At 43.6% G+C, this 1,023,698-nt stretch overlaps 2 protein-coding genes across 6 annotated transcripts; one reads left to right on the plus strand and one right to left on the minus strand.

Moving 5' to 3' along the window:
• Window positions 1-285,305: 285,305 nt before the first annotated feature.
• On the plus strand, window positions 285,306-827,228 carry ttc29 (tetratricopeptide repeat domain 29). Of its 5 annotated transcripts, none has more exons than XM_068020184.1 (11): window positions 285,306-285,526; window positions 287,978-288,133; window positions 312,895-312,984; window positions 421,649-421,872; window positions 423,558-423,743; window positions 561,698-561,910; window positions 598,303-598,388; window positions 659,944-660,035; window positions 666,790-666,913; window positions 697,875-698,106; window positions 826,420-827,228. In XM_068020184.1, the coding sequence occupies exons 2-11, from the start codon at window positions 288,024-288,026 to the stop codon at window positions 826,494-826,496; spliced, it is 1,434 nt and encodes a 477-aa protein (XP_067876285.1). In that variant the 5' UTR covers window positions 285,306-285,526; window positions 287,978-288,023; the 3' UTR covers window positions 826,497-827,228. The 5 variants fall into 5 exon arrangements, with proteins under 5 accessions (XP_067876285.1, XP_067876295.1, XP_067876276.1 ...); XM_068020194.1 differs by having other exon boundaries at window positions 285,306-285,408; XM_068020175.1 differs by having other exon boundaries at window positions 285,306-285,402.
• Window positions 827,229-913,201: 85,973 nt separating this feature from the next.
• Window positions 913,202-914,607, minus strand: pou4f2 (POU class 4 homeobox 2). Its single transcript, XM_068020358.1, has 2 exons — window positions 914,416-914,607; window positions 913,202-914,137 (listed from the first exon to the last, which is right to left on the minus strand). Exons 1-2 carry the CDS (start codon window positions 914,605-914,607, stop codon window positions 913,202-913,204), a joined length of 1,128 nt encoding a protein of 375 aa, XP_067876459.1.
• Between the last annotated feature and the right edge of the window lie 109,091 nt (window positions 914,608-1,023,698).

Genomic DNA, 1,023,698 nt, shown 5'->3' on the forward strand with positions numbered 1-1,023,698 from the left:
TCCTTCTCTCTAACGAAAACAACCTCAAGTCCCTCAGCCTTTCCTCGTAAGACCTTCCCTCCATACCAGGCAACATCCGAGTAAATCTCCTCTGCACCTTTTCCAAAGCTTCCACATCCTTCCTATAATGCGGTGACCAGAACTGCACGCAATACTCCAGGTGCGGCCGCACCAGAGTTCTGTACAGCTGCAGCATGACCTCGTGGCTCCTAAACTCGATCCCCCTACGAATAAAAGCTAACACACCATATGCCTTCTTAACAGCTCGATTAACCTGGGTGGCAACTTTCAGGGATTTATGTACCTGGACACCAAGAATTCTCTGCTCATCTACACTACCAAGAATCTTCCCATTAGCCCAGTATTCGGCATTCCTGTTACTCCTTCCAAAGTGAATCACCTCACACTTTTTCGCATTAAACTCCATTTGCCATCTCTCAGCCCAGCTCTGCAGCCTATCTATGTCCCTCTGTAACCTACAACATCCTTCGGCACTATCCACAACTCCACCGACCTTCGTGTCATCCGCAAATTTACTAACCCACCCTTCTACACCCTCACCCAGGTCATTTATAAAAATGACAAACAGCAGTGGCCCCAAAACAGATCCTTGCGGTACACCACTAGAAACTAAACTCCAGGATGAACATTTACCATCAACCACCACCCTCTGTCTTCTTTCAGCTAGCCAATTTCTGATCCAAAGCACTAATTCACCTTCAATCCCATACTTCTGTATTTTCTGCAATAGCCTACCGTGGGGAACTTTATCAAACGCCTTACTGAAATCCAGATAGACCACATCCACGGCTTTACCCTCATCCACCTGTTTGGTCACCTTGTCAAAAAACTCAATAAGGTTTGTGAGGCACGACCTACCCTTCACAAAACCGTGCTGACTATCTCTAATGAACTTATTCTTTTCAAGATGATTATAAATCCTATCTCCTATAACCTTTTCCAACATTTTACCCACAACCGAAGTAAGGCTCACAGGTCTATAATTACCAGGGCTGTCTCTACTCCCCTTCTTGAACAAGGGGACAACATTTGCTATCCTCCAGTCTTCCGGCACTATTCCTGTCGACAATGACGACATAAAAATCAAGGACAAAGGCTCTGCAATCTCCTCCCTGGCTTCCCAGAGAATCCTAGGATAAATCCCATCTGGCCCAGGGGACTTATCTATTTTCACACTTTCCAAAATTGCTAACACCTCCTCCTTGTGAACGTCAATCCTATCTAGCCTAGTCGTCTGTATCTCAGTATTGTCCTCGACAACATTTTCTTTCTCCACTGTAAATACTGACGAAAAATATTCATTTAACACTTCCCCTATCTCCTCCGATTCCACACACAACTTCCCACTACTATCCTTGATTGGCCCTAACCTATCTCTAGTCATTCTTTTATTCCTGATATACCTATAGAAAGCCTTAGGGTTTTCTTTGATCCTATCCGCCAATGACTTCTCGTGTCCTCTCCTTGCTCTTCTTATCTCTCCCTTTAGATCCTTCCTGGCTAGCTTGTAACTCTCAAGCGCCCTTACTGAGCCTTCACGTCTCATCCTAACATAAGCCTTCTTCTTCCTCTTGACAAGCTCTTCAACTTCTTTAGTAAACCACGGCTCCCTCGCTCGACAACTTCCTCCCTGCCTGACAGGTACATACTTATCAAGGACACGCAGTAGCTGCTCCTTGAATAAGCTCCACATTTCGATTGTGCCCATCCCCTGCAGTTTCCTTCCCCATCCTACGCATCCTAAATCTTGCCTAATCACATCATAATTTCCTTTCCCCCAGCTATAATCCTTGCCCTGCTGTATATGCCTGTCCCTGCCCATCGCTAAGGTAAACCTCACCGAATTGTGATCACTATCACCAAAGTGCTCACCAACTTCTAAATCTAACACCTGGCCGGGTTCATTACCCAGTACCAAATCCAATGTGGCATCGCCCCTGGTTGGCCTGTCTACATACTGTGTCAGAAAACCCTCCTGCACACACTGGACAAAAACAGACCCATCTAAAGTACTCGAACTATAGTATTTCCAGTCAATATTTGGAAAGTTAAAGTCCCCCATAACCACTACCCTGTTACTCTCGCTCCTGTCAAGAATCATCTTAGCTATCCTTTCCTCTACATCTCTGGAACTATTTGGAGGTCTATAGAAAACTGCCAACAGGGTGACCTCTCCTCTCCTGTTTCTAACCTCGGCCCAGACTACCTCAGTAGACGAGTCCTCAAACGTCCTTTCTGCCGCTGTAATACTTTCCTTGATTAACAATGCCACACCCCCCCCCTCTTTTACCCTCTTCTCTGTTCTTAGTGAAACATCTAAATCCCGGAACCCGCAACATCCATTCCTGTCCCTGCTCTACCCATGTCTCTGAAATGGCCACAACATCGAGATCCCAGGTACCAAGCCATGCTGCAAGCTCACCCACCTTATTCCGGATGCTCCTGGCGTTGAAGTAGACACATTTTAAACCAAGCTCTTGCTTGCCAGTGCCCTCTTGTGTCCTTATAACCTTATCTCTGCCCTCACTACTCTCAACATCCTGCACACTGGAACTACAATTTAGGTTCCCATCCCCCTGCTGAATTAGTTTAAACCCCCCCGAAGAGCACTAGCAAATCTCCCCCCCAGGATATTGGTACCCCTCTGGTTCAGTTGAAGACCATCCTGTTTGTAGAGGTCCCACCTACCCCAGAAAGAGCCCCAATTATCCAGGAAACCAAAACCCTCCCTCCTACACCATCCCTGCAGCCACGTGTTCAACTCCACTCTCTCCCTATTCCTCACTTCGCTAGCACATGGCACGGGCAACAACCCAGAGATAACAACTCTGTTTGTTCTCGCTCTAAGCTTCCACCCTAGCTCCCTGAATTTCTGCCTTAAATCCCCATCTGTCTTCCTACCTATGTCGTTGGTGCCTATGTGTACCACAACTTGGGGCTGCTCCCCCTCCCCCTTGAGGATCCCAAAAACACGATCCGAGACATCACGTACCCTGGCACCTGGGAGGCAACACACCAACCGTGAGTATCTCTCGTTCCCACAAAACCTCCTATCTGTTCCCCTAACTATGGAGTCCCCAATGACTAATGCTCTGCTCCTCTTACCCCTTCCCTTCTGAGCAACAGGGACAGACTCTGTGCCAGAGACCTGTATCCCATTGCCTACCCCTGGTAAGTCGTCTCCCCCAACAGTATCCAAAACGGTATACCTGTTGTTGAGGGAAACGGCCACAGGGGATCCCTGCACTGCCTGCTGGTTCCCTCTCCTTCCCCTGACGGTAACCCATCTACCTTCTTCTTTTACCTGAGGTGTGACTGCCTCCCGATAACTCCTCTCAATAATCCCCTCCGCCTCCCGAATGATCCGAAGTTCCTCCAGCTCCAGCTCCAGTTCCCTAACGCGGTCCTCGAGGAGCTGGAACTGGGTGCACTTCCCGCAGATGCAGTCAGCAGGGACACCCTTGGCGACCCTTACCTCCCACATTCTGCAGGAGGAACATTCAACTGCCTTAACCTCCATTCCCACTATTCTAAATTCCCAAGTTTTTAACCAATCACATGATAAAACAAGAAGAAAAATAGAAAAAGCCTTACCTTACCTACACACAACCGAGTCCTTTTTTTTGGTAAGAGGAGGAGGGCGGGTGGGAGACACTACAAGAGCAGTGTCTCGGGTTCAGAAACAGCCCAAATATATTGGTTTCTACTTACCCAGCAGTCCCTGCTCCACCGAAACTCCCGATGAAATTGACTTCCCAGCTGTTCACTCCTCGCTCGCAATGCCTGTGCTCCGGGAAAAGCTGCACAACGAATCCAAGAGGCATACAAATTCGCTAGAAAAAACAACAGACCTGAGCATTGGGAGCAGTTTAGAATTCAGCAAAGGAGGACCAAGGGATTGATTAAGAAGGGGAAAATAGAGTACGAGAGCAAGCTTGTGGGGAACATAAAAACTGACTGTAAAAGTTTCTATAGGTATGTGAAGAGAAAAAGATTAGTGAAGACAAATATAGGTCCCTTCCAGTCAGAAACAGGGGAATTTATTATGGGGAACAAAGAAATGGCTGACCAACTAAATGCATACTTTGGTTCTGTCTTCACAAAGGAGGACACAAATATCATACCAGAAATGTTGGGGAACACAGGGCTTAGTGAGAGAGAGGAACTGAAGGAAATCAGTATTAGTAGAGAAGTGGTGTTGGGGAAATTGATGGGATTCAAGGCCAATAAATCCCCAGGGCCTGATGGTCTGCATCCCAGAGTACTTAAGGAAGTGGCCCTGGAAATAGTGGATGCATTGGTCGTCATCCTCCAAGATTCTATAGACTCCGGAACAGTTCCTACAGATTGGAGGGTAGTTAATGTAACCCCACTATTTAAAAAGGGAGGTAGAGAGAAAGCAGGGAATTCTAGACCAGTCAGCCTGACGTTGGTGGTGGAAAAAATTCCAGAGTCCATTATCAAAGATTTTATAGCACAACACTTAGAGAACAGTGGTAGAATTGGACAGAGCCGGCATGGATTTACGAAAGGGAAATCATGCTTGACAAATCTACTAGAATTCTTCGAGGATGTAACTAGTAGACTTTATGAGGAGGAGTCAGTGGATGTGGTTTATTTGGACTTTCAGAAGGCTTTCGACAAAGTTCCACATAGAGATTAGCATGTAAAATTAAAGCACATGGGATTGGGGCTAGTGTCTTGCGATGGATTGAAAATTGGTTGGCAGACAGGAAACAAAGAGTAGGGATAAATGAGTCTTTTTTCGAATGGCAGGCAGTGACTAGTGGGGTACTGCAGGGATCGGTGCTAGGACCCCAGCTATTCACAATATATAGTAATGATTTAGATGAGGGAACTAAATGTTATATCTCCAAATTTGCAGATGACACAAAACTGGGTGGGAGGGTGAGTTGTGAGGAGGACGCAGAGAGGCTTCAGGGTGATTTGGACAAGTTGAGTGAGTGGGCTAATGCATGGCAGATGCAGTATAATGTGTCTGAGTGTGAGGTTATCCACTTTAGTAGCAAAAACAGGAAGGCAGATTATTATCTGAATGGCTATAAACTGAGAGAGGGGAATATGCAGCGAGACCTGGGTGTTCTCGTACACCAGTCGCTGAAGGTAAGCATGCAGGTGCAACAAGCGGTAAAAAAGGCAAATGGTATGTTGGCCTTCATGGATTCGAGTACAGGAGCAGGGATGTCTTGCTGCAATTATAGAGGGCCTTGGTGAGGCCACACCTGGAATATTGTGTGAGTTTTGGTCTCCTTATCTGAGGATATCACAGAAAGCAGTTGAGGCCAAAACATTGTATGTTTTCAAGAGGAGTTAGATATAGCTCTTGGGTTTAAAGGGATCAAAGGATATAGAGCGAAAGTGACTATTTGAATTGCTTACCATTCATACACACAAAGGGTTGTACCATTTGTGGTGTCTACTGTTCCCACAGTGTTCCAGAGTATCATGAACCAGCTACTAAGTGGGATGAAAGGAGTGTGCTGTTTCTTGGATAACATTTTAATTGGCAGTAAGACAGAGAAAGAGTACATTGTAAGGTTGAATGAAGTTCTAGATTGACTTCAAGAGTATGGCATCAAAGCGAAAAACCGCAAGTGTTGCTTTATGATATCAAATGTAACATACCTCGGTCACCAAATAGTTAGTGAAGGTAGCCACCCAATGCAAGAGAAGGCTGATGTGACTTTGACAGCAAAGAGACCAGAGAATAAAGAAGCACTTACATACATACATACAAACATACGAATTAGGAGCAGGAGTAGGCCACTCAGCCCCTCAAACCTGCTCTGCCATTCAACAGGGTCATGGCTGATCTGATTGTAATCTCAACTCTACATTCCTGTCTCCCCTCAATAACCTTTCACCCCCTTGCTTATCAAGAATGGATCTACCTCTGCCTTAAGCATATTCAAAGACTCTGCTTCCACCGCCTTTTGAGGTAGAGAATTCTATAGACTCACGACCCTCTGAGAGAAAACAATTTTACCTCATCTCTGTCTTAAATGGGTGACCCCTTATTTTTAAACAGTGACCCCTAGTTCTAGATTCTGCCACAAGAGGAAACATCCTTTCCACAGACACCCTGTCAAAACCCCTTAGGATCTTACATGTTTCAATCAAGTCGCCTCCTACTCTTCTAAACTCCAGCAGATAAAGGCCTAGCCTGTCCAAACTTTCCACATAAGACAACACGCCCATTCCAGGTATTAGTCTCGTAAACCTTCTCTGAACTGCTTCCAATGCATTTACATCCTTCCTCACCAATGCCCTGTATAATTGAAGCATAACCTCCCTACGTTTGTATTCAATTCCCCTCACAATAAACAATCACGTTCTATTAGCTTTCCTAAGTAACTGCTGTACCTGCATACTAATCTTCTGTGATTCATGCACGAGGATACCCAAATCTCTCCGCATCTCAGAGCTCTGCAATCTCCCACCATTTAGATATTATGCTTCTTTTTTATTCTTCCTGCCAAAATGGACAATTTCATATTTTCCCACATTATACTCCATTCGTCAGACCTTTGTACCACTCACTTAACCTATCTATATCCCCTTTTTACCTCCTTATGTCCTCTTCACAACTTACTTTCCTACCTATCGTTGTGTCATCAGCAAATATAGCAAACATACCTTCGGTCCCTTCATCCAAGTCATTTACATAAATTGTAAAAAGTTGAGGCCCCAGAACAGATCCCTGTGGTACACCACTCGTTACATCTAAAATAAAAGCAAAATACTGCGGATGCTGGAAATCTGAAATAAAAACAAGAAATGCTGGAATCACTCAGCAGGTCTGGCAGCATTTGTGGAAAGAGAAGCAGAGTTAACGTTTCGGGTCAGTGACCAATGAAGTTCCGATAAAGGGTCACTGACCCGAAACATTAACTCTGCTTCTCTTTCCACAGATGCTGCCAGACCTGCTGAGTGATTCCAGCATTTCTTGTTTTTACTTGTTACATCTTGCCAGCCAGAAAATGTGGCCCATTTATGGCTAGTCTCTGTTTCTGATAGCTTGGCAATCTTCTATCCATGCCAATATGTTACCCCCTACACCATGAGCTTTTATTATCCACAATAAACTTTGATGTGGCACCTTATCAAATACCTTGTGGAAATCTAAGTACAATACATCCACCGGTTCCCCTTTAGCATGTTACTTCTTCAAATGACTCCAATAAATTGGTTAAACATGATTTCCCTTTCACAAAAACATGTTGACTCTGCCTGATTACCCTGAATTTTTCTAAGTGTCCTGCTGTAACGTCTTTAATAATAGCTTCCAACATTTTCCCTATGACAGATGTTGAGCTAACTGGCCTGTAGTTTCTTGCTATCTATCTCCCTCCCTTTTTGAATAAAGTTCATTATTTTCCAATTGAATGGAACCTTCCCTGAAGCCAGGGAATTTTGGAAAATCAAAACCAACACATCAACTATATCACTAGCCACTTCTTTTAAGACCCTAGGATGAAGTCCATCAGGACTTGGGGACTTATCAGCCCTCAGCTCCAACAATTTGCTCAGTACCACTTCCCTGGTGATTGTAATTTTCTTGAGTTCCTCCCTCTCTTCCATTTCCTGATTTACAGATATTTCTGGGATGTTATTTGTGTCCTCTATAGTGAAGACCAATGCAAAATATGTGTTCAGTTCATCTGCCATCTCCTTATTTTCCCTTAATAATTCCCCAGACTCACTTTATATAGGATTAAAACTCACTTTGTTAACTCTTTTCTTTTTAAAATATCTATAGAAACTCTTATTAGTTGTGTTTTTATTTCTAGCTAGCTTTCTCTCATACTCTAATTTTTCCCTCCTTATTAATCTTTTAGTCATTCTTTGCTGTTTTTTATATTCTGTCCAAACTTCTGATCTGCCACTTAGCTTTGAGCAATTATATGCTTTTTCTATAAGTTTGATACTAACTTTAACTTTTTTAGTTAACCACAGATGGTGGGTCCTCCCCTTGGAATTTTTCTTCTTCGTTGGACTGTATCTATTCTGTGTATTCTGAAATATCCCCGTAAATGGCTGCCACTGCATCTCTATTGATCTATCCCTTAACCTTATTTGCCTGTTCAGTTTAGCTAGCTCTGTTTTCATGCCCTCATAATTGCCCTTATTTAAGTTTAAAATACTAGTCTTAGACCCACTCTTCTCTCCCTCAAACTGAATGTAAAATTCAATCATATTATGATCGCTGCTGCCTAGGGGTGCCTTCATTATGATGTCATTCATTAATCCTATTTCATTGCACAATACCAGGTCTAGTATAGCCTGCTCTCTGATTAGCTCTAGAACGTGCTTTTCTAAGAAACTATTCCAAAAATATTCTATGAACTCTTCATCTAGGCTACCTTTGCCCATCTAATTTTTCCAGTCTATATGTAGATTAAAATCTTCCATGATTATTGCTCTACCTTTCTGACAAGCTCCCATTATTTCTTCCTTTATACCCCATCCTACCATGTCGTTATTCTTAGGGGGCCTATACACCACTCCCACAAGTGATTTCCTGCCTTTATCATTTCTCATCTCGACCCAAACCACTTCTACACCCTGGTTTCCTGAACTTAGGTCATCCATCTCTATTGTGCTATTACCATCATTAATTAACAGAGCCACCCCTCCACCTGTCCTTCCTAAATGTCATGTACCCTTCAATATTCAGTTCCCAATCTATGTCATCCTGCAGCCATGTCTCTGTAATGGCTATCAGATCGTACTTATTTATTTCTATTTGCACAATCAGTTCATCTGATTTGTTTCGAATGCTATGTGCATTCAGTTACAGAGCCTTTAACTTTGTCCTTTTATTATTTTTGTAACCTCAAGCCTTATCTATTGATTTACTCTTAGGTTTGTACTCACTGTCCCTTCCTGTCACTGTCTGTTTATCTTTCCCTTATTAATACTTTTCCCTCTTGCCCTGTCTCTACTCTTTGATTTTCCACATCTTCCCAAATTTGATCCTTTGCCCCCACTATTTAGTTTAAACCCTTCGTTACTTCCCTAGTTGTGCGGCTCACTAGAACACTGGTTCCAGCATAGTTCAGATGTAGATCGTCCCAACGAAATAGCCCCCACATTTCCCAGTACTGGTGCCAGTGCCGCATGAACCAGATCCCATTTCTACCACACCAGTCTTTCAGCCATGCATTCATTTCTTTAATCTTATTTGCCCTATGCCAATTTGCACGTGGCTCAGGTAATAATCCAGCGATTATTACCTTTGAGGTTCTGTTTCTTAATTTGGTGCCTAGATCTTCATACTGACTATGCAGAACCTCTTTCGTCGTCCTGCCTATGTCGCTGGTACCTACATGGACCATGACGACTGGATCCTCCCCCTCCCACTGTCACTTCCTCTCCAGCCCTGAGCAAATATCCCAAAGCTTGGCACCGGGTAGGCAACGCAGATGTCTGGAGTCTTGCTCTGTGCTGCAGAGAACAGTGTCAATCCCCCTCACTATAATGTCCCCTACTACCACTACTTTCCTTTTTGCCCCCACCCACCCCTTGAACGGCTTTCTGTATCATGGTGCCATGGCCAGTCTGTTCATCCACCCTGAAGACCATGCTTTTGTCCACACAGGTTACAAGCACCTCAAACCCATTTGACAATTGCAAAGGCTGAGGCTCCTCCACTACTGTCTGCTTGGTACCTGTACCTGCTTCACTCACGGTCACACTCTCCTGTTCCTCACCGCTGACCAAAACAGACGACCCTATTCTAAGGGGTGTGGCCGTCTTCTAGTACAAAGTGTCCAGGTATCTTTCCTCCTCCCTGATGTTGTCCTCTGTCTGCTGTTTGGCTTCCAGATCAATAACCCTGATCCGAAATCACTCTAGCTGCTGATACTTTCTGCAGACGTGTTAGTCCTGGATCGCATTGGCATCCAGGACATCCCACATTCCACAGCTGCAACACAGCACCTGTCCTGCCATTTACAATGCTTATTAAATGCTAGTCCCACCTACAACTAAGAGTTATACATTTCTTAATTACACAGGCATGTATTTTAGGCATTTATTTTAAAGTTTTAGTTCTTTTTATTTATAGATCTTCATAACCAACCAGCTCCTTCCACTGCACCGAAGAAAGATCCAAATACTGGAGAGTGCAAAAGTATAAAAAAAACAAGCGCCTTCTCCTCCCCACTTCACCAAACTCCCCAGTCACCAAACTCATACCTGTATAGTCTGCTTATAATCTGCACTCCATTTGCAAGCTGCACACAGACCTCCATATTTATTCTTTATCTGAAGCTGAAACTGCAGCAACCAGATTGGACTGGTTAGCTACTAAACTAATCAGCTGCTTGCAGTAAAGCTTGTTAATCCCTGCCCATGGCTGGAAGAAACTTACTTTATTTTATTAATTTACTTTACTTAATTAACTTACTTTACTTTATTTAGATAGTAAACACCAGTTAATGCTAACTGCAGACCAGATTTTTAGAAAGATATAGACACTTAAAAATCCCCACTCACCAAACTCGTATCTGCACATTTAGAACATTCATAGGAATTGTTGTATATAATTTGAAGTTCATCCACAACTTTGCTAATACATTTGCTCGAGTGTATCAACTGCTCAAAGATGGAATAGATTGCGAGTGGTCTGTGGAGTATCAGAAAGCATTTCAAGAAGTAAAGAAAGTATTGACTAATGATGCTATTTTGACCCACTATGATCCCAAGAAAATATTGGTTTTAGTGTGTGATGCGTCACCACAAGGTTTGGGTGTGGTGTTATCTCACATAATGGAAGATAGTGTGGAGAAGCCTGTAGCATATGCTTCACGTACTTTAACGAAGTCAGAGCAAAATTACTCACAAGTTGAGAAAGAGGCATTAGCTATCATATTGGGTGTTACAAAGTTCCATAAATACCTATACGATAGGAAGTTCGCTTTGTTAATTGACCACCAAGCCCTTACATATTTGGTTCAAAGAAGGGAGTACCATCTCTTGCGGCAGCGCGGCTTCAGAAATGGGCATTAATTTTGATGGTCTACCAGTACGATATTAATATTATAAATCAGAAGATCATGCAAATGTGGACATTCTTTCAAGAGTTCTATGAAGCCTGACTCATATTTATCAAATGAGTTATCTATGAATTACTTTACTTACACAAATGATATGCCATGTCTGCCAGAGAAATATCTGAAGAAATTTGCAAGGATGTGGTGCTCAGTAAAATACTCATTTATGTCATGAATGGCTGGTCTAAAGAGTGTGTTGATGCAAAATTTCAGGAGTACTTCACATGTAGAAATAAACCGCATGCAGACCAAGGTTGTCTCCTATGGGGTTTAAGAGTCATTATTCTGCCAAGGTTTATGAGAGAGATTGTTAGAGGAACTTCATCAAAAACACAGAGATAGTCCATATGAAAGCAGCAGCAAGAAACTATTTTTGGTATCCAAAGGTAGAGATATTGAAGAGTTGGTGGAAAGTTGTGAAGTGTGTCTCAGAATGAGAAATGATCCAAACAAGGTTCCTTTCATTCCGTGGTTGAACACAAGAAAATCGTGGGAATGAGTACATGTTGATTCTTCGAAGTTGTTGGGGAAAGAGTATTTTGTTTTGGTCGATAGCTGTAGCAAGTGGATACATGTTGAGTTTATGCCTAATACCACAAGTGCCAAAAGTATTGAAGTTTTGAGAAGTTAGTTTGCAGTTTATGGATTACCAGAAGTGTTGGTGTCAGATAATAATCACAGTTTACATCAGAAGAGTTTGACATATTTCTGAGTAAGAACGGAGTCAAACACACTCTAATACCACCATATCACCTAGCATGAATGGTGCTGCAGAAATAAATGTACAAATTGTGAAGAGGTCTTTGCAGCAGTATTTGCTAGGTGACAAGCTAGGCAGTAATTTCCATGTTTCTCTTCGGCACAGGCTAGATAATTTGCTGTTCTCTTACAGCATAACCCCACAGTCTACAACAGGTTGCTCACCTTATGAGTCAGTGTTTAAACATCCTCTTAGGATAAGGTTTACTTTGCTTAAGCCTGACATCAATAGCAAAGTAAGAAGAAAGCAAGACTGAGTGAATTTGAGTCATGATACATGAAGCATGAAACTTAGAGAGTTCAGTGCTGGTCAGAAGGTCATGGTGAAAAACCATGAAGGTAATAAAGAGAAGCATCTGTTTAGAGTTGTTGTAAAAAGACTAGGTGCATTCACAGACCTAGTGAGGAATAGAGGGAGACTCCATCAGTGTCATGTAGATCCATTTGCTTCAAAGAGACAATCTGACAAAGGGAGAGCATGAGAAACCTCCTATAGTCCAAGTTCCTACAGTCCCAAGAGAAAATCAGAATGAAAGTGAAAGCTGGAAAGAAACTGAAAGTTTGCCAGTATCACAGAATCAACCAGTACAGCAAAGTGAGTCAGGGGCCGAAATTTTTCATGAGGCGGGTGGGCCCCGCCCACCGGCTGCAAAGTCAGTGGTAAGCCCACCTCCACTGGGCGTAGAGATCCAGAATGAATTTTACACCGGGAGCGGGGGCGACTGCTGGGACTACACCCAGCTTCAGGAGGAAGATGAAGGATGACCCCGGAAAAAAGGTACGTTTTTAGGACCTCGCCGTGGACAGTCAGGCAGGCCCCGGCAAGGCAAGAGGGGGGTCAGTGAGGGGCCGCGTTGTGCATTGGGGTTGGTTGGGGCTTTGGAGGCATCTCTCCATGGGGCACAGGGTGCCCAATCAGGTGGGCCCCCCTGCAGCTTGCAAGAAGGGTGCCTAGTTTCATCAGTGGGCTTTCTAAGGCCTCAACTGCCCACCAGCCAAGGGTAAAGTACCCGTGGCGGTGGGAGGAGGCCCTTAAGTGCCAGTTAATTGGCCACTTAAGGGCCTTGATTGGCCTGGGGCTGGTGGGCCATTTCTCGCTGCTGCCACCCCACGTAAATCTGCAGCGGAGGCGGGAGTGGAAGCGGGTCGGGAAGTGGCCCTCCCCCACCCCGCCACCAGCCCGCTCTTTTAGGGGACGTAAATTCCGGCCAGGGTCTTTGATTAAGACAAATCAATCAATTTCAAAGTCCCAACCCTCAAGTGGAGGTGGTAGTCAAAGTCAAAGTTCAGGGTTGACACAGTCTGAGATTTGAGAGAGCAGAGTCAGGCTAGTGGAAATAGAACATAGAACATAGAACAGTACAGCACAGTACAGGCCCTTCGGCCCACGATGTTGTGCCGAACCTTTAACCTACTCTAGGATCAAACTACCTACGTACCCTTCATACTACTATCATCCATGTGCCTATCCAAGAGTCACTTAAATGTCCCTAATGTATCTGCTTCTACTACCACCGCTGGCAGCGCATTCCACGCACCCACCACTCTCTGTGTAAAGAACCTACCTCTGACATCCCCCCGAAACCTTCCTCCAATCACCTTAAAATTATGCCCCCTGGTGATAGCCCTTTCCACCCTGGGAAAAAGTCTCTGGCTATCCACTCTATCTATGCCTCTCATCATCTTGTACACCTCTATCAAGTCACCTCTCATCCTTCTTCGCTCCAATGAGAAAAGCCCTAGCTCCCTCTACCTTTCTTCGTAAGACATGCACTCCAGTCCAGGCAGCATCCTGGTAAATCTCCTCTGCACCCTCTCTAAAGCTTCCACATCCTTCATATAATGAGGCGACCAGAACTGAACACAATATTCCAAGTGTGGTCTAACCAGGGCTTTATAGAGCTGCAGCATAACCTCGCTACTCTTAAACTCAATCCCCCTGTTAATGAAAGCCAACACACCATACGCTTTCTTAACAACCCTATCAACTTGGGTGGCAACTTTGAGCGATCTATGGACGTGGACCCCAAGATCCCTCTGTTCCTCCACACTACCAAGAATCCTGTCTTTAAGCCTGTATTCTGCATTCAAATTCGAACTTCCAAAATGAATCACTTCACACTTTTCCAGGTTGAACTCCATCTGCCACTTCTCAGCCCAGCTCTGCATCCTGTCAATGTCCCGTTGCAACCTACAACAGCCCTCCACACTATCCACAACTCCAGCAACCTTCATGTCATCGGCAAACGTGCTAACCCAGCCTTCCACTTCCTCATCCAAGTCATTTATAAAAATCACAAAGAACAGAGGTCCCAGAACAGATCCCTACGGAACACCACTGGTCACCAAGCTCCAGGCTGAATATTTTCCATCTACTACCACCCTCTGTCTTCTATGGGCCAGCCAATTCTGTATCCAGACAGCCAACTTTCCCTGTATCCCATGCCTCCTTACTTTCTGAATGAGCCTACCATGGGGAACCTTCTCAAACGCCTTGCTAAAATCCATATACACCACATCCACTGCTCTTCCTTCATCAATGTGTTTTGTCACATCTTCAAAGAATTCAATAAGGCTTGTGAGGCATGACCTGCCCCTCACAAAGCCATGCTGACTGTCTCTAATCAAACTATGCTTTTCCAAATAATCATATATCCTGTCTCTCAGAATCCTCTCCAATAATTTGCCCACTACCGACGTAAGACTGACTGGTCTATAATTCCCAGGGTTATCCCTATTCCCATTCTTGAACAGGGGAATAACATTTGCCACCCTCCAATCATCTGGTACTACTCCGCCAAGACTTTTTCCTGTCCCCTTCTAGCTCTCCTAAAAGTCCATTCTTCAGTTCCTTCCTGGCTACCTTGTAACCCTCTAGAGCCCTGTCTGATCCTTGCTTCCTCAACCTTAAGTAAGCTTCCTTCTTCCTCTTGACTAGCTGTTCCACATCTCTTGTCATCCAAGGTTCCTTCACCCTACCATCCCTTCCTTGCCTCATCGGGACAAACCTATCCAGCAGTCGCAGCAAGTGCTCCCTAAACAACCTCCACATTTCTGTCGTGCATTTCCCTGAGAACATCTGTTCCCAATTTATGCTCCCCAGTTCCTGCCTAATAGCATTGTAATTTCCCCTCCCCCAATTAAATATTTTCCCATCCCGTCTGCTCCTGTCCCTCTCCATGACAATAGTAAAGGTGAGGGAGTTGTGATCACCATCACCGAAATGCTCTCCCACCGAGAGATCTGCCACCTTGCCTGGTTCGTTGCCAAGCACCAAATCCAACATAGCCTCCCCTCTAGTTGGCCTATCTACATATTGAGTCAGGAAACCTTCCTGGACACACCTGACAAAAACTGCTCCATCCAAACTATTTGCACTAAGGAGGTTCCAATCAATATTAGGGAAGTTGAAGTCACCCATGACAACAACCCTGTTACTTCTGCACCTTTCCAAAATCTGCCTCCCAATCTGTTCCTCCGTGTCTCTGTTGCTATTGGGGGGTCTATAGAAAACTCCCAATAAAGTGACTGCTCCTTTCCTGTTTCTGACTTCCACCCATAATGACTCAGTAAACAAACCCTCCTCGACGACCTCCCTTTCTGCAGCTGTGATACTATCCCTGATTAGCAATGCCACTCCCCCACCTCTTTTACCTCCCTCCCTATTCCTTTTGAAACATCTAAACCCCGGAACATCCAACATCCATTCCTGCCCCTGTGATATCCAAGTCTCCGTAATGGCCACAACATCGTAGCTCCAAGTACTGATCCATGCTCTAAGTTCATCACCCTTATTCCTGACACTTCTTGCATTAAAAAAGACACATCAACCCATCATACTGGCTGCAAGTTTGCCCTGTCAACTGTCTAACCTTCCTCACAGACTCTCTGCACTCTGTATCTGCCTGTTCAACAGCTACCCCATCCACTGATCCGTAGCTCCGGTTCCCATCCCCCTGCCAAACTAGTTTAAACCCTCCCGAAGAGCGCTAGCAAACCTCCCGCCCAGGATATTGGTGCCCCTCCAGTTCAGATGCAACCCGTCCTTCTTGTACAGGTCCCACCTTTCCCAGAAGGTAGCCCAATGATCCACATATCTGAAGCCCTCCCTCCTACACCAGCTATGTAGCCACCTGTTCAGCTGCACTCGCTTTCTGTTTCTAGCCTCACTAGCACGTGGCACCAGTATCAATCCTGAGATTACTATCCTTCTCGTCCTGCCTTTTTGCTTCCAACCTAACTCCCTATATTCGCTTTTCAGGTCCTCATCCCTTTTCCTAGCTATGTCATTGGTACCGATGTGTACCACGACTTCTGGCTGCTCCCCCTCCCCCTTAAGAATCCCGTAGACTCGATCCGAGACATCCCTGACCCTGGCATCCGGGAGGCAACATACCATCCGGGAGTCTCGTTCGCGACCACAGAATCTCCTGTCTGTTCCTCTAACCATTGAATCTCCTATCACTATCGCTCTACTATTCTCCCCCCTTCCCTTCTGAGCCACAGAGCCAGGCTCAGTGCCAGAGACCTGGCAGCTGTGGCTTTCCCCTGGTATGTCCCCCCCCCACCCCCCCCAACCGTATCCAAAACGGTATACTTATTAATGAGGGGAACGGCCACAGGGGATCCCTGCACTGTGTGCTTATTCCCTTTCCCTCCCCTGATGGTCACCCAGCTACCTTTATCCTGTAACTTAGGTGTCACTACTTCCCTATAACTGCTCTCTATGAAATGGAAGAAGATACCCAGACAGAAAGAGAAAGAAGCCAGACTGTTAATTGAAAGTATGTAGGATGGAAGAAGAAATAAGTTGTTCTTTTCATCACTTTTTGTCAGGTGATATTTTTGTTAAAGACATACTGGTATTAAGGAAATACAATTTTTTAAACATGTAAATTACTCTGGAACTATTTAGTTTTGATTACAGTAACAATAAGCACACAACCCAACATATTAAAATTCTGGTTATTGTTACTGTAATCTGGGAAATTATGTTCACGTTCCATTTTACATTTAATGTATTCAGGTTTTTTTCAATGGGGATGGAGTGTAATATATGTGGTTGCTAAGCATTTGTCTGCCACTATACTGCCTCTCTGCTGCCCTCTCTGTTGGAGAGGTGCAAATAAAAAATTCAACAATGACTGCTTACAGTAAATACCTCATGTAGATTTACTCAGTGAATATACAACAGCCTCTGCAACATTTTTTCAGATTAATATCTCCCAACCCAAACTACCCACAGAAATTACTTGTCAGTAATCTAGAGCTTAATTTATCTCAGGCAACACTGACATGTACAGATGTTGCTGGAGCTCACTAAAGAGGAAGTTACATAGTGTACTTCCAGGAGACAGTCAGTCCACCCTCTCAGAAATAGGAATAAAGAATGGCATTATTTTGAGCCATAAAATATCAGAAGCGATAAACAATAAAGTGTGCACATGTTGGATGTTTTAGTGCATCAAGCACCGATGAAATAAGAGACAAAATGCTAATATAATTTGTGAATTGGTAAAAGGTATGATATGCACACAGCTTTCAGTTTAATATTGCCACTAGATCATACTTTTTCCATTATATGTACAGGATATAAGGTATTATTATCTGGTGTATCATGGCTATGTACAATAGATAGTGAAAAATAGCTTCAAGAAAATGAAAAGTGAGAACTGTTGGAATTTGAATAAGCATTCAAAAGTAACAGCATTCTTATTCTCTGACTTGTTATTTATTTATATATTCTTCTGTGAATAATTTGCACTCATCAAGCTGAGGCATATTAATGCCAGATAATGGCAGATTTTTCTATTTTGAGCACCCAATGTCCGGCCCTCCACCGTTAAGCATAGCATGGTCAAGTACAGATTATGCTCTTTCAAACTCTCCTCCATCTTACCCTTATGACTGCTCTGAGTGAAATTACCAGTTTTGTCCCAAGTTAGTGCAGAATTGTGGATAGTCTTGTCGCGTAGACTACTCTCTGCCAGAACTGGATTAATAGCTTCATGCAGGACCCCTATGACTCACATCTCAGGCTGATTAGCCTATTTAACCTTGAGTTGAGCTTCCAACTCCACATCCTCTCCATCATCAAGACTATCTACTTGCATCTCTGAAAAATTGCCTGTCTCTGCCCCTGCTTCATCCCATTTGCTGCTGAAACCCTTACTCATGCTTTTGTTATCTCCAGACTTAACTATTCCAATGGTCTTTTACCTGGGCTCCCATCATCCACACTCCACAAATTTAAGTTCATCCAAAACTGTGCTGCCTATATCCTAACTCACAACAAGACCCATTCACCCAGCAGCCCTGTGCTTGTTGACCAACATTGGCTCACAGCCATGAACACGTCCAATTTAAAATGCTCATCCTTGTATTCAAATTCCTCCATGGCTTCACCCCTTTGAGTCTCTGCAACCTCTTCTGTAACGAGTTCTTTATGTTGTCTTATGCAACGTTAACGAGAAGCATGGAGTCCAGTTTGCTAAAGATCTCTAACAGGTTTATTAACAGCTAAACTATTATATACAGTACAGAGCAAACTATTTACAGAACCTTCGTCTGGATGTTACAGTTGCAGAGTGAGTCGGGCTTGTAGTCACATGACTACATCCTGATATTTAACAGACTGAATTCTTAAAGGGACATCACTCCTAAGGCGATCACAACATCCCCTTTCTTTCCAAAGATAATTCTCGGATGCTACACATGAGATTAGCTAACATCAAAATTAGTTATATGGGATATAAAATTAGTTATAAAATTTACAGGTGCAAAGATAGGGATTGTGAAATTTACGTGCAGAGGCTCAAGAGTCCATATACCGTTTCGGTGGTCTGACAACTCTTGCTTGGAGAATTTGGATCTCAGCTGTTGCTGTTTTTTCTGAGGGTTCTCCTTTTCTGTATTCAGATTCTGTTGCTCTGCCTTCAGCCTGCTAACATACTCTGTTGCTTTCCTCAGGATGACCACTTTTGAGACCTTGTCATTCTTGGACAGTTCCGGCACCTCATCTCGAAGAGCCAACAGCCAATGCTTCAACTCATTCCTCCTCTGCCTCCTCAGGACATTGCATGTCCTTCGCCTCTCCTCATCTTCCACATCTGAAGGTCTTGGGCTCAAGGTTGAGGACTTGTTGGGGGTGGAGAACTTGGCCTCACGGAGGTACCTGTCCATTCTGGCTAATTGTGACGCGGGCAGTTCTCTAGAGAGCAGAAGTGAAGGCATGGCATATTTGTGCTGTTGCTGGATTGCCAGACTGCATGGTTTGACGCTGGCCAGAGTCTGTGAGTGGGTTCTGGTCCCTGGAAATTTCCCCTTGAGAATGTTCCCCTCTCTCTTCTGTGTCGCTGGAGCATGAAAAAGACACTGCGTGTTGACAGAGAACTTTCAGCATCTGAGTTTGGATCTTCATTCTCTTGGTGTGGCGTCTCTGAGAAGGGGCTGATACTTTCCAAACCCCAGAACCACTGAAATCCTGGATGAACTGTGACTCAATGCAAGTACCCTTGGTCTCTTCTGCTATATTTGGAACCTTGGTGACCTCTTGGATAGTCACAATGTTGAGGGCCTTACACACTGGTCGTCCTGCCACTGCTGGTCCACTCGTGTCTACCAGGTAAAATATTTGTGGTTTCCATTCCGACTTGCCATAGCTGCATTACATTGTTAGTGTGCCACTGCAAGGGATGGGTGACCCATTATATGCAGATATCTTTGCAGTTGTTGGTTGTATCATTAATTTCCAATGACTCCGGTACATAGCCTTCAGGATTTGGACTGATAGGATACTTGCACTAGCTCCAATGTCAGTCTCAACCCTGAGTGTGTGATTTCCAACTTTCTTTGGGCATCTGGAATTAATGGTAGCAAAAGCTTCCAGTTGTTTGACTTCATCAACACAATGTGTCAAGCTCACGATGTGAAACAACAGCTTGTCTTCTGGCTGAGAATCACTCTGACCTGAGGCTTGTCTCAGGTCTGTTTCACTGTGGACTTTGTGTATCGGCTTGCATTAATGCAGGTCTCTGGTGCTGTCCTTGCTGCTATTGTCTTGTTGCTGCGCCTGTCTCGTGTTTTCTTGTGTCCTTCTGTGACTTCTGGCTGTCTCTTTGGAGTCAAATTTCTTGCATAGGCGGGCCTAGTGTCATTTTGTACTGCAGGCCTTTGCAGAGGTCTTGAAATGCAGGACAACTTCACGGTAAGTGGACCAACCACACTTACTACACTTACTTGCTCTTTTTGACCTGCTTATGATGCCAATACTGTTGGCTGCACCTAGTGCTTGCAGATGCAATCCTTTACATTTCCTGCCATCTTCTAGCAGTGCGTCAATTCTGTGACCTTTCCTTTTCCCCAAGAGGTCTTTCTGAAATGCTTCAATGGCTAATGAGACAATCACCAGCTCCATTAGTTGCTCTGACAGCTCAGTTTCTGTAAAATCACGTTCATTGCCCTTACTACGACATCTACTGATGAACAGATCTATTAATTCCTGTGACTGTTGCCAGTAGAACATCAATTCCAGGTAGTGAATTCTAAAATTCACTGTTAATCGGAGCTGATCTTCTCGCACTTTCCATATATTTGCGGGATCTTTCTGGTCCTCTTCAGATAAGTCAGAGGTATTGATTCTGTATAATCCCTCATTTCCAACTGCTATCAGTATTTTTAGAGCTTGCTTCTCTGGTTCGACAACCCCTTGGTCTGTGAAGCATAACTGCATTCTTTGTTTAAAATTTGGAACTCAGATAGGATATCAATAGCCTTCCAGTTCATGTTGGGAAATTTGGTATCCATCTTTCTGCTGTTCTTTTGCTTAAAACATGCTTTAAGACTTGTGCTATGACTCTGCGCTGTTTCCCGTTTAAGAAATTCACCGTTATTTAGACTAGCTGCTTGGATTGAGAGGAACAGGTGTTTAATAGTGTTCTGTGTTATTTTGCTCTCGGCATTTAAGCCTGTCTGTTTACACAGGTGTTCAATAGGTAATTCAATTGATTTTTTTGGAATTTGTTTATGCTCTTCATACTTGAGTGGTTTAATGCTTATTTTAAAACTGTGGCAGCGTGAATGGAAATTCTTCTTCACACTCGAGTGGTTTAATGATTATTTTAAAACTTTGGCTATATGAAAACTCTGCAGTGTTCGAAGGTTTCCCATGATATTTGCAATCAGATGCCTCCTGTAATGGCGCTGACCTTGATCAGCCTAGGAGAGGAATCGGATCTTCCCCTTTTTTTACAGTGCCTTTAAAAAGAAATCAATTTTGTAAGCACCTCAAACCAGTTTTTTTTAAAAGGGGATTCCTCAACCATCGGTACAACGACTCAACCGATCCAAGAGTTGATTTACAGCCTGTCATTCAGCACTCAGCCTTCTAAAGCTGGAGGTAAGTTCTTTGTTCTTTCTTCTTTCCACTGTTTGGGCCAGTATTTCTTTTGATCTCTTTTGTAGGAAAGGTCATTTTCAGAGCTGTTTTACCCGTGGTCTTCAACTTAGACTCTGTCTTTTCACCACAGCTGCCACCATGTAATGAGTTCTTTAGGTTGTCTCATGCAACACAAATGAGAAGCATTGAGTCCAGTATGCTGAAGATTTCTAATAGGTTTATTAACAGCTAAACTATTGCATACAGTATTAAGCAAGTTATTTACAGAACCTTTGTCTGGGTGTTACAGTGCAGAGTGAGTCTGGCTTGTAGTCACAAGACAACATTCTGGTATTTAACTCATTAGCATACTGAGTTCTTAAAAGGACATCACTCTTAAGGTGATCACACAACACTTCCAGCTGCAAAACCCTCCTAGAACTCTGCTCTGTTGTCCATCCACCACTTTCTTCGCCCCATCTTTGGCAGCTGTACCTTAAGCTGCCTGAGCCTTAATCTCCCGAATTTCCTCCCTAAATCTCTCCACCACTCCCTCCTCTTTAAGACCCTCCTTAAAACCTAACTTTGTAACTAAGTTTTTAATATCTCCTCCTTTGGCTTGGCATCAATTGTTCTCTGCTTGTGCTGCTGTGAAGCACGACTGAATGCTTTACTTCATTAAAGATACAATATAAATACAAGATGAGCGATTATACATCCTTTTCAGCTGTCTGCTGCTCCTCTGGAGGTGGCTTCTTTTATAAGACAAAGTTTTGCAATAGGTAGCAGATAATAATGATCCTTTCCACCCTTGGTGAACTAAATTATTATCGATCCTAGCACACGAAGTGCATTTTCAACATACTAATGTGCTCTGTTATGACACTGATGGCTGCATCACCTTCATTGTAGCAATGGTCATGTCTTCGGAAACTGCAAAGGTGTCATGAACCATGGCTACAAAAACCACCAGAGATTTGTTGTATGCAAAGTATTATTGCAGGCTTCCATTTTAGAATAAGATTTTGTTTATAAACATTCTACCATTAATAATTAAGCAGCTAAACATTGAAGCTTTGTCCAGTCAAACCTCTACTTTGTGTGTCCTAAGTAAGGAGGTATCAATTTATTCTTGTTATCTTAAGTTTTAGAGAATGGTTGTAGAGCAGCTTCAGAGATCAGGTACTATGTACGTTATCTCAGATGAGGTAATAACAACTGCACTTTCAAAATCCCAACTGTCCAGCCTTTGGCTTTCTGTTCACTAGAACATTACTGCAGCTGTTCATTTGCTGAACTGCACCTTCACCTCCACCATTGATGCCCTAGACCCCACTAAAACCATTACTCTTTCTCTCATCCTGGCCTGTACCCCCGGTATAGCCCTCATCTCCACTCCCTGAAGTCCAAGGGCACAGACTTGAACAGATATGGCAGACAACTGGTTTAGCTGTTCACTAACAAACTTGGCTGAATCACATAAAGCACAATCAGGTCCGGCTCACATTTTCTAAAACTGCCCACTATTCCAGGATCATCCTAGAATGCAAAGATAACCTCCAACTTTTCTTCGCTACTGCAAACTGTATTCTTAAAACCCCTCTCCCTGTCTCCTCCACCCTCACCTCCAACAATGAATGTAAGGAGCTCATGGACGACACCGTCACTAAGATTGAGACCATCCCAACAACTGCTTCTGCAGCTGCCTCTGCTGCATCCCTCCCTTCTCCTAGCCCACTGGGCCAAACATTCTCTAAAGTTCCCCTCGCCTTATCCCTGAACTCACATATTTCTCTAGTTTCTCTCCTATCTCCCTTCATGTCCCTATTCCGAGCTCATCTCATCCATGAGACCCACCTCCTGCTCCCTTGATCCTATTCCCACTAAACAGCTGACCGCCCAGCTTCTCTTCCTGGTCCTCATGTTAGCTGATATTGTTAACGGTTCTGTGTCTTCAAGTACTGTCCCCCTCTCCTTTTAAATCTGCTGTCATCGCCCCCTCCTCAAAAAAGAAACGTCTTTGCAAACTACCAGCCAATCTCCAACCTCACTTTCCTCTCCAAAGTCCTGAAATGTGTTGTCACCTCCCAAATCTGTGCCCATCTTTCCCAGAGAGGTTAACATCATCCTTTCACAGAAAAGAAAGAGTGTGAAAGAGTTACATAAATAAACCTTGGACTGGACATTTCAGGTGTTTAAAAGTGTTAGGGAAAAGAGAAAGGAGCTAAAAACTCACAGCAAAAACTAACATCGTTGTGAAGAAATGGCAAAATATTGTAGATGCAGATCTGCTTGTGTTTCCAGCATTTTCTGCTTTTACTTTTAAAGAAAAAGGCTCTGAGAATGTCAGTTTGTATAAAAGTGTAGGTGAAGTTTACTGAATGCTTAAATTAAGGATATTTAATAAGCTACTACATTTATTTTGTTGAAATAAAAACAAGAAATGCTGGAACCACTCAGCAGGTCTGGCAGCATCCGAAGAAGGGTCACTGACCCGAAACGTTAACTCTGCTTCTCTTTCCACAGATGCTGCCAGACCTGCTGAGTGGTTCCAGCATTTCTTGTTGTTATTTCAGATTTCCAGCATCCGCAGTATTTTGCTTTTATTTATTTTGTTGAACAGTCTGCCTTAACAATGGGTCTTGGCAATGCTTGTTTTTGTTGGCAATGCCACCCTCTTCACAGAGCTAAAGGCAGTTTAATCCTCTGTAGCAAAAACAAGAAATGCTGGATTCACTCAGCAGGTCTGGCAGCATCTGTGGAAATATTTCAATTAATGTTAACTAATGAATACATACTTACCTCGTCGCGACAGCCGTCCCACTACATTATTCCAGCCGGTTGCTAGAACTCACGTACCTTTGGATCACCGTTCAGTGGGGAGGGATAGGAATTAAGCTTTCAGGGCGGGGTGAGTGGGGAAACTCTTGCGATTGGTGGAGAGGATGGTGGGAAGGGGTTGTAGGTCAAAGTGAATAAAGTTTGGGGGGAACGTTTGGGATCGAAAAATAATTTTTTTTGTGGGGGTTAGGGCAATCAATAAAGTCTTCAGTCATTGGCAGGGTGGGAAAGGGGCTGGAATAATTTATTAAATTTTGCACATTACATTTTTATTGTCTGTTTCCTTAAAAATGTAAATTACATGTAAGGGCTTGAAGCCCTTTAAAAAGGTCTGTGGTGCAGGACGCTGTTGCTGGGGATGGAGTGCCCACTCCCTCCACATCATCGGGGGTATGGGGGGAGGTCTACCCCGCCCATTTAAATGAGCCACCACGCTAAATATCGCATCTCGCGCATGCACTGCACCGTTTTTGAAGTGCGCCACCGACATCAGTGGCCAGCTGGAAAAATTCAGCCCTATGTAACTATTCCTTGGGTTCTTGTTCTGGGAATATCACATAAAACTGGCACTTTCTGAGTTCTTAACCCATTACATGGATCAATATTTTTAAGGTACATGAAAATGGGAATATGGTTGTTATGTTCATTTCAATTTGGAGGAAACTTTTTTGTGCTTTATATATAAAGTACAAATGCTGATGCGGATTTATTTTGACTGAATTTTAATTACAGCACTGTGAAAATCACAACGTTTTTTTTTACAAAAAAGGTAAGATGCAGCTTTGAAAAATTATTAATTACAGATGCAGGATGGTATCTGGGTTGGAAATCAATTTAAACTTCTTCAAAGCACTCTGTTTCAGTTAGATTACAGCCAAAAACTGCTATTGCTTTATGCAGTCTAAATTATCTTGTTTTAAATCAATTTGAATGTTTAAAAAGCACTGTTTTCTTTATTTGGTTACTGCATGTCTAAGACTGCCTATTGTGATCGACTCCTTCCCCAACCTCTACATTTTTAACAAGTAAGAAGTCATGTGGAATAAAAGAAAATTTAGCTCTGTGAATGGTAAAACTTTGCCTTCAGCAGGGCAAATCCAATGAATCTTGGCACAGGGAATAACCCATAAGGGTGGTTAAAGTCTGAGCCCATTCTAAAATTGTTTCCTGGGCCAGTAAGAATTGCAAGGCAGATCAGCTAGTCAAAAAGCTTGAGATTGCCTTGGGAGTGTGGAACTACCCATAGTCTTGCAGGATCAGATAAATAAAATCCAAACATCAAACACCCTTTTTATATCTTGCAGGGGTGCAGTGTGAGGACCCTTGCATTCAGTCTGTCCAGGTACCCATCAAAGGTGAGGGCTCATGATCCAAAGATGCCTTTAACAGAAAAGACCATTTTACAGTGCAGGATAACTTGTTATTTTATCAGGGCAAATGGGTAGCCCCACAATCACTTTGTAATGAGGTGGTCCATTGGTGCTCCATTGGGTGCACATCTGTAGTGGGCACCAGAAGGGTGACAGCTTACTCCAAAGGCTAATGCAGCAGATATGTGGCCTTTTATGGATCAGACTGTGAATGCGTTAGAAATGACTAATATATGTGTGCCCAGTATAGTTATGTCCCAGCATCCATGGCCTGTGAAGAAATTTGCCTATTTCAGAGGACTCAGAAGGGTAACCAGGAATTGACTGGTTTTCCAAATGTGGTTTAGTGTTGAACACCAGAAATTGAAAATTGGCTTCAGAGAAAAAAGAATAAATTAGTTCACTTACAAGATACAGAAGTTTCTTTACAGTGAATTGTCTCTTTAAAAAGTCTGTGTGAGTGCTTTCTTTTCACTGTGGCTGGCTACTCCCCCTTTCAAAGCTTGTTATGTTTTTTCCTTTTTGGGTAACATTGCAAAGACTTTGCTTATCTCTATGACAACAATGTGGACACATCCTGCAGTTTTATTGTGCAGCACAATTGTTTGAATAAAAGATTTTCAATTCCTAAAGATGGAAAGAATAAAAGTTTTGTAGGATCTTTCTGCAAGTTTTACATTGGGTTACATGGCACAGAAACAGGCTATTCAACCCAACCAGTCCATGCTGGTATTTAAACTCCACTTGAGCCTCCACCCATCTTTCCTCATCTAAAACTATCATCGTAACTGCTATGACCCCGTGAGAAAGGTGTCTAGGGTTCCCTCTCAGCCTTCACCCGGTCTTACCGTGATAGGGTTTAATTTTAAACACACCATGTTTTTAGCTCCCCTTGGTGAATCCTTGTTCACCACTTTCCAATTATAAGGCAAAGAAACCAACACAAACAGGTTTTCTTCGGTTGAAAGAAGAAAAGTTGAAATTTATTAAACTTGAACTTAAACTCTAATTCGGTTGAGGCCAACGGATACACTATGCTCCCAGCTAGCATGTATACGCTATACCCACATGCAAATAGAGACAGTAAAGAATAGAAGAAAAATAAAGTGGAAAAAATTTGAGGCAATATCTGAAGAGTTTTTGTTACGGTTCTTCGAGCTCTGTAGAGTCTTTGATTGCAGGTAGATCTTGTTGTTCGTTGGGGTCCAGTATTCTTCTTAAACCTTGTTTGCTGTCTTTTTTCTCTTGGGGTTCATGTGTCTTCAGAGGATTCCGAGGCTTGTGAGAAAGAGATGGGAACAGACAGCAGAGATCTTCTCAGTCCAGGAACAAACAGTCTTTCTGGGTTCAAACTCTCTGTGGCCAGTTCAAAAGACTGGAGCAGCCAGTTAGTCATGTTACCAACCGGTCTAACCAGTCCCAGCCCCTGTGGATTACATCACCCCTGCAGGCCCTGGAATGTGCTTCCCCACCCCCTCACTGTCCGGTGATCAACATCCATTGTGGGTTGAATGTGTCAGGGAATAATCCTTTGTCCTTCCAAGTGCTGTCTGTTAATATGCAAATATCTTTTCGAGCCATTGCTGATCTGTTTAACAATTCATTTCCTCACTCCAGCAACAGTTAAAAATCAATGTTAATGATAAAATTATTGTGCCTCATTCTTGGCAGGTGGGAGTGGGGAAAGAGAACAAAAGGGAAGGTGTGTGATAGGACAGAGGGCCGGAGAGATTAACTGACAAGGAAGTCATGAAACAAAGACAAAGGCGCTCACTGCCACTTTACTTGTCTAGAACATAGAACATAGAACAGTACAGCACAGTACAGGCCCTTCGGCCCACGATGTTGTGCCGACCCTCTAACCTACTCTAAGATCAAACTGCCTACATACCCTTCATTTTACTATCATCCATGTACCTATCCAAGAGTCGCTTAAATGTCCCAAATGTATCTGCTTCTACTACCACCGCTGGCAGTGCATTCCACGCACCCACCACTCTCTGTATAAAGAACATACCTCTGACATCTCCCCTAAACCTTCCTCCAATCACCTTAAAATTATGCCCCCTGGTGATAGCCCTTTCCGCCCTGGGAAAAAGTCTCTGGCTATCCACTCTATCTATGCCTCTCATCATCTTGTACACCTCTATCAAGTCACCTCTCATCCTTCTTCGCTCCAATGAGAAAAGCCCTAGCTCCCTCAACCTTTCTTCATAAGACATGCCCTCCAGTCCAGGCAGCATCCTGGTAAATCTCCTCTGCACCCTCTCTAAAGCTTCCACATCCTTCCTATAATGAGGCGACCAGAACTGAACACAATATTCCAAGTGTGGTCTAACCAGGGCTTTATAGAGTTGCAGCATAACCTCGCGGCTCTTAAACTCAATCCCCCTGTTAATGAAAGCCAACACACCATACGCCTTCTTAACAACCCTATCAACTTGGGTGGCAACTTTGAGGGATCCATGGACGTGGACCCCAAGATCCCTCTGTTCCTCCACACTACCAAGAATCCTGTCTTTAAGCCTGTATTCTGCATTCAAATTCGACCTTCCAAAATGAATCACTTCACACTTTTCCAGGTTGAACTCCATCTGCCACTTCTCAGCCCAGCTCTGCATCCTGTCAATGTCCCGTTGCAACCTACAACAGCCCTCCACACTATCCACAACTCCAGCAACCTTTGTGTCATCGGCAAACTTACTAACCCAGCCTTCCACTTCCTCATCCAAGTCATTTATAAAAATCACAAAGAACAGAGGTCCCAGAACAGATCCCTGCGGAACACCACTGGTCACCGAGCTCCAGGCTGAATACTTTCCATCTACTACCACCCTCTGTCTTCTATGGGCCAGCCAATTCTGTATCCAGACAGCCAAATTTCCCTGTATCCCATGCCTCCTTACTTTCTGAATGAGCCTACCATGAGGAACCTTCTCAAACGCCTTGCTAAAATCCATATACACCACATCCACTGCTCTTCCTTCATCAATGTGCTTTGTCACATCCTCAAAGAATTCAATAAGGCTTGTGAGGCATGACCTGCCCCTTACAAAGCCATGCTGATTGTCTCTAATCAAACTATGCTTTTCCAAATAATCATAAATCCTGTCTCTCAGAATCCTCTCCAATAATTTGCCCACCACCGACGTAAGACTGACTGGTCTATAATTCCCAGCGTTATCCCTATTCCCTTTCTTGAACAAGGGAATAACATTTACCACCCTCCAATCATCTGGTACTACTCCAGTGGACAGTGGGGATGCAAAGATCATAGCCAAAGGCGCGGCAATCTCTTCCCTCGCTTCCCGTAATAACATTGGGTATATCCCATCTGGCCCCGGGGACTTATGTATCCTCATGTCTTTCAAAATTTCCAGCACATCCTCCTTCTTAACATCAACCTGTTCAAGCATATCAGCCTGTTCCATGCTGTCCTCACAAACGACCAGGTCCCTCTCACTAGTGAATACTGAAGCAAAGTATTCATTAAGGACCTCCCCTACCTCCTCCAACTCCAGGCACAAGTTCCCTCCACTATCCCTGATCGGCCCTACCCTCACTCTGGCCATCCTCTTGTTCCTCACATAAGTGTAGAACGCCTGGGATTTTCCTTAATCCTACCCGCCAAGACTTTTTCATGTCCCCTTCTAGCTCTCCTAAGTCCATTCTTCAGTTCCTTCCTGGCTACCTTGTAACCCTCTAGAGCCTATTAAAACATATTACATTTCTAACCTTTGCCAATTCGGATGAAGGGTCACCAACCTGAAACGTTAACTCTGCTTCTCTCTCCACAGATGCTGCCAGACCTGCTGGATATTTCCAGCATTTTCAGTTTTTATTTCAGATTTCCAGCATCCACAGTATTTTGCTTTTATTTGCTTTATCCTCTGAGTTTAATCAGTTTATTCAATACATCCCCTTTTTTTATTTTAAATGCACTTATCTCATTACTCAGCTCATAATTCAATGTCATGTCTACCTGTTCTATTTCCCTGGTAAATACCAAAGCGAAATAACTATTTAATATTTCTGCCATCTCTCTATTTTTACCTGTAATATTATCCTGTCTATCCCTTCATGGTCCGATTCCCATCTCAGCCTTCCTTTTTTATTGATGTGCCTGTAAAATATTTTTACTACTTTCTTGTCTGTTCCTTGATAAGTTAATTTCATAGCTCCTCTTTGCCTTCCTGATTATTTTTTGACTTCTCTCCTAATCTCTTCATATTTTCATATTCTCTCTTAACATGAACTCCTCTGCTGTCTATGTAGTTAATGTATGCCTCTTTCCTAAGCCTCAGTTGTCCCCTTATCCCTTTATTCATCCATGGAGTCTCACAAGTGTTTAGTTTGTTCTTTTAGTGAAATAGATTTTTTCCTGCACACTGTTGAACACCGTTTTAAATGTTTCCCAGTGTTGTTCCACATCGTTGTTTGCCGATATTATTGCTCATTTTATTTTCTCAAGTTCTATTCTCAGCCCCTCAAAATCAGCTTTTCTCCAATCTATTAACCTGATTTTTGTCATACTTAAGTCTTTCTCTCTTCTAATCTTCTATTATGGCCCCTACTGCCTAGATGTTCCTGTACATTACATCAGTGTACTGTTACAACAGTGTTTCAAAAGTACTTCATTGGCTGTAAAGCACTTTGAGATGTCTGATGGTCATGAAAAGTGCAATATAAATGCAAATCTTTCTATAAGTTTTTCTTTCACTTCTCATATCTGCTCTCATTCATTCCTGTCAATAGATCCATAGCAAATCTTCCCTTGTTGGGCCTTTTACATATTGTGTTAGAAAGGAGTCCTGTACAAATTGTAGAAACTCCTTTCCCTTAACCCCTTTACTTACCTCTTCTGTCCAATTAATATTTGGGTAGTTGAAATCTTCCATGATTATTAATCTATGTTTTTTACTCATTTGCCTAATTTGTCAGCATATTTCTTTCTCCACCTCCCTTCCACTATTAGGTGGTCCGTAGACTACACCTATTAGTGTGATCAATCCTTTATTATCTTTTATCACTATCCATATGGATTCTATTTTTGACCAGCTGATAGCTGCCTCCCTTTCCCTGCCATTATGCTTTCCCTAATAAGTACAGCTACTCCACCTCCCCTTTTTCCCCTCTCTATCTTTTCTAAATATGTTATACTCTGCAATGTTTAATTCACTGTCCTGATTTTTCTGTCAGCATGTCTCAGTAATCCCGAATTATTAGGCGACCGGAAGCTCGGGGTCATGCTTGCAGACTGAGCAGAGGTGTTCTGCAAAGCGGTCACCCAATCTGCATTTGGTCTCCCCTATTGTAGAGGCGACTGCATTGTGAACAGCGAATACAGTATACTAAATTGAAGGAAGTACAAGTAAATCGTCGCTTCACCTGAAAGGAGTATTTGGGACCTTGGATGGTGAGGAGAGAGGAGGTAAAAGGGTAGGTATTACACCTCCTGCAAATGCATTGGAAAGTGCAGTGGGATGGGGATGATGTGTCGGGGGTGATGGAGGAATGGACCAGGATGTTGCGGAGGGAATGGTCCCTTTGGAATGCCGACAGGGGAGGGGAGGGGAAGACGTGTTTGGTGTTGGCATCATGCTGGAGGTTGTGGAAATGGCGGAGGATGATCCTTTGCATGTAGAGGCTGGTGGGGTGGAAAGTGAGGAGCGGGACAGGGGAAGGGGTGAGGGCAAAAGTGCGGGAAATAGATCGAACATGGTCAAGAGCCCTGTCAACCACAGTGGTGGGGGGGAATCCTCAGTTGAGGAAAAAGGAAGACATATCAGAAGCGCTGTTGTGGAAGGTAGCATCATCAGAGCAGATGCGTTGGAGATGGAGAAACTGGGAGAATGGGATGGAGTCATTACAGGAGGCAGGGTGTGAAGAAGTGTAGTCAAGGTAGCTGTGCGAGTTAGTGGGCTTATAATGAATATTAGTAGACAGCCTATTCCAAGAGATGGAGACAGAGAAGTCAAGGAAGGGAAGGGAAGTGTCAGAGATGGACCATGCATAGGTGAGAGAAGAATGGAAATTGGAAGTAAAGTTGATGAAGTTTTCCAGTTCGGGGCAGGAGCAGGAAACGGCCCCAATACAGTCATCGATGTACCAGAAAAAGAATTCAGGGTACGGCCTGAGTAGGACTGAAACAAAGAATGTTCAACATACCCCACAAAAAGACAGGCATAACTAGGACCCATGTGGGTACCCATAGCAAGACCTTTTATTTGAAGGAAGTGAGTGGAGTTGAAGGAGAAGTTGTTCAATGTGAGAACAAGTTCAGCCAGGCGGAGGAGGATGGTGATGGATGGGGACTGGTTGGGCCTCTGTTCAAGGCAGAAACAGAGAGCCCTCAGACCGTCCTGGTGGAGGATGGAGGAATAGAGAGATTGGATGGTTAGAGCCAGGAAACTGGAAATTGTCGAAACTGTGTAGGGCGTCCAAACAGTCAGGGATGTAGCTGGGAAGAGACTGGACCAGGAGAGAATAAATAGTGTCAAGATAGGAAGAAAATAGTTCAGTGGGGCAGGAACAGACTAAAACTATGTGTCTACCCAGACAGTCCTGTTTGTGGATTTTAGGAAGGAGGTGGAAGCGGGCTTTACGGGGTTGCAGGACTATGAGGTAGGAAGCTGTGGAGCGAAGATCCCCAGAGGAGATGACGTCAGTGACAGTCCTGGAGACAGTGGCTTGATGTTCAGTGGTGGGGTCATGGTCCAGGGGGAGGTAGGAAGAAGTGTCTGAGAGTTGGCATTGGAAAACTTATCAACTTTTCTTCTGATTTCCACTCTTCCCTCACCTTTACATGGTCCATCTCCGACACTTCCTTTCCTCGACTTCTCTGTCTCCATCACTGGGGATAGGCTGTCCACTAATATTCATTGTAAGTCCACCAACTCCCACAGCTACCTTGACTACACTCCTTCACACCTTGTCTCCTGTAAGGACTCCATCCCATTCTTCTAGTTTCTCCATCTCTGACGCATCTGTTCTGATGATGCAAACGTCCACAACAGCACTTCTGATATGTCTTCCTTTTCCCTCAAGCAAGGATTCCCCCGCACTGTGGTTGACAGGGCCCTTGACTGTGTTCAACTGATTTCCTGCACTTTTGCCCTGACCTATTCCCCTCCTTCCTAGAACTGCGACAGAATTCCCCTTGTCCTCGCCTTCCTACCCACCAGCCTTCACATCCAAAGGATCATCCTCCGTCATTTCCACCACCTCCAGCATGGTGCCACCACCAAATACATCTTCCTCTCCCCTCCCCGTCAGCATTCCAAAGGGACCATTCCTTCCGCAACACCCTGGTCCACTCCTCCATCACCCCAACACCTCGTCCCCTTTCCACGGCACTTTCCCATGCAATTGCAGGGGGTGTAACACCTGCCCTTTTATCTCCTCTCTCCTCACTATCCAAGGCTCCAAACACTCCTTCCCGGAGTACTGTATTCGCTGCTCACAATACGGTCGCCTCTACATTGGGGAGACCAAATGCAGATTGGACGACAGCTTTGCGGAACACTTCCACTCAGTCCGCATGCATTACCCCGAGCTTCCGGTTGCCTGTCATTTTAATTCACCACCCTGCTGTCATGCCCACATTTCTGTCCTTGGCCTGCTACAGTGTTCCAATAAATCTCAACATAAGCTCGAGGAACAGCATCTCATCTTCCGACTTGGCACTCTACAGCCTTCTGGACTCAACATTGAGTTCAACAATTCAACAGAGCATGACTGACATCTTAATTTTGTTAAATTTTATTTTAATTAATTAATTTTTTATTTGAAAATGTGTTTTATTTTAATTTACTTTTTAACCACATGCCTGTCTTAAACCTGTCTTTCATGTTTTTGCTTTTGGTCAGAGTTGTTCATTGTTCTGCCATCAACACTCTCTCTGGACTAATGATTTGTCTTTTACTACAACTATTTGCATTTTATTCTGTGACATCTCTGTCATTAATCTCTCCTGCCTCTGCCCTATCCCACACCTTCTTTCCCCCTCCCCCCTTTCACTTGCTCAAAACCCATTACATTTCTAACTTTTGCCAGTTCTGATGAAAGCTCACAGGTCTGAAACATTAACTCTGTTTCTCTATCCACAGATGCTGCCAGACCTGCTGAGTATTTCCAGCATTTTCTATTTTTATTACCTTCGAGGTCCTGCTTTCTAATTTAGTACCTAACTGCTGATACTTTTTTTAGCAGGTCTTCCTGCCTGTTCCTATCTATGTCATTTGTTCCAACAACTGGATTTATCCCCTCCCTTTCCAAGTTCCTCTCTAGCGGCCATGAGATATTCCTTACCCTGGCACCAGGTATGCAACACGCCCTTTGGTGTTCTTGTTCTTGACTGCAGAGGAAGCTAACCATCCCCCTAATTATAGAGTCCCCTATTCCTACAACATTTATCCCCCACCGCCTTCTGAACCACGATGCCTTGATCTGCATCGTAGCTGTCCTCCCTGCAGTCTTTCTTCCTTGTCCTCACAGGTAGCAAGTACATCGTATCTGTAGAACAGGACCAGTGTATGCAGGACCTCCTTGCCAACCTCGCCTAAGGCCCCGCTACCCAGCTCCCTAAAATTCCACCCTCCCTTTCCTGAACCTGTTTTTTCCTCTGGGGTGTGTCTGTATTCTGGACAAAACTGTCCAGAAATCCCTCCTCCTCCCTTACATGTTGGAGTCTCTCCAATTCACACACCAGCTCAATGACTCTGAACTGGAGAGATTCGAGATGGAGACATTTGCTAGGACAGTCTTGCCGTCCACAAACTCCACAAACAACAATATCAATGAAGAATGCCACATGGGGTGCACAGGTGATGCCTGTGGTGCCGTCTGCCCCCTGGGGAATTGACATAAGTCTGCAAAAACTAATTTCTCCACCAAAGACTTTTGAAAAAGTAACAGTTTTAGTTCTTCGTCATTTGGTAATTTTTTTTAAAGTTTACGTGAACGCTCTGAAAAGATGTGTGACCCATGCTGATACTGGGGTCTGGGTCTGTCTCCTTTTGAATGTAGAGAAATTAACCCTTTCCACCAGCAGCTCAGTTTCTTCTCCATTCTTGTATCTAATTAACTCTGCTTCAACATTCACTAAGCAATACCTTTTGCATTAATGGGTACGGATATATATTGGGCATTATTAAATTTAAGTTTCTAAAATTTAAGTGGTTACTTTCCCACGGTGACAGAAGGAAATCGTGAATCAACAAATTAACCCGTTGCGCACTCAAGAAAAGCCACAATGGATTTTCCGTTTTCCAGTTGAAACAGGAGGCCGCAGTATTCAGTACCACATGTATGTTGATGATGTAGTTCTTTGACATAAAACTGTCTTCAGAGTTACAGCGCCAACATTGTCTTCTCTCTAACCAAAGAGAAGCAGGAGAAGAGGACATGTGGCTTTGCCAGGGTAACAGGATTGCCAATGGTACAGCATCTCAATGGGGAGATGTACCGCAGCTGCAAGGGACTGCATTCCTTTAATGTGCAGTGGTGTAACCATGCACAGAGCACTCTGCTGGCAGCAGCCATGGTGCCCTTATCCTGTGCCAGTTAGCTGTTCTTGCCATCCTCGAGGCACCGGAACAAACCAGAGGCTTGGTGACAAGGGCCCTCTACACATGGCTCATGGCACTCCTCTGCCACCTGACCACATGTGGACGGTGCTCGTACAATGACAGCCATCCTGTGACAGGGAATGTCGTGAAGCAAACTATCGTTCATTGTCAAACAATGGTTCTGCTGCCTGGACCACTTGCGGGGAACCTTCCAATACTCATCAGAGCATGTCTCCAAATTTGTAGTGGTGTGCTGTGTCCTACACAACCTGACAATCATGAGGGCACAACCCATTGACAATAGACCTTCAGCGAGCACGTCGGGGTAGAGAAGGAAGGGAGGTGTTATCTGGGACATCATCACTCCGGAAGGGCTGTCCAGAAGTGGCTGATCAGACTCCAGATCCCCTTAAAACATCCCTACAACACCGCTGCTCCGCGATTCCCCACCTTTCCATCCTTCTGCTATGGACCATCTCAGGGCTCTCTTGGCCAAAATCCTGAAATAAAACACACCACAGCACAAAACATTCCATACCAACATTATCCAACAACACTTAGAATAATACATACAATACTGAACTATTCACACTTGTGGATTCCCTTAGTGCCTGTTTTGTGGGTGCCTTTGATTGGCCTAGTGCTACCCCAATGGTGCAGCATGGCTGGTGGAGGGCTGCTGACTTTCAATAGGGGAGACTGCATATGCCAACTCCGCGAGGGTGGTACATCAGCCATCCTAGTAATTTGCTAGAGCACAGATTGCTGGACTGCTCTCAGACCCTAGAAGACCCTTTTGAGCTCAGGTATTTGCAGCTATGATTGCAGCAGTCTGAGCTTGCATGGTACCAAGCTGGACTTGCATGGTAACAAGCAGAGACTTCATGACCTCTGGTGGAGCTTACATTGCACACACAGAGATGCTTGGTGCATTAGCAGGCCTGTCACAGAGCATGTTGTCACTGCCAAGGAGCATGGAGGGGTGCTGCTGAGATGTTGGCTGGCTTCTGCCTGTTCTGCAATGGAAGCTGAGGAATTGACCATCAAATGCAGCATCATGGCTGGCTCCACAAGTGTTCTCATGGCACTGGCCACCACTACCATGCTGGAAAGGATGAGCTCTGAGCTCTGCGCAAAGCCATCTGCCAAGTTGGAGCAGGGCTCCTCCAGGCTGATTACAGTGACAACAGGCTCTGTTGCAGGTTTGTATTTGCACCAAGTATCTCTGTGTGCATGCTCATCATCCTTTTCCTGTGTGTTGCCCCATCAAAGCCCTCTGAAGTAGAAAATGTCTGCGATCTCACCCTCAGGTGAGCTGGCACATGTGCTATACATCCCCCAGCCTGGCTGTCGCCCACTCGTGTCTGGTGACTCACCACATGCTGATCCCACCTCTATATGCCCCTCTAAAGTACCCACAGTGCCAGTATCTGACCTGGTGATGGTGCTTCTTTATCGATCATCTGTTCATGTTCTTGTCCATCATCGTTATATTGCACTGACTGGCCAAATGACAGCTCTTGGGATTCTGAAAGCATAAATGCAGAAGGGAAGGGAAGGGTTGGTGAGGGAAGTGGCAGGGTGGGGGTGAAGCATAAAGCAATGAGTCCATGATCACACCATCTGCAACTTGTACTTCATACCAGATTTGAGGGATGTTGATGAAGTGGGATTTAAGAAGGTGCATAAAGCAAGAACATACCACCATCCTGGATGGCCTTCAATGATGTTGGTTGCAATGGCCTCAGTGACTGCTATGCCAATAATTTGGAGCACCGTCTCCTCCAAGTGGCCCAGGAGATGCAGCTGTGCCGATTCCCTGATGATGCTCTGCTGCTCTCTCCTGTTATGTGCCACCTTGTCCTGTAAAAGGAATGGAAGCGTATCAGTGAGTGTGTTGCAATGTGTTTGGGTGATGTGCTTGTCATAGCTGAATAGCTACAAATATGTGGAAGCTGTGAGATGTGGGTGTGAGGTATGTGGTAGTGGTATGTGTGAGGGTGAAGTAGCATATGAATGTTAGCTATGTGTCCTGATTACTAGAGATTACTGATGGGTGAGTGAAGGGAATGTGGTGAAATGAGCAGTGGCTGAGGCTAGTGATGCAGTTGGTCAGATATGGCATTTGAAGATGCATTCATGGACTTTGACCTCTCATTTTTTCTTCATACATGGGATGTGGGCGTCGCTGACAAGGCCAGCATTTTTATTGCCCATCCCTAATTGCCCTTGAGAAGGTGGTGGCAAGCTGCCTTCTTGACCCGCTGCAGTCATTTGAGGCCTTTAAACTTTTTGCGACACTGCTGTCAGATCCTTGGGGCCAGCCTCCTTGCATTGATCTCCCTGGTTATCTTCGCCCATCCCCTTCAAAGTATGTACCTGGACAGCTTCATGGCCACCTGTGGAAATATAACAACTCTCCTCCTTTCCACTTCCTGGATTAAGGCCTCCAATACTGCTTTGGAGAATCTTGGAGCCTCCCTCTGGTTTTCTACTTCATGGCTCCTCTTTCTTCCTTGTGAGAAACACTTAGAAAGACAGTTCCAATACCAGCTGCATCCAGAATGCACCTTCTCTTGAAGAGATGTCGGCTCGCTTTTAAGAAGTGCACACTAGATTTAATTGGTACTAGTCTCACACAGACCTGGGCCTCCTGCTGAGCATGCAGTCACTCAGCAGTGCTGCACGTATATTCATGGAGATGAGTAGGCAGCATTAGGTTTGGGTGCTGCCTGCATCACCTCGATCGGACGCTGGGTAATCACACATTAAGATCCCTGCAACCGCAAACCAGCCATAATGAGTTTTGAACCCTCACTCTATGTTTTAAAGGTTAATAATAACATTGTACAGGACAGCAAAGTGTTCAAATTATTTGGGGGGGGAGAGGTGGTGGGAGAGGGTCCAGATCAATAAATTTTATTTTTTACGACGCAATTCCCTTAAAAAATTTAAATAGCAATGTAGGGCTTGAAGTCCTTTAAAAATGGCGTCGCCGCCTGCACAATGGCACCTGATGCCATTGCCGGGGACAGAACTCCCACCCCTCCATGTCATCGGGTTGATCTCGGCAGCAAGCATTTAAAATGCAGCCCACAGAAACATATGATGAAGATACACTGATAAACAGGTCTCAGATTTTCAGTTACTTGTCAACAGCAAGACATCAAATAGTTAATATGACTGAGGAGAGTGAGAACATTGTTTAATTAAGGCATTGACACAGGCTCCAGAGAGAACCTGACTTTTCAATGAAACAATCAGGATAGAGTTAAACAGGCTGGTACCTATGAGAGGGATTGGAATTAAAATAAAGAGGGACAGAGAATTTGGATTTCTAAAATTCAGGGTTGGGTTCCTTTGAGTTAACAATGAAATTGGGATAATTGAGGGCTAGGGAGAAATAGTACTTCGTGAGAATTATTCACAAAATGGATAAGAGTAAAAGGAGAGCTGGAGATTTTTTTCAAGCCCATGATTTATTGATAATATGGTACTCTGTAGCTTTCTATATAATGTAGTATGATTTTCTTTGCCTGTATAATGGGCCAGAATTTTACCAGGCCATTTAGAGAGAGGTCAGGTGGCGGGGGTGAGAACCACAAAAAAGGAGCGGACCGCCTTGGGCCGGAAGTCCAATGTCTTGACGCCACTTCTGGATTTGGCGGGAACCGTGAAGGGCTAACTTCTGACATTGAGGTGGCAGGACACCAATTGAGGTTTTTAAAAGGCCAATTAACTGAAATTTTACAGGGCAATTTGGATTTTATTAGTGGCAAACAGGGACTGCGGGTGAAGCAGGTATGGCAACAAAGCAGGGGATAAGTGTTGGATCTCCAACGAGCCTTCAGGCGAGTCAGCATGCAGTGGAAGGAAGGATGGTGCACAAAGGGCACTGGCAGACATCAGAAGAAAGGGGGAGAAGTTGCCAGGTGTGTCGGGCTGTGTGCCAGGGTCACATGGGGCAGTGGCACTTGTCCTGAGGATGGGATTGATGGGCAGTTTAGTGGGCAGTGGGGGGGCATCCTGGTGGAAGGCCTAGGATTCAAAGAGAGGCCACATGCCATGGGCTTCATTCACTCAGGCCTCGGCCCCCCTTGAGGAGAAGGGGCAGCTTAGAGGGAGGGAAGTATAGCACCGGTGGGAGCACATCACCAACCTCACAACCATCAAGAGGGCCAGTCTCAGGGTGGGCACGGTGCAGAGTGGCACAGACAGGCATGCCAATAGCCACATGCACACAGAACAGCCTATCCCCCGGAGACAGTGTACCAGCCAAGGCTGGACTTTCTCCGCGTCCAATCAGCAGTGTCAGCAATGACTGTGGCACTCCAGGGAGGCCATCACTGATCTCTGCACCATGCTGCAGGGTGAACTGAGACCCAATGTCAGTGACCCTGAAAATCACTGTGGCTCTCAACATCCTTGCCTCTTGCATCAATACATTAAGCAAGTGACCAACGCTATGTTCAAGAGGGCCAGAGGCTATGTGCAAATCCACATCGATGCAAAAAGTCAGGCGGTGAGGTCCATTGAGTTCAGGGCCATTGCTGGATTTCCGCCAGTTGCAAGGTATCATCGGCTGCATGCATGTGGCCATCAAGGCTCCTACGGACTAGCCAGTGCCCTTCATCAACAGGAAGGGCTTCAATTCCATCAATTCCTGACTGTTCTGTGACCCCCAAAAGCGGATCCTTCAGGTGTGTGCACGATCCCCGGGAAGAAGCCACGGCACATACATACTCCACCAGTCCCAGGTCCCACAGCTTTTCTGTCCCCCGTGCACCTTTATCAACGGATATTTGAAGACAAGAGCTACCCACTGAAGACATGGCTACTCACGCCTGTGAGGAACCCACGCATGGAAGCAGAGAAGAGGTATAACACCTACCGTGGGTCAACTAGAGACCATTGGCCTCTTGAAGATGTGATTCATGTGCCTTGATCAATCAAGTGGAGCCCTTCATTATGGCCTAGCAAGGGTCTTGTGTATTGTGGTGGTCAGCTGTGCACTGCACAACCTGGCACTGCAGAAGGAAGAGATGTTGAACAATGAGGACATCGCTGATCGTGATGCCTCCTCCGACAATGAGGATATGGAGGAACCTGCTGGCCAGGCGATGCAAGATGAGGAACCACTTGGACCACAGGCAAGTCAAAATGAAATATGTGCAAGGGAGGTGTTTCCTGTGACCATTGTGCCCTTCCAGAAACATTCCGATAAAGCCTTAGCTGTAATCATCCCTGATGTGGCCTCCTTCATTGGGCACTCCATCACCCAGCACCTAACACCCAGGTGCACAGCACACAGTGGCAAGGGTGACTTGGTGAACAGACCCACCTTAGTCTAACACTTCCAGCCCATTGAGGAAGTTTGAAAAACACTTTGCTTTAATTGGACCAAAGTTTTAAATCTGCTATTGCTTTTTTTGCAGTTTAAATTTTCCTTTAGTTTTGTTCATTGGCTATTGGGTTAGAAAACTCTACAAAAAGATGTTTAAAAAGTTTGGAAACAATTGGAGTTTAATCAAAAATGGTGTCTTTCCTGATGGAGATGTTTTCCTTTTGAAGTTGATAATGTTACTAATAATTTTTGTTATTTTCAATCCCTAAGGAGACCAAAAGGAATCATAAAAAACTATTGGAAATGGAGTTCAGTTTGGAGCTTTGTTCTTTATCGATCGATTAAAAATAGAACTGCATTTGATAGTTTGGCAACTACCATGCAGTGGGAGATTAGCAAAGATCAAGACAGACAGCAACCCCCCCCCCCCCCCCCACCCCCCCGCCCCACCACCTTTTGATCTTTTGATAAGATCACCTGAGTCGAGAATGTGTGGCATGAAATTGAGATGCCGGTGTAAGTGTGCAGATGTGATTTGTTACATGTGAAGCAACTAACTAGCAGAAATACTTGGTGAAGCTGCACTGGAGAACGGGTCTCAGACATGTGCAACTACTTGACAAACAGCATGGCATGAAATGGTTAATGTGGCCAGAAGAGTGAGATAATATTTTAAACATCAAGGCATTGACATGCACTCCATAGAGAAAATGACTTTACAATAATCAGAATAAATTGAACACATTGGTAATGGTCAGAGGGAGTAAAATTACAATTCAGAGAGACAGTTGAAGGGCTGGGAAAATAAAATACTTAACAAGAACTATCCACAAAATGGATACAGGTAAAGAGAGAGCTGGAGCATCTTTTAAGTCCATGCACGATGGAAGGATTGTCACATTGTAATAAATGTAATATGACGTTTTTGTGATCAGTATAATTGGGCCATGGATGTTGCCATCACGATTAGGCGGATTAGAATTAAAGAAGGGAAATGGTTGGGTATCGGTACAGCAGCCAGCACTGCAGCCTGGAATAGAAAGGACCACTGCCTCACAGAAACACTTATTAAAAATGATGAAGAAGAATAACCTTAGAATGCAGGAAATACAACAACTACGCAACTACCAATGGTGGGAGACAGTATATAATGTAAGCCAATACCAATGGCTCCAGACGCTGTCCATGTTTATGATACTAACCCAGGCTATAGTATTAGTGGTAGGACTCTTCATGCCTTGTTATTTGGGGCATCTTGTGCAACAAGTGCATTACAAGACACGAAAATTAGAGTTTGCAGCTTTTCTCGAGAATAGTAAAATAGTTAATGGGGGGGGAATTGTAGGATACTAAAATGTTACTAACCAGAATATTAATTGTTAAAATCTAGCTATTATAAACTGACAATTGACTTCTTATTATAAACTAACATTTAGCTTTATGAGAACCCTTCTTTGTAGTATGGTAAAATGGGAAAACTTAGGAAATAGGGCACAGTATAAACATAATGTCAAGGTAGAGGAGTTCTGGGAGATTATGTCAAGCTTTAAAATGCTTACTTGCAGTAAAAGGGTGAGACCTTGAGAACAGACAGTGAAAACAGCTTCTGTAAGAACAAAATGTAAATTTGTCTCATAATGAGATAAGGAACCTCTGAATATAAAAGCATGGAATGCCATAGTCAAAACAAAGGGGTATTAACAAAATCCAAAGATGTAAATCCAAAGGGTTAGCAACAGCCAAAGAATAATCCTTGGTTGTTTAAGAAAGGCATCCTTTAATGCAAGACTAACCACCATTTGGGGAAAGAGAGGCTTATTTGGAAAGCAGCCAGGATAAAAAAGCCTTGACTTTGTCCCTGTATGGCAGAGAAACTACAAGAGAGAGGAGAGACAGACAGACAGACACTGAAAAAATTTGATGATCCAAAAGCTGCAAGAGAAAGAGTCATGCACTCTGCTATCCAATCTCTAATATGGGTTGTATCTGTGTTAGACTGTTAATCACTGCCTCAGTTTGTGACTATGATTTATCTGAAAACTTAATAAACTTGTCCTTACCTTTATCTCAATAAAGTTGATTCACAACAGGTTTTGTGCTGCCAAGTCTGTTCCCACCTTAGAAGTGGATATAAACCACTCCCTATCTTATCTAATCTTACACTTTCCATCCTTTGGGAAAAGAAACTCCTGCCTTGTCCTTGCAGCCTGGAAGGGAATCTGCAGTGAGGCATCGCTGAACTGTGGGGCCATGTGGGATCTTCTTACTACCATTATTGGTGGTGCCTTCCAGTAAGCTCCTTCAGTGAGGGGATCAGTAGCAGCAAGATAGTTGAAGGCAGCAGTAGCAGGAGAACACCAGGCAACAGAAACAGGACAACACAATGCAACAGGAACAGAAAGGATCTTTTGTGCAGGCAGCAACAAATGCAGGGCTGCCAGCCCTTTAAAAATGGTGCCATCACCTGCCATGGCAACTGCTGACACCAACCAACCTCGCCGCCTGCATTGCCGCCTCAAGCCCAGGATTGGCCAGCCTCCAAGGAAAGATAGGAAGAAAGGAAAAGGAGGTGGGGGTAGCTCTGCTAATAAAAGATGTGATCAGTACAGTAGTGAGAAATGATCTTGGCTCGGAAGATCAAGATGTAGAATCAGTTTGGGTGGAGATAAGAAATAGCAAAGGAAAGAAGTCACTTGTGGAAGTAGTTTATATGCCCCCTAACAGTAGCTACACTGTAGGGAAGAGTTGTCATGCTTACAAGAAATGCAACAAAGAAAATACAGAACCAAACTGAAGAAGTATTAAAAAATTGGAACGATTTTAAAGGGACTGGTACACGTGCTGTCAACAGAATGGAGAACAAGTCATGACTCATATCACCTCCTGCACTGTAATCCACATCCATTGTCTATTAAGACTGAAAACCAATCAACTCTGTCTGCATGGAAATAAGACAGATAATCTCACCCGGATGTGAGCCATACTCAAACACAATAAGACAGGACTTTTTTCAGACTTCTCATCTCCGAATAACCTCCATTACAATGGAGTGTGAACGACCCTTATCTCCCCAGAATGAGGCCATCATCAAGACCAGTATACAGCCCAGCTAGGACTGAAACCTGAAGCCATTTGAGCAAAGACAACCCTTGTAAAAATTTATCTTAAAAGTAATCGTCTTGAGGAACAAAGGGGAGAGTCTTTTCAGGACAGCACTAGAGACAACAATATCAGTCTGGTCTGTCCTCAGCTCTCACAGTGCAACAAAAAAAACCCACTTTGAATTCCAGCAAGTCTGAGAGAGGGAGATCATTTCCAGCCAACACAGTTGAACCCTGCTGAGACAAGTTGGAAGCTAACTACAGCAAAGACAAGAGGGCTCCTTTGCAAAAATGACTTTTCTACTGGTGAGACATCAACACCATCTTCAACCCAAAGTGAACCTCCAGGAGACTGTAACAACCCAACAAATGCCAGACAATCAGGAAACAGGCCTGCAACTTGAAAAATTCACCTTCCCAGGGGGATCCTGAAACAGCAGACTTTTACGACCTGAACGCTGAACACCTCTTACCCTGTACTTTTCTATCTACCTTGTTACAACCAGGTGAGCAATGTCTAGGGGTCTGTTACTAGCTTCACCTGGTCTTATTGTAACAGGGTTTAATTTTAAACACACTGTGTTTTGAGCTCCCCCTTTTGAATCCTTGTTCACAACTTTTTAATTATAAGGCAAAGAAATGAGAACAAACAGGCTTTCTTTGCTATAAAGAAGAAAGATTAAATTTATTAAGCTTTAAACTTAAACTCTAATATGGTTCACACCTATGGATATACGATGCGCCCACGCTAGCATGCACATGTGATACACACATGCCAATAAAGACAGAAAAGAGAAGAAAAGATAAGTAGAACAGTTTGAGGCAACATCTTGTTACTGTTTATCGAGCTCGCTGTAGTCCTTGGTCTTGCATTTCGTTGGGGCCCAGTATTCTTCGTAGACATTGTTCACGTAGGAGATTTTTCTCTCTCTGTGTTTACGTGTCTTCACAAGATTCAGTTCCATGGGAAAGAGATGGAGCAGGCAGACAGGAGGGGCTGTAATTCTTGCTTCAGTTCTAGGAGAGATCGTCACTCCATGAGCACACAACATTTTTCTGTTCCAAGTCCTTTGTTGGAAGTTCAAATTCAAAAATTCCAGCCAGTTAGTCATGTGACTAAAACTGGTTTGACCACGTCTGTGTATTGGGGAAGCAACTACTGGGTCCCCATTGTTTCAAAATTGTCTGGTACCATGCAAATGTCCTTCCAGTCAGAGCTTGTAATTTTAAAGTTTTCTTCATGTGGCCAAATAATGTGTGCCTCAGTCTTGGCAGGTGGGGGGTTTGCCTGACAACCTTCTCCTAAGAGTGCATGCCAGAGTGAATGTGTGCATGAGTGGGGGTGTGATCATTTCAGGATTACCTATGAGAAAACCTGTCTGTCTGTTTATTTGGCAAATAAAACACAAGGAGTTTAATTACTAGTAACAAAAACACTTGCTGTGGTCAGTTGGGAGGTGAACAGTGGGAACAAGCCATGGTATCATTCACCTGGCCGCAACAGAGTATAAATCAAGAAATAATAGTGGTTTGTAAGAAAGGTATTGCAATAATTGTGTGTGATTTTAATCTTCTTATCAACTGGATGAATAAAATTGGCAAAGATATCCTGGAGATGGGTTCATAGAGTGAATTTGGGACAGTTGCTTAGAACAATACATTCTGGAACCAACCAGGGAGCAGGCTATTTTAGAGATCATAATTGTAACAAGCCAGGATTAATTAAAGACCTCGTAGTAAAGGATCCTCTAGGTAAGAGTGATCATAACATATTAGAATTTCACATTCAATTTAAGAGTGAGAAATTTGTGTCTGAAACTAGTGTCTTACCCTTGCAATTGCCTTTATTTAAGTTTATGAAGACAAAGAAGGCTAAAGTGGACTGGGGAAATAAGTTAAAAGGTAAGACGGTAAAGAACCAATGGCAAGTATTTAATGAGATATTTCATAATTCTCAACAAAGATATATTCCGTTGAAAATGGACGGCACAGTGGCGCAGTGGTTAGCACCGCAGCCTCACAGCTCCAGGGACCCGGGTTCAATTCTGGGTACTGCCTGTGCGGAGTTTGCATGTTCTCCATGTGACCGCATGGGTTTTCGCCGGGTGCTCCGGTTTCCTCCCACCGCCAAAGACTTGCAGGTGATAGGTAAATTGGCCATTGTAAATTGCCCCTAGTAGGTGGTAGGGAATATGGGATTACTGTAGGGTTAGTATAAATGGGTGGTTCTTGGTCGGCACAGACTGGGTGGGCTGAAGGGCCTGTTTCAGTGCTGTATCTCTAAATAAAATAAATAAAAAAATAATTTAAAAAATAAATAAATAAAAATAACATAAAATGAAAGACTCTATGAGAAGGATGCACCAGCAAAGGACAGCTAAAAAAAGGGAGAAATTAGAATATGAGAGTAAACTAGCAAGAAATATAAAAACAGACAGTAAAAGCTTCTACAAGTATATAAAAAGGGAAAGAGTAGCTAAAGTAAGCATTGGTCCCTTAGAGAATGAGACTGGAGAATTAATAATGGGAAACAAGGAAATGATAGAGAATTTGAACAAGTATTTGTATCTGTCTTCACAGTAGAAGCCACAAAAAGCATCCCAAGAATAGTAAAAAATCAAAGGCAAAAGGGAGGGAGGAAAGTAAAACAATTATCACTATCACTACAGGGGGGAAAGTACTAGGAAAACTAGTGGGACTGTGACGAAAGGCTGACAAGTCCCCTGGACCTGATGGCCTGCATTCTAGCAGATATAGTGGATACACTGGGTGCAATCTTCCAAAATTCACTAGATTCTGGAAAGGTCCCAGCAATTTGAAAAACCACACATAGAACACCCCTATTCATGAAAGGAGGGAGACAGAAAGTAGGAAACTAAAATCTGCCATTGGGGAAAATGTTAGAATCCATTATTAAGGAAGTAGTAGCAGGACATTTAGAACATCATAATACAACAGAGTCAACATGGTTTTATGAAAGATAAATCATGTTTGACAAATTTATTAGAATTCTTTGAGGGTGAATCAAGCAGGCTGAATAAAGGGGAACTAGTAGTATAATTGGATTTCCAAAAGGCATTCAAGAAGGTGCCATATCAAAGGTTACTACACAAGATAAGATCTCATGGTGTTGGAGGTAATATATTTGTGTGGATAGAGGATTAGCTAACTAACAGGACACAGAGAGTCAGGATGGATGGGGCATTTTCAGGTTGGCAGACTGTAATTATGGAGTGCCACGGGGATCAGTGCTGGGGCCTCAACTATATACAATCTACTGTTACGACCAGGTGAGCAATGTGTCTAGGGGTCTCTTGCTGTCTTCCCTGGTCTTATTGTAACAGGGTTTAATTTTAAACACACTGTGTTTTGAGCTCCCCTTTTGTGAATCCTTGTTCACAACTTTCCAATTATAAGGCAAATAAATGAGCACAAACAGGCTTTCTTTGGTTTAAAACAGAAAGAGGAAATTTATTAAAACCTTAAAAACTTAAACTCTAATACGGTTCACGCCTATGGATATATGATGCGCTTACGCTAGCATGCACATGCGATAAAAACATGCAAAATAGGGACAGAAAAGAGCAGAAGAAAAGGTAAGCTGAACAGTTTGAGGCAATATCTTGTTACTGTTTCTCGAGCTCACAGTAGTCCTTGATCGAAGTTATATTCTTGCATTTCATTGGGGCCCAGTAATCTTCTTATAACTTTGTGCATGTGGTAAACCTTTCTCTCTTTGAGTTTCATGTGTCTTCAATGGTTTCAGTTCCTGGAGAGATGAGCAGACAGGCAGGCAGGCAAACAGACAGGCAGGAGATGTTCTTGCTTCAATTCCAGGAGCACACGGCGTTCAGCCTTGTAATTCCTTTGTTTGGGAGTTCAAATTCAACAAAAAAACTCCCAGGTTGCCCTGCAGGTTAGTCTTATATGGAACAATCTCTTCACATCCTTGGTCGGAGGTTCAAATTTCTCTGCAACAACCAGTTAGTCATGTGACTAAAACTGGTCTGACCACTTCTGTGTATTGGAGGGACAGGGACTGCTGAATCCCCATTGTTTCAACATTGTCTGTTACCATGTAAATGTCTTTCCGGTCAGGGCTTGCAATTTTAAGTTTTAATGTTCATGTGTCAAAATAAAGTGTGCCTCAGTCTTGGCAGGTGGGGTTTGCCTGACACTACATTAATATCTTGGATGAAGGGACCAAGTTCATTGTAGTCAAATTTGCTGACGGTACAAAGATAGGTGGGAAAGCAAATTGTGAGGAGGACACTATAGGATGAATTTTATTAGCGCGCTGCACATTGCGGTGGCGCATTTTGAAGTCATCAGCCTTCAGAAACAGAAGCGTTGTCGCTGAGCCCGGGCTCATTTAAATGGAGGGCGCTGAGTGGCTGCCCCCAATGATGTAAGGGGCGGCCGCTCCGTCCCGGCAATGGCATCCGGCGTCACCGCACAGGCGCCGGCACTATTTTTAAAGGGCTTCAAGCCCTTAGCAAAAATGTATATTTTTAAACGAACATGACCCTGAAATTTGTAATAAAAAATAATCAAAAATAATCCCAACCTCCCCAATGTTTTTTTTATTGCCCTATATGATGATCAATAACTTTATTCCCACCCTGAACTTCACCCCCCCAAAGTCATCACATTTGCCCTTCAACCCCTTCCCACCATCCCTGCAGACAGTAAAGAAAATGCTTTCCCTGCTCCTCCCCCTCCCCACCAGTGATTCGCCTTGGAATTCCAAATGGAGTTCTGAAGGTACGCAAGTTGCAGTGCGCATCCGTAATATTGGCCTGTCCGGCCGCCGGAACCAGGTGTGTTGATTTGCATGTTTATTTAATTAATTGTAATATTTAAATGAAGGCCCCGCCGCCAAACGGCATGGGGGCCAAACCGAAGCTTCACCACCACTGGTAAAATGCAACGGGGCCTTCTCAACATCAAAGGTCATGGCGGGCTACTCCCGCAAGTATTTTATGGGCCCCCCCCCACACCCCCCACCACCCTCTATGACCCTAGACGTCGAGGGGCTGGTAAAATTCAGCCCTATGAGTCTGCAAAGCGATATAGATAGATTAAGTGAGTGGGCAAAAAATTAGTAGATGAACTAAAATGTGAGGTTGTCCACTTTGGCAGGAAGAATAGAAAAGCAGAATATTATTTAAATGGAGAGAGACTGCAGAATGCTGCGGTACAGAGGGATCTGGATGTCCTTGAATCATAAAAGATTATCATGCAGCTACCGCAAGTAATTAGGAAGGCAAATGGAATATTGGCCTTTATTGGGGGGGGGGTGGGGAGTATAAAAGTAGAAAAGCTTTTCTACAACAGTACAAGGCATTGGTGAGACTGCACCTAGAGTACAGTTTTGGTCTCCTTACTTAAAGAGGGATATAATTGCATTGGAAGCAGGTCAGAGAAGGTTCACCCAGCTGATTCCCAGGATGAAGGTGTTGTCTTATGAGGAACGGTTGAGAAGGTTGGGCCTATACTAAATGGAGCGTAGAAGAATGAGAGGTGATCTTACTGAAACATGCAAGATTCTGAGGGGGCATGGCAGGGTAAATGCTGAGAGGATGTTTCCCCTCGTGGGAGAATCTAGAAGTAGGGGGCACAGTTTAAAAATAAGGGGTCTCCCATATAAGACAGAAATGAGGAGGAATTTCTTCTCTCAGAGGATCATTAATCTTTGAATTTTCTTCCCCAAAGAGCAGTGGAGGCTGGGTCATTGTCTAATTCAGCCTTGAATATATTCAGATTTTTGATCTGCAAGGGTGTTAAGGGTTATGGGTGACTGGCAGGAAGGTGGAATTAAGGCCACAATCAGATCAGCCATGATATAGTCAGGCAAGCCCCCCACCTGCCATGAATGAAGAAAATTAATGTCGCCATATGAACAGTGATTTTAAACTATTGATGGTGCAGAAAGAACTTGCTTTAAAAAACAATTGGAGACTTTGGCTGGAGAGAGACATTCGCATATCAACAAACAAGTACTTCAAAGGACAAAGGAGCTATTCCCTGCTCCAATTTAATCCAAAATGGACTTTTGATTACCAGACGTTGAAGCATTCCAGGTTAACTACTAGGATGGCCGAATACACAAACAGACGTGGTCAGGCCAATTTAGTCACATGACTGACTGTTGGAGTTTTTTGAATTTGAACTTCCAACAGTGAATTTGAAATGAGAAGGCTGTTAACTCCTGGAGTGAGAACACCTCTCTCCTGTCAGCTCTCATCTCGCTTTCACCAGCTTCGGAAACCATTGAAGACATATGAACCCCAAGGGAGAAAAGTCTCCTGCAGTGAACAGGGTTTAAGAAGAATACAGGGGCCCAAGGAAAAGCAAGACTACCTACAATCAAAGACTTTACGATGAGCTGGAAACACAGAAACAGTAACAAAAAAAACCCCTCTTCAGAAATTGCCTCAATTAATTTTTCTTCTCTTTTCTGTCTCCATTTGCATGTGTGTATCGCATGTGCATGCTAGCTTGGGCGCAGCGTGTATCCGCTAGTGGTAACCGAATTAGAGTTTAAGTTTAAGAAATTTCACTTTTCTTCTTTAAACCTAAAGAAAACTTGGTGTGCTTATTTCTTTTCCTTATAATTGGAAAGCTGTGAACAAGGATTCACAAAGGGGGAAATCAAAACACAGTGTGTTTAAAATTAAACTCTGTTACTGTAAGACCAGTTGAAGACAGTAAGAGACCCCTACACACCTTTCTCACCTGGTCATAACAATATTATTGAATAGTGGAACAGGCTCGAGGAGCCAAATGGCTTACTCCTGCTCCTATTTCTTATGCTCATATGTTCTCACACTGCTTAATTAGCTGGCCACTGTGAAATCACTTGCGGCTGGCTGCCTCACTCAAAAATAGAAGTGGCACTTTCTTCCGGTGCCACCGCCGTGACCTGTGTCTTCAGGATAAAATCCAGCTCATGATGTGCTGTATTGGCCAAATGAAACTTCTACTGAAACAGCAAATGGCTCAAGAAAGGTATGTGCTGCTCATAAGACCATGCAAATAACCAGGGGCTTTTGGAGATTGAGACTGAGAAGCAGTAAAGGAAACCATTTTCTTGGATTACTTCTATAGAAGCTTAGAGCATACATCAGCATCTGTCGAATAAGGTTAGGGTAGACATGGGAGCATATGGGAAATTCCCTATACTCAATATGAGGGATATGTCTTTTGGATGAGCTGTTAAGCCAAAGCCCCATCTGTTGTCTCAAGTGGATATAAAAGCTTCCATGGCACTATTTTGAAAAAGAGCAGGGGAGTTATCCCTGATGTCCAAGCCAATATTTATCTCTTAATCAACATCCCTAAAAAAAAAGAGATTTTTGGGTCATTATCACATTGCTGTTTACGTGGGATTACCAGCGTGCACAATCTGGCTGTGACATTTCCTATGTTGCAACAGTGGCTATGCTACAAGCATTATTGCATCAGTTGCAAAGTGCTTTGGGATGTCCTGGAATCATGAAAGGTGCTATATAAATGCAAGTTTTTAAAAATTACTTTTGATGGCTACCACTTTAGAAGAAGGATTTTTTTTAGAACATTACAGCGCAGTACAGGCCCTTCGGCCCTCGATGTTGCGCCGACCTGTGAAACCATCTGACCTACACTATTCCATTTTCATCCATATGTCTATCCAATGACCACTTAAATGCCCTTAAAGTTGGCGAGTCTACTACTGTTGCAGGCAGGGCATTCCACGCCCCTACTACTCTCTGAGTAAAGAAACTACCTCTAACATCTGTCCTATATCTATCACCCCTCAACTTAAAGCTATGTCCCCTCGTGTTTGCCATCACCATCCGAGGAAAAAGACTCTCACTATCCACCCTATCTAACCCTCTGATTATCTTATATGTCTCTATTAAGTCACCTCTCCTCCTCCTTCTCTCCAACGAAAACAACCTCAAGTCCCTCAGCCTTTCCTCGTAAGACCTTCCCTCCATACCAGGCAACATCCTAGTAAATCTCCTCTGCACCCTTTCCAAAGCTTCCACATCCTTCCTATAATGCGGTGACCAGAACTGCACGCAATACTCCAGGTGCGGCCTCACCAGAGTTTTGTACAGCTGCAGCATGACCTCGTGGCTCCGAAACTCGATCCCCCCACTAATAAAAGCTAACACACCATATGCCTTCTTAACAGCCCTATTAACCTGGGTAGCAACTTTCAGGGATTTATGTACCTGGACACCAAGATCTCTCTGCTCATCTACACTACCAAGAATCTTCCCATTAGCCCAGTACTCTGCATTCTTGTTACTCCTTCCAAAGTGAATCACCTCACACTTTTCCGCATTAAACTCCATTTGCCATCTCTCAGCCCAGCTCTGCAGCCTATCTATGTCCCTCTGTACCCTACAACATCCTTCGGCACTATCCACAACTCCATCGACCTTCGTGTCATCCGCAAATTTACTAACCCACCCTTCTACACCCTCATCCAGGTCATTTATAAAAATGACAAACAGCAGTGGCCCCAAAACAGATCCTTGCGGTACACCACTAGTAACTAAACTCCAGGATGAACATTTGCCATCAACCACCACCCTCTGTCTTCTTTCAGCTAGCCAATTTCTGATCCAAAGCTCTAAATCACCTTCAACCCCATACTTCCGTATTTTCTGCAATAGCCTACCGTGGGGAACCTTATCAAACGCCTTACTGAAATCCATATACACCACATCCACTGCTTTACCCTCATCCACCTGTTTGGTCACCTTCTCGAAAAACTCAATAAGGTTTGTGAGGCACGGCCTACCCTTCACAAAACCGTGCTGACTATCGCTAATGAACTTATTCTTTTCAAGATGATTATAAATCCTATCTCTTATAACCTTTTCCAACATTTTACCCACAACCGAAGTAAGGCTCACAGTTTTATAATTACCAGGGCTGTCTCTACTCCCCTTCTTGAACAAGGGGACAACATTTGCTATCCTTCAGTCTTCCGGCACTATTCCTGTCGACAATGACGACATAAAGATCAAGGACAAAGGCTCTGCAATCTCCTCCCTGGCTTCCCAGAGAATCCTAGGATAAATCCCATCTGGCCCAGGGGACTTATCTATTTTCACACTTTCCAAAATTGCTAACACCTCCTCCTTGTGAACCTCAATCCCATCTAGCCTAGTAGTCTGAATCTCAGTATTCTCCTCAACAACATTTTCTTTCTCTACTGTAAATACTGACGAAAAATATTCATTTAACGCTTCCCCTATCTCCTCTGATTCCACACACAACTTCCCACTACTATCCTTGATTGGCCCTAATCTAACTCTAGTCATTCTTTTATTCCTGATATACCTATAGAAAGCCTTAGGGTTTCTACATAAACATTGTATCATTCATCATTAGCCAGCTAAAGGTTGAAAACTTTTCTAGTCAAGCCTGTCCATGAAGCATTCTAAGTTAGGAGGCATCAATTTATGCTTGTTATCTTATGTTTTATAGGATGATTATAGGGAGATTTGGGAGGTCAGGTACTATGCATGTTATCTCGGATGAGGTAATAGAGCAGATGACTGTAAGGCTAAAACAAAGATCACGATTGATGGAAGGCCTTTCAGGGGAACAAGGATAGTTTGGAATAAAGGGTGACTTTTTCATGTTTCTAAGGAAGACGTAAAGCCCAGATTAGAGAACATTTTGGAGCGGAACTGGACATGCTCAAGTCAAGACAACTGAGTCTGATCAGCTCAGCTTTGTAGATGTTTTATTCATTTTGTCAATGGTTGTATTTTAACTTATTTCCTTGTTTTGTAGTTTCTTTTGTAATTGTAATAAACATGAATACTTTGGAACAAGGCTCCCTTTTGTCTGCAAGTATCAATCACTTAGATCACTTACAGTTGCTTTCTATGTAAAAGAATGCTGGCACTGGGGACTGCTCCAAATTAAAGGCATCTTTTCAACTCCCAGGGAGGTGAGTTTTCACTTTTATGATTCAGTTCTGCTTGTCACATATAAGCTGTACATTGAGAGTGGAATAGTTTCCTGTTGATGTAGGTAGCACCATTGTTCAAGGAAACAAGGAAATCTTCTGCATCCTCAATTTTTGCCTTTATCTTTGGCAATAGCTCTTTAAGTTCCTCAACCTCCCTCTTGGTGCAACCTTTGGCTCTTTTGACTTTCAGGAATCCTACCAGTTGACAAAATTGCAAAGCCATGCTACGCTGCTGCCAGTTGTCCATGAAGAAGTGAAAACAATTGCTTGTTTGAACAAACTGCATTCACAATGAGTTTAATACAACCACACCAAGCTAATCATCCAATAATATTAGTATCCCCGTGGCAGCCTGGAATTAACCTCTAGCATAGAAACCAGAGCAATTGTGACTTTCATAACCACTAGCAGAGATGGGTTGTAAGTTGGGTAGGATAACCGAGTGGGGCTTCCTTTGTAAATTAATGCTGGCAAAACATTTCTCCTCAGATAAGTGGAGGCAGGAGTGGTTTTGCTTGTATGTTCTGGTACAGGAGTATTGGTGAGTGTTTGGAGATATGATTTGGTGTTTGCTGATCAATGTAGAATGCCTTATTTCATCTTGCACCAGTTCAAACAAGAAATATGGTATTGAGGCACTGAAACACATTTATCAGGAGTACTTAAAATTGCCTCGCAGAAAAGTTCCAAAACACAATAATAATATAGATTTCAGAAATAAGTAAAAGAAATCTCCAAAAAAACACACGGTATTAAAATGATATTGCGAACACTGCAACCCCCACCCCTCAAAAAATACGAAGCTAGTAACACATTAAGAGCTCCTTCATATATGAAGTTTACTTGCTGCCATTCCAAATGCCAGCACAAGCAAGACAGACAAAACCTGACGCAAAAGCTGCAGAATTATGCTGGGGAGTTCATTTAAATTTTATTTTCATCAAATTTTGGCCTTAATGAAGCAAAGGCACAAAATGTGAGCAAACATGTTGGCTCAGTACATTTTGAAGGCTGCTGAATTGTAGCTCAGTAGAAAATAACTACAGGGCCTGTAGTGGCATGGACCTCATTGCATCTGCTGTTCCTCTCTGTCTGCAGAAGCCTTAATGAGTCACTAGCCACAACTGCAGGGCATAGCCCTGATCACCAATCAACCATCCCGTTATGTAGCTCTGTGGGCTAGTATGGTGGATTGTCGCATAATGCAAACATCATCTTGGGTATCTGGCATTGAAGTGCATAATAGGGTAATTTGCACCACACACTTACTATACATTAACAGAATAAAAGCCTTTATTGTTCATAAAATTAGGGGGATTTTTATTTGGGACTTTGAGTATCACATGCTTACATAACTGTTTCTTGCACCTGAGGGGGAGCTATCTCTCGCCTTGCTTATTTGCTTCCATTGAGAAAGACATGAATTAACATCCATCCTGCTTTGAGCATCTGTGACCTTTTTAATGCAGGGGTGAGCAGCTGCCTGAGTAATGTGGCAAAGGTCACCTGCTTATCCCTGGAAGGATCCAGATGGAAAAAAGTTCGAAGTATTAATTACCGTAGTTACCATGGAGAGATTCGGGAGCCAGAGACTAGGGGTTCCAAAGGTTGTGTTGCCAGTCTGGTGTCGGGGTTTGAGACATCTGGAGAAGAACTTGGAGTGGGAGGATGAGGATCCAGTTGTCATAGTCCTTGTAGGATCCAACGACATAGGTAGAAATGAGGTTCTGTGGAGGGGGTTTGAGGAACTGGGTGCTCACTTAATAAGCAGAACCTCAAGGGAAATAATCTCTAGATTACTACTTGAGCCACTTACAAATTGGCATAGGGTCAAGCAGATTAGAACATTAAGCATATGGCTCAAAGAGTGGTGTGAAAAGAAGGGGGCTGGAATTTTATGCCCCCCACAGGGCAGGCTGGAGGCAGGGGTAGCATAAAATTGAGTGGGAGGCGGAGGGTGCTATTCCTGTCACCTTCCCGCCCCCACTGCAATGTTACCAGTGGCGGCAGTGGTGAGAAACAGTCTGCCCGCCCCAGGCTAATTAAAGCCCTTAAGTGGTCAATCAGCTGCCACTTAAAGGCCTCCTCCTGCCACCGCTGGTATATTACTAGTGGCTGGCAGGCGGCTCAGGAACCCCAGGAGGCCGCCCAGAAAAACCTGGCGGCTTCCTTGCAGGCGGGGGCTGCCCTCCTGATCAGGTAGCCTGTGCTCAATGGAGTGCCCCCATGGCACAAGCCCCCACTGCACTACGATCCCGTCCAACCGACCACCACCAACCTCCCCCCCACCGACTTGCCTCGCCAAGACCTGGCCAATTGTCCCCAGTGAGGACCAAAACTCCACTTATCTTTATCGGCGCTGGCGTCAACAATCCTCCTGAAGTTGGATGCAGTCCCAGCAGTGGCCACTGCTCCCTTGATTGACCAGCAGCTCCTGGAGGCAGAACTTCCTGCCTCAGAGGGGCAGAAGTCCCGTTGGAGGCCAATTAAGGGCCTGGGCCACGTAAAATCTCTGTGTGGCTCCCAGGACCGGCGGAGTTGGGCTCGCCCCCAATATTTAAGCCGATGTGTGGGGCTCCCGCCCTGACGTAAAATCCCAGCCAGAGTTTTGATTCATGGGACACTGCCAACAGTATTGGGGAAAGGGGGAGCTGTTTTGTTGGGATGGATTCCGCTTAAACTGGGCTGGGATCAGTGTCCTGGTGAATCATATAACTAAGGCTGTGGATAGGACTTAAAACTAAAAAAAGTTGGGTGGAGCAGGGTCAGGTGAAGGAAGATTTAGAAATCTAAAAAGAAAAGTCGAGGCAATAAAGAAGTTAAACGATTTGGGTAAAGACAAGCAGAGTGGGACAAGAAGGGATAGAGAATGAAACAGTAACAGTGCATCAGCGAATAAGATCCATGTAAAAAATAGTGGTTAAAAAAAAAAATTCAAGGCTCTTTATCTTAATGCGTGAGGCATTTGTAACAAGAGAGAGGAACGAGGGCACAAATAAAGATAAAATGGATTTAGATCTAATCATCATTACAGAGACACAGGGTCAGGCGGCAGGGGCAAGTTTTTCCCATGCTCTTGAAGACAGGGGTGCAGGGGTGGGGTGGGGCGGGCAGGAAAATTGGAAAAAAGGGAATTAGGCTATTATGCCAATGTCTTCCTGCCCCTTTCCGTATTTCCCAGGGATCAGTTGTATGTGCTGTCAGCGCATCAACATGAAGTATTGAAGGAGCCAATTATGAGCATTTTCCCAAGGCAATGGGTTTTTACCAGCACATCACAGGTCACACACAACATCTGGAACTTGGCAAGTTAGAAGAGGTGGGAGCACATCGGGCTGTCATTGAGGCCTGAAACTGACTTGTACTCAATACTATAACGGGGAGATCAGCCATAGGCAAAGACTTGCCATTGCAGGAGTAGCTCATTGAGACTGCTGTTACTGATAGTGCTTGGGGAAAAGAAGGTTCTTGCAGCATAATCTGCCATCTCAATGGAGATACAGATCCTGGTGTCTTTGAGCCTGCAGGGATATGGGGTCCATCTATTCTGAGGTTGGGTAGAACACTAAGGAGGAGCTGCAGTGTCGTCCAACTCAGCGGCCCGAGGAGGAGAGCCATCAACTAAAAAAGGAACAGCAGCTGCAGCATGCAATGCACCCACACACAGCTGGACGCAGCAGAATGGCCAGCTGAAGGCCAGGAGATAGAAGAAGGTGCTAAACTCAGCACAGAGCCAACAGGCAAAGGTTCAGCTTCTTGGTCCTCTCGGAGCAGTAGTGTCTGCAAAGGCTGCAGCTGTCGTGGCAGGTGGTTGCAGACCTCTGTGGCCTTTTGGAGGAGGATCTGAGGCCTGAAGAACACCCTTTGTCCCTAGTGGTGGAGGTGACCAGGCGGTGAATTTCTTTGTATCTGGATCATTCCAGGGGGCAGCAGCTGATATCTGCAGGATCTCACAACCTTCTGCCCATAATTGTGTCGCTCGCTCAGGTGATGGATGCTTTGTAAATGAGGGCAGCGGACTACATCAGGTTCAGAACAGATGTTGCCAGTCAGGCCCAGAGGGCTATCTGCTTTGCCTCCATAGCAGGATTCCCTCAGGTGCAGGGCATGATAGATTGCACCCATGTAGCCATTAAGACCCCATCAAACCAGACAGGTGCATTCGTGAACAGGAAGGAGTTCCACTCCTTCAACAACGTGCATCTGGTCTGCGACCACCACAAGAGGATCCTGCAAGTGTCTACAAGGTTTCTGGGTTGCTGCCATGACGCATTCACACTGAGGCAGTCTCAGGTGTCTTGACTCTTCAGCTCACCAGAAAGCCTCCATGAATGGCTCTTGGGTGACAAGGGGTATCCACTGAAGACTTGGCTGATGATATCAGTGCAGAACTCCAGCACAGAGGTCCATGAGAGACCTGGTATTCTGATGACCAGGGCAACGATTGAGCTGGCCATGGGTTTGCTCAAAATGTGGTTCTGGTGCTCTTCAATACAGCCCTTCAAGAGTCTCATGCTTATTGGTGGTGAATTGTGCTCTGCACAACTTGGCCTGACAAATAGGAGTGGAACTGATGTCAGAGGATGCTGTTGAGGGCTCATCATCCTCACAGGAGGAGGAGGAGGAAGATGGCGATCGGCCAGCAGAACATGCCCGTCCAGAGGTCCTGCTGATGCTTGTGGCCATCGACATGCATGCCAGGGAAGCCCACGATGCCCTCATCCAGGCAAAGTTCACCTGAGGTCCGGATGTGCAGCACTGCACTATTGGCACCTGGGCCCCTGTGGCATCAGTTGTGGCTGCAATCAAAACCCCATCCCAACAACAGATCTCCTTGTTTAAAATAAATTCATGCTGATCACGCTCCCACTCTAACACTGTGACCCATCACATTCATTGAGCTCACATTCATTCAGCTCTTAATGACAAATGTGCAATGGGGGACTAAGAACTACATGACACTTAGCAGGTGGCCAGTTGAAGGCACCCAAGTGAATCCCATTGTGCAACTAAGAGCATTTCAGTGTTCTCTTCCTCTGTGACTGGATCAGCAGTAGAGGCAGCCTGCTCGTTTCTCTGCTTTGATGAATGAAATGCTCATTGCACACGTTCTCTGGCTTGCAGCACCACAGACTGGCCCACCTGCATCTCTGCAGAAGCAGCCCTGGGCATGAGGGCAAGTTGCAGCATTTGTGGCTCTATCAGAGGGGCTGAGCAGCTGGCTAGAGACCAGGGAGTGCCTTGAGAAGAGCCCCCCCATTGCCATATTCTCTGCCTCACTCTGCTCTTTCAGGGCCCTCCCACGCTTCCCTGCTAACTGAGAGCGGGTGAGCACTTGGCAACGTTTCCATGCATCCTTGAGCCATCACTGCAACCAAGCGCTGTTCCTGCATCCATTCATTGACCTAGTTCATATGACTTCCATGATGGGGGTCACTCTTTCAGTGGAGGAAGTCATGTGCTCATATGCCTGCGTCATTGTGGCACTTATGGCATGGATGTCTCCTCCATCTTCTGCTCTAGTGTGTGCAGTGCCTCCAGAAACTCTGATAGATGACCACATCTCCCTTTGCTGCTCTACAAGCACCTGCTTTGTGTAAGCCCCCCACTTCAAGGCTCAGCATCTGTTTTGTGCTGAGTATGGCTGGAGCTGTCCTCAGTCTTCCAATGGCGACTCACCACAGCTGTCACTGCCTTCACCACCTGCTCCTGCTAACCTTATGCTACCCATTCTATCTGCGACTGAGACCCCGCCAATGTGTCTCTCTGCTGGTGGAGGGTGCATATAACTCATGTGATGGTGTTTCTTTGGAGTGCTGTTCCTCCTCTGGGGTTTGCCCTGTATCCTCGTTTTGCTCCTTCTGTGCCTCATTCATTGCCCCTGTGGGAGAGATAAGACCTCAGTTAGTGATGAACATAGGCGATATTGGTTTCATACCTTCACATGCTGCTGAGCTTGTAATGTATACCTATGTATACATAGGCCCAACTGGAGTAGCTGCTCAGATCCTTTTCCAACATTAATACATAACTCTTTCACCCGATCTCTGCTGCACCCCATCTCTCCTTCGGTGATTGCCTGGCCTGCTACCAACCTGCCAATCTGCAGATCTTCCTTCTCCATTTTTTAAAAACTATTTATTCATGGGATGTGGGCATCGCTGGCTAGGCCAGCATTTATTGCCCATTTCTAATTGCCCTTAAGAAGGTGGTGGTGAGCAGCCTTCTTGAATTGCTGCAGTCCATGAGCTGTAGGTACACCCACAGTGCTGTTAGGAAGGGAGTTTCTTGTCCTTCTAGTTGGTAGAGGTCCTGTGTTTGGAAGGTGCTGTCTAAGGAGCCTTGGTTCATTGTTGCAGTGCATCTTGTAGATGGTACACACTGCTGCCATTGGCATAAAGGATCGCCAGTAACGGGATTCCACTCCCGGTCCGAAGCCTCTCCCGGGAGTTATGCACTTTCTTCTGCAATGAGAAAAAGAAGAGTGTTAGGAATATGGGATACCCGGTGTCTGGATCATCAGGCACTTCCACATTTGATGAAGTTCACTGTGGAATGGAGTGCACAAGATCATCATTTTAGGGCTGAGTTCAACTGCTATCTGCGTCCATGAAGGGTGACAAGGGGACCTTGTGACACAGTCCTCTGTATTCCTGCACATAGTGGGCTGAATTTTATAACCCCCCACCGACGTCGAGGGTTATGGCGGCGTGTCTCTGAAAATACTTCTGGGAGAGGCCCACCACGCTGCCCGATGCCGGTAAGGCCCCACCCCATTTTACCGGCGGCAGCGGGACTTTGGAACAGCCCGTCCAGCCACTTGGCGGTAGCACCCCAATTTAAATATTAAAATCCCTTGCCTCATTATGCATCCTGCTGCCTCTCAGTCCACAGTTCCGCATTTTTCGGTGAACAGGCATCTCTCACGTGCCATCCCATTCACAAATGGGAAAAGTTGGCGGGACAGCAGAAGTAGGAGTTTTCAGAGACATCGCAGGTAAGTCCTGGTAGATGGATCACAACTATGCACACTTGTAGGGAGATGGGAGTGGGGATGCTATTATCGGGGGCATAACTCTGCAGGCCTGAAGGGAGGTACTGCATACCCTCCCTCTTTAAATAGTGGCTGCTCTGCGCCATTGTTTGTTTCTGTGAGTGAATGAGCAATGGCACTCCAGTCACCCTGTGTGTGGCGAGGGTGCCAGAAACAGTCAGCGTGTAAAGGTTATCTGGCTGGTGGGCCAATCGATGCAGCTGTTACAATGTGAATGCGGTCATGCTGTGCCACTCTTAGTGGGAGCTAAGACAGGCAATGCCATGCCACGCCACATAGTTGATGCATGAAAGCACCTGATGTACCAGTTAACATCAATCCCTGCCCTGTTAGGAACCTTGGTCACTGACCTGAAATGTTAACTCTGCTTCTCTCTCCACAGATGCTGCCAGACCTGATGATATTTCCAGCATTTTCTGTTTTTCTGCCAGAGTTCCAGCATCCGCAATCTTCTGTTTTTAGGTGAGTATTTGGTAGCTCTTTAAATAGGGCCCCAGCACCTGCTCAGCAGCTGACCTGACATCGAGCACAGTGCTGGATGTCCCGCCCCCCTCCGCCATTTGGGTGGATGGTGCATTGCTTCAATGTTAATGAGCCACCGCGCTGAATATCGTGGCAACTCATCTTTGAAGGCACGCTAATAAAATTCAGCTCAGTGTGTCTTTCTGCCTTCTTGTGTGGAGGATTGCTAAGGAGGTGAGAGAGAGTCCTGGCTGCCAGTTGAAAGTTGCAGGGGACTCAATTTGCCAGCCCTTAAAAGGTCATTGAAGCACTTCCTGCACTGTATCCAGGTCCTGTTCACTACACTGGCTACTGACCTCATCAGTTACCTCCAGTCATGTCTGCTTCGTCATGCTGGCTGGCCTCCTTCTCCTGTCCTCTGGAAAAAGCACCTGCCTCCATCCCTTCACTGCTTCCTCCAGGGGGGCTCATGTGAAACACAGTACACCCTTTCCCTGTTCTGTCTCCATGTCCTGCTTCTTCAAATCTACCCAGCATTAATGTCACTGCAGCCACTGTGAAGGCTTCTGGCGGGCCTTTAAATCTTGGGCGCTGTTTGCGTTCATGACTCTTCATTCCACCCACCATCCCTAATTGGACGGTCGTCCCAGAGAAAGGTTTCTAATTGGATGTCTTCCGGAAGATTGCACTTGAAGTCCCGCCAATCGGGCATCCGGGTTTCAGACCTGGAAATGACCTCACCGTCCATGATAAAAGTAAATCGGCAAGATTCCACCCAGGGTTGGAAGGTGACCAAGGTTGGGAAATAAATATCCTAGGGTTCTTAACATTTTAAAAAGACAGGTAGAATGGAAAAGCAGGAGACATAGCGTGATGATAAAGGATGATGTAAGGTCAGAACATTAAACAAAAAATAAGTGCTTTAAATAAATAATCATAGAGTCATAGAGTCATTTACGGCACAGAAGGAGGCCTTTTGGCCCATCGGGTCCCTGCCGGCTCTCCACAGAGCTATGCAGTCAGTCCCACTCCCCCACTCGCTTCCTGTAGCCCTGCAAGTTTATTTCCTTCAAGTGCCCATCCAATTTCCTTTTGAAGTCATTGATTGTCTCTGACTTCCACCACCTTTGTGTGCAGTGAGTTCCAGGTCGTTACCACCCACTGCAGAAAAAAGTTCTTCCTCATATTTCCCCTGCATCTCTTGTCCAAAACCTTCCATCTGTGTCTCCTAGACCTTGTGCCATTTGTTAATGGGAATAGTTCTTCCTTGTCTAACTTATCTAAGTTGTCATAATCTTGTACATCTCTATTAACTCTCCCCTCAATCTCTTTTGTTCTAGGGAGAACAAACCCAACTTTTCCAACCTAACCTTGTAACTAAAATCTCTCATCCCTGGAACCATTCTGGTAAATCTCCTCTGCACCCTCTCAAGGACCCTCAGAATCTTCCTGAAGTGTGGTGACCAGAACTGGACGCAATACTCCAGTTGGGGCTTAACCAGAGCTTTGTAAAGGTTTAGCATAACTTTCTTGCATTTGTATTCAATGCATCTATTTATGAAGCCCAAGATCCCATATGCTTTTCTAACCACTCTTTCAATGTGTCCTGCCACCTTCAAAGATCGATGCACATGTCCAGGTCCCTTTGTTCCTGCACACTCTTTAGAAGTGTGCCATTAAGTATATATTGCCTCTGCCGACATGCATTACCTCACACTTGTCAGTATTAAATTCCATCTATCACCATTCTGCTAGCCTATCTATGTCCTGTTGCAGGAGGTTCATTTCATCCTCACTGTTTGCCCCACATCCAAGTTTGAGATTCAACTCTGTATTCCAAGATCCAAGACATTTATAGATAGCAAAAAAAGTAGTGATCCCAGAACCAACCCTTTGGGAACACCACTGTCTACTATCCTCCAGTCTGAAAAACAGCCATTTACTATGAATAAAAACAGAAAGTGCTGGAAATACTCAGCAGGTCTGGCAGCATCTGTGGAGAGAGAAGCAGAGTTAACATTTCAGGTCAGACCTTCCATCAGAACTGTGTTGAGGCATCTTTTGACATGTTATTAAATTTGCACAGTCTCCTGTAGGATAAATGCGCCCACAACCAGCATGAGCGTGCCAAAATGGGAGGAGGTGGCCCTGACATCTGATCAGCTGATCCTGGCTGAGGAGAAGGTGTCAGAGATAGCGAAAGAGGAGGGAGGCAAGGCAATTGCAGATGGCGAGGCAGGATCCACAAGACGTAAGGATGAAGTGCCATTCCTGCTCTTGCAGCCATATGTGGACACCAGAGGAAAGAGTCTGAACTCATGTGCATCAGATGCTTAAAGTGCCTCTGTTTGTATCTCCACAGCAGGTTCCACACTCAAGTTACAGAACGCTGCGTGGTCCATGATTCTTCCTCTAGGGAGGAAGAAGAAGCCAATTCCCCAGAGGGTGCACTATCATCTGCCTCTTCTTCCACCTTCACCAGTGCAGATACATCCACACGGTCCACGTGGGGTTTAAGATTAGAATCTGGTCACAAGCTGGTGTGCACAACACAGACATGTCCCAACAGCTGAGGGAGCATGCACCAGCCGGGTCCCCTGACAATCAGAGGACTGCTAGAGACCAGGTCCCTGCTCAGCCCCAAGCTTATGCTGATTCTCTGTTGTTGCTACAAGAAGTCTGCTGGATGTGCAGCAAAGCCATGTGGAAAATATGTCAGAGATGCCTGAGGTCATGCGTGGCTTTACGTGTGCCATGGAGAAGCTGGCTGAGCGTGTCTACCCTGAGGCACAGTGTGGCTTTCGAGCAGAGAGGTCCACCATTGACATGCTGTTCTCCCTTCATTAGCTACAGGAGAAATGCCGCGAACAACAGATGCCCCTCTACATTGCTTTCATTGATCTCACCAAAGCCTTTGACCTCGTCAGCAGATGTGGTCTCTTCAGACTACTAGAAAGATTGGATGCCCACCAAAGCTACTAAGTATCATCACCTCATTCCATGACAATATGAAAGGCACAATTCAGCATAGCGGCGCCTCATCAAACCCCTTTCCAATCCTGAGCGGCGTGAAACAGGGCTGTGTTCTCGCACCTACACTGTTTGGGATCTTCTTCTCCTTGCTGCTCTCACACGCATTTAAGTCCTCAGAAGAAGGAATTTTCCTCCACACAAGATCAGGGGGCAGGTTGTTCAACCTTGCCCGTCTAAAAGCGAAGACCAAAGTACGGAAAGTCCTCATCAGGGAACTCCTTTTTGCTAACGATGCTGCATTAACATCTCACACTGAAGAGTGTCTGCAGAGACTCATCGACAGGTTTGCGGCTGCCTGCAATGAATTTGGCCTAACCATCAGCCTCAAGAAAACGAACATCATGGGACAGGACGTCAGAAATGCCCCATCTATCAATATCAGTGACCACACTCTCGAAGTGGTTCAAGAGTTCACCTACCTAGGCTCAACTATCACCAGTAACCTGTCTCTCGATGCAGAATTAAATAAACGCATGGGAAAGGCTTCCTCTGCTATGTCCAGACTGGCCAAAAGAGTGTGGGAAAATGGCACACTGACACAGAACACAAACGTCCAAGTGTATCAAGACTGTGTCCTCAGTACCTTGCTCTACGGCAGCGAGGCCTGGACAATGTATGTCAGCCAAGAGCGACGTCTCAATTCATTCAATCTTCGCTGCCTCCGGAGAATCCTTGGCATCAGGTGGCAGGACCGTACTACCAACACAGAAGTCCTCGAGGCGGCCAACATTCCCAGCATATACACCCTACTAAGCCAGCAGCGCCTGAGATGGCTTGGCCTTGTGAGCCGCATGGAAGATGGCAGGATCCCCAAGGACACATTGTACTGCGAGCTCGTCACTGGTACCAGACCCACCGGCCGTCCATGGCTCCGCTTTAAAGACGTCTGCAAACGCGACATGAAGTCCTGTGACATTGATCACAAGTCGTGGGAGTCAGTTGCCAGCGTTCGCCAGAGCTGGCGGACAGCCATAAAGGTGGGGCTAAAGTGTGGCGAGTCCAAGACACTTAGCAGTTGGCAGGAAAAAAGACAGAAGCGCAAGGAGAGAACCAACTGTGTAACAGCCCTGACAACCAATTTTATCTGCAGCACCTGTGGAAGAGTCTGTCAATCTAGAATTCGCCTTTATAGCCACTCCAGGCGCTGCTGCACAAACCACTGACCACCTCCAGGCGCTTACCCATTGTCTCTCGAGACAGGGAGGCCAAAGAAGAAGGAGAAGTCCACGCAGGCCATGATGTCTGCCATATCCCAGGCATTTGGGCGTATGGCTTCCTCAGTCGAAAGTTTGGTGATCTCTGTGGTGAGTCTGGTTGAGCACTTGAGCCGTATGCGATTTGACTTACACTCCACCACTGTTGCCATGGGCTCCAAGCAGCAGAGTCTAAGCGAGAGGGGGACAAGGAACCTGGACCTCCCTCCAGGTTCTCCTTCCTCTCAGGGAGACAGGAAGGTGCCATCGTGCACGCTGATGGAGGAGCAGAACTTGCCAGGACACCCCCAGGGTAAGCGGTGTCACATACTCCCCACTACACCCACCCTTGACAGTGGCCCACTTCCAGCAGGCGAGCACACGGGGGATACTCAAGCACCATTGCTGCAGAGTCCCAGCAGGATGGAGCCTTCAAGGCCCCATTATTCCAGAGGATGCCCGCCATGTTCATCCATAATTATAATCAGGTAATTATAGACCGGTGAGCCTGACGTCAATGGTAGGGAAGCTGCTGGAGAAGATACTGAGGGATAGAATCTATTCCCATTTGGAAGAAAATGGGCTTATCAGTGATAGGCAACATGGTTTTGTGCAGGGAAGGTCATGTCTTACCAACTTAATAGAATTCTTTGAGGAAGTGACAATGTTGATTGATGAGGGAAGGGCTGTAGATGTCATATACATGGGCTTCAGTAAGGCATTTAATAAGGTTCCCCATGGTAGGCTGATGGAGAAAGTGAAGTCGCATGGGGTCCAGGGTGTACTAGCTAGATGGATAAAGAACTGGCTTGGCAACAGGAGACAGAGAGTAGCAGTGGAAGGGAGTTTCTCAAAATGGAGACGTGTGACCAGTGGTGTTCCACAGGGATCCGTGCTGGGACCACTGTTGTTTGTGATATACATAAATGATTTGGAGGAAAGTATAGGTGGTCTGATTAGCAAGTTTGCAGACGACACTAAGATTGGTGGAGTAGCAGATAGTGAAGGGGACTGTCAGAGAATACAGCAGAATATAGATAGATTGGAGAGTTGGGCAGAGAAATGGCAGATGGAGTTCAATCAGGGCAAATGCGAGGTGATGCATTTTGGAAGATCCAATTCAAGAGTGAACTATACAGTAAATGGAAAAGTCCTGGGGAAAATTGATGTACAGAGAGATTTGGGTGTTCAGGTCCATTGTTCCCTGAAGGTGGCAACGCAGGTCAATAGAGTGGTCAAGAAGGCATACGGCATGCTTTCCTTCATCGGACGGGGTATTGAGTACAAGAGTTGGCAGGTCATGTTACAGTTGTATAAGACTTTGGTTCGGCCACATTTGGAATACTGCGTGCAGTTCTGGTCGCCACATTACCAAAAGGATGTAGATGCTTTGGAGAGGGTGCAGAGGAGGTTCACCAGGATGTTGCCTGGTATGGAGGGTGCTAGCTATGAAGAGAGGTTGAGTAGATTAGGATTATTTTCATTAGAAAGACGGAGGTTGAGGGGGGACCTGATTGAGGTGTACAAAATCATGAGAGGTATAGACAGGGTGGATAGCAAGAAGCTTTTTCCCAGAGTGGGGGATTCAATTACGAGGGGTCACGAGTTCAAAGTGAGAGGGGAAAAGTTTAGGGGGGATATACGTGGAAAGTTCTTTTCACAGAGGGTGGAGGGTGCCTGGAACGCGTTGCCAGCGGAGGTGGTAGACGCGGGCACGATAGCATCTTTTAAGATGTATCTAGACAGATACATGAATGGGCAGGAAGCAAAGAGATACAGACCCTTAGAAAATAGGCGACATGTTTAGATAGACGATCTGGATCGGCGCAGGCTTGGAGGGCCGAAGGGCCTGTTCCTGTGCTGTAATTTTCTTTGTTCTTTGTTCTTTGTTCTTTGTTCTTTGTTCATAGCAATGGGCCAGCGCATTGAGCAGACTGCCGCCACCTCAGCTGCTAAATTTGGGGTTGCACCTTGACATAGTGGGAGAAAATGTAAGATGAAAAGGCTATGAGCACAAAGATGGCACGGGTGTTGTAAATAATGTCCACATTTTGCTCAAATATATCTTTATTTACTTTAATTTTTGCTCCACTCTCATAAGTCATTGGTTTCATATTGTTACAGCCAGGTGAGGAGGGGATCGCAGGCTCCCCTTTTGCCCTTCCTCTTTATTTCACCACAACAGGGTTTATTCCTTTTTGAAAACAGTGATGGGGCTTACCACCTCAGTGAGTGTTTTACCTTCTTCCTTTAATGTGATTGCAAAAGAAACAGTTGGACAGGTTTTCTTGAGTTTAAACAAGGAAGAGGTAAGTTTATTACACTTAACACTCCAACCCAATTTAAAAATATGTTACACATTCACGCACGCATTCAGACGAGAATCACACACATGCACAAATAGATTACAGAGCGAAACAGATTTGGTGGTTGGATTAAAGTCCAGAATAAATGGAACTTAAATACAGTCTGTAAATCCAGTCGTCCTCGGCTGAAGCTGTAGTCTTGAAGTCCTCACCAGTCAAAGTTTTCCTGAAGGTAGAAGTGGCAATTGATTCCATTCCGCCGGTTGCTGGCTGTAGCAGTCTGTAGGCTTGGAGGGTCCCACAAACGCAGACGGTTCTTTTCTTGATATTTTCTGGGGAGAGAGAGAGAGAGAGAGACAGGGGAGCAGCAGTCTTCTTCACTGCTGTACACTCAGTTACTGCCTGTCTGCTGTCTGTGTCACAAAACTTCTAGTTCAGCGATGAACAGGCAGTCACATGATTCTATCAATCTTCTTTGTTTTTCATGCGGTCCAATGTCTAAAGCCCCAAAACTCCTCTTAGGTGGGGTTACCAGTGTTTAACACCGGAGGGATGTCCCCACTTATGAATGCCTCAGGATGACTTTGAATGGCTCACTAATGAGGATCATCTGGCTGATCTACTTAGTTAGCCAAAGCATTGCACTGGCTGTGCTTCTTGTGAGACTTTTTGTCTCCAGTTCAATCTCCTGGTGTTTCAGATGTAAGTGGCAGTGGCCAACGTGGCTGCTAGTTTTTTTTACAAGTTACTCTAGGGTTTTTGTCCATTAAAAGTCTAATATAAGTTTCCAACCGATGAAATTAATATTTCCCATTTGGCATATAGGGTTTTCCTGACAATATGAAAAGGAAAATGTTTACTGGAGGAATGCATTGTTGCTTGCAATATCTTTCAGAAAGTGTCCAGTGTCCATTTATCAGTTTTATGTTAGCCTTCAGTCCTCAACGATGGCTGTATCACGTCTGCGTATTTGTCAATGCTCAAAGTGCAAACATGCCTTCCATTTGTAGATCTGTGGTTGCAACCTTACTTTTCCAGCATTGTTGTGTTCCCCATTGAATCATCACTCACAGAACATTAGGGCACATCAAAGTTTATGTGATGTTGTCAGAAGAGTCCTTATTTTTGATTGCAGCAATGATTAACACCTCAGATGTTTGTGAACATAAATGGAGAATGTATGTTTTCTTCTGATAACTTCAATTTTTGCATTGGGTTACTCTTGTCAGAGAAGTGCAAATATGAGGTGCTCCCTGATGTCCATGGCATGTCTCTCCATTATCCTTATTTCTATGACAGCATCATTTACACTGTTACCCTCCTCACCCTCTTCAAACTAATCCTCATCTGCTTAGAACTGTTCTTTCTCCTGTTCTTCTGCCTGCAGAAAGTAACCGTGTCTCAGTGTCAGTTTGTGTAATGCACAGGAGACAACCACAACTCATGAGATACTCTCTGGCATTTCATACTGAGCCCTTCCAGACCTCTCAAGACAACAGAAGGGCATTTTAAAAATGCCAGTGGTGTTATTGATTATAGCTCTGGTGGATGCGTGAGTATGTTTACATCTATCTTCAGCTCCAATTTGGAGATGACGTCTTGGTGTCATCAACCATGTAGCAAGGGGGTAACCCTTGTTACGATAGATCCAGGCATTCATTTCAGATCATTCTTCAATAACTTCATGCAACTGTGCTTTCGTCGAAAAGTATGAGTTGTGACAGATCCATTGGAAATGTTCACAAACCTGCATTAATTTTCTCCTGCCCTCGCAAAACAGTTGAACTTTTTAATACTGGAAGCCTTTGCAATTCACACATGCAGCAGTAATCCCCCAGTGAACTCTAATGGCCCCATGAGTGCAGTCAATAACCTCTTGCTCTCTGGGTAAAGCACAGACCATGCTGCATGGCTGTCCTCATCTACAGGTAAGTAGATGAACTCATTGGCATGAATAAATAGGGCATTGGTCACCTCTTCCATACAACTATGTGTCGCAGACTGTCATGTGCCACATATGTCGCCCATTCATCCCTGTGAGACGCCAGTATGCAATCAATTGAATGCAGCATTCACCTTTAGGGAAAGTGGCATGGGTGTCCCACAAAACCCAAGCAGATGCAGGTCATGCTGTAGGATCGTAAATTTTTCAGCGAACATTTCACCTTACATCCTTATGCATATCTGTCATTGCCCCTCTGACATTTGAAGGACATTTTTCCTTGTCCTGAGGATGCGATGATGTGCCATCGCCCGTCTTCGATAATGCCATACCTGCACGTTCTCAGTCGCAGCCTCCTCACCTTCCTGCTCTGCCTGTTGCTGGTGTTCATCCATCATGTATTGAGGGAAAAGATCCATGCTTAGTAACTCCATGTGCTCCTCTTCCCGTGGTATAATAAAAATTGGGGGTCTCACACCCATGTTGCTGCAGCTTTGAAAATAATGAAGTCGGCATAATGTTCCAATGCAGCCTTACGCTGACAGTCAGCAGAAATATCCAGGCAATGTGCAGTCTTTTTTTCTGTGCCTTAGAGATGCAGCCAAGTTGAGTACCCACCCACAATCATTTGTCTCCTCCCACTTGCCTTGCAATCCTTGAGTGGCCACATGGTTTTCATTATCAATCCAGAAAATGGTGTGGGTGCAATTTAAGGCAAGTCTCCCCAGCTTCCAACCTCCTCCTGACACTTTCCAGCCTGAACCCATTACCCTCAACCCACCAAATGTAACCTTAAACCGACCTTCCATTACCATTGAACCTCCTCCGATTTCCATGCACAGTGTCACAATAAATTTATTCATGCCATCCTTCCCCTCTGCTCCTACTCCCATTACTATCGAAATGCCCACTCTGATCCTTGATCCTCCTGAAATCAAACGGAATATTACTGCTGAATCCCCTTCGCCTCCCTCTGATTCCATAGAGTACCCAAAGTCTCGACCTTCCCACCCTATAGAATCCATTTGACCCCATTGACTGTGACTGTTCCCTCTGCCATCCAGTACCCTGAATTCGCTCCACAGACCCTCGGTGTAGACAGCACTCATCCCTTCCTTTAGGCCCTTCATGTTCTTCTGGTGACTGTAATACTTAAATCCATTCAACAATCCCGCAGCTGCCCACAACCAGCTTCAGCAGCAAAAACAGCCACTACACACCCTGGGCTCTCGCATCCTCCCTCCCCTGATATTCCATATACCTGATCAACCCACCCTTTGTTCTCCCCTCCTCCCTCCCCTGCTCCTCCATGTACCCTGTAGCTCTACCCTTGGTTCTCCCCAACTCCCTCCCTTGCTACTCCATGTAAACCCATTGACCCCACCCTTGATGCTCTCCTTCTCCCTCCTTTGCTGCTCCATGTAGACCCAGCAACCCAACCCTGTTCAACCCAAGTAGCCTCCCCTGCTCCTCCATGTAGACCCTTGCAGGTGCTGAGCCTGGAGGCAAACATCCATTCCAATGCTTGCATCCGTTTTGCTGATGAGTTCAAGAAATAAAAACACTGACTTCAGACTCAACTGCACAAAGCCGACTGTTGCACGCCATGTTGAAGCGAACAAGAACCAGGTGGCACAGGAATAGCGCTCGCCGTTCACTTCATCTGGTTGGTAGGGCATAATTGAAACTAAGTGTAGGGGAATGAGTATTCATGGCATGTACATGATGCAATGCTGCATTCCGCTACTGTGTAGGGGGAGCCCCGGAATGCCACAAACACGATGTTGACTTAATATCAGTTAAAAAAATCCCGCCGTCGGAAATCCAAAATAACACCTCCTGCGTACGTAAATCACCCTGCATGCCACACATTCCACTCTTGCAGGGCCCATAAAATTCCACCCTTGGTCCACTTGACCCACCTCATTTCCCAGCACCAGATCCAGCAATGTCTCCTTTCTAGTTGGGCTGAGAACATACTGAAGTTCTCCTGAACACATTTCAGAAATTCCTCTCCCTCCTTACCCTTTACTCTAAAATTATCCCAATCGATATTTGGGTAATTAAAGTCCCCCAATATCACCACTTTATAGTTCTTGCACATCTCTGTGATTTCCCTACAGATTTGCTCCCCTATCTCTCTCTCATTATTTGGTGGCCTATAGAATACTCCCAGTAATGTGATCAGTAATGTGATACCGTTTTGGATACTGTTGCGAGGGATGACTTACCAGGGGTAAGCAATGGGGTACAGGTATCTGGCACAGAGTCTGTCCCTGTTGCTCAGAAGGGAAGGGGGAAGAGGAGCAGAACATTAGTCATTGGGGACTCCATAGTTAGGGGAACAGATAGGAGGTTCTGTGGGAACGAGAGAGACTCACGGTTGGTATGTTGCCTCCCAGGTGCCAGGGTTCGTGATGTCTCGGATCGTGTTTTTGGGATCCTTAAGGGGGAGGGGGAGCAGCCCCAAGTCATGGTCCACATAGGCACCAACGACATAGGTAGGAAGAGAGATGGGGATTTAAGACAGAAATTCAGGGAGCTAGGGTGGAAGCTTAGAGCGAGAACAAACAGAGTTGTTATCTCTGGGTTGTTGCCCGTGCCACGTGATAGCGAAGCAAGGAATAGGGAGAGAGAGGAGTTGAACACGTGGCTGCAGGGATGGTGCAGGAGGGAGGGTTTTGGTTTCCTGGATAATTGGGGCTCTTTCTGGGGTAGGTGGGACCTCTACAAACAGGATGGTCTTCACCTGAACCAGAGGGGTACCAATATCCTGGGGGGAAGATTTGCTAGTGCTCTTCGGGGGGGTTTAAACTAATTCAGCAGGGGAATGGGAACCTAAATTGTAGTGCCAGTGTACAGGATGTTGAGAGTAGTGAGGTCAGGGATATGGTTACAAGGACGCAAGAGGGCACTGGCAAGCAAGAACCTGGTTTAAAGTGTGTCTACTTCAACGCCAGGAGCATCTGGAATAAGGTGGGTGAGCTTGCAGCATGGGTTGGTACCTGGGATCTCGATGTAGTGGCCATTTCAGAGACATGGGTAGAGCAGGGGCAGGAATGGATGTTGCAGGTTCCGGGATTTAGATGTTTCAGTAAGAACAGAGAGGATGGTAAAAGAGGGGGGGGTGTGGCATTGTTAATCAAGGAGAGTATTACAGCGACAGAAAGGACGTTTGAGGACTCGTCTACTGAGGTAGTATGGGCCGAGGTTAGAAACAGGAGAGGTGAGGTTACCCTGTTGGGAGTCTTTTATAGACCTCCAAATAGTTCCAGAGATGTAGAGGAAAGGATAGCGAAGATGATTCTCGACAGGGACGAGAGTAACAGGGTAGTTGTTATGGGGGACTTTAACTTTCCAAATATCGACTGGAAATACTATAGTTCGAGTACTTTAGATGGGTCAATTTTTGTCCAGTGTGTGCAGGAGGGTTTTCTGACACAGTATGTAGACAGGCCAACCAGGGGCGATGCCACATTGGATTTGGTACTGGGTAATGAACCCGTCCAGGTGTTAGATTTAGAAGTTGGTGAGCACTTTGGTGATAGTGATCACAATTCGGTTAGGTTTACCTTAGCGATGGGCAGGGACAGGTATATACCACAGGGCAAGAATTATAGCTGGGGGAAAGGAAATTATGATGCGATTAGGCAAGATTTAGGATGCGTAGGATGGGGAAGGAAACTGCAGGGGATGGGAACAATCGAAATGTGGAGCTTATTCAAGGAGCAGCTACTGCGTGTCCTTGATAAGTATGTACCTGTGAGGCAGGGAGGAAGTTGTCGAGCGAGGGAGCCGTGGTTTACTAAAGAAGTTGAAGCGCTTGTCAAGAGGAAGAAGAAGGCTTATGTTAGGATGAGACGTGAAGGCTCAGTTAGGGCGCTTGAGAGCTACAAGCTAGCCAGGAAGGATCTAAAGGGAGAGCTAAGACGAGCAAGGAGAGGACACGAGAAGTCATTGGCGGATAGGATCAGGGAAAACCCTAAGGCTTTCTATAGGTATATCAGGAATAAAAGAATGACTAGAGTTAGATTAGGGCCAATCAAGGATAGTAGTGGGAAGTTGTGTGTGGAATCAGAGGAGATAGGGGAAGTGTTAAATGAATATTTTGCGTCAGTATTTACAGTAGAGAAAGAAAATGTTGTTGAGGAGAATACTGAGATTCAGGCTACTAGGCTAGATGGGATTGAGGTTCACAAGGAGGAGGTGTTAGCAATTTTGGAAAATGTGAAAATAGATAAGTCCCCTGGGCCAGATGGGATTTACCCGAGGATTCTCTGGGAAGCTAGGGAGGAGATTGCAGAGCCTTTGTCCTTGATCTTTATGTCGTCATTGTCGACAGGAATAGTGCCAGAAGACTGGAGGATAGCAAATGTTGTCCCCTTGTTCAAGAAGGGGAGTAGAGACAGCCCTGGTAATTATAGACCTGTGAGCCTTACTTCGGTTGTGGGTAAAATGTTGGAAAGGGTTATAAGAGACAGGATTTATAATCATCTTGAAAAGAATAAGTTCATTAGAGATAGTCAGCACGGTTTTGTGACGGGTAGGTCGTGCCTCACAAACCTTATTGAGTTTTTCGAGAAGGTGACCAAACAGGTGGATGAGGGTAAAGCAGTGGATGTGGTGTATATGGATTTCAGTAAGGCATTTGATAAGATTCCCCACGGTAGGCTATTGCAGAAAATACGGAAGTATGGGGTTGAAGGTGATTTAGAGCTTTGGATCAGAAATTGGCTAGCTGAAAGAAGACAGAGGGTGGTGGTTGATGGCAAATGTTCATCCTGGAGTTTAGTTACTCGTGGTGTACCACAAGGATCTGTTTTGGGGCCACTGCTGTTTGTCATTTTTATAAATGACCTGGAAGAGGGTGTAGAAGGGTGGGTTAGTAAATTTGCAGATGACACTAAGGTCGGTGGAGTTGTGGATAGTGCCGAAGGATGTTGTAGGTTACAGAGGGACATAGATAGGCTGCAGAGCTGGGCTGAGAGATGGCAAATGGAGTTTAATGCGGAAAAGTGCGAGGTGATTCACTTTGGAAGGAGTAACGGGAATGCAGAGTACTGGGCTAATGGGAAGATTCTTGGTCAGTAGATGAACAGAGAGATCTTTGTGTCCAGGTGCATAAATCCCTGAAAGTTGCTACCCAGGTTAATAGGGCTGTTAAGAAGGCATATGGTGTGTTAGCTTTTATTAGTAGGGGGATCGAGTTTCGGAGCCATGAGGTCATGCTGCAGCTGTACAAAACTCTGGTGAGACCGCACCTGGAGTATTGCGTGCAGTTCTGGTCACCGCATTATAGGAAGGATGTGGAAGCTATGGAAAGGGTGCAGAGGAGATTTACTAGGATGTTGCCTGGTATGGAGGGAAGGTCTTATGAGGGAAGGCTGAGGGACTTGAGGTTGTTTTCGTTGGAGAGAAGGAGGAGGAGAGGTGACTTAATAGAGACATATAAGATAATCAGAGGGTTAGATAGGGTGGATAGTGAGCGTCTTTTTCCTCGGATGGTGATGGCAAACACGAGGGGACATAGCTTCAAGTTGAGGGGTGATAGATATAGGACAGATATGAGAGGTAGTTTCTTTACTCAGAGAGTAGTAAGGGCGTGGAACGCCCTGCCTGCAGCAGTAGTAGATTCGCCAACTTTAAGGGCATTTAAGTGGTCATTGGATAGACATATGGATGAAAATGGAATAGTGAAGGTCAGATGGTTTCACAGGTCGGCACAACATCGAGGGCCGAAGGGCCTGTACTGCGCTGTAATGTTCTAATTCTAATTCTAATTCTAATGCTTTTTTGTTTCTCATCTCTAACCAAATGGATTCTGTCCTTGCCCCCTCATGGACATCCTCCCTTTCCAACACTACAATGTCTTCCCTAATCATTACTGCCACTCCATCTCCCTTTTTTCCTTCTCGATCTTTTCTGAACACTTTGTATCCTTGTGTATTAAGCACCCAGTCTTCACCATTTTCAAGCCACATTTCTGTTATTGCCACTGATTATATTCCCAAGCTGCTATTTGTGCTTGTAGCTCACCAACTTTTTTCATCACACTTTGTGCATTTATACACATGCATTGTAATCCTGCCTTTGTATTTCTTGTAGTTCCTCTCAGTCCGCTCCCATCTAATACGGAACTACTCCCTTCTGTACTACTGTTTAACACTCTCACATTTTGCATTTTATTCCTCTTTTCTACTTCTATATGGTGGTGCCTATCCCCCTGCCAATTTCGTTTAAACCCTCACTGACCATACTAGTGAATCTCCCAGTTCTGTTGAGCTGCAACCCGTCTCTTTTGAATAGGTGCCTTCTGCTCTAGAACTGGTCCCAATGCCCCAAGAATCTGAAGCCCTCCCTCCTGCATCATGTTCAAGCTACGCGTTGATCCTCCCAATCTTCCTAATTCTACTCTTGGTGGCGCGTGGCACAAGGAGCAATCCAGAGATTACGACCTTTGAGGTCCTACTCTTTAACTTCCTCCCTAGCTCCTGAAAATCTGACCATAATATCTCAATGCCTGCCCTTGCTATGTTGTTGGTACCAATGTGTGCCACAACACGGGAAATCTGTAAGCTGTTTGGTTGGGTAAGTAACAGCTGTTGGTGCCTGCATCTATATCTATATAAAAAAATTTAAGGAAAGAAAGTTCTTTTAAAAAAAAACTCAAAACCTACCTTATAAGTGATAAGGTTAGTACCATTAAAGTGTGTCTTTTTTAATTTAGTGTAATTTATTAATAATTACTAGTAATTATTACTAATTTTTTATATAGTAAGTAGTGCTTTTTAGGGAATCAAGATCCCTAGTGTAAATAATCTCTAATTTTGAGTAATTTAAGGGAGTGAATTAAGGGTAAGTCATGGTAGGGCAGCTCAGCATCATGGAGTGCTCCTCCTGTGCAATCTGGGAAGTCAAGGACACTTCCAGAGTCCAAGATGAACACGTGTGCAGGAAGTGTTTCCAGTTACAGCTACTCAAAATTCGTGTTTCAGATCTGGAGCAGCAGCTGGGGACACTGTGAAGCATCTGCGAGGCTGAGATCATCGTGGATAGTGCGCAGTTGGAGGTGGTCACACCGCAGGTAAAGACTGCTCAGGCAGAAAGGAAATGGGTGACCACCAGGCAAAGTAGAAGAACTAGGCAGGTAGTGCAGGAGTCCCCTGGGTCCATCTTCCTCTCTAACAGATTTTCCGCTTTGGTCACTGTTGGGAGAGATAGCTTTTCAGCGGAATGCAGCAAGAGCCAAGTCTGTGGCACTACAGGTGGCTCAGCTGCACAGGAAGGGAGGATAACGAGTGGGAAAGCTATAGTGATAGGTGATTCTATTGTAAGGGGTACAGATAGGCATTTCTGTGGCCGAAAACGTGACTCTAGGATGGTATGTTGCCTCCCTGGTGCTCGGGTTGGGCAGACGCAACATGGGTTCATGAAGGGCAGGTCATGCTTGACAAATCTTTTGGAATTCTATGATGACATTACGAGCAAGGTGGACAATGGGGACCCAGTGGATGTGGTGGACCTAGATTTCCAAAAAGCCTTCGACAAGTTGCCGCACAAGAGGCTGCTGTATAAAATAAGGATGCATGGCGTTAAGGGGTAAAGTATTAGCATGGATAGAGGATTGGTTGACTGACAGGAAGCAGAGAGTGGGGATAAATAAGTGCTCTTCTGGTTGGCAATCAGTCACTAGTGGTGTGCCTCAGGGATCGGTGTTGGGTCCGCAATTATTTACAATTTATATAGATGATTTGGAGTTGGGGACCACTTGTAGGGTGTCAAAGTTTGCAGATGACACTAAGATGAGTGGCAGAGCAAAGTGTGCAGATGACTGTGAAACTTTGCAGAGGAACATAGATACATTGAGTGAGTGGGCAAAGGACTGGCAGATGGAATACAATGTTAATAAATGTGAAGTCATTCATTTCGGTAGGAGTAACAGTAAAAAGGATTATTACTTGAATGGTAAAAAGTTGCAGCATGCTGCTATGCAGAGGGACCTGGGTGTCCTTGTGCATGAATCGCAGAAGGTTGGTCTGCAGGTACAGCAAGTAATTAGGAAGGCAAATGGAATTTTGTCCTTCATTGCTAAAGGGATTGAGTTTAAAAGCAGAGAGGTTATGTTGCAGCTCTATAAGGTACTGGTGAGGCTGCACCTGGAGTACTGTGTGCAGTTTTGGTCTCCTTACTTGAGAAAGGATGTACTGGCACTGGAGAGGGTGCAGAGGAAGTTCACTAGGTTGATTCCGGAGTTGAGGGGGTTGGCTTATGAGGAGAGACTGAGTAGATTGGGATTATATTCATTGGAATTCAGAAGAATGAGGGGGGATCTTATAGAAACATATAAAATCATGAAGGGAATAGATAAGATACAAGTGGAGAGTATGTTTCCACTGGCAGGTGAAGCTAGGACAAGAGGGCATAGCCTCAAAATTAGAGGGAGCAGATTTAGGACTGAATTAAGAAGGAACTTCTTCACCCAGAGGGTTGTTAATCTATGGAATTCCTTGCCCAGTGAAGTAGTTGACGCTTCTTCAGTAAACGTTTTTAAAGCTAAGGTAGATATCTTTTTGAATAATAAAGGAATTAAGGGATACGGTGAGAACGCGGGTAAGTGGATCTGAGTCCACGAAAAGATCAGCCATGATCTTATTGAATGGCGGAGCAGGCTCGAGGGGCCGGACAGCCTACTCCTGCTCCTACTTCTTATGATCTCTGATCTTATGACACGGAGCAGCTACAGGACATTCTGAAGGGGGAGGGCGAACAGTCAGAGGTCATGGTTCACATTGGTACCAACAACATAGGTAGAAAGAGGGATAAGGTTCTGCAACAAGAATTTAGGGAGCTAGGTAACAGATTAAAAAGCAGGACCTCAAATGTTGTAATCTCTGGATTACCCCTGGTGCCATGTGCTAGTGAGTACAGGAATAGGAGGAGAGAGCAAATGAATGCATGGCTGAAGAGATGGTGCAGGAGGGAGGGCTGTAGTTTCCTGGATCACTGGGTCTGTTTCTGGCGAAGATGGGACCTGTACAAGTTGGACGGGTTGCACCTGAGCTGGAACGGGACCAACATCCTTGCTGGGAGGTTTGCTAGTGCTGTTGGGGGTGTGGTTTGAACTAATTTGGCAGGGGGATGGGATACAGAGTGGAGGTACAGTAGGAGGTGATGCACAGACAAATAGAGAAGAGAAACTAAGTCAGTCTGGAAGGCAGAGCAAATATAGACCTGTTAAGGCACAAGTGAATAATGCAAGGCTGGATTGCATCTATTTTAACACAAGGAGTCTTGCTAGTAAGGCAGATGAAGTGAGGACATTGATAAACACATGGGAATATGATATTGTTGCTATCACAGAGACATGGTTAAGGGAAGGGCAGGGCTGGCAGCTCAATATTCCAGGGTATAGAATCTTTAGGCATGACTTGGGAGGGGGGGGTGGTGGGATGTAAAAGAGGAGGTGGCATTGCACTGTTGATCAAGGAGTCAATTACTGCAGTAAGGAGGGATGATATCTTAGAAGGTTCCTCAAATGAGGCCATATGGGTAGAATTTAAAAACAAAAAGGGGACAATCGCTTGGCTGGGAATGTACTACAGGCCTCCAAAAAGTCAGGGAGAGATAGAGGAGCAGATATGTAGGCAAATCTCAGAGGTGCAAAAATAATAGGGTAATACTTCCCCAATATAAACTGGAATAGTCTTAATGCAAAACATTTAAAGGGGGCGGGATTCTTAAAGTGCATACAGGAGAGCTTTTTGAGCCAGCATGTAGAAAGTCCTACAAGAGAAGGGGCGGTACTGGACCTAATCCTGGGGAATGAAGCCGGACAACTGGTAGAAGTGTCAGTGGGGGAGCATTTCGGGGATAGTGACCATAGCTCTGTAAGATTTAAGGTAGTTATGGAAAAGGACAAAGATGGACAAGAAATAAAGGTACTGAATTGGGGGAAGGCTGAGTTCAATATGATAAAATAGGATCCAGCCAAAGTGGACTGGAAGCAGCTACTTGTAGGAAAGCCTACATCAGACCAGTGGGAGTCATTCAAAAAGGAAATAATGAGAGTTCAGGGCCAACATGTTCTCGTAATGGTGAAGGGAAGGAGCAACAAGTCCAGGGAACCCTGGATGTCAAGGGATATAGAGAACAAAGAACAAAGAACAAAGAACAGTACAGCACAGGAACAGGCCATTCGGCCCTCCAAGCCTGCGCCGATCTTGATGCCTGCCTAAACTAACACCTTCTGCACTTCCGGGGCCCAAATCCCTCTATTCCCTTCCTATTCATGTATTTGTCAAGATGTCTCTTAAACGTCACTATCGTATCTGCTTCCACCACCTCCCCTGGCAGCAAGTTCCAGGCACTCACCACCCTCTGTGTAAAAAACTTGCCTCGCACAACCCCTTTAAACTTTGCCCCTCGCACCTTAAACCTATGTCCCCTAGTAACTGACTCTTCCACCCTGGGAAAAAGCTTCTGACTATCTACTCTGTCCATGCCACTCATAACTTTGTAAACGTCTATCATGTCGCCCCTCCACCTCTGTCGTTCCAGTGAAAACAATCCGAGTTTTTCCAACCTCTCCTCATAGCTAATGCCCTCCAGACCAGGCAACATCCTGGTAAACCTCTTCTGTACCCTCTCCAAAGCCTCCACGTCCTTCTGGTAGTTTAGCGACCGGAATTGCACGCAATATTCTAAGTGTGGCCTAACTAAGGTTCTGTACAGCTGCAACATGACTTGCCAATTTTTATACTCTATGCCCCGACCGATGAAGAATTGGATAAAGAAGAAAAAGGAGACTTAAATAAGATTCAAAGTGCTGAAAACAGCGGAGGCACTAGAGGAGTATAGAAAGTGTAGGGCGGTACTTAAAAAAGTAATTAGAAGACCGAAGAGGGGACATAATAAAACACTGGCAGGCAAAATAAAGGAAAATCATAAGGCGTTTTGTAAGTATATTAAAGGCAAGCGGATAACCAGGGAAAGAGTAGGGCCCATTAGGGACCAAAATGGCAATCTGCGTGTGGAGCCGGAGGACAAAGGTGAGGTTTTAAATGATTACTTTTCATCTGTGTTCATTATGGAGAAAGACGATGTAGCTGTAGAGATCAGGGACGGGGATTGTGATATACTTGAGCAAATTAGCATTGAAAGGGAGGAGGTATTGGCGGTTTTAGTGGGCTTAAAAGTGGATAAATCCCCAGGCCCAGATGAGATGTATCCCAGGTTGTTATGTGAGACAAGGGAGGAGATAGCAGGGGCTCTGACACAAATTTACAGATCTCTCTGGCCGCAGGAGAGGTGCCAGAGGACTGGAGGACAGCGACAGTGGTACCACTATTCAAGAAGAGTAGCAGGGATAAACCAGGTAATTACAGGCCAGTGAGTCCAATAGCAGTGGTAGGGAAACTATTGGAAATAATTCTGAGGGACGGGAATAATCTCCACTTGGAGAGGCAGGGATTAATCACCATAGCCAGTATGGCTTTGTCGGGGGGAGATCATGTCTAACAAACTTGATTGAATTTTTCGAGGAGGTGACTAGATGTGTAGATGAGGGTAAAGCAGTTGATGTAGTCTACATGGACTTCAGTAAGGCTTTTGATAAGGTCCCGCATGGGAGATTGGTTAAGAAGGTTAAGAGCCCATGGGATCCAGGGCAATTTGGCAAAGTGGATCCAAAATTGGCTTTGTGGCAGGAGGCATAGGGTGATGGTCGAGGGCTGTTTTTGCGATTGGAAGCCTGGGACCAGTGGTGTACCGCAGGGATCGGTGCTGGGACCCTTGCTGTTTGTAGTGTACATTAATGATTTCGACTTGAATATAGGAGGTATGATCAGTAAGTTCGCAGACGACACGAATAGTATCAATAGTGAGGAGGAAAGCCTTAGATTACAGGATGGGCTGGTAAAATGGGCAGAGCAGTGGCAAATGGAATTTAATCCTGAGAAGTGCGAGGTGATGCACTTTGGGAGGACTAACAAGGCAAGGGAATATACAATGGATGGTAGGACCCTAGGAAGCACAGAGGGTCAGAGGGACCTTGGTGTACTTGTCCATAGATCACTGAAGGCAGCAGCACAAGTAGATAAGGTGGTTACGAAGGCATATGGGATACTTGCCTTTATTAGCCGAGGCACAGAATATGAGAGCAGGGAGGTTATGATGGAGCTGTATAAAATGCTAGTTAGGCCACATCTGTAGTACTGTGTGCAGTTCTGGTCGCCACACGATAGGAAGGATGTGATTGCACTGGAGAGGGTACAGAGGAGATTCACCAGGATGTTGCCTGGGCTGGAGCATTTCAACTAAGAAGAGAGACTGGATAGGCTAGGGTTGTTTTCCTTAGAGCAGAGAAGACTGAGTGGAAATCTGATTGAGGTATACAAAAGTATGAGGGGCATAGATAGGGTAGATAGGAAGAAGCTTTCTCCCCTAGCGGAGGTGTCAATAACCAGAGGGATAGATTTAAGGTAAGGGGAAGGAGGTTTAGAGTGGATTTGAGGAAACTTTTTTTTCACCCAGAGGGTGGTTGGAATCTGAAACACACTGCCTGAAGAGGTGGTAGAGGCAGGCACCCTCACAACATCTAAGAAGTATTTAGATGAGCACTAGAAATGCCATAGCATATAAGGCTGCAGGCCAAGTGCTGGAAAATGGGATTAGAATAGATAGGTGCTTGATGGCCGGCACGGACACGATGGGCTGAAGGGCCTGTTTGTGTCCTGTATAACTCTATGACTCTGTGCCAACTTCTGGTTCACTCCCTTCCCTGTGATGTCCTTGGGACTTTAGTGAGATTGATCCAAGTTTACTATAGGATATGAGGCAAAGTCAGAGAGACAAAGACTGCAGGCTGCTGAACATAAATGCTTCTCTTTTATTCTCCCTGTTTTAGTTTCACTTTCTCTTTGGTAGCATGTAAGTTCTACAACAGCCTCCAAAGCACACAATGTACAATGCAATTGCAATTTCAAAACACTAGAACACTACATTTCCTCTGCAGAATATCCTGCACCCTCTCTGTGATGTCTTTTTCCCTGGCACCAGGGAGGCAACATGCATGAGAGTTACAAAAGTACTTATCTGCCCCTCTGACTATGGAAATACCTATAAGACCTGCATTTTTGCACTTTGCTGCTCCCTCCTGTACTGTCCTATGCTCATTGGTGCCATGGGCTGGACTGTACTCCTTCAAGGTGTCGTCACTCCCAGCAGTCTCCAATCTGAGTACCGATTTGAGAATGGCACACGACCCGAAGATTCCTGCACTTCCTGCCTCTTCCTACTATTCCGGATGGCTACCCACCTACTATCCTGAACTCCTACTGCCATTTTCGGGAGAGTACGATTGAGGAAACTCTCCTACTCCCTGATGCTCCACAGTGATTCCAGCTGCCTCTCAAGCTCAGAAATCCTGAGCTTGAGCTGAAGCAGCTGAAGACATATCCTACACACGTGTTGTCCAAGATACAGGAAATGTCCTGAAGCTCCCACATGGCACAGGAATTGCACACAATCAGTTGCAGATGCCCATCCATGATCTAAAAAAAAACCCTCTATTCACTAATTTAGCAATCTAAATAGTACCCTGTTTCAACTTTCAATTTTAATTAATACCTCTGGTCCTGCTCTGTGCTTATGCCCTTATTACAACACTTACTATTACACTATCCCGATTCAATATTTTTAATTTCCCAGCTCCTAATTTGAACCAATACCCTCTCTGCTGGTCCCTCTCTCTGCTGCTGCCGCTCTTTTAAACTTCCCGCTGGTCTCCCTCTCTTTCTCTATATGATAAATTATAAAATCTGCTTTAGCTTTTAGTTTTTATACCAATGAAGCGAGCAAGCCTTATGTTATGTTTGATTAATTTAGATTAAATTAAAAGCTTACCTGCATACTCACCCTGGCCGGCTTTCTGTTTCTCCGTGCTCTCTGTTGATTGTGATGACACTCTGATGTCACTTTTCTACTTTTTTTATGATTTTGGCTCTGAATCTCTGCTCTGCTCCTGCTCCTTTATCTCCGGCGTCCAATCTTTTGCCATGCTTTTTAAATCTCCGCTCTGCTCCCGTTCCTTTATCTTCTGCCTCCAATCCTTTTCTGTTTTCTCTATACTTTTGAAAAATGAGAGCACATGAAATTGAAGGCAGCTTTTTGACTTTCATTGGAAATTGGTTTGGAGTTAGGAGACAGAAAGTGTGGATAAAGGGTAGGTTCACTAACTGGCAGGTTGTAACAAGTAGTGGTCCCCAGGGATCCATTCTGGGACCTCAGCTTTTCACCTTTATTTATTAAAGATTTGGATGAAGCAACATAGAATTGTGTTTTCAAGTTTGCAGATGACACTAAGTTAGGAGGGACAGTAAATAGTGCAGATGGGAGCAAGAAGCTGCAAAGGGACAGAGACTGATTAAGTGAGTGGGCAAAACAGTGGCAAATGGAACTCAATAAGCACAAGTATGAGGTCATCCACGTTTGAGTTTTTTCTAAATGTGAGAAATTAGGAACTATAAAGGAACAATGAGATTGGGAGTCCAAGTACACAAACTATTTAAAGTTAGTAAACAGGTATAAAAACAATCAGAAAGGCTAATGGAATGTCGGCCTTTATCTGAAGGGGACTGGATTACAAAGTTATGCTTCAATTGTATTGAACCATGATCGGATCCTGTCGGGAGTACTGCACTCACTATTGGATTCCACAACTCAGGAAAGATATATTGGCCTTGGAGCAGGTGAGAGTTAAGTTATAGAGTCATAGAGAGATACAGCAACGAAACAGGCCCTTCGGCCCACCGAGTCCGTGCCGACCATCAACAACCCATTTATACTAATCCTACATTAATCCCATTTTCCCTGTCACATCCCCACCTTCCCTCAATCTCCTACCACCTACCTACACTAGGGGCAATTTTTTTTACAATGGCCAATTTACCTATCAACCTGCATGTGGGAGGAAACCGGAGCACCCGGAGGAAACCCACGCAGCCACGGGGAGAACTTGCAAACTCCACACAGGCAGTACCCAGAACCGAAGCTGGGTTGCTGGACCTGCGAGGCTGCGGTGCTAACCACTGGTGTCTTGTATTCCCTTGAGTGCAGAAGACTGAGGGTTGATCTGATTGTGGTGTTTAAACAGGTTTTAATAGATTTAAAGAATTTAATAGATATGGAGAAACTATATGCTCTGGTGGGGGAATCAAGAATAAGAGGACATCATCTTAAAATTAGAGCTAGGCCATGCAGCAGTGAAATCAGGAGGCACTTTTTCACACAAAGTCTAGTAGAAATCCAGAACACCTCCCCAGAAATCTATGGATGCTAGGGCATTTTGTGCTTTCAAGTCAGAGATGGATAGATTTTTTGTTAAGTAGAAGTATTAAGGGTTATGGAGCAAATGTGGGAAAATGGAGTTGAGCAGTAGATCAGCCATGATCTAATTGAATTGCAGAGCCTTAAGGGGCTCAATGACCTACTCTTCCTAATGCTTCTATGATCCTGTGTAAGAAAGATTTAAGATTATCACAGTAAAAATAAAGTACCTCACTGGGGGAGTGGGTGGGGGATGGGGTGTGGGTAGGTGCGGTGGTGGTGGAGGAGTACAAAGTCATTGCTGAAGTCTACAAAGCAGATCCAGACTACTGGGCTCCAGCCTTAGGCCAAATAAAATTGGAGTTTAAAACTAAGGATTGAAATGGCATCAATCACTTGCTTTGATTGTCTCATTTAAACAGCTTTCTTAATGACGGTATCCCACCATCAGAGCTCTTTAAGAATTAGTATCAACTTTGACACCCCTTTTGGTTATCTTTTGTGTGCCTCTGTATGTGTTTTATTTGATTTACTTTTGTTTAAACTACAAGTACCAAAGGCATCATTTGAGGAATGTCTTGTAGGAGTTACCAATCTCAATGCTGGAACTTGATTATTATAAATGCAGCTGAAGCTACATTACCCTGGTTAATAATGCCAGTACCATGTTTTTAAATTAAATACCCTCACATTGTTGGGATTAGCAAATCCAAATCAGGAACATCACCCTCTATGACGTCACTATGCAGACCTTCTCGGATGTTGAAGTTGTGCAGAGGACGATGAGCTATGTGAGATAACTGATCTGGAGCATTACAGATTCCCTCCTGATCTATCATGACAGCAAAAGGGGTCCATTAAGACTTCAGTGATTCTCACAATGACCTTTCTGGTAGAGGCATATACCACATTATAGCACTCTTCAGTTGCTTGTCTTGCAACTCTTACAGGGATCATTAGCCTTGGCAGCAAAGGGTCACCCAAAAGTCACCCAAACACTGGACTATCTTCCTTGAAGAGCTCAAGGAGGGCATCATCATCAAAAATTCCAATATATCTGGCTTTCATATGTTTACATCTGGTCTCATACAATCTGGACATTGAGGGGATGGTACCTCGTTGTATTATAAAAGTTGAGCTCCCTCAATATGGGCATCATCTATCCACCCTCCACTTTGGATAAAACTGGATGTCATGCTTAACTGGATGAATTCTCCAGAATTCCTAAAAAATGTGATCCAGTTACCTGATGGAAACATGCCCAGGTAGCACCCTGAGTGATATTGTAAATCCCTGATGTCTGCTGAAATAAGCCTGTGACGTTGAATGCGCACATTATTTTCACAGCTACAGGCAAAGCTAGGTAGATGATTTACTGTAAGGAAAGTGTTCTTATTATACCAATTTCTTTATACTAACTCTAAGCATTGGACTTCATATCATAAAATGTTTTTACAGTGCTTACATACTTATATCAAATATTTCTATTACCTCTCTGCCAACCCCTAGATGCAGATGTTTCTGGTGCCACCACTTTTGCCATGCTTGCGTAGTGTTGAATTATTTTCAGATATTGGCACTGAGGATGACATTGGATCCATTGTCATCTCTGTCACCTGTCTTAGGTCCTCCAAGATGGTCTTCAAAGCCTCCATGTGAATGTGATGCTCATTCAGCAACCATTTATTTTTTGAACAAGGCTGTGGAGAACTGAGTCTGCAGGCTCTGGAGCATCTGCTCCTCACTATCAGATCCTATTTTTGCCTCTGACCCAAAGTCTCTGTGTCTTAGCCAGTGAAGAACCTTTGTTGGAGCAGTCTACATCCATTCTGGTGGATTTCTCTGGGCTGGTGAGTAAGAGACAAAGGGTGAATGCAGGGCTGGATTAATGCATAAACCAATAAGAATCCATGTGCAGGGGCCTGACCCTAATTTGAGGCTCCCTGTGTGCAATTTTTTGTATCATGCTGAGTTTTACCCGGAGCCCCTCCTGTTTGAATTTAATTTGATAGAGAGAAATTGACTGTACACCTAGCAGACTGCATTCGATGGACTGAGGCAAACCTTCACCATGTGTGACTGAGAGAGTGTGAAGAGTATGTGTATCTACTGGCCATGCTACCAATTGAGAAAGTTGCAAATATTTTCTTTCTTGTATTCAACAGATTCTTAAAGCCAGTACCCTGGCTGACCTGTACTTTGCCATTAGCTTGTCTCTGTGAAGAAATATCTACTTTCTTAGAAGAAAACACTCAACGCTGCTGTATTGTACAAAACTGGAATTCATTATTTGTACTGGTCAAAAAATGTACCACCTACATCCATGTGGCTGAGTCTCTAGTCTTAATTGAGATTGCTAAAGCTCTTAGACTATACCTTCATCTCGTTGAGAAATTCTGGGAGCCACTCATAGAAAATAAATAAATATTTGCAGGTTTTATACTGTATCTGGCTTTGCTGGGCAAATGATATGTGACAAGGCCTCGAATAAAGATTGATTCTTTCCTGGGTTGGATTTTTTGTGACATTCTGAGTGCGATGCATTTTCCATTCTATTTTATCACGTGTCCTTGTTCTGATGCATTGCTGTCTGATTATATTCCCTTCAACTATAACCATGGATAGTATACATCATGAACTGAATTTTACCAGCCCTGGGGCAATGGGATTGGAGGCCAGGGAGGAGATGGGCAGGGAGTGCATTAAAATAGCAGGAGAATGCACTGGAACTGAACCCTGACACGTTCCCGCCGCTGGCCAATTTCTATGGAGATGGTCGGGTGGCGAGGTTGGGAGCATGCATAGTGGCAGCGGACAAGCAATTAACCCTGTTAAGAAGCCATTTGACTGCTATTTTAAGCAGGTTTTTATATGTTACCAGGGGCTCACGGACTCCTCAGAGCTTCAGTGGCTTGCCAGCTAAGAGGAGCTGAGTGCTCATGAGCAGGTCAATGGTGGCTGGAAGTGGAAACCATTGAAATAGCAGCGTTACAACCTAGGAAGGATGCAACGCATTAAAGAACGGGAAGAAGAAGTGGGAGGCACTGCCAAGTGGGCGCACACATCAGAGGCAGGTTATGGGCAGGGTCTTTCCATTGTGCAATTCATGCCTGCAGATTGTGAGGCTGTCAAATCTGAGCGCAGCAATTAGCAATGGGTCTCATGCACTCAGATTTTGACTCCACCAGTGAGGACGAGAATGAGAAAGACAGGCAGGTGCAGACACAGGAAGTGGGGCTCCAACATCCAGATAAGCAGCAGGCTTATGAGGGTGAAAGGGGACACAGATGACGAGGCAGAAATAGCCACAACTGGAGACTCATGGCTGCAGAAGGTGGTACCCCATAGAAAGGGTCTACTGGCAAAGACACTGATACATGGAGACGTCCGAGTATCAGAGTCTACAAAGATTGCAGCTATCCAGGCAGGTGATGTCAGAGCTGTGCACAATGCTGAAGGAGGATTTGAAGTCACTATTGCCTTCAACCTTTACACCTCAGCATCACTCCAGGGATCCTCTGAAGACACCTGTGGGATCTTCTAGTGTGCAGCTCAACCCTGCATCAAGCTGGTCTTGGATGCCTTGTACCAGAGGGCAGACCCATGCATGTGCTTTTGCACAGATCAGGTCAGTCAGGGTGAGAGGGCGTTTGGATTCGGGGCCTTCGCTGGATTCCCCCAGGTGCAGGGGGTAAATGACTGCATGCATGAGGCCTTCAAGGCTCCCACAGTGCAGCCAGGAGCTTGCGGAAGGGTTCCCACTTGCTGAATATACAGCTATTATATGACCATCGCAAACGGATCTGCAGGTGTCTGTAAGATTCCCAGCAAGCTGTCACGACTTTTACATCCTGAGACAGTCCCAAGTGCCTTAGCTTATCAGGCCACCCAATCGCCTTCATAGATCGATACTGGGTGACAAGGGCTATGCTCTGAAGACATGGCTCCTTACACCTGTGTGGCACCCCAAAACAGAGGCAGAACATCCACAACCGCTGCCACACAATTACAAGGGCAGCCATTGAGCCTTCTGAAAATATGGTTCTGGTGCCTGGATAGATCTGACGACGCCCTGCAGTACACACCATCAAGGCTTTTGCGTATCATAGTGATATGTTGTGCTCTGCACAACCAGGCGCTCCAGAGGGGAAACAAACTCCTTGATTGTGCACCCTCCTCCTCCTCCAAGGATCTGGATGGGCCTCGAGACTGGGCGGCCAACGGCAATGCACCTGAGGGGTCGATGCCAACAGGCATCAAGATGCATGGTAGTGGGACACGAGAACTACTCATACTGAAGTTTCTCCTGAGCCCACCTTAAACACCTATGTAAGCCCTTCATTTCTCTCCCTCACATAGCTTTGTTGGCCTTTCCTTGATTTCCTTCCCATCTCAGTTAGCCTTTCATGACAAGACGCCAAGGCATACATTCACCATTGCCCTCATGCAATGCAGACCTTCCCATTACCTCCTTCTCAAGAGCTCACCAGCTGGTGACAGTCCAATAGTGCAGAAATGAGCACTCGAGACCTAAGCTTAAGCAAAACATCACCTTTCATTTTACACATTGATCCAAATCTTTGCCATTACACAATAAACTATCACCCAGTGAGACCCAAGTGCAACAAGGTGGTTTTAGACAAATGCTTGTGGATGTTCTTATGTTGTGCTGTCCCAGCTCATGCAGCTGAAGTGGAAACAGGCTGCTTGCTTTTCTGCTCCAGTACCTCAGATGACCACGGCATTTGTCCTCTGGGTAGCTGAGATCTTAAGGGTCCTGGCATATGGGAGGGCACCCGCATCTGTGCGGGAGTCGCCCCTGTCATTGTGGCTTCATCAAGCATTGGAGTCACCATCAAAGGGGCTAAGGAGCCGCAGTCGATGTCAGGAACACCCTCAGAGGAGCTCCCAGGAGCTTTAGGCAGCCACTCCGCCACCCTTTCAAAGCTCGTATGTGCTTCCCTGAACTCCTGGAATGCTTGAGCCTCTGGCAAAGGATCCATGTGTCTCAGGCCCATCTCGCCCACCCATCGCTCCACAGAGCTCATGGATGAGGCAATGGTAGGCAGGTCAGCACGTATCTCCTGCATTCACTGGGGGGAATGCTCCATGTGGCTCTGCAAGAGGGTTGCAACTCTCTCAATGGAGGAGGCCATGTGCTCATAAGCCAGAGACGTGGCACCACTCATGGATGGACTCCTCCATCATCTGCACATGGCTGCAAAGAGCCTCGGTACTCTGACAGATGTCCACACATTTCAAGCTGCTGCTCTAGCATCTATGCTTTGTTGACAACTTGCGAGGCTTGCCATCTGCTTGAAGCTGAACATTGCTGGGCCTTTCCTTAGTCCTCTGATGGGGAATGGTCGCAGCTGTCACAGCCTCCATTAGCTGCTCGCGCACTTCTGTTGTGCTCATCAGCTGGTGCCACCCTTTTTAATCGCACACTAATGCCCACTGAGGTGCGAGTATCTATGCTGATAGAGGGTGTGCTAGAATGATGTGACACTGTCTCTTCAGATGGTGACTCATCCTCTGAGGTATCATGCAGTTCCCCCTCTACCTGGGGGAATCCAGCAATGGCCCCGAATCCTGTAGCCCTCCCCGCAAGATTGTTTGGATTGGTGTGGTAGCACACATAGTCGCCAGACCTCCTGAACAGGGCATTGATGACCTCCATGATGCACTGATGTGCTGCAGACTGCGAGATTCCACACATATCTTCATTGGATCCCTGGAATGAGTCGGTGGTATAGACGTTCAGTGCCACCGTGCCCTTCAGCAACACTGACATTGGGTGCCCACCAATTCCCATGGGGCCCAGCTCATCCAGCATCATGGCACATAGATCAGTGGCAGCCTCGCTGGTGAGGCAGAGTCTTCAGAGACAATGCCACTTAGACATCTGCAGGTAGTTGAACCATGGCCAGCAGACCCTCTTTGGGAAGTAGCTTCTTCTGCGTGCAGGAGGCTGTTGATGTGCCCCTCTGCATTCTTCTCCAGCTTGCGGTTCCCAAGGCTGGCCCTCCTGTGGACTACCAAGCTGCTGTGGTGCCCCTGCCAGTGCTGGCGACTCCCTCCCTCTATGCTGCTCCTCCTCCTCAAAGGGGGCTTCGAAGTCAGGGTGAATGAGGCCCATGACCAGTTGCCTCACCCTGAGTGCAAGGCCTTCACGGCAAACAGCAGCAACCGGCCCCCACCTCCCCACCCCTAACCTCACTTGTCACATCTGCTGCCCCGATGACACCCTGGTGTGGCTGCTCTGCAGTGGTGGCACCATTAACTCCACTCCTGACAGTGATTCCTGATGCCCTCCCTTCCCAACCTCGCTGCCGAGTGACACTGCCTCACCCGATGGCTTCCCAGTGAAGCCGACACTCAGCTCCAGCCTTCTTGTTGCCTCCTTTAACCAGGCAAGGCTCTGAAGCCCCATGGTTTCTATGCTCCATTGGTTAGATCAGACCCAGTGAATAAAACTGCTGACTATTGGGCTGTTAAATACCTTAACTGCCTTCCCATAACGTGGATGTGAGAAGTCCACCCTCCATGTCAGCCGGCGACAGTAAAATCCAGAAGGGACATCAAGATGTCGGACTTCTGGTCTGACATCTTCCGTCCTGAATTTATGCCCCCCATATCCCACCTGCCCTCCCATCTCCAGTCTCTTAAAATTCTGCCCTCTGTTAATATTCCCTCCTACAACAGGCAGCTTCCATAGGGCAACTTCTGTTACTAGACCACACTGTAAAGTAATTTTTAATACATTGCATACAGCGTGTAGAAAGCCACTTAATTTGTTTTCAATTGTGTATTTAAGTATAGAATGTCATGATTACAATATTAGGTAGCTATTGAATAACAATCCTTTCATTGCATCTTTAAAAAAGTGAGCATAAATAACAATTGACAACATATTTCAGTGGTACAATCAAGAGAAAACCAGAAAACATACGATTTGCCTTCCCTATTTCTTGCTGCAACTGCATGTTAACTTTCAGTGACTTATGAACAAGGACACCCAGGTTCCTTTGGACATCAACACTTCCCAATCTCTTACCATTTAAAAAATACTCTGCCTTCCCGTTTTTCCTACCAAAGTGGAAAACTTCACATTTTTCCACATTGTGTCCCATCTGCCATGTTCTTGCCCACTCACTTGGCCTGTATAAATCCCCCTGAAGCCTCTTTGCATCCTCCTCACAACTCACATTCCCACCTAATTTTGTGTCATCAGCAAACTTAGAACATTTGGTTCCCACATCCAAATCATTAATCGAGATTGTGAATTGCTGGGGCCAAAGCACTGATCCTTGTGGTACCCCACTCGTAACAGCCTGCCAACTGAGAATGACCCATTTATTCCTACTCTCTGTTTTCTGTCCGTTAACCAATTCTCAATCCATGGCAGTATCCCCAATCCTATGTGCTCTAATTTGCCTACTAACCTCCTGTGTGGGACCTTATCAAAAGCCTTCTGAAAATCCAAATACACCACATCCACTGCTTTCCCCTTATCTATTCTGCTATGTTACATCCTCAAAAATCTCTAACAGGTTTGTCAAACATGATTTCCCTTTCATAAATCCATGTTGACTCTCCCCAATCCTACCATTAATTTCTGAGTGTCCAGTTATCACATCCTTCATAATAGATTCTTCCATTTCCCCTACTACTGATGTTAGGTTAACGGGTCTGGAGTTCTTCATTTTCTCTCTCCCTCCTTTCTTAAATAGTGGGGTTACATTTGCTACCTTCCAATCTGCAGCAACCATTCCAGAATCTATAGAATTTTGGAAGATGATCACCAACGCATCCACTATCAATCTCTACAGCCACCTCTTTCAGCACTCTGGGATGTAGATCATCAAGTCCTGGTGATTTATCAACTTTCAGTCCTATTAATTTCTCCAGTACTACTTTTTACGAATACTGTGTTCTTTCAGTTCCTCATTCTCACTAGTCCCTTGGTTCTCTAGTATTCCTGGGAGGTTTTTTGTATCTTCTTCCATGAAGACAGACACAAAGAGCTGCATTTTAAGAGGCCACCACCAAAGTAGGCAGCAGGCGTAAAAATTTGCTGCCCGCACACACGGGGCCCATGTCACGGAGCCGCCGCGATTCCAAATGTGGCGGCTCATTACCATGTCTGGGGTGGCTGCTCCCCCTAATGGCATGGTGGGGGCGGGCGAGCCGTAGCTGGCAACAGCATCTGGCGCCAACGTGTGGGTGCCGGCACCATTTTTAAAGGGCTCAGAGCCCTAACTGAGCATTTGAATTTCAAAGGGACAGTGACGTTAAAGATTTTACAAATGAATGCAATAACCTTTCCATGCACTCTTCCACCCACCTCAGTGGCATAGCACAACATTCCTGCCCTTCTCCACCCCACCCCCCCGCCCCGGAATACCTACCTTGAAAATTTGATCTTCCCCCCCGCAAAGTTTGGAACCTTTGTCCTTTACCCCTTCCCATCACCCCCCGACCAATCCGAGGCATTGTAACCCCACAGCCCCTCACCCGCACAGAGAAAAACACCTCCTCCCCTTCCCCACAGGTGTTGTGCCTCATTTCCCTGAATGGGGATTCAAAGGCGTGGCATTGCTGGCCGCCACAATGAAGATACCAACCCGCTGGCAGAATTGTTGTGGCCTGCAAGCTAAGTAGGCATTTACATATCTTAAAGTGGATAGCGTCGCTGAGCGGCAGGGCGGCCGCCACAAGGGCTTGCCGCCGCCGCCAAGGTCGGTACAGGGCCTGCCACCATCGGGGTCAGTGGCAGGCCTCCTCCATTGCAATCTTCATTGCCCCCCACCACCATTCCGGGTGTCAAATCTAGCCCAAAGTATTTGTTTAGTTTCTCGGCCATTTCCTTATTCCCCTTTATAAATTCCCCTGTAACTGCCTGTAGTGGACCCACATTTATCTTTGTTAATCTTTTCCTTTTTACATATCTATAGCAGCTTTTACAGTCAGTTTTTATGTTTCTCGCTAGTTTACTTTCACATTCGATGTTTGCTTTCTTGATCAGTTTCTTGGTCCTCCTTTGTTGAATTCTAAACTGCTCTCAATCTGCAATTTATGCAAGCAAGTATAAATGCTTCACATTCTGAAATGACAAATGATTAGGGAGTTTATTGTCCCCTTTACTAGCATGTTATTAATAATGAATCCATTACAACTGTACACTTTATTCTCTAAAGCATGTATGAGGAAGCATTCAATAAATTGCTACAGCCATGCTTTTGAAAAAAAGGAAAATCATTTGGAACAAATAACCATACACACAAAGTTAAGCAAAGAAAATATCTGGCAATCGACCTGTATGTTAAGTCGGAAAGTTAATCTCGTGTCTTTTTGTTTATTGGACCAATGTTATCAAGCAGTTGGGGTGCTTTGCAATATATCCAAGCATGATTCATCTTTTCTTTTGTACAGTTTGGTTGACATAGTTTGTGATTCCCAATGGATAGTTCCAAAATGCTGATGTACATCCCTATTCATATATTCTCTGTACAAGATCTCTTCAGGGAAACCAAAGATGCTATTTGCATACTGAATTGATTTAGGTACCTGCCAACTCAGTACATGTTTGAATGGATAAAACTCTTTTAATCTTTACAAACCAGATGTTGGACTCATTTCATCATTTAAAATGCACTTTCAATAAACTAAGAGTTTTAACCATGATAGTAGCATTTACACAGGCAAAAAAGCAAAACTCTTACTTTCTTTTAAAGATGTTAAAAATTGTTGAACCCAAGCCTGTATAATTTTCCCTTTATACACATTAATTTCTTATTTAATATTTGTATGTACTGCGTAACAATAAAACCTGACAAATAAACAAAAAACTTGCATATCCCTCTAACATTATCACTTTACACTTATATACTCGGACATTTTGGAGGAAAAAATTGTATCTCATTGAAAAACATATCCAGGGAATCATCAAATATATTGCAAAAATTATCTTAAAACAGTTTTTCAATGAGAAATACAGTTGAATAATAACATTAATCAAACAGGAAGAATGTATAACAGACCTATTAATTCAACATCCCTGTTTTAAAAGTAGTATTTGATTCCAGCATAAAACACAAGAAAAGAAGATTGCAGCTACATTATAGTGCCTGTAAGAAATCATGCAGGTAAAATTGGTCTTCTGTAGTAGTGCAAAATGGGCTATAGTGAATTGGCTGCCCTTTTACACCTGCTCATTTTTTTCTTTGAATTGTGTTTTGCGTGACCACCAAAGACCACTATCATGCCCACAACATTGTCATGCATCATTTAAAGCCTGTAAATTCATTTTTACGTCTAATTTAAGCTTAGTATTCAAAAGAAGAACCCTCTCATTCAAATAAATGCATTTAAGTCTCTCAGTAAAGCTATACATTTAATGCTAGCATTATAAAGAATTATCAGTTTTTTTTACATTTGCCTGTTCTTGTGTCAAATATATTCAACTCCTGCATGGTGTGAACGTCTCCTGCAGAGGTTACCACTTATCCAAAGCTTTATCCTGCTAATACTTTTTAAGGTGGCATTGTTATTGACCACCATTTGAAGAATATCCTTGTTTTCTGTTAATTTCATATATATTGTTCATATTAATTATTTTGAATGCAAGTTTCTTGTATAATCAAATCACATTTCTGACAATTTTTTTCTTTAATCTCTGTGCTGTATCTTTAAAGTCCATTTAACTGAAATATGGTTTTATTTACTGTCATGCATGCCCCCACCTGCCAAGAATGAGGCATATTAATTTTGTCATATGAACATTGATTTTAAACTGTTGCTGGAGTGAAGCAAGGACTTGTTAAAAAATCACCAGACACTTGGCTGAAATGACATTTGCATACTAACAGACAGTGCTGTGGAGACAAAGGGCTATTCCCTGGTCCACTTAACCCACAATGGATTTTGATCACCAGACATTGAAGGTGTAGGGAACATCATTCCAGAGACTGCTAAGGTGATACAATCCACAAGCCAGGACTGGTTAAACCAGCTGGTCACATGACTAACTAGCTGACCCAAGGTTTTTTTGAACTAGCCACAGAGAGTTTGAACTTAAAAAGACTGTTTGCTCCTGGACTGAGAAGACCTCTCCAGTTTACTCCCATCTCTTTCTCACAGGTCTCTGGACCCACTGAGGACATGTGAACATCAAGACAGAAAAGACTCCTACATCAAACAAGGTTTAAGAAGAATACTGGGCCCCAATGAAAAGCAAGACCTACCTACAATTAAGGACTCTACAATGAACTTGAAGGATAGTAACCAAAACCATCTTCAGATATTGCCTCAAACTTTTCCACTTTATTTCTTCTGCTCTTTTCTGTCTCTATCTGCACGTGTGTATCGCGCATGCATGCTCGCCTGGGCGCATCACCTATCCGTAGGCATTAATCGAGTTAGCGTTTAAGTTTAATAAAGTTCAATCTTCCTTCTTTAAACCTAAGAAAACCTGTTTGGCTGGTTTCTTTGCTTTATAATTGGAAAGCAGTGAACAAGGATTCACCAAGGGTGTGCTAAAAACAGTGTGTTTAAAATTAAATCCTGTTACGGTAAGAACAGGTGAAAGCTGAAAGGAAACCCTCGAACCATTTTTCACCTGGTTGTAACATTACATGGAATTGCATTTTTTAGCTATTGAAAATGTTTATTTTTAATTCAGGAATAAACCAAGTTGCATATAGTGCGCGACCTCAGTTTGGTATATAAAGGTATTTGATACAAAATTCAGTGTTGGGATCATAAATGGGAGTTTTATTTCACAAATTCAAACATTAACACGATCTCATCTCCTGAAATCAATGGGGTAGATTTAACCTTGTCGCCCAGGTATTAAACTGGCATTGTGAATTGACCATTCATTGTAGAAACTACCTAAGTTACATTTCCATTGACTTCAATGGAATGAGAATCAAATGGTTCCTGTAGTGGGCAACAATTCCACAACACCAGTTTAACACCTGGACAAGAATTTGAAAATCTACCGCAATAATTCAAACAGGTTAGTTAACCAAATAAATCCACATTTATTTTCAATTGCAGTACTGTTTCTTCAGTTATAACTTTTTGTTTATTTTATAGCATAAACATTTTCTGACAGAAGTATCTGGTTTCATTGTACAAATGTATCTGTTAAAATATAAACATTGGATATTCAACAGTTTCTACAAGAGTTTGATCTTGCAGTGTGATTAATTGATTATATTGCATTCCATTATGAAATATCTGTTATAAGTACAAATGGTTGGCTCTAATGACAGATTTTAAGCACAGAAAAGTGAGCTGATCATCTTCAAACAAAGAAAACCTGAACCGTCATAAGTGCTTCAGAAACTGTACAAGTCACACAAAGGCTCCTGCTTACACAAATGAAATACCTTGTTCATTGAATGTAAATGACTTTTTCTTGCTCTTGATGTGTATCTTTTTACATTCACATGTTTATGTATTTGCTGTACATAAAACTTAAACAAATCTTTATACAAGCCTTTATTCTTGAAAGTTTTTGTTGTGAGGTCATTATATATTTTCACTAACTGCTTTGCTTTTCATTCTGGTAAACTATAAAAATGTGCAGCAGCTCTTCAAGTCAAATGGATTCATAGGTTGTCACAGCTGCAGTTTTACAGAAAATCACTTTATATTTTGATATCATAATGCATTTTTCAATCAAAAAGATCTTAATTGTCACATTGTTAAAACAACTTTAATACATTTTGATGGAAAATCAAAAGTACTGAACAATCACTTGTGATGCTTCATACTACTCCATGACCAGACCAATATGCATAAAAATGAATCAGCCTGAGAAACAAAAGGGTAGCAATCTTCGATAGAAACCTTTAGCTATATATGCTGACCTTGTTCAAATGATGAAGAGAAATTTTAAATGTTTCTATTTTTTGAATTTCTGTGCAACTAATGTAACTGTCAGGTATTTATACATTTAAATAAACTACACATGTTCTGTCCCCAATTATAGTAAATAGTGAGCCTTTCTTGTTTTCACCATGTTGTCTTGCAAATATCACAGCAAAAGTTATAAAGAAAGAACAAAGGCAGCTTTTCAAATTGTGCTCATCATATCTAACGGTTTTCTAAATGCTGTTAAAGCCTCATGTGATTCAGCTTCCACATATTAAGCAATAGTATGGCTGTTATTTATTTTAGGGAAATTTCAGGACATTAAGACAAGCTGTTAGTGGAACACAGAAGCTGTGTTTTGGCTGTAATGCCCTCTGGCTCTGCTGCCAGTCACATCTCTCAGATCAGAGCCATAAGCCAGACTGATCTCGAATACCAATCACCTAGCCCAGAACTAGTCCTTTGAGTTCTCTTTAACATCTACTCCTTCTGCCAGTGTCCTCTTCAGCTGCTTGCTTTCCGTCTGAAGTTGACAACAAAGACATCCTTAGGGTCTTCATTGATGTAAGCCCTGCTCTTGATGTTGTTGCATGTTTTCTGTACCTTAAAGTTACACTACTTTTGTATTCAACTAGCACAATATTTGCACACCACAAGTCAAAGAAAAAAGAAAAGCTTTTCATGTTAGGTTACATATTACAAGTCTGTTTATGCAATAGTGCTTTTTTAAATTACAACTCTCATCTTCACTCCATCTGCATAAAGAATGAACCTGAAAACAACTTTACAATTTAGTGACTAAGTTCTACTTGTTTTAACCTAAATTAGCTTGAACTGCCACTTTAAATATAAATCATAGCTGTACAGGATCAATGAGTGTGGAATTTCTATCATCTGCAAACTTTTGAACAGTTCCTGCCCTCTGTGATAGAAAGTTTTAAAAAGGGAAATCTCCAAAGAGCTAATTAGTTCTGGAATGAAGCACAAGCATGAACAGAGCTGCACATATACCAGATAACTAAAAGGACCTGGCCAAAGCTGACAGATATCAAAGACATGACTGTGCACTAGCAGTAACCTTAGGCTGCTCGCTGACAGGGACAATCAAAAGCTTATAAACATGGTGCTGAGTGACAGCTACTACTACGGGGTCTCAGAAGGGTATGAGACCTTTGCCAAATGAGCTAATTTCACAATTGACAGCTGCCGTAGGACAGAGACAGGCAGTCTGGAGATTAGAGAAAGCTTGTGTAAATAGATCAAATAGAATGGAGCAAAGTTCATATTGAAATAAAGTGACATTAAATTACTCCAAAACACCAAAATTTAAATGATCCTATCTTCTAATTACATGTAGAAAACAGTTGGGTTGGAGTGTGTTACAAAGGCTCTAACACAGTCAAAACAGAGCTGATGATATCATGAGCCACAAGAGTGATGCTAGACTTGAGTATATAGTCATCAGCAACCCAAGATTGGATTACAGCTCATATCTTACTCCAATCTGTTATATATGCACTATATATGCAGACTTGTAAACACAATTAAAACCCATGGGACTAAAGGGACAGTGGCAGAATGGATATGAAATTGGCTAAGGGGCATAAAGCAGAGTGTAGTGGTGAACGGTTGCTTTTCAGACTGGAGGAAAGAATACAGTGGTGTTCCCCAGGGGTTAGTATTAGGACCGCCGCTCTTTTTGATACATATTAATGACATGGACAGGGTATAATATCAAGTTGGCAGATGACACGAAACTCCAAAATGTAGTGAACAATTAGGAGAATAATAGCAATCTTCAGGAGGATATAGACTAGTGAAATGGGCCCATGACAGATGAAATTTAATGCAGAGATTTGTGAAGTGATACATTTTTGGTGTGGAAGAATGAGGAGAGACAGTATAATGTAAATGGTGCAATTTTAAAATGTGTGTCGGAACACAGAGATCTGGGTGTATGTACACAAACCTTTGAAGGTGTCAGGACAAGGCTGTTATAAAAACATATGGGATCCTTGGCTTTACTAATAGAGACAAAGAGCAAGGTTTTAACTCATTCAAAACCCATCCACATTGTTACGACCAGGTGAGAAAGGTGCCGAGGGGTCTTTTCAGCCTTCACCTGGTCTTATTGTAACAGGGTTTAATTTTTAAACACACTGTGTTTTGAGCTCCCCCTTGGTGAATCCTTGTTCACCACTTTCCAATTATAAGGCAAAGAAATGAGCATAAACAGGCTTTCTTAGGTTTAAAGAAGAAAAATGAAATTTATTAAACTTAAGCTCTAATTCAGTTAATGCCTACGGATACACACCGCGTCCCCCATTAGCATGCATACGCGATTCGCACTTGCAGCTAGGAACAAAAAAGAGCTGAAGAAAAATAAAATGGAGAGATCTGGGGCAATATATGAAGAGTTTCTTGTTACTGTGCGTCGAGCTCACTGTAGTCCTTTTCTAGGTAGTTCCTGCTTTTCGTTGGGGCCCAGTATTCCTCTTAAACCTTGTTCACTGCAGGAGACTTTTCTCTCTTGGGGCTCCTGTGTCTTCAATGGTTTCCAAAGCTGGTGACGAGAGATGAGAGCAGACAGGACAGAGGTCTTTTCAGTTCAGGAGCAAACAGCTTTTCTGAGTTCAAAATCTCTGTGGCAAGTTCAAATTCAAAAAACTCCAAGGGTCAATTAGTCATGTGACTAAACTGGTCTGACCACATCTATTTGAGTATTCGGCCATCTTAGCAGTTAACCTGGAATGCCAGCCTCTCTGCCTTCAAAGTCTGGTAATCAAAAGTCCATTGTGGATTAAATTGGAGCGGGGAATGACCCCTTTGTCCGTCCCAAGTACTGTCTGTTACTCTGCAAATGTCTTTCCAGTCAGGGGCTTGGCAACCCCTTGTAATGGGCCTTCTTTTCTTCCCAGCAGCAATTTTAAGTTTTAATGTGGCAAAATAATGTGTGCCTCATTCTTGTCAGGTGGGGGCATGCATGACACCTCCACACGCAGAGGAATGAAATGCGATTTGAAAAAAACAGAGCATTTCATTACAACGTTTGAGAGAAATATAAGATACAGAAAGAAAAACCATGCATTTCTCTCATTCATTTCCATTCATTCATCAATCTTAAAGCTTATTAAAAAATGGCCTTTTCTAGGTGCCAGTGCTGCTTTAATTTCCCCTTTTTTCAGGAGAGTTAGTAGTGGGTGGGTCTATCCTGAACTCTCTGAGTCATGCAAAGACTTTTGACTTGAGGGATGGGTGGTTCCCTTTTCCTCTGACTGTGGGGGAGGATTTTTTGTTATTCTCCCCTTTGTTCTCTGGGATACTCCTACCTGTAGGTATTTGTGCAGACTTGACTGCACTCTCCTGTGACACTTTGACTAGGTGAGGCATCACCCTTATGGTTTCTGTGCCCCCTAGAGGTCTTTCTTTGTCTTTGCAGGTTCCTGTAAATGCTGTTAGCAACTCTGGTGGGATGCTTCTAGAATCTGCATTTACATAGGAGGATATGGGGTCTGACTTTTCACATGTTTAGGGGTTGGCTGTCCAGACGGTAGGGCTTTTCATCCAGGATTCCTCCCAGACTTCCTTTAACCTGCCCTCTTGGTCACTTTTTTTCCCTTTCTCTTTCTAAACCTTTGCCATCCGTGTGCCTGCCTGTCCCCTTTTGTTCTCGGCGGGGGTCCTTTACAGTTCACCAGCCCTCTGCTGGAGGGTCCTCCTAACACCGATACAGGACTTAGGGTTTCAGGTTTCACTGTAGGTTGGGGTTCCCCTCACCCTGGCACATGTGGCAACTCCTGCAGTACTCCACCACATCTTTGTGGCGTTTTGGCCAGTCAAACCGCTGTCTTATCCGGGCCCTGGTCTTTCATATACCGGCATGTACAGCCACTGTAGTCTTTTGGGCCCTTCTTAATAGTTCTCCCAGGTACCTCTGTGGCACCACTAACTGGTGAACTACTGTCCACTCCTGGTTCTCAGGTCTGTGAGGAAATCTCCATTTCCTCATCAGTACCTCATTCTTTAAATAGTAGTAATCAGGGACTCCCTCTGTTTCACTTTCTGACTGGGCAGCCTGTGTTAACTCTTGCAATACTGGGTCGGCTCACTGAGCCTCACCTAGGGAAAATCCATTTAATTAATTCCCTGGGTCTCCTAACTTTCTAAAGAAAGTCTCGGATAGGCAGACCTCATGGTCACCTGCCTGCACTGCCAATGCAGTCTCCTTTGGGGGAGCTGCTTTGATCATGGCCTGATTCACTACACATTCAGGGAAACTGCAGGGGACCGTCTCCTGCCACTGCCCTGTCTCTCTGACCTCCTGTGGTCTTTCTTTCACTACTTTGGGGTCTACCACCTTCACCCCCACCAGATCATTACATAGGAGCAGGAAAATCCCGTCCACAGGCAAACTAGGGACAATCCCTAGGGTCACCGGTCCCGAAACTAGGTCGCACTCAAGGTGCACCCGGTGTACATTTACAGGTATACACTGCCCTCCAATATCATTCACCACCATTTTGCCGTTCACTGCACTCGCTGGGAGAAAGGTCAGGCCTTTTCCCAGTAAAAGGGATCTAGTCGCCTTGTGTCCCTGAGAATCACTATGGGCTTGTTTTCTCCACTCGAGGTTATGAGGTTACTTTCCCTTCAAACACAAAACCCTGATAACCTTCAGGAATCCTATTAACTTTTCCTGCACTGGCCGTAGGAAGCTTCCTGGGTTTCACTCTTACTGCAGTCAAAGCCACAGCTTGTTCTGTGTTTTGCATCAGGCCCTCATTTTCACTGAGCAGGTGTGCCCTGATTAACACTACCAGCTTCCCCTTTAGTCTCCAGTAGTCAGCTTTTAAATGCCTTGCCTTATTACAATGGAAGCCCACAGGTCTCCGGGTCTCACTCTTGCTCATAGCACCTTCCTTTCTGGCTGGAGGAGGGCCCCTTGTGTCTCCTGCTTTCCTTTCTCTCCCAGGACTGCCTGGGCTCGTATCACCTTCCCACCTTTTGTCCTTTTCGGATTTGTGGGGGTGATTAGGAAATGTTCCTGGGAAACCGACATATAAATTAAAGCAAACTCATCAGCCATAACGGCCGCTTGCCAGGCTCCCTGAACCCACTGCTCCTCCACATGGGTCTTTACCAAGATTGGGAGAGAGTTTTCAAATTCCTCCAACAGAATTACTTCTCTGAGAGTTTCATAGCTGAGCTGTATTTTTAAAGCCTTCAGGCACTGGTCAAAAACCAGCTGCTTACTTCTTTCAAACTCCAGATAAGTTTGATTAGCTTGCATTTTGAGGGTTCTGAACTTTTGGCGATAGGCTTCGGGTACTAATTCATAATTAGTTCATAATTTGATGAACTCTCATCTGGCAACAGGGAATAAACCTCATGGGCTTTTCCAGTTAGTTTGCTTTGTATTAATCAGGTCTCAGCTGGCCATTTTAGCTGCCTTGCCAGTTTCTCAAAAGACACAAAACAATGTTCCACATCTTCCTCATTGCATTTTGGAATTAATTGAGCGAGTTTTAGCAATTTTGTATCCAGCACTGAATTATGCTCCTCCATATTGGCCATGCTTTCACTGGGATTACTCTGTCACCCCCCCAGTTAACTCAAGCCACTTCAACTCTCTTCAGATTCTTTCCGGAATATTCTTTCTCTCTCTCTCTCTCTTCTGCCTTTCATTCGCTTCACATTCCTTTAGGGAGGCTCTCTCTTTCTCTTCCCGTTCCTTCTGGAAGGCTCTCTTTCTCCCTCTCCTGCCTCTCTCTCTCTTTTTCTCTTTCCTCTAATTCAAGTTTCCTATGTTCCAATTGTATCTTTGTTAACAATACCCTGTCGGATTCCACTTCTAACCCTGTTTCTACTTCTTCAGGTTCAAGGGAAAAATTGTGGGCCACTAGCCTTAGGAGTTCAGACTTCCTAGCCTTGCCACGTACAGTGAGCCCACATTGCTCAGCCATTTTTCTCAACTCCTCCATAGACAGTGCTTTTAACTTATCCCAAGTTACTTCACCCTGGCTTGGAGAGCTACTCACTTCAGTTGCAGACATGTTAGCATTCAATCACACACAACCACAAGAAAACCTGTATTAATCTTGCTCTTTTGTGATTGGGAACAATTTGGCTTACCACTTCCAATTTCTCTCATTTGTCTGTGGGTAAAATTGCAGACGCTAGCACCCAAATTTTTGTTATGACCAGGTGAGAAAGGTTTCTAAATAATGTGAGCCTCATTCTTGGCAGGTGGGGGCCTGATAACATACACAGAGTTAAAATTGGGCTTATAGAGTATGGAATCAAGGAAATTATGCTAAACCTTTATAAAACACTTGTTAGACCTCAACTGGAGTATTGTGTTCAATTTTGGGCACCACATTCTAGGAAGGATGTCAAGGGCTTAGAGAGGGTGCAGAAGAGATTTATAGGATCCTACCAGGGGTGAAGGACTTCAGCTGTCTGGAGAGACTAGAGAACCTGGGTTAGAACAGAGAAGGTTAAGAGGAGATCTGATAGGTGTGTTCAGAAATGATTTTGAAAGAGTGAATAAGGAGAAACTGTTTCCAGAAGGATCTGTAACCAGAGGACACAGATTGAGGGTGGTTGACAAAAGAACCAGAGGTGACATGAGAAAACTTTTTTTTTACACAGCCAGCGAGTTGTTATGATCTGGAATGCACTGCCTGAATGAGTGGTGGAAACAGATTGAAAAGCAACATTCAAAAGGGAATTGAATAAATGCTTGAAGGGAAACAATTGACAGGGTTATGGGAAAAGAGGATAGCTCCTGCAATTAGCTGGCATAGGCAGGATGGGCCAAATAGCCACCTTTTCAACTGTATCATTTTATGACACCGTGGCAAGATGGTGGTGTAGTGGTAATGTCACTGGACTAGTAATCCAGAGGCCCAGGCTAATGTCCTGGGGACACTGGTTCAAATCCCACCATGGCAGCTGCTAGAATTTAAATTCAATAATTAATACAAATCTGAAATTAAAAGCTAGTCTCAGTAATGGTGTCATGAAAATATCATTTATTGTTGTAAAAACCCACCTGGTTCACTAATGTCCTTTAGGGAAGGAAATCTGCATCCCTTACCTGGTCTGGCCTACAGGTGACTCCAGACCCCCAGCAATGTGGTTGACCCTTAAATGCTGTCCGAAATGACCGAGCAAGCCACTCAGTTCAAGGGCAATTAGGGATGGGCAACAAATGGTGACCTGCCAGCAACACCCACATCACATGAAAGAATAAAAAAAACTATATAAAAACGTGTACTGTCTGGTTTGTATATATTATACATAAAAAAATTGGCTATACTCCTTATTCATGTCTTTATTACTGCGTGAATGCTTTTGGGGTGAAATTGGACTTTGACAATGGCACAAAATGAGTGATAGTGAAACACTCACATCTATTCCGCCCATTCTGCACTGTTGTCAAAGATCACTTTTACCCCTTTAACTGACTACCTATAGTTGTCCTGAAATATTGAAAGACTGAAGAAAAACAGGGAAAAAACCTATTTGGCAACCTGGCTGGGGGAGAAACAGAGAGTGCGAGAACTTAGGGTAATTGTGGGGAGGGGCATGGTGGCGTGGTGGTAATGTTACTGGATTAGTAATCCAGAGACCCAGACTAATGCTGCAGAGACAGGAGTTCAAATCCCACCACAGCAGCTGGTGGAATTTAAATTCAATTAATTAATAAATCTGGAATAAAAGCTAGACTCAGTAATGGTGACCATGAAACTACTGGACTGCCATAAAAATCCATTGGGTCCACTAATGTCCTTTAGGAAAAGAAATCTGCCGTCCTTACCCAGTCTAGTCTACATGTGACTCCAGACCCACAGCAATGTGGTTGGCTCGTAACTGCCCTCTGAAATGGCTGAGCAAGCCATTCAATTGTATCAGCTGCTGCAGAAACGTCAAATACACTACATGGATTGCAGCAGCAGTTCAAGAAGGTAGCTCACCACCACCTTCTCAAGGGTAAATAGAGATGGGCAACAAATGATGGCCTTGCCACTGATGCTCACATCCCATGAAAGAATGAAAAAATCCCTGGGGAAAGGCACTGTTCAATTAGGCGGAATATGTGAAGAAATTCTGTGGCTCTGCTGGGAGTGTGAGGAAAAGTTGTTCATGGGCCCATTTATTTACTCTGAGTCTCGCTGTGATTAACTAGTATTGAGTTACTGTGAAAGATAATATAGTGGTATTCCTTTGTTATGCAAACTGAAATCTTGGCATACCATCGCTCTGATTTTCATCAATAATGATATAAGATCTGGGCTCTAGACATGAATGTAATTTTAATACATTTTAACATTACTTATTTTAGCAGGCTACACATTACTATTCCAATAATATTCATGGTTAGTTTTTAAAGTTATAATAAGGGATTTAGATAAACACAAGTCTTCAGGTCATTATTTATAATGAATGTACACAGTTAATTTCATTAGTTCATAAATTTCTTTAATACAAACCCAGTTTGAATATAATATCCTTTGAAAGATTTACATTTATATTATTTTATTTATTTTGAGATACAGCACTGAAACAGGCCCTTCGGCCCACCAAGTCTGTGCCAACCAAAAACCACCCATTTATACTAATCCTACGTTAATCCCATATTCTCTACCACATCCCCACCATTCCTCCTAACAGCTACCTACACTAGGGGCAGTTTACAATGGCCAATTTACCTATCAACCTGCAAGTCTTTGGAGGTGGAAGGAAACTGGAGCACCTGGCGAAAACCCACGCGGTCACAGGGAGAACTTGCAAACTCCACACAGGCAGTACCCAGAACTGAACCCGGGTCGCTGGAGCTGTGAGGCTGCAGTGCTAACCACTGTGCCACTGTGCTGCCCATTGTTGAATCCACAAAGGAAATCTCTAAAATGTGATGCTCATTCAACAAGACACCAACATGCATTTATGTAGCGCCCTTAATGTAACAATTCACAGAAGCATTATGGAACAAAATTTGACACCAAGTCATATAAGGAGATATAAGGTCAGATGATCAAAAGCTTGGTCAAGGAGGTGATATTTAACAAGCATCTTTTTTTTTATTTTAGAGATACAGCACTGAAACAGGCCCTTCGGCCCACCGAGTCTGTGCTGACCAAGAACCACCCATTTATACTAACCCTACAGTAATCCCATGTTCCCTACCACCTACCTACAGTAAGGGCAATTTACAATGGCCAATTTACCGATCACCTGCAAGTCTTTGGTGGTGGGAGGAAACCGGAGCACCTGGCAAAAACCCACGTGGTCACAGGGAGAACTTGCAAACTCCGCAGAGTACCCAGAATTGAACCTGGGTCCCTGGAGCTGTGAGGCTGTGGTGCTAATCACTGCGCCACTGTGCCGCCCTCTTAACGGAAGAAATTGAGGAAGAAAAGCAGAGAGATATAGGGAGGGAATTCCAGAGCTTGGGGCCTCAGCAGCTGAAGGCCCAGCCACCAGTGGTGGAGTGATTAAAATTGTGGATGCTCAATAGGCCAGAATTTGCAGAGTGCAGAGATTTAGGGCGGCTTGAAGGACTGAAGGTGATTATAGAGATAGATAGGGTTGAACCCATGAAGTGATTTGAAAACAAGGATGCGAATTTTAAAAATCGAGCTGTTGCACGACTGGAAACTAATGTGGATTAATAAGCATGGGGCAAATAGGTGATCTGTGATACTTATTAACCTGATAGATATAAATTAAGACTTCATGGTGGGGGGTGGTGAAATTCAATTTCAGTAGGAGTGCAAGTGGGCAGTGGTGAATCTGCTGCTCATTATACACCCCACCCCAGTTTTCCTATTAATTTTCTTTGTGCCCCCAGCAACAAAGCTGCATTTCATCCCCTATATTTTTAATAGACCTTAGTCATATGTTTTGACAAATCCTTCTACAAACAAATTTCTGGTTCCTAAGCTCTTAGAAGTTGATGCAAGAAGGAGATTGGCAGAAACCTAGAAAAAGTTCACCCTTGCAACCATTCATTTTAGGAATGAAACCTGACAAGATGGATTGGATTCTCCTCTGCAATCCTGCCTGAAAATGAGTTAGATATCAATGGACAATGAGGGGAGCCTAGGGCACTGAAACCTGTCACTGTCTCACCGCCCAGGGTTCTGTTGGCGGCACAAAATTGGATGGAAATCCCGCCCTGTCAGAACACTGCATCCAGGAGGAGTATATCAGCTTGTGACTCTAAAGAGGAGTAGAAATCCCACAAGCACATTGCCATCAACTTACAATTTTGTTTGATCAGTCTTATTGCATTGTCTGTTTATACGCAGCATTTTTGTCTGTCCTGACTTGCACACAAAAAGACTTAGCTGTTTCTGTACTTTCTGATATCAATGAAGAATACAGTAAATGCTAAGCCCAAAAATTCCAATGATTTGGTAGACCCTAAACCTGGTGAGAATTTGGCAAGTAGAATCAGCTAGGTCCAATATCTCTTAAGTTTCCACTGCTGTGTCAACTTATCTGTATCATCTCATTTTTCCCTACCTAGGCTGGTATGGTAAATGTAAGTGATAGGAGTCATGACAGTGTCGACCAAATGTTAAAGGTTCTGATATTGGTTCCTATTCTATCTTTGCAGCAACTGTATTGCTTTCAGCTTCCATCGATATAAGAAAATGAGAAACATAAAGATTCTCCTGCTGTCCAATTTTGCTTCCTGTTGGACTCATGGAAGCATGTTCGCAAAGTGTGTGCTTCAAAAAAGAGAAAGCATTTCTGATCTTTGACTATTAGCAGTTGTGGGTGCAACCAACCTGCACCAGCCCTTCACCAGCCCACAAGCCCCTCCCACTACTAAGCTGAGTGAATTCCCAGGATTTTCTTCATCTCTTCCTTCTGCTGTTGTTCCGACTGTAGAATTTTAGAATTGTGCTTAATCTTTTCCTGCATAACAAATATGCGGCAATTGCCAGTAACAGACTGTTGAATTTGATAACTATGAGAATTTTCATTGCTTCTCTTATAGGTCCCACAGATATAGTGAGGTTTCAATGGACATCCATGCTGTATCTATTTAATCGAAATCTTCTATGAACAGGTATCACTACAGATCATTTAGCATACAGGGTGATACCCTAAGAGTTGTGAATGCATTTTTAGGGTATGGGTCTACCAACCTGAAAAGTACAAAATATTCATTGATAGCAGGTTGCAGCCATCACATGTTGCTGACTTTGCAAGATCATTTAATCTTGTCCTGAATTGGAGATGGGCACTGGGGGATAAGGCAGTTGCCACTCAATACCTCTGTCACTACATTTTACATGATCCTGGCACCTGCATTGGCAGTTTCTTTACAACCCACTCTCATTATTCTAACCCCTCCACATAAATAATTTCAGTTAGAATAATATTTAGGTCATCTTTCAAAATAAGGGGTCGCCCATTTAAGACAGAGATGAGGAGAAATTTATTATCTCAGAGGGTTGTGAGTCTTTGGAACTCTCTTCCTCAAAAGGCAGTGGAAGCAGAGTCTTTAAATATTTTTAAGGCAGAGGTAGATAGATTCTTGCTAAGCAAGGGGGTGAAAGGTTATCGGGGGTAGGCGAGAATCTGGAGTCGAGATTACAATCAGATCAGCCATGACCTTGCTGAATGGCAGAGCAGGCTTGAGGGGTCGAGTGGCCTACTCCTGCTCCCAATTCGTATGTTCATATGTTTGTATGTTTGCATGTCGTTCTCCAGGATGTTTATGGTGCTCTTTTTCCTAGTTCATTCTTTGATCCATGCTTTCAGATTGGTGCATGTTGGTTGTAATTTAAGAATAGTCTGCAGGACTTGAAATTTCAAGTGTTGGAAAATATTTGCAAGAACTATGGCATATAAAATTCAAAACAGATAAGGTCTAGAAAATAAAATAGGGAACACGCTTCCATAAGAAATGGTGTTGAACTATCTATGGGGATGGATCAAAGAGATCTGAAATGATAGCAAGCTCCACATTGACCATGTCTAGTCCTTGCAGAGCATCAATTAATAAAACAGAATGCTAAGCTATATTGCTACATCAGTAGTGTTCAAGTCTGAGGCTGTCATGCTGAAGCTGTGTTGTGCTCTGGTCAGGTCTCACATTGAATATTGCATGTATTTAGGTCACCAAGGCACAAGGGAAAAATCCAAGTCTTGTAATCAGTGAAGTGAAGGGTCAGGAAGGACTTCATCACACAAAGACTGATTAATACCTGGAATAGACTTTTGGGAAGGGCGATGGGGGCAAACACTCTGGAGTCATTCAACCAGCAGTGGGATACAGTGATGGGGCATTGTAGGTTTCCATGAAAGGATGGGTTGGATGGGCTGAAGGGTCACCTCATCTGTGCTTATATTTGTGATCAGGATTAATATCATAAAAAGAGCTTTTGGAGTTGTATTGCTGTCTCAATGGCTGACTACAGTTTTTTTATTCTTTCGGAATGCAAGTGTCGCTGGCAAGGCCAGCATTTGTTGCCCATCCCTAAGTGCGCTTGAGAAGGTGGTGGTGAGCCACCTTCTTGAACCACTGCAGTCCATCTGGTGTACGAACATCCACAGTGCTGTTAGGAAGGGAGCTCCAGGTTTTTGGCCCAGTGACAGTGAAGGAACAGCAATACAGATCCAAGTCAGGATGATGTGTGACCTGGAGGTAAAGGCCTGCTCAGGTCTGCAAAAAAAACCTGATCCGAGCCCGACAGAACCACATCCGACCCGAGCCCGACCCAGCCCGAGTCCTTCCATTTTTTCCCGCGCCTGACCCGACCCGACCTGACCATCAGTTAACTTACTTTCTGTTTTACACTTTGTTGCTGATCTGCGCAAACTTAAAATAACTGTAACAAAACCACCTTTCTAGTCCAAAAATTAAATTAAAATTGGAGCCACTTACCTGTGATAGAGCATGTCCGACCCGGCCCGACCCGAGCCCAAATGTCGGACCCAGAAGTGCAACCTGACCCGTCCCAAGCCCAACACATGTCTTCGGGTCCTGTTGGGTTCAGGTCGGGTAGCAGGCCTTTACTTTGAGAGGAACTTGCAGGTGGTGGTATTCCCATGCTTCTGCTGCCCTTGTCCTTTTAGGTGGTAGAGGTCACAGGTTTGGAAGGTGCTGCCAAAGGAGGCTTGGAGAGTTGCTGCAGTGCATCTTGTATATGGTACACACTACTGTCACTGTGCACCAGAGCTGGAGGGAGTGAATGTTTAAGGTGGTAACTGGGGTGCCGATCAAGCGGGCTGCTTTGTCCTGGATGGTGTCAAGCCTCTTGAGTGTTGTAGGAGCTGCACTATTCCAGGCAAGTGGAGAGTATTTCATCACACTACTGACTTGTGCCTTATAGCTGGGGAACAGGCTTTGGGGAGTCAGGAAGTGAGTTACTAACTGCAGAATTCCTAGCTTCTGATCTGCTCTTGTAGCCACAGTATTTATATGGCTGGTCCAGTTAAGTCCACCACCATCCACAACCTCAAAAATTCAATCCCTCCACCACTGGGGTACCGTGGCTACGATGTGTACCATCTACAAGATGCACTGTCACAACTCGCAAAGGCTTCTTCAACAGCACCTTGCAAAACCGCAACCTCTACCACCTAAAAAGACAAAGACAGCAGAGGCATGGGAACACCACCACTTGCAAGTACCCCTCCAGGTCATGCACCATCCGGCTTGAACTATATTGCCATCCTTCACCGTCGCTTGGTCAAAATCCCAGAACTCCGTCCCTAACAGCACCGTGGGTGTGCCTACACCACACAGATTACAGTAGTTCAAGAAGACGGCTCACCAGCACCTTCTTAAGGGAAATTAGGATGGGCAATAACTGCTGGCTTTGCCAGCGATACCCCCATCTCATGAATGAATTGTATAAAAGAAACTTCTTAAAAAACCTCTGTTAAATTTGTCAAACATAATTTGCCTTTAACAAATCAAAGTAATTCATGACAACGCTACTTCATCGGACACGTCATCAGGATGCGCCGCGGTGCGCACATGCGCAGACGGTCTCATGCCCCCTGCGCATGCGCTGCGGTCCGGCTTACCAGGACCGCTTTGCGCATGCGCAGATGACACGGTACGCGCATGCGCACACAGTCTCCGCATCTCTGTGCATGCGCTGCGGTCCGACTTGCCAGGGCCGTTGTGCGCATGCGCAGATGATGTCATCGCGTTTATTCGTCTTCCTCGCCGACGCGCCTGTTTGGCCTCTGCGCATGCGTCAAAGCTTCGGCGCGACTTTTTGAAAGTGGAAGGAGGGGAGGTTTCGTCGGGCATTTTCTCGCATTTTATCTGAATTATTTATTCGTTTTGGAGACTTGCTTCATTTTTATTTGACACAGGAGATTGTTCCAAGGTAAGTTGCTCTGCCTTTGTAAGTTGCTCTGAAAACATTTCCATTGTCTGGGCCACCGCATGTTCTCCAGTCCCTGTTGTGAGTTGCTCTGAAAACATTTCCATTGTCTGGGCCACCGCATGTTCTCCAGTCCCTGTTGTGAGTTGCTCTGAAAACATTTCCACTGTCTGGGCCACCGCATGTAGCAGGATGAAGGCACAGTGACTGTGATTTCTGGCGCCAAACAGTACACACTGCAGATACATGATGGCCAGGCTACCTGCAGCTGCATCTTCTCCATTCAGACTTTGTTGCCCTGCAAACATGCTGTTGTTGTGCAGAGGCATCTGGGTCTGCCTTTGGACAGGCTCGCCCCCAATTGTCGCTGGCGTGCATCTCAGACACCAACGACGACAGGCATGGCTGCTGCCATTGTGATTACAGAGGAACAGCCAAGGCCCCTCAGCCACAATGAAAAATACCGCTTGCTTTCAGATCAATTGTACCAGCTACAACAGGCCGTTCTGCAGAGTGGAACGGCAGCATTCATGAGGAGACTGGACTGGCTGCGGCAACAGACTCTCCGCTGGCAGCAAGGACTGGCTGATGAGATGGAGCCATTTACTATGCCCAACAATTGCCCGGAAGCACCTTCGGATGGAGGTGGCCGCGCGCTGGACATCAGTCACGTGTCACAAACCCTGGATCCTGAGCGTCTCACCCCCTGGCCTAATGATCTGATGGACCATACATATGCCTGCCTGTTCAAATCTCCACTTCCCCTACCTGCGGTACCCTCTCCTTGCTGCTCAGTTACAGTCATCTGCTCCTACACCCATCAGGGCAGTGCACATGGACACACAGTTACCTGCTCCTACACCCATCAGGGCAGTGCTCATGGGCACACAGTTACCTGCTCCTACACCCATCAGGGCACTGCTCATGGACACACAGCCACCTGTTTCCCCATCCGACGTTGAAACAAGCATGCAGAGCCTTGTGAGACTCCGCAATTGCCAGTTGCTGCCTGTCAAGCAGAGAGGGCGTCCAAAGGGGTCAAGCACTTGGGGAACATTCAGCAAGAAGAGACTGAGCACTAAAAGAAACAAGCATGCCGTGTCCAATGGTAGCAGAAATGTGAATGCTCTTGCTGTGAACACAACTGGGGATAGTAGTAGGCAGGATTAAATGGGAATGGATGGAAAGACGCACGAGTAACATAACCACTGGCAGGGAACTGCTGGGCTAAATGGCCAGCTTTATGTTCATAGCCCAAAAGAAATGTGCTTCTTTTCCAGCACCCTCACATCATTCATGTTTTCCCTGAGAGCAGCATTGAACCATCACGAGATAGGGGCAGTAACATCATCCTGCCTCCTACAGCTGAGGTGGGTACTAAGTGATTCATTGGCGGTGTTATCAGTACATGCCTTTACCGCAGAACACAAAGCATGCTCAACAGTAATTTCATTGGAGGGAGGGAAGCTCTGACACTGATGTTCTTTCCTTATTTTCTTTCATGTAAAACGTGCCCTTGAGAAAACAATCCTTGACACTTAAGGACGGCATTCAAGCAAAGGAGGCAGTGCGGGAGAGGACGCAAGGATGTGCTGATTCCCGCATCTGAGGTGGGTAATAAGTGCTTCATTGGCGACGTTATCAATTGGTGCCTTCACTGCAGAACTTAAAAAGGTGTGCACAACAGTAATTTCAGTGGATGGAGGGAGGCAAGCTCTGACTCTGATTTGCTTTATTTCTTTTCATGTAAAACATGCCGTCGAGAAAACAATCCTTGAGACTTAAGGTCAGCATTCAAACAACGAAGGCAACTGGATCATGCTGCGGAGCTCATCACGATGTGGAAAGGAACACTGCATTTATGGATGAATTGGGAATGCACATTGGGATGTGCTTGGGGAACATTCACCAAGGATAGACTGAGCTCAGACTCTTGTGCCTTTGCCTTCTTCACATGGACAATACAGTAGTGGAATAGAGAGCCAAGCGTTTATTCACCACAAGGCTCTCCAGGAACAATCACTTTTGCTGTGCATAGCAGAGACTCGGCCTGTCTGTCTAACGGGAATGCTGGACACAACACTCATGTATCCATGCACAGCAGTTCCTCGGATACTTAATGAACTTAATAAAACTTTTCAATAATTAAACCCAGAATTGTTGAGGTTTTGTTTTGCATGCTATTTCCCCGACTTTGCAACTGCACTTCAGATATTCAACTATGGTGGAGGGGTAGAGGGAGGGGTGGGTGAAGAGGGGGAGGGGTGGCGAGAGCGGGGAGGGGTGGGGAGAGGGAGCATGCAAAATGCAGGGACCAAACAGTTGCAATGCCTGAAGTACTGTGGAGAAGTAGAGAAAGCAACTGGGTAGGGGAGAAAGCAACTGGATTGGGCATCCGCAGCTGGAGGGAACGGCTGAATGGAGAGGGCTGGAAGCGAGAGGCCGTAGAGAGCCGCGGGGAGCGAGCGTGCGAAGACCTTGGTGTCACCGGGTCCAGGGACTGGCCAGTAAGTCTTTTGCTGTTGTGTTTATGGCGCATGCACAGAAAAAGGCAATCCTCTTCCGTTCCGCTGCTCCACCCACCCCACTCTCTCCCCTTCCTCCCTCTCCCCCCAGCTCTCTCCCTCCCCCCTTCCTTACCCCTCCCTCTCCCTCTTTCTCCCCTCCTCCCCCTCTTTCTCTCCCCTCCCCCTCTCCCTCTTTCTCTCCCCTCCCCCTCTCCCTCTTTCTCTCCCTCTCCCTCTTCCCTCCCCCTCTCCCTCTTTCTCTCCCCTCCCCCTCTCCCTCTTTCTCTCCCCTCCCCCTCTCCCTCCCTTACCCCTCCATCTCCCTCTTTCTCCCCCTCTCCCTCTTTATCCCCCCCCTCCCTCATTCTTCTCCCCTCCCTCATTCTCCTCCCCTCCCGGCACCGCTACCGCTGGCCTCCCCGCGCTGCTCTCCCCGGCCCCCGCGCTGCTCTCCCCGGCCCGCTCCACTCTCTCACTCCGGCCATTGTATTCTGCCACGTGTTTGTCAGGTTTCATCTCTGTGATTCTTTGAGCAGCGCCATCTTTAGTCCTGGCAGCTGCTACAATCGCAAGCTGTGACGTTTTCGTGGCACATGCTGTATTTGCGCATGTGCCAAAACAGCGCCACCTACCGATCGCGTTGTCAACAATTGCGGTCTTAACAAATCTGTGCTGGCTGTCCTTGATTAAATGTTTACGAATTTGATCTGGAATTATGGATTCTAAAGCAGAAAATTTAGTTTGATCAGAGAAGCTAGCCTTGGCTCACTGTGGCCTCATTTAAATAAACCAGGCCTGACCCCCCCGCCCCACACCCCCACCCATACTCAGCACCAATAATATGAGGTTGGTGGGTAAGAAATGAGCACATGCAGCAGGCTGCTCGAGAATCTGCAAGAAGACAGCTAAGTAGATCGTGGTTGGAGGAAGGGGAATATCTTGTAGCCTATAATAAATTATTTGTTTTCATATTAACTGACCTTCTTGGCCCTCCTCTGGGCCAGCTCACCCATCACCCCAGATGACCTTGACAAGTCTGCTACTAGGCACCAACCTTACGATACAAATTTAAAATAGCATCAGAGTCTGATTGACATCATCAAACTTTTGAATTTCAATGAGGCCCTCACTTGCCTGCTACAAAGACCTCACACACTGCCTGAAACATGCCTGTTAAAATGGCATAGGGCTTTTTTGTGCAGCATGGATCTGGTGAGTGCTGTGCTTCTGTTCTCTTTTCATGTGGTTGTTTAAAATGGAATTTCAGCATTTATCAACAATAGACTTTAGAGAAACTGATTTATAGTTCCTTGATTTATCCCCTCTCTTCTTGAATAAGAGCTCCATATCAGTTATTTTCTGGTCCCACAGTCCAATTTGCTTATCTCAATAAGAAATATAAAATAGTAGCCAGAGATGTTGTTATCTTCTCTCAGACTTCTTTAAACAGTCTAGAGTGCACGGCTTCAGCTCCCATATTTAACTTGAGTTCTGGTATGTTTTCAGAACCAGCTCCTTTCCTACAATTAAATCTGATTCCATGTGCCCTTTTAGTACATCTACCTGCTCATTACCACCATCAGTAAAGAACTGATGCAAAATATTTTTTTAATGGTACAGAATTTGCTGAAGCAGGGTATCTCACAGCATGCTCTGTTGCATATATTTGTTCCTACACCATTCAACTCAAAAAAACGGCGCTCACAAAGTTGCTGGCATTGTGAGCTGATAATAGTGTGGTGAGGGCAACAGGGCATCTGAGACTTTGGTGAACTATGAGACAAACAGTGTATCTTCTTAAGCAATGAGATTTAAGGATTGAAAAATAAACGTAGGAATGACAAAGAAGGAGGGTGAGTTAGAGTGGGTGAATTAATGTCAAATCAGGTATAGAAAAAATATGTATATAGAGAGAGAGTGGGATAAGAGAGCAACAAAATAGAGACAGAAAGGAAAAGTAAGATTTTAAACAGAAATGTTAATTTGACATTTTTCAAATACCAACAATAATTCACGTCTTGAAGGAATGAGACTCCACATTTTTTAATTGCTCACTTTCTGGACAAGAGCAGTTGATTGACCGTCATTAGCAATTGGTTGGTTGGTTGGCATCCTTCCATCTACAAAAGATGATAGACACGCAGCAAACAATCCATTTAGGTGGGGTGTCTTCTCTTGATGCACCTTTGCTGATGGCTGTGAAGACCAATCCTTGAGAGGCAGGTTCTGCCACAAGTGCTGCACATGAAGCTGCCAAGTGACATGGTGAGTTGTTGTTTTGACGTTGGCATCTGTTGCCAAGCTGCTGTAGCCACTGGTCATCGTGGTCGCGCACACCAGTCCACAGAATGTGTTGCTATTTCCCTCTGTCGCCAGCTAGTGACTCTCAGCTGTGACAGTCAACATTTAGAGCCTTCATGTCATGTTTGCAAGCATCCTTGAAGCGGAGCTTTGGACGCCCCACTGGTCATCTGGCCCCGGCTACCTCACCATACAGAAAGTCCTTGGGTATGAGGCAGTCTTCCATCTTGCGGATGTGTCCAATCCACCGGAACTGCCTCAGTTTGATTTGGCCCAACACACTTGGCAGCTCTGCCTTTGAGAGGACTGCCACATTTGTGATTTTGTCCTGCCAGGATATACCCATAACACGCCGCAGACAGTGAAGATGGAAATTATTCCGCTTAACAATTACATTAACAATAACCACAAAATTAAAAGGGTATTTAACTATCTGTGGCAGGTAAAATGTGCAATTAATATGCAAAAGCAGCAACTTCATCAGAATCACTGAACGGTTAAGGACAAGATGCCGTTTTTGCAAAGCTAACGCGTAGTGCTGCACATTAATCACTAACTTGTGGCAATTTGCAACTCACAGGATATCTCTTCCTTGCCACAAGTTGCTGGTTGATTTGCATATTAACAACAATGATCGTCTTCACATGCTGTTACTTTGTCTACAAATTCTGGGCCAAAATCTCTGCTATATCTTCATTCTCCTCCACAATTAGACTCCCTCCTTTATCACTCAATCACCATACACTCTCTAATTTTTTTTTTTATGTGCTTATTTTTGGATTATCTGCTGGTCCCTTTTCACTTTCGAGTGCACTTCCTCTATTACTCATCACTATCCTTAGTATTATTAGTTTGACCTAATTTTAGTTTATGCCTTTCTTTTAAGTTTATTCTAGTTTTAATCTCTATATTTATTCACAGATCTTTGTTCTTTGCTGTAACTCACTTGATTTATATGAATATATTTCTTTTATTTGTATCTTATATTTGAACATTGCCCACAGATGATTTGTGGACCTGTTTACTAACCTTTCTGCCCAAATAATTTTGGCCTAATTTCCTTTATCACACCGAACATGGTCTTTTTTCAGTCCAGCCTTCTTATTGTCCTTTTTTATTCTTAAATGGGTAATGCGGAGAAGTGTGAGGTGATTCACTTTGGAAGGAGTAACAGCAATGCAGAGTACTGGGCTAATGGGAAGATTCTTGGTTGTGTAGATGAACAGAGAGATCTTGGTGTCCAGGTACATAAATCCCTGAAAGTTGCTACCCAGGTTAATAGGGCTGTTAAGAAGGCATATGGTGTGTTAGCTTTTATTAGTAGGGGGATCGAGTTTCGGAGCCACGAGGTCATGATGCAGCTGTACAAAACTCTGGTGAGGCCGCACCTTGCGTATTGCGTGCAGTTCTGGTCACCGCATTATAGGAAGGATGTGGAAGCTTTGGAAAGGGTGCAGAGGAGATTTACTAGGATGTTGCCTGGTATGGAGGGAAGGTTTTACGAGGAAAGGCTGAGGGACTTGGGGTTGTTTTCGTTAGAGAGAAGGAGGAGGAGAGGTGACTTAATAGAGACATACAAGATAATCAGAGGGTTAGATAGGGTGGATAGTGAGAGTCTTTTTCCTCGGATGATGATGGCAAACACGAGGGGACATAGCTTTAAGTTGAGGGGTGATAGATATAGGACAGATGTCAGAGGTAGTTTCTTTACTCAGAGAGTAGTAGGGGCGTGGAACGCCCTGCCTGCAACAGTAGTAGACTCGCCAACTTTAAGGGCATTTAAGTGGTCATTGGATAGACATATGGATGAAAATGGAACAGTGTAGGTCAGATGGTTTCACAGGTCGGCGCAACATCGAGGGCCGAAGGACCTGTACTGCGCTGTAATGTTCTAATTCTAAATTGAACCTAACTATGCTGTAGTAACTATTTCCCTATTGTTCTCTTACTCTTACTTCAGTTATTTGCCCCATTTCATTTCTAAGAACTAAATCAAGCAATGCTTTGTCCGTGTTACGATTCTGTTAGGGACTGTTAACCTTTAAAAAGAGAAAGTCGAATTCTCTGCTTTTTCTGCAAGAGTTACGCCACAAGATTTCATATTTTAAACAAAACCTTACTGTACAAGAGTTAAACAAAGCAAAATACTACTAACTTAACATTACAATTTGGAAACACGTATTTTAAACCTAAAATCTTAACAGAACATGAATATATATGCTTTAAACTGTAAATCTCAACAGTCACTCCTATTTGACTATTACTTCCACCCCAAAATTTCCCTATACCTTACAAAATCTTCGTGATTTGTTCACTTCCCCTGGGACTAAAGCTCTTAGGAATGCATTTTGATTTCCTTAATTTCTCAGGTGTTTTCTGAGGTATGAAATCACCTCCCAAATCTGGACTTCCCAGCTTGAGCACGGGCCTGCCTCAAAACAGGAACACCATTGGTTCCTGATGGCCTCTTTGCTCCTGAGTCCAGCTAACTTCCAAAATCAACAAATTTCTAAAAGCCAACAGCTTTTCAACTGCTTGTGCTTGTGTCAGCAAGCACACAGGCCAAAAACCTCACAAGCAACCCCTGCACAATCTTTCGCCACATGGGATGTCCCAGATAGCAATTTAAACTAATTGTTTCCAACTCTAAATCTTCTCTTTGTTCTGAGAAATCATATGAATAATTTAAACCCCTAACTGAGCTAGCTGCAGAAAGTAGATGAGTACATGAGAGAAAAGTTGTAGGGTGTGGGAGTCCCCTGCGAAGTCTCACTGAGGTTCAGAGTCGTACTCTAGACACAGCAGGAATGAGTGACTCAACACAAAATAATGTGTAAAAACAGTAATTTCATTGAGTAATTATTAAACAATTATTAATGATAAAAATGGAAAGAAAGATAACTTTATTGTAAAGAATGGGAGGAAAAAAGTATAGAAAGACAAAAAAATTTAACCCCAAATTAGTCTGTTCATGACAGCTCCCTAAAATGGTATAGTGTTCCCCTTGGTACATACACCACCAAGTCTCCAAACAAATTATAGCACACTGCTATAACACCAAATTAGTCTGTATATGACTGTTCCCTAAAATGGTACTGTTACCCCTTGGTACATACATCACCAAGTCTCCAGAGGACCTTGCACGGGCTGGAATCTCCAGACAGTCACTCCATCGACGTCCCTTCCTCCGTAGTCTTCAGTGGTTGACTAATCCACTCAGGCTAAAGCCCCAGACTTTGGATAATGTTGTCCTTTTAAGTCCAATTTCTAGCTCCAATCCAGATTTCCGAGGCCTCCATCAGACTTTCTAAAAACAAGAGTCTGGCAACCATGATTCCTTATCAAATTCTTCTCACAGGTGCTATGAGGCTGCCAGGCTGTTTACACATCCTTTGATGCTGTCTCTCACCTGCCATCAATTCGGTTACACTATCCATCTATTAAACTCCATCTTCTGATACCACATCGTAGTGGACCCCACCCCATGTGCAAGGTTATCCATTGTCCTGGCTTGTAGTTCAAGGATCATCGAAAACCATAAAACTGACTTCTGTTTAAACAATGGGAGACAACGGTTATTTTCAAGAAGAGAAAAACAGTATTTTAGACAAAACAAGAGCTGTGCGTGGCTTGGCCTCACTAGCATGAAAACAAAAGGATAACATTTGGGAAAAACAAGTTCATAGTTAATGCTAATTGCCATTGATTACATAATTGATTAATTACTTGACTTACTCAGAGCACAATCACTTAGTTTTAAATCAATGTCTACTAAGTAACCTTTAAAAATTCACTGCAGGTTTAACACATGTTTTTTTTAAAAATCAAAAGCAAAGCAAAAGCAAGGCAGAAGTAGCCTCAGGCCTACAAAGGGAACAGAAGGTTCTGCTGAAAGGTTGAGATGGGGTAGATAGGGTTGATGGAATGGAAGGAGACTTGTGTGGAGTAGAAACACCAGCACAGACTAGTTGAGCCGTTTGTCCTGTTTCTGTGTTGTATATATATTCAATGTCTTCTTTGGCCTCCTTATCTCGAGAGACAATGGGTAAGCGCCTGGAGGTGGTCAGTGGTGTGTGGAGCAGCGCCTGGAGTGGCTATAAAGGCCAATTCTAGAGTGACAGGCTCTTCCACAGGTGCTGCAGAAAAATTTGTTTGTCGGGACTGTTACACAGTTGGCTCTCCCCTTGCACCTCTGTCTTTTTTCCTGCCAACTGCTAAGTCTCTTCGACTCGCCACACTTTAGCCCCGCCTTTATGGCTGCCTGCCAATATAATTCTATTCTATGTCACCAGAAAATACAAACTGCCACTCTTCCTGCTCCCAGCTCCACCTTACCAATGTTACTGGCACAAAACAGTTCTTCACCTAAGCTACCACTACTTGATCATCCCTCCATTGGTCCCCATCAATTCAGGTCTTCACATTCAGCATCAAGCAAGTTAGAAGGTCACTTACCAACCAGCATCCAAGAATTGAAAGGACAGGAAATTGGTGAAAAAGAACAACAACATTTATATGGGTTAAATAATGAACTAAAACTTATCAAAACAATATTTTCTCAGACACCCATATGCATACCATTGTGCAATTACAAATCCTTACTCTTCCTGTTTCCGCTACTCCGACATGGCGCAACCTGTGTGGCTCCAACAGATGTAGAGGCAGGTTGCTCATATCCCTGCTCTGAGACATCTTCTGGGTATTGGAGCCCATGTGGGTCCCGCTAAAGATTGTTCCACCTACATCTGTGTGGGGGGCAGACTTGACCATCAGAACATGAGGCAGCATGCCAGGTACTTACTGAGAGGTGGGCTGCAGGTGGGAAGTGGAAGCACTTTGAGTGGAGCCCCACTCCCATGAGCTCTTTCACCATCAATCCTCTTCAGCCACACTTCACTGCTACCACTGTGCCAGAGGACACTTTGGTGTCAGTCAGTGCAGCCCTGTAAGGTCAAGGCTGAGGTATCTGTCAACCTATTTAAGGTGAAATACGTAGTGGCATCCAGAGACTGGATGATGGTGTTCCAGTTCTGCAAGAACTCAATTGATTGGAGCATTTGACAGTCCATGGTGCTGGCCACTCTATCCATGGAAGAAGAGATCATCTCAATGCCCTGTGAAATTATCCCCTTCATGCTTGAGGTGGACTCCTTCAATCGCTCCGTAATAGTGGTGACTCTACCTCGAAAGTCTTTCAGTCCATTGTACATTGCTGCTGCTCAATGATTCTCCGCTTCATTGAAGACCCTTGGGGTACAACATTTGTGTGCAGCTGTGCAGATCTTGAAGACAGCTGCCCCCTCCGACATGGACCTTTCACTGCTGTCCATGTCTCCACCATCTACTCTTGTGATGTGTGAGTCACCAGGTGAAAACCCAACTATCCACCATACCAGTCCCACCGAAGTGCAAGTATCTGAGCTGGTAACTGAGTTCTGTAACGGTGCACGCTCAGAAAAACTCAGCTGCTATGAGAACTCATCGCCCGCCATGTCCACTGACTCCTGCTGCACCCTGGCAGACCTAGTGGGAGATAGAAGACATGATTAGTCCTTGGCAAGGTAAGAATAGGTTGCAAGTTATCATGATGAAAATAGTCAAATTTCACGTGCTGTTAAAACTAAGTCAACATGACTGAGCACCGGTATGTCTCCTGGGTAGCTTTTATTTAATTGTGTTAATAGGTGAATGGGAGCTCCCCATTTTTGACAGCCAGGGAGGTCATTACTCCACTTACTTCCAGCACTTCCTGCTCTGCAGTTGTGAGCTGTGTGATCTGTAGAGGATCCACTTTGGTTCCCTACCACTCCCTCTCCATGCTGTTCTGTGCTGTCTTCTCCTGCAAGGAAGGAAAGGACAGACCTATGAGTGAGTGTAATGGCAGCTGCTCATCTGATGGGTGGAGTGCATTTGGTGAGGGTGACTATGAGCGAGAGGCATGACATTACATAAAGATGAGAGCGTGTGAGAGTGGTGAATGGATAGATGGGAATCTGAGAAAGTGTTCAGAAAGAGGAGGATGGGTGAACCTGCAAGGTAAGTGGGTGTGAGGAGTGATGTGAAGGAGTAGGCTTGAGAAGGCAGAGTGAGGGGATAGAGTGATACACACAGCAGGATGGAGGTGAATATGCCAGTGTGCTCAGCTTTCCTGACCTGCTTCGGTTATTAAACTGCTTCCTGTACTGAATTCATGTGGCACCAAACTCCCGCTGCTGACCTCCTCCACATTCTCTAACCAAGCCTTCTTGGTCTCAGTTGCAGGTTTCGTTCTCCTGTTGCTAAGTAACAGTATCTGTATGCTACTCCTCACAGCCCCCAGTAGCACATCCAGGGAGGAGTCAGTGAAACCTTTCTCCATCTGGACTCCAATCTTACACTTGCTTCACTTTTCTTCCCAACTCCAAACTCCTTCAACTTCCATCTTTGGATAGTCACTTTAAATGCTGGAATGAGATTCCATCGTGCAGGTCCTCCTTTTGCCCACTACTGATTAGACAGGAAAAAGGGAATTAAAATGATAATGAGGTGGCTGAGTCAAAAAGCCACTGACAGATACGCTGAACCTACTTCCGTTGTTTCCTGTGCACTGTGGACCATCAATCTGCACTGTGGACCACCAACCTCTCCCCGGCCCCATGCATCGCAAATTTAAAATCAGGCCATTGATTCCAAACGATTTTTCATTATTCTTAATTAATATTAGTGGGAGGTATTTTTCCTCTTTGTTACCTCTAGACTTAACTATTTCAATGCTCTTCTGGTTGTCCTGCTATCTTGCACCCTTCATAAATTTGAGCTCATCCAAAACATGACTGCCCATCTCCTAACTCACGCCAGGTTTCATTTACCCATGACCCCTGTGCTCGCTGATCTACGTTAGCTTTGGGTCTGGTAATCATTCAATTTAAAAACCCATCTTTGGGTTCAAATCTCTCCATGGCTTGCCCTTCCCTATCTCTGTGACCTCCACTGTCTCTACAACCCTCCAAGATCGCTGCATTGCTTCAATTTTTGTGCATCCCCAATTTAAATCACTTCACCATTGGCTGCTCTGCCTTCAGCTGCCTTAGCCCTAAGTTCTGAAATTTCACTCCCCACCCCCCCCCTCCCCAAAACTTTTCCGGCCCTCTCTCTTCCTTTAAAATGCTCCTTAAAACCGACCTCATTGACCAAGCTTTTGGTCATCTGTACAAACGTCTCCTTATTTCATGTCAAATTTTGTTTGCTGTCCCTGTAGCTCCTTGGGACATTTTACTATGTTAAAGGTGTCATATAAATGCACATTGTTGTTATTGCGGCATTATGAGCGCAACTGTCATGTTAATATTTCCTGTTATTATGTCTTGTGAGCTGCCTCTCATTCTCTTTCCAAAGATGACAAACCAGAATCTCAAAAGTCCCTCAGCCAGAAAATGCACAGGGTGTCTAGCTGGTACTATTCATACCCTGCATTTTTATTGAAATAATTGCAAAACTAGGTGCTCATGTTTGCTGTTGGAGGCTGTATAGAAGCAAAACTTGGTTACCTCTTTAATTATGTTCAGTAAACTGTAAGGGCTGGATCTTGTTGTCCTCCCGACAGCGGGTTCTGTGGATGGGGGGGCGGGGCCAGAGTATCGGAGCAGCAGCAGCCGCCACTGAACCCGATAACAGGCCTGATCTTCCCAGGGGCAGGATAGGCCGATGATGGCCTTCCCGCCCAGAGGCCATTTGAGGCCCTTAAGTGGCCTATTAACAAGCACTTAAGGGTCTCTTCCTGCTGCCACTGGGATGTTACCAGCAACAGGGAGTGGGGGGGCCGCTACCACCCGGGGCAGATACCTTGGAAAATGAGGCACCCTCACTGTGGGATTGGGGAGGGGCTTTCCTCCCTGGGCAATTTGTGGCCCATGGAGGACCCACACCGGGAATAAATCCACCTCTTGGGATACCCCTGGGGGTGAATTGGTTCCCGGTGTGGGTCCTCCCTGGACTGAACACCCACTCCCCCAAACCCCCTCGCCGGGGCCATCTAGACTGGCTCCGGCGTCCCTGCCTCACCTCCCTCTTCTCTGGGGTTCCAGGGTCCGAGGCCTCTGCAGTACGTTTTCGGCCTGGCATCGGGAGCCCCACCACTTGCACATAATCCAGCCGTACGTGTGCTCGCAGTCACACTGAATATGGAATTATGTACCATTATCTAGAATGCCTGCTATTCGTTATGTATTTTGCTCCAAGAAAATCTGAAGTTTCAAAACAAATAAAACATATTAATGGGTTTTACTTCAAGATTATATTAAAAATATATTTTTATATTTTAAAAATCCACAGTCTTTGATAGTGCCACATAATTATGACACTTGCATATCAGATGGCGTTGGCTATGTTATCTATTGAGATCTTATTTTCCTTATTATGTTCTGGGCTAATAGTTACAATATCAAGCAAATGACAGGGATATTTCATTGTCCCAATCAACAATATTTTACAAAGTTGACATATATTTGTTATCAAACTAAAAAAGATTGATCATAAGATCAATTTTAAGAATTGCATTATATAAGGATTATCCAATTGTACAAGAAATTCCATTAATTATATGATTTTTTAAAATGGTCAACTAGTTGATGTAAGTACGAGAGTAATTGCATTGAACTCAATCTGCTAGTCAGATGTCTGACAATTTTATTTATGCACCATACCAACATGCACTCTCATTTATTTTTAGAAGGGGTTAAACCTCACTAAACATACAGTTGGTTTGCAGCCACAAGTAGAAAGCTATACAGGTAACTGCTCAGTTTCCAGGCAATTTTCATGGAGTTCATAGCTTGATGGAATCAATGATTCCTGAACGTTTCAAGAGGCTATAAACTTTGCCTGTTAGGTTCCTGGAAGATGATGCAGAATACTTTTAATTCTGAGGGAAGAGCCTATAAAAAGGTACATTTTAGAGGAATAAATACAATGGACCATACATTTTGACTATTAAAGCAACTTTTCTGATGTTGTAGATGCCTTGTAGTACCAACCTAAATAAATTGGGAGAATAGAAATATATTGCATGCTGCCCAATATTTCTATTGAATGTGAAAATGAACAGCAACCAGAAAGGACCCAGGGACAGGATGAGGTGAAATTGACATGGCTACAGAGGACCAAGCATTGCTGGACATTTCACAGATCAGGTGAGATCTCAGCTGCAGCAATAACTTTTATAATATCTTTAAATTTCATTACATTTCTGGACACCCAATTTATATGAGAAAAGTTATAAAAGGAATTCCCAAAAAGCAATAACATAGATTTTGAAATTATATTGATTAGGACTCACTATAATGCTAAAACGAAGCTCTTACCTATTTGCATGATGGGCCAAATGGCCTCCTTCTATGCTGTAAGTTTCTATGTTTCTATTTTTGCACCAGGATCTTTCTACACCTGTCCAAACACCAACCAATAATGTGCAATATGGACAAAGCTCCTGTACAAGTGATTTTCATCTATGCTTCCAGTCAGTTACTCGCTGATAATATACATTTATTATATTCAACAAAGCTGAGAATTAACCCCCCGCCCTTGCATGGCAAATGTGAGGCATTGGAGCAGTTTTTTTTATATGTGCACAAATAGTTGCCTGAATACATACAGAGAAATCGAGAGAGAGGATCATACGCCCATAACAGAACTCACTTAATTTTTGTTATATATTGCTATATTATTCATAAAGAGCTTGGAACTAATTGTTATGTCAGTATGTTACAGTGTGCCACATTCACTGCTGCAATGAAGTCATGTGAAGTGTAACACTGCACCTGTCTTAAAAAAAAGTTTTCCCAAGCAGTTTGGACAGCTGCATGAAATATAAAAAGAGCTCCAGCATTTCTAAATCTCAAGTGTGATTATTTCTAACATATGGGAACCAGAAGACATAAAAATGTCCCATTCTTATAAATTAATCGTTAAAAATTAGGAAGGCTCAATTACCTGATTTTCCTCTATGCACTTAGCCAAGGCAAATATTTACATTCAACTACACAGGAGGAAACTGCTCTATTGCATCGATCCTGCTAGTGCTTGACTCCCATGGCTGCTAGACCCTTGATGCTCTTCAGATTGTAAAATACATTCCTTTTTCTCTCATGCTGTGGCTGTTATCTACGTGTTCTTTCTGCACCTCAAATTGCCTTTGTTGCGGGCCTGCATCACTCTATTCCAGAGCTGTATTTAATCACATTGCACTATTTGTAACCCTTCCAGGCCAATTGTCCCAATTAGAGTGATTACATTGATTTGCAGTGATGTGATCAGGTTGTCTGTTCTGTTAGGCATCACTACTAATGCAATAGACTTCAAACTGAATAAAGTTGCATGGAAGTGGCAGTGTGTTAAAAATATATGGGAATTACAATTAACACTTAGTTAATGCACTCAGTAAATGAGACCCTCGGGAAATAAAATTAGTATGTCAATAATTGCAGTTCAAGGTATCTTTAAACTGAAATCTGTAAGAAATCAAAGATTGAATTATATGAGGAAGAATAAATGAATGGATACAAGAGTGTTAACAAGATCACAATTTAATTAGCAAAATATTTGAACCTCAATATTCATTTTATTACACCTCATGAATAATTGACAACGGGATACACACTTTTCTCACAGCATTAGCTACCCCACAATTAGTTACTATGGGCTGAATTTTACCAGCCCCTCGACGCCGAGGGTCCTGGCAGGAATGCCAGTAAAATGCTGCCGGGAGAGGGCTGCCACGACCCCCGACGTCAAGAAGGCCTCGATGCGGCCACCCCACCACCTGGCGACAGGGCCTTCATTAAAATAATAAAACGGGCCACATTAACATGCTAATGAACTTACCTAATGCCGTTAGCTGTCCCACACCGATTTTATCGCCAAACAGCCGCCACTCCATTGGAGTTCCGAGGCGAGACTCTGGTGGGGAGGGGGGAGAAATAAAATTATCTGGGCGGCAGGAGGAGAGTGGGGAAAAGTATCCCTATTGGTTGCAGGGATGGTGGGAAAGGGTTGAGGGTCAAAGGGAATAAATTTCGGAGGGGGGGAAGGTTGGGATATAAATAAAAGTTCTTTCTGGGAGGAGAGGGCAATTTATATATAGATTACCCATTTGTCGGGGTGGGAGACGAGATTTATAGCTGTAATAAAATTTTGTTTTTATTTCCCGGAGACCGAGACCTTTAAAAATGTAAATGTCACTGAGGGGCTTGAAACCCATTAAAAATGGCGCCGGCACCTGCGCGGTGGCACCGGACGCCGTTGCCAGGGACACGGAGGCTGCCCCTTCTATGTCATCGGGGGCGGACGCTCCACACCCTCCATTTAAATCAGCACCTGCACGTAATATCATGTGCGGCGGCACTTCCGTGTCGGAAGGCCACCACCTTCACAGCGCGCCACCACAGAGCGCGGCGTATTGATAAAATTGAGCCCTATATCTTTACTTCAGTATTATACTCAATTGATTTTTTTTCCTGATGTGGTCTAATGCAGGGATCTGTAAGTACAAAGCCTTAGGTAAATCTGCTGCATTTTCAAATGCTAACATTGATTTAAATATGGTTGCTTTTCCTAACTTAGTTCAAATAAGGCTTTTTTTTTGGTTACTTTCTTTCTGGCTACAAGTTTAAAAAATGTGATCAAACAGTTTTACAGCTAATGAGTCTGTCTACTCCCTTCTGATTCAACTAGCCTATGGCCATTTCTATCTTACCCGAGGCCTCCTCAAGCCAAGCCTGATGCTTGAGTTCATATGTAACACTGATGCAATGGAGCAACACCTTAGGTAAAGAATTTTTTGCCGTTGTAAGTGTGCTGGGGATAATAAAAAAGTACAGTTTGGCTTTCACAACGTCCACTATGGGCAATGTATTCTGATGTAGTTCTGGAGTGGACGACATTCAACCCATAAGAATAAAAGAAGTATAAAAGACAGTTCCACATACAAATAAGTTTGGAGTTTAGTCACAGCTGACATGAAAGATATGATCAAAGTTGATGGGGTGCAGAAGAAAAGCTGAACAAAGAAAACAGCGATAATGCAAATGAAACTTCCACCACTGTGCTACCACAGATGCGTACAAAATTGTGTGTTCCCTGAAACAGAATGGGTAATTTTCTGACTTTGTTCTACCAGAAGGAAGCCTCAGCAGCAGAGGTGCATATTCGAAAATTCTGTGTAGCAGCACCTGAATTTCCAATTACATGCTGTTAGTGCGAAGTCGGAAAATTGCCCTCCAGAGTCTTAAACAACAGCAGCTACTCTAGTAACTATTAAGGGTCAGACGAGCAAATATATGAGGCACACTTGTCAACATTGCCTCCTTGGAAACACTCTTGCCTCTGAGTCAAAAAATTTGGGCTCAAGCCCCACTCCAGATTTTTGAGCAAGTAATCTAGGCTCACACTGAGTGCTGACTGAGTTGTTACATCAAAGCCTCTCTGTCATCTCAGGTGGATGTAAATGATTCAATAGCACTGTTTGGGAACAAAGTAGGGAAGTTATACTGGCCAATATTTATCGCTCAAGGAACACCACGAGAAGCAGATTATCTGGTCACTATCTCATTGTTGTTTGTGGAACATTGCTGAGCACAAATTGACTGCTATTTTTCCTATATTATAACAGTGATTTGACTTCAAAAAGTATTTCATTAGCAGAGAAGCAGTTGAGATGTTCTGAGGTCAAAAGGTGCTATATAAATACAGTCCTTTCTAATTCAAAGAGCTTTAAAGGTATTAGTGACATGGAATTGGGATCGGTAACAGCTGTTGTTGGGCGCAATCGGTGTTGTTTGGGGATCACAATGGCATCTGCAGTGTAGGTGGCACTTTTGGGGCAAGTCACGCCAGACGTCATGTTGGTGAGGGTATTAGCTTGTGCAGTGAATGGCTGCTGGAAGTATACAGAGCCAGTAAGTCATGACATCCACCAGTGTGCAATGCTGATTTGAGGCTAGTGCTACGACCAGGTGAGGCAGGGGTCTTGGGCTCCCCTCTCAGCCTTTCCCTGGTTTGGTCGTAACAGGGTTTAATTTTTAAAACACTGTGTTTTTAGCTTCCCCGCAATGAATCTTTGCTCACTAGTCTATAATTATGATTGCAAATAAATCAACCAGACAGGTTTTCTCAGATTTGAACAAGAAAGGTGTAAGTTTATTAACCTTAAAACTCTAATTTAGTTAAAACTACTAAAAATACGCAATGCGACCACATTGGCATGCATACGCCATAAACACACACGCAAAGACAGAGGAGGAGAAAGAAGGGGAAAGGTTTGAAGTAATAGCTGGAGTTCAGTTACTGGTTTTGGATTGGATATAAAGTCTTTGATTGAAGTCAAGTCTTGCAGTTCTCATTGGGGTCCAGTGCTTACTTTCAAACTTGTTTCGCTGGTCTTCTGTCTTGAGGCTTAAGTTACTTCCGTGGTTCCCTGGAACTTTGCCTGAGAGAGAGAGAGTCAGAGAGAGAGGCGCATTTTTCTTGATGTTCACTTGCAGTCTCTTCCAAAGCTTGTTCTGTGAGGACAATTAAATTAACTCCAGGTTGGCCAGCAGGTTAGCCATGTGACTAGCTCCTTGTTGAGAACAGCCTCGCCTGCGAGATTTGTGGATTCCTTCAAGATCACCAGACACTCTCAGTGGAGGGGGTGGGGGGGAATGCTGGTTCAATGACTGTCAATGTCTCTTGATCATCATTATGGACAATAATTCATCTGGCTCACTGATTCAGGGAGTACTCCCATTGTCTTCTTCATGCAACTGTCTTTTAGAATGCAAATATGCAGCCATGTTTTCAGCCGCTGTTGTGGTCTTTTAGACAAGTTATTTCAAGTCCAGTAACAGTTCAAAAATAATGTTCCATATGATGAAATTAATATGTCTCATTTTGGCAGGTGTGGTTTCCGTCACACCTCCACATCCAGCAGAATGAAATGCGATATTAGGAGAGCATTTCATTATAAAAAAATAGAAAGAAGAGAAAGTACAGGAAAACACACATGTATTCCTCTCATTCATTCTCATTCATTCAGAAACCCTAAAAATTGTTACAGCCTGTTTTTCCTTGTAGCAGTGCTGCTTTAAACTTCTCCTTTTCCCTTGAGGTGGGTCTGAGATAGTTAACTGTTGCCCAAAGGGGTTCGAAGTTTCTTCACTATCAGCCTGCAATACGTTGGGAATGGGCATCAAATAAACATGTGATTTTTGGGGAGGTTTGCCGTTTCCACGTTTCCATGACTGCCTAGGATGCCTTTGTTCCTGTTGAGGTCTGCAGGGTTAGGGTTAAATTTAAGTAGTCCTGGTTTGGAGTTCTGCTCATGAGAGTCGGAAGTGGGTGGATCCACTCTGATCTCTCTTTCAGTGCTTTGATGAGTCATGAAAGGGCTTTTCAATTTAGGATATGGTTGATTCCCTTTTCTCCTGACAGTGGGGGAGGATTCTTTGCTAATCTTCCCTTTGTCCTCTGGGACTCTCCTGCTTGCAGATATTTGTCCAGATTCTACCGCTCCCCCCCTCCTCCCCTGTGGCACTTTGACTAGGTGTGGCATCACCCTCACAGTTTCTCTGCCCTCTTGAGGACTCTCTTTGTCCCAGCAGGTTTTAGTACAGTACAGTACAGTGGCGCAGTGGTTAGCACCGCAGCCTCACAGCTCCAGCGACCCGGGTTCAATTCTGGGTACTGCCTGTGCGGAGTTTGCAAGTTCTCCCTGTGACTGCGTGGGTTTTCGCCGGGTGCTCCAGTTTCCTCCCACAGCCAAAAACTTGCAGGGTGATAGGTAAATTGACCATTATAAATTGCCCCTAGTATAGGTAGGTGGTATGAGAATTTTGGGGATGTGGTAGGAATATGGAATTAATGTAGGATTAGTATAAATAGGTGGTTGATGGTCAGCACAGACTTGGTGGGCCGAAGGGCCTGTTTCAGTGCTGTATCTCTAAATAAAAAATAAATAAATGCTGTTAGCAACACTGGTAGGGTGCTTCTGGTGTCTGTCTATATATAGGAAGATGTGGTGTCTAATGTTTCCAACATTTCGGGGTTGGCTGACCGGACAGTAGGAGTTTTCATTTGGGAATCCTCTCGGATCTCCTTTAACCTGTCCTCTTTGTCCCTTTTTCCTCTTTCCTCTCTAACTTTTTGCCAGCCCTGTGCCTGTCTGTCCCCTATTGGTATCGGCAGAGGTCCCTTACAGTTCAGCAGCCCTCTGCTGGAGGGTCCTTCAAACGTTGATACAGGATTTAGGGGTGCAGATTTCACTATAGGTTGGGGTTTTCCCTCAACCTGGCACATGTAGCAACTCCTACAGTATTCCACCACATCTCTGTGTGATTTTGGCCAGTCAAACTGCTTATGCGAACTTTGTTTTTTTTTGTATACCGACATGTACAGCCACTGTAATCTCATGGGCCATTCTTAATATTTCCCTCCAGTGCCACTACCTGGTGAACTACTGTCCACTCCTTGCTCTCAGGTCTGTGAGGAAAACTCCATTTCCTCATCAGTACTTCATTCTTTAAATAATAACAATCAGGAACTCCCTCTGCTTTAATTTCAGATAGGCAGCCTGTGCTATGCTCTCAGTACTGGGTCAGCTCGCTGAGCCTAATCTAGGTAAAATCCATTTAACTAATTCCCTAGGTCCTCTAACTTTCCGAAGAAAGTCTCAGACAGACAGACCTCATGGTCATCTGCCTGCAGTGCCAATTCAGTCTCCTCTGGGGGAGCTGGTTTGGTCATGGCCCGATTAACTACACATTCAGGGGAACTGCAGGGGAACGTCTCCTGCCACTGCCCTAAATCTCTGACCTCCTGCGGTCTCTCTTTCACGACTGGGGAAATTACCACCTTCGCCCCCGCCAGATCATTACCTAGGAGCAGGTCAACCCTGTCCACAGGCAAATTAAGGACAATCCCGAAGGTCACCGGTCCTGAAACTAGGTCACACTCCAAGTGCACCCGGTGTAAAGGTAAAGGCGTACAGAAATAATGTTCCATATGACGAAATTAATATGTCTCATTTTTGGCAGGTGTGGTTTCCGTCACACTAGCAGTGCCATTTTGGAGCTCAACGCTCCATCTAACACCCTCTCTTAACATTGCAACAGCAGGAAGGACACCCCACCCCCACCAACACTATTTAAAGGGATCATCAACTTCTTACAGGTTAGGTGCTGGTTGATTTCTTCTGGCTGTTGATTTAATTCTACAAGTGTTTAATGCTTTCAAATAAAAACTGAAAGTGCTGGAAATACTCAGCAGGTCTGGCAGCATCTGTGGAGAGCGAAACAGAGTTGTCGTTTCAGATCTGTGACCTTCCAATGCCTTCTGCTACCATTTTACCAGCCCTCCTGCCTCCCAGCCCATCGCCACAGGTCTAGTAAAAGCCTGCCTTATAACTCTGAAAAGGCTCACCAGTACCTTTCCATGGTAAGAGCAGTAGGGATGAGCAGTAAGTGCTGGCAATGGAGAGAAGGCTGGTCAGTGATGTTGCACTACATATGTACGGAAACCACCCACCAATAATCCCACACCAGCGTATGTAAGAACATCGAAATATTCTTACATAACTTTTGTTACTCACAAAGACAAAACAGTAATGTAGGCCAAATTGGCTTAAATAGTGTTCTCTAAAAGTTTGTCTTTTCCCCTCAATGGCACTGATAATGCTAGAGCAAGATGAATTTGTACTGTAAAGATAGGCACATACAAATAAGTAGTCTAGGTAAAGAAATATTGGGCACAAAATGTGGATCATTAGCACTGCTGGAAGCTGGAGACAGTGGCACTGAAGATGACCGGCCTTCAAGGGATGCGTGCTGTGACACCACATGCTTCTGATGTGACCCATGCAGCACACCACCTTGAGAAGTGTGCTCACATGGGCATTCCCTGCAAGCACCGAAAACAACTGAATCCGTGCTGCCATGACGTCGCACAGCCCTACCGGCTGATATAACACGCAGATACCAAATTTGGACCAGACGGCTCCATTCAATAAATTTGTATGTCATTCATAAAAAGGTGGTGCTGCTGAGGCTGCCAAGCTGCTGGCCCTCTGATTGGGCTGGCAATTCTGGGAGGTGGGCCGCCGTCCTCAATTGGACAGCGGTCCTGGCAGCAGCCTCTTAATTGGCCACCACCGGTAAAATGCTGCCCTAGAGTCCCGCCGTCCGCCAGTATAGGGTCGGGTCCTGCTTTTGATTCTGGTGGTGGGACTTCATCCCTAGTGGCAAAGTTCACCCCATAGAGTCATAGAGTCATTACGGCACAGAAGGAGGCCACTCGGCCCTTTGAGTCCATGCCGGCTCTCTGTAGAGCATTCCAGTCAGTCACATTACCCCGCTTCATCCCCATTGCCCTGCAAGTTTATTTCCCTCAAGTGCCGATCCAATTTCCTTTTGAAATCATTAATAGACTCTGCTTCCACAACTGTCATAGACAGTGAGTTTCAGGTCTTGACCACATTATAAAAGTTCTTCCTCACATCCCCCTGCATCTCTTGCCCAAAACCTTAAATCTGTGTCCCCTTGTCCTTGTACCATCAGCTAATGGGAACAGCTTTTCTTTGTCTCCCTTATCCAAACCTGTCACTATCTTGCTCAACTCTATCCAATCTCTCCTCACTCTCCTTTGCTCCAAGGAGAACAACCCCAACTTCTCCAACCTAACCTTATAGTTAAAATCTCTCATCCCTGGAAACATTCTGGTAAATCTCCTCTGCACCCTCTCAAGGACTCTTACATCCTTCCTAAAATGTGGTGACCAGAAATGGATGCAATACTCTACTTGTGGCCTAATCAGAGCTTTATACAGGTTCAGCAGAATCTCCCTCTTTTTGTACTCAATATCTATATTTATGAAGTCCAAGATCCCATACACTTTGCTAAATACTCTCTCAATATGTCCTGCCACCTTCAAAGATCGATGCACATGAACCCTCCAGGTCCCTCTGTCCCTGTACACTCTTTAGAACTATGCCATTAGTCTATATTGCCTCTCCCTATTCCTTCTGCCAAAATGTATCACCTCACACTTGTCTGTATTAAATTCCATCTGTCACTTGTTTGCCCATTCTGCTAGTCTGTCTATGTCCTATTGCAATCGATTGGTATCACCCTTACTGTGTGCCACACCTCCAAGTTTGGTATCATTGGCAAATTTTGCAATTTTACTCTGTATTCCAAAATCCAAGTCATTTCCATTTATATATGTATAAGTCATTTTTTATATATTTACATACGTTTCTGCAGCAACTGATTTGCTCAACCATGCTTTCAACTTCACCTTTGGTGCCCTAGTCCCCAGTAAAAAGATCAGTGTCTCTCACCCTGGCTGTTCCCCAGTGCAGCTCTTACCTCTGCTCCCCTAACTCCAAGGGACACAGACTTGAAAGGATATGGTGGATAATTGGTTTAGCCATCCACTGTCAGATCTGGTTGGACCATTTAAAACGCTATCAGGTTCTGCTCTGGTCGGCTAAAACTGCTCACTATTCCAGGATCATCTTGGAATGCAAAGATAACCTCCGGCTTCTTTTCTATGCTGCAAACCATCTTCTTAAACCGCTCTCCCCTCCACCCTCACCTCCAAGAATAAGTGTGAGGAGCTCGTGGATTTCTTTGTCATTAAGATCAGCTGTCTCTGTCATGTTCCTCCCTTTCACTAGCCCACCTGGCTAAACCTCCTATAATGATCCCCCTGCCCTAGCCCTGAACTCATATCTTTCTCCAGTTTCTCTCCTATCTCCATTCACGTCCTCTCTGAGCTCATCTTGCCCATGATACCCACCTCCTGTTCCCTTGCTCCTATTCTCGCTAAACAGCTAATCACCCAACCTCCCCTCCTGGTCTCCATGTTAGCCAATATAGTAAATGATTCTCTCTCTTCAGGTGTTGTCCCTCTCTCCGTTAAATCTGCCGTCATCACCCCTCTCCTCAAAAATACAATCCTTGACCCCACCACCCTTGCCAACTACCATCCCATCTCCAACCTCGCTATCCTGTCCAAAGTCCTTGAACGTGTTGTTCCCTTCCAAATTCACTCCCATCTTTCCTGGAACTCCATGTTTGAATCCCTCCAATTAGGTTTCCACCCCTGTCACAGTACTGAAACAGCTCTTACAAAAGTCACAAATCACATCCTATTTGACTGTGACCAAGATAAACTTCCCTTCCTTGCTCTTCTCATCCTGTCTTCAGCCTTTGACATAACTAACTATATCATCCTCCTCCAATGCCTCTCCGCTGTTATCCAGCTAGGTGGAACTGCTCTCACCTGGTTCCATTCTTATCAATGGCTTCTCTTCCTACTTCCACACCATTACCTCTGGTGTCCCCCAAAGATTTATCCGTGGTCCCCTCCTATTTTGCATCTACATGCTGCCCTCAGCGACATCATTCGAAAGCACAGAGTTAGTTTTCACATGTATGCTGACGATACTCAGTTCTACCACACCAGCACTTCTCTTGACTCCTCCACTGCTACTCGTAAGACGTAACCTTCTACCCCTTGACAGGTTACTCTACTGTTTAAATATGAGAATTACGAAAAATAATGAATAATAAATAATAATTTAAGTCTGCTTGTTGGTTTTGATTTGATTTTACTACTTCTGTGCTAATTTCTAAACATTCCACAGCCTTAATGTATTTTTTCACCAGTGACTCTGTTTAACTTTAATGAAAACAGCTTGCAGATTTAACAGGTTAATTTAGCTCAAAGCCCTTTTGGCCTTCGCAATGCATGCTGGTCAGGTTCAGTCAGTTTTCTGTAGACCTGTATACAGCATAGCTTCCTGTAGTTCATTACACCATTGGTGTTCCTGGGTTGGATAGTCTTGCAAATCTCAACCACAAATTTTGATTAAAGATAATATTACCATCTCTTAAATGCTAAATTATCAGACTGCCTTCTGATATCCAGTACTGGATGAGTAGAAATTTCCTCCAATCAAATATTGGGAAGACTGGAGCCATTGTTTTTGGTCCCCACTCCAAATTCCATTCCCTAGCTACCAACTCCATCCCTTTCCTGGCAATAGTCTGAGATAGCCAATTGCCCCTCCCTATCCTTGTAATCTCCTCCAACCCCACTGTAGTATAAGGATTTAAAGGTTTAATACTGAAGAGAGTAAGAGTGACCCCCTTGCACTGTAAGAGTGATGATGTAACAGGCACATGGTCTTGAGGAGAAGAGCGAGCAGAACAGAGGATGCTAGCTTAGGCTTGTGGAGAGTGTATATAGTAAATGTAAAAAAGAGTTGTTAGTTGACTTTATCCAGAGTCTAAGACTTTCTCCAGAATGCCCTAGCAATGCTACAAATTCAACAACAACACACAATATGGTGGCAGTGGTAAAACAAAGGTAAAACAGCAGTAAAACTGTGGTGAACAACAAAGAAATTTGAAGATAAATACTGGCCCAGGGATATAGTGAGAAAACTACATACATGCAGAAGAGGCTGTGAAGAGCTCTGGAACTGTGGTGAGTCAGAGCACAAAAATACAGGCTGCACCACAGAAGTGTGGTGGTCCGCAAGTAGAATCCAGCGATCGGATGAGTCATAATACCGACGGTCTTGAATTGGGTTAAAAGCCCTTTGAAAAGCTTGAAGTCATTCTGTAAAGGTATTGTGCTCTGAAAGTGGAAAGAAAATCGGGAAAACCCCAATCCTTCACTCGGGCTGAACGTGAGGGCAAAGAGCAGGAAACCTCTGAAAAGCACGGGAAACACCAAAAACAGCAGGGAGACCTCCATTTAAGCAACCAAGCCTGATAAAATCAAACAATATGAATTTCTCAAAGAAAGGGGAATATCCTAAAAAGCCTATTAAAACAGCAGGGAACTCCCAAAACCAGCAGTGACACCTCCATTAAAGCAAGCGAGCACTGGAAAAAAAAATGAACAGAATTTCTTAAAGAAAGGGGAACACCCGACAAAGTCTATTAAAGAAAGCTATGTGACTTCAAAATTTAAAATTCCTGAAAGCTTCCACGGTCAAGAAGAACCCAATCAGGTATAAAATTGGCCCTTACATAGGAAAAGGTTCCTAAGGTTTAGGATTGCTTTTCAACTGCATAACAAATCAGAATTGGAGCAAGTGAATACTCTTTTATATTCAGTAGGTGTGACTGCAGATGGCATAATTGTCTGACAATGGATCAACAAAGCTTCCAATAAATTTGAAGAGATGCTACAAGCCTTTAATACATATTTCAATCTTCACAGCAATAAAATCTTGGAAAGTACCAAATTTAATAAGCGGGCACAGAAAATTAGTGAATCTGCAGATTTCTATATTAATGATCTGTATAGATTGGCAGAAGGATATGAACACTACGAATTAGAGGGAGAACTAATTAGAGATGGGATAGTTGTCGGCATAGGTGATGAATCCTTATCAGACATTTTGCAATCCAAGAAAGACTTTACACTGGAAAAGGCCATTCAGATTGTAAGACAGGCTGAAGTTTGCAAACAGAATAGGGCCATTCTACAAGCTGAAGATAAGCCATGGATGAGAACAAGTCCAATGCCGGTACAGTTTGTGAGGCCAAAGTCAGAGAAACACTCCATGGAAAATAAAACACATTCAAGTGAGAAGGCGCATGACATAGGGAAACCATGTCAATGTTGAGGAGCCAGCAAGACCCACAGATGGGAGCAGTGTCCAGCAAGTAAAGCCAAGTGTTTTAATTGTAAAAAACAAGACATGAATGGAAAATGTGCCAGAACAAAATTTCTTCACTTAAGAGTACAAAGGAGAAGACCTTCATGCAAAGAGCAGGGAATCAAGTACATCAATATCCAGATGAGAAAAAGCCAGGAGACTTCTTGGGAGAAATTAATAAACCAGATCAAGATTTCTGGACTAAAACCAAAAAGTGCTGGAAATACTCAGCAGGTCTGGCAGCACCTGTGGAGAGAGAAGCAAAGTTAACGTTTCAGGTCAGTGACCTTTCATCAGAACAGATTTCTGGACAGCTGACATCTACATGAATGGACACCTCACAAATTTTAAACTTGACACAGGGGCTATCATCACAGTACTGACTGACCAAAAGCCACAAGTGATGAGACATGGCTACAACTGGCAGATGTACAGGTGTATGGCCCAGGTGAGGCACAACCAAGAGTAAAAGGCAAACTCCAAGCAACTCTTCTGCATAGAGGGAGACAACTGCTAGGGACCTTATATGTCTTGCACAATTAAGAATTTTCCTTACTGAGTAAGAATGCATGTTTAGCACTGCAGTTGATTAAGAAGATAGACAAAGTCAAGCAAACAAAGGTAAACAATCGCTTTCAAGCAGAATATCCGAAGCTTTTTGCAGAGCGCGGAAGACTCATGACAGAGTACAGGATCACACTGAACGAAGGGGCCAGACCAGTGTGTATTTTCACACCAAGAATAATACCTCACCATTGTTGATCAAAATCCAAGAACAATTGAAAGAGATGACAAGAATGGGCGTTATCTCTCCAGTAACACAACCAATGGAGTTGTGTTCGGCCCATGGTTCCTGTCCCAAAGCAAAATGGAACTCTGTGTATTTGTATGGATTTAACACAGCTCAGCAAAGCAGTAGGGCATGAGATTCACCCAATGTCCACAGTTGATGACAGTTTAGCGAAACTCTGTCAGAGCTCCATGTTTATGAAACTCAATGCCAATAGTGGGTTTTGGCAGGTACCCTTAGATGAGACCTCAAGATTATTGACCCAAGCAGCAGGACTAACTCTAAACGAGAAGTGGGAATTTTCCAAGACTTTGATTGTTTCTTGGGACACATAGTGAGCAGTTAAAGCATAATGGCAGATCCACAGAAGACCAGGGCCATTACAGAATTTCCTCCTCCTCCTACTGTTCAACAGCTCTAGAGATTCCTGGGAATGGTAAATCAATTAGCAAAGTTTCTACGTCACTTAGCACAGATGACTGATTGACTGAGGTAACTCCTCAGAAAACAGCAAGCGTGGTGATGGAATTCCTACCAAGAACAAACATTCCAGAAAATTAAAGAGATGCTTAATTCCCCAGATGTCTTGTCACACTACAACCCTACCCTATCTAGGACGAGAGAAGCAGATGCCTCCTCAGCTGGGTTGGGTGCTGTTCTTTTTCAGGAGCAACTTGATGGTTCTCATAGACCAATATTCTATGCATCAAGAGCTTTGTCAGAAACAGAGACACGCTATGCGGTTATAGAAAAAGAAGCTCTAGCCATCAAATGGGCATGTGAAAAATTTTCAGACTACATCATTGGATTACGTGTTGTCTTTGAGACAAACTATAAACCTTTGGTATCCTTGTTAGACGAAAAGGAAATTGCAAAAATGCCTCCATGTACACAAAGATGTTGTCTAAGATTGATGAGGTGTATGTATGAGACAGCATATATCCAAGGGAAGTTGCAATCGTCAGCCGAAGCACTATCAAAGGCAACGGTAGACCATCCCACACAGGAAGACATGAATTTCGTATGCAACATAGAAACAGATTCGCAACATACAGCACAAAATTGGCCAGCAGGCACACAGAAATTGAGAGAAATACGACAAGCCCAAAAAAGCAGTAAAGAATGCATTTGCATTAGACAGTATTGTATACATGGGTGGCCACAAGAAAGCCCAGGAGGAAGAACAATGAAGACATTCCATGAGTATAGTGTTATGGTCAAGTGAGAAAGGGTCAAAGGGCTTCCCTCTATTCCCTCTCCTTGTTTGACCACAATAGGCTTAATTCTTTCTTAAAGTGGATGTATTGGCCAATTCAGTAGGTGTTTGAAAACTTACTTGCAATGATCACAACAAGAACCAATCAGACTGGATTTCTTGAGTTTAATAAAGGAAGAGGTTAACTTTATTGTACCTAAACCAAACTAGTGAAAATAATAAACTATGCGCCAATTTTCACTCAGACACACACACTAGAGATTTACACACACAAATAGCTTACAGAATGGGGAAAGGTAGATTGGTTGAGTTAGAGTCCATAGAAAAAAGGGGTATACTGTCTGTGAGGTTTGGTGATTCGGCTGGCTTCTAGCTGAATTCGGTGGTTTTAGTTTGAAGAGGTGGATGGCTTGTTCGGTGGATCTCTTGGATACAGTGATGTAGATGATTTCTTCCAATGGGGTTTCTGATTGTAGCCAGAGTATGCAAAGGTGGTCAGTCAACAAGCAGGATTTGAAGCTTTTAAGCTGGAATGGAGAGAGAGAGAGAGAGAGAGAGAGAGAGAGAGAACCCCACTTGGGGTCAGCACATGTCAGAGTCCAGAAGCTTCTTCTCTGCTGCAGAGAAACACAAGCTTAAAACCACAGATGGGGAGGGGCTTGTCACATGACAGTGATTCAAGTATAGCAGTCAGCAGTATTTCTCTCTTGCTAAAAAGAACAGGTGGTGCCCTTAAACTTACTGGGTCTTGCTTCTTGCTGGGATATGAGCAGCCATTTTGTCTGCCTCCTCACTGGCCTTGCAATGTAGGATGCAATGTTGCAAATTAGGTGGTCAGCCTAAGCTGCCAGCAAAGTCATGTTTTTAATCTGTTCTTTTTCAAATTTCTTCATAAAATATAAATTCAGATTTTCAGTCAGTGGATTAAAGAAAATTATCATTCAACAAAGCATACTGGCATGCCACCTCCCCACCAGACAAAATGAAATGTGATGACAGGAACATTTCATTATGAGGTCACAAATGAAAAAGAAACTGTACACATACACTCATCAGTCTCACTGTCAAAGCTATGCTCTGGTTCAGTTTTTGTTTTGAAATCCGGGATTGTTCATGAGCACAACTGGGGAACTCCAACTGCTCTGACTGGGCTTATTCAGCTTGTGCTCCAGCATACACTGAATTTCCTTCTGTATTTCTACAATACCTTTATTTTCCAATTTCTCTATATCAGTGAACTCAACCTGGATTCAAAGTTGTTCATAACTTTGTACATGTATTTTTCTGTGCTCCACCAAGCTAACAGCTTGCTTTGCAGAGCACATTAGAAACAAAGAAAATAGGAACAGGAGTAGGCCATTTGGCCCTTCTCCACCATTCAAAAAAGATCATGGCTGATCGTCTAATTCAGTACCCTGTTCCTGCTTTCTCCCCATATCCCTTGATCCCTTTGGCACTAAGAAATATATCTATCTCCTTCTTGAATATATTTAATGACTTGGCCTCCACTGCCTTCTGTGGTAGAGAATTCCACAGGTTCACCACCCTCTGAGTGACAAAATTTCTCCTCATCTCGGTTCTAAATGGCATACCCCATATCCTGAGACTGTGACCCCTTGTTCTGGACTCCCTAGCCATCGGGAACATCCTCCCTGCATCTAGCCTGTCTAGTCCTGTTAGAATTTTATAGGTTTCTATGAGATCCCCTCTCATTATTCTAAACTTCTACTGTATATAGATCTAATCGACTAATCTCTCCTCATCCGTCAATCCCGCCATCCCAGGAATCAGCCTAGTAAATCTTCTTTGCACTCCCTCTATGGCAAGAACATCCATGCTCAGATAAGGCGACCAAAACTGCACAGAGTACTCCAGATGTGGTCTCACCAAGGCCCTGTATAACTGCGGTAAGAGATCCTTGCTCCTGTACTCCAATCCTCTTTAAATGAAGGCCAACATACCATTCACCTTCTTAACAGCTTGCTGCACCTGAATGCTTGCTTTCAGCGACTGGTGTACAAGGACATCCAGGTCTCGTTGCACCTCCCCCTTTCCCAATCTATCACCATTCAGAAATCTGCATTTCTGTTTTTACAAACAAAGTGGATAACCTCACATTTATCCACGTTATACAGCATTTGCCATGCATTTGCCCACTCACCCAACTTGTCCAAATCACATTGGAGCCTCTTTGCATCCTCTTCACAGCTCACATTTCCCCCCAGCTTTGTGTCATCTGCAAACTTGGAAATGTTACATTTAGTTCCCTCACCCAAATCATTAATATATATTGTGAATAGCTGGGGCCCAAGCACTGATCCCTGCAGTACCCCACTAGTCGCTGCCTGCCACCCGGAAAAAGACCTGTTTATTCCTACTCTCTGTTTCCTTTGCAAACCAATTGCCATCTAGTAAAACGGTGACTTCATTTGTGTGGTTTTAACTGTCCTGGCATAGATACAAGTGGGCCAACTGGCACCATACCATCATAAGATACTTTGTTAGGCAAAGTTTTAAGCATGGCTTGAAGTGCTTCATAGTCATTTTCTCTTTTAACCCGGTGCTGGATTTTTTCCCTTGCAGCTTGAGACCACCTATCAATTTCATCCTGCATCTCTTCCTGTTTTTCTAACTCATCCAGCCTGGCCCACAATTCCTCCCCAGTTAGGATACTTGATTTGCAGTCACCACCACCATCACTACCCTCCAAATCTGCCACAAAACCCTTTTTAGTTCCTTTGCCTTATGAGCTTTTCTGTGTCTCCCTTCAGAATTTAAAATTTTAATTTCTAGATTTTCAGTCGGCATTTCCTCCCAAACCTTGGTCAATTTCCTGGGACCTAGGTGATAGGGATTTTGTTTTATGGGAGGGGTCTCTCCTACATCCACATCGTGTAGGGTTAGGGTTGTGCACCCTGGTTTGTCCCTGCAGATTCCTTTAAACGCTATGAGCAGCCTTGTTAGGTCTCTGTTCTGCGTTTAAATAGGAGAGTACGGTGTCTAATTTCCCTAACATTTCAGTGTTAGCTTCAGATAGTAGGGGGTTCAATTTGGGAATCCTCCCGGCATCCCTCTAACTCCTCTTTCCTGACTGCCTGACAGACCTTTGCTTGTTTGTTCCCTTCACGGCTGTGATACCATTTTAACTTATTGATGTGACACAGCCTTTGCTTTTTCCTATGATCTGGGGTGTCAATTATATAATTCACCTGGCTAATTCTCTTTATTACTCTGTACGGGCCACTGACCCGGGCTTTCAATGGTTCTCCCTGCATTGATAATAGCACTAACACATGGTCTCCGGGCTGAAATGTTCTGGCTTTGGTATGTTTCTCTGCCTGCCTTTCATAGCTGTCTGGGAGGTTTTTTGGTGTGCCTGAGCCACCGCACAGGCTCTCATGACCCGTTCTTGGAACATGGAGATGTAGTCTAACAGGGAAGATTCGTCTCTGTGTCCCAAAATCTCTCCTTGATTAGTTTTAGAGGACCTCTCACCACGTGTCCATAAACTAATTCAAAGGGACTAAAGCCAATGGACTCATTGGGTGAGTCCCTAGTAGTAAACAGAAGACATCCCAGCCCTTTGTCCCAGTCATGGGGGTACTCATGGCAGTATGCCCTCATCATTCTCTTAAGGGTCTGGTGGTAAAACAAAGCCCCTTGTGACTGTGGGTGGTAGGCTGACTTTAGCTGTGTTATGCCCATATTACCCATGAGCGTTTGAAAATTACTGAACATAAAATTTGTGCCCTGATCCAACTGGATGTCAGCAGACAGAATATTGGGTGAAGAATTGGGTTGGCCCCTCCACCACTACCTTGGCAAAGATAGTCCTCAGAGGGATAGTCTCTGGAAATTGAGTTGCCACATCCATAATGGTGAGAAGATACTGGTAGCCCCCTTTTCTTTTCGGCATGGCTCGACACAATCTGGCCAGTAAAAATGCTGTCTTATGTGGGCTTGGGCTTTTCTGATATCAACATGTCCGTCCATTGGAATCTCGTGGGCTATTCTCAATATTTCCCTGCGGTACCTCGGCGGCACCGCTACCTGGTGAACCACTGTCCATTCTTCATCTGCAGGTCTGTGAGGAAGTCTCCACTTCCTCTTTGGCACTTAGTTCTTTAAATAATAGCACTCTGGAACTCCCTCTGCTTCAGCTTCAGTTTGGGCAGTCTGTGTTAACTTTTTAAACCCTGGGTCAGCTTGCTGAGCCTCGACCAAGGAAGAGCTGTTTAACCCATCCTCTGGGTCCTCTAACTTCCCAAAGAAGGTTTCAGATAACCAGACAGTAGGGTCATCTTTCTGCAGAGCCAATTCAGCCTCCTCTGACGGAGCTTGTTTGGCCATGGACCAGGTCACCACACAGTCAGGAAAAATGCCAGGGACCTTTTCCTGTAACTGCTCTGTCTCCCTGACCTCTTTTGATCTCTGTAAAATCACTGGGGAAACTACCACCTTCGTCCCCGCCAGATCGTTACCCAGGAGCAGGTCGAACCCATCCACGGGTAAACTAGGGACAATCCCCATGGCTACCAGTTCCAAAAATAGGTCGCACTCCAGGTGCACCCAGTATAAAAGTATGGGCATATACTTTCCTCCGATACTGTTGACTAGCACTCTGGCATTCAGTGCACTCTCTGGGAGAAAGGTAATGATTTTTTTCCAGCAGAAGGGTTTGGGTGGCCCCTGTATCCCTAAGTATGACTATGGGCTTACTCGCCTCATTTGAGGGGTCTGGAATCACTTTTCCTCTGGACACTAAATTCTGGTAACTTTCAGGGATTTTGTTAAGTTTTCCCACACTCTCAGCAGTAGCTTCACTGGGTTTTACTGCCGCAGTTAAAGCCACAGCCTGGTCTGCTGTGTTTTCCATCAGGTCCCCTTTTCCTGCACTGGTCTGGTGTACGCTGACTAAATCTATGGGTTTTCCCTGTAACTTCCAGCAGTCGGCTCGAAGGTGACCTGTCTGTTACAATGGAAACCTACAGGCTTTCAGGCATTACTCCTGTGCTCAGCACGTACCTTTCTGGTTTGAGGAGGGCCCCCTGTGTTTCCAGCTCTCCCTTCTCGCCCATAGCTGTTCATCCTCTTATCACCCTCCCACCTTCTATCCTTTTCAGGTTTTTGGAGGTGACGAAGGAAGGGTTTTCCTTGAGGAAAGGGCTTGTGAATAAGTGTATAATCATCAGTCAGGATTGCTGCCTGCCTGGCTCTTGGAACCTTTTGTTCCTCCATGTGGTTTCTTATGGAAAGGGGAAGCAAACTCCTAGAGAAGGATTACCTTTCTGAGGTTTTCATAGGTGGACTCTATCTTCAGTGTCTGTATCCACTGGTCAAAAGGAAGCTGCTTAGTCCTTTCAAATTTGAGGTAAGTTTGTTCAAGTTGCTTCCAGAGGGTTTGAAATTTTTGGCGGTACGCCTCCGGTAGCTCATATGCACCCACGATTGCATTTTTTGTCATCTCATAATCTGATGAACTCTCATCAGGCAACAGTGTTAGTTTGCTTTGCAATAACAGTATCCAGCTCTCTGCCAGCCAATTCAGCTGTTTTGCAAGCTTTTCAAAAGAGATGAAAAATGCTTGCACATCCCCCTCATTGAACTTTGGTATCAACTGGAAGAACTTTAAAAGCTCAGCACCCAGTGCTGAGCTAGGGGTAACTCGCTCACCAGAGGTGCCTTCACTGGGTACATTGGGTCTTCCCCTATTCAGTTTGAGCTGCCCTAACTCGCTTTGGAAAGCTCTTTCTTCTTCCCTTTCTTTTGCCCTTTCCTGGAATTCTCTCTCCTCCTTTTCTCTCCGGAAAACTCTTTCTTTCCCCCTTTTCTGGAAAGCTCTTTCTTTCTCCCTTTCCTGAAACTCTCTCTGTCTTTCTCCTTCTGGAATTCTAATTCTAGTCTCCTCTGTTCTAGTTGTACCTTAACTAATGATACTTTGTCTGTTTTAGATTCTATGTTTGTCTCCGGTTCTTTAGTGTCAATTTTAAAATGATTGGCCAAAAGTTTTATGGTTTCTTTTTTCATAGCTTTTGGACACATAGTAATCTCTAACTGTCCAGCTACATTCCTCAACTCTTCAACAGATAGAGCTTTCAACCTGGTCAAATTTAGTTCACTCTGTCCTCGCCAGGTACTGACCTCAACTGCAGAAATTTTAGTACTTTAGCACTTAAAACCACAAGCAAACCTGTATTGAAGTTTTACATTATTGATAGGGATCAATTTAGTTTCCCGCATCCAATTTCCCGTGTGTCTTTGGGTTTGATCCCGGACATGAGCCTCCAAATTTCTGTAATAGCCATGTGAGGAGGGGTTGAAGGGCTTCCCTCTTTTCTCTCTCCTTGCTTGACCACAATAGGTTTAATTCTTTTTTTAAATGGATGTACTGGTCAATTCAATAGGAGTTTGATTACTTGCTTGCTATGATCATAACAAGAACCAATTGGACTGGATTTCCTGAGTTTAATAAAGAAAGAGGTCAACTTTATTGTACCTAAACCGAACTAATGAAAATAATAAAAAAACACCACCAACTTTCAATCACACACACACCACACACACACACACACACACACACCACACACACACACCACACACACACACCACACACACTAGAGGTTTACACATACACAAATAGGTTCCAAATTGAGGAAAGGTAGATTGGTTGAGTTAGAGGCCAATAGAAAAAAGGGGTATACAGTCTGTGGCGTTTGGTGATTCGGCTGGCTTCTAGTTGAATTTGGTGGTCCTGAGGCTTTTAGTTTGAAGAGGTAGATGACTGGTTCGGTGGGTCTCTTGGAGACAACGATGCGGATGATTTCCTCCAACCGGGTATCTGATTGTAGCCGGAGCATGCAAAGGTGGTCAGTCAACAAGCAGGATTTGAAGCTTTCAAGCTGGAATGGAGGGGGAGAGAGAGAGAGAGACCCCCACTTGGATCTGCATATGTCAGACTCCAGAATCGTTTCCTCTGCTGCAGAGAAACACAATCTTAAAACCACAGATGGGGAGGGCTTGTCACATGACAGTCATTCAGTGATTCAAGCATAGCAATTAGCAGTATTTCTTTCCTGGTAAAAAGAACAGATAGTACCCTTAAACTTCCTGGGTCTTAGTTCTTGCTGGGATACGAGCAGCCATTTTGTCTCTCTCCTCACAGGCCTTGCAATGTAGGATACAGTGTTGCAAATTAGGTTGCCTGCAAAGTCATCTTTTTTTTATCTGTTCTTTTTTAAATTTCTTAAATAAATATAAATTCAGATCTCCAGTCAGTGGATTAAAGAAAGTTATCATTCAACAAAGCAAATTGGTGTGACAACAGGAAATTCCTTACCATAATCAATGACTTATTAGTTTACAATGACAGAACTGTTATTCCTGGTTCAATGTGATCCGATATCTTAGATCATCTACACCAAGGCCATTTGGATATAACCAAGTGCAGAGCGAGGGAATAATCTTAGTTTGGTGACCTGGAATATCTAAGGACATTGAGACTATGATCAAGACCTGTCAGACCTACATGATACGGAGGCCAGAACAGCGCGAACCTCTCTTAACTATCCAATTTCCAACTACATCTTGGCAAAGGCTAGGTGTGAATTTCCTGATGTTTAGTTGGAAGACACATATAATCATCATTGATTACTTTTCAAGGTGGATAGAAGTCCGAAGATTACATTCTACGACCACAAAAGTAGTTATCAGGATTCTTCGACACTTCATTGTGACACATGGGATTCCAGATGAAATATTATCAGACAACGGACCACAGTTCGCAAATAAATATATTACTCGGTTTGCAGTGAAGATAAGCTTCAAGAATCTCACAAGCGCACCGAGGTATCCACTGTCCAATATTGAGGCATAAAGAAGTATGAGAACCGTCAAGTCTTTACTAAAGAAAAATGAAGATCTTCCAATCTTGCTCCTAATTTATCAATCAACGCCGTTAATGTGTGGATTATCGGCAGCAAGTTAAGAACACAGCTCCCAGTATTGCTTCCAAAATTGAAGGCTCAAGACAATGAGAAAGTACGAAATAGGGAAAACTCCTATAGAAGGAAACAAATGCGGAATTATAATAGATTTCGAGCGAGAAGCTTACCCAAATTAAACAATGGTCAAAGATTATGGAAAGGTGACCTGGAAAGGGAAGGTACAGTAATCCATAAACACAAAGACTATCAGCAATCGTATGAGATACACATGAATGAAGGGAACATCCAAAGAAATTGGAGGAATATCAATCCTATTACCCAAAAGCAACAGCCAATAATTAATTAGGAAGATCCGGAGGAAGATGAGCAAACCCAAACCAAACAGAATGCTGCACTCCGTAGTAAAGTTCAACCAAGTCAGCAATCCAGATTTACCATCCCAGACAGACTAAAACCAGATGGGGAGAGTTGTAAAGCCTCCTATCAGATTAAATCTATGAAGTCAGAGACTTGGGGGGAGAGAGGGTAGTACATATATAATGCATATTTGTTTGAACAAAAAACAAAGAACAAAGAACAAAGAAAATTACAGCACAGGAACAGGCCCTTCGGCCCTCCAAGCCTGCGCCGATCCAGATCCTCTATCTAAACCTGTCGCCTATTTTCTAAGGGTCTGTATCTCTTTGCTTCCTGCCCATTCATGTATCTGTCCAGATACATCTTAAAAGACGCTATCGTGCCAGCGTCTACCACCTCCGCTGGCAACGCGTTCCAGGCACCCACCACCCTCTGTGTAAAGAACTTTCCACGCATATCCCCCCTAAACTTTTCCCCTCTCACTTTGAACTCGTGACCCCTAGTAATTGAATCCCTCACTCTGGGAAAAAGCTTCTTGCTATTCATCCTGTCTATACCTCTCATGATTTTGTACACCTCAATCAGGTCCCCCCTCAACCTCCGTCTTTCTAATGAAAATAATCCTAATCTACTCAACCTCTCTTCATAGCTAACGCCCTCCATACCAGGCAACATCCTGGTGAACCTCCTCTGCACCCTCTCCAAAGCATCTACATCCTTTTGGTAATGTGGCGACCAGAACTGCACGCAGTATTCCAAATGTGGCCGAACCAAAGTCTTATACAACTGTAACATGACCTGCCAACTCTTGTACTCAATACCCCGTCCGATGAAGGAAAGCATGCCGTATGCCTTCTTGACCACTCTATTGACCTGCGTTGCCACCTTCAGGGAACAATGGACCTGAACACCCAAATCTCTCTGTACATCAATTTTCCCCAGGACTTTTCCATTTACTGTATAGTTCACTCTTGAATTGGATCTTCCAAAATGCATCACCTCGCATTTGCCCTGATTGAACTCCATCTGCCATTTCTCTGCCCAACTCTCCAATCTATCTATATTCTGCTGTATTCTCTGACAGTCCCCTTCACTATCTGCTACTCCACCAATCTTAGTGTCGTCTGCAAACTTGCTAATCAGACCACCTATACTTTCCTCCAAATCATTTATGAATATCACAAACAACAGTGGTCCCAGCACGGATCCCTGTGGAACACCACTGGTCACACGTCTCCATTTTGAGAAACTCCCTTCCACTGCTACTCTCTGTCTCCTGTTGCCCAGCCAGTTCTTTATCCATCTAGCTAGTACACCCTGGACCCTATGCGACTTTACTTTCTCCATCAACCTACCATGGGGAACCTTATCAAAGGCCTTACTGAAGTCCATGTATATGACATCTACAGCCCTTCCCTCATCAATCAACTTTGTCACTTCCTCAAAGAATTCTATTAAGTTGGATAAGACATGACCTTCCCTGCACAAAACCATGTTGCCTTTCACTGATAAGCCCATTTTCTTCCAAATGGGAATAGATCCTATCCCTCAGTATCTTCTCCAGCAGCTTCCCTACCACTGACGTCAGGCTATAATTACCTGGATTATCCCTGCTACCCTTCTTAAACAAGGGCACAACATTAGCAATTCTCCAGTCCTCCGGGACCTCACCCGTGTTTAAGAATGCTGCAAAGATATCTGTTAAGGCCCCAACTATTTCCTCTCTCGCTTCCCTCAGTAACCTGGGATAGATCCCATCCGGACCTGGGGACTTGTCCACCTTAATGCCTTTTAGAATACCTAACACTTCCTCCCTCCTTATGCCGACTTGACCTAGAGTAATCAAACATCTATCCCTAACCTCAACATCCGTCATGTCCCTCTCCTCGGTGAATACCGATGCAAAGTACTCGTTTAGAATCTCACCCATTTTCTCTGACTCCATGCATAATTTTCCTCCTTTGTCCTTGAGTGGGCCAATCCTTTCTCTAGTTACCCTCTTGCTCCTTATGTATGAATAAAAGGCTTTGGTATTTTCCTTAACCCTGTTTACTAAAGATATTTCATGACCCCTTTTAGCCCTCTTAATTCCTCATTTCAAATTGGTCCTACATTCCCGATATTCTTCCAAAGCTTCGTCTTTCTTCAGCCTCCTAGAGTATGCTTCCTTTTTCCTCTTAGCTAGTTTCACAATTTCACCTGTCATCCATGGTTCCCTAATCTTGCCATTTCTATCCCTCATTTTCACAGGAACATGTCTCTCCAGCACGCTAATCAACCTCTCTTTAAAGGCCTCCCACATATCAAATGTGGATTTATCTTCAAACAGCTGCTCCCAATCTACATTCCCCAGCTCCTGCCGAATTTTGGTATAGTTGGCCTTCCCAATGTTTGAGAAAATGTTGGATAAAAACTTGGGGGAGGTGTAGTAGAAAGATGCTTAAGACAGTGAGAACAACTCCTCCCACTGTAAGAGTGATAATGTGACAGATACATGGGGTTGAAGCTTGTAGTCCCGCCACTGGCAGCAGTGGCGGGTGCAGAAAATGGCGCCTGTCCCCCATGGGACGTGTGCTGCCGTGCTGCCATGATTTTGCGGCAGTGGCCACTTAACAAATTCGCAGCAGCTGCCCCTCCCAATCACATGGTGGGGGAGGCATTGGCGACACAGTTCATGGCATCACCGATGCAGAAGCAGGTGCTGGTGCTATTTTTAAAAGGCTGCCAGCCTTGCAGACAGTTCAACAAAGTACAAAGTTGACCCCTCCCCCTTTCCCTCTACACAAAGTGCAGAGTTCACCGCTTCCCACCCCCCTACCTATCAGAGTGCAGAGTTCACCCCTTCCCACCCCCCTACTCATCAGAGTGCAGAGTTCACCCCTTCCCCACCTTGGTGGCGCCAGTTTTCCCTGGACGGGAAAGTGAAGGCACATGAGTGCCGCTTGTCGCACTGAGGAGGGGAACAGAAGGTAAGATCGCTGCGGTTTATATTTTAATTCATGCAAATGTGTTATTTAAATTTGCTAAGTTGATCCCCATCACAGAGTGGCGGAGGGCCTGCCATGGAGCTTCCCTGCCGCAGGGAAGATCGGGCCCGACAATCCTGGCGTCGGGTTCCGTGGCGGCCCTGTTTCTCTCTCCACAGATGCTACCAGACCTGCTGAGTATTTACAGCACTTTCTAGTTTTAATTTAAGACAAAATACAGGTTTTCTCATAGGTAAAAAAGATAACTATTTTTAAACAAATCCCGAAATGATTGCAACCTCACTCACACACACATTCACAGACATACACAGGAATAGATAGATAGAGAAAAAAGGGTAAGAGATAGTTTAAAGTCTCAAGTGAGGTAAGTTGTTGTGGTTTACAGAAGATTATTGAATCTTCTCCAGACGAAAAAGACTGTTTAAAAAAAAAGTTGCAGGCCTGATCATTCGCAGTCTTGAACTTGTGGAGGTACTGTTGAGTTCTAACGGTTGTAATACAACCCAAATCTGGTGGTGTGTAAATTGTTACCTTCACAGATGGTTAGTCTCAAAGTCACTTTTTGATGTCTCTGCCCTGGTGGCTGTTCTTGGTCAGAAGGGTTCTTCTCTTGCCTGCTGGATCCTTCTCACGGGACTTTTTGTGATGTTAGCTTTCTATCTCCGGAAAGCTACTTTTTTAAGGTAAAAGTCTCTCACATTAGTTTCTGTTAGGGGATGCATGGCCCTCTCCCCTGTTGTTACCACACCAAAGGCTAAGCTATGATAACCATGGCTATGGTTTGATGTTTGAATGGGAATTATTCTATGATATTGCTGCTTCACACCTTATTCATCTTGGTTTGGCTATCAGCCAGACTGTCTCCAGCATCCTCTGTTAGTCTATTCATGCTGATCAGAGTCATTAATATGCAATAACTCCTTTCAATTTCAAAGGGGTTCTCCCCAGAGCTATTTCAGATGAGGTTAATGAGCCTCATCTTTGCAGATGAGTTTGTGGATTTCCAGTACAGGAGGATCACATGGCTGCTATTCCATTTTGACTGTGTATAAGTGTCCATGTTCTTGTGATTTTGTTTAGCAGTTGACTTTTTAAATTCATAATTCTTCCATTTCATTCTTTATTTCATCACGTCTCCTTCCATGTATGATAACATTCACATGCATTCCTCAGTCACTGTCACTGGACTTTCCACAGCTTGTTGGTGGTAATGTCCATTTAAACTCTGGACAGTGCATCCGCAATGACATTATTTTTTTCCAGCAATGTACATGATTTTTAAGTTAAATGACTGGAGAAGTAAACTGCATCTGAACAGCCTGGCTTTGTTAACTTAGAGAAATTCAAAGGTTAGTCAGTTGTGGTCAGTGTATATTAAAATTTCCCTTTGTCCGTTATTAACATAGACCTCGAAATGGTGAAGGGCTAGCAGTCCTAATGCCTCTTTCCTATGGTGGAATATTTACACTGATGTTTATTTAATTTTTTTGAAAAATAGCCAATTGGTCTCTCAATACCTGAATCATCTTTTTGGAGTAAGAGAGCTCCTACTCCTACATCACTCATGAAAGGATTTGGTAAAATTTGGTGCTGCTAATACAAGTTAATTTGTCAGGATAGCCTTCAATTTAGCCATTGGCACAGTTCTGACCACACTATCTTGACATTTTTCTTTAATAGGTCAGTCAATGGGGCAGCTAGGGTGCTGACATTAGGGACAAATTTTCTATAAAAATTGCACATTCCCAGGAGTTGCATTATCTCTCTCTTGGTCTTGGGAACAGGGAAATCTATCAGGGCTTGTACTTCAGCTGCCCTTGGCAACACTCGGCCTTGACCTACAGCATGTCCCAAATAGGTCATTTTGGCTTTAGCAAACTCGCTTTTAGCTGAGTTGGCCACTAGGTTAATGTTTTGGAGACCCTTGAAGAATGCTCTTAAGTGATTTAGGTGGTCTTCCCAGGTGTCACTATAGACTAGCAGGTCATCAAGGTAGATGACGCAGTTGTTTAACGAGAAACCACCTGATTTATCAGTCTTTGAAAAGTTGCTGGGGCATTTTTTAAACTGAAGGGCATGACTTTGCACTGGAAGAGGCCTTCTGGTGTTACAAAAGCTGAGATTTCCTTAGCTTGGGTGGACGTGGGGACTTGCCAGTATCCTTTTAATAAATCAATTTTATTGATATAAACGGAGTTGCCTACCCGGTTAATACAATCTTTGATGTGAAAAATGGAGTATGAGTCTGTTTGGGTCACTGTATTAAGCATTCAATAGTCAATAAAGAGTCTTTGTGATCTGTCTGCCTTGGGGACAGTACAGTAGGTGAACCCCAGCTTCTTTGATTGGGTTCAATTACGTCATTGTTTAACATGTATTGGATCTCCTTTCAAACTTGAGCCAAATTTATAGGGGCTCAGTCACAGGGGTGGACTTGGTAAAATTTAACTCTATGTATCAGCTTTTGCGAGCGACTTTTTAAAGCATGTTCTGTGGCTAAGGAGCACCGTAAAGCCTCTTAGCAGAGCATGAAAATGCAGGCAGATAGATATGTTCAGGCTTGGACATTTATTCAGAGGATCAGGTTGATTTAAAGACACCTGGTTTGGTAAACCTCATTCGGAGGCTAATAGATGGTAGAATTTGGCTGGGTCTTTCTTTAATTTGTGAAGTTTAAAATGATATGTTAGGCAATCTGTGGAGGGACAGGATTGAATTATCAGTGCGTTTCTCCCACCACAAACAGAATCGTATATTTTGATCGGAGGCTTTGATTGGAGCAGTCGGCGTAACACCTGCAATGCCAACAGCATCAGGACCTGATCCCCTGGTTTAAATGTCCAAGCCTGAACATGTCTGTCTGCCTGCATTTTCATGTTTTGCTAAGAGGCTTTAAGGTGCTCCTTAGCCACATAACATGCATTAAAAAGTTGCTTGCAAAAGCTGATATTCAGAGCTAAATTGTACTGGCCTCATGACGTCGGGGGTCGAGGCCCGGAAAATGGCTCTGGAACAGGCCCGCCACGAGTCTCGATGCCGGGAAGGCCCTGCCCCATATTGCTGGGATTGGACCGCCATTTAAATATGTTAATAAATGTAAATGAATTAATTAATAAATTACCTGGTCCCGCTGGCCGTCCCATTCCGATATTGCGGTCCGTGGCCGGCACTCCCGCGCTGTCGAATCTCCGACCAGTGATGTAAGGTGCAACACTGATGGGGAGGGAAGAGTAGGTAAGTTCCTCAATGTGGACGGTGGGGGGTTGGGGGGAGCGGGGTCAAACTATTTTAATTGTTCTAGGTGGTGGTGGGAAGGGGTAAAGAATAAAGTTTGTGACCTTTGGGGGGGTGTGAAAGGTAAGTATTTTGGGGGGGAGAAGGCAAGGAATGAATTGTTTGATCATTGGCAGGGTGTGGAAAATGGGCTTGAAACTTTTATTAATTTTTTTCAAATAAAGTCTACGTCTCTATTCCTTTAAAAATTCAAATTACATGGAAGGGCGTGAAGCCTTTTTCGAGTATTTCTGAATTTTTGTTGGTATGCCTCAGGGACTAACTCATAGGCATTTCAAATAGCAATTTTGGTTTGCTCATCATCTAGAGAACGTTCCTCTGCCAACATGGAGTAAACTTCATGGGCTCTTCCCACTAATTTGCCTTGTAAAAGGAAGGTCCATGACTCTTTTGGCCACTTTAGCCTGTGGGCAATTTTCTTAAATGAGAAAGAACAAAGAAAGACAAAGAAAATTACAGCACAGGCCCTCCAAGCCTGCGCCGATCCAGATCCTCTATCTAAACATGTCACCTATTTTCTAAGCGTCTGTATCTCTTTACTTCCTGCCCATTCATGTATCTGTCTAGATACATCGTAAAAGACGCTATCGTGCCCGCGTCTACCACCTCCGCTGGCAACGCGTTCCAGGCACCCACCACCCTCTGCGTAAAGAACTTTCCACGCATATCCCCCCTAAACTTTTCCCCTCTCACTTTGAACTCGTGACCCCTAGTAATTGAATCCCCCACTCTGGGAAAAAGCTTCTTGCTATCCAACCTGTCTATACCTCTCATGATTTTGTACACCTCAATCAGGTCCCCCCTCAACCTCCGTCTTTCTAATGAAAATAATCCTAATCTACTCAACCTCTCTTCATAGCTAGCACCCTCCATACCAGGCAACATCCTGGTGAACCTCCTCTGCACCCTCTCCAAAGCATCTACATCCTTTTGGTAATGTGGCGACCAGAACTGCACGCAGTATTCCAAATGTGGCCGAACCAAAGTCTTATACAACTGTAACATGACCTGCCAACTCTTGTACTCAATACCCCGTCCGATGAAGGAAAGCATGCCGTATGCCTTCTTGACCACTCTATTGACCTGCGTTGCCACCTTCAGGGAACAATGGACCTGAACACCCAAATCTCTCTGTACATCAATTTTCCCCAGGACTTTTCCATTTACTGTACAGTTCACTCTTGAATTGGATCTTCCAAAATGCATCACCTCGCATTTGCCCTGATTGAACTCCATCTGCCATTTCTCTGCCCAACTCTCCAATCTATCTATATTCTGCTGTATTCTCTGACAGTCCCCTTCACTATCTGCTACTCCACCAATCTTAGTGTCGTCTGCAAACTTGCTAATCAGACCACCTATACTTTCCTCCAAATCATTTATGTATATCACAAACAACAGTGGTCCCAGCACGGATCCCTGTGGAACACCACTGGTCACACGTCTCCATTTTGAGAAACTCCCTTCCACTACTACTCTCTGTCTCCTGTTGCCCAGCCAGTTCTTTATCCATCTAGCTAGTACACCTTGGACCCCATGTGCCTTCACTTTCTCCATCAGCCTACCATGGGGAACCTTATCAAACGCCTTACTGAATTCCATGTATATGATAAAATATGATTCGACCTCATCCTCATTAAATTTTGGCGCCAATCGTGGGTATCTCAAAAATCAAAGGTTTGCTCCAAATCAGAGTCTGTGTTTGAATTGCTGGCTGTATCCTCACTTCGTGAGTTCAGTCTTTCCTTATCTAACTCAAAATGTTTTGCCTCTCTCTCCCTTTGCATCTCTCTCTCCTGTCAGTCTCTTTCCTCTTTCTCTTTTCCCTTTGCATTTAATTCCATTCTCCACATGGCAAGGTCTCTTTCCAGTTGAATTTTACTGAGTATATCTTGGTCAGTCTCAGGTCCCATGCTTGTTTCTTCTGTTTCTGAGATGGTATTAAAATGACTAGCAACTGTTTGAAGGAGCTCAGGCTTTTTTGTTTTGGGCCTTAAAATGACTCCCACCTGGGTAGCTAGAGCTTTTAAGTCCTCAACATTTAATAAACTTACTGCATCCCGAGATAATTCTCCCTCTTCTACAAAGGCTATGGTGTCGAATATGGCCATGTCTTAAGTGTTTTAGCACAGTAAAAGTAATATGAGGAAACCTGCTGATTTATTTTTTACAATTAATGATCAGTTTGTCTCCCACTTCCAAATCATTTGCTTAATCCAATGTTTCAGATCCCGGATCATGAGCCCTCAATCTGTTACAGATAGATAAGAAATGATAGGGATTATTTCCCTTTATCACCTCTTAACTGACTGAAGACAGCATGTTTATTAGAAATGTGTTTTGATCCCCTGAGCATTTTAATGGCCAACAAACAGACAAATGACTGGTTTTCTCATAGGTTTAAAGAAAGATAAATGTTTATTAAGCACCCAAAAATATTTGCAACTTCATCCACGCTCACATTCACACAGAGACACACACAAACACATGAGAAAAGATAGAGATTAAAATATAGCATGCGTTTAGGTCTATAATAAAAGCAAAATACTGCGGATGCTGGAAATCTGAAACAAAAACAAGAAATGCTGGAATCACTCAGCAGGTCTGGCAGCATCTGTGGAAAGAGAAGCAGAGTTAACGTTTCGGGTCAGTGACCCTTCTTCGGAAGGATGCGTTTAGGTCTGATGGGTTTTAAAAGAGTTCTCTGCAAACCTTGCCTCCTTCCCTGGGGTGAAGATTTTAAAAAACGGTGCAGGCCTGTCTTCCTACTTCACTGAAGACAAAACTTGGAAAGTTTCAGGAGGGCGAATGCATTGCAGACTTCGTTTATTGTATTTCAGTCACAGTTTAATGTCGAAAACCCTGGTATGATTTCTTAGGTATGGAGTTCAAGGCCACTTCCAGTCACAGCCTACTTATAGTTTAAAGATGATGCTCTTCCGCTGGACGAGATGGAATGTCTCTCTCTCTCTGGCTCTGCCTTTGTCTGCCCCGCATATACTTCTACTGAGCTCCTAATCAAACCCCTGGTTTCTGTCATGTGACCATGGTTTCTCTTTACCATTGTCCTTTTAAATGGTGTCTGATGGTGTGAGACAATGGGGTCTGGGTGTGACCCACCTTCATTCCATTTTGATAAAGTAGAGTTTTTCACACCCATTCATTTGAGTTTGAATTTGGAGACACTGTGTCTGATTTGCCATTGTTAACCCAATTTGTTGAAGAGCGGTAGCCATGAACACAGAATGGGCCATTTACATAGAAACATATAAAAATAGGATTAAGAGTAGGCAATTTGGCCCTTCGAGCCTGCTCCACCATTCAATACAACCATGGCTGATCATCCAAACTCAGTAACGTGTTCTCACTTTCTCCCCGTATCCCCAGATCCCATTAGCCCTAAGAACTATATCTAATTCTTTCTTGAATATATTTAATGATTTGGCCTCAACTGCTTTCCATGGTAGAGAACTCCACAGGTTCACCACTCTCTGGGTGAAGAAATCTCTCCTCACCTCAATCCTAAATGGCTTACCCCTTATCCTCAGACCGTAACCCCTGGTCCTGGACTCCCCGCCATCGGGAACATCCTTCCTGCATCTGTCCAGTCCTATTACAATTTTGTAGGTTTCTATGAGATCCCCTCTCATTCTTCTAAACTCTAGCAAATACAAGTCAGCACTGCCATCCCAGGAATCAGTCTGGTGAACCTTCGCTGCACTCCCTCTATAGCAAGAACATCCTCAGATAAGAAGACCAAAACTGCACACAATACTCCAGATGTGGTCTCACCAAGGCCTTGTATAATTGCAGCAAGACATCCTTGCTCCTGTACTTGAATCCTCTCGCTATGAAGGCCAACACCATTTGCCTTCTTAACTGCCTGCTGCACCTGCATGCTTACTTTCAGCGAATGGTGCACAAGGACACCCAGATCTCGTTGCACCGCCCCCTTTTCCAATCTATCGCCAGATAATAATCTGCCTTTCTGTTTTTGCCACCAAAGTGGATAACCTCACATTTGTTCACATTATACTGCACCTGCCATGTATTTGCCCACTCACTCAACCTGTCCAAATCTCACTGGAGCTTCTCTGCATCCACCTCACAGCTCACATTCCCACTCAGCTTTGTGTTGTCATCAAACTTGGATATATTGCATTTAATTCCCTCATTTACATCATTAATGTATATTGTGAATAGCTGGGGTCCGAGCACTGATCCCTGCGGTACCCCACTGGTCACTGTCTGCCACTTGGAAAAAGACTCGTTTATTCCTACTCTTTGTTTCCTGTCTGCCAACCAGTTCTCTATCCATGTCAGTACCTTACCCCCAATCCCATGTGCTTTAATTTTGCATGCTAATCTCTTATGTGGGCCTTATCGAAAGCCTTCTGAAAGTCCAAATACACCACATCCACTGGTTCTCCCTTATCTATTATACTAGTCACATCCTCAAAAAATTCCAGTAGATTTGTTAAGCATGATTTCCCTTTTGTAAATCCATGTTGACTTTGTCCAATCCTGTCATTGTTTTCCAAGTGCTCTGCTATTACATCTTTTATAAAGACTCCAGCATTTTCCCACTACTGATGTCAGGCTAACAGGTCTATAATTCACTGTTTTCTCTCTACCTCCTTTTTTAAATAGTGGGGTTACATTAGCTACCCTCCAATTCATTGGAACTGTTCCAGAACCTATAGAAGTTTGAAAAATGTCCAACAATACATCTGCTATTTCTAGGGCCACTTCCTTAAGTACTCTGGGATGTAGATTATCAGGCCCTGGGGATTTATCGGCCTTCAATCCCATCAATTTCCCCAACACCATTTCCCTACTAATACCGATTTCATATAGTTCCTCCCTCTCACTAGCCCCTGTGTTCCCCAACATTTCTGGGAGGTAATTTGTGTCCTCCTTTGTGAAGACAGAACCAAAGTATGTATTTAATTGGTCTGCCATTTCTTTGTTCCCATTATAAATTCCCCCGTTTCTGACTGTAAGGGACCCACATTTGTCTTCACTAATCTTTTTCTCTTCACATATCTATAGAAGCTTTTACAGCCAGTTTTTATGTTCTCTGCAAGCTTACTGAAGAGCACCAGAAGTATAAGACGCCATACCGAATGAATACCACAGAACACCCTGATGAATAGTCACAGACTGTGAATTGTAAACTAGTATTTTAGCATTTTAGAGAGATCCCATTGTAAGTTCAAGTTCCTTTTGAAGGTGTATGCCCAATGTCATGTATAAGGACCATTTTTTTGTAATTTCCCCCCTTCTTAATCAATCCCTTTGTCCTCCTTTGCTGAATTCTAAACTGCTCCCATACTCAGGTTTGCTGCTTTTTCTGGCCATTTTTTATTTCTCCTCCTTGGATCTAATACTATCCCTAATTTTGTTTTGTAAGCCACAGTTGAGCCACCCTTCCTGTTTTATTTTTGCACCAGACAGGAATGAACAATTGTTGTAATTCATCCATGCACTCTTTAAATGCGAGCCATTGCCTATTCACTATCAACGCTTTAAGTAACGTTCCCCAATCTAACATAGCAAACTTGCACCTCATACCTTCATTGTTTCCTTTATTTAGATTCAGGACCCTAGTCTCGGAATCAACGCTCTCACTCTCCATCTTAATGAAGAATTCTTTCATGTTATGGTTGCTCTTTCCCAAGGGACCCCGCACAACAAGATTGTTAACTAATCCTTTCTCATTACACAATACCCAGCCTAGGATGGCCTGTTCTCTATTGGTTCCTCAATGTATTGGTCCAAAAAAACATCACTTACGCACTCCAGGAATTCCTTCTCTACAGTATTATTGCTAATTTGGTTTGCCCAATCTATATGTAGATTAAAGTCACCCATAATTACAGTCGCACCCTTATTGCATGCGTCTCTAATTTCCTGTTTAATGCCATCCTCTACATCACCACTGCTGTTTGGGGGTCTAGATACAACCCCCACCAACGTTTTCTGCCCCTTGTTGTTTCTTAGCTCCATCCATACAGATTCCACATCAGGGTTCTCTGAGCTAATATCCTTCCTCACTATTGTATTGATTTCCTCTTTTAATAACAACTTTACTCCACCTCCTTTCCCTTTTTGCCTGTCCTTCCTAAATATTGAATACCCTTGGATGTTCAGTTCCCTTCCTTGGTCACCCAGCAGCCATAATCGCAACTATATCGTATCCATTTACATCTATTTGCACGGTTAATTCACCTACCTTATTGTGAATACTCCGCGCATTGTGACACAATGCCATTAGGCTTGTCTTTGGAACATTCTTAGTCATCTTAGCTTTATTTTGCACTATGGCCCTATTTGTTTCTTGCCCTTGATTTCTATGTCTTCCACTTTTGTCTTTTTGTTTCCAGTCTTTTGTTTCTATCCTTGTTTCCTCCTCCTCAGTCTCCCCACTCAGGTTCCCATCCCCCTGCCATTTTAGCTTAAATCCTTCCCAATAGCACTAGCAAACACCCCTGCGAGATATCCTGCCTGAGTGTAACCTGTCCTGCTTGCACAGGTCCCACCTTCCCCAGAACCAGTCCCGATGTCCCAGGAATCTAAATCCCTCCTCCTGCACCATTTCTCCAGCCACGCATTCATCTGGTCTATTCTCCTGTTCCTATACTTACTAACACATGGCACAGGAAGTAATCCTGAGATTACTACCTTTGAGGTCCTGCTTTTTAATTTAGCTCCTAACTCCTTAAATTCATCTTGCAGGACCTCATCCCTTTTTCTACCTATGTCATTGGTACCAACATGTGCCCCTCCCCCTTCAGAATGTCCTGCAGCCACTCCGAGACATCCTTGACCCGAGTACCAGGGAGGCAACATACCATCCTGGAGTCTCGTTTGTGGCCACAGGAACACCTGTCTGTTCCCCTTACAATTGAATCTCCTATTACTATGGCTCTCCCAGTCTTTTTCCTCCACTGCTGTGCAGCAGAGCCATCCATGGTGCCACGAACTAGGCTGTTGCCACTTTCCCCTGGGAGTCCATTCCCCCAATAGTATTCAAAGTGATATATCTGTTTGAAAGGGGGATGACCACAGGGGACTCATGCACTACCTGCCTGCGCCTACTACTCTGCGTGGTGGTCACCCATCTCTTTTCTGCCTGTGCAGCCATTACCTGCAGTGTGACCACCTCGCTAAACGTGCTGTCCATGACGTCCTCAGCATCACGGATGCTCCACAGTGACTCCACCCACAGCTCCAGCTCTGTAATGCGGGTAGCCAGTAGCTGCAGATAGATATACTTCTTGCACACATGGTCATCAAGAAGACTGGAAGCGTCCCTAATTTCCCACATAGTGCAGGAGGAGCATATCACGGGTGTGAGCTGTCCTGCAATGACTTACCTTTAGATTACTTAGTTACGCCCTTTCATTAAAAATTACTAATTACGCTCGGGGCCTTGTTCTACTACAATCTAAAGTCCTTAATAAAATACACTAATTTAAAAAAACACACTTTAGTCATATTAGCCTTATCACTTATACAGTAGGTTTAAAGAAAGAACTTTCCCCTGATTTTTTTTTAGCTTTTTCCAGACACTGACAGCTGTTACTCACCAACCAATCACCTTGCAGCTTTCCTTGTTTGTGATGTCACTGTTAACTTTTTTTTTCAAACTCCGGCGCACCTGGACTTCTCTCCGCTCTGCTCCTGGAAGGCAAGTGACTGGGCCTCAATCCTCGGGCTCAATTTATCCTCTTCTCTCACTCGGCGTTGCAGCATGAGACTTTCCAGTTTGACATGGAATTCAATGGTAATCACTATTTTCCAGTGGATCTTTTACTATGACATTACTAATTAACCCTGCCTCATTACACAATACTAAATCTAAGATAGCTTTATCCCTAGTCGGTTGCACAACATATTGCTCCAAGAAACTGTCATGAAAACATTCTACAAACACAGCTTCCAGACCACTCTTGCCAATTTCTTTGTCCCAGTGTATATGAAGGTTAAAGTTCCCCACAATCATTACATTGCTTTTGCTACAAACTCCAATAATTTCTTGTTTAATGCTCTGTCCAACGGTATAACTACTGCTAGGGGTCATATAAACTACTCCCACCAGTGTTTTATGATTCTTGCTATTCCTAATTTCCACCCATACGGATTCTACTTCATGATCTTTTGAGGCCAGATGCTTTCTCACTAATGTCCTTATGTCATTCTTTACTATCAGAGTTATCCCTCCTCCTTTGCCATTCTGTCTGTCTTACCGAAATATTGTATACCCTGGAATATTTATTTCCTACCCTTGATCACCTTGTAACCATGTCCCTGAAATGGCAATTAGATCTAAATCATTTACCTTTATCTGTGCCACTAGTTCATCTATCTTATTACAGATGCTTCATGCATTCAGATAAAGAACCTTTAATTTCAGGTTTTTTACTTCTATTCTCTGCAATGACCCTATTTATAAGAACATAAGAGCATAAGAACTAGGAGCAGGAGTTGGCAATTCAACCCCTCGAGCCTGCTCTGCCATTCAATATGATCATGGCTGATCTCATCTCGGCCTCAACTCCACTTTCCTGCCCATTCTCCATAACCCTTCAACCCATTTCTAATTAAAAATCTGTCTATCCCCTCCTTAAATTTACTCAATGTCCCGGCATCCACCACACTCTGGGGTAGTGAATTCTACAGACACACGACTCTTTGAGAGAAGTAATTTCTCCTCATCTCTGTTTTAAATCTGCTACCCCTTATCCTAAAATTATGACCTCTCGTTCTAGATTGCCCCACAAGAGGAAACATCCTCTCTATGTCTACTTTGTCAATCCCCTTAATCATCTGAGATACCTCAATTAGATCTCTTCTCATTCTTCTAAACTCCAGAGAGTAAAGGCCTAAACTGCTCAATCTCTCTTCATATGACAAGCCCCCCCATCTCTGGAATCAATCTAGTGAACCTCCTCCGAACTGCCTCTAAAGCAACTACATCCTTTCTCAAGTAAGGAGACCAAAACTGTACGCAATACTCCAAGTGCGGTCTCACCAATGCCTTTTAAAGTTGCAGCAACACTGCCCTACTTTTATACTCTATTCCTTTAGCAATAAATGCCAACATTCCATTTGCCTTCCTTATCACCTGCTGTACCTGCAAACTAGTTTTCTGCGATTCATGCACGAGGACACCCAGATCCCTCTGCACCGAAGAACTCTGAAGTTTCTCTCCATTTAGATAATAATTTGCCTTTCTATTCTTCTGACCAAAATGGATAACCTCACACTTATCCACTATAAAATCCATCTGCCAAATTTTGGCCCATTTATCTAATCTATCCATATCCATTTGTAGATTTCTTATTTCTTTAGTGGCAACTTACTGTCCCACCTGTTTTAGTGTCATCTGCAAATTTGGCTATAGTACCTTCTATCCCTGCATCTAAGTCATTAATATAGATTGTAAATAGTTGGGGCCCGAGGACCGAACCCTGTCGCACCCCCCTAGTTACATCTTGCCAACCAGAAAAAGACCCATTTATCCCGAGACTCTGTTTTCTGTTGGTTAGCCAATCCTCTATCCAAGCCAATAAATTGCCCATAAACCCATGTGAACTTACCTTGTATATTAACCTTTTGTGCAGCACCTTATCAAATGCCTTCTGGAAGTCCAGATAAACTACATCTACAGGATCCCCATTATCCACTTGCTTGTTATAGCTTCGAAGAACTCTAGCAAATTAGTCAAACACGGTTTACCCTTCATTAAACCACGCTGACTCTGCTGGATTGCATTTTGACTTTCTAAATGTCCTGTTTTTATTTCCTTAATAATGGATTCTAACAATTTCCCAACGACAGATGTTAAACTAACTGGTCTATAGTTTCCTACTTTCTGCCTCCCTCCCTTTTTGAATAAGGGTGTTACATAAGCTTTTTTCCAATCCACTGGAACCTTTCCTGTATCCAGAGAATTTTGGAATATTATAACCAATGGATCCACTATCTCCACTGCCACTTCCTTTAAGACCCTAGGATGTAGGCCATCAGGCCCCGGGGACTTGTCTGCCTTCAACCCCAATAGTTTGCTCAGTACTTTTTCTCTAGTGATGATGATTGTTCTATGTTCCTCCCTTTCTATAACCTCTGCATTATCTGGTAGTATTGGGATGGTACTAGTGTCCTCCACCATGAAAACTGAAGCAAAATACTGATTTAGTGTCTCTGCCATTTATGTGTTCCCTTCTATTAACTCCCCAGACTCATCCTCCAATGGACCAACATTCACTTTAGCTACTCTCTTCCCTTTTATATACTTATAGAAGCTTTTGCTATCCGTTTTTATATTTTGCACTAGTTTTCTTTCATAATTTACCTTTGCTCTTTTTATTACTTTTTTAGTAACCCTTTGTTGATCTTTAAAAGTTTCCCAATCTTCCAGCCTGCCACTGTCTTTTGCAATATGGTATGCCTTAGTTTTTGTCTTTATGTTATCCTTCACTTCCTTGCTTAGCCATGGATGTTTTTTCCCCCTCCTAGAATCTTTCTTCCTCTCTGGAATATATTTTAGTTGGGAGGAATTGAATATCTCCTTAAACATCTGCCACTGCTCATCAACTGTCCTACCTTGTAGTCTTCCTGCCCAGTCCACTTGGGCCAAATCTGTCCTCATGCCTATGTAATTACCTTTGTTTAACTCCAGAACACTCGTGTAGGACTCCAGCTTCTCGCCCTCAAACTGAATTTGAAATTCTAGCATGCTATGATCACTTTTCCCTAGAGGATCCTTAACAATTAGATCATTTATTAATCCCACCTCATTACACAATATCAAATCTAGAATAGCCTGCTCCCTGGTTGGTTCCACAACATATTGCTCCAAAAAACAATCTCTAATACATTCAACGAACTCTCCCTCGAGGCTACCCTTGCCAATTTGACTAATCCAGTCTATATGCATATTAAAATCACCCATGATTATTGCCGTACCATTCTTACAAGCCCCCAGTACTTCCTGGTTTATACTGTGCCCCACTGTGGAACTACTGTTTGGGGACCTATAGATTACCCCCACCAGTGATTTCTTTCCCTTGCTATTTCTTATTTCTACCCAGACTGATTCTATGCCTTGATCTCCAGTGCCTATATCGTTTCTCACTACAGCACTGATCTCTTCAAAGCTACACCACCTCCTTTTCCTTCCTGTCCATCCATTTGCTGTGTACAATTTTTATTAAACTCTCTGACGCTTCCCCTCGCATTCTGCTTGTCTTTACCCACAACGCTGTACTGTTCCGATGCCTTGACCTTTCTCTTTGAATTTCTAAATCTCCCTTCACCCAAGCCCTCCTCCCATCCCCACCTCCACCCACCTGTTAGTTTGAAGCCCTGTCCACAGCCCTAGTTATATGATTGGCCAGGCCACTGGTCACAGCCCAGTTTAAATGGAGCTCATCCCAATGGAATAGCTCACTCTTCCTTGAGTACTGTTGCCAGTGCCCCATGAATCCCACACCAGTCTTTGAGCCATGTGTTTAATTCTCTAATCTGCTTGACCCTATGCCAATTGTGTGTGGCTCAGGTAATGATATTGAGATGATTACCTTTGATGTTCTGCATTTTGATTTCAACCCTAACTCCTCAAATTCTCTTAGCAGAACATCATTCCTGGTTCGAGTATGTCGTTGGTTCCCAACTGGATCACGACTGCTGGATCCTCCCCCTCCCACTCCAAGTTCCTCTCCAGCCATGAGGAGATGTCCTTCACCCAGGCACTGGGCAGGCAACCTTCTGAGTTCCCAGTCGCGGCTGCAGAGAACAGTATCTATCCCCTTGACTATACTGTCTCCAAACACTACCACATTCCTCTTGGCTTCTGCCACTTGAAAGGCATCCTTCACCATGGTGCCATGGTCAGTCCGCTCATCCACCTTGCAGTCCTTCTCTTCATCCACACAGGTAGCATGAACAAAGTCAGGGCTGAGGTTCCTCCACCATTACATGCAGATTCCTCATACCTGCCTGACTCGCAGTCACACCCTCCTGTCCCTGACCATTGACCAACTCAGTTCTGCCTAACCTAAGGGGTGTGGCCACCTCCTGGAATAAAGTGTCCAGGTATCCTCCTCCTTCCCTGGCATCGCAGTATTTGCAGCTCGGCCTCCAGTTCAATGACTCTGAGCTGAAGTTCCTCAAGCTGCAGATATTTACTGCAGACGTGTTTGCTCTGGATCACCCTGGTGTCCAGGAGATGCCACATTCTGCAGTCACAACACATCACCTGCCCTGCCATCTTTATTACATGTTAATTAATGTATTACTTTCTTTCTTAATTAATTTATAATTAATAAACCTTGTTACTCACAATAAGATTTGCTATTGCCATTAAACCTTACCACTACTAATAATAAAACCTTACAGTTATGAATAAATGACATGAGCATTGAATGATAAACAAGCAACTCACCAACCAACCACTTACCTGTTTCCCTGTGATGTCACACTTTGATTTTTCCCTGAATTCGGTCAGTCCACAGACTTGGCTAGCTGTTTTAAGGCTCCGGTTCTGCTCTCTCTCATGCTGTTTTAAGGCTCCAGATCCACTCTCTCGCTAGCTCCCTCTTGCACTGTTTTAAGGCTTCAGGTCTGCTCTCTCTCTCTCTCACTCTCTCTCGCACTGTTTTAACTTCCTGGACCACTTCCTGGGAAAGTACAATCCAAGAAACTCTCATCCTCTCTGATGCTCTGCAGTGAGTCCAGCTGCCCCTCAAGCTCAGAAATCCTGAGCTTGAGCTCAATCAGCTGAAGACATTTCCTATGCATGTGATCTTCAAGGCCCATAAAGTGTTCTGAAGTTCCCACATGGTGGAGGAATTGCATGAAACAGATTTCAGCTGCCCATCCATGATCTAAGAAAAAATCTTTATCAGTAGTTATAAAATGGCTCACTCCAGCTATTTGACATGGCATTATAACTCTCTTTGGTAACCTCAATGTGTTGTCATCACCAAACCTAAAGAAAATAGTACTTTTATATTCCTCAATTTTGCATCAATCTTCGCTACTTAGTCAATCAAGATAACATTTAAACCAATGTGTTCTACATACTGTTGAAGTGTAAGTACTATCCATAACTACACAGTTAAAGGAGTCTGTGACCAATACATTGATAATAGGACTAAAACTCCTTGTACAATTAATTTGGATTCATCATTACCTTCATCCTCTTCCTCAGAATTTCTCTGCACCTTGTATCATTTTAAGGACCCTGTCTCTCTGCTTTGGGCAGTTCAATACATAATAATACTTTGAGTCACACGTGAATAACCTATTAACTGTTCCTTGGGCATCTCTGGGATTCATTAGCCTTTATCATTGTTTCAATTCTGTCTTCTGCTGTAATAGCCAAATCTGCTAAAGGTTTTTCATCCACATTCTGCCTGTTTTTAATCCATCCAATGTATTGATGCCTTCATCCAGTATCTGGACAATTTTGAAATCTGGCAATCATTGAGTCCTCTGTCCTTGTGTCACCACAGAATGGCCCGTTTGTCCCACGAAGGCTGAAGGAAATAATTGCTCCCCCAGGTATTTTTTTCAAGGCAGCAGACATCTAATCCAATAGGGTCTCCCTCTCCAAGAACCAAACAACAGTTAGAACCAATAACCTGTTCACATGAGACATGTTAGAACAATCCAGCAATTTAAATATGAGTACTGATTCAGGGATCTACAAACTAAATTTTATCAATCTTTTATACAATCTGCTATAGTCCATGATATTTGCTTCCATGGAATGGCCACCTGTTCTCCAAAATCTATCAAAATGCCTCATAAGTATTAATAGATCATATTTTTTGTAAATTTCATCCAAGCACCCTAATAGAAGGTCCAAACCTTCACCACTATCCAATGTATGGGCATATATCTCACAAAATACTTTACCTCTGACTTCACATCCTGTAGGAAGCAACAACGCCAAGGCCAAACCTTGTTTCCTCTTTGGTAGGGATGTAACCCATGTCCACATAAACACTTCATTCTTGCATTGGTTATATGATTCAGATGCCAAGAACATTGATGGGTAATCATACCCCAACAATTTCCACTGCAGTTTGCTATTTTCCACAATGGCTTGTAGTTTTGTAGGATTGTAGTTTTCTGTCTGATTTTTTTTTAGCTTCCATCATCTGCAACCATGTTATATTCCAGATGGCCAGTTGATTAAGGATATAACTGGAGCCAATCTTTCCACAATTTTATAAGTATTTATTCACGCAGTTACAGATTATAAGCAAGCACCTCCTAACCCAACAACCACAGTTTAAGCCAGTGTCTATTTATTGGGGCACAAGCGAATCCCCAGCTAATGTTCACCACCTGCCTACAATTAAATACAATTAATATACAATTAAGAGCAGTGATCTTGACGGCCACTAGCAACACATACCCACTTGGTCCACTTGGCATGAGGTCTTGCTCTAGGAGGCTGCAAATGTCAGCAACAACCTGCCATGAAAATCTGACCTTCCTGAGGCACTGGTGCACAGTCATGTCCAGAAAGCTCATCTTCTGCCTGCATACCCTGTGTTGCGGGTATTGTCTTCTATGAGCTGGAGCCCTGTGTCTATGCCCTGTCCTGTGGAGTGGCAGGTGACTGAGGAAAAGGCTGCAGCTGTTCCTGCTGGTGTTGCTCCTGCTGCTGCTGGTATTGCTGGTACTGCTCCTCATGTACCTCATCAGGGGTCCAAGGTACAGTTCTCATGCTGCAGATAACAGATAACAGAAATGAATTCCAAAGTCTTAGAAATCACCTCTAACACAGTGAAAGCACATTCTCAGAACAAACCCTTCACTTACACAATTGAAACGGCTGTCATATCTCTGCATTTAAAGGCTTTCGAGACTGTCAATTGCTCAGCTACGTTACTCCCCGCAATGAAAGGCCATTGACCTGAAATGTTGGGCTGCTTTTAAAGACTTTGCCGCCGAAGTAGGCGGAGGAAGTAAAAAAATGCGGCCCGCGCACTCGGGGACCACATCACGGAGCCTCCACAATTTTAAACACAGCAGCTCATTTACATGGCTGCGGCACCTGTCCCCCACGATGACGTGGAGGGAGCAGGCAAGCCGTCGCCGGAAATGATGTCCGGCGCCAATGCACAGGAGCTGGTGCCATTTTTAAAGGGCGTACAGCCCTCAATGTCCATTTTAAAATTAAAAGGTCAGGTAATATAAGGTTTCGTAAAACTGAATAAAATACCCTAACCATGCGCTCTCCCACCCGACCCCACCCCCCCCCCATTGGTGTATCATAACGTTCCTGCCCTTCCCGCCCACCCTCCCAAGAATACAGATTTTGAAAATTTGACCTTCCCCCCCTCCCCCAAAGTTTGGCACCTTTGTCCTTTACCCCTTCCCATCACCACCACCGCACCCCCCCACCCCGACCAATCCGAGACATTCTAACCCCGCTGCCCCCTCCCGCACAGAAAAAAAAACTTCCTCCCCTCCCACAGGAGTCACGCCACGTTTTCCCGAACGAAGAGGGGGCAGGTGCTCCATCCCCAGCAATGGCGTCTGACACCACCACACAGCCGCCGGCACCATTTTTAAAGGGCTTCGGCCCCTTCTCCATTATTTTTAAAGTCACAGTTTAAAAAAAAAAAAATTAACCATTTATTCAGTTCCAATCCTCTCTCCCACTACCACCACCGCCACCCCCCCCAAGACTAATCAGTTTATTTTTTTCCTCTTCCCACAAAAAAAGTAAACACTCGATCCTTTTTTCTTTAACCCGAAGAAAACCTGTTTGGCTAGTTTTTTTTGCCATATAATTGGAAGTTAGTAAATAAGGAGACCTTAAAACCCAGTGTGTTTAAAACTAAACCCTGTTACTCTAAGATGAGGTGAAGGCTGAGAGGGAATCCTCAACTCCTTTCTCACCTGGACATAACAGAAATTTGGGGGCTACCGTCTTGGATTTGACCCACAGACAAATGAGAGAAATTGGAAGTGGGAAGCCAAATCGTTCCCAATCAAAAAAAAAGCATGATTCCAATACAGGTTTTCTTGTGGTTGTGTGTGCGTGAATAGTAACACATCTGCAACTGAAGCTAGTAGCTCCCCAGGCCAGAGGGAAGTAACTTGGGATAAGTTAAAAGCACTGTCTGTGGAGTAGTTGAGGAAAATGGCTGAGCAGTGTGGGATCACTGTACGTGGCAAGGCTAGGAAGTCTGAACTCCTAAGTCTAGTGGCCAACCATTTTTCCTTTGAATCTGAAGAAGCAGAAACAGGATTAGAAGAAGACCCCAACAGGGTATTGCTAGCAAAGCTACAATTGGAACAGAGGAGACTTGAATTAGAGGAGAAAGAATGAGAGAGACAGGAGAGGGAAAGAGAGAGCCTTCCAGAAGGAACATGAAGAAAATTAAAGGCAGGAGAGGGAGAGAGAAAGAACATTCTGGAAGGAATGTGAAGAGAGAGAGCTGAAGTGGCTTGAATTAGCTAGGGGGCAACCGAGTAACCGCAGTGAAAGCATGGCCAATATGGAGGGTGCAGAATTCAAACTATCTCAACTAATCCCAAAATTCAATGAGGGAGACATAGAAGCATTTTTTGTGTCTTTCGAGAAACTGGCAAGGCAGCTAAAATGGCCAGCTGAGACTTGGACTCTTTTATTACAAAGCAAGCTCACCAGAAAAGCCCATGAGGTTTATTCCTGTGGCCAGATGAGAGTTCATCAAGTTATGAACTGAAAAAAAATGCTATCCTCGGGGCATATGAATTAGTACCTGAAGCCAATCACCAAAAGTTTAGAACCCTCAAAAAGCAAGCTAATCAAACTTATCTGGAGTTTGAAAGAAGTAAGCAGCTGGCTTTTGACCAGTGGCTGAGGGCTTTAAAAATACAACTCAGCTCTGAGAATCTCAGAGAAGTAATTCTGTTGGAAGAATTTAAACACTCTCTCCCACTCTCCATAAAGAACCATGTATAGGAGCAGTAGGTTCAGAGAGCCCGGCAAACAGCCGTTCTGGCTGATGAGTTTGCTTTAATCTACACGTCGGTTTTCCAGGGGTAAATTGTTCCTAGTTACCCCCAAAAATCCGCATAGGACCAAGGGTGGGAAGGTGATAGGAGCCCAAGCAGTCCTGGGAGAGGAAGAAAATCAGGAGACACAGGGTGTCCTCCTCTAGCCAAAAAGGAAGGTGCTGTGAGTAGGAGTGAGACCCGGAGACCTGTGTGCTTCCGTTGTAATAAGGCAGGTCATCTAAAAGCTGACTGCTGGAAACTAAAGGGAAAACCTGTAGGGTTAATCAGGGCACACCCACTCAGTGAAGAAGTGAACCTGATGAAAAGCACAGCAGAACAAGCTGTGGCTTTAACTGCATTAAGAGTGAGAACCAGGAGGCTTATTACTACAGGTGCTGGAAAAGTTAATTGGATTCCTGAAGGCTATCAGGGTTTTGTGTTTGAAGGCAAAGTAACCCCATACCCCTTGAGTGCGGCAAGCAAGCCCACAGTAATTCTCACAGACACAGGGGCCACTAGATCCCTTTTACTGGGAAAAGGCCTGATCTTTCCCTCAGAGAGTGCAGTGAACACCAGAAAGGTGTTGAATGGTATTGGAGGGCAGTGTATGCCTGTACCTGTACACCAGGTGCACCTGGAGTGCGACCTAGTTTCGGGATCAGTGACTGTAGCGATTATCCCTTTGGACAGGGTTGGCCTGCTCCTAGGTAATGATCTGGTGGGGGTGAAGGTGGTAGCCCCCTCAGTAATGAAAGAAAAACCGCAGGAGGTCAGAGAGATAGGGCAGTGGCAGGAGACGGTCCTTTGCAGTGTCCCCAAATGTGTAATGAATCAGGCCATGATCAAACCAGCACCCCTAGAGGAGACTGCACTGACACTGCAGGCAGATGACCTTGAGGTCCGTCTGTCCGAGATTTTCCTTGGCAAGTTAGAAGACCCAGGGAATGAGTCAAATGGATTTTCCCTAGCTGAGGCTCAGCAAGCCGACCCAGTTTGGGAGATGGCACAGGCTGCCCAGTCTGAAAGTGAAACAGAGGGAGACCCTGATTGCTACTATTTAAAGAATGAGGTACTGATGAGGAAATGGAGTTCTGCTCACAGACCTGAGAGCAAGGAGTGGACAGTAGTTCACCAGTTAGTGGTGCCACAGAGGTATTGGACAGAAATGTTAAGAAGGGCCCACGAGACTACAGAGGCTGTACATGCTGGTATACGAAAGACCAAAGCCAGCATAAGACAGCAGTTTGACTGGCCAAAACTCCACAAAGACATGGTGGAGTACTGCAGGAGTTGCCACATATGCCAGGTTGAGAGGAAACCTACGGTGAAACCTGCACCCCTAAGTCCTGTACTAGTGTTAGTAAGGTCCTCCAGCATAGGGCTGATGAGTTGTCAGGGACCCACCCGAGAACAAAAGGGGACAGGCAGGCAAAAGGTTAGATATAGGAAGGGGAAAAAGCGACAAGACGACAGGCTAAAGGAAGTCTGGGAGAAATCCCGGATGAAAGCCCCCACTGTCCGGTCAGCCAACCCTGAAAAATTTGAAAAGTTAGACCTCTCATCCTCCTATGTAAATGCGGACACAAGGAGCAGCTCACCAGAGTTGCTAAAGGCCCTTACAGGAACCTACAGAGGCAGTATGTAAATAGTCCAACTCGGGAAGGGGCCATACTGGACCTGGTGTTGGGGAATGAGCCCGGCCAGGTGGTTGAAGTTTCAGTAGGGGTCTACTTTGGGAATAGTGATCACAATTCCGTAAGTTTTAGAATTCTCATGGACAAAGACGAGAGTGGTCCTAAAGGAAGCGTGCTAAATTGGGGGAAGGCCAACTATACCAAAATTCGGCAGGAGCTGGGGAATGTAGATTGGGAGCAGCTGTTTGAAGGTAAATCCACATTTGATATGTGGGAGGCTTTTAAAGAGAGATTGATTAGCGTGCAGGAGAGACATGTTCCTGTGAAAATGAGGGATAGAAATGGCAAGATTAGGGAACCATGGATGACAGGTGAAATTGTGAGACGAGCTAAGAGGAAAAAGGAAGCATACATAAGGTCTAGGAGGCTGAAGAAAGACGAAGCTTTGAAAGAATATCGGGAATATAGGACCAATCTGAAACGAGGAATTAAGAGGGCTAAAAGGGGTCATGAAATATCTTTAGTAAACAGGGTTAAGGAAAATCCCTAAGCCTTTTATTCATACATAAGGAGCAAGAGGGTAACTAGAGAAAGGATTGGCCCACTCAAGGACAAAGGAGGAAAGTTATGCGTCAGAGAAGATGGGTGAGATTTTAAACGAGTACTTTGCATCGGTATTCACCGAGGAGAGGGACATGACGGATGTTGAGGTTAGGGACAGATGTTTGATTACTCTAGGTCAAGTCGGCAGAAGGAGGGAGGAAGTGTTGGGTATTCTAAAAGGCATTAAGGTGGACAAGTCCCCAGGTCCGGATGGGATCTATCCCAGCTTACTGAGGGAAGCGAGAGAGGAAATAGCTGGGGCCTTAACAGATATCTTTGCAGCATCCTTAAACACGGGTGAGGTCCCGGAGGACTGGAGAATTGCTAATGTTGTGCCCTTGTTTAAGAAGGGTGGCAGGGAAAATCTAGGTAATTATAGACCGGTGAGTCTGACGTCAGTGGTAGGGAAGCTGCTGGAGAAGATACTGAGGGATAGGATCTATTCCCATTTGGAAGAAAATGAGCTTATCAGTGATAGGCAACATGGTTTTGTGCAGGGAAGGTCATGTCTTACCAACTTAATAGAATTCTTTGAGGAAGTGACAAAGTTGATTGATGAGGGAAGGACTGTAGATGTCATATACATGGACTTCAGTAAGGCGTTTGATAAGGTTCCCCATGGTAGGCTGATGGAGAAAGTGAAGTCGCATGGGGTCCAGGGTGTACTAGCTAGATGGATAAAGAACTGGCTGGGCAACAGGAGACAGAGAGTAGTAGTGGAAGGGAGTTTCTCAAAATGGAGACGTGTGACCAGTGGTGTTCCACAGGGATCCGTGCTGGGACCACTGTTGTTTGTGATATACATAAATGATTTGGAGGAAAGTATAGGTGGTCTGATTAGCAAGTTTGCAGACGACACTAAGATTGGTGGAGTAGCAGATAGTGAAGGGGACTGTCAGAGAATACAGCAGAATATAGATAGATTGGAGAGTTGGGCAGAGAAATGGCAGATGGAGTTCAATCAGGGCAAATGCGAGGTGATGCATTTTGGAAGATCCAATTCAAGAGTGAACTATACAGTAAATGGAAAAGTCCTGGGGAAAATTGATGTACAGAGAGATTTGGGTGTTCAGGTCCATTGTTCCCTGAAGGTGGCAACGTGGGTCAATAGAGTGGTCAAGAAGGCGTACGGCATGCTTTCCTTCATCGGACGGGGTATTGAGTACAAGAGTTGGCAGGTTATGTTACAGTTGTATAGGACTTTGGTTCGGCCACATTTGGAATACTGCGTGCAGTTCTGGTCACCATATTACCAAAAGGATGTAGATGCTTTGGAGAGGGTGCAGAGGAGGTTCACCAGGATGTTGCCTGGTATGAAGGGTGCTAGCTATGAAGAGAGGTTGAATGGATTAGGATTATTTTCATTAGAAAGACGGAGGTTGAGGGGGGACCTGATTGAGGTGTACAAAATCATGAGAGGTATAGACAGGCTGGATAGCAAGAAGCTTTTTCCCAGAGTGGGGTATTCAATTACTAGGGGTCACGAGTTCAAAGTGAGAGGGGAAAAGTTTCGGGGGGATATGCGTGGAAAGTTCTTTACGCAGAGGGTGGTGGGTGCCTGGAATGCGTTGCCAGCGGAGGTGGTAGACGCGGGCACGATTGCGTCTTTTAAGATGTATCTAGACAGATACATGAATGGGCAGGAAGCAAGGAGATACAGACCCTCAGAAAATAGGCGACATGTCTAGATAGAGGATCTGGATCGGCGCAGGCTTGGAGGGCCAAAGGGCCTGTTCCTGTGCTGTAATTTTCTTTGTTCTTTGTTGTTTGTTCAAAGAAAGACCTCTAGGGGCACAGAAACCATGAGGGTGATGCCTCACCTAGTCAAAGTGCCACAGAGGCGTGCAGTAGAGTCTGCACAAATACCTGCAGGCAGGAATGCTCCAGAGGACAAAGGAGAGATTAGCAAAGAATCTTCCCCCACAGTCAGAAAAAAAGAGAACCATCCATCTCCTAAAGTCAAAAGCCTTTGCATGACTCAGCAAAGCACTGAAAGAGAGTTCAGGTTAGACCCGCCCACAACTGACTCTCCTGAGAAAAAGAAATTCCAACTTTGGGCTAATTTAATCTAACCCCCCTCCCCCCGCAGACCTCAAAAGGAATAAAGACCCGAGGCAGACGTGGAAATGGGCAAACTGAAGAAAAACTTCCCCTAAGAACTACATGTTTATTGGGATGTCAAAAAGGAGGTAGTTAAAGCAGCACTGGCACAAAGAAAGACAGGCTCTAATAAGTTTGAGGATTTATGAATGAATGTGAATGAATGAGAGAGACAGACGCATGCTTTTTTCCTGTATCTTATATTTTCTCTCTCGACCCTTTTTAATGAAATGCGCTTTTCTCAAATCACATTTCATTCCATTGGGTGTGGAGGTGTCATGCAGTCTCCCCATCTGCCAAGAATGAGGCATATTAATTTTGTCATGTGAACATTGATTTTAAACTGTTACTGGAGTGAAGGAAGGACTTGTTCAAAAAAATCACCAGACACTTGGCTGGAAAAACATTTTTGCATACTAACAGATAGTGCTTGGAGGGACAAAGGGTCCATTCCCTGCTCCAATTTAACCCACAATAGACTTTAAGCACCAGGTATTTTGTGTAAGAAGAGACATTCCAGGGTCGGCTAAGACAAGAGAATCCACAAACAGACGTAGTTAGACCAGCTAGTCACATGACTATCCTGCTTGGCAACCTGGGATTTTTCTGAATTGAACAAAGAGTTTGAACAAAAAAAGACTGTTTGCTCCTGGAGTGAGAAGACTTTTCTTGTCTGCTACCATCTCTTTCTCACAAGCCTCTAGACCTACTGAGGACAAATGAAATTCAAGACAGAAAAGACTCCTACATCGAACAAGATTTAAGAAGAATAGTGGGCCGCAACGAAAAGCAAGACCTACCTACAATCAAGGACTTTACAGCAAGCTTGAAGAACAGTAATCAAAACCATTTTCAGACATTGCCTCAAACTTTTCCACTTTGTTTCTTCTGTTCTTTTCTGTCTCTATCTGCATGTGTGTATCGCGTATGCATGCTAGCGTGGGCACGTCGCATATCTGTCGACATTAACCGAATTAGAGTTTAAGTTGAATAAAGTTCGACCTTTTTTCTTTAACCCTAAGAAAACCCGTTTGGCTAGTTTCTTTGCCTCATAATTGGAAGTTAATAAACATAGATTCACCAACGGAGAGCTAAAAACAGTGTGTTTAAAATTAAACCTGTTACGGTAAGACGAGGTGAAGGCTGAGAGAGAACCCAGACTCCTTTCTCACCTCGTCGCAACATCCCCCAAAGGAGGTTGGTTAGCAAAATTAAAGCACATGGGATAGGAGGTAATATACTGGCATGGATTAAGGATTGGTTAACAGGCAGAAAGCAGAGAGTAGGAATAAACAGGTCATTCTCGCCTTGGCAGGCTGTGACTAGTAGGATACCACAGAGGTCAGTGCTTGGGCCCCAGCTATTCACAATATATATCAATGATTTAGATGTGAGCACCAAATGTACTATTTCCAAGTTCGCAGATGACACCAAACTAGGTGGGAACGTGTGTTGTGAGGAAGATGCAAAGTGGCTTCAAGGGGATTTGGAAGACTTAGTGAGTGGGCAAGAATGTGGCAGATGGAATATAATGTGGAAAAATGTGAGGTAATCCACTTTGGTAGGAGGAACAGCTGTGCAGAGTATTTCTTAAATAGTAAGAGATTAGAAAGTGTACAAAAGGACCTGGGGGTCCTTGTCAATAGGTCACTGAAAGCCAGCATGCAGGTGCAATAAGAAATTAAGAAGGCTAATGATATGTTAACCTTTATCACAAGAGGATTTGAGTACAGGAGTAGTGAAGTCTTGCTTCAATTGTATAGTACCTTGGTTAGACCGCACCTGGAGTGCTGTGTGCAGTTTTGGTCCCCTTACCTTAGGAAGGATATTATTGCCATAGAGGGAGTGCAACGAAGGTTCACCAGACTTGTTCCTGGGATGGTGGCACTGTCCTATGAAGAGAGATTGGGGAAACTGGACCTGTAATCTCTGGAGTTTTGAAGAATGAGAGGTGATCTTATTGAAACCTACAAAATACTTAAAGGGATAGACAGGGTAGATGCAGGTAAGATGTTCCCCTGGTTGGGGAGTCTAGAACCAGGGACCCCATTTCAAAATAAGAGGGAAGCCACTTAGGACAGAGATGAGGAGAAATTTCTTTATTCAGTGGTTTGTGAATCTTTGGAATTCTCTACCACAGAGGGCTGTGGAAGCTCTGTCATTAAGTATGTTTAAAGCAGAGATTGACAGATTTCTAAATACCAGTGATATAAGGGGATATGAGGATAGTGTGGGAAAAAGGCCTTGAAGTGGCTGATCAGCTATGATCGTACTGAATGACGGGGGAGGCTCAATGCACTGAATGGCCTACTCCTGCTCCTATGTTCTTATGTAACACGAAAACCTTCCATTAAGTGCTGCAGTGGAAGCTCAGACTACTACCATCATGGCTCCAGATGCCTCGGTTCAAAGGGCCTTCAAGGGCATTACAGCAGTCCAGCAATCTATCCTTCAGCAAAGTACTATGATTGCTGAGGTACTGCCCTGGAAGAGTGGCCAGGACATCATGAAGCACCAACCTGTTATCCTCTCTCGGTGACAGCATTCCTGCTCCCAGCCCTGTCAATCCACCTGGGCCCTTGCTGTTTCTTGTCCCTTCGACAGTTCTTCCTATCTCCCCCTGGACATGACCCAACCACCAAACATCAAGCCACTGTCTCCAGTAATATCACTGACCTCATCTCCTCTGGAGATCTTCCCTCTACAGCTTCCCACCTCATAATCCAGGAACCCCAGACAACCCGCTTCTATCTCCTTCTCAAAACCCACAAACTGGACTGTCCTGGTAGACCCATCGTTTCAGCCTGTTCCTGCCCCACTAAACCTATTTTTTCCTATTTTGACTCTATTTTTCTCTCCCCTTGTTCAGAAAAAAGCTAACTAATCGACCTGAAATGGTAACTGTTTCTCTCTCCACAGATGCTGCCAGACCTGCTGAGTATTTCCAGCACTTACTGTTTTTATTTCAGATTTCGAGCATCCATAGTATTTTGCTTTAATTACCTTGCTCTAACCTGTCAAGCAGCCAAGTCCGTCTGCTGCAGCCCATGCCGAGATAGTGCAAACTGACGCCGGGGCCCTCTAAGCCCAGGGCTGCTCGAAGCCATCCTCCATGGTCATCTGCAGTCTCCTCCACTGAAAGCCTTCCACCACCTGTGCTGCAGCAACTGGCAGTAGCACTTCAGAGGAGCACTAGGAGAGGCAGGCATTAAGGGACTGCACAAAGGTGATTCGTTTATTTTTGTATGCATTATATAACAATTAGATTTATAAAATTGGATTGAAATCTACATTTTCTGTTGGCTTTCATTTTTGTTGTTGGAAAGAGAATGATATGATGGTCAGTGATAGAGGAAAGGTAAGAGTGTGGGTCTGGTGCTGAAAGGAGAGGTGTGGTTGCATTACGGGTATTGTTTGTTAATTATTTCATCGTGTAAAGCCTGGCCAGAAAGGTGTTGACTACATGTAACCTCCCTTTCTCTTGTTCTTCCCCTGCCTGTTGCACTTCTTCCTGCTCTGCCTCCTCCTCCTCTTCTTCCTTGTGCTTCTGCTCCTCAGCTTCTTACCTGAAAGCTGGTAGCACGGATTGTTCCCTCATAATAACCAGGTTGTATGGCATGCAACATACTACCACAAATCTTGATACCGCTCAGCTGTGTACTGCAGGGATCCTCCAGAGCAGTCCAGGCAGCGGAAGCATTCTTGAGGCCATTGAGGTGTACTCTATAATGCTCCTTGTGGCAGCATGACTCTCATTGTATGCCCGCTCTGCACATGTATGGGTTCCAGACTGGAGTCATGAGCCATGTCATGAGTGAATAACCCTTCTAGCCAGTAGCCAGCCTTTGACTTGCTGTGGTGAATCAAATGCAGGTGGCACAGAGGACTATTGCAGAATGAAGGAATCGTGACTATTGCCAGGATAACAGGCATTCACCTGTATGATATGAAACCATTTGTCCATGTGTTTGGTCAATCCCTTCTGTAAGCATTCTCTTGTGTGTCATATCTTTTTTCTATTTTTTAAATTTCAGACCTTTTTATTAAATCGTGAAGTTTACTTGACTATGCCTCTTGTTTGTTTCTTCCTATTCAGCAATTGGATTTCCATCTTTACTCTGCATAATTCAGTATTGCCTTTAATATTTTCATTTCTCCTTTCTTTCATTTGTGTTTTGATCTCCTCACATGCTTTTAACCTCACTCTGTTGTCTCAGCTCCAGTTTCCTTTCTCATCCACTGTTCCCTCTTACTGTTCTCTCCAGCTATTGCTATTTCACAAAGTTCTTGTTATTTTGAACACAACATCTCTTACAATTATTCTAGATGGTGTCCCCAGTCTCTTGTTCTCTTGAAACAACTCTCTGGAGTTACTGCTAACAGAACCAACACAATAATACCACAAGCAATACTATTGAAGATTGCTGCAGGAAAAAGTTTAGGTACACTTCAAAATCACCACACATTCTACAAATTCCAAGCCAATCCTTTTAAAAGACACTGGGGGTAGTTTTGACTTCATGTAATTGTATTAAGAGGGTGATATGGATCAGCTGTTGTTATGCATCTTTCCCGATTTTTGTTGGCATTGAAGTGAATAGAAATGCAAATAGGGAGAGATGTATAATTGCGGCTGGTCTGATATTGCCCATTTTATACTACTAGCCAAAGTCAAAGTTACCCCTACTGATTTCAGGAAGCAAAATTTGAACAACATGCAATAAAGTGGTATAAATCAATCAAGTCGACTATTTAAAACCTCATCATGATGATTCTTTTACCTCCCTTAATGCTAACAAACGACATGGCACATTTTTATGACAATGATGGTCCTGACAATGGTGGCCCTTTATAGAGAACCAATCTCCAGTGCTACCAGCACCTTAGACTGTCCCTAAATGCTGCTAAATCCCCTCCTCCTCACCAATACTACTAAATATCAACACTAGAATTTCAGAGGAGGTTTTTATAATGTGCCACCGTAACTTGAACAGATCACCAAAATCTCTAAAGTAAGGCTGTAAATTATAAAAATGGCTATTGAAGTAGGGTTTTCACCAATCTTCCACTGACATTATGGTGGGAGATCTGGAGAACCCCGCAGAAATCCGCCCCTAGGTTCAACACCTGCATCTTGCACAACATTTTCTTGTGCATTTTAAAAATGGCAAGAGATTTTTTAAAAAGGTAAAGAAATATGCAGTCATTTACACATTTTATAGAATAACAGAAAGCTTTGAAATTCAATTTCCAAAGCACCAGTGAAAATGCTGGAATATCATTTCTTAAAATTGGAATCTGACTTATTTGACCACTGTAAACCGGTGACCCTAACGTTACGTCCTGCACTCTTTAAACATTTCTATTGTTACAAAACAACATATCCTCTGACTCGGTGAGGGCCAAATTCAACTTTGGTAGGAGCTGAAATGTGCAGAGTGAATAATGGGCAGCCGATCTACAACCACCTGTCTTACACACACAAAGAAGTTGAATTTAACCCCCACTCTGAGCAACTCCATGGCTGATCTAACAGGAAGAAAAAAATGAGCAACATTTTGTTACGGACAGAATTAAGAGAGAACTGAAACCCCAGTTCTTTTCACTTTACTGTCCGCAATCAGTGTGTTTTTGACAAGGGGGATGTGTGTGTTTCTGAACCCCTGGGCAATTTGAATAACCAGCAGCATGCTTTTCGTTGGTTTAAATAAAGCGGATTATTTTTATTAACACATTCAACCCAAAAGTCTAATGCTAGGTCACTCACTCACCACTCACATACACATACACACACTCGAGAAAGAAAGCTGTTAAAAGGATAGTGCACTTTTACAAATTGCAAATAAAGGAATAGTTCATAAGTCACGGGATTTGGCTCATCTTGGGGAAAAGGCATGCATTTCAGGTCTGGTGAAGAAGGTGGTTTCACTTCTGAAGTATACTTAAGTGTATTCGAGGGGCATAGATAGGGTAGATAGGAAGAAACTTTTTCCCTTAGCGGATGTGTCAAAACCAAGGGGCATAGATTTAAGGTAATGGGCAGGAGGTTCAGAGGGGATTTAAGGAAAATTTTTTCACCCAGAGGGTGGTTGGAATCTGGAACACGCTGCTTGAAGGGGTGGTAGAGGCAGGAACCCTCACAACATTTAAGAAGTATTCAGATGAGTACTTGAAATGCCATAGCATACAAGGCTATGGGCCAAGTGCTGGAAAATGGGATTAGAATAGATAGGTGCTTGATGGCCGGCACGGACACGATGGGCCAAAGGACCTGTTTCTGTGCTGTATAACTCTTTGACTCTATGATAGACGGAGTCGTATATCAGACATTGCAGGATTCTCTCGAAGGGATGGATTTTCAGCATGTCACGAAGCTTGTAGTCTCATTACTCAGAGGTTGGTTTGCTATACTGGTGGACATGAAAAGGAACAGGCTTGTAGACCTTCAGATGTTACAGCCTCCAGTTCTTTTAAGGCAAGATGGCACTACCTTGTCTGCTTGCTGCTTTTTTCTGCAGTCTGTGTTTTAAAAGATTTTCAAAAGGAAACCAACATGGCTGCCTCACCATGCTACTTCTCACAGTTCCGTTTCCAAATATGGTGGGGGTCTAAGTTGATTAGCTGCAACCTGGTTTACTGTTGTAAGACATTCAACCTGAGGAGGGTTAAGACAATCACCTTCTTTGTTTCAGGAGAAACCAATTCAATTCAGGAATGTCTCCCGATGGTTTCAGGATGGGCACTGATAACACCTGTTAGTCTGAAAGGTGTTATTTTGTCCTTTCAAGACAGTGAACCAGTTTTTGAATACACAGGCTGAAGGTCAGCTGACCTTCGGTGACAATCTTTGCAGCCCATGTCCACTTTTAATGTCCATTGTGGTTCATTTAAAGCAAAAGGGAAATTCAGTTCCAGAAGACAGTATCTTAAATATAGTCCGTGTTTAAAGTTATGAATAGGACATGCCTTAACTGGGCATGACACACCTCCGCCACATGAAAAAAATGGAATTTTGATTACTTTTTTCACATTGCTTTCTTGGGTAAAGTAAGAGAAACATAAACACACATTCTGCACTCATTCATCCACACATTAATCTTATAACTGCTGCAGCTGGTATTGTCTGCAACAGATATTTCCTGTTCAAGCTTGAGTTTCTCATCAGCCTTTCAGATGAGGCACAATTATATTTGTATTGCTTTTGGGCGTTGAAGTTTAAGGCTTTTAAATCCGAGTTATGTGTTGTCAAGTGGGATTGGAATTTCACTACCATCAGTTTGTAGTACTTTGAGAACTTTAATATCAATAAATATGTGGTTGTTGGTGAGGTTTGTAATATGCAAATTTCCATTACTGCATTATTCCTGGCTGGTGTCAAGTTTCCCTGCCATTACAGGCTTTACCCCTGAACTGCTGCGTTCACAGCACATAGATTTAATAATTCAGGTTCTGGCACATTGATAATTCTTATCTCCAGGGTAACAGTGGGTGATAAATTGTTTTTTGGCCCCTGTAAGGCGACTGAGTTCTCCTCCAGCACTTGGTTCTTAGTGAGTTCCAAATCTAAATTGCTGGATTTGATTAGCTTTGGATTTAGAATCTGACTGTTTGATTCTTCGGTGGGCAGATCCACACTGACCTCACTTTTAGTTTTCTTGTGGCATTCACAAGTACTGTTTACCTTGGGGCATTTTACCTTCCTCTTTTCCTTTACATCGGGGAGGGTTTTTCCCTCCTAATCTGCCACATGACCTCTGGAATATTACTGCTTTCAGGTGGCTGTCCAGCTTTCACTGCACTCTCCTGTGGCACTTCAATCAGATGAGGCATCTCCCTCACTTTTGGTTTGCCTGTTTGGTAACTTTTCTTGTCCCTATTTAAATCTGTTAAAAAGGTTTTTGCCAACCATCTCTCTGGTGAATTTCTTTCAACCTCTGCAGCTTTTTTCTCAGCTCCTTTACTTTCCTCTGGCTCTATCTTGGCCTCTTTTGGGACTTCCTCATCTCTCTGCATCTGTGCAAAATTTGCTTGTTCCCCTCAGTTTCTCCAGTCTCCATGGATTGTTCTGAACCCTCTGGAAATAATAGTGTATCCTGCCAAGTCATTGCCCAGCAATAGGTCAATCCCCTGCATTGGGAAGCTCAGAATAACCCCGACTATCATTACACTGTGACCAAATTACTCTACAGGTAAACTTTAACTAAGGAAAACTTTAAACATTTGCCAGTAAGCCCTTTTACTAATACTGTGGTCTTTGTTCTGCTTTCAGGTGGCATTTCTGTAAACTTGGCTGCCAATAGGGTTTGAAAACAACCAGTATACCTGATGATGATTGTCCCTTTGCCTGGTGCCTGGGATACAAAAGGAGTCAGTTTCCCTTTTTGTAAAAAGTTCTGCTATGTGTTTTGTTCTTGGGTTATATTGGAACACATGGTTATTATTTTCATAGCTACAGACACTGGCTTGACTGCAGCACCTCCTGTTAATTTTTTGGAATACCAACAATTTGCCTGGACATGCCCAGATTTGCCACACTGGAAACATATCAGTGGATCCCTACTGGTTTATCACCTGTGTTCCTTCTTTTAAAAGTTGGAAACTGATCTGTTTTTCCTTCCCTACTCTCCCTTTCTCTCAAGCCCATTTCTGCTTCATTTATATCCATCCTATCTCTACCTAACCTGTCAGAGTTACTAGACTTGAGTGTATTTTGAGTTAGAGGTCTATGTGTTAATTCATAGGCATCTGCTATGATGGTTGCTTCCTTGAACTTTGAAACTCTTTGTTCCTCCACATGGGTTTTAAATTGTACGGAAGGCAATATTTGAATTCCTCTAACAGGATTACCTCTCTTAATCCCTCGTATGTGCAGTCAATTTTGAGAGCTTGCACCTACCTGTCGAAGGCAAATTCGAGGAAGGCTTGAGTGGACTTTTTGAAGGGGTTCCTAAATCTCTGGTGGTATGCTTCTGGTACTAACTCATAGAGTCATAGAGTTATACAGCACAGAAACAGGCCCTTTGGCCTATCGTGAAACCCTCAGGATACTGGAACACATGTGTTCTCATAAACTCTCAGGATAGCACTTTTTGTTTGCTTGTAGTTTGAGGAGCTCTCGGCCGACAACAGGGAATAAACCTCGCAGGCTTTTCTTGTTAACTGGCCTTGCAGCAGGAGAGTCCAACTTCCTTCAGGCCATTTTAACTGATCTGCAAGCTTCTCAAAGGATTCGTAGAAGACTTCAGTGTCATCTTCTTCAAATTTGGGTACTAACCAGTAATACTTTAAGAAATAAAAGCTTGTCTCTGGACTAGGCTCATTTGAATTACCAGCAGCTTCTCCACTACGTAAAGATAATGTTTTCCTAGCCAATTAAATTTGTCTCATCTCACTGTCTTTTTGTGCTTGTAATTCCTTCTCAAACCTTTCCCTCTGGAAAGCTCTCTCTCTCTCTCTCTCTTTCTTCTGAAATTCCAACTGTAGCCTGCACTATTCCAGGCGAATTTGTGCTAAGGTAACCTGATCTATTTCAGGTTCTATATCTTCTGCCTGTTTCAGTTCTGGGGTGAGGGAAAAGTACTCAGCCAGCACTTTTAACACCTCAGGTTTTTTTTGCCCTTTTCCTCACACTAAGTTCCACTTGGTCAGCTACTGCTCTGAGCTGTTCAATGTTTAAGGTTTAATGTTTAACTTAGGCCAAGTTAAATCCTCCTGCTCAACAAATGATTTCACGTTAAGTCAGCCATTCTATTCTCTATTGTTAATATAAGCGAAGCCTGCTGCTGCAGTCCTCTTATTTTTTGAAGAAACAATTTCAGCTATTGAACTTTTCCCTCTTGCTTCCAATTTATTCTCTTCTAAGGTCAGATTCAGCTAGTTTTAGTCCAATTGGTTCAGATCCTGGATGCAGCTCCCAATTCTGTTGTAAACAGAATTGCTCCCCCTGAAACTTTTGAGATGGTATTGTAAACAGACACAAGACTAATGCCTATTGTCAGATATGCGGGGCTGAATTTTTGTTCTGGGGTCGATGACCCAACGCCCGGAACATTTCTGGGTCCTGACCCTGCACTGCGATGCAACACTATTTCAAAACTCAAAGGGTCTAATTGGCCCCGGGGGTGAGTTTAGTGCCCAATTAGCAGCACCTGGAACACTCTGATGGCGGGGCCCTTGTAACAGAGGACCCTTTGAAAAAGAGAACAGCAGCCCTGACTGGGCTTGTCATTCACTGAAGAAATGGAGCAGCAGGGACCTCGAAGGACTAGAGCTGGCATGGGCAGGTGTCCCCAGGTGGCACCACGATTTTCAGATGCCTCTTTTGAGGCTTTAACTGATGCAGTGCCAGGAGAGATGTTTTGCTCTCGGCATCCAGAAGAAGAAATCCACCTAGAGAAACAAAATAGGCATAGATGGAGGTGGCTACAAAGGTCAACAGCCAGGGAGTCACCAGAAGGATGTGGATTCAGTGCAGAAAGCGATTCAATAATTTGATAAGGTCTGGAGTGGCCAGCTCTGTAAACACCAAACAGCATACGAGCTGACCTCACAAAATCGCCATAATTCTAAAGCAAAATACTGTGGATGCTCAAAGTCTGAAACATGGAGAGAGAAACAGAGTTAACGTTTCAGGTCATGACTTTTCATCAGAATGTCCATAGCTCTCCCTAACATTGTCAAATCAAGTGTCCTGTCGCATCACTGAGACAGCAGTCACCTCAGATATGGGGCACTATTCAGAAGGGAACATCACTGAGGGGCACATCAGCTCATGTGTTTATCATGTTGGAAGAAACGAGGGAGGCCAGCCTAATAATGAATCATTCTTTCCTCATCCTGCAGGAAACGAGAAGCCACAACACATGGGAAATGACTCGAACTAGTTGTGGTGTGGCCCAGCTCCATACTCTGACCCCGATGGATTAGGCGGCACTGGAGATTGCCAGGGTGCCAATGCATCAGTCCATGGGAGATGGTGAGATGGAGGCTGTGAACAGCAGGGTTATTTCATAGCTCTATATTGAGGTGAGGGGCATAGAGGAGACTCCTGCACAATGTTTGCCGTGGATTTTCAACTGCTGTCATCTAAGGGGTTGGCCATGCTGAGGCACTTGTTGAGTAGGCCGAGTTCTCATTTCCACTTTCTTGTGTTTCCCACAGGGCAGTTGCAGAGGGGAACCAGAGTGCACAAGCACAATCGTTGCCGTCCTCCTCGGCAGGGGGAGACTTAATGGAACCAGCATTGTCACATCATATTCGTCTCCTTCCATTGGCGCAGACATGCTCACCTCAGTTGGTCCCCAAAGTAGCATAGAATGGGAAGCAATGGGTGAACCTCACATCATGTGTAGGCAGGACGAGGAGCATGTAGCAGAGTCAGCTGGGGGCGGTTCGCGTCGGAGAACGGAGGACAGACACAGCGATGCTCCGCTGGGTGAAGATGCTGGACCATCGGGTGTCACAAACAAGGAGGGTCTTCCTCCAGAAGCAGAAGCAGATAAGTTCCCATTTTTCAGAGTTCCCTGAGGCCCTGAGGAGCCAAGGGCAGGCAGTGGAGGAGTCCATGCAGCGCATGTGCTCTGTCAAAACTGAGGGATTTGATCACATGAGCTCCTCCATTGAGAGATTGGGCAATCTCTTGGAGTGCCGTATGCAGCACTACTCCAAGTGGATGCATAAGTAGCGTGCTGATATGCACAGAAAGAGCGCGACTCTCTGTAGCATAGACTGCTCAGTATTGCTGATGGCATTGAGATGCTCAGAGTGGCTGCCAGCTGCGTCGTAGTTGGTGGCATCATCCAGAGCATCCAAGGATACCAGGAAAGAGCTGGGACAGTCGAAGCACCAGATGAAGGGGCCACCCCTCAGGGGGCACTGGCATCAACCTTTGACCTCTCACCCCTTCTGACTCAGGAACCATCTGTATGCCAAGACCCTGTGAGAAAGGCTGTCCTTGCAATGGCACAGGTGTGGCAGCCTGTGAAAGATTCCCACAAGCACCTCCAAGAGGAGGTATCTCAGCCAGTGTCAGAGAATAGGGAACAGGCTGCTTCCACCTCATTCACTGCCATGGGGGGCACCCCGTGGGTGATATTTTCCATATTTGTATGCTCTTTTGTTATCAATCAGATATGTTATTAATGTTTAATGTCAAAAGGGAGATGGAGTTTTGTCGAGTGGGTGGTGGGGGTGGGGTGGGGGGGGGTGGTGCGTGGAGGACTGGGAATACTGTATTTCCATGCTTTGTGATGTTGGAGAACGTTGGCGGTGGAAACCTCATTCTCCATGGTCATGGCTGGCAATGGACTTCACAGATGTGGGTCATCACAGAATGATAGCTCTCCATGCTGGAAGGTGAGTTCTGGGATCATTGATCATAAGGGCTCGCAGGTGATCAGGTGAAATTCAGTGTGGTCCTTGTGGCATGCCAGCCTGCAGTTCTCCCTGAGGTCTGGGACGATGACATCGCTGGGTGTCTTCTGTTGCCTGGATGTTGGCTACCTCTGAAGCGATCCCTTCATCCTGTTCTTCCTCCTCCCAATCCTCCTCCAAAGTGGAGTGGCTTTCCAGGTCCTCCTCCTCATCTATTTCCACGCCTCTTTGTATTGTCATGTTGTGCATAGTGCAGCAGACCACCACGGTATGAGACACTATGGCTGGCTCATATTGGAGGCCACCACCTGACCTGTCAAGGCAACAGAAGTGCATCTTCAAGATGCCAATGGTCTGTTCAATTCAGGTCCATGTTAGGATATGGCACTGGTTGTAGTGCCTCTCTCTATCCATGTCTGAGTAGCGAACAGGCGTCAGGAGCTATCTATTTTAGGGGATAACTCTTATCTCCCAGCAGCCACTCATGGATTCTGGACATGGGCCTGAAGAGATGCTGCACCTGGGACTCTTGCAGGATAAATGAATCATGACAGCTGTCCGGGAACTGGCCACAGTCCTGAAAGATTTGCTTCCTGTGGTCACAGACCAGGTGGAATTTCACTAAGTGGTAGCCCTTTCTGTTCAGGAATCTGGCTGGCTCATCTGTTGATGCCTTTATTCCTCTGTGGGCGCAATTGATGACCCCTTGGGCCTGAGGGAATCCATCAAAGACGGCAAAGGCCAAAGCCCTCTATGCCTGCACAGGCCCATCTGTGTCAAAGTGGATTTAGTCCGCAACTTCCTGAATATGGCATCTGTGGCTTGCCTGATTGTGTGATGAGCTGCCGACTGCGAAATACCACCTAGTTGATCCCTGGAATGACTCAGTTGCATAAGAATTCAGGACAACAGTAGCCTTGACAGCTGCAGGTAGGGATTGCCATGGGGGCCGTGAGTCCTCAGGTCCTTGTGGATCAGAGTACAAAGGTCCGAAACCATCTGTCTTAGGCACAGCCTCCTACAGCACTAGCACTCTGTCATTTGCAGGTAGCTGACTCTTGGGCCATAGACCTGATGTCTTGGTAGTGGTTTCTTCCCCTTGCAGCTCCCCAATGTGATCCTCTGGCCTTCTCCTGTCCTGGAGATTGCATCTGCTGAAGCTCATCCTGGATGCTCTGTCCAATGTCAGCTCCCTCAGTTGGGATTCAGTCATTCACCAGGTTTTCCCCTGCCAACCCCAGCAGCCTCACATCCATCTCCAGATTCCTACCACTCATCCACTGTCAAATGCAAGTCTTTTAGCTCTAGCAATGGCTACTCTGTGACACTGTTTGAGCAGCTGAGCTTTATTCTGGGCTGTTACAATATGTTACACAGCCCTTCCAATAAACCTCATGGCCCCCCCACAGTGTTCACATCTTTTACACCCTGCCATGTTCCACACATGGTATTTTCCTTGTGCCCTTCTATTGAAATTTACAAACTGCTCCTGACAAAACCTCATTGAGGAGCTCATTGAAGGACAACAGTCAATTGGAAGCATGCATACTTCCCATTTCCTCCCTATGTCCCTTTCAAAATTGCTTTGTATTCTGGAGGTGGCTGGATCCAGCACTGAACTCCAAGAATGGCAATTTTCAAATCACGCATGCACTTGCTCCTGTGCTAACAAGACTCCCTGTCAGCAACATGCATAATTTCAACCCTTACAAGTCTATCACTTAATCCTTCCATTTCTATACCGCTCTGCTACTCACAAGAACTAATGGTAGGGGAGCGAAATTGGCTATGCTCCATTTTTGGATGCATAACCAATGGCACAGACAGCATGTGACTCAACCAGGACCTCAGATAATTCCTGGGGAGGAGGGAAATATAAAGGTGAGGGGGATGATTGTGGGCCTAGTTGCTATACAGTAACAGATATAACCAAATATGTCAATTTTACATGATCTACACAGTAAGTACTGTGGAGTAAAAATCTCTTTTTGCAGATCTCCAAGGCATATATAAGATTTAAAGCTGAAGGTTAAACTACTGACAGAATTTACTAATGATTTTAAAACATCCTCCAGCAAATTTCATTTCTGTCTAGGAAACACACTGACATGCAGAGTTTAACTTTTTCCTTTGAAGCATAATTTATTCTAATTCAAGCTTAGTTTGTATAATTTAAATAATTTCCACTGTGCATAAGTAATTCCTTATTGATTGTTACCTTAAATTTGAAAAAAAAATTGAATAATTTTTTAAATCTCCCACAGTTAAGCATTAAGATTGAATAACTTTTTCAGCCATTTTCTTTTCTTGTGGACCTCCCCACATCATATACCATGCCTGGAGATAGTGGACGCATGGTCTATTAACTGCCCCTTTGAAAGCACCGCTGAGAATTTCATTTGGGGTTCTGCCAATCGGCCATGATAACTTCAGTGAAAAGTCAGCAGAAACCCAGTGATGTATCTGGGATTTCTGCTGAAGTTATAGCAGCCAACAAGGCGCCTAGATGTACAAGTGCGATCACTTCTAATTCTGCCTTCAATTTTCCTTTCTTCCCAGTCCTCCACTCAGGGATTCCCTACAGAAATATGATGAAAACCAATTGTAGTGTTGAACACCTTTGCTGCCAAACTAGTTTGTTATATGGATCCAAGCCAAATGGTGAAGAATGAAGCTAGACACAGATCCTTTTCTTGATAGTCTGTTTATTCACAGAATGCAGTATTACATATCTCTGTCTCCTGCTTTCTCTCCCTGTGTCCCAGCAGGCTCTCTTTTTATCCTGCTCTAAGTTCTTAATTAAACAATGCCCTTCACCTGTGTATCTTTAACATCCTTAACCTACCATTAACACTTGCCATGCCTCTAGCCAAGCTGTTCCAGCACAGCGACAACATTGGCAACTACCTGACATTGGAAAATTGCCCAGGTATGTCCTGTCCACAAAAAGCAGGACAAATCCAATCTAACCAATTTCCTTCCTATCAGCCTACTCACAATCATCAGCAGAGTGATGAAAGGAGTCGCTGACAGTGCTGTCGAGCATCCCTTACTCACCAATAGCCTGCTCACCGATGCTCAGTTTGGATTCTACCAGGGCCACTCAGCTTCATACCTCATTTAAGCCTTGGTCCAAACATAGATAAAAGAGCTGAATTCCAAGGTGAGGTGAGAATGATAGCTCTTGACATCAAGGCAGCATTCAACCAAGTGTGGCACGAAGGAGCCCGAGTAAAATTGAATGGGGATCAAGAGGAAAACTCTCCAGTGACTGGTGTCAAACCTTCAATGTTGCTGGATCAAAATTCACCACCACCTCCAAAGGAGCTAGGGATGGGCAATAAATGTTGGCATTGCTAGCAATGCCCATATCCCCAGAAAATTTAGTTAAAAATCACCAAGTAGAGGATTATTAGCACAAACCCAAATCACAACACTCTGTGGTGACATATGCTACAAATGTGCACCATCAAGCAATATTTTAAATGTTGTTACTTCTCACAATAAAGTTTTGGTAATTTAGGTACTACAGAAGATAATAATGTGAGGAGTAGAAATGGAGCTAGAGGGATCCCATTTAGGGCTGAATACAGCTAATCAGAGCTGAAACATGTAATGAAACTTAGAGGGACCAAGTACAGTAAGAGAAAATGGTTTTACACCAGTAATAACAGTTGTACACCTAGGTCAGGTCAAGTTCAAGATTTGTCCGACTTGACAGAAAGGAGACCAAGGTGGGAACAGGGGAGTGCCAATTAGCTACTCCAAAGGACCAGCCGGGAGTCATAGAACCATAGAAAAATTACAGCACAGAAGGAGGCCATTCAGCCAGTCATGTCCGTGCTGGCTGAAAAAAACTAGCCGCCCAATCTAATTCCACCTTCCAGCACCTGGTCCATGGTCTTGCAGGTTACAGCACTTCAGGAGCATGTCCAGTAAACTTTTAAAAGAATTAAGGGTTTCTGCCTCCACCACCATTCTTGGCAGTGAATTCCAGGCACCCACCACCCTCTGGGTGAAAAAGTTTATCCTCATGTCCCCTCTAATCCTTCTACCAAGCAACTAAAATCTGTGCTCCCTGATAATTGACATCTCTGCTAGGGGAAACAGGTCCTTGCTCTCTACTCTATCTAGGCCCCTCATAATTGTGTACACCTCAATTAAGTCACCCCTCAACCTCCTCTGTTCTAAGGAAAACAAACCTAGCCTATCCAATCTTTCCTCATCGCTGCAACTTTCAAGCCCTGGCAACATTCTTGTAAATCTCCTCTGCACTCTCTCCAGAGCAACAATGTCCTTCCTGTAATACGGTGACCAGAACTGTATGAAATACTCCAACTGTGGCCGAACCAGCATTTTATACAGTTCCAACATTCCATCCCTGCTTTTGTATTCTATACCTCGGCCAATAAAGGAAAGCATTCCATATGCCTTCTTCACCACTCTATCTACCTGTCTTGCCACCTTGCACTCCAAGGTCTCTCAACCCAACTCAATATCCTCCCGTTTATTGTGTATTCCCTCTCTTTATTTGCCCTCCGCAATTGCAGTACCTAAACTTCTCCGGATTGAATTCCATTTGCCCCTTTTCCGCCCATTCAACTGAAACCATTGATATCATTCTGGAGTCTACAGGCATCCTCTTCACTATCAACAACATGACCAATTTTTGTGTCATCAGCAAATTTCCCAATCATGCCTCCCACATTTAAGTCTAAATCATTAATATATAACACAAACAGCAAACGACCCAACACCGAGCCCTGTGGAACGCCACTGGAAACAGCTTTCCATTCACAAAAACATCTGTCAACTACTATCCTTTGCTTCCTGTCACTGAGCCAATTTTGGATCCAACCTGCCACATTCCCCTGTATCCCATGGGCTTTCATTTTACTGACCAGTCTGCCATGTGGGACCTTGCCAAATGCCTTACTAAAATCTATGTCGACCACATCCACTGCACCACCCTCTTCAATCATCCTTGTTACTTCCTGAAAGAATTCAATTAAGTTAGTAAGACATGACCTTCCTTTAACAAATCCATGCTGACTATCCCTGATTAATCCGTGCCTTTCTGAGTGCCAGTTTATCCTGTCCCTCAGAATTGATTCTAAGAATTTACCCACCACCAAGGTCAGACTGACAGATCTATTATTATTTGGCCTACCCCTCGCACCTTTTTAAAAAAATATCATGTTCACAGACCTCCAATCCTCTGGCACCTCACCCGTATCCAGTGAGGATTTGAAGATGATCCTCAACGCATCCACTATTTCCTCCCTGGCTTCCTTTAATAACCTGGGATGCAATCCATCCAGCCCTGGTGATTCATCCACTTTCAAGAATGTCAGACCCTCCAGTACTTCCTCTCTCATTATGCTAATCATATCTAATATTTAACACACGTCCTCTTTTACTACAATGTCTGCATCATCCCTCTCCTTTGTGAAGACAGAGGCAAAAAACTCATTAAGAACCACGCCCACATCATCTGCATCCACGTGTGAGTTTCCTTGTACATCTCTGATAGGCCTTACCCTTTCCTTAGTTATCCTCTTGCTCTTAATGTACTTTGGGTTTTCCTTGATTTTACCTGCCAATATTTTTTCATGTCCTCTCTTTGCTTTTCTAATTTCCTTTTTTACTTCACAAATTGAATTAAATTTATGATCCATACAAAGTTACAGGCCAAACCTGACAGTTTCCTGGGAGGTAAAAGGGTGCCCATAACTGCACAACCACACCCCTTCATCACCACTCCAATAGATCTGCCACTGAGTAACAGTGATTCAGAGCAGACAAATGAACAATTTCTTATCGCGGTCTTTTGCAGTTTTAAACAAATATATTTATAAACTACAAAAGGATTTATTGCATTAAGAACAAACATTTTTCCTGTTTCCACTAGACATGCTCATTATAGTCAGTACGGTGCTGAAACCTTGGGAAAAAGAATTTATGGCTAGAATAATAATGTTTCTGGCCCCAAATGAATTTGTTAAACAGTCTAATTATAACATCACTTAGTAGAATGGATATACATTTAAAACATTAAGATGGATTAAGATGTGCAGAGAAGTTTCAAATTTTTCCTTCTAAAACTTATAACTTATGATATCTCTGAGTTAGAATGCAACATTGCAGTAGTTTCTTGTGATTCCACGGCTGCCAGCAATTGGGTTGAGTTCTCAAAATTCATTTCACCTAAGATTTTATAGCGGAGGTGGGGGTGGGGGGAGAGCTAACTTTGTTGCATTGGTCTGGGCTGGGTTTGAACAGAGATCACAGAGATGAATGGACAAGCAGTTCTCTGCAGATCCCCACTAATAAGACTGCTTTAGTTATTGATACTGCAACCTATTCAAAGTGTAACTCTGTAATATGTAAGAATATTAAATTAGATGATTTATGTACATATTCATCATTCTTGTGAATTACCTTACTGTTTTAAGCAACAGTGAACATGTTTATATGTTCTCATTATAATTATGATTTAAGAAAATTAAAGCTAGGAGTTACTTTAAAAATGTAGCTTTATGTTACATTCAGTAAACTGGCTTATCAGTTTGGCTGTTCGCAGTTTTTTTTCTCTTTATAGATGTATTTCTAGTTGAAAGATCAAAAAAATTCAGTGGCCTTTTTCTTCAGTGGAATTGACTTTTCTGTAAGAAAAACTGCATCATGTATTCATTTTATTTTAGTTTTTTTAGTTCTTTTCTTACCTAGAGAATTATAATGAGATGGCAAGAATGAGATCTACTGGGAAACCACTGGACCTTGAGACTGAAAATAAGGAAATGATTGATCGCACAAAATTACCATGAAAGCACAATCAGCTTTAGATTATAAAAAAGAATTTTTAAGTTGCCAAAGAGATAGTCTTTGATTTGTAGACCAACTGGGTATATAATGCTTCATCCTAAAGACAAAGCCTATCACAAGGCAACTTACATGGCTTCTGATTTTTCTGCTGGGTGTAAAATGGAACCTAAGGCAGCCAACTTTTCTTACATTTTAAGTCATTGATGTCATAAAAATTGTTTCAATATCAGGAACTAGCAAGCCTTCAGGTATCAACCTCAAGATAAGGAAGCTCAAATGAAATTTCTGTCCAAACACACTTGTGAGAAATATCACTTACTTGACAGCAATTTTCTAAATTTCTGTCATAAAATACACCCAAAATCTATTGCTTTTAAAATATACATTCCAATATAAAATCAAAATAAAATAATTCAAAATTAAAATTTTAAATAGATAAAATGTTAAAAAATTAACTTTTTTGAAACACACAATTTGCAGAATATTAGTTTCAAGTATAAATATTTTAGGGCTCAATTTTATTTACTTCATTTTTGGGCTGAATTACTGGAGGTGGATTTTAACTGCCTGTGGATTTCAGTGGGAAACTGTCGGTTTCAGTTAAATTCTTGTCTGCCTGCGGCAGAAAGAGGCGTAGGTGATTACACAGTAGAACTATAAACAATATATTCGGTATTATCCATAAAATCAATCTACTAAAATAATTCAATTTTATCTATTTATTTAAAAGTATATCCTAGATATAAAGATATAACTAACATAAGAGATATAAGTACATAAGTGCTGAAAGTACATTGCAAACTCAACAAACGCATTATTAACAACTTACTGGCATCAATATCTTCACTATTTAAATAAACTTTAAAGCACATTTAATTCAAATAATGTCGGAATGCAATTAACAAAAGTAGTATTATATTGAGGGGGCATAAGTTATGTAAGATTAAAGGAATATTATCAAAATTATTATGCACCTAATGATTTGTCAACAGTTTATAATTGTCATATTAACACGATAGTATATTTAAAAATACAATTATCCAACTATATTTTCCTTTAATATCTATCTATAAGATATTAAAAGGCTACAACAGCATGTGGTTCCTGTCTGTAATGGTCAGATGTCACACTCCCTTCTTCATCCCCTAGCTTCATTCCTAATGAGTAAAACTTTCTGAATGGCTGAAATTTAAAAATATCACAATCACAACACTGTAACTATTCCAACTCTAGTTATGCAGACTCACAAAAATCTACCTTCTGAAATGTCTCAAAAGTTTTCAAAAATGTTTGTTTTTCCTCAGTAACTGAAATGTCTGGCATAATACAAACATACAAAATTGATGGGGAGGAACAGAGGGACAGAAGTAGGCCATTTAGACCCTCGAGCCTGTTCTGCCATTCAATGAGATCATGGCTGATCCATGAGTTAACTCCATGTACATTTCGCACACCATGGGCTGAATTTTATGGCCCTCCACGAGACAGGTTCAGAGGCAGGCGGGGCCATAGAATTGTGACGGGAGGCGGAGGGCAGAGGGTTCGTCACCTCACTGTCGCAACGCATTTTTGTCAGGGGCAGGATAGGCCGAAGACAGCCTTCCCGCCCAGGCCAATTAAAGCCCTTAAGTGGCCTATTGACAGCCACTTAAGGGCTTTTTCCTGCTGCTGCTGGGATTTAACCAGTGGAGGGGTGGGGGGGTTGCTCCGCCATACAGGGAGGTTGCCCAATAAAACGAGGCAAACTCCCTGCGGTCCTGGTGGTGGGCCCTCCTCCATGGGAAATCTGTGGCCCCCGCTGGGAAAAGCTGCATCAAGTTGGACAACACCTCCCCCTGCACTAAATGCCTCCCTTCCCCCACCGCTCACTGCAGCCTGCCAGTCTGGCCCCGGCGACCCCGCCTCACTTACCTTGGATCCGGGCTCCAGCGCTAGGCCTGGGTCCAAGGCCTTTTGTAGTACCAGCAGTGGCCACCGCTCTCGGTGGTGCTGCTGATAATGCTGAACTGTCGGCCCTGTGATTGGCCGGCAGATCTTGGAGGTGGGATCGCCGTCTTTGCAGGGTTAGTGATCCTGTCGCTGGGCTTTTAATTGGCCTAGCGCCATAGAATCATTCCAGGGGGAGGGGGGAGCTCCAGCTGGCCAAAGCCGGATTCCCCCTGTCTTTTTGGCCCAGTGCCGGGAGCTTGCCTTGGGCACAAAACTCAGTTCCACGATGGCTAGACCATCATGGGCATGATAAAGACATGAAAAATTAAACATTGAACAATGACATAATTAAAATGCAGGAGCATTACAAAAATTGTGCATTTTCTGCTTTCTAATACAGTTCCTGGAGCATCTTCAGCACATATTGTGGAGTAAATATTCCAAGCCTCGTTAACAGCATGTGCAAGTTGAAAAATCAGGCCTTTCACTTCATGCTGCATTATACTTTGCCCAATAGCTATTGTTGCAGGCAAAAGTGTAACTGCAGAACCCTGCATAGAGAAATTTCGTAAATCCCATTTTATTGGCATTGGGTGAAGATCAGCCTGCATTGATTTTTTTCTTGTTCATGGGACGTGGACATTATTGGTATAGCTAACTGTATTTCCTACTCTTAGAGTAGGAAGTTGGGGTTGACTTTTATTTGAACCTCTATAGTTCTTGTTCAGATGGTACTCCTATAATGGTTCTAGATAGGGAATTCCAGGAATTTGGCGCAGCAATGAGGAAGGAGTGGTGATATATGCCGAAGTCAGGATGGTTCGTAATTTGGAAGGAAACTTGGAGATGATGGTATTTCCATGACATTGCTCCTCATCCTTCTCAGTGGTAGAGGGTGCTGGGTGGTAGTTGCCACTGATGTAGCCTTGGTGAGTTGCTGCAGTGCATCCTGTGGCTGTGTATTGAGGCCTACTTGAGGGGCTGCTCACGAATATGAAAGTAAGTACATCTTTTTGAAAGTACTCTTGTCCACTTTGAAATTTGCTTATTGCAGTATCCATGTTTCACTAGCAGTTTTTGTCTCTAAGCATTTTGCCTATCTGCATTAGTTATCTTGTAAATCTGTGAAGATCTTATTTTTGGTCTTTTGAGCAAAGGGGGAAATTTGCAAGCAAAACTTGTGTTAGTTTTGATTGCTACTGCTGCTGTCCAATGTGAAGACCAACAAGGTAAAAGAATGGGAATCCTTTTTAGAGTCCATGTGCACTTCATAAACAGGACCAAATGCACAAATTTATGAGGGAATATCATCTTCAAATACATATAGACCTTAGGAACTATACTCGCTCTACTCAGGACCCCAGTAAGCCTGTATACAAGCACTCCTGTTTGTGCCTTGCGATGTCAGAGAAGATGTTTTTGTCACTTGTATTGCTAAAGATACAGTGACTAAAATGGGAATACCAATGCATTGTCATTAATACAGTTTCTGTCAAGTCATTTAACTTACAATAAGCTGCATTAAGCTATAAGGTTTTGCCTTTGTAAGGGATCAGTAACACTGATGATGATAATAGGCTCTGGGATACCATCAGTTCCAGTGTCTCTCTATCTATATTTTCCCTGACAGTGTGGAATGGTGCATGCATGTTGGCGCACTAGTTTTGAAGTGACAATATTTACCTCAGATACAAATGACTTTAGATAATCCAATGTGCTCAGCAGCAGTGAGCAAAATTCCCTGGCTTGCTGTTTGTGTGACTTGTGTGATCCTATCTTATCTCTAGTATTATGGAAGTTGGGAAATCTGAAAATGGCGGCCGAACTACTTCCAGCTACTTCCAGTGCACCTAGTGTGGTGCACTATGCTTGTATTGGCGCTAGCACGGGTGTGCCATGCCTGCGCTGTAAGGATGCAGAGTGGGAAGACCGTGACATCAGACAGCGCCAAACATTGATTTGGTGTCTGACTTACTATTTTGGACCTCGCAGGTCCTGTTAATGCCCTCTGCTCCCAGTTGAACATGCATTCAGCTGCACAAGGGACCACACTTCCACGAGCGCTATTTAAAAGGATCAGCATGGAACTTTCAGGTGAGGTGCTTTTGACTTTCTTTTGCTACTGCAGAGTGAGTGGAAGTACTGTGTCGTTGGAGGAGTTCTTAAAAGTTGCTTGAGTCAGAAGGGAATGTTGCTAGGCTTTGCCAAGGAGTTCAGAAGAATTTGGAGGCCTATCAGCAGAAAGCCTCCTATCACTAATGAGGGCTACAGTTGCAGTCTGTCTTGAATGGCGCCAACGGGAGTTGAAAGAGGCAACCCGTCTGCGCCAGGCAATTGACCAATTAAGCACATCAACAAGCTTGTTGTCAGCTCATTTAAGGATAAGATTTGAATTTTGGTTCTAAGGAGCAGGTTTGACGCGTCGTCAGAACCACAACAGGGAGGAAGAGGCAATGACATTTTGGGGAGTGATCTGGAGCAGCAGGACAGAGGCAAGAGGCATTGAAGAGGGAAGGCTGAGAGATGGCCCTCACTCACAGGAAAGCAGTTTTTCTTAGTGATAAGAAATATTCTGCAATATTTGCCCTCCTGACAAGGGCTTCTTGGGAGGTGGGGTTACGGAGAGAAGCTGGGATTGGGAGCAGGGTGATTCAGGCAGACTTCACAGTCCAGTGCCAACTAAAGGAAGGGCTTAAGCTTCTCCGAGCTTGACCCAACCAGCGATGAGGAGTAGCATCTGCTGGATCAGACGCAGCCCCCACCACAGCAGGGGCGCAGGGTGAGGTATGAGGGGCAAGGAGGCTCCAGAGTCTGCATCTAACACAATCCTCACACTCTGTTGCTCTGCCAACCCTCATTTCCCATTCACCTTCATTTGGCCAACTGGAAATGGAAACACACAAGTGAGCCTTAGTGCTACAACTTCCCCAGTGCTTCATTGCTTAACAGTGAACAATTATTTATATCATAAACACCCAAGTGACCCACAAAGTAACAATACCGAGGCAGTGGCCCCTCTGCTGATGGCCACTCCTATGAGGTGTTCTCCCTGTGCCTGAGGAAGAGGTGGAGGCAGGCTGCTTGCTTGTGCCTGTCAGGGACTGAGATGACCCTGGTGGCCATTCCCATTGTGGAGCTGCTGGGTGGGGGGCACCTCCAAAGGTTGCTGCACCGACAGCACTGCAGGGGCAACCTCTGTAACAGAGAGTGGGCTCCACTAATGCCCCCTCATCACCATCTGTCGTCTTCTCAGCCCTTTCATGGTGCCTGTGATAGCTAGAAGGCACAACCAGCTGGGGTACAGCTGGCATCCACTCCATGCTTCTCTGCACCACTTGTGCCACTGACTGGTCAATGTTGCTGAGTCTAACATGCACCCTGTGCATGTCTGTGCAGTATTCCTGCATCCATTCTGAGTGATGACATACATGGCTCTCCAAGAGTTTGGGGCTCACATGCCCAAAGTACTGAATCATTGTGGCGCTCATGAGATGAATGAACTCCTCCATTCTGATCGCATGATTCTGCAGAGCCTCAGGTAATATCAATATGTGGGCACATAGCTCACACTGGTTCTCCAGGTAGAGCCGCCTGTTTCATGATTCCTGAGGCAATGCATCTCCACCTCGCTGAGCATCACCTGTCCTCCATCCTTTAAGGGGGACTGATCACAGCTGACTCTGCCTCCCCTAGTCCTCCTGATCTGATAGTGCGCATCACCCTGTGCTATCTTCTCCAACAACACACAAGGACCCACTGAGGTGCGAGTGTCTGCACTGATAAAGGGTGTGCTGGTAAGATGTGATGGTGCAGAGTCCAAAGTCTCTTCCTCCTCTGACTCCTGGGGAATTTGTCCTCGGAGCATGGACTCCTGTCCCTTTGCAGCTGGTCCTGTGAGAGACACAAGATGGTGACAAGAGATCAAGACAGTCAAAAGATACCTCTGCTGCTTAAAACAATGAGACGAGAGCTTATGCATTGACAGCTGGTTGCTCAGGCAGCATTGCCATGCATCACCTGAACCTGGAGAAACAGAATTGGAGCATATATACACAAATAGTAACTGCATGAGCACACTGAATACGTCTGACTATCTCGGACTCCACCCACAACTGACTGGTCACGTGTGACTTGACATCACTTCTTCTGACGATCTGCACTTGCAGTCCTTAAGTGGGTACAGTCTTAAGCTAGTCCCTTCTTAAAGTCGTCCCACAACAGTGACTGCTGAGCTGAGGCATACCATCTGGATCTCTCTTGGCACTCCCCTTTCTAGACCTAAGTCATTGAAGCATTTCTGGCACAGCACCCAGTTTCTCCTCACCACTCCTCTGCTGCTGACCTCTAGTGCCACCTCAAGCCATGACCTCTTGCTAAGTCTTGCCGCTGGAAGGTAAAAGAATGCTCCTTTATGCAGTCACTGCCTCCAGCAGCACCTCCAATGAGTTGTCAGCAAAATGGGGGGCTGTTCTGGCATGGGGGCCCTCCCTATCCGCTGCTCAGGTTGTGATTCCATTTTTTGGATCAGCATCAGCCAATGGCTGCCACCCGCCCTATAAATCAGGCCTCAGTTCCACCTCCTTCCCACATCTGAAGTTGCTAATTGGGCAGTGAACACAACTCCTGATCAAGTAACTGATTTGCAACACGTGCACATTTCCGCGTCAGCGCGGGACCAGGATCCAGAAGTCATTACAACATTGGGGTTACAACCCACAATTTGAAATCCCTCCCAATACGGCTAAATATATTGACCTGCTAGACTGGTGCTTAGGTAGCTAATTATGTGCCTTAATGACATAATTTACTCACCACCATGAATGGACCTGCTCAGTGAGCCTGTAATTTATGACCTTACAGCAGCAGGAACACCATCATGCTTTGGCCAACCTGATATTCACAATAATTAGCCTTCCAGGTAGTAGCAGCTTTTCTGGGAACTTTGCACATGGTTTAGATCTTCCTGCATAAATTCAGCAAACTTAGTTAAATCATTCCTTATTTTGAGAACATATTTCACCATGTTTATGTCCTTGTTATTAATCTTCCCTGAACATGAGTCTCTCATTAGTGTTCTTGGGCTGCGTGCCCAGAACCTAACTAGTAATTTGAAAAGTGAGAATTCTGAGATAGTAGGCCCATGCATGTAGTAACCTGTCTTTTTTTCACTGATATAGCAACATTTTATCCCAACTCTTGAGGTTCTGCTCGGTGTATAATAGTAGCACAGAAGTCAGTGTGCCACTAAATCTCTCCACCAGCTCATTTGTCTTGTTTGGTACTGTTGCTATAATAATGTGACTGAGAAAGAAAAATTGACCCTCAACTGGATAAAATCTCTTTTGGGAACTCAGCTCAAGTAAACATTTCTGGCAATGCATCAGGCATGATATGAACGTATGAGCTACTGAGCTAATCGAAAAAAAAGGGGTGGGTTTGGGTCATGTGGGAGGATTGAATTCTGAAAAATCTGTTTCCCGACCCAAACCCACTTCCAACCTGCCCATTTCCTGCTTTAACTGAGGCTGAAAAAAGTTGGGTTGATAGCCAACCTGCTCCAAGGAGGTTGGTTGGAACTTTAAATATGATAATGAGGCTGCGAGCCTGATTGTCATTCTGGTTTTCAACTTTAACTGCTGTCAGTTGGGTTTCACGAGCATCGGAAAACCCAGCAGCTTCAGTACTTGGCGGATTCAGGAGGTAAGTGCCTTCATACCTACCTCCTGGATCCAGGTGCCTGCCTTTAAAGTTGCCACTATCTTCCACCACCCACAACCATTTCCACGAGGCTTCCAAACACACCATGAGGACTCTAACCTACCATCCCCACATCAGTTTGCCCCCAATCACCCCCACCACCGCAATATGAGACCTCCAATCCACCTTCAGGTCTTCAAACTCCAATCCTCCCCCTGAGGCATCCCACCTGAAATTAGATGCTTCTTTATGTTGTCTGATGCAACATAAATGAGATGTGTGGAGTTCAGGTAGTTGAAGATCTCAAAGCAGGTTTATTAAACAGTTAACAACTATATATAGTACAGAGTTATCTATTTGCATGTCTTGCCTCTTGGTGTTACAGTTACAGAGTGAGACTGGCATGTAATCGTCACATGACTGCATCCTAGCACCTGGCACATTATCATACTAAGATCTTAAAAGTACATTACTCTTCAGGGCAATCATGCAACATCCCCATTCTTTCCAAAGTTTTGTATGTTGAAAGTAAAAATACATAAAACTAGATAACATCAAAATAATTTACACATGGCTAGAGATTATGAAATTTACAAGAATAGAGGCTCAAAAGTCCATACGTTGTCTTGGTGATTTGACAACTCTTGCTCAGGGACTTTGCATCTCATCTGTCACTGTTCTTTCTGAAGTTTCTCCCTCTCTGCATTCATTTTCTGTTGCTCTGTCTTCAGCCTGCTAACATACTCTGTCGTGTTTCTCAAGACGACTACTTTTGGGGCATTGTCATTCTTGGAAAGTTCCGGCACCTCATCTCGAACAGCCAATAGACATTGCTTCAACTCATTCTTCCTCTGCCTCTTCAGGACATTGCGTGTCCTTCACCCCTCCTCATCCTCCGCGTCTGAAGGCTTGGGGCTCAAGGTTGAGGACTTGTTGGGTGGAAGAGTGTCCATTCTGGCTCGTTGTGGTGCTGGCGGTTCTCTGGATAGCAGAATTGAAGACGCGGCATAGCTGTGCTGTTGCTGGGTTTCCAGACTGCACCGTTTGATGCTGGTCAGAGTCTGCGAGTAGGTTCCGGTCCTTGGAGATTTCCTCTTGGTAATGCTCTTGTGGGTGGTGATGATGTTGAGGTCCTTACACAGATAGTCCTGCCACTGCTGGTCCACTTGTGTCTACTAAGTAGAACATTTGTGGTTTCCAAGCCAACTTGCTGTATTTGCATTGCATTGTTAATGTGCCACTGGAAGGGTTGGGTGATCCATTACATGCAGATAACTTGGCCGTTGTCGGATGTATCATGGATCTCCAACAACACCGGTACATAACTTTGAGGATTTGGACTGGTAGGATATTTGCTCGAGTGTCGGTGCCAATCTTGACCTTGAGTATATGTTTTCCAGCTTTCTTTGGGCATGTGATGTTGATGGTGGAGAAAGCTTCCAGTTGCTTGACTTCATTGACAAGGTGTGTTAGATTCACAATATGGAATGCTCGCTCGTGCTCTGACTGAGACTTACTCGTCATGAGTCTCGGCTCGTCTGTTTTGCCGCGGATTTCATGTATTGACTTGTATTTATACAGGCCTCTGGCGTTTTCCTTGCTCCTGTTGCCCTGTTGTCTCTTTCTTTGTGTCTGACCATTGCTTCTGGCTGTGTCTTTGGAGCCAGACTTCCTGCACAGGCGGGTTCAGTGTCCTTTTACACCACATGCCTTGCACAGGTGTCAAAATGTAGGGCAATTTCGCCATGAGTGGGACAGACTGCACTTACCACGGGGTTTGTCTGCTCCGTTCGACCTGGTTATGGTGCCAATACTTTTGGTTACATCCAGTGCTTGCAGATGCTGTTGTCCAGCTACGATGTCTTTGTATTTTCTGCCATCTTCCAGCAGTGCGTCAATGCTGTGATCTTTCTTTCTCCGCAAAAGGTCTCTCTGGAATGCTTCAATGGGTGTTGATACAATCACCACCTCTATTATTTGGTCTGACAGCTCAACTTCTGAGAAGTTTCATCCAGTGCCCTTATTATGGCAATACTGGTCAATTGATTCCTGTGGCTGTTTTCTGTAGGACATCAATTTCAGGCAGTAAATTCGAAAATTCACCCTTAGTCTGGGTTGATCTTCCAGCACTTTCCATATCTTAGCAGGATCTTTCTGGTCCTGTTCAGATAATCCAGAGGTTTTGATTCTGTGCAATCCTTCATTTCCAATTGCTATCATTATCTTCACAGCTTGCTTATCTGATTCTGTAATTACTTGGTCTATAAAGCATAATTTATACATTCTCTATTGGAACAGTTTGAACTCAGATAGGATATCCAAGGTTTTCCAGTTCATGTTGGGAAATAATTTATTTTTGATTTAGAGATACAGCACTAAAACAGGCCCTTTGGCCTGCGTCTGTGCCGACCATCAACCACCCATTTATACATTAATCCCATTACCCTCTCACGTCCCCACCTTCCCTCAATTCCCCTACCACCTACCTATACTAGGGGCAATTTATAATGGCCAATTTACCTATCAACCTGCAAGTCTTTGGCTGTGGGAGGAAACCAGAGCACCCGGCTAAAACCCACGCGGTCACAGGGAGAACTTGCAAACTCCACACAGGCAGTACCCAGAATCGAACCCAGGTCAGTGGAGCTGTGAGGTGGCGGTGCTAACCACTGCGCCACTGTGCCGCCCAAATTTGGTATCCATTTTTCTGCTGTTCTTTTGCCTTAAATCTTGCTCTAAGAACTTCCTTTAAGACCTGGTTCTGTGACTCTACTGTATTGCTTTTAAGAGACTCACTTGGCTGATTTGATTGACAGCAGCAGATTGACTGTCTGTCTAGCTTCCAGCACTAATCCTGCTCTGTTTTCACAGCAGCTGTGCATTTCAAGTGCCTTTTTTTCTGGCTAGTTTGTTTCTATAGCTGTTCAATAGGCAATTCTGCACAGTTGAGTAGTTTTATGAGTTTTTTAATACTCTGGTAGAGTGAATGAAGTCTCTGCAGTATTTGAATGATTTAATGGGGTTTCTATTTATAGCTGTAGCTGTGAGCAGCGTGAATGGAGGATTCCTGCGCTTTTCACTGTTAGGCGCCTCCAGTAATGGCATCGACCACGATCAGCCTAAGAAAGGCCTTCCCCGTGTTTTTTACTTTCCCAGAGAGCCCTTTGAGAGAAAAAGAAATCAATCTTTTAAGGGGCTCAAGGCTTCTCTTTTTTAAAACTGGGGTTCCTCTACTGATGGCAGACTGACTCACTCGATCACAGTGATTGATTTGCAGCTAACCATTCAGTGCTTTGCTTCTGCAGTTGAAGTGAGTTTTTCTTCTTTTCCTGTTTGGGCCAATATTTTTCTTTAACTTTTACTCTCCCAGCGGTATGGAGGTAGTTATTAAAAGCTGTTTTCCTGTGGTCTGCAAACGTGTTTTTTTTTCTTAGAACCATAGAAAATTTACAGCACAGAAGGATGCCATTCAGCCCGTCTTGCCTGCGCTGGCTGAAAAAACTAGATGCCCAATCTAATTCCACTTTCCAGCACTGGTCCGTAATTTTGCAGGTTACAGCACCTCAGGTGCATATCCAGGTACCTTTCAAAAGAGTTGAGGGTTTCTGCCTCCACCACCTCCATCTCATTAAAGCCTCTTTGCATCCCCCTCACCACTCACATTCTCATCCAATTTTGAATCATTAGCAAACTTGGAAATATTACATTTGGTCCCCACATCCAAATCATTGATAAAGATTGTGAATAACTGGGACCCAAGCACTGATCCTTGCAGTACCCCTCCAGTTACAGCCTGCCAACCGAGAATGACCTGTTTATTCCTACTCTCAGCTATTAGGAATAATACCTATAACATTGATGTCCACTGTTTTGAAACTAATAGCAGAAAATGTTGGCAATACTCAGCAGTTTAGACGGCATTCTTGGAGTTAATGTTTCAAGTTGATAAACTTTCATCAGAAAGATTTACTAAAAGTGGCCATGATATATCTTTTGCTGGATATCAGAGGATAAATATAAGGGTTTTAATAGTGCCAGGATGGAGTAAAGATGGAGACAATGGCCGGAATTTTACGCCGCCCCAGCAGGTCGGATGGTGGCGTGGGATATATTGGCCTCGGAGGGGGCACAGATTCACCAGAATTATACCAGGGCTAAAAGGGTTAAATTGTGATGGCAGGTTACATAGACTAGGCTTGAATTCCCTTGAACAAAGAAGATTAATGAGTTATCTAATTGAGTTATTTAAGATCATCAAAAGGATTTGATAGCATAAAAAGAAACTACTTCGTATGCTGAGCTCCAGAACAAGGGGTAGAACTTTAAGATTAGAGCTAGGCTAGTCAGTGGAGTGTAAGGAAGCACTTCTTCACACAAAGTGGAAAATTAGAACTCTCGCTCCAAAAAAGCTGTGAGGCTAGGTCAATTGAAAATTTCAAAACTGCGATTTTACTAGTTTTTTTTTAGGTAAGGGCATTAGGGATATGGAACCAATATGGTTAAATGGATTCAGGGTCCAGATCAACCATGATCTAATGGAATAGCACAACAGGCTCGAGGAGGTGAATGGTCTACTCCAGTTCCTATGATATCAATTAGGTAGCATGCTCATACTGGTAGTGTGGGGTTCCAAAGCCATCAAAGACTGTGGACTGGATTTTGTTGTCCCGCCGCTGAGAGTGGTGGCAGGTGCAGAAAATGGCAGCCGCCCCACATGTGTCCCGCGCCGCCGCGATCCTGGGGTAGGCGGTCACTTAACATACTGACAGTGGCCGCCCCCCGCCCCCACCATCACATGGCGGGGGCGGTATAGGCGACGCCATGAATGGCATCACCTGATGCAGGAGCAGGTACTGGCACCATTTTTAAAAGGCTGCCAGCCCTGCAAACAAAATGCAGAGTTGACCCCTTCCCCCTCTCATCTATATACAAAATGTTGAGTTGACCCCTTCCCCCTCTCATCTATATACAAAATGCAGAGTTGAGCCCTACCCCCCTCCATTTATCTACAAAATGTTGAGTTGACCCCTTCCCCCTCCCAACTATATGCAAAATGAAGTTGGCCCCTCCCCCTATCTGTATGCAAAATGCAGAGTTAATCTCTTCCCCTGCTCAGTGGCGCCACCTTCTCGTGGGTGGGAAAGTGAATGTGCCTGAATGCCGCAGTCGAGCTCAAGATCTGGAACAGATGGGAAGATAGTGCAGAGAGGTATTTTAAAATATTTAAACTAGGGTCCTGTCATAGAGCGGTAGAGATGCCACCACAGAGCTTCCCTGTCCCTGGGAAGATCTGGCCCGGTAATCCCGGCGTCGGGTTCCGTGGCGGCTGCTGCCGCTCCGATTCTCCAGCCCCTCCATCACAGAACTTGACGCTGGGCTGAGCACAAGATCCAGCCCGGTGAGCAATCTCAAGATTCAAAAGGAACTGCATCTGTACGGAGCACTGCAAACGCAACATTATATGATGGATTGAAAATAATGGGATGTCACCTTTTGTGACCACCCATCTCGTAAATTGAGAATTAACATCTAAAAACCCAGTTCAATCTGCATGCAGTTGCTAGCTCGCCAATGAATGTCACTGTGGAGCAGCCTAAATTTTTGAGAAAGAAGCCGTATCAGTAAAGGTAAGCAAAGGAAGGTAAGAATGGTACTTTTTTTAGTACTCCTTCATTGCCATTTGCCACTCTGACTGCTCCCCCCCAAAACACCCCCACCCCCCACCCCATCCCGCAGCGGATCTTCATCACATTGACCTTTAGGAGTTGTCAAAAGTGCCATTGCATAAACGCTGGGACAACAAAATCCATCCCACCATTTTTAGTATAACAGATAGAGATGAACAAGTAAACATATAAAAAAACTATAATACAAATGTATTTACAATAGATATACTAACCATCTCTTTGTACAAAAACAATAAAAACTCACAATCGATACATTAAACTATTCCAGGTTGGGTGCAATTGAAAGTGGATTAGATCAGGCACCACCTGAAGAAGCTTATATTCTGGTGTTCCTAGCATCCAGTGTAACTCCTTTACGCCATCTAGATTCTTAATTTGCAAGTAATATGTGACCTCCCTGTTTTCTTAATGCAATACCCCTCACTTACCAATGTTGAAATTCATTTGCCAATTATATGCCCATTCTGCAAGTTTATTAGTATTTACAGTAGAGAAAGAAAATGTTGTCGAGGAGAATACTGAGATACAGACTACTAGACTAGATGGGATTGAGGTTCACAAGGAGGAGGTGTTAGCAATTTTGGAAAGTGTGAAAATAGATAAGTCCCCTGGGCCAGATGGGATTTATCCTAGGATTCTCTGGGAAGCCAGGGAGGAGATTGCAGAGCCTTTGATCTTGATCTTTATGTCGTCATTGTCGACAGGAATAGTGCCGGAAGACTGGAGGATAGCAAATGTTGTCCCCTTGTTCAAGAAGGGGAGTAGAGACAGCCCTGGTAATTATAGACCTGTGAGCCTTATTTCGGTTGTGGGTAAAATGTTGGAAAAGGTTATAAGAGATAGGATTTATAATCATCTTGAAAAGAATAAGTTCATTAGAGATAGTCAGCACGGTTTTGTGAAGGGTAGGTTGTGCCTCACAAACCTTATTGAGTTTTTTGAGAAGGTGACCAAACAGGTGGATGAGGGTAAAGCCGTGGATGTGGTGTATATGGATTTCAGTAAGGCGTTTGATAAGGTTCCCCACGGTAGGCTATTGCAGAAAATACGGAAGTATGGGATTGAAGGTGATTTAGTGCTTTGGATCAGAAATTGGTTAGCTGAAAGAAGACAGAGGGTGGTGGTTGATGGCAAATGTTCATCCTGGAGTTTAGTTACTAGTGGTGTACCGCAAGGATCTGTTTTGGGGCCACTGCTGTTTGTCATTTTTATAAATGACCTGGATGAGGGTGTAGAAAGGTGGGTTAGTAAATTTGCGGATGACACTAAGGTCGGTGGAGTTGTGGATAGTGCCGAAGGATGTTGTAGGTTACAGAGGGACATAGATAGGCTGCAGAGCTGGGCTGAGAGATGGCAAATGGAGTTTAATGCGGAAAAGTGTGAGGTGATTCACTTTGGAAGGAGTAACAGGAATGCAGAGTACTGGGCTAATGGGAAGATTCTTGGTAGTGTAGATGAGCAGGGAGATCTTGGTGTCCAGGTACATAAATCCCTGAAAGTTGCCACCCAGGTTAATAGGGCTGTTAAGAAGGCATATGGTGTGTTAGCTTTTATTAGTAGGGGGATCGAGTTTCGGAGCCACGAGGTCATGCTGCAGCTGTACAAAACTCTGGTGTGGCCGCACCCGGAGTATTGCGTGCAGTTCTGGTCACTGTATTATAGGAAGGATGTGGAAGCTTTGGAAAGGGTGCAGAGGAGATTTACTAGGATGTTGCCTGGTATGGAGGGAAGGTCTTACGAGGAAAGGCTGAGGGACTTGAGGTTGTTTTCGTTGGAGAGAAGGAGGAGGAGAGGTGACTTAATAGAGACATATAAGATAATCAGAGGGTTAGATAGGGTGGATAGTGAGAGTCTTTTCCCTCGGATGGTGATGGCAAACACGAGGGGACATAGCTTTAAGTTGAGGGGTGATAGATATAGGACCGATGTTAGAGGTAGTTTCTTTACTCAGAGAGTAGTAGGGCTGTGGAACACCCTGCCTGCAACAGTAGTGGACTCGCCAACTTTAAGGGCATTTAAGTGGTCATTGGACAGACATATGGATGAAAATGGAATAGTGTAGGTCAGATGGTTTCACAGGTCGGCGCAACATCGAGGGCCGAAGGGCCTGTACTGCGTTGTAATGTTCTATGTTCTATGTTCTTCACATATTTTGCCAAAAGCAGAAGGACAGACTCTTGCAACTTGGTGCCCGAGATCTCAATGGCGCCAGTCACAGCATGAGTGAGAGAACTCCGTATTGTGTTTTGTCGCTCACTGTAAAGGGGCTGTCTACAGAGAACCATGAAGATGCCACTCACTCCACGGTACTCTGCAATGAGGTGGGTTTTAAGGAGGGTTTTAGAGAAAAAGGGAGATGTCGAGAAGCTGAGAGGTTTCGGGAGCAAATTCTAGAGTGTAGGGTTCAGACAACTGAAGGAATGGCCACCAATGGGGCGAACGGAGTCGGGTCAGAGCTGGAGGAACACATAGCTCTCAGAGTTGCAGTATTAAAGGAGGTTAGAGATAGGGAAATGCGAGGCCATGAAGAGATTTAAATATAAGAATGAGAATTTTAAATTTGTGTTTAGGGACTGGGATCCAACATAGGCCAGTGAGTACATGGGTGATAGGTGAGCAGAACTTGGTGCAGGATAGGATATAGGCAGTAGATTTTGGATAAGCTGAAGCTGATGGAGGATGAAGGATAACAGGCTGACCAGGAGAGCACTGGTCATGTCTGGAGGTGAAAAAGGCAGCAAGTGGGTGAAGGCAGAGGCTGATGTAGGTGTTTTTTATTTATTTATTTTTTATTTAGAGATACAGCACTGAAACAGGCCCTTCGGCCCACCGAGTCTGTGCCGACCAACAACCACCCATTTATACTAACCCTACAGGAATCCCATATTCCCTATCACCTACCTAAACTAGGGGCAATTTACAACGGCCAATTTACCTATCACCTTTTGTGACCACCCATCTAGTAAATTGAGAATTAACATATGGAGGTGGAAATTGCAGTTTTTATGATGGAGAAAATGTAGGGTCAGAGGCTCAGCTCAGATTAAATAGGACACCAATGTCGCAAACAGTCTGGTTCAACAACAAAAACTTATATTTATATAGCACCTTTAATGTAATAAAGCATCCCAAGGCACTTTACAGGAGTATTATCAAACAAAGTATGACAACGAGCCATAAAGGAGATATTAGGTCAGATGACCAAATGCTTAGTCAGCGGTAAGTTTTCAGGAGTATCTTAAAGGAGGAAAGCAAAGTGGAGAGGTGTAGGGAGGGTATTCCAGAGCTTGGGGTCTAGGCAACCGAAGGCACACCCACAATGGTGGAGCAATTAAAATCAGGGTTCAATGGTAGACAGTGGCCAACAAGGCGAATCAAACTATTGGCAAGGTTATGGAGATTGTGACAGAGGCCAAAAATGATGGCTTCGATCTTCCAAATGTTTAAGTGGAGGAAATTGCAGCTTATCGAGGACCGGATGTCAAACAAGCAGTCTGACAACACAGAGGCAGTGAAAGACTCCAGAGAGGTAATGGAGAGGTAGAGCTAGGTGTCATCAGCATACATGTGGAAGCTGACCCCATGTCTGCAGATGATGTCACCAAGGGATAGCATGTAGGTGAGGAAGAAGTGGAGACCAAGGATAGATCTGTGGGGATTTCAGAGGCAAATCTGCATGGACAGGAAAAGAAGCCATTGCACATTGCCTGACAGTTACTATAGCTTCCCAGCAACATAGGGTGAATGCTATCTACTCATAAGTCATCAACTGTTTCAATGCAACTGTCCTTTTACATTCTCTATGGTTGTGGGAAACCTTGGCCTGTGAACAAAGCGCATTAGTTTATGACTTAACACTGGACAAAGCACCCTTATGTCTTTATCATGTCCCTCCTTGGCCCAGATTTTTCCCAGTGACGCACATGCTACTTTTCCTGTCAGTTTTCTTTTGTGTAATACCTGAGAAGAGCTGTGTATTCAAATCTTGGTTCCCCCAGGTCAATGGACTATAAAGCTTCTGCATAGTAAAGATGTGTAGTACCAAGAAGACAAAAAGCATTATACACTTGCAGGAGTTAAGACAAATGGTCAGTTACAATGGGATAATGCCTTGTATGAAGAATGAGTAAGCATGTGTACTCACATCAGTATATTTACCTTGTTACATCTTCTGATTCCACAGTCTTCTTCCTCATTAGTTGCCAGGTCCATCTGACCTGGGCATAGCATGAGTTCTCTAGTAGCTTGAGTCTCTGGTTTCAGGGAAGATAGCATTCTGCCCTAAAGACCCAGTTCATCAGCACCTCCAAGGTATCAGATCTGAATGTTTCTGTTTTCCTCATGGCCATTGTCAATGCAAATTGTTATGGATGGATGGTAAGGGGTGTGGGTGCTCCCACTGTTCACCTCCCAACTGACCACAATTGTGTTTTGTTTAAAATGATGAGTTAGCACCTGAGTGTTTTTAGGGTCAAATAAACACAAATGACAGGTTTTCTTGTAAGCTTAAAACAGAGATTAACTATTTATTGAATGACATTCATTCCCTGAAATGTTCGTAACACCACGCATGCACATATTCACTCTCACATGCACTCTCAAGAGAAGATAAATTGAAGGTAAAGAGTAAGAGTTTAAGGTGTGATAGGTGTTCCTGGTTTTCAGTAAACCTGTTGAATCTTCTATGTAGGACCTTTGAAAAGGTGCAGGCCTGGTGTTTGTAGTCTTGAACTTGTTGTGGTGTTGCCGATTTCTGGTGGTTAGGATATCAGACTGGAGGTGGCGGTCACTTTCAGTCTTCTGCTGCACTACGTTGAAGTGTAGAATTAGCAGCAGGCCTTCTTCTTGTTTAGGCTGGATCTTTCCACAGTCCCTGGCTGGACTGTGATGTGGCTGTGAACTTCTCTCTCTCTGGAGGGTTACCTTTTAAGATCAAAATTCATCATATTAACATTTCTGTTATTTGACACATGGCCTTCTCCCCTGGTGTGACAATGAACCAGGATGTGGAATCCATGGTTATCTCTTGATGTCTGGAGGAGTATCATTCTGTTTAGATGTGGCAACTTCACACCTTCTTTGTCTCAGAAGAACCCATTCAATTCAGGATGGGTGTAGTCGACACCTCTTAGTCTGGAATGTATCCTTTTGTCCTTTCGAGACAGTGAGGTAGTTTGAAGACACAGGTCTGGTCCTCTGACCTTTGACAATATCTTGCAGCACATTGTCCAGTTTTTAAAAGAAAAGTCAATTTCAAAAAGTCCACATTGAATAAAGTTCATATCTTAAAAGTAGGAATATGATATGTCTTTACCGGGCATGAAAAAATCCTAACATTATCCTACAGGTCTAAATTCCAATAAAGAAATGTACTCCACTTTGAGGGCCAACTGTAGCCCTTAAATTGCTGCTGGCTGGCTTCATTTACTTATGCAAGCAAACTACATTTAGGCCTCACTTCTTGTACATGTTTTCCATTAACATGGAGTGAATTACAGTGGGTTTCGGACTCAAATCTGAAAAGCCGGCCAGGTAATGCCACTTGCACAATTCTCAGGCTCAGAGAATAAGGACTTATAATGCATTCGGTTATCAAATTTGTCCCATCTCAATTCAAATTCCATTCAACTGATATTTAAATTCAATTTTTTTGAACCTGAGTGATTAATTTTTTTTTTATTCATTCATGGGATGTGGGCGTCCCTGGCCAAGCCAGCATTTATTGCCCATCCCTAATTGCCCTTGAGAAGGTGGTGATGAGCTGCCTTCTTAAACCGCTGCAGTCCATGTGGGGTAGGTACACCCACAGTGCTGTTAGGAAGGGAGTTCCAGGATTTTGACCCAGCGACAGTGAAGGAACAGCAATATAGTTCCAAGTCAGGATGGTGTGTGACTTGAAGGGGAACTTGCAGGTGGTGGTGTTCCCATGCATTTGCTGCCCTTGTCCTTCTAGTTGGTAGAGGTCGCAGGTTTGGAAGGTGCTGTCTAAGGAGCCTTGGTGCGTTGCTGCAGTGCATCTTGTAGATGGTACACACTGCTGCCACTGTGCGTCGGTGGTGGAGGGAGTGAATGTTTGTAGATGGGGTTGCTTTGTCCTGGATGGTGTCGAGCTTCTTGAGTGTTGTTGGAGCTGCACCCATCCAGGCAAGTGCAGAGTATTCCATCACACTCCTGACTTGTTTCTTGTAGATGGTGGACAGGCTTTGGGGAGTCAGGAGGTGAGTTACTCGCCACAGGATTCCTAGCCTCTGACCTGCTCTTATAGCCACAATGTTTATGTGGCTACTCCAGTTCAGTTTCTGGTCAATGGTAGCCCCTAGGATGTTGATAGTGGGGGATTCAGCAATGGTAATGCAATTAAATGTCAAAGGGAGATGGTTAGATTCTCTGTTGTGGGAGATGGTCATTGCCTAGCACTTGTGTGGCACGAATGTTACATGCCACTTATCAGCCCAAGCCTGGATATTGTCCAAGTCTTGATGCATTTCTACACAGCCTGCTTCAGTATCTGAGGAGTCACGAATGGTGCTGAACATTGTGCAATCATCAGCGAACATCCCCACTTCTGACCTTATGATTGAAGGAAGGTCATTGATGAAGAAGCTGAAGATGGTTGGGCCTAGGACACTACACTGAGGAACTCCTGCAGTGATGTCCTGGAGCTCAGATGATTGACCTCCAGCAGCCACAACCATCTTCCTTTGCGCTGGGTATGACTCCAACCAGCGGAGGATTTTCCCCCTGATTCCCATTGACCTCAGTTTTGCCAGGGCTCCTTGATGCCATACTCGGTCAACTGCTGCCTTGATGTCAAGGGCAGTCACTCTCACCTCACCTCTTGAGTTCAGCTCTTTTGTCCATATTTGAACCAAGGCTGTAATAAGGTCAGGAGCTGAGTGGCCCTGGCGGAACCCAAACGGAGCGTCACTGAGCAGGTTATTGCTAAGCAAGTGCCACTTGATGGCACTGTTGATGACACCTTCCATCACTTTACTGATGATTGAGAGTAGGCTGATGGGGCGGTGATTGGCCGGGTTGGCCTTGTCCTGCTTTTTGTGTACAGGACATATCTGGACAATTTTCCACATTGCAGGGTAGATGCTAGTGTCGTAGCTGTACTGGAACAGTTTGGCTAGGGGCGCAGCAAGTTCTGGAGCACAGGTCTTCAGTACTATTACCGGAATATTGTCAGGGCCCATAGCCTTTGCAGTATGCAGTACCTTCTGTCGCTTCTTGAAATCACACGGAGTGAATTGAATTGGCTGAAGTTTGGCATCTGTGATGGTGGGGACTTAAGGAGGAGGCCGAAATGGATCATCAACTCAACATTTCTGGCTGAAGATTGTTGCAAATGCTTCAGCCTTATCTTTCGCACTGATGTGCTGGGCTCCCCCATCATTGAGGATGGGGATATTTGTGGAGCCACCTCCTCCAGTTAGTTGTTTAATTGCCCACCACCATTCATGGCTGGATGTGGCAGGACTGCAGAGCTTAGACCTGATCTGTTGGTTATGGGATCGCTTAGCTCTGTCTATCACATGCTGCTTACGCAGTTTGGCATGCAAGTAGTCCTGTGTTGTAATTTCACCAGGTAGACACTTCATTTTGAGGTATGCCTGGTGCTGCTCCTGGCATGCCCTCCTGCACTCTTCAATGAACCAGGGTTGGTCTCCTGGCTTGATGGTAATGGTAGAATGAGGGATATGCCGGGCCATGATGTTACAAATTGTGGTTGAGTACAATTCTGCTGCTGCTGATGGCCCACAGCACCTCATGGATGCCCAGTTTTGCATTGCTAGATCTGTTCGAAATCTATCCCATTTAGCACAGTGGTAGTGCCACACAACACGAAGGAGGGTATCCTCGATGTGAAGGCAGGACTTCGTCTGCACAACGTCTGTGCGGTGGTCACTCCTACCAATACTGTCATGGACAGATGCATCTGCAGCAGGCAGATTGGTGAGGACGAGGTCAAGTATGTTTTCCCCTCTTATTGGTTCCCTCACCACCTGCCGCGTACCCAGTCTAGCAGATATGTCCTTTAGGACCCGGCCAGCTCAGTCAGTAGTGGTGCTACTGAGCCACTCTTGGTGATGCACATTGAAGTCCCCCACCCAGAGTACATTCTGTGCCCTTGCCACCCTCCGTGCTTCCTCCAAGTGCTGTTCAACATGGAGGAGTACTGACTCATCAGCTGAGGGAGGGCAGTAGGTGGTAATCAGCAGGAGGTTTCCTGTTTGACCTGATGCCATGAGACTTCATGTGGTCTGGAGTTGATGTTGAGGACTTGCAGGGCAACTCCCTCCCTACTGTAGACCACTGTGCCGCCACCTCTACTGGGTCTGACCTGTCGGTCGGACAGGACATACCCGGGGATGGGGATGGCAGAGTCTGGGACATTGTCTGTTAGGTATGATTCCGTGAGTATAACTATGTCAGGCTGTTGCTTGACTAGTCTGTGGGACAGTTCTCCCAACTTTGGCACAAGCCCCCAGATGTTAGTAAGGAGGCCTTTGCAGGGTTGACAGGGCTGGGTTTTCCATTGTCGTTTCCGGTGCCTAGGTCAATGCCGGGTGGTCCGTCCGGTTTCATTCCTTTTTATTGACTTCGTAGCAGATAGATACAACTGAGTGACTTGCTAGGCCATTTCAGAGGGCATGTAAGAGTCAACCACATTGCTGTGGGTTTGGAGTCACATGCAGGCCAGACCAGGTAACGACATTAGTAAACCAGATGGGATTTTACAACAATCAACAATGGTTTCACAGCCATCATTCGACTAGCTTTTTAATTCCAGATTTATCAATTGAATTCAAATTCCACCTTCTGCTGTGGTGAGATTTGAACCCATGTACCCAGAGCAACACCCTGGGTCTCTGGGTTACTAGTCCAGTGACAATACCACTATGCCACTGCCTCCCCCTGTGCAGATTTATTAATTGTGATTTATTTTATATTTACTGTAATTTAATCTAATACAATTTTTATAGAAAGGAGAATGCGAACCAAGCAAAACATTCAAGATACTCCAAGGACTTCCTGGAAAAATGTTTTTATCCTCTCAGATTGTTGACTAAGGGCTCAAAATAAGGTTGGATACGGAATAAAAACATTTAGACATTACTTACAATGAATAACCTTTTCATTTGTGTGTTTGAGTACATTCATATTCTTCGCTCAAGTCTGGTCTTGATGTTGCTGTTTTGGGGTTGAAATTAGCTATGGTCCATTTTCTGTGTAATAGAATTTCTCAGTTCCTTTATTTTTCCAAATAATTCAAATGCCAGCTGGAGAGTAAATTCCAAGGACTTTATTCAGGTAGTTTCACATTTAAACAGAGTCTCTGCTAAACTTTCACTGAAATTATGGCAGAAGAAAGACAGGTGCCCAGAGGAAATTCCCAGTGTAAATTATCATTGAACAGAATAACCCTAGCTAAGAAAGACACAGAGAAAAACAGATAGATCATTTATCATTATCTACTACCTCAGACAGCCTTCACTCATCTCCTTACCTCTCATATACTTTGTCTCTCAACATCTCACCATCCAGGGAAATCATTTCTGCAAAGAGAACTGTCCCAGCCAATTAAGACAGTTTTTACTCAAAATAACTCTGCCAACACACATTGCTTGCTGTAAGGGCTACTACTCGTCTTCAAGAACACTTCGTTTAAAATGAAAATGCACCTCCACCCCTTGGCATCATGCTTTTATCAGGGTAAACAGTCCATTCAACTCACATCTCCTTAACATTGTCTTCTCGCTCCAAAGGAGAACATGGCCTACAATCAATGCCACAGAAATACATCTGGGGAGAGTAGCAGCAGTGCTGAAAACACTGCATGTCTGTGAAGAGAAGCAACTGCAACGCATGGACAGAAAGAGAGGAGAACCTGAGGGAGAAGAGAGGCTGGAGGCAAGTTGGCAACAGAAGGTTGGTAAAAGCTAGGAAATACTTATGATAAGTAGTCATAACTTAACGTGTTTTCTCAAAATAATTGAATGCCTTACATTTAGCTGTTAGTTCTTCAAGAGTGAATGTCACCATTTAGGCAGCAAACACTTCTGTGTTTCACATTATAGACAGTGCCCTGTAAGAAGAGGTCTGCCATGACAATGGCCATCCAGGCATTCCATCGAGGAATTTATTGCCAGGTCCACAGTCCCTTCTTAATCAACTGCATCAGGATATCTTATTTGCTCAAATACCAGCACAGACACCTACTTCACTTACTGAATTAAAAGAGTTTTAACTAGGTGAGGTATTGAGGAGCTGGAAGTGAGAAAGAGTGCTGTTCCTCCAAGGAGGGTAGAGAAATTATTACTTCAGTTGAACATCCAGATCTCAGGGACCTAATCTTCAAAAGAGCTATCATTAGGGAGTAATTACCTCATTTGCAAACAGTGGAAGTTTCCTCGTGAATGGTTGAGATGATAGACAAATGGGAGGAATCCACTATCTGCATGACCCGCAGAACCTGCACAAGCCCTGTTTTGGATTATTCTGCCTATAATAGCATCAACCAGGAGCACCTCTGAGCCTGTACTCAGTGTCAATGAGCTACAAGGAATGAAATGTTTAAGGAGAGTGTCTTTGAACCTGCTACCTTAAGGGCCCCTTCCAGTACCTTCACAAGGCAGCCTCAGACATGGGCCCAACCCTGCTTACCACTACAAGTAAAAAGCTGTCAGAATCTGGTCCCTCTGAGACATCTACCCTCCTATATTGAGAGTCATCTCAGGCCTCTGAGAGGGCTTTAAACTCAATAGTGGGGGCGAGGGATCAATGAGGGATAAGTTAAGGAGAGAGTACAAAACAAAAGAGCAAGGTAGCAATAAAGGAATTGATCATCTGTGTGTGATAAGAAGGGACAGGGTGTACACACTTAAGAGTGTGCCAGCAGATAAAGCTAGAGATTGCGAAAATAATAAAAAAGGCAGAATTAAAGGCACTCTATCTGAATGCACACAGCATTCGCAACAAAGTAGATGGATTGACAGCACAAATAGAAGTAAACAAGTATGATGTACTTGCCATTGTGGAGATGTGGCTGCAGGGTGACCAAGACTGGGAACGGAATGTCCAAGGGTATTTGACATTAAGAAAGGATAGGCAAAAATGAAAAGGAGGTGGGGTAGCACTGTTAATAAAGGGTGAGATCAGGACATTAGTGAGAGAGGATCTTAGATCAGAAGATCAAGATGTAGAATCAGTTTGGGTGGAGCTAAGAAGCAGCAAGGGGCAGCAAACATTGGTAGGAGTTGTTTATAACCCACCAAACAGTAGTGGTAATGTAGGGCACAGTATAAATCGGGAAATTAGAGGTACATTTAACAAGGGCAATACAGCAATCATGGAGGCTTCAATGTACATTTCGACTGGGTAAACCTAATTAGCACTAGTGCTATGGAAGACGAATTCCTAGAATGTATATGAGATGGTTTTCTAAAACAGTTAGGGAAGCAACTAGAGAACAGGCTATTTTAGATATGGTATTATGCAATGAGAAAATGCTAATTAATAATCTTGTTGTAAAGGAGCCTCTAGGGAAGAGTTGACATAATATGATAGAATTTTACATTAAGTTTGAAAGTGATGTAGTTCAATCTGAAACTAGGGTCTTAAATCTAAACAAAGGAAACTACAAAGGTATGAGGGGCAAATTGGCTGTGGTAGATTGGGAAACTACATTAAGACAGGATAGATGCAGGTAAGATGTTTCCCCTGGTTGGGGAGTCGAGAACCAGGGGACACAATTTCAAAATAAGGGGGAAGCCACTTAGGACAGAGATGAGGAGAAATTTCTTTACTCAGAGGGCTGTGAATCTTTGGAATTCTCTACACCAGAGGGCTGTAGAAGCTCAGTCATTGAGTATGTTTAAAGCAGAGATTGACAGATTTCTAAATACACTGGACATAAGGGGATATGAGGATACTGTGGGTAAAAGGCATTGAAGTGGATGATCAGCCATGATTGTATTGAATAGCAGAGCAGGCTCGATGGGCTGAATGGCCTACTCCTGCTCCTATGTTCCTATTAAAAGGTGTAACAATAGACAGGCCATGGCTAGCACTTAAAGAATTAATACATAGTTTATAACAAATTTACATCCCTCTGAGGCACAAAACCCTGCAGTAAAGGTGATCCAACCATGTCTAACAAGAGAAGTTAAAGATTGTATTAGATCAAAGGAAGAGGTTTATAAAATTGCCAAAAAAGGTAGTAAGCCTGAGGATTGGGAGCATTTTAGAATTTAGCAAAGGAGGACCAAGAAACTGATCAAGAAAAGAAAATAGAATATACAAGTAAACTAATGAGAAACATAAAAATGGAATGTAAAAACTTCTATAGGTATGTAAAAAGGAAAAAATTAGCAAAGACAAATGTGGGCTCATTACAGGCAGAGACAGGAGAGGTTATGATGGGGAATAAGGAAATGGCAGAGAAACTAAACAAATATTTTGTGTCTGTCTTCACAAAGATGCAAAAGACCTCCCTGGAATACTAGAGAACCAAGGGACTAGTGAGAATGAGGAACTGAAAGAACGCAGTATTAGAAAAAAGGTAGTATTGGAGAAATTAATGGGACTGAAAGTTGATAAATCCCCTGGACCTGATGATCTACATCCCAGTGTCATATCCCAGAGTGTTGACTGTCGAGATAGTGGATGCAATGGTGATCAACTTTCAAAATTCTATAGATTCTGGAATGTTTGCTGCAGATTGGAAGGTAGCAAATGTAACCCCACTATTTAAGAAAGGACGGAGAGATAAAACGGGGAATTACAGACCTGTTAGCCTGACATCAGTAGGAGTGAAAATGCTAGAATCTATTATAAAGGATGTGATAACTGGACACTTAGAAAATAACAGTCCAGTCAACAAGGATTTATGAAAGGGAAATTATGTTTGACAAACCTGTTGGAGTTTTTGAGGATGTAACTAGCAGAATAGATAAGGGGGAACCAGTGGATGTGTTGTATTTGGATTTTCAGAAAACTTTTGATAAGGTCCCACCCAGGAGGTTAGTAGGCAAAATTAGAGAACATGGGATTGGGGTTAATATACTGGCATGGATTGAGAATTGGTTAACGGACAGAAAACAGTTGGCAGGCTGTGACTACTGGGGTACGACAAGGATCAGTGCTTCGGGCCCCAGCTGTTCACAATCTATATCAATGATTTGGATGAGGGGACCAAATGTAATATTTCCAAGTTTGCTGATGACACAAACCTAGGTGGGAATATGAGTTGTGAGGAGGATGCAAAGAGACTTCAAGGGGATTTTATGCGTGGAGGCGGTGGTGCAGTGGTAATGTCACTGGACTAGTAATCCAGAGGTAAAAACAAAAAGTGCTGGAAAAACTCAGCAGGTCTGGCAGCATCTGTGGAGAGAGAAGCAGAGTTAACGTTTCAGGTCAGTGACCCTTCTTCAGAACTGGCAGATATAAGAAATGTAAAAGATTTTAAGCAAGTAAAGTGGGGGTGGGGCAAGAGATAACAAAGAAGAAGGTATTGCTAGGACAAGGTCACAGAATAGCTGACCAGAAGGTCATGGAGCAAAGGCAAACAATATGTTAATGGTGTGCTGAAAGACATTAGTACAGAAAGGGTGTTAATGGACTGAAAACTGAACAGCCACAAACACAAACATGAAAAAAAGTGGGTAGGCACAGTAGAAACAAACTGAACAAAGTAAAATAAAATAAATACACAAAATAAACAAAAAAAAAGAAAAAATAACTAAAGATAAAAGTAAAATGGGGGGCCCGTCATGCTCTGAAATTATTGAACTCAATGTTCAGTCCAGCAGGCTGTAGTGTGCCTAATCGGTAAATGAGATGCTGTCCCTCGAGCTTGCGTTGATGTTCACTGGAACATCACTAGTAATCCAGAGGCCCTGGCTAATGCTCTGGGGACATGGGTTCGAGTCCCACCATGGCAGATGGTGACATTTGAATTCAATCTGGAATTAAATGCTAGTTTAATGCTGACCATGAAACCATTGCTGATTGTTGTAAAAACCCATCTGGTTCACTGATGTACTTTAGGGAAGGAAGTTTGCCATCCTTACCTGGTCTGGTCTACATGTGACACCAGACCCACAGCAATGTGGTTGACTCTTAAATGCCCTCTGAGATGGCCTAGCAAGCCACTCAATTCAAGGGCAATTAGGGATGGGCAATAAATGCTAGTCTAGCTAGCGATGTCCACATCCCATGAACGAATAAAACAAAAATTAAACAGACTAATTGAGTGGGTAAGAACATGGCAGATGGAATATAATATGGAAAAGTGAAGTTATCCCCTTTGGTAGGGCAGAGTATTTCTTAAATGGCGAGGATTGGGAAGTATTGATGTTCAAAGGGACCCTTGGTGTCCTTGTTCATAAGTTACTGAAAGCAGGTGTAGCAAGCAATTAGGAAGGCAAATAGTATGTTGGCCTTTATTGCAAGAGGACTTTAGTACAGAAGTAAAGTTGTCTTGCTGCAATTGTATAGAGTCTTAGCATAGTGTACAGTTTTAGTCTCCATACTTAAGGAAGGATATACTTGCCATCGAGGGAAGGCAATGAAGGTTCACCAGACTGATCCCTGGGATGGCGGGATTGTCCTTTGAGGAGAGGTTGAGAAGGTTGGGCCTGTATCCTCTAGAGATTAGAAGAATGAGTGGTGATCTAATTGAAGCATTCAAAATTTTTACAGGGTTCGACAGGGTAGAGTGGTCTACAAGCAGGGGACAGTCTCAGAATAAGAGGTAGGCCAACTAGGACTGAGATGAGGAGCAATTTCTTCACTCAGAGGATGGTGAATCCTTGGAATTTCCTACCCCAGAGGGCTGTGGAAGCTTAGTCATTGAGCATGTTCAAGACAGAGATGGATAGATTTCTAGATATTAAAGATATCAAGGGATATGGGAATAGTGCGTGAAAATGGCATTGAGGTAGAAGATCAGCCATGGTCTAGTTGAATGGCAGAGCAAGCTCGAGGGGTCAAATAGCCTACTTCTGTTCCTATTTCCTATGTTCTTAAGGCTCCAGCCACTCATCTTTTTCTCATAAGAATATTAGTTTGGGAGCTCTTGCCAGACAATCAACTCGATTTGAAGGCTGTTTGTCAGGCTGGAAAGTGACAGGGGAGCAGATAGCAGGCAAGTCCAACATCACAGGATGAGAGACTGGACCTCCTGGGGAGGCAGAAGGGTGGAAAATTGGGCATTGTGGAGAGGGAGATCAGATGCTGCCGATGGGGACGTCAAATCAAGTGAAGTGCATTTAAATTGTGCTCCTCTTGAATGGATTTGAATCTCACTCTTCATTGTGAACTAGTCTTACTTATTGAACATATTTGTTATTGCAATCAGTGTTATGTAATGATGTAACCAAACACCAGCTAGAAGTGAATAAATATAGAAAGGAACTGCACCCTAACAAGGTGCAAACTGCTGAGTAAACACCTGTTTCTGCCTGGGAGCACACACAGAGTGCTTGATACAGTGTAAGCACTAACTTTGTAATTGACTATAATGAAAATGAAAAACAGAGAACCTTTTTTGCCGATTTAAACAATTGCCTGATTTAAGTGAGGGTAGTTTAAGTGGTGGGGACTGTATGTGCAAATATTTTCATGCAATGTCTGTAATTGAATTGCATGGAGTATTTTGTATCTATAAGAATTTTTGTGCAGAATTTAATATATTTGCCAGTTTTAGTGCTGGTTGGAATGCAAGCGTAAAGTTGGAAATGTGATGGTCAGGAGAGAATATGTTGACTTTGAGTTGCGATGTGGAAGGTATGAAGCATAAGGGCAGGAAAGAGGAGGAACCATCTGGGCAGTTGGCATTGGTTATTGTCAGAAAAGTTGTTGGCGGTGAGTGAGTGCTAGGAATTGAGTGAAAGAAATGGCGAAAGGTTTGGGAAGGAAAAATTCTGCCGCGGCTGTCAATTGAAAATTTCAAAACTGTGCTTGATAGATTTTTGTTAAGCAAGGGTATTAATAGATATGGAACCAAGGTGGGTAGATCAAGTAAAGATACAGCCATGATCTAAGTGAATGGCAGATCAGGCTAGAGGTGTTGAAAGGCCTACTCCTGTTGCTATGTTCATATGAAACAAGGATAAGAAAAACTACAGGTTTCAGAGAGCTTTGTGGTGATAAAATATGATCACGGAAGAGATTAATGGGATGAGATGTGCGCACGAAAGAGAGTTAGAGCCTTTACAATTAAGAAAATAATGAGGAAAACGATGTGGAGAAAAGTTAAAAACATACATTCGTAAGCCCTGAGGAAGGTATTCTATTGGGACTATGGGGTTCCAGAGTGTTTGTATAAACTAACAAAGGCACCAAGGGCTGAAATTTTCAGGTCCTGCCAGTGGCGGGAATGGAGGCGATCCCACCCAATCCATTATCAAGGCCAATTAAGATGGTTCAAGAGCTCATTAAGGGGGATGTTGCGATGTTCACAGATGTACAGGCTGCACACGCTGTCTGGGGCAGAGCAGCTGAATGGAGACGGACACACATTGGGGAGCCAGTCATGGATGCAACAGGGATTTAACTGAGCCACAGACAAGGGTGAACAGCAGAGAGGGAGACTTGCCCATAGGAAGACTGGTTCCATTGGCTCAGAGCACGTGGTGAGGTGAAGGAGCAGTAAGCATTCGGGCGGTGCAGGGGGGTCATCACCCTCCTGGCATCGCAGGGGCATGAGGAGAGGGCAAGGCGTCCAAGCACAATTCGGGGGCCACCTGAGCACAAGGAAGGCTGCAGCTGGCAATGAGGGCACAGATCTCAGATTTTGGACCCATTAGCGATGAAGAGCAACACTCTCAACAGGAAGGGCAGAGCAGAGGGTCGAGCAGCAGGAAGGACACCAAGGCCATATCTTCAGCATAGACCTACCATGAAGACAGAGCTACCTGGAAATGACCAAGAACCAGTACTGCAGGAGACTGTGGCTCTCCAGGCAAATGGTCACAGACATCTGTGCCTTCATCGCTGAAGACCTCACACCTTGCAGAACTGGTTGCCATGCCCTGCCAGTAAATGTCAAAGTTACTGTGGCCTTGAACTTCTTTGCTTCTGGCTCCATCCAAGGATCAGCTGCGGACCTTGGTGGCATCTCCTGGCTGCACGCCACTGCATTTCACAAGTCACTGATGCCCTATTTGCCAGAGCTGGACAGTACATTCAAGTCCATACATGGGGCCTTGCAGGTACAGAAGGCAGTAAGTTTCACTGCTACCGTTGGATTCCCCCAGGTGCAGCACATCATCAATTGCACCATGTGGCCATCAAGGCACCCAGTGACCAGCTAGTCAGGTTCATCAATAGGAAAGGCATCCACTCCCTCAATGTTCAGCTTGTCTACGACCACAAGAACTTCCTCCATCTATGCGCTTGCTTTCCTGGCAGCTGCCATGATTCCTTCATCCTCCACTAGTCCAGGCTGCCAGGGTCTTGCTCACTATGACGGCCTGCTGCATTCCAAACATAGCCCTCCAAAGGGTGGCACAGTGGTTAGCACTGCAGCCTCACAGCTCCAGGGACCAGGGTTCGATTCTGGGTACTGCCTGTGTGGAGTTTGCAAGTTCTCCCTGTGTCTGCGTGGGTTTTCTCCGGGTGCTCCGGTTTCCTCCCACAAGCCAAAAGACTTGCAGGTTGATAGGTAAATTGGCCATTATAAATTGTCACGAGTATAAGTAGGTGGTAGGGAAATATAGGGACAGGTGGGGATGTTTGGTAGGAATATGGGATTAGTGTAGGATTAGTATAGATGGGTGGTTGATGGTCGGCACAGACTCGGTGGGCCGAAGGGCCTGTTTCAGTGCTGTATCTCTAATCTAATCTAATCTAAAGAGGTGTAAACCTTGTGGACGGAAAGACGCTGTTCATTGGAGGATGTGTTAGCACAGGCATCTCAGAGTGATTTCCGTACCATGCCCTCCAGCTGGGTCAGAGGGGCTCAGTTGAAAAGTTCCTGAATCAGATAATCCCTAGCATTCATGGCATCCTGACAAGACCCTTGAGCCCTGCTCTAGGCCCGGCCACCTCCCTGTGCACCCAGTGCACCTCAGTGTTCTGCATCCTCCCCTCTCCATCCTCTTCCTCCTCCTCCTGCAGGAGGAGGCAGGTGCAATTAAAGCATTCAAAACGGAATTAGACCGTTACATGAAAAGGAAAAATGCGCAGGGTTACAGGGAGAAGGCAGGGAATGGAACTGAATTGCTCTTTTGGAGAGCAGGTGCAGACATAATAGGCTGAATGGCCTCCTTCTGCACTGTAACAATTCTGTGATTCTGTGAAAAGCTGCAAGTATCAGTGGTTACAGATCCTCAGCAGCACGATGGCTCTGAACCATTCTGAGAGGTCAATAAGTGTTCTGGGCACAAACCCCTCCCATGTTCAGAAGCAGCGTGCACCCTGAGGCTCTTCAGCTGGTGTGTCTGCTGAAGGGTGAATACCCAGAGGTCAGTCTTGATGGTTCGGGGTAACACTTACCTTGCAAGAGCGTATCAGGTCATTGAACCTCTTCCGACGCTGGACGCAATTCTACAGACCACACTTCTTCCACTGACTGTGGCAGCAATGTCCATCCATGCCTGCTTTATCTGGGTGGTGGCCTCCCCCAACCACCCTCCAGAAAGAGGACTTCCCTCCTCTCCCTCATGGCTTCCAGCAGAACCTCTAGGTCTGCATCAGAGAATCAAGGGGCTGCCCTACCCCTGGCTCCAGGCCTCTGACTCTCCTGAGACATACTTGAGTTCCAATCTTCTCTGCTCTTCCAGTCTGAAGTAACAGTAGTGAAAAGCCAGCCACATGGTGCACTTAAATCAGGCCCGCACAATTAATCCCACTGCCGTTCCCACTCCTGTGGCTGCTAATTGGCTGCCAAATCCATCTCCATACCAATTAAGGGGGCGTCCCTATGAAATTTGGGGCCCATTACTGTTTCCCCTGAGGGCGAGTTCGGGACCTAGAAATGGTCCCAACTTCAGTTTTCCACCCCCACAATGAAAATTCTGCCCAAGAGCTAACAAAATATCACCAGAGAAGGATTAAGAGACAAACAATAGTTCCAGAAACTGTAGGAGCAGGACTAAAAAACAGAATAATAGAACCTAATAACATAAACATTCAGAGCAGGATTTTTCATGCGGGCTTCAGGACGCTACTGTCATGTTCAAATGGGGGTCAGAAGACACACTGGGTGGGAAACAGTCACCTGGTTGTGATTTTCCATGAATTGGCCTATTAGTGGCCAGAGGGTCCGCTCGCTGTCCAATTATGGATGGCAGGTGGGCTCTCGAAGCTGGAAGCCCAAAAGGGGACCATCCAGGACTGAAGAAACAGCAGGCTGCCTTTTCAGGTAAGTGAGAGAGAGGGAACCCCAAGATGGAGGCACCCTCTCTCCAACTTTTCTAACCTTAAAATAAAAAAATCCCCTCAACAGCCAGGTTACCATTGTGTAGGGGGAATCCGTCCACAGGGTGACCTGGAGCTGCAGCTGAAGCCAGGCAGGTGGGGAGGGCCTCTAAGCCTGCCTGGAGCATTGGCCCCCTGGTGTGCCACTGGGAGGCCGCCTCTAGCCAGCCACGCTGTTCCTCAACATCTCTCGGGACCTGAAGGCTGACTGGAAAATGGCCCAGGGTTGTGATGGAGCCCAGGAACTGGCATGCTGGCCGACGGCACAAGTTTATGTGCTCACCCGCCTCCATGCCTGTCCCATCAGGGCCTAAAAATTCAAGTCTTGGATTGGAAGTAAAAATATTCATATAGCACCTTTTATGACCTCAGGATGTCCCAAAGCGCTTCACAGCCAATGAAGATATTTTAAAGTATTGTCACTGTTGTGACATAGGGGAATGTGGCAGCCAAAATACACAAGGCAAAATCCCAGTCTCCAATTTTCTAGTTTTAAAAAAGCACTGAAATATTTTTTATAGGAACTAAACAACTAATACTGTATTCCATCCCTAACCTTGTCATCCATGACAGGCACAGGTTTCTTCCTGGTTCCTGAGCACTAAACTGAGAAACAGACTTTTAGTTATTAAGGCACTAAACCAGGTAATACTATATGCCTGGATAGCATAATCACTGCATTGAACTGATCAACTTAGTGTTTCAAATGCAGCACCAAGAGCAGGATGCATCAAGTATGAAGTCCAATGCCCATGGTAAGTGAGGTGGAGGTAGATGTTAAGGAATCATAAAGTCAGGGGTCAAGGGTTATTCGTTCAAAAATTGCAACGTGGCAGCTCAAAATTGTGCAAAAGGTTCAAGTAAATCAGGCAGATTCAGTAGGTTAAAAAAACACAATGGCTGATTGACTTGGCAATGGTACCTGGCTTTGGGAGGCATAATTCCAAGTTTATTTCGCTAAAGGCTAAAAGAAACCTGAGGCTAAATAGGCTTTGCTCTATATTTGCAAAACACCTAATAGAATAAAATGAGAAGGGTTAAAGTAAATTCTCAAACCTTTAAGGATAAACATTTATTTTTTCATCTCAGTTTGCTTTGTCTTTTAGAGCCTGCACGTTATGTGATCAAGAAGGTATGTGACCAATCTAGGTCTTCATCAGTAACCCACTGAACAGCCACTAAGAAATCAGTATTGGCTCCCTTGTAGGGTTGCAAGTTTCGGTTTGTTATATTCCTGCAGATTTGATCATGTGATGTTTAATCGCAGGCATTTGATCACATGACATTTGCTCGCTGTTTGCAAGGATTATTCCATTTACCTTAGTTGAATGTCTCAATATCACTAACTCGCAAGTAAAATATTTTATTTTTTGTTTTGTAGTGAGATGATAAGCATGACTTATAAATCCAAGGAAGAACACAAAGGAATAAAAAGATTTATAGATCGGTAATGTTTAAAGAAAAGTGATGTTTGTACTGAATGAATCACAATGAGAAATATCAAGTAAATGCAACTAATTCAACAAAACAGCACAGATATAAGTAACTTCTAAATAAAGTCTTTGTACACTTTTATGACATTTTACAATACACAGTGTCATGCAGGCCCTCACATGCCAAGAATGAGGAATATTAATTTTTGCCACATGAACATTAATTTTAAACTGTTACTGGAGTGAAGAAAGAACTGGTTAAAAAGATCCTTGGCTGGAGAGACATTTTTGCATATTAACAGACAGCACTTCGAAAGGACAAAGGGGCTACTTCCTGCTCCAATTTAATCCACAATGCACTTTTGATTACCAGACATTGAGGGTGGAGGAGCTCGCATTCCAGGTTAACTGCTAAAATGGCCGAATACACAAACGGATGTGGTCACACCAGCTAGTCACATGACTAACCTACTGGGCCACCTGAGCTTTTTTGAATTTTAACTTGCCACAGAGTTTGGAACTGGCAGAAAGATGTTTGCTCCTGGACTGAAAAGACCTCTCATGGCTGGCTCGCCGCAGCCTCTCCTGTCCGCTTCCATCTCTTTCTCACGGAACTGAAACCCACCGAAGATACATGAACCCCAAGAGAGAAAAGTCTCCTACAGTGAACAAGGTTTAAGAAGAATGCTGGACCCCAACAAAAAACAAGATCAACCTACAAAAGGACTCTACAGTGAGCTCGAAGCACAGTAACAAAAAGAACCCCCCTCAGGGATTGCTTCAAACTGTTTCACTTTATCTTTTCTTCTGCTCTTTTCTGTCTCTATTTGCACGTGCGTATCGCATATGCATACTAGCGTGGGACGTGGCGTGTATCCATAGGCATTAACCAAATTAGAGTTTAAGTTTAAATAAATTTCACTTTTCTTCTTTAAACCTAAGAAAGCCTGTTTGTGCTCATCTCTTTGCCTTATAATTGGAAAGTGGTGAACAAGGATTCACCAAGGAGATCTCAAACCATGGTGTGTTTAAAATTAAATCCTGTTACAGTAAGACCAGGTGAAGGCTGAAAGGGACCCCTAGACATCTTTCTCACCTGGTCGTAACAACAGCAAGTTATAAAAACAAAGAAATACAAAACCAACATTAATTCAATTTACTAACTCGCATCCCCACTGTGAAGCCCAGCTTCAGGGAGATGAGACTCAGTCCTCAGGGAGAAACACCAAAAAGCATTATACAACATCACAGGCCGACATGAACTCTCCCTTTACCAGTTTGTTTTTTTCTCCTTCCCTCCCTCCCCCAGTTTGTTTCTCTCTCCTGGTTTGTGTTGTTCTCTCCCGCCCCAGTTAGTGTTTCACTTCCTCCCTCCTGTTTGTGTTGCTGTCTTTCTCTCCCTTCCTACTTTGGGTTGCTCTTTCTCTCTCCATCACTCCCCCAAATTGTTTCTCTCTCCTTCTCAGCCCCAGTTTGTGTTTCTCTCTCCCTCACTCCCAATTGTTTTGCAGTTCTCCCAGTTTGTTTTTCTCTTCCCCTACCCCATTTGGATTTTTCTCTTTTTAATCAGGATGCATGAGACAGGATTTTCAATGCGATCTGGTGGCGAATATGGGTGCGTGTGCAGGTGCAGATTGAATATCGCGTTCCCAGAAGGTGTCTCAAGATCCTGATGCCTCCAATGTTGAAAGGGACACTGGGGAGGAGGGGTAAAACAGGAAACCCGCCCGCCTCCAATTAATTGATCCTTGAGCTCATTGAAGAACTCATTAAAAGGCTTGTCAGGAGCAGTTTGCAATTTTCAATAGGAAGGCAGAGGGAAAATGCAGTGTCTGGGACATTGCAGGGTGCAGCTGTCATGAACACTGCAGGGAGCCATGAAGGCTACTGGAAAGGCTGTTGAACATATTTTGGAAGTGCACAATAAAGCTCAGCTGCTCAAATAGTGGCACAGACTAGCCATTGCTGGAGCTGAAAGAATTCCATTTGTGAGTGATGAGTGGTAGGAATCTGGAGGAGGATGTGAGGCTGTTGGCATCACCTGGGCAGCTGGGGTTACAGTAGAAGTCCTGGTGAATGAATGATTCTCAGCTTCCTCAGCTGGCGCACAAACAGGCTACTTTGGCTTTGGATAGAGCAGCCAGGATGAGCTTCAGCAAATACATTCTCCTGGACAGGATGAGGCCAGAGGAGCACAGTGGAGGACTGCAAGGGGAAGAAGGTGCTACACAAGACATAGGGTGTACCATCCAACAGTCAGCTACCTGTAAATGACATAGCATCAGTGCTGTAGGCGGCTGCATCTATCCAGGCAGATGGTCTCGGACATTTGTGTTCTGATCCACAATGACCTGAGGTCACGCAGCCCCCAAGGCCTTCCCTTATCTGCAGCCGTCAAGGTCACTGTGGCATTGACCTTTCATGCAAATAGGTCATTCCAGGGATCAGCTGCAGACCTGGGTGGCATCTCGCAGCTGACAGCTCATCATGCCACCAGGCAAGTCATGGATGCCCTATTTCTGAGGGCAGGAGACTACATCCATTTCAATGCAAGTAGGCTTGTGCAGTGACAGGTCCAGGGGGTCATTTATTGCACCCACGTAGTTATCAAGGCACCGACAGACCAGATAGCCAGATTCCTGATCAGAAAGGGCGACCACTCATTGAATATCCAGATGGTCTGTCATCACAGGAAGCAAATCTTACAGGTCTGCGCTTGGTTCCTGGGCAGCTGTCATGATTCCTTTATCCTGCGAGAGACCCAGTCGCCACATCTCCTCAGGCCCACTTCCAGACTCCGTGGGAGGCTGCTGGGAGAAAAAGGTGATCCCCAAAAGAGATGGCTGCTGATACCCATCCGCTACCCAGTATGGATGGCGAGAAGAGCTACAAGCAGAGCCATCTACTTACAGGTACCTGCATCGAGCAGACCACTGGCATCTTGAAGCTGTGTTTCTGTTACCTTGACCGATCAGGTGGTGCCCTCCAGTACAAGCCAAGAAGAGTGTGTCTCGTATTGTGGTCACTTGTTGCATCCCGCAACTTAGTCGAATGCTCAGGCAACAGGAGTATGTCGTACCCAAACTTCTACACATACTGTCTCAAAGTTCCCTTTAAATCATCCCTCGTGTTAAGCTCAGTACTGTTAGGGCTGTAAATGTTTACAATCTCCCTATTGCCTGTCCCTACAGGCCCTTCAGGAGTGAAACAGAAGGTAGGTTGGGATATCGTGCACCATAAATCTCTTCCATACTTGTACCCCTTTCCCGTAATGGGTGCACAGTATTCCCTTCCCCCACATAGGCTGGCTTCGTAGGCTTCATAGCCACCCTTGCAGCCTCCATGGTACAGTTTACCTCAGTAAGGTTGAATCCACATGTTGACTGGCTATGCTTTTCCAACCGATAGGTGCATACCACGTTTCCTCTTCTGTCGGTGCACCCTTCTAACCTAGTTCCTGTCAATATGACGATCTCCCTTGATGACTCCTACCTTCTCTATTCTATAGACCGGGAGTGGTGCTTTGCCATGTGGCATTACCGGAAGATACATCACCAAACTCATTATTTTGAAATCTTCCCTTTTAAAATCGGTTTATACAGGTAATGCCCACACCAAACCTCTGAGATGGCACACAGTGATGTTGTTCTATCCCTTATCATGTTCAGATGATCATTAGTGACCCAAGAGGGCATTTTTCCTGTGTGAATTTGCATCAGATTTTCCCTGGCCTGCTCTACCAACCAGGAGCCATACATAATACACCATTCCAGGCAGCCTGATCAGTATCGTTCCTATCCTCTCGGATGAATTTATTTATGGTTTTAGCATGGTCTTCCAATTGCTCTGCTACATCCTTTAAATAGGCTGTCATAATTTGATCTTTCCTTAGTTGTGAATCCTGGTTGGTATCCTCATTTGTAAGAATATCCTTTAACCTTCCCTTGAAATCCCTCATCTCTGCTTCCAGAGATGCCAGGTCCAAAGTAGACACCAGTGAGGTCCCACTATTAAAGACAGCAGCTGTGTCATTGACCAACCCTTGCCTCCTCCTTCAGCTTGCCCCTTAAGGATGGGAGATATACCTGTCTCCAGAGACCAGACCCATCTCCACTGGTCCTTACTCCGTGAACCAACATGTTGTCCAAAAGCTTGGCACGCAGGCTCTGCTTCTTTCTCCTACATTATCTGGGCAACCCTATCTCTGTCAAATTCAACATCACCTCATGGTGTACATCATGATATAAAATTTTCCCAGTTGGTATCAAAACCAAACCATTCTTTGGGCCAGGGGTCTGTTAGAGACACCTCACAGTACACTCTGTGCGATTAAAGGCCAGGGTTTCCTTGACAATGTTACCCAGATGTCCTGTACTCTACTCATCCTGCTACATGAGCAGTGTGGTTCCTGATCTTTATCCTCGCACATGTGGACGCCTACCCCTTGACCTGGAAATCGCTTCCAACAAAACGTCTTGTTGACTCCCTTAATTTCACCATCCATACCCACCGTGTCACAGTCTAGCGGTCTCCATATCCCTGACTATTACACGCAGCTTTGGGGACATTTTCCCTCCCCAGAATATTATGTCAGGCCTAAGTCCTTCTTCCATACACTGTATGCAAAAATGATTTTCCCCATTCCATCTCTTCGTGATTATGTGCGTACGTTTTGTTGTTTCCTTCAAATGTTTAAAATACTAACTCATATGAATCTAATTTTACTTCAACAATTCTAATTTCTTGTTCCCAGATTCCCAATTGTCACAATGCTGTGACAAATGTCCTTAAATTCTTGAAGCTGTTGGAAATCCTACTGCACTTGCAGCTGCCTGTAACCTGAAAAATAAACACAAAAGATCCATTCAGTTTGTGGCTGACAACTCAAAAACTTAATTTTTTTATAACGCCCAATATCTATAAAGGTGTCTGTGGTTAGCTTAAGTTGCTAGCAGAAACTGTCTGCTGCTTTGGAAGAGGGTGGGACAAAAGCCCTCAAAACAGAACAAATGCATGGCCATGATTAGACAAACCAGTTCAACCTGTTTTCTTCTGAACAAGGAAAGGCTATTTTAAACTTTTACCAAATTCCTTTTCCCAACTATTTCAGATCAAGAACTCCAATGGCTCCCAAAAAGAAACTTTTAACTTTTGTGAAAAAGTCTCTAACCCAAGATCAACCCAACACAAGATTAATCCAAATTCCAATTTACACTGTCTGATATTAAACCACCCCATACTAACATGTGTGAATTCGTATCTGGATTAGAATCCCCACATGTTTAATAAACCCCATTTGAGTTGGGATCCTGGTCAGCAATCCCACCTTGAATCTCATAACTTAAAATATCAGTTAATTTACACTTCCCTTCCAATCCATCTCAAAATTCTACTGTGAGTTTTAAACTTAAAGTGCTGAAACTACTACCACAAAACCACAATTTCGGGAAGAAAAACACTGAAGCTTGACGCACAAAAAATACATTTATTCCACACACAAGCAGAGAAAAAATAGTACATGCTTTAAAAAAATCAAATTACATTACTTGTCTTTGTTCTTTAAACTTCTGAAGTGCCTGTAATTAAAACTTTAAACTAGGTTAATTACCAAGAAACACCTTAAAAAAACACCTACAAAAGGAAGCGTGTAAGTGCTTGCACACAAAGGTAAAGTGCTTTGCCTTTGCAGCCTGCAAAATCTGCACTCACAGCTTCTTAAAGGGACAGAACACTAGGACTTCTTACATTTCACTGCAACTCTCTTTTACTTGGGAGACGTAATAACACAATAAACTCCCAACACTAATTGCTTCTCATGGATCCACAACTTAACTTCACAGAACATTAAATTGATACAGGCACACTCAATAATAACATGCACACTTTCATATCTCTATGCACCTACATGAATTCTTATGAGTTATAAACTCAAAGTGCCAAAAAACACATTAAAACTCACACACATAATCAGAAGCTTCCTTTGCATTTTCCGTTCTTACAACATTTGTCTTGACAACTTGAAACATAAGTCAGAACTCAAAACAGAAGCAGCAAGATAAAGAAATTACATTAGCAGTTTCAATTTCCCTCTCCTTCAACTGCTCTTAGCTTTCTCTTTACAGCAGCCCCCAACCCCCTTTTCCATGGTTTCCCTGTTCTGTCCGGCTGGCAGCATGGACGCCACAGGTGAGGGACAACACTTATCCTATTCGTCCTTATTATCAGGGGGTTCTGGCTCTCTCTCTTCCTCTAGATGTGTCAGTAACCTCTTCACAACTGCCACACAACCACTAAGCTTATTATCTCTCTCCTCAAGCTCCTGACTGAGTTCTACTACCTCGGCCTCATACCTCCTATTCTTCTGCTGATATGTCATCAGCCAAACTGCTGTTTCCTAGGCTCATCTATAAGTGGACCCCTGTGTCCACTGTTAAACCCTGTATACTGGTTCACCCCCTTTAGGATGACCTGTGCCGATTGGGTTTCAGTGCCTTATCAATCCCACCCTGGCTATGTAGGACCATTTGCAGGTGGCCCGGCACAGACACGATGGGCTGAATGGCCTCCTACTGTGCCTTAACCTTTCTATGGTCATATCCTGCTCTCAGCAGGGGGGTCTGAGGTGCATACCAGCAATGGATGTGATATCTGTATCTTGATAAGGCAAGAAGGAAACCATTCACACATATTTCAAGAGGCCATTGTCCATGAGAGTGGTTGTAGACAGACTGTCTGAAATTGTAATAACCCAGGGCTACCACTTTGATGGCATGTCCTGACTTGTCTGTGCATGTGTGTGTGGGTCCTTGTTCAGTTACACTGTTTTTAATTTTAACAAGTCCAGTATCAACCTCAGCGATGATGTCTTCAGTCAGCATTCTTCTCCTTTTGTCCCGATGTTCTCTGCCTCCATGTTCTTACCACCTGGTGAGCCCCACATACTGGTCCACACCACAACTGGTTGCATTTTACTTATGAACAGAAATGCAAGAGATATTAACAAATGCCTTACAGCATAACAAAAATACACGATATATCCAAATGCCTTACAGTGGCTCCCTCACCTGCCTCCTCGACTCTCTCAGCCCTTTCCTGGTGCCCTTGGATACTGGATGAGGCCACCAACTGGGACGCAGCTGGCATCCACTGCGAGCATCTCAGCACCATCAATGACATTGAACGGTCAATGCTACATATCGCAAGCATTAGAGTCATAGACTCATAGAGTGATACAGCACTGAAACAGGCCCTTCAGCCCACCGAGTCTGTGCTGACCATCAACCAGCCATTTACACTAATCCTACATTAATCCCATATCTCCTACCACATCCCCACCATTCTCCTACCACCTATCTATACTAGGGGCAATTTACAATGGCCAACTTACCTATCAACCTGCAAGTCTTAGGCTGTGGGAGGAAACCAGAGCACCCGGCAGTAACCCATGCGGTCACAGGAAGAACTTGCAAACTGCACAGGCAGGACACCAGGTCGCTGGAGCTGTGAGGCTGCGGTGCTAACCATTGCGCCACTGTGCCACCCTGTGCATTGCTGGCTCTCTTTTCCTGCAGGATGAGGAGAAAAAGATTCATGAGTAGGATGTCCTCCTTCACCAATTCCAGCAAGACATTCACATGAACTAGTGCACAGCTCAGTGATGCCCCCTTCTGAATATTGCTCCATATGCTGCCTCAGTGATATAACTGGCCACTTGATCTGACAATGTAAGGAAGACCTATGGATATTCTGTGAGTTCAGTTCGTCTGCATACTGCTGTCACTCATGTGCTGCATGCCACTCACATTTCCAGACCTTATGAGGGCACTGAATCTCTTCTAGCATTGGATTCACGTCCTTTGAGTTAGTCCCCTGCCGCTGACCTCACTCGCTACCTCCATGCATGCTTTCTCCCAGACAATGGGAAGAAGATGTCTCTCCAGTCGCCGACAGCCTCCGTTAATGCCCCAAGGGAGGCATCTGAGAATTATGGGGCCACCTGCCCGACCCATCACTTCTCCTAGATGTCCCCTGCTGCTTCATTTCTTCAGCAGCCCAGCCATGGCTGCCGCTCGCCTTTTCAAAGGGCCTTCATTTACCAAATCCCAACTCCATGTTGATCCCAACACCGCTAATTGGGTGCGACTCTCACCCTCTGGTCAATTAATGCTTTTGCATTTGAACATAATGTCGCATAAGAGTGGGGTCGGGACCTGGAAATAATCTGGGCATTCGGTTCCCAACCCCAGAACGAAAATTCAGGCCATGGAGTTTCCAGGTGATTTTCGTTGGGTCCAAAGTCACCATCATCACAAACTGTAACAAAGCTGTGAGTTCTAAATAGCGGAGTGACCAGAGGGCCCAGATATTGAGGACTGGCTGCAAGCTATGACAGCCAGAGTGCTGCACATGCACGAACCACATATAGAGAGACTGTTTCTCCTGAGTGGCTGGCAATATCTTTAAAAACTCTGACACATAGTAAAGTCCAGTGAATTTATATATTAAATGTGAATATAAATATTATGTCGACTATATCCTTTCATATAAACTTTTTCAGATATTTTGTCATGATATGAAGAGTTAAACTTTAAATCAAAGCAAAATACTGCAGATGCTAGAAATTTGAAATAAAAACAGAAACAGACCTGAAACATTAACTCTGTTTCTCTCTCCATAGATAAAGCCCGACCTGCTGATTATTTTCTGTTTTTATTTTAAACTTTAAATCAGATTTGGATATCTCAGGAAGAGATTCACAGAACAGATGCTCCAAACCTGGCATTTTATCCAAATCCACAAGGAATAGATAAAGCTTTGAAGTTCTGCAACATTGCTACAGTTCTAATCTTGTTCTGTTCTTTAATTTTAAAACAGCAACACTATTGCAGTCTTCAGAGGGTTAAGGAATACTTTGTGGACAAAGGTTACAGGTAGATATGCTATAAATCTCAAAGCCTTTAGGCTTTGTGCATTCTTCTGGGCTTCACTGCCAAAAAATCATCTTTGAAGCTCCAGTCTACCTACTTCTGCTTCTGCCAGCTGTGATTTTCCTCAAACCCCACTCCACATCTTTAGTTATATCATTTCCCTTTAGTCACAATTTAAATTCCTCATGTAAAGTCAGTGAGAGAACTACGAAGATTCAGTCCATTGATGATGAAACTTCAAAGATTAAAAAAGAAGTGACTATATCATACCACCAGCTACTGCACTAGAATATTGTCGGAGCTATCTTTGACATTTTGAGATTATTTGGTTGTTAAACACATTTGTGGATTTGCCTATAGAATGTAAAAACATTCTATAATATTGTTATAGAAAGCTCCATCTAGAAAATTACAAAAAAACTCCAGAATTTTGTGTGCTTAAAACATCATGACTTATCACCTCAAAAAATTGCATCAGTATTCTCCAAAATAAAACACCATTCTCTTTTAATGCCTGCCACAAATTTGCCCCCCTCACATTTAAGTGAGGGCATGTATGAGCAGCACGTCAGTATCCCCAAGGTGGATACTGTATTGAGTAGGTAATTTTGTTTGTGTTACTTTGCCTGGAGTATTGTGTGCAGCTTTGGTCCCCTTACCTTAGGAAAGATATTATTGCCATAGAGGGAGTGCAATCAAGATTCACCAGACTTGTTCCCAGGATGGCAGGACTGTCCTATGAAGAGAGATTGGGGAAACGGGCCTGTACTCTCCAGAGTTTCGAAGAATGAGAGGTGATCTCATTGAAACCTACAAATTACTTAAAGGGATAGACAGGGTAGATGCAGGTAAGATGTAGTTGTAGTTGTTTGGTGCTCAGGAAGATCATACATATTTAGTCAGCTCTGCAGAAAATATACTTTTAGACTTGGGAAATGGATTTTTCAATGAAAACCCCTCTAAGAAATCTATGACTTGACAAATGATTCGTCATAATTCAGTGCATTTTTATACGTAAGTTTACTACACAAACAGCAATAGAATAACAACTATCACAGTTATATCATAAGAACTTAAGCAACCTTGGCTTCCCCTTGCACCCAAACTGATCAGGCTTGGCCTTTGTAGGCTGTTGAACCTCCAACCTTTCCCAAGAACGGTTGGAACTCAAAATGGCTTGCGCCCTCCCTTTATACCCTTTGGCTGTCTCGCTCTATACATTTCTTGCACACTAATTCAGTCATCCTGATGTAGTGGCATCTTCTTGTACTCCATAATGATACAACTGTCCTATTTATTGGCAATAAATGATGGATTGCTCAGTCAACATGACTGTGTCAATCCCATCCTTATATAGGAACATAGGAGCAGGAGTAGGCCATTCAGACCATGGAGCCTGCTCCGCCATTCACTACAATCATAGCCGATCATCCACTTCAATACCTTTTACCCACACTACCCTCATATCCCCTTATGTCATTTGTATTTAGAAATCTGTCAATCTCTGCTTTAAACGCACTCAATGACTGAGCTATCACAGCCCTCTGGGGTAGAGAATTCCAAAGAAATTTCTCCTTATCTCTGCCCTAACTGGCTTCCCCCTTATTTTGAAATTATGTCCCTGGTTCTAGACTCCCCAACCAGGGGAAACATCTTACCTGCATCTACCCTGTCTATCCCTTTAAGTAATTTGTAGGTTTCAATGAGATCACCTCTCATTCTTCGAAACTCTGGAGAGTACAGGCCCGTTTTCCCGATCTCTCTTCATAGGACAGTCCTGCCATCCTGGGAACAAGTCTGGTGAATCTTGATTGCACTCCCTCTATGGCAATAATATCTTTCCTAAGGTAAGGGGACCAAAGCTGCACACAATACTCCAGGTGCAGTCTAACCAAGGTTCTATACAATTGAAGCAAGACTTCACTACTCCTGTACTCAATTCCTCTTGCGATAAAGACTAACATACCATTAGCTTTCTTAATTGCTTGCTGCACCTGCATGCTAGCTTTCAGTGACTTATTGACAAGGATACCCAGGTCATACAGTCATAGAGTTATACAGCACAGAAACAGGCCCTTCGGCCCAACGCGCCTGCGCCAACCATCAAGCACCTGTCCTAACTAATCTAATTTCCCCACACTTGGCCCATAGCCTTGTATGTTATGGCATTTCAAGTGCTCATCTAAATACTTCTTGAATGTCGTGAGTGTTCCTGCCTCTACCACCTCTTCAGGCAGTGTGTTCAAGATTGCAACCACTCTCTGGGTGAAACAATTCTTCCTCAACTCCCCTCTAAACCTTCTGCCCCTTACCGTAAATCTATGCCCCCTAGTTATTGAACTCTCCGCTAAGGGAAAAAGTTTCTCCCTATCTATCCTATCAATGCCCCTCATAATTTTGTATACCTCAATCAGGTCCCCCCTCAGCCTTCTCCGCTCGAAGGAAAACAACCCTAGCCTATCCAGTCTGTCTTCATAACTGAAATGCTCCAGCCCCGGCAATATCCTGGTTAATCCCCTCTGCACCCTCTCCATTACAATCACATTCTTCCTAGAGTGTGGTGAGCAGAACTGTACACAGTACTCCAGCTGTGGCCTAACCAGCATTTTATACAGCTCCATCATAACCTCCCTCCTCTTATATTCTATGTCTCGGCTAATAAAGGTTTTAAATGAGCCACAATGGACATTAAAAGTGGACATGGGCTGCAAAGATGGCCGATGGTCAGCTGCCCCGACCTGTGTCATCAAAAACTGACACTGTCTTCAAGGACAAAAGAATACCTTCAAGACGATTCAATGTAACGCGTTGTTCATGGGATCAGCACACAATTAGCTAAAACAGCTTTCAGTTCTGCTGAACAGGGATGCTTTACGAAGGATGAGAGGCTCAAAAAATGGGAAGGTCATTCATCCATGTCTTAAGAGTCTGCGGCATGTTGTTTGGTCACTGGTTATAGTAATAAAGTGACTGAAGAGCTTAAGTGGACCATATAACTGTCCTTTGTACATCTACACTTTCTAATCTCTTACCATTTAAGAAATCCTCTGCACATCTATTCCTCCTAGCAAAGTGGATAACCTCACATTTTTCCACATTATGTTCCATCTGCCACATTCTTGCCCACTCACTAAGTCTGTCCAAATCCCCTTGAAGCTTTGCATCTTCCTCACAACACACATTCCCACCTAGTTTTGTGTTATCCGCAAACTTGGAAATACTACATTTGGTTCCCACATCCAAATCGTTGATATATATTGTGAACAGCTGGGGCCCAAGCACTGATCCCTGCGGTACCCAATAGCCTGCCAATGTGAGAATAACCCATTTATTCCTACTCTCTGTTTTCTGCCTGTTAACCAATCCTTAATCCATGCCAGTATATTATCTCCTATCCCATGTGCTTTAATTTTGCTAACCAACCTCCTGAGGGGGGACTTTATCAAAGGCCTTTTGAAAATCCAAGTATACCACATCCACCAACTCCCCTTTATCAATTCTGTTAGAAACATCCACAAAAAACTCCAACAGGTTCGTCAAACACGATTTCCCATTCATAAATCCGTGTTGACAATGCCCAATCAGATCATTATTATCCACGTATCCATTTATCACATCCTTTAGAATAGATTCTAGCATTTTCCCAATGACTGATGTAAGGCTAACAGATCTGTAATTCCCTGTTTTCTCTCTCCCTCCCTTCTTAAATAGTTGGGTGACATTTGCGACCTTCCAATCTTCAGGAACTGCTCCAGAATCTATGGAATTGTGAAAAATGATCGCCAATGCATCCACTATCTCCATAGTTACCTCTTTCAACACTCTGGGATGCAGAATATCAGGTCCTGGGAACTTATTGACCGTCAGTCCTATTAATTTCTCCAAGACAACATTCTTATTCATACTAATTTCCTTCAATTCCTCATTCCCCCAATCCCTTGGATCTTTAATTATCTTAGCTCATCACACAGTTATTGTTCTCCTGATCTTAGTTAGCTCAGTTCCCATTTTTATATAAGGTAGCAGACCACCTGATGTGATACTTGACTATGTGCGGCTTAAACCAGACTCCAGTACCTCTATTCCTATGTTTTCTGAGGAGGATGATAATTTTTGTGTATGGACTGCCTCAAATGACAGTACTTCCCACCCTCCTCACCACTCTCAAGGATTTTAGAGAGGTATGACAGCTGCTGACTGTAGTTCTGCAGCCTACTTCCACCAGAAGAACAGCTTAGTCTGCACCAAAGTTACCAATGCCTTGAATTTTTTGGCAACTGAATCCTTCTGGGCAGTGCCTGGTGTCCTACATCACACTGGTTAGGCAACAGCTCACCACCATATGCAGAAGGTAACTGATGCTCATTTTAGACAGGCTGCACATTTCATAGCCTTCTCAATGGAATTAGCAAATAAAATGAAGCCCATATTAGCCCATGTTAGTTTTGACAGAGCAGATTATAGCCATCTGAAGTCCTGTTTTAGATGCTCGGAGAAATCTGGTACTGCCCTACAATGCAACGTGGCAAGAGTCTCTAGATTCATTGTAGCTTTGTGTCCTACATAATATTGCAGTGAAGAAAGGCTTGCTGTTTTCCGAAGCTGAAGAGGATGATGATGATGATGGAAAGGAAGGACTTCCAAACCTATAACATCAGGAGGTTGCAGAGAACATGGAACACAACAGCCAGCAGCCAGAGAAAGGAGACAACTTATAGCTCAGTGCATTTCTGAATAAAATGTAGTTATGGCAAATATGACAGGTTGACTTCACAACCTATCTGTTCTATCCCTCACAAAGCCCTTCACTATCAAAGACTTCTGCCTATTTCCTTCATGACAGAAGTTTAAATTTCACATGCCATCATCCAACTCTTAAGAGCAATAAGCATACACAGAAATTAACTCTGAATTCTTGTATAAAAGTAAGAACTTACAACATCGGAACAGATCATTATGCTCAACAAAACCCATCGACATTTACTGTGCATGCATGCGAATAATTCTAATCATATTTACCCACCCTTTTCCTATATCACTTCAACCCATTTTCCTTCATCTACCTATTCGATGTTGACATAGTTTCTGTCTCAACCACTAACCCTATAAGCGAATTCCCCTTCCATGGATCGCCACCTTGATGTAGTGGAGAGGCTTGTGCCCTCCGACGATCTGTTGAGTGAAGACTTTGGGAGCTCCTTGCTCCTGATAAGGTCCTATGGGGGCAAGGTCAGGAAAAGATGCCAAAGTGCGGTCCAAAAAGCCCTCAATGGCAGAACAGGCGAAGGAATACTGTGCGTCTCACTGGCTGTGAAGGCGGAAGAAGGCTGCAGCAGCAAGGTGGTCCTAGTCATTGTGGTTCGACACATCACCAGAATTTGACCACCAATCCATCAAAATCGTGTGGACAATGACGGCACGCCAAGGTTCCCATGTTAAACAAAGTCATGCACAGGCTTCTACCAAGGTTCATCTGCTAAGTTATGTAGCAATGGAGAGTTGACAATGGGGACAGGGCTGTGCTCCAGGGAGTCCCTAGTCTAGAATCTGCACACTGGCGACAGATGCATGAAGATCACTGGACACCTGTGCTGGGACAGAGGTGTCTTTGGGCAGCAGCATCTGTGACTGAGCATTTATCTTCAGGATACCCTCTGATCATCCCAATTGGGGAGGGGGCTAGAAAAGGTGCCCTAAAAATAGGCTGTCCCACTTTTTCCTGGCTGGGGAACCACACCCTGTGGGATCATCATCTTCGTGGTCAAAGAATAAAAACTTTAAATTTTGTAACTTGGAATGTTAGAACACTCATGGATAATCTCAAGAGTGACCGTCTGGAAAGAAGAACTGCAATCGCATCACGTGAGCTAGCATGACGCCAAATTGACATTGCCGACCTTAGTGAGACCCGCCTTCCTGGGGAGGGGCAGCTGAAGGAACAAGCAAGGGAATACATCTTCTACTGGAAAGAAAAGGCTGACAGCACCCTTTGTGTCCACTGAGTTGGTTTTGCCATCCGGAATAGGATCTTGGATGCACTGCCAGAACTCCCCAACTGCATAAATGAAAGACTCATGACACTTCACCTACAGCTCAGCTGTAATCAATATGCCACCATCATCAGAGCTTATGCCCCAACCCTTGACTCTGATGAAGATGTTAAGGAAATGTTCTATTCCGATTTTGAAAAAGTCCTCATTGCCATCCCAAAAGAAGAAAAGATCATCCTTCTGGGGGATTTTAATGCCAGGGTTGGCCACGACTCCAATATCTGGAGAGGAACTATTGGGAAAAATGAGGTGGGAAAAGCCAATGCAAATGGTGCCCTCTTGCTGACAAAGTGTACTCTGCACGGCAAACACCCTCTTCTGCCAGAAGGACAAGTACAAAACCACATGGAGACATCCTAGATTAAAGCACTGGCACCTCCTGGATTATGTAATTGTTCGAGTCAAAGATCTAAGTGATGTCTGTATCACTCGATCCATGCGGGGAACTGATATCTGCTGTACAGATCATCGACTTGTTTGATCGGTGATGAACATCCACACAGCATCAAGACATCGCAAGACCCAAAGGTCCAAGAGGAAGAAGATCAAATGTCTCAGCCCTAAAGCAGCCTGACTAAAGAAAGGAATTCCAAGTGCAGCTCACAACCAATCTGGAAAATCTTCACGCATCCAACTCAATTTCAGAACAGTGGAAACAAATAAAGTCAGCTGTACTAGACTCCTGTGTGCAGAACATTAAGTTTGAGAATCATTGCCACCAGGACTGGTTCGACGAAAACAATGCTGAAATATGTGACCTCCTGGAACAAAAATGAACAGCCTTCATTGCCTGGCAGAACAACCCAAGGTCACAAGTAAAGAAGGCAGCAATCCAACAGCTCAAAGCTGACACCCAAAGACAAATTCGGAAGATAAAAGACAAGTGGTGGGAAGAGAATGCCCGAGAGATCCAACAACACATGTCCATCATGACATGTAAAGCTGTTTTGAAGCTCCAGGGCCATCTATAGACCAAGGCCAAATGGACAAAATCCCCTTTGCTCACAGGATGGTATCTTTCTTCTCAAGAATAACAATGCTATCCATCAACGCTGGAAAGAACATTTTCAACAACTCCTTGACCGTGAATCCACAGTGCCAGCTGACAGTCTTCAGGCTATCCCCCAGTACCCTGTGGTAGAATCCATGGACGAACAACCATCAATGGGAGAGCCGCAACAAGCAATGAAACGGATGAAGAACAACAAAGCCTGTGACCCCGATGGTATTCCAGCTGATTCTTAAAAGCTGCTGGGCTTTTGTTCACATCAAGACTCCATGCACTCATCCTACAGATTTGGGAGGAAAAGGAACTCCCCCGTCCCACTGACTTCATGAATGTGACAAATGTAACTAGGAGTATTGCTGAAAACAGAGACATTTTGTCAAAGTTTTTCGTCATGCAGTCATCAGGACAATTCGCAAGAATACCAATACAAGGGAAGCAACAAATTTATACCGTATGAGAGCAGTGTGCTGATTGGTTTGCAAGTGGACTCTGATTGGTAGAGGCGTTGCCATGGAGAATGCAGCAATTTATAGTGACAAACAGTTAACTGCCAAGCTTTTCTTGAAACTTAAACGAGGCAGCTTGACTCTGATTGGTCAAGGCATTGCCCTGAGGAATGAATCAGCGAATGGCTGTCACTTATTTTGTTTAGCTGAAACAGGCACAATATGTGTACATGTTCTTTCTGTCTGCACAGAACAGGGCCCTGTGTATTAATATAAGTGACAGCCATTTTCTGGTTCATTCCTCAAGGGCAATGCCTTGACCAATCAGAGTCAAGCTACCTGGTTTAAATTTCAAACAAAGCTTTTACTGGAAAGCAGGTGATTTCAAGTAAATACCAGAGGGGAGGTAGGACTTAAGAGCTATTCTTTGTTGTGACAACAGAAAATTTATGATTACCAGGGGACCTAACCTGGGAACTGTATTGGTTTCATGTTGAACTGTTAAAAAACACAGAAAAAACATAGAAACATAGAAAATAGGAGCAGGAGTAGGCCATTCGGCCCTTCGGGCCTGCTCCGTCATTCAAAAAAGATCATGGCTGATCGTCTAATTCAGTACCTTGTTCCCGCTTTCTCCCCATATCCCTTGATCCCTTTGGCATTAAGAAATATATCTATCTCCTTCTTGAATATATTTAATGACTTGGTCTCCACTGCCTTCTGTGGTAGAGAATTCCACAGGTTCACCACCCTCTGAGTGAAGAAATTTGTCCTCATCTCGGTTCTAAATGGTATACCCCGTATCCTGAAACTGTGATGCCTGGTTCTGGACTCGCCAGCCATCGGGAATATCCTCCCTGCATCGAGCCTCTCTAGTCCTGCTAGAATTTTGAGGGTTTCTATGAGATCCCCTCTCATTCTTCTAAACTCTAATGAATGTAGGCCTAGTCAACCGAACCTCTCCTCATACGTCAATCCTGCCTTCCCAGGAATCAGCCTAGTAAATCTCCTTTGCACTCCCTCCATGGCAAAAACATCAGATAAGGAGACCAAAACTGCACACAATACTCCAGATGTGGTTTCACCAAGGCCCTGTATAACTGCAGTAAGACATCCTTGCTCCTGTACACAAATCCTCTTGCAATGATTGCCAACATACCATTCGCCATACCATACTAACTGCCTGCTGCACCTGAATGCTTGCTTTCAGCGACTGGTGTACAAGGACACCCAGGTCTCATTGCACCTCCCCCTTTCCCAATCTATCACCCTTCAGATAACAATCTGCCTTTCTGTTTTTACAACCAAAGTGGATAACCTCACACTTATCCACATAATACTGCAGCTTCCATGCATTTGCCCACTCACCCAACTTGTCCAAATCACATTAGAACCTCTTTGCATCCTCCTCACAGCTCACAGTACCCACCCCCCCGCCGCCTCCCCCCCCCCACCCACCCCCCACCAGCATTGTGTCGTCTGCAAACTTGGAAATGTTACATTTAGTTCCCTCACCCAAGTCATTAATATATATTGTGAATAGCTGGAGCCCAAGCACTGATCCCTGCAGTGCCCCACTGGTCACTGCCTGCCACCCGAAAAAGACCCATTTATTCCTATTCTGTTTCCTGTCTGTCAACCAATTCTCAATCTATGCCAGTTGGTTTTGAACTGAAGAGGCAGTTGGAATTTGATATGGACCTGCCAGGAGTTCAGAAGAAAACTGTTACCTCTCTTTAAACAATCCCTGCTCTTGAAAAGTAAAAAGTTTGTATGAAGTTGTACTCTTGCCTCCTATATTTTGGAGAATTCCTGAATGTTGGAAGAAACCTTGCATCTTTAAAAGGACTTTGCATAGAATGCGTTGGAACGAAACCCTCTGTTCTGCACACATGATGGAAGACCAATGTGAAGCCTTCTGTAGTTGAATTTCTCAGATCACCTACCCAAACAGACATTTCATCAACCTCGCCTTGAAAAATTCCTACTGGCAGCCAACTATTTGACTTTGGGATACCTTGCCAAAACGAAGGCCTTTCCTCTCTCCTCTTCAGTAAGAATTTTTTTTTATTCCTTCTATTTCTTTGTAACAGCTGTAAACATAAATCCCTTTTTTCCCAGTTAACCAGTTTTTGGATGTATGTGCGTGAGGGCTAGGATATAATAATATGAGGCTTTAATATTTCAATTCGCATATATATTTACTTCATTATTGGTTAAGACTTGGTTTTATAATAAATGGATAATTTTGTTGTTTATTAAAGAAACCTGCTTGGTGTGATTTATTCTGCAGACAAATAAATAGAGTATGTAATTGGCTGTTTCAGTAAGGGGGCAAATTTATTGATATGTTGTGTCCTGTGGAGAAGTGGGACTGAATTAAAAGTGCACTCCTACCGCCTCAGTCGTAACATATAAATTGGGGCCTCTTCTTGGGATTACACCCAAGGCCGACAACATTCAAATGTAAGTGGGATACTAATAATTGAAAAAGGAAAATAAAAGAATCAGGTTTCTTGTTTAATAGGGTAAAGTATACACTTGAGAATGTCTCTCATAGTTGCTGAAACTTTTCTGGGGATGGTGGATGTATCCCTCAGTGACTTGCGAAGCTTAACCAAGGTTAAACTAATGGCATTGGCAGCACAATTGGAGTTAGAATTTAAATTTGGTGCAAAAAAGCAGACATAATTGAAGTAATAGAAATTGGACGAAGGCGGTGGCAAATCAGAGGGTAGTGCAGTTGAATTAGCTAAAATTCAGTTACAGATGAAGCAGCTTGAGCGGGAACAGGAAATGGAAAAACTTAAGCTTGACAAAGCAAAGGAAATGGAATTGAAAAAACTTGAGCTTGAAAAAGAATGAAAAAACTTGAACTACAATTTCAAAGAAAGAAAGAAGGGAAGTTGAAGTTAAAAAGCTGGAACTAAGTCAAAAGGGTGGCCTTGACTTCATGGAAAATTCAGGTGAGGAAATATTGACTTCAGCCCAGGACCCAGCGAAAAGCTATTTAGATTTGTGCAAGCTCTCCCTAAGTTTGAGGAAAGTGATGTAGAGGCACTTTTCATTTCTTTTGAAAAGATAGTGTTATGCAGGCCCCACCTGCCAAGAATGAGGCGCACATTATTTTGCCACATGAACATTAAAACTTAAAATTGCTGCTGGGAAAAAATGAGGGCCTATCACAAGGAATTGCCAGTCCCCTCGACGGTAAGACCTTTTTTGCATATGAGCAGACAGTGTTGGAACAAAGGACCCAGTCCCTGATTCCCCAATACACAGAAGAGATGGTCAGACCAGTTTAGTCACATGACTAACTGGCGGTTGGAGGTTTTTGAATTTGAACTTGCCACAGAGTTTTAAAACTGAGAAAGCTCTTTGCTCCTGGACTGAGAACATCTCTCTCCTATCTGCTCCCATCTCTTTCTCACGGAACTGAAGATCCATTGGAGACACATGAACCCCAAGAGAGAAAAGTCTCCTACAGTGAACAAAGTTGAAGAATACTAGACCCCAATGAAAAGCAAGAATTATCTATAAAAGGACTACAGTGAGCTCGAAGCACAGTAACAAGAAATTCTTTTGATATTGCCTTAAACCTCTCCATTTTATTTTTCTCCTGCTCTTTTCTGTCTCTATTTGCATGTGCGTATCGTGTATTCATGCTAGTGTGGGGTGTGGCGTGCATCCGTTGGCGTTAACCGAATTAGAATTTAAGTTCAAGGTTTAATAAACTTCACTTTTCTTCTTTAAACCTAAGAAAGCCTGTTTTTGCTCATTTCTTTGCCATATAATTGGAAAGTGGTGAACAAGGATTCACCAAGGGGGATTTAAAAACATAAATCCTGTTACAATAAGACCAAGTGAAGGCTAAAAGGGACCCCTAGACACCTTTCTCACATGGTTGTTACAGAAATTTGGGTGCTAGCATCCGGAATTTTACCCAGACAAATGAGAGAAATTGGAAGTGGGAAGATCAATACAGATTTTCTTGTGGTTGTGTGTGATTGAATGCTACCATGTTTGCAACGAAAACTAGCAGCTCTCCAAGCCAGGGTGAAGTAACTTGGGATAAGTTAAAAGCATTGTCTATGGAGGAGTTGAGAAAAATGGCTGAGCAGTGTGGGATCACTGTACGTGGCAAGGCTAGGAAGTCTGAATTCCTAAGGCTAGTGGCCAACTATTTTTCCCTTGAATCTGAAGAAGCAGAAGTAGTGTTAGAAATAGACCCAGACAGGCCACTGCTATTAAAGATACAGCTGGAACAAAAGAGACGAATTAGAAGACAGGGAAAGGGAAAGGGAGAAACAGGAAAAAGAGAGAGGCAGGCGAGGGAGAAAGAGAGAGCCTTCCAGAAGGAACGTGAAGAAATAGAGAGGAAAGAAAGAAAGAAAGGCAGGAGAAGGAACGAGAGAGAGAGAGAAAGAATATTCGGGAAAGAATGCAAAGAGGATAGAAGCAGCTTGAGTTAACTAGGGGGCGACAGAGTAACCCCAGTGAAAGTATGGCCAATAATGAAAGAGCATAATTCAGGGCTGGGTAGACTTAAGATGGTTCCTGGGCTGTAAGCTCCCTAGGAAGCTCCCTTGCTGTTCAACTCTATCCATGGCCATCTGCTCCCATTCTTAGTGTTTTCTCCCCCAATCTACCCTCTTAAACTGTTTAAACTCCCCTGGCTCTTTAATCAGTTCATTTTAGCCCTAACTATAAGCTAACAGCGAGTTAATGTTACCTGGGCCCACTGCCCTCCCCCAGCCATATCTGCTCTTTGTTTTCTCAATGAAATTGAACGTAATCCGGACGAAGCTGCAAAGTACAGCTGGTGATACTTTGATCTCCGATCCTGTTGTCTACACCGTCCAGAGTGTCCGCGGCCACGGCGTGCGGTAAGTCCATTGCAGAGAAGAAGGAGCAGCGGGACCCTAGGGAAATAAGTCTATCACAGAGGGGAAGCCCTGAACACGCAAAAAGCCACGAATGGCTCCTCGGCCGCAACTTCAAAGCGCCCGCGGATGATGGCACGGAGAGCATCTGCAGCGCACTGTCGGCAATGCAGGTACCGGCGCCCGAGGATGTCGCTCACCTCCCAAAGGACGCGGATGAGCTTTCCAGGCGTCGATGGTGGGAACTGAGAAAATGGCTTATTACCTGCATCCCCTTTCCCCCCCTTCCCCTTCCACCCCCCCTTCCCCTTCCCAGCTCCACTCTCTCAGCTCACCCCCCCCCAGTACCCCCCTCCCCCCTCACAACCCCTTCCCAGCACCCCCTTCGCAACATCTTCCCTCTGCACCCCCTTCCCCTGCACCCCCCCTACCCCCTTACAGCCCCCTTCCCAGCTCCCCCTCGCACCCCCTTCCCTCCACCCCTCCCCCTCGCACCCCCTTCCCTCCACCCCTCCCCCTCGTACCCCCTCCTCCCACCGGCATCCTCCTACACCTGTGTAGGGGCCCTAACAACCCCACTGCCTTGTGGGCGTCTCGGGAGAGACCAAGGCTAAGGGAGTAAACCCAAACAGAAAATCTGGAGCGGAACCCCGTCGGCGGTCATATGTCACCTTTGACATGTTTCGGGCAGTTCCTGCAGCCATACCGGTGCCAAACGTTGTGCTCTGCACTCCTTTGGACCCCACCAGAAAGGCCGAGAGGGGGGTTTTGACGCTTGGGCACCTCTCAACCTCCATACATTCGCCCAGGCATGCGCCATGGAGCGGTCACTCCATAGTTGCCTCACAGCGACTGAAACAACACGGAAGGCAGCAGTGATGGGTTATAAGTCCAGCTAAATTGACGTAGAGATTGGGCGCCACGGGTTGCCTTTGTCGGTGGGAGAGGTCATCGCACCTCACTGGACAGCTACCACCCGCCTCAAACCGGGCAGCCCCCGGTCAATAAGGTTCTGTTCCCCCACAGTCCACCTGCTTCAATGGGTGCTTGGAGCTCAGGGTCATTGCCCGAAAAGTGGACTGCAACACCGCACCAAACAACATGAAAAAAGGAAAGAAGGTACCAGCCCTTCGCTTTGCAAGCTGGAATGTCAGAACTATGTGTCCTGGCCTGTCGGAAGACCTTACACAAATCAACGATTCTCGGAAGACCACCATCATTAACAATGAGCTCAGTAGACTCAATGTAGACATTGCAGCACTTCAGGAGACATGCCTCCCCGCGAGTGGATCTCTAGCAGAGCAAGACTACACCTTCTTCTGGCAGGGCAGGGATCCTGAAGAACCAAGACAGCATGGAGTGGGCTTCGCCATCAGAAACCCCTTACTCAGCATGATAGAGCCTCCCTCAAATGGCTCGGAGCGCATACTGTCCATCCGACTGCTCACCACCTCTGGTCTAGTACACCTACTCAGCATCTATGCTCCAATACTCTGCTCCCCACCTGAAGCTAAAGACCAGTTCTACGAGGAACTCCATAACATCATTAGCAGCATCCCCAACACCGAACACCTGTTCCTGCTGGGGGACTTTAATGCCAGGGTTGGGGCCGACCATGACTCATGGCCCTCCTGCCTTGGGCGCTATGGCGTTGGAAGGATGAATGAGAATGGGCAGAGACTGCTTGAGTTGTGTACCTATCATAACCTCTGCATCACCAACTCATTCTTTCACACTAAACCCTGTCACCAGGTTTCATGGAGGCACCCAAGATCGCGTCGTTGGCACCAGCTAGACCTCATCGTCACAAGGCGAGCCTCCTTAAACAGTGTTCAAATCACATGCAGCTTCCACAGTGCGGACTGCGACACCGACCACTCCCTGGTGTGCAGCAAGGTTAGACTCAGACCAAAGAAGTTGCATCATTCCAAGCAGAAGGGCTACGCGCGCATCAACACGAGCAGAATTTCTCATCCACAGCTGTTACAAAGATTTCTAAATTCACTTGTAACTGCCCTTCAAAACACTCCCACAGGGGATGCTGAGACCAAGTGGGCCCACATCAGAGACGCCATCTATGAGTCAGCTTTGACCACCTACGGCAAACGTGCGAAGAGGAATGCAGACTGGTTTCAATCTCATATTGAAGAGCTGGAACCTGTCATCGCCGATAAGCGCATTGCACTGTTGAACTACAAGAAAGCCCCCAGCGAGTTAACATCCGTAGCACTAAAAGCAGCCAGAAGCACTGCACAAAGAACAGCCAGGCGCTGCGCAAATGACTACTGGCAACACCTATGCAGTCATATTCAGCTGGCCTCCGACACTGGAAACATCGGAGGAATGTATGATGGCATTAAGAGAGCTTTTGGGCCAGCCATCAAGAAGATCACCCCCCTCAAATCTAAATCAGGGGACATAATCACTGACCAACGCAAGCAAATGGACCGCTGGGTTGAGCACTACCTAGAACTGTACTCCAGGGAGAATGTTGTCACTGAGACTGCCCTCAATGCAGCCCAGTCACTACCAGTCATGGATGAGCTGGACATACAGCCAACAAAATCGTAACTCAGTGATCCCATTGATTCTCTAGCCAGCAGAAAAGCCCCTGGGAAGGACAGCATCACCCCTGAAATAATCAAGAGTGCCTAGCCTGCTATACGCTCAGCACTACATGAACTGCTTTGCCTGTGCTGGGACGAGGGAGCAGTACCTCAGGACATGCGCGATGCCAATATCATCACCCTCTATAAAAACAAAGGTGACCGCGGTGACTGCAACAACTACCGTGGAATCTCCCTGCTCAGCATAGTGGGGAAAGTCTTTGCTCGAGTCGCTTTAAACAGGCTCCAGAAGCTGGCCGAGCGCGTCTACCCTGAGGCACGGTGTGGCTTTTGTGCAGAGAGATCGACCATTGACATGCTGTTCTCCCTTCGTCAGATACAGGAGAAATGCCGCGAACAACAGATGCCCCTCTACATTGCTTTCATTGATCTCACCAAAGCCTTTGACCTCGTCAACAGACGTGGTCTCTTCAGACTACTAGAAAAGATTGGATGTCCACCAAAGCTACTAAGTATCATCACCTCATTCCATGACAATATGAAAGGCACAACTCAACATAGCGGCACCTCATCAGATCCCTTTCCTATCCTGAGTGGCGTGAAACAGGGCTGTGTACTCGCACCCACACTTTTTGGGATATTTTCTTCCTGCTGCTCTAACATGCGTTCAAGTCTGCAGAAGAAGGAATTTTCCTCCACACAAGATCAGGGGGCAGGTTGTTCAACCTTGTCCGTCTAAGAGCGAAGTCCAAAGTGCGGAAAGTCCTCATCAGGGAACTCCTCTTTGCTGACGATGCTGCTTTGACATCTCACACTGAAGAGTGCCTGCAGAGTCTCATCGACAGGTTTGCGGCTGCCTGCAACGAATTTGGCCTAACCATCAGCCTCAAGAAAACGAACATCATGGGACAGGACGTCAGAAGTGCTCCATCCATCAATATCGGCGACCACACTCTGGAAGTGGTTCAAGAGTTCACCGACCTAGGCTCAACTATCACCAGTAACCTGTCTCTAGATGCAGAAATCAACAAGCGCATGGGAAAGGCTTCCACTGCTATGTCCAGACTGGCCAAGAGAGTGTGGGAAAATGGCGCACTGACATGGAACACAAAAGTCCGAATGTATCAAGCCTGTGTCCTCAGTGCCTTGCTCTATGGCCGCGAGGCCTGGACAACGTATGTCAGCCAAGAGCGACGGCTCAATTCATTCCATCTTCGCTGCCTCCGGAGAATCCTTGGCATCAGGTGGCAGGACCATATCTCCAACACAGAAGTCCTCGAGGCGGCCAACATCCCCAGCTTATACACATTACTGAGTCAGCGGCGCTTGAGATGGCTTGGCCATGTGAGCCGCATGGAAGATGGCAGGATCCCCAAAGACACATTGCACAGCGAGCTCGCCACTGGTATCAGACCCACCGGCCGTCCATGTCTCCGCTTTAAAGACATCTGCAAACGCGACATGAAGTCCTGTGACATTGATCACAAGTCGTGGGAGTCAGTTGCCAGCGTTTGCCAGAGCTGGCGGGCAGCCATAAAGGCGGGGCTGAAGTGTGGCGAATCGAAGAGACTTAGTAGTTGGCAGGAAAAAAGACAGAAGCGCAAGGGGAGAGCCAACTGTGCAACAGCCCCGACAAACAAATTTTTCTGCAGCACCTGTGGAAGAGCCTGTCACTCTAGAATTGGCCTTTATAGCCACTCCAGGCGCTGCTCCACACACCACTGACCACCTCCAGGCACTTACCCATTGTCTCTCGAGACAAGGAGGCCAAAGAAGGGACTTATATCAAATATGAGAGGGTAAAGCAAATTAATTTTGATTGTTGGATACAGGCACTAAAGATGGAAGCCACGTATGAGAACCTCAGAGAACTGATTCTCCTGGAAGAATTTAAAAATTCACTCCCTCCAATGGTGAGAATTCATGTAGAGAACCAGAAGGTTTCAAGAGCCAGACAAGCAGCAGAAATTGTTAATGATTTTGAGCGTGTGTATAAGCCCAAAACCTTAGTCCGTCACCCTCACAAACCCGAAAGGATAGAAGGTGGGAGAGTGAAAGGAAGGCAAGTAGCCAGAGACAAGAAGGGACAGCTGGGAGCACCCCAGGATCCCCTCTTCAGGCCAGAAAAGAGGGTGTTGAGGGTGGAAGTGAGATCCGCAAGCCAAAGTGTTATCATTGTTACAAGTTGGGGCATCTTCGTTCAGAATGCTGGAAGTTGCAAGGTAAACCCATGGGACTTGTTGGGGTACATGAAGTTAATGCAGCGAAAGGGGCTCTGACTGAGAGTACAGCAGATCAGGCTGTAGCTTTGACGGCAGCTGTAAAGCCAAATACAAAAAACAATGTGAGTGCAGGCGTTGTGAATAAGATACCTGAAAGTTATAGGGAATTCTTGTCGAAAGGAAAAGTAACTCCTTATCCCTCAAGTGAGGCAGTCAAACCTATCGTTATACTTCAGGATATAGGAGCAACCCAAACTCTTTACCTGGGGAAAAGAGAGCGCACTGAACGCTAAAGTTTCAGTTAATGGTATTGGCCATACCTTTGTATCGAGTGCACCTAGAGTGTGACCTAATTTCTGGGATGGTAACTGTAGGAGTTGTCCATAGTTTGCCGGTAGATGGAATTGACATACTCCTCGGGAATGATCTGGCTGGAGCAAAAGTATCAGTTTCGAACAGATCTAGCAATGCAAAACTAGGCATCCATGAGGCGCTATGGGCCATCAGCAGCAGCAGAATTATATTCAACCACAATCTGTAACATCATGGCCCGGCATAGCCCCCACTCCACCATTACCATCAAGCCAGGAGACGAACCCTCGTTCAATGAAGAGTGCAGGAGGGCATGCCAGCAGCAGCACCAGGCATACTTCAAAATGAGGTGTCAACCTGGTGAAGCTACAACACAGGACTACTTACATGCCAAACTGCGTAAGCAGCATGCAATAGACAAAGCTAAGCAATCCCATAACCAATGGATCAGATCTGAGCTCTGCAGTCCTGCCACATCCAGCTGTGAATGGTGGTGGACAATTAAACAACTAACTGGAGGAGGTGGCTCCACAAATATCCCCATCCTCAATGATGGGGGAGCCCAGCACATCAGTGCGAAAGATAAGGCTGAAACATTTGCAACAATCTTAAGCCAGGAGTGCCAAGTTGATGATCCTTCTTGGCCTCCTCTTGAAGTCCCCAGCATCACAGATGCCAGACTTCAGCCAATTCGATTCACTCCGCATGATATCAAGAAATGACAGAAGGCATTGCATACTGCAAAGGCTATGGGCCCTGACAATATTCCGGCAATAGTACTGAAGACCTGTGCTCCAGAACTTGCCGTGCCCCGAGCCAAGCTGTTCCAGTACAGCTACAACACTGGCATCTACCCTGCAATGTGGAAAATTGCCCAGGTATGTCCTGTCCACAAAAAGCAGGACAAGGCCAACCCGGCCAATTACTGCCCCATCAGCCTACTCTCAATCATCAGTAAAGTGATGGAAGGTGTCATCAACAATGCCATCAAGCGGCACTTGCTTAGCAATAACCTGCTCAGTGACGCTCAGTTTGGGTTCCGCCAGGGCCACTCAGCTTCTGACCTCATTACAGCCTTGATTCAAACATGGACAAAAGAGCTGAACTCAAGAGGTGAGATGAGAGTGACTGTCCTTGACATCAAGGCAGCATTTGACAGAGCATGGCATCAAGGAGCCCTAGCAAAACTGGAGTCAATGGGAATCAGGGGGGGAAATCTCCGCTGGTTGGAGTCTTACCTAGTACAAAGGAAGATGATTGTCGTTGTTGGAGGTCAATCATCTAAGCTCCAGGACATCATTGCAGGAATCCCTCAGGATAGTGTTCTGGGCTCAACGATCTTCAGCTGCTTCATCAATGACCTTCCTTCAATCATAAGGTCAGAAGTGGGGATGTTCACTGATGATTGCCCAATGTTCAGCACCATTCGCAACTCCTCAGATACTGAAGCAGTCCGTGTAGGAATACAGCAGGACCTGGACAATATCCAGGCTTGGGCTGATAAATGGCATGTAACATTCGCGCCACACAAGTGCCAGGCAATGACCATCTCCAACAAGAAAGAACCTAACCATCTCCCCTTGACATTCAATGGCATTATGATCGCTGAATCCCCCACTATCAACATCCTCGGGGTTACCATTGACCAGAAACTGAACTGGAGTAGCTATATAAATACCGTGGCTATAAGAGCAGGTCAGAGGCTAGGAATCCTGCAGCGAGTAACTCACCTCCTGCCTCCCCAAAGCCTGTCCACCATCTACAAGACACAAGTCAGGAGTGTGATGGAATACTCTCCACTTGCCTGGATGGGTGCAGCTCCAACAACACTCAAGAGGCTCGACACTATCCAGGACAAAGCAGCCCTCTTGATTGGCACCCCATCCACAAACATTCACTCCCTCCACCACCGATGCACAGTGGCAGCAGTGTGTACCATCGACAAGATGCACTGCAGCTCCTTAGACAGCACGTTCCAAACCCGTGACCTCTACCAACTAGAAGGACAAGGGCAGCAAATGCCTGGGAACACCACCACCTGTAAGTTCCCTGAAAGTCACACATCATCTTGACTTGGAACTATATCGCCGTTGCTTCACTGTTGCTGTGTCAAAATCCTGGAACTCTCTTCCTAACAGCACTGTGGGTGTACCTACTTCACATGGACTGCAGTGGTTTAAGAAGGCAGCTCACCACCATCTTCTCAAGGGCAATTAGGGATGGGCAATAAATGATGGCCTAGCCAGCAATGTCCACATCCCATGAATGAATAAAAAAAAATGTTTCTCCCATAGTCACAGAGAAACCAAGTGAAGTTAAAGAAACAGAACAGTTCCAGGAAAAAGTTCAGGAATTTTTCCTTCGTGTGTAGTAACTCGAGGGATGACTAAACATGCTCCATTGTCAGAAGTAAAATTGGCACCACAAACAGATAGCCGAAAATCTGAAACTTTCTTTGAGGATTTAGATAATCCAAATGAAATGTTTCATAAATCTTCTCTGATCACAGCTCAACAAGCTGATCCAGAGTTAAATAAAGTGGCACAATCAACTCTGACAGAAACTGTGGCAAAAGGAGTTCCAGAAGGCTATTATGTTAAAGATGGGGTTCTTTCGAGAAAGTGGAGACCGTATGCAGATGAAGACTGGATGGTTGTTCGACAGGTAGTGGCACTACCTAAGAATCGCTGGGAATTATTGAGGTTAGCGCATGAAATTCCTTAAGCAAGACATATGGGGATCTGGAAGACCAAATCACATATAAGTCAACATTATTACTAGCCAGGTCTTACCAAGGACATGGTGCAGTTTTATAAAACATGCCAGATGTGCCAGATTGTGGGAAATCCGCAATCTGTCATAAAACCGGCACATCTAATTCCCATACCAGTTATTGGCAACCATTTAGTAGGGTGTTGGTAGACTGCGTAGGACTCTTACCGAAAAGAAAAGCAGGACACCAATATATACTCACAATCATGGATATGGCCATTTGACTCCCAGAGGCCATTCCCTTGAGGACAATTACTACTAAGGTAGTGATAAAGAAGTTAACCCAATTCTTTAGTAGATATGGATTACCAATTGAAGTTCAGTTGGATCAAGGTTCCAATTTTATGCCTAAGATATTTCAAGAAGTTATGGGTAATTTGGGTGTAACACAGTTAAAGTCCTTAGCAGGTCACCCACAGACAGCTTTAGAAAGGTACCATCAGACTCTCAAAATAATGATTAGGGCATACTGTCATGAATATCCCCATGATTGGGATAAAGGGCTAGACTTTCTTTTATTTGCCACTAGAGATTCACCTAATGAGTCACAGGTTTTAGTCCTTTTGAATTAGTTTACGGACATGAGATAAGAGGTCCTCTAAAACTAATTAAAGAAAGGTTTTTAGAAGAGAGGGCTGAATCTTCTGTACTATATTCTGTATCTATGTTCCAGGAACAGCTCACGAAAGCTTGCAATGTGGCTCAGGAACACCTTTAAGCATCCCAAACCACTATGAAAAAATGGGTAGACAAGCATGCAAAGACCTGAACATTTCAACCAGGGGATGAAGTGTTAGTATTGTTACCTTTATAGAGTGAACCATTAAAAGCATGGTTCAGTGGTCTGTATAAAGTGATCAAAAGAATTGGTAAGGTAAATTATTTGATTGACACCCCAGATCGCCGGAAAAAGTGTTGACTGTGTCATATCAATATGTTAAAACAATATTATCACCGTAGGAAGATAAGCAAGTTTGGGTATGTCAGGTATAGGAACCACGAAGAATGAAAGAGATAGTGAGGATGAGGCAGGAGGAGGCCTGGAAAAATCTCAAATTGAACCTCCTACTATTCGGTTCACTAATACTGAATTGCTCAGAAGATTGGGCACTATGCTTTCATATTTAGATGCAGAACAATGAGAAGACCTAACAAGGCTACTCACAGCATTTAAAAGAGTCCTTAGGGATAAGCCAGGATGTACAACCTTAGCCACACATGATGTGATGTAGGGGAATCCATTCCTATAAAACAGCATCATTACTGCTAAGTCCAGACAAACAGGCCCAAGTAAAAGCAGAAATCCAATACATGCTTGAAAACCACCTATATGAAGCCAGTCAAAGCAGCTGGAGCTCACCAATAGTATTAGTGCCGAAACCTGATGGTTCAACCAGACTTTGCATAGACTACAGAAAAGTTAATGCAGTAAGGTAGACTCCTACTCAATACCTCACTTGGAAGACTGTATTGACAGAGTGGGCAGTGCCATGTTTCTTACACAGATTGATTTGTTAAAGGGATACTGGTGAGTTCCTTTAACATCCCAAGCTAAAGAAAAGTCAGCTTTAGTCACACCAGATGGTCTTTTTCCAGTGTCAAGTGATCCCATACAGGTTAGGGGATACTCGAGAAACTTCTCAGAGACTAGTAAACCCAGTAGTGGCCTGTGTTCCTAATTGTGATGTTTACATTGCTGAGGTGCTGGTCTACAGTGAGACTTGGAAGGAACACATGAAACAACTGGGAGGCTATGTTTAGAAGGTTGCAATTGGCTGATCTGAATAATTTTTGTGGAAAAATTTAAAACCCGGAATGCCAGAATATTCCGATGGAGTTTGCTGTTGCAGCCCTATCATTTAAAGATTGTCCACATTTCAGGAAAAAATATGCTTTGTCGCAAATCTAACTTGTTTGAATATATGAATAAAGATGGTACAAAGCAAAATTGTATTAACTACAAGTATAGTGTGAAGGGAGGGGGGGCATGAGTGTGGAAAATGTGTTTTAAAATATTTTCAACTTCTGTTTTATTACAATTGTAATGAAACGCATTCAAAAATGGCATTTCATTTTGCCAAGGGCAGAGGCGTTACGGAATTTCCATATATTTTTGTTAAAACTTGGAATCTACATTTTTAAACTGAAGAGGCTGACCTTTGGGTGTTTTTTTTTGAAAGGAAGTTCAACAAAAGTTGACCAGCAAAGAAGTTTTTACTGCAAAGCAGGTGATTTCAAGTAAACACCACAGGGGGTTTGACTTAAGAGCTATTCTTTGTTGTGACAAGAGAAAATTTATGGTTACCATGGGACTGAACCTGGGAAATGTTTTGGTTTCATTTTGAACTGTTAAAAAAGAGTTGGTTTTGGACTAAAGAGGCAGTTGGAATTTGGACTTGCCAGGAGTTCAGAAGAAAACTATGACTTCTCTTTAAAGAATCCCAAGTCATGAAAAGCAAAAAGCTTGCATGAAGTTGTACTCGCGCCTCCTGTATTTTGGAGAATTCCTGAATGTTGGAAGAAACCTTGCATCTTTGAAAGGACTTTGCATCGAATGTGTTGGAACTAAACCCTCTGTTGCTGCACACCTAATGGAAGACCTATGTGAAGCTTCTTCAGTTGAATTTCTCTGATCGCTTACCCAAACAGACAATTCATCAACCTCGCCTGGAAAAAGTCCTAGTGGCATCCAACCATTTGACTTTGGGACACCTCGTGAAAACAAAGGACTTCCCTCTCTCCTCTTCAGTCAAAGTTTTTTTTTATTCCTTCTATTTCTTTGTAACAGCTGTAAACAAAAATCCCTTTTTTCCCAGTTAACCAGTTTTTGGATGTATGTGCGTGTGCTTGAGGGCTAGGATATAATAATACGGGCTTTAATATTTCAATTCGCGTATATGTTTACTTCATTATTGGTTAAGAGTTGGTTTTATAATATACGGATAATTTTGTTGTTTATTAAAGAAACCTGGTTGGTGTGATTTATTCGGGGGACAAATAGTGTATCTAATTGGCTGTTTCGGTAAGTGGGAAAATTTATTGATATGTTGTGACCTGTGGAGAAGTGGGACTGAATTAACAGCAAGCTCCTCCCGCCTCGGTCCGAACAGTGTTAAGACATTTCACCTGCCTTCTGTTCTAAATTTTGTTACATTTAATCTTGTAGCAATGGCCCTTTGTTTTTGACTCCCACAACTTCTGAAAATAGTCAGCACTTCCTCTCATTTCACAATAAGTTTAAAGGCTTTATTACAAAAGCTGCCAAACTATGGTGGGCAGGGTGTGAGCACATAATGAGGTTGTTATGGGGCGTCAGGAGGACACTTGCTGAAACTGACGAACAGGTAATACCTGAAATGTGCATTTTCTCCATTGGTGGCGCTATAATACTCCACTCAACTCTTTCAGACTGATTCTCAACTCTCCTCTCCTAAACTGAGGCATACCCTGTAAGCATTAGTCCGATATAAACTGAGTTTGGGGAATTAATAATAGATAATATGGAGATGGCAGATGAATTAAACAGATATTTTGCATCGGTCTTCACTATTGAGGATACAAGTAACATCCCAGTATTAGCTGTAAGTCAGGAAATGGAAGGGTTTGTGGAACTCAAGAAAATTACAATCACCAGGGAAGTGGTACTGAACAAATTGTTGGAGCTGCAGGCTGACAAGGCCCCGGTTCCTGATGGACTTCATCCTAGGGTGTTAAAAGAAGTGGCTAGTGAGATAGTTGCTGCGTTAGTTTTAATTTACCAAAATTCCCTAAATTCTGGGAAGGGTCCATTAGATTGGAAAATAGTGAATGTAACTCCTTTATTCAAAAAGGGAGAGAGACAGAAAGCAGGAAACTACAGGCTAGTTAGCTTAACATCGGAGTTAGGGAAAATGTTAGAAGCTATTAGTAAAGACGCTATAGCAGGGCATTTAGAAAAATTCAAGGTAATCCGGCAGAGTCAACATGGTTTTGTGAAAGGGAAATCATGTTTAACCAATTTATTGGAGTTCTTTGAGGGAGTTACATGTGCTGTGGATAAAGGGGAACTGGTGGATGTATTGCACTTAGATTTCCAGAAGGCATTTGATATGGTGCCACATCAAAGGTTATTGCAGAAAATAAAAGCTCATGGTGTAGGGGGTAACAAATTGGCATGGATAAAGATTGGCTAGCTAACAGGAAACAGAGTACGCATAAATGGGTCACTTTCTGGTTGGCAAGATATAACGAGTGGTGTGCCACAGGGATCTGTGCTGGGACCTCAACTTTTTACAATTTATATAAATGATTTAGAGTGAAGGGACCAAAGGTATGGTTGCTAAATTTGCTGATGACTCAAAGATAGGTAGGAAAGTAACTTGTGAAGAGGACATAAGGGGGCTACAAAGGGATATAGATAGGTTAAGTGAGTGGGCAAAGACCTGGCAAATGAAGTATAATGTGGGAAAGTGGGAAATTGTCCACTTTGGCAGGAAGAATAAAAAAGAAGCATATTATCTAAATGGTGCAAGATTGCAGAGCTCTGAGATGCAGAGTAATCTGGGTGTCCTAGTACATGAATTGCAAAAGGTTAGTATGCAGGTACAGCAAGTAATTAGGAAAGCTAATAGAATGTTATCGTTTATCGCAAGGGGAATTGAATACAAACTTAGGGAGGTTATGCTTCAGCTATACAGGGCATTGGTGAGACATCTGGAGTACTGTGTACAGTACTGGTCTCCTTATTTAAGGATGTAAATGCACTTGGAGGCAGTACAGAGAAGGTTTACTAGACTAATACTTGGAATGGGCGGGTTGTCTTATGAGGAAAGATTGGACCAGCTAGGCTTGTATCTGCTAGAATTTAGAAGAGGAAGAGGCGACTTGATTGAAACATAAAAGATCCTGAGTAGTCTTGACAGGGTGGATGTGGAAAGGATGTTTCCCCTTGTGGGAGAAACTAGAACTAGGGGTCACCGTTTAAAAATAAGGGGTCGTCCATTTAAGAAAGAGATGAGGGGAAATATTTTCTCCCAGAGGGTCATGAGTCTTTGGAATTCTCTTCCTCAAAAGTCAGTGGAAGCAGAGTCTTTGAATATTTTTAAGGCAGAGGTAGATAGATTCTTGATAAGCAAGGAGGTGAAAGGTTATCGGAGGTAGGGGGAAATATGGAGTAATCAGTTTAGCCATGGACTTATTGAATGGCAGAGCAGGCTCGAAGGGCCAAGTGGCCTACTCCTGTTCCTAATTCGTATGTTCATATGTGAACAATTCCAACTTTCAAATATTTTCATTCTCAGCTCAAATGTGTTTCCTTCAGTAGAAAAAAATGGTTTGCCTTCTGATCTATACCTTTGCACAGCATAAATTTTTTTGAATGCCTTCATGAGCCTTGAGGTCCCTGTTGCCATAAAGAAATAAATAATTAGCAAGTCAGTTCCCCGCTTCAAAAACATGTTTTTTTGCTGCTTAATGAACAGGCATAGAGTACAATAACAAGGAAATTATGCTACACATTTACAAATCACTAGTTAGGCCTGGAGTACTGTGACCATTTGTGGGCATCACATTTTCAGATAGATGACAAGGCCAAGAGAGGATGCAGAAGAGGACTTCAGTTATGTGGACAGATGGAGCTGCTGGTGTTACTCTCCTTAGAGCAGCAGTTAAGAGATTTTATAGAGGCGTTCAAAATCACAAAAGGTTTTAATCGAGTAAATAAAGAGATGCTCATTCCAGTGGCAGAAGGGTTGGTAACCAAAATACAGATTTAAGTTAATTGCCAAAAGAACCAGAGGTGAGATGAGGAGAGGTACTTTAACACACTGAGTTGTTATGATCTGGAATGCACTGCTTGAAATGGTGGTGGAAACAATTCAATCATAACTTTCAAAAGGAATTCGATAAATATTTGAAGGGGAAATACTTGCAGGGCTCTGGGGAAAGCAGGAAATAGGAACTAATTGGACAGCTCTTTCAAAGAACTGGCATAGGCACAATAGTCTGAATAGCCTCCTTCTGTGCTATACCATTCTATGACTCAATAAGTTCTACAGCTCTGTGGAGCTTCTACTTTTTCTTAGCTTCCTGTATCAAAGTCCTCATGAGCCTCTGGGTCTCTGTGGTGTTTGGAGGAATTAAATAAACTTTTTCAAAAACTTGATTTGACCTCAAAAATTACTTTCTAGCCCAGTGCTGTGCACCTTTTTGGAAAGTTTACTTTTGTCCTGCTTGTATTTTGTGTTGCTGCTTATCATCTTAAGAAATAAATTAACAACATCTGTACTCATGGACCTTGATGCATACACAAAGAAATTAAACTTATACTTTACCTCCTCCAAAATAACCCAATGATTCACTAATCTCAGTTCCACCCCAAAGCAACCTGACTACAGACCCATTCTACTTCTGTCTGCAGAGGACTGCTCATCTTGCACCTGGCTCACCTTCCCAACCTGGAGCGAGAAATCTGGCATTTCCCTTTCCGTAAAGTCACTTACACCATGTGACCAGAAAATTTCTCAAATCTACTCATACTTCGCTGCCGTTACTTCACATGGTGGTGTTTCCACTCCACTTGTAGCAAAGCAACATCAGCAACCAAGAGCAGATTCGAGGAATTTCCCAGCCAGTGAGTTCTACAGATATGAGTGACTTCATATTAAAACCCCAAAGTGTAAGGGAGCAGAGTTAAAACAGCTAAAGTGACAAAACTTCTGGTCTCTTAAAGGTGAAGATTCTTGAAGTCACCACTACACTACATTACACTGTCTGCACCACCCCAGGCTGAGAAAGGGCAGCAGCTTCATGCTCCATAGATCCAGTGCCACACTCCTGGGAAGAAGAACAGATGGTTGGCATGTTGTGATGCCCTGAAAGCCCCATTGCACACTGGTATCCAGAGCCATGATGGCAGCAGTCTGAGCTTCCATGGCAGCAAGCTGAGATTGCATGACAACAGTATGAGCTTCAGGTGGATGCTGCTTGTGCCACAATGGAAGCTGAAACATTGGCCATCAGATGCTGCATCATGGTTAGCTCCATCGTGTGTTGAAAGAAGAAAAGTGTTAACAAAGTGAGCGTTGGTCCTATAGAAAGTGAGTTGGGAATTAATAAAGGAAAATAAGGAGATGGCTGATGAATTGACAGGTATTTTGCAATGGTCTTTACTATAGAGGATATAATTAACAATCCAGAAATAGCTGTAAATCAGGAAATGGAAAGGAGGGAGGAACTCAAGAAAATTGTAATCACCAGGGAAATGATATTGAGCAAATTGTTGGAACTGCGGGCTGACAGGTCCCCGGGTCCTGATGGATTTCATCCTAGAATCCCAAAAGAAGTGGCTAGTGAGATAGTTGATGTGTTGGTTTTAATTTGCCAAAATTCCCTAGATTCAGGGAAAGGATGTGGAAAGGATGTTTCCCCTTTGGGAAAATCTAGAACTAGGGGTCACTATTTAAAAATAAGGGGTCGCCCTTTTAAGACAGAGATGAGAATTTTTTTCTCTCAGAAGGTCGTGAGTCTTTGCAACTTTACTCAAAATGCAGTGGAAGTAGAGTCTTTAAATATTTTTAAGGCAGAGATAGATAGATTCTTGATAAGCAAGGGGATGAAAGATTATCAATGGTAGGCAGGAATGTGGAGTCAAGGTTAAAATCAGATCAGCCATGATCTTATTGAATGGCTGAGCAGGATCGAGGGGCCGAGTGGCCTACTCTTGCTCCTAATTTGTATGTATGTTCATATGATGGAATTGGCCACCATGTTGGAAAGCATGGGCTCCAAGCTCTGTGCAAAACCCTGTGCCATATTGGTGCTGGACTTCTCCATGCTCCTTGACATTGAATGTAGGCTTTCCAACAGGCTTCCCAGTCCAACAAGCACTTGGGTCTGGATACCCATTAGCCTTTTTCTCTAGCCTGGTCCATCGAAGTCCTTATCTGAGGCCTCAGCAGTAAGATTTGTGTGTGACCTCACGCACCGGTCAGCTGGCACCTGAGCTATCCTTGCCCCCTGGCTACAGTGCATTTGTAATGAGTGTCTCACCACGTGCAGATCCTACCTCTATGCTATTCTCTAAATTATGTAGTGTCAGTATATAAGCTGGTGTCTGCGACCGTGAAATCGAGTGACATAGTCCCTTCATCTTCATGGTCGTTCCCCACTGCCTGGGAAACTTCCAGCTCGAGTATCTGAAATGAATAAGGGATAAGGGTTGGGTTGTGGAGAGGAGAAAGTAAGAAGTGCACACTAACGCTATTTACACCTTGTTAATGAGAAGAAATTGAGTGAAGAGGGTGAAGTGGGATGAAAGGAGGAGGATTAGGTGTATGGATACCTTCATCTTCAATGGATTCAGCCCCGCTGATGGCCACAGCATCAGCAGTGGCCCCTCCCATAATGGCCAGCATTGTCTCTTCCATTGGGGTTTGTCACGACCAGGTGGGAAAGGGGTCTAGGCGCTCCCTCTCAGCCTTTTTTTTGGTTTGGCCGTAACAGGGTTTAATTTTTTAAATCACCGTGTTTTTAGCTTCCCCTCAGTGAATTCTTGTTCACTGCTTTCCAACTATAATGACGAAGAAATCAACCAGACAGGTTTTCTTAGATTGAAACAAGAAGGTGAACGTTTATTAACCTTAAAACTCTTAATTTGGTTAAAACAACAAAAATACACGACGCGATCACGCTAGCATGCACTTGCAGATAGAGACAGAAAAGGAGAAAAAAATCAAGGGGAAAAGTTTGAAGCAATGGCTGGAGTCCATTTACTGTCTTTTGAGTTTGATGTAAAGTCTTTGATTGCAGTTAAATCTTGCCGTCTCGTTGGGACTCTGTGTACACTTTCAAACTTGTTTCGATGGTTTTCTGTCTTGAGGTTTACTTTCTTCCGTTGTTTCCTGTCTTTGCGTGACAGGGAGTGAGAGAGAGAGAGACAGGGAGAGGGAGTGAGAGAGAGAGAGACAGGGAGAGGGAGTGAGAGAGAGAGAGACAGGGAGAGGGAGTGAGAGAGAGAGAGACAGGGAGAGGCAGGGAGAAGGAGAGAGAGAGACAGGGAGAGGGAGAGAGGGAGAGAGAGGGAGCGGTGGGGAGAGATGCTCTCTCTTCAAGTTCAGTTGCAGTCTGTTTTTTTCTGTGTGGCACAATTCAAACCAAACCTGGGCCAGCAGGCCAGTGATGTGACTAGCTCCTTTTTTTTTGGAAGAACATGCCCGGCGAAGTTTTGTGGATTCTTTCACTCTTAGTAGACATCCTCAGTAGGGGGCTGGAATGCTGACTTTCACACATTCAATGTCTATTGATCAAAATCTATTTGATTAATTGAATCAGAGAGCAGTTCCATTGTCTTCTCCAGGCAACTGTCTTTTAGAATGCAAATGTTTCCAGCCATTGTCCTTTTAGAATGCAGATGCAGCCATGTTTTCAGTCCAGTTTGAAATTAATGTTCCATATGATGAAATTAATATGCCTCATTCTTGGCAGGTGTGGTTTTTCTCACGGGGTTAAAACATGCAGGTGTGCCTCTCCCCCTCCTGTTAATTCCTGCTGCCTCCTATTATGCATCACATTCTCCTGCAAAAAAAAGGGAAATGTGTCAATGAATGTCATGCAATACATTTGGGTGATGTAGCTGTCATGTTTGAATAGTTGGCATTATGTGTAAACTTTGAGATGTGGGTGTTTGCAACAATGTTTTTAATGTGAGAGTGAGGTAACACACATGACTGTTAGATATGAGTCCTGATTGATCGAAATTGTTGATAGGTGACTGATGGAGATACTGTGAATTGAGCAATGGATAAGATGCACTTACTGAACTTGACAACTTGTCTGAGATTAAACTTCTTCCTGCACTGCATCCATGTCCTCAGGGCTACACTCTGGCATTGGCCTCCACCATCACTTGCCACTGCCTTCCAAGTATGCGCCTAGGAATATTGGAACAGGAGTATGCCATTCAGCCCATCGAGCCTGCTACTTTTCTACTTTCTGTTACCAGTTTTGCATCCCTCCAATCCTCACTTCCTGCCACACTCAGATTATCAATTCCCTTATTGCTACCTTGCTCTCTTGCCTCTCCTCTCTAAATTATCACATCTTCTCTCACTTGACCCCAATATTTAGTTTAAAGCCCTCTCTCCCACCCTAGTTATACGACTCGTCAGAACACCGGTCCCTGCACAGTTCAGGTGAAGACCGTCCCAACGGTACAGCTCCCACTTCCCTCAGTACTGGTGCCAATGCCCCATGAATCAAAACACATTTCTCCCACACCAATCTTTGAGCCATGCATTTAACTCTAATCTATTTACCCTACTCCAATTTGCTCGTGGCTCCGGGAATAATCCAGAAATTACCACCTTTGAGGTTCTGCTTTTTTATTTCGCCCCTCGCTGCTCATATTCCCTATGCAGAACCTCTTTCCTAGGCCCTTCTATGGGTTACGATCAGGTGAGAAAGGTGTCTAGGGGTCTTTTACTATCTACACCTGGTCTTATTGCAACACTGTATTTTGAGCTCCGCCTTTGTGAATCCTTGTTCACAGCTTTCCTATTATAAGGCAAAGAAATGAGCACACTGGGTTTTCTTTAGGTTTAAAAAAGAAGAGTGATATTTATTAAACCTTAAACTCGAATACGGTTAACGCTTACGGATATACGACGTGCTCACACTAGCATGCACATGTGATACACACATGCAAATAGGGACAGAAAAGAGAAGAAAAATAAAATGGAGAGGTTTCAGGCAGTCTCTAAAAAGGGGGGGGGGGGGGGAAAAGAGGGGGGGGTTTCGGGTTACTGTTTGTGTTCCCAGCTCGCCATAGAATTCTTGATTGTAGACAGCTCTTACTTTTCCTTAGGGCCCAGTATTCTTCTTAAACCTCGTTCACTGTAGGAGACTTTTCTCTCTTGGAGTTCATATGTCTTCAATGGTTTCCGAAGCTGGTGAGAGCAAGATGAGAGCAAACAGGAGAGAGGTGTTCTCAGTCCAGGAGAAAACAGCTTTCTGGCTTCAAATTCAAAAACCTCCAACATCAGTCAGTCATGTGACCAAACTGGCCCGACCACATCTGTTTGTGTATTTGGCCATCTTAGTAGTTAACCTGGAATGCTTCAATGTCTGGTAATCAACAGTCCATTGTGGATTAAACTGGAGCAAGGAATAGCTCCTTTGTCCTTTGAAGTACTTGTCTGTTGATATGCTAATATCTCTCTCCAGCCAAAGTCTCCAAGTGTTTTTTTAAAGCAAGTCCTTTCTTCACCATCGGCAGTTTAAAATCAATGTTCATGTTGCGAAATTAATTTTCCTCATTCTTAGCAGGTGGGGGGGGCTTGCCTGACACTATGTCATTGGTACCCACGTGGACCACAGCAACTGGATCCTCCTCCTCCCACTGCAAGTTCCTCTCCAACCCTGAGCAGATGTCCTGAACCCTGGCACTGGGCAGTCAACACAGCCTTCTGGACTCTCGCTCTTGGCTGCAGAGAATGGTGGCTATCCCCATGACTACACTAACACCACGACTACATACCTATTTACTCCCCCTGCTTGAATGGGTTCCTGTACTACGGTACCAAGGTCAGTTTGCTCATCCACCCTGCAGCCCTCGTTCTCATCCATATAAGTTGAAAGAACCTCAAACCTATTGGACAATTGCAAGAGCTGAGGCTCTTCCACTTCTGCCTTCTTGATCCCCTTACCTGCCTTACTTGCAGTCGCATCCTTCTGTCCCTGACCAAATCGGAGGACCCTATCCTAAGGGACGTGACTGCCTTCTGGAACAAAGTGTCCAGGTAGCTTTTCCCCTTCCTGATGCATCGCAGTATCTGGAGCTCAGCCTCCAGCTCATCTACTCTGAGCTAAAGTTCCTCGAGCTGTAGACACTTACTGCAGACGTGGTTGCTGTGGATCACACTGGTGTCCACGAGCTCCCACATACTGTAGCCACAACATATCACCCGGCTGCCATCCTTATTGCATCTTAATTAAATAATTACTTTCTTAATGTTTTAATTAATAGCTCTCTTCAGCACCACTTAATGTACTAATTTAAACCTGAGTAATACAATAAACATTACCACTTAAAAAAATAAAACAGTACACTCACCAGCTTATTACTTCTCTTCTGCTTGCATCTCTTAATTAATAAGGTGGCTACTTAAGGGTTATTTAAAAAAAGTTTATACTTTTCTGATTTCCAGCTATTTACACATGCAACTTAATAGCAGTGTTCTAACCTAGCTATTTACAGACACTCTCGAACAGCAGTTACCCATCAATTAACTTACAGCTTTCCTGTGATCTCTGTTTGTTTTTTCAAGCTCAGTCAGCGCGCGCCGACTCTTGAAGGTGAGTGAAGCGCTCTGCCGCCGCCTCTCCCGACTGTCCCCTGTTGAGTGAAGGCCCCGAGCCTGGGTCTCACTTTACCTTTTCCTCAGTAGTTTCCCCGCAGGTCCACCACTCTGCCTCTGGCCCCCCCACCCCAAGATATAGGACATCACTCCTTTCCACCAAGGTCTCCAGTGCAGCAACTGAATATTCCTGGTGCACCCTCTCTACAATGATCAGCCACTGTTGATTCTTCCACAGCATAATATTCAGAATGATGTCAGCATCACCACCAGCCACAATGCACCTCCCCTTTAGGAGGTGCAGCCTCACTTTAAGCAGTGCTAGGCACGAAGAATATTGGGTGCCCTGCTGATGCGTGCAAGCAATGAATAGCATGAGAGCGCTGGATGTACACAGAAATCATGGAAATGAGCAGGCAGCACAAAGTTGGCTTTCTGTCTGCAGTGCAATCAACCGCCACGGGTTAATCATGCATTGCGATACCCATGCCCATTTTTGGGTGTTCTGCAATTTAACTCCCACTGAATTTAATCTCAGATCCAGCTTCAAAAGAACCCAGTTATGCTAATTATATTTAGCCCTGCTGGCAGCGTTGCCTCTAGTCTCAGCCTTGCTGTTGATACTCCATGCCCTGAACTACTTGTCAAAATATATAAAGACCCCTGCTCTTGGCCTTGCTCCCCACTGATATCCTTGTTGTTCATGGGACCTTGCTGTGTACAAATTAGCTTCCATCTTTCTCTACATTACAAAAGTGACTGCATTTCAAATATACCCCATTGGGTGTAAAGTGCTTGGGGAAATCCTGAGGTCACGAAAGACGTTATATAAATAGAAGTTCTTTATTTCTTTAAAGTGCTTTGTTGACACTGATCCTATGGTTATAAAATGGCATGCCCTCTGACACCATGGAAGATTTGCCCAGGTCATAGGATTAGTAACATTATGTGGTCATAATGCATCTAACTATAAATCTCTTGTAAACTGGCTTGTAAGGCAATGCAACTGAATTACTCCCCTTTGACACATTTCTCTGTATATGAAACCATGCACATTAATTACAACCATTCTCTGAAAGTTATTACTTTACACCTTGATATTAATATCAAAATCTCAGTGATATCAAAGTTTTAAAAAGCAAAACAAAACTAGCACACAACTGTCCGATTTTGAGAAAGATCTGAGAAATCTGCTGTGTATGCAATAATCTATGCATCTCTAACTTTGTGACAAGATTGTACAAAATTAATAGACCTTTCATCTGAAAAGATCTTTAGTGGCTGGAGGCGCAGGAGGTAGAAAGTGTAGGCTGTAATAAGTGCTGTCAACCATGGGAAATGCCATCAATGCGAGTACAGTAATGTTCCAAACCAGCACATTCTCTAATTATTGAAAAGCTCAACACAAAGTTGATGTTAATCAGTCTCTTGGAGAATTCTGCTTTATGTGGTTACTACAGATTTATGGCATTTTTTTCTATACTTTTATTAAAGCTGATCTTTCCTGTGTAAGGAAACTATGTAATGTAGATTACAGTTAAAATGAAAAGTTTCCTTCATGAAAGTGAATACCAGAATTATTCTGAGACTATTCCATGAGGCAAGGGCTGTCTAGTGTTCTTAAATATAAGACTAAAAGAATTGTTTTATACTGAGTAGCAACAACTAGCCAAGACTGACCATGAACAACACTTTGATGGACTCAATACAATGCACTAATTTTAATTATTAGATATAAAAATGTCATGATGAACAAAAACAACTTGCATTCATTTAGTGCCTTTAACATAGTAAAAGTCCCAAGGTGCTTTACAGAAGCATTATCAAACAATGAAGGATCATCTCATCCAATTAAAATCAAGTACTGGATGATATGAAATTACCTGTACCAAGCAAGTTGTCTACAAACATTTCTTTAAAATCTAAGGGAAAATCTAAATAGAACTATTTTGTAAGACAAATACAAATAAGTGGGAAAATGAATTCAAGAAATCAATTTGCAAAAATATTATAAATCTTAGCAAATCTCCCATGGCCTTACTGATGACAAAGCAGAGGATATGCTGTTTTATTAGAATATACATGCGTTATTCCTTGTAATATAGGGCCAAATTTTGCTGTAGTAAGACATCTAATCATATCTGCCACTAGTTGATTTGCCCTTGCGTGTTTAGTTTTATAATTTTTTTGCCTGGAAAGCTGTTGCAAGTGCGAGCTGATAACCTGGCAGTGAGAAAAACAGGGCATCTGGGACCTGAGTGAACAGAGCTGTATATCTCCTTAACCAATCAGATTGAAGGATTGTGAAGTAAACAGCATAAGGGTTGAGAAGGAAGTGTAAATTAGAGAGGGTGAATTAAATGTCAAAACGGGTACAGGAAGAGAAATAAAGACAGGGAAAGAAAATTGGATTGAGTGAGATAAATAAGACAGAAAGGAACTTAATGTTATTAAAAATTAACATTTAAAAAAAAAATTCTCCAACCACTAAAACCTGAAGGAATGAGTCTCCACTTGTAATAGCTCATTTTCAATGCCAGAGGTTGATTTGCAGTAATTAATACAAATCACGTTGTTAAAAAAGGTGCTTAAGACTTGAAATTACTTTACAGAACATAGGAACAGAAATAGGCCATTTAGCCCCTCGAGCTCTTCAGTCGCTATTCAATGAGATTATGGCTGATTTACAACCTAACTCCATACATCCGCCTTTACCCTATATCCCTTAATACATTCAATTAACAAAAATCTAGCAATCTCAAATTTAAAATTAACAATTGATCTTGCAATAATTGCCATTTGCTGAAGAGCATTCCAATCTTCTACCAGCCTTTGTGTGTAGAAGTGCTTCCTAACTGTTCTTTGATTGCCTTTAAGAGTGATGTCCCTTTAAGATCTTAGTATGCTAATGAGCTAAGGACCAGGATGTAGTCATGTGACTCAGAGCCAGAGTCACTTTGCAACTGTAACACCCAGAGGAAGGTTCTGTAAATAGTTTGCTCCGTACTGCATATATTAGTTTAGCTGTAATAAACCTGTTTTGAGATCTTTAACCAATTGGACTCATCAGACAACATAAAAGAACTCATTACATGGTGACAGCTATGGTGAGAAAAAAAAAGTCTAAATTGAAGACCATGGGTAAAACAGCCTTGAAAAAGACCCTTCCTAAAGCCACTAGAGAGAAAGCTCAAAAAATATTTGCTCAAACAGTAAAAAAAAACTTACTTCAAGCTGTAAAAGACAGAGCACAGAACAACCGGCTGCAAATTGGGTGAGTCATTGTGCTGACGGTCAAGGGATACTGCTTTAAAAAAAAATCACTTAAGTGCTTAAAAATTGATTTTTTTCAAAGCCTCTGTTAAACAAAAAACAGGAAAAACCCGATTCCTCACCCAAGTTGATCGAGGTCAGCGCCATTACAGGAGGCGTCTGTTAGAAAAAGCGTGGGAAAACCCAATCACTGCAGAGCCTTCATCCACGCAGCCAAAGTTTAAAAAACCCATTAAACCACTCGAGCGTGATTAAGAGCTTCCATTCATGAAGCCACAGTAAAAAAAAGCACTAACACCTCTCCAGTGTGAAGAACATAAACAAACTCTAGTTAAAAAAAAAGCTATTGAGCTGCCTAGTGAAGAGCTATGTAAACAGACCAGCTTATGTGCTGGAAGCAAAATAAACACACAGCACTAGCAAACACCTGCTCCTCTCAATCAAAGCAGCTAGTCTAAACAACAGACAGTTTCTTAAAGGGGAAATAATGCAGAGTCATAGAACAAGTCTTAAAGCAAGTTCTGAGCAAAAGAAAAGCAAAAGGATGGAGACCAAATTTCCCAGCATGAACTGGAAGTTCATGGATATCCTATCTGAGTTCAAATTGTTCCAACAAAGAATGCAATTATGCTTCACAGACCAAGAAATGGTAGGATCAGAGAAGCTCTAAAAATACTAATAGCAGTTGGAAGTAAGGGATTGCCTAGAATCAATAGCTCAGGCTTATCTGAAGAGGTCCAGCAAGATCCCACAAAGATATGGAAAGTGCCAGATGATCAGCTCCGATTATGATTGAATTTTAGAATTCACCGCCTGGAATTGATGTCCTACAGGCAACAGCCACAGGAATCAATCAGTTCATCAGTAGATGCCGTAGTAAGGGCAACAAATGTGACTTCTCAGAAACTGAGCTGTCGGACCAAATAATGGAGCTGGTGAATATATCAACATCCATTGAAGCATTTCAGAAAGACCTCTTGGGGAAAAAGGACACAGCATTGATGCACTGCTGGAAGATGGCAGGAAATACGAAGCCATTGTAGCCAGACAACAGCATCTGCGAGCATCAGGTGCAGCCAACAGTATAGGTATGATAACCAGATCAAAAAGAGTAGGCATTGTCTATTGGCTTTTGGATATGAGGTGCCGGAACTTTCCAGGAATGATAAGACCCCAAAAGTGGTCATCTTGAGAAAAGCAACAGAGTATATTAGCAGGATGAAGGCAGAGTAACAGAAACTGAATGCAGAGAGGGAGAAACTTCAGAAAGTACAGCAACAGATGTGATGCAAATTCCCCGAGCAAGAACTGTCAAACCACCAAGATGATATATGGACTTTTGAGCCTCTATACTTACAAAGCTCATAATCTCTATACCTGTGTAAATAATTTTGATGTTCTCTAGTGTTATGTGTTTTTATTTTTAGCATACGAGACTTATCTTTGGAAAGAAAGGGGATGTTGTATGATTGCCTTCAAGAGTGATGTCCCTTTAAGATCTTAGTATGCTAATGATCTAAGTATCAGGACACAGTCATGTGACTCAGCCAGAGTCACTCTACAACTGTAACACCTAGAGGAAGATTCTGTAAATAGTCTGCTCTGTATTGTATATATTATTGTATTGTATATATTAGTTTAGCTAGAATAAACCTGTTTTGAGATCTTCAACCAACTGGACTTCCCACATCTCAATTATGTTGCATCTGACAACATGCCCTCTCGTCCTAAACTCCCCAAACAGCAGAAATAGCTTCTCTCGATCTACCCTATCTGTTCCCCTAATACCTTGAAAACTTCGATCAAATCACCCCTTAATCTTTTAAATTCCAGGGACTACAACCTTACTTTGTGTAATCTCTCCTTGTAATTTGTTACGACTGAGGCGGGAGGAGTGCACTGTCTTTTCTAGTTCCACTTCTCCACAGGTCACGACATACATCCATTCACCCAGTTACCGGTACAGCCAATCCTACACTCTATTTTTTATCCCAGAATAAAATACACCAACCAAAAACAACAAAATTATCAGTTTATTACAAAACAAGACATAACCAGTAACGACACAAAGCATTAACACACAGATTGAAATATGAAAGTTCCCTTTTTAAATTTCCTAATTACACTCACACACACACCAGAAAAATACTGTCATGAAAACCCTACATGCCAAATGGGAAATATTAATTTCATTGGTTGGAACCTTGTATTAGACTTTTACTGGAAATTCTTACAAGGAACTTTTTAAAAAAAAGTAAACTGGCAGCCAAGATGGCCACTGCAATTTACATTTGGAACGCCAAAAGATCAGACTGGAGACGAGATGACTTACTCAACTGAGCCAGAACAATGGGGTGCTCTCAGTGATTAAATTACCTGGAATGGCGTTATCAGCATGGTCATCAGGGGGCCATCCACATCCATTGACCTTGAAAGAGCAAACTGCCTCCAACTGTGACTGGACAGCTTGAGGTGTAGCGCCTTGAATCTCAGAGAAGATTCTGGAAAGACCTCATTAAAACAACAAAGGGGCTTGATAATGTCATCTTTTTTTTATTCGTTCATGGGATGTAGGCGTCGCTGGCTAGGCTAGCATTTATTGACCATCCCTAATCACCCTTGAGAAGGTGGTGGTAAGCTGCCTTCTTGAACTGCTGCAGTCCATGTGACTGCCTGCGCAGCTCTGGAGAGACTGTAGGCTTCGACACACAGAAAGCAGACGGCAGTAACTGAAAAGCCATCAACGAAGTAGCTCTCTCTCTCTCTCTCTCTCTCCAGTAAAAATCAAGGGAAGACCCGGCTGCAACTGGTAAAGCCCCGCAAGCCTACAGACCACCACAGCCAGCAACCAGGGGACAAGCCCCTCTTCTGCCTTCAGGAGCCCTGAGATAAGCAAGCCCACAACTGTGCACGTGGCCTAGCGAGGACTTCAGGAATACAACTTCAGCTGAGGACTTGATTTAAAACTGTATTAAAATTCCATTTATTCCAGACTCTACTCCAACCACCAAAGCGGTTTTCCCTCTGTAATCTATTTGTTTGTGTGTGTGTGTGTGTGTGTGTGTGTGTGTGTGAGAGTGACTCTCGTGTGAATGTGTGCATGAATGCATTGTGTATTTGTGTAACTGGTTTAGAGTGTTAAGAGTCATAAACTTACATCTTTCTATTTAAACTCAAGAAGACCTGTCTGATTCCTTCTTTTTCAATTACATCAGAGGAACAGGAGCAAGCGCTCACTGAGTTGGTAAGTTCAATCACGGTGTTAAAAAAGGATAAATCCTGTTGCGATCAAACCAGAGAAGGGGCAAAAGGGGTACCTGAGACACCCTTCCTCACCAGGCTGTAACAATACAGAAATTCTCTCTGCAGACATCTGTTATAAAAAAAGTAAACAGACACTACCTTGGCCAAATACTTGCTAATTCCTGACAAAAAAAATCAAAGTGATTCCTGACAACGCAGCAGCCCGCTGACATTCTCAGTGCGCCAAGCATCGCACATGCACAGCTATATCTTGCCTGGACTTAGTGGCGCATGTACGGGATGCTGTCATCACGCAGCGTTAACGGCATTGTGTATCCGCGCCAAGTCCATGTTCGTGCATGCGCTCTAAAAGGTCATCGGGTATCCAGCCCCTCACTTGGCTGGAGGAACCGGCTGAATGGGAGACTTTGAGGCTGTAGCTTGATCCCTATGCTCCAGGCCTCAACACTTCCTCCCCTCAGCCGCTCGCTCCAGAATTTGCTGCTCCCCTGGCCGACTGTTCCTTGCTTCGCGCCACCCTGCTTTCCGGCCACTCGCTCCTAACCCCTCCTCCAGCCGCTAGCTCTAGGCCGCGCCGTTTCCCTCCTCTTGGCCACTTGCTCCTACATCGACCCGTCACCCCTTGTTTCTTTGGGTGGAACCTGGAGGCTCATGAAATGTGGGAGCGAGTGGCCGAGAAGAGGGAAGCGGCGCAGCCCAGAGCTTGTGGGTGGAGGTGGGGGGGGAGTGAGCAACCGGACAGCGGGGTGGTGCGAGTGGGGAACAATCGGCCAGGGAAGTGGCGGGGAGCAGCAAGGTCTGGAGAGAGCGGCTAGAACTTGGGGGGGGGGGGGGGGTGTTGGGATGGTGGAAGAAGCCAGTGGGGAGGAGGGGGAAAAAGCGAGTTGCTGAGTGGGGAGAGTGGCCAGTAGGGCGGGAGCTAGTAGCTGCGTTCGGGTGAAATCAATCCTGGTCAGTCATATAAACAAATCAGAATAACAAGTTGGCAACACATTTTATACCCTGCCTGATTTGCTTTTCCATCTATCGGGGTGCCAATTTGCTATCTTCCAATGGAATCTCAATCACAAAATTCCTTTTGTATTTAATAGGATTACTGGAATATTAAATGCATCTGAGGATTACAGTTAGTATCCTATAAACTACATAGTAGCATATTACTGGTCTTCCACTCAACTTTTAATGTAAGGTTAGTTTGCTGGAACTATCTAGCCACGAGCATTTCTTGTGATAAATTGAGCGCTGCCATCTTTAATCCTGGCAGCTGCCTGAACGTCATAGACGTTCCAGTTGAAGAGCCTGCATTTACGCATGTGCAAGTACTGTGCCACCTAGTGATTGTGTTGTCAGCAAATGCAGCCAAAAAAGATATGGAAGAAAGTTAATTGACCCTTTTTTGGTATGGCGTCCGGGTATACGGAGATGGGGCACTGGGATCATTTCAAAAGCAGTCCATTCTGGAGATGTCCAGAATTATTCTAGCAAGCTTTCCAGGAGAAATATGGCATCAGCACGCACTTGAATTGCAGGATTTTTTATCAGCTTCTCAGGAGCTATGCAGCACCAAGGATTTTAGCTCTCCCACACTGGATTTTTGCAAGATTTCTTCAAAGAGGTAGGGAAGTGGTGAGCTGGGTGGTTTCTTTTTCCTTAGCAGGAAAGCTCCAACTGTCTTCAAACAGTTCACACCCCAAATAAACTGAAAACAATGTCCAAACCCCAAATAGAGAGTTGCCCTCCTGACCTCCATAAACCTTAACATGTTGTTTCTCTGTAACCACTTTTCCCCAAGTCACCAAGGATTCTGTTGTTTACTGAGCCCAAATCACAGGTGGTTTCCAACACAGGTGGTTTTGAAATAAGATCTCAAGTGTTGTTTCGGTGAACTTGGTAAAAAAAAACACATCCATGGAATCTTTTCAGTTTTAACACAAGACCTCAAATTTTGTTTTAAATGGAAGCACTTTCGTAACAAATTTAACCCTCGGAGTCCAGGTATTATTCCAGTAAATTTACGCTGCACTCCCTCCAAGTCCAATATATCTGTCCTAAGGTGTAGTTGGCAGAGCTGCAGTGCACAGAACTGCTACCAGCAGTTAACTTTCTGTGATTTAACTTTCTGTGCCAAGTTTAGTTTAAATCTACTGCGCAAATACAGCAACTTCATGCCATTCAATACTTTTCAATGGGAGGGCAGAGTGCAAGATGCCATTTCCGTGAAGCTAATGTCGCAGCAGCGCAACTTGGACAACAACTTTTGGATATTTGAAATAAATACAAAAAATGCTGGAAATACTCGGCAGGTCTGAGCCGAACTGCCTGTTGAAAGGTCACAGACCTGAGACGTTGGCCGGAATTTTACGTTGGACTGGAAGCCCCATCCACCGGCCAAAAGAGTTGGTGGCAAGCCTGTCTCCACTGGGCCTGGATGCCACACTATGATTTTACGTGGCCCAGACCCTTAATTGGCCTTGGGCGGGACTTCCACCGCTTTGAGGAAGGAAGTCCGCCTCCAAGAGCTGCCAGCCAATCAGTGGGCTGGCAGCTTTCAGTCCCAGCAGCGCCACCGTGAGTGGTGGCCACTACTGGGACTGCAGCCAGGGAGAGGAGCAAGAGGGACACCAGCCCCGGAATGAAGGCAAGTGTGTAGGGCCTTGCCAGGGACAATCGGCGGGGCCCCGGCAAGGTGAGGGGGATCGGTTGGGGGTAGGGAAATGCAATGTAGTGCAGTGGGGATGGCTTGGGCTGTGAGGGGGCCCTCTGTGGGGCACAGGGTACCCGATCAGGAGGGCCCTTCCCCAGCCCGCAAGGAGGCTGCCAGATTTTACTGAGGCCTTCTGAGGCCTTGAGCCGCCCACCCGCTGCTGCTAATATACCAGCGGCAGCGGGAGGAGGCCCTTAAGTGGCAGTTAATTGGCCACCTATGGGCCTTAATTTGCCTGGGGCAGGCAGGTCGCTTCTCGCTGCCTCCACTCATAAAATTGCAGCGGGGGTGGGAAGGTGATGGGAATGACACCCCCCCCACCTCCCACTCAATTTTATGCTTCCCCCTTCCTATAGCCTGCTCGCGTGGGGGTGTAAAATTCTGGTTGTCAACTCTGGTTCTCTCTCTTCAGATGCTACCAGACCTGTGAGTATTTCCAGCATTTTTAGTTTCTTTTTAAGATTTCCAGCATCTGCAGTATTTTGCTTTTGTAACTTTTGGCTATTGCATTTAACCACACATCTGCACCATGCCTGAAGCTGCTGTACCATTTGCGCATAAATAAGAGAGCACCATTAGTGTCACCACAATTACGAGAACAAAATCTGGCCCATAGTAATTTATGGTGACTGAAAAGTCAAATTACATTTGTGTTACATGGTTAATTGACTTTGTTTAAACCAGTGCCTGAATAAATAATGCAACTTTTCAATTTATGTAAAAGTTAATGGCTTTGTTAATTATTGTTGTTTCCTTTACATACCTAAACCATAGAATCACACAGCACAGAAGGAGGACATCATGCCTGTGTTCAATGAAATAGCTATTCAATCCATCCCACTTCCCTACTCTTTCCACACAGTCCTGCAAAATTTTCCCTTTTAGGTATATATTCAATTCCCCATTGAAAGTTCCTATTGAATCTGCTTCCACCAACCTTTCAGACAGTGCATTCCTGATCATCACAACTCACTGTATTAAAAAAAAATCCTCATTTCCCTTTCAGTTCTTTTGTCATTTTACCTTAAATCTGTGCCCTCTAGTTACTGACCCTCCTGCCAGTGGAAATAATTTCTCCTTATTTACTCTATCAAAGCTTTTCATAATTTTGAATACCTCTATTAAATCTCCCCCGACCTTGCTCTTCTTTAAGAAGCTTCTCTGGGTTTACATGTGTATGCACGTTTTCTTAAAAAGCCCAGGATACACAAGAAAATAGTATTCAGCAGATTGGAGGTAGCCAGTGTGGTTTAGCAGTGAGGGGAATATAGGGTGTGTTGCTTTGAAGTGGTTAGGGAGGCGGTATTGGGATATGATGCTATTTCAGACAAATACTGAGGCAGCAAAAGTCACAGAGGTGGCAGTAATTTGAAAAGGTTCCGAGGTGTGGACAACCAAGAGGTCCAAGAGTGTACAAGAACCAGGCAGGAAGCAGGGGACATCTAGGTGCGGAAGCCATGAGGGAGGGAGCAGCAAAATGAAGGGAGGTGTTAGCACCTGGTAGTTTAACACTACAGACCTGTCTGAGGAGAAGGGGGGAATCTGGATCTAGGAACATAAGGTGGAATCCCAAGGTAAGGCATCACTGTGGTAGAAGAAGAGTTTTGGTCATTAGGGGTAAGATACTGGTGTCTGTCACTACTGGGCGCAGGGCTTCCTGAGGTGTGGTAGCAGTGAAGTAGGGATTTGGAGGGCAGAGAAAAAAATGCAGTGCCTAGAACACTGGAATCTAGGGGCGACTCCTGAATTGTGCACATAATGGGAGAAACAGGGTCCTAGCATTTTGTAGTATTGGGTGTGACAAGGCTGAACCGCATCTCTTATGAATCTCTTTCATTGTATCTGTTAAAAATCAACCTCACTCACAGAAGAAGGCCTAACCTGTTTTGATACAATAACCCCAGAATAACATCCTTGTGTCTGGCCAGGTATCCAAGAAGGCTTATATAAAAGTTAACTGGGACCTCTTACGTTTTGAAGGTTTACACATTTAAATGTTGTTCCTTCTGGTTTGTTCAAATAAAGTAGTTTGTTTGGACCATAAGAGAGATTAATAAGCCAGGGAACAGCACCATAGATATAGTCACCAACAAACTGCACAAAAGTTAATCCTCAGGGACCTCATGTCCAGTCTGGTTTACATTGCAGTTTAACACAGTGAGATCTGACTCTTAATTTTCTATCTTCTAAGAAACGATAATTAAGCCTGGAACTAAAGAAAATGAAAGAAATTGCATTTATGTAGCACCTTTCAAGGCCTCAGGACATTCCAGCTAATTAGTGCACTGCAAGGTTCCACGAGCAGCTGAGAGAGGAATTGCCAATGACTCTTTTGATGGTAGAGACATAATTGTTGGCAAGGACACTGGGAGAGCTTCCCTGCTCTTTGAATGGTGGCGTGGGATTTTTCACATCTACCTGAGCAAACACACAGGGCTTTGCTTTAATATCTCATCTGAAAGATCACACCTCCAACAATCCAGCACTGCACTGAAGTGTTAACCTAAATTATATCCTCAAGTTCTGAAGTGGAAATTGAGCCCATGACCTTCTGACTCAGAGTTTTGGTTGCTACTACCGTGCCACACTGGCACTTTACTGTAAATCTACTGTGTTTCATTGCTTCTGTTCATTTATCCATTCACTGTTTAGTAAAACTACAACATATGGCCTAAAGCATTATGTACTGAAGTGTTTATTTCCATACCATTTTATATGGGTGTGCAAAGCTATCCATGCATTAGTTGTGAAAAGAACACAAAATATGGCCGACAGCTATTAACATTGCATTTGGGGTTTTGATGGGATTCTCACAATTTGAGTGACAGCACTTTGCATCCTTATTTTCTCCCACAGGGAAATCATGCTTTGCAACTTAGGTGATAAACAGACCTGCCACTACTTGTTAGATTAGTGCCTTTACAATCAGCTGACGAATCAGAGCATAAATCCTTCGATAAGTACATTTTCCTGTTAGAGGCTTGATGGAACTCTGCTTCCTTAGATTTAATATTAAAAATGTCAAAACTGCATTGGAAAAGTTACGAGTAGTGCATTGCAAACTTGCTAAGGCAACCAACATGGTTCTGGAATGTCGCAGTAAGTGACTGCCCACAAAAATTATTACAGTAACATGATTTATCAATATCTGCAGCTGTATTTTTTCAGAACAGTAACACAAAGTACACGGAGTCTTTTTTCGACCCAATACAAGTGAAATTTGATGCCTCCAGATATATAGCTGTAGGAAATTTGTATTGTATTTTTATAACTTTGCATCCTGCTTGTGTCAATAGCTGCTCTCATTTCCCCTGCTAACCAGGGATAAGTGGTTCTCTTACTGCTGTCATGGTACATACAACAGGCAAAACATAAAGGTCTTTTTGTTGTGCAATCCCAAACATCAAGTAAATTATAAGTATTGTGCAAGGCTTCTTGCACATATTACCTTTACTTTTTTCTGTCATACTTTTGAGGTCGCTTCCATGCCTGTAACTTATTCTCCTTGACTATAGGCATCAAGAAAACCGTGTTCATGGGACAAAGTGTTGTATCCCTGATCACACTAAACACCACCCCACTGGAAGTGCTTAGCAAATTCTTCTACCTTAGGTCCACAGTAACAGACAATCTGTTCCTTGATGCGGAGCTCAATACACACATAGGAAAGCAGCTACCACCTTTGGCCAACTCACAAAACACGCATGGGATAACACCAAGCTGACCCTTGGGACTAAGCTGATGGTTTATAAGTGCTTTCAGCATCTTGCTGGATGGCTGTGAAACATGGTCGACTTACAGCTACCAGGAAAAGAAGTTCAATAATTTCCATCTGCACTGTCTATGGCACATTATGGGCAAATCCTGGCAAGGCAAAATCACAAATGTGGCAGTCCTCTCAAAGGCAGAGCTCCCAAGTGTGTTGGCACTAATCAAACAGAGGTGGCATTGGTGGATCAGACACGTCCGCAGGATGGAAGACGGTCGCACAACTAAGAACCTTCTGTATAGTGAGGTGGCTGGGGCCAGACGACCAGTGGGGCACCCAAAGGTAGGCTTCAAGGATGCTTACAAGAGTGACATGAGGCCCTAAATGTTGACTATCACACATGGGAGTCACTAGCTGACAAAAGAGGGAAATAGTGATACATCCTGTGGACTGGTGTGCACTACCACGAGGACCAGCAGCTTGGCAACAAGTGCCAACACTAAAAACAACTCACAGCATCACTTGGCAGCTTCACATGTGGCACTTGTGGCAGAACCTGCCTCTCAAGGTTTGGCCATCACAGCCATCAGCAAAGTTATACCAAGAGAAGACACCTCATTTAAAAGTATTGTTTGCTGTGTGTCCATCATCTTTCATTGATGGCAGGATGCCAACACGTTCTAGGTCAGCATTTTAAAATGGGAAACCGTATGTGAACACAGTACCATCACCGATTGCTTTATTGATTGGCTCAGCCTGAAATAGCAGCAAAATTAAAAATAAAGACTTGGGGAATTATTCGGCGTCATTGCTAAAAGGATAGCTGTAAATATTGTCTCAAACAGCTGCACTCGCTCTCAGCCTTGTTTTGAGCATCACATTACTGTTCTTACCGTTCACACCGTTTCTCTTCCCCACTTCTCGTAACCGCTCACGTGCCCCACTTCCCGCCTTTGTCTCGAGAGCGCTCGCGCTGTCGTTGTCATGGAGACGGTGGCCGGCGTCGTGATTCATAGCGACAGTAACAGGAGCAGGAGACCAACTTCAGGCAGCGGCTGCTGCTTATCTTTTGAAATCCCTGCTCCCGTCCCATACCGAGCTCACTCTTTAGCTTCAGAGCCGGTGAGAGTTGCGTCAAATTCAATTTGTTTTGTTTCTTTTTTTGTGACTTTAGAGTAAGGCTCGGCTTATCAGGCTCCTGGTTTCTCTTATACAACTTCAGCACGTTAGACCTCGGCCCTGCTTGGTAACTTTTACTATTCCTCTTTTGCATTTTAATACCTGACCTTTAAGTTGGCTTAACTATAGCTGCTAATACTTATGCAACTAATTTATATTATTGTACCTTCCTTAAGTCAATTATTGACAATTACCCAGGCAATCAAGTAAATTACAAATCAAACTGGCTTTAAAAAATTCTAAAATATCTCCTGAAGTCAATCAGAAACAATTTTCTGTGGCTTGGGCGATCTTTCTCTGAAGACAGGAATTGCCTGACTTTCAACTTTTTAAGTGACATAAGAAGCTTGCATGTGGAATGCCTTAGTATCTGAAATCAAGGTTGAGTTGATTCTTGAATTATAGGGGAGTCAAGAGTAATGGAGAACAGGCAGGAAAGTGAATTTGCAGCCGAGATCAGATCAACCATGATCTTACTGAATGGCAGAGCAGGCTGCAGGGAACAAATGGCTGACTGCTACTCCTGCTCCTTATGTTAAGTTGTGAAGAGGACATAAGGATGCTACAAAGGGATATAGATAGATTAAGCGCGTATGCAAAGATCTGGTAAATGGAGTATAATGTGGGAAAATGTGAAATTCTCTATTTTGGCAGGAAGAATAAAAAGGAAGCATATTATCTAAATGGTGAGAGATGCAGAGTTATCTGGGTGTCCTAGTGCATGGATCACAAAAGGTTAGTTTGCAGGTACAGTAAGTAATTAGGAAAGCTAATAGAATGTTATCATTTATTGCAAGGGGAATTGAATACAAAAGTAGAGCGGTTATGCTTCAGCTATGCAGGGCATTGTGAGACCACATCTGGAGTAGTGTGTATAGTATTGGTCTCCTTTAAGGAAAGATGTAAATGCATTGGAGGCAGTTCAGAGAAGGTTTACTAGACTAATAACTGGAATGGGTGGGTTGCCTTATGAAGAAAGGTTGAACAGGCTAGGCTTGTATCCGCTGGATTTTAGAAGTAAGAGGCGACTTGATTGAAACATATAAGATTCTGAGGGATCTTGACAGGTGGATGTGGAAAAGATATTTGCTCTTGTGGGAGAATCTAGAACTAGGGGTCACTGTTTAAAAATATGGGTCGCCCATTTAAGACAGAGATGAGAAATTTTTTCTCTGAGGTTCGTGAGTCTTTGGAATTCTCTTCCTCAAAAGGCAGTGGAAGCAGAATCTTTGAATATTTTTAAGGCAGAGATGGATAGATTCTTGCTAAGCAAGGGGGTAAAAGACCATCAGCAGTAGACGTAAATGTGGAGTCGAGGTTACAATCAGATCAGCCATGATCTTATTGAATGGCGGAGCATGCTCGAGTGGTCTACTCCTGCTCTTAATTTGTATGTTTGTATGTATGTTTGTATCACAAAACATTTTTAGAAAACAATTTTGACAGCATGTGGGGTATAACTGCCACCTCAATTTAAATGGTTAGAGAGTGTGGTGCTTATGCCTACGCTGTCTAATTTAAAGTTTAACTGCTGGGAGGTGATCGCTGTGCATGCATGTATGGAGCTTTATCCTGTGCAATTCCAATTTGAGTAAGGCATTATAAGATAGCTGGAATTGATATTGCAGCTACTGGTAGGAATAGCATAAATGTATCTTTGATTCAGGGGGCATAGTTAAACTCTAAAATCAGCAGAGTTGGTGAATGAGGTGCTGCATGATGGGACAAGAGCCTGTTGGCAGCAATATTGATTGCATATCTGTCTAAACTAATTCTTTATCTTCCTGAGATCTTGATCTGAAGAGTTCTGCCATCTGCTGCAAGGACACTTTAGCTTTAGCCTGAAGCCTGCTTCCACCTCTGTCCAGGCGTGCTGTGATACTGATCCATGGAGATGTGCGGTACAATGACTAGGAGTTCATACTCCTCACAACCACCTCTTGCAGTAACATTTCCATTACCACATTCATTTCAGTAGCTGTCAGAGATGGTAAGCCTGTTCTGTCACTTGCCTCCTCAACTAAGCCTATATATTGAATTTCCTTTCACTTCATCTTTGCCTGGCATTTTTTAGCACACTTCTACTTTATCCTTGTGAGTTAAATTTTTTAAGCCTTTCCTAATGCCAGAATATCTTTGACTCCCCTCCCAACATTTCCCTCTAATTATCTCTGTTCCTCTAAATTTCACTTACATACAATTTCCACCATTTAGGTAGTCCCTGCACCCATGCAAATCTGTGAAGAATTTACCCTAGTAAGTTGAGTGCTATTACCACATGACCATTTTGGTGATATTTGCGTTCTTTAATGGGCTAACACCCATAGATGAACATTGGACTCCATATTTTTGATTACAGCTTGAATTCTGATCTCAATAACAAGCAAATGTGTGAAAGACGGAGGACAAGAAATAATTTGTCATCCAGGGATAAAAGCATATTTAATTCAGACAGGGATAAAAAGGCACTGAAAATTTCCCCACACATTGAGCTAAATATGTAATATTCTATTTGCAGACATTCAATATTTGCAGTTTTCTGACTGCCCTACCACAGAGTTAAAATGTCAACAGTTGAAAAGCAGTATTCAGCAACATCACAGCCTAATCTGCAGGAACAGCTGCAAAATTGTGATTTACCATCTAGCAGGCAATTTCAGAGGCCAACATCTAGGTAAGTGTTTACATGACAGTAGTGTCAGAATCTGCATAAAATATATGTCAAAACAGGTTAAATGTCTTTCTGTAACAATAAGTTCTGCAATGGCAACTACATACGTTTAATATCTATATCAATCTTGTGCTCAACACAATGATACTGTTAACAGAATTGGGATTGTACTGTATGAGCATGTGCAGTATACCCAATTTCACAAGATCGCAAAGTAATTACAGATGAGGAAGGCCATTTGATCCATATCCATTCATGTATATGGAAATACCCTACAGACTCCCCTTTGTGGCATTGTTTATTTAATGATTCCAGGGCTTTCATCTCTACTACTGTATTTACAAGTGAATTCATTTTTTGTGTGTAGGGAAGAACCTCCTGATAGCAGTCTTAAATTCACATTTAATAATTTGAAATAAAACCTAAAAGTGCTGGAAATACTCAGCAGGCCTGGCAGCATCTGTGGAGAGAGAAGTAAAGTTAACGTTTCAGGTCAGTGACCTTTCATCAGAACTGGCAAAGGTTAGAAATGTAATAGGTATTAAGCAAATAAAGTGGGGGTGGGGCAAAATAGAACAAATGTGGGAAGGTGTTGATAGGACAGAGGGTCACCGAGAATAACTGACAAGGAGGTCATGAGGCAAAGGCAAAGAGTTTGTTAATGGTGTGGTGAAATACAAAACGTTAGTGCAGAGGGGGTGTTAAGTGACAGAATAATGAAAGCTTTAGCCCAAAGCAAAACATTAAAAAAAAGTGGGCAGGCATAGAGTTGTAGACCACAGAATCAGGCCCTTTGGCCCATCGTGTCCATGCCTGCCATCAAGCACCTATCTATTCTAATCCCATTTTCCAGTACTTGGCCCAAAGCTTTGTATGCTATGGTGTTTCAAGTGCTCTCTAAATACTTCTTAAATGTTGTGAGGGTTCCTGCCTCTACCATCCCTTCAGGCAATGTGTTCCAGATTCCAACCGCCCTCTGGGTGAAAATGTTTTTCCTCAAATCCCCTCCAGGTAGCAAGGAAGGGAAATAGTGATATGAATACATTTGCGGTGAGTCAGAGACTGAAGTTCTCAAATTGAACCCCTAAAGATAAAATTAGCCAATTTGGATAGAATATTACACCATCTTCCAGAGAGGCCTCAAGGTGACAGCCAAGCTACATTAAAAAAAAATGAAGAGTCAGTGTGTATAGATAGACCAGGGCGAACTTCTTTAGCTATGCATGAAGTTGATGTGGGAAATGCTACACCCATCAAACAAAAACCCTTACCGATTCAACTCTGAAATATTGGCTCAAGTTAGAGAGGAAATTAAATTTTGCTGGACCATGATATCATTGAAGCAAGTCAAAGTAGTGGAGTTCTCCTGTCATACTGGTACCAAAACCCGATGGATCACAGCGATTCTGCACTGATTTTTGAAAGGTTAATTCTGTAACAAAGACTGATTCTTATCCAATTCCCCAATTTGAGGATTGCATTGTTAGAGTTGGAAACTCAGAATTTGTTAGCAAATCGATTGGTTAAAAGGTTATTGATGAGTTCCATTAACAGGTCAGGCCACAGAAACCTTTTAACAGGTCACCTCTAAGTCGGCTGTGCTATGAAGTAAATAGTCCAAGGTCCTTGAGCCTAACGGAGTAGTTGACGTTTTTTTAAGCTAGGAATCATTCTTCTATCCTCCAGACGTTGTTCAAGGCCATTATCCACCATTATGTGGGAAATCAAAACTGAACACAGTACTCCAGATATGGTTTGACCAGTGGCCTGTATAGTGTCAAAATGGTGTCTTTTGATTTATCAAAGTGATTACTGACAACGCAGCTGGCAGCTTACATCATCCGACTGCGCCAATCTGCGCACAGGCATTCCTACCCTCTGCACATGCGCAGATGACGTCATCGCGTAACGCGGCCAGGTGGGGTTGGCGCATGCGCAGATGACATCATCGCGTAACGCAGCCAGATGGTGGGGGGATCGGGCCGGAGCGAGCAGGGGTGGGGGGTAAGAGGGGATCTGGGGAGTGGGGAGAGAGCAGGGGTGGGGGGAGAGGGAGTCTGGGGAGCAGGTAGTGAGTGGGTGCAGGGAGAGCGCGGCCGAAGACCTTGCTGGTGGCGGGTGCGCTCTCCTCCTTCCCCCTGCCGCCTGCTCCTGACCCCCGCCCGTTTGCTCACAGCCCCCGCCCGTTTGCTCACAGCCCCCGCCCGCTCGCTCACAGCCCCGTGCCCGCTCGCTCACCGCCCCCCTCCCACGACCGCTGGCTCACTCGCTCGCTCCCCTCCCCTCTCCGGCCCGCTCACTCCCTCCCCTCCAGCCATTGTGTGCTGCCATGTGTTTAGGTTGCCATCGTGTGATTATTTGAGCAGCGCCATCTTTAATCCTGGCAGGTGCCTGACGTCGCAGATTGTGGCGTTTTAGTGGCACAGGCTGCATTTGCGCATGTGCCATTGCAGCGCCACCTAGTGGTAGCGTCTCCAGCAAATGCAGCCTTGATTTATACTGAAGAATTTTATTTATACACCTCAACATCTCTTTACATTGGTCGTGATATTTTAGTGATCTGTACACAAATGACATCTCGGTTTTTTTCTTTCTCGACCTCTCTCATTATCGTTCCCTGCAAATGATTAATGTATTCTGTGTTGGCCTTACCAACATGCATGACAGTACATTTATCTATACTATATGCCTTTTGTCATTGTGTGGTCCACTCCCCTAGCACATCTAAATCTTTGTATTTAATTGCACTCCCATACCTTCTTAACTGTTGCACACATTTTGGTGTCACTGTCCTGGTCATTAATAAAGACAGTGAACAATAGCAGGTTAGGACTGATTCATGGGGGTTGGCACCAGTTAGGTGCTTCCAGGCTAAACAACATACATTAACAATAACTTACATTAACTACAACATTTTGGCTGTGAGATTGGATCCAAGTCCTAATCCAGCATTTCATATTTCTACTGATGCAAGATTTTATCTTGCAAAGTAACCTATTGTGAGATATTTATCAAAGGCTTTCTGAAAGTACAGAAAAGCAATGACAACCAGATTTCCTCATCCAGTGTGCTAGTGACTTTCTCAAAAAACTGTATCAAATTTATAAGGCATGATCAATTTTTCAGAAGCCTTGTTGTGAACCTCTAATGACCCCTTCCCTTTCCCAATGTTCATAAAGGACATCTTCCCAGTAATGGAAAGTTGGTTGGTTGACAGGTTGATAAGGTCTATAGTTCCCAGGCTCTGTAGGGGAACCTGAGAGGGAGCTCAGATTGGAGGGAAGCAAAACTAGTAACTTGTCAGGGTTGTGCAAACCAGAAGTAAATATCAGAGAGGAATATCCAGGTGCACAGAATACTGAGAGAGATGGATAGCACTAGAGTAGGGAATAGTAAGTTATTAAGTGGGGTCAGAGTAGGGGAGAAAGTAATAAAGTCTAAATCAGAGTTAATGTGCATGTATGTGAATGCATGAAGTGTGCTAAATAAGATTGGTGAGGTACAGGTGCAGATTACCATTTGGAAGTATGATGTGGCTATAACAGAGACCTGACTCAAAGAACATCGGGACTGGGTGTTAAATATTCTTGGATACAAGGTGTTCAGGAAAGATAGGAAAGGGAAAAAAGGGGAGGGGCGGCGGTATTGATTTAAGGAGAGCATTGCAGTGTTGGAAAAAAGGATATCCCAGAGGGGTTGAGCACAGAATCAATATGGCTAGAGCTAAGGAACAAAAAGGTGCCGTTACATTTCTCGATGTTGTCTATAGGCCACCAGCTAGTGGGAGGGATGTGAGGAACAAATTTGTAAGGAAGTTACAGAGAAGTGCAATAATTATAGGGTATTTATAATGGGGGACTTTAATTATCTCAACATAGACTGGGATAGTAGCAGTGTAAAGGGTAGTGAGGGGCAAGAGTTCCTAGAGTGTGTTCAGGAAAATTTTCTACAGCAGTATGTTGCTAGTCCAACGAGAAAGGAGGCACTGCTGGACCTGGTTTTTGGGAATGAGGTGGGCCAAATGGATCAAGTATCAGTAGGAAAGCATTTAGGGGACAGTGATCATTGTATCATAAGGTTCAGGCTGAATATGGAAAAGGACAAAGAACAATCCAGAGCAAGAATAATTAACTGGGGGAAAGCCAAATTCAAAGAGGTAAGATTGGAGCTGGGGCAAATAAGTTGGAGTCAAAGGTTGGTAGAAAAAACAGTCGCTGAACAATGGGCTACCTTCAAAGACGAGATAGTTTGGGCACAGTCAAGGTATGTTCCCTCGAAGGGGAAAGGTAGGGCAAACAAATCCAGACCTCCCTGGATGCCAAAAGAGGTAGAGGTTAAGATAAAGAAGAAAACGTGTGCTTATAAAAGATGCCAGGGAGAAAATACTATTGAGAACCAGACTGAGTATAGAAGGTCCAGAGGGGAAGTGAAAAAACAAATAAGAGAAGCAAAGAGAGAGCATGAAAAGGGACTGGCAGCTAGCATTAAAGGGAATCCCAAAGTTTTCCATAGACATATAGAAAGTAAAAGGGTGGTCAAAGGAGAAGTGGGGCTGATTAGGGACCATAAAGGGGATTTACACATGGAGGCAGAGGGCATAGCCGAGGTATTAAATGAATACTTTGCATCTGTCTTTACCAAGGAAGAAGATGCAACCCAGGCAATGGTGAAAGAGGAGGTAAGTCAGACACTAGAGGGGTTTAGAATTGATAAAGAGGAAGTATTAGATAGGCTGTCTGTACCTAAAGTGGATAAAGCACCAGGCCCGGATGAGACGCATTCAAGGATACTGAGGGAAGTGAGGGTAGAAATTTTGGAGGCACTGGCCATAACTTTTCATTCTTCCTTAGACTCAAGGATGGTGCAAAAGGAATGGAGAATTGGAAACGCTGCACCCTTGTTCAAAAAAGGGTGTAAAGATAAGCCCAGCAACTACAGGCCAGTCAGTTTAACTTCGATGGTGGGGAAACTTCTAGAAAAATTAATTTGGGATAAAATTAATAGTCACATGGACAATTGTGGGTTAATTAAATCCAGCATGGATTTCTTCAGGGAAAATCATGTTTAACTAACTTGCTGGATTTTTTTTGAGCAGGTGACAGAGAGGGTTGATGAGGGCAGTGCTGTTGATGTGGTGGACATGGACTTTCAGAAGGCATTTGATAAAGTGCCGCACAACGGACTTGTGAGCAAGGTTATCGCTCATGGAATAAAAGGGACGGCAGCAACATGGATATGGAATTGGCTGAATGACAGGAAACAAAGTGTAGTGGTTAATGGACGTTTTTTGGGCTGGAGTAAGTTTTATAGTGGAGTTCCCCAGGGTCAGTGTTGGTTTTCCTGATGCATATTAATGACCTAGACCTTGGTGTACAGGGCACAATTTCAAAGTTTGCAGATGATTTGAAACTTGGAAGCATTGTGAACTGTGAGGAGGATAGTGTAGAACTTCAAAAGGACATAGACAAGTTGGTGGAATGGGCAGACAGGTGGTAGATGAAGTTCAATGCAGAGAAATATGAAGTGATTTATTTTGGTAGGAAGAACATGGAGAGACAATGTAGAATAAAGAGTGCAATTCTAAAGGGGGTGCAGGAGCAGAGGGACCTAGGTGTATATGTGCATAAGTTATTGAAGGTGGTAGGACAGGTTGAGAGAGCAGTTAATACAGCGTACAGCATCCTGGGCTTTATTAATAGGGGCATAGAGTACAAGAGCAAGGAAGCTATATTGAACTTGTATAAGACACTAGTTCGACCTCAGCTGGAATATTGTGTCCAGCTCTGGGTACTGCACTTTTGGAAGATGTGAGGGCAAAGGAGAGAGTACAGAAAAGGTTCATGAGAATGGTTCCAGGGATGAGGAGCTTCAGTTATGAGGATAAATTGGAGAAATTAGGACTGTTTTCCTTGGAGAAGAGAAGGCTGAGGTGATTTGATAGAGGTATTCAAAATTATCAGGGGTCTGGACAGAATAGATAGAGAGATACTGTTCCCACTCATGAAAGGATTGAGAATGAGAGGGCACAGATTTAAAGGATTTTGTAAAAGAAGAAAAAGGGACATGAAAAATATTTTCATGCAGTAAGTGGTTAAGGTGTGGGGTGTACTGCCTGAGAGTGTGTTGGAGGTCGGTTCAATTGAAGCATTCAACAGGGAATTGGACTATTATATATGTAAGGGAAGAATGTGCAAGATTATGGGGAGAAGGCAGGGGAATGGAACTGAATGAATTACTCTTTCAGAGAACCAGTGCAGACACGATGGGCCAAATAGCCTCCTTCTGCACTGTAACAATTCTATGATTCTGTGGGACCAGGAACGGATATTGAGTGGGATCAAAGCATAAAGTGGGTCTCGTGGACAAAATAGCGTGATGAGGGATAGGAGGGAAACTGGGGAAAGACACAGATCAGGGCTTTGTAGGGTGAATTCTGGGAGAAGGAGAGGAGATTAAGCAAACAGTTGATAGTTGGGGGGGGTGGTGGGGGGGAAGCTAGGGCTTATTTCTGCCTTCCGGAATAATCATGGAGTAGTGGGTGGCTTTAACACAGAAGGGTGAGGTCTGATAGTGCTGAATGTAGTCTAGCTAGATTTACTGATGAACTGTTCTGATGAAAGCTTATTGATCTGAAACGTTAACTCTGTTTCTCTCTCCACAGATGCTGCCTGTTCTGCTGAGTATTTCCGGCATTTTCTGTTATTTCTAGCATCCACAGTAATTTGCTTTTGTAACATGTTTAAGGACTTTGGAAAGGAAAGAGAGGTTGGAGATGGGGAGGTAGTTTGCAATGGCGGAGGTGTCAAGGATTGTTTTTTTGAGGAGAGGGGTGATGATGGCAGATTATAAGGAGAGGGGGACCATACCTAAGCAGAGAAAATTGTTAACATTATCAGCTAACCTGGGAGCCAAGAAGGGAAATTAGGGGCCCGCTGTTTAGTGCTAACAGGGTCGAGAGAGCAGGAGGTGGGTCTCATGGACAAGAAGAGCTCAAAGTGGACATGAGGGGAGATGGGAGAGAAACTAGAGAAAGATACAAGTTCAGGGCTAGGGCAGAGGGGAGCCTCAGAGAACTTTTGGCCTGGTGGACTAGGGGAAGGGAGGGAAGTGGTAGCTGATCGGATGGTCTTAGTGATGAAGTAGTCCATCAGCTCCTTGCATTTGTTGTTTGAGGTGAGGGTGGAGGAGACAGAGGAGAGGGGTTTAAGAAGATGGTTTGTCATTAAGAAATGAAGCTCGGGGTTATCTGCATTTCAGAATGATCCTCAAAGGGTGAGCAGTTTTGGCAGATGTGAGCAGGACTTGATAGTACTTTGTGGTCCAGCCAGATCTGTTGGTGAATGGCTATACCAGTTGTTACAACCAGGTGAGAAAGAGGTCTAGGGTTCCCTTTCAGCTTTCATCTGGTCTTACTGTAACAGTGTTTAAATTTTAAACACACCGTGTTTTTAGCTGCCCCTTGGTGAATCCTTGTTCGCCGCTTTCCAATTATAAGTCAAAGGAACCAAAACAACAGGTTTTTTCAGGTTTAAAGAAGAAAAGTGAAATTTATTAATAAAACTCTTATTCGATTAATGCCTACTGATTCACGACGCGCCCACGCTAGCATGCATGCGCAATACACACATGCAGATAGGGACAGAAAGAGCAGAAGAAAACTAAAGTGGAAAAGTTTGAAGTAATATCTGAAGAGTTTTTGTTATGGGTCTTCAAGCTCACTGTAGAGTCCTTGATTGTCGGAAGATCTTGCTTTTCATTGGGGCCCAGTATTCTTCTTAAACCTTGCTCACTATATGAGACTTTTCTCTCTTGGGGTTCATGTGTCTTCAGCGGACTCAGAGGCTTGTGAGAAAGAGATTAGGAGCAGACCGACCGGAAAGGAGGTCTGCTTCAGTCCAGGAGCATTCTGCTTTCTGTAGGCTCTCAGTTCTAACTCTGAAACAGCCAGTTAGTCATATGAGCAACTGGTCTGACCATGTCTGTTTATGGATTGAATTGGAGCAGGGAATAGCTCCTTTGTCCACAAGCACTGTCTGTTAATATGCAAAAATGTCTTTCCAGCCAGTGGCCTGGCAACCCCTTGTCACAGGTCTCCCACTCTTCCCAGCAACAATTTGAAATTTAATATCCATGTGTCCCTAAATTAATGTGCCTCATCTTGGTAGGTGGGGGCCTGCATGACACAGTTGTCTGCCACATCAGTTCAAGTCTGGTGGGAGATGGCCTTGTCGAGAAGCCTGTGATCTCGCAAGGTGGAGGCGGAAATCACGATATGGAAGAAGTATTTGTATGGAGGGTGTGGTTTATGGACAAAATGAGAACAGTAAAATCACACGAAAGAAAACTAGTTGAACTGGAGATTGGAATTCTGAGGATAAGGAATTGTTTAGTGCAGAGTCTAATATTCCTGTGAGAGACCTGGGGTAGGGCTGATAGAGAATCAGAATTTTAAAGGGCAGGTGAGATTGGAGAAATTGAAGTACTCAAAGAAAGAGAACATGCTAGAGGAGTGACCAAAGTGTGATTTGGTCACACCGCTACCATGGTGATTTGGGCAGAGAAAACAGTGGCAAGTGTATTTGGGGTCTGGGTGGTGGTGATGGTGGGTGGGTGTGGAAAACAACTTTATTAAGGGACAAGGTGTTGCCACTTGTGAACCAAGTTTCAGTCAATGGCATGGTCTCAATCTAGCTGTCCACAATAATCTTTTGGATGACCAGGGCCTTCATAAAATCATAGAAATTTACGACACAGAAGAAGGCCATTTGGCTTAGTGTTTTTGCCGGCTGGAATGGCGTTATCCAGCCTCATCCTGCTTTCCAGCTCTGGGCCTGTAGTCTTGTAGGTTATAGCACTTCCAAGTATATTTTAAAAAGTTCATTAAGAGTTTCTGCCTCTACCACCCTTTTAGGCAATGAGTTCTAGAACCCCACCACCCTCCTCAACTTCCCTAGATTTCCTTTTACCAATTACTTTTAATCTTTGCGTCCTGGTTATTGACTTCTCTGCAAAGGGAAATGGGTCTTTCCTCTCCATTGTATCTTGGTCTTTCATAATTTTCTACACCTTAGTTAAATCTCCCTCAGCCTCCTCTGTTCCAAAGAAAACAATCCCAGCCTATCCAATCTTTCCTAATAGCTAAAACTTTCCAATCCTGGCAACATCTTCATAAATCTCCTCTGTAGCCTCTCTAGTGCAATAACATCCTTCCTGTAATGTGTTGACCATAACTGTGGCCTAACCAGTATTTTATGCAGTCCTAGCTTAATCTCCCTGCTCTTATATTCTATCCCTTGGCAAATAAAGTAGCCCATATGCCTTCTTAACCACCTTACCATCCTGTCCTGCTACCTTCAGGGATTTGTAAATATGTACTCCAAGGTCCCTTTGCTCCTCTACGCTTGTTAGTATCCTACCTTTTATTGTGCATTTCCTTGTCTATTTGCCCTCCCTAAATGCTTACCTCATGCTTCTCTGGATTGAATTCCATTTTCCACTTTCTTTCTACCTGACCAGCCCATTGATATCTTCTTGCAGTGTACAGCTTTCTTCCTCACTATGAGCTACACGGCCAATTTTTTTTTTATCATCTACAAATTTTGTGATCATGCCCACTACATTTAAGTCTAAATCATTGATATATACCATGAAAAGCAAGGAAGCTAGTACTGAGCCCTGTAGAACCCCACTGGAAACAACCTTCCAGTCACAAAAAGACTGTTACCCTTTGCCTCCTGCCACAGAACCAATTTTGGGTCCAACTTGCTTCTTTCCCTTGGATCCCATGGGCATTTACTTTTCTGACCAGTCTGTCATGTGGGACCTTATCAAAAGCCTTGCTGACGTCCATGTAGACTACATCAAACATGCTACCCTCAATGTTCCCTCCTCAAAAAATGTAATCAATTTAGTCAGACTTGACCTTCCCTCAACAAGTCCAGGTTGACTGTCCATGATTAATCTGTGCCTTTCTAAATGAGATTAATACTATCCCTCAGAATTTTTTTTCACAATAATTTGCCCACCACCCAGGTTAGGCTTACCTCTCCCTTTTAAACTTAGCTTCCCGGAGTGGAGCGGACCTGTGGGGAGAATGCCGAGAACGGAGCCTATAAATTGAGCCCGAGGATCGAGGCCCAGTCTCTTACCTTCCGGGAGAGGAGTGGAGAACAGTCGAACCTCTTCCAGCATGCCGGAGCTTTGAGAAAAAAAGAAGAAAAAGCCAACAGTGACGTCACAGGAAAGCTGCAAGGTGATTGGTTGGTGAGTCACTGCTGTTAGGGAATAGCTGGGTAAGTATCTCGGGTAAGAAAAGTTTCAAGTTTATTTCAAATAAAGTAAGTTTATTTTTAGGGAGTTCTGTAGTAATAAGCACCAGGGAAGAAGGGCCCTAGAGTAACTGATAATATTGGACATTAAGATCTTCCAGAAGGTTTAATTTAATTTAAAGGGTTAAGTCAAGGCAGGAGAGCTCAAAGCTGTGGTGTGCTCCTCGTGCTCCATGTCGGAAGCCGGGAACAATTCCAGTGCCCAGGACCAGCATGTGTGCAGGAAGTGTGTCCAGCTGCAGCTCCTGGTAGCCCGGGTCTCAGAGCTGGAGCGGCAACTGGGGACACTGTGGAGCATCCACAAGGCGGAGAGTATCGTGGATTGCACGTGTAGAGAGGTGGTCACACCGCAGGCTCAGACCCGACAGACAGGAGAGGAATGGGTGGCCACCAGGCAGAGCAAGAGGTCCAGGCAGGCAGTGCAGGAATCTCCTGTGGCTATTCCCCTGTAAAACAGATATACTGTTTTGGATACTGTTGGGGGAAACGGCCTCTCAGGGGAAGGCAGCAACAGCCCAATTTGTTGCACCACGCTTGGCTCTGCTGCACAGTATTTAGGAAGGACAGACAAAAAGCAAAAGGTGGTGGAGTTGCATTGCTGGTTGAAGAGGAAATTAATGCAAAAGTGAGGAAAGATATTAGCTCTGATGATGTGGAATCTGTATGGGTAGAGTTGAGAAACATTAAAGGGCAAAAAAAGTTAGTGGGGGTTGTATGTACACCCCCCCAAACTGTAGTGGTGGTGTTAGGAATGGCATTAAACAGGAAATTAGAGATGCATGCGATAAAGGAACATCTGTAATTATGGATGACTTTAATCTGCATATACATTGGGCAAATCAAGTTAGTCACAATAACGTAAAGGAAGAATTCTTGGGATGGTGTATATGGGATGGTTTTCTGGACCAATATGTTGAGGAACCAACTACAGAACAGGCCATCCGAGACTGGGTATTGTGTAATGAGAGAGGAGTAATTGACAATCTAGTGGTGCGAGACCCCTTGGGGACGAGCGACCATATTATGATAGAATTCTTCATCAAGATGGAGAGTGACATAGTTGATTCTGAGACAAGGGTCCTGAATCTTAGTAAAGGAAACTACGAAGGTATGAGGCGCAAGTTGGCCACGATGGATTGGGAAACCTTACTTAAAGGGATGACGGTGGATAGGCAATGGCAAACATTTAAAGAGCGCATGGATGAACTGCAACAATTGTTTATCCCTGTCTGGCACAAAAGTAAAACGGAAAGGTAGCCAAACCGTGGCTTACAAGGGAAATTAGAGATAATATTAGATCCAAGGAAGAGGCATATAAATTTGCCAGGAAAAGCAACAGACCTGAGGATTGGGAGCAGTTTAGAATTCAGCAAAGGAGGACCAAGGGATTGATTAAGAAAGCTTGCGGGGAACATAAAAACTGTCTGTAAAGGTTTCGATAGGTATGTGAAGAGAAAAAGATTGCTGAAGACAAATGTAGGTCCCTTACAGTCAGAAACAGGGGAATTTATTATGGGGAATAAAGAAATGGCTGACCAACTAAACGCATACTTTGGTTCTGTCTTCACAAAGGAGAACACAAATTTCATACCAGAAATGTTGGGGAACACAGGGCTCAGTGAGAGAGAGGAACTGAAGGAAATCAGTATTAGCAGAGAAATGGTGTTGGGGAAATTGATGGGATTGAAGGCCGATAAATCCCCAGGGCCTGATGGTATGCATCCCAGAATACTTAAGGAAGTGGCCCTAGAAATAGTGGATGCATTGGTGGTCATCTTCCAAGATTCTATAGACTCTGGAACAGTTCCTACAGATTGGAGGGTAGCTAATGTAACCCCACTATTTAAAAAGGGAGGTAGAGAGAAAGCAGGGAATTATAGACCAGTAAGCCTGACTTCGGTAGTGGGAAAAATTCTAGAGTCCGCTATCAAAGATTTTATAGCAGAGCACTTGGAGAACAGTGGTAGAATCGGACAGAGTCAGCATGGATTTACGAAAGGGAAATCATGCTTGACAAATCTACTAGAATTCATGGAGGATGTAACTAGTAGAGTTGATGAGGGGGAGCCAGTGGATGTGGTTTATTTGGACTTTCAGAAGGCTTTGAGATACAGAACCTTAGAAAATAGGCGACATGTTTAGAGAGAGGATCTGGATCGGCGCAGGCTTGGAGGGCCGAAGGGCCTGTTCCTGTGCTGTAATTATCTTTGTTCTTTGTTCTTTGTTCAAAAAAGTCCCACATAAGAGATTAGCATGTAAAATTAAAGCGCATGGGAGTGGGGGTAGTGTATTGCGATGGATAGAAAATCGGTTGGCGGACAGGAAACAAAGAGTAGGGATAAATGGGTCTTTTTCCGAATGGCAGGCAGTTTCTAGTGGGGTACCGCAGGGATCAGTGCTAGGACCCCAGCTATTCACAATATATATTAATGATTTAGATGGGGGAACTAAACTTAAATCTCCAAATTTGCAGATGACACAAAACTGGGTGGGAGGGTGAGTTATGAGGAGGATGCAGAGAGGCTTCAGGGTGATTTGGACAAGTTGAGTGAGTGGGCATATGCATGAAAGATGCAGCATAATGTGGATATGTGAGGTTATCCACTTTAGTAGCAAAAACAGGAAGGCAGATTATTATCTGAATGGCTACAAACTGAGAGAGGGGAATATGCAGCTAGACTTGGGTGTTCTCGTACACCAGTCACTGAAGGTAAGCATGCAGGCGCAACAAGCAGTAAAAAAGGCAAATGGTATGTTGGTCTTCAGATCGAGAGGATTTGAGTACAGAAGCAGGGATGTCTTGCTGCAATTATACAGGGCATTGGTGAGGCCACACCTGGAATATTGTGTGCAGTTTTGGTTTCCTTATCTGAGGAAGGATGTTCCTGCTATAGAGGGAATGCAGCGAAGGTTTACCAGACTGATTCCTGGGATGGCGGGACTGACATATGAGGAGAGATTGAGTCGGTTAGGATTATATTCGCTGGAGCTCAGAAGAGTGAGGGGGGATCTCATAGAAACCTATAAAATTCTAACAGGACTTGACAGCGTAGATGCAGGAAGGATGTTCCTGATGGTGGGGGAGTCCAGAACTAGGGGTCATAGTCTAAGGATACGGGGTAAACCTTTCAGGACTGAGATGAGGAGAAACTTCTTCACCCATAGAGTGGTGAGCCTGTGGAATTCGCTACCACAGAAAGCAGTTGAGGCCAAAACATTGAATGTTTTAAAAAAGAGTTAGATATAGCTCTTGGGTCTAAAGGGATCAAAGGGTATGGGGCGAAAGCCGGAACAGGCTACTGAGTTGGATGATCAGCCATGATCATAATGAATGGTGGAGCAGGCTCAAAGGGCCAAATGGCCTACTCCTGCTCCTATTTTCTATGTTTCTATGTTAAAGAAAGGTACAATGTTAACAATCCTCCAGCACCAGACCTGTAGCCAGAGAGGATTGAAAAATGATGGTATTTCCTCCCTTGCTTTTGTTAATAGCCTAGGATATATTATATCTGGACCCTGGCAATTTGTCTACTTTCAATTAATATTTCCTTCCTCACTATGTTTATCCCATCCAATATTTCAAACTCCTCCTTAACTACAATGTCAGCATTGTCCCCCTCTTTTGTGAGAAAAGACACAAAATATTAAGAGCCATGCCCACATCTTCCACCTCCACGTCCACACATGGGTTATCTTTCTGGTCTCAAACAGCAAGAGGAAAGTGTAGGACTGTTAATGTATTTACAAAACATTTGTTTGTATTTTCCTTGCCATTACTTTTCATGCCCTCTCTTTACTGTCTTAATTTCTATTTTAATTTTGCCCCTGCACTTATCTATTCCTGTAGGCTTTCTGCAGTATTGAGCTCTCAGTATCTGACATAAGCTCTTTTTGGCCTTATTCTACCCTGTATGCTCCTTGACATCTGAGGGGCTCCAGATTTGAGAGTCTCACCCTGTGTGGAGGTATATTTTGTATGAACCCTCACTATTTCCTCCTTGAATCCCTCCCACCACTCTGACACTGATTTACCTTCAAGTAGCTGTTACCAGCTCACATTTTACAAATCAGATCTCATCTTAGTAAAATTGGCCTTTGCCCAATTGAGAACTTGTTTGAGGCCTTGTTTGCAAGTGAAAGGACATTCTGGAGGGGGCGGGGGTTATTGTTCATCTGTTGGCAGAGTCCGAGGAAGTAATGGTGAATTTGGTGAGCAAGACCGAAAGGAGGTTGGTGAGATTAGCCCCAGTGGGTATGCTGGGTGGGAAAGTTAGCGACAGTGAAGGATGGGGCGGTTGGGATTGCTGCATGTAAATGGCAGCATTGGGTGCCTTGATTGGCTGCTCGGCGAATGCAGAGAGGAACTGTGGACTTACCCAAAGGGGATTCAAGCCTGCAATGGACACTGGAGAGTAGAAAAGTGAGGATGTAGTGTTCCGTTGGGATACAGGTTAGGATGTTCTCTGAATATCACTCAAGTTTAGGAGATAATCTGACTGGCAGGGCTCGTAAAGGGTCTAAATCTGTTGCACCTGATCCTACATGTTTTTGCATCGTTTGAGTCTTTCAGTATGTCTTAGCACCAGGGATGCTTACTGAAACGGGTGCACATATTTTAAATGAAGCAATAATGATGTCATGAAATTATACATCCCATTTTCTATCATTGCCACTTCACGGAATACAGGCGAAGGTTATGCAAAATTTAACCTTTTTAAGCCCTGGAGTATCATTCTGTATCATACTGTACCAATTCCAAGACCAATTCAGTGTCCAAAACTGATCATAGTACTCCAGATGGGGGTCTGACAAAAGCTGAAAAATTTGGTTTAAGTGGAAGTTCGGTGTAGAGGGGGAAGGAGGTGTTGCATTTTATTGTTTGTTTCATCTTCAGCTGGTGAGTGTTTTTCTTTTGTCACTAAGCTAGGAAACTGTAACTTGCTATCATTTCCTCACTCGAAATCCAGTTTCTTTGAGATAAAGACTAACACTCCATTAGTCTTTTTGATTATTTTTTGTACCTGTGTACTGGCTTTTAGTGCTTTGTATACATGGGCACCTAAATCTTTTTGCTCCTTTCTAGCTTCTAGTCTCTCACCATTAAAAATAATGCAAGTAACTTTAAATGGCCACAGAAGGTACAGTTAAAGTCTTCTAAAAGTTTTATCCCTGACTTATTAATACTCTATTTTAAACTATTTTCCTTGGGATTTTTTGTTTTTCTTTACAGATTTGCTTGAATATCTACCTTTGTGGCTTCTGCTGGGGATCACATTTTTGTCTCCTCGACCATTGGAGAAAAATAAACCATTTGGAGGGCTAAATTCAATGTCGTTGGGGCTCATCTTACAGGAATAAAATGGACCCAACGATGTTGAATTTAGAGTGATAGCCTGCACCTGATTTTCTGGTATGTTTAGGCTGTCTCTAAATAATCAGGTTTCTTTATGTTTAGGCACCTGGGCAGCCACCTGAAATGAGGACAGATCTCACTTGGGTGTTGAAATGAGGGTCCTACACCCATTTTCAGGAAACTCATGAAGACTATACAAAGCTTATGATGCACAAGCTCTGACTAGTAATACTAGCTCTTGCTAGTTACTTTGTCAACTTAAAGGGACCAAGTGCTTCACAGATGGTTAAAGTCAGGAATTTTGTGCAAGTGGGAATTCAGTGCAGAGGGGACAGGACTGCTGCTTTTTATTCTTTTACCTCCAGTAGTGGTGAGTGTTTTTCTTTAATCTCGAAGCTAGGAAACTATAACTTGCTGTTACTTTACTAAATTAGTAACTAATCAAATAAATAAGGTTAGATAGAAATGGCAGGACAGGTGGTGTTCTGTAACTGCAGCATGTGGGAGTTTGTGGAGAGCATTGCAATCCTGGATAACCATATCTGCGGTAAGTGTCTGCAGCTCGAGGAAGTTTGGCGCAATGTTTCTGAGCTGCAGCTGTTGTGGGGCTTCAGGGAGGGGAAGTGTTACCTGGACACTTCGTTCCAGGATAGTGTCATACTCCTTAGGTTAAGTAGAACTTGAGTTGGTCAGGGACAGGAGGGTGTGACTAACAGTGGGTATGGGGATCCAGGATGCAGTGATGGAGGAGTATTGTCCCTTGACTTTGACAAATAGGTATGAGGTAATTGCTGCCTCTGTGTATAGGAACAAGGACAGCAGGGTGGATGGGAAAACTGACCATAGCACCATAGTGCAGGAGAACATTCAAGTGGGGGAATGAAAAAGAATGTGGTAGGGGACAGTATAGTCAGAGAAATAGATACTGTTGTCTGCAACCGAGACCAGGAGTTCTGAAGGTTGTGTTGCCTACCCGGTGTCAGCGCTAAAACATCTTCTCGCACCTGGAGGACGACTTGCAGCAGGTGAGGGAGGATCCAATTGTTGTGGTCCACATAGGAACCAACGACATTGGTAGAACTAGGAATGATCTGCTGTTAGGGTTTGAGGCGTTAGGGTCTAAATTAAAAAGCAGAACCTCAAAGCTAGTAATCTCTGGATTGTTAGCTGAGCCACGCGTCAATTGGCATATGGATAAACTGATTAGAAGGTTAAATGTGTGGTTGAAAGAGTAGTGTGGGAAGAAGGAGTTTTGTTTCACGGGCCACTGGCACCAGTACTGGGGAAAGAGGGAATTGTTCCATTGGGACGGGCTCCACTTAAACCTGGCTGGGATCAGCACCCTGGCTAATCAAATAACTAAGGCAGCAAATAGGGCTTTAAGCTAATAAATGGGGGGAGGGGACGTTTGCAAGGATTCGGGGAAGAGAAAATACAAAAGCACTGAGAAATTACAAGGCTCTAGAGAAAAGCAAGGTTTTGGGTAATAAGCAGAGTCAGGAAGGGACAGTGAATATAGCCAAGGTGATGAGGCATTAATGAGTAAGGCGACGTCAGGGAAAATTAGGAAAAGACACAAGCTAAAGGCCCTATATCTGAATGCACGAAGCATTCGCAACAAGTTACAAGAATTAATAGCACAGATAGAAATTAAAAGCTTTGATTTAATAGCCATTACGGAGATGTAGTTGCAAAATGCTCAAGGTTGGGAACTAATATTTCAGGATATTTGACTTTTGGAAGAGATAAATAAAATGGGAAAGGAGGAGTGGTTGCCCTGATAAGAGGATGGGATAGACAGTAAAAAGAAAGGATCTTGGCTCAGAAAATCGTGAAGTAGGAAGAAACAACAACAAAGGGCAGGAACCGTTGGACGAAGTTGTTTTTAGGCCCCTCTAACAGTAGCTGTGTAAGGCAGAGTACAAATCAGTAAATTAGATGCATGTAATAAAGGTAATATAGTAATCATGGAGGACATTAATCTTCATTTAGACAGAGCAAACCAAATTTGCAGTAATAGTGTGAAGGACAAGTTCATGGAATGTATACAAGATAATTTTCTGGATTAACATGCGGAGGAACCAATTAGGGAACAGACTGTTTTGGACCTAGTATTACACAATGAGGAAGGGTTTATTAATAACCTTGTAGTAAAGGGACCTCTAGGGAGGAGTGACCATAATATGATAGAATTTTATATTGAGTTTGAAAGTGATTTAGTTAAGTCCAAAACTGGGGTCTTAAATCTAAACAAAGCACACTATGTAGATATGAGCGGCAAGTTGGCTCAGGTAGATTGGGAAACTGCATTAATAAATATGACTATAGATAAGCAATGGCTATCGTTTAAAGAATTAATACATAATTTGCAACAAATGTACATTGCTTTAAGGCACACAAACTCCAAAGAAAAAATGGGCCAACTGTGGCTAACGAGGAGTTAAAGGTATTCTTAGATCGAAGAAAGAGGCTTATAATGTTGACAAAAAGAGTAGCGGATTGGGAGGATTTTAGAATTCAGCAAAGGAGGGTCAAGAAATGAGAAAATGAGAGTAGACCAGCAGAAGACATAAAAACAAATTTTAAACATTTCTATAGGCATGTAAATTGGAAGAGATTAGTGGGCCCATTAGAGGCAAGAGACAGGTGAAATTATAATGGCGAATAAGAAAATGGCAGAGACATTAAACAAATACTTTGCATCTGTCTTCACATAGAAGACACAAAAAACATTCCGGAGATAATGGGGAACCAAGGACCATTATAAGCAATTAATACTAGGGAAATTAATAGACCTAAGTAGCAACAAATCCCCTGGACCTGATGACCTGCACCCTAGGGTTTTAAAAGAGGTAGCTGCAGAGATAGTGGATACATTGGTTTTGATCTTCTAGAATTCCTTAGATTGTAGAACAATTCCCAAGGATTGGAAGGTAGTAGACATAAACCCTGCTATTTAAGAAAGGAAAAAAGAGAGAAACTGGCCAACTGTAGGCCAGTTAGCCTAACCTCAGTAGTATGCCAAATGCTGGAATTATTGGGGACGTGATAACAGGGCGCTTAGAAAATTATACTATGATTAAACCGAGTCAACAAGGAGTTATGAAAGGGAAATCGTGCTTGACAAATCTGTAGAGTTTTTTGAGGATGTAACTAGGAGGATGGATAAGGGGGAACCAGTGGATGTGTTTTTGGATTTTCAAAAAGCATTCGATAAGCTACCACACAAGAGGTTATTATACAAAATTAGGACTGAAAGATTTGGGGTAATATATTAGCATGGATTAAAGATTGGTTAACGTTTCGGGTCAGTGACCCTTCTTCGGTTCCGAAGAAGGGTCACTGACCCGAAACGTTAACTCTGCTTCTCTTTCCACAGATGCTGCCAGACCTGCTGAGTGATTCCAGCATTTCTTGTTTTTGTTTCAGATTTCCAGCATCCGCAGTATTTTGCTTTTATTAAAGGTTGGTTAATGGACAGAAAACAGACAGTAGGAAAAAAATGGGACATTTTTGTTTTGGCAGGCTGTAAATAGTGGGGGACCACAAGGATCAGTACTTGCATCTCCGCTATTTACAGTCTAGGCCAATGACTTAGATGAGGGGACTGAGTGTCAAGTATCCAAGTTTGTTGACGATACAAAGTCATGTGGGAAAGCAAGCAGTGAGAAGGATGCAAAGAGGCTGTAGAGGGATGTGGACGAGACTTACAAAAAAATTGGAATATAAGTTTCTTTTAACAAACTAAAAGGATAGATCTTTTGAGTACTACTCCCCACGTTATATAATCAGCACCTGAGAGGCAAGAAGCATTAACACAGGATGGTTCCTTTTTTGCTTAAGTTTATTATAACTCTATCCCAGATATAAACAAATACAACCTTTAAGCAGGGAATGTGAGTTGAGCACGGAGGGTGATCCACTGTTGTAGCAGAAGGAGAAACTTTACTCATCAGTGTTCCTGACATCTCTTTTTTCAGGATATGGGATCCTCAGTTCACTGCCCCCACCCCAGCCTCTTCTCCAGGCAACATACAATCTGTTCTTAACACAAAATGTTTAGCTTTAGACTGGTCAAAGCCCTTTTGCTTCTTCATAGGCAACTGTCTTCTCCAGTCCACTCATTTGTAGCAGACTGCAGACCTTTGTCTCATTACAACTTTGAAGCTGTCTGACTATATGTCTGATTGCAGCTATATAGGTTGAGGCACTGTCTTTGTTTATAGTTATCATGTTCATTCTGTTTCTGCAGTCTCAGCAGGGTCTTTTGTGACTACCTGGGGGAAAGGCCAGCAGCACCTGTTATTAGCCTTTCTATTGAATACATTTTTATTAATTGCTCTGCTGATCTAGACATTAATGTGGACCTAGACATTAATTTGGAGTGTCATAGGGTCATAGAGTTTTACAGCACAGAAACAGGCCCTTCGGCCCAATGCGTCTGCGCCGATCATCAAGCACCCGTCCAATCTAATCCCATTTTCCCGCACTTGGCCCATAGCCTTGTATACCATGGCGCTTCAAATGCTTATCTAAATACTTCTTAAATGTTGTGAGGGTTCCTGCCTCTACCACCCCTTCAGGCAGTGGTGTTCCAGATTCCAACTACCCTCTGGGTGAAAAAGCTTTTCCTCAACTCCCCTCTAAACCTCCTGCCCCTTACCTTAAATCTATGCTCCCTGGTTATTGACCCCACTGCTAAGGGAAAAAGTTACTTCCTATCTATCCTATCAATGCCCCTCATAATTTTGTATACCTCAATCAGGTCCCCCCTCAGCCTTCTCCGCTCCAAGGAAAACACCTCCAGCCTATCCTGTCTCTCCTCATAACTAAAATGCTCCAGCCCAGGCAACATCCTGGTGAATCTCCTCTGCACCCTCTCCAGTGCAATCACATCCTTTCTATAGTGTGGTGACCAGAACTGTACACAGTACTCCAGCTGTGGCCTAACTAGCGTTTTATACAGCTCTAACATAACCTCCCTGCTCTTATATTCTCTGCCTCGGCTAATAAAGGAAAATATCCCGTATGCCTTCCTAACCACCTTATCTACCTGTGCTGCTGCCTTCAGTGATCCACGGACAAGCACCCCAAGGTCCCTCTGACCCTCTGTACTCCCTAGGTTCCTACCATCCATTGTATATTTCCTTGCCTTGTTAGTCCTCCCAAAGTGCATCGCCTCACACCTCTTCGGATTAAACTCCATCTGCCACTGCTTTGCCCATCTTACCAGCCCATCTATATCGTCCTGTAATCTAAGGCTTTCCTCCTCACTATTTACGAAAACACCAATTTTGTGTCGTCTGCGAACTTACTGATCATACCTACTATATTCACGTCTAAATCATTAATGTATACTACAAACAGCAAGGGTCCCAGCATCGATCCCTGCGGTACCCTGCTGGTCACAGGCCTCCATTCGCAAAAATAACCCTCGACCATCACCCTCTGCCTCCTGCCACTGAGCCAATTTTGGATCCACTTTGCCAAATTACCCTGGATCCCATGGGCTCTTACCTTCTTAATCAGTCTCCCATGGGGGACCTTATCAAAAGCCCTACTGAAGTCCATGTAGACTACATCAACTGCTTTACCCTCATCACATCTAGTCACCGTCTTGAAAAATTCAATCAAATTTGTTAGATGCAATCTTCCCCCTGACAAAGCCATGCTGACTATCCCTGATTAATCCCTGCCTCTCCGATTGGAGATTAATCCTGTCTCTCAGAATGTTTTCCAATAATTTCCCTACCAGTGCTGTTAGACTCACAGGCTTATAATTACCTGGTTTATCCCTGCTACCCACATGGGTGGCACAGTGGCGCAGTGGTTAGCACCGCAGCCTCACAGCTCCAGGGACCCGGGTTCAATTCTGGGTACTGCCTGTGTGGAGTTTGCAAGTTCTCCCTGTGACCACGTGGGTTTTTGCCGGGTGCTCCGGTTTCCTCCCACAGCCAAAGACTTGCAGGTGATAGGTAAATTGGCCATTGTAAATTGCCCCTAGTGTTGGTAGGTGGTAGGGAATATGGGATTACTGTAGGGTTAGTATAAATGGGTGGTTGTTGGTCGGCACAGAGTCGGTGGGCCGAAGGGCTTGTTTCAGTGCTGTATCTCTAAATAAATAAATAAATACCCTTTTGAATAAAGGTACCACATTTGCTATCCTCCAGTCCTCTGGTACCCCTCCTGTGGCCAGAGAGGATTTGAAAGTTTGTGTCAGAGCCCCTGCTATCTCCTCCCTTGCCTCACATAGTCTGGAATACATCTCATCTGGGCCTGGGGATTTATCCACCTTTCAGCCCGCTAATACAGCTAATACTTCCTCCTTTTCAATGCTAATATGATCAAGTATATCACAATCCCCCTCCCTGATCACTACACCTACATCGTCCCTCTCCATAGTGAACACAGATGAAAAGTAATCATTTAAAACCTTACCCATGTGCTCCGGCTCCACACACAGATTGCCTCTTTGATCCCTATTGGACCCCACTTTTTCCCTGGTTATCCTCTTGCCCTTAGCATATTTATAAAACACCTTGTGATTTTCTTTTATCTTGTCCGCCAGTGATTTTTCATGCCCCTTCTTCGCTCTCCTAATTACTGTTTTAAGTACTCCCTTTCTATACTCTTATAGTGCCGCCGATGTTTTCAGCACTCTGAATCTGCCATAAGCCTCCTTTTTTTTTCCTAATCCAATCCTCTATATCCCTTGACATCCAGGGTTCCCTTGACTTGACTCTCCTTGAGTGCTCTTTGTGCATACTGCTGCAGACCCCATCCCTTCCTGACCTAACTTGCAGACCAAAACGGGCTTGGCAAGCAAGCTGTGTTAAGTTGCCTAATTGACACTTGTTGCTTGGTGGAATTATTCCAATGAGACCCCAGGACAAATTAAGGACGATTTTGATCCTCTCTCCTATCGTGTGTCTTCAGCACGATGACCATTTCCCATCCATTCTTGGGAAGGGCACTTATCAAATTTAAGTACAAGTAGTTCTTTTTACATTGTAAAATTCTTCAGGTGATAATAAATATTTCTGGGTAACAAGTATAAGAAAGATATATAAAGAGAAATTCACCGATTGATCAGGTTCACTAAGGAATGGTGGATGGACATTAAGGAAGGTCTATACAAGGTAATATATAGTGAGACAAGAAACATGAAAGGATGTTCTTTAGCAATGGTGAAAAGATTTTGATGTGATTAATATTGTAAGTTTTCAATTTCATATGAAGTTGTTGTCAACAAAGCTAATCAAATGCTGGAATGGATGTCAAGGGCATTTAACTGCAAGTAAAAACGTGTTGCTCCAACTTTGCATATTTCAGGACCATTTTTCTCCTTGGCAAGCCCAGCAGTGCTGAGGCCAGTTATATCGCTCCAACTGCATTTTCACGCTGACCCACATTGACCTGTAAAAATCTTTGTTTAGTAACATTGAAAGTAATTTAATTCTTCTTTGGCCTCCTTATCTCGAGAGACAATGGGTAAGCGCCTGGAGGTGGTCAGTGGTATGTGGAGCAGCGCCTGGAGTGGCTATAAAGGCCAATTTTAGAGTGACAGGCTTTTTCACAGGTGCTGCAGAAAAATTTGTTTGTCGGGGCTGTTACACAGTTGGCTCTCCCCTTGCGCTTTTGTCTTTTTTCCTGCCAACTGCTAAGTCTCTTCAACTCGCCACACTTTAGCCCCACCTTTATGGCTGCCCGCCAGCTCTGGCAAACGCTGGCAACTGGCAACTCCCACGACTTGTGATCAATATCACAGGACTTCATGTCGCGTTTGCAGACGTCTTTAAAGCGGAGACATGGACGGCCGGTGGGTCTGATACCAGTGGCGAGCTCGCTGTACAATGTGTCTTTGGGGATCCTGCCATCTTCCATGCGGCTCACATGGCCAAGCCATCTCAAGCGCCGCTGACTCAGTAGTGTGTATAAGCTGGGGATGTTGGTTGCCTCGAGGACTTCTGTGTTGGAGATACGGTCCTGCCACCTGATGCCAAGTATTCTCCGGAGGCAGTGAAGATGGAATGAATTGAGACGTCGCTCTTGACTGACATATGTTGTCCAGGCCTCGCTGCCATAGAGCAAGGTACTGAGGACACAGGCTTGATACACACGGACTTTTGTGTTCCGTGTCAGTGCGCCATTTTCCCACACTCTCTTGGCTAGTTTGGACATAGCAGTGGAAGCCTTTCCCAGGCGCTTGTTGATTTCTGCATCTAGAGACAGGTTACTGGTGGTAGTTGAGCCTAGGTAGGTGAACTCTTGAACCACTTCCAGAGCGTGGTTGCCAATATTGATGGATGGAGCATTTCTGACGTCCTGCCCCATGATGTTCGTTTTCTTGAGGCTGATGGTTAGGCCAAATTCATTGCAGGCAGCCGCAAACCTGTCGATGAGACTCTGCAGGCACTCTTCAGTGTGAGATGTTAAAGCAGCATCGTCAGCGAAGAGAAGTTCCCTGATGAGGACTTTCCGTACTTTGGACTTACAGTAACAAGAAATATAACTTTTTAAACATTATTTGTTTTACCTTACCCTTATAGGTAAACATTTTTGTCACAACGAACAGTTTAAACAATAATTATTGAAGGGTGGAGATTTGTTTCTGCTTAGATTTACTTCTATATCATGTGGTATTTGTTTTTGCTGTTTTTGTGCCTCTGTTAACTGCATGCAAAACTACAACAATTGCATTTATATCATGCCTTTGATGTAGTAAAACATTCCAAAGTGTCCCACAGGTATGTTATCAAATAAAACCATAGATGAGTTATTTTTAACCAAATAAGCGTGGAATATCTTGGTAACATTACTGTAGTTTTTCACAAAGAAGTATCATGTTGGAAAAAATGTGCCCAAAATCCAAAGGCGCATTTAATGACATCTGTAACAAAAGAAGCCCTCAAATTGATTTCTGCATAGAACATTCTGTGCTTTGCATTGTAAAATAAGACCAAAACCCTGGGGTGGATTATATGCCTCTGTGTTGTCATTACAATAGTACTGGTACACTGGCATTAAACAAAAATATATAAGTTGTCTTTTGTACATGTCTAATAGAAATTTCTTGTTTAAAGGGTACCAACAAAAAAGGAACGAATAGCTGAAGCAAAGCGTTTAGAGAAACGGAGTAAGAATTTGAAACTCTCCAAACATGACATTAATGTGTAAGTCTATACATTTTAACTAATAGAGCATGGCCTTTAAGATATCTCCAACAATTCTTTTTAAAACTTTAGCAGTAAAGATGTGTGTTGAGTGGTATAGAGTGGCAATCAAGTTTAAATGTAATGGGGCTGAATTTCCCTGCTGTTTCAGCATATTTTCAGTGCATAATTGTGCCTAATAGGTTTTTTGCGGCAGAAAAATTGGTCAGCAGTTCCCATCAGTTTTCCACCATAAATGTGGTCCTTCCTACAATCTGCTCGCCGAGCTCTTGAGTGTTGTCATTTACGTATTACAATAGGGGGCAGTGGCACTGCCACTCAGTTTGCTGCTTTTATACTCACAATGCATTCAGTAACTTAGACTGAGAATCATAAAGTGCAGCTGTTGCTGAGACTAGTAGAAATGAACTTACAAGCCTGAAGAGTCTGGACAGTTTCAGTAGCAACTTCTGTAGCTGGGAAAGACTACTTTTGTGTGTGTTTTCTTTTTCCATTCTACCTACACGGCTGGACCTGCTTCTGAGGGTCAGACCACTAGTAATTTTCACCCAAACCACTTACCCCCGCCCACTGTCCCTCCCCATCTGTAGTGAGGACTTCTCTTGTACATTGATGGCATTTCCATCACTTGTATACCATTACTTAGGAAGGGGAGAAACAAGGGATGGAACACACAGTCGGGCAGTGATTGAGGAGGTGCATTCTACCAGCTAGTATCTCCCCAAAGAATATACAGCCAACACCAATCATATGAGGGCATTGCTAAGAAGATGTGTATAAGAAAATGTGTTTTTATCAAAGAGGCAATAGGGCAGTTCTGTCGCCTACTGAAAGAGAACTTACAGCTATGCTCATCTACCTATGAAGGCACTCCTGGCTCGTCTCCCATGTTCTATCCTCTAAACTTGAGGTCATCCAAAACTCTGCTGCCCGTATCCTGACTTTCACTAAGTCCTGTTCCCCCATCACCTCTATGCTTGCTGACCTATAATTGGCTCCTGGTTAAGCAATGCTTTGATTTTCAAATTCTCATCTTTTATTTTCAAATTCCTCCATGGTCTCACCCCTCCCTCACTCTGTAGTCTTCTCCAACCCTCTGAGATATTTGTACTACTCCAATACTGGTCTGTGATCATTTCCAACTTTAATCGCTCCAACATTGGCAGCTATGCCTTCAGCTGCTAAGGCCCTAAGTTCTGGAATTCATTCCCTAAACTTCTCCACCTCTCTACCTCTTTCCTCCTTTAAGATACTCTTTGAAACCTATTTGACCAAGCTTTTGGCCATTTGCCCTAATATCTCCATATGTGGCTTAGTGCCAAATTTTGTGTGATAACACTCCTGTGAAACACCTTGGGACATTTTGCTACATTAAAGGCACTATATACTGACAAGTTGTTGAGTATTGCACACAACATTAACGGCAGTGTTCCATTTCAGACAGTTACAGATGGTAATATGGATATGTATTCATTAGGTCACTGGTGCACTTCACAGGAGGACTAGTGAATTCATCCCCATTGATATGACAAGGCAGCAGTGAGAGAGCGCTGAAGGTCGAGGATGAAATCGATGGCATCCATGTTGCGTTGCATGCTTTCACAGAACACACGAGTATTTATGCTGTGCCTTTAATCGAGTAAAATGGCCCAAGGTGCTTCACAGGAACATAATCAGGCAAAAATTGACAAAGCTCAACGAGGAAATGTTAAGACAAGTGATCAAAGGCTTGCTTAGAGAGAGAAGTTTTCAGAGTGTCTTAAAGAGGAGAGAGAGAGAGATAAAGGGAGGAAATTCCAGAGCTTAGGACCTAGACAGTTGAAAGCATGCCTACTAATGGAGGCAAAGGAAGTCAGGGATGCAGAACAGGCCAGGGTTGGAGCAAGAGTTCTCAAGTTTGTCTGTAGGTAACAAAAGTAGGATGAGGGTTTCAACAACAGATGGGTAGAGAACGGGCAGCGAAAGGCAAATTACTGAGATAGAAGTGTAATAATTTTAATTCTTTCAATTTATCGTAATTTAAGCACAATTTTATGTTTGTATAATTTATAATTTAAGAATCAACTGTAACCAATATGGTTTAATCAGAGTTTAAGACAGGATATAACATACTAGTTACACGGCAAACATCTACGACTGTGACAAGTAGCGAGTATCGGTCCAGGTTGGGCAGGATGGCTGGCATGTGCGAACAGCTTTCTTTCTTCTTTCTCTTTTCTTCTCGGTGCCTCACATCTTCACGACTTCTCATACTAACCAAGAGTGTTAGCCCATTTACCATTTGGAATTTCTCTCCACTGTCTACTGCACTGAGGCCTCCCAAAACTCTGACTTTATACTCTTTTGCAGGGATGCACCTGGATGGATTATTGACAGACCGTATTGCCCCATAAAGGTTTCCTTTATTAAAAATACCCAATAAGATACTGGGCTGAATTTTTCCAGATCGGCGGAAAGCTTCAAAAATGGCATGGCGCACGTGCGAGATGTGAGCCGCTGCGCTATTTAGTGCAGCGGCTCATTTACATGACCATGTTTCCTTTTTGGGCTAGCTACAGCTGTCATTACCTAAGAATAACCATTCCATTGTTTGTTTCTAGAGAAACTAAACCTTAATCAGTTTCCAGTAAAATGAAACTTACAGCACTATCCCATTCCTTTACCTATTTAAAGCTGATTATATACATAAAATATACTAGCATATTGCTAATTTTTAACAGATTTCCCACCTTGAGAGGGAGAAATTTGATTCGACCTCACTTTCAACCTTCTATCAATCATGCCAGTTTCAGGTTATAGGTTCGATGGTTCAGTCGGCACATCAGACACCTCAAATAACACGTCATTGTGATCAGGGCTATCAGGACCATCAATAGTGGGAGAGCAAATGGATAGATACTTAAAACAAATAATCATACTACAAAAGTATGTTGGGCTTTTCATTAACCTTGCCTAATTACGATACTCGCTGAAATACTGTTATGACCAGGTGAGAAAGGTGTCTAGGAGCCTGTTACTGTCTTCACCTGGTCTTATTGTAACTGGGTTTTTATTTTAAACACACTGTGTTTTGATCTCCCCCTTTGTGAATCCTTGTTCACAACTTTCCAATTATAAGGCAAAGAAATGAGTACAAACAGGCTTTCTTTGCTTTAAAGAAGAAAGATGCACTAAGCAATTACCAGTACCACTGAGGCCCTTCTTGCCCAGGGATGTTGGCTGGTGTTGTAACCTACTTCTTACCACTGTGAGGTATCTCCTAATTTGTTTATTGCATTTTCAATTCAAATGTTATCTTGTTGCATCTTAACTAGGTGTTTTGGGGAAGTACTACTTCTTTTAATGATGGACCTTAAGCTAAAGATAGGGGTGGAATCAGGTGTCCAAATTTTACCATGTCTTCTAGGGCCTCTTGTATGGCAATATTCACTTGTACTTGGGTTACATTAGGAGTTCTTATGGGGATTAAGTGGGCATTGAGTCATTTTATAGGGTTTAAAGCAAATTTTGGCCACTTGACCTGACAGGTGTATAGGTTCTTTAGTTATCTTATTAATTTGTTGTACCATTTTGCTGTAAAATATCTCGTAGATGCAGTTACACAAGTCTTTTGGCATCGGATTGCTGACCAATTTAAATATCGCCGGGATAATTACATATCTAACATTATTGCACAGACTCCTGTGGATATGAGTTACTACTAAACTATTCACTGGACCTTCAATTATCTCAGGGCAAGATTTTATTCCCTCATCCCTTGTCTCATTATTGTTCTTTTCCACTCTTTCTCTAGCCCATGACTGGGTGATCTGCACAGAACTTGTTTGACATAGTTTTCAGAGTTTAGTTTCCTCTTTCTGCAACCCCAGATGATTGTGGTTGGTGAGAAATATGGAATTCGTGTTAAATCCCCATTATTCATTGTAGGTTGGTTAAAAAAAAATTAGCCAGTAAAGTGTGATCCCTGATCACCATTGACTTGAAGTGGCACACTCCACCTGCTGACCCCTCACTCAATAATATTCCAAATCATTAGTACATAAGTACATATAATTCAAGCAACAGATCACACATGGACTTAAACAATTCTCCAGTTCTCTCTTTACTTGTATCCAGTGTCACACCTTCACTAACACTATCCAATTCCCTCATGTATGAAAGTATGTGACCAGGTGCATCGGAGTGAAGAAACAAACGACAGTGGCTGATTGGGGGCATTAGATCAGAGGAACCTGGGACAAGAGGGCTCTACACAAAGTCATGAGTGGGCTGAAGTGTGACTTTATATCCTTCTGTCTCTTCATTTTTATCTTCCTTGTCTTCTACCTCATCATCATCATCTTGGTTCACAAGGCTCATATAGTTCTATACATGTTGTTCTTCCCCTTCACCACTATCTTCCTCCTCATTCTTCCTGTTTGCTGTAGTAGATCTGCAAGAAAGAAGGGTAGAAGCTAAAAATGGGTGAGCATCTCCCCATTGGAACTAAGGGTACAGAGAAAAGGGTGGAAGCTTGTGTCTGGACCTTCATTGTAAAGCTGAGACGACAGTGTAGGTTTTCAATTAATTTCCAACCAGCAGTATATCCCAACCTTACCACCTTCCATCACAATAGCAGAGTATTATCCCATGACCTCTTTGCCTTCTCTCTATAGGGCAAGAGGTGTTTAAACGTTGGAATGCCCAATCAGGTGGACTGTCCTCGTGACCATTGTGTGATCATTTGTCCTGCAACAGAGAATAAATAAGTGGAAGGATAGCAGTTAAGGAATATGTGCCAAGTTGCATGGGAGAGTTGAAGTAAGAGATCTGGGGATATCAGCTTGTTAAAATAGAGAAAGGGGTTTTAGCATTATGCATCTAAGTAATTACTGCTGAGGGAAATGGATAGTCATAGTGCAGGATCTGAAGTTAGAACCTCATTAACCAGAGTGCTTTCTGGAGAGTTAGTTGCACAAATGTTCCCATTGGAAGCTGAAGAGTGTGCTTGATACCCAAGGTCGGCAAGGACGAAAAAGGAGTGGGTCCAGGATGTTATTGTACTTGCTCTGGTGAAGTAATTGAACAACTTGCAGTGCTAGTCTGCAGTGCTATAGATGCGCTATTTTGTACTGAGTACCAGTATGTCCAGGTGGTACAGAAATTGATTCGTGCAAGGTTTGCTGCCACAGATACCCAGAATTCAGTACCTACTAATATCAAATTCCTCAAAGAGAGCTTGGTGGTCAGACTTTGATGTTGTGGTATCTTTGTGCCTGCATGCCATGCCTTCTGCCTTGTTTAGCTGCGTATGTGAGCTGCTGCTGTAGTAGACATTCTTCAAAAGTATTCGAAAAAGATGGATGAAATGTGCAACAAAGTTAATTTAGTCAAGTGGGTGAGCCAAGTACTGCTCCTTCCTTACCTGCATGTCCCCAGTCTGCTACTGCATTGTTTAGCCAGAACTGTCATGTGGAATGACGTCTTCACTGGATATGCAAATGAGCTGACTCAGGACTCTTCTGCATTATTTATAATCAGAGAATCACGGAATTGTTAAAGTGTAGAATGAGGCCATTCGGCCCATCATGTCCACACTTGCTCTGTGAAAGAGCAACTTCCTCTGTTCCATTCCCCTGCCTTCTCCCCGTAACCCTGCACATACTTCCTTTTCATATAACTGTCTAATTTCCTTTTGAATGCTTCAGTTGAACCGACCTCCACCACATTCTCACGCAGCGCATTCCAGACCTTAACCACTTGCTGCTTGAAAAAGCTTTTCCTCATGTCACTTTTGCTTCTCTTACCAAATACTTTAAATCTGTGCCCTGTTGTTCTCGATCCTTTCACGAGTGGGAACAGTTTCTCTCTATTTACTCTGTACAGACCGCTCATGATTTTAAATACTTCTATCAAATCACGTCTCAGCCTTCTCTTCTCCAAGGAAAACAGACCTAACTTCTCCAATCTATCTTCATAACTGAAATTCCTCATCCCTGGAACCATTCTCGTGAATCTTTTCTGTACTCTCTCCAACGCCCTCACTCCTATCCTCAAGTGCGGCGCCCAGAATTAGATGCAGTACTCCAGCTGCGGCCGAACTAGTGTCTTATACAAGTTCAACATAACTTCCTTGCTCTTGTACTCTTTGCCCCTATTAATAAAGCCCAGGACATTGTATCCTTTATTAACCGCTCTCTCAACCTGTCCTGCCACCTTCAATGACTTATGCACATATATACCTATGTCCCTCTGCTCCTGCAGAGAATTGTGCCCTTTATTCTACATTGTCTCTCCATGTTCTTCCTACCAAAATGAATCACATCACATTTCCCTGCATTGAACTTCATCTACCACCTGTCTGCCCATTCCGCCAACTTGTCTATATCCTTTTGAAGTTCTACACTATCCTCCTCACAGTTCACAATGCTTCCAAGTTTCGTATCATCTGAAAACTTTGAAATTGTGCCCTGTACACCAAGATCTAGGTTATTAATATATATCAGGAAAAGCAAGGGATCCCAACACTGATCCCTGGGGGACTCCACTACAAACCTTCCTCCAGCCCTAAAAACATCCATTAACTACTACTCTTTGTTTTCTGTCACTCAGCCAATTTTGTATCCATGTCGTTACTGTCCCTTTTATTCCATGAGCTACAAGTTTGCTCACAGGTCTGTTGTGTGGCACTGTATCAAATGGCTTTTGAAAGTCCATGTGCACCAGCATTGCCCTCATCAACCCTCTCTGTTACCTCCTCAAAAAACTCCAGCAAGTTAGTTAAACATGATTTTCCCTGAAGAAATCCATGCTGGCTTTCCTTAATTAACTCGTATTTGTCCATGTGACTGTTGGTTTTTGTCTCGAATTATTTTTCTAGAAGTTTTCCCACCACTGAAGTTAAACTTACTGGCTTGTAGTTGCTTTACAAGAGTGTAACGTTTCCAGTTCTCCAGTCCTCTGACACCACCCCTGACTCTAAGGAAGATTGAAAAATTATGGCCAGTGCCTCTGCGATTTCCACCTTCACTTCCCTCAATATCCTTGGATGCATCTCATCTGGCCCTAGTTCCTTATCCACTTTAAGTACAAACAGCCTATCTACTACTTCCTCTTCTATCAGTTTTAAACCCCTTGAGTGACTGATGTACCTTCTCTTTCAACAGTGCCTGGATTGCATCTTCTTCCTTGGCAAAGACAGATGCAAAGTATTCATTTCATACCTCAGCTATGCTCTCTGCATCCATATGTAAATCCCCTTTCTGGTCCCTAATTGGCCCCACTCCTCCTCTTACCACCCTTTTACTATTTATATGCCTATAGAAAACCTTGGGATTTCCTTTAATACTAGCTGCCAGTCTCTTTTCAGGCTGTCTCTTATTTGTTTTTTCACTTCCCCTCTGGAGCTTCTATAGTCAGCCTGGTTCTCAATAGTATTTTCCACCTGCCATCTGTCATAAGCACACTTGTTCTTCTTTATCTTAATCTCTATCTCTTTTGTCATCCAGGGAGCTCTGGATTTGTTTACTGTACTTTTCCCCTTTGAGCAAACATATCTGACTGTGCCCAAACTATCTTGTCTTTGAAGGTAGCCCATTGTTCATCTACTGGTTTTCCTGCCAACTTTTGACTCCAGTTTATTTACCCCAGCTCCATTCTTACACCATTAAAGTTGGCCTTCCCCCAGTTAAGTATTCTTCCCCTGGATTGCTCTTTGTCCTTTTCCATAGTCAGTCTAAAACTTATGATACAATGATCACTGTCCCCTAAATGCTTTCCTACTGATACTTGATCCATTTGGCCCACCTCATTCCCAAGAACCAGTTCCAGCAGTGCCTCCTTCCTCGTTGGGCTAGCAACATACTGCTGTAGAAAATTTTCCTGAACACACTCGAGGGACTCTTGTTCCTCACTGCTCTTTAGACTACTATTATCCCAGTCTATGTTGCGATAATTAAAGTCCCCCATTATATCTACCCTATAATTTTTGTACCTCTCTGTAATTTCCTTACAAATTTGCTCCTCCACGTCCTTCCCACTAGCTGGTGGCCTATAGACAACACTGAGCAATGTAACTACACCGTTATCGTTCCTTAGCTCTAGCCATATTGATTCTGTCCTCGGCCCTCTGGGTTATCCTTTTTCTCAAGCACTGCAATGCTCTCCTTAATCAATACTGCCACCCCTCTCCCTTTTTTCCCTTTCCTATCTTTCCTGAACACCTTGTATCCAGTGTTAAGACCAGGGATTCCCTCAGCCTTTGCCTGGTTTAACCATAACAGGGTTTAATTTCAAAAACATCATGTTTTTACTCCCCCTTCAGCAAATCCTTGTTCTCCGCTTTCCAATCGTAAGACAACAAAATCAATTAGACAGATTTTCTTAGATTTCAACAAGAAAGGCGGAAGTTTATTAACCTTAAACTCTAATCCAGTTAACGACTATGAATGCGTGACGCAACCACACTAGCATGCATACGTGATAAACACACACGCAGATAGAGACAGAAAAAGTAGAAAGAGTAAAGGGGAAAAATTTGAGATAATAGCTGGGTGTATTTACAGTCTTTTGAGTTCAATGTGGAGTCTTTAGTTGCCGGTAAGTTTTGCTGCTCGTTGGGGCCCAGAGCACGCTTTAACTTGTTTCAATGTAGGAGTCTTTTCTCTCATGAAGTTTAAGTGACTTCACTGGGTCCGGAGGTTTGTGAGAAAGCAAGAGAGAGCCAGCCAGGAGAGAGGCTGTCTTGTTCCAGGTTCAGTTGCAATCTGCAGTCTGTTTTCAAACTGTCCTGTGTCTAGTTCAAAAAGCTTGGGCCAGCAGGTTAACCATGTGACTGGCTGGTTTAACCACTCCTGCATTTGTGGATTCTCCATCTTAGCAGACACTGGATTGTGAGCTTCCTTACACCTTCAATGTCTGGTCATCAAAATCCATTTGGTTAGTTGGACCAGGGAGTAGTTGCTTTGTTTCTCCAAGTATGCAAATGTCCTCCAGCCAAATGTCTGGTGATCTCTCTAAACAAGTTATTTCTTCACTCCAGCAGCAGTTTAAAAATTAATGTTCATATGATGAAAGTAATATGCCTCATTCTTGGCAGGCGGGGGTCTTCATGACACCAGGAATATTTAATGCCAAGTCCTGCCCTTCTTTGAGCCAGGTCTCTGTTTATAGCCACAACATCAGATTTCCACATGGCAATCTGCACCTGTACCTCACCAGTCTTATTAGCCACTTTCCGTGCATTCACATACATGCACATTAACCCTGATTCAGACTTTATTACTTTTTCCCTTACTCTGACCCCACCTAATAGCGTACTGTTCCCTACTCTTGTGCTGTCTATCTCCCCCAGTATTCTGTGCACCTTGGTATTCCTCTCTAATACTTGTTCCTGGTTCCCACACCCTCGACAAGTTACCAGTTTTGCTTCCCTCCAATCTGAGCCCCCTCTCAGGTTCCCATCCCCCTGACAATTTAGTTTACATCCTCCCCAACAGCACCATCAAATCTTCCTGCGAGGATATTCATCCCAGTCATGCTAAGATGCAACCCGTCCATCTTGTACAGGGCCTACCTGTCCCAGAACCTGTCCCAATGTCTCAGAAATTTGATGCCCTCCCTCCTACACCAGTTCTCCTCCAGGCACGTGTTCAAGCACTCATTTCCCCTATTCCGATGCTCACTTGCACGTTGGACTGGGAGTAATCCTGAGATTACTGCTTTTGAGGTCCTGCTTTTTAATCTCTTTCCTAGCTCCCTAAAATATGCTTTCAGAACCTCATCCCCATTTTTACCTATGCTGTTGGTACCAATGTGGACCACGATTTCGGGCTGTTCAGCCTCCCCCAGAAGAACGTTCTGTAACTTCTCCGTGACATCCTTGACCCTGGCACCAGGGAGGCAATACATCATCCTGGAGTCACACTTAGTGCTGCAGAAATGCACCTAACTACTTCCCCTAACTATCAATCCCCTATCACTACTGCTCTTCCACTTTTCTTACTCCCCTCATGTGCAGCTGAACCACCTGTGGTGCCACAAACTTGGCTCTGACTGCACCCCTCCGAGGAACCGTCACCCTCACCAGTATCCAAAATGGAGAACTGATTAGTGAGTGAAATCATATCAGGGGGATTCCTGCACCATCTGCCTGGTTCTCTTAGACTGCCTGGCAGTCACCCATTCCCTATCTGCCTTCACACTCCTAACCTGTGGTGTAACCACCTCCATAAGCGTGATATCCATGGCGTCCTCCGCCTCGCAGATGCACAACAGTGACTGCAGCTGCCAGCTCGAGTTCCGAAACCCGGAGCTCAAGCTTCTGCAGCTGGTGACGCTTCCTGCAGATGTGTTTGTCTAGGATATATGTGCGTCCATGACTTCCCACATGCCACAGGCTGTACATTCCACTCGGCAGAGCTGCCCTGCACTTTACACACTATTTATTACAAGTAGAATAGGGCAGCACAGTGACGCAGTGGTTAGCACCGCAGCTTCACAGCTCCAGCGACCGGGTTCAATTCTGGGTACTGCCTATGTGGAGTTTGCAAGTTCTCCCTGTGACTGCGTGGGTTTTCGCCGGGCGCTCCGGTTTCCTCCCACAGCCAAAGACTTGCAGGTTGATAGGTAAATTGGCCATTATAAATTGCCCCTAGTGTAGGTAGGTGGTAGGGGAATTGTGGGGATGCGGTAAGAATATGGGATTAATGTAGGATTAGTATAAATGGGTGGTTGATGGTCGGCACAGACTCAGTGGGCCGAAGGGCCTGTTTCAGTGCTGTATCTCTAAATAAAATAAAATAAAATAGCTTACCAGGTACTTACCAAACAGCATTTTCCACTGCACTGAAGCAGGAACCAAATACTGGAGGGTTAAAAAAGTAGAAAAATGGAGCACCTCCTCCCCCTTTACTGAACTCCCCACTCACCAAACTCGAATCTCTACACTCAGCTTGTAATCTGCACTCTGTTTACAGGCTGCACCCAGACCTCTGTATTTTGAAGCTGAAACTGCAACAACCAGATTTAACCGGTCAGCTGCTTAACTAATCAGCTACTCTGCAGTAGAGCCTGTTAATCCCTGCCTAAGACTGTAAGACTCCTAACGCTACTTCACTTTCTTAACCCTACTTTATCGAGAGGGTAAATCCCAGTTAAATACTAACTGCAGACCAGACTTTTGTAAAGATAACAACACTTACAATTCCCACTCACCAAACTCGAATCTCCACACTCAGCTTGCAATCTGCACATCATTTCTCTCTTCAGATACCTATTCAGATCACTGATAAGTGCAAATCAATTTCCATTGCTGTGAAAGCAGTTCAGCTCATTGCGTGGAAATTTACCCGCAATATATTCATATTATAGTCAAGGCCATTGATTGGTGATTGATTGGATAATAGCATACAATTCCAAAGCCCCATAATAAAAACAAACTTCACTTGTTCAGCTATCATTAATCGGTGTACTGATGAAAGGTTACAAACCTGAACTGTTAACTCTGCTTCTCTGTCCACAGATGCTGCCAGACATGCTGAGTGTTTCCAGCACTTTTAGTTTTTATTATTATTGAAGAAATGAGTGTGTTTGGAATGAGGAAGAAAGGTATTGTGATTGTATGCTGAAGGATGTAATGAAGGGGAGAAGCTTTGTTGAGAATAGTAGGACATGGGGATGGTAGCATAGTGGTAAAACTACTGGACTAATCCAGAGGCTCGGACTAGTGCTCTGGAGACATGAGTTCAAATCCCACCATGGCCAATGACCTCTGAAATGGCCGAGTAAGCCACTCACTTTCGAGGGTAGTTCGGGATGGGCAATAAATGCTGGCCTTGCCAAAGATGCTGACATCCCAAGAACTAATGTAAAACAAACGTCTTGAGAGAAGTGGAGACATGAAGGTCTGTACTCGCCATTGCTTCCCTTGTGAGGTCATTTAACCTCTTCCTATATTGAACTCCGTTCCTGAAGGTGATGCTGCTGGCCATCTCAGCCACTACTTTATGGCCCTGCTGGATAGACACCCTGGAGATGCCCCAGTGGGTGCTGGAGAACAGTACCTCTCTGCTTTCCTGATCTTATCCATGATGACCTCCAAAAGAGGCATTTATCTAAAACCTGGGGGTCACCCTTGTGGCTCTTCTTTGCACTGCTTCCAGTACTTGAACTGGACAATACTGGATATATTCTGAGCAGAGCGTTGTACAGTTTGATCAGGACTACCTTTGACTTGTCATGTATAGTTTTGGGTACATAATTCCTCCTCGTTTGCTTCTGTCTGCAAATCTGCATCCAGTTCACTGATGTAAATTAGAAACAGCAATGGTCCTAAGTATAAACCCTAGCCACACTCTAACTAGTCCCCATTGTTAGGCTGACTGGTCTATAGTTACTGGCCTTACTCCTTTCTCCATTTTTGCACAGTGGTGCCAAACTGGCAACTCTCCAATCCATTGACATTAGTTCCACACCTGAGGATGTCTGGAAGATTGTGATGAGGCTGTTTTTTTTTTACTTTGACTTTCTTCATTCTGGGATGCAAGTTATCAAGGCTTGAAGCCTTTTCTGCTTTGTTTCACCTTTTCTTGGTGCTACTTCACGATCACAATAATGGATGATGAAGACTATTCAGTCTATCTTCATCCGTCTATCCAGAAAAACATACAGTTCTGCCTTATTGCTGCATCCAGTTGTTTATTTTTTGCTTCCTTTACTCTATCTGGGGGTCCATTCCATATGTTGATCACTGTTTGTGTGAAGAAGAATTTCTTCATATCAGCTCTAACTTAACCTTTTACTAATTTGAACCTATGTCCCATGTTTTATGCTCATAATTTAACTTAATATTCTGCATTTACCTTTTCATTCTTTTGGTAATCTTGTATATCTCTACAATATCACCTATTGGATGACTCCCTTCTCAGGTATAAAAACTTTAAGCTTTTTGAGATTGGTCTGAGCTTGGTGATTTTTGGTATGTATTTATCCTGTATGCTCAGCATGATTATCCTTAAAGGCATTTTAATTATATCATTGAACAACTTTGCCCAATCTTTTTCCTTTAGTTGTTCCCTTATTTCATTTAATTTAGACTATCAAAATAATTTGTCTGACTCCAAGGGTAGGATTTTGGTGCTGATTATGGGGGTGGGAATGGAGGCAGACAGGCGCAGAATTTGGTTCCCTGCCACGGTCCAGACTCCTGGCCAGTTTCCTGGAGGCTGGTTTGGGCACGGAACGGTTACCCACTCGCTATTGGGTGGGTAGCTTGTTAACCCAAATAAAAGGTCAGTTAAGGTCATTGATCAGAGGAATTTCTCAGTTGACCCGCGGGCCCCTGGCAGCATCGGGAACATGGTAGATGCCTGGAAGCAGCCTCCGGGCACCAGACTTGGGGGCCAGTGCTCCAAGATCACTTTGAGCTCCCCCCACAGCCGCCATACTTGGTTACAGCTGTGGCCACAGGCTGCCCTGTGGAGGGGGTTCCCCTCAAGATGGAAGCACTTTCCCTCTCTCTCCCTTACCTGCAAAGGCAGGCTGCAGCTCATTCAGTGCTAGAGGGCCTCCTGTTGGCGCTCCAGCTTTGAGAGCTCACCTGGCACTCTTAATTGAAAAGTGAGCACACCCTCAGGCCACTAATTGGCCAATCCTGCAAAAATTGCTGTCGGGTTACTGCTCCTATTGTGGGGTCAGGACCCACATTGTTCCTGGTATTGGGGTCCCCCCCCCAAACGAAAATCCTGCTCCTGGTCTTTGTTATTTCTGACTCTTGATCATTCTTTGTTCATTGTTCATGGGGGTTCTATGACTTTTCATTTTGTGTATGTTTTCTGTGTCATTAATAAATAACAGAGTAAAATGAGAATTGCATTTCATGGCTTCCTTGATGCACTGGGCCAGAGAGCAAACATCTGTTCAATTTACCAACTCTGACACTAAAATGGTTGGATTTTTCCAGTTTACATTAGGATGATTGAAGTCTCCCACTTGTTACGACCAAGGTGGGCGTAATGCATTGTTAATTCAGTCCCACTACTCCACAGGTCACAGCATAACAAGAAAGTTTTTCACCTACCAAAGAATGGCCAAATTAGACACTCTATTTCCCAGAATAAAGGACACCAAATCAGGTCTCTTTAAACAACAGCAACATTAACTATTTATTAGAAAAGAAATAATTCTTAACTACTAACGAGATAAATCTATATATATGAAACACTCCTTAATTCCTTAACCCTCATGCGTACACACACATATAGATTAAAAAAAACACTTAGCCAGGGGAAAAGGATTTTGATTTATAGCTGTTTCTTAGAAATAGAAGGAATAATAAAAATGATTGAGTTTATCATGTTCTGGTTGGATGTTATTGGTGTGGTGAGGTGTCCCAGAGTCGAATAGTCGGATGACACTTGCAGTCTTTCCGGGCAAGGTTGATGAACAGTCTGGGATGGGTAGGCGTTCACAAAAATTTAACTGCAGCAGGTGTCATATAGGTCTTCCATCAGGGGTGTAGCAACAGGTCTGCATAGTCTAGCAGCAGCAGAATTCTTCAGATTTCAGGATTTCTTAGAATACAGCAGGCAGCAGGAACCACACTGGATGCAGGGTTTCTTCTCAAGAAACGTAGGATTCCTTTACAGAGAGACTTAACACTTTTCTGGGTCTTCCTCTCTTGCTGCAGGCAGGCCAAAGCAAAGATTTCAAATGCCTGGCTCTTTGTCCAACTCACTGGCTTTTTAAAGGGTCCAAAGTGAAAAAAGCTTTCCTGAATATGGTCACATGTCCAGGCACAATTGTCTCTTGCCATTCAAAAAAACTGCTCTGAGGAAGGCCAAACCCCTGTGGTTTCCTTGAAATTGCCTGCTTTCCTGTCCTTGTACAAGTTCAACTTCCTTTCAAAGCACCCATAAAGTTTAGCTTTTGTGTTGAACTTCCTTTCAAAATCTTACAGACATTCCAACTATTTTCAGGTGCCCAAGTCTACTGAAAATCCTTTCTTTTCGGTTTATTTTAAAACACACAGAAGTCCAAGATTTTAGTACAAAAATTAAACCTTTTGTAACACTCTAAAGTCCTTGTATCATAAAACATAGAAGGAAGCCCATCATGCCTGCCAACTCTCAAGAGCTACCAGTTAGTTCCACTCCAATGCTCTTTCCCCATAGACTTGCACTTTCTATCAATATACATATATATCCAATTCCCTTTCGAAGGTTCCTATTGAGTCTATTGTCACCTTTCAGGCAGTGCATTCCAGATTATAACAACTCACAGAGTAAAGAAATTTCTCTCTTTATTTCCTTTGGCTTCTTTGCCAGTTATTTTAAATCTATTTCCTCTGGTTACAGACCCTCCTGCCATTAGAATTAGTTTCTTCCTACCTACTCAATCAAAGCACCTCAGAATTGTGAACACCTCTGTTACATCTCCCTATAATCTCCTATGCTTTAAGGAGAACAATTCCCAACTTCTCTTGTCTCTCCACATCACTGAATTCCTTCATCCTTATTTTTATCGATGTTTGTTTTTGGTTATTCACTTCGAGCCATCTGTTTTTGGTCTGGAGGTGATATTTACAATTGTTACAGTTCTGGCCATTTCCCAATGTCCTGTTCCCATTAAAAATAAGCAATTGTTGTGAATTTGGGTCATAGAGTTATACTGCACAGAAACAGGCCCTTCGGCCCATCATGTCCGTGCCAGCCATCAAGCACCTAACTATTCTAATCCCATCTTCCAGCACTTAGCCCGTAGCCTTATATGCTATGGCGTTTCAAGTGCTCATCTAAATACTTATTAAATGTTACGAGGGTACCTGCCTCTACCACCTCTTCAGGCAGTGCGTTCCAGATTCCAAAATCTGGGTGAAATTTTTTTTTCCCTCAAATCCACTCTAAACCTCCTGCCCCTTACCTTAAATCTATGCCCCCTGGTTATTGATCCCTCCGCTAAGGGAAAAAGTTTCTTCATATCTAACCTATCAATGCCCATCATAATTTTGTATACCTCAATCATGTCCCCCCTCAGTCTTCTCTGTTCTAAGGAAAACAACTCTAGCCATTTCAATCTCTCTTCATAGCTGAAATGCTTCAGCCCAGGCAACATCCTGGTGAATCTCCTCTGCACCCTCTCAGTGCAATCACATCCTTCCTATGGTGTGGTGCCCAGAACTGTACGCAGTACTCCAGCTGTGGCCTAATTAGCGTTTTATACAGCTCCATCATAACCTCCCTGCTCTTATATTCTATGCCTCGGCTGATAAAGGCAAGTATCCCATATGCTTTCAATGCACCTTATTTACCAGTGCCGCTTCCTTCAGTGATCTATGGACAAGTACACCTCCCTTTCAATGCTAATATGTTCAAGTATATCACAATCCCCCTCCCTGATCTCTACAGCTACATCATTCTTCTCCATAGTGAACACAGATGCAAAGTAATCATTTAAAACCTCACCTATGTTCTCCGGCTCCACACATTGCCACTTTGGTCCCTAATGGGCCCCCCTCTTTCCCTGGTTATCCTCTTGCCCTTAATACACTTATAAAATGCCTTGGGATTTTCATTTATCTTGCCCGCCAGTGTTTTTTCATGTCCCCTCTTCACTCTCCTAATTACTTTTTTTAGTACCCCCCCCCCCCCACACTTTCTATACTCCTCTAGTGCCTCCGCTGTTTTCAGCGCTCCGAATCTGCCATAAGCCTCCTTTTTTTTCCTTATCCAATCCTCTATATCCCTTGACATCCAAGGTTCCTTGGACCTGTTGGTCCTACCCGTCACCTTAACGGGTACATGTTGGCTCTGAACCATCAGTATTTCCTCTTTGACTCCCACTGGTCTGATGTAGACTTTCCTACAAGTAGCTGCTGCCAGTCCACTCTGGCCAGATCCTGTTTTGTCATATTGAAATCGGCCTTCCCCCGGTTCAGTTCCTTTATTTCCGGCCCGTCTTTGTCCTTTTGCATAACTACCTTAAATCTTAGAGTTGTGGTCACTATCCCCGAAATGCTCCCCCACTGACACTTCTACCTGTTGTTCAGCTTCATTCCCTAGGATTAGGTCCAGTAGTGCCCCTACTCTTGTAGGACTTTCTACGTACTGGCTCAAAAAGCTCTCCTGTATGCATTTTAAGAATTCCGCCCCCTTTAAGCCTTTTACACTAAGACTATCCCGGTTGATATTAGAGAAGTTGAAATCCCTTGCTATTATTACCCTATTATTTTTACGCCTCTCTGAGATTTGCCTACATATCTGCTGCTCTATCTCTCCCTGACTGTTTGGAGGCCTGTAATACACTCCCAGCCAAGTGATTACCCCCTTTTTGTTTTTATGTTCTACCCATATGGCCTCATTTGAGAAACCTTCTAAGATATTATCCCTCCTTACTGCAGTAATTGATTCCTTGATTAACAGTGCAATGCCACCTCATTTATCCCCTCCCCTGTCACGCCTGAAGATTCAATACCCTGGAATATTGAGCTGCCAGTCCTGCCCCTCCCTCAACCATGTCTCTGTGCTCACAACAATATCATAATCCCATGTGCTAATCAATACCTTCAATTCATCTGTCTTACTAGTATTAAAATAGATGCAATCTAGCCTTGCATTTTTCCCTTGTGTCTTAACAGGTCTATATTTGCTCTGTCTTCCAGACTGACTCAGTTTCTCTTCTATATTTGACTGAGCATCACCCCCTACTGTACCTCCACTCTATCCCATTCCCCTGCCAAATTAGTTCAACCCCCCCCCCCCCACCCCACCCAACAGCACGAGCAAACCTCCCAGCAAGGATGTTGGTCCCGTTCCGGTTCAGGTGCAACCCGTCCAACTTGTACAGGTGCCACCTTTGCCAGAAACAGACCCAGTGATCCAGGAAATTAAAGCCCTCCCTCCTGCACCATCTCTTCAGTCACGCATTCATCTGCTCTATCCTCCTATTCCTATATTCATTAGCACGTGGCACTGGGAGTAATCCAGAAATTACAACCTTTTGAGGTCCTGCTTTTTAATCTGCTACCTCGCTCCCTAAATTCTTGTTGCAGGACCTCATCCCTCTTTTTACCTATGCCGTTGGTACCAATGTGTACTACGACCGCTGACTGTTTACCCTCCCCCTTCAGAATGTTCTGCAGCCGCTCCATGACATCCTTGACATAGCACCAGAGAGGCAACATACCATCCTGGAGTCACATTTGCAGCCACAGAAACACGTAGAATAGAATCCCCTATCACTATAGCTCTTCCACTCCTTTTCCTTCCCTGCTGTACAGCAGAGCCATCAGTGGTGCCACAAACTTGGCTGTTTCTGCTTTCCCCTGGGAGGCCATCCCCCCACAACAGTATCCAAAGTGGTATATCTGTTTGAGAGGGGGATGACCACAGGGGACTTCCGCATTACCTCCCTGCGGCTACTACTCCGCCTGGTGGTCACCCATCCCTTTTCTGCCTGTGCGGTGTGACCACCTCGCTAAACGTGCTATCCACGACGTCCTCAGCATCGCGGATGCTGTACAGTGAATCCACCTGCAGCTCCAGCTCCGTAATGCGGGTAGCCAGTAACTGCAGCTAGATGCACTTCCTGCACACATGGTCGTCAGGGACACTGGAAGCATCCCTGAATTCCCACATAGCGCATGAGGAGCATATCATGGGTGCTAGCTCTCCTGCCATGACTTACCTTTAGATTAATTAGTTACTCCCTTTAAAAAAAACTAATTACACTAGGGGCCTTGTTCTACTCCAACCACTGCCAGTACATTCTAAATTACACGAATTTTAAAAAAACACTCTAGTAGTACTCACTTTTTTACTTGAGGTCTTATTTCAAAAAAAGTCTCTCAAAGGGTCAAAGTTCACTGCATTTAAATGACCCAAATCCTCTATCTTACACCCTACTGTTAGTCACCACCTCAAAAAAATTCAACTAGTTTAGTCAGACATGTCCAATTGTTCGCAAATCCATGTTGACTGGGTGGCGCAGTGGTTAGCACCGCAGCCTCACAGCACCAGCGACCCGGGTTCAATTCTGGGTACTGCCTGTGTGGAGTTTGCAAGTTCTCCCTGTGTCTGCGTGGGTTTCCTGCGGGTGCTCCGGTTTCCTCCCACAAGCCAAAAGACTTGCAGGTTGATAGGTAAATTGGCCATTAGCAATTGCCCCTAGTATAGGTAGGTGGTAGGGAAATATAGGGACAGGTGGCGATGTGGTAGGAATATGGAATTAGTGTAGGATTAGTATAAATGGGTGGTTGATGGTCGGCACAGACTCGGTGGGCCGAAGGGCCTGTTTCAGTGCTGTATTTCTAAACTAAACTGTCTTTGATCAGCTGGTACTCAGTCTCTCTCTGTCCTTGATAGATTCTAGTAACTTCCCCACAACTGATGTTAACTGGGCCTTGGTTTTCTAGTTGTTCCCTCTCTACTTCCTTTAATAATGGAGTGGCATTTTCAATTTTCAATCCAAAGGCACAATTCCCAAATCTAGCGAACTTCTGAAAATTCTGACTAAACATCTCCAATTCCCTCATATATATTTTAATACCACCAGGTGCTGGAGATTGTCAGTTTCCAGTCTTATTTTCTCCATTACCCTTGTGTTACTTATTAAATCTAATATATTCCTTCTCTTGATTTAGTTTTAGTTTGTTGGTTTTGGGAGTTGAGCCTTTCTGCTTTCCCCAGTTTGTGAATATTAAAGTCTCCTATTATAACCACTTTTCTTTTGCCACAAGCTTCTTTGATCTCCATATTTGTGCATCCCTTTACTTCATCACTGCCATCAGGAGGTCTGTAGTTATCTCCCACCTAAGTCTTCCATCTATTCCTCAATTCTACCCAGAAAGTTTTTACTGCCTGCTCACACCTACTGTTATCCACTCTTTCTAATGCTGTAATACTGTTTTTTTCAATATTGCTATTTTAGTTCAATTTCTCTGTCCTTTCCAAAGATCTTGTACAACTTGGAATATTCATCTCTGACCTTGCAACCAGATCTCAATGATGGCCACTATGTTGTATCTTTTATGGAGGGGTGGAGAGGTTTAGGGCAGGAATTTCAGAGCTTAGGGCCTTAGATGCCGAAAGGCATAGTTGCTAATGGTGGGCTGAAGAAATTGGGGAATGTACCAGAGGCCAGAATTGGAGAAACACGGTTCTTTAATGTTGTAGGTCTGGATGAGGTTACAGAGCTAGGGAGGGCCAAGGCCTTGGCGGTATTTGAACATGAGGATGACAATTTTAAAATTGAGGCATTGATAAATTGGGAGCCAAAGTAGTTCAACGAGCACAGGGGTGATGGGTGATTCGCTGCTCTACTCTCTTCTCCTTGAAGATGCTCTTTTGATCAAGTTTTTTTGATTGCCTCCCTGGATATCTCCTTTCGTGGCTTAGTATTAAATTTTGATTGACAATGCTCCTTTGAAGTGCCTTGGGATGCTTTGCTCTGTTAAAGGTGATATATGAATGCAAGTAGTGGTGGTGGTTGTTGAGCAGGACTTGGTACAAGGTGTGAGAATATGGACAGCGAGTTTTGGATGAGCTCAAGGTGGATAGCATGCCTCCAGTGATGGTAGTACAGGGGTAATATTACTGGACTAGTAATCCAGAGGCCTGGACTAATGCTCCAGAGATACGAGTTCAAATCCCACCGCGGCAGTTGGGGAATTTATATTCAATTAATTATTAAATGAAATAAGATGCTGGTCTCATTAATAATAATCATGAAACTGCTGGATTGTTGTAAAAAGCCATCGAGTTCACTAAGGTCCTTCAGGGGAGGAAATCTGCTTTCTGTACCTGGTCTGGCCTGCATGTGACTCCAGATCCACAACAATGACTCTTATATAATAAAAGCAAAATACTGCGGATGCTGGAAATCTGAAATAAAAACAAGAAATGCTGGAAATACTCAGCAGGTCTGGCAGCATCTGTGGAGAGAGAAGCAGAGTTAATGTTTCGGGTCAGTGATCCTTCTTCGATTGACTCTTAACTGCCCTCTAAAATGGTTGGGCAAGCTACTCAGTTGTATCAAACCGCTACAGAAAAGTCAAATAAGAATAAAATCGGATGGACCATCGGGCATCGACCTAGGCATCAGAAATGACAAAGGAACACCCTGCCCATTCAACTCTGCAAAGTCGTCCTCACTAACATCTGGGGAATTGTGCCAAAATTTGGACAGCTGTCCCAGAGACTAGTCAAGCAATAGTCTGACAAAGTCATACCGAAACATACTTTACAGCCAATCTCCCAGATTCCTCCAACATTATCACTGGGTAAATCCTGGACCAGCGGCAGGACAGGCCCACCAGAAGTGGTGGCACAGCGGTTTACAGTTGGGAGGGAGTGGCCCTGGGTGTCCTCACCATTTAATCCTGACCTCATAAAATCTCCTGGCATCAGATCAAAAAATGGGAAGGGAACCCTGCTAATTACCACCTACCATCCTCCCTCAGCTGATTAATCATGTTGAACACCACTTGGAAGAAGCATTGAGGGTAGCAAGTGCACAGAATGTCACCCAATGTCCATCCCCTAGAGTGGCTTTGTAGCACCAGTGTAATGAAGAGCTGCCACAGTATGCTGAGTTATTTTATGTTGTCTGCTGCAACATAAATGAGATACGTGGAGTCTAGTTGGTTGAAGATCTCTAAACAGCTGTATTACAGCTAAACTATTACACACTGCAGAGCTAACTATTTACAGAACTTGCCTCTAGGTGTTCCAGTTGCAGTGTGACTGGCTTGTAATCACATGACTGCATCCTGGTACTTAGCTCATTAACATACTAAGATCTTAATGGGACATCTCTCTTAAAGGCAGTCATACAACAACCAGTACTGATCAAGCTGGCTGAGACCTGAAGGACATATCTGCCAGACTGGGCCTATGGCAGATGGTGAGAGATCCAACAAGAAGGAAAAATCTACTTGACCTTGTTCTCACCAATCTACCTGTCGCAGATGCATCTGTCCATGACATTAGTGATAGGAGTGACTACCGCACAGTCCCTGTGGGAATGAAGTCCTGTTTTCACACTGAGGTCGTACTCCATCATGTTGTGTGGCAATACCATCGTGTTAAATGGGATAGACTCAGAACAGATCGAGCAGTTCAAACTGGGCATCCATGAGGTGCTGTGGGCCATCATCAGCAGAATTGTATTCAACCACAGTCTGTAACGTCTTAGCCTGACATATCCTTTACTCTGCCATTATGATCAAGGCAGGGCACCAACCCTGGTTCAATGAAGACTGTAGGACGGCATGCCAGGAACAACACCTGGCATACCTAAAAATGAGGTGTCAATCTGGTGAAGCTATAACACAGGACTATATGCATGCTAAACAGCAGAAGCAACATGCAGTAGACAGACCTAAGCAATCCCACAACCAACTGATCAGATCAAAGCTCTGCAGTCCCTCCACATCCAGTCCTGAATGGTGGCAGACAATTAAACAACTAACCAGAGGAGGAAGTTTCACAAACATCCCCATCCTGAATGATGGCGGAGCCCAGCATGCCTGTGCAAAAAATGAGGCTGAAGAATTTGTAAGCATCTTCAGCCAGAAGTGCCGAGTGGATGTTCCATCTCAGCCTTCTGTGGAGGTTGATACCATCATAGATGCCAGTCTTCAGAGAATTTGATTCACTCCATGTGATATCAAGAAATGGCTGAAGGCACTGGATACAGCAAAGGCTATGAACCCTGACAATATTATGGTTGTTGTACTGAAGACTTGTGCTCCAGAACTAGCTGCGCCCTTAGCCAAGCTGTTCCACTACTGCCACAACACAGGCATTCCCAGCCAAAATTGCCCAGTTATGTCCTGCCCACAAAAATCCATACCAGTCAATTACCACCCTATCAGTCTACTCTCAATCATCAGCAAAGTGATGGAAGGTGTCATCGACCGTGCTATCAAGTGGTATTTACTCAGTAGTAACCTGTTCACTGATGCTCGGTTTGGGTTCTGCCAGATCCACTCAGCTGTAGACCTCATTACAGCCTTGGTCCAAATGTGGACAGAAGAGCTGAATTTCAGAGGTGAGGTGAGAGTGATCATCCTTGACATCAAGGCAACATTTGACAGAGTGTGGCATCAAGAAACCCTAGCAAAATGTAATGTTTAGGGGAATCAGGAGGAAAACTCTGCACTGCTTGGAGTCAAATCTAGCACAAAAAAGGGGAAACATTTTATCTGCATCTACCCTGTCTATCCCTTTAAGTATTTTGTAGGTTTCAATGAGATCACCTTTCAATCTTCGAAACTCCAGAGAATACAGGCCCAGTTTCTGCAAATTCTCCTCACAAAACAATCCCGCCATCGCAGGGATTAGTCTGGTGAACCTCAGTTGCACTCCCTTTGTGGCAAGTATATCCTTCCTTCGATAAGGAGACCAAAACTGTACACAATACTCCAGGTGCGGTCACACCAAGGCTGTATACAATTGTAGCAAGACATCTTTACTCCTATACTCACATGCCCTTGCAATGAAGGCCAATATACCAATTGCCTTCTTAATTGCTTGCTGCACCTGCATACTAGCTTTTAGTGACTCATGAACCAGGACACCCAGGTCTCTTTGGACACCAACACTTCCCAATCTCTCGCCATTTAAGAAATATTCTGCCTTTCTGATTTTTCTACCAAAGTGGATCACTTTGTATTTATTCACGTTATATTCCATCTGCCATGTTCTTTCCCATTCACTTAGCCTGTCCAAGTCCCCTTAAAGCCTCCTTGCATCCTCCCACATTAAATTCCAACTCACATTCCCACCTAGTTTTGTATCATCAGCAAATTTGGAAATATTACATTTGGTCTCCACATCCAAATCATTTATATAGATTGTGGACAGCAGCGGCCCTGCACTGATCCTTGTGGTACCCCACTAGTAACAGCCTGCCTTCCTGAGAATGACCCGTTTATTCCTACTCCTTTTTTTCTGTCTGTTAACCAGTTCTCAATCTATAGCAGTATATTACCCCCAATCCCATGTGCTTTAATTTTGTTTACGAACGTCCTGTGTGGGACCTTATCAAAAGCCTTCTGAAAATCCAAATACATCCACAGGTTCTCCTTTATCCATGTTACAAGTAAGATCCTCAAAAACTCCCAACAGGTTTGTCAAATCATCATTTTCCTTGGTTTTCCTTTCATAAATCCATGTTGACTGTCCAATCATATCATTATTTTCCAAATGTCCAGTTATCACATCCTTTATAATGGATTCTAACATTTTCCCTACTACAGACTTCAAACTAAGAGGTCTGGAGTTCTTTGTTTTCTCTGTCACTCCCTTCTTAAATAGTGGGATTACATTTGCTACTTACCAGTCTGCAGGAACCCTTCCGGAATCCATACAATTTTGAAAGATAACCGCCAGTGCAACCATTATCTCTGTAGCCACCACCTTCAATACTCAAAGATGCAGCTCTTGTCTAGGGCATTTATCAACTTTCAGTCCAATTTATTTTTTGAGTACTACCTCATTATTGATACTAATATCTTTCATTTCCTCATATTTATAAGTCCCTTGGTTCCCTATTATTTCTGGGAGATTTTCTGTATCTTCCTCTGTGAAGACAGACACAAAGTAATTGTTTAGTCTCTTTGCCATTTCCCCATTCTCCACCACAAATTCTCCTGTCTCCACCTGTAATGGACCCACATTTGTCCTTGCTAAACTTTTCCTTTTCACATAGCTGAAGAAGCTTTTAAAGTCCGCCTTTATGTTTCCCGCTAGCTTGCATTCAATTCTCTTTTCCCTTTCTTCATCAGTTTCTTGGTCCTCTTTTGCTGGATTCTAAATTGCTCCCATTCCTTGGGCTTACCACTTTTTCTGGCGACCTTATAAGCCACTTCCATTGATCTAATGCAATCTTTAAAATCTTTTGTTAGCCATGGTTGATTCACCTTTCGTGTTGCATTTTTGTGTCTTAGAGGAATGTATATTTGTGATACTCCTTCTTCAAATACTAGCCATTGCCTGCATCAAATCTTTTAATGTATTTTCCCAATTCACCATAGCTAACTTCCCCTCATACCTTCATAGTTTCCTTTGTTCAGATTTAAGACCCTAGTTTCAGAATGAACTATATCTCATGAACTAGATCAGGGGGCAGGTTGTTCAACCTTGCCCGTCTAAGAGCGAAGTCCAAAGTACGGAAAGTCCTCATCAGGGAACTCCTCTTTGCTGACGATGCTGCTTTAACATCTCACACTGAAGAGTGCCTGCAGAGTCTCATCGACAGGTTTGCGGCTGCCTGCAATGAATTTGGCCAAACCATCAGCCTCAAGAAATCAGCATCAAGCCTCATGGGGCAGGACGTCAGAAATGCTCCATCCATCAATATTGGCGACCATGCTCTGGAAGTGGTTCAAGAGTTCACCTACCTAGGCTCAACTATCACCAGTAACCTGTCTCTAGATGCAGAAATCAACAAGCGCATGGGAAAGGCTTCCACTGCTATGTCCAGACTGGCCAAGAGAGTGTGGGAAAATGGCGCACTGACATGGAACACAAAAGTCCGTGTGTATCAGGCCTGTGTCCTCAGTACCTTGCTCTATGGCAGCGAGGCCTGGACAACGTATGTCAGCCAAGAGCGACGTCTCAATTCATTCCATCTTCGCTGCCTCCGGAGAATACTTGGCATCAGGTGGCAGGACCGTATCTCCAACACAGAAGTTCGCGAGGTGGCCAACATCCCCAGCTTATACACACTACTGAGTCAGCGGCGCTTGAGATGGCTTGGCCATGTGAGCCGCATGGAAGATGGCAGGATCCCCAAAGACACATTGTACAGCGAGCTCGCCACTAGTATCAGACCCACCGGCCGTCCATGTCTCCGCTTTAAAGACGTCTGCAAACGCGACATGAAGTCCTGTGACATTGATCACAAGTCGTGGGAGTCAGTTGCCAGCGTTCGCCAGAGCTGGCGGGCAGCCATAAAGACGGGGCTAAAATGTGGCGGGTCGAAGAGACTTAGTAGTTGGCAGGAAAAAAGACAGATGCGCAAGGGGAGAGCCAACTGTGCAACAGCCCCGACAAACAAATCTCTCTGCAGCACCTGTGGAAGAGCCTGTCACTCTCGAGTTGGCCTTTCTAGCCACTCCAGGCGCTGCTTCACAAACCACTGACCACCTCCAGGCGTGTATCCATTGTCTCTCGAGATAAGGAGGCTAAAGAAGAAGATATCTCTTTCAAACTTAATGTCAAATTCAGTTATATTATGGTCACTATTTTCTAATGGCTCCTTGACAGCAAGGTTATTAATTAGCCCTTTCTCCTTGCATAATACTGAATCTTAGATAGTCCAATCGCTGGTTGGTTCCTCAACACCCTGCTCCAGAAACCCATCTTGTACATACTCCAGGGATTATCCTCCACAGCATCGGTGCTAATTGGGTTTACCCAGTCTATATGTAAATTGAGGTCACCCATTATTACTGTATTACCCATGCTGCATGCACCTCTAATTTCCTGCCCAACATTACCACTACTGTTTGGTGGCCTATAAACAACTCCCATCAATGTTTACTGCCCCTTGCTGGTTCTTAGCTCCACCCAAACTGATGATACAACTTGATCCTTTGATCTAAGATCCTCTCCTCCCTTATTAACAGCGCTACTCTTCATCCTTTACCCCTTTCTATCTTTCCTAAATGACGAATATCCCTAAATATTCAGTTCCCAGTCCTGGTCACCCTGTAACCACATCTGCATAATGGTAATTAAATCACACCCATTTATCTCTATTTGTGCTTTCAAATCATCGACCTGGTTGTGAATGCTGCATGCATTTAGATAGCGTGCCCTTAACTTTGTCTTAACATTATTCCTCATTCTGATTCTATTTGATGTTTGTCTTCGTTTCATCTGCCTTTTAATTTTGCTTACTACTTTTCTACTTCCTGTTACCAGTTTTTCTTCCCTCCAATCTCAGGTTTTCATCCCCCTGCCAATCTAATTTAAACCCTTCCCGACAACACTGGCAAATCTCCCTGTGAGGATGTTAGTTCCGGTCCTGCTAAGGTGCAATCCATCCATCTTGTACAGGTCCCAATGCCTCTGAAATCTGATGCCCTCCCTCCTGCATCAGTTCTCCAGCCATGTGTTCAATCGCTCAATCCTCCTATTCCTATGCTCACTAGCACGTTTACTGCTTTTGAGGTCCTGCTTTTTAATTTATTTCCTAACTCCCTGAACTCTGCTTTCAGGACCTCATCCCTCTTCCGACCAATGTCATTGGTAGCAATGTGGACCACGACTTCTGGCTGTTCACCCTCCCCCAGAAGAATGACCTGCAGCCACTCTGTGACATCCTTGACCCTGGCACCAGGGAAGCAACATACCATCCTGGAGTCACTTCTACAGCTGCAGAAACACCTGTCTGTTCACCTAACTAATGAATCCCTTATCACTATTGGCCTCCCACTCTTCTTTCTCTCCTGCTGTGCAGCTGAGCCACCCATGGTGCCATGGACTTGGCTCTGCTACACTCCCCTGAGGAACCATCGCCTTCACTAGCATCCAAAATGGAAGATCGGTTCGCAAGCGAGATTGACTCGGGATTTCTGAACTACCTGCCTAGTTCTCTTAAACTGCTTGGTAACCACCCATTCCCTATCTGCCTGCACATTCTTAACCTGTGGTGTGATCACCTCCCTAAATGTGCTATTCAGATAGGTCTCTGCCTCGCGGATGCATCCCATTGTCTCCAGCTGCTGCTCGAGTTCCGAATCTGGGAACTCAAGCTTCTGCAGCCAGTGACATTTCCTGCAAACGTGTTCGTCAAGGTCACATGGTGCGTCCATGATTTCCCACAGAGCACAGGAGGCACATTTCACTCAGCCGAGCTACTGTGCCATACCTTAACTTTACAATCTATTTATTGTTAGTGGAATAAGTAGAATAATTTACCAGTTACTCACCAATCAGCTTCTTCCCCTGAACTGAGAAAATAACCAAATACTGGAGTTTGAAAAGGCAGAAAAAGAAAAGAAAGAGATAAAGGAGCATCTGCTTTTCTTCGTCACCGAACTCCCTCTCTCACCAAACTCACAGCATCATACTCTGTCCACAGTGGAGCAGTGTGTACCATCTACAAGGTGCACTGCAGCAACTTGCCAAGACTCTGTGGCAGTACCTTCCAAACCCGCGATCTCTACCACCTAGAAGGACAAGGGCAGCAGATGCATGGGAACATCACAGAGGGTCAGAGGGACCTTGGTGGACTTGCAAATGCATCACTGAAGGCAGCAGCACCGGTAGATAAGGTGGGTTGGAAAGCATATAGGATACTTGCCTTTATTAGCCGAGGCATAGTATATAAGAGCAGCGAGGTTATGATGAGCTGTATAAAACGCTGGTTATGCCACAGCTGGAGTACGGTGTACTGTTCTGAGCACCACACTATAGGAAGGATGTGATTGCATTGGAGAGGGTGCAGAGGGAATTCACCAGGATGTTGCCTGGGCTGGAGCATTTCAGCTATGAAGAGAGACTGGATAGGCTAGGGTTGTTTTCCTTAGAGCAGAGAAGGCTGAGGGGGTTCCTGATTGAGGTATACAAAATTATGAGGGGCTTAGATAGGGTAGACAGGGAGAAACTTTTTCCCTTAGCGGAGGTGTCAATAACCAGAGGGCATAGGTTTAAGGTAAGGGGCAGGAGGTTTAGAGGGGATTTGAGGAAAAAAATGAAGTATGTGTATATGTACCCCATTTTCTTAAAGATTCACTGGAAAAATGTTTCCACTTCTGGAAGTTGTGGAGATTATCTCCCATACACCATATAGATTTTTCCTGTTCATCTGTGTATTTGGTCTTGTTTCCATTCAGCAATCTATTATTTTGAAGTATTCAGCGTTGCAACTGATATCCAAATATTGCTGCCTTTAGCATGTATGATGTCATTTGCAGCGCTTTAACAGTAAAACTGTTTAGGTTTTGTATTACTGTGGTAAATTGCAGTAACTTGTGTTAGCTTGCCATGTATAGCTATCCTTCTTGAACCTTTGATTAAAGTATTCCTGTTGATTTGCTTTGGCGCTTTTTTTGAAGTCATAAACTTTCCAGAGGTGCATGTGGTGGACACAGGATTTATGAAGTCTGTGGCTTCATGTCAAGTTCTCTCCACAATTAGCTTGGGTGGTAGTGACCCTGCTGTGCTGAAACAGCAGTCCTCCCTGTGATTTCAGCATAAATGAGCTACTCCGTAGCCACATCTGAGGAACATGCTGGTTGTGAATATGCTCCTGAGATGTAATTCCTCTTGAACTGCAGACCCCACAGCAGGTAATAAGACTTGGATCATTATTTAAAAGTAATTCAGTGTCTATTAAGCCACTTGAAATGTGTGAGATTATTGTCGGGTTGTCAGAAATTCGTGCAATTTGACATGAATAGCAAATGTTTTTCACAAGCTCATCCAGTGGAAAACAAACATGAAAGATAATTTTATTTTGTTATTGCTAAGAGAAAAAAATTGGGGAATTTAGCACTCCTATTTCTGAAACCAGAATATATAGCCATAAAAGTGCAAAAATTGCTCCAGAGCTGTAGCTGATGACAAAATCTGTGGAGATGCCTATATTGTATATATGCGAGACTCCAATGAACAGATATTTTTTCAAATTGCTAATATATTAAAATGTCACTTTGCTTTCATATGAGTGAAAGATCTGTATGGTAGAGCATGGCTACCCGACCCAAACCTGACGGGACCCGACGTCATGTATCGGGTTCGGGTTGGGTCACACGTCCAGGTCTGGCATTTGGGCTCGGGTTCCGCCGGGTTGGACACACTCTATCACCACCTCCGGTAAGTGGCTCCAATGTTAATGTACTTTTTGGACTTGAAAGGTTGTTTAGTTACACTTTTTTTTAAGCTTGTGCAGATAAACAACAAATTGAAAAACGGAAGCTAGGTTAACTGATGGTCAGTTCAGATCGGGCACGGGAAAAAGTGAAAGGACTCGGGCCGGATCGGGATCGGGTCGGGTTTCATTTGCAGACCCGAGTCGGCCTTTACTGTATGGATTCAATGCAACAGATAGGTGTAAAACTATGATGGAATGCCATATGTAATTCACAATATGTAAACGACATTTAATTTTATGCTGTGAATTATCCTATGAGAAGCAGTGAAAATAGTCATTAAAATAATGTATCGTACATCTGTTCTCCTGCCCCATGGCAGCAAGGAATTACTGTAATATAGGAATGGTACAAGCTATGTGAATGATGATTTTTTTTCTTATTTTGGAAAAAAAACTGCAGTAATGCAATGTGCCAGCAATTGTATAATTCTATTTACTCATTGAACTCGGCTCATGAAGCAAATGTGAAATTGCAATATACTCAAATTATCATTTTTTATTTTATTGCAGTAAATATTGACAGACCAGTGGAAATATCAGTAATGCACATGGACCAAAAACTTTATGACTACAGTTTGGTTATAAATACAATGACATGAAGCAATATGGAAAAAGACCCAACCAAAAGCAGACTGAATGAAACTTGTTTATGTAACCTGGAAACTCATGCGCACATTTTGGCTGCTGCTCTGAACTGGAACTGCTTACCTCCAACTCCTTTGTTTTATCTCCTTTTTCTCGCTCACTCAACCCCTTGGGCCTTTCTGTCCTGTGTCCTCTCCTTCCTTTCATTCAGGTGTATTACCTTTCATTCTCCCCTCTTAAGTACTTTACATTCTTAATTACTACCCTACCCATCACTGTTCATCTGTTTTCTTACTTTCTTGCTTGTAACTCAGGCTTAAATCCCCATTAAATAAGCACACACCCCACTTCTGTGCATGTCTTGACATTGTCTGAAGGGCCTTTGAGGCATCTATTGCTGTCTCTATGAACAGCTATTATAGCCTCTTTTTCTGCCAACCTTTCTGCCCAGCAGTTCTCCTGAGCCCTAACCTCATTAACTGCCTTCCTGTCCTCTCAATAGCACTTTGAACTCTACCAGCAAATCAACAATTACCAACTATCTGCATTTCTCTCTCAAATGTTTGTTCATTCGCAAACAAGGCTCTTATTGTCCATGACCTTATTGGATTGACATCCTGACTTTAACTAAAACTTGACTCATGGATGGAGACATTTTGCCCCACCTGGCTATACATTCCACTACTTTCCTCAACCTGATCATGGTGTGGCCACTATCACAAGTCACAGCTGCCAGACCTGCTGAGTGATTCCAGCATTTCTTGTTTTTGTTTCAGATTTCCAGCATCCGCAGTATTTTGCTTTTATCACAAGTCACAGCTTGGTCTCTCCACTGCTGCTTAGGTACCCATTCTTTTTTGAGCAATACACTATCTTCTATGGCCCTTGCCTCATCTTTAAAATCTACATTGTCTACTATACCCCGCCCTCCCACCAAAAACACACTCTGAGGCTTTCACCAAAATATCTGCCCTCCTTGCCTTCCTTGGCCACTGCATTGAGCGACTCCCCATCTTCAATGATTTCAATCTTCATGTTGGTTCCCTTTGACCTCACTCCTCGGCATTTACTGTCCACCTAAATCTTTTCTTCCACCTAAACTCTCCTCCCCATACTTATGGTCATACCCGCAACCTTACCATATCCTGTGGCCTTTTAAACAGACTTAAATCACACTTCTACCACTTCCTTATATCCTTCAACTTTCATCTTCATACCTTCTCACCTTCTGACCTCATTTTCTCTGTGTCTATCCTGGGAAAAGTTACTTACAACTACCCTTTCAAAATCACAACTGCCCAGCCTTTGGCCCTCACTTGCAAAAAATACTTGTGCAGCTGTAAATCTGGTCAACTACTCCTATATCTTTACCTTTTGATATCGTTGTTCATGGCAAAACCTTTATTCTGTTCCATCACAGTCATTTTCCCCCCCAGTACAGCCCTCAATTTTGTTCCCTCCAAGAGGAGTAGAATTGAGCATATCCGATGCATAAGTACTTTAACCATCCATCACCAGATTTGGACCACATAAACTCCTATCAGGCCTCACTTTCCTCTGCCAAAATTAACGCTACTCCAGCATCATCCAGATCACTCCCTTGTTCTTCTACCAAGCATTCCTTAAATCTTTCACCGTTGCCTCCTTCATGCTCAACTCCAACAACAAATGCAAAGGACTGATCTTTTTCCTTACGTTTGAGACTATCTGTTCAACTACCTTTGCTGATTTTCTCCTTCTCCTTTACTCACCAAGCCAAAGTTCCTCCCATAGGCTCCCCTTGCCTTAGTCTTGATCTCACTGTGTTAATTTTAACCTGGTAGGGTTGTGGGGCAGTGTGAGATGCATTCGGCGGCCTAAATTTCAGGCCTGGACTAATTAACTTCCAGGCTTCATTTAAATTATAGAATCATAGAATGGTAACAGCACAGGAAGAGGTCATTCGGTCTGGCGTGTCTATGCCAGCTCTCTGCAGGAACGACTCAGCTCATCCCACTCCCCTGCCTTTTCCCCAATTCCCTTTTGAAAGCTACAATTGAATTACCCTCTACCGCACTCTCAGACAGTGCATTCCACCCACTGTAAAAAAAAAAAGTTTTTTCGTCGTATCTGGGGTTTGGTCCTTGGCAGGTTAATTTTTTAAACTTCTTTCAAAACACGGTCCAAAGCCCAACTGACTGTCTGAAGCAAAACCAAAACAATATCTCAAGAGTCAAGCCTCCTGACCCCTATAACTCTTGACCTGACACTTCTTGGTAAACATCTTCTCCAAGTCAAAAAGCCCCAGCTGGGTATTTATCTGAAGACAGTGACTTCCATAAGGGTTGTTTACAAACCAAGTCCAAAAGACCTTCCGATGAATTAAAAAAAAACACAGTCCAGCATCTATGGAATCCTTTTCAGTTTTCCCAAATAAAACAATGTCCATAATCCTAACATACATGAATCCTAAAAATATTTAACAAAAAAACATAGACGCACTGTCATAACACCTCCACCCTTGGAGGAATGAAATGCCATTTTCAAATGCATTTCATTACAAAGAGTGGGGGAAAAAAAGACTATGAAAAAATTTTAAAACACATTTTCACACTCATATTCATTCACTCTTTACCTGTAGCTAATGCAGTTCTGCTTTGCACCATCTTTGCACTCAGATAACTCAAAGCAAAGTTAAATCCTACACAAAGCATCCGCAATTATATTCCCGCAATGTGGGTAATCTTTAAGTGATAAGGTTGCAATAGTAAACTCCATCGGAATGGTCTAGCATTCTGGTTTTTGAATTTTTCCACAAAGGCTAGAGGGTTATGATTAGTATATACCAGTGTCTCTCTGTAGTCGTGGCGGACATAGATCTCAAATGCTTAAGAGCTAGTAATAAGCCCAGGGTTTCTTTTTGCATTGTTGAATTTTTTTTGGTGTCGGTTTTGCTTTTTTGGCAAGGTATCCCTCTGGCTTTTCTATGCCTGATTCATCGTTTAGTCACAGGACTGTATTGACCCCCAGGTCACGAGCATTAGTTGCTATCTTGAAGGGCTTAGTGAAATTTGGAGCTGTCAACGCTGATTCATTAATCAAAATGGCTTTCAGCCTCTCAAAAGATGCTGGGAGCTCCCCTGACTACACGACCTTGGTTTTCTTTTTTTGTAGCAAAACTGTCAGTGGAGCAGCTATAGTACTAAAATTTGGTGCAAACTTGCGGTAGAAACCACACATCCCCAAAAATGCATGATTTCACGTTTAGTCTTGGGGGTAGGGAACTCCACCAAAGCTTATACTTTCGCTGTTCTTGGCAACACTTGTCCTTGCCCTACTATATGACTGAGGTAGGTCACACTGGCTTTTGCAAATTCACTTTTGGCAAGGTTTATCACTGAATCAGCCAATTGTAATTTTCTAAACAGAGCTTCTACTTATTTCAAGTGATCCTTCCAATCGTCACTGTATACCAGCACTTTATCAAGGTAAACCACACCGTACTCTTCTGACGCCCTACGTCATTTTGACAATTTCCAGTTTCCTGGTCCCAACCGCCTCCTCTTCACGATGGACGTCCAATCGCTCTACACCTCCATCACCCACCAGGATGGTTTGAGGGCTCTCCGCTTCTTCCTGGAACAGAGGCCCAACCAGTCCCCATCCACCACCACCCTCCTCCGCCTGGCTGAACTTGTTCTCACATTGAACAACTTCTCCTTCAACTCCACGCACTTCCTTCAAGTAAAAGGTGTCGCTATGGGTACCCGCATGGGTCCTAGTTATGCCTGTCTTTTTGTGGGATATGTCGAGCATTCTTTGATCCAGTCCTACTCAGGCCCCCTCCCCCAACTCTTTTTCCGGTACATTGATGACTGTATCGGTGCCGTTTCCTGCTCCCGCCCCGAACTGGAAAACTTTATCAACTTTGCTTCCAATTTCCACCCTTCTCTCACCTTTACATGGTCTATCTCTGACACCTCCCTTCCCTTCCTCGACTTCTCTGTCTCCATCTCTGGGGATAGGTTGTCTACTAATATCCATTATAAGCCCACCGACTCCCACAGCTACCTCGACTACACTTCTTCACACCCTACCTCCTGTAAGGACTTCATTCCATTCTCCCAGTTTCTCTGTCTCCGACGCATCTGCTCTGATGATGCTACCTTCCATGACGGTGCTTCTGATATGACCTCCTTTTTCCTCAACCGAGGATTTCCCCCCACTGTGGTTGACAGGGCCCTCAACCGTGTCCGACCCATTCCCCGCACCTCTACCCTCACCCCTTCTCCTCCCTCCCAGAACCGTGACAGGGTTCCCCTTGTCTTCACTTTTCACCCCACCAGCCTCCATATCCAAAGGATCATCCTCCGCCATTTCCGCCACCTCCAGCATGATGCCACTACCAGTCGCATCTTCCCCTCCCTTCCCCTGTCAGCATTCCGAAGGGATCGTTCCCTCCGTGACACCCTGGTCCACTCCTCCATTACCCCCACCACCTCGTCCCCTTCCCATGGCACCTTCCCCTGCAATCGCAGGAGGTGTAATACCTGCCCATTTACCTCCTCTCTCCTCACTATCCCAGGCCCCAAACACTCCTTTCAGGTGAAGCAGCGATTTACTTGTACTTCTTTCAATGTAGTATACTGTATTCGCTGCTCACAGTGTGGTCTCCTCTACATTGGGGAGACCAAGCGCAGACTGGGTGACCGCTTTGCGGAACATCTCCGCTCAGTTCGCAAGCAGGACCCTGAGCTTCCAGTTGCTTGCCATTTCAACACTCCCCCCTGCTCTCATGCTCACATCTCTGTCCTGGGATTGCTGCAGTGTTCCAGTGAACATTAACGCAAGCTCGAGGAACAGCATCTCATCTACCGATTAGGCACACTACAGCCTGCCGGACTGAACATTGAGTTCAATAATTTCAGAGTATGACAGCCCCCCATTTTACTTTCATTTTTAGCGATTTTTTTTTTTTTCTTTTTTACATTCTTTTTTACATTTTTTACAATCTTTTTTTTTGCATTTATTTCATTTCATCTTAGTTTGTTCAGTTTGCTTACTCACTGTTTTTTTCAGGTTTGCACTTGCTGCTGTTCAATATTCAGTGTATTTACACCTAATTTGTACTAATGCTTTGTCTTTCAACACACCATTAACATATTGTTTGCCTTTGCTCCGTGACCTTTTGGTCAGCTATGCGGCCTGGTCCAATCTGGACCTCCTTTGTTACCTCTTGCCCCACCCCCACCTCACTTGCTTATAACCTGTGACTTTTCTAATATTTGTCAGTTCCGATGAAGGGTCACTGACCCGAAACGTTAACTCTGCTTCTCTTTCCACAGATGCTGCCAGACCTGCTGAGTGGTTCCAGCATTTCTTGTCTTTATTCCACACAGTTAGGTTCATTAGTCTCTGAAAAGTTGTTGGGGCATTTTTTTTAGCCCAAATGGCATCACTCGGCATTGGAAAAGACTGTCTGGTGTGACAAAGGCCAATATTTCTTTAGCTCGGGGTGTTAAAGGAACCTGCCAGTACCCCTTTAACAAATCAATTTTTGTCAGAAAAGTGCCACTGCCCACTCTATCAATACAGTCTTCCAAGTGAGAAATTGGGTAAGAGTCTGCCTTTGTTACTGCATTAACTTTTCTTGATATCTATGCCAAATCTAGTTGAACCGTCGGGTTCAGGCACTGACACCACTGGGGAACTCCAGCTGCTTTGACTGGGTTCAAGTAGGTGGTTTTCCAACATCTATTGGATTGTTGTTTTTACCTGGGCCTGTTTCTCTAGACTTTACAGTAAGGATGCTGTTTTATAGGAAAAGATTCCCCTACATCCAAATCATGTGTGGCTAAGGTTGTACTTCCTGGCTTGTCCTTACATGCTCTTTTAAATGCTGTGAGTAGCCTTGTTAGGTCTTCTCATTGTTCTGCATCTAAGTATGAAAGCATAGTGTCCAATCTCCCTAACAATTCAGTATTAGCTAACTGGATAGTAGGAGGTTCAATTTGAGAATTGTCTGGGCCTCCTTCTGCCTCATCCTCACTATCCCTTTCATTCTTCACTGTCCCTATTACCTGACATACCTGTGCTCGCTAATCCTCCTCCCAGCAATAATATTGTTTCAACAAATTGATATGACACAGCTGATTCCTTTTCTGGCAATCTGGGGTGTCAATCAAATAATTACTTTACCAGTTCTTTTGACCACTTTACATGGACCACTGAACTGTGCTTTCATTGGTTCAACCTTTAAAGGCAGTAATATTAACACCTTATCCCCTGGTTGAAATGTTCAGGTCTTGGCATGCTTGCCTGCCCACTTCTTCATGGTTGTTTGGAAAGCTTTAAGGTGTTTCTGAGCCATTCTGCAGGCTTTTGTGAACCGTTGCCAGAATACAAATACATAATCTAACACAGAAGATTTGTCCCTCTGTTCTAAAAACCTTTCTTTAATTAGTTTTAGTGGACCTCTTATCTCATGTCCCTAAATAAATTCAAAAGGTCTAAAACTGGTAAGCTCATTGGGTGAATCCCTAGTGGCAAACAAAAGAAACTCTAGCCCTTTATCCCAATCATGGGGATGTTGACGACAGTATGCCCTGATCGTTGTTTTGAGGATCTGATGGTACCTTTCTAAAGTCCCTTGTGTCTGTGGGTGGTAGGCTGAAGACTTTAACTGTGGTATACCTAAATTACCCATAATATCCTGAAAAATTTTAGACTTGAAATTGGAACCCTGATCCGACTGAACCTCAGTTGGTAATCCATATCTAGTGAAGAACTGGATTCACTTCTCTATCACTATCTTAGCAGAAATTGTTCTCAAGGGAATGGCCTCTGGGAGCCGAGTAGCCATATCCATGACAATGAGTATATATTGGTGTCCCAGTTTTGTTTTCGGTAAAGGTCCTACTAGCACCAAAACTGGTATGGGAATTGGAAGTGCATTTTCCCACAATCTGGCACTTATGGCATGTTTTACAAAACTGCACCATGTCTTTGGAAAGACCTGGCCGGTAAAAATCTTGACTTATACATGATTTGGTCTTCCGGATCCCCACATGTCCCGCTATAGGAATTTCATGGACTATCCTTAATATTTCCCGGCAATACTTGGGTGTTACCACTACCTGATGAACAACCATCCATTCTTCATCCGCAGGTCTGTGAGGGGGTCTCCACTTCCTCATCAGAATCCCATTTTTAATATACTTCCCTTGCCTCAACTTCAGTGAGAGCTGATTGTGCCACTTTATTTAACTCTGGATCAGCTTGCTGAACCTTGATCAGAGAAGATTTATTGAACATTTCCCTCAGATTATCCAAATCCCCAAAGAAGGTTTCATATATTCGACTATCTGGCTGTGGTGCCAATTTTACCTCCGACAATGGAACTTATTTAGCCATTGTTCGGTATTGTCTAACTATTGTCACTGTCTAAACCCCAACTGACTGTCCAAGGCGAATCCAAAGCAATATCTTGAGAGTCAAGCCTCCTGACCCCTATAAATCACTTCTCTGTAAACATCTTCTCCAAGTCAAAAAACCCCTGCTGGGTATTTATTTGAAGACAGGTGACTTCCATAAGGGTTTAGATTTTTAGATTTAGAGATACAGCACTGAAACAGGCCCTTCGGCCCACCGAGTCTGTGCTGACCATTAACCACCCATTTATACTAATCCTACATTCCTACCACATCCTCACCTGTCCCTGTATTCCCCTACCACCTACCTATACTAGGGGCAATTTATAATGGCCAATTTACCTATCAACCTGCAAGTCTTTTGGCTGTGGGAGGAAACCTGAGCACCCGGAGGAAACCCACGCAGATACAGGGAGAACTTGTGAACTCCACACAGGCAGTACCCAGAATTGAACCCGGGTCGCTGGAGCTGTGAGGCTGCGGTGCTAACCACTGCGCCACTGTGCCGCCAAGTCCAGAAGACCTTCCAATAACTTCTTTTTCAGGTTCAAAGATTTGTACACATGTACCCTTGGTCCCTCTGCTCCTGCACCTGCGTTAGAATTGTATCTTTTATCTTATATTGCCTTTCCTTGTTCTTTCTACCATTCTATGCATTAAATTTCATCTGCCATGTATCCACCCTATTCTACTAGCCTATGTCCTGTTGAAGTCTATCACTATGCTCCTCACAGTTCAAAATACTTTCAAGTTTTGTGTCATTGCAAATTTTGAAATTGTCTCCTGCACACTCAATTCTAGAACATTAATATAGATTAAGAAAAGCAGTGGTCCTCATGGGAATCCCGCTATATCCCGACCTCCAGTACAAAAAACAACTGTTCACCGCCACTCTGTTCCCTGTCACTCAATCAACTTCGAATCCATGCTGCCACTGTCCCTTTTATTCCATAGACTTTAACTTTGCTGACAAGCCTGTTATTTGGCACTTTATCAGCTCCACTTTGGAAGTCCATGTATACCACATCAACCGTATTACCCTCACCAACCCCTTTTGTTACTCATCAAAAAGCTAAATCACGATTTGCCTTGAACAAATTCATGCTGGCTTTCCTTAAGTAATCCACATTTGTCCAAGTGACTGTTAATTTTGTCCTGGATTATCGTTCCTAAAAGCTTTCCCACTACCGAGGTTAAACTGACTGGTCTGTAGCTGCTGGGCTTACCCTTACACCCTTTTTTGAACAAAAGTGTAACATTTGTAATTCTCCAATCCTCTGGCACCACTCCTTTATCTAAGAAGGATTGAAAGATTATGGCCAGTGCCTCTGCAATTTCCACCCTTACATCCCTCAGTACCCTCGGATGCATCTGATCGGGTCCTGGTGACTTATTGACTTTAAGTACAGTTAGCCTTTCTAGTATCTCCTCTTTGTCAATTTCTAGCCCAACCAGTATCTCAACAACCTCCTCTTTTACTACAACCTTGGGCAGAATCATCTTCCTTGGTAAAGACAGATGCAAGGTATGCATTTAGTACCTCAGCCATGCTATCTGCATCCATGTGTAAATGCCCTTTTTGGTCCCTAATTAGCCCTACTCCTCCTTTTACCACCCTTTTACTATTTATATTCCTGTAAAAGACTTTTGGATTCCCTTTCATGTTGGCTGTCAGGCTCTTCTCATACTCTGTCCTCGCTGCTCTTATTTCCTTTTCCCCTGCTCGTCTAAACTTTCTGTACTTAACCTGGTTCTCACTTCTATTATCAACCTACTCTCTGTCATATGTACCCTTTTTCTACTTCATCTTACTCTCTATTTCTTTTTGTCATCCAGATAGCTCCAGTTTTGTTTGTCCTACCTTTCCCTCTCATGGGAATGTACTATACATGAACTATCTCCTCTTTAAAGACTTCCCATTGTTCAGTTATAGTTTTGCCTCCCAATCTTTGATTCCAATTTACCAGGGCCAGATCCAATTCAGAACTGAATACGAGTTGGAGAGCAAGATGCACTCAGGTTCTCCTGCACTATCCGCCTGGTTCTCCTCGACTGTCTGACAGTCACCCATTCCCTCTCTTGTCTGCACCCTTAAGCTGCGGGGTGACTACGTCCAGTAGCGTGCTAGACATGAAACACTCAGACTTGTGGATGCACTGCACTGCTCCAGCTGATGTTGCTTCATGCACATGTGGTTGTACAGGACATGAGAAGCGTCTTGGAGTTACCACATGGAACAGGATAGGCACTCCACATGTCCGAGATTCTCTACCATGTCTCTATTTATTAGGCTATTAACTGACTAAACAGAAATAAAATTAAGATTTAAATAAATAAACCCACCAGCTACTACCAATCAGCTGTTTCCCTTGTGCTGCTGTCTAGGGAGGTTAACTTAAATGCTTTTACTTAACTCTTATTATCTAAATACCACAGATTTTAATTTACAGAACCCTTTAGTGTTACTATCCTTCGCTATTTAATTTTAACTTTATCCCTAGATCTGATTAATTGAACACTGATTTTAATTATATGATAAATTATCAAAATGGCTTTAGATTTTTTACACTAGTTAATTGATCTGGTCTTTCTTTATAGTTGATTAATGCAAATTAAATTAAAACTTACCAGTATTCTCACCCCTTGTGAATTTTGTCCTATGATGTCACTTCACGATTTCTTTTTCCTGTCTGGTTCAGACTCTCAGTCCGATCACAGTACTGGTCCTCTACCAGGTCTCTTGCAGCCATCAGCTCAGATATTGACACTGCACGTACCTTAAAGGCTATCACAGAGTTGGGATCTGCATGTGGTGAGTTCCTGGGCACGTGTGGTTGCAGCCAGGACAGGGGAAAGGGTGGTTTATGTGCTAGCTCACTGTTGCATGAGCTCGCAGACGAGGACTCTGGGGTGGCTATACAGGAAAATGCTAATGAGGATGCATACGAAGGTGCTGGGTGCATTGGCTGGCCTGCCAGACAGCCTCCTGTCACTGCCACGAAGCATGGAGGAGTCCGGCTCCAACTTGGCACGGGGCATCACGAAAAGCTTGCCCTCTCCACAGCATCTGCTCCATCTTCCTATAGTGTTGCAGACTCTGAAGCACAATAATTGCAGTCCCCATACCTGTTGCAGCCTTTGTGTGAACTGGTCACCAAATCACCTGCCCTCTGCCAAATCCAGGAACTCTCCACAACACCTCCAAAAGCACTCCACAGTACTTCTGGACACTTTGCAATAGCACAAGTTATTCTAAATTATCTTACCCGCAAGTTGGATGCTTGGCCCTTTAAATAACACAACTGCTGGGCCCTCTTTGCAGTTGAACGCATGTTCTTTGGTGAGTGATGAGAATATGTTGAATGGACTTGCATGGTCCAAGATTGTAAGTACAGCATCAAAACTGCCGGTAGGGCTGTTTAACATCATGACAGTACCAGTTTGGCGGCTTCCAGTGCATGCAGGAGACACCTGCACAAGCGCCTTTTCCAGCAGGGAGCAGCGGGGGGCACTGCGCACCCCACTCAAAGGGCCTCTGGCTTTTGTAGCACCATTTCAAGCAGCGCTACGGATCTGAATTTCGTGTCCATGGATGAGGCAAACCATCCTCCGGATAACCACTGTGAAGACCAAAGCTATGGTCTTTGAGGCTGTCCACAAACTCCGTGTTCTTGTGTTGGGGTGAACCAAATTGTTTCCAACCTTGAAGTCCTATTTGACCCCAAGTTAAGTTTCTAACCTTTGATTCTCTCCATCACAAAGTGCGTACTTTCATCTCTGTAACATTACCCACCTCCTTCCTGACCTCAGCCCATCTGACATAGAAACATAGAAAATGTATGGTACATAGGAGGCCACTTGGACCATTGTCTCTGGCTCTGTGCTGGCCGAAAGAGTTATCCACCATAATCCCACTTTCCTGCACTAGGTCCATCATCTTGGAACTTATGGCACTTCAAGTGCATATCCCAAGTACTTTTTAAATGCAATGAGAGTTTCAGCCTCTCCCACCCTTTCAGGCAGTGAGTTCCATACCCCTAACACCCTTGAGGTGAAAAAAATTCTCCTCAATTCTCCTGTAATCATTCTACTTTACACTTATGCCTCCTGGTTATTGACCTCTCTGCTAAGGGGAGTAGGTCCTTTTTACCCACTCGTAATTTTCTACAGCTCAATTAAATCTCTCATCAGTCTCCTCTGTTCCCAAGATAACAACTGCAGCCTATCCAATCTTTCTTCATTGCTAAAATTCTCCATTCCTGGCAACATCCTTGTTAATCTCCTCCGTAACTTCTCCAATGCAATCACATCCTTCCTGTAATGCGGTGACCAGAACTGTACGCAGTACTCTAGCAGTGACCTAACTAATGTTTTATACAGTTCTAGCATAACTTCACTGCTCTTTATTCTATGCCTTGGCTAGTAAAGGATAGCATCCCATATGCCGCCTTTACCACATTATCTATCTGTCCTGCCAGCTTCCAGGATCTGTTGACATACACTGCAAGGTCCCTCTGTTCTTCTACACTTTTCAGTGTTCTACCATTTATTGTGCACTACCTTGCCTTGTTTGCCTTCCCAAAATTCATTACTTCTCACTTCTCCAAATTGAATTCCATTTGTCACTTGTAACTCATCTGACCATCCCATTGAAATCTTCCTGCGGTCTACAGCTTTCTTTCTCACCATCAACCACACGGCCAATTTTTGCATCATCTGCAGGCTTCTTAATTATGGCCCCTTGATTGAAATTGGTCATTAATGTATACCACGAAAAGCAAGGGACCTAGTATGGAACCCCACTGGAAGCAGCTATCGCAAAAACACCCATTAACCATTACCCTTTGCTTTCTGGCACTGAGCCAATTTTGAATCCAACTTGCCACTTTCACTTGGATCCCATGGGCATTTACTTTTCTGACCAGTTTGTCATTTGGACCTTGTCAGAAATCTTGCTGAGATCCAAGTAGACTACATCAAACGTGCTAACTCATCAACCTTCCTTGTTACCTCCGCAAAAAATACAATCAAGTTAGTCAGACACTATCTTCCCTTAACAAATCCATGCTGACTGTCATGGTCCTGTAGTTTTTTTTTCCAGGAATATGCAGCGTACCTTTAAGGCTTTCAAAGGATCAGTACTGCTTTAAGAATCGCGGGCATCCGGAGTTACCAAGAAGGTACATTCTCGTTACCTTGGATACAGCCACTTGGACTGAGCATCACTCGATACATCTGTTACAGTTCAATTTTGAGCTGGCTTTTTAGTTGGAGACAGTTTGTTCTGAGAGAGAACACAGACAGACAGCTGGTGTTAGCACCTGATAAAAGAGCTCTCAACCATTTAAACTGAAGGAAGAGAATTTTAGTCTGTTTATTATCTCTCAAAATTCTAAAAAAAAATCAAACCAAAGCAGAGATCTCTGGTAATTTTAACTGAAGAAAGGGAAGTTAGACTGTGACAATCTTTTATCCCTCAAAAACTCTAAAGTCAAATTGATTCATTTTAAAAAGTGTTTTCAAGTCATTAATTGTTGAAATTCACTGAAGGAAGGAAAGCATCACTTACTGCTGGAATTAGACTACGGACTGTTCTACTGTGTGAGAACCTTTTTTCCCTATCGGATAGCTGTGAAGACTTCAAGCAACATTGGACTGTAAATTTGCAAGGACTCAAATTTTTCTATTTTAAATGTTGTTTATATCTTCATCGTGAAGAATTTAGTTTTTTTAATTAAACAGTTAATTTGTTGATTTAAAGACACCTGGTTTGGTTAGCCTCATTCGGGGGTTAATAGATGGTACAATTTGGCTGGGTCTTTCTTTAATTTGGAAAGTTTAAAATGATATGTTAGGTGATCTGTGGAGGGACGGGATTGAATTATCAGTGCGTTTCTCCCACCACGATCAGAATCGTATATTTTGATTGGGGGCTTTGACTGGAGCAGTCGGTCGTAACAACTGTCTTTGATTAACCTGTGCCTTTCTAAATGAAGATTAATATTGTCCCTCTGAATTTTTTCTAATAATTTGCCCACCAGTTAAGCTGACTAGCCTGTATTTACTCAGTCTATCCTTTCTCCCTTTTTAAACAATGGTACAACATTGGCTGTCCTGCAGTGTTGCTGTCCTCCAGCATCATGTCTGTAGCTAGAGATGATTGGAAAATGATCACCAAAGCCTCTGCTATTTCTTCTGTTGCTTCTCTTAGCAATCTGAGATGCATTTCACCCAGGCCTGGTGATTTATTTACTTTCAAAGATGCAGAGCGCCTTAATATTTCCCCTCATTATGTTTGACACATCCAATATTTCACACTCCTCCTCAACTACAATATCTGCATCATTCCCTTCTTTTTGTGAAGACAGATGCAAAGTATTCATTAACCATGCCTACCTCTTCTACCTCCACATACAGGTTCACTTTTTGGTCTCTAATTGGCCCTACTCTTTCCTTAGTTATCCTCTTGCTGTTTACGTATTTGTAAAAATTCTTTGTGTTCTTGAATTTACTTGCCAATATTTTTTCATGCCCTCTCTTTTCTTCTCTAATTTCCTCCTTGTGTTCTTTATTTCACCCCTGCACCTTCTATACTCCTCTAAGCTTTCTGTAGTATTGAGCTATCAGCATATAAGCTTCCTGTTTTTGCCTCACCCTACTCTGCATGCTGTTTGCTATACACGGGTCTAAATTTAGGAGTTCCATTCTTTTCGTAGGAACGTATTTATTCTGAACCCTCTCTATCTCCTTTATGCTTCCCACCGGTCTGATACTGATTTACCTTCAAGTAACTCTTCCCATTCTACTTTTGCCAGATCGCATTTCAGCTTTGTAAAATTGGCCTTTCCCCAATTTTGAATCTCCGGGTCTATCTTTGTCTTTTTCCATAACTTGGCTAAATCTAACTGAATTATGATCACGACCATCAAAATGCTCTCCCACTGATACACCTACCACCTGCCCAGCTTCATTCCCTAAAACTAAGTCTGGAACTGCCCTTCTCTTACAAAAGCAAAATATTGCGGATGCTGGAAATCTGAAATAAGAACCGAAAATGCTGGAAATACTCAAAAGGTCAAGCAGCATCTGTGGAGAGAGAAACAGAGTTAATGGGCTAAATTTTAATTGACCCTTGAAGATGGGAATGGAGGCAGGGGAGGCCATAAAATTGGGTCGAGAGACATCGGACCCGATGTCTGACTTCCTAACGTCCCATCCCGATTTTATGGAGGGCAGAGATTTGACACCAACGTGGCGGGCAAGCAGTTAAGATATTTGAGAAGCCTATTGTTAAGCTTTTATTCTCCGTTTTCAATCATGCCAACAACGCTTGGGAATCATGGGTTTTCAGAGCCTCGCCTAGCTACATGGAGATGGGAGCTCATTACTAGTTACAAAGGGAGGCCGTTGGTATAGGTAGCTAGGCTTCGAGAATCGATTGAGGAGTGGGGGCAAAGGTGCCAGCTCTGCAGAGGAGCCATACCGGGGAGCAACAAGCAAGTGCTTGTCTGAGAGATATTGCCAACGAAGATGCCGCCTCTCCAGAAAGGCCATTACTGACCTATCTGCTATGATACAGGACAGGCTGAGCCCCAGGGGACTAGTTAGAAATATAATGCCAGTGGCACTGAAGTCACTGTGGTACTTAACTTCTTTGTCTCTGGATCATTCCAGGGATCCACTGGGGACATGTGTGGGATCTCAGTCAGCAGGGCATCAAGGAGGTCACCAGTGCTTGTTCAGGATAGATCTGCATAGGTCCCAACAGACAAGCTGAGAGCTCCAGCGGGTTCAGGGCCTTCGCTGGATTCTCCCAGGTGCAAGGTGTCATCGACTGCATGTATGTGCCCATCAAGCCTCCTGCAGACTAGCCAGCAGCCTTCATCGACAGGAAGGGCTTCCACTCGCTCAATATACAACGTCTGTGCACTGTAAACAGAACCTGCAGTTCTGTGCATGCTTCCCAGGAAGTTGCCATGATGCCTACATTTTAAGGCAGTCCCAAGGTGCCAGAGCTTTTCCGGACCCCACACGCCTTCAGGGATGGATCCTTGGAGACACTGAGGACGTGGCTACTGATGCCTGTGAAGAACCCACACACAGATGCAGAAGAAAGGTACAACATGGTACAACGCGAGCGACCATTGAGTAGGCCATTGGTCTACTCAAGATTAAATTCAGATTTCTAGATTGGTATGGTGGAGCCTTTCAGCATGTCCTGGTGAGGGTCTCACCTGTTGTGGTGGTCTGCTGGGCACTACACGACCTGGCGCTACAGAGCGGGGACGCATTGAACAGTAAGGATATCAAGGAACGCGATGCCTCCTCGGACGATGAGGACGTGGAGGAGGAAGCTGGCCGTGTGCCAGATGAAGGACCCCAGGGGCAACAGGAAAGATACCATGAGATTTGTGCAAGGGAGGCTCACAGCGCCCTTATACAGTCACGTTTCCTGTGATCCTTACTACCAGTTCTAAGTTGACCAATAAAGCCTTACCTTTATGCAGCCTTGTTGTCACCTTCCTTCCTTCCTTTAGCAAGCCATCACCTCGCGCCCAGGTGCACAATGCACAGTTGTGGAGGCTTAAGACTTGACCCCGGCAGCGTGATCCCTCACCTTGAGCCCCTTGACAGAGGCAGGGTAAGAATGAAGCCCAAAGGCCATTAATAGGAGGAATGTGGTCTTGTGAGATCTTCTTTCTCCACAGATGCTGCCTGACCTGCTGAGTATTTCCAGCATTTTCTATTTTTATTACTGCCCCTACTCTCATTGGGCTTGCTAAATACTGGCTAACAAATTGTTCTGAATGCATTTTAAGAATTTTGTGCCCTCTGTACCTTTTATGTTGATTTTATCCCACTTAATATTAGGGTAGTTCAAATCCCCTACTATTACTGCCCTGTTGTTGCTTCACTTCTCTGTAATTTGCATACATATTTGCTCTTCTTTCTCTGACTGACTGGGGGTGCATGGTATTCTCCGAGCAGTGTGACTGCCTCTTTTGGGTTTCTCAGTTCAACCCATATGGCCTCATTTGATGATCCTTCCAGAATGCCCTCCCTCCTCACAGCTGTGATTGTTTCTTTAACCAATATTGCAACCTCTGTCCTTTTTTTTTATCCCCCTATCCATTCTCTCTCAAGGCCATGTAACCAGGAATGTTGAGCTACCAATTCTGCCCTTTTTTAATTTGTTCAAATCTACTGGCGAGAGCCTCATCCATGCCTTTGTCGCTTCCAGAATTGACTATTTCAATGCTGACCATTTCCTATTCTTCACCAAACACTGCTTCACTATCTATCACTCACGTTCTTTCTGACCTATATTGCTTTTGGTGCCCATCAGCTTCAATTTAAAATCCTCATTATTGTGTTTAAGTCCTCCCAGGGATTCACCCCTTCCTATTTCTGCAATCACCTCCAGCTCTGCAATCTCCCACACTGCCCCCCCCGCCCCCACACCAGCCCAAGTATCTTCTTTTCTCCAGCTCTAGCCTTTCGTGCATCCCCATTTCCTGTGCCCCATCATTGATTGTCTGTCATTCAACTGCCGAGGCCTCATGTTCTGGACATGCCTGATTAAATCACTCCATCTCTGTCTACTCTTAAGACCCTCCTTAAAACCTAACTCGTTGACCAAGCTTTTGGTGACCAATATCTCTCTAGCTTGCATCTATTTTTGCCTGATTGTCATTCTGTGAAGCAGTTTGGAATGTATTTGTATCTTACAAAATATATAAATGCATTTAACTATATAACAATAACTATTATATAACTATATAAATGCAGGTAGTTATCGAAAAATATGATTGACTTTTCCAAAGTAATTCAAAGGCTAATAGGCGATCAATTGTAGAATCTTCATTTTGCATAGAGAAGAAAAAATGTGACCAACTACATTATAGAGGAATTTAAATATTTCAGCTCTAGTGCAGAAAACTTCGTATTTTTATAACACATCATGAATTATTCTATTTACAGTTCTCTGTTCTTTCAAATCAATGACTTGAATGAAAGATTCAGCTGAATACTATTAGGAAAATGTAATGCATTTTTAAGAAGATGTACAGTAAAACTATACTGATTAATATGTTGTCATTGGTGGAATCTGAGGATGCCTCATGTGACTTTGTTAAACAAGAAGAAAAGAAAGTTTTGTGTGAGCTATCAAATACACATGATTAAAGAAAATATCATATCTTATCCTACTCAATGGGCAGCATATTGGTGACCAGTAGCATTGCATAATACAGGTCAATACTTTTTTTTATTCATTCATGGGATTTGGGCGTCGCTGGCTAGGCCAGCATTTATTGCCCATCCCTAATTGCCCTTGAGAAGGTGGTGGTGAGCTACCTTATTGAACTGCTGCAGTCCATTTGGGGTAGGTATACCCACAGTGCTGTTAGTAAGATAGTTCCAGGATTTTGACCCAGCGACAGTGAAGGAACGGCGATCTAATTCCAAGTCAGGATGGTGTGTGACTTGGAGGGGAGCTTGCAGGTGGTGATGTTCCCATGCATTTGCTGCCCTTGTCCTTCTAGTTGGTAGAGGTTGCAGGTTTGGAAGGTGCTGTCTAAGGAGCCTTGGTGCATTGCTGCAATGCACCTTGTAGATGGTACACACTGCTGCCACTGTGCGTCGGTGGTGGAGGGAGTGAATGTTTGTAGATGGGGTACCAATCAAGCAGGCCTCTTTGTCCTGGATGGCGTCGAGCTTCTTGAGTGTTGTTGGAGCTGCACCCATCCAGGCGAGTGGAGAGTATTCCATCACACATCTGACTTGTGCCTTGTAGTTTGTGGACAGGCTTTGGGGAGTCAGGAGGTGAGTTACTTCCTTAGGAGTTGTCACAAATACCTTCATTTTAAGGCAGTTGATAGTGCTATCACTCTTTCACATAGGAAGCAAGTCTGTGAGCAGCTTCTGGGAGATCAGGGCTACGCTGTCTCACCATGGCTGAAGACTCTGATGTGGTTTCCCAAGGCATGAGTCCAGCTATAATGAGGTAAATTCATGCACTTGGGGTGGTTATTGAGCATACTGTTCATTGGCATGTTGAAGGTGTGTGCCAGTCTCTGGATTGATCTGGGCCATCTTATTAAAAACAAATTTTGCTAGGATCTCCGGGATCACAGTTGTGTGCTACATGCTACACAACTTTTCCTCATCATGGAGGCCCCAAAAGAGGAAGACTCACAACTTTCAACAATTAATTCAACAAGGGAACAGCAGCCAGCTGAACAGAATGTGGTGTAAATAAATTTGTTACCAGCTGCAAGAGAGATTTCTTTCACTCTGAGGAGACTTTCTCATGACTACCGCATCGAGGTAATGCATTATGTTATACATTTTCTGCTTTCCTCCATAAAGGCGCCATCATCTGCAGCCCTTTCTCTGTGAACAACTCATAGAGTTCCTCTTCATGCCAGTCGGTGAAAGCACTTCAATACATTTCTAAAAGTAATCTCTACATAGAGAAGAACTTTAATACTGCCATCAATTTACTGTGTAACAGTATTGTGCGTACCAAGCATTTCTTAACAGTGTTTCCCTCTGCGTACCACAGCACAGTATGTGCTGTTAAACTAGTCAGAATGTGATGATAATGCTGCAGCTGCTACATGCTTACTTACTCCTGCATCTCCAACACCTGCTATGGCCTCACTGTTTGATTTTAAGAGCATCATCATAGGGTTGTAGCCTGATGTTTGAGGTACTATCTCCTTTCTTGCATCTGTGTCACCTGTGCGGTGTTCTGTGAGGGTAAGGGCGCACATGGGTGCATCACCTTTGATTTGGCACTATCATGGTGTCACATAGCCCAACTGACTGGTGACCCCAGTATCCCAAATTTGGGCAATGGGTGTCCAAGCAGGGTCTTTATTGTTTACGCAAAAAATAAAAGCAAGCATGAAGCTGCAAGATGGGCCCTGCATTCACGTTATTTAAAGGACCAGGCACTCTGATTCCAGGTCAGATTTTTTGGAACTTTTTCCATTGCAAAATGTCTGGAAATACTCTGGAGTATTTTTGGAGGGACTGAGGGAGAGGGTGCCCAGGTTCTTGGATGCTGCACTGGAAGTCTAGAGGAGGAAGGAGGTCTGTACCTGTAGGCTTAGTGGATGCTCGCAGATATTTTAAATGGCAGTCAGTCCCTTAATGAGCCACCGGATGGCCGTTCCTAGTGCAGGCTTCAACTCTTTTCCCAAGATGGCATCTTGCACTAAACGTGGGCTAAATGGCTCAAGGCTTTGCAACCTCGCAGGATCTTTAGTGTAAAACTGCACTGCTGAAAACCACCCCCTTATGGTCCAAACAGAAAGGAGATAAGTTAGTAAAAAAACAAGGACTTCAGTTTGGAATAAGGCAGACTTTAGAAAGATGGGGAGTGAAGTATTTTGTGGGCAGTGGAAAGACAATTAGCACAGAGGACTGTAAATCAACAATGAGACAGTTTTAAAAAAGAGTTTTCAAAGTTGCAGAATAAATATACATCATTTAAAAGGAGTCTACTTCAAGTTCCAGGATGCTGTAGATAAATAAATACGTTAGAAACAAACTAATATTACAGAAGAGGGGATATGGGACCTACAAGAGAATACGAGAAAATAAGGAAAGTTGTTAAGGTATAAAGAAAGCAAGGAGAGAGTATAAAAAGAGAATTTCATGTTTTTTAAAAAGGAACAATTAAATACTGGTATTCTACAAATATATCAGTGAAAGAACTATTAAATTTGAGGTGGAACCTCTGAAGGGAGAGGATGGTGAGTTAGTGGAGGGTAAATGGAAATTAGTAGGAATACTTCACAAGAAGTATGCATTATTGTTTGCAAAAGTGAAGAATATTAAGGAGGAGGTAAATCTTGATTTGGTTAAAATCAAGTTGAGGGATATAATAAACAAAAGGAAAGTATTAGAGAAATTAATTAAACTGAAGCAGGACAAAGTGCAATGCCCTGTCAGGATACATCCAAGGAACCAGAGATAAATGGGTGAAAAGTAGGAGAACTCATGATATATATTGCAGGGTTCTACTGACAGTAATTGTATGCCAGAGGGTAGGAGAATGACCAATGTAATACCTAGTTTCAAAAAAGGAAAACGGAGCAAGGGTGGGTAATTATAGGCTAGTTAAATATCTGCGGAGGGTTCAATTTTGGAATATTTAACTAAAGATAAAATTATAAGTATCTAGATAAAGGAAAAATAAAAGGAGTCAACATAGATTTCAGAAAGGAAGATTGTGCTGGACAAACCTGATAGAATTTTTGAGCAGCAGAAGAAGAGGTGGGGACCAAGGATAGAGCCTTGGGGTCCCTGATGGTATTGGTCAAGGGATAGGAAGAGAAGCCATTGCTGGAGATGCTCAAGCTATGATCAGATAGATAAAAGTGATACAAATCAGAGGGAATACCACTGAGCAGAACAACAGAGCAAAGGCCTTGGAAGAGGATGATGTGCTCAACTGTGTCAAAGGCTACAGATAGGTTGAGAAGGATGAGGAAGGATAATGCACCATAGTCAGTGATAGAGGATGTCATTTGTGACTTTGGTTAGTACAGCTTCTGTGGGACAGAAACCTGATTGGAGAAATTTAAACATGGAGTTGCAGAAAGATGACCGCAGTTTTGGGAAATAATGATACATTTGAGAAGTATGGAGAGGAAAGCAAGGTTTGAAATGGGCGTGTTTGCATGGATAAAGAGGTTGTGCATGTTTTTTTTTGAGAGAAGTAATGACGGTGGTTTTGAAAGGGGAGAGGCACAGTACCTGAGGAGAGGGTCTATTTGTAATATCACCCAATATGGAAAACAGGAACAAGACTCCTTGACATGCAATAGCAGTTAATGAGGGTATTGCACAGCCTGCCTTGGAGTTACTGCAACATATCTGAGATTATGGAAGAGTTCCATTCCAGCAAGTCCTGTATTCTAACCAGTAGCATCAACATTCCACAATCTACCTCTCTAAACCTCTGCAGAGGAGTATGTGTCATCAGCTCAGGCAGCTTTGATGGAAGCTCAGACTGGTGTAATTCAGGCTCTGGATTCCTCAATATCTGCCAGTTTCAAAATGCTGGTGGAACACATTTATCTCGACTTCCAAAACGCCTCCGATATCCTACAGTACGCTGTCCTGCAGATCACTAGGTGTGAGGTCCATGGAAGTGGCAGTTGCTGCCCTCTCTCAGGATGACTGTCTGTCTGCTCCTGTGCCTGCCATGGTGCATGAGAGACAGCTGGGCTAGACTGAGAGTCTCCTGCTGGCCCCTAAGAGGAAAGTTAAGATGGATCGGTGTTGAAGGACTGTCAATACTGGGGTAACATGAATGTTTCCTCATTCTAAACCCCTTAATCACTGGAAACAGTGCAGTGGATCTTGAGGCCTCCCGACTGGCGAAAGGCAGTGGTGGTGTCCAACATATCGTGGGTAAAGACTTAATGCTTTGTTTTTGTTAACGGCGCTGCCAGGACCATTTTCACCATTTCTTCAACTTCTAAAACTGCTTGAATACAACAGTAGGCTAATAATCTTATGTAAATTAGTGTCCTGTGACATGAACAAGACCCCGATGCTACTTTTAGTGACATTGGTATAAAATTAAACATAGATTTAGGAAAGAGCAGGAGAAACCCTGTTACACAAAGAGTTGTGAGGCTGTGAATGCATTGCTTGTGTTAGTGATTGAAGCAGAGACCATGGATGTAATTTTATGCTCTCCCGAGGCCTTCCTGCCCTCTTTCCCCCCCCTCCCCCCCCCATGCCAATTAAGGGCCTCATCTCACCGCCACTGCAATTAGCCTTGCGCCGAGCGGGCCTGTTGCTGTGTGTGGAGTATGGCACGAAAAACCGTGCAGGTCGCTTACTGGCTCCAGGGGATGGTGGGGATGGGGGGGGGGGGGGGGTGTCCCTCATTAAAAGGCACCTAATGCCTGAATAAGGGAGTCAGCATCAGAAAGGGGGGGCCCGCTGAGAGCCATCCCCCTGCCCTTGCTGCTGACCCCCATCCCACAGACTCCTCCCGCCCTGAACTACTGGTGACCTGAGTACAGCATCGCTCCTAGGCCTCAGGTGGATGCTTCACTGGCAGCAGCCACTGCTTCCGCGGTGGCGCTGCTCAGTTAAAGAGCTGCCAGCCTCTGGTTGGCTGGCAGCTCTCAGAGGATGGGACTTACGTCGCTGGAGTCTTTGATCCTGTGGAAGGCCTGCCGCTGTCCAGTTAAGTGCGTAATTGGCACTTGATTCGGTGGGCCTCCCATGGACGGAGTGATGCAGGGTTCTCACACTTTTGCCAGAGGCTGAGACCCTGTCACCCGGAAAAAATCCATGTCAATATTTAAGAATAGGTTAAAGGAAGTAAAGCAGTTGAAGGAAAGGAGAATAAATTGAAAGGATGGGAACATGGGACGAGAACTGCTGCTCCTTTGGAGGCTATACATCAATAAAGAGTGTTTTATTCAAGTGGCCTGTTTCTCTGTTGTAATTTCTGTGTGTGGAATTTTACATAAGTCAAGGAAGTTCTGCCACTGGACCGGAAGCAGGTCCTAAGCCAGCGTGAGTGGAATGCGGAGCTTTGGGGGGCAATTTTACCGCTGGTGGCTGCCGTGGGATCCACTGTCCAATTAAGGATAGCGGCCTGCCTCTTGGAGCTGCTAGCCCAATCAGAAGGCCAGCAATTCAGCAGCCTTGGTGGTGCCAGCGATAGAGGTGGCCAGTGCTGAGGCTGCAGGAAGAAGGAAAGGGTGCCTACATGGAGGCATCCTTGAAAGACGGGTAAGAATGTTTTCAGTATGCCAGGGCCAGGCGGGCAGGCCTGGATGATCGGAGGGGTGAACCCTTCAGCGATGGCGTCAGAGCTGTGGGGGTGGCCCTTGCAGCTGGGATCCCATTCGTGGGCCATGGAATGGCCAAGACGGAAGGCCCCCCTACTGCCCCAGGAAGTCACTGGGAGACTGTCTTGATATAACTGGCAGTCTGCCCACATGGCGGGGGCCCACCCCGACAGCAGTGAAATGCGATTGGAGGTGTAAAGTGATCACTAATTGGCCACTTAATTTAATTAATTAGCTGCCCACCTCCGGTCGGCGAGCGGCCACACCGTTGCCAATCCCGCTTCTGGGAATATCCCATGGCAGCGGGAAGATATCGGGCTTGCCTCCCGAGGCCTTCAGCCACCATTTTATGAACACTCCTGCCTCCCAGCCCATTACCAGAGGGTTGGTAAAATTCAACCCTATGTAATTCCTTGCACCATGTGCTGTGTGTTTCCTGCTTCCGATCAGGCCAGGAAAACATTAGGATGGAGGGAAGACTGCCATAGACGAGCTGAGATGGATAAAGAACGATAAGCTTTAATTGAATACTTATATGTGTGTCAATTGTAGGCGAAACTCACCTTTCCAGTTTGATTGCAAAATTCTGGCAATGGTCCTGGCAATTAACTAATTGCAAACTCCACACGACTAACTGTTGATATCAATTTTCAAAACTGAATTCTTCATCGACTTCACCAAACATATGGCAGCTCTGTTCTTTGATTTAGATGGCTTTATAATATGATGGATCTCTACCTTATACAGTGAACTCTTGGAAACAATTTTCACTGAATGAACCCACATCTTTAACTGTGGCATTCTAAACTAAATCCCTTTCCATTTTTTATAACTCTAGTGCTGCTTGATAACTTGCTTACTAAATCGACAGCACCAATTCTGGTGTCTACAAACAAAAGATTATGGTGACAGTATAATTTTATTTCTCACAGACTTTCATCTACAGGAGTTGGTTGGTTAGTGTTAAGCTCTGTTGGTATATTATATTAACAGCAAAGTCTGTGATTTAAATAATCATACATGCCCACTTTTTGGATGGACATTAGAGTTTTGGAGGCCCTGTTTGAGTGTCAGTGTTTGCTGACAAAAATCAGCAAATACCAAACCTCTTAGTGCTGCTTGTACCTCAGTTGTACTTCTGGTTCCAAGGTCATTTGTGTGTAACAGCTGGATTCCTTGGCCTAGGCGGCAAATATATTGCTTGGTGTTAAGGTACCTGTGCGCAGCCATTCTCTGAGATTTCTTGGACAGGTCCTTCTTCATTCTAATACATCCTCCACCAACCTTGTAATACTGATTGTCAAGGCCTAACGTTCAGTTGGAACTAATAGAGGGAAATGATGTGGAATCCCATTTCTCTCAATTTAATTGGCACATGCCTATATGGTCTTCCTATGATAACTGTGCTCTTTAGATTTTCATCTGGTGTCCTACAATTTATTTTCCCCATTATAAATGTTAGGCTAATGAGTCATTTTGAACATTGGAACTAAATTTGTTATCCTTCAGTTGTCTTGTATTATTCTTACACTTAAGGAACTCAAAAAAAAATAACTGAAGCATCATGAATTTATTCCTTTAATTTCTTGTTTCTAGAATGCATCCTATCTGGTTGAAGAGCCTTGTGATACTTAATCCTGTCACTTTCTATAGAACACCTTAACTGCTAACAGCTGTATGTTCTTCAGGGAAAAGCAGATCAGCTGAGATAAAAATAAACAACTACAGATGTTGACAATCTGAAATGAAAACCAAAAAAGCTGAAAATGCAAAGCAGATATGTCAGTGTCTCAAAAGAGAGTACATCTGCAATCTTGCTCTGATTTCAACACTTGGGCATGTGTCAAAATGGCATTGTGTGGGGTATTGGAAAATAATTTTATCAAGCTTTAGTTTCCTCTTTTTTAAATTGGCTTTTACTCGATATGCATTGTTTTCAAAAGTCATGCGTTATGCAGTCAGGTAGGCCACTTTATCCTTTTTGATAGAAAGTGCTGGAAATATTCAGGTCTGGCAGCATCTGTGGTGAGAGAAGCAGAGTTAACATTTCAGGTTCTCTCTCCACAGATGCTGCCAGACCTGCTTAATGTTTCTAGAACTTTCTGTTTTTATTTCAGATTTCCAGCATCTGGACTATTTTTCTTTTATTATCCATTATTGATATGGTTGTTCACTGGGATAGATGCTGAACCATTTTGCATAACCTTAGGAGCCTCTATTAACTTCAAATGTAATTTATTTATATGAGATTGCATCAAGCTTATGTTTATTTGACATATATCCAATAGAAAATTTATGGTGTATGGACAGGTGGGAAATGATGTGGCAGCGGCGACAGGGAGAGCGAGGTGGCAGCTGGGTAAGTAAGTCCTATATATTTGGGCAGCGGCTGAACCCGAGACACTACACCTGTAGTGTCTTCCGCCCGCCCTCCTTCTCTAACCAAAAAAAAAGGACTCGGTGGTGTGTAGATAAGGTAAGGCTTTTTCTATTTCTTTTTTTTTCCCGTGCGATTGGTAAAAACTTTTTGTTCCTTTTTCATTTATCTAAATTAAGATTGAGACTAAGTTAAGCTTAAGATTAAAAATGGCAGGAGATCTCAGACCCGTGTTATGCTCCTCTTGCTCAATGTGGGAGCTCAGGGACACAGCTGATGTCCCTGACTCCTTCATGTGCTGGAAGTGTGTCCAGCTGCAGCTCTTGTTAGACCGCATGACGGCTCTGGAGCTGCGGATGGACTCACTTTGGAGCATCCGCAATGCTGAGGAGGTCGTGGATAGCACGTTTAGCGAATTGGTCACACCGCAGATTAGGATTGCTGAGGGAGAAAGGAAATGGGTGACCAAAAGGCAGAGAAAGAGCAGGAAGGCAGCACAGGTGTCCCCTGCGGTCATCTCCCTCCAAAACAGGTTTACCGTTTTGGATACTGTTGGGGGAGATGGCTCACCAGGGGAAGGCAGCAGTAGCCGGGTTCATGGCACCGTGGCTGGCCCTGCTGTTCAGAAGGGCGGGAAAAAGAGTGGAAGGGCTATGGTCATCGGGGATTCGATTGTAAGGGGAGTAGATAGGCGGTTCTGTGGTCGAAAACGAGACTCCCGAATGGTATGTTGCCTCCCAGGTGCACGGGTCAGGGATGTCTCAGATCGGCTGCAGAACATTCTGAAGGGGGAGGGTGAACAGCCAGTTGTCGTTGTGCACATAGGCACCAGTGATATAGGTAAAAAACGGGATGAGGTCCTACAAGCAGAATTTAGGGAGTTAGGAGCCAAGTTAAAAAGTAGGACCTCAGAGGTAGTAATCTCAGGATTGCTACCAGTGCCACGTGCTAGTCAGAGTAGAAATGAAAAAATAGTCAGGATGAATGCGTGGCTTGAGAGATGGTGCAGAAGGGAGGGGTTCAGATTTTTGGGACATTGGGACCGGTTCTGGGGGAGGTGGGACTATTACAAATTGGACGGTCTACACCTGGGCCGGACTGGAACCAATGTCCTTGGGGGTGCTTTTGCGAACGCTGTTGGGGAGGGTTTAAACTAATGTGGCAGGGGGATGGGAACCAAATGAGGAGGTCAGTGGACAGTAAGGAGGTAGTAACAAAAGCCTGTAAGGAACTAGATAATGAAGTCAGCGTGACTAAGGGGAAGAGTAGGCAGGGAGCAGATGATGAACGCAAAGGGACTGGTGGTCTGAGGTGCATTTGTTTTAATGCAAGAAGTGTAGTAGGTAAGGCAGATGAACTTAGGGCTTGGATTAGTACATGGGAGTATGATGTTATTGCTATTACTGAGACTTGGTTGAAGGAAGGGCACGATTGGCAACTAAATATCCCAGGATATCGATGCTTCAGGCGGGATAGAGAGGGAGGTAAAAGGGGTGGAGGAGTTGCATTACTGGTCAAAGAGGATATCACAGCTGTGCTGAAGGAGGGCACTATGGAGGACTCGAGCAGTGAGGCAATATGGGCAGAACTCAGAAATAGGAAGGGTGCGGTAACAATGTTGGGGCTGTACTACAGGCCTCCCAACAGCGAGCGTGAGATAGAGGTACAAATATGTAAACAGATTATGGAAAGATGTAGGAGCAACAGGGTGGTGGTGATAGGAGATTTTAATTTTCCCAACATTGACTGGGATTCACCTAGTGTTAGAGGTCTAGATGGAGCTGAATTTGTAAGGAGCATCCAGGAGGGTTTTCTAGAGCAGTATGTAAATAATCCAACTCGGGAAGGGGCCATACTGGACCTGGTGTTGGGGAATGAGCCGGCCAGGTGGTTGAAGTTTCAGTAGGGGACTACTTTGGGAATAGTGATCACAATTCCGTAAGTTTTAGAATACTCATGGACAAAGACGAGAGTGGTCCTAAAGGAAGAGTGCTAAATTGGGGGAAGGCCAACTGTACCAAAATTCGGCAGGAGCTGGGGAATGTAGATTGGGAGCAGCTGTTTGAAGATAAATCCACATTTGATATGTGGGAGGCTTTTAAAGAGAGGTTGATTAGCGTGCAGGAGAGACATGTTCCTGTGACAATGAGGGATAGAAATGGCAAGATTAGGGAACCATGGATGACAGGTGAAATTGTGAAACTAGCTAAGAGGAAAAAGGAAGCACACATAAGGTCTAGGAGGCTGAAGAAAGACGAAGCTTTGGAAGAATATCGGGAAGGTAGGACCAATCTGAAACGAGGAATTAAGAGGGCTAAAAGGGGTCATGAAATATCTTTAGCAAACAGGGTTAAGGAAAATCCCAAAGCCTTTTATTCATACATAAGGAGCAAGAGGGTAACTAGAGAAAGGATTGGCCCACTCAAGGACAAAGGAGGAAAATTATGCGTGGAGTCAGAGAAAATGGGTGAGATTCTAAACGAGTACTTTGCATCGGTATTCACCGAGGAGAGGGAGATGACGGATGTTGAGGTTAGGGATAGATGTTTGATTACTCTAGGTCAAGTCGGCATAAGGAGGGAGGAAGTGTTGGGTATTCTAAAAGGCATTAAAGTGGACAAGTCCCCAGGTCCGGATGGGATCTATCCCAGGTTACTGAGGGAAGCGAGAGAGGAAATAGCTGGGGCCTTAACAGATATCTTTGCAGCATCCTTAAACACGGGTGAGGTCCCGGAGGACTGGAGAATTACTTGTTTAAGAAGGGTAGCAGGGATAATCCAGGTAATTATAGACCGGTGAGCCTGACGTCAGTGGTAGGGAAGCTGCTGGAGAAGATACTGAGGGATAGGATCTATTCCCATTTGGAAGAAAATGGGCTTATCAGTGATGGGCAACATGGTTTTGTGCAGGGAAGGTCATGTCTTACCAACTTAATAGAATTCTTTGAGGAAGTGACAAAGTTGATTGATGAGGGAAGGGCTGTAGATGTCATATACATGGACTTCAGTAAGGCTTTTGATAAGGTTCCCCATGGTAGGTTGATGGAGAAAGTGAAGTCGCATGGGGTCCAGGGTGTACTAGCTAGATGGATAAAGAACTGGCTGAGCAACAGGAGACAGAGAGTAGCAGTGGAAGGGAGTTTCTCAAAATGGAGACGTGTGACCAGTGGTGTTCCACAGGGATCCGTGCTGGGACCACTGTTGTTTGTGATGTACATAAATGATTTGGAGGAAAGTATAGGTGGTCTGATTAGCAAGTTTGCAGACGACACTAAGATTGGTGGAGTAGCAGATAGTGAAGGGGACTGTCAGAGAAAACAGCAGAATATAGATAGATTGGAGAGTTGGGCAGAGAAATGGCAGATGGAGTTCAATCAGGGCAAATGCGAGGTGATGCATTTTGGAAGATCCAATTCAAGAGTGAACTATACAATAAATGGAAAAGTCCAGGGGAAAATTGATGTACAGAGAGATTTGGGTGTTCAGGTCCATTGTTCCCTGAAGGTGGCAACGCAGGTCAATAGAGTGGTCAAGAAGGCATACGGCATGCTTTCCTTCATCGGACGGGGTATTGAGTACAAGAGTTGGCAGGTCATGTTACAGTTGTATAAGACTTTGGTTCGGCCACATGTGGAATACTGCGTGCAGTTCTGGTCGCCACATTACCAAAAGGATGTAGATGCTTTGGAGAGGGTGCAGAGGAGGTTCACCAGGATGTTGCCTGGTATGGAGGGCGCTAGCTATGAAGAGAGGTTGAGTAGATTAGGATTATTTTCATTAGAAAGACGGAGGTTGAGGGGGGACCTGATTGAGGTGTACAAAATCATGAGAGGTAGAGACAGGGTGGATAGCAAGAAGCTTTTTCCCAGAGTGGGGGATTCAATTACTAGGGGTCACGAGTTCAAAGTGAGAGGGGAAAAGTTTAGGGGGGATATGCGTGGAAAGTTCTTTACGCAGAGGGTGGTGGGTGCCTGGAACGCGTTGCCAGCGGAGGTGGTAGACGCGGGCACGATAGCGTCTTTTAAGATGTATCTAGACAGATACATGAATGGGCAGGAAGCAAAGAGATACAGACCCTTAGAAAATAGGCGACAGGTTTAGATAGAGGATCTGGATCGGCGCAGGCTTGGAGGGCCGAAGGGCCTGTTCCTGTGCTGTAATTTTCTTTGTTCTTTGTTCTAGGTCACCTCCTAACTGACCACAAATAGTGTTTTTGTTTAACTTGTGTTTCAGTCCCTGTGTTTTGTTGGACAAATAAACAGACTGTGACACGTTTTTTCGTGAGTTTAAAACAGAAGATTAAATATCTATTGAGCAATAATCACCTGAAATGTTTGCAACACCACTCACACATGCATTCATACACTCAAGAAAAGGTACAAAGTAAAGGGTCGGAGGTGTTAAATGCTCAAGGTGTAATCTATTTTCAGGAAAAACCTGTGGGATCCTTTTGGAGGGTAACTTTTTAAAGTTGGAGGTCTGTTTGATGGCTGAGTTGTCCATGCTGGTTTGCTGAAGTCTCCTGGCAGTCAACACTTCAGTTCAAAGATGGTGCTGGTATTTGTCAGCTCAATTTTCACAGGTGGAGGAGTTGTTCAAAAGACACTCTCTTATTTCTCTGCTGCCAACTCATCTCGGCAGGGTTTACTGTCTTAGCTGGAATTGATATCTCTCTCTTTCACTCAGCCTTGTGCTGGAATTCAAGGTGGCTTTTGATCTCTCTATGGCTGAAGGTCTCAGACTGACTGTTCTGATGCCATCATAATTCATGACTCCCCTTTGTTCTCCAAAAAGGTTACCTTTAATGGTAAATTCAAAAAGTGTTTGTTTCATCCACGTGACTGGGTTTTTTGGTTCCTGAGGGGCTATACAATAGCTTCTGATTTCAGCCCATTTTGATAAGATGAGGGATGTTCACACCTTGTTGTTGTGATTGTAGCTGGAGAGGGAGTGTCTGCTTAGTGCCTTTGTTTTAACTCACTTTGTAGATAGTTCACATCCATGTGTGATGAGTTGTTTAATTTCAATGCAGACGGGGTTAATGGGTTTCAGTTCTAGCAGACCTGAATGTGTATTCCAGTTGTCATGCAGATCCCCCCCCCGCACCTGCCAAGAATGAGGCGTATTAATTTTGTCATATGAATATTGATTTTAAACTGTTGCTGAAGCGAGGAAATGACTTGTTAAACAGATCAGCCATGGCTAGAAAAAATATTTTTGCATACAAACAGACAGTGCTTTGAGGGACAAAGGGGCTAGTCCCTGCTCCAATTTAACCCACAATGGACTTGGAGAACCAGGTATTGTGTGATAGATGAGACATTCCAGGTTCGGCTAAGACAAGAGAATCCACAAACAGACGTGGTCAGACCAGCTAGTCACATGATTAACCTGCTTGGCAACCTGGGTTTTTCTGCATTATACAAAGAGATTGAAAAAAAAGACTGTTTGTTCCTGGAGTGAGATGACCTCTCCTGTCTGCTCCCATCTCTTCCTCACAAGCCTCTGGACCCACTGAGGGCACATGAACTGCAAGAAAGAAAAATCTGCTCCATCAAACAAGGTTTCAGAAGAATACGGGGCCCCAATGAAAAGCAAGACCTACCTACAATCAAGAACTTTACAGCGAGCTCGAAGAACAGTAACCAAAAGTATCTTCTGATATTGCCTCAAACTTTTCCACTTTATTTCTTCTGCTCTTTTCTGCCTCTATCTGCATGTGTGTATCACGTATGCATGCTTGCGTGGGCACGTCGCGTATCAGTAGGCGTTAACTGAATTAGAGTTTAAGTTTAATAAAGTTCAACCTTTTTTCTTTAACCCTAAGAAAACCCTCCTATTTGGCTAGTTTCTTTGCATTATAATTGGAAATTGGCTATTCCAGTGCTAAATTGGTGTTTACTGTGGCCATTTTAAATTCGAGAAACAGGTGCAATGCATTTCAATTTCTACCACATTGGGCTGGATTTTACATCGGGCAGACGGGAGCTGGCCACCGACGTAAAATTCAGTGGTGGACTCGCTTCTGACTAGCCTAGAAGTAAGACTAGATGAAGGCTGAGAGGGAACCCTAGACCCCTTTCTCACCTGGGCGTAACACAGTGCAGGAGAGGGAATGTGTCATGACTTTGTCCTCCATCTTCTTGAAGGCAAGTGTACCAGTCTTTTTAAATTTATTTTTAATAACTCTGGTTTATTTTTGTGTTTCCATTGCTGCACTTCCCATGAGTATGACAATGGGTTGAGAGATAATGGCCAGAATTTTATGTCACCTCAGCGAGCCAGATGGTGGCGGGGCGGGGGAGGCGTAAAATGGAGCGGGAGGCTCCGGGAGGCCTTCCCGCCCTGCACCCGCCTCTGCTCCACTTTACGTGGGGTGGGGTGGGGGGGCGTGGAAAACAGGCCACGCGCCCCAGGCCAATCAAGGCCCTTATGTTGACAATTAACAGCCACTTAAGGGCCTTTGCCCGCCTCCACGGGGATTTTACCTGTGGCAAGCGGGCGTCCTGGAGCTGCGAAAGGCTGCCCGGTGAATGTTGGTGGTCTAAGTGCCCGCGGGGGGGGGGGGGTTGCCTGACAGTCGGGCACAGGGTGCCGATTGAGAGCTGCGCCCGCTTCTCCAACCACCCCCAGGACCCAAGACGCCCCCCTTCCCTGATGATTGGCCGGCAGCTCAATGAGGCGGGACATTCTCCCTCAAGCGGGTGGAAGTCCCATCTCGGTACAATTAAAGCCTGGGGACCTGTAAAATATGGGATGGATCCCCAGGCTAGACGGAAGCGAGTTCGCTACTGAATTTTACATCGGTGGCCAGCTCCAGTCCGCCTGACGTAAAATCCAGCCCAATTTGGTAGAAATTGAAATGCATTGCACCTGTTTTTCGAGTTTAAAATGGCCACAAAAAATACCAATTTAGCACTGGAATAGCCAGTGCCCAAGCTGTGCAGGCTTTGGTCCCACTGCAAAATTTGTGATGTACATTAAAGCTGCGTGATGCTCCTGGAATAATTCAATGTGAGGCCTAGCATCTGTTGAGGATCCTTTGGAGAAATTAGCTACCCTGCCTGGTCACATTTCTTCAGCAGTCTTCATGGCCACCAATCGCGGTTATGTTTTAAAATTTATTTTCAACAAAAACTCTTTCTGTGAAATCCGACAAAGCAGAAGAGCTCCCATTGATGCCACAGTCCCAGCCACATCCCCACAGCAACCCCCCCACCACCACCCCACCACCCTACTGTTGCCTGATCCATTCCCCCATTCTGGAACTCTCTGTGGCGCCATGAAACTTATTTTTCTTGTGGGGTGAGCTGTCAGTGGCGGCTTTCTCTGAAGATGTTACTGGGCCTGAGGCCCAATTTCAGGATAGCCTCGGGTCTCTGTTTGTTGCACGCTGCTCGCCCAGCAATGCCAACTCATTGCTCAAAAAGAGACCCAGTTTGATTTCTATCCCAATATTCTTTGGCAGATATATTTTTATTGAAATGTATTGTTTGACAACAATTGAAGGTATAGAATGTTATCTGACAAACAAAATTCAGTTCTAAGTCATTACAGTTCATCATAATGTTAAAGCTATTTCTGCGACAAATATTTCAGAAATAAAACATCTTTATCCTTGTGATGACTAACTCAATTTACGGATTATTGGTGAAATAACAGATTAAAATTGTTAGTCTAATTCTCCATATGCGCTTTTGAAAAAAAAATTCTTTAAACTAATGAAGAAACCATTCTGTTGATCATGTACTGCTAACTGATTTGATGAACAAAAGCCCAATTCAATTCAGTGCATAGTAATTTTACAAATGGGTAAGAGTCTCACCCATTTGTATAGTCTATGTGACTACATGAGATGCAAATTAAGCGATATTAGAAACAGTATTGTTTTCTAACATACTAAATACGTTTCTTATCAGCTTCGGACCTGTCCTAATGTCTTCTTCTTTGGCTCATGTTTATTTTTGTCTGATTTTGCTCCTGTGAAGTGCCATGAGACTGTTTTCTGCATTAAGAACGCTATATACAAACAACTTGCTGCTGTCGGACATGACTATTGAAATTGGGGCCCAGGCCTTTCTCTGCTAAATACAGATGACCACTTGTGTTTTGATTTAGTAGTCATGGAATTTCTAGACCACTATTTGCACCTTTATTTTGGTGATAATTAATGAAAATTAAAGATTGTCTGCTTCAAAAAAATTAAAAATGAATACAATTACAATAAAAACATCCTGTCTTTTTTCTGAGCTTAATACATTTTTTAAATTTCCTAAAACACAAATGGTACAAGAAGTGTGTAACTAGTAGTCTGCTTTTTTTCGCACACGTACACACACCCTGTCTACATAATAAGTAAAAATACACATTTTAATCTGAGAAAAGATTTTGATTGGGAATTTGCACAAAACCGCTTTTCTCTGCCACCGTAACTTTGCAGGAAGTGCAGCAGAAACTCTATATATGCATGTAAACAAGCTTTGCACCACATTTCGAATGAAGTAATGGCAGTATAGTGGGAGCCGTTCCAAGGAAATTCTTTGACGTTGAAATTTGTCCTCCAGCTTTTCTTTTGATATTTGAAAAACTTTTGAACAGAAACTGCTAAAAGCTAAAGAAAAGATATTCCTCAATAGAGATGACTGAACAGTGCTGAAACATCCTGGGGAATTAGATACACTGCACATGTCCAATCAAAATGTAGCTCACAGTGTCATATATCTCTGGGCTTAAATATCGATTCCAAGCCCATGTTTTTAGGATAGGCTGAAGCCTGCAAGTGAAAACTTGAATGAAGACATTAGAAGATGCAAAGTTATATCCATTATAAATATTATCGTGTAATTATATGCTAAATTTTAATTGTTTATTTTGGACTTTAGAAATTTCAGCTACTGAGAAAAGAAATGACAGGCAAAAAATAGAGTCAGAAAGAACTTTGAGAGAATTTTTAGAATTTTGTGGCTAGTTTGTACTCTCTGGTACTGAGTTTCATAATCAGAATGACAGGTTTTCATAGGTAAAATTCATAATAAATATATACATAGGAATTTATCATGGAAATGCAGATACAGACATCAGGTGGCATAACAAAATATGCATACATACGGTTTTTATAGATAGATATGTAGATATGTAGATATGTCTAGATCTGTGCACAATGATCTATCTGTGGTCTTATTAAAGTTTTATAAAGTCAGTAATACTTGTCTATTCTCATTAATGGTTGGAAGAATTTATTTTTTCTCCCTTTGATATCCCACTTTTGACAGTGGGTTTCTGGCACTCATTTAGTGGTTCAAGTAAGCTTGGTGTTACTCTGTGTTAAGTTAGCCAGCTATTGGAATGAGATGAATAGAACTGGAAGATCGAAACCTCATAGCATCTAGTAGTTAATAAAATTTATTTTATAAAAATATATGTACAATAGAATTCTGACCATAATGAATTTTTACTTAAAATCAAGTGGTAATACAATGTTTCCAAAATATAAGCTAACATTTCAGGGTTAGTTCCCTGATGGTGTGCTCACAGAACCCTTCCACACATTCTACATAAGTTCATCATGGGATCTCTGAGATAGGCCTGAGCAATCACATTACTGCACTCATGCTTCTGCAATCATGATTTTTTTTTTAATGCCATAATTGAGAGGGTGCAGGAATCTCATTACACCCTGGAACTTATGTAAATGAAGTTCAATTGACCCCCACAGCAAATTCTTTTCATACTCTATGTATTCTCCTTGCCCATACAAAATAGTTGGCTCTCTGCTTCCATGCTGTTTGCTATGAATATTTAAGTCCAAAATGTAGAAATGGTTCTAATTTTAAAACTTGTGTGTTACGACCAGGTGAGAAAGGTGTCTAGGGGTCCCTTTCGGCCTTCACCTGGTCTTACTGTAACAGGATTTAATTTTAAACACACCGTGTTTTGAGCTCCCCCTTGATGAATCCTTTTTCACCACTTTCCAATTATAAGGCAAAGAAATGAGCATAAACAGGCTTTCTTAGGTTTAAAGAAGAAAAGTGAAATTTATTAAACCTTGAACTTAATCTCTAATTCGGTTGACGCCTACGGATACAAGCTGCGCCCCACGCTAGCATGCATACGCGATACGCATGTGCAGCTAGGGACAGAAAGAGCAGAAGAAAAATGAAGTGGAAAAGTTTGAGGCAATGTCTGAAGAGTTGTTGCTCCGGTTCTTCGAGCTCACTATAGAGTCCTTGATTGTAGGTAAATCTTGCTTTTCGTTGGGGCCCAGTATTCTTCTTAAACCTTGTTCACTGTTGGAGACTTTTCTCTCTTGTGGTTCATGTGTCCTCAGTGGGTTTTGGATGCCAAAGAGAAAGAGATGGCAGGAGACAGGAGGTCTTCTTCAGTCCAGGAGCATTCTGCTTTCTGCAGACTCTCAGTTCAAACTCTGCAACGGCCAGTTTGTCATGTGACAAACTGGTCTGACCATGTCTGTTTGTGAATTATTGGAGCAGGAGATAGCTCCTTTGTTCCAAACATTGTTAATATGCAAAATAAAAATCTTTCCAACCAGGGGCCTGGCAACCTATTGTCACAGGCCTCCTCTTCTTCCCAGCAACAAGTTGAAATTTAATGTCTATGTGGCAAAATTAATGTGCCTCATTCTTGGCATCTAGGGGGCCTGCATGACAATAGGAACAGCCCTGTCCATTACTGTGAACTTTCAATAAACCAAATCCTTGCAAGTCACATTAGTCAAACTTCAGTGCACAAGGTCAGAAAAGCCTAATTTGCCTGGGGAAACACTTTGCACATTTCCTCATGGAACGAGAGAGAGCATGACACTTTTACACAGGGCAGGCATTCCGAAAGAACACAAGAGCATAAGAAATTGGAGCAGAAGTGGACCACATGGACCATTGAGCCTGCTCCGCCATTCAATACGATCATGGCTGATCTTGGGCTTCAATTCTACTTTCCTGCCCGCTCCCCATATCCCTTGATTCCCTGCGAGACCAAAAATCTATCACAGCTGTAAATGTATTCAATGATGAAGCATTCACAACCCTCTGGGGTAAAGCATTCCAAAGATTCACAAACCTTTAAGTGAAGAAATTTCTCCTCATCTCAGTCCTGAATGATTGACACTGTATACTGAGACTGTGTCCCCATGTTCTAGATTCCCTGACCAGTGGGAACTAGCTCTTAGCTTCTACCCTATCAAGCCCTTTCAGAATCTTGTATGTCTCAATTAGATCACCTCTCATTCTTCTAAACTCTACAGAATATAGGCCCAATTTACTTAGCCTTCCCCCTCATCCCAGGGACCAATCCAGTAAATCTTTGCTGCACTGCCTCCAGGGCAATTATATCCTTTCTTTAAATGTGGAGACCGAAACTGCACCTAGTATTCCAGGTGCGGTCTTACCAAAGCCCTGTACAATTTTAGTAAGACTTCTTTATTCCTGTACTCTAATCCCCTTGCATTAAAAGCCAACATGCCATTTGCCTTCCTAATAGCCTGCTGCACCTGCATGTTAACTTTGTGTGTTCCTTGTACGGGTACCCCCAAGTCTCTCTGAACATCAACAGTTACCAGTTTCACACCTTTTAAAAAATATTCTGCTTTTCTATTTTTAAGACCAAAGTGAACAATTTCACACTTCCCTACATTATACTCTTTTTGGCATCTTGTTTCCCACTCACTTAACCTGTCTATATCTCTTTGCAGCCACTCAATATCCTCCCTGCAGCTTACCTTTCCACCAAGCTTTGTATCATCAGCAAACTTAGATACGTTACTCTCTGTCTCTTCATCCAAGTCATTAATATCGAGTGTAAATAGCTGAGGCCCCAGCACTAATCCTTGCGGCACCCCACTATTCACTGCCTGCCAACTTGAAAATGCCCTATTTATGCTCACTTTCTGCTTCCTGTGTTAACCAATCCTCTATCCACGCTAATATATTACCTGCAATGCCATGAGCCCTTATCTTGCCTATTAATCTTTTATGTGGCACCTTATCAAATGTCTTTTGAAAATCCAGGTATACTACATCTACTGGTCCCCCTTTATCTTTGTTCTAATCATATGCTTTTCCAAGTGCAATGTTAAGACTCCCTTAATAGTTTCCAGCATCTTCCCAATAACTGATGTTAGGCTAACTGGCCTGTAGTTCCCTGTTTTCTCTCCATCTCCTTTCTTGAAAAGTGGCGTAACATTTGCCAACTTCTAACCTGACGGGACCATTCCTGAATCTAAGGAAATCTGGAAAATCATAGGCAGCGCATCCACTATCTTTGTAGCTATCTCTTTTCGAACCCTAGGATGCAGGCCATCTGTTCCCGGGGACTTGTCAGATTTTAGTCCCTCAGGTTTCTCCAATAATTTTTCTCGACTGATATCAATATCCTTAATTTCCTCACTCTTCTTAGCCCCTTGGTTACTGCCTATTTCTGGTATGGAACTTGTGTCTTCTACTGTGAAGACAGACACAAAATATTTGGTCAATGCCTGTGCCATTTCCTCATTCCCCATGATGATTTCTCCTGTCTCTGCCTCTAAGGGACCAACATTTACTTTAGCTATGCTCTTCCTTTTTATGTGGTTAAAAAAGCTCTTATAATCTGTTTTTATATTGCTGGCTAGTTTACTCTCATTCTATTTTTTCCCCTTTTTATCAACTTTTTGGTGGCCCTTTGCTGGTTTCTAAAACACTCCCAGTCCTCAGACTTGCTACTATTATTTTTGCAACATTGTGAGCCTCTTTTAGTTTCATACTGTCCTCAACTTCCTGAGTGAGCCACAGATGGGTCTTTCTGGATGAGTTTTTGTTTTTGAACGGAATGTACTTTTATTGAACCCTTTGAATTGTCTCTTTAAATGTTTTCCACTGTTCATTTACTGCCATACCTTCCAGTCTATTTACTTAATTAACCTTAGCCAGTTCTCCCCTCATACCCTCGTAATTGGCTTTGTTTAAGTTTAAGATTATTGTTTGTGATTGAAATGTGTCACTTTCAAGCTTAACATGAAATTCAATGGTATTGTTACGACCAGGTGAGAAGGGGGTCTAGGAGTCTCTCTCAGCCTTCACCTGGTCTTACCGTAACAGGGTTTAATTTTAAACACATCGTGTTTTTAGCTCCCCCTTGGTGAATACTTGTTCACTGTTTTCCAATTATAAGGCAAAGAAACCAGCACAAACAGGTTTTCTTAGGTTTACAGAAGAAAGGTTGAAATTTATTAAACTTTAAATCCAATTTGGTTAACACCTACGGATACACGAAGCACCCACACTAGCATGCATACGTAATACACACATGCAAATAGAGACAGAAAAGTGCAGAAGAAAAATTAAGTAGAAAAGTTTGAGGCAATCTCTGAAGAGTTTTTGTTACAGCTCTTCGAGCTCACTATAGAGTCCTTGATTGTAGGTAGTTCTTGCTTTTCATTGGGGCCCAGTATTCTTCTTAAACCTTGTTCGCTGTAGAAGACTTTTCTCTCTTGGTGTTCATGTGTCTTCAGTGGATTCAGAGACTTGTGAGAAAGAGATGGGAGCAGACAGGAGAGATCTTCTCAGTCCAGGAGCAAACAGTCTTTCAGTTCAATCTCTCTGTGCTAGTTCAAATAAACCCTGGAACAGCCAGTTAGTCATGTGACCAGCTGGTCCAACTAGTCCTGGCCCCTATGGATTGCATCACCCCAGCAGACCCTGGATTGCGCTTCCCCACCCCCTCACTGTCCGGTGGTCAACATCCATTGTGGGTTGCATGTGACAGGGAATGGACCTTTGTCTACACAAGCACCGTCAGTTAATATGCAAATGTTTTTTTCCAGCAATGGCTGGTCTGTTCAACAAGCCATTTCCTTGCTCCAGCAACAGTTCAAAATCAATGTTCATATGACAAAACCAATGTGTCTCATTCTTGGCAGGTGGGGGCCTGCATGACCTTGTTAATGATCACTTTCCCAGTGGATCTTTTACTATGACATTGCTTATTAACCCTGCTTCATTGCACAATACGAGATCTGATAGCTTTATCCCTAGTTGGTTCAAGAACGTATTGCTCCAAGAAACTGTCGCAAAAGCATTCCACAAATTATTCTTCTAGCCCATTGGTTGCCAGCATATAGTAATCAAGGCCCCTAGCAACATCTCCATGGCACATATGAGTCAGAGTCATTATGGCATAGAAGGAGGCCATTTGCTCTTTATAGAGCAATCTAATGAGTCCCGCTCCCCCATTCTATCCCTGTAGCCTTGCAAGTGCCTGTCCAATTTCCTTTTGAAATTATTCATCATTTCTGCTTCCAGGTCAATACCACACAGTGCATTAAAAATGTTCTTCCTCACATACCCCCTACATCCCTTGCCCAAAACCTTAAACCTGTGTCCCCTAGTCCTTGTACGATCAACTAATGGGAACAGCTTTTCTTTGTCTACCTTGTCTAATTCTGTCATAATCTTGTACACCTCTTTCAAACCTCCCCACAATCTCATTTGCTCCAAGGAGAACAACCCCAGCTTCTCCAAACTAACCTTGTAGCTAAAAGTTCTCGTCCCTGAAACCATTCTGGTAAATCTTTGCACCCCAACAGACACTTGGTCAACTTGGCCCGCCTTGTTCCCCAAATCCAGCAATGCCTCCTTCCGAGTCGGACTGAGAACATACTGGTGGAGGAAGTCTCCTGAATACATTTCTGAAATCCCTCCCTCTCCTTTCTCTTTACGTTAGCATTATTCCAATGGATATTTGGGTAATTGAAGTCCTCTGATATCACCACTCTATAGTTCTTGTAGATCTCTGTGATTTTCCCACAGATTTGCTCTTCTATTTGGGCTGGATTTTCGCATCGATGGTGGGAAACAGGAATCTGGGGCTGTTGCCGGGTTCCGAACCTGCCTCCAAGAGGAAACAGAAATAAGTGCTGAGTTTCACTGGGGTGACCCCTTAATTGATATGGAGATGGGATTGGTAGCCAATTAGCAGCTGCAGGGGTGGGAATGGAGGCAGGACAACTCAAGAGCAGGCCCAATTTAAATTCATTATGGCTGACATGACTGTGGCTGCTGTTTGAGTGCTGAAAGTGGACATTGAGGACTCACAGTGAACTTTGGGCTAGATTTCTCATTTCACTGATGTCACTGGAGAGCTGGAGGCCTGGATCCTGGGGCAGGGCAACCCTTGGTTTTTTGGATGCTGACCTAGAGATGATGCTGGAGGCTGTAAGGGAAAGGAAAGAGGTCCTCTTCCCAGAGGGTTGCAGGAGGATGCCACCCACACAGACCAAACAGGCCTGGGTAGAAATCACTGCCACTGTCAGCGGCAGAAATGTCGTGGGAAGAGCTTGGATCCAGTACAGAAAAAGGTTCAATGACCTGATATGCTTTGGCAAGGTGAGTGCTACCCCAGCCCTGAGCACAGGTTTCTGGGTAGTCACCCTCCAGCAGTCACACCAGCTGAGGATCCTAAGAGAGCATGCTGCTCCTGAACATGGGAGGTGTATGTGCCCAGGGCACTCACTGACCCCTCAGAATGGCCCAGAGTCATCGTGCTGCTGAGGGCCTGCCACCTCTAAAACATGCACCGTCCAATGAATTGGAGCATCTGCCATTGGCCATAGAGGGCAGCAGTGCCTTACCACGCTTTCTCTTGTCCTTGCAACAGGAATGGGCACATAATGCCTGAGAGAGAGCCCTAATAGATGGCGGGGTAACCTACCTGCAGATCATCACAGTAATGGAGGATAGAGCAATGGAAATGGCTAGGATCACGGACCAGGAGGAGGTCGGCCATGGTGAAGTGGGTATTCAGATGGAAATGGTGATTACAGAGGGCAATGCATTCATTAAGGGGTACATTGCACTCCTTGTCATCTGACAACATGCCAAACACAGAGTTGCATTGGGAAGCCTCAGCACTGCAATGGCTTCTGCTCTCTAAGGCCACCTCTCATGATCTCCTCTTGTGTCACCCACAGGTTCAGGTGTCCACCGAAGGAGACCTTCTACCTCTCCATCAGCAGCCCAAGAGGACTAGCAAGGAGCCAAAGAAAAACTGGCTTACAAGCGCACAGTCCACCAGCGCAGATGCTATCTCTACAGAAACTGAACTGGAGTAGCCATATAAATACTGTGGCTACAAGAGCAGGTGAGAGGCTAGGATTCCTGTGGCGAGTAACTCACCTCCTGACTCCCCAAAGCCTGTCCACCATCTACAAGGTACAAGTCAGGAGTGTCATGGAATACTCTTCACTTGCCTGGATGGGTGCAGCTCCAACAACACTCAAGAAACTTGATACCAGTCAGAACAAAACAGCCCGCTTGATTGGCACCCCATTCACAAACATTCACTCTCTCCACCACCGATGCACAGTGGCAGCAATGTGTACCATCTACAAGATGCACTGCAGCAACGTACCAAGGCTCCTTAGACAGCACCTTCCAAACCCACGATCTCTACCATCTAGAAGGACAAGGGCAGCAAATGCATAGGAACACCACCACCTGCACATTCCCCTCCAAGCCACATACCATCCTGACTTGGAACTATATCGCCATTCCTTCACTGTCGCTGGGTCAAAATCCTGGAACTTCCTTCCTAACAGCATTGTGGGTGTACCTACCTCACATGGACTGCAGCGGTTCAAGAAGGCAGATCACCACCACCTTCTCAAGGGCAATAAAGGATGGGCAATAAATGCTGGCCTGGCCAGTGATGCCCACATCCCATGAATGAATTTTAAAAAACCACGGCTCTTCGCGTGCGGTTAGATAAGACGGCATTAGGTGAGAAGCATGGCACTACTGAGCTTGCAGAGGTGCCAGAGGCAGATGCAACTGTGTCAATTCCTGTCAGAGGAGGGAGGACAGACAGAGCCCTGCTTAGGTGGACACAGACGCAGGACCTCAGGAGAGACTGGAAAGGAGGCTCCACCTAGACCAGCAGCAACAGATGTACTCCCACATGTCAGTTCCCTGAGGCATTGCAGGGTCATGGGCAGAGAATGGAGGAGTCCATACAGCTCATGTGCACCAAAATGCTCAGCACTATGAGAGTGGCCAATCTCATGGAGAACCATATGCGGCAGTGCATGCAGGAAATGCGCACTGACATCCGCAGGATCAATGCTACGCTGTGTAGCCTGGACTGGTCAGTGGCGCTGTTGGCACAGAGATGTTTGGAGGGGATGCTAGTTGCGCCCCAACTGGTGCTCCCCTCCAGTCATCTGGAGCGTCTGCCAAGGGCTGAGGATGTCACCGAGGAGGATGAAAGTGTCACCCCACACGGGGCTCTTTCATCATCCTCCGCCTCCTTGGCTCTTCTGACAGTGGGAGCATCTGTGCTGCAGGGCCAAGTGACGGAGGCTGCCCCTGCAATGATGCAGATGCAGCAGCCTCTAGGGATGCTCCCATAACCTCTAAGACGAGGATGACTGCCACATGCATCTCAGCCGTAAGTTGAGACTAGTGAGTAGGCTGCTTCCACCTGCTCCAAGGCTACAAGGGAAAAACTGAGTAGAAGTAGCTGAGTTCAGAGGTCATCGTGTCGCACGGAGCACTGAGTGGGTCACTGGGGTGTCTTCTTGCTGTATGTGTACTGTTTTCCTTTCTGAGCACTATGTAAATAATGACAAGAAGGCACATGTATGAGATTTCCTTTTATTGATGGTGGGACAAGAAGAGGTACAAGGGGATGAAGGAGATCAAGGGTGATGGCAAACCCCACAGGTAGATATGCTTTCTTCATTGGCAAGCTGCTCCTTCAATGGATTTGTTAGCGCAGGCACCTCCCAGTGGGTTCCATACTATGCCCTTCATCCGGATCAGAGGGGTTCAATTGAAACTTTGCTGAATCAGATGATCCCTGATATTCATGGCATCCCGAGGACATCTTCTCACCCCACGCTGTGCCCAACCACCTCCCTGTGCAGCCGGAGCACTTCAGTGCTCTGCATCCTCCCTCTCTGCCTCCCCTTCCACTTCCCTTCTCCTCCCCTTCCTTCAGTGAGCTGTCTCCTTCCAGGGCCTCACTGTCCTCAAGATTCACACCTCTCTGGAGGGCCATGTTATGAAGACCACAGCAGACTACCACAATAAGCAATACCCTTGCAGGAGGGTATTGCAGGGCGCCAGTCCAGGCATGGAAACACATCTTGAGAAGCCTGATAGCCTATTCTATGGTTGTCTTCGTGGGCAGATGGCTTTGGTTGTATCTCCTCTGTCCGGGGGGCTCATGGCTTATTCCTTGTCTCCTAGGATCCATCCACAGAGTTTGGGGGTGCAATAGAGAACTGTGGCAGTCTGGATTGGTGGAGGATGAAGGAGTCATGGCAGCTGCCAGGAAAGGGAACGCACACATGGAGGAAGTTCTTGTTGTGGTCGCAGACCAACTGAACATTGAGGGAATGGAAGCCTTTCCTGTTGATGAATCTCACTGAGCGGTTGCTGGATTTTTTGACGCCCACATGGGTGCAATTGATGATGCGCTGCACCTGTGGGAATCCAGCGATGGCAGCAAAATTCACTGCCTTCTGTGCCTGCAAGGCTGGGTCTATTGTGAACTGAATGTGTTTTCCAGCTTTAGCAGATAGGGCATCAGTGACCTATAAAATGCAGTGTTGTACTGCCGTTTGCGAGATGCCACCAAGCTCCGCAGCTGATCCTTGGAAGGATCCAGAAGTGAAGTTGTTCAAGGCCAGTGACTGACGGCTACTGGCACAGCATGGCGACCAGTGCTGCGAGGTGTGAGATCTTTGGCAACGAGGGCACAGATGTCTATGACCATCTGGAGAGTCATAGCCTCTGCGACATTGGTTCTCGGTCATCTCCAGGTAGCTCAGTCTTCGTCGGCAGATGCTTTGTTGAGGGTATGGCCTCCATGTCCTTCCTGCCCCTCTCCCCTGCCCTCCTAATGCCTGGGGCTCTGTCCTTCCTGCAGATGGTGTTGCTCATTGCCACAGGGCCCAAAATCTGACAGTTGTGCCCTCTTTGCCAGCTGCAGCCTTCCTACAATTGTACAGGGTTTTGGTGAGACCGCATCTGGAGTACTGTGTGCAGTTTAAGAAAGGATCTATTTGCATTGGCGGTGGTGCAGCAAAGGTCCACTAAATTGATACTGGGATGAGGGGGTTGTCCTATGATGAGAGGCGAAGTAAATTGGGCCTATACTCTCTGGAGTTTAGAAGAATGAGAGGCGATCTCATTGAAACATACAAGACTCTGAAAGAGCTGGATAGGGTAGACACAGAGATTGTTTCCGCTGGTGAAGGAATCTGAAACACAGGGGCACAGTCTCAGGATAAGGGGCTAATCGTTTTGGACTAAGATGAGGAGAAATTGCTTCACTCAAAGGGTCGTCAATCTTTGGAATGCTCCATCGTTGAATATGTTAAGGCTTGGATAGACAAATCTTTGGTCTGTCAGGGAATCAAGGGATATGGCAAGCAGGCGGGAAAGTGGAGTTAAAGCCTAAGATCATCCATGATCGTATTAAACGGCAGAGCAGGCTCGATGGGCCATATGGTCTACTCCTGCTCCTATTTCTTGTGTTCCTTGTAGTCAGGTGGCTACCTGATTGTCCTTCACAGCCTTGCTCTTGTGCCCCCCCGATGGCAGGAGTATGATGTCCCCCTATGCTGCCTGATCGTTTGCTTCCCACACTCCTTGACACCTGCGCAGCGCCAAGGGCATCTGTTTGTCAACGGCCGTTTTCCCCTCTGCGCCATTCACCCTTGAATGGGCCGAGGTAATTCACTGTGGTGACCATGATTGGCTCACTACTGTGTACCCGCCTCCCTTCACCTGGTCTACCCCAGATGGCACGTGCAGCCCATGCGCCCCCCAAAAATCTCAACACCCCCCCATTAACGAGCTCTTAATGTGCTCAACCACCTTAATTGGCCTTAATCAGGGATCGGGTAGGATCATAGTGCCGTCCTCCCCTGCCCTGGTGAACATGGCCGGCACCGTGAATAGCATGCCACCTGGTGTCGGTATTTTCGGGTCCTGTCCACTTCCATTCCCACCACTGGCGGGACCTGAAGGTTCAGTTCTCTCTCTCACTATTTGGAGGCCTATTGAACACCCCCAGTAGCGTGATCATACCTTTCTTGCTTCTCAACTCTAACCAAATGGATTATATCCTTGCCCCCTCATGGACATCCTCTCTTTTCAACGCAACAGTGTCTTCCCTCATCAGTACTGCCACCCACCTCCCTTTTTCCCTTCCCTATCTATTTAAGTGCCCAGTCCTCACCATTTTTAAGCTTTGTTTCTGTTATTGCCACTACATCATATTCTCACACAGCTAGTTCTGCTTGTAGCATACATGCATACTAAACCTGTAATTATATTCCTCATAGTCCTTCTTAGTCCGCTCCTATCTAGTATGGTACTACTTCCTTCTCTCGTACTATCCAACACTCTCATTTCATGCACATTATTCCTCTTTTCTGCTTCTGTATGCTGGTGTCCAATCCCTCCCCAACCACACGAGTAAACCTCCCTGAGAGAACATTGGTTCCAGTCCTGTTGAGGTGCAACACATCCCTTTTAAATAGATGCCTCCTACCCCAGAGCTGGTCCCAATGCCCCAGGAATCTGAAGCCCTCCCTCGTGTACCATGCCTCAAGCCACACATTGATCCTCCCTATCTTCCTATTTCTACTCTCGCTAGTATGTGGCACTGAGAGTAATCCAGAGATTACCTTTGAGGTCCTACTTTTTAACTTCCTCCCTAGCTCCTGAAATTCTGACCATAGGATCTCAATAACTGTTCTCTCTGTCGTTCGTATTGAAGTGTACCACAACTTCTGGCTCACTTCCTTCCCGTTGCAGAATATTCTGAACCCTTACAGTGTTGTCCTTTACCCTGGCACCAGGGAGGCTACACACCAGAAGAGGTTTCCCCATGTTTAAACCCCTCACCCCCTTTGAGGACAAGGCAAAGACAGGAGGTATGGAGGCACTCAACCCTTAGTATGGGAGGTGCTGAGGTCAGTGGCATCTTGCCAGCGCACCAGGGTACTGACTGAGCCCCTGCACTGTCTCCCTGGAATCCTTGTGAAGCATCGCGTTGCCACAATGCTCTACACCCTTCTTTGGCACTAGGAGGGTGCTGCTCACCTATTCTTACCTTCTATTCTCCCTTCATGCAGTTCCACCACAGCAATAGGTGGCACAGAAAGAGGATGATGATAGGGGTGGATGATGAAACCCGGCACCCAGAAGTCGCAGCTGGATGATACTGCCATTCCTGAGGGCAACAGCATATGCCGGGCCTTTAGACATCCCTTCATAGCATCATGCCAGTGAAATTGGGCGGTGAGACCACACTGCTTCGGGCAATGGCTCCATGCCAAGTCTCAGATACAGTGAGACAAGAACCTATTCAATCCCATGACCCTTCTTTACAACAAGGAGCCAAACACCTCCTGGATTCCTGTCCCTCAGGTGACACTGGAGGAAATATGAGAATAGGTGCCCATAGGGAGTCCCATACCCGCCTCTGAGCACCTCTGTCAAGAGAGGGGACAGTGTGTGGGGTGGGGTGTGTGAAAATCTTCTGGTGCTCTGACAAAAAAAAAGCTTAAAAATTGGTATCCAAACTACAGAAGTTTGTCTCTGTCTTTGACACGCACTGCACCTCGTTGAACTGAGTGTAACTTGCCCGGGCACAAGGTCCAGAAACCTGGGGGTCTTTTGCTATTGCTCAATATGTGGTCACATATAAATCATCCCAGTATCAACTCGGCGAACACGTGGTAACGCGGTTCCGAGATCACGAGGAAATTTGGGAATGTTTAAAGATGTACAAGTGCCAGAACTGGCTTCCCGCCTGGATGCCAGTGCTGTTCCAGTGTTACTAGAGCACTGGAAATGCTGAGGAAATTCACCTCCGTAATCACCTTCAAAATAAATTCATTTTTTCTGAGTATTGATTTCTGTAATGCACTTATAATTTACATATTGCATTGTACCAACCTTTTTATGTATTATTGTCCAAATCTACCATCACAGAATAGGACAGGGCATTTAAACTATTGATCCCATTTTTAAACAAACAACTGGTATAATATTCCATTCAGAATGAATAGTAACCATTAAAGAAAAAAGTTAAGATTAACTTAATTTGAGTATAAAAGGTTTCTTTGCATTTCATTTACATTTGTCCTGGCTGTGCTACTTTATTTTCCCAAAGTAATTTTTTAAGAGCACAAACTCAATATCAATCATTTTTAGTTGTGGAAAAAAGCTGTTCCAGTAAACCTGCAAAAACTGTCCAGATGAGTGTTTTTCAGTAAAGTGGACCGAAGCAGTATTGCTGAAGTTACTGTACCAATCCCACAAAATATTATTCTTGCCTTGTTTCCTTTTGCAAAATAATTTTAATTTATAGACTATTCCTTTAATTACAAGTTCAAAATTCAGGAGCCATTCTTCACATGGTAATAAATTACAAGACCAGACTCAAAAGTTTAATGTTCAATTAGTCACTGTAATTGTTCTAAATTTCCAGCAGGTGACCCCAGAGATTACAGATTGTGCAGATTGTAATAACTTGTTTGACAAGCAATAAGTAATTGTTCATCCATTGCAGAGCTTCTTTTGTGTGACGGTTCCACTGTCAAGGGGAGATGGCTTGCTGACTATTCAAATGTTTGACTATTCGTGGCTGAATCTGCATTGAACTGCAATATTTCATTGCTAAACTTGCAGCTTTACTGCTTCAAAAAAAATGAATCTTAAGATTCTATTGGAACATTTTTGGCAATTTGCATCTGGCCCATGGTGTCACCTCGCCACTTATCATTTCACATGTCATGGAACTTAGCACATTTTAGGCAGGTGCCTACATCATTCTTTGCACAACAGAGACATTGCCTTGGGGGCTGGGGAGGAATTACCTTGCAGCACATTGCTGTAACATACAAAGGGTCACTGTTGGAGATTGGGAAACATTTAAAAAAATCTTAATTTAAATTTGTTGCTTTCTATACTCAATTGTTGTAGGGAAATCAGCCTTTGCAAATTGTTTCAACCCATTTCTGCCAAGATCAGCTTCTGGCAAGAAAATAGGCATACATAGCAGTGAAGGCACATGAGATGGAACTGGGAGGAATATTACATATGGGGCTGAATTTTTGCTTTGGGGGCAGGAAACAGTAGTCAGGACTGTGTCTGGGTCGCAAACCTGCCTGGGGGGGAAACAGTCACTCATTGGGATTTTCACAGAGGCACCCCTTAATTGGCATGGAGACAGGCTCCCTGTCCAATTAAGGGCAGCCGGCAGGCTCTCAAAGTTGGAGGGCAAATCAGAGACTTCCATCTTGAGAGGAGCAACAGGCTGCAGTAAAGGGTAAGTAACTGAGAGGCACATCTACACGAAGGCGCCCTCTCACGAACTTTTAAAAAAATTTAATTTAAAAAAATTTGAAACAGTCAGGCCACCATTGTGGCGGGGGAGAATCCCTCTACAGGGCAGCCTTTGGCTACACCTGCACCCAGACAGACAAGCAAGGCCTGTAGGCCTGCCTGGAACATTGGTTCCCACCCCCAGCCTGCCACAGGGTGTCCACCTCCAGGCAGTTAAATAGCCCTCCATCGTGTCGGAAAACTGGAGGCCAACTGCATAATCCCAGTCTCCTTTAAGTGCTGTTAGCAAAACTCTTAATGAACCTAATTGGCTGCCTGTCTTGTCGGCAAAAATGGTCAGCATCAGGAATGGGGTTGGGAAATTGGCATGTTAGCTGGCGCCGGTATTTTTAGGCCCCATCGCCTCTGACCTCAGCGAGACTTGAAAATTCTGGCCATGATGTTATCCCACTTGTCTCACCTGCTTCTGTGAAGTCCACACAGAAGGAGATGGATATAAGAAGTGCTGCAATGCCCATCCAAATAATGCGATGATGCAAATCCATGTTCAGGATTTTAACCCATGGATCTTAAATAGTAATGCTGGAAGAACTAATTAACTTATGTATTATTCCATTAATCTTAACAATGGGCCAAAACTTGAAGTGGGGCTGCTGAAATGGGGCATCTCATAGCGTGTGCCATTAGTTAAACTTTTTCCTGCATCCTTCAGCTCATATCTTTTCCACCTTAACTTGCTGAAAATGCAAGAATGTCAAGGGCAACAGGGCATCTGCAACCTTAGTGAAACGACAGTGGGATCTCCATTGCCTTACCCTTCCTTATCTCTAAAACCTCTTGCAATCCAACATTCCACTGAGATCTGCACTGCTCCAATTCTGACCTTTTATTCATCCCGGATTTTAATTGCTCCACCATTAGCAGCCGTGCCTTCAGTTGCCCGGGACCCAGGCTCTGGAGTTCCCTCCATAAGCTGCTCCCTTTGCTACCTCTCTCCTCCTTTAAGATGCTGCTTAAAACATACCTCTGTGACCATCTGTCCTAATATCTCTTTATATTTCTCAGTATCAAATTTTATTTGAGAAGAACAAATGGGAAGAAAGTTGAATTAGAGTGGATGAATTAGAGTCAAATCAGATACAGAAAAAAGAGAGAAGGAAAGAAAGATTGGATTAGAGAGAGCGAAAAAAGATAGGAACAGTAAAATAAAACGTTAAAATTTCAAATTTGACTTTTTTTTAAATTTTCAACAATGAGACTCCACAGTTTAAATTGCCTTCTGGGCCAGAGAGATTGATTGCCAGTCATTAACCATTATCACATCATTAAAAGGATGCTTGTGCTTGTGTTATTATTTACTAGACTTAACTTCCTGTGGTGAGTTTCCTGGACATTGAATGTAAAAATCCTGAATGCTCTTATAAATACCAGGGGAGGCTAAGAGCAAGATGGTATTAGTGTAAAGCAAGCAGCGAAGTGGTGTAAATTGATCAACAAGAGATTTGCAACTCATGGTGCATCTCTTAATCCCATGCACTTGCCGGATGATTTGCACATTACACATTAATTGCAGTGTGGTTTTCACATACAACATTATTTTTTTAGCAAATTTCAGCCCAATGTACATAGTCCAGACAGATCTCTGGCAATTTTGGGCCACTGTGTTTCTGTTAGGTAGGTTCTGGAAAGGGGGCTGTGTACTTTGATGGAACAATCGCGAGAGGAAAGGGTGATTAGGAGGAAGTAATTTTGGCTGCGCATTCAGGTAATTTTTTAAACTATCTTTTTGTTGGTAGCCTTCTTTTAAGGACTGCTGGTTGGGCTACATGTAGACAACATTTTCCTGACACCAATTATGCTCAAGGCAGTGCAGTTTTTCAAAAGTGGTTTCAAACAGGCATTGGGCCCCTATTTGTACATGCAAAGAGCCTAACAGGCTCTGGATGCCTCTTTTCCTGCGTTTACCAGTATGGCAGGCAGGCAGTCCACTTCCAGCGCATAATGAGCATGCACCATGCCCATCAAATTAGTTGCTTAAGCACGCATTTTACATCTGAAAAATGGGTGCAGTGCCTTTGGCTTTCTTGGTACAAATGCCAGTATTTTAAGGGCAGGGTTGGGTATCAGGAAGTGGACCCTGTGGGAGCAAGACCAGAAGGGATTGGGCCCTCAATGGCATCATTTACAGTGGTGGCAAAGTAGGTGAACTTCCTGGGCATCAGAGATAGGGAGAGGAACCAAATGAGAGTTCGGAGATACGGTCTAGAAGGAGAGCATGCTTCTTGGGCAGTGGGAGATAAAGAAAATAAATACTAGACTCTGGCAAATCAAGAAAAGAAACTCCAATGGAAATTAAATTACAATATGCCTTACTCAGTGGTCGGAGAGATGATTGTGCCTCTAAAACTGAGCTAAGTGCACAATCAATTTTACAGGCACAGTAGCACTAGCTATGGTGGAACGACAGAAAGGTAGGTGCAATAATAAGTACTCTATTTTAGTCCTCACAGGTATAAGCAGATATGATAAAATCGTCACACAAAAAGTAATTGTGTGCAGTCACAAAACTTTTAATATGTTCCCGATGGATAAACAGATATCTTTGGTCTTATTTCCTTGAGCTGCCCATGTCAGCAGTAGTGCAGCAGGGCAAGACTTCTCGTTATCAATTTACAGTGGTGTTGACACCATAACAAATCAGGTGAAGGAGTGATTTAAATAAAGGGACAAGTGCTTGTGCTCTTTATGACACTCATTAAACGTCTACCTTTGAGGGGTAGGAGTTTTGGATGGCACCTAGTTCCACCTTCAGGAGAAGACTGGCTGCTTTAGCCAAAGATTTCCAAATCTTGGTTATTGGCAAAAATGCTTCCATTGCAGTGTTGCTGTTTTTCTGTTGGCAGTTGATTGCTTTGCATCAGGGAAAAAACAATTAGGCCCAGCAGATTTGTTCCTTTTTGATAGATCTTAACCTCAACTACCTGCCTTCTCACCATATCCCTCAATCAATTATCTATGTAGAAATGTGTCTAGTTGCCTATTGAATCCATTAATACTATTTGCTTCAATGACCTTTCTTGGTAATTGAACTGTTTAGGAAGGACTCCAGAGTCAGTACTAGTCCGAAGGTTCTAAGAGTGTTCACAGGCACCAAAGAAAATCGCAGATAATAAAAAATGAAGTGTATGCAAAATGAAAATGATTAAACCATATTACTGTTCCACTCCAGTAAAAAAAAACTTGAATTTACATGACCTCTTCTACAATGTCAAGATGTCCCAAAGTGTTTTACAGCCAATTAAGTACTTTTGAAGCATAGTCATTGTTGTGATGTAAGCAAATGCTGAAGCTATTTTGCACACAAGGTCCTAAGAATAGCAATGAGATAAGTGACCAGGTAATCTGTTTTTAGTGGTGTTGGTTGAGGGATAAATGTTGGCCACAATACTGAAGAACTCCCCTGCTTCAAATAGTGCATTGGGATCTTTTATGCCCACCTGAGACGGCAAGCAGGATCTCTGTTTAGTGCCTCATCAGAAAGCTGGTACCTTAGACGGGGCAATACTTCCTTATTACTACATTGAAGTATCAGCCTGGATTATCTGGAGTGGGACTTGAATCTACAACTTTCAGGCCTACAGGCAAAAGTCCTACCACTAAACCAAGGCTGACACAAAATCAGCAAAAAGCTACTGAGGTTGGAATATTGAGATGGTCTCAAAGTAAGGGAAGAGGTGCAAAGGACACACGGAGTGAAAATATCTGTAAATATCTTTATATCGGGAAGCCTGATAAAATAAGTAGATAGGAACCCATTTGCTTCCTGTTTAAGTGGTATGACAGATTTATAGTAGTAGTATCAGAATTTTAGTGTAACACTATCCACCACATGTATAGCACAACATAAATATGTTCTGAAGAAGGGTCACTGACCTGAAACGTTAACTCTGCTTCTCTTTCCACAGATGCTGCCAGACCTGCTGAGTGGTTCCAGCATTTCTTGTTTTTATTTCAGATTTCCAGCATCCGCAGTATTTTGCTTTTATATAAATATATCTTTATTGCACCTTAGGCATGGGGCTTAATTCCCAGACCTTCCATTCAGTGGAAATGGGGCAGTAGCACACCGAAAATGGTACACAATGACTTACTACCCCTTTGGCACTGTTGCTGTAGCATGGTACTATTCACAATCGCCAACTACTGGGCAGCTGGGATGCTCCCTGGAATCAGGCATAAAGCTAATTTAAAATAGAGATCTGGGTTCTATCACATAAAAGGGACCTGGAATTGCTATTTTTGGATTGAACTGGTCAGAGAGTTTGCGTTGTACATGATCCAGTCAGTATCATCTGGTGCCCAGCTCAAGAATATGTCGAAGGTAAGTTCCATGGACCAGGAGGAGTTGGCATGTTTCCCCAGGCTGCACAAATCCAGCCTGGGCTGTTGCGCTGCAGACATCGGGCGGAATCTCAACTGAACTGACCCACATGCAGTGGGGAAGCAGGTAATGGGTTGAGAACCTATCTGCGATTGAAATGGGCTTTGCTGTGGTTCTTTATCTAAGCTACTGTATTAGCATACCACCTCCGGGTTTCCCGAGCAGAGAGGGTGGACAGGATAGTGTACCAAATCTGTCAAAGGAAGGATTTCTAATTGAAGAGACCCCGGCAGGAGTCAGAATGGCTGAACTGTACATAGATTCCTGTAGCTTCTCCAACCACAGAAATCGAAAGGAAACCTGGGAAGGCTGTCCTCAGGGTCTTGGACTCTTACCTGGAGGTCCTGCTGCAGGATTTGAAGGACTGAAGTGAGGTGATGTTTGCCAAGGATGGGAAGAAGAGGCCAGAGGAAGTGGCGGAGGAAGTGAGCAGCAGGAATGTGATTCCTTGACCTTGGAGACAGTGCCGCAAGAGGTTCAAGGACCCTTAGAGGGCAGGAAAGATGAGATGTTTAACCCCCACACTGACTTTTCTAGCATTTGCTTGCACAACAGTGCTCAGACCAACACACCTTGCAGCTCCACTCATCCCTCTCTCTCCAGGCACCTCCTTAGATCCCCAGCTGAACAGCCAACTCACACTTGCCCTCATCTTAGTACCATCTCGCCTATGCCTCACAGTCAGTCGTCACAAATGTTGTCCTTCCCTCCTCTCCACACAATCCTTTCTTGCACTCACATCTCCTCTACTTTCTCTCCTTGCAAAAGAGAGCACAGAACTCCGGGGGGTGGCACTGCTGTGGGGGGTGGGGGGTGGTGTCCTGCAGTGATGGCCACCTTTAAAGCCACTGGCAATGTGTGCCCTCCTGGTCCACTGGGAAGGAGGTCTTGTTCCAGGAGGCCGTAGATGTCAGCTATGTCCTGCCATGAAAGCCTGAGCCTAATAATGCTGTGGTGCGCACACATGTCGAGAGAGCTGAGCCTCTGCCTTTAGGCCCTGTGTTGGGAGGTTTGCCTCCATCGAGCTGTCCATTCCCCCTTCCTGTGGATCAGCAAGTGGCTAAGTAGAAGGAAGTCTTCTGGCATTGTTGCTGCTCTTGGTGCTGCAGCTGTTGGTTTGGCTTCTGGTGGTGTTGGTGCTGGTGTGGCTGCTCCTGTTGTTCCTCATCAGAGGTCCACACTACCATTGCATAAGCTTCTCCCATGCTGCAGTAAAGGCTGACAGTGAGCAAGTTGAGATGAAGGTGAATATACTCCAAGGCAGTTGAAAGAATTTCCAAAAAGTTGGAAATGACCCTCAAAGTAGTGAATTCAGGCTGTCAGAACTAATCCTACATGCACAAACCTTTCATTGGAGCTGGCCACAACCTTTGCAATTTAACTCTTTAAAGGCTTCCTCACACATCGTTTTCATTGTACAATGGGTCCCTGCTGTGTTCTTAGCTCATTGACCTGGTGAGTTCCCAGACGGCAGAGAAACCTATGCGCTGGCAAAAAATCAAGGCTGACACTCTAATGCAGTACTCAGAGAGTGCTGCACTGTTAGGTATGCTGTCTTTTAGGTGAGGCATTAAACTGAGGTCCCATCTGCTTGCTTGGCTGGTTGTCAAAGATCCCATGATACTATTTCGAAGAAGGACAGGGGAGTTATCCCTGGTGTCCTAGCCAATATTTATTCCTGAATCAATATCACAAAATCAGAACATCTTGTCATTATGACAATGCTGTTTGTGGGAGTTCGCTGCATGCTTGATGCCACATTTCCTACATTACGACTGTGCCCACACTTCATAAGTACTTCATTGGCTGCAAAGCACTTTGAGACATCTGGTGGTCGTGAAAGGTGCTATATAAATGCAAGTCTTTTTCTTTCTTTCATGACAGTGCCATTAGCGGTCCATCCATGATGCCTAATTGCTGAAAATGCTAGAGGGTCCAGCCAATGAGTAACCATCCAGGGTATCCCGCCGCCTCCAGAAACAGCTTGCATGTGTTTCCAGTACCCCACTTTGTAGGGAAACTGCGACTAATTTTTTTAAATTATTCCTTTCTTCGGGGATCCAAGCCAGGATCATGTGGGCCGTACAACCGGTTGTTGGCAATATGTGCATCATCTGACCAGGGGTACCAAATCTGACACTCCACCGTGTTCCACCGAGAGCAGCGAAAGTGGGAACTTACTGCCAACTCCAACATTAATGGACACGTGTAGGGCGACCGGAGGCTTTCCCAAACAAGCCACCTGGGCTCCCCACCCAGCATATTCAGGCCCCAACCCAGGTTTTCTGGTTGGCTACTCCAGAATTTACTGCAGGAGTATACTGGAGTAGCTGCAGATATTCAGGGTTTGGTGAAAGTATTTTGTTAAATTCTTGTACAAGATTGTTTCATGTAGTTCACACTGGCCTTGTACTAAAACACATTGTTTTACCTATCACTTCAACCACATTATCACTGGCCCATTGCTAATTGTACTGGGTAGACCTAATGAGCCAGTCTTAATTTTGACCCCTAAAATAGGACGATTTTGAAATTTGATTATGTAAGGCAGGTCATGGATTTTTGAAATTAAAAGAAAATAATCTTAGCTCTTTTTGTTTCTCTCGCTGTCCTTTTCTCTCGCTCTTCAGTCACACCCCTTAGATTAATTACATCAAATTTGGACCATGGTCAGGGACAGGGGTGTGTGACTGCGAGTGAGGCAGGTATGGGGACCAGAATTTAGTTTTGGAGGAGCCTCAGCCAGTGCCCTTATCCAATAGGTACGGGATTCTTGCTCCCGGTGTGGATGGGGGCAGAGATTTCAGGGAGGATGAGCGAACTGACCACAGCACCGTGTTTCAGAGTGCTATTCAAGTGTGGGGAGAAAAGAGAAATGTAGTAGGAATAGGGGATAGCATAGTTAGGGGAATAGATACTGTTCTTTGCAGCAAAGACAGGGAGTCCCGAAGGCTGTGTTGCCTACCTGGTGCCAAGGTTAAGGACATCTCTTCTGGGCTGGAGAGGAACTTGGAGTGGGAGGGGAAAGATCCAGTTGCCGTGGTCCACGTAAGTGCCAACGACATGGGTAGGACTAGGAAAGAGGTTCTGCTGAGGGACTATGAGCAGCTTGAGGCTAAATTAAAAAGCAGAACCTCAAAGGTAATGATCTCCGGATTACTACCTGAGCCACGAGCACATTGGCATTCGGTAAATAAGATTAGAGAGGTAAACGTGTGGCTCAAAGATTGGTGTGGGAGAAGTGGGTTCCGATTCATGGGACACTGGGAAGGAGAGAACTGTTCCGTTGTGATGGGCTTCATTTGAACCACGCTGGGACCAGTGTCCTGGCGTATCGTATAACTAGGGTTGTAGATAGGACTTTAAACTAATTAGTGGGGGCAAGGGTTCAATTGAAGGGAAGTTTAAAAAATCAAAAAGAAACGAGAGAGCAGAGGTGCAGGGTAGTGAAGAGGTGAACAGTAATCAAAGTGTGACAGGAAGGGGCAGAAAATATAAGCAGAAGAGTGCAGCAGAAATTAGGAACAGAATGAGTAATATTGGTAAAAAGTAAAAGCTTAAGGCTCTTTATCTGAATGCACGCATTTTTAACAAGCATTTGTAACAAGATGGATGAGTTGACAGCATAAACAGAAATAAATGAATATGACTTGATAGCTATTACAGAGACGTGGTTGCAGGGTGACCAAGACTGGGAACTCAATATTCAAGGGTATTTGACGTTCTGGAAAAATAGGCAAAAATGTAAAGGAGGTGGGGTAGCTTTTTCAATAAAGGAAGGTGTCAATGCGGTGGCGAGTAGTGATATAGGTGCAATAGATCGTGATGTGGAATCAGTTTGGGTGGAACTAAGGAATAGCAAGGGGAAGAAGTCATGGGTGGGAGTCGAAGAGTTGCCTCACTGTAGGACAAAGTATAACTTGGGAAATAATGGAGGCATAGAAACATAGCAAATAGGAGCAGGAGTAGACCATTCGGCCCTTCGAGCCTGCTCCGCCATTCATTACGATCATGGCTGATCATCCAACTCAGTAGCCTGTTCCCGCTTTTGCCCCATACCCTTTGATCCCTTTAGACCCAAGAGCTACATCTAACTCCTTCTTGAAAACATACAATGTTTTGTCCTCAACTGCTTTCTGTGGTAGCGAATTCCACAGGCTCACCACTCTCTGGGTGAAGAAGTTTCTCCTCATCTCAGTCCTGAAAGGTTTACCCCGTATCCTTAGACTATGATCCCTGTTTCTGGACTCCCCCACCATCGGGAACATCCTTCCTGCATCTACCCTGTCAAGTCCTGTTAGAATTTTATAGGTTGCTATGAGAACCCCCCTCACTCTTCTGAACTCCAGTGAATATAATGCTAACCGACTCAATCTTTCCTCATACGTCAGTCCTGCCATCTCAGGAATCAGTCTGGTATACCTTCGCTGCACTCCCTCTATAGCAAGAACATCCTTCCTCAGATAAGGAGACCAAAACTGCACACAATATTCCAGGTGTGGCCTCACAAAGACCCTGTATAATTGCAGCAAGACATCCCTGCTCCTGTACTCGAATCCTCTCGCTATGAAGACCAACATACCATTTGCCTTTTTTACCGCCTGTTGCACCTTCAGCGACTGGTTTACGAGAACACCCTGGTCTCGCTGCATATTACCCTCTCTCAGTTTATAGCCGTTCAGATAATAATCTGCCTTCCTGTTTTTGCTACCAAAGTGGATAACCTCACATTTATCCACATTATACTGCATCTGCCATGCATATGCCCACTCACTCAACTTGTCCAAATCACCCTGAAGCCTCTCTGCATCCTCCTCATAACTCACCCAACCATCCAGTTTTGTGTCATCTGCAAATTTGGAGATATTACATTTAGTTCCCTCATCTAAATCATTAATGTATATTGTGAATGGCTGGGGTCCTAGCACTGATCCCTGCGGTACCCCACTAGTCACTGCCTGCCATTCGGAAAAAGACCCATTTATCCCTACTCTTTGTTTCCTGTCCGCCAACCAATTTTCTATCCATTGCAATACACTACCCCCAATCCCATGCGCTTTAATTTTACATGCTAATCTCTATGTGGGACTTTGTCGAAAACCTTCTGAAAGTCCAAATAAACCACATCCACTGGCTCCCCCTCATCAACTCTACTAGTTGCATCCTCGAAGAATTCTAGTAGATTTGTCAAGCATGATTTCCCTTTCGTAAATCCATGCTGACTCTGCCAGATTCTACCACTGTTCTCTAAGTGCTCTGCTATAAAATCTTTGATAATGGACTCTAGAATTTTCCCCACTACTGACGTCAGGCTTACTGGTCTATAATTCCCTGCTTTCTGTCTACCTCCCTTTTTAAATAGTGGGGTTACATTAGCTACCCTCTAATCTGTAGGAATTGTTCCAGAGTCTATAGAATCTTGGAAGATGACCACCAATGCATCCACTATTTCTAGGGCCCCTTCATTAAGCACTCAGGGATGCATACCATCAGGCCCTGGGGATTTATAGGCCTTCAATCCCATCAATTTCCCCAACACCATTTCTCTATTAATACTGATTTCTTTCAGTTCCTCTCTCTCACTAAGCCCTGTATTCCCCAACATTTCTGGTATATTTGTGTCCTCCTTTGTGAAGACAGAACCAAAGTATGCATTTAGTTGGTCAGCCATTTCTTTGTTCCCAATAATAAATTCCCCTGTTTCTGACTGTAAAGGACCTACATTTGTCTTCACCAATCTTTTTCTCTTCACACACCTATAGAAACTTTTACAGTCAGTTTTTATGTTCCCCACAAGCTTGCTCTCATACTCTATTTTCCCCTTCTTAATCAATCCCTTGGTCCTCCTTTGCTGAATTCTAAACTGCTCCCAATCCTCAGGTTTGTTGTTTTTTCTGGCAAAATTATATGCCTCTTCCTTGGATCTAATGCTCTCTCTAATTTCCCTTGTAAGCCATGGTTTGGCTACCTTTCGCATTTTATATTTTTTTTATTTCCAAAATATACTTTATTCATAAAAATCTGTAAAAAATACATTACCAAACAGTTTCAAACAGCACCAAGTCAAAAAATGCAAACAGTGCAAAGGAGATCAGTTTCCTTCATTACAATCAAGAGTTGCCTCACAACCCTTCCATTTCATTTGTCATGCCATATTCTTTTTTACATTTTACAGCAAACAAAAATCTGCCTGATACAGTTCGAGGGGTTACCCATGGATCCAGCCCCTCAGTTCAACTTGGTTGGGGGACCTTACCCTGTGGTCTTTCCCCATTGAGCCTTTGCTGCAGCTGCCCCAAGCTTTAGTGCGTCCCTCAGCACGTAGTCCTGGACCTTGGAATGTGCCAGTCTGCAACATTCGGTCGTGGACAACTATTTGCGCTGTAAGACCAGCAAATTTCAGGCAGATCAAAGGGCGTCTTTCACCGAATTGATAGTCCTCCAGCAGCAGTTGATGTTTGTCTCGGTGTGCGTCCCTGGGAACAGCCCATAGAGCACAGACTCCTGTGTTACAGAGCTGCTTGGGATGAACCTCGACAAAAACCACTGCATCTCTTTCCACACCTGCTTTACAAAGACACATCCAGAAGGAGGTGGGCAACCGTCTCTTCCCCACCACAGCCACCGCGAGGGCATTGTGCGAAGGGGGAGAGGCTTCGGACGTGCAGGAAGGATCTGACGGGGAGGGCTCTTCTCACTACCAGCTACGCTACATCTTGGTGCTTGTTTGAAAGTTCTGGTGATGATGCATTCCGCCAAATGACTTTGGAGGACTGCTCGGGGAACCATCCGACAGGATCCACCATCTCCTTTTCCCGTAGGGCCTTGAGGACATTCCATGCAGACCACTGCCTGATGGATCGGTGGTCAAAGGTGTTTTTCCTCAGAAACGAAGGATAGGTGGTACGGCACAGTCCAATTGGATGGAGCGTTCCGCGGCAATGTGACCAGGCCCACCCTTCGCAACACCGGGGACAGATAAAACCTCAGCACGTAGTGACACTTGGAGTTTGCGTACTGGAGGTCTACACACAGCTTGATGCAGTTGCACACCATGGTAGTCATCAGGATGAGGGCGATGTTGGGTACATTTTTCCCGCCCTTATCCAGAAGTTTGAACATCGTGTCCCTCTGGACCCGGTCCATTTTGGATCCCCAGATGAAGCGGAAAATGGCTCAGGTGACCGCCACAGCGCAGGAGTGGGGTATGGGCCAGACCTGCGCCACGCACAGCAACAACATGAGCGCCTCGCACCTGATGACCAGGTTCTTATCCACAATGGAGAGAGATTGTTGCCCCCACATGCTCAGCTTGTGTTGTACCTTGGCTACTCGCTCCTCCCAGGTTTTGGTGCACGCCCCGGCCCTTCCGAACCATATCCCCAGCACCTTCAGGTAGTCTGACCTGACGGTGAAGGGGACAAAGGATCGATCAGCCCAGTTCCCAAAGAACTTGGCCTCGCTCTTGCCGTGGATAACTTTGGCTCCCGAGGCCAGTTCGAACAGGTCGCAGATGCTCATCAGTCTGCGCACAAACAGCGGATCCGAGCAGAAGACGGCGATGTCATCCATGTTTTTTTTTATATTTCCAAAATATACTTTATTCATAAAAATCTGTAAAAAATACATTACCAAATAGTTTCAGACAACACCAAGTCAAAAATTGCCTCACAACCCTTCCATTTCACATTTGTCGTGCCAGATACATTATTACATTTTACAGGAGACAAAATTTTCCCGATACAGTTTGAGGGGTTTCCCATGGATCCAGCCCCTCAGTTCAGCTTGGTGGGGGGATCTTACAGTAAACTGATAAGAACAGATTTTTTTTTTATTTCCAAAATATACTTTATTCATAAAAATCTGTAAAAAATACATTACCAAACAGTTTCAAACAGCACCAAGTCAAAAATTACAATCATTGCAAGGGAGATCAGTGTCCTTCAATACAATCATGAGTTGCCTCACAACCCTTCCATTTCATTTGTCGTGCCAGATTCATTTTTACATTTTACAGCAAACGAAAAATTTCCCAATACAGTTAGAGGGGTTTCCCATGGATCCAGCCCCTCAGTTCAGCTTGGTGGGGGGACCTTACACAGTGGTCTTTCCCCATTGAGCCTTTGCTGCGGCTGCCCCAAGCTTTAGTGCGTCCCTCAGCACGTAGTCCTGGACCTTGGAATGAGCCAGTCTGCAACATTCGGTTGTGGACAACTCTTTGCGCTCGAAGACCAGCAAGTTTCGGGCAGACCAAAGGGCGTCTTTCACCGAATTGATAGTCCTCCAGCAGTAGTTGATGTTTGTCTCGGTGTGCGTCCCTGGGAACAGCCCATAGAGCACAGAATCCTGTGTTACCAAGCTGCTTGGGATGAACCTCGACAAAAACCACTGCATCTCCGATGTCATCCATGTTATTTTTGCACCAGGCAGGGATAAACAATTATAATAAAAACAAGAAATGCTGGAACCACTCAGCAGGTCTGGCAGCATCTGTGGAAAGAGAAGCAGAGTTAACGTTTCGGGTCAGTGACCCTTCATAAACAATTGTTGCAGTTCATCCTTGCACTCTTTAAATGTTTGCCATTGCCTTTCCACCGTCATCCCTTTAAGTAACGTTTCCCAATCCATCATGGCCAACTCGTGCCTCATACCTTCGTAGTTTCCTTTACTAAGAGTCAGGCCCCTAGTCTCAGAATCAACTACGTCACTCTCCATCTTGATGAAAAATTCTATCACATTATGGTCATGTAAGAAGGGCACTACAATTGTCATGGGTGATTTTAATCTGCATATTGACTGGACAAATCAGATTGGCAGAGGTAACATCGAAGACGAATTTGTCGAGTGCATCAGGGATTGTTACTTAGAGCAATATGTTGCAGAAGCTACCCGGGAACAGGCTATTTTCGATCTAGTAATGTGTAATGAGGTAGGATTAATAAGAGATATTGTAGTTAAGGATCCTCTAGGGGGTAGCGATCACAACATGGTAGAATTTCAAATTCAGTTTGAGGGCGAGCAACTTGGGTCTCAAACCAGTGTTCTCAACTTAAACAAGGGCAATTACAGAGGTATGAAGAAAGAGTTGTCTAAAGTGGGCTGGGAAAATAGACTAAGGGGAAGGTCAGTGGATGAGTAGTGGCAGACATTTAAGCAGATATTTCATAATGCTCAGCAAAAATTTATCCCACTCAAAAAGAAGAACTCGATGAGAAGGATGAACCACTCGTGGTTAACAAAGGTGGTCAAGGAGAGCATCCAATCAAAATCTAAGGCATACAAAGCGGTGAAAACTCGTGGTAAGCCAGAGAATTGAGAATTTTTTTTAGGAACCAGCAGCGGATGACTAAAAAGCTAATGAAGAGGGAGAAAATTGATTATGAAAGTAAATTGGCAAGAAATATAAAAACAAACAGCAAGAGCTTCTATGGGTACATAAAAAGAGAGTAGCTAAAGTGAGCGTGGAACCCTGGAGAATTGATAACGGGGAAGAGGGAAATGGCAAATAATTTAAACCAATATTTTGCTTCGGTCTTCATAGTGGAGGACACTATAAACATCCCACAGATATCAGATAAGCAAGGAGCAAATGGGAGGAAAGATCTTGTAACAGTCTCTATCACGAGGGACAAAGTATTTGACAAACTAAAGGGACTAAAGGCAGACAAGTTGCCAAGACCTGATGGCCTGCATCCAAGGGTTTTAAAGGGAGTGACGGCAGAGATAGTGGAGGCATTGGTTGAAATATTCCAGAACTCACTGGATTCCGGGAGGGTCCCAGCGGATTGGAAAACCGCTAATGTGATGCCCCTGTTCAAGAAGGGAGGGAGACAAAAAGCAGGAAACTGTAGGCCAGTCAGCCTAACATCGGGAAAATGCTAGAGTCCATTACTGAGGAAGAAATAGCACATTTAGAAAAGCTTAACACAATCAAACAGAGTCAACATGGTTTTGTGAAAGGGAAATCATGTTTGACAAATTTGCTAGAGTTCTTTGAGGATATAACAAGCACAGTTGATAAAGGAGAACCGGTAGATGTAGTGTATTTGGATTTCCAGAAGGCATTCAGTAATGTGCCACATAAAAGATTATTGCACAAAGTAGCAGCTCGCGGTATTGGGGGTAATGTATTAGCATGGATTGAGGATTGGTTAACTCACAGAAGATAGAGTCGGGATTAATGGTTTTTTTCAGGTTAGAAATACGTAACTAGTGGAGTGCCACAAGGTTAAGTCCTAGGGCCTCATTTATTTTCAATTTAAACTAATGACTTGGAGGAGGGGGCAGATTGTAATATATCCAAATTTGCTGACAATACAAAAATAGATGGGAGGGCATGTTGTGATGAGGACATAAGGAATCTGCAAGTGGGCAAAAACCTGGCAGATGGAGTTTACTGTGGGAAAGTGTGAGGTCATGCACTTTGGTAGGAAGAATCAAAAGACAGACTATTATTTAAATGGAGATAGACTTCAAAAAAAGTGCAACACAGAGGGATCTGGGTGTTCTTGTGCATGAAACACAAAAAGTTAGCATGCAAGTGCAGCGAGTAATTAAGAAGGCAAATGGAATTTTGGCCTTTATTGCTAGGGGGTTGGAGTTTTAAAATAGGGAAGTCTTGTTGCAACTGTCCAGGATGTTGGTGAGGCAGTACCTGGAGTACTGTGTACAGTTTTGATCCCCGTATTTAGGAAAGGATATACTGGCATTGGAGGCAGTTCAAAAGAGATTCAGTAGGCTGATTTCTGAGATGAAGGGGTTGACTTATCAAGAACAGCTAAACAGGTCTTTATTCATTAGAGTTTGGAAGAATGAGAGGTGATCTTATTGAAATGTACAAGATTCTGAGGGGGCTTGACAGAGTAAATGTTGAGAAGATGTTTCCACTAGTGGGGGAATCTTGAACTAGGGGCCATAGTTACAGAATAAGGGTACACTCATTTAAATCTGAGATGCGAAGGAATTTCTTCTCTCAGAAGGTAGTGAATGTCTGGAATTCTCGACCCCAGAGAGTTGTGGAGGCTAGATCACTGAAAGTATTTAAAGAGGAGGTAGATATTTGAAATATCAGGGAGTTGAGGGCTATGAGGAGCTGGCACGAAAGAGGAGTTGAGGTCTGGGGCAGATCAGCCATGATCTTATTGAATGTTGGGGCAGGCTTGACGGGCCGAATGGCCTACTGCTGCTCCTATTTCTTACGTTTTTATGTACTTTTATATTGGGTGGCGCGGCATTGTGCAGCATGCGGTAAAGCTAATGGCTGTTATGGGCAGCAGCCTTAATGCTCATCCAATCCCCATCGCTCCCACTCTCTCAAGGATGAGTGATGAGAAGCCAAATGGTCCTTCTGTAACCTGTCCACCACCACCCCATGCCTCCAACACCTCTCTCTTTGCTTCCTGTACTCCTATTGGCTTTGTTTGCCTTTAAAAGTCAATTAACCTGTTTTTTCAGGAAAAGGAAATCAAATTAAGATGAGGAAAAACAATCCATCTTTTCTGCTTCTATCTCTAGTTTTGTTTCTCTGTCTCACTTGTGTCAGGAATGATAATGTTTATATTTTGTAACTAACAACAAGGTACAGATGAGAGAATTATAGGTTTCTCTGTTCAAAATTCAGCTTTTATTTTGTAAATAAACTGAAAAATGAGGGGAAATATTTGACCCCAAAAAAAGCAATTATGTAAGGATCACATCTAGTGCTGATACTGTCATAGTTCACAGTGTTAGTGACAGGCCACCTCATTCGAGTGGACAGGCTAGCGTCCGTGCCACTAGAGCTGCATTGTGGACACCCAGTTATCCTTTCAATTGGAAAATCATGAGTAACATGTTGATTCCAGGATGGGGAAAGAGTGGTAAGTATCCCCCAGTAAAACCTTGGCAATACCCCCAGAGGCTCCTTTTGCTGGAGACACCCAGCTCTAACTTAACACCACCTCTCTTGATCGCTCCACTGTTTGTGATTTGTCACGCTGCTTGGTGAATATCCAATAATGGATAAGCAGAAATTTCCTTCACTTAACTATTGGCAAATGTCAGGCAAACCCCGCCTCCCCCCCCCCCCCCCCCCCACCTGCCAAGGATGAGGCGCATATGATTTTGCCACATGAACATTAAAATTTAAAATTGCAAGCCCTTGACTGGAAAGACATTTGCATAGTAATAGACAGTGTTGGAACAAAGGGACCCAGTCTTTTGCTTCCCCGATACACAGAAGAAGTGGTCAGACCAGTTTTAGTCACATGACTGACTGACTGTTGGAGTTTTTTTGAATTTGAACTTCCAACAGGGAAAGAAAAAAAACTCTTTTCTCCTGAACTTAGAAGACCTCTTTCCTGTCTGCTGTCATCTCGCTGTCGCCAGTTTCGGAAACCATTGAACACACGTGAATCTCAAAGAGAGAAAAGTCTCCTACAGTGAACAAGGTTTAAGAAGAATACTGGGCCCCAATGAAAAGTAAGAGCTGTCTACCATCAAGGACTCTATGGTGAGCTGGAAACAGAAACAGTAACAAGAAACCCCCTTTTAGAGACTGCCTCAAACCTCTCCATTTTATTTTTCTTCTCTTTCTGCCCCTATTTGCATGTGTGTATCACGTGTGCATGTTAATGTGGGCGCGTCGTATATCCACAGGCGTTAAGTTTAAGGTTTAATAAATTTCAGTTTTCTTCTTTAAACCTAAAGAAAATCTGGTGTGTCCATTTATTTGCCTTATAATTGGAAAGCTGTGAACAAGGATTCACAAAGGGGGAGCTCAAAACACAGTGTGTTTAAAAATAACACCCTGTTACAATAAGACCAGGTGAGGACAGTAACAGACCCCTAGACACCTTTCTCACCTGGCTGTAACACAAGACTAAAGGCATTAGGGACAGAGTGACTGAGGTTTTGGACAAAAATGAGCTGACCAAAGCTAGCATTGATTTGTAAAGGGTAAATCATGTCTAATGAATCTAGTTGAAATTTTTGAGGAGGTAACTAATGTGGTAGATAAGGGACTGTCAATGGATGTTATTTATATGGATGTCCATAAGACTTTGGGCAAGATTCCACATAAGAAACTGTGAACAAAAATGAGAGTTAATGGAATTTGAGACAATCTGTTGGCTTGGATAGGGAGTTGGTTCGGAGATGGGAGACGGAGAGTAATGATAATAGGTATATAATATAAACTCAAATTAGCAAGATGTGACTAGAGATGCCCGCCCTCCTTCCCTGGGATCTATACTGGGGCCACAGCTTTTCACTATATTTATCAATGATTTAGATGGAAGAATAGAGAACCATATATCTAAGTTTGCTAATGACACTAAGTTATGTGGCTCAGTACATATTGTCGATGGAAACAGAAAGTTTCAAAGGGATAAAAACAAGAACCGCTGGAAAGTTTCAAAGGGACATTGATAGATTAATTAAGTGAACAAAACTGTGGCAGATAGAGTTAATGCGGAAATTTAGAGGCCATCCACTTGAGCCTAAGATAGATCAGAGTATTTTCTGAATGATTCTCTGGTTTTTCTCCTATTTCCCCTCGTTTTGACTCCGAGCTCATCTTGTCCATGCGACCCATCTCCTGTTCTCTCAACCATATTCCCACTAAACAGCTCACTCCCCAACTTCCCTTCTGCTTCCATGCTAGCTGATATTGTTAACGGCTCTGTCTCTTCAGGTACTTTCTCACAAATCTGCTGTCATCACTCTTCTCCTTAAAAAAACCCACAGTCTTTATAAACTACCACTCCATCTGTAACCTCCATTTACTTTTCAAAGTCCTTGAACGTGTTGTTGCCTCCCAAATCCATTCCAACCTTTTCCCAAACTCCATGTTTAAAGCCTTCAAATTGGGCTTCCATCCCACCACAGTAGTGTCGCAGCTCTTAACAAAGTCACAAAAAACATCCTATGTGACTGTGACAAAAGTAAACTATCCCTCCTTGTCCTTCTCAACCTGTCTGCAACCTTTGTCATGGTTGACCACACCATCCTCCTCCACTGCCTCTCCATCGCCATCCAGCTGGATGGGACTGCAGTTACTTGGTTCCATTCTTATCTATCTAATCGTAGCCAGAGTTTCACCTTTTTTATTCGTTCATGGGATGTGAGCATTGCTGGCAAGGCCAACATTTATTGCCCATCCCTTACTGCCCTTGAAAAGGCGGTGGTGATCTGCCTTCTTGAACTGCTGGAGTCCATGTGGTGTAGGTACACCCACAGTGCTGTTAGGGAGGGAGTTTCAGGATTTTGACCCAGTGACAGTGAAGGAATGGTGACATAGTTCCAAGTCAGGATGGTCTGTGACTTGGTGGGAAACTTACAGGCGGTGGTGTTCCCACACATCTGCTGCCCTTGTCCTTTTAGGTGGTAGAGGTTGTGGGTTTGGAAGGTGCAGTTGAAGCAGTATTGGTGAGTTGCTGCAGTGCTGCAGGCTTCTCTTCCCACTCCAGCACTGTAACCTCTGATGTCCTATCCTTGACCCCCTCCTATTTCTCATCAACATGCTGCCCCTCGGCGATATCAACCAAAAACAGAGCGGCAATTTTCACATATACGCTGATGACACCCAGCTCTACCTTAACACCACCGCTCTCAACTCCTGCACTGTCGCTAAGTTATCAGACTGCTTGTTCAACATCCAGTATTGGATGAGTAGAAATTTTGTCCAATTAAATGTTGGGAAATCTAAAGCCACTATCTTCAGTCCCTGCTACAAACTCTGTTCCCTAGCTACCAATTCCACCCCTCTCCCTGTCTGGTGCTGAACCAGACTGTTCCCAACTTTGGTGTCATATTTGACCTTAAGATGAGCTTCCAATCGCAGATCCACGCCATGATTAAGACAGTCTATTTTCACCTCCGCAACATCGTCCAACTCCACCTCTGCCTCTGTTTATCTGCTGTTGAAACCCTCCTCCATGCCTTTGTTATCTCTCGACTGGCCTACACAAACGCACTCCTGCCGGCCTCCCACATTCTATCCTCTGTAAACGTGAGGTCATCCAAAGCTCCCTACTCACACCCATCACTTCTGTGCCTGCTGACTGCATTGGATCCCGGTTAAAAAATGCCTCGATTTTAAACCTCTCATCCTTGTTTTCAGATCTCTCCATGGCCTTGCCACTCCCTATCTCTGTAATCTCCTTCAGCCCCACAAAACTCCAAGATTCCTGAACTGCTGTAATTCTTGACTCTTGAGCATCCTGCTTTTAATTGCTCCACCTTTGGTGGCTGGGCCTTCACAAGCCTAGGCCCTCAGCTCTGGAGTTCCCTCCCTAAACCTCTCTGCTTCTGTACCTCTCTTTTCTCCTTTAAGACGCGCCTTAAAACTTACTTCTTTGACTAAGCGTTGGCCACCTACCCTAATATCACCTTATGTGACTCGGTATCAAATTTTGCTTCATAACGGTCCTGTGAAGCACCTTGGTTTATTACGATAAATGCATTATGTAAATACTACTTGCTATTTTTGTGTGAAGCTAGGAACTGTGGAAGAGCAGAGAGATTTAGGGGTCCAAGCAACGTACCCTCTAATTTTTTTTTGGATTGCACGGGCGATTTAAGTTACCAGCCCATTTAAAATTGTTTGCATGGTAACTGAAAGGAGCCAACCTGTGCTGCACAGTTTAGAGGGAACACAAGGTCCAAGTACAGAAATCACTAAACGCTTGTGGACAGGTACAAAGAATAACTAAAAAGGATAATGGAATATTAGCCTTTGTCTTAAGAGGTCTAGAAAACAAAGCAATGTTAAAGCTGTATATCTCTGGTTAGACCCTCATCTGGAGTACTGCATTCAGTTCTGGACACCGTGCCTCAGGAAGGATATATTGGCATTGGAGAGAATGCAACACAGATTCATCAGTATGATACTGCAGCTAAAAGTATTAAATTATGAGGACAGGTTACATAGATTAGGTTTGTATTCTCCTGAATATAGAGGTGTTTAAAATGATTAAAGAATATGATAGGGTAGATGGAGAGAAATTATTTCTTCTGGTTGAATAGTCCAGAACAAGGGACGTAACCCTAACATTAGAGCTAGGATGTTCAGGGCTGGTATTTAAAAGCAGTTCTTCACAGAGAGGGTAGGAAAAAGCTGTAACTATCTATCCCAAAAGCTGCTGAGGCCACATCAATTGAAAATTTCAAAACTGAGGTTGATAGGTCTTTATTAGGTAAGGATATTAAGGGTTATAAAACCAAGGAGGATGGATGTAGTTAAGATACAGATCAGCCATAATGTAATTGAATGGCAGAACAGGCTTGAGGGACTGAATAACCTATTCCTGTTCCGATGTTCTATTGTCTTCAGTCCCACCACAAACTCTATTCTCTCCATCCCCTCCCTGGCCTCTGTCCAAGGCTGAGGCAGACTGTTCACAAACACAGCACTCTATATGATTTTGAGCTGTGCTTCTGACCCCATATCCTCTCCATCTCCAAGACTTCCACTACCTCCGCCCCTGCCTCAGCTCACCTGTTACTGAAACTCTAATCCATGCCTTTGGTGCTCCAAGACTTGACTGTTCCAATGCTGTCCTCGCTGGATTCCCACCTTAAATGCTCCGTAAACCTGAGTTTATCCAGAATCTGATCTATATTGGCTTCCGATCTGACAATACCTTGGATTTTAAAATTCTTCTCCTTGTGTGAAAATTCTTTCATGATCTTGGCCAATCCTACTTCTGTAACCTCCTCCAACCCCACAACCCTCGGAGATCTTGGCGTTCCTGCAGTCCTGGCCCCAGCACATCCACGATTTTATTCGCTACTCTGTTGACAGCCGTGTCTTCAGCTTGCGAGGCCCTAAGCTCTGGAATTCTCTCTGTAAACCTCTCTGCCTCTCTACACCTTTCCTACTTTAAGTCACTTCTTAATACCTATGTCTTTGGCCAAGCTTTGGGCCACTTGTCCTAATATCTCTTTAAATGACTCGCTGTAAAATATTGCCTGACAACCGTTTGGACATTTCTACTACATCAAAGGCACCATATAAATGCAAGTTTTTGTTAAGGAGGTTATAATGAAATAGGTAACAACGAATCTTCTTGTGTCCAGGGGCCATAATAGGTTTTGAGAAGAAAATGGTAGGTGTTATTGTTATTAAGAAAGGTCTTGGCCTTCAAGTTAAAAATTGAATATGGGCATTAAAAAACACAAAGAGTTCAATGGTTAAGTTTAATCATGTTGTAGAATATGTAATTTTTACAATTTGGACATTAAAACTTTCAGTTAGTACAATTAAAGTCTGCGTTTGTTGACAACGCTATTGGTAGGTGGCGCTGTTGTGGCACATGCGCAAATACAGCATGTGCCACTAAAACGTCACAGATTGCGACTGCAGCAGCTGCCAGGACTAAAGATGGCGCTGCTCAAAGAATCACACAGAGGCAACCTAACAAACATGTGGCAGCATACAATGGCCGGAGTGAGAGAGTGGAGCGAGCCGGAGAGAGCAGCGCGGGGGGGCCAGGGACAGCAGCGGCGGCGGCGGGGGGGAGGTGGGGGTGGAGTGTGGGGGGGGTGGGGGTGGAGTGTGGGGGGGGTGGGGGTGGAGTGCTGGGGGGTGGTGGAAGAGTGGGGGGGAGGGAGAGCGGGGTGGGGTGGTGGAGGGGAGCACCGGAGCGGAGGAGGAGTGCGTTTCTCTGTGCATGCGCCATAAACACAACAGCAAAAGACTTACCGGCCGGTCCCCGCACCCGGCGACACCAAGGTCTTCGGCCGCTCGCTCTACGCGGCTCTCTACGGCCTCTCGCTTCCGGCCCTCTCCATCCAGCCGTTCCCTCCAGCTGCGGATCCCCAATCCAGTTGCTTTCTCCCCTACTTCTCAACAGTACTTCAGGCATTGCAACTGTCTGGTCCCTGCCTTTTGCATGCTCCCTCTCCCCGCTCTCCCCACCCTCCCCCCTCCCCCTCTTCAACCACCCCTCCCTCCTCCTCTTCACCCACCCCTCTCCCCCTCTTCACCCACCCCTTCCCCTCTTCACCCACCCCTCCCTCTCCCTCTTCACCCACCCCTCCCTCTACCCCCCTACCTCCACCCCTCCCTCTACCCCGCTATCTCCACCCCTCCCTCTACCCCGCTACCTCCACCCCTCCCTCTACCCCTCCACCACAGTTGAATATCTGAAGTGCAGTTGCAAAGTTGGGGAAATAGCATCCAAAACAAAACCTCAACAATTCTGGGTTTAATTATTGAGAAGTTTTATTAAGCTCATTAAGCATCCGAGGAACTGCTGTGCATGGATACATGAGTGTTGTGTCGCCAGCATTCCCGCGAGACAGACAGGCCGAGTCTCTGCTATGCACAGCTAAAGAGATTGTTCCTGGAGAGCCTTGTGGTGAATGAACGCTTGGCTCTCTATTCCACTACTGTATTGGCCATGTGAAGAAGGCAAAGTCACAAAAGTCTGAGCTCAGTCTATTCTTGGTGAATGTTCCCCAAGCGCATCCCAATGTGCACTCCCACTTCATCCATAAATGCAGTGTTCCTTTCCACATCGTGACAAGCTCCGCAGCATGATCCAGTTGCCTTCGTCGCTTGAATGCTGACCTTAAGTCTCAAGGATTGTTTTCTCGACGGCATGTTTTACATGAAAAGAAATAAAGCAAATCAGTGTCAGAGCTTGCCTCCCTCCATCCACTGAAATTACTGTTGTGCACACCTTTTTAAGTTCTGCAGTGAAGGCACCAATTGATGACGTCGCCAATGAAGCACTTATTACCCACCTCAGATGCAGGAATCAGCACATCCTTGCGTCCTCTCCTGCACTGCCTCCTTTGATTGTTTTCTCAAGGGCACGTTTTACATGAAAAGAAATAAGGAAAGAACATGAGTGTCAGAGCTTCCCTCCCTCCAATGAAATTACTGTTGAGCATGCTTTATGTTCTGCAGTATAGGCATGTACTGAGAACACCGCCAATGAATCACTTAGTACCCACCTCAGCTGTAGGAGTCAGGATGATGTAACTGCCCCTATCTCGTGATGATTCAATGCTGCTCTCAGGGAAAACATGAATGATGTGAGGGTGCTGGAAAAAGAAGCACATTTCTTTTGGACTATGAACATATAGCAGGCCATTTAGCCCAACTGTTCCCTGCTAGTGGTTATGCTACTCCTGTGCCTTCCCATACGCTCCCATTTAATCCAGCCTATGACTATCAGCATCACCTTCCATTTCTTTCACTCTTACCTACCTTTGCCTTAAAGCAACATTGAGGATGGAGAACAGTGTGGCTGCACTCCCACCTCACCAGTTGAGTACGCAGCAAGAGCATTCACATTCGTGCTACCACTGGACACGGCATGCTTGTTTCTTTTAGTGCTCAGTCTCTTCTTGCTGAATGTTCCCCAAGTGCTTGACCCCTTTGGACGCCCTCTCTGCTTGACAGGCAGCAGCTGGAAATTGCGGAGTCTCACAAGGCTCTGCATGGTTGTTTCAAGGGCGGATGGGGAAACAGGTGGCAGTGTGTCCATGTGCGCTGCTCTGATGGGTGCAGCTGGGAGATGCTTCCTGATCTCATTGATGTCTTTATCCACAATGGCTGATCTCACGCGGCAGGCGCTGGATCCCATGAAATCGACAAAAACACCCACAATCTCGTCCAGCATCTGAGCCGTCTCATTCCTCACCATGGCATAGAACACAGCCCTGCCCCTACCAACATTGTCCTGTACCATCACTTGGTACAGAGGGTAGCCGCATTTGTTCACTTTGTACGTTCCATCCATGAACAGCAGTTCAGGAAAGGCCTGCATGGGGGCCTTCATGGCTGGTGTCATGAAGGCAATATAGAGGATGTTGCTTCCCTGCAGGCCAACCCGCACTGCAGCCCCGTCCTGCTGAATCTTCTCCAGCGTATCACACAGCGCATCCATGCTGTCATCCCCTGTTTTGAGCCGGGATTTTACATTTCTAATGTCACTAAGGGTCACGGTCTTATTGAATGAACGCTCGATATAATCCTTCAGCTGTTTGTTCCCAGCCTGCAGCTTGACCAACACTTCTGCCTTCTGCCTTTCATCATGGTTCAGTTGTCGTCTCCTTGCATAGAAGCGTAAACATTCTGGATGCAAAACATGACCGGTATGTACAAGATGGTAGGAGCTGACACACAGTTTGTTCTTGCTCGTATTGAATTTCACACTGATGAAGACCTCACAGCCCAGGGCGAGATACCTGAAAAGTTACACACATTCAATGAGCACGCCCCAAGTTCCTCGTGCCCTCACCAAAATGTCAGCCATCCCCAGGTGTGTTATTGGCAGCAGTTTACGTGTGCACAATGACAAGGTCCCAAAATCTGGTGCGCACCTGTTTCGCAGTGCAGAGGAGGTTGCGCAGAGGTGGTCGATCATCCATTGCTCCATCCGGGAAATCACAACAAAGGCAGTCCGTCGACACGGGGGTGGTATGCGCGTGGCTTTGTGGGCACAGGATCTCACTGACGAGATGTATTGATACTGCAAATCTAATCTTGCTTCGATGTGCATCAAGGAACAGCTTTACAGGACTGACAAGCTACACAAGTGGAAATGTAGTGACCGCAGCACCTACCTCTGATTTGGTCTCACCCCAGTAGAACGGATGCGTGGCTGCCCATAGTGTACACAGCACAGCCTCACCGAAATGTTTTCAGAGCAACTTCCAACAGGGACTGGAGCACATGTACTGCCTGCACACAGTCCCAGACAATGGAAAGGATTTTAGTGCAGTCCAGTGGACTGAAGCACATGCAGTGCCCCAGACAATGGAAATGTTTTCAGAGCAACTTACAACAGCAGAGCAGCTTACCTTGGAGCGATCTCCTCTGTCTAATAAAAATGAAGCAGACTGAAATCTCCAAAACGACTAAATAATTGCGAGAAAATGCCCGACGAAACCTCTCCTCCTTCCACTTTCAGAAACTCGCGCCGAAGCTTTGACGCATGCGTGAATGTCGGAAGATTGACGCATGCGTGAATGTCGGAAGATTGACGCATGCGTGAATACCCGTTGGCGTTGCATAAAGCGCATGCGCAGAGGCCGACCAGGCGCGTTGCCCGAGGAAGTCCACGTAACGCGATGACGTCATCGGCGCATGCGCTAACCAGTCCTGGCAAGCCGGAACGCAGCGCATGCGCAAAGAGCAGGAGACCGTCTGCGCATGTGCGCACCGCGGCGCAGCCTGATGACATCAGTGGGGAGCTGCGTTGTCAGGAATCACTTTGACAATTAAATTGCAGGTGACATTTTTTCAGTTATATTTTGAGTGATTTGAGGGCTGTATCTCTAAAAAAAAATAATACACATGCGACTGGGAACCGATACAGATCTGTATTAAAGATTCTTTGGTCCAGAATTTGCGGAGTTTTTGAAAGCGAACTGTCAGCGTTCACTGTCATTACCCCTCTGAATCTGAGCACAACTTCACGATTTAACGCAAGCACAGATATACACGGAAATATTGAAGTTGTAAAGGCACTAAATAAATACAAGTTGTTATTGTTGCAGTCTGTCATTTACTGCTGCACTACTGGCTGTGCTGTGGAGCCACCCACCTCTCCACCCCACAACCACAAGAGCCAGCAATCAGTGAAATCAATTGATCTGGCACAAACTTCCCCTTTTATGCTCTCATATTTCTGTTGGAAACTCCATAAAAAGTTAAGCCTTCTTCAGTGAGTTGTAACTGGGTTTTTAATGGTGATCTGAGTAACAGCTGCTGCTGAACAACCGATCTGGCCCTGAAAAAATAATTTCAAGTTTGTGGAATGTTGTTAAATGTCTCCATTAATGATTAATTATTAGATTTTTTAAAACAGATTTTAAATTATTTTTAATGTTTGTTCATGATATTTCAGCTTCTACCTTAACCCCCTGTGTATGTCCGAATCTTTATTTTTCTCTATAAATTTTTTAAAATTTGATTTGATTACTCGTGTTTTTCATTTCTTGGTTGGCTTTCTGTGGAAATTCTTTAATGTGATTAGCTGCTTGGACAGCTTACAGCTTGACGCTGGGAATTCCTGGTAAACGACAATACAATCAGTTGCACATTGAGAGAATTAAAGTCTCGCCGCAAAGATTGCTAGATCTTTCAGAGCAGCTTTTTCTAGGTCAGTGGCGAGCACACTAGGTTCACCACTGACCTCAAAATCTGGGCCATCATTGAAATACCTGTTAGAGTACCACCTATAGTGGGCACAGGGAAACATCACAGATAAGTGTGAGAATTTTAACATGAAAATAGTCACAGAATCTTTCAATAGAGTGTATGATCCACATTCTCATTTTAATATATTATAGATAAAAGACAATAGATATTTTAGAATCAAATCAGTAAAAATGTGTAGCTTTAGTGAAACAATGTGCTGTTTTTATTTAAAATATAATATAGTATATATAATACATAGTAAAATATTAATATTTTACTACAAATGATGGTGGAAGAGAGAATTTGTGAGTATTGACTCCTGCATGCCTCATGTGCTTTATTGGTACAGTGCAATGAGCTAGTGGTAATTCGTTCTGCAAAATATTTCTCCTCCCTAATCCTGGGCACTGTGGCCAATTACACACTTTTCTGGCTTTTAACTGGGTGTAGTATAATTTTCAAAACATTAAAAATACACCAATTAGGGGTTGTCCCCTGACTGAGTTTAGCAGAAGGCCAGGTGGCATGCAACCCTCAATATAACTCTGACCTATAAGGTGACAGATGCCAGGTAGAAAATGCTGTTGACAACCAGGCTGAATATAGAAGGTCCAGAAGGGAAGTGAAAAAGCAAATAAGAGAAGCAATGAGAGAGCATGAAAAGAGACTGGCAGCTGGCATTAAAGGAAATCCCAAAGTTTTCTATAAGCATATAAAGGGTGGTAGAAGGAGGAGTGGGGCTGATTTACACATGAGGCAGAGGGCATAGCTGAGGAATTAAATGAATACTTTGCATCTTTCTTTACCATGGAAGAAGATGCAACCCAGGCAATGTTAAAAGAGGAAGTAAGTCAGACACTAGAAGGGTTCAAAATTGATTATGAGCAAGTATTAGATATGCTTTCTGTACCTAAAGTGGATGAAACACTAGGACCAGATGAGATGCACCCAAGGATACTGAGGGAAGCGAGGATGGAAATCGCAGAGGCACTGGCCATAATTTTTCAGTCTTCCTTAGACTTGGAGGTGGTGCCAGGGGACTGGAGAATTGCAAACATTGGTCAAAAAAGGGTGTAAAGTTAAGCTCAGCAACAACAGGCCAGTCAGTTTAACTTCGTGGGTAAACTTCTGGAAAAACATAATTCGGGACAAAATTAATAGTCACAAGGACAAATGTGAGTTAATTAAGGAAAGCCAGCATGGATTTCTTCAGGGAAAATCATGTTTAACTAACTTGCTGGAGTTTTTTGAGGAGGTAACAGAGAGTGTTGAAGAGGGCAGTGCTCTTGATGTGGTGTACATGGACTTTCAAAAGCCATTTGATACAGTGCCACACAACAGACTTGTGAGCAAACTTGTAGCTCATGGAACAAAAGGGACAGTAGCGACATGTATACAAAATTGGCTGAGTGACAGGAAACAAAGAGTAGTAGTTAATGGATGTTTTTCGAGCTGGAGGAAGGTTTTAGTGGGGTTCCCCAGGGATCAGCGTTGGGACCCTTGCTTTTCCTGATATATATTAATGACCTAGACCTTGGTGTCAGGACACAATTTCAAAGTTTGCAGATGATACGAAACTTGGAAACATTGTGAACTGTGAGGAGGATAGTGTAGAACTTCAAAAGGACATAGACAAGTTGGTGGAATGGGCAGACAGGTGCAGATGAAGTTCAATGCAGAGAAATGTGCAGTGATTCATTTTGGTAGGAAGAAAATGGAGAGACAATATAAAATAAAGGGTACAATTCTAAAGGGGGTGCAGGAGCAGAGGGACCGAGGTGTATATGTGCATAAGTCATTGAAGGTGGCAGGACAGGTTGAGAGAGTGGTTAATAAAGCATACAGTAATTGGGCTTTATTAATAGGGGCATAGAGTACAAGAGCAAGGAAGTTAGATTGAACTTGTATCAGACACTAGTTCAGCCTCAGCTGGAATATTGTGTTCAGTTCTGGGCGTCACACTTTCGGAAAGACGTGAGGGCACAGAAAAGATTCACGAGAATGGTTCCAGGGATGAGGAATGTCAATTATGAAGATAGATTGGAAAAGTTAGGGCTGTTTTGCTTGTAGAAGAGAAGGCTGAGAGGTGATTTGATAGAGGCATTCAAAATCGTGAGAGGTCTGTACAGTGTAGATAGAGAGAAACTGTTCCCACTCATGAAAGGATCAAAAATGAAAGGGCACAGATTTAAAGTACCTGGTACGAGAGGCAAAAATTACATGAGGAAATACTTTTTCCTGCAGCGAGTGGTTAAGGTATCGAATGCACTGCCTGAGAACGTGGTGGAGGGAGGTTCAATGCATTCAAAAGGGAATTAGACAGTTATATGAAAAGGAACAGGTTTCAGGGTTACGGGGAGAAGGCGGGGGAATGGAACTGAGGGAATCCCTCTTTCAGAGAGCCGGTGCGGACACGATGGGCCGAATGGCCGCCTCCTGCGCTGTAACGATTCTGATTCTGTCTGCATTGCAGTCTACACCTAACTGTGTTAAACCAGCTGTTGGAATATAATGGCAACCGAAAGCGAATTAGAATTTTCTGTAATGATTGCAAAAGGTATAATTGGTTAATATCTTCAAAGCATATAAAGAGTTAGAAAAACAAAGCTATTAAACTTCATGTGAAGAAATTTTTGAACATATGTCTCCTTTTCCTATTCCAGTTACAGGAATTCATACAAACACAACATCTGCTTAGACATGCTGCGGCAGGGTTATCACAAGTCCTTTTCAGAGCTTACCACTCTGATCCTGAATTGGAATGCCTTAAGGGAGGCTGCAGGACCTGGGTCAGACATATGGATGGAAGAACCCTTGGACAAGCAACACAATAAGCTGGATTATCTTCAGTATTTTCTGATCAGGGCTGAGGCAGCTTACAGAGCAGGTAAATGAAGAAATCACAGGTTTACAGCAGCATTGCTTGCCTAAAGGGGGATGAAAATGGGTTCAGGTAACAATTTACTACATTTCTAAAAATTTGCACATAAAAGCTTCACTCCACAAAGCTCATAAATATGATATAATGTAGGATAACTGAATATGTTTTTGAGATATGAACATTTTACCTACCCATTTACATGACTTCCATTCTGTATCATTAATAAAATGAATGAAAATGGAAAGAGATTTTACCTCTGAAAGCTTCTTGGAGATCATTTTTATTTCATGTTTATGAGTTATTCAGCCTGTAGTTTATATATGCAGAGCATCAGATATGTGGCACTAGCTGTCTGAACATGTGTATCAATATCTCCTTAAGAAAGAAAGTAAATAAAGCTATAGTTACTAAGATGTTATTTCATGTTAACTATCTGCTATAATGAGAAACAATCTTATAATGTGTCAGGTGTGGGGAGGAAGTGACCTGACTAATGAGCATGTGAATATGTTCCTTGTTAGTTTTTAAAAGGAGAAGTTAATACAGAAACACATGGGCCACACATTTGCTGGATTGGGGCATCTCATAATGTGCTCAGTTTGACTTTTCCCTGCACCCCTTCAACTCAAAATTATTTTGCGCTGTAAGTTCCTGGAAGTGTAAGCTGATATGGCCTGACGAGGGCAACAGGGACCTTGGTAAACAAGGGGACCAACAGTGTATCTTCTCAACCAATGAGATTAAAAGATTGAGAAATAAATAGAAGAAGCACCGAGAAGGAGGATGAATTAGAGTGAGTGAATTCATTGTCAAATCAGGTAAAGAAAGAAATAAAGAGAGGGAAAGATTGGATTAAGAAAGAGAAAAAAGAGACAGGAAGTAAAAGTAAGAAAAAATGTTAAAATTTAATATTTGATTTTTTAAAAAATCTCCAATAACAATTCACTATCTGAAGGAATGAGACTCCACACATAATTGTTCACCTTCTGGGCCAGAGAGTTTGATTGGCAGTCATTGACAATTATCATGTCATTAAAAGGGTACTTACACTGTTAATTGCTGAACTTAGCTATTCTTTGGTGAGTATAATGGGCAATTAATGTGCAAGTGCAGCTACATAATGAAACATATGGGGAGGTTAAGGACAAGATGTCATTTTTGCGAAGCTAATGGCAGAGCAGTGCAAATCATGCAGCAACTTGTGATTTGCAATTCATGGTATATCTCTCCCTCGTCACAAGTTTGCTGGCCAATTTGCACATTAATAACGTGCTTTTATTTTTTTCAGTAAATTCTGTCCATGACAGTGAAACATTATTAATAACAAAGCCTGAAGTAATCAATTACATCTGTGATTTACTGATATTATTTGATGTATAGAAAGCTTTAAAATTGCTGACATTTAGAAAACAATCAAGAAACCGAAGCTTACAATTCCACTATATCAATCAGAGCAAATTGAATTTATATTTGAAAAGTTGAATTTTAGTGATACATAAATTAATGTTATCTGTGCTTCACTTTATTAACATAATAGATTTAAGCATTGAAACCTGTTAGTCATTTTTTTGATAATAAAGACTTGATATAAACAATTCTTACGTGTTATTTACCTAATATTGCAAGATATTTATGTGATATATTTGCCATTGACGTTACTAAAAAAAAATTACTTTCCCTTCTTTCTTAAGGATGGTTTGAGGAAGTCTATAATAATCAACTTTCGCTGGCATGTTACTTTAAAACAGTAGAGGACAAAATGCTTTCTGATCACTTCTTTCAATCGTGCCTCACTACCGCTGAAATGATCACCCCAGCTGGAGGACAGAAAGTAGCAGAAGCAAATGCTAACATGGGCACGACCTATGAGGAGAAAGGTAAATCAGATTTACTTTGGTTGTGTGACATTAATCTGGCAAAATCTGAAAACTTATGTAATATGTGTTGCAATTTCCACTTTTACAGCAAATTGACACTGTTTATTCTTTCCGGTTTTCAACATGCCCATTATCTATCAGTGATTTGATCTGATAAACTTTTAGACTCCTCATGCTGAATATTTTAAAGCAGAATCCTTGAAATTCATAGAAATAGCAAACCCTCTTTCTATTTATTGTTCTTTGAGTATGGTAAAACTAATCGTGTCTTATCTCATTTTAGTGCGAAATATTTACAACAGCACTTTACAGTAACCAAATTCTGTTTCTGCTACTAAATGATTAGATTAAATACATGACCTCCTACCCTTATCTGTCAGATATTTAGGCGACAGTCTTTGCTCATTTAAAGGGGGTGCAATGGTGGCAGGAGGGGAGGTTCTACAACATAGGTAGATTATTGTAGTTCAAAGCAAGCAAACTTTTGATTTTATTATTGCCTGGAGGTCATTTTTTAAAAATATAGTAATATACATATTAAATGATTTTTCGTTGTGATATATTGCAGAGTTTCTTGAACCAATCAGATTACAAAACCAGAGACTACTGTCTCTTCAGTCAATGAGATCCTAAAATTATGGCGCAAATAATTTCTGATTGGTTCAGTCAAAACAATTACCAATTACATTCTACTAAAAATGTTCTGCAATACACAGCCTCCATAGCAGTTCCTGACCTGCTCCACAGTCTATCTACCTATGTATTTAAATGCTAGTCTGATTATCATGCGACAGCCTTCAAAGACAACATACCTCAAAAGTATCATGAATTGTGTCTCTGGTAACACCTGGATGCATCATGAATCTATAGGACAAAAGTTGGTAATTGACTGAAGTGAGCGCTTAACAAAATCAACTATCTGATTACCTAAATGTGAATGAATCAAAAGCAGTTTGATTCAGTTATAGGTACTATCAACGACATCAACAACTTACATTTCTACAGCACTGCTCACATGCACAAAGATGTCTCAGAGTACTTTACATGACAGTACATAACTAGTGGACACCAAGCAGATGGAACTGAAAGCACAGTTGAAAAAACTTGAAAGCAAGAAAGAAGGTGCAGAAGAAGGAAGCTCCAAAAGGAATGAATATGTTGGCTGAAAGAGCAGCTGTTGAAGGTGGGGAACAGGAAATTGCCTCATGTCAGAAGAGTAGGATTTGAAGGTGATGAACAAGAAAGCATCAAAAAACTGAGCATCCAAATTTCCCATTTTTTTCTCAAAGCTATCAATCCTGATTGTAAAGTGGTAGAAATTGGCCAAATTTGATGAATCACCCAAAATATTTTATGAAACTCATTTGAACCACCATCTTGATTTTGTAGCTACTTGAAATAATATGAGTAAGAAGCCCATGAGAGTAAACAATGTAGAGTAAAATGCTTACTCTTACTCATACAGTTGCCTGTACAGTGTTAGCTGCTCCTGTTTCAAGAATCTGGGAGTCAATTTTGAGTACTTACTGCAACTTCAGTTGTTGAATGGAGCATTGTTACCTGTTTTCTTGAATTAGTTCTGCCAGATTGGCTGAGGTCTCTGTCAATTATCTCAAACCGCTTCTAAAGCAAAAAGAAAGCCTTTCATGATCACAGGACATCCCAAACTACTTTGCAGCTAATGTACTTTTGAAGTGTTATCATTGTTGTAATGTAGGAAACATGGCAGTCAGTTTGTGCACAGCAAGCTCCCACAAACAGCAATGTGATAATGACCAGATAATCTGTTTTATTGTTATGTTGATTGAGGGATAAGTATTGACCAGGACACCCTTTTCAGACAGGGAGGTCACTTTCAGGTGTTTGGTCATCTTCTTGATTACATTAGCTGTCAAGTTCTCGATGAACTGGCACACACAGGGGGACCACGTGTAGGTTGTCTACACAGAATTCCTGAAGAACCAGGGCCCAAATAGATGGATGTGGCTTACTAAACTTGCCTACAACATCCTTGGCACTGGGATAATCCCAGGTCTGGTGCCATTCCAGAGTCATTACCATCCTGAAGCCAGGAAAACTAGTCCACTATCTCAACAGCTACCACCCCATCGCACTCCCCTCGCTCCCATCTACGGTCTACAAGGTGGTAAAATGGCTCATCCTTAATCGGATAAAACTGGTTTTAGAAGTTGCCCTCCCAAACAAGCAGGCGGGCTACAGAGAAAGAAGAACCTGCTCTACCCAGGACCCTGTACTTACTACCAACATTGAGGCAGGCTTTCAGAAGCAGTTGAAGACTGGTGCTGCCTTCTTCGACTTGTCATCAACATACGACACTGACTGAAGGCCTGCTACAGAGGTTTTCAACAATCAATGATGCAAAACTCTTCAGTTTTGGATCAACACCCAAATGAGCAACTGTAAGTTGGAAAAATTCATGAGCAACATTGACCTTCCCATTCACAAAGGCTTGAAAAACCCACGAAGAAACGCTTAAAATCTCACTGGCCATTCTGGAAAACAGCAGCTAATATTCATGCAGCTGGTATCAACCCACTATCCAGATGGATGGAATCCTGGGACGCATGCAGCATAAAGGACCAACATCCTTTAGGGCGGCACAGTGGCGCAGTGGTTAGCACCGCAGCCTCACAGCTCCAGGGACCCGGGTTCGATTCCGGGTACTGCCTGTGTGGAGTTTGCAAGTTCTCCCTGTGTCTCCGTGGGTTTTCTCCGGGTGCTCCGGTTTCCTCCCACATGCCAAAGACTTGCAGGTTGGTTGGTAAATTGGCCATTATAAATTGTCACTAGTGTAGGTAGGTGGTAGGGAAATATAGGGACAGGTGGGGATGTTTGGTAGGAATATGGGATTAGTGTAGGATTAGTATAAATGGGTGGTTGATGTTCGGCACAGACTCGGTGGGCCGAAGGGCCTGTTTCAGTGCTGTATCTCTAAACTAATCTCATCACTGACCAAACAGCAGGATCCCTAGCTTTGACATCCCTCAAAGACAGTGGGCAGCGCTCAACCGAATCCACACAGGGCATGGACAGTGTGGTCATCTGCTCCATAAGTGGAAGATGAGGGATAACCTGAAATGCAATTGTGGCCATGCGTCCCGGACCATGGCACATAACACAACAACCTGGCATTAAGATGTTTTGCAGGAAGCACCCCGTTTCTCCACTTCTCATCTCAAGAGGCCATCGAATGGATAACCAAACTAGACATCCCATTATAAGCTTTCCCTGTCATACAAAAATAGTAGTAGTTCCCTGCTACACTCCTGTTCCTTCTGCTCCTCAGGAGTCCCAGATGAAGCTTGGTAGTAGTCACTGGGGTAGCAGCAGTATGGCCCCAAACTTTGAGGATGAAGGGAGAGACCCTTTTAGTGGTCTTCTTTCCCTGCAATTCAGCCCTTTTATTTGGTATTATCGGCCTCATTCTTGGCCGGACTTCTCCTGTTGAAATTGTCACCAGATGCTTCAATGGCAAAAGTTATAGCATCCTTGGAGGAAACATAGAATGCCCATAGAGCATCTGTCATGGGGGCCTCTGCTGCAGATATTCCTGAAGGTGTCACACACGTTCCACGGTGGAGGGCATTGTTATTACAGCTCCTCCAAGTGAACTACAAACTCTGTTGTCCCAACTACCTATGCCAGTGCCAAATGCATAGCCAACATCATATTTTTAAATGCGAAACCTGTAAAGGGAAGAAAATGCTTCCTGTCTAGCAACATCTTCCTCATGTTCCACCACTATCTACTGCAGCACATTTTTGCTTTGTATGCCACAGTTCACTTTTTAGACTCCTCATACTTTTTAACTCCATAGTGGTACATGTTTCTGGGCTGGTGCTTAGGAGTTGTAGAGTGAATGAAGATATGTGCTGCAAGTACTGCCATTGCCAGATGCCTGCCCTTGGTCTTGCATTACATTTAGAGGAGGTAAAGGGAAAGAATGATTAGAATAGTTTCCTGAGAAGCTGAGTTGATATAACACTTTAAGCAGCAGTGACGTGAGGATTTCATGATATGGATCAGTGACAATTAATGAAGAACATAAGAAATGGGAGCTGAGGTAGGCCATTGGCCCTTCAAGTCTGTTCCGATATTGAACAAGATCATGGCTGACCTTCTACCTCAACTCCACCATCCTGCACAATCCCCATATCCCTTAATTCACTTAGTACCCAAAATATGCAAAATGACTGAGCATCAACAGCTCCCTGGGGTGGGTAATTCCAAAGATTCACAACCTTTTGAGTGAAGAAATTTCTCATCTGAGTTCTAAATGGCCAACCCCTTATTCTGAGACTATGACCCCATGTTCTAGATTCCCCAGCCAGGGAAAACATTTTTTCACCACCTATTCTGTCAAATCCATTAAGAATTTTATATGTTTCAATTCGATCACTTCTCATTCTTCTAAACTCCAGAAAATATCGGCTTAGTCTACTCAGTTTCTCCTCATAGCAGGAACCAACCTAGTGAACCTTCGATGCATTCCCTCTGGGTACGCACATCCTTCCTTAGGTAAGAAGACCAAAACTGCACACTGCACTGTAGGTGTGGCCTGTGAGGTGGAGTCGAAATACCTACTCATCCCAGCAAGAACCAAGACCCAGGAAGTTTAAGCGAACTGCCTGTTCTTTTTAGCAAGAAGAAATACATTGCTAACTACCATGCTTGAATCATTGACTGTCATGTGACAAGACAACACCCCCCCCCCCCTCCCCCCGACTTTAAGCTGACGTTTCTCTGCAGCAGCAAGGAGAAGCATCTGGACACTGACACGTACAGACCCAAGTGGGGGTCTCTCTCCCCCTCTCTCTCTCTCTCTCTCTCTTGCTCTCCCTCTCCCTCCCTCTCTCTCTCTCTCTCTCGCTCTCCCTCTCCCTCTCTCTCTCTCTCTCTCTCTCGCTCTCTCTCTCTCTCTCTCCCCTCTCTCTCTCTCTCTCTCGCTCTCCCTCTCTCTCGCTCTCTCTCTCTCGCTCTCCCGCTCTCCATTCCAGCTTGCAAGCATCGAACTCTGCCTGTTGACTGACCACCCCTGCATACTCCGTCTACAATCGGAACCCCCTTTGGAGAAAATCATCCAAATCGCTGTCTCAGGGGACCCGCCGAATCGGTCATCTACCTTTTCAAAGTAAAAGCATCAGGACCACTGAATTCAACTAGAAGCCAGCCAAAACACCAAACTCGACAGACTATATACCCTTTTTTTTTCGAGGGACTCTAACTCGACCAAACTACCCTTCCCCACTCTGTAACGTGTGTGTGTGTGTAAGTTGCTGCGTAGTTTATTATTTTCATTAGTTCAGTACAATAAAGTTAACCTGTTTTTTTTGTTAAACTCAAGAAAACCTGTCCGATTGGTTCTTGTTATGATCATAGCAAGTAAGTAATCAAACACCTACTGAATTGGCTAGTACATCCACTTAAAAAAAGAATTAAACCTGTTGTGGTCAAACAAGGAGAGGGAAAAGAAGGAAGCCCTTTGACTCCTCCTCACCTGACAGTAAGAGTCGCTAATACTACATTGGGTACTGCCTACGTGGGGAGTTCCCACGCACAGCTTCCTACATTGCTAGTCTTGTAAATGATGAGTGAAGTGTCTGCCCCTTCCCAAGCTCCACAGAATCCTCCACACCAGGTCAGGATGTGGCATATCCAGGTCCCAGCCTAATTTGTGGCCCTTCCAGTACGCTCCCACTGGAGGAATACATCAAACGGGACAAGGTATTTTGGTTGCTTTATGTCACACACAGCCAGTATTGGATATGGTGACAATTGCATGCAACAATATTTACATTCCATGGGACATTTTTTGTGATGGATAAATATGAGAATGTGAGTTAAGGAACACTTCTCGGTGAAGGCTGGAATGTAAAGGGCACTGCATTACCACATAGCATCAATGGTAGTTACTCAAGTGCTTTAATATAGGGAGACGGAAGTGATTGTGTGTTCGATACATATACAGTATTGTGTATTCTTGAGAGACATGGCGGGTTCTATTACTTTGCTTGACCTGGTATTGTAATGATGCTTTTTGTGGCATTGAGTGATCACATATTGAATGGTGGAACTGGAACTAACTGTACTTGCCACCACCTCAAAGTATCAACAGGATCAATCATTTCACCTCAGTACAATGTAGGACATTACAAATATCTTAATAAACATGGAAGAAACTATTTTTATTTGTTTAAATCATTATAGAATCATATGCCAGGAACTGTGGCATAAATAAAATAAACATCAGTGTAAGGTAACTTATGGAAAGTAAAACAGTTGTGATGCATCCAACAAAACTCATTAATGCTTTTGGCATTATGGGGTGCAGTGATATTTGATGGTTTATTTTCTGTAATCCTTTGTTTCCTCCCACTATTTTGCCATACTGCTCTTTGGTGCATGGCAGAAGTACGTATTGCAAAATTCCTTCCATTTTTGGATGGAAAATAATAGCTTGGGTCAACAAATTTTGCCATATGCACCAAGAAGTAACGCAGCAGAACTTTTACCCAATAAAGTCACAGGAGTGGAGTATGAGTGTAGAAATGCTTTTTGGTACTATAATTCAGCGGTAAATGCTGATCCTGTAGTGGTAGATACGATACTAAATGGTGTAGAAAAGGTGAATTAGGTCTGTTACTTCAAATTGGATTGCGAAAGTGGGACATAGACCACAGATTGTAGACATAGACAAATTTAGGGTTGATATTAAGAAGTATTCCTCACCCAAACAGTGATCAATACATGAAATGGACCTCTGGGAAGAATAGTATAGGCAAAAATTATGGAACGTTTAAAGAAAGAAAAAGTTGGTGCAATAGGGACAATTTAGGGTCTTTCTGCATGGATACATTTGTTACCTCCGGACTCGGATATGCCAATGCTGTCCTGGCCAGCCTCACATCTTCCACCATCTGTAAACTTGAGCTCATCCAAAACTCTGCTGCCTGTATCCTAACCTGCTCCAAGTTCCATTTACCCATCTTTCCTGTGCTTTCTGACCTATATTTGCTCCTGGTCCAGCAACACCTCAAATTTAAAATTTTCATCTTTGTGTTCAGATCCTCACCCTCACCCTCCCTATCTCTAACCTTCTCCAGGCCTACAACCCTCTGAGAATTCTGCGTTTCTCCAATAATGGCCTCTTGCGCATCCCCAATTTCCTTCACCCCACCATGGGCAGCAATTGCCATCAGCTGTCTAAGCCCTAACCTCTGTAATTCAACCCTTAAAACTGTGTGCATCTCCAGCTTCCTTTACTCCTTTAAGATCCTCCTTAATACCTAACATTGACCAGGCTTTTGGTCACAAGTTCTAATATCTCCTTATGTGGCTCTGTATCAGATTTTGTATTATAACGCTCCTGTGGGGGGACTTGGGACGTTCTGCTAGTTAAAGGTGCTAGATAATTCCCCATCACCTTCAGATGTCTCCAGGGCTATGCTGGAATGAGCACAAATCATATAACTTGAATACCATGATACCATCCTGAGGACAAATATTATGTGGCAGTCTTTATTTACTATATGGCAGAACTTGGTTGCTATCTGTCTCGTAAACTATAGCTTCCTAAGGCATTGCTTTTCAGTCAGACCCAAGTAGTTCTGCATAATGGAAGCCATTGTGTTCAGTCCCTCATTCAAGCTCAGTTCCCTAGCCACCGACTCCATCGCTCTTCTTGGCAACTGTCTGAGGCTGCACCAGACTGTTCGCAACCTTGATAATATTTGACCACAAGATGAGCTTCTGACCACATATTTGTGCCATCACTAAGACTGCCTATTTCCACCTCCATAACATTGCCCAATTATGCCCCTGCTGCTCATCTGCTGAAACCCACATTCTTGTATTTGTTACCTCCAGACTTGACTGTTCCAATGCACTTTTGGCTGGCTTCCCACATTCTACCCACCAAAAACTTGATTTTTTTTTATCCGTTCATGGAATGTGAGCATCGCTGGCTAGGCCAGCACTTATTACCAATCCCTAACTGCCCTTGAGAAGGTGGTGGTGAACTACCTTCTTAAACTGCTGCTGTCCTTGGGGTGTAGGTACCCCCGCAGTGCGGTTGGAAAGGAGTTCCAGGATTTTGCCCCACTGACAGTCAAGGAACAGTGATATAGTTCCAAGTCAGGATGATGTGTGGCTTGGAGGGGAACTTGCAGGTGGTGCCCTTGTCCTTCGAGGTTGTAGAGGTCATGGATTTGGAAGGTGCTGTTGAACTAGCCTTGGTGAGTTGCTGCAATGCATCTTGTAGATGGTACACACTGCTGCCACTATGCACTGTGGTGAAGCGAGTGAATGTTGATGGTGATGGATGGGGTGTCGATCAGCGGACTGCTTTGTCCTGGATGGTGTCGAGCTTCTTGAGTGTTGTTGGAGCTGCACCTATCCAGGAAAATGGAGAATATTCCATGACACTCCTGACTTGTGCCTTGTTAATGGTGGACAGCCATTGGGGAGACAGGAGGTGAGTTACTCGCCGCAGAATTAACAGCTTCTGACCTGCTCTTGTAGCCACAGTATTTATGTGGCTGGTCCAGTTCAGTTTCTGGTCAATGATGACACCCAGGATGTTGATAGTGGGGGATTCAATGATGGTAATGCCATTTGTTACGATCGAGGTGGGAAGAGTGCACTGTGAATTCAGTCCTACTTCTCCACGGGTCACAACATATTTTTAAAAAAATTTCCCACTTGTCGATACAGTTAATCATATACTCTATTTTTCCTAGAATGGAAGACAGTAACCAGGTTTCTTTACTGAATAACAAAATTATCAGTTTATTGTAAAACCAGTCTTAATTACTAATGAAGTAAAACATAAATACACAGATGGAATTTTTAATGTTCCAACATAAAATTTAAAAATTAAAACAAGAAATGCTGGAAATATTCAGCAGGTCTGGCAGCATCTGTGGAGAGAGAAGCAGAGTTAACGCTTCAGGTCAGTGACCCTTCATCAGAATTGGCAAAGGTTAGAAAGATAATAGGTTTTAAGCAAATAAAGCGGGGCTGAGGCAAGAGATAACGAAAGGCAAGGTGTTGACATGACAGGGTCACAGAGAATAACTGACCAGAAGGTCATGGAGCAAAGGCAAATGCTATGTTAATGGTGCGTTGAAAGACAAAGCATCAGTACAAAGTGGGTGTTAATGGACAGAAAAATGAACAGCCCTGGCCCAAAGCACAAACATGAAAAAAACAGTGAGCAGGACATGGTAAGAAAAATGAATGATGAAACAAACTAAAAGAAAAGAAAAAGAAAAAATTTTTAAAAACTGAAAATAAAAAGGGGGTGGGGGTCCTGTCATGCTCTGAAATTATTGAACTCAATGTTCAGTCCGGCAGGCTGTAGCGTGCCGAATCGGTAAATGAGATGCTGTTCCTCGAGCTTGCGTTGATGTTCACTGGAACGTTGCAGCAAGTCCAGGACAAATATGTGGGCATGAGAGCAGGGGCGTGTGTTGAAATGTCAAGCAACTGGAAGCTCGGTGTCATATTTTCGGACTGAGCGGAGGTGTTCTGCAAAGCTGTCACCTAATTTGCGTTTGGTCTCCCCAATGTAGAGGAGACCACATTGTGAGCAGCGAATACAGTATACTAAATTGAAAGAAGTACAAGTAAATTGCTGCTTCACCTGAAGTAGTGGCATCATGCTGGAGGTGGTGGAAATGGCGGAGGATGATCCTTTGGATGTGGAGGCTGGTGGGGTGGAAGTGAGGACAAGGGGAACCCTGTCGTGGTTCTGGGAGGGAGGGAAATGGGTGAGGGTAGAGGTGCAGGAAATGGGCCCATTTCCTTCACCTTCAGCGTGATGTCAATACCAAATGCATCTTCCCCTCCCTCCCCTGTCAGCATTCCGAAGGATCGTTCCCTCTCTGACACCCTGGTCCACTCCTCCATTACCCCCAACACCTCGTCTCCTTCCCATGGCACATTCCCATGCAAACACAGGAGTTGTAACACCTGCACTTTTACCTCCTCCTCACTAACCAAAGCCCCAAACACTTTTTTCAGGTGAAGCAGCGATTTACTTGTACTTCTTTTGATTTAGTATACTGTATTCGCTGCTCACAATGTGGTCTGCTCTACACTGGGGAGACCAAACGCAGATTGGGTGACTGCTTTGTGGAACATCTCTGCTCAGTCCGAAAGTATGAAGCCGAGCTTCCGGTTACTTGCCATTTCAACACTCCTCCTTTCTCTCATGCCCACATATCTGTCCTGGGCTTGCTGTAGTGTTCCAGTGAACATTAACACAAGCCCGAGGAACAGCATCTCATTTACTGATTAGGCATGCTACAGCCTGCTGGACTGAACATTGAGTTCAATAATTTCAGAGCATGACAGGTTTCCCCCTTTTTATTTTCAGTTTATTTTTATTTTATTTTATTTTAGTTTGTTTCACCATTCATTTTTCTTACCTTGTGCCTGCTCACTTTTTTTCATGTTTGTGCTTTGGGCCAGGGCTGTTCATTTTTCTGTCTATTAACACCCTCTCTGCACTAACGTTTTGTCTATTAACATACCGTTTGCTTTTGCTCCATGACCTCTGGTCAGTTATTCTCTGTGACCCTGTCATGTCAACACCTTGCCTTTTGTTATCTCTTGCCCCATCCCCGCTTTATTTGCTTAAAACCTGTTACATTTCTAACCTTTGCCAGTTCTGATGAAGGGTCACTGACCTGAAACGTTATCTCTGCTTCTCTCTCCACAGGTGCTGCCAGACCTGCTGAGTATTTCCAGCATTTCTTGTTTTTATTTCAGAATTCCAGCATCTGCAGTATTTTGCTTAAATTTTTAAAAGTCCCCTTTTTACCTTTGCATCTCACACTCGCACACACAATGATATGTATACTGCTTAACCGAAAAAGTAAAAAGGGATTTTTGGATCATTGCTCTGTTACAGACAAAAAGCATTTCGGTTAACTACTTGCTAGTTTTTGAAGGTAACAGCAGATGAGATATGGTGTTCCAAACTGGCATACAGTCTGACTTACGAGTACATGTAGACAGGTCACGAGAATCTTCCAGAACAGTTCTTTTCAGGTGAAGTTGCGAATTATTTTTAGCAGGCTTTCTTAAAATACAGGAAACAAGATGAATTATCACAGTGGACTTCACAGGATTTTTCAGAGATATTGGAAAACAAAGCTGGGTTGTGGTCTTCTCTTTATTGACTTCTTCTTCAGACTTGACTTTATCTCCTTCCAGAAGGTAAAAGACACACCCACACATTGACCGACAACCAGAAAGCTTGTCAGTTTTTCTGCTCATCCCAGGTGCACTGCTAGTACTGGGCTTGTCCAATCAAAGAAGCACTTGTTACTTTTCTGCTCCAAGCTGAACCCAAGTCATGTGACAGCCAGCAACACTGTTGCCAAATTTGTTCTTTCAGTGACCTCTTGATTAAAAAACATTTAGTTAGTTTAACCATAAATTCCATTCAAAAATATTTTTAACAAAAAGCAGAATCACCTTCATAACACCTCCACCCTAGGAGGAATGCAACACAGTTTTAAAATGCATTTCATTACAAAGTGTGGGAATAATTGAAAACACATTTTCACACTCATACTCATTCACTCTTTCCTTGCAGTCAATAAAATTCTGCTGTGTACCCTCTTTTCATTTATATATCTTGGACAAAGTTAGATTCTCGATAAAGCATCTGCAATAACATAATTTTTACCTGCACTGTGGATAATCTTTAAGTGATAAGGTTGTAACAGTAAACTCCATTGAAATAGTCTGGCATTCTGGTTTTTAAATTGTTCAACCAAGGTTCATGGGTTCTGATCACTATATACCAGTGTCTGTCTGCAATCGTGGCGAACATAGACTTCAAAGTATTTAAGAGCCAATAATAAACCTAAGGTTTCTTTTTCCACTGTGGAATATCTTTTCTGATGTTGATTTAGCTTTTTGGAAAAGTATCCCACTGGCCTTTCTATGCCCGTTTCATCATCTTGCAGCAACCCCCCCAAAGTCACTAGCATCCATCACTACCTTGAGGGGCTTGGTGAAATTTGGAGCAGCTAACACTGGTTCATTAATCAAAATGGTTTTCAGCGTTTCAAATTTGCTTGGCACTTCCCTGACCACACTACCTTAGTTTTCCTTTTCTGAAGCAAATCTGTCAGTGGAGCAGCTATAGTACTGAAATTTGGGACAAACTTTCGGTAAAAGCCACACAACCCCAAAAACCTCATGATTTCTCGCTTAGTCTTGGGGTAGGGAACTCCACCAATGCTTGTACCTTCGTGGTTCTTGGTAACACTTGTCCTTGCTCTACTGCATTCTGCATGCCCGAAGTAGGCACTCTCACTTTCGCAAATTAACTTTTGGCAAAGTTTATTACTAAATCAGCTGATTGTAATTTTCTGAACAGTTTTTAGTTGTTCTGAATGATCCTTCCAAGTGTCACTATAGACCAGCATATCATCAAGGTAAACTACACAGTTAGAAACATTGACTACCATTTGGTTCATTAGTCTCTGAAAGGCTGCTGGGACATTTTTAGCCTGAATGGCATCACGGCACTGGAAAGTCCATTCGGTGTGACCAAGGCTGATATTTCTTTAGCTCGGGGTGTTAAGGAACTAGGCGGTATCCCTTTAATAAATCTATTTTTGTAAGAAACGTGGCACTACCCACTCTGTCAATACAGTCTTCCAAGCGAGGAATTGGGTGGGAGTTTGCTTTTGTTACTGCATTAACTTTTCTGTAGTCTATGGAAAGTTGGGCTGAATTGTCAGGTTTAGGCACTAATACTACTGGTGAACTCCAGCTGCTTTTAGCGGGTTCTAGTAGATGGTTTTCCAGCTTGTATTGGATTTCTGCTTTTACTTCGAATAGTTTCTATGGACTTAAGCAGTAAGGATGTTGTTGTATAGGAAAGGATTCCCCTATATCCACACCATATGTGGCTAAGGTTGTACATGCTGGCTTATCCCTACAGACTCTTTTAAATGCTGTGAGTAGTCTTGTTAGGTCTTCTTGTTGGTTTGCATCTAAATATGAAAGCATAGGGCTAAATTTTATGCCGCCCCAGCGAGTCGGATAGTGGCATGGGTGCGGACGGGGACGGCGTAAAATTGAGTGGGGGGCAAACGGGCGTGCTGGAGACGTGAAAGGTCGCCTAGCGATAGCTGCCGGCCTTTCCGAGCGCCGGCAGGTGTCATGCAGTTGGGCACAGGGTGCCCAATTGACAGCCACCCCTGCCTCCCAACCCACCCCGGGGACCCAAGACGTTCCCCCCCCCCACCTCACCCCAAAAGACCACCTTAGCCTCACCCAGGGCACGACCGATCTCCCTGGTGAGGCATGCCCAACTTACCTTCCCTCCTGGCTCCATGTCCTTGGTTGGGCTGCAGTCCCAGCAGTGGCCACCGCTCCCAGTGGCACTGCTGGGAATAAGAGCTGCCGGCCCACTGATTGACTGGCAGTTCACTGAAGCGGACGTCCTCCCTCAAGCGAGTGGAAGTCCCGCCTCGGGAAAATTAAAGCCCGAGGACCTGTACAATGCGGGACGGTTCCCCGGGCTAGGCGGAAGCAGGTTCGTCACCGACTTTTATGTCGGCGGCGAATTCCAGTCCACTTAAGGTAAAATCCAGCCCATAGTGTCCAATTTCCCTAGCAATTCAGTATTAGCTAACCGGATAGTAGAAGGTTCAGTTTGAGAATTGTTTAGGTCTCCTTCTGCCTCTTCCTCACTATCCCTTTCATTCTTCTCTGTCCCTACTACCTGACATACTTCTGCTTGCTTATCCTCCGCCCAGCGATAATATTGTTTTTACATATTGATATGACACAGCCGATTCTTTTTCCGGTGATCTGGGGTGTCAGTCAAATGATTTACCTCACCAATTCTCTTGACCACTTTATATGGACCACTGACCATGCCTTCAACAGTTCACCCTGTAAAGGCATCAATACCAACCCTTCATCCCTATGGTAAAAACGTTCAGTTCTTAGCATGCTTGTCTGCCAATTTTCATAGTTGTTTGGGAAGCTTTAAGGTGTTCCTGAGCCACTTTGCAAGCTCTCATAAGCCTTCTGGGAACACGGATGCATAATCTAGCACAGAGGATTCATCCCTCTGTTCCAAAATCCTTTCTTTAATTAATTTTAGAGGACCTCTTATCTCATGTCCATAAACTAATTCAAAAGGACTAAAACTTGTAGACTCATTCAGTGAATCCCTAGTGGCAGACAAAAGAAATTCTAGCCATTTATCCCAATCATGGGGATATTCATGACAGTATGCCCTAATCATTGTTTAGAGAGTCTGATGGTACATTTCTAAAGCTCCCTTAGTCTGTGGGTGATATGCAGAAGACTTTAACTGTGTTATACCTAAGTTACCCATAACTTGTTGAAAAATTTTAGACATGAAATTGGAACCTTGATCCGACTGAACCTCAATTGGGTAATCCATATCTAGTGAAGAACTGGCTTAACTTCTCTACCACTACGATAGCAAAATTGTTCTCAAGGGAATGGCCTCTGCAAATCGAGTATCTATATCCATGATAGTGAGTATATATTGGTGTCCCACTTTTGTTTCTCGGTAAAGGTCATACACAGTCTACTAACACCCTACTAAATGGTTCCCCAAAAACTGGTATGGGAATTAGAGGTGTCAGTTTTTTAGCAGGTTGGATTTTCCCACAATCTGGCATGTATGGCATGTTTTACAAAACTGCACCACGTCCTTGGAAAGACCTGGCCAGTGAAAATGTTGATTTTTATGTGCTTTGGTCTTCTGGATCCCCACATGTCCCGCTATAGGAAACTCATGCACTAACATTAGTAGTTTCCGCCGATACTATGGCAGTACCACTATCTGACGTTTGCAGGTCTGTGAGGAGGTCACCACTTCCTCATCAGAATCCCATTTTCAATATAATAGCTTTCTGGAACTCCTTTTGCATCAGCTTCTGTTAGAGCTGATTGTGCCAACTTCTTCAACTCTGGATCAGCTTGCTGAGCCGTGATCCTAGAAGACTTATTAAATATTTCCTTTGGATTATCCAAATCCCCAAAGAAAGTTTCAGATATTTGGCTATCTGTCTCTGGTGCCAACTTTACCTCCAACAATGGAACTTGTTTGGCCATTGCTTGGGTTACTACACATGAAGGAAAAATTCATGGAACCTTTTCCTGCAACTGTTCTGTCTCTTTAATTTCACTTGGTTTTTCCCATGCCCGCCGGCGAAGCTACTAATTTCGCTCTGGCCAAAACATTCCCCAGGAGTAGGCCAACTCCCTCTACTGGCAAGCTATGGACAACTACTGCAGTTACCGTTCCGGACATTAGGTCACACATAAGGTGCACCCGATACGAAGGTACAGGTATATGCTCCCTGCCAATACCATTCACTAAAACCTTAGCGTTCAGCACACTCTCTGGTGGAAATATTATGCCTTTCCCCAGCAAAAGAGTTTAGGTGGATCCTGTATCCGTAAGTATAACTATAGGTTTGCCTGCCTCACTTGAGGGACAAGGAGTTACTTTTCCTTTCAACAAGATTTTCCTATAACCCTCAGGTATCTTATTCACAATCCCTACACTCACAGTGTTTTTTGTACATGGTCTTACAGCTGCAGTCAGAGTTACAGCCTGATCTGCTGTACTGTCAGTCAGGGCCCCTTTAACTGCATTGGCTTTGTGTACCCAACAATTCCCTTGGGTTTATATCGCAACTTCCAGCATTCTGCATGAAGATGGCCTACCTTGTGACAATGGTAACATTTAGGCTTGCAGAAATTACTTCGATTCAGCACCTTCCCTTCTGGCCTGAGGAGGAGATATCGGGGTGTTCCCAGCTGTACCTTCTTGTCCTCGGCTACCTGCCTTCATTTCACCCTCCCACCTTCTATCCTTCTCGGATTTGTGGGGGTGTCGGACAAAGGGTTTGGGCTTATACACAAGCTCAAAATCAACAGCAATTTCCACTGCCTGTCTGGTCTTTGAAACCTTCCAATTCTCTACATGAGTTCTCACTACTGGAGGGAGTGAATTTTTAAATTCTTCCAGAAGAATTAATTCTCTAAGGTTCTCATAAGTGGCTTCCATCTTTAGTGCCTGTAACAAATGACCAAAATTAATTTGTTTTAGCCTCTCAGATTTTATGTAAGTCTGCCCAGTTAATCTCCGGAGGTTCCGAAATTTCTGTCGGTAAGCATCAGGGGCTAATTCATACTCAGCAAGAATAGCTTTTTTTGCCATCTCTTAATCTGCAGAAGCCTCCTCAGAAAGCATGGCATAAACTTCATGAGTTCTGCCCATCACCTGCTTTGCATAAGCAGTGTCCAGCTTTCCTTTGATCATTTCATGTTTTTGGCTAACTTTTCAAAAGAAATGAAAACCAGTTCCGAAGAAGGGTCACTGACCCGAAACGTTAACTCTGCTTCTCTTTCCACAGGTGATGCCAGACCTGCTGAGTGATTCCAGCATTTCTTGTTTTTGTTTCAGATTTCCAGCATCCGCAGTATTTTGCTTTTATTTTAGGGAACAGGCTAATTTGAATCTAGGATTGTGCAATGAGCAAGGGTTAATTAATAACCTTGTAATAAAGGAGCATCTAGGGATGAGTGACCATAATATGATAGAATTTTATATTGAGTTTTAAAGTGATTTAGTTGAGTCCGAAACTATGGTCTTAAATCCAAACAAAACAAACTACAAGGTAGGAGGGGTGAGTTGGCGAAGATAGATTTCAAAACTACATTAAAAGATATGATGGTAGACAAGCAATTTAATTTAACAAATTAATATATAATTTGCCACAGATATACTAAGTTCCTTTAGGGCAAAAATTCCCTGCAGTAAATGTGTTCCAACTGTTGCTAACAAGGTCAATTAAAGATAGTATTAGACCAAAGGAAGTGTTTATAATGTTGCAAAAAAGATTACTAAACCTGAAGATTGGGAGGAGTTTAGAATTCAGCAAAGGAGGACCAAGAAATTGATAGGGAAAGAGAAAAGAGAAGATGAGATTAGTCTAGCAAGACACATAAAAACAAATTGTAAATGTTTCCATTGGTGTATAAATAGGAAGACGTTAGTGAAAATAAATGTGGGCCCATTAGAAGCAGAGACGGGCAATATTATAAAAGTTAACGCTGGAAATCTGAAATAAAAACAGAAAATGCTGGAAATACTCAGCAGGCCAGGCAACATCTGTGGAAAGGGAAACAGAGTTAACGTTTCTGGTCAATAACCTTCATCAGAACTGTAAAAAGTTAGAAATGTAATAAGTTTTAAGGAGGTGAAATGGGGGAGGGTGGAAAAAGAACAAAAGGGAAGGTCTGTGATAGGGCAGAAGACAGGAGACATTAAATGACAAAAGATTTAGTGGCACAGAAGCAAAGTGGGTGGTAATGGGACAAAAATTAACCAAAAGGTGTGTCTAGAGGGGTTGTGAATGGTAGAATAATGAACAGCTGCAGTCCAAAAACAAAAGAAAAACAAGAGTAAGACCAAAACATGCAAAGAAAAGGAAACAAAATGAGGGAAGAGATTACGGTCTGAAATTGCTGAACTCAGTTGAATCCAGAAGGCTGTACCATGCCTAATCGAAAGATGAGGTGGTGTTCCTTAAGCTTGCGTTGAGCTTCACTGGAACACTACAGCAGGCCAAAGCAGAAAGGTCAGCATGAGAGCAAGATGGCAAATTAAAATGGCAGGCCAATGGATGCTCAGGGTCATGCTTCCAGACTGAATCGAGATATTCCTCAAAAGTGGTCACCCACTCTACGTTTGATCTCCCCAATGTAGAGCAGACTGCATTATAAGCAACAAATACAGTATATTAAGTTGATAAAAGTACACGGAAATCACTGTTTGAGGCCTTGGAAGATGGGGAGTGAGGATGCAGGTGTTGCTGCATCTCAGCTTGTATCAGAAGGTGCAATGGGAAGGGGTGCTGGGGGTAATTGAGGAGTGGACCACAGGGTGTCAACGAGGGAACGGTCCCTAAAGAATGCTGAAAGGAGAAGGGAGGGCAAGATGCGTTTAGGTAATATAATGGAGAATAAGGAAATGGCAGAGACATTGAACAAAAACTTTGTATCTATCTTCACCGTCAAAGACACAAGGATAATTCAGAAATAATGGGGAACTAAAGGTCTGGTAAGAATGAGAAACTTAAAGAAATAACTGGAAATAAAGAAATAATACTGGGGAAATTAATGGAACTAAGTGGTGATAAATCCACTGGACCTGTCGACTTGCATGCTGGGGTTTTAAAAAGTAGCTACAGAGGTCGTGGATGCATTAGTTTTGATCTACCAGAATTCCTTATATTCTAGAACAGTTCCCAAGGATTGGAAGGTAGCAAACATAACCCTGCTATTTAAGAAAGGAGGAAGAGAGGAAATGGGGAAGCAAAGGCCAGTTAGCCTAACATCAGTAATAAGCAAAATGCTAGAATGTATTATTAGGGAGGTGGTAACAGGGTATTTAGAAAATTATGATATGCTTAAGCATAGTGAGTATGGATTTATGAAAGGGAATTTTTTTTTTTAAATTCATTCATGGGATGTGGGCGTCACTGGCTATGCCAGCATTTATTGCCCATCCCTAATTGCCCTTGAGAAGGTGATGGTGAGCTGCCTTCTTGAACTGGTGCAGTCCATGAGAGGCAGGTACACCCACAGTGTTGTTAGGAAGGGAGTTCCAAGATTTTGACCCAGCGACAGTGAAGGAACGGCGATATAGTTCCAAGTCAGGATGGTGTGTGACTTGGACGGGAACTTGCAGGTGGTGATGTTCCCATGCATCTGCTGCTCTTGTCCTTCAAGGTGGTAGAGGTCGCGGGTTTGGAGGTGCTGTCTAAGGAGCCTTGGTGCATTGCTGCGGTGCATCTTGTAGACGGTACACACTGCTGCCACTGTGCGTCAGTAGTGGAGGGAGTGAATGTTTGTGGATGGGGTGCCAATCAAGCGGGCTGCTTTGTTCTGGATGGTGTTGAGCTTCTTGAATGTTGTTGGAGCTGCACCCATCCAGGCAAGTGGAGAGTATTCCATCACACTCCTGACTTGTGCCTTGTAGATGTTGGACAGGCTTTGGGGAATCAGGAGATGAGTTACTCGCTGCAGGATTCCTAGCCTCTGACCTGCTCTTGTAGCCACGGTATTTATATGACTACTCCAGTTCAGTTTCTGTCAATGGTTGCCCCTAGGATGTTGATAGTGGGGGATTCAGCAATTGTAATGCCATTGAATGTCAACGGGAGATGGTTAGATTCTCTCATGTTGGAGATGGTCATTGCCTGGCACTTGTGTGGTGCAAATGTTACTTTTCACTTATCAGCCCAAGCCTAGATATTGTCCAGGTCTTGCTGCATTTCTACACAGACTGCTTCAGTATTTGAGGATTTGCGAATGGTACTGAACATTGTGCAATCATCAGTGAACATCTCCACTTCTGACCTTATGATTGAAGGAAGGTCATTGATGAAGCAGCTGAAGATGGTTGGACCTAGGACACTACCCTGAGGAACTCCTGCAGTGATGTCCTGGAGCTCAGATGATTGACCTCCAACAACCACAGCCATCTTCCTTTGCACTAGGTATGACTCCAACCAGCAGAGTGTTTTCCCCCTGATTCCCATTGGCTGCAGCTTTGCTAGGGCTCCTTGATGCCATACTCGGTCAAATGCTGCCTTGATGTCAAGGGCAATCGCTCTCCCCTCACCTCTTGAGTTCAGCTCTTTTGTCCATGTTTGAACCAAGGCTGTAATAAGGTCAGGAGCTGTGTGGCCCTGGCGGAACCCAAACTGAGCATCACTGAGCAGGTTATTGCTAAGCAAGTACTGCTTGATGGCACTGTTGATGACACCTTCCATCACTTTACTGATTGAGAGTAGGCTGATGGGGCAGTAATTGGCCGGTTTGGACTTGTCCTGCTTTTTGTGTACAGGACATACCTGGGCAATTTTCCACATTGCCGGGTAAATGCCAGTGTTGTAGCTATACTGGAACAGCTTGGCTAGGGGTGCAGCAAGTTCTGGAGCACAGGCCTTCGGTACTATTGCCGGAATATTGTCAGGACCCATAGCCTTTGCAGTATGCAGTGCCTTCTGTTGTTTCTTGATATCACGCGGAGTGAATCGAATTGGCTGAAGTTTGGCATCTGTAATGCTGGGGACTTCAGGACGGGGCTGAGATGGATCATCAACTCGACACTTCTGGCTGAAGATTAAGAAATTGTGTTTGACAAATCTGGTCAGAGTTTTTTGAGGATGTAACTAGTAGAATTGACAAGAGGAAATCAGTTGATGTAGTGTATTTGGATTTTCAAAAAGCATTTGATAAGGTGTCACACAAGAGGTTATTGCACAAAAATTAGAACTCAGGATTGGGAGCAGTAGTTGAGCATGGATTGAGGATTGATTAATGGATAGAAAATAGACAGTAGGGAAAAAAAGGGACATTTTCGGGTTGGTGATATAACTAATGATATAACCGCACAGATCAGTACTTGGACTTCAGCTATTTGCAATTATATTAATGACTTAGATGAGGAGACTGAGTGTAACAAATCCATGTTTGCTAACGATACAAAGTTAGGTGGGAAAGTTAGTGGGGAGGAGGATGCAAAGAAGCTGTAAAGGCACATAGGCTGGATAAATGGGAAAGACTGTGGCAAAATTTGAAGTTATCCACTTTGGTTGGAAAAATAAAAAAGCAGAATATTTTTTGAGTGCTGAGAGACTGGAAAATATGTGCATTGAGAGGGACCTGGGTATCCTTGTACATGAATCACAGAAAGTTAACATGCAGGTACAGCAAGCAATTAAGAAGGCAAATGTTATGTTAGCTTTTGTTACTAAGTGATTAGAGTATAAGGGGAAAGAAGTCTTATTGCAATTATGCATGGCATTGGTGAGGCCACATCTGGAGTACTGTGTGAAGTTTTGATTTTCTTACCTAAAGAAGGATATTCTTGCCCCAGAGGGAGTACAACAAAGGTCATTAGACTAGTTCCTGGGATATGGGGATTGTCCTCTGAGAAGCGATTGAGTAGACTAGGCCTATATTTTCTGGAGCTCAGAGGAATGAGAGGTGATCTAATTGAAACATATAAAATTCTTAAGGTGCTTAACAGGATATGCTGAGAAAATGTTTTCCCTGGCTGGCGACTCTAGAACATGGGGTCACAGTCTCAGAATAAGGGGTCAGCCATTTAGAGCTGAGATGAGGAAAAATTTATTCACTTTGAAATCTTTGAAATTCTGTACTCCAGAGAGTTGTGGATGCTCATTCACTGAGTATTTTCAAGACAGAGATTGATAGCTTTTTGGGTACCAATTGAATTAAGGGACATGGGGAGAATGCAGGAAGGTGGAGTTGAGGTAGAAAATCAACCACTGTTCTATTATTATTTTATTATCTGATTGAAGGGCCAAATGGCCTACTCCAGCCCCTATTTCTTTGTGCAAACTACGTAAGAACATATGTAACTTAGAAAAGCAGCTGTGTCCTGGTAAATCTCTACTATAGAGAAGCTGAATCAGCTCCAGTCTCTGAGTTATGTGGGTGGGGAGAATGCTTTGTGCCTGCTATGTGGAAGGTTGTTAAGAATTTTCTTCTGTTATGTAACCAGCAATTATTTCAGCATTAACCATCTTAAGTGACCTTGTACACTTTAGCACACAGCAGCGTTTTCCAATATCAGCTATGTGAAACAATGCATAAATCGATCAGGAAGCATGGTTGCCTGATTTACACCACATTTACTATCACATTCCACTGACATACTGCTTTTACACCAATCATAATTTCTCAGTTATAGTGAAAATAAGTATTTTTTACTCCAATCAAGACTTTTGAGTACTAAATTTAAATGTTAATTTGAAGTGTTTGGATGAGCTTTTACAGTATGTTTGAAGAAGCAATGGCTCAAAAATTGGCATCTTCAAGAAGTGAAATATCTAAAGTAGACCTTTTAATATAAAGAAATGAAATGTCAGAGAGCTTGCATGCCATTTTACTTCTGCAGTTGGCATTCATAATTCCTGAACAAAGTAAGATTATATGTCTTCTGTTATGAATGTTTTACATAAAGATTTATTGGAAACGGGTTGCAGGCAAAATATACTTAAATTTTCAGTGCAATAGAATTTTTGCAAATCCCAGGTTCCTTTTTTGACAATTAATTTGCTTACTTCTTGCAACTATTTTAGAAGTTAGAAAATGTGACACTTTCCGACTCTTCACATTGTTATTGCGTTAGATGTTTGTCTATGTTGTTCAAAGAAAAAAAGATCAAGATTTTGCTTATAGCAATACAGCCTTCTTTGGTTCTATTGATAGCATAAAATGTTAGTCTTCACTGTTTTGAAGCATTGTGAATTAAAGATTTATAAGTTATATTGCAACTTTAAACTTTCCTCTGCACCAATAAATGTAAACTGTATCTGACGCTCTTTCTCTGTTAGGAGGTATTGAGCTTCAATGAACTAGAGTGATACGTAAAGTGAAATTTTAACTCTCTGATTGGTGGGAAAGGAGTGAGGCCATTTCCCACGCTGTTCCTACAGAACTGCAAACTTAATGCAGAGGATAAATCTCCCCACCAGATTCTGCAGAGAACCTCATTAATAAATGCAAATTAGGGTACAATGACATACATGGGATCTCAATGACATTTTAACCTTCTGCTGAGCATAAAGCCCATTGAGGTTGCTCCACCAGGTGAAACGTGGGGAAGCCAGTGAGGCACACTAAGATAAGTAAAATAAATTTTCCTAGTCCTCTTCCTCCTGGCTCACAAGGAAAGTCTGGAACTCTGTTGCTCCGGGCTTCCCCATCCCACTCCCCATACAATATGAGACCCGAGGAAAACCGCCCTTCTATGGTTACCTTACATCCAGAACCTTCCTTCTGATGCCAGTGGACAGCGATGAGTGGCCCAAGCTTTATGTTCCCAACCCAGCTAGCTACCCCTTTCCACCAGAAATGGCCAAGCAGCTGGGCAGTGAGATTCAAATAAAAACCAGTGCTATACCTCTGACTCACACTCCTTTGCACATTTGCTGTCTGCTCCTTTCTTGCCATGAGTTAAAATCAGTGCTACAGTAATGAAATAGGTTGGCATCCTTCCATCTTTGGAAGATGATGGAAACGCAGCAAACAATCCATTTCGGTGGGTGTCGTCTCTGGATGCACCTTTGCTGATGGCTGTCAAGGCCAATCCTTGAGAGGCAGGTTCTGCCATAAGTGTTGCACGTGAAGCTGCTAAGTGACGCTGTTGGTTGCTGTTTTTGACATTGCAGCCTGTTGCCAAGCTACTGTAGCAACTGATCATCATGGTAGTGCACACCAGCCTACAAGATGTGTTGCCCTTTCCCTCTTTTGCCAGCTGGTGACTCCCAGGTGCAATAGTCGACATTTAGGGCCTTCATGTCACGCTTGCAAGCATCCTTGAAGCGGAGATGTGGGCACGCCACTCGTCATCTGGCCCCGGTAACCTCACCATACAGGTCCTTGGGTATGCAGCCATCTTCCATCCTGCGGACATGTCCCAACCACCAAAGCCGCCTCTGTTTGATTAATACCAACGCACTTGGGATCTCTGCCTTTGCGAGGACTACCTCATTTGTGATTTTGTCCTTCAACGATATACCCATAATGTGCTGTAGGCAGCAAAGATGGAAATCATTGAGCTTCTTTTCCTGGTAGCTGTAAGTTGCCCATATTTCACAGCCATATAGCAAAGTGCTGAGATAAAGCCTTATAAACCATCAGCTTGGTCCAAAGGGCCAGCTTGGTGTTATTGCATACTCATTTCGAGTCGGCCACAAATAGTAGCTGCTTTCCCTATGCACGTATCGAGATCTGCATCACGGGACAGATTGTCTGTCACCATGGACCCAAGGAAGCAGAATTTGCTAACCACTTCTAGTAGGGTGTTATTTAGTGTGATCGGAGCAGAAATGCAACATCTTGTCCCATGACCATGGTTTTCTTGATGCTTCTTGTCAAGAAGAATAAGTTACAGGCATGGGAAAGACAGTCCATGAGTCTTTATAGCTGCGTTTCCGTGTGAGCGACGAGCACAGCATCATCAGCGTAGAGGAGTTCTTTGATCAGGATGCGATGTGTTTTTGTCTTTGCTTTCAGCCTTAATAGATTGCAGATCTTGCCATCTGACCCAGTGTGCAAATAGACTCCATATCTGCAGGGAAGGTGAAGGTCTGGAGCATAGAGAACAAGATGCCAAACAGACTGGGGGCTAGGACACGACCCTATTTCACTCCATTCTTCACTCCGAAATTGTCAGAAGTGGAGCCAACAAACTGTACCGTGCAGTGCATGTTGTCATGGAAGGAGCACATGAGACTGAGGAGCTTTGGTGGACAGCCAATTTTTCCCTAAATCTTGCAGAGTCCTATTCTGTTGATGGTGTCGAATGCCTTAGTGAGATCTACGAAAGTAAGGTAAAGGGATATATTCTGTTCCCTACACTTCTCTTGTAGCTGACATATTGGGAAGATTCTATTCAAAGTAGATCTGCTGGCATGGAAACCGCATTATGCATCCGGGTACGCTTTGTCTGCAAGTAAATGGAGTCTTTTAAGTATGACCCGAGTAAAGGCCTTCCCCATGACACTAATGAGTGAGATGCCTCTGTAGTTGTTGCAGTTTCCTCTGTTGCCTTTGTTTTTGTAGAGTGTGATGATTTTGACATTTTGCACCTCCTGTGGAACAGAGCCTACTTTCCAGCAGAGAAGAAGGTCATAAAGGTGTGGCAATACAGACTTTGAAACTTACGCATTCACATTTATAAAGTTTTTCAGGATTGCCAGATGCATATATCTCGACACCATCTGTATAGTTGAGAGAAGAGTGCAATATAAAAATTGTTTCACTGAATTTACTTATCTGTTTGCACTGTAGAATCTCTCAATACATCAAATCACATTGCTCAGAGAAAGGTGGCCTTTTGTATTTTTAAAACATTATTAATGTAGCACTTCTGTCAATTTCAACAATGTACTAACGTGTCTTTACATAGGCAAGAAAAGTCGGTGAAGAACTTGCACTTAATACATTGATTATTTAGAACAAATTAATTAATGTATCTGATAGTGAGTTTACAGTCCAGTAAGCAATTCCAATATATTGCAAAGAACTGGTTCAAATATTCTTTTAATTTGCCTGTGTTTTGGGTGCAATTGTTTGGAAAGATTAGTTGTTATATTTATTATTCTCAGTTTTACATTTGGCCTCAAAATTGCACTGCTGCTGCACCAGGGATTTCCATTTAAATGAGATTAAAATAGCCTTTTGATGACTTCATCTGCACCTGCGCCAGACTTTCCTCCACGTAAGCAGGTCAGTTTGGGATGCCCCTATAAAAGTGAAGCAAAGGAGAGAGAAAGCCACTCTTTGTATTTGAGCAGGCAGTTCATGAATCAGTTTCACAAATCAGTTTCTAACTTTTAAGTTGGTTATGACATTACTATTACTGAGCTCAATTCTTGTATTTCAAAACTGGACTTTTCAAAGATTTCTCTTCTCTTGTAGCTGACATATTGGGAAGATTCTATCCAAAGTAGATCTGCTGGCATGGAAACCGCATTATGCATCCGGGTACGCTTTGTCTGCAAGTAAATGGAGTCTTTTAAGTATGACCCGAGTAAAGGCCTTCCCCATGACACTAATGAGTGAGATGCCTCTATAGTTGTTGCAGTTTCCTCTGTTGCCTTTGTTTTTGTAGAGTGTGATGATTTTGGCGTTTCGCACCTCCTATGGTGCTGCGGGGCATGGACTAACTATCCCAGACACTTAAATGAGTATCCAATTATATTTGGCTTACGAAGGGAACTTGCTTTCATGACAGAAAATACAGACACTACAGACGGAAGAGGGCACCTTCCTATCACTATGCTGCTCGCTGTATTTAATGTCATTGTAAAAGTTTCCTGGACCTTACCCAGAAACAGTGGCCCCAATTTTGACAGGGAGCCAAGGAGGCTGAAATCTGCCGAAAAATCCGGCAAAGCCGGGGATGTGGAGCCCCTGGTGATCTTAATGGCAGGGCCTTTTTAAAAAATTTGTTCATGGGATCTGGGCATCACTGGCAAGACCGGCATTTATTGCCCATCCCTAATTGCCCTTGAGAAGGTGCTGGTGAGCCGTCTTCTTAAACCATTGCAGTCCGTATGGTGTAGGTACACCCACAGTGCTGTTTGAGATGGAGTTCCAGGATTTTGACCCAGCGACAGTGAAGGAATGGCGATATATTTCCAAGTCAGGATGGTGTGCAACCTGGAGGGGAACTTGCAGGTGGTGGTGTTCCTATAGATCTGCTACTCTAGCTGTTCTAGGTGGTAGACCTCATGTGTTTGTAAGGTGCTGTTGAAGGAGGCTTAGCATGTTGCTGTAGTGCATCTTGTAGATGGTACAGATGCTGCCACTGTGAGTTGGTGATGGAGGGAGTGAATGTTTAAGGTGGTGGATGGGGTGCCGAGCAAGCGCACTGCTTTGCCCTGAATGGTATCGAACTTCTTGATGTTGTTGGAGCTGCCCTCATCTAGGTAAGTGAGATGGTGGATGGTCTTTGGGGAGTTAGGAAGTGAGTTACTCACCACAGAATTCCCAGTCTCTGAGCTGCTCATGTGGTCACAGTATTTATGTGATTGGTCCAGTGAAATGTCTAGTTCATACGAATACACAGGATGTTAATGGTGGGGGATTTAGCGATGGTAATGCCATTGAATATCAAGGAGAGCTGATTCTCTTACTGGAGATGGTCATTGCCTGGCACTTGTGTGATGCAAATGTTACTTGCCACTTATCAGCCCAAGCCTGAATGCTACATGTGGGCAAAGACTGCTTCATTATCTGAAGAGTTACGAATGCGACTGAACACTGTGCAATCATCAGCGAACATCCCCACTTCTGACCTTATGATGAAGGGAAGGTCATTGATGAATCAGCTGAAGATGGTCGGGCCTAGGCCACTGCCCTGAGGAACTCCTGCAGCGATGTCCTGGGGTTTAGATGATTGGCCTCCGACAAGCACAATCATTTTCCTTTGTGCTTGGTATGACACCAGCCATTCAAGAGTTTTCCCTCTGATTCCCATTAACTTCAATTTTGCAAAGGCTCCTTGATGCCACACTTGGTCACATGCTGCCTTGATGTCAAGGGCAGTCACTCAGCTCACCTCTGGAATTCAGCTCTTTTGTCCATGTCTGGAACAAGGCTGTAATGAGGTCAGAAGCCAAGTGGGCCTGGGAGAACGCAAACTGAGCATCGATGAGCACGTTATTACTGAATAAGATCCACTTGATAGCAATGTCAACAACACGTTCCATCATTTTCTTGATAATTGAGAGTAGACTGATGGGGCAGTAATTGGCTCGACTGGATTTGGTCTGCTTTATGTGCAGACCAAAGACATACCTGGGCAATTTTCCACATTGTTGGGTAAATACCAGTGTTGTAGCTGTACTGAAATAGCTTGTCTAGAGACGCAACTAGTTTTGGAGCATAAGTCAACACTACAACCAGGATGTTACCGGGTCTCATAGCCTTTGCTGTATCAGTGTGCTGATGTGGAGTGAATCGAATTGGCTGAAGACTAGCATCTGTGATGCCTGGGACCTCAGGAGGAGGCATGTCTTCTGCACTGATGTGCTCGGCTGTGCCATCATTCAGGATGGGATGTTTGTGGTGCCTGCTTCTCCCAATAGTTGTTTAATTGTCCAGCATCATTCTTGACTGGATGTGGCAGGACTGCAAAGCATTGATCTGACCTGTTGGTTGTGGGATCACTTAGCTCTGTCGATAGCATGCTGTTTCCACTGTTTAGCATGTTTGATGTCCTGTGTTGTAGCGTCACCAAGTTGCTACCTCATTTTTAGGTATGCCTGATGCTGCCCTTGTCATGCTTTCCTGCACTTCTCATTGAATCAGGGTTGATCCATTGGCTTGATGATAATGGTGAAGTGAGGGATATGCTTGTCCATGAGGTTACAGATTGTGGTGGAGTACAATGCTGCTGTTGATGGCCCACAGCATGAATGCCCAGTTTTGAGCTGCTAGAACTGATCTAAACCTTTAGCACGGTGGTAATGCCACACATACGATGGAGGGCATCCTCAATGTGAAGATATGCCTTCATCCGCACAAGAACTGTGCGGTGTGTTACGACCGAGGCGGGAGAAGTGCACTGTCTTTCTGTAGTTCTGCTGCTCTACAGGTTACAACGTATATATTTAAATGTGTAACCAGTTTCCGATGCAGCCAATTATATACTATATCTATTTTAGTTTCAGAATAAAATGCACCAACCAGATTTCTTTAATAAACAACATAAATATTAATTTATTATAAAATGAGACTTAGTCAGTAAAGATGCAAAGCTTTAACACAAAGTTTGAAATAGGACATTAAATATATATACTCCCTTCTCAACACACAACACACACACACCTGCACCGGTTAAAGGAAAAATAAAGATGCTTTGGCCAAAGTACTTGTTAATTCTTGAATAAAAAGGATAATATATGTTATATTCCAGTTGGCATATAGTCTGGCATCCCAAATAAGCGTAGGCGGGTCACTGGGATCTTTTTAGAAGCAGTTCGTTCAAGAGGTGTCGAGAGGAAGTCTTCCAGAAGCTTCTCAGGAGAAATGCAGCAACAGACATTACAAATATCATGCACTGGATTTTTTTTGCAGGGTTTTTCAGAGAGGTGGAGAAATGATGAGCTGGGTGTTTCTTTCAGCAGGCTACAAACCCAACTGACTCAAAATGGTATTCAAAAATGAAACACAAACAATAAATGCTGGAAATACTCAGCAGGTCTGGCAGCATCTGTGGAGAGAGAAGCAGAGTTAACGTTTCAGGTCAGTGACCTTTCATCAGAACTGGCAGGTATTAGAAATGTAAAAGGTTTTAAGCAAGTAAAGCGGGGGTGGGACAAGGGATAACAAAAGAGAAGGTTTTGATAGGACAAGGTCACAGAGAATAACTGACCAGAAGGTCATGGAGCAAAGGCAAACGGTATGTTAATGGTGTGCTGAAAGACAAAGCATTAGTACAGAGAGGATGTTAATGGACAGAAAACTGAGCAGCCTGGCCCCAAGCGCAAACATGAAAAACAAACTAAACAAACTAAAATAAAATAAACACAAAAATAACAGCCTTGTCTATTCCATGCTGCTTCTGCTGTTTGGCATGTAAGTGGTCCTGGGTTGTATCTTCAGCAGGCTGACACCTCATGTTTAGGTATGCCTGGTGCTGCTCCTGGCAAGCCCTCCTGCACTCTTCATGGAATCAGGGTTGGGCCCCTGGCTTGATGGGTATGTTAATATGTTAAAACATTGATCCCTTTATTCTCCTTCTCCTGCAGACTCCCTTTGCATGTATTTGTGTATCTGGTGGCCTTAAGTGGACAAAATGCAGAATGCCTACTTAGTAAATAAGAGACATAGCATGTTTCAATGGTTTATTTCCAAAAGTGTAAACAATAAATTTAAGCATAACTTGAACATTCAACTTCACCAGTAACTCTATTGCATGTTCTAACTTTTGTATCAATTTAACAATATGCTCAGTCATATACACTGAGATGAAAGATGTGTTCACCAACTGACAATAATTCACATCATAACAGAATCACTTAAGTATGGTGGATGTTTTCTCTCACGAGTAGGAAGGATATTGTCTGACATCAGGTGTAGTCTCATTTAACTCATCTGTGCTGTCAATGTTGGAATCGGATTCAGTGCTTATGAATGGTGTTTTCAGTGCTTTGAAGAATGCCGCATTTCATGTGATAATTTGTGAACTGTGCTTAGCAGTGATCATTGATCCATTTGTGTCGGTCACAACAAATGGTTGGATGCCATAAGGGATTGTTTGCTTTCCAACATGGCCATCATGTTTCACAAGCACTTTATCTCCTGGCTTTAGCTGCATAGCTGTAAATTTCATGTTTCGCTCTGTATTTACTTTCATTCGATCCTTCTGTTCTTGATTCCGTTCGAGTACATGTTGATCATTAACTCCAAGGGGTAGCTCAGGAAGACCTGGGTGCATAGGATGTGCAAAGGTGAGTGTAGCTGGAGATTTTCCAGTAGTCGAGTGAGGTGTCACTCTGTAATTACAAGTGATACAACTCTTGCTTCCACGACTTGCTCTCAGCTGTAGCTGTACATATCACTTTTTCAAGGTACGCATAAATCTCTCAATTTCTCCATTAACTTTTGGCCAATGGGGTGTAATTTTTCGATGAGTGGAGCCCAGGTAGCTCACAAATTTACTGAACTAATCGCTGTTGAATGGGGGTCCATTGTCACTTCTCACCGTTTAAGGGATTCCAAGCAAGGTGAAAATCTGGTCAAGCTTTCATTGAAGTTGACATAACTATTTTCACGATTGGGAATCTGCTGCAGTCATCAGTGATAGCAAGCAGGTGTTCACCAGTGGGCAAGTCTGCGAAATCAACGCTAACTTCAATCCATGGTCCTGGAGGTAATTCAGACATCTTGAAAGGATCACAGAGATTTGACATTATGGTTGCTTGGCATGGCAAACAGTGATTGATTTTGTGCTGTACCATGCCGTCAATTCCTGGGAACACTAAGGAGTTGTTTGGTTTTGAAAATTTCCTGGTGACCTTCAGGTACTATATGGTTCCCTTAATGAGTGTAGAATGACAATACAGTTGCTGCATAACACGAGATCAGATGTAGTTGTAATTAGATTTTAGATTTTTAGATACAGCACTGAAACAGGCCCTTCAGCCCACCGAGTCTGTGCCGACCATTAACCACCCATTTATACTAATCCTACACTAATCCCATATTCCTACCACATCCTCACCTGTCCCTCTATTCCTCTACCACCTACCTATACTAGGGGCAATTTATAATGGCCAATTTACCTATCAACCTTCAAGTCTTTTGGCTGTGGGAGGAAACCGGAGCACCCGGAGGAAACCCACTCAGACACAGGGAGAACTTGCAAACTCCACACAGGCAGTACCCAGAATTGAACCCGGGTCGCTGGAGCTGTGAGGCTGCGGTGCTAACCACTGCGCCACTGTGCCCGCTGTGGTGAGCTGATTTCGAACATTGTGAAGACCTTGTGTGTGAGCGATTTTGTTTGTAGACGCTCTCTCAATCACGTCTTCCCAGTTTCAAGATTCCATATCCATCATATATAGTTGCAACGCCTCATCTTGTTTTGTTGCCGCATTGATGTCAGCCAGTTTCATTGGCTTTGGCACACCGCATTTAGGCTTACGTAGTTCAGATGTTGTTCAGCAACCTTTTCCTCATGACTAGTAGGACTGACTGCCAGCAACGGAAGTCACAAAAGATAGTCCCCTGGGTTGAGCTTGCCTGGCTGATACTCAACATGGAACTCGTACTCTTGTAGTTTGAGTATCCAATGCTCTATTCAAATGGGTGGTTTGCTATGTGAATTGTTGAACAAGCTTACTGCTGGTCTATGATTGGTAGTTACTTCAAACTCGCTTCTACACAAGTAGAGATGAAAGTGTAAGATACCCCATGTGATTGAGAGTGCTTCTCTCTCTGTTTGCGAATAACGTTGCTCTGAGTATTAGCGATCTGCTTGCCATTACAACGATTGATGGGTTACCTGTCTTGTCTTTCTGCATGAGAACTGCACCTAAACCAACCAGGCTTGCATCCATGATTAGATGGGTGGCTTTCACAGGGTCGAAATAGGCATTTGTGCAACTGATAACCGTCGTTTGATCTGGAGTGATTTAGTTCACTCCCACTTGGTGGCTTCTTTTGTCAAATCACATTGGGGCAGCTAACATAGCGAGGTCAGGAATGAAGCGCTACAGTACCTGGTGAGTCCCAGCAGACTCCGGACTTTCTGCACGTTTGTAGGATCTGCAATATTTGCAATGGCTTCAACATTCCATGGATCAGGTGATGCTTCTTCACTGCTGAACACATGACCGAAGAATTCAATTCTGCTTCCATGGAACCAGCACTTGTCTTTGTTCAAATTGAGGTTACATTCTCTAAGACATTGTAGGCATTCATGTAGGCCTGTTTTGAGTTCACTGTCAGTGCAACCGTAGATGAGAATGTCATCACTGATGTTCTGTGTGCCTTCGGGTCCTTGAAGTGCAGACTGAATCATGTGCTAAAATACCTCAACTGCTGAGCTGATTCCAAAGTTGAGCCTCTTGTATCGAAAAAGTCCGATGAGAATACACTAAGATAACACGATTCATCTGCAAGCTCAATTTGATGATAGCCTGCATTGAGGTCAAGTTTAGCGAAGTGTTTAGCGCCATTCACTTTCTCTATAATATCATTTCTTGTCGGTGTCAAGTGTCTTTCTCGCTGTATGGCTTGGTTTGGTGATCACATATCAACACAGATTCTAATCTGGTTTGCGCTCTTGGTTTCTTGACGACTTGTATGGGTGAGACCCAAAGGGTAAGCTCATCCCAACTTTCTCAATAATGTCAAGGTCAAGTAGGTGCTGAAGTTCCTTCTCCAGAGTCGGTAAGTAACAGAACTGCTGCATGTACTGTTGAAACATGGATTCTTTCATTCTCCTCCAGACTTCCTCTGCAGCTATATGTATGTATGGTAGCCTTAAGCAGACAAAATGCACAATGCAATTCTCAATATACTACAGACGAGGTCAAGTATGTTTTTCCTTCGTGTTGCTTCTGTCACCAGCGAAGTTCACTGCATTCTCAAGCCCAGTCTGGCAGCTATTTCCTTCAGCCAGCTCAGTCAGTAGTGGTGCTACCAGTACTATCACTCTTGGTTATGAACATTGATGTTTCCTACACAGAGTAGATTTTGTGCCCTTGCTACCCTCAATGCCTCTTCCAAGTGATGTTCAATGTGGAGGAATATTGATTAATCACTTGAGGGAAAGTGGTTTGTGGTAATCAGCAGGAGGTTTCCTTGCCCATGTTAATGATTCCATGAGACTTCATGGGGTCCGGAGTCAATTTTGAGGACTCCCAGGGCCACTCCCTCCTGACCTCCACCACTATGCTGCTACCCCTGGTGGATCTGTCCTGCCAGTGGGATGGAACATACCCAGGGATGGTGATGCAGGAGTCTGGGCCATTGGCTGTAAGATATGATTCTGTGAGTATGACTATGCCAGGCAGTTGCTTGACTAGTCTTGGAACAGCTCTCCCAATTTTGCACACGTCCCCAAATGATATATTTAAATGACTTGGATATTGGAATACAGAGTAAAATTTTAAAATTTTCTGATGATACCAAACTTGGAACTGTGGAAAACAGTATGGATGACATCACTCGACTGCAACAGGACAAAGATTGGCTAACAGAATGGGCAGACAAGTGACAGATGGAATTTAATACAGAGAAGAGTGAGGTGATTCATTTTGGCAGAAGGGATAGGGAGAGGCAATATATACTTAATGGCACAACTCTAAATAGTGGGCAAGGACAGAGGGACTTGGGGATTCATGTGCATAGATCTTTGAAGGTGGCAGGACATATTAAGAGAGTAGTTAACAAAACATATGGAATCTTGGGCTTCATAAATAGAGGTATCGAATACAAAAGTAGGGAAGTTATGCTGAACCTTTATAAAGCTCTGGTTAGGCCCCAACTAAGGTATTGCATCCAGTTCTGGTCACCCGAAAGATGTGAAGGTTCTTGAGAGTCTGCAGAGGAGATTTACCAGAATGGTTGCAGGGATGAGGGATTTTAACTACAAGGTTAACTTGGAAAAGCTGGGGTTGTTCTCCTTGGAGCAAAGGAGATTGAGTAGAAATTTGATAGAGTTGCACAAGATTATAACAGGTTTAGATAAGGTAGACAGAGAAAAGCTGTTCCCATTAGCTGATGGGTCAAGAACTAGGGGACACAGATTTAAGGTTTGGGCAAGTGATGTAGGGGGATGTGAAGAAGAACTTTTTTACGCAGCAAGTGGTAAAGTTGTACAGGGCATTGGTGAAACCACATCTAGAGTATTGTGTACAGTTTAGGTCTCCTTACTTAAGAAAGGATATAATTGCAAGTTCAAAGATTCCTGGGATCAGAGGTTATCTTCTGAGGAAAGGTTGGACAGGTTGGGTCTGTATTCATTGGAGTTTAGAATGAAGAGAGGTGATCTTATTGAAACATATAAGATCCTGAGTGGACTTGACATGGTGGATGTTGAAAGAATATTTCCCCTTGTGGGAGAGACTAAAACTAGGGGGCACTGTTTCAAAGTAAGGCGTCTCCCCTTTAAGACAGAGATGAGGAGAATTTTTTTCATTCAGAGTGTCATGAGTCTGTGGAACTTTCTTCCCCAGATAACGTTAGAGGCAGTCATTGAATGTTTTTAAGGCAGAGGTAGACAGATTCTTGACAAATAAGGGAGTCAAAGGGTATCGGTGGTAGGCAGGAAAGTGGAGTTTGTGAATCCACAAACAGATCAGCCATGATCTTATAGAATGGCAGAGCAGGCTCGAGAGGCCAAATAGCCTACTCCTGTGCCTATATCGTATGTTCCTATGACCTGGAACTCTCTGCCTACAAGGGTGGTGAAGCAGAGACAATCAATGATTTCAAAAGGAAATTGGACAGGTGCTTGAGGGAAATAAACTTGCAGGCTACAGGGATAGAGTGCAGGAATAGGACTGATTGGATTGCTTTACAGAGAGCCAGCATGGACTCGATGGGCTGAATGGCCTCCTCCTGTGCCATACTGACTCTATGTCAGTGAGAAGGATTTTGCAGTGTTGGGTGTGCCTTTGTCATATCTGATGCCTAGGTCAATATAGGGTCATACATCTTGTTTCATTCGTATTTGACTTTTCCATTGCAGTTTGATACAACTGAGTGGCTTGCTAAGCCATTTCAGAGGGCAGTTGAGAGTCAGCCATATTATGGGAGTGAAGTTTCATATCAACCAAACCAGATAAGGATGGCAGATTTCCTTCCCTGAAGGACATTAGTGAACCAGATTGGTTTTTAATGACAATCTGGTAGTTTTATGTACACCATCACTGAGATTAGCTTGTTCTAAAATCCAGATTTATTTAAATAAATTTAAATTTCGCCAGCTGCCGTGGTGGGATTTGAACTTATGTCTCTGGATTATTAGTCCAGTAACATTACCACTAAACCACCACTCCCTATTCGCATGTTGTTGTGCCATGTCACAGTTGGCACCAGCCCAAAAGGACAGCCTGGCCGGTGGATCGGGAGGGAGAGCTGAGGTTCGTGGCACATGAAAAGAAGCATTAGCTCCAGCCCACGATTGAAAAAACCCGAGGGGCGCTGGTGATCAGGAGGGCTTGGGAAGGGGGGGGTGCGGGGAGGCTGGTGATCGGGACTGGGGAAAGCCAAAGGCTTCCTTGAGCAGCCTGAGGCGGGAGCACTCCTGCCAGTCCTGGCCACAAGGAATGCTAAAAGAACCACTTACCTTGGGGAAACTGGCAATTCACGCCTCGGATGAGCTACTGGGAGTCCCTCAGTTTGGGGCTCCCCCTCACTTATGATTACATTTAAATCGCGGCACTGATATCAGAGCGCGACTTTGGTATGATAATTAGGCCCTGCCCGCCTTCTGCAGAAACCTCATCTATGATCTGATTCTTCACTTCAAAATTTAAAGGGATGAGAATGGTGTTGAGTTGGCCTGAGATTAAGACGTCAAGCAGAAATTACGTGACATGCTGAATTGGAATCACATTGCAAAGCTGGCACAGCGTTGTCTGTTGAGGTGAATGGGTCCACTACCTTGGTATGCACTTAGGATGGGAAAAGGCCATCGAGCACTCACCCTGCGTCTTACTGGACTCATCCTGTATCTCAGTCCTTCCTTCTCCCCACATCTAGGAGAGGCAATAAACAGAGAAACCTGTAGCCAGTTTAGAAAAAGTCTGTCATAAAATCTCTCTGCCTCTTCAAAGGCAATCAGACAAGATCCCAACTGATTGGTATTCCCCAAAATCTTACCTTCTTTCTGCTGAGGTATTGCAGTAGTTTTCTATCAATGTGTCTAGCCATCTTGAAGGACTGCAAGGAGTCAGTCCTCATTACCACCTGCAGATGATGTTCCACAAGTTGATCATACCCTGAGCAAAACCTTGAACAGCCTTACGGGCTGTTACTTATATTTGGTGACCTTTTTTGCTTTCCACAGTCATCCCCAAGTTAGTGATTTATATTTTAACAGAGAAGAAGAAAGGGCCCACAGGCAATATGCAACATCCTTGGTGAAGAGTGGAGTCAGATAAAACAACAACAGCAACTTGTAATTTATATTGCTCTTCTAACATAATAAAATGCCTGAAGGCACTTCACAGGAGCATTATAAAGCAAAATTTGATACCCGGCCATATAAGGTGGTATTAGGGCAGGTGGCCAAAAGCTTGGTCAAAGAGATAGGTTTTAAGGAGCATCCTAAAGGAGGAAAGAGAGGTGGAGAGGTCCAGCAAGGGTATTCCAGAGCTTAGGACCTATGCAGCTCAATGCACAACCACCAATGGTTGAGCAATTAAAATTGGGGAAGCCAGACTTAGAAGAGCGCAAATATCTCGGCGGGTTGGGGGTCTGAAAGAGATTACAGAGACAGGGAGGGGTGTGGCCATGAAGGGATTTGAAAACAACGATGAGAATTTTATGTAACATGGAATTACTGGGGACTGCATTACTTTTATCAATTAGCCAGACAACCACTATTCGTGAAGATTTAGATTTAGTATAAGTGAACATTATGTGACCTGTGACAAGTTAAGAATAATTGTCTGGAGTATCAGGTTTATATTATCTGTATCCTGCCGATTGTAATAATGGTGAGAATTGCATTTGTTTTCTGTTCCAATAGCATCTTTATGACTTCTGTTGGAACATTTATGAAGCTTATATCGTCAGAGAAGTCCGGAGTTATTTTTGAAGTCAACACTGTGTTGCTTAGGAAAATAATCAGCTATAGGCTATATTCTCTGCCCAATATGCATGCAGTATCAGCAGGGAACCAAAGGGGAAATATTTGACAATGTTGACTGCTTCACTATCTTGGGACCCCTCAAATGTGCAGAATTACGAAGTCTATATTAACAGGAAGGGATTCAAGTCTGTGAATGTCTAAGTGGTATATAAATCCAGCAGTGTCAGAAAACATGTGCTAAATACCTGATAGCAGAAAGCTGATAGTGTGGATTTAGTTCCACTGATGTAGCAAGAAGCTACTGATGCAGAAAGAACTGGCATTTTATTGCTTTTCACGTACCCAGGGCATTCCAAAAAATTCTATAAACAATGGAATACTTCTGAAGTGCAGTCAATGCTTATATGTGGAGAAAAATGGTAGCCAATTTGTGCACAGCAAGGTTCCACAAGCATTAAGTGAATGGATAACCCAATAATCTGTATTGGTGCCGTTGGTTATGGGAGGAATTTGTTGAATAGTGCTATGGGCTCTTTTATGCCCACTTGAGCAGCTAAGTGGGACCTTGATTTACATCTAATCTGATAGACAGCATCTGTGGCAGTACTGCAGTGAAATGCAACCGTAGATTATTATTCTCAAATCCTGGAATAGGGCTTGAATCCACAACCTAGCTAGAGTGCTCCAGTGTGGAGACTTCAGTGCCAAGTGCTTTGGTCATGTGCAGGCTGCTCACAGTTGTTCGCAAATAGTGGTTGTCTGGCTAATTGATAAAAGTAACGCAGTCCCCCAGTAAATCCTTGTTCACATAAACTGGTATTATGACTTATGAACCATAGACGTTTACAGCACGGTAGAAGGCTATTCGAGTCATCATGTCAGTGCCAGCTTTTTGCCACGGCAATCCCACTGCCATGCGTTTTCCACATAGCTCTATATAATCCACTCATTCAAATATTGATTCGATTTTTTCCCTTTGAATTTCTGTCTGCAACCAGATCCCATGAAACGGCATTCCATATGGCTAACAACCCAACGCATAAACAAAATTCTCATAATCTGTCCTCTCACTCCTAATTTTAAATTGATGATTCCTGAACCAGAGGAAATAGATTGTTCCTATTAGCTCTCTCAAAACCCTCTGCAATTTTAAAGCCATCTATTAAATTTGTCCAGTGGAAATAGCCCCAGTACCTCAAATTTCCCCTTATGTCTCTCTATGGCTTTGCATCATTGCCAGTGATTCACATCTACTGCTCATCTGTTGTGAGTCTTCAGGTATAAGTACAGTCCAATTCAAGCAAGGCATTGCCGGTTGCAGTGGGGGCATTCACTGATGCAGGGGTTACTGTTGCATGCTCCTTCTGCAATAGCACTTTTCTGTGGAAATCTGAAGAGGTAGTTCTTCAAATTTCTGCACTCCAGACTCCAGTGTGGAGACTTCAGTGCTAAGTGCTTTGGTCATGAGCAGGCTGCTCACAGTTGTTTAAGTCAATCTGCTTTGAAATGATGTCTCGCTTGCATGAGTCCTTGTATGTTAACTTTGGCCACCCAGCAGGTCAACTGGCACCATCAAGCTCTCCAGACAGTGCATCATTTGATAGGCAACCATCATCCATTCTAACAACATGGCCAAGCCATCATAGTCGACGTCGCTTGAGCATTGCCATGATACTTACTGAATTAGAAAGCTGCACTACTTCTTTATTGAGGACTCTATTCTGCCAATGGATCCCAAGGTTCTTTCTCAAGCAAAGCATATGGAATGAATTCAATCTGCATTCCTGCTTCTGATATATAATTCAAGTTTCAGCACCATACAGCAGCCTACTTAACACGCAGGCATTAAAGATTCTTCATCATGTGGCAATTGTGAATTTGGGATTTTTCCAGGCTCTTGCCTGAAGCTTTCCAAATGCAGCAGCAGCACTACCAGTATGAACTGATATCTTCTCATCAAGCTTCATTTTAATTGAGACTGTCTCCTAAAATAAATATTTTGTTAATTTCTGGTACATTTGTCAACAGTTGGTCAACTTCATCATAAAATCTTTCCCTTTTCTCTAACTCATAGGACATTGCAGGAACATAAGTACTGATGAAGGTACCAAAACCTGTTGGATTTTTTGGGATAAGTGCAGATATAAGTCTTCCTTAGTGGCACTCAAGTTCATCAGTTGACTCAACCAATTTGTTTCTGATGGCTAAACCTACTCCATGCTCACGCCTTTTCCCATTAGGCTTTCGAGACCGGTAGAAGGTGTAGTCATTTTCACAGACTGAACTAGTTCCTGTGAACCGTGTTTCACTCAGTGCTGCAACATGGACATTCATACGGGACAGCTTATAGTTGATGTGTTCCATCTTACGAGGGAGTGAAACATCTCTAATATTGTCTGTTATGGTTCGGACATTCCAACATACTAAATGATACCATGAACTGTAGGGTGTGAAGCAAGGCATTTTTAGCCCTCCTTTTATCAGGTCATTCCATGCATGCGGCAAGCAGGACATCTCTAAATAAAGCTGCTTGGTCACCGAGGGCAGCTGCATGGATTATGCAGTCACTTCTCCTACTCACAAACGGCCATCCTACCCTGGCCGACTGAACTAACAGGACTTCTTCAGTTTATGAATTACAGGCAGATAAGGCTAGCAAGATGTTTTCCTGCGCAGGTGAGATAAGAGCAACAATGTTAGCACACAAGCCAAGCTGCTATCTCTCAGCTGATGCACCTTATCTAGTGACAAGGACTAGCCAAGACAACTGGCAGTACATCAGTTGCTGGAGATGATGATAGATGCTCTGCTGCAGATTGTGAAGCTGTATATCATAAGTGGAGTAATAAAGGTGATGTCCTTTACCTCTTCTGGTGCTCAGTGGAGGGTATGGCCACAAGGGCCTGTCAAAGATAACTTCGAGGGTACTTGGGTCTCGTCCATAACCAGAGGTCCCTACGAGGAGCCAGGGACTTGACGTGTGGAGGAAAAGTAATATTTAGTTGAGCTGATGTGCATTGCTTCACTTTTCAATAAAATCCAGGGGTATTTCTCAAATTCAACTTGAAAATGAGACCTAACACTCTGCCAACTCAGCACTAAACCCCACAATAAACCCTCCATCTCAACATTACCCCCACAATAAGAGCCCCACCTCAGCACTAAACCCCTCGATAAAACCTTACTTCAACATTAAACCCCCACAATAAAATCCCTACCTAAGCATTTAAAACCCCCTCAGTGAATGGCCAACTCAACATTAAACCCCCTCAGTCCAACTCCCACTTCAGCACTAAACTGAATTACCTATATTCAAACTATCTTTGCACTTGTAACATTTGAACCTCCCTCCCTCAGCTCAGGCTTCACCTCACCCAAGCCCGCGCTAGGCTGCCAGCCTTCACCCCTTCTGGAAACTAGGCCCTGCTCCGCCATCAACGAACCACCCAGCCCAATTCCCTCAGTGCAAAAGAGACAAGAAAAGGCAGCCACAACAAAAGGGGCAAAAATCAGCTGCAGATCACTCACCCCACCTACCGTCTCTTACCTCTCAGGCCCTCCGATTCCATGGAGCCCTAGGCCTGGCTCAACCCTCTCAACCCCTCCATGTCACTGATGCCCTAAACTGGCTCAAGCTATCCAAAGGAAAAGAATTTGCACCAAAATCACAACTGAATATCACATAACCACAACTCTCATACCTATAGTTCTTTTTATCAATGTTTTCCTATTCCTGGTCTTCAGTGCTATACACTTCCTATGGGTTTAACGTCCTTGTTTTGGGTGTTCAAAATTGGACACAATACTCGTGCCGCTTTGCCTCTGAATAAAAAGGATGTGGGTTTAATTTCCACTCCAGGATTTGAGCACTTAAGTTCGAATGATACTTCAGGGCAGTGCTGCATTGTCAAAGTTGCTGTCCTTAAGATGAGAAATTAAACTAAGACCCTGTCCATTCAGGTGAATGTAAAACATCAGAAGCTGCTTTTTGAACAGCAGTGGTCCAGGGGCCTTGGCCAATATTTTATTTCTAAAACTGCACGAGCAAGACAGATTTACTAGCCATCAAATTGCAGTTACATGCACAAGTTGGCCGCTGCATTTACCTATTTAACAACATATACTTCAAAAGTAATGTTTGCTGTAAATTGCTTAAATGCATTCAAGGAGAAGTTAGATAAGCACATGAAGAGGAAAGGAGTATAAGGGTATTCTGATGTGGGTAAATTAAGAGAGTTACGAGCAGGGGTCGGCAATGTATCCGTGGTAAAATATTTTGAGGTATGTGACTGGTAATTTCAGGGACGAGAAATTTCCCATTGGCAGCTTCTTTACGGTCAAACCAGCTATAAAAAAATTACACTGTCAGTTTCAAAGTTGACAGGTGTTGGGAGCGGGAACAACAGTTTCTGAACTTCAGACAGATTCAGCCTTTTCCAGCAGTTTCAGATTTTTTTTTTTAAGCCCGCCAGAAAACCACGAATCTATCTGAAGTTCAGAAACTGCTGTTCTCGTTCTCAGCAACAGTCAGAGGGAGAGAGGTTGGTTGAGGAGGAGAGAGAGATGGGGTGCGGGAAAGAGATCGAGAATGAGAGAAGGGAGAGAGAGAGAATAAGGGTTGTGCAGAGAGAGGGGGAGAGAGAGGAATGGAGGGGGACAGAGAGAGAGCGAGGGGACAACGAGGGGGTGAACAGAAAGGGGGAACGACACAGAGAAGGGGGACGATACGGGGGTAGGGGAACGACACAGAGAGGAGGGAGAGACACAGAGGGCAGGGAACAATGCAGAGGGTGAGACACAAGGAGGAGGGACACAGAGAAGGGGGAAGAGAGAGAGATGCAGAGAGAGAGAGGAGGGAGAGTGCGATCAAGATCACTCCTGACAGATAATGTCTATCCGGAATACTCTGCATCGCTACAACAACTGTGTGGGCAGAAAATAACGACGTGTGCAATCAAAGAAAAGGCCAGGTATCTCACTAAATCAGTGTCCCACATAGTGACGAGAAACTAAGTCAATAAATTAGTCTTCTCATTTAAAGTTTCTTCACAAAAATGCAAGTTTGTTGTTGTTTTGGTCAATAGTAAGATACATTTTTATTGCCTTTAGCTTTCCGGAAGTGTCTTAGCGGCCCCCTATGTAAGACAAAAATTGTAATGTGGCCCCCCACTCGAAAAGGTTGAACACCTCTCTCTCTCTGTTCCCCCTCCCTCTCTGTCTCCCCTCTCTTTCCCCATCTCTATCCCCCTCACTCTCTCTTTCTTTGTCCGCCCCCTCTCTCTCTTTGTCTGTCTCCCCTCTCTCTGTCCCCCCACCTCTCTTTCTCTCTGTTTGTCTCTCTCTCTCTCTCTTCCCCACTCCCGAGATCATTTTAAAACATAAGTTTAAAGGCTTGTGCTATGCAAACTCATTTTAAAATGGCAAAAGTCAGTTAGGGAATGTCTTGATTTCTATGCTCTGGCACGCATTACTTTCACTTAGGACACAAACTCAGTGACATATTGAAAGTTGCAATTCTGCTGCTATCCATTTGGAATGACATTGTTCTGGAACTTGTATTGAGAGGAAAACAGATAAGAGGATCCAAGGAATCTCCAGATGTTAGCATTGTAAGTTCCTCGTGAATACAAGAGTACGGTGTAATGGGGCTGTGTGATATTGGCAAAAAAGGGATGCTGCTGACCCATATACAATAGTTAGTAATTACAGTGTAACGGATAGCTTTAACAAACCTTAATCTATGATGAACCGTCTCCAGTTCCTTAACAAAATCTATTCTGCATTTGCAGTTTTAAAAACTGTTGGGGAAGACATAGTAAACATTTCTTATGTTTCAATGACCATGTTAGAGACAGTCATTAACTAATTTTTTGCTGCAAATTGGATTAAAGGACAAGTTTTACAAGTATGTCAAAGATTAGTAACTGCAATGTGCATCATTTACTACCCAGTTTGAGGGCAGATAACCTGAGTGACCAATGTCATTTGAATGTTGTCTGTATCATATTATATTAAATTAAAAGTGTACCTTTGCTAACAGGTTAAGAAACTTGGCTTGGACATGAATTGGTTAGTTTGGAGTGCAATATTACAGATAGTTACTAAGCATTTTATAACTGAATAATACATGCTGTAACAACCGCTCAACGTTTTGCCGTAAAGCTTTGGGTTAATAATCATCTTGTCAGAACTGAATTGGCATCAACAGTGATAGACTGAGATATAAACACAAGTGAATTTAAGAGAATCGCCTTATCGGAGGAACTAAAGGGCACTCTTTATATCTAAGTGTGTTTATCCAATTTTGTCACCAGCTTTGGTGAGTAAATAACATTTTGTCCATAAGAGATGCTGCTGTTCCTATATTTTAGAATCCAGGACCTAGTTTAGCAGCTTGTCAAGATGAATAAACCAGTCTTGGCTACCTACTGTTAATCTCTCTGTCCCTTCTGTACCACTCTGCTTTTCTGTTTTACATGACTCTTCTGAAGTACTATCTGCTCCATCCTATAAAATTCTCCTGATTTGGAGATCACTGCTCTTTTATTGGCTGCCCTGTCTTCAGACACATATTATAAGCAGGTGGATAAGTTGCACAAACATTGACCATCACAGGTTAAATTGTGTTACGACCAAGGCAGGAGTAATGCACTGTTAATTCAGTTCCAGTACTCCACAAGTGATAGCATATTAGTAAGGTTTCCCACCCAACAGAAAAATAGCCAAATTAAACACTCTTATTTGTCCCCCAGAATAAAGTACACCAAACCAGAGATTATAGAGATTAGATTATAGAGAGATACAGCACTGAAACAGGCCCACCGAGTCTGTGCCGACCATCAACCACCCATTTATACTAATCCTACATTAATCCCATATTCCCTACCCCATCCCTTCCTACAGTAATCCCATATTCCCTACCATTCTCCTACCTACACTAAGGGCAATTTACAATGGCCAATTTCCCTATCAACCTGCAAGATTTTGGCGGTGGGAGGAAACCGAAGCACCCAGTGGAAACCCACGCGGTCACAGGGAGAACTTGCAAACTCCACACAGGCAGTCCCCAGAACTGAACCCGGGTCGCTGGAGCTGTGAGGCTGCGATGCTAACCACTGCGCTGCTTCTTTAAACAACAAAATTAACTATTCATTAATAAACTAAGTCTTAAACAATAATGAGATAACTCCTTATTCTTCCTAGCCCTCATGCACACACACATACATTCAAAAAAATGGTTAACCGGTTTTAAAAGCATGTTTTCAGATTACAACTGTTTCTCAGCAATAATAAAATAATTAGGCTGTCGCATTCTGGTAGGATATTTCTGGGTCAGTGAGGTGCCCCAGTGTCAAATAGTCAGATGCCTCACAAACCTTATTGAGTTTTTCGAGAAGGTGATCAAACAGGTGGATGAGGGTAAAGCAGTGGATGTGGTGTATATGGATTTCAGTAAGGCATTTGATAAGGTTCCCCACGGTAGGCTATTGCAGAAAATACGGAAGTATGGGGTTGAAGGTGATTTAGAGCTTTGGATCAGAAATTGGCTAGCTGAAAGAAGACAGAGAGTGGTGATTGATGGCAAATGTTCATCCTGGAGTTTAGTTACTAGTGGTGTACCGCACGGATCTGTTTTGGGGCCACTGCTGTTTGTCATTTTTATAAATGACCTGGATGAGGGTGTAGAAGGGTGGGTTAGTAAATTTGCGGATGACACTAAGGTCGGTGGAGTTGTGGATAGTGCTGAAGGATGTTGTAGGGTACAGAGGGACATAGATAGGCTGCAGAGCTGGGCTGAGAGATGGCAAATGGAGTTTAATGCAGAAAAGTGTGAGGTGATTCACTTTGGAAGGAGTAACAGGAATGCAGAGTACTGGGCTAATGGGAAGATTCTTGGTAGTGTAGATGAACAGAGAGATCGTGGTGTCTAGGTACATAAATCCCTGAAGGTTGCTACCCGGTTAATAGGGCTGTTAAGAAGGCATATGGTGTGTTAGCTTTTATTAGTAGGGGGATCGAGTTTCGGAGCCACGAGGTCATGCTGCAGCTGTACAAAACTCTGGTGAGACCGCACCTGGAGTATTGCGTGCAGTTCTGGTCACCGCATTATAGGAAGGATGTGGAAGCTTTGGAAAGGGTGCAGAGGAGATTTACTAGGATGTTGCCTGGTATGGAGGGAAGGTCTTACGAGGAAAGGCTGAGGGACTTGAGGTTGTTTTCGTTGGAGAGAAGGAGGAGGAGAGGTGACTTAATAGAGACATATAAGATAATCAGAGGGTTAGATAGGGTGGATAGTGAGAGTCTTTTTCCTCGGATGGTGATGGCAAACACGAGGGGACATAGCTTTAAGTTGAGGGGTGATAGATATAGGACAGATGTTAGAGGTAGTTTCTTTACTCAGAGAGTAGTAGGGGCGTGGAACGCCCTGCCTGCAACAGTAGTAGACTCGCCAACTTTAAGGGCGTTTAAGTGGTCATTGGATAGACATATGGATGATAATGGAATAGTGTAGGTCAGATGGTTTCACAGGTCGGCGCAACATCGAGGGCCGAAGGGCCTGTACTGCGCTGTAATATTCTAATTCTAATTCTAATGCCACTTGAAGTCTCTCCAGGCAAGGTTGATAAACAGTCTGTGATGGGTAGGCATTCACGGCACTTTGCTTGCAGCAGGCGTCACACAGATCTTTCAGCTTCTGTTTGGGCTTTGAAATAGCAGTCCAGCAGTAGCAACTTTCTGGAGCTTCCGGGATCTCCCAAAACATAAGAGGCAATGGGAATCACTCCTGAGGCAGAGCTTTTTTCAGAGACTGCAATAGGAAGCTTCTACCTTTAAAAATGCGGGGCTTTCTCTGAGCAAAGCAGCCTTCCTCCACAGAGAGCAATAACTCCTCTTTTCCTGGGTCTTTCCTTTCGAGGGGTCTTTTCTCTCTCTCCAGGCAGACCACAGCCAGCACTTCAAGTGTAGAAGTTCTTTTTACAAGAGCGGCAAGCGTTTTTCAGGGAGAGGTCTTTTATCTGATCTGCAAAAACTGGGCCCAGCCAGTTTGTTCCACCCCCAACCTGTCCAGCACTGGTCTCCACAATGCAAAAAATGAAACTGAAACTCTAACAATAAAGTCATGTGACCTGTCATTTCCCTTACTGTTGTTTGGAACAGTTGTCTTGCAGTATGTCCCACTCAGTTTAAACACCAGGTTTCAGCATTCAATGTTCTCAGAAAATACTTTTTCTCAGTCTTTAAAAAACACCCAGAATTCTAAGCTTTCAAATAAAAAAAAACAACTCTTATGACAGTTGTGACAACAGCAGTGTGTGAAATGGTTCATCTTCCTATTGCTGATTTTTCTACTGTCTCACCTAAATAACCACGATAACAATCCTGTCCTTGAGTTCCATGGTTTATTGGATAAATTTGCACTCCAAACACTGTGTGAATCCACAGAGGACGTCCAATAAGGTCCATCTACTACCCCAAGACATGGGTGACATGCTCTATTCTGTCATCAAAAGTAATTCACATTGGCATTGCATACTATTTTGCTTGCTGGCTAGCTAATACCGTTGTGTGGTAACAGATTAATTTCCCCATGTCCTTGGCTGAGTCAATAATTTTGTCAAATGTCTGTGGTGCAACTTGTCGGAACCTATCCCAGGTTCTGAGTAGGTTCGTAGGAGGATCAACCAATTGGCTCAAGGCTTTGAATGGCCTATTCCTGTTCCTACGTAATTTTTTATTTGTTCATGAGATGTGGGTGTCACTGGTTAGGCCAGCATTTATTGCCCATCCCTAATTGCTCTTAAGAAAGTGGTGGTGAGCTGTCTTCTTAAACTGCTGCAGTCCATGGTACACCAACAGTGCTGTTAGGAAGGGAGTTCCAGGATTTTGACTAGCAACAGTGAAGGAGCGGCGATATAGTTCTAGTTCAGGATGATGTGTGGCTTGGAGAGGAACTTGCAGTTGGTGGTGTTCCCATGCATCTGCTGCTCTTGTCCTTCTAGGTAGTAGAGGTTGTGGGTTTGTAAGGTGCTGTTGAAGGAGCCTTGATGAGTTGCTGCAGTGCATCTTGTAAATGGTACGCACTGCTGCCACTGTGCGTTGAATGTTGAAGATGGGGGATGGGGTGCCAATCAAGGGGGCTGCTCTGTACTGAATGGTGTTCAGCTTCTTGAGTGTTGTTGGAGCTGCACCCATCCAGGAAAGTGGAGGGTATTCCATGACTTTCCTGACTTCTGCCTTGTAGATGGTGGACAGACATTGGGGAGACAGGAGGTGAGTTACCCGCCACAGAATTCCTGGCCTCTGACCTACTCTTGTAGCCACAGCATTTATGTGGCAGGTCCAGTTTACTTTCTGGTCAATGGTAACCCCCATGATGTTGATAGTGGGGGATTCAGCGATGGTAATACCACTGAACGTCAAGGGGAGATAGTTAGTTAGATTCCCTCTTGTTTGAGATGGTCATTGCCTGGCACTTGTGTGGTGCGAATGTTACTTGCCACTTATCAACCCAAGCCTGAATGTTGTCCAGGCCTTGCAGCATCTAGACATGAGCTGCTTCAACATCTGAGGAGTTACGAATGGTGCTGAACATTGTGCAGTCATCAGCAAACATCCCACTTCTGACCTTATGATGGAAGGAAGGTCATTGATGAAGCAGCTGAAGGTGGTTGTGCCTAGGACAGTACCCTGAGGAACTCCTGCAGTGATGTCCTTGGACTGAGATGATTGACTTCCAATAACCACAATCATCTTCCTTTGTACTAAGTATGATTCCAACCAGTGGAAAATTTTCCCCGATTCCTATTGACTCCAGTTTTGTTAGGGCTCCTTGATGCCATACTCGGTCAAATGCTGCCTTGATATCAAGGGCAGTCACTCTTACCTCACATCTGGAGTTCAGCTCTTTTGTCCATGTTTGGACCAAGGCTGTAATGAGGTCAGGAGCTGAGTGGCCCTGGCGGAACCGAAACTGAGTGTCAGTGAGCAGGTTATTGCTGAGCAAGCGCCGCTTGAAGTCACTGCCGACGACCCCTTCCATCACTTTGCTGATGATCGAGAGTAGATTGATAGGGCAGTAACTGGTGGGGTTGAATCTGTCTTGCTTTTTGTGCATGGGCCATACCTGAGCAATTTTCCACATTTCCGAGTAGATGCCAGTGTTGTAGCTAAGGAAAAGCTTAGTTAGGGGCGCGACTAGTTCTGGAGCACAAGTCTTCAGTACTATTGCTGGAATGTTGTCAGGGCCCATAGCCTTTGCAGCATCCAGTGCCTTCAGCTGTTTTCTGATATCATGTGGGGTGAATCGGAGTGGCTGAAGACTGGCATCTGTGATGCTAGGGACCTGAGGAGGAGGCTTAGATGGATCATCCACGTGGCACTTCTGGTTGAAGATGGCTGGATAAAAGGCTTACGTGGCTGAATTGTCTTCTGCTGTCTATGTAACAGACCAGCTGGGCTGAATTACCTGTTCTTGTACTGTTATTTAATTCTGCATAAAAAATCCTGATGGTGTGAAAGGTACTGTCTAAATGCAAGTTCTTTTTTTTCTTTGTATCTGTGGCCTAACCAATACTATTGTAACGCCAACTTGTTTTATTGAATGATAATTTTCTTAAATCAACTGACTGGAACTCTGAATTTATATTTATTGAAGAAATTTTAAAAAGAATAGATAAAAAAATGACTTTGCTGGTAGTTTAGGATGACAACCTAGTTTGCAACACTGTATCCTACATTGCAAGGCCTGTGAGGAGGAAGACAAAATGGCTGCTCATATCCCAGCTGGAACCAAGACCCAGGAAGTTTAAGGGAACTACCTGTTCTTTTTAGCAAGAGGAGAAACACTGCGACCATGTTTGAATCACTGGCCGACTATCATGTGACAAGATCCTCCACATCTGTGGTTTTAAGCTTGTGTTTTTTTGCAGCAGAGAGGAAAAGAAATTGGACTCTGACACGTGCAGACCCAAGTGGGGAACCATCACCACGCGCCCCCCACCCCCCACCCCCACCAATCTCTCTCTCCATTTCAGCTTACAAGCTTCGAGCTCTGCCTGTGGACTGACCACCTTTGCATACTCCGGCTACAATCAGAAACCCCGTTGGAGGGAATCATCCGCATCGCTGTCTCCAAGAGACCCACCAAACCAGTCATTTACCTCTTCAAACTAAAAGCCTCAGGACCACCGAATTCAGCTGGAAGGCAGCCGAATCATCAAACCCCACAGACTGTGTACTCCTCTCTTCTATGGACTCTAACTCAACCAATTTACCTTTCCCCACTCTGTAACTTATTTGTGTGTGTGCAAACCTCTAGTGTGTGTGTGTGTGAGTGAAATTTGGGGCATAGTTTATTATTTTTATTAGTTCAGTTGAGGTACAATAAAGTTAACCTCTTTCTTTGTTAACTCAAGAAAACCTGTTCGATTGGTTCTTATTCTGATCATAGCAAGTAAGTAATCAAACACCTATTGAATTAGCCAGTACATCCACTTTAAGAAAGAATTAAACCTGTTGTGATCAAACAAGGAGAGGGACAAGAGGGAAGCCCTTCGACCCGTCCTCACTTGACCATAACAGTATCATTAATTCTTCACTCTTGTACCCTATGCCTTTATTTATAAAAAAGCAGTATGTTGTTGGCCATTTTATAATGACTTTATCTGCATTTGCACTTTCAGGGAATTATGAATTTGAACTTCGAAGTCTCTTTGTTCGTCCACCCTTCAGCATCTTCCCAATGAACATGTCTTCCCATTCCTTGTATTTCCTCTCAAAATGCATTATCTCATATGTAGCTATCTGCCAGCTGTTTGCTCATTCTGCTAACCTACCTTTGTTTTCCTGAGGTTTTTTACAGTCCTCTTTGCTGTTTACCAAACTCCATAATTTTGTGTCATCAGAAATGTTTCTGTTTATGCTCTGTGTTTGAGTCCAAATTATATGTATATCAAGAACAAAAGTGGGGTACACTATTTCTAACCCTTTACCATTCTGAATCAATCACATCCATTTATCCTCTTTGCTTCTAGTCCATCAATCAACTTTCTATCCCACAATTTTTCTAACTTGCCTCTTGTGAGACACTTCAGCAAATAACTTCTGAAAATCCATATACACTATGTCCGCTGTATTGCCTTTATCCATCCAGTCAGTCTGTCACGTATACGTGAAGTGCAACGATGAAAACAATACAGACTCAAACTGAAGAGTTATAAAAATTGACTTCCCCTTTTCAAAAAATGGATAATGCTGCAAAAGATGGTTGCATGTATATTCAAACATTGCAACCCTGTCTGTTTGGAACAAAGGATGCCTAACCAGGTTGAGAAGTGTCAATTACCCTCATTCTGAAACATTCCTGAATTGAATAGGTTCCATTGAAATAAAGAAGGTACGAAGTGGAAACATCATAACCGGATTATTCTCATCCTGGGTCATTGTGTGATCACCATGGGGGAGTGACTAAAGCATCTCCTACAAGAATCTGATGTGCCAAACTTTTGACCTTAAAAAGGCAACCCTCGAGACAGAGAGAGACATCCAGAAAGAAGTGTCACCAAAATGCTTGTCCAGCTAAGAGCTGGGAGAAAATCCAGCAAAGCCAGAAGGGAGGCACCCTGCTGTGAATTCTACATTTTCAACTTATGCAGCAGTGAATTGGAAGTAATTCTATGTCTTCAAACAGAACTTTCAACCAAGGGAGAAATCTACCAACACCTCAGGCCTGCAACCAACGAGAACTTGACTTGCGAGAGAATTCAACAGGTTTACTGTGAACCCCAAAACCTAATTCACTTGAAAACCACTTACTCCTTTTCCTCTCTATCTGTGTCTTCTTGTTTGTGTGTCTGTGTGTGTGCGCGCGCAAGTGAATGCATGAGTGAATACAGTTGCGACAATTTTGGGATAAGGCATATTGCTCAATAAATAATTCATCTTCTGCTTTAAACCTACAAGAAAACCTGTTGCTGTATGTTTATTTGACAAATAAAACACCAAGGGGTTAAACCCTAATAATAAAAACCACCTGCTGCAGTCAGCTGGGAGTTGAACAGTGGGAAACACCCACACCCCTCGCCACGTGACTGTAACACAGTCACTTTTCAAAATAGCTTTGCATATAAAGCAGCCCTGGGTTCATTCTAAAGAGAGTTTCCTATTTTGACCACATGCTTTATCTTTATTTCTATGTCTTATGGGTCAAGCAGAGAACCATTATCATTGTATGTTGGCTTAGTGGATATATCACATGCCACCATGTGATTGCCTTGACTATTGCTGGAAGATAACACACAATCAGACCAGATGGGACAAAATTAATGCATGTTTGTCTGTGGTGAATTAATGTCTTGCTGGTCATGGTCTACAAGGATAAAAACTTAAGCTAGATTTGAACTCCAGGTGTAAGTTGTGCAGGCAGGGCCCAGATGGCAAATTCCTGCAGTGTGAGCACCAAAGAGTTTAGCTCCCAGGTCTCATTTCCATGAGGGAAGGTGGCCTTCCACCAAACCCAGCAGGAAAAGCTACCTGGCCAGAGGGTGACAGCGGATTTCAGGTGGCAGAAGGCTGCTGTTGGGAACCAGAGGGAACACACCCCGGCATATGCTAATCAGTGAGGGGGGATCTTCAGGCGATCATGGTCTGCTGTTGGGGGCATGCCCAGGAAAAGGAGAGGCATAGTTTCCCTTGTGGGGCCCAGAGGAGCAATCCCAAACCTCCTGGCCTACAAGAAAACCAAATAAAGTTCATTTTACTACCTGTTATGGCCTCTTCTGACCTGCCTTGGAGGTCTAGCTACTAGTAGTCACTGTGACGATCAGCAATTAAAATTGTGTCAGTGGCCTAAATTGCATCATAGGAGCCCTATTTTTAAACATTATTGAGGGCCCCACATTCTTGTGTGCAATTCATCATCTGAAATGGCAACAGATGGCAGCACATAAGGAATGGAGAGGCAAGCCTGCAGTCACCATTTTAACCACCTGCCCACCCCAATCTCACAGGGTAGACAGGGTTAAAAACAGCTCTTAAGTTTCACTTTAAAATGTAGCACAGGCTTTTTGATAGTCAGATTATTATCTCCCTGACATTTATATCAGACATGCATTTGTAAATGGGAATACCTGAATGTCTGGTCCATTGTATTCAATGCATCAACTATTAAATGTTAATTGTTATCTTCCTACAACATTCACATTAGACAAGATACTTTGTTCACAGGTCAGGGTGATGAGCCAATGAATTTAAAGACTATCCTGTAGAATCTTTTAAAGTTTCAGTTTTTGGACAGCATTATTCAGATGGGTAAGCGCCATTTGAGTTCTGAGAATATCTGACCACATTATTGCTGTTATAATGTCTTTTGTTCTAGTTTTTCTTTGATGAAATTAGGACTGTATTGACAGAAGGCAGCATAACAGGGCTAATCATAGGTCTCTTGCTAGCCTATTGTAATGCAAGAAGTGAGCAAGCATGTTGAAAGGATCAATTTTATGTTGACAGTTAGTACAAAAGAAGCATCTTTATTATCTTGGCATTTCAAGGAGAATAGTATGTAATTACTGTAAGTAAGCTGCTTATATTGAGTACTATTTATTTATCTTGTGTTATGACCAAAACAGGAGGAGTGCACTGTTCATTCTAGTTACACTTCTCCGCAGGTCATGACATATATTTAAATGTTTTCCCACTTATCGATACGGTCAAAGACTTATTTTTATCCCAGAATAAAACACCAATCAGGTTTCTTCAATAAACAACAAAATTATAAGTTTATTATAAAACAAGTCTTAACCAGTAATGAAGCAAAGCACAAACACACAGATTGAAATATAAAAGTTCCCTTTTTACCTTAGCCCCACATACACAAACATACACCGGTTCACTGAAAAAATACAGCTTTACTCTTTAGAGTTCGAGTGCAAACAAATCCCCCAAAAAATGTTGGCCAAAATACTTGCTAATTTTTGAAGAAAAAAAAGAGAAGATATTAAAAGATGTCAGAAGTCCTTTTCTGATTTGGTGTGCCAAATACATATAGACAGCTGTCATTGGGATCTTCCTCGAATAGTTCTCGACAGGCGACATTGAAGATCAGTTTAGGCAGGCTTTCCAGGGAAAATGCAGTAACGGGAGTTTCAGGCAGTTTCTTACACTCGCTTCTCAGCTTTTCAAGAGATGGAAAACTGGCAGGCTTTTTGAAAGAGCTTGAACAGACTCAGGTGGGGCTTTGTTCTCTTGGAAAGTTTTCTTTAACTGTCTTTTCAAACTATTGTCCATATCCCAACTTGCTGTCCAAAGTGAAACCAAAACCAATGTCACAAGAATCAAGCCTCCTGACCCCTAGAAATCTTGATCTGTCACTTCTTTGTAAACATCTTTCCACAAGTCAAAAACAATCTCTGCTGGGTTATTATTTGAAGACAGGTGCCTTCCAGTAACTGTTTACAATCCAGACCTCTCAGTGACCCTTGTAAAACAAAAAATCCATGGGCTCCTTTTCAATGTTAAAACACAAATCTTCAAATCTAACAAAAAAAATGGAAATACTAATAACACCTCCACCTTTGGAAGAATAAAACACCATTTTTAAAATGTATTTCATTACAAAGTGTGGAAAAAACAGAAGATGAAAAAATTCTGAAACACGTTTTCACATTCATACTCATTGACTACCTGTAGTTAATAAAATTCTGCTTTGTACCATTATTGCATTCGGATAACTCAAAGCAAAGTTAGATTTTAGATAAAGCATCTGCAATTACATTGTTTTTTCCCATAATGTAGATAGTCTTTAAGTGATAAGGTTGCAATAGCAAATTCCATCAGAATAGTCTGACATTCTGGTTTTAAAATTTTTCCACAAAGGCTAGGGGATTATGATCGGTACATACCTGTGTCTCTCTGTAGTAGTGGCGGACATAGACTTCAAAATACTTAAGAGCCAATAATAAATCTAGGATTCCTTTTCCCACTGTTGAATATCTTTTTTGGTTTGGTTTAGCGTTTTGGAAAGGTATCCCACTGGCCTTTCTATGCCCGATTCATTGACTTGCAACAGGACTGCACCGACCCCCATGTCACTAGCATCAATTGCTACCTTGAAGGGCTTAGTGAAATTTGGAGCATTCAACACTGGTTCAACAGTCAAAATGACTTCCCGCCTCTCAAAAGATGCTTGGCACTCTCCTGACCACACTACCTTGGTTTTCTTTTTCTGTAGCAAATTTGTCAGTAGTGCAGCTATAGTACTAAAATTTGGTACAAACTTTCTGTAGAAGCCACACATTCCCAAAAACCTCACTATTTCTTGCTTAGTCTTAGGGGTAGGGAATTCGACCAATGCTTGTACTTTTGCTTTTCTTGACAACACTTGTCCTTGCCCCACTATACGCCTGAGGTAGGTTACTCTCGCTTTCGCAAATTCACATTTGGCAAGGCTTATTACTAAATCAACTGATTGTAATTTTCTAAACAGAGCTTCTAGCTGTTCAAGTGATCCTTCCAGGTATCACTATATACCAGCACATTATTAAGGTAAACTATACAGTTAGGAACACTGGCTACCACTGGTTCATTAGTCTCCGAAAAGTTGCTGGGGCAATTTTTAGCCCGAATGGCATCACTTGGCATTGGAAAAGACCGCCTGGTGTGACAAAGGCTGATATTTCTTTAGCTTGGGGTGTTAAAGGAACTTGCCAGTATCCCTTTAATAAATCTATTTTTGTTAGAAACATGGCACTGCCCACTCTGTCAATACAGTCTTCCAAGCAAGGAATAGGGTGGGAGTCTGTCTTTGTTATTGCATTAACCTTTCTATAGTCTATGCAGAATCCAGATGAACCATCAGGTTTATGCACTAATACCACAGGGGAACTCCAGCTGCGTTGGCTGGGTTCAATTAGGAGGTTTTGCAACATGTATTGGATTTCTGCTTTCATCTAGGCCTGTTTCTCTGGACTTAAGCGAGAAGGATGCTGTTTTATAGAAAAAGATTCCCCTTAATCCACATCATGTGTGGCTAAGGTTGTACATGCTGTCTTATCCCTACAGACTTCTTTAAATGCTCTGAGTAGTCTTGTTAGGTCTACTCAATGTTCTGCATCTAATTATGAAAGCATAGTGTCTAATCTCCCTAATAATTCAGTATTAGCTAACTGGATTATAGGAGGTTCAATTTGAGAATTGCTTCTGCCTCCTTCTGCCTGATCCTCACTATCCCTTTCATCCTCCCCTGTCCCTACTACCTGACATGCCTGTGCTTTTTTATCCTCCTCCCAGCGATAATATTATTTTAACATATTGATATGACACAGAAGATTCTTTTTCCAGAAATCTGGGGTGTCAATCAAATAATTTATTTAACCAATTCTCTTGGCCATTTTATATGGACCACTGAACCGTGTTGTCAGCGGTTCACCCTGTAAAGGCAGTAATACTAACACCTCATCCTGGTTGAAATGTTTAGGTCTTGGCATGCTTGTCTGCCCATTTCTTCATTGTTGTTTGGGAAGCTTTAAGGTGTTCCTGAGCCACTTTACAGGCTCTCATGAGCCATTCGCGGAACACGGATACATAATCTAGCATGGATGATTCGTCCCTCTGTTCTAAAAACCTTTAATTAGTTTTAGAGGATCTCTTACCTCATGTGCATAAACTAATTCAAAAGGACTAAAACCTGTAGACTCATTAGGTGAATCCCTAGTGGCAAACAAAAGAAATTCTAGCTCTTTATCCCAATCATGTGGATATTCATGACAGTATGCCCTGATCGTTGTTTTGAGGGTCTAATGGTACCTTTCTAAAGCTCTTTGTGTCTGTGGGTGGTATGCTGAAGACTTTAACTGTGTTATACACAAATTACGCATAACTTGCTGAAACATTTTAGACATAAAGTTGGAATCTTGATCCAACTGAATCTCAGTCGGTAATCCATATCTAGTTAATGTCTCTACCACTACCTCAGCAGAAATTGTTCTCCAGGGAATGGCCTCTCGGAATCGAGTAGTCATATCCATGAAAGTGAGTTTATATTGGTGTCCTGATTTTGTTCTCGGTAAAGGTCCAACACAGTCAACCAACACCTTACTAAATGGTTCTCCAAAAACTGGTATGGGAATTAGAGGTGCCAGTTTTATGAAAGGTTGCAGTTTTCCCACAATCTGGCATGTATGGCATGTTTTACAAAACTGCACCATGTCCTTGGAAAGACCTGGCTGGTAAAAATGTCGACTTATACGTGATTTGGTCTTCCAGATCCCCACATGTCCCGTCATAGGAATTTCATCAGCTATCCTTAATATTTCCCGGTGATACTTTTGCAGTGCCACTATCTGATGAACTACCATCCATTCTTCTTCCGCAGGTCTGTGAGGAGATATCCACTTCCTCATCAGAATCCCATCTTTAATAGAGTAGCCTTCAGGAACTCACTTTGCCTCAGCTTCTGTTAGAACTGATTGTGGCACTTCATTTAACCCTGGATCGGCTTGCTGAGCCTTGATCAGAGAAGACTTATTAAACATTTCCTTTGGAGTATCCAAATCCCCACTGTGGTGCCAGTTTTACCTCCGACATTGGAACTTGTTTAGCCATTTCTCTGGTTACTGTGCACAAAGGAAAAATTCCTGGAACCTTTTCCTGCAACCTTAACTTCATTTGGTTTTTCCCATGACTACTGGAGAAGCTGCTACCTTTGTTCCAGCCAAATCATTCCCCAGGAGTAGGTCAACTCCATCTACTGGCAAACTATGGATAACTCCTACAGTTACCTTTCCAGACATTAGGTCACACTCTAGGGGTGCACCCAATACAAAGGTGCGGGTATACATACCCCGCCAGTACCATTCACTAAAATCTTGGGATTCAGTGCGCTCTCTGGTGGAATTGTTATGCCTTTCCCCAGCAAAAGAGGTAGGGTGGCTTCTCTATCCCTAAGTATATACCTGCCTCACTTGAGGGATAAGGAGTTACTTTTCCTTTCAACAAGAATTTCCTATAACTCTCAGGTATCTTATTCACCACCCCTGCATCCACATTGGTTTTTGTATTTAGACGTACAGCGTCAGTCTGAGCTGTCGTACTCTCGGTCAGGGCCCCTTTCTCTGCACTGGCTTCGTGTACCCCAGTATGTCCCATTGGTTTACCCCGCAACTGCCAGCTTTCTTCATGAAGGTGTCCCACCTTGTGCCAATGGTAACACTTAAGCTTGCGGACCTCACTTCCACCCTCAGCATCTTCCTTTCTGGTTTGAGGAGGAGATCCGGGGCATTCCCAGCCGTCCCTTCTTGTCCCCGGCTACTTGCCTTCCTTTCACCCTCCCAACTTCTACCCTTCTCAAGTTTGTGGGGGTGACGGACAAAGAGTTTGGGCTTATAAACAAGCTCGTAATCATCAGCAATTTCCGCTGCCTGTCTGGCTGTTAAAACCTTCTGGTTCTCTACATGGGTTCTTACTAACGGTGGGAATGAACTTGTAAATTCTTCCAGGAGTATTAGTTCCCTAAAATTCTCATACATGGTCTCTACCTTTAATGCCCCTATCTGGCTATAAAAATTAATTTGCGTTACCCTCTCAAATTCTATATCAGTCTGCCCAGACAGGTTCCGGAGGTTTAGGAAATTTCTGTCGGTGCGCATCAGGGACTAACTCATACACAGCAAGAATGGCCTTTTTTGCTATCTCATAATCTGCAGAAGCCTCCTCAGAAAGCATGGCATTACCTTCATGAGCTCTGCCCATCAATCTACTTTGCATAAGCAGTGTCCAGCTTTCCTTCAGCCACTTCATCTGTTTGGCTATCTTTTCAAAGGAAATGAAAAATGCCTCTACGTCCCTTTCCTCAAACTTCAGGAGAGTTTGCACAAATTTAAACAGCTCTCCACTGGATCCTGGGCTGGAGCCAGATCTTTAATCACCAGAATTTTCACTGGAGTCAAGAGCACCCCTTTGTCTTAGTTCCATCTTTTTAACTTTGAATTCCCTTCCTTCTCTTTCTCTTTTTGAAATGCACTCTTTTTCCCTTACCTCTTTTTCAAATTCAGGCTTCTTCGTTGTCAAATCTCTTTCAATCTCAAGTTTTTTCAATTCTTTTTCCTCCATTTTCTGTTCAAGCTTAAGTATTTCCATTTCTTGTTCCTGCTCAAGTTTTTTCATTTCCAATTGCAACTGAATACTAGCTAATTTACACAACCCTCTGGTTTGCCACTGCCTTCTTCCAGTTTCAAATGATGTGTTATTACTTCAATTATGTCTGCTTTCTTAGCTCCTAGTTTTAACTCTAACACCAACAGGTCTGCCAAATCCTTTAGTTTAACCTTGGTTAAGTTTCTTAAATCACTCAGGAATACATCCTCCTTCCCCAGAAAAATCGCAGCAACTGTTATAGACATTCTGGTACAGTAAACTTTAATCTACTGCACAAGAAACCTGTTTTTTCTCTTTATTCTTTTCAATTATTATTACCCCACTTACAATTGCACATCGTCGGCATTGGGTTATCCCGCAAAGAGCCCCCATTTATATGTTATGACCGAGGCGGGAGGAGTGCACTGTTTATTCTAGTTCCACTACTCCACAGGTCATGACATATATTTAATTTTTTTCCCACTTACTGATACAGTCAATCACAGAGTCTATCTGTATCCCAGAATAAAATGCACCAACCAGATTTCTTTCATAAACATCAAAATTCTAAGTTTACTTGGGTGGTGCAGTGGTTAGCACAGCAGCCTCACAGCTCCAAGGACCCGGGTTCAATTCTGGGTACTGCCTGTGCGGAGTTTGCAAGTTCTCCCTGTGACCGCGTGGGTTTTCGCCGGGTGCTCCGGTTTCCTCCCACCGCCAAAGACTTGCAGGTGATAGGTAAATTGGCCATTGTAAATTGCCCCTAGTGTAGGTAAGTGGTAGGGAATATGGAATTACTGTAGGGTTAGTATAAATGGGTGGTTCTTGGTTGGCACAGACTCGGTGGGCCGAAGGGCCTGTTTCAGTGCTGTATCTCTGAAATAAAAAATAAATAAAAAATTATAAACCAATTCTTAACCAGTAATGAAGCAAAGCATAAACACACAGATCGAAATATAAAAGTTCCCTTTTTATCTTAGCCCCTCACACACACACATATATATATACACACACCGATTAACCAAGCTCTAGTACAAAAAAACCCAAATAAGAATACATTGGCCAAAATACTTGCTAATTCTTGAAGACAGAAAGAGAAGTAATAAAAAGATGTCAGAAGTCTTTTTCTGATTTGGTGTCCCAAATACGTATAGACAGCTGTCACTGGCATCTTCCTAGAACAGTTCTTGACAGGTGACGTTGAAGATCTGTTTGGACAGGCTTTCCAGGGAAAATACAGTAACAAGAGTTTCAGGCAGTTTCTTACATTTGCTTCTCAAGAGATGGAAAACTGGCAGGCTTTTTCAAAAAGCTTGAACAGACTGAGATCGGGCTTTGCTCTCTTGGCACATTTTTTCCAACTGTCTTTTCAAACCATTGTCCATATCCCAACTCACTGTCCAAAGTGAAACCAAAACCAATGTCACAAGAATCAAGCTTCCTGATCCCTATAAATCTTGATCTGTCACTTCTTTGTAAACTTCTTTCCCCAAGTCAAAAGCGACCCCTGATGGGTAATTATTTTGAAGACAGGTGTCTTCCAATTGCTGTTTACAGTCCAGACCTCTCAGTGACCCTTGTAAAAAAAAATCCACGGACTCCTTTTCAGTTTTAAAACACAAATCTTCAAAATTTAACAGAAAAGGGAAGCACTTGTCACGCTCACAAGATGTACAGCGATGAAAATATAGAACCCAAACTGAAGAGTTAAAAAATTGACTTTTCCTTTAAAAAAGTGGATTATCTGCTGCAAAATTGCCACCGGCGATCTGATGACCTGGCCCTGTATATTCAAACTGTCTTACTGGCTGTAAAGGGCAAAATGATACATTCCAAGTCAGGAGGTATCAATTACACCCATCCTGATCCATCAAGAGACATTCCTGAATTGAATGAGTTCATCTGAAATAAAGAAGGTGTGAAGTAGCCACATCCTGGCCCATTGTTTGTCGCCATTGGGAGGGAGTCTTGCATCTCCTAACAGAGGCAACATGTAAGAGATTTTTACCTTAAAAAGTAGCTCTCTGGAGAGAGAGGGGAGAGATCACAACAACATCACGAAAGCCTATCTAGCTGAGGGCTGTGAGACATCCAACAAAAACCATAGAAAGAGCCCTGCTGCAAATTCTACCCATCAACATGGTGCAGCAGAGAACTGAAAGTGACCATTGCTTCCAGACTGAAGTCTGAATCACCAGAAAATCTACTAACAACCCAGCCCTGTAACTTTAAAAGAGAAACTGTCCTGCAAGAAGATTCAACAGGTTTTGTCGTCATCGTCAGTGTGAACCCCGAGTACCTACCTCACTTAAAACCACTTACCCTTTTCCTACCTATCTATTCTTGTGTATTTGTGTGTGAGTGAATGCGTGCGTGGGTGTGATTGTGACCATTTCAGGAATTAATATTGTTCAATAAATAGTTAACCTTCTGTTTTAAACCTACAAGTACACCTGTCACTGTCAGTTTATTTGACAAATAAAACACAAAGGGGTTAAAACCCGAGTAACAAAAACAGTTGCAGTGGTCAGTTGGCAGGTGAACAGTGGGGACCACCCACAAACCTTACTACCTGCTCGTAACAATCGGTTTAATATTTCATAAATTTGCCTGTTGGTCTGATCCGTGGTCGACTAAAAGGTCTATTCTTCCACTTTACGAAATAAAGGATATCACTTAGCAGCATGTGATAGATTTCACTAAGCTTAAGTACAGTGATGTGTTTTCTTTTTAACCAATGGGTTACATTTACAACAGTAACAATTTACATTTGTGAAGAGGGGACGCAGTGAGAAGATACAGTTGCCTGAGTGTGAGACATTTGCCAGAGTGAAGTTGGAAATTTGGTGTACGTGGGAATTTGGCGCAGAGGGGGAAAGAGGGGCTCCTTTTCCTATCTTTTTCAGCCTCCAGCAGCTGGTGAGTCTTCTTCCTTTGACTCCAAGGTAGGTGAGTGCAACTTTCCATTACTTCAGCTTAAATTATTAACTAATTGACTAATTAAAAAATAAGGTTGTACAGAGATGGGAAGGCCAGTGGTGTGCTGCAACTGCAGCATGTGGGAATCTGTGGAATGCACTGCAATCCCGGATAACCATATCTGCAGTCTGTGGCTGCAGCTTGCACGACTTCAGCTCAGAATTGCTGAGCTAGAGACCGAGTTGCAGACATTGCGAAGCATCAGGGAGGGAGAGAGTTACCTGGACACTTTGTTTCAGGAGGCCGTCACACCCCTTAGAGTAGGGAGACCATTAGAGATGGCCAATGGTCAGAGACAGGAAGGTATGACTGTGAGTGAGGCAGCTAGGAGGAATCAGCATGTAGTGATGGAGGAGCCTCAGGTACTGACCTTGTCCAACAGGTATGAGGTCCTTGCTACCTGTGTGGATGAAGAGAAGGACTGTAAGGAGCCTACTGACCATGGCACCATGGTGAAAGATGCCATTCCAGTGCGGGGAGTAAAGAGAAATGTGGTAGTGATAGGAGACAGTATAGTCAGGGGGATAGATACTGTTCTCTGTAGCCATGACCGAGAGCTCTGATGGCTGTGTTGCCTGCCCGGTGCTAGGGTTGGGGACATCTCCTCATGGCTAGAGAGGAAGCTGGAATGGGAGGGGGAGGATCCAGTTGTGGTCCATGTCGGAACCAATGACATAGGTTGAACCAAAAATGATGTTCTGCTTAGAGAATTTGTGAAGTTAGGGTCCAAACTAAAACGCAGAACATCAAAGGTAATCATCTCCGAATTGTTACCTGAGCCATGCGCAAATTGGCGTAGGGTCAAACAGATTAGAGAACTAAACGCGTGGCTCAAAGAGTGGTGTAGGAAGAAGAGGTTTCGATTCTTGGGGCACCAGCATCAGTACTCAGGGAAGAGGGAGCTATTCTGTTGTGATGCGCTTCACTTGAACTGGGCTGTAACTAGTGTCGTGGCCAATCGCAAAGCTAGAGCTGTAGACAGGGCTTTAAACTAACAGGGGGTGGGGGGAGGAGGGTTTGGATAAAGGGAAATTTAGAAATCCAAAGAGAGAGGTCAGGGCATCGGAGCAGGATACTGATGTGGGTAACTCCAACAGAAAGGGACAGAGAGTTTAACAAAAATTGTACATCAGCAGATAAGGTCATTGCAGGGAATAGATGTTTTAAAAAAATAAATTAAAATTCCTTTATCTGAATGCACGAAGCATCTGTAATAAATTAGATGAACTAGTGGCATGAATAGAGGTAAATGATCGAGATCTAACTGCCATTACCGAGACATGGTTACAAGGAAATCAAGATTGGGAAATGAATATTCCAGGGTACGCAATATTTCAGAGAGACAGACAGAATGGCAAAGGAGGAGGGGTAGCTCTGATAATAAACGATGGCATAAGGACGTTAATAAAAAGGGATCTGGCCTCCGAAGATCATGACATAGAATCAGTTTGGGTGGAAATTAGGAATAGCAGGAATCAGAAAACACTGGAGGGAGTAGTTTACAGGCCCCCTAACAGTAGTTACATTATTGGACTGAACATTAAACGGGAAATTACTGGAGCATGTAAAAAAGGTAATATATTAATTGTAGAGGACTTTAATCTGCATGTAGATTGGGACAATCAAGTTGGCAACAGTGGTCTAGAAGATGAATTTGTAGAATGCTTTTGTAACAGTTTCTTGGAACAATACGTTGTAGAACCGACTAGGGATAAAGCTATCTTGGATCTCGTATTGTGTAATGAAGCAGGGTTAATAGCAATGTCATAGTAAAAGATCCACTTGGAAATAGTGATCATACTACCATTGAATTTCATGTTAAGTTTGAAAATGACACATTTCAATCACAAACAAGAATTTTAAACTTAAACAAAGCCAATTATGAAGGTATGGGGGAGAACTGGCTAAGGTTAATTGGGTAAAGAGACTGGAAGGTATGGCGGTAAATGAACAGTGGGAAACATTTAAAGAAACAATTCAAAGGGTTCAACAAAAGTACATTCTGTTCAAAAACAAAAACTGGTCAAGAAAGACCCATCCGTAGCTCACTCAGGAAGTTCAGCAGAGTATTAGGCTAAAAGAAGAGGTTTACAATGTTGCAAAAAGTAGTAGCAGGTCTGAGGATTGGCAGTGTTTCAGAAAACAGCAAAGGGCCACCATAAAGTTGGTTAAAAAAAGGAAAAAATAGAATATGAGAGTAAACTAGCTAGCAGTATAAAAACTGTAAGAGCTTTTGTAAGTACATAAAAAAGAAGAGAGTAGCAAAAGTAGATGTTTGTCCCTTAGAGACAGAGACAGGAGAAATCATGGGGAATGAGGAAATGGCAGGGGTATTGAAGAAATATTTTGTGTCTGTCTTCACAGTAGAAGACACAAGTTCCATACCAGAAATAGGCAGTAACCTAGGGGCTAAAATGAGAAAATTAAGGATATTGATATCAGTCGAGAAAAAATATTCGAGAAACCTGAGGGACTAAAATCTGACAAGTCCCCAGGAACAGATGGCCTACATCCTCGGGTTCTAAAAGAGATAGCTGCAGAAATAGTGATGCGCTGGCTGTGATTTTCCAGAAGTCTTTAGATTCAGGAATGGTCCCGTCAAATTGGAAGTTGGCAAATGTTACACCGCTTTTCAAGAGGTAGAGAGAAAACAGGGAACTACAGGCCAGTTAGCCTAACATCAGTCATTGGGAAGATGCTGGAAACTATTATTAAAGAAGTCTTAACATTGCACTTGGAAAAGCATAGTATGATCAGAACAAGTCAGCATGGTTTTACTAAAGGGAGATCCTGTTTGACAAATTTATTAGACCAGTCGATGTAGTATACCTGGATTTTCAAAAGGCATTCGATAAAGTGCCACAGAAAAGATTAATAGGCAAGATAAAGGCCCATATGTGGGTAATATATTAGCATGGATAGAGGATTTATTAACAGACAGGAAGCAGAGAGTGGACATAAATGGGGCATTTTCAAGTTGGTAGGCAGTGAATAGTGGGGTGCCACAAGGATCAGTGCTGGGGCCTCAGCTATTTACACTTTATATTAATGACTTGGATGAAGAGATAGAGAGTAATGTATCTAAGTTTGCTGATGATACAAAGCTTGGCGGAAAGGTAAGCTGCGGGGAGGATGTAGAGAGGCTGCAAAGAGATATAGACAGGTTAAGTGAGTGGGCAATAAGATGGCAAACGGAGTATAATGTAGGGAAGTGTGAATTGTTCTCTTTGGTCGTAAAAATAGAAAAGCAGAATATTTTTTAAAAGGTGTGAAATTGGTAAGTATTGATGTTCAGAGAGACTTGGGGGTATCTGTACAAGGTGCAGCAAGCTATTAGGAAGGTAAATGGCATGTTGGCCTTTATTGCAAGGGGATTGGAGTACAGGAATAAAGAAGTCTTACTAAAATTGTACAGGACTTTGGTGAGACCGCACCTGGAATACTGTGTGCAGTTTTGGTCTCTACATTTCAGAAAGGATCCCCACGGAAAGCAGTTGAGGCCAAATCATTAAATATATTCAAGAAAGAGTTAAATATAGTTCTTAGGACTAAAGGGATCAACGGATACAGGGAGAAAGCGGGAACAGGGTACTGAGTTTGGATGATCAGTCATGATTGTATTGAATGGCGGTGCAGGCTCAAAGGGCCGAATGGCCTATTCCTGATCCTATTTTTCTATGTTTCTTTCTATGATACACTTGCACTGGAGGCAGTCCAGCGAAGATTTGCTAAATTGGCCCCTGGGATAAGGGGATTGATGTATGATGAGAGGCTGAGTAAATTGGGCCTATATTCTCTGGAGTTTAGAAGAATGCGAGGCATACAAGATTCTGAAAGGGCTTGATAGGGTAGAAGCTGAGAGATTGTTTGCACTGGTCAGGGAATCCAGCACACAGGAACTCAGTCTCAGGATAAGGGGCCAATCATTCAGGACTGAGATGAGGAGAAATGACTATACTCAAAGGGTTGTGAATCTTTGGAATTCTCTACTCCAGCGGGTTTTGGATGCTCCATCGTTGAATACATTTAAGGCTGGTATAGATATATTTTGGTGTCGCAGGGAATCAAGGGATATGGGGAGCAGGCAGGGAAGTGGAATTGAAGCCCATGATCAGCCATGAATGTATTGAATGGTTGAGCAGGCTGCATGAGCCATATGGTCTACTTCTGCTCCTATTTCTTGTGTTCTTGTGGTTGTAAATATCCCAAGATATTGGACAAGTGTAGATGTACTTTAGCCCACAAGAATGCAAGGTATCAATTATATGAGTTGTCAACAATATTGAAACCAAAGACAATGGGCAAGATTGTACTGTGCTCTTGGAGATGGGCACAGAGGTGGTGGGGGAGGGCAAACAAAATGGCAAAGGGTGCCATTCCCAACCCTGCCAGGCCCTCTGCCATTTTATCTGGGACAAGGAAGGCCGGGGATGGCCTTCCTGCCCCAGGCCAATTAGGAACATAGAAGCCTAGGAATATCGAGCCTGCTCCACCATTCAATTAGATCATGACTAAACTCTACCCCAATGCCACTTTCCCATGCTATCCCCATATCCCTTGATGTCATTAGTTTCCAGATATCTCTCGATTTCTGTCTTAAACATGCTCAATAATTGAGCTTCCACAGCCATCTGGGGTAGAGAACTCCAAAGATTCACCACCCTCTGAATGAAGACATTCCTCCACATCTCAGTCTCAAATGGTATACCCCTTATTCTGAGACAATGTCCCCTGGTTCTAGACTCACCAGCCAGGGGAAACATCCTATCTACATGCCCCCTGCCATGCCCTGTAAGAATTTTGTAAGTTTCAATGAGATCACCTCACATTCTTCGAAACTCTGGAGAATACAGGCCCAGTTTCCTCAATCTCTCCTCATAAGCCAATCCTGCCAAACCAGAGATTAGTCTGGTGAACCTCCTTTGCACTGAATTACAAGTATATTCTTCCTTAGATGAGGAGACCAAAACTTTATCCAATACTGCATGTGCAGTCTCACCAATGCGCTATACAATTGCAGAAAGACTTCTTTATTCCTGTACTCAAAACCCCATGCGATAAAGGCCAACATACCATTTGTCTTCCTAATTACTTGTGCATCTGCATGCTAGCTTTTGGTGACTCCTGAACAAGGACACCCAGGTCCCTTTGGACATCAACACTTTCCAACTCTCACCATTTTAGAAATATTCAGTCTTTCTGTTGTTTCTACCCATGTGGATAACTTCACACTTACTTACATATTATTCCATCTGCCATGTTCTTACTCATTCACTTAGCCTGTCCAGGTCCCCTTGAAGCCTCCTTGCATCCTCCTCACAACCTACATTCCCACCTAGTTTTGTGTCGTTAGCAAATTTGGAAATGTTACATTCGGTCCTGACATCCAAATAATTTATATAGATTGTGAACAGCTGTGCCCCCAGCACTGATCCTTGCGGTACCCCACTGGCAACAGCTTACCATCCTGAGAATGACCCATTTATTCCTACTCTGTTTTCTGTCTGTGAACCAATTCTTAATCCATACCAGTATATTACCCCACCCCAAACCCGTGTGCTCCAATTTTGTTTACTAACCTCATGTGTGGGATCTTAACCAAAGCCTTCTGAAAATCCAAATACACCACATCCACTGGTTCTCCTTTATCTATGTGACAAGTAGCATCCTAAAAAACTCCAACAGGTTTCTCAAACATGATTTCCCTTCCATAAATCCATGTTGACTCTGCCCAATCATATTATTTTCTCAGTGTCTAGTTATAACATCCTTTATAATAGATTCTAACATTTTCCCTACTATTGACATCGAACTAACAGGTTTGTAGTTCCCCGTTTTCTCTCTTTCCCCCCTTTCTTAAGTAGTGGGGTTACATTTGCTACTTTCCAGACTGCAGGAATTTTTCCAGAATCTGTATAATTTTGAAAGATAACCACCAATGCATCCACTATCTCTATAGCCACCTCCTTCAACACTCTGGGATGTAGCTCATCCTGTACAGGGGATTTATCAACCTTCAATCCAGTTAATTTTTCAAGTGCGACCTCTTTTAATACTAATTTCTTTCAGGTCCTTTGTTTTACAAGTCCCTTGGTTCCCTAGTATTTCTGGGAGAATTTCTGCATCTTCCTCTGTGAAGGCAGACACAAAGTAATGGTTTGATTTCTCCGCCCTTTCCTTATGCTCCATTTTCACTTCTCCTGTCTCCACCTGCGGTGGATCCACATTTGACCTTGCTAACCTTGTCCTTTTCACATAACTAAAGAAGCTTTTACAGTCCACCTTTTTGTTTCTTGCTAGCTTGCATTCATATTCTCTTTTCCATTTCTTTATCAGTTTCTTGGTCCTTTGCTGGATTCTAAATTGCTCCCAATCCTTGGGCTTACTCATTTTCTGGCAACCCTTATAAGCCACTTCCTTTGATCGAATACAGTCTTTCTTTTGTTAGCCATGGTTGATTCATCTTTCCAGTCGGTTTTTGTGTCTTAGAGGAATGTATATTTTTTGTAGACCATTGAGAAGAAAACCTGCTATGCCAGACAAGGATTTTTTTAATTCATCGACTGGAAACCTATATTAAACTTTTAATGAAACAAAAAGAGCTGGAATCCTACAGTTAACTTTTTTTAAAAGCTGGCAGCCAAGATGGCCACCACAATTTGCATTTCAATTCCTAAACTTGAATCTTGTTAGAAGGCACCAGAGAATACTTTGAGACAGTCATGTGACCGCCTATCCATCTCTGTGAAAGCTGAGAGTCCCCCTTGGACAAAGGACAAGCTGGCTGTCTATCTCTGTCTCTCTCTGCCTCTGTCTCTCACTCTCTGTCTCTGTCTCTCTTTCTCTCTCTCCTCCCTCCGCCCCCCCCCCCCCCCTCCGCAAGAAGGCCTGGTGGGGCTTACGAAGCCTACCTGCCGGTTGCTGCATCCAATACAAAGACACCAGGGAAGAAAGCCACCTACAATTCTGCCTCCAATAAAACCCAAACCAGATGGGCCAGCCACAAAATTCACTTCTACCAGCCAACGACTTCAAGAACACAACTTCAGACAGAAGACAACGGAATCACCCAACTCCACAGACTATGTATTAATTTCTGTTTGTTCTGGACTCTAATCCAACCACAAATCTACAACTCATCACTCTGTAATCTATTTCTGTGTGTGTGATTCTCGTGTGAGTGTGTGCATGAATGTGTAGCGTAATTTTATTATTTTATTTCGTTCAGTTTAGATTGTTAAGTAAAATAAACTCATCTTTTTCTGGTTTAAACTCAAGAAAACCAGTTGGATTTTTTTTTAATGATCACAAAAAAGGTAAAACACCCACTGAAGTGGTAAGCACATCCACCTTTTTAAAAAAGGAATAAACCCTGTTGCGGTCAAATAAGAGGAAGGACAAGAGGGGGACCCTTGTGACTGCTCCCCGCCTGGCCGTAACAGAAATTTGGGGGCTCGAGTCCATGATTGTAACCCAATGGCAAACAAGAAATTGGAAATGAGAAATCAAATTAATCCTGAACAAAAATTTAACGACTTCAATACAGATTTTCTTGTAGTTTTCACTGCTAGAGTACCAACTTGTCCACATTCGAGGCTAGTACCTTCCTCAGCCGGAGTGAAGTAACTTGGGACATGTTAAATGCCCTATCAAAGAGTTGAGGAAAGTAGCGGGGTGTTTAAGGATTACCATCCGTCCAGAGACCAGGAAACCCTCAATTCTAAAACTTGTTGCCAACCATTTTGCACTTGAAACTGAAAAAGAGGAGACAGGTTTAGCGTCAGAAACAGACAGGGTAATGTTAGCTAAGATACAACTAGAACAGAGGAGACTGGAATTAGAATTCCAAGAAAAAGAGAGAACTTTCCAGAGACAGAAAGAGGAGAGAGAGTATCAGGAAAGGGAAAAAGAAACAGCTTTCCAGAAGGAGAAGGAGGAAAGGGAATTAAGGCAGCTCGAACTAACTATGGGAAGATTCAATACACCCAGTGAGGCACGGCTAGTGAGGGACCTACCCCTAGCTCAGGACCGAGTGCTGAGCTCTTAAAGTTCTCCCAGTTTATCCCAAAGCTCACTGAGAGGGCTGTGGAAGCATTTTTCGTCACTTTTAAAGTGCTTGTAAAACAGCCGAAATGGCCGACAGAGAGCTGGACGCTGTTATTACAAAGTAGACTAACAGGAAAAGCCCATGAGGTTTATTCACTGTTGCACGATGAGAGTACGTCAGACTACGAGATGACTAAAAATGCTAACCTGAGCACATATGAGCTAGTACCGCAAGCGTACCGCCAAAAATTCCAAATTCTCCGAAAGCAGCCTGAACAAGCTTACCTCGATTTTGAAAGAGTTAAGCAGCTTGCTTTTGACCAGTGGATACGGGCACTCAAGATGCAGTCCACATATGAAAACCTCAGAGGGGTGATCCTTCTTGAGGAGTTCAAAAACTCACTTCCCCTTTCCATTAAAATCCACGTAGAAGAACAAAAGGTTCCAAGAGCCAGGCAGGCCGCAATCCTGGCTGATTAATTTATGCTTTTGCACAAACCTTTACCCCAAGGGAAACCCTTCCCTAGTCACCCCGCAAACCCGAAAAGGATAAAAGGTGAGAGAGTGATAGGAACCTGAACACCTGTGGGCGAGAAGGGAAAACTGAACACACAGGGGGCCCTCCTCCGGCCAAAAAGGATGGTGCTGAGAGCAGGAGTGACAGCCAAAGACCTGTGTGTTTCCATTGTAACAAGGCAAGTCACTCTTGAGTTGACTGCTGGAAGTTATGGGGAAAACCCATAGGTTTAGTCAGGGCACACCAGACCAGTGCAGGAGAAGGGGCCCTGTTGGAAAGCACAGCAGAGCAGGCTGTGGCTTTAACTGTGATAGTAAGACACAGTAAACCTACCCCTGTGAGTGCAAACAAAATCCCTGAAAGTTACTCGGATTTTATATTCTAAGGAAAAGTGACCCCATACCCCGCGAGTGAGGCAAGCAAACCCATAGTCATATTTAGGGATATAGGGGCCACTCAATTCCTTCTGCTGGGAAAAGACATAACCTGTCCCCCAGAGAGTGCATTAAATGCTAGTCATAGAGTGATACAGCACTGAAATAGGCCCTTCGGCCCACCGAGTCTGTGCCGACCATCAACCACCCATTTATACTAATCCTATATTAATCCCATTTTTCCCTCTCACATCCGCACCTTCTCTCAATTCTCCTACTAGGGGCAATTTTTTTACAATGGCCAATTTACCTATCAACTCCACAAGTCTTTGGCATGTGGGAGGAAACCAGAGCACCCAAAGGAAACCCACACAGTCACAGGGAGAACTTGCAAACTCCGCACAGGCAGTACTCAGAACCGAACCCAGGTCACTGGAGCTGTGAGGCTGTGGTGCTAGCCACTGCACCACTGTGTGTTCGTGTTAGTGAATCGTATCGGAGAGCGGTGGTATATGGCCATACCTTTACATCAGGTGCACCTGGAATGCGACCTTGTTTCAGGACCAGTAACCATGGAGATTGTCCCTAGTCTACTGGCGGATGGAGTCGACTTGCTCCTGAGCAATGAGTTGGCAGGGACGAAGGTGGTAGCTTCCCTGTCATTTTATAGAGACCGAAATAGGTCAGGCAGACAGAGCAGTTGCAGGAGAAGGTCTCCGGCATTTTCCCTGATTGTGTGGTGACTCAATCCATGGCCAAACAAGCTCCATCAGAGGTGGCTGAATTGGCACTGCAGACAGATGACCCTACTGTCTGATTATCTGAAACCTTCTTTGAGAAGTTAGAGGACCCAAAGGATGGGTTGAACATATCTTCCTTAGTTGAGGCTCAGCAAGCCGACCCAGTATTGAAAAACATTAGCACAGACTGCCCAAACTGAAACTGAAGCAGAGGGAGTCCCAGAGTGCTCCCATTTAAAGAATGAGATGCTAATGAGGAAGTGGAGACCTCCACACAGAGCTACAGACCAAGATTGGACAGTGGTTCACATGATAGTGGTGCTGCCGAGGTACCTTTAGAAAATACTAAGAATAGCCCATGAACTTCCAATGGCTGGACTTGCTAGTGTATGAAAAACCCAAGCCCGCATAAGACCAGCATTTTCACTGGCCAAAAACTCTGTAAAACCTGCCACATGTGCCAGGTTATGGGGAAGCCCCAACCTGCAATAAAACCTGCACCCCTAATTCCCATACCGGCTTTTGGGGAACCCTTCGGCAGAGTGCTGGTGGATTGTGTGGGATCCCTGCTGAAAACAAAAGGGGGCTACCAGTATCTTCTCACCATTATAGTTGTGGCTGCCCAATTCCCAGAGGCCATTCCCCCAAGAAATATCTCTGCCAAGATAGTGGTGGAGGGGCTAACCCAATTATTTGCCAGATATGGGCTGCCTGCTGAGATCCAGTCAGATCAGGGCATGAATTTCATGTCTGGGATCTTTCAAAAAGTCATGGGTAATCTGGGCATAACCCAGCTAAAGTCTTCAGCCTTCCACCCACAGTCACAAGGGGCTTTGGAACGGTACCACCAGACCCTAAAGACTGTGATCAGGGCATACTGCGATGAATACCTCTATGACTGGGACAAAGGGCTGGGATTTCTCCTGTTTGCCACTCGGGTCTCGCCCAATGAGTCCACCGGCTTTAGTCCCTTTGAATTAGTTTATGGACACGAGGTGAGAGATCCTCTAAAACTAATCAAGGAGAGGTTTTTGGAACACAGGGACGAATCTTCTATAACAAAAACAAGAAATGCTGGAATCGCTCAGCAGGTCTGGCAGCATCTGTGGAAAGAGAAGCAGAGTTAACGTTCCGAAGAAGGGTCACTGACCCGAAACGTTAACTCTGCTTCTCTTTCCACAGATGCTGCCAGACCTGCTGAGTGATTCCAGCATTTCTTGTTTTTGTTTCAGATTTCCAGCATCCGTAGTATTTTGCTTTTATTTTAGACGAATCTTCTATGTTAGACTACATTTCAATGTTCTGGGAGTGGCTCACGAAGGCCAGTGCAGTGGCTCAGGAGCACATAAAAACCTCCCAGACAGCTATCAAATGACAGACAAACATGCCAAGGCTAGAACATTTCAACCCAGAGATCATGTATTGGTTCTACTCCTAATTCAGGGTGAACTCCTGAAAGCCTGGTTCAGTAGCCCATACTGAGTGGCAAAAAGTATTAGCCAGGTAAATTATTTAGTTGACACCCCAGACGGAGGGAAAAATCAAAGGCTGTGCCACATTAACATGTTGAAACAGTATCACAGCCGGGAAGGGGACAGTCAAGCACGGGGCTGTCAGACAGTCAGGAAGGAAGGGGACAAAAAGGACAGTGAGGACATGTTAGAGAAGGGCCGGTAGGATTCCCAAATTGAAACCCCGACTGTGTGGTTAGCCAATCCTGAAATGGTAGGACAATTAGACCCCACTCTCTCCAGCCAAAGAGACGCCCTGAAAAGGCTGCATACAGCATCTACAGTAATCTGCTGGGACAAGGAAAATTCAAAAAAGGGCAAGCCAAATGTGAGGGAGATGCCTCACCTAGTTGAAGTGCCGGAGGGGAGTGCAATGAAAGCTGAACAGACATCTGTGAGCAGTAATATCCCAGAGAACATGGGGCAGATTAGGAAAAAATACCCTCCCACAGTAAAGGGAAAAGAGAAAGAAAATTGCTCTAAAGTAAGGTGCAGAAGACTAAGAGTGAGGTTAGTGTGGAGCTATCCACTGAAGAACCCAATGATCAGGTCTCAAATTCAAGGCTAATCAAACCCAACAATTTAAATTCAGAACTCAGAAAAAGCAAGGGCCTAGAGGAAATCTCAAACACCTCACAGGGGCTAAAAACAATTTATTACCCACTGTCACTATAGAGAGGAAAATTATCAAGGTGCTGGAACCTGAACTGTTGAAGCCACATGATTCAGAAACAGCAGTTGAAGGGTTAAAGCTTGTACATACAGGTGGACTCGCCACAAGCAGTAATGGAAATTTGCATACCCCAAGCTTCACCAATAACCACATGTTTATTGAGATGCACATTCCCAGGGTATTACAATTTGATGCGAGAGAAACTTTAACCCCATTTGACAACACATAACCAAAAAGAAATGCAATTTCTTAATGGTACCTCATCCAAAGAATGGTACCTTATCCAAAGGAAGGCTGCTGATAAAAATCCAAAAAATTAACCCGGAATATCTGTGCAGGTGATACAAGCTGCAGCAATTTTAAGAATAATGTGTGAACTTGAGAAGTGAGTGTTTGAGAGTGATTGTGTGTGATTTTTTTTCTACAAACTTGTAATGTTCCTGTGGTCACATTTCATTCTGGATGGTGCCGAGGTGTCAATAAACCTTGCTATGTCAAAGGAGAATTTTTTTAATTAATTGATTGGAAACCAGATTAAACTTTTTAATGAAACAAAAAAGAATGGGAATCCTACAGTTAACTTTTTTAAAAAGCTGGCACCCAAGATGGCCACAACAATTTGTATTTGAACACCTTGCACATTCCAAGGGATCCAAGAGGAGACACATGTTTGATGAGCCTGTACACAAAACAATGGCTTGCTCTATTGATTGAACTACCTGAGATTGCTTTCATGAGCAAGACATTCAAAGCCATCCTGAGACATTAGCATTGAAAGGGCGAAGGGGAGAGATTGAAATCCCTAAACTTGAGTCTCATTAGAAGACACCAGAGAATACAGTGAGACAGTTATGTGACCATTTGTCCATCTCTTTGAAAGCTGGGAGTTTCCCTTGGACAAAGGACAAGCCAGTGACTCAAATGGGGCAGAAGCCGGAAGCGTTTTTCTGTCTGTCTCTCCCTCCCCAGAAGACCTGGTGGGGCTTACGAAGCCTAGCTGCCTGTTGCTAGATCCAATACAAAAACACCAGGGAAGAAAGCCAGCTACAATTCTGCCTCCAAGAAAACCCTGAACCGGGTGGGCCAGCCACAAAGTGGACTTCTACCAGCCAAAGACTTCAAGAACACAACTTCAGATGGAAGACAATGGAATCACCAACTCCACAGACTGTGTATTAATTTCTATTTGTTCTGGACTCGAATCCAACCACAAAATTACTACTCATCACTCTGTAATCTATTTGTGTGTGTGTGATTCTCGTGTGAATGTGTAGGGTAATTTTATTTTACTTAGTTTGGGTTTAGATTGTTAAGTATAATAAACTCACCTTTTTTCTGGTTTAAGCTCAAGAAAACCTGTCCGATTTGTTCCTTTACGATCACAACAGAGATAAAGAGGTAAAACATCCACTGTTTTAGAAAATGAATAAACCCTGTTGTGGTCAAATAAGAGGAAGGACAAGAGGAGAGCCTTGTGACCGCTCCTCGCCTTGCTGTAACCGCCATGTAATACTTCATTAAATACTACCAATTGCCTTTCTACTGTCAAATATTTTAGTGTATTTCCGCAAGCCACCATAGCCAACTTGCCCCTCATACATTCATAGTTTCCTTTGTTCAGATTTAAAAACAGAATGAACTATATCACTTTCAAACTTAATGTAAAATTCTTTCATATTATGTTCACTATTTCCCAAAGGCTCCTTTACAACAAGGTTATTAATTAGCCCTTTCTCATTACGTTATACTAAATCTAAAATAGCCCGGCCCCTGGTTTGTTCTTCAGCATACTGCTCCAGAAACCCATCTTATACACACTCCAGAAATTCATCCTCTACAGCATTAGTGCTGATTGGATTTACCCAGTCTCTTTGTAAATTGAAATCGCCCATTATTACTATATTATCCATATTACATGCACCTCTAATTTCCTGATTTATACCGTGCCCAACATTACCACTACTGTTTGGTGGCCTGTAAATAACTCCCACAAAAGTGTGCTGCTCCTTGCAGTTTCTTAGCTCCACCGAAACTGATTCTACATCTTAATCCTTCGATCTAAGATCCTCTCTCACGAATGTCCTGATCTTGTCCCTTATTGAGAGCGCTACCCCACCTTCTCCTTTTTGCCTATCCTACCTAAATGATGAATATCCATTTCCCAGTCTTGGTCCCCCTATAACCATATCTCTGTAATGGCAGTTAAATCATACCCATTTACCTCCATTGTGCCTTCAAATCATCTACCTTGTTGCGAATGATGCATCATTCAGATAAAGTGTGCTTAAATTTGTCTTTTTAACATTATCCCACATTCTGATAGTATTTGATGCCTGCCTTTACTTTGTCTATCTTCTAAGTTTGCTTAGTACTCTTCTACTCCCTTTTACCAGTTTTGCTTCCCTCCAATCCTCCCTTTCTGCCACACTCAGATTATCAATTCTCTTGTTGCTACCTTGTTCTCTTGCCTTCTCCTCTCTCTAAATTATAACATGATCACTTGATCCCTTGCCCTTACTATTAGTTTAAAGCCCTCTCTACCGCCCTAGTTATATAACTCACCAGAACACTGGTCCCAGCACAGTGAAGAGCGTCCCAACAGTACAGCGCTCACTTTCCCCAGTACTGATGCCAGTGCCCCATGAATCAAAACCCATTTCTCCCACACTATGCATTTAACGCTCTAATCTTATTTACCCTACTCCAATTTGCTTGTGGCTCAGGTAATAATACAGAGATTTATTACCTTTGAGGTTCTGCTTTTTAATTTAGCCCCTAGCTGTTCATACTCTCTTTGCAGAACCTCTTTTCTAGTCCCGTCTATGTTGTTGATACCCAAGTGGACCACAACAATTGGATCCTCCCCCTTCCACTGTAAGTTCCTCTCCAGCCCTAACCAGATGTCCCGAACCCTGGCAGGCAACATAGCTTTCTGGACTCTCGCTCTTGGCTGCAGAGAATGGTGTCTATCTCCCTGACTATACTATCTCCCACTATCACCTCATTCCTTTTTACTCCCTGCGCTTGAATGCCTTCCTGTACCAATTAATTTTATACTAACCCCAATTAAAATTCCTTAGCTTAGATAAGAGAAAATGTTCACCAACCCATCACTTAGCTTCTATGCTGGAACATCACACGTCAATTTCTCTTTCTGCCTCTGCACTGAATTGCCACCTGAACCAAATTCCAACGTCTCACTGCAGCAACATCTCCACTCCATGCGCCCCTTACCCTGTGTGATTTGAAAACCTTGACTGCTTTTACAGAGCATCTGATGAGTCACTAGCTAGCTGCTACAGTAATTAACAGCTTTTGAACCAACTACTTTCAGCTGATTGACAGGTAACTGCCACAACCAGGCAGCTGTCTGTTTAACATGGCAATCTAACTAACTTGAAGTTTGAAAGTTCTATGTCAAAGCCTGACTCTTAATCTAAATTGTACTTGAGAAAAACTTACCAGAACTTAGCGCATGAATCAAATTCCCACCTTCACACTCTAACTATGCTCCACTCCAGTGAAGTCTCCACTCTGTGCACCCCTCACACCATGCTGTTTGAAAACCTGACTGCTTTTATAGAGCCTCTGGTGAGTCACTAGCTAGCTGAGGCCCTTAAGTGGCCCACCATCGCCATCACCCAGCGACCCCAACCCCACTTACCTATACTGGGGTCTCCAACATCCTTCGGTACTGCAGGGCCTCCCAATGGTGCTGCCTGTACTACAGAGTTGCTGACCCTCCAATTGTCCAGCAACTCTGAAAGCACAAGCTCATCCCTTAAAGTGACGGCGCCCCTGATAGTGGGACCCCCGTCACCAGAATAAAATCCAGCCAAATATCTGGCATAAACCCCCACAGAAATATTTTGCACAGGACTGAGCAGGTAGATGGTCTGATGGAGCATGTTGAATAGCACAGCAACAGTTTGTGCCAGCCTACTTTTAATTTCTGTGAGCTTCAGTTTCTTCATTCGGTTGAGATCTATGGCAGCAGTCCACAGCCTTTTTTTAAAAATTAACCGACATCTTGTATTCTGTTCTCTAAGAATTGAATCTTTTCTTATAAAATTTTGCCCGACCACCTCCCCCCGCCCCCCCACCACCCCCATGATGAGGATTCTTTTCCTTCAAATTAATCACGCACCATTTGTAAATTTGACAGTAGCTAATATGCTAATACGTTGTAAATAACAGTGAGATGCCAAATGATCAGATTAGTAGTTGGACACAGATGCTACTTTTTTGTGATAATGGTGAAAGTTGATTATATTTAATGTCTAACAAAATTTGCCATGGGTGAAATTGGTCTTCAGCAGTAGCGCAAAACAGGCAATAGTGAATCAGCAGCCCATTATGCACTCTGCTCAATTTTCTTTTCCATTGAACTTCAATGAAAAACAGAATCAAGTGGGGTGCAATGTTTCATCTAAGCTACGCGGCCATGCAGCAACCCGAATGTTCCGGCGCAGGCTGCGCACATGTTGGCCCTTTTAACTTAACGCACATGCGGAGTCGTGCAATTTAAAAGACCTGCAAACTTAAACAAATTGCATGAGCACGACAAAAAAATTAGAGAGTATGTTGGTGGGGTATAAAACTTGCATAAAGTAATTGACTTATGCCATGTTTGCCAGGGAAACATCATTATCTTTTTCTCAGTGGAAAGAAGACACTAAATGATATCAGCATAAAACTTTACTTTCTGGTTTTCCAAAATTCCAGGGCATTTTAAATGGAACCGTTGTTCACTTTAATGTGTACATGAACAGGAAAGATTACAATGCCATGATTGTTCAAGTGTTTCCAAACTGCAAAAATTTGACCCTTCAAGTTATTGTGCATTATCCAAGAGCAGCCTTTAAGCTTTTATTCTACAGTAGTCCCTGGTGCTTATGTTCTTAAAGGTTCATAGAGAATGAATGATTGGTTGTTAGGAGACTAGACTAGAGCCAGTCACACAAATGCCACAGCTACTAGAGTAGTTCTGTCCACCCCCCACAAGGCACAAGTCACATGTCAGGAGAGTGATGGAATACCATCCTGGACATGTGTATTTTAAACAACAGTCAGGAACACCCAAGCATTCAGTACACAGAGTTTGCTTGATCGTTGCCTGATCTACTAGCCGAAACAGCATCCCTCCACCACTAGCATACTTTTTTAAAAATTTGTTCATGGGATGTGGGCATCGCTGGCTAAGCCAGTATTTATTTCCCATCCCTAATTGCCCTTGAGAAGGTAGTGGTGAGCTGCCTTCTTGAACCAGTGCAGTCCTTAGGGTGTAGGTACACCCACAGTGCTGTTAGGAAGGGAGTTCCATATTTTGACCCAGCGATAGTAAAGGAACAGCGATATAGTTCCAAGTCAGGATGGTGTGTAGCTTGGAGGGGAACTGTGGCTGCATTGTGTACTATCTACTGGACACACTGCAAAATCCTTCCAAGTCTTCAGCAACATCTCCCAAACTTATGACCTCTACCATCTAAGAGGACAAGGGTAGTAGGTGCATGGAAGCACCATCACCTCCAAGTTCCCTTCCAAAAGTCACCTACCATCCTAACTTGTAAATGTATTGTCATTCCTTCATCATCACTGGATCAAAGTAATGGATTCCCCTCATAATAGCATTGTTTGAGCACCTTTATTTACAGCCATGGTTCCATACCCCCATTGGAAATCCCCACAAAGTAGAGAAACATGATGCACACGCCTTCACAGAGTTACTGTCAAGCACTTATAATGAATGTTAAAGTATCAATTCCATTGTTTGGACCACTCTGTGCAAGGGGTCTGAGTGGTGCCAGCATATCTAAGGGAATACTGTTCTGCACTTGTTCCCTCATCACTTTGGAGCTCTCCTGTCGATATTTGTGGAGACCACTTACTTTTTGGCACTCTGCATTTCTGTAAGTCATGTTTACAGACTGTGATGATTTCAGAGTTGCAGTCTGTACATTCTCATCCAGGTGCTGCAGGCCACTCATGGTGTAAAAAGATATTGAAATTCCTGCTGCTCCTGCTTTAACCCTCACCAGAAGACAGTCCCAAGAGGATAGCAATCCCATGCCCATTCACTTGGCATACATTGTCGGCTTGCAACTTAGTTAATTTCTTCTGCTTCCTCTTCTACCATATCCACTTGCTCCTCCTCACCTATGGCTTGAGACTCAGCCAGATTTACTTCCTCAAAGCCACTCTGGGAAGTCTCCAGCATGCTAGTAGTTGTGATTGTTCTGACTGCAAGGGAGAGTGCTTGACATAAGCTGTTGTTATGTGCCAGGGTCTGTGATACCTCTTGATATTACCTCTTCTTGGGAAGAATCTATAGGCAGAAGTAAAGGAAGAGCATTTACAAGGATTGGGTCCTGAATATTGAGGTGTATATGACATTCAAGAAGAAGAGGAAGCTCGGTAAAGGGGTAGCACTCTTAATCAAGGATGGCATTGGTACAATCGTTAGAGATGACCTTGGTTCAGGAGATCAGGATGTAGAATCGGTTTGGGTGGAGATGAGGAATAGTAGGGGAAAGAAGTTACTAGTGGGAGTGGTCTCAGGCACCCTAACAGTAACCATAATGTAGGACAAAGTATACAAGAAGAAATATTGAGTGCTTGTGATAAAGGGACGGCAGTAATCATGGGTAATTTTAATCTACATATAAACTGGAAAGATCAGATTGGCAATAGTAGCCTGGAGGAGGAGTTCATAGAATGCTTTCGAGATAGTTTCTTAGAGCAGCATGTTCTGGAACCAACCAGTGAGCAGGTAATATTAGACTTGGTATTGTGTAATGTGACAGGATTAATTAATGACCTTAGAGTAAAGGCACCTCTAGGTAGCAGCGACCACAATATGATTGAATTTTACATCCAGTTTGAAAGAGAGAAGAGTGTGTCTAAGACTAGTATTTTAAACTTAAATAAGGCCAGTTATGTGGGCATGAAAGCTGAGCTGGCTGAAGTGAATTGGGTTACTAGGCTAGGAGATAGATTAATAGAGAAGTAGTGGCAGATATTCAGGGCGATATTTAAGAATACTCAGGATAAGTATATTCCGACTATAAAGAAAAGTTCTAAGGGGAGGACCCACCATCTGTGGATAACTAATGAAGCATCAAACTTAAGGTAATTGCACAAAGGTGAGTGGGCAGGTCAGACGATTGGTCAGAATATAACTAACGGTAGACAATGACTAAAAGGTTAATCAGGTGAAAGAAATTAGAGTATGACAGGAAGCTAGCTAGAAATGTAAAAACAAATAGCAAGAGGTTCTACAGGTATTTAACAAGGAAAAGAGTAAGTAAATTGAGTGTTGGTTCTCTAGAGAGTGAGAATGGGGAGTTAATAGTAGATAATAAGGAAATGGCGGATGAAATGAACAAATATTTTATTTCTGTCTTCACTACAGAGGATACAAAAAACATTCCAGTAATAGATGTAAATCAGGAGGTGGAAGGAAGAGAGGAACTTGGTGAAATTACAATCACTAGGGAAGTGGTACTGACCAAACTGATGCAGCTGCGGGCTAACAAGTCCCCGGGTCCTGATGGGCTTCATTCTGGTGTCTGAAAAGAGGGGGCTAATGAGGTTGTAGATGCGTTGGTGTTAATTTTTCAAAGTTCGCAAGATTCTGGCAAGGTTCCATCAGATTGGAAAATAGCAAATATAACCCTTCTATTCAAGAAGGGGGCAAGGCAGAAAACAGGTAACTATAGGCCAGTTAGCTTGACGTCTGTCATGGGGAGGGTGTTAGAATTAATCATTAAGGAGGCTACAGCTGGGGACTTAGAAAAACTCAGGGTAATTGGGAATAGTCAGCATGGCTTTGTGAAAGGGAGATCATGTTTAACCAATTTATTGGAGTTCTTGGAAGGAGTAACACGTGCCGTGGGTAAAGAGGAGCCCATTGATATACTGTACTTGGATTTCCAGAAGGTATTTGACAAGGTGCCACACAAAAGGTTATTGTGCAAAGTAGGAGCTCATGGTGTAGTGGGTAACATATTAGCATGGATAGAAGACTGGCTGGCTGGCAGCAAACAGAGAGTATGCATAAACGGGTCCTTTCCTAATTAGCAGGATGTGACAAGTGGAGTCCGCAGGGGTCTGTGATTGGGCCTCAACTTTTCACAATTTATATCAATGACTTAGATGGGGGGGGGGGGGGCGATGGCATGGTAGCGAAATTTGCATATGACACCAAGATAGGTAGGAAAGTATGTTATGAAGAGGACATACAGAGCTTGCAGACCAATATAGATGGGTTGAGTGAGTGGTCAAAAATCTGGCAGATGGAGTATAATGTGGGAAAATGTGAAGTTGTTCACTTTGGCAGGAAGAATAAAAAAGCAGAGTATTACGACTACAGAACTCCAAGGTGCAGAGGGATCTAGGTGTTCTAGTGCATGAGTCACAGAACGTTAGTATGCAGGTACAGAAAGTCATAAAGAAGGCTAATGGAATGCTATCCTTTATTACAAGAGGAATTGAAAATAAAAGTAAGGATAATACGCTTCAGTTATACAGGGCATTGGTGAGACCACATCTCAAATACTGTGTGAAATTTTGGTCTCCTTATTTAAGGAAGGATGTGAATGCATTGGAAGTGGTTCAGAGGAGGTTTACTAGATTGGTACCTGGAATGAATGGATTGTCTTATGAGGAAAGGTTGGACAGACTGGGCTTGTTTTCACTGGAGTTTAGAAGAGTGAGGGGAGACTTGATTGAAGTATATAAGATCCTGAACGGTCTAGACAAGGTGGATGTGGAATGGATGTTTCCTCTTGTGGGTGAGTCCAGAACTAGGGGGCACTATTTTAAAATTAGGGGTCGCCCTTTTAGGACAGATGTGTGGAGAACATTTTTCTCTTAGAGGGCTTCTCTTGTGCAACTTTGGAACTCTCTGTTTCGGAAGATGGTGGGCGGGGGGGTGGGGTGTGGTTAGTCATTGAGTAATTTTAAGGTGGGGGTAGATAGATTTTTGTTAGGCAAGTGAATCAAAGGTTATTGGGGGTAGATGGGATTGTGGAATTCGCGACAGAATCAGATCAGCCATGATCTTATTGAATGATGAAGCAGGTTCGAGGGGCCAAATGGCCTACTTTTGCTCCTAATTCGTATGTTCATAATGCATCCCCAAAACAGTACCTTTAAAACAGGTAAGAACATCAAATATTTTGTACCTCATACAGCTACTTTACATGAGTACCCTGATGTGTTTTTCTCCACATAAGTCACCCAGTCTAATCCACTCTCCTGCTCATTTCCCAGACCTTTAATATTCCTCTTGTTTTTATTCATTCATGGGATGTGGGCATGCCAGCGAGGCCACATTTATTGCCCATTGTTAATTGCCCTTGAGGAGGAGATGGTGAGATTCCTTCTTGAACCACCGCAGTCCGTGTGATGAAGGTACTCCCACAGTGTTATTAGGTAGACAACTATTTCGCTCCCTTTCAAAAGAATTTATGACCATATCGCTAAATATTCCTCTTCTTCAGGCAGCCAATTCCCTTTCAAAAGATTTTTATGGACTTTGCTTCAACAACAGTTTGTGGCAGAGAATTCTACATTCTAATCATCTTCTCACCTTCTAATGTTTTCCAACCTCACATTTAATTATTGTGAAAATCTTAAATTTATGCTCACTAGATAGCCACTGGAAACAGTACATCAATATTTATTTTATAATCCATAATAATCTTGAAGACACCTATCAGATCATCTCTTAACCTTTGCTGCTTCAAAGTATAAACCTAGGTATTCAAGTCTCTCTATTTCATGCATTATAACTGCCTTGTGAATGTAAATTAAATCTTACTGTTTAAAGTATATTTCTTATCCCAGTTCTTATTTGCAAAATGTATTACTTCACATTTTCCTATATCAAACTACATCAGCCACCCAATTGCCCATCCTGTTCATCTATTTTTGATTTTCTGCAGCCTTTTATAGTTTTCCATATCCCAGGTGTTTTTATTGATCATAGGATGCTAGTAAGGGTAGAATTTATGGGCCCCACAAAGTTGAATCGCAACAGGAGTTGGGGGCTGAGAGTCTGTCGCAGCCCCGTTACCAAATGATTTTGCCAGGATCGGGATAGGCCAACGATGGCCTTCCCGCCCCGAGGACAATAGAGGCCCTTAAGTGGCCTATTAAAGACACTTCGCCGCTGGGATATAACCAGCAGCGGGGGATACCTCTACCAGGTGGTCATCCCCGCCTTTTCAGCCCAGTGCCAGGAGCCCCGCCGGCTGCACAAAATCCAGCTCCTAGGATGTACTTTTCATTCTTTACTTTTCTCCAGCCTAATTTATCTGTTCAGATTAGGAGTAATTCTGAAATGTTCCCTTACTTGGCCCTTAGAGCTTCTCAATAAATGTCTTCATTTAAAAATAAGTTTCATCCCTTTCTGATATGCTCCCCTTCCACTTTCTGCTCAAGGGCAATTAACAATGGACATTAATACAGAAGCTCCTCAGGCTCGATGCCAGTTTTTGTCACTTGTACATTATTGCATGGTAAAAGTCTGTTAGGGCCTCAGTCCTCAACTGGAGACTTGGGCAGAATTTTCAAGGGCCCGTGGAGGTGGGTCTGGAGGTGGGGGTGGCCCAAAAATGAAAGGGAACTCTTGTTGGGCTGACTCCACGACACATTCCCACCTTCAGGGGATTCTGCAGGAGGTGGGGTGATTGTGGGACTGGTTAGCTGACTGTCTGTGGCTGGTGGCCAGTTAAGCCCCTCGAGGGCTTAATTAAGGGCACTCTCCTGATGCTGTCTGGATTTTTCAGCCAGCGTACAGGGTACCCATTGAGCCAGGAGGCTGTCCGGGTAGCCATCAAAGCCGGACACTCCATTCAATGGGGAACTCACCGTGTTAATAAACAGCTGCAACCGCGGCAGTGCTCATTACTGTAGGAGATTTGCCCTTCTGTCCAACGGTCATAAGCCTTTTGGCCCTTATATTCCCCATTAGTGGCTGGCGACTAGGAATGGAGGTGTCCTCGCCTCTCCCTACATACTACAGCACTGCCAACTCTGATGGTGGGATTGCTGATCTCTCAGTGTTGGATGGCCACCTATTGGTCCTCCAGACTCAGGAGACCGCCTGCTGTCCTGAATTGGACGGGGTGGCCGCCTCCTGCAAAATCTCCTTCAGGGCCCCACCGTCAGCATTTACGGGCTCCTGACCCACATTTCTTTCCAATGGTGGAATCAGGACCCAGGAAAGAAAATTCTGTCCTTGGTCTTAGTGGCTACTACCTTTTTTCTGCAGGAGGCCAGATATTCCAGGACATATATCTGTACTATACATACCAGTCATCAATGAGAGAAAGAAATCAGATTAGTCATGAAAAGAATATGTATTTAATGCCAGAAAAAATGTTAACCTACATTTTCCATCATTATATTAGTATTGTGCCTTGCAAGCAATTTGTTGATAATGATTTTGAACAGGTTTAAAAGATCAATATTCATGTGAAAGATACTTACACCTTTGTAAATGATCTAATAAACAGGACTATCTCCAAAAATAGTTCCTGTTCCTTCATAGTTCACAATTCCTGATGATCATGATCCTTTAAACCTGTTTTAGAATATCAACTGTCTGTAGAAATCACCTCAACGAAATCCCAAAGGCAGTCGTTAGACATGTTTCACAATATTTAATTATATTTATTGAAATATTCAACTGGATTTATGATTTTGGAAGTTCTGAAAGATACTTCATAAACATCTCAGTACATTGCATAAAATGATGTTCTGAGAATCAATGCAAATCAATCCTTACTTTGTAGATAATGTAACAACTCCTTTGACTAAGAAATGATTCTAATGAGACTGAAAGTTAGGAACTTAATGAAGTGTCTTGTGTTAAAGTATTCATATATTCAGAATAATTCTGTTTGAGCTTTTGGACAGAAGCAAAGCCTAGTTCTTTGTGCAAAACTTTAAAAAAAAATGTAAGTATAGCACAACCCTGTAGCCAAGGGTTCTCCTTAACACTATAGACATGATATTTTAATTTCAAATTAGGTACTTGTATAATAAATCAATATTTGCTGAAACATATTTGTTTTTCATGTGTGTCTTTATTTGGTATCACTTAACTTTTAAGTATGTTCTTATTATTGTACCCTTGACTCTTAATATTATGAATAATATGGATGTAAAGTTTGCTTTTCAAGTGTTTTTTTTAGGAAAAAACTAACTGAAATTGTTCAGTAATTTCTTCTCTTACTTTTCTATTGGCAAAGTCTTCCAGCTAAAGAAAAAAATAATTAGCTTTTCTCAGTGTTGCTGAAGTCCACAGCCAAGCAAGGCAGGTCAGTCAGTGTTTCTGACATTTCAAATTACCTGAATAATACCTGCAGCAATCTCCAGACCTAATTAACATCCCATGCAATTATTGCTGGGTCTAAATGTACAACCTGTCTCAAGGAGCTGGAAACAGCTTAGTTTTTTTTTCCAGACTAGCTAGCATTGTTGCCTGGCTTCTTATGCAAAATTGTAGTGTCTTCTGGTATTTTTGTCATAGCAGAGTAAGTTTTTTCCATCAAGTAATCAATGCACTGCTGAATGAGTTCATTTTAATGCACTCAATCATGCCTCTAATGTTCATAGCTTACGGGCGTAGGCATCAGTAATGCAGAAATGTTATATGGCTTCAGTTTGGGCCATTTCATAAAATATTCATGGAATCAAAAATGTGCATCAAAATAGCGGCTGGGTGAATTACATTTATGTGGCTGCTGTGGCAGTAGAACATTGCCCATGTCAGTGCCAATAATTTGAAGATATTTTTAACAATTCAAACTTAAACTGCATATAACGTTTATTTTACATGTTGTTAAGGTATTTAATATTCCTGTGATAGAGTTGCTTAGTGTCAAAAGAAAAATAGGCAGGCAAACGATGGTGCATTCTTTTAACTCTAATTAAATAAACCTTTTAAATGAAGGTTCTGGCTGCCATTGAATCATATTGATGCTCTTTCTGATACGTTTTGATGATGTATTGTTTATCTGCTTCACATCTGAATTCAGTCTTTCCACAGTCAATGTTTATTTGCTTCACATCCTGTCCTTCCACAGTCAATGTTTTACCTTTACAGTGCATTATACTTTTTTCAGGAAGTGCACCTGCTGTGTATCAGGATCAGATGATTTCTTTCAAGTCTACAGTGTACAAGCTTAAATATGCTGGTTGAGCTTTCTGCTTCTTTGTTTGTCAGCTGTGATTTTGCGCCTATTACAGTGAATGGACAGGAATTTGTAGGAGCAGAAAACTCCTGCCAGTTTATATTTAGTCTTGCTTATGAAATTTTATCTTCTAATTGTTTTTTTGCTAAAAGTCAATGTAAATATAAAATATCATTGGCATACCATTATTACAAGATATTTAAATATTCAAGCTTTGGAATTCTTAGTGTGACAGAAATAATGTACTAGTCACTGAACAGTAAAAATGAATCAAATAACTACATTTATAGAAAGAAAAACAAAAGACTTGCACTTAATATAGTGTTTTTCATAACCACCGGAAGTCTCAAAGTGCTCTATAGCCAATGAAGTACTTTTTGAAGTGTAGTCACTGTTGTAAAGGCAACATGACTGACTGTGGTAACTACAGAGGGATATCCTTGCTTTCTGCCACAGGGAAGGTCATTGCAAGAGTCCTTCTCAACCGCCTCTTCCCTGTGGCTGAAGAGCTCCTACCGGAATCATAATGTGGATTCCGTCCATCAAGAGGCACAGTGGACATGATCTTCACAGCAAGACAACTCCAAAAAAAATATATGGAGCAGCAGCAACCTTTATACATGGCCTTCTTTGACCTCACAAGGGCCTTTGACTCTATCAACCTGGAGGGATTATGGAACATCCTCCTCAAATTTGGCTGCCCGGAGAAATTTGTCACCATCCTCCGCCTGCTGCAAGACGACATGCAAGCTGTAATCCTTGCCAACGGATCTGCCACTGACCCAGTCCGAGTGCAAACTGGGGTCAAGCAAGGCTGTGTTGTCGCACCAATGCTCTTATCCATCTTCCTCGCTGCAACAGTCCACCTTATCTCCATGAATCTCTCTGCTGGAATAGATATATTGTACAGGACGAGCAGGAAACTATTTAACCTGCGTTGCCTCCAGTCCAGAACCAAGGGCACCCCAACCTCTGTCATCGAGCTGCAGTAAGCTGACGACACTTACATATGCGCACACTCAGAGGCCGAGCTTCAAATCCTCATCGATGCATTAACGAAGGTGTATGAAAGAATAGGCCTTAAGCTAAACATCCAGAAGACAAAGGTCCTCTACCAGCTTGCTCCCACAGTGCAACACTGGCCCCCCCCCCCCAACTATTAAGATCCATGGTGAACCACTGGACAACGTGGATCACTTCTCATACCTTGGGAGCCTCCTTTCAGCAAAGGCAGACATCGACGATGAAACTCAGCATCGCCTGGAGTGTGCCAGCGCAGCCTTCGGTGGTCTGAGGAAAAGAGTGTTTGACGTCAAAGACCTCAAACCCGGCACCAAGCTCATGGTCCACAGGGCCGCAGTGTTACCTGCCCTCCTGTATGCGTCGGAAACATGATACTGCACAGCAGACATCTCAAAGCCCTGGAGAGATATCACTAGTGCTGCCTCCGCAAGATCCTGCAAATTCAGTGGCAGCACAGATGCTCCAATATCAGTGCTCTCTCTCAGGCCAACGTCCCCATTATTGAGACACTGGTCATCGCTGGTTATTTATGTTGGGTGGGCCACATCGTCCGCATGCCTGAAACAAGACTCCCAAAACAAGCTTTCTACTCAGAGCTCTGTCACGGCAAGAATCTACCAGGAGGGCAGAGGAAATGCTACAAGGAGGTCCTTAAAGCCTCCCTGAAAAAATGCAATTCATGTGAGTCTCTTGCTCGAGACCGCCCAAAATAGAGAAGAAGCATTCGCGAAGCTGCGAGCCAGTTTGAACAACGTCGCCATGCTCAGGCAGCGACCAAGTGCAAACAGTAGAAGGAGCGTTTGGAAATTCGAGCATCCCATTCACTCGCCTCACCAAACACCAACTGCTCCATCTGTGGCAGAGTGTGCGGATCCAGAATTGGATCCTAAGGACCCACAATCCTGGAGTGGAAGAAAGTCATCCTTGTTCCTGAGGGACTGCCTAAGAAGAAGAAGTAGGGAAATTATACTTAATTCTAATGACATGTCCAACTGGCTATTTATGACGACTAATAAAAATTAAAATGTTTGTTTTGTTAAAAACTATTTTTGTATACTGTGTTTATTATTTTCAACTTTCCCCTATTTGGAAAACTTCTTCATCTAAAAGAGCTGATGATTAAATCTGAGATTTCTTTTCCTACTGAGTAAAAGAATTGAACACATTGAACATCTAAGGCTGGAATTATAATGTGCTCAGCAAAAACTGATGTGCGATGGCCTCCTGACACCTCATGATTTTAGTACAGTTGGTAGCCTTCTGAGTTATACTGCCACTTTTGCATTAATATGCACCATAACAGCATCACATCCATGTGAAGTGGCAGTGTAACTGCACCCTTAAAGCCCTGTTCACATTGTGTATTAAATGATGAAGTATAAACAGTGTTTATAATAAAGTTTAGAATAATGACTGCTACAGGCCAGGCTAATACCAAGGGCAATATTTTGAAGCTGATATTTTCCTTTGTTATAAAGTGAGAGATTTTAGGTAAGACTGGCTTGAATTTGTGGATAAAAAACTTAATACATGTCATTTAATATTATAAATATAAATAGATTTTATTAGTTTAAGTGTAAACTGTGGGAGATTACATTTGCTTGCAAAGCATCCTTGCCTAAATGTGATCTTAATGGGGGCTGTAGCAGAAGCATAGATTTAAAATATTTGCCAATTTTCTGTATCTAGAAAAAACTGAGTCGAAAGGATTAATTACAACAAAATGACAATGTTTCAGTACATATAAGGAAAAGGAAAATACTATTTCGACATTATCTAAAACATACATTGAAATTTATCAGCATTTACAAATTTCAGCATTACATCAGTAGATTTGAGACAAATGCACATTTTAGTTTTAGGTACGGTTGTATGTTATCCACAGAATTTCTGCATAAATTGTGTAATCTTTTCTGAATGTGGAAAGACAAGCATCATGTGTTATGTTTCTGAACAGAATATAGTACTTATATCATGTTTCATAATTGTTACAAAAAGTGATTTTTAGGGCAGTTCGAAAGTAATATTTTATAAGAATTGTATTCTGTTCAAGATACAGTGGAAAAGCAGTGCAAAGAAGATTCAGAGTTCAGAAAAATTGCTGAAATGATTGACAATTAAATATAAAGTAACAATTAATGTCACATGGCACTATGTAAGTGCAAGCTTTCATCACCACACTTGTCAGAAATGATTAGCTACAGAACAGAACTGGCTTGGTCCATAGCTTTTACACAGTGGACGGGGAACTAAATTTAATATAAGATCTGTAATCAGCTGATTTCCTCAGAGGCAGCAACAAGATGCAAGGTCTGTGCACATGCAAAACAAAAACTTGCTGCTCCTGCTCAGTTGTTTGTGAGACTTGCAGATCAGAAGCAATTTTAATTCTTCACCAGAACAATGAAGTCCCAGTGGATTATTAACAACAAATGAGTCCCAAACATGGGAATTAAGCATGAAAATGAACAAGAAATAAAAATGCTGTGTGTGTATTTCTTGAAGGATTTAATCAGGGAGGACACCAACAACATAGTATCCAAAATCAAACGCAAGTTGTGTGTGCTTCAGGCCTTTGATGTTAGTGAAGCATAGCCTTAAGGGGCTGAAAACTAATAATTCCCAAGGGATGAATGAACAATTTCCCTAGGTACTTAGAGAGACAAGGGTTGATATTTGTAAAGCGCTGATAGTCATTTTGAGAGAATCAGTCATCAATGATGAAATTTCAGCAAATTGAAAGCAGCCAAATGAAGTTCTATATTCAAAAAAGGATAATAGCCAACTACATCAATCTCACCTCAATAATTAGAAACAAAAAAGAAGAATTTCCAAGCAGCGTTGCATTACTGTTATGCCCTTAAAAGTTATGGCACAGAAAACTGTGGTGCAGCCTTTAAAAAATAGTTCAGCCTGCACACTTCAGCAGCAGACTGGGGAACAACCAGTTAAGGAAGGAGCAGTGCTTGATTCACTTACTTGACTCTCAGATAATTTTCCTTTAATTGTTTTAAAGAATGTCTGCAGCACAATCCTCTAGGTCAAGCAGCCAAATAAACCAGCAAGGCATGGCACCCAGGCACAGAGAAAGAACACAGATTTTTTCTGAAATAAAAACAGAAAATGTTGGAAATACTCAACAGGTCAAGCAGCATCTATGGAGAGAGAAATAGAGTTAACTTTTCAGGTTGATGAACTTACATCAGAATTGGGAAGAGTTAGAGATGTAATAGGTTTTAAGCAAGTGAAAGGGCTGAGGGTGGGAAAAAGAATAAAAAGGCAGGTCTGTTTTAGGGTGGAAGGCAGGAGAGATTAAATGACAAAAGGCTTGATGGTGCAAGGCCAAAAGGAGTGGTAATGGGACAAATAACGAAATAAAAGGTGTGTCTAGAGGACGTGTGAATGACAAAATGATAAATAGCTGCTTTCCAAAAACAAAAAAGGGAGAAAAACAAGAGTAAAACCAAAACCTGCAAAGAAAAAGGGAACAAAATGGGGCCAGAGGTTACAGTGTGAAATTGCTGAACTCAATGTTGAGTTCAGAAGTCTAGAAAGTGCCTAATCGAAAGATGATGTGCTGTTCCTCGAGCTTACGCTGAACTTCATTGGAACACTGCAGTAGGCCGAGGAGAGAGAGGTCAGCATGAGAGCAAGATGGAGAATTCAAGTAACAGCTGCCCGGAAGCTCAGGGTCACGCTTGTATACCGAACTGAGGTGTTCTACAAAGCGGTCACCCAAGCTGCGTTTGGTTTCCCCAATGTAAAGCAGACCTCATTGTGAGCAGCGAATACAGTATACTAAATTGAAAAAAGTACACATAAATTGGTGTTACACCTGGAAGAAGCGTTTGGGGCCTTGGATGATGAGGAGGGAGGAGGTGAAAAGGCAGGTGTTGCAACTCCTGCACTTACATGAAAAGATGGTGTGGGAGGAGGAGGAGCTGTTGGGGGTGATTGAGGAGTGGACCAGGGTGCCACAGAAGAAACAGTCCTTTCGGTATGCTGAAGAGGGAGGGAAGGGGAAGATGTGTTTAGTGGTGGCGTCACACTGGAGATGGCAGAAATGGCGGAGGATGATCCGTTGAATATGGATGCTAGTGGGGTGGAAAGTGAGGACTAGGGGAACCCTATCATGGTTCTGAGAGGGAGGGGAAGAGGTTAGAGCAGAAGTGTGAGAAATGGGATAGACACAGTCAAGGGCCCTATCAACTATGGTGGTGGGGGGGAATCCTCAGTGAGGGAAAAAGACATATCAGAAGAGCTGATATGGAAGGTTTCATCATCAGAACAGATGTGACAGAGAGGTAGCTGTGAGAGTCAGTGGGCTTTTAGTGAATATTTGTTACTAGCCTATCCCCAGAAATGGAGTCAGAGAAGTGAGGAAGGAAAGGGAAGATTTAGAGATAGACTGTGTGAAGGTGAGAGAAGTTGATGACATTTTCCATTTCAGGGCGAGAGCAGGAAATGGCACCAATATAGTCATCAATGTACTAGAAAAAGAGATGAGGGAGGGGGCGTGAGTAGGATTGGAACAAGGAATGTTCCACATATCCCACCAAAAGGCAGACATAGCTGGGACCCATGTGGGTACCCCTTTTATTTGGAGGAAGTGAGTGGAGTTAAAGGAGAAGTTTTTCATTGTGAGAGTAAGTTCCATCAAGCAGAGGAGGGTGGTAGTGGATGGAGACTGGTTGGGCCTCTGTTCTAGGAAGTAGCGGAGAGCTCTCAGACTGTCCTGGTAGGGGATCGAGGTGTAAAGAGCTTGGATGTCCAAAGTGAAGAGGAGACAGTTAGGGAAAGGAAACTGGAAACTGTTAAAGTGACAGAGAACATCAGAAGAGTTAGGGATGCAGGTGGGAAAAGACTGGACAAGAGGAGAACAAAATAGAGTTAAGATTGGAGGACATCAGTTCAGTGAGGCAGGAACATGCTGAAACAATAGTGCTACGACCAGGTGAGAAAGGGATCTAGGGGTTTCCTTGCAGCCTTTGTCTGGTTTGACAGTAACAGGGTTTAATTTTTAAAACACTGTGTTTAAGCTCCCCCTGAGTGAATCCTTGTTCACTGCTGTCCAATTGTAAGGCAAAGAAATCAACCAGACAGGTTTTCTTAGATTTAAACAAGGAAGGTGTAAGCTTATTAACCTTAAAATTCTAATTCGGTTAAAACTACTACGAATGCGTGATGCGACCACACCAGCATGCATACGCGATAAACACACAGGCAGATAGAGAGATTAAAGGAGAAAGAATAAAGGAGAAAAGTTTGAAACAATAGCTGGAGTTCATTTACTGTTTTCAGTTTGAAGTAGAGTCTTTGATTGCAGTTAAATCTTGCCATTTCATTGGGGCCCATTGCAGGCTCTGAAACTTGTTTCGATGTAGGAGTCTTCTCTCTTGAGGTTTAAGTGGCTTCAGTGGATCTGGAGATTGGTGAGAGAGAGAGAGAGCCAGGGAGAGAGAGCTTCCTTTCTTTCTCTTTTGTCTTCAAAGCAGTCTCCGTCTTCAAACTGTCCTGTGAGCACAATTCAAACCTCCAAGTTAGCCAGCAGGTTAGTTTTGTGGCAAATTTTTTTTAACAAACTCTACTGCGTTTTTTGTGGATTCTCCATCTTAGCAGACACCCTGAGTGGGGGTGGGGGGCAGATGGAATGCTAGCTTGTTCCACATTAAATGTCTGGTGATCAAAATCCATTTGGGTTAATTGGATCAGGGAACAGTTCTATTGACTCTCCAGGCAACTGTCTCTTAGTGTGCAAATGTTCCCAACCACTGCTGTTATCTCTTTAAACAAGTCATCTTTTCAGTCCAGCAACAGTTTAAAATTAATGTTCATATGACAAAATTAATGTGCCTTATTCTTGGTCGTTCTTCATGACAATAGGTTTACTAGGGCAGTTCTGTTTCTAGCTCTTGGGAAGAAGGTAGAAGCAGGCGTTTTGCAGTTGGGGGACTATGAGGCTGGAGGCCATTCATGGAAGATCTCCAGAAGAGATGAGTTCAGTGACAGTTCTGGAGATGATAGCTTGATGTTCAACAGTGGGGTCATGGTCTGGGGAAGTAGGATGAAGTGTCAGAGAATTGGTGTTCGACCTCTGTTAGGTAGAGGTCAGGTCGCCAGACTACAACAGCACCACCCTTGTTAGCAGGTTTGATGACAATGCTAGGGTTGGACCTAAGAGAATGGAGTGCAGCAAAATCAGAAATTGAGATAGCTGATATCATGCCAGCAATTCTCAATGAAAAGATCTGGAGAAGGTAAGAAGCCAGAGAGAGAGTTTCAGGTGGAGGGAGTATACTGGAGACTGATAAAAGGATTGGCTGTGTTGGGGGCGGATTCCTGGCCAAAGAAGTGGACACAGAGGCATAGGTGATGGAAGAAGAGCTCAGTGTCATGCCGAGCTCAAATCTCATTGAGGTGGCAGGTAAGGGGATGAAGCTGAAGCCTTTGCTAAGGACAGATCATACAGGGTCAGAGAGGGGAAGATAAGTCGGTATCGTGAATACATCACAGAAAAGGGTAAGATTAGATGAAGGGCTGGAGTTAGAGGGAAATGAAGGAGAAGAAGGATCCAGATGGGTATTGGTACCCATGAGTAGTTGAAGTTTGCAATCCTTCATCCCTGAGAGGCAAAAAAAAAGTTTTTGTTAAAACATCAGATGAGGCAAAGGATACAAACATACGAATTAGGAGCAAGAGTAGGCCACTTGACCCCTTGAGCCTTCTCCGCCATTCAATAAGTTCATGGCTGAACTGATTACTCCACATTTCCACCTACCCCGATAACCTTCCACCCCCTTGCTTTATCAAGAATCTATCTACCTTTGCCTTAAAAATATTCAAAGACTCTGCTTCCACTGCCTTTTGAGGAAGAGAGTTCCAAAGACTCATGACCCTCTGAGAGAAATAATTTCTCCTCATCTCTGTCTTAAATGGGCGACCCCTTATTTTTAAACAGTGACCCCTAGTTCTAGATTCTCTCACAAGTGGAAATGTCCTTTCCATATTCACCCTGTCAAGACCCCTCAGGATCTTATATGTTTCAATCAAGTCGCCTCTTCCTCTCCTAAATTCCAGCAGATACAAGCCTAGCCTGTCCAATCTTTCCTTGTAAGACAGCCCGCCCATTCCAGGTATTAGTCTAGTAAACCTTCTCTGTACTGCCTCCAGCACATTTACATCCTTCCTTAAATAAGGAGACCAGTACTATGCACAATACTCCAGATGTGGTCTCACCAATGCCCTGTATAGCTGAAACATAACCTCCCCACTTTTGTATTCAATTCCCCTCGTGATAAACGACAACATTCTATTAACCTTCCTATGTGCTGTACCTGCATACTAACCTTTTTCGATTCATGCACTTGGAAACCCAGACCCCTCTGCATCTCAGAGCTCCGCAGTCTCTCACCATTTAGATAATATGCTTCCTTTTTATTCTTCCTGCCAAAGTGGACAATTTCACACTTTCCCACATTATATTCCATTTGCCAGGTCTTTGCCCACTCACTTAACCTATCTATTTTGTAGCCTCCTTATGTCCTCTTCACAACTTACTTTCCTACCTATCTGCGTGTCATGAGCAAATTTACCAACCATACCTTCAGTCCCTTCATCTAAATCATTTATATAAATTGAAAAAGTTGAGGCCCCAGCACAGATCCCTGTGGCACACTACTCGTTACATCTTGCCAACCAGAAAATGACCCATTTATGCCTACTCTCTGTTTCCTGTTAGCTAACCAATCTTCTATCCATGCCAATATGTTACCCCCTACACCATGAGCTTTAATTTTCTGCAATAACCTTTGATGTGGCACCTTATCAAATGCCTTCTGGAAATCTAAGTACAATATATCCACCAGTTCCCCTTTATCCACAGCACTTGTAACTCCCTCAAAGAACTCCAATAAATTGGTTAAACATGATTTCTCTTTCACAAAACCATGTTGACTCTGCCTGATTACCTTGAATTTTTCTAAATGCCCTGCTATAACATCTTTAATAATAGCTTCTAAAATTTTCCCTAAGAGAGGTGTTTAGCTAACTGGCCTGTAGTTTTATGCTTTCTGTCTCTCTCCCTTTTTGAATAAAGGAGTTACATTCACTATTTTCCAATCTAACCGAACCTTCCCCGAATCCAGGGAATTTTGGAAAATTAAAACTAACGCATCAACTATCTTACTAGCCACTTCTTTTAACACCCTCGGATGAAGTCCATCAGGACCCAGGGACTTGTCAGCCCGCAGCTCCAACAATTTGTTCAGTACCACTTCCCTGGTAATTGTAATTTTCTTGAATTCCTCCCTCCCTTCCATTTCCTGACTTACAGCTAATACTGGGATGTTACTTGTATCCTCAATAGTGAAGACCAATGCAAAACATCTGTTCAATTCATCTGCCATCTCCTTATTATGAATTATTAATTCCCCAGACTCACTTTTTATAGGACCAACACTCACTTTGTTAACTTTTCTTTTTTAAATATCTATAGAAACTCTTACTATGTCTTTATATTTCTACCTAGCTTTCTCTCGTACTCTAATCTTACCTTCTTTATCAATCTTTTAGTCCTTCTTTGCTGTTTTTTATATTCTGTCCAATCTTCTGACCTGGCTCCCATCTTTGAGCAATTATATAGGCTTTTTCTTTAAGTTTGATACTATCTTTAACTATTTTAGTTAACCATGGATGACGGGTCCCACCCTTGGAATTTTTCTTTCTTGTCGAAATATATCTATTCTGTGTATTTTGAAATATCCCCTTAAATGTCTGCCACTGCATCTCTATTGACCTATCCCTTAACCTAATTGCCAGTTCACTTTAGCTAGCTCTGCTTTCATATCCTCATAATTGCCCTTATTTAAGTTTAAAATACTAGTCTTAGACCCACTCTTCTCTCCCTCAGACTGAATGTAAAATTCAATCATATTATGATCGCTGCTACCTAGGGGTGCCTTAACTATGAGGTCATTAATTATTCCTATCTCATTGCACAATGCCAGGTCTAGTATAGCCTGCTCTCTGGTTGGCTCCAGAACATATTGTTCCAAGAAATTATCCGGAAAACATTCTATGTACTCCTTATCTAAGCTACCTCTGCCCATCTGATTTCTCCAGTCTATATGTAGGTTAAAATCCCTCATAATTATCTCTGTACCTTTCTGACAAGCTGCCATTATTTCTTCCTTTATACTCCATCCCACAGTGTGGTTAATGTTAGGTGGCCTGTACACCACTCCCACAAGTGACTTCTTGCCTTTATAATTTGTCATCTCTACCCAAACTGCTTCTATATCCTGGTCTCCTGCACTTAGGTCATCCCTCTCTATTGCGCTAATACCATCATTAATTAACAGAGCTACCCTGTAATCATGGGTGGATCTGAAGCACAAAGGGTGGAATTTCAGTTGGAATCCACGTGGAACAAATCAAAACCATAAGCAGTTGCTGAAGAAGGAGTTATGGCTATGAAAGCAAGTTTTGGTAGTGGTACAGTCAAGTGAGGAGGGGTCGGAGGGCTTTCCTCTTTTCCCTGCTTGTTTGACCACAACAGGTTTAATTCTTTCTTAAAGTGGATATACTAGCCAATTTAGTAGATAGAGTAATAGAGAGATATAGCACTGAAACAGGCCCTTCGGCCCACCATCAACCACCCATTTATACTAATCCTACATTAATCCCACATTCCCACCATCTACCTACACTAGGGGCAATTTACAGTGGCCAATTTACCTATCAACCTGCAAGTCTTTGGCTGTGGGAGGAAACCAGAGCGGAAACCCACGCAGTCACAGGAAGAACTTGCAAACTCTGCACAGGCAGTACCCAGAACCAAACCCGGGTCGCTGGAGCTGTGAGGCTGCGGTGCTAACCACTGCGCCACTGTGCCACCGATGTTTGATTGGTTCTTGTTATGATTATAACAAGAACCAATTGGACAGGTTTTCTTGAGCTTAACAAAGAAAGAGGTTAACTTTATTATACCTAAACCGAACTAATGAAAATAATAAACTATGTGCCAACTTTCACTCACACACACACACACTAGAGGTTTACACACACACAGGTTACAGAGTGGGGAAAGGTAAATTGGTTGAGTTAGAGACCATAGAAAAAAGAGGTATATAGTCTGTGGCGTTTGGTGATTTGGCTGGCTTCTAGTTGAATTTAGTGGTCCTGAGGCTTTTAGCTTAAAGAGGTAGATGACTGGTTCAGTGGGTCTCTTGGAGACAGCGATGCGGATGATTTCCTCCAACGGGGTTTCTGATTGTAGCCGGAGTATGCAAAGGTGGTCAGTCAACAGGCAGAGTTAGAAGCTTGTAAGCTGAAATGGCGAGAGAGAGAGGGACTCCCACTTGCACGTGTCAGAGTCCAGAAGCAGCTTCTCTCCATTGCAGAGAAATGCAATTTTAAAACCATAGATGGGGAGGGGCTTGTCACATGACAGTAACCCAGTGATTCAAAAATGGTAGCAGTGTTTCTCTTCTTGTTGCAGTTCCCTTAAACTTCCTGGGTCTTGGGGGTTCTTGCTGCAATGAGCAGGCTTTTTGTCTCCACCTCACAGGCCTTGCAATTTAGGATACAGTGTTGCAAATTAGGTGGCCATCCGAAGTCACTAGCAAAGTCATCCTTCATCTGTTCTGTATTAAATTTCTTCAAAAAATATAAATTCAATCTCCAGTCAGTGGATTAATGAAAATTCATTCAACAAAGCAAGTTGGCATGACAGTAGATACATGATCAAACACAAGAAGGGAAATAGAAAGCAATGAAGGTGAACAAGGTAAAAGAGACAAACAGAAATCCCATCAGAGAAAGGAGCAGAACTCGTCCAAGGTGGGCATTCCTGCAAGAGAAATAGCAGTGAATTAAATACTAATACAAATACAAAATATTGCAGATGCTGGAAATTTGAAATAAAAACAGAAAGTGCTGAAAATACTCAGCAGGTATGGCAGCATCTGTGGAGAGAGTAACAGAGTTAACCTTTCAGGTCAATGCCCTGAATCGTTCAGAATTTTCTGACTTGGACCTCTAAGCCCTGTTGAAGTAATTAAGGAGGTACAAACTCCTGAGTATTCATGCTAGTAAGCCTGCCAGGAATGTCATGTGTGCTACCAGGAGGGAAGTGGTGCTGACACTGACTGACAACTCTCTCAGCCTCAGGACTGCTAGCCAATGCCATAAGAAGCAGTACACTTTGTCACCTAGAAGCTATTTATCGATGAGATTTTGTTCTGTGAAGAGATCAGGGAGGGACAAATTTTGCTGTATAGGCATTGTGACAACTTCCAGCATATTGAGTGTTGATGTGGAGGATCCTCTGTGTGTTGTCACAAACAATCTACACATTGAGGGAGTGGGATCCCTTCCTGTTGCGATGGTTTAAGGGGTGATCTGTGGGAGCATGCAAAGTACTTGGATGCTATCAACTGCACCTAGACTTTGGGGAAATCGGCAGGCTTGTGAAAAAAAGGATGGCTTTATTTCACTGTTGCCTTGTTACAATACCAAAAGCGATAAAGTCCTGTAAAGGACATCAGTAACTTGATGAACATATGCCCAAACCACTGCCTGACTGATATTATCCAGATTAGCCGTAGCTGCGTTCAAATGAGTGCCATAAAAATAGAGGACTTAATCACCATGATGAGCGTAATGTGGGAAGATGAGTGTGGTTGCAGGTCTTTCTGCAGAAGATCACTCTTCGGCAAAGTGCTCTACGTACGCACACCTCAGAGAACGTGTGCAGTCTTATATTCTATCAGGGAATAATATTTGGTAGATTGAAACCTACCTAAATGCTGCTTGATATTCCTGTGCTCTATTCTGTGCTGCTTCTCCTTCTCCATGATAACAGCATACAAGGGTATGCTCATAGGGAATGCCTTAGTACTTCTGAGAAGCCCTCATTATGGATAGAATATTTGAGGAGGGTAAAAATTCAGTGGTGGTCTAACTCCCTCTGAGAAAAAAACAACAAAAGGTTGAATATTGCGTGCAATTCTGGTCGCCACACTACCAGAAGGACGTGGAGGCTTTGGAGAGGGTACAGAAGAGGTTTACCAGGATGTTGCCTGGTCTGGAGGGCATTAGCTATGAGGAGAGGTTGGATAAACTCGGATTGTTTTCACTGGAACGACGGAGGTGGAGGGGTGACATGATAGAGGTTTACAAAGTTGTGAGAGGCATGGACAGAGTGGATAGTCAGAAGCTTTTTCCCAGGGTGGAAGAGTCAGTTACTAGGGAACATAGGTTTAGGGTGAGAGGGGCAAAGTTTAGAGGGGATGAGCGGGGCAAGTTCTTTACACAGAGGGTGGTGAGTGCCTGGAACTTGCTGCCGGGGGAGGTGGTGGAAGCAGGTACGATAATGACGTTTAAGAGGCATCTTGACAAATACATGAATAGGATGGGAATAGAGGGATACGGTCCCCAGAAGGGCAGAAGGTTTTAGTTTAGGCAAGCATCAAGATCGGCGCAGGCTTGGAGGGCCGAATGGCCTGTTCCTGTGCTGTACTGTTCTTTGTTCTTTATTCTTTGTTTTCCAGATACCGAAATTACTATTCAAATTCTGCAGATTCTTCAGACTCAAAAAAGCTTCATTTGTGCCTTTATAAGTTGATACTGCCAGCAATTACACTTTATAAATCTGCTACTGCACCATTACTTGTCATTTTGACACACACAACTAAAGTCAGTCAGTACTTGGCAAGCCGATCGTGTGAGGTCTAGAAAGTACAGGGGAAGAAATTAGGTGGAATACCATCCATCTGATGTTCCTGCTGAAAAAATTTCCTGCTATTGATGCACTACTAATGTGTTGGAAATTCATTCCCAAAATCATAGAAGGTACAGCACAGAAGGAAACCGTTTGGCCCATTGAGCCTCTGGAAGTTGTTTCAAAGAATAATCCAGTTAGTTCCACTCATCCACTCTTTCCCTATATCCCTGCTCTGACTGTTTCTCTCAGTCTTCTCTGCACTTTGTTTCTACTTTTTGATACTACATTTTGGTGCTCAGCCCCCTACCAAATTCATTTAAACCTTCCCCCAAAGCACTAATTAACCTACCCACGAGAGTTTGGTCACAGGTCTATTCTGGAACAGGACCTTCCTGCCACAGAACTGGCCCCAATATCCCAGGAATGTGAAGCCCTCCCTCCTTCACCATGTCTCTAGCCACGCATTCATCGGCCATATCCTATTTCTATTCTCACTCGTGCATGGCACGAGGAGTAATCCAGAAATTAGTATGTTTGAGGTCCTGCTTTTTAACTTCTTTCCTGGCTGCTTAAACTCTGACTACAGGTCTGCAATCTTCCTCCTACCAATGGTGTTGGTTTCCACATGAACCTCAACTTCTGGCTCTTCCTCTTCCCCCTGCAGAACATTCTACACCCTTTCCATGATGCCTTTTATCCTGGCACTAGGGAGGCAACGTGCCATATGGGTTTCACATTGACAGAAGCAGAATTGCCTCTCTGTCCCCCTGACGATCTAAACAAAAACAAATAAACGACAGTCTTTTTACCTTGAAGGTTGTCTGGCTAACCTTGTGGAAACTTTTGAGGAGGTGCCAACCCAAAGCCATCTGATCATAATGTTCTTTGGTTTTTGATAAAGTACCGGATGAGAGATTATTTTACAAGTTAAACAGTGGGTATCAAGAGTCAGACATGTACTTGAGTTAGTAATTGACTACAGGGAAGGAAGCAAAGTCTTTTCATAAAAGATTTCATTGGGAGAGGTAATGGCCAGAATTTTACACAGAAGCAGAGGCCCTACCCCCCGTCTTAAAAGTCAGTGCAGAGCCTGCCTCTGCTGGGCCTGGAAGCCATGTGGCTCAGGCTTTAAATTGCCCTCCGGTGGGACTTCTGCCCTCTGAAGCAGTAAGTCCTGTCTCCAAGAGCTGCAGTCCCAGCAGTGCCACTGGAAGCGGTGGCCACTGCTGGGACTGCAGCCAGTGTGAGGAAAAAGGTAAGTGGGGTTTTGGGTCTTGCCGGGGACAATTGGCTGGGCCCCAGCAAGGGGTATAGGGTACAATCAGGAGGGCGAGGGGGCATACTGAAGTGAGAATGGCTTGTGTTGCTGGGGGGACCCTTGTGGGGCACAGGGTGCCCAATCAAGAGGATCCCCCCACCACCCCGGCCCGGCTAGTATTACTGGGCAGCCTTCTCAGCTGTCGACGTGCCCAGCCGCCGCTTGTAAAATATCAGCGGCGGTGGGAGGAGTGCCTCAAGTGACGCTTAATTGGTCACTTAAGGGGCTCAATTGGCCTGGGGTGGGCGGGCTGTTTGCCACCTCCCCCGCTGCTGGTAAAATGGCATTGGGGGTGGGTAGGTGACGGGAACGGCACTCCCCTTCTCCCACCCGATTATATGCACCTCAAACCCCCACCTCCAGCCCACTCCCAGGAGGAGCATCAATGTGTGCTTTTCCCCAGGCATCCATGCTGGGAACCCACTTAATCCTGGTATACATAAAATTAAAGATGCTGTCAACAGATTAAGTATGGTTTTGCTGTTTCACTTGAGGCACTATTTCTTACCATGATCTCATTTGAAAGCCATCTGCTTTTACATTAATGAAGTTCATGGGATCTTTCTTGTTTTACAGATTCCTTGCAAACTGTGTGAAACCCTAATTCTAAGGTACAAATGACAGAGCAAAATTTTATATTCCTCCTTAACAGAATGAGGCCACATCTTTGGTGTGTTAAGACTTCTGCCTGCCACAAACCTATGCCCTAAACCTGGTTGTTTTTCCAGCCTTGATGCTTTTTGAATATTTTTGGTGCGCTAACTTTCACAAGGGAGTCTACCTTGACTAATGAAGGAAATTAGCTGTGCCAGGTGTCAGAGACCTGCAAGCTGTGTCACATTGTTGATAACCTGTATGCTATTGGTTTAAGTATTAAAAATTCCTGCCTAGCCTGTGTAATTGATAGTTCTGTGATCAGTGGCATAAGTTTTTAGTTATTTACAGTTTAATTGTCCCCGTGCCAACCATAATAAAGCTGGAGGCTAGGGATTAACAGACATCCCAGGTATCCAGCATTGCCATGATGCATGTGTTTGGAAATGTGTCAAATTATATATTTGCATATTATTTCAACATGCCCATGATCTATGAGTTGATATATTGTATAGTCCCCTTAATTTCTGGCAGCAAATCCCAGAAGTGGTGGGGGAAAACGGGGACCTAGTACTTTCCACCCAAATGCATCCATGTTACCTCGGGGAGCCAGAGTAACATAGGGCCACCAAATGTCCTCTGCTCTGCTGAACTGGTATAAACGCAGTGACACAAGCTTCACTGATCTCTCTGCTGACCCTGCTGTAGTAACTTGGGTCATGGAAGGGTCAACTAACCTACATATATTTGGCAGGCATCTGTGCCAGTATGGCAACACCTTGGATTTCTGCTACAGGAAGAATGTGGGAAATACAGTACTAGATGGACACTTGGGGAACCACTGGCAGGTTCCCCAAGAATTCCAGGTAGACAAGCAGATTAGACTGCTTTATAAAAGCAGTCAAGCAGACAAGTGGAAGATTAATGGAGTCATGCAGCACTGACAACTGGCCTGGAGATCTCAGTGGAGCCTATTGTTGTCCCTTAGTTGACATGTACATTCAGTTCATCCTGGGTCAAGATTGCTGGCCAAAAATGACACAGGACACAAAGAAATTCCCAGTGTGAGAAACTCTGCCCAAAGTCCCACTCCCTCCGACCTCACAGGCCATGTTTGGGCAGATGGTGGTTCCACCTATATCAGACCCATTGGAAATTTGTCTGCCATTTGAGTTATAAATGAAGTCCTAGTGTTTTAGGGTTCCACCAGAATTCCTATTCCTACTAGGCTTGTTACACCTGATTTACACATCAGATTTGAAAGTGAGCCTGAAGATTTTTGGTCTCTGAAAGTCTGAATTTCTTAATTAAAATATTATTGATAGATCTGCTATTGCATTCATTACTGGTAGTCTGTGGTGTAGAGCATGGTTACAATGTTTAGGTGCTAACTTTAAGGTCTGTACTCAACTATTTCTTGTGGGAAAAATTGGTATCTGTAACAAGCTGTGATATTTGGTGTGTGACATTTGGAGATGTACTAGATTAAAACATTTATGGATATATGCATATCTACTAGCTGATCTCCTGTGGTGTTGCTCACAGGCATTTTGAATCTGGAGTATGATTGTGATCTTTAGCTGCTATACTAGCCTGTTTCTAAGGCATTTATGCTTAATATGTAATCCAGGTAATTGTAGCTATTTATAAACTGTTAAAGTCAACTAAAGGAATTAGCAATTTATTTCAGGCTCTGGGTCAACTACAGGCTTTCTCTTTCACACCATTTTTTGCCTGCGCAGCAAAGTGTGCTGCTTTGAAGTGTAACATCTAATGTGTGATGCACTTTTTACATATATTTTATATCCTTCTTATGATGGGATGCTCAAAACTATACACAGTATTCCAAATGTGGCCTAACCAAAACCTTGCACAAGTTCAGCACTACCTTCTTGCTATTGTGTTCTTTGCATCTATATACAAAATCAAGGATTCCTTTTTGCTTTTTTATCGTGAATGCACTTGCGGTGCCATCTTCAATGATCTTCTACTCTATTTAAGATGTATTTTTTTTATTCTTAATTTTCAAGTATATTACTCCATATTTTTTCTACTTTGAACAACATCTGTCATGTATGTGCCCATCCTGCTAGGCTATCTTTGTCCTACAGCATTTCACAATTCTTATCACAGTATGACATATTGGGCTGAATTTTAAGAGCCTGCTGCCAAGCAGCGAGCTCAAAAAAGTGGTGGCCCGCCCACATGGGCCGCACTCTGAAGAGCCGCCGGGATCTCCCGCGAGGCAGCTCATTTGAATAACCAGGGCCCCCCCCCCCTCCCCGCATCACATGGATGGGGCGGGCTGTCCGTCCCCAGCAATGGCGTCAGTTGCCTGTGCATAGGCTCTGGCGCCATTTTTAAAGGGCAGCCAGCCCTGCCGACTCATTCAAATTTTTAAAGAAGTATGCCCCCCAAAAATATACAGTAAATTTCTAACGTCCCTTTCCCATACCCCAATCACATTTGCATTAATTATCTGCCCTTCCTCCCCCCAACGCCCTTATCTTTTAAATGTGACCTCTCCCCCCCCACCGCCCAGATTGCACAAAGTTTAGAGTTCACCCCTTCCCATCATCCCCTACATCCATTACATTTATTTGCCCCCATCTCCTCCCCCACAGAAAATATTAATTCCTCCCCCTTCCCCACCAGTGTCACACCGCCTTTCCCCGGGCAGGGAATTGAAGGCACGGGTGTGCCGACTGCCACGCTGAAGATCACAGCGAGCCCGGAAGATGAAGGTAAGTCCATTTAAATGTATTCATTTTATTAATTTAAATATTTAAAGTCATGTCCTGTCACCCAGCGGCGGGAGGGCCACCAAGGAGCCTCACTACCGCCGGGAGGATCAGTCCAGGCCCTCCTGGCGTTGTCGAGGTCCGTTGCAGGCCTCTTCTGGACCCATCTTCAGGCACCCCTGCTACAGATCACAATGCTGGGGGGCATCAAGATCCAGCCTATCCTCCATGTTTCGTCACCAGCAAATTTTGACATTGTTCCTTCAATTTCTAAATCCAAATTGTTTATGTATATAGAAAGTTAGAGTGGCCACAGATGCCAGTCAAACACTGCTCATCGCGTCTTTCCATTCCAAGGAGTGACCTTCTACCCCTACTCTTTGCTTTTTGCCCTCCAGGCATCTGTCTATGCGGCCACATTTCTCAGAATTCCAATCATACCAAATGTGTTTTGAAATTCATTTTAAACACATTCTCTGCATTTCTTTATTCTATCTTCTCTGTTTTTCTTTGAAGAATACTGTAAGCTTGATTAAGCATAGTCTGTCTATTTGAAATCTAGGCTCACAGGACCTGATTAGCTATGTTCCTCCAAGTGTTTAGTAATTTCATCCCATATTATTACCAAGAAGTAAGACAAATTTGCCTATTGTTTCCTGGTTTAACCCTCTGACCATTCTTGATGTGCAGCATCACATTTGCAGTCCTCCAGTTCTCTGATACAATTGTTCATTCCAAATAATTTCTGAATGTTATATTCAGTCTCCACTAGTTATTCCCCAACTTTCTTCAGGACCATCTGATATAAAAATGAGTTCTTCATGATCTGTCTACCTTAAGTTTGAACAAATAAATTAGGAACCATTTGTCTTTCAGAATTAACCTCCACTAACTGTTCTACACCCACCTTTGCTATTACTTCAATCCCAATATTCACCTCCGCTGTGAAAGCTGAAGCAAAGTACTTATTTAATATAAGAGCAAAATACTGTGGATGCTGGAAATCTGAAATAAAAACAGAAAATGCTGGAAATACTCAGCAGGTCAGGCAGCATCTGTGGAGAGAGAAACAGAGCTAACATGGTCAATGGCCTTTCATCAGAACTGGAAAAAAATTAGATATAGCATATATTAAGGAAATACAGAGGCAGGGATGGAGGGAGGGGGCATAGAACAAAGGTAAAGTCTGATAGGGTGGATGGCAGGACAGATTAAATGACAAAAGTGATGATGATGCAAAGCATGGTAGTGGGATGAGAAACAAAACAAAAGATGTGTCTAAAGGAGGTGTAAATTGGAAAAAGCAGAAACATCACCAAAAGCTTTCATTCACAAAGAAAAAATAACACAAAAAAAAAGAAAAAATGGGGATAGAGGTTATGATCTGAAATTGTTGGAACTCAGTGTTGAGTCAAGAAGGCTGCAAACTGTCTAATTGAAAGGTGAGGTTGTGATCATCCAAAATTCCTTAGCTTCTAGAACAGACCCAATGGATTGGAAGGTAGAGAATGCAACACCGCTATTCAAGAATGAAGGGAGAGAGAAAACTGGGAACTACAGGCCAGTAGGCCTAACATCAGCCATTGGGAAAATAATGGAATTTATTATTAAGGAAGTGTTAACAAGGCACTGAGAAAATCATAATATGATTTGGCAGGGTCAGTATAGTTTTATGAAAGGGAAATTGTGTCTGACAAATTTATTAGAGTTTTTGAGGATTTAACTAACAGGGTAAATAAAGTGGAACCAGTGTATGTAGCATATTTGGATTTCCAAAAGGCATTCAACAAGGTTAGTACCTGAGTTAAGGGCTCATGGGGTTGAGGCTAATATATTAGCATGGATAAAGGATTAGTTAGTGAACAGAAAGCAAAGAGTTGGGATAAACAGGACATTTTTAAGTTTCCACAATGATATTCTCTATATTAGTGGCGTAAATGAGGTACCAAGAGTAATGTATCCAAGTTTACTGATGAAGCAAAGCAAGATACGATAGTAAGCTGTGGGGAGGACACAAGAAGGCTGCAAAGGGACGTAGACAGTTTAAGTGAATGGACAATAAGGTGGCAGATGGAGTATAATGTGGAGAAATGTGAGGTTATTCACTTTGGTAAATATAATAGAATAGCAGAATATTTTTTTAAATGGTGAGAAACTTTTAAATATTGATGTTCAGAGAAATTTGGGTGTATTCATACAAGAAACATAGAAAGTTATCATGCAGGTACAGCAAACAATTAGGAAGGCAAGGGGCATGTGCATCTTTATTGCAAGGGGGCTGGAGTACAAGAGTTTTGCTGCAATTGTACAGGGCTTTGATGAGACCACATCTGCGCACAGTTTAGGTTTTCCTATCTAAGGAAGGATGTACTTGCATTGGAGGCGGTGCTACGAAGGTTCACTACTTTGATTCCTGAATGAGAGGATTTTCTTATGATGAGAGGCTGAGTAAATTGGGCCTATAGTCACTGAAGTTTAGAAGAATGAGAGGTGATCTCATTGAAATTTATAAGATTCTGAGAAGGCTTGACAAGGTTGATGCTGGTGGGCATAGTCTCACAATTTAAGACTGAGATGAGGAGGAATTTCTTCACTCAGTGGGTAGTAGATCTTTGGAATTCTCTACCCAGGAGGGCTGTGGAAGCTCAGTCGTTTATTCAAGGCTGAGGTCGATAGATTTTTGGACTCTAGGGAAATTAAAGGATATGGGAATCGGACAGGAAAGTGGAATTCAGCCACGATCTTATTGAATGGTGGAGCAGGCTCAAGCAGCAGTATGGGCTACTCCTGTTCCTATTTCTTGCGTTCTTAGGTGCTTTTCCTCGATCATACGTTGAGCTTCATTGATACAGTGTAGGAGACTAGGGATAGAGAGATCAGAGTGCGAGTGGAGTGGAGAATTAAAATGACAGGTGACCAGAAGTTTGGTGTCACTCTTATGGACTGAATGGAGGTGTTCCACAAAGCAGTCACCCAATCTACGTTTGATCTCTCCAATGTAGAGGAAACTGCATTGTGAGAAGCAAATACATTATACTAAATTGGAAGAAGTACATGTAAGTCGCTGTTTCACATGGAAGGACTGTTTGGAGCCTTTCGACGGTAAGAAGTGAGGAGTTAAAAGGGAAATTGTTGTATCTCCTGCACTTGCATGGGAAGGTGCTGTGGGAAGAGGAAGAGTAATTGGTGGTGATTGAGAAATGGACCAGGGTGTCACAGAGAATGGTCCCTTCGAAATGCTGAAAGGGGAGGGGAAGATGTGTTTAGTGGTGATATCACACTGAAGGTGGTAGAAATGACAGAGGATGATTTGTTGAAGGCTGATGGGATGGAAGGTGAGGACAACGGAAACCCTTTCGTAGTTCTGGGAGGGGGGAAGGGATGAGAACAGAATGTCCTTGGCCTCTTACACTGTTCCAAAGTAGCATTCATTGGTGTTGACTCTGCTTTTCCTATTTAGATATCCTCTAGACTTATCTTTGGTTTCTTTCCTTGACCCATTATCATCTCCTTTGCCTTGCTACCATCATCCCTTTTGTCATCTAACTTCTGCCCTCCACCCTATCATAGTCCTTCCCTTTTGTTATTTCCCCCTCCCCCTTTTCCTGCCTCTCTGTTTGCTTAATATGTTATAATTCTAAATTTTTCCAGTTCTGGTGAAATGTCATCGACCTGAAAGGCAGCTCTGTTTCTCTCTCCACAGATGCTGCCAGACCTGCTGAGAAGTTCCAGCATTTTCCATTTGTATTTCTTATTTAGTATCTTTGCCATTCCCTCATTTTCCATTACATTCTTCACTTCTTTGCTTTAGAGGTTCACCCATACATTGACTATCTTCTTACTAATGTGCCAATAGAAAGCCTTTCTATTACCCTTTCATATAGTTTTTGTTAATTTTTTCTCATACTCCCTCTTAGATTTCTAATATTTTTAAACGTCCTGACTTTTTATTAACAGCATTAAAGGCTTAGTTATTTCAAATTATATCTAATTTCTCTATTTCAGCTAGGGAACCACATCCATTTTTGCTTTTTGGAAAAATTTGATCTGTAGCCTTTCCGTCTGCTGTTCAACTATTTCCTGTGCTGATCAATTGTTCTATTTGCTAATTTCTCTTTCTATTTGATCTGGGAAAAGTCCCTTTTATCATGCTATAATTGCTTTTTCACAGTCAAGTCGTCTTTTCCTAGACTTTTGTTCTTCTACTTTTACACTAAGGCCCAGAATTTCCTTGAGATGCCACCGTAACTTTGCGACAAGTGCAGAAGAAATCTTGTAATCAGAGTTTCCGCTGCTTTTACAGGGAATTTATAGCGGTGGAGCAGGAGATGCTCCAAGGAAATTCCCAGGCTATGTCTAATGAAACTATGGTCGCTATTTCCCAGATGTTCCACTGATTTTAGGTCACCTACCAGCTGTGCTTCATTATCCTGAACCAAATCAAGTAGTGCTTCCATCCTGCTGGAGTGGCAACATATTGGCTGAGGAACCAGTCCTCAACACGTGGAAAAAATAAAAACCCTTTTCTCACCACAAGCATTTCCTTACCTAGTCTTTCTTTAAATAATTTAGATCTCCTGCAATTGTAACATTTCCTATTGGCCATCTGAAGAACAGCACTTGTAGTGCCCTGGAAGCAAGATGCCAGCTCATCCACTGTGCTGCAGTGGTGAATAATCCAAGGAGATCACTAGATCTGAGCAGACATCAGAGTAATTCACAACTCCACAACATAAAAAAGGGATCCAGCAACTGAGAAGACAAAATCATGACAAAGTCTGGATAATTAGACAAAATATACTGAAGGCATTTTTAAGTTCTTAAGCATAAGTTAGTGTTTTCAGCCATATAAATGTATTCATGGATAAAGAATACAACATAAATTCAACCTTGAATACAGCATGTTAAATATAAAACTGTAGTGTGAGCCATAAGCTAAAATGTGCTACTGTATGATATTTTCAAAAGAATAAAATCATACAGAAAGGGAAAGAATCTTTAGAAGAAAGAATACTTCACTAAGAACTATGAAGAATAAAGTGCAGGACACTTCAATAAGAATGACAAAGTGAAACAGCACTGAAGAAGCAGAAAAAAATAACAGCAGAGATCATACATTAATATCAAGCTAGCAAAGGCCGTACAATAAGATCCTCAAAGGAACTGAAAGAGTCAAATATAAAAGAAGTTTGACCCTTGGTGAAAAATGTTCGAGTGAAATATTAAGAACGCAAAATTTGGATCTGTTGCGCTGCTGGAGATGGCACTGCAGAAGCCAGAAGCCCTGCGAGTGAGGTGTACATCACCTCCAGCTGCTTTCGGCATGGTTCACTGGGTGCCCCATGCTGGGAAGGGCATTCGTGCGGGTGTCCCCTGCATGTGCCAGAAGCCTCTGAACTGATGCTGCCATGACATCAGTCAGCCCTACCGACTGATCTGATGCTCTGTTTGCAAACTTGGACTACGCAGGTCCATTCAACGTATTCAATTGTCATTCATCAAAGAACTGCATGAGGGACCTGGCATGAGTGTTATTTAAAGGGCACCAACTTGTAGGTGAGGTCCTTTAACTTACTTCTGTTTAGGTTGAGTTTATGGAAGTACTGTACTGTATTTTTGGAGGTTTTTTTAACATCAAAGAGGACACAGGAATTGCTGCCTGATGTATGGGGGCTGAGGTTGCAGTGCCTCTTGGTCTGCAACATAATCATGAAATGGAGCAGAGGCTGCAGAGAGGTGAAGCTCTACAAAGAGGGTGAGGAGGAGAGGCTCTATCTACCAAGGCTTTTTCGGGGGTACCTCTCCAATTACACCTGACCCAGGAGCATTGCCTAAGGTGACTCAGGTTCAACAGGGAGATGGTGACAAAACCATGCCATCTCCTACATCCCAACCTGGAACCTCACACCAGTGCAGGTACAGCCCTGCCAGTTGTCGTGAAGGTCACCATCGCCTTAAATTTTCATGCAGCCGGATCCTTCCAGGCGGAAGCAGGATATCTCCAACATTTCCCAGTACACTGTTCATTGGAGCATCTGGGAGGTCATGGAGGCCATCTACTCCAGGAGAGGACAGTACATTGTCTTCTCACTTAGGAGGGACATATAGCCAGGATAGTGGGATTCCCGATGGTGCAGGGCTCCATCGACTGAATGCACATGACTCTGCAGGCCCCCGTAACTACAGGGAGAGGTATAGGAACCATAAGGGATTCCACTCCATAAACATGAAATTGGTATGCGACCATGCCAAGAACATCATGTTGGTAAATGCCCACTATTTTGGCAGCAGCCATGAAGCATTTATCCTGCATCAGTCAGCCCTCCTAGAGGAACGAGAGGCTGGCTGCTCAGGGACAAGGACTACACCCTCTACATGTGGTTGATGACCCACCCCACCTCTACCACACACCAGATGACGAGAGTGCACATACAATGAAAGCCACGGAGCTACATGAAACATCGTTAACAGGCAATTAGCCTGCTGAAACAACGGTTCCACTGCCTCGACTTCTTGGGAGCCCTACAGTAGAAGCGGAGCAGGTCTCAAAGTTTGTGATGGTCTGCTGCGTCCTTCACGTCATCACTATTATGAGAGCACAGCCGTTGCCTCCAGGCATCCGGAGGCCACCTCAGGAGGAGGCGGATGAACAGGAGAAGGCAGGGAGGAGGCATCCTGGACCCCTTCGAACTGGATAGGCTGTCAGAGTGTGCATTATCAGACTCCGTCTTCTATTAAACTACTTACGCTGACCACCATGGACCCACCATTCCCACCGTAACATCCATTTGAGATGCCACGTTACAGCATCCCCTGGACCACCATCCAACATAAAGGCCACTAACAAAAACCTTCTCATTAACATCTTTATCTAACAACAGATCCAATTTTACAAAAACAGAAAGCTATTTGTTGTGCAATCCCTTAGTGCTTGTCTTGTGGCATCCCTTGCATGTCATAGTGCACCTACACAGTGCTACCCCTGCTGCTGCAACACAGCTGGTGGAAGGCTGCTGACTACTACTGAATCAGACTGCTGATTGCCTTGCAGGATGCCCCTGAGCAGCTCTGATCCCTGCGTGCCCTGCTTCGGACTGCACCACCTCGGCATGGGCAGTCGAAGTCTACTGTCTGTCTGACAGGGAACAGTAAAGGCACTGCCATAGTGGCAGTGGTGAGAGTATGAATGCTGTCATCCTGAGAGTGGACAGCAGGATCGTGATCCACGGTACCACTGTCACTCCCACAGGGCAGCAGTTCCACAATCCTAGTAATCTGTTGGAGGACAGACTTCCTTGAGAGTCTGCATGTCCCTTTAAGCACTGAGATCTGCAACCATAACGTCAACAGTCTGAGCCTGCTTGGTGGAAAACACGGATCTCATGATCTCCGTCTGACCTGTCATTGCAACACTGCTGTTGACTGGCTTCTGCCTGTGCTGCAATAGAAGCTGAGATAGTAGCCACCAGACGTTCCATCGTGCTTATGTCTGTCAGTGCTGCTTTGAGGTTGGGCACTACTTCTACAGTGGAAAGAACGGGCTCCAAACTCTGCACGTTGCCCTGTCCCACATTGGAGCTGGAATCCTCATCAGTAACAGGAGGCTGTCTGGCCTGCCAATGCACCAAGTATCATGCACCATGCTGATCAACGTTCTCCTGTATGCTGTCCCATTGAAGTCCTCATCTCACTCCTTTGAAGAAGAACGTGTGTGCAACATCATCCTCCAGTGAGCTAGCAAGTGAACTATCATTTTCGCCGGCCTGGCTGCAGCCCACCCATGCCCAGTGACACCATGTGCAGATCCCAACTCTATACTAGCCTCTAAGGTACACACAGTTCCAGTGTCTGAGCTGGTGGTTGTGAGTGTCAGATTATGTGACAGTGCTTCGCTACTCTCCTTCCTCCTCCTGGCTGTGCTGCAGCTGGCTAGGTGGGAGTGCGCAGGTATCTGAAACTGTAAAAGCAGAAGGGGGGTTGGGGTAAGGGTGGGAGGGCAGAAAGCAGGAGGTCCATGGTCACACCTTCTGCAGCTTTCACTTTATGCCAGATATCAAGATGAAGGTGGGGAGGGAGTTGAGAAGGAGTATAAGCAGTAACTTACCATCACCCTCAATAGGCTTGGTGACGCCAGACACCACGAGCTCCATCACAGCTCGCCTCATGATTTCCGGCACCATCTCCTCCTTCAGGCTTAGTAGATGGAGTTACGCTAGCCCACCATTGGTTCTTTGGTTGTCTTTCCTGTTACGGGCCATCTTGTCCTGCAAAAGAGAGGGCAGAATGTCAGTGATTATGTTCCACTGTGTTTGGATGATATCCTGTCATATTGAATAGCTGGAGGTATGTGGAGGTGGGTGTGAGGCCGGGATCATTGAAATATATGTGGGGGAGGTGAGGTGGATTATGAATACAAAAGCAAAATACTATGGTTGCTGGAAATCTGAAATAAAAACAGAAAATTGTCTGGCAGCATCTGTGGGGAGAGAAACTTAGTTAATGTTTCAGGGCTGTGACCGGATGAAAGCTCACAGACCTGAAATGTTGGCCAGGATTTTATGTGGAAAAAGAGGACAGCGATGGAGACAGGTGGGCTGTAAGATCGCGTGAGATGGCATTGGGTTGGGACTCTGATGTCGACACGCTGAGGCGTAGTTTCACAAGTGACAGATGGCATGTCGTGTAATTTAGATGACTGAGGAGGCAATTGAAACTGATTTTCCGGGCCCCTCCAAATTTGTCAAATAGTGCACCAGTGCCACAGGTGGTCAGAGCCTCGGCAGCTTTTATAGGGCGGCAATGGAGCGGCAGCTGTTGGCGTTGCTGCACTTGGCAGCAGGTGTTTCATTGCAAGGAAGGAGTAGGGTAACCATTTATATGGAGTCGAGGTCCCTTTGAGGAGTTATTCCTCCTGTCAGGTGGCTCACTGGAGAGGGGCCTGAGAGGGGAGGTGGGCTGGGTAGCATTTCAACACCCACTGGAAGGGTGCCCCTATTATAGTGGCAGGACTCAGGTGGCATGGCATTGTGCAGGTTGATGGGGGTCCTTAGCTTGAGGCTGAAGGGGTCTCGTCGCTGGTCACAGGCTTCCTGCTGGACAGTTTGATACAGTCCTCGGGTGCTGGCGGCCCTTTAAACATGTTGCCAGCACTTCCTTCCGTGCCTGCTGATAACACAGCCGCCGCCTCAAGGCCCGTCTCCGGCCACTGAGTGACCAACCACCCCGTCTGCTGGCCATTAATTAGCCAGCCGGCACAATATTCAAATGGGAACAGGAGTGGGAGCGGGCAGGCCTTCGCCACCCGCTACCAGTCTGCCTTCTCTTTCCTGCCAAGTCCCGTGAAATCCCAGCCGTTAACTCTGTTCTCTCCCCATTGATGCTGCCAGACCTGCTGAGTGTTTCCAGCATTTTCTGGATTATGTGAATATTAGGCTTGAATCCTGAGTGCTAGTGAGTGCTTCTGGGTGAATGAGGGGGTTGGTGCATTGAGCTGCATGAGAGGCTGGTGGTTTGATGACTATGAGGTGTGATGTGAAGATGCATTCACTGGTCTGAAGCACGTGTGTACAGTCATTAACTTTCTTTCAGCACTGCTGCCAGGTCCTCAGAACCAAACTCTGGGAATTGACCTCCCTCGCCACCTGCTGCCATAGCTTTAGGAGGGTTTGCCTTGAGGGCCTCCTGGTCTTGCTTCTCTTCCAGCGCTGCATCTGTGAACCTGGGAGCCTTCTCCCTAGCCTGCTGCTCCTTATTCCTCGCTCTGCTTTCCCCAATATCATTCTGCAACAGCCTCCACGTCATTTGCACATATATGGCGTAGAATTCAGATGTGTAACCTTCGAGGTCCAAAATGGTATCCATGTCGCACACGCATACTTCTAGTGCAATTTGCACAGGGCGCCATGTTGATGAGGGTGTTAGTGTGCACACACTCCGCATCCACTGGAAGTATGCAGAGTAGGCATGTTGTTAACAGCATGTAACTCTGATTTGACACCAGCACTACCGCTTTGGAGTTCAAATCTCTAGCTAAAGCCTTCTGTTAAACATGCACAGCTGGACATAAGTTTAGCAACAGATAAACCCCCATCCCCACCAACACTAATTAAAGGGATCATCAACTACTTTCAGGTTGATTTCTACTAGATGATGCTATAATTGCACAAGTGTTTGGTGCTTTCTAGTATTCTTTAAACTTGCTAAAGTGTACTGGAAGTGGTGTGGCAGGTGCTGAAGGAGTTGGTCCTGACTTCAAGGCTTCTGCACAAACCCGTTACTCCCAAACATGGGTGCGGTAGTAGGCATTTCCCTTGGAACACAGCATGATTAGAAGAATGAGCAGATGGCACACAAAGCAGGGCAAACTGTTAGAAGAGGAAGGAAATGATGAGGAAGGGCTCTCAGCAGGAGGCCATATATGCCCAGGGTTTTGAAGGAGCAATTCTCCCCCACCTGAATCTCAGTGAGGAACAATGAGCCAAATTTTTAAAGCCCGCTGGATGCAAGGATGGTGCAAGCATGATTTAAAAATCATGATCTCAGAGGTCAGCACTGATTTGGACTTAAATGTGGGAGGCATGATTGGGAAATTTGCTGCTGACACAAAAATTGACTGTGTAGTTGATAGTGAAGAGGATAGCAATGGTTTGGTTGAGTGGGTGGAAAAGTGGCAAATGGAATTCAATCCAGAGAAGTGTGAGTAATGTTTTTGGGGAGGGCAAATAAAGCGAGGAACTACACAATAAACGGAGGATATTGAGAGGGGTAGATGAAGTGAGAGACCTTGGAGTGCATGTCCATAGGTCCCTGAAGGTGGCAGGACAGGTAGATAAAGTGGTGAAGAAGGCATTGGGAATACTTTCCTTTATTGGCCAAGGTATAGAATACAAAAGCAGAGATGTAATGCTGGAACTGTATAAAATGCTGGTTAGGCCACAGCTGGAGTATTGCATACAGTTCTGGTCACCACATTACAGGAAGGACATAGTTGCTCTGGAGAGAGTACAGAGGAAATTTACAAGAATGTTATCAGGGCTTGCAAGTAGCAGCTATGAAGAAAGATTGGATAGGCTAGGGTTGTTTTCCCTAGAACAGAGGAGGCTGAGGGGTGACTTAATTGAGGTGTACAAAATTATGAAGGGGCTAGATAGAGTAGACAGGAAGGACCTGTTTCCCCTGGTGGAGAGGTCAATTACCAGGAGGCACAGATTTAAGGTAATTGGTAGAAGGATTAGAGGGGACATGAGGCAAAACTTTTTCACCCAGAGGGTGGTGGGTGTCTGGAATTCACGGCCAGGAATGGTGGTAGAGGCAGAAACCCTCAACTCATTTAGAAGGTACCTGGACATGCACCTGAAGTGATGTAACCTAGGGACCAGGTGCTGGAACGTGGGATTAGATTGGGCGGCTAGTTTGTTCGGCTGGCACGGACACGACGGGCTGAATGGACTCCCTCTCTGCCGTAATTTTTCTATGGTTCACTGGGTCCCGCTGCCTCCGGAACATGACGCCATTTTTAAAGGGACACCAGAAGGGAGGCAATGGCAACCTTGCATGCCTCCAATTAAGTGCCTTTTGAGCCCATTAAGGAAATCATTAACAGGCTTGTCAGCAGTAGTTTTGAATTTTTAAAGGAAGAGAACAGGCAGAATGCTATGTCTAGTTCACGTCAGGATTTAGGAGACTTGAACAGAACTGATTAAAATAATGTAGAGGCACAAAATATAGAGCAGCTGCTCTAAAAGTGCCACAGACTACCCACTTATAGAGCTGGAAGGCTTGCTTTTCTCAGTGGTGAGTGGTAGGAATCTGGAGAGGGACGTGAGCCTGCTGGCATCACAGGGGCACCTGGGGTTGGCAGGAGAAGGCCTGTTGAAGGCACAAAGCCCAGCTAAGGGAGTTCAGATGAGAAAAGGGTACTCTGACATTAGATAGGGAAACCAGGATGAGCTGCAGCAGATCCAACCTCCCAGAGAGCAGGCCAGAAGAGCACAGCAGGGAGCTGCAAGGAGAGGAAGGTGCTACCCAAGAGGTAGATCTCTGTGGGTCTGCCACCCAAGAGTCAGCTACCTGCAAATGACAGAGCGCCAGTGCCATAGGAGGCTGCGTGTATCCAGGCAGATGCTCTCGGACCTTCGTGCTGTGATCCACAATGACCTGAGGCCTCACATCTCCCATTGGAGTCCATTACCTGAAGCCGTCAAGGTCACTGTCGCCTTGCATTTCTATGCAATCAGGTCGTTCCAGGGATCAGCTGTGGACCGAAGTGGCATCTTGCATTCAGCAGTTCATCGTGCCATCAGGCAGGTGATGGATGCCATATTTAGGAAGGCAGGGGACTACATCCACTTTGACACAGATGGGCCTGTGCAGGCACAGAGGGCATTGGGTTTTGCCTCCATCAGTGGATTCCCCCAGGTGCAGGGCATCATCGATTGAGCTCATGTGGCCATCAAGGCACCTGGTGACCGGGCAGTGAAAATCCATCACCAGGAAAGACTTTCACTCTCTCAACGTACAACTGGTCTGCGACTACAACAAAAGCTTCCTCTCTGTATGCGTTCGTTTTCCTGGCAGCTGCCATGACTCCTTCATCCTCTGCCAGTCCAGGCTGCCTTGGTTCTTCACTTCATTCTCGCAGTGCGTGGATGGATCCAAAGGGACAAGGGAAATCCCTTGAAGAGATGGCTACTGACCCCTCTATGGGAGCCCCAGACAGAGGCACAGAGGCGATACAACCAATGCCACCTGCTCAGCAGGATAACCATTGAGCAGGCCCTCCAGCTTCTGAAGATGCGATTCCGGTGCCTGGACCGGTTGGGTAATGTCCTCCAATATCCTCCTGCAATGGTCTCTGTCATTGTGGTGGTCTGCTGAGCTTTCCATAACATGGCCCTCTAGAGAGGTGTGGACCTTGAAGACAGTGAGGCCCTGGAAGGAGACAGCTCATCAGGGGAGAAGCAGGAGGTAAGAGAGGAGGAAAAGGAGGCAGAGGGGAATAACACTGAACAGAGAGTGCCCCTGCTGCACGAGAAGGTGGCCTCCTCCTGCCACACTCTGGGAAGAGGACTTCCCTCCTCTCCCTCATGGCCTCCAGCATTAGATCCAGGTAAGTATCGATGGAGCGAGCATCTGCCCTGCCCCTAGTGCCAGGCCTCCAGCTCCCCTGTGACATCTCGCTTCCCTCTGTTGCTGAGGAAGGCATTTCTCTCCCTCAGGACAACCCGCAGCCTCAGTGATGGCTGCTGTGGGAGTCGACATGAGTCCCACACTTGATCTGACAACTCCATTGCTGGCCCCACTGGCTCTAAGAGGACAGGAAACTTCCTACGGCACTGGCACTCTGTCATTTGCAGTTAGCTGACTCTTGGGTGGTAGCCCTGATGTCTAGGGTACTGATTTCTTCTCCTTCAGTCTGTGCTTCTCTGGCTTCTTGCGGTCCAGGAGGTTGCACCTGCTGCAGCTCATCCTGGCTGCTCTGTCCAATGTCACAGTAGCCTATTCCCAGCTGGCCTCCCTCAGCTGCGCTTCGTGCGAACACTTGGCTTTCCCCTGCCAACCCCAGGTGCCCAATTGATGCCCATGGCCTCTCGTCCCTCTCCAGATTTTTGCCACTCACCATTGAGAAAAGCAAGTTTTCCAGTTCCACCTGTGTCTATTCTGTGGCAGTTTGGAGCAGCTCTGCTTTATTTTGTGCCTCTATATTATTTTAATCATCCCTTCCCATAGCCCTCATGTTCCCCTGCAGGTTTCTCATCTTATACACCCTACTGTGTTCCAGACATGGGGTTCTTCCTGACCCCTTCCTTTAAAAATTGAAAACTGCTGCTGGCAAGCCTGTTAATGAGCTACTCAATGAGATCAACAGGCATTTAATAGGAGGCATGCAGGGCTGCTGTTCCCTCCCTCCCAGCGTCCCTTTAATACAAATGGTGTCGCGTTCTGGATGCGGTGGGCCACAGTACCAAGCTGTGAGAATGCAATCTTTAAATCATGCTCGCACCAACCCCCGCACCCATTGGACTTTATAAATCTGGCCCCGGGTTCCTGTTTCCCACCTCCGTAATGAAAATTCAGCCCAATGTGTCAGATATCTGCATTTCAGGGAGGATGTCATCACTGAAATCTGCCATCTGTTGCACCCACAACTGTAATCTCAGATCAAGGTGAGGACCGTATTGTCAGTTGCAGTCAAGGTGACCATGGCCATGAACCTTTATGAGTCTGGCTCCTTCCAGGCTGGTGCTGGAGATATTTGCAACATCTCTCAGTTTGCCATCCACTATTGTCTAACGAGGACACTGAGGCTCTGTTTTCAAAGATAGCTGACTACATTTCATTCTCTTTTGCCAGAGAGCAGCAAGCAGATTGAGCATGTGGCTTCATGAGAATTGCAGGGTTTTCTATGGTGCAGGGTGCCATTGACTGCACGCACGTCGCAGGTCAACTCTGAGATGTACCTCAACTGAAAGAGATTCCACTCCCTCGACGTCCAACTGATGTGCGACCATTTGCAGCGAATCATGCAGGTCAATGCCCGGTATCCTAGCAACAGTCATGATGTCTTCATTCTGCGGCAGTCTACTGTGCCATCTACACGACATACCAGAAGGTGGCTACTGGGCAACAAAGTTTATCTGCTGACAACATGGCTGATAACTCCATTGCCCAGCTCATGCATCTGTGGGCAGCATGCATACAATAAAAACCGTGCTGCCACAGAAAATGTGTCAGAGCAGATCATTGGGATGCTGAAACAATGCTTTCGCTGCCTGGACTGCTCTGGAGGAGTCCTGCAGTACTCAGAAAGCGCGGGTGTCAAGATTTGTTGTGGTCTGCTTTATGCTGCACAACCTTGCTATTGTGAGGGCACAGCCCTTGCCACCAGCTGTATGACAAGCAGCTGAGGAGGAAGAGCAGGAAGAGAAAGGGAGGAGGAAACCGAGCCAGCCCATTTCTGACCAGGCTGTCCATGAACAACTGCAATACCAGTAAATACAACTCTAATTCCCCATTCAGCAACAATCCCACACCATGGGCTGGATTTTGTTCCCAGCCCAACGTCAGGTTTTGTGGCAGGAAGGTGGGGCCGGAGAATTAGAGTGGCACCAGAGAGCCTGAAGCCGGGATTGCTGGGCCCAATCTTCCCAGCGGTGGCAAGGCTCTGTGGCAGCACCTCAGCCACTCTGCGATGGGACCCTGCTTTAAATATTGAAAATACCTCTCTGCATAGATTTAAATCTAAATCGCTGCGATCTTACCTTTAGTTCCCAATCTTTAGCTCGTCGTGCAGCACTCACGCAGCTTCACTTTCCCGTCCAGGAGAAGCTGGCGCCACCGAGATGGGGAAGGGGGTCAACTCTGCATGATTTGTATGGGGAGGGGGTAGAAGGGGTCAACTCTCCTTATGTTGAACTGTTTGCAGGGCTGGTAGCCTTTTAAAAATGCTGCCAGCACCTGCTCCTGCATCAGGTGACGCCATGAACGGTGTCGCCAGTGCTGCCCCCGCCACATGATTTGGGGGGAGGGGGGTGGGGGCATCCGCCTTCAATATGTTAAGTGGCCACCTACGCAGCGGTGCAGTGGCACGGGTCCTGTGCAGGATGGCTGCCATTTTCTGCACCCAGCGGCTGGATAACAAAATCCAGCTCCTTACCTTCCCTCAGATTCACTGACCATCACAGCATATGTTTAGCCTCAATGCTTAATTAAAAGCCACCACAAAATAAACACTCCAAATCAAATTTATAATTTAAATCATGGAATATTGCATTCAAACATCAACTCTTCACCCTTGTCTATTGCATTAGTCCCTCACTTCTGTATGTCTTTGCCTGTCCTAGTGCTCCTACACAGTTCAGTGGTTGCAGCATGGCTGGTGGAAGGTTGCTGGCAGGGCTTGGTGGAGGAGACTATAAATGGTCTTGGAGGATAACCTCAAGCAGCTCTGGGCCGAGAAGGTCTAGCTTCTGATTGCACTATCTCGGTATGGGTGGCAGCAGTCTGTACTGGCTGGCTGACAGGCAACAGGAGAGTGGCTTGAATGGGAGGACAAATGCTGTCTTCATAAGAGAAGACAGCAGATTATTGCTCCTTGGAGCTACTGCCACTCCTTTGGTGTGGTGTCTCAGCAATTCCACTAAGCTATTGGAAGATAAATTGCTGAACTGCTGTGACACCCTGTAAACCCCTTTGAACACCGGTGTCCACAGCTGTGCTGGCAGCAGTCTGAGCTTGTGTGACAGAAGTCTGAGTTTCCACTCCTACACCAGATATTGCATGGCTTCTGCTTGTGCTGCAATGAGTATTGAAATCTCAGCTATCAGACACTGCCCCACGGTTGGGTCCACAAGTGTACAAATGGAGTTGGCCACCACTTACTTCCATGTAGGAAAAGATGGGTTCCAAGCTCGACACAGAGCTTTGTACAAAGTTGGTATGGACTCCTTCATGCTTCTTGAGATTGTATGCAGGCTTTCTGGCAATCCTGCCAATGCACCAAGTATTTAGCTGTGCTTACCCATCACCCTAACATAAGAAATAGAAGCAGTAGTAGACCATACTGCCCCTCAAGTCTTCTCTGCCATTCAGTACGATCATGGCTGATCTGCCTCAACTCCGCTTTTTGTCCGCTCCCCATTTCCCTTGATTCCCTGAGAGACCAGAAATCTGTCTATCTCAGCCTTAACTGTATTCAACTATGGAGCATCTACAACCCTTTGGGGTAGACGATTCCCAAGATTCACAACCCTCTGAGTGAAGAAATTTCTCCTCATCTCAACCCTAAATGATCGACCCCTTATCCTAAGATTGTGGCCCCGTGTTCTAGATTCCTCAGTCAGGGGAAACAATCTCTCAGTGTCTACCCTGTTAAGCCCCTTCAGAATCTTGTACACTTCAATGAGATCAACTCTTATTCTTCTAAACTCCAGAGAAAATAGGCTCAATTTACTCAGCTTTTCATTATAGGACAATCTTCTCATTTCAGGAAACAATCTAGTGAACCTTGGCTGCAGCACTTCTGAAGCTAGTATATCCCTCCTTAGATATGGAGACCAAAACTGCACACAGTGCTCCAGGTGTGGTCTCACCAAAGTCCTATACAGTTGGAGCAAGATTTCATTATTCTTGTACTCCAATCCTCTTGCAATATAGGCCAACATGACATTGCCTTCCCCTACAACAATTTCTTGCTGTACCTGCATTCTCAATTTCTGTGTTTCTTGTGTGAGTGCACCCAAATCTCTCCGAACATCAACATTTAAAAGTTTCACACCTTTTAAAAGTATTCTGCTTTTCTATTCTTATGACCAAAATGAATAGCATCACACTTCTCCACATCTGCCACCTTGTTGCCCACTCACTTAACCTGTCTATTTCACTTTGCATCCGCTTTGTGTCCTCACAGCTTACACTACCACCTAGCTTTGTATCATCAGTAAACTTGGATACATAACTCTCGGTCTCTTCATCTAAGTCATTAATATAGATTGGTAAATAGCTGAGCTGCAGCACTGATCCTTACAGCACTCCACTAGTTGCAGCACTCCACTTGCAGTCTGTCATCTGGAAAATGCCCTGTTCATCGCTCCTCTCTGCTTCCTGTCTGTTAACCAATCCTCTATTACGCCCAACTCCATGAGCCCTTATCTTGCGTATTAACCTTTCGTGTGGCACCTTATCGAATGCCTTTTGCAAATCCAAGTATACTACCTCTGTTGTCTCCCTTTAACGACCCTACTAATTACATCCCCAAAAAACTAATAAATTTGTCAAACACAATTTCCAAATTTATTCTGTAGACTGCCCCATCGAATGCTCACATAAGTCCTCTGCTGCAGAACTCATGTTATCTCACTCATGGGGAGCTGGCGCCTGTGCTACCCTTGCCCCTTGTGCCCTGGACTCATCACGTGCATACCCTGCCTCTAAGCTATCCACTAAAGTATATGCAGTGTAATTATCTGAGCTGGTGGCTGCGAATATGAGATCAAGTCACTGTGTTCCTTCATCATCTATGTCTTATTGCTCCTTCACCTGTTGCTCTTCCATCACTGCCTGGCCAGGTTGCAGTTCTTGGGTATCTAAAAGTAGAAAGGCACAAGGGTAGGGTTGCGATTGGAGGTGTGCAGGGGAAAGTAAGAGGTGCATGCTTGGACCATCTGCAACTTTAAATCAGAAGAGATTGTGGAATGAGGGGGAAGTGGGATGTGAGAAGGAGATTTAGATATGAGGATACCATCATCTTCTTTGGTTTCAGCCGCGACAGTGGCCGCAGCCTCAGCAATGTCCACTGCAATAATGGCAAGCATTGTTTCCTCTATGGAGATAACGGCATACAGCCAATATCTGACCCCTGCCAGTTTGCACCTGTTGCCTGTGCCACCTTGTCCTGCAGGAAATATTATGTTATTGTTGTGCAATCTATTTGACTGAGGTGGCTGTCATGGTTGAATAGCTGGCAGTGTGTACAAGCTGTGAGATGTTGCTGTGAGGGTGAGGTGAAGCTATGAATCCTAATTGATAGAGATTGTTGGTAGGTGAGTGGTGGAGTTGTGATGAATTGAGACAGTAGTACAGTTGGTGGGATATGGCATTTGAAGATGCATTCACTAGTCTTGACTACTTGTATGAGATCATTTAACTTTTGTGGCACTGCATCCAAGTCTTCAGGGATAGACACCTGGCATTGACCGCCACAACTATCTCATCACAATGCCTTCGCAAAGGCTGTCTAGAGGACCTCCTGGCCTCCTGTGAATAGAGCACACCTCTGCACCTCCTTGACCAAGGCCTCCACTGCAGCATCAGAAAATCTTGGAGCCTGCTGTCTCCCATTTTGTGCCATTATTACATCTTTATCCACGTTAGAATGGGTTCCACAACAACATCCAGCACCTGCTCCACAATGCAGCTCCTCTCTAAGAGGTACAGGCTGGCTTTAACTGCTGCTAGTCTGTCATGATTTTGGGCTGCCTGCTGAGGTGTGCTTTTGCTCAATAGTGTGGTTAGCATTGGTTGCATGCTACAATCATGCTAGTAGGTTGGCAACATGAAGTTGGTGTGCTGCCTGCATCACAAGCAACGGTTAGAATTTAGAACATTACAGCGCAGTACAGGCCCTTCGGCCCTCGATGTTGCGCCGACCTGTGAAACCATCTGACCTACACTATTCCATTTTCATCCATATGTCTATCCAATGACCACTTAAATGCCCTTAAAGTTGGCGAGTCTACTACTGCTGCAGGCAGGGCGTTCCACGCCCCTACTACTCTCTGAGTAAAGAAACTACCTCTGACATCTGTCCTATATCTATCACCCCTCAACTTAAAGCTATGTCCCCTCGTGTTTGCCATCACCATCCGAGGAAAAAGACTCTCACTATCCACCCTATCTAACCCTCTGATTATCTTATATGTCTCTATTAAGTCACCTCTCCTCCTCCTTCTCTCCAACGAAAACAACCTCAAGTCCCTCAGCCTTTCCTCGTAAGACCTTCCCTCCATACCAGGCAACATCCTAGTAAATCTCCTCTGCACCCTTTCCAAAGCTTCCACATCCTTCCTATAATGCGGTGACCAGAACTGCACGCAATACTCCAGGTGCGGTCTCACCAGAGTTTTGTACAGCTGCAGCATGACCTCGTGGCTCCGAAACTCGATCTCCCTACTAATAAAAGCTAACACACCATATGCCTTCTTAACAGCCCTATTAACCTGGGTAGCAACCTTCAGGGATTTATGTACCTGGACACCACGATCTCTCTGTTCATCTACACTACCAAGAATCTTCCCATTAGCCCAGTACTCTGCATTCCTGTTACTCCTTCCAAAGTGAATCACCTCACACTTTTCCGCATTAAACTCCATTTGCCATCTCTCAGCCCAGCTCTGCAGCCTATCTATGTCCCTCTGTACCCTACAACATCCTTCGGCACTATCCACAACTCCACCGACCTTAGTGTCATCCGCAAATTTACTAACCCACCCTTCTACACCCTCTTCCAGGTCATTTATAAAAATGACAAACAGCAGTGGCCCCAAAACAGATCCTTGCGGTACACCACTAGTAACTAAACTCCAGGATGAACATTTGCCATCAACCACCACCCTCTGTCTTCTTTCAGCTAGCCAATTTCTGATCCAAAGCTCTAAATCACCTTCAACCCCATACTTCCGTATTTTCTGCAATAGCCTACCGTGGGGAACCTTATCAAACGCCTTACTGAAATCCATATACACCACATCCACTGCTTTACCCTCATCCACCTGTTTGGTCACCTTCTCGAAAAACTCAATAAGGTTTGTGAGGCACGACCTACCCTTCACAAAACCGTGCTGACTATCGCTAATGAACTTATTCTTTTCTAGATGATTATAAATCCTGTCTCTCATAACCTTTTCCAACATTTTACCCACAACCGAAGTAAGGCTCACAGGTCTATAATTACCAGGGCTGTCTCTACTCCCCTTCTTGAACAAGGGGACAACATTTGCTATCCTCCAGTCTTCCGGCACTATTCCTGTCGACAATGACGACATAAAGATCAAGGACAAAGGCTCTGCAATCTCCTCCCTAGCTTCCCAGAGAATCCTAGGATAAATCCCATCTGGCCCAGGGGACTTATCTATTTTCACACTTTCCAAAATTGATAACAACTCCTCCTTGTGAACCTCAATCCCATCTAGCCTAGTAGCCTGAATCTCAGTAATCTCCTCGACAACATTTTCTTTCTCTACTGTAAATACTGACGCAAAATATTCATTTATCGCTTCCACTATCTCCTCTGATTCCACACACAACTTCCCACTACTATCCTTGATTGGCCCTAATCTAACTCTAGTCATTCTTTTATTCCTGATATACCTATAGAAAGCCTTAGGGTTTTCCCTGATCCTATCCGCCAATGACTTCTCGTGTCCTCTCCTTGCTCTTAGCTCTCCCTTTAGATCCTTCCTGGCTAGCTTGTAACTCTCAAGCGCCCTAACTGAGCCTTCACGTCTCATCCTAACATAAGCCTTCTTCTTCCTCTTGACAAGCGCTTCAACTTCTTTAGTAAACCACGGCTCCCTCGCTCGACAACTTCCTCCCTGCCTGACAGGTACATACTTATCAAGGACATGCAGTAGCTGCTCTTTGAATAAGCTCCACATTTCGATTGTTCCCATCCCCTGCAGTTTCTTTCCCCATCCTACGCATCCTAAATCTTGCCTAATCGCATCATAATTTCCTTTCCCCCAGCTATAATTCTTGCCCTGCGGTATATACCTGTCCCTGCCCATCGCTAAGGTAAACCTAACCGAATTGTGATCACTATCACCAAAGTGCTCACCTACATCTAAATCTAACACCTGGCCGGGTTCATTACCCAGTACCAAATCCAATGTGGCATCGCCCCTGGTTGGCCTGTCTACATACTGTGTCAGAAAACCCTCCTGCACACACTGGACAAAAACTGACCCATCTAAAGTACTCGAACTATAGTATTTCCAGTCAATATTTGGAAAGTTAAAGTCCCCCATAACAACTACCCTGTTACTCTCGCCCCTGTCGAGAATCATCTTCGCTATCCTTTCCTCTACATCTCTGGAACTATTCGGAGGTCTATAAAAGACTCCCAACAGGGTGACCTCACCTCTCCTGTTTCTAACCCCAGCCCATACTACCTCAGTAGACGAGTCCTCAAACGTCCTTTCTGTCGCTGTAATACTCTCCTTGATTAACAATGCCACACCCCCCCCTCTTTTACCATCTTCTCTGTTCTTACTGAAACATCTAAATCCCGGAACCTGCAACATCCATTCCTGCCCCTGCTCTACCCATGTCTCCGAAATGGCCACTACATCGAGATCCCAGGTACCAACCCATGCTGCAAGCTCACCTACCTTATTCCGGATGCTCCTGACATTGAAGGTTGTGGGTTAATCCCACATTGTGGTCCCTCGCCCGTTTTCAGGGGCTGTTGAATCTGTTGAACCTCCAATATTTTAAGCACAATCTTTCCCACATACCACCCCACTGAAAAGGCACATCAAGCACAAATGAGGCAGGGATATGACCTGTTTCCTCGTTCTAGCACCCAAAAAGCTGGCATACAAAGGTTAAAGTGAGGAAAATTGGCCCCCTCTTCGTTTTCTGCTTGGATTTTCATCCAAGTGGAGAATCTAGGCTGCTATATCTAGTTTGTGTTTTGTCAATAACACACAAGACATTGTACATTGTTGTTACAGTTGCAAAACAATCTTGAAGAATGATATCTAGTTATTTGATGTTCGGCCCTTCTGGCTTGGTGGTTGAAACTTACAAGTATTTTCCAACCAGTCAAGTATTGGATAAAGATCTTTCAAGATGAATAAGGAAGGAAGAAAGGAGCACTAGTGGTAATAATTAGAGCAAATATTACATCACTAAACTGTATGGATTTAAATAGATAAGTTGTCCCTTGGATTAAGCTGGGAAATAGCAAGAGATCTGTCACATTACTGGGAGTATATGATAATTGCTAAATAGTAGAAAGAAATTATGGATGAAATTTATCGACAAATTAATCAAGCATCTATAATTGTAGGAGACTTCAAAACAGGCTTCAATGAGAAAAATGTCTGGTGAGAGCACAGAGGTTTGTTGTTGAAGAAATTATTTCTCCAATGGAAGGAAGCAGTAACTGATTTGGTTCTGAGTAATGAAGGAGGGATGATAGGTAACCTAAAAATAGGGGAATCTTTGTGAAGTAGTGGCCACAGTATAATAGATTTACTGGAAGAATAGAGAGGGGGAAAGAACAGTTGAAACAGAGGTACTTGAATAAAAAAAAGAAAATTTTAGCAAGATAGTAAAGGACTTTGCCAAATTAAATGGAATGAAAAATTGACCAGCAATAGGAAATATTTAAAGAAAAGATCGAAAGGCTACAAATCAAATATATTCTAGTACAGAATAAAGGAACATCTGTACTCTTCCCTTTCCCACACCCTTTAAAAATGTTAATTTTCTAATATTTATCCACTTCCCTTTTAAAAGCTATTATGGACTCTGCTTCTAGCAGTGGGATGGATTTTAAGGAGCCCTCAACGCCGGGATCTGTAATGGGGGCGCCTGAAGATTGCCCCAGATGAAGCGCGTCACGGACCACGATGCCAGCAGGGCCCGGCCCGATATTACCGGTGGGGGTGAGGCCTTGTGGCGGCCCCCACCCCCCCCCCGCCGCCACCCGGTGACGGGACCACAATTTAAATATTTAAATAAATCAAAATACCTGAATGAATTGATTTCACATCGCCTCCTGATGTCCCGCCACAATCTTTATCCCAGCGGCTGGCACTGCCACGCCTTCGGATCCCCATCTGGGTAAACGAGGCAGAACACTTGTGGGGAGGGGGGGTGGTAAGTTTATCAATGCGGGAGGGGGGGTGGAACGAAGTTAAATTAGCGTCATGGGTGTCGGGGATGGTGGGAAGGGTTGTAGGTGAAAGTTTGTGCAGTTTTGATGGGAAGGTCAGATGGTAAAGGTAAGTGTTGGGGGGGGAAGGGCAAATAATCAATTTAATTGATAAGGGGGGTGTGGGCATAATAAGGGCAAAAGAGATGTACGTATTTTTCGAAATTCCATTTAACTTTAAATATTTAAATTTCCAGGTAGGGCTGACAGCCCTTTAAAATTGACATCAGCGCCTGCTCACAGGCAGCTGCCGTCATTGTCCGGACAGACAGCCCGCCCCCTCCACATGATCGGAGTGGGGAGGCGGCCCGCCCCGGCTATTTAAATGAGCTTCCACACTTGGAATCGCGGCGGTTCTTTGGCGTGTGGCCTGTGCAGGCGTGTCGCCATTTTGTTTGCCCCCCGCCAATTTCAGCAGCGGGCTTATAACATTCAGCCCACTGCTTCTGGTAAGACATTCCACGTCTAACAAACTTCAATGTAAAAGCATACTCCTTACCTCTCCCTTCGTCTTTTATTAATATTACGTTTGTTGCAAGTTTATGATCTGTCTCAGATATTCTCTTTCGTACAGTGATGCTGGTCAATCTCATAGCAGTCTGATGTCTTATGTTTGGGGGGGGGTGTTGGTACCACCCAATGCCTAATTATACAATTGCATAACCCAGGAGTATAGCAATAGGTGCCCATAGTGATCAGAACTGAATATTGTGTATTTTGCATGGGTCCTCATTCAATGTCACGACTCTCCTCAGAAAATGGGAAAAAATTAAAATGCCATGTCCTTTTTGTGGGCTGACTTAGTTTGTTTTGACATTCCTTTGTCTCTAGGCAGTTTCTAATTGCACTTTCACTTTGGGTTAGGGTACTTTGGTCAAAATCTGAGTGTTTCCCAAACAGTTAATTCAGACCCCAAGAAGCAGAGGGTTGGTAGCCTTGGCACCATTCCATGTAAGGACACACCATCAACGAACCCAGTCAACCTGACTATTCCATCTCCCAAGAGTGTATTTGCCAGAGACATTTCTTGCCGTGCCCACATGAATAGCATTACCTTCACAATGATGGATGTAAATATTTAGTTGGCCATCTGAGACAATATGACAAATCTTTTAGCATTCCTAGTGATTCTGGTTTGGATGAGAAAATAGATCCTGAAATAGGCTTGTGTGTCATGACATCTCCCAAACTAGCTCGTTTATCTTTAATCTACATTAGCCAATGTCTTCAGCCTTCTTTTCAAACCTGTGTAAATTCACTTTGTTTCAAAACACAATCCTAAACCATAATTCAATTCCAAATCCTTCCTTGAAAAAAAGATAAAAAGCAACAAATGTGAAATTCTCCATTCATGAACTCACCAACCAGTGAAAATAGTTTCACCCTATCTACCTTATCAAAATCCTTCATAATCAGACTACTTCTTAACCTCTGGTCTAATGAGAAAAGCTCATGCTTCTCTAGTCTCACCTCCTAAATATGAACAGTCATCCCTAATATGATATTAGTCAATCACTTATGCACCCTCTCCAGGACCTAGACATCCTTATTAAAATAGAGTAGTATCCAAAAGTGAAGACAATAATCTGTGGTCCAACCAATGTTTATATAGGTTTAATGGTACCTTTTTACTTTTGCAATTACAATCCTCTACTCTTTTTCACAGCTTTATCAACTTGTCCTCCCAGTTTTAAAGATGTATATACCAATGGTCTTAAGCTCCTCTGTCCCTCTACTCCTTTTAGAGTATTATCATTTAAGCCCTGATTTTAATCAGGATTGGAAATCAGGTGGGCAAATTGCAAGGCGAGTGGCAACCCCACCCCCCCCCCCACCCTTTGACCTTGGCAGTGTAAACCCTGGGTGATTTTAACACCTGGGCCTCATCTGCATATCCTCGGACAGTGGCTGCCTCAGGACTATGCTGGTGGTGGAGGGGCGTGGTAGTGGTAGAAAATGTCCAGTCTGGATTTTCCTAGAATTAGTAGGGGGCAGACATGATGGACCAGCTTGTCTTTCCTTGCCCATCATTTTTGTATGTTCGTATTGCTTTTTTCATTGTCATAATATTCTCTAATTCTCCTCAGAAGTAGCACGGCGAATTACTTTTTATTTTTAGTTATTTTTTTTAAATTAATTATTATTTTTAATTGTTTATTCTATTTTAATTTGTTTCATCATTCATTTTTTTACCATGTCCCTACCCACTGTTTTCTTCATGTTTGTGCTTTGGGCCAGGGCTGTTCATTTTTCTGTCAATTAACACCCTATCTGCACTAACGCTTTGTCTTTCAACACACTATTAACATACCGTTATCCTTTGCTCCAAGACCTTTTGGTCAGTTATTCTCTGCAACCCTCTGTCCTATCAATACCCTGCCCATTGTTATCTCTTGTCCCACCCCTGATTTATTTGCTTAAAACCTATTACATTTCTGCCTTTCTGTTTTTACAACGAAAGTGGATAACCTCACATTTATCCACGTTATACTGCATCTGCCATGCATTTGCCCACTCACCCAACTTGTCCAAATCACATTGGAGCCTCTTTGCATCTTCCTCACAGCTCACTTTCCCCCCCAGCTTTGTGTCGTCTGCAAACTTGGCAATGTTACCTCACCCAAGTCATTAATAGATATTGTGAATAGCTGGAGCCCAAGCACTGATCCCTGTGGTACCCCACTAGTCACTGCCTGCCACCCGGAAAAAGACCCCTTTATTCCCGCTCTCTGTTTCCTGTCAGTCAACAAATTCTCAATCCATGCCAGTATATTACCCCAAATCCCATGTGTTTTAATTTTTTACACTAACCTCTTATGTGGGACCTTATCAAAAGCCTTCTGAAAATCCAAATACACCACATCCACTGGTTCTCCCTGATCTATTCTACAAGTTATGTCCTCAAAAAACTCCAGTAGTTTTGTTAAGCATGATTTCCCTTTCGTAAACCCATGCTGACTTTGTTCAATCCCGTTTATGCTTTCCAGGTGTTCTGCTATCACATCCTTTATAATAGACTCTAGCATTTTCCCCACTACTGGTGTAAGGCTCACTGGTCTGTAGTTCCCTGTTTTTTCTCCTTCCTTTTTTAAATAGTGGGGTGCAACCTCCAATCTGCAGGAACTGCTCCAGAGTCTATAGAATTTTGGAAGATGACCACCAACGCATCCACTATTTCCAGGGCCACTTCCTTCAGTACTCTGGAATGTAGATTATCAGGCCCTGGATATTTGTCAGCCTTTAACCCCATTAATTTCCCTAGCACTATTTTTTTACTAATACTGATTTCCTTCAGTTCCTCCCTCTCATTAGACCCTTGGTTCCTTAACATTTCTGGGAGGTTATTTGTGTCCTCCTTTGTGAATACAGAACCAAAGTATGTGTTTAATTGTTCTGCAACTTCTTTGTTCTCCATTTTAATTTCCCCTGTTTCTGACTGTAAGGGACCGGCATTTGTCTTCACTAATCTTTTTCTCTTCACATATTTATAGAAGCTTTTACAGTCAGTTCTTATGTTCCCCACAAGTTTACTCTCATACTCTATTTTCCCCCGCTTAATCAACCTCTTTGTCCTCCTTTGCTGAATTTTAAACTGCTCCCAATCCTCAGACTTGCTGCTTTTTCTGGCAATTTTATATGCCTCCTCTTTGGATCTAATACTATCCCTAATTTCTTTTGTAAGCCACGGTTGAGCCACCTTTCCGGTTTTATTTTTGCGCCAGACGGGAATGAATAATTGTTGTAATTCATGCATACATTCTTTAAATATTATTCATTGCCTATCCACCATCAACCTTTTTAGTAAAGTTCCCCAATCTAGCATGGCCAACCCGCGCCTCATTCCTTCATTGTTTCCTTTATTTAGATTCAGGACCCCAGTTTTGGATTCAACTACTTCACTCTCCATCTTAATGAAGAATTCTATCATGTTATGGTCGCTCCTCCCCAAGGGACCCCACACAACAAGATTGTTAATTAATCCTTTCTCATTGCGTAATACCCAGTCTAGGATATCCTGTTCTCTAGTTGGTTCCTTAACGTATTGGTCTGAAAAAACCATCACGTACACACGGCAGGAAATCCTCCTCCACAGTATTATTGCTAATTTGGTTTGACCAATCTATATTTAGATTAAAGTCACCCATGATTATAGTTGTACCCTTATTGCATGCTTCTCTAATTTCCTGTTTAATGCCATTCCTTACATTTCCACTACTGTTTGGGGGCCTATAGACAACCCCCACCAACGTTTTCTGCCCCTTGGCGTTTCTTAGCTCCACCCATACAGATTCCACATCATGATTTTCTGAGCCAATATCGTTCTTCACTATTGCATTGATTTCCTGCTTTACTAACAATGCTACCCCACCTCCTTTCCCTTTTTGCCTGTCCTTCCTAAACTTTGAATACCCTGGATGTTCAGTTCACATCTTTGGTTACCTTGCAGCCATGTCTCCGTAATCACCACTAAATCATAACCGTTTTTACCTATTTGCGCTGTTTGTTCATCTACCTTATTGCGAATGCTCCAAGAATTAAGACACGATGCCTTTCGACTTGCCTTTTTAACATTGTTAGTCATCTTAGCTTTATTTTGCACTACGGCCCCATTTGTTTCTTGCCTTTGTTTTCTCTGCCTTCCACTTTTGTTTCTTCCCTTTCTGTCTTTTATTTTATAGCAAATACCAACCCCCGTTCCCCCCCCACCCCACTCCCCCCGAGGAAATTGGTCCTGGCTCTGCCCAGATGCAACCCATCCAGCTTGTACTGGTTCCACCTTCCCCAGAACCACTCCCAATGTCCCAGGAATCTGAATCCCTCCCCCCTACACCATTTCTACAGCCATTCATCGGATATATCCTGCTATTTCTGCTCTCGCTAGCACTTGGCACTGGTAGTAATCCTGAGGTTACTACCTTTGAAGTCCTACTTTTTAATTTACATCCTAAATCCCTATATTCAGCTTGTAGGACCTCATCCCTTTTTTTATCTATGTCATTGGTACCGATAAGTACCACACAACTGGCTGCTCACCCTCCCCCCTCAGAATGACCTGCAGCCGCTCAGAGGCATCCTTGACCGTTGCACCAGGGAAGCAACATACCATCCTGGAGTCTCTTTTGCGGCTGCAAAAATGCCTGTCTGTTTCCCTTACGATTGAATTCCCTATCATTATAGCCTTGCCACTCTTCTTCCTCCCCTCCTGTACAGTAGAGCCACCCAAGATGCCATGAGCTTGGCTCTTGCTGTTTTCGCCTGAGCCATCTCCCCCAACAGTATTCAAAGCGGTATATCTGTTAGAGAGGGGAATGTCCACAGGGGAATCCTGCACTGCCTGCCTTCCTGTACTCCGCCTGGTGGTCACCCATTCCCTTTCTGCCTTTGCAGCATTTGCCTGCTGTGTGACCACCTCGCTAAACGTGCTATCCACGACGATCTCAGCATCGCGGATGCTCCACAGTGATTGCACCCGCAGTTCCAGCTCTGTAATGCAGGTAGCCAGTAGCTGCAAATGGATAGACTTCCTGCACACATGGTCGTCAGGGACACTGGAAGCTTCCCTGATTTCCCACATAGCGCAGGAGGAGCATATCACGGGTGCAAACTCTTCTGCCATGACTTACCTTTAGATTACTTAGTTACTCCCTTTAATTAAAAAATACTAATTATGCTAGGGGCCTTGTTCTACTCCAAACACTACCCCCTACAATCTAAAGTCCTTAATAAATTACACTAAATTCAAAAAAAATTGAAATCGTCTGAAATAATTTTACAAGGCCATACTTGTCCAATGTTCTCAAAATATGAGGAGGGAAATTTTAATCCTCCACCTAACCCTGCACCTCCCCACCTGCAGTTAAAATGAAGCAGGAGACTTTGCCACTGTGAACTGGCTGACCAAAGATGGAAAGGTTTCTCTTTAAATACAAAGTTTGGGCTCCAATGACATAATCAGGGGCCAAACACTATTTTTACCTGAGGCTTGAGCTAGGGGCCATTGGTGGCTTCCCTGCCAGGCCAAACGTGGCTAGATAAGCAAATTTTGTACAGGTTTCATTGCGTTTCATTCTCCTGGCCTCCCCTGCCCCGGAGTTTCCTCAATACAAATTATTATAAGAAATAGCCCGTGTTAACAATGCCCCAAATCAAAGAAAGGATAAGTTCTTTCTATCAGAGATTTTTCAGATGGGCTTTTTCCGAACAGTCTGCCTGAAAAATACCACTGTTAAGCTGCCATGTTTGATACCACAGCAATGTTGTGTTATAAAGACAGTAATATTTACTAAAATTAAAGCAAAATATTGTGGATACTGGAAATCAGAAATAAAAACAGAAAGTGCTGGAAATGCTCAGCAGCTCTGGCAGCATCTGTGGAGAGAGAAACAGAGTTACAGACCTGCAACGTTAACTCTGCTTCTCTCTCTGCAGATGCTGCCAAACCTGCTGAGCATTTCCAGCACTTTCTGTTTTTATTTCAGTAATGCTTACTGCAGTGCAAGCTTTTCTCTCATTTTTTATTATTTTATATTTTCTTTTTTCTCAGTGATAGCTAGCTCTTGTTGGTGAACAATTAGTTCCACAAGTGCAGGCAGCCTTCCAATATTTCACCAAAGTTGCTATTCCTCATGTTTGAGTCTGGATACTCAGGGAGGGCTGAATTTTCTGATGAGATGGGAAGCCCATGAGTCCCAATGAGTGGATCCTCTGGGCTTATCTTCACTTAAATGTTACTAGTGGGCTCCCAATGTATTTGCACGGCTACCAGATCACCTGTCTCAGGTGGAGGAAGAAAAAAGAAAAGGCTGTGGCATAGCACATTGAAAATGTTCCTACTCTCCTGCATTTAATTGCACTAGACAAGGAAACTATTTCACTTTCCAACCTTAAATTTCCCCATCACTACCTCAGCAATGTTGGATGCCAGGCAGCAGCCAGTGTTGCTAAGGCATTGACGATGGAAAGTATATCAAATGATGCATTCCCATCATTAAGTTCTAATTTGTGTAAGTCACCACTGACGCACTGGCGAGAAATCCCAGAATTAGCAATGAGTTCCAGGGACCCAGTGGAATCCCAGTGGGTTCCTTGGGCCATCTCCCTAACCACCCCACAGATAATCTACCTAAAATGTATTTGATATCTGTGGTGAATATTACAGTCCAGCAAAATCCTGTTCTTAACCTGATGTCTCCACATGAGCAATTTCCATCAGCGGTTACTAGTTGGCAGTCAGTAGCTGGGGATGCAGCAAGCTTTTTTTTTTCTCTCTTCCCCCACACAGGGATAATAGCCAGTTATAGGTGCCCTACAGTCATCCCAACTATGATCAGATAACTCGGCACAATCTGCAGATTTAAACAGGGTTTTTCTTGATTACAATGGATGTGAATTTGCACGGGGCTTCTCTCCTGTTCCACTGCTGTAACTTCAGCAGACCACTTAAGCAGCTTCTCTGTTGAACCTCTGCCAAAGTTATGGCAACAAAGCAGGAAAAGCCCAGAGGAAATTTACCCCCTTAGCTCAGCACCACACTGAGTGGATCCTTTTCCCAGTGAGCCATAAGAGAAGCCAGACTAGAAACCTCTTCAATGCAGTTTGCATATTTTTATGAAAATTTAAGGTCAGATTAATAAATTTGTAATATCACAAGAGACTGGAGACATGGTGACATTATCATACCATCATATTTTGCTCAGCCCATGAATAAAGTAAGGTTTTTTGAAAGACAATCCCTTTATATATATTTATTTTACCAGCATATGGTAGATGTGAAGGGAGCACATATTGGGAATTTATGCACAGTGTTTGGTGTATGCCCTTCCTGATTTTTTCCATTCAAATGACAAATGCTCCCGTCGTGCAAGGCTCTTTGCAGGGAGGACTAATTTGTAGAATTTCCCTTTATGTCTGTTTGCACTGCTATTCAGATTGTAAATGAAAGAAAGTCTTATACAGTAATTAAATCAATTCAAACTGCTCCAAACTCCAGCTTATTTTTGTAAATTAACATTGTTATACCTAAGTATAATCATAACAACAGTATGAATATTAAATGCTGTTTGTAACTTTCAATATATGCATTTATTAATATAGATGTTTCAATATAACTGTATTTGCTGAACCTGTATATGATGAATATTGTTGAGTACAGTTTGAGATTTGTATGATGTACTGAAAATTTTGCATTTTCGCAGTGTAGTATTTGCTTTGCTTCCTTGGTTTCACAAGACAGACTGCCACAGGGTTTTGTCATCTGCTGCCAGTGATCAGCACACAACATCTGGAACAGCCATGACTCTTCTCTTGGAAGTGAAAGTAACCACAGCAATAAGCTATCATGCCATGTCATTCTTTCAGACCACCCCAACAGACATCTCCCCATCATGCAGTCTGCAGTTCACACCTGTATCAAAAGAGTGATCATTTTCATTTTTGCAGTGGATAACAACTTCATTACTTTTCCTGTGGAAAGGATGCATTGTCTGGACGGAACAACTGCTTTCACGAAACGGCAGGGTTCCTTTGAATGGAAAAAGTTGTACATGGTACCCATGTTGACATCAGGGTTTTTCCTACCAAACCCATGGCCTTCTGGAAGAGAAAGGGCTTTCATTCAATTACTGTCCTGATAGTTTTTGATATAGAGACATCATAATGTACCTTAAGGCCATCAAATACAAAGCAATTATGATGCCTCCATTGTTCAAAAAGATTGCTCTTAGAAGATGCGGGGTGAAGGCTGTTCCCAATTTGTTACACTTTTGCTCTAGAGGTTCTATTGCTATCTCACCAGAATTGCAGAAGGAGAGAGAGCACTCCTCACCTGACTGAAATTTTAGGTCCAATGTTTTTTTTTATTTTTTTTATTTCCAAAATATACTTTATTCATAAAAATCTGTAAAAATTACATTGCCAAACAGTTTCCAAACAGCACCAAAAAATACAAACATTGCAAGGGAGATCAGTTTCCTTCAATGCCAATGTCTTTAAACTCAGCATGGTAACATTTTTGAAATGAAATTAACCTTTAATAGAAGGCTGACAAGTTTATTACAGCGACACATTTAGGTAAAATATGCCACCAAAGTAAAATGACAGATCTGTCTAATCTCTACTTCTAATGAATGTGTTATTAGCATATTACAAACTCAGTGTATCTCAGAGTTTTAGAGTGTAGCTTTATGCCCATCACTTCTCACTAAGTATATTTCCATATTTGGTTAATTGATCAAAAGGTGACACAGAACAGATGCAAGGTGCTTCCTTTCAATGTGTGAGGGCAAATCGAAAAGTAGATGATTTATCTTTTACCTCCACTTCCTTCAGCTATGACCAGGTACTTCCAAGAAGACATTGGTATAACGGTATTTAAAATGGGATAAATGAAATGTATTTCTCAGGTGTCAGCCTTGGCTCAATCATTGCACTCTCACCGCTCAGTCAGAAAGTTGTGGATTCAAACCTAGTCCAGAGGCTTGAGCACGTAGTATTGTTAACACATTAACATATTGTTTGCCTTTGCTCCATGACCTTTTGGTCAGCTATGTGGCCTTGTCCAATCTACACCTTCTCCTTTGTTATCTCTTGCCCCACCCCCACCTCACTTGCTTATAACCTGTGACATTTTTAATATTTGTCAGTTCCGAAGAAGGGTCACTGACCCGAAACGTTAACTCTGCTTCTCTTTCCACAGATGCTGCCAGACCTGCTGAGTGGTTCCAGCATTTCTTGTTTTTATATGAAGCAACACATTGCTTTGGTAAAATGCTTATAAAGAAAAATGTACAGACTGAACACCACATTTGAAATAGTTTTAAAAGGTTTATTAAAAGATCAGCTAAATTCTTCAAGATATAACATAAATCTTTGAGGAAGACTGAAGTAATGCATTAAAGCCTATATTTTCTAATTGTATTTTGCTCACCTAAATTACACAGAAATCAAACATTTCTGAAAGCTAAAATCAGTCACTCGATTGTGTTAACATTTGTGAATGACTTGGGTGTTACAGGTCAGCTGGATAAAGCTGCTGAACATTATGAGATATTCCATCAACTCACTGTGGGGAAGACGTGGCAGGATGAGAATGGCTGCTGTCACTTTGCACAGGCCTGTGCGAATCTCTGGAGGATTTACACATTGTTAGCAGATGAACAGCTTGAAAGTGAACAATACAAAGAGGCAAACCAAAGTCTCAGAAAAGCTTATGACATAGCTAAGGAAGGTGGGTGGAAAATGACATTTTTAGTTCCTGCGTTTTATGTGGTAACAGTCTCTCGGAATAGATTGAAAATCATTGTGTGTTTGTGTGGGTGACTATGTAAATTTTAAAGACAGGTGGAAATAATTTTATACCTGCATTTATAATCCCAGACATAGAATCACCTGCAGTGTTTTTGAAAGTCCTTATTTCATTCTTGAATGCCTGAGAGTGAATTTGTCAAGAATAAAGTTTTCCAAATGAAATTAACATTTTTCTAAAACTGTGAAAATGACCTTATGGGCATTTAAAGCCTAAAGACATTGGGGGTTAAATTGGGCTGTATTGTTCAGGTGCTACATAGCCTCCTATGGCACCAAATGGCAGGCAGGAAGAACACAACTCGCCAGATTGGCTAAGTACAGACGAGGCATTCTCTAACCATGCCTAAAGTAGACACTAGGACTTTTACATTTACAAATAACGGGCACCATGCCTGCTTCAGATCAGGAAGGCTGTAAAATGCCTGACCAAAAGATGAGGTGTTTTTCGGCAAGCTTACATCAAGCTTCTTTGCAACTGTGTAGGACACTAGTGCCTTGTGTCTCACAACTTGCAGATTCCACGTCAATGCTATCCTCTAAATGACACACAGTGTGAGCCTCTTAGCTGGTGGCTGCAAGTGTGAAACCAAGTGCTGTGGCTTCGTCATCACTGTCTTCCTGCTGTTCCTGTAGCACTTCTTGGGGAGTGGGGGGCTGTAGGTAAGAGGTGCATGTTTACACCATCTGCGCTTTGTTAGTCAGAAGAGAGTGTGGGATGTTTAGACAGAAGAAGGATTAGATTTGAAGATACCATCATCTTCAACGATTTCAGCGGCTTCACTGGCCATGGCTTCGGCCATGGGCATCCCAATAATGGGCAGCACTATTTCCTCCATGAGAGTAAGGACATTGTTACGACCAGGTGAGAAGGCATATAGGGGTTCCCTCTCAGCCTTTGCCTGGTTTAACCATAACAGGGTTTAATTTTAGAAACATTGTTTTTATCTCCCCCTCAGTGAATCCTTGTTCACTGCTCCAATTGTAAGGCAAAGAAATCAGACAGGTTTCCTTAGATTTAAACAAGAAAGGTAGAAGTTTATTAATCTTAAACACTAATCCGGTTAACGACTACGAATATGCGACACGTTCATGCTAGCATGCATACGCAATAAATACACACGCAATAAATACACACGTAGAAAAGAATAAAGGGGAAAAGGTTGAGGCAATAGATGGGTTTCTATTTACTGTCCTTTGAGTTTGATGTGGAGGCTTTGGCTGCCGGTAAGTCCTGCTACTCGTTGGGGCCCAGTTCCGCTGAAAACAGCAGAGGCACTAGAGAGTATAGAAAGTGTAGGGGGGTACTAAAAAAAGTAATTAGGAGAGCAAAGAGGGGACATGAAAAAACACTTGCGGGCAAGATAAAGGAAAATCCTAAGGCATTTTATAAGTATATTAAGGGCAAGAGGATAACCATGGAAAGAGTGGGGCCCATTAGTGACTAAAGTGGAAATCTGAGTGTGGAGCCAGAGGACATAGGTGAGGTTTAAATGATTACTTTTCATCTGTGTTCACTATGGAGAAGGATGATGTAGGTGTAGAGATCAGGGAGGGGGATTGTGATATACTTGAACATGTTAGCATTGAAAGGGAGGAAGTATTAGCTGTTTTAGTGGGCTTAAAAGTGGATAACTCCCCAGGCCCAGATGAGATGTATCACAGGCTGTTATGTGGGGCAAGGGAGGAGAGAGCAGGCACTCTGACACAAATTTTCAAATGCTCTCTGGCCACAGGAGAGGTACCAGAGGATTGGAGGACTGCGAATGTGGTACCATTATTCAAGAAGGGTAGCAGGGATAAACCAGGTAATTACAGGCCGGTGAGTCTAACATCAGTGGTTGGGAAACTATTGGAAAACATTCTGAGGGAGGCAGGGATTAATCAAGGATAGTCAGCATGGCTTTGTCAGGGGAAGATCGTGTCTAACGAACTTGATTGAATTTTTCGAGGCGGTGACTAGATGTGTAGACGAGGATAAAGCAGTTGATGTAGTCTACATGGACTTCAGTAAGGCTTTTGATAAGGTCCCGCATGGTTAAGAAGGTAAGAGCCCATGGGATCCAGGGCATTTTGGCAAATTGGATCCAAAATTGGCTTAGTGGCAAGAGGCAGAGGGTAATGGGTGAGGGTTGTTTTTGCGAGGGGAAGCCTATGACCAGTGGTATACCGCAGGGATCGGTGCTGGGACCCTTGCTGTTTGTAGTGTACATTAATGATTTAGACGTGAATATAGGAGGTATGATAAGTAAGTTCGCAGATGACACGAAAATTGGTGGTGTCGTAAATAGTGAGGAGGAAAGCCTTAGATTACAGGATGAAATAGATGGGCTGGTAAGATGGGCAGAGCAGTGGCAAATGGAATTTAATCCTGAGAAGTGTGAGGTGATGCATTTTGGGAGGACTAACAAGACAAAGGAATATACAATGGATGGTAGGACCCTCGGAAGTACAGAAGGTCAGAGGGACCTTGGTGTACTTGTCCATAGATCACTGAAGGCAGCAGCACAGGTCGATAAGGTGGTATGAAGGCATATGGGATACTTGCCTTTATCAGCCAAGGCATAGAATATAACAACAGGGAGGTTATGATGGAACAAAAACAAGAAATGCTGGAATCACTCAGCAGGTCTGGCAGCATCTGTGGAAAGAGAAGCAGAGTTAACATTTCGGGTCAGTGACCCTTCTTCGGAACTGACAAATATTAGAAAAGTCACAGATTATAAGCAAGTGAGGTGGGGGTGGGGCAAGAGATAACAAAGGAGAAGGTGCAGATTGGACCAGGCCACATAGCTGACCAAAAGGTCACGGAGCAAAGGCAAACAATATGTTAATGGTGTGTTGAAAGACAAAGCATTAGTACAGATTAGGTGTAAATACACTGAATATTGAACAGCAGCAAGTGCAAACCTGAAAAAAAACCTGAAAAAAACAGTGGGTAAGCAAACTGGGAACAAACTAAGATGAAATGAAATAAATGCAAAAAAAGATTGTAAAAAATGTAAAAAAGAATGTAAAAAACAGGAAGAAAAAATAACTAAAAATGAAAGTAAAATGGGGGGCTGTCATGCTCTGAAATTATTGAACTCAATGTTCAGTCCGGCAGGCTGTAGTGTGCCTAATCGGTAGATGAGATGCTGTTCCTCGTGCTTGCGTTGATGTTCACTGGAACACTGCAGCAATCCCAGGACAGAGATGTGAGCATGAGAGCAGGGGGGAGTGTTGAAATGGCAAGCAACCGGAAGCTCAGGGTCCTGCTTGCGGACTGAGCGGAGATGTTCCGCAAAGCGGTCACCCAGTCTGCGCTTGGTCTCCCCAGTGTAGAGGAGACCACACTGTGGGCAGTGAATACAGTATACTACATTGAAAAAAGTACAAGTAAATCGCTGCTTCACCTGAAAGGAGTGTTTGGGGCCTGGGATAGTGAGGAGAGAGGAGGTAAATGGGCAGGTATTACACCTCCTGCGATTGCAGGGCAGGTGCCCTGGGACGGGGACGAGGTGGTGGGGGTAATGGAGGAGTGGACCAGGGTGTCGCCGAGGGAACGATCCCTTCGGAATGCTGACAGGGGAAGGGAGGGGAAGACGCGACTGGTAGTGGCATCACGCTGGAGGTGGCGAAAATGGCGGAGGATGATCCTTTGGATATGGAGGCTGGTGAGATGAAAAGTGAGGACAAGGGGAACCCTGTCACGGTTCTGGGAGGGAGGGACCTGTGCTGCTGCCTTCAGTGATCTATGGACAAGCACACCAAGGTCCCTCTGACCTTCTGTACTTCCGTGGGTCCTACCATCCATTGTATATTCCTTTGTCTTGTTAGTCCTCCCAAAATGCATCACCTCACACTTCTCAGTATTAAATTCCATTTGCTACTGCTCCGCCCATCTTACCAGCCCATCTATTTCTTGTTTTTGTTTCAGATTTCCAGCATCCGCAGTATTTTGCTTTTATTTTAGTTTATGATGGAGCTGTATAAAATGCTAGTTAGGCCACAGCTGGACTACTGTGTACAGTTCTGGTCACCACACTATAGGAAGGCTGTGATTGCACTGGAGAGGGTGCAGAGGAGATTCACCGGGATGTTGCCTGGGCTGGAGCATTTCAGCTATGAAGAGAGACTGAAAAGGCTAGGGTTGATTTCCTTAGAGCAAAGAATGCTGCGGGGCGACATGATTGAGGTATACAAAATTATGAGGGGCATTGATAGGTAGGTAGAAATTTTTTCCCTTAGCGGAGGGGTCAATAACCAGGGGGCATAGATTTAAGGTAAGGGGCAGGAGGTTTAGAGGGGATTTGAGGAAAAATGTTTTCACCCAGAAGGTGGTTGGAATCTGGAACACACTGCCTGAAGACGTGGTAGAGGCAGGAACCTTCACAACATTTAAGAAGTTTTTAGATGAGCACTTGAAACGCCATAGCATACAAGGCTACGGGCCAAGTACTGGAAAGTGGGATTAGAATAGATAGGTGCTTGATGGCCGGCATGGACATCATGGGCCGAAGGGGCTGTTTCCGTGCTGTATATCTCTATGACTCTAGTCTGAATTCAAACTGTCCTGTGTCTCATTCTAAAGCCTGGATCCGCCGGTTAGTCATTTGACCAGCTGGTGTAACCACTCCTGCGTTTGTGGATTTCAAAGCTCTCAGTAGGGGGGGGTGGCGTAGGGCTGCCTCTTACCCCAACAAGGTGTGGATCACCATTGCCCATCCCAATCTCTGTTAATTGAATCAGTGAGAAATTCTTTGGTCTCTCCAAGCACTGTCTCTTAGTATGCAAATGTTCTTCCAGCCAAGTGTCTGGTGATCTTCAAACAAGTCATCTCTTCACTCCAGCAACAGTTTAAAATAGATATTCATCTGACGAAATTAATTTGCCTCATTCTTGGCAGGTGGAGGTCTGTATGATAACATGCAAATGCCCCTGTCCTCTGCCAGTTATGACCTGCTGCTTCAGTTGTGCACACCTTGTGAGAGGGAAGTGTGTTAGTGAGTGAGTAAGTATTGTGCAATCTGTTTGGCTGATGTGGCTGTCAGGTTGAACAGGCTGGCAGTGTGTGCAAGCTGTGAAATGTGGGTATGTTATTTGCAGCAGAGCTAAGTCTGTGAGGATGTGGTGTACCATATGGATATTAGGTATGAGTCCTGATTGTTAAAGGTTGTTGGTAAGTGAGTGATAGGGTGTGGTGAATTGAGCAGTTGGTAGGATATGGCATTTGAAGATGCATTCACTAACCTCAGTCACTTGAACAAGGTCTTTGAACTTCTTCCGACACTACATCGCCCCAACAGTCCACTCTCAATCAAGTGATGGAAGGTGTCATTGATAGTGCTATCAAGCGGCACTTCCTCAGCAATAACCTGCTCACCAGTCCTCAGTTTGGGTTCCGCCAGGACCACTTGGCTCCAGACATCACTACAGCCTTGGTTCAAACATGGACAAAAGAGCTGAATTCCAGAGGTGAGGTGAGAGTGACTGCCCTTGACATCAAGGCAGCATTTGACCGAAAGTGGCATCAAAGAGCCCTCGCAAAATTGAAATCAAGAGGAATCAGGGGAATACTCTCCACTGGTTGGAGTTGTAGTGTTGTGCTATGTCTTTTTTTAAAATGACAACTGCAGGCTTTATATTCGGAAACAAAATAAACACTATTTATCGTCTTACTTATTTACATTGCATGATTTCAGGTCTAGGTCTTTTCCTTGCTGGTGTGTCTCTGCCCTCTGTAAAGCTGTGTGCTGAGTGAGTCGCTCAAAATGGTGTCCCCTGCTTATATATGTCTGATGATGTCATCAGTTGCATCAGTGGCCTGATCTCTTAAAGGTACAGTTTCTTAAAGGTGAAGTCACCACTACACTACGTTACCCACTTCTTTTAAATTTAAAGTTTCTGTGTCCATCAATGATCTGCTTGCATTTGATATTGGTTTGTTGTCTTGGCAACGCATGGCTCCAAGACCAACTGGACTGGCATCTACTATCAACTCAGTGTGTCTTCTGGGATCGAAATAAGCATTGTTTGTGTGTTTGTCAGAGCTTTCTTTAAGTTATGAAATGCCTGCGCTTCTGCCTTGTCCTACTTCCAATTGACATCTTGTGGAGTGAGCTTTGAAGTGGGGCTGTGATGGTGGTGTACTCTTGAATAAATCTCGAGATTTACGATGCTAATCCTAGGAGAGATTTGACTTGTTTTGCATTCGCGGGAGGGTCTGCGTTCAAGGTTGACTCCGCCTCCTTAGAATCTGGAGTTCGTCCTTTGTCGTTAATTATGTGCCCATGGAATTTCAGTTCTGTGGCTGAAAAAATGCACTTGGCTTTATTTTAAAAATTGTGCACTTGAAGTCGATCCAACACTGCTTGTAAGTTCTTGTCATGTCCTGCTTATGTTCTCCCGTATACATAATGTCATCTGAGACATTTTTGACTCCATTCAGACCTGTAAGTAGTTCTGCTGCTGCCGATCGGAAAATTTCAGAGGCTGCTTTTGCTCCAAGCATTAAACACTTGTACCTTCTTAATCCAATGCAGGTGCTGAAGGTAGTTATGCATCGACTGGATTTGTCTAACTCAAATTGGTGATATCCAGTGCTCAAGTCTAGGGCATTGAAGATTGTTGATCCATTCATGTCTTCAGTTATCTCATCTAGCATCGGCATTGGGTGCCTTTCTCGTTGTATCACTTTGTTGGCCTGTCTGATGTCCATGCAAATTTGTACTTGTCCTGTGGTTTGGGGACTACAACAATTGGGCTGATCCATGGTATTGCTCCTTCTGTCTTTTCAATGATGTCCAACATCTCCAGTCTGTCCAACATCTCCAGTCTGTCCAATTCTTTCTCTACGTCTTTTCTGATGTGGAATGGAATTCTCCTGTGGTTCTGTTGTTCAGGTTGGACTGACTTACCTACATAGAGCTTGATTTTCTTGTTTTTCACCTTGGTGATGCCTTTGAATAGTTGTGGATTGTCACGCCAACTTGCTTTGTTGAATTATAGTTGGAACTGACTGGAGATCTGAATTTATATATTTTTTAAAGACATTTAAAAAAGAAGATAGAAGAGTAAAGGGCAAGCCATTTAGGACCGAGATGAGGTGAAACTTCTTCACTCAGAGGGTGGTGAATCTTTGGAATTCTCTGCCCCAGAGGGTGGTGGAAGCTCAATCACTGAGTAAGTTTAAGACACAGATTGATAGATTTCTAGTTGCTAATGACATCAAGGGATATGGTGTTAGGATTGAGGCAAGAGGAGTGCAATGTTTATTCTCGTCCCACTTCTCCACAGGTCACAATATATTATTTTTAATTTCCCCACTTATCGATACGGTCAGTCATATACTTTATTTTTCCCAGAATAGAATACACTAACCAGGTTTCTTTAATGAACAACAAAATTATCAATTTATTGTAAAACAAGTCTTAACTAGTAATGAAGTAAAACATAAACACACAGATCGAAATTTTAAAGTTACCCTTTTTTTAACCTTAGTCTCTTCACACTCGCACACACACACACGTACACACACACATATGCACCGTTAACCGAAAAAAAACAAAAGGGAATTTTATAAATTCGGAGCTCTGATACAGACAAAAGTAACTTGGGCAGATTACTTACTCGTTTTTGAAGAAAACAGCAGATGAGATAAGTTGTTCCAAAACTGGCAAACAGTCTAACTTATGAATACATGTAGACAGGTCACTGCGATCTTTTAGAATAGTTCTTTTCAGGTGGCGTTGAAAAGTAATTTAGCAGGCTTTCTTCAAAGATAAGAAATGAGATGAACTGATACAGAGGACTTCTCAGGGTCCATTAGAAATGCTGGAAAGCGAGCTGGGTTCTCATCTCCTTTTTACACTTCTTCAATAGACTTAACTTTATCAGCCGCTCACGCCAGAAGGTAAAACACACCTTGAGCCACAACCAAAAAGCTTGTGGGTTTTCTGCCCATCCCAGTTGTGTGCTGCTGCTGCTGGGCTTGTCCAGTCAAGGGATGCTTGTCACTTCTCTGCCCCTGTTACCAGGGTTTCTGTTCTATCTTTAACTTCAGGCATGTGACAACCAGTAACATTGTTGCCAATCCAGTTCCTTCAGTGCCCCCTTGATGGCTCTCTTTTTTTTAAAAACTGGTCCAATATTTCTTCAATTTAACTATAAATTCCTTTACAAATATTTTTAACAAAAACAGAATCACTTTCATAACAATGGGGATAGTGCAAGAATATGGCATTGAGGTAGACGATCAGCCATGATCTAGAATGGGGAGCAGGTTTGAAGAGCTGAATGGCCTACTCCTGCTCCTATGTTCCTATGACTTCACTAGCAGATTAAGATGGCCACCTAATTTGCGACACTGTACCCTACGTTGCAAGGCCTGTGAAGAGGGAGACAACATGCCTGCTCATTTCCCAGAAAGAACCAAGACCCAGGAAGTTTAAGGGAATTGCTTGTTCTTTTTCTTTTAGCAAGGAGAAATACTGCTAACTGCTATGTTCGAATCAGAGTGACTGTCATGTGACAAGCCCCTCCCCATCTGTGGTTTTAAGCTTGTGTTTCTGTGCAGCAGAAAGGAGAAGCTTCTGGACTCTGACACGTGTAGACCCAAGTGGGGGTCCCTATCTCTTTCCATTTCAGCTTACAAGCTTCGAACTCTGCCTGTTGACGACCACCTTTGCATACTCCAGCTACAAACAGAAAACCCATTGGAGGAAATCCTCCACATTGCTGTCTCCAAGAGATCCATCAAACCAGGCATCTCCTCATCAAACTAAAAGCCTCGAAACCACAGAATCACCAAACCCCACAGACTGTATACCCTTTTTACTATGGACTCTAACTCAACCAATCTACCTTTCCCCACTCTGTAACCTGTTTGTGTGTGTGTAAACCTATATTGTGTGTGTGAGTGAAAGTTGGCACATAGTTTATGATTTTCATTGGTTCTGTTTAGATACAATAAAGTTTCTTTGTTAAACTCAAGAAAACCTGTCCGATTGGTTCTTGTTATGATCGTAGCAAGTAAGTAATTAAACAACTACTGAATTGGCCAGTACATCCAATTTAAGAAAGAATTAAACCTGTTGTGGTCAAACAAGGAGAAGAAAAAGAAGGAAGCCCTTCGACCCCACCCCACTTGACTGTAACAAGATATTTCTTCAGGATGTCTTCTTTCATCAGGGAGTTCTGTCCTCTGACGGCGTTGATCGTGATTAGCTTCAATTCGCTGTCAGTTTCAAAACTTAGCAGATTTCTTTTGCTTAAGTCTACAACATGGAACTCCGTCTGACAAGTGGACCCATGGGAGGATTTGAGAGTAACTTGGATCATCCCTAGGACCGGTCAAAGGGTAGCTGATCCGTAGGAGAAGGTATTAGATATCAGCTTGGTCAATTGCAGTTTCTGTTTTCTCTATAATTAGTGGAATGTCGGGGCATCCATTATGCTGACTGTTGCTCCTGAGTTAATTACTGCAAAGATTGTTGAATTGCCTATGAACACATCGCATGTGGGCAGGCGTCAGTACCTGTGGTTGCAAGCAACAAAGATCTCTTGTGCTGCAAAGATGTAATCTTCCTTCTGGCATTCAGCTCTATTAATGTCTTCTGCAGGCTTCGATTAGCATACTCATGCAAAATGTCCCATTTTTCCACAGGCATTACACTTCTTTCCTCTTGCAGGACATGTTTTGTAGTGAAGATATTTACCAGCGCAATGATTGCATGTTTGAACATGAGGTGGTTGCAAACTCTGTCTTGGTCTTCCTTGATGTGCCTCAGACCTTTCTCTGTGTCCTTGTGTTTGGTGTGTTTCCTGGTGAAACCTTCCTCTTGGCAATTGTTGTGCACACATTTTGATTGTTTCTTTTATAACATCTGGTATCCTCATTGCAGTCTTTTGTAAGTTCCTGGGTTGTCTGTGTCATTTGCTTTCTTGTAAACCTTTTTAATTCTTAAAATGGCTAATGTGTTCAGTTTGCACCTCTTTTAATAACTAATTTATGGTTGCATCACATTTATTTTCCTTACTTTTGTGTACCTGCAAAAGGTTTTTTTTCTGTTCCAGCCCAGGTTTTCTCTCGGTTCCAGTGCATATTTTCTCTCAACTTTTGTTTGTCTGCATTTGCTTTCTGTCCTTGGATCCTTCTGTGCCTTGTCTTTTCTTTTTTTCTTTTCTTCACCTCATCGCCAGAAATTGTAGTGCTGTGCTGTGTTCTTAAGTCTTCTTTAAATGACAGCCGCAGGCGTTACATTCAGATTCAAGCACAAACACTATTTATTTTCAAACTTATTTACATTGCATGATTTCAGGTCCAGGTCTTTTCATTTCTGGTGTATGTCAACCCTCTGAAAAGCCATGTGCTGGGTGAGTCTCTCAAAATGAAACAGTCATTGACCTGGAATTTTGATCGGGGTGTCCCCTTAATTGGCATGGAGACAGGTTCCCTGTCCAATTTACAACAGTGGGTGGGCCCTCGAAGCTGGAGGGCCAGTCAGAGACCTTCCAACTTCAGAGGTGCACCCGCTGCAGTAAAAGGTAAGAAACTGAGAGGGCACTTCAACAAGAATGTACCTTCTGAGGCACTTTAAAAAAAAATTAAATTTAAAAAAAAAGCCAGGCCACCACTGTGGGTGGGAGCCCCTCTACAGGGTAGCCTTTGGCTGCACCTCCACCCAGGCAGGCAGGGAGGGCCACAAGACCCGCCAGCAGCACTGGCACCCGGTCTGCTGCTGGGAGCCTGCCTCCAGCCAGTTAAACATTCCCCCGCATTCATCAGGAGGCTGACTGGAAAATCCCAAAAGGCCTCCAATTCTTACTCTTAACAAGGCTCCTTATGAGCCTAATCGCCTGCCTGCCATATGGGGGCTGGTGGCCTCACCGTGCCACAAACCCACATTGACCAAAATGGCTGACATTGGGAATGGGTTTGGGAAGCTGGGCACGCCAGCTGGCCTCATAACTTTTGGGCCCGTTCGCCTTCATTCCCAACCTCAGTGGGGCCCGAAAATTCAACTACTTTCTTCAATCAACATAAAACAAGAAACCAAATGGAAGCTCATTAATACAGCTGATAAGCCCCGTATTAAATATTGACTGTAAATGGCATCTTAGTAAAGAAGATATTAATATAAAAGCTGAAACGGTGTCTCTGTGTGCATGTATTTTAAAATGAATTATTTAGAATATTTACGGCACAGAAGGAGGCCATTCAACCTCTCATGTCTGTGCCAGCCAAAAAAGACCTATCCAGCCTAATCCCACTTTTCAGCTTTTGGTCTGCAACCCTGTGGGTTACGGCATTTCAAGTGCATATCCAAATATTTTTAAATGCAGTAAGGGTTTCTTCTTCTACCACCCTTTCAGGCAGTGAGTTCTAGACCCCCACCGCCCTCTGGATGAAAACATTGCTCCTTAACTCACCTCTCATCCATCAGCCAATTACCTTAACTTTATGCCCCCTGGTTACTGACCTCTCAACTAAGGGAAATAGGTTCTTCCTATCCACTCTGTCTATCTCTGTCCCCACATAATTTTCTACACCTCAATTAAATCTCCCCTCAGCCTCCTCTGTTCCAATGAAAACAACCACAGCCTATCCAGTCTCTCCTCATAGCTAAAATTAATTGGAAGCAGCAAGATTGATCAAATGTATTAGATGTATTTTTAGGGGGTATACCACCAGCACAGAATAACGTAATACTTTGGAGTTTCAAATGCTATGTAAATCCAGTATTTCTGCCAAATCTTTTCATTCAATGCAAAAAAATCTGACTAATAAAACATTCATGGTGCCATCAAAACAACATACTTGCACGTGTAGAGTGTGCGCAGTCTCACAACCCGTGTAAAATGGAAATGTTCTTTTGAATTCTTTCTCGTAATGACTTCATACCAAGATGTTTAAATGGTTCCCAGGAGTCAAAGGCAAAGGTATTAAAACCACGGAATGAGCAGAAAGTGCTGATTTCTTCATGACATTCTGTAAAATTTCTTCACCATTCACCCTCAGAGACTGATTTTCTTGTCATGTGACTAATGACGTTTGCTAGTTCTCAGATAACCCCAAGAATTCTTAGAACTTCTAGTTATTAAAAAATTTACAGTCTTGTTTCATAATGTTTATTGACATTTTAAATGAACAACATACAACATTTTTCCTTATGAATTTCTCTCTTTATGATGCTAAATGAGTTCTGTACTTGTGATAATATAACAGCACTTTATGAAGAGCTACAGAAATCAATGGGAGCTAATAATATGAGTATTCGAGGAAACTGAACTTCATCAATGAAGCTCTAAAATGTTTAACTGTCAACTATTGTTTGGAATGCAAACTGTAAATTTATGATGATCTTTCAGATTTAGGTGACTGATTCAAAACTATGCCAAGTTTTAATAGAGTAAATGGGGAGTAACTGTTTCCATTGACAGGAGGGTTGGTAAAAGAGGACACAGATTTAAGATAATTGGCAAAAGAACCATGCGGAGAAGCAGAGAATTTTTTTACACAGCAAGTTGTTATGATCTAGAATCTAAAAGGTGGTGGAAGCAGATTCAATAGATGTTTCAAAATAAAATTGAATATATATTTGATAAGGAAAAACTTACAGGGCTGTGAGGAAAGAGCAGGAAAGTGGAGCTAATTCAAAGAGCTGGCACAGACACAATGGGCCTCATTCTGTACTGTATGGTTGTCTGTTTCAAAGAATGGGGGATGGACAATATGATTAATTTGTTTGACCTTAACACGCAAGTAGGTTACTGCCCACCTAAGGGAAAAATTATTTGAGGCACTGTTCTTTAAGCAACTTAAGCCATAAGTGGCCACATCATCTTTTGGGACTCTGGTGAATATAGGTCCCCATTCTGGATACACCGATACTTCCTTTTCTTCTACTGTTACGAGTAAATCTCTCTCTTTCCCACACTAAGGGCTGAATATTCAGGGCTCCCTTGTGGCGGAAACAGGGTGATAGCAGCTTGAAAATGGGAGTGTAAGCCCCCATTGCTACCGTCAAGATAGCTGGCAACATTTTGCTGAAATGCTCTGAGGAGGCTGTTCAGCTGATTGAAATATCTAAATCGGAATTCTATGACACCAATGGGACCTCAATGGGCTGAACTGAACATAATGTGTGGTGTGCAAAGTCCGGCCAGTATTAATTGGTTTTTGGATCGATGAAGATCTAAAAAGCGAGTTCCTCTTCATTTTTGTGGTTTTGAGATGAGCACTAATGCTCCTTTAGGCTCCACAAACCCAGCCTGGGCTGCTGCCACCTCGCCTATTACATCTGGAATCCGGCTAGGAGACCTGCAACGAACGGCCTGGGGCAGCCACAGCCTGCCGGCCTGATGCAAAAGAGTTCCAGTCCTCAAGAGGGCCTAGGCCTTCCAGTTGGACTACCGGACACTCAGTCACTGCATTCTAACTGTTTGGATTCCACAGCAAAATCCAGCTTAAGAAAAAATAAAATTACGGTTTATTGTTTATCTATTTGTTAAAAAGTAGCCTCTTGGTTTGCGGAGAGACCGTTTCTTTGAAGTATGAGTTCTCGTACACTTATTTTGTAGTTATACTCTGCAAAGCTTTCAAGTCATTTTTTGCAAACTGCCATTTTGGTTAGTGCCCTGCTGTGTCCCTATCTCAAGAGGATTACATGCAATCAATTCATACTGCAGCTGTCACAGATGCCAAGAGCTGACTTTCAAATTTGCGTTAATTATCACAGATCTTTCCCAGTGACCAGCTCTGACAATGGTGCCTGCTGTTTGTGATACCTTGGTGTATGCAAATTGGCTGTTGTGTTTTCTTTTATTATTCTTTCATAGGATGTGGGCGTTGCTGGCAAGGCCAGCATTTATTGCTCATCCCTAATAGCCCTTGAGAAGGTGATGGCGAGTCGCCTTCTTGAACCACTGCAGTCCATCCGGTGTGGGTACTCCCATAGTGCTGTTAGGAAGAGAGTTCCAGGATTTTGATCCAGCATCAGCGAAGGAGCGGCAGTATAGTTCCAAGTCAGGATGGTGTGTGGCTTGGAGGAGAACATGCAGATGGTAGTGTTCCCATGCGTATGCTGCCCTTGACCTTCTAGATGATAGAGGTTGCGAGTTTGGAAGGTACTATAGAAGGAGTCTTGGTGAGTTGCTGCAGTGCATCTTGTAGATGGTAGACGCTGCTCCCACTGCGCGTCAGTGCTGAAAGGAGTGAATGTTTAAATTGGTGAATGGGATACCTACCAAGTGGGTTGCTTTGTCCTGGATGGTGAGGAGCTACTTGAGTGTTGTTGAAGCCTCATTCAGTCAGGCAAGTGGAGAGTATTCCATGACACTCCTGACTTGTGCCTAGTAGATGATGGACACTTTGGGGAGATAGAAGGTTAGTTGCTCGCCTCAGAATTCCCAGTTTCTGATCTGCTCTTGTAACCACGGTATTTATATGGCTGGTCCAATTCAGTTTCTCATCAATGGTAACCCCCAATATGTTGATAGTGGGAAATTCAGTAACAGTAATGCCATTGACTGTCAAGGGGAGATGGTTAGATTCTCTTTTCCTGGTGATGGACATTGTCTGGCACTTTTGTGGTTTGAATGTTACTTGCCACTTATCAGCCCAAACCTGAATGTTGTCCAGGTCTCACTGCATATGGACACAGACTGCTTCATTATCTGAGGAGTTGCGAATGGTACTGAATGAACATTGTGCAATCATCAGCAAACATCCCCATTTCTGACCTTATGATGGCGGTAAGGCCATTGATGAAGCAGCCAAAGATAGTTGGGCCTAGGACACTACCCTGAGGAACTCCTGCAGTGATGTCCTGGGACTGAGCTGATTGACCTCCAACAACCACAGCCACAACCATCTTCCTTTGTGCTCTGTATGATTTCAAGCAGTGGAAAGTTTTCCCCCTGATTCCCAGTGACTTCAATTTTGCCTGGGTTCCTTAATGTCACACTTGATCAAGGGCAGTCACTGTCATCTCCCCTCTTGAGTTCAGCTCTTTTGTTCATGTTTGGACCAAGGCTGTAATGAGCTCAGGAGCCAAGTGGTGGAACCCAAATTGAGCATCATTGTGCAGGTTATTGCTGTGTAAGTGCCACTTGATAGCACTGTCAACAACACCTTTCATCACTTTGCTGATGATCGAGAGGAGGCTGGTGGGGCGGTAATTGGCCAGAATGGATTTGTCCTGCTTCTTTGTATATAGGACATACCTGGGCAATTTCCCACGTTGTCAGGTAGATGCCAATGTTGTAGCTGTACTGGGAAAACTTGACTAGGGGCGCAGCTAGTTCTGCAGCACAAGTCTTCGGTACTATTGCTGGGATGTTATCAGGGCCCATAGCCTTTGCAGTATTCAGTGCCTTCAGCCATTTCTTGATATCACATGGAGTGAATGGACTTGTCTGCAGATTGGCATCTGTGATGCTGGGGACCTCAGGAGGAGGCCAAGATGGATCACCCACTCAGCACTTCTGGCTGAAGATGATTGCAAATGCTTCAGCTTGCCTTTTGCTCTGATGTGCCAAGCTCCCCCATCATTGAGGATGGGGTTATTTGCAAAGCCTCTTCCTTCTGTCAGTTGCTTAACTGTCCACTACAACTGGATGTGATAGGACTGCAGAGCTTGATCTGATCTGTTGGTTGTGGGATCGCTTAGCTCTGCCTATTGCATGCTGCTTCCATTGTTTGGCATGCAAGTATCTTCACCTCATTTTTAGGTATGCCTCTTGCTGCTTCTGGCATGCCCTCCTGCACTCTTCATTGAACCAGGGTTGATCCCTTCGCTTGATGTTAATGGTAGAGTGAGGTTACAGATTGTGGTTGAATACAATTCTACTGCTCCTGATGGCCCATGGCACCTCATGGATGCCCAGTTTTGAGCTGCTACATCTGTTCTGAACCTATCGCATTTAGCATGGTGGTAGCACCACGCAATACAATGTGGAGAGTATACGCAGAGTGAAGACGGGACTTTGCATTCACAAGGACTGTGTGGTGGTGCTATAACAATTCTGTGATTCCTACCTATACTGTCATGGACAGATGCATCTGCGACGGGTAGATTTGTAAGGACAGGTCAGGTAGGTTTTTCCCTCAACACCTGCCGCAGACCCAGTATAGCAGATATGTCTTTCAGGACTCGCCCAGCTCGGTCAGTAGTGGTGCTACCCAGCCACTCTTGGTGGTGGATATTGAAGTTCCCCACCCAGAGTACATTCTGTGTCCTTGCCACCCTCAGTCCTTCCTCAAAGTGGTGTTCAACATGGAGGAGTAGAGATTCATTAGCTGAGGGAGAGCGGTAGGTGGTAATCAGCAGGAGGTTTCCTTGCCCATGTTTGACCTGATGCCATGAGACTTCATGAAGTCCAGAGTCAATGTTGAGGACTCCCAAGGCAGCACCCTTCCGACTGTATACCACTGTGCCACCGTCTCTGCTGGGTCTGTCCTGCCCAGGGATGGTGATGAGACATTGTCTGTAAGGTATGATTCCGTGAGTATGACTATGTCAGGCTGTTGCTTGACTAGTCTGTGGGACAGCTCTCCTAACTTTGGCACAAGCCCCTCCCCCCAGATGTTAGTAAGGAGGACTTTGCAGGATTGGGGTGCCATTGTCACTCCTGATGCCTAAGTTGATACCAAGTGGTCCATCCAGTTTTATTCCTTTTTGACCTCTCAGTAGCAGTTTTGTACAACTGAGTGGCTTGCTAGGCCATTTCAAAGGACAGTTAAGAGTCAACCACACTGCTGTGGGTCTGGAGACACATGTAGACCAGACCAGGTAAGGACGGCAGATTTCCTTCCCTAAAGGGCATTCGTGGGCCCGATTTTTCTTTTACTGAAATCAATGATAGTTGTAGGGCACCATTACTGAGACTAGTTTTTATTTATTTTTATTTTATTTTAGAGATACAGCACTGAAACAGGCCCTTCGGCCCACCGAGTCTGTGCCGACCAACAGCCACCCATTTATACTAACCCTACAGTAATCCCATATTCCCTACTACCTATATTTTTACTAATTAATTGAATTTTAATTCCACCAGCTGCCATGGTGGAATTTGAACCTTTGTGCCCCAGGGCATTAGCCTGGGCTTCTGGATTACTAGTTTAGTGATGTTACCATTATGCCACCATCACCCCTACATTACAACAGTGACTACACTTCAAAAGTACTTTGATGACTGTGAAGCACTTTGAGATATTCTCATGTTGTGAAAAGCACTATAGAAGTACAAGTTCTTTCCATTCTTTCACAATGTTTTGATGTGATCAATTTTTTCACATGTTTGAGATCATACCTTCTAGAATATCAAATATCGATGCTCTCTAAAACACTCCTTGGCCAAATTGAGAATTCACTGTAGGCAGGAGACATTCAGAAGATTTACCTGCTGGATCTCATTGCACACCCATTCACAAAGCTAGAGAAAAGGTATTTGACTTCTCTGGGCCATACAAAACAACATCCAATTTGGTGACAAATTTACTAAACTGGTGATTCAGTTTACAACAATTGGTCAGCCAACTGCAATTTGGGTTCAACGACAAGAATGTTAAGGTAGTTTCAGTTGGTAAAATCAAGACCTCTCGCGTACAGCTCTGTCTCAATACAATATTATTTATGAGAGGCAAGGGAAAGTAGGATTGTGAAAAGAAAGACTTGCATTTATATAGCACCTTTCATGACCACCGGACAACTAATGAGTTTTTGGAGTGTAGTCACTGTTGTAATGTAAGAAAAGCAGCAGTCAATTTGCACACAGTAAGATCCCACAAACAGCAATGTGATAATGATCAGGTAATCTGTTCTTATGTTGATGATTGAGGGATAAATATTGGCCAGGACACCAGGGATAACTCCCCTGCTGTTCCTCAACATCCACCTGAAAGATCGGACAGGGAGACAGTTTAACATCACAACCCAAAGACAGTACCTCCTCAGTACTGCACTGGAGTGCCAGTCTTGATTTTTGTGGAATTTGAACCCACAACCTTCTGATGCAGAGGCACAAGTAGTATTCCGAGTGAGCTTTATAAACTAATATAAGCTATGCAGATGGAGCAGCCCTTGAATTACTGGTATAAACTTAGAGATCTGGTTTATTTACTAATAGTTTTTGACCTGCTTTAGTCATAATGTTTTTCAAGAGCAATAGTTCATCCATGTTTCTTCATTGTTGTATAGGGTGGACACTAATACTAAATATTCTTATATACTGTCTTCAGAAGAAACTAAATGTGATATCTACCTTCCTCCTCCAAAAAAAAATTAAATGCAATATCTGAAATTTAAAAATTGACAATGCCGGAAAAGCGTAGGGCAAGATAAACCTGCCCTTGAAGATGGGAATGGAGGTGGGAGGGCACACAAAATGGCATGGGGTGGAATCGGGCAGTGTTTCCAACATTGTCCTGCCCCCATGCTATTTTGTCAAAGGCAGGGAAGGCCGAGGCCAATTGAGGCCTTTAAGCTTCCTGCCTCCGCTCCCATTTTGCTAAAGTTGGAGGGGCCTGCCACCACGTGCAGGCATCACCAGGTGAGGCCTGGTGGCATCCTAGCAGGTTTGGGGGGCATCCTTCCTCTGGGGGCATTCCATGGCCCATGGAGGGCCCCCTGGCAGCAATGGCCATCTCCACAGCAAGACACCCCCCTCCCCCACTAACTCCCCCACCAACCCCATCGCCGGGGCCTGCTGACTGGACCCAGCAACGCTCACCCCACATATCTGTGTCCCAGGGTCTCCTCCAAAATTGCCACTGCAGGCTCCTGTAGTACCAGCAGTGGCCACCACACCCGGTGGCACTGCTGGTACTGCAGAGCTGCTGGCTCTCCGATTGACTGGCAGCTCTGGAGGTGGGAGCTTGTCCCTTAAAGAGTGCATGTAACAAGGGTAATATAGTAAGCATGAGGCATTTCAATCTACATATAGACTGGGTAAACTTTATTAGTACTAATTTTGTGGAGGGCGAATTCTTGGAATGTAAGCAAAATGGTTTTTATAGAGCAGTACGTTGAGGAACCAACTCGGGAATGGGCTATTTTGGATCTAGTATTGTGCCATGAAAAAGGACTAATTAATAATCTTGTTGTAAAGGAGCTTTTAGGAAAGAGTGACCATTATATGATAGAATTTTACATTAAGTTTGAAAATGATATAGTTTAATCAGAAACTAGGGTCTTAAATCTAACCAAAGGAAACTATGAAGGTATGAGGGGCAAATTGGCTATGATGGATTGGGAAACTACGTTAAAAGGTATGAAGGTAGACAGGCAATGGCTAACATTCGAAGAACTAATGTTGGGATGGAATTTTACACCCCCCAAAGGAGCTGGCTCATGGTGGGGGGAGGTGTAAAATTGAGTGGGAGGCTGTGGGGGGGCCTTCCTGACCTGCTTCCATCTCCGCTGCCAATTTACAAGGGGCGGCGACAGCGAGAAATTTCCCCACCCGCCCTAGGCCAATCAAGGCCCTTAATTGGCCAATTAACGGGCACTTAAGGGCCTCAGCCTGTCGCCGTGGGCATTTTGCAGTTTGCTGGCGGGTGGCTGAGGCCTCAGAAATGCTGCCTGATAAAACTTGGCAGCTTTCTGCCGGCCTGGGTGGTGGGGGGGGGGGCCTCCAGGTCAGGCACCCTGTGCCCCATAGAGGGCTGCCCCCGAAGCCCCAACCATCCCCAGTGCCCACCATGCCCTCTTAACCGGCACCCTTTGCCTTGCCAGGGGCCTGACCGATTGCCTCTGGGGAGGCCCCAAAAGCTTACCTCTTTCCAGTGCTGTCCATCATCTTCATCCTCACGTTTTGTTGCAGTCCCAGCAGTGGCCACCACTCCTGGTGGAGTTGCTGGGACTAAGATCTGCCGGCCCGCTGATTGGCCAAAAGCTCCATTAGGTGCGTCTTCCTGCCTCAATGAGGTGTAAGTCCCACCCAAGACCAAATTTGGGCCTAGGGAGTGTAAAATCCAGTCTGGATCCCCAGGCCTGGCAGAGGCAGGATCACCAACAACTTTTCGGTTGGTGGATGGCTTACCACCACCCACTGTAAAATCCAGCCCATAGTTTACAACAAAAATACTTTCCTTTAATGAACAAAAACCCAGCAAAGTAAGTGTTCTAACCCTAGCTAACAAAAGAAATCAAGGATTGTATTGGAGCAAAGGAAGAGGCGTATAAAGTTGCCCAAAAAATGGTTAGCCTGAAGATTAGGAGCATTTTAGAATTTTGCAAAGGAGGACCAAGAGTAATCTAGTGAGAAACAAAAAAAATCTGTAAAAGCGATCATAATATGATTGAATTTTACATTCAGTTTGAGGGAGAGAAGAGTGGGTCTAAGACCAGTATTTTAAACTTAATTAAGGGCAATTACAAAGTGATTGCTGACAAAGCAGCGGCCCACAGACGTCATCAGAGTGCGCCAAGCTGCAAACATGGGCGGCGACATCTTGCCAGGACTAAATGGCGCAAGCGCGGGATGACGTCATCGCGCAACGCCAACATCATCGCGTATCCGCGCCTGGTCCATCTTCACACATGTGCGATAAAGCATCATCAGGTATCCAGCCCCCCCACTTGGCTGGAGGAAGCGGCTGAATGGGAGACTTTGAGGCTGGAGCTCGATCCCCGTCACTCGCTCCCGCCTCACTAGCTGCTCCATCCCCATGGCAACACACTCCAGGCCTCGACGCTTCCTCCCCTCAGCCGCTCACTCCAGACCTCGCTGCTCCCTCCCACTCCCCTGGCCGATTGGTCCTCGCTTCGTGTCACCCCGCTGTCCAACCGCTCACTCCCCGCTTCCCCGCGCACCCCCTCCTCCAGCCGCTAGCTCTAGGCTGCGTTGCTTCCCTCCATTCGGCCACTCGCTCCTATGTCGCCCCGTTACCCCTTAAGTGGGGAGCGAGCGGCCGGAAAACGGGGTGACGCGAAAGGGGAACAATCAGCCAGGGGAGTGGGGGGGAGCAGCGAGGTCTGGGGGAAGCGGCCGGTGGGAAGAAGGGGAAGAAAGCGAGTTGCCAAGGGGGGAGCGCGGCCAGTGGGGCGGGAGCTAGTCGCTGCGTTCGGGTGAAATCAGTCCTGGTCAGTAATATAAACGAATCACAATAACGAATTGGCAGCACATTTTATACTCTGCCCGATTTTCTTTTCCATCGCTCGAGGTGACAATTCACTATCTTCCAATGGAAATTCAATCATGAAATTCCTTCTGTACTTATTAGGATTACTAGAATATTCAATGGATCTGAGGATTACAGTTAGTATCCTATAACTACATAGTAGCATATTACTGGGCTTCCATCCAACTTAATGTAAGGTTAGCTTGCTAGAACGATCTAGCCATAAGCATTTCCTGTGATAAATTGAGCATCACCTTCTTTAATCCTGGCAGCTGCCTGAACATCGCAGACACTGACGTTCCAGTTGAAGAGTCTGCATTTACACACGTGCAAGTACTGCATCACCCAGTGGTTGCACTGTCAGCAAACGCAGCCGGGCAATTATGAGGGCATGAAAGCAGAGCTAGCTAAAGTAAACTGACAAATTAGGTTAAGGGATAGGTCATTAGAGATGCAGTGGCAGACATTTTAGGGGATATTTCAGAATACACAGAATAGATACATTCCAATGAGAAAGTAAAACTCCAAGGGGGAAGATAGTATCAAACTTAAAGAAAAAGCATATAATTGTACAAAGATGGGAGGCAGGTCAGAAGATTGGACAGAAGATAAAGAACAGAAAAGAATGACAAAAACATTGATAAAGAAGGTAAAATTCGAGTACGAGAGAAAGCTAGCTAGAAATATAAAGACAGACAGTAAGATTTTCTATAGATATTTATAAAAGAAAGGAGTTAACAAAGTGAACGTTGGTCCTCTAGAAAATGTGAGTCTGGGGAATTAATAATTGATAATAAGGAGATGGCAGATGAATTGAACAGGTATTTTGCATTGGTCTTCACTATAGAGGATACAAGTAACATCCCAGAATTAGCTGTAACTCAGGAAATGGAAGAGAGGGAAGAACTCAGGAAAATTACAATCACCAGGGAATTGGTAGTGAATAAATTGTTGGAGCTGCGAGCTGACAAGTCCCTGGGTCCTGATAGACTTCATCCTAGGGTGTTAAAAGAAGTGGCTAGTGAGATAGTTGATGCGTTAGTTTTAATTTTCCAAAATTCCCTAGATCCAGGGAAGGTTCCGCTGGACTGGAAAATAGTGAATGTAACTCCTTTATTCAAAAAGGGAGGGAGACAGAAATCAGGAAACTACAGGCCAGTTAGCTTAGCATCTGTCTTCGGGAAAATGTTAGAATTTGTTATTAAAGATGTTATAGCAGGGCACTTAGAATAATTGAAGGTAATCAAGCAGAGTCAACATAGTTTTGTTAAATGGAAATCATGTTTAAACAATTTGTTGGAGTTCTTTGAGGGAGCTACACATGTGTGGATGAAGGGGAACCGGTGGATATATTGTACTTAGATTTCCAGAAGGCATTTGATAAGGTGTCACATCAAAGGTTACTGCAAAAAATAAAAGCTCATGGTGTAGGGGGTAACATATTGGCAGGGATAGAAGATTGGCTAGCTAACAGGAAACAGAGAGTAGGCATAAATGGGTCATTTTCTGGTTGGCAAGATGTAACAAGTGGTGTGCCACAGGAACCTGTGCTGGGTCCTCAACTTTTTACAATTTATATAAATGACTTAGATGAAGAGACCGAAGATATGGTTGCTAAATTTGCTGATGATACAAAGATAGGTCGGAAAGTAGGTTGTGAAGAGGACATAAGGAGGCTAAAAAGGGATATAGATAGGTTAAGTGAGTGGGCAAAAAATCTGGCAGATGGAGTATAATGTGGTAAAATGCGAAGTTGTCCATTTTGGAAGGAAAAATAACAAAGAAGCATATTATCTAAATGGTGAGAGATTGCAGAGCTCTGAGATGCAGAGGGATCTGGGTGTCCTAGTGCATGAATCGCAAAAGGTTAGTATGCAGGTACAGCAAGTAATTAGGAAATCTAATAGAATGTTATCATTTATCGCAAGGGGAATCGAATACAAAAGTAGGGAGGTTATGCTTCAGCTGTACAGGGCATTGGTGAGACCACATCCGGAGTACTGTGTACAGTACTGGTCTCCTTGTTTAAGGAAGGATGTAAATGCATTGGAAGCAGTTAAAGAAGGTTTACTAGACTGATACCTGGAATGGGCGGGCTATATTATGAGTCAAGATTGAACAGGCTAGGCTTATATCTGCTGGAATTTAGAAGAGTAAGAGGTGACTTGATTGAAACATGTAAGATCCTGAGGGGTCTTGACAGGGTGGATGTGGAAAGGATGTTTCCCCTTGTGGGAGAATCTAGAACCAGGAGTCACTCTTTCAAAATAAGGGGTCGCCCATTTAAGACAGAGAGGAGGAGAAATGTTTTCTTTCAGAGGGTCGTGAGTCTTTGGAACTCTGTTCCTCAAAAGGTGGTGGAAGTGGAGTCTTTGAATATGCTTAAGGCAGAGGTCGATAGATTCTTGATAAGCAAGGGGGTGAAAGGTTATCGGGGTTAGGTGGTAATGTGGAGAAATCAGTTCAACCGTGAACATTTGAATGGCAGGGCAGGCTTGAGGGGCCGAGTGGCCTACTCCTGCTTCTAATTTGTATGTTCCTAAGTAAGCTTTTATTGGTATGTAAAAAGGAAAAGATTAGCAAAAACAAATGTGGATCCATTACAAGCAGATTCAGGAGAATAAGGAAATGGCAGAGAAACTAAACAACTACTTTGCGTTTGTCTTCACGGAGGAAAGTACTAAAAACCTCCCAGAAATAATGGAGAATCAAGGGACAAGTATCCCTTTGAGAAACTGCAAGATATTAATATTAGTAAAAAAATAGTAATAGAGAAATTAATGGGGCTTAAAGTAGATAAGTCCCCTAAACCTGATGATCGACATCCCAGAGTGTTGAAAGAGGTGGCTGTAGTGATAATGGATGCATTGGTGATCATCTTCCAAAATTCTATAGACTCTGGAATGGTTCCTGCAGATTGTAAGGTAGCAAATGTAACCCCACTATTTAAGAAAGGAGGGATAGAGAAAATGGGGAACTACAGACCTGTTAGTCTAACATCAGTCGGAGGGAAAATCTAGAATCTACTATAAAGGATGTGATAACAGGACTCTTCGAAAATAATGGTAGGATTGGGCAGAGTTAACATGGATTTATGAAAGGGAAATCATGTTTCACAAACCTGTTAGAGTTTTTTGAGGATGTAACTAGCAGAATAGATAGGGGGAACCAGTGGACGTGGTATATTTAGACTTTCAGAAAGCTTTTGATAAGGTCCCACACTAGAGGTTAGTGAACAAAATTAGAGCACATGGCATTGGGGGTAATATACTGGCATGGATTGAGCACTGGTTAACAGACAGAAAACAGAGAGTAGAAATAACTGGGTCATTTTCAGATTGGCAGGCTGTGACTAGTGGGGTACCGCAAGGATCAGTGCTTCGGCCCCAGCTAGTCACAATCTAGATCAACGATTTGGATGTGGGGATTAAATGTAATATTTCCAAGTTTGCTGATGACACAAAACTAGGTGGAAGTGTGAGTTGTGAGTAGGATGCAAAGACGCTTCGAGAGGATTTGGAGAGGCTAAGCGAGTGGGAAAAAATTTGGCAGATAGAACACAATGTGGCGAAATGTGAGATTATCCACTTTGGTAGGAAAAACAGAACGCAGAGTATTTGTTAAATGGTGAGAGGCTGGGAAGTGTTGAACTTCAGAGGGACGTGGGTGTCTTTGTTCGTGAATGTTGTTGTTCATGAGTCACTGAAAGCTAACATGCCAGGTACAGCAAGCAAATAAGAAGGCAAATGGTATGTTGGCCTTCATTACAAAGGGATTTGAGTATAGTAGTAAAGACGTCTTGCTGCAATTATATAGAGCCCTGGCGAGACCACACCTGGAGTATTGTGTGCAGTTTTCGTCTCCTTACCTAAGGAAAGATATACTTGCCATAGAGGGAGTTCAGCGAAGGGTCATCAAACTAATTCCTGGGATGGAGGTATTGTCCTATGAAGAGAGATTAAATAGACTGGGCCTTTATTCTTTGAAGTTTGGAAGAATGAGAGGTGATCTCATTCAAACATACAAAATTCTTGCAGGGCATGATAGGGTAGATGCAGGAAGGATGTTTCCCCTGGCTGGGGCGTCTAGAACCAGGGTACACAGAATAAGGGGAAGGCCATTTAGGACTGAGATGAGGAGGAATTCCTTCATTCAGAGGGTGGTGAATCTTTGGAATTCTCTACCCCAGAGGGCAGTGGAGGCTCCGTCGTTGATGATGTTCAAGACTGAGATTGTTAGATTTCTACATATTGAAAACATCAAGGGATACAGGGGTAGTGCAGGAAAATGGTGTCGAAATAGAAGATCAGCCATGATCTCATTGAATGGCGGAGCAGGCACGAAGGGCTGAATGGCCTACTCCTGCTCTTATTTCTTATGTTCTTATGCCCGCCATGGAATTCCACAGAGAGCCAAGGCAGTGTTTCCCCCCGCCTTCCAGCCCAGCTCCAGGACCACCATCGCGGGATAAAATACGGCCCATAATTTCACATTTCAGGTATCTATCATTTGTCAGAATTACAAGATAAAGATGGGACTATACCATATGGACACGGCATGGGAGGGCTGAGGTAAGGTGAGATAACAAAATGAATGCCCAAACAGGTTTAGATGAAAACTATGGTTGCAAGACTCGGCTCCGTATTGCTGCGTGTGCTCGCGCTGTGGAAACCCAGAGCTCATGCAATGGCGGCTGTATTGTTTCTGGTGCAACCCCAGGCATGTCTTAATTGTAAGGGTGCTAGTGCGGGAGTGCCGAGTGTGTGCCAGAGACATAAAAAGTGGGCAGCCTTTGATGTCAAACAGTATTTGATGCTGATTTGGTGCATGGCCTGCCATTTTGCCACTCACAGGTCCCTTTCTTAAATACTGCCAGCTGAACATTTGTTCAGCTGCACGGGGAACTCCCCACTCGTGCTATTAAAAGGGACAAACATGGGACTTCCAGATGATGTGCCTTTGACTTTCTTTTACTGCTGCAGAGTGAATAAAAGAACTGCAGAGTGAGTAAAAGAACTGTGTTCAGTATTGTCGGAATAGTTTGGAAAAGCTTTTGGATTCAGAAGGGTGTGGTGCTGGACTTTGACAAAGAGATCAGAGTTTGGAGGCCTGTCAGCAGAATGCCTACTGTGACTCACAGGGGCTTTAGTTGCAGTCGCTCTTGAGCTGCTGCACAACAGTGACATGGAGTACAGGCAACAGAGAGGGAAGGAGGGCTCTCAACAGAAGGCCATACCCACCTAGGGTATTCAGAGAGCACTTCTCCTACCTCCACCTCAGCCAGGAGCAGTGTCTGAGGTGCCTGCATTTCATCAAGGAGTTGGTCACTGAACTGTGCCACCTCCTCCATTTGGACCTGCAGCCACAGAGCAGCGCGAGAACAATGCTACCGGTGACCTTGAAGATCACTGTGTCCCTCAATTTTTACACCAGAAGATCCTTCCAGGTGGAAGCAGGTGATGTTGCCAACATGCATCACAGTTCAGCGTGCATCATTGAATCAGGGAGGGGTCTTCATAATCTTCTCTCTTACCAGCGAGCAGTAGGAGGAGTAGGCATATTTCGAAAGAAGGATTTCGCTGCCTGGATCTCTTGTGGCTTTACAAGGCTAGCAGGATTCCCAATAGTGCAGGATGCCATCGACTACACCCAGGCCCAACACTTTAATGGGGAGATGTACCACAACCGCAAGGGGTACCACTTCCTTAACATGCAGTTGGTGAATGACCCATGCACAGAACATCATGCTGGAGAATGCCTGCTATCCTGGCAGCAGCCACAACGCTTTCATCCTGCAGCAGTCAGCTGTACCCCCATATTTGAGCCACCATAATGAACCAGAGGCTGGCTGCTCGGTGACAAAGGTTACTGGCTCTACAGCTGGCTCATGTCTCCCCTCCAGCATCAGACCATGCGTGGATGACAGTGAGAGCCATGCTGCCACCAGGAACATCATGGGACAAACCACCTATCACAGCATCCCCTTGGCCAAAATCCTGAAACAAAAGACAGCACAGAAAGAACCATTCCATAACAACTTTATCCAACAACACTTCCAATAATAGATTCTAAACTGAACTATTCACCTTTGTGCAATCCCTAAGTGCCTGTCTTGCAGGTGTCTTTGCCTGCTTTGCCTGGCCTAATGCTTCTATGCAGTGTGACCCCAGTGGCTGCATCATGGCAGGTGGAAGGCTAATGACTTGCAGCAGCAGGAACTACAGATGGCCTTGCAGGCCAACCGCGTGCAGCTCTGGTCCTTGAAGGCCCAGCTTTGGACTACATCACCACGGAATTGGTGGCAGCAATATGGCCTGGCTGACTAAAAGGCAAAAGCAAGGGCACTGGCTGAATGGCAGTGGTGAGAGCACGAATGCTGTCATCCGGAGAAAGGACAGCAGACTCATGCACCACAGAGCCAGTGCCACGCCCCTAGGGCAGGGCCTCAGCAATCCTAGTAATCTGGCGCACTTTCCAGGTAAGACCCTTCCTGCCTTTTTGAGAACTGGTATCCGCAGGCACGATGGCAGCAGTCCGACCCTGCATGGCAGCAATCTGGGCTTGCATGGCAACAAGCATGGATCTCATGAGCTCCGTCTGAGCCTCCACAGCAGCACTGAGATATTGGGTGGGTTCTGTCTGTGATGCAATAGAAGCTGAGACATTGGTCACCAGACATTGCATCATGGCTGGGTCTGCAAGTGCTGTCATAGAATTGGCCACCTATTCCACGCTTTAAAGGATGGGCTGCAAGCTCTGTGCGAAGCTCTGTGCCAAGTTGAAGCCGGACTCCTCCATTCTCCTCGACTATGACAACAGGTTCTGTGGCAGGCCTGCCAATGCACCAAACATCTTTGTGCGAATGCTAATCAGCCTTTCCCTCTATGCTGCCCCCATCGAAGACCTCATCTGAGTCCTCTGCAGCAGAACTCGTCTACTACCTCGCCCTCTGGTGAGTTAGCATTGCCACTATCATTTCCCCATGCCCTGGCTGTGGCCCACTCCTGCCTGGTGACTCACCACATGCTGATCCCAACTCTATATTACCCTTTGTAGTAAATGCAGTGCCAGTATCTTAGGTGGTCAGATCAAGTGGTGGTGCATCAGTTGCTGTTGCTCACACCTTTCATGGTCTAACAGCACTGGCTGGCCAGGCAGCAGGACTTGGCCTCTAAAAGCAAAAATGCACGAGAAGGGTTAGGGTGAGGGAACTGGGACACAGCTGGAAAGCAAAAGGTCCATAGTCACAGCATCTGCAGCTTGCACTTCAAGCCAGATAGCAGGATGTGGATAAAGTGGGATTTAAGAAAGTACATAAGGCAGGAACATACCGTTAACCTGAATATCCTCGGCTACACTTGATGCTACGGCCTCAATCACTGTAGAAAACTGTCACCACCAAAGGGCTCAGAAGATGCAGGTGTGCCCGTCCCCTGCCAGTTCTCTGCTGTTTCCTACGGTTACCTGCTAACTTGTCCTGCAAGAGATAGGGAAGAAGATCAGTAAGTGTGTTGCAATGTGTTTGGGTGATATGCCTGTCATAACTGAATAGCTGGAAGTTTGTGGATGGGTGCTGACAGCATTGGTACATGTATGAGGGTGAGCTGGACCATTTGAATGTTAGGCATGAGTCCTGATTACTGATGGGTGAGTGATGGGGCTGTGGTACATTGAGCAGCAATAGATAGGAGATGGTGGTACAGTGGGTAGGAGATGTCATTGGAAGATGCATTCACTGATCTTAACCATCATGTGAAATCATTGAACCTTTTTTGACACTGCAGCCAGGTCCTCTGGGCCAGAATGTGGGAATTCACCACCATGGCCACCTTCTCTCATTCCCTTTGCAGGGTATGCCTTCAGGGCCTCCTGGCTTCCTGTGGAAACAAGACCACTCTCCTCCTTTCGACCAGCGGGACCAAGGCCTCCAATGCCATATCAGAGAGCTTGGGAGCAAGCTGAGCATTCAAAACCCAACTGAAAACTTATGAGTGAATAGAACGAGTGGGAAAAAGGAAAGCTAGAATTAGAAGATCACATCTCACTTATCAGATACTGATGAGCTGCTAACAGCCCTCTACCCACTCCTAGCACTTCAAACATTAGCAGCTGCAGCACACGGAGGGAGAGGGTCCTGGATGGGGGTCTGCTGAGCATTAATGCCTCCAGTTGGCTGGGATCTCCCAGACACTCTGGCTCTACAGCGGCTATCTCACCCCATGCAGGCTGCCAAAGTAGCAGATTCCAGGATCAAGACATCCCTTCCTCAGTGGAAAAGGACCCTGGGATGGCAATGATCTGGGAAACCCAACAAACATAAAAATGAACTGAAATTCATGTTAAGAGCAAAGTGTATTCACAAAAGTTTAAAAAGAACACTGGGTTGAAAGGTGGTTGCAATGCTAATAGGTTAGGCATTGAAGTCGTTTCCCCATACACAAAAGCAATAAGCAATTTGTTGCCCTATCACCTCGCTCCCTTTGTACTGGGATATCCCTGGCCAGGCTTGCTTGGCAAGGGTTATCGGGCAGGGACCTCCCCACCTCCCACCCCCAGAAGTTAACACAGGAAGGTAAAATACAGTCAAAAACACACATTGTCTGTCAATATTTAAACAGAAAGCTGCTCAGGTAGACTGTTTAAATTTAGCAATGTGGCCTACTGATGTGGGGAGTAAATAGCATGTTCATTATGTTGTATTATTGTGCAAAGCCAAATTGAATTAAGTCTTAATTATTGCGTGTATTTTTGCTGGCAATCTGAGAAATAAAACGATTTAATGATTTGCTCTGGCTCATTTAACTTCAGATCAATATTGCTTGCAGCATCATGTGGTATTTCCATACCCTGCAACTTCAGCCATTGGGGGTAGAATTCCTGGCTTTGTAATTTCAGAAAAAAAGATGAGTATAATATGCACCACTTTGTAGATTCTCACTGAAGTTAATGAGTACAGGAATTCCACCCCCAGTATGTGAGACCCAGTGGCATAATCGAATGTGCAAGTGACTGAGTGACAAGTGTTCCTCTGCTGTATATTCGTATTCTTTTCGGATGGTATTCTGGGTAAATTTCTTCCTTCATTCTATAATTTACCCTGTTGCTTTCCATTTTGCCAGATAGCTCTGTAGCTTAGAGACTGGGGAACAGCATTATCCCAAGTCTCCACTATTGCAGACTATAAGCAGCTACAGGGAAATACCTGGTGCCATCCAGGCATGACTTTCACTGCAGATTTTTTTTTAACCCCCATGAGAAAGTGCCACAGACTCAGATTGGCATGTCTGCGATCAGTATGGTTCCGCGGAGGAACTAAATCTGTGTCTATCTCTGCACTGTAATTTTGCTTACTTTTAAATACAGCTCATTTGTACTGAGGAGTGGTAATAGAGAAAGGAGACAAAAGGTAGGTCTGTGAACACAACTGTTAATTTATGCACTAAGATCAGCACAGCTGTGAGGATGTTGTTACGAGAAAGGTGTCTAGGGGTCCCTCTCAGTCTTCAGCTGGTCTTACCGTAACAGGGTTTAATTTTAACCACATTGTTTTTAGCTCCCCCTTGGTGAATCCATGTTCACCACTTTCCAATATCTAAGGCAAAGAAACCAGCATTAACAGGCTTTCTTAGGTTTAAAGAAGAAAAGTTGAAATTTATTAAACTTAAACTTTAATTAGGTTGACACCTACGGATACACGACACGCCCATGCTAGCATGTATATGCGATACACACATGCAAATCGAGACAGAAAAGCGCAGAAGAAAAATAAAATGGGAAAGTTTTAGGCAATATCTGAAGAGTTGTTGTTATGGTTCTTCGAGCTCACTGTAGAGTCCTTGATTGTAGTTAGATCTTGCTTTTCATTGGGGCCCAGTATTCTTCTTAAACTTTGTTCGTTTTAGGAGACTTTTCTGTCTTGAGGTTCATGTGTCTTCCATGGATTCAGTGGCTTGTGAGATAGAGATGGGAGCAGACAAGAGAGAAATCTTCTCGGTCCAGGAGCAAACAGACACTCTGCTCAAACTGTTTGTACAAATTCAAAAAACTCAGGTTGCCCAGTAGGTTAATCATGTGACTAGCTGGGTTTACCATGTCTGTTTGTGTATTCGGCCATCTTAGCAGTCAGCCTGGAATGCGAGCTCCCCCACCTTCAATGTCTGGTGATCAAAAGTCCATTGTGGGTTGAATGTGTCAGGGAATAGCTGCTTTGTCCTTCCAAACACTGTCTGTTAATATGAAAATGTCTTTTCCAGCCACGACTGATCTGTTTAACAAGTCCTTTCTTCACTCTAGTAACAATTTAAAATCAATGTTCATGACAAAATTAATGTGCTTCATTCTTGGCAGGGGGTGCCTAGCATGACAATCTAGCACTCAATTGTTTTATATTCTTTTGATTCCTTAGAGCTGACATCAAATTTTGGATTTTTGGATGACAAGGCTCTTTTTTCCATCGTAACTGGGTTAAAAGCCTTGATATGAATTTTAAGTATGCTTGTGTTTTGTGTTAGAGTCTAGAATTTTCCAGTTAAAAAGTAGTGTGGTATTTTTGGGCAAATCACTTTTAGTCAGACCTTGAAAAATGCATGAGATCTACACATTGTATCATTGTTAAATGACGGTGGGCATCAGTGTCATTAACAACTAGAAAGAACTGTTGCCTACCATTTGTGGTCCTGCAGGTGTTGGACAAATTGAATGTGTACTACTCAACACATTCATATTTTACTGCTTTTTGAGGTGTGGTGCAGAGCAACATGAAATGGTTCATGGTTCATGGAAATGATATATTTGTGTGGCTTGGACTTTTATCTTCCAAACTCACAATTTAGATGCAATACTAGGGACGATTATGAGTATCCAGAGAGAAAGAGGCTGTGTCTCCTGTGTAGGGACAGGAGTCTTTTTTTTAAATTCATTGGCATCACTGGCTATGCCAGCATTTATTGCCCATCCCTAATTGCCCTTGAGAAGGTGGTGGTGAGCTGCCTTCTTGAACTGCTGCAGTCCATGTGAGGCAGGTACACCCACAGTGCTGTTAGGAAGGGAGTTCCAGGATTTTGACCCAACGACAGTGAAGGAACGGCGATATACGGTGGTAGAGGTCGCGGGTTTGGAAGGTGCTGTCTAAGGAGCCTTGGTGCATTGCTGCAGTGCATCTTGTAGATGGTACACACTGCTGCCACTGTGCGTCGGTGGTGGAGGGAGTGAATGTTTGTGGATGGTGTGCCAATCAAGCGGTCTGCTTTGTCCTGGATGGTGTCAAGCTTCTTGAGTGTTGTTGGAGCTGAACCCATCCAGGCAAGTGGAGAGTATTCCATCACACTCCTGAGTTGTGCCTTTTAGATGGTGGACAAGCTTTGGGGAGTCAGGAGGTGAGTTACTCGCCGCAGGATTCCTAGCCTCTGACCTGCTCTTGTAGCCACGGTATTTATTTGGCTACTCCAGTTCCGTTTCTGGTCAATGGTAGCCCCTAGGATGTTGAAAGTGGGTGGTTCAGCGATGGTAATGCCATTGCATGTCAAGGGGAGATAGTTAGATTCACTCTTGTTGGAGGTGGTTATTTCCTGGCACTTGTGTGGCGCAAATGTTACTTGCCACTTATCAGCCCAAGCCTGGATATTGTCCAGGTCTTGCTGCATTTCTACACGGACTGCTTCAGTATTTGAGGAGTCACGAATGGTGCTGAGCATTGTGCAATCATCAGTGAACATCCCTACTTCTGACCTTATGATTGAAGGAAGATCATTGATGAAGCAGCTGAAGATGGCTGGGCCTAGGACACTACCCTGAGGAACTCCTGCAGTGATGTCCTGGAGCTGAGATGATTGACCTCCAAAACCACAGCCATCTTCCTTTGCGCTAGGTATGACTCTAACCAGCAGAGATCTTCCGCCTGATTCCCCTTGACTCCAGTTTTGCTGGGGCTCCTTGATGCCATACTTGGTCAAATGCTGCCTTGATGTCAAGGACAGTCACTCTCACCTCACCTCTTGAGTTCAGCTCTTTTGTCCATGTTTGAACCAAGGCTGTAATGAGGTCAGGAGCTGAGTGGCCCTGGCGGAACCCAAACTGGGTATCACTGAGCAGGTTATTGCTAAGCAAGTGCTGCTTGATGGCACTGTTATTGACACCTTCCATCACTTTGTTGATCATTGAGAGTAGGTAATGGGGCGGTAATTGGCCGGGTTGAACTTGTCCTGCTTTTTGTGTACAGGACATACCTGGGCAATTTTCCACATTGCCGTGTAGATGCCAGTGTTGTAGCTATACTGGAACAGCTTGGCAATGGGTGCGGCAAGTTCTGGAGCACAGGTCTTCAGTACTATTGCTGGAATATTGTCAGGACCCAGAGCCTTTGCAGTATCCAGTGCCTTCAGTCGTTTCTTGATATCATGCGGAGTGAATCGAATTGGTTGAAGACTGGCATCTGTAATGCTGGGGCCTTCAGGAGGAGGCCGAGATGGATCATCAACTCGGCACTTCTGGCTGAAGATTGTTGCAAATGCTTATCTTTCGCACTGATGTGCTGGGCTCCCCCATCATTGAGGATGTGGATATTTGTGGAGCCACCTCCTCCAGTTAGTTGTTTAATTGTCCACCACCATTCACGGCTGGATGTGGCAGGACTGGTTTTGTGCTATTTTTTAAAAAAATGAGAACAAGATATTTCTGGCATGGAGTTAAGGGAATCCAGACAGACCTTGAATGAATAAATGTGTGGATAAAACCTTTTGCATTGCAATGTTCTAAATACATTTTGGCCTTGGGTGTTTGGAGCATTGGCCCACCTAAAATTCCTGAAGTGTAATTGACCATAATATCAGAATTTATTTATATATTTATTTGCTGGCACAAACTGAATTCTAAATTATTGACTTGTTGAAATAAATGTTCCCTTGTTTTGTGTTGCAAACACATTTTGCTGTGAAGCACCTTTTTTAGGCTTTAATGTGTTCACTTCTGTCACCCCTCACCCCCTAACCCTCCCACTCCCCATGTATTTGACATGATTCATTCATTTTGCTGTGTCCTGCAAGTGGGAAAGGGGTACAACTTGTACTAAAGTGGAACCTGCAGCATTACACCAGTATGTTACATGTCCCAAGTCATAAGGGGCTTACATCTTAAAAGTTACATTTGTTCTCCCTCATCCCAAGAGGGCGGCACAGTGGCGCAGTGGTTAGCACCGCAGCCTCACAGCTCCAGTGACCCGGGTTCGATTCCGGGTACTGCCTGTGTGGAGTTTGCAAGTTCTCCCTGTGTCTGCGTGGGTTTTCTCCGGGTGCTCCGGTTTCCTCCCACAAGCCAAAAGACTTGCAGGCTGATAGGTAAATTGGCCATTATAAATTGTCACTAGTATAGGTAGGTGATAGGGAAATATAGGGACAGGTGGGGATGTTTGGTAGGAATGTAGGATTAGTATAAATGGGTGGTTGATGTTCGGCACAGACTCGGTGGGCCGAAGGGCCTGTTTCAGTGCTGTATCTCTAATCAAATCTAACAAGTTGTCCCTCTTTTAATGTATGTTTGAAGCCTTTTCCACATTGATACTGCAAAGAAATAGTAGCATACCCGAGACACATTAGACTCCCTGGGCATTGTTATGAGAGGCTTCTATTTTTTTTCAAATATATTTTTAAGGACTCATATTTAAATTGTGGAAATAGATTCATTTGGAAGCCTGAAGAAATGCTGGCCTTTTTTTTTGCTGGGGTCATTGAAAGGACACTTGACTGAAAACACTTACTGGAAGAATCAAGGAGTGCTAGAAACAACCTGTATTGGAGATTACATAAGAACATGTGAAATAGGAACAGGAGTAAGCCATTCAGCCCCTCAAGCCTGCCCTGCCATTCAATAAGATCATGGCTGATCACCTGCCTTATGATAAATAAACAACAGGAACCTTGGACTAAGGGGAAACGTTTACAGAGAAGTCACATGTCAAAGTTTATGGAGGTCAAGAGGTTGACTTTCTGTTTGGGGTTTGGATTGTTTTCAGTTCATTTGGGGTGTGAACTGTTTTGAAGACATTTGGTGTTTTGCCTGCCAAGAAAAAAGACACCTCAGCTCATCTTCCATGCACCTCTCGAAGAAACCCTGAGAAGTCCAGTGTGCCAGCTCCTTTTTCCTCCTGTCTTTGGAAAAATCCTGCGATTTATGTGTGTGCTGGCTGAAACCCCTGATGCCACATTTCTCCTCAAAAAACCTGCTAGATTATTTCTCGCCACCACCTGAAAAGAACTGCTCCAGAAAAGACCCCAGTGACCTGTCACCATATACCTGGATGCCAGACTAAAAGGGACAACTGACATCCATCCATATTTTCTTTTTCTTCAAAAATTAGCAAGTATTTGGCCAAAGTATTCCTTTTTTGTCTTTTTCTTGTAACAGACCTCTGCAGAGAGAACTTCTGTATTTTTTTCAGTGTGTGTGAGTTTGTCTGGAGGGGATTTTAAAGGGGAAATTTCATATTTCAATTTGTGTGTTAATGCTTTGCTTCATTACTGGATAAGTCTTGTTTTATAATAAACTGATAATTTTTTTGTTTATTAAAGAAACCTGGTTGGTGTATTTTATTCTGGGATAAAGCGTAGAGCATATGATTGACCGCATCAATAACTGGGTAAACATTTACATATATGTTGTGAGCTGTGGAGAAGTGGAACTAGAAAAGACAGTGCGATCCTCCCACCTCAATTGTAACAATATTCTGATTTATTTTTATGATTGCATAAGGGCCTTGTATTTTCTCAGTCTCCTTTGAGACCTTTGTCCCTGTGCACCCTGCAGACAAAGAATAAGGTAGATAGCCGTTGAACCAACTCTGAGACCTTGACATGCTTTCTTTATTGCTGTGGCAACATGCTTTGATGATTCAATATGCTGTACTGCTCTGCCACCTGTTGACTTCATTAATGTATATTTGGCTGCATAAAATGGTTTCTCTTGCTACTACAATAAAATAGATGTTTCAGTACTTTGCATTTTCGGTCATATTTTGCTGATATATAACAAAAGTAAATAAAATTTCACCTATTCTTTACAGCAGATTTGTAGTATTATAAATCCATTGTAAAATGGTTACTCTTTAAATGCATAATATATCTGGTTCCAAACAAAACCAAAACAAATTGTGGATACTGAATTTTTAGAATTGTACTATTACTGAAGCGTATACATAAACAGACATTTGTTTTCACTAGGGGGCGATAAGAAGATGGAACTAGCAGCTCTGTATCGTGTGGCTTTAGGTTACCTTAGTGCTGGAGACCCAGACACAGCTATCGGTGTAAGTATGATGTTCATGTTTGATCCTTTGCTTCTTCTATGTTGCTTTTATTCTGTGCATTAACCACTTTGAGTAATGAACTGGTTTCATTACTCTGAAAACATGAATGTGTTTTCCGTCCTGTTGACATAGTGAACATGTTAAAGAAGGATTCTAGTTAATACCGTGCTGTGAACTCCCATTAACTGAAAAATGTACTCACGTTCTTAAATTTTACAATTACGTCCCTAACTTCTGCCAGTTTTTCAATCTGGGGATGCAATGAATAGGACACAAGGAAGAAACAAGAGATGGAGGGGTAATATTAAGATCCAAGAAAGAGCCCTGTAATTAATACTTAATCATCAGACTTCTGTGAGATGTAAACTGAAAATATTTCTATATGTGTTCTAATAGCTTAGGAACGTTATTTGATGACTTGACACAATATTGTTTTTCAGGCTAAAATTTAAAAAAACTTTAAAATTGCTGTTTCAAACTAAGGAGGACTCAAATATGGCTGTGTAATGCAATTTTTATCCATTCTTAAGACTGGGGTTCTAACTATTTTTACCAGTACCATGCAAATAAAGTCATGTTTTGCAAGAAGGGCTGTGAACATTCCTTATATAATAAAATGAGTATAAGATTTTTACACTAGAAATGAAAAGTAAAGTAGATGTGCTGTTTCAGAAAATGTATTACCATATTTTGGTTAACAAATCATACAGACAGTTAAAGGTATTTTTATTAAGTTGTGCTATTTGTTTTTTCAAAAAAAGCAGCAATGTTAAAGGGATTTAAAATATGATAACAGTGACATTGCCACAAACATCTGGTGTGATAGTTTTTTCTGGATTTCACAAATAGCCTTTGTCATGTTATACTCCTATATGTGTAAATTTCTGTATGCCATGTTGATGATAATTATATCATTTTATCATTTGAATTATATCATTTGAATTGCATCACTTGTAATGGAGAAGTAGTGGAAGAGTCTTGTTTATTTATATGTGTGTATAGGAGGAGGCAGTAGTTATGTTCTGTTTCTCTATTCAAATTTTCATGATCAATATTTTTCTGTGTAGTTTGTATTGTATGCCAACTATTTTCCCTATATTGTTGAGATAGGGTAGGTAATTTTACTCCCTTTTGTTTGTACCTTTTATTATACTTTATCTTGATCAAATATATTTCTTACCTCCTTTGTAATCACATTTTGTAAATATGCATTAACATTTTTATTAGCGAGACCTTGTTAACCTGGGAAGAGAGAGGGAGAGAAACCTGTTGAGCAGTGAGAGCAAAGCAAGAGAGTAAAAAGTCCTGGATGGAACTCAGAAGGAAAGAACCTTTGTTGCAGAGATGGAACCAAGAACAGTGGAGACAGACTCTGCTGCAATGGATGAAGGAAAGAAAGAGGCATCTTGTTGTGGGTGTAATTTATGTTTATTTACCCCTCAGAGATGCCACTTCTTCTTCCTCCCATCCCCAGGCCCAAGCTTCAAGCTGTCTCGCAGCCCAGGCCACAGTCCTTAGTTTCTCTCTCTCTCACTCACTCACATATGTTGGAGCAGTTCCCCAATGGCCTCTGCACTGCCAACCTCCGGTCCTAGCTAATCTCCACCTGGGCCCAGTACCCTCTCCTACTTGATGTATGTTGGTTACGATCTTGCTGTGTTTCCTGGCCTTTTAAAAAGATACCAAACAAATATGTCATTAAGGGAACATGAATGTGTGAGAAATATAGAGAAAGTGTAGAAAATAAACAGAAAAGAGACAGAGGAAAGGAGAAATCAACAGAAAGAGGGAGAGCAAAAATGAAAGCTTAAGAAATAGGAATTAGAGACAGAGTCAAAGCCATACAAAGAAAGAAAGATAGATAGGACGGAAAACAAAGAGAAAAACAGGGAGGAAGAAAGAAAAGATTAGAGAGGGAGAAAAGCTGGGACAGTTTCAGGAAGAAAGACACAATACAATGTTATTATTTTTGTCTGTGAACAATATAGTAAGGGATCAATTACCATATCAAAAATATGTTTTCATGTTCTTTTGTTACACATTCAATAAAGATATGTCAGCAGCAAATATTAACGCCAATTGAACTTCTTAAATCACATATTTTACTTAGTGTTTTGCTTACAAATTAGGAACTATTAAGATTATTTGGGAATAATTCAACAATGGGAAATAATCTGTGTTTTATTGGTAAAGAAATAATTTAAAGCTTAAAGATCAGTAGCACTGTTTACATATTAGGGAGCAAGAAAACTTCCTGTACCTTAAATAGTGTAATGTGTAATTATTTTTGATCACCTCTTCTTACCACAAAGATGAAGCTAGGAACGGACCTGTCAGTATTACTATGCTACATAATGTTATTTTACTACAATCTTGCAATGTTTACACTGTCCAGAGTTGCTCATGTATACTTAAAAAAATTATCAAAGTATAGATAGAAGCTAGCTGATACCTGTCAATACAGGAAAAAATAAATAAAAGCTAATATTTGCTTTACTTTTTAAAAGGTATTGTGTACAATTTACATTTATGTTTTATTATATTAATCATCTCTCCATCTGAGTGGAGCTCAGATGTATACAGGCCTCAGATCATAGTTTCCCCCTCCCTTAGGACTCCTGCTTATCATTATACTGAGCTTGCTAGCTTTCTACTTTGCCTTGTGGTAATATGCTGTTCATTGCCAGGCCAAGCCTCAGAGACATGCTAAAGAGGTCTTGCCACACAGCTCAAGACTCCTGGGGTCTGTGCTCTGGGGTCTCAGTGGTTGTTTCCCAGCTTTTCCATCAGAGTTTTCATCTCCTTTATCCTGTTGTAACGTGCCCACCTCGGGCTCTCTTTCTACGGAAGACTATAGTGGGATCTAACAGCAACAGCTGTTGTAAAGGACAACCATTTCCTCCCACTGTTACCTCATTAGTGGTTTCCCATTCAAGTACAAATAAACTTATGGCTACTATTGGACATCAGGGAAGGACCATTTATTTAGAATACATACCAGTGAACAGAATGCTTACGGTAGTTTGGTTTATAGTTTTGTTAAAATTGTAGTGTGTAATTTGTGATGTGTTTTTTAATTACTGCAATATTTCTATGTTATGACCCATTATTTTTATGTGAAGCAAATGCCTGTGCTATTGAATCCATTATTTAACTAAATTCAGACCAGTCTATCGGGCATAGAAAGAAGTCTGTGATTAACCCCATTATTTGCATTTCAAAACACACATTTGCATCTGTCAAACAAAAATGATAGAAAACATCTCATACAGTTTCAGTGACATTAACATATTTAAGCTTTTACATTTAATTTTGATCTATCCTGAACTTTTGTGTGAAGTACTTAATTTCAATATTTGTGTAACTTTTATTGCTGTTCCGATATAGCATAGCACTAGCTGTGTTGAATTGCACTTGCAGGATTAAACTTATTACAAACTTTTGTTAGTTGCAGATCAAAAGCTGTATTACTTAAGCCAGTATTTCATGGATTTTTGTAGTTATTTTACTTATTACAACATGCAAAGAAATGAGCTTTTTATGGTAAATATGGCTTTTTGTTACATTAATTGATAAGGACATTTTTATTTCACTAATAACAAGTTGAGGAAACCAAACATTCAGAGCCCTACAAAGTCAACTATGACAGGGGGCACAAAATACACCAATAAAATGAAATTGGGAAAAAAGGAAAAGTGTTGAAAGTCTTTAGAACCATAGAGGCAACACTTGCTGTTGAGACAGACAACATACCCATTAGACTTAATCCTGCTATGGCATGTATTTATGTGATACAAAAAAATACTGTCACATCTTGTTTATCTTTTGTACAACAAAGCCATAGTAAAACATCATGTATCATATAATATTTGACTCTAGATTTTCAGAAATAGTAAAGGCATTTGAAGAGATTTTCTTTACTTTGTTCATGATAATAGTTTTGGCCTTTTGTCTTGAAGACTACCCAATTTTGAATTTTTAAAAATTATTTGACTCAATATAATAATTATAAATGAACACACATTAATTATCAGGTAACACTTTGGTTGTATCCTAATAAAGGCTTTTTAAATAATTTGCCAATTATTTTAAATTTGAAAGCTTCTCAACCATAGTAGGTTCTCAGAAGATGCCTTAAGTATTTAATGAATGTGATTTTTCAGTTCTTCTTCATGCAAAATTCTATCCAGCAGTAAAAAAAAAACATTTTGATGTGCAAGAATAAAGGTATTTGCTAATATTCAGCTCACCAATGGAGCTTTAGTTGTAGGTACCTTCTGGTGCGGAAGCATGCACATGCATATACTATGATTTCAGAGTCTTGGGAGGATACTGGAACTTGACAGCCAGGTATATTGCCGTCAACATAGCTGTGAGATAAAAGTAAGGCAGATATCTGGACCAGAACACTATTTTCAAAAGGAAGCTCTGAAAATTTTCTGCACTTGCACTCACCAGTCTCTTGCTTTTGCAGATCCCTCATTTTCTCCTGTGCCTGCTATACTCCTTGCATCATTCATGTTCCCTAGGACTCACATTTCCTCCATGTCATCGTGGCCCTCCACGCCAAAAAAAAGTACATCCAAGATTCTCCAAATGAAGTGCTGTACACCCCCTTCCATTACTTGTGTCGCTGTTGTTTTCATGTATGTTACTGCACTGCATTCAGCAGCACACTGGCTTGTTTTGTCAGTAGCCATTTACTTGTTGCTGAAATAGTAGCAGCCATTACATCTGACCTCCCTGTTTCATCAATTATGGATAGATTATTGGATATGAACATCTGCAAAAGCTTGCAGTTAGAACCACCTTCTGGCTGATATTAGATAAAGTATTAAACTGTTGTTTTGTTGTCAGACTAAACCCTAGTGGAAAGACTGAGGAATTCAAGGAACAGAAAACTCCCATCAGCAGGCACCTAAAATTGTTTAGAGTCACTGCTGTGCAGTACTGACTACTTAGGGTTTGTTCATTTAATCTTGTTATGTACTCTATTCTGTAGCACCTTCATGAAAATAGATTAAACTCTAGCTCATGAGCCAGTGAATTGCAACACTATGGGTTAACTGCATCTTGTCCTGGAAAAAAATCAAATGGCCTACAGAGTGAACTACATATTAACTTGTGGATTGAAATGTGGGAAGCACAGTCACCCACCAACCCCTCACCCCACCCTTTGGGATCAGACAAAATACCTTCTGAAAAACAAACAAACATGGATGAATTTTATTAGTGCGTCGCAAATCACAGCTGCACGCTTTGAAGTTGGCAGTCCTCAGGCACGGATGTGCATCGCTGAGCCCCTGCGATGACGTAGATGGGGCGGCCGTTCCAACCAAGGCAATGGCATCCAGTGCCAACGCGCAGGCGCTGAGCTGTTTTTAAAGGGCTTCAAGCCCTTAGAAGAATTCTGAATTTTTAAAGGGAACGAAAGTGTGAAATTTAAGTTATACATTAAATAAGATCTTTACTTCCCTCACCCACACCCCCACACAATAATCTATTCATTCATAGCCCATCCCCCCCCCAAAAAAAACTTTTATTCAAATCCGACCTTTCCCCCCCCGACCTTTAATACCTTTAACCCTCAACACCTTCCGACACCCGCCCCCCAACAATCCAAACAGTTTTCCCTGCTCCCGCTGCCACCGACCTGAAAATTTCACTCCTTCCCCCTCCCCACCAGTGTCACGTCTTAGAACTCCAAATGGAGTTCCGAAGGCACGGGACTTGCAGCCGGTGGCCGTAAGATCAGCGTGGGACAGCTGCCAGGAGAAGATAAATTGGTGTAAATTTACAAAGTGACTCCTGACAATGTAGCCCACCCCGCTAACATCATCAGAGTGCTCCCAGTTTTGCACATGCGCAGAACAGACGTTTGCTGCCAGTATGGTGCTGCGCATTCGCAGCCTACGTCAGCACCCAGCTTGCTGCGCGAACACAACTAATTCGCGCATGCACCGAATTATTCATTCGTCGCTCATCACTCCGGGCACTCAGACCCCTCCTGCTTCTCCCAGTACTGGCCCCCGCATTCCCTCCTGCATCTGGTCCCAGTACGGCCCCGGCTCCCTCCCGCTTCTGGTCCCCACGTTCCCTCCCGCTTCTGGTACCTGTACTATCCCCGCGATCGCAGCCTATTTTCCTCGCACGGGGGAAGCGTGGAAGAGAGAGAGTGGCAATATAGGCAGGGGCAGGGAGGCAGACTGCGAGCGGGAGGGAGCGGGGAAGCAAGTGGCCGAGGGGGTAGAAGGGGCGAGGCCACAGATTCTGTTGAAATGCATACACAATCCTGCAAATGCAGCTATCCTGGAGTTCAGGTCTAAACACAAAGTTCACTGAAGTGATGCTGGATCAAGTTGTTGATTTGGCTCTTATTACAACGCAGAAGCAGTTCTCTGCCAGTGTTCGTGTTGAACACGAGCTCCCAGGATTTACCTGTTCCAAATTCCAAAATGTTAGAAATCTCTTTTTAAAATGTTCACTGGTTTAAAATTCGGGTTTGTGAACTGAAATAATCGTCAATAAAATTCATTAAACAACCTGTTACGGGGAGCAGGGGTGGGGACTAGAAGTAGCCATTTTAGTTTCATTTGTTTTTGTTTTTGTGTATATTGAGCAGCGCCATCTTTGGTACTGGCAGCTGCCAAAACGTCACAGACAGTGACGTTAAAGTGCATGAGGCTGCATTTGCGCATGTGCAAGTACAGCGCTACCTAGTGGTTACGTTGTCAGCAAATGCAGCCTTCAATTTATTTCTATTGATTTTAATATGTAAGTGAAGGCTGCACCGAGGCCTCACTGCTGCCGGTAAAATGCACCGGGCCCTTCTCAGCGTCAGGTTCGTGGTGGGCCTCTCCCGGAAGTATTTTACTGGCCCCCCCCAGCCACAACCCCCGACACCGGAGGCCTCATAAAATTCAGCCCACAGTGTTTTCACCTAAATCTCAATTTTAGCAACTCCCGCTCCAGTGGTGCAGTATGTGTATGTTAATGACAAAACACAACATAGAAGCAATAGCATGTTGCCACAAGTCTCTTTGGGTGCAAGATAATATAGAGGGGGTGGAAAGAGTGCAAGGATAATACCAGGGGTGAGAGGCTTTAGTTATGAAATAATGCTGGAGAAACTGGGGCTCATTACATTAAGTAGAAATACATGAAAGTTGCGACATAGAAACCCAAGCAATCTGTGCCAGTGTTTACCCCCCAACATTAGCAATTACGTAATATCACATTTATCCATCCTATTCCCATATCCTTTCAATCCCTTTTCCTTAATCCACCTATCCAATCTAATCTTGAATGTTGACATAGTTTCTGCCTTAACTACTGACCCTGGAAGTTAATTCCACAGACTCAGAATTTTCTGCGTGTAGACATTCTCCAGCCCTCTGTTCTAAATCTCTTACATTTAATGCGGTATCTATGTCCCCCACTTCTTGACCTCCTTAGCTGCTGGAAGCAGTCTGCTTCTATCTACCCTGAACTATCCTTTCATAATGTTAAACATATTAGAATTTAAAAAGTTAAAATGAGGCCAGAACTCCCTGGCCAACCCCGTGAATTCCTGCTGTAAATCCAGCAGGAACTTACCAGAATAACCAGAAACTCAGCTGGATATACTGGCTCCTGGTCTTATGCCAGAGTTTCTGAGATGACCTTGTTAGGATGAAACCTCCGTCTTACCCCCACAAGACGGTTGAAATAAAGGGGTGTAGCTGTTGAGGCCACGTCATCCCAATGGTCTCCAGTCTAAATCAGTTGTGACCAGTTCTGACCATTTGAAATTTTCAACCGGATCCAACTGTTTTTTTCCTTCTGGGTGGGGGGCAGGGACTCACCAAGTCAGAAGATCTGTCTGTCCCTCATTCCTTGGGATGCACTTAGAATTTCACAAGGCCCTACCTTTGATCCAATGAACGTCAGCAAAATCAACAGCAGAGTTCAACAGCAGGCACAATCGTGGCATAACTGCCAAAATTGGGCCCCTGCAGATTTTCAGGGCCATGCACCTCAAGGTGTTTAAAATTCTGAGGGTTTGTTAAGGTAAATCACATAAAACTATTTCCATTGCTCAGTGAGTCAGTAACTATCGAGTGCAAATTTAAGGTTATCACCTGAACAATGAAAAAAGAAAGATTTGAATTTACTTCGCACCTTCCACAACCTCAAGACATCCCAAAGCACTTTACAACCAATCAATTTTTGAAATGTATAGTCACTGTTGGAGTGCAGGAAACACTGCAGCCAATTTTCCCATTGCAAGCTCCTACAAACAGAAATGAGATATTGATCAGATTAAATGTTTTTAGTAATGTTGGTTGAGGGATAAATATTGACCAGGACATGGGGGAGAAGTCCCTTGCTGTTCGAATAGTGCTGTGGGATCTTTTACATCTACCTGAGAGCTAGGGCAAACAGGGCCTTAGCATCTGGGTGCAAAAATGGTGTAGTTCAGACGTAGAGGCCATCATTTAGGGTGTAAACCTGGTACCACAGTTAAATTCGTTCTGAGATTAAACCTTAAATTCTTGGAGAATTGGCTACTGGTAGAAGATGTGTCCACCCCCCAAAGTGGTGTATGTATACCAATGACAGGATAATGAGGGGAAAGCCTATCGGAATTGCACCTGACTTTTGTTAACAAGAAAAAAGAAAGACTTGCATTTACATAGTACTTTTCATAACCACTGGACATCTCAAAGCAATTTACAGCCAATGCCAGTATGCACACAGCAAACTCAAAACTCCCACAAACAGCAATTTGATAATGAGCAGATAATTTGTTTTTGTGATGTTGTTTGAGGGATAACTATTGGCCAGGACATCAGGGATAACTTCCCTGCTCTTCCTCAAAATACTGCCATGGGTTCTTTTACATCCACGTGAGCAGGCAGATGGGCCTCAGTTTAACGTCTCATCCGAAAGACGGCACATCCGACAGTGCATTACTCCCTCAGACCAGGTGATTGAGTTTACAGGCTTTTGTCTGAAACATCAGCTTTGACCGTAATGATTAGAAAAAAATTTTTGAGCTGTCTTATGAAAAAAGAATTTTGCAAGCTACCTTTCAGCACTTTGAAGCACAGAAATCTTTTGCTTTCCGTCCTTTTATCATGGATTCATTGTCGCTTTTATAATGGAGGCAGAACAGGAGCAGAGGAAGAAGACCAACTGGGAAGTACTCTTCCATTAGAGTCTACAGACTACACGGATGTCTTAAAAGAGATCTGCTTAAGGAGGCAACAGTAAGGAAATATGGAAGAAACTGACTCACATTGCAATCTGACCTTCAAATGTCCTCTAAACCTCAAAGAGCAAACTAATATCAGAATGATGGACTTTATAAGACAAAGTAGCTTTACTATGCACACACGTATTTATAGCAACGGCTTCTTATTACCACCATGCGTGGTAATGGCATATCCCTGTGCTATTGCCAAACCTATTTTAGTGCTGCAGTGATACCTGACAGCCATGAATGCTAGTGGTGCATGGCTGTGCTGTGGTATCACAAGCTTCTTGGGACTGACAAAGCTCTCAACTCAGGGTTTTTGGGTCCCAGGATGACTGTTTAGCGAGCTACATCATCACTTCAGGCATTTGAAGAGGCTGAATTTAAAGGCCATCTGAGCTGTCACCAGGAAGTGGGGGTACAACATCACGAAGGCAAACTCTAGCCACACAAATTGTGCTGACCGCCTATTGAACAGTGGGGCAGCAGACCTGATAATAACAATGATATCCTGCTGACGCCAAGAGATTGTACCCCAAGAACCTGGAAGCCATTTTCCATTGCTCTCTGCAAACGGTCCCCCAGGACCAGAAGGCCACTGTCAAAGTATCTACATTGGGTGTATAAACTGTTCTGGAGGCCTCTCTGTTACAAGGGATAAATGCAGATATTTGTGATATCATTACCCACTCCATGTAGTACTACATTGTGTCGAATCCTTCTTGGATTTTGGCTCTGGGATGTTGTTGAATTTCAGTTCTATATAATCCTCAGTCCCTCCATGTAAGTGTGATACTTAGTCAGCATCCATCTGTTTACAGCAGGACCACAGATATATGAGCCCATTGGCTCAGGAGTATCTAATCTGTAATGTCAGATTCCACTTTCACCTCTGGCTTTGTGAGCGGAAGGAATGCCCCACCTAGAAATAAACAAGAAGGAAGAGTTAGGGGAAAGAGGTTATTTACCTCGGCTTTTATGATAAGATTGTTAAATTTCTTCCTGAAATGCAAAGGAGTCTGAGGGGTCAAGACTGGCATTTATTACCACAGCCACTATTCTGTCCTGTTCTGTGAACTTGTTTCTTTGATCTGGCTGTCATCCTTGTAACCCAGACATCCTGCAGTGCTGCCATTGCTTCTTTAAGCTTAAAGATAGTTAAGATTTGCAAATAAAAACAGAAAGTGCTAGAAATACACCACAGATCTGGCAGCGTCTGTGGAGAGAGAAACAGAGTTAACGTTTCAGGTCTAAGGTCACAAACCTGAAACGTTAACTCTGTTTCTCTCTCCACAAATGATGCCAGACCTGTTGTGTATTTCGAGCACTTTCTGTTTTTATTTCAGATTTCCAGCATTCACAGTATTTTGCGAAGATTTGCAAACATTTGTTAGCTTTCTCAAATTCCCTTAAAGGGCACTGATTTATTGGCTTCTACATGTTACCAATATAGCCTATGAGAGTTTGTAAATTTTTCCTTCATGGCCTGCTCCCATTTTTGGAGGCCAAATCAGCAATGAAATTCTTAAGTGAGTTTTTTGCAGTTTTTTTATATAAGAATTCTTGGGTTCATTCTAATAGTCATTCCTTAAGCAAGCATGGGCTGAATTTTACTGGCCCCTCGACACCGCGGGTCGCGGTGCAGGGGCCGATAAGATTCTGCAGGGAGAGGCCCGCCTCGACCCACGAGGTTGAGAAGGGCCCGCTGCATATTACCGGCGGTGGGGGGACTTCGGTGCGGCCCCCACCCCCCCACGTCGCTCAGCGACGTCACCCCAATTAATATATGTAAATTGGTACTTACCTCTGAAGATTATGCAGCCCGCCACCTCTCCTGCAAACATCTGGATTTTACTTTGAACGGGCGGCCATCATGTGCTGTCCCATTCACGAACAGAAAAGCCAGCGGATCTTCAGAGGTTTTGCTACAGAAGGTAAGTTCTGTTTTCAAGGGTCTCACTCTGCATTCTTAAAGGGAGGGGGGGATTACAGGGGTCTCACTCTGCATACTGGAAGGGAGTGGGGGAGATTACAGGGGTCTTACTCTGCATACTGGAAGGGAGGAGGGGGGGAGATTACAGAGGTCTCACTCTGCATACTGGAAGGGGGGCTGGAATTACAGAGGTCTCACCCTGCATACTGCAAGGGAGGGGGGATTACAGGGGTCTCACTCTGCATACTGGAAGGGAGGAGGGGGGATTAAAGGGGTCTCTGCCCTTCATTATTAAAGGGAGGAGGGAGTGGGTCTGGGATTACTGGAGGGAAAGCTCTGCAGGCATGAAGGGAGGTACTGTGTACCATCCCTCCATAAACAGTGTACGATCTGTATTTTATGAAGGAGCAATGACGCTCTAGTCACTCTGTGTTTGGGGAGGGTGCCAGAAAGGGTAGGAGCATTAAGGTTATATGGATGGTGGGGGCAATTGATTCAGCTGGTAGGATCTTGATGTGGTCATGCTGTGCCATTCTGAGTGTTGGCCAAGATGCGCAATACCATGGTATGCCACATAGTTGATCTATAAAAGCACCTGCTGTACCCGTCAACACCAATCCCTGACCTGTTTGGAACCTTCGAATACGTGAAGGGTTAAACTTTATTTATCACATGGAGATAGGTATGGCTCATCCTACATTGTGTGATCCTCTGCTCCTGAGGATCTGTATGCGCCAGAGGCAAAATCAACAGGCAGGTGCAATCCATGTAGAGGCCCCCGGTCATGAGCAGCAGCCCCCAAGGGGAGGCCGCCATTACGATTGCTGTGCATCTACAGGCCCCACATGACATGCCATTGGATGTCAGAGCACCAGTGTCAGAGGCGATTGCGCATGTAGAGTGGGTGGTGACACATCTCTATGCCCTGCTCAAAAGTGACCTGCAGCCTTGGGCTTCGGTGGACATGCTACGCCTTTAGCCCTCACAGTGACAGCAGTTCTCAAGCTTGACACCTATGCAGCTTTTCAGGGGCCCACCAGAGACCTTTTTGGGGTCACACAGTCAGCAGTGCACCGCTGTGTCAGGGAGGTCACCGATGCCCTGCTATGGAGGGCCAGTGAGGATGTCCGCTTCAGGACGGACTCTCTCAGCCAGGCCCAGAGGGCCATCGGTTTTGGCACCATTGCCAGAGAACCATGGGTTTCAATGTTTGTAGACTGCACTCATGTGGCCATCAGGCCTCCTGCCAGGCTGCCACCTGCAGACATCACCATTAAAGGAATCCTCTCAATCTAGGTGAAGCGAGTATGTGATCACCAGAGATGCTTCATGCAAATCTGTGACCGTTTCTCAGGCAGCTGCCATGACACCTGGGACCTGCGCCAATCCCGGCTAACACTGCTGTTCACTGAACTGGCTGAGGTGAAAGGGTTTCTTCTTGGAAATAAGGGCTATCCTTTGCAGACATGGCTCCCGACACCAGTGAGAGACCTCACCACTGCTGCAGAGGAGAGATACAACGTCAGCCACTGAGTTACAAGAGCCACTATTGAGCAGGAGATCGACATGCTAACAGACGCTTCCAATGCCTGGATGGATAGGGTGATGCCATGTACTGCGGGCCAAAAAGACCAGCTCCTTTCTTTGCTGCTCTGCACAACTACGCACCCAATAGGAGCCAGGCCTGGCATGATGAGGAGAAACGTCAACAGGATTCCTCCTCGGATTAAGAGGACGCTGAAGACCTACAACATGAAAGACGCATGGGAGGGAGATGGCACCCAGACTCTGCACACAGGGCTAGCAGTGAGATAGGGATGTACGGCAGTGATTCATCAGACAAAGGCTCTCTGCTGCATAGGAACCGACATGAGCTCTACAAGCCACACATCACCCTCGCCCACCTGCTGTGCACCAGTCCACATCTGCAGCATCCCTGTGTAAACCATTAGAGGCAGCAGCTGATTGAGCCAATGTCCATGTCACTGCATCCGTGGAGACGCTCATAAGTAATGGTGGCATGGTAATAATGTTACTGCATACTTGGCTCTCCTGATTGGCTAATGGTGCAAAAGGATGTGACATTGGCGCTACATGCTGGCACACTTCATTCACACAGAGAAAAGGACACACATGTTGGTGAGGAGCATTTAGTGAAAAACGTATTTACATTGCTGTGACACCCGTGCATTCCCATTTGTGTCAGTGTGTTCTCTGTAAATGGAGAGGTTGCCCCTTCTCTGTGCTATCAGCCTGACTGGAGGAAGGCTGCTGATCTGATTGCCCTTTGGCTGTGGATGACTTTGGCACTCATACCCTGTGCATACGAGGCCTAGCGGGCCACGGCTGGCTGGAGGAGTGCCCGTTCATCCCCTTCCAGCATTGGACCCTTTGACAGCGGATGGCCCCACGGCTATTCACCTCCTCTGCCATCTCCAGCCAGACTGCCTTGGTCAGGCAGGAGGGCCTTGTCTAATCATTGCTGGTGAAAAAGACCTCCCACCTCACCTGCAGAGCCTGAAGGAGAGTGAGCAGGGAGGCATCGCTGAACGGTGGGACCACCCTTGAGTACCCCTCTGTCAACCTCGGCTTTTGGTGTGGTCCTTTAAATGCAAAGGTGACTGCACTGTGTAACTGCTCTAACTTCTGGCTGCAAGGTTTGTCTTGCACATGTTTGAAAACCAATGCAGGACTAGTGAGGAAATCTGTAGATAATTAATCTTCAATTATGGTTTTATTTCTGTTGTATATTTGCCTTTTATTTTTAAGTCTCACGTCCTGTAATGTGCAAAATTAAGATTATTCACCCAGGTGCGGCACGCCTACAAGAAGGAATGTTACACTTGAGTGGAAGAAGAGGATCGCAACTTCACAGGACACTGGGACACAGCAGGGTAAGTATGTGGCAGCAAAGCAGAAAGTGCTGGGGAAACTCAGCAGGTCGGGCAGCATCTGTGGAGAGAGAAGCAGAGTTAACTTTCAGGTCTGTGAACTTGGTCACAGACCTGAAAGTTAATTCTGCTTCTCTCTCCACAGATGTTGCCTGACCTACTGAGTTTCTCCAACACTTTCTGCTTTGATGCCAGATTGACATCAGCCCCACTCTTCAGTAGTCAGGTAAGTATTCTTTGACAGCTGTCTTGAAGCAGGTGCTAGGGCGCTTAAAATAGGGCCCCAGCACATGCGGCACAGCTGTCAGAAGGTCTCTCACTGCTCCGAATGTCCTGCCTCTCCCCACGTAATATGCGGGGTTGGGGGGCAGCTCAGCACAGTGATGCTAATGCGCCCCCATGCAAAATATCGCAGGGGCTCTTCGGCGGCTTCTAAATGTGGACACCTCGCCAAGTTTAAAGGGCACTGCTGCGCAGCGCCCAAATAAAATTCAGCCCCAAGTCTCATTTTGAAACTAAATTATCATAAATATACAGTTCTGTACAACATCTAAATGCATAGGCCATTATGAGGAGTAGGTTTTGTAGCTACACTCAAAAAAGCTGATTCAGGTTAAATTGAAATTGAATTGCCTTACTTATGGTGTTGTTTTAGACCTCTTTAAGTCTCTGTTGTTCAAGTTAGCTGGATAGCATATGCTTATTGACACGTAAGACATATAAATTGAATGATAATTGCTACTTGCAACCAAGAGTACCAAAAGTTAACTCTTTCTTACACACATACCCATCGGGGGAGAATTTTAATCGTGCCCAATATGGGCTTGAGGTCAATGGAGCTGTTCCAATACCTGCGGTTCAGGCCTCAACAGCATAATCTAGACAGGCTGCTGAGCTGGAGGTCGAAAATCCAGTGGTCCTATGAACAACCAGTAGTGAGCACCAGCAGGGAGAAGTGTGGAGGCCCTTCCTAGCAGCCAGCAGTATGTCACAGTACTTTTGTGGGATCAGGAGGAAAATTTGTACTCCTCCTGGCCTGATAAAGATTCACCAAGATAAGGTGCAGGCTGTTTCTGGAGAATCCCTTTACGGACTGTTAATTAGGCTGCTTACCCCCTGGTATAAATGAGCAGAACATGCGTGGTGCATGCTCCACCTATTTGTACCTGAATATTGAAAATAACGTTCTACAAATGGCGTTCAACCCTGACTTTTATATGTAAGTAGCTTCTGCATGTTTCAGGCTTTGAGCTGTGAGCCCATTTGCAAGTCTATCTGAAAATTGCATCAGATGGGCCTTAGGCATCCAAGGAGCAGCCAAGATGCTCTCCCTGAATTTCCTCTGTTAGACAACTGTTTTTTAGGTGAGAAACAGGCAAGCAGCAGTTGAAAGTTCTTCCTAGTCTATCTGTCTCTTCCTCTGACTCCTACGATGAGTATAATCATAAACATTTAAGGCAGAAATAACTTTGGTAGTAAATGAAACATGAACACATTTATTCATTTTTCATTTCTATTATTATCATTTAGTGGTTGCAGTGACAGTAACCATTTTTGAAATCTTACTCTGTACAACACAATAAGAGCACACAGCTTCTGGCTCATAGTCTCCCACCCCATTCAGTAGGTTTCCCGTTTCAGTTAAAGCTTCCTAGACAGTTCAGAAGAGGTACAGTAATTTGTCCTAAAGGAGGGAGGGAAAAGTTTATAAGCGACTGCTGTATAGCTCTTGGCAATAGGCTATGGTGTAGAATTGGTGAAGACTAGGAGCAGGATGCTGGACTCCTTGTCCTGGAAGAGGGCATGCAGATGGGAGACACTTCAAAAATAGACAAAAATGTTTTTTTTTTTAAATGCACTTTGTAAAATTGGAGAACTCTGTTACTGTCAACTTTCTGCACAGTTACTTGAGTTTGAATACCAGGAAGATGTCTTTTTTTTTAGCCTTGCCCTTTCAAAAATCCATAATTTTTCTCCACTGTTAGGCCTGTCTTATTTGATGACAAGATCACAAAACCATTTGCTCTGTTTGCCACAAGTGAACAATCATTTATCAATTCAATTGTAGTTAGTGCTGCCAACTAGATTGCAAAGTTCTCCCTTTAATAAATGTATGAGTGGAATTACATTTTAAAATGTGAGTTTGCCAAGCATGTGTGAGTTTGGGCCATTGACTTTGACTTCATATTAGCACTGTTTACTCCAGATGTAACAGCATATATTGAAAATCATTTCTCCTGTATCTTGAAAGATTAACTAAAATTAGCTAGGATGATTTTCATTCATAGATTAAATCATCCTTCAGGCTACAAATTATTAAATACCATTGAGGTGGAATACCATAAGAATTGTGACCATATATGGCTGTTGACCATTAATGTATGTCTTCCTCTCTTTGATTTATGGGATTTGAAGCCCTCTGAAGTGGGACATAAATTGTACTGTTTAAAATGAAGATTGTTAAAATGAATTAATGTTGGAACATGTGTAGCAAATGTGTAATTTATACCAGATGGAAGGTGGCCACTGCATTCACCATTCATGCAAAATAACATATTTGGAGAAATATTATAAATAATTCTTTTTTGGAGAATATTACAAATGAAAGAACCTTTTCTAATACTGGTATATAAAAATGAACCCCAAACATACATAGAATTCCCACTGTGCATGTAGTAAGAGTAGGTACTTTGGTTGCAGTACTGGCCCCAGCTGGCCCAGTACCCAGTGCAAGACTTATTGAAATCATTTATTAATGCAAATCTCTGTCCCTCAAACTGAAATAGCATTCATTTCGGGCCACATGAGGCCTCTTTAACCATTGTCAGTGACAGCATAGTTCACTCTAGCTCACAACTGTCCCTGTGATGTGTAAAGCTGCAACAAACATTTAGTGCTGAAATGGGTATTATATTATAATATCATTATGAAGGCTAAATTTTAAGTGTAACATAGTAAAATGTTTGGCAGTTAAAATTGTAAAATAGCAATAACAAGATATTAACATTTATCCCGAGACCAATAGAAAATTGAAGGACTATTGGAATAATAAATTCTGTTATGCTACAAAACTCAGGCTTTTTAAAATCACGGTTGTGCTCTCCTAAATGAAAATAATGCGGCAATTGCTCAAACCTCACTTTTGTCGTCACCGCTGCAAGGACAGTAGAGGGTATTTGAAAGAAGTGCAATGATCTGAAGAGACAAGCCAAAGATAAGCAGGGCTGGTTGTCAGGAGTGCCAGAGCTACAGGTTGAGGAACCATCAGTGGAGGAGCGGTCCTTCTCCAGGGAGGAACAGATTGTCTAATCAATAAACTCTGAAGTCATTGGTGTGGATAAATATAGCCGGATGGATTGGTGTCTATAGTCCAGTGAAAGATTAAGCAAACAACTGTGACAATCATTTTTGGAATGAATCTTTTTATTTTTGTACTGACTATCTAACTTATTCATTGGCATTGCACGATGTTTTACGCTACTGTATTAATATTTAAATCTGTTTCTGAAAAGTAGGAATGCCAAGTTACAGCAGTGTTTTTAAAGGTAATTCCCTTTACTGACAATGAGGAAAGTCATTTTATTCCAATTGTAAGAAAAGGGTCAAAAGACAATTTTTAAAAACTTAATTTCTTAGTTTTCTTTCCAATATTGTGTATCACAATGGTGTAAGGATAAAACAACATCTTTTATCTTAAACATACAGTATTACATCAAAAACATTCAATAACTCTCCCCAAGCAGCAGGGAAAGGAAATACAGGTAGATTTTTTTTTAAGTAACGATAAGGGTACAGCTTAGCAGAAAATAAGGGATGATTTGGTGTTCTGGCACTCTCCTGGGAGCAACACTTTCAGGGAGCAGGTCTTTGGAAATCAAAGGCACAAAACCACAATCTCCCATCCATTCATTTTAATAGTATATATGGGAATGTCGCCAAGAGTCTGCCAAAAATATTGTGAGCCTGACTCGGGATTTCCTTCAGGGCCAGCACAAGACCAAAGGGGCAGTGCTACCCCGCCACAAGTTCAATGAAATTCCTATCAAAGGAAAGTATAGGCTGTCACTTCTGAATGACATCTATTTCACTGTGTCAGTGGCAGAATCAAAGGGCATGAGTAAGTAACTTGAAGCTCTAATATTTGTCCTGTTTTAAACATTTTTATGTTTGTTTGCGTGGAATGGAGGGTTTTATGAATATTTGTGGCAGTTGTGCACTTCTGTTTTCTGCGAGCATTTTCACTGGTATCACAATGGAAATTCCCCTATATGAGGTGTTTGGAAGATGAGGAAGAGGATCAACAAAAGGATGTCAGGCAAGTCAAGCCACACAGATGGCATGTTCCCATTTCCCAGAACCCATACACCCACATCTGTTGTGGCCAAATCTTGTTTTGACAGACAATTAGTGCATGCAGAGGCTTCTCTTGCCAAAGATAACTAGGACAGCAGACCCAATAGCATCACCAAAGGTATGTGAATAACTAGTTAACCATAATGCTAGATGCTTTCACAGACGCACCCTCAACACAGTATGTCATACTTTCAGTACCATTGTATCCAGCATACTGGTTGTACCTACCAAGAAGCCACTGACCGTATCTGCAGACTCTGGCATATTTAGTTGGGGAACTAAATGCACAGGACTCGTGTTAGCCGAGCGATAGATTCAGAGTTGTACATTTGCTGCAGTAAAAGAAAGACTTGCATTTATATAGCGCCTTTCCTGACCACAGAATGTCCCAAAGTGCTTTACAGCCAATTAAGTACTTTTGAATTGTAGTCACTGTTGTAATGTAGGAAATGCAGCAGCTAATTTGCACACAGCAAACTCCCACAAATAGCAATGAGGTAATGACAGGTTAATCTGTTATGTGATATTGATTGACAGATAAATATTGACCAGGACACTGGGGATAACTCCCCTGCTGTTCTTCAGAAGTGTGCCTTGGGATCTTTGACATCCACCTAAGAGGACAAGCAGGCTCCAGTTTAACATCTCATTGAGGGACAGTACCTCTGATAGTGCAGCACTTCCTCAGTACGGCATTGAAATGCTAGCCTTGATTTTTGTTCACAAGCACTGGACAGCGACTTGAATTCACAACCTTCTGCCTAAGAAGCTAGAGTGCCATCAACTGAACCACAACATTGATCACAGGGGATAGCACTGTGGAGTGGCATAGAAAGCACCCTTCTTCACAATAATACAGTACCACTTCCACATCAGTAGTCATCAAATGTGGTTGAATGCTGAGCTGCTCCATCACTTGTCTGCAGGCACAAAATTATATTTTGGGTTTGCTTTCCTATCACCTTCAACTGTCACTTCTTAATCCCATCCCCTTTTATTTTTGGAAGAGGCTGTAATGCGTTGAGATCACTGGTGAACTTTTACAAAGACTTTCAGAATTTTTTACCCTTGTCCTCTTCCCTTTAAATTCTACATACATACAATTTTCTGAATCTATACCTGAATAGATCATTAGAATTAAGGCGCAAACAATTGCTTCTATTGAAGTTGCTCTAAAACCCATAGGAACAGGAGTAGGCCATTTAGCCCCTTGAGCCTGTACCACCATTCAATGAGATCATGGCTGATCTGCGACCCAACTCCATATGCTCATCTTTGCCCCATATCCTTTACTAAACAAAAATCTTGCAATTTCAGTTTTGAATTTAACAATCAATTGCCATATGCGGCAAAGAGTTCCAATCTTCCACCACCCTTTGCGTGTAGAAGTATTTCCTAATTTCACTCCTGAAAGGTCTGGTTCTAACCTTTTGGCTATGCCTCCTAGTCCTAGACTGTCTAACCAGCGGAAATAGTTTCTTTCTATCTACCCTATCTGTTCACCTTGAAAACATCAATCAAAACACATCTTAACCTTCTGAATTCCAGGGAACCCTAGTTTTTGAAATCTCTCCTTGTAATTTAACCCTTGGAGTCCAGGTATCATTCTGATAAATCTACCCTGCACTCATTCCAAGGCCAATATATCCTTCCTTCGGGGCCTAGAACTGCTCACAGAAGTAGGTTTTTGTATAGCTGAAGCATGATTTCTACTCCCTTGTATTCTATTCCTCTGGATATAAAGGTCTGCATTCCATTAGCCTTTCTAATTATTTTCTCTACCTGTTCATGACATTTTAATGATCAATGTACCTGGACACCATCCTCCGCACCACACCTGCACCCACCCTCGGCAAAGTCCCTTTGGACCTCCACTGTTTCTAGCTTTTCACCATTTAGAAAGTATCCCGTTATATCCTTTTTCATTCCAAAGTGGATGACTTCATGTTTACCTACACTGAAATTGTTTTGCACAGTTTTGCCCATTCAATTAATCTATCAATATCTCTTTGTAATGTTATGCTTCCATCAACACTGCTTACAATGCCACCTATATGTGTGTCATCGACAAATTTGGCTATGTGGCTTTCTATCCCCATCATCTAAGTCATTAATAAACACGGTAAACAGTTGAGGCCCAGTACAGATCCCTGACTAGTAACATTCTGCCAATTAGAGTACCTTCCCATTATCTCTACTCTCTGTCTTCTGTCACTCAGCCCATTTCCTAACCAGGTCAATAATTTGCCTTGAATTCCATGAGCTTCAACTTTTACAGACCCCCCCGATGTCAGGGGTTGTGGCGGGGGGGGGGGTGTTGGCACGCACCCTGACGCCAGGAAGGCCTGGCCCAAAAGTGCTGGCGGCGGCAAGGCCTCGTGGCGGCTCCCCTACTGCTTGGCGATGGGAGCCCCATTTAAATATTCAAATTAATTAAAATCAATGAATTAATTACCCTTACTCTCCCGCCATCTGTCCTGGTGCGATCCTTGTGCCAGTGGCCTGCACTCCCGTGCCTTCAGATCCCCCTCCGCGAAACAGAGGTGGAGCACTGGTGGGGAAGGGGGAGGAAGTAAGTTTCTCAGTGCGATGGGCAGGGGGGGAAACGGGGTCAAAGTCATATCATTGGTGCAGGTTTGGTGGGAAAGGTTATAGTGTAAAGTTTATGCACTTTGTGGGGGGAAGGTTAGGTGGACAAGGTAGGTTTTTTGTGGGGGAGAGGGAAAGTAATTAATTCTGTGGTTTTGTGGGGGCTGGGAGAGGGGCAAGATAAATGAATATAACTTTTTAAAGTCAGTGTATCTTTAAATATTTAAAGTGAACGGCAGGGCTCAAAGCCCTTTAAAAATGGCGTCACGCCTGCGCACAGGCAGCTGACGGCATTGCCGGGGCAGACTGCCCACCCCCTCCATGTCATCGGGGCTAGGGGAAGGTGCGGTTCGCCCCAGTTATTTAAATGAGCCTCTGCGCTTAATATTGCAGTGGCTCCACAACTAGTGGCCTGAGTGCGCGGGACGCCATTGTTTTCATCTGCCGCTGATTTCGGCAGCGGGAGTATAAATTTCAGCCCAGTCTCTTCTGAGGAACTTTATCAAATGCCTTCTGGATGCCATATAAATAACATCCATAGACATTCCTCTGTCCACTACATTAATCACTGCTTCAAAAAGTTCATTAGGTTCATCAGGCATGACCTATCCTTTACAAATCCACATCGGCTCTTTCTGATCAACTTAGAATGTTCAAGTTGTGCAGTCACCGTATCCTTAACTATGGACTCTATTAATTTCCCAATAGATGTTAGTCTCAGTGGGCTAGAATTCCCTGGTTTTCCTCTCTCACCTTCCTTAAATAATAGAGTAATGTGCACAATTTTCCCATCTAAAGTAACAGGTCCCAATTTGGGACAAGTTTAGAAGATTATAGTTAAGGCATCGGCAGTGTTCTCACCTACTTCCTTTAAAGCCCTAGGATGAAACATATCTGGTCTTGGGGATTTGTCATTCTTAAGTGCCATTATTTTCTTGATTGCTGTTAGTTATTTGACATTAATTTGGGTGCGTTTCTGACCCTGATTCAATATTAGTTTTCTTAGGATGTCTGGTATACTGACCACTTCCTCTGCAGTAAATATTGATGCAAAGTAATTATTTAGCATGTCTGCTATTTTAAGGGGCTCACATCAGTTCTGACCACCTTTTTCCTAATATAATTGTAAAAACTTTTTGTATTCATTTTGATATTCCTTGCAAGTTTCTTTTCATACTCCCTTTTGGTAATTCTTACTATCAAACTTTTCACCCTTTGCCATTCTTTGTATCTTTCCCATTCATGAGAATCTATGCTTTTTTTTTGCATTTTTGTATTGTGGTGAGAGTGCTTCTATTTTTTGAAAAATATGTTTTTAAGGACTTATAGATTAATTGTGGACATTGATTCTATCTGGAAGCTTGAAGAGATGCTGAACTTGATGTGTTTTTTTTTAAAGAGGTCACCAGAAGGTTTCCTGGACTTGGCTTGTAAACAAGCCCTTACTGGAAGATATCTGTTTTCAGATGAAATACCAGCAGGGATCTAGTTGTTTTGACTTGGAGAAAATGTTTACAGAGAAATAACAGGTCAAGATTTATAGGGGTCAAGAGGCTTGGTGACATTATTTTGGTTTCGCTTTGGACAGTGAGTTGGAGCATAAACTTCTTGGAAGACAGTGGTTTTTGCCTGCCAAGGATAACCCAGCACATCTCTTTAGCTCCCTTTGAAAGAAATTCTGCGTGTCCAGTGTGTCAGTCTCCTCTTTCCTTCTGCATTTGAAGAAACCCTGCATATCGAATGTGTGGGAACTAAAACCTCTGTTGCCGCATTTCTGCTGGAAGGCCTGTCTGAAACCTCTGTAGCTGCATTTCTTGGAAAGCCGACCCAAACTGATCTTCAACATTGCCTGGAAAGAACTGTTCTAGGAGGATCCCAGTGACATATGTGTCTATACACATTTGGGACGCCAAAACAAAACAAAGGACATCTTTCCATATCTTCTCTTTTTTTCTTCAAGAATGAGCAAGTATTCAGCCTAAGTGGTTTTTTGCCTGTTTTTATTTGTAACAGAGCTCTAAAACAAAAATCCCTTTTATTTTTCCAGTTAACCGGTGTAATTGTGTGTGTGTGTGTGAGAGGGGCTAAGGTAAAAAAGGAGCTTTTATATTTCAATCTGTGGGCTGAATTTTTCCAGCTCATCACCACTCTCGGTGGCGAGCTTCAAAAACGGCGCTGCGCATGCGCGAGATGTGCGCGTGTGGCAGCTCATTTACATTGCCAGGGCGGTCCGACCGCCACCGATGACGTAGAGGGGGCGGGCGCTCCGTCCCCAACAATGGTGTCCAGCGCCACTGTGCCACTGCACCAAACTTTCTTCACTTTAACCTTCAACCCCTTCCCACCACCTCCTCCACCAATTGCAATGGTTTTCCCAGCCACCGCCCTGACAGCTTACCTGCTCCCCCTCCCAACCAGTGTTCCGCCTCGGATCTCCAAACGGACGAGGTAAGTATTAATTCATTAATTTGAGTAGATTTAAATATTTTAATAAAGGTCCCATTGCTGAGCAGCAGGGGGGGCCATCATGAGGCCTCACCATCACCAGTAAAATGGGGCAGGGCCTTCCCGGCTTCGAGGACCATGGCAGGCCTCTCCCCGAGGTGTTTTCCGGGCCCCCCCCACCACGATCCCCAATGTCGTGGGGCTGGTAAAATCCAGCCCTCTGTGTTTATGCTTTACTTCATTACTGGTTAAGACTTGTTTTATAATAAACTGATAATTTTGTTGTTTATTAAAGAAACCTGGTTTCTGTGTTTTATTCTGGGAAAAATAGAGTATATGACTGACCACATCAGTAAATGGGAAAATTTTAATATATGGTGTGACCTGTAGAAAAGTGGGACAAGAATTAAAAGTGCTCTCCTCCTGCCTTGGTTGTAACAGTATGTTTTTCTTTTATTCTCTCTTACTTCTTTAGTTGACCATTCTTGTCTTTTGTGGCAGGTAGAGGTGTTGCTCCTTAGGGATATAAACTGATTCTGTACCACATTAAATTATTTTTTGAACACCTCCCATTGATCTGTCATTTTTCACAATTAAAAATTTGCCTAGTTTACTGTGGACAGTCTCTATTTCATCACATTGAATTTAGCCTTATATAAATCTAGAATCTCACTAACTGTTTAATATTTCTCCCTTTCAAACACTGCAATGAACTAGATCACATTATGACTGCTACTAGATAAATTTTCATGCACCATTAGGCTGTTACTTAAATCTGGCTCATTGCTCTTTACTAAATCTAATAAGGTATGTCCCCTTGTTCGTTCTAGGACATATTGTTGCAGAAAACTGTCCTGGACACACTCAAGAAATTCAGTAACTTTCTGACCGCTAGTCTGATTATCCGAATCTATATGAAAGTTAAAATACCCCATTAAAACCACTCTGCCTTTGCTGCATGCTTATCTAATCTCTGCATTCATACAACTTACCATTTCACCTTTGCTATTGGAGGGGCTATATTCAACTTCCGCTACAGTCTTAAAGGTAATGCAATAATCTTGGCTGATTTTAATCTTCATATGGATCAGACAAATCAAATTGGCAAAGATAGCCTTGAGGATGAGTTCATAGAGTGTATTCAGGACAGTTTTTTAGAACAATACGTTGTGGAACCAACTAGGGAACAGGCTGTTTTAGACCTGGTAATGTGTAATGAGGCAGGATTAATTAATGATCTCATAGTAAAGGATCCTTGAGGGAAAAGTGATCACCATGTTAGAATTTCACATTCAGTTTGAGGATGAGAAACCTAGGTCTGAAACTAGCATCTTAAACTTAAATAAAGGCAATTACAAAGGTATGAAGACAGAGTTACGAACATACATATGAATTAGGAGAAGAAGTAGGCCATTCGACCCCTCGAGCCTGCTCTGCCATTCAATAAGATCATGGCTGATCTAATTGTGTCTTGAATTCCACACTCCCATCTACCCCTGATAACCTTTGATTCCCTTGTATAACAAGAATCTGTCTACCTCCACCTTAAAAATATTTAATGACCCCGCCTCTACCACCTTCTGAGGCAGAGAGTTCCAAAGTCGCACAACCCTCTGAGAGAAAACATTTCTCCTTATCTCTGTCCTAAAAGGGCAACTCCTAATTTTAAAACAGTGCCCCCTAGTTCTTGACTCACCCACAAGAAGAAACATCCACCTTGTCCAGACTGTTCAGAACCTTGTAAACTTCATTCAAGTCTCCCCTCACTCTTCTAAACTCCAGTGAAAACAAATCCAGTCTGTCCAACCTTTCCTCATAAGACAACCCACTCATTTCAGGTATCAATCTCGTAAACCTTCTCTGAACCGCCTCCAACGCATTTACATCCTTCCTTAAATAAGGAGACCAAAACTGCACACAGTATTTGAGATGTGGTCTTGGAATTGGCTAAAGTTGATTGGGAAAATATGTTAAAAGGTTAGATAAGCAGCGGCAGACATTTAAGAAGATATTTCATAATTCCCAACAAAGATATATTCCATTGAGAAAGAAAGACGCTACGAGAAGGATGAACCATCCCTGACTAATTAAGGAAGTTAAGGACGGTACCAAATTGAAAGAAAAGGTGTACAATGCTGCGAAAATTAATGGTAGGCCAGAAGATTGGGAAAATTTTAGAAACCAGCAAACGATGAAAAAAAAGAGGGAGAAATTAGAATATGAGAGTAAACTAACAAGAAATATAAAAACAGATAGTAAGAGCTTCTACGAGTATATAAAAAGGAAAATAGTAGCTAAAGTAACATTCCTTTAGAGGATGAGACTGGGGAATTAATATTGGGAAACAAGGAATTGACAGAGACTTTGCACAAGTATTTTGTACCTGGCTTCACGATAAAAGATGCTAAAGCATCCCAAGAATAATAGACAATCAAGTGGCAAAAGGGAGGGAGGAACTTGAAACAATCACTATCACTAGAGAAAAAAGTACTGGGAAAACTAATGGGACTAAAGGCTGACAAGTCCCCTGGACCTGATGACCTGCATCCTAGCGTCTTAAAAGAAGTGGCTGCCACGTTTAGTGGGTGCATTGGTTGTAATCTTCCAAAATTTCCTAGATTCTGGTAAGGTCCCAGTGGATTGGAAAACAATAAATGTAATGCCCCTATTCAAGAAAGGAGGTAGACTGAAAGCAGGAAACTATAGGCCAGTTAGCCTAACATCTGTCATTGGAAAATTGCTGGAATCCGTCAGTAAGGAAGTAGTAGCAGAACATTTACAGACTCATAATAAAATCAAGCAGAATCAACATGGTTTTACAAAAGGGAAATCGTGTTTGACAAATTTATTGCAATTCTTTGAGGATTTAACGAGCAGGGTAGATAAAGGGGAACCAGTAGAGGTAGTGTATTTGGATTTTCAAAAGGCATTTGATAAGGTGACACATAAAAGGTTACTACACAAGATAAGAGCTCATGGTGTTGGGGGCAATATATTAGCTTGGAGAGAGGACTGGCTAATTAACAGGAAACAGAGTTGCGATAAATGGGTCATTTTCAGGTTGGCAAACTGTAACTATTGGGGTACCACAGGGATCAATGCTGGGGCATCAACTATTTACAATCTATATTAATGACTTTGATGAAGGGACAGAGTGTATTGTAGCCATATCTGCAGACGATACAAAGATAGGTAGAAAAGCAAGTTGTGAGGAAGACACAGTCTACAAAAGGGATATAGATAGTTTAAGTGAGTGGGCAAAAATTGGGCAGATGGAGTATAATGTGGGAAAATGTGAGGTTATTCACTTTGGTAAGAAGAATAGAAAAGCAAAATAGTATTTAAATGGAGAATGTTATGACTGAGGCGGGAGGAGTGCACTGTTTATTCTGGTTCCACTTCTCCACGGGTCAGAACATATATTTAAATGTTTTCCCACTTACCAATATGATCATAGACTCTATTTTTATCCCAGAATAAAACACACCAATCAGGTTTCTTTAATAAACAACAAAATTATCAGTTTGTTATAAAACAAGTCTTAACCAGTAAAGAAATAAAGCATAAACACACAAATTGAAATGTTAAAGTTCCCTTTTTACCTTAGCCCCTCACAATCACACAAACATACATACACTGGAGTTCTGGCTCGCCAGAGTTTGAAAGCAAAGTGAGCAGTGATGTCACAAGAAAGCTGCAAGGTGATTGGTTGGTGAGTAACTGCCGTTAGGGAATAACTAAATAGCTGAGTTAGTGCATCAGTGTTAGGGTGCGTGTGTAAATAGCTTAATAATAAGGAACAAGTGAGTAGCTTTTATTCTGAGTAAGGTTTATTTTAACTAGTGAACTGTATTGATTTTTAGTAGGATTTATCAGTAGCTTTAAAAGTAAAAGTAAGGACTTTAGATTGTAGTGGGTAGTGTTTAGAGTAGAACAAGGCTCCTAGCGTACTTAGTATTTTTTAATTAAAGGGAGTAGCTAAGTAATCTAAAGGTAAGTCATGGCAGAAGAGCTTGCACCTATGATATGATCCTCCTGCGCTATGTGAGAAATCAGGGATGCTTCCAGTCTTCCTGACGACCATGTGTGCAGGAAGTGTATCCATCTGCAGCTACTGGCTACCCGCATTACAGAGCTGGAACTGCAGGTGAATTCACTGTGGAGCATCCGCGATGCTGAAATCATCGTGGATAGCACGTTTAGCGAGATGGTCACACCGCAGACAAATGCTGCAAAGGCAGAAAGGGAATGGGTGACCACCAGGCAGAGTAGAGGAGGCAGATAGTGCAGGAGTCCCCTGTAGCCAAACCTCTCTCCAACAGATATACCGCTTTGGATACAGTTGGGGGAGATGGCTCAGGGAAAAGCAGCAAGAGCCAAGCTAATGGTACCATGGGTGGCTCTGCTGCACAGGAGGGGCAGGAAGAAGAGTGGCAGGGCTATAGTGATAGGTGATTCAATCGTAAGGGGAACAGACAGGCGTTTCTGCGGCTGCAATAGAGACTCTAGGATAGTATGTTGCCTCCCTGGTGCTAGGGTCAAGGATGTCTCTGAGCAGCTGCAGGGCATTCTGAGGTGGGAGGGCGAGCAGCCAGTTGTAGTGGTACATATCGGTACCAATGACATAGGTAAGAAAAGGGATGAGGTCCGACAAGCTGAATATAGGGAGTTAGGGCGTAAATTAAAAAGTAGGACCTCAAAGATAGTAATCTCAGGATTACTACCAGTGCCACGTGCTAGCAAGAGCAGAACTAGCAGGATATATCAGATGAATATGTGGTTGGAGAAATGGTGTAGAGGGAGGGATTCAGATTCCTGGGACATTGGGACTGGTTCTGGGAAGGTGGGACCAGTACAAACTGGACGGGCTGCATCTAGGCAGGACCGGGATCAATTTCCTCGAGAGGATGTTTGCTAATGCTGTCGGGAAGGGTTTAAACTAGAATGGCAGGGGGATGGGAATCTGAGCAGGGAGCTAGAGGAGGGGGAAACAAGGATAGAAATGAAAGACAGAAAGGTAAGAAGCAAAAATGAAAGACAGAGAAAACAAGGGTGAGAAACAAATGGGGCCATCGTGCAAAATAAAGCTAACAATTTTAAAAAGAAAAATCTAAAGGCATTGTGTCTGAATGTGCAGAACATTCGCAATAAGTAGATGAATTAACCGTGCAAATAGACATAAAAGGTTATGATATAGTTGCAATTACGGAGATATGGCTCAGGGTGACCAAGGATGGGAATTGAACATCCAGAGGTATTCAATATTTAGGAAGGACAGGCAAAAAGGAAAAGGAGGTGGGTTGGCGTTGTTAGTAAAGCAGGAAATCAATGCAATAGTGAGGAATTATATTGGCTTGGAAAATCATGATGTGGAATCTGTTTGGGTGGAGCTAAGAAATGCCAAGAGGCAGAAAACGTTGGTGGGGGTTGTCTACATGCCCCCAAACAGGAGTGGAGATGTAAGGGATGGCATTAAACAGGAAGTTAGAGACGCATGCAGTAAGAGTACAGCTGTGATCATGGGTGACTTTAATCTACATATAGATTGGTCAAACCAATTTAGCAATAATACTTTGGAAGAGGATTCCCTGGAGTGTGTACGTGATGGTTTTTCAGACCAATACATTAAGGAACTAACTAGAGAACAGGCTATCCTCGACTGGATATTGTGCAATGAGAAAGGATTCATTAACAATCTTGTTGTGCGGGGTCCGTTGGGGAAGTGCGACCATAACATGATAGAATTCTTCATTGAGATGGAGAATGAAGTAGTTGAATCCGAAACTAGGGTCCTGAATCTAAATAAAGGAAACTACGAAGGTATGAGGCGTGGGTTGGCTATGATAGATTGGGGAACTTTGCTAAAAGGGTTGACAGTGGATTGGCAATGGATAATATTTAAAGAATGTGTGCATGAATTACAACAATTATTCATTCCTGTCTGGCGCAAAAATAAAACCAGAAGGGTGGCTCAACCGTGGCTTACAAAAGAAATTAGGGATAGTATTAGATCCAAAGACGAGGAATATAAAATTGCCAGAAAAAGCAGCAAGTCTGAGGATTGAGAGCAGTTTAAAATTCAGCAAAGGAGGACAAAGAGGTTGATTAAGCGGGGAAAATAGAGTATGAGAGTAAACTTGTGGGGAACATAAAAACTGACTGTAAAAGCTTCTATAAATATGTGAAGAGAAAAAGATTAGTGAAGACAAATGTAGGTCCCTTACAACCAGAAATGGGGGAAATTATAATGGGGAACAAAGAAATGGCAGAATAATTAAACACATACTTTGGTTCTGTCTTCACAAAGGAGGACACAAATAACCTCCCAGAAAAGTTAGGGAACCAAGGGTCTAATGAGAGGGAAGAACTAAAGGAAATCAGTATTAGTAAAAAAATAGTGCTAGGGAAATTAATGGGGTTACAGGCTGACAAATCCCCAGGGCCTGATAATCTACATCCCAGAGTACTAAAGGAAGTGGCCCTGGAAATAGTGGATGCATTGGTGGTCATCTTCCAAAATTCTGTAGACTCTGGAGTACTTCCTACAGATTGGAAGTGGCAAATGTAATCCCACTATTTAAAAAAGGAGGGAGAGAAAAAACAGGGAATTACAGACCAGTTAGCCTTACATCAGTAGTGGGGGAAATGCTAGTGTCTATTTCAAGGATGTGATAGTAGAACACTGGAGAGCATAAACGGGACTGGACAAAGTCAGCATGGGTTTACGAAAGGGATATCATGCTTAACAAATCTACTGGAGTTTTTTGAGGTAGTAACTAGTAGAATAGATAAGGGAGAACCAGTGGATTTGGTGTATTTGGATTTTCAGAAGGCTTTTGATAAGGTCCCACATAAGAGGTTAGTGTGCAAAATTAAAGGACATGGGATTGGGGGTAATATACTGGCATGTTTTTAGAATTGGTTGACGGACAGGAAACAGAGAGTAGGAATAAATGGGTCTTTTTCCGGGTGGCAGGCAGTGACTAGTGGGGTACCGCAGGGATCAGTGCTTGGGCCCCAGCTATTCACAATATAGCTTAATGACTTGGGTAAGGGGACTAATTGTAACATTTCCAAGTTTGCAGTCGACACAAAACTGAGGGGAATGTAAGCTGTGAGGAGGATGCAAAGAGGCTCCAATGTGATTTAGACAAGTTGGGTGAGTGGGCAAATGCATGGCAGATGCAGTATAACATGGATAAATGTGAGGTTATCCACTTTGGTTGTAAAAACAGAAAGGCAGATTATTATCTGAATGGTGATAGATTGGGAAAGGGGGAGGTGCAACGAGACCTGGCTGTCCTTGTACACCAGTCACTGAAAGCAAGCATTCAGGTGCAGCAAGCAGTTAGGAAGGCGAATGGTATGTTGGCCTTCATTGCAAGAGGATTTGAGTATAGTAGCAAGGATGTCCTGCTGCAGTTATACAAGGCCTTGGTGAGTCTACATCTAGAGTATTGTGTGCAGTTTTGGTCTCCTTATCTGAGGAAGGATGTTCTTGCCATAGAGGGAGTGCAAAGAAGATTTACTCGGCTGATTCCTGGGATGGCAGGATTGACCTAAGGGGAGAGATTCGGTCGACTCGGCCTTTATTCACTAGAGTTTAGAAGAATGAGAGGGGATCTCATAGAAACCTATAAAATTCTAACAGGACTAGACAGGCTAGATGCAGGGAGGATGTTCCCGATGGCTGGCCAGTCCAGAACCAGGGGTCACAGTCTAAGGATACGGGGTATGCCATTTAGAACCGAGATGAGGACAAATTTCTTCACTCAGAGGGTGGTGAACCTGTGGAATTCTCCACCGCAGAAGGCAGTGGAGGTCAAGTCATTAAATATATTCAAGAAGGAGATAGATATATTTCTTAATGCCAAAGGGATCAAGGGATATGGGGAGAAAGCGGAAACAGGATACTGAATTAGACGATCAGCCATGATCTTTTTTGAATGAGGTGGAGGGGCGACATGATAGAGGTTTACAAAGTTATGAGCGGCATGGACAGAGTGGATAGTCAGAAGCTTTTTCCCAGGGTGGGAGAGTCAGTTACTAGGGGACATAGGTTTAAGGTGCAAGGGGCAAAGTTTAGAGGGGATGTGCGAGGCAAGTTTATTACATAGAGGGTGGTGAGTGCATGGAACTTGCTGCCAGGGGAGGTGGTGGAAGCAGATACGATAGCGACGTTTAAGAGACATCTTGACAAATACATGAATAGTAAAGGAATAGAGGGATATGGGCCCCGGAAGTGCAGAAGGTGTTAGTTTAGGCAGGCATCAAGATCAGTGCCGGCTTGGAGGGCCGAATGGCCTGTTCCTGTGCTGTACTCTTCTTTGTTCTTTGTTCTTTTGAATGGTGGAGCAGGCCCGAAGGATCAAATGGCCTACTCCTACTCCTATTTTTTATGTTTCTATATTTCTATGATTACGTCTTCCGGATCACCACATGTCCTGCTATAGGAATCTCAAGCACTATTCTTAATAGTTCTTGCCAATACTTTGGCAGCACCACTATCTGGTGAACTACCACCCATTATATGTCCTAAGCTCTGTGAGGTGGTCTCCACTTCCTCATTAGAATCTCATTTCAATCCTTCTGGAACTCCTTTTGCCTCAGCTTCTGTAAGAGCTAATTTTGCCACTTTATTTAACTCTGGATCAACTTGCTGAGCCATGATCAGAGAAGACCTATTAATCAATTCCTTCGAATTATCCAAATCCCCCAAAAAAGTTTCAGATATTCGGCTATCTGTCTGTGATGCCAATTTTTCCTCCGAGAATGGAACATTGTTTAACCATTACTTGGGTTACTACACGTAAAGGGAAAATTTCTGGAACCTTTTCCTGCAACTGCTCTGTCTCTTTAACTTCATTTGGTTTTTCCATGACTACTGGAGAAGCTACGACTTTCACTCCGGCCAAATCATTCCCCAGAAGTAGGTCAACTCCATCTAAAGACAAACTATGGACGACTACTGCAGTTATCATTCCAGACATTAGGTCACGCTCAAGGTGCACCCAATACAAAGGTACAGGTATGTACTCCCCACCAATGCCATTCACTAAAACATTAGCATTCAGTACGCTCTCTGATGGAAAAGTTATGCCTTTCCCCAGCAAAAGAGTTTGGGTGGCTCCTGTATCCCTAAGTATAACGATAGGTTTGCCTGCCTCATTTGAGGGATAAGCAGTTACTTTTTCTTTTGACAAGAATTTCCTGTAACACTCAGGTATATTATTCACAACCCCTGGACTCACATTGGTTTATGTATTTGGCCTTACAGCTGCAGTCAGAGCTACAGCCTGATCTGTTGTACTTTCGTCAGGGCCCCTTTCTCAGCATTGGCTTTGTGTCCCCCAATAAGTCCCATGGATTTATCCCACAACTTCCAACATTCTGCATGAAGATGTGCCACATTGTGGTAACACTTAGGCTTGCGGACCTCACTTCCACCCTCAGCCTCTTCCTTTCTGGCCTGAGGAGGGGATCCTGAGATATTCCCAGCTGTCCCTTCTTGTCCTGGGCTACTTGCCTTCCTTTCACCCTCCCACCTTCTATCCTTTTCGAGTTTGTGGGGGTGACAGACAAAGGGTTTGGGCTTATACACAAGCTCATAATTATCAGCAATTGCCGTTGCCGGTCTGGCCTTTGAAACCTTCTGGTTCTCTACATGGGTTCTTACCAATGGAGGGAGTAAATTTTTTAATTCTTTCAGAACCTTAAGTACCTTTAGAAGCTTTTACAGTCCATTTTTATGTTTTTTGCTAGCTTACATTGAAGCCATGTAAGAACCCGTGTAGAGAACCAGATGTAAGCTAGCTTAAGTACCTTAAGGTTCTCATACGTGACTTTCCTCTTTAGTGCCAAAATCCAACGATCAAAATTAATTTGCTTTACCTTCTCAAATTCTGTATAAGTCTGCCCAAACAAAATCCAGAGATTCAGAAATTTCTGCCTGTACACTTCAGGGACTAACTCATATGCAGCGAGAATAGCCTTTTTTGCCATCTCATAATCTGCAGAAGCTTCATGAACAAGCATAGCATAAACTTCATGAGCTCTGCCCATCAACCTGCTTTGTATAAGCAGTGTGTAGCTTTCCTTTGGCTACTTCATCTGTTTGGCTGTCTTTTCAAAAGAAATGAAAAATGCCTCTACATCCGTTCCCTTAAACTTAGGGAAGGCTTGTACAAATTTAAACAGCTCTCCACTGGGTCCTGGGCTGGAGTCAGATCTTTCCTCACCAGAACTTTCACTGGAGTCAAGACCACCCCTTTGTCTTATTTCTAACTTTTTAACTTTGAATTCCCTTCCTTCTCTTTCTCTTTGAAATGCTCTCTTTTTTTCCCTTTCCTCTTTTTCAAATTCAAGCTTCTTCATTGTCAATTCTCTTCAATGTAAGCTAGCAAAAAACATAAAAATGGACTGTAAAAGCTTCTATAGGTACATAAAAAGGAAATGTTTGGCGAAAACAGATGTGGGTCTGTTACAGGCAGAGTCAAGAGAATTTATAATGGGGAATAGAGAAATGGCAGAGAAGCTGAATGATTACTTTGTGTCTGTCTTCACTGAGGAAGATACAAGAAATCTCCCAGAATTAGAGATCCAAAGGATTAGGGAGAATGAGGAATTGAAAGAAATTAACGTTAGTAAGAAGGTTGAGTTGGGGAAATTAATGGGGCTGAAGGTCGATAAGTCCCCAGGACCTGATATTCTACATCCCAGAGTGTTGAAAGAGGTAGCTATGGAGATGGTGGATGCATTGGTGATCCTCTTTCAAAATTCTATGGCTTGTGGAACGGTTCCTTCAGATTGAAAGGTTGCAAATGTCACCCCACTATTTAAGAAGGGAGGGAGAGAGAAAACAGGGAATTACAGACCTGTTAGCCTTACATCAGTCATTGGGAAAATGCTAGGATCTATTCTAAAGGATGTGATAAATGGACACGGATATTAATGATCTGATTGTGCATAGTCAACATGAATTTATGAATGGGAAATCATGTTTGACAAACCTGTTGGAGTTTTTTGAGGATGTTACTAACAGAATTGATAAAGGGGAGTTGGTGGACGTAGTATACTTGGATTTTGAGAAGGCTTTTGATAAAGTCCCCCACAGGAGGTTGGTTAGCAAAATTAAAGCATATGGTAGGAGCTGATATCCTGGCAAGGATTAAGGATTGATTAACAGGCAGAAAACAGAGAGTAGGAATAAACGGGTCATTCTCGTGTTGGCAGGCTGTGACTAGTGGGGTACTGCAAGGATCAGTACTTGGGCCCTAGCTGTTCACAATATATATCAACGATTTGGAGGTGGGGACCAAATGTAATATTTCCAAGCTCGGGGATGACACAAAGCTAGGTGGGAAAGTGTGTTGTGAGGAAGATGCAAAGCAGCTTCAAGGGGATTTGGACAGACTTAGTGAGTGGGCAAGAATGTGGCAGATGGAATATAATGTGGAAAAATGTGAGGTTATCCATTTTGGTAGGAGGAATAGATGTGCAGAGTATTTCTTAAATGGTAAAAGATTAGAAAGTGTAGATGTACAATGGGACCAGGGTGTCCTTGTCAATAATTCACTGAAAGTAACATGCAGGTGCAGCAAGCAATTAAGAAAGCTAATGGTATGTTAGCCTTTATCGCAAGAGGATTTGAGTACAGGAGTAGTGAAGTCTTGCTTCAATTGTATAGAACCTTGGTTAGACCGCACCTGGATTACTATGTGCAGTTTTGGTCCCCTTACCTTAGGAAGATATTATTGCCAGAGAGGGGGTGCAACGAAGGTTCACCAGACTTGTTTCTGGGATGGCAGCACTGTCCTATGAAGAGAGATTGGGGAAACTGGGCCTGCATTCTCTAGAGTTTTGAAGAATGAGAGATGATCTCATTGAAACCTACAAAATACTTAAAGGGAAAGACAGGGTAGATGCAGCTAGGATATTTCCCCTGGCTGGGGAGTCTAGAGCCAGGGGACATAATTTCAAAATAAGGGGAAAGCCACTTGGGACAGAGATGAGGAGAACTTTCTTTACTCAGAGGGTTGTGAATCTTTGAAATTCTCTACCCCAGAGGGCTGTGGAAGCTCAGTCATTGATTATATTTAAAGCAGAGATTGACAGATTTCTAAACACGAATGACATCAAGGGATACAAGGATAATGTGGGAAAAAGGCATTGAGATGAGTGATCAGCCATGATCGTATTGAATGGTGGGGCAGGTTCGATGGGCTGAATAGCCTACTCCTGCTCCTATATTCCTAAGTTCAAGTGTTTTCAATTCTATTGCTTTTTCTTTATCCTGTTGAAGATTACGTTTTCATTTTTTTTCTTTGTCAGGTTCAAGCTGCTTCACTGTAACTGAATTTTAGCTAATTCAACTGCACTACCCTCTGGTTTACATTTTTCTTCTTCCAATTGTAAATGCTGTGCTTTTACTTCAATTATTTCTACTCTCTTAGATCCTGATTTTAACTCTAATGCCAACAGACTGCTAAATCGTTTAGTTTAACTTGGTTAAATGTACTAAATCACTCAAGGATACATCCTCTTTCCCCAGAAAAGTCACAGCAACTGTTAAAAACATTCCGGTGGTATAGACTGCTCTATTACACAAGAAACTTGGTTCATTTTATTTTTCCTTTTTCAATTATTATTACCCCACTTACAATTGTACGTCGTCGACGTTGAGTTTACCCCGCATAGAGCCCCCAATTATATGTTACGACCGTAGCAGGAGGAGTGCACTATTTATTCTATTTCCATTTCTCCATGGATCACAACATATATTTAGATTTTTTCCCACTTACCGATACGGTCAATCGTCGACTCCTTTTCGAGTGCTCCGGTTTCCTCCCACATGCCAAAGACTTGCTGGTTGATAGGTTAATTGGCCATTATAAAATTGCCCCTAGTATAGGTAGGTGGTAGGGAAATGTAGGGACAGGTGGGGATGTGGTAGGAATATGGAATTAGTGTAGGATTAGTATAAATGGGTGGTTGATGGTCGGCACAGACTCGTTGGGCCGAAGGGCCTGTTTCAGTGCTGTATCTCTAAACTAAACTAAACAATAAAACTCAGCAACCAGGTTTCTTTAATAAACAACAAAATTATCAGTTTATTATAAAACAAGTCTTAGCCAGTAATGAAGTAAAGCATAAACACACAGATTGAAATATTTATGTTCCCTTTTTACTGTAGCCCCTTACACATACACACACATACATATACCGGTTAACCAGAAAAATGAAAGGGATTGTTGTTTAGAGCTCTGTTACAAAAAAAAAGACCAAAAAAAACACTTAGGCTGAATACTTGCTCTTTCTTGAAGAAAAAAGAGAAGATATGGAAAGATGTCCTTTGTTTTGGTTTGGTATCCCAAATGCGTATAGATGGCTGTCACTGCGATCTTCCTAGAACAGTTCTTTCCAGGCGATGTTGAAAATCAGTTTGTGTAGGCTTTCTCAGAAATGCAGCTACTGAGGTTTCGGATAGGCCTTACAGCTGAAATGCAGCAACAGGAGTTTCAGTTCCCACACATTCGATACGCAGGGTTTCTTCAAATACAGGAGGAAAGAAGAGACTGCCGCACTGGATATGCAGGGTTTCTTTTCCAGAGAAACAGATGAGCTGGGTTTTTCTTGGCAGGCAAAAACCAACTGTCTTTTGTAACAATTCAAAGTGAAACCAAAAGCATTCCAGAAGTAAAGCCTCCTGTCCTCTATAAATCTTGACCTGTTAGTTCGCTGTAAACGTCTTCTCCAAGTCAAAACAACAAGCTCCCTGCTGGTATTTTATCTGAAAACAGGTACCTTCCAGTAAGGGCTTGTTTACAAGCCAAGTCAAGGAAGCCTTCTAGTGACCTCTTCTAAAAATAACACAAAGTTCAGCATCTCTTCAAGCTTCCAGACGAATCAATGTGCATAATTCAAGTATAAGTCCTTAAAACATTTTTTTTTTAAATAGAAGCACTCGAGTAACAAGAGAGACTGCAGAAGGCTGTGGTACAGAGGAATCTGGGTGTCCTCAAACGTGAAACACAAAAGGTTAGTATGGAAGTACAGCAAGTAATTCGGAAGGCAAATTGAATGTTGGACATTATTACAAGGAGGATGGAATATAAAAGTAGGGAAGTCTTGCTCCAACTGTACTGGGCATTGGTGAGACCACACCTAGAGTACTGTGTACAGTTTATGTAAGGAGTGGTATACTTGCATTGGAGGCAGTTCAAAGAAGGTTCACTAGGTTGCTTCCTGGGATGAAGGGATAGTCTTATGAGGAAAGGTTGAGCAGGATGGGCCTATACACATTGGTATTTGGAAGAATGAGAGAATGAGTTATTGAAATGTATTCTGAGGGGGCTTGACAGGGTAGATGCTGATAGGATGTTTCCCCTCGTGGGGAAATTGAGAACTAGAGGGCACAGTTTCAGAATAAGGTGTCTCCCATTTAAGACAGAGATGAGGAGGAGTTTCTTCTCTCAGAGGGTCATTAATCTTTGGAATTTTCTACCCTAGAGAACAGTGGAGGCTGGATCATTGAAAATATTCAAAGCTGAGTTACAGAAATTTTTGATCTACAAGGGAGTTACGGTTTATGGCTGGGGGATGAGGGGGTGCGGGTGCAGGAGAAAAGTGGAGTTGAGACCACAATCAGATCTGCTATGATCCTACTGAATGACGGAGCAGGCTTGAGGGGCCAAATGGCCTACTCCTGCTCTTATTTCTTATGTTCTTCTGTTCTTTCCATTAGGACCCTGGTCCCAGTCCAGTTCCGGTGGAGCCTGTCCCAATGGTACAGTTCCTTTCTGTTCAAATACTGGTGCCAGCATCCCATGAAATACAGCCCCTCTTTCCAATACCACTATCCAGCCACATGTTTACCTCCATAATCTTCTTATCCCTACACCAATTTACACATGGCTCAGATAATAACCCACAGATTATAACTCTTGAGGTCCTGTTCTTCAATTTAGCTGCTAGTTCCTGGTACTCTTCAAGTAGGACCTGTTGCCTACTCTTCCCAATGTTGTTGGTCCCAACATGGATCACAACAATTGGATCCTGTCCCTCCCTCTCCAATATTTCTTCAAGCTGGTTCAAGATGACCCTCACCTTTGCATCAGGAAGGCAACATACTATGTGGGACCCTCAATCCTGCTTACGAAGGATGCTATCTGTCCCCCTAATTAGTGAATCCCCTACAACTACCACATTATGCTTAGCCTCCTCCTCCTCCCCATTTTGGACCGCCTCCTACCCCAAGGTGCCATGTTTCGCAGTTTGGCTGTCACTCTGACAGTCTTTATCCTTATCCTCACAGGTATAAAGTACATTGTACCTGTTGAATAGGATTAGTTTCTGCAGTTCCTCATTCTCCATCTCACCTGGGTTTCCCTTACTCTGCACGCTGTCGGTCACACCAACCCCATTCTAGACTTGCAGCTCTCTCCGAGGTGTGGCTGAGGTCTGGAACAAACTGCCCAGATACTGCTTGCCCTCCATCATGTGTCAGGGTGTCTCCAACTCGCACTCCAGTGCAATGATTCTGAGCCAGAGAGATTCAAGGCAGAGACATGAAATGCAAATGTGTCCACTTGGGACAGTCTCGCCATCCACAAACTCCCACATTTTTCACACCAGACACACATTTATATTATATCTCTTTTAAGTTCGTTGTAAGTTTCTTTTCTCTTTTATTACTTATTGCCTCAAGCTCACACAAACCAATACAACAATTGGAGGCAAAAAAGTAGCCCCTCCTTCCCCTTCTGCACCAAATTTCCACGATCACCAAATTCCTAACTTTTGCACTCTATTCAGACTGTACTCTTTTCATAACCACTCTGTGCAACCACTGTAACTCATCATTAAACATTCGGGTTTCAGCTGCACCTAAAGCATTCATTCATGTGATGTGGGCGTCACTGGCAAGGCCAGCATTTATTGCCCATCCCTAATTCCCTTGAGAAGGTGTTGGTGAGCAGCCTTTTTGCACTACTGTAGTCCATATGGTGTAGGACTCACAGTGCTATTAGGTAGGGAGTTCCAGGATTTTGACCCAAGGGCAATGAAGGAATGGGAATATTTTTCCAAGTCTGGACGGTGCGTCACTTGGAGGGGAACTTACAGGTGGTGGTGTTTCCGTGCGCCTGCTGCCCTTGTTCTTCTAGGTGGTAGAGGTCACGGGTTTGGAAGGTGTTGCTGAAAAAATCTTAGCAGGTTGCTGCAGTGCATCTGGCACAGATGGCACAGACTGCAGCCATAGTATGCCAGTGATGGAGAGAGTGAATGCTGAATGTGATGGATGGGGTGCAATTTAAGCGGGCTGCTTTATCCTGGATGGTATCGAGCTTCTTGAGTGTTGTTGGAGTTGCACCCATCCAGGCAAGTGGAGAGTATTTCATCAAACTCCTGACTTGTGCCTCATAGATCGTGGAAAGGTTTTGGAGAGTCAGGAGGTGAGTTATTTGCTGCACAATACCCAGCTTCTAACCTGTTTTTGTAGCCACAATATTTATGTGGCTGGTCCAGTTAGGTTTCTGTTCAATGGTGACCTTCAGGATGTTGTTTGCCGGGAATTTGGCGATGGTAAGCCATTGAATGTCAAGAGGAAATAATTAGACTCTCTCCTGTTGGAAATGGTCACTTGTGTGGCACAGATGTACTTGCCACTTATCAGCCCAAACCTGAATGTTGTCCAGGTCTTGCTGCTTGCGGGCATAGACTGCTTCCCTGTGTGAAGAGTTGCAAATGGAAATGAACACTGTGAATTCAGCAGCAAACATTTCCATATCGGACCTTATGATGGAGGGAAGCTCATTGATGAAGCAATTGAAGATGGTTGAGCTTCGGACACTATCCTGAGGAACTCTTGCAACAATGTAGGGCCTGTACTGCGCTGTAATGTTCTAATTCTAAAAAAAAATGTCTTGGGGCTGAGATGATTGGCCTCCAACAATCACAACCATCTTCTTTTGTACTAGGTATGACTCCAGCCAGTGAAGAGTTTTACCCCTGATTCCCATTGACTTCAGTTTTGCTAGGGCTCCGTATTTGCCACATTTGATAATATGCTGCCATGATGTCACCTCACCTCTGGAACTCAGCTCCTTTTTGTATGTTTGGACCAAAGATGTAATGAGGTCTGAAGTTGAGTAGTCCTGGCAAAACCCAAACTGAGAATTGCCAAGTAGGTTATTGGTAAGTAAGTGCTGCTTGATAGCACTGTCGAGGACTTCTCCCATTACTTTGCCGATGATTGAGAGTACAATGATGGGACAATAATTGGCCAGATTGGATTTGTCATGCTTTTTGTGGACAGGCCATACCTGGGTAATTTTCCACATTGTCAGGTAGATGACTGTATTGTCGCTGAACTAGAACAGCTTGGCTAGAGGTATAGCTAGTTCTGGAGAATAAATCTTCAGCACTAGAGCCAGGATCCATAGCTTTTGCTATATCTAGTGCCTTCAGCTGCTTCTTGGTCACATGGAGTGACTCAAATTGGCTGAAAACTGGCTTCTGTGATAGTGGGGACCTCAGAAGGAGGCCTAGATGGGTCAGCCACTTGATACCTCTGGCTGAAGATGGTTGCAAACACTTCAGCCTTGTCTTTTGCACAAATGTGCTGGACTCTGCCAGCATTGAGGATGGGGTGGTCATGGAGCCTTCTCCTCCCATTCATTGTTTAATAGTCTACAACCATTCACAACTGGATGTGGTAGGACTGCAGAGCTTTGATCTGATCTATTGGTTGTGAGATCGCTTAGCTCTGTCTATCGCATGCTGCTTCCACTATTTAGCACGCATGTAGTTCTGTTTTGTAGCTTCACCAGGTTGGCAATTTATTTTCATGTATGCCTGGTGCTGCTCCTGGCATGCTCTGGCTTAATGGTAATGGTAGAGTGGGGCGATCAGGTTACAGATTGTGGTTGAATACAATTCTGCTGCTGCTGATGGCTCACAGCACCTCATGGATGTCCAAATTTGAACTGCTAGATCTGTTTGAAATCTATCTCATTTGGCACGGTGATAGTGCCACACAACACAATGGATGGTTTCCTCAATGTGAAGACTTAGTCTCCATAAGTACTGTACGGTGGCCACTCCTAATGGTACTGCCATGGATAGATGCATCTGCGACAGGTGGATTGGTGAGGATGGTCATGTAGGTTTTTCCCTCACGTTGGTTCCTTCACCACCTGCTGCAGGCCCAGCTGACAGATGTGTCCTTCAAGACTAAGCCAGCTCCGTCAGTAGAGGTGCTACCGAGCCATTCTTGGTGATGGACATTGAAGTCCCCCAGCCAGTGTACATTCTGTGCCCCTGCTACCCTCAGTTATTCTTCCAAGTGGTGTTCAACATGAAGGAGTACTGAGGGTGGTAGGTGGTAATCAGCAGGAGGTTTCCTTGCCCATGTTTGATCTGATACCATGAGACTTCATGGGGTCGGGAGTCAATGCTGCAGACTACCAGGGCCACTCCCTCCTGACTGTATACCACTGTGCTGCAACCTCTGGTCAGTCTGCCCTGCCGGTACAACAGGACATACCAGGAATGGGAATGGAAGATTGTATTATATTGGCTGTAAGGTAAGATTCAGTGAATATGTCTATGTCAGGCTGTTGCTTGATGAGTTCTGTGGGACAGCTGTCCCAAGTTTGGATGTCTTTGCAGGGTTGAATGCGCTGGGTGTGCTTTTGCCATTTCTGGTGTTTGGTCGATACCTGGTGGTCCGTCCAGTTTTATTCTTTTTTAACTTTTCTGTAGCAATTTGATACAACTGAGTGGCTTGCTAGGCCATCTCAGTGAGCAGTTAAGAGACAACGACATTGCTGTGGGTCTGGGGTCATATTCCAACTGACCGAGGATGGGTGGAGGTTAGTACTCCCAATTTCCTGGAATAAATTCAGTGGGAGATTGTTGAAGTCCTCATTGAAATATTATAAACGTTTATTTTCAGCCGTTCACACCATTTGTCTGGAGGTTCCAATGGCATTCTATTGAAGTTACAGCAGGACATTAGGGCATCCCACATAGAAATGCAGGGTTCCTATTTCTCTTCACCCACAGCGCGGGGGCTCATTTAAATGGAGAGGGCAGAGCGGCCGCCCCTGAAGGCACAGAGGGGGCAACCACTGCGGCCCTGGCAACGGTGTCCGGCGCCATCGTGCAGGCACCAGCACCATTTTTAAAGGGTTGCAAGCCCTGAGGAGAAATGTTAATATTTAAAGTTATATTGTGCAGCATTATGTAAAAAAAATTTAATAAATACTGGAGGCCCTTCCCCCCCGCCCCCCCCCCGCATGTTTGTTTAGGGGGCATTATCATCAAAAGGAACTTTATTACCAACCCGCACTTTCCCCCCAACCTCTTAACATTTGCCCTTCACCCCCTTTCCACCATCCCCACAGCCAATAAGATGTGTTATTCTCGCTCCCCCGAACTCACCCACCCCCCCCCCCCCGCCCGCCCTGATAATTTCAGTCCTTCTCCCTCCCCACGGAGTTCCGAAGGCACGCAAGTTGCGGCTGGGGCAATATCGGCGTGTGATGACTGCCGGGACCAGGTAGGTTCATCTGCATGTTTATTTATCTAATTTTGATATTTAAATGAAGGCCCTGCCGCTAAGCACCGGGTGGGGGGGTGGTGGGGCTGGTGCAGTGGGGCCGCACCGAGGCCTCGCTGCCATCGGTAAAATGTGGCAAGGCCTTCTCAGCGTTGGGGGTCATGGCGGGAGGCTCCCGCAAGTACTTTACAGGTCCCCCAGGCATGACCCTGACATCGAGGGGCTAGTAAAATTCAGTCCCAAATGTTTCAGTCTAACCTGCTGACTGCTGGGACCTGATATTCACAGGGATTCAGGAAGGGAGTAGGGTAGCGGGAGGGAAATCTGGAAATCCCAGTGACATGGAGGTTCTGCTTAATTTAATAGCAGGACCTCATTGTCATTATTTTCTTCCATTTCCCGCCGGGCAGCTGACCAGCTTGAGACTGGCCGGCTGCTGGGCAGAAAAGTCAGCAGCAGGAGGGAGTAGTCAGCATCCCTTGAGGATGATCCCTGGCAACCGGGAAAGAACAGCGCTTGGTGAAGAGGGGTGGGTGGGGTCTTGGGGGTCAGAGCATGGCAATTGGGGGCGAAAAGTCAAGGTGTGGTGGGAGAGGGAGAGGCTAATTGCGGGGCACTTGAGATTTGGGGTTAGGAGTTGACCGATAATGGCAGTGAAGGGAGGCTATGATCAGCAGAAGGGAGAACACAGATTTGGTGGAGGGGAGAGAGTGGACCACTTCTGCTCCTCCTGGCCCACATTGCTCTAAAATGCACTTACTTGCTGCAGCCAGCAGCTCCCATCTCCATTTAGCTGTCAGATTTCCCAAGCTCTGTAACCTCATGGCCCAGCATATTCCTCACTCTACCATTACCAAGAGGCTTACTGGGCCATTTCAGAGGGTAATTAAGAATCAACCACATTGTTGTGGGTCTGGAGTCACATGTAGGCCAAACCAAGTAAGGATGGCAGATTTCCTTTCCTAAAGGACAGTGGTGAACCAGATGGATTGTTATAACAATCCATAGCTTCATGGTCACAATTATTAAGACTGGCTTTTTATTCCAGATTTATTAATTAATTGAATTTAAATTCCCCATCTGCCACAGTGGGAATTGAACTCAGGTCTCTGGAGTATTATTGGGGGAGTGGGCCCCTCTGGACTACTAGCTCATTATCATTACCACTATGCTACCATTCCTATGGACAGCATCACTTAGCCGAAGGCCAACTCCTCAGCCTGGGCGCCTGATTCCCGCATCTTTTGTGCTTTTTTTACTGCCTTAGGTAGGATAATCTGTAGGGCCCTCCCCGCTATGGTGAGAGGCATCGTGCCACCTGCCAGTACTCTAAGCCCTAAATGGACATTTCAGTGCAACCCCTAGACTACCTGAGTTTTGGTCCCCACTTTTGCAAAGTCCAGGTTTGCTTTGTGAATGGCAACCTTATTTTTAAGTACCATAAGTGCTTTGGGCACTTTTAGAAACATAAAAGCTAGGGAAGCAGGACACTTTAAGGATCTGTGTTTAGCATCCCGGAGTCTCGGGCACCTCTGAGATTATCATTCCCCCCTCCCACTTAGCAGGCACCCCAAATATATCACAAGTGGTGCAAGAGACTGTCTATTTCATACTAATGAGCCTGGCCTGGGAATTTAAACAGGGTCAGGGTAATACTGGCCAGTAGGTGGAAGTCTTGCTCAGGGCCTTTCTGTATCATTTATTTCATTTTTTTTTATATTTGTTTCTTTATTTTTAATAAAAATTCATTTATTCCCAACAATACCTAAAATATGCCAGCATAATAAATTATTTCCCATTAAACTTTATAATGCTTGTCTTATTAAACCACACATCATTCTGCTAGTTTCCTGCGATACATGCTTCCAGCTGGCAGCAGCCTTGCCCACCATCAGTGTTACTTACGAAATCATGTGCACACTGTTCATGATTATCTGCGCAGTAATTTCACTGGAAATTTAACCATAATTTCCTGATATGCATAGCCACCAGCAGAATGAGCTCAGAAAATTACTCGCTATGTGCAGAGCTATTAGCAGAGGTCAATAACCAGGGACTTAGATTTAAAGTAATTGGTAGAAAGATTAGAGGGGAGTTGAGGAGTAATATTTTCCCCCAGAGGGTGGTGGTGGTCTGGAACTCACTATCTGAAAGGATGGTGGAGGTGGAAACCCTCATCGCATTTAAAAAATACTTGGATATGCACTTGATGTGCCGTACCCTACAGGGCTATGGACCAAGAACTGGAAGGTGGGATTAGACTGGATAGGTCTTTTTCTGCTGGCATGGATACGATGGGCCAAATGGACTCCTTATTTGCCGTGAATCTTTCTAAGCAGAAAATAATGCTAAGACTCACAATATCATGTTGTAAAAATGCAATTAGACTGACTCGATCACCATCAATCAACCGCCCCAATAATATGTCCCATGTTATAAAACAGCAGGACAAAATAATGTACCTTGGACTCAAGTGAGGAATACCACGGAAAAGCCACAGATGTTGAATATACACTTTTTATTTTTACTAGGAGTTGGACAGTTGAATGGGTTAACCAACACATGTATAATTTACTGGTAATCATTACACTTCAAATACTTTCTTATACCTCTAGGATCATAGGAGAAATGTTCTGTGACATTAAGTGCTGCATCTAAAGGTGTCCAGCTACTAATTCACCATGTCACCACCTGCGCTTCAAACCCCAGTGAGCTGACTCCACTACATCAAGTTGTGCTGGTGCCCAGATTGGTTCTAGTCCTTGTACTGTACCACTTGTCACAAATTGTTAGGCAGTGATCTGTTTAATTAGTGTGGTGATTGATTGGCTGAGTCATATCCCATGTAAATTCGAGTATGAATATCCACTGTGCTCACAGGCTCAAAAGGCATGCAGTATTAACATGTCAAAAACAAAAGAAATTCATATACATATTTGTACAAGCCGAAGGTAACTATTTTGTTAGCATTACAAATTTTAACAAGCATTTAAATAAGATGAACTTTATTTATAAGGATAAAAATTCTGTTGTGGGGAACATAATTTACATTGCCTACACAAATGATAACCCACTTAAATGAAAAGTAAACCAAATATTCCAGTTGATGGGGATCCCTATGCATTGTATCTGAGCAAGTTGAAAGATTGAATGAACAATAGTCCTAAGATTTCACACCATTCTGGCAGATTTCCACTGTGAACCCAGCAAGAGTCCAACAAAATGGTTGCAAATGTGACTGGAACCAGGATATGCTGAGCTACAGCCTTAATTCTGAAACTCTGCAATAATCTCTTTTAAAAAAGGAGCCTCTGCCCACGTCTGCAAGGTCTTTGACATCAAGAAAGTGAGTCAGGGGCAGGAACTCCAGAAGAGTGGAATTCCCATAGCCTGGTCCTCAGTTGGAAACAGCATCCCACCTCGATTCCCAGTAAAAGTGGGGTCCACCAAAGTTGGGGTCTAAATCCCAAAGAAGATGATGCAGTTTCTTTTTACAATAATGGAATTCATGCTGCCTCTTCTTTTCGGAGGCAGGGTAGCAATGGCAGTGGGGGTGCTGCCACCCAATGAAAAAGGTCTGATTCTCCTGGCACTCCCTTGACCCCAAAGGTTTGGTGGATTCAGTGGCAGCAGCTGTATAGACACACCCAGCATGAAATAGAAACTGAAAATGCTGGAAACACCCAGCAGGGTAGGCAGCATCTATGGAAAGAGAAACAGAGTTAATAACCCTTATATTTACTACGTGGGATTTCCAAGCCAGAGAGCTGGTCAGGACTGTGGAGTTAAAACTCCCCAGTGCACATTTTTTTTAACAGTTTCTCCACCCAAAAACCATCTTGATTGGCAGGCTTGGTTCCCTGTCGGGTGGAGAATGCTGCAGAAGCGGCCATAGCACAGTAACAGGTAGGCTTAATGTTGCTCAGGGTAGACATTGCGGGATAGTGGGGAGTGAGTATAGTGTGATTTGGAGGGTGGGGGTGATCACTGGGAGTCGGGAGAAGATAGAGGTAGAGATGGGGATGGAGGGATCAATGATCACAGGGGGATCAGTGATCATGGAGGGGGTGTGTGTCAGTGATTGCATGGAGTGGGAGACAAGTTAGCAGTGGGGGAGTGGGGGGAAGCACTGTTACTCCTGACCCACAAGCAGTGCTAGAAAAGCACATCTCTTTCCATATGGCAGTCCTCCCCTCCCATCAGCTGCCGACTTTTCCGAGGCCCAGAAAACTCAGCCAGTCAGCCAGTGTTACAGCTGAAAGAGAGATAAAGCCTGAGCCATGCAATCTCATTAAAATATTTAAAAGAGCAACCTGTGTCCTGAGAGCGGGTTGGTTGCCTCTCACCCATCCTGCCTCCATTAAAACTTGAAGTGGGTGGGGTTGAGGGCAGTTTGGGTTCAGGTCTGAGATATTTTATATTTTACCATCCCACCCAATCTAAACACACCCATTTTTGGTGGTTATAATTGCCGCCAGTGTTTCAGGTTGATGGCCCATCTATCATCAAAACTCTAGCAAAGCAGCCCCTGCAGGTTTTCAGGGTCAATTGCAACTGCTAAAATAAAATGATGACAGTGATCCTTTCATTTATCTATTATATTGGTCATAACAGTGCAGTACAAGAACCATTTGTATAGGTATGAGAGAAGATTTGTATAGGTTGATTGCATTATTGGGAGCAGGTGATAATAATCCCACAATGTACCCTAAAACACATGCACAGGGTGTGATTTAGTTGCCTTATTTACTGCTGGTGTATTTTCTTTGGGTTGAAAAGAGTTTACAGGACAGTCAGGAGTGTAGAACAAAAAGAAAATTGAATGGAAATATATGAGGCCACTTAAGTTTTTAAAAAGTGATACAGTAGTACTACTCCAGCAGGAGAAAGAAAACTGATGGAATATCATTTCCTGGTAAAGCACCAAAGCTGACATTAGACCAATACCAGTTGAATTTTGTGGGGCAAAAGTGAAGAATTACAGCATGGCATCAGGTCCTCAAGTACAATATAATGAAAGTATAAATGAGGACTTTGTGGTATCAGCAACATGGATGGCTCATCTCTGCTGCCTGCTCTTCATAAATCTGAACCTGTCTAAACTTTTAAAATTATCCCCCTAGAAATTATATGATAGTGATGTGGTATTAGTGCCCAGTGTTTTAACAGAGGCTTGAAATAAGGAGGTTAGTACCTCTGTTGAAATAGTGGGAAGAGCGTGCCGTATGAACTCATTAAGCATTTATCCAGTAATATCACTAACAGAAATTTCTAAGTTCCTTTTGACTTCTCAAAGCCTGTCAGAATTCCAGTTTTTCTATCAGCATTCACAATCTTTCTTTTTGTCTCTAGGTTTCCTTTCTCCACTTACAGTCAAGCGGATTTTTTAAACCTCATTTCTACTAAATCACCCAAATTTTCACACACTGATGTTTCTATCTCGTCATTATGTCATAATCAGGAAACCTGCCAATTATTTAAAATAATAGGTAGTAGTTGAGTTCTATCTTAGTGTTTATGATACCTATAAACTGCTCAAGCTTGTGCTTTATATTATTTGAACCGTTATAGTAGATTTTAGCCTCGTAACGCATTTCATTTAATTAGAATTCCTGTTTGTTTACTTTACAAAAATACATTTACATGATATACAATGTAATTATAATTTTGATATAAATTTCAGGATCCAAAAATAATGGCCCAAAATGTCCAGGAGCAGGACATCGAGCAGTTTGCTCTGTTAGTTAGACTTACTCTCTCACCCTTCAGCTCAAAAATATGTTGCACTACAAGTTGCTGGAAGTGCAAGCTGATCACATCATAGAGAGGGCAATGGGACCTCAGTGAATGAGGGCACCAACAGTGCATCTCAGAGCTAAGGATTGAGAAATAAACAGAGGAATGACGGTTTAGGAAATGTTGAATTCACAGAATCGTTACAGCAAAGGAAGCCATTCGGCCTATCATGTCTGCACCGGCTTTCTGAAAGAGCAATTCATCTGGTGCCATTCTCCCACCTTCTCCCCATAACCCTGCACATTCTTCCTTTTCAGATAACAGTCTAATTCCCCTTCCCTTTTGAATGTCTCATTGAACCTGCCTGCACCATACTCTCAGGCAGTGCATTCCAGACCTTAACCATGCGTGAAAACATTTTTCCTCATGTCGCTTTTGCTTCTTTTGCCAATCACTTTAAATTTGTGCCCTCTCATTCACGATCCTTTCACGAGTAGGAACAGTTTCTCTCTATCTACTCTGTCCAGACCCATAATGATTTTGAATACCTCTATCAAATCACCACTCAGCCTTCTCTTCTTCAAGGTAAATGACCCTAACTTCTCCAATCTATCTTCACAATTAAAGTTCCTCATCCCTGGAACCATTCTCGTGTATCTTTTCTGCACTCTCTCCAATGCTTTCACGTCTTTCCTAAAGTGCGGCGCCCAGAACTGGATGCAATAGTCCAGCTGAGGACGAACTACTTTCTTATACAAGTTCAACATAACCTCCTTGACTTGTACTCTATGTCCCTATTAATAAAGCCTAGGATACTGTATGCTTTATTGGCTGCTCTCTCAATCTATCCTGCCACCTTCAATGACTTGTGCACATATACCCCCAGGTCCTTCTTCTCCTGAATCCCCTTCGGAGTTGCACCCTTTATGTTACACTGTTTCTCCATGTTCTTCCTACCAAAATAAATGACTTCACATTTCTCCGCATTGAACTTCATCTGCCAAATAAGAGTCAAATCTGGTAGAGAAAGGGAAATAATCACAGGAATTTTAACCTGCTAGGGTGGGCAGGTTTCTGTTTGGGCAGCAAGTTAAAAGACTAGAAACTGCTGGTGGAACCTGTTGACTTCCTCATTTAGCCCGAGCGTGTTCGTTAGCATATGGGAAACCCATGTGGGGCAGGCGGATCTCAGATTTAAATATGTTAAATGGCAATTTACTGCAGTTTTAAACCAGGATTTTTCCTTAAACTCTGAGCACACAGGTTTCCCAGGCTGTCTAAAAATTGCCAGCTTGAACAAGGCAGGGGGACAGTGGTGATTGAAATGACTGAGTAACTGACTGGCAACAAAGGCTTTAAATACTGAGATATGACATCTGCTTCCTTGCCTAAATGAAAGGTGTCTGCTCACAGGACTTGATCTGAGAATGCACTTTCACTGCTTTGGAGGTGATTTCCAAGACTTTTGAAGTAATTTCTGCTACCTTGGAGTTTTCTTTTGCCTATGATCTAACTTCCCTTTCTTCAATGTAAATTACCAGAAATATATGTTTTGGCTTGACCTTTCCTTAGAATTTTGAGAGATAATAAATAAACAGACTAAAAATCCTCTTCCTTCAGTTTAAATGGTTGAGAGCTCTTTTTCAGGTGTGCTCATCACAGCTGTCTGTGTCTTCTGTGTCTGCATGTTCTGTTAGAACAAACTGTCTCACTAAAAGCCGTTCAAACTGAATTGAAACAAATGTATCACATCAGACTTACTCCCAGTGGCTGTTTCCATGGTATTGAGAATGCACCCTTTGAATCATAGTCTCCAAATGGCTGTTTCCAGGGCATCGAAAATGCACCTTCCTATAACTCCTGAGGCTTGTTGGTTCTTAAAGCAATACTGATCCTTTGCAAGCCTTAAAGGCAAACCGCATATTCCAGAAAAAAACTACAGGACCATGACAATATTCCTGGTCTGACTGCTCAGATGTGCTTGGCTGACGTCCTCTGAGTTTTGGAGCCTGTGAGGGTGTGCCAAAGACTGCCTCACCTGTAACTGTGAAGGGCAGATATGGCTATCAGGACAGGAGGCAGCATGCGGGGCTCTCACTGGGGGGTGTGGGGGGAAGGGGTCAGGACTGGAAGCACTTTGAGCAGAGTTCTCACATCATCTGCCTTTCTCCATCTTCCCTCTCATGGCCCATCCACACTTCCCTGCTAGCCAAGAGCTAAAGAGAACTTTGCTGCACTTCAGTGATGTGCTCAACGGCCAAGAGTAGTTTTTCCTCAATCCTACTTACAGTGGCAGAATGACTGTGCAGGTCATTAATCAGGGCCATCATGCACTTACTGCGGATGCTGGAAATCTGAAACAGAAACAAGAAATGCTGGAATCACTCAGCAGGTCTGGCAGCATCTGTGGAAAGAGAAGCAGAGTTAACATAAATGCAGTCTTGTCAATGTTGCCCACATCATAAAAATGAATTTGAAAAGAGAATACCCAGTAGAAATCCTGGCCTAATGTTATGCATTGTCCAATTAAAAATACATCACTAGCAAGGCCACTTTTCCAAAGAATACTAAAGCGCATGGTTCAGGTTATCATTTGGTTTTTAAATTCTATTCCAGAAAGGTTGTAGCACAATGGGCCAGATTTTATTGGGAAGATGCCTGTCCCACTGTCAGGAGCGGAAACAGGTGCGAGGCACATCGGGGGCAGATATGGCCAGCCACACGAGATCCAGCAGTGGCCAGCCAATTGAGCTCAATGATGTGTGAGACCCAACCTGAACCATGCGCTTTGGTTGGAGTCGGGCCTGGAGGCGGAAAGTGCAGTGTCAGCTGATGCCTTGGCAGGTGCTTGTGCCATTTTTAAAGGGCTGCCAGCCCTACAGTTAACTCTGCAGTGTGTAGGCCTGGGAGAGGAGGAGGTCATAGAAGATATTGAGAGATGGCAGAGAGTGCACCCTGGATGGCTTCACGATTCCCTGATGCCTCCCTCCTGCTGCTTTTGCAGGCTGCAAAGGAGAGAAGGCACATTCTATTCCTGACGGACAGGAAGAGGAGAGCTGGCAGCCTAACCAAGCAGGCCTGGCTTCAAATCGCAGAGGAGGTAAGCAGCCATGGCATGACGCCAAAGACATGGACCCAGTGCCACAAGTGGCTCAATTACCTCATCTGGGCAGTGAAACTGAGTACCTCTTAATGCCTTCATCCTCTCGGGCCTTGCATCTGGTGAAGTAGGAGGGTGCATTGGGAGGAGACGTTGGCAAAGGGTCAGGGGATGCATGCAAACTGACTGCGGCTTGGTGAAATAGCCCTTGTCATAGCAAACCCTCTCAAGGTCTCTGGAAAGGGAATGCATGCAGGAGGCATCTGTGTGCCCCCATCAGTCAGCTGGACCACCAACTGCCTATGTCTTGGGATTGTTCTCGCTGGATGATCTACAGCTTCCTTCCCTCTGTCTGCAGGCGAGGATAGGACACAAACGGAGAGAGCAGGCCAAGACCTGCGGTGGGCTGTCCATTCTCTGTGTGTTAATCCAGATGCAGGAGGAGGCCATGGAGCTGGCTGGACCTCAGTACGACTGGAGTGTTGCGGATGAAGAGCCAGGGGCAGCTTCCCAAGACAGTGAGTAAGGTTGTCGTGGGAAACGAACATAAACATATATACGAGCATACGAATTAGGAGCAGGCGTAGGCCACTTGGCCCGTCGAACCTACTCTGCCATTCAACAAGATCATGGCTGATTTGATTGTAACCTCAACTCCACATTCCCACCTACCCCCAATAACCTTTCGTTCCCTTGCTTATCAAGAATTTATTTACCTCAGCCTTAAAAATATTCAACGACTCTGCTTCTGCCACCTTTTGAGGAAGAGCGTTCCAAAGACAAGGCTGCAACTGCCATGGTAAAGCCATACCGCTCATCAGGCATCTGGTGCCCACAGGGGTCTGCAACATAGGGCTGTGTGTGACATCGTGAGAAAAGGCCCTTGTCCCTTACATGTCTCTGTTCTCTCATGCAGGTCATGGTGCCTACCTGGGAAGCTTCCGAGACTGCGTTGGAACCTGCCACCTCTGAGGGGGAGGAAGAAGCCTCAGAGGGTCCATCGTCACCTCATACTGTTGCATCCTTCACCAGCGCAGATATTCACACCTCGGTGTATTTGCAGTCGCAATTAGATCTGGGCACCCCAGCTGATGAGCACAGCACTGTCGCGCCCGAGCAGCTGACGGAGACTGGCTCATGTCATGCCTCTGGTGTTGGCAACATCATGGTAAATGCTGCAGCTGCAGCAAGAGGTCTGACAGTATCTGGCAGAGATGCCAGACGCAATGCATGCTCAAGCATCGACGATGGAGGAATCCATCCAGGCCTTGAGCTCAGCATTGTCTCTGACTAGTGCATGAGTGGTGTCCTTCATTGAGAGATTGGCGACTCTGCTGGAGAGCCACATCCAGCAGAGCACTCAGTGTCTGCAGAACATTCGTGCAGACCTACATACCCTTGTCATGACCATGGGCGCAAGGCAGCAGTGGCAAAGTGAGCAGGATGAGAGGGAAACAAGGGACTTGGAATCACCACCAGGTCCTCTACACCCTCAGGTCAGCAGAGAGGCAGGTCTGCCTTGCTAGGGAGGAGGAGTGGCTGCCTCCTGTAGCTGGGGGCTCCTCTCAGGGTACTCCTGGTCTGGGCAGCTGCTCCTCTGCCCCTCTGCCAGTGTTGCCAGATCCTCCTTCGTCCCTGCTAACGAAGTACTGCTTCTGTGCAGGAGGCCCTCAGCATGCCAGGGCTCTCCAGGGCTAAGACATCTAGAGGACAACTGCCAAGGTCATCCCTAGCCAAGGGGCAGCATGGTCAGCAGGCTGCCTCCACTTCAGCTTACAGCGCTGGGGGAGCACCACGTAGGAGTACATGCTGGAGAATAAAGAACACCTAGATTCATGGGGTTATCACTGGTGATTGTGTACTTTACATACACAGGGTAAGGTCTGTTGTAAATATAAATAAATAGAGTTTTAAAAGCGTAGACGACCTTCCTCCTCTTCTATCAGGTCTTTGCCCCTTCGCTGCAATCCAGCCTCTGTGAAGAGGCTGTAGGCGAAACAACATGCTGCGAGGAGTCATATCTGGAAACTGGTGAGCTCAGCGCTGCGCAAATGATCATTAAGCGAGTGCCTCCTGAAGGAAGGAAAGAAAGAAAGCGACAACATTGCAGCATAAAGTTAAGTCTTTATTGATGACAGTTCAACTGGCAGTAAGGAAAACACGAATGTATAACGGCATCACGAGCCCCTGCATGTATCTCATGGCCACCCTCCTGTTATCCGTGGGATCCTTCATCTGGTGCGGCTTGCCCATCTTCCCGCTTCGCATTCTCATCGTCCGAGGAGGCAGTATGTTTCTTGCTATCCTTATTGCTCATCGGCTCCCCCCTCTGCATGCGGAAGTGCACATAGTCACGTGCCCTCCTGAACAGGGCATTGTTGACCTCCTTGATGCACCGATGGGCCGCTGACTCTGAAATGCCACGCATGTCCCTAGTGGATCCCTGGAATGATCCAGAGAAGTAGAAATTCAGTGCCATGGTTACTTTCAATGCCACTGGCATTTGATTTCCACCAAGTCCCCTGGGGAATGCTCGTCCTGCATCATAGCCCAGGTCAGTGCTGGCCTTCCTGGAGAGGCATAGTCATCGTTGACATTGTCTCTCAGACACCTGTAGGTAGTTGAGCCACGACTGTAGACCCTGTCTGGCTGGTACCTCCTTCTGCGTGGAGGAGCCACCACTCTCTCCTCTGCACCCTTCTCTACCATCTGGAGGCTGCTACTGGTGCTCCTATGGCCTCACAGATTGTTGCAGTGCCACTGCAGGTGCCTGGCCCACCCTCCCACTCTGCTAAACCTTGTCTTCAGCAAGGTCCTGAAACTTCGATGAATGAACCCCTTGATAGATGGCCTGTCTCTAAATGTTACCCCTTCACTGTCAACAGCCCTTCTTGTCCCCACTTGTGAACTTTGAAAAGGTCCCCCCTTTGCAATGGCACCCCCCCCACCCCCGCAGCCCAGACACCCTTGCCCCCACTCCTCATGTAATGCACGATGCCCTCCCTTCGCAACCCTGCCTGGCAGTTAGTGGCTGCCCTCACAATGGCCTCCCCTAGCAGGCAGCCATGCTCTCCCACCTCTATGTCGCGTCCTTGACGGAGGCGAGCCTCTGATGCTCTCTGAAACCGTGCACCCTTTATAAAATTTAATCTTGACTATAAAATTGCTTTCAGTTGACCTCTTAACTATCTTATTTACCTGCCTGCCGTGTCACCTTTGGAACTCCACCCTCCATCTTTGCCGCCATCAGTAAAATCGGGGTGGGATGTCACGACATCGGACTTCCTGTCCGACGTGTCCCATCCCGATTTTATGTTCCCCCCCCACCCCCACCTCCATTCCTGTCCCCTTGGTCCGCTTAAAATTCGGCCCAATGTCACATCTTTTGGACATGTTGAGAAGGGTAGAAGTCTATACAAAGCCCTTGTTAGATTACACCTGGAGTACTGTGAGCAGTTCAGGGCACCAAATCTTAGAAAGGGTTTATTAGCTTTGGAGGGAGTACAACGTAGATTTACTAGAATGATAACTGGACTCCAAGGGTTAAATTAGGAGCAGAGATTACAGAAACTAGAATTGAATTCCCTGGAATTTAGAAGGTGAAGGGGTGATTTGACTGAAGTTTTCAAATATTAAGGGGAACAGATAGTTTCTCCCAACCTACCCTATCTCTTATAGTTGGGGAGTCTAGGATTAGAAGCATAGCTTAAAAATTAGAGCCAGCTCTTTCAGGAGCGAAATTAGGAAACACTTATTCCTAAAATGAATGGTAGAGGTTTGAAACTCTGTTCTGCAAAAAGCAATTGATAGATTTTTGTTAGCCAAAGGTATTAAGGGATATGGAGAAAAGGGGGGTAAATTGAGTTAGGTCGCAGATCAGCCATAATCTCATTGAATGGCAGAACAGGTTTAAGGAACTAAATGGCCTACTCCTGTTTCTATGTCCCCATGTTCCTATTTCATATCCAAGTTCCTAGAGGATTACTGTCATTGTGAAAACATCTGCTTTCAAAAGAACAATGATGCATTGGGAATATTCGAAAAAAGGTGGCAGGACTCATTGTGTAATTAAGATCTCTGAATAATGATCAGTCATTGGACTAGATAGGGTAGATAGGAAGAAACTTTTTCCCTTAGCGGAGGTGTCAATAACCAGGGGGCATAGATTTAAGGTAAGGGGCAGGAGGTTTAGAGGGGATTTGAGGAAATAAAATTTCACCCAGAGGGTGTTTGGAATCTGGAACACACTGCCTGAAGGGGTGGTAGAGGCAGGAACCCTTAGAACATTTAACAAGTATCTAGATGAGCACTTGAAATGCCATAACATACAAGGCTACGGGCCAAGTGCTAGAAAATGGGATTAGAATAGATAGGTGCTTGATGGCCAGTACAAACACAATGGGCCGAAGGGCCTCTTTCTGTGCTGTATAACTCTATGACTCTAAAGTTGCTTGTATTAGAGAGAAGATGATTGAAATCCAAAGGTTAGAAATTATTATTTGCAGTGTTATTGTAAAAACACTTAACATGCCCATACTAAATCTATCACTTCACTACTATGAAAGATGTATTCACCTGCTAGAAGAAATTAAAATAACAGGGAGAAGAATTTGGTCTGAGTTTATTAAGCATTGATATGATAATACCACAGATAGTCATTTCCTCTTTTAGGTTTCCAAAATGCTAAGATGCACAATTTAAAAAAATACAAGCTTGACACCTTGTCACTTCTGTCAAAAATGTCTCAAAGCCGTTCAGTGATATACTTCAAAATGCAGTGACTAATTTAGTGTAGGCAGAGGAGCCGTTTTGCATACAGCAGGGCCCTCCAAAAAGTGGTGAGATAAATGTATAGTGAATGTGCTTCTGGTAATAATAGTCAAGGGAGTAATATTGGCCAGAACACCAGGAGAACTCCCTGCTCTTTTTCAAATAGTGCCATGGGATGTTTAAAGTCCACATGAAACACCAGAACAGATAAATTCGACCTTGGTTGAATTTTACTGCATCCTGAAAATGCAGCACTGCCACTGCAACCAAGGGTCAACCTAGACTATTCAAAAAAAGAAGAGGACAATAAAATATCTTGCATTTATTTAGTGCTTTGCACAACCTCAGCACATCCTAACGCCAATAGATACTTTTGAAGTGTAATTGTTGTTGTAATATAGGAAAGTGCAGCAGCCAGTTTGCAAACTTCAAGGTGCCACAAAAAGCACTGAGATAAATGATCAGATAACCTGCTTTTAGTTGAGTGTTAAATGTTGAGCAGGATACTGGGGAAAACTTCCCTTCTCTTCATGTAGTATCATGGTATCTTTTATATCCACCGGGAGGGCAGATGGAGCTTTGGTTTAACATCTTAACCAAAAGACATGGGTTATCCAAATAGCTTTTTTCCTGTAATCTTCAATCTCATTTATAATCAGGGAATGAAAATCTGCATCTCTTATGGCACATTCCCTTTGTAATATTGGTTGAAGTATGGCAGAAGGGCCACAAATGTTTGAGTCATGGAGGTTCCTTAATTTTAGGGGACAAAAGGCAGATGCCTATGTGTTACAGGAAATCATGTAGAATGCCAGTTCTGATAGGTGCTGGAACACAAAGTAAAATTGCCTCCTCAACCACTGTTCTAAAGGACTGCAAAACCTTTTTCAAAAATTACCTCCTCTTCGATGTCTATTCAGAACTCCCAGGGAGGCCCCATTTTTGCCATTTCATCTCATTTGGTGTACCACCCCACCAATTACACGTTGAGGGCACAGAAACTTCCAGCCTGGGAGTTCCCTACCCCAAGCTCTCCTACATGAAGTGTCTTGTATGAGCAGGTGGAGGCACCATTCCTTACAAAGCCATTTGGAAACTGCAACAGAGGGCCAGCACCTCCTGTAGCTGAGTACTGGTCTAATTTGTGACCCTTCTGTCAGACTTCCACTGGAGTTACAGTGGGAATTTGCTGGAAGAGTTGCAGGTTTTTAGTCTGCTGATGCTGACTGTCATGCTAAGCCCCCACCAGTCAAGAATGAGGCACATCAACTTTGTCATGAACATTGATTTTTAACTGTTGTTGGAGCAAGGAAATGACTTGTTAAACAGATCAGCCGTGGCTGGGAGAAAACATTTACATACTAACAGATATCAAAGGTGAGGAAGCGCATTCCAGGGCCTGCTAAGGAGGATACAATCCACAAGGGCCAGGACTAGTTAGACTGGCTAGTCACATAACTATCTGGCTGTTCCAGGGTTTTCTTTTGAACTGGCCACAGAGAGTTTGAAGGCAAGGTGTCTGTTTGCTCCTAGACTGAGAAGATCTCTCATGTCTGCTCCCATCTCTTTCTCACAAGCCTCTGAATCCACTGAAGTCACATGAAGCCCAAGAGAGAAAGGTCTCCTGCAGCGAACAAGGTTTAAGAAGAAGAATACCGTGCCCCAATGAAAAGCAAGATCTACCTACAATCAAGGACTCTACATTGAGCTCGAAGACCCGTAACAAAAACTCTTCAGATATTGCCACAAACTTTTCCACTTTATTTTTCTTTTACTCTTTTCTGTCGCTTGCATGTGTGTATCATGTATGCGTGCTAGCGTGGGCGCATCGTGTATCCGTAGGCGTTAACTGAATTAGAGTTTAAGTTTAATAAATTTCAACTTCTTTAAACCTAAGAAAGCCTGTTTGTGCTGGTTCCTTAGCCTTATAATTGGAAAATGGTGAGCAAGGATTCACCAAGGGGAAGCTAAAACCAATGTGTTTAAAAATAAAACCCTGTAATAGTAAGACCAGGTGAAGGCTCAAAGGGAACCCCAGACCTCTTTCTCAGCTGGTCATAACACTGACTGAGATTAAAAGTTGCTGGGAAAAGCTATTTAGGTAACCCATGCAATACAAGATTTCTGTACTGCTGGAATCATATGATCTCTATGGAAAACAGGCATAATAATGATAGGTGTAAATGTAGATGGATGTTTAGCACTGGTTTTTTGGATCAGGATGAAATTTTGTATGATTTTCCCTCAGATGATTAAATAGTGGGGTGAAAGCTGATATCTCCCAGTTTGTACTTATTTAGGCTGTGGAAGAAATGGGCTTTAAGAGCTGAATGGTCTTTTCTCAGTTTATGCTTTCTTATTTTTATACAGTGAGAACATAGTTTTGAAACATACCAACATTTTATTTACATATGATCAAATTAATACATAGTTCTCTATCCTCTACCAAAACAAAAGACTTGTCAAATATTTTCATGAAGGAAGTATCCCTTTAAGAATTTGGAAAGCACTTCGAAAGCAATGCATTAACAACGACAGCAGCAACTTAAACGATATGTTAAGACCCTCCTGGGATCCCAGAAAATAAAACGCACAATTCTGTGCTCATATTCTACCTCATATTTCTCATTTTAAAAATAATGTAATGAAATCCCTAGTAAAAGAGGTCTGTAAGATTTTTTTTTAATCCCGCTGGGGAATTTTTAAATTCCACATGTGAGATTGCCTATAACTTTTGCCCTAGCATTGAATTAATCTTTCCAGGTTTCTTCACTCAGTCTTCTTAGTATTCAAGAACCACTGTTCTTGTTTGTTATCTTCCCTCCTTTAGCCAAATCAATCTTCAGTCACTGCATTTGGTTGGAAAACGGACCTTTAAACTGATCTTCAGCCAATAATTTTTTTTACAAATTGCCTCCACTTCCAAAATGAATGGTGCAAGCCAAGAAAAAGGAGATAACCAACATATTTTAATGATAATTTTTTGAAGTTTAGAAAATACAGCATAGGCTAAATTAGGAAATAATAAAAGTTTAACAAAACAAGGTAAAGGAGAGAATAAAGTAAGAATAACATGAAAAGCAAAGTTTAACAGTTGAATCATTTTTTATGGGGCCGAATTTCCTCAGCCATATCTCCGGCGGGAGACCAGCAGAATGGCTTGGAAGAAGTGTCGGGACCTGGAAATACCAGCCTAACTTGGGATTTCCCACAGTCTTTTGAGGTGCAGAGGATCCGCCGCCAATCCTTTAACGGCCAGTGATGTGAAGAGGGCAGGGCCAGGGTGGTGACTCTCTACAGTGGGAATTGCCATTTTCCCACTCATTTGGGACCCACTGTTTGTATGCCCAACATATGATGTGGCATAGCAGCTTCCAGGGTGTCCGAGTAGGCCCTACTTTGGGGTGAGCGGTGCCTGGATCCCCAAAGATTAATTTTTAATTTCTGTATTTGTGCCATTGTGAAGCAGACTGCAGGGTCACAAAAGAGGTTACCGCAGGGAGCCGATTTCCCCTCCCTGCCCCTATAGTAGCCAGAGCAGCAGCATGAGACTGGCAGTCACCTGAGAGGTGCCCCTAATGCCACAGGCATGTGCCAGCCTTATCCAAACGAAGCCTCTTTCCACTGACCGTGCAGAGTCTGGCAGGTCAGCACTAGAGATATCAATGGGTACAATTCCCCGCTAACTGCCAAGATCACATCCTGATTATTTTTGAGCTTTATGACGTAGGAATTCAGCCATATAGAACCTATTTTTCAGGTGCTAAACGGCCTACCAAGTCTCCAATATGGTAGGCAGGGAACATGCGGAATGTTTCAGCCAGAATTGTACTGCCCACCATATTGGTAGAGGAGGTTGCACTGGCGGCAGGAGTACACGTTGGCAAAATTCCAAGCTACATATAATTTATTCAAATTAGGACTCTGTGCAGCTTGCAGGGCCCATTTTCCACTTTGGATTGCCCCCAGCTCTTCACTGACCACATGCTAATCTCTCACAGCACTATGCGGTACTAACTGGCAAAGACTCACTCTCACCAGTGCTATTTAATGGCTAAAGTGCTTACAGGTTAGTTGTTTGTTTCATATTTCTGGTGTCATAGGGCTGTCTTTGGGTTTGGAGAACAAAGATGAGCAGCAAGGAACACACCACAGGCCAGAAGAAACTGCCAGAAGAGGGAGGAGGAAGGGCAGAGGCCACAAGCACCAGAGCCTCTATCTGCCTGAATTCTCAGCAATTAGGATAGGCATGAAACCAATGAATAGCATAGGTGGTGCTGGTTGCACATGCAAATCATTATAATTAGCAAACAGAATGGCTATTAATTGATCAGGTAGTCAGTGCCTTACCCACCGTGTGCCCATTTTAAGGTTCAAAAGCCTTGTATTTTAGTTATATAGGAGTAATTAATATTCAGTAATAAAGTTAATGCTAATATTGGAGGCATTTTATTACCATTATATTACTGTTTATTTCAATGTCACGACGTGTGAACTGAAAACTGACTAAACTGTCCCAGGGAGAAGATCATTTAACTGAACCTGTTAACTGTATAAGGATTAAAGAAATCTTATTCAACAAACCCCTGTAAAATTTCCTTGATACAATTTGGAATTATATCATCTTTAAGTGGCAATAATCTTTCCGCATCAGTATCAGAAGGGCTGACATTTTTGGACAAAAAGATTAATTGGATGATTGTGGATCTGAATTAAATGTTAGTTAATTATGTTGGTCACTTATAACAATTTTATCAATCAATATCAGAGGCTTACTTCAAAAGAAAACTATTCCTGTTCAATATCATTGTTCAGGTAACACGACAGAGCTCACAAAATAAGTGAAAAATAGAATGTGCTCAAAAGTAATTCATTATGCTTGCTGTTTCTTTCTCCTGTTATATTACCAACAATTTATGTCTCTTTCTCTCTTGTTTAGTACTTGCAAATGTATTTGGAACTGTCCAATTCCATGGATGATGATATTGGCTTAGGGAAAACCTATGAAGCTCTAGCTAAGGCCTTGGTAAGGTAAGTTGAATTCTGTCACTGAGAATTCATTCAACTGTGAAAAATTTAATTATTAGAGGTCTGTTGCCAAGCATTACAGAGTACTTAAATTTGAAGCATTGCCCTTCTTGAGTGACCCTTAGGTGAAAGTTATCCAGTTATTTTCTAGGGACAACTCAAAGACAGCAGGAGGTGCAGACAAATGTTAGATATTTTGTGATAACAAAGGTTTAACTGATATGTTAGTTCCAGCTAATACATTTATGTTTAAAGTTACATGATCAAAGGTTTCAAACATTTTAGATTTTGGTTTCATGTTTATAAATACATACATTATTGCTTTAAAATTATTTTCCATAAGTTTAACATTCCGTCTGTTCACTTTTTTATGGTCAGTCTGAGATGATTAAGTGTTTTCCCACTGGAAAAAAGTGTTTTTTAGTTGTAAATGTTTCTACAGTATTTTAACTCAAACATTATACATACTGCATCTATATTAAATGCAATTCAACAGTTCAGTAAGCAATACAATTTATTAAATTAAACTGGTTCTTTCCAAGATGAAATTTTGGAAATGACCAAAGAGAAAAAATTTAATTGAAAGTGTTTACATTAATTCATGAAATGAAGAAAGTCGTTTAAATTTCCACCTGTCACCAGTCCCATTTTCTTCTTGCTAAAAGCTCTGGTCTTTAAACTTGGTGGCACAATTGGCAACCCCCCAGAGTGACTGTTTTCATCTCTGCTATATTTGATTTCTCCACACTGAACAAATGATTAAGTTTTCATGCATTGGTTCAGCCAAAATCTGTGTTCACTCAACCACATCCTTTATTGATTACTTCTACTGCAAACAGTAGGCTGTGTGTGATGTACATAATTGGACAGTTGTCAGGGGATGAGGGTGTTAAGAGTCCTGTTTCCCCAGCTGGAAATTGGAATCACCTTGATATACAAATAGTATGTGCTATCTCCTCTCAGCCTTGAGACTAAGGAAGCCTGTTTTCTGAGAAAATGAATTAACTCTTTAAGGCCTCCTATAGAAGGTTCTTAAAAATCATAGAAGTCATAGAAAATTTACGACACAGAAGGAGCCATTCGGCCCATCATGTCCATACTAGTTGACGAAAAGTTACCCAGCCTAATCCCACCTTCCTGCACTAGGTCTGTAGCCCTGTAGGTCACAGTTCTTCAAGTAGACATACAAATACTTGTTAAATGTGGTGAAAGTTTCTGCCTCTACCACCTTTTCAGGCAGTGAGTTCCAGACCCTTGGGTGAAAAGATGTTTCCTCTAATCCTTCCACCAATTACCTTAAATATATGACCCCCAGGTTTTTGACTCGTTTGCTAAGGTAAATAGGTCATCCTTATTTACTCCATCTATGTCCTTCATAATTTTATACACCTCAATTAAGTTACCCTCAACCTCCTCTGTTCCAAGGAAAACAACTCCAGCCATCCAATCTTTCCTCAAAGCTACTCTGTGCCTTGCCTAATAAAGTAAAGCATGCCATATGCTTTCTTAACCATCTTATCGACCTGTCCTGCTACCTTTAAGGATCTGTGGACATACATTCCAAGGTCCCTCTGTTCTTCCACACTACTCAGTATCCTCTCATTTATTGTGTATTCCCTTGCCTTGTTGCACCTCCCAAAATGCATTACCTCACACGTCTCCAGATTGAATTCTATTTTCCACTTTTCTGCCCATTTGACCAGGCCATCTTTATCTTCCTGCAGGCTAAAGCTTTTCTCTTCATGGTCAACTACATGGCCAATTTTTGTATCGTCTGTAAACTTCTTTATTATGCTCCCCCTACATTTGAATCTAAATCATTATTATAAACTACAAAAAGCAAGGAACCGAGTACTGAATCCTGCGGAACCCCACTGGTAACAGCCTTCCAGTCGCACAAAGCCCCATCAACCATTATCCTTTGCTTCCTGCCACTAAGCCAATTTTGAATCCAATTTGTCACACTCCCTTGGATCTAACATCTTTTGATTTTTTTGACCAGCCTGCCATGTGAGACCTTGTCAAAAGCCTTGCTAAAATCCATATAGACCACATCTACTGCACTGCCCTCATCAACTCTACTTGTCACCTCCTGAAAATATTCAGTCAAGTTTGTCAGCCATGACCTCCCCTTAACAAATATATGCTGACTGTCCTAGATTAATCTATTCCTTTCTAAATGAAGGTTCATACTCTCCCTCAGAATTGATTCCAATAATTTGCCCACAGTTAAGCTAACTGGCCTATAATTACTCAGATTATTCCTTCCTCCCTTTTTAAAGTATATGATATTTTTCTCAAGTGAAATAAAAACAAAATTTTAGTGCAGAAGTTCTCTATGCTGCATGGTTAAGCCATATTTATTATTAGAGTGTGAACCTTTTCTGCAAACTACAGAAGAAATTAGATGAAGAATTAAGTCTATGGTGTATGGACTGTATGTGATATACATATATGCTTTTGTATCCTATATGGATGCAATGTGAGAAACATTAGGATACTTAGTTCATTCTATGAGTGAGGAAGATAAGTAAATTCCACATTCATGCAGTACAAAACAGCTAAAATCATGCTTAAAGGTATTGCTTTGTCTTAAAAGTGTTTTGTCTACTGAAGCACTATAGGGAATACCTCTTGGACAAATATTTGCATGCTTCACCAGCTATATTGAGGTGTGCAGATGTGTTCTGGATTTTACCAGCCCTGTGGAGCTGGCCTGGGAGATGGGTGTTACTCAGACAATTAACTGCTATTTTACCAGGGTTTTCTAATTTTACATCTGGTGCACGGGAACGACGGAACTTCAGAGTCTCACCAGCTATAGGGAGGCTATGGATTAGTGGGATGTCAGTTTTGGCTACAGTCGGCAGCCATTGTAAATGGTAGCTTGTCTTAGCAGGGAGGGTAGGACTAAATGGGCAGCAGATGCAGCAGTCAGGAGCAGTTACAAACCTGCTTAGCACAGCGGGGGCATACTCCTTGAGTGCTCTCTCGGAATTGGCACTTGTATGTACATAGGAAGGTGAGTGGGAGGCCTTGAGATCTGAGTATAGCTATTTACCATGGGCTCTCATGCACTCAGGCTTCAAGGCCTCCAGTGAGGAGGAACATCAGAGAGGGAAAGAGCTGCAACCACAGGCAGCGGGGCAGCAGCACCCAGAGGGGCACCATGAGCAAGAGGCTGGAAGAGGGCACAGACGAGGAGAGCGCAGAGGGGCACTCAACCAGCCACTTGTTCACAGAAGAGGCTGCCCACCAGAGAGGGATTAACACCAGAGGCTCACCTTCCTGCAAAGGTCGGAGCAGCGGTGTCGCCGAAGACTGCGCCTCTCCAGGGAGATGGTCACAGAGTTGTGTGCTGTGATGGACGATGAGCTGAACCCTATGGGAAGTGATGGTCACCTAATGCCTGTGGCATTGAAGATCACCATGTTGCTGAATTTCTACACCTCAGCACCATTCCAGGGATCTTCTGGAGATATCTGTGGGATCTCCCCATCTACAGCTCATCACTGCATCAAGATGGACACCAGTGTCATCTTCAAGAGGACCAACAAATGCATGCACTTTCACATTAATCCAGATAGTCAGGCTGAGAGGGCTGTAGGATTCGGGGCCGTCATAGGATTCCCCAGGTTCAAGGTGTGATCAACTGAACGCAAGTGGCCATCAAGGCTCTCACAGACCAGCCAGCAGCTTTCATCAACAGGAAGGGCGTCCACTCACTCAATGTACAACTGGTCTGTGACCACCGCAAACAGATCCTTCAGGTCTGTGCAAGGATAGTTTGTTCCATGTGCATGCTATGTGAGAGATAGTTTACTACATGTACACATTGTGCGAGAGACAGTTTAGCCCATGTACAGTGTGTGGGACACAGTTTAGCCCATGTACACATTGTACGAGAGACAGTTTAGCCTATGTTCACAGTGTGTCAGATACAGTTTACCCCATGTACATAACGTGTGAAAGACCGTTTACTCCATGTACACATTGTGTGTGAGACAGTTTACCATATGTACGCAGTGTTTCAGAGTCTAATTTCTCCCAGTAGACAGCGGCATGGGAAACTGTCACAACACCTATATACTAAGGCAATCTCAAGTGCCAGACCTTTTCAGGTTCCCCGCACGCCTACAGGGATGGATACTGGATGGCTGCTTACTGAAAACTTGATGCCTGTGCGGAACCCAAGCACTGATGTGGAGGAGAGATACAACAGCTGCCACAGCACAGCCCGAGTGACCATTGAGCAGGCCATGGACTTCTGAAGATGTGGTTTAGATGCCTAGATAGAACTGGTGGAGCCTTTCAGTATGTCCCAGCAAGGGTCCTGCATATTGTGGTGATGTGCTGTGCTCTGCATAACCTAGCGCAACAGAGGGGAGAAGGTTTGAACAATAAGGACATCCTGGAGTGAGCTGTCTCCTCTCAGGATGAGGATATAGAGCAGGATGATGACCAGGCACAACAGGATGAAGAACCCTAGGGACTGCAGACAAGGCACAATGAAATATGCAGAAAGGAGGCTCACAACATGCTAATACAGGCACATTTTACATGGTCCTTACTAACAATTCCATTCAATCCAATAAAGCTACAGCCTTCTGCAACCCTGTTGCAATTTCCTTGATTGCCCTTACCATTTACCTGCACTTGTAAATACGGTAGACAGCAGCATGGACAATGCATTGACCTCACTCAGTGTTGTCCTTCCCATCACACCCTTTGCAGGAGCCAGAGCACTCTAGTTGGTGTTTTTAAACCGCTTACAGGTGCTTCTATGTTGTGCTCCCCCCTGTGCTTTTAGCTGAGGTGGAGGCAGGCTGCTGACCTTTTTGCTCCTTGGCTTTCAATTACCTTGGCAGTCGTCCTCTTGTTGTCTAAGGCCTGGAGGGCCCTGGCATATTGGCGGGGGGGGGGGGGGCGCCTGCACAGGTGAAGGAGCCGCCTCTGTCTTTCCAGCTTTATGAGGTACTGGTGTCACTGACAGAAGGGATAAGGACCCGCCGCCCCCTGAGAGGAGCCCCCAGATGCTGCAAACAGCCATTCCCCTACCCTTTCAGGGCACCTTTGGCCCTTTCTGCTCACCTGAGGAGTTTGAGAACATGACTGTGACTCCAGGTGCATCACCCCATTCTTGCCCAGCCGTTGGTCCACAGAGCTCATGGAAGTGGTATGCATAAAGGTCTGCATGCATCTCTGGTATCTACTGGTAGTATGCTGGATATGGCTCTCCATGAGAGTTGCCAGTCTCTCAATGGAGGATGCCATACATGCACAGAGACATGGCTGTAGTCATGGCCTGAATGGAATCCTCCATTGTTACCATATGGGTGCACATAGCCTCTGGAAGCTCTGCCAGATGCTCGTACACCTCACGCTGCAGGTCCAGCATCTGCTGTGTTATTGACGACTCCAGAGGCATATCATCAGCCTGAAGCTCAGCATTGCTGTGCCCAACCACAGTCCTATGATTGTGAATGGATTCGGCTGTCACAGCCTCTGTCAGTTCGTAGTGCACATCTGTGGTGTGTTCATCAGCTTGTGATCCCATAGCTGCTTACATGTGACAACCCTCCGATGTGCTGGTAGCGAGTGCAGGGGAATGATGTGACGGTGCACCTCTGAGGTCTCCTCCTCTTCCTCAGGTGGACGGCTGTCCCCTGGTCACTGCAGCTGGCTGTCCTCGTCGATGATTTATGACAGTGAGAAGAGTGATTAAAGAAGAGTGCACACTCCATCCTGTCCTCCAGACTACTACTCTGGAGCTTCATGTCGCCAGCTGTAGACACATGAACACTATGCTTTATGCTTGCCAAAGGGTCTCGCGCCCAGGCACTCCCTGTCTCCCACTCAATTTTACGTCCCCCTTCCGCCTCTTGTCCACTCCTAGGAGGGGCATAAAATTGCAGCCATCATGATGTCACTACCACAGTCTGAAACACTAATAGAAAACAAAAATAATTGCAAGTAGCTTCCCAAAAGATTTTTCGAAAGAGACAAACAACTTCCATTTTTATAGCTCCTTTCAAGACCTCAAGACCCCAGCCAACCGAAGAAGGGTCACTGACCCGAAACGTTAACTCTGCTTCTCTTTCCACAGATGCTGCCAGACCTGTTAAGTGGTTCCTGCATTTCTTGTTTTTATTTCAGATTTCCAGCATCCGCAGTATTTTGCTTTTATTTAAGTACTTTTGAATGGTGTAGTCACTTTATAATATAGGGAATCATAGCAGGCAATTTGTGCACAGCAAGATTGCACAAACTGCCATGAAATTAATAAACAGGTAATTTTTCTTCTGATACCAGTTGAGGGATAAATATTGGTCAGGACCCTGGAAGAGCCCTCTTCAAATAGTGTCACAGGATCTTTTACATATCTAAGAAGGTGGACAGGGCCTTGTTTTAACATCTCTTCTGAAAGACGGTACCTCCAACAGTACAGCAGTCTCTCATTGCTGCACTGAAGTGTCAGGTCTAGATTATGTGCTCAAAATTCTGGAATGCGGCTTGAGGCGGAAGTGTTAGTATTAAGCCAAGGCTGACATTAAAATTGAATCAAATAGTATATCAAGGATACAGAGAATGTAAGGCTTTAAAACAAAGAACGTACTGAAATGTGAAAATTTGTAACAAATTTTGATAGTTTTAAATTCTCTAAATTTGCTTTTTGGAATGTTTCAACTTATCCTCCTGAATTCTACATCTGATTCATATCAAATCAATCCCATTACAACATTTTGTTCCCCCACAGCACAGGACATTCTTCTGAAGCTCTTGAATATCTGAAACAGTTTCTGGCCTTGGCAGAGAAAAGTGGTGATAAACAGAGTCTGGTGGATGCCTGCAGATTCCTTGGAGTTATGCATAATAACCTGGTGGGTACCAGTTTACAAATTTGGGGTAGTAATAGGACTTCATCCCATACAGGTGAAAAATGGGCACAAAGCCCAATTTTGGTGATCAATGTCCTATGCTCCAAGGATGCCTGAGAAACATCTGACCTGAAATTAGGTTGTGCCATTTTTCAAGGGTCTCTGACATCTGCCTAAAACAAGTGTTAGGTTCCTGAAATGTGAAATTGAGTGATTTAATGCATGTTTTAGGATCCCTCACAGAAATTAGGCATCAGGATTCTTCAGCAGCCATTGCAGCCTAAGTAATGATCACCAGTGAAATTTTTGCATAATTTGAAAAAAAACTTTCTGTGCATCTGGGGGACCAGGAGTGCTTCCCCTACTCCACAGTCGTTGCAACAATCCCCCCACCCCAATCCCTCTCCCAGCAGCAACCTGCAGGTCACTGTACAACGGGGTTCAGGATTTTTGCAGGCTGCCTGTGGAGGTGTGATGGGCCAGCAACTCCTGCGTAAAATGTTAATAAGGCACAAGGCCCAATTTCAGACCGGCCTATAAGTTCCCAATATGACAGGCAGGCAGTGCACACATTGCCAATTGCACATTGTGCCATCTGCCATATTTATAAAGATAAGTGCGCCGGCAACAAGAGCGCGTGCCAGCAACATTTAAAGCCCAGGAGGATTTATTCAGATCAGGCTCCTGTGCATTTTACGGGACCTGTTCTCCATTATTGAATGCCCCATGACCTCACTCATCACACGCTGAGCTCGAACTGCACAATATGGCACTCACAGTACTTACTAGCAGTAGTCAAGGATTAGTTAGTGGTTCATCATTTCAAGCTGCTGTTTGACTTTTCTGCTTTTTTTGACATCTTCTGAAAGCGCGGTGTTAGTTTTCACATGTATGCTGACGACACTCAGCATTACCTCACCACCACTTCTCTCGACTCCTCCACTGTTGCTAAATTACCAAACTGCTTATCTGACATCCATTACTGGAGAAGCAGAAATTTCCTCCAATTAAATATTGGGAAGACTGAAGCCATTGTTTTCAGTCCCCACTCCAAACTATGTTTACAACCTTGATATCACATTTGACCTCCTATTCGTGCCATCACTAACACCACCTATTTCCACCTCCCCAGCATCGCCCGACATTACCCCTGTCTTAGCTCATCTGCTGCTGAAACCCTCATTCATGCCTTTGTTACCTCTAGACTTGACTATTCCAATGTACTCCTAGCTGGTCTCCATAAACTTGTGGTAATCCAAAACTCTGCTGCCCATGTTTTAACTCGCACCAAGTCCCGTTCCAACATCACTCCTGTGATTGCTGACATAAATTGGCTCCCAGTCAAGCAATGTCTTGATTTTAAAATTCTCATCTTTGTTTACAAACCCCTCCATGGCCTCACCCCTCTCTATCTCTGTAATCTCCTCCAGCCCCACAATCCTCCAAGTTATCTACACTCATCTAATTCTGGCCTCTTTTGCATCCTTGATTTTAATCGCTCCACCATTCATGCCCACACCTTCAGTTGCCCAGGCCCCAAGCTCTGGAATACTTTTCTTACACCTCTCCACTCGCTTTCCTCCTTTTAGACACTCCTTAAAACCTACCTCTTTGATAAGTTTTTGGTCATCTGACCTAATATCTCCTTTTGTGGTTCGGTTTTATATGCTCCTGTGAAGTGCCTTGGGATGTTTTATTATGTTAAAGGCATTATATAAATATTAATAGTTGTATCAATCTGAAAAGTTCACTTTGTCTGAACAGAGAAAGATTTGCTGGTCTTGCACTGTTGTTGTCTGCCTCAGAAATAGTTTGGCTGCAGATCTGAATGGTTTCATAGGGAAGTCTGCAAAACAGGAGATTTACGGGGAGCTAGTAAGGGAACCACCACGGAGCTGGAGCATCTGCCAGAAAAGGGAGGAGGAGGAGAGCACTGTGCAGGCAACCCATATTTACAGAGGGTAGTTAGGCAGTATTGCTCCTCATTAACTTTACTTAGGAGCAATATCTCATGCACCTTTGTTTTTCCAGGGAGACTGGCACCGAGCTATGTCATCTGCTGCAGCCACAACTTGAGCCTAAGCCATGACATGAACACCACTGCCTGTGACTGTCAAGGGCACTGTGGCTTTCATCTTTTATGCCACAAGCTCTTTTCATGTTGCAACAGGTGACATTGGGAACATCTCCATGTACACCGATGTATCAGGGAAGTCACTGAGGCTGCCTACACCACGGAGAACATCTATATCTCAGTGTGAAGCAGGATGGGAGAGCACTAGGTTTCACCTGCATGGCGGAATTCCCCAGTGTTGATTATGCCATAGACTACACACATATGCTTCCTATCACTAGCCTGACAACTTTATCAATCGAAAGGCATTCCATTCCCTCAACACACAGATGTTTTGCGATCACAGGCAGGTCTGTGCTTACTATCCTAGCAGCAGTCATGACTCTTTTATTCTGTTCCAGTCCTTTGCACCAGCTTCATTCCAACCAAGTGACCAAGTTACAGGCTGACTATTGGCCTGACCTCTGCAGATATGGCTCAATGACATCTATCATAAACCCAAACAAATGTGCATAGCTGCAAAGGAAGCCTAAAACAAGAGTCATTCTGCCACAAGGGACATCATCGAGCAAACAACGGGTGTTCCCAGGCCACACTTCCACGGCGCAGACTGTTCCGGAGGAGCTTTGTAATATGCATGAGTGGGCATCCAGATTTATTGTTGTTCCACAATTTAACCATCATGAGGGATAAGCCTTTCCCACCACCTGGCTAGCAACACGTGCTAGAGGAGGAGGAGCAGGAAGTGGAGAGACGAGAGGCACCAGTGTCCCGGCTGCCAGCTCATTGAGGAGCATTTATCTTAAATCAGCCCTTCCATTTCCAATACTCCAACAGTCCGAAGGTCCTTACCACTTTCCTTACAACCTTGTCAGATTGTCTTCCTTCAGTCTAGACATAGATCTTGTTCTCATTTTCAATACAAAGATAAATACCAACATCAAACCCAAAACAAAACTCTAAACTAATAAAACATAATATTTTTAAATCATGTCAGCATTGACAAAAAATGACTAATCGCCCTTGTGAAAGCCTTTAGTGCCTGCCTTGTGTGCTTGTTTTCCGATCATTGTGCTCCTACGATATGTTTCCCAGTAGCTACAGCTTGGAAGATGAAAGTCTGCTGAGTTTCCATTGAGAACACTTCAGATGGCCATAGTGAGTCACCTTAAGCACCTCTGGGCCTTGAGGGTCCTGCTGCAGACTGCATCATCTCAGTGTGGGCTGGGCCAGTCTAGCCCAGCTGTCTGTGCCGCACTTAACAGGGAACTGATGGAGTGGGTGGTGGAGGAGTAAGCATGGTGTTAGCTTGAGAGAGGAGAGCAAATGCTTCTCCCATGAAGCCAAGATCACTCTCCTGGGATGGCGCCTCAGCACTCCTACTGCTCTGCTCAAGTACACTTTCAAAGTCACTGCCAGCAGCATAAGCTGCCATAGTAGCCATGGAAGCTATCAGAGTTGCCATAATAGGCTGCATCATTGTGAGTTCCACTGCAGTATTGATAGAGCGGACCATTCAGCCCATGTTGGACAGAATGGTCTCTATGCTCTATATAAAGTCTTAAGACAAGTTGGAGCTTGACTCCTACATGGTCCATGATACTGTGCCCAAAACTATCTGGTAGACTGCCCAATGTACCAAGAATTTTCTGGTAAATTCGTTCTTCAGTAGTTGGGCATTTAAGTCTGCATCTGTGTCCTCCACAGCAGGACTAGTATGCAACCTCATCTTCCAGTAAGCTGGCACCTGTGGTGTCCTATCCCCATTGCCTAGCTCATGCTCACTTGCGCCTAGTGAATCACCACGTGTCGGTCCCTCCTCTAACCTAATCTCGAAAGACTGCATGGTGCCAGTATCTGAGCTGGTGCTTGCAGAATCAAATCAAAAAACAGTGCATCTTTTGGAAGGCTGGACTCTTCTTCCTTGACTGGCAGAAGAGTGTCCATATTCTCAGCAGCTGAAATGAAAGAGAATGACAAGGGTTAGCTTGTGGTATGAAGGGAGAGCAAAGAGAAATAAGTGGGTGTTGGAAACCTGGCATTGGTTCCCATCGTCATCTTGTCATTGCAGAGGGTATGGGAGGTAAGAGAAGTCAGAAGGGAAAAAGATTAAATCTAAAGAATCCCAGCCTGACACCTCTGCCAGCATTGTCAGTCACCATGGCCTTGACTCTTGCCATACCCATGATGGCCAGTGTACTTTTTTCAAGGGGACAGAGGGTATGCAGGCAGGCTTTTCCTCCTCCGGTGCTAACCTCTTACCTTAAGCTGTGGGTAACATTCTGCAAAAAAGAAGGGACTGTTAATGAGAGTCTTGTGAGATGTTTGAAGAATGTGGCTGTCATGGTGAAATAATAAAAACAATCTGCATTTTTATAGCACCTTAACATTGTGAAATTTCTTAAGATGTTTCAGGGGCATAATCAGACAAAAAATTACACAGAGCCAAAGAAGGAGACCTTAGGATAGGTCATGAGGTAGATTTTAGGGAGGATTTTAAAGGAGGAGAGGATTAGGGAGGGAATTCCAGATATTAGTGCCTAGATAGCTAAAACCACAGTAACCAAGGGAGAGGCGAAGGAAGTCAGGAATGCTCAAGAGGCCAGAATTGGAGGAGCACAGATATCTTGGAGGGTTTTGGGGCTGGTGGAGGTTACAGAGGGAGGCAGGGGTGAGGCCATAGAGAAATTTGAAAACAAGGCTGAGAGTTTTAAATTTGAGGAATTGCTGCACTGGGAACCAATGCAGGTCAGTGAACAAAGGGAGGATGGGTGAACCGGACTTAGTGTGAAATAGGATGCAAGCAGTAAAGCTTCAGATGAGCTTAAATTTATGGAGGGTGGAAGCTGGGAGGCCAGTCAGGAGTGCATTGGAATGGTCTAGTCTGGTGGTAATAAAAGCGTGGATGAGAGTTTCAGCAGCAGATGGGTTGAGGCAGGAATGGAGACAGACGGTAGTAATAGAGGTGGAAATAGGCAGTCTTGGTGATGGAGAGGAATGGAAGTTCGGCTCAAGGTCAGCTCAACCTCAGACAGTTTCCAGGGAGGGGGATGGAATCCAAAGCTAGGGAACAGATTTTGTGATATTTGAATAGCTGATGGTCTGTGTGTGGGATTGAGTTGAGGGTAAGTGCAGCCATGTCCTGGGTGTAGTGTTCCTGGCATTAACAGATCCTGCTATTTCTTCCTACTGTTGGCACAGTAGATGCCTTAAGGGCCTCATGCCTTTGGTAAAGAGGATGCCCCTTGGCTTTTCCACTACCTGCACCAGATCCTGCAAAGCAGAGAAAGTTGGTGCCCGCTTACTGCCTCCTTAGGCCATTTCTTAAATAGAAGTGCTTCCTTGGTCTTTGTGATCAGAATGCATCTCCCCTTTAAGAGGTGCTGGCTGCCTTTAAGTGGCATAATAGATGCCTAGTATCCCCACGCACCCTCTCCCCCATCACCGCCAACCGCCTGATAGGCATGCAGACAACGAGTACAGCGGATAGCACTGGGTGCGCACCTGCATCATTGTAATCAGCAGGCAGCACGAATATTGCATGCTGCCTGTGTCCACATGAAGAGGCACATGCAGTTTCCAGGTGCGATCGGAATTCTAGGCTAACATGTTTAAGAATCTGCATTTATGGAAGCTTTTCAGTTTCTCATGTGGCTCAGTGATGCCATGAAAATGCATTCAAAGAAAAAGAAAATACAATGTAGGTCTCAGTAAAGATAAATTTTTAAAAAGCGCTTGAAAGATAACAATAACAACCCACAACTCTGAAGCTTCTCCTCGTTCACTACTGGGAAAGGAGCACAACCTTAACCACTCCCCAGGCTGCTTAATGTTCTGTGAATCACCCAGTGCCACACCCTCGCTAACACAATCTAATTTCCCCTAGATTCAAGTATCTGAGTTGGTGTATAGTAGGAAAAATACAAATGATGGAGGGGCAGAGATCATGGCCTGAAATCCAAAGATATTAGGTTTCTTTTGATTTATAATTATGCCATATTTTAAGGGTTCTGGAAGGCATGACTCCCTCTGCTGGGCCTGGGCACCTGAGGTCACGTTTTCCGCCAGGTTGGGCTAGACAAAATGTGCCCCAGTAGCATCACTGCCCTCTCATCCTATCTCTGGGCACGATCCCAGCACAAATGCTGCAAACACTACCCCACTGTCTTCTGGGCCCTCATTTCCAGAGCATATAACCCAAGATTTCCCATTTTCTCATTATCAGTTCTTTTACCCAGGGCTTTCTCTAAGGCCACTGTACCCCTAATTCTCCTCATTCTTTAAAAAAAGGTCAGGTGAATAATACAAAACTCCCTTTCACTCACCCTTCCATTCTTTCTCTGGCTTGGAATAGTTTGGAACTGCTCAATCACTTAATGTATGACCTTTCAGTGTTCTTACTCGTACAGAGAATGTGCAATGGAATGTCTCCAAGAATGAGAAATTACAGTTATCAAGAATGGTGCATTAATTGGGGCTTTTTTCACTGCAAATGACATGCTAGTTGACTGGAAAAGGTAAACTATCTCTCCTCATCCTTCTCAACTTGTCTGCAACCTTTGTCACGTTTGACCATGAAATTCTGCCCCAATGTCTCTCCACCATTGTCCAGCAATTTGGGACTGCACTCATCTGCTTCCATTCTTAACTATCCAGTTGGAGCCAGAGAATGCCTCTGGCATTCTACCGTTATCTACTTCCTAGTTCTTATCTACATTTTGCCCCTTGGCAACATCATCCAAAAACACAGTCTCAGGTTCCACATGTATGCTGGTGATACGCAGCTCTATCTCACTACCACTGTTCTTGACCTCTCCACTATCTCTAAACTGTCAAACTGTTTTTTTGATATCCTGTATTGGATGAGCAGAAATTTCCTCTAACTAAATATTGGGAGGACAGAAGCCATTGACTTCAGAGCCTGCCACAAACTCAGTTTCCTTGCCACCAACTCCCTGTCAATACCTGAGACCGAACCAGCTTGTTCGCAACCTTGATGTTATATTTGACCCCAAGATGAGCTTCCTACCAAATATACACGCCATCATTAAGACTGCCTATTTCTACTTCTGTTACATCGCCCAACTCTGCCCTTGCCTCAGCTTATCTACTGCTGAAACCCTCATCCATGTGATTGTTACCTCTTAATTGACTATTCCAATGCCTCCCTAGGTCTACCCTCCACAAACTTGAGGTCATTCGAAATTCTGCTGCCCATGTCCTATCTCCCACAAAGTCCTGCTCACCCATCTCCCCTGTCCTCGCTGACCTAAATTGGCTCTTAATTAAGCAATGTCTCAATTTTAAAATTCTCATCCCTCCATGGCTTCACCTTTCCCTATCTTTGTGATCTCGTCCAGCCTTACGGCCCTCTGAAATCTCTGCACTACGCCAGTTCTATCCTCTTATGCATTCCCAATTTTAATCGCTCCATCATTAGCAGCCATGTATTCAGCTGCCTATGCCCTAAGCTCTGGAATTCCCTCCCGAAATCTCTCCACCTCTCTTTCCTCCTTTAAGATGCTGCTTAAAACCTACCTCTTTGACCAAGCTTTTGGTCATTCTGCCTGATATGTGGTATGGTGTCAAATTTTGTTTGATAATGCTTGTAAAGCACCTTGGGATATTTTGTATGTTAAAAGTGCTATCTAAATGCAAGCTGTCACTGTTGCAACAGGTTGGAATCTAAATGAGTTTTCCAGTGATATGAAACATTTGAAAGGGTAAATAGTTTTCGTAACAGAATGGCAGACATCCAGGAGTATCACCAGAAGAAAAAAACTGGAAAAATAGATACATTTTAACTGACAGGATTATTTGAAATTGGAATGTAATTGAATAACTATTGAGGCAATATGTCATATAATTTATGAACATAGGAACTGGAGAAGGCCATTCAGCTCCTCAAGCATGTTCTGCTATTCATTGAGATCATGGCTGCCCTGTATCTTAACGGGCGGCACAGTGGCGCAGTGGTTAGCACCGCAGCCTCACAGCTCCAGGGACCCGGGTTCGATTCCAGGTACTGCCTGTGTGGAGTTTGCAAGTTCTCCCTGTGTTTGCGTGGGTTTTCTCCGGGTGCTCCGGTTTCCTCCCACAAGCCAAAAGACTTGCAGGTTGATAGGTAAATTGGCCATTATAAATTGTCACTAGTGTAGGTAGGTGGTAGGGAAATATAGGGACAGGTGGGGATGTTTGGTAGGAATCTGGGATTAGTGTAGGATTAGTATAAATGGGTGGTTGATGTTCGGCACAGACTCGGTGGGCCGAAGGGCCTGTTTCAGTGCTGTATCTCTAATCTAATCTAATCTAATCTTAACTCCTGCCTTGGCTCCATATCCTTTTATACACTTGCCAAGCAAAAATCCATCAATCTCAGATTTAACATTATTAATCGAGCTAGCTTCCACTACTTTTTGTGGGAGAGAGTTCCACACTTCTACAACTTATTGTCTGACAAAGTGTTTCCTAACACTTTCTCTATATATCCTATCAATTGCTTTCAAAAATGTAAAAACCTCAATCAAATCACCCTTAGCCTTGTGTACTCCAGAGAAAACAAGCCTAGTTTATGTAATCTCTCCTCATAGAATCACAGAATGGTTACAGCACAGTGGGAGGGCATTTGGTCCATCATGTCTGTGCTGATTCTCTGCACTCCCACTCCCCCACCTTTTCCCCGTAGCCCTGTAAATATTTTGTCTTCAGATAATTATCCAATTCCTTTTTGAAAGCCACAGTTGAATCTGCATCCACCACACTCTCAGGCTGTGCATTTCAGATCCTAACCACTCACTGCATTAAAAAGTTTTTCCTCACGTCGCCTTTGGTTCTTTTGCCATTCACCTTAAATCGGCATACTCTAGTTTGCGACCCTTCTGGCAGTGGGAACAGTTTCTCCCTATCTACTCAGTCCAGACCCTTCATGATTTTATACACCTCTATCAAATCTCCTCTTAACTTTCTCTAAGGGGAACAGCCCCAGCTTCTCCAATCCATTCATGTAACTGACGTCCCTCATCCCTGGAACCATTTTGGTAAATCTTTTCTGCACCTTCTCTAATGCCTTTACATCCTTCCTAAAGTGTGGTGCCCAGATTTGGACACAATACTCCAGTTCAGGCTGAACCCATGTTTTATAAAGGTTCCCACCATAACTTCCTTGTTTTTGTACTCTATGCCTCTATTTATAAAGCCCAGGATCCGATATGTCTTATTAACCACTTTCTTAACCTACTCTGCCAGGGCCCTCTGCTCCTGCACCCACTTTAGAATTGTATCTTTTATTTTATATTGCCTCTCCTCGTTCCTCCTGACAAAATTTTTCACTTCACTCTTCTCATTAAATTTGATCTGCCACCTGTCCGCCCATTCCATTGCCTGTCTATGTCCTGTTGAAATTTATCAGTATCCTCCTCACAGTTCACAATACTGCCTAGTTTTGTGTCATCTGCAAGTTTTGAAATTGTGTCCTGTGTATCCAATTCTAGATCATTACTACAGATTAAGAAAAGCAGCAGTCCTAATACCGATGTCTGGGGAACCCCACGATATACTCTCATCTAGTCTGAAAAACAACCATTCCCCACTACTCTCTGTTTGCTATCTCTCAGCCAACTTCGTATCCATGCTGCCACTGACCCTTTTATTCCATGGTCTCTAACTTTGCTGACAAGCCTGTTGTCTGGCACTTTACCAAATGCTTTTTGGAAGTCCATGTACACCACATCAACCGCAGTACCCTCATCAACCTTTTCTGTTACCTCATCAAAAAACTCAATCAAATTAGTTAAATACATTTGCCATTAACTAAACCGTGCTGACTTTCCTTAATTAATCCATATTTGTTCAAGTGACCATTAATTTTGTCCCAGATTATCATTTCTAAAAGCTTTTCCACCACTGACATTAAACTGACTGGCTTGCAGTTGCTGGGCTTATCCTTACATCCTTTTTTGAACAATTGACAACATTGACAATTCTCCAGTCCTCTGGCACCACCCCTGTATCTAAGAAGGATTGGAAGATTATTGCCAGTGCTTCCGCAATTTCTACCTTTGCTTCCCTCAGCATCCTCAGGTGCATCTGATCCAGTCTTGGTGGCTTATCAACTTTAAGTGCAGCCAGCCTATCTGATACCTCCTCTTTATCAATTTTTCAGCCATCCAGTGTATCAACTACTCCACCTCCTCTTTCACTATGACTTGGCAGCATCTTTGTCTTTGGTAAAGACAGATGCAAAGTACTCATTTAGTACCTCAGCAATGCCCTCTGCCTCCATAAGTAAAATGCCTTTTTGGTCCCTACTTGGCTCCACTCCTCATTTTACTATTTATATGCCCACAGAAAACTTTTGGATTCCCTTTTTATGTTAGCTGCCAGTCTTTTCTCATATTCTCTCTTTGTTTCTTTTACATCTTTTCTCACTTCCTGTCTGAACTTTCTATATTCAGCCTTGTTCTCATTTGTATTATGAACCTGACATCTGTCATACGCACCCTTTCTTCTTCATCTTACTTTCTATCTCTTTCTTCATCCAGGAGCTCTGACTTTGTTTGTCCTACCTTTCCCCCTCATGTGAATGTACCTCAACTGTACCAGAAAACCTCCTCTTTAAAGACAGCCCATTGTTCCAAAGAACAAAGAACAGTTCAGCACAGGAACAGGCCATTCGGCCCTCCAAGCCTGCGCCGATCTTGATGCCTGCCTAAACTAAAACCTTCTGCACTTCCGGGGTCCGTATCCCTCTATTCCCATCCTATTCATGCATTTGTCAAGATGCCTCTTAAACGTCTCTATGGTACCTGCTTCCACCACCTCCCCCGGCAACAAGTTCCAGGCAGTCACCACCCTCTGTGTAAAGAACTTTCCTCGCACATCCCCTCTAAACTTTGCCCCTCTCACCTTAAACCTATGTCCCCTAGTAACTGACTCTTCCACCCTGGGAAAAAGCTTCTGACTATCCACTCTGTCCATGCCGCTTATAACTTTGTAAACCTCTATCATGTCGCCCCTCCACCTCCGTCGTTCCAGTGAAAACAATCCGGGTTTATCCAACCTCTCCTCATAGCTAATGCCCTCCAGACCAGGCAACATCCTGGTAAACCTCTTCTGTACCCTCTCCAAAGCCTCCACGTCCTTCTGGTAGTGTGGCGACCAGAATTGCACGCAATATTCTAAGTGTGGCCTAACTAAAGTTCTGTACAGCTGCAGCATGACTTGCCTATTTTTATACTCTATGCCCTGACCGATGAAGGCAAGCATGCTGTATGCCTTCTTGACTACCTTATCCACCTGCGTTGCCACTTTCAGTGACCTGTGGACCTGTACACCCAGATCTCTCTGCCTGTCAATACTCCTAAGGGTTCTGCCATTTACTGTATACTTCCCACCTGCATTAGACCTTCCAAAATGCATTACCTCACATTTGTCCAAATTAAACTCCATCTGCCATTTCTCCGCCCAAGTCTCCAACTGATCTATATCCTGCTGTATCCTCTGACAATCCTCATCACTGTCCGCAACTCCACCAACCTTTGTGTCGTCCGCAAACTTACTAATCAGACCAGCTACATTTTCCTCCAAATCATTTATATATACTACAAACAACAAAGGTCCCAGCACTGATCCCTGCGGAACACCACTAGTCACATCCCTCCATTCAGAAAAGCACCCTTCCACTGCTACCCCCTGTCTTCTATGACCGAGCCAGTTCTGTATCCATCTTGCCAGCTCCCCTCTGATCCCGTGTGACTTCACCTTTTGTATCAGTCTGCCATGAGGGATCTTGTCAAAGGCTTTACTGAAGTCCATATAGATAACATCCACTGCCCTTCCTTCATCAATCATCTTTGTCACTTCCTCAAAAAACTCAATCAAATTAGTGAGACACGACCTCCCCTTCATAAAACCATGCTGCCTCTTGCTAATAAGTCCATTTGTTTCCAAATGGGAGTAAATCCTGTCCCGAAGAATCCTCTCCAATAATTTCCCTACCACTGACGTAAGGCTCACCGGCCTATAATTTCCTAGATTATCCTTGCTACCCTTCTTAAACAAAGGAACAACATTCGCTATTCTCCGGTCCTCTGGGACCTCATCTGTAGCTAATGAGGATGCAAAGATTTCTGTCAAGGCCCCAGCAATTTCTTCCCTTGCCTCCCTCAGTATTCTGGGGTAGATCCCATCAGGCCCTGGGGACTTATCTACCTTAATGCTTTGCAAGACACCCAACACCTCCTCCTTTTTGATAATGAGATGACTGAGACTATCTACACTCCCTTCCCTAGGCTCATCATCCACCAAGTCCTTCCCCTTGGTGAATACTGATGCAAAGTACTCATTTAGTACCTCGCCCATTTCCTCTGGCTCCACACATAGATTCCTTTCTCTGCCCTTGAGTGGGCCAACCCTTTCCCTGGTTACCCTCTTGCTCTTTATATATGTATAAAAAGCCTTGGAATTTTCCTTAATCCTGTTTGCTCATAACCCCTTTTAGCCCTCCTGACTCCTTGTTTAAGTTCCTTCCTACTGTCTTTATATTCCTCAAGGGATTCGTCTGTTTATTTATTTATTTAGAGATACAGCACTGAAACAGGCCCTTCGGCCCACCGAGTCTGTGCCGACCAACAACCACCCATTTATACTAACCCTACAGTAATCCCATATTCCCTATCACCTCCCTCCACTAGGGGCAATTTATAATGGACAATTTACCTATCACCTGCAAGTCTTTGGCATGTGGGAGGAAACCGGAGCACCCGGCGAAAACCCATGCAGACACAGGGAGAACTTGCAAACTCCGCACAGGCAGTACCCAGAATCGAACCCGGGTCCCTGGAGCTGTGAGGCTGCGGTGCTAACCACTGCGCCACTGTTCCTAGCCTTCCAACCCTTACAAATGCTTCCTTTTTCTTTTTGACGAGGGTCACAATATCCCGCATTATCCAAGGTTCCCGAAACTTGCCAAACTTATCCTTCTTCCTCACAGGAACATGCTGGTCCTGGATTCTAATCAACTGACGTTTGAAAGACTCCCACATGTCAGATGTTGATTTACCCTCAAACAGCCGCCCCCAATCTAAATTCTTCAGTTCCTGCCTAATATTGTTATAATTAGCCTTTCCCCCAATTTAACACCTTCACCCGAGGACTACTCTTACCCTTATCCACAAGTACCTTAAAACTTATGGAATTATGGTCACTGTTCCCGAAATGCTCCCCTACTGAAACTTCGACCACCTGGCCGAGCTCATTCCCCAATACCAGGTCCAGTATGGCCCCATCCCTAGTTGGACTATCTACGTATTGTTTCAAGAAGCCCTCCTGGGTGCTCCTTACAAATTTTGCCCCATCCAAGCCCCTAGCACTAAGTGAGTCCCAGTCAATATAGGGGAAGTTAAAATCACCCACCACTACAACCCTGTTACCTTTACATCTTTCCAAAATCTGTCTACATATCTGCTCCTCTACCTCCCGCTGGCTGTTGGGAGGCCTGTAGTAAACCCCCAACATCGTGACTGCACCCTTCCTATTCCTGAGCTCCACCCATATTGCCTCGCTGCATGACCCCTCCTAGGTGTCCTCCCGCAGTACAGCTGTGATATTCTCCTTAACCAGTAATGCAATTCCCCCACCCCTTTTACATCCCCCTCGATCCCGCCTGAAGCTTCTAAATCCTGGAACATTTAGCTGCCAATCCTGTCCTTCCGTCAACCAAGTCTCTGTAATAGCAACAACACCAAGTACTAATCCAAGCTCTAAGTTCATCTGCCTTACCTGTTATACTTCTTGCATTGAAACAAATGCACTTCAGACCACCAGTTCCGCTGTTCTCCACAACATCTCCCTGCCTGCTCTTCCTCTTCGTCTTACTGGCCTTATTTACTAGTTCCCCTTCATTTATTTCACTTGCTGTCCTACTGCTCTGGTTCCCACCCCCCTGCCACACTAGTTTAAACCCTCCCGAGTGATGCTAGCAAACCACGCAGCTAGGATATTTGTGCCCCTTCAGTTTAGATGCAACCCGTCCTTCTTGTACAGGTCCCATCTGTCCCTGAAGAGATCCCAATGTTCCAGATATCTGAAACCTCCCTTCTACACCAGCTGTTCAGCCACGTGTTTAGCTGCACTATCTTCCTATTTCTAGCCGCACTGATACGTGACACAGGGAGTAATCCCGTGATTACAACCCTAGAGGTCCTGTTTTTTAACTTTTTACCTAACTCCCTAAACTCCCCCTGCAGGACCTCATCACTCTTCTTGCCTATGTCGTTGGTACCGATGTGTACCACAACCTCTGGCTGTTCACCCTCCCCCTTCAGAATGCCCCCTGTCCGTTCAGAGACATCCTTGACCCTGGCACTAGGGAGGCAACATACCATCCTGGAGTCTCTTTCATGTCCACAGAAGTGCCTATCTGTGCCCCTGACTATAGAGTCCCCTATAACTATTGCTCTTCTGCGCTTTGTCCCTCCCTGCTGAACAACAGTGCCAGCCATGGTGCCACTGCTCTGGCTGCTGCTGTTTTCCCCTGATAGGCCATCCCCCCCAACAGTATCCAAAGCGGTATACTTGTTAGAGAGGGGGATAGCCACAGGGGATTCCTGCACTGACTGCCTGCCCCTTCTAGCGGTCACCCATCTATCTGCCTGCACCTTGGGTGTAACCACTTCTCTAAAACTCCTGTCTATGACCCTTTCTGCCACTTGCATGCTCCTAAGTGCATCCAGTTGCCGCTCCAACCGATCCATGCGGTCTGTGAGGAGCTGCAACTGGGTACACTTCCTGCAGATGTCGTCGTCCGGAACGCTGGAAGCGTCACGGACCTCCCACATCTCACAGGTGAAGCACTTCACCCCTCTAACTGACATTTCTAGCACTAATTAGTTAATTAATATAAAATAAATAAATACTTATTAAATCCTTACTAAATTGTTATAATTAACTATATGGTCCCTAGTGCTAGATTTCTACTATAAATATTAAATGCTAACTAAATACAGTAATCTCCTCCCTCTGGTTTAGTTACTCTACTTATTAATTAGTTAATTAAGGGTTTTAATCAATTTTTACCAATGTTTTATTTTCAAATTCAGTCCAAATTCCCTACCAGCCAATCAGGTCACAGCTTTCCTGTGACATCACTTTTCAGTTTTTTTTTACCAGAGGTAAGTTGTTTCTACTTACCGGTCTGGAACTCCGCCCTCCGAGTCTTCTCCGTGGATGTAGGCCGCGAATCCCTGAGGTAGGTTTTTTATACTTACCGGTCTGGAACTCTGCCCTCCGAGTCTTCTCCGTGAATGTTACAATTAATTTAACCCTCATAATTTAACCCTTGGAGCCCTGCTAACATTCTAGTGAATCTGTGCTGCACTCCTTCCAAGACCAGTATATCCTTTCTAAGGTGTGGTGTGGTGAACTGTACACAGTACTCCAGCTGTGGTCTAACCAGTACTTTGTATACCTGTAGCAAATCTTCCTCCCCTTTATATTCTAGCCCTTTATATTCTAGCCCATTAGCCATTTTGATTAGGTTTTGTACCTGACTACTACATTTTAGTAATCTGTGTGCATGAACCCCTAAATATCTTTGGCCTATCACTGTTCTCAGCTTTTCATCATTTAAATAATACTCTGATCCATCCTTTTTGGCCCAAAATGATTAACCTCACACTTACCTGTGTAGAAATCCATCTTCCACAGTTTTGTCCCCTCATTTCACCTATCAATGTCTCTTTATAATTTCATACTCCCATCTAAACCATTTACTACATCACCAATCTTTGTATTATCGGCAAACTTGGGTATACGGCTCTCTATTGTGTTATCTAAATCATTAATAAATACAGTGAATAGTTGAGGCCAAGAACAAATCCTTGTGGTCATCACTAGTCACTTCCTTCAATTTAAAAGGAATTGGAATAGTATTGAAAAATGTTATGACCTCAGTGAGACTATTAAAGTCAAAACACATGATATCAGCTCCCCAGACCAATTTAAAGAAGTACATGACAAGATTTCACGTTTTAAGACTTTTACTAGAACAACTAAACAAAAAAAAAACAACATTAACTAAACAGTACTTTGTAAGTACCTAATACACTAAATTACAGATAATTTCCCTTCAACTTGTTAAAACACTTGAAAACCCTTACACATTGTCCTCATTGAGGCAATATCTTTGCGGTTAAAAGTCTCAAAATCCTCCCAGTTGCAACAGGTTGGATCACCCAGTCCTTCTCAAAGTCAATGTTCTTGTCACTAACTTCTTTCGAGCTCATTCAACCTGGACTTCTGTGAATAAGGCAATCTCTGGTGACCCCGTTGGTCTTTTTTTCCTCTGCAAACCTCCGCTTTCCTATTGGGTTGAAGTTTTAGCAGCCTTTCACTGTCCCAGTCTTCTGAGAGCAGCTGTTCTCTCTCCCTCTCTTCTAAGGTTGCCACTGGTGGTTTTTGTCTTCCAGTCTTCCTTACAGCCTCCTGGCTTCTGAAAGTCTGTTGAATTTATCCATAATCAAAATTCAGTAAACATTTGTCTTTTCCAATATGCAGATTCCACAAGTCTGAACACAGTAGAACCACCCAGGCCTTCGTTTGTTTCCAGTTGTTAACAAATTTCAACTCGAGTTTGCACTCAGAGCTCCTGGCTCCCTGTTTACAATCTGAGAGAGCGAAAGCCATTGTTCTTCAAGTGTTACAACCTTTCCTTCCACGTTCAAAGGGGTCTTTGATCTGGGTTCCTTGTTTGCATGGTAACCAGGATCCCTGTCTTGTGTCTAGGTAGAGTTGATGTGAAGTCATGTGTTTCCTTCAGATCCTTCTTAGACTACATTAAAAAATCACACTTTTAAAAACATTGTGTTACGACCAGGTGAGAAAAGGGTCTAGGGTTCCCTCGTCCCCGTCCCATGGCACCTTCCCCTGCAATCGCAGGAGGTGTAATACCTGCTCATTTACCTCCTCTCTCCTCACTATCCCAGGCCACAAACATTCCTTTCAGGTGAAGCAGCGATTTACTTGTACTTCTTTCAATGTAGTATACTGTATTCGCTGCTCACAATGTGGTCTCCTCTACATTGGGGAGACCAAGCGCAGACTGGGTGACCACTTTGCGAAACACCTCCGCTCAGTCCGCAAGCAGGACCCTGAGCTTCCGGTTACTTGCCATTTCAACACTCCCCCCTGCTCTCATGCTCACATGTCTGTCCTGAGATTGCTGCAGTGTTCCAGTGAACATCAACGCAAGCTCGAGGAACAGCATCTCATCTACCAATTAGGCACACTACAGCCTGCCAGACTGAACATTGAGTTCAATAATTTCAGAGCATGACAGCCCCCCATTTTACTTTCATTTTTAGTTATTTTTTCTTTTTTACATTTTTCACATTTTTTTTTGCATTTATTTCATTTCATCTCAGTTTGTTCAGTTTGCTTACCCACTGTTTTTTTCATGTTTGCACTTGCTGCTGTTCAATATTCAGTCCGTTAACACCTTATCTGTACTAATGCTTTGTCTTTCAACACACCATTAACATATTGTTTGCCTTTACTCCATGACCTTTTGGTCAGCTATGTGGCCTAGTCCAATCTACACCTTCTCCTTTGTTATCTCTTGCCCCCACCCCCACCTCACCTGCTTATAACCTGTGACATTTCTAATATTCGGTTAACGCCTAGGGATACGCGATGCGCCCACCCTAGCAAGCATACACGATACACACATACAGATAGAGACAGAAAATAGCAGAAGAAATAAAGTGGAAAAGTTTGAGGTAATATCTGAAAATGGTTTTGGTTACAGTTCTTTGAGCTAGCAGTAAAGCCCTTGATTGTAGGTAGGTTTTGATTTTCTTGGGGCCCAGTATTCTTCTTCAAACTTGTTCGATGTAGGAGACTTTTCTCTCTTGAGGTTCATGTGTTCTCAGTGGGTCCAGAGGCTTGTGAGAAAGAGATGGGAGCAGACAGGAGAGGTTTTCTCACTCCAGGAGCAAACAGACTTTTCTCGAGTTCAAAAACTCTGTGGCGAGTTCAAAAAACCCTGGAGCAGCCAGTTAGTCATGTGACCAGCTGGTTTAACCAGTCCTGGCTTTTATGGATTGTATCAACTTAGCAGTCTCTAGAATGCTCTTCCTTACACATTAAATGTCTGGTGATCAAAATCCATTGTGGGTTGAATGTGTCAGGGAATGGTCCTGTTGTCTCCACAAGCACTGTCTGTTAGTACGCAAATGTTTTTCAGCTAAGTGTCTGGCAGCCCTTGTAACAGGCCTTCTCTTCTTCCCAGCAAGTTTAAAATCAATGTTCATATGATAAAATTAATATGCCTCATTCTTGGTATGTGGGGACCTGCAGGACACCTTCACATCCAGCATAATGTAATGCGGTTTGAGAAAAGCACATTTCATTAAAAAGGATCGAGAGAGAAAATCTAAGATACAGGAAAAAGCCTGCGTCTCTCTCTCTGTGATTCACATTCATTCATAAAACCTAAGACTTATTACAGCCTGTCTTTTCTTAGTAGCAGTGTTGCTTTAAACTGCCCTTTTTTGGCATCCCAATAGACATGTGGTTCTTTGTGGGGGGTGGGGATTTATTCAGTTCATCCATTTCCATGACTGCCAAGGGTGTCTTTGAGATGGTTAGGTTTAATTCGCTCTGAGTTGGAATTTTTTTTTTCCAGGAGGGTCAATAGTGGACGGGTCTATCCTGAACTCTCTTTCAGTGCTTTGCTGAGTCATGCAAAGGCTTTTGACTTCAGGGGATGGGTGGTTCTCTTTTTTTTCGGACTGTAGGGGAGGATTCTTTGCTAATTTCCCCTTTGTCCTCTGGGACACTCCTGCCTACACTCCCACACCTGTACAGGACTTAGGGGTGCAGGTTTCACTGTAGGTTGGGGTTTCCCCTTAACCTGGCACATGTGGCAATTCCTGCAGTACTCCATCACATCTTTGCGGCGTTTTGGCCAGTCAAACTGCTGTCTTATGCGGGCTTTGGTCTTTCGTATACCAGCATTTACTGCCACTGTAGTCTCATGGGCCCTTCTTAATATTTCTCTCCGGTACCTCTGCGGCACCACTAACGTGTGAACTACCGTCCACTCCTTGCTGTCAGGTCTGTGAGGAGAACTCCATTTCCTCATCAGTACCTCATTCTTTAAATAGTAGCAATCAGGGACTCCCTCTGTTTCACTTTCAGATTGGGCAGCCTGTGCTAACTCTCGCAACACTGGGTCAGCTCGCTGAGCCTCAGCTCGGGAATATTTATTTAATTCACTCCCTGGGTCTTCTAACCTTCCAAAGAAAGTCTCGGACAGACAGACCTCATGGTCATTTGCCTGCAGTGCCAATGTAGTCTCCTCTGGGGGAGCTGGTTTGATCATGGCCTCACTCATTACACATTCAGGAAACTGCAGGGGACCATCTTCTGCCACTGTCCTGTCTCTCTGACCTCTTGCAGTCTTTCTTTCACTACTGGGGGGGTGCTACCACCTTCACCCCTGCCAGATCATTACCTAGGTGCAGGTCAACCCCGTCCACAGGCAAACTACGGTCACCGGTCCCACCCGGTGTACCGGTACAGGCATACATTGCCCTCTAATACCATTCACCACCATTCTGGTGTTCACTGCACTCTCTGGGGGAAAGGTCAGGCCTTTTCCCTGTAAAAGGGATCTAGTCGCCCCTGTGTCCTTGAAAATTACTATGGGCTTGCTTGTCCCACACTCTAGGGGTATGGGGTTACTTTCCCTTCAAACACAAAACTGTGATCATCTTCAGGAATCCTGTTAAATTTTCCTGCACTTGAAGCAGTAAGCCTCCTGGGTCTCACTCTTACTGCAGCTTGTTCTGCTGTGCTTTCCATCAGGTTTCTTCTTCACTGAGTGCTCTGATTTACCCTACAGGTTTTCCCTTTATTTTCGAGCAGGCAGCTTTTAGATGACCTGCTTTATTACAATGGTAGCACACAGGTTTCAGTTTAGAGATAAAGCACTGAAACAGGCCCTTCAGCCCACCGAGTCTGTGCCGACCATCAACCACCTATTTATACTAATCCTACACTAATTCCATATTCCTACCACATCCCCACCTGTCCCTATATTTCCCTACCACCTACCTATACTAGTGGCAATTTTTATAATGGTCAATTAACCTATCAACCTGCAAGTCTTTGGCATGTGGGAGGAAACCGGAGCACCCGGAAGAAACCCACGCAGACACAGGGAGAACTTGCAAACTCCACACAGGCAGTACCCAGAATTGAACCCGGGTCGCTGGAGCTGTGAGGCTGCGGTGATAACCACTGCACCACTGTGCCGCCCGGGTCTCCGGGTCTCACTCCCGCTCATAGCACCATCCTTTTTGGCTAGAGGAGGGTCCCCTGTGTCTCCTGCTTTTCTTACTATCCCAGGACTGCTTGGGCTCCTATCAGCTTCCCACCCTTTGCCCTTTTTGGATTTGTGGGGGTGACTAGGAAAGGTTCTCCCCTGGGAAACCGAATTATAAATTAAAGCAAATTCATCAGCCAGAACGGCCACTGCTCTTCTACATGGTTCTTTATGGAGAGTGGGAGAGGGTCTTAAATTCTTCTAACAGAATTACTTCTCTGAGATTCTCATAGCTGAGCTGTACTTTAAGAGCCCTCAGCCACTGGTCAAAATCCAGCTGCTTACTTCTTTCAAACTCCAGATAAGTTTGATTAGCTTGCTTCCTGAGGGTTCTAAACTTTTGGCGATAGGCTTCGTGTCAAATTCATATGCCCCGAGGATAGCATTTTTTGTCAGTTCATAAATTGATGAACTCTCATCAGGCAACAGGGAATAAATCTCATGGGCTTTTCCAGTTAGCTTGCTTTGTAATAAAAGAGGCCAGGTCTCAGCTGGCAAATTTAACTACCTTACCAGTTTCGCAAAAGACACAAAAAAAACGCTTCCACATATTCCTCATTGAACTTTGGGATTAGTTGAGATAGTTTTAACAATTTTGTACCCAGTCCTGAATTACGTTCCTCCATATTTGCCATGCTTTCGCTGGGGTTACTCTGTTGCCCCCGAGTTGACTCAAGCTACTTCAGCTGTCTTTCTTTGCATTCTTTCTGGAATATTCTTTCTCTCTCCTGCCTCTCTTTGTCTTCACGTTCCTTCTGGAAGGCTCTTTCTTTCTCCTCTTCTAATTCAAGTTTCCTTTGTTCCAATTGTATCTTTGCTAGCAATACCCTATCGGAATCTACTTCTAACCCTGTTTCTTCTTCTTCAGATTCAAGGGAAAAATGGTTGGCCACTAGCCTTAGGAGTTTAGACATCCTAGCCTTGCCACATACAGTGATCCCACATTGCTGAGCCATTTTCCTCAACTCCTCCATAGACTGTGCTTTTAACCTATCCCAAGTTACTTCACCCTGGCTTGGAGAGCTGCTAGTTTCAGTTGCAGACTTGTTAGTATTCAAGCATGCGCAACCACAAGAAAACCTGTATTGAAATCTTGCTCTTTTTTTGATTGGGAACAATTTGGCTTCCCACTTCCAATTTCTCTCGTTTGTCTGTGGGTAAAATCCAGGACGGGAGCCCCCAAATTTCGGTTACGACCAGATGAGAAAGGGGTCCAGGGTTCCCTCTCAGCCTTCACCTGGTCTTACCATAACATGATTTAATGTTAAACACACTGTTTTTTTAGCTCCCCCTTAGTGAATCCTTGTTCACTAACTTCCAATTATAAGGCAAAGAAACTAGCCAAACAGCTTTTCTTAGGTTTAAAGAAAAAAGGTTGAATTTTATTAAACTTAAATTCTAATTCGGTTGATGCCTACGGATTCGCGATGCACCCACGCTAGCATGCATACGTGATGCACACATGCAGACAGAGACAGAAAAGAGCAGAAGAAATAAAGTGGAAAAGTTTCAGGCAATATCTGAAGATGGTTTTGGTTACTGTTCTTCGGGCTCGCAGTAAAGTCCTTGATTGTAGGTAGGTCTATCTTTTTGATGGGGCTCAGTGTTCCGGACGAAACTGAAGAGCACAGCTGTCGATACTTTAATCTCCGATCCTGCTGTCTTCACTGTCCAGAGTGTCTGCAGCCACGGCGTGCGTTAAGTCCATTGAGGTGAAGAAGGAGCAGCGGGACCCTAGGGAAGTCTTGAGAAAAGGTGCCCCGAACACCCAAAAAATCCATGAACGGCCCCCCGGCCGCAACTTCAAAGCGCCCGCGGGAGATGGCGCGGAGAGCATCTGCAGCGCACTGTTGGCAATGTTGTATGCCTTTATATAAACCACGTCAAAAAACCCTTAGCGAATGTAATCACCTCTGTAAGTCTGCCAAAAGATGCTTCACCTCCCGAAGGACATGGATGAGCTTTCCGGACGTCGATGGTGGGCACTGAGGAAATGGCTTATTACCTGCACCCGCTTTCCCCACCCTTCCCCTCCCCTTCCACCCCCCCCCCCCCCGGTCCCCTTCCCTGCTCCACCCTCTCAGCTCACCCCCTCACAAGCCCGTCCCAGCCCCCACCCCGCACCATCTTCCCTCCACACCCCCTTCCCATGCACCCCCCCACCCCCTTACAGCCCCCTTCCCAGCTCCCCCTTGCACCCCCTCCCTCCACCCTTCCCCCTCGCATCCCCTCCTCCCACCGGCATCATCCTACACCTGTGTAGGGGCCCTAACAACCCCACTGCCTTGTGGGCATCTCGGGAGAGACCAAGGCTAAGGGAGTAAACCCAAACAGATAATCCAGAGCAGAACCCCGTAGGCGGTCATGTGTCACCTTTGGCATGTTTCCGGCAGTTCCTGCAGCCATACTGCTGCCAAACATCGTGCTATGCACTCCTTTGGACCCCACCAGAAAGGCCGAGAGGGAGGTTTTGACGACTGGGCAACTCTCAACCTCCATAAATTCGCCCAGGCATGCGCCATGGAGAGGTCACTCCATACTTGCCTCACAGTGACTGAAACAACACGGAAGGCAGCAGTTACGAGTTATACGTCCAGATAAATTGGCGTAGAAACTGGGCGACACGGGTTGCCTTTGTCGGTGGGAGAGGTCATTGCACCTCACTGGACAGCTACCGCCCGCCTCAAACCGGGCAGCCCCCGGTCAATAAGGTTCTGTCCCGCCACAGTCTACCTGCTTCAATGGGTGCTTGGAGCTCAGGGTCATTGCTCGAAAGGTGGACTGATACACCGCACCAAACAACACGAAAAAAGGAAAGAAGGTACCAGCCCTTCGCTTTGCAAGCTGGAACGTCAGAACTATGTGTCCTGGCCTGTCAGAAGACCTTACACAAATCAACGATTCTCGGAAGACCACCATCATTAACAATGAGCTCAGTAGACAATGTAGACATTGCAGCACTTCAGGAGACATGCCTCCCTGCGAGTGGATCTCCAGCAGAGCAAGACTACACCTTCTTCTGGCAGGGCAGGAATCCTGAAGAACCAGGACAGCATGGAGTGGGCTTCGCCATCAGAAACGCCTTGCTCAGCATGATAGAGCCTCCCTCAAATGGCTCGAAACGCATACTGTCCATCCAACTGCTCACCACCTCTGGTCCAGTACACCTACTCAGCATCTATGCTCCAACACTCTGCTCCCCACCTGATGCTAAAGATCAGTTCTACGAGGAACTCCATAACATCATTAGCAGCATCCCCAACACCGAACACCTATTCCTGCTGGGGGACTTTAATGCCAGGTTGGGGCCGACCATGACTCATGGCCCTCCTGCCTTGGGCGCTATGGCGTTGGAAGGATGAATGAGAACGGGCAGCGACTGCTTGAGTTGTGTACCTATCATAACCTGTCATCAGGTTTCATGGAGGCACCCAAGATCGTGTCGTTGGCACCAGCTAGACCTCATTATCACAAGGCGAGCCGCCTTAAACAGTGTTCAAATCACACGCAGCTTCCACAGTGCGGACTGCGACACCGACCACTCCCTGGTGTGCAGCAAGGTTAGACTCAGACCAAAGAAGTTGCATCATTCCAAGCAGAAGGGCCACCCGCGCATCAACACGTGCAGAATTTCTCACCCACAGCTGTTGCAAAAATTTCTAAATTCACTTGTAACAGCCCTTCAAAACACTCTCACAGGGGATGCTGAGACCAAGTGGGCCCACATCTATGAGTCAGCTTTGACCACCTACGGCAAAAGTACGAAGAGAAATGCAGACTGGTTTCAATCTCATAATGAAGAGCTGGAACCTGTCATAGCCGCTAAGCGCATTGCACTGTTGAACTACAAGAAAGCCCCCAGCGATTTAACATCCGCAGCACTTACAGCAGCTGCACAAAGAACAGCCAGGCACTGGGCAAACGACTACTGGCAACACCTATATTCAGCTGGCCTCAGACACCGGAAACATCAGAGGAATGTATGATGGCATTAAGAGAGCTCTTGGGCCAACCATCAAGAAGATCGCCCCCCTCAAATCTAAATCGGGACATAATCACTGACCAACGCAAGCAAATGGACCACTGGGTTGAGCACTACCTAGAACTGTACTCCAGGGAGAATGTTGTCACTGAGACTGCCCTCAATGCAGCCCAGCCTCTACCAGTCATGGATGAGCTGGACATACAGCCAACCAAATCGGAACTCAGTGATGCCATTGATTCTCTAGCCAGCGGAAAAGCCCCTGGGAAGGACAGCATTACCCCTGAAATAATCAAGAGTGCCAAGCCTGCTATACTCTCAGCACTACATGAATTGCTATGCCTGTGCTGGGACGAGGCAGCAGTACCCCAGGACATGCGCGATGCCAATATCATCACCCTCTATAAAAACAAAGGTGACCGCGGTGACTGCAACAACTACCGTGGAATCTCCCTGCTCAGCATAGTGGGGAAAGTCTTTGCTCGAGTCGCTCTAAACAGGCTCCAGAAGCTGGCCAAGCGCGTCTACCCTGAGGCACAGTGTGGCTTTCCTGCAGAGAGATAGACCGTTGACATGCTGTTCTCCCTTCGTCAGATACAGGAGAAATGCCGTGAACAACAGATGCCCCTCTACATTGCTTTCATTGATCTCACCAAAGCGTTTGACCTCGTCAGCAGACGTGGCCTCTTCAGACTACTAGAAAAGATTGGATGCCCACCAAAGCTACTAAGTATCATCACCTCATTCCATGACAATATGAAATGCACAATTCAACATGGTGGCTCCTCATCAGACCCCTTTCCTATCCTGAGTGGCGTGAAACAGGGCTGTGTTCTCGCACCCACACTTTTTGGGATTTTCTTCACCCTGCTGCTTTCACATGCGTTCAAGTCCTTTGAAGAAGGAATTTTCCTCCACACAAGATCAGGGGGCAGGTTGTTCAACCTTGCCCGTCTAAGAGCAAAGTCCAAAGTACGGAAAGTCCTCATCAGGAAACTCCTCTTTGCTGACAATGCTGCTTTAACATCTCACACTGAAGAGTGCCTGCAGAGTCTCATCGACAGGTTTGCGGCTGCCTGCAATGAATTTGGCCTAACCATCAGCCTCAAGAAAACGAACATCATGGGGCAGGACATCAGAAATGCTCCATCCATCAATATTGGCGACCACGCTCTGGAAGTGGTTCAAGAGTTCACCTACCTAGGCTCAACTACCACCAGTAACCTGTCTCTAGATGCAGAAATCAACAAGCGCATGGGAAAGGCTTCCACTGCTATGTCCAGACTGGCCAAGAGAGTGTGGGAAAATGGCACACTGACACAGAACACAAAAGTCCGAGTGTATCAGGCCAGTGTCCTCAGTACCTTGCTCTATGGCAACGAGGCCTGGACAACGTATGTCAGCCAAGAGCGACGTCTCAATTCATTCCATCTTCGCTGCCTCCGGAGAATACTTGGCATCAGGTGGCAGGACCGTATCTCCAACACAGAAGTCCTCGAGGCAGCCAACATCCCCAGCTTATACACACTACTGAGTCAGCGGCGCTTGAGATGGCTTGGCCATGTGAGCCGCATGGAAGATGGCAGGATCCCCAAAGACGCATTGTACAGCGAGCTCGCCACTGGTATCAGACCCACCGGCCGTCCATGTCTCCGCTTTAAAGACATCTGCAAATGCGACATGAAATCCTGTGACATTGATCACAAGTCGTGGGAGTCAGTTGCCAGCGTTCGCCAGAGCTGGCGGGCAGCCATAAAGACGGGGCTAAAGTGTGGCGAGTCGAAGAGACTTAGTAGTTGGCAGGAAAAAAGACAGAGGCGCAAGGGGAGAGCTAACTGTGTAACAGCCCCGACAAACAAATTTCTCTGCAGCACCTGTGGAAGAGCCTGTCACTCTAGAATTGGCCTTTATAGCCACTCCAGGCGCTGCTTCACAAACCACTGACCACCTCCAGGTGCTTATCCATTGTCTCTCGAGATAAGGAGGCCAAAGAAGAAGAAGAAGAAGAGTGTTCTTCTTAAACCTTGATCGATGTACGAGATGTTTCCCTCTTGAAATTTATGTGTCCTCAATGGTTCCAGAGGCTTGTGAGAAAGAGATGGGAGCAGACAGGAGAGGTCTTTTCACTCCAGGAGCAAACAGTCTTTTCTTGAGTTCAAAAACCCTGGACCAGCCAGTTAGTCATATGACCAGCTGGTTTAACCAGTCCTGGCTTTTGTGGATTGTATGCCCTTAGTTGGTCTCTGGAATGCTCTTCCTTACACCTTCAATGTCTGGTGATCAAAATCCATTGTGGATTGGATGTGTCAGGGAATGGTCCTGTTGTCTCCACAAGCACTATCTGTTAGTCTGCGAATGTTTTTCAACTAAGTGTCTGGCAGCCCTTGTAACAGGCCTTCTCTTCCCAGCAAGTTTAAAATCAATGTTCATATGACAAAATTAATATGCCTCATTCTTGGCAGGTGGGAGCCTGCATGACAATAATCATACTACTAAGTCCAGTGTTCATAACGGAATTAAAAAATGATACAGAGAAAGGGCAGGGAAATAGGATGAAAGTTGATAGTTGCATTTGTAGAGCTCGAACTAGCATTCGTGTAATAGGTAAAGCTACCTCCCTTTGTACTGTCATTTCTGTGATGCGTTTCCTTTCAGGGTTTCAATGCTGCCTTTTCCAGTAAAAGAAATAAGTATGTAGTCTAGAACTAACTATTCTAAACCACAGACAAGCTCAATATTCTACCCTGCTCCTTCTAGTCTGCCTCAGTGATACACATTAACCCCAATCTCATCCCTTGCTGTATCATTGTGAACTTTTCCATTCTCCATACTCAGTGAGATTATCTATTCGTGCCTATTTGTTTTATTCTGTGGACCAGCACCCACTGGAAAGTGCTTTGAAACCATTCTGATTTATTGGTCAGAAAACTCTTAAAATGGAAGTCTCCTCTCTCTACTGGATTTATCAGTCAGTTTCCAGAGGTAAGTACTAATCCTAAAGTCTGTCTAATGCCCCTATTTTTATGTTCCTACAAACAACAATCCTGTGGTAAATGGTTATGCTTGGAGCCACCTACAGGCAAACATTTTAATAGAACAAGTAAAAACAGAAAATGCTTAAAATATTCAGAAGATTTGTCAGCATCTAAAAAGAGAAAAAATGTCAATGTTTTTGGTGGATCTCTTCATCAGAACTAAAGGGCGGAAAGCAATGGAGTTAACTAGCATGGAGAAGGGAAGGGGAAATAGCAGGTAAAATGCAACAGAACTGACGTACCAACTCTTACAAGTAGATAGCAGTTGGGTTTAGTAGCATTTAAGCAGTTTTTTCAGCTTTGTCTTTGACTATTATCTTGAGCTTTAGCTCAGCAACATAAAAAAGTTACTTCTGTTAAAGCTCTGAAAGGTTTATAAAAAACAAAAAAAAATTTAAATTAAAACTGAAAATGCTAGCCGTACACAAGTTGATCGAATTCTGAAAGCAAAAAGGTAGGTTAATTTTTCAGAACCCATCCTCAGAATTCAATGGGAGACTATAGTAGGAGGCTTAAAATAGTTAGGTTGGATTAAAAATGGGAGGGGGAATCAATGTGGCAAGAAGGTCAGGATCATATTTGCAGACCAAATGGAGATGTTTGGCAGAGCAATCACCAATTCTGTGTTTGGTCTCTGCAACACAGGGGAAGACCACACCATGAGCAGTAAACATAGTATGCCGAATTATAAATTGCTGTCTTGGACGAACTGACTATTTGGAGGTGTGGACAATGCCATGGAAAGGAGTGAAGGTCATAGAGTCACAGAGTTATACAGCACAGAAACAGGCCCTTCGGCCCATTGTGTCCATGCCGGCCATCAAGCACCTATCTATTCTAATCCCATTTTCCAGCACTTGGCCCGTATGCTATGGCGTTTCAAGTGCTCATCTAAATACTTCTTAAATGTTGTGAGGGTTCCTGCCTCTACCACCCCTTCAGGCAGTGTGTTCCAGATTCCAACCACCCTGTGGGTGAAAATTTTTTCCTCAAATTCCCTCTGAACCTCCTTCCCCTTACCTTAAACCTATGCCCCCTGGTTATTGACACCTCCGCTAAGGGAAAAAGTTTCTTCCTATCTATGCCCCTCATAATCTTGTATACCTCAATCAGATCGCCCCTCAGCCTTCTCTGCTCTAAGGAAAACAACCCTAGCCTATCCAGTCTCTCTTCATAGCTGAAATGCTCCAGCCCAGGCAACATCCTGGTGAATCTCCTCTGCACCCTCTCCAGTGCAATCACATCCTTCCTATAGTGTGGCGACCAGAACTGTACACAGTACTCCAGCTGTGGTGCATCTAGAAGTACTAAACAAGAACAGCTGATGGTGGGTGAATGACTGTGTCACAAAAGTAATGGATCCTACAGAAAGTGCAGGGGAAGGGAATGGGTTGATGTGTTGGGTGCTGGAATCACATCTTTCCAATGCCTGGCTGAGATAATCTTTGGACATCATCCAGCACTTTTCATCTTTTTCTAGCTTTTAAAAATTCTAATGACAGATCATTAAATCTATTAGCTTTCTTTATAATAGCAATTATTATTTCTGTGCTCTTGGCTTTCACCTGTTTCCCCTCATCTCTCTTTTTAGATGCTGACAGACCTGCTATGCATTTCCAGAATTTTCAACTATTATTTCAGATTTGCATGAATCTGTTTTTTATCATAAATTTAATAATGTACTCAATGATATCACCACTGAGATCTCTCCTGTCTTCTCTATATGCTGCAAATTGTGCAGTTAGGGATAGAGGTTTGAATATGGCAAATACAAATAGTTGGAGCAGCTCAGCAAGGTTGTGGTCAAGTGAAAGATATGCATGTGTATTTGAAGTCCCATCAATTCTTTTACTTTGGTAAATATCACTGGCAATGTTATAGAATGAAAATAAGAAATATAAAGAGTGATTCTATGATCTGGCACTCCTAATGGGAAGCAACATTTTTAGGGATTGATTCTGAGAAAATCATGGGCATACTACCCATGATTTCCTATCTATTAAAATGAATAGGTGGAAAATAACAGATGGGGACCTGCTTCTTGAGATGGGTTCCACTTCAAGTCCCACTCCCTGCTGGGAGGTTCCAATTGCAGAATTACCCAGTGAAGTTATAGTGGATAAATGAAGAGAAGGTTGTAATGTTGGTGGTAATCTTAGTTGCTTCCAGTACTTTCTAGGGGTTTGGAGAAAATAAGCAAAAAAAAAATTAATTTTTTCGAAAATTGAGGAGCTTTGTAAGGTGAAAGTAAGGAGAGACTACAAAACATGGCCAAGCCTGTTCTAGGAGACCTATTTCAGCTTCCAATCAGTATGCAGAAACTAAAACTGTGCTGATCTCTATTTTGTTTGGTGGACAGTTTCACTGCCAACAACAATGGCATTTGAGCATTTCACTCTCACAAATGTCAGTGCACCAGGGGCTGCAGAGCAGCCTTTCACTTAAAGGTTCATCTTCACAAGTAGGACCTAATTCACAAACATAACCAGTAAGACATTTGTGTTACCTTTTTTTTGACAATAATGACATTGACAATGTTCTTGTCAAAACCACTTTCCCTTACAGGCAACCTCTCCTTTAAGCATTCTTTGAGGTGCTACTTGTATGATACTGAATAGAAATAAGTATAAGATACATTTCTGTACTTCCTGACTGGCTGCTCTTTTTTTGTCTTCAGCATTCAATCTCATCTTTTTAGAGTGTTTCCTTCTCCTAACAGATTTTTAAAAAACTCAGTAGAAGTATATTCAAAAATAGATAATTCTGATAAAATGAAAATGCTGTTAATAACAGTGTAAAGTGATTTGGTAATTGCATCGATTATAGATTGTGGGCGGCACTTGTGATGTGATTACTGAAGAATAACACTTACATAATTTATAGGAGGCTATAAATTATTATGTAGCCAGGGAGCAAGAATAGTGATTGGTAAGACACAGTATCTACTAAAACAATGTATTTGTTTTTAAAAAATCTTTTTATACAACATTTTCTGTTTGAATTTTAAGGTTGGATTTATTCAGGATGCAAAGCAAACACATGGCTGGTAGCAGCAAAAATTGCCTCATCTCATGGTGTTTGTTACTTGCAAGAATAGAGAACAGAGATGTGAGAACGTCATCCTACTTCACACATTAGGTTCAATGGAAAAGTCTTACAAATCCTCACGTTTTACTGTTGACTTAATGTACGCATTTCATGCCCAAGTCTTGAATTCCAAATTCACTAATACTACTTTGCTTTTATGTTTTTAGCTTGAGATGAATTCCCAACACATAAAGGTTACTGTTCTGCTTTTGTTACTCAAGCAATCAGACAAGGTCTTTGTCATAACCTTTGTGTTACCCAGGGATCTGTGCATTAAGAATCAGCCACTTACAGCGACTGCTCTTATTCCACAATGTAAATAGCAGTAAACTAAATGCCATTTTCCAATCTAAAACTTATTTGCCTTTCTGAACTTGTTTCTCTGTAACATTTCCTAACAGGGTCAATATGATGAAGCTTGCAAGTATATTAAGCGAGGGTATGAGATTGCCATGACTTTGGGTGATCTACATCTACTAGAAATTATGCAAGTTCACTTTGGCATCTTCAAAGCTCACGCAATGATGACCACATATTGTCACTGCGTAGAAGCTGCTGGACACGACAATCTTGAGCGCCTGGTTACATGGAAGGATTGTAGAAAAGACACTTTCAATGACTCCGTTATAGAAGGTAACACTTTAGTGCTTGTGCATTGTTAATAGCTAAGCCATGTTACATACATATTATTTTCACATCAATCAATGTTTTATTTCTATTGAATTTGATTTTTTTAGACTACATTCTTTCTATTACCAAACATGGTAAGATGTTTGTAAGTGTGAAACAGCGAATTCATTGTCCAGTGATTGGTTTCGCAGTTAACTTCTGCTAATTGATATTGGCAGTTAGAGCCAGGACGCTTGAAAATGTTCTTATGTCATCTCAGTGGGAGATTGAAAGAGAATGATGGTTAGTCTTTACTAATGTGACTTACGTTGGTCAGTATGTTGATGCTGGTTAGGAATACAGGCTGACATGAAGTAAAAACTGAAACAAACAAAAGAAAACAATAAAATTCACATAAAAATAAAAGCAAAGTACTGCAGATGCTGGAAATCTGAAACACAAACAAGAAATGCTGGAAATACTCAGCAGGTCTGGCAGCATCTGTGGAGAGAGAAGCAGAGTTAACATTTCATATCAGTGACCCTTCATCAGAACTAACAAATATTAGAAATGTAAAAGGTTTTAAGCAAGTAAAGTGGGGGTGGGGCAAGAGATAACAAAAGAGGTGTTGATAGGACAAGGTCACAGAGAATAACTGACCAGAAGGTCATGGAGCAAAGGCAAATGGTATGTTAATGGTGTGGTGAAAAACAAAGCGTAAGTACAGAGAGGGTGTTAATGGACAGAAAACTGAGCAGCCTGGCCCCAAGCACAAACATGAAAAAAACTGTGGGTAGGCACAGTAGAACCAAACTAAACAAACTAAAATACAATAAACAAAAAAAAGAAAAAATAACTAAAAATAAAAAGGGGGGATCCTGTCATGCTCTGAAATTATTGAACTCAATGTTCAGTCCGGCAGGCTGTAGCGTGCCTAATCAGTCAATGAGGTGCTGTTCCTCGAGCTTGCGTTGATGTTCACTGGAACACTGCAGCAATCCCAGGACAGAGATGTGAACATGAGAGCAGGGGGGAGTATTGAAATGGCCAGCAACCGGAAGCTCGGGGTCATGCTTTCGGACTGAGCAGAGGTGTTCTGCAAAGCTGTCACCCAGTCTGCATTTGGTCTCACCAATGTAGAGGAGACCACATTGTGAGCAGCGAATACAGTATACCACATTGAAAGAAGTACAAGTAAATCGCTGCTTCACCTGAATGGAGTGTTTGGGGCCTTGGATTGTGAGGAGAGAGGAGATAAATGGGCCGGTATTACACCTCCTGCGATTGCAGGGGAAGGTGCCGTGGGAAGGGGGCAAGGTGTTGGGGGTAATAGAGGAGTGGACCGGGGTGTCGTGGAGGGAATGATCCGTTTGGAATGCTGATGGGAAGGAAGGGGAAGATGCATTTGGTAGTGGCATCACGCTGGAGGTGGCAGAAATGGCGGAGGATAATCCTTTGGATGTGGAGGCTGGTGGGCTGGAAAGTGAGGACAAGGGGAACCCTGTCACAATTCTGGGAGGGAGGAGAAGGGGTGAGGATAGAGGTGTGGGAAATGGGCCAGACACGGTTGAGGGCCCTGTCAACCGCAGTGGGGGGAATCCTCGATTGAGGAAAAAGGAAGACATATCAGAAGTGCTGTCATGGAAGGTAACATCATCAGAGCAGATGCGTCGGAGACTGAGAAACTGGGAGAATGGAATGGAGTCCTTACAGGAGGCAGGGTGTGAAGAAGTGTCGTCGAGGTAGCTGTGGGAGACGGTAGGCTTATAATGAATATTAGTAGACAGCCTATCCCCAGAGACGGAGACAGAGAAGTAGCGGAAGGGAAGGGAAGTGTCGGAGATGGACCATGTAAAGGTGCGTGAAGGATGGAAATTAGAAGCAAAGTTAATAAAGTTTTCCAGTTCGGGGCGGGAGCAGGAAATGGCACCGATACAGTTATCAATGTACCGGAAAAAGAGTTGGGGGAGGGGGCCTGAGTAGGACTGGAACAACTTTGCTTTATCAACTTTGCTTCTAATTTCCACCCTGCTCGCACCTTTACATGGTCCATCTCTGACACTTCCCTTCCGCTACTTCTCTGTCTCCATCTCTGGGGATAGGCTGTCTACTAATATTCATTATAAGCCCACTGACTCCCACAGCTACCTCGACCACACTTCTTCACACCCTGCCTCCTGTAAGGACTCCATTCCATTCTCCCAGTTTCTCCGTCTCCGACGCATCTGCTCTGATGATGCTACCTTCCATGACAGCGCTTCTGATATGTCTTCCTTTTTCCTCAGTCGAGGATTCCCCCTCACTGTGGTTAACAGGGCCCTCAACTGTGTCCGGCCCATTTCCCCCACCTCTACCCTCACCCCTTCCCCTCCCTCCCAGAACCGCGACAGGGCTCCCCTTGTCCTCACTTTTCATCCCACCAGCCTCCACATCCAAAGGATCATTCTCTGCCATTTCCGCCACCTCCAGCATGATGCCACGACCAAACGCATCTTCCCCTCCCTTCCCCTGTCAGCATTCTGAAGGGATCGTTCCTTCTGCAGCACCCTGACCCACTCCTCCATTACCCCCAACACCTCGTCCCCTTCCCACGGCACCTTCCCTGGCAATCACAGGAGCTGTAATACCGGCCCATTTACCTCCTCTCTCCTCACAATCCAAGGCCCCAAACACTCCTTTCAGGTGAAGCAGCGATTTACGTATTTCTTTCAATGTAGTATACTGTATTCGCTGCTCACAATGTGGTCTCCTCTATATTGGTGAGACCAAACGCAGACTGGGTGATGGCTTTGCAGAACACCTCCGCTCAGTCCGAAAGCATGACCCCGAGCTTCCGGTTGCTGGCCATTTCAACACTCCCCCCTGCTCTCATGCTCACATCTCTGTCCTGGGATTGCTGCAGTGTTCCAGTGAACATCAACGCAAGCTCGAGGAATAACACCTCATTTACCGATTAGGCACGCTACAGCCTGCCGGACTGAACATTGAGTTCAATAATTTCACAGCATGACGGGCCCCCCCTTTTTATTTTTAGTTATTTTTTATTTTTTATCAGTTTATTTCATTTTATTTTCGTTTGTTTCTACTGTGCTTACCCACTGTTTTTTTCATGTTTGTGCTTGGGGCCAGGCTGCTCAGTTTTCTGTCCATTAACACCCTCTCTGTCCTAACGCTTTGTTTTTCACCACACCATTAACATACTGTTTGCCTTTGCTCCATGGCCTTCTGGTCAGTTATTCTCTGTGACTTTGTCCTATCAACAACTTCTCTTTTGTTATCTCTTGCCCCAGCCCCACTTTACTTGCTTAAAACCTTTTACATTTCTAATATCTGCCAGTTCTGATGAAGGGTCACAGACCTGAAACATTAACTCTGCTTCTCTCTCCACAGATGCTGCCAGACCTGCTGAGTATTTCCAGCATTTCTTCTTTGTGAATAGAATTCACATGACTGTCTTTTATATTGTTATGTTATTCCTTTGCACACTTAACAAAAATGCAATATGTTTTACCAAATTAAAAGTAAGATTTCTATTTGAAGAATTTATTTTTTGAAACAGTTTATTAGTTTCAAAACTTAGGGTAAATTCACTGATCCCATGCTCCCAGTGCATGAAAAGGAAGCTTGATTTGAAGATACGGCTACAACAGTGCGGTGTCAATTCTCACTTACCTTAAAGTACGACTCCCCGGTGACAGTGTGGAATTAGTCAATTAACCCTTCAATGTAATATTTTAAATGGGCAAAATCATAGATGTATGTTCTTTAATATTGAAGCATTGTACTCCTTTTTATAGAATATTTTTAAGTATAATATTCCAGTGCAAATCCAGACTTGTTTTAAATTGTTAAAGCAATGGGAAATTGTGAATGAAATATTCCCATTACAAAGCCTTCTGTAATTTATTAAGACCTGAATACTGCCAGTTATACTGATTTTAATAGTCAAATTTATTTCTCTGTGAATATTTTATTTAAACAATAATTGTTAATAACATCGCTATGGCAGCTGACATGGAAGAGTTATTGATCCAGTGTGAGGTAACTGAATTAATCAACATTATCAAACTGACAGTCACTGATGTACTGAGTACCTCATGGATATCTCTAACACTGGCTCAGCAATTCATCCATGCCAATTTCCTCTAATTATGTCATTAACCCTCATTATTTCAACAAAAATATTCAAAAACATATAGCACAAACAGAAGGTTGAAATATGTTAAAGTTCATTTTTAATTATTTTTAAAAAACACTTTAAATTTTGAGCAAGTGCCAATCCCCCAGGGCAGTGCCTCAACACTCCCAGTAATCTGTTGAGGAAGAGATTGCTAGACTGCTGTGATGCCCCGCATGCTGCTTTGAACACTAGTATCGAGAGCCATGATCGCAGCAGTCTGAGCTTGCATGGCAGCAGTCACACCTTCGGTAAAAGATGCTTATGCTCCAGTGGAAGTTGAGACATTGGCCATCAGATGTTGCATCATGATGGGTTCCACAGGTGTGCTGTTGGAATTGATCATCTGTTCCATATTAGAAAGGATGGACTGCAAGCTCTGCGCAAAGCCCTGTGTCACATTAGTGCCAGACACATCTATGTTGCTTGACATTGAGCACAGGCTTTCCAGCAGGTTTTCCAGTGCACCAAGCATTTAGATGTGTAACCCATCAGCCTTCTCCTGTAGCCTGGCCTATCAAAGTCCTCTACAGCAGGAGTAGTGTGCAACTTTGGCCTCCGGCAAACTGGCACCTGCATTATCTTTTCCCCCAGCCCTGGATCCTGCGCATTGGTACCCAGTGTCTCACAACTTACAAATCCCTCCTCTATCCTAGCCTCGAAAATACGTACTGTGTCAGTATCTGAGCTGGTGGCTGTGACTAGGAGATCAAGTGGTGGTGTCTGTCCATTTTCACTGCACTGACTGGGAAGGTTCTAGTTCTAGGGTATCTGAAATGAAAAAGGGACAAGGATTGGGCAGTGGTGAATGCAAAGGGGAAAGTTAAAAGTGCGTGCTCACACCCTTTTGCACCTTTTCTCTCAGAAGAGATTGCAAGTTAAGGAATAAGTGGGAGGTCTTTTTTTTTATTCATTCATGGGATGTGGGCGTCGCTGGTCAGGCCAGCATTTATTGCCCATCCCTAATTGCCCTTGAGAAGGTGGTGGTGAGCTGCCTTCTTGAACCGCTGCAGTCCATTTGGGGTAGGTACACCCACAGTGCTGTTAGGAAGGGAGTTCCAGGATTTTGACCCAGCGACAGTGAAGGAACGGCGATATAGTTCCAAGTCAGGATGGTGTGTGACTTGGAGGGGAACTTGCAGGTGGTGGTGTTCCCATGTATTTGCTGCCCTTGTCCTTCTAGTTGGTAGAGGTCGCAGGTTTGGAAGGTGCTGTCTAAGGAGCCTTGGTGCATTGCTGCAGTGCATCTTGTAGATGGTACACACTGCTGCCACTGTGCGCCGGTGGTGGAGGGAGTGAATGTTTGTAGATGGGGTGTCAATCAAGTGGGCTGCTTTGTCCTGGATGGTGTCGAGCTTCTTGAGTGTTGTTGGAGCTGTACCCATCCAGGCAAGTGGAGAGTATTCCATCACACTCCTGACTTGTGCCTTGTAGATGGTGGACAGGCTTTGGGGAGTCAGGAGGTGAGTTACTCGCCTCAGGATTCCTCGCCTCTGACTGCTCTTGTAGCCAAGGTATTTATATGGCTACTCCAGTTCAGTTTCTGGTCAATGGTAGCCCCTAGGATGTTGATAGTGGGGGATTCAGCGATGGAAATGCTGTTGAATGTCAAGGGGAGATGGTTAGATTCTCTCTTGTTGGAGAAGGTCATTGCCTGGCACTTGTGTGGCGCGAATGTTACTTGCCACTTATCAGCCCAAGCCTGGATATTGTCTAGGTCTTGCTGCATTTCTACACGGACTGCTTCAGTATCTGAGGAGTCACGAATGGTGCTGAACATTGTGCAATCATCAGCGAACATCCCCACTTCCGACCTTATGATTGAAGGAAGGTCATTAATGAAGCAGCTGAAGATGGTTGGGCCTAGGACACTATCCTGAGGAACTCCTGCAGTGATGTCCTGGAGCTCAGATAATTGACCTCCAACAACCACAACCAGCTTCCTTTGTGCTAGGTATGACTCCAGCCAGCAGAGGGTTTTCCCCCTGATTCCCATTGACCTCAGTTTTGCTAGGGCTCCTTAATGCCATACTCTTTGAACCAAGGCTGTAATGAGGTCAGGAGCTGAGCGGCCCTGGCGGAACCCAAACTGAGCGTCACTGAACAGGTTATTGCTAAACAAGTGCCGCTTGATGGCACTGTTGATGACACCTTCCATCACTTTACTGATGATTGAGAGTCGGCTGATGGGGCGGTAGTTGGCCGGGTTGGACTTGTCCTGCTTTTTGTGTACAGGACATACCTGGGCAATTTTCCACATTGCAGTGTAGATGCCAGTGTTGTAGCTGTACTGGAACAGCTTGGCTAGGGGCGCGGCAAGTTCTGGAGCACAGGTCTTCAGTACTGTTGCCGGAATATTGTCAGGGCCCATAGCTTTTGCAGTATCCAGTGCCTTCAGTCGTTTCTTGATATCACGCGGAGTGAATCGAATTGGCTGAAGTCTGACATCTGTGATGCTGGGGACTTCAGGAGGAGGCCAAGATGGATCATCAACTCGGCACTTATGGCTGAAGATTGTTGCAAATGCTTCAGCCTTATCTTTCGCATTGAAGTGCTGGGCTCCCTCATCATTGAGGATAGGGATATATGTGGAGCCACCTCCTCCAGTTAGTTGTTTAATTGTCCACCACCATTCACGGCTGGATGTGGCAGGACTGCAGAGCTTAGATCTGATCCGTTGGTATGGGACCGCTTAGCTCTGTCTATCGCATGCTGCTTACGCAGTTTGGCATGCAAGTAGTCCTGTGTTGTAGCTTTACCAGGTTGACACCTCATTTTGAGGTATGCCTGGTGCTGCTCCTGGCATGCCCTCCTGCACTCTTCATTGAACCAGGGTTGGTCTCCTGGCTTGATGGTACTGGTAGAGTGGGGGATATGCCGGGCCATGAGGTTACAGATTGTGGTTGAGTACAATTCTGCTGCTGCTGATGGCCCACAGCGCCTCATGGATGCCCAGTTTTGCATTGCTGTTCGAAATCTATCCCATTTAGCACAGTGGTAGTGCCATACAACACGATGGACGGTATCCTCAATGTGAAGGCGGGACTTTGTCTCCACAAGGACTGTGCGCTGGTCACTCCTACCAATACTGTCATGGACAGAAGCATCTGCGGCAGGCAGATTGGTGAGGACGAGGTCAAGTATGTTCTTCCCTCGTGTTGGTTCCCCCACCACCTGCCGCAGACCCAGTCTAGCATCTATGTCCTTTAGGACTCAGCCAGCTCGGTCAGTAGTGATGCTACCGAGCCACTCTTGGTGATGGACATTTAAGTCCTCCACCCAGAGTACATTTTGTGCCCTTGCCAGCCTCTGTGCTTCCTCCAAGTGGTGTTCAAGATGGAGGAGCACTGAGTCCTCAGCTGAGGGAGGGCGGTAGGTGGTAATCAGTAGGAGGTTACCTTGCCCATGTTGGACCTGATGCCATGAGACTTCATGGGGTCCGGAGTCGATGTTGAGGACTCCCAGGGCAACTCCCTCCCTACTGTATACCACTGTGCCACCACCTCTGGTGGGTCTGAACCTGCCGGTGGGACAGGACATACCCGGGGATGGTGATGGCAGTGTCTGGGACATTGTCTCTGAGGTATGATTCCGTGAGTATGACTATGTCAGGCTGTTGCTTGACTAGTCTGTGGGACAGCTCTCCCAACTTTGGCACAAGCCCCCAGATGTTAGTAAGGAGGACTTTGCGGGTCGACAGGGCTGGGGTTGCCGTTGTCGTTTCCGGTGCCTAGGTCGATGCCAGTTGGTCTGTCCGGTTTCATTCCTTTTTATTGACTTTGTAGCGGTTAGGTACAACTGAGTGGCTTGCTAGGCCGTTTCAGATGGCATGTAAGAGTTAACCACATTGCTGTGGGTCTGGAGTCACAGGCCAGGTAAGGACAGCAGATTTCCTTCCTTGAAGGACATTAGTGAACCAGATGGGTTTTTACAACAATCGACAATCGTTTCATGGCCATCATTAGACTAGCTTTTTAATTCCAGATTTATTAATTAAATTCAAATTCCACCTTCTGCTGTGGTGGGATTCGAACCCATGTCCCCAGAGAAATACCCTGGGTCTCTGGGTTACTGGTCCAGTGATAATACCACTACGCCACCGCCTACCCAAAAACCACTGTAGATGCAGAACAATTTTTCTCTGTTTCATCTCTTCAACCAAGGCCTCCAGTGCATTATCAGAAAACCTTGGTCCAAGCTCTCTACCATGGTTAGCCATTCTTCACTCTTTCATAGGACAGATTCACTTCTGAAATAACTTCCAGCACCTATTCCAACCACAATGCACCTCTCCTTTAAGAGGTGCAGTCTGCCTTTAAGTAGCACTAGCTACTCATGATATTGGGTCCCCTGCTAATGCATGCTGCTAATGAACAGCACAAGTAACACAAGCAGCAATCGTTTAAAACAGCAGACAGCATGAATTTTGATGTGCTGCCTGCATCACAGTGAACAGGCTTGGGTTAATCACACAACATGATCCTGGCACCTGTTTGTTTTTATTCATTCATGGGATGTAGGCGTCACTGGCCAGGCCAGCATTTATTGCCCATCCCTAATTGCCCTTGAGAAGGTGGTGGTGAGCTGCCTTCTTGAACTGCTGCAGTCCATTTGGGGTAGGTATACCCACAGTGCTGTTCGGAAGGGAGCTCCAGGATTTTGACCCAGCGACAGTGAAGGAACGGCGATATAGTTCCAAGTCAGGATGGTGTGTGACTTGGAGGGGATCTTGCAGATGGTGGTGTTCCCATGTATTTGCTGCCCTTGTCCTTCCAGTTGGTAGAGGTAGCGGGTTTGGAAGGTGCTGTCTAAGGAGCCTTGGTGCATTGCTGCAGTGCATCTTGTAGATGGTACACACTGCTGCCACTGTGTGTCGGTGGTGGAGGGAGTGAGCCTGTTTTGGGAGGTTATCCAATTTAATCCTATACAAATCCTAGCAAGAACACTGATCCAAAGCAATGAAAATTACATTTGTTCCAATTATATTTTCAATGATTTGTGAAAAATTGTCAGATTTGAAAAATATGATGCTGTATCTTCCAGATTGTGAAAATGTTCTGGTGGTGGGAGCATTTTCACGTCCCGACCTTCTTAGCAGCAGCAGCAGGATTCAGGCATGATCTTGCGTGAGCCACAAATTACAAACCCGCCTCTGGAAGCACTGTCCTATTCGGGACGACGGGCTTATTCTGGAGGCAGGAGGTGGAAACAGCACAGCCCATTGCTAGGGTGGCCAGTGTCACCAGTGAGAGCGCTGCTGAGGGGCAAAGTAGCAGGAGAGGCAGGGATGCAGTGGAGGCACCATCATTATCAGGAGAGTGGTTGGTAATCCCAGCCCTATTGGAGACATTAGTCTCCTGGAGATCCTCCCACTATGGCAAGCCTTTGACATGGAAATGCATCATGTTATGATCCCCGTGGAGACTACTAACAAATGAAAAGAATCGAATCCACCGATTGACCCCAGTTTAGGAAACCAAACCAAACAGACCAGATTTCACTTTTATAAATTTTACTTTAACACTCAAACCAAAACCAACATAAATTAAACATGAAGCAACAAACAGATCACAGTCAATATGTATTACCAATTATACCTTAACCATCAGATACAACAGTGATGGGTCTCACGGTTTCACTGGGCAGTCTACCCAGTGGCACCAAGTTACTGTCACACAGTTTTTCAGAACTCTGAAGGTAGATTTTCAGCTCCTTTTTTCAATGATTTAGCCGGTATTCTTCTTCCAGCCGTAATTCATCTCAATCTGAACTCCACGGGTGCGGTCTTCACACAAGGCACACTTCTGCAGAACCTCCTCAGCTCTGCTCACAGCAGTCTTGATGGCGTGCATTTACCAGTTTTCCCTTTATCCAAGTCCCTCAATGACAACCTGTGCACTGTACAGCCGAATCTGGTTAATCAACTACTTTAAGTAACAGAAACAGCTCCTGGAGTCAGTGTTCACTTTCTTCTGCTTGCCAGCACTCCACTCCTGCCTGAATTGCCTGGTCTGGGGAGGACTCTGTCTGCTTTTATCTGGTTCTAGCCAGTATCAGTTTCCCTGGAAACCTGAAGTTGTTTTTCCAGCTTCTGTTTCAGTTTTGGTTTCTGTTTTAGTTCCAGTTTCTGTTTCAATTCTAGTTTTCCTCTCGGGGTCTAAAAAATACAAACTTTGCAACCATGGATTCCATCACAGATCCCCCCTTGGGGAAAAGAACACTTTTTACCACGGTAAAGTTTTCTTTAAAATAGTTTAGAAATACATCAAGTTCTTAACATCATAAACATTTTAACAAATAGCTTATTGCATACTGTACTGGTAATATTTTCATATTCCACAATCATATGTATCATATTTACAAAATATAACCAACCAAAACTCGAGTAGATGTGACAATTAGAATTCAAACATCATAGAATTATTATAACTCAATTATTATAACTGGGCGGCACAGTGGCGCAGTGGTTAGCACCGCAGCCTCACAGCTCCAGCGACCCGGGTTCAGTTCTGGGTACTGCCTGTGCAGAGTTTGCAAGTTCTCCCTGTGTCTGTGTGGGTTTCCGCTGGGTGCTCCGGTTTCCTCCCACAGCCAAAGACTTGCAGGTTGGTAGGTAAATTGGCCATTGTAAATTGCCCCTAGTGTAGGTAGGTGGTAGGAGAATGGTGGGGATGTAGTAGGGAATATGGGATTAATGTAGGATTAGTATAAATGGGTGGTTGTTGGTCGGCACAGACTCGGTGGGCCGAAGGGCCTGTTTCAGTGCTGTATCTCTAAATAAATAAAATAAATAAACTCAGGGCCTTGTTCTGTGAAAATTGCTGAAAATTGATCGCTTAACTAACTTAGTTGGCTTCCTGCTGCAGGGACTGGGGTTGCCGACATCAAATCCAGTCCGCCCCTGGGCAAAGCAACCAGAATTGGGTACTTGTCGGCAAACCGGCCTGACACATTGGTCTGAAATACTAATGAGGGAGACCTGATTCACATATGCAGTCAGTTTTCTGCCATTAATCTGCTAGGACCTCCCTGTCTTTGAAATGACAGTGGCACCCATGTGGCATACCGTGTAGTGACAGCCAGATCACACCAAGCAATTTTGAAATGTGCCACTTACCTTTGCTGAACGCAGAAGGTCAGTTACCCTCTTCCTACACTGGACCCAGATTTGTTGGGTGACTACATGGCTACTAAACTCCTCTGCGAACTCCACCCAGGCTTGCTTGGTCAGGCGGGAGGACCTCTTCTTGCCATCACTGGAGAAAAGGATGTCCTGCCTTTCCCTTGCAGCCTGGAGAAGAATAAGCACTGAACCGTGGGGCTAACCTTGCTTGGACCTCTGACATGTTGTTAATATAGTGCTATGTCCTGTTGCATTCAGCATACCTGGTCCATAAAACAATAAATACCCAAGGTTCTGATGAAAGGTCATTGACCACGGGCTGAATTTTACAATCACGCAGCCGGTATGCAAAATGGCGGTGCTGCCGCTTGTTTCGTAATCGGCAGAAGGATGCCCAGTGGGGCAGCTTGCTGAGTTTTAACTTTTTTGAACAACATAGAAGTGTTGCTGCAGTGAGCTGAGAATGCAGGGAAACAGTGAATGCAGGGCTGGCAGGCTTTTAAAGATGGCATCAACATCTGTTCCTACATCAGGTGACACCGTGAATGCCATCTCCATTTCCACCCCTGCCCTGTGATTGGGGGGGATGGCCGCCTCCATTATGTAAAATGGCCGCCCTCTGCGTAATCGCAATGACGCTGCCAATCACGGGACAGGCGGGAGCACCGCCATTTTGCATACTGGCGGCGTGATCGTAAAATTCAGCCCAATGTTTCAGATCAATGACCTTTCATCAGAACCTTGGGTACTTATTGTTTTATGGACCAGGTCTGCTGAATGCAACAAGACATAGCACTATATTAACAACACTGCAAATAGGGGAGGGAATGCAACCCATAGGCAATTCACCCCACATTTGCACACCCAACCCACCAGAATTTTGGGCCCTTTATAACTCCAGTAGTAATGACAAAAGGATGGCGGCTGAGATGATCCTCAAAGAATATCTGGAGTAAATTCAGTGGCTAGCCTACTTACTCCTTTTTTATTGTTAGCTGTTTCCACAACTATCGATTTGACATTGCAAATTTTTGTTCCCACTTGCTACTTGCCGAGTGGTACAATTTGTTCCTGTTCAGTCTTGTCTGATTGGTGTTTTGTAAAAATTATAATTCAGCCAATCAGGTGCAAGTATGACAGTGAAAGCTAATGTTTTGAGCTCTGTCACACTGAGTTGTGATAGATCATGCATTATGCCCGAGCAGCTGGCTGAGTCTGAGACAGCCGAGACCTCTGATAGTTGGAGGACTGTGAATGGCCAGGCCCAAGCTGAGCCCCAGGCTGATGACGAGCCTCTGGTTTTGGCAGCACAGGGCATGCTGGAGTAGCAGGGAGAGGTTAGGCAACATCTGGCAAAGATGCCAGAGGCCATGCATAGCCTTGAGCAGACAGTGGGGGAGTCCATCCATGCCATAACTGCTGCCATGAGTGCATGACTTCATCCATCGAGTGGTTGGTGACCTTCTAGGGGAGCACATTCCACAGATGCACAATGACCTGCAAACCCTCACCTTGGCCATGATGTCCACTCAGCAGTGGCAGGGCTAGAGAAGGACCAGGAGGCCAGAGAATGCTCCAGCTCCGAGTCCTTTTCCTGTGAGGAGGGAGGCTCCAAGCTGCCTTGCGAGGGAGGAGGAGAGGATGCACTCCACAACTCGGGTCTGCCCTCAGGGCAATTCGAGTCTGCACACCAGCTCCTTATCCCCTCCACCATTGAACCAAGCTCCAGCAGCCACCAACGCCTGAATGTACTACATCACCAGTGCAGGAAGCCTTCAGGCAGCCAGGACCCTCCAAGCCTCAGGCACCCGGAGGACGCTTGCCAAAGTCATCCCAAACCAAGGGGCATCATGATCAGCAGCCTGTCTCCAGTCCAGCTGCTGTCAGAGGGGATGTACCATGCGGGTGCACACGCAAATATATAAAAAAAGACACCTTGGCACACGTGGGTATTCATGGGTGAAATAGATATCTCATGTTTAATGTAATTAAAAATCCATTTGTGCAAATGCTCAGCCTTCATTGATGGATAACCACATTCCACTGTGGCGTTATTGTGACTCCTGCAATCCCCTCAAACTTTGGCAAAGTGACCACTGACATCATTAACATGCCAATGAACATGATTGTTTCATTACTCAAATGATGTCACATTGTCACTTGCTGAATTGGATGTTGCCATTCATGCTGGAGGGCAAGATAGTACGGAGGCAGAAAATTTGACACGACATGCATAAGGGAGATAAAAACAAGAAATACTGGAAATACTCAGCAGGTCTGTCAGTATCTGTGGAGAGAGAAGCAGTTAACATTTCAGGTCAGTGACCCTTCATCAGAACTGACAAATATTAGAAATGTAAAAGGTTTTAAGCAAGTAAAGCAGGGGTGAGGCAAGAGATGACAAAAGAAAAGGTGTTGATAGGACAAGCTCACAGAGGATAACTGACCAGAAGGTCATGGAACAAAGGCAAACGGTATGTTAATGGTGTGCTGAAAGACAAAGCATTAGTAAAGAGAGGATGTTAGTTGACAGTAAAATGAACACCTCTGGCCCCAAGCACAAACATGAAAAAAACAGTGGTTAGGCACAGTAGAAACAAACTAAAATAAAATAAATACATAAAAAATAACGAAAAATAAAAAGGAGGGCCCATCATGATCTGAAGTTATTGAACTCAATGTTCAATCTGGCAGGCTGTAGCGTGCCTAATCGGTAAATGAAATGCTGTTCCTCGAGCTTGTGTTGATGTTCACTGGAACACTGCAGCAATCCCAGGACAGAGATGTGAGCATGGGAGCAGGGGTGGGCGTTGAAATGGCAAGCAACCGGAAGCTCGGAGTCATGCTTTCGGACTGAGCAGAGGTGTTCCGCAAAGTGGTCACCCAATCTGCGTTTGGTCTCCCCAGTGTAGAGGAGACCATATTGTGAGCAGCGAATACAGTACACAGCATTGAAAGAAGTACAAGTAAATCGCTGCTTCACCTGAAAGGAGTATTTGGGGCCGTGGATAGTGAAGGAAGAGGAGTTAAATGGGAAGGTGTTACACCTCCTGCAATTGCATGCAAAGGTGCCGTGGGAAGGGGACGAGGTGTTGGGGGTAATGGAGGAGTGGACCAGGGTGGCGCAGAGGGAATGATACCTTCGGAATGCTTACAGGGGAGGGGAGGGGAAGATGTATTTGGTAGTGGCATCACGCTGGAGGTGGCAGAAATAGCGGAGGATAATCCTTTGGATGTGGAGGTTGGTGGGGTGGAAAGTAAGGACAAGGGGAGCCCTGTCGCAGTTCTGGGAGGGAGGGGAAGGGTTTAGGGTAGAGTTGCAGGAAATAGGCTGGATACAGTCGAGGGCCCGGTCAACCACGGTGGGGGGGGGGGGGGTGGGTGGGTGCAGGGGAGTCCTCGGTTGAGAAAAAAGGAAGACATATCAGAAGCGCTGTTGTGGACGGTAGCATCATCAGAACAGATGCATCGGAGATGGAGAAACTGGGAGAATGGAATGGAGTCCTTACAGGAGGCAGGGTGTGAAGAAGTGTAGTCGAGGTAGCTGTGGGAGACGGTAGGCTTATAATGAATATTAGTAGACAGCCTATCCCCAGAGATGGAGACAGACAAGTCGAGGAAGGGAAGGGAAGTGTCAGAGATGGAACATGTAAAGGTGAGAGAAAGGTGGAAATTGGAAGCAAAGTTGATAAAGTTTTCCAGTTCGGGGAGGGAGCAGGAAACGGCACTGATACAGTCATCAATGGATTTTGGACACGCTTCATTGTAAGGGTCTGCCTCGCCTCCCTTGCACGGTGCTCAAGATATCTGCCCTCCATCACTCTGCTAGGATTTTCTATGGCTGCTTGACCTTGTGTGTCCTCTGTGTCCACTTCATCAGAGGAAGTCTCATACTCCCACATGGCTTCCTCTTGCAAGGCCCCTCCCCTCTGTAGTGTTATGTTATGTAGAACGCAGCAGAACACAACAATGCGCCCAACCTTCTGTGGGACATATTGAAGGGCATGTATACCTATCTGGGCAAAGAGATGTTTGAATTTCGGTTACAGAAAACCTACATTAGCTCCATGGTATGCATTGATGTTGGACCCGCAACATTTCCAAAAGTGCAAGCCATCATGAGCAAACCAACAACATTTCAGTGCCCTGCACTGGCCTTTTGAAAGAAAACCACCTGTACACTTGCCAAGTTCTCCCAACACCCCCTCCCCTTCACAGACACACCACTTGCAGAGTTCTCCCAACACCCACCTCACAGACAATGCAGTTGTCGAATTCTCCCCATCTCCCCTTCACAGACAATGCAGTTGCCGAGTTCTCCCAACTGCACCCCCCCCCCTCGCCACCACAGACAATGAGTTGCTGAATTCTTCCAACACCCCCCACAGACAATGCAGTTGCCAAGATCTCTCACACCTCCCCCCCCCAACAATGCAGTTGCCAAGTTCTTCCAACCAACCTCTTCTCCTTGATAACAGCAGTACAGTAAATTACCCTTTCGAGTCACAAGGACTCTCGACTCAGTGCCACCAGCTTTTTAAAGACGCAAAACAGAAGGCACATGAGTGCCGCATGCTCAACACAAGATTGCAAATGCCTGGTAAGATCACTATTAATTACATTCAGATGTATGCAAAGTGTGTTTAACATATGTAAATGTCAATGTCGGCGCCGTGGTGCAGAAGTGCCGCCACGGCACTTCACCGTCTCCAACAGAATCGGAACGCAGCATTACGGCATCGAGTTCCATGGCAGATGACACCACGCCGATTCTCTACCCCCCACACCTAAAAACCCACCTTCCAGCGGAGCATACAATTCAGCCCGTTAACTCTATTTCTCTCTCCTCAGTTGCTGCCTGACCTGCTGAGTATTTCTAGCATTTTCTGTTTTTATTTCAGATTTCCAGCAATGTGAACAGTTTCCCCTTATTTACTCAGTCCAGACCCCTCATGATTTCGAACAACTCTAGCAAATCACATCTCAACCTTCTCTTTAAAGAGAACAGCCCCACCTTCTCCAGTCTATCCACGTAACTGAAGTCCCTCATCCCTGGACCCATTCTCGTAAATCTTTTCGGCACCCTCTCCAATGCCTTCACATCCTCCCTAATGTGCGGTGCCCAGAATTAGACACAATACTGGAGTTCAGGCCAAACCAGTGTTTTATAAAGATTCACCATAACTTGCAATTATACTCTGTAGCTCTATTTATAAAGCCAGGATCCTATATGCCTTATTAAACACTTTCTCAATCTGTGCGGCCACCTTAAATGCTCTTGCAACCCCTTTAGAATTGTATCCTTTAGTTTATGTTGCCTCTCCTTGTTCTTCCTACCACAATGTATCACTTCACTCTGCATTAAATTTTATTTGTCACATGTCCAGCAATTCCACCAGCCTGTCTGTGTCCTCTTGAAGTTTATCACTATCCTCCTCACAGTTCACAATACTTCCAAGCTTTGTGTCATCTGCAAGTTCTGATATTGCACCCTGCACACACAAGTCTAAGTTATTAATATAGATTGAGAAAAACAGTGGTCCTGCTATCAACCCTGGGGAAGCCCACTGTATACTTTCCTACAGTCTGAAAAACAACCATTCACCACTGCTGTCTGTTTCCTGTCACTCAGACAATTTTTTTTCCTTGCTGCTATTGTCCCTTTTATTCCAGGGGCTTCAACTTTGCTGACAAGTCTGTTTTCTGGCACTTTATCAAATGCCTTTTGGAAGTCCATGTTCACCATCAACCTCACTACCCTCATCAACACTCTCTGTTACCTCATCAAAAAAACTCTATCAAGTTAGTTAAATGTGATTTGCCTTTAACAAATCTGTGCTGGTTTTCCTTAATTAATCCACATTTGTCCAAATGACTGTTAATTTTGTCCCGGATTATCAATTCTAAAAGCTTTCACACCACCAAGATTAAACTGACTGGCCTGCAGTTGCTGGGCTTATCCTTACATCCTTTTTTGAACAAGGGTGTAACATTTGAAATTCTCCAGTTCTCGAGCACCACCCTGTATCTAAGGAGGATTGGAGTTTATTGTCAGTGCTTTTGCAATTTTCACCCTTACTTCTTGTAAGATGTATCCTTGGATGCATCTTATTCAGTCCTTGTGACTTATCAATTTTAAGTATTGACAGCCTTTCTAACCCCTCCTCCTTAGCGATTTTACACCTATTCAGCTACCTCTTCTTTCACCATGACTTTGGCGGCATTTTCTTCCTTGGTAAAGACAGATGCAAAATACTCATTTCATACCTCAGCCATGCCTTCTTCCTCCATGTATAACTCCCCTTTATGGTCCCTGATTGGCCCGTCCTTTTACTAGCCTTTTACTATTTATATGCCTATAGAAAAATTTTGGATTCCCTTTTATGATAGCTGCCAGTCACTTCTCATACTCCCTCTTTGCTGCTCTTATTACTTTCTTCACTTATCCTCTGAACTTCCTTTTTCAACCTTGTTCTCACTTGTATTATCAAACTGACATCTGTCATACGCAGCCTTTTTCTGCTTCATCTTACTCTCCATCTCTTTCATCATCCAGAAGCTCTGGCTTTGTTTGTCCTACCTTTCCCTCTCGTGGGAATGTACCTCTACTGCACTCAAACCACCTCCTCTTTAAAGGCAGCCCATTGTTCCGTTATAGTTTTGCCTGCCAATCTTTGATTCCAATTTACCTGGGCCAAATCCATTCTCGTCGCACTGAAATTGGCCTTCCCCAGTTAATTAATTTAGGTCTGGATTGCTCCTTGTCCATTTCCATAGCTAACCTAAACCTTATGTATGATACTAAGATCATTGTCCCCTAAATGTTCCCCTAATGCCACTTGATCCATTGTTCCAACTCATTCCCCAGAACTAGATCCAGCAATGTCTCCTTCCTCATTGGGCCAGAAACATACTGATCTAGAAAATTCTCCTAAGCACACTTCAGAAACTCTTCCCCCCCACCCCACCCCCCTCCCCACCCCCTCTGCACTGTACACTTTTACTATCCCAGTTTATATTAGGATAATTAAGGTCCCTCATTATAACTATTCTATTGTTTTTGCACCTCTCTGTAATTTCCTTGCAAATTTGTTCCCCTATATCTTTCCCACTGGTTGGTGGCCTATAGCATACACCTAGTAGTGTAAAGGTACCTCCAATATTTCTTAGCTTTAACCAAATAGATCCTGTCCTTGACTGCTCTAGGACATCCTCCCTCTGCAGCACTGTTATATTCTCCTTAATCAAAACTGCCACCCATCCTCATTTATTTTCTTCCCTATATTTCCTGAACCTTGTATCCAGGAATATTTAATTCCCAGTCCTGTCATTTTTTGAGTCAGATCTCTGTTATTGCCATGCCATCATATTCTCCCCTGTCTCTCTGTGCCTGCAGCTCACCAACCTTATTCACCGCCCTCCTTGCATTCACATACATATAGTGTAAACCTAATTTGGAACTTATTGTATTCCATCTTATTCTGGCCCCACCTAATGCCTTACTATTTCTTACTGTTGTGCTTTCTGTTTGCCCAAGTCCTTTGTACACATCGTTTTTCATCTCTAATATACATCCTGGTTCCTATCCCCCTGCCAAGTTAGATTAATCCCTTCTCAATAGCACCACCAAACTGCCTCACATGGACTTTGGTCCTTGCCCTGTTAAGATGTAGCCTGTCCAGCCTTTACAGGTCCCAATATCCCCAGAACCGGTCCCAGTATCCCAAGAATCTATAGCCCTCATTTCTGCATCATCTCTCCAGCCGCACGTTCATCTGTTCTATCCTCCTATTTCTATACTCACTAGCGCGTGACACTGGGAGTAATCCAGAGATTACGACGTTTGACGTCCTGCTTGCTAGTCTTCTTCCTAGCTCTCTAGAATCTGCCTGCATGACCTCATGCCTCTTCCTGTCTATGTCATTAGTACCAATATGGACCATGACCTCTGGCTGTTCATTCTCCCCCCTCAGAGTGCTCAGCAGCTGCTTAGTGACATCCTTGACCAAGGCACCAGGGAGGCAACATAACATCCTGGATTCAAGTCTGTGGCTGCCTGTCTGTTCCCCATTCTTCCTTCTGCCCCCCTGTACAGCTGAGTCAGCCCTGGTGCCATAGACTTGGCTCTGGTTGCATTCCCCAGAGGAACTGAATGCCAGCTGGAGGGAGTGACGTACTCAGGGGACTCCTGTACTACCTGCCAGCTCCTCCTTGACAGTCTGGCCGTCACCTATCCCCTCTCTGTCTGCACGTCTTGAGCTGCGGGATGACCACAACCAGAAATGTTCTATTGATGAAACTCTGAGCCTCGCGGATGCACCGCAGTGACTCTAGCTGCTGCTCAAGCTCCAAAACCTGGTGCTCGGGCTGCTACAGCTGGTGACATTCCCTGCACATGTGGGGCTGGATTTTATGGCCCGATGCCAGTCTCAAAAGGTGCGGGGAACCCTGTCTCGGCCCTTTGGAGACTCCTCCTGGCTCTCTGTAACGGTGTTCAAGCAATTAACTGCCGGGTGCCGATGTCCCTGTCCTTAAAGGGACAGGGATCCCGCCTCCAAGAGCTGCCGGCCAATTAGAGGGCCAGCAGTTCAGCAGTATTGGCAGCATCACTGGGAACAGTGGCCACTGCCGGTACTACAAGAGGCTAAGGATCAGGACCAGCACTGGAGCTCCGGACCCCAGGTAACTGTGGCCAGGTCGCTGGGGCCAGTCCGCCAGGCCCTGGAGGTGGGGGAGTGTGGATGGGCATTGAGGGCAGGGGTGAGGGGGTTGTTAGCAGAGGTACTATCTTTTCCACCGGAGCCCTCTGTGGACCAGAGATTTCCCACGGAGGAAGGCCCCCCCACCCAAGTCCGTAGGGAGGTTGCCTTGTTTCACTGGGCAGCCTCCCCACGCGGCAGAACGCACCCACGGCCACTGGTAAAGTATCAACAGTGGCGGGAAGAGGCCCTTAAGTGGCCATTAATCACGCCGCTGCTCCTCCTTTTATCCTCACTGTTCTCCGATCGCCACTGCTCCGTTTATCATAGTAATCTGAAATAATGTGATTTTATGAATTTTTATTTTATTTTTTAAAAATTGACCATAGAAAGTTCAGTTATTGAGATAAAAATGGTGGATGCAAAATTTTTTGAAAAAGGAATTAAAGAATTTGTTTTGTTCACTTTTTTTCTTCTTCTGGCTAGTCATTTAAGATTGATTGCTGTCAGATGTTCTTAATAGATTCTAACTGGGAGTTTTCTCACTGTTTACCTGGTTTGTAATTCATGCACTCTCTATGTCTTCAGTCCTAGTTTTCTGCTCTTTTGCATTGAGCCAATTACAAACTATGATGGCAAAATGTTAAAATGGTTTTTTCCTATTATAAATGTTATGGTTGTGGGAACAATGGGGGAGTATTTCTGCTGTTTGGGAGCTATAGGAAGGAGGTATTAGACTTAGTAGTGGGAAAGCGGGTATCAAGCTGGCAATACTGGGAAAGCTGTTAAGTGTTGTAATGGTGGGAGGGTGGACTTGGATGTAGCAGCACTACAATGATATAGAAAGGTTGGAAGCTTTGGAGAGTGTATTAATGGGTATGGGAATACTGGGCGCGGGATCCTGCAGATTAGGAACATTGGGATGGATGTCACTGACAAAAATGTGATAAGTGGGTTTTCTCAGAGTAGGTTAGTAGAAGGGGGAGAGCTGTGGGAAGATTTTAAAAAGATAACACATCAGTCTCTAAATAGACCAATCCTACTACCACAAATGTCAAGAAAACATCATGGTGAATCCACTGGCTAGCATCACCACATCTTTCGTATTTAATGATCTAAATGGAGAATGCACACACACATTGTGCATTTAAATATATTTAAGCTGCACCTATACTACAGCAGAACTAGCCCTTCTCTGACCCCACTGTTATATGGAAGAGGTGCTAGCTTCCTGCAATGTTTGAGCCAAAGTACTGCCAATGGCAAACATAAATAAGTTTTGACATTTGTTCTGCCCACAGGTAGGTTAAATTCTTAGCTCGTGTACAGATCAGTCCCTGACATTGGGGAAGGTCTGTGACTTGAAGTCATAATTGCACTTTTGAAGATCTGCACATAAATAATTTTTTAAGTGTTGCATCCAGTCCTTTGTAATCTATCTGCAATATGAACTAATAGGCCACATAACCACCACATACAAACATTACTTAAACAAATTGGATGGAGCAGTGAGTAAGCTTGTATTTACCTGTTAAGCGAACCTATTTTAATATGCTTGAATGCTATTTGTGAAAGAATTGATTTGATTGATGGGTCACCATTTTCCATACACAAAAAAGGGCAGGATTATATTCAACAGCCAGTGTTGATAGCTGTAAAATATTAACACTGGCTTACAATGGCCTGTTGCATGTTCAAAAATAAAAATAAACTTTGTCCAACCATTTTAATGAAGTACCTGTAACTAGCAGTGCCCCTGCTAGACTTCTTCAATGACAAGTATCCCTGTCAGCTAGGTTAACAGTTGTCAATGCGCAAAGTATATAGAGGGTTAAAATGAGGCTGTATTTTAGGAAACATTCAGATTGGTTGCTTCCAGGGAGACACTAAGCTATCTTGGCTAATGACATGTAGGTACTGAATCTTCAGACCTCTCAGGTGGCTCCAGCCAACCAGTTTCCTCAATATGATGAAAAGGTTGAGATAAAATAAACTGACAGTTGCTAGTCAGTGCTAGCAGCAGACTGCACCCGGGCAGCTGAGACCCCAGGAGTCCTATTTTACAAAGGCTTTAGCTGCTATAAGCACAAACTCAAGAATAGGCCAGATTGGCAGCTGGTGGTCGGTGGGGGCAGGGGGGGAGGGGTGGGGATTTAAGGGAGGGAAACTGGGTTACTCAGGAATTGTTGGCTAATTAGAAGCCATTCCCACCTACTTAAAACCAGGCCATTAAGCAAAAAACACTTTTCATCTTACTATCACCACTGCACATGACATTATACTCCAATCAATAGCCTCCCACTGACTGCCTCAGCATTCGCAAATAAATACACTGCAGTTCAAGAATGCAGTAATTGAGTCAGTGCAGTAAAACTCAGATCTCTCTCAAAAACATCTTTGGATACAGAGATAATACTGCAGCACTTTGTATTGTGTAGCTGAAATAAAGAAATCAGATGCTGAGTATTGACAGCTGTCAGCAACATGATACACTGCAGAAATGAGAGGTCAATAACTGCTGCATTTTATCATGTAATGCCAATAGTAAAAAGAACATTACAAGTGAGGACTTATGGTTCTGTTATTTGAAGTAACCTTTCATTTAAGTCAAATGTACAGATAGAACCTTGAATGTTTAAAACTGAAACAACATCTTGTATTTAGGGGAGGGGAGTGGTGGACATAATGGGTTAAAAGCAGGGCCACCGGGTACTAGCATGAGGGCTGCTAATTGACTTGAGTTATTCAGTCTCTGATGTCAAATGCAATAAGTGCGGTATGGACCCTGCTTTGTCCCAGAATATTGATTTTTGAGAAAATTGCAAAAATGTGCCAAGTACTGTATATTTTTCTAGTGGAGTGTTGGAGTTTGGGAAATTAACCATATCATTTCCATTTTATATACCTATATTAAAAAGATGTCCTTTTAAAACAGCCTGTTTTAGAATTTGTTTCAAATAGCTGAAGGAAATATTTATTTGCAAAAATAATGGAAAGCAAAATGTATACATTGTCCAGCCTGCTACTGCAATTGAAATAAAATGACGGTGCACTTCCTAATCTTAACAAGTCATTCTTATTTATATTGCAATGCACTGATTCTCTAATTAGTCATATAATGTGGATTTTCACATGTGATTGCCAAATAGTGAATATCTGATCTAAGCCACGTTATGGTGAGGTACTCAGAGTAATTTTAGAACTTTGTACTCCCAGTTGAGTACCTCTCTCATCAGCGAGATGAAGTTGGAAAATTAACAAAAGCCAAGGACATGGAAGGAAGGTCACCTCTGTCCACTTGTACATCTCCTAATGACCATTTAAAATACATTGGGAAATGTTTAGGTAACTTGGCTACCCTCACAGATGGAGAAACGTGTGTAGTATGCTCTAAAGGAGGAAAAAGAATACATCAGTATTATCCCCATTCAGCAACCCACTTCCATACATACGTATCAAAACAGTATGGGACTCATTTTAGTCACCATTGTACCCAGAGTCAGGTACAAACGAGGATAAAAATAGGTGGAGATCAGTCACAGTGGCTTTTTCCCCATTTTTTGGTACAACTCAAGTTTCTGATGTAGAAGCAGATAGGTAGTGGAAGCTCCTAACCAAAATAGGAATATGGAAATCAGCAGAAAATGATATTGTTTGGGCAGTAACATGATGATGTAAATAATGTACCATGATTACACATCACAAACATAAATAGACATCCAGAGTAGCTAGGTGCAGAAGTGTATCATGAAGTGAGTGCAAGAACATTCATACAACAATTTTAAGGTTAATTTATTTTGCTAACATTCACTTTTTCTGCTGCCACTTAAATTTTCTTGAGTCTTTGTGGCAACTCTTTTCTCACCAGCACCATTATTGTCCCACCCATTGGGAATCCTTCTTTATGATCTTTTTGCAGCATGAAAAGGAGAATCAACAGAGAGATGCCAGGCAGATCAAGCTACACCAGAAGTGTTCTGTGCCCTCCTGCAAGTTCTCTCAAACCTGCATCTGTAGTACATATACCTAACTTTTACAGAATATTAGTTCAGTGGCTGTACCAGTCACGCTTCAAGCCTGCCTCCATCTCTTTCCATGCACGTTATAATGCTGACCAATGAGGATGTTGGCTTGAAGTGCCAAATAGAGCCATCCTTCTTGCAGCATCTCATGCTACACCACCTCCACTTCAGCAGCCATTAAGCATGGGGTTGAGTGCAGGACTGCTCTGTCACATGTCTGCAGACCTGCAAATTGGTTTTTATTTCACTTCAAATTTGCCTGTTACTTCCTAGCCCTCACTCACTTCAGCTTTGTCAAAAATTATTAATAGGTTGAAATGCCTTTTAAGTCTTTTCCAAGGCTGCAAGGATATTTTCTCTCATTCTGCCAATTCCCTTCAGTTCTATTAGATTTCACTTTAGCACAACTTTCCTGTCCTGTCACCAGGCTACCTCCCTACACCCATCCAATTCTTCCCTTAAAAGCTGTGAATAATTATGCAAATGGGATGCCCCAGAAAATTGAATGTTATTCACAAAAAAGCATTTTATGATGTGCACCAGTGCTTATTCACCTAGAACTGACTTAGACCAGTAGATGAAAATCATCAGTATGACTAAGCTTTTGTGACACAATTAACCATTGAACAATGTTAACTGAAACTTTGATTTAAATATTGCAAAGGAAAATTTTGTTACAACCCACACCCTGATATATAACTATCTTACTTTTAACAAGCACAGTTATTGTGTGTGCAAAGCCACATCCTATCACTACTTTCAGCAACATTGTCTTACAAGTAGGGATAGTTTCCATCTCATCCCTTTTGACCAAGATCTATAATCTGGTTTTGAAGATCAGTTATCCTACCTGTACCAATTGCACATTGATTTTTCCATATAAAACATAAAGACACTGCTCCCCTATGCAGTAATATTGATGTTTGAGCGGGAATGTAAAATATAACCATTAGGAGATATTGTTGTGAAAGATTGCACTGCAGTATTTTCATCTTCTTTGGAACTAAATCACTAATTCCATGCCCCGAAGCTCCCAACAGCACTTGCAGGGAGCGTAGCTTGAGAATTCACAGGTAGACAACCAAAGATTTTCCACCCATTAAAATTTTGACCAAAGATCATGAGCAGCATACCCAAACCTTTCCAGTGTACTCCCTACAAGCACCACTCCTCAGGTTGGACCATTTAAGTTCTATGATGGCTAATTAGCCTGGACTTGTAGAAATGAACATCTAGCCTATGTGATTTAAACTAATTTCTTATCTCAATACCTCACCCTATCCAAATAAAAAACTGATTTTGGGTTCACAGATGTTGGTTCCAATCATCCACTATGCAACAACACCATGATTAATGGGATGAAGTGTAATTATTATGTAAATCCAAGTTAATTGTTTTAAATTCAATTTAGCAAACTTATCATTTTAATATCTTACAAACTAAATCAATTTAAATTAAATTTTATTTCCAAAGCTACTTATTTTGATGACTGCTACATTTATTTTAACAAAATAAATTGTGATTGTTTAACTTTTAAATAATGTGAACATCAATTGAGGTCTGAAAAATTGTGCTGAAAAATAACCCAGTAACCTAGGCTCACAAAATGTTGTCACCTGTCTAAATAAATTTGATTATGAAACATGTAGCTCAGAACTTTAACATTCTTGAATTAAAAGCTTATGTAGGGATACTTTTTTTCTGATTACTAGTGTGGGTTTTAAATTAGGAACAGTTGTATTAAAACCAATGTTGTCAGTTCCCTTGCATTGCTTCAACTTTGCAACAACTATGGCATTATTACAATCCAGTGTGAGCAGCATTTTAAGGCTGATTTAACACTGGCTGCCTACTCTTTCCAAACATTAAAAATAGTTAGCTGCTAGGCACATGAATTCTGCTGTATGTGAAGGCCTTATTGCTAGTGCAGCTCACACTGGTCAGACTGTGGTCCATCTTTAGTAACACAATGATTGTGCATCACAACCAGCACATATTAGCTCAGATAACCCACAGCCAAAGACTTGCAGGTTGATAGGTAAATTGGCCATTGTAAATTGCCCCCAGTGTAGGTAGGTGGTAGGGGAGTGGTGGGGATGTGGTAGAGAATATGGGGTTAATGTAGGATTAGTATAAATGAGTGGTTGTTGGTCGGCACAGACTTGGTGGGCCGAAGGGCCTGTTTCAGTGCTATATCTCTAAATAAATAAATAAATAACTACAGCCTTGAAGTCACGCACATCCGCATTCTATTCTCTTAGTCTTATCTATCGTCCTGTTTGGGAGAATTCTTTACCGTGTCAAGAAAAAGCAGAATCTTCATTAACTAGAGTAGCTGTGTTTTTATGTTAACCTTTTACATTTGTTTTTCTTTCAAGTTACTGCAGTTTAGTCATTTTTTCCAAGGTTGCCTTTGCAGTTATATTTTAGAAGAAAAGATACTTAACGTTCAAGATTTCTGTCTTTTCAAATAATTGAGATACGTTTCAATATGATGTGACTGAATTTTATATTGTATTTCATAGGGACAGTTGCAGCACTAGCTAAAGTTCTGTACCTGAAGACATCAAAGTCACCTATGGTGTACAAACAAACATACTAACATATGAATTAGGAGCAGACCACTCAGCCCCTCGAGCCTGCTCCGCCATTCAACAAGATCATGGCTGATCTGATTGTAACCTCAACTCCACATTCCTGCAGGCGGCGCAGTGGTTAGCACCGCAGCCTCACAGCTCCAGCGACCCGGGTTCAGTTCTGAGTACTGCCTGTGCGGAGTTTGTAAGTTCTCCCTGTGACTGCGTAGGTTTCCATCCGGTGCTCCGGTTTCCTCCCACAGCCAAAGACTTGCAGGTTGATAGGTTAATTGGCCATTGTAAATTGCCCCTAGTGTAGGTAGGTGGTAGGAGAATGGTGGGGATGTGGTAAGGAATATGGGATTAATGTAGGATTGGTATAAATGGGTGGTTGTTGGTCGGCACAGACTCGGTGGGCTGAAGGGCCTGTTTCAGTGCTGTATCTCTAAATAAATAAATGAAAAACCTTTCACCCTCTTGCTTATCAAGAATCTATCTACCTCTGCCTTAAAAATATTTAAAGACTCTGCTTCCACTGCCTTTTGAGTAAGAGAGTTCCAAAGTCTCATGACCCTCTGAGAGAAAAAAATTCTCCTCATCTCTGTCTTAAATGAGCGACCCCTTATTTTTAAACAGTGACTCCCAGTTCTAGATTCTCCCACAAGAGGAAACATCCTTTCCACATCCACCCTGTTAAGACCCCTCAGAATCTTATATGTTTCAATCAAGTCGCCTCTTCCTCTCCTAAATTCCAGCAGATACAAGCCTAGCCTGTCCAACCTTTCTCATAAGACAACCCGCCCATTCCAGGTATTAGCCTAGTAAACCTTCTCTGAACTGCTTCCAACGCATTTACATCCTTCCTTAAATAAGGAGACCAATACTGTACACAATACTCCAAATGTGGTCTCACCAATGCACTGTGTAGCTGAAGCATAACCTCCCTACTTTTGTATTCAATTCCCCTCGCAATAAAAGATAACATTCTATTAGCTTTCCTAGCTGCTTGCTTTACCTGCATACTAACCTTTTGTGATTCATGCACGAGGACACCCAGATCCCTCTGCATCTCGGAGCTCTGCAATCTCTCACCATTTAGATCATATGCTTTTTCATTCTTCCTGCCAAAATGGACAATTTCACATTTTCCCATATTATACTCTATTTGCCAGATCTTTGCCCACTCACTTAACCTATCTATATCCCTTTGTAGCCTCCTTATTTCCTTTTCACAACTTACTTTCCTACCTATCTTTCTGTCATCAGCAAATTTAGCAACCCGTACCTTCGGTCCCTTCGTCCAAGTCATCTATATAAATTGTAAACAATTGAGGCCCCAGCACTGATCCCTGTGGCACACCACTCGTTACATCTTGCCAACCAGAAAATGACCCATTTCTGCATACTCTCTGTTTCCTGCTAGTTGGCCAATCTTCTATCCATGCCAATATGTTACCCCCTACACCATGAGCTTTTATTTTCTGCAATAACTTTTGATGTGATACCTTATCAAATGCCTTCTGGAAATCTTACAGTACATCCACCGGTTCCCCTTTATCCACAGCACATGTTACTTCTTCGAAGAACTCCAATAAATTGGTTAAACTTGATTTCCCTTTAACAAAACCATGTTGACTCTGCCTGATTACCTTGAATTTTTCTAAGTGCCCTGCTAAAACGTCTTTAATAATACTTGCTAACATTTTCCCTATGACAGATGTTAAGCTAACTGGCCTATAGTTTCCTGCTTTCTATCTCGCTCCCTTTTTGAATAAAGGAGTTACATTGGTTATTTTCCAATCAAATGGAACCTTTCCTGAATCTAGGGAATTTTGAAAATTAAAACCTACGCATCAACTATCTCACTAGCCACTTCTTTTAACACCCTAGGATGAAGTCCATCAGGACCCGAGGACTTGTCAGCCTGCAGCTCCAATAATTTACTCAGTACCACTTCCCTGGTGATTGTAATTTTCTTGAGTTCCTCCCTCCCTTCCATTTCCTTATTTACATCTATTTTTGGGATGTTACTTGTAGCCTCTATGGTGAAGACAGATGCAAAATACCTGTTCAATTCATCTGCCATATCCTTATTTTCCCTTATTAATTCCCCAGACTTATGTTCTATAGGACCAATGCTCACTTCGTTAACTCTTTTCTTTTTAAAATATCTATAGAAACTCTTACTATCTGTTTTTATATTTCTAGCCAGCTTTTTCTCATACTCTAATTTTTCCCTTCTTATTAATCTTTTGGTCATTCTTTGCTGCTTTTCATATTCTATCCAATCTTCTGGCCTGCCACCCATCTTTGTGCAATTATATGCTTTTTCTTTAAGTTTGATACTAACTTTAACTTTTATAGTTCACCACGGATGGTGGGCCCTCCCCTTGGAATGTTTCTTCCTTGTTGAAATGTATCTATTTTGTGTATTCTGAAATATCCCATGAAATGGCTGCCACTGCATTTCTTTTCACCTATCCCTTAACCTACTTTGCCAGTTCACTTTTACTAGCTCTGCTTTCATGTCCTCATAATTGCCCTTTTATTTTATCGAGAGATACAGCACTGAAACAGGCCCTTCGGCCCACCAAGTCTGTGCCGACCATTAACCACCCATTTATACTAATCCTACATTAATCCCATATTCCTACCCCATCCCCACCTTTCCTCAATTCCCCTACCACCTACCTATACTCGGGGCAATTTATAATGGCCAATTTACCTATCAACCTGCAAGTCTTTGGCTGTGGGAGGAAACCGGAGCACCCGGCGAAAACCCACGTAGTGAAAGGGAGAACTTGCAAACTCCGCACAGGCAGTACCCAGAATTGAACCCGGGTCGCTGGAGCTGTGAGGCTGCGGTGCTAACCACTGCGCCACTGTGCCGTCCTTATTTAAGTTTAAAATACTAGACTTACACCCACTCTTCTCTCCCTCAAACTGAATGTAAAATTCAGGGCGCCTTCACTATGAGGTCATTAATTACTCCTATCTTGTTGCACCATACCAGCTCAAGTATAGCCTGCTCTCTGGTTGACTCCAGAACGTGCTGTTCTAAGAAACTATCCCAAAAATATTCTATGAACTCCTCATCTAGGCTACCTTTGCCCATCTAATTTTTCCAGCCTATATGTAGATTAAAATCCCCCATGATTATTGCGTACCTTTCTGACAAGCACACATTATTTCTTACTTTATACCCCGTCCTACCATGTAATTACTGTTAGGAGGCCTGTACACCACTTCCACAAGTGACTTCTTGCCTTTATAATTTCTCATCTTGACCCAAACCACTTCTAATCCTGGTTTCCTGAACTTAGGTCATCCCTCTCTATTGTGCTAATACCATCATTAATTAACAGAGCCACCCCTCCACCTTTTCTTAATTTCCTGTCCTTCCTAAATGTCATGTACCGTTCAATATTCAGGTCCCAATTTATGTCATCCTGCAGCCATGTCTGTGTAATGGCCATCAGATCATACTTATTTATTTCTATTTGTGTTATCAGTTCATCTGTTTTGTTTTGAATGCTACCTACATTCAGATACAGAGCCTTTAGTGTTGTCCTTTTATTATTTTTATAACCTCTAGCCTTTTCTGCTGATTTACTCTCAGATTTATACTCAGTCCCTTCCTGTCACGGTCTGTTTATCTTTTCCCATATTAATACCTTTCTCTCTTGCCTTGTCTGTCCTCCTTGATTTACCATATCTTCCCAAATGTGATCCCTTGCCCTACTATTTAGTTTAAAACCCTCTCTACTTCCCCAGTTATGCGGCTTGCTAGAACACTGGTCCCAGCATGGTTCAGGTGCAGATTGTCGCAACGGTACAGCCCCCACCCAGTACTGGTGCCAGTGCCCTGCGAACTGAAACCCACGTCTACCACACTAGTCTTTGAGAATTTAACAGTGGCCCCGTTACACATAAAGGTAGAAATCCTACCACCAAATTAAGCCCCAAACTAGGCAACAAATATGAAATTGATCCCCGAGGCTATGAAAAATGTTACCAGATGATTCCACATATACATTCATTTCTTTAATCTTATTTGTCCTACTCCAATTTGCATGTGGCTCAGGTAATAATCCAGAGATTATTACCTTTGAGGTTCTGCTTCTTAATTTGGTGCCTAGCTGCTCATACTGACTATGCAGAACCTCTTTCCTTGTCCTGCCTATGTCGTTGGTACCTACATGGACCATGATGACTTGATCCTCCCCCTCCCACTGTAAATTCCTCTCCAGCCCTGAGCAGATGTCCTGAACCCTGGCACCGGGCAGGTAACATAGCCTTCTGGACTCTCACTCTCTGCTGCAGAGAACAGTGTCAATCCCCCTCACTATGTAGCTAACTAATGTGAGCTGTTGACTAGCCCATCCTATTTACTTGCATCACCAGATTTATTGACAGCATTTTTGCCTGTTTCTTTTCTTAGATGCAAACTGAAACATAATCTCAAAATATCATCTAATCCTGGAATTTAACAGTGTCCCCATTACACATAAAGGTAGAAATCCTACACCTAATTAAGCCCCAAACTAGGCAACAAATATGTAATCGATCCCTGAGGCTATGAATGATGTTACCAGATGATTCCACATATACCCAGATTTTGCATATATCTCTTTTGCAGCTCTTTGTTCTTCCTAGAATTCTATAGCACCCATGAAAACGAGACAGTTGGCTCAGATGCTGCACTTCACGGGCATTAAAGACTTCAAAGAGCAAGCATGTTGTATGACAAAGAGAGGTGCTGTCTAAGTGATCGCTGTTCATAGTAGTTCTGTTTAGATAAAAGTGTCTCATAGTATTTAGATAACTCCCAGATTACAGAACATCTATTTTACAGTGACCAATATTATCATCAATATTAGTCACTTCTTTTGTATAGTATAGATCTTAATTTTTTGAGACTGTTAGCTAGTCAAAAAGTATCATCTAATCTATGCTATTGTATTGCAAACCTTTACAGGGTTAGGTGAGGAAATTTAGGGGAATTAACATGTAAATAGAGTAATTCTTACTGGCCTGGATAATTAGTGCACTGATTTTCTAATGCACTGTGCTATGGAGTGTCTGAATGTTGGTATACACCTGCAATTTTCCACATGATGAATTTCCAGTCTCAACAAATGCCGGCATGGACTGGTGGGGCTGAATGACCTGTTTCTGTGCAATCAATCCTATGTATTCCTTTGTAAACTGTGTCATGAAGAAAAAGCATTACTTCACAGGAAGGACATGCGTGGGTATACCTATCAGGAACGGATGAACAGGCTGGGTGCGGGCGGGGGGGGGGGGGGAGGGGTTGGGGGGGAAGGGGGTGCGAGGGGGGTGCAGTTGGGGGGAAGGGGATGCAAGAGAGGGGAGAGGTTTGGGGGGGAAGTGGCTGCGAGAGGGGTGGGGAGGTGGGAGAAGGGGGTGTGAGGGGTAGGGGGTAGGGGGAAGGAGATGCAAGGGGGTTGGGGGTGGGGGGGAAGGGGGTGCGAGGGGGTGTAATTGCTTGCATGTGGAGCCATCCACGTGTGGACCGTCCCCGGTCCAAGAATAGGAAGGCCATGCGCTCATCGTCGCCCCAGTCTGGGCACTCCAGCTCCGGTTCCGACATGACCCTGTAGCGGCTCCAGCCGCTGGTGACACTGATCCTGAAGGCCGCGGCCCGGCGGCGCCAAGTCTAGTGTTAACCCCTCGGTGTACTCCGCCTGCAACAGCCCCAGGTAAGCCTCACACTTGTTGTCCACAACCTTGTTGCAAGTGAAGCACCAGACCGGGATAATCATCTTGCGCTGAACTGGAGAGTGAAGGATTTACCTCTGCATCACCAACTCGTTCTTTCAAACTGAACCCTGTCACCAGGGTTCATAAAGACACCCAAGATCACGTCGTTGGCACCAGCTGGACCTCATCGTCACAAGGCGAGCCTCTATAAACAGTGTTCAAATCACACCCAGCTTCCACAGTGTGGACTGAGACACCGACCACTCCCTGGTGTGCAGCAAAGTTAGACTCAAACCAAAGAAGCTACATCACTCCAAGCAGAAGGGCCGCCCGTACATCAACACAAACAGAATTTCTTACCCACAGCTGTCACAAAAGTTTCTTAATTCACTTGATAAAGCCCTTCAAAACACTCCTGCAGGGGATGCAGAGACCAAGTGGGCCCACATCAGAGGCAACATCTATGACTCAGCAATGGCCACCTTTGGCAATCGTGAGAAGCAGGATCCAGACTGGTTTCAAATCTCACTCTGAAGAGCTGGAACCTGTCATAGCCGCTAAGCGCACTGCACTGCTGAACTACAAAAAAGCCCCCAGCGAGTTAACATCCTTAGCACTTATAGCCGCCAGGAGCACCATGCAAAGAACAGCCAGGCACTGTGCAAATGACTACTAGCAACACCTATGCAGTCGTATTCAGCTGGCCTCCGACACCGGAAACATCAGAGGAATGTATGATTGCATTAAGAGAGCTTTTGGGCCAACCATCAAGAAGATCGCCGCCCCCGCCCTCAAGTCTAAATCAGGGGACACGATCACTGACCAACGCAAGCAATTGGACCACTGGGTTGAGCACTACCTAGAACTGTACTCCAGGGAAAATGGTGTCTCTGATACAGCTCTCAATGCAGCCCAGTCTCTGCCAGTCATGGATGAGCTGGATGAACAGCCAACAAAATCGGAACTCAGTGATGCTATCGATTCTCTAGCCAGTGGAAAAGCCCCTGGAAAGGACGGCATTACTCCTGAAATAATCAAGAGTGCCAAGCCTGCTATACTCTCAGCACTCCATGAACTGCTTTGCCTGTGCTGGGATGAGGGAGCAGTACCACAGGACATGCGCGATGCCAATATCATAACCCTCTATAAGAACAAGGGTGACCGCGGTGACTGCAACAACTACTGTGGAATCTCCCTGCTCAGCATGGTGGGGAAAGCCTTCGCTGGAGTTGTTTTAAGCAGACTCCAGAAGCTGGCTGAGCGTGTCTACCCTGAGGCACAGTGCGGCTTTCGAGCAGAGAGATCCACCATTGACATGCTGTTCTCCCTTCGCCAGCTACAGGAGAAATGCCGCGAACAACGGATTCCCCTCTATGTTGCCTTTATAGATCTCAGCAAAGCCTTTGACTTCGTCAGCAAACGTGGTCTGTTCAGACTACTAGCAAAGATCGGATGTCCGCCAAAGCTACTAAGTATCATCACCTCATTCCATGACAATATGAAAGGCACAATTCAGCATAGCGGTGCCTCATCACACCTCTTTCCTATCCTGAGTGGTGTGAAACAGGGCTGTGTTCTCGCACCTACACTGTTTGGGATCTTCTTCTCCCTGCTGCTCTCACATGCGCTTAAGTCTTCAGAAGAAGGAATCTTCCTCCACACAAGATCAGATGGCCGGTTGTTCAACCTTGCCCGTCTTAGAGCGAAGACTAAAGTATGGAAAGTCCTCATTAGGGAACTCCTCTTTGCTGACAATGCTGCATTAACATCCCACACAGAAGAATGTCTGTGGAGACTCATTGACAGGATTGCAGTTGCCTGCAATTTAGCCTAACCAAACATCATGGGACAGGACATCAGAAATGCTCCATCCATCAATATCGGCAACCACGCTCAAGAGTTCATCTACCTAGGCTCAACTATCACCAGTAACCTGTCTCTCAATGCAGAAATCAACAAGCGCATGGGAAAGGCGTCCGCTGCTCTGTCCAGACTGGCCAAGAGGGTGTGGGAAAAGGGTGCACTGACATGGAACACAAAAGTCCGAGTGTTTCAAGCCTGTGTCCTCAGTACCTTGCTCTACGGCAGTGAGGCCTGGAAAATGTTTGTCAGCCAGGAGCGACGTCTCAATGCATTCCATCTTTGCTGTCTCCGGAGAATCCTTGGCATCAGGTAGCAGGACCGTATCTCCAACGCGGAAGTCCTCAAGGCGGCCAACATCCCCAGCATGTACGCCCTACTGAGCCAGCAGCGCTTGAGATGGCTTGGCGATGTAAGCCACATGGAAGATGGCAGGATCCCCAAGGACACATTGTACAGCAAGCTCATCACAGGTATCAGACCCACCGGCTGTCCATGTCTCCGCTTTAAAGACGTCTGCAAACGCGACATGAAGCCCTGCGATATTGACCACAAGTCGTGAGAGTCAGTTGCCAGCGATTGCCAGAGCTGGCAGACAGCTATAAAGGCAGGGCTGAAGAGAGGCGAGTCAAAGAGACTGTGTAACAGTCGCGACAACCAATTTTATCGGCAGCGCCTGTGGAAGAGACTCTAGAATTGGCCTTTATCGCCACTCCAGGCGCTGCTCCACAAACCGCTGACCACCTGCAGGCGCTTACCCGTTGTCTCTCAAGACAAGGAGGCCAAAGAAGACTGGGGAGAAGTCCCTGTGAAATTTGGTAGATAGGACCTTAGTTTAATATCTCATCCAAAAGAAGGCACCTGCAAGTGCCAGCCTGGATTATGTGTTCAAGTTTCTGGAGTGGGATGTGAACCCACAATCTCCCAATTTAGAGGCAAGACTACTGCCTACTGAGCCATAGCTGACACTGTCAGCATTATCATACAACATTCACCATAACAGAATGAAATCAGAACAATAACATGGGACGGCCAGGGAGGAAGTCCTGCTGAGGGAATATCAGAAGCAAGGAACTAAATTAAAAAACAGGACATCATGACTGGTAATCTCAGAATTACTACCAGAGCCACATGCTGATTGGCATAGGGATAGACAGATCAGGAAAGTGAATGCATAGTTGCAAGAGTGGTCTAGGAAAGAGGGGTTCCATTTCATGGGACACTGTCACCAGTACTAGGACAGGAAGGAGCTGCACCACTGGGACAAACTCCACGTGAACCAGAGTGGGGTGGGAGTCTTAGCAGAAGGATGACTAGGGCTGTAGGTAAAACTTTAAAGTAGTAAGACGGTAGTGGGTGAGGAAGGGAGATGGAGTGTGTATTTCGGTGAAAATAACAAGCCTGAAGATAAAGGAAATCTAAGATTAAAGGTAAGGGTCAGACCAAAGTAAGGGTAGAATAAACAGTCAGATAAGCAGTTACAATTATAGAACATCAATATAAAATGATTGTTAAAAATATATTGAGTGGATGATTAAAAAATTGAATTAAATTGCCTGTATGGTAATGTGCACAAAATCCAAAATAAAGGAACTGGAGGCAGTACTCCATAGCGAGGAGCCAAATGTCGGAGGGAAAACTGAAACGTGGGCTGGAATTTTACCGGCCCCTGGGTGGAAAGGGGAGTCTGGTAAAATACTGGGGAGCAGCTTTGGGAAGGCTCCCAGTTGCAGTTCCACCGCCGGGCCATTTTCCCGTGATGGGACCTGAGGCGTAACGGCTGCCTGCCAACTGGAGGTGGACAGCTAATTTAAATAATTAAGGGCCCCTTAAGGGACCATTTGGAGGGGCTGCCGGCATTTTGCCAGCAGCAGATGCCTTCCCCCCATCCCTCCCCCCGCCACGTGCGGAGGCTGCCAGCTGCAAGGCGGCAGCCTCCCTGCGGCTTCTCTGGGAGTGCCCATCAGAGTCGAGACACCATGACTCAAGAAGAGGGCCCCCAATGAAGGCGACCTGAGCAGCCCCAACACCGCCGCTGGAGGGGTAACCTGCTGATCACCAGGACCTGCCCGCTTGGCCCCAGCAGAGAAAAATAAATTCTGACTCCTCTGCGAGGACGCCCTCTCATTCACCTTGCAGCCTTAGCAGCGGCCACTCTCTCAGTGGTGTTGCCAAGGCTGCACAGCTGCCAGCCCTCTGATTGGGCCCACAGCATGGAGAACAGGCCCTCTGATGGCCAATTAAGAGACCGCCTCAGGGAAGAGTGTCATTGCAGTCCCACTGCACACCCATGCATTTCAGGACCCTCATATGGTCCCAACTTCGAGACTTTCCAAGAAAATCCTGGCCATGGCTACATAAAGGACAGGACTGGCAGTTTAATGTTGCAGTTTATAACATATTTAGAAAGGATAGAATAGAAAGAAGTGTGGGTGGGTAGCTGTTTTGATCAGATATAACAATGACATTAGCAAAAAGAGACATAGCTAACATTAAGATAGAAACAAAGTTCATATGGATTAATTTAAAGAATAAGAGGGAATAATCATGCGAATGGAGGTATTCTACAGACCACTTACTACTAGAAGGGAAGTGGAGGAAGATTTCTGTCTTGTCTTTAGGCAGAGTTGATGTGAGTTCTGATGAAAGGTCACAGACCTGAAACATTAACTCTGCTTCTTTCTCCACCGATGCTACAAGACCCACTTAGTATTTCCAGCCCTTTTTATTTAAGATTTCCAGCATCCACAGTTTTTTGCTTTTATTTTATTGATGTAAGGTCACTGAATTAAGGCATTAGGTTAATATTCCTTGGTAAATCAAAATGACAAATTAAATCTGATTCATCCTCAAATCTTCCTGTTCACATAATCTAAGTTTTTCTCTATCCAGTGTAAATTTCCTGGCTTCTCTTTCTTTTTGTAACTCTCTTTTTCTTTCTCTTTGAAATCAAACTTGCTCAGTGCACATTGAAATTGTTGGTCTTTTCCCCGTTCTTCTTTTTCAAGTTCCAGTTGCCACATTTGTAACTGAATTCAAGCTAACTCAGTCTGAGAGCTACCAGGATTACTCTTTTCTTTACTCAAGGTTAAAATGCTGATCCAGCACTTCCATAATTTCTGCCTTTTTGGTTTTGATTTTAAACTAACCCCCACTTGCTCTGCTACAGCCATTAACACAGCCACTGTTTAGGAGAGAAATGAAGTTCAAGAATTAGAGAGAAGAAGTAAGCCATTAGATTTAAGGGTGTGTTGAAGCAGAGAGGGAAGCACATTGCAGATGGCCTTGAGCTTAGACACAAAGAAACCATAAGATTTTAAGATTTTTATACTAAGAATATGAGGATACAATGGATGGACAAAGCAGATGATTGGAAATGAAGAGTAAGAATTTGGAATTATTCTGCTTTCCAAGGTAATTTTACAGCAATAGGAGCATAGTAACAGGAGTAGGTCATTCAGCTCCTCAAGCCTGTTCTGCAGTTCAATTAGATCATATCTGGGGGTAGAGTTTCCACTGGGTTGTGCTGGTTTTCCAAAACAGTGTAAAATATCAAGGAATTTCAAGCACAAGTTACATCTAGTGCAATAAAAGCAAAATACTGCGGATGCTGGAAATCTGAAACAAAAACAAGAAATGCTGGATTCACTCAGCAGGTCTGGCAGCATCTGTGGAAAGAGAAGCAGAGTTAACGTTTCGGGTCAGTGACCCTTCTTCGGAACTGACAAATATTAGAAAAGTCACAGATTATAAACAAGTGAGGTGGGGGTTGGGCAAGAGATAACAAAGGAGAAGGTGCCGATTGGACCAGGCCACATAGCTGACCAAAAGGTCACAGAGCAAAGGCAAACAATATGTTAATGGTGTTTTGAAAGACAAAGCATTAGTACAGATTAGGTGTGAATATACTGAATATAGAACATCAGCAAGTGCAAACCTGAAGAAAAACAACCTGAAAAAAACAGTGGGTAAGCAAACTGAACAAACTAAGATGAAATGAAATAAATGCAAAAAATGTAAAAAGGAATGCAAAAAAAAGGAAGAAAAAATAACTAAAAATGAAAGTAAAGTGGGGGGCTGTCATGCTCTGAAATTATTGAACTCAATGTTCAGTCCGGCAGGCTGTAGTGTGCCTAATCGGTAGATGAGATGCTGTTCCTCGAGCTTGCGTTGATGTTCACTGGAACACTGCAGCAATCCCAGGACAGAGATGTGAGCATGAGAGCAGGGGGGAGTGTTGAAATGGCAAGCAACCGGAAGCTCAGGGTCCTGCTTGCGCAAGCAGGACCCTGAGCTTCCGGTTGCTTGCCATTTCAACACTCCCCCCTGCTCTCATGCTCACATCTCTGTCCTGGGATTGCTGCAGTGTTCCAGTGAACATCAACGCAAGCTCGAGGAACAGCATCTCATCTACCGATTAGGCACACTACAGCCTGCCGGACTGAACATTGAGTTCAATAATTTCAGAGCATGACAGCCCCCCACTTTACTTTCATTTTTAGTTATTTTTTCTTCCTTTTTTTTTGCATTCCTTTTTACATTTTTTGCATTTATTTCATTTCATCTTAGTTTGTTCAGTTTGCTTACCCACTGTTTTTTTCAGGTTGTTTTTCTTCAGGTTTGCACTTGCTGATGTTCTATATTCAGTATATTCACACCTAATCTGTACTAATGCTTTGTCTTTCAAAACACCATTAACATATTGTTTGCCTTTGCTCTGTGACCTTTTGGTCAGCTATGTGGCCTGGTCCAATCGGCACCTTCTCCTTTGTTATCTCTTGCCCAACCCCCACCTCACTTGTTTATAATCTGTGACTTTTCTAATATTTGTCAGTTCCGAAGAAGGGTCACTGACCCGAAACGTTAACTCTGCTTCTCTTTCTACATCTAGTGCAAATTGAGTTTCCGTGACCAATTACTCTGGTTTAAAAAAGGATTGTTCTGGAAGCCGGCCCCATCCACAAAACTAGCCATGCCCCCACAACAAAATAATGCTGAGTGTGTCATCAAGGAGCCCTGGTAAAATTGAAGTCAATGGGAATCGGAGAAAGTTCTGAACTCATTGGAGTCATACCTAACGCAAAGGAAGATGGTTGTGATTGTTGAAGGCCAATCATCTCAGCCCTAGGACAGTGCTGCAGAAGTTCTTCAGGGTAGTGTCTTAGGCCCAACCATCTTCAGCTGCTTCATCAATTACCTTCCCTCCAACGTAAGGTCAAAAGTGGGGATGTTCACTGATGATTGCAGAGTGTTCAATTCCATTCGCAACTCCACAGATACTGAAGCAGCCCATGCCTGCAGTGCCTATATGCAGCAAGATCAGAACAACATTCAGGCTTGGGCTGATGTTATATGAACCATTTACGCTACATAAGTGCCATTCAATGGCATAACCATCATTCAATTCCCCACCATTAACATCCTGGGGTCACCATTGACCAGAAATTTAATTGGACCAGCTATATAAATACTGTGGCTATAAGTGCAGGTCAGAAGCTGAGTATTCTGCAGCAAATGACTGACCTCCTGACTCCCCAAAGCCTGTCCACTAACTACAAGAGACAGTTCAGGAATGTGATGGAATACTCGCCACTTGTCTGAATGAATACAGCTCCAACAACACTCAAGAAACTCAACAACATCCAGGACAAAGCAGCCCACTTGATTGGCACCTCATCCACCACCTTAAACATTCAGCCCCTCCACCACCAGCGCAATGTGTATCATCCACCAGCGCAATGTGTACCATCCATTGCAGCAACTCGCTAAGGCTTCTTTGACAGCATTTCCCAAGTCCATGATCTCTATCACCTAGAAGGACAAGGGCAACATGTGCCTGGGAACACCACCACGTCCAAGTTCCCCTCCAAGTTACACACCATCCTGACTTGGAAATATATCACCGTTAGATCATTGTCACTGGGTCAAAAACCTGGAACTAAACACACTGAATTTTGAGCTCCCCCTTTGTGAATCCTTGTTCACAGCCTTCCAATTATAAGGCAAATAAATGAGCACACCAGGTTTTCTTTAGGTTTGAAGAAGAAAAGTGAAATTTATTAAACCTTAAACTTTAACTCTAATACAGTTAACGCCTACGGATGTACAACACGCCCACGCTAGCATACACACATGATACACACATGCAAATAGGGACAGAAAAGAGCAGAAGAAAATTAAAATGGAGAGGTTTGAGGCAGTTTCTAAAAGGGGGTTTCTTGTTACTGCTTCTGTGTTGCCAGGTCGCCATAGAGTCTTTGATTGTAGACAGCTCTTAAGTTTCGTTGGGACCCAGTATTCTTCTTAAACCTTGTTCACTGTAGGAGACTTTTCTTTCTTGGGGTTCATATGTCTTCAATGGTTTCCAAAGCTGGTGAGAGCGAGATGAGAGCAGTCAGGAGAGAGGTGTTCTCAGTCCAGGAGAAAACAGCTTTCTGGGTTCAAATTCCCTGTTGGAAGCTCAAATTCAAAAAACTCCAACAGTCAGTCAGTCTTGTGATCAAACTGGCCTAACCACGTCTGTTGCGTATTTGGCCATCTTAGTAGTTAACTTGGAATGCTTCAACATCTGGTAATCAAAAGTCCATTGTGGATTAAATTGGAGCAGGGAACAGCTCCTTTGTCCTTTGAAGTACTGTCTGTTGATATGCTGATGTCTCTCTCAGCCAAAGTCTCCAATTGTCTTTTAAAGCAAGTTCTTTCTTCACCATCAGCAATTTAAAATCAATGTTCATGAGGCGAAATTAATTTTCCTCATTCTTGGCAGATGGGGGGCTTGCCTGACATTATGAATAAATAATGCCACAGTCTGTGAAGTATCTTATTTAAGTAATTTAGACTTGGTACAGAAACTATGACCTTGAAATTACCCTGTGGGATACTTGTGTAAACACTTATCCTGCTCATCTAAAATTCCTTACTCCATTATTTTAGCAAAAACATTAACCTATTTAAAGTAATTAAATGCACAAAAATAGCAGAAACAGATGTATGTTAGTATTTCTCGGCATAATTTTGGAACTTATGAGTTCATTGTTATATAATTTACTCATGGTAACTGGATAAAGTTGTCACGCAAACTTAAATGTATGAACATGAAATAATTGAGATAAATTCATCATAATTACAAACAAAGAAAAAGTAATATTGGAAACAAATTGTTTAATCTCTGGAGTTTCCCTCTAAAATAATCCAGTTACTGAGAACTTCATCCACTGCAGTATATAATTTGATAATAGTGACGAGCCTTAAAATTTAGCAAAGTTAACAAGGATGGAAATTGCTTTAGGCCCGTTTTCAAGCCTCATTCACATTATCTGGCTATGATGCATCAGCAAAGTCAGATCACCAACAGCATGTCCCAGAAATCGAGTTTGGGTCGGGAGGATGGGTTGGTGTGGAGCTCAGATGGCTCAGCATGGGTTTGTGGGGGGATGGATGTGGTTGGATATTTCAGAGATGGTGGAACACTCCCCCTCCTTTTGGTTGTACAGGAACGTTTTTTTAAGACTAACCTTTTGGTGGCCACCACTACTTAGGCTACCTCGGGGAGTAGCAGCCACTGGAGAGCCCTAAGCAGAGGAGGTCTGGCTCCAGTTCTTCACTCCAGTTCTCCAGTTTGATAGAGGGATGACTAAAACAGGAGTTGGACCCCTCATTTGCATATGCAAAGGACATAATGTCCTTTAGGTGGCTGCCAAAGGCGCCTGAAAAATGGCCTAGCCCAATGTTGGGTCAGACGTCTTACAGGTATCCTGTGGGTGTGAGATGTTGGTCCCTGAAATTAACATTTGTTGTACCCATTTTAGACCTGTAAAACAGGAACTTCAGGGTCCAATTTGTAACCCATATACTTCAAAAAGATTTCTGAAAGATCTTTTATTAAGAAGCCAATTAGTTATCAGCATTGTACAAAGATTAGTTTTGGGAATTCATAGAATTATATAGAATTACATCGAATGTACAGCACAGAAACAGGCCATTCAACCTAACCAGTCCATGCCGGGGTTTATGCTTTACTCGAGCCTCCTCCCATCCTTCCTCAGCTAATTCTATCAGCATACCCTCGATTCTCTTCTCCCTCATATGCTTATCTGGCTTCCCCTTAAATGCATCTATACCATTCAGCCCAATTACTCCCCGAGGTAGCATGTTTCACATTCTCACTACTCTCTAGGTAAAGAATTTTCTTCTGAATTCCCTATTTGGCTTCTTGGTGACTATTGTATATTGATAGGCTCTAGCTTTGCTCATTATCACAAGTGGAAACACCCTCTCTATATCAAAACCATTTGTAATTTTAAAGGCCTCTATTAGGTCACCCCTCAACCTTCTCTTTTCAAGAGAAAAGAGACCCAGTATTTTTACCCTTTCCTGATTGATGTAACTTTGCAGTTCTTGTATCATCCTTGTAAATCTATTTTGCATTCCCCCAGTGCCTCTATATCCTTTTTATAAAATGGCTGCCAAAACTGTACATGTGCCCTCCCGATGTCCTCCACAGCCCACAATCTCCTGTCGCCACACTCCCTCCCACAATGTCCTCCACGGGCCCTCCACAATCATCTCCCCTCTGCTCCTCCCCACAGATGTCCTCCCTGACCCCTGATCTCTCTGGACCCTATTGTTCTCTCTCACTCCTCTCCGCTCCCCAATTGTAGCCTGGTGTTGCAGGCCTACCCGCCTGCCAGCCAGCCACCTCTCAATTTGGCTGGCTGCAATCGAGAAACAGAGTGCAAAAATGGTAATCATTTCTTGCTGCCCCCTCTCCGCCTCTCTGTGAATATCGGGGCTAATGATTCGAAATTTTTACATTACTTTGGCTTGGAATGGAAAATGCTAAGTGTTTCCATTTACAATTCGAAAAATTTTAGTTAATTATATTGCTGAGTTTTGCCATTTCAAATCATGTATTGCTTATGTGATCAAGGATTTTCCACTCTTCAATTGCGACAGAATACTGGAAAGTATCCCACCTTAAACTATGCATGTAACCATGTTAAAGAGGGAGTTTTATATCTGTGATATGGGCCTATTTTGTTTTTTGAGAACTCCCTCAATCAAAGTAAAGATGCTAAAATATGAACAGTTTTTCTTGCACGTCTGAAAGAATCTCTCACAATACACATTATGTTTCATGGTTGACATAGAAGAGAATTGTAATTGGATGTTTTGTAACAACTGAGTTCCTTTTTGCACAGTGCATGGCAAAAGATGGGAATCAGACTGCAGTATTCTTACTGCAAAGGCATTAATATGATTTAAAGCCACACGTAAATGTAATATTCTGCTTTTATTGCCAATCTGTAAGGCAGTTTTCATCAACAAGTTAAGCTGTGAAAATGTACCAATGTAAATAGCAGGTATGATGTTATTTCCATAAAGCACAGAAGGCAAAATCACTCAAACGTGGTTCACAGCTTTTAAAAACTGCAAATTGATATGAAGAAAACACTAAATAAAGTAAAAGCAAAGTTGTCAATCCTGAAATTTTGCTTTTACAGTCTAATTGTAAAGTCTAATTGTAAAGACTTTGCAAATCATAATGCGCAAAAAGTCTCTGGGCAATCGTGATAAAAACCTGAGAATAAATAGTTTAAACATTGTGTCCTTAGAAATGGCTAAGACAAGACTCCTGCTGATTAAAATTGTCATCTCTGTGAATCTGTTGAGGCAAATATTTAGCTCATTATCAATTTTTTAATAGCTTTTCACTTCCCAAACCCATTCCTGAGGTTCAGTAGATGCTATTAAATTTCACCTCATAGATATACTGTTATGACATGTAATAACTGCTTGAATATAAAGGGGATTAATAATTTAGAAGGAGTTAACAAATTAGGCCCATCATTAAAAAAAAGAGGCTTCAAACCATTTCACATAAAACTCAGGCTAAGGTAATGCTCTGTTCTTATGATAAAGAATTACTGCATTAATTCTGCAAAGTGAACTTATTGCTCCTATTCATCTCTTAAATCCCTGGAGCATGTGAAGACAGGAAGACTGAAAATGATAATGGCAATATTTAAAGCATGATGGTTTGAATATTTTTAAGCCATAAACAACTACACAGTTGAGCTCTTCCGAGTAATTTCACCATAAACAAGATGAATGTGAATTTTCCCACTTATTCGTTGTTTCTAACATCATTTTTAATAGCTCGCTGTAATCAGCAGAAGATGGAGTATGGCGGTCATTTCTGTTTTATATCAAAGACTGATTTGAAATATTACATGAGTATTCAGGCACATTTGTAGTATTCTTTTTTTGTGTGACCTAACTCACCTAAGGCCGAATCTAAGAGGCAACTGCCTGCTCTGTAATTAATTTCATTGATAGCATTAATTAAGTACCAAAATATTTATCTCACTACTTGTGCATTCATTCAAACACTTGTGTTTGTTTTTTGTAATACTAAGTAATACTTTACCTCTTTGCAGCAAAGGCTATAAAAGACTTAAGTGCACAAGCCATTGATTTAGAATGCTTTGCTTTATTTTCTGGAGCATTGTTACCAAAATAAGTAAAGCTATATTTGTGTCTTTCGTTGTGAACTTAGAATCAATAGACCCCCGCAATGGCGAATTCAAATTGTGAGAATGGAAAATCGTTTTAAGTAAAAAAGAGTATCTTTAAAAATATGTTATAAATATATTGGGGAAATATTTTCTCTGCATACTAACTGTAGCAAAATCATGCAGACATTCTGAGGAAGAAGTTTCTGATTTTGCTACATCTTGTACAGGGGAAATCTTCACCCGTTATTTAAAAATCTAAGATCTTAGTCCCCATTATAAGTGCAGCATAAACTATGGGCCAGATTTTATTCTGGCAACGGAGGTCCCAGTGGCGAGCCAGAAGGCGGCAGAGAACCCGCTTCAGCCCTCCATCGGACCTCCAGTGCAATCTAACAGCGGGCAGCCAATTAACTGTCCGTCGTCCCTTTAAGGATGTGTTCCCACCTCCAGAGCTGCCGGCCAATTGGAAGGCCGACAGTTCTGCAGTACCAACAGTGCCACCAGGAGCAGGAGGCGTGCAGTACTGAAGAAGGAAGAGACCCCTGGACAGGTAAGTGGTGTCAGGGTCGCCGGGGACAGTGACGCAGGCCCCGGCAACAGGGCAGGAGGGGCTCTTTGCAGGAGGGCGGCCATCGCTGTTGGGGAGGCCCACTGGGGGCCAAATATTTCCCCCAAAGGAGGGGCCGCCCCACCAAACCTGCTAAGAGGCTGCCAAGTTTCACCTGGTGGCTTTTCCACACAGCGGCAGGCACCTCTATCCTCCACAAGATTGGAGTGGAGGCAAGAAGAGGCCCTTAAGTGACAGTTAATTGGCCACTTAAGGGCCTTAATTGGCCTGGGGCAGGAAGGCCGTCCTCGGCATTCCCCACCCTGGACAAAATGACAGTGAGCTCAGACAATGTCGGAACTGGCACTTCTTGCCATTTTGTTTGCCCCCCCACCTCCATGCCTATCTCCAACAGCAGCATAAAATCCAGCCCACATCTCCTTTCCACTGACTCCACTAGTCTGTGCTCCTGCTCAGGCTGAACCAGACTGTGAAAAGTCTTGATGATCTTCTAAGCCCTTATTCCATCCATCACCACTACTAGTTAATTCTGGCTGTGCAATATTATCCATCTCCACTCCTGCCTAATCCTCCTGCCACTGAAACCCTTATCAAAGATTTTCTCATTTCTAGACTTGTTTTCCCCAGTTTTCTTCTTGCTAACTTACCAACTCTGCCTTGTTTCATAAACCCCAATTTGTTTAAAATTCAGGTGCCCATATCCAGTCTCATACTAAATCCCAATCATCCATCACTCCCATTCTCGCTGACCCATGTTGGTTTCCCGTCCCCCAAAATATTAAACGTAACATTTTCATTGACATCTTCAAATCCCTCCATGGCCTCATCCCACCCTATCGCTGCAATCTCCTCCAGAGGTTGCACACCCTTTGGTCCTCCAACTCTGGCCTTTCATACATTCTTTATCCCTTTGTCTCCCCATTGGTGTCTCAGCTTCCATTGCAGTACAGGCAGAAGCCACTCAACATCGGAGTGCTGCAGTGGAAGTTCAGACTGAAATCATGAGATCTCTGCTTGTTGCAGTGCATGCCCAGCTTGGTACCATGCAGGCTCAGACTGCTGCCATGATGGCTGCGGATACCAATGTTTAAAGGGGCTTTCAGAGCCTTACAGCTGTCCAACGATCTTTCCTCCAACAGATTACAAGGATTGTTGAGGCGCTGCCCTGGGGGGGTGGCAGAAGCTCCTTGGAGCACAAACCTCTCTCTCAAGAAGACGGCATTTGTCCCCAAAGCTACCATTATGCCTGTTCCCTTGCTGTTGCCTGTCAGCCAATCAGCCTAGACTGCTGTCGCCCATGTCAAAATGTTGCAGTCCGAAGCCAGAGCCCAGAGCTATTGGAGGTCGTCCTGCAAGGTCATCTGCTGTCTCCTCCTTTGAAAGTCAGCAGCCATCTTACAGCCACTGGGGTAGCATGTGTAGGAGCACTAGGACAGGCATAGGCACAAGAAAAACAGACACTAAACAAATGTACAAGAGTGATTAGTTAAGCAAATGTACAAACGTGATTAGTTAGCTTTTGTATGCAATATGGCATGATTTCATTTACAAACTTGGTTTTGAATGTTTATTCTGTGGTGACTTTTTGCATTGTAGCCAAGCAGATGCTGTAATGGTCAGAGACAGAGGGAAGATAAGGTTTGGAATTGTTAGTGAGTGGGGAATTGGGTTCTGTTTACTTCTATCACACTCAGATGAGTTCATCACAGAATGCCCAAGCAGTAAGTGTCTGCCTAGGTTGCCTCCTCCCTTCCTCTTCCTCCCTCCTCATGCTGCTCCTTATAGCTGCTTGCCATATAGCTGGTAGCAGGACTGTCCCTCATAATATAGAGGTTGTGCAGCATGCACATGAATCTTGACACCTACTCTGCTGATTGCAGCAGAGCTCCTGCAGAGCACTCCAGGCAGCGGAACCATTGTTTCAGCACATCACTGGTCTGCTCTATCATATTTCATGTGGCAGCATGGCTTGCATTGCATGCTGTGCACATGTGCATGCGCACACTGGAGTCATCAGTTACGTAGTCAGCGGATCCCCCTTGTCGTTCAGTAGCCAATCTTTGGTTTGCCGTGATGGGTCAAATGTAGCTGGCACAGCAGACTGCCGCAGAATGAAGGCATCATGACTGCTCTGGGACACCAGGCATTGACCTGCATGATTTTCTGCCTATGGTCACACATTAGCTGGATGGTGAGGGTGTGGAATGTCTTTAGGTTCTGGAATAGGGCAGAGTTGACTTGCGTGAAGTGTGCTGTCAATGGCACTCTGCATCATCAAGAAGCCACATATTTGTTCCGCCTGCTTGTATCTGGCAGGAGAGAATGAAATGCAGTTAGCTTTCTTTGAATAAAGATCCCCAGTGACCTTCCTTACACAACAGAGCAGTAAACTGCAAGATGTTGCAAATATCTCCAGCTCCAGCCGAGAAGACTCATCATCACAGTAACCTTTATAGCCAATTACAATGCAGTCCTTTCCCTACTCTGAGGTTGCAGCAGGTGGCAGATTTCAGTGAGGGCTCCAAAATACAGACGTCTCACACATTGGGCAATTTCTTCACTCATACAAGTTGCACAGAATTAAAATCGGGCCCATTGTTCTTTATTGAGATTCAGATAGGAGATTGGGCAGATATGGCCTTTTGCTGAGAATCCTTCTCCTCCTCCTCCCTCTACCAGCAGCTTGTCCTGCCTTCATTTATTCTCCAATTCATGCTGTATTCCAAAGGGATTGCCTCCAAATGGACCTATGTCTGGAGTACCTGTTTGTGCAGAAGCCTTGAAGACATCAAAATGCCCTTCAGCATCTTTTTTCTCGTTCTTAGGATGTGGCTGTCGCTGGCAAGGCCAGCATTTATTGCCCATCGCTAATTGCCCTTGAACTGAGGGGCTTACTAGGCCATTTCAAAGGGCAGGATAGAATCAACCATTTTGCTGTGGGTCTGGAGTCACATATAGGCCAGACTGGGTGAGGATGGCAGATTTTCTTGCTGAAGAACATTAGTGAAGTAGATGGGCTTTTATGACAATCTGGTAGTTGCATGATCATTATAATGAGACTAGCATTTTATTCCAGATTTATTAATTAATTGAATTAAAATCCCCCCCAGCTGACGTGGTGGAATTTGAACTCATGTTACCAGAGCATTAGTCCAGACCTATGGATTACTAGTCAAGTAACATTATCACTATGCTACCGTCTCCCTGCCGCACCACTCCCTTTAGACCTTTGCAACTTGAAGCAACTATAGAAAGCAGCAAACTCTTGTGAAATTGTAGTAACAGCTGGAAGAGATCAACCACCAACTAACCTGTAAGTAGTTGATGATCCCTATAAATAGTGCTGGTGGAGGTCCTTCCTGTTGCCAAACATGCATTAAGCTATGTGACGTTAAGACACGGTGTTGGCTGGAGCGTTGAGCTTCGAAATGGCAACCCTGGCATCAAGTCAGCATTGAATGCCGATTGGAATCATGATCTGCCTGCTCTGCATACTTCCAGCAGGCATTTTCATTTGTTTATGGGAGTCACCAGTAAAGCCAGCATTTATTGCCTATCCCTAATTGAGAAGGTGGTGGTGTGCCGCCTTTTTGAACCGCTGCAGTCCATGTGTTGTAGGTACACCCACAGTGCTGTTAGGAAGGGAGTTGCAAGATTTTGACCCAGAGACAGTAAAGGAACGGTGATATAGTTCCAAGTCAGGTTGGTGTGTGACTTGGAGGGGAACATGCAGGTGGTGATGATCCAATGCATCTGCTGCCCTTGTCCTTCTAGGTGGTAGACGTCGTGGGTTTGGAAGGTGCTGTTGAAGGAGGCTTGATGAGTTGCTACAGTGCATCTTGTAGACGGTACAGACTGTAGCCATGGTGCGCCGATGCTGGCAGGAGTGATTATTTGAGGTGGTGGATTGGGTGCTGATCAAGGGGGCTGTGTTGTCCTGGGTGTCCTTGGAGCTGCCTGATTCAGGCAAGTGGAGAGTATTCCATCACACTCCTGACTTATATCTTGTAGATGGTGGACAGGATTTGGGGAGTCAGGAGGTGAGTTATTCACTTCATTGTTCCCAGCCTCTGATGTACTGTTGTAGCCACAGTATTTATATGGTTGGTCAATGGTAACCTCCAGAATATTGATGGTTAGGGATTCAACGATGGTAATGCTGTTGAACGTCAAGGGGAGATGGTTGGATTCTCGCCTGTTGGAGATGGTCATTGCCTGGCACTTGTGTGGCACGAATGTTACTCGCCACTTATCAGCCCAAGCCTGAATGTTGTCCAGGTCTTGCTGTATGCGGGCACAGAGTGCTTCAGTATCTGAGGAGTTGCAAATGGAACTGAATACTGTGCAATTATCAGCAAACATCTTCACTTCTGACATTATGTTGGAGGGAAGATCACAGAATAACAGAATTGTTACAGTGCAGAAGGAGGCCATTAGGCCCATCGAGTCTGCATCAGCTCTCGGAATGAGCAATTCACCTAACTCCACTCCCCCGCCTTCTCCTTGTAACCCTGTACATTCTTCCTTTTAAGATAACAGTCTAATTCCCCTTTGAATGCCTTGATTGAACCTGCCTCCACCAAGCAGATGAATTTCAGATCGCTGTGTGAAGAAGATTTTCCCCATGTCACTTTTTCTGCTTTAGCCAATCACTTTAAATCTGTGCCTTCTCGTTCTCGATCCTTTCACGAGTGGGATCAGTTTTTCCGTTTCCACTCTGTTCTGACTTCTCATCATTTTGAATATTTCTATCAAATCTCCTCTCAGCCTTCTCTTCTCTAAGGAAAACAGTCTGAACTTCTCCAATCTGTCTTCATACCTGAAGTTCCTCATCCCTGGAACTATTCTTGTGAATCTTTTCTGTACTCTCTCCAATGCCTTCACATCATTACAAAAGTGTAGTGCCCAGAACTGGATGCCGTACTCCACCTGAGGCCGAACTAGTGTCTTATACAAGCTTAACATAACCTCCTTGCTCTTGTACTCTAAGCCCCTATAAATAAAGCCCAGGATACTGTATGCTTTATTAACCGCTCTCTCAACCTGTCCTGCAACTATCAATGACTTATGCACATATACCTCCAGGTCCCTCTACTCCTGCACCCCCTTTAGAATTGTACCCTTTATTCTATATTGTCTCTCCAGGTTTTTCCTACCAAAATGAATCACTTCTCCACATTGAACTGCATCTGCCACTTGTCCATCCATTCCACCAACTTGTCTATGTCCTTTTGAAGTTCTACACTATCCTCCTCACAGTTTACAATTGTTCCAAGTTTCGTATCATCTGCAAATTTTGAAATTGTGCCCTGACACCAAGGTCTAGGTCATTAATATATATCAGGAAATGCAAGGGTCCCAACACTGACCCCTGGGGAGCTCCACTACAAACCTTCCTCCAGCCTGAAGAACATCCATCTGTTTCCTGCCACTCAGCCAATTTTGTATCCATGTTGCTACTGTCCCTTTTATTCCATGAGCTATAATTTTGCACAACAAGTCTGTTGTGTGGCACTGTATCAAATGCCTTTTGGAAGTCCATGTACACCATATCAACAGCATTGCCCTCATCAACCCTCTCTGTTACCTCTTCAAACATTTTCCAGCAAGTTAGTTAAACATGATTTTCCCTGAAGTTTAACTAACTTGCTGGCTTTGCTTAATTAATGCACATTTGTCCATGTGACTATTGATTTGCTCCCGAATTATTGTTTCTAGAAGTTTCCCCACCACCGAAGTTAAACTGCCTGGTCTGTAGTTGCTGGCCTTACCATTACATCCTTTTTTGAAGAAGGGTGTAACATTTGCAATTCTCCAGTCCTCTGACACCACTCCTGAGTCTAAGGAAGACTGGAAAATTATGGCCAGTGCCTCCGCAATGTCCACTCTCTCTTCCCTCAATATCCTTGGATGCATTTTATCCAATCCTGGTGCTTTATCAACCTCAAGTATAACAACTATATCAAGTATAGACAGCCTATTAATACCTCCTCCTTATCAATTTTAAATCCTTCTTGTGTATTAATTATCTCCTGTTCATTGTGGCCTGGGTAGCTTCATCTTCCTTGGTAAAGACAGATGCAAAGTATTCATTTAATACCTCAGCTATTCCTCCTGACTCCATGCGTAAATCCCCCTTTTGGTCCCTAATCGGACCTACTCCACCTTTTACCACTTTTTTACTATTTATAAGCCAATAGACTTTGGGATTCCCTTTTATGTTAGCTGCCAGTCATTTTTCATACTCTCTCTTTGCTTCTCTTATTTGCTTTTTCATTTCCACTCTGAACCTTCTATATTCAGCCTGGTTCTCATTGTATTATCTACCTGGCATCTGTCATAAGCACAATTTTTCTTCTTCATCTTCATCTCTATCTCTTTTGTCATCCAGGGAGCTCTGGATTTGTTTCCCTACCTTTCTCCTTCATGACTGTGCCCAAACTATCTCTTCAAGAATCTATTCACCTCTGCCTTAAAAATATTCAAAGACTGTGCTTCCACTGCCTATTGAGGAAGAGAGTTCCAAAGACTCACGACCATCTGAAAAAATTTCTCTTCATCCCTGTCCTAAATTAGTGACCCCTTATTTTTAAATAGTGACTCCCAGTTCTAGATTCTCCCACAAGAGGAAACATCCTTTCCACATCCACCCTGTTAAGACCCCTCAGGATCCTATATGTTTCAGTCAAGTCGCCTCTTACTTCTAAACTCCAGGAGATACAAATCTAGTCTGTCCAACCTTTCCTCATAAGACAACCCGCCCATTCCAGGTATTAGTCTAGTAAACCTTCTCTGAACTGCTTCCAAAGCATTTACATCCTTCCTTAAATAAGGAGACCAATACTGTACACAGTACTCCAAATGTGGTCTCACCAATGCCCTGTATAACTGAAGCATAACCTCCCTACTTTTGTATTCAGTTCCCCTTGTAATAAACGATAACGTTCTATTAGCTTTCCTAATTACTTGCTATACCTGCATACTAACCTTTTGTGATTCATGCACTAGGACACCCAGATCCCTCTGCGTCTCGGAGCTCTGCAATCTCTCACTATTTGGATAATATGCTTCATTTTTATTCTTCCTGCCAAAATGGACAATTTCACATTTTCCCATCTTATACTCCATTTGCCAGATCTTTGCCCACTCACTCAACCTATCTATATCCCTTTGTAGCCTCCTTATGTCCACTTCACAACTTACTTTCCTACCTTTCTTTCTGTCATCAGCAAATTTAGCAACCATACCTTCGGTCCCTTCATCTAAGTCATTTATATAAATTGTAAAAAGTTGAGGCCGCAGCACTGATCCCTGTGGCACACCACTCGTTACATCTTGCCAACCAGAAAATTACCCATTTATGCCTAATTTCTGTTTCCTGTTCGCTAGCCAATCTTCTATCCACGCCAATATGTTACCCCCTACACCATTAACTTTTATTTTCCGCAATAACCTTTGATGTGGCACCTTATCAAATGCCTTCTGGAAATCTAAGTACAGTGCATCCACCAGTTCTCCTTTATCCACAGCACATCTTACTTCTTCAAAGAACTCCAAATAAATTGGTTAAACAGGGTTTCCCTTTCTCAAAACCATGTTGACTTTGCCTGATTTCCTTTTTTTCTGAGAATTTTTCTAAGTGCCCTCGTATAACGTCTTTAATAATAGCTTCTCACATTTTCCCTATGACAGATGTTAAGTTAAGTGGCCTGTAGTTTCCTTCTTTCTGCTTCCCTCCCTTTTTGAATAAAGCAGTTACATTCACTATTTTCCAATCTAATGGAACTTCCCCGAATGAAACCCTTATGCAGTACAGATTTCTACTTTCTTGTCTTCTATGCAGGAATGCACACTTTTATCTTGTATCCACTTCCCAACAAACAGCATCTACAGTATTCACAGTCTAAGAGAGCAACGGCTGAAGAGTGTTTTACTGTGTATATATACACCTGACTCACAGGATCCTACACAAGAACTCTAAAAAAAAGTGTACATTTTATAACTGCCCTGTGCTGAACAAGGAAAATAATTAAAAGAGCAATTAACTTCAAAACCCAGCCAATCCGCAGCCATTCCAGTGTACTCCTGCCAAAATTATGGTGAGAGACTGCTGGAACAGCCGGAAGCGAATCCAGTACCCGTTATGCTAGGCAAGGGCTGGGAACTCCCTAAATCGGTAGTTTTGCACCCAGAGCCAAGCGAGGGATCTGGAGTATGGTCCACAAAGCTCCATGAACACTGACAATTGTGGGGCCCACCTCAGAGTCCAGCTGGGATCAATTTTTAAAGCTTCCCCCTCACAACCAAAGCAGCAAGTTTCCGGTGAAGTCTCTGACACCATCCTAGGCACCTCCACCTGTCTTTCTGGCATTTATCTAGTGACAGACGTGCTAGGTGTGAGCATAATAGTACAAGTGCCTGTCAATGGCAGGGAAATTAGGGAACCTCCCCCAACCCCAGAGGTTTGTCAAGTTCAGAATGTTCTGTGATTGTGATCCAGCAGAAATGCCAAGATCTCCATTTCACGGGTTTTCATCTTTCTCTGTTGTCTCCCACCTCTTTCCCACATGAGCTACATTTAATTTAAGAAATTAATCTGAAACACTCCCTCCTCCCTTAGTTGAAGGAATATTTCAAATTCTTCTCATTTCTTAAACTCATGAATGTTAAGTTTGACCTGGAGTGAAATACACATTTTTTGATTTAATGGTTCAGCTGCATAATGCCGCATGAGTTCATCATTAATGAACTTAACAAAGGCTTTATGAGTACAAATTTGATTAATCCATTTTTGGAGGGGTAGGTATAATTATAGTGGTGCCAAACAGATATATAGTCTGCTCGCACTTTCTATCGATATTGATCTTTTATTCATGTCTATTTTTCTTAAAAATCTTAGGCCGCAAAATTTGGTTACATAGGGCCCATATTTTCGGTTCCGCGGGTGTCGCTTTGGGTGCAAATTGGCTTCCACACCACATGCCCACTTCTGCTGCGGGCCAAGCAAGATGCCATTTTGGGAATGTTGTTATTGTGAGTGCTGAGAGCGAGTGCCAGAACTATGTAGAGTAGACAGATCGTGAGTCAGTCAGCTTGTAATGCTGGTTTGACTCCAGCAATACCATTTTTGACCTGAACGGTCCAGCTAATTCCCTTTCCTAACCTCGCAGAGCTGAACGCACATTCAACAGCAAAGGGATCATCAACGACTTTCAAGTTAGTTGCTGATTGATTTCTACTGGTTGTTGCTGAGTTAATAGAAGTGTTTGGTGGTAGTGCTGCTATTTAAAGTTGGTGAAATCTACAGGGAGTAGTGTGGCACATGGTGAAGGCATTGGTTTTGACTTCAAGGATTCTGCTCACACCACTTGCTCCCAGTCATGGGTGCTGTAGTTTGTCTCTCTCTTGGCTTACAGCATGACAGGCAGAATGAGCTGAGGCATCACAGAGGAGGACAAGCTGCTTAAAGTGGGGTGGGAGAGCAGGATGCCATACCCATCCAGGGTCTTCAGGGAGCATTTCTCCTATCTAAACCTCAGCAAGGAACAGCATGTATGACATCTCTGCTTCACTAAGGAGGTGTTCACTGATATCTGCCACCTGTTCCAAGCAGACCTGCAGCCTCAGAGCAGGGTGAGGAAGGTGACCGTGGCCATGAACATCCTGACATCGGGACACTTCCAGGCTGGAGCAGACGTCATCTCAAACACCTCACAGCTCACCGTCCACAATTGTATAAGGGAGCTGACTGATGCACTGTATGCAAAGAGAGGGGGATACATTGCATTCTCTCAGGTGCATAGCAGGCATCCCCACAATGCAGGGTGCCATTGACTGCACACATTGCTTTGCAGGCACTGAATGTAAATTCCCTCAATGTCCAGCTGGTGTGCGAACATACTGAGCACATCATGCATCTCAATGCCTGGTATCATGATGCCTTTATTCTGTGCCAGTCTGCTTTACCATCAGCATTGAGCCACTATGATAAACCAGGAGGTGACTACTGGTAACAAGGGCTATCCGCTGACCACCTGGCTCATGACTCTGGTGCGCAACACACACACACATGGGCAGCATGCATATACTGAGAGCCATGCTGCTACACAAAATGTCATCAAGTAGACCTTTTGGGGTGCTTAAGCAATTATTCCATTGCCTGGATCACTCTGGAGGAGCCCTGCCGTACTCTCCAGAGCACATGTCATGATTCGTCATGGTCTGCTGCATCCTGCACAACCTCACCATCATGAGGGCACAGAGGAAGAAGAGAAGGAAGGGAGAAGGAGGAAGAGGAGGAAGGGAAGAGGTAGCCAGCACACCCCCTTTCTGGCCGAGCTATCCGTGATCAGCTCATCCGACTGTGGTACCAGTGAACAAATCCCCAATTCCCCATTGACATCTTCCCTTCCCTCTCTTACTGACCTCACGGCATCCTCATGCCTGTCATGGTTGAATAACTGGTAATGTGTGCAAGCACACATGTGAGGTGTAGGTGTGAGGCTTGCAGCAGTGAAGGTGAGGTGAAGCTATGAATGTGAGGTATGAGTCATGGTTGATAGAAATTGTTAGTAGGGTTGATGGTGAATTGAACAGTGTGTGAAACCAGTAGTTTAGTTGTAAGGATATGCATGCACTGATCTTGACCCCTCGTGTGAAGTCATTGAACTTCTTGTATCACTGCCGCCAGGTCCCCGGGGCTAGACTGCTGGTATTTACCTTGATGACTATCTGCTCCCACTGCCATCACAGTGTCTCTCTGGAGGGCCTCTTGGTCCCCTGTGGATAGAGGAAGCCTCTCCACTTCCCTGCACCAAGGCCTCCAGTGCTGTGTTGGTGCATTATTTCTGCCATGTTGCACCATTATTCAGCATTCTTTCTGCTTGGACACTCCTCTCCAGCCACTTCCATCACCTGCTCCAGCCAAAATGCACCTCCTTTAGGAGGTGCAGGTTGGATTTAAAGTAGTGCAGGCTAGCTTCAAGTGGCGCTGGCTTTGCGCAAACTTCGGCCCCCTCCTGAGGCTTGCAGCCACTCAACGCGTTTAGCACTGGCTGCACACCACAAATATCATAATGAGTAGGCTGTGCGATCATTGCGATTCCATGCACTCTTTCTTGGGCTATCGAATTTTGTCCCCTAAGTCTACATTTTTGAGTGTAGCATACTGTAAATAATGAGCTGTGCTTTAGAAACTAACAGAACAAATGGGTTAATGTTTAAACTAGGGGAATGCTCAAACAGAAGCTTTTAACAAAAAAAAAATCAGGTCATTTCCAAGAGAAAGTATCAATTTTCCCTTGCAGGCAAATATGGCAAGGAACTTCCTTTAAGGAGTCTCTTTATGAAAGCAGCACAATTATAATCAAAATTCTTACAACGTACATAGATTCCTAAGGCTAATAGCTCTACTCAATTGAGTAACTCAGATAAATTATCATTAATTAGCTAATAAAAACCAGCAGGTGGTTTTCGGCCCAGAGACATTCCCTTGTTATTTAAATTATGTATATTAAACCACAGCAATGGTAAAGTAAATGAAAGGGAAACAACAGATATAAGTCTATGAAAACCCTATACAGGATAATGCTTCAATGAAATCTCCCCCAACTCATAGCTCTTACCCCAAGGAATACAAGGTAGCTTTGACCCCTGTTTAAATAATATAATCCATGAATTAACAGATAGCCCTGTGCAGCTCAGAGTTAAACACTAATTATGCATGCAGTGCACAAGTGTGACAGCAGCTTTCCTCAGAGGACTACTCTTGTGTTTGTTTTAGAAAAATTACCAATAATGACTAGTAGGAAACAGATTTGATCAAGTTCTGTTTTAAGATCACAAGGTCTGACAAAGGGTATACTTTGATTACTGAGAAGAACCTGATGTACTGTAAATAATGTTTGTTTACATCTTCATGGTTTATTCATGTTAACATTATACACAAGGACATAATTTATGTAATTGATGGGTTAATTGCTGTTTGATCTACATTTGGTTATGTCTCTCCCCACAATGATTTAAACTTGAAGGGTGGGTCAAATATCTGTATGAAAGATCTATCTTTACTGTCCTACTTGCTTAAATGATATAAACCTCTGTTTCTCATTCTGTCCATATATGTGTGTATTATTTACAAACCAATATTAGTAATATGGTTTTATATAGAGTTGTAGATACAGGAATCTGATTAACAGATACGTCCTGTTACCCAACTCACATTCAGGAAAGGGTAGTGGCTCCTGTAAAGTTTTCTATATTTCTGCTGAGAAATGTTTTTCATTAGTTTAATTTTTATTGTTTCCCACTATTTGCTAAGCTGTTGTTCTCATAACAAATAAGACAGGTTGCTACAAAGGTTTGTATGCAAAGAGGACTTCCTTTGAAGACATTAACCAGCCTTCTGTGCAACAACAACTTGCACTTATACTGTACCTTTAACATAGAAAATCATCCCATGATGTTTCACAGAGGTATAAGTAAAGTGGACATGAGTTTGTAGGAATGTTTTCAAGGAGGAGAGGGAGTTAGTGACATGAATGGTTTTGAGGGAGGGAATTCCAGTGAGTGGAACCTAAGTGGCCAAAAACATAGCCACCAATTGAAGAGTAAAGGGAGGGGGGATACAAAAGAAGCCCAGGTTACAGGGCTGGAGGAGGTGCACTTGATTCTATGCTTCCTCTGTTATTTGCTAGGCACAATTTTTAACATTAGCTCCCAAAATATTAAAGTACAATTCATATGTTCATTTTGATTTATTTACTTTGTATATTTAATCACAATCACTGTGATAACTATTACTGAAATTAATAAGCCAGAGAATTGATCACATGCGTTTACTGGCTTTGTAACTTGGGCAGGTGATGGTGGAGCAATAACATCACTTACCCAAAGGCACCAAAAAGGCCTCATTTGAATACTTTCGGCAATCTGCCAGTGCTGAAGATAAACTGACATGCAGCACACCCATTGAGGGACATTGGGAAATCTCCAGGCACCAAGCCAAGGAAATTCGGCAATCCTAGGCGTGAGGCAAGAAGGGACAGGCAGTAGGTGGGAAGAATTTTGTGGGACCAGGAGGACCATTTATACAGCTCCTGACCCCAGAAAATCATTGGCAAAATTTACCTGCAATATTTCTGGAGCAGCCTTTTGAGGATTGCAGGTTAGGTAGCTGGAATGCTCAATTCCACTGGGAGAAGCACATGCTCTGCTCACTGCAACACCAAAACTGCATTGATGTCCTACGAATGTTGTAGGATACTGATTTGCATATTTGTGTAGGCTCCCACCTGGTTCGGATCCCTTTAAGTCATCTAGTACTACATGCTGCCCCTCAGCAACATCATCCAAAAACACATCAGTTTCCACATGTAGCTGGCAACATCCTTCTTTACCTTACCAGTACCTCTCTCAATCCATCCACTATCTCTCAATTCTCAGACCATTTGTCCAACTTCCACAACTGAATGAGCAGAAATTTTCTCCAGTTAAATATTGGGAGGACTGAAGCCATTGTCTTTGGTCCCCGCCACAAACTCCACTCCCTTGCCACTGACTCTGTCCCTGTCTCTGGCAACTGTCTGAGGCTGGCCTAGACTGTTCGCAAACATGGTGTCATATTTGATCCCAAGATGAGTTTCCAACCAAATATCCACGCCATCACAAAAACCGACTATTTCCACATCCATACACATGCCTGACTTCGTCCCACCTCAGCTCATCTACTGCTGACACCCTCACTCATGCCTTTATTACCTCCAGACCTGACTATTCTAACACACTACTGACCGACCTCCTACGTTCTACCCTCTGTAAATTTGATGTCATCCAAAACTCTGCTGCCTGTGTCCTAACTCACATCAAATCCCATTCATCTGTCTCCCCTATACTCACTGACCTGCACAGGCCCCCGGTCAAGCAACACCCCGATTTTAAAATTCTCATCGTTGTTTTCAAATCTCTCCATGGCCTTGCCCCTTCCTATCTCTAATCTCTTCCAGCCCCATAACCCTCTGAGATATCCGTGCTTCTGTAATTTGGCCGCTTAAAATTCCCCAATTTTAATCACTCTACCATTGGTGGGCATGCCTTCAGTTGCCTGGGCCCTAAGCTCTGGAAGTTGCTCCCTAAACCTGCCCACCTCTCTACCTCGCTTTCCTCCTTTAAGACACTCTTTAGCCGACCTCTTTGACCAAGCTTTTGGTCATCTGCCCTTATATCTCCTTATATGATTCAGTGTCATTGTCATGAATGGATGCGAACCCCCTTGTGAATTATGTTGTGCATTTGAGTATTAATGTCAACCGCCATTTTATACAGCATGTTTTAAGTTTCTGTGTTCTGATTGTCAAAATGGAGGAGAGAGGTCAGGTGGGACAGCCACTTGAGAAGAGTCTAGCTTTAGGACCCAGGAGATCCCTATCCAACCTGTGTGGACTCAAAACTGTAACCGTATGTGAGTACAGCCTGTCCTCCATTATACAGATGCTGTGTGCTAGAAACACATCTCCCTGCCAGAAGCCACAGCCTGTCTTCAAGCTGCATTGACCTTTCTCTCTAAGGCCTTTTCAACAAGAAAAATTAAATAGAAGCCACACTTTGAAAAATCCAGCAAGAAACAAACCAACTCGAAGACGGGCGGCAGTAACAGCAAAAAAGATCTGATTTCTGTCAGTTTCCTCTCTGTCTAAAATGAGATGACTTCAGCAATTTAGCACTCTCCATTATTACCTTTGAAAGAAGTGCAAAGAAAAAGAAATTTTCAAGAGAAGAGATATCTCAAGCAGCTCCTCCTCGAGTCGGAATTTCTAATCAGTGATCTCCAACTTTTGGACACTTTTTTGATATTCACGGACACTAGTTTTAACTGAAATCCATATTAGCTAGGAGTTAAGATAGTTTCTATTTAATAAATGTCCTTGCCTTTTTTTACGCCTTTAATTTTTCCCTGAATGTTTGTAACTGTGCGTGGCGAGGTTAAACACCTTCCCGATGTTAAGAGTGTGTTAATAAATGGTATTTCTTTGTTCTAACTTTAAAATCCGTGTTGTTGAAGTAGTCATTTAGTATTAGGGTTTAAGGGAGGGAAAGAAATTCGATCACTAATCTAGTTACAGACTGGTGGTTGAACAAACATGGAAATTTGATCAGAGGGAAAAATATTAAATTAACTGCCAGTTTCTAACAGTCATAATTTGTTTCATAATGTACCTGCAAAGTGTCTTGGACATTTTAGTACATTAAAAGCTCTATATAAATACAAGATGTTGTTGTAGTACTTAAGTCACCAGGCATTGTGGCTAATATTGGGAGAAATGCTGCAATAATTTTTGTTTACCTCTACAACCCTCTCCTTCTCTATGACATTCTGCCTTCTTTACATTTCTAATGGTGCATTTGCCTTGTAGTGCTGCCTTGTCTCGACTCTTGATGCAGCTGCTGATGTCCGGAACTTTACATTATTTTGTTATTCTTGGATTCTCGCAACACCACCAAGCTGGTATTTATTGTCCATCCCTAGTTGCATTTAAGGTATGAAGAATCAACCAACCGCATAGCTTGGGACTGGTCAAATGTAGACAGGTTTCCTTCTTTACAAAGCATTAAGAACCAGTTGGGTTTTCACAAAAAGCCAGTAGCTTTCATGGTCATTTTCTGGTGCCATTGAATTCAGTCTCACAACTTACCATGGTGGAATATGAACTCATAACCTTCGGGTTACGAGTCTAATACCATTTAGTGCCCTTAACATAGAAAAGCATCCCAAGATGTTTCACAGAGGCATACAAAAACTGTTACTGTGTACAGCATGCTAGGTTTTCCCTAAGCGCCTTAAGGCAGCAACACAGAACAGTGAAATAAATAATGCCTTTGGCACTATCAATTTTTGTTTTCTCATGGCCATGGCGGATGAATACTCAGCTATCAATAGAGGCCAGCTACCTGTTTTTTCTGCTCCCTGGCCTATATAGAACTTGCACAGCCATTCGGCTAGAAACTAAAATTGCAAATTGCAACTTTCAAATAGCTGCACAAATGCTACTTGTTTTTCTGTTGCTACTGATACTGCAAAATCCACCCAGCAATATAGATTCAACAGCACAAGAGCCAGTGCTATTGTAGAACATATGCTACTCTACCATTGACACTCCTGGCCAGCTTTCTTTTCATCACCTAGGTGACCCTGGTGACAGTGACAAGATTTACCTGCATTCACTTTTCAAAAGCAATCACTCATGACAGCATTTTTCTGTATGTATATGTGTGTGTATGTGAACTTCATTTGTAACGTCTGGATACTATTCTCACTGTCAGCATGGAAAACAAATTCCAAGTTGCAAAAAGCATTTAAATAAAAGCAGTCCCGATTGCTGAAATTGAAACAGCTTGAACTACCTGTAAGATGCTTAAAAGAACAATTAACTCTGACACAAAGCTGTCTCAAATGCAGTCTTCTAACAACCAGATGTATTCTTTTACATAATTAGAGATGCAAAATGTATCTGTATTGTGAATTTTACAAAACAGTAGCGCATGCAAAGGGTTATTGCTGAATGCTTCACAATATTGGAACTATTTCTGTTATATACAAAGTTACATCTGGGAAATCACAAAATGAGTGTTCTGAAAAATAATTGCTGCTATTAAGTAAATGTAACAGTAGATTTTATTGTCTCTACTGAAATTTAAAATGCAAATTAAATAATTATGCAGGTGTAATTAAATCAACGTTCTTTGAAAATGGTATCAATATTTGAATGTTTGATATTGCATAGAATTTTCAAGTGTCTGTAATCTAATCAGATGCAATCAGATCTACACCAGTGCAGTATCAGTTTTTGTATTACTCTTTATGAATAGCTATGATCAAAAGTACTAAAACAATCAGCTTCATTTCCTAGCTGTAGTTTTTACCTTTTAGAATTTTATTCTTATATATAGACGTAGAAATACAGCAAACTTTCAGAGAACGAGTATGATCCTCCATAGTTGTACTTCCTGTCTACAGTACTTGCCAGATCTTTCTCTAATTCTGATGTGATATCAACCATGGCCCCATTGATTTCCTCTACACATGTTTTCATTCTGAATAATTGAAAAAATAATTCCTTTTCTGTTATATTCAATAGAAGGAGCAAATTATTGTAGATAATCAATTGTCTAGAGACCAAGGGTGGTTGTTTTAGTACCGTGGGTCGTACTTCTTCAGAAAAAGAAATGGACTGATGGAGATAATATGATATAGTGATCGATTCATTCAATCATTGGGTATAAAAACATTAGCCCTGGGAAAAAAGCTGCCACTGAGAGCATTAGCCACTGGTCTCAATAGTATGGCACTAAGTGATTTGCATTTTCAAAGAAATTTCATGACCAGAGTCAGCTCTAGTGAAAATGTGAATAAATTGCTTTTTTTCTCTTTTTTTTATATAGCAGACAGTGTGTAGCTGAATCCATTAGGGGGCTAACTCTGTGTGTAATGAAATGAAGGCAATAACTGACATGATGGAAACCCTGGATTAGTTTTCAGACTAGCCTGAGCTCAGCTATTATGGCCTCTGTGTCAAGTTAAGGGTCCTTTGGGAGGCCTTGAGTGCCTCTGGATACTATTCTCACTGCTAGGATGGAAAACATCTCCCGAGTTGCAAGAAATATTTAAATAAAAGTAGCACAGATTGCTGAAATTGAAACAGTTCAAACTGCCTGTAACATGCTCAGCAGCAGACTCATTCTAGCAAAAAACTGCCTCAAATGCAGCTCCATAAAGCTTGTGTTGAACATGTGACAATGAAAGATGTCAGAAGAGTGCAGGGTAAACAAGTTTAGCTCATGTAGAACGTTGTCTCAACCTCAAAAATGAAGAGACTTGCTGTTTAATCCCTTAACTGATGCTGTAAAATATACTAATTTGGTACGTTAATTGCAATGTAATGAGTCCTGATAATGCAATATGTACTGAATTGATATGTGGAGCTGCCGAGCCGTACAACATTGGCTGGGTCTTCCTATTTCTTACACAATTAAGTTCCTGTTCTCATCTGGAGGAGTGTTGGAGAGGTATTTGCCCTGAGGGAGAGAAAATCAGGGGCCAAGCTATTAAACTGCTAAAATGCCTCCCAGCAGCTAGTTCACAGCAGTTTTGGCAAAGGCTTGTGGGTGAGTTCTGATCCACACTGAGCTGGAAGATCCGAATGTGGTTTGAAACAGGAGGCAATGAATTTGAACAAACAGACTGGAACATAGGTTTTAACAGGGGAAAATGTGTATTCAGGTGTTGGGACTGGGACGTTTTACAGCATTAAGTGTGCTATGTTGTTGTTGGGCTTTTAATATTTCTAATTTTGGTTTAAGCTACATTTGGAGAATTATGTCATTACCACATTAATATACAACTACGTTTTACCTTCACAAAACTAGCCCATAAAAAATCCACTACATTATTTTAATGTGTGGTTCAAAGAAATTTACATTTCATTCTGCTGAATGTAGAAATTCCTTTCAAAATGTTTTTTTGAATAAACTTCCAAAACAAAGGACTATCAAAATGGACATCTATCAGCCTGTCTATCGATATGTATCTATTGACGGTGACCCTGAACTTCTATGGGAGTTCTGCTGTATCCAGGGTGTTCTAATGATTTCCTGAAGTTGTGGAAACTCTGGGTTGGCATCGTGTCCACAACTTGTTTTACAGGCAAATTTCTTTTCTTCAACAAAAAAGCTAACCATTTGCAAAGTATATTCCAATAGAAACTATGTGGGAATCAGAATATCTGTATTCTCTGATTTCAGCATTTACACTTAAAAAAGAGAAAGAAATCCAATCATTTGATAGTGGGTGTGTCTAACCTACAGCCTAAAATTTACAAATAGTTTGCAATCTTCAGTTTCTTGACAAAACAACATTGAAGAACAACAAAAACTTGAATTTATAAAGCATCTTTAACATAATAAAATCTCCTAAGGTGCTTCACAGGAGTGTTATGAAGCAAAATTTGACCCCAAACCACATAAGGCAATATTAGGGCAGATGACCAAAATTTTGATCAAAGAGATAGGTTTAAGGGAGCATCTTAAAGGAGAAAAGCAAGGTAGAGAGACGGAGAGGTTTAGGAGGGAATTCCAATGCTTAGGGAAATAGCTGAAGGCACAGTGCCCAATGGTGGAGCTATTAAATTCAGGAATGTTCAAGAGGACAGAATTAGATGAGCACAGATATCTCAGAGGGTTGTGGGGCTGAAGGAGTTTACAGAGATAGGGAGAGGTGAGGCCATGGAGGGATTTGAAAACAAGGATGGGAATTTTAAAATTGAGGCATTGCTTGACCGGGAACCAATAGGTCAGCGAGGGGTAATGGGTGAACGGTCCGAGTAAGGACACAGGTAGAAAAGCTTCGGATGACCTCAAATTTACGGAGGGTAGAATGTGGGAGGCCAGCAGGGAGTGTTTTGGAATAGTGAAGGCTGGAAGTAATAAAGACATTGAGGAGGGTTTCGGCAGCAGACGTGCAGCAGGACGGAGTTGGGAGATGTTACAGAGATGAAGATAAGCGGGCTTAGTGACAGCGTGGATATGTGGTTGGAAGCTCATCTTAGGGTTGGATGTGACACCAAGGTTGCAAACAGTCTGGTTCACCCTCGGATAGTTCCCAGGGAGAGGGATGAATTTGGTAGCTAGGAAATGGAGTTTGAGGCCGGGACCAAAGACAATGGCTTTGGTCTTCCCAATATTTAATCAGAGGAAATTTCTGCTCATCCAGTACTGGACGTTGGACAAGCAGTTTGACAATTTAGTAAGATGGAGAGTTGAGAGAGATGGTGGTGAAGTAGAGCTGGGTGTAGTCAGCGCACATGTGAAAACGAGCACAGTGTTTTCGGATGATGTCGCCAGAGGGCAGCATGTAGCTGAGGAAAATGAGGGGGCCAATGATAAATCTTTGGGGTGACCAAAGGTAACGGTGCTGGAGTAGGAAGAGAAACCATTGCAAGTTAAACTGGTAAAGCAGTGTTTATTTAATAACCAATAGACTTTGTGCACTTAAGGGGGCTTAGCTCCATCTTAGCTGCAGAATCATATACTTTCCATGACATAAAAACGTAAGAATATAAGAAATAGGAGCTGGAGTAGGCCGTTTGGCTCTTCAATCCTGCTCTGCCATTCAACAAAATGATGGCTGATCTTCTACCTCAACTCCACCTTCCTGCACTATCCCTATATCCATTAATTCCCTTAGTACCCAAAAATCTATTGACCTCTGTTTTGAATATACTCAATGACTGAGCATCTACAGCTCACTGTGGTGGAGAATACCAAAGATTCACAACCCTTTGAGTGAAGAAATTTCTCTTCATCTCAGTCTTAAATGGCCGACCCCTTATTCTGAGACTGTGACCCCATGTTCTAGAATCCCCAGCCAGCATCTACCCTGTCAAGCCCCTTAAGAATTTTCTATGTTTCAATTAGATCACCTCTCACTCTTCTCATTCGTAATATTCATGTCCTTATCAAGCATATCATCAAAATTGCCATAAGTAACAGAAGTATAAATATATGGAACAAAAACAAGAAATGCTGGAATCACTCAGCAGGTCTGGCAGCATCTGTGGAAAGAGAAGCAGAGTTAACGTTTCGGGTCAGTGACCCTTCTTCGGAACTGACAAATATTAGAAAAGTCACAGATTATAAACAAGTGAGGTGGGGGTGGGGCAAGAGATAACAGGATATATGGTAAATATATGGTAAACCTAGCACAAACCTTTTCAATCATACTTTGGCCTTCGCACTATCTATATGCAAATCCATTTCTTCATACTTGGACTTGATTGGCTTCCACTGGCTTATTCATCAAACTATCAGAAATTACCGCAGGCACAGAACATACCAATCACCAACTAGTACGAAGAATGAAAACTACTAATCATGAAGTTCAAAAAAATATAAATCAAAAATGGGCAGCAGCAGCTACCAATGAAAGAAGGTGAACCAGTCTAATCACTCAAAAATATTTTTTGAGAACCTTTAACTACAGTCTTGAACTCGAGCTAATCAAAAAGCTTAGAACTGGGAATACAGTTTGTAACATAAAAAAAAAATCTGCAACCTCCACCTGCAAAAGAAGTATAGCTTTAGCACAAAGAGTATCTGCAACAGGACAACGATTATGTACAGTGCTTAAAATGATACCTTCCAGAGGAAATTGAATTTCCCATCTTAAGTTTGTGCCAAGCTTGATCTGCCACATAAGAAGTATGTGTAACAGTGAGGAGCACACTATCACCTTCCACCTAATAGCAAGAAATTTCCTTTTCATCTGGAGCCAAATGCAAGGGGTCTGGGGACCTACATGGACTTAGTTGGTGACCTTCTTAGTTGCAGGTTGCCCTTGTGCTTATTCCGGAGAGCGGTCTTCAGCCCCAAATAGGTGGTCATCGCTCTTAGTTGGTATACCTCCTGTGACAGGGCCTCCAACTTCAGCATGAAAGGGAGAACTGTTGCCACAGATCTCCACTTTGCCAGCGTGAATAATTCTTTCAATCTTCTGCTTCCGCAATTGGCCCAATCCGCACCACAATCCCATTTGACTAGACATTTTGCTAGACTTTTGTACACCCGACAGAGGAGCCAGCCACCAGTGGCTGTAGCCTGGAACAAGATTGCGCCTCACAACACTGCATGCTTCACAGAAACATTTGTAAGCACCAGCTACACGCATTCTGGAGAAAGCAGTTAGTGAGTGGGAGGCAGTAGCACCTTATGACACAAGGTGTACAGATGAGGAAATATCAGATACTGAGATGGCCACATGTTGTGTGGCCTCCTGCTGTTCCTATTCAGTTGGAAAGATGATAAAAGTCCAGGATACGGTGACTGATGCATCATTATCTGATACTTTTGGGCAGCACATTGGCAGAAAACTGCAGATGATCTCATAGCTAAGCTGGAAAGAGACAGAGACAAAAAATCTGAAGGCCGAGCGTAACCTTATTGCCATCCTTAGATGCAGGTTAGCTACAGGTGCCTTTGTAGCAAAAAGCTCAGCTCTGTAACTGGCTCCCTGATGACCTGAAGCCTGTGAATGCAGTTCCCATTGATCACTGCCGGCTAGGAATGCCAGGGCCTGCACATAGTTGGTGACAAGCAGACCCTGTGGTCTGCTGACCTCCCTGATATCATGCCTTATTTTATCTTGTACCACTTAACTGTGAAAATATGTTCATGGTGCACTTTAAAAGTAATTCCATCATTAATTTTAAGTTAACTCTGAACTTACAGATTCTGAGATAAAATGCTATAAAAGATAATGAAGAAAAATAGCACTGAAAGGGTACAACAAAAAAATTAAAATAAAAAAATTAAACAAAGAAACATCTGCCCCGTCAAGAATCCCATAGCACCTGGACCTTCCAATTTCACCCACTCTAGAAGCTGAGCTGATTACACAGCAAAATCCCATCCTAAAAGACAGAAAGTCACACTGTGTCTTATATAATTATATTTAACTAGTTTAAATATTTAAATAAAGCTTCCATGTATTTTGTGCGAAAGCAGATTAAGACGGGCTAAAATCTCTGCTGATTTTCCAGCTGCCACTTGTTCATTCTACACCAGCACTATAGGCCGCCGTGCAGAACTGGAAATTTGTCCTTGCATAACATACTTTACTGGTGTTACTTGGACCAGGTTTTATTGTACGCTAGCAGACTAAAGTCAGCACAGTGGAGACAACTTTTCAAAAATCTTTCATAATATTCCATTTAAAATAAGCGTGCGATATGTTCAGAGCTCCATGATAGCAATGTGCATTAATGCTGGTACTCACTGCAGTATATGTAACAAACCTTCACTTTAGTGTAGTGTGTTATTTTGAATGAAAACATTGCATGTGGTTGCAAGTACAAAATTTATTGTGAAGGAAGTAACTTCTCTGTTACAGTTGTCATAAATCAGACTGCCATTATTGACATTAGGAACCACAAGATATAACAACACTGTACACAGCTGTTAGTTAAACTAAAGAGGATGAACTGACTTATTATTATGAAATCCTGAATGACCAAAGAAAAGCGACTTTTTTAAAACACGTAGGCCCCGATATTTATTGAGAGGATGGAGGGGCATGTACTTACAGCCGGGATACCTGGAAATGCTGGGAATGCAGAGATTCTTCCAAATTTAATGGCAAGATATGATTAGCATTCTTTCTTTTAGAATTCTTCATTTTCTACTCAGCAGCCAGCCAGATTGATAGACTGGCCAGCTGCCAGGTGGAAAAACCAATGGTGGAAGGCTGCAACCAGGACTGCTGGGGGTGATCCCTGGGAATCAAAGATGATTGATGCTGGGTGGGGGGGTCTTAAAGCACACAGGGAGAAGGGAGGGAAGGAGAGATCATAGGAAGGGAGAGATGACAGTGGGGGAGAGGTCATGGGGAGGGAGAGACAATTGGGGGGGGGTGGAACAAGAGCTTGCAGCAGGTTTGCTTCAGGGGCTAAAAGAGAGGAGGTAAAAGGACAGGTGCTGCACCTCCTGCGTTTGCATGGGAAGGGAATTACATTTCGGGGTGATGGTGGAGTGGACCAGGATGTCATGGAGGGAACAGTCCAATCGGAATACGGTCAGGGAAGGGGAGGGGAAGATGTGTTTCATGGTGGCATCACGCTGAAGGTGCCAGAAGTGGCAGAGGATGATCCTTTGGATGTGGAGTCTGGTGGAATGGAAAGTGAGGACAATGGGAATTCTGTCACTGTTCTGGTAGGGAAGGGAAGTGGTGAGGGCAGAGGTTGGGTGACTGCTTTGCAGAGCAGCTCCACTCAGTCTGCAAGCATGACCCTGAGCCTCCGGTTGCTTGCCATTTTAATTCACCAACCTGCTCTCACACCAATATTTCTGTCCTCAGCCTGCTGCAGTGTTCCAGTGAAACTCAACACAAGCTCGAGGAACAGCACCTTATCTTCCATTTAGGCACTCTACAGCCCTCTGGACTCAACATTGAGTTCAACAACTTCAGACTGCCATTTTGATTTTTTTTTTACCATATACCAGTCTTAAACTTTTTTTTTCATATTTTTGCGTTTGGACAGAGCAGTTCATTATTCTGCCATTAACACCATCTCTGGACAAATGCTTTGTCTTTTACTACGACTATTATTACTCCCTTTGCCTTTTATTCCATGACATCTCTGTCATTTAATCTCACCTGCCCTCTGCCCTATCACAGATCTTCCCTTTTGTTCTTCTTTCCCCCTCCCTACTTTCACTTTCTCAAAGCCTATTACATTTCTAACCTTTGCCAGTTCTGACTTTAAACGTTAACTCTGTTTGTCTCTCCACAGATGCTGTCAGACCTGCTGTGTATTTCCAGCGTTTTCTGTTTTTAATTCAGATTTCCAGCATCTGCAGTATTTTGCTTTTATTTTATCGAGGGCTGGATTTTAGCAAGCTCACAACTTCGACCTCCGTGGTTGGGGTGGAGGGAGGGCAGGAAGATGTTGCGGCAGAGGCCCGCCACAGAGCCCAATGCCAGGAGGGCCCGGCCTGATCCTCCTGGCGGCAGCGAGGCTCCATGGCGGCCCACCACCACTGGGTGACGGTACCTGCATCTACATAGTTAAATAATGAAATGAATACATTAACATAAACTTGGCTTCAATCTTCTGGGCCCACAGCGATCCTCAGTGCAGTGGCCGGCACTCTCACGTCTTCAATTCCCAGTTTGGGGAAAGCCGGAGTGACATTGGTGGAGAGTGGGGCGGAATTAAGATTTTCAGTGCGGGGGGGGGGCTGGGGAGACGGGGTCAAATAAACATAATGAGTGTAGGAGATGGTGGGAACGGGTCAACTTTAAACTTTGTGCAATCTGGTGGGGGGGGGAAGGTCAGATTTAAAAGGTAAGTATTTTGCGGGAGGAAAGGGCAAATAGTTAATGTAGTTATTATTCAGGGGCGGGAAAGGGACATTAGAAATTTAGTTGATAAATTTTGGTGGGGGTGTATCTTTAAAAATTTAAATATGCCGGCAGGGCTGGCTGCCCTTTAAAAATGAGGCCAGTGCCTACACACAGGCAGCTGACACCATTGCCGTGGACAGACAGCCCACCCCCTCCATGTGATTGGTGGGGGGGGGGGGCGGTTGGGGTGGGCAGCCTTGGCTATTTAAATGAGCCGCCATGTGGGACATTGTGGTGACTCACTGTCAAGATCAGTGGTGGGCTCTTAAAATCCAGCTCTGAAGGTGTGCTTTCTGGGAACCGCATTCTATACTCTGAATAGCAAACAAATGCTTCAACTGTCACCAGTTCCGCCACATGGCTTTATCTGGATTACACCATATAATCCAGAGGGTCTGTTGCAACAGACTAGGGTTACATCAACCATACAATACAAATGCTAGCCCCTTTGACTGTGTCCCCTATCACTCTCCTTATCCCCTTGATGGAAAGTATATGCTTGCTACTAAAAATACCACGAAAAATGACCCCAGTATAGAGTCTGATAACACTCAACGGTACACTGATATGACTGATTTGCATTACATTATGTGATTGCACTATGATGGTGGCTCGCTTGATAATCTATTAATAAGATAATTACAATTGAGAAAAGTCTTTCAGTCCATCTTAATTCATTCATCAAGAGAAATTCTAACGTCCCACATTTCAGTATCCAATTTTCTTAAATGATTCCAGGGTTTTTGTCTCCATTATTCTATCTAAAAGTTTATTCCACACATTGAACACTCTGTGTGAAGAATTGCCTGACATCAATTACTTGTTTGAACCCATGTCCCCTTGTCCTACTTCCACAGTTTAATTTAAAATAATATTCTGGGTTAAGTTTTACTATACCTTTAGCGATCTTGAAGGCAAATTTTGTTTGAGGTTCTCCCAGTGCGCTGTCACAACTTTGGCAAAAAATCCCATTTACATGCTTACAGTGGCAGAGCAGGAGAAGCTTGAGGAAATTCATCCCCATTATATAACTCAATAAGATTACCTCGCTGATGGTTCCCTTCCAGACTGAAAAGCCCAAGTCTCTCCAGATTTTCTTCAAACTCAAGACCCGTGACACTGGAGATCAGTCTTTTAGCTCTTCTCTGCACTACCTCTATCACTTGAGTACATGTCTCTGCTGTTTCCTGGTGATCAGAACTCGACACCATATTCAGGGTACAGTCTGAGCAGAGCACTAAACAGTTTGATCATTACTCCCTGTTTTGAATCTGTAGTTCAACATCCCATGAGCTTTGTGCATTGTCGGTCTGCATTGGTTGCACAAATTTAGCATCGAGTGTACTAAGACTGTACATCTCTTTCAGCTTTATCCTTAGCTATTTCAGTACCATTCATGGAGTATGTGTGTCATCCATTTTTTGTTTCTATGAGTAACACTTTATACTTGTCTACATTAAATTTCATTTGCCATAACTCTGCCCACTTGCATATATTGTACAACTCATTCTGAGCTGCCTCTTGTAATTCCACTGCCCCTCCAAACACTGGTTCAAAACCAGCAGCCTTTCTGTATTTTGCTCCGTGATTTTGGCATTCACAGTGCTGTTGAGATATCTGAAGGTGTTTTGGGCTCAGTATCCATTTTCTTGGCTGAGGTGACTACAACATCCAAAGTACTACCCTATTGAGAATCTTTCCAATGCCTGGTTTTCTCAAAATGCATCAACCAGTACACTGTAAACCTGTGGAAAAATAAAGATACCAGGGTAGAATTTGCTCCAGGGACTTTCACCCACCAGGCTGATCCTGACTCCAACCCATTTTCCTGGGTTGGGGCTGATTATCTACGTAAGACAGCTTCCTGGTAGAATCTCCACTACTGCCTGAAAACAAAATTCAGTCATGCTGCAAAGGGAAACCCATCACAGAAGAGAAGGTAGCCTTGATTAAAGGCTGGAAGACCTCCCAAAGGTTGTTTTTAAATTTCATTAAAGAGGTTACTTTTATCCCAGAGTGAGATCCAGGTAGGCGGTCGTGGACTGAGTGCAAAACTGGCCTAAATTTCAGGACTGGGTTATTTTACCTCCCGGGCCTTACTGAATTTCCATTGGTCTACTTCCCGCCCAAAACAAGCATGAAGAGGATACAGAACAGCTGCCAGCAGGCAAATACTGGACAGCCCTTGGCCACCCAACAGCTTCCAAATAATTGGTAGGGAGGAGATTTTTGAGAGGGTCTTGTGCAAGCGAGTCTGGGGCAAAGTGGCCATAACTTTGCTTGTGGAGCCCAAAGGAGCACTCTTGCTCTTCCTGATTCCATTAAGGAAAGTTTTACAGTTAACTGATTTGTCTCTTTTATCTACAGATCAGCAAAAGACCAGCTTCCACCGAGCAGTAACACTATGGCTGATTCCCCTCTCAGTCTTATTGATGTCTTAGACCCATTGAGCATTTATTAATGAGACTTCTCATGAGTTCTATGGGCACCTTACCCACCATCAAAGTAAGCACTGTTCAAATTGGAAATCTGCAGGATGACAGCAGGGAAGGGAGCTGCTCCATTTTAACTGCTTGCCCGCTCTGTTCCTACCAAGTGATGAGAGCTACATCCCCCAAAAAGCTTTCCATATGTTGATTAGTTGAAAAGAAAAAAAGCAAGGGATCTCAGGTAAAGGAAGGAAGCCCACTACTGGGTCCACTCCCTCATAAAGTTCAACAATACTTTCACCACCGCCCCAGCGAATACCACCAGCCCTTTCATGGCAGTCCCTGAGTCTGTCATTGGTATCGCTGCAAGCAAGGGTGAGAATTTGCATGCAGCGGGGCTACTTGGCTCAGGTGGTCTACTTCACTAAAACAGGCAAAAGAGGAAAATGTAGATCAGCAGCAGTAAGGGCAGGAATGTGGTGGTAGGCTTCCAGACAGATTTTCTTTCCTTTTCCTACACTATTCCTCCTGATTTCAGGCAGTATGGTGGAAGCAAATTTAGCCCATAGTTTTTGTTCACAAGCCATATCGCACTATAATTATACATCAATATATTATTTTTCTTAAGTGTTTTACTATGTAAATATTGGAAAGTTTCACAAATTAGCACTCTTAGCACATAGCTTTATACAAGAGGAGGATATATCAAGAATTTGCATAGTGACCTCCACACCCGAATTTCCAGTATATACTCCCAAGATGAGGGCAAGACTCCATTTTTTAGCTCATCTTGCTCCCATCTCTTCTTCTTGCCTCCCCTCTCTGGGGCCAACTGGTGAAAGGTCGTAGAATGTTCAAAGCAGCAAAGCATAATTTGTTAACCGAGGGAAAGTGCCTATCTGAGGTCTCTTCTCCCTCCAATCCAGCCCCAGCACTTTGTAGGCCTCAAACTTTGCCAGGTGATTACTGCATCGTCAGGGCTCTTCCCCTTTAAGCTGTTTCTTCTGGTGCTGCAGTGGCAGTCTGGATGCAGCATCACTGAAATTTTCACCCTTGCCTCTGGGAGCTGGGAATCCCACCGGGAGCATGGCCTGCCTCTCCGTAATTATCCCCAACCAAGGAAAATGAGTCGGGTTTTGTTGGCATCAGCACAATAGGCAAAGGTCATACCCCATTGGAATACCACTGCAAAGCGGAGAATCCCAATCATTGTAAATAGCTTTCCATTTTCACTTCTTTTATTATTGTGGCTTTTGTTTAGTTATACTATTTTCACTTCTGTGTGTTCTGTCAAAAAAAGTAAAAATCAGCAGAAGTATGCTCTCACTGAACCAGTTGTGTTCCATTCAAACACACATGGATTAGCAGCCATTAATTCTGGCACTAATAACAATCCCATACAGTAATTTTCTCTGGTTATTACTTTGGAAACTTAGAAACATAATATGACTTTATTAAAAATAAAATCACATAAATTATTACAAAATAATGAAATTTATGGAATAGTATTTTAGGTCATCTTTCAACATAAATAAACATCAGTTACAACATTTTTGATTCGAGGGCTTTGTTACTTTAAACCAAAAAGCAGAAACTCTAATCAAAAGAAAGACTTGCATTAAAATAGCGCCTTTTACGACCACCAGACGTCTCAAAGCGTTTTACCGCCAATGAAATACTTTTGAAGTATAGTGTCAGGCAAACACCCCACCTGCCAAGACTGAGGCACACATTTAATGTGTGCACACAGTCGGCACTACACGAACATTAAAACTTCAAATTGCAAGCCCCTGACTGGAAAGACATTTGCATAGTAACTGACAGTGTTGGAACAGTGGGACCCAGTCGTTGCTTCCCCAATACACAGTCAGTGGTCAGACCAGTTTTAGTCACATGACTGACTGCTGGAGGTTTTGAATTTGAACTTCCAACAGAGGATTTGAACTCAGAAAGCTGTGTGCTCCCGGTTGGAACAGAACCTCCTCTCCAATCCTGCCTGCCTCCATCTCTTTCTTACAGAACTGAATCTTGTGAAAACACATGAACCTCAAAGAGAGAAAAGTCTCCTACTTGAACAAAGTTTAAGAAGAACACTGGGCCCCGATGAACAACAAGACTACCTACAATCAAGTGAGCTCGAAGCACAGTAAACAAGAAACTCTTCTGATATTGCCTCAAACACCTCTCTACTATATTTTCCTCTCCTCTTTTCTGTCCCTATTTGCATGTATGTATTGCGTGTGCATGCTAGCGTGGGCACGTCGTATATCCGTAGGCATTAACCGTATTAGAGTTTAAGCTTAAGTTTTAATAAAATTTCACCTTTCTTCTTTAAACATTAGAAAACCTATGTGAATTGGTTTCTTTGTCTTATAATTGAAAAGCTGTGAACAAGGACTCACAGAGGGGGAGCTCAAAACACAGTGTGTTTAAAATTAGATCCTGTAACAATAAGACCAAGTAAAGACAGCAAAAGACCCCTAGACACATTTCGCATCTGGTCGTAACAGAAGTCACTGTTGTAATGTGGGAAATGAGGCAGCAAACTTCCACAAACAGCAATGACCAAATAATCTGTTTGTGTGATGTTGCTTGAGAGGTAAATATTGGATAGGACACTTCAAAATAGTACCATGAGATCTGTTGCATTCACCTGAGAGGACAGACAGGACCTAGCTTTAACGTCTCCTCCAAAAGGCAGGAACTCTGACAGCTTAGTGCTTTCTTAGTACTGGAGTGTCAGCCTTGATTTTTGTACTCAAGTCCTAAAGCAGGACTTGAACCTGGAATCTTCTAACTCAAAGACAAGAGTGTTATAACTGAGCCAGCTCAATAATCATAATGCTTATGGCTTCACCCTGGGGTGGTTAGTAGCACTGATGCATACCAAAGAAGGCATTTTAAATCTAAAGCAAAATAAAAAGTTCTAATTCTAAAAAAAGAGAATCTTTTTCCAATTTAATTGAAGGAGACTTTCAGGTATTTCTCACCTGAGCAATGAATAGATGAAAGTCAGTGGGGACCTTGTGCACCTATTTGTCCACCTGAATCAACTGGTCAGAATTTTATGCTCCCTGCAGAAGAGGGCTAGAGGTGGGCTGGTGGTGGGGGTGGGGGTGAGGGTGGCCAGGCACAAAATTGAGTGGAAGCCTTGGGGTGCCATTCCTGTCGCCTTCCCACCCTTACGAGCAGCGGTCGAGGTGACAAATGGCCCATCAATCCCAGGCCAAATAAAGCCCATAAGTGGCTAATTAATTGCTACTTAAGGGCCTCCTCCCACCACCGTGGCGGGAGATTCAGTAGCGCAAAAAGACACCCAGTAAAATCTGGTGGTCTCCTTGCGGGCTGTGGGGGGCCCTCCTGATAGGGCACCCTGTGTTCACCCCCACCACAGCACAAGCCTTCCCCACTGGAGCCCCTACTACCCCCCAACAACCCCCCCGCCCCTCCCCCCCACCCGCTGGCTGGCAGCACTTGGAGGCGGGACTTCCTGCCTCAGAGGGGCAGAAGACCCAACCGAGACCAATTAAGGACCTGGGCCACATAAAATCATGGCATGTCTTCCAGGCCCAGTGGAGTAGGGCTCATCACCGACTTTTTCTGCCGATGGGCAGGGCCTCCGGCCCAACGTAAAATTCTGGCCAACTTTCCCTGTAAATGAACACCCAACACTCCCGCCCAAACCAGAGTGGGGGTTGTTTAAATATGCAAACTGAGGTCCAATGCTTGTTGTAAGGCTTGGATTGCAACTTTCAATGAGAAATGGGCAAAGCATGCCAGCCGCACTTTCTCTAGCATTGAGAGGCATAACTAGAGATTCTGACAATACCTCTCCTAAAAGGTACATTTTCATAAAAAGGTTTGTGTGGAGTAAGGAAGAGCAAATGTGCTCCTCCGGGCCCACCAAAAATCTTTCAGCCCACTGCCAGCCTGTTCTCACCCCACTCCACACCAACAGCATTTACCTACCCCATGATGCCCCCCACCCACCCACCGCCTGCAGCAAAACAGGCCTTAAGTGCTGACCACCTGCATACAGTGGCCAGATGATTTTCCACCTCACCAGACCAACAAGCTGCAGTGAGTTGCCAATTTGGCACAACCGCTCATTGAAGTGATTTATGACTTCAACCCTTTATAGGGACTAAACCAAATCAGGAATACATCTCTATGAATCTCCTTTAATCAAGTTCAAACCAGACAAAATCTCATAGACACTTATTTGGGGCCAAAGAATTGTACTAGCTTTCCCTCAAAGAAACAAAACCAACAGAGAATATTACCATCTTTCTGATAGCCTATTTTAATAATTATGGCTAAGTCATAAATATCCCAGATATTATAAGGATCTGGGAACCCCCTTCAATACATATCTCTCCACTTAAAGAGATACAGAGAGGGGGTTCTTTATAGTTGTTTACAGAATGCTACATGAGACGATTTATTAACTTGTATATATTTATTAAAGAATTTAACATGCAATACACTTCGAAGTGGGTAAGTATATCACAGCATCAAATATTACTGAGAGATGTAACACATATTCTTATTTCTAGCATAGAATCCAAAAGTTTATTCTTGCTAATGTTAAAGCAAAAATATCTTGGAATATCCAGAATATCCGTCAAAATCTAAACTTTTTACCTTAAATTCCCCTTAGTTGAGAAGCATTGTTTGAGGATTCAACGTCTCTAAACTTTGCTTCAAAAACCTCTCATGTTTATACTGTTTCTGAAGTATCATCTGACTTCCAACATTTAGATGTGACCTTCCTGTGTGTTGCTAAAATCCATTTCTTTAATTACCATTTCCACTTAATGTTTTACTGAACTTCCTTTGCTTTTGAAGTTGTGAGCATTTATCTGGTCAAAATGTTTATAATTGTGTTTACTTAACCTCCTGTTCCTGTTAGTCCATTCCATGTGTTGTTTCATTATCTATAATTGCTCTTTCCGTGGCACCCCAAAGCAACCTCCAGAGCCGACTTGTCTGCACAAAACCAATTAAGTTTGTTGCTACCTCTTACTGACAAGATATTTCAATGTGTGTGTTTATCTTCCAAACACATGACAATAGAGACACAAATGGATTTCCCAACTTGTTTCTGGTTCAAAACAGGGACCTTGAAATTTTCTAACCCTTCTTAAAAGGGAATGTCAGTGAGTTCTGAAAACTGACCATCCATTCAATCCTTAACTCTAAAAGGTAAAATACACTAACTATTTCCAAATTCTACCTCATTAAGCCTATTATACCTATATTCCATCACATCTAAAAGTTATTAACGAGGCCTGAACGTACCTCCAGGACTGTCATGTTGGGAGGGGTGCCACAGGCACATTGCTGATACGCCACCCATTCGGTGATCAACTCAAAACTGCATATGGTTGAGTAGCTTGTTTTGCTCTGATTCCTTTCTTAAGAGAAGTGGGAATGTTAGTAATCTCATTGCTAAAACCTGAGACTGTATTTTAGATACCTATTGCTATCAAAGGAACTTCTGCCGAGAGGTATCTATATCGGGCTGACTTTTACTGGCTCCCTGACATCGGGGGTCGTGGTGGGGGGAGGGGAGGGCTGGAAAATGCCACAGGGAGAGGCCCGCCACAGGCCTCGAAGCTGGGAAGGTCCCGCCCCATTTTTAAAAAATTCATTCAAGGGATGTGGGCGTCGCTGGCCAGGCCAGCATTTATTGCCCATCCCTAATTGCCCTTGAGAAGGTGGTGGTGAGCTGCCTTCTTGAACCGCTGCACTCCATGTGGGGTAGGTACACCCACAGTGCTGTTAGGAAGGGAGTTCCAGGATTTTGACCTAGCGACAGTGAAGGAACGGCGATATTGTTCCAAGTCAGGATGGTGTGTGACTTGGAGGGGAACTTGCAGATGGTGGTGTTCCCATGCATCTGCTGCCCTTGTCCTTCTAGTTGGTAGAGTTCGCGGGTTTGGAAGGTGCTGTCTAAGGAGCTTTGGTGCATTGCTACAGTGCATATTACCGGCAGCGGCAAGGACTCGTGGCGTCTCCCGGTCACCTGGCGTCAGGGTTGAAATTTGAATGTGCTAATGGATGCTAATGAATTAATTAATGCCTTACCTATTGCCACCGGAGGTCCTGCTCCAATATTGCAGTCAGTTGCCGGGACTCACGCGTTTTCGGATCTCCGTTCGGCGATCCGATGTGGGACACTGGTAGGGATGGGGGAGGAGGTAAGTTTTCAGGGCGAGAGGGGGGGAGCAGTCTCAAACTAATGTGATTGGTGGAAGGGGTGTTGGGAAGGGGTAAAATTAAAAGTTTGTGAACTTTGGGGGAGGGAAAGTCAGGTACGCAAGTTAAGTAATTTTGGGGGTGGGGGGGAGAGGGCGAGGAATGAGTGTATTGTTACTGGGGGGGTAGGAGATGAGCTGGAAACATGTATGTAATTTTTTTAAATCAATTTTATTGAACTTTCCCTTTAAAAATGTAAATTACTTTGAAGGGCTGAAGCTCTTTAAAAATGGCATTGGTTCCTGCGCTCGCCCCCTGCAGGTCATTGGGGAGGAGGGGAGCAGTCCGCCCCTGCCATGTAAATGAGCCACTGCGGGTAACATTGCGACGGCTCCGCGGTGTAAATCCTGCGCGTGTGCCCCGCCATCTTTGAAGCTTGGCAGCGAGCTGGTAAAATTTAGCCCATCTTGTGAACATAGGAACAGGAGAGTGCCATTTAAACTGTCAAGCCTGTACCACCATTCAATGTCTTAAAACCTTTAACAAAAATCTATCAATCTCAGATTTAAAACTAAGAATTTATCAGGCATCAATTGCCATTTGCAGAAGAGAGTTCCAAAGTTCTACCACCCTTTATATGTAGAAGTGCTTCCGACTTTCATTCTTGATAGGTCTGGCTCTACTTTTTAAACTATGCCCCCGAGCCCTCGACTCCCCAGCTAGCAGAAATAGCTTCTTTCCATCTACCAAATCTGTTCCCCTTAATATCTTGAAAACTTTGATCAAACCATCCCTTAACCTTCTAAATTCCAGGGAATACAGCCCTAGTGTGTGCTATTTCTTCTTATATTTTAACCCTTGGAGACCAGGGCCTGTATTTTATTCGAGCGCATGTTTCACGGCGGCGCCCTTTGAACTCGGCGGCATGCCCACATTCAGCAGCCGCCGAGGAGTCCCTGCGATATTACGCACGGGGGCTCATTTACATAGAGCGGCCGCCCCCGAAGACATGTAGTGGGCGGCTGCCACATCCTCAGCAGTGGCGTCCAGTGCCACTGCACAGGCGCCGGCGCCATTTTTAAAGGGCTTTAAGCTCTTAGAATTAATTTTTAGTTTTACGGGTACAGTAATCGGGATGTTTTATTAACAATTAATAAAGATGTTGAGGCCCTTCCCCAATCCCCCAATGGTCATTTAAGTGGCACTTATTGTCAAAAAATACTTTATTCCCTTCCTGAACTTTCCCCCCAACCTTCTAACATTTGGCCTCTAACCCCTTCGCACCATCCCCACATCCAATAAAAATTGATTTCCCCGCTCCTCCGCTCCTCCCACCCTGAAAATGTTATTCCTTCCCCCCTCCCCACCAGGTTCTCACCTTGGAATTCCGTGCGGAGTTCCAAAGGCGCGCGAAGCACGAATGGCGGCCGTAATATCGACGTGGGATGGCCGCTGCCTACAGGTAAGTTTATTTACACGATTACTGTCAATTTGTATATGCTGATGAAGGGGCCGCCGCCAGACGGCGGGGGGGCTGCACCAAGGTCCCCCCACTGGTAATATGCGGTGGCCCCTTCTCGACGTCGCCAGTCGAAGCGGGCCTCTCCCCACAAAATTTTACCGGCCCCTCGATGCTGCGGGTCATGCCCCGGGGGCCGGGAAAATTCAGCCCCAGCTATCATTATGATAAATCAACTCAACACTCCCTGCAAGGCCAGTGTATCTTTCCTAAGGCATGATGCCCAGAACTGCTCAGAGTGCTCTAGGTGTGGTCCAACCAGGGTTTTGTGTAGCTGCAAACTAACTTCCACCACTTGTATTCTAGTCCTCTGGGTATGCAGGAGGCTAGCATTCCATTAGTCTTTTTGGTTACTTTCTGTACCTGTTCATGACATTGTAATGATCCATGTGCATGGACCCCAAGTCTCTTTTGACCTACACTGTTTCCAGCTTTTCACCATTTAGAAAGTACTCTGTTCCAGCCTTTTTGGATCCAAAATGGATGATCTCACATTTGCCTATATTGAAATCCATTTGCTACAGTTTTCCCAATCCACTTCATCTCTTCATATCTCTTTGTAATTTTATGCTTCCATCGACAGTGCTTCTTTGTGTCATCAGAAAACTTGGATATGTGGCTTTCTATACCATCATCTAAGTCATTAATATAGATGTTGAATAGTGGATGTCCCAACACAGATCCTAGTCACATCCAACCAATTTTAGTACCTGCCCATTATCCCTACTCTGTCTTCTGCTGCTCAGCCAATTTGCTTTCAATTCCATGAACTTCAACCTTCAACTTTAGATAACAGTCTCTTATGTGAACCTTATCAACTGCCTTCTGGAACTCCATATAAATAACATCCATAGACATACCCCTGTGCCCTCTTCAAAAAATTCAATTTGGTTCATCAGGCATGACCTACCCCTTTACAAATCCATGCTGGCTTTCTCTGATCAGTTGAAAATTTTCAAGTAGTTTGTGACTCTCTTAATTATCGACTCATTATAGACTTATTATAGAATTATAGATTTATTACTATTTTCCTGACAACAGATATTAGGCTAACTAGTCTGTAATTCCATGGTTTCCCCTTCTCATCTTTTTTAAATAGCAGAGCGACAGGTACAACTTTCCAAACTAAAGGATCAGTTCCTGAATGGAGAGAACTTTGGAAGATTATAATTAGGACATCTGCAATGTTCTCACCTTTAAAACCCTGGGATGGAAACTGATCTGCTCCTGGGGTTTTGTCACTCTTCAATACCATTATTTTCTTCATTACTATTACTTTGCTTATATTAATTTTGTTGAGTCCCTGCCCCTGATTTAATATTAATTTCCTTGGGATGTCTGGCATGCTGTTCCTGTACGGTGAAAACTGATGCGAAGTAACTATTTGTCATGCCTGCTATTTCCTTATTTTCATTAATATCACCATTATCTTTCTTTGTTTGCTGTGTGGTCATGGGACAAGGTGTTGCATCGCTGCCCCTGATCACACTAAATAACATCCCACTGGATGTTAGCTTGTGTTCTCAGCACCTTGCTGTATGGAAATGAAACATGGGCAACTTACAGCTACCAGGAAAAGAAGCTCTATAATTTCCACCTTTGCTGTGTTATGGGTTTATCCTGGCAGAACAAAATCACAAATGCGGCAGTCCTCTCAAAGGCAGACCTACCAGGCATGTTGGCACTAATCAAACAGAGGTGGCATCGGTGGATCGGACACGTCCACAGGGTGGAAGACACACATACCCAAGGACCTTCTGTATGGTGAGATTGCTCTGGCCAGATGACCAGTGGGGCGCTTATAGCTCTGCTTCAAGGTTGCTTGCAAGCGTGACATGAAGGTCCTAAACGTCGACTGTCACACCTGGAAGTCATGAGCTGGTGGAAGAGGGAAATGGCGACACATCCTGTGGACTGGTGTGCATTACCATGAAGACAGCAGCTTGGCAACAGGGGCCAACGTCAAAAACAACAACTCACTGCATCACTTGGCAGCTTCACGCATGGCAGAACCTGCCGCTCAAGGATTGGCCTTCACAGCCATCAACAAAGGTGCAACAAGAGAAGACACCCCACCTAAATGGATTATTTGCTGTATGTCCATCATCTTTCGTAAATGGAAGGATGTCAACCATCACCAATATCAGTTTGCAAGAGCCCACATTGCTCCTGACCACCCTCTTTTACCGAATATAATTGGAAAAAAATTTTGTGTTGATTTTGATATCCCTTGCAAGTTTCTTTTCATACTCCCTTTTGGTAGCTTTGTTAGCCTTTGCTGTTTTTTGCATCTACCCCATTCGCCGGGATCTGTGTTGTTTTTTGCATTTTAGTGTACTTTTTCTTTTAGTTTGATATTGTCTCTTACCTGTATAATCATCCATGGCTGTTTTTTTCCGGCAAGTAGAGCTCTTGCCCCTAGGGGTATAAACTGGTTCTGTACAACAAATTCTTTTTTGAATACCCCCACTGGCCTTCTGTCACTTCATCCAGTCACAGATTTGCCCCATTTACTGTGAACAGTTTCTGTCGCTTGAAGTCAGCCTTACCTAAATCCATGAAATAAAAACAAGAAATGCTGGAAATACTCAGCAGGTCTGGCAGCATCTGTGGAGAGAGAAGCAGAGTTAATGTTTCAGGTCTGTGACTGATGAAAGGTCACTGACCTGAAAGGTTAACTCTGCTTCTCTCTCTACAGATGCTGCCAGACTTGCTGAGTATTTCCAGCATTTCTTGTTTTCATTTCAGATTTCCAGCATCCGCAGTATTTTGCTTTTACCTAAATCCAGAATCTTAGGGCTGGATTTTCCATCAAGGGGTGGGAAACAGAAGTCGGGACTGAAGTCACTGCCACGATTTTCATGGGGGCGCCCCCTTAATTTGCCAGGAGACAGGTTTGGCGGCCAATTATCAGCTGCAAGGGCAGGAACAGAGGTGGGAATGTTCAAGTGCAGGCCCTATTAAACAGACACTGCCGTTTCATTGCTTTAGCTTCAAATTGAACGGTGCCTTAGGAGAGACAGAGGCCTGAAACCCAGGGCAGGGCAGCCTTTCGACTCGTGGATGCAGATCTGGAGGTCCTCCTCAATGCCATGAGGGACCCGGAAATGTTCCAGGCATAGGGTTCCAGCCCACAATCTCTGGATTATTACCCAAGCTACATTTAAAATAACATAGGGATAAACAGATTAGGGAACTGAAAGAGTGGTGTGGGAAAGAGGGGTTCCATTTCATGGAACACTGACTTCAGTACTGAGACAAGAAGGAACTGTACCGTTCGGATGGGCTTCACAACCATCTTGAGAATAAGGTCCTCATGGAAAGGATAAATAGTCAAATCATGAGAGTTTTAAACTAGTAAATGGAGGGGGAGGGCTCAGGTGGAGTAATAGATCAAAACTTAACTTTTTGCACAATATAAAGAAATCCAGTTATTATAAACTGATGCTATATAATCAAATGTGGATGAAACACTCATAGTTGTATAACAGAAAAGTCAATTTTCAAAATAATACTTGCTAGGGATGAGTGAGTTGTGGCAAAAATACAGTCTTGGGGCGATGTCGTTTTTGTGCTTTGGTCCCTTGTTTTGCGAGTGATAGTTTCGTAGTAGGTCTTTCAAGAAGTCTTTAAATGAAGTGTACAACATTGCTGCTGACCTTGAAATGCTAATTCATACCACATTGAACTTCCCTTTGTGTGATATCACTTTCCTGTGAATAGTTAAATTACCAGTCACTACCGTTTACTAGTGGAAGGAATGTTACTTCCGATCAATGTCAATAATATTGCAACATGATGCACATGTTTCAGTTATAACTACAATTTAAATCATGTTATACACCGAGGGCTGCTTGCTATCTGGGAACCTTACATTCAAATAGTAAGGGCTGGATTTTCAAAGCACTGTGGGGGTGAGCACGGGTGCGGATGCAAATTGAAGATTGCATTCTCGGAAGGCGTCTCTGAATGCCAACAACCAAAAACCCGCTTGCCTCCAATTAACTTCCTGTTAAGCTCCTTGAGGAGTTTATTAACAAGCTGGGGAAGGACAGAAGGGAATTTTCAAAGAGGAGAGCAGGAGGAGCGAATGGTCCTGTACGTGTAAGTGATTAGCTATCAGGAGCAATGCGGTTGAACTTTATTTGATGTTGATAATTATTCAAACATAGCGCTTCACCTGCTTTTCTGTCCACTGTTTGGCCACTTGTTTGCATCATATCAATGCTGGCCCTCTGACCTGCTGCCTGCAGTCTTCTGCCAGGCAATGGCGAGCCCTGTCATGGTTGCCGTCTGCCTTTCAACATTGCAGTCTGGAGTCACTTCCTGCCTCCATGTCAGTCCTGACATCGCTGATTGTGGGCCACACTTGCCCCCGGCCCAATTAGATCATTTACATTTGAAGATAGCATTGTGTCAGCCACACTGATGCGACACTTAGTCGGGACCCAGAAATTATCTGGGTGTCAGGGTTCCGACTCCAGAATGAAAATCCAGCCCCAAGTGTCTGCATTCTTCAGTATGTATCATCTTCTTCTTTGGCCTCCTTGTCTCGGGAGACAATGGGTAAGCGCCTGGAGGTGGTCAGTGGTTTGTGGAGCAGCGCCTAGAATGGCTATAAAGGCCAATACTAGAGTGACAGACTCTTCCACAGGTGCTGCAGATAAAATTGGTTGTCGGGACTGTTACACAGTTGGCTCTCCCCTTGCGCTGCTGTCTTTTTTCCTGCCAACTGCTAAGTCTCGTCGACTCGCCACGCTTTAGCCCCACCTTTATGGCTGCCCGCCAGCTCTGGCGATCGCTGGCAACTGACTCCCACGACTTGTGATCAATGTCACAGGACTTCATGTCGCGTTTGCAGACGTCTTTAAAGCGGAGATATGGACGGCCGGTGGCTCTGATACCAGTGGCGAGCTCGCTGTACAATGTGTCCTTGGGGATCCTGCCATCTTCCATGCGGCTCACGTGGCCAAGCCATCTCAAGCACCGCTGACTCAGTACTGTGTATAAGCTGGGGATGTTGGCCGCCTCGAGGACTTCTGTGTTGGAGATGCGGTCCTGCCACCTGATGCCAAGGATTCTCCGGAGGCAGCGAAGATGGAATGAATTGAGACGTCGCTCTTGGCTGACATACGTTGTCCAGGCTTCGCTGCCGTAGAGCACGGTACTGAGGACACAGGCTTTTGATACACTCGGACTTTTGTGTTCCGTGTCAGTGCGCCATTTTCCCACACTCTCTTGGCCAGTCTGGACATAGCAGTGGAAGCCTTTCCCATGCGCTTGTTGATTTCTGCATCTAGAGACAGGTTACTGGTGATAGTTGAGCCTAGGTAGGTGAACTCTTGAACCACTTCCAGAGCGTGGTTGCCGATATTGATGGATGGAGCATTTCTGACATCCTGCCCCACGATGTTCGTTTTCTTGAGGCTGATGGTTAGGCCAAATTCATTGCAGGCAGTCGCAAACCTGTCGATGAGACTCTGCAGGCACTCTTCAATGTGAGATGTTAATGCAGCATTGTCAGCAAAGAGGAGTTCCCTGATGAGGACTTTCTGTACTTTGGTCTTCGCTCTTAGATGGGCAAGGTTGAACAACCTGCCACCTGATCTTGTGTGGAGGAAAATTCCTTCTTCCGAGGACTTGAACGCATGTGAAAGCAGTAGGGAGAAGAAAATCCCAAAAAGTGTGGGTGCGAGAACACAGCCCTGTTTCACGCCACTCAGGATAGGAAAGGGGTCTGATGAGGTGCCGCTATGCTAAATTGTGCCTTTCATATTGTCATGGAATGAGGTGATGATACTTAGTAGCTTTGGTGGACATCCGATCTTTGCTAGTAGTCTGAAGAGACCACGTCTGCTGACAAGGTCAAAGGCTTTGGTGAGATCAATGAAAGCAATGTAGAGGGGCATCTGTTGTTCGCGGCATTTCTCCTGTAGCTGACGAAGGGAGAACAGCATGTCAATGGTTGATCTCTCTGCTCGAATGCCACACTGTGCCTCAGGGTAGACACACTCGGCCAGCTTCTGGAGCCTGTTTAAAGCGACTCGAGCGAAGACTTTCCCCACTATGCTGAGCAGGGAGATTCCTCGGTAGTTGTTGCAGTCACCGCGGTCACCTTTGTTTTTGTAGAGGGTGATGATATTGGCATCGCGTATGTCCTATGGTACTGCTCCCTCGTCCCAGCACAGGCAAAGCAGTTCGTAGAGTGCTGAGAGTATAGCAGGCTTAGCACTCTTGATTATTTCAGGGGTAATGCCGTCCTTCCCAGGGACTTTTCCGCTGGCTAGAGAATCAATGGCATCACTGAGTTCCAATTTTGTTGGCTGTACGTCCAGCTCATCCATGACTGGCAGAGGCTGGGCTGCATTGAGGGCGGTCTCAGTGACAACATTCTCTTTGGAGGTAGTGCTCAACCCATTTGCTTGCTTTGGTCAGTGATTGTGTCCCCTGATTTAGATTTGAGGGGGGCGATCTTCTTGATGGTTGGCCCAAAAGCTCTCTTAATGCCATCATACATTCCTCTGATGTTTCCGGTGTCTGAGGCCAGCTGAATATGACTGCATAGGTGTTGCCAGTAGTCATTTGCGCAGCGCCTGGCTGTTCTTTGTGCAGCGCTTCTGGCTGTTTTAAGTGCTATGGATGTTAACTCGCTGGGGGCTTTTTTGTCATTCAGCAGTGCAATGTGCTTAGCGACTATGACAGGTTCCAGCTCTTCAAAGTGAGATTGAAACTAGTCTGTATCATATAAAACAATTAATCTAAGGTGCATTTCAAAGTTGTAACGTATCTTGCAGTTCAGATTGTATTGATAAACTATTTGAGTTTTGCTGTCATCTTTACCTGCCAATAATACTTTAATATCTATTATGTAAAGTGTGATATAAACATACCCTACCTAACTTGAGAAAATAATATTAGATCTAGGATACATTTTTGCAATAGCTGGATGAATAGGATCTCACAAACAAGAGGATTTTTAATTTCTGCCAAAAAATCAGAAACTCCTATCAGCATTTAATGATTTCCTACTTCAGAATGTAGTATTTTGCAAATAAGCATTACATGCCGAAATGTCCTTTTGAATCGTTTTGTGGAGGTTAACAGAAAGCTGTCATTACAAAATCACATGTCTAGTTTTTGACAGTACATGGCCTGAATACCTAATGTAATAATAGCCTTCAGCGTCAAAACTAAATGATATACGAATATAATCAACCTTTGTGATGACTATTCAAAAGTAATCCCTTTAGCTTTCAACCATAACAGATATTTTAACAAGGCAAAACTATATTAAAAAATTCTCCTAAGACTGCCACTGCATGTGCTTATGAACTCATTACAATGGGACTAATACACAGGATTTTTTTCAAGAGCGGCTGGAATTAAATCTAATTTTTCGCAAAAAAAAAAGACAATTTTACAATCTTGTCGTCCAACTGAACCCACCCAACAGTCGTTGTATTTCTGACATTGAAGCTCGGTGATTTTGAATTAAAATTCCAGAAATGCCTGCTACTAAAATGCCGCCACTAAATGCATTACTTGGTGACTAGACTACAAGGTTGAGCACTTCACTAAGGTGAAGCACAGATCCTTGAGGATGAAATAGGCTTCATAGTGATAAGAACAGTGACAAACTCACATTCCGCACAGACTAACTGCTAGAATTGTTCATGGATGGATGCTCAGTTTGGGTTCTGCCAGAACCACTCAGCTGCAGACCTCATTACGGCCTTGGTTCAAACATGGGCAAAAGAGCTGAATTCCAGAAGTGAGGTGAGAGTGACTGCCCTTGATGTAAAGGCATCATTTGACCAAGTGTGGCATCAAGAAGCCCTAGCAAAACTGAAGTCAATAGGAATCGGGGGAAATCTTTCCATTGGATGGAGTCATATCTAGCACAAAGGAAGATGATTGTGGTTATCAGAGGCCAAACATCTCAGCCCCAGGATATCACTGCAGAGTTCCTCAGGGCAGTGTCCTAGGGGCAACCATCTTCAGTTGTTTCATCAATGACCTTTCTTCATAATCAGAAGTGAAGATTTTCGCTCATCAATGCAGTGTTCACTCCATTCACAACTCCTCAGATAATGAAGCAGTCCATGCCTGCATGCAACAAGACCTGGACCACATTCAGGCTTGGGCAAGTAAGTGGCAAATACCATTCACATCACACAAGTGCCAGGTAATGACCATCTCCAACAAGAGAGTCTAACCAACTCCCTTTGACATTGAATGGCATTACCGTCGCTGAATTCCCCCACCATCAACATCCTAGAGGTCATTGTTGACCAGAAACTTAACTGGACAGACGACCTAAATACTGTGGCTACAAGAGCAGGTCAGAGACTGGGTTTTCTGCAGCAACTAACTCACCTCCTGACTCCCCAAAACCTTTCCACCATCTACAGGGCAGAAGTCAAGATACTCTTCACTTGCCTGGATCAATCTTTTTCCAACAACACTCAGAATCACAGAATAATACAGCGCAGAAGAGGCCCTTCGGTCCATCGAGTCTGCACCGATGTATTAAAGACACCTGACCTGTCTACCTAATCCCATTTGCCAGCACTTGGCCCATAGCCTTGAATGTTATGACGTGCCAAGTGCTCATCCAGGTACTTTTTAAAGGATATGAGGCAACCTGCCTCTACCACCCTCCCAAGCAGTGCATTCCAGACTGTCACCACCCTCTGGGTAAAAAAGTTCTTCCTCAAATCCCCCTTAAACCTCCTGTCCCTCACCTTAAACTTGTGTCCCCTAGTAACTAACCCTTCAACTAAGGGGAACAGCTGCTCCCTATCCACCCTGTCCATGCCCCTCATAATCTTGTACACCTCGATCAGGTCACCCCTCAGTCTTCTCTGCTCCAGCGAAACCAACCCAAGCCTATCCAACCTCTCTTCATAGCTTAAATGTTCCATGCCAGGCACCATCCTGGTGAATTGCCTCTGCACCCCCTCCAGTACAATCACATCCTTCCTATAATGTGGCGACCAGAATTGCACGCAGTACTCCAGCTGTGGCCTTACCAAAGTTCTATACAACTCCAACATGACCTCCCTGCTTTTGTAATCTATGCCTCGATTGATAAAGGCAAGTGTCCCATCTGCCTTTTTCACCACCCTATTAACCTGCCCTTCTTCCTTCGGGGATCTATAGACAAACAAGCCAAGGCCCCTTTGTTCCTCGGAACTTCCCAGTGTCAGGCCATTCATTGAATACTTCCATGTCACATTACTTCTTCCAAAGTGTATCACCTCACACTTTTCAGGGTTAAATTCCATCTGCCACTTTTCTGCCCATTTGACCATCCCGTCTATATCTTCTTGTAACCCAAGACACTCAACCTCACTGTTAACCACGCGGCCAATCTTTGTGTCATCCGCAAACTTACTGATCCTACCCCCCACATAGTCATCTATGTCGTTTATATAAATGACAAACAATAGGGGACCCAGCAGAGATCCCTGTGGTATGCCTCTGGACACTGGCTTGCAGTCACGAAAACAGCCATCTGTCATCACTCTCTGTCTCTTACAGCTAAGCCAATTTTGAATCCACCTTATCAAGTTACCCTGTATCCCATGTGCATTTGCTTTCTTGATAAGTGTCCCATGTGGGACCTTGTCAAAGGCTTTGCTGAAATCCATGTAAACTACATCAACTGCTCTACCCTCATCTATACACCTGGTCACATGCTTAAAAAATTCAATCAAATTTGTTAGGCATGACCTCCCTCTGACAAAGCCATGCTGACTGTTCCTAATCAAATTTTGCCTCTCCAAGTGGAGATAGATTCTCTCCTTCAGAATTTTCTCCAATAGTTTCCCTACCACTAACGTGAGACTCACTGGTCTATAGTTCCCAGGCTTATCTCTACAACCTTTCTTAAATAGTGGGACCACATTAGCTGTTCTCCAGTCCTCTGGCACCTCCCCGGTGGCCAGAGAGGAATTAAAAATTTGTTTCAGAGCCCCTGCAATCTCCACCTCGCCTCCCACAGCATCCTGGGACACAAATCGTCTGGACCTGGAGATTTGTCCACTTTTAAGCCTGCCAAAACCTCCAATACCTTGTCACTCCCCATGACAGTTTGCTCAAGAACCTCACAGTCTCTCTTTCTGAGTTCCATATCTACTTTCTCATTCTCTTGAGTGAAGACAGATATGAAATATTCATTCAACACCCTACCAATGTCCTCTGGCTCCACCCACAGATTTCCCCCTTGGTCCCTAATGGGTCCTACTCTTTCCCTGGTTATCCTCTTCCCATTGATATACTTATAGAATATCTTGGGATTTTCCCTACTTTTACCAGCCAGAGCTTTCTCATGTCCCCTCTTTGCTCTCCTAATTGCTTTCTTAAGCTCCATCCTACATTTTCTGTACTCTACTAATGCTTCCATTGATTTTCTCTCTTTGTATTTGCTAAAAGCCTCTCTTTTCCTACTCATCGTACCCTGAATGTTTCTGGTCATCCATGGTTCTCTGGGCTTGTTGCTCCTACTTATTACCCTAGAGGGAACATGTTGGGCCTGTACCCTCCCCATTTCCTTTTTGAATGCCCCCCACTGCTCTTCTGTTGATTTCCCGACAAGTAACTCTTTCCAGTCTACCTTGGCAAGATCCTGCCTTATTTTACTAAAATTCGCTCTCCCCCAATCCAAAACCTTTTTTTGCAACTTGTCTATTTCTTTCTCCATAACAAGCTTAAATTGTACCATGTTGTGGTCGCTATTACAAAATGCACCCCCACCAACACATCAAACACCTGTCCGGCTTCATTCCCCAGAATTGGGTCCAGCACTGCACCCTCCCTTGTTGGATCCTCTACATATTGAGCTAACAAGTTCTCCTGTATACATTTTAAGAACTCCACTCCATCTAAACCCTCAACATGATGACTATCCCAATTAATGTTGGGAAAGTTGAAATCACCCTATTATTATTTTTACACACCTCTGCGAATTGCGCACATATTTGCTCCTCAATTTCCCGTTGACTATCTGGGGGTCTATAATAAACACCTAGCAATGTGGCTGTCCCTTTTTTATTCCTAAACTCTACCCATAAAGCTTCATTTGATGCCCCCTCCAAGATATCATCTCTCCTTACTGCAGTAACTGATTCCTTAACTAATATTGCAATGCCCCCTCCTCTTTTACCCCCTCTGTCTCGCCTGAAGATTCTATATCCCGGGATATTGAGCTGCCAATCCTGCCACTCCCTCAACTATGTCTCCGTGATGGCTACTATATCACAACTCCACGTGTCAATCCTTGCCCTTAACTCATCCGTTTTACCTGTAATACTCCTGGCATTAAAGTAGAGGCCATCCATTCTGGTCTTACTCCCTTGAAACTTACTTCCACTGTATTCCCTCTGACTTGTTTGCTTTCCTGTGCTTAGTTGGGTCCCTATTCTGCTAGGAGTCTGCGTCCCCTCACCCTGCCAAATTAGTTTAAACTCCCAACAGCACTAGCAAACCCGCCAGCAAGGATGTTAGTCCCCCTCTGGTTCAGATGTAGACCGTCCCGCTTGTACAGGTCCCACCTTCCCCAGAAACGGTCCCAGTGGTCCAGGAATCTAAAACCCTCCCTCCTGCACCAACTCTAAAGCCACGCATTCATCTGTGCTATTCTCCTATTTCTATACTCGCTAGCACGTGGCACTGGGAGTAATCCAGAGATTACAACCCGAGAGGTCCTGCTTTTTAGTCTGCTGCCTAACTCCCTGAATTCTTGATGCAAGACCTCATCCCTCTTTCTACCTATGTCATTGGTACCAACATGTATCATGACCTCTGCCTTACCACCCTCCCCCTTCAGGCTGCCCTGCAGCCGTTCAGTGACATCCCGGACCCTGGCACCAGGGAGGCAACACATCATCCTGGAGTCACGTTGACGGCCACAGTAGCGCCTATCTGTTTCCCTGACTATAGAATCCAAGAACACTCAAGAAGCTCAACACCATACAGCACAAAGCAGTCCTCTTGGTTGGCACCATACCCATTACCTCAAACATTCACTCCCTTCACCACCAGTGCACTGTGGTTGCAGTGTGTGCCATCTACAAGATGCACTCTAGCCACTCACTAAGGCTCCTTCAACAGCACCTTACAAACCCACAAGCTCTAACACCTAGATGGACAAGGGCAAGAGACGCATGGGAACATCACCACCTGCAAGTTTCCCTCCAAGTCACGCACCATCCTTACTTGGAACTATATCAACTATATTCACTGTTGCTAGGTCAAAATCCTGTAGCTTCCTACCTAACAGTACTGTGAGTGTACCTACACTGCAAGAACTGCAGCTGTTCAAGAAGGCAAGTCGCCACCATCTTCTCAATGGCAATAAGGATGGGGAATAAATGCTGGCCTTGCTAATACCAACGTCCCATTGAAATCCAAATTTACAAAAAGGATAAGTCCAAACTTCCCCTACTATTCCCAACTGAAGAAATATACATCAAAATTATACATACAGAAAAAATGATATGTATCTATTTAGATTATTTTAATTATTTTAATTAATTTTTTTTCACACCTCTCAGGTTCATTCCATTGGACAACTCCAAGGCTTTTAGCAGTGTCCCACTCCATATACTTCAAAGCAAGTTGCAATCAAGCAGTTTCCCAGCAAAGCTGAATCTATGGATGTCTAGTTTTGTATTACTAACCAATCTATAATTTTTGGGTTATCCTCAGATGCTTTCTCTATTAACTCAAGGTGTTCTCCAGAGTTCTTTCTTCACTCTCTGGCTTCTTCCTCCTATCAGTGATATCCAATCATCCAACTTCCCCCACTCTTTTGCTGATGATTCCACTTTACATTCAGAAACGGCCTCAGATTGCATATGTTCAATACTTATAACCTTGAGTCCACTCACATTCCACTGACTCAATCCCAATGCAGCTCTGTCTTTGGTATGCTATCGGATGGGGTGGAGTGCATCACATTGAACGCATTGCACTCTCTAATCACCATCTCCACCTCGGATGCTCATCTCGCCTTGCCCGACTTCCTTGTGGTCAGCAACCCTGGCGAAGTCCATGGCTTCCTCCTCCATGGTGGTAATGACCCATCTGGGCCCTCTCATAGGCATTATGTTCCCATTTCTCCTGCAAGGATAAAATAAATAGAGATAAGGGACGGCTGGCCTCCATGGCCAATGCCAGCTGCTCCTATTCATTTGAAGCTGCATGTTAGTGTTGGCACGTCCTCAGCAGCACTATGGCTCTGAGCCATTCTGATGGGTCAGTAAGTGCTCTGGCACACATTCCTCCGATGTTCAGGAGCAGCATGCACCCTCAGGCTCCTCAGCTGGAGGGTAAATACCCAGAGGCCTGTCCTGAGTTTGGCATTGCACTCACCTTGCCAGAGTGAATGAAGTAATTGAACCTCTTCCTACATTGGACCCAGTTTCTACACACCACACTCCGTCTGCTCACAATGTGGGTGAACACAATCCAGGCCGGCTTGGTCTGGGTGGGTAGCAGCCTTCTCTTGCCACCCTCCAAGAAGAGCACCTTCCTCCTCTTACTCACAGCCTTGAGGAGGACCTCCAAGTCTGCATCCGTGAATCAAGGGACTGCCCTGCCCTGAGTTTCAGGCCTCTGCCTCTCCTAAGACATCTTTCCAACAACAGGTAATGCAATAAAATGGCAGCCACAGTAATGGCTGCCATCGTCGTTTAAATTAGGCTAGCACTTGCACAGTCCTAACTCCATTCCCAGCCCGCCCAACCTGCCCTCTAGCCAATTAGCAGTCCACCCCCGTGAAAATCAGGGACTATGACTGCTTCCCCCGGGGTGGTATCAGGATTCAGAAACAATCCTGACATGTTTCCCGCCCCCAAAAGGAAAATCCTGTCCCATGCTACACCATGGCAGTCCTGTTTGTGAATCTTGGGAAGGAGGTCAAGGCAGGCTGTGCTGTTGACCCTTAGTTCTCTTCATCCATCAGCATTCTTGGGCTCACTATTTCCTCTGATCTCAAATAGAACTCTTACTTCTCATTGCTTAAGCTGCTTCCAAGGAGCTTACTTATCTCTATCATGCCAAACACATTTTCCATTCAGCACTTAATGTTTTATAAACTCCAATTCCTTCCAAGACTTAAATATTGTCCCCATATTTGGGAGACTTTTCATCTGTCTTGCTCTCAATCTTAGACAAAAATACAAGAAAAGGCATCATTTGCTATGCAGTCACTCTCTTACCTGTATAGCCTCCAGCGTCTTGCTCATAACCTTCCTTGGATTCAATAGGTGCTTCCTGTCAAAGGCAGTCATCACTATACTGATAAAATTACCTCTGAAGGGACTTAGGAGAATGTCTGTACAAATCGTGGATATATCGAGCCTACTTTAAGAAAAAATATTAACTATTACAAATAAAATGGTCTGTAAAAGATCTGAGGTTAGTAGTTCATGGTTTGGTTTCAGTTGTCAGGTGAAAAATTGAAGGGGGCCTTACAGATTTGCTCTCCAGTCAGATTGGTGGAAGCTGCTTTGCAATGAATTCTTTCACTGCCATCATTTTCATTAACAAATCCAGTGCTCACCTCAGTTTTCCTTTCCTATTCTTCCTAAACTCCAAATATTCCATCCAATACAACATACTCCTCCCTACACTCCCACTGTATTGACGCCATGACTTATTGGCCCGGATTTTGCGATGGCATTGATGGTGAAACTGTCATCGTTCACTGCCAATATTCCACTGAAACTGACAGCTACTTCTGATGGCTTCACATGTGCAGAATAACGTGGAAAACTGCAAGTTGCTGTCAGTGACTTTGTGCTTCTCCAGAGGGTGTGCTGTTGAGGCACCCTCAGACTGTAATCAATGGAAATCAATCTATTACGCTGTTAGTTGTTGTGATATCACTTTAACAATGTAGGTACTCCACACAGCATCACAGGAATTTATGTCATTCAGCATGTGATCAATTAGTTGGAGTTGAGCAAGACACCTAATCGCACATGTATGATAGAGCTCTCTTGTAAATGTGTTACTCTATAATCATGAACCCACAGTTTTATAACCACTCAACTTAAGATTGGTACCTTATTGCTACATAAAAGCAATAATGCAATATGTTGGCAGTGTATGGTTTCTGAAGATTTTTCGACTTTCATGCGCACCATCCTCGACATGGTAGTAGCGTGTGGTCTCTGAAGAATCACACCGTCACTGACATCATGGCAGCGTGTGGTCTCTGAAGCAGCACGCCATTCGCAATGTAGTGCAGGGAAGATCACAGTAGTAGCACTCCTGGAGAGAAGCTAGGGACTGGTACTCACGGGTACCAGCAATCTCGGGCAAGACATCTAGAGCAACAATCTCATCTGGTGGTCCAACACGGACATGCAGTGCAACTCATCGTCGGGGGCAGCAGCGATTTGGCATGGGCAAGTTCAATGACCTTCCATAAAGTTGGTACTGAAGAGACAGTGAGTACACAAAGGGGGTTGTTCAGATCGACAGTATCCGGAAAGAAACAGCAGAAATCGGGCAGAATCGTGCTTGGAAACAGCGAGCAGGATTGGTTCTCATTGAGGCTGCGGATTGGCATCGCCATTATACACCGAGTGTTTTCCTGCTGTTAGTGCTTCGTGAGCGGGGCCTCCCTGATCACAGGCAGAAACCGGTGCTGCAGGCACAGGTTCTGGGCATGGCTAAAGCTCGACTCTACAGACATAGTAGACCTGCAAGTTTTTTTTCCCTTCTAGGGAAAGGAAAAGACAGGCTGCAATTTAAAGGGGAAAAATCCAGCTGCATTTTTGACACTGGGAAAATGACACCATGTCCACTGAATATCCTTCCATGAATTGGAAAGCCTAAGACCTCTTCCATAAATTTCAACATTTTAAACAACGAATGCATTTGTGTTTCTTGGATCTGGCCATCATAAGCTGGAAAAGCAAGCGGTCAAGATAAAAACAGCAATCGGTAATGATGGGCTACACCGGATTAACACCTCAGGACTTTCTGAGGTGGAACAGAAGGACCCAGCAAGTCTGGTCTACGTTACAGGACCAGCTCAAGGTCAGGATTAACTGCAGAATTCACCGCTGTTGCGACCAGCTGAGAAAGGGGTCTCGGGGTCCCTCTTAGCCTTCACCTGGTCTTAACATAACAGGGTTTAATTTTTAAAACACTTTTTAGCTCCCCCTTGGTGAATCCTTGTTCACCGCTTTCCAATTTTAAGTCAAAGAAACCAGCACAAACAGGTTCTCTTAGGTTTAAAGAGGAAAGGTTAAAATTTATTAAACTTAAACATAAACTCTAATTTGGTAAATGCCCACGGATACACGACGCACCCACGCTAACATGCATATGCGATACACACATGCAGCTAGAGACAGAACAGAGCAGAGGAAATAAAGTGGAAAAGTTTTAAGCAATATCTGAAGAGTTGTTGTTATGGTTCTTTGAGTTCATTATAGAGTCCTTGATTGTAGGTAGATCTTGCTTTTCGCTGGGGCCCAGTATTCTTCTTAAACCTTGTTCACTGTAGGAGACTTCTCTCTCTTGAAGTTCATGTGCCTTCAGTGGATTTGGAGTTCCGTGAGAAAGAGATGGAAGCAGACAGACTGGAGGTTGTGGCGCGCCATCCAGGAGAGGTCTTTTCAGTCTAACAGCAAACAGACACTCTGAGTTCAAACTGTTGGTAGAATTCAGAAGAAAACAGGCTGCCAAGCAGGTTAGTCACAACGAGCTGGTTTGACCACGTCTGTTTGTGGATTCTCTGGTCTTAGCCGACCCTGGAATGTCTCTTCTTACACACCACACCTGGTGCTCAAAGTCCATTGTAGGTTAAATTGGATAAGGGAAGTAACCCCCTTTGTCTCCACAAGCACTGTCTGTTAATATGCAAATGTCTGTCCAGCCAGGGGCCTGGTGATTTTTTGAACAAGTCCTTTTTTCACTTCAGCAACAGTTTTCAAATCAATGTTCATATGACAAAATTAATATGCCTCATTCTTGGCAGGTGGGGGTCTAGCATGACATCGCCTCGAGGCAATGACATACAGGCAGCAATCAAGGGAGACCATTTCTTGTTTTTATTTCAGATTTCCAGCATCCGCAGTATTTTGCTAAAAAAACTCTGCTTCTCTCTCCACAGATGCTGCCAGACCTGCTGAATATTTCCAGCATTTCTTGTTTTTATTTCAGATTTCCAGCATCTGCAGTATTTTGCTTTTATTATATAAGCGAGACCATTGATCAGTTTGTGAGCTGCAAGAAAGGCAAGCTCTGTGACCTTTCAGAGATGGAATTGTCAGAACAGATTATGGAATTGGTGATTGCGTCTACTCTGATAGAAGCTTTTCAGAAAGAGCTACTAGTCAAAGAAAAAGGGCATGATATTGAAGTCTATTAAGAGAATGCAGGAAATTTGAGGCAATTGCTGCAAGTCGGCAGTGCATACGAGCCCTTGGTACTACAACTATAGGTAAGGTTACCAGGATACCTCAGCCAGGCAAGATATGTGCAAGTGCAGCCTGATGCACCAACCAAGGAATTGTCCCAACTTCATAGACAACTGTAAGGTGTGTGGCAAGAAAGGGTAATGCTGTGCAGGAGCTCTAATTATGGAGAACTGGTCAGGAATCACAGCAGACCGTGACCTGATAAGAAGCAGACACCACCTTGTGCAAGAAACAGGGATACATTTGGCAAAAATCAAACCAAACGCATAGGTGTCCATGAGATTGACAGTGATGTGAGCAGCGTACAGGGCACTGAAGGTGAGCAAGCCTTTCAACACTATAACCCTCATGCACCAAATGGATGTGGTTACACAGAGGGAAGCGTTCACAACCATTGACATCATGTGCCCAGAGAAAAGTGGACAGCATACATTGCGGTTCAAGGTCAATACAGGAGAAAGTGCAAACGTTTTGCCACTGCAAATAGCGAATAGCGGAGGCGGTGGCTGCTGTTGGAGGAGCACCTACCAGAAGCTGAGGAGCGACAGTGGAACCAGGTGTCAGGTAGGTCAGGGAGGGAGTGGTCTTGTGGGGTGGGGGTCGTGGATGGTGGGGAGGGGGGTCGGCACAAGGGAAGGGGTGTGGCTTTCAGTGGCCCACCCCACCTTCCCGAAGCTGGGTCCCACGTTCAGGCACTAAGTGCCCTTTAACGACGAACACCCACCCCCTCCCCAGAGCCGGGAAGCAGCCTGCATGGTTGTTTGTGCTGTGCTTCCCTGGCATGGCTAATTGCGGCTGCGGCTGGAAGAGACCCTTAATTTGGGGATAATTGCCTAGTTAAGGGCCTCAGTTGGCAGTGGGGTGGGAAAGCCATTCACAGGCCTTCCCACCCAGACAAATTTTGGCAGAGGTGGGATGATGGTGGGAAGCACACCCTCCGCACCACCCCCACGCCCCACCACCACCACCATCCCACCTTATTTTATGCTCTTGCCACCTCCAAACTTGCCATGGAGGAGAGCATAAAATTTCCCCCACCATTTTTGTGGCATGACGACTGCCATCATGTACTCGATTTGCTAAAGCAATCATTATCAATGGATGCATGTTTGCTGTACTTTGATCCAAGTAAGGATACCATTCTCAAAGTAGCTGCTTTGCAAAAAACCTTTGGCACATGCTTGTTGCACAACGGGCGTCCATTAGCTTTCGGTTCAAAAATATTATCCCCCACACAGGCCAACTATTCCAATATAGAAAGGGAAACACTAACACTGGTGTTCGGAATCACAAGATTTCACACTTATCTCTTTGGGAAACACTTTGTAGTCGAAACAGACATAAGCCATTAGCGATGATTTGCAGAATCCGCTCACAAGTACACCACTCCAGCTACAAAGGCTGTTGATAAAAGTGCCAGGATATGACTATGAGCCAGGGACTCTCATGGTGACCTCTGATGCATTAAGCAGATTACCTAGTCCCAAAAGGTGCGAAGATGTTCCACTAGACGTCCATGTTGGCGAGGTTGACATTGAGCTAGAGGATGTATACCAGATTAATTTGATGCCTTTTGGTTAGAAGAAGCATGAAGAATTATGGGAAAAAATCTCAAAAGACCCAGTCTTGAAGATGCTATGGCAACTCAGTGTTAAAGAATGGCCTGACAGCATACAAGAGCTTCCTGCGGAGCTCAGAACTTTCTGGCCATACCAAGATGTGTTTGGCATTTCTAGCAGTGCTATCTTCAAAGGCAGGCAGGTAATAATTCCACAAATGCTTCGCCCTGACATCCTCTCACAGTTACATGTCGGCCATATGGGTCTTGAGAAGTCCAGGAGACTTGCGCATGAGACTGTCTACTGGCCAGGTATGAACAGTGACATTGAGCGAGTGGTAGGTTATGTGATGCATACCAGCAGCACAAACTATGCCAGCATAAAGAACCACTCCTTCCTCATGACATCCCATCGCATCCTTTTGTCATGGATAGCCATTGATCTCATCACAATCAAAGGCAATGATTATTTGTTGATCATCGATTACTACTATAAATTTCCAGTAATACGTCAAGTAAGGGACATTTTGAGCGCATCGGTTGCCAATACCATCAGTGAAATTTTCAGCCTGTTTGTTCCCTCGGAAGGGATAGTATCAGACAATGGTCCACAATACGTTGCCAAGCTATTTCAAGAATGTGCAGGAGATGGGGTGTAAACCGTGTCACTTCTTCGCCGCATTACCTTTAGGTCGAATAGCCTAGCAAAATGAATGGTAAGTACAGTCAAATCACTGATTGTAAAGTTTAGTGAAACAAAACAGGATCTACAAATACTTGAGGGTGACACCAATCGACACAGGACTGCCATCCACTGTGGAAATCATATTTGGAAGATAGGTTCAGGCAATGCTTCCAAGTCACTATCTCATGAAATCCTCCTCAATACAAGATATGCTCCTCGCAAAACAAGAAAAGATAAAGATTATGCATGATAAGCACGTGGGTGTGGAACCACCACTGTTACAGATAGAGCAAAAAGTCATGGTAATTCATCCACAAGAAAAAGTTTGGTTCCCTGCAGAAGTGTCCAAAGTTTGCAACGAACCAAGATCTTATGAAGTAACCACCCGCAATGGAGCAGTGCTAAGAAGAAGGTGCTAGGAGAACTAGCTAACAACACTGTGCCTGACAACCCTATTGCATCAGGAACATGGTCATGTTCAGATCTGCAGAACGTAGCAAGAGAAAATGACCAGCATAACAATCGAGCACAGGATGACTGTCAGAATACACAAAAGTCAAGCAAAGAAAACTGATAAGTCTAGTTCTCAACCAAGCTACACAGTAACAAGATCAGGTCAAGTCAGGAGACTGCCTGTATGGTTCAGAGACACTTGACTAAAGGACATTAGAGTCAATGCAGATGTAAATATTTTTCAAAGTCATTTCATCCCATTATGTACATAGTTTATCTTTTGTGTATTTCCATTTTAGGAAAGGAGGTTGTTGTGATATCACTTTAACAATGTAAGTACTCCACACAGCATCACAGGAATTTATGTCATTCAGCATGTGATCAGTTAGTTGGAGTTGAGCAAGACATCTAATTGAAGATGTATGATAGAGCTCTCTTGTAAATGTATTACTCTATAATAAAGAACCCACAGTTTTATTACCACTCAACTTAAGATTGTTTGGAACCTTATTGCCACATAAAAGCAGTAATGCAACATTAGTCTCACTGTAAAAACCCTTAAAAAAGTTACACCTTTTTAAATGATATATAATTAGGTTTTTAATAGCGTATGCACTTCATAATTGCTGCTAAAAACCCTCACTTGTCCTGAAAAGCTAATTTTATGTTTGTAGAATGTTGTATTTCTCTATAGTGTTTAAAAATCCACATATTTTAAAAATATTTTTTAAATTTTTTAGAAGTTTGTTTGCCTTTATTTTAGCATCTGGCTTCTATCTTAATCTAATTATAATCATTAATTTCACTAGCTGAAAATTTAAATTAAAAGTGAAGGATATTAAGTGCTTTTAACTTCCTGGTTTGTTGTGTGTGAATACGTCAATATGATTGGCTGCTTATCTGCTTGCTGACATCACTGCTGCTGCACACCGGGGTAGAATTTAATGCGGCCGTTTAAAGCAGGAATGGTGGTGTGAGGGGATGCAGAATTTTTTCAGAACCGTCCACCGCGATGCGATGGGAAGCTATTTTAAATTGCTGAGCAGCTTTCTTAAAGGCATTTAAATCTAATTATTCTCAATTTAATGATTGGCCCTTGATTCAGTGGCACACATGTGCCTTCGGGATCATGACTTAAAAACTGGCAGCATCGAGGCAAGAGGCTTCATGATCGCGACAGGGAGGCAGCCTGAACATTGCTGGATAAGGGAAGACAGGGGTTTGGAAGCCATGGTCAGACTGTGGGCTCTGCAAGGGGGTTTGGGCTCTCGGGGGCTCCACAAAGGTTTAGTGTGGGTTTGGGGGGGTGCTGCATTGGGTTGCAAAACTGCTGTGTAATATGATTTGTCGCTCATACTGCTGAAAGGGAGGGTCGGTCATCAGCAAGGTTGGGCTCTGAGTCCATCAGGCACTCCCCTGAGAGAATTGTCAAAAACTCAGTTGCCAACTCAGGGTTGTCTCATCAACAGCACTCTGCAGGGCGACAAGTCACCTGGCATGGATCTCATACACCCTGTATTTGTGGATCCCTGTGGTGTGATGTGGCACCTTCGATGGAGGGAGGGGCAAGAGGCTGCTGCACTTGTCCATGAAGCTCCATGATGAGAGCAACAGCAGCTGGCCATGTCAGGAAGGGCCCACGTACGCCAGAGAGTGCGTCGGACTCGGATCAGCTGCCTCTGAATGTCTGAGCACCATTGTCAGTGAAGACTATGGCTCTCCAGGGAGGCGATCACCGACTTATGCACTCTGTTGCACGACAAGTTGCGACCCATGGGATTTGGAAGTCACCTTTTGCCAGTGGCTCTGAAGATCATCGTGGCACTAAACCTCCATGCATGTGGATCTTTCCAGGGATCTACCAGGGACATGTGTGGGGTCTCCCAAGCAGCATCCCACTGCTACATCTAGGAGGTGACCAATGCCCTGTTCAAGAGGGCCGGCGACTATGTGCGCTACCAGACTGACCTGGCAGGCAGAGAGGAATGTCGGGGCTGTCACTGGATTTCCCCGGGTGCAAAATGTGACAGATTGCACACATGTAGCCATCAAAGCTCCCGGGGAGCAGCCTTCATCAACAGAAGGGCTTTCATTCCATCAATGTTCAACTGGTCTGTGACCAAAAGCATTTCCTGCAGGTGTGTGCCCACTTCCCAGGAAGCAGCCAGGATGCCTACAATTTTTGACTGTCCCAGATACTGCAGCTTTTCAGGATCCTGCTCGTCCTCAAGGATGGATTCTCGGGGACAAGGACGACCCACTGAAGACATTGCTTATTATGCTTATGAGGAACCCTCGCAATGCAGCGGAAGAGAGGTATAACAATTGCCACAGCTCCACCAAAGCAACCATCAAGCAGGCCATTGGACTGCTGAATATGAGATTCCGCAGCCTTGATTGATCTGGTGGAGCCCTGCAGTATAACCCAGCGAGGGTCTGCACAATCTAGCACTGCAGAGGGAGGAGGCCTTACATGATGATGAGATGCCTGAGCAACACTCCTCCACCGACAATGAGGACGCAGAGGAGGGAGAGGGGCAGGCGGCAATAGATGTTGAAGACCTTGCGCTAGAGGGAAAACAGATTGAGCGATGTGCCAAGGAGGCAAAAAACAACCTAATAATCACCCACTTCCAGTCACCGTGATGTCCACTCACAGAGAATCCAATAAAGACCCATCTTAATGCATGTCGTCTGTCGCCTCCTTTCCATTTGTGTTACCTGACTTGTGACCAGCTGCAATGTGCGCTAGTGCCCATAGGAGAACGTACATTAATGAGGGCTGTGGTCACATTGGCATTGCTCTAAGAGGGAAGGGGGAAGTCAGCAGCTCACAATTAAGGCATAATGGAACAATGATGGCTGATAATTTGCACAAAAAACTTTTAATTAATCTCTACATTGCATATTTTCTATACCCTTGAGTCCCCAAGTGTGGCTAGTTGGTCTTCTAAATACATTTGCAATTGCTCCTACACGGAGTAATCCCTGCGGCAGCTGCTGATCAGGCTGCCCCTTGGCCTGTGTTGACTTTGGCAGATGTCCTCTGGCTGCCTGAGGCTGGGAAGGCCCCGGCTGCCTGAGGGTGTCCTGCACTGGTGCAGGACTCTCCTCAGGCGACGCAGCTGCTGGAGCTGGGCTCACTGACAGAGGGGCTGAGGGGCTTCAAACTTGGAGCACCCTAAGGGGAGCCCCCAGATGTGGAGGGCAGCCACTCCTCCTCCCTTTCAAGGCTCACTTGAGCCTCCCGAATCATGAGATAAGGACGAGGAGCAGAAGAAGTCTCTAGGTTCCTGTTCCTTCTCTTGCCTTGCCAGCGCTGCATTAAGCTCATGACCAAGGTCTGAGCGCATATGTGGGATTTAGTTCTCCATAATGGTCGGCAACCTCTCAATGGAGGAAGCCATGCGCTCGTATGCCTGGGACATGGCATCAGTCATGGCACGGATGGATCCTCCATCATCCGCTCATGGCTGCACTTGGCCTCTGGTATCTCTGCCAGATGTTGCCTTACCTCTCTCTGCAACTCCAGCATGCCCTGTGCTGTCAACACCAGAGGCTCATCATCAGCCTGGGGCTCAGTAGGGGCCTGGCCTCCCACAGTCCTCTGACCTTTAGAGGCCTCACTGTCTCAGCCTCAGCCAGCTATGTGGGTGCGTGATCCTGCTCCTCAGAGGTCGATGGCTGTTCCCCTGTAGCTGCAGACTCCGGCGGATGCTGACCTGCATGAGATAACAAAAACATGTGTGGGTGAGGCTGTACAGATCTTGTCATGTGATGTGGGTCCCAGAAGTGATGAGTATGTCGAAGGAAGTCAATACTCACTCTCTCATGCAGAGTCCCACCAATTCCAAGGCCTCTTCCTTGGCTGTAGTGAGAGGCTGCAGATCCAGAACCCCTCCGCCAGTCCGGGCTGTCTCCCTACTGTTGTTCCAAGAGGAAGGATAGAGATCAACCCCTCGTCCTCTACTCGGTGATCTGAGATATCTCATCGTGACTCATGCGTCAGGGGAGTTAATGAGGGTGAGCTATGAAGGAAGGTGGCCTGTGGCCAAGATGTAGCCAAGCATCTGTCAGGATCACATAATACCCTAGTCCCTCTGCCATCGACGTAGTAGTGCCACCCTCCCCATGTAGCGCACACCCTCCCGCATAGTCATATGCAATCCCCAAAAAGGAGAGTGGGATGGAGCACTCACCTTGGCCAAATGCAGGATGTCGTTGACCCTCTTTCGGCAATGCACCCAGTTCCGGTGGGTGATCCCCTGGGTGCTAACCTCCTCTGCGATCTCCACCCAGGCTTGCTTGGTCAGGCGGGAGGACCTCTTCTTGCCATTGCTAGGGAAGAGAACCTCCCGCCTTTCCCTTGAAGCCTGGAGGAGAATCTGCAGGAAGGCTTCACTAAACCCTGGGGCCACCCTTTGTCTTGCCTAAGCCATCCTGTGCTGTCCTCCTCGGGGGATTGGAGGGGGTCCAGGATCCAGTCCAGTAATGTTTTCAGCTGCAGAAAGCTGACAATGACTCTAAGGCAGGAGTAAATGCAGGGCTTGTAGGCTTTAAAATATGGCACCAGCATCTGCACCCGAGCCCTCTGATGCCATAACTGGCAACTCGCCTCCCGCCCACCCACCCCCCACCACGCGATTGGGAGTTGCCCTCAACACCAACACCATCCCTCTTGCTGTCCACTGTCTGAAGCTAAACCAGACTATTCACAATCTTGCCATTATATTTGACCCAGAACTGAGCTTCTGACCCCATTTCCTTTCCATCACCAATACCCCTACTTGCAGCTCCATAATATCACCCATCTCCGCTCCTGCCTTAGCCTATATGCTGCTGAAACCATCATCCATGCCTTTGTTACATTCAGACTCAACTATTCCAATGTTCACCTGCTTGGCCTCCTACCATGTACCCTCTGTAAACTTGAGCTCATGCAAAACTCTACTGTCTGTATCCTAACTCGCATCAAGTCCTGTGTTTGCTGACCCACATTGACTCCAGCTCTGACATCCTGGTTTTCAAATCTCTACATGTTTAAATCTTGCCCTCCCTATCCTGCCCAACAACCCTCCGATATCTCTGTTGAAAGGTCACTGACCTGAAAGGTTAACTCTGCTTCTCTCTTCACAGATGCTGCCAGATCTGCTGAGTATTTCCAGCACTTGTTGTTTTTATCTCTGATATCTCTGCACTGCTCCAATTCTGGCCTCTTGTTCATCCCTGATTTTCTTTGCTCCATGAGCTGGATTTTATAGGGGTCTCGACATTGGGATCTGTGGCGGGGGGACATGAAGATTGTCCCAGCTGAGGCCCGCCACAGACCTCAATGCCAGCAGGGCCCTTCCCGATCTTGCTGGTGGTGGCGAGGCCTTGTGCCGAACCCCCTGCCGCTCGGCGACGGAACTTCAATTTAAATATGTAAAATAATTAACTTACCTGCATTAATAAAGTTCCCTTCACCTCCTGATGTGCCAGCGTGATCTTCATCCTAGCGGCCGGCTCTGACGCACCTTCGGATCCCCGTTCGGGCAAACGAGTCGCAACACCTGTGGGGGGGGTGGGGGGGGAGTGGTTGGAGGTAAATTTATCAGTGTGGGAGGTGAGGAGCAGAGTCAAACTTACTTGATGAGCCTAAGGGGTGATTGGAAGGGATAAAGGTAAAAGGTTCTGAACTTTGCCGGGGGGGGGTTGTGGTGAAGGTCATACATTCACGGTAAGTATTTTTCAGGGGGAAGGGCAGGAATGACATGTAATGCGATTGGGGGAGTGGGAGAGGGGCTGGGAATATTTCTGCAATTACTTTTAATAAGTTCACATGCACTGTCCCTTTGATAATTTAAACTGTCAGTAAGGGCTCTAAGCTCTTTAAAAATGGCACCAGCGCCCACGCAGTGGCGCTGGATGCCGTTGCTGGAGATGGCTCGGCCGCCCCCTCCAGATCATCATGGGGGTGGTCCACCCCAGACATATTAATGAGCCACCGCATATAAGATGGGGGCGCCTCCGCGGAGTGAAACCTGTGCGTGCGAGCTGCCATCTTTTACAGTCGCCGCCGTACTTGGCAGAGAAAATATAGAATTCAGCCCCGTGGTTGGTGGCTGTGCCTTCAGCTGCCTTGGCTCTAAGCTGTAGAATTCCCTCCCTAAATCTCTCTGCCTCTCTACCTCTCCCTCCTCTTTTAAGACACTCCTTAGAACGTATTTCTTTTACCAAGGTTTTGGTCACCTGTCCTGATATCTCCTTCCGGCTCAGTGTCAAATTTTTGTTTGATAATACTCCTGTGAATTGCCTTGGGAGATTTACTATATTAAAGGCACTATATAAATGCAAGTTATTGTTGTCAAAGTGTAAAATTTAATCATTCTTGGTAATGTAGCAATTAATAACTTTTGTCCATATCCTAAAATTCCTCAAGGGAGGTAAAGGTGCATTAAACAATGTCTTTGATTGTTGAGTGCTTGTACAATGCAATATAAATGGTATAAATTGTAGATTCTTCATTCTGGTGGATTTTATGTTAATGGCACAAAGATTAACCTGAAGTTGAAAGAGGACAAAAGTGTCAGAGTTACCATGCAAACTCCATTCAATAGAGAAACTTTTTCAAATTCAAGTGAGCACTGTACCTGGTGGAAAATAACTTGACGAATACAGCTTTAGTGTCTTTCACTGCAACCTTGGAGTAGGAGGAGCAAGAACTGCAGAAAAAGAAAGCCCAGTAGGTTAGAGAGCAGAGAAGCCCTTTCATCAGGACTTGGTTTTACCCAGTGTAGTGTACGTACCAAGACAGTCACTTTCCTTTGATGCACATTGGAGAGCTGTATGAGGAGGCTGCATCCAACAGGAAAGCTGTCCTTGAATGATGCCATGTCATAAATAGAAAGCTGTGGCCCAGGAGTAATACCAGAACCAGTAATTGTTTAAGGTAATGACTGCTTTAAATTTTTACCAGCTGAAGGAAATTAATCTGTCATTCATTTAACCGCTGTGGGCAAACGGCTGTTACACTTGCCCATGCAATAACAGACATGGTATTTCAAAGCATACATACATTTATTTTCTTCTTTTAAGTCACTGGTTCCTGTTAATCAGCCTAATTTACCTCATCTTCTCAGGGACAAACTCCCCACTGATTGGAGTCAAATCTAGCACAAAGGAAGATGGTTGTGGTTGTTGGAAGTCAATCATCTCAGCCCCAGGACATTGTTGCAGGAGTTCCTTAGGGTAGTGTCCTAGGTCCAACCATCTTCAGCTGCTTCATCAATGACCTTCCCTCTACCATAAGGTCAGAAGTGTGGATGTTCGTTGATGATTGCACAGTGTTCAGTGTCATTCGTAACTACTCAGATAATGAAGCAGTCCATGCCTGCATGCAGTAAAACCTGGACAACATTCAGGCTTGGGCTGATAAATGGCAAGTAATATTCATTCCATGCAAGTGCCAGGCAATGACCATCTCAACAAAAGAGAATTTAACCACTTCCACTTGATATTCAATGGCATTGCCATCACTGAATCCCCCACCATCAACATCCTGGGCGTCACCATTGACCAGAAACTTAACTGGACCAGTAATATAAATACTGTAGCTACAAGAACAGGTCAGAGACTGGGAATTCTACAGCGAGTAACTCACCTCCTGACTTCCCAAAGCCCGTCCACCATCTACAATTGATGAAATACTCCCCACTTGCCTGGATGAATGTTGCTCCAACAATATTCAACAAGCTTGACACCATCCAGGACAAAGCAACCCACTTGCTTGGCACCTCATCCACCACTCAAACATTCACTCCCTCCACCACAAGTGCACAGTAGCAGCAGTGTGTACCCTTTTCAAGATGCACTGCAGATATTGCCAAGCCTCCATCAACAACATCTTCCAAATCTGCAACCTCTACTACCTAGAGGAGTGGGAACACCACTATCTACAAGTTCCCCTCCAAGTCGCATACCATCCTGACTCGGAAATATATCTCTATTCCTTCACAGTCACTGTGTCAGAATCCTGGAACTCCCTACCTAACAGCACTGTGGGTGTACCTACACCACAAGGACTGCAGAGGTTCAAGAAGGTAGCTCACCATCACCTTCTCAAGGCAATTAAGGATGGGTAATAAATGCAGGCCTTAGCAGCAAAGCTCAAATCCCATGAACAAGTATTTTTTAAAAATTGCTCATTTAATCAAAGGGCAGAAAAATAGAGCCCCCTAAATTCTTCTCAGGCTTGGTCATATCCTACATGGGGGGTTCAGTAAAGTCTACAGGTTTCCTGAGCACTGGGGCATAAGTGAACATGATTGTCTACTTTTATATTTTACATACATATTTTAGGAGAGGCATTAAATCCACTGAGAACAGATTCCTTGATGTCTTTGTATATAAATGCATTAAGCATTAGCCCACCATTAATATTATTAACATTAATTTCTAATCTAATGATGGCTTTTTCTATTCAACAAATAATGTTTTGTGTATTGTTGGATCCATTCAAGTATAATGTGAATAATGTTTTCAGTTATAGACAGTCATTTCATGTGTGTTTATAGCAGATATATAGTCCATGTAAAAATGCATGTAATGAATGTGATTACCATGAATTGCTCTGAATTAGTCATAATTTCCCAAAGCTTTCTAGGTTCAGCAATTGTGCCTTTGAATTGGAAAAGTGCAAATGTCACTCCATTATTTAAGAAAGAGAGGGAGAAACCAAGAAACTATAGACCTGTCAGTTTAGCTTCAGTAGAGGGGAAGTTACTGGAATCTATCAGAGTGACTGCATATTTAAACAAGTATAAGTTGATTAAAGACAGTCGGGTGTGGATTCATGAAGGGAGGCTTAATCTTTTAATATAGTTGAATTTTTTGATGAGGTCACTTACATGGTGGAAAAGAGAATGTCAATGGATATCATCAATTTGGACACAGAAAACATTTGATAAGGTTCTGCACCGGAGATCATGAATAAAAATAAAAGCACACGAAATTGGAGGCAGCCTTTTGGCATGGGTTATTAAACAGTTTGGAGGTAGGAGACAGAGTAGAAGTAAATGTGACAAGTAGCGTGCCCCAGGGATCTGTACTGGAGCCTCAGCTTTTCACTAGACATACATATATATACCAATGGCTTGGATGAAGGTATAGAGAGTTTTATATCCTCACTTGCAGATGAAACTAAGTTAGGAAGCACAGTAAATTGTGTAGAAGGGAGCAAGAAGTTACAAAGAGACAAAGATAGATTAAGTGAGTGGGCAAAACAATGGCAGATGGAGTTCTATGTGGGGAAGTATGAGGTCATCCAGTAGATTCCAAAAAAAAGGGGAACATTTTCTTAATTGTTAGAGACTAGGATCTGTGAATGAGCAAAGAGATTTAGGTACCTATGTACGCAAATCTTGTAAAGCTAGTGCACATGTATAAAAAGTAATCAGAAAACAAATGGAAAGTTGGCCTTTCTGTCAAGAAGGCTGGAATACAAAGGGGAGGGAGTTGTGCTTCAGTAGTGTAGAGCATTGATCAGACCCCATCTGCAATACTGCATTCAGTTTTGGACACTGCATCTCAGAAGGGAGATATTGGACTTGGAGTGGATACAGCGCAGGTTCACCAGAATGACACAAGGGTTTAAAAAATAAAATTATGAGGAGCGATTGCATAAACTTGGCTTGTATTCCATTGAGTTTAAAAGGTTGAAGGGAATCTAATGGAAATGTTTAAAATGATAAAATAATTCAGTAGACACAGCGGGCTGAATTTTATTGCAGGCTTCAGGATCCTGATGTCGGGACCAAATGGGGGCAGTGGGACAGTTCGGCGATTTTACTAGAAGCAGACTCCTAATTCGCTGCCTCTGGGCCCATTGTCCAACTACGGGTGGTGGGCAGTTTCCTGATGCTGCCGACCCAATCAGAGAGCCATCAGCTCTGAAGTCTCAGCAGTGCCACCGGAAGAGGTGACATTGCTGAGGTATGTAAGTAGAAATAATGAATATAATAATAATATATAATAAATTTAGGATGGCCGAGGCAAAAGGCCATGCTGATCAAAGGGGAAATGCTTCCGGGGGATGGTTGGGGCCACGGGGGCTGCCTTTCCTGATCACAGCCCCCACTTGGGGCCTTGGAGCCTCTGGCTCCCATTGCCCCGCAGGGAGGCCGCCTCCGTGAAGCCGGCAGCCTCCCCATGTGGCAGGGGGCGCTTCACTCAATGGCAAAATGTGGTCCTGCTTACTGGTCCCCAATGGCAGCGGGACTGCATTGGAGAGGCATCCCAATGCAGCTCCCCACTATTTTACTGCTCCCTCCCCCACCCCCCCCCCCCCCCCCCAACTCCATTCCTGCCACTCAAAGGCTGGTAATATTAAGGGCCGAGAGATGTTTCCTCTGGTAAAGGAATCCAGAATAAGGGGACACAATCTTAAAACTAAAGCTAGGCCATTCAGAATTGTAATCAGGAAGCACTTTGTCATGCAAATGATAGTGGTATTTATGAAACACTCTCCCAAAAAAGCTGTTGAGGCTGGGTCAATTGAAATTTTCAAAACTGAGATTGATAGATTTTTGTTTGGTAAAAATATCAAGGGGTATGGATCAAAGACAGGTGAAGGGAGTTGACGTACAGATTAGCCATGATTTAATTGAATGGATGGATAGGCTTGAGGGGCTGAATAGCCGACTCATGTTCCTATATTCCTATATAATGTGAGCCTTCACGAGAGCTGCTCCTTTTATGTGTTCCCTCTGTGTCACTGAAGGCGTTTGCTACTCAATATCAGAAGACAGGGCAGACAATCCTTCCTTCAAAACATTGCATAACTCAGTGGTAGATTCCACCACAGATCAAAGCCAACTTCCATGATATTTTGCAAGGAATCAAGTACTCAGTTGCACTACCTGTCCAGGCAGCATCCTCCATCTCAAAGCTGAGATCATGAGTTCAAAGTCCAAAAGATATTCTGCAGGGTCAGTTGGCATGCTAACCTTTATATAGCAGCAGAATCTTCTTTCATTAACCACCAACTCCACCTATGTGTTTCACCATAGGTGCCTCTTTTAACTCACCAATATTATCCCTCTGAGCTAGTATTTACTGTAAATCATGTATTTCTCCACGGGGTTGTGATTTTCTGTGAAAAAATGACAGTTGGTTACTGTTTGGAGTATCAGTGGAACATTGTGCCCATTGTCTGCTGCATAACTACATATGCCAGAAGAAGCCAGCATTAAAATCATATGAAATTGGTCCTGCTCCTCCCAACTCTGCATTAAGGAAAGCATTAAAAAAAAACTTACCCTTTTGCTGATTCCTTTAAGGACTGCTGGTTAGGCCAGATATAGGCCGCATGATCCAGAGCAGAGTGGCCTGGCATCTGTTTCACTCAGGGCAGACAAATTTCCAGAATGAGTCCTGAAGTAGGTGTAGGCCCCTCATTTAAATATACAAGGTGCCCAACACCTTTTTTAGGCAGCCACCAGTGATCCATGAAAAATCACCAACGAGTATGGAGTTATATGTCTTTCTGGCATCACTGGGGCTCAAGACATAGCCTGCAAAATTGGTCTATTTTAACCCCGTTTTCCACCAGGAAACCAGAGACAATGAGGTCCAATTTCTTCACCATTGTGTTTGCATGTTATGCTTAGGTGCTATTCAAACACTTACTAAGCTGCCGAATGTTGCTAATTTAGCCTCAGTCACACTATGGCAGCATAGTTATACAAACCAGGAGGATCATCATATTCTTTAACTTCTGCCCTCTATGTCCTCCATCCCTAGGCATTCTTGTAATTGGTGAGTAGTTGAGTTGCTACATGCCACAGTCAGCCCATTTGACTCTCCCATTTGTTTAGCAGTCTTTTTCCACAAGGAAAAGCAGCAGCAGTCATTGCATACACCTCCTTTGAAAAATGAAAAGGTATATCTCAAGAATAGGCTCTCATCTCATGCATAATGCAATAGTCTGAGCAACATTGGTAGTTGAACTAGCAAGATATGATCATGTTAATACAATTTAAACTAAACTATTAACACCTGCCAACCAATATTTATCCCGACATAATATTTTATAATTCTTCCCAACTCTCTTATTTGGTTTAATTTATGTTGTAACTCAATCATTCTAACTTTAAAGCACTCATTGTCCATCTAGTCAATATTTGCTAAGAGTGGCAAAGAATGAGTCATATTATTTTTTCTTTCACAGCCAGCTTTGTTATAATCATTTGTATTATGGTCTGCAGAAAAAGGTAAAGATACAACTATTAGTAATATCTGAACTTGGTTCCGTCACGTTAAAAGAATTGATCAAAATCATAAAGCTATTAAAACTGAATGATCCCCTTTTCTTATTAACGAAAGCTTTGAAGAGGATTGGGGTGCTGATCCAGATCCACTCAAAATAAATCATGCTCAGAATGCATAAAGCTGCTTATTTCTTCAAAATAGTACACTGTTCTAACAATATCTGTAGCATGCCTGCAAAGGATCCTCAGTTAAAAGGGTATGCAGAGACAACGACATAATTCATCATAACTCAGAGCAGTTTAAGCTTGGCATTGGACTTCAATTCAAAGGCAACTACATAGCCAGCTGATCAAGTAGTGCTAGCAGGGACAGTCTGTTTCAAGGTTAGCATCTATTATCACTGTTATCAATGGAAGTTTTGCTTTTGGCACTAGTAAGAACAAATGGAATCACAAAAGACGGGGAAACTAATATAGACAGGAAGCAAGCACAGCTTTTGACGCCAGGAAACAACTGATGCAAACAAGCTAAGAGAGGGCACAGCAAGAAGCATGGTACATATATCATATAGAAAAAGAGAAATAGTGGAACACGTGTTATGCAGACAGAAAACACTTCTATGTATATTGTATTAAATATAGAGGGAGCAATATTGCAGTTGTGTTTTGCAAGATGTCCCTTTTCTCATGAAGTCCATTGAGGAAATAATTATTTTAGCAGATTATTTCTGCCTGCCGTCTTTTCTTACCAAGCTGCTGATAGAATCATAGAATAGCTACAGCACAGAAGGAGGTCATTCAGCCCATCATGTCTGTGCCGGCTCTCAGCAAGAGCAATTCATCTCGTCCCACAGCCCGCCTTTCCCTGTAGTCCTGCAAATCTTTTCTCTTCGGATGGTTATCCAGTTCTCTTTGGAAGACCTGAATTGAATTTGAATTTGCCTCCATCACACTGTCAGGCAGTGCATTCCAGATCCTAACCACTCACTGTGTAAAAACTTTACTCCTCACGTCGGTGTTGCTTCTTTTGCCAATCACCTTATATCGGTGTCCTCTGGTTCCGATGTTTTGGTCAATGGGAACAGTTTTTCTCTATCTACTCTGTCCAGACTCCTCATGATTTTGAACACCTCTATCAGTTCTCCTGTGAATCTTCTCTTCTCCAAGGAGAACAGACCCTGCTTCTCCAACCTATCCATGTAACTGAAGTTCCCCATCCTTGGAACCATTCTCGTGAATGTTTTTTGCACCCTCCCTAATGACTTAACGTCCTTCTGAACGTTTGGTGTCCAGAATTGGACACAATAATCCAGTTGAGGCCAAACCAGTGTTTTATAAAGGTTTATCATAACATCCTTGTTTTTGTACTCTATTCCCCCATTTATTAAAGCCCTGGATCCCATATGTTTTATTAACCGCTTTCTCAACCTGTCCGGCAACCTTCAATGATTTGTGCACAAATACCCCCAGCTCCCTCTGTTCCAGCACTCCCTTTACAATTGTGCCCTTTAATTTACATTGCCTCTCCTCATTCTTCCTACCAAAATGGATCACTGCACACTTCTCTGCATTAAATTTCATCTGCCACTTGTCCGCCCATTCTACCAGCCTATGTCCTCTTGAACTTTATCACTATCCTCCCCACAGTTCACAATACTTTCAAGTTTTGTGTCATACACAAATTTTGAAATTGTGCCCTGTACATCTAAGTCTAGCCATTAAGAAAAGCAGAGGTCCCAACACCGATCCCTGAGGAACCCCACAGTATAACTTGCTCCAGTCTAAAAAACAACTGTTCACAACTACTCTCTGTTTCCTGTCAACTCAGCCAATTTCATATCCATGCCTCTACTGACCCTTTTATTCCATGGTCCCTAAATTTGCTGACAAACCTGTTGTGTGGCACTTTATCAAATGCATTTTGGAAGTCCATGTACACCACGTCAACCACATTATCCTCATTCACCCTCTCTGTTACCTCACCAAAAAACTCAAGCAAGTTAGTTAAACATGATTTAACAAATCCGTGCTGATTTTCCTTAATTAATCCACGTTTGTTCAAGTGACTATTAGTTTTGTCCCGAATTATCGTTTCTAAAAGCTTTCCCACCACCGAGGTTGAACTGTGGTTGCTGGACTTGTCTTTACATGCTTTTTTGAACAAGGGTGTAACATTTGCAATTCTCCAGTCCTCTGGCACCACACCTGTATTTAAGGAGGATTGGAAGATTATGACCAGTGCTCCGCAGTTTCCACCCTTACTTCCCCAAGCATCCTTGGATGCATCTCATCCGGTCCTGGTGACTTGATGATGACAGAAAAGCTGGAAATGTGCAATTGACAGTTAGGGTTTATATGTTGAATGCAATAAATAATTATATGTAATAAATCTCCTGTTACTATGAATTGATACTGATTGTCTAATGTTATTTTTTTTTTATTCATTCATGGGCTGTGGGCATCGCTGACTAGGCCAGCATTTATTGCCCATCCCTAATTGCCCTTGAGAAGGTAGTGGTGAGCTGCCTTCTTGAACCGCTGCAGTCCATGTGGGGTAGGTACACTCACAGTGCTGTTAGGAAGGGAGTTCCAGGATTTTGACCCAGCGACAGCGAAGGAACAGCGAATTCATTCCAAATCAGGATAGTGTGCAACTTGGAGGGGAACTTGTAGGTGGTGGTGTTCCCATGCATCTGCTGCTCTTGTCCTTCTAGTTGGGAGAGGTTGTGGTTTTGGAAGGTGCTGTCTAAGGAGCCTTGGTGCATTGCTGCCGTGCATCTTGTAGATGGTACACACTGCTGCCACTGTGCGTCGGTGGTGGAGGGAGTGAATGTTTGTAGATGGGGTGCCAATTAAGCGGGCTGCTTTGTCCTGGATGGTGTTGAGCTTCTTGAGTGTTGTTGGAACTGCACCCATCCAGGCAAGTGGAGAGTATTCCATCACACTCCTGACTTGTGCCTTGTCGATGGTGGACAGGCTTTAGGGAGTCAGGAGGTGAGTTACTCACTGCAGGATTCCTAGCCTCTGACCTGCTCTTGTAGCCACAGTATTTATATGGCTACTCCAATTCAGTTTCTGGTCAATGGTAGCCCCTAGGATGTTGATCGTGGGGGATTCAGCAATGGTAATGCCATTGAATGTCGAGGGGAGGTGGTTAGATTCTCTCTTGTTGGAGATGGTCATTGCCTGGCACTTGTGTGACGCGAATGTTACTTGCCACTTATCAGCCCAAGCCTGGATATTGTCCAGGTTTTACTGCATTTCTACACAGACTGCTTCAGTATCTGAGGAGTCACGAATGGTGCTGAACATTGTGCAATCATCAGCGAACATCCCCACTTCTGACCTTATGATTGAAGGAAGGTCATTGATGAAGCAGCTGAAGATGGTTGGGCCTAGGACACTACCCTGAGGAACTCCTGCAGTGATGTCCTGAAGCTCAGATGATTGACCTCCACCAACTACAACCATCTTCCTTTATTACCCCAATGTTCTGGTATTCAACAAAATGTGTTTAATAGGTTTTATTAGTCTTTGTACAGTATGTTATGATATGTGATGGTGTAAATTTGACTAAGTTGGTACTGGTGTTCTGACTGACACTTAATTATGTTTTGTTGAGTGTCAGTTTCAGATAACTTTTATTGTTTTGCTTCATTGCAGCTGCAGCTCAAAGTAAGTTATAGACAAAATTTTTCCGGGCATTGCAATACTGAATATTATCCGCACTACTGAAATTGATGCAGGCAGTTCTTTCGTTAGCTTATTGAATAAAAGTACCACATGATGTGGTATTAACAATACGGACCAGAAAATCTCAAGTTTGATCTCAGGTCTCTGCTAAGTTAACAGGTCTAGCCAGAGACAACAACTAGATCACTACAAAATGTCTCCGTTATGCTGAGCTAAGGAGGAGAAAAGTAAGCCAGGGTTCCTTCTGACCACCATCTTATCAAACTCAAATACAAGCCAGGATTTTATCCAGGTGATGGGGGTCTTGACCTCCAGCAAAAGCGCCGGTGAGAACTCTGCATCACCCCTGTTGTGGGAGGCCCTCCGAATCAAGTGCCAACTAGGCACTGAACTGGACAGCGACAGGCTTCCACGAAATCAAGCACCCCGTTGACAGAAGTCCTGCTCTCTGAGATCTGCCGACCAATCAGAAGTGGAGGTGGTGACTGCTGGTGGTGGAACACCCACCTGATGCCTAGGAGTGGCACTGGACCCAGGCCACAGATAGGTCAGGGCGGGAGGGCCTTGTGGGGTGGGAGTTGCAGGGGAGGGAGTTTGGGGGGTTGGCAGCAAGGGCAGGGGAGTGACTCATAGCAACCACCCCCCCCCCCCACCCGCTATGCCAAGGTGCCTCATTCAGGCACTGCCTTTTAACGAATCCCCCCACCCAACCCCAGAGCCAGCAAGCATTGAGTTGCTTGGAATGCTCCCTGTGCGGCGACAGACTCACCTGCCACTGAACTAATTGCGGCAGTGGTGGGATGAGGTCCTTAATTGGACATTAAGGGCCTCAATTGGCAATGGGATGGGAAGGCCATTCACAGGCCTTACTGCCCTGGATTTAATTTTGGCAGAGGTGGGAAGATGGGGCCCCCGCTCCCCCATCCCCCGCCCTGCCAGCATCCCACCCAATTACATGCTCTCCCTGCCTCCAAACCCACTGCAGGGGAGAGCATAAAATTTCCCCCCACAAAGTGCTTCTATCTGGTCATCAAGTGAAGACTGGATTGTGTTCCATCTTGAATCCTTTCATGGGCCAAATAGCCTTCCAGCGCTCACTATTTAGATTTACGCATGAAAAACTATCATTTAGAAGATCACATCTGCCAGCTGTGAAACAGTGCACAACATGAGGGGTAATTTTCAACTTTGTTACCTGTGTGATAATCTGGTGGAGTGGATCACCTTGCCTTTATAGGACACATCCACGTTCATACTGCTGATTTCAGTGAAATGAAAATCAGATGGGCAGGTGATCATTTACAATGGGCAGGCGATTGCTCCACCAGATTACCACACAGGCAGCAAAATTGGAGATTACCCCCAATAAGTCAACATCATCAGGAGGAGATGGGAGAAAAATTGGGAAAATACTGATTAAACTCCAACATCTATAGATTTTATAAACTATATTAAAACGTATAAGTTGATTGTAAAATATCTTCTGGGTTATTGGGCCAATTTGAAGATGATTCCCCAAAGTAAAACATTAATTCCGAAGCACAGTTTTAAAATCCTCCAGGATTTTTTAATTGTTGTAACCTGAAGTTTTATATATTTTGCAGGTTTGTTATATTTGCTATAAGGTGCTGGTCAATCACAAGTAGAAATTAGAAATTATTGACTGCTGGATTGTGTCATATCTCTATTTTTTCATCTTTTAAAGACATATGACAGTCAATTCTGAACTCTTGATTCATTGATGTTATCAATCATCAAATTGAACAGTTGTACTGAGAGATCACAACCATATGCAATATGTTTGTCCCCAAAAATTATTTGGAAGAGTTGAATTTTGGGATACTATAGACTCTCAGTCTACAGAACCCATACTTCTATTCAGATGAAACGGTTCTCCTTTACATCTGACACAGCCTCTAGTGAACAGGTATGTCATTTATAACATATTCTTCATCACTGAAAGCAAACTAACACTTAGGCCGGAACTTTACGTTGGGCGGGAAGCCCCACCCACCAGCCAAAAAGTCGGGGCCGAGCACACCTCCACCGGACCTGAGGAGCCATGCCAGGATTTTTTGCTCCCAGGCCCTTAATTGGTCTTGGGCGAGACTTCCACCACTCTGAGGCAGGAAGTCCCATCTGATGGAGCTGCTGGCCAATTAGCGGGCCGGCAGTTCTTAGTCCCAGCAGCGCCACTGGGAGTGGTGGCCACTGCTAGGACTGCACCCATCCAACAGCAGCAAGAGGGTCGACAACCCCGGAAAGATGGTAAGTTTTTGGGGCCTCACCAGAGACAATCGGCTGGGCCCCGATGAAGAAAGAGGGGTTATTTGCGGGGGAAGGAGTGTTGTGCAGTGGGGGCTGTTATATATTGTTATACTATCTATAAAGTGCTAGGAACTAATTGTTATGTGTAAGTGTTCCAGGGTGGCCATATTCATGGCTACACTGGAGAGTCATGTGACATGCAACAGGCAACCAGCCTAGAGCAGTCCTATATCAGGCAGCATGGAAGCTGAATGATTAAACAAAGAGCTCCAGCCTTTCCAGGTCTAAAGTGTGATTATTTCCAACATATGAGAACCAGAAAACAACCATCTGGGAGACATAATATGGTGGCAGTGAGTATCAGTGAGTAATCCCAAAACAGTTTAAGTGAAGTTAATGTTGCATTAGATTGGAATAAAATTGACCCAAATTAGGGCCAAAGCGAGAGAAAGGAAAACTGAGTGAATTGTGCGAAAATGAAAAAAATGAAATGCCAGCCAGGACCGGAATGAATGCACAGCTACAATCCATTATGAATTGGGAAGCTGATGATGTCATGGAGACATCTGAGAAGTTTAAACAAAAGTGCAGACTGACATTCAGTAGTTTCCTAAAAGGCATTAGCGACGAGGAGAAGGTCAGCAATATCCTTCTGTGGGCAGGAGATAAAGGAATACATTTATTTAACAGCTGGGAGCTAAGTGAAGAGGACAGCAGAAATCCAGACAAAATTTTTGAAAGCTTCAGCACCCATCTCCAGCCAAAATCAAATCTTCGGAGATACCAATATGAATTTCAAGGCCTCAGACAGGAACTAGGTGAGCCTATTGACAATTTTGTAACAAGCTTGAAAAATGCAGCCAGAAAAATGTAAATTTAAAGACACAGATGAACGGCTGATAGATCAACTAATTTGGGGTTCTGCACATCCTGAAGTACAGAAAGCTCTAATTGGAAAGGACAAGCTTACAATATCGCAGGCTGTAGACACTGCCAGAGCATATGAAGCCACGAGCAGACAGATGAAGTCACTCACTCCCCAGACAGCTATCCTTCAGTTAAGCCAAGAGAAAAGCAGCAGCGTTGATGCAGTGAAACAGCACTGAAAGAATGTACACCAAACAGAGAAGAAGATATGCTGGAGCTGTGGATAGCCACATGAATTAAATGTCCCGCATATAGATCAATCTGCAAAGCTTGTGGAAAGACCAATCACTGGGAAAAGATGTGCAGAACAAGGGAAGAAGGTGGTAGACGAGTCACCAGAGTCAGAGTAACAGGGCGAATGAGTAGTGAAAGAAACCAAAACATCCATATCCTGGAAGATGACGATGGGTTTGAGAACACGGCAGACATAAGAACCATGTCTGGATGCAACAGTTCCTAGAGAAAAGAAATTCACATGACCATTCAGATCAGGAAGAGGGGGAGAAATAAACCCACAACGATAAATCTGAAGGTGAAGGTTGATACTGGAGCATAGCTTAACATCACCCGGCTCAGACTATACCAGAAGATCTTTCCTGAAAATTCAGAGGAAAATGGTTTATCCGAGGAAAGGTGCTCTGAAACTGAACAATGTCATGCGAACAGCATACAGGGGAACTGAGATTCAACAGCTAGGAACAACCCAAATCAGAGGGCCACACAAAGGAAAAGATGTTAACTGTACATTCTAAGTCACTGAAACAGATGGTCCAGCTATCCTGGGGTTGAGCAGTTGTGAAGAGCTGCAGATTATCTCAGTAAACCATGAGGTGAAGGAGGCGACACTGAGGGTTGAAAACGGTACACCCGTTGAAAAGCGCCCTCCGATCAGAAGCAAAGAAGATCTGGTACAAATGTAGCCAGACTGTTCTGATGAGACGGTTGGATGCTTTGAAGGTTTTGAGTATCACATCACTATTGACCCAGCAATGAAACCAGTGATTCATCCCCCAATAGAACTAAAAGGAAAACTTGAAAGAGAGCTCCTTGAAATAGAAGGAAAGGTGATCCCCAGAGTCACAGAGCCTACAGATTAGGTAAATTCTTTCGTGGTGAGAGAGAAGCCAAATGGATGGCTAAGAATTGCCTAGATCCCAAAGATCTTAACCAAGCAATAAAGAGGAATCACTACCCTATTCCAACACTGGAAGAGATAACACCAGCACAGGCAGGGGCAAAGGTTTTCAGCAAGCTTGATGCCAGAAATGGCTACAGGAATGTGAAGCTAGACGCAGAATTTTCACTGTTGACAACATTCAACACACCCTTTGGATGATACAAATTCCTGTGTCTACCTTTTGGCCTCAAAGTGAGCCAGGATGTGTTCCAACAGAAAGTAGACGAGGCATACAGGAGATGCAAAGGAGCAGTCGGCATAGCAGATGATATCCAGATATATGGTGTGGATGGAAAAAATCATGACAACTATCTACATGAAGCCATGGAGAGAACCAGGAAAGCTGGGATTAAGCTAAACGCAGATAAATGCATTGTGAAAGTGACAGAATGCCAGTTCTTCGGAATGGTGTACACTCCTGACGGAGTCAAGCCGAGGCCTGAAACAATCTCAGCCATCTCTGGGATGGAAGCCACAAGACATAAGAGAGAGTTAAGAAGTTTCCTTGGCTTGTTCCAATACATGAGCTCCTTCATACCACACATGTCAGAACATACAGCAAACCTGCGGGAGTTGATGAAAGAAGATGTAGAGTACCAGTGGTCAGAGTCACACGACAGGAGTTTCAACAAACTCAAAAAGGTTGTATGCAATGAGACAAGTCTGTCATACTACAGCAAAAAGAAACCTGTCACTCTACAAGTAGGTGCTTCCACAAAAGGACTGGGAGCAGCCCTGGCACAAGAGGGAAAGCCAATAGCATTTGCATCCAAAACTCTAACCTCAAATGAGACATATTATGCTAACATAGAAAGAGAGCTTTTAGCAGTCGTGTATGGATGTGAGAAGTTCCACACATATCTCTCGGGGAGAAAGTACATAGTGGAGAGTGATCATCGTCCACTGGAGCAAATCTACAAGAAAAATCTATGTAAGACACCAGCAAGACTGCAGAATTACTCTTGAGGCTTCAGAGTTACGATTTCACTCTGAAATACAAGCCAGGAAGAGGCGTGGTGCTTGCAGACACCCTATCTCGGTTGTCACCACAGGAGAAACATGAGTTAGAAGATCTAGGTATAGAGATTCATCACCTAGTGAATGTAACACCACCAAAACTGAGTCAAATTAGAGATGAGACCTGCAATATGAGGAGTTACAGATGCTGTCTTAGCAAGTGATCCAGGATGGCCTAATAAGATACAGCACACACAGCCAGCAATATGGCAGTACTGGTCCGAGATGACATCTCACGAGAAGATGGTGTTCTGCTAGTCAAATTCAGAATAATCATACCCAAAACAATGCAGGAAGAACTTCTCCAAAAGATACATGAAGGTCACATGGGAATGAAGAAGTATAAGCTCAGAGCCAGATCAGCTGTGTACTGGAAAGACATATACAAAGACATCAAAAATATCATGTCTACATGCAATATATGCCAGAAGTACAAAAATAAGTAGCAAAAAGAGGAGATGATAGCTATTAAAGTGCCACCCAGAGAGAAAATATAAGATACAGGGGGAAAAAAGCATTCATCTCTCTCATTCATTCACATTCATTCATAAATCCTCAAACTTATTGCAGCCTGCCTTTTCTTGGTAGCAGTGTTGTTTTAAACTGCCCTTTTTTAGCATCCCAATTAACATGTGGTTCTTTTTTGGAGAGGTTTCTCTTCAGTTTGCCCATTTCCATGACTGCCTAGGGAGGCTTTGAGATGATTAGGTTTATTTAGCCCTCAGTTGGAATTTTTTTCCCAGGAGAGTCTGTAGTGGGTAGGTCTATCCTGAACTCCCTTTCAGTGCTTTGCTGAGTCATGCAAAGGCTTTTGACTTTAGGGGGATGAGTGGTTCTCTTTTTTTCTGACTGTAGGGGAGGATTCTTTGCTAATCTCCCCTTTGTCCTCTGGAGCAAGGAATAGCCCCTTTGTTCCTCCAAGCACTGTCTGTTAGTATGCAAAAATGATTTTTCCAGCCACGGCTGATCTGTTTAATAAGTCATTTCCTTGCTCCAGCAACAGCTTAAGATCAGTGTTCATATGACAAAATTAATATGCCTTATTCTTGGCAGGTGGGGGGGGGGTCTGCATGACAACATCCTTCAAGTAACCAGGAGGAAGCGAGACAACAACTCACTGAAGCACAGTTAAGTGGAGGTCAACTCTTCAACAAGCATGCTACACCCCTATCTGAGCTGTTGAAAGGACAAACTGTACACATACAGGATCCAATCATGAAAACCTGGAGCCCAGCAAAAGTTGTTAGTGAAGCTGAGACTCCAAGGTCATACATCAAGGAGACCGAAACCGGTAACCAAATGAGAAGGAACGGAATCCATACTCGACCTACACCTGAGCTGAAGAACAGAAAAGACTGTCAACAACAACACAGGAAAATCATTAACAACATCACCAGCAAGTGACACAACATCGCCTGTGCAGCTTGCTAACTCACCACTGACAGCAACGAATGCCAAACCTACAAGATGGAGGCACAACATCTTACCACCTAAGCGATACTGTGAATAATATTTTTAGAGAAGAATACACACTATAAAAAAACTCTAAAAGGGGTTCAGATTATTTCCAAAAGTCAGTTGATAATCTTCTTTAGTTTAAAGAAATGTTAATGACTGGGACAGATATATTGATATAGGGACATTATGTTTTTAAAGAAAGAGGGATGTTATATATTGCTATATTATCTGTAAAGTGCTAGGAACTAATTAGCTAGGAGCTAATTGTTATGTGTAAGTGTTCCGGGGGGCCACATTCACGGCTGCATTGGAGAGTTATGTGACATGTAACAGGAAACTAGCCTAGTGCAGTCCTATATCTGGCAGCATGGAAGTTGAATGATTAAACAAAGAGCTCCAGCCTGTCCAAGTCTAAAGTGTGATTATTTCCAACATATGGGAACCAGAAAACAACCAGGAGACATAATAGGGGCAGTTCGGCTGTGGGGCACAGGCTGCCCGATCAGGAGGGGTCCCCCCAGCCTACAAGAAGTCTGCCAGGTTTCACCCATCCTGGGGGCCTTTGCTGCCCAGCCGCCACTGGTAAAATACCAGCGGTGGGAGGCGGAGGCCCCTAAGTGGCAGTTAATTGGCCACTTAAGGGCCGTGATTGGCCTGGAGTGGGTGGGCCATTTCTTGCCACTGCCGCCCCATGTAAAATTGCAGTGGGGCAGGAAGGCATTGGGAACGGCACCGCCCCCCCCCCCCCCAACAGCCTCCCCCTCAATTTTACACCCGCCACCAGCCCGCTACTGTGAGGGACTATAAAATTCCAGCCTAAATCTCATAACCTAGTACTTTGCAAATTTCCTTTCGGTTTCTTTTAATAAACCTAGATTTCGATAACACTGGTGTGAAATGGTTTTATGCACTCTCTTATTACTGACAGCCTGGATCCTCAGGAAGGACCGATGCTACAATGTTTTATTCTTTGTTATGTACATGACGTCAGTAGTCACTTGTACAAAGCTGCATATTAAAAAATCAGTGTGCCTCTTTGCTATTTCCATTTACTAATTATTTCTTTGTAATAATTTAAGTAGCTATGTTTATAATTTTTCAGCACATTTTTATTCAGTTGTATTTTATACCATGGGCAGGATTTTCCACACAGGCTTCGGAACCCCACTTTCAGGGACAAATGGGAATCAGAAGGGGAATAGTCACCTGGCTGTGATTTTACCCAAATTAGCCAATTAGTGGCCAGAGGGCAGGCTTGCCATTCAATTAAGGATGGTGGGCGGGCTCTAGAAGCTGATGGGCCAATAGGAGGCCCTCCTGCACTGAAGAAGCAGCAGGGTGCCTTTTCAGGTAAGTAAGAGAGAGGGCGCCTCTATTTTAAGGTCCCTCTCTCCAACCTTTTAAAGTTTTAAATAAAAATAGACTGAGCAGCCGGGCCACCATTGTGTAGGGGGAACCCATCCACAGGGCAGTCTGCAGCTGCAGTTGAAGTTAGGCAGGTGGGGAGGGCCTCAAAGCCAGCCTGGAGCACTGCCCCCCCCCCCAGTCTAATAATAGGCCCTCAGTGGCCTTTAAACTGTCTTAATTGGCTACCCACTGCTTGTGAGCAGGTAGCCCTGCCACCACCCCCTACCCCCCACATCACACCTCCGGAAAAATGGCTCGGGAACAGGATGGTGCCAATAAATTGGCATTACGGCAGGAGGCACAAAATTCTGTACCCACCCGCCTCCTTGCTCGCCCCCACTGGCGCCTAAAAATCCAGCCCCATGAGTACAAACTAAATTGAAAGTAGGAGTTCAGGAAGACTTTGGAAATAATGTTAACACTTTATGGTAATGGAAGCATTGCACTTACCATCTGCCAGATGTGCCTTCAGCAGGTAAACATTGATAACTTACAAGTTTATAGTTGGAGATGAATCTCACTAAGGCACTAAATTCTCAGTGAGAAACTATTCAAGTTTTTCAGTGTTTATTGTAGAACATATTAATTGTGACACAGTCTTTAAAGAAAATTTGACATTTTTATATTAATGTACAGAGTATTGCTGTGACAGTAAGAATAATTTGCATACAATCCTTCATAACATGGATAAGTGTGGTTTTTGTGTTCTGTCTTATTTTCAGGTTTCTAGCACATGGGAGGTTTCTGTTGAGCTGCAGTTCATAAGTACATTGATGAATGAGAATATAGCTTATCCCACTTATTAGCCACTTTCTCCCATTGGGAAATGTGAAATTTGATTTCACCATGCAGCGCCTCAGGCAGGATACATTAGAACCCAAATAAATACTGCCTTAGGCCCTAAAGGGAGGAGTTGAGTAGAATGTGGAATAACCTTTTCTTTATAAATCTAATTTGTTATATTTAATTCTAATGTTTTAGTTAAAATATTATTTGCATATATGTGCATATAAATAATATAGACAAAATGCCTAAATCATCAATAAATGGTTTCATGCATCCCTTTCAATATCATGTATTTTTGTCTGTCTTCAAAAGACATCTTCTATAGCAGGTCAGTTGTGACTGTGTATAAAAAACACAGTGGCCTTGATTTTTACAGTGAGGGGCAGGAAGGATGCATAGGAGTCTGGTAGTTGGCGACATACCCGGCAAGACCGGGCACATGGATACCCTGCCGATCTTAACGAAAGGGGCTCATTTAAATAGATCTATACAGAGTCCTGCCTGACAATCAACCAGATTGACTATCTGGCCAGTGGGTGAAAGTGGGCATCTGGTGGCAGGAGGCAACACACAGGGACCCATGTGAATGCTCTGAAAGGCAGTGGGGCATGGAAGGCTCTGGGCAGGGATTGATGGGAGGGGGTGGGGGAAGGCCTCTAGCCACCATTGGGAGGGGTGGGGGTGGCGGGTGAAAGATCTATAAAAGATCAGCAGGTGGGGGCAGCTGGGTGCGAGGGAGGATAAGGCTTCCTTGAGATGCCCGCACAAGCACTCCTGTCCTTACTGGCCCAAAAAGAGACCTAAAATAAAAGTTTAAAACTTACTTTCTGGGCCTTTTCTATCCCAGGTCCAGCTCCTGGTAGGTTTGCCTGGTGGGGAAGCCATCATTGCTCCCTTGCTCAGGCCTCAGGATAAAATTGCAGATTGGGTTCTGATGTCATCATCTGACACAATCTGCATATCTGAAATAGGACCCCGCTTCCTTCCAGCGAGTGTCCTGCTCACCTGCTCAAAACAGCAAGTTAATATCAGGACACAGTGGGAAGGCAGCAGATTGAAGGAGGTAAGTGACTCGCATTATATTAAACTGCCCCCCACTCACCCCAATCACTACCTGGTTTCTGCTAGGTGAGGGCAGTAAAAATTGGAGCCAGTGTTTCTAGCAACCAAAAATATTGAACAGAAATTGTCAAAATGGCCCAACATTGATTCAAATTTGTATATAAATATGATAAATAAAAATACAGCACTAACATGCTACTGTGTTTGCTGTTTATTCATAAAATGCAGTAGAGTCTCTCAACGAAACTACCTTGTGAGCCTTGCAAAGACCATGTTGGGTGTATTACAGAAAAAAGGTTTTTTAATACCTTTTGTATCAATATTTTTCCCACTTATTTATGATGTGAAATGCAACACAAAAAATTAGACCATGCTTTATCCAAACTGGCTCTTTTTTAACTCTGCAATTCCATCCAAGCTGTTGATGTCAGTGGGGAGCTGATTTTGAGTTGGATCAAGCGTAATATTTGGAACTGATAATCTAATACGTTGCATGATAAGGATTGGAGCCACATCCATACCTAAATGCAGGGCATGATTTCAATTCCTCAACTGGGCCCATAAAATACCAGTAATACTTATGAACTATGGCCACAAAAATAGCCACTAAGGCTTCCTCTGAAGCACAGAGTGCCAGTATGCATCCTTGTGGGCCAGGAGGGACAGGAGCGCTTGTTTGGGCTTCTCAAGCCTTATCCTCCCTTACATGGTAATGCATCAACACTAGAGGAAGCCAAAGCTCCTAGTTATGTGCAGCCAATAATATCTAGCTGGCATGGCAAAAGAAGCAAAATTCAATGGACTTCACTCTCACTGATTAAGCCAAACAGGTGAAACACAGTTTTCTTGACCGCTGAGAGAGAGATAGAAACAATAGTCCCAGTGTTGACTGGAGCGGGTTTCCTAAGCCGGGGATGGGATTTGTGGTCGGGTTCCCTGCACGCTGTGAAGTTTTAACTCCATGGCATGCTTCTTTTTTGTTCACCAGGTTCCCTGCCTGGAAGCAATCCTGATTAACAAGTTGGGTTCCTTTTGGGCGGGGAACGTTTTAGATGAGGCCACAGCCCAGGAGCAGATAGGGAGCTGATGGGTGAATGGGAGCTCCGTGTCTTGGAGGGGTTTCAATCCAGGGGTTGGGGGGAGGCCGGTGATCCCGGAGAGTCGGCAATCTTGGAAGTGGGGTGGAGGTTGGTGATCCTGGAGGGGGCAGGTCAGTGATCCTGGAGTGGGGGAGGCCAATGATCCTGGGGAGGGGAGGTTAGTGATCCTGACGGGGGGCAGATTAGAAATCCATGAGGTGGGGAGGTCAGTGATCCTGGAGGTGGAAGGCCATTGATCCTTGTAGGGGGAGGTCAGCAATCCTGGAGAGGTGGGGTAGGGAGGCAATCTGGCAGAGGGGAAATAGATTTGCTTGGGGGTTGGTGACCAGGGGGAAACATGCCTGCTCTTCCATGCAGCAATCCTTGCCTCCCTTTAGCTGCTGGGTTTTCTGACACCCAGGAAATCTGGCCAACCAGGATTACTCCTTGAAGAGAGATAAAATCTGAGGCACGCAGCCTCATTATTATATGTAAATAACCAACCCGCCTTCTGGGAGTGGGTTGCTTTCCCACACCCCATCTTGCCTCCATTGAAACTGAAATTGGGCAGGATTGAGGCAGGTTGGGATCCAGTTTGAGAGTTTTTTGGGTTTGGGTTTTAAAATGCCGCTCAATGTGTATTATGTTAGAATCTTTGTGGATGTTACAGCGCTGTGAAGCTCTTCTAAGTGATATTGATTTTCCCAACAGATGTTCCAACAGGCAAGCAAGTTGTCATAGAACAAACTGTGGAAGTGAAGATAGGTAATGATGAAAATCGGCCTTAAATAAAGCAAAAGGTGCAAAAAATACAAAGCAAGTTCAACTTCTTCCCAGTAGCAGCACTTTTTTCAGATGGAGTTCATATGGTATCAGTTAAAGCACCAATAAGAAAACCAAACAACCATAAGGAATCTTTTATTTTACCAGCTGTTTTATTCATAATGACGCACTTCGCTGAATTTTGCTTTCTATTCTAAGCTTTTCACCAAACGACACAGTGACTGATAGACCCAAGGTTTTCTCTTTCAACGTTGTTTATGTACTAATTTCAATTATTGTTTCACAAAGTTCTAACTTACATAGATTAATGTAGAAAATATTCTTTCATCAATACAGTAATCTTTAAAGTTTTCCATGTGTGAATCACAAATGAAACATCATGCATCATTGTTAACAAATTGCTCTGTAATAATTTTGAGATGTGTTACATAGAGAGAACCTTCTAATTTGTTGTAATAGATAATATTCTTGATTACATAACCAAAAATAAAGAGTAGCACTATCCAGTTTAGGAATGTGTACTTGCTGGGGTATTTTTCAACCAAGGAATTATATGTGTTCTAACCCTACTGCAATATGTTATGTGTGACTCTTTCTATATTTAATGATTCAAATGCACTGTTTAAATTTCTACTTTCAGATCAGTTTATAATTTGACCTACTCTAGTGCTGTTAGTGAAAATAATATTCCTTGTTAATCAGCTAATGCCTCAATCAATAAAGTATAGATCCTTAAATGAGTTTTGATTTTTGGAATAGAAATAAATTAAAAACTTCTTGAAAACAGCTCTTTGTTTTGAAGCACTGTTGTAGAGAGTTTGGGTGTTCTTTTTATAGAAATAAATATGAGTATATTTTGCACTCAAGCAAAGTGCAGGTGTATCCACCTCATCACTTTTAATACACTTCTGGCAGAAATTGAAACAGCCCCAGATGAAACATCTGATCACTGCTGCAGAATTACTTGTATACAAGTGTTACTGTTTCCTCTTCTGATTGTTGCATTTGAAACTTATTTTTTTATATTTGTTCTTGAGATGTGGAAAGGCAGTAGGTATTTGACAAATTGTCTGCAAGCATTAGCATTCAACCACATAGTGTGGTACTGAAGTTACTGATAGGCCAAACTAAGTAGATAGGGCAATATATATCATTAATGGACCATTTGGGTTTTAATAACAATCAAGCAGCTTTCATGGTCATTTTCTGGTGCTAGCCCAAAAATTACCAGGTTTCTGAATTTATTTTCATATTTGCTATGAATGCACAACCTCTGGGTTGCTAGTCCAGTACCATAACCACTAGGCTACTGTATCCTGCTGCAGATTGTCATGATTCTCCACATAGTGACTTCTTGTTATCAGCTAGGTTGTACACTATGGCTGCACCATTTGCAACCAAAGCACATTATCATAGGGAGGGAGGAAATTAGCAAGCAAGTGAACCTAGGCTCATTCATATCCCTTTTGCACAGGCAGTGTTTCAATAATGTCTTATATTTCCCAACTTTTCTATATAAATCAAATGTACCCTGTCCATATTCTCTATCACATTTTTCACATTTTTTTTTAATACAGAGAATCTTAATTGTAAAATTAGAGCTAGTCCATTAAGGAAATCAGGCAGCACTTTTTCATACAAAGGGGAATGGAAATCTGGAATTCTCCCACCTAAAAGGCTTTGAATGCTGGGTCAAATGAAATTTTCTAGACTTAGATTTTGGTTGGGCAAGGGTGTCAAAGATATAGAGCAAATACAGGTAAATGGAATTGAGTTATGAATCAGCCAGGATCTAAATGAATTCCTCATACTGTATTCTACAGTTCATATAGAGTGGTAGGAATGCACAGATGAAAGTTAGGCTGCTGCAATGCCCATCAGTTATGGCGTGATAACATTCCCGACCCGCCTATATTAACTTTTAGCTATTTGGTGATGCATGTTTCTGAACTGAACTTTTGCAATGGATGTACACCCATAGATGGAGATAGAACAGGCAGTCGCATCTCCAGTTCCCATTTTACATTTGCCTTTTTAGAGATGCTCACTAGTCACCTGTATGTTAAGCCTCATCCTGCTTCAGTTCAGTGATGTGGCTATGACAAGACATGTGCTGCCATTTTCACATTTCACAGGTCTGTCTGCCTTCTTTCTTACATTTTTCAACACAGTAATCCCTGCTTCAATTATCAGGGGTGATATGAGTTGTGTTTTGTATGGTGCTTCCACTTGCAGGAGGATGGCTCTATCCAATCCTTGCTTTCCTACAAGGAAAGTACTTTTTCGTTCTTAGATTATCACCATAACTGTAATTTAATTTTGATTCAAAAGCCACACATCAACTTTCCAGGCAGGTGGTAAGGCTGGAGTCCCTTTTGGTTAGCTCAGCTGAGGAAAATGGATTGATTTCAGAGTTCCATGTGTTATTTATTGGCATAGTGGTCTATTCTCGCTTGTGAGAGATCTGAGCAGCCAATCTTAATTGTACAATTTTGAATGAGAAATGGAAAGCTATTCAGTCAGTAACTCCTTAGCTATCAAGCAGAATCCACCTGCTGCAATGGCAACTGAAAATGTTCCGTGCTCGCAGAGTCCATTGGAGAGGCTGATGAGGAGGCTGCTTTCACTTGCAGACTTTACTCTGAGCCTGTCCCTTAGTCCAGTGATATTGACTAGCTTGTCGGGGTTGGGAACTGCGAGGGAATTCAGATAGGAGAAAAACAAAGCTGGTTATGGGAAGTAGAAAAGCTGTGAATGAACGTGGACAGCAGAAGAAACAAATGCTAGGACTAGCCAGGGTCAAAATACAGAATAGTGTTAAAAAGGCAGAACTAAAGGCACTCTACCTGAACTCTCACAACATTCGCAACAAGGTAGGTGAGTTGATGGCGCAAGTTGAAGTAAATGGGTATGATTTAATTGCCATTATGGAGATGTGGCTGCTGGGTGACCAAGACTGGGAACTGAATATTAAAGGATATTTGACATTTAGGAACGACAGGCAAAAAGGAAAAGGAGGTGGGGTAGTGCTGATAATAAGGGATGGGATCAATGCATTAGTGAGAGAGGATCTTCAATCGGAAGAACAAGATGTAGAATCTGTTTGGGTGGAGCTAAGAAACAGCTAGTTGGCTGTGGTGGATTGGAAAAATACATTAAAAAGTTTGATGGTAGATAGGCAACAGCTAGTATTTAAAGAATTAATGCATGGTTTTCAAAAAACATACATTCCTTTTAGACAAAAGAACCCAATAGGGAAAGTGAGTCAGCCATGGCTAACAAAGGAAGCTAAAGATAGTATTAGACCAAAGGGGGAGGCTTAAAAAGTTGCCAAAAACAGTTGTAAGCCAGAGGATTGGGAGAATTTTAGAATCTAGCAAAGGAGCACCAAGAAATTGATAAGAAAAGAGAGAATAGAATATGAATGTAAAGAAGCAAGAAATATAAATATGGATTATAAAAGCTTCTATAGGTATGTAAAAAAGATAAAATTGGCAAAGACAAATGTGGGTCCATTACAGGCAGAGACAGGAGAATTTATAATGGGAAATGGAGAAATGGCAGAGAAGCTAAATCATTACTTTGTGTCTGTCTTCGCGGAGGAAGATCCAAGAAGTCTCCCGGAAATAATTAAGATCCAAGGGTCTAGTGAGAATGAGGAACTGAAAGAAATTAGGATTAGTAAAAAAGTAGTATTGAAGAAATTAATGGGACTGAAAGACAAATCCCCAGAACCCTATGATCTTCACCCTAGAGTGTTGAAAGAGATATCTACAGAGATAATGGATGCATTGGTGATCATCTTTCAAAATTCTATAAATTCTGCAATGGTGCCTATAGATTGGAAGGTTGCAAATGTAACCCCACTGTGTAAGAAAGGAGGGAGAGAGAAAACGGGGAACTACAGACCAATTAGCCTGACATCGAGAGTAGGGAAAATACTAGAATCTATTATAAAGGATGTGGTTACTGGACACTTAGAAAATAATGGTCTGATTGGGCAGAGTCAACATGGATTTATGAAAGGGAAATCATGTTTGACAAACTTGTTAGAGTTTTTTGAGGATGTTACTAGCAGAGGATAAGGGGGAACCAGTGGATGTGGTGTATTTGGTCTTTCAGAAGGCTTTTGAAAAAGTCCCACATAGGAGGTTAGTTAGCAAAATTAAAGCAGATGGGATTGGGTAACAGGCAGAAAACAGAGAGTAGGAATAAATGAGTCATTCTCGGATTGGCAGGCTGTGACCAGTGGGGTACAACAAGGATCAGTGCTTTAGCCCCAGCTGTTCACAATCTACATCAATGATTTGGATATGGGGACCAATTGTTCTATTTCCAAGTTTGCGGATGACACAAAACTTGGTGGGAATGTGAGTTGTGAGGAGGATGCAAAGAGGCTTCAAGGGGATTTGGACAGACTGAGTGAGTGGGCAAGAGCGTCGCAGATGGAATTTCTTTTGGGCCTCCTTATCTCGAGAGACAATGGATACGCGCCTGGAGGTGGTCAGTGGTTTGTGAAGCAGCGCCTGGAGTGGCTATAAAGGCCAATTCTGGAGTGACAGGCTCTTCCACAGGTGCTGCAGAGAAATTTGTTTGTTGGGGCTGTTGCACAGTTGGCTCTCCCCTTGCGCCTCTGTCTTTTTTCCTGCCAACTACTAAGTCTCTTCGACTCGCCACAATTTAGCCCTGTCTTTATGGCTGCCCGCCAGCTCTGGCGAATGCTGGCAACTGACTCCCACGACTTGTGATCAATGTCACACGATTTCATGTCGCGTTTGCAGACGTCTTTATAACGGAGACATGGACGGCCGGTGGGTCTGATACCAGTGGCGAGCTCGCTGTACAATGTGTCTTTGGGGATCCTGCCATCTTCCATGCGGCTCACATGGCCAAGCCATCTCAAACGCCGCTGACTGAGTAGTGTGTATAAGCTGGGGGTGTTGGCCGCTTCAAGGACTTCTGTGTTGGAGATATAGTCCTGCCACCTGATGCCAAGTATTCTCCGAAGGCAGCGAAGATGGAATGAATTGAGACGTCGCTCTTGGCTGGCATACGTTGTCCAGGCCTCGCTGCCGTAGAGCAAGGTACTGAGGACACAGGCCTGATACACTCGGACTTTTGTGTTCCGTGTCAGTGCGCCATTTTCCCACACTCTCTTGGCCAGTCTGAACATAGCAGTGGAAGCCTTACCCATGCGCTTGTTGATTTCTGCATCTAGAGACAGGTTACTGGTGATAGTTGAGCCTAGGTAGGTGAACTCTTGAACCACTTCCAGAGCGTGGTCGCCAATATTGATGGATGGAGCATTTCTGACATCCTGCCCCATGATGTTCGTTTTCTTGAGGCTGATGGTTAGGCCAAATTCATTGCAGGCAGCCGCAAACCTGTCGATGAGACTCTGCAGGCATTCTTCAGTGTGAGATGTTAAAGCAGCATCGTCAGCAAAGAGGAGTTCTCTGATGAGGACTTTCCGTACTTTGGACTTCGCTCTTAGACGGGCAAGGTTGAACAACCTGCCCCCTGATCTTGTGTGGAGGAAAATTCCTTCTTCAGAGGATTTGAACGCATGTGAAAGCAGCAGGGAGAAGAAAATCCCAAAAAGTGTGGGTGCGAGAACACAGCCCTGTTTCACACCACTCAGGATAGGAAAGGGCTCTGATGAGGAGCCACCATGTTGAATTGTGCCTTTCATATTGTCATGGAATGAGGTGATGATACTTAGTAGCTTTGGTGGACATCCAATCTTTTCTAGTAGTCTGAAGAGACCACGTCTGCTGACGAGGTCAAAGGCTTTGGTGAGATCAATGAAAGCAATGTAGAGGGGCATCTGTTGTTCACGGCATTTCTCCTGTATCTGACGAAGGGAGAACAGCATGTCAATAGTCGATCTCTCTGCACGAAAGCCACACTGTGCCTCAGGGTAGACGCGCTCGGCCAGCTTCTGGAGCCTGTTCAGAGCGACTCGAGCAAAGACTTTCCCCACTATGCTGAGCAGGGAGATTCCACGGTAGTTGTTGCAGTCACCGCGGTCACCTTTGTTTTTATAGAGGGTGATGATGTTGGCATCGCGCATGTCCTGGGGTACTGCTCCCTCGTCCCAGCACAGGCATAGCAGTTCATGTAGTGCTGAGAGTATAGCAGGCTTGGCACTCTTGATTATTTCAGGGGTAATGCTGTCCTTCCCAGGGGCTTTTCCGCTGGCTAGGGAATCAATGGCATCACTGAGTTCCGATTTGGTTGGCTGTATGTCCAGCTCATCCATGACTGGTAGAGGCTGGGCTGCATTGAGGGCAGTCTCACTGACAGCATTCTCCCTGGAGTACAGTTCTAGGTAGTGCTCAACCCAGCGGTCCATCTGTTTGCGTTGGTCAGTGATTATGTCCCCCGATTTAGATTTGAGGGGGGAGATCTTCTTGATGGTTGGCCCAAGAGCTCTCTTCATGCCATCATACATTCCTCTGATGTTTCCGGTGTCTGAGGCCAGCTGAATATGACTGCATAGGTGTTGCCAGTAGTCGTTTGCGCAACGCCTAGCTGTTCTTTGTGCAGTACTTCTGGCTGCTTTAAGTGCTGCGGATGTTAAATCGCTGGGGGCTTTCTTGTAGTTCAAAAGTGCAATGCGCTTAGCGGCTATGACAGGTTCCAGCTCTTCATTATGAGATTGAAACCAGTCTGCATTTCTCTTCGCACTTTTGCCGTAGGTGGTCAAAGCTGACTCATAGATGGCGTCTCTGATGTGGGCCCACTTGGTCTCAGCATCCCCTGTGGGAGTGTTTTGAAGGGCTGTTACAAGTGAATTTAGAAATTTTTGTAACAGCTGTGGGTGAGAAATTCTGCTCGTGTTGATGCGCGGGTGGCCCTTCTGCTTGGAATGATGCAACTTCTTTGGTCTGAGTCTAACCTTGCTGCACACCAGGGAGTGGTCGGTGTCGCAGTCCGCACTGTGGAAGCTGCGTGTGATTTGAACACTGTTTAAGGCGGCTCGCCTTGTGACAATGAGGTCTAGCTGGTGCCAACGACGTGATCTTGGGTGCCTCCATGAAACCTGGTGACAGGGTTTAGTGTGAAAGAACGAGTTGGTGATGCAGAGGTTATGATAGGTACACAACTCAAGCAGTCTCTGCCCGTTCTCATTCATCCTTCCAACGCCATAGCGCCCAAGGCAGGAGGGCCATGAGTCATGGTCGGCCCCAACCCTGGCATTAAAGTCCCCCAGCAGGAATAGGTGTTCGGTGTTGGGGATGCTGCTAATGATGTTATGGAGTTGTTCATAGAACTGGTCTTTAGCTTCAGGTGCGGAACAGAGTGTTGGAGCATAGATGCTGAGTAGGTGTACTGGACCAGAGGTGGTGAGCAGTCGGATGGACAGTATGCGTTCCGAGCCATTTGAGGGAGGCTCTATCATGCTGAGCAAGGAGTTTCTGATGGCGAAGCCCACTCCATGCTGTCTTGGTTCTTCAGGATCCCTGCCCTACAATATAATGTAGATAAGTGTGATGTTATCCACTTTGGTAGGAGTAACGGAGGTGCAGAGTATTTCTTAAATGGTGAGAGATTGGAAAGTGTTGCTGTCCAAAGGGACCTAGGTCTTCTTGTTCATAAGTCACTGAAAGCTAGCATGCAGGTGCAGCAAGCAACTAGGAAGGCAAACGATATGTTAGCCTTTATCGCAAGAGGATTTGAGTACAGGAGCAAAGAAGTCTTGCTTCAATTGTACAGAGCACTGGTGAGGCCGCACCTGGAATTTTGTGTGCCGTTCTGGTCCCCTTGCCCTAGGAAGGATATACTAGCCGTAGAGGGAGTGCAGGGGAGGTTCACCAAACTGATTCTTGGGATGGTGGGATTGTCCTATGAAGAGAGATTGAGGAGACTGGGCCTATATTCGCTGGAGTTTAGAAGAATGAGAAATGATCTCATGTAAACTTACAAAATTCTTAAAGGGATAGACAGTGTAGATGCAGAAAGGATATTTCCCCTGGCTGTGGTTACTAGAAGCAGGATACACAATCAGAGAATAAAGGGAAAGCCATTTAGGACTGAGATGAGGAGGAACTTCTTCACTCAGAGGATGGTGAATCTTTGAAATTTTCTGCCCCAGAGGGTGGTGAAATCTCAGTCACTGAGTAAGTTCAAGCCAGAGATTGATAGATTTCTAGTTGCTCTTGACATCAAGGAATATGGGATAGTGCGGGAATATGGCGTTGAGGTAGACGATCAGCCATGATCTAAAATGGTGGAGCAAGCTCGAAGGGCTGAATGGCCTACTCCTGCTCCTATGTTCCTAGGAGGCTATGTGACCCTCAAGAATCACACTCAGAAGGGAGTGAGAGCAGGTGCCCATTAAGGTCAGCTCCCGCAGTCGGGATCAGAGGACCTGGCAGCAATGCCACAAGAGGTCTAATGACATCATGCAAGGTCATTGAATGCACCTTCATATGACATCTCTTATCCACCACACCACAAACCTCTGCTGCTTAGTTCACAGACCCCCATCACTCAGACAGCAGCACTTTCTGGCCCTGAGGACTCATGGTTAACATCTAGATAATCCATCTCACCCTCACACACTTACCAATGCTGCCAACCTCACATCCACTCTTCACATCCTCCACATACCTCCAGCTTTCAGCTATGGCAGGCACATCACCCAAACGCAGTGCTATACAACCATAGATATTCATCCCTTTCTCTTGCAGGACAAGGCATCACACAATAGAAGGGAACAGAGCAGAACGAATGGGGACAAGATCGCCTGCATCTCCTGAGCCCTACGGAGGAGGTGGCTTTCAGCATCATGATGTCAGCTGCAATGGAACCCATAGCGTCAACATCACTGAAAACAATGAGGATGACGGCATCTTCCAACATGCTCCTTATCAACTCCCAGCACACCCTCATCCTGCTATCTGGCATGATGAGCAAGCTGCTGATGGATCTCTTGCTTTCCAACCCACCCTCTTCCTTCACTCCAGTCTTTCCTTTCTGAGTTCCTGCTTTTAGAAACTCAGAAACTGCCACCTGTCCAGCTGCAGTAGCTCAAAGAGGGAGAGCAACAGCACAGCACTAATGAAGAGGCCCTGCCAATTGATCTGACACTTGTAGCCACCAGCTCAGCTACTGGAACTGCAATTAACAGTGCACTTAGAAAATTATAGTATGATCAGACAAAGTCAACATGGTTTTACGAAAGGGAAGTCGTTTTTGATAAATCTATTAAAGTTTTTAAGGATGTAACAGGTAGGGTAGATAAAGGAGAACCGGTATATGTAGTATACTTGGATTTCCAAAAGGCATTTGATAAGATGCCACACGAAAGGTTAATGCTCAAGATAAGGGCTCAGGGAGTTCGGATAGGTTAATGGACAGGAAGCAAAGAGTAGAGATGAATGGAGCATTTTCAAGTTGGGAGACTGTGACTGGTGGAGTGCTGCAAAGATCATTGCTGGGGTCTCTGCTATTTACAATCTATATTAATGACAGACGAAACAATCAAGAGTAATGTATCTAAATTTGCTGACAGTACAAAGCTAGTTGAGAATATAAGCTGTGAGGAGGACACAAAGAGGCTGCAAAGAAATATAGGCAGGTTAACTGGGCAACAAGGTGGCAGATGGAATATAATGTGGGGAATTATGAGGTTATTCGCTTTGATAGTATGAATAGAAAAGCAGAATACCTTTTAAAAGGCGTGAAACTTGTAAATGTTGATGTTCAGACAAAATTGTACAAGGAACACAGAAAGTTAGCATGTAAGTACAACAAGCAATTAGGAAGGCAAATGGCATGTTCGCCTTTACTGCAAAGGGATTGGAGTATAAGAATAAGGAAGTCTTGCTACAATTATACAGGGCTTTGGTGAGACTGCGCCTGGAGTACAGTGCACAGTTTGGGTCTCCATGTTTTAGGAAGAATATATTTGCCTTGCAGGCAGTAGAGTAAAGGTTCACTAGATTGGTTCCTCGGAAGAAAGGTTTGTCCTATGATGAGACGCTGATTAAATTGGGCCTATACTCTCTGATGTTTAGAAGAATGAGAGGTGATCTCATTGCTACAGACAAGATTCTGAAGGGGCTTGACAGGGTAGACACTGAGAGGTTGTTTCCCCGGCTGGGAAATCTAGAACACGGGGACACCATCTCAGGATAAGGGGCCATTCATTTAGGACTGAGATGAGGAGAAATTTCTTCACTCAAAGGGTTGTGAATCTTTGGAATTCTCTACCCCAGAGGGTTATGGATGCTCCATCATTGGATATATTTAAGGCTGCGATTACAGATTTTTGGTCACTCAGGAAATCAAGGGATATAGGGAGCAGGCAGGAAAATGGAACTAAGGCAGAAAATCAGCCATAATAGTATTGAATGGTGGAATGGAGCGGGCTCGAAGGACAGTATGGTCTACTCCTGCTCCTATTTCTTTTGTTCTTATGCATTTAACTTGGAGATTAGTATAGAGTTGGATCAGCATGTGTTGAACCATCCTGGCAAGAGTAGGTTGGAACCAGGCCAGGGGTAAGGGATGTTTTGTTTGCCAGCTCTCCAGAAGGCAAGGTGACAAACGAGTTCTGCTTCAGAGAACTTAGATGAAGACCTCAATGGTGCAGCATACAGGGGAATGCTAATAGGCATGCACACCACGATGGGTGCATTGACTGACCTACCAGGCAGCCTCCTGTCACTGTCGAGGAGCATGGAGGAGACTGTCTGCAAGATGGCAGACAGCATGGCGCAGAGTTTACTCTCTCTGCAGCCTCTGTTCCATCTCCCTGTTGTGCTGCAAACCCAGAGACAGCGTCACTGCTGCCCTCATACCTGTTACAGACTTTGCATGGACAGGTCACCTACTTCTCTGCCATCCCTGTGAGGATGCTGCAACACTCTCTAGCAAATACTCCAAAACACGCCTGAGTACTTTCAGACATTTGCCAGTGGAAGAAGTTCAATAAATTTTACTTAACGGCATTCAGGGTTTCTGGTCCTTTAAATAATAGCTGGGATTTCATGGGAAGCAGCGGGAAAGGGAAGGCGGAAGTGGAAGCGGGTGACTAGGCCCTCCCGCTCCGACTCTCGTTCCGATAGAGATCTTGGGTGGCCAGCCACAGGCGGACATTCAGGAGTCAGCCATGTCGTCACCAGAGGCAGAAGTAAGTGCTGCCGCCATGTTTGAAAGGCCGCCAGTAACCAAGCCCAGATGCACATGTCCATTGCTGCAGCTCTCATCCCTGCAAACATTCCCCAAGAACTCAGGCTTGTTAGCGTCCAGCTGCCAGTGACCCCTCCAGCATCCAGCTGCCAGTGACCCCGCTAGAATCCTCCGAAGCAACGTGCAAGAGAAATGTGCTTGTAGCCATGGCAGAAGCCAGATCACGGGTGGCCCCACAGTTCAGTGATCTCTCGCTGCATGTTCTCCTCTAGGTTACTTGGGCAAGAAGGGAGGTCCTCTTCCCCAGGGACAGAAGGAGTACACTTCCCCACCTAAACAGGCATGCCTGGATGAATAATGAAGAGGAGGTCAGCAGCCGTGGGGTCATCCAAAGAACCTGGCTTCAGTGCCGCAAGTGTGTCAATGACCTGATTCCTTTTGGAAGGCAGCAAATGGATAAGTGTGAGGGTGTGGATGGCATGGACAGGGAGCTCACCATGTCAGTGGCAATGGGTGGAGGCTGCAGATGCATGCCATTGGCCCCAGACACGGCAGTAAGCGTACAAGGCGATTAGGTATTGTGTTTGCTCTAGTGCGGCCACTAACATTCTTCTTCCGTGTTCCCGCAGGAGAAGAGGGCCCAGAACACCAAGAAGAGGGCTCAGACCAGTGGCGGACTCCCAGTGATCACCATCCTGACACCCATGGAGGAGGAGGCTCTAGAGCTGGAAGATTATCATGGCAGTCACACCATCACGGACGGTGAGGCCAAAGTGCACTCGCAGGAGGGTGAGTTGCCTCATCAGCAGGCACTAGCGAAGCCTTTGGCAAGCATGAGGAATGGTGTTCAAGTGTCCTGCAGTGTACTGGCATCAATGTGAGATGCAGGCCACTCTGTGGGCTCCTGTTTGGAGAGATGGGGAGTGCTAATCATTCTGTTCTCTCTCACAGGTCAACCACAAAAAGAGAAATGCCATTTCCGGTGGGCAGTGGCCACCTTTTAGGAGGTAGAGGGGACCTGAGAGGGCCCAGCGTCACAACATTCCCTGCACTGTCCACCAGCGCAGATACTTGCACCTTGGTGGGTATGTTCGCGAGTAGAATCAGGGTCACAACCTAGTGAGAGCACCACTCACACATCTGATCAGTTGTCAGAGGTTGTGACAGCTGTCTCGCCCCCTCCACGCAATGCCCCCGTGGTGGCTGTGGTGGAGAAGAGACGGTTGCCCACCTCCTCCTGGAATGTGTCTTTGCAAAGCAGGTGTGGAAAGAGATGCAGTGGTTTTTGTCGAGGTTCATCCCAAGCAGCTCTGTAACACAGAAGTCTGTGCTCTACGGGCTGTTCCCAGGGACGCACACGGAGACAAACATCAACTGCTGCTGGAGGACTATCAATTCGGTGAAAGACGCCCTTTGGTCTGCCCGAAACTTGCTGGTCTTCCAGCGCAAAGAGTTGTCCACGACCGAATGTTGCAGACTGGCACATTCCAAGGTCCAGGACTACGTGCTGAGGGACGCACTAAAACTTGGGGCAGCCACAGCAAAGGCTCAATGGGGAAAGACCACAGTGTAAGGTCCCCCCACCAAGCTGAACTGAGGGGCTGGATCCATGGGTAACCCCTCGAACTGTATCGGAAAAATTTTCATTTGCTGTAAGATGTAAAAATGTTAATGGCATGACAAATGAAATGGAAGGGTTGTGAGGCAACTCATGATTGTAATGAAGCAAAAGGACCGCTTTTGCACTGTTTGTATTTTTGACTTGGTGCTGTTTGAAACTGTTTGGCAATATATTTTTCACAGATTTTTATGAATAAAGTATATTTTGGAAATTTAAAAAAAGGCTGAGGCCACTGACACTCAGAGGAGTGTGGGAGGCCAGGCCCATGCTGTTCCCCACGCTGATGACATGACTCTGGAGTCATCCGTGAGGCAGCAGATGCTGTAAGTCCAGCATGAGGCATGTAAAGATATGATGGAGATTCCAGAGAGTATGTGCACCCTGGCTCAGACAGTGTAGGACTCCATCCAGGCCATGAGTGGCTGCCATCTCCCTCTTGTCTGAGTGTGTGGCCTCCTCCATCGAGAGATTGGTGAGTCTGATGGAGAGCCACATCTAGCAGGCCAGTCAGTGGATGCTGGAGATGCACGCATGCCATTGCCTTGTGCACGCCTCAAGTTGCCGTGACGACAGAGGAGGCTACTGCAACCTCTGCAACAGCGCCTCAACATCCCTGGGCCTGGCAGGCCTCAGACAGGAGAACAGCCACCAAGACCATCCCAGGCCTGTGGGCAAACAGGCCAGCAGCCTACCTCCACAGCTGGCAGCAAAAGGGGAGAACCATGTAGGAGCACTCATCTAATTATTAAGAAAAAACACTCGATGCTCTTGGGCCTCAGGTGAAGGGCGAGTTAAAAACTTTTTGTTAGTGTGAGATGATTTTTGTAATAAATGTTGGATTTAGTTTATGTAAGCTTCCATCCATTGTTGGTGACCCTCTGTTACGACCAGGTGAGCAATGTCTAGGGGTCTTTTGCTATCTTTACCTGGTTTTATTGTAACAGGTTTTAATCTTTTAAACACACTGTGTTTTGAGCGCCCCTTTGTGTGAATTCTTGCTCAGTTTCCAATTATAAGGCAAATGACTGGGCACAAACAGGCTTTCTTTGGTTTAAAGCAGAAGGATGAAGTTTATTAAACTTTAAACTTACGGTTTACATCTACGGATATACGACGTGCTCATGCTAGCGTGCACACGTGATATAAAAATGCAAAATAGGGACAGAAAAGAGCAGAAGAAAAGATAAGTAAAACAGTTTGAGGCAATATCTTGTTACTGTTTCTCAAGCTCGCTGTAGTCCTTGATTGAAGATATAGTCTTGTGTTTCATTGGGGCCCAGTAATCCTCTTAAAACTTTGTTCATGTGGCAAACCCTTCTCTCTTTGAGTTTCACGTGTTTTCACAAGATTCAGTTTCATGGGAAGAGATGAAGACAGGAAGAAAGCAGACAGGCAGGCAGAGGATATCTTCTCAGCTCATGAGCACACAGCATTCTGCTGACCCCTTTGTTAGGAGTTTAAAATTCTAAAAGCTCCCATGGTGATCAGCAGGTTAGTCATGTGACTAGCTCCTTATATGGAACAGTCTCTTCAACATCCTTTGTTGGAAGTTCAAATCCAAAAGCTCCAGCCAGCTAGACATGTGACTAGAACTGATTTGACCACTGGGACTGGCTCCCTTTGTTTCCATATTGTCTTGTATTATGCAAATGTCCTTCCAGTCAGAGATTGCAATTTTTTACATTTTAATGTTCATGTGACAAAATAATATGTGCCTCAGTCTTGGCAGGTGGGGTTTGCCTGACACCTCCACACCCTCGCACTGCAAGAGTGGCATGGGTCGACCCAAGGGCTGGCTGGGGGTGACCAGGACTTGTGTGTTCATCCTTTACACCTTGTAGAAGCACCAGGGCCAAGTGGCCGATGGTCTCTGGACTAAGAGCAGAGGTGAGTGGCATTAGTGTGGGTGGAATGTGGTTCTTTATTTGACTGGTTGGCTGCTGTGATAGCGGTCAGCCAAAACAGGTGAGTCTCAGAGCCTCTCAAGCCTCCTTTACACCTATGTCATTGTGCCCTCCACGCAGCCCCTCATGTCTTTCAGGATGCTGCTGCTGGTCATCAGATTCCTCATCTTTCTCCTCATCCGAGGACTCCTCATGCTCCACTAAGTCCTCATCAGCCAAGGCCTCCCCCTTCTGCAGCTCCAGGTTGTGTGAAGTGCAGCAGACCACCGCTGTCTGGGAGACCCTTTGCTAGGGCATATTAAATTGCGCCACTGGAACAATCCAGGAACTTGAATCTCATTTTGAGGAGACCAATGGTCTGCTCGATTGTGGTGTGGGTCGCTGTGTGGCTCGTATTGTAGGATTCTTCATCCTCCATCATAGGGTTCCTCACAGGTGTCAGCAGCCATCTCTTCTGTGGATATCCCTTGTCAGCAAGTATCCATCCTTGAAGGTGCACAGGCAGGGTGAAAGGCTGTGGCACTTGGGAGTGCCAGAGAATGTGGCTGCACCCAGGGTACTGTGCTCACACCTGCAGGATCTATTGACGGCAGACGCAGATGAGTTGCACATGGAGGGAATGAAATCTCTTCCAGTTAATGAAGGTTGCTGGTTGACCACATGCATGCAGTCTATCACACCTTGCATCTGGTGGAACCTGGCCATGACTCGCTGAGCCTGGCTGTCCACATCAGTTTGGTAATGAAGAGGGCATCTGTCACCCCCTTGCTACAGTGATGTGCAGCTGATTGGGAGATGCCACACATGTCTCCGATGTGTCCCTGGAATGAACCTGAGGCATAGAAATTCAGCACCATGGTGACCTTGAGGACCACTGGCATCAGGTGACCACCATTAAAATCAGAACTCACCTCCTCCACCATTATGGCACACAGAGCAGTCACGGACTCTTGGGAGAGGCTCAGCTTTCGGCAACACTGCCTCTCCGACAAATGGAGGTAGTTCCTCCTCTGTCTGCAAGCCCTTGCTACAGGGTACCTTTGTCTCCACAAAGGCGCCTGCTCGCGGTCCCCCCTGTGGCCTTCTGCCACCTCCCCATCAGGAGGCTTCCCCTGCAGGTTGTCAGGATGTTTCTGGTGTCCCAATCTGTGAGTCCAGACCACCCGCCCTCTCAGGTTCTCCTTCTCACTGGAGGACCCTCCTCCGGAATGAACGATGCCCATGGCACTTGGGTGCTGCCACTCTGACTTGCACACCCTGCCATTAGCTGCTCCAACCTTCCCACCTCTCTGGCCCATCTCTCCTGAACCCCCTGCCAGAAACACAATCTAATCAAGGTCTCTACTTCAAATCAATGTCTGCCCAACTCCTTTCCACTGAATATGCAGAAAAGCTTTCGTCCACAGTTTCCAAATGCAGCAATGGCAACAGCTGCTGCTCGTTGCCAGCCTTTAAAGGCTGCCGAGGCTCCAACTCCCCATGTCCCCCATGCACTTCCCATTAAATCTGAACAGGCCAGTTAAATCACGGTCAATTGCTTCTTTAATGAACTTAAGTGCCTGGCAATTGCTCATTTTAAAATGCGAGCGGTGACCCCACGTGTCTTCCTGTTAGCTACCTGTAAAATTCGGCCAAGGCAAGATGATGTTGCGGGGGCACTGCTGACGCCAGCCCATGCAATTTTACAGCACCGCCACCCCTCCCCCCCCCCCCCCACCACCTTCATTGCCATCCACATCTGTGTCATTAAATCCTAGCCAATGTTACTGCAGGACCCATTTTGCTTCCACGCACTTCTTGTTTTAAGAGCGGGCATTGCCAGGACCTGCGTTGTCCAATTTTGATATACTGGTAACACATCAGCCAGTTCGGCTGTGTGACGTCAGTATACTGCCATTTTCATGTTTGGCCACATGTCGCTGCGTTCAGTGATGGGCGCCACACAGGCTGTGCAGGTAGTGGTCCATAGCACTGCCAGCCACCAAAGAATGGAAGCAATGGAAGTCAGTCAGATTTTAGTGGCGCCACGCAAATGAATTTCATGCCCCTCTTGTTTATATGACAGTGCAGCCACAATGCAGCCATCCTGCTTTCCGGTGCTTCACTTAAGGAAGGGCTGAGTAGATGAGAGGTGATTTCACAAGGCGGGGTTGGGGGAATAGCCATTATTGGTCCATTTCTATGTATCTCCTATCAGTGTTGACAAGAATCCTGTGAGTGTCAGCACAGTTGGTACGTGCCAAGGACAGAGAAAAGGAAATGGAATTGCTCCAAAAGGGCAGAATCTTTTGCCTTTAGGCAATGAGCATGAGTCAGGACCATTTCAGGGCCCTGACCCCGCTCTGCCTGTCAGGGCGCCTGCCTATGAGATCTTCCCAGAGATAACCAATTGAGAAGCCAGTTCCGGGTCTGCCAGCATGTCTCTGAGACGGGACGGCCCACCTAGTCCCGTTTGGAAGCCTGCCCCACGGGACCGGGAAGATTCCAAAAGAAGGGTTTCTAACTCAGGGTAATGTACTTCCAACTGTCACTTCACTACAATGTATTGTTTACTAAACTGTCACTGTTCTATGTGGTATTTGGAATCTGTACTCCTGCCCAGAGTGAGTGCAGTGACAAGACCACACTTTCAACAGCTTCAGTAAAGTTTCATGTAATAATATTAATGCAAGTGAGTTCTAATGTACCGGTTGGCAATTTGCCCAGTTTCTGGTGTGACAGAACTGAACAAGTGCATACTTTGAACTAATGGGATTTACATCAAATTAGTGCAATCTCATTATATCCACCTCCAAACCATCTAATTGAAATATTCATAACATTTTTGTTTAATGTTATCGCCATCGACAGCAGCCCCAATTTTCACTAGGGTGGTAGTGGTGCTGGCAGGTGCCAAGGGCCAAGAAAAGCAACACATTTCCTCATTTGCACTGGCTTCCCCATGCAGGTGTCTGGATAAAATAGCAGTCAGGCCCCAATGACATCATCAGAGCCTGATCTGCATACTTAAAGAAGGATCCTGCTGGCAGATGTCCCTCTTGCCTGCTCAGAGAAGCAGGTTAAGATTAAATCTTGTAAGATGACAGCAGGACCTTGGCAGATATGTCCCATGGGCGATTTTAACTGCCCGCCCAGTTTCTGCCAGGCGAATAGGATTAGAATTGCCCCTAGCATTTTTTTAGAAGTTGAATACATAGATTGAATTGTCAATATCCATTTTCATGTATTCATACTCCAAATATTTTGTATTATGCATTGTGTTTTTTTGAAATTCCCCATTATAATACATTAAATATATTTATGTGGGGTGATAATTACACTCACCAACAACACAGTCTGTGATTATAGCCATAGAATCATTTACAGCATGGAAGGAGGCCATTCAGTGCATCGAGTCCATGTTAGCTCTACATTGGGCAATCCAGTCAGTCCCACTCCCCCACTCGATCCCTGTAGCCCTGCAAGTTTATCTTCCATGTTATGAGTGCCGAGCATTTTTGGTGCATTATCCATTGTTTTGACAAAACATTTCATTCTACATTCTTTGCTAAAGCATCTGCGATAACAATACAAAAATTTACTCCAGTTGAAAAATAAGATATCTAATAAGAATTCAGTTATATACACTAACAACTAACAATTAACAGCTTAACTCATGAAAGTAAGTCAGTTAACTTATCAGAACTTGAGTATTGCTGAAAATAGAGACATGTTGTCAAAGCTTTTCGTCTTGCACTCATCAGGACACTACGCAAGAATAACCAATGTAAGGGAAAACAACAACTTATACTGCATGTGAAGAGAATGCTGATTGGTTGGCAAATGAACTCTGACTTGTAGAGGCGTTGCCATGGAGAATGCACCAGTTTATGGTGACTGACAGTTAACTGCCAAGTTTTGTTTGAAATTTAAACCAGGCAGCTTGACTTTGAATGGTCAAGGCATTCCCCTGAATGAACCAGCGAATGGCTGTCACTTATTTTGTTCAGCCGAAACAGGCGCAATGTATGTACATGCACTTTTTGTCTGCAAAGAACAGAGCCCTGTGTATTAATATATATAGCTTCCAGTACACGTAAATGCACCACACTGCGAGCCCCACTGATAATCTTAAATTGGTTGTCAGCATAGTTATGAGCACACCATGGATTATTTAACAAATGTTGGCCAATCGCGGAATCACATCTAATGTTGGACACTGTATTTTGAGATTTTCAAGCACGGGCTGGTTGGGTATGGCCTGTACCTTGCCCATTGTGAACAGCGGAAGGAACATGTTGTTTGATACAATCTGCCAGACTTTGGGATGTACGGCCTATATACCTAGCATCACACTGACATTGAAATTCATATATCACATTACTCATTTGTGTGATAGGCAGGACGGCTTTTTGGCTTGCCAGCAACATCTGTTAGTGGCGAACACCACACGTGTTGCTACTGCATGGTAGCAGCGTGAAACAGCTAGTTTTACCTGTTGCTCAAATTTTTGGGATACATTACCCTTCCAGGGTAATTTGAGGTAGACTGGGCACATTTCAGGGCCGAAAATGACGGCCTTAGGCCGATTCATAAGTTTGCGCAATATACAGCGAGAAATGATCTGATCAGGGTAGCCATTGTCATGCAGGATGTCTTTGATTCGCCCTATTTCAGCATCAAGCTTGCATGGTGAGCAAATGGCTCAGGCCCTATTTACAAGGTTGCCAATAAGGCCAATGTTATAGCGCATGGAACTGTAAGAATTTCAGCAACACTCAAATGACTTCTCATCCACTTCATAGAGGCAATAAATGCCACTGCAGTTACAAAGCAAAAACTGGAATCCACCACATTAGTTTTACCTGTGCTTGTAAAATAATTTTCCAAATTAGAATCTATGCCTGGGCACAAAAACAAAATGACAATTAGTGAGGATTTCTGCCGTAGTTCGAATAATCACTACAAAATCAACAAAGAAGCACGATGTGATGAATGGCCTCCTTCTGAGCTGTTGATTCTATGGTTTCCAAATTAGCTCAAACATGACCGTTGGAAAAAACCTAACAACTTACAACAAAATAAAAAATTGTTCTTAGGATAAATGAGTCACAGTACAACATATTATTGTTCCTAGAGAGAAATCCTAACGTGAAGCAGAGGAAAGGACAACTGCAGTACTCTACCTTGACCACAGAGACCCTGTGATTCCAGTGACTGGTACATTTCATTATTAAACCCATGTTCTGTAACTCGACATGTTGCAATTTTGGATATTATTACTGCATATTTTGTACATGTATTGCAACGATATATATGTAACTCCTTCAAAATATATGTAAATATTCTTAGTCCATAATCAATTTATCACTCACCTCATGTTCAAAATTCCTAAAATGTTACTGTGATATAATCTGTTAGTTTACCTTAGCCCACGTCAGTTAAGCAAAGTTTATAACGGTACAGCAGATATAAATACGACGCAAAATGTTTCTAGTCATTCATGACACGAGTACCAGTGGCCTTGGGTTCACAAACAAATCTGCTGATAATTTAGCTGAAGGGGTCCACTCTGCATGATTTGTGAGGGGAAGGGGTCACCTCTGCTTTATGTTGAACTGTTTGCAGGGCTGACAGCCTTTTAAAAATAGTGCGAGCACCTGCTCCTGCATCAGGTGAAGTCGTGAACGGCCAATGCCACCCCTACCATGTGATTGGGGGTTCGGCCACCGTCAATATGTTAAGAGGCCACCCACCGCGTAATTCGCAGCGGCTCGGCAGCATGGATCCCATGGGGGGGTTGGCTGCCATTCCCGGCGTCGGGACAACAAAATCCATCCCAATGAGCGAAAGAAGTTTGGAACTCTGTTCCGCAAACTGCAATTAATGCTAGATCAATTGTTAATTTTAAAACTGATGTTGATAGATTTTTGTTTACCAAAGGTATTAAGGGATATGGGTAATATGGAGTGAGGTCGCAGACCAGGACTGATCTCATTGAATGGCAAAACAGGCTCTAGGGGCTAAACTCCTGTTACAATATTCCTATGTTTTGGCATTGTTCATCAGAAGCTGGGTTGTGACAGGAAAGAAACAGTTGGATCAGAAATTTGCAAATGTGATTGTAAAATAAAATTGGAAACTCGAAGAAAAATGAAATCTGTGGTGTGGATGGGTGAACAGTTAATGTAACTGTTACGTGTGGGTTGAGGTTAGATGAGATGATGGATCAAGTTAATGTATTGTTATGTTGTTTTGGGAGATTTAATAGCATATGAATTTAAATTTTTGTTTCGACTATGATAAGCAGTTATTGGAAGATGGAAATAGATGGTAGTTTAGTGAGAGACAGCAATCAATATGTAGTTGCACTGGAATATGTTTTTCAAATGCTGTTTAAAAAGATACAACATCGTAGATTAAGGTGATGAAAATGGCTTTGTAGAGTATAATTTCTGTATGGTGGGAGAGTAATTGAAACGTTGCGCAGAATATTTTGTTTAGATTCACTATGTTTGCAGGGATTTGAATTTGGCACTAGATGGTAGTTGAAAGATGGTGGATGATTTACAAGTTTCACACTACCGCAAACATTATTTTGGGATATGTTGGTGATAGGGCTGGCTACCTTTTAAGCCCTCTTTAAAATGGCAGAAGATGGAGGTTTTGGAGGCAGTGCAGATGTTCAATTCAATAAAATTGGATGTTTCAAGAATGTGCATTCCCGCGATGTTGTTCGTGGATCAAGTGCAGTCAACTTCTTTTGGCAAAAAAAGAAAATATGGCCTTCAGTAACCATTAGTGACAAAACCCAGTGTTGTTACCTTAAACTCCAGTTGCAGAATAATTTCCTCCTTCTGTATCATTCGGATATTTTCACTTTTCTTACCAATTATCTTTATGGTTTCTTGGAGTGAGACTTTCCAATTAGTGCTAAATTATCAGCAGATTTGTTTGTGAACCCAAGGCCACTGGTACTCGTGTCACGAATAACCAGAAACATTTTGCGTCGTATTTATATCTGCTGTAGAGTTATAAACTTTGCTTAACTGATGTGAACTAAGCTAAACTAACAGATTATATCACAGTAACATTTTCGGAATTTTGAACATGAGTGTTAAACTGATTATGGACTAAGAACATTTACATATATTTTGAAGGAGTTACAAAGATATCATTGCAATACATATTCAAAATATGCAGTAATAATAGCCAAAATTGCAACATGTCGAGTTACAGAACATGGGTTTAATAATTAAATGTACCATTCACTGGAATCACAGGAGTCAGGGTCTGTAGTCAAGGTAGAGTACTGCAGTAATCTCTTGGCAATTTAACACTTGGAGTCCAGATATCAGTCTGGTAAATCTAAGCTGCACTCCCTCCAAGGCCGATATATTCTTCCTGAGGTGTGATGGCCAAATCTGCTCACAGTACTCCAAATGTGGCCTAACGAGGGCTTTGAATAGCCGAAGCATGACTTCTACCTCCTTGTATTCTAGTCCTCTAGATATTTAGGGTGGCACAGTGGTGCAGTGGCTAGCACTGCAGCCTCATAGCTCCAGGGTTTGATTCTGGGTACTGCTTGTGTGGAGTTTGCAAGTTCTCCCTGTGACCATGTGGGTTTCTGCCGGGTGCTCCGGTTTCCTCCCACAGCCAAAGACTTGCAGGTTGATAGGTAAATTGGCCATTGTAAATTGCCCCTAGTGTAGATAGGTGGTAGGAGAATTGTGGGGATGTGGTAGGGAATATGGGATTAATGTAGGGTTAGTAGAAACAGGGTCAGTTTCAGTGCTGTATCTCTAAATAATAAATAAAATATAAGGCCAGCATTCCATTAGCCTTTTTGATTATTTTCTGTACCTGTTGATAACTTTTTAATGATTTATGGACCTGGACCCCTCTAGTCTCTTTGGACCTCCATGGTTTCTAGCTTTTCACCATTTAGAAAGAACCCAACTTTATCCTTTTTAGGTACAGAGTGGATGACCTCACATTTGCCTACGTTGAAATCTATTTGTCGTAATTTTGCCCATTCATCTAATCTATCAATATTACTTTGTAATGTTATGCTTCCATGTACACTGCTTATAACGCTGCCTTTCTTTATGTCATCAACAGTTGTGGATATGTGGCTTTCTATTCCATCATCTAAATTGGTGATAAATATAGTGAATAGTTGAGGCCCCAAGACAGATCCTTGTGGCACACCGCTCATCACATCCTGCCAATTAGAGTGCCTGCCCATTATCCCTACTCTCTGTCTCCTGCTGCTACCAATTCCATGAACTTCAATTTTAGCTAATAGTCTTTTATGAGAGATTTTATCAAATGCCTTCTGGAGGTCCATATAAATAACATTCATCAATCATCAAAACATATATAAAACAGAACATGGGGATCATAATATAACTGAGGAATAGAAAGAAAAAAACTTGGAAATCATGCTTAAATATTTTGCTTTCATTCAAAACATCTGAGAATCACGGCGTTACTAACATTTACCTGAACGGTTGGAGGATTGCAGGCAGTAATCCCCCAGATATCTGCTTTGAATTGCCAGTGGGTAAGGCTTCCTTGTGGCAGCATAGGCTCTTAAAATCACCCACAATGATTTAAAAAAATGAGACATCACCGTTTCATCATATTACTCAGGATTCACTAATAAAGGTTACATGCGGATAATATTTCAGTAAATAAAATACACTGTAAAGTTAATAGGGTAGAAATTTTGATCAGTGACGCTTACACACAAATCTTTAGCACACTTGCAGTAATTCCCTGCCTGTGCAAAATTTGCACAGATATTAACCGATCTATCATAAGTGTATTAATGCCTACTGTTATGAACGCTGGACTTTGTAACATGATGATGTTTTTAAAAAATTGAGATTTTTAAAAAGTTAAAGATGGACTTGGAAAGGTCAAGTGACCTCACATCCACTCTGCTAAAGGACAAGATAGATCAATGACTTTTTTTTGGAAAAAGAGACTGCAGGGGTAACACTGGAAGAACAATGGGTTTCACCCGCTCAAACTTTTGGGTCGTAAAACAAGGGGTCAGTGATTCTGAAGATGCAAATATATCAAGCAGCTGTTAACACATGGGAACAATGGAAGGCCCAGGTGGCTCTGTGAAACCAGACTTCTGGACTTTGCATATTGGAACAGGACAATAAGCTATTGATAAATAAAAGCAAAATACTGCGGATGCTTGAAATCTGAAGTAAAAACAGAAAGTGCTGGAAAAACTCAGCAGGTCTGGCAGCATCTGTGGAGAGAGAAGCAGAGTTAACGTTTCAGGTCAGTGACCCTTCTTCAGAACTGACAGTTATAAGAAATGTAAAAGATTTTAAGCAACTAAAATGGGGGCGGGGCAAGAGATAACAAAAGAGAAGGTTTGATAGGACCTTATTGATAAGTCAATAAGCTATTGACTTTTGAGTCCAGATAAATTTAACAGATTTTCTGAAGGAAGATGAGCTGTGAGAGAAGAAACCAGCAGTTGCCGCCTCAGGCAGGCTCTAAGAAGGGAACCCAGTGGTAGTAGTCTCAAGGGAGAGATAGAAAGAGCGGACACCTGCTCTTGGAATTCTGATACAGTAAAAGGCTGCTAAGACTTGAACCTGTTTTGAAAGTTGAAGCTTGCAGAGAAGTAGAAGGTCAGCAGGATCACCAGGACGTCCAGGTCAGAAGTGGTTGGAGAAACATTAATTTTTGAAAAGGTCTGAGAGATCCAACCCATTGGTATGGGAGGAGTTTGAGACATTTAACCGCAAAGGATTTCACCATCATAAAGGATTGTGTAATGTATAAGGGCAGTGTGAAGTTTTCAATTATTTTAATAAGGAAAGAAAATACCTGTCTTTCTAATCTGGGGTATCAGCTACTTACAAAGTACTATTTCATTAATGAGGATTTCTTTTATTTAGTTGTTGTAATAAAAGTCTCTAAATGTGAATTCTTGTCATGTAATTCTTAAATTGGTCTGGAGGTTCATATCTTATATTTTAACATTATCGGTCTCACTGAGGTTGTAATACTATGGAAAAACAGCAAACACTGGATGTAGAACAAGTGACTTAAGCATTTGTGCATGAACATCTATGATCAGAATTTCTAATAATTCTATCACAAATTGCATCTTCACACTTACAAATTAAATGGCCATAGAAATTTGAGCATGCCAAAAAAGGGGCTTGGAAGGAACCCAGGGAACAATAGAAGGGATGCAGGGAACATTTCCCAGGTCTGAATGGATAGGCTCAAGGTGCACGTGATACTTAGACCTCATTATATCATGGCAGTGAGCTGTGGACACCTAGTAATTATCTCCAGGCAGTTTACTGACAAAAAGCAATGAAAAATTGGATGGCTGTGACACCTGCAGCCTCACTCAGGTATGCTGCTAAAGGGGACTGGGAAGGGGTGGCTTGAGGGGGGGAGGTGGGGGGAAGACCAGGCCGGCAGGGAGGGTGATGAGGAGATCAGGATTGTGGGGGTGGGGTGGTTGTTTGGGTTAGCGTTGGCAACCTAGGCCTAGGCTTGATGGCAAGGGTGGAGCAGTGGTCTACACAGCTTGAATGTGAGTTCAGGAGGGGCACTCGCCAACCTGACACTGACCACGTTCTGTGCAAGTCAATATTAAGAGGGGGCTTTGTACATGGCCCCTTATTTAAATATGGAAAAGGCCTAATGTCTGTTACAATCACGGGCACTGCATGACATTTTACTACCTACATCAGTATAGAGGGCAGTGAATTTCCACCTCATATCGAGTGTGCACTTATTCACCTCCATATTGGAGGCTGCTTCGTTCCCAAAAAAAAGGAGCTGAGTAATTGAACTTCTAGACCATTTAATTTTAGAGTAGATTTTCCAAGCCCTTGCACATAGGCAATGGGCCCACTGTTGGTTTATATTTTCCTTGTTCTCTTAATTATGCATGAAATAGAGAGGTTGTTTTACAGACCATTCTAGTTCTATTTTTAAAATTATACTTTGGAAGTATGAAGTGTACTATCTCTCTTCAATTCTATGAATGATCTTTTATTTTAATAGTTATTCTTAAGGTCTCTGACAGAAGCTGGTGCTCGACATCACTGAATAGGGACACCAGGATTAATTGAAGAAAAGTAGCTGTTTAAATTACAGGGATATTTATTTATTGAATACATCTATTCAACACAAACATTTCCCAATTGCACAGATATCCGAATATGAACCTAATTCACATAATGTTTTTGTTATCGAGTTCTTTCTAGGGTTTAATGCAAAGATAACTTGGTAACAAATAACAGTCTTAAAACTGAAATTCATATTCAATAGTTGTCACTTGAGTTTTACAGCTAACTTTAAACCAAATTGCTGCTGATAAGCCAATATTACAGAAAAACTCTGCAAGAGCCTACCTTGGGATTTCCTGCTTCTTTGGTGGGGGTGCAAGACTCTTAAAAAAGGGGTCTCACTTCCCTCAAAGGTCCTGACCACATACTGGGTATCAATTGCACAAAACAGACTTTGGATACAATTTCCACTTTGTGTGGAACACATTTAATAACTCACCAAGCAATTGTATATACTTACAACACCAGTGTACTTCGTACACCCACATGCAGAAACTAATTCCCGGGTGGTCAGGTCTGCTGCACGATGTCGTCCACATGACTTCCTCTGACTGACCAAGTCACACTTCCCGGCTGCAACAACAATGTCCTTGTGACTTGTGGCTTTCTGACACTGGTACCTCAACATAAAAGGTGGTGTTTTGAATTGGGTCATCTGATTGGCTTTCAGTGCCTTAGCAATCCCACCCTGGCTATGCAAGACCACCTGCATATGGTCATATCCTGCCCTCAGCAGGAGGAGTTCTTAGGTGCATACCACCCATGGATGTGATATCTGCATCTTGATAAGGCAAGAAGGAAACCATTCACATATATCTCAAAAGACCATTGTACCTGGTTGTAGACAGGCTGTTTGATTTTCTAACAGCCCCAGATATCACATCAGTGGCATGTCTTGATTTGTCTGTCTGTATGTGTATATATGGTGGTCCTAGTTCACTAGGGTTTACTCCCTTAGCCTTGGTCTCTCCCGAGACGCCCACAAGGCAGTGGGGTTGTTGGAGCCCCTACACAGGTGTAGGATGGTGCCGGTGGGAGGAGGGGATGCAAGGGGGAGGGGTAGAGGGAGGGGGTGGGGGGGGTGCAGGGGAAGGGGGTGCGGGGTGAAGATGGTGCGAGGGGGGGGCGGGCTGGGACGGGGTTGTGAGGGGGTGAGCTGAGAGGGTGGAGCAGGGAAGGGGACGGGGGTGGGGGTGGGGGGTGGAAGGGGGGTAAAGGGGGGGGGAGGGGGGGGAAGCTGGTGCAGGTAATAAGCCATTTCCTCAGTGCCCACCATCGACGTCCGGAAAGCTCATCCACGTCCTTCGGGAGGTGAAGCGTCATTTGGCAGACTTAGAGGTGATTACATTTGCTAAGGGTTTTTTTGCAGTGGTTTAAATAAAGGCATGCAGCATTGCCGACAGTGCGCTGCAGATGCTCTCCGAGCCATCTCCCGCGGGCGCTTTGAAGTTGCGGCCGGGGGTGCCGTTCGTGGATTTTTTGGGTGTTCGGGGCACCTTTTCTCAGGACTTCTCTCGGGTCCCGCTGCTCCTTCTTCACCTCAATGGACTTACCGCACGCCGTGGCTGCAGACACTCTGGACTGTGAAGACAGCAGGATCGGAGATTGAAGAATCGGCAGCTGTGCTCGTCAGTTTCATCCGGATCAATTTCATTGAGAAAACAAAGAGCAGGTGTGGCTGGGGGAGGGCAGTGGGCCCAGGTAACATACACTAAACTAACTGTTAGCCTTTAGATAGGGCTAAAATGAACTGATTTAAAGAGCCAGGGGAATTTAAACAGTTTAAGAGGGCAGATTGGGGGAGAAAACGTTAGGGATGGGAGCAGATGGCCATGGATAGAGTTGAACAGCAAGGGAGCTTCCTAGGGAGCTTCCAGCCCAGGAGCCATCTTGAAGCCCTAACAGAAAATCCGGAGCGGAACCCCGTAGGCGGTCATGTGTCACCTTAGGCATGTTTCCGGCAGTTCCTGCAGCCATACTGGTGCCAAACGTCGTGTCCTGCACTCCTTTGGACCCCACCAGAAAGGCCGAGAGGGGGGTTTTGACGACTGGGCAACTCTCAACCTCCATATATTTGCCCAGGCATGCGCCATGGAGAGGTCACTCCATAGTTGCCTCACAGCGACTGAAACAACACGGAAGGCAGCAGTTACGGGTTATAAGTCCAGATAAATTGGCGTAGAAACTGGGCGCCACAGGTTGCCTTTGTCGGTGGGAGAGGTCATTGCACCTCACTGGACAGCTACCACCCGCCTCAAACCGGGCAGCCCCCAGTCAATAAGGTTCTGTCCCGCCACAGTCTGCCTGCTTCAATGGGTGCTTGGAGCTCAGGGTCATTGCCCGAAAGGTGGACTGATACACTGCACCAAACAACATGAAAAAAGGAAAGAAGGTACCAGCCCTTCGCTTTGCAAGCTGGAACGTCAGAACTATGTGTCCTGGCCTGTCGGAAGACCTTACACAAATCAACGATTCTCGGAAGACCGCCATCATTAACAACGAGCTCAGTAGATTCAATGTGGACATTGCAGCACTTCAGGAGACTCGCCTCCCCGCGAGTGGCTCTCTAGCAGAGCAAGACTACACCTTCTTCTGGCAGGGCAGGGATCCTGAAGAACCAAGACAGCATGGAGTGGGCTTCGCCATCAGAAACTCCTTGCTCAGCATGATAGAGCCTCCCTCAAATGGCTCGCAACGCATACTGTCCATCCGACTGCTCACCACCTCTGGTCCAGTACACCTACTCAGCATCTATGCTCCAACACTCTGCTCCCCACCTGAAGCTAAAGACCAGTTCTATGAACAACTCCATAACATCATTAGCAGCATCCCCAACACCGAACACCTATTCCTGCTGGGGGACTTTAATGCCAGGGTTGGGGCCGACCATGACTCATGGCCCTCCTGCCTTGGGCGCTATGGCGTTGGAAGGATGAATGAGAATGGGCAAAGACTGCTTGAGTTGTGTACCTATCATAACCTCTGCATCACCAACTCGTTCTTTCACACTAAACCCTGTCACCAGGTTTCATGGAGGCACCCAAGATCGCGTCGTTGGCACCAGCTAGACCTCATCGTCACAAGGCGAGCCGCCTTAAACAGTGTTCAAATCACACGCAGCTTCCACAGTGCGGACTGCGACACCGACCACTCCCTGGTGTGCAGCAAGGTTAGACTCAGACCAAAGAAGTTGCATCATTCCAAGCAGAAGGGCCACCCGTGCATCAACACGAGCAGAATTTCTCACCCACAGCTGTTACAAAAATTTCTAAATTCACTTGTAACAGCCCTTCAAAACACTCCCACAGGGGATGCTGAGACCAAGTGGGCCCACATCAGAGACGCCATCTATGAGTCAGCTTTGACCACCTACGGCAAAAGTGCGAAGAGAAATGCAGACTGGTTTCAATCTCATAATGAAGAGCTGGAACCTGTCATAGCCGCTAAGCGCATTGCACTGTTGAACTACAAGAAAGCCCCCAGCGATTTAACATCCGCAGCACTTAAAGCAGCCAGATGTACTGCACAAAGAACAGCTAGGCGTTGCGCAAACGACTACTGGCAACACCTATGCAGTCATATTCAGCTGGCCTCAGACACCGGAAACATCAGAGGAATGTATGATGGCATGAAGAGAGCTCTTGGGCCAACCATCAAGAAGATCGCCCCCCTCAAATCTAAATCGGGGGACATAATCACTGACCAACGCAAACAGATGGACCGCTGGGTTGAGCACTACCTAGAACTGTACTCCAGGGAGAATGCTGTCACTGAGACTGCCCTCAATGCAGCCCAGCCTCTACCAGTCATGGATGAGCTGGACATACAGCCAACCAAATCGGAACTCAGTGATGCCATTGATTCCCTAGCCAGCGGAAAAGCCCCTGGGAAGGACAGCATTACCCCTGAAATAATCAAGAGTGCCAAGCCTGCTATACTCTCAGCACTACATGAACTGCTATGCCTGTGCTGGGACAAGGGAGCAGTACCCCAGGACATGCGCGATGCCAACATCATCACCCTCTATAAAAACAAAGGTGACCGCGGTGACTGCAACAACTACCGTGGAATCTCCCTGCTCAGCATAGTGGGGAAAGTCTTTGCTCGAGTCGCTCTGAACAGGCTCCAGAAGCTGGCCGAGCGCGTCTACCCTGAGGCACAGTGTGGCTTTCGTGCAGAGAGATCGACCATTGATATGCTGTTCTCCCATCGTCAGATACAGGAGAAATGCCGTGAACAACAGATGCCCCTCTACATTGCTTTCATTGATCTCACCAAAGCCTTTGACCTCGTCAGCAGACGTGGTCTCTTCAGACTACTAGAAAAGATCGGATGTCCACCAAAGCTACTAAGTATCATCACCTCATTCCATGACAATATGAAAGGCACAATTCAACATGGTGGCTCCTCATCAGAGCCCTTTCCTATCCTGAGTGGTGTGAAACAGGGCTGTGTTCTCGCACCCACACATTTTGGGATTTTCTTCTCACTGCTGCTTTCACATGCGTTCAAATCCTCTGAAGAAGGAATTTTCCTCCACACAAGATCAGGGGGCAGGTTGTTCAACCTTGCCCGTCTAAGAGCGAAGTCCAAAGTACGGAAAGTCCTCATCAGAGAACTCCTCTTTGCTGACGATGCTGCTTTAACATCTCACACTGAAGAGTGCCTGCAGAGTCTCATCGACAGGTTTGCGTCTGCCTGCAATGAATTTGGCCTAACCATCAGCCTCAAGAAAACGAACATCATGGGGCAGGACGTCAGAAATGCTCCATCCATCAATATTGGCGACCACGCTCTGGAAGTGGTTCAAGAGTTCACCTACCTAGGCTCAACTATCACCAGTAACCTGTCTCTAGATGCAGAAATCAACAAGCGCATGGGTAAGGCTTCCACTGCTATGTCCAGACTGGCCAAGAGAGTGTGGGAAAATGGCGCACTGACACGGAACACAAAAGTCCGAGTGTATCAGGCCTGTGTCCTCAGTACCTTGCTCTACGGCAGCGAGGCCTGGACAACGTATGCCAGCCAAGAGCGACGTCTCAATTCATTCCATCTTCGCTGCCTTCGGAGAATACTTGGCATCAGGTGGCAGGACTATATCTCCAACACAGAAGTCCTTGAAGCGGCCAACACCCCCAGCTTATACACACTACTGAGTCAGCGGCGCTTGAGATGGCTTGGCCATGTGAGCCGCATGGAAGATGGCAGGATCCCCAAGGACACATTGTACAGCGAGCTCGCCACTGGTATCAGACCCACCGGCCGTCCATGTCTCCGCTATAAAGACGTCTGCAAACGCGATATGAAATCGTGTGACATTGATCACAAGTCGTGGGAGTCAGTTGCCAGCATTCGCCAGAGCTGGCGGGCAGCCATAAAGACAGAGCTAAATTGTGGCGAGTCGAAGAGACTTAGTAGTTGGCAGGAAAAAAGACAGAGGCGCAAGGGGAGAGCCAACTGTGTAACAGCCCCGACAAACAAATGTTTCTGCAGCACCTGTAGAAGAGCCTGTCACTCTAGAATTGGCCTTTATAGCCACTCCAGGCGCTGCTTCACAAACCACTGACCACCTCCAGGCGCGTATCCATTGTCTCTCGAGATAAGGAGGCCCAAAAGAAGTTCACTTACACTGTCTTTTATTTTTAAAAAGTCGAACATGAACCCCAGCGATGATGTCTTCAGTCAGAACTCTTCTCCCTTCATCCCGATGTCCTTTGCCTTCACGCCTTCACCACCCGGGTGAGCTCCACACGCTGGTCCACAACTGGTTACATTTTACTTATGAAACGAAATACAGGAGATATTAACAAATGCCTCACAGCATAATAAAAATACAAGAGATATCCAAATACCTTACAGGGGAGAGAGTTTGAGATGGGGAAAGAGACATTCTGAGTGCAACATTGAACTTTATGTATATAGAAACCGTACAGATGACATGAAATAGAAGGCAAATTACGTACAAAATGCCACAGCTGTTTTATCATGTGCCAACCCTTGAGGTATACCAGCAAACAGATGAGCTAGTCTGTCTCTCATTCTAATATGTGTAATCTTTAGTTTTATTCCAAGAACCTCACAGCTATACTGATACTTTGAAATCATAGAATCATAAAATAGTACTGCACAGAAGGAGGTTATTTGGCCCATCGAGTCTGTGCAAGCTCTTACAAAGAGCTTTAGCTCTTAGTTAGTCTCACTCCCCAGCTCTTTCCCCATATCTTTGCAACTTTTTTCTCTTTCAAATATTTATTCAATTCCGTTTTAAAGACTACTATTGAATCTGTATCCGCCACCCTATCAGGCAGTGCATTCCAAATCCTAACCACTCGTTGAATAAAAAAGTTTTTCTGGTTCTTTTGCCAATCACCTTAAATTTGTACCCTCCAGTTATTGACCCTTCAGTTATTGGAAACAGTTTCTCTTTATTTACTCCATCTAAACCCTTCTTGATTTTAAACATCCCTATCAAACCTCCTCTTAGCTTTTTCTGCGCAAAGGAGAATCTTCCACTTCATTAAGTTCACTAATGCAGGTCTGACCTTACGTTAATACTCCAGCTGGAAATCCTGCAGGGGCTCTCCCAATTTTCCACCAGAACTTTGGCAGGAGACCTGCCGAATCCCCAGAGGAACAAGGTAAATGGCTGTTTTCATTTGCGATTTGCAGAACTCCTGCCAAAATTACAGCAAGAGATCAAGAGAACCCCTCAGGAATTTCATAGCCTTCATCTTCAATTATTTATGGCCATCTTCCTCTCCATATATTCTGCACAAAATCTCCATAAGTGGCCTTCAAGTCGGCCTTAATATGCAAAGACCTGCTGCTTGGCTTAGATTTCGTTACTTTTTGAATAGCAGCAATCCTCAGAGCAATGTTAAACATGCAAGAGGTGTTCAAAATCATGAGGGGTCTAGACAGAGTAGATAGAGAGAAACAGTTCCCATTGGTCGAAGATTCGCAAACCGGAGGACACAGATATAAGGTGAATGGCAAAAGAAGCAACACCGATATGAAGAGAAAAATGTTTATGGAGCAAGTGGTTAGGATCTGGACTGCACTGCCTGAGAGTGTGGTGGAGGCAGATTCAATTGTGGCTTTCAAAAGGAAATTGGATAAGCACCTAAAGAGAAAGAAAATTGCAGGGTTACAGGGAAAAGGCGAGAGAGTGGAACCAGCTAAGTTGCTCTTGCAGAGAGCTGGCACAGTCACAGTGGGCTGAATGGCCTCCTTCTATGCTGTAACCATTCTATGATTCTATGATTTCAATCTCAAATAGTCCACGAATGCTTCCCACCAGAACTGCACCACTACTAAACATCTAGTTTATCACTAGAGATAGTGACCAAAATAAATGTGATCCAAAGATTGGTTTTATCAGTAAGAAAATGTTCCATTTGCCCAGGTTTCTCCTTTCTAGTACTGGCAATAGCAGACTGTTGCTGACACCCAAACAGCACCTTAAAAAGGGAAATTTGGCTGTGTGGTCAGCTGATTCCTCCTCTACTGAAGCAGCATCATCATCAACAAAGATTAGTTTGAGGCTCGTCTCATCCTCAAAGAATTATTCTGTTCCATTCTTGGGTGCCTTTTGCAGTTTATATCGCTGGAGTCACATCATCAAATATGTCAAAACCACAGTTCTATATCCTGATTGCTGCTGAGTGAGTGGGCTTTGGGTGAGTGGGGTGTAAGGTGAGTGAAAACCACACCCATCAGGCCTACATTTCAGAGCCAGGGTATTTGAACTCCTGTGCCTTATTTAAATGCCGCCAGTCCACTTCCCACTCAGAATGGGTGGGATTAGGGCACAGTGCAGCTGCTGGCAGGGGAAGATGGGGCAATGCTTGGCCATCCACCAACTTGCAGGTGAGTTGTGAGGAGGGAAGTTCAGGTGGATCTTGTGGGAGGGAAGGGAGAGGTGAAATCAAGGCAGGGGAGGTTGCGATTCTTCTTATGAGCTCCAATTAGCATTCATGCTCCTTCAGGCTACTCAAGGGATATTTATTTTGTTTACCTGGAATGCCTTTTCATCCTTTCCAGCAACTGATAACTTGCTCCAGCCTGACGGAAAAGCAAAAGTGTTTTCCCCAATCAGGTCCCAGATAAAATGCCATTGGGTCCTAATGATGTAATTAGAGCTCCGATTTGCATTCATTTTATGAGGTCTACATGTGATTTAGGCACTTCATCCACCTGTAAAACCCTGCAAGTTGAAATCAGAAATGGCAGGAGAGGGTCATGTTCTGAGAGGCTATGTAACATGTTCGTTTTTAACTGCCCACTCGCTTTGTATCCATTGGGCTCTTAGGGTTAAAATTGACCCTTGCATTTTCTCAACCAACCAGTGGCTACCATGTGACTGTTGCTTCACTGTGTAAAGTTTACTTGCTGATAATTTGAAGATTTTGCAATTCTGTATTACACTTGCAAAAAGAAAATACACATTTTGAGTGCTAGCAAGTTTTCTGCCAATATTACTACTGCAGATTCTTCTGTTGTCTGCAATGGGAAAACTCTAACTTGCTATTAAAACACTGTGGAGGAAACCTAGCCTCTATCTGAGGTTAAAGTGCTGCAGGTGATGGGTTCAAATAGAAAAATGTTCTGTTCCCCACGACAGGCATTCATCACCAGTAGGAGCAGAAAGCACTAAATAGTTTATATAAACCATTGGCACACAGCTACTTCAGCAGATGGTGTAGATTCACAAAGTAATGGGGCTGGATTTTCAAAACGGGGTCAGGAACCTGACGTCAGGATAATTTCTGAGTCCCGACCACAGGCCTCAGCTGTGTTGCTCTCACTACGCGTTCTTAAAATAGTAATGCCCTAATTGGGCAGGAGGTAAGCTTGGTGCTCAATTATTGGCGCCAAATGTCTGCAGGAGGCAGGAGCTGCCTGCCTGGCGCCAGAGGCAAAGGCAAGCGGTAGCCATGAAATGGCTTGCTGCTGCCATGATTCAGAGAGCAGACAGCTTCTCAGAGGACCAACAGAATGAACAAGTGAGGCAGCTATTCCATAATAAAAAAAAATGTTCTGTGCTGAGCCTGGCGCAAGATCCCTGTGGGCCAAAACATTTTTTTCCTCAAACAGCAAAGTTATTCCCATGCCTAATGTGAACCTGATAGCACTATTATGCACCAGACTGATCAGGCTCGCCAGATTACTCTTTGAAAATTGCGGTGCAGAGCCCACACCCCCTTAACGAGCTCCTAAAGGAGGTTAATGGCCCCTTCATTGGAGGTGAGCGGCTTTCCTCTTCCCTCTCCCCCATCCTCATGTTAAAAATTGCAGACTGTCCCAGAGATGTCAGGTTCCGGAGACGACCTCAGGGACTGCGATTTTTAAATCACATCTGCTCCAGGTCCCAACCTTGCAACCCTTTCAAAATCCAGCCCATGGTGTTAGTTTGTTCAATGATTTTGCTTCTAGACCAGAAATGTAAGATCAAACCCCAAGTTGTTGATTTGAACTCATGTGTTGCACACTAATGCAATGTTAACAATAGATTGTTTCTACTGGAGGGAATTCTTACAATATGAAGTATTCTCCACCAGACCAAACATTTTGTGTTGCGACCAGGTGAGAAAGCTGTCTAGGATTCCCTCTCAGCCTTCACCTGGTCTTACTGTTACAGGGTTTAATTTTAAACACACCATGTTTTTAGCTCCCCCTTGGTGAATCCTTGTTCACCACTTTCCAATTATAAGGCAAAGAAAGCAGCACAAACAGGCTTTCTTAGGTTTAAAGAAGAGAAGTTGAAATTTATTAAACTTGAACTTAAACTTTAATTCGGTTAACGCCTGTGGATACATGACGCGCTCATGCTAGCATGCATACGCGATACATGCAGTTAGAGACAGAACAGAGCAGAAGAAATAAAGTGGAAAAGTTTGAGGCAATATCTGAAGAGTTGTTGTTCCGGTTCTTCGAGCTCACTATAGAGTCCTTGATTGTAGGTAGATCCTGCTTTTCGTTGGGGCCCAGTCTTCTTCTAAAACCTTGCTCACTGTAGGAGATTTTTCTCTCTTGGGGTTCATGTGTCTTCAGTGGATTCAGAGGCATGTGAGGGAGAGATGGGAACAGATAGGAGCGATCTTCTCAATCCGGGAGCAAACAGTTTTTCTGAGTTCAAACTGTTTGTACAATTCAGAAAACCACAGGTTGCCAAGCAGGTTCGGCCTGTGACTAATGTGTCTGCCCACGTCTTGGATTGTATCACCTTAGCAGTCTCCGGGGAATGCTCCTCTTATATACAATACCTGGTGATCAAGGTCCATTGTGGGTTGCATGTGTCAGGGAATAGTCCTTTGTCCTTCCAATCACCGTCTGTTAATATGCAAATGATTTTTCCAGCCACGGCTGATCTGTTTAACAAGTCCTTTCTTCACTCCAGTAACAGTTTAAAATCAATGTTCATGACAAAATTAATGTGCCTCATTCTTGGCAGGTGGGGGTTGAGCATGACATCCAGCGGAATTAAATGCAATTTGAGAAAAGGTGCATTTCATTAAAAAGGTTAAGAGAAAATATGATACAGAAAAACAAACCCTAAAACTTATTAAAACTGCACCCCATCCTCCCATTCCCCACCCCCCTGCTTTTTGGCATCCCAGTAAACATGTGGCTCTTTTTTGGGGTTGTTTCTCTTCCATTTGCCCATTTCCATGGCTGCCTAGGGTCTTTGTTCCTGCTGAGGTAATTTATTTTCAGGAGAGTCAGTAGTGGGCTGATCTATCCTGAACTCTCTTTCAGTGCTTTGCTGAGTCATGCATCGGCATTTGACTTTGGGGATGGGTGGTTCTCTTTGTTTCTGACTGTGGGGGAGGATTCTTTGCTAATCTCCCCTTTGTCCCAGAGGACATTCCTGCCTGCAGGGATTTGTGCAGACTCTACTGCACTCCCCTGTGGCACTTAGACTAGGTGAGGCATCACCCTCACAGTTTCTCTACCCCCTAGAGGTCTTTATTTGTCTCTGCAGGTTCCTGTAAATGCTGTTAGCAACTCTGGTGGTGCGCCTCTCGAGTCTGCATTTGCATAGTAGGATGTGGGGTCTACCTTGTCACATTTGGCGGGGTTGGCTGACCGGACAGTAGAGGTTTTCATCTGGGATTCCTCCCGGACTGCCTTAAACCTGCCCTCTAGGTCACTTTTTCCCCTTCTCTTTCTAAACTTTTGCCAGCCTTGTGCCTGCCTGTCCCCTTTTGTTCTCGGTGGGGGTCCCTTGCAATTCACTATACCTCTGCCAGAGGATCCTCCTAACACCAGTACAGGACTTAGGGGTGCAGGTTTCACTGTAAGTTGGGGTTTCCCCTCAACCTGGCACATGTGGCAACTCTTGCAATACTCCACCACATCTTTGTGGAGTTTTGGCCAGTCAAACTGCTGTCTTATGCGGGCTTTGGTCTTTCGTATACTTGCATGTACAGTCACTGTCATCTCGTGGGCCCTTCTTACTATTTCTCTCTGGTACATCTGTGACACCACAAACTGGTGAACTACTGTCCACTCCTTGCTCTCAGGTCTGTGAGAACTCCATTTCCTCATCAGTACCTCATTCTTTAAATAGTAGCAATCAGGGACTCCCTCTGCTTCAGTTTCAGACTGGGCAGCCTGTGCTAACTCTCGCAATACTAGGTCAGCTCGCTGACCTCAGCTAGGGAAAATCCATTTAATTCAGTCCCTGGGTCTTCTAACTTTCCAAAGAAAGTCTCGGACAGGCAGACTAGTCATCTGCCTGCAGTGCTAATTCAGTCTCCGCTGGGGGAGCTGGTTTGATCATGGCCTGATACACTACACATTCCGGGAAACTGCAGGGGCCCATCTCCTGCCATGGCCCTGTCTCTCGACATTGGGGGTCATGGCAGGAGGGCCCGGAAAATGCCTTTGGGAGAGGCCTGCCATGGGAAGGCCCCACCCCATATTACAGGCAGCGGCGAGTACTCATGGCAGCCCCCCTGCTGCTCGGCAACAGGAGTAGGATATAAATATTTAAATGAATGTAAGTTAATGAATTAATGACCTAGCTGCTCCCGTTGGCCTCCCACTGCCATATTCAAATAAGTTGCCGGGACTTCAATGCAGAACATTGGCTGAGAGGGGTAAGCAGGTAAGTTTACAGGGTGGGGTGGTAGGGGGAGCAGGGTTAAATGTTTTCAATTGGTCTAGGGGATAATGGGAAGGGGTAAAGTTCATAGTTTCTAAACTTTGTGGGGGAAAGGTGGGGACCGCAAGGTAAGTTGTTTTCGGAGGGAGATGGCAAGTAATAAATTGTTTCGCCATTGGAGCGGTGAGAGAGGAGCTAGAATCTTTGATTAAATTTTTTACATTAAATTTATACTGCCTGTAACTTTAAAAATTCACATTCAATGGAAGAGCTTGAAACCCTTTAAAAATGGCACTCGCGCCTGTGCAGTGGCGCCGGATGCCATTGCCAGGGATGGAGTGCCCGCCCCCTCCAAGTCCTCGGGGGAGGGAGGGCCAGTCCACCTTGGCCATGTAAATGAGCCGCCGTGTATAATATCGCGGCAGCTCTGCTGAGTAAAACCCATGCCTGCGGGTTAGAAGCTTAGCTAGTAAAATCAGCCCTTAGTGTTATGCAAATTGTTATGATTCATTACCAGCCCAGAATTGTGAAGTGCACACCTCTTACTTAAATTCTGCTGGTCCTTGAGCTTCCTACTTAGAATCTGCCACCTAACTGTCCATAGTATCTTTACTCTTGTAAATTAGAATATCACCCTATATATTACCTCTTGAACATATCTGGTATCCTAAGGTATGTGGCTACCATATAATTTTACATGTTACTATAAATATATGTCTGTGTGACCGTTCATTTCTAATCATCAGAATATTGGCCATATATATGTTAGGACTTTAAATCAAAGTCCCGGGAATTACATTGCACCAGTTTATTAAGCACTTGTAAATCATCCTTGAAGGAAATGTGAGCATAGATTTAATAACGCAGCATGCATCCACAGAAAAATATATCTGTCAAATCTATTAATTTCATGTTCTCTATGACAGATTTTTTCATCATCTATGGAAAAGTAAGCATTTTGCCAGAAAAGAAATTGGGTTTCCTAAATATATGAACATGGAACTGGTAAAGAAATATTAGTATCTGTACATGATCTATATGGGTACAGTGCTGTAATGCCCTAGGGATTATCTTTCATAAAGCACATTGTTTTATGAGCTACCTCTTTGTTCAAGGGGCGAAATGCAGCAATCATCACATTTCTACCATGTATGAATGTAAGTTCCAATCTGAGAATTTTCCTTCTGTAATATTCTGATAACTATTAAGGCTATAATGCCCAAGTTGCTGCCAAATCTTCCTATTCTATTACTGTATATCTCTGCTCAGTTTCTATTAACGAACGAGAAGCAAAATATACAGGTCTGCATCTCCCATCACTCTGCACTTGAAATAGGACCTCTCCCAATCCCGTAGATGATGCATCTGCAGCTATGATGGTGAATAGCTCCATGTCGTAATGGACTAACACCCCCGATGATATTAACTTCCTTGATTTTCACAAACAATTCTTGCTGGGCTTCTTCCAACACCAAACATTGTCATTTTTCAACAACTGTCATAGTGGCTCATTGATCATGGCTAAATTGGGTAGACATTTTCCCACTTGATTCACCATTCCCATAAACCTCTGAAGCTCTGTCATATTTTTAGGCTCTTATCATTTTTGTCTTTTGTGGATCAGCTCTATTACTGGACCCATCTATTATATGTCCAAGAAACTTTACCATTGGCTGCGAAAAAACACATTTTTCGTTCAGTGTGAGACCTGCTTCTTCCAATCTTCATAGTACTGGTTTCACTCTAGCATTGTGTTCTTTTTGATTAGCTCCGTGGATTAGGACATCATCCATATGGCAAATAATTCTGTCCAATCCCTCCAGAATCCTCGACATCATCCTTTGAAAGATCTCAGGTGCTGACGTAATTCCAAATGGTAATCTGTTAAAGCAGATACTTCCAAATGGTGTTATAAATTTTGATAGAAACTTAGATTGCTCATCTAAGGGCAATTGCCAAAATCTGCTGTTTGCATACAATTTGGTAATGATTGAGCTCTTCCCTAGCTTTGCAAAACTCTCATCTACTGATGCCATTGGATGTATTTCTCTTTCTGCTGCCTTATTCAGTTGTCTGTGGTCAACACAAATTCTAATTGAACTGATAGGTTTCTTCACTGGAACCAAACCTGAACACCATCCTGTAGGTTTTGTTACAGGTGAAATGACTCCTTGTTTTAGCATTAATTCAATTTCCTTTTTTACTTTTCTATAAGTGGATGTGGGACTGTCCTGGGTGTGAACAAGCACACTAGCTCTACTTCCTTACTGGAGTAATATGGAATGCTTTTTTAAATTCCCCAATCCTCTAAATAATTTGGAAATTCAGCTCTAAAATTTCTAGGCTGGTCTTCCTTACATTCAAGCTCTTCCACGCTATATATGAGCCTTCCTACTTAGGAGTGAGCAACTTTGATTTTTAATTACAAATAAGGTCTCAGAAATGTCCTTTCACTGGTAACTTAGTGTTGTCTTTAATTCTCCCATTACTTTCAACTTGATGCCTCCAGACCCATATAAATTTTTACCCTGTTGGTTTGTGAGTTTTCTTTTTCAACCATGGTGCTGTGACCATCGTACTGAAATTGCTGCTCCTGTGTCCAGTTTAAAATTAGACCTGTTTCCTTCCACAAGAATTTCTGCAGTCCAGCAACTCTCATTTGTTTCCTAGATTTCACCTAAAAAAGCTATTTACACACTTTAGATGTCATGTACTTCATTAACTTTTTTGCTCTCTCGGAATTTTCCTTTAATTGTATTCAGCATTGGTTTTTAACTGACACACTGACTGAAAGTGTCCCCTCTTTTTGCATGAAAAACACTCTGCTTATCTGGCTGAACAGTTTTCCTGCTTGTGCCTCTCTCGGCCACATCTTCTGCAACTGGTTGCAGCTACCTCTAGATGCTCTACCCGCCTTTCTTGGCTTTCACCACCATTTTTCCCTTTCGTTTTCTTAACGAATTCAATGGAGTCTGCTATTCTTGAGATCGGACTCTCCCTGTCCCCTCAAACAATGAATCAGTTAAACCTTCTAACGTCTGCTTGTCTGCTCAACTAAAACAATTTTGTGAACATGAGATTATCTTTTGACTGTAGATGATCTGAAAGGGCAATGTCTAATACCCTGACTACAGTCCTGTCTCTAATCAGCTCCTCCTGTAAGCTGCCATAATCACAATCCTCCGCGAGTTTGTACAAGTCATTGATAAATGAATCAATGCTGTCTCCTTTCTGCTGGGTACGCTTATCAAATTTGGCACACTCTATGATGACATTTTTTCTTACATTAAAGTAAGTCTCGTGTGCCTTAATATCTTCTTCATGCATAGCCTTCTCTTCATCTATGCCTTGAGTAATGAGGATGTCATCTACACACTCCCCCATTACATACAATAGCATAATGACCTGCTCCTTGTCTGGCTTTTGTGCAAGACCCGATGCAGTACGATACCTTGCAAACCTTTGCATCCGTTTCAGCCACACCTTGGCTTGGTTCAATCCAGCTACTTTTTCGAAGTTCTCCGGTAAAAGCAAAGATTTCTCCATCTTTTTTAATTTACCACTGCCACCATATAATATTCTGATAACTATTGAGGCTTAGTACAGCATATACAAGAGTCTGATGATTGAAATAACGGAAGCTTATTGAACACGTCTTGCATCCATGGTTTCCTCTGCAACTCTCCACCAGATTCTGTTCAGATTACATTATATCACTTTCTGTGATGATGCGCACAGTCTATTTACATAATCTGCCCAGTAACAACCCAATGTCCACTGTATTACACTTTCATTATTGATTCTCCCCAGATTCTTTTCCCCATAACTGAAATGTTGTTTGCATTTTCCTTTTCTTGTTATAGGAGAGGGAAGACACTCTTCAAATTATTTGCTTCATTTGTGCCCTGATATTCCATCTTTTATTCTCTTGCTCGCTTTATTGTTTCAGATAGCTCCAACTTGTAGGGCAGCTAGTTGTATGGGGTACCTGGTATTACATGATTCTTGGGTTAAAAGTAGATATGTTCAGGATTTCCTACAAGTGCACATTTTTATAGCAGCTTTAACACCCCAGAAATCTATCATTTTGGCCTCTGAGCTCTCTAAAATATACATAAGGGGATGAAGTTAGTCTTTAGTGATAGTGAATTCACTATCATCCATTTTACACTACCACCAAGATAAGATTTTGGTCAAAGGATTTCAGACTCCTGACCAGAAGACAAAAGAAAATGGAAATGAAAAAGAAATATGGCAAAATGGGACTGAAGAAGAAAGCAAAAGAAATTATAAGCAAGCTCATCATGCATAGGCAAAAAAAAAAGTAAAAAGTAAAAACAAGAAAAAAGAGAAAACAAAAAGAGCAACCAAATGGCAATGTGGTTAGAGGACCGGCAACAATTGGACTAGAGTGAGCAGATGTCATGTTACCCCAGTTAAAAGTCATATATTTTGTCCTTACTTTCATATTTTGCCATTATAAATCTTTATACCTACGCTTATAATGAGAACTGCCTACATAAATTGTCACACTGAAATTGTACCCCTGCCAGTGGTGGTGCTGCATTGCATCACTGAACTGACAAGAACTGACATTTTTATGCTATTTGTCTCGCTGTAAAAATCCTTGAAAAAGTTACATCTTGTTGAATGAGGTGTAACTGTATATTTCATGGTGTACTATGTTCAGAATGGCAGAAAGGTGTGCTCATAGTGTGATAAGTTTACATAGGCAGTTTCCATTATAAATGTGGATATAGGAACTTAAAATGGAAAAACCTGACAGGAAGTATGCAACATTTTTAATGTATATGGATTGATTTATAGCTAAATAGCAAAATACATGGCAATTTGGGAAGTGGAGGAATAGAGATTGTTGGAGCATAGGGGTTTTTCTGCAGTGCAGGCTGAGGAGTTGTGAAATACTAACCTGAGATACTACATCGCCATCTTTAGTGGGAGGGTCATGACAGCACGTCAAGTTTACATATGCAGTTTCCTTTACATAGAAATTAATAATGCAAAAAGTTGAAAAGAATTGTACATAGAGGTAATATTTTTAATGTGTAATCAGTCAATTTCCAATGGTATTGTAAATGGACATTCAACACCAAATGTAGTTTTCAGGCGAAGTGAAGTTAGAAGACTTAGAATAACAGACCAGGATACACAGATATAATTTAGTCCCCAATTTAAAGTTATATAGTCAATCCTTACTTTTATATTTCCAATTTAAATTCTTATGTCCAATTTATAATACAGTGTCTTCACCAGTGTGAGGTTGTAATTACAGCATAAAAATTTAAATCAGCAGTTTCCATTATCAATCTGGACACAGAATTTATCACAAAAAATGTTACTGGAAGTATGTGTGAGTATAAAATTTTTAATGACCTGAATTTTGTGGTCAACGACGAAGAGACAGTGCTGGCCACTGATCTCGAACAAAGCTGCCCAGAAAGACCTAGCTCTCCCTGTGGCGTAGATTTCCCCTTTCCTGATGTTAATTTAAATTTGGCGCCAAGTCAATGGGTTCTCCAGGCCTCCAGCAACAGTGATGTCATCAAGCACGGTAAGCAGCCAATCATATTGATGGATTTTCATGGACAGCAAACCAACAAGTTAAAGCATTGATTATCCTTCACTTTTTAAAATAATTTTAGAGAGTGAACTAAAGATTGGGACATAAAAATGGGATTAAGGTAAATTGAAATATCATAAGCAAACTTTAAAAAAATATTCTAAAAATATGTGCAATTTTTATCATAATGGAGAAATTTGACATTTCAAAGAAAACCAAACTTAGTTTTTCAGGGCCAGATAGGTTTTTCAGTAGTAATTATGAACTTAGTACACTGTTAAACCCCCACTTACGCCTCAATCATTAAGGTGTAAATTTTTCTAGGATTTTTACAAGTCTAATGGTGTAAAAGTGGAGGTTCTCATCAGTTCAGTGATTTTTAATTGATTGTAGTCTGCATGGACTTTCACAGTGCACACATCCTATGGGGAAGCATAAAATCATTGACAGAAGCTTTTGGATTTCTACAGTTCACTGCACATATACAGACTCCAGAAGTTGCTATCAATTTCAGAGGAGTGATGATAGTGAACACTGACTGTTTTGCCATCCCTACCACCACAAAATCTGTGCCACTATAGCCTATTGTCCATGGAGTCACGCATAGTGAATCAATGAATATGGTCTCTCTCTTACCTGTCTTTGCTGTCTTCAGTGTTGCTGTTTCTCTCTGTCTCTCTTCATCGCGTACTATTCCATTCTCTTATCTTCTTTTCTCCTTCTTTTCCCTTAATTCCATTTGCGTCTGTTTCTGAATGTTTCTTCTGGTGGGTTGCATTGCATGGTATGATGAAGAAAAGAGCCAGCAATGGCTGCAAGCTACCGTTGGGGTAGGGGTTGCAGAGAAAATGTGTCTTTCCGTAGTTCCCTCCCAACCCTCCCCAATCATTTGTGCTTCTTCACCCTTTCAAACTTATTGTATCGCCTACCCCTTCACCTTCCCACTACACATTCTCTTTCCTACAAGTATCCTCACTGCCATCACTAGTCCTACCACTTATCCTCAGAATTACCTGCTAAACCCATTTATTTTCATCTCCTCAATTATTTGCAGTCACTCATCTCAACCTTAACTCTCTATGCACTCCCCTCATTCTCACTCATTCCTTGTAAGCACAGATGATGAGCAGCCAAAGAATCCCTTGCCTTTAACTAGTTTTCCTTCTTCCACCCATCTCTACCCTCCAAATCAAAGAGGCTGTGTTTTCTTTCAAAATGCAACTTGTTGCCCTATCTCCTCACTTGTGTCTTTCTGTGTCTCTCTCACACCCCTGAAATATTATTCATTCCTTTGGTGCATGACCTGCTGTAAGATTCACAGGAATACAAGTAATATCCAAAGAAATGTGGGTTTTTATTTTAATTTAAACTGGAACATATAACACACAGCGGGCTGAATTTTACAGACCCTCCCACATTTGCTTTTTTATTCGTTCATGGGATGTTGCATCACTGGCTAGGCCTGCATTTATTGCCCACCTCTAATTGCCTTTGAGAAGATGGTGGTAAGCTGCCTTCTTGATCCACTATAGTCCATGTGGGGTAGGTGCACCCACAGTGCTATTAGGAAGGGAGTTCCAGGATTTTGACCCAGCGACAGTGAATGGTGATATAGTTCCAAGTCAGGATGGTGTGTAGCTTGGAGAGGAACTTGCAGGTGGTGGTGTTTCCATGCAACTGCTGTCCCTGTCCTTCTAGGTGGTAGAGGTCGCGGGTTTGGAAGGTGCTGTCGAAGGAGCCCTGGTGCGTTGCTGCAGTGCATCTTGTAGTTGGTACACACTGCTGCCACTGTGCATCAGTGGTGGAGGGAGTGAATATTTGTGGATGGGGTGCCAACCAAGTGGGCTGCTTTGTCCTGGATGGTCATAGTCATAGACAGATACAACACTGAAACAAGCCCTTCGGCTCACTGAGTCTGTGCTGACCAACAACCACCCATTTATACTAATCCTACATTAATCCCATATTCCCTACCACATCCCCACTATTCTCCGACCTACACTAGGGGCAACTTATAATGGCCAATTTACCTATCAATCTGCAAGTCTTTGGCTGTGGGAGGAAACCAGAGCACCCAGTGGAAACCCACGGGGTCACAGGGACAACTTGCAAACTCCGCACAGGCGATACCCAGAACTGAACGCAGGTCGCTGGAGCTGTGAGGCTGCGATGCTAACCACTGCGCCACTACGCCGCCCACTGTGCCACTGTGCCGCCCACTGTGCTGTCGAGCTTCTTGAGTGTTGTTGGAGCTGCACCTATCCAGGCAAGTGGAGAGTATTCTATCACACTCCTGACCTGTGCTTTGTAGATCGTGGACAGGCGTTGGGGAGACAGGAGGTGAGTTACTCACCACAGGATTCCTAGCCTCTGACCTGCTCTTGTAGCCATGGTATTTACATGGTTACTCCAGTTCAGTTTCTGGTCAGTGGTAACCCCCAGGATGTTGATAGTGGGGGATTCAGCGATGTTAATGCCATTGAATGTCAAGGGGAGATGGTTAGATTCTCTCTTGTTGGAGATGGTCATTGCCTGGCACTTGCATGGCGTGAATGTTACTTGCCACTTATCAGCCCAAGCCTGAATATTGTCCAAGTCTTGCTACATTTATACACGGACTGTTTCAGTATCTGAGGAGTTGTAAATGGTGCTGAACATTGTGCAATCATCAGTGAACATCCCCAATTTTGACCTTATGATTGAAGGAAGATCATTGATGAAGCAGCTGAAGATGATTGGGCCTGGGACACTACCTTGAGAAACTCCTGCAGTGATGTCCTGGAGTTGAGATGATTGACCTCCAACAACCACAACCATCTTCCTTTGTGCTAGGTATGACTCCAACCGGCGGAGAGTTTTCCCCTGATTCCCATTGACTTCAGTTTTGCTGGGGCTCCTTGATGCCATACTCGGTCAAATGCTGCCTTGATGTCATGGGCAGTCGCTCTCACCTCACCTCTTGAGTTCAGCTCTTTTGTCCGTGTTTGAACCAAGGCTGTAATAAGGTCAGGAGTTGAGTGGCCCTGGCGGAACCCAAACTGAGTGTCATTGAGCAGGTTATTGACACCTTCCATCACTTTACTGATGATTGAGAGTAGACTGTTGGGGCAGTAATTGGCCGGGTTGGATTTCTGCTTGTTGTGGACAGGACATACCTGGGCAATTTTCCACATTGCCAGGTAGATGCCAGTGTTGAAGCTGTACTGGAACAGCTTGGCTAGGAGCGGGGCATGTTCTGGAGCACAGCTCTTCAGTACTATTTTGGAATGTTGTCAGGGCCCATAGCCTTTGCAGTATCCAGTGCCTTCGGTTGTTGCTTGATATCACTCGAGTGAAACAAATTGGCTGAAGTCTGGCATCTGCAATGCTGGGGACTTCAGGAGAAGGCTGAGATGGATCAACAACTCAGCACTTCTGGCTGAAGATTGTTGCAAAAGCATCAGCCTTATCTTTTGCACTAATGTGCTGGGCTCCCCCATCATTGAGGATGGGGATATTTGTGGAGCCAACTCCTCCAGTTAATTGTTCAATTGTCCACCACCATTCACGATCTGATCCATTGGTTATGGGATCGCTTAGCTCTGTCTATTGCATGCTGCTTATGCTGTTTGGCACGCAAGTAGTCCTGGGTTGTAGCTTCACCAGGTTGACACTTCATTTTGAGGTATGCCTGGTGCTGCTCCTGGCATGCCCTCCTGCACTCTTCATTGAATCAGTGTTGGTCCCCTGGGTTGATGGTAATGGTAGCATGGGGGATATGTCAGGCCATGAGGTTACAGATCGTGGTTGAGTACAGTTCTGCTGCTGTTGATGGCCCAGAGCGCCTCATGGTTGCCCAGTTTTGGTTTGTTAGATCTGTTTGAAATCTATCCCATTTAGCATGGTGGTGGTGCCACACAACACGATAGTGGGTATCCTACTCCTACCAAGACTGTCATGGACAGATGCATCTGCAGCAGGCAGATAGATGAGGATGAGGTCAAGTCTGTTTTTCACTCTTGTTGGCTCCCTCGCCACCTGCTGCAGACCAGTCTAGCAGTTATGTTCTTTAGAACTCGGCCAGCTTTGTCAGTAGTGGTTTTACCGAGCCACTCTTGGTGATGGACATTGAAGTCCCCCACCCAGAGCATATTCTGTGCCTTTGCTTCCTCCAAATGCTGTTCAACATGGAGGAGTACTGATTCATCAGCTGAGGGGGGGCGGTAGGTGGTAATGAGCAGAATGTTTACTTGCCCATGTTTGATCTTGTTACGACCAGGTGAGAAAGGGGTTTAAAGCTCCCCTTAGCCTATTCCTGGTTTGGCCATAACAGGGTTTAATTTTCAGAACACCTTGTTTATAGCTTCCCCTCAGTGAGTTCTTGCTCACTGCTCTCTAATGGTAATTGCAAAGAAATCAACCAGACAGGTTTTCTCAGATTTAAACAAGAAAGGTGTGAGTTTATGAACCTTAAAGCTCTAATTCAGTTAAAACTACTAGAAATATGCAATGTGACCACGCTAGCATGCATATGCGATAAACACACATGCAAATAGAGACAGAAAAGGAGAAAGAATCAAAGGAGAAAGGTTTGAAGCAATAGCTGGAGTTCAGTTATAAAAGCGGATGCTGGAAATCTGAAATAAAAACAAGAAATGCTGGAACCACTCAGCAGGTCTGGCAGCATCTGTGGAAAGAGAAGCAGAGTTAACGTTTCGGGTCAGTGACCCTTCTTCGGAACTGAGAAATATTAAAAATGTCACAGGTTATAAGCAAGTGTGGTGGGGGTGGGGCAAGAGATAACAAAGGAGAAGATGCAGATTGAACAAGGCCACATAGCTGACCAAAAGGTCATGGAGCAAAGGCAAACAATATGTTAATGGTGTGTTGAAAGACAAAGCATTAGTACAGATTAGCTGTTAATACACTGAATATTGAACAGCAGCAAGTGCAAACATGAGAAAAAAACAGTGGGTAAGCAAACTGAACAAACTAAGATGAAATGAAATAAATGCAAAAAAAGGTTGTAAAAAATGTAAAAAAGAAAAAAGAAGAAAAAAGAAAAAACAACTAAAAATGAAAGTAAAATGGGGAGCTGTCATGCTCTGAAATTATTGAACTCAATGTTCAGTCTGGCAGGTTGTAGTGTGCCTAATCGGTAGATGAGATGCTGTTCCTCGAGCTTGCGTTGATGTTCACTGGAACACTGCAGCAATCCCAGGACAGAGGTGTGAGCATGAGAGCAGGGGGGAGTGTTGAAATGGCAAGCAACCGGAAGCTCAGGGTCCTGCTTGCGGACCGAGCGGAGGTGTTCCGCAAAACGGACACCCAGTCTGCGCTTGGTCTCCCCAATGTAGAGGAGACCACATTGTGAGCAGCGAATACAGTATACTACATTGAAAGAAGTACAAGTAAATCGCTGCTTCATCTGAAAGGAGTGTTTGGGGCCTGGGATAGTGAGGAGAGAGGAGGTAAATGGGCAGGTATTACACCTCCTGCGAGTCTTCCTGGAGTTCAGTTACTGGCTTTAGATTTGATGTAAAGTCTTTGATTGAAGTTAAGTCTTGCAGTTCTCATTGGGGCCTAGTGCAAACTTTCAAACTTGTTTCGCTGGCCGTCTGTCTTGAGGCTTAAGTTACTTCCGTGGGTCCCTGGAACTTTGTGCAAGAGACAGGGAGAGACCTTCCTTCTCTGTTGTCTTCAAATTGCAGTGTCTTCCCAAAATCGTTCAGTGAGCACAATTTTATTTACTCCAAGTTGGCCAGCAGGTTAGTCATGTGACTTGCTCCTTATTTGGAACAGTCTCTCCTGCGAGGTTTGTGGATTCCTTCAAGCTTAGCAGACACTCTCAGTGGGAGGGTGGAATGCTGGCTCTTACACATTTCATTTCTCTTGATCATCACTATTGACAGAAATCCATCTGGTAATTGAATCAGGGAGGCATTCCCATTGTCTTCTTCCTGCAACTGTCATTTAGACTGTAATTGAGAAGCCATGTTTTCAGCCACTGTTGTGGCCTTTTTAAACAAGTTATTTCAAGTCCAGTAACAGTTCAGAAATAATGTTCCATATGACGAAATTAATATGTCTCATTTTGGCAGTTGTGGTTTCCATCACAATCCTGATGCCATGAGACGTCATGGGATCTGGAATCAATGTTGAGGACGCCCAGCGCAACTCCTGTCCGACTGTATACCACTGCGCCCCCACCTCTGCTGGGTCTGTCCTGCCGGTCGGGCAGGACATACCCAGCGATGGTGATGGCAGTGTCTGGGACATTGTCTGTAAGGTATGATTTGGTGAGTATGACTATGTCAGGCTGTTGCTTGGCTAGTCTGTGGGACAGTTCTCCCAACTTTGGCACAAGCCCCCAGATGTTAGTAAGGAGGACTTTGCAGGGTCGTCAGGGCTGGGTTTGCCATTGTTGTTTCTGGTGCCTTGGTCAATGCCAAGTGGTCCGTCTGGTTTCCTTCCTTATTGACTTTGTAGCGGTTGGATACAACTGAGTGGTTTGCTATTCCATTTCAGATAGCATTTAAGAGTTAATCACATTGCTGGGGGTCATGAGTCACATGTAGGCCAGACCAGGTAAGGACAGAAAATTTCCTACCCTCAAGGACGTTAGTAAACCAGATAGTTTTTTACAACAATCAACAATGGTTTCATGGCCATCATTAGGCTAGCTTTTTAATTCCAGATTTTAATTAATCAAATTCAAATTTCACCTCCTGCTATGGTGAGATTTGAACCCATGTCCCCAGAGCAATATCCTGGGTCTCTGGGTTCCTAGTCCAGTGGCAATACCACTACGCTATCGCCTCCCGATCGGGGGTTATGGTGGGAGAGGGCTGGAAAATTCCTCTGGGAGAGATCTGCCACGTACCCCAACACCAGGCAGGCCTGGCCGGATATTGCCAGTGGCAGCAAGGCCTCGTGGAGGACCCCCAATGCTCAGCTACAGGAGCCCAATTTAAATATGCAAAGAGATACTTACCTTGCAGCATTATGCATCCTGCTGTGTGTTCTCAAACACTTTTGAATATTCAGCTCAACGGGCATCTCTCAGGTGCCTTCCCGTTCCCGACTGATAAAAGCTGGCAGAGCAGAGGTTGCAGTGCTCGGAGCCTGTGAGGTTAGTATTGCGAGATGGGTCTCGATCCTGCATCCATATGTATGGAGGTGGGGGGGGGATGGCATTGCTGGGGGCACAACTCTGCATTCGTTAAGGGAGGTGAGAGGGGGATGGTATTAATGGGGGTACAACACTGCAGGCATTTAGGGAGGTGGGAGGGGTATGATATTACTGGGGGCACAACGCTGTATTCATATAGAGAGTTGGGAGGCAGATGGTATGACCACGGCCACAACTGTGCATTCATGTAGGGAGGTGGGAGGGGGATGGTATTACCGGGGGCACAACGCTGTATTCATATCGGGAGATGGGAGGGGGATGGTATTACTGGGGGCACATCGTAGTCTCCTTCCCTAAAGGGGGCTACTTTGCGCTCTTGAATGTTTGTGGGAGTGAAGGAACAATGTCACTCCAGGAACCCTTTGTGTGGGGCTGGGGCCACAAATGGTAGGTGGTTAAAGGTAATGCGGCCAATGGGCCCGTTAATGCAACTACAACAATCTGAATGTGGTCATGCTGTGCCACTTAGTGGAAGATAAGACGCGCAATGCCATGCCGCATCATGTAGTTGATGTGTAAACGCACCTGATGTACCAATCAAAATCATTCTTTGCTCTGCTAGGTGTCTTTGAAGTACTGAAGGAACCGAGTTTAACTGCAACACCCTGTATTCATTGATCCACTTGCCATGAGGAGCCTTATCCGCCGGAGGCAGAGCCAAGAGGCAGGTGCAGCCCATGTGGAAGTCCCCGGTCATGAGCAGCAGCAGCCCCCAAGGCGAACTCACCACTACAGAACATCACGAATCCACAGGTCGCGCATCACATACATGCAGATGTCTGAGTGCCAGTGTCAGAGGTGAATGTGGATGTCGAGAGAGGCAGTCCCACATCTCTGTGCCCTGCTGAACGATGACCTGCAGCCGAAGGGTTTTGGTTGATATTCTATGTCTGTAGCCCTCAAAGTGACAGCTTCTCTTAACTTCTACAGCTCTGCATGATTTCAGGGATCCACCAGCGACCTATGTGGGGTAACATAATCAGCAGTGTACTGCTACAGCAGGGAGGTTACCGATGCCCTGTACCGGAGGGCCAGTAACTATGTCCGCTTCAGGACAGACCTTGAGAGTCAGGCCCAGAAGGCCATCAAATTTGGATACATCGCAGGATTTCCACAGGTGCAAAGGGTCATAGACTGCACATATGTGGCCATCAAGGCTCCCGCCAGGCGGCCAGCTGCATACTTCAACTGATAGGGTTTCCACTCGTTCAACGTGCAGCTATTATTTGATCATCATAAGCGCTTTATGAAAGTCTGTGCCCACTTTCCAGGAAGCTGCCACGACTCCTTTGTGCCGTCCTCTATATGGACCAACATGATACATTCAACCTGGATACTTTGTACCATCCTTGGTGCATTACTGAATCCATGTATTGTGACAATTTGTAAATATCGGCATACTGGAAGTCCTGCGATAGCTGGTCCAGTTGTGTCTACAAAATAAAACATTTGTGGTAGCCATTCGGAGCTCCCATAGCTGCACTGCAAGGTTATTGTTCCAATACATTTGATTGGAGAAACATTGTAGGCAGTCAGCCTAGCCGTAGTGGGTGGCACCATAGATTCCCATTGCTTTAAATACATGTCCTTCAGTACACGGAGGGGCAGAATATTTACACTTTCTATGCGTCAATTTGCACACTGGGCTTATGCTTGCCTTTCTTCTGTGGACATATAATCCTGATCATAGCAAATACCTCAGTTTGCACAAAAGCATTGGCACATAGAGAGTGAGACCAGCGAGAAGTTTAAAACAGTGACGGCGGGAAGGAGCAAGAGACAGCAAGACCAACGGGGAGCTTAAAAGGGCTACCCAGTCCAGTCTGTGACTTCAGAGCGAACCAACCAACACCAAAGTGTTGTGTCACAGGAAAATAGGTAGTTGATTGGTTGGTGAGTATTTTTCTCATTTCTCTTTCAAAACTCAGGTAATTTAGTAATTGTAAGGTTTTATTAATAGTAGTAAGGTTTGCTAATAGTAGTAAAGCTTAATCGATTGGCTGGTGAATATTTCCTATTTATTACTATTACCATCAGTAAGGTTTATTGCCATTGATGAGATTATTACTACTATTTGGTAATGTTTTAGTATTGGTAGAGTGGTAAGGTAGATTATTGGTAAAGTTTATTATTAGCTGTAGTAAGGTTATTATTACTGTTGGTTAGGTTATTATTATTATTGGTAAGTGTTGTTACGCACACGTGAGAGGGATCTAGGGGTTCTCTCTCAGCCTTTGCCTGGTTTAACCGTAACAGGGTTTAATTTTTTTACAAAACACCGTGTTGTAGCTCCCCCTTAGTGAATCCTTGTTCACTGCTTTCCAATTGTAAGTCAAAGTAATCAATTCAGACAGGTTTTCTTAGATTTTAAACTAGAAAGGTAGACGTTTATTAATCTTAAACTCTAATCCGGTTACCGACTATGAATATGTGACACGATCACGCTAGCATGCATACGCGATAAACACACATGCAGGTAGAGTCAGAAAAGTAGAAAAGAATAAAGGGGAAAAGTTTGAGGCAATAGATGGGTTTCTATTTTACTGTCCTTTGAGTTTGCTGTGAAGTCTTTGGTTGCCGGTCAGACTTGCAATTCGTTGGGCCCCAGTGCACGCTTCAACTTGTTTTGAGGTTGGAGTCTTTTCTCTCTTGAGGTTTACGTGTCTTCCATGGGTCCAGTGGCTTGGGAGAAAGCAAGAGAGAGAGAGGGGCTTTCTTGCTCCAGCTTCAGTTTCAACTGCCTTCTGCCTCTTTCTCTGTGGCACACTTCTAAAAACCCCAGGTTTCCCAGCAGGTTAGTCATGTGACTAGCTAGTTTGACCACTTCTGTTTGTGGATTCTGCCATCTTAGCAATCATCCTGGAATTTGAGCTTCCTCACCATTGAAATGTCTGGTGATCACAGTCCATTTTGGGTTAAGTGAACCAGGGAATAGTCCTTTGTCTGTCCAAGCACTGTCTGCTAGTATGCAAATGTTTTTCCAGCCAAGTGTCTGGTGATGTTCTAACAAGTCCTTTCTTCACTCCAGCAACAATTTAAAACCAACGCTCATATGTCAAAATTAATATGCCTCATTCTTGGCAGGTGGGAGTCTGCATAACAGGGTTATTACTATTGGTAGGGTTATTAGTAATAGTAGTAGCAGGGTTTAGTTGTAGTACCAAGATTTATTATCTAATAGATAGAGGAATGGCAGGGCCGCACCAACCTCTGGAGTATAGATCCTGTGCTGTGTGGGAACCGCTGGACACATCCCGTGTCCTAGGTAACAATATGTGCAGGAAGTGTCATCAGTTACAGCAGCTTGAGCTCCGAAACTTGGAACCAAGGAGGCAATGCACTATCCTGGATTCACGTCTGTGGCCACAGAGACACCTGTTTGTTCACCTGACTATTGAATCTCCTCTCACTATTGCTCTTCTAGTCTTCCTACACCCCCCACCCACCCACCGCCCTTCACCCCCCTCCCACCACCCCCCCCCCACCGCCACCATTTTGGAGCTTGAGTAGAAGCAGAAAGAGTAGAAGGAGTAGATAGGATAAAAACTGAGAGGGGGAGGTATTAATAAGGATGCTATGCTTAGGGTAGATAAGTCACCTGGTCTTGATGACTTGCTTCCCAGGTTGCTAAAGAAAGTGGGGATGGAGATAGCAGAAGGGCTTTGCATAATCTTCCAATCTTCTCTGGAGATAGGGAAGGTGCCAGAGGATTGGAGAATGGCAAATGTGACACCCTTATTTGAGAAAGGGTGTAAGGGCAGTCCTAGCAACTACAGGCCAGTTAGTTTAACCTCAGTGATGGAAAGGTTTTAGAAACAATAATTCAGAGAAAATACCAACGAACACCTAGAGAGGTTTGAGTTAATTAAGGATAGTCAGCATGAATTTGTAAAAGGTTGATCATGCTTTACTATGATAATTGAATTTGGTGATGAAGTAACAAATGAGGTTGATAAAGAGAATGTGGTGGATGCTGTTTATGTGGATTTTAAGAAAGCATTTGATAAGGTAGCAAATAAAAGGCTGTTTAACAAAATTGAAGCTCGTGGAATAGGAGGTCAGTGTCCAATTGGATAAAAATTTTCTTAAGTACTGAAAACAGCAAGCCATTTCAGACTGGAAGATGTGGTGTTCCCCAAGGGTCAGTGCTGGGACCACTGCTTTTTTTGCTGCATATCAATGGCTTGGAATACAGAGTAGAATCTCAAAATTTCCCATTGGCTTCCTCTTTCATAGAAACATAGAATGTAGGAGCAGGAGTAGGCCATTCGACCCTTCGAGACTGCTCCGCCATTCAATACGATCATGGCTGATCATCCAAACTCAGTATCCTGTTCCTGTTTTTTCCCAATATCCCTTGATCCCTTTAGCCCTAAGAACTATATCTAACTCTTTCTTGAATATATTTAATGATTTGGCCTCAACTGCTTTCCGTGGTAGAGAATTCCGCAGGTTCACCACTCTCTGGGTGAAGAAATTCCTCTTCATCTCAGTCCTAAATGGCTTACCCTTACCCTTAGATTGTGACCCCTGGTCCTGGACTCCCCCGCCATCAGGAACATCTTTCCTGCATCTAGTCTGTCCAGTCCTGTTAAAATTTTGTAGGTTTCTATGAGATCCCCTCTCATTCTTCTAAACTCTAGTGAATACAAGCCTAATTGACCCAATCTTTCTTCATACGTCAGTCCTGCCATCCCAATAATCAGTCTGGTGAACTTTCGCTGCACTCCCTCCATAGCAAGAGCATCCTTCTTCAGATAAGGAGACCAAAACTGCACACAATACTCAAGGTGTGATCTCACCAAGGCCTTGTATCATTGCAGCAAGACAACCCTGCTCCTGTACCCGAATCCTCTCGCTATGAAGGCCAACATATCATTTGCCTTCTTAACTGCCTGCTGCACCTGCATGCTTACTTTCAGCGACTGGTGCACAAGGACACCCAGGTCTTGCTGCACCTCCTCCTTTCCCAATCTATCGCCGTTCAGATAATACTCTGCCTTTCTGTTTTTGCCTCCAAAGTGGATAACCTCACATTTATCCGCATTATACTGCATCTGTCATGTATTTGCCCATTCAATCAACCTGTCTAAATCACACTGGAGCTTCTCTGCATCCTCCTCACAGCTCACACTCCCACCCAGCTTTGTGTCATCTGCAAACTTGGATATGTTACATTTAATTCCCTCATCTATATCATTAATATATATTGTGAATAGCTGGGGTCCAAGCACTGATCCCTGCGGTACCCCACTAGTCACTGCCTGCCACTCGGAAAAAGACTTGTTTCTTCCTACTCTTTGTTTCCTGTCTGCCAGCCAGTTCTCTATCCATGTCAGTATCTTATCCCCAATCTCATGCACTTTAATTTTGCATGCTCATCTCTTCTGTGGGACCTTATCGAAAGCTTTCTGAAAGTCCAAATACACCACATCCACTGGTTCTCCCTTATCTATTCTACTAGTTACATCCTCAAAAAATCCAGTAAATTTGTCAAGCATGATTTCCCTTTCATAAATCCATGTTGACTTTGTCCGATCTTTTTTCTGTTTTCCAGGTGCTCTGCTATTACATCTTTAATAATGGACTCTAGCATTTTCCACACTAAGGATGTCAGGCTAACTGGTCTATAATTCCCTGCTTTCTCTCCACCTCCTTTTTTTAAATAGTGGGGTTACATTAGCTACCCTCCAATCCATTGGAACTGTTCCAGAGTCTATAGAATTTTGAAAAATGACCAGCAATGCATCTATTATTTCCAGGGCCACTTCCTTAAGTACTTTGAGATGTAGATTATCAGGCCCTGGGGATTTATCGGCCTTCAATCCCATCAATTTCCCTAACACCATTTCCCTAACTAATACTGATTTCATACTCCTTCTCACTAGACCCTATGTTCCCCAACATTTCTGGGAGGTAATTTGTGTCCTCCTTTGTGAAGACAGAACCAAAGTATGTATTTAATTGGTCTGCCAGTTCTTAGCTCCCCATTAAAAATTCCCCTGTTTCTGACTGTAGCGGACCCACATTTGTCTTCACTAATCTTTTTCTCTTCACATATCTACAGAAGCTTTTATAGTCAGTTTTTATGTTCTCTGCAAGCTTACTCTCATTCTCTATTTTCCCCTTTTTAATCAATCCCTTTGTCCTCCTTTGCAATTCTCCCTTGTCCTCCTTTCTAACCAGACCAGCTTTAAAAAAAATCTCAAGTGTCAGTTCCACAGCTGAATTGCAATTTCTAAGCTCAGATCTTTATCTAATGCTCATTATCGCTCCTTTCCATATTCACAGCTGATAGGTGCTGAGATCGGAAACAGCAGTTTCCAAACTGCAGACAGATTCAGGGCTTTCTGCCGGTTCTGATTTTTTTTTTAAAGCCCCTTGGAAAAACACAAAGTTGTCTGAAGTTTGGAAACTGCTGTTCCCGCTCTCAGTAACGATCAGAGAGAGGTGGGGAGCAGAGATGGGGGGCCAGAGAGAGAAGGGGACAGAGAGAGGGGGGACAGAGAGAGAAAGAGGGGAGTGACAGAGAAAGAAAGAGGGTGCAGAGAGAGAGAGAGAGGGGGGTACTGAGAGGGGACACAGAGAAGAAGGGGCGGAGAGAGAAAGAAGGGAAGAGAGAGAAAGAGGGGGCAGAGAGAGGTGGAGACTGATGGCAGAAGAGAGAAAAAGGGGCACAGAGAGAGAGGGAGCAGAGGTAGAGGGGGACACAGAGATTGGAGCAGAAGAGGGGGCAGAGAGAGAGAGGGACATGGGGGGGGACAGAGAGAAGGGATGATACAGAGAGGGGAAGATGACACAAGGGGATGACACGGGGGTCGACACAGAGAAGGAGGAATGTCACAGAGAAGGGGGACAACACAGAGAAGGGGGAGAACACAGAGACGGGGACACAGAGAGGGGGCACAGAGAGAGAGGGGAGAGAGACAGAGACAAAGAGAGAGCAAGGAGGAAGAGAGAGCAATCAAGATCACTCCTGACAGATAGACATCTATCCAGAATACTCCACATTGCTACAAGAAGTGTAAAGGCAGACATTAACTACTTGCACAAGCAAAAAGAATGCCAGGTATCTCACTAAATCAGTGTCCAACATAGTAATGAGAAAGTAGGTCAATAAATTAGTCTTCTCATTTAAAGGTTCTTCAAAAAATGCACATTTGTTGTTAATTTGATCATTCGTAAGAAAAATTTCTAATGGCTTTATCTTTCCAAAATTGTCTCACCAGCCCCCTATGTAAGACAAAAATTGTATTGTGGCCCCCCCCCCCCACGTGAAAAGATTGGACACCGCTGCTCCAAGCCTTTAACCTTTTGTTTTAAAATAGCCTAGCAGCTAGGTTACTTTAAAACACAAGTTTAAAGGTTTGTGTTATGTAAACTCATCTTCAAATGGCAAATGTCACTTCAGGAATATCTTGATTTCTATGCTATCACATGCATTACTCCCACTTGGGACACAAGCTCAGTTACAAGTTGAAAGTTGCTGGACTTTTACTTCTATATAAATGTCACAATTCCGCTGCTATCCATTTGGAATCACTTTGTTCCAGAACATGTTTTGAGGGGAAAACAAACAAGAAAATCTAAGGTAATAAAAACAAGAAACGCTGGAACCACTCAGCAGGTCGGGCAGCATCTGTGGAAAGAGAAGCAGAGTTAACATTTCGGGTCAGTGACCCTTCTTCGGAACTAGCAAATATTAGAAATGTCAAAGGTTATAAGCAAGTGAGGTGGGGCTGGGGCAAGAGATAACAAAGGAGAAGGTGTAGATTGGATAAGGCCACATAGCTGACCAAAAGGACATAAATTTGTTAGTCTGGAGTACAATCTTACAGAAGGTGACTAAACATTTTGTAACTGAATAATACAGGCCGTAACAATCGCTCAATTCTTTGCAGAAAACCTTTTCATTAATAAATATCTTGTCAGAGTTGAATCAGAATTGACAGTGATAGACTGGGATATAAACATATGAATTTAAGAGAATTGCTTCATTTGGAGGAACTGAAGGGTGCATTTTAATTGTAATTGTGGTTATCTAATTTTGTCACTAGCTTTGTTGAGTAAATCACATTTTGTCCATAAGAGATGCTGTTCTTTCTGTATTTTAGAATCCAGGACATAATTTAACAACCTGTCAAGATGAATAAACTAGCCTTGGCTACATACAGTTAATCTGTCTGTCCCTTCCTGTCCCACACTGCTTTACTGTTTTACATGACTCTTCTGAAGTACTATCTGCTCCATCTTATAAAATTCACCTGATTTGGAGATCACTGTCCTTTTGTTGGCTGCACTGTCTTCAGCCACATATTACAAGCAGGTGGAGAAGGTTGCACAGACATTGACCATCACAGGTTAAATTGTCTTGCGACAATGTTAGCATGAGAAATGGTCTGTCTTCCTATTGCTGATTTTTTTTACTGCCTCACCTCAATACCTACAATAACAATCCTTTCCTTGAGTATCACGATTTATTGGATGAACTTGCACTCCCGACACAGTGTCAGTCCAAAGAGGTCATCCGATAAAGTCCACCTACCACCCTGTGACTTGGTGGAGCTGGCTCTGCTCTGTCAACAAAAGTAATTTGCAGTGGTATTGCATACTATGTTGCTTGCTGGCAAACTAATACAGTTGTGCTGCTCTCCATTGATGTTGGCATGCTTAGATACTTTATTTATAGGGAGAAATGTGTTTTAAATCAGGCTATTTTGATGGTGTTACATTGGCTATACACTTTAGATACAGATTAATTACCCCATGTCCATGGCTGAGTCAATAATTTGGTCAAATGTCTGTGGTGCAACATGTCGATGCCTATCCCTGTTCATAAATAGAGGCATTGAGTACCAAAGCAGGGACTTTATGCTATACATTTATAAAGCTCTGGTTACACCCCAACTAGAGTATTGCATCCAATTCTGGTAACCACATTCAGGAAGGATGTGAGGGTCCTTGAGAGGGTGCAGAGGATATTTACCAGAATGGTTCCAGGGATGGGGGATTTTAGTTACAAGGTTAGGTTGGAAAAGCTAAGTTAGTTCTTCTTAGAACAAAGGAGATTGAGGGGAGATTTAATAGAAGTGTTCAAGATTATGACATTCTTAGATACGTTACACAAGGAAAAATTGTTCCCATTAACAAATAGTACTAGGCCTAGGGACACAGATTGAAAGTTTTGGGCAACAGAGGCAGGGGGAATATGAGGAAGCAGTTTTTTCCACCTGGAACTCCCTGCCCATAAGGGTGGTGGAAGTGGACAAGATCAATGACTTCAAGAAGAAGTTGGATGGCCACCTGAGAGAAACAGAACTGCAGGGCTATGGGGATCAAGCTGGGGAATGGAACAGACTGCATAGTTACATGGAAAGCCAGAATGGACTGGATGGGCTGAATAGCCTCCTTCAGTTCCATAAATTACTCTATTACTCTACATTGATCCAAGTTAACTATACAAAATGCTTGCTCACTGTTCGCAATAGTGCATTCTCCATCCGTGTCCTCCTGGCAATCTGCCTCTCTGCTGACCTGATGTACATGCTTAGGCTTTTGTTTTGTGCTGACATACATTTTGTTGCATTTTCCATCCTGTCTTGCAGATGTTCTCTCTGCATGTGATCTGCTACTATTCCTGGCTGTAGTATCAGAGCTCGGCTTTCTGCACTGCCTTGCCTAATGTCCTTGCAGACCACAAACTTTGCACTGGTCCTGGTATGCAGGACTACTGCAAATTGGGTGAATCAGGCCACATTTGCTGCAAGGCTTAGCAGACTTCTGAGCCTTGGTTGCCATACCAATTGTTGTAGCCAACCCAATGCATGTAACTGCTGGCACCCAGCCATGGTGGCTTCACATTTCCTTCCATCATTAAGTAGTGCACCTATGGTGTGCCCTTTCTTCTTTTCTAGCAGGTCTTTTTGAAAGACCTCTAGTGGGTTAAATGCGATTACTAGCTCTATAACACATTCTGACAATTCAATACCTGAGAAGTTGCATTCTTGAGCTTTGTCTTGGCATCTTGCAACAAACTGGTCAATAAACTCGTCTTGCCTTTGCTGGTAGGTCATAAGCTCAAGCCTATGTACTTGGAAATTGACTGTTACCTTGAGTTGATCTTCCAGGAATATCCACATCTTGTTAGGGTCCTTCTGATCCTCAGCTGGCAATCCTGATGTGTTGATCCATTGCAGGCCCTCATTGCCCAGTGCAATTTTGATTTTTATAGCTTGTTTCTCTGGTTCACTGACTTTGTGATCCAGGAAACACAGTTCCATCAGTTGGTGAAACAGTTTAAACTCACACACTATGCCTGATGCCTTCCAATCCATAATTGGATCCTTGAAGGCCATCTTCTTAATGATCTTGCTTCTCTACAAATATAGGACTTTTCACAGGTTTTCTTTTTACCAAGCACAATTTTTTACAGGCTCTCTTTTTTGTTTACAAGTCTTCTGTTTCACAGGCAGAGCTTTCTGTTTCCTTTTTTACACTGTTTTTTTTTTGCAGGCCTGCGCCTCTAAGAGTAAGAGATGACCATGGCTTTTTTGTTTACGCAGGCTTTTTTAAAAACTGAAAGCAGTTTTTTTTTCTCTGCGCAGATTGCTGCATCTTGCAGTACCAGCAGCAGCTACAACCAGCCTTTTACTTTGTGCCGGAGACCTCCAGTGATATTGTTGAGCTCTTCCCTCTCTTTTGGCTTAGGCCCTACCCATGAAGCTGTAATGGCTGCAGCTTATTTAATATGAATTTTGCAACCCACTGATAAATTAGCTGAAAACTCCGATCCCCTGGTGATTTTCATTATCTACTTACAGAGTTTCAGCACCTCCTGGGGTCCTGTCTGCAGTCCCTGTTCATTGCACAATTATGGGGTCTTCTGCCAACTTCTCTTCTCCTGAATTTTCAGCCACCCAGGTAAGCAACCGGCTGTGCTTTGATCTGTCTTGGTGTGTTTCAGAAATTCCAAAATGCTCTCGCTGTACTGTACTTGATGTGTTCTTCACAAAAAAACAAACGTTGCCCCCATGTAATATTTGGTGTTCTTCAGAAAAGTCCCAGCGCTGCTGTCATGTAATATTACTCATTTCTTTGGTGTGAAGGTTCACAGAAATACAAGAAATATCTGAAGAATATGTGAGTTTTTACTGTAACTTAAACTGGAACGTATATACACACAGCTACTACAGGAGCACACCTACACATGTCTCACTCTGTCAGTATACAGCCACAACTCTCTGGTCATGTGTGACATGGCATCATTTCCTACGGTGACTCTTCATTTACAATCTCTTAATGGGATCCCATAATGCGTCTTTGAAACTGATTTTAGCTATGCCACACACTGGGCAGTTGGCAGATGGATTGTGCTCACTGTCCTCATCCGCTGTTACTGTCATAAGATCTGGATCTCATCTGCATTCAACCAGGAAGTTAGACACTGCAACGTAATACATTGTGACAACTCACCAGCCGAGTAGGGTGGTAAAGCAACCAGCTCCTGTGCAGAGCCAGTCAACATTTGGAGCCTGGGAGAAAGCCCGGGCAGTCCTAAGCCTTATATTGTCCAACAATTAATCATTGGAGGACCTATCCTGCCCCTTCCGGTACCACAAAAATAAATGTTATCAAGTAAATTTGACCAGTTTCTGAGTGGCCTCCAGTGGTTCTTTTAAGGGCTGCTGGTTAGCCAATCAATAGCAGCATAAATGGGAGGAGTATATGTGATGCACACTCAACTTATCTGTAGCTCAAAACTGAGTTTGGGTTCTCTGACATGCAAATGGCTTCCTGCCTGAAACAGGTGGATTCTCTGGCCCATGTCAGGACCCTATATAAGATAGCGACAACCAGAGCATCAGGGTAAACAAAGCAGTAAGTAACCCAATGTCCTGTTCAAGTTACCCCATTCACATCAGCAGGAGCACTTAAAACTAGCCTCTTTGTTTCTCTTTCTATCTGCTATCACTGCACCCTACTTCCCCAGTATTACATAAGTGTCAAAAATTTGAATATCTGTCTTACAGGTATAAGCCAATAGCATTGATTTTTCTAATTGTCAACAAACAGATAAGGTAATTAACTGGCTTCAAAATTCAACTGGTCCTGTTTGGAAAGATGAAGTCAGTTCACATGAGGAAAGACATAGGCCCCATAGTGAGGAATAGAGAGGAGGAAAGGATTTTTAGACAGGAACCTGGAGAAAGATTTCCCACACATCCTAGTGACTTTAACAGTGGGACATCTTTTAACTTTTTTCAACAGGTTTCTTGCCCAACAGCTAGCCAGATTAACAGGCCGCCTGCCTGTTAGCTAAGAAGTGCAAGTTGGGTAAATGTGACTTCACAGAAGGGAAGGATGAATCAAATATCGGCGAGGGGGATTGTTGAGCTGAATCAGACATCATGGGGGAGAGTGAATCGAACATTGTGGGGTGATGGGGCACATCTGACATCGAGGGGGAGTGAATCAGATGTTGCAGGGGGTGTCAGCTGCTCGCAGGGGTCCATTTGTTTGGGCAGTGGCTGGGGGCTGGCGGGGCAAACACTCCTGGTCCTCCTGGCCCACAACCAGTGCAATAAATGTACTTACCCCATGAATCTGGCCCTTCTCGTCTCCTTTTACCTGCCGGGATTCCAGTGCCCCAGGAATCCCAGCCCACATGGAGTAAAAATAAAAATTAAGTTAAAATGAAGGCACAGAGACTCCTTGAATGATTTCAGTGACTGACATGCTTCCTGAAGGCAAATTTGTAGGCATCCCTCGACCCACCCCCATTAAAACCAGAAGTAGATGGGTTGGAAGCAGGTTGGGGTCAGGTTTTAGAACTTAAGAACATATTTCCTTCCCACCCACAACCACCCCCCCACCCCCACACACACCCATCCTTGGGAGTTAGAGCACCACCCTCCCACCCCCAGTTTTGTTCCCACTTGGCTGTCTCTCTTCCTCCTACCCCATTCTCTTTCTCTCTTTTTCTCTCAGTCACTCTTTCTCTTTTTCTGATCTCAGTCTCTCTTTTTCACTCTCTTTATCACTTTCTGTAGCTCCTAGACCACAAAGCAGAAGTTACAATGTGTGTGTAACGAGAACATTGTTACCCTGTCTTTACACACTGTCTTAACAAAATAATCAATCTGAATTTTAATGCGGTGAATCTTCTGAAATTTGTCCTCTTGCTTTTCTTCAAACAATTTTTGAGTTGAAACTGCTAAAGAAAAGATATTCCTCAATTTGGCTAAATGTAAGGCACTGCTGCATCTTGGGAAGTTAGGTAACTGCACATCTTCAGATTGCACAATCCAAAATCAGCTCTGGGCAAAAATATCTTCAGGCTTTAGGACGAGACTTAAATAGAACTTTAATGAATGCATTAAAAGACAATTTAATGGATCAATCTAATCCTGTTAATGTGAATCAGAGGATTCCCATGTCTGGTCAGAAGCTAAATATTTGAACCCCACTCCAGACATTGGTAGTATTCCTGCCGTTGAGTCAGAAGGGTCAGGATCGAGCCTGTCTACAGACGGTTCCTGTGTACAGAGACTGAAGCACAACTCTAAATACTGGTTTCATGTCCAGTAGGAGTACTTGCATCCAATAGAGGCAGGTGCCTCTCCCTCCTCAATCATAAAGGGTAGATGGGATCTTTAGCCTCAGTAGCAGCATACCTAGAATAAGGTACTCCGAAAATTAAAAATTATGAGGAAGGAATAGGAAACCACCTCAGCTACACTTCCCTAGTAAGTAGCTTAAGAACTTCATGTGTAAGACTTTAGTTAGGGCCTGCACTAGGAGAGAACACAATAGACCGACGGTGAATTATGTAATTTTTTTTTAAGTTTATATTTTGTGTTGCGACCAGGTGAGAAAGAGGTCTCGGGCTCCTTTTCAACCTTCACTTGGTCTTACAGTGACAGGGGTTTATTTTAAACACACCATGTTATTAGCTGCCCCTTGGTGAATCCTTGTTCACCGCTTTCCAGTTAGAAAGCAAAGAAACCAGCACAACAGGTTTTCTCAGGTTCAAAGAAGAAAAGCAAAATTGATTAAACTTAAACTTAAACTCTAATTCGGTTAACACCTACAGAAGCATGACACAACCATGCTAGCATGCATATATGACATGCAGATAGGGACAGAAAGAGCAGAAGAAAAATAAAGTGGAAAAGTTTGAGGCAATATTTGAAGAGTTGTTGTTATGGTTCTTCGAGCTGACTGTAGAGTCCTTGATTGTAGGTAAATCTTGCTTTTTGTTGGGGCCCAGTATTCTTCTTAACCATCATACACTGTAGGAGACTTTTCTCTCTTGGGGTTCATGTGTCTTCAGTGGGTTTTGGAGTTCTGTGAGAAAGAGATGGGAACAGATAGACAGACAGGAGGTCTTCTTCAGTCCAGGAGCATTCTGCTTTCTCCAGCTCTCAGTTCAAACTGCAACAGCCAGTTACTCATGTGGCTAACTGCTCTGACCACATCTGTTTGTGGATTGAATTGAATCAGGGAATAGCTCCTTTGTCTACAAGCACTGTCTGTTACTGTGCAAAGCTATCTTTCCACCCAGGGGCCTGGCAACCCCTTGTCACAGGCCTTCTCTTCTTTCCAACAACAATTTGAAATTTAATGTTTATGTGGCGAAATTATGGTGCCTCATTCTTGGCAGGTGGGGGCCTGTATGACACCTCTACACACAGGGGAATTAAATATGATTTGAGAAAAGTGCATTTCATTAAAAGGGTTGAGAGAATATATATAAGATACAGGAAAAAAAATGTATTTCTCTCATTCATTCCTATTCATTCATAAATCCCAAAGCTTATTAAAATTGTCTGTCTTCTCTTGGTGCCAGTGCTGCTTTAATTGCCTCTTTTTGGCATCCCAGTAACCATGTGGTTCTTTTGGGGAGGTTTTCCTTCAGTTTGCCCATTGCCATGACTGCCTAGGGTCTTTGTTCCTGTTGAGGTCTGCCAAGGTGGGGAGCAGGGGGGTGGGGGTGGGGGGGGGGGGGGGGGTTAGATTTAATTAGCCCTACATTGGAATTTTTCCAAGAGAGTCAGTAGTGGTTGGGTCTATCCTGAACTCTCTTTCAGTGCTTTGCTGAATCATGCAAAGGCTTTTCACTTCAGGGGTTGGGTGGTTCCCTTTTTCTCTGACTGTGGGGGAGGAGTCTATGTTAATCACCCCTTTGCTTTCTGGGACACTCCTACCTGCAGGTATGTGTGCAGACACTACTGCATTCCCCTGTGGCACTTTGACTAGCTGAGGCATCACCCTCACTGTTTCTCTGCCCCCTAGGGGTCTTTTGTTATCTCTGCAGATTCCTGTAAATGCTGTTAGCAACTCTGGTGGGGTGCTTCTAGTGTCTGCATTTACGTAGGGTGATGTGGGGTCCAACCTTTCACATTTTCCGGGGTTGGCTGATCAGACAGTAGGGGTTTTCATCTGGACTACCTCCCAATCTTCCTTAAAAGTCTTGGTGACTTTTTCACCTTCCCTGTCTAACCTTTTGCTAGTCTTGTGCCTCCCTGTCCCTTTTTGTTCTCAGTGGGGGTCCCTTACAGTTCACCAGCCCTCTGCTGGAGGGTCCTCCTAACACCAGTACAAGACATAGGGGTGCAGGTTTCACTGTAGGTTGGAGTTTCCCCTCAACCTTGCTCATGTGGCAACTCTTGCAGTACTCCACCACATCTTTGTGGAGTTCTGGCCAGTCAAACTGCTGTCTTATGCGGGCTTTAGTCTTTCGTATACCAGCATGTACAGCCAGTGTCATCTCATGAGCCCTTCTTAATATTTCTCTCCGGTAGCTCTGTGGCACCACTAACTGGTGAACTACTGTCCACTCCTTGCTCTCAGGTCTGTGAGGAGAACTCCATTTCCTCATCAGTACCTCATTCTTTAAATAATAGCAATCAGGGACTCCCTCTGCTTCACTTTCAGACTGGGCAGCCTGGTGCTAACTCTTGCAATACTGGGTCGGCTCGCTGACCTCAGCTAGGGAAAATCCATTTAATTCATTCCCTGGGTCTCCTAACCTTCCAAAGAAAGTCTCGGACAGGCAGACCTCATGGTCATCTGCCTGCAGTGTCAATGCAGTCTCCTCTGGGGGAGTTGGTTTGATCATGGCCTGATCCACTACACATTCAGGGAAACTGCAGGTGTCCGTCTCCCACCACGGCCCTGTCTCTCTGACCTTCTGCGGTCTTTCTTTCACTACTGGGGGGGCTACCACCTTCACCCCCACCAGATCATTACCTAGAAGCAGGTCAATCCCGTCCATAGGCAAACTAGGGACAATCCCTGCGGTCGCCGGTCCTGAAAGTAGATCACACTCCAGGTGCACCCGGTGTACAGGCACAGGCATACACTGCCCTCCAATACCATTCACCACCATTCTGGTATTTATGGCACTCTCTGGGGGAAAGATCAGGCCTTTTCCCAGTAAAAGGGATCTAGTGGCCCCTGTGTCCCTGAAAAAGGTCACAGAGACAGGGCCGTGGTGGGAGACGGACACCTGCAGTTTCCCTATGGGCTTGCTTGCCCCACTCGAGGGGTATGGGGTTACTTTCCCTTCAAACACAAAACCCTGATAGCCTTCAGGAATCCTATTAAATTTTCTTGTACCTTTAGTAGTATGCTTCCTGGGTCTCACTCTGACTGCAATTAAAGCCACAGGTTGTTCTGCTGTGCTTTCCATCAGGTCCCTGTCTTTACTGAGTGAATGTGCCCCGATTAACCCTACCGGTTTTCCCTTTAGTCTCCAGCAGTCAGCTTTTAAATGTCCTGCTTTATTACAATGGAAGCACATAGATCTCCGGGTCTCACTCTTGCTCATGGCACCTTCCTTTTTGGTTAGAGGAGGGCCCCCTGTGTCTCCTGCTTTTCTTTCTCTCCCAGAACTGGTTGGGCTTCTATCACCTTCCCACCCTTTGTCCCTTTCAGATTTGCAGATTTTCAGACTAGGAAAGGTTCTCCCCTGGGAAACCAACTTATAAATTAAAGCAAACTCATCGGCCAGAACGGCCATTTGCCGGGCTCTCTGGACCCACTGCTCCTCTACAAGGTTCTTTATGGAGAGTGGGAGAGCATGTTTAAATTCCTCTAACAGAATTACTTCTCTGAGATTCTCATAGCTGAGCTGCACTGTAAGACCCCTCTGTCACTGGTCAAAAGTCAGCTGCTACTTCTTTCAAACTCCAGATAAGTTTGATTAGCTTGTTTCTTGAGGGTTCTGAACTTTTAGCGATAGGCTTCAGGTACCAATTCAAATTACCTGGGGATAGCATTTTTGGTCAATTCATAATTTGATGAACTCTCATCTGGCAATAGGGAATAAACTTCATGGGCTTTTCCAGTTAGCTTGCTTTGTAGTAAAAGAGGCTAGATCTCAACTGCCATTTTAGCTGCCTTGCCAGTTTCTCAAAGGACACAAAAAACGCTTCCATATCGAATTTTGGAATTAGTTGAGCTAGTTTTAACAATTCTGTACCTAGCCCTGAATGCTTTCACTGGGGTTACTCTGTCACTCCCTAGTTAACTCCAGTCACTTTAACTCTCTTTCTTCGCATTCTTTCTGGAATATTCTTTCTCTCTCCCTCTGCTGTCTTTCTCTCTCTCCTCAAAATCAAGTTTCCTTTGTTTCAATTATATCTTTGTTAGCAGTACCCTGTCTGAGTCTGCCCACACTGTCACCCCACACTGCTCAGCCATTTTCCTCAACTCCTCCATAGACAGTGCTTGTAACTTATCCCAAGTTACTTCACCCTGGCTTGGGAAGCTACTAGCTTCAGTTGCAGACATGTTAGTATTCAATCACACACAACCACAAGAAAAGCTGTATTGAAAATGTGCTCTTTTTTGATTGGGAACAATTTGGCTTCCCACTTCCAATTTCTCTCATTTGTCTGTGGGTCAATTCCAGACACTAGTATCCAAATTTCTGTTACAACCAGGTGAGAAAGAGGTCTAGGGCTCCCTTTTAACCTTCACCTGGTCTTACTGTAACAGGGTTTTATTTTAAACACACTGTGTTTTTAGCTCTCCCTTGGTGCATCCTTGTTCAACGCCTTCCAACTATAAGGCAAAATACCAGCACAACAGGTTTTCTTAGGTTTAAAGCAGAAAAGTGAAATTTATTAAACTTAAACTCTAATTCAGTTAATGCCGACTGATACACAACATGCCCACATAAGCATGCATATGTGATACACATGCAGATAGGGACAGAAAAAACAGAAGAAAAATTAAGTGGAAAAGTTTGAGGCAATATCTGAAGAGTTTTTGTTATGACTCTTCAAGCTCATTGTAGAGTCCTTGATTGTAGGTAGCTCTTGCTTTTCTTTGGGTCCCAGTATGCTTCTTAAACCTTGTTCACTATAGGAGACTTTGCTCTCTTGGGTTCCTGTGTCTTCAGTGGGTTTTGGAGTTCTGTGAGAAAGAGATGGGAGCAGACAGGATGTCTTCTTCAATCCAGGAGCATTCTGCTTTCTCCAGCTCTCAGTTCAAACTGCAACAGCCAGTTAGTCATGTGACTAACTGGTTTGACCATGTCTGTTTGTGGATTGAATTGGAGCAGGGAATAGTTCTTTTGTCTACAAGCACTGTTTGTTACTATGCAAAAAAGTATTTCCAGCCAGGGGCCCGGCAACCCCTTGCCACAGGCCTTCTCTTCTTTCCAGTAAAATTTGAAATTTAATGTCCATGTGGTGAAATTAAGGTGCCTCATTCCTGGCAGGTGGAGGCCTGCATGACATTTGGTTAAACCTTTATTTCAAATATTATAAATTTGAGATCCTGAAAGATAAATGGCAGATGAAAATAGTTGGAAAGCATGTTCAGAGAATTGTGGGAACGCAAGGAGAGAAATTGGTAGGTATCATACCCACTTTCCAGGCAGCCTACATGCCAACTGGGCACACGGTAGTCCAACTGTCCGTTTCATGAGGCCCTTGTTCCAGGCAAGTGCTAAAACAAGCATTAGACCCTTAAAATGTGTAAATTATGGGCCAAATGCAGAACCCCTTATCAAAATTCATGAATGATGAGGGGGCAAGTGTTGGGCCTGTCCCATTCAGATTTCTTCAGCATGCTGTAACTGCCAATGGTAGGTAAGTTCCAAGACAAGCAGTGCTTCTCTGACTCCACAGGTGCCCAACTCTGCTAGTCCACTCTTATCCCCATCCCTGAGGGCTGCAGCCAGGAAAGCAAATGGCCTAACATTGATGTTTTCGAGCTGCCTGCGAACATGTGGTCAATGCCAAGTATGCTGATGGGACCCGAGGATCAATTTCCATCCATCTTTGGGCCTTTTGGTTCAGACGCGGGCAGGACGTGCAACACCAAATTAGGGCCTGTAAATCTACCCTCCTCCCTAGGGACTAGGTTAGGCCACCAGAGTGATCATATTAACATAGGAAATTGATGGGCTGGCAGCTGGTCCATAAAACCTGCCTGAGAGTGTTGAAATCACATAGGCATTTTTTCCTGAAAAATGTGGACATTAGCATTTATAATCAAAAACGTTATTACAAAAAGTTTGGCAGAAACTGAACAGGAAGTCAAGTAGCACATGCAGCTGCAAAAGAAGGAATAATTACATTTATATAGCACCTTTCATAGCCTTCGGATGCCCTATAGTGGTTCACAGCAATTTAAGTAATTTTGATGTGTAGTCACTGTTGAAATGTAGCAACCAATTTGTGCGCAGCAAACAACAATGTGAATATGACTGCTTTTAGCAATGTTGGTTGAGAGATAAATTCCTACAGAATAATACAATAGGATATTTTGCATCCACTTGCGACGGCAAATGGGGCAGGGCTTCAATTTAATGTCGCATCCAAAGGCATCTCTGACAATACAACATTCCCCCACTTATGCATTGAGCATCAGCTAAGATTATGTATAGAATGGGACTTGACCTTATGCCAGTCTGACACAGAGGCAGGGGTGCTGCCCAGTGAGCCAAGGTTGACACACCTATTTAGTGATGGAGATAAACATTGTGCAAACATACCAAGAAACATTTCAGTTGGGATTCCAAAACGAAAGACCCTGAGACCTCATAGGACCTCTATGCTTTGCTCGCCCATAATATCATGTATCACTGGAGGAACAATGTCCGTTGGAGATGATATCGTGAAAACATGAACCCATGCTTTGTCCATGTCCACGATGTCTGTAGTGGAAGTAAGCTGGGAGCTGACATCAGGAAACCACAAGGTCCTGGGATCATTCTAACCTGAGTGATATGTTAGTGTGCAAACAATCTGAGTGACTTCTGTTCAGTTATGTACATAGGCACTGCGCTTGCCTGCACATTTTCTGCCGCCATATAAACAGCAGAGTCAAGGAACGGACTCCAAGCTCGGTCGGTACGGCTGGGTGCTTGTACCCTGAAATGTTTAACACAGGAGCAAGCATGCATTTTCAATTTACCAGGAGGCCATCCCAAGGACCACATGGACCTGCGGGACTTGGGATTTTTAGCGATATATTTCTCCTTTGGGGCCACTAAAGGCTTGAGAACTGCACAACTAAATCTACCCCAGTCCTTCCAGACAACATTATCTTAGGTGTTCATTTCCACATGTGAGTATAAAGGGAACTATATTGGAAAAACGGCCAGAAATTGTGAGAAGCGCAGGACAACACGTGGCTTAAAGGAAAAGTCTGATCTTGATGTGGCAACGTCCAGCGTTCCCACTATCAGCGCATTAACCAGTCCAAAGCTGGTTTCATTGCCGTGTTATCAGAGGCACTAAAATCCCAACCTACAATAGAAATCGTCAGGCAGTAGTCAAAACTCAAAGCGGTGGAAAGTCAAAGATTTAAATTCTTAGGCAAATACCGAAAGCTTCAGATCTTGGGAATTTGAAGTTATGGCTGTGTAATGTTGGCAAGTCCTTTGTTTTTTTTTGCAGAATCAGAGTCAGGTATGATGAAACAAAGTGGGAAGAGGAGACCTAGCAGCTTTCATTTGGAAAACGAAAGCAATGATTCATGTGAATTTCACAGGAACTGTCACACTGCTCCTGGTTTTCTTTTTTTTTTACTTGTATTTAACTTTCAACCTCAATTTCTTTGCTTTTTCGTTTCTTTCATTCCAGGTACATTCATTAACATTATTTCCCTTCTCTTCATTTCCTATTTCCTTACACGTTCTTCCCTCTCATCGCTTTAGTATTTCATCTTTATTATTTCAGTTATTTTTAATTCGTATTCAATTGTTTATTTCTTTCATTAATACCTTTCATTCAATGGCGGTCAGGGTCTAGAATGGAAGCACAGTGCTGCCGGCCGATCAAGTGTAATGATGTGCTCGTTAGAATGTAACGTTCACCAAAGAGAATTTTAAGTTCTATTAATGAGATTCGTAATTATTTCATCCTTTGACCATGAAGTTGTCTTTTTGATTTGCATCATTACACATTTGCAGGAGTGGTTCTTTCTTCATTTGCATCAAATCTATGTAAACCTTGTTGCCCCTGATAGCCTTTTCTGTTCCTGAGGACTGTTGTATTTTAAAATCTGCAGCATAATTAGAGGATAAATGATTATGTAGATTCCGTAGAAGATAAAACCACCTAAGTATTTTACACATTTACTGATAAATTTCTTCATGAATTTCAAGGTGCCTGATTACTACAAGGTCACGTAGCCCCATCAGTGCTGTCGGCTCGCTTAAAAAAGTATTGACTGGCCGAGACCTTTTGGCCGTGATCTTTTGACCCTGTCAAATGCACAACGCACGAAAGGAAATCACAATTGTTTAAATGTATATAATTTTAGGAAACTTGGTCTCCAATTATTTCTAGTAAATATGATTTTATAATGTGTGATTTTAGAATAATTGATAAAATTGTTTCAACTAAATAAGATGAATAAAACATTGCAGTGTAATTAAAGTGTAAAATTAAAGACGGATATAAGCTATTCAAAAAAGGAATTTAATATATTGCGAAATTAGGTCAATTGGAAGCAATTTTTTCAATGATAGACAATACTGCAAATGTGTCATATTTAGCTTTACAAAATAATGAGGTTTATAGATAAGTAAATACGTTTACGTGGGCTTCTGAAGGCAGTTAACCAATTTCAACACTGGAAGACCATTACAATCGAAGGGCTGGCAATTCTTTCAGTAGACCTATCTGCTGGAATATCCAAGCATAAAACTTTATCTCTATTTTTTATTACTTCGAAAATTGTGGATTTAGTTTTCTTGGCTATTTCTGTTGGTTCTGACGTTTGGATTGGCAAAAAAAATCTATTCGGAACAGGAAAGCGGATGTATAGCAAATTTCTGGGGTTTTTTCAAGAAAAAAAACAAGTTTACAGCAAGTACAATGTTGAAATATGGAGAAAACAAGTAATTAGATTTCATATCTTATTTAACGATATACTTCGAAGAATTAATTCACAACCTAGGTAGTTACGGATACAAAGTCGCAGGCTTCCGATTTATGTCGAAGAACCCATGATTTGGAAAAGTATGGACACCCCAGTTAGTCTTGTGCCATCCCATTATCAGTTTCTAAATCTTATCTGAGATTCAATGAATTCTTTCGCAGCTTGCTGTCTGGTAACAATTCCAGCAACATACAACTCTTACTGTGTCATTCTAAAGCTTACAAAAGCGTCTAAACTTCTAAAGCTTTGTGGCAAACTTTAGCTACACATTTTAACGCAGTGTAAAATGAGAACTTAGAATTCAGGGGTTAAAGTTGTATGCAAAACTAAGGCAGACTTTCAGTAGATCCACAATACTTTGTTCTTACAGTAAAAGACTATCAGTTTGTATCTATTTTACTAAGAAGTTGGGACTGTGATGAATATCGCAGTTACTATGTCATGAAACCGTTCTATCGCTTACGGTTTCAATGCCATTCTGGAAGTGCAGATACGAGATCAGAACGGGTTAACGCCACGTTCGTGCAAGTTTAAAATGAATGTTATGCATAGTGCACTTTGGATGTGAACTAGAAGAAAGGACACTGAGATCTGCATTTATAAAGTGTAATCCTAAAGACCTATATTGCGACTTCAGGTGGTGTATTTAGTTATTTTAAGAACACTTATTAATAAGTCAACTTGTTATATATTGTTCATATGTTATGGAAGCAGTTTTTTACAACTAACGTGGAAATCCTCTTTGCAATTCAGGTAGAATTCTTAAAAGTATGTTTTATGATTAATCCTTTAAAATACAATATTTTCAAATATGTCGAATTGTCAAGTTTGTTAGCACAAAGGCATGGAATATTTTTGAGAAAAAATGTATCTTCGGCTATTAACCAAATAATATGCAAAAGGCCTGAAAGTTTTAATTGGCAGGCTCACTGCCCTGATAAGAGTCCGTATCCTCTTTTATTCCAGTTGCTGACGACATATGAAGTAATATATGCTAGAATAAGTTACCGATTGGTTCTACTTTGTCTACCAAGCTGCTTGGAATCGTTAGTAAGCGTTAGCTCCTGCAGCAGAACACTCTTTAACTTTTCAAAGGCAGCTTAACTTTTGTTCTGCAGTATGAACAAGTCCGACTAATGTTGATTCATTTGACGACTTGTTACGTGCTGAAAATTATTAAACCGGCCCAAGTGATGATTAGAAAATTGCTTGGACCTTGTAAATCAATCTAATTATGTCATACTGCGCATCCCTAACATTGCCGCTACCAGTCTCAGGTCTACGATCCAATGGGATGGTTCTTCGTAGAGAATCACTGAAGATATTTTAAGAATAAAATCATTAGAAAACAAGTTCAATTATTTCTGTTAGTAAAAATCACTGAGAGATAAAATCAGTAATTGCATCATGATGGGTGTGACAAGAGAATGACAACAAAGCATAATTGGCCATAAGTATACAGTATGGAATAAAAGTAACAGATAGTGCAAAGTGTGTTGATTAGATAGGTGCAAAAATAAATGAATAGAATTGTAAAGATAATAAATAGTGGCGATGCATTTCCGAACAATAAGTGGACTCTTCCCTAAAGTATAATGGCGTTTACAAACATATTTTCTAGACCAATTAGTGAACGGGGACGTGTAAGAAAAGAGAATGTGAGTTATAAGAGGTGAATATCCTGTCAAAATAATAAATAACCACAACAGAACCTGGCCGCGTCTGGTTGCGCTTCTGCCTGCTGCTCAGATGCGGTGACATTTTAATGTAATTATTGCCTAAAAGCTCTGCCCAGTATTCCTCCCTCTGTCCCTTGTTTTTGCCCAAGGCCACTGGCATGGAGAGGATCATTTGCTACCAACTGGGCTGTTTGATGAGGGCCTTGACCCAGCTACTCATCTATCAGCACAGTGTCGTTTCTTTTATTTACATCTGTCTTTAGCATTCTAATTACTCTGTTTATTACTATAGCCTAAAGGAGCCCGTAAAAAACAAGGGGACTAGAGATTTCCATAACAATAAAGAGTCTCATATTTGCTGCTTTCCAATGTTTGCTGCTGTAATGACCTATAGGTGTCCTTTCAAGAAATTAACCATCAAAAGTCACATTGTGCCGTCAGGTTATTGACTACACATAGAATTATATAAAGGAGTACGTAATCTGATTTAAGATGGAGAATCACCTTATAACTGGCTATTTGAAAAGAACTCGCCAATAATATCCGATTTGTTGGTTTAACAATTTCATCTTTATTCAGAATATTTTATCTCTTGTGATTTTCACGTTCTCGCTAGGTAAAAAATATATTGATTTTAGTAGAATTGGGCTAAAATATCAAGGTTCCTGTCGGTCTACGTGGCCATATATTGAGGTAATTCTGTACTAAATGTGGCTCACTTTGTCTGATGGCGCCGTCGGAAGGTTCGGAATTTTTCGTCAATAAGGCATACCTCTGCTCAAGTAGGGTGCTACCTCTGTGCCCTCGATGTGGCAAAATCTTTACGCATTTATAAAGACACAGAGGAAAATTCCTCCCATGTGATCGTAGTATGGCCAAGCGAATTTGCTGTCGTGTTCTTATTTTCTGGTCTTGAATGTCTTAACAGTAATGCACCGTAATAAGAGCAGCTAATTTACATGGATAGATTAACTGGAGAATTAAGCAGAGTTCAATGCATTTCTCTAATTCTGTTTTATAACTCTGAGCCCATCACCCAACCATTTTTCCGTGAAATATATATTAGAAAACGTGCGCCTATGGAAAAGTCTGTAAAGTTAAGCAGTCCCCAGGAGTTGAAGGTATCGCTGCGCAGAATATGTAGAGTATTTGAGATGATTTCCGCAAGGTGTTTTATGAATCAATCATGTTTGATCAGAAGGTTTAGTTTTTAATTTACAATAAGATTTCTTTCTACTGCATGGTTTTTAATTGTATCATCGCCAACAGCTGCTGGTGTTTATCGTGTTCATTTTTGACTTCTGAATGATCGTGTGGAAGTCTGTGATCGCGTATCTATCATTTTGGCTGCAAATGAAAGGATGTACGATTGTTCTGTTGGGATAATGTGTATCTGTCACTATACTCAATATGCTGCATATTAGCACCAGGGCGCAAATTAATGTATGGATTCGTTCTAGATTTTAGTGATAATTTATTGTCCTTTGTGTTGCCGTATGAGCAAACTGATAGATAATGCAATAATGTCCACGTAATTAAGCGAGCACAACTTAATCATGAAATGAGAGTCGTTTTGCTGTCCGTCCCGTAGTTCTCTGTGCTGATCCATGTTGAGTGATCCATGTGCAACCAGCAACCATCCAGGGATAATTTCCCACTTACAGCCAACAACAGCCCCGCTGCGGCATATTACAAAAAATGGGTGGGACAACTGGAAATAACAAAGGGAGACTGGGAAGGCGGGCGCGGTGTCTTCACAAATATTAATACTCACGAAGAACATAGAGTGAACTGGAAAATAGGCTGCAAATTCAGATCAACCTGGGAAGATTACATTCATATCAAATGAATCTAAGGATTGCTTTTTCAGAAACTAATGACAATAGTTTTGTTATGAACAGATAAACGGCTAATAATATTTGGCATCATCTGTAAAGATATGATGTTTCAGTTAAATAATCCATTAATGTACACAGAAGGTGTACCTTATGGGCACTGTACAGAGTACCACAAAAAAGTTGTATTCGTTTTCAGCCTTCCCTGAAGACTCTTTAGTAACTTCATAGTTCTGATATAATTTATCAGGATTTATAGAGATCATGTATTAAGGACGACAAATTATTTGCGAATATCAAATTCATCCTGTTTGGGTTTTAATACCTGTTGCTGCAGGCCGAGCCCTTGTTTAAAATTATTCTTGTCGTCCAAGGAAATCAAAAAGCCAAATGCGCATTAATGTGTATTAAAATTACTTTTTGAATCTCGCAGCGATTTTCACTCTTCTTTCTTGGATACGAATTGTACATGCAGCGGAGGTTCAAAAAGAGACAGTGTTTCGAGTATTTCTTCCAAACTCTCATCTAAATGACATCAATAATGGGGCCCACACTTTAATGAGCTCTCAAGTTTAAAGACTTGAAGGATATTAACAAGCGCCTTGACAAATGGTGCTTAGAACCACATTAAAGACAGTGCTAATGGAGCGCATAATGACGGCTAATTTTCGATCAGATATAAATTAGAGCCCCAACAGTTATTTGCCTAAAGGACTTTATGTAAATGATTCCGTTCTGTATAAACTGAGGAGCGAGTAAAGCCCTGACATACTGGCACTCCTTGTGGAAATGATTAATAGATCTGCGGCAGAATGTAGCTGACATGGAGCTGCACAATATACATCCAATATAGAATATGCATCTATGCTCAACTCAAACCCTAATTCAAATTATGATGATTCCATCCATGTTCTTTTCAAATACAGTCCTAAGTAGCCCAGTCTTGAAGATGGATGTTGTGGAACATTGTGCTAATCCCGGAAGTGTTTGCTTATTGTTGTAAAAGTGAAGTCTGTGTATCGCTCCATGCACTCTTTATGGATGCAGTTAAGTCACACTGACTATCCTATGTATGCTGTTACAGTCTTACCTATCGTTCAGATTGTTGATCTGAAACAATGTTACTCTGTTTCAAGGTTCGTGGTTATAATTCTGGAGAACAGTCTGAGATAGGTTAGCAGGCTCAGCCATTGGTGAATGAGGTATGCAAAAGGGGGCCCACAATCTATAAAATAATTCCTTTCATCCTTCAGGTTACAGTCTATTAAAGATATATTCTATATTAATGAAAATGTTATATTATATGTAATAAAACATGGATATTTCATCGCTTGGATATTTCATGGATATTTCATCAATGGATGTGTTGGATATCGGGCCTTACGGCGGTTGGTTGATTTTTTTTATTATTTTAGTCAAACTATTGTAACAGATTTACAATGATGTATTGGAACATTTCAGGGAATGCGCCCTGTTCAGTAATTCTGACGTATAAAAGTAGCAGTGCATTGTTATTTGGCGATGTTTGTGCTGGTTTTAATATGCATTTCGGCACGTTAAACAGAACGCCATTTTAAAGGATAGCCCTAGTATGTTGTCTCTCCTAAAATTCCAATTCGGATTAGTCATGAGCACAAGTCTGACGGTGCCTTTTCAATAAAGAATCGAAACAGCATTGCATCTGTTGACCGAAATCCACATTTTTGTTGCACTTAACCCAACTTCAGAAATGGCGATCTGCACTACCAAAATTATAATGGACTTGTTGATTAGATACAGCGCTAATAAAGCCAAATATTGAATGTGACGTTTTGTGAGATCATCAAAAGATGTTTATAACAATTAATGTGCTTCTTTTACAGCTCATTAGTGTCTGGTTCCAATTAATTTCCGTTCTTAAAATTGATCAGACTGCAATAATGGGTTGTTGCCTTTAAACATAATTTTAAAATCGTCTTTATCCCGCTTTGTTCAGACACAAATCGTTATTATGGGCCTTAAGATATAGCTTGTGTGATATATAAATATCAATTATTGTTCAATTGTGAAAACTCTATATTTGTTCATCATGCTGTTGTAAAACTGGAGGCGTGGATGTAGCTAGCAGCAACCACTGTATAGTAAACTATATCAGCTTAGGTAAAGATCCCTTCTGTTTAAATTCTATAAGTATAGTTCTTGGAGAAAATGTTCACTTCTTTATTCAGCTGCTCTTATTGAAAATATTCTTTCACTGCTCTTTCCTGGTTACCAACAGTTGCATTTTACATTGCTAAAACTATAAATTTCAAATCATTATATATAAACAATACATATGAAACACGTTTCACAGATTATACTTCCAGATGACTCTAAAGTTAAAAATCTGAATCGCTTCTCTGGAGCGGCCATTAAATGTTCTGCTTTATGTGTTTATCTTCGTATAATTTCCAGAAACAGTGGTAGAATGAAAGCAGTTGATGTGAACAGTGTTGTAGAAGAGGACATCACTTATTCTTTCATAAACAGAGCACCAGAAGACAACATGGAGGGCATTAGATAAAGGACACACGAACACAGTATGGGAAATACACAGGGGAAAAGGTAGGAAAGACATAAAGGTGCACTGCAGATGCACGTTCATCTCAAACAGAAGAGGAAGTGACAAAAGTGAATGGATAGATAGATAGATAGATAGATAGATAGATAGATAGATAGATAGATAGATAGATAGATAGATAGATAGAAAGAATGAGGATATGCTCGTCCATTAGGCATTCTCTGGAAAACCCAAGAACGATGTGTTCATCGGGCAAAGAATACATGCTTCTAACTGTCGACAAGCTAAAGAGAGCAAGAGCCCGAAACAATTGGATTATTTCATTAATATGACTATATTTGGCTGCAGACTGAACAATATATCCTTGGTGAAATCCCTGGGTAGCTGAGATATATGTTTTTTGTATTGAAACTGACCCTCCTTCGAAGTATTGTGACTGTTCAAATATACGTTTAACATTAACGTGGGTTCTGTACTTTCTATGTATTCTTTGCATATCAACCACAGCAACAAAAAATACTGTTGCTTTTTTTTGAAACATAAAACACCATCGCGTTGCACAAGAAACAGTAATACAATTCTAATTATTTCCTTACAAGGGTACTACATATTTTTCAAAACTGTAGGACAATTGTACTCCAAATATTGAAATCATTTATTTACAATCACCTACTCAATTAATCATCAGTTACAATTAGTGGAATGAATCAGGGGAATGTGGCTCTTTTAAGTTCGTATGGGCGCAATATTGATCCAAATCACGATTTAGAATGTATTTTATATTTTGCATCTTAAAAGGTCCGCTATCATTATTTAATCTTAATATTTGTTCATGTTCGACCATATTATGTTTACATTGCATAGCTAAGATGATATTCGACCATGTTATCTTTTGCATACGTTTGCATAGTCATTCTGTACGTGCAGCCGGTCAGTTTAAATATCCATTGGTTAGGTTACAATATTGGTTGCCTGTCGATTCATTCGTATTCACTACTTACAAACGCGCGTTCATCTTGAAGGAAGATCCATATTTATTCCCGGAACGTTAAACCCTTTATCTTAAAGAGTATACGGAAGGCGTAACATACATTAACGTTAAATACCGCTGTGCTGATCATACACAAACTCAATTTTAAAATGTACAGAATATTTTCATTTACTCACCTAAAGCATTGTTTAGAAATACAATTACACAAGAGGCATTTTTGCCTTCTCTCACGTCCCGTCTCTGTTGATTTCTGGTTAAAAAATACACCACGCATTCTTATAGCACTACAACCGATTAATATTGCATTAACCGTATTTTAAAAAAAACTTCCAAAAGCACAATATAATGCCACCTCTATACCAAAGCCATTTATTATTAACGAAAAGGTAATTGGAGACCTAATCTGTATGGTTTAGAGCTGTTAAGGGACAAACACGCCGAAAATAGGGTCTGGGTTTCATTTGCAGAAGATAACGTTTTTTGTGGGGGAGGGTCTGTAAAATTCAACTTTCATTTTATAGTTTTGTTAATTCGAGATTAAAAGCAGTCACGTCTTTGAAGGCAGACAGTTGTTGTAAATGTACAGTTAAAATATTCTCTGCAAGTCCCAAGGCAGTACTCCACTGGTCCCAGACTTCATTAAAATTTTATCAGCACCAAAGAATATCATGAAATTTATTTATTTAAAAAAAAAAATCCTCCGTTCATAAAAATGTACCTTGCCCAATTACGGATAAACGAGATCACGTAAGTAAATATATGGATTCTGTATTCTGTTTGCTTGTATGAAATTATTAATCAAGAATATTTTATGATATAAAAAGATTGGAAATGTAAGATATTCCGACTGTAGGACAATAAAATTACTTAAATGTTGGATAAATTAACGTCTTTAGCACGTTGATGTTTGATTTAAACGAGTTTACAGTTGAAATGAACAGTTTACAAATAATAGCATTGAAAACTGGGTATATTATTAACATGATAAATAAGCATAGAAATGTTCTACACTAAAGAAACATAACTAAATGTTAAAATTGTAACATAAAATAAACTGTATTCAATCTCAATTCGCTGTTCTCCCATTCAGATGCCTTTCTTCCCTCTTAAATTAACGGAGAATTTCCTCACTCGGGAGCTGACATGTGACTAGATTGGCGATGTCAAGCAAAGACGAGCACTATGCAAAGTTAATTTTAATTCCCGGTGAGGATTTCACATTCCAACTCTCAGTGACCCAGAGTAATTAGCTGAGATAACTAATGATTACTTACTTATTCGTTGTAATTATCTGGATTTCGCTATTCGCGGTGTAATTTATTAATTCCCGGAATAGCCTTTTAGTGAATGACTCATTTAGAGGGCGAGGTAAAGTTTAGATTCTTCTCCAGCTCCCTGTTACAGCGGTTAATTTGATATAAACTCCTCTCTCTCCTGGTGATGCTTGTAATTATCTGATTAATTTGTAATATTTTACTGGCACTGTGGTCGTTATTGCTACATTCAGACTCATCGTTTCAGACGCCTTTAGAACAGTCATTATTAAGCGTTATTTGCAGTTTTAAGCATTAAACAAACTCATCAGTGTCAACTAACTTATCGTTAAAGTACACACCTTTTCACACCTTCCCTCGCCAAACAAAAATACGAGGCACGATATTAATTACCGTCAAATATGAAATAAGAAAATAGTAACCAAAGAAGTAAATAAGATGCCTCGTCTCAAGATAGTTGTTGGCATAAAAAAGTAACAATATTTAATTTCGAACCTTAATTATCAGAACTTCAGAAGTCGCCCGTTCATTTAGTGTTAGGATTCAACTTGTGGGAAACCTATAAAGCCTCAACAGGTCGAGTACAAAATATGCGTGTTATATACAGAATTAGGAAGCCAAATAAAAAGTGGATCACCTATAGGAGGCGTTTTGAAAGATGTCTTCGTAAAGCCGTAAGGTTCAAAAATGATTTAAGTTTTACGCCGCTGCAAAATGTTCAAAAGGTGTATTGTTATTTACTATAAACAATTCGGAATATCGAGGCACCCTTTAAAAAAGTTATACTCATAAGTTGTTCGAGTGAGAGTTGGTCTCTGTTGTTTTAACTGCTTCTCTCATATGCAATATTTATTATTTCCCCCTTGAAATTAGTGAAATCTAATTCTCCTGTAATTAATAGTGGAAGGATAACTGCAAATGTGCAGTTACAGTTACCGTTTCCTCAAAAAGGCCACTTTATAGCTTTGAGGAATCGCTTTTGTCCCGGGTGCAATTGTCCAGGTGCGCGGCCTGGTACATTCTAACAGCTGTTACTTTTTAGGTCTGCATGGATTGTGGACTTGGATCATTACATTTCGCTGATAATCACTTCTAGGCCTCTGAGTGAAAGCAGCAAATAATGTAGTTTTACATTCAGTATATCTTTCACCACTATTCCAGCCCTAGGTGTAAACACTTTAAAATTGGCTAATGTGCATAATTATATTATGTCTCTCCCTTATGAACATTTATGAGACATGAGGAGGGGTAACAAAGTCATATCCGACACACGAGTTCGCACAGTAAGCATTATACGGAAGTGGATGAATGAAAAAGATCTTTCGCCATCCATATTTGAATATTTTCGAAACATATTAAACAATGTAGAATCAACAGAAGAAGATGGTTAATTTCGCAAAACTATATATATATATAAGATATGTTAAAAGTTGGACGGTTGTTTACTAACTGTGCCATAAGCGTCCCCCAAACAGGACAAAACACTGACCTTATAAAAGGTGATCAGTATGTGTTTGTACTTATAACTGGCTTCGCATCAATCAACAAATGCAGCAATGTGTAGAATGCATAACAAGGGAAACGTGAACCGAATACACAAATCCTAAACTCGTAGGAATGGTAAGTGTTCACGCAAAAGAAATGAAATATCTTTGAACAATAGTTTTCTAGTGATTGTAGAATGATTTATACCTATTTGCGTTATGTGTTAATGACTGAAAGATCAATTGGATTCATATGGGACGTGGACCAGTGCAAATATTAGCATATTTGAGTAATATAATGTAAGTGGCCTATTAAACAGCACGTAGTCTTTCATGGTAACAAATGCGCTTTTCGTTGTAAAACAGGTTTGCTTAATAAAAAAGGAATCTGCTGCAAAATCATCTGTTGAAATAAGGAAGATCTATTCTGAGAGGCTTCGGAGACACATTCCATTTGAAATAATATTGACTTTGGGGACCCGCCTCCATGAACTCGCTCACTGTAATCCTTTAGACCAATTCCGCTGTCGCTCAGTTGGCAACTTTTCCGTTGCTTTCAAAAAATGGTTTCGAACACATCTATAAACTTGACATAATTTATTTAGACTTTAATAATTAGCGGGTTCAATTTTTTTCTCTTAATTCCATGTAGATAATAATACTACATTTACAGGTGCTAATAGAATCTTGTGATGCATAAAACTGTAGCTACAGGGAATTATGTACTCTGTTTTGGTTCACTGTTTAATTAGTCTACAAGGGAATAAAGGGATAAATAAAGTAATTCTGAACTGCAGGCACTAATCCTATTATTATTTGTTATCATTTGAAACCTTCCGACATGAATACTGGTAATAGTAAATGCTGTATTCCTATAAATGATCATTGTGGATATTCCAAAGATTGTCAACAATAGTAAATGTCCGGTTACAGCAAGATATCAGTTACCCAAAGGATAATTCGAAATGGAGTATAATACTCAAAACTGGAAGACAACGGAGTGTCCATTGTTTATGAGAATTACGTTGCATTTTGAGTTAAAACCCACAAACGCAAAAGCTTTTCATAGCTGACTCTAGGTGGCATTAATTCCCCAGACCCAGCATTTTGCTGTTAACAACTTGCCATTTTCTAATATCAAATCATAGACACACCCACGCACTTTAGTTTTGTTGCTTTTGTTGTTGTTGATTGTTTTATCATAAAACAGCTTCCTCTTTTATATAATTGATCCGCTGCAAAACAGGTTATATGTACGTAGTGAAAGAGGCTCGCTTGCTGGCAGTCTGAGAGCGCCGAGCTTTGACATCTGGCAGCCTGGAGCTCCTGGGACAGATCCTACTCTCCACAGACTCCCTGATTGGAGTCTAATAGAATATTTGCAAGCTCTCCGAGGTACCTTTTACCCCTCACTGGCAATCCAGGCATTAACTGCCAAAGCATTAGCAACAGAATCATGTCTCTGTAACTACTAAGCAAAGCAGCGTTAGTCTGTGGGTTAAAATAACTTTCATCACATAATGCACGTGTGTTAGTTGAGCTCGTTTTATTTGTAATTTTTCAATAAATACGAGCCTGTAGTCAAAGCAATACTTTTAGTTGATGCCTTTAACCGCTATTTTACACATCATAAAATGTAATGTTCAGGGAGAATGGGAAATATCGAATGAAATCACATTCAGGATTTGCTGCAAAGGTTTTAACCTTTTCTACTGTACCACTTATTCAGCAATAAAAATCAACAATAAAGTCAATAGATCACCTTTTATTTTAAAGACTGTGCATAATCTTACATGAATCTTACATGTAAAGTAAAAAGTACAATGATTTTTTTTATTTAAGAAAGCTGCATTTAAAAAAATACAGTTTGGAGCTTATGGGTTTTAATTTAAAAAAACACAATGTTAATTACATGCTAAGAAATCAAAAGCCAGTTTGCTTATTATCCTGATAAAACTACCTACATCCAAAGAGATAGATAAACAAATATCCAAGAGCACGAATGCAATGAAAACATACAACATAGAAGTCTTATTTTACGAAAAGGACTCAACTTCGAAAGAATTATCAAAGGATTTACTTAATGAAATAAGTCATTTTAATATCCGGAATGTTCATAACTTAACATTAAATTACACCAATAAATAAACTGGAAAAGCCTCTCTAGAGCAAACAAAGAAACAAAATGTTTAAGACACCATATACCATACAGAAATCGTGCGCTTGTCACGTAAAAATGTTTCTGCTATAACAGCAACACATCAAAATCTGTAAGAATATATCTATATGTGCAAGTCCATTGAATGATATTTACAATATACAGGTACAGACCCATGTACCTTTATTTTATCATTTTTAAAAAGATAGGCCAGTACCAAAGAACAAGGTATTACAGCAGTGCATCAATCGCCCATGTTCATTAAAATGTGCAGTTGCATTTTAACTTTTATAAACGCACCTCTAAACCTCTTCCCTCCAGTAAACTAATCAAAAAGCATGAAGAAAAATAAACTCCATTCAAAAGCAAAACAGACCTCACGACGGTTTCACCTATGTTGCAATTTGCTCCAGGTTGCAATTTTAATGATCGATCGACAAAGATTGGTTTCTTTGATCAAATCTTTACAGCCACGATTTGAACCTTTTTTGTGCGTTGTTATAGAATGCAAGAGGGAATCCTCAGAAAAAAAACTTGAAATAAATTATGCTTTAATTTTATACAAATATATACAGGGCGAATCCTTTTTATTTGCCTTTTGGGGAAATGTGGCACGATTTCAACCAAAAATCGAAAAATAGTGTTTCTGCTTAAATTTTCTTTCCTGTTTACACGGATTTTTTTTCAACAAAAACGCGGACATTTCTTATTTTCCGACCACTTCTGTTCTTAGACTCTATCAACTAACAAACTGTATTAAACATTAAATAATTCAATAATCCCTTTATTTACCCTGCTGTTACCACAACTTGAATTAAACAGGCGGAATTAATTCGAGTGAACACAAAATTAACTTTGTAGGCGGTTTGAATGAATAATTCAGGCACAGGTTGTTTGGCAGTAATCTAATAATAGCCTTCAGACACAGGGAGAGATCTCCAAGCTATTCAGCAGCTAACTCCGTGCATGGCGTAATTTTGTGGGGGCGAGAAAGGGGTTTCAAAGTGAAAATTAAAGGAAAACTTGTGGCGATCACCCACGTTTCTAATAAAACAGTGGATGTAGCAGGAAGCTGGTGAGTGCTGTGCAGAGTTATGATTTCCTAACAAAATGGAGACAAAAGTGTAGGCTTCTTATGATGATGGAAGAGCTCGGTGGGAAAAGCATTAGTGCAATCCTTAAACAATTGATAGCAAGAGATTGCACGGGATCCCCCATCAAATCCTAAGGTAAACGTGCTGCTCTTTACTGCAGCTTAACCTCTTGGATATATTTGCGCCAGCTCACTACAAGACGCATGGGGAACATAGGTGGAAAAGGTGATATTTGGAAGAATAAAAGAACGAATACAATCCAAAACATGAACCTCAAATCAATGTTACAGCAATTTAGCAAACAGTGTCATTTCAGCACAGCGGGTCCTTGCGGTTACTCATTTTTGTAAACGTTGTGTGTTAGGATTAAAAAACGAAATTGTTTCATTTGTTCATCCGTAAACTGCAATTCTCAGTCTACATCAACTCACTCTCAGGGTTTTGATGTGTCCTGTTTCGGTGGCAGTGGGTGGCATTAAGAAAGAAAGAAATTTGTCTTACTTGTTCACGGCCCAGAGCAAGGTCCTTGAAGATTCAGGAAGTCCATTTTAACTATACATCAGGCGGGGGAAAGTTCCAGTTTGTGTCTCTCGCTCTTTTGCCCCCAAAAGTCAGACTAGTGACCTGCAGAGTATTTCATTCGTTTCTGTTTCTGCCTCTGGTTACAAAACCAGACTCTGACCACATTCTTTTTGAGGTCTAGTTTCTCGGCGATGGCTGCAATTTTCTCGGAGGATGGCCGGGGTTGGATGGCGAAGTAAGCTTCTAGAGACCTCTTCTCCGGGGCGGCGATGGACGTGCGCTTCCTCTTCTTGTCGGCGCCGTTGAAGAGCTCGGGCTTGTTGAGCTTCTCCCGGTGTGACTTCTCGGCTTCCTCCAGCCAAGCTTGCAGGATGGGCTTGAGGGCGATCATGTTGTTGTGTGACAGGGTGAGGGACTCGAACCTGCAGATGGTGCTCTGGCTGAGCGAGCCCACCCCCGGGATCTTCAGGTTGGCCAGGGCCGAGCCCACGTCCGCCTGGGTCACCCCGAGCTTGATCCTCCTCTGCTTGAAGCGTTCAGCGAAAGCCTCCAGGTCGCGGGGGTCGGCGTCCACCTCGCTCATGCAGCCCAGGCCCCCGTGCGAGGCGGCCAGGCCGTGGCCGTGGACCGCCATGCTCATGGCCTGGTGCATGTGGTTGATGGCGGCCATGTGAGGAGGGGCAGGCGGCGGCGGGGACACCACGCTGCCATCGGGCGCCGTGATGGTGGGCAGTCCCAGGCCGGGAGAGATGTGCTCCAACAGCTCGCCCTCCAGGTTCTGGTGAGGCTGGTGTGGGTGTTGGTGGTGTGGGTGATGGTGATGGTGGTGGTGGTGGTGGTGGTGATGGGATGGAGGGTGAGTGATGGGCCCCGAGGACGAGCTGGAGCTGCACGGGATGCTGTTCATGTTGTGGTAGGTGGCGTCCGGCTTGAACGGCTGGTTCTTGCTGCTCTGCGCTCCAATCTCCACAGCCGCCAGAGCCTCGGCGCGGCCCACCAAACTTTCATCCAGCCCGCCGAATATATTGCTCTGCAATTGCAAATAGAATGCAGACATTCCTGTCAGCAGGGAATTCTCTCCAGTCCAGGATTAAAACATTTCTAGAATGTTAAAAACACACACACATACACACACCACCCAGGTCATAAAAATTAATATGAAAGGCAAGCCAGTCTGAATACATAAGTTGAAAGTATCCGAGGTGTTGGGTGATTTGCTGTACAGACATGAAAAAAACATCAAGCAGACAGAGAGGAAAAGGGGGCTGTCAAACTGTGCCTTTAAGCGGTGATTATGCAGATACATACCGGTGGGGTTGGCAGGCAGACTCGGCACATCGTCTCGGAGCTACTGCTGCTGCCGCTGTTGCTGGATGGAGTGGAGGAGGAGTTGGAAGGAGACGATGAGTGCAGGCTGGAGTACTTGGGCTCGGCCAGGTTGGAGGAGGGCGGCGGCATGCCGAACGCCTGCTTCCCGTTCAGCGGCATCATCATCATCATCTTGCGGCGCCTCGCCTGGTGCGGGGCGCTCGCGAGGGGCCGGGACCGGGGCTCGCGCCGCTGCTGCTGCTGCTACTGCCCGGGCTGGCGCGCGGCGCCTGCTTGCAATCCCGCGCGGAGGTGGCCAAGTCTCGCGCCACCCCTGCTGTCCCTGCCGCTGCTCCTGCTCCTGCTGCTGCACACCTTGCCCGAGCAGGTAGCTCGTGGAAAGACATGAAGGGACTTTTTCTGGTTGCTGTGTGTATGTGTGTGTGTGTGTGCGCGCGCGTGTCTGTGTATCTGCTTGTGTCTGGTTGTGTGTGCGCGTGTTGCTGTGTGGCGATGCTGAGCGCCTATTGGTCGCACGCCGGCTCGGCTGCACGGGGCTGAGAGGCGGAAAGGCGCTCGCGCTCCAGCCCGTCGCGTTCCACCTGGTGGGAGCAGAAGAGAAACAAACCCCAGAGCTTCCACTCCAGAGAATCTTTACCCATTAGCATGCCGCCTGCCCGTGCAATAATACGCATGCGGGATGTTCTCCCTCCCTCCTTTCAAATTATCCACACGCGCACTATAGTTAGCAGCCCCTAAATAAAGCTTGATGATTACCGCACACCAATTCTCTTTTCCCTGCAGAATTATAGATCTATAGATACCATCACTAGATTATCACCTCATAGATTTTTATTCCAAGGAGCATCAGTCGCCGCATTCATGTTTTTTTTTTGGCAAGCACACTACATGATGTTGCTTTGCTTTTATATACCTGTGGTGCAGGGACTTCAATAATATGTTTCAATATTGCTGAATTTTCAATTAATGGCATCAGAACAGATTCTCAATGATTTTCAAATAACCGAAATATTTTACACATTTATATATATTTATATATTTAGATGTTCAGCACTACTAATCTTGCAAAATATGTACCAAATATTGCATCTATTTGCCGTATTGCTTATTAAGATGGTGACTGTTTTGATTTTTTTTTATAATAGTCTTCCATGTAATTTCAATGGAAATCAAGAAATGATATTGCACACTTGCTCCACCACTCTTCTCATAGCACGATGAAACAAAATAAATCAAACTTAAAAGCCGGACTATCATTTAATTATCGCGCGAATAGCGCTTTCATTGCACCCGAACAGAAGTCGAGCAACATCTCTAAGCAAATTATGACCAGGGCAGAGAGGAATTATTAGATTGAAATTTCATTTAGGCTCGAGAGACACGGGACTTCAATATGTAATCTGCTGTGCCTCATCTGATTTGTATGCGTAATTCCCGTTGACAAATTTATTAGTTTTCATAATAGTGAAAAAATTGAGAAGGAGCGGGCTAATATCTTGTATCTATAAATTGTGCATGTGTCATTCGTGAAGGCTCGTCTACATGAAGTCTATATTTATGGCAATTTGAAGTGGATATCCCCTCCCCATCTTTAGTATCTGATCAAGTACGATACAATGTAACACGCAGCTCGAGCAGAAGGTTATTAACACGAACTTAAGACTAATTTTGATACCGCATCAGAGATGTAATTAAACCCTGAAATTATGTACTAATTAACGAGGATTGTCCAATTTGCTTAATCTATTATAAAATTTCAACAGAGTTGATTCATGCTTCTCTGGAACTGTTCACAGCGCATTTCAGTATGCAATGCATCAGTTCCTATGAACAGATGTTACATTGTTTTTTTAAAATTACAGTAATTGTACAGGTTAACTGGGATTGCTCTTGGAATCAAAGTTAAGAACTAAATGCTGATATCTTTATAGAACAGCATGATAGCATATTCCAGAGTCTTGAGTTATATAATTATAAATTGATTTTTATGCGTCTGAAACAATGTGCTGACAACCGTTCTTCAGGAGTTCAAATTATTGTGGACTAACAGTCAGTACAGCACGCGCAAAGGAACGATTTTTTGTATGACAGTTGTTCATTGATTTCTCTTACTTATTTTCTTACATATAAGCAATACCACTCCAGCGAGTTACTCTAACTTACCGTCTCTTAAAGTTGGTTCTTCATTAGTTTCTGTCCGTTTTATTTTAATTTGTTATCTACCTTGCTTTTCGTTTTTTATAGGTGATAAAGACAAATATTTTGATATAGACGAGGTTCTTTCAGAACGGTCGTTTCAGCTTCCGTTTTATGTTAATATGCACTGTTCAAAATCCTAGTGATTTATTGTAACAGAACAACCTTCCCTACCCGTGCAAACACTATTCTTCGTGTATGATGTAAGATCAAGTTACATACTTGTTTCAACATTTAGATTCACATAAAGCTTGGAACTGTGGAAAACTGTTGCATGACGTTAAACTTTCAAACATTCATATTATGGATGAGTCCAGTCAATATAGCAACCGTATTTCTAAAACCCTTTCTAAAACCTACTCGTTTAGATCTGGTAACAGACAGGTGCAGGAAGTTTATTCTTGTGAAGATGCAAGCCAATGAGGTAATACACTTTAAAGTTACGCTTGCTTGATACAATGGTAGAAAGTTGCTACGAAAATAATTTCTGTTGGTAGAAGAATTATAGACACCAGGCTGAGGTATCCAGGCGACTTCGACCGTTTGCAGACGAGGGTTGGCGTATTGCATTTTAGATCTGGAAACATAATAAATGCAATGAAAATAAATTCTTTATATAGGAATAAGATAACCAACTGAAGTTGTCAGTTGTTAAGAACTGATTTCTCTCACTGCTACATAGACATCACTGACAGATGCAACTGGTGTATCTCAGAGTAACCAGGTTCTGATCAAAGATATGTAAACGGTTCTTTAAATGGAAATGGGTGACGACATAGCTGGTTGACGTGAAGATATAATGTGACTATGAATATTAGTTCAATGTATTTAACAGAATCTTGTGAAAAAAGTTTTGATTCAATAACATATGCAGTGTGTAAAAATGCAGATGCATTTAACTGCTGCTTCAAAGAACTGGTTTGATTGAACAGGATCAATACAAATGAATTCTCTATACGTTTAGCAGTTTCACTCCCGACATTGTAGTTTGGTATAAGCATGATTTCGCCCCACCCCCAACACAGCAGCAGTTTAGATATCGAAGAGTGGACCACTGGAGAAGAGAAAGGAATAAAGCAAACAAAACCAAAAATAGCTGAACTTTTGCATTATGCGACTGAGACAGCAGCAGTGACAGGTAAAGAAATGAAGAGTTCTGAACGCAGACACAGAAAAGTCAAAAAAAAAGTAACAGCGAACAGAAAAAAAATAATGAGAATGATAAGAAAATAGATCAATTGGAGAACTGGTCTCGTCGGGAAGTGCGTATAAAAGATGGGAACGAGAAAGTCCACGAGATAAAGTATCCGAGGGAAAGAAATACGTGTAAAGTCGGAAGGTGAGAATAAATGTAAAAATGATAGAAAGCATCCCCATGTGAAAAGGCATTGAAGAACAAGCATAGTGCAAGAGGTGAGCAGACAAAGATACAAGCACTGAAGTGTGACCACAGGATGAGAAAAATAAAGATTGTCTATTATAATCAACGGAAGAGAACAATATATGGGGAAATTGAAGAAGAAAAGCTAAATATTTACAGAGGAAACAGGCTGAAAGAGGACGAGGGGAAGGAGATAAGAGAGGGAGGGATCCGAAGTGCAGCTCGAGATGGGCAAGTCAACCTCTTTATTTTATAATAGCTTCTGTCACTGTCCCCATATCTAGATGCATTGAGACGTTTTTAGACGTCCCAAAGCAATCGCAAACCGCTAGTAAAAGTGCAGTGCATTCACTATAATGCTAAATGCCTTCAGTCTTCACCCAGCTTTAGCGCACAAATGGACTGCTTAACATTTGAGCAGCCTTCAGAATCCAGGTCCACAGACACCATGAGGGAAATCACTGTCTCCTCGCATAGATGCATGTTCCGATTTGCGATAAAAGTTTAACGAAATCACATATTTCAGAATCTAAATCGCTGCATATTTTTTTATCCACGATGACATAAATGTTAAAGAAAATATACCTTTTCAATTATCAAATTATATAAATAACATCGCCAAGGGGTTTGCAATCCACTTGATTAACTTTCTACTAAGGTAACACTCCAAAAACATTTGCTTTATCATACAGAGACATTTATGCGGGCATAATATAAAACAAAGAGCGTAAAATACACAAAGGTAAAATTTGAATTTAATGGGTCAGAAAAGTTTTAGCACCCAATGCAAAATTTTGTATATACGTGAACTTAATGATTTAAAAAAACCTTTACTACTAAATGCAAAAACAAAGTGAAACTTTTCAAGTGTGTTTATGAATGTCAACAGAAAGTCTTGGAAATACTCAGTAGGTCTGGCAGCATCTGTGGAGAGAGAAACAGAGTTAACGTTTCAGGTCAGTGAACCCTTCATCAGTCACAGACCTGAAACGTTAATTCTGCTTCTCTCGCCACAGATGCTGCCAGACCCGCTGAGTATTTCCAGCATTTTCTGTTTTTATTTCAGATTTCCAGCATCCGCAGTATTTTGCTTTTATTTATGTTTATGAATGTCGATGGTTTCAATCGAGCTGGAACCTCAGAAAAGGTTTGCTCCATTGCCTGAAATAAAATATTGTTACTAATACTTTATGGACATTATATGTGATTAGGACCTGATATTGTTTTGTTTCCTTATATCAATCCCTGTGTCTATCGGTTGAATAAAATGCAAATATTACAATTCATGGGGACTTCTTAGTTTGCGTGATCTGAAATATGGTTTGGTCAAGAAGAGTCACGAATGACTGACAAATTATGGGAAATGATTTCTTGATTCCAGTAATTAAGTTTCGATTTGCAAAGTTTATTCTTGTGCCGAGAAGCGTTTGCTGCAATAAATTTGAAAACAGTCTCCATTGATTGCTCCTGGCTTCAAGTTTTGATTCCGTGATAAGACTCCGCATTTTAAGGAAGAGCAAATAAAGCTGTTGCATGGAAACAGATTTCAAACCCCGCGAATAGTTCTCAGCTCATTTACAACTATCAGTTAAACATCTGCAGCATCCTCGATTTTAAGGTTCAAACTTCATTGCACTTTTAATGAAGTTTTCACGGGGCTGACGACAATACCGATGATAGAATGCGATGCTCTTCATCAGGAATACAACCAAATGATCAAAATCCCACCGGTTTCTCGTTCCCGATACCTACCTTATCATGCTACGATTACCTTTCTTGCTTACTAACAGTTTACAGATGTTGGCATGTTCTGATGAAAGGTAATCGACCTGAAACATTAACTCTATCTCTCTCTCCACAGATGCTGCCAGACCTGCTGAGTATTCACAACATTTTCTGTTGGTACTCCAGATTTCCAGCATCCGCAGTATTTTGCTTATATTTTAGCAATTTATTTTATCTTTGGAAGTGTAACGGTGTTTAAAACATGCACATGATGAAAATAAGAGTTACTCTGATTCGTTGAATTCCGGTGCGATTAACCAGGTGAAGTCTAAAGATTCAGGAACCTGAATTTTGTCGCTTTGACCTTAAGGCATCAAAATAACTTCGCCGCGCATTGAGCCAACACCTGTGAAATCGCCTTGAATTGGTGGATATGGTGGATACAACATCGCTTGGGCTTGGTTCTGGGTGTAGTACGCTTCGAGCCTGGTGTCCAGCGGAGTTTAAACTTATATAGCTGATCTGCATGGCCTCCTGGGCACTTTATGGGCTTATGCTGAACTGTTATAAAAAAAATCCTTCTGCTCCACTCTCACAACATTAAAAAATAGCGGCCAGGAGTGCATTTGAGCCCAAACAAGTATTTTTATTTTCATCAGCTTAATGCCTGTCAGTAGCATAACTTCGGTCTGCTGGTTTCACGTGTCAGTACAGAAACCGGATTCAGAGTGGTATCTGTGGAGGGTGATGGTCAGTCAGCAGATCGGAGTCATACTATTAACTATCTGTGGCTCAGACTGAGATCAACGCAGGATTCCACGCTTAAGTCTAATGCTTAATATTAATACTTAGGCCACATCTGGAGAACTGTGTACAGTTCTGATCACCACATTACAGGAAGGATATGATCGCACTAGAGAGGGTGCAGAGGAGATTTACGGCTGGAGAATTTTAGCTATGAGGAAAAATTCGATCTGCTGATATTGTTTTCTTTGGAACAGAGGAGGCTGAGGGGAGATTTAATTGAGGTGTATAAAATTATGAGGGGCCTAGATAGAGTGGATAGGAAAGAGCTATTTCCCTTAGCAGAGAGGTCAAGTAATTGGTAGAAGGATTCGAGGAGAGCTAAGGAGAATTTTTTCACCAAGGCAGTGGGGGTCTGGAACTTACTGCCTGAAAGGATGGTAGAGACCGAAGCTCTCACTGTATTTAAAAAGTACTTTGTCTATGCGCTTGAAGTGCTGTAATTTAGAGGGCTATGAACCAAAAGCTGGAATTAGGCTGGTTAGCTTTTTTCGCTGGCACAGACACGATGAGGCGAATGGCCTCCTTCTTACGAAAATTCGTAAATAGTCTATGTTTTTATGATTAGGGACCAACTTCCTCCTAATATTGAATACAGCGAAAAATAAGCTTATTCGCTGCCCTGAAAGACCTGTTGACCCTACTAAGAAAGTGGTTTCATTCTGGGGTGGACTTCCACAACAAATGGTACAAACTCAAGCCGGTGGCAGACAGCATCTGGAGTGGGGATTGCACCTTCTGCCTTTAGAGCGCTCGGGAATTCGGTCAGGATTTGACCTTGTGGACTGGACGCGTTTAGGCCCACGTCGACCCCAAATTACTTTGTCTCAACACAAAGGGGCAGTGTCATTGTCCCCTTCATTAGTTTGGCTCTCCAACTTATAGACCTAACATGTACTTTCTGGGTTGTTAGCTTCACCGTCGCGATACTAACGTGTGCAATTGTTGTCTGTTCCACAGTCGAGTCTCGTAGCAGGACCGTGAAGTCAAGTTTTTCCGGTCTGTGAGATAGTTCTGGGGAAAGGTCTGGGTTACATTACTCCTAGTGCTGTCCTGTCTGGGGGCAGCCACTGAAATATAGAGATGGTAAATTAGTGCTGGCATTTGATGAAACATGAATATGGATCAGAAAATTATAGCAACAAAGAAAAGCCACAAACAAAATTTGGCAACTAATTTATATCTAAATTCAGATATTTTTAAAATCCTGTTTGTTGATATATTTTAGGTTCTTACATTTCACACCTATCCCTATGTACGTCAACAAAAACTTTTGTTTAAATGTCCAAAGCTAATGGCGTGATTGATTTCGAATCACTTTTGATCTACTTGTTTTCACAGTTAACTTGACTATGTGCTTTAGCATTAATATTTAAATTGTTCGTAAAATACAAAATTGTCTTAAAACTAACATTTGAAAGTAAATTTATGGCTGAAACGTAAATTTATATTGTAACCCGAGGGTTACATAGCAAACATTAAAAGAAAATTTTGGTAGTGCTATGTTTATTAAACACGAAGTTTCGGAAAGCCCAGTACAAAAAAAAACTTTTATTGATCTCTGATCCGTAAGTTCTTCCCCATAGCTCGTGCTTTAAGGTAACATTTTGCGAGCCTGCTATAGCTGAAGCATATTGTGCCAATATATATTGTACTATGAAGACATAATGTGCGCCATGACAAACCTGTAAATGAAATATCAGAACACCATTCCGTCAGAGCTATAATATTGGATTTATATAATATACTCGCAACCGACCACTTCCCAATACAAACGCATTTTAAAGAGTTTTGTTGTGGGGTGGACGTCTTTTGAAAATTACTTGTGATGCAATGAGTTTCGATGCGAAGGCAATCACCAGGTCGTATAAGTCAAAAAGAACAGATGAAGGAGGTCCACCCAGGGTGCCTGTCCATAAAAAAAAACGTATTCCAAGTTATGTGTCACTGCATCGTGGTAGAACCAAATCTTTCTCCCATCTAAATGATCGCAAGATTGATTTTACAGAAGTTTACTAATATGGGATAGGAAACTTTTGGGAAAACACCTTGCAGTTGAACTTTCTAGGCACTAAATACGAACTGTGGACACAAAGTACAGCCGTGAGCCGGCACTGTTCCTCAAACTAACGGTCTTTTCTCAGCTATTTATTCCCGAGAACCCCCAATGATTTCTGATTGGAAAGTGGAAGTATAAAAAGATACCTTACACTAGGTTATGATTTTCTAATACTTTTAAATAATTATTTTTCTCTCCGTCATCGAGAAAGTGCCATTTCACAGTGGATAGGAATAACTTGCTCTCTGAGTCTTGCTGGGAGATGTGTCAATGCAGAGTGAGTGACCCATCTTCCGATTTTCTGAGCTCCTTAATTGGCAACCCTTTTCGACTCTGATCAACTTTAGCTGAGTATGGATCCGGGTTCGGTTCTGGGTACTGCCTGTGCGGAGTTTGCAAGTTCTCCCTGTGACCGCATGGGTTTCCTCCGGGTGCTCTAGTTTCCTCCCACATGCCAAAGACTTGTGGGTTGATAGGTAAATTGGCCATTGTAAAAAATTGCCCCTAGTGTAGGTAGGTGGTAGGAGAATTGAGGGAAGGTGGGGATGTGAGAGGGAAAAATGGGATTAATATAGGATTAGTATAAATGGGTGGTTGATGGTTGGCATGGACTCGGTGGGCCTGTTTCGGTGCTGTATCACTCTATGACTGTAACCCACAGTGCACACCATGGCATATTTAGCTGGCATTAAAGTTTTATAATTTTTAAGTTAAATACTTTTGTAGATTGTATTGATTTTATCAACAGGAAGGGTATTTTAATTAGCTATTAAGTTATGATTTCCATTTTAAAACTTGCATTAGCAAATAAACTTGAAAAATCATTAAGGTCAAATATAACCCTCATGATTATTATATTTTGCATATTCATCATGGGATAGTTACATTGGGAGATGAGAGGGAGAGACCCCTCTTTTTAATTTCTATCTTCGGTCCTTTTTGGTCTTCTTGTGCCATAAATCATCTTCATTTTGGACTTTGTGGGAACGATGAACTTCCTCTTAAGAATGGCACCTTGAAACAGGTGCGAAGAGGTACCCATGGCTCTGATGGTCCTGGGATGGCTCTGATTTCCCTGCTTCCTTGGACAGAACTGTTCAGTTAATGATTTATCAATATATGTCAGCTTATTAAAATAAGTGGTTTCATCCTATGTCCTGAACATCATTTTATTGCTAGTGTCACTGAAGTGCAATAAATTCATGTACTATTTAGAGGAAGAGTACGGGCCTGAATCAACTGAATAGAATTAAATACAGGGTTGTCTTCACTTTCAGAACAGTCATTTCTATCACTGCTGTGGTGATACATCAATATTTTCCATATTTATAAGCTGCTAGGTGCGACCTGGTATTTAATACTCATTTCTCAATGATCCGGGTTCAGTTCTGGGTACTGCACCAGTTGATCACAATTAGCCTTTAACACATAAGTAAAAAGTAGTGTTTCCTGATTACTTTTTTGTTAAGTTTTCAGATTAATTTTCAGGTGGGAACAATCTTCAGAGCAATGGAAAACATAGAGGAATAGGGCAATCTACTCACACTGCACACACATTTACCTGATTACTAAAATTAACAGAGAAAATCATGTCATACATTCCCTTATAGTAGCAAATCGAAGCCAAAATAAGCCATTGATTCTTTTGTTGTCATTATAAATATAAGTTCTTCCCTTTGACTTATTACAAACCAGGGGCTAGCTTCTGTTAGACAGAAGTACAATAGGTAAGAAAAAGCCTTTGAAAGGCAAGAAAACATGGTCAAGATGGAATCAGAAGTGGCAACCCAACACATTAGAACTTCCAGCAATAGTGCAGATCTGGAATACATGACCAGAAAGGGTACTGAAAGCAGATTCAATAGCAGGGTTTTTATAATATTTGTTCTTGGGAATTGAGCATTGCTGACAAGGCCAGCATTTATTGCCCTTGAGAAGGTGGTGGTAAGCTGCCTTCTTGAACCACTGCAGTCCTTGGTGTGTTGGTACACCAACAGTGCTGTTAGGAAGAGAGTTACAGGATTTTGACCCTGTGACAGCGAAGAAATGGTTAGAAAGTTTCAAATCAGGATGATATGTGACTTTTTCCTCATTCATGGAATGTGGGCATCGTTGTCTAGGCCAGCAGTTATTGCCCATTCCTAATTGCCCTTGAGAAGGTAGTGGTGAGCTGCCTTCTTGAACCACTGCAGTCCTTGGGGTGTAGATACACCAACAGTGCTGATAGGAAGGGAATTCCAGGATTTTAACCCAGCAACAGTCAAGGAAATGTCATATAGTTCCAAGTCAGAATGGTGTGTGGCTTGGAGGGGAACTTGCAAGTGGTGGTGTTCCCATGCATCTGCTCCTCTAGTCCTTCTAGGTGGTAGAAATTGCGGGTTTGGAAGGTGCTGTCAAAGGAGTCTTGGTGAGTTGCTGCCATGCATCTTGTAGATGGTACACAGTGCTGCCACTGTGCATCGGTGGTGAAGGGAGTGAATGTTGTTACGACTGAGGCAGGAAGAGTACTCTGTTTTTTTCGAGTTCCATTTCTCCACAGGTCATAACATATATTTAAATGCATATCCAGTTACCAATACGGTCAATCAGAGACTCTACTTTTATCCCAGAACAAAATACACAAACCAGGTTTCTTTAATAAACAACAAAATTATCAGTTTATTACAAAACAAGACTTAACCAGTAATGAAGCAACGCATTAACACACAGATTAAAATATGAAAGTTCCCTTTTTACCTTAGCCCCTCACGCATGTGCACACACACACACAAACACACACACAAACACATACCGGTTAACTGAAAAATAGAGATTTTCTCTTTAGAGCTCTGATACAAAAAATGAGGCAAAAAAGAATACTTTGGCCAAATACTTGCTAATTCTTGAAGAAAAAAAGGGAAGATATGGAAAGATGTCAGTTGTCCCTTTTTGGTTTGGTGTCCCAACTACATGTAGACGGCTGTCATTGGGTTCGTTCTAGAACAGTTCTTTTCAGGCAATGTTGCAGATCGGTTTGGCAGGCTTTCCAGGTGAAATGCAACAACAGAGGTTTCTGGTAGGCTTTTCAGGAGAAAGGCAGCATCAATTTCCTTAATTCTTACACTTGATTCTCAGGAAGTTCTCAAAGAGATGGAATAGGGTGCGACTGGTGACTGCACTCTTGGCTGTTTTTTTCCAATGGCCTTCAAAACAGTTTACACCCCAACACACTGTCCAAAATGAAGGTATAAACAAAATCTCAAGAGTCAAGCCTCCTGACCACTATAAATCTTGACTTGTCACTTCTCTGCAAACATCTCTAAACTAAACTAAAAAAACTAAACTAAGGGAAAGACAGATGGAGGGACAGAGTGAGAGACAGAGATAGAAGGAGAGAGAGGGAGAGACAGAGAGGGAGTGACAGGGAGGGAAAGACAGATGGAAAGACAGAGAGAGAGACAGGGATAGAAGGAGAGAGAGGGAGTGACAGAGAGGGAAAGACAGATGGAGGGGCAGAGAGAGAGACAGAGAGAGGAGAGAGATGGAGAGACAAAGAGGGAAAGACAGATGGAGGGACAGAGTGAGAGACAGACAGAGATAGAAGGAGAGAGAGGGAGTGTCAGGAAGGGAAAGACAGATGGAGGGACAGAGAGAGAGGCAGAGAGAGAAGGAGAGAGACAGAGAAACAGAGAGGGAAAGACAGATGGAGGGACAGAGAAAGACACAGTGACAGAGAGAGGGAGAGACAGAGAGGGAAAGACAGAAAAGGGGCGGCACAGTGGCGCAGTGGTTAGCACCGCAGCCTCACAGCTCCAGCGACCCGGGTTCAATTCTGGGTGCTGCCTGTGTGGAGTTTGCAAGTTCTCCCTGTGTCTGCGTGGGTTTCCTCCGGGTTCTCCGGTTTCCTCCCACACGCCAAAGACTTGCAGGTTGATAGGTAAATTGGCCATTATAAATTGCCCCTAGTGTAGGTAGGTGGTAGGGAAATATAGGGACAGGTGGGGATGTGGTAGGAACATGGAATTAGTGTAGGATTAGTATAAATGGGTGGTTGATGGTCGGCACAGACTCGGTGGGCCGAAGGGCCTGTTTCAGTGCTGTATCTCTAAACATCTCCCCCAAGTCAAAACCCCCCTGCTGGGTATTTATCTGAAGACAGGTGACTTCCAGTAAATGTTGTTTTTAAACAAGGCCTCTCAGTGTCCTTTCAATGACCCCAGTGAAGAAAACATCCATGGAATCCTTTTCAGTTTTCCCAAATAAAACAATGTCCTTAATTCTAAAATAAATGAGTCCTCAAAAAATACCTAACAAAAAACATAGAAGCACTGTCTTAACACCTCCATCCTTGGAGGAATGAAATGCCATTTTCAAATGTGTTTCATTACAAAGAGTAGGAAAAAAACAGAAGGTGAAAAATATTTTTAAACACTTTCACACTCTTACGCATTCACTCTTTACCTGTAGCTAATACCATCTTTGCACTCAGATAACTCAAAGCAAAGTTAAATCCTAGACAAAGCATCTGCAATTACATTATTTTTCCCCGCAATATGGATAATCTTTAAGTGATAATATTGCAATAGTAAACTTCATTGGAATAGTCTGGCATTCCGGTTTTTGAATTTTTCCACAAAGGGTAGGGGGTTATGATCAGTATATACCAGTGTTTCTCTGTAGTCGTGGCAGACTTGAACCTCAAAATGCTTAAGAGCTAGTAATAAGGCTAAGGTTTCTTTCTCCAATGTTGAATATCTTTTTTGGTATTGATTTAGCTGTTTGTAAAAGTATCCAACCGGCCTATCTATGCCTGATTCATTGTCTTGTAACAGGACTGCACTGATCCCCAGGCCACTAGCATCAATTGCGACCTTGAAGGGCTTAGTGAAATTTGGGCAACCAACACTGGTTCATTAATCAAAAGATTCTTGACAGTCCCCTGACCACACTACCTTGGTTTTCTTTTTATGTAGCAAATCTGTCAGTGGAGCAGCTATAGTACTAAAATTTGGTACAATCTTGTGGTAGAAACCACATAGCCCCAAAAATCTCATGATTTCTTGTTTAGTCTTAGGGGTAGGGAACTCCACCAATGCTTGTACTTTCATTTTTCTTGGCAAAACTTGTCCTTGCCCTATTATATGCCCAATAGTTCACCATTGCTTTTGCAAATGCACTTCTGGCAAGGTTTATCACTAAATCAGTTGATGGTAAATTTCCAAACAGCACATCATCAAGGTAAATCACACAGTTAGGAACACTGGCTACCACTTGGTTCATTAGTCTCTGAAAAGCATACTTTTTGCCTGGATGGCCATCACTCAATATTAGAAAAGACCGTCTGGTGTGACAAAGACCGATATTTCTTTAGATCGGGGTGTTAAAGGAACCTGCCAGTATCCCTTGCACAAATCAATTTTTGTAAGAAACGTGGCACTGCCCACTCTGTCAATACAGTTTTCCAAGCGAGGAATTGGGTAGGTGTCTGCCTTTGTTACGGCATTAACCTTTCTGTAGTCTATGTAGAATCTAGTTGAACTGTCAGGTTTAAGCACTAACACCGCTGGGTTCAATTAGGTGGTTTTCCAGCATGTATTGAATTTCTGCATTTACCTGGGCCTGTTTCTCTAGGCTTAAGTGATATGGATGCTGTTTTATAGGAAAGGATTCCCCTACAACCACGTCATGAGTGGCTAAGGTTGTACATGCTGGCTTGTCCTTACTGACTCTTTAAAATGCTGTGAGTAGCCTTGTTAGGTCTTCTTGTTATTCTGCACTTAAGTATGAAAACATAGTGTCCAATCTCCCTAACAATTCAGTATTAGCTAACCAGATAGTAGGAGGTTCAATTTGAGAATTATCCAGGCCTCCTTCTGCCTCATCCTCACTATACCTTTCATCCTTCACAGTCCCTATTACCTGACATACCTGTGCTTCCTTATCCTCCTCCCGGTGATGATATTGCTTTAACATATTGATATTACACAGCTGATTCTTTTTCTGGCAATCTGGGGTGTCAATCAACTTTACCAATTCTTTTGACCATTTTATATGGACCACTGAACCGTGCTTTCAGCGGTTCACCCTGTAAAAGCAATAATACCAACACTTAATCCCTTGGTTGCTTGGCTGCCCATTTCTTCTTTAAGGTGTTCCTGAGCCACTTTGCAGGCTCTCGTGAGCCGTTCCAAGAACACGGATACATAATCTAACACAGAAGATTTGTCCCTCTATTTTAAAAACCTTTCTTTAATTAGTTTTAGAGGACCTTTTATATCATGTCCATAAATGAATTCAAAAGAACTAAAACTGGTAGGTGAATCCCTCGTGGCTAACAAAATAAATTCTAGCCCTTTATCCCAATCATGGGGATATTCATGACAGTATGCCTGATCATCGTTCTGAGGGTCTGATGGTACCTTTCTAAAGCCCCTTGTGTCTGTGAGTGGTAGGCTGAAGACTTTAACTGTATTATACCCAAATTACCCTTAACTTGCTGAAACAATTTAGACATAAAATTGGAACCTTTATCTGACTGAATCTCAATCAGTAATCCATATCCAGTAAAGAACTGGGTTAACTTCTCTACCACTATCTTAGCAGAAATTGTTCTTAATGGAATGGCCTCTGGGAACTGAGTAGCCATATCCATGATAGTGAGTATATATTGGGGTCCCACCTTTGTTTTCGGCAAAGGTCCTACACAGTCTACCAACACCTTGCTAAATGGTTCCCCAGAAATTGATATGAGATTCGAGGTGCTTGTTTTATGGCAGGTTGCAGTTTTCCCACGATCTGGCTCACATAGCATGTTTTACAAAAATGCACCACGTCCTTGGAAAGACCTGGCTAGTAAAAATGTCGACTTATACATGATTGGAATTTCTGTATCCCCACATGTCCCACTATAGGAATTTCATGGGCTATCCTTAATATTTCCCGGTGATACTTTGGTGGTACCACTATCTGGTGAACTACCGTCCAGTCTTCATCTGTAGATCTGTGAGCAGATCTCCACTTAGAACCATAGAAAAGTTACGGCACAGAAGGAGGCCATTCAGCCCATCATGTCTGCGCCAGCTGAAAAAAACTATCCTCCCAATCTAATCCCAACTTCCAGCACCTGGTCCATAGCCTTGCAGGTTACAGCACTTCCTCATCAGAATCCCATTTTTAATATAGTATCCTTCCAGAGCTCCCTTTGCTTCAGCTTCAGTTAGAGCTGATTTTGCTGCTTTATTTAACACTGGATTGGCTTGCTGAGCCTTGATCACAGAAGACTTGCTGAACATTTCCTTCAGATTATCCAAATCCCCAAAGAAAGTTTCAGATATTCGGCTATCTGTCTGTGGTGCCAACTTTACCTCCAACAATGGAACTTGTTTAGCTATTGCTCGGGTCACTACACATGAATGAAAATGTCCTGAAATCTTTTACTGCAAATGTTCTGTCTCTTTAACTTCACGTGGTTTTTCTGTGATTACTAGAGAAGCTATTACCTTCATTCCGGCCAATTCATTCCCCAGGAGTAGGTCAACTCCATCTACAGGCAAACTATGGGCAACTCCTACAGTTACCATTCCAGACATTAGGTCACACACTAGGTGCACCCGATACAAAGGTACGGGTATTTACTCCTGCTGCTACCATTCACTAAAACGTTGGCATTCAGTGCACTCTTTGGTGGGAAAGTTATGCTTTTTCCCTGCAAAAGAGTTTGGATGGCTCTGTATCCCTAAGTATAACTATAAGTTTAGCTGCCTCACTTGAGGGACAAGGAGTTACTTTTCCTTTTGACAAGAACTCCCTATAACTCTCAGGTATCTTGTTCACATCCCTCATACTCACAGCGGTTTTGTACCTGGCCTTAAAGCTGCAGTCAGAGCTACAGCCTGATCTGTCACACTCTCGGTCAGGGTCCCTTTCTCTACATTTGTTTTGTGTACTCCTATGAGTCCCAAGGGGTTACTCGGCCACTTCCAGCATTCCCACCTTGTGACAATGGTAACACTTAGGCTTGCGGACCTTATTTCTACCCTCAGCATCTTGTTTTCTGGCCTGAGGAGGAGATCCTGGGGCGTTTCCTGCTGTCGCTTCTTGTCCCCGCTACTTGCCTTCCTTTCACCCTCCCACCTTCTATCCTTCTTGAGTTTGTGGGGGTGACAGACAAATGGTTTGTGCTTGTAAACAAGCTTGTAATCATCAGCAATTTCCACTAACTGTTTGCTGTTGAAATCTTCTGGTTCTTTAGAACAAAGAACAAAGGAAATTACAGCACAGGAACAGGCCCTTCGGCCCTCCAAGCCTGCGCCGATCCAGATCCTCTATCTAAACATGTCGCCTATTTTCTAAGGGTCTGTATCTCTTTGCTTCCTGCCCATTCATGTATCTGTCTAGATACATCTTAAAAGACGCTATTGTGCCCGCCTACCACCTCCGCTGGCAACGCGTTCCAGGCACCCACCACCCTCTGCGTAAAGAACTTTCCACGCATATCCCCTCTCACTTTGAACTCGTGACCACTAGTAATTGAATTTCCCACTCTGGGAAAAAGCTTCTTGCTATCCACCCTGTCTATACCTCTCATGATTTTGTACACCTCAATCAGGTCCCCCCTCAACCTCCGTCTTTCTAATGAAAATAATCCTAATCTGCTCAACCTCTCTTCATAGCTAGTGCCCTTCATACCAGGCAACATCCTGGTGAACCTCCTCTGCACCCTGGGTTCTTACTAATAGGAGTGAATTTTTAAATTCTTTCAGGAGAATTAGTTCCTTAAGGTTCTCATATGTGTCCTCTGCCTTTAGTGCCTGCCTCCAGTGATCAAAACTAATTGCTTTACCCTCTCAAATTCTATATAAGTCTGCCAAGGTTGACTCCGGAGGTTCCGAAATTTCTGCTGGTAAGCTTCAGGGACTAACTCATAAGTGGCGAGACTAGCCATTTTTGTCATCTCATAATCTGCAGAAGCCTCCTCAAAAACCATGAAATCTGGCCATCAACCTGCTTTGCATAAATAGAGTCCATCTTTTCTTTGGCCACTTCATCTGTCTGGCTATCTTTTCAAAAGAAATGAAAAATGCCTCTGCATCCCTTTCCTCAAATTTTGTGAGGGCTTGTACAAATTTATATAGCTTTCCACTGGTTCCTGGGCTGGAGTCAGATCTTTCACCACCAAGATTTTCACTGGAGTCAAGACCACCCTTTCGTCTTAGTTCCATCTTTTTTAGTTCGAATTCCCTTCCTTCTCTTTCATTTTCTCTTTAAAATTCAAGCTTACGTTTTTCCAATTCTATTTCTTTTTCTTTGTAAATCCAAGCTGCCTCTCCTGCAACTGAATTTTGGCTAATTTAACTGTACTACCATGTGGTTTGCCTTCTTCTTCTAATTGAAAATGCTGTGCTATTACTGCAACTATGTCTGCTTCCTTAGCTCCTAGTTTTAACTCTAACACCAACAATTCTGCCAAATCCTTTAGCCTAGCCTTGGTTAAGTTTCTCAAATCACTCAGGAATACATCCTCCTTCCCCAGAAAGGTCGTCACAACAGACAAAGCCATTCGGGTAGTGCAAACGTTACTCTAATGCACAAGAATTTTTATTTTTTTTTTCTCTTTTGTATTATTATTACCCCACTTACAATTGTACATCATTGGCATTGGGTGATCCTGCACCAAGCCCCCAATTATATGTTACAACTGAGGTGGGAGGAACGCACTGTTTTTTCTAGTTCCAGTTCTCCACAGGCAACAGCATATATTTAAATGTGTACCCAGTTACTGATACGGTCAATCAGAGACTTTATTTTTATCTCAGAATAAAATACGCCAACTGGGTTTCTTAAATAAACAAGAAAATTATCAGCTTATTATAAAACAAGACTTAATGAGTAATGAAGCAAAGCATTAACACACAGATTGAAATATGAAAGTCCCCTTTTTATCTTACACACACACACACACACACACACACACACACACACACACACACACACACACACACACACACACACACACACACACACACACACACACACACACACACACACGTTAACCGAAAAATAGAGATTTTCTCTTTAGAGGTTTGTCACAAAAAAAAGAGAAAAAGGAATACTTTGGCCAAATACTTGCTAATTCTTGAAGAAATAAAGAGATATGGAAAGATATCAGTTGTCCCTTTTTGGTTTGGCGTCCCAAATACACATAGAAAGCTGCCACTGGGATCTTTCTGGAACAGTTCTTTTCAGGCAATGTTGAAGAACAGTTTGGCAGGCTTTTCTGGAGAAATACAGCATCAGTTTCTCTATTTCTTACACTTGATTCTCAGAAAGTTATCAAAGTGATGGAAGACGGTGATGATGGTGACTGCTCTCTTGGCTTGTTTTCTCCAAGCGTCTTCAAAACAGTTCACACCCCAACACATTGTCCAAAGCAAAACCAAAAACAATATCGCAAGTGTCAAGCCCCCTGACCCCTATAAGTCTTGACCTGTCATTTCTCTGTAAACATTTCCCCCAAGTCAAAAAGCTCCTGCTGGGTATTTATCTAAAGACGGGTGACTTCCAGTAAATGTTATTTTCAAACAAGACCTCTCGGTGTCCTTTCAATGAGCCCAGTGAGAAAAACATCCATGGAATCTTTTCAGTTTTCCTAAATAAAACAATGTCCAAAATTCTAAAATACATGAGTCCTTAAAAAAAACCATAACACAAAATATAGAAGCACCATCATAACAAAGTTGAAGGTGGTGGATGGGATGCCAATCAAGCGGGCTGCTTTGTCTTGGATGGTGTCAAGCTTCTTGACTGTTGTTGGAGCTGTACTCATCCAGGCAAGTGGAGAATATTCCATCACACTCCTGACTTGTATGCCTGGTAGATGGTGGACAGGCATTGGAGAGACAAGTGGTGAGTTACTTGCCATAGAATTCCCAGCCTCTGACCTGCTCTTGTGGCCACAGTATTTATGTGGCTGGTCCAGTTCAGTTTCTGGTCAATTGGAACCCAGGATGTTGATAATGGGGGATTCAGTGACGGTACTGCCATTGAACATCAAGGGAAGATGTTTTGACTCTCTCTTGCTTGAAATGGTTGTTGCCTGGCACTTGTGTGGTGTGAATGTTACTTGCCACTTATCAACCCAAGCCTGGATGTTGTCCAAGTCTTCCTGAATATGGACACAAACTGCTTCTGTATCTGAGGAGTCATGAATGGTGCTGAACATTGTGCAACCTTCAGCGAACATCCTCACTTCTGACCTTATGTTGGAGGGAAGGTCATTGGTGAAGCAGCTGAAGATGGTTGGGCCTAGGACACTACCTTGAGGAGCTCCTGCAGTGATGTCCTGGGACTGAGATGATTGTCTTCCAATAACCACAACCATCTTCCTTTGTGCTAGGCATGACTCCAACCAGTGGGGAGTTTTCCCCCGATTCCCAATGACTCCAGTTTTGCTAGCGCTCCTTGATGCCATATTCAGTCAAATGCTGCCTTGATGTCAAAGGCAATCACTCTCACATCACCCCTGGAGTTCAACTCTTTTGTCCATGTTTGGCTGTAATGAGGTCAGGAGCTGAGTGGACCTGTGAGCAGGTTATTGCTGAGCAAGTGCCACTTGGTAGCACTGTTGATGACCATTTCCATCACTTTGCTGATAATTGAGGGTAGACTGATAGGGCAGTAATTGGATTTGTGCTGCTTTTTCTGTACAGGATATACCCGGCAATATTCCACATTGGCAGGTAGATGCCAGTGGTGTAGCTGTACTGGAATAGCTTGGTTGGGGCGTGGCTAGTTCTGGAGCACAATTCTTCAGTACCATTGCCGGAATGTTGTCAGGGTCCATGGCCTTTGCTGTATCCTGTGCCTTCAGCCGTTTCTTGATATCATGTGGAGTGAATTAGATTGGCTGAAGATTGGCATCTGTGATATTGGGGACCTCAGTAGGAGGCCAAGATGGATCATCCATTGGGGACTTCTGACTGAAGATGGATGTAAATGCTTAGAGTGGAACTTGCAGTTGTTGGTGTTCCCATGTGTCTGCTCCTCTTGGTGGTGTTCCCATGTGTCTGCTCCCCTTGTCCTTCTAGCTGGTCGAGGTTGTGGGTTTGGAAGGTGCTGTCAAAATAGCCTTGGTGAATTGCTACAGTGCATCCTCTAGATGGTACACACTGCTGCCACTGTGCACTGCTGGTGAAGGGAGTAGATGTTTAAGATAATGGATGGGGTGCCAATCAAGCAGACTGCTTTGTTTTGGATGGTGTCAAGCTTCTTGAGTGTTGTTGGAGATGCACTCATCCAGGAACGTGGAGAGTATTTCATCACACTCCTGACTTGTTCCTTGCAGATGGTGGACAGGCCCTGGGAAGTCAGGAGGTGAGTTACTCACCACAGAATTCCCAGCCTCTGATATGGGGAGGAATATATAGACTATGGGGGAAAGAACAGGAATGTGGGATTAATTGGATAGTTCTTTCAAAGAACCAACACAAGCACAATTGGCCAAATGGCTTGCTTCCACGCTGTAAAATTCTATGATTCTATAACATGAATACAAGAGACAACCATCCTCCTGCCTAAAATTCTTTACTGATTTCAAACCCAAATGCTCCAAATCCTAACCTTAATTTACTTACCCCAACTTTGACCCCCAACACTAAAATCAAATCATAATATCTTATCTGTAAGCCTAAACTTACTACTATCCCAGACCCTGAAATTTGTCATAAACCTATCCTTACCCTGAACCCAATCTTAAAGTGAATCCTAACATGTAACCATATCCCTTCTTCTAGCATGGGCTCAAATTCAAACCTCAGACTGAATCTAATGCTAATTCTACATCCTAACTGTAAACTTTCAGTGTTATTCTTTTTTTATTCTTATATGAGACTGCAAATAGCAATGGTGGCAAAAATGAAGGAAGTTTCAAATAAATCATAGAATCATTGAAATTTACAGCACAGAAGGAGGTCATTTGGCCCATCATGTCTGTGCCAGCTAAAAAAGAGCTATTCAGCCTAATCCCACTTTTTAGCTCTTGTTCCATAGCCTTGTAGGTTATGGCAGTTTAAGTGTATATACAAGTACTTTTTAAAGGTGACGAGGGCTTCTGCCTTTACCATCGTTCCAGGCAGTGAGTTTCAGGTCCCACCATCCTCACCGCCCTCTGGGTGAAAAATATTCTCCTCCTCTCCTCTAATCCTTCTCCCAATCACTTTAAATCTATGCCCCATTGTTATTGACCTCTCTGCTAAGAGAAATAGGTCCTTCCACTCTTTCTTGGCCCCTCATAATTTTATGCATCTCAATTAAATCTCCCATCAGCCTCCTCTGTTCCAAAGAAAACAATTCCAGCCTATCCAATCTAATGTCATAGCTAAAATTTTCTAGCCCTGGCAACATCCACATAAATCTCTTCTGTACCTTCTCTCGTGCAATCCTCCCTATAATGTGGTGACCAGAATTGTACACAGTACTCTAGTTGTGGCCTAAGTAGTGTTTTATACAGTTCTAGCACAACCTCCTTGCTCTTATATTCTATGTCTTGGCTAATAAAGGAAAACATCCCATATGCCTTCCTAACCACCTTTCAACCTAATCAACTGTCTCGTTGTGCTTTCAACCTAATCAACTGTCTTGGCACTAATAATACTTGAGCAACTTCAGTATAATTCTCTTGCACCTTCTAGCTTGACACTTCTCCATAATTCTAGCATATCCAGGCATATAGCATGTTATACATAGTTCAATCTCCTTGCTCTTCTTAACCACCTTATCTACCTGTTCTACTATCTTCAAGGATCTGTGTACATGCACTCCAAGGTCCCCCTGTTCCTCCACACTTCTCAGTAACCTATCAAATCATCATAGCCCCAACTCTCTGAATAGATGAAACTTTCCTACACCTGTCTGCGTAGGTAGTGCAGCAGTTTTATTATTACTTACCTGCAAAGCCTGCACAAAGCTTCCACAGGGTTTACAGAAATGATTTGGACTGTAAATAAATAAAAACAATAGGCACATGCTTATTTGCATCATATTTTGCACACATGGTTGTTCGTTTAATGAAAAAAAATTCACCCCAACAACAGTCCTACCTTAATTGTGCAAGCTCTGTACAGGTACAGGTATTGTTCCTTTACGTATTTAATTTAGGGGCATCAAGTGGGCTTGAGCAAATTAGGGTGTTGCAACCATGTTTTTTTTTAACCTTATTCACTCTCCTGCTAGCAAAACAACCTCACATTGCAAGCATGGTACTGTATCAATAGCAACAAAGGAAAAATCCCAGTCAACAAAGTCACTTTTAGAAATCCAGCATATAGTGGGTGTCATTTTGCCTTTGGCTGATAGTTTGAAACAAGTAATGTTGTCTTGGACTTCTGTTAAACACCTCTCCTGAATGCTGTTTCAATTTAAGTCCATGGAAACAAAAATCAAGAGCAGTGCTTAAAGGGCATCTGAGCCGATATCACAAATTTTATCTGATCAACCAAAGTAAAAACTACCCCCAATGCATGAAGCAAAGGAACACATTTGCTCCCGGATTGCTGATTGCTCCAAAACTGGAACTCTACCCTTACTTGTTTATTGCAATTTGCAAATTCCCTGATGTAAAGGGACTACAAAAGTTTTCCATGGGCTAAGTAGATCACTACCCTCTAAAACAAAATCTGTTCAATTTTCTATTGTTTTGCATCACTTGTACTTAACTGTATCCACCTGCAAACACACTCATCTGGAGCAAAGAGATCTATATTTCTTCGGTGTCCAGTGCGCCACACATTGCAAGATCTGTAATACAGCTGCTGGATGACTGACACTGTACATCATGTCCTCGTTCTCTGGTGACTGCTCTGTGTACCTTCTTAGAACATTGAAAGTTAATAATTGATAGGTGTAAACAATGCACTTATACCTTCATGCTTTGAGACTATACTATGCACATTTATTTAGCACCTTATCACTGTTGAAATGTCTCAAAGATATTTCACATGATTAATTACTTTTGAAATGCAGCAGACCAAAATATGTTTAATAGAGGTATTATTTATTCACAGGGGGGGCGATAGCTAAGATCTGTAGAAACAGCTAATGATACCTTTACTGTTCTTAACAAGCCAAGTAGAATAAGCTAAAATCTTGCACATGAAAAGGTAAAGGTGATATTGGAAAGGACTTCCGAGATGTTGAAAGCTATGTTTCAGTGACTTCATACATTGAGGTGAGGGTGGAGTATGGTTCTTAAGCGAGCACCTGAAAGATGTGGAGAAATTGTTCTGGCATTCTCTGCTTATCGTGGCAGTTCAATCCAACATCACATAACAAATATGGAAGGTAAGAGGAGGATGGTTAGTGATGACAACTGAATAATGCATCACAAAAAAACAAAGACATAAGATAATATGCAGCATCATCAAAATGACTTTCTGCTGTTTGGTTTGGAATGTGGGTGTATAATAGGAATGTGAGCAGTGTTAGGAGTTGTGTCACCTCCAGTTGGAATGAGGGTAGGTAGCAGAGTGATAGCTTTGGTCCAGGAATTGTCAGTTATTTGGATGGGGATGCCTTGGATTGGGCTGCAATTTAATGGAAGTAGACATTAATTCTGTAAATAGTGTGGGTTGGATGAGTTAAGCAGTGGTGACAGTTTGAAGAGCAGTCTATTTTTGCTGAAAGATAAGTGTAATTGTTATTTATTTTCTCCTCATAGTTCAATTGTTTAAAGAGTTACAAGACATTTTCTACATATGATTTAAGTTGGCATGCTTTGAAAAGAGAAAATAACAATGAAGAAGATGCAGAGAAAGCATCAAGTATGATCCCAAGTGCAACATGAATAAGTCATGAGGAATAATTGGAAAAGCTTAAGTTTTCCAGCCTAAGAAGGTGAAAGAGAAGGAAACATCTCAGAGGCACATAAGGATAACATTTTTGGCTGGGACTGTTATCAGGCTCAGACTGGTTGTTGCAGAAGCAGCAGTGCCCAAACGGACAGTTCCAAGGATTACCAGGTGCCTGCTGCACCTCAACAGGCAGCTTCCCTGATGTGCAAAAATTATTTTGTATTGGACCTTAGGTAAGTCCATGGAGGGGGTTTACAGTGGGCTACTTGGGCATGGTGGGGGTGGGGAGGCAGGATTGCGATGATGTGATGATTATGGAGTCAAAGGAGCACACCTGCTCTTTCTTGGCTCCGCTGGAAATTTTATTATTAAAAAAACTGAAAAATAAACTACCATTTGTTGGCAGTTGCAGGGGCTGCTGGAGAATTCTGAGTGCTAGCTCCGCTCATCCTAAATTCATTTCAGCAAGGGGTTCTTGAACAGGCATTAAGCTCCTCATTTACATATGCAAGGAGCCAAATGCCTAATTTAGTTGACCACAAGGAAGGTCTAAAAAGTGGGGTTGACAAATACAGCAGTGGACCAAATACTTGTGCAATTTATTTCACTTTCATTCTACCCAGACAGGGTTGCATTGACCAAACTCCAGGTCGTAGTGTACAGGCCTTTTATTGGTCTCATGGTGGGGGTTTGGAGGGGGGGTCAATTCTTTATAAACTGCACTTTTAACAAAGATCAAATGTATTTGGTCAAATTGTTTATATTCTCTTTCCTGCTAATAACAAGCACGAGTATGAAAGGTGACTCCTCTAAACCACACTGAACAATGCCAAAAAGTCCTTGTATTTCCCATTACTATATTAGTACAATCTCTTAACATGTAAAGTAATTTCAAAATAGCTGCATTTAGTATAACTCTTCTTCAACATTTTAGACCCAGGGAGTTTTATTTATTGGGTACTTCATGCAAACTATTTCAAAACCTGCTGAGCGATTAAATATTCCACAGATTCTAAGCCCCCCCATCTCCATTCTGTAATGGTCATCACCTGTGGTGATCAGTGGTGCAAATTCAGCAAATTTGATCTCAGCACTGATTTTAATGAGGGGCGCGGAGCTATGATAAATTAGCTGGTCAACATTTTCGGTGAGGGTTTCCATTGAGTAGCACAGAAGTCCAGCCAATAATCGTGTATGTAATGGCATAAGTCACTGATGCTATCATTTCCTGGAATTTCTGACCATAGTAATGGCATATTAGATGTGCCATTATAGCAAATCCAGATCCCTAGTAAGAGTACAGTAATAATATTAGTAGAAATTTAGCTTTATTATATTAATTTCTTGAGTAGAGCTTATCAAAAAGCCCAAAGATTTACTGCATTTTTACTTTTGTCCTTCAATATGTTGTGGCCCTGGAAACTGGAGAAGACTGAGTTTCGACATGCAGTGACCTCTAGTTCTGCTTGGACAACAAAGTCTATATGCACATTTCCGTAATTTGAAACACAGGCTGGGTTTTTACAAATTTATTACATTAACTGTGTTGTTTAAAGCTAGTGACATTGATTTAATTTCTAATTTATTTCTAAAGATCCTGCTTTCCTTTCAAATTGGAAAGTAAACTGAGTTTGAGATTCTGCTACAACTACACCCATCTTACAGTGATGAGGTATGTGGTGGTTCTACTGCATCATAAGAAGTAGCAATTTAATTTATGAATAAAGGACAATATCTAATGACCAAAAATGTATTCATCTGAAACTGAATTTTAAGGGGGCAATGTGCATCAAATAGTGTTCAGTAAACCTTCTGTCATTTGTTTAACCCTACAAAATGCAGTTATATGAATATGTCAAAATGCATCATCAATTTGTTTGCTCTTTTACTCAACAATCAAGAAAAGTTTGCTAAACACTTTTTCATGATGTCAATGCTCCTTTAACTTCAAAGTAACTTTTCAGCTTCAGTGCTTTCTGGGTCACCAATTATCGAAAATAGACCGAGTTCAAGATAAAAAATCTGGCATGGATGAGGGACGATTCATGATCTCAATCAGAAACAGGGGTGCATAAACAGATTTTTTTTTCAGACCATCAAACAGAACCTAACCAGCTGTTTTTGGTTTGTTCTGGTATTCACAGCCTGGATTGACATGGTGGGCCCAATTTTAACTCTGTGCAAGTGAATGTGTTTCGGATGAGTTAAAATCTCGCCTAACTTCACTGAATCACACCACCATTTTGCATTTGTAAACATTGGCCTGTTTTAAGTCATTTTAGGTAATTGCTCCAGGGGGTCCATCAATCTCCCACCAAAGTTACAGTGGGAGATGGGGTAAATATACAACAGCAAACATTTTATTTTTCACCTTCCTCTAGCAAAAAGAAAAGCAAAAAAATAGGTTCAATCACATTGGCTGGAATTTAAGGCCCTGCACCCTCCCCCCCCCCACAAACTGGGAATGTGTGGGAGGCAGGGTGGTGCCATGCCCATTGACTACCCACCTCCAATGTTATTGGAGATGGAAAATGGCATGCTCTGCCCAGGCCAATTGAGGTCCTTAAGTAGCCAATTAATTGCCACTTAAGTGTCTCTTCCTATCGCCGCAGGTACTTTACTAGCAGCAGACATGCACTTCAGCACTTGCAGAGGTCGCCTAGTAATTCCAGGCAGCCTCCTTGCCGACTGGGGGGGCCCTCGTGATCCAGGCCTGGCAGAGGCGGGCTCTCCCCAGACTTTTCAGCAGGTTAATGGGGCCACCACCTCACCATTAACTTCCGGTTGGTATTTCATTTTGGTATTACAGTGGAACCTCTATTATTCATGCTGTAATTATCTTCCCTCCTCCCAATTATCCACCAGAATTTTTGCAAGACAAATCCATGTGCAAGCCATTGCATTGTTGCACAGCCTGCCAACACTAATCTGTTCTTCTGTGACATAAGTCAACCTCATAGCCAACAAAAGATTCAATTCAATTTCTGTTATGAGTTGTGGTTTACTCCATTCCTGTGCCCTCAGTATTCCTGTATCACATGTGTAAGAATAAAATTTTGGGACTTACGATTATCCGACAATTTTTATTACGCACACGGGTCCCTTCATAAAATAGATAATGAAATTTCCACTTAAGATGGAAAAGTACAGAGATTAAAAAGCAATTTGCTTGATGCAAGTGAGAAAGTGAGGTTCAATCATAGTCTGTATAATTTCATTGAGTCCTTTTTACTGCCGATGTTAAAATTAATGGAAATTAAAATTGAGTGGGTTCTAAAATGGATGGACAATTCACAATACCAGTTTTACTCCCGAGAAGCAAGTTGAAAATTGACCTTATTGGGTCAATTTTACTGAACATTATGCCTCATGTGGCATTAGTTCAATAGGTGTGACAAACTGGAAAATGGAGCATGGATCTGCAATGCTATCTCTCTTCACTCAAATATTGTGAGCAGGGCCATCCTCCATGGCATTTTCCAACATTCACACATGCAGAATGCTCAGTGTTAATTATATTTTTTATAACTGGGTGACAATGGTTGCTAAAAATATGAATTGAACACAAGTTTATACAAAACGGTGGACTAATGGCCATTCTCTTATTTTTTTCTGTTAGCAAAGTTTTCATGAGCCTTCATACCAGTCATTTTAAATTTTTTTTAGCTTCACCAAATACGTTTCCTAATGGGATTCCCCATATCTCAGATGTTTGTTAGAAGATAAAGAACACCGATGAAGGGTTGGCAGGATCCCATTCTCTTCCCCTTCCCTGACTGCCACCCTTCTTACCTTGTTTGACTTCAAGGCTGCACTTGGTCTTGATGCAATGCCACACGAGATTGACAATTGTGTACATTATTTCAAGGAGACTATTAGCCTAGTCAGACACATCCCAATCTGGCATTTCATTGACCATTACTGTGATAATGAATACCGAACCTTGCAATGCCACAAAACCCCATGGGCTGGATTCTGGCAGGCATCAGGACACCTATGTTGAGTCCATATGGGGGTTCGGAGTCTGCCCACGCATCAGCGCGCCTACTGGCGCAACCTTCCAGGAGGCAGCCTTCTAATTAGCCGCCTCCACATTGCCTTCCTATTAAGGATGGTGGACCCATTCCCGAGGCTGGAAGCCCAATCAGAGGGCCCACAGCTATGCTAGGCTGGCAGCTGTGTGCTGCCGAGACGGCAGACGAATGTGAGGGCGCCTCAACATGGAGGTGCCCTCGGTTGCTTGCATTTAAGTCATCAAATAAAGAGGCCTGAAGCTGGTACAGCCATCGGAGAGAAGAGGAAATCTCTCCACAGGAGTAGTGATGGACTGTTGTTGGGGCATGGACCCTCCAACTCTGATGGCCACCTGGCCTGCCGCCGGGAGGCTGCCTCATTTGAGCGGGCAGCCTACACATCTGGTGAGGAGCTGATTTGATGGAGTGAAAATACCAAAGCCATTACAAAATGGTCCTTGAATGGGGCCTTAATTGTCCTAACTGGTTGCTCGCCTCTGTGAAGCAGGCAGCCTACCCGGTTCCTAGTCCACCCTGGGAAGGTCCCCAGGAGGCGGTAATGTGCCAGGAAGCCTTCCCAACGTGGTGCCCCCCACCATTTTCCCAGCCCCGCCCCCCCCACCCCCCATCTCCATGCAGCCAGGAAAATTCAGCCCCACACTTCTGCTTGAATGAACATTTTCGATAGTCGGTGATAAAAATTATCTCAACAAATTTCTGCCTAAGGATTCATTATTAATTTTGTATTAATGCATGAAGTATGATTTAATTCAGAATATTTCCCATTCTTGTTTCAGTATTTTCACTTACTTAATGTAAATGTCGTTCAGTCTTGAGTATTTACCCCTTCAACGATTTTTCATTCCATTTGCACAAACCCAAACTTTGGTTTAATAGCTAGTGTTCCCTGTTGACAGAATATGAGAGTTTTTGAAGGTAGTGTCTGGGGCAATATCCCACAATGTCTACACTTGCTGGATTAGAGTTTCTTGTTATCTATGACACTTTCAGGGCAACGGGACCACAATTTAAATATGCAAATGAATAAAATTAATGAATTTACATACACTTACCTCAAATCTTGAGGGCCCGCCATGAGCTCCCTTCCTAACAACACTGTTGGTGTACCTACACCCCAAGAACTTCAGCCGTTCAAGAAGGCAGCTCACCACCACCTTCCAAGGGCAATTAGGGGTGGGCAATAAATGCTGGCCTGGCCAGCGACGCTGGCATCCTATGAAAGAATTTTTTAAAAATCCAAGGCCCCATCTGCTCTCTCAAATGGACATAAAAATCACATGACACTACTTAAAGAAGTGCAGGGGAGTTCTCCCCAGTGTCATGCCAACATTTGTCTCTCAAACTACGTTAGTAACACAGATTACCTGGTTATTATCTCATTATTGTTTGTGAGAATGGCTGCCAACCTTTTCTGCATTACAACAGTGTCTACATTTCAAAAGTGCTTCATTGGCTGTAAAGTGCTTTGGGTCATCCTGAGGTTGTGAAAGGCACTATATAAATGCAAGTTCTTTCTTTATTGCCAAATTGCTTCCAGGTTACAGGACCAGTATGTTATTAATGACAGCTTCTTTAAAATCAACATATCCACAGAGATTCTTGATAAAATTCATTGGATTGTTTTTAAATTAAAGCAATACTGAAACCAAAAATTCAGATGAGCACCCAACAAGCAAAAATGAAAATCAGGGTCTCTGTACCAAACAGTGTTTCTCAAACAACAAAAAAACACATGGAAACATCTGGTCAGTTAAGTTTTTATTGAAGTAGGATACAGCACTTACACTGTTTATGTACCCAGGAGCACGAAGCCCCAACTTTCTTTCTTTCTTTTTTGTAATCTTAAGATTCGGCATGGGTCCGTCCTCCCCACAAGAAAGATCATAGACCCTTAAAAAAAATTATGAATTCTAACTATACAACTGGCTTCGAGAATAAATAGTTCAAACAAGGGACAATCACTAACTTTAGATTGTCAATTTTCCCTAAAGGGAAAATAGTAAAGCACTCAAGTATGAACAGTCTGAAATTTAATCAGATCATCAAGAATGTGTTATTGATTCGAAAGCCCAAACATGGCTTCATTAAGACACCAGTGCCTGTTAAAGCAAGAGTGAGGGACAGATAAAATAATGAAATGGGATAACCACTTACCAGACAAGTGCATGGGGTTACTTAAAACAGTAAAGCTATCTGGAATTGAAGAGACATTTCCACAGAACAAGGATTTTGTAAGCCACTTTTGAAAACTGAAATGTTTATTTGTTTCATCTAGTGCTACTATACAGGTCTATACAGATCTAACGTCGTTCAGGAATAATGTAATTCCATACCTAACTCTAACATCAGACTAGTTTTGGCAATACTGAGAGAGATTTTAACTTATTGGAAACCCATCCACTTACACGGAGTTAAAACTGGACCCAATATCTCTGGACTAGTTGGAAAATTAATTCAGTACAAAACATGCCAAACTAAACTGTGTCTGAAAGTGAAAGTGCAGTTTATTTGGAATATAGAACTGGAGTAGGGCATTCAGGCCCATAAGCCTGTTCTGCCATCCAATGAAATGGATGGTGAGTGATTGGGAAGTGCTAATGTCCAAAGGGATCTGGGTGTCCTTGTTCATAAGTCACTGAAAGCTAACATGCAGGTGCAGCAAGCAATTGGGAAGGCAAATGGTATGTTGGCCTTTATTGCAAGAGGATTTGAGTATAAGAGTAAACAGCCTTGATGCGACTGCACCTGGAGTATTGTGAACAGCTTTGGTTTCATTATCTAAGGAAGGATATACTTGCCATAGAGGGAGTACAACAAAGGTTAACCAGAATGGTGGTGAACAATTAAACAACTGACAGGAGGAGGAAGCTCCACAAATATCCCCCTCCTCAACAATGGGGGAGCTCAGCACATTAGTGCAAAAGACAAGGCTGAAACATTTGCATCCATCTCAACTTCCTCCTGAGGTCCCCAGCATCACAGATGCCAGACTTCAGCCAATACGATTCATTTCGCGTGACATCAAGAAACGACTGAAGGCACTGGATACTACAAAGACGATGAGCCCTGACAACATTCTGACAATAGTACTGAAAGCCTGTGCTACAGAACATGCCGCGCCCCTAGCCAAGCTGTTCCAGTACAGCTACAATACTGGCATCTACCCAGCAATGTGGAATATTGCCCAGGTATGTCCTGTACACAAAAGGCAAAACAAATCCAACCCGGCCAATTACTGACCCATCAGCCTCCTCTCGATCATCAACAAAGCGATGGAAGGTGTCATCGACAGTGTTATCAAGCAACACTTGCTCAGCAATAACCTGCTCACTGATGCTCAGATTGAGTTCTGCCAGGGTCACTCAGCTCCTGACCTCATTGCAGCCTTGGTCCAAACATGGACAAAAGACCTGAACTCCAGAGGTGAGGTGAGAGTGACTGCCCTTGACATCAAGGCAACATTTGACCAAATATGGCATCAAGGAGCCCTAGCAAAACTGGAGTCAATGGGAATCAGATGTCCGCTGATGATTGCACAATGTTCAGCACCATTCATGACTCCTCAGAAACTGAAGCAGTCTGTGTCCAGATGCAGCAAGATCTGGACAACATCCGGTCTTGGGCTGATAAGTGGCAGGTAACATTTGTGCTGCACAAGTGCTAGGCAATGACTATCTCAAACAAGAGAGAATCTAACCCTCTCCCCTTGATGTTCACTGGCATTACCATCGCTGAATCCCCCACTATCAACATCCTGGGGTTTACCATTGACCAAAAACTGAACTGGACCAGCCATATAAATACTGTGGCTACAAGAGCAGGTCAGAGGCTGGGAATTCTGTGGTGAGTAACTCACCTCGTGTCTCCCCCATCCCTGTCCATCATCCACAATGCACAAGTCAAGAGTGTGATGGACTACTCTCTACTTGCCTGGATGTGTGCAGCTCCAACAACACTCAGGAAGCTCGATACCATCCAGGACAAAGCAGCCCGCTTGATTGGCACCCCATCCATCACCATCAACATTCACCCCCTTCACCACCAACATACAGTGGCAGAAGTGTGTACCAGCTATAAGATGCACTGTAGCAACTCACCAAGCCTCCTTTGACAGCACCTTCCAAACCCGCGAGCTCCACCACCTAGCAGGACAAAGGCAGCAGATGCATTGGAACACCACCACCTGCAAGTTCCCCTCCAAGCCACACACACATCCTGACTTGGAACTATATCGCCATTCATTCACTGTCGCTGGGTTAAAATCCTGGAACTCTCTTCCTATCAGCACTGTTGGTGTACCTAACCCCCAAGGCCTGCAGCGATTCTCGAAGGCAGCTCACCACCACCTTCTCAAGGGCAATTAAGGAGGGGCAGTAAATGCTGACCTTGTCAGCGATGCCCACATCCCATGGAGGAAAAAACATATATTTATGCCTATTTTTCTTTAACCCTCTAGCACTGTTGTTATCCCTCTAAATGTAGAAGAGTCATTGGATCCTGCAAAAGGATTCTCATCCTATCCACATTAGTTGTTGCAAGTGAAATAGCAGCTAGCAGCTAGATAATTGTAAGAAATGGAGTCGAATATAAAAGTCTTGCAAAGCCTAAAGAGCAATAAATTTGATAACACCAATGCAAATGTAGGGAAAGCAATATCATCAGCAAAAATAAACTTTTGAATCAATAATTGAAAAACTGATACTCACCCTTACATGCCAGGCAATCAACACATTACTGTGCCCATGTCAAGAGATTGAACTACACTATTGATGATAAGGCAACAGGAAAGCCAGCGTTGGGCCAGTTTAAATGTTCTTTTGAAGTTTTGGTTATCAGCATTGCTGCCAAAGTGTGAACTGGGGCACTAGCTTCTTGTGCCCAGTTTCATGACCCATGTCTGCCCGTAGTGATACTCTGCACTACTATGGGATCACCTGAAGTTGGGACTGCTGTTTAACTGTATCAGTTCTTTTATTGAATATTTTGGTGAAATAAGCAAACCATTTGATCTTCTGTCATGTCTCTGATATATATTTTGTGAAAAATACAAATAAAAAAACACCCACCTCATTATTGAAGACAGTTTTTTGACTTATGTCTATGGTTCATGTCTCTTCAATTATGCCTGCTGTTGCTTGTGAAGAAGAAGCTCCGTCCATTTCAAAGACTGCCTCATTGCTAAAGCCCCTTTAGAGAAATTTTGTCAAGATATCTAATAGTAGTACAATAGCAATACAACTACATACATACGTTCAGAACAATGAAGATGCAAAATGGGTATCATTTATTCCAGAAGTGAGGAAGACTGCACAAACTGAGAATGATAAAGTTATATCATTTTTATACTTCTTTACAAATATAATAAAATAACAATTCCATTATTCTTGATGGCACAATCTGTTTGTATTTCATATGAAAGCTTGGGCACTTGAACTAGTTGCAAGTCATACCACATTTCATATTTGAACAGGAAGAATTTTTAGACACAAATGTCAGAAAATGTTTTTAATGAGCAAGAGCTGAACAGTGAGTGCAGATTTCAAGACTAAATATATCTTAGAACTGTGCAGAGTTAGAGTAAAGCTTTTGTTAAGGGAAAACAAATTATATTACACTCCACTTTTTCCTGATTCCTATTGACTTCAATTTTACTAGGGCTCCTTGATGCTACACTCGGTGAAATGCTGCCTTAATGCTAAGGCAATCACTCTCACTTCAGCTCTGGAATTCAGCTTGTTAGCGGGAATGAATCTAGAAGAATCACTCGACACTCAGGTCTGCTCCAATGTCAAACAGTTTATTTAGTTACGCCAGCGGGGAGCAGGTCACTGGTCTGTCCAGATCCCTCTCCACCGAACAAAGGAAAATCATGCATACTTATACATTTTTCAAACAGTTACTCAGCCCATCCTGGCTGGACATGATCCAATCATAACGGTTACTGATTACATACATTATACATATTACCAATTAGATTACTCATTAGGCATCATGTGGCTACGTGATCAGCTCATGCAAGCCCCCTGATCATCTTGTGATGTTTCCCAGACCCCCTTATCAACTATCCTTGAGTCTTCACAATGAATCCTTCTACCTTTATCAAGCTTGCATTCCTGATTGCTTCGTGCAGTCTGCAGTTACACAAAGCAACTGTCTTATACACTGATATGAGGGGCCTCCTTGGTCAGCCTAACTGTCTGGGTCTCACGGTACCATTCCCAGGGATATGACTTAGCCAATCTTGTTCCCACAGTGCCTTGGATGAGTACTCCATTTTGTAACAATATGTGGCTATACTTTCAACTTGTATATGAGTGTATATATATATATTCACTAGGATTATATGAATCTACTTACTTAAATAACATTTAAACAGTATGATATTTACTGCAGGTGCCTCTGCGCTTGGGAATACCCTACAACAAGCTCTTTTGTCCATGTTTGAACCAAGGCTGCAAATGAGGTCTGGAGCCAAGTGGTCCTGACAGAACCCAAAACTGAGCATCGGTGAGCAGATTATTTGTAAGTGCCACTTGATAGTGCTGTTGACAACACCTTCCATCGCTTTGCTGATGATTGAGAGTAGGCTCATGGGGCAGTAATTGGCTGGATTGGATTTATCCTGCTTTTTGTGGACAGGACATACCAGGGCAATTTTCCACTTTGTCAGGTGGATGTCAGTGTTGTAGCTGAACTGGACCAATTTGGCTAGGGGAGCAACTATTTCTGGAGCATAAGCTCCTAGGTAGCAGCGATCATAATATGATTGAATTTTACATTCAGTTTGAGGTACAGAAGAGTGGGTCCAAGATGAGTATTTTAAACTTAAATAAGGGCAATTATGAGGGCATAAAAACAAAGCCAGCTAAAGTGAACTGGCAAATCAGGTTAAGGGATAGGTCAATAGAAATGCAGAGGCAGACATTTAAGGGGATAATATACAGAATAGATACATTTCGATGAGAAAAAATAAATTCCATGGGTGAGACCTGCCATTCGTGGTTAACTAAAACTGTTAAAGACAGTATCAAACTTAAAGAAAAAGCCTATAATTGCACAAAGATGAAAGGCAGGTCAGAAGATTGGACAGAATATAAAAAACAGCAAAGAATGACTAAAAGATTGATAAGGAAGGTAAAATTAGAGTACGAGAGAAAACTAGGTAGAAATATAAAGACAGATAGTAAGAGTTTCTATAGATATTTAAAAAGGAAAAGAGTCAACAAAGTAAGCATTGGTCCTACAGAAAGTGAGTCTGGGGAATTAATAATCGATAATAAGGAGATGACAGATGAATTGAACAGATATTTTGCATCGGTCTTCACTATTGAGGATACAAGTAACATCCTAGTATTAGCTGTAAGTCAGGAAATGAAAGGGAGGGAGGAACTCAAGAAAATTACAATCACCAGGGAAGTGGTACCGAACAAAATTGTTGGAGCTGCAGGCTGACAAGTCCCCGGGTCCTGATGGACTTCATGCTAGATTGTTAAAAGAAGTGGCGAGTGAGACAGTTGATGTGTTAGTTTTAATTTTCCAAAATTCCCTAGATTCGGGGAAGGTTCCGTTAGATTGGAAAATAGCAAATGTGACTCCTTTATTCATAAAGGGAGGGAGACAGAAAGCAGGAAACTACAGGCCAGTTAGCTTAACATCTGTCTTTGGGAAAATGTTAGAGGCTATTATTATAGCAGGGCATTTAGAAAAATTCAAGGTAATCGAGCAGAGTCAACACGGTTTTGTGAAAGGGAAATCATGTTTAACTAATTTATTGGAGTTCTTTGAGGGAGTTACATGTACTGTGGATAAAGGGGAACAGGTGGATGTATTGTACTTAGATTTCCAGAAGGCATTTGATAAGGTGCCACATCAAAGATTATGGCAGAAAACAAAAGCACGTGGTGTAGGGGGTAACATATTGACATGGATAGAAGATTGGCTAGCTAACAGGAAAAAGAGAGTAGACATAAATTAGTCATTTTCAGGTTGGCAAGATGTAACGAGTGGTGTGCCACAGGGATCTCAACTTTTTACAATTTATACAAATGACATAGATGAAGGGACCGAAGGTATGTTGCTAAATTTGCTGATGACACAAGGATAGGTAGGAAAGTGACGTATGAAGAGAACATAAGGGGGCTACAAAGGGATATAGATAGGTTAAGTGAGTGGGCAAAGACCTGGCAAATGGAGTATAATGTGGGAAAGTGTGAAATTGTCCACTTTGGCAGGAAGAATAAAAAAGAAGCATATTATCTAAATAGTGAGAGATTGCAGAGTTCTGAGATGCTGAGGGATCTGGGGCCTTAGTGCATGAATCGCAAAAGGTTATTATGCAGGTACAGCACATAATTAGGAAAGCTAATAGCATGTTATCATTTATCATGAGGGGAATTGAATACAAAAGTAGGGAGGTTATGCTTCAGCTATACAGGGCATTGGTGAAACCACATCTGGAGTACTGTGTAGAGTACTGGACTCCTTATTTAAGGAAGGATGTAAATGCATTGGAGGCAGTACAGAGAAGGTTTACTAGACTAATACCTGGAAGGGGTGGGCTGTCTTACGAGGAAAGATTGGACAGGTTAGGCTTGTATCCGCTGGAATTTAGAAGAGTAAGAGGTGACTTGATTGAGACATATAAGAGCCTGAGGTGTCTTGACAGGGTGGATGTGGAAAGGATGTTTCCCCTTGTGGGAGAATCTAGAACTAGGGGTCACTGTTTAAAAATAAGGGGTCGCCCATTTAAGACAGAGATGAGGAGAAATTTTTTCCCTCAGAGGGTTGTGAGCCTTTGGAATTCTCTTCCTCAAATGGTGATGGAAGCAGAGTCTTTGAACATTTTTAAGGCAGGGATAGATAGATTCTTGATAAGCAAGGGGGTGAAAGGTTATCATGGATAGGTGGAAATTTGGAGCAATCAGTACAGCCATGAACTTATTGAATGCGGAGCAGGCTCAAAGGGCTGAGTGGCTTACTCCTGGCTCCTAATTCGCATGTTCGTATGTTCAGCACTATAGCCAGGATGTTGTTGGGGCCATAGCCTTTGCTGTATCCAGTGTGCTTAACAATTTCTTTATCTCATGTGGCATCAACCGAATTGACTGAAGACTGGCAGGAGGAGGAGGCCAAGTTAGATCATCTACTGAGTGCTTCTGGCTGACGATGGTTGCAAACGTTTCAGCTTTGTTTTTTGTACTCACACACTGGGTTCCACCACCATTGAGGATGGGGATATTCATGGGGCATCATCCTCCCATTAGTTGTTTAATTGTCCACTACCATTCATGACTGGATGTGTCAAGATGCAGAGCTTTGATCTGATCCAGTGGTTGTGGATTTGCTTAGCTCTGTCTATAACATGCTGTTTCCATTGTTTAGCATGCATGTAGACCTGTATTGTAGCTTCACCAGGTGTACCTCATTTTTAGGTACACCAGGTGCTGCTGCTGGCATGCTATTCTACGCTCCTTATTGAACCAGTGTTGGCCCCTCAGTTTAATAGTAATGGTAGACTGAGGGATATACTGAGATTACAGATTGTGGTGGAATACAATTCTGTTGCTACTGATGGCCCACAGTGCCTCACGGATGTCCGGGTTTCAGCTGCTAGATTGGATCTGAATCTATCCCATTTAGCACAGTGATACTGCCACACAAGACAATGGAGGATGTCTTCACTGAAGACATGTTCCCCACAAGGACTGTGAGGTGGTCACTCTTAACAATACTATCACAAACAGATTCACATAAATTGGTCAGGATGAGGTCAAGCAGACTTTTCTCTTATGTTATTTGACTAGCCTGTGGGATAGCTGTCCCAATTTAGCACAGACTCCCCAGATGTTAGTGAGGAGGACTTTGCAGGGTTGGCTGGGTGTGTCTTTGTAATCTCCTGCTGATGATGGCCCAGAGTGCTTCATGAATGACATCTTTGTCATTTAATCTCTCCTGGCCTCTGCCCTATCACACAACTTCCCTTTTGTTTTTCTGCCCCCCTCCCCTTTTTCACTTCTCAAAGCCTATTACATTTCTAACCTGAACCAGTTCTGATGAAAGGTCACATACCTGAAACATTAACTCTGTTTATCTCTTCACGGATGCTGCCAGACCTGCTGAGCATTTCCAGCACTTCCTGTTTTTATTTCAGATTTCCAGTATCCACAGTATTTTACTTTTATACCAGTCTGGTGAACCTTTGTTGTACTCCTTCTAGGTCAAGTAAGTCCTTCCTTAGTCATTAGTTTGGGTAGAGATAAGAAATAGCAAAGGAAAGAAGTCACTGGTGGGAGTAGTTTATCGGCACCCGAACAGTGGCTCCACAACAGGATAAGATATACAGGAAGAAATAATGGGGGTTGTAAGAAAGGGTCTGCAATAATCATGGGTGATTTTAATCTACATATAGGTTGGACAAATTAGATTGACAAAGGTAGCCTGGAAGATGAGTTGATAGAGTGTATTTGGGACAATTTCTTAGAGCAGTACATTCTAGAGTCAACCAGAGAGCAGGCTATTCTAGGCCTGGTAACATGCAATGAGACAGGATTAATTAAATACCTCATAATAAATAGCAGTGATCATAACATGATTGAATTTTGCATTCAGTTCAATTTTGCATTCAATTTGAGAGTGAGAAGTGTGGGTCTAAGACTAGTGTTTTAAACTTAAATAAAGGCAATTGCAAGGGCGGCACAGTGGCGCATTGGTTAGCGGTGCAGTGGTTAGCACTGCAGCTTCACAGCTCCAGAGACCCGGGTTCAATTCTGGGTGCTGCCTGTGCGGAGTTTGCAAGTTCTCCCTGTGACCACATGGGTTTTCGTCGGGTGCTCCGGTTTCCTCCCACCGCCAAAGACTTGCAGGTGATAGGTAAATTGGCCATTGTAAATTGCCCCTAGTGTAGGTAGGTGGTAGGGAATATGGGATTATAAATATAAATGGGTGGTTCTTGGTCGGCACAGACTCGGTGGGCCGAAGGGCCTGTTTCAGTGCTGTATCTCTAAATAAAATAAATAAATAAATAAAACAAGGGTATAAAGGCAGAGCGGCTAATGTGAACTGGGAAATTAGGTTAAAGGGTACACAGTAGAGATGCAGTGGCAGACATTTAAGGAGATATTTCATAACTCTCAGCAAAGATACATTCCAGCAAGAAAAAAGACTCTATGAGAAAGATGCACCATCCATGGCTAACTAGGAAGTTAAGGATAATATCAAATTAAAAGAAAAAGCACACAATTCTGTGAAGATTAGTGGTAGGTCAGAAGATTGGACAGATTTTTAAAAATAGCAAAGAATGACTAAAAAAAAGGGGGGAGAAATTAAAGTATGAGAGAAAGCTAATTAGAAATATAAAAAAAGATAGTAAGTGTTTCTCCAAGTATTTAAAAAGGAAAAGAGTAACTAAAGTGAGCGTTGGTCCTCTAGAGAGTGAGTCTGGAGAATTAGTAATGGGAAATAAGGAAATGGCAGAAGCATTGAACAGGTATTTTGTGTCTATCTTCACTGTAGAAGACCAGATAACATCCCAGAAATACTTGTAAGTCAAGAAGTGAAAGGGAGGCAGGAACTTAAAAGAATTACATTCACAAGGCAAAGGGTACTGAGAAAACTATTAGAACTAAAGGTTGACAAGTCCCCAGGACCTGATGGCCTGCAACCTAGGGTCTTAAAAGAAATGGCTGATGAGATAGTAGATGCATTGGTTGCAGTTTTCCAAAATTCCCTAGAATCTGGAAAGGTTCCGCAAATGTAACTCCTCTATTCAAGAAATGAGGGAGACAGAAAGCAGGAAACTACAGGCCAGTTAGCCTAACATCTGTCATAGGGAAAATGTTAGAATCTATTATTAGGGAGGTTATAGCAGGGCACTTCAAAAATCTTAAAGCAATCAGGCTGAGTCAATGTGGTTTGTGAAAGGGAAATTGTGATTTACTATTTTATTAGAGTTCTTTGAGGAAGTAACAAGCAATATGAATAAAGGGGAACCTGTAGATGTGGTACACTTGGATTTCCAGAAGGCATTTGATAAGGTGCCACATCAAAGGTTACTACACAAGATAAGAGCTCATGATGTAGGGGGTAACATATCAGCATGGATAGAGGATTTGTTAGCTAACAAGGAACAGTGAGTCGGGATAAATGGGTCATTTTGAAGTTGACAAACTGTAACTAGTGGAGTGCCACAGGGATCAGTGCTGGGACCTCAACTATTTACAAACTATATCAATGACTTAGATGAAGCGACAGAATTATTGGTTGCTAAATTTTCTGATGGCACAAAGATAGGTTGGAGAGTGAGTTGCGAAGAGGACATAAGGAATCTGCAAAGGGATATAGATAGATTAAGTGAGTGGGCAAAAATATGACAGATGGAGTATAATGTGGGAAAATGTGAACTTGTCCACTTTGGCAGGAAGAATAGAAAAGCAGTATGTTACTTAAATGGAGAGAGATTGCAGAACTCTGAGTACAGAGGGATCTGGGTGTCCTGGTACATGAATCACAAAAAGTTAGTATGCAGGTACAGCAAGTGCTTTGGGAGGCATCTGGAATGTTGGCATTTATTGCAAGGAGAATCAAGTATAAAAGTAGGGAAGTGTTGCGACAGCTGTGCAGGGCCTGAGTGAGACTATGGGCTGAATTTTATAAGCCTGCCGCCGATATGCAGGATGGGCCGCACACCCCCCCCCCCACCACCCTGATCACATGGAGTGGGTGAGATGTCCGTCCCCGGCAATGGCGTCAGCTGCCTGTGCACAGGCGCTAATGCTAATTTTAAAGGGCTATTAGCCCCACCGGGACATATAGATATTTAAAGTGAAAATAGAATTAAAATAAATAAATACATTTCTTTTGCCCCTCTCCCACCCACCTAATATCAACTAAATTATTTGCCCGTCCCCCCCAATACTTATCTTCACAATCTGACCTTCCCCCCCTCCCCACAAGCTGCACAAATTTTAAACTATAACCCTTTCCACCATCCCCTACACCCATCACGTTCATTTGACCCTGTTCCCCCCAACCCCGCACTGTGAAACCTACCTCCTCCCTCCTCCCCACCAGTGTTGCACCTCGTTTCCCTGGATGGGGATTCGAAGGCCCGGCAGGGGTGAAGATCGAGGTGAGACTTCAGGAGGTGATGGGAGACTCATTTATTCAGGTGATTTAATTTATTTAAATATTTAAATGGCAGTCCCATTGCCAAGCAGCGGCGGGGTGGTGAGGGGGCGGGTGTGGTGCTGCCACGAGGCCTCACTGCTGCCGGCAATATTGGGCCAGACCCTGCTGGCATCAAGGTCCATGCCAGGCCTCATCTGGGGCAATATTCATGTCCCCTCACCACGGATCTCGATGTTGAGGGCTCTATAAAATCCAGCCTGACATTGCTGTATACTGTTTTGGTCTCCTTACTTAGGAAAAAATATAATTGCATTAGAAGCAGTTCAGTGAAGGTTCACTTGACTGATGCCTCGGATGAAGGGGTTATCTTATGAGGAAAGGTTGGACAAGTTGGGCCTGTATCCATTGGAGTTTAGAAGAATGAGAGGTGATCTTATTAAACATATAAGATCCTGAGGCTACTTGACAGAGTGGATGCTGAGAGGATAGACCATTTGCAACTCCCGAGATAATAAAGCACTCCATCCCCGCATGTAACAAGACCTAGGCAACATTCAGTCTTGGGCTGATAAGTGGCAGGTCACATTTGTGCCACACAAGTGCCAGGCAATGATCATTTCCAACAAGAGAGAGTCTAACCACTCCCCCTTGATATTCAACAGAATTACCATTGTTATATCCCCCACCATCAACATCCTGGGGGTTACCATTGAGCAGAAACTTAACTGAATCAGCCATATAAATACTGTGGCTACAGATCAGAGGCTGTGCATTGTACGGCAAGTGACTCACCTCCTGACTCCCCAAAGTCTTTCCACCATCTATAAGGCACAAGTCAGGAGTCCGATGGAATACTCTCCACTTGCCTGGTTGAGTGCAGCTCCAACAACATTTAAGAAGCTTGACGCCATCGAGGACAAAGCAACAAACCAGCCCACTTGATTTGAACCCCATCCACCACCTTAAAACACATTCACACTGCAGCTGCACCAATTCGTCAAGGCTGCTTCGACAGCACCTCCCAATCATGGGACTTCTACCGCGTAGAAGGACATAGGCAACAGGCACATAGGAACACCATCGCCTGCCCTCCAAGTCACACACCATCGTGACTTGGAAATATATTGCCACTCTTTCATCATCGCTGGACCAAAATCCTGGAACTCCCTACCTAACAGCACTGTGGGAGTACCTTCATCACACAGGCATTAAAGAAGGTGGCTCACAACTAATGTATCCTCTAATTATTTGTTGGGCAATTTGTTTAAGTGCACAGACCCTTTAAATTCTTTTTATGTCCATGCACATGCAGTAACTTGAAGGGGTTGCCTTGTGCACAGTCTGCAAGGGAGCTTTCAGGTCTGCGCAGTTTAGAGGAAACATTGCTCACAACTACCTTCTCAAGGGCATTTAGGGATAGCCAATAAATGCTGGTTGGCCAGTGACACCCACATCCTAAGAATGAAAAAAAAAACTCAATTCCTGTTGCTCTCAGATTGCACTGGATGCCAACATAAAATTCCGTGTGATAGTGGGAGATGGTTACTAGATTGGCAAATACCCTTCGGCTTTTCTCGCCCACGCCATTGTGCTGTCTTCTTGTTGTTTTGAAATAAAATACATTTGCAATACGAACAAAGTGCCTTCCTGCCAATACATTATATTTTCTTGGTCACTGAATAAAGTTAGGTTTTATGCATTGGAAAAAAAGTTGCTCATGGTATTTAATCTTAATGCATATGGATTCTATATTTTAAAAACAGTACATCTAGCGTGCACCTCCTGTTCATCACATTTCAGATATCACATTTCAGATATCACATTTCTTGCATCACACTCTGCGTTCTTTCTTCCATTGGGAAAATTTCTGTACTATACTTGGAACTGGTTGATTTGTATTCAAATTGCATTCATTGTGATTCAAATTCAATTCAAATTTCTTCATTTGATATGTTTTGCAATTTTATTGGTTGTGATTTGAATGGTTAAGTACAATTAAGATGCTTGTAAATTTCATAACAAGGAGAAGGCAAACCAAGCAAACCAATGAAATCACTTAGAACACTTTCTGAAACTCACCATTCTGGCTTAGGGGTGTGGCCAGTTTTGCGGGCAGGACTGCTTTGGGTGAAGGGAACTTTAAACCAATGTAATAAATCACCGAGACTTGAGTGCAAAGTGGCTCAGGGTACAACTCAGCTACACTTAAAATTTCATGATCTTTTGTGGTGGTTCATTTCATCCTTCCATATTTTGCTGTCATCTGGCGGAAACCGTGTGAAAACTCCAGGCCAAGGTGCATACCTCAAACCTGATATAAGAGCCTACCATCCTGCTATGCACCAACTCTCTGAAGAGCTATCTATTTGGTCCCATTTCCCTGTCATGCTAGTATAATCCCTGCCATACAGCACTAGTTAGTCTCACAACAAGGACAAACAAGCCCTCTTCAGTTGAAAAATTTCCTTCCAGGATCAGCTGCTTCTGTCTCAGAACTGATTTCAATGTCTCAGAAATCTGAACACTTACCTCCTACATCTCTTGAGCAAGTAATCTGTTGATGCTCTGGGCTGGGGAACACTGAATGATACAGGGGGAAATAAAAGGAGCCCTCGTGTTCCCGATCACCATCAAGTGCCCTCTGCTAGAAAATGTACTGTGTGTGTATCGGATGAGAACTGGATCAGCTTTGGCTGTGATGCAGCCCACAGCAAAATATCCTGCAGAAACTCACCATCATGGATAACATATAAAGAATGGTTAATTAGGTGCAGTACCAGAGGTTGTTCTGCGCCCATGGGACCATACCCTAGTACATGTCCACATCTAGGGGATAAAATTGTCAGCCCATCATTTACCTCCCTTATCTTCCAGCACAAAAGAAGGCCTATACAGACCAGCAAATGGCACCAAGAGTAATCCTGTTATCGGTAACCTTGAGATCCTGCTCTTTAATCTACATTATTGGTTTCAACATGAACCATGACTTCTGTTTCCCTTCCTTTGCCAAAATCTTTTGCATCCATTCCATTCTATCCCTTACTCAGGTAATGAGAAGCAACACACCAATCAGGACTCTTAACTGCCTACATGCCTAGTCTCCTGATTATGGAATCTCCCATTAATACTGTATCTTCACATTTCATCCACCATCACCCCCCCCCCACCCCATTCTTAGCAACCACTTGGTTCCTGGTACCATGGTGCTGCTTATGAATTGTTGTTATTGTCAGAGCTATTCGGTACTGAAGGCTTATATGGCAGCAGTAAATTTTCAGGTTAATTCTGGAACTCCAGCCTCTACCATGAGAGCATGGATTGTATTTGGCCTTGGAGCTGCCCTTGTTCTAAGATTTGATTTTGATGTCATGTCTGATGTGTGGGTTGCAGAATGTTCCACACTAGCTACAATGTGCCAGTTTTGAGTCTTGATGGGAAGGCCACAAGCCAGCCTCTTCTGCCATACTGCAGAGTTATAAAGAGGAAACTTGTTAGGGGGACATCCTCAGAACAGTTATTGTATAACAGCATTTACCAAACAGCAGGCATAGTACTGCTGTATGGCAGCCTGCCTGTGCTTATTTGAGTATGAAGCAAGGACCCTGAGCTAGGCCCATGCCTCCTGCTTCACCATCTCCTGTTTCCTCCTCCAAGTCCCAGCTCTGAATTTGCTCTTCAAATGGGATCAGATCATGCATTGCAGTTATAGATGCACATAGCAGTCTTCTGTTGTGCATTGATTTCTCCTGCAAAAGACGGAACAATGAATCTGCCAACCCCAATATGTGAAGATGCACTCTGTAGGGATTGGAAAGGTGGACATGTGCAGTACACAGGTGGTAGTAATGGAAGGAGCTGGCAGCAGGTTGTTCTGGGCATTTGGTGTACTGGCCGAGAGAGGCTGTGGAAAGTGCACAAAGGAGTGTCCTGGTTACCCATGGGAAAATGAACATAAAGTAATCATGAATTGGAGGTAAGGGGTTAGGCGAGTACTTGTTAGCTCAGACCACAAATAAGAGGTGATGCTGTCCTAGCATACCTTGCCCCTCCTGGTGAGGTCATGTAATTTTCTTCTGCAGTCACATTTTCTGGGTATTTCTGCTGGCACAATTCCTTTCAGACATCACCTGCCATGCTCTTCTGCCAACTAACTTGGAAATCTTATGACCATGTCATAAAATAGTACTTCTTTCCTCTGTTTCACTTTCAGCAGCAAGATCTCTCTGCTGGCATTGTCACAGCATTACAGTCCTGATGCATTGCCTCCAGTTCTGTCAGATGCAACAGGCTACTTCCACAGCATCAATGTGCAGAAAATACAGGCAGCCACAAGGTCAGGTAAGTTTTGGCAGAGTAAATTTCTGCTATGCTCTACATTAACTGTGCTAGGGTGCTGGAGCCAGAGGAAAATTTGATCCTTTGTGCTCTTGGATACTGTGCAAAGTTTGCATTTTTTTATTAGTTTAATAATTTAATGTCATGGTGTATACACAGCCACCAATTGCATCATTCACATGAGTGATCCACGCTATTTTGGAAAGAAAGAATTTACATTTATATAGCGCCTTTCATGACCCTGTGCCATCCCAAAGTGCTGGACAGCCGATGAATTACTTTTGAAGTACAATCAATTTTATAATGTTTTGAAATGCAGCTGTCAATTTGCGCACAGCAAAGTCCCACAACCAGCAATGAGATAATGACCAGATAATCTGTTTTTTTACTGATGTTGGTTGAGAAATAAACATTGGTCAGGACATCCCTTATTCTTCTTTGAAATAGTTCCATGGGATCTTTTACATCTGCCTGAGAGGGCAGAGAAGGCCTCAGTTTATTGTCTCATCTAAAAGACGGTACTCCAACAGTGCAGAATTCCTTCAGTATTGCACTGATATATCAGCCTGGATTACGTGCTCATCACCGGACTGGGAGTTGAACCCACAACCTTTTGACTCGGAGGTGAGAGTGCTGTTACTGAGGCAGAATTGATGCCTATTCTTGGGCTCTATCAAAAACTTTGTGTTCCCATCTCCCTGGCCCCATTCCTTCTTCACTGACCCATTAAACAAAGTAGCATTTTTACACATATACAATCCAGCATAAGGCAGCAACAGACCAGATGCTGACCCTGATTGCAGAACCCAGGGAAACAACTGTCACTGGGTCCCCACAGTTTTATCCAGCAATAGATCCATTGGGATCTCACCATTCAGGAAGTTACTCACTTCATTTTATAATTTAATTACTCGTGCAATTTTATAATTGAGTTACTCTATTCCATTAAAAAAAAATTACTTCACAAATGCATTTATTTTAAACTACTGCTGTTAGTCATCTTAAATTGGAAGTCCAACTTATCATCACTGAATTTAAAACTCAATTTTATAATTAAGTTACACACGCTCATTTTTATAATTAAATTATTAACTAAATGTTATAATTCACAACACTGTTCACTACATTTAATGATTAAATCACATACTAAATTGAATTGACTTACTCACTGAAATTCATAATTACTCACTATAAATAATTAACTTATCTGCTCCTTCAATAATTAGTTAACCTATCAGCATTTAATAATAAATTTAATCACAAAATTTAAGATTGTCCCCATATGCTCTGAATACATTTCATAATTCAACAAATTTAATACAGTTAATAACAATTTTAACTGAATTTATTAACTTTTAGCTTCATCTTAGTTATTATGAACTCATTCAATTTCAACAACGCTGCAGACCAGCTATATTGCAACCAAGCAGCCAATGTCCTACGCCATTGCTAACAATGAGTCAGAGGTTTTATAAGAACAAAACTGTTAGTGTCATGTATTATTATCAGTGATACTAACTTATCAGCAGATGGTTGGTCCTAGGATCATAGTCTTGGTGTCTAGTGGTACTTTTGAGGGACAGGGCAACAAAGGGTTAGAGTAAATGGGATTGATTTTGACTTTTGGGTGGCTGCCTATTCCGGTGGTGTATTGGTCTCCATGATTTGGAGGCCCTGGTCACATTTGACTTTGGCAGGCAAGCTGCAGTTGCCAATGAGGGATCTTGATGCAGCTCGCTGCGCTTCTGCCTGAAGAATGTTGGCCAGCTGGAACTCCAGGATTGGCCTGCAGGAAGGTGCAGGTATGGGGATGCAATACTGAAGCTGGTCAAGGTTGGGCCAGCAGCAGCCCGCCATAACTTTGTAGGGGCAGGAAGAGCAATCCTGCTGCCACCACAAAAAACTTATTTTGAAAAAGCCAGCACACATGGGAAGAATGTTTGCATCACAAGCTCCATCCATGTGTCCCTCAAACTTGTGACTGAGGTCTTAACTGCATGGTTAGGACCCAATGGGAAAAACGCCTACCACTTGTTTCAGGTAGGCACTTCAGCCGCCCTGCAATAGATCTTTTTCAAAATTTTGACGGCCTCTTGGTCAGTGTTAATGGAGCAACAAGGCTACTGATCCCATTTTGAGGCTGCTACTACCCCATTAACGCTAGGCGATAGAAGTCAAAATTGATCTTAATGTGTGTTACCGAGATTGAAGAAGGTTTGGAAGTAGCTGAATTCTAAGGTCATTGTTAGGTCCATTTCTGTTATCTACATATTGATGATTTTGACTTGGGAGTAAGCAGCACTATATAGAAACTTTCTGATTACACCTAAATGGGAGGTATGACCAATAGCGGGGACATGGACAGGTTAGCAGAATGGCCAGATAGATGGAAGATGCAATTTAATTTAAAGAAGTGTGATGTGATACATTTTGGGAAAAAGAAGTAAGGAATGAGATCATACACTGGAAAGACATTGAAGGATGTGAATGAGCAAAGAAACATACATAGATCACAAAATCCTACAGCACAGAAGGAAGCCATTCAGCCCATCATGCATCTACCAACTCTTTGAAAGAGCTATCGAATTAGCACCATTCCCCAGCTTTTTTCCCATAACCCTGCCAATTAGTCCTCTTCAAGTGCATGTCCACTTGCCCTTTGAAAGTTACTATGGAATCTGATTCCACCACTCTTTCAGGTAGTGCATTCCAAATCTTAACTATGCACTGTGTGAAGAAATTTCTCCTCATTTTCCCTCTGGTTCTTTTGCCAGGTATTTTAAATCTATGACTTCTGGTTACTGACCCACTAATCAAAGAAAACTGTTTCTCCCTACTTGCTCTGTCAAAACCCTTCATAATTTTGAATACCTCTATTAAGTCTCCCTTAACCTTCTCTGCTGTAAGGAGAACCATCTCAGCTTCTCCAATTTCTCAGTATAATTGAACTCCCCTATCTCTGGCAACATCCTTGTTAAAGTGTGGGGTTCAGAATTGTACACAATACTCTAACTGAGGCCTAACCAGTAATATGTCAAGGTTTGGCATGACTTCTTTGTTTTTGTATTAAATGCCCCTATTTACAAAGCCAAGTATCCAATGTGCTTTCTAAGTGCCTTATCAACTTACCCCGCCATGTTTTTGAACATGGGTTGATATACTTAATTCCTTGAAAGTGACAGAGAGTCATTCACGGCACAAAAGGAAGCCATTCGGCCCATCGAGTCCATGCCGGCGATCTGCAGAGCAATCCAGTCAGTTCCGCTCCCCCCGCTTAATCCCTGAAGCCCTGCAAGTTTATTTCCCTCAAGTGGCCATGCAATTTCCTTTTGAAATAAACAAATAAATGATTGCCTTTGTAATATAAGGGTCTGAAACAAAGTAAAGAATACCTCCTACCATGATGATATAAGAGATTACATGGAAGATGACACAAAAAGGAGGACAGAAATTACCTCCCAGAAATGTTGGGGAACATAGGGTCCAGTGAGAAGGACTATGAAATCAGTATTAGTAGGGAAATGGTGTTAGGGAAATTGATGGGATTGAAGGCCGATAAATCTCCAAGGCCTGATAATCTACATCCCAGAGTACTTAAGGAAGTGGCCCTAGAAATAGTAGATGCATAGCTCGTCATTTTTCAAAATTCTATAGACTCTGGAACAGTTCCAATGGATTGGAGGGTAGCTAATGTAACCCCACTATTTAAAAGAGGAGGCAGAGAGAAAACAGGGAATTATAGTCCGGTTAGCCTGACATCAGTAGTGGGGAAAATGCTAGAGTCCATGATAAAAGATGTAATAGCAGAGCATTTAGAAAACAATGATATGATTGGACAAAGTCAACATAGATTTATGAAAGGGAAATCATGCTTGACAAATCTACTGGAATTTTTTGAGGATGTAACTAGTAGAATAGATAAGGGAGAACCAGTGGGTGTGGTGTATTTGGACTTTCAGAAGGCTTTCGATAAGGTTCCACATAAGAGATTAGCGGTAAAATTATAGCACTTGGGATTGGGGGTAAGGTACTGACATGGAAAGCGAACTGGTTGGCAGACAGGAAACAAAGAGTAGGAATAAACGGGTCGTTTTCCGAGTGGCAGGCAGTGACTAGTGGGGTACCACAGGATTCAGTGCTTGGACCCCAGCTATTCACAATATATATTAATGATATAGATGAGGGAATTAAATGTAATATATCCAAGTTTGCAGATGACACAAAGCTGGGTGGGAGTGTGAGCTGTGAGGAGGATGCAGAGAAGCTCCGGTGTGATTTAGACAGGTTGAGTGAGTGGACAAATACATGACAGATGCAGTATAATGTGGATAAATGTGAGGTTATCAACTTTGGTGGCAAAAACAGAAAGGCAGATTATTATCTGAACGGCGATAGATTGGGAAAGGAGGAGGTGCAGCTAGACCTGGGTGTCCTTGTGCACCAGTTGCTGAAAGTCAGCATGCAGGTGCAGCAGGCAGTTAAGAAGGCAAATGATATGTTGGCCTTCATAGCGAGAGGATTTGTGTACAGGAACAAGGATGTCTTGCTGCAATTATACAAGGCCTTGGTGAGACCACATCTGGAGTATTGTGTGCAGTTTTGGTCTCCTTATCGGAGGAAGGATGTTCTTGCTATGGAGGGAGTGCAGCGAAGGTTCACCAGACTGATTCCTGGGATGGCAGGACTGACGTATGAAGAGAGATTGGGTCGATTAGGCTTGTATTCACTAGAGTTTAGAAGAATGAGAGGGGATCTCATAGAAACCTACAAAATTCTAACAAAACTGGACAGACTAGATGCAGGAAGGATGTTCCCGATGGTGGGGGAGTCCAGGACCAGGGGTCACAATCTAAGGATAAGGGGTAAGCCATTTAGGACTGAGATGAGGAGGTATTTCTTCACCCAGTGAACCTGTGGAATTCTCTACCACAGAAAGCAGCTGAGGCCAAATCATTAAATATATTCAAGAAAGAGTTAGATATGATTCTTAGGGCTAAAGGAATCAAGGGATACAGGGAGAAAGCGGGAACAGGATACTGAGTTTGGACGATCGGCCATGATCGTATTGAATGGCGGTGCAGGCCCGAAGAGCTGAATGGCCTACTCCTGCTCCTATTTTCTATGTTCCTATGAGATAGACTTGAAGATGATGCAGCATGGCTTTTGGAGGAGTTACACAGGCTAATGTGGTGTGTAAATAGTTATGTAATAAAGATTAATGTTTAACTGCTACGGACTAATAATCTCTCTAGCTAGACTAGAGAGGTGGTAGCATACCAAACAAAGATATAATATGGTAATCGGCGGTGCGATCGAGAACAACAGAAGTTCTTATCATTCTACACACAGAAGAAGAATTTGAAGCAACTAGCTGAAAAGGCCTGACCTGGAAAAAAGCACCAAAAAACTGCAGATTTTGAGAAGAAGCTGAGAGAAGCTCCGCAGCTGTGGTGAAAGACAGGTTGCTCCACAGAACAGAAGCGTGGATCCAGTAATCGGGTGAGTTACAGTGCCGACAGTTGAGGAATCATGTTAAAAATCTTTGAAGGGCTTAAATTTATTTTCTTATTGTGCTAGAGAAAAAATATGGGGAAAAACCCTTATTCAGGGAATGCAAGGATGAACACCGGAAAATCCCCAAAAATCATGCAAACTGCCGAAAAGTGTGGGAAACCCCCAAACACAGCAGTAACATTCCATTAAGGCAACTAAGCCTGAAGAAAAACAAATAAACTTAAGTTCTCAAAGAAAGGAGAAAAGAACAACAGAGCAATTCTCTGAGGCAAAGAAAGACCTTGGTTCAGGAAACCACCTGCAGCTTTTCAGTTCCTTTACCAGAAGACTGAAAAAGAGGCACCGGGAAAAAAGGTACATTGTGTGGGGGGGAAGCAAAAGACGACATTAAACCCTGGTGCGAATAGTGTCTTGCAAATAGAGCAGAATGATTTATTGTCGAAAAATAAGGCATTTCCATAAAATGTGCCAAAATAAAATCTCAACTACCTCAAATTCTAAAGCAAAAGCATTTAAGAACAGAGTGGTTACGATGTTAAACAACCTCATGCAGCAGAGCAATCGAAACATTTTCTTGGCACGATCAATGATCCAAATCAGGCATTTTGGTCTGCAATATGTATGTCAATTGACATGTAACTAATTTTAAACTGGACACTGGAGCAAATGTAATGGTCTTATCAGACAAAGAGCCGTGGTTATCAACACATTTTCTGCAACCAACAGAAACCCAATTACATGGCCCAGGAGGCATTGAACTTGAAATAAAGAACAAGTTACAGGCAACACTTCAGTACAAGGGAAATCAGGAGTTCTTACTCTTAAGTAGAAGAGCTTGTATCGACCTTCATCTTATAGAGAAAGTAGAAGAAGCTAAACAATAAGAATCCAGGAGTCACTTTCAAGAGGAATTCCCGAAATTGTTCACTGGTCTAGGGAGACTGAAGATTGAATATAGTATTACTTTCCAGAAAGATGCTAAACCAGTATGTCTTTTCACGCCTAGGAAGATTCCACACACTTTTGAAGCAAGTTCAACATCAACTAGAAGACATAACTAGGATAGGAGTCATTTCTCCTGTTACTAAATCTACAGAGTGGTGTTCCGGAATGGTTCCAGTTCCTAAACCTAATGGTAACCTTTGCGTTTGTGTAGAATTAACTCAACTTAATAAGGCTGTGGCATGAGAAGTCCATCCAATGTCCTCAATGGAAGAAAGCTTGGAAAAGTTCTCCAAAAGTTCAGTGTTCATAAACTTGATGCAAATAGCGACTTTTGGCAATTTCAGTTAGGTAAGAAGTCTAGCGGCATAATGGCAGACCCGCAAAAGACAAGCGACATTAACAGATTTCTACTTCCTATTTCGGTCCAACAAATTTGTCAAGCATAAATACAAGATGAAGAGTGCATCAAGGACCACCAATATTGCAAGCAAGATTGGCCAAACAGAGTCCTTCTTGGTAAAAAGATGAAAATATTCTTCGAACCCAGAAGACACTTCACCATAGTAGATGATTTACTGGTATATGACAAGAGACTGGTGATTCCAGAGTCACTCCAGGAAGATATCTTGAAGAAAATACACCAGAGTCGTATGGGCATAACAACACATAGGCTTAGGTGTCCGTGTGGTGGCCAAAAATCTCGAAGGATATCAAAGAACTGATTTCGAATTGTGACGTATGTGCACTTCACAGACAGGATCAGAGAGAACCTCTAATTTTGACCCAATTCCCAACTAGACCGTGGTAACAGTTGATGATGGATTTATTCTTCTTTGACGGAAGATCCTATCTAATTATAGTCGATTACTTCTCAAGATGGATCAAGGTTAAACAGATGTACACATCAACAATGGAAGCAGTCATCAGAGATTTACAAGAAGCTTTCGCAACACACTGTATACCTTATCAGATAGTATCTGATAATGGACCACAATTTGCAAACGATTGCACTGTGCGGAAAAATGTTGATTTGTTCATCTAACAAACTTCCCTAGGCATCCACAATCTAACGGAGAAGCTGAGCAAGCAGTCAGAACTATTAAAGCAATGTTGAAGAAAAATCAAGTTTTCCTATTAGCAGTTCTGACTTACAGAACCACTCCGTTTTTGCAGATTAGCACCATCCAAATGCTTAATGGGAAGAAAACTCTGAATGCAAATTCCAATTCTACCCAAGAAATTACTTCCAGGGTTACAAAGCAAGGTTTATCAGAGAGTACAAGACAAGGTCTTACTGAAAGGAAAAAGCCCATAATTATAAGAGGAAATACTGTACCAGAAACCTATCTAAGTTGTCAGAGGGGCAAAAGGTATGGGTACGAGACCAAAACAGAGGAGTAATTCTCCAGAAAGAGGAGAATCAACAGCGACCTTATTTACTAAGAACTCCAGAAGGTTTAGACAAAGAAATAGAAGGAATCTTATTCCTGTACATCAGACACCAATTAGTCTTCCATTTAGATGAATCAGATATTGAACCGGAAATTCTGAAAGCACCGAATACTGCAAACCTCAATGAAGGCCTTCCAAGTCAAGACACAAGAGATCATAAAAAGACTACCAATCTTCCACTTCTGATGATAATAAGATCAGGGAGAATTGTGAAGCCTCCTGACAGATTGAATCCATAGAAAGCACCGTCACAGAGCCCCGGCGATAGTACACGCGGGGGCTCATTTAAATGGAGGGGGCGGAGCGGCTGCCCCCGATGACATAGAAGGGGCAGCCACTGTGCCCCCGCAACGGCGTCTGGCACCACTGCGCAGATGCCAGCGCTATTTTTAAAGGGCTCCAAGCCCTTCAGGTAAATTTAAATATTTAAAGTGCTGTTACAAAAATTTTATTTCAAATAAAAAATTAAAACATGGAGGCTCTTTCCCATTCCCAACAATGGTGTTTTTATTGTCTGATGTGTTTGGGATGTATTTTAGTCCCAGCATGAATGCCTCCCCCCAACTTCACCACATGAGCTTTTCAACCCCTTTCTACCTTCCCAACGGCCAATAATTAGTGTTTTTCCTGCTTCCCCCCACCTGCCCTGTTCCGAAAGTGCTCAAGTTACGGCTGGTTATCTGTAAAATCAGCCTGGGAGGGCTGCCGTCGGCAGGTAAGTTAATTTGAATTTGAATTATCTTCATTTTAATATTTTAATGAAGGCCCCACCGCCAAACTGCGGAGTTGTAGGGGGGATGCGCACTGAGGCCTCGCCACCGCCACTACTATCCGGCAGGGCCTTCTCAGCGTCATGGGTCATGGTGGGAAGCTCCCACTAGCATTTTATGGGCCTCCCCACCGCGACCCATTGTGTCGCGGTACCGGTAAAATTTAGCCCTCAAAGTCAGAGACTTGAGGGGAGATAGGGTAGTAAGTAAATAAGTAAGTGAGTGTATGTCAATATATATTTGGATAAAGACCTGGGGGCAGATGTAGTATAAGGGTCTGAAATGGTTAATCTTGAGAGAATGTAAAGAATACCTCCTACCATAATGATGTAAGAGATAATATGGAAGAGAGATCCGAGAATAGATGCAGTAAGGCTTTTGGAGGAGTCATACTGACTAGTGTGGAGTGTAAATAATTATAATGTAATAAAGATTAATGTTTAACTACTACAGATTATGAATCTCTCTAGCTAGACTAAGGTGGCAGCATACAGAACAAACATATAACAGTCTCCGTTTCCACCACCCTTGTGGACAGCGAGTTCCAGGTCATTACTACTCACTGCATAAAAAAAGTTCTTCCCTGTATCTCTTGTCCAAAACCTTCAATCTGTGTCCCCCAGTCCTTGTACCATCAGTTAATGGATGCTGGATAAAGCCATAATATAGCTAATAACATTTAGGATTTTATAAACAGAGCCATAGAGTAATAGTAAGTTTCTACAAGACAATTGTTAAGCCAGATTTAGAATCCTTTGTGCTGTCCTAGACCCATCATTATAAAAAAGGGTGAGGTGACAGATTAGGACAAATTTCTTTCTACAGTATGTTGTTGGAGAATTTGTTTAGTTTGCTGCAGAGAATATCTGAAACGAAGAATGTTGCATCTTTTTATGAAAGAATAGATAAATATTTGAAGTAGAAGAAGATATAGAGCCATATTTCTCCCTTAACCAACACTAAAAAGATTAGTCATTTATCTGATTACTGTTTGTGATGCCCTGAACATGTGTAAAATACCTATTTCATTTGCACACAAAGCAAAGGTACACCATTTCAATGTAATTAATTCTATCTGAAGCACTTTGGGATGTTTCTAAGGCACTATGTAAATGCAAGTTCTTTCTTACTACTTCCCCAATCATATGTCAGGGCTTTCTCATTTTTACTTTATGTTTTACTTATCTTGACCTTCAGTGCACTTGAGAAATTGTTTTCAGCATTTCAGTTAAAAGAATAAAAATTCATTCAAGTTCTTCTCATTACTGATTTGAAAAAAGGAAATGTCAGACATATTCTGGTAAAAGAGTGCCCTGACTAGAACACGTAATCTAGAAATTACTTTTGGCGACATTAGTGGCTGCAAATAAACATGCTCATGCCACCATTTAAACACCAGACAGGAATATTATATGAAAGGTTATATGTTTGTGCACTAAAACAGTAATTTCCAAGTTCAGACATCAAAGAAATGTGGTCCATTTAATTCCTTTCCAACAAAAAGTGAGTTTATCAAATCTATTCAAGAAATCTTTTTAAAAATCCAACTTTTATTTCTGGATTTTACAATTTTAAGCTCTCCAAGTCTCAACCACAAAGAAGTTTCAAATCTCAATATTTTGGGAAGCATTCCCTAAGAACTTCGAAAGCGATTACTGAAATGATATAGCTTAGTCTAGACTTTTTTTTTACTGTATTATAAGCTTCATAACTCTTAAAATGTATTTAAGAGTACACATTGTAGAAATACACAGCAAAGATGTGATGCAGTTGGGGTGCATAGATTGACTCATTCACTTGCCCCAAAAAATGGTGAAATTGGTTAAAAAATATTATAATATTCCTGAAGTAAGTATACTGGACGCAAAACAAATATCTTACATGTAGCCTTCTGGTTAGTCTATTTTGTACTTACAAACTTGCCCCAAAGGTTTTTGAGTTATTTGTGTGCTGGAAAAGAAACAAGAAAAATAACATCCTTCTTTGTGTTCTCACAGTTTGCAGCATTTTTGAATGTTTTTACCCATCCCCCAACCCCACCTCCCCAAAAAAATCACAGAGCAAATAATCAAACACATTCTGAATTCACTTACACTGACAGCAAGAAAACAAGTCTGGAACTGCAGGGAAAAAAAATAAAGAAAATCTGCTGTTATGGTTTTTGTGATAGGGTTTCATTTTACAGATCATAGTTCCAACTGTTGGCTTTTATGTGGCCTTAAGACAAGCAGTGTGCATATCTTTGGTACTCCCAGTGTGCAAGGGAGGTAATCACGAGAAAGGTTACCAAGTAGATAGTATGAAAGTGGTTGAGAGAGATGCCAGTAATATATGGATGACCACGGAACAGGCAAGAGAGAGAGGAAAGGAATCCTGATGTGTCATTTCCTGCTAGGGTGTCTTGCAGAAATTATAGGATGAGAAACTGGAAGAAATGTATTTTACTTTTTCTTACTGCTTTAATTATTTTTCTGTTCATCTTTGAGTGACCCTGTGCCATTTCCAGTAAGACGGCAAGCAGATGTCTTATTGCCAGGCCTTTCCCAAAAGCATTCTGTAAATTCTACGTAATAGTTTATTCATTTTCTGATACTCGGTCCTCTATATGCAGAGATGCCTTGCCTCCACTTGGCATTAATCCCATACAACACACATTAGAAACTCACCACATGGGAATGGAGAACTGCTGTCTTTCTATCTTGTGAGGCCAAGTGATTTTCTCTTTTTTTCTTCCATTTTCAGATGTCCTTGGTCATGGCAATAACAGAGCCAAAAATAACAGTGCAAAGTTTGTATGCAAACTAGGTAATTATCTCTGGATTCTTGCTGCAACAAAAATTTTGAATATACAGTGCAAGTAAAACATAATTTTTAACAGACGAATGACTGCAATTAGGGCTTTTATCCTGAAAAATTAAACTTATAGCAACATATATCATCTCTGTATCTTTAGCATGCTTTTTATTTATTACAAATGATAGTCAAGGGGGACTGAATGATGTAGTGGGTCAGTTTACTATGCTTTTACTTCTGGGACCTTGATTTGAATGCAGCTCATACTCATGGGATGAAAGTCTTTTCTCTCTGTAGGCTGTGAAAGTCCTGTGTGAAATTAGATTGAACAGTGTCAACCCAGTTCCCAGGAGCAGTAGCCTTACAGCATGAACTCCCCTATCTGTCACTGCTGAGCAGAAAAAAATCACCAACATTTTTTCAAAACATAAAATTACAATTAAGAAAAAATTGGAATAGAAAACTAAATACAGTAATCATTAGGGAGAGTAATCCTTTAGCTACTACATTACATTATTAGCTGTATAACATTATCCAGAAGAAGAAAGAGTAAGGCTGCTTGATTTGCTGCTGTAAAATTTATGTTCCTCTGCAATACTGTCAAAAATATAACTGCATTCAAATTTATTGCATGTAAAGTTTCATTCATCAATCTGTAATTATCAGTGAGCACTGGACTGGATTTATATTTTGTTCTGTCATTCAAAAATCTGTCATCTTTTATTTTTTTAATTTGTTTAGTGAATGTTTTGTGTTATAAAAGTAAATAGTGCAACAGAATGGAATAATTTTCCACTTTGACTGTCCAATATCAGCAACAAGGGGCTTAATTTTATCAAACACATTGACGTCCCAACGTTGAGGCCATTTGCGAGTCCCATTGCCGCACAGGCAGGTGACGAGATTTCCTCAGCAATCTTCTGATATGCAGTCAGTTCGCGTCCTGCCAGCGGGGGAGCCAGCCAATAATGGGTGGCAGGTGGGAGCTAGTGCCGACAAGTAGTTTGACAGTGCCACATTTAAAGGCCAGTCTGCAGCCTTCATATAGGCTACACACAGAAGGCAGAGGAAGGAGTTCAGCAGAAGTGAGCCTGTGGAGGAATGGCTGCAGAGAGATGAAGGGTGGCTCTACAGTTCAGTGACACCTACCTGGAGATACTCCTGCAGCTGGCAAGGGAATGGAGAGAGGTTCTGTTCCCGTGGACAGGAGGCCAACAAGCCTGCCAAAGAAGGCATAGCTGGAGGTGAGCAACGAAGCTAGAAGCCATGGGGTGGTCGCATGAACATGGGTGCAGTACCAGAAGCAATTCAATGACCTTGTGAAGCCTGGCAAGGTGAGTGGCATGCATAATGGCAAGGTGGCAGACCTGCATGTCTTATATGGCACCCATGAGATGTGATGCAAAGTGGCCGACCCATGCATAGGGAATGACCAAGGACCACCATGCACAGTAAGCCACAGAATTGCCTCACACCAGAGGATTATGGTCAGTCAGAGGTGTTCATTACAGTGACAAGAGTGAATGGCCATTTGCAGCTGGCCTCCAAGTGGCATGATGATGAACATTTAAAGTGGCACAGTCTGATGAGCACAGCTAGGCCACGAAACAAGTGTAACACTGTGTATTTCTGTCGTTGCAGGAGAAGCGAGCTCATAATGCTAGGGAGTGAAGACACGATGGAGATTGGATGGGTTGCAGCAGGCCAGCCTGTTGGAGAGAGCGAGGCGGGTGTGGAGCCCAGAGAGAGAGAGAAAAGTCGCGGACACCAAACCTTCTGACGAATGTGAGCACTGGTGCCTCTCTGGCCCTTCATGACAACAGGAAGCTCCAGATCAAGAACAGGCAGGAGGATGTGGGTGGATACGGAAGTTGTTAACAGTACTCTTGTATGTCTCGCAAGGCTAAGAGCGGATGAGATTCCACCAATGGCATCTGAACCACATGAAACTCAGAGCAGGAGCCATCAACTGGAGAGACAGCATCACATCAGTCCAGCACACCCTTCACCAGCACAGATATTCTCACATCGGTGGGCATTGACATGTTTTCAGAATGGGTGGCACCAGCTGGTCAGCATGGCAGCAAGGCCAACAGCCTGCCTCCACATCAGCTACAGCCACTGGGAGAGCACATTGTAGGAGCACCCCAAAGTTTTCCCCTAAAGGCACCTGGTAGCACTTGGGGTGTCACTGGGTGATATTTATTTGATGAATGCCACTGTGTTATTGCGTTGTGCACCTTAAAATTTTGTGAAATGCATATTTAGACACCCTGTCTGTTTATTTTGACCCCAGTGGGCTGTGACCAGATGTTGAGGCATTGAGTGGGAAGGCGTGAAATGAGAGTGCTGAATGTAGGCCAATGGTGAGTGTCAAACTTGGAATGGTCTCATGATGGGACCAGTGACATAGTTATGGTGCTCATGGCAGGTCACTATTGCAACCAAAGGGAGACACCTGTCTTGTGTCCACTGGCGTTACAGGGAATCTCAGGAGAATTGTGTGCAAATGAGGGTCGCCTGTCTCCTTTGCACGTATGTCAATGGCTGTGGCCATCAGCCTCACAGGTGCATAGCCATTGGCTGCCAGGTGTCAAGGCACATCCCCCTCATCCTTCTCCTTAGAGGAGCGGCATGCTCAATGTGTCCATCTGTCTCTAATGCAACTCCTCTCTGGTGCACCAGGATATGCAGAGTGCAGCAGACCCCACGATATGAGAAACCTTTGATGGAATGTACTGCAGGGATCCCCCAGATCTGTCTCAGCATCGGAACTGCATTTTCAGAATCCCACTTGCCTGTTTGATGGTTGTCCTTGTAGTCACATGGCAGCAATTGTAGGTTTCCTCTGCCTCTGTGCTGGAGTTCCGCACAGGTGTAAGCAGCCATGTCTTTAGTGAATACCCCTTGTCACCCAGGATCCATCCACTAAGGTGGTCGTGTGGACTGAAAAGTTGAGGCACCTGGGACTGTCTCAGGATATACGAGCCATGGCAGCTTCCTCGGAACTTTGCATACACTTGGAAGATCCTTTTGCAGTGGTTGCAGACTATTTGAACATTGAGCGAGTAGAACCCCTTCCTCTTAACAAACGCACCTGGCTGCTCTGAGAGAGCCTTGATGGTCACATGCTTGCAATCTATAACGCCCTGGACCTGAGGGAATAGGATCACCCTCTCAGCCTTACTGGCCTGATTGGTGCGAAACCTGATTTATTCACCTGCCCTCTGTAACAACGCATCTGTCATCTGCTTGATGCAGTGATGGGCCGCTGACTGAGATCACACAAATCCCTGGAATGAGCCAGATGTGAAAATTTTGAGTGCCATGGTCATTTTCACCGCCACAGGCAAGGGGTGGCCACCACATCCCAGTGCCCTCAACTCCTCCTCTAGCATTCTGCATAGGTCCGTGACCACCTGTCTTGACAGACGCAGTCTTCGGACACACTAGTGCTCCAACATCTTCGTGAAGCTAAGCTGTTCTCTGTAGACCCTTTGAGCTGGTAACACCTTCTTTGAACATTAGACTGCCATTGCCCCTGCGTGGTTTTCTTGTCCACATCTGATCGCAGCGTCATGCTGCTGTGCTGGTACTCCTCTGCCTTCTGCTGCCCCTCTCCATGTGGCTGATGCAGTATCTCTCTTCCACTCTTCTCCTGACTGGAGGAGTCAAAATCTGACTGTGGCGCACCTACTTAGCTTTGGAGCCTTCATGGCACAGTGGTTCTGACCAACCACCCCCTTCTCCCCACCACCTTGTGTTGCATGCACTCACTGCAGGGGACCTGGGAGACACCCTTCCACTAACAACCCTCCACTATGACCTTACACTGTACAATCCCTCTAAAGATCCCAGTCTTTGATTCTCTAACCTAAGCCTGCCTGCTCGTAAAAGCATGCAGAACTAAATAGCTGCCAGTTTCAGCCAACACTTGCCTGTCGCTAAGCTCTCGCTTCCTTTGATCAGGCAAGCTGCTGATGCTCCATGGAACCCATGCACCCCATGGAAAATGGTAAAATCTGCATAAAATCGTGGTCAACTGGCTGCTTAACAGACTCAATTAGCTGGACTGGTAAAATTCTACCCTTGAACTCCTGGATCAGGAATCATTTGGTTTAGTATAGTGTAAAGATGCCTCTACAACATGCTACTTTTGTAAGGCTTTCAACTAACTTAATTTTATGTCAGCTTCCTTGGCCAGACATCTCCTGCATCCAAGAAGATAATATTCCACCAATCCATTCCTTACTACATAGCAGTAAAATGCATCCTCTTATGGCTCATTAAGAAATGCATTCCTCAGGAAAAAGTTCAAAGTCACCATTGCAGATGGTAATGGATGGACCCTGAGGAGTCATAAAATTAGGAGCAGATTCATCTTGCCATGTCGCCACCAGTCTGTATTGTATACAAACCTACAGCTAGGCTTTAAGGAAGGTCTGAGGAGCTTTCACCAAAAATGCAACATCTTCATTTTAATGTTACAATGCACTGTAATGACATGCTCACTACCCCTTATGCAATTTTCCCAGATTCTGGAGGATGATAGACAGTGATATTCCTCGAGGTTCAGTGCCAGGACCACAGTTTTTTGACATACATATAAATGACTTGGATATTGGAATACAGAATAAAATTTTAAAATTTGCTGATGACACCAAACTTGGAAGTGTGGAAAACAATGAGGATGCTATGAGCTGCCTGTACAGGACATAGATAGGCTAACAGAATGGGCAGGCAGGTGGCAGATGCAATTTAATAGAGAGAAGTGTGAGGTGATGTATTTTGGCAGAAAGGATAGAGAGAGGCAATATAAACTTAATGGCACAGTTCTAAAGAGTGTGCAGGGACAGAGGGACCTTGGAGTTCATGTGCACAGATCCCTGAAGGTGGCAGGATATAATGAGAGAGTAGTTAGCAAAGCCTATGGGATTTTGGGCTTCATAAATAGAGGTATTGAATATAAAAGCAGGGAAGTTATGCTGAACCTTTATAAAGCTCTGGTTAGTCCACAATTAGAGTATTTCATCCAGTTCTGGTCACCACACTTTAGGAAGGATGTGAGGGTCCTTTGGAGGGCTCAGAGGAGATTTACCAGAATGGTTCCAGGGATGAGGGATTTTTAGCTACAAGGTTAGGTTGGAGAAACTGGGGTTGTTCTCTTTGGAGCAAAGGAGATAGAGGAGAGATTTGATAGAGGTGTACAAGATTGTGACAGGTTTAGATAAGGTAGATAAAGGAAAGCTGTTCCCATTAGCTTATGGTACAAGGACTATGGGATGCAGATTTAAGGTTTTGGGCAAGAGATGCAGGGGGGAGTGTGAGGAGGAACTTTTTATACAGTGAGTGATAATGACCTGGAACCCATTGCCTACGAGTGTGGTGGAAGCAGAGACGATGAATGATTTCAAAAGGAAATTGGATGGGCACCTGAGGGAAATAAACTTGCAGGGCTACGGGAATGGGAATGGGACTGATTAGATTGCTCTACAGAGAACTGGCATGGACTCGTTGGGTTACATAGAACATAGAACAGTACAGCACAGTACAGGCCCTTCGGCCCACGATGTTGTGCCGAACCTTTAACCTACTCTAAGATCAAACTAACTACCTACCCTCCTTCTGTGCTGTAATGATACTATGACTCTATGAACTGAAATTCATGCCCATGGTGGGGCTCCCGGCACCGAGCAGAAAAGGCAGGTGGAATCTCACCTCAGGCAGCTGGAGCACCCATCCCAGCATAATTAACAGTCCTGTGCTGAGATCTCCATCCCCTCTGACTGGCCGGCAGCTCAATAGTATTGACAGTGCCAACGGGAACGATGGCCACTGCTGTTGCTGCAACAGGCCTTGGACCCAGGCCCAGTGCTGCAGCCCAGAACCAAGGTGAGTGTGGTGGGGTCACCGGGGCCAGACCAGCAGGCCCTGGTAAAGTGGGGGGTGGGGAGGGTGGGCGTTTAGTGCTGGGGGAGGGTGGTTCAGGGAGGTACAGGCTTTCCCAGCGGGGGCCCTCCATGGGCCACAGATTGTCCATGGAGGAGGGCCCTCACCCCAAGCCTGCAGGAAAGTCACCTCATTTTACCAGGCGACCTCCCCGCATGGTGGAGGCAACCCCCCACCGCTGGTTAAATGCAAGCCTGGAAGGAAGAGGCCTCTTAAGGGCCTCAATTGGCCGCTGGGCGGGAAGGCCGTCTTAGCCTATCCCTTCCCCAACAAAATTGCTTTGTGATGGGGAGGCGATGGGCCATCTGCCCCCCACCTTCTATCGGCCACCCCCCCATCTCTGAACCCATCTCCGGGGCACCATAGAATACAGCCCTATGATTCTGACAAGGAATGTGCAGTGCTTGCATTCTCCCATATGAAGTGTAGCAAGGCAGATTCTGAAACAACATAAAATCAGCCTTTAAAGTGCAAACCACACTGGTGCCACAAGGGACACCCCAGCTTCAGGAGAATCCTGCCATACAAGACAAAAATTATATAACTTCTTGACCTGCTCCTGGACGCCCATGAGAAAAGTAGTGAATTCTTTTTGCTGAAATGAGCAATGCACCAGTAACCTTCTTGATACATTGGTAAAATGAAGATTGGCAGAAGTTGCTGATGTTCCTATGACAGCTTGGAATAACCCCAGCAAATAAAACTTAGTACTTTCCTCTGGTCAGCTTTTGTTGGATTTCAAAGATTCCTCCAAAGTCTGGGTTATCACTGGTGGCATCAGTGGGATTTGCACTTAGTCCTGCCACCTTCAAGAACTGCAAAGGCTTCCACTCCATCAAAACATAGGTTATTTTTCACCTTCAAAATAGAATTATGCAAGTAGGCAGTAGACATGGTGCCTTTATTTTAAGGCAATCCAACATTCCAGGTTCATTTAGCAAGAGAACAAAAAGAGTGAACTTAAAACAGAAAGTGGCACTCTCTCTGGATTAATGCTTTGTCTTTCACCACTAGCATGAACACACTCTTTGTCTTTGTCCCATGACAGTTTTGTTATTTAATCTCTCCTGCCCTCTGCCCTATCACACACCTTCCCTTTTGTTCTATTCCCCACCAACCCCAACCCCCACTTCACTTGTTTAAAACCTAATTCTTTTCTAATCTTTGCCAGTTCTGATGAAAGGTCACAGACCTGAAATGTTAACTCTGCTTCTCTCTCTACAAATGCTGCCTGACCTGCTGAGTATTTCCAGCACTTTCTGTTTTTATTTCAGATTTCCAGCATCTACAGTATTTTGCTTTTATTTTAGTGAACGAAAAGAGTGCACGGATATCTACTAGGTAACCAGGTTACTCCTTAACACCTCTGAGACAACCATGAACACTAGTATAGCATAAATCCAATGAGTCCTATGCAGCCACCAAGTTTCTTATCAAACACATTATAAGCACCTTGAAGCAGTATTTCAAATGCCTGAACAATAGAGGCCAAATTCTTTATAAGGATCATCATAGTTTGCTACATGTCACACAAAAAGACTTAAGCATGAGCAGGTTAAGGTTTAAGATGCTCGCACGCAGCCAAGAGCACAGCAAGATGAAGACTAGGATTAATGTTGAACCACAGTTGACGATACAAGTGCCGTTTGTTGGCTGTCAGTTATGAAACCTTCAGCTAAGTGCTTTCCAAGGTTACTATATCACCCACCATGTGGAGGGGATCAACACTGGGCACAGCACTCAAGATGCAGTCTTACCATCCCAATCACAGTCACAAGTTGCATGCTGCTAGGCAAATGTTATTTGGCAGCAAGTGAAGAAATAGTTCCGTGTAATCAGGAGAAATGTCAAATTAAGTGTACCCAGCACTGTTTACATACAAGGAACAATTATAATGCAAAATAAAAACATAAAATGCTGGAAATACTCAGCAGTAACTGTGGAGAGAGAAACAGAGTTATTGTTTCACGCCGATGACCTGCAACATTGGGCGGAACTTGCTGCACTTAGTCCCTGCTAACAGTGACACCATTGGTCGGTTGGGAACCCAATTCACAAGTTAGCGAGCTTTGCTGAGGCTCTTCCCTAGAGCCACAGCATTATCATCCTGTCTCTGGGTTTTCCAACCAATCAAGGAGGGCTGTGGGATGACACGACTAAACTTATGAGGAAAGGTTGGATAGGCTAGACTTGTATCCACTGGAGTTTAGAAGAATAAGTGGCGACCTGATTGAATCATATAAGATTCTGAGGGGTCTTGACAGGGTGGATGTGGGAAGGATGTTTCCTCTTATGGGAGAATCTAGAACTAGGGGTCACTATTTAAAAATAAGGGGTCGCCCATTTAAGAAAGAGGTGAGGAGAAATTTTTTCTCTCAGAGGGTTGTGAGTCTTTGGAATTCTCTTCCTCAAAAGGCAGTGGAAGCAGAGTCTTTGAATATTTTTAAGGCAGAGGTAAATAGATTCTTGATAAGTAAGGGGGTGAAAGGTTACCAGGGCTAGGCAGGAATGTGGAGTTGAGGTTACAATCAGATCAGCCAGAATGGCGGAGCAGGCTTGAAGGGCCAAGTGGCCTACTCCTGCTCCTAATTCGTATGTTCGTAACAAGCAATGAAGGATGTCCATTTAAAGATGCCCAGGCAGGGCTTACAATTACAGCACAGAGTGAACAATTCAAAAATCCAGTGGGAAGGAGGAAACTGCTGCAGGATGGAGGCAATTCATGGGAAAGCTGCCCCTCAGTTCTCAGACTCATTCCTGGAGGTCATGTTGAATGCAGTGAGGGTTAATGTGCATGTACATGAATGCACGGAGTGTGGTTAATAAGATTGGTGAGTTACAGGTACAGATGGTCATGTGGAAATATGATGTTGTGGCTCTAACAGAGATCTGGCTCAAAGAAGGGTAGGACTGGGTGTTAAATAATCCTGGATACAAGGTGTTCAGGAAAGATAGGAAAGGAAGGAAAGGGGGAGGGGTGGCAGTACTGATTAAGGAAAGCATTGCAGTGCTGGAGAAAAAGAGATGTCTCAGAGGGGTCCAGGACAGAATCTATTTGGCTAGAGCTAAGGAACAAAAAAAGGTGCAGTTACATTGCTCGGTGTAGTCCATAGGCCACCAAATAGTGGGTAGGATGTAGAGGAACACATTTGCAAGGAAATTACAGAGAAGTGCAAAAATTGTAGGTTAATTATAATGGGGCCTTTAATTCTCCAAATATAGACTGGGATAGTAGGAGTGTAAAGCACAGTGAGGGGCAAGAGTTCCTAGACTGTGTTCAGGAAAATTTTCTATAGTAGTATGTTTCTGGTCAAACAAGAAAAGAGGCACTGCTTGACCTGGTTCTTGGGAATGAGGTGGGCCAAGTGGATCAAGTGTCAGTAGGAGAACATTTAGGGGACAGTGATCATTGTATCATAATGTTTAGCCTGACTATGGAAAAAGACAAAGAACAATCCAGAGTAAAAGTAATAGACTGGGGGAAAGCCAACTTCAATGGGGTAAGAACATTGACAAAAGAGATAGAGCTTAAGATAAAGAAGAAAAAGTATGCTTATGACAGATGCAGGGTAGAAAATACAATGGAGAAGCAGGCTGAATGTGAATAGTTCTGAGGTGCAGTGAAAAAGCAAATAAGAGAAGCAAAGAGAGAATATGAACAGTGACTGGAAGCTGACATAAAAGGGAATCCCAAAGTTTTCTATAGGCATATAAATAGTAAAAGGATGGTAAAAGGAGGAGTGGTGCCAATTAGGGACCAAAAAGGGGATTTACGCATGGAGGCAGAGGGCAAAGCTGAGGAATTAAATCTTTTGGGTTTAGAGGGAACCATTCCTTTAAAACAACATCCTTGTTGCTTAGGTCCAGACAGACAAACCCAAGTGGAAGCAGAGGTACAATGCATGCTGAAAGGCAGCTTAGATGAACCTAGTCAGGACAGCTGGAATTTGCAGATGGTCTTATTGTCTAAACCTGGTGGGTCAGCGCAAACTTGCATAGACTCTAGAAAAGTCACTGTGGTAAAGAAGACAGACTCCTACCCAAATTCTCATTTAAAGAACTGTAAGGACAGAGTGGGCAACACAATGTGTCTTAAAGAGACAGCTGTGTTGGAGGGATACTGTCAAATTCCTTTGACACCCCAGGGTAAGAAAAAATCAGCTTCTGTTACATCAGACAGGGTTTTCCAGTGTCAAGTGATGGCACATAGATTAAGGAGTACTTGAGAAATTCTCAGAGAATCGTAAACCCAGTAGTGGTCAGTGCTCCTAGCTGTGCAGTACACCTGGCTGAGGTGATGGACAATATGGTCACTTGGAAGGAAAACATGAAACAATTGGAAGACTATGCTTGTAAATTTGAAATGGGTTAATTGGAACAAACTTTTGAAAATTTAAAGCCAAAATGTTCTGGTGGAACTTGTTGCTGTAGTCTAAACATTTTTTTTTAGAAAAGTGTATATCTGTAAATGCGGGGGGAAAAAAATGTGATAGCGTTTTTTCAATTTGTATTTTTGTTACCCATTGTAATGAAACGCATTTCAGGAATGGTGTTTCATTCCAATAGGGGCAGAGTTGCAATGGTCCTGTAGTTTTTTCTCTGGGGAATATGTGTTGTGTCTTAAAGGCTTGCAAGGGATCAGTACTGCTTTAAGAACCAGCAAGCCTCAGGAGTTAAAGAGAAAATGCATTTTGGTTGCCATTGGATGCAAGCACATGGAGAAGGAAGCTTCAAAGAATGCATCCTAGTTACCCGGCAACAGCCATTTGGAGACTGTGATTCAAAGGGTGCATTCTTGTTACCTTGGTTACAGCCACTTGGACTGAGCATCATGCGATACATTTGTTACAATTCAATTTTGAACTGGCTTTTGAGTTGAAGACTGTCTTTTCTAACAGGGAACAGACAGACAGACAGCTGGTGTTAGCACCTGAAAAAGAGCTTTCAAACATTTAAAATGAAGGAAGAGAATTTAGTCTGTTTAATTATTATATTTCAAAATCCAAAAAAAAAGTCAAGCCAAAACAGAGATCTCTGGTAATTAAAACTGAAGGAAGGGAAGTTAGACTGTACAATCTTTTATCCCTCAAAAACTCTAAAGCCAGATTGATTCTATTGAAAGTGTTCGCAAGTCGTTAATTGATGAAATTCGCTGGAGAAGGAAAGCATCACATACTGCTGGAAATAGACTACCGACTGTTCTAATGTGGAAGAGCCTTGTTTTCCCCATCAGAGGAATTCAAGCAACATTGGACTGTAAACTTGCAAGGACTCTAATGTTTTCCATTTTAAATGTTGTTTATATCTTCATAGTGTTTAAGAACTTAGTTTTTTTAATTAAACAGTTAATTTGTTTATTTAAAGACACCTGGTTTGGTTAGCCTCATTCGGGGGTTAATAGATAGTACAATTTGGGTGGGTTTTTCTTTAATTTGGAAAGTTTAAAAATGATACGTTAGGTGATCTGTGGAGGGATGGGATTGAATTAATAGTGTTTCTCCCGCTACAATCAGAATCGTATATTTTGATTGGGGCTTTGACTGCAGCGGTCAGTCATAACACTGTGTTTTGAGCTCCCCTTTGGTGAATCCTTGTTCACCGCTTTCCAATTATAAAGCAAAAAAATGAGCACAAACAGGCCTTCTTAGGTTTAAAGAAGAAAAGTGAGATTTATTAAACTTAAACTCTAATTTGGTTAATGCCTATGGCTAGCATGCATATGCGATACACATATGCAAATAGAGACAGAAAAGAGCAGATGAAAAAATAAAGTAGAGAGGTTTGAGGCAATATCGGAAGAGATTTTTGTTACTGTGCTTTGAGCTCACTGTAGTCCTTTTGTAGGTAATTCTTGCTTTCGTTGGGACCCAGTATTCTTCTTAAACCTTGTTCACTGTAGGAGATTTTTCTCTCTTGAGGTTCATGTGTCTTCACTGGGTCTTCAGTTCCATGAGAAAGAGATGGGAGCAGACAGGAGAGAGATGTTTTCAGTCCAGGAGCAAAGAGCTTTCTGAGTTCAAATTCTCTGTGGCAAGTTCAAATTTTAAAAAAAGTCAATTAGTCATGTGACCAAACTGGTCTGACCATGTCTGTTTGTGTATTCGGCCATCTTAGCAGTTAACCTGGAATGCTAGCCTCTTTACCTTCAACATCTGGTAATCAAAAGTCCATTGTGGATTAAATTGGAGCAGGGAGTGATCCCTTTGTCCTTTCCAAGCACTGTCTGTTACTATGCTAATGTCTTTCCAGTCAGAGGCTTGGCAATTCCTTGTGATAAGCCCTCTTTTCTTCCCAGCAACAATTTTAAGTTTTAATGTTCATGAGGCGAAATATGTGTCCCATTCTTAGCAGGTGGGGGCCTGCATGACACGAAGTGTCCAGTTATAACATCTTATATAATAGATTCTAGCATTTTCCCTACTATTGATGTCAGGCTAACAGGTCTGTTGTTTCCCATTTTCTCTCTCCCTCCTTTCTTAAATAGTGGGGTTAGATTTTCTACCTTCCAATCTATAAGAACTGTTCCAGAATCTATAGAATTTTGGAAGATGATCACCATCTTGATCCTTCAAACTAAGATCATCTCTCACTAAGGTACTGGTCTCATCCTTCATTAACAGTGCTACCCCACCTCCTTTTACTTTTTGCCAATCCTTGCTAAATGTCAAATACCCTTGAACATTTAGTTCCCCGCCTTGGTCACCCTGCAGCCACATGTTTGTAATAGCAATTAGATCATACTTGTTTAATTCTATTTGTGCTGTCAATTCATCTACCTTGTTATTAATACTGTGTGCATTCAATAGAGTGCCTTTAATTCTGTCTTTTTATTATTTTCACAACTTCTAACCTTAGCTGCTGACGCACTCTTAGGTTTGCATGCTCTGTCCCTTTCAGCCACACTCAGATTATCAATTCCCTCATTGCTACCTTGCTCTCTTGCCTTCTCCTCTTTCTTTAAATTATCACATCTTCCCTCACTTGATCCCTCGCCCCCACTATTTAGTTTAAAGCTCTCTTTACTGCCCTCTCTTACCGACTACTTCTCCAAATTTCCTAGCATTCGCCAATTGAGGGATACATCAAGTGCATCGCTAGTAAACACGATGGCCGGAATCTTCTTCTGCCGCTGCTGAGGCTGGGGCCTGCAAAAGAAGCGGCGCCAGGCCCACGCCGGCCACATGCTGATGAACCGCCGCAATCCTCCGTGTGGCAGCTCATTTGAATGGATGGGGCGGCCCGCTCCCCCCACCATCCATCACTGGCAATGGCGTCAGCTGCCTTTGCGCCAGCGCTGACGCAACTTTTAAAGGGCTTGGAGCCCTTCCAGTATTTTTACAGATTTTAGGAAACATTTTCAAAAACAATTAAAAATGATATTTTTGGACCTCTCCCTGCACAGTAACCACAATATTAAATACTTACTATCTCCACCCCAAAACACTTACCTTTTTCAATTGACCTTTCCCCCGTCAAAGTGCATAAACTATAAACTTTACCCCTACGCATCATCCCCTCCATTGATGAGAGACCTTTATTGCTGCTCCCCCCACCGCACACAGAAAAAAATTACCTGCTCCCCATCACAACCAGTGTGCCTCCTCAATTCAGTGTCAGCTGAAAGAGTTATCCAACAGCAACATACCTGGCACTCCTATAGTATTAAGAATACGTCCATAATCACTCAAAGAGCGGGAAACAGCGAGAGCGGAGCCGGAGCACAAAGAGACCGGGAGAGAGAGAGAGAGAGTTCACTCAGACAGCGGGAAACAACGAGAGCCGAGCTGGAGCATAAAGAGACTGGTGGAGAGTGAGAGAGTTCACTCAGACAGCGGGAAACAGCGATAGCAGAGCCAGAGTATAAAGAGACCGGGAGAGAGAGTGAGAGTTCACTCAGACAGCGGGAAACAGTGAGAGCAGAACTGGAGCATAAAGAGACCAGGAGAGAGAGTGAGAGTTCATTCAGACAGTAGGAAACAGCGAGAGCGGAGCCGGAGTATAAAGAGACCGGGAGAGAGGGTGAGAGTTCACTCAAACAGTAGGAAACAGCGAGAGCGGAACCGGAGCACAAAGAGACCGGGGGAGAGAGCAAGAGTTCACTCAGACAGCAGGAAATAGTGAGAGCGGAAGCAGAGCACAAAGAGACCGGGGGAGAGAGAGAGAGTTCACTCAGACAGCAGGAAATAGTGAGAGCGGAAGCGGCGCACAAAGAGACCGGGGGAGAGAGAGAGAGTTCACTCAGACAGCGGGAAACAGCGAGAGCGGAACCGGAGCACAAAGAGACCGGGGGAGAGAGCGAGAGTTCACTCAGACAGCGGGAAACAGCGAGAGCGGAGCCGGAGTATAAAGAGACCGGGAGAGAGGGTGAGAGTTCACTCAAACAGTAGGAAACAGCGAGAGCGGAACCGGAGCACAAAGAGACCGGGGGAGAGAGAGAGAGTTCACTCAGACAGCAGGAAACAGCGAGAGCGGAACCGGAGCACAAAGAGACCGGGGGAGAGAGCGAGAGTTCACTCGGACAGCAGGAAACAGCGAGAGCGGAACCGGAGCACAAAGAGACCGGGGGAGAGAGCGAGAGTTTACTCAGACAGCAGGAAACAGCGAGAGCGGAGCCGGAGTATAAAGAGACCGGGAGAGAGAGTGAGAGTTCACTCAGACAGCGGGAAACAGTGAGAGCAGAACTGGAGCATAAAGAGACCAGGAGAGAGAGTGAGAGTTCATTCAGACAGTAGGAAACAGCGAGAGCGGAGCCGGAGTATAAAGAGACCGGGAGAGAGGGTGAGAGTTCACTCAAACAGTAGGAAACAGCGAGAGCGGAACCGGAGCACAAAGAGACCGGGGGAGAGAGCAAGAGTTCACTCAGACAGCAGGAAATAGTGAGAGCGGAAGCAGAGCACAAAGAGACCGGGGGAGAGAGAGAGAGTTCACTCAGACAGCAGGAAATAGTGAGAGCGGAAGCGGCGCACAAAGAGACCGGGGGAGAGAGAGAGAGTTCACTCAGACAGCGGGAAACAGCGAGAGCGGAACCGGAGCACAAAGAGACCGGGGGAGAGAGCGAGAGTTCACTCAGACAGCGGGAAACAGCGAGAGCGGAGCCGGAGTATAAAGAGACCGGGAGAGAGGGTGAGAGTTCACTCAAACAGTAGGAAACAGCGAGAGCGGAACCGGAGCACAAAGAGACCGGGGGAGAGAGAGAGAGTTCACTCAGACAGCAGGAAACAGCGAGAGCGGAACCGGAGCACAAAGAGACCGGGGGAGAGAGCGAGAGTTCACTCGGACAGCAGGAAACAGCGAGAGCGGAACCGGAGCACAAAGAGACCGGGGGAGAGAGCGAGAGTTTACTCAGACAGCAGGAAACAGCGAGAGCGGAGCCGGAGTATAAAGAGACCGGGAGAGAGGGTGAGAGTTCACTCAAACAGTAGGAAACAGCGAGAGCGGAACCGGAGCACAAAGAGACCGGGGGAGAGAGCGAGAGTTCACTCAGACAGCAGGAAACAGCGAAAGCGGAACCGGAGCACAAAGAGACCGGGGGAGAGAGAGAGAGTTCACTCAGACAGCGGGAAACAGCGAGAGCGGAGCCGGAGTATAAAGAGACCGGGAGAGAGAGAGAGAGAGTTCACTCAGACAGCGCCGGAGGTTTGAAAAATAGTCAACAGTGGCATCACAGGAAAGCTGCAAGGTGATTGGTTGGTGAGTAATTGCTGTTAGGGAATAACTCTAAATAGCTGGGTTTGTAACTAAAATAAATAGAAAGGTCTACAGTTCTTTTTTAATATGGTAGGTAATGCTTTTTTGGGGGGGGGGGGGAAATCATGGTTCCTAGTGTAAATAATCTAATTTTTGGGTAATTTAAGGGAGTAAAAACAGAGTGAAAAAAAAACCAAAGACTGACTTCACAGGAAAACTGTCCGTTCATTGGTTGGTAAGTAACTGCTAATTTGAAATACCAATTCTAAGTTGATTCCAGATTAAAGGTGAATAGGAGAAATATTTTACAGACTAAAAACTAAAGACCAGTCAGAAATTTAAAGAAACAAATTAAAATCTAATTAAATAAAATAGAGTTGCAGGGCCAGGCAATGTGTTATACCTGCATGATGTGGGAGCTGGTGGACCCCATTATGATTCCTAGTGACCACATCTGTAGCAATTTTGGCTGCTCGAGGAACTCCGGCTCAGAGTTGATGAGCTGGAGTCTGAGCTTCGGACACTGCAATACATCAGGGAGGGGGAGAGTTACCTGGATGCTGTGTTTCAGGAGGCAGTCACACCCCTTAGATTAACTACCTTGAATTCAGCCAGTGGTCAGGAACAGGAGGGTGTGACTATGAGTGAGGCAGGTAGAGAGATCCAGGAGGTAGTGCTGCAGGAGCCTGAGCCATTGTCCTTGTCCTGCAGGTTCGAGATTCATGCTCCCTGTGTGGACGAGAGCAGAGACTGTAGGGAGGATGAGCAAACTGACCACAGCACTGTGGTACAGGGAGCCATTCAAGTGGGGGGAGAAAAGGGAAATGTAGTCATAATCGGGGATAGTATAGTTAGGGGCATAGACACTGTTCTCTGTGGCCAGGATCGGGAGTCCCGAAGGCTCTGTTGCCTACCTGGTGCCAGGGTTCGGGATATCTCAACTGGGCTGCAGAGGAACTTTGAGTGGAAGGGGAAAAATCCAGTTGTCGTGGTCCATGTAGGTACCAACGATATAGATAGAATGAGGTTAGAGGTTCTGCTGAGGGAATATGAGCAGCTAGGGGCTAAATTAAAAAGCAGAACCAAAAAGGTAATAATCTCCGGATTACTACCTGAGCCACGAGCAAATTGGCAACGGGTCAATAAGATTAAAGAGGTAAATGCGTGGCTCAAAGATTGGTGTGGGAGAAATGGGTTTGAATTCATGGGACATTGGCACCAGTACTGGGGAAGGAGGGAGCTGTTCCGATGGGATGGGCTCCACCTGAATCATGCTGGGACCAGAGTCCTGGCGAATCGCATAACTAGGGCTGTCGATAGGGCTTTAAACGAAATAGTTGGGGGGAGGGTTCAGTTGCATGGAAAAACAGGAAGTTAAAGGAGAAGGTAGGAGTGCAGGTTATTGGTGAGGTTGATTGTTACCAAACTGCAAGAAGTATACTGGTTAAACCAGAGGAGAGAAATAATAAACAGAGGAATAAAGCATCAGTGCTGAGGGGCAGGTTAGGGGGTATAGCCCAAATAAGAGTTCTATATACAAATGCATGGAGTGTAAGGAATAAACTAGATGAACTGCAGGCGCAAATTCAAATGGAAGATTATGATATGATGGCCATTGCAGAGACGTGGCTGCAGGATGGTCGGGACTGGGAACTAAATATACCTGGTTATAAAGTTTACAGGAGGGACAGGGAAAAAGGCAGAGGGGGTGGAGTAGCCTTATTGATTAGAAATAATATCACCTCATTGGTGAGGGAGGATATAATGAGGGGAAAGCATGGGTGGAATTGAGGAGCAGAAATGGATCTAAAACTGTAACAGATGTTGTGTATAGACCCCCTAGTAGCAGTTCTGAGGTGTTAGATTGTATAAATGCACAAATTAGGCAAATATGTAACAAAGGCAGAGTAGTATTAATGGGGGATTTTAACTTACACAATAGATTGGGAGAGGCAGACTAGCACCTGTCAGAAAGGTAGTGAATTTCTGGAATGTGTCCAGGATAGTTTCCTACAGCAATATGTCCTAGATGTAACAAGGGGACAGGCAATATTAGATTTAGTTATGAGTAATGAGCCAAATTTAATTAGTAGCCTAACTGTGCGTGAACATTTATCAAATAGCGATCACAACATGATCGAATTCAAGGTAGCGTTTGAAAGTGAAAAGCACGAATCAGCTACTAGAGTTTTAGACACAAAAACAAGAAATGCTGGAATCACTCAGCAGGTCTGGCAGCACCTGTGGAAAGAGAAGCAGAGTTAACGTTTCGGGTCAGTGACCCTTCTTCGGAACTGACAAATATTAGAAAAGTCACAGATTATAAACAAGTGAGGTGGGGGTGGGGCAAGAGATAACAAAGGAGAAGGTGCAGATTGGACCAGGCCACATAGCTGACCAAAAGGTCACGGAGCAAAGGCAAACAATATGTTAATGGTGTGTTGAAAGACAAAGCATTAGTACAGATTAGGTGTAAATACACTGAATATTGAACAGCAGCAAGTGCAAACCTGAAGAAAAACAACCTGAAAAAAACAGTGGGTAAGCAAACTGAACAAACTAAGATGAAATTAAATAAATGCAAAAAAAGATTGTAAAAAATGTAAAAAGGAATGTAAAAAAAAGGAAGAAAAAATAACTAAAAATGAAAGTAAAATGGGGGGCTGTCATGCTCTGAAATTATTGAACTCAATGTTCAGTCCGGCAGGCTGTAGTGTGCCTAATCGGTAGACGAGATGCTGTTCCTCGAGCTTGCGTTGATGTTCACTGGAACACTGCAGCAATCCCAGGACAGAGTTTTAGACTTGGGTAAGGCTGACTTTACTGGGATGAGACAGAAACTGTCCACGGTAAACTGGGTAGATCTGTTAATGGGTCAAATGACTGAAGAACAGTGGAGAATATTTAAAGAAACATTTAATGAAACACAGAGCGAGTATATATCCCTGAGAGGGAAAAGCTTCACTTCACAGAAAAAAACAGCCATGGACAACTAAAGAGATTAGGGATAGCATAAAACAAAAAGAAAGGGCTTACAAAAATGCAAAACGCAGCACAGATCCAGCCGAATGGGATCAATACAAAGACCAGCAAAGGGTCACAAAGTAGCTTAGAAGAGCTACTAAAAGAGATAATGAAAGGAAACTTGCAAGGGACATCAAAATCAGTAAGAAGAAATTTTATAGTTACATAAAGGGAAAACGGGTGGTCAAGAGCAATGTAGACCCACTAAAAACTGAAACTGGAGATATTGTCATTGATAATGGGGAAATGGCAGACATGTTGAACAATTACTTTGCCTCAGTATTTACAGTTGAAAAGGAGGATAACTTGCTGGAAGTCCTGAAAAAATTAATAGCCGATAGGGGACAGGGACTTAATACAATTAATGTAAGTAAATCATCAGTAACAATGAAATTAATGGAACTAAAGAGTGAGAAATCCCCAGGACCTGATGGTTTCCATCCGAGGGTGTTAAAGGAAGTAGGGGAGCACATTGTAAATGCCCTAACTATAGTCTTTCAGAGTTCCCTAGATTCAGGAGTGGTCCCTCTGGACTGGAAAGTGGCACATGTGACACCACTTTTTAACAAGGGTGAAAGGGGGAACCAAGGAAATTACAGACCAGTTAGCCTGACATCAGTGGTGGGCAAGTTGCTGGAGTCTATAATCAAGGATAGAGTGACTGAACACCTAGAAAAATTTCAGTTAATCAGGGACAGCCAGCATGGATTCATGATGGGAAGGTCATGCCTGACAAATCTCATTGAATTTTTTAAAGACGTGACTAAGGTAGTGGACAGGGGAATGTCTATGGATGTTATTTATATGGACTTCCAGAAGGCATTTGATAAAGTCCCACATAAGAGACTGTTAATTAAGGTAGAAGCCAATGGAGTTGAGGGCAAATTATTGACATGGTTAAGAAGTTGGTTGAGTGGTAGGTGACAGAGAGTGGGGATAATGGGTAAGTACTCCGATTTGGCAAGTTGTGACCAATGGTGCCCGGCAGGGATCTGAGTTGGGGTCTCAATTATTCATATTATTCATTAACGACTTGGATGATTGCATAGTAAGTCATATATCCAAATTTGCTGATGATTCAAAGTTAGGCGGCATTGCAGACAGCCTAGATGATAGCATAAAATTGCAAAGAGATATTGACAGACTAGGTGAGTGGGCAAAACTGTGGCAGATGGATTTCAATGTGGGCAAGTGTGAGATTATCCATTTTGGACCAAAAAAGGATAGAGGAGGGTACTTTCTAAATGGGAAGAGGTTAAATACAGTGGATGTCCAAAGAGACTTGGGGGTTCAGGTGCATAGATCTTTAAAATGCCACGAGCAAGTGCAGAAAATAATCAAAAAGGCTAATGGAATGCTAGCCTTTATATCTAGAGGATTGGAGTATAAAGACGCAGAGGTTATGATGCACCTGTACAAAACCCTGGTTAGACTCCACTTGGAGTACTGTGAGCAGTTCTGGGCACCACACCTTAGAAAGGATATATTGGCCTTGGAGGGAGTGCAACGTAGGTTTACAAGAATGATACTTGGACTACAGAGGTTAAGTTACGAGGAACAATTATACAAATTAGGCCTGTTTTCGCTAGAATTCAGAAGGTTAAGGGGTGATCTGATCGAATTCAGAGAACAAAGAACAAAGAACAGTACAGCACAGGAACAGGCCATTCGGCCCTCCAAGCCTGCGCCGATCTTGATGCCTGCCGAAACTAACAACTTCTGCACTTCCGGGGCCCATATCCCTCTATTCCCTTCCTATTCATGTATTTGTCAAGATGTCTCTTAAACGTCGCTATCGTACCTGCTTCCACCACCTCCCCAGGCAGCAAGTTCCAGGCACTCACCACCCTCTGTGTAAAAAACTTGCCTCGCACATCCCCTCTAAACTTTGCCCCTCGCACCTTAAACCTAGGTCCCCTAGTAACTGACTCTTCCACCCTGGGAAAAAGCTTCTGACTATCCACTCTGTCCATGCCACTCATAACTTTGTAAACATCTATCATGTCGCCCCTCCGCCTCCGTCGTTCCAGCGAAAACAATCCGAGTTTTTCCAACCTCTCCTCATAGCTAATGCCCTCCAGACCAGGCAACATCCTGGTAAACCTCCTCTGTACCCTCTCCAAAGCTTCCATGTCCTTCTGGTAGTGTGGCGACTAGAATTGCACGCAATATTCTAAGTATGGCCTAACTAAGGTTCTGTACAGCTGCAGCATGACTTGCCAATTTTTATATTCTATGTCCTAACCGATGAAGGCAAGCATGCCGTATGCCTTCTTGACTACCTTATCCACCTGCGTTGCCACTTTCAGTGACCTGTGGACCTGTACGCCCAGATCTCTCTGCCTGTCAATACTCTTAAGGGTTCTGCCATTTACTGTATACCTCCCACCTGCATTAGACCTTCCAAAATGCATTACCTCACATTTGTCCGGATTAAACTCCATCTGCCATTTCTCCGCCCAAGTCTCCAACCGATCTATATCCTGCTGTATCCTCTGACAATCCTCATCATTATCCGCAACTCCACCAACCTTTGTGTCGTCCGCAAACTTACTAATCAGACCAGCTACATTTTCCTCCAAATCATTTATATATACTACAAACAGCAAAGGTCCAAGCACTGATCCCTGCGGAACACCACTAGTCACATCCCTCCATTCAGAAAAGCACCCATCCACTGTTACCCTCTGTCTTCTGTGGCTGAGCCAGTTCTGTATCCATCTTGCCAGCTCACCTCTGATCCCGTGTGACTTCACCTTTTGTACCAGTCTGCCATGCGGGACCTTGTCAAAGGCTTTACTAAAGTCCATATAGACAACATCCACCGCCCTTCCCTCATCAATCATCTTCGTCACTTCCTCAAAAAACTCAATCAAATTAGTAAGACACGACCTCCCCTTCACAAAACCATGCTGTCTCTCGCTAATAAGTTCGTTTGTTTCCAAATGGGAGTAAATCCTGTCCCGAAGAATCCTCTCTAATAGTTTCCCTACCACTGACGTAAGGCTCACCGGCCTATAATTTCCTGGATTATCCTTGCCACCTTCTTAAACAAAGGAAAACATTGGCTATTCTCCAGTCCTCTGGGACCTCACCTGTAGCCAATGAGGATGCAAAGATTTCTTCAGGATATTAACAGGAAAAGACAGACTAGATAAAGATAAACTATTTCCACTGGTTGGAGATTCTAAAACTAGGGGGCATAGTCTGAAAATTAGGATCAGACTGTTCAGGAGAGATGTTAGGAAGCACTTCTTCACGCAAAGGGTGGTAGAGGTTTGGAACTCTGTCCCACAAACAGCAGTTGAAGCTAGAACCGTTGTTAATTTTAAATCTGAGATAGATAGATTTTTGTGAAGCAAAGATATTAAGGGATATGGGCCAAAGGCAGGTATATGGAGTTAGGCCACGGATCAGCCATGATCTCATTGAATGGCGGGACAGGCTCGGGGGGCTGAATGGCCTACTTCTGTTCCTATCTTCCTATGTTCCTATATAATCAAGTTCTAAGAATAGAGTTCAGGAAAATGACACGTACAACATTCAAGTACAAGACAATTTTCAGTCTAAACCTACGAATCAACAGAAAAGAATCGACAACTCCAGATCAGGTCGAGTCAGCAGACCATCTGATCTTGAATAATGAATGAGAGTCCATACATGTGTAAATAGTGTTCACAATTATCCTATTTCTTTATATACATAGCTTATAACTTATGTCAATGTCTATTTGAGGAAAGGGGATTATTGTGATATTGCTTTAACTGCTTGAATACTAGTTAGCATACTGCTGAATATGTAAATACTTTAGTATACATCATCACAGGAAGTGATGCAAGCCAACATGGATACAGTAGTTGGAGCAGAGCTAATCAGCAGGTAGTATGTGTATCTCAGAGCTGTTCTGTAATTCTAATATTCTGTAATAAAGAACTCTTCATTTACCTTAACAATCCCCCTCCTAGTGTTTGATACATTTGTGTTGAGAACCCAATAACACAACAATACCAAGTCTGTTGACTCACAAAAGCTGTGAGGCACGAGGTGTCAGGAGGTGTGATATAAGGATATCACAGCACTCAACGCTCTTAAAAATCAATCAGCTTGACTCTCATGCTGTGCCAGTGGCTATGAAACATCAAAAACTAAAAACAATGTGTTGAAAAGTCCCATTTTCAATTATCTACATCTTGTGGCATGTACAGCTTTGAACATTCAACTTTTTAACTAGATAGTAATAGTGAATTTTTAATTAATAAATCCTTAGAAAAATAAGTGAGACTGTTTTATGTTCATTATTTGTAAAATCTAACATGTAGTATTGCCACCAACTCATTATACACTACTGATATATATAATTTATCCACATTTATCCAGCTAGAGTAGAAGGGAAGGACCTGTTTCCCCTAGCGGAGAGGTCAATTACCAGGGGGCACAGATTTAATGTGATTGGTAGAAGGATTAGAGGGGACATGAGGAAAAACCTTTTCACCCAGAGGTTGGTAGGTGTCTGAAATTCACTGCCCAGATTGGTGGTGGAGGCAGAAAACCTCAACTCTTTTCAAAGGTACCTGGACATGCACCTGAAGTGCTGTAACCTGCAAGGCTATGGACCAGATTCTGGAAGGTGGGATTAGATTGGGTGGCTAATTATTTTTGAGCCGAAGCAGACATGATGCACTGAATGGACTCTTTCTGTGCTATAACTTTTCTATGGTTCTACAGTTCTTTTCTATGGGAGTCATTTCTCCTGTTACTGAACTTGCAGGTTGATAGGTAAATTGGCCATTATAAATTGCCCCTAGTATTGGTAGGTGGTAGGGGAATTGAGGGAAGGTGGGGATGTGAGAGGGTAATGGGATTAACGTAGGATTAGTATAAATGGGTGGTTGATGGTCGGCACAGACTCGGTGGGCCGAAGGGCCTGTTTCAGTGCTGTATCTCTAAATAAATAAATAAAAACTTACAGAGTGGTACTCGGGCATTATAACCCCTCACTGCCAACCACAATTGCAATTGATGCCTCATCCACAGGGTTAGGGGCAGTCCTTTCTCAAGAACTGCCAGATGGATGTCGAAGACCGGTTTATTACCAGTCTAGAGCATCGTCGGAGACTGATGATGAGGTACGCTATCATAGAGAAAGAAGCTCTCGCAGTCACGTGGGCTTGCGAAAAGTTCGCAGATTATATCATCGGCTTAAAGGTTGTCATAGAGACAGACCACAAACCCTTAGTTTTCTTACTTGATGAAAAAGAACTTGCTAGGATGCCTCCAAGAATCAAGGGATTCCAGTTGAGACTAATGAGATACATGTATGAAATGGTGCATGTACAGGGCAAACTGCAAACGTCTGCAGATGCATCATCTAGAGCTACAGTTGACCATCCTACACAACAGGATGTTAACTTTATTAATTAAATTGAATCATATTCTCAGTTCACTACATCACTACGGCCAGCAAATTCAAAAAAGCTCCAAGAGATTCATCATGCTCAGCTGCAAGATGAGGAATTCAGAGGAATATGCCAATATTGCATTGAAGGTTGGCCGCAACAAAGTCCCAGTGGTAAGACAGTGAAAATCTTCTTCGAAAACAGAAGGCACTTCACTATTGTGGATGATTTGCTGGTATGTGATGAGAGGCTGGTGATTCCAGTCTCACTCAGGACTGATATATTGGAGAAAATACATCAGGGCCACGTGGGTATCACAAAATGCAGAGCACAGTCTCAGCCATCCGAGTGGTGGCTTGGAATAGCAAAAGATACAGAAGAAATGATTTCAAATTGCCAGGTCTGTGCAGTGCACAGACCAGACCAGAGGGAACCTCTTATATCGACCCAACTTCCAACCAGACCGTGGGAATGTCTGGGGATGGATCTTTTTATGTTTAATGGAAAATCCTACCTGATTGTTATTGACTATTTTTCAAGGTGAATTGAGGTCAAACGTTTGTACACAACAACGACTGTAATTCGAGTGCTACAAGAGATCTTTGCAACACATGCTCTACCTGACCAGATAGTTTCCGATAATGGACCACAATCTGCAAACGATTACTTCACGCACTTTGCAGAAAACTGTGAATTTGTACATCTTACAAGTTCCCCTAGATATCTTCAATCTAATGGTGAAGCTGAGAGAGAAGTGAGAACTGTCAAAGCACTGTTAAAGAAAAAGAAGATTTTCAAACAGCACTCCTAAACTATAGATCTAATCCTTTGCTATGTGGACTAGCACTATCTGAACTGTTGATGGGGAGAAAACTTAAAACACAACTTCCTATCCTACCTAAAAAATTACTTCAAGGGCTATAAGGCCAGGATTATCAGAGAGTTCAAGACAGAGAAAAATCTTACCAAAAGCAACAAGCTTATAATTATAATAGGAAATATCATACTAGGAACCTACCTAAGTTGATGGAAGGAGAAAAGGTATGGATGCGAGACCAAAGCAGAGAAGAAGTAATCATCCAGAGAGATGAGAATCAACAGAGATCTCATTTAGTACATACTTCAGAAGGTACTATAAAAAGAAACAGAAGAAATCTTATTCCTATTTCTCTAAGATGTCAATCAGTCATACATTTGGATGAGCCAAATGTTCAAACTGAAATTCAGAAAGCACCGACACTACAAACCTCAATGAAGGCCATCCAAATCAAGAAACAAGAGCTCAGAGAAAGATTACTAATCTTCTGCATTTGACAACAACATGATCAGGGAGACTTGTGAAGCCTCCTGGCAGATTGAATCATTGACGTCAGAGAATTGGGGGGAGATGGGATAGTATGTAAAAATAAAGAAAAAATAAAATAAGTATGTATAAATTGTTACAAGTGTTTTGTTTTTAAAAAGAAAGCTTAGAATTCTGTGTGTTTAAAAAACTGAAAAAAGGATTTTGGTCAGTGGACACTAACCTGCAAATAGTTGGAATTCCTGCAATGTTTTGAAAGGAAGTCATAACAAAAGTTGAACTTTATGGGTACTTTGAAAAGAAGTTGAACTTGTACAAGGACAGGAATGCCAGCAATTTCAAGGAAACCACAGGGGTTTGACCTTTCTTTTGAGTGACAGGGGAAGACACTGGGTCCAGGCATGTGACCACGTTCAGGAAGGTTCTTTTTTTCACCTTGGACCCTTTAACAAAGCCTATGAATTGAACATAGGGCAGGCATTTGAAATTTTGCTTTGACCTGCCTGGAGCAAGGGAGAAAGAGCCAGAATGGTGCTACCTCTCTCTGTAAAGGAGACTTGTATCTCTTGAAAAGGAATCCTGCATTTGGAAGGTGGCAGATTCCTATTGCCTCCAGTCTCTGAAGAATTGCTGCATCTAGAGTGGTTCCTGCTGCCTCTTGTGTTTTGGGAGATCCTGAAATCTCAAGAAAGCTTCTACTGCTTGACTGCTGTTTTTAAAAACCAAAGCAGACTGGTTGCTGCACATCTGCTGAAAAACCTATGTGACGCCTGCTGCAGACAAATTACCTTGAAAACCTACCCATCACAGACTGTTCACCAACCTCACCTGGAAAGACCATGAGTGGAATCCAACTATTCAACTCTGGGGCACCTCACCGTACTGAAAACATCCTACCAGAACATGATAAACTCTATTATTTTTATTATTCCTTCTGTTCCAAAGAAACAGCTGTAAACCAAAAATCCTTTGTCCCCAGTTAATTGGTTTTTTTGAATGTATGTGTGTGCATGAGGTTTAAGGAAAAAGAGGTTTTTTATATGTAGATTTATCTCGCTAAGACCTATTATTTTGTTTCGAATAAATAGTTAATGTTGTTATCATTTAAAGAAACCTGGTTTTGTGTGCTTTATTCTGGGGGAAAAATATAGTGTTTAATTTGGCTATTCTTCGGTAGGTGGGAAACTTTATTTGATATGCTATGACCTGTGGAGTAGTGTGACTGAATTAACAGTGCTTTACTCTTACCTTGGTGGTAACAAAATATATATGGATAAAGACTTGGGAGGAGGTGTAGTATGAGGGGTTGAAACGGTGAATGTTTCAGACAGTGTGAGGAATAACTCCCACCACGATGTTGTAAGAGATCACAAGTAAGAGAGATTCGAGGGGGAAGCAGCATGCCTTCAGAGGAGTTACACAGACTTATGACAAACTTTATGTAGTTAAAATGTAATAATTGAGTTAATGTTAAAATCACTGAAGACTCAGTAATCTCTCCTAGCTAGACTAACGAAATATACAAATGGTAGCAGACTAACCAAACATACAACACAAACATGGACTCAAGACCTAAGTTGAGAGTGATTGCCCTTGACCTCAAGGTATTGAGTATGGCACCAAGGAGTCCTAATAAAATTGAAGTCAATGGGGATCAGGAGAAAAACTCCCCAACTGCTGAAGTTGTACCTGGTGCAAAGAAAGATTGTTGTGGTTTTTGTGTGATGAAATTGCCTGTACTAATCTGGATGAGTGCAGTTGCACCAACACTAAATCAGCTCAACACCATTCAGGACAAAGCAGCCCACTTGCTTTTTTTTGGAATTTGCTGTGATCAATTTGCTGCTGCTTTTTCTATATCAAAACAGTCACTCCACTTTGTTATGAAAGTGCCTCTGTGTTTTAAATATATTTTTTGAGGAATTCATGGTTAAATTGAAGAAATGTTGGACCAGATTTTTTTGAATAGGGTCATCAAGAGGAATTGTTTGACAACAATATTTACTGGTTGTCACATGACTCAAGTTAAAAATAGAACAGAAACCCTGGTAACTGGGGAAGATGTGTGCAGAGAAGTGACAGGCCAGAAGGCGGACTTTCTGTTTCCAGCTTCACTTTTGAGTTATTTGGAGTTGGGAATGAACTGTTTAAAAGAGGTTGGAGTTTTAAAAAAATAACTGAAGGACAGAAACCCAGCTCAACTAGGCGGTTCCATCTCTTTAAAAAGCCTGCAGACGAAGAAGAGAACTTCCAAAGAGAGAAGAGAGGAGAGAGCTTCCAAGGAGAGAAGGGACTTCCCAAGTAAGAAGAGAAGACCACAACACAGCTCAGCTTTCTAGCACCTCTCTAAAAGACCCTGAGAAATTCACCAGTATTGAAGTAAAGCATAAACACGCAGATTGAAATATTAAAGTTCCCTTTTTAGCTTAGCTGCTCACACTCACACACAGACACACACACCGGTTAACTGAAAAAAAGGGATTTGCATTTTAGCACTGTTTTACAAAAAAAACAGACAAAAAAAAACACTTGGGCTGAATCCTTGCTCATTCTTGAAGAAACTGCACGAGATATGTTCTGTTCCAAAAATGGCATACAGTTTGGCCTCCGAGTTGTTTCATAATAAACCAATAACTTTGTTGGTTATTAAAGAAACCTGGTTGGTGTGTTATTCTGGGATAATAATAGAGTCTACTGTATCAGTAAGTAGGAAAAAATTTAAATATATGTTGTGACCAGTGCAGAAGTAGAACTAGAATAAACAGTGCACTCCTCCCGCCTCGGTTGTAACAACTTCAATGACTATAAAGCACAGTGACATGTCCTAAAGTCATGAAAAATGCTATATAAATGCAAGTCTTTTTTCTAATGATTGCACATAAACACTACAACTTTGATGCTTTCAGACTCCCCAGCATAGCTTTCCCTTCTATTTTGTTCTTATTTTTCCTTTCACTTGCTTCTCCTTAAGCCAGGGGTCAGCCAACTTTTTTACCTGAAGAGCCTTTCAAAAAGATTGCCTAAAATAAAAACTATTGGGAGCTCAAGTCGAAAATTTGGGATTTCTATGGCAAATTGCCACATGCCTCTAGTAGATTGTGTAATATGCATATATAATAAATATCCCCATAATAAAAACACGGCTCTTACTTTTCTTGACTTAATATTTTTTAGGCTTTTTTCACGATTATGTAATCAAACTTGAAAAGGTTGGGAGCCACAAGTGAGATGTTAAAGAGCCGCCTGCGGCTCCAGAGCCACACTAATTGTTGATCCCTGCCTTAGTCTTTTCCTACATGAGCCAACGTAAATTTCTCCATAGCCATCCCATTAAGCTTACTATTTTAAACTGCTTTGCACCTTCACTATTTTATATTCGCACCCACTCAGTCCTGCCTCACTAATATAAATCCTCCCTACTTCTCCATCTGTACCCATTCAGTTTACATAGAATTATATAGAATTTGCACGGCCTGCATTCGGGCTTGCCAGCTGGCCATTATGGCCATATGTATGTATTAGTCCCTGTCCGTGTACTGGAGCCTGGTCTCCAATTGTCTCAGCCATCCCTGCCATTGGACAAAGACCTTGCTTCGCTCAGACCGTATGGTAGTTGGTGTGCAATGGCCAATCCAGGTTAAAAGAACCCATGCACAGGCATCTTCCATCCCTTCAAAATAAATTTTTGGACCTGGAATATCAGGACTGTTATGGGCAACAGCAGCAGTGACAGACCTGAACGCCGCACTGCTATCATAGCCCGGAAACTCCACCGCTTCAACATTGATATCACTACCCTGAGTGAGATACGGCGGGCAGGAGAAGGCCAGCTCAAGGAACAAGGCGGCGGATACACCTTCTTCCGGAAAGGTAAACCAGGAGAAGAGCAACAAATCCATGGGGTTGGGGTCGCCATAAAAAATGAACTAGCCTACATGGAGAAGAAGCATCCGCGAAAGTGCCAGTCAGTTCGAATAACATCAACATGTTCAGGCAGCGATCAAGTGCAAACAGCGGAAGGAGCGTTCGGAAATTCAAGCATCCCATTCACTCACTTTACCAAACAACACCTGCCCCACCTGTGGCAGAGTGTGCGGATCCAGAGTTGGACTATTCAGTCACCTAAGGACTCACAACCCTGGAGTGGAAGAAAGTCATCCTTGTTCCCAAGGGACTGCCCGAGAAGAAGAAGATATAGAATTTACAGCGCAGAAGCAGGCCATTCCACCCAACTGGTATTTATGCTCCACATAAGCCTCCTCCCACTCTCCGTCATCTCACCCGAACCGCATATCCTTCCATTCTTTGTTCCCTCATGTACTTGTCTAGCTCTGTCTTAAAGGCATCTATGTTATTCATCTCAACTACTCCACGTGGTAGCAAGTATTCTAACCACTCTCTGGGTAAATTTTTTCTGAATTCTTTATTGGATTTTTAGTGACTATTTTATATTTATGTCCCCTAGTTTTGGACTCCCTCACAAGTGGAAACATATTCTCTATGTCTACATAAAAATCTGTCAAAATTATGAAAATCTATTAGGTCACCCCTCAATCATCCCTTTTCTACTGAAAAGACCCAGATCTGTTCAGTTTTTCCTGAATGTCATACCCTCTCAGTTCTAGTATCATCCATGTAAATCTTTTTTGCACTTTCTCCAATGCCTCCATATCCTTTTTGTAATATACAAACATAACTAACATACGAATTAGGAGCAGGAGTAGGCCACTCGGCCCTCAAGCCTACTCCGCCATTCAATAAGATCATGGCTGATCTGATTGTAACCTCGACTCCACATTCCTGCCTAACCCCGATAACCTTTCACCCCTTTGTTTATCGAGAATCTATCTACCTCTGCCTTAAAAATATTCAAAGACTCGGCTTCCACTGCCTTTTGAGACAGAGAGTTCCAAAGACTCACGATCCTCTGGGAGAAAAGATTTTTCCTCATCTCTGTCTTAAATGGGCGACCCCATAGTTTTAAATAGTGACCCCTAGTTTGAGATTCTCCCATAAGGGGAAACATCCTTTCCACGTCCACCCTGTCAAGATCCCTCAGGATCTTGTATATTGCAATCAAGTCGCCTCTTACTCTTCCAAAATTCAGTGGATACAAAGCTAGCCTGTCCAACCTTTCCTCATAAAACAACCCACCCATTCCAGGTATTAGTCTAGTATACCTTCTCTGAGCTGCTTCCAATGCATTTACATTCTTCCTTAAATACGGAGACCCATACTGTATGCAGTACTCCAGATGTGGTCTCACTAATGCCCTGTATAACTAAAGCATAACATCCCTACTTTTGTATTCAATTCCCCTCACAATAAACAATAACATTCCATTAGCTTTCCTAATTACTTGCTGAACCTGCATACTAACCTTTTGCGATTCATGCACTAGGACACCCAGATTCTTCTGCATCTCAGAGCTCTGCAATTTCTCACCATTTAGATAATATGCTTCTTTTTTATTCTTCCTGCCAAAATGAACAATTTCACATTTTCCCGCATTATGCTCCATTTGCCAGATCGTGACCAGAATAGTTAATAGTACTCTAAGTGTGTTCCAATCAGAGTTCTAGACAAGTTTAACATAACTTCCCTCTAGAACGGAACACCAGTGCTTAGCTTGTATTTATTATGGCCTTGGTAACTTCTTCAAGTGAACCAGTAGTGTCTTGAAACACATTCATATCAGTTCTAGCATCAATTCTGCCTATTGGTATGAGTCATCATGATAGTTGAGTTTGTTAGTTTGAACCTTACAAAGAGGAAAACAGAGAGATCTAAACCACTGAAGTGGACACACATCTAATGCTGCCAGATATTCTGAAGCACCAATAGGAGCCTCAGTAAAAAAGCTGAAATGAATGTAGCCAAATCCATCCCAAGGAGCGCCCTATGAACCAGCCAAGAGGAGTATCTGCATGAGCTGCAGACAGATCTGAGCACAATATTGAACATCTTCTACAAGATCTGCAGCTAGGATGTTGTTGGAACCCATTCTTTGTACAGAAAACCAGTATTGATGCTTAGCTCAGGCAATTAAATGATTTCAGCATAATCATGAACTATTCTACACAGAAAATTAAGAAAATCCTCGTTAATGTGACAAAGAACACAATTTCTTTCCCTCCTTGGTTGAAGGCACTGATACATGTTACATAAGTGCTGCTGCAGTCCTTTCCCTCAATTAAATGGTTGTGCTGCATGTGAGAGCCTAAATGCTGAGCAGTAGCAAGTTTTTCAACCATTAAGGACATCATAGCCGAGCCTGAACCTACTGTTCCCTGGTGTCCATTTGTGCATTTTCTAGCAGGAATTATGCAATAGAATAAGTAACAGGAGGTTCGGGGGCCTCTAGGGGGACTGGGGCCAACTGCAGTACTCCTGCTGCTGCCCAAACTGAAATCATTTAATTCAGCACAGACCAGTAGCAATCCTGATCTGCAAAGCTCAATATCATAGCACACATGCATTACAACCGAAATATTAGAAAAAGGCCTTTGTAGTGCACTTTAAGATTGAAAAATAACTCAACATTCCCATGGTACAGTAGATAAATGTATGTGTCCAGTGAGTTTCTAATTTTGATAATGATGGTGATGGTTGGCCTCAGCAGTTTAGGATTAGGGAGGGGGAAGGTCAGTCACATTTCTAAGTTCTGAGAAAATTGGCAACATATATAATTGGGTGGGATTAAACCCCAGTGACTAAGTTGCACATTATTCAATTTAGTTATTGGAAAAACATTGGCTGTGAATAAAAAAAAGTCCTCAGAGCTGTGGTGGAAATGGTGTTTACATGTGCAGACAGGATACTGCCACATTGGAGATAGCAGAAGGACTTGCCATAATCTTCCAATCTTCCCCAGATGTGGGGGAGGTGCCAGAGGATTGGAGAGTGGCAAATGTGACACCTTTATTCAATAAAGGGTGTAAGGATAGTCCTAGCAACTACAAGCCAGTTAGTTTAACATCAGTGGTGAGTAAGGTTTTGGGAACAATAATCAGGGGAAAAAATCAACAGTCACTTGAAGAGGTTTGAGTTAATTAAGGACAGCCAGCACAGATTTATAAAAGGCAGATCATGCTTGACTAATTGAATTTTTTGATGAAGTAACAGAGGAGGTTGATGAAGGGAATGTGGTGTATGTTGTCTATATGGATTTTAAAAAATGTTTGACAAAATACCATATAAAAGGCCGTTTAACAAAATGTGAGGCATATGGAATACGAGGGTCAGTGTCCAACTGGATAAAAAATTCTCTTAGGACAGAAAACAGTGAGTTGTGGTAAAAGGTTGTTTTCAGGAGGGTGGTAGACAGTGGTGCTCCCATGGGTCAGTGCTAGGACCACTGCTCTTTCTGCTATATCTAAATGACATAGATCCTGGAATAAAGAGTAGAATTTCAAAATTTCCTGATGATACCAAACTTGGAGGAGTGACAGACAGTAAGGATGATACAAATCGCCTGCAACTGGACATAGATAGGCTAGGAGAATGGGCAGGCAGGTGGCAGATGGAATTTAATACAGACAAGTGTGAGGTGATGTATTTTGACCAAAGGGATAGGGTGGGGATATACAGACTTAATGGCACAGTTCTAAAGAGTGTGTAGGAACAGAGGGACCTGAGGGTGCATGTGCATCTTTGAAGGTGGCAGGACATATTGAGAGAGTGGTAGCAGAGCATATGGGATCTTGGGCTTCATAAATAGAGGTATTGAGTACAAAAGCAGGGAAGTTATGCTAAACCTTTGGTATGGCCCCAACTAGAGCATTGCATCCAGTTCTGGCCATCACACTTTACAAAGCATGTGAGGGTCCTTGAGATGATGCATAGGAGATTTACCAGAATGGTTCCAGGGAAGGGAGATTGAGGGGAGATTTGATAGACTTGTACAAGATTATGGCAGGCTTAGTTGGGTTAGACAAAGAAAAACTGTTCCCCTTAACTGATGGTACAAGGACTAGGAGACACATATTGAAGGTTTTGGGCAAGATGTGCAGGGGGATTGTGAGGAAGAACTTTTTTATGCAGCAAATGGTAATAACCAGGAACTCGCTGTCAATGAGGGTGGTGGAAACGGAGACAATCGATGATTTCAAAAGGAAATTGGATGAGCGCTTGAAGGAAATAAACTTGCAGGGATACAGGGATCGAGCAGGGAGTGGACTGACTGGATTGCTCTGCAGAGATCCGGAACGGACTTGATGGGCCGAATGGCCTCCTTCTATGCTGTAAATGACTCTATGACTCTATGACCTTTCATGAATGACTGTGACAGGTCTGCAGCGCTTTGATTTGATCTGTTGGTTATGAGATCGCACAGCTCTGTCTATAGCATGCTGCTTCTGCTGTTTAGCATGCATGTAGTCCTGTGCTTTAGCTTCACAAGGCCTCATTTTTAGGTATGATTGGTGCTGCGTCTGGCATGCTGTCCTTCACTCCTCATTAAACAGGGTTGGTCCCCTGACTTAATGTGAGGGATATCCCAGGCCATGGGTTTACAGATTGTAGTTTAATACGATTCTGTTGATGCTGATGGCTCATAGCGCCTCATGATTAACCAGCTTTAAGCTTCTAGATCCATTCTGAATCTATCACATTTTGCATGGTGGTAGTGCGACAAACATGTTGGAGGGTGTCCTCATTGTGAAGATGGGACTTTTGCTCCGCAAGATGGTCACTCCTACCAAAACTGCCATGACAGTTGCATCTGCAACAGGTAGATTTGTGAGGACGTGGTCAAATAGGTTTTTCCCTTATTTTCATTCCCTCACCACCTGCTGCAGGCTCAGTCTGGCAACCATGCCCTTCAGGACTGTGCCAGCTCAGTCAGTAGTGATGCTACTGAGCCACTCTTAATGATGGACATTGAAGTCCCTCAGCTGGAGTACATTCTGTGCCCTTGCTAACCTCAGTAGTGTTCAATGTGGAGGAGCAATGACTCATCAGCTGAGGGAGGTGGTAGGTGGTAATCATCAGGGGATTTTCTTGGTCATATTTGACCAGAGACTTCATAGGGTCTGGGGGGGAAATTCTTTTTCCTCCCCAATTTGTAGGATGAGTGCATGGAGTCTTGATGTGAGTAAAAGCCTACCAGCTTTGAAGACCTCAGCTAGAATACCATCAGGGCTGCAGGCTTTGTTGTTTTTCATACATTTGATTGCTTGTTGCAGCTCTCCCATGGATGGTAGTTCATCCATGGATTTAACCACAGGGTACTGGGGGATAGCCTGAAGAGTATCAGCTGCCACTGTGGATTCATGGTTGAGGAGTTGTTGAAAATGTTCTTTGCAGTGTTGACGGATGGGATTGTCATCCTTAAGAAGAGAAACACCATCCTGTGAGCGAAGGGGATTTTGTCCATTTGACCTTGGTCTATAGATGGCCCTGGTGGCTTCAAAAAAGCTTAGTATGTCATGATGGCCAGCATATTGTTGGATCTCTCGGACGGATGACAGCAGTGTCGTTGCCCACTCTGAACCAAATTTGCAAGCCGCTCTTGATCTCTTCAATTCTGCATACGAGAGAGAGACTTGGCCTGTCCTTGAACATTGCCAAAACAAAAGTCATACATCAATCCACATCTGGTCAACCAAATATTCCACCTCCCACATATGGTGAAGGAGATACTTTGGAATAGGCTGAGCACTTCCCATACCTTGGCTGCCTCCTCTCTCAAAAGGCCACCCTTGACGAGGAGATCCAACACCGGGTCAGCTGCGCCAGCTTAGCCTTCTACAAACTATGTCAGTTTGACAACAAAGACCTCCGCAAGCCAACAGAAATCCTAGTGTACACAGCAGTTGTTGTCACCACACTCCTGTACTGCAGTGAGACCTGGACTGTGTATCCATGACACATAAGAGCGCTGGAGAAATTCCATCAGCAATGTCTCCACTGTATCCTTTGGATTCAATGGGAGGATCATCGAACAAACGCTAGAGTCCTTCTTGAAGCCAGCTCCACAACCATTCATGCAAAACTCCTGCAAAACCAACTTCGATGGACTGGACACTGTGTCCAGATGGCTGAAAACCATCTCCCCTTCCAGGTCCTGTTTTCTCAACTCTCAATGACCAGTGTTCCAGGGGAGGACAAAGAAAATGCTTCAAAGACACTCTGAAGCTCTCTTTGAAGTGTGGCAGCATTGGCATGAATGACTGGGAGGAGCTTGCTACCAATCGTTCAAAATGGTGACAATGTGTCCATCAAGCTGAATCCAAACACCTTAATGATGAGGCAGGGTGGTGGCAGAGAAGGAAAGAAAAGGAAGCTAATCCTGCACTTCGGATCCCACTACCCCGTGGGACATCCTGCCCCATGTGCCCAAAGATCTGTGGGTCGAGAATTGACCTGTACATTCACCTGAAGACCCATGGCAGAAACTCACCTTGAGTAGATAACATCCTCGAATCGAGGGACAGCCGACAACCTACAACAATGTAGCATTCCCTAAGCAGTACTATGCTGAAGTATTATCTTAGTTTATTTGCTCATGTCCATAGTGGGGACTAAATCTGCAACCTGAACTTTCCTTTCATAGAAATGCTCCTACTCACATTCAGAGCTATTTCTCAACATTACTATTTATCATGCTTCTCCGCTCTTGATACAGATAAGGCCATCTTTGATCCATTTTTTGTATCCCTCTACTTCCTTTGACGCCCACTTCCACTTGTGTCCACCAGTGCAAAATACTCTCTCCCAAGAGACAACTACCTTTTCAAATTCTTAACTTTCTCCATTCCATGGCCCTCCATTCAGCACAACATTTCTGCAGCTCTGACTTTTCCAACTATTTCCCCATCTCCAAATTTGATGCTTTTTCCAAAGCAAATCATTCAACTGCTCCCATTCTGATTGCCCATCATCATAGACCCCCATCTTCACTCCTTCAAGTCCAAGAGGTGTTGATGCAAGCTTATACAGTACACAACTGGCTTAGCCATTCATCTAACTAAACCACATCAAGCTTTATCAGACCTCACTCTCTTCTACCAAATCCAACCACTACTCCAGATTCATCAGGATGAATCGGACAGCAAAGAGATCCCAGGCTTCTTTTGTTCACCATCAACGGTCTCCTTATACACCACTCCCCTTCACCCTCACCTTTTACAAGGATTGGGTTGGGGGGTGAGGGGATAGTAAAAAGTACCTCTGCTGAGGAAGTTGGAATAGTGCTTCAGTGGGAAAGTGCCTCTTGTTAGGGGGTGGGGGGAGACTAGAATACTGCCTCAGTGGAGGAGTTGACAAAATGCCAGCGCTGGTGGTAGGGTTGATGCAATGCCTCAGTGGGAAGGTGGCAAGTTTGCAAGGTGGCTGGCTGATGGGGATGGTTAGGTCGGGTGTTTAATGAGGATAAGGGATAAACTGCCTCTATGGTGGGGTGTCAAACTACATTATTGAGGGGGGTTGGCAAAGTTGTTTCAGTAATGGTAGTGGGTGCAAAGTATCTAAATACTGCCTAAGTAAAGGTATCGTCAGGGGTGGGAAGAAATGCCTGAGTGTAGGATTGGCAAAGTGCCTCAATGGGTCTGTATGGTAGAGTGCCTGAGAAGTGGAAACAGATGGGAGATTGTGAAAGTGCATCAATTGGGTGGAAGTTTGTAGAGTGCAAGATTGATGTGTTGAAAGTGTCTCGGGAGGGAAGCTGTAAAAGCGCTTTAGTGTGATCTCCAAACTGTATAACGTCTTTAACACAGTTGTCAATAGAGAACGCCCTGATTTTTGAAAGTAAACAAGTCCTAATTTCTCTCAACAGAAGGAGGGCTGCATTCTTTACAAAATTAAAAGGCCATGATTTGTTGCAGCAGTCAGTGGGCCCAAATTTTGATTCAATAGAAACATTGTTACTTCTTACACAATGAAAAGGTCCATTTTTATGGAAATATATAAGCCGCAGATTTCAATCTCACTACAAGTGCCCATTTTAATAATTTGAGGAGGCCCTGCTTTTTCCAAATACAGATTTTTGGAAGCTTAAGTCTACCTAAATCTTCAGTGTTAAGAGAGTCTCATTTTGTTCACACTGCAGGTAGGTCCTGATTTATTCACAGCTTTCTAAAGAGGTCCAGTATTTAAAAAAAAAACACAAAGAAGCCCCCAAAGTAGTAATACGTATGTAGTCTTGATTTTAGGAAAAATAAAGTAATGAGGTGTTGATTTTTTAAGGTTCAGTGAAAGACATACCTGTGCTGACCCCTGTTGTTCATTTGCTGAGAAACTCTCAAAGTATGTTTCAGTTATTCTGTGACTTAGTTTTATCTCATAGATCCATTTTAACAGTATCTTTTGCAGCTTCCTTTGGTCCTCCACAGAATTAATTCTACCTTCTATACTGGTATCATCTGCAAATTTCAACACCAAAACCTCGAGGTCTACATCAAATTATTGATGTTCAAAGTGAACAAAAGTGGCTGCAGACATGACTCGCAAGGGACACTGCTACTCACTTCCAACATCTCTGAAAAACTGCCCTTAACTCTTTGCTTTTTCCCTTATAACAATTTTATTCTTCCCCTAATTGTCAGTCTTGTGCACTGTGTGGTCAGGACTCTGGTTGTTGCCTAGCTGCCATCACAGACAAATTACCTTGCATAGCCAGCTCTGTCTGGTGTTAGTACTGAAAGTTTTGCATGCACTTAACAACTACCTATATCAGCAACTGTCCCTTCCAATAAGCTCGGTGTGCTAATCTCAGCTAATGTGTTAATTATGTTAGGACCAGGTGAGAAAGGGGTCTAGGGGTTCCCTCTCAGCCTTTACCTGGTTTAACCGTAACAGGGGTTAATTTTAAAAAACCCATATTTTAGCTTCCCCGCTTAGTGAGTCCTTGTTCCCTGCTTTCCAATTGTAAGGCAAAGAAATCAATCAGACAGGTTTTCTTAGATTTAAACAAGAAAGGTGGAAGTTTATTAACCTTAAACTCTAATTCGGTTAACGACTATGAGTACGTGACGCGACCATGCTATCATACATACACGATAAACACACATGCAGACAGAGACAGAAGAAGTAGAAAGAATAAAGGGGAAACGATTGAGGCAATAGCTGGGTTGTAATTACAGTCCTTTGAGTTCGGTGTGGTGTCTTGGTTGCTGGTAAGTCTTTCCATTCGTTGGGGCCCAGTGCACACTTTAACTTGTTACAATGTAGGAGTCTTTTCTCTCTTGAGGTTTAAGTGACTTCATTGCGTCTGGAGGTTTATGAGAAAGAGAGAGAGAGGCAGCCAGGAGAGAGGCTCCAGATTCAGTTGCTATCTGCAATCTGCCTTCAAACTGTCCTGTGTGTAGTTCAAAACGGCTGGGCCAGCAGGTTCGTCATGTGACCAACTGGTTTAACCTGCATTTGTGGATTCTCCATCTTAGCAGACACAGGAATGTGAGCTTTTTTACACCTTCAATGTCTGGTGATCAAAATCCATTTGGGTTAATTGGATCAGGGAGTAGTTGCTTTGTCTCTCCAAGCACTGTCTCTTAGTATGCAAATGTCCTCCAGCTAAATGTCTGGTGATCTCTTTAAACAAGTAATTTCTTCACTCCAGCAACAGTGTAAAATTAATGTTCATATGACGAAATTAATATGCCACATTCTTGGCAGGTGGAAGTCTTCATGACAATTACATAACTGTGTATCCTTCTGTCAGTTAGGCAAGTTACATAAGGCTACCATGTCTTGGATGAGATGTAGTATTGAACCATTAATCATGTGTTCTCTCTGATTAGATGCCAAGGTATTCTCTGAAACAAATGACTGTGACAGATTGGACTGTGCTACAAGGTCAAAGCCACCGCCCCCACCACACCCACCGCCCCCCCCCGCCCCCATCTGCCTTTGCATCATCCCATGTAAGGTCAGTGTGTTAAATGTCTTCCAGACCTACTTCGTGCACACTATGCAGCAATGTAATGAGTAACTCTGTGCAGCTGATAAGATACTATTCTGCACACCTTCACAGCATTCAAAGTTGCAACAACAGGTCCTCTGCCTGTGAACACTGGCCACTTACCTTTCTGGGTTGGTGAAGCCCCTGTTAATGTGAAATCTAAGGGTGCCTCCAAAGCCACCTGCATTAATATTGCATGGGGTTTGGCTCCTTTTACAGTCTTACCTGCCTTCCTATCCCATAAGATGATTGCAACTTCACTGTCATTAAATCATTACCTAGTAAGATGTTCAATGATAAACATACCAAGATGCAACTTCTTTTACACCTATCCACATAGGATATTCTAGTCATTCTTTGGACGTGATGAATATACATATTGGGTAGAATTTTAACTGCCAAGGGGCTGGGGGCTGGTTCAAATGTGGGCAGGAGGTTAAATCCATGAAAAATGCCAAAGGTTGGAAACCTGACATGATCCCACCCTTCCGTCGGAAGGCAGCCTCCAGATCTCTGGAGGCCCTGCTGCGGGATCTGAGGGACTGAAGTGAAGTGCTGTTTCCTGCAGATGTGAAGAGGAGGCCAGCCTCTCAAACAAGTAGGCGCAGATGCGAATGGAAGTGGCTGAGGAATTGAGCAGCAGGAGTTTTGTCCCTCGAACCTGGATACAGTACACCAAGAATTTCATTGACCTCATGAGGGCAGGAAAGGTAAGTGGCATTCCACTTTCAGGTGCCAAGCCACAACTCTGACTTCCCCAGCATTCTTCTGCACAGCACTCATCATGCCAACACATTTTGCAGCTCCACTCATTCTTCTCTCTCAAGCCTATCTGGAAATACTCAGCAGGTCTGGCAGCAGAGATGCTTCCAGACCTGCTGAGTATTTCCAGCATTTCTTGTTTGTGTTTCAGATTTCCAGCATCTGCAGTACTTTGCTTTTATATTTGTAGAGTTCCATCTGGCTTCTGGACAAGAACCACGCTGAACACCAGTCCGTTGGTTGTTACCAGACAGATAACACCCATTCTTGTCATCTCCCCCAATTGTTCTTGGACTTTGGTTAATAAGGGGTGAGGTATCCTTCTTGGTGTGAAAATACACACTGGTCAGAGAGGGCAAGGCAGCGAGCAGAGTGATCAGAGAGGACTACGCTGTGAGTGGAGCAGTCAGAGAGGGTGAGGCCCGGAAGCGGAGCAGTCAGAGAGGGCGAGGTCCGGGAGTGGAGCGGCCACAGAGGGTGTGGCCCAGGAGCAAAGCGGTCAGAGAGGGCGAGGCCTGGGAGCAAAGTAGTCAGAGAGAGAGAGGCTTGGGAGTGGAGTGTGAACAGCTGTGAAAGGAGGGGATACATCATGAAGTGACATCACAGGACAAGGAGTCATGTGGGGTTAGTATGCCGTTAAGTTTTTAATTTAACTTAAAGTAATGAACTTTAAGGTAAGACTAAATCAATTAGTTAGCATAAAAATAAAGCCAATTTGATAATTCATCAAACAATTACAATCAGTGTTCAATTAATTAATCAAATCTAGGAGATAAATTTAACCAACAAGGGATACTAACACTAAAGGATTCTGATTTTTTCATTAAAGGGAAGCAGTTGATTGATGAGTAGCTGGTGAGTCTTTATTTATTTAAGTCTTAAGTTTACCTCTGTTAAGTCAGTTAATATTCTAATATATAGAGGCATGGCAGTGCATCTCAGTCCTGTGGAGTGCATATCCTGTTCCATGGGGGAACTCCAGGATACTTCTTGTGTCCTGGACAAGTACAAGTGCAGGAAGTGTCATCAGCTGCAACAGCTTGAGTGCTGGGTTTTGGAGCCTGAGTTGCAGCTGGCATTTCTGTGGTGCATCTGAGAATTTGAGAGTTTAATGAATAGCATGTTTCTGGATGTAGTCACCCTGCAGATAAGGAATGGGTGACCGCTAGGCAGCCAAGGAAGACCAGGCAGGTAGTGCAGGAGTTCCCTGAGTGAATCTTGCTCTCCAACTGATATTGAGTTCTGAATAGTGGTGAGAGTGATGGTTCCTTTGGGGAGTGCAACCAGGGCCAAATCCACAGCACTACTGCTGGTTCAGTTGTTCAGGGTGTGGGAGGAAGATTGGGAAAGCAATAGTGATAGGTGACTCAATAGGAGAATGGACAGGTGTTTCTGTGGCTGCAGGCGTAAATCCGGGATGGTCCATTGCCTCCCTGGGTCAGGATCAAGGATGTCATTGAGTGGCTGCAGAGCACTCTGAGGGGGGAGGTTTTAACAGCCAGAGGTTGTGATCTGTATCAGTACCAGTGACATAGGTAGAAAGAGGGATGAGGTCCTGCAGACAGATTTTAGAGAGCTAGGAAAGAAACTAGCAAGCAGGACTTCAAAGGTAGTAATCTCCAGATTATTCCTGGTGCCATGCGCAAGTGAGTCTGAAAATAGGAGGATAGAGCAGATGAATATGTGGCTGGAGAGTTGGTGCAGGAGGGAGGGCTGTAGATTACTGAGACATTGGGAGCCATTCTAATGGAGTTGGCATCTGTGCAGGCTGGACGGTTTGCACCTGAATACAGCCGGGACCAATGTCCTTGCAGGTGGTTTGCTCATGCTGTTGGGGATGATGTAAACTAACTTGGCAGGGGGATGGGAACCAGGAGGTAACATTAGAGAGAAAAAACAAGATGCATAAATAATTGGGAGAGACAGATACCATGCAAGTAAGAAATTAAGTGGGGTCAGAATAAGAGGGAATGCAATAAGGTCTAAATTAGATTCACTATGCATGTACATGAATGCACAGAGCATGGCAAATAAGGTTAGTGAGCTGCAGATGCAGGTAGCCATGTGGAAATTCGTATGGAGGCAGGGGGCATGTCTGAGATACTAAATTAGTACTTAGCATCTTTCTTTAACAAGGAAGAAGATGCTACGAAAGCCAGAGCAAAAGGGAAGGCCTTTGAGGCAATGGATGGGCCAAAAATTGATAAAGAGGAGGTATTAGAAAGGCTGACTGTACTGGATCAGATGCATCCGAGGTTATTGATCGAAGTAAAGGCTGACATTGCAGAGGGACTGGCCATAATCTTCCAATCCTCCTTAGATACAGGGGTGATGTCAGAGGATTGGAGAATTGTACATGTTACACCCTGTTCAAAAAAGGGTGTAAGGATAAGCCCAGCAACTACTGGCTGGTCAGTTTAACCTCGGTGGTAAAAAAGCTGTTAGAAACAATAATCCAGTACAAAACTAACAGACAAGTGTGGATTAATTAAGGAAGGCAAGCACAGATTTGTTAAGGGAAAATCGTGTTTAACTAACTTGATTGAGTTTTTGATGACGTAACAGAGAGGGTGAATGAGGGTAATGCAGTTGACGTGTATACGGACTTCCAAAAGGCATTTGATAAAGTGCCACGTAACAGGCTTGTCAGCAGAGTTAGAACCCATGGAATAAAAGGGACAGTGGCAGCATGGATACAAAACAGAGTCATGATGAATGGTTTGTCTCCCCAGGCTATCCCCGCTTTTTATATAAGACCCAACCATTTGAAAATTCTTAATGTATGTATTCCAATAAGGTGTTTCTTAACTTCTGTACTTTTTACGAATATAGATCACTCGAATTTACTGAATTGATTAATGTTATGATCCTACTGTTTTTTGGGGGGGAAATATGCAGTGTGTCTTTAAGTCAGCAAAGGATCAGTACTGCTTTAAGAACAAGCAAACCTCAGGAGTTATCGAGAAGGTGCATTCTAATTGCCATTGGATACAACCCTACAGAGTGGGAACCAACCAATGTCAGCGAGTGCATCTTGGTTTCCTTGGACACAGCCATTCAGAGACTGATATTAAATATACAATGTTGCGATTAATATTTGAGACTAGCTGAAAAACTGGCACTTGACAGACACAGTCTCACAGACACAGACAGCTGTTCTGCCAGTATGTACTGAAGGAAATAAGAGAACTCTCCCTCAGTTTGTTTAAACCCTATTTATTATACTCTCCCAGAATTCTGAAAAGTCAAGCCAGATTAATTCTTAAAAAAAACCAAATTGTTAATTGGTGTTCATCGTTGGAAAAGGAAGAGTGGCACTTCAGCTGCTGAACTAGACTACTGACTGTCCTACTGTTGAAGAACCTCTTTTTCCCCCATCGGACAGCTGCGAGGACTTCAAGCAACCTTAGATTGTTCCACATTGGAAGATTCCACTTCGGCAGGAGCGTAAATCAGCAAGTACTTTATTATTTTCTTTTTTATATGTTGTTTATATCTTAGAAGTGTTTAAGAGTTTAGTTTTTCGAATAAACAGTTAATTTGTTGATCTAAAGACACCTGGTTTGATACGCCTCATTCAGGAGTAAATAGATGGTTCAGTTTGGCTGTGGATTTCTTTAATTTGCAAAGTTTAAAATGATATGTTAGGTGATCTGTGGAGTGACAGGACTGAATTGACACTGCCTTCCACCGCAATCAGAATCGTATATTTTGATTGGGGGCTTTGACTTGAGCGGTTAGTCGTAACATATTAATTGGGGGCTCACTCGCGATTGAATCATATTTTAATTAAGCAACTCGTATCTGGGATCAGAATCAGACTATTTTGGAAGGCTCACATTTGGAATCATATTAATTACTCACCTCTGGGATAAAATATTAAAATTTCTCTCGCATTTGGGATCATATTAATTACTTGTTTCTGGGATAACATATTTAAATTGGGGTCTGGCATCTGGCATCATATTTAATTTCTCTCACATTTGGGATCATATCAATTGGAAACTAGATTGTTGGGATCTAAATCTAACGCCAATTACAAAGAAATAAAATAACCAGATCTCTTGGAAAATAAGGTACAGTCTATAGCATTGTAATGGCATTAGTGGTTGCAGCCGGGTTTTTGGGAAAGCAGAATGTTTCCCTGAGTGACTTTATAACTTTAACTAAAAACAAATTAAAAGAATTGGCAGCGAAATTGGGGTTGGAATCGAAATTACGTGCTTAAAAAGCAGAGATAATTGACATGATAGCCGAACATCTGGAATTAGTAGAAGAAGATGATGATAATGATGAAGGGGAATATGAGGAACAAGAACGTAGTAGGTCAGAGAGTGCTGCAATGGTATTGGCTAGGATTCAGTTAGAAATAAGAAAACTTGAACTTCAAAGAGAGAGTGAAAGAGAACAGAGGAAATTTAAGTTAAAAGAGATGTAACTAAGACAAAGGGGTAGTCTTAAATCCAGGGAAAATATGGGTCAGGAAGAATTTGAATTTAGCTCAGGACCCAGCGAAAAGTTATTTAAATTTAAACAGGCTCTTCCTATGTTCGAGAAAAGGGAAGTACAGACATTTTTCATATCTTTTGAAATAATAGCCAAACAGATGAAATGGCCGAAAGAAAGCTGGACATTGCTTATGCAGGGCAGGTTGGTAGGCAGAGCTCATGAAGCTTATGCCATGTTTCCTGAAGAGGCTTCTGCAGATTATGAGATGGCAAAAAAGGCTATTCTTGCAGTGTATGAGTTAGTCCCTGAAGCTTACCGTCAGAAGTTTAGGAACTTATGGAGATTGTATGGGCAGACATATTTAGGATTTGAGAGGGTGAAGCAAATTACTTTTGAACGTTGGATATGGGCATTAAAGATAGAAACCACAAAGGATGATTGAGTTTTTTGAGGAGGTGACCAAGAGGATTGATGAGGGCAGGGCAATGGACGTTGTCTTCATGGACTTTAGCAAGGCCTTTGACAAGATCCCGCATGGTAGGCTGGTCCAGAAGGTTCGAACACATGGGATCCAGGGTGAACTAGCAAATTGGTTACATAATTGGCTTGGTGATAGGAGGCAGAGGGTGGTAGTACAAAGAACAAACAGCAGTACAGTACAGGAACAGGCCATTTGGCCCTCCAAGCCTGCGCCAATCTTGATGCCTGCGTAAACTAAAACCTTCTGCACTTCCGAGGTAGTATCCCTCTATCCCATCCTATTCATGTATTTGTCAGGATGCCTCTTAAACATCTCCATGGTACCTGCTTCCGCCACCTCACCCGGCAACAAGTTCCAGGCACTCACCACCCTCTGTGTAAAAAACTTGCCTCGCACATCCCCTCGAAACTTTGCACCAATCACCTTAAACCTATGTCCCCTAGTAACTGACTCTTCCACCCTGGGAAAAAGCTTCTGACTATCCACTCTGTCCATGCCGCTTATAACTTTGTAAACCTCTATCATGTCGCCCCTCCGCCTCCGTCGTTCCAGTGAAAACAATCCGAGTTTATCCAACCTCTCCTCATAGCTAATGCCCTCCAGACCAGGCAACATCCTGGTAAACCTCTTCTGTACCCTCTCCAAAGACTCCACATCCTTCTGGTAGTGTGGCGACCAGAATTGCACACAATATTCTAAGTGTGGCCTAACTAAAGATCTGTACAGCTGCAGCATGACTTGCCAATTTTTATACTCTATGCCCCGACCGATGAAGGCAAGCATGCCGTTTGCCTTCTTGACTACCTTATCCACCTGCGTTGCCACTTTCAGTGACCTGTGGACCTGTACGCCCAGATCTCTCTGCCTGTCAATACTCCTAAGGGTTCTGCCATTTACTGTATACTTCCCACCTGCATTAGACCTTCCAAAATGCAATACCGCACATTTGTTTGGATTAAACTCCATCTGCCATTTCTCCACCCAAGTCTCCAACCGATCTATATCCTGCTGTATCCTCTGACAATCCTCATCACTGTCCGCAACTCCACCAACCTTTGTGTCGTCCGCAAACTTACTAATCAGACCAGCTACATTTTCCTCCAAATCATTTATATATACGACAAACAGCAAAGGTCCCAGCACTGATCCCTGCGGAACAGCACTAGTCACATCCCTCCATTCAGAAAAGCACCCTTCCACTGCTACCCTCTGTCTTCTATGACAGAGCCAGTTCTGTATCCATCTTGCCAGCTCCTTTCGGATCCCGTGTGACTTCACCTTTTGCACCAGTCTGCCATGAGGGATCTTGTCAAAGGCTTTACTGAAGTCCAGATAGATAACATCCACTGCTCTTCCTTCATTAATCATCTTCGTCACTTCCTCAAAAAACTCAATCAAATTAGTGAGACATGACCTCCCCTTCACAAAACCATGCTGCCTCTCGCTAATAAGTCCATTTGTTTCCAAATGGGAGTAAATCCTGTCCCGAAGAATCCTCTCTAATAATTTCCCTACCACTGATGTAAGGCTCACCGGCCTATAATTTCCTGGATTATCCTTGCTACCTTTCTTAAACAAAGGAACAACATTGGTTATTCTCCAGTCCTCTGGGACCTCACCTGTAGCCAATGAGGATGCAAAGATTTCTGTCAAGGCCCCAGCAATTTCTTCCCTTGCCTCCCTCAGTATTCTGGGGTAGATCCCATCAGGCCCTGGGGACTTATCTACCTTAATGCTTTGCAATACACCCAACACCTCCTCCTTTTTGATAATGAGATGACTGAGACTATCTACACTCCCTTCCCTAGGCTCATCATCCACCAAGTCCTTCTCCTTGGTGAATACTGATGCAAAGTACTCATTTAGTACCTCGCCCATTTCCTCTGGCTCCACACATAGATTCCCATCTCTGTCCTTGAGTGGGCCAACCCTTTCCCTGGTTACCCTCTTGCTCTTTATATACGTATAAAAAGCCTTGGGATTTTCCTTAATCCTGTTTGCCAATGACTTTTCATAACCCCTTTTAGCCCTCCTTACTCCTTGCTTAAGTTCCTTCCTACTGTCTTTATATTCCTCAAGGGATTCGTCTGTTCCTAGCCTTCCAGCCCTTACGAATGCTTCCTTTTTCTTTTTGATGAGGCTCACAATATCCCGCATTATCCAAGGTTCCTGAAACTTGCCAAACTTATCCTTCTTCCTCACAAGAACATGCTGGTTCTGGATTCTAATCAACCGACGTTTGAAAGACTCCCACATGTCAGATGTTGATTTACCCTCAAATAGCCGCCCCCAATCTAAATTCTTCAGTTCCTGCCTAATATTGTTATAATTAGCCTTCCCCCAATTTAGCACCTTCACCCGAGGACTACTCTTATCCTTATCCACAAGTACCTTAAAACTTATGGAATTATGGTCACTGTTCCCGAAATGCTCCCCTACTGAAACTTCGACCACCTGGCCGGGCTCATTCCCCAATACCAGGACCAGTACGGCCCCATCCCTAGTTGGACTATCTACATATTGTTTCAAGAAGCCCTCCTGGATGCTTCTTACAAGTTCTGGCCCATCGAAGCCCCTAGCACTAAATGAGTCCCAGTCAATATAGGGGAAGTTAAAATCACCCACCACTGCAACCCTGTTAGCTTTACATCTTTCCAAAATCTGTCTACATATCTGCTCCTCTACCTCCCTCTGGCTGTTGGGAGGCCTATAGTAAACCCCCAACAGCGTGACTACACCTTTCCTATTCCTGAGCTCCACCCATATTGCCTCGCTGCACGACCCCTCCGAGGTGTCCTCCCGCAGTACAGCTGTGATATTCTCCTTAACCAGTAATGCAACTCCCCCACCCCTTTTACATCCCTCTCTATCCCGCCTGAAGCTTCTAAATCCTGGAACATTTAGCTGCCAATCCTGTCCTTCCCTCAACCAAGTCCCTGTAATCGCAACAACATCATAGTTCCAAGTACTAATCCTAGTGGAGGGTTGTTTTTCAGATTGGAGGCCGGTGACCAGTGGTGTGCCGCAGGGATCAGTGCTGGGCCCTCTGTTGTTTGTCATAAATATTAATGACTTGGATGTGAATGTAGGGGGCATGATTAGTAAGTTTGCAGATGACACCAAATTGGTGGTATAGTGGACAGTGAAGAAGGTTGTCTAAGGTTACAACAGGATATAGATCAACTGGGAAAGCGGACAAGGGATTGGCAAATGGAATTTAATGCAGACAAGTGTGAAGTGATGCATTTTGGGAAGTTAAACCAGGGCAGGACATATACAGTGAATGGCAGGGCCCTGAAGAGTGTTGTTGAGCAGAGAGACCTTGGGGTGCAAGTACATAGTTCCCTGAAAGTGGCAACAAAGGTAGACAGGGTGGTGAAGAAGGCATATGGCATGCTTGCCTTCATTGGCCGAGGCATTGAGTACAAGAGTTGGGACGTCATGTTACAGTTGTACATAACGTTGCTTAGGCCACATTTGGAGTACTGTGTGCAGTTCTGGTCGCCACACTACAGGAGAGATCTGATTAAGCTAGAGAGGGTGTAGAAAAGATTCACAAGGATGTTGCCTGGTTTGGAGGGCTTGAGTTATAAAGAGAGATTGGATAGGATGGGTCTGTTTTCCCTGGAGTGAAGGAGGCTGAGAGGGGACATGATAGAGGTATATAAAATTATGGGAGGCGTAGATAGGGTAGATAGCCAGAGTCTGTTTCCCATGGTAGGGGTGACTAAAACTAGAGGGCATAGATTTAAGGTGAGAGGGAGGAGGTTTAAAGGGATATGGCTACTCGATATCCAAAGGCCATTCCTTTGAGGACAATTACTGCTGGAGTAGTGGCAGAAAAATTGACCCAATTCTTTATGAGATATGGGTTGCCACTTGAAGTTCAATCAGATCAAGGTTCTAATTTCATGTCTAGGATATTTCAAGAAGTCATGGGTAATTTGGGGATTGGACAGTTGAAATCTTCAGCATATCACCCATATTCACAGGAAGCTTTAGAGAGATTCCACCAGACTCTCAAAACAATGATTCGAACATACGGTCACGAATATTCACATGACTGGGATAAAGGACTAGACTTTCTTCTATTTGCCACTAGAGATTCACTGAATGATTCTACAGGCTTCAGTCCTTTTTGAATTGGTTTATGGACACGGGGTAAGAGGTCCTCTAAAACATATCAAGGACAGATTCTTGGAATAAAAGAATGAATCCTCGCTACTAGACTAAGTGTCTGTGATCTGGGAAAAGCTCACAAAAGCTTGTGATGTGGCTCAGGAACACCTTAAAGTATCTCAAGTCAATATGAAAAAATGGGCCGACAAGAAATCAAAAGCCCGTGATTTTCAACCGGGGATGAAGTATTAGTGCTGTTACCATTACAGGGAGAAGCATTAAAAGCACGGTTCAGTAGCCCATATAGAGTGATCAAAAGAGTGGGTCAGGTAGATCACTTGATTGAAACCCCGATCGCCAGAAGAAGAACCAGTTGTGTCACTTCAATATGTTAAAGCAATATTACTGCAGGGAGGAGGATAAGCCAGTACAGGTATGTCAGGTAATCGGGACTGTTGAGAAAGAAAAGGATAGTGAGGATGAGGCAGAAGCAGGTCCAGGAAATTTTCAGATTAAACCTCCAATGATCAGCGAATACAGAATGGCTAGGAAAACTAGACAATATGCTTTTACACTTAGAGGCAAAACAGCATGAAGACTTAACCAGGCTTTTCGCAATGTTTCAACAAGTTTGTAGGGATAAGCCAGGATGCACAACCTTAGCCACACTGAAATGGGAACCATTCCTTTGCTGCTCAGGTCCAGGCAGAGAGGCCCAAGTGGAAGCAGAGGTACAATGCATGCTGAAGGGCAGCTTAGTTGAATCCTGTCAGGACAGCTGGAATTCGCAGGCGGTCGGTCTTGATGCCTAAACCTGGTGGATTGGCTCTAACTTGCATTGACTCAAGAAAGGTAACTGTGGTAAAGAAGGCAGACTCCTACCCAAATTCTTATTTAAAGGACTATACGGACAGAGTGGGCAACACAGTGTGTCTTAAAGAGACAGATGTCTTGGAGGGATACTGTCAAATTCCTTTGACACCCCAGTATAAGAAAAAGTCAGCTTCTGTTACACCGGACAGGGTTTTCCAGTGTCAAATGATGCCACATAGGTTAAAGGGGTACTCGAGAAACTTCTCAGGGAATAGTGAACCCAGTAGTGGTCAGTGCTCCTAGCTGTGCAGTTCACCTGCCTGAGGTGATGAACAATAGGGACACTTGGAAGGAAAACACAAAACAACCAGAAGACTATGCTTGGAAATTTGAAATGGGTTAATTGGGACAACCTTGAAAAAATTAAAGCCGAAAATGTTCTGGTGGAACTTGTTGCTGTAATCTTACCATTTTAGAAAGTGTATATCTGTAAATGTGGGGAAAAAATGTTAGCTTTTTTTTCCAATTTGTATTTTTACACAATGTAATGAAACGTGAATGTGGTTTCATTCCGTCGGTGTGGAGGTGTTGTGATCCAACTGTTTTTTTGGGGGGAAATATGCAATGTGTCATTAAGTTGGCAAAGGATCAGTACTGCTTTAAGAACAAGCAAGCCTCAGGAGTTATCGAGAAGGTGCATCCTAGTTGTTGTTGGATACAACCCTACAGAGTGGGAACCAACCAATTTCAGCGAGTGCATCCTGGTTGCCTTGGACACAGCCACTCAGAAACTGAGATTAAATATACAATGTTGTAATTAATTTTTGAAACGAGCTGAAGAACTGGTTTTTGACAGACACAGTCTTACAGACACAGACAGCTGTTCTGCGAGTATGTACTGAAGGAAATAAGAGAATGCTCCCTCAGTTTGTTTAAACCCTATTTATTATACTCTCAGAATTCTGAAAAGTCAAGCCAGATTAATTCTTAAAAAGAAAACAAATTGTTGATTGGTGTTCATCGTTGGAAAAGGAAGAGTGGCACTTCGGCTGCTGAACTATACTACTGCCTGTCCTACTGTTGAAGAACCTTTTTTCCCCACATTGGACGGCTGTGAGGACTTCAAGCAACCTTGGACTGTTCCACATTGGAAGATTCCACTTCAGCAGGAGCATAAATCTGCAAGTACTTTACTATTTTCTTTTTGAAATGTTGTTTATGTCTTAGTAGAGTTTAAGAGTTTAGTTTTTCCTAATAAACAGTTAATTTGCTGATCTAAAGACACCTGGTTTGGTTCGCCTCATTTGGAGGTTAATAGATGGTTCAGTTTGGCTGTGGATTTCTTTAATTTGCAAAGTTTAAAGTGATATGTGAGGCGATCTGTGGAGTGACGGGACTGAATTGACAGTGCATTGCTCCCACCCCAATCAGAATCGTATATTTTGAGTGGGGGTTTTGACGTGAGCATCCGGTCACAACGGTATGCACTGAAATGGAGATCGACCAAAAAAAGCTAGATACTTTAAAAAAAAGTAACGCATTACAGATAACAGACATGTATATTAAAGTTTTTTTAAATTTGTGTCATGGGATGTGGGTGTCACTGGAAAGGCCAACATTTGTTGCCCATCCCTACTTGCCCTTGAGAACGCGGTGGTGAGCTGCCTTCTTGAACTGCTGCAGTCCATTTGGTGTGAGTACACCCACAGTGCTGTTAGGTAGAGAGTTCCAGAATTTTGATCCAGTGACAGTGAAGGAACGGCGATATATTTCCAAGTCAGGATGGTGTGTTGCTTGGAGGGGAACTTGCAGATGGTGTTCCCACACACCTGCTGCCCTTGTTATTCTAGATGGAAGAGGTCGCAGGTTTGGACGGTGCTGTTGAAGAAGGCATGGTGAGTTGCTGTAGTGCATTCTTGTAGATGGTACACATTGCTGCCATTGTGTGCGGTGGTAGAGGGAGTGAATGATTAAGGTGGTGGGGTGCCGATCAAGTGGGCCACTTTGGCCTGGATGGTGTCGAGCTTCCTGAGGGTTGTTGGAACTCCACTCATCCAGGCAAGTGGACAGTATTCCATCACACTCCTGACTTGTGCCTTGTCGATGGTGGACAGGCTTTGGGGAGTCAGGGGGTGGGTTACTCACCACAGAATTCCCAGTCTCTGATCTGTTCTTGTATTTATATGTACTTATATGGCTGGTCCAGTTCAGTTTCTAGTCAATGGCAACCCCCAGGATGTCGATAGTAGGAGATTCAGAGATGGTAATGCTGTTGAACGTCAAGGGGAGATGGTTAGATTCTCTCATTATAGATGGTCATTGCCTGGCACTTACGTGGCACGAACGTTACTTGCCACTTATCAGCCCAAACCTGAATGTTGCGTAGGTCTTGTTGCATTTGGACATGGACTGCTTCAGTATC

The sequence above is a fragment of the Heterodontus francisci genome, chromosome 1, assembly GCF_036365525.1.
Source record: "Heterodontus francisci isolate sHetFra1 chromosome 1, sHetFra1.hap1, whole genome shotgun sequence".
Lineage (NCBI taxonomy): Eukaryota > Metazoa > Chordata > Chondrichthyes > Heterodontiformes > Heterodontidae > Heterodontus > Heterodontus francisci.

Coding starts and splice junctions, on each gene's coding strand:
- ttc29 (XM_068020184.1), top strand. CDS start 288,024: ATGTCAACAGTTGAAAAGCAGTATTCAGCAACATCACAGCCTAATCTG. Junction 312,985..421,648: donor TCCAAACATGACATTAATGT/GTAAGTCTATAC, acceptor TTCCTATTCCAG/TTACAGGAATTCATACAAAC. Junction 598,389..659,943: donor ACCCAGACACAGCTATCGGT/GTAAGTATGATG, acceptor TCTCTTGTTTAG/TACTTGCAAATGTATTTGGA.
- pou4f2 (XM_068020358.1), bottom strand. CDS start 914,607: ATGATGATGATGATGCCGCTGAACGGGAAGCAGGCGTTCGGCATGCCG. Junction 914,138..914,415: donor TCTGCCTGCCAACCCCACCG/GTATGTATCTGC, acceptor TTGCAATTGCAG/AGCAATATATTCGGCGGGCT.